General features: G+C 40.6%; 8 protein-coding genes and 2 long non-coding RNA genes across 35 annotated transcripts; 5 read left to right on the top strand and 5 right to left on the bottom strand.

Moving 5' to 3' along the window:
• Window positions 1-17975: 17975 nt before the first annotated feature.
• Window positions 17976-68639, bottom strand: mfsd1l (major facilitator superfamily domain containing 1-like). Of its 14 annotated transcripts, none has more exons than XM_059979268.1 (13): window positions 68197-68639; window positions 60629-60729; window positions 53023-53132; window positions 51272-51327; window positions 49059-49202; window positions 46876-47034; window positions 44498-44613; window positions 43179-43279; window positions 42717-42828; window positions 41557-41694; window positions 40811-40950; window positions 23920-24031; window positions 17976-19716 (listed from the first exon to the last, which is right to left on the bottom strand). In XM_059979268.1, exons 1-13 carry the CDS (start codon window positions 68333-68335, stop codon window positions 19609-19611), a joined length of 1536 nt encoding a protein of 511 aa, XP_059835251.1. In that variant the 5' UTR covers window positions 68336-68639; the 3' UTR covers window positions 17976-19608. The 14 variants fall into 14 exon arrangements, 8 of the variants coding, with proteins under 8 accessions (XP_059835251.1, XP_059835252.1, XP_059835256.1 ...); XM_059979269.1 differs by having other exon boundaries at window positions 60629-60687; XM_059979273.1 differs by lacking the exon at window positions 68197-68639 and adding an exon at window positions 54523-54589.
• Window positions 68528-73127, top strand: LOC132399180 (uncharacterized). Its single transcript, XR_009513903.1, has 2 exons — window positions 68528-68665; window positions 72525-73127. It is a non-coding gene; the product is annotated as an uncharacterized LOC132399180 (long non-coding RNA).
• Window positions 73128-114616: 41489 nt separating this feature from the next.
• Window positions 114617-126739, top strand: LOC132399174 (small ubiquitin-related modifier 2-A-like). Its single transcript, XM_059979257.1, has 4 exons — window positions 114617-114775; window positions 120170-120313; window positions 125228-125299; window positions 126440-126739. The coding sequence occupies exons 1-4, from the start codon at window positions 114752-114754 to the stop codon at window positions 126500-126502; spliced, it is 303 nt and encodes a 100-aa protein (XP_059835240.1). The 5' UTR covers window positions 114617-114751; the 3' UTR covers window positions 126503-126739.
• A 72-nt stretch (window positions 126740-126811) lies between these two features.
• LOC132399175 (uncharacterized) lies at window positions 126812-153110 on the bottom strand. The gene is made up of 3 exons (XR_009513896.1): window positions 152979-153110; window positions 131373-131514; window positions 126812-126878 (listed from the first exon to the last, which is right to left on the bottom strand). It is a non-coding gene; the product is annotated as an uncharacterized LOC132399175 (long non-coding RNA).
• On the top strand, window positions 152586-347958 carry mapk8ip3 (mitogen-activated protein kinase 8 interacting protein 3). 8 transcript variants are annotated; one of them, XM_059979250.1, is made up of 32 exons: window positions 152586-153282; window positions 190103-190223; window positions 193486-193556; window positions 196547-196641; window positions 205029-205052; window positions 211884-212028; window positions 213879-214113; window positions 215076-215181; window positions 216625-216743; window positions 240289-240346; window positions 241291-241443; window positions 246195-246258; window positions 255180-255310; window positions 259862-259918; window positions 263611-263787; window positions 268197-268247; window positions 276971-277097; window positions 279877-279972; window positions 286228-286389; window positions 287182-287338; window positions 291304-291489; window positions 292229-292412; window positions 301059-301181; window positions 303559-303639; window positions 304808-304875; window positions 315696-315844; window positions 321191-321359; window positions 322137-322250; window positions 328937-328975; window positions 335205-335387; window positions 335830-335973; window positions 344972-347958. In XM_059979250.1, exons 1-32 carry the CDS (start codon window positions 152983-152985, stop codon window positions 345085-345087), a joined length of 4005 nt encoding a protein of 1334 aa, XP_059835233.1. In that variant the 5' UTR covers window positions 152586-152982; the 3' UTR covers window positions 345088-347958. The 8 variants fall into 8 exon arrangements, with proteins under 8 accessions (XP_059835233.1, XP_059835237.1, XP_059835232.1 ...); XM_059979254.1 differs by having other exon boundaries at window positions 152588-153282; window positions 213879-214056; window positions 321188-321359; window positions 344972-347957; XM_059979249.1 differs by having other exon boundaries at window positions 152588-153282; window positions 321188-321359; window positions 344972-347957.
• A 1733-nt stretch (window positions 347959-349691) lies between these two features.
• On the bottom strand, window positions 349692-367897 carry nme3 (NME/NM23 nucleoside diphosphate kinase 3). Its single transcript, XM_059979247.1, has 5 exons — window positions 367762-367897; window positions 366209-366339; window positions 363697-363798; window positions 357879-357991; window positions 349692-351299 (listed from the first exon to the last, which is right to left on the bottom strand). Exons 1-5 carry the CDS (start codon window positions 367805-367807, stop codon window positions 351182-351184), a joined length of 510 nt encoding a protein of 169 aa, XP_059835230.1. The 5' UTR covers window positions 367808-367897; the 3' UTR covers window positions 349692-351181.
• A 43-nt stretch (window positions 367898-367940) lies between these two features.
• On the top strand, window positions 367941-671065 carry rhbdl1 (rhomboid, veinlet-like 1 (Drosophila)). The gene is made up of 9 exons (XM_059978638.1): window positions 367941-367990; window positions 370130-370217; window positions 499906-500064; window positions 595132-595356; window positions 600161-600309; window positions 619576-619688; window positions 665879-665979; window positions 669855-669915; window positions 670794-671065. Exons 3-9 carry the CDS (start codon window positions 499999-500001, stop codon window positions 671063-671065), a joined length of 987 nt encoding a protein of 328 aa, XP_059834621.1. The 5' UTR covers window positions 367941-367990; window positions 370130-370217; window positions 499906-499998.
• Window positions 671066-680442: 9377 nt separating this feature from the next.
• On the bottom strand, window positions 680443-690292 carry zgc:112496 (uncharacterized protein LOC541336 homolog). Of its 4 annotated transcripts, none has more exons than XM_059979243.1 (6): window positions 690189-690292; window positions 688686-688853; window positions 685916-686009; window positions 683282-683441; window positions 683047-683199; window positions 680443-682148 (listed from the first exon to the last, which is right to left on the bottom strand). In XM_059979243.1, exons 1-6 carry the CDS (start codon window positions 690218-690220, stop codon window positions 681973-681975), a joined length of 783 nt encoding a protein of 260 aa, XP_059835226.1. In that variant the 5' UTR covers window positions 690221-690292; the 3' UTR covers window positions 680443-681972. The 4 variants fall into 4 exon arrangements, with proteins under 4 accessions (XP_059835226.1, XP_059835227.1, XP_059835228.1 ...); XM_059979244.1 differs by lacking the exon at window positions 690189-690292 and adding an exon at window positions 689868-690179; XM_059979245.1 differs by lacking the exon at window positions 690189-690292 and adding an exon at window positions 690023-690173.
• A 26-nt stretch (window positions 690293-690318) lies between these two features.
• On the top strand, window positions 690319-731522 carry stub1 (STIP1 homology and U-Box containing protein 1). The gene is made up of 7 exons (XM_059979242.1): window positions 690319-690709; window positions 714546-714744; window positions 720156-720321; window positions 722367-722457; window positions 723313-723369; window positions 729279-729395; window positions 729485-731522. Exons 1-7 carry the CDS (start codon window positions 690596-690598, stop codon window positions 729608-729610), a joined length of 870 nt encoding a protein of 289 aa, XP_059835225.1. The 5' UTR covers window positions 690319-690595; the 3' UTR covers window positions 729611-731522.
• A 2819-nt stretch (window positions 731523-734341) lies between these two features.
• jmjd8 (jumonji domain containing 8) lies at window positions 734342-765094 on the bottom strand. Of its 3 annotated transcripts, none has more exons than XM_059979238.1 (9): window positions 764943-765094; window positions 750630-750719; window positions 747365-747413; window positions 745953-746049; window positions 743675-743743; window positions 741837-741956; window positions 740260-740327; window positions 737322-737456; window positions 734342-736930 (listed from the first exon to the last, which is right to left on the bottom strand). In XM_059979238.1, the coding sequence occupies exons 1-9, from the start codon at window positions 765077-765079 to the stop codon at window positions 736850-736852; spliced, it is 846 nt and encodes a 281-aa protein (XP_059835221.1). In that variant the 5' UTR covers window positions 765080-765094; the 3' UTR covers window positions 734342-736849. The 3 variants fall into 3 exon arrangements, with proteins under 3 accessions (XP_059835221.1, XP_059835223.1, XP_059835224.1); XM_059979240.1 differs by having other exon boundaries at window positions 734342-736854; XM_059979241.1 differs by lacking the exon at window positions 734342-736930 and having other exon boundaries at window positions 737341-739021.
• Between the last annotated feature and the right edge of the window lie 136261 nt (window positions 765095-901355).

Below are 901355 nucleotides of genomic sequence, written 5' to 3'. Positions count from 1 at the left end.
GCGGTATTGGCTCAATAACAGAAATCATTTTCTCACCGAGAAGATGTTAAAAGTGAGTTCTGCAGCGATCAGTTTTGGGGCCATTACTGTTTTTAATTTACATTAATGGTTTGGAGAAGCACATAACAAATAAACTAGTGAAGTCTCCTGATGACACAAAATTAGGGGGAGTGGCTGATAACATTCAGGCAGCAGAATCAATACAGTTAGATCTGAACAAATCCAGATGTGGGAAGATAAATGGCAGATGAAATTTAAGTAATGTTAAGTAAATGTAAAGTATTACATATAGGAAGTAGAAATATTAGACATAAATATACAGTGGGGGTCTTGAGTTAGAAAGTACACTGAATGAGAAGGATTTGGTGGTCCTGGTAGACTCATCACTATCAACGTTTAGACAGTGCACAAAAGCGATTAGGAAGGCTGATAGAATGTTGGACTATATAATGCACTCAGTGGAGTTCAAGTCAAGAGACATTCTTAAGCTGCGTAATGCACAAGAGGCCACACCTTAAATATTGTGTACAGTTTTGCTTTCCATTTTGCATGAGGGATGTGAAGGCACTGGAGTGAGTCCAGAGAAGGGCAACTAGACTTATTCCAGGTCTACAGTGAAAGATAGATTGAAAGAATTACATCTTTTTAGCCTAAGTAGACGTAGAATGAGAGGAGACTGAAAGAAGTGTTCAAAATCATTAAGGATAAACATCAAGAAGCATTTCTTTACACAGCGAGTTGTAGACATGTAAAACCTAGTTGTGTAGTTGAGAATAATACTGAAGAGATTCTCAAATCTAAACTCGATAGTTACTTCAACACAATATCTGAATAGGAATTTGGCAAGCTTTGTTGAGCTGAATAGCCAGTTCTTGTCAAAAAGTTTCTGATGTTCTTGGATAAGTACAAACATCCAAGCTCTCATTTTTTTTGAAAAAATTTATGTCCACATCTTCATCCAGTCCTTCACGAACGAAGGGTAGAAATCACCTTGAAAAAAAAGTAATTTAGATGCTGGATGAAATGAATGAAGAATTTTAACTGTTTAGAAAATCTGTACTAAGCTACTGACCATTCCTTGTCAGTCTGTTAACAACAGGTTGAATGGTACTTACGATAGAATGACCCAGTGGTTGAGCCAGTGAGAATTTGGCCGATGATCATCAATGGCAGTAGGTAACTGGTGCCTTTGAAATGGGATCCCAAAGCAAAGGTAGCCAAACCCAGCATAATAATAAAGTAGGACAAGATGACAACAACTACAGGGGAAAACAAATAAAACTGTTTCAACAAAAGAATATCTCAGAAGATTTACTTCATCATTCAAGTTTCAAAAATTCAAAGTACATTTATTCTCAAAGGACGTATAAACTATACAACCTTGAGATTTGTTTGCTTATAAGTAGCCAGAAACCTGAAAGAACCCAATTATGCAAGCAACAGTTAAAAGCTACAATCCATCAACACATATTCCTGAACAGCTGGTTTCTTTTTTTCTCGTGTGCTGGGAGATTATTTACTACTTATTAAAAAGCCTTTCCCTAAATCATTTTTAAAATGATGGTGGACCCTTATCTTGATCTCTGACCTAATTAGGAAAAAAATCATAATTTCTGTATCTCTTTCAGCTGATGTTGTACATACTTATAGACTCTAGAGCAGGGGTGTCAAACTCATTTTAGGTCATGGGCCGGATTGAGAAAAATGCGACTTCATGCGGGCCGGATCAGTTGTGCGCGCGCGCGTGCTCCCACAGCTTTCGTTGCCTTCATTTTTTCAACCTGCTCTCGTATCTCAGTCTCTGCTATATCTAAAATTGTTTCACTTTATGAATTTCATTTTTTATGAAGCAAATTGCCTAGCAAGCATTCTTTTTATGATTGGTATTAACTTAGACGTAGATTACAAGAAAGTAGGCAACGAGAAAGAAACGACGCTATTTTGGCTAAGATTGTTTTGGGAGCCATACCTTTTCCATTAATAAACCATTTGAAATCAAGCATTAGCAAACACAAATGTAGACCTAACCGTTACACAGAAATGCCATTTCACAAAGCAACTTTTTATCCCGGAGCTCTGTTGTGTCTTTCCCTTTGCTTTCCATGAACTGACAGATCCCCTCATGCAACTCGAAACATCTTTTCAGCACTTTTCCTTGGCTTAACCATCGCACCTTCTGTGTGATAGGGCAAATCATTATATTCTGAACCCAACTCCTCCAGAGACGACTTGAACTCGCGGTGATTTAAACTTTGGCTCTTATGAAGTTAACTGCTTGTGTTATGGTGCTCATTATATGTTCCATTTTCAAGGCTTTGCCACACAACGATTCCTGGTGTATGATGAGAGAAGGTTGAACTGCTCTGGGGTCATTCCCAATCCTTCCACACAACCTGTTGTCCCATTAGTCATGGTAGAATTAAAACAAGTGATATTCTGGAAAGACACAGGTCACAACACAGTCAGGTAGAAACAACAGATAGAAATTTATCCGATAACCTTAAAATTTTCATAACCGTGCAACTTATCCATTCAGGATTTGTGACCAGTATCAATACATCATCATTAAATCTTCAAGCTCATTGTCTTCACTTACACAATATCTGTTGTAAATTTACCAGCATCAAGCCCAAAGAAATAAATGAAATTGTTAAAAGGCACTAAAGGTCGAGAAGACAAACTGACATTAAATTGACAATAAATGGGTAAGGGAAAGGCTATTTGATAATGTGAATAGTTTTCTTTGTAACTTTTTGCTTCTAATATTGGGTTTTTAAATTGCAATACAAATCAGTAAATTTTCTGATAGTTGTTGACAAAGATGCGACCAAAGAGCTGCTCCCCAAAACAGTGTGGATTCTTCTCATTCTAGAAGTATCTAATGACAACACCAATAAAAATAGCCGGAATCAATACTAGCCACTTTTTCTTCGATTACCCCACTAAACCTTTGACTATCAATCAAGGGGGAACATGAAGCAGACTCCTCAAATTCAGATGTCCACAGAAATACACTTGCATTTTGCATTTGCTCGACAATAGAATGCAAGTCATGGCACAAGCCAAAGTGCTAACAACAAAGCAATCTCAATGAACACGAGTGTCAAACAAACTTGCTGATGCTTTTCTCAATATTTCTTGTTGCAATGTTTCACCTCAATTCCAATTAGCTTCCCTACATGTGTGGACCAAACCTTTAGAATCAATGTGAAACCATTCAACCCATGGTGACTACATTTTAGACCCAAGATCACCAAAACTCAGGAATCGAACTATTATATGGAGACTATGTGTTTGTACACATTCTGAAGTTCAGATCCCACACTTACAAGAAATGGGCCTTACAATTAACTTCAAGAGATACTCTTATCTCAATTGTTATCTACTGTATTTCACTGTCCTTGGACAATAAAATTTTATAGTAAGGCCTTGGAAACTATAAAACACTTCCAAACTTCAAGAGTTCCTATCAGCAAAACTAGGCATTGATGACAGAATAAACCCGCATCTTTAAAGCTTTTTTTTTCACCCTTTGGTTTATTGAGGAAAGAAGTATTTGGAGATCAATACTTCAAACCCTGCATAAAACATTTGTGGGAGCACAAATCTCAGTTTCTGGGCTATTAGAACAGGAAATTCATGATATGCAAAACTTAATTCCACAAAATCATCTGAATTGCATGTCAGGCTATGCAAATTAACACTAGTACCCTCTTGCAAGGAGTTATGTGGGTTAAGCTTTTTTTGGCTGATATTTAGTTCCGTTTGGAATACAGATGACCTTGGAATTAATTATAGTCGATCAGCAGGCTGTTTGGGGAGAGTGACGTCATTAGTTGTAGCTGCCAGCTTTCTTTTGGCTGGCCTTCTGACTTTGGGAGGGGGGAGGGGGTGTCTTTGTCTGGGAGCTTTTTTGGGATGTTAGCCAAATCTGTTGCTTGGTTACCCTAGTTCAAGGCTTATTGTTTGGTTTTAATGTTCATATTACTGGTTATTACTTTAATTTCTCTATTAAATAGTATTAATAATGGGTCATACTATAACTTGCTCAGTCTTAACATGAAAGGATTAAATCACCCTGTGAAGCAGAATAAGACTTTTGTCTATTTTAAAAACTTAAGGCACGAATTATATTTATACACGAAACACATGTATGTAAGTGTGATAACTTATGTCTTTTCAGTAGATGGAAAGGACTGCATTTTTACTCCTCTTTCCAGGCTAAGTCTAAAGGAGTTTTGATTTTTATGGAACATACAGTTCCCTTTGTCTGATACTATACTAATGAGTGTTTTGTCATTGTGTCAGGAAAAATAGATAATAAATTAATGGTATTTAACAATCTATATGCTCTGAATATAGTTGATCCAGGATTTTTTGAGCGTTATTTTTTTGTTTTTGCCAAATTTGAGCCTTTACTCATTGGTGATGGGAGGAGATTTTAATTGTTGGTTAGATCCAGTTTTAGATAGGTCATCCTTTAAAACAGTGACACTTTATAAATCAGCTTTGTTTAGTCAATCTTTAATGAAATGCAATATCGGTGGTATATGACATTTCTCACATCCACTAGATAGGAAGTATTCATTTTTTCTCATGTCCATCATACGTATTCCAGGATTGATTTCTGTTTTATTGATAGTCAAATGATTCCTTTAGTTTGATCTTGTGAATACAAAGAAATTGCTGTTTCAGATCATGTTCCAGTGCTTTCATCTTTAAGTCTTCCTGGTCTTCCTCAAATGAACAGACCTTGGCATTTTAATTTAATTTTATTATCTGACATAGATTTCTTTAAATTTCTGGAGAGACAAATTATTCTTTTTTTTTGAAGAGAATACTTTAGAAGAGACTTCTAGTCTTATTAGATGGGATGCTTAAGGCTTTTATTAGAGGTCAAATTATTTCTTATATTGTAAGTGTCAAGGAAAAAAACTAATAAAAAGATAATTGAGTTAGCTAATCAGTTAAAACAATTGGATCAAAAATATGCCTTGGTTCCAGATCCTGCTTTATATAAAATGTGTGTTGAAATTCAAACTAAATATGATCTTCTTTTAACATATCCAATTGAAACTCAACTTTTAAAAGATAAAAGTCAATTTTATATCCATGAAGACAAAACAGGTAAATCATTGGCTAACTAATTAAAAACCTTTCTAGCTAAATGGCAAATTAAAGGAATTTGTAAAGCCAATGGTGATAGGACCACTGATCATTTAGAAATAAACAATGTTTTTAAAGATTTTTATTCTAAACTTTATAGTTCTGACCCTCCCAAAGATAACACTGTAATGAATAATTCTTAGATTAATTAAACATTCCTACATTTTCTGTTGATAACCAAAAACAGTTGGATCAACCTGTTTCATATGAGGAAATTGCCGAGGCAGTACGCTCCTTACACTCGGGGAAGGCTCTGGGTATTGAAGCACTTTCTGCAGAATTTTGTAAAGCTTCTTCCTCACTGCTTATACCTCATTTATGTGTAGTTTTTTCAGACTCCTTTAAGTTGGGTAGGTTGCCACAATCTTTTTATGAAGCTTCCATTTCACTTATTCTCAAAAAGAATAAGAACCCAACCGAATGCTCTTCATACTGTTACAAAGGATGAACAACCCTGATGGGCAGAAGGGTGCAGAATCGCCCATGCGCCCCTCCCCCTTTGGAGGATCGCAAATTGCTACTATTTTGATTCTGTTATCAAGGAAGTAAGAGAGACAAAGGAAATCTGCCAGGGCAGTTGTTATTAATAACAGCTCATGAAGGAGAATGAGAGAGAGACACAGCTAAGGTGGAACGTCTCCTACTGACAAAAGCCACTGATTTACTGCTATTGTCTTGTGGAGAAGGATTGTTTACTTGGTTCTGTTCTATTCATTGAAACCCCTCGGGGGCAACCAGAGAGGGCTGGTTTGATGGGTTATATCATCCCAACCTGAATGACACCTGAGACCCCATGAGTGGGGATAAAAGTGAGGTCTGGGGTAACACCCCTCAGACGCACCAGGAGAAACGCTAGTGAGCATCAGAACTCCCACGAGACAGGGTGAGAGACCGGAGACCGAACGAAGGGTCGGTAAATTTTAACTCATAGTGTTTTGTAGCGAGACCAGTGGGGGCTTGTGTGTGTGTCCATCCTTGCCTGGGTGACGAGTCCACCACGGAAGAACAGTCTAGCTAAAGTTCGGAGGGGTCATACGTGAATGGCCACAACAACAACACATCGACAGATCAAAATCATAAAGGAAGGTTGGCAAGATAATAGCTGTTACTGTTCACACATTTCTCTCTCTCTCTCTCTCTCTCTCTCTAACAATTGCAACACATTGACATACAACTACCGCAGCCTGCATGAACTGAACTGAACTTTATATTTCCATCTGACAATTCATTATCCCCTAGACAACGATAGAGCTTGTTTCATTAGTGATTATTATTATACCCGCACTTTTAGGTTTAGTATTGCTAACATGTATTCTCTGTATATTCGCATTGATATTACCTTGTATATTTTTGCTAATAAATATTGTTGAAAGTAGTATCACCAGACTCCAACGGACACTTCTGTCTTTGCTGGCAAGACACCCAGTTATGGGGTACGTAATGATACAGACCAATTACTTTACTTAATGTTATTAAAATCCTATCTAAAGTTCTGGCCCATAGAATAGAAAATATTTTACCATCTATCATTTCTGATGATCAGACGGGATTTATTAAAAATCGATATTCCCACTTGAATACTCGTTGTTTATTAAACATTATTTATTCCCCTTCTAAGGAGGTATTGGAATGTGTGATTTCTTTGGATGCTGAGAAGGCTTTTGATCGGTTTGAATGGAACTATTTACTTAAAACTTAAGAAAAAATTAATTTTGGGCCCGATTTTATTCAAGGGATTAAATTATTGTATTTATCTCCTTCTGCCAGGATCCTTACTAATTTTCAGTATTCAAAACCTTTTAAACTTCAATGTGGAACTAGATAAGATTGTCTCCTGAGCCCTTTGCTCTTTCATTTGGCCTTAGAAACCTTAGCCATGGTCTTTGAGAATCTAATGATATTACTGGTATTCTTAGGAGATGGACTGTTCATAAAGTTTCACTTTATGTTGATGATCTACTGCACTTTATTTCTAATGTTGAGACTTCACTACCTCCTGTGCTTTCTCTACTTTCTTGTTTCAGTCAGTTTTCAGGATACAAACTGAAGTTACATAATGATAAACTTTTTCTTCTGAATAATTTGTCAGCAATTAATACTAACCTTCTTTTCAAAATTGTAAAAAATCAATTTACTTATTTTGGGTGTAATAATTACCAAGAATTATGAACACCTATTTAATGAATATTTTCTTACCTTACTGAATTTTGTAAAAAGAACGCTATCAAGCTGGCAGCCTTTTTCATTATCCTTGATTGGCCAAATTAATTCTATTAAAGTGAACATTTTATCTAAATTTATATACCTTTTTCAGGCATTACCTATTTTTAATTCTCTTGATTCTATTATATCTTATATATGGAAAAACAAACATTCTTGTCTAAATAAAGTTCATCTTCAAAAATATAAGAAGAATGGAGGCTTAGCTTTACCAAATTTTAGGTTTTATTATTGGGCAATTATACCAAATCTTACGTTTTGGAAATATTATATTAACTGTGAGTCCTGTCTGATATGGGTTTCTTTAGAATTTAACTCTGTTAATAAATTTTCTATCATTTCTCTTCTCTGATCCTCACTCCCTTTATCTTTTAGTAAACTAACTGAAACTTTGGTAGTTAAACATACTTTGAGGATCTGGGTACAATTTAGGAAATTCTTTGGTCTATTGAGATTTTCTTTGTCTAGTCCCATTGTTTCAAGATAAATTTTAAGCCTAACCCTTTGACTGCATTATTTGGTATTGTTGGAGGAAAAGACTTTGTTTTGGAGACACCTGATTTGCATATTTTGGCTTTTACTTCTCTTATAGCTAGGAAGGCGCTCTTGCTTAAATAGAAGGATGCTGGTCTGCCTACTCATGCTCAATGGTTACGGGATGTTAAGTCATGCTTAAATTTAGAGAAGATCGTTGTTCAGTTTTTGAATCTAGCCAGGACTTCTATACATTGTGGGGACCAATTTTGAGTTATTTTCAAAACCTTTGATTTGTTGTAAAAGTACAGATGGTGGCTAATAATATATTTTGTTATATAAGGGTTTTTCTTTTCCCTTTTTTGTTGCTTTTCCTAACAGGTCTGACTTTGGTAGTGGGTTTAGATTTTTTTTCTGTATAACACAATTATTATATTTCAATATTATGATTTAATTTAATTTTTACGAATACAGGGTTTGTGATTGTAACTGTACCTTTAATACAATGTATTTGGTACTATACTTTTTCTTTTGACTTATGATTTATATCTTCTTGTACTCTGTATTCCTTTACACAGAAACTAATAAAAATATTGAAAGAGTACCCTCTTGTATGCAAATATCCCTGGCATTCAACCTCTGGTCCATAACAAGCCAAAATGGAGAACAACCACTTGAGGTGGTTTAAAACACTTTGAAACTATACATGCAGAGCACAAAACAGTCCTGCACAAGATATGGAAGGAGTGTATCACTTCACAAACCACCCACCCGTCTGCTCCATTAGCCACCTCCATTTGTGGAAGGGAACAAGGTTCCCATATTGGTCTCATTGGTCAACACTGAAGGAGAATGGATGCTCATCATCCTTAGTCCCAAGGAACTATATGAAAATATACAATGAGCCTCCATAGACTGCTTTACACAATTTCAATTTGTGCAATTTCAAAGAGATGCAAAGCCCTAACATAGTAAATTGGTCACATCTCATAGTTGGCATCATCAATAGCATACCATGCAATTTGATCAACCCAAGTCTTACCATCTCAGCTAGTGGGTCATTCCAAGCATTAATCATTCTGAGTGATATCATTCTTCCCTGCATTTCCACAGGCATCCGTGACAACAAAATCCACAGATTCACCACCCTCTGTCTGAAGAAAATTTTCTTCATTTCTGTTATAAATGGACATCCTCTATTCTGAGACTGTGTCCCCTGGTCCCAGACACCTCCACTACAGGAAAATTTCTCTCCATATCCACTCTATAAAGGCCTTTCAATATTTGATAGGTTTCAATGAGATCTCTCCTCATTCTTCTAAATCCAACAATTACTGGCCCAGGGACATCAAACGCTCCTTGTATGTTAACCTTTTCATTACTGCAATAATTTCTGTGAACTTCCTCTGGACTTTCTCCAATACTAGCACATTCTTTCTTAGATTAGGGGCCCAAAACTGCTCACAATACTCCAAGTGCTGTCTGACCAGTGCCTGATAAAGCCTCAGCATTACATCCTTACTTTTGCATCCTAGTCCTCTCGAAACGAATGCTAACTTTGTGTCCCTTACCACCAACTTAACTTGCAAGTTAGCCTTTAGGAAATTCTGCACAAGGAGCTCCCAAACCTCTTTGCACCTCTGATTTTTGAATTTTCTCCCAATTATAAAATAGTCCATGCCTTTATTCCTTCTACCAAAGTGCATTTCAGTGCACTTCCCTACGTTATATTTCATCTGCCACCTCTTTGCTCATTTTCCAAGATGTCCATGTCCTAAAGCAGAATCCCTGGTTTCTCAACACTACAGGACCCCCATCTATCTTTGCATGGTCAGTAAACTTCACCAGAAGGCCACCAATTCCTTGATCAAAATCATTGACACATGAGATAAGAGGCTGAACCTGTGGCACACCACAAGTCACTGGCAGCCAACCAGAAAAGGTCCCCATTGTTCCCACTCTTTGCCTCCTGCCAGTCAAGCAACCTTCCATCCATGCTAGTAACTTTCCTATAACACCATGGGCTCTTATTTTGTAAAGCGGTCTCACGTGCAACACCTTGTCAAAGGCCTTCTGAAAATCCAAATAAGCAACATTCACTGACTTTCCTTTGTCTATCCTACCTGTTATTTCCTCAAAGAATTCCAACAGATTTGTCAGACAAGATTTCCTCCTAATAGACCATGCTGACTTTGGCCTATTTTGTCATGTGCCATCAACAGCCCCAAAACCTTATCCTTAATAATACACTCCAACATCTTTCCAACCACTAAAGTCAGACTAATTGTCCTATAATTTATTTTCTTCTGCCTCCCTTCCTTCTTAAAGAGTGGTGTGACATTTGCAATGATCCAGTCCTCAGGAACAAGTGATTCTCGAACAATTAGTACTAATGCCCCCACAAACTCTTCAGCTAACTCTTTTAGAAACACTGGGGTGTAAATCCATCTGGTCTAGTTGTCTTATCTACCTTCACACTTTTCAGCTTCCCAAGAACCTTCTCCTTACTAGTAGCAAAGACACTTCTGCCCCTGCCAGTCTTGCATTTCTGGCATTTTGCTAGTGTCTTCTACAGTGAAGATTGATGCAAAAGACTTAAGATCATCTGCCATTATAATGTCTCCAGTGTCAATTTCCAGTGGCCTGATACCTTTGCCTTCCCTTATCAACTACGGTTGCCTCATCCTCCCTTTAGAATACCTCTTCATCATTGGGATGTATTTTTTCTGCATCTTCCAAATTTCTGAAAGAATCTCCAGCCATTTCTGTTCTCCTGTCATCCTTGCTAGTGTTCCCTTCCAATCAACTTTTTCCAGCTCCTCTTTCATTCCTATGCAATTCCCTTTCCTCTATTGTAATACTGATACGTCCAATCTTAGCTTCTAATTTTCAAGCTGCAGTGTGAATTCTATCATTTATGATCACCGCCTCTTGAGGGATCCTTTACCCTAAGCTCCCTAATGAAATCTGGATCATTAGATAACATCCAGTTCAGAATTGCCATTCCCCGAGTGGATTCAACCAAAATCTACTCTAAAAAGCCTTCTCGTAGCGATTCTACAAATACCTTCTCTTGGGAGCACCAAATTGATTTCACCTGCATATTGAAATTCTCTATGACTATTGCATCATTGCTTTTTTTTAATCTCCCATTGTAATTTGTAGCCCACATTCTGGCTACTGTTTGGAGGCCTGTATATAACTCCCATCAGAGTCTTTTCATATGTGCAGTTTCTTAAATATACCCACAAGGATTCTACACCTTCCAATCCTATGTCACCTAAGGATTTGATTTCATTTTTATCAATAGACCTACCCCACCCACTCTGCCTACCTGACTGTCCTTTCAATACAATATGTATTCTTGGATGTTAAACTCCCAACTATGATCTTCTTTCATCCATGACTCAGTGATGTCCACAACCTCATTCGTGCCAACCTCCAACTGCACTACAAGATCATCTAATTCCATATATTGCGTGCGTTCAAACCTTCAGTCCTGTATCCATCACCGTCTGATTTTCACCCTCTGTTACACTTTAACTCATCCTACTCACTACAATTCTGCCCTATCATCTGCCTGTCCTTCCTGACAGTTACAGTGTAACTTCCTGACAGTTACACTGCATTGAGTTGTATATATATATATATATATATATATATATATATATATATATATACACACACACAGACATTACACACATACACATATATGCACACACACACACACACACATACATATATATATATACTCATTTTGGTGGGGAAAGAGGAGTAAGTGATTGAATAAAGAATAACAACTAAGTAATATAAAATCCACATTATAGTAAGTATTTCTTGAGATAGGTATATCACCATGTACTTTTGCTTCTGTTTAGCTTCTCAACATTTTTAAAGTTAGCCAAACCTTATGGCTCTTCTGAAGGGGGTGAGGACTGTCTTTGGGAAACTCCTGGTCTCTTCCTGATGTATTTCTCTCGGCCTCCTCCCGTCTCCTGCCTTCTCGATTCTCGCATTATTTCCCAAGCGGAGCGGGATAATTCTTCAGTCAGGCTTTCCCTCGATTTGGTCATGCTGACGGGAAACCCTTCATGTCTGTAGTCGCCTCTTCCACTGTCTGGTACAACCGCATCCCATTGTCATAAAACACTCGAATTTTAGCAGGGTACGGAGTTTGAAATCTAATCTTATTTTGCTTTAGTACTCGCTTTACTTCAGAGTATTCTTTGCGTTTCTGGAGGACCCGTGGGTGGGGGGTAATCTCGGTCGAAATATATTAATTTATCCTCTAAAAGCACTCTCTTCTTACCCCAGGCCCTTTGTAGAATCTCCGCCTTGGTGCTGTACCAAAGGAATTTAATCATTATTGAGCGTGGCTTTCTATCCTGCTTAGGTTTTGGGACTAACGCGCGGTGGGCTCTTTGACTTCCAGCTTCATAGCCGGGGGAAGATCCAGCGCGTCTCGCAGTAACTTTCCGACAAACTCCGTCATAGACGAGCCCTCCGCTCCTTCGGAAACGTTGTAGATTCTGATAGTTTTCCGCCATGATCTTCCCTCCAGGCCAAGCAGTTTACCTTCTTGGTGATGTATGATTTTTATTGCCTTACTCAGTATCCATTCCACGTTTTGAACGCGATCTTCCACCTTCTCAATGCGAGTCTCTGCCACCGCTATTTTTTGATTAATGCTGGCAAGCTCTGCCTTAATATCACGGAGCTGCTGCTCTATTTCTTTCTGGAACTCCCTCATCTCTTTCAGGATTTCGAACATATTCGCCGCTTCGTCTGAACGAGGTCCAGCGTCCGCCTCGCTAGCACACGGTCGGGTCGGAGAGCCGCTCGCTGCACTCCTCTCGGCTGCAGGCTCCGCAGTGTCGCTTTTTTTATTTCCATTTATTTTCCCCATTCTTGCCCCTCTTTTCAGTTCAAATATTTTTTGAAAAATATTATATTTGATGGGTGAACGGGGCTTAATACGCATTTTTCCGGAGGAGCTGGTGAGTTAAGCTACGATTCTCGATGATGATGTCACCGGAAACTTTCTTAAACACGTGCTATTAAATATTTATTTCATCACTGCAATTAAGAAGATTACAATCAATCTTCATAAATGTAGTTCCTTTAGATGCCGGAAAGTTTGATAGAGGAATGCCTTTAAATGCTCTAGAATCTCAAGCAATTAAGGGGAGAATCCACGGGGTATTTTATACTGGGATAAGTTTATAAAAGCCTAAATTTTGATTATAAAGTCATCAGATTGAGTTAACATAGTACTACGACTGCCACTGACTTCTACATTCAGACCACTAGTGGGCAGAAACTCGGGTGACCCTGAATGTAGCAGAACTTTTATCACCCAGTCTGAGCTGACATTCCAAGTCCACATTGTATGTTTTGGTGATGAGGTAGAAAAACTGGCTTACCTGGTAAATCTCCTCGAAAGACAACCACTCTGCCTGTTCAACGCTTTATGGGTGCAAGGATATCCTGCAGCCTAATCTTTTCAACATTTCTTTGCAAAGATAAAGAGAGTTTTTGATATTCCAAACTAGAGTCAGGAGAAAGCCCATCGACTCCTGGACCTGCACCAAGGCAGAGGGACAGTGAGGGCTTATGCAGTCAAATTACGCATGTTTGCTGGAGTGACAGGATGGAATGAGAGATCTCTCATCACTGCCTTCAGTTGTGGACTGAACTCAGGGGTCTGACACCAGATTGCTGTCCGTAATGAGCAGAATAGTCTGGATGACCAGAGTAATCTGGCTATTCAAGTTGACAACTGGGTAGCTGAGTAGAACAGGGTAAGAACGTCTCAAGCTAACTACTCGCCGTCTGATGGTCACGTGGGGTCTTGGTATGGTGTAGACGTGTGTCCCCGGAGCTGCTCCTACCTTCAGATTTTACCTCACCCAAATAGCAGTTAGTTCCATTTTTTAAGTGACTGAAGTGAGCTGTAATGGGCTGAACAAAATGACGAAGCCAGGTAAAAGGAAGAAACAAGAAAAGGGCGCAGGAGAAGAAGATTCTGGCGAGGGCTCCACGAATCTAGCGGGCCTAGGAGAAGCTAAAGCCAATGCTGCTAAGGCCCCGGTCCCAGCTACCATTGAAGAAGTCCTTGAGGCGGGAAACAAGCTGTACAGTTTGATAGATGGGAGACATGCAGAGCACAATAAGTCAATCATGAACCTAATAGCGGCTCTAACCGAGTTCAGTAAGCGTGTTTCATTAATGGAGGATGCCGCCAAATCATATGAGAGATGAATCGAAGAGTTGGAGAGGCGGCTTGAAAGTCTAATATCCCAAAACACGCAGCTACAGGCTAAGGTGGATGACCTCGAAGCCTGGTCTCGCTGTCAAAACATTCGCATTATCGAGATTCAGGAGAAAGCCGAAAATAATAAGCCGACGGATGTTGTAGCCACGTTGCTTCCGAAGTTGCTGGGGAAAGAAAATTTCCATCAACCGATTAAAGTGGACTGTGCCCACCGGAGCCTTGCACCTGATAAAAATAGACGATAGACAATAGGTGCAGAAGTAGACCATTTGGCCCTTCGAGCCTGCACTGCCATTTTGAGATCATGGCTGATCATCTACTATCAATACCCGGTTCCTGCCTTGTCCCCATATCCCTTGATTCCCCTATCCATAAGATACCTATCTAGCTCCTTCTTGAAAGCATCCAGAGAATTGGCCTCCACTACCTTCTGAGGCAGTGCATTCCAAACCCTCACAACTCTCTGGGAGAAGAAGTTTTTCCTTAACTCTGTCCTAAATGACCTACCTCTTATTCTCAAACCATGCCCTCTGATACTGGACTCTCCCAGCATCTGGAACATATTTCCTGCCTCTATCTTGTCCAATCCCTTAATAATCTTATATGTTTCAATCAGATCCCCTCTCAATCTTCTTAATTCCAGCGTGTACAAGCCCAGTCTCTCTAACCTCTCTGTGTAAGACAGTCCAGACATCCCAGGAATTAACCTCGTGAATCTACGCTGCACTTCCTCTACAGCCAGGATGTCCTTCCTTAACCCTGGAGACCAAAACTGTACACAATACTCCAGGTGTGGTCTCACCAGGGCTCAGTACAAATGCAAGAGGATTTCCTTGCTCTTGTACTCAATTCCCTTTGTAATAAAGGCCAACATTCCATGAGCCTTCTTCACTGCCTGCTGCATTTGCTCATTCACCTTCAGTGACTGATGAACAAGGACTCCGACATCTCTTTGTATTTCTCCCTTACCCAACTCTACATCGTTCAGATAATAATCTGCCTTCCTGTTCATACTCCCAAAGTGGATAACCTCACACTTATTCACATTAAATGCCATCTGCCAAGTATCTGCCCACTCACCCAGCCTATCCAAGTCACCCTGAATTCTCCTAACATCCTCATCACATGTCACACTGCCACCCAGCTTAGTATCATCAGCAAATTTGCTGATGTTATTTTTTATGCCTTCATCCAAATCGTTAATGTAAATGGTAAACAGCTGTGGTCCCAATACCAAGCCCTGTGGCACCCCACTAGTCACCTCCTGCCATTCCGAGAAACACCCATTCACTGCTGCCCTTTGCTTTCTATCTGCCAACCAGTTTTCTATCGATGTCAATGCCTTCCCCCGATGCCCTGAGCTTTGATTTTACCCACCAATCTTCTATGTGGGACCTTATCAAATGCCTTCTGAAAATCAATGTACACTACATCCACTGGATCTCCCCCATCTAACTTCCTGGTTACATCTCAAAAAACTCCAACAGATTAGTCAAGCATGACTTACCCTTGGTAAATCCATGCTGGCTCAGCCCAATCCTATCACTGCTATCTAGATATGCCACTATTTCATCCTTAATAATGGACTCTAGCATCTTTTCCACCACCGATATCAGGCTGGCAGGTCGATAGTTCTCTGTTTTCTCCCTCCCTCCTTTTTTAAAAAGTGGGATAACATTAGCCATTCTCCAATCCTCAGGAACTGATCCTGAATCTAAGGAACATTGGAAAATAATTACCAATGCATCCACAATTTCCAGGGCCACCTCCTTTAGTACCCTAGGGTGCAGACCATCTGGACCTGGGGATTTGTCAGCCTTCAGTCCCATCAGTCTTCTCATCACTGTTTCCTTCCGAATGTCAATCTGTTTCATTTCCTCTGTTACCCTACGTCCTTGGCCCATCCATACATCTGGGAGATTGCTTGTGTCTTCCTTAGTGAAAACAGATCTAAAGTACTCATTAAATTCTTCTGCCATTTCTCTGTTTCCCATAATAATTTCACCCAATTCATTCCTCAAGGGCCCAGCATCGTTCTTAACTATCTTCTTTCTCTTCACATACCTAAAAAAGCTTTTGCTATCTTCCTTTATATTCCTGGCTAGCTTGCGTTCATACCTCATTTTTTCTCCCCATATTGTCTTTTTAGTTAAGTTCTGTTGTTCCTTAAAAACTTCCCAATCATCTGTCCTCCCACTCACCTTAGCTCTATCATATTTCCTTTTTTTTTAATGCTATGCAATTTCTGACTTCCTTTGTCAACCACTGTGGCCCCTTTTCCCCCTTTGAATCCTTCCTTCTCTGGGGGATGAACTGATTTTGCACCTTGTGCATTATTCCCAAGAATACCTGCCATTGCTGTTCCACTGCCTTTTCTGCTAGGCTATCCGTCCAGTCAACTTTGGCCAGCTCCTCCCTCATGGCTCCATAGTTTCCCCTGTTCATCTGCAACACTGACACCTCCGAGCTGCCCTTATCCTTCTCAAATTGCAAATAAAAGCTTATCATATTGTGATCACTACCTCCTAATGGCTCCTTTACTGCAAGAACGCTTATCAAATCCTGTTGATTACATAACACTACATCCAGAATAGTCTTGTCCCTGGTCGGCTCTCGTACAAGCTGTTCCAAGAATGCATCCCATAGGCACTCTACAAACTCCTATCCTGTGGTCCAGCACCAACCTGATTCTCCCATTTCACCTGCATGTTGAAATCCCCCATAACTACTGTGACATTACCTTTGCCACATGCCAACGTTAACTCCCTATTCAACTTGCAACCAATATCCATGCTACTGTTTGGCCAGTAGCCAATAGCTATTATTGCGAGGCTACTCCATTACCAGGTTAAAGAGCTAGTGCTACAGTTGTCCAGGGAGAGAGCTCCGCTGCTATGTGACGGGCGTCCGGCGTTCATTTACCCGGATTTAACCTCGGCTACCATGAGGAAACATCAAGAGTTTCAGCACATTAAGGAGAAATGCCAAGCCAGGAAAATTAGGTGTGGATTCCGGTATCTGACGACGTTTGTGGTTACAGTTAACAATAGCACCAGTACATTCAAGCACTGCAGCCGCAGCGGAGGGGTTCCTGAGCCGAGAAGTTAAAGATTGGCATTCTGACACTGTATAAACCTAAAAACGGATTAACGCTGGGTTACTGGATTCGTCCTTGATCATTAGTGGCTTCAGCTGGAGACTTTGTTATGTTCAGCGCATGAGGACCTGAAAAATAAACTCACACTAAGATGTGAGTGAGGACTGCTTGTTACTGTTTTTATATTTCATGGTGTATTTGCGAAGAGGTGTTTAGTGAGTAATGGGTAGATACCTTGCTATTCAGGGCCATGCGTTGGACTGTGGATATAGCTTTGACTCTAGGTTAGGGATATGGAAGTGCTACTCCTGGTGTGTGTTTTTTTTTACTTTTGGGAGAGTTTTCTGTGTTTCTCAAGGGGTTGTTACAGCACATCTATTTGTTCGAGTTACAGTTTGTGTTATGCCATGACCATACAGCATCTTTTTTTGTTAAGCAGCAGTTATGACATCTAATTCGCATATGCACAGCATTAGTGAAACTAAATTTGTCAGCTGGAATGTATGGGGGATGAATAGTCCACTGAAGAGAGGGAAGGTGTATGCACATCTTTGTACACTCAAAGCTGATATTTGTTTTCTCCAAGAAACGCACATTAAGAAAACAGCGGCAAAAGTGCTTTGTCCCTCCTGGGCATCTCAGATCTACCAGTCGAATTTTAGTACTAAAACTAGAGGTGTTGCAATCCTAATTAAAAACTACCATACCGTTTCTTCATACACAAACTATTGCTGACCAGAGGGGCAGATGTGTAATAGTAAATGGAATATTAAATTCTACACCATTGACACTAGTAAATGCGTACAGGCCCAACTTTGATCCAGTTTTTTTTTCAGAACCTCTTTAAGGCCATGCGTAATCTGTCTGACTCTAACATAATGGTAGGTGGAGACTTTAATTGCATCTTAGACTCCCTCCTAGATGTGGATGAGTGTGTCCCCTCAAAGACTTACTGTACATTCCCAACAAAAGCCATGAATGAACCAGGAGGTATGTTGTCTGCTGAAGGCTAGATCTATGGCATTCAAGTCTGGTGACCCAGGTATGACTTGCAGAGGGCTATTTCAAGACTGAAGAGACAATTTCGAACGAGGTTGGAGGCAACATTGGATGCACGGCAACTCTGGCAGGGGCTGCAAGACATTACTTCCTACAAAGAGAAATCCAATAGCATGAATGGCAGCGATGCTTCACTACCAGATGAACTCAACACCTTCTATGCATGCTGCTTTGAAAGGGAGAACACAACTACAGCTGTGAAGATCCCTGCTGCACCTGATGACCCTGTGATCTCTGCCTCAGATGATGATGTTAGGCTGTCTTTAAAGAGAATGAACCCTCGCAAGGTGGAAGGTGCTGATGGAGTACCTGGTAAGGCTCTGAAAAGCTGTGCCAACCAGCTAGCGGGAGTAGTTAAGGACATTTTCAACCTCTCACTGCTATGGGTGGAAGTTCCCACTTCAAAAAGAACAATTATACCGGTGCCTATAATGTGGGCTGCCTTAATGACTATTGCCCAGTAGCACTCATATCAAAGGTGATGAAATTCTTTGAGAGTTTGATCATGACTAGATGGAACTCCTGCCTCAGCAAGGACTTGGACCCATTGCAATTTGCATATCACTTGATTAGGTCAACGACAGAAGCAATCTCAATGGTTGTCCACACAGCTTTAGACCACCTGGACAACACAAACACCAATGTCAGGATGTTGTTCATTCACTATAGCTCAGCATTTAATACCATCATTCCCACAATCCTGATTGAGAAGTTGCAGAACCTGGGCCTCTGTACCACCCTCTGCAATTGGATCCTTGACTTCCTAACTGGAAGACCACAATCTGTGTGGATTGGTGATAACATATCCTCCTCACTGATGATCAACACTGGTGCACCTCAGGGATGTGTGCTTAGCCCACTGTTCTACTCTCTATATACACATGACTGTGTGGCTAGGCATAGCTTAAATACTATCTATAAACTTGCTGACAATACAACCATTGTTGGTAGAATCTCAGGTGGTGACAAGAGGGCATACAGGAGTGAGATATGCCAAATAGTGGAGTGGTGCCGCAGCAACAACCTGGCACTCAACGTCAGTAAGATAAAAGAGCTGATTGTGGACTTCAGGAAGGGTAAGACGAAGGAACACATACCAATCCTCATAGAGGGATCAGAAGTGGAGAGAGTGAGCAGCTTCCTGAAGTCCACTATCAGCTCATTTGTTCTCTGATCAGCTAAAAAAAAAAGTTGATTTTGAAATTTCATGTGAGAATTGATTATACTGGGAGAATCACACTTCAATAAAGTAAAATAAAAAAGTTAATCTGGAGAATTGTCCATTTTCTCTCTCAAATCAAAACAGCTAAAGCATTCCTCAGTTGTCATTGTCTCTGTCTGTTAACAGAGGAGATGTCTCTGAAGCTGTTTGGTTTTCCTCTTTTGTAGCCTCAAGCTGCTTGGTGGTTTTGTTCAATGTGTTACCCTGAAACGAAAGAGAGAAGGAAATATCAATGTTAATTGACAGCTGTTGATACAGGAAGACTTACGTGATCCAGGAAAGGGGACAGGGATTGCATTTCTATAAAACGCCCCATATTGTAGATGTAAGACTGGCAGTACATATGCTAACAACTGCCTTCTGGGAAATCACCTTTGTACTTGCTAACAAAGAGTCAAAATCTCCAAGGTTATAGGTAAGAATAGGTAAGAATTAAACACAACTGAAATCACTTTGATTATAGAGAATACTAAAAGTTATTTGAAAAGGAAAAGAAGATGTTCTGCAATCATCATGAGAGGTCATTGCTTGGTGATGCAGCATGAGGTTTAAAAAGAATTCAGGTGCTTAGAAGATTTTTCGGTGGGCTTCAATCATAAAAATCTATTAGGCACTCGGCAAGAACAAATAAAGAAAAGTGAGTTGTAACAGAAGCGGCAATTGTATGAGTGGATGTTGTTTAGAGTGATCATGTTTGGGCGAGAGCAGATTTTGGAAAACACAGGCAGAGGTTTTAAGTCAGTTGTTCGTAAGTTTCTTTGCTAGTACATAGGTAAACCACTGAGAATGAGTCCAGAGTGGTATGTTCCTTGTGTGAGATGTGGGAAATTTGGGAGACCTCCATTCTCCATGATAACTATATCTGCACAAAGTGCATTGAGCTACAACTCTTGGAGTCTGTGTAGAGGAACTGGAGCTGCAGCTGGATAACTTTCAACACATACAGGAAAATAAGGAGGTGATAGATAGGAGCTACAGGGAGGTAGTCACCCCTAAGCTGCAGGAGGCAGTTACCTGGGTGACTTGTCAAGATAGGGAAATGAAATGGGCAGCCAGTATTCACTGGAATTTAGAAGAACAAGGGGTGACCTAATTGAAACCTATCAAAAGTTGAAAGGCCTCGATAGAGTGCATGTGGAGAGGATGTTTCCTATAGTAGGAAAGTCTAAGACTAGAGGACTCTGCATCAGAATAGAGTATCATCCTTTTAGAACAGAGATGAGGAGAAATTTCCTTAGCCAGTGAGTGGTATCTGTAGAATTCTTTGTGGAGTAGACTCGATGGGCCAAATGGCCTATTTCTGCTCCTCTATCTTATGGTCTGGCATTCTCACATTTCCAGCATTTTGCTAGTGTCTTCAATAGTGAAGTCTAATATAAAAACATTATGTTTGTCTGCCATTTTTTGCCTCTCATTACTACCCCTCCAGCATCATTTTCCAGCAGTCCAATATCCACTTTTGTCTCTCTTTTACTCTTTATATACCTGAAAATTTGTTTTTTATTCTCCTTTTCTATTATTGGTAAGCTTACTTTTCAATTCGATCTTTACCTCCTTAATGACTTTTTAGTTGCTTGGTTTTTTAAAACTTTCCCAGTACTCTACCTTCCAACATTTTTTTGCACTATTATATGCCTTCTCCTTGGGTTTTATGTTAGATTTGTCTTCCCTGTTAGCCGTAGTTGTGTCATTTGCTTTTAGAAAAATTCTTCCTCTTTGGGATTTTGAAATATAGTCTGAGCTAACCTAGTATATAGTGCACAGTGAAATATAAACTGAGCTAACCTAGTCGATAGTGCACAGTGAAATATAGTCATGTGCCTTTAAAATTGCTTCCATAAATTCCAGCCATTGCTGCTCTGCCGTCATCCCTGCCAGTGTTCTTTTCCAATCAACGCTGGCCAACTCCTCTCTCATGCCTCTGTAATTCCCCTTACTGCACAGTAATACTGATACATCTGACTCTAGCTGCTCCTTTTGAACTCGCATGGTGAATTCGATCATTTTACCCTAAGGATTCTTTTACCTTAAGCTCTCTAATTGATTCAGATTTACTGCACAACACACAATCCAGAATAGTTGAATCCCCCTAGCAAGCTCAACCATGAGCTGCTCTAATAAGCCATCTGGTTGGCATTCAGAAATACCCCTTCCTGTATTCCTGCACCAACCTGATTTTCCCAATCTACTTGCATATTGAAACCCCAGAGACTATTGTAACATTGCCCTTTAGGCATGCATTTTATATCTCCCATTGTAACATGTAGACATCCTTACTACTGCCTGGGGTGGGGGGGGGGGCTTGTATCCAACTCCCATCAGGGTCTTTTTACCCTTGTAGTTCCTTAGCTCTATCCACAATGATTCATCACCTTCTGAGTCTATGTCACCTCTCTAGTGATATAATTTCATTTTTCCAATAGAGACACCTGACCTCCTGGTTATAATCTTCTTTCAGCTATGATTCAGTGATGCCTGCATCATACTTGTCAATCCCCTTCTTCTCCTGACAGTCACCCAGCTATCTGTCTCCTGCTATCTAGAGGTAACTACCTTCCTGTAGCTCCCTTCTATCACCAAGTCATTCTCCCGTTTGAATCAAAGGTCATCAAGCTGCATTGCCAGTTCCTTAATGCTTTCTCTCATGAGCTGCAACCACTGCACCTGGTGCAGATGTGTTTATCTGGGAGAGTAGAGTTCTCCCAGACTTCCCACATCCTACACACAGTACAAAACACTGCCCTGGAGCCATTCTCACTATACGATGCACTAATAGATGAGGAATGAACAAATGAAAAAGGAGAGGAAAAGGGAGAAGGAGAGAAAAAGTAACTTACAAGACAATCTAGCTCACCCAAGCCTGACCTTGCCTAAGGCTCAGGAGCCAAAGCCACTCTAAAGGCAGGAACACTCACAAGGATGGCCACTCCGCTTGCATTTGAATTATTTTTATTAGCCCTTCATAATTAATCATTCTTACTAATTTGTCGGTTCTCAACTCAGAGAAACTGCTGTGAAACTCTGCCTTCAAAACCTTGATCGCTGTCCTAATGAAAAAAATAGCTCTTTTTACGCACCCCTGGTGTGCATTGTCGAACTCAGAAAACAGGCTCAAAGCTCTTCTTTTTAAATCTTGAACATGGACTTGATTGAATGGTAGCTCATTTTACGCACTGTTTCTTGCTGATAGGTCACTCCAAAAATCATGAAAACTGCCATGAATCTCTGCCTTCAAAATCCCAATGACTTCCCTCATTAAAAATAGCTTCTTTATACGCAGCCCTGGTGTGGGTTGTTCAACTCAGAGCATAAGTGAGTGTCAGGGGGCATTCATGAATGTCATTGCTATTAGTAAGGTTAAGATTCTTTGAAAGCTGAAAAGTCTGAAGGTAGATAAGCTGAAGAGATTGTGGAGGCATTAGTAATGAACTCACAAGAATCACTAGATTCTGGAATGGATCCTGAGTGTGACAGCATTGCAAATGTCATCCCACTCTTCAAGAAGGGAGGGAGGCAGAAGAAATGAAATTATATGCCAGTTAGCCTAAATTCAGTAGTGGAAATAAGTTAGAGTACTGTATTTTATTAAGGATGATGTTCCAGGAACTTGAAGGCACATGACAAAATAGGCCAAAGTCAGCATGGTTCCTTCAGGTGAAATCTTGCCTGTCAAATCTGTTGGCATTTGTTAATGAAATAACAGTCAGGATAGAGAAAGGAGAGTCAGTGGATGTCGTTAATTTGGATTTTCAGAAGGCTTTTGACAAGGTGCAACACATAAAGTTGCTGATCAAGATTGGAACTCATTATCTTACAGGAAAGAGACTAGCAAGGATAGAAGATGGTTGACTGGCTGGAGGCAAAGAGCCTGAATAATGGGAGCTTATTTTGGTTGGCTGCCGGTGACTTGTGGTGTGCCACAGAGGTCTGTGTTGGGACTGCTTCTTTTCACATTGGATGTCAATAATTTGGTTGAAGGAATTGATGGGTTTGTGGCCAATTTTACAGACAACACAAAGACAGGTGGAGGGGCTGGTAGTGTTGAGGAAACAGGAGGCGGGCCGCAGCCCCATTCTGAGGACTGAAATATGAATGGAACAATACAATTCCCCTCCCAAGGCATGAACCAAATTAGTGTCGTGTGGATTTCCATGTAACAGCTTCCCTCATGAGTATCAGGCATCACATATAATATAATGCAGTTGAGCACATCCTATGTTGGAGCCAGAATGTGAGTTGACACTGGTGGGCTGCCCCCAGACACTGTAGGGTGTGTTTGTTGTTAACACAATGGATGCATTTTACTGAAATTTTGAGGTATATGTGTAAAATAAATAAATATGAATCAGTATCAAAAGCTGAATATTTCTCTCCATTTAAGTCTTTGCCTTAACGTGAGACCCTTACCTGTCTTGTGTCCACTATATTGAGAATGACGGAAGTGATGAAACAGCAGATGGTGTTGGCCAGCATGAAGATCAACATCCACTGCCAGCGCCACACTGGGATCTTCGGATCACTGCGGGTCAAGCACCGAGTGTTACTTGCGGAGAATGGAGTAAAGGAAAAACCATTCCCCTAATACTTTGAAAATGCAAGTGTTGAAAGCAACAGCAATCCAACATTCCGGGTGACAAGATGTTAAAACATTTATCTCCATTTCAGAAAAGCCTGGTCATGAACTCAGCAAAACCATTTTTCCTGACTTCCATATTGATTTTCCTATTTGGGAATAAGAAAACATTTTTAAAATGTTAAGAAATAAGTCTTTCAGTCTTTATTTTCCACTCTCACTCCTCCCCAACAGAAGTCCACAGCTTTGTACTATGTTCTCTCTTTGACTTTTTAATCTTCAAACCCCCATATTGATCCCTCACTTTCCAGATCCTCACACTTGTGTATTCTCTCATTCTACCCAGACTGGGCCATTTCCAGAGATCCTTCAGGCATCTCACTCAGTCAGAAATCTCTATCCAACTGGCAATCCTTTTGGCCTGCAAAACCTTGGAGAAATTGGACCCTGAAAATATATACCACCTACTGATTCACAGGTCAGGAAAATGAACTGCCACTGTTGGCTTCAGAGATCAGATGGCTTTCCTTGCCCCTCTATTCATACAGAGGAGGTCAAAAGGTTGGCCATTCTGTAATCCAGATCTGTACAGCAGTCAATCTAACCTTTTATTCTGCTTCAGAATAAGTTTTGTTTCTTTGTTTTAGGTGATAGAAGAATGGAGGGTATGCAGAAGGGAAGGGTTAGATTAATCTTAGTGTAGGTTAAATATCGACAACATCATGGGGTGAAGGGCTTGTACTGTGCTGTTCTGTTATGTCTTCTATTGCAATCTTTAGGTAAGAGTGATTAAAAATAATCCAGTAAATGATGGCAGAAATGGAAATGACCATTTAGAATATTTCACATGCCCTTTTGGTGAACATCTTGAAGATGGGTCTTATGTTTAAAAACTGTTTGGTGGAATACTCCACCAACATTGCTGGCTCCTGAAATAGATGAAGGAAAGATTGAGGGAATGTGGAAGACATTCAAATTAGTTTGCCAAAACTATGCTGTGGCAATGAAGTTAGAGTAGGAAATAGGACAAGACCATCAAACTTAATGCAAAAGGGCAGAAGTTCGTGAAGTTTATTCTCATTGGTCAGATTGGGTTAAAGAGTGGATATATACAACTGCACAAAAACATCATCTTCAAGAGGCATACATTTAACAAGAACTGGGTAGTGAAAATTCTCCAAATTATATTAATTGCCTGCAATTACAACAGAAGAAGTAATTAGAAATACAGGCTTGTATGGAATGGGACATTTGAGGAAAGCAGAAAATACAGAAACATAATGTGCCCTTGGAGAAAACAGATGAGATTTCTCATGTAAGAGAGAGTATGCATTCAAATTAAATGTAATTAAACATTAAACAGAACAGAATACCTGTAGATAAACCCATGAAAAGTTTAATAGAGACATCTTTCAGCTAAGCAAAAAGAAATCATGAGGGCACAAGAGTGGCAGGAATCACAAGTTGTGGATCTCAAGGAGGTGGTCATGGCGCGAGGCACACTTTGGCTTTGCTCCATTCCTTTTACTTCTTTTACCTGCAATCACCCTTAAATGCCTTACTGATACCTACACTAAAGGGGTTTATATTGCAGATATGTTCTTTGAGCCTTGATTTTAGTTCGCTGGAAATGTATACTACAGCATGAGAAGCTGAAGAGGGGAACGATTCTAACGGCAACGGCAAAAACAATGGTGATGCTAAACCACCATCTAAGCAAGTCCCTCTAACTCTGGATGCAATTTCGAAGCTTCCAGATGAGAAACTAGTTCAAAAACTAGATGCAAAACTCAGCCAAAAATTCTCTTCATTTGAAGGAATTTTAAAGACGGTTGAAGACAGTATGAAATTGTATAGACGTGAATTTGGACAACGACAAACAAGAATTTCAGAACTCGATGAAGCCGCTCATTGGAGAGATCATAAAACTGAAGCTTCGGAACAAAAGCTATCTTCAACCTCTCAAGTGTTGGAACGTTACAAATCCAAAATTATCAATCTCAGAGACAGAACCGGCAGATAATTGGACCTCCTGAAGATTATCATCTGATTCGATTTGCCTGGCAGAAGGATATGTTCAACTGTCAAAGTCTCAAATTTCACATCGTTGAAGATTTCAGTCCTAAAATTTCGAGGGAACGGATGTCTTTTAAATCCGTGCTGTCAGAGTTTCATCGAAAAGATTTTAAACAAGCTTTGTTCTTTCCAGCATGTTTGAGAGTCGTCCTTCCTGATAATTCTCACCTATTGTTTAAATCTCCAATTAAAGCCCAAAATTTCTTCGAGGAGCAGCGCGCTGTTCCGGACTAATCAATGTATTGTATTTTTCATCATCTGTTCTTATTTGTCTGTTTTTAAGCTAATAATTAGCTTTTAGACCTGGACTTTCATAATTTGAGGGTCTTTGTTTTTGATTGGTAGTGTAGGTATTTCTTGTATGTCTAGGTAAACGCTCTTTTTCTTTTTCTATGATTTTGCTCTTTTTATTACTAATCATTTGATTTTGACTAAAGGATTTGATATTTGACTGTATTTGTTTCTGTATAATTTTTATGGGGAAATATTCAGTTTTTTTTAGGTTTTCTTTCTTTTCAAGATGTTGTTCCGCTTTCTTCTTCCCATAAGACCTTATTCTTTTGATATGTCATTTTCATTTGGCTGTATTTGAAAACAACTGACAACATGATTTGACGCTTTTTTTCTCAGAGTACAGCAGTACTCTGTTTTATGTTTTAAATTTTTAGTCTTTTTTATTATTATTAACCGTTGTAGCCTTTTTTTTACGGTAATCTTTTTTTGAATATGGGTGGTTTTCTTTTAGTCATATATCTTTTTGGGCTGCCTTTTCGAGAGATGGGGTTAAATTTAGTGTTAGTTTGCTTGCTGGCCATTCATTGGCTTATTTTCGGGCTTTTGCGGGTGGCGGGAGGGGATATTTCTTTTTTTTACTTTTTGCTTAGATTTTTCTAACTGGGCTGACTGGAAACTACAAAAATGTCCGAAGTGTCATAACTTCTGGTTGCTCTTTGAACCTTTTTTCTTCTTCTGGGTTTATGAGTTTGTATTCTATTCAACGTTTTACGTACTATATGGTAGATATTAGTAACATGGATAAGACTATTAATTTTGTTTCTTGGAATATAAATGGTTTAAACCATCCAATTAAATGGAAAAAATATTTAAAGTATTCCATAGAATGAACATTAATATTATTTTTGTACAAGAAACTCATGTGAGAAAAGAGTATAATCAGCGTTTCTTTAGGTTTTGGAAGGATCACAGTGCCATTCGAATTCTCAAGCTAAAGTGCATGGAGTTTCTACTTTTATAGATTCTTCAACCTCATTTGTTCATTATGAAACAATTTCAGATCTGAATGGTAGATTTTTGATAATTACTGGCTTACTTTTTAACAAAACATGGTTAATGTTCATGCTCCAAATGTTGATTGTCCTGAATTTTTAAGCAATTATTTACATCCCTTCCTAATTTAAATGATTATATGTTGAGAATGGGTGGGGATTTCAACTGTTGTTTAAATCCCTCAATGGATAGATCTATGTCTAACCTGACACTTCTGAACAAAATCGGTTTCTTTTATCAAGCACTTTATGGTTGATTCTGGTGTTTTAGAAATTTGGAGATTTCTACATCCTAAGAGTTTTCATTCTTTTCTCATGTATATCATAATTATTCTAGAATTGACTATTTCTTTATTAATTATTGTTTAATTCCATCTGTTAATGACTGTAACTATGATTCCATGGCCATCTCCGACCATGCACCTTTGAAACTATCTATGTAGATACATTTTCTAGTGCTAGACAATGGCGTTTCATTTCTACTCTACTTCAGGACTCAGACTTTGTCAATTTTATTAGACAACAGATTGATTTTTTTCTTTTCAACAAACATTACAGAAGAAATTTCCAAAGGGATATTATAGGACACTTTTAAAGCATATATTCCTGGACAAATTATTTCATATTCTGCTGAAGTGAAAAAACAAATCAATAGTGAAATACTTAAGCTGCTTGACAAGGTTAAAGAAATTGATAAGAAATATTCTATGGCTCCTAGTAAGGAGCTTTATAAAAAGAGAGTCGAACTTCAAATGGAGCATAGTCTATTATTAACTTCTTCAATTAAAAATCAATTAAGTAAAACTGGAACCCAGTTTTATTTTTATGGTGATAGATTTGGTAAATTACTGGCTAATCAATTGAAAATTGCTTCCGCCAAATGCCAGATTATCAAGATTCGTAAATGAGATGGCACCCTGACAGTTGATCATGATGAAATAAATAAATCTTTTCAAGAATTTTACAATTCTTTATATCAGAATCCCCTGACGATCCTACTATAATGCACAGATTTTTAAGGAAACTGAATATTCCGAAATTATCATCCAATGAAAGTTGAACATTGGATACATCTGTTATGGAAGAAGAAATAAAAGAGGCTATTTTTTTGATGAATTCAGGTAAAGCACCTGGTCCAGATGATTGCACAGTAGAATTTTTAAAATTCTTTTCTACTATGCTCTCTCCTTGGTTATGTAAAATTTTTAAGGAAGCATTAAGCATAGGTAAACTAGCCTGTATTTCCCTAATTCTTAAAAAAGATAAAGACCCTATTGAATGTGCATCATATGGGCCCATATCCTTGCTGAATGTGGACTCAAGATTTTTTCTAAAATTTTGGCAACTAGATTGGAGAATATTTACCTCAAATTATCTCTGTTGACCAGACTGAATTTATTAAAAATCATTATTCATCTTTAAATATTAGGAAATTAAATAATATAGTTTACACTCCTTCACCTAGAACTCCAGAGTATGTCACCTCACTGGACGCCAAGAAAACGTTTGATAGAGTTGAACGGCCATATTTACTTAATATGCTTGAGAATTTAAATTTTAGTCCGAAATTTACATCTCGGATTAAATTGATATACCATACCCCTTTGGCTTCAGTATTTACCAATAATCAAAGATCTCCCTTTTTTCAGTTGTTCCGTGGTACTAGGCAAGGCTGTCCTCTTAGTCCTTTATTATTTGATATTGCTTTGGAACCTTTAGGTATTGCAATTCATGATTCACCCAACATTTTTGGTATTACCCATGGAATGGGACATACAAGCTATCACTATATGCAGATGATTTGTTACAATATATATTTCCAATCCTGATAAATCCATTCCTGCAGTTTTATCTCTCCTTGCTCAGTTTAGTAGCTTTTCCGGCTACAACCTGAATCTTAATAAGAATGAACTATTTCCATTAAACATGCAAATTCCAATTTATAAACATTTACCATTTAAATTGATCACAGACAATTATACTTATTTGGGTGTTAAAATTACTAAGAAGCCTAAGGATTTATTCAAGGTTAATTTTTTACCTTTAGTTGATCAGGTTAAACAATTGTTTACTTAATGGTCCCCATTGTCTTTATCACTGATTGGTCGAATCAATGCTATTAAGATAATTGTTTTACCTAAATTTTTATATTTATTTCAAGCATTACCAATTTTAATTTCTAAATCCTTTTTTGATATTGTTGTCTCTAAAATTTCTTCATATATATGGCAAAATAAAAAGCCTAGGTTAAGTAAAAAATACTTACAGTAGTCTAAAAAAGACAGTGGTTTGGCATTGCCGAGTTTAAGATTTTATTACTGGGCAATTAATATTAGATACTTAATATTCTGGACACAGGACTTGGATGTAAATCTGTACAAGTGTCCTCACCAGTTTCTATCTCAGGGACCTCGCTTCCCTTTGGCCTTTCTAAATTGAGTAAACAAATGGTTAATCCAATAATTATATATACATTACAAATATGGTTTCAATTTCATAAATTTTTTGGCTTGAATAGGTTTATTCTTTCAAGCCCTATTATATCTAATTTCTTTTTCCAACCCTCTGTTATGGATCAAGCCTTTCTGATATAAAAAATGAAGGGTATAATATGTTTTCGTGACTTGTTCTTGGATAACTGTTTCATGTCTTTTGAACAGTTGTCTAATAAATATAATTTACCTAGGTCCCATTTTTTTAGATACCTACAAATTAGAAATTTTCTGAATAATATGTTACAGACTTTTCCAAATTCATACCCAACTGATATCACGGAAAATTTTTTAGGTTTAAACCCTTATCAGAAGGGTTAATAGCAACTATTTATGATATGATTATGAAAATACAGTCAGGTATATCAGATAAAATTAAGAATGAATGGGAAAAAGAACGTCAACCTTCCTTACCCACAGAGAAATGGGAGAACATTTTTCAATTAGTTAACTCCTCCTCTATATGAGCTAAACATGCTGTTACGCCTGTGCCCAACTCTGAGGGGCTGAAGGGTCCCAAAGTAGCCCCCTCCTTTTTGAGAATTGCAAGATCACTTTTAATTCAGGTCAGGAGACCCAGGAAATGAGAGAGAGACGTTTGGAATGTCCTGGCCCCTCAGCGATACAAAGAAGGGAAACGGCCATTGTCTCTTGGAGATGGAATTGTGTATTGAGTACTGTGCTATTTATTTGAAGCCCTCAGGGAATGACCAAAAGTAGGCTGGTTCAGGGGAGGCATCCCTCCACCCTGATTGACATCTGAGACCCTGTGAGTCAGGATAAAAGAGGGTCTGGGGAACAGCCCCTTCAGACGCAGCAGAAGAAACACTAGAATTCCCGTAATAGCGACAGCTGGTGGAAAGCCCACATGCATCCTTTTCCATTTGCCTCGGAATTGGTGGACCTTACCACGGAAGAACGGCTTTAGCTAAAACAAAGGAGAAATCAGCCCCAACGACTCTCGGAGGATTGACATCATAAAAGGAATGGGCAAATTTTAAACTCTCTCTCTTGACTCCAACCAAAGGCTGCAGCCTGCATGAACTTGAGTGACTTTTATATTTCCATCAGACAATACATTATTCCCTAGACAACGACAGAGCTATTTCTTAGTGATTATTATTATACCCGTGCTTTTATATTTAGTATTGACGATGTATATTATCTGTATGTTTGCATTGACATTATTTCTGTGTATTTTTATCAATAAATACTGTTAAAAATAGTACCATCAGACTTCAACGGACCTCTCTATCTTTGCTGGTAAGTGACCCAGTTACAGGGTACATAACAATGTGCTGATACAATGCAAGGTGGTGCATAGGGCCCACATGTCTAAAGACAAGCTGACTCGTTTTTACTCCCACATAAATCCTATCTGTGATAGATGTCATTCGGAAGTAGCCTCTTTGTCTTATATGTTCTGGTCTTGCCCTTATTTGAAAAAAATTTTGATAAGATATTTTTGATATTATTTCAACTGTTTTGAATATTGATTTACATCCTCATCCTATTACTGCAATTGTTGGCTTACCAATGATGGAAAATAGTTACTTATCCTCTTCAGTTCGTCAGATGATTGCATTGGTTACATTAATGGCCAGAAGATCCATTTTATTGAATTGGAAAGAGATTAATCCTCCTACTACATTCCAGTGGTTTTCCCAAACTATATCTTGTTTAAATTTAGAAAATAAAACTTGTGTCATTTTTGACTCTTTGGTTAAATTCGAAGAAATTTATTCATAGATGCATAGGACCATTTATTCAACACTTTCATATGATGTAACTTGACCTTTTCTGAATTATTTTCATTATCCTTAACTATTTGGATAGAGGAGCGGAGTTATTGACATTATTGATTATATCTGTTGTAATATAAAACCAGCTTTGTTTAGTTTAGGTTTGCTTAGTTTAGTTTTTTTTAATTTCTAATTTGGGGTTTTTCTTTTTGGCATTTTTTTTCCATTATGTTAACTACATCAAGAGTTTGGGAGGCTTAATACATTTGTGTTATCTATAGCTTACACATGTATGTACTGTTTATTAACTATGTATTCCCAATCTCTCTATTACTATTGTTATTATGCCTATGTTTGAAAATTAATAAAAAGATTTGAAAAGAAAGGAATCACAAGTTGCGATGGAGAGAATTGTTACAGGAGCTGGCTGTGGACAAACCCAAGTGCAGAACATGGGTGTGGAGACAGAGACAGGAGGCGTTATTAAAGTAGTGAGTGGGAAGTCGGTATCCAGGAGCGATGCTTGACCTAGAACTGGTAGTCCTAAGAACCTTGAAACGAAGTTACTCACACCAGAGTTGACCGACAAACTGGCAGCTCCTTGTTGTGCTCATTGGGTCTTCATACTGCATTTGCTGATGGAAAGCAGCTGTGTGTAGTTAGTGGAACCTGGGAATGATTGGAACTAATTGAGGTGATTGAGGCCCAATTCCTGAGGAAAATAGCCAGGTGGGTGATTGCCAGAGGACACCATGGCAGTACCCCTCCCTCAATGGGAGCCTCCAGGCCTGTCTGGATGGTCCTGATGAAAATCCTGGATGAGGGAAGGGTCTAGGATGAAGGAGCAGGGGACCCAGTAATGCTCTTCTGGACCGTACCCTTCCCAGTTTGCCAGGTATTGGAAACCGCAGCCCCTACGGCACACATCCAGTAGTCTTTGGACATTGTATTCTGGTTGGTTGTCGATGATGTGGGCAGGTGGGGGAGTCTCAGCTGGGGGACACAAGGGGCTGACAGATACTGGTTTTAACTGGGAAACATGTAAAGTTGGGTGGATGTACATGGATTCTAGCAATTTTAGGTGGACTGCTGCGGGATTGATAACACTCTCGACCTTGAATGGTCCCAGGAAGCGAGGGGCAACTTTCCATTGCTCATACTTCAGCAGGATGTCCCTGGATGAAAGCTACACCATCTGCCCCATTTGGTACTCTGGCACCGGAGTCCGATATCGGTCGACCGTCTTTTTGTTGAGTTTCGCTGATCCGAATAGGGTCGTGTGTGTCTCCTCCCACACTTCATGGTACTGCAATCTCCTCTTCCTGCGTGGGGAATGGGGGGGTGGTATCCCAGGGAACACTGGAATGGAGACCCTCCAATGGCTGAGCTCACTAGAGAGTTGTGGGCGTACTCAACCCACAGGAGGTGGTTGCTCCAGGTTAATGGGTTGTTTGCCGTTACACAACATAGCGTCATCTCCAGGTCTTGGTTGACCTGTTCCATCTGCTCGTTCATCTGGGGGTGGAAGCCAGATGACAGGCTGACCAATGCACCTAAGGCTTGACAAAAGGCCTTCTGTACCTGTGAGATGAACTGAGATGAAATGAGGACCTCGATCGGAGACGATGTCTGCAGGGATTCTGTGGAGGCAGAAGACGTGGTGGATGAGAAGATCTGCAGTTTCTTGAGAGGAAGGGAGTTTAGGGAGGGCTACGAAGTGCACTGCCTTGGAGAACCAATCTACCACGTTGAGTATGGTGGTGTTCCCATGTGAGGGGAGTAGACCAAGTGACAAAGTCTAGGGCGATGTGTGACCAGGGATGACCAGAAACAGAGGACGAAGAAAACCTGCAGATGACCGATCAGAAGCTTTTCTCCAGGCACAGATGGAACATGCTGAGACATAGGAATGGGTATCTGCCTTCAGTATCCTGCCTAAATGACTACCGTCCCATTGCACTCACATCCATCATCATGAAGTGCTTTGAGAGGCTTGTCATGAGACATATCAAGATCCTGCTGCCCCCCTCACTGGACCCACTGCAGTTTGCATACCGTCCCAACCGCACAACAGATGACGCCATTGCCATCACCCTCCACCTGGCCCTAACCCACCTGGACAAAAAAGATACATATGTTCGGATGCTGTTCATAGACTCCTGTTCAGCATTCAACACAATCATCCCTCAGAAACTGATTGGAAAACAGCCTACTGGGCCTGAACACCTCCCTCTGCAACTGGATCCTAGACTTCCTGACTGGGAGACCTCAGTCAGTCTGGATCGGGAGCAGCATCTCCAACACCATCACACTGAGCACAGGGCTGTGTGCTCAGTCCACTGCTGTTCACTTTACTGACCCACGACTGTGCTGCAACACACAGCTTGAACCACATCATCAAGTTTGTCGATGACATGACCGTGGTGGGTCTCATCAGCAAGAATGACGAGTCAGCTTACAGAGAGGAGGTGCAGCGGCTAACGGACTGGTGCAGAGCCAACAACCTGTCTCTGAATGTGAACAAAAGAGATGGTTGTTGACTTCGGGAGGGCACGGAGCGACCACTCTCCACTGAACATTGACGTCTCCTCGGTAGAGATTGTTAAGAGCACCAGATTTCTTGGTGTTCACCTGGCGGAGAATCTCACCTGGTCCTTCAACACCAGCTCCATAGCAAAGAAAGCCCAGCAGCGTCTCTACTTTCTGCGAAGGCTAAGGAAAGTCCATCTCCCACCCCCCCATCCTCATCACTTTCTACAGGGGTTGTACTGAGAACATCCTGAGCAGCTGCATCACTGCCTGGTTTGGAAATTGCACTATCTCAGATCGCTAGACCCTGCAGCAGATAGTGAGGTCAGCTGAGAAGATCATCGCGGTCTCTCTTCCCACCATCATGGACATTTACACTATATGCTGCATCCGCAAAGCAAACAGCATTCTGAAGGACCCCATGCACCCCTCATATAATCTCTTCTCCCTCCTGCCGTCTGGGAAAAGGCTCCAAAGCATTCGGGCTCTCGTGACCAGACTATGTAACAGTTTCTTCCCCCAAGCTATCAAACTCCTCAATACCCTGCACCTGGCCTAACATCTTCCCCTATTGTCCGTTTATTATTTATTGTAATGCCTGCACTGTTTTTGTGCACTTTATGTAGTCCTGGGTAGGTCTGTAGTCTAGTGTAGCTTTCTCTGTGTTGTTTTTTTTTACGTAGTTCAGTCTAGTTTTTGTACTGTGTCATGTAATACCATGGTGCTGAAAAACGTTGTCTCATTTTTACTATGCACAGTACCAGCAGTTATGGTCGAAATGACAATAAAAGTGACTTGACTTGACTTGAGGGTCCAAGAACGACTGCCAATTCGACTCCAAGGAGGACACTTCCAGCCCAGGAACTATTCTCCCACCATCCTGCGTGGTTGTCACCCTCACTTGGGAGATCGAGTCCCTGGACGGTACGTGAGGGAAAACTTGAACTGTCCGAAAAATAACGCCCAATGGGCCTGGTGGGAGTTCAAACATTTGGCGGTCTGAATATACCCCAGGTTTTTATGATTAGTCCATACCACAAACGGTTGTTCTGCCCCTTCGAGCCAGTGCCTACATTCGTCTAATGCTAGTTTGACCGCCAGGAGTTCCTGATTCCCCATGTCATAACTCCGCTCGGCGAGAATAGAAGGCACAGGGGGAGAAGCTTTTCATCCGAACTTGATCATTGGGACAGGACTGCTCCAATCCTGGAGTCAGAGGCGTCCACCTTGACAATGAATTGATGGGCTGAGTCCGGATGGACCAGGATGGGAGCAGTAGTGAACCGCCTCTTCAGGTCAATGAACACCGAGTCAGCTTCAGAGTCCCAACAGAATGGGGTATTAGGCGAGGTAAGCCGGGTAAGAGGGGCTGCCACTCGACTGTAGTCTCTGATAAATCGGCGGTAGAAATTTTCAAACCCTAGGAATCGTTGAAGTTGTTTGCCGGTTGTGGGCCAAGGCCATTCTTTCACTGCCCAGATCTTCTCGGGGGTCTGCTCTCACCTGCCTGCTCTCGATGATATAACCTAGGAATCTGACCAAAGGAACATGGAACTCACATTTCTCCGCCTTCACAAACAATTGGTTTTCCCATAGTCTCTGGAGGACTTGGCGGACATGGTGAACATGTTCTTGGGGGAGGGGGGGTGCTAGAAAATATCAGGATATCAGCGAGGTAAACGAATATGAACTGATTAATAAATGCCCTCAGTACGTCATTAATGAGGGCTTTAAAAATGGTGGGAGCACTGGTGAGGCCAAAAGGCATGACCAAATGTTCAAAGTAGCCCAGTGTATTAGAGGCTGTCTTCCACTCGCCCCCCTCCCTCACCCTGACTAGATGGTATGCATTCCAAAGGCCCAGCTTTGAAAAAATTATGCCTCCAAGCAGTTGGTCAAAAGCCAAACTAATGAGGGGTAGGGGGTACTTATTCTTAACTGCTACACTATTTAGGCCTCTATAGTCAATACAAGGATGAAGCAACCCGTCCTCCTTTTCTACAAAGAAGAACCCAGCGCCTACCGGGGAAGATGAAGGTCTGATAATGCCTGCCACTAGGGATTCGCTGATGTACTTCTCCATGGCTTGTCTCTCAGGTCAGGATAGGTTAAAAAGGCGACTGGTGGGTAGCAAGGCTCCGGGGAGAAGGTTGATGGCACAATCATATGGGCGGTGTGGAGGCAGGGAAAAAGCCTGTTGTTTACTGAATACTGGTCCCACGTCATGGTATTTGGTGGGGACTCAGGACAAATCGAGGTGTTCCGGGACAGGCAGGGTCGCAGTAACTTCCCTGGGAGATCGCAGACAGCTGGCGTGGCAAGACTGGCTCCATTTGGCTATCCTTCCTGTAGACCAGTCAACGTGGGGATTGTGTTGGGTCAGCCATGAGTACCCTAGAACTACCGGAGCTTGAGGTGAACGAATGAGACTGAACCCTACCTCCTCCCAATGGTTGCCAGATAGGATTAAGGTCAGGGGAGGCATACAGTGGGTCACCCAAGCCAGCAGTCTTCCGTCCAGGGCCTGGGCCTCCAGGGGTGTGGTTAGTGGCTCACAAGGTATTCCAGCCTGGGAGGCAATGTCCTTGTCCAGTAATTGCTCTCGGCACTGGAATCCACAAAAGCGGATAGGGACAGGGACTGTCACTGGGAATTCACGGTAGCCGGGATCTGCATCCGAGTCTGGGGGGGGGGGGGGGGGGTTGAAGGGTTTGTCGTCAGACTCACCAGAACAGTAGGAGTGGGAGCTCTGCAAGGAATGGAAGGGGAGAGAGGTTACGGCTGGTGGAATAAGGTGTACAGTGGGATGGCCCGAGGAACGGGGTAACCGGTCTTCTCTCTCAGACGTTCTCAAAGTTGGTTGTCCAGCCTGGTAGCTAGAGAGATCACTGAATCCAGGCTGTTAGTGTCATTCTTAGCCGCCAACTCGTCTTTTACCTTGTCAGAGGCCTTGCCTGAATACCCCCCAGAGTGCCTCATCATTCCAGACCGAGTTGGCCTCTAGCGTCTGGAACTCCATGGAGTACAGGCAGTCCCCGGGCTATGTACGAGTTCCGTTCCTGAGTCTGTATTTAAGTCGGATTTGTAGGTAAGTCGGAACAAGTACATCCGGTATTATTTAGCATCAGTTAGTCAAACGTTTGTCTTAGCATATAGTATATATTTTACCTTTCCATGCATATAAAACACTTAAGAAACGTATGTATTCCAATAATTAAACCACTGCGTTGCTTAGTAATAATTGTAGCTTTCATCGGGACAGGGCTTTTCACATGCTCCATTATTCTCACTTTATCCATTATCCTTTAAAATTGTTCCAATCATTGACCAACTGTAGCCTATTGCTTTTCTAATGACCAATGGCATTTCACCTCTTTCCAAATGCTTTATCATTTCCACTTTATTTTCAATCGTGATCGCTTCCCATCAACAGAACAGAAACACTGCGGGCGGCGGGTCCCGAGCTCCACCGGGTCCTGAGGTCCATTGGGTCCTAACGACCACTGCACTGAGACAGGTTAAGTGGGACGAGTGGGGGCTGTGCTGGGTTTGGGTATTTGATCATCCACAATATTCCGTGTGAGAATTTAAACTGGAGATGGCAGTGTTTTATTTTCACGAGGTTGGGTTGCAAGCTCAATTTCAACCTGGCACAGATGGTATGGGAGTCACTGGATCCACCTCAACCAGGCACGGGAGTGGTCTGTCACTGGATCGAACTTGGAAACCTCCCTTCTCCAGCCCAGCACCACCAGCCAACCAGAAAGGGTGGGGGGCAGGGTCAGGGTGAATCTTACTAAGAAAATTTAAAGCCAAATACAAAGTTAAACACTCAAAACAGTGTCAACGGCAATGACTTAAAATGGCAGACAGCATCGGGATTCAACTTAAATAGTGGACGGCGTTCTCCTTCCTCAGTTCGTAAGTACAAGTTGTTTGTAAGTTGGACGTTCGTAACTCGGCAACACTGTGTGAGCCTTGATGGATGGTGAGTAGACGCTTAGCGGTATCTTTACTGTGGATGGGATGGTCAGAAATCTTCCTTATTCCTGAGATGAATGTGGGGAAGGAAAAGCAGGTCTCTGGCTGCTTATCCCAAATCACAGTGGTCCATGCCAGGGCATTTCCTCACAACAACCCCATAATGTAAGTTATTTTTGAACTGTCCGTGGCGTATGTGGATGGCTGCTGCTCGAACACCAAGGAGCATTGTAGTAGAAAAGCCCAGCACTTGCCCAGATCTCTGGCGTAGGGTTCTGGTTCAGTTATGTGTGGCTCACTTGGCCGACGTGTTGTTGATGCATCAGGCGTCGCCACTACAGGCAGTCCGGGCTGGTCTGACAGAGTTCCTGGAGTCGACGGGGTAAGATGGGGCAGATATTCAGTCGACCTGTTCACTGACCTTTCCTACGTTCAGTGACGGGGAACTGAGGTTCTCCATGACAACCCAGAGCAGCTGATCATGCAAGCCCAGTAGGGAACCCTGGCTGGCGAAGGCTTGTTGCCGGGGATTCGTGTCTGTTGGGTTCATTATAGCCAGTTCGTTCTGTTACAGGACCGTGGCAGTGGACGAACCCAAGTGCAGAACACAGGCGTGGAGACAGAATCGGGAGGCATTATTAACGTAGCGAGCAGGGAGTCGGTATCCAGGAGCGATGCTTGACCTAGAACTGGTAGTCCAAGAACCTTGGAACGAGGTTACTCACACCAGAGTAAACCAACAAACTGGCAGCTCCTTGTTGTGATCACAGGGTTTTTATACTGCAATTGCTGATGGAAAGCAGGTGTTTGTGGTTAGTGGAACCTGGGAATGATTGGAACTAAACAAGGTGATTGAGGCCCAATTCCTGAGGAAAATAGCCAGGTAGGCGATTTTCCGAAGGGACCATGACAAGAATCATGTTCACCTCAGTAAATCATGTATGAAGTGCAGAGAGAAGAAACATTTTGCAAAGAAATACCACAAAAAAACCTTGCACACAGACAACCAGAGCAGTTGATAAGGAACCAGAAACAAATGATTTTCTTGTCATTGTTGTCAATGGTTTTGGATGGTGAAAGGTGTCTTCCAATTAGTGTTAGCAAATTGAAGTGGTCATCAAAAACATTGGACTCAGGCATGGTGCCAGAGAAATGGAAAATTCCAAATGTCACTACATTGTTTAGGAAAGGAGGAAGGCAACAGAAAGTAAGTTATAGACCAGTTAGCCTGACCTCAGTGGTTGGGAAGATGTTGGAGTCAATTGTTAAGGATAAGGTTATAGAGTACTTGGTGACAAAGGACAAGATAGGAGAAAGTCAGCATAGTTTCTGTAAGGAAAAATCTTGCCTGATTAACTTGTTGGATTGCTTTGAGGAGATTACAAGTAGGATTGATAAAGGAGATGCAGTGGATGTTGTATATTTGGACTTTCAGAAGACCTTTGAAAAGGTGGCACACATGAGGATGGAGAAAGACAAATCACAGGGTATTACTTATGTTGAGTATTCACTGTTCAGATGACTCAGATACAAAAACAAGAGAAAATCTGCAGAAGCTGGAAATCCAAAGCAAAACACACAAAATGCTGGAGGAACTCAGCAGGTCAGGCAGCAACTATTGAAAAGAGCAAATAGTTGATGTTTCGGGTTGAGACCCTTCATCAGGACTGGAAAAAATATGAGAAGTCAGAATAAGTGTAGGGAGGGGAAAAAGAAGTCCAAGGTAATAGGTGATTGGTGAAAATTGTAGATGGGGAACGGTGAAATACAGAGCTGGGATGTTGATTGGTAAAAGATATAAAGGGCTGGAGAAAGGGGAATCTGATAGGAAAGGACAGGAGGTCATGGAAGAAAGGAAAGGGGAGGAGCAGCAGAGGGAGGTGATGGGCAAGTAGGGAGATGAGATGAAAGAGGGAAATGGGAATGGGGAATGGTAAAGAAAAGGGGGAGCAATTATTGGAAGTTTAAGGAATCGATGTTCATGATATCAGATTGGAGGCTACCCAGATGGAATATAAGGTTTTGCTCTTCCAACTTGAGTGTGGCCTCTTCGCAGCAGTAGAGGAGGCCATGGACTCAGATTGACACCATAGTCGAATAACTCAAATGCTATTCTCTATCAAAGCACTAGTATGAAGAATAATTCATTTTCAAGATATGGGAAAGTGAACAGAACACATGTGATGAAGAGGTCCACCACAGAGATCCAGTTAATGCTTTCAGGAACCTGAAGGTTTTCTGACTCAAAAAGTTATAGTTCATATTCTGTCACATCTATCATTTTCAATTTAGTCTTCCTATCAGATAACTACATCTAAATGTATCAAGCAATCTCGGTCTACATTGAATATGCAACATTTTCACTATCATTAAGCATGGTTCTGAACAGCATGGTTAGTGGATCTAGTAGGATGGCGGAAATAAAACAACAGAAAATAATACATCAAATAATGCAAAATTAAAAGGAAATTAAGAACACGGAATTCAGATTACTTAACTTTAAATATATATATATGTGTGTGTGTGTGTGTGTATATATATATAAATGTATATATATGTATAAATATAAATATATACATAAATATATATAAATGACCAGTATAGAATGAAAAAGCTTACCTGAATTTGGTTCCAAGTATCCGTCCAACAATCAAGTTGCAAACACCAACACCAATCATTTGCACTGAAGTAGCGATTCCTAAAGCTGTTCCAAGGTTTGCCGAAGGAACCACTAAAATGATAGAGGGCCACAGGCTAGTCTGTGGAAATAATCAGAATTTACTGACAAAAATAGCAATTAAGTAGCTAAAATCAGAAAATGACTGCAAAGATATTATCACAATATGCCCTTGCTGGGTTGACTATGAGTTCACTGCATAAACGATTACAATATATTAAAAGTGTATTTTAAATAACCCTGAACCCATTTGTAATGATGAATGCTTTGGTGTTTTGGTATTGGTACTGGATTAGTATGTTATTGTCACATGTACCTGATAAGGTGTTCTGCAAACTGTTTACACAGATCAAATCATTACACAGTGTATTCAGCTACAATAAGGTAAAATATTAACAATGCAGAATAAAGTGTAAAAGCTACCGAGAAACTGCAGTGTGGGTAAATAATAAAATGCACAATTATAATGAGGTAGATTGTGAGTTCAAGAGTCTACCTTGTCAAACAACAGTCTGATAACAGTCGGGTAGAAGCTGTCCTCAAGCCCAGTGGTACATGCTTTCAGGCTTTTGGATCTTCTGTCCGATGGGAGAGGGGAGAAAAGAATGTCTGGAATGGGTGTGTAGATGGTGAAAGAATTTAATGAGAGCTACTTGTCAGTGGAGAGAAAATAAAAATAACATCTTACAACAGCAAATGAATAGGTGACTCCCAGCCATATCATTGAAACCACTGGTGGTACGAAGGTGAATGCCAAAAGAGCAAAAACAGGGACTGTCAACCCAGCACACATCGAGACAAGTATTCCTCGTAATCCTATGTAATCCTGAAAAAGATTTTAAAAACATTTAATTGATTAATTTATACATGAATATATAACATTAGAACAGTTGGGAAGAGTGCTCATTATTGGTGAGTGGGAGCGTGTGACGCCTAGTTCAGGCAGTATAGCAAACCACACAAATAATTACTTAAAATCCTTCCTTCTTTTTAGTTATAGACTGGTAAGCTATTCTCCCTGAACATGTTTTGTATCCTATCTTATTTTTTAATGTTTACCATAGTACATATTTAATATATTTGTTGATGTTTCCTTCTTTCTTATGCTGGAAACACGTCTTACGGAGTTTATGGCTGTCACGTGGCCAGATCTGTAATATGTCATGGCTGTAGGATACAGTTCTCCAAGTCTGCTACTTCGGACTTGTTTCAATATGGGAACTGTTGGGGAGGGTCATACCAGAGAGAACATCAAAGATAGGGTAAGGACGTTAGGTAGGAAGCCGACAAGCTGCTATTAGCTGCACTGGTGGAAAATGGAAGACAATAATCAAAAGAACAAAGGATAAAATTAACAGTACAGCCGAGTGTGAAGCCAGTGGTTTCATGGGCCTGAACTGTGATAATGCCAATTGTTTTCTAGTTATGGTATGACATTAACAAGAAAGTTAAGAAAGTCTGTTCTCTATAAGTAAACAATGATAATAGTTGATTGAATGTGATAAGCAATGATAAGATGATTAAATATGTAAACCAAATTTGTATTACTCAGCAAATAAACAGAATTATTTTATGGTATAGAAACAGGAAATATTGCTAGAGGGACAGGGGATGTAACTAGGATTCTTCTGCTATCTGTTTGCTTCATATTTTACTGAAACCCACACTTTAAAATTCAGCCTCAGTTCAATACAGTTAATATCCATGAAAAGGATGTCTGATGTTCCTGGTGATCACAATCTACCTTACCACAATTTCCCAACCTGGGGTCCACGGACCCTTTGCTCAATGGTATTGGTCTAAGGCATAAAAATGGTCCGGAGTTAGAACAAAGCAGATGACACTCACAGTGAGGATTCCAGCTATGGGTAGTAGAAGCAGCGAGGTATCGAACACAGCACCAGCGATGTAGGAGGCTTCCTGATTACTGTACCTAGAATACTTATCCTGAATGAACTTGCTGAAAAATAAATGCCAAGATATAACAGATATAATTGAAATAGTCAGCTGTATCTAGTTTTCTCATCACATGAATAATCCTGGAGACTGTTGCAAAGAATTAATCAGAGATTCAAAATTGCAGCAGTATGTGATGAGGACTACCACATAAAAGACAAAGTGTCAACTATGAATTAAAAATCACTGCTGTCCTATTGTAGAGCATCTCAGTTTTGAAAAATAGAGGTATATAGTAGGTGTGAGAAATAAAGAGAAACTTGCAATGATTTTTTTTCAATTAAATAGCAAGATCAGACCATTCAGAAGATGGTATAAACACTTTAGATGTTTAATACATTGAACTCTACTTACGTAGCATCAGCAATAAATGGAAAGAATCCATTATAGAAGAACATGATGGTAAGAACCAGCAGCCAGTAGCGGAGAGACAAATGACAAATATCCTTTAGTCTCTGGGGAGAAAGAACAGGAAGGTTAGAGAAGACCCTGTGGGGAAGCTGTAGTTAGGTCCCTCTCAGTCTAAATAATCAGAATCAGAATCCTTTATTATCACTAAGTATGAGGACACATAAAGGGAATTTGATGCCGGTTTCCCTGAGCTCTCTGTACAGAATTAAAAGCAAACAAAAACAATAGTGCAAATAATCATAAACTATATACAATGAGGTCCACCTCAATGAATGTACAGGTGGACTTGACTTTTAATAGACTAAAATTCAAGTGTTCATAAGACTGATGGCATGCAGAAAGAAACTGTTCTTGTACCTTTTTGTCCTGGCATACAGTGATCTAAAGCACCTACCAGAAGGAAGGAGTTGGAACAGGTGATATCCAGGGTGTGATGGGTCTACAATAAAGATGCTTGCTCGCTTCCTGACTCTAGATGCATTAAGTCCTGGATCGAGGGCAGCTTCACACCAATAGTCCTTTCCACAGCCCTGACAGTTCTTTGGAGTCTATTCTTGTCTTGTTTGGTAGCTGATCCAAACCAGACAATGATGGACGAACAGAGAACAGACTGGATTATTCCTGAATAGAATTGAATAAGCAGCTCCTGAGGCAGGTTGTACTTCCTGAGTTGACATAGGAAATACAACCTCTGCTGAGCCTTTTTGATAAGTATGTCCGCATTGGGTGTCCACTTCAGGTCCTGGGAGATTGTGACACCCAGAAATCTGAAGGTCTCCACAGCAGACACAATACTATTGAGTATATTAAGTGGGGGGAGTATTGGGGGGCTCCTCCTGAGGTCCACTGTCATCTCCACAGTCTTGAGCGTATTTAGCTCCAGATTGTTCTGATCACACCAGAGGGCCAGCCGATCCACCTCTCGTCTGTATGCAGACTCATCACCGTCTCGGATAAGGCCAATGACAGTTGTGGTGTCTGCAAACTTCAGGAGTTTAACAGATAGATCCTGTGAGGTGCAGTCATTAGTGTAAAGGGAGAAGAGCAGTGGGGAGAACACACATCACTGGGGGGGCACCGGTACTGATTGTCCGGGTGCTAGAGATGATGCTCCCCAGATCTTCTGGTACACATCTTCCAGATGTCTACTTTAAGGACCAATGATTACTCACCAAAATAGTTGATTACTAAAGATATTTGTTCCCTATCCAAAAGCAATATTTTTTTCCAACGTTAAATCCTGAGCCACTGAATCTACCCACCACTTTTTTGGATTCCTGCTGGTGGACAACGTCAAGTCCCAGCTGTTGTGCCCCACTTCTGTCCAGGATGCCAACGATGAGGGCTGAGACAAAGCCAAGAACACACAACAAAGCTCCTGAGAAAATTAACAACATGATAACCACATTACTGACAAAAATACACCGCAACAGATAGAAATCAGAGGTGGTCCCACAAGTGGCAGCCAGATCTGTTGCAGCCTCTTGCAATTGCACTCAATTTACTAGGTACACCTGTACATTTGCTCATTAATGCAAACATCTAATCAGCCAATTGTGTGGCAGCAACTCAATGCTCAAATGTACCTGCATACATGTTGAAGAGGTTCCGTTGTTGGATGTGATGAAGGACACACATAGATGTTGGATTAGCAAGTACTGTGGATGAGGCCTGGTGAGGCTGAGGGCTGGTAGCCCAACAGGTCATCTAGTTCCCAGAGGGGATGGGTCCTGGGATTGCATGTGTGTGCTTGCAGGAGACACAAGAGCTGCTGCCCCACTAGATACACGACTTGGTGACCAGGCCCGGAGTTCAGGATCCTGTCTTTGGCAAATCCTGAGATCAATATGAAAGATTGAAGCCCGAAGGTCGATTGGAAGTCCGGAAGTTGAAATCTGATTGGCGATGCCCTGGATCTACAAGTTTTGAATCTACTGGGGAATAAGAACCCCTTCTCCATGGATCTGCCCGAGGACCAGCAGCCTGTTCTGGGTTTGGAGGACCGTCTGTGGGGGTGTGTGGGAGGACAGAAAGGGCCTTGTTTTACTATTGTTTTGTTATTGCTGTCTTCTGTTTTGATGTATTCTGTATTGGTCTGCTGAATACTGTGCTGGTTGTTAATGGAAATGACACACTTCATTATATGTTTCAATCTACTGTAGATGATATAAAAGAATAAATCTGAACCACTGACCTCATTCTAAAATCACACGGTGATCTAACTGGGAATAATTCTTTTAGCACCAGGAGATCCAAGAAAATCAAACATCAAAGTTAATCAGGGGAAATACACATTTATAACACTGTCACACTGTGCTTTCCAGGAAGCGAGTTCAATGTATTTATTTATTGCAGAGTACGCCCTTCCAACTTCCATTGCTGAGCGGTGTGGAGGATTAAATCCCCCAATTTAATCCTAGTTTAGTCATGGGACAATTTATGATGTCTTATTAACCTACAAAATGATGCAGCTTCGGACTGTGAGGTGAAATCCATGCAGTCACGGTGAGAACATGGGAACTTCTTATAGGCAACAGCAGGAATTAAACCTGGGTCACCTGTACTGTAGAGTTTTATACACTATCATGCCATAATGACTGTGACAGGGGAGTGTTGAGAGTTGGGAAAGACTTTGCCAGGCTTCATTGTCTACAATATCTGGGTGGCTAGGATCAGTAGAGGGACAGTTCGTAGCACCTTTCCCCTGACCAAGAGCTGCTGAGGCAGGGCACAGGCGAGTGGGAATGGACAGAACAAAGTAAAATTAAGGACATGAATGATCTTGGCACTCTCTTCCTTCTGTTACAGAGGAAAGCCCTGCAAATAGCACCATGCCATAATTGGTGGTATTGACATCAGTGACTATTGTCGATTTCAATTACCCTTGACATGGTGGTGGATATGCCTTCTGGATTCACTGTAGCTCATGTGATTATAAGTATTATCTGTGGTTCAGAGGGCTATTAGCAATCAAGCACATTGCACTGTGGTCTGAAGTCACACATAGACCAGTCCAGTTTAGTTGCTGAGGGGCATTAGTGACTCAGATAGGGTTTTACTTCAATATGATGACTTAATTCTATTTTTGACATTTTATTCCCAATAGATTTAAATAAATTAATTCAATTAAAATTGTAACGCTTGGTATAGTGAGATTTAAGCTAAATTCTTTGCAAAAGTCATCCAAGAATCTCACAGAACTAGAAGCCTTTTGCAAGGAAGAATGCGCGAAAATCCCCCAAACAAGAATTGAAAGACTCTTAGCTGGCTACAGAATGCGTTTACAAGCTGTGATACTTGCCAAAAGGGGTTTTACTAAGTACTGCCATGCAGGGTGCCCAAACTTTTGCTTTGGGCCCTTTGCCTTTTTTGTTATTTTGAAACTGTAAGAGATGGAAATAAAAAAGTTTTCTTGCTTAAAATATAAAAGAAATATGTCATCTATAACCTTATGCGTTTTGGAAATCATTTCATCTTTTACTCGCTTAGCTATTCACAATAACAGAAATTTTGACCAGGGGTGCCCAAACTTTTGCAAGTCATCTGATTTAATGTGGTGATAGTAGGGCACAAGACTGATTTCACTTCCTTTGTACAATTTTCAAGTCCATGCCTTCAAGTTCATCATATTCATCCGTACCTGCCCAAAGAGTCCACTGCAGCCCAAAACGTGATTCAAAAGATTCGGTTAATAAATAGTTGAGGACACTGCCAAGACGAGAGAAGGCCAAATTCAGCCCAAAGGCCAACGACAACTCCTTATCTTTGAACCAGAAAGCGATAATACGGTCCTGAACAACTGAAAGAGTGGAAAAGAATAGAGAGTGAGTGAGAAAAGGCACTGTTCAATTTAGAGCTAAGGGGTAAAAACAGATTTATTAGATCTGGCAGAATTAGCAAAAAAGTACCATTTTAAGCATTTATTCTGTGGGCAGGAAATGAAGCTTTGGCCAGAAAAGCCTGTATCTATTGTCCTTAGAAGAGTGGTCATCTGGATTTAATGAACTTCTTCTGAGCTCTGGAACTCCAGCCATTTGCTGAAGGACAATTAAAGGTAGGCAGTAAATGCTGGCCTTACCAGAAATACTAATGTACACTGAAATGTATGAGACAACATGTATCTGATGGTCTGTCATTATATATACAAACCCCTAAGATGTATTTTTTCCAAAAATCATTGAAGACTGGTAAAATCCCAAAAGACTGGAGATGGGTGAATATTGCCCCAGTATATAAGAAGGGTGACCTTGGTAACTATAGACCAGTAAGCTTAACATGTATCATAAGTAAGATAATGGAAACAATAACAAAGAATGAGATGGAAAAGCAGTTAATAAAAACAGGCATGTAAGCAGAAAGCCAGCATGGATTCAGAAAGGGGAAATCATGTTTTATTAATATGTTGGATTTCTATCAGGAGGCAACTAAAATTTATGACAACAATAGAGCAGTTGATATCATTCATGGTATTTCAGAAGGTTTTTGACAAGGTACTCCAACTTACAGGAGGTCGGGATTCAGTGTAAGGTGTGCGAGTGGGTGAAGAATTAGCTCAAAAATAGAAAATAACAAGTAACAGTGAGTTGATCTTTTTCCACACCTAGATGATGTTAAAACTGAGGTACTGCAAGGATCAGTTTTGGGGCCACTACCATTTTTAACTTACATTAATGATTTGGATAAGCACATAACAATTAAACTGGTAAGGTTTGTAGATGACAGAAAATTAGGGGGAGGGGCTGATAACATTCAGGCAACAAACAGAATCAATACAGTTAGATCTAAACAAAATCCAAACGTGGGCAGATAAATGGCAAACGAAATTTAATGTAAGTAAATGTAAAGTGTTTCATACATGAAGCAGAAATAGTAGATATAAATATACAATGGGGGGTGGGTCTTGAGTTAGAAAGTGCACTGAAGGATTCGGGCATCCTGGTAGACTCATCACTATCAACACTATCATCGCTATCAACATCTCAACAATGTACAGAGGTGATTAAGAAGGCTAATAGGATGTTGAGCTATATTTATCAGTTGCGTTCAAGTCAAGAGGCATACTCCTTAAACTACATAAGGCACTTGAGAGGCCACACCTTGAATACTGTGTAAAATTTTGGTCTCCACATTGTGTGAGGGATGTGAAGGCACTGGAAAGAGTCCAGAGCAGGGCAACTAGACTTATTCCAGGTCTGCAGCGTAACAGCTATGAAGATAGATTGGAAGAATTAAATCTTTTTAGCCTAAGTAGACATAGAATGAGAGGAGACATGATAGAAATGTTCAAAATCATTAAGGGTATAAGTAAAATGGATGACAGTTGCTACTTCAAAATTAATCCATCATCAAGGACACAAGGCCATAGGTGGAGGCTGGTTAATGTAGATTTAACATCAGAGATTATTTCTTTATACAGTAAGTTGTGGACATATGGAACAAACTACCTAGTTGTGTAGTTGAGAGTAGTACCTTAGAGACTCTCCAATCTCAACTCGATAGTTATTTCAACACACTATGTGAATTGGAATTTGGCAAGCTTTGTTGGGCCAAATAGCCTGTTTGTGTCAAACATGTTCAAATGTTCTAAACTTTATAATATTCTTGGAAAACTACAAATATCCAAGCTCTAATTTTTTTTTTCAAAAACTGATGTCATATTATCATCCAGTCCTTTAGGAAGGAAGGGGAAAAATCAACCCAAAAGAAAAGTAATTAAGATGCAGGACTGAAAGAGTGAATAATTTTAACTCTTCAGAAAATCTGTACTAAGCTACTGACCATTCCTTGTCAGTCTGTTAACAACAGATTGAAACTGGTACTTACGATAGAATGACCCACTGCTTGAGCCAGCGAGAAACTGGCCAATGATCATCAATGGCAGTAGGTAACTGGTGCCTTTGAAATGGGATCCTAAAGCAAAGGTAGCCGAGCCCAGCATAATAATAAAGTAGGAGAAGATGACTCCAACTACAGGGGAAAACAAATAAAACTGTTTCAACAAAAGAACATCTCAGAGGATTTATTTCGTTATTCAAGTTTCAAAAATTCAAAGTACATTTATTCTCAAAGAATTTATAAATTATACAATCTTGAGATTTGTTTGTTTACGGGTAGCCAGAAACCTGAAAGAACCCAATTAAAGAGGAAAAAATAAAAGACCAATAACTGAAATGCAAGTGAAAGGAAAGAAAACACAAGTCATACAAATAATTGAAGCAAACAATGTTTAAAAACTACAATCAATCAACACATATTCCTGAACAACTGGGTTTTTTTTAAGTGTTGGGAGATTATTTCATTCATTTACTATTTATTGAAAAGCCTTTTCCTAAATCATTTTTAAAATAATGGTGGGCCTTTTCTTGATCTCCAACCTAATTTGGAAAAAAAAGCAGATTTTTCATACCAATTCTGGTTAATGTTGTACACATTCATTCAATTGACTCTGGAATAAAGGATTTGGACATTTTATTTGTCTTAGCTGAACTTTACGTATAGTTTCAATATTGTTATGCTTTCCTCCTTTCTCTCATAAGCATGCTAGTTTGGTTTACTAAAATTCAACATTAGTGAATAATTCATTTTAAGAATTTATTTATTTAGATACAGTGCGGAATAGGCCCTCCCGTCCCTTCAAGCTGTGCCACCCAGAAATCCCCCAATTTAATCCTAACCTAATCACGGGACAATTTACAATGACCAGTTAACTTACCAACGGGTGCATCTTTGGACTGTGGGAGGAAACCAGTGGAAACCAATGTGGTCACAGGGAGAACATAGAAACTCCTTATGGGCAGCAACGGGAATTGAACCTGGATCACCAGCACAGTAAAGTGTTCTACTAAGCACTGAGCTGTCATGAGGAAAGGAAGAAAACTCGGCAAGAAATGGAGTCGATAATGTGCCCTGCCCCTTCTCTTAACTTGGCCTCGAGGCCACTTGAGCATACCTGATACAACAGTGTGCTCAGTGCTGAGGGATCATTGCTTCTGAAATGATTTAACACCTTCAGAAAATGCCTTTGGAACCTAATAGCACCAACACACAAGAGGTTATGAGGAGAGGCTGTAAAACCCTGTTAAAGTTCAACAACATCCTTCTTTAATAATAAAGCATACACCATAAAACAACATGGTTGATTAAATCATTCAACTAAAAGTAATAAGGCAGTATCTTTTGGGATTCATTTTAACATTTTTTGTGAATCATTCATAAGTTGATTTGTTATCTGTAGTAAGTTTTCACCTGAAGTCACTGTTGCTTGTAAAAATGGCAATTTATCCGTCCATTTACACTACAGGAAAAATTTTTAATGTCCCCTGAGAAAATCTCAAATCTGTACTGATAATTTGATTTATACCTGTACCTGGAAATATAGCTCATTTTGTTTAGAAACTAAGCGATGTAAACTCCCAAAGTACTTAGAAGTATATATTAATATTCTACAAATGTACCATTCAGGCATTTGTGTACTGGGCATTGCATCCAAAGTTCAGCTCCACTGAAGTCAATTAGCTCATGTGTGTGGTGAACTATGTGCCTGTCTGGACATGCCCCCTGCTGACTGCTCCTGTGGCTCCTCCCACAGGCCCCTGTATAAAGGCGATCTGAGGCCTGACGCTCGGCCTCAGTCTCCAGAACATAGTATGATGGACACTCACTCCTGGTTCCTTCTTCCAGTCAATAAAAGCCGATATCCCGCCTTATGTCTCAGTGTGAGTTATTGATGGTGCATCAATGTGGTTAGGAGTTGTTGAACCCGATGGTTCTTAATTATGTGCATACAGACATATCTCATGCTTGTAGTTTCTGATCGTGTTTATTAATGTCAATCTTAACTAGTGTCTTAACTGTACAATTTTACATAACATCTAATTCACTACACAACTGATCAAACATGACATACAACTGCCAATGCACTAATGCAGTCAGCATTCACATAAACAAGATACACATTCTGCAGAAGGTGCGGAAGGAGGCTTTATTACTGTGCTGAGGACCTCTTTGTTTAAATTCATACTGTTCCTCATACTCACTGCAATTTCCCAGCTTGTCTGTGAAGAACCCAGCCAGTATCACCACCACAGCATTTCTAGAGGAGAGATGAAGTAAATAAATGAAAATGAATGATGAGGCCCTCAACTAAAATGTTAACAGTACATTTCCGACAATGGATGCAGCCAGAGCTGCTGAGCTCCTCCAGCAATGCTCCAGAATACAGCATCCGTAGACTCTTGTGTCTGGTGTATTCAAGAACTTTGTGCCTTTTAAGGTATTAATGCTGGAATGAACTCCAGCACATCCTCCTTTCTGCACCTTTGACTGAGAACTATTTCCATCCCTGCCATCTTAGTAGTATGCCATAATTTAAATGCCTTACAATGGTATATTTTTGTGCCAATTGAACACAAAGGTGTCATTCTCAGATGTACAATTGGATTCACTCAAAACTAGAGCTCCTTATTATAATGGCGGAAACTAAGCCTTAGATAGCGGTTAAAAAGGTTTCACAACACGTTCTTCCAGAAGATTCTCCTAGTTTGAGATATATACATAAGCATTACAAGCAGAAAACCCTAGATTATTTGCAAAGAGGGGCATAAATAGGATGTCTTCTATCCAGGGTTGGTGAATTAAGAACTAGAATGCGTGGATATAAGAAGAGAGAAAAGATTTAATAGTAACCTGAGATACAATGTTTTTGTACACCAGAGGGTGGTTCACACATAGAAGGAGTTGCCAAAGGAAACATACATTAACACCATGTAAAATATACCTGGATGATTACATGGATGGGAACGGTTCAGCAGGATTTGGGCCAAAAATGGAAAGTGGTACTAGTTTAAATGGGCTTGGACTAGATGGGTTAAAGAGCCTCTTTCCAAGCTCCAAGGCTCTATGACAACAGGGTATATAGACTGTCCTTGTAGAAGAAGACAAAAACTAATTGAGAACACAAAGTACACTGCAGATGCTGTGGTCAAATCAACACGTACAAAAGCCGGATGAACTCTGTGGAAATGAGTAGTCAAAGTTTCGGGCTGAGACCCTTCGTCAGGACTGAAGAAGGAGGGGGCAGGGGCCCCATAAAGAAGGTGGTGGGAGGGTGGAAAACTAATCAAAGGGGTGGGGGAGGGGAATCAGGGAGGGGATAGACTGGAGAGGTGAAGACCGAGTGAAAGAGGAAAGCACTATGGGTAGTAGAAGAAGGCAGAATCGTGAGAGAGGTGATAGGCAGCTAGAAGAGGAGACAGAGTGAAAGTGGGATGGGGGAAGGGAGAGGAAGGGAATTATCGGAAGTTGGAGAATTCGATGTTCATACCAAGGGGCTGGGTAGTCTTCATGGAAAGAGGCCCTTTAACCTTCTTCATGGGGCCTCTTCCCCCTCCTTCTTCAGTTAATTGGTCAAAAGGGTGTAATTGAGTGGCATTGGCTCATTGGGTTGGAAGAGCCAGTTACCGTGCTTTATCTCCAAAATAAAATAAAGATGTTTCAGAGAGAAGGTGCAAGAAAAACAGTCTGAAAAGTTATATAACAAAAAATTCCACAAATAAGCCCTTTACATAGAACCCCCTGTGGTGTTAAATGGAATTCACTAAGATTACCATACACCATTTCTGGTTTGACTAGACTATTGATATCTAGGCTAACTTACTGATGATTTTGAAAGGGAGCAGGTGGGAATATAGGTCTGCACAGAAATTTACTACCAAGTTCAAAGCATAGGAACAGAGTAAAAATGAAGAGGGCATTATGGAAGAGTATATTCTGTTAAATATTTACTTACGTCCATGCATAGGTAGCAAAGAGAAGGTTGAACTGCTCTGAGGTCATTCCCAATCCTTCCACACAGTCTGCTGTCCCATTAGTCATGGTAGAATTAAAACAAGTGATATTCTGGAAAGGCACAGGTCACAACACAGTCAGGCAGAGACAACAGATCGAAATGTATCCAATAATTTTAAACTTTTCATAACCATGTTGCTTATCCATTCAGGATTTGTGACCAGTATCAATACATCATCATTAAATCCTCAAGCTCATTGGCTTTACACACAGAATTTCAGTTGTAAATTTACCAGCATCAAACCAAAAGAAATAAATGAAATCATTAAAAGGCGCTAAAGGTCTAGAAGATAAACTTACATTAAATTGACACTAAATGGGTAAGGGAAAGGCTATCTGATAATGTGAATAGTTTACTTTGTAACCTTTTGCTTTTAATACTGGGTTTTTTAATTACAATACAAATCAGTAAATTTTCTGATACTTGTTGACAGAGATATGACCAAAGAGCTGCTCCCCAAAACAGTGTGGATTCTTCTCGTTCTAGAAGTATCTAATGACAACACCAATAAAAATAGCCGGAATCAATACTAGCCACTTGTTCTTCGATTACCCCACTAAACCTTTGACTATCAATCAAGAGGGAATGTGAAGCAGACTCCTCAAATTCAGATGTCCACAGAAATACACTTGCATTTTGCATTTGCTCGACAATAGAATGCAAGTCATGGCACAAGCCAAAGTGCTAACAACAAAACAATCTCAATGAACACGAGTGTCAAACAAACTTGTTGATGCTTTTCTCAATATTTCTTGTTGCAATGTTTCACCTCAATTCCAATTAGCTTCCCTACATGTGTGGACCAAACCTTTAGAATCAATGTGAAACCATTCAACCCATGGTGACTACATTTTAGACCCAAGATCATCTAAACCTCACTAATCAAACTATTGTATGGAGACTATGTTAGTGTTATGCTCTTGTATACTCTTATCTCAATTGATCTCTACTGTATCTCACTGTCCTTGGACAATAAAATATTATAGTAAGGCCTTGGAAACTATATAAAACGCTTACAAATTTCAGAAGTTCCTATCTGCAAAACCAGGCACTGATGATAGAATAAACCCGCATCTTTAAAGCTTTTTTTTCAACCTTTGGTTTATTGAGGAAAGAAGTATTTGGAGATTAATACTTCATACCCTGCATAAAACATGGGAGCACAGATCTCTGCTTCTGGGCTACTAGAACAGGAAATCATGTTATGGAAAACCTAATTTCATGAAACTCTCCGAATTCCATGTCAGGCTATGCAAGTTAACATTAGTACCCTCTTGCATTCAAATATCCCTGGCATTCAATCTCTGGTTCATGACAAGCCAAAGTGGAGAACAACCACTTGGGATGGTTTAAAGAACCTTGAAACTATACATGCGGAGCACAAAACAGTCCAGCACAAGATATGGAAGGAGTGTATCACTTCACAAACTACCCACCCACCTGCTCCATGAGCCACCTCCATTTGTGGAAGGGACCAAGGTTCCCATATTGGCCTCATTGGTCAACACTGAAGGAGAGAGAATGCTCATCATCCTTAATCCCAAAGAACTACCTGAAAGTATACAATGAGCCTCCAAAGGCTGTTACAGAATTTCAGTCTGTGCAGTTTCAAATGAGATGCAAAGCAGTAACAGAGTAAATTGGTCACATCTCATAGTTGGCAACATCAATAGCATACCATGCAATTTGATCAACCCAAGTCTTACCATCTCAGCCAGTGGGTCATTCCAAGCATTAATCACTCTGAGTGATATAATTCTTCCCTGCATTTGCACAATCATCCGTCACAACAAATCCACAGATTCACCACCCTCTGGCTGAAGAAATTTTTCTTCATCTCTGTTCTAAATGGACATCCTCTATTCTGAGACTGTGTCCCCTGTTCCCAGACACCTCCACGAAAGGAAAATTTCTCTCCATATCCACTCTATAAAGGTTTTTCAATATTTGACAGGTTTCAATGAGATCTCTCCTCATTCTTCTAAATCCAGCGATAACAGTCCCAGGGACATCAAACAATCCTCACACGTTAACCTTTTCATTACTGAGATAATTTCTGTGAACCTCCCCTGGACCTTCTCCAATACTAGCACATTCTTTCTTAGATTATGGGCCCAAAACTGTTCACAATACTCCAAATGCTCTCTGACCAGTGTCTTATGAAGCCTCAGCATTATATCCTTACTTTTGCATCCTAGTCTCTCGAAACAAATACTAACATTGTGTCCCTTACCACCAACTTAACCTGCAAGACTTCCAAATCCCTTTGCACCTCTGATTTTTGAAGTTTCTCCCAATTAAAAAATAGTCCATACCTTTATTCCTTCTACCAAAGTGCATGACAGTGCACATCCCTATATTATATTTCATCCTCCACTTCTTTGCACATTTTCCAAGCTGTCCATATCCTAAAGCAGATTCCCTGGTTCCTCAACACTACATGCCCCTCTACCTATCTTCATATGGTGAGTAAACTTGGCCACAAAGCCACCAATTCCTTCATCAAAATCATTGACATACGAGATAAGAGGCTGAACCTGCGGCACATCACAAATCACTGGCAGCCAACCAGAAAATTCCTCTTTGTTCCCACTCTTTGCCGCCCGCCATGAAATTCTCCATGACTATTGCATCAATGCCTTTTTTTTAAATCTCCCATTGTAATTTGTAGCCCACATCCTGGCTACTGTTTGGAGGCCTGTATATAACTCCATCAGAGTCTTTTCATATGTGCAGTTTCTTAAGTATAGAACATAGAATAGTACAGCACAATACAGGCTCTTCAGCGCACAATGTTGTGCTAACCCTTAAATCCTGCCTCCCATATATCCCCCCACCTTAAATTCCTCCATATACCTATCTAGTAGTTGCTTAAATTTTACTAGTGTATCTGCCTCCACCACAGACTCAGGCAGTGCATTCCACGCACCAACCAATCTCTGAGTAAAAAACCCTCCTCTAATATCCTCCTTGAAATTCCCACCCCTTACCTTAAAGCCATGTCCTCTTGTATTGAGCAGTGGTGCCCTGGGGAAGAGGTGCTGGCTGTCCACTCTATCTATTCCTCTTAATATCTTGTATACCTCTATCATGTCTCCTCTCATCATCCTTCTCTCCAGAGAGTAAAGCCCTAGCTCCCTTAATCTCTGATCATAATGCATACTCTCTAAAACAGGCAGCATCCTGGTATGTCTCCTCTGTACCCTTTTCAATGCTTCCACATCCTTCTTATAGTGAGGCAACCAGAACTGGACACAGTACTCCAAGTGTGCCCTAATGAGAGCTGAATCATTACCTCATGACTCTTAAACTCTATCCCTTGACTTATGAAAGCTAACACCCCATTAGCTTTCTTTACTACCCTATCTACCCATGAGGCAACTTTCAGGGATCTGTGGACATGTACCCCCAGATCCCTCTGCTCCTCCACACTACCAAGTATCCTACACTTTACTTTGTACTCTACCTTGGAGTTTGTCCTTCCAAAGTGTACTACCTCACACTTCTCTGGGTTGAACTCCATCTGCCACTTGCATCTGCAATCTTCAACAATCCTCTACACTATCCACAACACCACCAACCTTTGTGTCATCTGCAAACTTGCCAACCCACCCTTTTACCCCTCACATCCAGGTCATTAATAAAAATCATGAAAAGTAGGGGTCCCAGAACCAATCCTTGTGGGACACCACTAGTCACAACCCTCCAATCCGAATGTACTCCCTCCACCACGACCCTCTGCCTTCTGCAGACAAGACAATTCTGAATCCACCTGGCCAAACTTCCCTGGATCCCATGCCTTCTGACTTGCTGAATAAGCCTACCCTGTGGAACCTTATCAAATGCCTTACTAAAATCTATATAGATCACATCCACGGCACTACCCTCATCTATATGACTGGTCACCTCCTCAAAGAACTTTAACAGGTGTGTTAGACATGATCTGCCCTTCACAAAGCCACAATGACTGCCCCTGATCAGACCATGATTCTCTAAATGCCCATAGATCCTATCTCTAAGAAACTTTTCCAACAACTTTCCCACCACAGACGTAAGGCTCACTGGTGTATAATTAACCGGACTATCCCTACCACCTTTCTTGAACAAGGGGACAACATTCACCTCCCTCCAATCCTCCGGTACCATTCCCGTGGACAATGAGGACATAAAGATCCTAGCCAGAGGCTCAGCAATCTCTTCCCTCGCCTCATGGAGCAGCCTGGGGAATATTCCGTCAGGCCCCGGGGACTTATCCATCCTAATGTATTTTAACAACTCCGACACTTCCTCTCCCTTGATAACAACATGCTCCAGAACTTCAACCTCACTCATATTGTCCTCACTGTCATCAAGTTCCATCTCATTGGTGAAATCTGAAGAGAAGTATTTATTGAGGACCTCGCTCACCTCCACAGCCTCCAGGCACATCTTCCCAACTTTATCTCTAATTGGTCCTACCTTCACTCCTTTTGTTCTTCACATAATTGAAGAATGCTTTGGGGTTTTCCTTTAACCTACTCGCCAAAACCTTCTCATGCCCTCTTCTTGCTCCCCCAGCCCCTTCTTAAGCTCCTTTCTTGCTATCCTATATTCCTCAATAGCCCCATCTGATCCTTGCTTCCTAAAATTCATGTATGCTGCCTTCTTCCACATGACTAGATTTTCCACCTTACTTGACACCCATGGTTCCTTCACCCCACCATACTCTATCTTCCTCAATGGGACAAATTTATCCCTAACATCCTGCAAGAGATCCCTAAACATCGACCACATGTCCATAGTACATTTACCTGCAAAAACATCATCCCAATTCACACCCACAAGTTCTAGCCTTATAGCCTTATAATTTGCCCTTCCCCAATTAAAAAGGTTCATGTCCTCTCTGATTCTAAACTTTTCCATGATAATGCTAAAGGCCAGGGAGAAGTGGTCACTGTCTCCTAGATGCTCACCCATTGAGAGATCTGTGACCTGACCCAGTTCGTTACCTAATACTAGATCCAGTATGGCATTCCCCCTAGTCAGCCTGTCAACATACTGTGACAGGAGCTCATCCTGGACACACTTAACAAACTCTGCCCCATCTAAACCATTGGAACTAATCAGGTGACAATCAATATTAGGGAAGTTAAAGTCACCCATGATAACAACCCTGTTATTTTTGTACCTTTCCAAAATCTGCCTCCTAATCTGCTCTTCAGTGTCTCTGCTGCTGCCAAGAGGCCTACAGAATAGTCCCAATAGAGAACTGCTCCCTTCCTGTTCCTGACTTCCACCCATACTGACTCAAAAGAGGATCCTGCTATGTTACCCACCCTTTCTGTAGCTGTAATAGTATCCCTGACCAGTAATGCCACCGCTCCTTCCCTTTCCCCCCTCTACCCCTTTTAAAGCACTGAAATCCGGGAATATTGAGAATCCATTCTTGCCCTGGTGCCAGCCAAGTCTCTGTAATGGTCACTACATCATAATTTCATGTATGTATCCAAGCTCTCAGTTCATCACCTTTGTTCCTGATGCTTCTTGCATTGAAGTACATGCACTTTATCCCTTCTACCTTACTAGCTTTACACCCTTTAATCTGCTTCTCTTTCCTCAAATCCTGTTTATATGTTAGATCTGGCTTTACTCCATGCACTATACTTGCTGTTCTTGCATGACTTTTATCCTCCTTCGCCTCACTATCTGCTCTGGTTCCCCTCCCCCTGCAAATCTAGTTTAAACCCCCCCCCCACCCCCGGAGCAGCACTAGCTAACCTTCCCGCAAGAATATTAGTCCCCCTCCAGTTCAGGTGCAACCTGTCCCGCCAGAACAGTTCCCACTTTCCCTTGAACAAGGCCCAATTGTTCAGAAACATGAAGCCCTCCCTCTTACACCAACTGCTTAGCCACAAGGTGGCTAATATACCCACAAGGATTCTACACCTTCCAATCCTATGTCACCTAAGGATTTGATTTCATTTTTATCAATAGACCTACCCCACCCACTCTGCCTACCTGACTGTCCTTTCAATACAATATGTATTCTTGGATGTTAAATTCCCAACTATGATCTTCTTTCATCCATGACTCAGTGATGTCCACAACCTCATTCGTGCCAACCTCCAACTGCACTACAAGATCATCTACCTAATTCCATATATTGCGTGCGTTCAAACCTTCAGTCCTGTATCCATCACCGTCTGATTTTCGCCCTCTGTTACACTTTAACTCATCCTACTCACTACAATTCTGCCCTATCATCTGCCTGTCCTTCCTGACAGTTACAGTACACACTGCATCGAGTTGTATATCAACTGCCCCACCCTCAGCCCTATCATTCTAGTCTCTAACCCCCTACCAGATTAGTTTAAACCCTACCCTGCAGCTCAGGCAAACCTGCCCGCAAGGATATTGGTCCCTCTCAAGTTCAGGTGTCACCTGTCATTTGTATGCAGGTCATATTTATACCAGAAGAGATCCCAATGATCCAGAAATCTGAAACCCTACCCTTTGCACAAACTCTTTAGCTATGCATTGAGGTGCCAAATCATTCTATTCTTAGCCTCAATGATGCATGATACAGGCAGCAGTCCAGAGATTACTATCCTCAAGCTCCTGCTTTTCAGCTTTCTACCTAACTCCCTAGATTCTCCCTTCAGGACATCATCCCTTTTCCTTCATATGTCTTTGGTACCAATATGCGCCATGACTTTCAGCTCTTCAGTCTCCCACTGTTGAACGTTGTGGACCCGATCTGAGATATTCCTGATCCTGGCACCTGGGAGGCAATTTACTATCCGGGTGTCTCTTTCCTGTCCACAGAGTCTGCTGTCTGCTCCTTATGGAATCCCATCTGCACTCCTCTCACCCCTTCCCTTCCTCTTCTGAGCCACAGAGACAGACTCAGTACCAGAGATCAGGCCACCACAGTGTTCCCCTGAGAGGTTGTTCCTGAACAGTATCTAAAGTGGTATACTTATTATTGAGGGAAACGTCCTCAGTGATACTCTGCACTCTCTGCCTTTTTCCTTTGCCTCCCATGACAATCACCCAGGAACTTGCCTCATAACTTAGGATGACTACCACCCTGTAGCTTCTATCTATCACCTCCTCATTTTGTCGTATGAGCCGAAGGTCATCCAGCTAGAGCTCGGTGCACTTTGTGCAGATGTAGTTATCAGGGAGAATGGAGATCTCCCAGAGTTCACACATCTCACACTAGGAGCACACCACTAACTCTGGACCCATCCTCAGCAAAACTAGCTATGCATTAACAAAAGGAAAAGCAACTTCCGAGAAACTTACTTAAAACCTCTGCCTCTGCTTGCCCAAGATTGTTCTTGATTAAGCTTCTTGAGCCAAAGCCTGACTAGTCTAACACAGTCCACTCACACTTGTTGTGTGACTTCTTGCTCTGAATATTTCAGAGCAAGTTGCAGAATACTAGATACAAAAGGCAAGACAGTGTTGTGCCTTGGACAAATACACAGGATTCCAACATAGGCAAATTACTGGCAGAAACTGGATATTTACATACTACTGCATTGGGCATTTCAGTACTCACCCCCTGGAACTTGTCCTGAAGCACACTGGGAATTCCAAAGTAGAAGCAGGAAGCAAACCCTGGCAGACAGTTGAAGAATAGTAACAAGAATCTGTAATAGGCTTAAGTGGGAAGGATGTGTAAGAAGATTCAGAATGAAGAGAAGGAATATTAATATTAACATTTTATTAACAGTTATTCAAAAATTAAACTTGTTCCTCGGTAAACAAAAACAAAACACTTACAGAAAATGCTGGAAAAACTCAGTAAGTTCTTATCTACCATCTAGGCACTAAAGAGTTTTCTGAAATAAGTACTAACCTTCCAGCTATTTGCCCTCTTCTTATCATGTGTCCGTAGGGGCAAGTTTATTTTATAGCACTTTTCAAACACAAGGCAGTTCAAAGTTCTTTACAAACAACAAGATATAAAAGTCAAACATCAACTTTCAGAGAATAGAAAGAATAAAATCACACAAAAATAGATTTGATAAATATATTTCAAAAATAATAGAAGTTACATAGCAGGATATTCTAATTAAAAGCTTACAGAGAGAAGAAAGCTTGAAGCCTCGATTTAAAGAGCTTAATGTTGGGACAGTCTTCAGATCCTCTGTAAGGTTATTCCAGATATCTGGAGCATTGTAACTAAAAGCTGCTTGATCGTGTTGAGTTTTGACCTTGGAGACGGTAAAGAAAGATGACCTGGGAGCTCGGGATGGTTCAGAATGGAACTAGAGATTAGAGATGTATTTTGGCCCTAGACCATTCAGTGCTTTATAAACCAGTAGTAATATTTAAAAGTGCTATTACTACTCACACTGTTTATTACCTGATCTGTCTCAAACAAATTCCATATCTTCCTTTGTCTTGTAACTCAGTTTTCCCCCAGAACTCTGCTTTCAAAACTGACACCTCTCCATTCTTCCCTAGTTCTCAGGAATCGTTGCTAATCTGAAAGTTTAACTGCTTTCCTTTTCCACATATGCTGCTTGACTAGCTGATTTTCTCCAGTAGTTTTCCTTTGCAAATGCATTATTTCTCGCACATGGAATAATTTTTCCTTAGCATTTGAAAAGAATGCGAACTATGATTTTATAGTGCTGTGAGACAAAAGTGTATATTTGCAACACCAACAATGTTATGATCGGGCCTTTCAGAATCAGAATTCAATTGTTGTCTTTCCCTTAATCTAACACAACAGTTCAGATCTTCAATTATTGGGAATGCATCAACACTCCATGCTCAAATGGGAAATAAAATCCACCCCATAAAAATATTACTAATCTCTTTCTGACAGGTCTTAATTCTCTGGAATCCAGCTGCTAGCTGAGAGTCAATCACAACAAAGAATTTTTACGAAGGTGAAACCAGAAAGCTGTCCTTAATTAAAATTATACAAAGTAGTAAATAAACATTGTCATTTGCATTACCAGAGAGCAGAAATCTGTGCATCATAAACACACATTACTAAATATTTACTTCATCACTGTAATTAAGGAGATTACAATCAATCTTCATAAATGTAGTTCCTTTAGATGCTAGAAAGTTTGATTGGTGAACACCTTAGTATGTAATGAAAATTCTCTAGAATCTCAAGCAATTAAGTGGAGAATCCACAGGTATTTTATACTGGGATAGTTTGTAAAAGCCTAAATTGCGATTATAAATTCATCAGATTGAGATGATTAACATAGCACTAGAACCACCACTGACTCTCGCGTTCAGACCACCAGTGGGCAGATACTCCCGTGACCCCGAATGGGGCAGAACTTTTATCACCAGTGTGAGCTGACATTCCAAGCCCACATTGGATGTTTTGGTGATAAGGTAGAAAAACTGGCGTTGATGGTAAATCTCCTCGATGGACCAACACTCTGATTGTTCAATGCTTTACGGGTGCAATGATATCCTGCAGCCTAATCCTTTCAACATTTATTTGCAGAGATAAGGAGAGTCTCCTGGACCTGCACCAAGGCAGAGGGACGATGAGGGCTTATGCAGTCATGCTTGCTGGAATGACGGGATGGAACGACAGATCTCTCATCAATGCCTTCAGTCGCGGACAGACCACAGGGGTCCGACACGAGGTCGCTGTTCATGACGAGCAGGATAGTCTGGATGTCCTGAGTAATCTGGCTATTCGAGTTGACGACCGGGCAGCTGAGTGGCGCAGGGTAAGAATGTCTCAAGCTTCCCACTCGCCGCCTGATCACAGTGTTTCTTCACCTTCTCCCCGATTACCCAGCGCCCAGCAAGTGGGACGCATGCGCTTATCTCAGAAGAAACGGGACCGACACAGGAGAACAGGTTTCTGTCTCAATTGATGCACCATCAATAACTCTGAGACGTGGGTTAAGGTAGGCTTTTATTGGCTGGAAGAAAGTACAAGCAGCAAGTGACCACCACACATCCTGGAGACTGAGGAAGGGTCTGTGCCTCCAATTGCCTTTATACCGGGGTCTGTGAGAGGAGCCACAGGAGCAGTCAGCGGGGGGCGTGTCCAGACAGGTATATGTAGTACACCAAGTCTATTAAGGTGATCCAGGACATTTCTGAGCGTCTTGTCTCAACCGTAGAGTAAAATAGGATACCCGTCAGTGGGGAGAGGAGTCGTGACGGGTCGGTTCTCTTTGCATTCAGCTTCCCCTCATTGTGTAATGCTCGCAGCTTCCTTGCTCGGACCCATGAACTTCAGGCATTTGTCAACCCCGGTGACACTGGGAATCTCATGTCCCCAAGAATGATGGCAAGCTCCATCCCTGCATCGATTATCGGCCCCTAAACAATATTTCTGTGAGGCACCGCTACCCTCTTCCCCTGCTTGCCTCTGCGTTCGAACATCTCCAGGGAGCAATCATATTTTCCAAAATTGATCTGCGCAATGCTTATTATCTGTTTGGTATCAGAGATGATGTGAGTGAAAGACACTTTTCAACACCTCACTGGCCACTATGGATACCTTGTCATGCTCATTGGTCTGGCCATCGCCTCTGTTGGTTTTCAGACCCGAGTTAACGATGCGCTCAGAGACATCTGTAGAATCAGTTCGTTTTTGTGCGTTTGGACGACATTCTTATGGATTCTCGCTCTCATCAGGAATACATCCGGCACGTCCGGCGGCTCCTCGAGGATAACCTGTACGCTAAGCCAGAGTAGTGCGAGTTGCATAAAGACCAGGTGTCGTTTGGGGCTATATTCTTACCCCATCCAGTGTTCGAGTGGAGCCAAGAAAATTTAAGGCGGTTACGGAATGGCCCAAAGTATCTACAATCAAAGATTGTAGCGGGTAGCTGTTCCTCACAGTAATATTGTTTAGGGGTCGATCATCGATGCACGGACGGAGCTTGCCATCTTTCTTGCGGACTAAACCGAAGTCTGGTCCTGCTGGCGAGATTGACGGACGGATAAACCCCAAGGCTAACACCTCTCATGGGCTTTGCGAACTTTAACCGCCACATCATCCGGAATTTCATCACTGCGGCGGCTCCTAAAAGTGCACACACCAGGAAGACATCTGCAAGATCCCATCGGACAAATGATGCCGATCAAACATTTTCCGAACTAAGGCGACGTTTAACCACAAACTCGGTCCTTCGACACCCAGACCCATCAGCTGACCAGGAGATTGATGCGGAGATCCTGCTGCGGAACAGCTGATCCAGCGCTACAACCGCTGCTGGAGACGAGCCAGAGCTTCTCTGCTGCGCGCTCGGAGACATCATACCCGGCGGGCTGATCGGCTCCGCCGGCAGGCGAGGCCTTTCAAGCCAGGAGAGGAGGTCCGGTTGGCGTCAAGGGATCTTCCCCTGAAAGCCAGGAGCCGCAAATTGACCCCGCGCTCTGTGGGACCATTTGTAGCTGAAAAAGCAAGGTCTCGCATAAACCTGCATCAATGAAGATCCAACCTGTGGTCCAGGTTTCCCAGCTCAAGCCAGTCTCCCCTGCCACCAGTCACCCCCCCCCCCCCACTTTCTCCCCACTTGATGGATGGTTCCTTGGTCTATACTGTGCGGTGGCTCCTGACATCTCACCGGGTACAGGGCAAGGTCCAACACAACGTTATATACGGCAATACATAGCTATTGCTTTCATCAGCGGCGTCGACATCTTTCATTCCGTCAGTTTTGGATAACGACTCTGTTGTCTTAGCGTTTCTCGTTTTCCTTTTCCTTAAAATCCTGCAGAGTTCGCATTGAAGTCCGTGAACTGTCGACTCGCTTCAGTGTCTCTCTCTCCGCACTTTTGCAGTACCGAAACGCCGTAACGCTTGCAAACATGAATCACACTATAGGGCCGTGGCGTAATCGGCTCGGATTCAAACAATAACTTTTACCTATGTTAGTGTTTGTTAGTGTTCGGAAACAGGTCAACCCTCCCTCAACCTTTAAGAAAGTAAAGATGCTGATGTGAATTCTTCTCGTTGTGGAACACTGCAAAGATCACAATTTGCGAACAGTGTATTGGATTAAAGACAAACCAAAATCTACACAAGAAATCTGCCAGGGAGGAATTGCCGCAAACACGGTAGATTTGTAAAAGCCCGACCGGTAACCTAAACTGGGCTCAGATCCCACACGCAAATCCATCACAGGTAGGGCTTTCAAAAACAAGAGAAAATCTGCAGATGCCGGAAATCAAAGCAACACACACACACAAAATGCTAGAGGAACTCAGCAGGCCAGGCACTTGAAAGGATGGAAAAAAAGTACAGTCGACGTTTCCGGCCGATACCCTTTGGCAAGACTGGAGCAAAAAAAGATGAGAAATAGATTTAAAAGGCGGAGGGAGGGGAGAGAGATTTACAGGAAGAGAGAGTTACAAGATGATAGGTAAAACCGGGAGGGGATGGGATTAAATAAAGAGCTGGGAAGATGTTTGGCGAGATACAGAGCTAGGGAAAGCAGGGGACAGAAGGAAGAAAAGGGGAAGGAGCACTAGAGGGAGGCGATTGACAGGCAAGGAAATGAGAAGAGACAGGGAAAAGGGAATGGGGAATGGTGAAGGGGGGGGCATTATCGGAAGTTCAGAATTCAATGTTCATGCCATCAGGTTAGAGGCTATCCAGGCGGAGTATTAGGTGTTGTTTTTCATCTTGAGTGTAGCCTCATCGCGACAGTAGAGGAGGCTGTGGATAGACATATCAGAATGGGAAGTGGAATAACAATTGGTTGCCACTGGGAGATCCCGCTTCTGCTGCTCGTCGAAGCGATGTCCCAATCGACGTCGGGTCTCACCGATATACAGGAGGCCCCAACAGGCACAGTACATGACCCATACAGACTCAGGGATCCCTCCCGAAGTGACTCCCTTGTCAATTGGTCGCTTCCCACCAATCTCCCTCCTGGCACTTATCCTTACAAGCGAAACAAGTGCGAAATCTGCCCCTACACCTCCTCCCTCACTACCATTCAGGGCCCCAAACACTCCTGCCAGGTGAGGTGTCACTTCACCCTAGAGTCTGTGCCCCCCCTTCACCATTTCCCATCCCCTTGTCCCTCTCTCAGTTTATCTCCTTGCCTGCCCATCGCTTCCCTCTGGTGTCCCCCCCCCCCTTTCTTTCTTTCATGGCCTTCTGACCTCTCCTATCAGACTCTCCCTTCTCCAGCCCCATATTTCTATCACCAATCAAATTCACAGCTCTTTACTTCATCCCTCCCCCTCCCGGCTTCACCTCTCACCTTGTGCCCTCCCCCCCCCCACCTTTTAAATCTACCCCTCATCTTTTTTTCCTCCAGTCCTGCGGAAGGGCCTCGGCCCAAAAAGTCGACTGAACTTTTTATCCATAGATGCTGCCTAGCCTGCAGAGTTCTTCCAGCATTTTGTGTATCTTACAAGCTTTCACATTTTGCAATCCTCAGCCTTCCCTATTACAAGTTGAGACACGTCTGATTATGCAGAAGGTGATTTTACATCGTAATCTTCAAAACCTTTCCATGTTTACTGCATTGAGACTGACTGAAATCACAGCGCAGACACAAACAATGAATTAAACGTCTCTCGTACTGAGCAGTTCGGCCACCAAAGTACATACAGTTATGGTCAATTTTCAATTAGATGGCCAAAGTAAAGATTAACATTCGTGTAAAAACACAAAATGCTGGCAGAACTCAGCAGGCCAGACAGCAACTATGGGAGGAGGTAGTGACGACGTTTCGGGCCGAAACCCTTCATCAGGAGTGAAGTAACATGGGATAGTCGAGGGGGTATAAGAAGTGAGCAGGGAGAGGGATGAAGTAGAGAGTTAGGAAGTGATAGGCTGAAGGGAAATGAGCTGGGGGGGGGAAGGTGGAGAATTCTGGGAAATAAAAGAGAAAGAAAGGTAGGGCTGGGGGGAGATTATAGTGAGGGGGGGAAAGAGAGAGAAAGAGAACCAGACTAAAATTATAGATCAGGATGGGGTAAGGGGGGGGGGGGGTAGGGGTATCAACGGAGGTCTGTGAGTTGAATGTTCATGCCGGCAGGTAGGAGTCTACCTAGGCGGGAGATAAGGTATTGCTCCATCGACCTGCGTGTGGCCTCATCTTGACGGTAGAGGAGGCCATGGACAGACATGTCGGAGTGGGAGTGGTCTGTGGAATTGGAGTGTGTGGCCACAGGGAGTTCCCGCCGCTGCTGGAGGACTGAGCGCTGGTGTTCAGCGAAACGGTCTCCCAGTCTGCGGCGGGTCTCCGCAATGTATAAATGGCCACATCGGGAGCACCGGATACAGTATATCACCCCCGTGACTCGCAGGTGAAGTGGTGCCTCACCTGAAAGGACTGTCTGGGGCCCGGGATGGTGGTGAGGGAAGAAGTGTGGGGGCAGGTGTAGCACTTCTTCCGTTTGCAGGGATAAGTGCCCGGAGGGAGGTCGGTGGGGAGGGATGGGTGGGGGGGGGGGCGGGTGGAATGAATGGACAAGGGAGTCGCGTAGGGAGCGATCCCTGCGGAAAGCTGAGAGTGGGGGTGGGGAGGAGGTGTGTCTGGTAATGGGATCCCGTAGGAGGTGGCGGAAGTTACGGAGGATTATACGTTGGATCTGTAGGCTGGTAGGGTGATAGGTGAGGACCAGGGGGACTCTATCCCTGGTGGCTGAGGAACACAGTTGTGTGTTCCTTATGTAAAATGACACAAACAAAACGTTATCTTATCTTAATATTCTTTGTTTTTAACGTACATGTAACGTACATAAAACAACATGTAATTCCAACTACACTTTGGTTTAGCTAGTATAATCTTAATCTTTCTTTGGCGTAGTTACTTCGATATGTACTTCAGGGAGCGCGAAGCGCAGAAACAAATATCACTGTGATGATTGTACGCTCCAGTATCAATTGTTTGGTGACAATAAAGTAAAGTATCTAGTAAGTATGTTAGATCAAAAGAATTCATTCTAGCGCTTAATCTAATCCGCACTCAGGACGAGCAACAGTCCCATACAGCGGAGAGACCAGTCCCTCTGCACAGAATCCCAGTGACAGATTCGGTGTAGCTCAAACGAGCAATAAATACCCTTCATCACACTGTCTGACTGAGAAACTTCACGGCACAGAAGGAGATCAGTCGATCCCGCTGCCAGACAGAGACATGTGAACATTTCAATACTGACCTCTTTCTGCTGGCTGAGCCATGTTGGAGAACCTGCTCCGTTCCCGAAGCCGGATTTGACGAGTCCGAGTGTTCCGGTATTTGTTCTCAGTTTCAGACGCAGGCGTCCTTGCACCGCTGAGCGCGACAGCCGACGTCATCGCCGGGAACAACACGGAAGTCTGTTCCAAAAGACAAAGGGAAGTCTATTCGTTTTGTAATTAACACAAAGTTCTGGAGGAACTCAGCAGGCCAGGCAGCATCTACGGAAGAGAGTATCATCGACGTTCCGGACCGAGACCCATCATCAGATGCTGCCTGGCCTGCTGAGTTCCTCCAGCATTTTGTTGTGTGCGTTGCTTGGAAACGTCTGCCAGCGTCTGCAGATTTTCTCCCGTTTTATAAAAGACAGTTCAGCGGATTGCCGATGTGAAGTGCCGGATGTTTTGAACATAGTTTTTCTTTTTCATTAATATTGCAATTTTGACAAGGTGCGGTTAGAATGAGAATTGATAATTGTTGTGAGATGCCTGTTAGAAAAGAAAGTTGTAACGTATTAACTTACAATATGGCAGACAGAATTGTGATTTGACTTGAGGGTAACTTTTACCATAAAGCCGACTGGATCGTTAATGCTTTATGGCTGTGTCACATAGTAAATCATTGCAGTATGTTGCTTTGTGCTTGAACGTTAAGTGACAATTGAACTAGGTGGCTTGGCAGGTAGTTGAGAAGGGTTTTCTTTAAGATTTAGCTGGACTATTCTGCCCCACATTGATACGATCTTAGCGGGGATGAGGGCACTTATTTCTTCTAGAACAAAGATTTGCCAAAAAAAATCAGAAATGGGTACAATGGTTTTTAGATCATAGAACAGTACAATACAGAACAGGCTCAAGGATGAAAGAAAATTGGAGGGCTATTGGGAGGAAAGAGTTTTCGAGTAGCGTCATGGAAAAGTGCAGCAGAGAACAAGCCCTTCGGCCCATCTACTCCATGCTGAACCACTTAAACTGTCTAATCCAATTGATCACCACTAGGACTATTGCCCTCTATACCTTTACCATCCAAGTACCTATCCAAACTTCTCTTAAATGTTGAAATCAAACTCACCTGTACCATCTGCGCTGGCAGCTCGTGGAGTCCCTGACTGAATGGACAAGATTCCCCTCATGTTCCCCTTAAACTTCTCATCTTTCATCCTTCACCCATGACCTCTGGTTGAAGTCCCACTCAACCCCAGTGGAAAAAGCCTACTTGAATTAACCTATCCATACCCCTCGTTATTTCTATTACTCTATCAAATGCCCTCTTAATCTTCTACGTTCTAAGGACGTTCTACGTTCAATCTTTCTTTATAACACAGGTCCTCTGGACTGGGCAACATCCTTATAAATATTCTCTGTACTCATTCAACCTTGTTTACACACTTCTTTAAGTATCCACAATGACACAGACTGACACATTGCAAAGGATGAGTTTTATGTGTTGAATGATTCAAAGATCTCGGAGAACAATTGGTCAAGTTTGCTTTCCTGCTTTTCAGGCGGGGGGAGGCATGAATGCTACAAGTACATACGTGGATCTCAGGAAATTAACGTTGTGATATGTTCCTAATACTGCATTGTGATTCACGTGATAAGTGAAATACATTTCCAATTTTAGGTAATTGTGAAGATTCTTCAATTTTCTCTCGCATCATTCCTTTGGAGGCTTTACTTGTTGAAAATCCTATTATACTGCTGATTTTGTGATTGGTTAATCACAATACTGTATTCTATCTGTTATTTCTTTGCCCATTTTCCATCTCTCAATGTCCTTCTATAGCCTCTCTACTTCTTTAAAACTACCTGCCCCTCCACCTATCTTCATATTGTCTGCAAACTTTGCATCAAAGCCATCAATTCCATCATCCTGACATATATATCGTAAAAAGAATTGGACCCAATACAGACCTCTGTGGACTACCACTAGTCACTGGCAGCCAATCGGAAAAGGCTCCCTTTATTACCACTCTTTGCTTCCTGCCAATCAGCACTGCTTTATCCATGATAGAATCTTGCTGGTAATTTGTTAAGCAGCCTCATTTGTGGCACCTTGTCAAAGGCCTTCTGAAAATCAAAGTACACAACATCAATTGATTCTCATTTGCCTGTCCTGCATGTTATTTCTTCAAATAATTCCAACAGATTTGCCAGGCAAGACTTTCACTTGAGGAAACCATGGCTGACAGATACCTATTTTATCATATACCTCCAAGTGCCCTGAGACCTCATCCTTAATCATCGATTCTAACATCTTCCCACCCACTGAGGTCAGACTAATTGACCTTTGAGTTCCTTTCATCTGCCTCTCTCCTTTCTTGAAGAGTGTATTGATGTTTGCAATTTTTCAGTTTTCCGGAACCATTCCAGTGATCTAGCGATTCTTGAAAGATCAGTATTAATGCCTCCACAATCTTTTCAACCACCTCTTTCAGAACCCTGGGGAGAGTACACCATCTGGTCCAGATGACTTCAGATCTTTCAGTTTCCCCAAGAAACTTATCTCTAGTTATGTAACTTCACACACTTAATGCCTCCTGGCTCCTGGAACTTACGCCATTATAGTGTCTTCTTCCATAGTGAAGTCTGATGCAAAATACTTATTCAGTTCGTATATCATTTCCTTGTCCCCCATTACTACCTCTCTAACATTGTTTTCTAGCAGTCTAATATCCATTCTCAACTTTCTTTTTCACTTCATGTATCTGAAGAAACTTTTGGTATATTGTCTTTAATATTATTGGCTAGCTTACTTTCTTAATGACTTTTTTGGTTGCCTTCTGATGGTTTTTAAAAGCTTCCCAATCCTGTAACTTCCCACTAATTTTTGCTCTAATATATGCCCTCTCTTCGGATTTTATGTTGGCTTTGACTTCTCTTGTTAGTCATAGTCGTGTTATCTTGCCTTTAGTATAGTCCTTCCTCTTTGAGATTTATATATCCTGTGCCTTACGAATTGCTTTATGAAATTCCTGCCATTGTTGCTCTGCTGTCATCCCTGCCAGTGTTCTTTTCCAATCAATTCTGGCCAACTCCTCTCTCATGCCTCTGTAATTCCCTTTACTCAACTGTGATACAGATCAGTCTGACTTTAGTTTCTCCTCAAATTTCAGGGCGAATTTGATCTTATTATGATCACTTGCCTCTAAGGGTTCTTTAATTTTAAGCGCTCTAATCAGTTCAGTTTTATTGCACAATACCCAATCTAAAATAGCTGATCCCCTAGTGGGCCCAACTACGAGCTGCTCTGAAAAGCTATCGCATAGGAGGTCTAGAAATTCCCCTTCTTGGAATCCAGCACCAACCTGATTTTCCCAGTCAACCTGCATGTTGAAGCCCCCAGGACAATTGTATCATTGCTCTATTGTCATGCATTTTCCATCTCCCATTGTAATTTGTAGCCCAAATCCTTACTACTGTTTGGGGGTCTGTATACAGTTCCCATCAAGGTCTTTTTACCCTTGCAGTTCCTTAGCTCTATCCACATGGATTCAACACCTTCCAACCCAATGTCACTTCTTTCTAATGATTTGATTTAGTTTTTTACCATGTGAAGGACCAGAGTAGGCATAAAACTGGGAGAGCAGGTAAAGGTGACAAAAAAAGGAGTTTTATTACCCAAAATGTTTACAAACTCAACAGAACTGTTCTAGAGTCCAAACTTGAATCAGCTGAACAGAACAGAGCTTGGTTACAACCACATACTAAATACTCCTCAAACCAAGAGACACCACTCATCTGACTGCGGGTTTATATTCGATGCTGGCCAGTCTATAGTAAATTGCAGGGGAGAGAAAACACTTCTCTCCTTAAAAAGATATGGCATAAATGAAGCAGCTCCAGAGAACACCCCTCTGGCTGTAGCAGAATGGCACAAACCAATTATCCAGCCCCATCTACTTAGACTGGTGTAATGCAACAGCTGATGCACTATCAATTACTCCAAAAGACTGGAAGTAGAGTGAATACTGAAAGGCTTTTATTAACAGTAAAATGGATCCATGTCCATGCTGTATGTCTGTCCTGCACAGTGGGAGGGGCAGTGACGCAATTGCCTTTATTCAGGAGTCTGGGGGAGGAGCCACAGGAGCAGTCAGCAGAGGGGCATATCCAGACAGATACAACTGTGATGAGTAAACCAGGCTGAGATGGGGTCCAGAGTTGACCCCCCCCCCCCCCGTGAACTATGCTGCTAATGAGAGAGAGAGAGAGAGAGGAGAAGAGGGGGGAGGCATCCTGCTGCAGATGAGTGAGAGAGAGATGATTGAATATTATGGCTTTAGCTGATTGTTTACCTTTGCTTCAGGGACACTTTCTTTGCCTGTTTGTGTGGATTCTTGCTGAGACAGCAAGGCGGGACCAGGTAATGGATGGCCGGTGACTTGCAAAGTGATGATAAAAAGCAGTTCTGCGAACACTCAGGGAGACACACCACGGGACACTGAAGGAGCACTGTGCACCCACGTGAATGTGGGGATTTGGAGGATCGATTCGGGGGAATCGATCAGAGGCTCACAGTGTGTGAAGGTACGAACAGTGGGGGTTTGTTTGTGTGTCCACCCTTGCCTGGGTGACAAGCCTACCACTGAAGAATGGTCGTGCCTGGTACGGGGTCACAGTCAGTGACCATAACAGGACAAGAAGACAACGGAAGATTCAACAGCAACTGCATCACCCCTCTCTCTCTCCAACGGTACACCAGCAACTACCTCGACCTAAACTAAACTGAACTGAACTCTGCACCATTATAAGACTATTCATTTACCCCCTAGGCTTTGAAAGAGCTTGTTTTGATTCCTACTTCCACATTTCTGTATATATCATTGCTAACCTGTTTCATATATCTGCATTTTATAGTACTGTATTACTTAGTTCACTAATAAACACTACTAGTTACAGTAATACCAGACTCCAACGTGTATTCCATTTCTGCAGGTTCAGTAGCCCAGTCTTGGGGTATGTGACACAACCTATATACATGGTTTACCACAACAGCTCAGTCGTTTACCAGATTATCAGGAGGATGGATGGCTACAGGACACTTTAATATTACGGCTGGTAATTGCAGCTGACACACACTCCCCTCCTTCTGATATCACGCCCTAAGAGTGTGATAAAAAGTCTGCAGCGGTATTATCTCACCTGGGAATGTGCTGGATGGTGAAACAATACGGCTGCATTGCCAAATACCAGTGAGTGATACAGCTATTAGCATCCTTCATCCTTTCCATCCACCTCAGGACTTTATAATCAGTTTCCAGGATGAACTTTCTTCCCAGGAGATAATACTTGAGGGAGTCCAAAGCCCATTTCACTGCCAAGCATTCTTTCTCCACAGTGAAATAACGAGTCTTCCTCGGGAACAACTTCCTGCTGATGTCAGCCACTGGGTGACGATCACTGGGCTCTCCCTGCAAAAGCACCGCTCCCAAACCTCGCTCTGAGGCATCCGTCTGCAACACAAAATCTTTAGTAAAGTCAGGACTACACAACACAGGGTTCTCACTCAGCACATCCTTGAGGTCCTTGAAAGCACATTCCGCTTCCTCATTCCACTGCAGCTGAGGGCTCATCCGCTGAGTCATATCTGTGAGAACAGCAGCACGAGAGGAATAGTTAGGTAGTTAGGCACAAATTGTCTGTACCAACCTGACATTCCAAGGAATGACTTTGGCTGGGTCTGTCTGTGGATGCGGAGAGGACTGCATGGCTTGAAGTTTGTGGGTCTGAGGTTTGATAACCCTGTTGCCAATAATATAACCAAGATATTCAGTCTCAGTCTTGGCAAACTGACACTTTGAGGGGTTGACAGTCAACCCGGCTTCCTGGAGACGTCCGATGACCGACTCCAGGTGACCTGTAGGCTCCTTCCAGGTAGCACTGCGAACAACAATATCATCCAAATAGACTGCAGGGAAATCAGAAAATCCCAACAATCTTTGGAACGTAGCTGGGGTACCATGCAGTCCAAAAGGCATTACAGTGAACTGATACAGACCCCATGGCGTACGGAAGGCTGTCAGCTCACTGGACTGAACAGTCAACAGCACCTGCCAGTAACCTTTGCAGAGATCAATGGTGGCTAGAAATTTTGATTTGCCCAACCGGTCAATAACTTCATCAATGCAGGGAACTGGATAGGAGTCAAATTCAGAGATTGCATTCAGATGATGGAAATCTATACAGAATCTTATAGTACCATCTTTCTTTGGAACCAAGATAATGGGGTTACACCACTCACTTCTTGATACCTCAGTCATGCCCAGGGACCGCATCAGTTCTATCTCCCTTTTTAGGGGCACTAGGAAGCGCTCCAGGATTCTGTAGCTCCTTCTTCTCGCAGCAGCATTCTTTTTAAGCACAATGTTACGTTCAATTACTTTTGTATGACCAGGAATTTCTTTAAAAACTTCCGGGACACAGAGGGCACTGATCAGCTGTGAGGTGGACAAGATCGGGCAAGGCAGGGGCAAGGTACTGATCCTCATCGTCGTCCTCTTCTTCCACATGTCTAATCAACAACACCTCTTTCTGGTCAGACCTGGGAAACCATTCTTTCAGTAAGTTAACATGCAAAGTTCTCTGTGGGCATGCCTCGCCAGGAGTTGCTATCTCATACACAGTTGGACTCCTTGCCACTTAGCTAAAAGCTTGCTCTCTTATGTAGGGAGCATTACCAAAACTTTCCGTCCAGGGCAAAAACTCTGCTCCCGGGCAGTTTGGTCGTACCAGGTTTTTTGGTTCTGTTGAGCCTCCATCACATTCTGCCGAGCCAATGCAGCCATTTTCTCCAATTTCTCCCTCATGTGGACAACATAGGCTATGACATCCTGTGGCTCAGCTATTTTGTGATTCTTTTCCCCGTGGGTTTTAAGTAAAGTAAGTTGGCCTCTTACCTTATGTCCATACAATAATTCAAAAGGTGAAAAACCAGTTGATGCCTGAGGTACTTCCCTATAAGCAAAAAGCAAATAGGGTAACCATTGGTCCCAATCAGATCCTGTATCATTTATGAACTTTCTGAGCATTTGTTTAAGGGTTTGGTTGAACCTTTCTGTCAACCCATCAGTCTGGGGATGATATGGAGTAGTCCTGATACCTTTAATCCCCAGCAGTCTGTACACATCCCTCAATAACTTGGACATGAAGTTAGTCCCTGATCACTAAGAATTTCCTTAGGAAACCCCACCCTTGCAAAGAATTGCACCAAACAAAAAAGCAATTGACTTAGCCTTGACATATTTTAGTGGAAAATCTTCTGGATATCTAGTAGCATAGTCAGTAATTACCAACATACCAAATTACCAACTTTGCCTGTCAATAATGGAATGAGCCTAAAGGCCCAATCTTCAATTGGCCTTCTGCATGCTGTTGCTGTTCTCTCAAAAGTGACAAGAAAATGTTCAATATCATCAGGATCAGTCAGCTGCTGAAGCTTTGCACCGGAGTAGATCTCAAGTGTACCACTGTAGAGCCATCCTCACGGGAGACCCCAGAGTTTACCTGGGCAGGAGGGGGACCTGCATCTGAACCCACAACATCTGCCCCCAAAGTATCTGTCTTAACAGAAGGTTGATCAAATGTTGGACCTGCACCTCTAACTGAAGCAGATTGAACTGGTGCTGTAGCACTTTAAATCACTGCTCTTGGCATGCTGTTTCCTCAGCCAAATGGGCATCTCATACCTGCTGCTGCCCCATATACATGCGAAGAATATCGGCCAGGGTCAATAATTAGTGGGCTCCCAGGGCTCCTCCATTTCTGAGGACCTGGCCCCACCTTCCGCTCCAGTTTCAGACTGCTCCCCCAACTCCAGCTGCTGCTCTCAATCAGCCAGTGTTTTCCCTCCTCTTACTGCCTTCTTCATGTTGGAAAAAAAAATCCAAAATACCTTTCCTACACCTCCTACTGCTAATCCCACCACTGCCACCATCTGTGAAGGACCAGAGTAAGTAAAAAAACTGGGAGAGCAGGTAAAGGTAAAAAAAAAGTAGGGGTTTTATTTACCCAAAATGATTACAAACTCAACAGAACTGTTTTAGAGTCCAAACTTGAATCAGCTATATTAAAAAAAAAACAGAACTTGGTTACAATAATATAGTAAATACTCCTCAAACCAAGAGAAACCACCCATCTCCTGACTGTGGGTTTATATTCGATGCTGGCCAGTCTATAGTAAGTTGCAGGGGAGAGAAAACACTTCTCTCCTTAAAAAGATATGGCATAAATGAAGCAGCTCCAGAGAACACCCCTCTGGCTGTAGCAGAATGGCACAAACCAATTATCCACCCCATCTACTTTGGCTGGTGTAATGCAACAGCTCAGTCGTTTACCAGATTATCAGGAGGATGGTCGGCTACAGGACACTTTAATATGCCCGGTTGCTGGTGCGGCTGGTAATTGCAGCCACCACGTATCAACAGAACAACGCTGCCCCCTCTGCCTTACTTGCCTGTCATATTGATACAATGTGCATCTTTGGACATTACACTTCCAGCTATAATCTTCCTTTAGCCATGATTCAGTGATGCCTACAACATCATCCTTGCCAATCTGTAACAGTGCTACAAGTTCATCAACCTTATTCCATATACTGCGTGCATTCAAACAGAACATCTTCAGTATTGTATTAAACCTTTTCAAGTTTGTTTACCTTTTACTTTGTAATTCATCCTGTTGAATGCAATTTTTCCCAATCAACAGCCTCTCCTTACTACACATTGCTTCTGTTTGTAAATTAGCTACCTCATTTTCATCCACCTTTCCTATGATATTTCTTGCATTGAAATACTGTATATGCAACTCAGTGTGCTAGTCCACCATGGTCAACCATTTGATTCCTAATTTTGTCTGAAGTCTTGCACACATCTGCCTCCATAACCTCTCCACTAAATGTTCTGGCACTCTGGTTCTTATCCCCTGCAACTCTCGTTGAAACCCCAACATACAGCATTAACAAACCTTCCCACTAGGATATTAGTCCCACTCCAGTTCAAGTGCAAACTGTACCTTCTGTACAGATCCCACCATCCCTGGAAGAGAGCACAATAATCCAAAAATCTTATGCCCCCCCTCCTACACCTACTCCTTAGCCACATATAAAACTGTGTAATCTTCCTATTTCTGGCCTCAGCAGCATGTGGCATGGGTAGCAATCTTGAGATCACAACCCTGGAAGCCTTGCCCTTTAACTCAGCACCTACTACCTGAATTCCCCGTGCAGAACTTCGTCATTCATCCTACCCATGTCATTGATAACTACATGGACCAAGACCTCTGGCTCTTCACCCTCCCACTTAGAAATGCTGAGGACTCAATCCGAGATATCCCAGGCCCTGGCACCCAGGAGGCAACATACCATCCGGAAATCTCGTTCTCACTCACAGAACCTCGTGTTTGTTCCTCTAACTAATGAATCCTCAATCACTAAATGTGCCTTTTCTTCCCCCCCCCCACCCGCCCTACCCTTCTGAATCACAGAGCCTGACTCAGAGCAGGAGACATGACCACTGCGACTGTCCTCTGTTATGTCAACCCCCTCTCCCGTAACATTATCCAAAGTGATATACCTATTGTTGAGGGATATGGCCACAGGGGTATTCTACACTAGTTCCTTAATTCCTTTCCTTTTCCTGCCTGTCACTCAGTTTCCTGTGTCCTACACCCTGGGCATAATCACCTCTCTATCACCCCTTTAGCTGAATGATCCAGAGTTCATCTGGTTCCGATTCCAGTTCCAATTCCTTAACGTGGATTGTTAGAACCTGCAGCTGGATACATTTCTCACAGCTGTAGTCATCAGGAACGTTTGCAAAAGGATCATCCCATTATTCTGCCCTAGCTGAGCAGATATAAAGAAGGTGATGCACCATCAATAACTCTTGGAGATGTGAGGCGAGATATTGGCTTTTATTGACTGGAAGAAAGAACAAGCAGTAATTGACCACCATACTACATCCTGGAGACTGAGGGCAGGGCTCAGGCCTCAATCGCCTTTATACCGGGGTCAGTGGGAGGAGCCACAAGAGCAGTCAGCAGGGGGCATGTCCAGACAAGTATATGTAGTTCACCACAGAAGGAAAGGAGAAAAAAAAATCTTAACCTTGAGCTTTTCCTTTTTTTTTACCTTGTTTAACTGAAGCTTCTGCTCAAGTCTCGAAGAGCTAAAGTCTCACGCTCACCACTGTGACTCCGTCCATTCAGACAAAGGCCTCTGCGCTTCTCCATCTTCCTTTAATTTGCTCTTGCTAATCAATCAATCAATCACAAATGCAGATTGGTTGCTGATTAAAGCCCTATTTTGCTGTTCCCTTTTCTACCTGGGCAGTGGTCCTGAGTGAAACCCCCTTCTCTTAAAACATCCGATGTCCAGATTGGCTGCTGGTCAAAGCTTCTTGTTGTTACGCTGTGGGTATAATGTTAAAGGAGAATTAATAACAGTAATGCATGTTATTTTGCTAGGCAATAGTGTCAGGAAGAGCTGATTACATAAACAATGTACATTTGGCTACATATTTCAACAAGCAGAAAAAATATGAATATTTTGCTATATTGGAAAGAAAACAAATATTAAAATCTTTAAACAGTACAGTAATATTAAAATCACAAAATTGATAACTTTCTAAGAGCTTTAGTTATATTATGGAAAATACTATGTTTTTACTCTTGTTCGAACTTTAAACAATTAATATCCTTTTCAAAATGAAAGACATTTTAGTTTTGATGGAATCAGAATTATTTGAAAAATAATTCTTCTATGTGGAACATATTGTTTCATCATCTTGATTCTTATTGATACTCAACCTCTGCAGCTGCAGTGCGCACTTTTTCTCAACCAAAACCAACTACTTTTGTCCAACTTCTCAGATGACAGAATGCTTCATTAGTATCAACAGTACATCCAGGCATTCATTTACCATTCTTTTGCTATAATGTTACACTAAAATGATCATAGCTACTCACTTTACGCAACAAACCTGGTACTCTCTAAACACTCCCAAAAAAATTATGTAATTTATGTAGAGCTCTATGGATAACCAGAGGTAATTTCTAAAGTAAGTATATGTTCGGCACAGCATTGTGTTATAGGTTTTATCTATTTTTCTAATTCTGAGCTTATGTAAATGATCCCTGCCATTTCCCTCTTTGTTACTGCAGGTACATTCTTAACTGTCCCATCCTAAGTTCTCCTCTTCCACCAAAGCATCATTCCTGTTTCCCTCCTTTGCCCCAATCCAACCCCTTTAAATGTGCTACTTTCCTTCCTTTGAACGTTCTATAATCCAGTGCACTTTTCCTCTATTGCCTCCTTGTTACCTTCCTCTTGTAAATCTTGCTAAACTTGCGCTTGTTTCTTGCTGAAGGCAATCATCATATTATTAAATTCATCATAAAATTAAACTTTGATTTGTGATTTCACACATTTAATCTAATGCTACTGCCAGCATCTCATAAACTGATGCTGGAAATCCCGAGCAACACAGAGAAAATGCTGAAGGAACTCAGCAAGTCAGGCAGCATCTATGGAAATGAAAAAAAGTTGATGTTTCTGGCTGAGACCCTTTATCAGGACTGAATGAAGGGTCTCAGCCTGAAACATTGACCGTTTATTAATTTCCATATATGCTGCCTGACCTGTTGAGTTTCACCAGAATTTTGTGTGTGCTAACCGAATGTGTTTATGTTTGTGTTTGGTCACCGAATTACAGGAAGGATATTTATAAGGTTGAAAGAGTGCAGAGAAGGTTTACAAGGATGTTGCCGGGACTTGAGAAACTGAGTTACAGAGAAAGGTTGAATAGGTTAGGACTTTACTCCGTGGAGCGTAGAAGAATGAGGGGAGACTTGATAGAGGTATATAAAATTATGATGGGTATAGATAGAATGAATGCAAGCAAGCTTTTTCCACTGAGGCTAGGGGAGAAAAAAAACCCCAGAAGACATGGGTTAAGGGTGAAGGGGGAAAAGTTTAAAGAGAACATTGGGGGGGGGGCTTCTTCACACAGAGAATGGTGGGAGTGTGGAATGAGCTGCCAGATGAAGTGGAAAATGCGGGCTCACTTTTAACATTTAAGAAAAACTTGGACAGGTACATGGATGAGAGGTGCATGGAGGGATATGGGCCAGGTACAGGTCAGTGGGACTAGCCAAGAAGGGCCAAAAAGCCTGTTTCTGTGCTGTAATGTTCCATGGTTCTATGGTTCTAACAGTATCTCAGTATTTTTTTTCATTAACTGTAGTCATCAGAATATTTTCCATCTTTAGTGTTGTAGGTAGCATTTCGTTTATTGGGAAAACTAGTGTTTTCAAAATAGTTTTCATACGTTTGTTGAGCAAGGAAACTTGGTTGTATGAAGAAATGACTTAATATTCTGAAGGAAAATTCTTTATAGACAATAGGTGCAGGAGTAGGCCATTCAGCCCTTCTAGCTGAATGCATCCAGAGACTTGGCCTCTACTGCCTTCTGGGGCAGAGCATTCCACATATCCACCACTCTCTGGGTGAAAAAGTTTTTCCACAACTCAGTTCTAAATGGCCTACCCCTTATTCTTAAACTATGGCCTCTAGTTCTGGACTCACCCATCAGCGGGAACACGCTTCCTGCCTCCAGTGTGTCCAATCCCTTAATAATCTTATATGTTTCAATCAGATCCCCCCTCATCCTTCTAAATTCCAGTGTATACAAGGCCAATCGCTCCAATCTTTCAACATATGACAGTCCCGCCATTCTGGGAATTAACCTTGTGAACCTATGTTGCACTCCCTCAATAACAAGAATGTCCTTCCTCAAATTTGGAGACCAAAATTGCACACAATACTCCAGGTGGGGTCTCACCAGGGCCCTGTACAATTCCTCTTGTTATAAAGCCAGCATGCCATTAGCTTTCTTCACTGCCTGCTGTACCTGCATGCTTGCTTTCATTGACTGATGTACAAGAACACCTAGATCTCGTTGTACTTCCCCTTTTCCTAACTTGACTCCATTTAGATAGTAATCTGCCTTCCTGTTCTTGCCACCAAAGTGGATAACCTCACATTTATCCACATTAAATTGCATCTGCCATACATTTGCCCACTCACCCAACCTGTCCAAGTCACCCTGCATTCTCATAACATCTTCCTGACATTTCACACTGCCACCCAGCTTTGTGTCATCAGCAAATTTGCTAGTGTTACTTTTAATCCCTTCATCTAAATCATTAATGTATATTGTAAACAGCTGCAGTCCCAGCACCGAACCTTGTGGTACCCCGCATGTCACAGCCTGCCGTTCCGAAAGGGAACCGTTAATCGCTACTCTTTGTTTCCTGTCAGCCAGCCAATTTTCAATCCATGTCAGTACTCTGCCCCCAATACCATGTGCCCTAATTTTGCCCACTAATCTCCTATGTGGGACTTTATCAAAAGCTTTCTGGAAGTCCAGGTACACTACATCCACTGGCTCTCCCTTGTCCATTTTCATAGTTACATCCTCAAAAAACTCCAGAAGATTAGTCAAGCATGATTTTCCCTTCATAAATCCATGCTGACTCGCACTGATCCTTCTACTGCTATCCAAATGTGTTGTAATTTCATCTTCTATAATTGACTCCAGCATCTTTCCCACCACTTTCCCACCACTTTATATACGATAATCAAGGATTTTTCCTAGGTGCTGAAAACAAAAGGGCAAAGGTGTAAATTTATAGTAAGAGATTTAAAAGGGACACCAGGGGCAGCTTCTTCACACAAAGTGGGCTGCATATTTGGAATGAGCTACCAGAAATAGTAGTTGAGGTCAGCACATTAGCAACATTAAAACCATCTAAATGTATATGGATAACAGGTTTAGAGGGTCATGAACCAAATACAGGCAGATGGGGCTTGCTTGCTGGGCACAGAGTTGGGCCAAAGAGTCAGTTTCCTTGCTAAATGACTTTATGACAAAGCAGCCCATTAATTGCACTTTGAATAATCACTTCCTATAAGCTAGCGTTCTTTATCACTTGGAAAGACAAGGTAGAAGATCACACATGCAATCCAACCAATTTAAACACCATCCTCATTTGCTTCTGTATCGCTTTTCTTCAATATTAGATCAAAACCTGGAACTTCAAAAACAGTAAAACTGTGGAAATATTTTGCCTAGTAGGACTGCACTGTTGAAGAAACAGCTCAAAACCTTTGAGGGAAATAGCAAAGGCCACTGAAGATCTCATACATAATCCCATCAGTGAATAATAATTACGAAAATGCAAGTTATAAGCATTAAATTTAGATGTTAACTGATATTCTCCAACCCAAGTTACATCAATTCTCCATGAAACAAAATTAAGAAAGCTATTTTGAGGATCAGATTGTCACCTGATTTTTGCCTGTGTATTTGATATAGACGTTGGCACATAATAACCAGTCTAGAAGCAATGATATGCAGTCAAGCAGCAATTGTTGTGTTCTGGTTTGCTTCAATGATAGACTGAGAGAGTCAGAATATAACTCTAGATCTCACTTTCAGCAGAAGGCAAACCAGTAGCTTAAGTATGTTAGTGCCTGCAGGAATACTGGACAGCACTCAAGCCCATTCTGGAATTCAACAGAAATCAAGTTTCAGGAATATAAAGTGCAAAATCCAAAAATTAACTTGGAGGTGCAGATTCAGGGGTTCAGAAAATGAAGTATTTGATTCTCAAACAAATAAGTCTATAATTTTAATGAAGCATTGATTTATAAGGATGATTGTACATAATTTGTGTGAATGAGTCAGTCACTTTATGCCAAGTAAACTGATCATATAGACATACAACAATTACAGCATGGAAACAGGCCATCTCGGCCCTTCTAGTCCCACCAACCTGCGCTCAGCCCATAACCCTCCATTCCTTTCCTGTCCATATACGTATCCAATTTTGTTTTAAATGACAATACCGAACCTGCCTATACCACTTCTACTGGAAACTCATTCCACACAGCTACCACTCTCTGAGTAAAGAAATTCCCCCTCATGTTACCCTTAAACTTTTGCCCTCTAAGTCTCAACTCATGTCCTCATGTTTGAATCTCCCCTACTCTCAATGGAAAAAACCTATCCATGTCAACTCTATCTATTCCCCTCATAATTTTAAATACCTCTATCAAGTCCCCCCTCAACCTTCTACACTCCAAAGAATAAAGACCTAACTTGTTCAACCTCTCCCTGTAACTGAGGTGCTGAAACCCAGGTAACATTCTAGTAAATCTTCTCTGTACTCTCTCTATTTTGTTGACATCTTTCCAATAATTCGGTGACCAGAACTGTACACAATACTCCAAATTTGGCCTTACCAATGCCTTGTACAATTTTAACATTACATCCCAACTCCTATACTCAATGCTCTGATTTATAAAGGCCAACATACCAAAAGCTTTCTTCACCACCCTATCCACAAGAGATTCCACCTTCAGGGAACTATGCACCATTATTCCTAGGTCACTCTGTTCTACCGCATTCTTCATTGCCCTACTATTTACCATGTATGTCCTATTTGGACTATTCCTACCAAAATGTAGCACCTCACACTTATCAGCATTAAACTCCATCTGCCATCACTCAGCCCACTCTTCTAACTGGCCTAAATGTCTCTGCAAACTTTGTAAACCTACTTCATTATCCACAATGCCACCTACCTTAGTATCATCTGCATACTTACTAATCCAATTTACCACCCCATCATCCAGATCATTAATGTATATGACAAACAACATTGGACCCAGTACAGATCCCTGAGGCACACCACTGGTCACCGGCCTCCAACCTGACAAACAGTTATCCATCACTACTCTTTGGCATCTCCCATCCAGCCACTGTTGAATCCATTTTACTACTTCAATATTAATGGATTCAACAGTGGCTGGATGGGAGATGCCAGAAAGTAGTGGTGGATAACTGTTCATCATATCATATGATCATATAATATTTATACCAGTCCTACCTATAGTGTTTATAAAATGTAGTTTAATTATTCCTAAATGATAAAAATATATAAACACATATACACACACACAATTCCATCCTACTTGCACTGAACTATTTTTCTCACATCAGAAGTAGTCGAAGTTAACACTAACATGACTCTTATAAGAGCAAATACAGTGAACTTTGATGTTACTGGGAAGAACCAGAAGTATTTCTCTTTCTTTCTTCTTTCTTTTTCAATCTTTTTATTAAATTTCATATATAAAAAAAAACAACACATAATAATGAATAGATTACAGATTCAATAAACGAGATTACATTAGTAATAGGATAATAATATCCTATTAAAACATCCATCAACAAAAGGTACATAAATCAATCAAGTCTATATAAATATATATGAAAAAAAAACAAAAATAATCATCAAAAAAAGAAAAAAAAATTGAGATTATATATGAGAAAAAATATATATTGAAAAAAAAATACTAAACTATAACTAACATGGGCAATAATAGTACTTTATAAATATATGAAGGTGTCAAGAAAAGAACTCCGGAACTCCATACCTGAACAAGGATAAGTAGAGAAAAGGATCTGAAATAGGCCAAATTAATTCATATGAAGTATTTCTCAATTACAGTAATTTTTCTCTTGGGTCAGAGGTAGTCAAAGCAACATCACATGTCCTATATAGTAGTAACTATTCCTCAAAGTAGCTGTTTCAGACTTGTGATATCTCTTATTTATTTGACAGGCTATAAGAATATAAAATATTCCCTTTGCGCCCTTAATACACTGACCTCAAAATCAAGTATGTAACAAAGGAACAGAAACCCAAAGCTTCCTTGATTCCCTGACAACAATGAAATTCCAATTATGGTCCTGCATCAACAACCCCTCCACTGGCAATGCCTATATACAGTAAATTAACCGCATACAGCCTTAAAGGCTAAAACAGATGGCCAACACCACACAACAGAATATAGTACTGTATTTGCTGAAGGTTATTATGGGATTGTAGATATTATTGTGTCAAATGCAACCAAAGCCATTATTGTCTTGTGATATACATATGGCATTTGGCAATTGATCAAACTGGTAAAATAGCGCTTCAATTTTTAAAAAAGGCATCAGAATTGTTCATCTGTTTTCTTCAGCTAAACCACTTAATTTGTTCTGCCCATTATCACACAGTTAATTTTGTTTTCATTGCTTTTGTCTGTCAGTAGAGGAGATGTCTGATGCTTTTAAATAAAATTTAACTGAGGATTTTTATTTGTGAATCGCATATTCCTTTTTTTCCACAGTAGAACCCAAAAAACAGTGAAAGGTGTAAACATGACAAACTAAAAAAAATTTACAAACTGTCATGTCAGTAGTTCAAAAGTATTCATCTCCCTTTACTCAGTATTTAGTTGAACCACCTCTCGTAGTAGTCTTTTTGATCATGTATTAATTTTGCACAAAGTGATGGACCAAGATTTGCCCATTCTTCCTTGCAAAATTGCTTAAGCTATCGCAGGTTAGTTGGGAAACTGATGAGCAGTATTAGATTTATGCCACAGGATCCACTTTAAAAAAGCATATCCTTGCCCATAAACACTTAGGAAAGCGTCACTTAGAAGATACTGTAAAGATGTGGAAAGTCCTGTGGTCGGATAGTTGATTTAACTAAGTACTGAGCAAAGGGGAATACTTCGTTTTTTTGGGCTCTCCTGTGAAAAAAGGAGAACATTCTCAGTTTCAGATCTACCAGTTTTGTCCAGAAAACCAGAAGTAAAAGCTTAGCATCAAAGTCAGATGACTCTTCACTCCAGTTAAGACTTTGCCTTAAAGGGAGGCCCTTACCTATCTTCCGCCCACTATGTTGGGAATGATGGACATGATCAACCAGCAGATGGTGTTGGGCAGCATGGAAATCATCAGGTGCTGCCAAAAGCACACTGAGATCTTTACATCACTGCTGGTCAAACATCAAGTGTTACTTGCAAAGGACAGAGCAAAGGAAAAACAGTTTCTCCAATACATCTTTATTTCAGTCGGCTGGTAGTAAGTGCCTATCAATATGCTCTCAAGTCTGCTCTGCTCCTTATACTCTCATAACTTGTGGCCAAATTCTGCTCCAACTCCATCTACTAGTTAGCAGATGATAACACAGTGAGCCATATCTCAAATAATGAGTTCAAGTACAGGAATGAGAAAGAGAGCCTAGTGGCACGGTATTATGGCAATAGCAGAAGTTAGGTAATGTCCCTTAACAACTACTGCCCAGAAGCTCTGACATCCATCATTTTAAAATGCTTCAAGTGTTAATCATACCACACATTAACTCCTAGAGATTCTCAATCCCTTGATAGTCTGAGTCCTGATGAAGGGTCTCGGTCTGAGCTGTTGACTGCGTATTCCTTTCCATAGACGCTGCCTGACCTGCTGAATTCCTCCAGCGTTTTGTGTGTGTTGCAGGATATTGCTTATGTTAAGTGTTGAGTTCACCTGATTATAGGGAGGGTGTGGAGACTCATCAGTTAATAACGTATTGGGGTGATTGATAAGTTTGTGGCCTAAGGTAGAAGGAGATAAGTTCTTAACTTCAAACTTTCTGCATAATCATTCAAAGAGTTGACCTGCATGTGCATGTAACAAGAGCTGTATAACTCATCGCCTTCTACTGTAGGCCACAAATTTATCAATCACCCCTGTTATGGACCCTTTCTGGAGGTCCAAGATCCATACGTTCCACGACTGCTGGACTAAGTGTGTAAAGGTAGGAGGGGACTATGTTGAAAAATAAATGTGCTAGGTTTTCTAAAATTGACTCCTCCTATCTTAGACCACGAACTTGTCAATCACCCCTCATATCTTGTCTAAAGTTTTAGTGTTAACCATGGTACCCATTTAATATATTTTGTTGTTTTCCTTCCTTGAAAGCATGATTTGCTAAGTCATTAGCTGCTGCAGGACCAAATTTGAACAATATCGTAGCAATAGAGTTTTATCAGTTTACTTTCTTTAGACTTGTGGTTTCAATGAAGATATATGTGGTGAACAGTCTTACCAGAGTGAACAAAATAGAAAGGACAGAGACATCAGTGAAAAGGTTGATGAGCTATGGGGGTGAGGAAGGAGGGTGAATGAAATAAAAGATCTAGTATAGGCAGCTGCAAACTTAATAGCGGATTATACACAACCAAAGATCAGTAAAGTAGTCAACATAATCAAAAATCCCTCCCACCCTAGGCATACTCCCCTCTTCCTCCTTCCGTCGGGCAGAGGATACAAATGCCTGAAAGCATGGACTGCCAGTCTCAAGGATGACTACTATCCCATTGCTATAAGAATAGCGAAAGAACCTCTTGACCAATAAGTCTACCACATCATTGGCCTTGAACCTTACTATCTGCCTGCACTTTGTAACACTATATTCTGTATATTCTATTTTCTGTTATTGCTTTTACCTTCTACTTCCTTGACTGACTCATATGATGAAACAATCTGTACAGATGGCCCAAAACGTCAACTGTTTGCTCTTTTCCATAGATGCTGTCTGACCTGCTGAGTTCCTCCAGTATTTACGTGTGTTGTTTTGGATTTCCAGCAACTGCAGATTTTCTCATGTTAATGATGAAACAATTTTATGATAGACTAGGAGGTTTGCAGATTAGTAAGGTATTCAGAGATATAAATGGTAGAGGGAACGGCAAAATATTCAAAGAATACTTTCTCAGTGATTCAGGCTCTGAGAGACATAGCAGTGAATTTGGTGGGAATGAGAGGGAGGAGTTGTGTGCAGTAGCACTCATGTAGTTTCTATAGAGAGAGGTTGAGGCAAGAAGAGAGTTAAGTAGCAGAGATGCCAAAAATACTCCGGGACGCACAGACTTCTGAGCTGGTTCCACCATACCACACCCTCTTATGACACAGTTTAACTCTTGTAACAAGCATACTATTAAAAAGTTCTTCAGTTTTGATGTCAAAAACAGGCCCAAGGAATTCATTAATTAAGAAGTGAATCACAACTAATTACACAACCTAAGGCTATATGGCCCATTCTAATCAGACCAAAAAAAAACATTTTATCAGCAGTTTGGCTCTTAGTCTGTACCCTTATAGGGAACTTGGGTGTTTTCCAAATGAGTCATGAGTGCAAATGCTGATGAGTGTGAGCACTGGAGCCCCAGTAAGAGTGCATGGCAAACATATCTTTGTGAAACAGATCAGGACTTTTGAATAATGGATAGTGGTGTTTTATGATATGTTCTAAGAATGGGATGAAATGGAAGAAGAGGAGAGGAGAAGGAACCTGGAAGAAGTAGTAGAGAATGGGAGTGAGGTAACAGGTGACATCGAAGATAAGTGGCAGGATCATGGGGTCACATATAAGGCTGAAGGAGATTACAGTGTCGAGAAGAGCTGAAGCCAAGGTAGGATATGAAACTGTGAAACTGAGATAAATTAACTTTACTAACTGAACTTAAATTTGTGGTTACTTATTTTGGAGAAGTCGTTATTATAATCAAATAAAATAAAATGAAAGTAACAATTTGAAGAAATAAAAACAGGAAATGCTGGAAATATTCAGCAGGTCAGGAAGCATCTGTGGAGCAAGAAACAGAGTTCCCATTTCAAACTGAAGGCCCTTAATCAATTTATCACATTTTCTGTTTTTATATCACAACTGAATATTCTATGCTTCAATACTATTGAGATCACTTACTACCTTTCAATGTTTTTCATGCCAGATTGAAACTGGTGCTATCTAATGAGCCGATGAGAAATTGGCCAATGAGCATCAATGGCAGTAGGTAACTGGAGCCTTTGAAATGGGATCCCAAAGTAAAGGTAGCCAAGCTCAGCATAATATGAAAGAAGAACAAGATGAGACCAACTACAAATAAAACTGTTTCAACAAAAAGATCATCTTAGATATTTACTTCATGATTAAAATCAAAAACCTATTCAATCCATCGCTACACATTTCCAATTTCTTTTTAAATGCTCTGAGATATTCCTGGGAGATTGTTCCATTCAGTTATCAAGGATTCAAAGTACATTTATTACAAAAGTATGTATGTAGTATACAACCCAGAGATTTGTCTTCCCCACAGACAGTCAAGAAACAAAGAAGAAGCACTGAACCCATTCAAGGAAAAAAACAAACCCTCTCTCCCCACCCCATGTGCAAAAAAACAAATCGTGCAAACAGCAATAACAAATAAAACAAGCAAAAAACACAGAATATAAACACAAAAGCAAAAGGCATATTTCAATTCAGATCAGTGTTTGTTATCTGCAGATCACCCAGATTCAAAATCGCCCAAAATAGCAAATAAAAATGGAAAGCCAGAACAACCATAAAACTAGAAACACCTCATAACATGAATTAGAGTCCAATCCACAAACTGTGTCAATTTGCTCTGCTATGGCACCATCCGCACCGATCAAAGGATCTTTTTCCCTATTATGGAACTCCTGCATCACAGAAAGTACTGAATTAGACTTCATTACTGTGCTTCTTGATCAAATTCACACCATTTTCAGAATCACCACAATTTCCTAGAAAAAAAACAGCCAGAATTACCACTCCAGCATTTCTACGGAAGATAAAAGACAAATGAAAATAAGGAATAAACCTAAAAAACGAACATATCCAGGAATTTTATTCCTTCCAAGCCATTCATGATAGAATGAACTGCTCTTCAGTCTCCAATCTCTTCAGCTAGACATAAGAAGACTATTCACATCCCTGGCATCCCTAAAGGTCATGCAGTGGCAGAGTGTCTTAGTACCAGGAGAATACTGGGTACCATTTTCATATAAGTTACAGGAATCACCCAAAACCAGGAATTCTCACATCATTGGTAAAAGCTGAGTCTTGTAAGAGGTTGAACAGAGTAATAGTTTTACAACACAGTGTTATGATCCCAGCCCCCTCCTTTGTGAGAATCGCAAGAGCACCCGTCGAAAGGGGGGGGTCAGTAGACCCAGTCGGAGAGAGAGAGAGATACGTGCCAAATTGCAGGTACCACCAGGGATACAGAATAAAGACAACAGCGACTATTGTCGCATGGAGACCACGTGAAAAGCCTTCGGGCAAGGTGGGCTGGTTGAGAGAGAGATTGCATCATCCCAACCTGATTGACACCTGCGACCCCGTGAGGAAGTATAAAGGAGAGTCTCAGGGGGACAGCCCCTCAGACGCACCCAGAAGACACGAGAGAGTGGTCCTGCAGCAGCGGGAAGCCATTCTGAAGGAAGCCACGTGCGTCAGATTCTGGGATTGGAATCTGTGGCTGGAATCACAGAAAACCACTTTTAACTAACATCGGGGAGAGGAAACCAACGCTCCCCCGATTTCACGGAAGATTCATCGAGACTTGGCAAGTTTTTTCTCTTCTCCCCCAATCTCTCTCTCTCTCGGTCGCCCCACGGAAAACCCAGCGATTTTCAAAGGGCTGAGGCCTGCAGACTTTGAGTGACTTTTATATTTCCAACGGACAATCTATTAACCCCTAGACACCAGCAGAGCTCACTTCTTAATGATGATTATTACTATACCCGCGCTTTAGATTGAATGTTGACATTGTGCACTATCTGAATGTTTGTATTAACCCTACTTTTGTGTCCCTTTATCAATAAAAACGTTTGAAAATAGTGACATCAGACTTCAACGGACCTCTCTATCTTTGCTGGTAAGTTCTCCAGTTACGGGATTTGTAACAGTTGGGTTTCTCGTCCGGGATTTGACACCAAATTGGGAGGCCAGTGAACTGGGCTTGTAAATCAAAAAACTTGAATCTGGTTACGCAGGTAGCCAGACGGGAAACCAGCAAAGATGGATGTGGGGGAATTTATGGAAAACCCGACGGTGGGGGCACTAGAGGCGGCCACAAAATCAGACTTGTTAAATTTAGCGAAGGGGTTGAACCCCACAGAAGTGAGGTCGTCCATGAAAAAGCGGGAGGTACGAAGGGCCATAACTCAGTATTACATTGGAAAGAAGGTGTTTGAAGCTGAGGTAATGGGAAATATCCCTGAAGAGGTACCATCAAGTGGGACGGTTCAGTTAGAGGTGGAGAAATTGAAGTTGGAACATGAAATTAAGTTAAAAGAGCTGGAAGCGGCAGAGAGAGAGAGAGAGAGAGAGAGGGAAAGGCAAGAGAGAGAGAGGGAAAGGCAAAGGCAGCATGAACTGAACCTAAAGAAGCTAGAAGCAGAAGAGAAAGAGAAGGAATGGGCCGAGAAAGAGAAACAGAGGCAAAATGACCGGGAAATTGAGAAGATGAAGAATGAACGAAGAGATCAAGGGTTAGACCAAGCAGAGCGGTTTAATGTTAGTAGGGAGTTGAGATTGGTGCCCCCGTTCGAGGAGACAGATGTCGATAGCTATTTCTTGCTTTTTGAAAAGGTGGCAGTAAATCAGAAGTGGCCAAAAGAGCAATGGGTGGCATTGTTACAAAGTGTGTTAAAGGGGAAAGCCCAACGAGCATATGCGGCTTCCTCCCTGAGGGAGGGAGAAGTGGAGAATTATGATGAGGTAAAAAAGGTATTTCTCCGGACTTACAAATTGGTACCTGAGGCCTATAGACAAAAGTTTAGAAATTTAAGGAAAGGGTGGAATCAAACGTATACCGAGCTAGCCCATGAGAAGGGGGTGCTCTTGGACTGTTGGTGCACCGCGGAAAGAGTGGGTGAGGATTATGGGCATCTCAGGGAGTTATTTTTGATTGAGGAATTCAAAAGTTGTGTTCTGGAGGAGATCCAGGTGTATTTGAATGAGAAGCCGGATAAGTCCATTTCAGAATTTGCCAGGTTGGCGGACGAATATGCCCTAACCCACAAGACAAAGACTCCCTCGACTAAAGGTCCCCAGAGAGACCGTGGGAACGATAGAGAAAGTCCGACGAGTGAGGCAGAGGTCCCACCGGGAGCTAGCGGTAAGGTTGAGGGGGAAAGGCAAGACGGCCAGAGGGCTCCGGGTTTGACCTGTTTTAATTGTGGAAAGGAGGGGCACATTGCATCTCGATGCTTTGCTCCGAGGAAGGGGATAGGAAGAGGGAAAACCACCATCCCTATCGGGTGTGCCGTGGTAATCAGCAAATCGACCAGAGAGCTGAGGGTAGACAGAGTACGAGAGGGCTCTGGGAGTTGTCTGTCACACGGAACCGTGTCTGTGACGGAGGGAGACACACCAGTTTCCGTACGAATCTGGAGGGATACGGGCTCTGAATTAACCCTGGTTAGCCGTAAGGTACTAGAATTTGGTCGGGAAACGGGCATGATAAAGGTGGAAGGAATAAATAAATGGATAGAAATGGTGCCCTTATATAAGGTCATTCTGGATTGTGAGCTGGTGTATGGATCAGTTGAAATAGGGGTGCCCTCAGAATTCCCGAGAGCTGACGTGGACATGCTGCTGGGAAACGACTTAGCAGGGGGTAAGGTTTGGTCAGCCATGCTGCCGACCTGGCGACTGGCGAGTACGGTGGCCCCGTCCCTAGCGCCCAAGGACCATCTCACCGGCGTGGTCACTCGCAGCCTGTCGAGAGAGAGAGCTGTGAACGAGAGCAGTTTAAATCTGGCCAGTTTTGATTTGGCCGAGCCGTCTTTGCTGACCCTGTGCCATGAGGGTTTCGAGGGTGGTAAGACGAAGAGTAGTAAAGTGAAAGGGGGTAAGGGAGAGGAGATAGATCTGCCTTTAGCGAAGAGAAAGGTCCTAAAGGTAGGAGATAAAGATGAGAAACAGATAAAGCTGTTAAAAGGTCCAGAGTTGGACATGGATGATCTGTCTGGTTTGGCAGAATTGTTTGAAGAACTTGAGAGTTCTAAAGGTGTTCCCGATAATGAGAGGAGGGCAGTCCTAGATGGAAAGGATACCCTCGAAGGGGTCTGCTGAAAGGGCCGAGGAGGTTGTTTCAGCTCGCAGGGCTGCACCCTCCCTGGGTGGGAGCTGCCCAGAGAGTAAACGGGAGGATCGGGGGAAGTTAGAATTTGAAAAAGGTACGGATGTTGAAAGTCTGGAAGAGGCCAATGTCCCGTTTGAGAGTGTCCGAGATGGGGATGCCCGAGGTGCTGAACCTAGTAATGGAGCTCAGAAGAAGTCTGAGGTATCTGACCCAGTGGAATGGGGCGGCCGTCCTTGTGGGTCAGATGGACTCGGTTCAGTGGGAAAAGGGTTAACCTTGGTAACCGGGGAAAGTGTGAGTTCCCCGGCGTCTGTACTCGAAGGAGTGTTCAAAGTTAATGCAGAATTTAAGAATGGGGGGGGTGAGGATTGTTGGCGAAGGAAACGAAAAGCCTGTAGTTTCCAAATCGAAGGAAGAAATCTTAAACCCGGCAGATCGCTCACAGAGCGAGTCGGGGAATAGCGGGGCCCCCCACTCTATTGTTATGCCAGGATGGGGTGTGAAAAGGCTGCCTTCGACAGGCTGCTTGAGCGAAGAGTTCGAATCAAACACCAATAGCCTGAAGGGGACTGATAAAAGGGCCAGCCACCTGGGTAAAATCGAAGAATTGGGTGAAAAGGGTCTAAGTTTGGGGCATGGTGTTGCAAAAATAACCCCAATGAACGAGGCTGGCAGGAGTTCACCACAAAAAATTACTCAAGTTCCCCACGGGGGGGCTCGCCGAAAAAGAGGCGACGGTTAATGGAGATGCCATTGTTAGACAACCAGGCAGGTTGAACGGGTTTGCGCCAAAGCCTGTGAATACTAAAGACAGCCCTTTGGAGACCTGTCGGTTAAGTTAAACGACTGAAACGATTAGTATTCGCGTAAACTTTTGTAAATGCACCTAAGCTAAGGTCACACCTCCTTAGTTTTGTTGCTTTTAGAAAAAAAATAAATAGTTGGTTATTGAATTGAAGTCTAATGTACAGTTCGCCATGTTAAGATATTAAAGAAAGGGACACTGTAATCATTAACTATTTAGATACTAATTTGAATGTATAACGGTAGTATTTTGTGAAAAGAAAAACTTGTGTATTGTGTTTGATTCAAAACTCCTGTAAGACTGTGGACCACTCCGTTTTAACCGCAGGTAAAAACATTTTTTTTTTAGAGGGGAGGTGTTATGATCCCAGCCCCCTCCTTTGTGAGAATCGCAAGAGCACCCGTTGAAAGGGGGGGGGGGGTCAGTAGACCCAGTAGGAGGGAGAGAGAGAGAAACGTGCAAAATTGCAGGTCCCACCAGGGATACAGGATAAAGACAACAGCGACTATTGTCTCATGGAGACCACGTGAAAAGCCCTTGGGCAAGGTGGGCTGGTTGAGAGAGAGATTGCATCATCCCAACCTGATTGACACCTGCGACCCCGTGAGGAAGTATAAAGGAGAGTCTCAGGGGGACAGCCCCTGAGACGCACCCAGAAGACACGAGAGAGTGGTCCTGCAGCAGCGGGAAGCCATTCTGAAGGAAGCCACGTGCGTCAGATTCTGGGATTGGAATCTGTGGCTGGAATCACAGAAAACCACTTTTAACTAACATCGGGGAGAGGAAACCAACGCTCCCCCGATTTCACGGAAGATTCATCGAGACTCGGCAAGTTTTTTCTCTTCTCCCCCAATCTCTCTCTCTCTCGGTCGCCCCACGGAAAACCCAGCGATTTTCAAAGGGCTGAGGCCTGCAGACTTTGAGTGACTTTTATATTTCCAACGGACAATCTATTAACCCCTAGACACCAGCAGAGCTCACTTCTTAATGATGATTATTACTATACCCGTGCTTTAGATTGAGTGTTGACAATGTGCACTATCTGAATGTTTGTATTAACCGTACTTTTGTGACCCTTTATCAATAAAAACGCTTGAGAATAGTGACATCAGACTTCAACGGACTTCTCCATCTTTGCTGGTAAGTTCTCCAGTTACGGGATATGTAATAACAGGTTCTTCATCAATGCTGAAATATCCTTGAAATGGTAAAAGTACAGTAGCCATTATGAACATAACTCAAAACATCAACAATTCCATTTATACCACAGATGCTGCTCAGTCTTCTGAGCTGCTCCTGCAGGTTATTACTTGCATTAAGAGAGAGAGAGAAAAAGTCTCACATTATTTATCTACATAGAAGGGGACAATATGGGATAGAGGATGTCCTTATGGAGGAAAAAGGCTAAAAAGGGACTTGTTTCTTTGTTTTATTTGCTGACAAATAAACTTCATTGTAGAACACAAATACCTAAGAGATATTGCAAGTTCAGCCCGGATGAGTGCAAAATGAATTGGGATATCCTGTTTGAACTTGCTAGCGTGTTTTGCTCATCAAGAACAAGCAGGAACCATACAATAAAAGATATTCTGGAATACTAGACCCATGGTTAATACAACAAAAGTCAGGAAAGGAATACCAAGCCACTGGACATAGAATTATTAAGCCACTCAATTAATTTAGTACAAACAGAAGCTTCAGAGGGAAAGTGCAAGAAGAATCCAGTCCCAAAAATTGTTGTTGTGGCCCTCTATTGGTTGAGCTTGACCATGGATGTTGCATCCTAGCCATCTACGTTGTTGGTGCAGTGCTGTCTATGGCTGATGAGACCAATGCGAGAGTGGCGATCTATAAGGTCACATCTATAGGTGGTCTCAGCTCTACTGGAGATGCAGCATTCCTTTCTATGGGCCTGTTAGTCTTCTGCCACTTTCAAGAATTCTTCCTCGCCAGACTTAACATGTTGTTTCAGGGTGCTTCTCCCTCTGGTGCAAGTTCCTCACAGGACCCAATGTTGACGTCCTGCTTGCAGACATCCTTGTAGCATAGCTGTGGGCGGCCAGCTGTTCTCATGCCTGAAGCCAGATCACAGTAGGGCATGTCTTTTGGGATGTGGCAGATATGGCCCAGCCAGCTCAGTCTATGTTGCGTGAGCAGGGTGTACACACTAGGGAGGCCGGCATGAGAGAGGACCTCACATTGGATACTTTGTCTCTCCAGGAGACGCCCAAAATGTAATGAAGGCACATTAAATGGAAGGTGTTAAGCCTTCTCTCCTGCTTAGTGTATGTTGTCCAGGTCTCGCTGCTGTACAACAGTGTGCTGGTGACACAAGCTTTGTAGGCTGCCATCTTTGTCTTGACTGAGAGTTTGGAGTTCTCCCAGACTTGTGTGATGAGGCAGGCAAGAGTTGTTGCAGCCTTCCTGAAGTGCTTGTTGATTACTACATCCAAGCAGATGTTGTCACTGATGATAGGCCCCAGGTATGTGAACTGATCAACAACTTTCAGTTTGTAGTTATCAGTGGTAATGACTATCCCAAGAAGTTTGTCTTTTTCAGGCAAATTGAAGGTGATTTAGGTAATTTCTGAGGCAAGAACTGATTCACATCATAACCAACCTCTCAAAGCACTTCATCAGAGTGGATGTATGTGTGCTAAATTGGCTTTCAGTTCCTTAGGCAGGAGACAAGGTATGAAAGCTGCTGCAGGGGTTATGGATCTACTGAAGTAAACATTGTGGCATAATCCAAAGCATATGGTTTGCATTGTCTTCAAAGTGTTACGTGAAAATTGTTTGCAATGTTTAACCATTTGTGCTTCTCCAAATTTACTTATCCTCATTCCTTTAGTAGCTTTGATCTTTTAAAATTACTTTCTACTACTTTTGTCATTGTTTAATGGGAGAAATTCTTTGTACATGCTCTAATGTCCAAATCATTATGTAAAAAGAAATCCCCTGCAATGGATCAGCACTGTGTTTAAAGAAACATGAAGTAAAGTTAAATATACAACAGTTCTTCTCTGTGCGACGGAACACATATCATAGTACAATAGTCTGTTTTAATATTTCAACCATTATTATTACACATTATTGTAAATTATTGCACATTGGTAAATTATTATCATGTATATTATTCTGTTCTTAACTACTACTAGTTAAGTCTGCACACTGCTAAGTGTGTTTTTAAGTGTTGTTGCTGTAACGAAAGAATTTCCCATTCGGGATCAATAAAGTATTTAATATTCTTATATTCCTCCTTGTTTTGAAAGAATTGTCAACTATTTCAATGAAAGAGAAGTAAGTAGCATCGATGAAAATGATTGGTGCTTTGGCAATTAGGTCTTCAAACTGAAGACAAATCAACACACAAAATGGTGGAAAGCAGTTAATTCAAACCAAATGATTCAGATGAATTTAATTCATCTCTGGCTCCAGAGATTAAGACAACTAATAGGGGAGGCTGAGGAACAGCTACAGGATTGCCTTGAGTCAGCAGACTGGGCTGTGTTCAAGAACTCATCTGAGGACCTGAATGACTACACCTGGGTCATTACAGATTTTATTAAAACAACTATGGATGAGTGCGTCCCCATGAAATCATTTTGGATTTTCCCCAATCAGAAGCCCTGGATGAACAATGAAATCCAGAACCTGCTGAGAACCAGATCAGATGCATTCAAGGCTGAAGATAAAAAATGCTACAGGAGGTGTTGGTTTGATCTCCAGAAAGCCATCTCTCAGGTAAAGTGGACATTCTGGACTAGGCTGGAATCAATGAGGGATGCTCGACAGCTGTGGCAGAGTTTGAATGCCATAACCTCCTACAAAGTTAAATTTTGTGACATCGGGGGCAGCAGAGCTTCACTTCCAGATGAGCTCAATGCCTTCTATGCTCATGTTGACCACCCGAACATGGAGGAACCATTGTGAACCATGTCTCCCAATGATCTTTTGGTCTCAGTATCTGAAAATGATGTGCCTATAAGAGAGTGAATAACAAGGAAAGCATCTGGTCTGGACAGAGTACTTGGCTGAGTACTAAAAACGGTGGCAACCAACTGTCTGGTGTATTCACAGATATCTTCAACCTCTCACTCTGTGTGTTGTACCCAACTCCTTCAAGCAGGCTTTAATGGTACTGATGCCCTAGAAGAACATGGTAACCTGTCTAAATGGCTATCACCCAGTGACACTTACATCCACAGTGATGAAGTGTTTTGAGAAGCTGGTGTTGAAGCATATCAACATCTGTCTGAATGGCGACAACAGATTAAGCCTTGATCTAGCAGACTCTCCTATCTGTAGCTAAGTTTCATACCAACAGACTTGGTGGGCGTACCAGTTCAAATAACATCTTGCAACAGTAATGTATGGGGCTTACTATGTATAAATATATGGCTGTAACCTGAAAGAGTGGGCCCACTTGTCGGATGGTGTCAGTACTTACGTGCCTTCCCTTTGACAACTGGGTCTCAAACTCCTGCAGGAGGGTGCTGATGCACCATCAATAACTCTCCAAGACGTGAGGCGAGATGTAGGCTTTTATTGGCTGGAAGAAAGAACAAGCAGCAATTGACCACCACACTACATCCTGGAGACTGAGGCCGGGCTCAGTCTCCAATTGCCTTTATACCGGGGTCCGGGGGAGGAGCCACAGGAGCAGTCAGCAGAGGGGCATGTCCAGACAGGCATATGTAGTTCACCACAAGTGCACAATAAACTGTGATAACTGTAAGAAGCTGGTCTCCCGAGTTTTATTCAGATTCAACTTTAACAAGATGCATACATCAGGATGCTCTTTATTAACTACTCTGTATTTAACATCATCATCCCCTCAAAACTAATCAGTAAAGACCTGGGCCTCAATACCCACTTGTACAATTGGATCCTAGATTTCCTCACTTGTAGATCCCAGTCAGTTCATAGTGGCAAAAAATCTCCTCCACAATCTCCATTAGCTCAGGCACACTGCAGGGATGTGTACTTCGCCCCCTGCTCTACTCACTTTACACCTGTGAGTGTGTGGCTAAGTACACTCCAACACCATATACAAGTTTGCTGATGACAATACAGCACTGTTGTGGGCTATATCAAAGGTGGTGATAAATCAGCATACAGGAGGGAGACTGAAAACTTGGCTGATTGGTGTAATAACAACTTTTCACTCATTGTCAATAAGACCGAGGAACTGACTGTAGACTTCAGGAGAGGGAAACCAGACATCCATAAGCCTGCAATCATCGGAGGATCAGAAGTGGAGAGAGTCAGTAACTTTAACTTTCTGGGTGTCACTATCTCAGAGGACCTGTCCTGGACCCATCATATAAATATAATTGCAAAGGAAGCACAACAGTGCCCTTACTTCCTCATGAGTCTGTGGAGATTCGTGATGTCATCAAAAACCTTGGCAAACTTCTATAGATGTGTGGTGGAAAGTGTGCTGACCGGCTACATTACGGCCTGGAATGGGAACACCAATGCCTCTGAATGGAAAATCCTACTCAAATTCAGCCAGTACATCATGCGTAAAACCCTCCCATCCATTGAACACATCTACATGAAATATTGCCGTAGAAAAGCAGCATTCATCATCAAAGATCTTCACCACCCAGGCCATGCTCTTTTCTCACTGCTGCCATCAGGTAGAAGGTACAAGTGTCTCAGGACTCACACCACCAGGTTCAAGAACAGTTACTACCCCTCAACCATCAGGCTCTTGAACAAAAGGGGAAAGCTACACTCATTTAAGGACTCTGCTATATTGTTATTTCATGCTTGTCACTTATTAATACTTAATTATATCTGCATTTGCAGTTTGTTTACAACTTACAGTTCCTGATGTTTACAGTTTTCAGTTACTGTTCTATAGATTGATATACTAAGTATGCCCACAGAATAGGAATCTCAGAGTTGTATGTAGTGATATGAATGTACTCAGACAAAAAAAAATTATTTTGAACTTTGAACTTTTATGCAAATAAGTCTGTTCCAATCAGAGGTCATCAACTAGAAACAAGTCTTTCTATCTCATCACTGGCACTCGCCACCCAGCATCAAGGATATCTTCAAAAGGAAGCCCCATCACCTGGGGCATGCCCTCTTCTCATTGCTACCTGTTGGATTCAACTGCTTAATTATGAGATTACAAACGAGGGAAAATCTGCAGACGCTGGAAATGCAAGCAACACACACAAAAATGCTGGAGGAACTCAGCAGGCCAGGCAGCATCTATGGAAAAAAGTATCGTCAATGTTTCAGGTCGAGACATTTTGTGTGCGTTAATTAGTAGATTAGCCTGTGTAATTGTTATTCTTTTGCAGTTTAATAATTAATTGCTTGTTTATGTTTAAGTAGTTCTTTTTTTACATGTAATAGTTTATAATGCTCCCTAGTGGCCTCAATATGCACGCTATTGTTCAGTGTGTCCCCCTTGGTATAATCTAGAAAGTTCTGGAAGCTTCTCTTGGTGCTGCATTATTTGAATAGGGAGTTTCTCATTGGCAAACTTGTATCTGTAAATTTTAATGGAATGTTTTTTATCTATGTAGTATGAAAGAGCTAACTGTAAGGCCAGCACCAACATTTTGCTTCCATCTCCTTTTGCTTATCAGGCCTCTATCATTGTCTTTTTAAATTTTATTCAATTTTGTTCCATCAACGTTTAATAAAATGATGGTGAAGCAACAATTTTTGTGCCTCTTTCCTGGCTTCTGAATTAAAAGATCAGAATCCAACAATCTGCACAGTTGGTTGATGTTTGCTAAATTTAAGGACTTGGAATAATTGTAGACAAAGTGGAAATTTAGCGCACAACAGAAGGGGTAAGAACTTCCTCCATTCCGAATTGCCAAGGAGGAAAAACTAGCTCTAACTTCAATATAATCAGATGGAAATTAGGATTGAGGACTACTGCATTGCTATTTTTGAAAAAAAGAATTGATCCGTAAAAATTTTGGTGGAGGACAATCTATTTCAATTGTATGGCAATCTATTTCGGTACCTAGTTAACAGGACGAGCAAAAAAAACAAACCAGTCATTCAATTTAAGTACAATGTACGGAGCTCAGGAGCAAATTGAAACAATATAGAGAAACTGAACAGGGACTTAAAAGGGGTATTTCTGCTAGTGATGCTAACTGGGAACACCTCCTGCATCAGACAGTCTCCTGAAACAGTGACACCTTCTGAACTCCAAGGAATTACAGGATAGACATGACGAGGACTCTACAGCAACCTCTTGTGGCCCAAGCAAGGATGACAGTGATGAAACAATAAGATTGACAGCAGTGTCACAGCTTGCTCCAATAAAAACCAAAGGAGTGAAGACACGCAAGAATTAAAATGAAACCATTGCTAATCAATGTATTTACAAGCTAATTCTTTCAATGGCAGATCCATCAACTATTTTCAATACCCTGAAGCCATTACACTATGCTCCCCAGGTTCTGAAGATGCGTGCTGAGTTCAAAGGCGTTATGAAAGAGCTCTTTAATCGTGGATTCAAACCTTCCTTTTGCAATCCTGCTGATCTTCGAATTATGCTTACTACTGGTTTAAGTCACTTAGAGAGGCTGAGATGTTTGTTGGAAATCTTCCAGCCATCTTGACTTCTTTGGACCCAGTTTGACTTTCTAAAATGGCTGATGAGTATTTCTTGAATTAAAGTCTTTTTTGCGAACTCGGACTCTATTTGAATAATTTAGTCCTTAACTACTGAGAACCTAAGGGTTTTGGTTGGTCTCTCCTTGGACTTGGTGTGATTTTCTTAAACAGGTGATTTAAATTAATGTTTTCCTGTGGAATTAGATTTCGTTTGTGTAATTTAGTTTACTTTTGAATAACTTTAACTATAGAGAACTACAACTGGTCTTAATTTATTTGGGAGGCTTAGAGTTTTTTATTGAAGGTCTCCCTGTCAATTTACTGTATAAGACCTGCCTTTTTATAAAAACGGCTGATATGTACTCTTTAAATATAGAAATTCCCCCTTTTTACCCTTTTTTCTTCTCAATTTTTCATAGTTTCTCGTGGGTAGATTAGTTCTTGATCATTATTTTGTATTAAGTTTTATATTATTTCTGATGAAGTTGTTCTTATTTGTAATTTTGCTTTCTAGTGCATAAATTAGTGTCTGTTATATTATTTACACGGAGCTTATGTTAATGTTATGGAACTGGAAGTTGGTTTTTGGGGTGTCCTATTTTCTGTAGAGCTCGCTGCTTTTTTGGGTAGCCATCTAGTTTTGGGTTGTGAGGGTGGGGTGGATTCTCCAGTACCAACACTATCTATTGTTTTTTTTGTTTTTCCTTGTTATCCAGGACATGTCTATGTCCTGATTTTATTGATTTATGTTTAGATTTTTGCTTCCAAACTGTTATTGCAATGTTTGATCTTATATATGCCTACTGCCTTTTACGTTTTAACAATTGATAATGGTTAGTCCATTGAAATTTGTCAGCCGGAATGTGAAGGGATTGAATCATCCTGTTAAAAGAAGAAAGGTCTTCTCTCATATTAAGCAACTTAAAGCTGACATTGCTTTCCTCCAAGAAACTCATATTCATAGTTTCGATAATTCTCAGCTTATGTCAAAGTGGGTGGGTCAACATTTTCATTCATCCTTCCCGGCCAAAGCTAGGGGGGTTTCCATTCTTATCAACTCAAATGTTCCCTTTGAACTCCATAGTAAGATATCTGACACAAATGGCCGTTTTATTATTGTTTCTGGCAAATTATATAATACTAGGGTAGTACTAGCTAACCTGTATGATGATGATGTTAATTTTTTTGAACGCTTTTTTTCCTCATTACCAGATCTGAACCTATATTCTCTTACATTGGGTGGCGACTTTAACTGCTGGTTAGACCCAACTTTGGATCGATTGTCCCCTATTACTAGATTACCTACTAAATCTGCTTTAGCTATTCTCTCTTTTCTTTCTAACTATGGTATCTCTGATATATGGCATTTCATTTATCCTACTGAAAGAGGTTATTCCTTTTTTTCACATGTTCATCATACCTTTACTAGAATTGACTATTTCTTAATTGATAATCAACTTATTTCATTTGTTCATTCTTGTGACTATTAGAGTATACTGATCTCTGATCATGCCCCAGTCACTTTGTCTCTAAATTTTCCTGGTCTCCCTCAAAGGAATAAACATTGGCACCTTAACCCAACTTTATTATCGATGATGATTTTGTAAAACTTATTAAGGACCAGATAACTTTTTTCCTAAACACTAATACGTCATCTGAAATTTCATCCCAGATTGTCTGGGATGCTATGAAAGCATATTTGAGGGGTCAAATAATTTCACATACAGCGAATCTTATTAGGAAGTCCCGTTCGGAGCGATTAGACCTGATTAATCAGATTAAAGAATTAGATCAATTATATGCTCAGACTAAAAACCCCGAATTATATAAGAAGCGTGTAGAACTCCAAACTAAATTTGACCTTCTCTCTATTCAACTAGTTGAATGTCAACTTCTTGAAAGTAAGAGTCGCTTTTATATTCATGGTGACAAATCTGGCAAGTTTCTAGTTAATCAGTTGAGACGTTCTAAAGCTAAACAACATATTACAAAGATCCGGAAGCAGAACGGGGATATTACTTAAAACACTTAGAAATTAATGACTTTTTAAAGAATTTTTCTTCTCGGCTTTATTCCTCCGAATTCCTGAATGGGAATATTTCTGTTGACTTTTTTTTAAATAGCTTGAATATCCCTTTGATTTCATCTGATTCTAAAGCAAAACTTAATGAGCCTATATCATTAGAAGAAGTATCTTTTGCAATCTCTGCACTGTCGTCAGGCAAATCTCCTGGTCCTGATGGGTTCCCTATAGAATTTTATAAATCATTCTCTTCACTTCTTTCACCTCAGTTACTCTCAGTACTATCTGATTCGTTTAATTATGGTAAATTGCCACCCTCATTTAATGAGGCATGTATTATTCTTTTACTCAAAAACGGCAAAGATCCAACAGAGTGCTCCTCTTACAGGCCAATCTCTTTGCTTAATGTTGATGTTAAAATTTTGGCCAAAGTTTTGGCTCATAGATTAGAAACTCTTATACCCTCTATTATCTCTGATGATCAAACTGGTTTTATTAAAAATCGTCTTCCCTTTCTTAACATACGGCATTTATTTAATATTTTATACTCACCTTCAACTGGGACTTCTGAATGCGTTATCTCTCTCGATGCAGAGAAAGCGTTTGATCGTATAGAGTGGGACTACCTCTTTGCGGTTTTAGAAAAATTTGACCTCGGTCAAAGTTTTATCTCTTGGATCAAATTACTATATCTATCTCCTTCCACCTCTGTTTTGACTAATTCTCAATAATCCCAGTTGTTTAACCTTAAACATGGCACCCGTCAAGGATGCCCCTTAAGTCCCTTTCTTTTTGATTTGGCTGTAGAGCCTCTGGCGATTGCATTTCGAAGTTGTCCTGAGTTGACGGGGATCTGGAGGGGAGATGTTGAGAATAAAGTTTCTCTTTATGCTGATGATTTATTACTTTTTCTTTCAAATCCGTCCACATCCTTACCTCCAATGTTTTCACTTCTTGATCAATTTAGCCAGTTATCTGGTTATAAACTTAATTTACATAAGAGTGAACTTTTTCCAATTAATAAAGAAGCACAAGCATTAGTATTTCACGACCTCCCCTTTAAAGTAGTTGATAATCAATTTACCTATCTTGGTATAACAGTTACAAGGAATTTTAAGGATCTTTTTCATGAAAAAATTTGCCAATCTTTTGTACTCTACAAAACAGAGTTTGTCACAATGGTCACCTTTATCTATGTCCTTGGTAGGTCGTGTTAATGTTATTAAAATGTATGTTCTCCCTAAATTTTTATACTTATTTCAATCTATTCCTATTTTTATTTCTAAAACCTTCTTTGATTCCTTAGTCTCTATTAATTTGTCTTATCTGTGGAAGGGTAAGCATTCCAGAATTAACAAAACTTACCTTCAAAAATCTAAAAAAGACGGCGGCACGGCCTTACCTAATTCTCGTCTATACAACTGGGCAGCTAACATTCGTTGCCTTATCCTCTGGTCTTTTTTCCATAGCCAGTCTGACCGCCCTAAATGGGTAGCAATGGAGCTGAATTCCACTAAGGATCTATCTATCTCTGCACTTCTTGGATCTGCACTCCCTAGTAGTTTGGCTAGACTAATTGTTAATCCTCTTGTTAGACATACTCTGCGAATATGAGCCCAGTTTAGGAAATTTTATGGTTTCTATAGTTTTTCCCTTTCTAGTCCTATTTTATATAATCATCTTTTTCTACCTTCTATGGATGATTCAACATTTTATGATTGGTATAGAAAGGGCATTAGGTATTTTGAAGATCTTTTCATTGATAATTGCTTCACATCTTTTCAACAGTTTTCTGCTAAGTTTAATCTACCTAATGCCCATTTCTTTAGGTATCTCCAAATTAGACACTTCATTAATCCTTTATTACCCAACTTCCCTGAGATGCCCGAGAAAAATGCTATGGACTTGTTTCTTTCTATTAATCCATTGTGTAAAAGTTTAATATCTTTTATTCATGATAAATTAGTATCCTTACGATACGCCCCTTTGGATAAAATCAGAATGGCTTGGGAGCATGACTTAAATATCCCTTTATCTGATGAGGTTTGGGACTCGATTCTCAAGTTGGTTAACTCAACTTCTCTTTGTGCTCGCCACCGTCTTTTACAGTTTAAGATTGTTCATAGGGCTCATATGTCCAAATCTAAATTATCTCGAGTTTATCCTAATATTAGTCCTCTTTGTGATAAATGCAAAAGTGGTGAGGCTTCTCTCATTCACATGTACTGGACCTGTCCTAGTCTAGAGAAATTTTGGACGGATGTTTTCTTAACTTTATCCTGTATTCTGAATCACCATTTAGAACCTAACCCTTTAATTGCTCTTTTTGGTTTCTTGGCTGAGACAGATATGCGTTTGAGTTTGGCTAAATGTTGAATATTATCTTTTGCTTCTCTCCTGGCTAGACGTCTAATGCTTCTTAGATGGAGAGATGTTGCCCCACCCACGCACGCTCAATGGCTTAACGATATTATGTCCTGTTTAGATCTTGAAAAAATTCATTACTCAATTCTTAATTTGGGCATAAAGTTTCACAAGGTCTGGGGACCTTTTATTGGGTATTTTCATAACTTTCCTTTTGACTAAGTTTCTTTTTCAGTCCCTTGCTTTCAGCTTTTTTTTTGGTAGTAGGCATTATTATCTTCTGTTTTTAATTGTACAGTTTTGGGGGTTTGAATGTTCTTACATTGTTACTAGTAAGGATGACAAGGAACGTCTCCAAAATTTCGAGACTGTGTTTAGAAGATTAAAAGATTATGGGCTCAGAGCACGATGCAACAAGTGTGAATTCTTTAAACCAAGCTTCACTTAGTGTGATCACACCTTTTACACACAGGATTTACACAAGTGTGCTGAGAAAATTCAAACAGTGGTGGCAAAAGACATGCCACAGTTGCAGTCTTTTTTTAGGATTTGTCAATTACTATAACAGGTTTCTGCCAAACCCGGCTACCAAAAAGGCGGCATCCGTTATTAAAGACCTCAAGTACCCAGGGCATGCCCCTTTCTCACTGTTACCATCAGGTAGGAGGTACAGAAGCCTGAAGGCACACATTCAGCAATTCAGGAACAGCTTCTTCCCCTCTGCCATCCAATTCCTAAGTGGACATTGAATCTTTGAACACTACCTCACTTTTTAAAAAAATACTGTATTTCTGTTTTTGCACGTTAAAAAAAATCAATTCAATATATGTAAATAATTTACTTGTTTATTTATTATTATTTTTTATTTTATTTACCGGTATCCCCTGCTTTACTAAATTTTGCTCTACGCCATTTTGTTTTTACGAAAGCCTTACATTAGTACCTGTTTTTGCTAGCCGAAAGAAATCCGAAGAGGATTTTCACTTTTATGAAAAAAGGTGAAAAGTGAAAATAGCGTTCAGTGTTTGTTTTGCAGTGAGGTGCTATAGAGGCAGCGCACACCCCGAACAGCGAGAGTGGTGAAAAGCGAATATAGAGTTCAGCGTTTGTTTTGCTCTCAGCAAACACTCAGCACCTCAGCATCAAACCGCCATGGCTTTGAACTGCGTGAGATTTTTGCTACAATTCACAGTGCTGCAATGATTGCAGAAAAGTATGACTTTAATTTTGAAAGGGCACGTAGGTTTAGAGCAAGTTTGCAGGATGTTTTGAGTGCTTACAAAGAACTATATGATAAAAAAATGCGCGAACCTTCCAGTGTGCTCGCTGTCTTCCCGATTCTGGTAGGTGAAACTACACTGTACATACATTATTTCTACTTTATATAGGCTGTGTATTTATCATATCATTCCTGCTTTTACTATATGTTGGTGTTATTTTAGGTTTTATGTGTTACTTAGTAGGTTATTTTTTGGATCTGGGATCGCTCAAAAATTTTCCCCGTATAAATTAATGGTAATTGCTTCTTCGCTTTACGCCATTTCGGCTTACGAAAAGTTTCATAGGAATGGGGGGAAACCTGTATTATTATTATTGTTTTCTCTCTGCTAGATTATGTATTGCATTGAACTGCAGCTAATTTAACAGATTTCACGTCACATGCTGGTGATAATAAACCTGATTCCGATTCTGTGTTCCACACTTGAACTCAGTACTACAGATCAGGAAAAAACGGAAATGGACAAAGCTGTATGAGGTTGCTTTCCAAAAGGCAAAGGAAATGGTGATGTCAGGCACTACTCACACACTATGATCCACATCATCTGTGACATCTCGCCTCATGGTATAGGTGAAGTCACGTCACATGTTATGAGTGATGGAACTGAATGCACATAGTCTTTGCATCATGTTCCCTGGCCGTTGCGAAGAAAAGTTACCACATAAATTAACAGAGAGGCATTGAGTCTGGTTTGGGCTGTGAAATGTTTCAACAGTACCTGTATTGGAACAAACTTAAACTCATTACTGATCATCAGCTGCTGGTGGCCATTTTCAATCCACAGAAGGGTGTTCCACTAATTCAAGAGGACAACTAATCATGGAAATGCTGATGGATTGCTCATTTTACCCTCCGAAATGGAAATACCTGAAAAATTTACAACAGAGGACGCTCCTCTTGACATATTCTCCCTAATACAAATCAAAAATCTCCCTATTATGGCAGAGATGATCCAAAGGGAAATCAGAAAAGACCCCACACTGTCTCAGATTTACATGGCAACCCACAATGGTCGAAATGTGCAGCAGAAATCACATTTCCCCCATTTTTACCAGTGCCAAGGTGAATGTGCCTTTAATAGGATTTGCCTTATGTGGGGACTGAGAGCTGTTATACCATCCAAGCTGAGAGCTAAAGTGTTGGAGAAGTTACATGTTAGTCATCTAGGTATGGTCAAAATGAAAACATTGGCTCAAAACTCTGTCTGGTGGTCTGGGATAGATCAGCAGATCGAGCAGCTTGACACGAACTGTTTGAGATGCCAACACGTCCAGAAGATACCAATAGTGGATCTCCATCCCTGGGAATGGCCTACATTGCCCTGGCAGAGGATTCATGTGGGTTTTGCCAGACCATTCATAGGCACAAATTTCTTGGTAGTAGTGGCCAGAAGTGTTCCAATTGCCTCCACTATAACTTTAAACTCTGTTGATGTGTTGAGAAGCCTTTTCTCAAGGACTGGTGTTCCAGAACACTTAGTCAGTGACAATGGACCACAGTTTGTTGTAGAACAGTTTCAGTTAGCTCTGAAAATAAATGGAATGAGACGTATTCTGTCTCACTGTATCATCCAGCTACAAATGGCTTGAGAAAGGTTTTTTAAGAGTCTAAAGAATGCACTGCAAGCAATGTTGGCAGAACACACCACTAATTTCCTCTTTTCAGATCACAGTGCAGCACACTCTACACCAGTGGTCGCCAACCTTTTTAAGCCCATCCCCTACCTCGGACTTGGTGAAAGGCAAGATCTACCTACTAAATCACTTAGAGAAAAAACAGCTCAAATTGTACTTCCAACCTGAGGCCTTTTATTTGGGCTAATTGCATTTGAATTACATAAAATGCTTTTGTCAAACTTTCAAATTAATTCAACCAAGAAAACTGTAACTAGCATATCAAACAGGCCATAGCTGTCTTTCTTTAAGAATATTACAATATTTCATACCTTTAATTCTAGGTTTCATTATTTAATTTTATTTCAGCACGAAAAATAAATGAATAAAAATTGACTGCTGCACTCAGTGTGATGACTGGGGCTGAATACTTTCTGCTAGTTCCCTGAAACATTGCTCATAACTACAGACAGCCAGTTTAAGACAGTCTGTGAGGTGTCTCAGTAAGACAGCTCCTTTCTTTCTTTTAAAATCTTTTAATTAATTTTCAAACAAAACATAGTAACAATAGAAATACAGAGAGATTGGGAATACAAAACTAATAGAGCATTATCTACAAGTATAAACTATTGATACATAAATGTAACAAGTCTCCCAAATTTATCTTGTATTTATACAGTTTAAAAAAACCCAAATTGAAAATGAGAGTATATATATATATGTAAACTAACTTGCAAACTGAACTGAGAAAAAAAAACAAGCAGGGCTATTATATTATAACGGATATAAACAGTAGTGTCAATAACTCCACTCCCCTAACCAAATATTTAAAGGTAATAAAAGAGGTTCGGGAAAGATCAGTTTAACTCATGTGAAAGTGTTGAATAAATGGTCTCCAAGTTTCCTCAAATTTAATCGAAGGGTAAAAAATAACACTTCTGATTTTCTCTAAATTTAAACAAAATATAGTTTGGGAAAACCATTGGAATGTAGTTGGAGGATTAATTTCTTTCCAATTCAATAGAATGGATCTTCTCGCCATTAATGTAACAAATGCAATCATCTGACAAACTGAAGAGGATAAATAACTATCATCCACCACTGGTAAGCCAAAAATTGCAGTAATAGGCTGAGGATGTAAATTAATACTCAAAACTGATGAAATAATACCAAAAATATCTTTCCAATATTTCTCCAAAAGAGGACAAGACCAGAACATGTGGGTCAAAGAGTCTACTTCGGAATGGCATCTATCATATATAGGATTAATGTGGGAGTAAAAGTGGGCAAGTTTATCCTTAGACATATGAGCCCTATGCACCACCTTAAATTGTATCAAGGCGTGTTTAGCACATATAGAGGAAGAGTTAATTAAATGTAAAATTTTCTCCCATTTCTCTATAGGTAAGGAAAGTTGAGGTTCTTTTTCCCATTCATTCTTAATTTTATCAGATATATCAGGCTGTACTTTCATGATCATATGATAAATGGTTGCTATTAAACCCTTCTGATAAGGGTTTAAACCTATATTTTTTTCCGTGATATCGGTTGGGTATGAATTGGGAAAAGTCTGTAACATATTATTCAAAAAATTTCTAATTTGTAACTATCTAAAAAATGGGATCTGGGTAAATTATATTTATTAAACAACTGTTCAAAAGACGTGAAACAGTTATGCATGAATAAGTCACGAAACCATGTTATACCCTTCATTTTCCATATCAAAAAGGCTTGGTCCATAACAGAGGGTTGAAAAAAGTAGATATAATAGGGCTAGATAAAATAAACTTATTCAAACCAAAAAATTTACAAAATTGAAACCATATTCATAATGTATATTTAGTTATTGGATTGACCATTTGTTTATTCAATTTAGAAAGAACAAAGGGAAGTGAGGTCCCTAAAATAGAAACCAATGAGAAGACTTGTACAGATTTACACTCAACATTTACTCATTGTGGTCTCTGTATGGCTACCAAGTCTTGTGTCCAAAATATTAAGTATCAAATATAAATTGCCCAACAGTAAAATCTTAGGTTCGGCAATGCCAAACCACCTTCCTTTTTAGACTTCTGTAAATATTTTTTAATTAATCTAGGATTTTATTCTGCCATATATATGAAGAAATTTTAGAGTCAACATTGTCAAAAAAGGATTTAGAATTAAAAATTGGTAACGCTTGAATTAAGTATAAAAATTTAGGTAAAATAATCATCTCAACAGCATTGATTCAACCAAACAATGACAGAGACAATGGGGACTATTTAGTAAATAGTTGTTTAACCTGATCAATTAAAGGTAAAAAATTAACCTTAAATAAGTCCTTATGTTTTTTAGTAATTTTAACACCGAAGTAACTAAAGTTGTCTGTGACCAATTTAAATGGTAAATGTTTATAAATTGGAACTTGCATATTTAATGGAAATAGTTCACTCTTATTAAGATTCAGTTTATAACCAGAAAAGGTACTAAACTGAGCAAACAAAGATAGAACTCCAGGAATGGATCTCTCTGGATTAGAAATATATAGTAATAAATCATCTGCGTATAATGATAGCTTATATGTCCCTTTTCCATGAGTAATACCGAAAATGTTAGGGGAATCACGAATTACAATAGCTAAAGGTTCCAAAACAACGTCAAATAGTAAAGGACTAAGAGGGCAGCCTTGCCTAGTACCACGAAACAATTGAAAAAAGGGATATCTTTGATTATTGGTAGATACTGAAGCCAAAGGAATATGATATATTAATTTAATCCACAATATAAATTTCAGACTAAAATTAAAATTCTCAGGCATACTAAATAAATATGGCCATTCAACTCTATCAAGCACTTTCTCAGCGTCCAGAGAAATAACACATTCTGGAGTTCTAGGTGAGGGAGTGTAAGCTATATTAATTAATTTCCTAACAATAAAAGATGAATAATGATTTTTAATAAATCCAGTCTGGTCCTCAGAAATAATTTGAGGGATAATGTTCTCCAAACTAGTGGCCAAAATTTTGGAAAAAATCTTAGAGTACACATTCAACAGAAAAATAGGTCTATATGATGCATATTCTATAGGGTCTTTGTCTTTTTTTACAAGTCAGGGAAATGGAGGCTTCATAAAAAATAAGACAGCTCCTGTACTAAGATCTAATAATTTTAATTTGTGAAAATGTAATTTCACACAGATAAGTTGACCCGAAGAAGGCACTGACTTTTAGTGCACGTATGGTGGGATGAGAAAACTTCTCCCTGCTGACAAACCCCCAAAAGTCACCATCCTTTGACCTTGCTTTAAGCTCGATGTCATTTTGCAAATCAATGATTTCCATTTGAATATCACTTGGCACACCAAATACTCGCTGGAATTTGGCTGCTATCTGTTCTATATCAATCAGCAGAAATGGGTTTGAAGTAAATGCAGCAATATCTTTCATGATGTTTAACTCCCCAAAATGCCGATTGAACTCTATTGCCAATTTGTCTAGGTAAGTACATACTGCTCAGGGCGAAAAGCATTTTTTTCCTTGATGACCTGTAACATTTTTTCCAAGTTGGGAAAGTGTGTCAGCCTCCCATTCTTTAAATTTGAAATCTAAACACTGAGCTTGGCCTTTAAATCATTTACTGCGATTATCATGTGGGGCAGGTGTCGGTCTTTTCCCATGAGCTCTTAGTGCATTTAATTTAGCCGTTAGGTCTGTCAGAAATCCTAAATCCAGTAGCCACGCATCATCTGACAGTTCCTTGTGCTCCTTGTTTCTTGTCGACAGAAAAGTCTTTATCTTAGGCAGCAAGTCAACAAATCGTTGCAGCACTTTGCCACAGCTCAACCATTGATCAGAGGGACTATACACACATGTGCACTGGGCAGAAAGAATGGAAGTAAAACCCCGCAACCCCAGAAACAACCTCTCTTTACAAACAGCTTTCCATAGCGGAAGAATTGCTACATTACCATTATACTAATTAGTATTACCTATTTTTATACTGCTTACATTACAACAGTATTTGTGTATTTATTTTTCTTTTTTTCGGATCTACTGGGAAAGTCTCAGAGATCAACTCGTCGATCGCAATCGACTGGTTGGCGACCACTACTCTACAACCAACTACTCAACAGCTCTGCTGTTCCAGGGTCATCTCTTGCACTCATGCTTGGATCTCCTCAAACCCAATTTCAGAAGGAGTGTACAGGACAAACACCTGAGACAAATTGTTCATGCCATCAGGTTGGAGGCTTCTTATTCTGGCTTCTACTCACTTCCTTTCCAGTCCTGATGAAGGGTCTCAGCACAAAATATTGACTGTTCATTTCTCTCCCTAGAGGCTGCCTGACCTGCTGAATTCCAGCCACATTTTCTGTTTTGCTCAAGACTTCCAGCATCTGCAGAACCTCTTGTATCTGTAGAAAATAACATTTACAAATAATGACACACACAAAATGCTCGTGGAACACAGCAGGCCAGGCAGCATCTATAGGAGAAGCACTGTCGACGTTTTGGGCCGAGACACTTCTCCTATAGATGCTGCCTGGCCTGCTGTGTTCCACCAGCATTTTGTGTGTGGTGTTGTTTGAAGTTCCAGCAACTGCAGATTTCCTGGTGTTTACAAATAATGAAAGGTTTGAACTCTGTCATCAATGAGAAAAAAAATTAAAAGGAATTCAGTCTGAGTTCCATTCACAGTTCAAAATAAATTTATTATCAAAGTATGTACAATATATATCACCATTTACCACCGTGAGATTCATTTTCTTTCAGGCATTCACAGTAGATGCAAAGAAAAGACTGACAAACAATCAATGTGCAAAAGAAGACAAACTGTACAAATAGTCCTAATGTAAGGTGTCAGACTCACCTGTATATTTGGAATCAGGTTTAATATCATCAGCACACTTTGTAGAATTTGCTTTGCACCACTCAACTAGCTGGTATATCTCACTCTTATACATCCTCCCATAACTGCATGAAATTCTGTCACCAATGGTTCCATCATTAGCAAATTTACAGATGGCATTTGAGCTGTGCCTTGCCAGTCAAGGGTGTAGAGACAGAATAGCACAATGGGCTTAAATACACATTCCTGAGGTGCGCCAGTGTTGTCAGTGAAGTGGAGGTACTGTCTGATCTGCTCAGATTGTGGTCATCCAGTTAGGAAGTCAAGGATTCATTTGCAGAGGGAGTTAGAGACCCAGGTTCTGAACCTTTTCAATCAGATCTGTAAAAATGACTGTTAAACCCTGAGGCAGCAGTTTCAAGTTCCATGGTGTGAATATCTCTGAGAATCTATCCTCGACCTTACATGGGGGGAGGCTACTATAGAAATAATTTGTGTTAAATGCTGTCAATAAACAACATCCTGACATAGGTATTTGTATTGTCCAGGTAATCCAATGCCGTGTGAAGAGGACCTATTGTGATGATAGACAAATTGCAGTGGTGCAAGTCCTTGCTGTGACAGGGGTTATTTCTAGCCATAACCAATCTTTCAAAGTATTTCATCACCCTACATGTGAGTGCAACTGGACGATAGTCGTTAAGGCAGCTCATCCTGCTCTTCTTGGTTACTGTTGCCCTTTTGAAGCATTGAGAACATTCCCTCCATAGATGCTGCCTGACTTGCTGAGTTCCTTCAGCATTTTCTGCATCGTGCTCGTGTTCACGTTCCTTATTGTATCCCTGTTTGTATATAATTCAAATGTGCCCATAACGAAATTCCTTTCAGAAAATGTGAGGGCTCCGTAAGAACCTCACACCGCGAAAGGCGCCCGCGAGGCACGTGACCCGGGAGGAGGCGGGGAGAAAGGCGGGCTTGCGCCTCACGTGACCTCCGCGGGGTCCCGACCAATGCGCGAGCAGGGAAGGAGCGTCGGCGTCTGAGCGTGCGTGAATACGCGCACCCGGGGAGGGGGGGAAAAAGGCGCACGAGGAGGGGAGGCCGCGAGACGGGGCTGGAGGACGGAACTGAACGCGAGGGAGGTGAAGCGGGAGCCCGCCGTGCGATCAGAGCCGTGAAATGGCGGATGATAAAGCCAAGGGGGTGAGGCCTGTTGTGGTGAACGCCGATGGAGGGGAGGGTTTGACCGGCAGGTCGGAGTCCCTGACGGCGTAGGCCTGGGGAGTTGGGTTCTGTCTGCTGTACTGCAGGCCTCGCTCGCCTGTGGCTGTTGGACGGCGAGGTTGGGGTTGGATTGAGGGTGTATAGGTCGGCTCAGGTCTTTCGCATTGACTCGTGCTCTGAATCAGTGATGGCGTTTTAAAGTGCGTATCCCTATGTAGAGGACGGGAACCCATCGTCATTTACCGGAGTCTGTCAGGTCAAATGGCCCTGCGTTGATTAGTCTCATCATTTGAATTTTGGCTGCGCCGAAGATCAAGGCTGTGTGGTTGTTTTTGCGGCCTGGGCCTACACACTTCCGGCTGCCAGGATCCCCGGAGTGGGCGACATTTAGCCTTAGTCTTTTCGTCCGCTGGTAACAGACAGAGGCCAGATGATCATCGTATCCGCTGTTGAATGGTGTTATTCGACTGTTGTGTTTCTGCCGTCGGGTTTCCATATTTCGAAACTAACAGTTAAAATTCACTTAAATACATTAATTCGAAAATAGAAACCAGTTAGCTAGAATGGCCCTCTAAATAAGAAATGAAGGCAATGAGTTTAATCTTTTAGTATGCAGACTAATTTCTTCGTGGTTACACAAACGAAAATCTTGTGAGCAGTTGCATTCCAGATTGGATCTCAATTATGAAATGAACTGACTTCAATTATTTTCATCTTTGAAACGTGTACATGGGATTTTGAAGTGCCTGTTAATAGCATTTGCTTTTTGTTTTGGATACTGTGTTAGGGAGGACATCTAGATCTTTCAGTTGGAATCTCTCCTGGACAAAATGGCCCTCTAAAATATGATAGGAAGTTTCTAACCTTGCTATTATAAAAACAGTACATATGAATGTCTTCTAGATGTGTATGTCTCATGTACACCTAGAAAATGTATTTCAGGTATCCTAATTTAAGAAAATGCTTTTAGTTTGGCCATTCATTGGTTTTATGTAGTGTTATAGCTAGAGTAAAGATTGCTAGCAGCTGCACTTTATTGGTTTCATTAACTAGTTAATGGAATTTACTCTGGGGAAAATAGTTTTTTTATAAATTTGGTCAGGAAAGTGTCTCTGCAAGTAATATTCTGAGGGGGCATTTTGTGTACTGGTTTTTTTGTATCAGAGCATATTGCTTTAACAGCATTATGTTGGTTGTTTATCTTGCATTTGAGTGGTTCTGCTTGATATACTAACCAATAATCAAGTTTAGCATATTAGATATACAAAGTTGTTACATCTTGCTCATCACAGCATAAACCATTGAGAGCTATCTTTACGTATTATGACTTGTGAAGTATATAGTTTTGAGGGGTTAGCCATCTATCGTATGAATTGTTTCTGGTTATCCCTGTAAATCTTTCTTGTGGCAATTAAATGATCAGTCATTCACATGGGCTGATTTAGTCTGGAGATCACAGCTAAGATTTGTTTAATGAGAATGTTGCATTCTGTAATTCTTTCTAAGAGTTGTGTGTGCATTAGAAACTATGGTAGCTCCCTGAAGCCAGTAATATTACTTGATTGCCTTTCCTGTTTTATTGTTGCTTTACATGATATGGCAAATCACTTGTGTGCTGTGTCATATGACATGGGCAATCATGGTGTTAACCATGATAGTTCTTGGCAATTTTTTCTATAGAAGTGGTTTGACATTGCAGCCTTCTGGGCAAACTCTTTACGAGAGAGGTGGCACCAGCCATTACCATCCCTCTTCAGGGATCATCAGCCTGGTGTCAGTGGTCACATAATCAGTACTGCAATATGTACCAGCTGTTTTTAAACAACCATCCGCCACTACTCCTATGGCTTCACGTGACCCTGATTAGTTTGGGGTGGGGGTTGAGTTGATGCTACACCTACTGGCTAATGGAGGGAAGGAGTGCTTTATACCTCCTTTGGTAAAAGTGCATCTCCACCCTACCATCCTATCTATTATATATTCACGTTATTTGTAGTAGTAAACTGTTACCACCATAAAAGATTCTTTTCCCCTGCATTGTTGGCATCACATTAAGTTGTTGGGTAGGATATTGAATATTATCAATAAAAATTAAAAATTATGTACAGTAGATTTGAAAGCTAAGTTATAACTATATACCATTGACAGACCTTAATTTGGAATTGAAACAGGTGAGTGCCGCTGGCTTCTCCAGTTGTCTGTAACTTTTGATTGAATACTTTTCTCAATTCTAGTGGAACATGGTTTGTACAAAATAGCACATGTCCTCTTCTCACTTTTGAAGCCTTACTGTCATTAGATAATACTTGCCTCTTTTAATGTGTGCTATTTAAACAGCCATGTCCTGGGGGCGGGGGGATCAATTAGTGTTACTCGTTTCAGAAATGTACCGCATTCTCTAAGGAAATGTTAGAGTTGTAGACTTTATTGAAAAAGCTTTAAATTTGATCTGAAGTGATTTCATCTTCTAAAAATTAAATGTCACAAAGTTTTGCATTTCATTAAAGAAAGACTTGTTAAGTAATAAACCACTTTTCAAATAAAAACATGATTACTTTGAAGGTATGTAGCTCAGTGCATGATTAAACAAATAACAAGCAGGTGCTAATGATCAATGAGAACTGAAACAAGCCAGTGTAAAAGGAATCAAACTGGGTAAAGGACAACTGAACTAAAAGGTATGGCAGATGTTACAGTTTAACCTTCAAATGATCAATTCTTACACCATGGTGAGAGTGAGCATTGCAACAAGACACGAGGTGGTCATCCTGCATCCACGAGGTCTCTACCAAGCAGAAATTTTGTTGCAAACAGGAGTTTCAGGTTTATTATCATTGGCATGTGACGTTAAATTTGTTAACTTAGCAGCAGTTCAATGCAATACATAATCTAGCAGAGAGAAAAAATAAATAAAATAATTGATTTATTTATGTATATTGAATAGATTTTTTTAAATGTGTAAAACCAAAAGTACTGTATATTTTAAAAAGTGAGGTAGTGTTCACGGGTTCAATGTCCATTTAGGAATCGGATGGCAGAGGGGATGTTCCTGAATCGCTGAGTGTGTGCCTTCAGGCTTCTGTATCTCCTACCTGATGGCAACAGTGAGAAAAGGGTACACCATGGGTGCTGGAGGTCCTTAATAATGGACGCTGCCTTTCTGAGACACCGCTCCCCAAAGATGTCCTGGGTACTTTGTAGGCTTGTGCTCAAGATGGAGCTGACTAGATTTATAACCTTCTGCAGCTTTTTTCAGTTCTGTGCAGTAGCCCCTCCATACCAGATAGTGACACAGCCTGTCAGAATGCAATCCACGGTACAACTATAGAATTTTTTGAGCATATTTGTTGACATGCAAATTTCTTCATTCTCCTAATAAAGTATAGCTGCTGTCTTGCCAGCAATCCAAGCTTTTCTGAAAATGCACTAAGAAATGGACAAGGTTGAGGATCAGAAATGCAGTTGGCAGCCATGGAAGTAGTGCTGCAGACAAGAGATACATCAAACTGATGCCCCTTCTATATCAGAATAAATGCAGCAGGGTGATTGGCTCTGATCTCACAGAAACCACTGGAATCTAAGTTTGTCTGTAGGAAAGCTGTAGAGTGCTGTAGCGATGAGTGTCTGCAGCCAACAGTGAAGCATGACGGGTTCTCTGAAGGGTTTGAGGCTGCATTTCTTCAAAAGGTGCTGGTGATCTAGTCAGAATTAATGGAAACCTCAATTCAGAAGGCTACAAGCAGGTTCTCATCCATCACATAATACCATCAGGGATCACCAATTTCAATCTGCAGCAGGATAATCTTCCAAGAACATGACAATGGTCATAAAGAACCATCTTTCAGGGAAAAGCAGTTTTGTAATGGGTGATATGGCCCAGAGCTCAACATTGAGGCCTTACCTGGAGAGACAGAAACAAGTGAGATCGCCAAAGTCCACAGAAAACTATGGCATGTTCTCCAGGATGCTTGGAACAACCTAGCAGCCGAGTTCTGTCATAAAACTATGAGAGTACCAAAGAGAATTGATGCAGTTTTAAAGGCAAGGGATGGTCACAGCAAATTTTGATTTAGTTTTTTACTGTTTACTGCTCTTTATAATAAGTTTTTTGTTTTTTAGAAACTTTCATTATTTTTGAAAGCATCTTTGCTTTACAGACTTTTTAAAAACGTGCCTAAGGCTTTTCCACAATGATCAGCAACTTGATCCACTGTTACCAACTTTTCTGGACACCAACTTTCCAAACTAACCCTGTCTACATCCTCTAAATTGTTATACTGCTGATCTGATTTTGAGAACTGGATAAGCGGAAATTTCCTGTCACAAAATATTCAGTCTGCAGAGTTATTGTCTTTGGTTCTTGTCATAAAATGCCTTAGCCATTATCTCATTATTCATGCTGAATGAAGTGGAAGCAAACATTTCTTATCTTTTTCGAGTTGCACTGGTCTTTTCTGCCAGTGGGATCCTTGTGTAATTTGTGTTTGGAGTTTTTATCAAGCTTTGAATGGCCTCCCAGCTTTTAACCTTAACCAAATGTCAATTGCCTGTACCTAAGTGCACTATTCTGTTCATCTGTCCTTGTGCTTTGTGACCTTAAATGTCTTCCATTTAGGCTGTTTGTTTTAACCTTTGTTTTCAAAGACCCCTGTGTCTGTCCAGCTTTGCAACCCTGTGAGATTTCCATCATTGGTCCATCTTTTAAAATTTAATTCATTATTCCTGTACAGGCTTTCATCATAAATGCCTTTGGTTTCATAGTTCTTTGATATTTTTATTAAAAAGGAATTCACTGAGTCAATTTGTTACTGCCATGCTTAACTGTGCTTGAGGTTTTCGCCAAGCCATTGCTAAGGACAGTTTAAAATTACTACAATTCAGGACTTGCATGAATCCTAGGCTGTGTAGCACAGCAGATTTCCTATCTGAAGGGTATCACAAACTTAGCAGAATATGGTACTTTTGTGGTTGAAGTTGATAATTGGCTTAATTTCATGATTAACAGCTTAAAATCTGTAACAGTATTTTAGGATTTCAATAAGTTTTGCTTGTCCCTTACTGTAACACTCAAGTTTACAGGGGGAAAAGGAAGATTGTATTTAGTCTAATTAACCATGTCTGTTACTTGCCTTCATTTGTATCACTCGTTGGTGCTGAACAAATGGGCTATAAAATCTGTTATCTTTCAGGTCTGACAATGCTGGGCTTTGGCGCTCTGGCAGAGAAAAATGCAATATTTTTAGTACATTTTCAATTATTGTTCCTTTTGTTGAAATCCTGTCTCCTTGTGAATTTATGCAGCCTTAACATTTAAACTTTTTATTTTGCCAAGTTGAGATAGTAAAATCAAGGTGTTTTTAATCCTACACTTAGGAAAACGTGAAAAGCGAAGGAAATGACCACAGGAATGATCATGTTAACCTGAAGGTGGCTGGTCAAGATGGGTCAGTTGTACAGTTCAAGATAAAGAAGCAGACGCCATTGAGTAAACTGATGAAAGCATACTGTGAGCGACAGGTTAGTATTAGTATGTTGGAATATTAACTCTCAGCTCTTAGCAAAATTTGGTTGTTCTAGCCGCCTGGATGACAAATGCTTATCCTAAATTGAATTATTCTATTGCAATATTTTCTGTGTGTGGTTTTTCATTTATGGCGAACAAAGCATGAGTTTCATATTGGTGTTTAGGCTCAGATCAGAATGATGAGCCTAATTTTCTTTCTATAATCCACTTGGTTTTCAGCTCATTGGCTCAGAATTTTCAGTAAGGGTCCTACAAGGCATATTTGTACCAAAAATTAACATGCTAACTTTTTTCTTGCTAGTGGGTAGCCTACTGTAGGCAACAGGCTTTCTGGTATAATTTAGTGGAGGAATTCTATTTGAAAAGGAGGGAATTATTCAATTTCTTTTTGGAATCCAGGGTAACTTTTCCATTTATATATTGGAAAGGGGTAACTTTAAAACGAGCATAATTGTTTTAGTTTGGTCCTAAGGCTGCTTCTGGCTGTTGCAGAAAGAACCTTTTTTTCTCCCCTTGTATTTCTTTATTCTAGAGACTTCAGGCTTCAATGTTATCCCCAAACTATTTTCACTTACCTGGGCATCTAAGTACAATTGTATTTTGACAAAATAACACTGCTAGTAACTAACGAGCACATTAGCTGACCAACTTAAATAGTAATAGAATATGTAAATGTAATAACAATTATGCAGTAGTTAAACAGCTTGGCTAAATCCCATATTTTCAAGAAATTGTCTTGTGATGGCCATAGAGCATTACAGCTTAGAAATGGGCCCTTTGGTCTATCCAGTCTGTGCTGACCTGTTTTTTTTTTTGTCTAGTCCCATCTACCCACTCTCAACCATTGCTTTCCATGCCTCTTATCCATATATCTATCCAAAAACCTTTTAAATGTTGCAGTTGAACCTGCACCCACCACTTGCACTGGCCGATTATTCCGCAATCATTACCCTCTGAGTAAAGTTGCCTCTCAGTTTCGCCTTAAATATTTCACCTTTCATCTAAACCTACAACCTCTAGCTCCAGACTTGCTCAACTTTCCACAGAAGCCTCCAAGTACAGTGGATTCCAGTTAATTGGGTCAAATCTGGACCAGTACATTTTGGCCCAATTAATCAGCCGCCCCATTTAGCTGAAGTTTCATGAAAATAGTTAAAGTATAAAACAAACTATCATATATGTAGCAAATTGCATGTTTAAGTGAAATATAGAACCAATTAGAACACTACTAATAATATAAAACTATTCCTAAGGGTTATTGAATTCATCCAGCTCTGCTGCTGTATTATTTTGATTATAAATAAAATTAGCACAGATACCTAGTGCAGATAATGGACTGCTTTCATGTAATGCTTTTGATGATTGCATCCTCCAAATCTGCATTCTCATTGTAACATTCAAGATGATTGTCAATACCTTCATAGTACCTAACTTGTTGAAATAATGAAATTGTTTCTTTTTGTCTTGGCTGTTTCTGGTGTCTCCAAGCCTCAAACCACAGTAAGCAAAACAGTCCTGAATTGTCTTGCTGCTTTTTTTCGCCACCTATCAGTGACAAAAATCATTGCTTTTTAAACAGAAACATGCAATGATACTATTTTAAAACAATTAGCTCTAAGCACAATAGCCTGATTGGTGTGTACTGTGCTGTTACTGTATGTTCTAATAATGAGACGTCCTAGTTGGTGAGGGCCCTTAATGATAGGTGCAGCCTTTTTGAGACTACTCCTCTTGAAGCTGGAGCTTGCTGAGTCTACAACCCTCCGCAGTTTTATTGATCTTTTGTATTGGCAATGCTAATACCAAGTTATGATGTAACCAGTCAGAATGCTCTGCACTATACAGCTGCAGAAATTTGCAGGAGCCTTTTGCTTACATATCAAATTTCCTCATTCTCCTAATGAAGTAGAGCTGCTGGTGTGATTTTCTGTGACTACAGCAACGTGTTGAGATCAAGATAGATCCTCAGATGTTGACACCCAGGTAAATGAAGCTTGGTTTTCTCTATGACCCCTCAATGAGGACTGGTGCACATTTTCAAGACTTCCTCTTCCTGAAATCATAATCAGTTGCTTAGGCTTGCTGATGCTGAGTGTGAGGTTGTTGGTATGATAGCATTCAACCAGCTGATCTGTCTCACTCCCATATGTCTTCATTGCCATCTTTGTGGCTTTCACACTTGTTTTACCTTTACACCTTCTGAGTCTTTATTTGCAATTCCATAATCAATGTTGATCTCCTCAAAATGAGGTGGAGGGAAAATCCTTTTTTTGAACAGCAATATATCTGAGCCCTAATATAATTTACAAAATGCAATGGACTAAATTGTGGGAGCTTATGCTACAGAAATAGTCTAGATTTGTGCATGTTTATGGACTGAATATAAAGCTATTTCATATAGTTCCTTGCATCAAGCAGAAAAGTCAGATAATTTCTATGTAATGAATTTATTTAGAACTTTAAATGCCCAAGATCCCAATAGCTCAAATGTACATTCTTCTCTACATGATGTGATCAATATCATCCACAAAACATACTGTTAATCTGGGAGTTGGGTGGGCCACCCCCCCCCCCCCCCATCTACAGTCCCTCCAACTGTAGAGCCTGCAAATCTGAAACAGAATCTTGACAAAATAATACTGTGCTTGTTTATGACTACAGCCTTTAACTGTCAAACCTAAATAGCAAAGGAATATTTAAATAAACTTTTATACAGACGTTATGTGACTTGGCCAGCTCCTGAGGCTAATTTTAAACAACCAGGGAGAACATCTCAATTAAGGGATAAAAAGTGGGAGAACGGATCTAAAAGTGAGCAAATTGCCAGGACTTGATGCTGCACAACAGGGATTTAAAGGAAATGGCTGCAGAGATGGTGCACCCATTGTTTGAATGTTTTTTTCAGAACTTGTTAAAATCTGGGTGCCAGGAAGATTGGTCAACAGCTAATGTGACTCTGTTCAAAAAAAAGTAGAATGACTGGAAGAACGTTTTAAGAACTTTTATGAAGATTGTGGAATCCATAATCAAAGAGAAAGTAGCTAAACATTCAAGAAAGTGGAATATAATTGAACCTAATCATCAGGTTTTGTAAAAGAAGTATTTGACATTACCTTGAATTCTTTGAAAATATGATGAGTTAATAGATGGAAATCTGTAGATGTAGTGCATTTAGATTTCCAAAAGGCATTTGACAAAGTGCCACACAAAAGGCTGGTGCATAAATCAACATTGGTATGGGAACTGTTTTAGAATAGATTGAAAATTAGCTCTCAGAAACTGGAATTGGAATAAATGGCAGGAGTACTGCAAGGGTCGGTTCTCCATCAGACTGCAGGACTGCAGTTCTTTGCTACTTAAAGACCTGTAGGATGAGATGGCATGCAAGGTTTAAAAATTTGCTGGTTATATGAAAGCAAGTGTAGGTGCAAATGACGCAGATTGGATAGTTTTTAACTGTTATGTACCAGAGTACAATGAAAAGCTTTGCATGCCATCCAGACAGATTTGCCATACATAATTACATCATGGTGGTAAAAAGTGCAGAATATATTGTTGCAGCTACAGAGAAAGTTCAATGCAGGTGGATAGATTGCAAGGACCACAATGAGGTAAATTGGGAGATCAAGATTTCATCTTCTAGGGTAAGAGAGGTTTACTCAGAAGTATGATAACAGCATCATAGAAGCTGTCCTTGACTCTGGTGCATGCTCTCTAGCTTTTGTATCTTCTGTCTGACAGGAGAAATGAAGAGTGTGACTAGGTGGCAAGGGCTGTTTGCTTACATTAGCTGCTTGTCCAAGATAGCAGGACTGCATTCAATGGGGGAAAGCTAGTTTGTGGACTTGGTTGTGTTCACAACTCTGCAATTTCTTAGTCACGGGCAGAGCAGTTACAGTACTGGGCTGTCTTACATTTGGATAGAATGTTTTCTATGATGCTTGCTGAGGGTATGATTTCTCAGAAGTAGAAGGATGTTTTATTTTGGTTGCATCCATGTGCTGGACCAAGACATTGATTATATAGAAGAACTTGAAGCATTCAAAACATGTTTACCTTCAAGTGTCATTAATACAGGTGGATGTATACTCCACCCTATCTCCTTAGTCAAAGATCAGCTCCATCTTGCTGACATGAAGGAAAAGGTTATCCTGACATGCCCCTATACCCAATCTCCATGTACTTGATACTATGATTTTGAAAGATTGAATGGGCAAGACTAGCAATTGGAGTTTAATGTGGGGATATGAAAGGTCGTGCATGAGATTTCAGAATGATGGAACTGCAAGTGATGTACAAAGGGATCTAGTGTTCTAGTGCATGAATCACAGTTAGCAACAGGTGGGTCAAGCAAGTCTTTTAACACATTGACCTTTGTTGCAAAGGGATTGAAGTTTAAAATTAGGAGGTTTTGTTGCATTGTACAGATTGTTTATTGGGCCTTGTCTGGAATCCTGTGTGCGGTTTTGTTCCCCTATCTAAATGGGAAGGCAGTACAAAGGAAGTTCAAATGAGACAAATGGGACTGCAGATGCTAGAATCTGGAGCAATGTATCATCAGCTGAGAAACTAAAGAAAAGCAGCTGGAATCTTAATGAACAGTCAGTTTGGAGTTTGGATTGCAGTAGTTTTGTATTTTTTGAAGTTGATAGGTTGACAGGATAAAGTTGGAACCAAAATCACAAACTTGTTCTTTGAGGGTTACCAGATGGGAAGTCATTCGGATAGTCATGTTTACTCAGTCAAATGGTCCATCTTTCTGAGGACCACTACTTCTAGAGCAACTAGAACAGCTTGGTTGTGTTGAGACCACGGTTACATTGTTGAGGGAAAAAAAACACATCTAAAATATAGTGCTAAGTATCAGCTTACTGAAATGTCTCATTATGCTGAATATATGCTTGCAGGGCTTGCAGATCAGACAGATCAGGTTTCGCTTTGATGGGCAGCCGATAAATGAAACCGATACACCAGCTATGGTGAGTAACTTTTCTTGGATTGAAAGTATTAGTATGCTGAGTAGATAATCTTAATGTTTGCCCTTTTATTTATATATATATATTGTTGCATTCTTGTAGAAAGAACCATGAAACATGGGCTACTTTGCCAATGCAGCTTCTGGTTTCTAGTCTACATTATTTGTCCAGAATCAGCTTGTCTTCTAGGTTGCTCGCTGCCCTCCAGCCTATTTATTACTGGTTTGACACACCCATTCCAGATTCTAAGCACTTTTCTTAGAATAGATCTGCAATTGACCCAGTTAAAGTCAATATTGAAGTTAATGAGCAAATTGGTATTTAGAATTGTTTTCCTTGAAATCTAAAGAGTTGATGTAAGTTACAGGGAGCTTGGTGGTAAGTCTATAGGTTCCATTTACATGTTCTGAGCTGTCTTCCCATTTATTTCATTTGTTATTATGGCTCTTGTGTTGATGATCCTTGCTGTTTACTCATTTCTATTAGCTATTGATAACTTAGCTCCTGCCCAGTTTTATTCCCATATCCTTTATTTTCCTTGTGCTGTTTGAAAACAACTGTTTGGGGGAAGGTCTTGCTCCAAAAGGGTTGACTTATTCAATTGCTACACATGATTTTCAGCATTTGGCAGTTCTGTTTTCAGGTTTAGTCACTACTAGAACAAGCTCATTGTGAAATCTACATGCAGGCTACTTGGTTTACATGGTTTGCTGTAGATTTTGCAGTAATTTTGTACCTGATGGAAAATGTACAGTTGAAACTTGTATTTTGTTGAATGTTTAATCATGGCAGAATCAGCTGCATTTTCATTTGTATATTGGAAGAAATCCTAGCACAGCTCTTTCATAGAAGACATAAGAATTTTGAACTGGATGTTTAAGGAATCAACAATTTTAACATGAGGCTCTCAAAGCCAATGGTATTCTGTTCAGGCAATGCCTGCACTTGCTGCATATGTGAAGGATACACTTAAAGTTGGATCTGGATAGATCCAGCATGCATTATTTAGTTGAATTTTAAGTATTGCATGAATGTTTGATAGGAGATGAATATATGGAAAGGGGAGTAAATCTGGGCAAGAAATGATCATTTTAATTGATGAATGTTGATAAATGGTAGAATGATTTCTCTTCTCTTTGGCAGTTGGAAATGGAAGATGAAGACACCATTGATGTATTCCAGCAGCAGACAGGCGGACTCTGCTAACCTCAGTAATTTAATGTAAATAATGTTCCACACAATGTACATGTTCTTCAAACATGCTGTATTTTACTCTATTCTGAACGATTTGCAAAATTTGGGGATTTGAGGTGTTAGAAGTTGTTTAAGGAGCTGTGTGTCATCTTTGCAATAAATTTGCTTTTTTTTGCATTGTTTTACTTTCTGGAAGCATTTTGTTTGTATTTTGGATTAATCTCAATAAAGTTGATCTTGTATGTACAATGTTTGATTCACGTGGGTATTTATAGGGTTCGGGGGGAGAGGGGAAGTGACTAATTTTGATCCCCCCCCCCCCTGGCAGGTACTTGCTGGTATTTTCATCTTCCAGTTTCATGTCCCATATCTGTGGAGTGTTGTTGTTCTGGAAAAACAATGCATCAGTTTAGTTCCCTTGCCAGCCTTTTCCAAGAAGAAAGCATTACCAATATTACAGTGGAGATGTAAATTGTGTAATCCTCTCCATGGGTAAATGCAGAATTTCACTTTCTTTCATCATTGTCATAGTACTAACTATGGTTATTTTTTGGTTTACTGATCTGTAATTTGTCAGTAGTGAAGTTATTTCAAGTGGCATACTTTCATAAAACTTTTTTCCATAGATGCTGCCTGGCCTGCTGAGTTCCTCCAGTATTTTGTGTTTGGATTTCCAGTAGATCTGTAGATTTTATCTTGTGTATTGTATGCAGTATATGTCTACGTTGATCTAGAGGACTGAGGAAAGCAAGGCAGGTGTGAAATTGATTTTTTTTTGTCTGGGTGACTTTAAAACAAGGGTTCCCAATCTTTATTATGCCATGGAGCCTTACCATTAATGGGTCCATGGACGCCAGATTGGGAACTTCTGTGTTAAAAGCAAGTGTTTGTACTTTGTAAACTGATTATTTAGGCTATGGCAAAGGGTATGGGTAAAATTTAAGTGCAGTTTAATAAGGAAAATGCAGTGGAGGATGCATTGGGGTTGCAGGGTTGAAAGATGGACAACTAATTAGGGTGCTTGATTCCAGGCTATATATAAAATCAGTATAATAGAAAAGTGTTGACTGCAGAGTTAGATAAGGGGTACATCGTTGAATTTTAGGTTAGTATGTTGGTTATGCTTGAAGATCAGCAAAAGTTGAAAATTGAGCTGTACGGATTATGCTTAAAAGGGTCCATGATGGACTCACCAAATTGGTGAGTATATTGTTATTTTATCATGTTTTCAAGTTGTATCCAGTTCGAGAGCTGCAACATTAATGCTGCAACTATTTTAATCTTCCACTTAGTAAATCCTGACATGCAAATGTATATTTATGGTCTGCTGGTCAATATTTTTACTTTTTGTGGAGCTATAGTTAATGCAGTGGGCCTTCGAGCAACTAGTCTCACAACTTGGGTCTGGATCTGTCCCATCTGGCTGCTGGCCATACCAGTTGCCCCAACAGTAAGCTGCAGAAGTAGACCATTCGGCCCTTCAAGCCTGCACTGCCATTTTGAGATCATTGCTGATCATCTACTATCAATACCCGGTTCCTGCCTTGTCCCCATATCCCTTGATTCCCCTATCCATAAGATAACTATCTAGCTCCTTCTTGAAAGCATCCAGAGAATTGGCTTCCACTACCTTCCGAGGCAGTGCATTCCAGACCCCCACAACTCTCTGGGAGAAGAAGTTTTTCCTTAACTCTGTTCTAAATGACCTACCCCTTATTCTTAAACCATGCCCTCTGGTACTGGACTCCCAGCAACTGGAACATATTTCCTGCCTCTATCTTGTCCAATCCCTTAATAATCTTATATGTTTCAATCAGATCCCCTCTCAATCTCCTTAATTCCAGCGTGTACAAGCCCAGTCTCTGTAACCTCTCTGCGTAAGACAGTCCAGACATCCCAGGAATTAACCTCGTGAATCTACTTCCTCTACAGCCAGGATGTCCTTCCTTAACCTTGGAGACCAAAACTGTATACAATACTCCAGGTGTTGTCTCACCAGGGCTCTACAAATGCAAGAGGATTTCCTTGCTCTTGTACTCAATTCCCTTTGTAATAAAGGCCAACATTCCATGAGCCTTCTTCACTGCCTGCTGCACTTGCTCATTCACCTTCAGTGACTGATGAACAAGGACTCCTAGATCTCTTTGTATTTCTCCCTTACCCAACTCTACATTCAGATAATAATCTGCCTTCCTGTTCTTACTCCCAAAGTGAATAACCTCACACTTATTCACATTAAATGTCAATATCCATGCTACTGTTTGGTGGCCTGTAGACAACACCCATTTGGGTCCTTTTGCCCTTGCTGTTCCTCTGTTCTATCCACACAGACTACTCCTGACCCTATGTTCTCCCCCCCACCCCTTGCAAAGGACTGAATCTCATTCCTCACCAACAGGGCCACCCCACCCCCTCTGCCCACATTTCTGTCCCTACGATAGCACGCATACCCTTGTACATTCATTTCCCAGGTCTGATCTCCCTGCAGCCATGTCTCCGTTATCCCAACAACATCATAGTTACCCTTTCGCACCTGGGCTTCAAGCTCATCCGCCTTATTTCTGACACTTTGTGTATTCAGATATAGAATTTTTAGCCCATTTCTCCTCTCTGTTTGAATCGCTGCCTATTGTGCTTAACCCAGCTCCCCGAACTCCCATCGGGCTATATGCCCCTAGACTTTTGTTGTCCTTCCTAAATTTACTTATTCTTTCAACACATTTATCTCCATGTTCTGTCAGACCATCCCTCTGTACATTTGTCCTCCTTATCACTTGTTCCGCCTCACCTTTCTCTACTACACACTTAATATTCCAGAACTGTGCAGTCCCCACCTGTCCTTTATTCTTACTCTCACTATCCTCTCACATTCTGGATCCCTGCCCCCTGCAAATTTAGTTTAAACCCCCCCCCCCCCCCCCCCAAGAAGCACCAGCAAACTTCCCTGCAATAATGTTAGTACCGCTCCAGTTCAGGTGTAAACCTTCCCTTTGGAACAGATCCCACCTTCCCTGGAACAAAGCCCAATTATCTACAAACCTGAAGCCCTCCCTCCTGCACCATCCTCTCAGCCACGTATTAATCTTTATCATCTTTCTGTTCCTTGCCTCACTCGCATGTGGCACTGTTACGAAGGATGAACAACTCTGATGGGCAGAAGGGTGCAGAGTCGCCCATGCCCTCTCACGTTTTGGAAAATCACAAATCGCTACTACTTCGATGCTGCGAACAAGGAAGTAAGAGAGACAAAAGGAAATCTGCCAGGGCAGTTGTTATTGATAACAGCTCATGAAAGTTAATAAGAGAGGCACAGCTAAGGTGGAATGTCTCCAGCTAACAAAAGGAGAGCGGAACCATTGATTACTGCTATTGTCTTTTGGAGAAGGATTGTGTACTTGGTACTGTTCTATTCATTGAAACTCCTCAGGGGGCAACCAGAGTGGGCTAGTTTGATGGGTTACATCATCCCAACCTGATTGACACCTGAGACCCCGTGAGTGGGGATAAAAGTGAGGTCTGGGGGTAACACCCCTCAGACGCACCAGGAGGAATGCTAGTGAGCATCAGAACCCCCACGAGACAGGGTGGGAGATCGGAGACCGAACGAAGGGTCGGTAAATTTTCACTCGTGTTTTGTAGCGAGACCGGTGGGGGCTTGTGTGTGTGTCCACCCTTGATGAGTCCACCACAGAAGAGCGGTCTAGCTAAAGGACGGAGGGGTCATACGTGAATGGCCACAACAACAAAGCATCGACGGATCAAAATCGTAAAGGAAGGTTGGCAAGATAATAGCTATTCTCCCCCCTCTCCCCCCTCTCCCCCCTCTCCCCCCTCTCCCCCCTCTCCCCCCTCTCCCCCCTCTCCCCCCTCTCCCCCCTCTCCCCCCTCTCCCCCCTCTCCCCCCTCTCCCCCCTCTCCCCGCGGCCTGCATGAACTGAACTGAACTTTATTTTTCCGTCTGACAATTATCCCCTAGACAACGATAGAGCTTGTTTCATTAGTGATTATTATTATACCCGCACTTTTAGGTTTAGTATTGCTAATGTATATTCACATTGATATTATTTTGTATACTTTGCTAATAAAGATCGTTTAAAATAGTATCACCAGACTCCAACAGACACTTCTATGCTGGTAAGACACCCAGTTACGGGGTTCGTAACAGCACAGGTAGCAATCCTGGGATTGTTACCCTGGAGGTCCTGTTCTTCAGCTTCGCACTGAACTCCCTATGCAGGACCCCCTCACTCGTCCTACCCATGTCATTTGTCCCTACATGGACCACAACATCTGGATTCTTGGCCTCCCTCTCAGGAATAATCTGCACCCGATCTGAGATGTCTCGGACCCCGGCACCAGGGAAGCAACATACCATCCGAGACTCCCAATCTTCCCCACAAAATCTCCTATCCGCCCCCCGACTATAGAATCCCCTATCAATACTGCTCTCTTCTCTTCCCTCCTCCCCTTCCTAGTCGAGGGTCCAACCTCAGTGCCAGAGACAGGACCACTGCAGCTTGTTCCTGGTAGGTCATCCCCACCAACAGTATCCAAAACAGTCTGCTTATTTTTGATGGGAATGGCCACAGGGGTGCTCTTCTTTCTGTCTGCTCCCCCTGCCTCTCTTGACTGTCACCCATTTGCCTACCTCCTGTCTTTTCAGTGTGACTACCTCCCGATAACTCTTATCTGTCTCTGCCTCTGCCTCCTGAATGATCTGTAGTTCATCCAGCTCCTGCTCCAATTCCCTAACTCGGTCTGACAGGAACTGCAGCTGGATGCATCTATTGCAGGTGTGGTCATCAGGGACAACTGTGTTGACCCTGACTTCCCACATACTGCATACGGAGCACACCACTGCTCTAACTGTCTCCCCCATTACCTGATCCCAGATTAGTCAGAATAAATGAAAAGCAGGCTTCTTGCTGAAGTCCTTTTGCGTAGTTCCTGGACACCCAATCCTTTGAGTAAGACTCATCATGTCCTTTGGCAGAAGCATTAAAGGAGTAATATGAAGTTGCACCCTTGGAGAAAGAAAAGTACAAGTAGCTTCACAATGTTGGTCTTTCAGTATCTTGGTTGCAACTAATAAGTCATTAGAAGTGGCTACCCACTTACTGCAGTCCCCACAATAAAATTGTGCACCAATTGTACATTGCATTTCAGTTAAGTTTCTGTCCTGGGTGGCTACCACTCGCCCAGCCTCCAGAGTGGACGAGTGTGCCACTCTCATGCCAATTGCTTTCCATGATTTAGTTTCCAAACCTTTCTACTGTACCCAGGTCAAGGGAAAGCTCTTTCTCGTAATAGAAATTGTAAACATCGAAGAGCAGAGCCGCCTGGTGGTGTCATGGCATCAGCACTAAACTGCATGGCATCAGCACTGGACTGCAAGGCAGGTAGTCCTGGGTTCAAACCCAGCTGGGTCCTAACCTGCACAGCAGCAGTATCTGTGTGGAAGAAAGGTGTGGCAATCTACTTTGTATCTTGCCATGAAAACCCTGTGGTCCATGAAGTTATGAAGAGTGAAATAACAACAAAGAGCAGAATTCATTCCAGTCTGTCCTGGAATGCTGCTGAATAGATTAATTTCAAATATTACTGGATTCATCTTAAAAAGCTGAATAAATTTCTTCTAAGCCTGAGAAAAGATTAAGATTGGCTACTTGAATGTTGTGTATTTATTGGCTAAGTACATTAACTGGAATTTTCTGGCATTTATTTTGAGTAATATAATTGTAAATTTTATTTTATAACAGTGAATGTTTGTACCTCACAGAATATCTGCATAAATATTGTACTTTGGAAGCTTGGCACTAAATGCAACTGTATCCAGTCATTGAGTCAAGCTCAATCCTAGAAAACCTTTATCGCTCCTGGTAGATTTAGCCGACTGATCAGGAGCGATAAAGGTTTTCTAAGATGGAATGAGAAGAGTGCCTCCCATGCTTCATCAATTCTATTTAGATACCACATGAACAGAATACACAGATACTGGAAAGTGGCTTATGTTTCACCTTTAAGGGCTGCAAGGACAAGCCAGTGAGCTTAATATTGTGGGAAAGTTACTGGAGGGGATTCCGAGAGATAGAATATTTGCATTTGGAAAGGCAAGGACTGGCAAGGGATATCAGCATAGTTTTGTTTCATACATTTGAGGTTTTTTTTGGAAGAGGTGACCAAGAAGATTGAGGATAGAGCTACGTGGACCATAGCAATGCTTTTAAATTTGAGCACAAAAAAAAAGCTGAAGGCTGCAGATTTTGATGCAAGTGGCATGCTCAGTAAGTTTGAGAATTATACCAAAATTGGCATAGTGAACAATGAAGATTGTCTAAGGTTACAATAGGATCTTGATCAACTGAGAAAGCAGGCAAAGGAATGGCAGATGGAATTTAACCCAGACAAGTGCAAAGTGATGTATTTTGGCTTTGCTGGGTAATTTGTTTTGCTCTGAGGTAGTTGTAAAAGGGGTGTGTGCATATTTGTCTGAAATGGCATCACAGGTAGACAAAATACTAGAGAAAGTGTATGGCATTCTTGCCTTAATTGTACAGGCCATTGTGAACAAAAAGTGGGACAGCTATATAGGATGTTGGCGAGATGTACTTGGAATATTGTGGAAAGATAACTCCCTGTCTCTTTATGCTGGTTGAGGTAGGGCAGAAGGGGTGGTGAATTATGATGGGCAGATCTAGAGGGTAGTTTAATGTAGACAAGAGATGCAGATGGAGCTAAGTCGGAGGAAGGGAGGGTGAAGGTTGAGACAGCTGCTGGAGTTAATAAGCAGACTACCTGTGCTGGATCTCTTGAGCTAGGTAATAATGAAATCCATTTGAAGAGAAATGAAAGGCAGATAGAGCCAGAGCTACAATGGAATGAGAGAGCTGATGGGTGAACTGTGTGGGTAGTAAATCAATGGAACTGTGAGGGGGATTAAAAATGGATTTTGTGTGGAGCTGGAGTGGCAGTTATGAGGATCAGAAACTTGGGGGCGGGGTGGCAATTCCAATTTCAGATTACCTTCTCCATTTATTTCCCCCATCATTCACCAATCCATTTTAACTCCCACTGTCTACTGTACATGCTTGTATTTGGAGGTATTTGATTTATTTAGCTGTGAAGCATGTTTAATGTTAGTGATGCAATATTGCAGTGAAAATGGAGAAGCTGCCCTTCATGGGTCATTGACCTTTAACTATATAAAGTATAAGGTTCTGTCCTGAATCAAAGCAGAAAATCTTTCCAAGAGCAACACAATGCTGGAGGAACTCAGCAGGTCAGGCAACATCCATGGAATGAACAGACAGTTGACATTTTGGGCCAAGACCCTTCAGGACTAGAAAGAAAGGGGAAGATACCAGAATACAAAGATCGGGGAAAGAGGATAGGTGAAACCAGGAAGGCAGGGAAGGTAAAAAAAAAGACGAGTAAGGAGCAAACACGAAGAAATCTGCAGATGCTGGAAATTCAAACAACAACAAACACAAAATGCTGGTGGAACACAGCAGGCCAGGCAGCATCTATAGGGAGAAGCGCTGTCGACATTTCGGGCCGAGACACTTCGTCAGGACTATAAGGATCTGATAGAAGATGAGAGTGGTCCACAGGAGAAAGGGAATCAGTGGGGGGGGGGGGCACTGGGGACAATGATGAGGCCAGAGCAGGGAATAAAGGGGACGGAAAGATATTTGGTGGATAGGGTGAAGGCACTCAACAAAGCAATCCTTCAGTTTACAATGGGTCTCACCAATGCTGCATTGGGAGCACTGGGCCTTGAATGGAGGTGATGAATGAGCAGGTGCAGATCTTTAGTTGCTTGCAGGGATAAATGTGGAGGGACAAATGGACAAGGGAATTATGGAGGGAGAGATCTCTGCAGAAAGTAGAGGTAAAGATATGTTTGGTTGTAGGATCCCTTTGGAGATGGCATCTTAAGATAATGGAAAATGGAGAGACAGGTGAGGGCACCATCAATGGTGGAGGACATCTCTGATATCCCAGGGAAGCCTGGAACATGGATTGTTCTACATAGCCAGTAAGCAGATGCTAATGCTTACCCATTGAAGGTGAGGACCAGTTCTGCCAGACAGAGGAGAGGGACAGGACAGTTGTTTTACTGAGAAGTGGAGAGCTTTGAGGCCTTGATGGAGGATAGAAGTGTATAGGGACTGGACATCCATGGTGAAAGTGAGGTGGTCAGAGCTAGTGAACTGAAAGTTACTGAGGAGATTCATAGTATGAGAAGCGTCATAGATGTAGGAGGGAAGGGAAAGGATTGAGCCAAAGGGGATAGAATGGAGTCGAGGTATGAGGACACGAGTTCAATAGGGTAGGAGCAGGAAAAGACCATTTGTGGATCTGGTAGAAGTGAAAACTGGTAAGGGAACTAAGTTCAGCAGTAGATGGGAGTTCTTTAAGTTGATGAGGTTAGAAACAATTTTCTGATGGTTTGGAGTGGAATCCTTTTAAAAGGGTAAGTAAGAGGTGATGTCTGAGAGTTGCTGCATAGCCTCAGCAAGGTAGAGGTCAGTCTGCCACACTACACCACCACCCACCTCCCCTTCCTCTTGCAGGCTTGATGGTAAGGTTGGGATTGGGACAAAGAGTGGAGGGCAGTCTGTTCAGAGGGGTAAGGTTTGAGGAGAAGTGCTGAAGTTGAATCAGTTGATGTCTCATCAGCAACTAGAGATGAAAAGTTCCAGGGCAGGCAGAGAACTGGCACAGGGTGTCCAAAGAGGTGAAGGTTGGTAATGGGAGAAGAATCATCAATGCGGGGAATTGTTGCTGGAGTAGGCTTGGAGAAAGGTGACAGAAGGAGAGCTTGGAATCATGGCAGGTGTGGAACCCACTTAGTTGTGAGTGGAGGGGAATGAAATTAAGGCCCTTGCTGAGGACAGAATGTTCCGCATTAGAGAGGAAATTAGGCAGGAATGCTGAAGACCCATGAGAGTTGGGATTGAAGGGAGGGAGGAGAGTTGGAGGTGTGGGTAGTGTTTAGGGTGTTTGGGGGCGGGGGAAGGAGGAAAATGGAAGCTCTGAGGATCCAAGAGGTGATGGTGGAGCCTGAGAGTAGTTGAGGGGGAAGGGGAGCCCTGGAGCTCAGCGGCAGCAAGGAAGTTCTTGGCCTGGAGGTGCTGGCAGCTAAGTTCCAGGCTAGAGCTGGAGCTAGAGTCGCACAATTTGAAGTCTGACGGTGTACAGGCTCGAAGGAACCTGAGTTTGTGGTGGAATCTTTGGTCTGGATTCATTCGGGGTCATAGGAATTTCTCCAACATCCTGGTGTTTTTGATGTCACAGCTTCATTTTGGAGGCAGAGACCATGAGTTCTGCAATCATTGCCCCAACCAATCAATGCCCCAGTGTGGAAATCCGCTCCGCCAACTCGCATATCTGGCAAGAAAAAGCATCCAAATGGCCCAACTCTACAGTTTCTCGACGTTACCTTTGCCATAATACTAATGTATATTAGGCATTCATTCTCATTCAGCATGCATGTGTATTTAATATTACTATTACAATATTGTATCAAACAAATAACCAGAAGAAATGTGTTGATCTCAAATGCAGGAACAGGTAAGGCTTTCTTTCTGGGTGGGATAGAACCATGAACACACCGATTCATACTCCAGCTTTCATGTTTAGTACAACTTTGCAATTTGATGTGGTATTCACAATGTGAGTGTTTAGATATCCTCAAATCACGATACTTGCATATATGACCCGCTACAAATTGTGTAGACAAAATTGTTACCCTGCAGTGGAGGAAAAACTAGTAGACGGTCTCTGAACAGTCCATTTGGCATGTTTTCTCAAACTGGTTGAAATATCTGAAATTTTTTTTTTTGCAATCATTGGAAAATTGGGTGCCATGGTAGTGTAGCAGTTAGAACATTGCTGTTACAACTCGGGACATTGGGAGTTCAATGCCAGTGCCATCTGTAAGAAGCTTCTATACATCCTCCCTGTAGAATGCATAGGCTTTTCATGGATCCACTGAAGATGATTGGGTTTAGACCACAGCTTAAAGAACACCTGTGGGTGTCATCCAGATCAGAGAAAAGAAAAGCAGAATACTATTTAAGGAAATGCTTGTCATAAGGCACCTTCCTATGAGAAACACAGAAAGATAGCATATAAAAAGGTAGGCAAATGAAAGGGGGATAGATTACAAAAGGAGTCAATTGCTTGCTGTAGCTGTACAGGACTCTGTTGACATTTGGAGTACTATATAATATCAATTAGATGTAGACAATTGTGTTTGTCAGCCATATCTTAACAGCAACAGGCTCAGATTGGGCTGCATTCTCCACCTTATCTCCCTCCTACATGCAAGCTAGAAATTAATTTGCTCTGGAATCAGAAGCAGAGCATTGAAATGGAGTTACATTAAGTGTTAGTGTTAAATTCATAAGAGCATATTACTCTTTATGGATCAGGGACTAATAATGACCCTGAGGTTCAGAAGTTGAGTATGGCTGTGACCTTAATCTTAATAGGCAGGCCATTTAGTTTGCAATTTAGCTTGGAGCTCAGCCTGAACTCTGTGATCAGTATTATATTTGCAAATTTTGTCCTCTGAAGTTAGCGCATCTTCAACAGGTTAAGACGGGAGCATGAACCTCTATAGGCCTGCTTGACCACTGGAGGGGAGTATGCTCTTTGGAAGAGAGCTTTCATATGCTTCCCATTCATGTCAGTGTAAGACCAGATCGTGTTGTTCAATTGTACAACAGGTAACTTGATATTGTATACTGAGTGAATTGAGCAGCATTTTGAAGCAAATAGCCAATGCCAAGTGAGAGCTGGCTTTGCTGAGCATGATGGGTGGAAAGGCATACTGTTTGTTTAGAAGTTTGAGTATTCCAAACAAACCAGCCAAAATGAGCTTTGCTGATATTGTGAAAGTAATGAAGGAATATTTAGAACTAAGAGCATTGTTGATTGCAGAATGCTTTAGGTTTCAAAAGCAAGGAAAGTCCATTTCAGCTTATGTAGCTGAATTGAAGAAATTGTACAAGCTTTGTCAGTTCAGGGATGGGCTTAATGATGAACTAAGAGGCTTGGTTTCTCTTTCCAAGGAAGGATATATATGTGAAAAAGTCTTGGGCATTGTAGCTATATATGTGCCTAAGACTTTTGCATGTCATTGTACTTGTCAATGTGGAGCGGAGAATGAGTTTGTAAATCCGGCAGGTGCAAAGGATGTTGTGAATGGCAAGGGTGGAGTGTCACGGGAGGGGTGTGGGAGAGGTGGCAGAGAAGGAGTGTCAGGAGTAGGTGGTAGCATGGGCGCAGACTCCCCAGCCCTGAGACACCAGGCAAGGTCACTTGATTCCAAACCATTGGTTTATTGATCAGTACAGATTGTTCTCTGGTGCTTCCCACTTCCTCCCCTCTCCCTGCACCCTTCCCACTCTCAGTCCACAATAAAGACCCAGATCAGAATCGTGTTTATCATCACTCACCCATGTCATGAAATTAGGTTTTTTTCTGTAGTAGCAGTGCTATGCAATATATAAAATTACTACAGTACTGTGCAAAACTTTTAGGTCTCTCTCTCCCTCTCCCTCTCTCTCTCATATATATATATCCAAGACTTCTGTACAGTACAAGCCTGCTACAGATATGTTATTCATGACTCAATGTTTTTATTTCAATTAGCTTTATGTTTTAGATTGCAAATGTAACAAACAGCCTCTCACTAACTCTTCTGTCCAGAGCCCTTGTTGCTTTATAACTCCATCAAAACTTTCCCTAGTCTTCTCTCTCCTAAGAGTCCCAACTTCTGAGTATAACTTGTATCCCAATACAACTTTTCACATTCTACTATTACTCCAGATAGCCAGTGGGCCTAAGGTTGTGAAGTAGGTAGTCTTATAAAACCTTTTGCTTTCACCATTATACTGTCCACATTGAAAGGGTAATCTACTTAGTTTAAGGGTTGAAATGATGAATTTTCAATAATTGAAAAAAGTAATTCTTATATTTTCACAGAACATTGAGAGGGAATACATTTTTTTCTAAAACTTGGTGAGTCACATCAAAACAATGCTGGGAAGGTCACTTGTTCATGCCTTATGCTAATTATTTCAAGTGAATAACAATGATGTTCAAATTGATACCTTGTAACTTGTCATCCAGGTAGTAATTTTCAACTTACTGTTCATACCTGAGAGAGTCAAGTGACCATGATCATTGAATGAAAAGGAAATCATGTCATTTCTGGAGCAGGTGCCTGGACCATAAAATTAACCCTCAATTATGGTAAATTGTAACTTAGTCAGCCTGCATTTATGTGGTGGTTAAAGCCAAAGAACAACTTACCATTTACTGCAAAGGCCTGTCTGAAAGCTTCCAGCCGGAGACCATTCTTTGGTATTAATTAGAGTAAGTACTTTGGTAGGTTACTCCCTCTGCCAAGCCATACGCATGATCATCAGTTCCTCCAGCATCTTGTGCATTTGCTCAGATTAATTTTATCAATTCCATTTATTATATTGGGTTATTTCCTCTCAATTTTTATTTACATTCTTTGAAATATCAACATTGTAACTTTTCTTTTCAATATTAAAAGCCAGAGCTTTTAATTTGGTTTTTCTCTCCTGGTCAGGAGTGGGCATGACACTGAAGGTGGGACAAGACTAATGCACAAACAGCTTCAACAAAAAGGCTTCAGAGCAAATTAATTTAATTATGGCACGATCTGCTTGAGGAACTTTGTGTGGAACAGCATCAGTGAGAGGAAAGAAGTGTTGACATTTTGGGTTGAAACTCCCCATCAGGATTAATTTTAAATACTAGAAGCTCTTCAGATGCTGGAAATCCAAAGCAACATAAATTCCTGAAGAAGGGGCTCAGCCCAAAATATTGACTATCTATTCATTTCCTGACCTGCTGAGCTCCTACACTGCAGCATTGTGTGTGCATTGAGCAAGACTAATTTAATTGTTTTGACCAACATTTTGATTACTTTTTACCTGATTAGGAATAGTGGCATTGACTTTCAGCTTTGCTTCTATTAGAAGAGAAACTGCTGCTGTAAATAATAAAAATGAGCAAGTCTGCAGATTCTAGAAATCCAAAGCAACACACACAGAATGCTGGGGGAGCTCAGCAGGTCAGGCAGCATCTATAGAAATGAATAGATAATCGATGTTTTGGGCTGAGACCCTCCCTCTGGACTGAAGATGGGTCTCACCCGAAACAACAACTATTTTTTTCTTTTTCATAGATGCTACCTGACTGGCTGAGTTCCTCCAGCGTTTTGTGTGTGTTACTATAAATAATTACCATTTGTCTGCAGTTCCTCATTCAGCTTAACGTTAGATTTCCTTTCGTATGACATTGTTTCAAAGGCATTTTCAAAACCTGGTATGTATCATTCACTGGAGAGATTAAAGTAAATCAACAGATTTTCATTTCCTGGTGATTAAGGAGAGCGTTACTTTGGGTATTTCATGTTAAGGTGCTTGCTTGATTTGTTTGCAACTAAGCACTAGACATATGCATGGCAAAAGGAATATATTCTCAAATACGTAGGTATCCTGCGCTCCTTTCATGAGATGATCACTGTGGTGAACTACATATACCTGTCTGGACATGCCCCCCTGCTGACTGCTCCTGTGGCTTCTCCCACAGACCCCGGTATAAAGGCGATTGGAGACACAACCCCGGCCTCAGTCTCCAGGATGTTGTGTGGTGGTCATTTGCTGCTTGTTCTTTCTTCCAGTCAATAAAAGCCTAAATCTTGCTTCACGTCTCCAAGAGTTATTGATGGTGCATCAATCACAAAGGGAAAATTGGCTCTCACTTCAAATTGGCCTCTATGGTGCTTGACATGAACCACCATATGGGGGGAGCACACATAGCAAAACTGGGTATGCATGACAGAAAGCAGATAGCATGGCTAATAATGAATGGGTAAATCTTATTCACCCAGTCAAAATAAATTTTTAAAAAAACCAATGCTGGCTCTCCAGAAGAAGCTGTCTCTGAGAAAAATCAAAATCAGCAAGGAGAGATCTGCGACATTTCATGACAGCTTCCTGAACATTAATCTTGATTATTTTCCATGAAGGTTTTTGAAGGCATCCCTCACAGGTTCGACTGCTGGTTAAAATGATGTTTTCCTGCAGTGTCTGGTAAGCAAAGATTCTTGGTGGAAGGTCGCACTTGTATATTATATCTTGCTGCACGCAGAGTTTACAATCCCGGCTAAGAGTCAGTAATCTTCTCACCTTTGAGTCAGAAGGGGTTTTCAGAAGAACCTTTTACTCTGGAGACTTCACAGTTAAGTGCCCTATTAAGAAATTATTGCACTGTTATGAATGTCATCTTTAAATCAGGGTCCTGTTAGCTCCCATGTTTTAAAGATTCCATTGTACTATGTTTCCATGCTAACCTGAGCAAAATTTATCCTCAGACAACAATGCTAAAACCAACTGTCTGGTCATTGTCATATTGTTTTATAAGTGTATTGTGTACTTATCAGCAGCTGCATTTCTGATATTAAAACAGTGACCAACATTCAAAGGTAGCTCTTGGCTGTGAAGCTCTCTAGGTTGTCATGTGGCTGTGAAAAAGTACCATTAAAATAAAGATTATATTCTTTACTCAAAATGATTAAAATGATTTTTTCTCTATCATTCACTCTTCATATTATTTCAAAAATACCTCTAAAATGTGGCAATCCATTATTTTTGAGGTTGTGCTCAAAGAAAATGCAGTAATCATCAAAGGGCCAATTTCACAAGCTTTGAAATTGAATCTTGAGAATTACATTGTAATCATATTGCACAAAATTATATTTTCCAGAGTGAGCTGTACTTGTGGAAAGAACATAAAAGTTTAATCGATTTAAAAACTGATTTTGATATGATAATAGTAGAGGAGACTGGTATGTCAGAGCTGCTGTGTAAATACTTTCCTTTCATCCTCACAGTAGGACATAAAAGGCTGAGAGGAGAGAAACTCAGAGGGATTAGTGTAATTAGAAAAGTTGCAATGAATAAACTACTTGATTGATAGCAAGTATTCAGAAAGTTTCAATGTGAGGATATTAAAAGAAGTAAGTAAGGAAACCAGTGAAAGATTAATTATAATCTGCAAAAGTTTACTGAATATGAGGACAGTAATAGAGGGCTGGAAGATAGCAAGTCAATAAGTGAGAAAGCGGTGACTCAGTTAATTACAGTAAAGTGGCTTTAAGAACAGTAGTGGGAAATTAATATAATCTATTTTAGGAATAAAGAAATAACTTTAAATAAGTAAACAATGTTTTGACTCAGTGAGAACATCCTCACCTCTGAGTCAGAAGGTTGTACACTCTGATTGTACTCCTGAGATTTAAGTACATAATCCAGGAAAATTTAATGTGGTACCAAACACCTCTCAGAGGTGTTACTTTTTAGATAAAGCATCTATTCTCCTTGATGGAAATATACTCAGAAGCGTAGGGAAGCTGTTTTGGTTCTCCCAAGATTAGAAATGCCTGACGCAAAACATTATTGAGAGTGTCCTGACCAGCTGGGATCACTGTCTGGTATGGGAACTGCAATGCATCTGGCTGCAAGACTTTACAGGGGATTCTGTGGCTATGTCAGGATACTGTTCATTGACTATAGATCAGTGTTTAACACCATCAGCCCTGATTGAAAAGCTGCAGAACCTGGGCCTCTGTTTCTCCCTCTGCAATTGGTTCCTCGTCTTCCTAACCAGAAGACCATAATCTGTGCAGATTGGTAATAATACCTCCTTGCTGATGATCAGCACTGGTGCACCTCAGGCATGTGTGCTTAGCCCAATGCTCTATTCTCTCTATACCCATGACAGTGTTGCTAGGCATAGCTCCAATGCCATCTATAAATTTGCTGATGATACAACCATTGTTGATAGAAACTCAGATGGAGATGAGAGGGCGTCCAGGAGCGAGATATACCAGCTGGTTGAGTGGTATTGCAGCACCAACCTTGCACTCAGTGTAGTAAGACCAAAGTGCTGATTGCGGATGTCAGAAAGTGGAAGTTAAAGGAACATGAACCAGTCCTCAGAGGGATCAGAGGTGGAGAGAGTGATCAATTTCAAGTTCCTGGGAGTTAATATCTCTGAGGATTTAACTTGGTCCCAACATATCGATGCAGCTATAAAAAAGGCAAGACAGTGGCTATATTTCATGAGCTTAAGGACATTTGTTTTGTCACCTATAACACTTGAAAACTTCTGCAGATACACTGAGGATAGCATTTTGACAGGCCGCATCACTGTCTGGTATGGGGGACGTGGGGCTACTGCACAGGATTGTAAGAAGCTACAGAAAGTTATAAAATTAGTCAGCTCGATCATAGGCATTCACCTCCATAGTATCCAAGGCATCTACAAGGAACAGTGCCTCAGAAAGGCAGTGTTCATTATTAGGGACCCCTATCACCCAGGGCATGCCCTCTTCTCGTTACTATCGGAAAGGAGGAAGACACGCTCAGCGATTGATGAACAGCTTCTTCCCCTTGGCCATCCAATTCCTAAACGGACATTGAATCCATAAACGTTAACTCACCTTTTTATTATTTCTGCTTTTGCACTATTTTTTATTTAACTATTTAACATATACTTACTGTAATTGATTCATTAATTTTTTGGTATATTATCATATACTGCATTGTAGCTGAGTTGCATTGCTGCTAAGTTAACATATTTCATGACATAAGCTGGTGATATTAAACCTGATTCTGATTCTGGACTACTGAGAGGATCACCAGGGTCTCTCTTCTACTCATCCAAGACATTTATCAAGAGCACCGCATACACAGGGCCCTTGGCATTGTCAACAATCCCTCCCAACCATTCTACAATCTCTTTGACACCCTACAATCAGGCAGGAGGTATTAGGATAAACACTGTTAGGATGGTTGACATTTTCTTCCTCCAGGCTGATGGGGACTACTGAACTCTTTGCTACCACCCAGGTCACTTATGAAGTGCCAGTAGCATTAAACTGTTTACTTTTTAACATGTCATGAATGCACTTTACCCTAAATGTCAACTTTCTGGAATATATTTTATTATTTGTTAATTTATTTGTCATAATGCTTCTTTTTGTGGTGTGTGTGAGTAATATGCACTGTGTTGTGTTCCTTTGTCTGGAGGAACATTGTTTCATTTGCTGGTATACATGTATGTGATTGAATGACAATAAACTTGAATGTGAAATGTGCTTTTGGGAGAAGAGTGAGAATGATTTGCAAGCTTCTGTGAGGCTGTAGGCATCTGCAAGGCATTTCCACCTATTCTCCGCCTCCACCACCCAACTCTCCGAATTGTCCCTACTCCACCTGCGTTATAACAACCAAAGACTGGCTGAGGCAAGGCGAGCTATGAGCACTGAACAGACTCCCTCCCTCACTCATTGAGGAAGTCACTCTTCCCATGCCTGTTTACTCTCCCGTCAAGAGCTGTTTCTGTGATTCTCTTCAACATCCTTTTGTTCATTTCTGATTTAGGTATAGCTCCGATTACAAACAGTTCTCGGGAATGGAACCCTGTTATAACCTGGACGTGACCTGAACTTTGAACAAATATCACTATGGGTTGTCCTTGAGTAACAAGTGGGTTCTGGTTTTTACAAACGTTCATAAGTCAATTAGTCCACAATTCAGGGAATTAACAAAAAACACTCAAAATGGTAACATCTCCACATTGTTGTAATGAATGGTATCAAATCCTGAGAGTGCAGAGCAGACTCACTCCCTCACTAATAAAGAACAGTTACTAGAAGTGAGAAAAGAGGAAACTATTTTTACTATTCAAATGTCCTTTTTGAATTAAATAGTATTATGGGAGCTCATTGATATGTAGGGGCTATCCATAGATTTGGAGTTTTTAACCTGGGGGTGGCTTGTAAATTAAAACAATTTATCTGGTGTTATTTCATTTATTTTGCTGTGCAGTCCTTTTGTTTCTAGATTATAGTTTTAAAATAAAGACAGCTCATGAGCTGAGAGTTGAAAATCAGTGAAACTTCAGGAAAGTTGGATGCATATTGTGTTTCTGGAATTGGCAGAAATTGACATGATGGAAAGCCTGTATAGACTATAAGGATTTAAGAATGCAAATATTTTGAAACGAGTTTCACAGAATTATTCAAAAGATAATCTATGAATGAATGGGTAACTTCATAGCATACAGTTGAAGTCAGAAGTTTACATACACTTAGGTTGAAGTCATTAAAACTCATTGTTTAACCACTCCACAGATTTCATATTAGCAAACTACAGTTTTGGCAAGTCGTTGAGGACATCTACTTTGTGCATGACATGAGTAACTTTTCCAACCATTGTTTACAGACAGATTATTTCACTTTTAATTGACTATATCACAATTCCAGTGGGTCAGAAGTTCACAAATGAAATCAAAAGAAATCAGCCAAGACCTCAGAAAAAAAATTGTGGACCTCCACAAGTCTGGTTCATCCTTGGGAGCAATTTCCAAACACCTGAAGGTACCACGTTCATCTGCACAAACAATAGTGCGCAAGTATAGACACCATGGGACCACTCAGTCATCATACTGCTCAGGAAGGAGACGCATTCTGTCTCCTAGAGGTGAACCTACTGTAGCGCGAAAAGTCAAATCAATCCCAGAAGGTAGACAAGTATCTATATCCACAGTAAAACAAATCCTATATTGACATAATCTGAAAGGCTGTTCAGCAAGGAAGAAGCCACTGCTCCAAAACAGCCATAAAAAAGCCAGACTACAGTTTGCAAGTGTACATGGGGACAAAGATCTTACTTTTTAGAGAAATATCCTCTGGTCTGATGAAACAAAAATTGAACTGTTTGGCCATAATGACTATCGTTATGTTTGGAGGAAAATGGGTGAGGCTTGCAAGCCGAAGAACACCATCCTAACTGTGAGGAGGCATCATGTTGTGGGGCAGCTTTGCTGCAGGAGGGACTGGTGCGTTTCACAAAATAGATGGCATCATGAGGAAGGAAAATTATGTGGATATATTGAAGCAACATCTCAAGACGTCAGCCAGGAAATTAAAGCTCGGTTGCAAATGGGTCTTCCAAATGGACAATGACCCCAAGCATACCTCCAAAGTTGTAGCAAAATTGCTTAAGGACAACAAAGTCAAGGTATTGGAGTCGCCATCACAAAGCCCTGACTCAATCTGATAGAAAATTTGTGGGCAGACCTGAAAAAGCGTGTGCAAGCAAGGAGGCCTACAAACCTGACTCAGTTATACCAGTTCTGTCTGGAGAAATAGAACAAAATTCCAGCAACTTATTGTGAGAAGCTTGTGGAAGGCTACCCAAAACGTTTGACCCAAGTTAAACAATTTAAAGGCAATGCTACCAAATACTAACAAAGTTTATGTAAACTTCTAACCCACTGGGAATGTGATGAAAGAAATAAAAGCTGAAATAAATATTCTCTCTACTATTATTCTGATATTTCACATTCTTAAAATAAAGTAGCTAACTGACCTAAGACAGGGAATGTTTTCTAGGATTAAATGTCAGGAATTATGAAAAACTGAGTTTAAATGTATTTGGCGAAGGTATATGTAAACTTCTGACTTCAACTGTATATGGTATATCAATTATTAAATACACCTGAAATATGAAAGAATCAGTTGGTAAAACTTTTACATCAATTAGAAGGATTCTGGAGTAACACAAATCTTACAAGCAGGGAAAGAAATCAATTAAAGAAGCATATGATACCGAGCTTCATTGCAAGGATAAGGAATGTAATAGCAGAGTCAAGCTACAACATTTGTGCACTACCTTAACTACAATTTTGCTGCTTCACTTCTGGTGGAGGGAATCCACCACAAACTCAACAGAGATTGTACTCAGCCATGATGTAAAAGTTAGTAGGCTTGGGGAACAGCAAGTTAAGGCATGATTTGAATAGAATATACAAAAAGATGAAATGAAAAGAAAGGAAAATTCATTGAAATTTGAATTGGAACAAATCAAGAAATACATTCTTCAAAGAAAAAGTTGTGAAATTATAGATCATACTGCACTGGAAGGTAAATATATAGAATCAATTAAGATGTTTAAAAGTGATATTGGCAATAACTTGGTAAACGTAGGTATTAAAATATGAAATTTCATATTATGGTCAATAGTGACATGCTTTAGATTAAAAGTAGAATATTCAGTTTCAGAAGAAAAAAAATAATAAAATGGGTTAGAAAATTACATTAAAAGATATAAAAATAGTTAAACAATGAGCAGTATTTTAAGATATAATTTGTTATTTTTTATGAAAATACAGTTACTGAATGAATAAATTCCTCCCCAGAAAACTGATACAGCCTGGCTGACTGAAAACACATCTGAGAAATTATTAAGACTACAAGGTCAGAAAATCCCTGGAAGTAACTGTCCAGGATTTAAAAATATATGACTACAAAGGTACAAGTTTCCCTAGATTGAATTGTCCAAAGGCTCATTGTCAAATGTAAAGCAGTAAATAGAAACAATTAAACCAGGAAGGAAAAATACAGAGTTAGCATAATAAAAAATTCTTCATCTACTATTATGATTGTGGCCATAGGGCACAGGAAATGCATGCTGTGAAAATGCACAGATAACATAGTTTTATTAAAATGAAACTTCCATAAATTGGTTATAATTTCTTTTGGATCATAATTATCAGGATAGAACAGGGGCAACTAGTATATGTAGTTCAATTTGACTTTTCACAAGCTGTGATAAGATCAAATAGAAGGCATTAGGTCTCTTGAAATGGGCACAGAGTTAGCAAAGATACATCATTTTAGTATGACAGGGAAAAGGTTGAATGTAGCAAGGGCTTACAATTGGTGTTCATTATTTAAGTCTAGACTAAAGATCTAGACAAAGGAACTGACAAGCCAAAATGAGAAGAAGAACTCTAGATACTAAAACTGAGAATGCTATAAATATTCAGCAGGCCAGGAAGCTTCTGTGGAGAATATGTAGAAAAGGTAGAAAATTGACATTACTGAAAGAAACACTCAAGGTTAACACAGTGACAGATAACTTGATGGGCTGAACGGCTGCAGTGGTTTGGTAATCATGATAGAGTTTGAAATTTCTGCCAACAATGGACTTAGTTTAATTACTTTATGTAATACATAGAGTATATTTATATATTGATAGGCCTTTTAAAATTACCTCTGAGTGGAGCCTGGCCTTTGGCTAATGTGAATCAATTTTCAAATCTTGTCATTGATTTTCTTTTTGGCGAAGATTTTAGACTTCTTTTTCGCTTAGTGGTTTAACTCTGGACATTGCATTCCACTGATGCAATAACAGTGATTCTGTGTGCATCTTACATGGAATTTCCAACGTAGAAGAAGGCTAAAGTAACCTGTAGTCAGTCCCTTGTCAAAGCAGCGGGTCCTGGACATATTCTTGATATCTGAGCACAAAACGCTGGCTGAATGCCCTCGTGTCAAATTTTTAGAATGTGACATTAAGCCACTTCAGAGAAACCACTGATCGTTTCCCCAGAAATGTGTTTACTATATTCATTTCAGCTACTCCATGTAGCAACATCTTTTACATTTTCTATAGCATTAATGAGCAGTCATGGATTGTAATTGACAATTAAACGATTGTTATGTGGGGAGGCTTTTCCAGAGTATCCTTTCTCATTGATGAATGGACCAACAGACAGGACTGGTGCATCTCCAACTACCTTTGGCCAGAATTACCTCATAAATGATCCATCTTAGTCGCCTATTGGGAACCCAGTATAGCAGAAAGCTAATCTATAGCCAAATTGGTTCATGTAATATCAAGAAAAATAAAGAATTGATTACACTAAAGGCTTTGGGTATTGACAAATTTTGAGTGCACAGATGAAGACTTTGTGTTCCTGAATTAGTTATGTTTTTGACTGGGCTATTTTAATGCAGCTGCAAGACAGGCATTCATCTGAACAAAGCGGAAAATTGTCGAGAAAAAACTCCTCCGCTATGTCTAGCCATAGAATTACCGTGGCAGATCATATTCAACTATCAGAAATCGTTCCCCAGTGCACTTTTTGGATTTCAGCAGGATTATCTGGCTCTAGACCTCATCAAGACTCTGGTTCAAATGCAGAATTTTAGAGGTGCAGTGGGTGACGCTCCATAAGCCATAAGATGTAGGAGCAGAATTTGACCATTTGGCTCATTGAGTCTGTTCTGCCATTTCATTATGACTAATCCTCTCAGCCCCAATCTCCTACCTTCTCCCCGTAACCCTTCATGCTGTGACTAATCAAGAATCTATCAATCTCTGCCTTAAATATATCCAGTGAATTGGCCTTCACAGCCGCCTGTGGCAACAAATTCAACAGGTTCTCCACTCTTTGGATAAAGAAATTCCACCTTGTATCCGTTCTAAATGGATGGCTCCCTATTCTGAGGCTGCGCCCTCTGGTCCTAGAATCCTTTACCATAGGAAACATCCTCTCCACATCCACTCTACTGAGGCCTTTCAACATCTGATAGTTTCCAATGAGATCTCTCCTCATTCTTCTGAATTCCAGTGAGTACAGTCCCCAGGGCCATTAATCTGTCCTCATATGACAAACTTTTTATTCCTGGAATCATTCTTGTGAAGCTCTTCTGAACCCTCTCTGATGTCAGCATATCCTTTCTTAGATAAAGGGCCCAAATCTGCTCACAGTACTCCAAGTGAGGCCTCACCAATACATCCTTCCTCTTATATTCCAGTCCTCTTGAACTGAATACTAACATTGCATTTGCCTTCCTCGCCACTGATTCAACCTGCAAATTAACCTTTCAGATCTTTCTTTTACTTTTTATATATCTGAAGAAACTTTTGACATCCTCTTTGATAACTTTGGCTACCTTAGCTTCATATTCCATTCTTTCCATCTTCATGACTTTTTTTAGTTGTCTTCTGTTGGTTTTTGAAAATTTCCGAATCCTCTAACATCCCACTAATTTTTGCTCCATTATATGCTCTCTCTGGCCTTTATGTTGGCTTTAACTTCTCTTGTCAGTCACGGTTGTATCATTCTGCCTCTAAAATACTTTTCTTTTGGATCTATCTATTCTGTGCCTTCCAAATTGCTCCCAGCATTCCCTGCCATTGCTTCTTTGATGTTTTCCCTGGTAGTGTCCTCTTCCAATCAACTTTGGTTAGCTCCTCTCTCAAGCATCTGTAATTCTCTTTACTCCACTGTAAAACCGAGGTCCTCTCTTCAGCCGGAATGCCAGCAGTTTCAACCCTGGTGATGTCAGTCCAACTGCGCTGGGCAGGACATGTTGTCAGAATGCCTGATGGAAGACTGCCCAAGGACATCTTGTATGGCCAACTGTCCAGTGGTACCCAAAAACGAGGAGGCCAGCGACTACGGTACAAGGATGTTCTGCACAGGAGCCTCAAGAAAGCTGACATTGCCCCATCAACGTGGGAGGATCTGGCTCAAGATCGCTCACAGTGGAGGGACGCCATCAGAAAAGGTGTGGATGCTGTTGAGACCAAGGTCACAGAGGCAACAGAGGAAAGGCACAGGAAACGCCACAACAGAGCTTCTGCCCCCGCTGCCCCTCCAGGCCTCACCTGCCAAGTATGTGGCAAGCAGTGCCTGTCAAGAATTGGCCTGTACAGCCACTCCAGGATGCATGTATCAAACCCCACTAACTGACTGATAGGAACCATCATCATCCTTTGGGATGGATAACCAGAATAGTGATACATCTGACTTTATCTTCTCTCTCTCAAACTCCAGGGTGAATTATATCAGATTATGATCTCTGACCCACAAGGGTTCCTTTACCTCAAGCTCTCTAATCAATTCTGGTTCATCGCACAGCAATCTATCCAGAATAGCAGATTCCCTAGTGGGCTCAACCACAAACTACACTAAAAAGCCATCTTGTTGGAAAATCTGCAAATTCCCATTCTTGTGATTTTCCTAAACTACCTGCATATTTCATGGGTGGCAGGGTGGAGATAAGTCTCTACCAAGGGACTCCTTCTTTCCACTAGCCTGCAGGTCACCCTTGGGAAAGGTGTAACACTTGCTTAGCCCCCCCCCCCACCAATCAGGGTCATATGAAGCAGATATTCATATAGATGTTTATATGAGCATCTGATACATATCTTAAGTCTTGGTTATGTGACCTCTGACACAAGGCAGAGAATCTCTGAAGAGAATGGCTGAGGTCACTTATATTGTAAAGACACTGCCCAGAAGATGACAATGTCAAAGCACTTCTGTAGAAAAACTTGTCAAGAACAATCATGGTCATCGATAAGACCATGATCGCTCATGTGAATATGGCATGGGACATTACGACGATGACCATTTGCATATTGAAATCCCTTCTGACTATCGTAACAGTGGCCTTTTGACATGCGTTTTCTATCTCTTCTTTTGCTTTATGGCTCACATCTTTCCTACTTTCAGAGGCTTTTACCTTTGCAGTTCCTTAGCTCTGCCCACAAGGATTCTACACCTTCTGATCCTGTGTAACCTCTTTCTAAGGATTTGATTTAATTTTTTACCAACAGAGCCCCACTCACCCCTCTGCCTACCTGCCTGTTCTTCTGATACAGTGGGTATCCTTGGATGTTAAGCTCCCAGCTATAATTTTTTTTTTATTAGGCACAACTCAGTGATGGCCACAATGTCATCCCTGCTGTTCTCTAACTGTGCAACAAGTTCGTCTACCTTTTTCTGTGTACTGTGAGCATTCAAGTATAACACCTTCAGTCCTGATCACCCTTTTCGATTTTGTCCCCCTTTTACATTGCATCTCATCCTGTTGACTACAAATTTATCCTATCATCAGCTTATCCTCGCTAGCTGTCTCACTACACACTGCATTTACTGGCATACCAACTGCCCAAACCTAAGCCTTATCATTCCACCCCATCCCCCTGCCAGATTAGTCCCAAACTGCTCCAGCTGACCTGCCAGCCAGGATACTGATCCTCCTCGGGTTCACGTGTAACCATTCCCTTTTGTGGAGGTCCCTTCCTTATCCAGAAGGGATCCCAATGAGACAGAAATCTGAACCCCTGCCCCCACACCAGTTCCTCAACCACATATTTATCTGCCAAATTCTCTTATTCTCACCCTCGCTGGCACGTGGCACAGACAGCAATCCAGAGATCAGTTTCCTGGCGGTCCTCTTCTTAAGCTTTCTACCTAGCTCCCTAACATCCATCTTCAGGACCTCCTTCTCTATATCATTGGTGCCAGTATGTACCAAGTCCTTGCTATTCAAGTTACCATTAACCAGAAATGAAACTGGACCAGCCTCATATGATGGGAAGAGCCAGATCAAAGGTGTGACCAGGTCCACACAACTTTCCAACCATCTTGAAATCGTTGGAGGACTGCGATGGTCTACGTTTGCCTCCATGCACGCAACTCCACACAACGTCTGGAGCTCTGAACAGCATCTTCAAGGAAAACTTTGCTTGATTGGCACCCCGTCACTCAGCAGTGCTCTCTGGCTGCAGCCCATCTCTTTAACCAGATGGACTGCAGAAACTTAGAAGATTACCACGACAGCGAACTTCTGTCACTAACAGAGATATTAGGAGCAGAAGTATATCGAGGTTCCCCTCGCAGGTCATAAACAATCCCGACGCAGCAACGTCACTGGTTATTGCTGTTTGCTCAAAATGCCGCAACTTAATACAGGGAATTGAATGAGAGTGCTTTCATCACATGGACTGCAGTAGTTCGAGGTGGCTAATTTAAGATAAATGGCAACCTTGCTAGCAACTACACACTCGGTAAGTGAGCCAAACAACCTCACAATTTCCAAATGGAAATATTAATGATTACTTAGTATCTAAGCTCCTCATTTTATCTCTCCCGATAGTGTAGATATGTCATCTATATCAAATACACTCAGATTTTAAAAAATTATTCTTGAGCTTTCCAGAAACAAAAAGCCGTGCCCTGCGTCCTTGGTCTTATTGATGGGTGGGAACTCGAACGATACTTGTCAATCATCTAATGCACCTTCTCCGGTGCCTCTCTTTTTTTTGTCCCAACAGGGAGGGGCATGGCTGCTGTCATCCGAGATAATAACGAGGCGGCGCGGAGGGGCCCGGAGTTTGCTGCAGCGGAGGGAGGTTGCGATCCCATTTCCCACAATGCAGACATCCCGTGTCCTGACGTCAGATCGGCACAGATGACAGCAGCCTGAGACCGTGGGGCTGGGGATGTAGAGAGAAGGGCTTTTGTTTCCAGACAGCCACCCGGCCAGCCAGCATTGTTCTTGCCTTGCGCGCTTAGACCTCTTGCAGAGGGAGAGGGAGAGGGAGAGGGCTGCAGGGGGTGGCTGAGATGGGGACGGGGCGTTGCATTAAGATGCACTGAGACTGCGTTGGTGTACATCTGACTGCTTATTTTCTCTCTCTCTCTCCCCCCCCCCCCCCCAACACCCGGGGCGTGTATTTATTCCTCCCGCCTCCCCCGGTTGTATTCCCCCACTATCACTCACAAAGATGATGGAGCTAGACGATGGGGTGGTTTACCAGGATGACTGCTCTGTGTCGGTCATGTCCGAGCGGGTCTCGGGCCTGGCCAACAGCATCTACCGCGAGTTCGAGCGCCTCATCCACAAATACGACGAAGAGGTGGTGAAGGAGCTTATGCCGCTGGTGGTCAACGTTCTGGAGAACCTCGACTCGGTCTTCTCTGAAAACCAGGAGCACGAAGTGGAGTTGGAGCTGCTCCGGGAGGACAACGAACAGCTCCTTACCCAGTACGAAAGAGAGAAATCACTCAGGAAACAGGCAGAGGAGGTGAGTCCCTCTTCCCTATCAATTTATCAGATGTACCCCTCCCTCCCCTCCCCTCACTATCTATCATCTCAATCTCTGTGTGGTGATTTAATTTTCCTGGACGGCAGCCTACCGACATAATAGTTTACATTTAAACTAAATAGTTACGTAATTAACATATTGTTTTCCGCCCACTATCGTTTTCATGCTGGCGGAGCGGATTTCTTTCTGCGGCGTCTCTGAATTGTGTGCAGAAGCGTTTTGCTGTCTGATTGTTATCGCTAACAGGGTTGTTTGGTTGGATTGCGTTACTGTCATTATGTAGAGATGTGTTCCGTAGTGATTGGGTTTATCATCTGCCTATGCACATGCCATCATGAAACCTCCCGTCTACCATTCTGGACACATCTGAATAAATATTCCCCGTTTTGAATGGATTACAAATTCGGGACTTTTTTCCTGTAATATTAGTAAAATAATCTCTGAAATTGACTTGGCATCTGCATATCCTGATTTATGCGTTACATGCTCAGGCAGCTGTTTACATTTGTTTTTAAATGTAATAGGTAGCGCATAGACTGTGTGATTTGAATTTGCAGTTTCAGAAGGCTGAAAACACGGGGCAGTAAGAATAATTCAGTCAGTTTTTTTTAACAGCTTTTGGCTTTGATTTTAGCATTGGATCGTTGGTGGTTGATGTGGCTTTTGAGTTAATTGAGGGTGGGTTCGGCTAAGATGGAAAACACACAGGGAGCCATGATGGTAATCTAAACCTTTCCAACGTGGCCCTTCACCAAAGGATCCATATTGAGTTGATTCACTCTGGTAGAAGCGCAAGCCTTCCATAAAAATAGACGTGATTGTTGAAGGATGTGATTGGAGAGCAGAGGAGAAGTGAGGAACCTTGAACATATTTAATAAAAAAAAACAACTTTGAAGAATGTGGGCTGCCATGTTGCCAATAATATGGAATCCCTAATAATTATAATGAATGTGTTTTGGCCATTTAGAACATCAAAATAGAAACAGCCCAGGATTTTTTTTTAATTGAATATGATGAAGCTGATTCTGGATTCCATTGTGTCATAGCAGTACAGTTCAGAAACAGACCCTTTGGCCAATTTAGTAAATGCCAAAACCATTTAAACAGCCTACTACCATTGACTTAAACCAGCACCATAGCCCTCCATACCCCTACCAACCACGTACCTATCCAAACTTTGTTTAAGCATTGAAATAGAGCTCATGTGCATCACTTGTGGAAGGAGATGAGATTGATTTCTGGAACATTAGGAAAGAAAACATCTGAAAACATACAGATGTTGGGCTTTCCAATAGATGTTTTAAATGGCATGGAGTCTTGCAATCAGGAAGGTCCTTGGCGTGAGTAGTAACAAGTTAACTGATCTTGAGGCAATATTTCTTATTCTTATCCTGGACTATTCCTTGGCTACTATTGGTCCATTTCTATCACTATTCACTCTCCAGTGCCCTTTGCTGATAGCCGGGTAATGAGCATCAATCTCTGCTAGATGCTGTTATAGTGGAAAGAAACATATTTGGATTTATTTAGCAGCTTTCATCACTTTGGGATGTTCCAAACATCTGAATAAAGAAATCCAAGTTATTTTTGTGATGTAGGAAACCATGTTTATGCCACTTTTCATCCAGCATGGTTGCACGAGCAGCAATAGGATCGTGCCCATACACCCTCTTTAGAGATTGTGAGGTTAAATTTATTGATATGGGGGTCTACTTTGAAATGCAGTAATGTTATTGAGTTTTTGATCTGACTGGAGCTGCTCCTGAGAGGCGAGTGAAACCATGGTTTCATGTCTCGGTATAGTGGCTGATCTGCTGCCATTTGACACTCTTAGTTCTGCTATACATGATCATATTTTGTGTTTAAAAACACTATCATAGAACTTGAACCCACAATCAATTCACAAGAATCATATCACTGAGCGTGGCAGCTACGTAACTTGTTACCATCTTGGCTTACACGTGGGAATGTACTGCAACTTGGAAAGTCCATTAGAAGACATTTGGATATATTTTTAAAAAGGCTGAAGTAAAGATTCTTAAGAAGAATAGAAACCATCTTGGTAAGCAGCTTCTAATTGTAGGGAAATAATAAGCTTGGTGGACAGATTGGAAGCCGGCTTGCTTTTCTTCGTTTATTTGTTACATTCAATGATTTTTGCTTCCCTTCTGCTGCCAGGTTTCGTAAAGCCGAGAAAGCCTTGCTGGCCAACTGTGAATCTGGGGTAGAAATAAAATCTTTAGCTTTGCATTCTCATTTTAATGACTGGCCTGCTGGCAGAGATTTTTGAGTCTGTGTGTGTTTATAATGTGTAATCATTTAAACCTAAGAATAAAGGGTTTAGAATGTATAAAATGAATAATATATGTTCTGTAATGCTGCTTGATGCCATTGCTTTTCTGGCAAATGTTTACTTTGGATTTGAAAAAAAACTTGTTCCTTTGCATTGATGTCTTTCGACTTGATGATTCCAAGAAATTCTAAGATTTAAAACCTACACTAAAGTACAATTAATAGATTATTCCAAAAATAATATATTTGCCCTAGCATGGCATTAGATTATTGTCGTGAGCAATTCTGCCCAGACCTTGAATAGTTTTTCACTAATTTTGTCTCGTTTGGGATGCTGATGAGTTGTCATGTATGTATTAATAATAATTTAACAGAGCGCGATCATCTAAATGTAACTTTGTAGAAATGCCGGAGACTATTCAGTGTTTACTGATGAAGGTTAAAAAAAAAGTAAAGTGAACAATAATTTGTAAAATATTATGAATGTCATGGATGATGCTGCTGCATGGATCTATTCCAACCAGATCACTCGAGGTGCATTATTTAAATCATTGCATTCCCATACCAGTTCACATTGGAAATTCTATGTAATTACTCTATATTAGTTCATGCAGCCTGTATCATTCTTCATGCCAAGTCATATTAAGCTTTAATACCAATTATGTGATTTACATCAGGGCATGCATCTGTTGCAATTGCATTAAGTCATTCATTCATTATTATAAATTTGCAATTGACTATCCATTCTGCGTTACATCAGCACAGGCTCCCATACACTTGATATTTCAAGTTGAACTTCCATGTCCTATATTGCACCATGACTTTATGTATCTGCCAAGTAAGATGCAGCACTGATCTCTTCTATTGTCATCAAACAATCAGTGTTACAACATGGATATTGCTGTGATATATTCTATTACCGTTCACTCTTTCCTTTGCATCCTGTACTATAGCTTGGATTTTCTGAACCCGCAATGCAATAATAGTGGTACTGTTGTACTACTAAGTTGGCCGGTGGTGGAATGACATCCGCACTGGACTTTGAAGTGTGTGGACCTGGGGTTTGAATCTGGCCGGCTCCTTGCACGCTTTCCATCCATGCTCAGTTGAGTGTTGAGCTAGCAACTCAGCCTTGTAAAAAAAAGGATAAAAAATGTTAAAGAAACAGCAAATTGCCTCCCGAGGTGCCACAAGGTGCGGAAAGGAACAACAATAGTACTGCCAAGTTTACGGATTGCATTGTTTCTGGATTTGGTGGTATTCCTAGTGCCATAAAATGTAAGTGGTTGCCATTGCTCTTCCCATTTGCTCCAGAAGGTCAGTACTCACACCAGTGCCCATGAAGTGCAGGGTGAGCCATGTCAACAACTATTGATTAGCAATACATCTGCTATTATGAAGTGTTTTGAGAGGTTGGTTATGGCTGGAGTTAATTCCTGCCTGAGCAAGGGCCTGGACCACTGTAATTAGCCTACTGCCATAACAGGTCTACAGCGATTGCAATCCCACTGGCACTCCATTTTGTTTTGGAGCACCTAGACAACAACAACAGCACGTGACAGGTTACTGTTTATCAATTGTAGCTCTGCATCCTATAGCGTTATCCCCTCAATAATAATCACCAGACTAAACATGGGCCTCTCTACCTCCCTCTGCAACTGCATCCTTGATTTCCTCATCAAAAGACCACAGATAGTATGGATCAGTGATGATGTTTTTCCCACACTGACAATATACTCATGGATGCCTGCTTAGCATCTACTCTCTCCGCACTTGTGACTGTGTGGCTAAGCACAGCTCGAACACCATTTATAAATATGCAGATGACACCACTGTTGTTGGTTAAATCTCAGATGATGAACAGGAGGTGTACAGGAGTGAGATAGTTTAGCTGTTTGAATGGTGCCACAACAGCCACCTTGCACTCAAATGTCATTAAGATTAACTGTTTATGGACTTCAGGCAAGAGGAAGTTGGGAGAATACTCACCAGTCCTCATCAAGGGATCAGCGGTAGAAAGGGTGAACAGCTTCGTTCCTGGGAGTCAGCATCTAGGAGCATTTACACCCGTCTCAACACATTGATGCATCATGAAGAATGCCCACCTGTGGCTCTGCGCTTTATTAGGAGTTTGAGGGGATTTGGTATGTCACCAAAGGCTTGTGTACATTTCTACAAATGTACAGCAGAGAGCACTCTGACGGGTTGTGTCACAGCCCGGTGTGAAGGCTGTAATGCACGGCATCCCGAGAGGCTGCAGAAGGTTGTAGACCTGGCCAGCTCCATCACAGGCACAACCCTTCCAACCTCTGAGGACATCTTCAAGAGGCAGTGCCTCAGGAAAATGGGATCCATCATTAATACCGGATCCCTCACCATTTGGAACATTCCTCCTTCTCATTACTACCATCGGAGGAAGTACATGAGCCTGAACACCCACACTCAATGATTCAGAAACCATTTCTATCCCTCCCATCATCAGATTTCCTATAGTCCATGAACACTATATTGTTATTCCTTTTCTGCCTTGTATGTTTATTATGTAAGCTTGTTATTTTGATATCAGGCACTATATCCCTGCCACAAAAGAACAAATTTCACATCATTTAAGACAGCGATAATAAATCTGATCCTGAATTGGAATTCCAGCAAAGATTTAAGTTCAGAAATAAAGCCTATGAAGTATTTTGATGTGTAATTTATCTACCCATATAAATAATTTATTTGCTAAAAGTAGCATGCAAATTAAAACGAGTCCTTGTTCTGTTTTTGAAATTAAAGGTTTATTACATAACTTCAAATAAACTAATGATTAATTAAGATGAGAGAAACTTAAAAAGAAGTAATGCTACCTTCAAGCCATTTATACTAAGGTATGATCTGGGACTGGCAATCTCAGTGCACCGCATGAAAGAATTCCTAGATTATTGAATAATGGGTTGAACTAGAATCCTTCCATCGTTGGTATTACTGTTTTTTAGGTGTTGTGTCCCAAAGCTTCCATCAACTAATCCACGTGGAATGAGGTCTGATTAAACCCAGTCCCATCTGGTATGCATGTCTGACTTTGACTTTACTCACTGACGTTTTGAAGGGCTGCTTTAAGTATTTTTGTTCTGAAATCAAATTTTGTAGAAAAACTTTCTTTCTTCAACATTTTTGTTAGAATTGTATCCTGTAACAGCTAAAATAATAATTTGAGAATTTTGAAATAATTGGAATAATTTAATTAAATTTAAAAATTAAAGGATGCAATAAATTGTTTTGAGGAATATTTAATTTTGTACATTATTATTGTGGTAGTAATAGTGGGCACTTCACAAGAAGAATGCTCCCTGTTTCATCTGAGTCCCCTCTCCATTGGTTTTTATTTCTGTTTATTTTGTGAGAAATCATTGATGGAAGGAAAAAAGATTAATCACACATCCTTCTCCACCACACTCAAATTTACACCTTTAGTCTGTGACTGGGCTGCTGAGAAAAGCAGGATTATTGATACTTGTAAACTCGAGATTCCGCAGATGCTAGAAATCCAGAGCAATGCACAAAAAGCTGGAGGAACTCACTAGGTCAGGCAGCATCTGTAAAGAGGAACAAACAATTGACGTTGTGGGCTGAGACCATCAGGACTGACTGGCTGGAAATGTTGACTGGTTATTCCTTTCCACAGATGGTGCCTGACCTGCTGAGTCCCTTCAGCATTTTGTACGTATTGCTATTGATACTTGAATGATGGAGTTTTGCTCGTTGAAACATTAATGAGATAGATGCAGAAACTTGGAAGGTCAGAGTGTGATTTATTGTCAGAGTTCTGTATGCTATGGCTGATTTTCTTATTTGCTGTGTGCTTTATTTGAATCTTGGTTAGGCTTGGATGGTGGAGGACAGTCAGGTTCTGAGTAAAGTTAGATACCAGTTGCAAAGCTAATAGTACAAGAGCAACTCATGACTGCACTGCAGACAGGATACCAGCTTTGTGCTGTTTATTTGGTCCCATGATTTCTGCATGGAGCCATTCTCACCCTACGTGTTCTCAGGAGGAAGCCCAATTTCATGAATGCCTAGTAACAACACAACTTAAAACAAGCCTGCTTTACCTAATGCTTGCAAAGCAAAAAAAAAATGCAGATGCTGGAAATCTGAAATGAGAAAAGAATCCTAAAATCCTTGGCTGGCTCGGCAATGTCTGCGGAAAGAAGGAAAAAAAAATGCAGAATCACTGTTCCAAGTCTGCTTAGAGCTAGTCTAAGCTTCTTTGGGTAGTGGAGTGGGGTTACATTATGTCCACAGATAGTTCCAAGAACATTGAAGACAGGCTCAGCATCTATGAGAAAATGTACTTTCAGACACTGCAGTGGAGATCTCTCTGGAAGACATGGAAATGAAGAGCGAAGCACTAATCCAGAGGGTGTCAGGAGGCTCTCTGACACACTGTGAGACAATAGTAAGATTTGGAGATGGCAATCAATGCCAGGGAAATATATTCACTGATATAATTTACTGGCAGAATTGCGATGTGAGCTGATACCACAACGTTCAGCTTCATCTGTAAGCCTTTGAAAGTGGAGCAACAGTAAAAGCTAAGCAACATTGAGGCATGAGACAAGTGGGAAGTCGCTAAAGTGCAGTTGCCACCTCCCATGGAAGAGTTTAACCCCCCCCCCCTTCAAATTTACAGACTTTACCATTGCTGACTCTCCACCATCAATGTCCTTTGAGATGATTATTCAGCTTTGAACCCAATTGCACCAGCATCATTAGTACTGCAGCTGTGAAAGCAGGTCAGATGTTGGTTTCCTGTGGTGAATGACTCACATTCAGTCTCCTCAAAGACCTTCTGTCATCTACAAGGTGCAAGATAGGAACCCTATAATAAAGAGTATGCCAATTTTTATGCTGTCAGAAATAGACTTTTTTAAAAAATAATCTGGACAATTAATAGTCATTAACGTGCGGCAGCACCTTGCATGGAGGGAGGGAGTTGTCTACGGCTGCTTGAATTAAATAGAATGGATAACGTGGGCTTGTGGCTGACCTTGGCCCACACATTCACTTCCATTAGAAAAGAGTGGGCAAATGATGCAACTGACAGTTGATGCCCTTTGCACACGTGTAATGCTTGATCAAAAGTGAAGTTCTGATCTGTTGTTTCATATTAGAACTTAAATATCCCAGTTTAACAGTTGTCTGCATAACGTCAAGGGAAATGACACTCGATCACGGTGTGTAATGAGGGAGATATCAATTGCAGACTCGGAGGCGAGTTTTAACTGAACTTCTCTGTTGGGAAACTTATAGGATCAGGTGCGATGCTGATTAGTTGCCACATCTGAAGCTGTACTCTTTGAATTAGTGGGAAGAAACAATGGCCAGAGTATTTTTGGCATTTTCCCCTTGTCAGTATGTGGAACATTTTATCAAGCAAATGTGCTGCATACAATAAAACTTCCTGGGCTAGAAAATGTAAAACTCACGGAAATGTGTACTAAAATGGTAGTGTAATGATTAGAGTTACCCAGCGATAATGGGAATTGAACCCCAATCCCCCTATTGTCTGTGAGGAGTTTGTACATTCTCCCTGTGACCACATGGGTTTGGTTCAGGATTAGTAAGTTGTGGGCATACTATGTTGATGCTGGAAGTGTGTTGACTCTTGCAGGCAGCCCCCAGCACAGCACCAACATTTCACTTCAATGTATGTTTGCCAAATAAATCTAATCTTTTGAAAAATGTCACTGTATTTAATATTTTCCAGAGCTGAAGTGGGGCTGTTTCTTAATCATAAGATGTGCATGAGTCCTGGTGCTTCAGTATGGATGTACAAATACCACTGTAAAATTTCAGGGTTTGTGCAGGAAGCCCCAGCTCAACTCCATGCTCTGCTCGAGATGAAGCACTTAACACCAGCTCTCAGTGGTAGCTCTTGCTCTCCAGCCGGTCTTAATCTGCTCATTAAAATTTAGCCCACTGACCCTCTCTCTTCCTTTACTAATAATCATGTTTTAGTGTTTCGTCAGACTCGCATTGCAAGCTGAACAGCATCGTTGCTTTGCTTCCATGAGTTTCTGACATGTGTACCAAAGCCAACGATTAAGATTTTATTTGTGTGCATTAGATTTCATTATCATTCATTTTTTTTTCACTTCTTTCAATCACATGTTGGAAATACTTCATGATTGAATATTTAGGCTGCTGTGATTGAAAGCCTAAAGTGCTGATTGGAATTATTAAGCAGTTATGGCCTATTTGAGCCTACGAGATTTAATGAAAATATTCAGGCAAATGAGCAGATTTTCGTTTAAGCAATGACCTTCATAGCCTTGAATCATCCTAGAGTGTTTTGTAACTGATACAGCATATTATGTTGTAATATAAGAAATGCAGTAACCGATTATTGTATTGTCAGACATGCAAATAGCAATTTGAGGGTATATTTAAATGATGTTGATGGAGGAATAAATATTGGGAAGATAGTTAAGGATAACTTGAATGTTCTCCCCTTTGAATGCATCCAGTTGATGAGAGCCTTGGTTTTGTAGTTTTTCTGAAAAATGATACCCGGTGCGGGGGCAATAGTCCAGAGTGCACTAACAATCTTGTTGATTTTGTTTTTCGTCTCTGGTGCCAAGGTAGATTGTAGATTCGATGTTGTATAGTTTGGCATAAATATTTAATAACTCCTAATGCTGGAGATATATCAATTGGATTTGACTGATGGATCTTATTGAGAAAGATGGTTGAATGCAATTGGAAAACCATTTGGAAGGAAGAACAGTTGCTGAATTGAAGGGTACAAATACATGAAAAAGTCTAGAAACACTTTGAGTTGTGATGCAGATTTCCACTTTAATCTGGAGGCCTCAATTTGTGCATTTTTGATTAAAATCGAGAGCCACCGACGTTGAAAGGTGTTGCAACCTTTCCACTATGACCTTTGCCTCTGTTGGCATTTGATCATCTTCAACAGGGCTGCATGTGGTATCAAGTAATGACGGTCTAAAATTATGAGGCATAGGTTTAGGGCAAGAGGGGTGTAAAGAGGGTTTCTTCTTTTTGTTAACTAGCAGGAATGCTAATTTACTGATAACGCGAATGGTATTCCTTTGTAAACCAAATGGGGATTAATGTTCTTTCTTCTGAGTCTGTAAGCTTTTGTTGACGGGCTTTTGGGCAGATCGGCGCGAGGGGGTCGAGAGAGAGGACGCAATGCTCTAAACTGGGCGAGGATCGGACCCCAAAGGGGGGTCCGAGGCCGGGAGATTCTCCGAGGAGGGGGGGGATGAAGCTAAATGTGCTTGGTTGACCACTCGGAGGGTCCTGAGCTGTTTGGAGAGTCAAGGAGTTCGGAGGGTCCTGAGCTGCGAGTCGAGGAGTTCGGAGGGTCCTGAGCTGCGAGTCGAGGAGTTCGGAGGGGAGCGAATGGTGGCCAGAAGACTTCAGTAATTGAGCTCCAACGGTTGTGCACGAAGTGGTTTGGACTTTGATAAGTTTGGCGCCTTTTCTTTAATTTTCTCTTCATATATACTGTATCATTATTAATCACTTAGTTATAGTAACCTTTATAAATTGTACTCATTTAATCGCATATGGTGTACTGTCTGTTTTTGGGTGAGGCGGGGACATCACACAGCATCCACACCAGCTGATTACCCAGTTTGGCGGGGCCGAAGGCTGCTCCCCCTAGACAAAATGAGCTGAGCGAGCCTGAGGCGAACCAGGGGGTTACAGGGGAAAGATTTAAATGGGACCTGAAGGGCTACTTTATACAGTGAAGATTGCTAGTGTGTGGAATAAGCTGCCAGAGGCTATGGTTAAATATAATTTAAGAAGCAGTTAGACAGAGGTACAGGAAATTGGGACTAGCTGGATGGGCACTGTGTTCAGCATGGACTGGTTAGGCTGGAGGATCTGTATTTGTGCCGCACTGCTCTGACTTGATGTTAGGTCGGTATAGATTCATTGGGCCTGTATCTGTACGATATTGCTCTATGACTCTAGCTTGATTAATTTGGATCATTTGTTGGTTCTGTGCAATTTCTTGCATCTGCTGTCATAATACACCTCCCGCTGAGGTTCTTTGGTAACGTGTAATGGAAGTGTAGCCCTGATCTACCTCCTGAAGCATGACATATTAGTCTCCCAAATGTAGGTTTTCACACCGTGTGTCTCATCAATACAAAGTGGACGTTGATGAAATCAAAAGACTGAGTCGGTATCACATTTTAAGAATTCTAATGAAGGCATCAAATACTATATTACATCTTCATTTACCTCTCACTATCACAAATTCCTCATAATGAATTGGCTAATAAAAGCCTTTGTCACTTTATAAACTAATATTTGAAAATTATGAAACTTAGTGAAATGTATCAAGAGCATGATGCCTGCTCATATACAATTTCCAATCTATATCTCAGTTCTTAGTTATGGTTCCAAACATAAACGCCTGTTCGTTGTGCTGCACTGGCATTCTATGGGAGCTGACATAATGCATTGTTGTGTCATTGATGGTAAGGAAAGGGTACAGTGATCAGCGTGCTTGCTCCTTCCCACCACAGAAGATTTTGGCATTGAAAATAAAGGTTCCACAGCTGGGATCACAAATGGACTCCACTGTAATGATATTGATAAACATAGCTTACTTAAACAGGAGCAAGACTTCAGGCTCCAGTTCAAATTTCCTCCTGAGTTTGACACCCACCCATTCACTGTATAGTGTTGTACTCTCTCTATCTAAAAATACTCAGCGACTGAGCCTCCATAGACCTCACTGCCCCCTGTGTGAAATGATTTCTTCTCATCTCTGTTCTGAACAGTTGGCCCCTTAGCATTCTACTATATCTCCTGTTTGTAAACGTCTCGGGGAAGGGAAGAATCTACTTTGCTATGCCCCTTGAGAATTTTGTAAGTTTTGATGAGATCACCTCTTATTCTCTAAACCTTGATGAGTTTAGGGCCAGTTTGCTTACTCTCTCAATCCTATCAATCAATCTGGTGAACCTTTCAGTGCCACAATTAGAGTACTATGCAAAAAGTCCAAGGCGCATATGCTCGGGTGCCTAAGACTTTTGTACAGTACTTGTAATTATTTATTGCACTGTATTGCTGCTGCAAAAATACAATATCATAATGTATGTGAGTGATGAGGAACCTGATTCTGATATGGGTCTCCATAGTGGACTGAGAGTGGGAAGGGGTAGGAAGAGGGGAATCCTGTTTGGGAGGAGGGGGAGGGAGCAGGAAGCACCAGAGGAGCATTCTGTAGTGATCAATAAATGAATTGCTTGGAATCAAATGATCTTGTCTGGTAGTTGGGGCTGCACCCGTACAACCCGCCACCACTTTCTGCCACCTGTCCCACACCCCTTACTCTCGCCATTCCCAACATCCTTTGCTCCCGCCGGATTTGCAACCTTGTTCACTACCCTATGCTGACAAATACAGTACTGTGCAAAAGTCTTGTGCATGCTAGCTGTATATATGTGCCTAAAACCTTTGCATAGTACTGGTATATTCTTGGATAGAGAACCAAGCTTGTAGACAGTATTCTGGGCTTGATCTCACCAGTGCTATATTTAATTTGCACAAGGCATTCCTACTCTTGTACTCCGTCCTCCTCAGCTGAAGGCATTTTTATCTTCCTAATTGCATACTAATTTTCAGTTACTTCCAGAGGGGGTTGTGCATCCCTGAACATCAACATCTTTCATTCATTTTCCATTTTTTTTTAAGTAGTTCATCTTTCTAGTTTTTCTTTCAAAATAGATGAACTTCCCTTTTCTGAATTTCTGTATCTGTGGAGACCGTCTATCCACTGATACCCTTTATAAACCCACTGATTCTGATGACTACCTCTTTCCACCCTGTCACTTGTAAAAATGCCATCCCCTTCTCCCAGTTCCTCTGCCTCTGCTACATCTGCTCTCAGGATGAGGCTGTTCATTCCAAAATATCCTCCTCCTCCAAAGAACAGGGCTTTCCCTCCTCTACCATCAACACTATCCTCACCTGCTTCTTTTCCATTTCACGCACATGTGCCCTCATCCCATCCTCCCGTTGCCACACCAGGGATACGGTTCCTCTCGTCCTCACCTACCACCCCATTAGCTTCTGCATCCAGCATTAATTCTCTGTAACTTCCGCCATCTCCAACGGGATCCCACCAAGCACATCTTTCCCCCTCCTCTTTTTCTGCTTTCCACAGAGATCTCTCCCTATGTGACTCCCTTGTCCACTTGTCCCTCCCCACTGATCTCCCTCCTGGCACTTATCCTTACAGGCAGAACTCCAGCCCCTACACTTCCTCCCTCACTATCATTTAGGGCCCGAAATTCTCCTTCCAGGTGAAGTAATACTTCACCTGCTTGTCTATTGGGGTCATCTACTGTGTCCTGTGCCTCCAGTGTGGCCTGCTGATTATCAGTGAGACAACTTCGCAGACCACTTTGCCGAGCACCTATGCTCCATCCGCCAGAAAAAGCGGGATCTCCCAGTAGCCACCCATTTCAATTCCACTTCCCATTGTCATTCTGACACGTCACTGCTGTGCTGAGGCCACTCTCAGGTTGGAGGAGCATTACCTTATATTCCGTCTAGGTAGATTTCAACCTGATGGCGTGAACATTGAATTTTCAAACTTCTGGTAATTGCCCCCCCCCCTTCACCATTTCCCCATTCCTGTTTCCCTCTCTCTCCTATTTCCTTATCTTCCCATCACCTCTCTCTGGTGCTCCTTCTCCTTCCCTTTCTTCCATGATCTTCTACCCTCTTCTATCAGATTCCCTCTCCAGTCTGTTATCTCTTCCCAACTCTTTACTTCACCCCTCCCCCTCTCCCAGTTTCCCTATCACCTCGTACTTCTTCCCCTCACCCCCCCCTCCCCGCCTTCTTACTCTGACTTCTTATCTTTTTTCCCCAATCCTGATGAAGGGTCTCAGCTCGAAAATAGACTGTTTATTAATTTCCATAGATGCTGCCTGTCCTGCTGAGATCCTCCAGCATTTTGTGTGTTTTACCTTGGATTTCCAGCATCTGCAGAGTGTCTTGTGTTTGGAGCTCCTAGCTTTCCCACATTCTATGCCACTTGCTGTTACCTCACCCACAGAACACTAATGTCTGCAACACCTGATTTATCACAGTCTTGCAGCATAAAAAAGATCTGTAGTCTTTTTATCGTCTATTAACCAATCCTCTGTCCACACTAAAATATTACCCCTAAAGTATGTATTTGTAATTAATAATGTTGTGTGGCATTTCATCGAAGGGCTTTTGAAAATCCAAATGCAGGTGATTACTGTTTCATTGAAATTTCTTTGCTTGTCACAATCATAACTCTCACAGACTGGCAAAATGTGATTTCCCTTTCATCAATCCACATTGACCCTGTCTAATCCTCTTTCTCCCCATAGTGTCCCATTCCTTATCAACAGATTTCAGAAGAATGCACCTTCATTAATAGATTCCAATATAAATACCATTGCACACATTTTAGAGATTTTTTGTCCTTCCTTTCCTTGACTAAGTTGTCTTCTAGAGTATCAAAGCCTTGCACCATGCATATAATTTCCAGTATCTGGTATGTTAATTGAAGGTCAGTTTAAGAAAAATCAGATAATTTGGATGCAACTTCTTGTATTTTGGTAGTTTCCAACTAGGTTCTACTATGTTTTCCTTAAAAACATTTAAGGAATGAAATGGAAATACAAATTAAGCAGATTGTTAGCTGAGGTGAGAACTTATTACAATTTTCCTAAAAAAGAATTTACTAACATTGAGTTGTGTATTTCCTCTGGTATTTTTCAGACCATGTTTGAAAGTATGTTGCCTAGAATTCTCAATGGGAATAATTACTGTTAGTACTCAATTTTGCAACTGGATTTAAAAAAAAGTGTTAGTGATGTCTGTAGCACATACATGGACTATTAAACAAAGTACTGAAGTTACTGTCAGTAATTTCCCTGTTTCTGTAGGATGCATTATTGTATCCTTCTCCAGGTAGAAGCTGTGAACTGGGGAGGCTATTGTGAGTGCTGGCAAAAGTGTAGAAGTAAAGTCCTCAGAAGGGTAGATCATTGAGCCTTTAATTGCATTCTGAGTCACAACTACTGGTTAAAAAAGTTTATATTGGTTAATCTCTTGCTCAGATGATCACTCTGGCTCTGTAGATGTTGCTTGACCCATTGATTCCTTGAGCAGTTTTTTTTTTGCTCCAGATTCTGGCATCTGCCGTCTCTAGTGTTTTCTCAGATAATTAATTTGAAATTCTGTTGAAGCATCCATCCTCTGAGTTTGTCGTACATGTGTTCCAGTCACACTTGCAGAATCAGGAGCAGTCGGGTTTATTATCACTGGCATGTGCCATGAAATGTGTTAACTTAGCAGCAGCGGTTCAATGCGATACATAATATAGAAGAATAAATCAATCAATTTATGGATAGATTAAAAATAATGCAAACACAGCAATAATATATATTTTAAAAAATTGAGACAGTATTCATGGGTTCAATGTCCATTTATGAATCAGATGGCAGAGGGGAAGAAGCCGTTCCTGAATCACTGAGTTTGTGCCTTCAGGCTTCTGTACCTCCTACCAGATGGTAACACTGAGAAAAGGGCATTCTCTGGGTGCTGGGGTCCTTAATAATGGACAATGGCTTTCTGAGACACTGCTGTTTGAAGATGTCCTGGGCACTTTGTAGGCTAATACCCAAAATGAAGCTGACTAAATTTACAGCCCTCTGTGGCTTCTTTCAGTCCTGTGCAGTGGTCCCCTCATACCAGACAGTGATGCTGCCTGTCAGAATGCTCTCTACGGCACTTCTGTTAAAGTTTTTTGAGTGTTTTTGTTGATATACCAAATCTCTTCAAACTCTTACTGAAGTATACTCACTGACTTGCCTTCTTTATAGCTGCATCAATATGTTGGGACCAGGTTAGCTCCTCAGAGATCTTGACATCCAGGAACTTGAAACTGCTCACCCTCTCCTGTTCTAATCCCTCTATGAGGATTGGTATGTGTTCCTTCATCTTACCCATCCTGAAGTCCACAGTCAGCTCTTTAGTCTTACTGACATTGAGTGCAAGGTTGTTGCTGCGACACCATTCCACTAGTTCATACACCTTGTTTCTGTATGCCCTGTAGTCTCCATTTAAGATTCTACCTACAGTGGTTGTATCGTCAACAAATTTATAGATGGTATTTGAGCTATGCCTAGCCACACAGTCATAGGTAAAGGCGTAGAGCAGTGGGCTAAGCACATATCCCTGAGGTGCACCAGTGTTGATCATCAGCGAGGAAGAGATATTACCACCAATCCATAGAGATTGTGGTCTTTCAGTTAGGAAGTGGAGGATCCAATTGCAGAGGGAGGTACAGGTGCCCAGGTTCTGCAAGTTATCCACTGAGTTATGAATATGACACCATTTAAGGATACATGTGATAAGCATGTGAAGCAAAAAGGTACATTTCCACATCTTGGCTTTAAAGTTAAATTTATTTTATTATATTTGTTTGTTCTGTGACATTTAGTTCCTATCAGAATTCTATAAATGTATCTATCTTTATTATGCATGCTGTCCTCTTTTTACGCAGTCCCATTCTATTTTGTGAGTTTTTAGATGGCTGATGGGATCAGTGTGTTTCTCGCAGACTCTTCCACAGGTGGGTCAGCAGGTGCTGGACAGGACGGGAGAGGGGATAGTTTGGTATGTACACCAGGTTTCTTTTTGCTCCTGGTGAATGGGCTTGAGGTTCTTAACGTTGTGTTGAAGGCCACTTCTCCACTTTGGCCGTGAAGCAGAGATTGCTACGAGCCATTGGGGATGTTGCACCTCTTTACGGTGACTTTGATAGCACCCTTGAGTCATTTCCTTTACCTGCCAAGGACTCAGTTGCCATGCTGATGCTTGGGGAAGGGTGCCTGCTGTGGGAGCCTGATGTTGGGCATAAAGATGACGGAATGTATCCATTGGACCAGACTGCATGTCATTAGTCTCCGTGCTGTAGGTGTTGCCCCAGCAGATGCCATTGCCACTGGTTCACTTACCCTGCCAGTGGATTTGGTGGACTTTGTGGAAGTATCATTGTTTTGCTACCTTTCCCATTCTTCGTGGCACTTGCCGTAGGGAAGCATCGCAAATACGGAAAATGCTAAAAATTATTTTGCTTGCTGTACTTTTATTTTTCTTAATTTTTTTAATGCAATCTCATTCCATTTTGGGGGTTCTGATGTGGCTGATGAGATCAGTGTGCTTCATATAGACTCTTCCACAGCTGGGTCAGGACAGGTGACTTGTCATACAAATTGGGAGCAGGACTGGGCCACTCAAGCCTTCTCCTCCATTTAATACATTCACAGCTGAAGTCAATTCCTTATTCCCATCATGTATTTACCTTACTCTGCCTTAAAAATATTCAAAGACCCCGCTCCTACCACTCTATGTAGAAAAGAGTTCCAAAAATGTTCGACAACCTTTGAGAATTTCACCTAATTTCTATCTTACTGGTGAGACATCATATCTCCTTCACAAGGAAATATCTCCATACCCAGCTTAGCCTGTCCCATCTTTTCCACAAAGCATGACCTTTGAATTGGGTTGGAGGTCTTTGCCTTTAATCCCTGATTTTCTCAGATGACTGAAGGCTGTGCCGCCTACACATTGAAAGCAATCGTGAACTTAATTGTTAATGTCTGCCTGCATTAAGTGTTGGCTCCAAAGAAATGCAGAGTGGTTCGTGTTTTCCAGGATCTTGTCATAGACCTTTATTGACAAAGAATGATGATGTACAGTCAGGGGTAGATTGGATGCGGACCTTTGTAGATGTGAAAATTCTGATTTATGGGTCAGTGAATGGGTTAATTATATCTTAAGAGTTCTGTGTCTGATTGTGTGTGTACATAAGTATTCTCTGTATTGTAGATTGATATCTGATGGACAGTGACTTTGGTTCTGGAATGGAGGTGATTTAGGTTGAACAGTTTTCCATTTCTATGTAAATTAGTTACACTCCGGTGGGAGGGTGATTTTACATGAGGTGCGGCGTAGTGTGAAAGATTGAGGAAAAGTGTTGGTGTAGTTCAGTTTTGCTTGAAATCAGTCTGCAGTGAGATTGAGTCTATTTTAGACCCACAGATTTAATCACAGTGTGAGTGCCTTTATGTAACCAATGTAATCAGCGCTTGACTGTTCTTCAAAGTGATTGATAGCTCTGTCTGCTCATTGTTCCTGGATGTCAGAGATCCCCAAGAGCTGATCTTGGAATAAAACTGAGAAATCCTTGTTGATTAGTGAGCAGCATTAGTTTCCTACATATTGCAGAATATGTGTCAGTAGTGCACAGGTATTAGGCCAGTGGAAAGGAGGTACATTTCAATTAATTTCTAAAATAATCTTTTATGTCATTAGGGCAGCATGATAGCGTAGTGGTTATCACAACGCTTTACAGAACCAGTGACCTGTATTCAAATCCCACCACTGCCTGTAAGGAGTTTGTATGTTCTCCCTGTGACCATGTGGGTTTCTTCCAGGTGCTAAGGTTTCCTCTCACAGTCCAAAGATGTACAGGTTGGTGGGTTAATTGGTCATTGTAAATTGTCCTGTGATTAGGCTAGGATTAAATTGGAGGATTGCTGGGAACTATGGCTTGAAGGGCCTATCCCACACTGTATCCCAACAAATAAATAAATATTTTTTGAAGAATAATATTTTATGATTCTCTGTAGTAATTCCTTTATCCATCATAAAGTTCTATCTGTCATGGATGGACAATCTTTTTGGAATCTCTGAGTCATGATCAATTGCCATGTTGCTGTCATAAGATTAAATACTTACCTCACAAACAGTATTAACAACCCTATATTGAGCAGTTTGCATGCAGAATGGCATCTGAGTTGGAGTACATACTTGTATAATTGATTGTTAGCTACAGGTTTTACTAGTTTTGCATGTTTCCTCCTTGTCAAGTATTCTACAGTCATAGTTATTGCATGTAAAATATTCTGCTCAAAGGAGAATATTTTGTATTATTTGGGTTATTTATTCAAAATGTTCATCCATTCGTGAATGAAGCAGCCTTTCAAAAATTTATCATGCTATTTTTGAATTATTTATTTCAATTTTTAAGGAAGCCTCTACTGCTTAATATCAGTAAGAGTTTAAAATTTTGTTTTGTGTTATGTTTTGACATCCATGTTAGAATTAAACTTACAATCAGAGGTTGTTATACCAAAGCATTTGGGATATGGTTAAAATATCTAGGCCACAAGTCATACTGGTTAGTGATTGTCTTTTAGTCTTTTAAGTGATGCCTAAACATACAAAATTCCAAAGGACTATAAAAATACCAACCTGCATTATTTAGTCTGGTGTAAAAATAGCTACTCTTAAAATCAATCGACTATGAGAAGCTTTTGGAATGACCTTTACCTCAGCAAACAGCATTAACAACCCTTTGATGAGCAGTTTGCATGCAGAATGGTATCTGATTTGGGGTGCAGACATTTATAATTGATTGTTAGCAACAGGTTTTAATAATTTTGTGTATTTTCTCCTTGACAAGTATTTTTACAGAAGCAAATGAAATGTGATATGCAGAGGCAAATGTTTGGATTACTCAGTGGACAAAACTGAACTGATATAACCTGTTTTAAAAAAAAACTCTGCACTAACAAAGTAGGTGGTCCCAGTATCTAATTTTTGTGGCTGAAGAAACTCCACTAAAGAGAAACCTAAGTTCAGGTATTGTTCCTTCAGGTGCTCATAGCTGCAAACCTGATTCTTGTAATCCATTGATCATAAGCGCATTGATCATCAGAGCTTTCAGTTGTGTTTGATTTAAGATTACCTATTTGAAATGTGTAATGCTGAAGAAGTAATCAATAAATAGATTTTGGAAACTTTACATCATCCCTCATTCTTTGCCAGCAATGTATGGAAAGTCTGTACAGAAGTGTCTGAGGCAGCAAGTGCTGTGAGGAGGTTCAATAATTACCCATAAAGCCATTTTTGGGAACTTCACTTTAAATCAAAGTGAGGAGAGCCTGAAGAGAAGTGAGAAGCAAGAAAATACAAGCAATAATTATCTACGCCATTTCTCGTCAGAGAAAATCAAATCAGATTTTGCTCTGGAATCACACCAAAGAATACTTGTGCCTAAACGGTTAATTGCATTCTTGTGGAACACTTCGCTGGGGTGACTGCAGATCAGTTTCCTATGAGGCCTCTTGGAAGCATGTGTGAGGATGCAGGTTGTAACGTCTAGCTGAAAAGTCTGCTGCAGGGCATTTGTTTGGTTACTGCATTTGAAGCTTATTTAATTCTAACATTAAAAACAGATGTAAAGTGAGGTTGTTTGTTATGTTAGTTACATCAAGATTTGTTCTGCATTTAACAGCACCTTGAGGTTTGGGGCACTGTGGCAGCATGACACTGTTGCAGCTTGGGGTGTCGGAGTTCAGAGTTCAATTTTAGGACTATCTATGAGCAGTTTGTACATTCTCCCTGTGACAATGAGGGTTTCCTCCGGGTGCTCCAGTTTCCTCCCACAGTCCAAAGACATACCAGTTAGTAGGTTAACTGGTCATTATAAATTGTCTTATGATAAGTTAATGTTAGACAGGTGAGTTGTTGGGCCTGTACCACATTGTAATCCTAAAAAATAAAAAAGTAAAACATGCAGAATTTGGTTAATGGTCCAGACTTGTGTACTTTGAAGAATGTACTGAACTTGGCATCACCCGAGCACTGCAGAGGCTGTAAACTTGAAGATAAATCGTGGTAATTTATCGGATGGAAGGAGGTTTGCAGAATCATTTTTTCTTTGTAATGATGATCGGCAAGTTTTAATCTGTACACATAGTCTGCGTATCTGAAAACATTATGAGTAGAATGTGTTTTAGTTATGTGACCAATTAGAGCATTCATAGTTTGGAATGGAAAAAAAAGTGAGTTTAAACTCACCCTTAATGGGAGGGTGGTGGCAAATCAGAGGAAAAGCAGGTGCACTCGTGACACCTCAGGGATTGTGAAAAGTAGAATGTGACTATTGACTCCATGCCATTTGTTTTACTGTTGGAGAGAGCTGCACACTCCATCATAATGGAGTTTTCCAAGGCACCATGGCATTCAATTGATTGGCACCTTATTTCTAAATGATCACTCCCTCCAACATAAGTATGGTTATAGCTTTAGTGAGTTCCTCCACAGGATGTTCATGTTTAATTGTCATTCAGCCTTACACGAATACAGCCAAGTGAGATAGTGATACTCCGGGGTCAAGTACAAAACATAGTACCAACAGTTATGCACAGCACAAAGCACATACATGATAGCAAGTGTGTGTATGTATGTGTATATATATAATATAGTGTGTGTGTGATGTTTGCACAATACTGTAGTAATTTTATGTTACACTGTACTGCTGCCACAAAAAAAAATTCATGACATATGCGAGTGATGATAAACTTGATTCTGATATGGGTCTCTTTTGTGGAGTGAGAGTGGGAAGTGGGCAGGGAGAGCGGGAATCATGGTGGGGAAGAGGGGAAGGGAGAGGGAAAGGAGTGGGAAACACCAGGAAGACATTCTGTAATGATCAATAAGCCAATTGTTTGGAATCAAGTGATCTTGCATGGTGTCTCAGGGCTGGGTGTGTTTACACCCATGCAATCCCCCTGTCCCTGGCATTTCTTCTATGGCACCTGTCCCCCACCCCTCCCGCGGCACACCACCCTTGCCATTCTTGACATCCTTTGCTCCCGTCAGATTTACAAACTTGCTTTTTGCTCTAGGTTGACAAACACAGTACTGTAAGGTAGCAGTAAAATACAGTAAATATATGTGCTCCTGCCATTTTCCAAAGCTGTTGCAACAGCATTTCCCCACCAATGAACTCTCCTACTTTGGTGGACACGACCAACAGGCATTTGGGAATGTCATCGTGTGCAGGTTCTTTTGCAAGTAGCATACTGGCTCCATATTGCAACATCTGTAGTTTCTTTTGTCTCCATCCTGATTTGGAAACGTATCACAATTTCTTTATCAGGTGTAGTGTCATAAACTTGACATCACATTTTTTTTTAATAGATATAATGCATTGTGCCTTGCACTAACCTACCTTTGAGCATATACAGACCAGGCATTTATCACATGTAAGCTATGTAATTTGCATTTTTAATACTTTGATAATATATATTTGATTTTGCTCTTGCTCTTGTAAAGTATTTGTATTTTTCAGAAGAAATTATCAACAGCTTAGCATATTGATTTGACTAAAAATAACAGTGGACAGTAAATTTCATTTTAGTATAGTTTGGTGTAGGGTATTGTCACTGTCTGCTAAGGCACAAATTGATTCCAGTACATCTTGGGTCCTTTTAAGTTAGGGTCAATACCCATAGATTATTTCAGAATAGCAACAGGTTGCATATATGTGGCACTCGTAATGTAGAAAAATGTCTAAGATACTTCACAGAAATGTTATCAAACAAAATCGGATTTTATAACTTCTGCAAAGATGGAAAGGCTGTTGCATCATCATTGAACCTGATAAAAGCCTGGGTGCAAGAGGAGATGCAGAGTGATTCAGTGAGATAATTCCAGAGTTTAATACTAGAGTGGTGAAAACCAGGAATGTGCAAGACTCAGTATGGGAGGAATGAAGAAAGCCTTGATTATAGGGATGGAAAAGATTAGAGTTTAAAAAGGGCGGATGCCAAGGAAGTCTGACTAAGATTATGTTGGCATTGCAGAGAGATACACACCAAGTCTCTGTTGCAAGTTTTGATCTGGATTATATAATGCTTGACTTTTGTACACTTCATTCTCCTATTTTGGAAACAATGCATAATTAATAACATGTAAATTTGAGTGAATCTGAATACTTGTGCTCATTGTTGTTCCTAAATTTGAGACAAGTTCAAATTCAATTTTCATTCAATCATACATGAGTTCAGCGGAATGAAGCAGTGTTCCTCTGGGGTGTGGAACATACATAGCACAAGGCACATACAACACTTCCAAGATAGCAAACATGTAGTCACACAGAAAAAATATACAGGTCGAGCAGCTCTTATTAGGAATGATTGTAGCTGTAAGCATTTTGATGTGTGGTGGATTATATTGACTGGCTGCATCAGAAAATCCATATTTTTAAAAAACAGTGGATATGCCCATCGGTAAAGCCCTCCCCACTATTGAGCACAGCTACACGACGCATTGTGGCAGGAAAGCAGCCTCCATTGTCAGAGAACCCCCCCCCCCCCCCCCCCACTGCCACCCAGATCAGGCTCTCTACTGCCATCAGAAAGAAGATAAAGCAGCCTCAGGACTGAGAGCATTATATTCCAGAGCAGTTATTACACCTCAACCATCTTGAACCAAAGGGAATAATTGCACTCAACTTTACTTGTCCCATCATTAAAGTGTTCCTGCAACCTATGGATTCGCTTTCAAGGACTCCTCATTTCATGATCTCGATTATGTGTTACTTATTTATTTGTTGTTGTTATTGTTTTCTTTTCATACTTGCGCAGATTGTTGTCTTTTGCACACATTCAAGTTGGTGCAGTTCTTAATTGCTTCTGTTATGGATTTAAAGAGTATGCCCACAGGAAAATGAATCTCAGGGTTGTATATGATGGCATGTATGTACTTTGACAATAGAACTTTGAACTTCAGAGTTTGGAAAATATAATGAGATAGCTTGGGATCGCCATCACTTCTGACTCTGAATTTGTATGCTACTCGTAAGCAGTCTAGGTCTTACACTAGTTCAACACACAAACGTTCTAAACAGTTAAAGTGATTATGTGCCATTAATATAATGAAAATATAATGTGTGCAGGGTAACAACAGCAACATCGGGAGAATACCTGAATCAGCTGTTGAACAGCAACAAGCAACAGCAGGCTTTCAGTCTATACCTACAATGCTGTGTCTTGCTTAAAAGGTTACAGTACACTGTATTTGCATTTTACGTTATTTTGGGGAGTTTATGTAAAGTATGAAAACAAAGAGCATCGTAGTCTTATTCTGGTGCTGGATTCTTGTGATCTGAAGATGCTTAAAAATGTAAACCTTTTCTTAAATTTCTGCAACCAGCCTGCTGAATGTTCGCAATTAACATCAATTTTCAGTTCGTCATGATAGATCTTTGCTCGTTTCATGGTCAGCATAGCATTAAGAGGCTTATGTTCACTCTTGACGCGAACGATGCACGATCAAGATCTTTGTTTTTTTGCTTTGTGCGTGTTTTCCTATTTTTCATTGTGTTCATTATGTATGTGAGATCACTTCTCAGGACGTTCTGTGGTTTGCAGAGAATTCTGCAACACTTGGGAACCTTCCCAGCAGTTTGTAGAATTTTTCCATTTATGGCATTACCCAGATTTCAGAGGATTTTGAATTTTGGATATGGGGTACCCAACCTATATAGCTGAGTTCCCTGAGCGACGTGTCTTGTAAGTTGATGGTGCAGTTCCTGGCAGTCGGCAGACAAATGCACATGCAATCCAGCTTGTTGTTCGACCAACTGTACACTGGAGGGCAGCACTGACTGGAGAGGCCAGCCCCCTGCACTGTCCCCGGCCTCTCCTCTCTTGAATTGCAGCAGTAGGCAAGTCCACGGCTTGAGGCCTAATCCTCATTATAGCCACGCTGCTCACCCACCACCTGTCGTGCCAGCAAACAAGAGCAACGGGCCTGCGGCATCTTGCATTATCAATGTCCAACAGGGTCTGCGATAGCAAGAGAAATGCCCAAGACAATCACCTGCCTTTGCACTGCACACCACCTCGGCGTACCAACTCCGATGCCTTTGCCTCCCTGCAGCAGGCAGCAACACGGTCCACACCAAGTCCAGTTCCTCCAGCTCCTCCACCAGACAGCAGCTTGCTGATGGTGTAGACCTGCAGTACCCTTGCATTCTTAAAGTACAGCATTGTCTTGTGATCATAAGAAAGGACGACAACACCTTTGGTTGTTCCCCAAGAGGCCACTGCATCTGGGCGTGCTACCATCTTACCGGAAGACCCATCCAGTGATGTGTTTGTAAGGATATTGAAGGAGACAGAAGTCTTCAGTGAATATTCTAATTCCCTAAAGAAATAGGTTTGTCTGTAGCCGTTCTATCCCACCTAACCCTGTTTCTAAAAGGGCTTCATTCTTCACTGTCTCTGGGTTATGATTTAAAGTTTAATGCTTTAGGTTGCCTGAATACTGGATATTAACTCAACCCTGCACAGTTAGCTTACTGAGCTAAACACCTTTCATATATGTTTGCAGATTTGTTTACAGTCTTCCAGGGGAAAAAACAAAAGGTTTTGTTTTTTGTTCATCTGTGGAATACATGCTTTTGCCATCTTGTACACCATGCATGGATTGTAAAGAATTTGTCAGACTGACACACAGAACCACACTTGTACTCTGAACAAAAGAGACTGCAGCTCGATGAAACCTAACTGCTTAACTCTTTTATCGTGCGTCACTTGTCTTTTCCGGGTGACAGTTAGTCAGCATTCCCAGTAGAGGGTGTCCCTGGAGTTTGTTCAGTGTGAATATAGCAGAGATTAAAAATAACGGCAGACAAAGGCCCCGGGTTTTGCTTTAAGAAAATGGCATCTGAACATACTTTCATCATCTGTGTCTACAGCTGCATCGATGTTAGAAGTGCTGCTCTGTGGAATGATGAAATGGCCTTCTGAGAGTTGAAGAGATTGCTATTACAGTGCAGGAGGGTGGTTTTAGTGTTGAAATCTGGCATTATTAAAGATAAAATATTAATTTCTTCTTGGAGAGAGTGGTTTGCTAACCTTAAGTCTAGTTCTGTATCAAGTCCCAAAAATAAAATTTGACTTGCTTCAAACAATCTTTGAAAATATTCAAAAAATAATTATTAATTTCATTTATAAACCATAAGACATAAGAGCAGTGAGTCTGCTCTGCATGTTAACAATAACATTTAACTTATTCAGCATTACATAAATGAAACTTCCTTTTGAGTGGAGTAGGAGGAATCGTTTTTGTACTAGTGTGGGATTGGGGAGCAGATCCATTCTTTCATATTGTCTTCAAGTTCTTTGTTTCTTCAGCCCGTCGAATGATTGCATTTCTAACTCTGATGGCTAGAAGATCTATATTGTTGAATTGGAAAGAAATTGATCCTCCCACTGTATTTAATTGGTTCTCTCAAACTATGTTATGTTTAAATTTAGAAAAAATTAGAAGTGGTACTTTTGAGACTTCTATTAAATTTGAAAAGTTATGGAGACCATTTATTCAACATTTTCATATGATGTAATATGACCCTGTGCCAAGTTCATTTGATTTCCCAGCTTTCAGCTTATGTATTTTGAGAGGACCGGAAGTGATGGCATTGATGAATACTTATTTTTGTGAGATATTATAAACAGCCCGCTTTTTTTTCCTTCTCTTTTGTTTTTTTTCTTTTATATTACTTATTAGTTATAGTTATTAGATTAGATTAGCTAGTTCTGCATTATATAAATTTTTTTTTGTTTGTTTTTTTTTCTTTCTTTTTTTCTGTTTTTTATTATATTATACATTATGAAATATTTAGATTTACTATGTCCATACATATATCTTATGGCTTATGTCTTGGTAAACTCATTTATATTGTAACTATTATGTATGTTTTTTTTCATATGTAATGGAATGTGTATGTTGGTAATTTCTTTATCAATATATCATCTGTATTCTGTCCATATTACTAATATTAATAAAAAGATTTAGAAAGAAAAGAAAAAGTTCTTTGTAATTATTTCACAGCCTTTGATGCTTTGAAAGTAATTGTTACTCAGGAGTGTGGTGGCAGGTAGTACATTTTCACAAGATCTTCACTCTTAGAGAACTCATCTTGTTAGTTTAGTGATTTAACTGAATGTCGGATGGATATCGGGTACCCATGAGCTGCTGTGTATCATCTGCAACAGCAGAGTAGTACTTCAAAGGCAAGATGGCACTGGAGAGTGACAACTTTGTGTGAAGCTCCCAAGGAAATTGCCAACTATTCCTGCGTAGGAAAGATGATGCCTCAAGAAGGTCACATCCATCATTAAGGACTCTTACCACTTGGGACATATCCTCTTCTCATTACTACCATTGAGGAGATGGTACAGGAGCATTCAGGCCCTCACTGAACGTGGTAGGAACAGGTCTCCCTTCACCATCAGATTTCTGAACAATCCATGAACACTACATAACTAATTTTCTGTCTTCTTGAACTATTTATTTTTGTATTTGTTATTGTAATCAGTGATATTTTTAATGTACTGCAGCCACAAAACAAATTTCATGACATCTGTCAGTGATAGTAAACCTGAAAAACCATCGTAACCTGTGAAATATGGCCTGGGATGTCCTCATTAGGATTCTGTCCCAGGTTCGGAAAGGTGCAGAAAGAATTCTTAGAGTCAAGTAGAATTTAGGCTCCATTAAGACCAGATAAATCCAAAGTAAATTTTGTTATCAAAGTACATATATGTCACCCTGGACAACCCTGAGATTCAGTTTCATGTGGGTGTACTCAACAAATCAATATAACAACTACTATAACAAAAGCAATGAAAGACTGCCCAGCCAAGGCGTTCAACCAGAGTACAGAGACTGCAAATTGTGCAAATGCAAAAAGAAGCAATAATAAGTAAATAAGCAATAAATATCAAAAACATGAAAGGAAAATTCCTTGAAAGTGAGTCCATTGGTTGTGGGAACATATGAATGATGGGGCAAGTGAAGCTGGGTGAAGTTATCCCCTTTGGTTCAAGAGCCTGATGGTTGAGAGGTAGTAACTGTTGCTGAATTTGGTGGCATGGGTTCTGAGGCTGTTGTACCTTCAAGTTCTAATGTTTTGCAGTCTTGTTTTCTGTTGTTGATGTTCACTAGCATTACCATTGCTCAGGCAGCCTTCTGGAGTGCCACCTTTCTGAGAAGTCCTCTGGACCAGTCACTACTGTATTGTGGCAATGACATCAAGCCTGAGGTGGGATATCCTCCCAAAGCCTTTATCCCATCTACAAGGCACAGCTCAGGAGTGTGAAAGAATCCTCTTTGTCTGGATGAGTCCAGCTGCTATGATATTATGAAGCTGGCTACCAACTGGGGCTAAGCAGCCAGATTGACTGGCGCCCCATACGACCTGAACGCCTGTTCCCTCTATCAGCACACCAAGGCTGTAATGTGTGTCATCTGCAAAGTGCGTCACAATTACTCTCCCAGGCTACACCAACAGCAACTTTCATACCCACAAGCGTCCACTGAGAAGGATAAAGGCAGTAGATACATGAATCATCATCATTTGCAGGATTGAGCATCTTCTTGACTTTTGAAATGTATTGCCTATTCTGAGGTCTAAATGCTGGAATCTGGTATCCAAAGACATTGTTCATCAGAGTGACTGCAGTGGTTTGAAAATGAGATTACCACTACCTTCCCAGTGGTTTGGCTTGGGCAATGAATATTGGGCTTATCACTGAAGATTCTGTTTAATTATTTGCACAGCTTGGTATGGAAACACCAATGCTCTTGAATGGAAACTCTTACAAAAGTGAATAGATACAGCCTAATCTGTCACGGGTAAAGCACTCCCATCCATTGAGCACATCTACATGAAACACTGTCACAGGAAAGCAGCATCCATCAAGAGGGACACTCCACCACCCAGAACAAGCTCTCTTCTTGCTGCTGCCATCAGGAAGAAGGTACAGGAGCCCTAGGACTCACACCACCAGGTTCAGGAGCAGTTTCCTCAACCATCAGGCTCTTGAACCATAAGGGATAACATTACTCATCTTAACTTGTCCTGTCATTGAAATGTTTCTAAAACTAATGATCACACTTTCAGGGACTCTTCAGCTCATGTTCTCTATTTATTGCTTGCTTGCTTATTTATTTATTTATTTATTTATTTATCTATCTATCTATCTATCTATCTATCTATCTATCTATCTATCTATCTATCTATCTATTTATTTATTATTTTATTATTACCATCATGATCTCTTTTTGTATTTGCACACTTTGGTGTCCTCTGCGCTCTGGTTAAACACCCTAGTTAGGTGGCGTTTCATTGATTCTGTTATGGTTATTATTCTATAGTTATTGAGTATGCCCACAAGAAAATTATGCTCAGGGTTGTGTATGGTGACATATACAGTAGATACTTTGATAATAAAAATTACTTTGAAGAGATTCGGAGCTGGAGGGCTCCGTAATTACCCTTGAACCTTTTCTAGTATTCAGTAATATTATGGCTCTTTTAATTTTTCTTTTTTTTTGTTTCTTATCTTTGTAATGACCCTGCAATCCTAAAACATAACTCATCCACTAGATTTTGATGTAAATTTGATGCATTTCAGAGTAGAGAGGAATACGCAGATTTGCAGGTGATTCAGAGCTGGAGCTGTCCAGAATTGTGCAGAAGAACGTGTTGTGGCATGAGGGCACAGATTAAAGGAATAGGTAGAAATATCTCACTGCAAGTCCTTTATTTTCAAGTCCTTTATACAAGATGTCAGCCTGGGGCAAGTTTTTCATAAGGTCAGAATAGATGGTGGTGTCCTTGAATACAAGTGAAGCTGAATTTTTTTTTCACCCTTGTATCTGTTTTTGATCTGTCTGCCTTATCTTGGGGATATTGAAATAAATACTCTGTATTATGGCTGCATGCCATCTTGTTACTTTCCTGAATATATTTGGCAGGAATTTACTTGGGACATGAGTTCGACTTTCTGCTGCATCCCTAAGCTCATAAATTCTTTGTTCCTGAATTTGCTGGAACTGTGAGCCAGTATTGTGTATAGGGCTAAAAGAGATGGCAGGACAAATGGGCACCTGCTTTAGAGAAACAAAAGGAAGGGGTCAGTTTGAGTAGGATCAGGGATAACAGTAGAGGGAAAGGTGGAGTGGTTGAAGATGGGAAGGAAAAAAAAGTAATGCTTTAAAATCTTTAAGCACAATTCAGTTTCTGAAAATAACATTATACAGTTTAAATTGTATCTTTTATTGTGGCAGAAATTTGGTAGGCAGCCATTGGTGAGTTTAATCTAATTAATGCATATATTCAGTGTATTCTTCAAAGATGTGTATCTGTATGTTGGTAAGTAAGGAGAGATTGTAAGTCAAGAGTCGATGGTGCATACAGTAGATGTATCAGTTGTGGTGATTTGCAACCTGTGTCTAAACCTTTTGCATCTGCTGACCAATTTGCAAGTTATTAATGGTGTGCGTGGTTTATATGTTTTTTTTCTCATTAAAAACAAGCCTGATGTATTGTAAATGTCAAGGATGGAGTAATGTTTTATGTTTACATTATTTCAAACTTCAGAGTCTGCTGCCTCTGTCAGTACGTCTTGGCTATGAAGATCATGCTCATGGAGAAAGGTTTTGTGACAGTTAAATGAATATTTAATGGTAATAGTATCCACACTCAACCTTTTATTGTTCGATTTAATGGTCACTGGCTTGATTTATTTGAAAGCAGATATTTCATAGTTGCCCTTCATAAAGGAAAAAAACACATTGCACTTAGCGGTTAGTATAGTCATTGGTATTAATGTATAACCAGAAGCTGCATTAAAACAAGACTTTTTTTTGCCAAGATGAATATTGTTGCAGACTTATCAGCTCAGGAAATAACTACAGTTAGTAATTTCTGTGGTTATGTATTTAGGTATGGTGAGATGCTGTATCATTATCCCACATGGGAAAGAGATACGATCCCACCCAAGATTGTTGGATTGATCTTAAAACCTTGTTTCCCATGAAATATGTAATTTTACTAGCTACTGCAACAAGTGTATTTTATGGCAATATTTTAATCACTTTCCCCAAAGTTGTGTATAAATTTGGGGGAATCAAAGCTGCAGGGTTCATTCCAATGAGAAGCTTCTAGTTATGTGGAGTAGAGGATACCTGCATTGGTGTTTAAGAGATGCTGTTTAAGTATCTGTTGTCTCCTGTGATGCTTACAAAGTAGCCTGCCCGTGTTCACTCTCTGCTGTATTGCATACTTGGCAAAGTGTTGATTTGTTTGTGTAGCCCAGCACGGATCGAGAAAAGAGTTCAGAGTTTGAAATCTGTGGGAGTGAATCTAACTCCATTTAACTTTCTTGTTTAATTTGTACATTAGAATGAATTAGTTTTTAAAAACCATGAAATCTTTCTATTTTTGGGATTGTCTGAACTTACGAAGCATTCATTAAGGAAGATATCTGTTGAAATAACATGGGTACATGTACCATGGAGGAATAATGTTAGTGGTAAAAGTCCTCTGTATTGTAGAAGGAAAAATTAATGCAGTGGCTCTTGGGTACAATCAACTGTTAGACCGTCTCAATAGCTAATTGAGTTTTCACAAGGTCTGAAGTATATTAGGATATAAACTCGCGTGCGTTAAGGGGTACTATCAGTATTATCTCTCTGATATTCTAACTGTTCTGAAAATTGTTCTACACTGCATCATGTGCAGTTGACTTATTGAAAATTAAAATTTTTTGATATTGGTTGTAATACATTGTGAAATCCTAGAATGTGATTCAGAATTTTGCAGGACTGTGTGCGACGGTCTCTGCTGATCTCTTAACGACAAATAAATATTCCTTGCGGGTAAAATGAAAGGTACGCACTTAAAAGTAATGATCTTGCTCTTTAGAGCTAGAAGGCTTAAAGGAAGTTATAACTGTTAATTTGAGAAATTTTGTTGCACAAACTTAAGTTAAAATTGCATTCACTCCAGTAGATTTTAACCTTAAATTCTTTCCTCAAAGCACTGGAAAAGGTACAGATGATTTCTGAGACAAAATAACATGCACTTGAAGACGGAGGCAACTTGAAGAGCTTCAGAAATTGTACTGACATGTGAAACAACCCAAGGTGCTTCTGTAATCAAATAAATCATCAACTTACAGAATAACCTTATTAGGCAAGTAACAAAATTGGTTTTAAACACCATCTTGAGAGCATCTGGGAGGTTTAGGGAGGAAGTTCAGAACCTAAGGGCAAGGCATCTGATGGCAAAAAGTCAGGTTTGCACAAAGGACAAGAAATCAAACACAAATCAATTATCTAAATTTTTTTTCAGAAAGGAAGAACAGCAGGAATCCTAACTAAGGAAGTGATTATAAGGTTTTGTTGGTTTTGCTGTGTGCAATAAAACTATAAATGCAGGAAAATATTATGTCAAGTCTTCAGTACTTAGTGGCTTATTCTTGTCATTTTAGAAGTCTGATTGACACTAGGCATATTGTGAATGATGAGCTAAAATTCAAATTGCCTGTAATTTAGCTACTACCAAACCTGGATTTTTTTCCTTAAGCTCACTGCTTTACATTTGGATTACATTATTGCTTATTTTACAATAAATACAGATAATGTCTCTAATGTGGATACTGTTAATCTCAGTGATCTACATATCAAGTTACAGATATTGTTGCAGTAGCATTTGATGGGTATTATTAACAATTTCAAATTACTTTCTGCCATTTCAGATTTTGAATAGAAATGGAAACAAGTATGATTCTGAAATGTGTATCACTTCTTTCCTACTAAAAATTTTAAAAATTATGGAAGATGTGTGTGTTGTGCATTTAATATTTGGGAAATATTGTAAATTTATTGATTAACCATTCTTTACATAATTAATACACATTGTAAAAAAAGTACATGAATGGCATAAGTCATTATGCCATCATGTCATAAGCATGTGCCTCACTAAAGTAAAATGAAACACATGTTCTCTAAGGCTTTTTCTTTCAATTAGTTTTATGTTTTGGAGTTACAAAACTTTGCAGTGGTGACAAGTTTTAAATGAACCTGAGACAACTACTTGTGTGTTAAAGCACAGAAAGATATTCAAATTGAAGAAAAAAAGTGCAGCATGTAAGTTCTTCAGAAAGGAGATGATGGTAGAGTTTAATAAAACAGGCAGGAAATGGATGAAATTAATGGGTTCACAAACAGTGAGTACTGGATGATAGACATACATAAAAAGTAGAAACGGTTGGCTACATTGGAAAGACAGACTTGTTTGATTGCACAAGAGATAACTGGATATTGTATACGGAGTGAATTGAGAAGATTAAAGCAAATGAAATAGCCAATGCAAAGTGAGTGCCAGTTTTGCTGAGTGTACTAGATGAAAGAGTGCACAGTTTTCTTAGAGATTTGATTACTCCAAACCACCGGAAATAAGCTTTGCTGATATTGTCAAAGTCATGCAGAGGCATTTAGAACTAAAACTATTGTTGATTGTATAATGTTTTAGGTTTCATAAACAAAATCAAAAGGAAGGGGAGTCCTTTTCAACTTATGTGGCTGAATTGAAAAAGTTGTCTGAGCGTCGTAAGTTTAATGATGCACTGAGAGATTGTTTTGTAGAATCTTATAAGAAAGCAGTTGAAATTGCTGTATCAATGGAAACAGCAGAAAGAGGCATAATTGATTTGCAGTCAGGAGTGAGGGTGTGTATAAACAAAATTACAATTGTGTTACAATTGTGGCAGGGGCTCACATACACCAGACCAATGCAGGTTTAAAGGTGAAACTTGCAGAAGTGCAACAAAGTAGGGCACGTACAAAGAGTACGTAGGGCAGACAAAAATAAATGAACTGCACAGGGAAGAAAAAAAAAGGCTAAAATTCAAATTGTAGTTTTAGAAAGAGCACTAATCTACATGCTGTTGATGATGAGTATGATAAAGACAAGATGACATAGGACTGTGTTTCAGTCATTCCAAAACATGAGTTTGAACAGCATTTCCAAGAAACTGAAGCCTGCTGATATCCAACTAAGAATTTGTACTGGAGAAAAGATAACTCTTGTGGGAATGACATTCTTAACAATAAAATGTAATAACCAACAAGCCCCATTGAGCTTGCATCTGGTAAGAAGAGAAGGGCCAGGATTGTGATTGGCTGAGACAACCACAACTTGATTGGAGATCCATCCATCATTTGCATGTCACATCTCCTGCATTAGAGTCAAATGAAAGTGAACAAGGAAAGGTATTGGATGGTATTGGAAAACTCAAAATAGATTATATGGAGGTTGAAGGGATTCTTTCCAAGGTTGACTGGAGCCCATGGGCAATGTTAGTAGTCCCAGTCGCCAGGAGGAATGGGTCTGTCATAATCTGTGGTGATTTTATGGCCACCATCAAACCAGGACTGAAACTAGATTAATATCCTCTGCCCAGATAAAGGGCTTTCTTTGCAAACTTTTCTGGTGGAAAATACATCAGCAAAGTGGACTTAGCTGAGGCCTACCTATAGATGCAGGTGGAAGAAGAGTCCAAGGTGTTTCTCACCGTAAACACTCATAAACGGAGTCTATCACTATAATAGGCTTATTTTTGAAGTAGCATCTGCACCTGCACTCTGGCAGAAATCTACAGACCAGGTTCTGAAAGACTGTCTAGGCACTCAGTGTTACCTGGATGACATCATTATTGCTGGTGAGGATGACAAGGAACATTTACAAAATCTCAAGATGTTGTTAAAAAGTTGAGGAGATTATGGGCTCAGAGCATGATGTACCTCTGTGGTATGTCTTTTGGTTATCTTAGAGTATTGCATTCAATTCTGGTCACCTCATTATAGGAAGGATGTGGAAGCTATGGAGAAGGTGCAGAGGAGATTTACCAGGATGTTGCCTGGTTTGGAGAACAAGTCATATGAAGCAAGGTTAGCAGAGCTGGGACTTTTCTCTTTGGAGCGTAGAAGAATGAGAGGGGACTTGATAGAGGTCTACAAGATTATGAGAGGCATAGATAGGGTGGATAGTCGGTATCTGTTTCCCAGGGCATCAATAGCAAACACCAGAGGGCATGTGCACAAAATTAAGGGAGGGAAGTTTAGGGGAGACATCAGGGGTAAGTTTTTTTACACAGAGGGTTGTGAGTGCCTGGGATGACTTGCCAGGGATGGTGGTGGAGGCTAACCCGTTAGGAGGATTTAAGAGCCTCTTGGACAGGCACATGGATGAAAGAAAAATAGAGGGTATGGGGTAGTGTGGGTTTAGTACTTTTTTTAAAGGATTGTATGAGTTGGCACAACATGGAGGGCTGAAGGGCCTATACTGTGCTGTAGTGTTCTATGGTACCAAGTATGAATTCTTTAAACCAAGCATCACTTACTTTGTTCACACCACAGGATTATAAAGGTGTGCTGAGAAAATTGAAGCAGCGGTGAATGCGCCAAGGCCAAAGGACGTATCACAGTTGAGGCCAAGCACTATAATGGGATCCTGCTAAATCTGGCTACTGTGCTCTGCCCCTTGAACTCACTTACTACAGATTGGGAAGAATTGACAATGGACAAAGCAATGTGGGGTGGCTTTCCGAATGGTAAAGGAAATGGCGATGTCTGACAATGAACTCACACGTTCTGTAGTTATTTATTGAGATGTAGCATGGAGTGGGCCCTCCCAGCCCTTTGAGCTGTGCTGCCCAGCAATCTGCCAGTTTAATCCTAGCCTACCCATGGACTATTTACCATGACCAATTAACCTACCTGGTACGTCTTTGGAATGTGGGAGGAAACCTCAGCAGCTGGAGGAAACACACATGGTCACAGGGGGAACATGCAAACTCCTTATAGGCAGCAACGGGAATTGAATCTGGATCTCCTATTATGTAAAGTGTTGTGCTAACCACTACACTACCATGCCACCTGAACTGAAGAGAATGCACACTATGATTCACATCGTTGGCGAAGCTTACCTGTGACGCTTCGCCTTATGGCATAGGCGCTGTCATGCCACATGTTATGAGTGATGGAAGTGAACGCCCCATAGCCTTTGCATCATGTTCCCTTACCGCTGCAGAGAAAAATTATGCACAGAGAGGCCATGAGTCTGATTTGAGGTGTAAAACACTTCCATCAATACTTATAAGGGAGAGAGTTTACTCTCATTACTGATCATCAACCACTGGTGTCCATTTTCAATCCACAGAGGGGTGTTCCATTAACAGCAGCAGCAGTAACGCAGAGATGGGCTCTGTTTCTTGGAGGACACAATTACAAGGTCAAATTCAAGAGCACAACTAAAATCATAGAAACGCTGGTGGATTGTCCTGTTTAATCTTGGAAAAGGAAATGCCTGAGAACTTTACTAAAGAGGACATTGCACAGTACCACCTAGCTACAAGTGGTTTGGCAGAAAGGTTTGTCCAATGCCTAAAGAAAGCAATGTCAGCAGAACACACAACATTGACACTGAATCAGAAGTTCATAAATTTCCTCTTTGCAGCACACTCCACCAACAACTCACCAGCTATGCTGTCCCTGGGTCATCCCTTGCACATATGCGTGGAGCTGCTCAAACCAAATGTCAGGAGAATGCAGGACAAATGACTGAGCCAAATTGATGGCTTCTCAAATAAGGAGGTTTGATGCTTCACACTTGGACAAGCAGCCCAGGTGAGGGACTACAGAGGTGATCAAAGGTGGGCACCTGGAAAGATTGAGGACAGAATCTGGAGATTGCACCTGATGTAATCTTGGGATGACACATCGATCATTTGAGGAGAGGAGTCAATTGTTAGAGGAGAAGGGTGTCTAGAGCTGTCAGAGCCACTTCCTGCAGTGTCAGAGTGACACCTGCAACCACCACAGAACCTGAGATTGTTTCACAGCCACAAGTCTCACCTGCCAAGCAGAGTAACCCCTCCGCCCCCCCCGCCACCCCCTCCACCCGGCCAGGAAAGACATTACCCCACAAAAGTAAGAAATCCTCCACAATGATTAAATTTTCAGGCCTGAATAGGGTAAATTAAACTTTACTATGCTGTGGCTGTGTATGTAGTAGTTGTATTGTGTGTGTGTCTGCGTGTAATACACACACATTGAGATGCATTCTATGTTGCGTTTAAGTTTATAGCTAAGCAGGGTGAAGTGTTGTGTATTTAATAGTTGAGTAATATTGCAAATATATTGTTTGATTAAGCATTCTTTGTTTACATAATTCATTTTGGGTTATATGTAAGAAGTACGTGAATGCATATGTCATTACACCACTATGTCATTACTGCATGTCTCGCTAAAGTAAAACAAAATGCACATGTTCTCCTGGGCTCCCATCTTTTCCTTTCAGTTAGTTTTATGTTCTGGAGTTACAAAACATAATGGTATGCACCTTCTGCAATATCGAAAAGAAAGATTCTGCTCATGCTGCTATAGTTCATGTAAGTGAGATATTTAACTTGGATAGCCTAGGCTTTTTGTTTTATGGATGCCAATACAGTTACTATGGGAGAATGTGCTATTCAGGTTTCTGATTTCTGATTTTCCCTGTTGGGAAACATTTTATTTGTCACCTTAAGCATTTGACATGTACCCAGGTCAGATACTTAATGGAATTTTATACTTGTGATGTATTGGATTAAACAATGCAACCCAAGGATAAAATTTCATTTAGCTCATCAAAAGCTTTAACATTTTGTACATATCTTCACTTATTTTCTGTTTTTTTTTGTTCTCTGTGTGTATATATAGAAATTTATCGAGTTTGAGGATGCTCTGGAGCAGGAGAAAAAAGAACTTCAGACACATGTGGAATCCCTGGAGCTGCAGAGTAGACAATTGGAGCTCAAGTCCAAGAACTATGCAGACCAGCGTAAGTTTGAATGTATTCTCTAAGTGAAGGCAACTCTTAACTTTTACCAATATACTGTATAACATGTTTATAGTTAATCATCCCAAGGCACTTCAGAGAAGCACTTGTTGAGCAAAGTTTGATAGCAAGCCATTTTAAAAAGATATTTGGGCAGATGATTGACAACTTAGTCAAAATATTAGTTTTTAAGAGTTAGGGAGTGAATCGCAGAGGCTGTGGCCTTGACCAATGAAAGGCACAAGTTGTTGAATGAGGAATGAGGAAAGCGCAAGATTTCTTAATTGGGGGAGTGTGGATATCATGGAGGGTTGTAAGGTTGGAGGGCAATGTTTATAGAAAAGAATGAGACTTTGAAGGGATATTCAAATGCTGAGGAGACTTTAAAATTAGCCAGATTAATATTGACTAGCACAGGTATAATGTGGGAATAGGACTCGTTGGTGGGTTAGAGTACCTTTATTGGTAAGAAAATAAATTGTTAGCCATTATTTACCAGATCTGACATGATCTCATCAGGTATCAGCAGGCTTTGTCGGATCTTGCCTAGCCTTAGTTATTGTTAGAAAGCCTGGTTCACAGCTATAAATTTCCTGAGACATATTTCAGCCACCTATCTGTGCTAATATTAAATTTGCCTGTTTACGCCTCTGAGACAACCTATTTGTCACTCACCTATCCAGCTAAGTCCTATCCAGATTAATTTACTTCTCACAAGTACGTGGAAACATAACGTGAAATCCACTGTTTGTGTGAGTAACCAACGCAGCTGAAGGATGTGCTGGGGGAAGCCTGTAAGTGTTGCCACACATTCCAGTGCAAAAATAGCAACCCCAAAATGTTCAGCAGATGTCTCACCCCTGTCATGTTGTCCTCAGTATTGATTATTTTAATTGCTTTTGGCACATTTGCATTGCTCAGTCCTCTGCAAAGTTGAAGTCGTGTTAACTTGCACCATGTTTGAGTTGCCATTTACACTGTGATCACTGATCTACATTTTGTTCTGTATTAAGCAAAAACAGCTTGATTTCAAAAATTTCATCCTTGCTTTAAAGGCATTCATGACCCTGTAGTTCTTTACCTTTTTTGCATTAATTCATTCATAGAATCTTGCAAGGCATCTGTCTCCAACTCTGATCAATGCATTTGCTGCTCCACTGGTTTCTTCTGCTTAGACATCAAGCTTTAGAATCCTGCCTCTAATTCTAATCTACTTCTCTATTTCTCTTTTCCCTTGGTAACACTTATCTCCTTTGGGCCATCCTTTTCTAAAATTATCCTTTGTGGTTCAGTGCCAAATTGCATTGCTCTTATGAAGTGAATTGGGTTGTTTGCTACGTTACATATGCTCGACAAATATGGTTTATTGTTTTCACTGTTACATTTGTTTGAACCACCAAGTAAATTTGTGTTTAAAATTTTTGCCCATTGTAATTTAGTTCCAATTATCGTGGGCCCATCTGCTGTCACTTATTATTAAAATTGTTCTTGGCTATGTGTGTAATTGTGACTCTATTAGTATTGTTGAAACTGCCACTGGCTTTGCCATTTTCTCATTAGGTCTGTCAATGTTGTTTGTCCTTCATATTAATGACACTCCAGTCTTCCTACTCATTTGCTAACGGTTGCATCCTATAAGCATCAGCTGCTTTTCACGAGTCTTCAATCGTAGCAGTGAGGTTCTCAATACGATGGATTGTAGTAGGTGCTTGGGTTGTGAAGATGAAGCAAGTTGTTTTAAAGGATGTTTCCTGACTTTTAAGCAGTACAAGCCTGTATCCGTCACGTTATGCAGATTTTCTGACAGGCTCATCACCACCGTCAGTTCATTCAGTAGGCTAGTACCCAAAGTGCTGTTCTTACCATCTTGGAATTGTTGGAAGGACACATCATTGAAGCTCACCTGGACCTGGGAAAATATGGACTGCCCTTGTTGTGAATTCTACTTGCTGTTTGCCTGTATAATGGGGCTTCTGAATCTTTTTTTTAAGCCATGGACCCCTACCATTAACCGAGGTGTCTGTGAGCCCCAGTTTGGGAACCCCTGCTGCGGAGGGAAGGGCATGGATGGATTTTGTCAGTGTCCGGCATTGTTTTGAAAGAAAAAGGAATTTGGGTGACCCATTGGTGTAGCAGATGCTGCTGCTGCCTTTTGGCTTTGATGACAGGTTCAATTCTGACCTCTGGTACTGTCAGTTTGTGCTGGACTTTTTGGTCAGTTGGGGTCCCCTCCCACCCCATTGCTCTAGTTTCTTTCCACACCCCAAAGATGACTGAATCAGAATCAGGTTTATTATCACCAGCATGTGATGTGAAATCTGTTAACTTAGCGGGCGATAGTCATTAAGGCAGCCCACATTATTCTTCTTAGTCACTGGTATAATTGTTGCTTTTTGAAGCAAGTGGGAACTCCTGCCCATAGCAGTGAGAGGTTGAAAATGTCCTTGAATACTCCCGCTAGTTGGTTGGCACAGGTTTTCAGACCCTTACCAGGTACTCCATCAGGACCTTCCGCCTTGCGAGGGTTCACTCTCTTTAAAGACAGTCTAACATTGGCCTCTGAGACAGAGATCACAGGGTCATCAGATGCAGTAAGGATCTTCACAGCTGTAGTTGTGTTCTCCCTTTCAAAGCAGCATGCATAGAAGGTGTTGAGTTCATCTGGTAGTGAAGCATCGCTGCCAATCATGCTATTGGGTTTCACTTTGTAGGAAGTAATATCTTGCAGACCCTGCCAGAGTTGCCGTGCATCCAATGTCGCCTCCAACCTCATTCAAAATTGTCTCTTTGCCTTTGAAATAGCCCTCTGCAAATCATACCTGGTTTTCTGGTACAGGCCTGGGTTGTCAGATTTGAATGCCACAGATCTAGCTTTCAGCAGACGATGTACCTCCTGGTTTATCCACTGCTTTTGGTTTGGGAATGTACAGTAAGAATGTACTGATAGTTTAATTGGCCACTGTAAATTTCGTTAGTGGTAGATTAATTGCAATAGAATCAGGAGAGTTTATGGATATGGGATTGTGATTGAGAGAAATTTCCAGTGAAATAAGAAGGAAATTGAACTGATGTTATGGCTCTGCTGGGAGCTGATGTGGACCTAATTGGCTGCCTTCTGCGTTAAACAAATAAATTCAGCTTCTGTTTATTGTTTTTCACTCATCATGAGTATAATTCTTAAATTTCTGTATACAGTTCTAGATTTAGTTTGACTTAGTTAGATTTATTGATGCACGTCTTATTCAGCTATGTGCTACTGTTACAGTTACCAGACTGGAAGAGAGGGAGGCAGAGATGAAGAAGGAATATAATGCTTTACATCTGAGACACACAGAGGTAAGAGACCTTAATAGCTCATTTATCCCTCCTATCGAGAGGTAGAATTTGTAACAAGTTAAATTATCAATCTGTCAGATTGCAGGTGGTTTTAAGGATGTGATAATGACTGAAGGTTGTCTTTGCCATTTTTGTGTAGAATGAGATGAACAGTGACACCTACTATTTGAAGCACTTGGGAATGGAGTTTCATTTTCAGTGTTGTGAAGATCACCGGATGTTTGTAGAGCCTATCCAATGTGTTTTTCGTTCCATTCTTTACCACAAAAAAGCTGTGTTCAATAATAGGTGGCCAGTCTGTTCTACAAGATTATGTTTGGAGTAAAAATGAAAAAAATTATCCTGTTGATGCACAAAATATTGTGTCTAATTATGCTTGTCAAGGTTATCTTCAGACTTGAAAAGGATATTCAGTATTGCATTTGATTACATGTGAAATAGAAATTCAAATAGTTTTTATTTTAGATTGTAATGATCTTGCTTTATACTCTGATATGGGCATAGGACAGCCGTGACAGCTTCTTCCACCAGACCATCAGACTGATAAACTCCCACTGATTTGAGTGTATGCTATATTACATTGACAGTTCTATTTATTATAAATTATTATACATTGCACATTTAGATGGAGATGTAAATGTAAAGGTTTTTAGTCATGTATGTGAAGGATGTAAGAAATAAAGTCAATTTAATTCAATTCAGAAGTAAATTTGCCCCAGGATACCTTGAAAACATTGCTAGTATTCCTGCTATTTTGCTGGAGTAAATTTATTTTCATTATGTGTTCGAAATTCGATCAGCATTGAGTCAATTTAGAACAGCGGGAAGAGCGAGAGTGATAGTGAGTACCCTTCATTTCTTTGTGAGGTGCTGAAACAGGGTTACACTTTGTGCTTTCTGTAGAGTGTTGAGACCATAACCTTAGATTTTTGTAGTCATTGTATGTACCTTTATTTCCATCTTACTTATTGGGTGTTCCTTTATGTAGGCTTGAATGTTTTCTGGTCCAGGTTTGAGAGCCCAAGTTACTTATTCAGATTGATCTATTGTAAGTCATCGGCTGGTAGGGTCAGTCTGCTCTTGTAACTATCTGTCAATTTTTCCCAGTTTACTTTCTGCTGAGTTTATCAAAACCTTGATCCAGAAAGATTGAGTCAGTGCTCTTCTAAATTTAGAAGCACGAGAGGCAGTTTAGATTCCAGGAGAACTTGCTAGAGTAGGTGCACTCAACTCTGCCGACCTTCATGATGTTCTGAAATATTCTTTTTGGTGGTTGCTCAAGGACCAAGGGGCCTAACCTCAGGATAAGATTGCAATGAAAAGGTTTTTTTTCCCCTCTCGGAGTTGTGGATCTGTGGAATACTCTACTCTGTGGGGGGATGAGAGTCATTAAACTCTTACAAAATTGAGGTAGGTTTTGTGCAATAGCAGATCGAAAGCTTTTGGGGTTCATTAGTGAAAGATCAGGTTAGCCATGGTTTTTCTGAATAATAGAACTGGCTCATGGGCTGAATAGCTCCTGTTCTTCCTCATGTTTTATATGTTGTCTCCTTTCATCTTGCTTGTTCTGCTCAATTTGATAAAATGATTGATACCTTGCTGCTGATTTCATTTCCCCAACCTTTGACTCAGCAACGAGGAGGAGGCATGATTGAGAAAAAAGCTGCAGATGCTGAAAATCTGAAATAAAAATGGAAATATCTGTAAATACTCAGCAAATCATCTGTGGTGAAATAAGTGCTTGTTTCAAAGAGAAGACATTTCATTGAATTGAGAAAAGTTAGAAATCAAACATGTTTTACATTGCAGAGAAGAGCAAAGGGTGGAGAGAACAAGAGTGATTCTCCCTGTGACTGTGTGGATTTCTTCTGTGTGTACCAATTCCTCAGAAACATGTTGCCAATTTTCTCCAGTGAAGCTGGATGACAGGGAAATTGAGAAGAGTTGATGGTCATGTGATGGAGAATAGGTTATAGAGAAATAAGTGGTGGGATAAGATTGAGGGGATTATTCTGATAGTTGGCAGACTCACTTGGCCAAATGGCCTGTTTCTCTGTCATAAGAAATCTTGAGAAAATAATATGAGAACTTGTGTTTGGTTTTCAGCTTTCCTTAGTGCTGATTATGGGCCACCTCACTGAAATGTCAACTCTCTTTCTATAGATTTTGCCTGACCTGCTGAATGTTTACAGGATTTAAAAAAAATAACATAGTTGAGCAACTTTTCAAATGACCTTCTACAGCCAATTGATTTTGAATATCAAAGCATATATAAAATTGTAGCACTGAATTGCTGGATACCAGCTCTATCACATGACAACCCTCCATTTTGTTGTTATATTTGGCTCTGTCAGGTTCATTCAGCCTTTTAATTTTTCATGATAGTACATTTATGTTGTAAGCTCTATTCCCTACCCTCCCATGATAATATGGCCAGTGTTGTCAACTGATTATAAAATGGATATGAATGCTATTTGTTTTCCTATGTTTGTATTACAGCATGTCATTCCCATAACTTTTCCAAACTATTCAATCCAACTTTGTTTTATTATCTTGTACAATAATGTAAGGTGTGAAATCTGCACTGCAAGATCTTGGATATAAAAATGAATAAAACTTGATGCTGCACCATTTTATGTAATGGATCAAGAGTTCCCAATCTTTTTATACCATGGAGCCTTACCATTAACTGAGGGGTCTGTGGACCTCAGGTTGGGAACACTTGTTATAGATGGGAGAATGGATAGAAAAATGTAAAATTTGCTGTCCTCTAGTATTTTTAAAAGGTAATGTGCAATATGTGCTAACAATAAGACCAAAAGCTTTCGTTACTTCCGGGAACTCACCCAGTTTCCTGAGGTTTATTCATCATGCCAAGACCCTGACAAGATATACCACTATATGCTATGGAGATGGAGTGTTCAAATGATTCATTGGGATATCAGAATTAATCTTCCTCTGTTCTACATGACTATTCTTCCACTTTGCAGATGATACAAACTTACGTGGAACACATAGAACGGTCCAAGCTGCACCAAGTTGGGGGAAATGCCCAGTCAGACGGAACGATGACTGGCAGGAACAAGTAAGCATTGTCTTAAGCCAGCTGTTTTGTTGTGATAGGTTGCAGGTGGTGGTTTGTCTGCACAGAGTGGCTTAAAAATGATATAATTTATATTTTAACTGCACTGGCAGCTTTGTGAAGATACCCATGTCCAGCTGATTAACTGTTCAGTCAGTAAAATGTAACTGGAAATGTGTAGTTTGTAATGTGATGTTATCATGTCATATTTTTTTCAATGCTTTTAGTTCAGTGAGCAAGGGAACTTGTGCACAGTACCATCATTTGCAGAGTGCAGTAGCCTTGTTTCGTTGTAGAAAGAATGTTGCATCAGTATTCTGCCAAGGTCAAGTAATTGCATCACCTTCAGTGTCATTGCTCTATTAGGATTGTATAGGAAAATATGCAATTATACTTCCAGGATCAAAGTGGAACTTTAGATGGACTATTTTAGCACTAGTGTGATGGATTTCCAATTTGGCACTTGGGCATTAAGGTGACATTGGAAGTAGACTGACTGTGCTGGTTTCATTTCAACACTTGGCAGCCAAACTCAATAAATTTCCCTGAAATGTAGGAGAATCCTTGACTGGGCAACAGTCTAGGCAATAGATTCAAACTTGTGATTAAGTGGGATCAAAGCAGAGAGACCTGGGTAGTCTGAATGCTAGAAGATTATTTGGAACTAGAGATTGTAAACATGAAGTTGTTAAGCCTGAATCAAAGCAGAGGCTAATTACTAGGTATACAGTATTTGGTGATTGATTTTAAAAAGAGCTGAGATACTGCCACAGAGGAACAGGAGTAATGCCAGTATCAGCATGCTGGGTTTGTGGTTATAGCCTGTTGTAAGGTATTAATGAACAGAGGCAGGGTGTCATTATGCAGCGAGGAAATTAATGAGATGGGGCTCCATCCATTCCATTTAAATGGTTTTGAGCTAGTGCATAGATACACACTTTTCTTGAACAGTATTACACAAATATTCCTGTTCATTGACTAAGTCAATATATTAGGAGTAGTTGATTCCATATAAATAAGCAAGTGAGTTAATAATATTAGAATGCAGTTGCAGATAAATGGTGTTGGTCCTACGAGGTTCTATTATTCAATGTGAATAGAACAATACAACACAGAAATAGGTCCTGTGATGCACCACATGTAATTAATCCCATCTGCCTGCACATTGTCTTTATTCCTCTTTTACATGGAGATGCAAGCGAATAAGATGCTGGAGTCTGCTGTTGCTGTCTCTATTCCTTACCTGTTCGTGTGTTGGTCTAAATGCATCCAATACACTGCTGCCATATCTGCTCCTACCACTTTTTCTGGTAGCCCCTTCCCAACATCTACCATTCTCGTTTTTTCAAACAACAAACTTCCCTTGCAAATCTCCTTTATGCTTTCTGAATCTTCTCTTAAAACTTTCCTCCATTATTTGATATTTCCATCTTGAGAGAGATGCATGTAGATTCTGTCTAACCGATCTATGCCTCTCGTAAGTTTTTACATTTTTGTCCAATTATTCTTCAGCCTGTGATCCAGAAAGCATTCCAAGTATGTTCAATCTCTTATTATACACTCTGAAACCAAGCAGTATTCTGGTGACCCTCTTCTGCACCCTCTCCAAGGCCTTCACATCCTTCCTGCAATGGTGATCAATTGGCTGGAGTGTTCACTGAGATCTTTAACCTCTTGCTTCAGCAGTCTGAAGTCACCACCTGCTTTAAGCAGGCTTTGTTATACCAGTGCCTATGAAGAAAGTGGTAACCTGCCTCAATGACTACCATCCAGCAGCACTTTCATCCACTGTAATGAAGTGTTTTGAGAGGTTGGTGATGAAACATTTCAACTCCTGCCTAAGAAGAAACTTGGATCTGCTCTAATTTGTCTACTGGCACAAGTCCATGGCAGATGCCATCTCACTGGCTCTTCACTCAACCCTGGAATACTGTATCTGGACAGCAAAGATGCATACATCAGGATGCTCTTTATTGCTTCAAGACCTAGGCCTCAATATCTTCTTGTGCAATTGAATCCTTGACTTTGTCACTTGCAGACTCCAGTCAGATCGGATTGGCAATGACATCTCCACAATCTCCATCAGCATGGGTGCACCACGAGACTGTGTGTTTATCTCCATGCTCTACCCTCTTTGCACTTCACACTTCACCCACTTCACACTTGTGACTGTGTGCCTTAGCTTCAGTGCCATATTCAAGTTCGCTGATGACATGACTGTCGTTGGCCAAATCAAAGGTGGTGACAAAGGAGCAAAAGGGAGAAGATTGAACATCTGGTTGACCGGTGCCACAACAATGATCTCTCATTCAATATCGGCGAGATCAAGGAGCTGATTATTATCCTTAGGAGGAGAAAACCAGAGGTCCATGAGCCAGTCCTCTTTGGAGGGTCAGAGGTGGAGAGGGTCCACAATTTAAATTTCTTTGGTGTTATCATTTCAGAGGACCTGTCCTGGGCCCAGCGCGTGAGTGCAATTATGAAGAAAGAATGGCAGTGCCTCTATTTCCTTAGGAGTTTGCAAAGATTCGCCATGACAGCCAAAAGTTTGATAAACTTTTATAGATGTGTGGTAGAGAGTGTATTGATTGACTGCATCACAGCCTAGAATGGAAACATCAATGCCCTTGAATGGAAAATCCTACAAAAAGTAGTGGATACAGCCCAGTCCATTATAGGTAAGGTCCTCCCTATCGTTGAGCACATGGAGCGTCATCACAAGAAAACAGCACCCATCGTCGGGGACCCCTGCCACCCAGGCCATGCTCTTTTCCTACTGCTGCCATTAGGAAGAAGATACAGGAGCCTCAGGAATCACACCACCAGATTCAGGAACAATTATTACCTCTCACTCATCGGGCACTTCAACCACAGGTGATAACTTGACTCAACTTTACTTGTCCCATTACTAAACAGGTCTCACTTTCTAGGCCTCTTCATCTCATGTTCTTGATATTTATTGCTTATTTATTTATTTATTTATTTACTGTTATTTTTCTTTTTGTATTTGTACAGTTTGTTGTCTTTTGCACACTGATTGAATGCCCAGTTGGTGAGGTCTTTCAATGATTCTATTATGGTTATTATTCCATTATGAATTTATTGAGTATGCCCACAAGAAAATAAATCAGTGTTGTATATGGTGCCATATATGTACTTCGATAACAAATTTACTTTGAACTTAATGCAATAGCTAGAGCTGCATGTGATCTTCCAAATGTGGCTGAATCAAAATTTTATACAGCTGCAATGTTACTTGCCAACATTTAGACTCAATGTTTCGACTGGTGAAGGCAAGTATGCTGTATACAGCCTTTCCTAGCCTAACCACGTATGTTGTCATTTTCAGGGTGCAATGCACTTTTGCCCCAAAATCCCGGTACATCAGCGCTCCCAGGAGTCATGCTGTTATCTGTATGCTTTCCTCTTGCATTTGACATCCCAAAATACCACACCTTGCACTTTTCTGGATTAAAATGATGTATGTCTTGCTGTATTATTTGACCTCTTCCCTCAATATCCACGACTTCACCAATTTTGGGTGCCTAGATTGTGGATTGATCGGCTTTCTGTTTCCACCCTCTTCCTCTTTGAGTCCAAAAGTCTGTCGTAGCCTGGGGTAAACAGACTGAACATCCAGAGTTTAAGATTTTGAAGGTTCAGAACTTTTTGAGTGAGGAAATTCTGCCTCCCAGTATGAAAATAATTGAATCATAGCCTCTTGTTTCCAGATTCACAGGCCAGAAGAAGTATTCTCTCAGAGAATTATGCTTTTTAAGGAGAGCATCTCTTATTCTTCTTAGCAGAGAACATGGGTTTGTCTTACGCAAGCTTTATTCATTAGCTGGCCATCACAGATATCCTCACTCATATAATGCATTTTCCTTGCAGTACAGCCCAAGTTATCATTTGGCTTCTTAATTCCCACTTTTCACTACAAGTACCTGTCCTGGTTATAATATTTTAAATGCCAAAATGCCCATTGAAGTGGTGGTAGGGGCTTTAGTCTTTGTTGGGCAACGGGGAAGCAACACAGTCTGTCATGTATATTGGAGATGCAAACCCCTAACCATAATAACACATAAATTGTGTGTTCGGCACAAATTCAATTGTGTGGTCATCCTGCTGTTGTTGTAATGACTAAATAGCCTCCAGAAATAGAAACCGTGGCCAGTTTCTCATTCCTGGGCTTTGGATAAAAAGGTGAAAGAGAAATGTGTATCTTATTCCGAGCCTCGGGTTTCCCATTGAGGCCTTTCAAGTGGTAAAGATTCTTTAAAAAAATGTAATCAAAATTTGGAACTTGGTTTCTGTCTTGTATGGGGGAGGGGCTACAGCACAGGATCAAAAGAAGCCAAGAAAGTTGTAAAATTAGTCAGCTTAATCATGGGTACTAGCCTCTGTAGTAGCCAAGACATCTTCAAGGAGTGGTGCCTCAGAAAGCTGGTGTCCATTATTCAGGACTCCCATCACCCAGGATATGCCCTCTTCTCATTGCTACCACCAGGAAGGAGGTACGGAAGCCTGAAGGTACAACGATTCAGGAACAACTTCTTCCCCCCTGTCATCGAATTTCTAAATGGACATTGAAACTATGACACCATCTCACTTTTTTTTTTGATTTTATGTTATTTCTGTTTTTGCACTGATTTTAATTCAATGATTCAATACACACATATATCCTTGCTGTAAATTATCTTTTACTATATTATCATTGAACTGCTGCTGGTTATTGAACAAATTTCAGGACACATGCCAGTGATGCTAAATCTGATTCTAAAAGGAAACGTTAGGGTTTTCTGCAAATTATGTTCATTTTGAACTGTAGTTACTATTGTAATGCAAGAAAAAAAAGAACAAAATTACAGCAAGTTGCTGTAAACTGAAATGTAATATGTCTACAGATAATTAGTTTTGGCTATGTTGACATGAACAGCATCAAAGCATGTAGATGCAGTCCTTGGGCTATGTAAAGGTTCCATTCCTGAGAAATGTTTGTAAGCTGATTTCTCTTTAAAGTCAGAAATGTTTCTTTTCTATAGTAACCATGGCGCTTACACTTTTTATAATTTAATTTTATTGAGTATTCACCCACAATTAAGCTCATGGAAAAAGTACTTTATTATTCTTATTTAAAAAGCACACCATGGTAGTACAGTGGTTAGCATGAATGTGTTACAGCTTGGGGTGTCGGAGTTCAATTCTGGCATCCTCCATAAGAAAATTTGCACATTCTTTTCATGAGCGTTTGGGTCTCCTCCCGGTGCTCTGGTTTTCTCCAACAATTCAAACACTTACTGATTAGTATGTTAATTGGACATTGTAAATTGTCCTGTGATTAGGCTAGGACAAAATTGATGAGCCGCTGGGTGGTGCAGCACATTGGTCGGAAGGGCCTGTTCTGTACTGTATCTATAAATAAATAATTACTATCTTGAGAATGGTTTAAAATGCATCGTTAGGTGCATTGACGTATGTCAGATCATCTGTAATACAGGGAGGCCCTGAATTTAAGTGACGCCTATCAAGTTTTTCCTTTTGAAGAAGAAATCTCAGTTTGGAACTTAGTCACAAAGGGGTACATTGGGGCAGAACCGAGAGGCTTACAAAGTTCTCTTAAAGAAAGAAAACAAGGAAGAGGTGGTTAAAGATTCAAACACAGAGTTTAGGGCTCTTCCTCAAATTGTACCGTTGAGTTTTGTGCAACATCTCCCAGAACGCAGATGGAAGCCTCAATTTAACATCTCCGTATTTGGAAGACGCCAGCTCCATTCTGATTTCCTCATGATTGCACCATATTTTCAGCCTGGATTTTGTGTCTTTAGTTGCTGGAGTGGGGCTTGACACTCAACCTTCTGACTCAGTTGTACCCCAGAGTCGGACGTAATTTAGTTGTCACACTACACCCTTTATCTTTACTCAGTATAGGGCAGAAAGCAAATGATAGAATTTTCTAGTCTCTGTGACTCAGTGCTAGGTAATAGCGGTATATTTCTTCATTGAACTACTTGGTTGCCCAGTCTGTTTTCTGAGCTGACACTGAATGTTCCTTTACTGATATGGTTAGGCTTCACTGCTGGACTGAATTTCATCGCCAGTGATGCCAATTCCCAACTCGTCTTTACTGAATTGATCTTCCTGCTTCCATGCAGATACCTGATTTTAAATGATGTCTCAGTTCTTCATCTGTTGTAGCCTAGTTTAGTTGTCCCTCAAGTTCATCCCTCTCTTTTTCCTTAATAGGTGGGGCCTTTACTCCTGTCACCTTCACATGAAAGGAATTGTTTTCCAACATTGTCCTCTACAAAGGAATGAGTCTTTTTCATGGCAGAAAATTAAAAGTTATAACTAGTTTTCCTAGAGCATGGAATATATTTCCAAAGATTTAGAGAACATGCATGCACACGCTAATAAACAGGAAGGCACAATGGTAGGGTTAATATTTAATGTGTTTAAGAATAGAAGGTATGATTTGAAAGTAATCTAACAATGTAACACATTTCTTGTGGTGTGGGGGAGAGAGTACAAATTTATTTTCCATTTGATTGCCCAAAGCATTTAATTAAACTCCAGTGTATGCATTATTTTGATCACATTAACTAGAGGCATTTTAAAATTCTAAGATGTCAGCTTGGGTAATATTCAAGTTTTAAACAATTAAGTGAATACTCCAAGGAATCATCCTGGAATTGATATTAAGCGTTTCGCACAGTAGTAGGTACTTTCTGAAAAAGACAAATTTCAGGATTGAATGCAGTAGCTCAGCATGCATAAGCCGGTCGTGTGAAGTGCTGGAGCCAACATCAATCATTGAAGGTCCTAATATCTATACTATTTTGTCCCCCGAGTAACAATATGATTCAATTGGAAGAATATGCAGCTGTCCCCACAGCCTCCCTTTTACAAATTTTTTATCACAGATCTTATGCTGGTCTGAATTGCAGATATATCTCAATAGCAAAATGTCATTCAGATTTGGAGACATAATTTAATTGAAAACAAAGAGTATGTGAGTTTGATTTATCTGCATGAGTAAACTTCACTGTGATGCAGCTGATGACACTCATTGGATCAATGACTGATATGCTGAGGTGAATTTAACATTCAAATGAGGTGAAGCTGATTAAGCCCACAGAAGTGTTTATCTCTGAGTGTCAGGTACTGCTGAATATTTAGCTGAAGGGTATGTTGTTTGATTAACTTGTTTTAAAACTTTCTCGATTAAAACATCTCTGAACTGCTTTACGGGAGTGAATTATATTGGAAAATAGAGTGACTGCTATTGTGTAGGGCTATATTAACCAATATTTAACAAGAAAGGACAAGTTTTAAAATGGTTTCCTAGGGAATTTTGTGAACTTTTTCCACACCCCAACTAAACCTATCTGCAGCTTAATGTTGGGGGGCTTTTGCTTTCCACTGAAACCCCACAACTTCTGCTTGTGTGATGTTATTGCTGAAAAATTCCAGATAATTACATAGGTCACTATCGTCTTGAAATTATTGGGCTCAACACCAATATAATGTGAGTGCCAAGTTTGTGTCTGATAATCCTTTGGATAGTCCGCAGTAATTCTATCATTCCTTTCTTTATCCTTTAGTTCCCTGTAATCCATTGAAATGTAAAATTAGCGTGCAAAATATCCTCTTTTGGGAGAGTTTCACGGGTCTCATCCTTTGCCATGATGTGAAAAGGCTGATATATCTAATTACTTTCAAAAAATTCAGCATTGATATCTTGAGTCCAGTAGGTGCAGACAAAAGAGCAGCATTTAGGGTGTTGTTGAATTTGTGCTGACTTCCAGTAGATATGCCAAGTAAGTACAGAAAATCCTTGATAACTGACACTTTTATTTTTTTTACTGTTTTGGTCAATTCCACCGATGTCACTGCTGGTTAATAGAGAAGCGGAAGATTAAGTACATTCCTACTGTGTCCCATAGCAGTAAACCAAAAGGGTATAAAATTTACACACTGAAGGTTGATCATGTAACATTAACACTTTTACTAACTAAAATTGGCTGAATATGTCCTGAATTAATGAATACGAAAGAAGGCATTTTGATATCTCTATGCTGCGTTTGTTGATTAACTTTTAAAACAATCAATAGTAAGAGTTAAAGTTTTAGCATTTGCCCTGCCAAATCAAAGCTGATATCTGTGACTTGGCATATCTACACTCATGCTCTCATTGTGCTGTAGAATATTGTTTATGCAATGCTTGCTTTTTCTTTGTCTGTGACGTTGGGGCTTTTCTTGCTGGTAGCCAGCTGGCTGTGTGTTGTGCTGGTTTGTGACCTTTGAACTGTGTGAATTAATTGTGTTCTTCTCGTCCTGCTCTCTGTGCTATGCTGTTGCTGCTGTTGTGGCTGTTTTCTGTGTTACCACAGTCATCGCCAACCATGGAGAAAAAGGTAAATGCTGTTTAGTCATATCAACCCATCTGTTTTAACGCTTCATCCTTCTTTCTCTGGAGCTGGGAACATTAAGATTTCTTCTGGCTTGACACTTTTGTTGAATTGTTATGATTAATCACGAAGTTTATTTAGTGAATGTACATTGAATATGGTTTATCCAAGCTGCCTGACGAAGATGCAAGTATGCAGATAAAATATAATAGCTTAGACTTTCCTCTTTGATTTTAATAGATGTGAATGAAAAGAAATGTAGAGTTGATAGAAGTTAACTATTTTAAAGCTCCTCTCCTTCTGAAAATTGATTTAGTCAAATGCTTATAAATTGAGTGTGAAGAATCTGAGTTATGTGTTTAAACTCGCAATGGATTAATAATGAACTTTCAGATGTATAGTCAGACCAAAGAGTGAGTTTTATTTTACTTCTGGTATAAATGAGTTAAATAAAACATGGTTTGACTGTTGCATAAAACAATTAGAAACAAATAAGGCAAATAAGTTTTCTGCCTGAAAGCATCATGTCTGAATAATTGGATATATTGTAGCCAAGGATATAATAACAGGATGATCAGATAACAGGGATCAGAGGGAATGCAAAGGGAATAGTCAATAAAGATTTCACATCAGATCTACTGCAATGGAGTTAGCTGAGCGAAGAAACAATGGTACTGTATTATTGCCAATTAATATAATCTCATACATGGTGAATAAACTAGGGAACTGAGTAAGTGTTTCATATTGGGCTTTGCATGTGCACAACTCAGTACTTGAGTAACGCAATGGGAGGTGTTAATCATCCTTATGAACAAGTATTACAGCTTCCCAAGGAGTCTGTGTGTTCTCTGGTCCATGTGCATTTGATGGGACAGTTTTAATATCTCTTGTGCACAGCTGAAAACAGTGAAAGGCATAACTGGCTACAACCGTAAGATTTATTATGCACTATTATGATATGTGTCTCTGAGCCTCTGCATTCTGAATACTTGTAATTATTCTCTAGGTGAATTAAAAAGCCCCTTAATAATTAAAAGGATACAAAAGATATTAATTAGAATTTACAGAACAGAAATGGGTCATTAGCTGCTTGGTGCTGGGGTTTATGCCTCATCTAGTCATCTTCCACCCATTTTCCAATAACTTGGCCTATTTCTTTCTCGGTAGCTTAATGATATGTGTTTCACTCAATGTAGCAATGTATATTGTAATGATATTGGTGTTCGCATATGATTAAGAATAGCTTGTGGTACAAGTTCAGCATGGATTTGTATGCAGCTGTTCTTGTGCATGGATTTGGACGGTTCTCAAGAGATGAAGTAAAAGGATCACACACAAAATGCTGGAGGAACTCGCCAGACCAGGCACAGGAACTCCACCACAGTTCAGAGGAGCAGGCGAGGGGAGCATTGCTCTATTTTGTGTCTGAAACAATGATTCTTCAGGTAGCTTCTAGAGGCCATAAACAAAATTTATGACCTTTTCTTTAAATTTTATTTGTGAAGGTAGACAGAGGAGCAATCTGTCCGGCCTGAGGAAGATTTCTGCCTTAATGCTGGTCTGTAAGAAGACCCCACCCCAAAGACCAATGTATACGAGGCCTGGCTCTCTCAATGGTAAAGGAACAGGGTGGTGAAATCGTGAGAGAGTTGTACTAGGAATTGGAATGTCAAACTCTAGTACCATGAGGCTGAGCTAACAAAAAATAATCGCAAACACGAGAAGTTCTGCAAATGCTGGAAATTCAAAGCAATACACACAAAATGCTGGAAGAACTCAGCAGGTTGGGCAGCATCTGTGGAAATAAACACACAAGCCAAGACCCTCCTTCACCAAGAATGAAGGGTCTCGGTCAGAAATGTCTGTCTGTTCCTTTACAAATATGATCAAAATTTGGATTCTTAATAGTTTAATAGTTTCATTTAATATCAGAATGTATACAATATACAACTAGAAATTCTTGTTCTTCGCAGACATCCACAAAAACAGAAGTGCCCCAAAGAATGACTGACAGTAAAATGTTACAACTCCAAAGACCCCTACTCACTCCCCCATACACAAGCAGCAACAAAGCAACTACCCCCCCCCGCTTCAGTTTAAAAAAAAGCATCAGCACCCGCCACCCACCAAGGAAGCGATAACAAAGCTCCCACGAAAGACCATGATCAGCAGTGTAACAAAAACTAATTATTCACCCGGCATTTCAACACACCACGGGCTCTCTCTCCCTAATAAACTGACAGAGATGTGTTCCCCTTTCACAGCAAGAGGAGAGACCAACAAAGATAAGCAACTTGCTGATTATGGTATTAAAGTCTGCTGCAACACTTTTTCCTAGTTTTCAGGCTCAAGAATCGGCAACAAGCTCTCCTCACCAGAGAGAGAGAGAGAAAGGTGACCCGAATACAGGCGTCCCCGCTTTACAAATGTTCACTTTACGCCACCGCATTTACAAAAGACCTTCATTAGTAACCTGTTTCCACGTTACAAAGAGGATTTTTGCTTTTACGAAAATTTTTCCCATATAAATTAATGGTTCTTTGCTTTACGCTATTTCGGCTTAAGAAATGTCTCATAGGAACGCTCTACCTTTGTAAAGTGGGAGGTGGGGGGGGGGGGAAACACCTGTACAGGACACCAGACAGCTGATCCACTGTTCCTGATGTTCTGTTTTCGCCTGCATTGCTTCGATTGGTGGCATCGGCATAGAATTGGCTCCTCCCCAGGGCCTCGAAGACTTGGAACCCCGAAAGCACGCTCGTCTTTTAGGCCAAGCCTTTCTGGAAACTTTCGGTTCTGTTTTTCAAAAGCATCTGTTTCTTAGTTTTTCCAACAGCACACTTTCTATCAAAAGCTCAGCTCTGTTACCAAGACATAGACAATCTGCATTTTATATGGAAAATTTATGAGTAGAAAATCGTCTTTTCTGTACGTAAATCGTAAGATACTGATAGGTTTCATTTGTGAGCTTTTGCTAGTAATTATCCAAGAATTGAAAAATATAGCCAGCATGGATGTGGAGAGGATGTTTCCAATAGTGAAAGAGTCTAGGACCAGATGGCACAGCCTCAGAATAGAAGGATGTCCCTTTAGAACAGAGCTGACAAGGAACAACTTTAGTTGGAGAATGTTGAATCTGTGGAATTCATTGCCACAGATGGCTGTGGAGGCCAAGTCATTGGGTATATTTAAAGTGCAGGTTGATAGGTTCTTGATTAGTCAGGGCTTTAATGTTGCAGAGAAAAGGCAGGAGAATAGAGTTGAAAGGGAAAATAAATCATCCATGGTTAAATGACAGAGCATAGTCAATGGCCCAAATGGCCTAATTCTGCTCCTATGTCTTATGGTCTAATCTAGATTGCACCAGAAAGACAAATTCATAAACATTTGGGGGAGAACTCTGTAGAATGAACAATACAATGTGAAATGGATTTTAGAAAATATGCAGAAAGTTAAACCAATTTGAAATGAAGAACTGTACAGTGGTGCAATGGTTAGCACTGCTTCGTCTTGGCTTCAGGAGCTTGTTCTGGTATTGATCGTGGGTGCAGTCTGGGTGTCCTTGTGGGTATCGGATAATTAAATTTGGCACATCACTGAAGGTGCTCCCACAGGTCTAAGGATTTACCGTGGAGAGCATTCTAACTGGTTGCATCACCATCTAGTATGGAGAGGTGACTGCACAGGATCAGAAAAAGCTTCAGAAGGTTGTAAACTCTCCCAGCTCCATCATGGGCACCAGCTCCCCAGCTTCCAGGACACCTTTACAAGGTGATGCTTCAAAAAGGTGGCATATATTGAGAACCCCTATCACCCAGGACATGCCCTCGTCTTACTGTTACCATCAAGGAGGAGGTACGGGATCCTGAAAACACACATTCAACATTTCAGGAGCAGCTTCCTCGCCTCTGCCATCAGATTTCTGAATAGACAGTGAGCCCGTGAACACTTTCTCAGTATATTTTCTCTTTTTTTTTGCACTTCTAATTTTATTTATATTTTTATATCAAAGAGTTCAAAGGTACATTTAATGTCAGAGAAATGTATACAATATACATCCTGAAATGCTTTTTCTTCTCAACCATCCATGAAAACAGAGGAGTGTCCCAAAGAATGAATGAAAGTTAAATGTTAGAATCCCAAAGTCCCCTCCCAGCTCCCCACCCTCCTGCACATAAGCGGCGGCAAGCAATGATCCCTCCCTCTCCTCTCCCCCTTCCCCCCCCCACTGGCAAACCGAGCATGGGCACCCGCCACCGAGCACTCAAGCGTGCGGCAAGCAACGGCAAAGACAGACTTGCAGTACCCCCAGAGACTACTCGTTCACCCGGTATTCGACATACCACAGGCTCTCTCTCTTTCCCCCAAATAAGGGAGAAAGAGATGTCTCCGTTTCACAGCAAGAGGGGAGACAGCAAACAACTCACTGGTTTACTATGTTAAAAATCTGTTGCGTTGCTTCTTACGAGCTCTGTGCCCAAGGATCTCAGGTCACTGGGCACACAGCCAAAGACCTTCCAGCTCCTACGACATACCAGTCTGTTGGGACTCCGACCTTCGATCCGCTCGTCTCCAGAGCCCCGAGATCCTAAGCTTCCAAAGGTGAGCCAAACTCTTAGGCCGTGCCCTTGGCTTGCTGGATAACAGGCAGTCGTGACACCCCAAGAGCGGATCCCATTCCCACAAAGTCAGCGTGTAACTCCAGGTCAGTGTCTTCAAAAGAACCCTGAAAGGGAAAAATAGAGATATTAAAGATGAAAATAGAGCTGTTTCTGAAAATGCAAGCAAAGGAGTCGCTGTTCAGTGCCATCTTGACTAAGCTCTGCCCTCCGGGGCGAAAAAAAAATATCTATGGAAATGCTAAGAGGTCTTGAAATTGATCTGCATGATAAAAATTGCACTAAAGTGTAGTTGAAATTATAATTTGAGGCATTCCTTGATTGTCTGGTGTACATTGTCATTCTCAGACTGGAATTCTCGAAGCAAAGTGCAACATCTGGGAATGGGATGGCGGTCTTAGAGGTCCTGGGGAGAGAAGATCAGGAGACTGCTATGGTGGCAATGACTGATGCTCCTTTGGATAAATACCTGGATAGGTTGGGCCGAACTTGGTTTGGAATTACAAGCCAGCCACAGCAGGGGATTGGGAGAATTTTTTAAATGTTGCAAACACATGGAGCGTAGGTACCAGCATGGTACCTAATAGCTGATTTTATTCTGTGTGAATATGATGTAATTCTGTGCTTGTGTTCCCTTGGCAGGTGAAAACTGTGGGGCTGAGTCTAATAGCAGAGTTACTCAGCACTTACTTTCAGCAATCAGCGTCTGAGCACCTGGGCTGAATGGGTTGTAGATGTTTACAGGAAAGAAGCCTGATCTCTATTAAATTGTTGGCTCTGTCAGGCAGATGCTGTGACTCATGTGAGAGCAAGTTAGAATGTAGCTTGGCACCTAGATGAAGAGGAAGCACGTAATCATGGCTGTGGGGATCCAGTTTTGTCGAGGAAAGTGCTAATGCCAAATCCTAGCGCTCTGATGAAACATTTCAGTCTGTTAATTAGGTTACAGATCCCCAGGTTATCAGCAAGAACCAGGAAACTACAATTTAAAGGCTGCTTGATTTGTACAGTCCAATTTCTGAACATATGCATGATAATATTCGATGTTTGCTGTATCACTGAACATTTTCTTTAATTTTTCTCCTAATCCAATTCTTTTTAGTATAGAGTGTTTTTTTTAATGAACAGGTTGATACCATTAATGACCTGTTGCGGGTTGTAAAATTAGTCTGCTATTCAGATAGTCCTTGAAGTGAACACAGAAATGTAAACTGAAAGTGAGCAACAAAACAATTAAACAAACCTGGAAGTGCAGTTACTTGGGGACCACGTTAACATCTGACGGTAGGGCTGATGTTGAAATTAGGAGGAGGATTGGGATTGTTAAATGCACGTTTGAGCCTTTGAGTAAGATACTAAGGAATAACATAATTTCTATGGATACAAAACTCAACTGTTGTGATGCTACATTCATTCCACACTAACATATGGAAGCGAGTGGGTGACCACAGAAGTAAGTTGCAAACAAGGTATTTGTTCAGTGGAAGCAGTTAGAGAGAGCTTGATTTGACTTGAGAAGTAACATGAGTGCTGTTTTTGCAAAATCCTTCACAAGCCGAGGACGTTCTACAGGATAAGTGAAGCATCGTCAGTATCTTTCAGGCCAACATTTCCAGCATTAGTTGTGCTCTGAGGTTCAGATAGGCAAGTAAAGTTGTTGATATGTCTGATGTCAGACTCCTGAATCTGCCTATGAGAACTAACAAAGCCTCTGTTTAATCTAAAGGTGAGACCCGCATGCTGCAGCACTCCTTCAGTTTTGAGCTGGAATATCTGCCTAGATCACGGGTTCCCAACCTGGGGTCTGTGGACTGCTTGCTTAATGGTATTGGTCCACAGCATAGAAAGGGTTAGGAACCCCTAGTCTAGATTATTGTGCCCAGTCATTGGAGCAGGACTTGTCCCAATTGGAAGTGCAACCAGCTGACGATTAGCTGACATTTAACTTGCCACTTTAATCATGAATGTTCCTTATAATGGTGTACTATTCCAGAACTTGAAAACAAAATAATATTTGATTCTAGGTATGTTGGATGAGTTTTATACTGTGTGTCCTTCTGCTAATCACTGTGTTAAAAAGGTTTGCACTTTATTAGGATTCCCATCAGTAAATCGACACAATTAAAGTAGTTAAAATAAAAACTGTAATATTTGTGAAGTCCATGTTCATCTTTTGGTTTGTAGGATTATTCCGCTGTATTTTGTTTTCCTTTTTTAGTAGGAAGGAACGGCCAAATACTTTGGGCCTCTTCCCAGTGTTGGATGGGAATCTGCGTGGACAGCAAGTTGGTCGCGTTACTCCTGGCTCTGATAACTGGCATCTCAGTGACTTGAGCCATCCTCCATCAAATTGTAGCCTGAAGGTGAGTGAGACCCGGGTGCAGGAAAAAATGAGCCATCAGGACCTTCACTTTCTGTCAAAATCTGTGAAGTTGGAATGTGGCACTGTCCACTAGCTTGCAAAAAGCTGCTTTGTATGTCTTTTACATTCTGCACTTTATGGAGTCTTTGGAAGGAATCAACCGTCTGTGTCCAGATACAAGTGATCCTTGAGGTGCCACCTTATTGTACCTTGGTTCTATTAGTTTAGTGGAGTTTCTGTGTTCTTCTTGTCAATCATCCCTCCATGATGCCACTTTGTTGCTGATATAATAGATACAATAATATAATATAATAAAAAAAATCTTTTCTTATTCTCGCTACTTTTGAACCCTGGGAGTCCATTCTTAGTATTTTACAATGCAGCATAATTTTTTCCCCCCATTGATGCCTCAATGAGATTTAGTCCTAGCTTTCTAATGTGGAGAATAAACTGCTTGTAATGTAACTGAATGAAACCAGTTTTGACATAACATTATGAGAGACTTGACAGGCAAAGGAAGCCATGAGAGCCGATGTAAAGGTTAATCTTTTCCTGGGGCTTATTGGCCCCTTTTTTAAAGACCACAGTTTAATGTTGTTTTGGAAATGTTGGAAAATTTAAGAACAGGTCTTTCTTATTAATTTATTCTTTACTACTGGTTTATTTAGGGAAATGGTCTGTAATGATTTGTCTTGTAAGCACAAAAAGGACATTCAAATAATATGACATTTCTGGCACCTAATTAATGTTAAACCAAGACCACTACTACACTTGAATCTAGTTTGGCAGCTGTCTTATCTGCCAGAACATAGATAGCATGGATTCTATGGGGTTCTTTAGTTTCAGTTTCATTCAAAAGTATGGTACTGAGAGGGCAGGAACCTAGGAAAGAATACTGTGTTTTGGAGGGTCTGTAGTCTTTTATGTAGCTATGTAGCTTGAGGTAAAGTTAGGCAGTACTTTTGAATAAGAAGAAACCTACTAGTCACAACCGAGGAAGGGGGACTTCACAGAGGAATGAAACAGCAGGTAGTCTGTACCTCCACAAATTGAAATATCAGATAATTTTAGTGATTTTTGTGGCTCCTCAATTCATTCTCATTGTTTTTGCAAGTGGTTTTCAGAGTTAAAACATTCTGGACTAAACCTGCATCAAACACGCCACTTCACAGAATCAGCATTAGGACGGATGCAAGGCAGGAGTCAGTAAAGTGGGGGTTGCTAAAGTTCAAAGTGTATTTTATTATCAAGGAATGTTTATGTCACCATGTACAACCCTGAGATTAATTTTCTTGTAGGCATACTCAACATATCTTTAGAATAGTATCTATAACAGAATCAATGAAAGGCCATCACTGTAAGGCTTTCAAGCAGACTGCCAAAGACAACAAGCTGTGAAAATGCAAAACAAAGCAACAGTAATATAAATAAATATTCAATAAGAACATGAGATGCAGAGTTTTTTGGTGGGGGAACATTTACAATGAAGGGGAAAGTAAAGTTATCCCCTTTGTTCAAGAGCCTGATGGTTTTTTCCAATTTTCCATTTAAGGGCATTGGCCGTACTAAACTATGATGTGCTAGTCATATTTCTCATAGAATCTTTATTTGCAAAATTTTTATCATATTAATATTTTTACCTGTGATCCCAATTATTTTTGGCTAGTTACAATTTCTACCTGATTCTTATTCTTAATATTTCGGTAATATACTCAGTATCCTGGGTCTCTTGGCATTCCAAAACAAGTTGAGGTGTTTTAATAACTCTTGAATCTGTTTGTCATAGTTAGCTTTGTTTAATGATCGGTGTGATTTTAGGCCCACCAGCATAATGGTCTTCTCTCGTGCTAGGATGATACATCAGAATCTGGGCAATCATCTGCTGCTGCCACCCCAAGTACTGCAGGAACTAAATCTAACACCCCAACATCATCTGTACCATCTGCAGCTGTCACTCCACTTAATGAAGTAGTTAATCCAATCTACAACGGGGACACCAAGGTCAAGAACCAGCGAAAGCGGGCGAAAGGTAATAGCAGAAACATGGAGGTCCAGGTCACCCAGGAGATGAGGAACGTCAGCATAGGTGAGAGGTTGCTCCTGTTCCCTGATTTTTCTGTGCTCATTGAGTTGAGGATTGCCACTGCTGAGCACAGGAACGTTTGCCAACGTGCAACATAAATGTAGTGCCAGGACTGCAAGTTCAGGGAGGGTGGGCTGGATTGGTAACAGGACCATCGAGCCTCACTCATGCTATTGTGTTAGATTACCATGTGGTTATTATTCTTTGATATTCATTGGAACTGTACTGTTAATTTATTGCCTGTGTTTACACACTGCAATTATACTCCATCAAAGTGCTTTGATGGATTTAAATTGCTACTCTTGGGTGTTTATAACTCGGGTCACAAAGCTTGGTGATAAATACCTTTTCTATTAAAAAATATGATCAGGATACCAATATCTAGCATGTGTTGATATCCTTTGCCATAGGATATCATATATTCATTGTGATATGGTGACACCTCTAAATCTCTGATGTAGAACATTCTCAAGCACTTTTTTGTGACTGTACAGTATCCCTATATTTACAATACTCTCATGCATAATGAGTTTTAAATGTAGAAGCAAAGCACATTATTAATGAATGAATGAATATGCAATGAGGTGAATTTCTGATTCAGAGACAGTGCACAATATTTCTTTTGCACTAAGACATCCCAATGTGTTTGTAAAGGGCTCTCAACAAATGAAATAACCCTAATTAAAAACCTGCTTTGAATCCCTAGCATCAGGAATGTCAAAATAAGTGTCATTTATCTGTAAAGTTCATCTTTTAACTCTCTGCAAAACAACTCACTGTGTACTATGCCACTTCTTTCATTATACCGTCCTGATGCACTGTTCCTGTCATATAAGTAAGTAACTCTTTATACTCTGATATTCCATGTCAACACTTCAGGAATTTTTACACAGAGCAATAATGGTCAATGGATTAGCAGGACATCATTGTTGTGAAGCTAATTATGTCTTTGAAATTATTTTCAGGCATGGGAAGTAGTGACGAATGGTCTGACGTTCAGGAGATAATCGATTCAACCCCAGAACTTGATATGTGTCAAGATCCACGCTTTGAAGGACGTGGAGGCAACAGGTAGTTTTTCAGATCTAGCACATTAACAGAAAGTGCGGACTGAGAAAGAAGATTCTCAGAAGGGGTGGTTTCTTTACACTCACCTGATGGAAGCTTTTCTAAGGGTGATGCATTTTTCTAAGGGTGCTGTAGTCAGGAAAAGAAGGTGGAGACATTTTGAGTCTACCTTTGATGCAATTGTGTGTTTCAGGATCTTTGTGGCTCTTCTAAAGGATAGAACAAGTCCAGTGTGCCAGTGGTAATGCGGAGAGTACTTTTGCCCTGCAACTGAAATCCCTGGCCTCGATTAGCAGAGAAACTGAATTGCAGGACATTTAAAAGAAGTTGTTGGTGCTTCTTGGATGACTGCTTCCTTTCCCACTGAAACTTATTTGTTCAAAGTGTCAGGGTCAGACTGCACATTTGCTGCCTTTTGATTCCAAGGAAACCTTGGATGAATAATGCTATCTATGTACAGTGGACTGTAGTCCAGATCACATAAATGAGCAACGTTGCCAGTGGCTTAGTCAGTATGGCTATCAACTTTTATACCACTGTCTCCTTTCAGACTGTAATAGCAGTCATAGTTCTTTCTGATCCTGCATATAATGTGTTAACAGTAACAAATGGATTGGGGTATATGACAGCAAAATACTGATGTATTTACATCATCCATTAATAATAGCAGTTTATTATTGAAAATGCTTCCCATCAAATCTTGAGTAAAGATTGTCACCAGAGCTGGAGTATTCAACCATTTCTGGATTATTTGTAGCAATAATAGCAGGGGATGATATAACTGTCATCAGTCATGATTGAATGGTGGATCAGACTCGATAGGCTGAATGATCTCATTCTGTTCTTATGGTCTAAAATGATACATTCTTTTGTCATTTCCATTTTACTCTAAGGGAATACCACAAAGCTTACAGCATAACTTGAAAGCCCATTAACCGATGTTATGTTTGGTGCTATCTGTGGTTAGAAATTATATATATTCTCATCAATGGAATCTTTAGATTTCATGGTTGACCCTAATATCACATTAGTTGACATAGGTTTTCACTCACGATCTTTAAGAAAGAAGTATGTTACCCTGGTTACTCTTGGTGAGTTTATATACAGGTCTGCTTTATATTTATTATTGTCACTTTAGTTTTCTGCATGCAGATTCCATTTAGTGTATCAGCTGGGGGAAGAAACAGTTCCGGGGTGTGGGAGAAGACAGTGACCATCTAAGCCTCTGCTTATCATTACTTGTGAAATTTGGAGGTGATGATAGCAGTTTATAACCGAATATGAGTAAATCTTGTTTGCAAAGGCATTGTGTGGGTTAGTGATAACAGGAGGACCGTCTCGTATAGAACAGTGGGTTGCTCTGTTCAGGACTGTTAGATGATTATCTGCCTGGTGTGGAAGGTTCATTAATGTTCTAAACTGATGGTTGTAAATTGAATGATTCAGCCCCACACAGGGAATTGTAAATAAGGCATTTGGGATAAACACAGATTCGTTGTACCATGAGCTTTCCACTGCGGGGTCAGAGGTCATCGGAGATGTGGACGAGGGGGCAGACCTGCTTGGTAAGTTGAGCGTATGCTAATTTTGTACACTTGGATTTATAACTTCTGATTGACAAACAAAAAAAATGATTCCAATAGAAATTTCCAGTGACTTTTAATCAATATCCTGAAGAATTGAAACATCTTTCATTAATAAATAATTCTTTGTTGTATTGCATTTTTCTTATTATACATGAATGTGATTTTTAAAGATCAGTAAAATGGAATAATTTCAAATATTTTGCATCTGGGAGGAAATATTTGTTTGATTATGTTTCCTTCATGATGTTCAATAATTTTTAGTCAAGGTTTCAGGTTGCAAGAAGGCATAGGCCCTGACACCTGTTGCTAGGTAACGCAAAGTCCACAAGGATAATTTGATCTATTGGTACTCACAACTTCCTTGTCTTCATTCTGAGGAATTACCTTTTCTCCAGTCTGAACTTGCAGCATTACACAGTTGTATTCAGTCACATGTGTGTCATAAATATTGAATCAATTGTTCTGTTTTGAGTTTTTTCAGTCACTGAATCTTATTTTTGCAGTCATTGATCAGGACGCGAGGAATTTTTTAAAGAGCACTGGAAGTTGTATTAAGCCAATAGATTATGTATGTTGTAGAATGTTTATATTGTCTTTGACATTTATAAATTTGGAGAGTACACAGTGCAATAATCGTCTAACATTTCCCGATTTCAGTTACAACCATACGTCGTGTTGTTTAGTGACTCTCTGTTATCAACTAGGAAAACTGTTCAGTTTTTAATGTGTATGATATGTGACTGTACAATGTGGAGTGCTGTAAATTAATATACATATATAGCCAATGGATTTTAAATTATTTATCGTGTGTATTTATTTAGAACTGTAGTAGTCACTGCATGCTTTACGTTGTGATAAGGAGCATGCTAAATTATTCTCAAACCTGTGTGAATAACATCCAACAACTGATCAATATGAAAAAACAGCAGAATGTGTTTTGTGGCCTATTGGGCAGAGAATTCTCAGTCTGGGGCAACAGAATTATCCATTGGGGCATGACAATATTTTATTCAGATTACATCAATATTAAAGAATGCTTCTTAATTCATTGCAGTTTTGAACCAAATTGGAAAATAGTGATTTTATTTTTTGATTTAGTGCAGTTCTTCTGTGTTTGGTACCTGATTAATGCGTTTATAAAGAACATTTTGGCTGAACATGTGGAAGCTTTGGGTTTCCTCATCATGAGGATGGCTTTCAAAATTCTCATTCTTTTGAGCATTGATTGGAAAATTGAAAAAAATGAAGAAGATTGGTTAATTTGTTTTTTTAATAATCTCTCCCATTACCCCCCCCCCCCCCCCAGCTCACTCTTGCCCCATCAAATCCAGTGACATGCTTCAGTTATGAAATGTGAATTATTTAATCAAGGTTAACACGCAGTGGTTTTGGGGCAACTGGAAGGATTTCTTTGGCAATACTTGCAGCCATTCTGGCCTTCACCTTTTCAATATAATTCAAATTCAGAATTTCAAAATTATTGCCTATATTGGTACACTTAAACAAAATAACAAATCTTTATTTGGATTTCAGATTGAATACCAATAGTCTTTATGCTAAGTGAATGGAAATTCAAATTGAAAGGCACATTCAGACTATGTGCTAAGGCTGATTTTGCATTCTCTGAATACAGATGATTTGAGGTACTTGAGATGATCAAATCAGTAGTATCCTGCATATGAAGAGAAGTTTCTCCCTGAGCAAAGTGAGGATCCTAGAATAGGGAACATGACCTAAAATAAGGAAGTAAAAATATAACAAGCTTAACACTTTTTCTTACAAGGAAAGATGATGGCATGGAGTGTATTTCAAACTTAGCATCTGTTATCTTGGGCCATTGATAGAGACGTGGTTGTGAATCCCATTACAACTGCTGGGAAATTTAAATTCTATGAACTAACACTGGAATTAGAGCTTTTCTCAGTATCGGTGACAATGAAATTATTGAATTGTAAGAACCCATCAGGTGTGCAAATGTCCTTCAAGGAAGGGAATCTGCTCAATCTCGCCTTCATGTCACTTCTGATTCATTAAGAAGGTCGATTCTTAATTATCTTCTTAGGTCCAACATTGAGGACAGTGTCTCAACACCAGATAAATAAAAATAATAGAACAGGTGATGGTTGAGAAACCGTTAAGGCTGGACCAATGGAAAACTTAGTTGTGATTAGTAGACTTTTTTGAGGCAACATGGGCATTAAAAGTTAGATAAAGAGATGAGATGCAGATGGAATGATGGGAGTGGCTCAAGGGAATGAGTGCTGTCATTTCCCTAAATTTCAATTTCATTGGTTTTTAATTGAATATGGACTTAAACTCTTTGCATAGCCTTGTGTAAACTGGATATTTATATCAAATCCTTGATTGGCTAATTGGAAGACACTTTATCCAGTAAAAGGAAGGTATGGTTAAATGGTGTGACCTTTTGGAGCAGAGATTGAGGAGTTGAGGCCTTGGATCAAAAGGCTTTGGTGAAGGGGCATGGGGTCAGGTTTTATGTTTGCTGTTTATCCTCAGTACTTGATTGAGTGTAGGTAGGTTGGCATTCAGGATAGTGGAATGTTCCTCCTGCAAGATGAGGGAAGTCAGGAGACTCACGGTCTCCCTGGTGATGGCATCTGTGGGATATACACAGCTTGACACACCAAGTCAAGGGACAGGGACTGAAGTTGGATGAACTCAAGACCATTGGGAAGGCTGAGAACCTCATGGATGAGATGTTTTCTGAGGTGGTCAACACAACAGGTACAGACTTGAAATAGATAGGTAACCACATAGGTAGTCAGTGCAGGATTTCCCTGTGGCTATTCCTCTCACCAATAGATGGATACTATTTTTGAAACTCACAACAGTAAGAGAGGTCTCTGGGCCTATGACTGGCTTTGAGGCTCAGAAGGGCAGGGCGATAGAGATGGGAGTCTTGATAGTGGAGGGTATAGACAGGAAATTCTGTGTCTGCAGAAGAGACACCAGAATGTTGTGTAGCCTCCTGGGTGCCAGGGTCAAGGTTGCCTCTGAGTTGTTGTAGAAAATTTTTAGGGAATGGTGAACAGGTAGAAGTCATTCTACATGCTAGTACAATGACACTGGTAGGACGAAGGGAAGAGGTCCTGTAGAAGTGAGTATAGGGGGTTAGATAAGAAGTTAAGAAGCAGGACCTTGTATGTATTGACCTCCTGATTACTCCCAGTGCCACGAACTGGCAGGGTCAGAAATAGAAGGATAGGCCAGATGAATTTGTGGCTGAGGATCTGTCTTCTGGGGTAGTGGTGATCTGTTCAAGAGGAATGGGTTACCTTTGAACTGTAGGGGATCATACTCCTCTAGTTCAAATGCTACATGGGAGTTTTTAACCTGGATTGACAGGCAGTGGGAGTCTGAGCTAGTGCAAGTCATGGGATAAAGTAGCCAGTGAGAGCAAAGTCTAGTTATCAGGATAGCTAGGGGCAAAATAAAGGCAGGGCAAGGAATATTCAGTTGAACTGAATTCATTTCAATGCTCGAGGTTTAACAGGTCAGGCAAATTAAATCAGTGCATGGAGGACTGGGATGTTATAGCCATAACAGAAATGTAATTGAGAGAAGGGCAGGACTAGCAGCCCTTCTCCAGGATCCAGGTGCTGCAGGTGTTGATGGAGGTCCAAGTAAATGAAGAGGGAGGGTTGCCGTTTGTTAAAGGAAGACTTAACAACAGTGTTTGGTGATGACATACTTGGGAGACTGTCCTGTAAGGCCATGTAGGTAGAATTTAGACACACGATGAGGAGGGTTGATGGGTATTATAGACCCCCAGTGGCCAGCAAGAACTTGAGTAGGTGTGTTGAGAAATTGCTCACATTTGAAAGAATAATAGGGTTGTATTATTAGGAGATTTTAATTTCTCCATATTGACTGGACCCACTCAGAGTGTTAAGGGCCTTGACAGGTTGAAATTTGGGATATGTATCCAGGAAATTGAGGTCTAATTGGGATGCTGCAAAAATAGATCTCCTCTTGGGGAATGATGTAGTAGGGAGATGTTTGTCAGGGAACACTTTAACTCTAGTGACCATAACTCTATTAGTGCTAAGATAGTAATGGACAAGGATAGGACAGGCCCACAGGCTAGGGTGCTGAATCGAAAAGGGCCAATTCTGGAGGAACTAGATAGGATCTAGTAGAGGCCAATTGGGTGAGCCTGTTTGAAGGGGAAGGAACAAATGGCAAGTGGGAGGCTTTTAAGAATGTGATATTAAGTGTTTTGAAGCAGCACTTTCCTGTTAGGGTGAAGAGTAAACCTGGCCAGTTTAGGGAACTTTGGATGATCGAAGATATTCCGGTTCTGGTCAAGAAAAAGAAAGCATATACATTGGGTTTAGGAAGTTGGGAACTTCCTATATTAAGGTCTATAAATCCCCAGGGCCTGACTGAATGCTTCCTTGGTCTTTGTGGGAGGATAGAGAAGAAATTGCAGAGGCCCTTGCAAAGGTATTTGCTTCATTGTTAGCTGTTGGTGAAGTTCCTGGAGACTGGCAGATGGCCAATGTTGTTCCATTGCTTAAAAAGAATAGCAAGGACAAGCTGGGGATTACAGGCCAGTCAGGCTAATATCAATAGTGGGGAAGTACTGGATCAAAACCTGAGGGACAAGATCTACCAGTATTTGGATAGACCATGTCTGATTAGGAGGAGTCAGTTTGGCTTTGTGAAATTGGGAATTCTTGCTTGATGAACCTTGTAGAATTTTTTGTAGAAGTAACCATAAAATAGATGAAGGTAGAGCCATGAATGTCAAGGCCTTTGCAAGGTCAGAAACAGAATAGAAAGTCAAGTTGAAATAAGTAGCCACTGGGAGATGTTGCAGACAGAGCAAAGGTACTTGATGTGCGTTTTGGAGATGCCTTTTGGAAAGTCAACCCAGCATGGAATTTGTATTATGAATGGTAGGGCAGTAGCTGGTGTAATGGGACAGAGAAATGTGGGAGTGCACGTGCGTAGTTTACAAGTAGATGTGATGAAAATGCATTTAGCTTTAATATCGGGCACAGAGCAAAGGCGTTGGGACAACATTGCAGTTGTACAAGTCATTGTCGAGGCTGCACTTGGAGTACGATGTACAGATTTGGTCACCCTGTTTAAGATGTAGTTAAACTGGAAAGAGTATAGAAAAGATTTACAAGGATGTTGCCAGGATTGGAGGGCCTAAGTCAAAGGGAAAGGTTGACCACGGTAAGTCTTTATGCACTGGACTGTAGAATAAGGGCTGACCCTGTAGAAATATTTAGAGTTTTGAGAGGCATAGATTAAGTTGGATGGTAATAGTCTTTTCCCAGTGTAGTTGAGACCGAAACTTGAGGGCTTGGACTTAGCATCAGAGGAAAAGGATTTAAAAGGGATCTGAGAGGCACCCTTTTCATGCAGAGGATGGTGAAAGTACAAAATGAGTCAGAGGGTGGGGTTGAGCTGGGTATAGTGGTATAATATAGTGGATGGGCCGGACTTAGAAGGATATGGGCCAACTCAAGAAATTGGGACTAGCTGAGTGGGCAACATGGTTGGCATGGACCCATTGAGTCTAAGCACCTGTATTTGGCTGTATTGTTCTATGACTTCTAAGACATGTCACTGATTCCAAACTGTTTTCCCATGCAGGATATCCTCGGAGAGCTCCCAGATTTACTAAATATCTCACTGTTGCATTATTTTATCTGTAAACCAGTGACTAATGTTATGTTGCATGCTGGCTGTGAATGATACTGCTGACTTTTAACTTTAGATCTGCTTGCACATCCAGTCAAAACTTACCAACGGCAATGTGCCCTGACAGAGATCATTATCATTGAGACAGACTTCTACCACAAAGGCACAGAAAATGCTCAATACCTTGGTGGTCAGTTGGTGTCAAGACAATTTATGACATTTTGGGAATGTATTCTACACAAGTTGAGTCTGGGCCTCAGAAGCTTGTGTTTTTTTTAAAAATTTGTTTCAGCTGACGTATATCTCCCAACGCCTTCTATTTCACATTTGCATTTTTCCCCCTCTTTTTTTTTTTAGCATTTAAAATGAACATCTGTGTCCAATACCCTCTAACTGCAGTTTATTGTCTAGAAAATGGGTTGCACGCTTTTACAGTGTGGTTAGCACACCCCATTAAATCTTAATTCAACACAAAAAATAGTGAGAATAATTCACAAAATAATTGTGAAAACCAAAGCAAATGTATCCTTTTGAAATTTATTTACATGAATTACATTTTTAATGTGATATCAAAGCATATTCTATTCACTTTGCCCAGAGTGTTGTATGCTTGGCTCACAACAGCAATGGCATTTGTGCTCTGATCAGTTGTAAATTAATAAAAATATCACCTGGGTAGTTTAGGATGACCTAGACATCCCATTTGGTTAGAGAGTAGGGATGATAAGTAGTACAATGATGTTAGGGAGCATAATTGATCTGGGAATGTGTTGGGGTTTCAGTTGATCAGGAATAATTCTGAGGTGATGTTGGAAGAGTTGGGATGAGTTGGGAGCCACAATTTAACCTGTACCTTGACTAGCAGTTTTTAAAATAATAAAGGTGAGAAGAAAGTGTGTGATTTATTAAAAACAGAACCTGTGTCCTGCCAGTGTGTCTTTAAAGCATACAACATCTTTCAGCATGACATACTTGCTGAGCTGTTCATAAATCTTGCCCTTTAGATTTAATTTTCAGAACTTCTGCAAATGAAGTGTCTTGTAAACATTGTCATTACCTATATACAATGCAGTAGTGAAATTATATTAACATTAGGGTGAATTATGCCAAGAAGTGCCCTGCCAAATTTCCATTGGGGGGGGGATGGTAGTAAATTCACTAGGAAATGTGCACAAATACTGTGAAGCACGTCCACAAACTCCATGTTGTGTGCTACTGATTCTGAAAAGAATAGACATAAATGGATTCTCTCAACTCCAGCTCCTCGGTTAGCATCCTCAAACCCGCTGACTGCTGTTGTTTGCCAAGATTTATCAGAATGAAGGGTATTGTTTTGAAGATACAAAACATACTCTGAGTGACACTGTATACTCCTGTTTTGTTAACAAATGCTTCATCGGCTACACCTCTATGGGGTCTGGGCATTTTATTATCTCATTTTGAAGTGATTAATGATGAGGAACAACAAGGGAATACATTCTACAAGAACACAAGAAAACAGCAACAGGAATAGTTCACTTGGTCCAAATTAGCTGAAGTTTCATGGAAATAGTTAAGGTATTAAAACAAAGGACAAGCTATACTGTTTAACTGTGAAATATATTACACATTTTGATGCAAGACACAAGTTAGAGCACTACCAATATTCCTACAGTACTATAAAACTATTAGTTCCTAAAAATTATTGATGGTAGAATTCATCCAGTGTGTGTTACCATTTTATTTACTGGTTGACTGTAAATGAACTGGGCCAGCTGGTGGTGTAGTGGAATCAGCACCAGACTTCAAGGCAGATGGTCCAGAGTTCAAATCCAGCTGGGTCCCTACCTGGGCAGCAGCACTATTTCCGTATCTTGACATGGAAACCCTATGGACAACTACACTATCCATGGGGTTGCCATGAATCGACAACGACTCGATGGCACTCAACAACAACTGAACAAAATCAACACAGACACATAATGGACTTCTTTGATATTATGTTTTTGACGATTGTATCCTCCAACTTTTCACTTTCATTGTAACGTTCAAGGCAATTGTTGATACCTTTTAAATTCATTGTACTTCCTAACATGTAGAAATAGTGAAATCGCTTCATTTTTACATGAATGCTTGAAACTGCTGTGAGCAAAACAGTTTGGAATTGTCTTGCTGCTTATTTCCTGCCAACTATCAGTGACAAGAATCACTGCGTTTTGAACACAAATACACATAACTGACTCCATTTTAAAATTGTTCATTCTAAGCATGGTACAGTGTCTAATGGCCACGCAAGTGCACACAACTAACACTAGTCAGAAACTGCTTGGCAACATACATGTCGCAATTAAATGACATAGGGTCCCAAATAAACAAAAGGAATCCTAGATATTTTCTTGATTAGTTTTGTTTTAAAGAATTTTCCAAAATAAGCAGCTGCCCTAATTAACAAGCCCAAATAACTGGAAACCACTGTACTAATGAGTACAGCTCCACTGCCTTGTGGCTATACTCACTCATGGAGGGGTCTTCGGGAGTAAGCCCTGAGGGTGAACCCAGAACTTATATAAGGTATCCCTACATTAGTTTAGGGCTGACTGGCAAATCCTGTGGCAAACTATATTGGTTTCTTTCGTTCCTGTGGGTTCATCAGCTGCGCAGAGAGAAGGAGTCTGCTACATGGGCACAGCTAGCTCTCTGTAATCATACTTACTTGACTTGCCTTCTGGCTTGTGTGCTACATAGACAGCTGAGATGCAACATCCATGGATGATCCTTGACCAATGGAAGGCCTCAATTGAAGCAAAGTATCTAAGACTGGCAAACAGGTTTGCAGTTCTCAATTGCTAAATGGTGAAATGTTCAAAACAGAAACTGGAATGAAACTACAGCCGGATTAATGCATGCTTTCCGTATGCTGCTTCTAAGTTGCCACAACCGTCATGTAGTACAGAAAGATTTTTGGTGTGAATCTGGAGGAGTTTTGGAAGCTTGAACCTATTGACAGTGTGAAATTGAAAGCATGGAGTTGACCCCTGGTCCTCTAGTTCTGACCACTCAAAAGAAGACCATGATGTACATTTTTTTGTAACTTGAGGTCACTTTTCCTCGCTCCACATGCAAAAGTTCTGCAGCATTGTTTGCAGAATGTAACTTTGATACTGGGCTGATCACTCACATTACACCTGTTTTGCAGGCCATTTGCTGTTCACATCATGCCCGTCAGGAAATGAAAGTCATCGAAACTGCAGATGTTCAAAATTCAAAGTAAATTCATTATCAAAGTATGTGTATGTCACCATACCCAACCCTGAGGTTCATTCTCTTCCAGGCATACTCAATCTTTAGAATAATAACCATAATGGAATCAGTGAAAGACTGTGCCAACTTGGGTGTTCAACCAGCGTGCAGAAGACAGCAAACTCTGCAAATACAAGAAGGAAGTAATAATAATAACTAAGCAGCAAATAATTTAAGATGGCGAGTCCTTGAAAGTGAGTCCATTGGATGTGGGAACATTTCAATGTGAAGTTAACCCCTTTGGTTCAAGAGCCTCATGGTTGAGGAGTAGTAATTGTTCCTGAACCTGTTGAAATCTGAAATAAAAATTCTGGAAGTACCCAACAAATTGGGCAGCATTTATGGAAGGAGAAATCATTTAAAGTCAAAATCCCATTGTCTGTTTCTCCTTCCAGAAATGCTGGCTAACCTGCTGAATGCTTCCAGCATTTTCTGTTTTTATTCGTATCAGTTAACAATTTGGTCTGGGTACTTCCTGACACATTCAGCTTAGTTCTAGTTTCATTTCTCTGCTATTACCTTGCCATGAATGTATGTTATTGATTTTAACTAAATGGCAGAAAACAGATTAGACACTCACACCATATAGCTTTTGTAACTAACACTCATTGAAACAAAGAGCACGTATGTCTTGAAGGTACTTGAATTATAGAGGCCTGCTTTGGACATTTTTTTTAATGTTTAAAAAAAAAATCCTCAAATTTTTATTTAAAATGATCTGTGCAAAGAGTGGTCCTTCTGTGGATGAGTAACTGCAGCTCAGATCCCCCGATCCTTGGGCTCAGACTGCTGCGTGTTGGAATTGCTCACAATCAAGAGGCGCCTTTGTGCAAACTCCATGCTGGGGAAGTGAGGTGGTTTCCCCAGGAGATCCATGCTGCATTACTCTTCTCCCTCCTTCCCCCAGTCCTCCTGGAAAGATCTCATTATCCATAAGGCCAGGAGCCATAGAAGTAGAGTTGTACCATTTGGCACATTGAGTATGCTCTTCTGTTTGATCAGAGCTGAATTATTTTCCTTCTCGATCCCATTCTACAACCTTTGACACCCTTACTAATCAAGAACCTATTAACCTCTGCTTTAAATATACACGCTAGCCAAGGAAATTCCTCTCACCTCTCTTCTAATGTGACACCCTTCCATTCAGAGGCTGTGCCCTCTGGTCCTAGACTCTCCTACTATTGGAAATACCTCCTGTAAAATTGCTGAATGACTTCACATGGGTCAATAGTTCATCAAGGGGCAACTATCCATTTAATAATCGCCTATGAAACACATAAGTTGTTTAATGTTTTTATTTCTTAAAACAATACTCTCACAGTTTCACACTTTTTCTATTTTCCTTTTTGACTGAATTTAACATTACGCAACATGCATTTAGTGCACCACAAGCTCTTATTTCCTAATTTAAAAAAAAGACTGTATTTTGGATCATTTATGCATTGCCATGTAGTTTTCCGATCCACAAGGTGGCTGGAGTGTTTGTCTGGAGCCAGATATCAAAGCATGTAACCTGTTTTAATTTATGGAGGACGCTGTGCTGAATGGTTATGGCTGCAGTTCTTTGACGGGGAAAGTAACGATTGGCACGAACACTGAAACATTACTCACCATTGGAAGAAATGTGCTAAACATTTGCTGGCATATATTAACTATGCACTGGGGTTTTTAGTAAGTATTTAGGCCATTAACATGAATGGTTCTATTGGGATACTCATGAATGTGGTGAATTGCCATCTAATTTTGTGTAATCTGCAATAAAGTTAAAAGCAAACACTGCATCCAGTTAGACTGTGAGGTGTTTTATTATTTGTGTATTACATTCTCTCAGGTAAATTTTGAAATAATGAATTGGATATGTTTTCAAAAAACAAAATGTTCATATAATGTTCATACTCTTCCCTTACTCTAATGGAAATCTTCTGGCTTTCACCCTGCATCGCTAACGTTTTTTTTTCCAGGTGAGTTTAAAAGTGGCTCAGCTGTAGCCTGTATTTCCTAGCTCTGACCAAATTGTCATTGTTTTTTTTTTTTGTTTTTTTTTTAAATAATTTTTTATTGCATTTTTAAATGGTTACAAAGTATGAAAAAAAAACAATGTATATAACCCATACCCCCTCCCCTTAACCCCTCCCCCCTAACTACCCCTTAGAAAAAAAAAGAAAGAAAGAAAGAAAGAAAGAAAGAATGCCTGGTGGTTGGAAGATCTCCACATGCTCCATGGAGTTCGTAATAATTTTAATATGTATATTTATTTCTTTCCCCTAGTAACCAATTGTTTCATCTTAAAAGCATCTATATATTTAATCCTGTCTTTTGTAAATAAGGGCTCCAAATTTTCAAAAATGTTTCATATTTATCTCTTAAATTATAAGTAATTTTTTCTAATGGAATACAACCAGATGGTAAGATGTGAAGCAAGTGAGATTTCTTTTGCAGCAGGTTGGTGTTTGGCATGGCAGGACACATGCTCACTACTGTTTAGCCTTTAGCATTCCATTTTTACTGTCACTGAAATGCCTGGAGGGTCATTGATTTTTTTTCTGTAATTTACTTTTTCCAAACATTAATTATTGATCTTTTTGTTTTGCTTTCTTTTTTTGTCTCCTGGTCTGTGCCTGCTTGTGCTGGACATCTCCATAGGAGAGTTTTCAGGTGTGTATCTCCCCTCTAATTGGTGTGTTTATGTTGGTGCTGTACACATTGTGATACTCCCCTACCCCTATTTAAACACTCTCGCTTTTTGGCCTGTGCTTATGTCCAGTTTGCTGAGCCTGGCCTCAAACTGCAGTAACATCTTCTGCTTTCCCCCTGAAAACTGGCAACGTAGCAACATTGCTTTTTTTCTCAGCTAAGATTCCCCCGAAGATGCATAACTGCATGGTGCTCTCCATCAAACAACAGTTTCTGATTTAAAACTGAACTCTAATTAAATCGTATAAAATAAACATGATTTCCTCTCTTTTTGGTTTAGCACTTGGGCTTTAGACTTCAACTTTATAGGGAAGATGTTCAAACTCCAGTGTCATCTAGTGATCAAATTTGGTTATTTTCTGTAGCTGGCTAGCATCAAATCCTCATTGAAGATACTAATTTTTTTAATCAAATCTGAAGAATTTAATACTTTTTCATCTATTGAATAAATAATAGTCTTATCAGTGATGATGTCCCTGGAATTGAGCTCAATTCAAGTATGCAGAACAAATCACAATAATGAACTATGGGTTGAGAGAGTCAGTGGATTCACAGTTTGTAGGAAAATTGGGGATATAATACTGATTAACATACTAAATAATGTACAAGGCACAGATTAGTGATTTACTGTATTAAATAGCTTTATGATTCACTTTCTTGACTGTTGAAGCAGGTTTTGGGAATAGATAGGTTGACATAGCTTATTTAATATTAATTCTGAAAATGTTTTTTTTAAAGAAGGAAAACATTCAGTTTTGCAGCTTGGATTGTGGTTGTTGAATTGCCTGCACGTCCAACCAGTAACCTCTCCCTGGCACGCTCCCACCATTTTGATAATTGCAGAAGATCAAATCAGAACTTGAAACAGTAACACTAAGATTTATTTTAGCTTAAGGTGTAATTGAAGTCATAAGCCTGGAGGATAAAGTGATACATTAATTCCACAGATCTTTTGTATATCCACTGAATACGACAGTCTCAGTGTAGATAGAACCATGTTGTAGCTAATCAAACTCATTTGTAACTTGTACATTAATAGATAAAGGAAATATGTGCCAATTAGAAACCCATTGCATTCTAGGAGGCTGCTGCTTCTGTTTAAGGACCCTGTCTGGTGTTGCTGCCCAGTATAGTGCCTGCATTAAATTTACTCAAAATTTCTTCAAACCTTTCTCTTCAAGTCAAACATACAAAGGCTGGACAAGATTCCTGCTACACTTCAGGCAAATTTATGGCAGTGGAGTGGAGAAGCTCTCACCAAATTCTTATCTAATATTCAGTCATTGCATGTCTGACACAAAGTGATCGCCTGCAGCCCTGGGTGCTCTTTGTAGTTTTCTATTGGGACTGGCTTCAGCTTGCTCTCCTTGTGTTTGGGACTCTCTGGCTGTAAAATGGACTTGCCAAAAGCATGAAACAGCTATCCAATTTGCACTTCGCCTGAATATTAAGGGAAAGAAAGCTGGCTGCTGTTTCATGCGGGTCATGTGCAAAACAGTGCCAGCTTTTCTCTTCCTTCACATTCAGGCAAAGTAAAGAAGGCAAAGATACAAAGAGCTCATTCCACACAACAAAAAAAGATCGGCTTTTCCTATATTTTATCCAAGATAAAGTTGGGTGAACACACTCTGAAAATGCTGGAGGAACTCAGCAGGTCAGGGGGCATCTATGGCAATGAATAAACAGTTGAAATTTTGGGCCGAGACCCTTCTTCTGGACCTTGGGTAAAGTTGCATTAGTCCTACAGTGCACTTTGTGACCTAAGAAATGAAGACGGCAACGACGTTGTGGAAGTAGAGCATGTCCATTTTGCCTCACTAATTGAATCACAATACAGCAGTTAAGTTTATCAGCAGCCAGATCAGTATGAAGGCAAGAAACAATGAACTGGTGCATAACTGCTTCTTTCTCTCTTTTTGCTCCCTCCCCCTCGCCTTATTGGACTGCCCTCTTAGTGCGTGATGATTTCTTTGGTAAGATTCCTCCCACATTTTTCCTTCTTCCTTCATACATTTTCATCCCCTTTTTTGCAGTAAAATTCAGTCTTTTCCTTTGCTTTGTTGCATAGCGTGAGGCTGGGAAAATGGTGCTGCTTGTCTTTGACTATCTAGCCTTCTGGTTTGGTTGTGTCTTTGTGTTCTGGCTTCTAATGTATCACTGCTGTTGGCTGGTTGGCCCTTTTGTTCTCAATGTACTCTGGTTCTAACATTTTCAGTTGAATTTCTGGCAGATTAAGGACAAACACTGCAGACTATAGTGGATATTTCAAAACTGAACCCATTGAATTATAGATAAAGTAGAAACAGGGATGTCATTGGTTTGACAGGAGATATCTAAATTGTAAAACCTAATGCTTGTGAGGCCATAATACCCACTTAGGATAATGGTTTTGATAGTGAGATGAGAAATAGAATACTTGCTAGGTATTGATCAACTGAAGTCTAATAGTGCATTACCGAGCCCCACTAAATTATGATCTAAAGCCATTGTGGTATCAAAATCGGCTGTGGATCTGAACACTCTTAAATGTTATGAGATCACTATACTTATTTTAGTCAAAATGATCAAATGAAAGAAATGGCATACAATTGGGAACACCTTAATCTTTTATTTTTGCTAACATTTATCGGGGAAATACACTGTAGATGGATTTTCACCAATAGTGAAAATGGTTGAAAAATTTCCAATGATACTAGCAATGCAGATGTGATTTCAGGGGCTTTCCTCTCAAGAAGACTCATTTAACGGATTATTTAAATCACTATTGGTGGCTTGGATTATAGGAGGTGAAACCTGCCCAGGACAACATTCTCTGTCTTTGATTTGAATGTTATAGCATGAGAGTTAGGGAAAAATGTATTTAAAAGATAATTCTGAACTAAATAATTCAAACATATTTAAATGGCAAATTGACCATTGATTAATACTAGCCTATATATTTTTAAGTTCCATAATTTTTGATTTTGTATACAAAGAATAAATATTTTGAATAGCTTACTGTATAATTCTGACTGGGAGTGAAACAGTGTTAGAGTTGCATATTTGGGGTCTCAGGTCACACTTTAGTCAGTGGGTAAATATTTTCTTTACCTGTAATTTGATTTGATGTCTATTGAGCAATGTTAAAGCTCATTCATATTTCAAATATATACCATATTTGATTTTAAAGAGGCAGGTACAATGTACCAATGGCAAAATTTAGCCACATGGTGCTATGAGTGATGAATGAACTCTTGACAGTTGCAGCTCTCCTGGTACCCAGCAAGCAGCTGATCTACAGAAAACTGCATGTACCAGAAATGTCCCAATGTCATTCTGGAATCTTTACTGATTTAGTTGAGCTTTCAGGGTCATGAAGGTTTCTTTGGTTGGGGTTCAACATTAATGGGAAAACTTTTCAAAAGTATATTCCATCAATTTGGATACTTACTGATTATATGACAAGTGGGTTTCATAATGATCCTCATAAATGCTGTAAATATTCCTTTAAAGTTTGATTTAATTTAACTCAGTGCTCTTTCAAATGTGATAGTTCCATTTAAAGTTTAGAGCTTTTATGAATTTTGTTTGCATACAGTGAATTGGGGAACTCCAGGACTGGTTAATAGAAGATTTCCCATAGTTTGTATTCGTTACCGGTATTTGCATTCTTGGATCAGCCACAGTGGCCAGATTCAAACTAAAGCTATCAAGCACACTTTTTGTCTGCCCTCGGAAGGCTCCTTTCTGCCTGTGTGAGGATGATTTTCCAACTCTTAATTATTTCTGCCACATCTTTTTAAATTTTGAACTTAGTGAATTTATGTTGTCCAAACAAATTTCAGGCGGAACTGGAAATAGATCAAGGATATATCAAACCCAAGCCCCAGAGCTGGAGATGCATAATCTGCAATGCTGGAATTCCAGTACAGTCCAGAAACAGGAATTAGGCAAAATTATTCTGATCTAGTTGTTTAGCAACTCTGAATCGAGTTCCTGCAAAGACTCCAATACCAAAAGAGGTTTGAAGTTAACAGTACAGGTGATGAATATTTGTAGGCAGTTCTTTTGATTGCTACTAATATACAGTATTTACTTTAAATTTCTTCGTGCCACTATTACCTTTCACATGATTAAAGATAAGACTATCTATTGGCGTACTGTTGCAATAGATTTCAGAGCTCCAGTTTATTCCTCTGTGCTGGGGCATCCTATTTAGGGCAGGGATTTTCAGAATTTTATTGGCGCTGCCATGCCCTGTTCCCATGAAATGAACACACCGAGGATAACAGGAATGTGTGTTATCATGATTGAAGCTGCTATTTTCCTGGGCAGATCCATTCTACCAGTTCTCAAAATAAAGAGGGCAGTGACAGGCAGAAGTTTTGGCAGTGATTTACAATGAATTAGTTAGAGCCTTCTCAGCAAGATATATTTTTTAACTTGTTGACAAAATCACCTTAAGGACATTGTGAAAACAGAAGGCGCTTGATATCTGGGGACAGCCTGTATGTAGAATAAGGTAGCAATACTACAAATCCCAGTCACAAGTGAGAGAAAATCTACAGATGATGGAAATCCAAGCAACACACACACAGAATGCTGGAGGAACTCAGTAGGCCAAGCAGCATCTGTGGAAAAGAGTAAATAGTCGAAGTTTCAGGCCAAAGCTCTTCATCAGGACTCCTGAAGAAGGGCCTCGGCCTGAAATGTTGACTGTTTACTCTTTTCCATTGATGCTGCCGGGCCTGCTGAGTTCCTCCAGCATTTTGTGTTTATTACTGCAAATTCTAGTGGCTGAAGCAAATACAGAGGACATAAGATCGTAAAAAATAGGAGCAGGAGTAGGCCATCTGGCCTATCGAGCCTACTCTGCCATTCAATATGTTCATGGCTGATCTGACCATGGACTCATCTCCACCTACCTGCCTTTTCCCCATAACCCAAAGGTTAGTGTTCCGGATGATGCCCTGGGGCATTTAATGTCTGCAGGTGACAAAGCTCATTAAAGAACAGTGCAGGCACCTGGCTAACACCTAATGAGTTTGAGACACTCTGTTTTCCCTTTACAGTGGTGTAATATCACCATTGTTGTTAGAGAAGAATCTTTTTTATATATCAGAGATCCCAATGCAAGGATAGAGCATCTTCAAGAACTGAGAAGGGAATATACTGGCATCTGCTATTGCTGCTGGTTCTTTTTAACTTCTCCCTCATGATTAGTTCCATTCAAAGTAAGTTTACTGTCAAAGTACATTAAATGTCACCAAAGAACCCTGGGATTCATTTTATTGTGAACATGCACCGTAAATCCAAGAACGCAACAGAAAGACCACATCCAACAGGATGGACAAACAACTAATGTGCAAAGGACAGCAAGCTGTGCAAATACCAAATAAATAGACAAATAAGCAATAAATATTGAGAACATGAAATGAAGAGTCCTTGAAATTGAGTCCATAAAGTTGTGGGAACAGTTCAGTGATGAGGAGAATGGAGTTATGCCCTTTGGGATGGTTGAGGGCTAATAACTGTTCCTGACCCTGCTGGTGTAGGTTCTGAGGCTCCTGTACCACCTTCCTGAGGACAGCAGTGAGAAGAGAACATGGATGGTGGCGGTCCTTGATGATGGATGTTGTTTTCCTGTGACAGCAATCTATTTGGGTGTGGTCAATGGTGGAGAGGGCTTTACCTGTGATAGACTGGACCATATCCACTATATTTTGTAGGATTTACTGTTCAAGGGCATTGATGTTTCCACAACAGGCTGTGATGCAACCAATCAATATACTCTCCACCACACATTGATAGGGCTTTGTCAAAGTTTTAGATGTTATGTCAAATCTTTGTAAACTTCAGGAAGTTGAGGCACTACTGTGCTTTCTTTGTAATGGCATTAACATGCTAGACCCAAGACAGATTATTTGAAATGATAACAATGAGGAATTCAAAGTTTCTGACCCTCTCCTCCACTGATCCTCTGATGAGGATTGGTTCATTGACCTCTGGTTTCTTCCTCCTGAAGTCAATAATCAGCTCCTTGGTCTTGTTGACGTTGAGTGAGAGGTTGTGGCACCACTCAGCCAGATTTTCAAATCTCCTCCTATATGCTGATCCATCATCTCCTTTGATACAGCCAATGACAGTGGTGTTGTCAGCGAACTTCAGTACGGCATTATAGCTGTGCTTAGCCAAACAGTCATAAGTGTAAAGCGAGTAGAGCAAGGGGCTGATCATACAGCCTTGTGTACCTGTGCTGATAGAGATTGTGGAGGAGATGTTGTTGGAGGAGATGGGTCTGTAAGTGAGAAATTCAAGGTTCCAATTGCATAAGGAGGAATTGAGGCCAAGGTCTTGAAGCTTATTTTTGAGGGGATGATGGTATTGAATGCTGAGCCATAGTCAACAAAGAGCATCCTGATGTATGCAGCTTTGCTCTCCAGATGTTTCAGGGTAGAGTGAAGAGCCAGTGAGATGGCATCAGCTGTGGACTTGTAGTGCTGTTAGTCAAATTGGAGTGGATCCAAGTCATTTCTCAGGCAGGAGGTTTTTCATCACCAGCCTCTCAAAACACTTCTTCACAGTGGATGCAAGTGCTACTGGACAAAAGTCATTGAGGCAGGTTAAAGTGCTGTTCTTGGGCACCGGTATAATTGAAGCCAGCTTGAAGCAGATGGATACCTCAGCCTGCTAAAGTGAGAGTTTAAAGATAATTGGTAAACATATAAACCAGTTGATCAGTACAGGTCTTTAGTACTTGGCCATGTACCCCAGCTGATTTGAACGCTTTCCATGGGCTTACCCTCCTGAAGGATGCTCTCATATCGGCCTCAAAGACTGAAACCACAGAGTCATCAGGGGCTGTGGAAGTTTGTGAAGCTTGTTCCATGTTTTGATGGTCGAAGTGAGCAGAGAAGGCATTGAGCTCATCTGGCAGTGAAGCCTTGTTGTCAACTAAGTTGCTTGGTTTCACTTTGTAAGTGATAGCACTTGAGCACTGTCTTAGCTGATCAGCATCCTTCAATGATTCAGATTTGGTCCAGAATTGCCACTTTGCTCGTGGGATAGCTTTCGGGAGGTGGTACCTGGATCTCTTGTATCATACTTGATCTCCAGACCTGACTGCCACTGACCTGGCCCTCAGCAGATTGCAGATCTCACAGTTCATCCAGGGCTTCTGGTTGGGGATGTCTGAATGATTTGTGGGGGCACTCCAGACTACGACCGGTTTTCATAAAGTCTGTGACAACTATGGTGTATTTGCTCAGATCCTCTGAGTCCTTGAATATGGTCCAGTCCACCGACTCGGCGCAGTTCCTGTAGCCACTCCTTGGCCTCCTGCGACCAGCTCTTTGTTGTCCTTATCTCTGGAGCCTTGCCCTTTCGGCTCTGCCTGTATGCAGCCAGGAGGAGGCAAGCCAGTTGATCAGATTTCCCTAAATATGGTCTAGGGATGGAACAGTAGGTGTACCTAATCACAGTACAGCAGTGGTCGAGTGTGTTGGGACCCCTGGTGCTGAAGGTTCCATGCTGATGATAATCGGGCAGAGGTTTCTTCAAACAAGCCTGAATGAAGCTCCGACAATGATTTGAAAGGCGTCGGGGTAGACTGTTTCTTGTTTGCTGATGACAGAATTCAGTGCTTCAAATGCCTGTTTAGCATTCAGGAGCCTAACGCCTGTTTGGTTGACTAAAGCACTAATCTGCTGTGTTTACCTTAACATTTGAAACATGTAGGAGTAAGACTCCCTTAAACTCCTCATTCGTATTGAATAAATCAACAAATTGCACAATTCATCAACAACTACATCAGCAGGAAGAATAGCATTTCTCATTTTGGAAAGAGAATTTGATCAGGAGATTGATTCTTTCAGGGAAATGCTCATCAGGAGCAATGCTGGTTAAGCAGAGTCTGATATTGTACATTGGCCAAGAATTTGCAGTCAGCAGTTAACCACCCACGCTTGCTGCTGAACTGTGAAAAAGACTGCACTCACTACTTTTTTTCCCCACTGCATCCTTTAGAAGTTGATATATGGTCTGCTCCAAACTCAGCAGGAAGCCCTGTGCAGGGACAGGGTTTACACTCGTGGGTTCTGTTACCTGGGCACAATGGTGGGAGGGGCTGACAAGGTGCAGAACATACACAGCCCATGACAGTGCTAAAAATCCTTTGCTACTTCACTAAGCCACATTCCTCTGACATTCTGTGGTGAACTACATATACCTCTCTGGACACGCCCCCCGCTGACTGCTCTTGTGGCTCCTCCCACTGACTGTGGCTCCTCCCACAGACCCCGGTATAAAGGCAACTGGGGCCTGAGCCTCTCAGTCTCCAGGATGTAGTATGGTGGTCAATTGTTGCTTGTTTTTTCTTCCAGTCAATAAAAGCCGATATCTCGCCTCACGTCTCAGGGATTTATTGATGGTGCATCACATTCAGAAATGTCCCAAAACCGGAGATAAAACAAATAACTCCATTGAAGTATTTTGGACCCGTGAACACTTTCTCACTCGATCTCACAAAGCACTAGATCCTTTACCACTTTTTCACTATTCTGCTCCCTCTTTGCACTACTTACTTGTGTCTCACATTTCTTATTGCAACTTGAAGTCATTTTTTAATGTGTTACACTGTACTGCTGCCACAATACAACAACCTTCATGACACACTAAGTCAGTGATAATCAAACCCGATTCTGAAGATTATTAAAGTATTTAAAAATCACTCCAAACACTTGTATTTTAAGTATACAATTAAGTGCAATCTATATATATATATATTAGCAGTTGTGCCCAGTTCTTTCAATTGTTTTCCTTTGGGCGGATTTCTGAATGCAGGGCAGTCACAGCGGTTGTACAGCTGAGCAGCATGGGTGCAGCGTAATGCTGCTATCTCACAGCTCCAGGGATATCCAGGCTCGATCCTGACCTCTGCCCCCCCCCCACCCCACCCCACCAGGCGCTTTCATCCTACATTCAAAAGATATGCTGCTGGCTGCCAGGTTGCCTGGCTACTGAAAATTGCCCCTAGGGTGTTGGTGGGAGTTAGAAGAGTTGGGGGTGGGAGGAGGCTGATGAGAATGTGAGGAGAATTTTATTTTTCATTGTGATGATGGTATGATTTTAAGTGGCTGGTTGATGGTTGGCATTGGCCAGTGTGTTGATGGGCCTTTTATTTATTTAGAAATGCAGTGCGGAATAGGCCCCTCCGGCCCTTTGAGCCACACCATCTGGCAACCCCCGACAGCCCTGATTTAACCCTAAACTAATCACAGGACAGCTCGTAATGCCCAGTTAACCTACCCGGTACATCTCCGGAGTGTGCGAGGAAACTGGAAGACCCTGGGGAAAACCCAAGCATTCCACGGGACTCCTTACAGTGGGTGCCGGGATTGAACTCTGCCCTGAGCTGTAATAGTATCACACTAACTGCCACTTTACCAATGCTCCCTTCATGATTTTCCCATATTGTATCACTCTATGACTCGTCAGAGTGCAGTTGGGAAAATCAGTGAGCCAGCTGTCAGCAAATACGTGCCTTCTGTGTTTGTGTGCAGAAACAATGAACATGCTGGCACTTGTGCTGAGAAATCTCCCCTCCAAATCCAGCCCACTGTTTTAAATCCTTTCTGTGGGCCTAGGCTTTTTATATTCTTAATGGGAAATCTCTCTTCTATCTGTATTGGACCTTTTGATATGCTGGAAATTCAACAAGTTACAGAGTATAGGGCAAAATATTTTGCTGTCTGAAGGAATGCCAATTCTATTAACACCAATAAAAGATGGACTGAGCAGAATTATAATGAGAGCTGGTGAGGTCATGGAGAAAGGTTAGGAATTATTAACAATTCTGTTAAATGAAGGATATCTTCTTGTTTCCTGTCCAGAAATGGAGGACATTAAATCAGCATGAATGGGCCACTGGGAAAAACATATTTGTATTGTGTATTTTCCTTTCTTTCCTCAAGATATTTTTTTCTGTTTTTGTGTTTGTTAGAATAGACTGAGCTGGAGTTGCAGCAGAGTATCAGCTGGATTGTTTTTAGTTCTTATAAGGCAAAGTGATGGGATCTGTGTGAAGAACCATTCACTAAATACACACTCTCTTAAAACAGTATGACAAAGTGGGGAAAACGCAAGAATTTTTGTGGCTGCTGGCAAACTTAGGACTCGGGCAACAAGGACTGTAGCACAAAATAGAAATGGATATAATGAAATAAAGACTGATTCAGCTTTTGATCTTGTCTCTTCCGCATCATCACATTTACTCTCATTATATGACCTGGCATTGCCTCTATATCATTGCTCCCAGACCAGTAAAATTGTTCGGGGAGTTTCAAAATTGCATGCAGGCTCTCCTGCTCCAACAGTGCGCTTGCTGGCTGTGATCCACCTGCTACTCAGTGTAGAATTAGTAGAGTGAAAATTAGTTTGAATAAGGGGCAGAAAATGTGGCATATAAAATTTAAATGTGACATTGAAACTCTCTTAATTCTCACTTATCCTACCCCTGTAATTTTTAACCACAAGAGGTTCTGCAGATGCTGTAAATCCAGAGCAACACGCACAAAATGCTGCAGAAACTCAGCAGGTCAGGCAGCATCTGTGGAAAAGATAAATAGTTAATGTTTCAAGCCACGACCCTTCATCAAGAGTCAATTCTGTCTACTCTAAAACTTTTTAGTTTCAGCCTAGGCTTTCAACGAGGTTGAGAGTTAAAACTAGAAATACCTTAGGACATGAAGAAAGCACAATGTGCTCTCAACTGCACCTTCTGTTAAATGGTTTGATAGTTCCTGTTCAGGTGAATGAGCTCTGCTACCTGTATGTGCTGTCCCTTTCAGTGAGTCAGGTGTCTTTCCTGATTGAATAGGTTAATAAATTTAAGCACCTTGCCTGATTTTCTGTAGTTCTCTGAAAGGGTATAGGATTTGTAGTCTTAGTTTGCAGCTAGACCTCGCCTGTCACTATTCCCTGAAATATTGCCCTCTGACTATTAATCTTAGAAACAAGGCCATCAGTGACAAGAATTTTCTTTCTAAATCTCTGTATTTTTCCCTACTCTTCTTCAAATTTCAAAACCCAATGCCTCAACTAAAGTTTAGATTGCTATTTCTTTATTCATCACCCTTTTCCTGTTAACATTAGAGGCTCTGAATAAGAGCAAGTTCCCAATGTTGGTTAGTTAGCATCTGCTTCTCGTGTTTTCAATGTGTGGGCCCTCAGGGGTGGGGTTGCCACCTGATAATGTAGAGGAGGACTAGAATAATATTGTAGCAAAAGTGTCAACTATCAAAAGGATTAAAATAAATTAACAATAAGAGCCCATAATCAGGCAGTCATTGACTCCAAGTCAATGACTGTGAGCTTTGTGATTGGTTTCTGAATCATGAAAGACTGTAGTTGAAAGAGGGGTTGATTTTAGAAAGCTGAATATGAATCAAATTTGAAGGGTTTTTTTTTAACCCTGCCATATGCAGTAAAATTAAAAGGCTGTCCATTTGTGGAACTTGAGGATGAAGAAGCTGGTTAAGAGACTGATAGAATCCATAGAATAATCAACCAAGAGGTTGATGGAACCACTAGGATGCATGTGCTTTCTGAGGTTCATCTGCGATCAGAGTCTACATGTTCCATTCATGCTCTTCACAGTAGCACTTGGTGAATGAATGTGTTTAAGGTGTGAGGGATTTCAGACATCATGTTTTCTGCTTCAGTGACAGTGAATGATTACTTACTAGACAGTTTGATGTCTGGAATGCCTGTCTTTATATGTGTGTGTGTGTATATATTTATGTTTATAGATGTGTTTGTCTGTGTTCATGGTGTACATTAATAATTTGAGGAACCTACACTGATCCTGAATGGGAACAACTTGTGCCTCTTCCAGGAATGGGAAAGGAAGTTGAAAATCTCATCATGGAGAACACTCAGCTTTTGGAAACCAAGTAAGGAATGTAATTTACAGTTAATTTTCTGCATTTCCTGCGAGTTTTGTGCCAGAAAATATATAACATTAATTACTACGGGCTTGGGTAGTTCAGCTATCTTTTAATACAGACAGACTTATTTTGCATTGGAATTAAATCAATGTAACACTACTGCATTAATTTTGCTTGTTTTAAATAACTGGGATAATTTAAATTTGGTTTCGCTGAAATAAATTGTCAGAGATTATGGACAGACGTACTCTTGTTTCTACATTTGCTCAAAGGATCCACTGAATGCACCAAACATAGAAAAGATATGTGTGTGTAATAAAGCATGTTACTTTGCCTTTATCCCCGAGTGTGAACCACCATTACCGTCCTAGTGTATTAAGATAAAAACCTGCATCATTTTCATTGTAATATATGAAAAGGTTCCAGCTTACATTGCATAGTTTTAAGAACAGTCAGAATGTTCAACCTAAATATAACACAATTTTCTGATTTAAGTTACTTCTGTTGTGAAATTATTACAAACTCGAGTGCTCATTCTGTGTGCTTAGTCATCGGTCGCCTAGTGATATAGGTGAGTTAAAAGAATTAGAGATAGTTTAGAGAGGACTACAACACAAAGTACTTCAGAAAATGCAGGTGCGAATGAGCATTTCTACTGTGCAGAGCCTGAACTGCCACAGAATTAAGAAGTGGCAGGACACAGTGAAGAGAAATGTCTTCTGGGTTTGGTCATGAGATACAGACAAGACATTGCTTACTGCTCGCTAAATTTTCAGAACACTTGCATGCTTTAGTATTACCAGAGCTGTATTGCTAAATAATGTGCATTTTCACTGGCTCCTCACGAAATGATTATTTTCTGTTTGGTGACTACACCTGAATGAAGATACTGGTATTCAGGTCACCTCAGATGAATGTGTTTTAATTCAGTGATTTTATCTGCTTTTAAGGAATGCCCTGAATATTGTGAAGGATGATCTGATTGCAAAGGTGGATGAGTTATCAAGTGAGCAGGAGGTGCTGAAAGGGGAGCTGGAGACTGTCAAACAAGCGAAAGCTAAGGTTGAGAACCGAATGAAGGAATTGGAGGAAGAACTGAAACGGTAAGATGGTGCATAAATATCTATTGCATACCCTGTCCGTCGTAGCAGGTAGACCTATTGTGCAAGATATATCTCTGCTTCATTGACAACACTTGAATGAACCAGCTGTTAAGGGAAGTCTTATTACTAAAGTGTGGATTAATAATGCGCACACATGATGATGTGGCTAAAATGCTAATGTTGGTCTTGACGAAAGGTCTCGGCCCGAGACGTCAACAGTGCTTCTCCTTATAGGTGCTGCCTGGCCTGCTGTGTTCCACCAGCATTTTGTGTGTGTTGTTGTTTGAATTTCCAGCATCTGCAGATTTCCTTGAAAATGTTAATGATATTAGCTTCTGCTTAGAAGTTGCTTAGAGGTTGCATAACCTCTGCTATTTTCATACATATCCTGCACTGGTATCTGTCTTACAAGTGGATGCTGAATGGAATTGCTTCTTCCCGCTATTAGCAATCAAAATGGCCAGTCTTCAAAGGTTAAATATAATTGTACTGAAATATTTGTTGTTTTGATTAAGTTAGAATTATTGCTTAAAAGTTATGTTTTAGCGTTTGCTTAGAAGGATAACATCCCAATTCATAGAGTGTGATTTAGAATGGTGCTTCAGTGTAAGTCTGCTAAAGGTGATAAGATGTTAAACTCCAGATGGACTCTCTTTTGTTTACACTGAAACTCGCAATTCTAGTATTTGGCTAAGGACTTAGGAAGGCTTTCTGGTGGCAGCAACATATTACCTGCTGGATGGGAGCTCCCTGTGTTGGGTGATTGGCCATATTGTTATTATAGAGGCAGCAGGCATGTTGTTCTTCAGCTGGAACACATATGCCTGAGGCGCTCTCTGTCAATTTTCTAGTTAAAATTGCAATCAGATTCCTAGAACCACAATTTATATATAAAATGTAAATTGAAAACAGTAATGGGCAGTAGTTAGGACAGATCAGAATGGTGTTCACTACATTGTTGTAATTAATAAGTCAGTAAGACCACAGAACCTATTGTGAGCTGGTCAACTCCCCACTAACATCAGGTGCAATAAGTTAAAATCACCTCACCCCTTCACATCCCTGTTATTCAGTAGTAATTCCAACCTCACTCCTTCTGAACGCTCTGCTCTCCGCTCCCTCCGCACCAATCCCAACCTCACTATAAAACCTGCTGATAAGGGGGGAGCTGTTGTTGTCTGGCGTACTGACCTCTACCTGGCCGAGGCACAGCGACAACTCTCTGATATCTCCTCTTATTTACCCCTTGATCATGACCCCACTAAGGAGCACCAGGCCATTGTCTTCTATACCATCACCAACCTTATCAGCTCTGGGGATCTCCCATCCACTGACACCAACCTCATAGTTCCCACACCCCGCACTTCCCATTTCTATCTCCTTCCCAAGATCCACAAACCTGCCTGTCCAGGTAGACCTATTGTCTCAGCTTGCTCCTGCCCCACTGAACTCATTTCTGCATACCTTGACACTGTCTTATCCCCCCTTGTTCAGTCTCTTTCCACCTATGTTCGTGACACTTCTCATGGTTTGAATTTTTTTAATGATTTTAAGTTCCCTGCCCCCCACCGTCTTATTTTCACCATGGATGTCCAGTCCCTATATACCTCTATTCCCCACCAAGATGGTCTCAAAGCCCTTCGCATTTTTTTGGATTCCAGACCTAACCAATTCCCCTGTACCACCACTCTCCTCTGTCTAGCGGAATTAGTTCTTACTCTCAATAATTTCTCCTTTGGCTCTTCCCACTTCCTCCAAACCAAGGGTGTAGCCATGGGCACCTGTATGGGTCCCAGTAATGCCTGCCTTTTTGTTGGCTTTGTGGAACAGTCCATGTTTCAAGTCTATACCGGTATCCATCCCCCTCTTTTCCTTCGCTACATGGACGACTGCATTGGCGCTGCCTCTTGCATGCAGGCTGAGCTCGTCTACCTCATCAACTTTGCCTCCAACTTTCACCCTGCCCTCAAATTTACCTGGTCCATTTCCGATACCTCCTCCCCTTTCTTGATCTTTCTGTCTCCACCTCTGGAGACAAACCTGTCTACTGATATCTACTATAAACCTACAGACTCTCACAGCTACCTGGACTATTCCTCTTCCCACCCTGTCTCTTGCAAAAGGGCTATCTCCTTCTCACAATTCCTCCATCTCCGCTGCATCTGCTCTCAGGATGAGGCTTTTCATTCCAGGACAAAGGAGATATCTTCCTTTTTTAAACAAAGGGGCTTCCCTTCTTCCACCATCAACTCTGCTCTCAAACGCATCTCTCCCATTTCCCGCACATCTGCCCTCACCCCATCCTCCCGCCACCCCACTCGGAATAAGGTTCCCCTTGTCCTTACCTACCACCCCACCAGCCCCCGGCTCCAAAGTATAATTCTCCGTAACTTCCGCCACCTCCAACGGGATCCCACTACCAAACCCATTTTTCCCTCCTCTTACCTTTCTGCTTTTCGTAGGGATCACTCCCTACGCGACTCCCTTGTCCACTCGTCCCTCCCATCCCTTCCCACCGATCTCCCTCCTGGCACTCATCCTTGTAAACGGAACAAGTGCTACACCTGCCCTTACACTTCCTCCCTCACCACTCATTCAGGGCCCCAGACAGTCCTTCCATGTGAGACAACACCTGTGAGTCAGCTGGTGTGAAGTACTGCGTCCGGTGCTCCCGGTGTGGCCTTTTATATATTGGTGAGACCCAACGCAGACTGGGAGACCGTTTCGCTGAACACCTACGCTCGGTCCGCCAGAAAAAGCTGGATCTCCCAGTGGCCACACATTTTAATTCCACGTCCCATTCCCATTCTGATATGTCTGTCCATGGTCTCCTCTACTGTCAAAATGAATCCAAACTCAGGTTGGAGGAACAACACCTTATATACCGGCTGGGTATCCTCCAACCTGATGGCATGAACATTGACTTCTCTAACTTTCGTTAATGCCCCTGCTCCCCTTCTTACCCCATCCCTGACATATTTAGTTGTTTGCCTGTTCTCCATCTCCCTCTGGTGCTCCCCCCCTTTCTTTCTCCTGAGGCCTCCCGTCCAATGAGCTTCATCCCACCCCCTCCGGCCTTCTCCTATCATTTCGCATTTCCCCTTCCCCCCACTACTAACAAATCTCTTACTATCTTTCATTTCGGTTAGTCCTGACGAAGGGTCTCGGCCCGAAACGTCGACAGCGCTTCTCCCTATAGATGCTGCCTGGCCTGCTATGTTCCACCAGCATTTTGTGTGTATTGTTGTTCAATAGTTAAACTATTTTTGTTTCCAGCAATTCCTCTGTTGCCGTTTTTCAAAGTTGCTCAGAGGACAAATGTTAAATCTTTATTTTTCAGATACAATTTGTATTGATGTTTAGGGTCTATAAGGAAGATTTTTAGCATTAACAAAGAGGTCACACCATGGCCTTGTCAGTCCCATGATTATTTATCCTGTATGACAACAGTGTTAATTACAATTAAGTTAATTGAACCATCTTGTAACTCAGTGGAGGAAAAGAACAGAAAAGTACACAATACAGTTCAAGCCTTTCAGCCCACAATATCTACACAGATTACTGCTGAATTAATCTAATTCTCCACTGCCTGCAAGTGACCATATCACCTTCCTCCAGCCCCATCCTGCATATTCATGAGTCTATCTCACAGCTGCTAATGTACCTACTGCCGCAACCCCTCCTCCCTCAGCCCTACTGGTAGCCTACAGTTCTCTGTGTAAAACTAATCAACTTGCTCTGCATCTCTCCTTTAAGCTTTGCCCCTCTCACCTGAAATGCATGTCCTCTAGTATTTGACATTTCCACTATTGTTAGAATCTGACTATCTGTGCCTCTCATAACCGTAAACATTTAAAACCATCTAAATGTGATTCCTGGTCTCAATTCAAAACAAACTTGAAATCTGAAGCCACAAATAGAATTAAAATGTGTCACTACTATTAGAAGCACACACAAAAGCAAATACTCTTAGTGGTCACTACATTATGTACTGTACATCGTGTACCTAATAAAGTGACCACGGTTTGCGGTCTTCTGCTGCTGTATCCCATCCGCTTCAAGGTTTCATGTATTGTGCATTCAGAGATGCTCTTCTGTACACCACTGTTGTAATGCATGGTTATTTGAATTACTGTCGCCTTCCTGTCAGCTTGAACCAGCTTGGACTTTCTCCCCTGACCTCTCTCATGAACAAGGAGTTTTCACCCACATAACTGCTGCTGACTGGGTGCTTTTTATTTTTGTTTTTCACACTATTCTCTGTAAACTCTAGAGACTATTTTGAGTGAAAATCCCAAGAGATCAGTTGTTTCTGAGATATCCAAGCCACCCCATCCGGCACCAGCAAACACTCAACAGTCAAATTCATGTAGGTCGCATGTCTTCCGAATTCTGATGTTTGGTCTGAACAACAACTGAACCTCTTGACCATGTTTGCATGCCTTTATGCATTGAGTTGCTGTCACATGATTGGCTGATTAGATATTTGCATTACTGTGCAGGTGTACCTAGTAAAGCGGCCACTGAGAGTATTTTTAAAATATATTTATTTTGCTTTACTTTATCATAGATTTAAAACTTCACCCTAATTCTGATGCACACTGTTTTAGGCTGGATGAATGTGTAGCGGATTAAAAAATATTATTAATAAAATGCATGCATTTTGTAACATTTCTGGACTGACGAGCCAGGATTGTATCATACTATTGTTTTGCTCCCTCACAACTATTAATGTACTTTTTATATTGTAGGGTGAAGTCCGAAGCTATTGTTGCTATGAACAACGAGGGCAAAGAAGAGCTGGAGGACGTAAGTGTAAGTCATCGTTATTTGTCAAATTGTCTGCATTTGTTCGGTTAATGAGCATGATTTTATGTCTCCATTTGCAAAAAGAACCTTAAATTCTAAAACGTTTCCTCGGTTTCAGGGAAGACTTCCATTCTAGTTCTATAGATACCGGGGTGGCTGATGAGGGCAATATAGAATCCCAGGACTATGTTACAAGCAGAGCAGAAGTCCTTGATGAGGTGGGAGCTTAGAGAGGAGTGCACCTTCTGTTTTGGTGCTGGTCTTGGATAAGGTACTGATGCCATCTGGAATGCTGCTTCTCCATTGAGCTGAAATGAACTGCGGAGTTCCAGAATCTTTGAGGAGGTTATACTGTACTTGAGAACATCCTTGAATCTAGTTGAGGATTTGATAATCTCTTGCTGTGTGGAATTTGGAATAGACTGGTCTTTTACAGTCGCCTAATGTTTGCCCTGCTCATCAGAGGCAACAGTGTTTTAAGAAGGGCCTCACTGCTAGTTCCCTCCTGGCTGGTTTGCTTATCCTGTCTCAGTGGGTTTCAAGGGGTTTGCAGTGATGCTGTCTCTCATTATTCCATTGCTTTGGAGGTGCTTGGTGCAGGTAGTCTGTGTTTTCTTCCCAAAATGCACCACCTTTTTGGGAATATTAAATTTCATTTGCTGATGACAGTTTTCCTCATGAGCCATAACACTGCCAGCTCTCGTGTCGTCCACAAACTTACTAATTTTACCTCCTATATTTGCATCCAATCATTGATATGACATAAACAACACCATTCCCTGGGGTACACCACCGATCAGACATCCAGTCAGAAAGGTGGCCTTCCATCATTTCCTTCTGCCTCCGATCACCAATCACCAGTTTTGATAAGATTAGTCAGCTTGCTTTGGATCCCAAGTACCAGCATTCTGGATCATGAAGGACCTTGTCAAATGCCTTAATAAAGTTCATATCAATGATGCCTATTGTCCTGCCTTCATCATTCTTTCTTATTTACCCAAAAAAACTCAATGAAATTAGTGATACAGGATTTTCCTTACACAAAACCATGCTGACTATTTCTGGTGCAGTCCCTGCCTTTCCAAATGTACCCAATTCAAGGATCCTTCATCTCATGTTCTTGCTATTTATTGCTTATTTACTTATTATTATTTCCTTTTGTATTTGCACAGTTTGTTGTCTTTTGCACATTGGTTGAACTCCCTATTTGGTCTGGTCTTTCATTGATTCTATTCAGGATTTCATTCTATTTTGGATGTATTGAGTATGCTTGCAAGAAAATGAATCTTGGGGTAGTATATGGTGACATATATGTACTTTTATAATTTGCTTTGAATTTTTACCTTGGAATTTTCTTTCACAACTTCTCTGCCACTGACTTATGGCTCACCTGGCTGTAGTTACTTGGTTTTTGGTTTGTCCTTTCTGCCCTTCTTAAACAAAGGAGAAACTTTAGCTATCCTTCAGTTTTCTGGCACCTTATCTGTGACCAATAATGATGGAAGTATCTCTGGGGTCCAGCTACCTCCGTCCTTGCTTCCCATGGCGATCTGTGATAGATCTCATCTAGCTCTGGAGATCTATCAATCCTTTTGCTTCCCCTCCTTAATGACCTATGTTATCCATGCACCTCTCTCTGCACTTGCTTTTTTTTATCCTCCACATCTTCAGTAAATGCAGGGGGGAAATATTCATTTAGAGTCTTTCCCATATTGCCTGGTTCGACACACGGATTATCTTTTGGTCCCCAAGGGAAACTACTCTTTCCTTGGCTATTCATTTGCCCCTGATATAGTATATCTCCATAGTCTACCTTGCTCAAATATTTCATGCCCTCTTTGTACTCCAGAGTTCTTTTTTAAGTTCCTTTCTGCACCCTTGATTCCAGTTAGCTTTATCTGCTATATGCTTCCTTATTTTTCCTGAGTCCTGAACTCTTAAACTAACTTTCTTTCAAAAGGTTCCCACTTATCAGTTATTGTTTTTACCGGCAAGGACTTTCTGCTAATCTACTTGCCAGATCCATTCTTGTGCTATTAAATTCAGTCCTTTCCCAATTCAAGATCTTATCTCGAGAAGCAACCTTATCCCTTTCTATGACAATTTTGAGACTTACATAATTATGGTCAATGTTCACAAAATGTTTCTCCATGACACTTCTGCCACCTCCTCAATTAACTTTATAAAGATCCTTATATTTTTTAGTAATTATGACACCTAAATATCTAAAGAATCTGTAACTTTAATAGGAATGTTATCATATATAGAGACCGATTCATTTAAAGGAAGTAATTCACTTTTACTAAAATTTATTTTATATCCTGAAAAATCTCCAAATTTGTCAAATAATTTTAGCAAAGCAGGAATAGGTTCTTCAGGCTTAGATATATATATATATATATATATATATATATATAGATATATATATATATATATATATATATATATCAATAAATCATCAGCGCAACGAGAGATCTTGTTCATGGTCTCATTCACAAAAATCCCATAAATATTTCTGGCTTCACGAAGAGCAATAGCAAGGGGTTCTAATATTAAATTAAATAACAAAGGACTTAATGGACAGCCTTGTCTTGTCCCCTGTGATAGCTGAAAAAAAGGAGACCTACAGTTATTAGTGACAACAATAGCAATAGGAGCTTTACATATCATTTTAGTCCAATTATTAAAATTAATACCAAAACCAAATTTTTCTAAAACATTAAATAAATATTTCCATTCGACTCGATCAAGTGCTTTTTCAGCATCCAAGCATATAACGCATTGCGGAGTTTTAGAAGAGGGCGAATATATAATGTTAAATAGTCTCCGAACATTTGAAAAAGAATAACGACTTTTTATAAAGCCTGTTTGATCTTTAAAAATGATTTCACCCAAAATACTCTCCAACCAATTGGCCATTACCTTTGAGAGAATCTTAGCATCAACATTCAATAATGAAATAGGTCTGTATGAGGCACAATCAGTAAGATCTTTATCCTTTTTGAGAATTAAAGAAATAGAGGCCTCAAAAAATTAGAGGGTAGATCACTTTTCACAGAAGAATCTTTAAACATCTCCAACATATATGGAGAAAGCAATTTTATAAGTTTTTTATAAAATTCTACAGGATAACCATTAGGTCCCGGGGCCTTACTAGATTGCATTGAAAAAATAGTTTTATGAATTTCGGATTCAGTAATTTGGGCATCAAGAGTTTTTTGGTCCTCAGCAGAAATGTTAGGAAAAGCAATCTTTCATAAAAAAGCATTCATTTTAGAAGAATCTACTGGAAATTGAGATTTATAAAGTTCAGTATAAAAATCTTGAAAAATCTTATTAATTTCTTCATATTCCCGTGCCAGGGTACCATCCTTTCTACGATTTTTCAAAATTTGCCGTTTGGCTTCAGCCGATTTTAATTGAGATGTAAGTAGTTTATTAAATTGGCTCTTTAACCTAAGTAGATAACCTTCAATTGGATGAGTTAATAATAGGTTATATTGTGATTGAAGTTCCACCCTTTTTTTAAATAAGTCAATATTAGGGGAAGTTGTATAGATATTATCTAAATCTTTAATTTGTTTTGAAATTTTATCTAATTCTGCTTTAGTCTGTTTTTTAAGTTTAGCTGAATAAGAAATAATCTGACCACATAAAAATACTTTAAATGTATCCCGTATAATTAATTTGGACATACCTCCTATATCATTAAAAAGAAAAAAAATATTTTATCTGGCTTTCAATAAAACTGATAAAGTCAGAATTTTGCAATAAAGTCTGAGACATGCGCCATGGTGGACGGGCAAAAAGGACATCATCAAATTCAAAGGACAAACTCAAAGGCGCATGATCAGATATAGCAATAGTGTCATATTCACAGTTTTTAACATTAGGCAAAAGGCGGGGATCAATTATAATATAATCAATCCTCGAATTTTTTTTATAGACATGCGAAAAGAAAGAATATTCTCTGTTATCAGGGTCCAAATGCTTCCATAATTCCATCAACCCAAAATCGGTCAAAAAGGAGTTAATAACTGACGCAGAATGATTTGGAGGTCGCTGATTAGTTGAACTCTTGTCAATCATAGGATTTAAACAACAGTTAAAATCCCCACCCATTATCAACATATATTCATTTAAATCCGGCAATAAAGCAAATACTTTTTTAAATAATGAAGGATCATCTAAATTAGGACCATACAAATTGAACAAAACAACCTTTCTATTACAAATCACACCTTTAATAATTAAAAATCTACCATTAGAATCTGATTCAATATCCTTGTGAGTAAATATATTAGATTTAATAAAGATAGATACACCTTTGGTTTTACTCTGAGAAGTAGCATGGACTGTAATTCATTCCACCATCCAAAAAACCTGTTTTGATCTCCTGCCCCAATATGCGACTCCTGAGCAAAAATTATATCAGGTTGGAATCGATTAATAATTTAAAAAGTCTTTTTTTCGTTTGATAGGATGATTCCAACCACATATATTCCAACTTTATTACATTAATCCGTTTAACTGCTATACATGTGCAAACACATAGCAATACTGGATTATCAAAAATGGCTGTGATGAAGAATACAACCATAACATGCATGTTCCAGAACCACCCAATGGGGAAAAAACTCTTAACTCTAGACCCACCCATCCTCCCAAAAGTCTGAAAAAAAAGCAAGCGAACTAAGATAGAATACAAAGCCATGGGCTGCTCTGTCGGTCTCCTCTCTCCCTCCTCCCAGCTAGCACACAAAAAAATAAAATGGCCTTGCAAGAAAGACAGTAACGTCTCAACAAAGGAGAGTGTTTACATTCCATCATGTATTAAACAAAAAAAGAACCAAAATAATATAATTTCTTAGAAAAACCAGTGCCATCTTAAGTTTAGCTTTAAATCTCTAAGAAAACTTTAAATTCGGTTATAGGATGCTATAATAAAACAGATATAAAAGAGGTTAATAGTATATTTAACCAAGCTAAATTTACACAAATATTAATTAGTAATATCATAGGTAATTAAACCCTCCCGGCGATATATATTTAAAAACTTATTAGCAGGAAAAAAACTACCAATTCGTAAATTAAGAAACAACAAAAACAAAGATCAAACCAAATATTAGATATAAGGAACAAATCGTTTTATCCTCTCTTCTCAGTCAAGTATCTAATTAGCCATTTAAACAGTCAAACGAACTGTAAATCTTCTTTCCAAAAAAAAAATCCAATAGGATGCAATAATGAGCAGGTTTTCTTATCTTCTTTTATTAATCTCTCAATGAAATATCCAAATAATCTTCATATATCTTCTTTTTGAAATGTGAATAATATACAGATAATCAAACAGCTTTTCAGATAGTTCATTCGGTAGTAGCGTCAGTGACGGTGACAGGTATAGCCTGAACAAAATCCACTGCGGCTCTTGGGTCAAAGATAATGCGTGGAGAAGAATTAGGAGGAAAAACTTTCATTCTTGCCGGGTAACTCAAAGAGGGAAATAGTTTCTTATCATACACTTGTTTCATTACCAAAGCAGATCTTGATCCTTGTTCCATTACTTCTTTCGGATAATCTTCATAAAAACGGAGCTCAGGCTCATTGAATCTGAAAACTCTGTTTTCTTGCTTGTCGCATTATTTGATCTTTAATTTTAAAGTGATGAAAACAAACCAGAATAGATCTTGGTCTGCTTGAATCCTTAAATTTTGAAGTGAACGCTCTGTGTGCTCTTTCAATAGCAGGCAGCTGTGATAAAATAGTCGGAAATAGAGTATGAAAGAGCTTACCAAAGTAAACAGTTAAGTCTCCATTTTTAGCTCCTCCTCGCAATCCAACAATTCGTATATTGTTTCGGCGAGACCTAATTTCCAGGTCTGTATCTTATTTTGATATTTTTCCAAATGGGTTATAGGTTCAGACAATTTTTGCTTAGTTAACTTCAATTCCTCTTCATGTTTAGTAACTTGAGTTTCCACATCTTTAAGTTTTCCCAGAAATAACTTCATTTCATTATTATTCTTTTCCAGTTGATCATTAATTGCCCTATTCTGATCTTGAATTAAATTCAGTGTCCGAACAATATCTTCAGCCCATGATGGCATTTCATCAGATCTTTCCTTCGGCATCTTTCCTTTTCCATTATCTTTGTCAGTAGGTTCATGCAGATTCTTCCCACTTCTCATAGACATAGACATATCACTCCCCTTCAAGAATCAGCAATTAAAAATTTTAAATTCAAAATTTAAACTGGGGGGAGAGAGAGAAAACTAAGCAGCACAAAATTACTGCTACTTCATCGACAGACAGAGGCAGTCCCTCAACCTCCCACTTAAGAATGCTGAGGACTCGATCTGTGATGTCCTGGACCCTGGCACCTGGGAGGCAACATACCATCCGGGAATCTCATTCTCGACCACAGAACCTCCTGTCCATTCCCCTAACTAACAAATCCCCTATCACCACATCGTGGATCTTTTCCACCAACCCCCTTCCCTTCTGAGTAACAGAGGCAGACTCCGTGCCAGAGACCTGACTACTGTGACCTTCCTCTGTTAGGTCAACCCCACCCCGACATCCAAAGTGATATATCTATTTTTACTGTTAATTCTCACTAACTATTGAGAGATCTGTTAATATTCTGTGGTAATGGAAGCAACCATTTGTATCAGAAACAAAATGTTATATAAAACATAGACATGCGTCCTCTATCTAGGCTGTCTTATTTGCAAGTCAAGTTTGTTACGTTTGTCCACCAGCATCTTATAAAGGCCTCTAAGAGGACCACAACCTTGCTGTGGTTTGGAGGCTTGTGTGCCTCAATGACCCAGAGAGCTTTATTGGCTAGAGTAAGGCTCTATGCTTTGGCTCTTGGTAGAGTCACCCATGCCAAACAGGTCAAAGGGTAGTGGTCCACCGGTCCTCCAAGTTCGGGCGTTCAGCTGAAGGCTAACAACTCTGACTGGTAAAACAAAATTGTTATGGAAACAGCAGTGGAGAATCCCTCTACATCTGTGTGTGACAGTATTCCTGAGTCTCCACCTAGGGCTTGCATGACTGAGGACAGTGAAAACCAAGTTACTAACACAGTGAAGGAAGCCCTGAACGCTGCCAGATATTGAGGACCATCATTGCTGCCCTAAACACCAGTGGCATTGCGGCAATAGAGAGACCTTATTAAGGCATCTTATTATTTGCTTCACCCTCAGTAATAAAGTTATTATTTACAATCCAATATTTAATGAAACATTTTACTTAAGAAACTTTCTAAGGAAATAATAAAGAAAATGTAGTTAATTCTACATTTAAGGTCAGTGAGCTTTCTTAGATTGGTCACTGGTAATATTTACTGATGGGAAGTAACTTCTGCATCTCTTTGTATAATAGGATAAACCCTATTACAAATTATTATTTGAATGTAAAGTAACATATGTGTTGAAACTAATAGCAAAAGGTAGGAGATCATCTCTGGAGATTTATTAAGCATTTCACTCAGTATAAAAATAGATGGGGTTGGGTTTGTAGATTAACCTTTGTCAGTAATTCATCAAGAACATCTTGCCCTACTAATGGCAGTTTTAGAATTAGAATTTAGTAAAAAGAAATTGTGAATTAAAATGCTGGTATTGGTGAAAATGTCTTTGGAGCAGGGGAACTATGGGAGGATTCAATTGGTTTACTAATGCATTTGAGGAAAGGTAAGATGTACCCATCCCCAAGTTTGGCCAGCACTTTTCTCAGGTTCCATAGCTTTGTTCTTAACTGCTATCTTTAAATCGCACAGGAAACATTTAAGTTGTAATTTAAAAGTAACTTCAACATCACACTAGAATCTTTATGTGGACTGCAGCAGCTCAAGAAGATGAAAGCTTACTGTCAGTATCTCAGGATAGTTAATGGGGAGTTAGTGTTTATCATGGGCTGATGTTATGACACATCCAATGAAGGGCAAGGTATTGTGGATCTGCAATTTCATGTGCTGCTTCATCAAAGCTAAAGGTATCAGGTGAATTGAAGGATGAACAATTTGATGTTTATTACAGCAGTGGATATTTAAAAGCAAATTGGTGATGTGTTGCAGAGGTCAGGCCTCAATTACATTTTAGTTCTCTGGCTTTGGGTTTAATGTGTGCCTGGTGTTCATCTCATGCTGTTCTTCCTTCTGTAATTTGATTTCTGAAGCTATTTATATGTATCTCAATTAAAATAAGTATATTCTGGGTTAGCCTGAGCAGTGAGCTAATCTCTGTCTTCAATCCTGGCAGCTGAATTGTAATTCTTCTCATTTAAATCATTTGTGTTAGTGTGACCTGTTTTACTGCCTTGCTGCTGCTTGTGGGAGGTGGTAATGCATTTCTCCCATTCATTCTTTGGGGCTTTCTTCTGTTTTGTGGATGTCTGTGAAGAGTAAGAATTTCAGGTTGTATGCTGTATACATTCTCTGATACTAAATGGAACCTTTGAAATGAGTCTCATTAAAGGTTGAGACAGTGATGATGCATAGAATTAAAAACAACAGGCGTCCCTGGGGTACTGTTGCCTAATGAAGGCATCCAGGGACAAAGTGTGTATCGGAATATGAATCTGGCATGATAGCGAACTTCTGCCTTCTGGCCATTACACTGCACTTTCTAAGGAGCGGTCTAGACAGTCTGTTAAGGGGGTAGGAGGAGATCATTTATTATTTCTTTCAGTTGGTCGAGAAGACTTGGGGCAAAGATAACAGAGAGATTAATTCAAACAGGCAGTGACTCAGTTTCCTGCCACAGCCTCAGCTGCAGGATGCTAAACAAATGGATTTCTGTCACGAGGAGGCAGTTATACACTCTCTCGACTGTATTACTGCCATGCTGCTGCTGTCTTAGTGTACATTAGGGTGCCAGTTTCTATCTGTTCTGGTGAAGCAATGCTTCCATAACCTACAGGATGATGTACAGGTGGCACAGAGACGGCGCTTCACTCGAGTGGAGATGGCACGGGTGCTGATGGAGCGCAACCAGTACAAGGAGAGGCTGATGGAGCTGCAGGAAGCTGTCAGGTGGATTGAAATGATCAGGTAGGAAAGCACATGAACATTTGATTCATATATAAATGTATTTTACAGAGTTTCAGTGGTGGTTTATCTAATCTATGTACCAACACACTGTATGATTTCCTTATTTTGATCTTTGAAGTGGAGCAATGTCTATTTGGACGCAGCACAAATCTTATCTCATTCCTAATTTGCCTACAATGATATTAATATTCTTTTACAGTTATTTCATTACATAACACAAATGCTCTTTCAGACCTATTTTCTCACTGATTTTTTTTTTACTTGTTGGGTATGGGTGTTGCTGGCAACACTAGAATTTATTATCCTAATTGACCTCAAGAGGGTGGTAGCAAGCCATTGCAATAAAATTATTGCAATCAGTAATTAATAAGTGGGTAAACAATTTACAGCTGAAATTTATTCCAGTTTGTGTGAAGGGCGGGGTTTGGGGGGGTTGATGATTTTTGTTCATGGGGGGAGGGTTCTCAATGAACAACTTTCATGTTCGTTGTGCTGTAGTTATCTGGAGAAGTCAAATTTCAGAGTTGTATATGGATACATGCTTTTGATAATAAATGTTCCTTTGGCATCTTGGTTAAAAGCATAAAATCAACTCATTAGGAATCGGAAACCAACAGAAAAAGAAGTGATGTTGAGCATAGAGTGGGTTGCCAAATTCATGCAAGATCATTTCACACTATTAGAATCAACCATCCTGAGGCATTATGTTGATAACACAACTAATCAAAGATCCTTTATCAAATATTCTTCCAGTTGACTTATTATGCAGCGAATTCTGCTAGTCATAGTCATAGAAAAGTACAGCAGAGAAGCAAGCCCTTCGGCCTATCTAGTCCATGCTGAACCATTTTAAACCATTGGGCAATTGCATCAAAATTCTAATCTTATGATGTGCAATTAAGAAAGCCAGTTTGTTCAGATTTATCATCAGACAAAATCATCAATGATTACAATGCAGAGATCAGACTGAATTTGTTGGTAGTATTGATTTCTAATCATTAGACTTCTGAAATCTTATCAACTTCTTTGAGGGAAGAACACTTGCAATGATCCTCATCCTTATTGTAGAGTAATTATGCAACCAATGGCTTCTGGCCAGCATGGAGCCATAGTTGACTTTGAAAAGGAAAGTTTCAGGTCGATGCATCCTGATCCAGGAGAAATTAGCTACGAAAAATATTTCAATTGGGAAGATACTGAACATTTTAAAACAAAGTTATGAAGTTGAACATTGCAGGATAAGAATATATCCAAGGAAATAAATGTAAATTCAGTAAAGCAGAGGGATAAGCAGAAATAAGAACCGTCTTTCTTAAAATCTGTCAGATAAAATCTGAAGTTCTTTGAGCATGTTACAGTTGACAATTGAAAAACAGAATGGTTACTTGCACTTTGGGAAGGCTTTGACAATATGTAATGTGAAAGATTACTAACTAAAGTACAAAACATCCAAGTTAGAATATATGATTGGAGGCCAATTTGGCTAATTGGAAATTTAGAATGTATATATGAGAGGAATAATAATATGGGAAAGAATTGAGTTGGACCTAACATTTTGGTACTTGGATCCTGTTGTGTCTAATACATTAATGAACTGAATGTCAAAGAGAAATGTAAGATTATCTAATTTACTGGCATAGAAAGGAAGGACAATGGAAGCAGCAGAATTTATAGGCAATGCAATTGCCAAGATAAATGGTATTGTTGAATGTGATATGAAATGCTGATTACAGGAATAAACTTTATCAGTTTATTGAATCGACAGAAAGAAGCAAAGCATAATTGTTAAATCATCTATTTCAATGTCTGAGTAATTCCTAAATCCAATTAAAGAAGCCAACTTATTTGAATTTTTCTTAAGACCATGTAGTCCAAATCTCCTGTGGATGTATTTCAGGGCTGGTCCTCCTTTAGACCATAAGGAGCAGAATTAGGTCTTTCAGCCCATTGAGTCTGCTCTGAGTTCTGACTCTGACTCCTCATCTTTTTTTCTCCAGTCTCGCTGAATGGTCTTAGTCTGAAAGATCGACTGTACTCTTTACCATAGATGCTGCCTGGCCTGCTGAGTACCTCCAGCATTTTGTGTGTATTGCTTGAGTTTGTGATTGGAAATATTATAAACTTCATTAAGGAAGATCTAGGGCAGATTTGGAGTGATTCTAATTGTAAAGGCTGTGAATTATAAAGGAATGCTGAAGAATTGTAATCTCCAAGGTCTAAAAGGTTAGAGCAGAGCTATGGACAAAACTGACTTGTGAGTAATATTATTGGATCTCAATAAGATTGGATCATTAATATAATTCCAAAATAATCCAAAAAGAAAGTTAAGACTACATTCACGGTAGTGAGCAATGTTATAAAATGAATAATAGGTAGAACTTCTTCAGAGTATAAAATATTGTTTGGATAAATCTGTCAACAGGAATATGTTAAAAATAAAGCTGGAAGATGAGAGAAGGGTAAACTTCTTGGAGGATGACAGAAGCAAGGAAGACAAAAGAGAGGAAATTATAAGGCCAGTTAGCCTAACTTCAGTAATTGCGAGTGTTGGAGACCATTCTTAAGGACAAGGTTTCGGGTTACTTGGAGACTAATGATATAAGAAATCACAGTCAACATGGTTTCTGTAAAGGGAAATCTTGCCTGACGAATCTGTTAGAATTCTTTGAGGAGGTAACAAGCTGAGTGAACACAGGAGGCAGTGGTTGTTATTACTTAGATTTTCAGAAGGCATCTGAGGCTGCTTAACAAGATAAAATCCCAAGGTGTTACACAAAGTATACTGGCATGGCTAGAGGAATGGCTGACAGGTAGGAAGCAGCAAGTGGGTATAATGGGGGCCTTTTCTGGTTGGCTGCCAGTGACTAGTGGTGTTCCTCAAAGTATTGGGACCGCTGCTTTTCACATTGTCAATGATTTAGATAGTGGAATTGATAGCTTTGTGGAAGTTTGTGAATTATATGAAGATAGGTGGAGGGTAGTCTGTTCTGTGGAAATTGGAAGAATGGGGAAAAAGAGGCAGTGGAAAGCAGTGTTGGGAAATGTATGATAATGCACTTTGGTAAAAGGAACAATAGTGTGGACTATTATTTAAATGGAGAGAAGGTTCAAATGTCAAAGGTGCAAAGGGACTTGGGAGTCCTTGTGCAAGAGTCCCAGACAGTTAATTTACAGGTTGAGTCTGTCATAAAGAAGTCAAATGCAATTTTGGCATTCATTTCAAGGGGAATAGAGTATAAAAACAAGGAGATAATGCTGAGGCTTTATAAGACACTAGTCAGGTTGCACTTGGAGTATTGTCAACAGTTTAGGGCCCTTGTCTCAGAACAGAGGTATTGACATTGGAGAGAGTCTAGAGGAGGTTCACAAGGATGATTCAGGGAATGAAGGGGTAAACGTAGGAGCGTTTGGTAGCTTTGGGCCTGTACTTGCTGGAATTTAGAAGAATGTGTAGATATAGAGATGATGTTTCCTCTGTTGGGGGTATCCAGAAAAAGAGAACACAGCCTCAAAATTGAGGAGCAACCTTTTAGAACAGAAGTGAAGAATTTTTTTGGTGAAGGATATGTGAATCTGTAGAAAGCTTTTCTACAGACAGCAGTGGAGACCAAGTTCGTGGGTATACTTAAAGCAGAAGTTGATGGACTCCTGATTGGTTGGGGCATCAAGATGTATCTTGAGTGGGGAAGCGTATGAGTTTGAATGGGATCTGGGATCAGCCATGATGAAATGGCGAAGTGGACTCGATGGGCTGAATGGCCTAATTCTGCTCCTTTGACTCATCGTCTTATGGATGGGTTTGTGAGCTGAAGAGTCTTTTATCATCCTTTACTTTTATCATGTCTGCTCTGGTCAATGTGCTTTATTCATATGGAATGGTAGCCACACTTCTATTATGTTGATGGTGACTTACCAGGAGCCAGGTAGAGTCTCTCAGCTTAATTCAGTAGGTGCAGATCTTTGAATTCTATCTTTTATGATTCAGAGCCCAAGAACTAAGGTTCACATCATCAGAATAGTGTGCAAAAAAAATCCCAGTGGTGCTGCTCTACATTCAGGGCTGTGCTCTTAAACATACTGGAAGCTTCGTACCTGTGGTGTTTAGAAAGGTTCACTGCTGCCAGTTTGTCAATGGATGTTCACTTCAGTTGACACAGCAAGTAGAATTTAGAAATTAATTTGAGAGTGTCAGGTTGTTGGCAATGATTTGATAGCACCATCATTAGTTAATGTGACATTGTAGTTTGGTACAGCTCCAGTCTGCTAAGATGTTTCCAGAGGAGTTGGCAATTTGAATTGAAATGTTAGTTCATTTTGATAGAGTAGTTTGTGTTGCTTTGAAATTTAATCTTAATGAAACTTAATGTGAGCTCATACAATCCTTTAATCATATTACCAGCAAATTGAAGAGCCACATTCTGCTTATTCAGAAGCATTCCACCAGTTTTTTAAAAAAATAAGTTGCTATCAAGTAGACATTATGACAACTGGGTTGAAGTGTATGCATACAGTACTCTAATATTTGCTGTCCTGTGTTTTAATATTCAATAGAGCTTCTCGGGAGAATCCAACAATCCAGGAGAAGAAAAGGTCAGGCATCTGGCAGTTGTAAGTACTTTTATAATGGACATTATTACTGTTAGAATATTCAGTGTGCTTCTCTTGCTGAATAATTAAAAGTATTTTTATGATCGATAGTTTCAAGGTAAATGAAAAGTCACTATAAGCAGATGGGTGGCTCACTCTGAGGACACTGCAGCTGTCTTGATGTCCGACTGCTGGAAGATGTGAGGAAACCTTTAAAATGGATTGCAGTTTGTGAGCTTTTCTCCCACTGTGGGGATCAGGTTCTTGGTTCCATTTATACACATGCACATATTTGTCTCCTCTGGTAGTATAATGCAAGAAAAGCGATTAAAGGAGCATTCTCTGTTTATCAACTCATGTTTTCTCTGAATCTTACCGAGGCCTAGGCCTTTCATCGTAAAAGTTAATAACTTAGATAAAGAAAGAGGGCTGTTCATGTGGTAAAATTATTATAATCTGACACGTGCAGGAATTTGTAGGTAGGTTTTCCCAATAGACAATAGACAGTAGGTGCAGGAGTAGGCCATTCAGCCCTTCTAGCCAGCACCGCCATTCACTGTGATCATGGCTGATCATAGTACCTCGTTCCTGTCCTCTCCCCATATCCCTTGACCCCGCTATTTATAAGAGCTCTATCTAACTCTCTCTTAAATGCATCCAGAGACTTGGCCTCCACTGCCTTCTGGGGCAGAGCATTCCACATATCCACCACTCTCTGGGTGAAAAAGTTTTTCTGCATCTCTGTTCTAAATGGCCTACCCCTTATTCTTAAACTGTGGTCTCTAGTTCTGGACTTATCCATCAGCGGGAGCATGCTTCCTGCCTCCAGCATTTCCAGTCCCTTAATAATCTTGTATGTCTCAATCGGATCCCCTCTCATCCTTCTAAATTCCAGTGTATACAAGCCCAGTCGCTCCAATCTTTCAACATATGACAGTCCCGGCATTCCGGGAATTAACCTTGTGAACCTACGCTGCACTCCCTCAATAGCAAGAATGTCCTTCCTCAAATTTGGAGACCAAAACTGCACACAATACTCCAGGTGGGGTCTCCCCAGGGCCCTGTACAGCTGCTGAAGGACCTCTTTACTCCTATACTCAATTCCTCCTGTTATAAAGGCCAGCATGCCATTAGCTTTCTTCACTGCCTGCTGTACCTGCATGCTTGCTTTCATTGACTGATGTACAAGAACACCTAGATCTTGTTGTACTTCCCCTTTTCCTAACTTGACTCCACTTAGATAGTAATCTGCCTTCCTGTTCTTGCCACCAAAGCCCAATTTTGGTCTTAACTATGTTTTTGCTATTTACATACCTATCCTCCTTTATATTCTTGGCTAGTTTACCTTCGTACCTCATTTTTTCTTGGCGTATTGCCTTTTTTGTTATCTTCTGTTGCTCTTTAAAAGCTTCCCAGTCCTCCGGTTTCCCACTCATCTTTGCTATGTTATACCTCTCTTTTATTTTTATACTGCCCTTTACTTCCCTCATCAGCCATGGCCGCCCCTTACTCCCCTTAGGATCTTTATTCCTCTTTGGAATGAACCGATCCTGCACCTTTTGCATTATTCCCAGAAATACCTGCCATTGTTGTTCCACTGTCTTCCCTGCTAGGGTATTGTTCCATTGAACTTTGGCCAGCTCCTCCCTCATAGCTCCATAGTTCCCTTTGTTCAACTGTAATACTGACACATCCAATTTTCCCTTCTCCTTCTCAAATTGTAGGTTAAAACATATCATATTATGGTCACTACCTCCTAATGGTTCCTTTACCTCGAGGTCCCTGATCAAATCCGGTTCATTGCACAACACTAAATCTAGAATTGCCTTCTCCCTGGTAGGCTCCAGTACAAGCTGTTCTAAGAATCCATCTCGGAGGCACTCCACAAACTCCCTTTCTTGGGGTCCAGTACCATTCTGATTCTCCCAGTCTACCTGCATGTTGAAATCCCCCATGACAACTGTATCATTACCTTTGCGACATGCCAATTATTCAATGTTAATTCCCTAACACACTTGTAATGAGTTTTTTAAGATATCACACAGTATTACGATACATTTTTCAGTGCACTTGGTACTGTATACCTAGCAGAACTGGTGCCCTGGTGGGATTCTGCAAAGTGTACCAACTGAAATGAGTTTAGGGGAGTGTGGTGAACTAGATATGAATAAAATGAGGTTTTGGAATGTTTGGATGGTACATTTTTAAGAGTTTGAATGTAGTGCAACTTGTCAATGACATTAGTTAAGAGCTGATGTCAATTTTCCAGATGAGGTCTTAAAATTATAAAGGGCATTGCAGGGCAAAAAGTTTGAACGTGTTAGCTAATGAGATTGAAAAAGCAAAATTTAAAATATTTCATTGTGAAAGTTTGTGCTGGAGCACAAGCTATTCATGTACATAAATAACTAAATACAAATTTGCTGATATAAAAAGTAAAGGGAAAGAATATTGGCCTTTCATTTATGGTGGTTGGAAAACATGAGGAAATGTTGCTTTTGTTGTGCAGAGCCTGGAACTTTTTACTTGCAGTGCTGCAGACGGTCTTTGAACCAGAACTCAGGAAAGATCTCTGGGGTTATCAGTTTTCTGTTTTAGCTGCATTGGAGCATGGCCACGCAGTAATTGAAATGCTCTCTTGCACGTAGCCTTTGTTGCTGCGCAGGTGAAATTAGATGCAGCTAGAAAAAGTTGATATGATGAAGATATTTTCTTTCTGTACTGTATTTTATTATATCCTTAATTAATAAAATCAATATTGTGATTTTTCAATTTTCATTCTAATTATTCATAGTATGCATATTACAAAAATACATTTAAAGTGCCACGCAGTTTTCAGGCCATGTAAAAAGAGCAATGACTGGTGCACGCAGCTGTAGAACGAAACCAGACCGAACATTGGAGGTTAAACAGAAGAGTTTCATCATGATTATCCTGAGGCCTAACAGGATTAATAATAAAAAAAAAGTTGTGTAAACATGATTTAAATTCCTTTAGAATTAGAAGGTTCAGGCTAGTTAGGCAGTTTTAAATGTGAAAGAATTCAGTAGAATAAATGAGCAAACCCATTCACTTGGGTAGAGGAATCCATTTCAGAGCTACACAGTTTAGAAGTGTAATCAAGATTTTTTTTTACCAAGTGAAGGTTAGTGGAAATCCTTCATATATGGCTATATCAAGTTGAAATTTTCAAGATTGAAAAATGTTGGTTGAGTCCCCCTTATCTGAAACTTCTTTTTGAGCACTGTCAAGAAATCACAAATGGAAAATTCCATGAGGCACGGGGAAGGTTTCCTGATGATGTGGTGAGCAGAGACCTGTGCAGACAGTTCTGAGAAGTGAAAGCTGTGCAATGAACAGAAGTTAATGAAAAATAGAAAAACATTGGATAGCGCAAAAAATAAAGATCTCAATTGTGTATTGAAAGAGTGGATTAATTAACGACGGAGTGAACATGCGCTGCTTTAGGGTGTGCTGATCGTGAAATAAGCAAAGATCTATCTCGAACTGAAAATTGAAGGTAATTGTGAATATTCAGCAGGCTGGTTGCAGAAATTTAAGAAAAGGAACAACATTAAATTCTTAAAGATTTGTGGTGATAAAACATCTGCTGATTTTTAAAAAAATAAGTAAACTCAATTACACAACTATTTGTGGTGGCAAACTAGTACACACCCCAACTCTTACTTTCTCTTGGTTTTCTCGTCCTTTAGTTTCAGCCGCCTCTTCAGCTCCTCCTCAACTGCTCAGCCAGCTAAGAGACCTCCAGTCCTTCATTACGCTGCTCCCAACACCTATGGTTCCTCTGGGTTCACCAAGCGACGGAGCCACACCATCTCCCAATTATCTGCTACTGACAGATCACGTGCCATGGATTTCCTGCCTGAAGTGTAAGTGACAACCCAAGAGGTGAAGCCTGACTCAGATGCACAACACCCACATGCAGCCTATTCCCGTGGCAACAGGGCTAATACAATATTTATAATTTTCATATATTTTCATTATCTTTGTTTATTTTCATTATTCATTTTCTTTGCTAGTTATTTATTTTGCTCCTCTTTCATTTGTAATAATTTGTTACTCTCAAAGAAAGACTGTTTGCAAAAGTTAAGTTATTTATTTCACTTTCCTCAGAGAAGAATCTTGGAATTGCAATAGTTTAAAGTAGTAATTTCACCTTCAACACACCGCTTTTGCCCTCTGAGAGACTTAACATCTTTCTGGAATTGCAGCATTTTACAGCAAGTCTCATAGCATGTACTTATTTGCTAAAGCGTCCATATATTTTTGGGTACTAATGTTGAATGGCATACCTGGGTCAGAGAGTATGAGGGAAATGCATTAGCAGCCATTCAGGATTTGCCTGATGCAGTCAATTCTCATTCTGCAATAAGTAAACATATAAATCATTTTGCCGAGAGTTAACGTGAAATGTCTTTCCAGAATTTACTCCCATGAAAGTTCCAAAAATTAGTTCTGTGATTTTACTTTAAACAAAACAGAAACAAAGCTTCCACTTTAAGGGATAGTGGAGATCAAGGAATATTCTGCAAACTGCTTTGACAATCTAATTCTTCAGATTGCACAAGGGAATATTTAGGTTTTGAATTTGTTAAGATGGAAGTTAAATTGATGCTTCTTTGAGATTATTTGGATTGCTAATATGAATGGGAAATTTAGTTAAATTCAGTTTCAATTTTTACATACCTATTTTATTTAATACATTTAACATTATTGATGGTTATCAACAACAGAATGGCTTCATCCATGAGTCACTGTCCACTGGATACTTGATTCCTCAGTCTAATTTAATGTTACCGAAGTCATAATTCTGAGATTGAAATAGTATTTGAGAAATAATAGATTACAATTCAAAGAATATGGAAGTGGTATGCAAATGTGCAATGGATTTATATATATTTAACATTATGAATAAGATACTGAACAACACAAATCCTGATGAGTCTATTGGAAAAATACTTCCTCTTTAAGGCAAAATAGGTTGCACTAGATTTTTTGTGGAGTGAGTTAATTCACTCAGTTTTGTATTTTGCTGATAAAAATCAAATCATAAAATTTTAAAATCTTACAACATCCATAATGACCATTTGGCCTATTTTACCTGTGCTGGCTCTTCGACGGTGATGTCTAAATTGGTCCCACAGGCCAAGATGTTACTACCTTTGTAGTTGTTTTCCCCCCAAGTACTCATCGCATTGTTTTTCTTAAATTTCCAAAGGAATCCATCTCTACCACCAATAGAGCATTGCATATCAAATCTTAACAGGATTCTGTGTGGAAAGAAAAATTCATGCATTTATATTGCTTGGTCATTTAGTTTAAATTTACCTTCATTTTGTCAGAGGAAGTTGTGTTTTTCCATAGGGTTCATTAGAACTGGTGCTAATGTTGACCTCTATACTATCTCCTCCTTTACTCTTTACTTTTAGGAGAAAGGTCCCTGTTTCTCCAATATCCCCACATGACTAAAGTTGCTCTTTATCTTCCCTACTGCACAATAAATTTTAACTGCTGCCAAGTAGGAAATCTGGAACTAAAATGGAAGAGGGATCTCTAGGCTGCAGAGAATCTTTTAATGTCAGCTGCCAGTGGTCAAAGCTCTGGAATTTCTTACCTAAACTGCCTTTCCATCCTTCACTGTTGGTGGCCTTGTCTTAATCTGTCAAGACCTAGAGCTTAGGAGTTCCACTTGCCACCCCTGAACTTGTTTCTCCATTCTCCTTTTAGACGTTTCCTTAAAGGCAACCAAAGCTTGTGATCATCAGTCTTAATTCACATTGGTGTCAAATTATTTTCAGTAAAAATCAATGAAGCATAGTAGGAGATTAGCCTCATTGTGTTAGCATATATTGTAGATGTTAGTTGTTTCTACTGAGTTGCTGTTCGTCCTTCGGAGTTGAAGAAGATCACAACTTCTGTCAGGTGGAGGGTTTGTGACTGTGGGTCCAGAGGTGACTGGTGAAGCTAATCTGGGCCCTGAAAGCTCGCCCACATGTGGGACACATGAGGGTAGATGCTGCAGTGGAAGTGGAGGTGGCTCGAGCCTTGTGCGTTTCCTCTGAGCCTCTGCGGTGTGTCTGATTTCTGGTGCATACGCTCCATTAGTGGTCCTGCTCCACCAGGTTGGGCGGTCCAGAGCAAGTGATTCCCAGCTACTGGGATTGATGTTGAGGTCTTTGAGGGACACTTTGAGGCAGTCTTTGAAACGTTTCTTCTGTCCTCCAACTGAGTGCTTGCCCTGGCTCAGCTCTCCATACGGCAGCTGTTTTGGTAGTCGACTGTCCGACATTTTGACGACATGGCCAGCCCATCTGGCTTGGGCTTTCTGTAGGAGGGTGTAGACACTGTGGGTGCTAGCCCGCTCCAGGACCTCTACTGTAGTGCCATTCCTTCTGTATCCCTTCTTGTTGAGATTGCCATGATTAGAGATCTTGAGTTAAAGTGTGAAGCTCAGATGTCAGTGGTACGTGGGGAATCATAGTGACTTCCATTTTGGAGGAAAGTGGAGCTGCCAGAGTGCATGCTGTTAAGCCTCTACAAGTTCAGTGCAATATTAAAACAAAAACTTGCCAATCTGTTGTAGGCGCGTTGAGAGAGGTTAAAGTAATGAGCAAAGGCTGGAGGAAATGTTGAGATATTAGACATCCACCTGAGGGCTCTTGGTTTAACAACTCATTGTTAACAGGGCCTCTAGCCCCGTTAGTCCTGCTCAGAACTGTGGTGTATTATGAGTGTGGATGTGTGTCCTCAAGGCTTTGACGTAAATGCACAGACATCTATCTCATTCAGAGGACAGAGTGTCTTGAAATGAGATTGCTGAATGTTTGGAAAAGAAGCATCTGTTTTATGTCAAGTTTTAACAACACACAAATGAAAATTATTAAGGCTGTGTTTTTTTTTCTATGATTGGGTGCCTTTCCCCCCTGCTGTTGGGAAAAAAAAAAGAAGGAATAGCTTAGGTACATCCTTGATGCTCGGACTTGACCAGGATTTACGTTGGCCCTGAGATTGGTGAGCAGTTCACTCATTTGAAACAAGCTGTCCAAGTTTTTATCTACTTGCAGCAGCATGCTAATAAAACGAAATAGTTTGGTCGTTAAACTAGCAAGAAAGATGGATTGCCAATCATGTTGACTTTGAACCAGTTTTTGGTATTACTTTAAAATAATCATCATCTATACAGTTTTTTTTGCTGTCGGTGTAATTTTGGGAGCCATGGGACAATGCTGAGTGGCTTAATAAAGGATTCAAAGGTCATGCTTGAAATGTTTCAGAAGGTCTCCCTTAAACCAGTGCAATATAGATCAATATGTAATGGGCTACTGAATTATTTCACGGCGCATTGTATGAGGTTTTGTAGGGTGCTAGTGTAGTGTATTTGATGCGCTACTGAAATATTCCGTGGTGCAGTGCATGTGATTTTGGAGGGTGTTAGTGTGGCATGCTGTAGTACGTCAGAGTTTCAGTTAGGGACATCTTATGATGTTGGGTTTCAGTTTCATTGCAGGTTGGGTATGATCAGTTGTTATGGATTAAGGAGATGAGGTTAAGAAAGGGGTCAGACTGTAGTCCAGAAATGGGGGTCTGAGTGTGGGTAATAATATATGAGTTAATTTTAATTTCTTAAAAATTTATTTGCAGGAGTTTCATAACATTGAAATCCATTTTTTCTTTTCTATTGGTACTTAAGCAATCCTTGCCTACTTTGGTTGGCCAGGCATGCATACGGAAGAATTTTAAGTGGGTAAAATTTAAATGTGACATGAAGTGTGTCTTGATGGCACTGTGCTTTCTGGGCATCCTTTCAGAAAAGCAGATACAGTTTCAGATGTTCTGGTAGAAATTTTTGGCTATGTGATAAATATCCAATTTAGATTAAAATTCTGTTGAGCAGTTCACACAAACTTCGGGCCTTGCAATAGGTATTGTAACTCTGCTAACTAAAGATTGTCTATTTATCATTTTCAAATTAATAAGTACCCTATAAATTCTTTATAAAAAAACTTTTTTACTTATTTTATTATTTACATTTAAAAGAGAATGCCTCATTTTCTTATGACTCATTCATAATATTGCAGATGGATATATGGACAATATATAAATTTACATTAAAGGGTAATTGCTGACCTTTTTATGGCCAAACAGATAAGATTTCTTTATTAACTGATTTCCACCTTTTAAAATGTATGATTTTGCAGACAGTCTTTCTTTGGAAAAGTGTATGTTTTGTTTTCCATTATGTATTTTTTGTTAATTTGAAATTTATGTTTTTTTGTAGACAGGAAGTGCCTAAGGAGGAGAAGAAACCAGACACAGATAATGAACAAGTGTACGGCCTGTCAGCTCCTTGGGGCTTTTGTACCAGGGTTAGGGGTTAAAGTTAATGCCAGACTTAATGTCTTGGGTATTAAGAGCTCAAGGGGGCAGGCAACTTTTGAGTGTTTTGAATTTAAAACTGGGCTGACTGACATTACAAATGATGAGGATCAGGGATTTTCCACAGGTACAATAATATTACAGAGGCTTTCATTCATTCCAACCTCATGGCTTTTGAGGAAAAGGTTCTTCAGAACAAAACTTACATATTGTTTTTGTGAAGTATTCATCTCAAGCTGCCTTATTGTTTTGACTTTCAGTCAACTTTCTGGAGTTTGTTCACCAGTAAAGATATCCTCTGTGTCTAAGGATTGTTCAAGGTTTACGAAGAAAATTTCAAATGCCTAAATGGAAACTGGCATTTTTACCACTTCAAAAGTGAAATTTAGAAATTTAGATGTACTGGCAATAGATCCAGTTGATTTTCCAACTTGTGACTTTCTCCGTTGCACTGCTTCATTTTTGATTAGTGAACTGTCACTATTACTAACTTGTGTAAGAGAACAAATAAACTCTTCTTGGGATTCCAGCCGGATACAGGTATCAATTTTAACCAATGTTTCGACAGCAGACTCTGCCATCTTCATCAGGGATGATGCCTCTGCAGGTCTAGTCTGGTTGTATATATACCCTTGTCATCCAGTCCTCCTGATTGGTTAGTCTTCATCCAGTCAGGTTTCCACTGTCCCACATTGTTTACAATCGAATTCCAATTTTTAGAGTGAGACGTCCATCTCTGTTAAATTCTTTTCCTCTAGTTTTATTTCAATGACTTCCTTAACCAGGTATTCCTAAAACCATTAGTGCGGCATAGTAGTTTTGTACCATCGAAGTCAATCCTATGGTCATTTGTGAATGCAGTGTTTTGCTACCTCCAATTTCTGTGGGTGACTCAAACAGATACACTTCCTGTGCTCCTGGATGCAGGCTTCCACTGTGCGCCCCATCTGTGCACCCCATCAATAATTGATACCTGTACTCAGCGGGAAGCCCAAGAAGAGTTTATTCATCATTTACGCAGGGAAAGCACTAGATCCTTTTTGTATACGAGAAGATTTGGATCTCAATTGCATTGGATTTTGGGTCTTGCTTTTTTTTAAACCCCTTCCTATCCCCCTCCCCAATTATAGCTCTTGGTGATAAAGACACTAGAAATCCATTGATAGTAGACAGATACTTAAATGATAAAATCCAACTACACCACCTCCTGCTGCTGATCCTATTACAAAAGAAACAAACGTTGGAAAACCAAACTATAAATGGAAAGTAGTTGAAATGTGCGGTGGTTCAGACAGCATCTGAGGGAGAGAAACATTGAACCTATCAGATTGTTGAAAGAGGAGGGGTAATGAGAAGAAAGAGGTTGTTTGTGGAATGGTGGAATCAAGAGTGACAAGATGACTCGTCGTATTGATGCTGCCTTGGAGAAGGTGGTAAACGTTTATTAGTAGAAGCTGATCTACAGGGAGGAGTTGAATGAGTGTGGATAGAAGGGAGAGAGAGGGGATAAAAACAATCCTGGAACTGTGAGCAGAAAATAGTTGCTTGAAATTACATGGAATTCTGAAAATTGGCCGGTGGTCAGGCAGCATCTGTATAGAAAGAAATGGAGAGTTAATGTATAAGGCTGATTAGTTCATAAGACTTAGAATTAGGCCAGTGAGCCCATCGAGTCTGCTCTGCCATTCCATCGTGGCTGATGTATTATTCCTCTCAACCCCAATTTCCTGCCAACTCCCTGTAACCTTTGACACCCCAACTAACCAAGAACCTATCACCATCCACTTTAAATGTACTCAATGACCTGGCCCCAACAGCCAACCATGACAATGAATTCCATAGATTCAGCACCCTCTGGATAAAGAAATACCTTGTCGTCTCTGTTCTAAATGGACATCCCTCTATTCTGAGGCTGTGCCCTCTGGTCCTAGACTCACCCACTATGGGAAACATTCTGTCCACATCCATTCTGTCTTGGACTTCCAATATTCAATAGCCCTCAATGAGATCTTCCCCCCCCACCCCCATTCTTCTAAGCTCCAGTGAGTACTGGCCCAGAGCCATTAAAAGCTTATACATTAACCCTTTATTTCCTAGAATCATTCTCATGAATCTCCTCCGAACTCTCTCCAATGTCAACACATTCCTTCTTAAATAAAAAGCCCAAAATTGCTCATAATCTTCTTGTTGTCTGACTAATGTCTTAAAAAGCCTCAACATCCTATCCTAGCTTTTATTTTCTAGTCCTCTTGAAAATTGTATTTGCTTTCCTTACCACTAACTCAATCTGCAAGTTGACTTTTAGGGAATCCTGCAAAATGACTCCCAAGACCTTTTACACCTCTGATTTGTGAATATTCTCCCCAATTAGAAAATAGTCTACGCCTTTATTCCTTCTAACAAAATGCATAACTATACACTTCCGCATACAATGTTCCATTTTCCACTTCTTTCCATTCTCCTAATCTGTCAAAGTTGTTCTGCAGACTCCCTGCACCCTCAACACTCCCTACCCCTCCACCTGTCTTTGTATCTTCTGCAAACCTGGCCACAAAGCCAGCAATTCTGTCATTAGAATCATTGACATATAATAGGAACAGAAGCAGTCCTAATACTGATGCCTATGGAACACCACTTGTCATTGAGAGCCAACCAGAAAGGGCTCCATTTATTCCCACTCTGCCTCCTGCCAGTCAGTCAATCCTCCATTCATGCTAGTATCAGTCATGTAACACCATGGGGCTCTCATCTTGTTAAGCAGCTCATGTGGCACCCTGTCAGAGATGATCTGGAAATCCAAGTAAACAGCACCTACTGACTCACTTAGTCTATCCTATCTGTTATTTCCTCAAAGGTTTCCAACAGATTTTTCAGACACGATCTCCCCTTGATGAAACCATGCTGACATTGGCTTAGTTTATCATCTGCCTCCAAATATCCTGAAACCTCATCCTTAATAATGGACTCCAACATCTTCCCAACCACTATGAAGTCGGGCTAACTAGTTTATAATTTCCTTTTTTCTGCCTCCTTCCCTTATTAAAGAGTGGATTGTGGATTGACATTTGCAATTGTCCAGTCATCCGGAATATAGTGATTTTTCTGAAAGATTTTTACTAGTGCCTTCACAGTCACTTTAGAACCCTGGGGTGTCATCCATCTGGTCCCGCTGCCTTATTTACCTTCTGAACTTTCACCTTCCCAAGCACCTTCTGCTTAGTAATTAGCAACTGCACTCACTTCTGAGCCCTTGATAGTCTCACATTTCTGGCATACTGCTAGCATCTGCCACAGTGAAGATTGAGGCAAAATACTTTTTAAGTTTGTCCGTCATTTCTTTGTTCCCAGTTATTACCTCTGTAACGTCATTTTCCAGTAGTTCAATATTTACACTCACCTCTCTTTTACTCTTTATATATCTGAAAAAACTTCTGATATTAAAAGCTTTTTAATCCTGTAACTTCCCACTTATTTTTGCTATATGCCCTTCCTTTTGCTTTTATGCTCTTTGATTTCCCTTGTCAGCCATGGTTGCTTCACCCTCCACTTAAAATACTACTTCATCTTTGGGATGTATCTATCCTGTGCCTTCTCTATTATCCCCAGAAAGTCTAGCCATTGCTGTTCTGCCGTTATCCCTGCTAGTGTTCCCTTTTAATCAACTTTGGCCAGCTCATATCTCATGCCTCTGTAATTCCCTTTACTCCACTGTAGTACTAATACATATGACTATTTTCTCCCCCTCAAACTGCAGGGTGAATTCTATCATATTATGATCACTGCCTCCTAAGGGTTCCTTTACCTTAAGCTCCCTAATCAAATCTGGTTCATTACTCAAAATCCAATCTAGAATTGCCTTTTCCCTAGTGGGCTCAACCACAAGCTGCTTGAAAAAGCCATTTGCAGGCATTCTACAAATTTCCGCTCTTGGGATCCAGCACCAAACTGATTTTGCCAATATACCTTGCATATTGAAATCCCCATGGCTAGTGTAACATTGTTCTTTTCACGTGCCTTTTCTATTTCCTGTTGAACTTTATATTCCACATCCTGTCTATTGTTCGGAGGACCGTCAGGGTCTTTTTACTTTTGCAGTTTCTTAACTCTACCCAGCGGAGTCACCCCACGCCCTCTGCCTCCCTGCCTGTTTTTTCAATATGAGATGCGTTCTTGGATGCTAAGCACCTAACTATGATCTTTCTTCAGTCGCAACTCAGTTCAGTGATGCCAATAGCTTCAAACTACCATTCTCTAACTGCGCTACAGGATCATCTGTCTTATTCTATATATTGTGTGCATTCAAATATAATCCTTTCAGTCCTGTATTCATCACCCTTTCCAATTTTACTTTCATGTTACAACCCACCACATCTCACTGACTCCAATTTTGCCCTTTCATAGGCTTGTCCTTTCTCATAGTCTCAATACACACTGCATCTACTCATATACCAACTGCCTCATCCTCAGCTCTATCACTCCAGTTCCAATCCCTGCGAAGTTAGTGTAAGCCCTCTCCAATCACCCTAGCAAACCTGCCTGCAAGGATATTGGTCCCTCTTGGGTTCAGCTGTAACCCGTCCTTTTTTTTTACAGGGCATACCTTCCCCAGAAGAGATCCCAATGATCCAGAACTCTAAAACCCTGGCCCCTACATCACTTCCTCAGCCACTCATTCATCTGCACTGTCATCCTATTCCTGCTCTGACTAACATGTGGTACTTGGACGAATCCAGAGATGGCGACCTTGCTGTTCAGCTCTGTCTCTAACTCTCTATACTCGCTGCGCATGGCCTCTTTCCCCATTTTTTTAATTGGTGCCAATGTGCACCGTGACCTCTGGCTGCTCACCCTCCCTCTTGAGAATGTTCTGCAGCTGCTCTGAGACTTCCTGGACCTCAGCACCTGGGTGGGGGCAACAAGGCATCTAACTTCTCTCTCCTGGCCACAGAATCTGCTGTCTGTCTCCGTAACTATGGAGTCTACTGTCCCTACCACTCTACCTGACTTTACCCTTCCCTGCTGAGCCTCAGAGTTGGCCACAGTGCCATTGGCCTGGCTGCTGCTGCTTTATCTTGATCACCACCCCCACCCCCACCCCCAGCGGTGTCCAAAGGCGTATACTTGTTGCTGACGGGAATAGCCACAGGGGAATCCTGTACTAACTGCTCACTTCCCTTGATCTCCTGGTGGTCATTTACTTTCTGAAGCCTGCACTCTTGAGTGTGATCACCTCAGCAAAAGACTCACTGATGCCTTAAGCCTTCTGGGTGGTCCTGAGTGCACCCAGCTCCAGTTGCTTGACCTCGTCAATCAGGAACTGAGGTTCTCGCCTAAGCCTGTTACGGTAAGTCAAAACCTGGCCACTCTAACAGTTTGTATGATGAGTTTTGGGGCTGGCCTGTTCTGTTACAAGCTGGAGGGGCAGCTTACCTGAATTGTTAAACTTGTTGAATCCTGCATTCTGTAATCTATCTAAACAGAAGGTGAGGTGCTGTTCCTGAGCTTATGTTGGGCTCTGCTGGAATGGCCAAAGGCAGCATGGTTGAAGAGGGAGTGAGATAGAGAATTGAAGTGAGAGGTAATCCAAACTCGCATCGCCAATGCAGACTGAACGGAGGTGTTCCACAAATCTATTACCCATTTGGTTTTTTCCAAAGTGGAGGATACCACATGGTGGATATTGAATGCACTACATTTGGAAAAAAACGTTAATGGATTTCTGTTTCATTTAGATGCATTGTTGTTCTCTTGTTGATAGAATGGGAAATGTTAACAGGTCAGGTGTTGCATGAGAAGTGCCATGAGTGTTGAAGATGGAAAAGTGAGTATCATGGTCATGAAATGAACATGTATTTTGGAATGATGAAAGAGGAAGGGGGGGAAAGATGTTTCTGGTGATGGCACTTCATTGAAGATGCCAGAGGCTACAGAAGATGATGATTGAATGTGAAAGATAAAGGTAAGGTCAGCTGTGGAATGTGTAGGGGAAGAGCGGATCAGAGTAGAATTTCAGGGAATGAAATGAAATGTTTGGGAGACCTTCCAACTGTGGAGGAGGTACAACCACCAAAGATAAAGGGAATACACCTTGGAAATATTGCGTGGAAGGTGTTATTACCAATATAGATACAACAGCAGGAGAAAGGTATGCAGTCCTTCTCTGAAGAAAGTGTAACTAAATTAGATGTGGTTATCCATGGGTTTGTTATGGACATTCCCTTTTAGATAGAGATGGGGAGGCAAAAACTTTGTAAGATCTGTGGATGGTCCCATGATCTACATGCCTTCAGGGGATGAAAAAGCCATAGAAATCCATTATAGCAGTGCCTTTGTTTTTAGTTGCCTCAGGGGTATAAAACGTCACCCAAGACTAGGTGGGCTCATGGACCAATTATCCATCAGTTTTAAAGGGCAAAGCCTTTCAGATGATGGAAGTATGAATCTTTTATCATACAAAGTGCTTACAACAAAGACTTCAGATCTTTGGTTGCATGTTAACTAGCGAGAATGATCATAAAACAAATACTTAGAACAAAGATCTAAATATGAGCAGTCATGCCTGCCCCTTCAGTTAAAATTAATGTGCAATAATTTGAGAGAGAATTTACTTGAACTTGACATTTTGTGAGAGTAAATTTGGAGTATCTAGCTCGCAACCCACCACAAAAATTTCCCTACAGCCTTATCTTTAAAACAGTCTAAAATTATGACAGAAAACACCATCTGGCCCTCCATTATTATCTGCAAGTTCTTTTTATGGTAGCTTTTAGGAATGCCTACAGAAATTGTCACCCTTCCCATTCGAGGATATTGATGATTTTTACATGCCTTGCTAAAGAAGTCCATTGTCTATAGCTGGTGATTATAACCAATGGGTTTAGAGTTTTTTTAAACTTCTCTTAAAATTAAATAATTTCTTGAAAAAGGCCTGTATTTGGTTGCATTAGATTAGCTGGAGGTGTTTGTCCAGTTAAGATAAGGTGAAGAATTTGGTGCATGTATTAGATTATGGATTTTCTGGTTTCACTTTTTTTGTCGAGTCTAGAGATTCCCTTCCACTCCACGTGTTAAGGGAACAGGTAAGGAAATTACAAGCTTCAGCCCAGCTTATTGACAATCATAGTTTGGTTATAAGTCCTTTGTTAATGGTTGGAAAATAATAAGATCCCACAAAATGTTAAAGACTCTCAGGGTGGCAATGACTTGGGAGATGAACTGATGGAGTAAATGATAGATAGAAAATTAAAGATAAAAAAGTAGAAATGGGTGAGTCATCTCTTCCAGTTTATGGATCAACATTTTCAAAACTACAAATGTAAATCATTCAGTGTGCTAGAGACTCAGTCTGTTGAGTGAACAAGGAACATGCACTACCTGGGAGTAGGGAGCTTCAGACCTTCCATAAGGGCATTGAAAGAGCTGTGCTTGTGGAGTCCAGTTGGGGAGTATTGCCCACATTGAGAGTTGGTGTACCCTCATGAAGATCAAGATAATGGAGACAGAGGGTTGAGTGATCATCATATCAAGGTGCTTGGAAATGCTGCTGCGTCAGTGAGACCATCACATTCTCCAAAATGTACATCAAAGTAAGATTTGCATTATCCACTCATTGGAAGGTGTTATTTGTAGCACTGTATTTGTCTATAAACTTCACAAAAATAGCATTTGGCCCTTTGACTTGGCATTCTTGAACTGGACTTAAGCTATAGATGCAGACTAAAGTTGTCAGAACATTTTGGGTCTTGTCAAGTGTAACATTTACTTAAGTAATTTATTAATTACTGCTAATCAACCTCTCCAATAATGAAAATTATGTTTACAAGCATGGAGTCTCATTCCTTCAGATTTTAATTATTTATGACATAATATCTGTTTCCTATAATTTATCTCACTTAATCCAGTTTTTCAATCCTTTTGTCTTGCAATCTCTGACCTAATTTGACATTGAATTCAATATTCTGTCATTACGTGGTTCAGATTCTGCGATGTTAATTATTGTTTCATTAGTCAGATTGTATCAGGTAACACACACTTATTTACCTATTCCAGGTGCTTGTAAAAAAGTTCTATCTACATGGATATTTGTTGATGAAAAATTCTAATGGAAATGGGTTGAGGAATTCTAGGGGAAAATGTTAGCGTATTGATTAGCTGGCATTAATCGAATACTATTTAAGTGTTATTTTGAAACTGCAATCTTACCTACCTGGGTACTGCAGATTCTTTTAGTTTTGAAGTGGTCAGATGCTAGTAATCTACATCAAAAAGCTGGAAATTTTGGAAAACTGTCAGCCATCAGTTGTAGAGATCAGATCGATGACCTTTCATCATAAATACTTTGTTGCAGAGCCTGTAGAACACTTTCATATTTCTGTGTTAAAAATACTTTTGATCTGGAAGAAAATGGGAAGATATGGGAATTGCATTCTGAAGTAGCTTTGAGGCACAGAATCATTTATGATCATGATTGGCAAAGCAAGTTGGAGGGCAAATATGGCCCACTCCTCCTTGTTCCTTATATTTTTGTTTGGAATATTCGAAGTACAAAAGAAATACTGCAGTTCAGAGTGCTTTTTAATCTGCAACCACATGGATTACCAGCCATTCGCAGGCATTTTAAAACACTTCATTCCAACTTTGCTTAACCAGTGAAGTGACTGTTGGTTTTCCTTGTAGTGACTGCACATCAAATGCACGACGAGAGTTGAAACGTGAGCAGTACCGCCAAGTGAGGGACCATGTCAGGAATGATGATGGCCGACTACAGGCCTGTGGTTGGAGCCTCCCTGCAAAATATAAACAGGTAGGAATTTGGTTGTCCGCAGCATCTCTCTGCTTTTACACAGTTCTGCACAATTTTGCCACCAAAGCGTAAATGGGTAGGAAGTGGTCAGTTATGACCTTCGAACACAAATGCTTAAAACATTCATCTCATATTCTCTTGTGATGTACTTTAATACAATGTTAGCAGAACAGTGTTCAAAAAAACACTCTAAATTCACAGGTGTGTTAGATTGCCATTCATTTAGTGGGGCAAAGTTGATTTTCACTTCAAACCCAGTTTCCTGCATTTGCTCCTTATATATTTCTATCTTTCTGAACCTAGGTATGTGCCTGTAATGCTGCTGTTTTCATTGTAGCCATACCTCACCGTACTTGTTAATGCAATAATAAAATTGAATTGATCTGACTATTGATTCCACAGTTCCCATTTCAGTTCTATTCATGATTGGAAGGTTACCATGCTGTGAATAACCAGATGTTCTCCAACCTTGGGATAGAATTATGGTTCTGTGTGCCTCCCTGGAAGAATCCTTGAGTTCTTCATTGTGTGACATCTGTTGTTCAGTAAGAAAAGGGCCTTGAGTTCAAGAAAGCAGGTGGTCCCCATGATGGTGTGTGTTGCTGAGGTGGTAGGTAGGCACTCCTAGAAAATGGTGCATGTCCCAGTTTTCTGTAATGTGAAGCCACCTCACTTGCAAATCAGAGTCGGGTGGTGTCAAGAAATGTAATTTGATTAAAAAGTAAATTCTGCGTTTACTCCGCCATGGACGGTCCCAAAAGGAGAAGGGTTGGATGTGGAACTAGCAACATCTCATTTAAAAACCAGTGCTACAGATACACCAACAGAATCTCCAAAGACCTCATCCCTGAGAAAGGAAGGATCTTCGATGGGCTACACCTTGAAAGACTGACCCAGGTCAGATGACTCTGTAGAGCTGCTCTCGGCTGCCTATGTTCCGATAGGGGTGATGGTCTTAAGAAGAAGACATTCTGCATTGATTTATTTACTATTTTTCCACACAAATTCTGGGTCTCAAATTTTGGTTAGTGATTTGTGAATCCTTTAAGGGTGAACTTCCACAATGTAATGCAGGGGTCCCCTGTATCATGAAATCAGTATGTTCGCTGAAGTTGATAGAGTTTGGCTACACTGTCACTAGTACATACATTCTAAGCCTTCGTCACTCAAAAGGAACAGCACACTGTAGTCCACCCAGTCCCTTCTAGATTAACCACTTTTAGTCCTGTGGTGCGTAAGTGTAGTCTGCAACAAGGATAATGGAGGTAAAAGCAAAGATAAAGATTAGTTTTGTAAAATAATTCATTCAGGAAGAAGTAATGAATGTATGTCTTGAGATTCCTACTTGTTCTTGAATTTCTTGCCTATTATACTACCAACCCCAGCACTACATACAACACCAAGTGTTCACACAGATATATTGAGAAGGGTAATGAAGCCAACAAATTTCAAAGATCTAATGTTGAGAACTTCCCTGTGGTCCAACTTAGCTCAACAACATGATGTTTCATGTTGATAGGCCAGATTTTATAATCACCAACAATAGTCTCAAAGTAAGCTCTGTAATATAAAATATCTGCTTGCAATATAACCCCTTAATCCATGGTAGCTATAAAAGATGCCTGGCTTTAAGAAACAGTTTCATCATTAGCTGCGCTGAAACATATGGATAGAAAGCCACTGATTTTTGAACATTTTGTACGGAGCCAGAGTAAATATTCCGGTGCGCACTTCAGAAAATAAAATTTAAATCAAGGGACTCGTTATTTTGAAATAATCCTGAGGGGAATTAAGCTCAGTATGTATAAAATAATTTTAATTGGTCTGTTAAGCAGTAAGTATAATTTAAAACAATTAAAATGATAAAGTTTAATGTGACAACAATTTTCAGGATTTTTAATGGTCAGGAACAAAATGCTGAAAATGTTAAGTTAAATAATTGATCAATTAGTTAAATGGTCATCAATTCATTCATTTCTGTAGATTTCCTGAGGGTTCAGCAGCTCTGTAGATCCCTAATAACAGTGGTTTGATTTCCATTTTCAGTCGTGTAGAGAAATACTTCAGAAATGTTGTATGATAGCGTCTATTTCATAACTGGTTCTGATAACCTGGTCATTATTCCCATGACAAATGTTCGGTCACCATGAGCATGAGGATTAAATGACTGGTATGTGACTATTAATGTCCTTGAATTGCAAATCATACAAAATGTAGTGGACACAGCCCAGTCGATTACGAGAAAAGCCCACCCCACTATTGAATACTTCTACACAGCAGACAGCAGCATCCATCATCAGGGACCTTACCTCTCTCTTCTCATTGCTGCCATCAAGAAGAAGATAGAGGAGCCTCAGGACTTGCACCACCAGGTTCAGGAACAGTTATTACCCCTGAAACCTCAGGCTCTTGAACTAGAAGGGAATAACTTCACTGAATTGTTCCCATAAACTATGGACTTACTTTCAAGGACTCTTCATGTTCCTGATATTTATTGCTTATATATTTATGCTTCTATTCGTATTTGCACATTTTGTTCTCTTTTGCACATTGATCAAATGCCCAAGCTGGCGTGGTCTTTCATTAATCCTGTTATGTTATTACTCTGTTATGGCTTTGTTGAGAATGCCCACAAGAAAATTAATCTCAGGGTTGTATGTGGTGACATATAAGTACTCTGATAATAAATTTACTTTGAAATTTTTGGATGTATCTTAATTTTGTGAAATGCAAATATTTAATTTCTTAAAAGTTTGTGTTGATCCTCTTGTTACTCTAGCTGAGTCCGAATGGCAGCCAAGAAGACAATCGCATGAAAAATGTCCCTATTCCAGTCTACTGCCGTCCTTTGGTTGCAAAAGATCCGACCATGAAGGTAATCATAAATTAAGAAGATTAGGAGGTTAACTGGTCAGAGTTTATTCTATGGCACCTTGTCGTTAGCCGAAACCTCTTGCCAGTAGGACGCAATGCTTCTGCAGAAAGCTGCTAAAATTAAATACCTCCCAGCATTGCGGTAGAAATCTTAACTATGGCATTACACACTTCCCTTCCAGAAATAGTCATGTCCTCATGACAATGGAACTTATTAAACTATTATTAATAACACTGTATTCAAATGAAGTTTGTGATTTCAGGACTCCCATCCATTTGTAAATGGCAGTAACCTATCTCACTATTGCAATGGACGCAACACTCTGTATCCCTGGTGTGTCATATGCCAGACTATTTTGCCAGGGACTGTACATCAGTTCAGTGTCCGATAATTAGCACACATTCATACCTTCCTATTCTTCTTCCTCAGCATCAATATAGATGAGGCATAGGGACTCCGTGACTCAGTGATAATCCCAGCTTCCGGTAGTTTCAGCAGACACTGCTGAACATCTTCCACCTCCTCCAGTGCTAACTGTCAAGACCTCTCTCTGAAAGGGTGTCCTTCATTACTCTAATAGTGTGGTGAGTACTCTTGGAGCAACCCACGTCAAACTCATCAGTAGAAAAGACATCTTTAAGTTTCAACATCTTCTCAGTTAGTCTCCTTTTCCATTCCTCGGGTATCAGGGAGTCACAAAATTTGAGTGGCTTTGCTGTTAACTTTCCTGACCCAGGAGACTGTCTCTCCCCCATTTTCTCACTTGTGAACCAGACATGACCCTCACAGGGAAAAGATGTGCCATTGGCATCCCATGTCTGAGGGTAACTTCCCTCTCTCTCCTGTCATTCACTGTCATCCTGTTTGTGTGGACAGCTGAAGGTTTCTGCAGTTCAGGTCTCACTAGCACCCAGCAGGTAAGCTGGACTGTTCCTCGTGATCCTCCAGAGCATCCACCAAGAGGGCCTCAGCAGCGGGCATTCTTGGGAAGTTGGAGTTTCCCGTCACTATGGCTACCTCCCCAGGATGTAATATGAAGAGTTTGGACAGGGTGTACCACACAGTTCCTCATTTCTGCTCATCATCCTGCTTAGGAGGAACTTGCACCTTCTCAAAAGTTGTTCTGAACACCCGGTGAATGGATAAGGTTTTCAAAAAAAAACTCTCTCCATTTCCCTCCTTGCAAGCTCCCACAAGCCTTTTCACAGTGGGACTATCTTTTTTCCACAACAATGGAACCCTTCCCATTTTTCAATTGGATCCAGACAGACCAACACTGAAGTATCAAGGGTCTCAACTGCTCCAACTTCCGCTTCTGAGAACTCCAGCTTCAATGTCAAGTAACCATCAGATAGTCAGTTATCAGTACTAAGGCTCCAAATTTCTATGGTACTGACTGGCGTCGATGGTAAATAATGCCAAGTACCCGTTGTAAAAGGATGTGTAGAGTAACTTCAGAACCTGTGTCAAGTATGGCTGTAACATAAATGACCTCAATCCGTATGGATCCATCTGAGCTTGGTCCCACTGAGCCTTCAGGAAGAGGGTTTTGCACTTTGGTGTTTCCTTTGATCCATTAATTGGAACGTGTCATCTCCGAGATGTCACGATCCCTTACTGGGTCTTTCCAAAGTCTCCTGACTTTTTTCCTGTTTAAGCAACTACCAGGTTACTTTCTGAAGGTTTTCCTGTCCTTCGCACTCCCGCTTGAAAGTCCATCCTTTCCACAGTTGCAGCAGAAAATACCGGTCGCTTCCCTTGTCAAAAGACCCCTTTCAGCAGCATCCCTTTGTTTAGTTTGGTCTACAGGTGGGTCAGGTTCTCTGTTGGACTTGTTACGCTTGGTGGCAGCACTGACCGACATCAACTGAGATGCCTCGGCATGCAGCGTTTTCACTTCATCTGGCAAAACCCCCGCGTGTGCGGCATCAGGGGTCGCTTCAGAACTGAGGCTACTACTGAGAACGTTGCCCAGTGGTGGAGAAAGTTTCTGCCCTTTCTCCTGGAATGTGTGCCTGAACTTCATCACAAGATCAGCTGGGCTGTCCATCCTGCCAAAAACAATTTCTAACACTTCCATGTGGCCCACCGACGTGAGCAACCTTGACCTGCCTCGAAGAACCTTACCACCTCAGCAGCCTGACCTTTTAAATTCTCGACAAGTCGCCGTATTATCATATTATCTGAGCACTGCCACTCATCCAGCAACTGGGCTGTTTGCTTAGCCCAAACCTCATATTCTTCTTCCCCACTGGGGGTAGGCTTGACTCCAGGGAACACTCCCTGACTACGATAACCTTGGCTCTCTGCAGGTACACTTTGACATTCATCAACTAGCGATGTAATTGCCGAAAACAACTCAGAATTTACATCAAGCACCGAAAAACTCCTTAGACCTCTCACATCAGACAACTCCTTTCCCTCACTTTGCAAAAACGAGAACAACTTGACTTTACAGTATTTACCCTCAGCTTCATACAACTTGTCTTTAAAGTCTTCACCCTCAGCTATATTCCACTCTTCTCTAAAAATATGGACTGCCCATGGCCCCGCCTCTCCAGGCTCTCCTTATCAGGCAGTGCGACCAGTGACGTCACTGGTAGCCTGGACTACCACAACATCCTTGCCTTCTGATTGGTCAAAACGCTGTTCCATCAGTGTAACTTTCCCCAATACTTCTACATTACACAGCACTCTAAGTGGCAGTTCTTCGGGAATTCTAATACCACCCCGCCCAGAGCACAAGTATGACTTGTGGATAACTGCTTTGAACCACACCAAATCTCAATACCCGCAGCATCCATAATAAAGTCCCTTAATTACAACATGCCTCACTTTCCTCAAACACAAACTTAAACACACAATAAGCTGCTTAATCAATTCTTAAACAACATCCGAATTCTGGGACAAATACCCCACAAGTGCAACCCTTTCACCGGGGCTCATATACAAACTTTGCTCGCTAGATGATTCTAACAGCCACGTGACTCAGCGGTGAGAAGACCACTTTACATAAGCAACACACGTCTCGGGTCGGTATGATTTGGGGTTCAACCGAACAGGAATGTCGGGAAAGTTCAGATTAAAGGAACCTTGATGTGAGCGAATGCTGTGTTAGCACTGCCCATATACAGTTATCGATGGCCCAGAAATGACAGATTGTACACTAGCATAAAATTGTAAAGTAAGTATATTTACCAATTTTCAACTTTATCAAACAGAGAAAGAAAAATGAAGATAAAAGGGCCCATTACAGTTAAACCAATATAACTGTGCACATAAATGTTGGAGCTCATTTCTGTAGTAGCTGGGAGTAGCTTTACTCATGGTGCTGAGTTTTCCTCACCAACCACAGGCAGAACTTGTCAAGAGCTCCCTGCCTTAGGGTCTCCTCCGGATGGGATCCTCCAGGTATCTTCCCTGGTGCTCTTCTCCCTGCACTCCTGCCAAAAGACCCTAAACCAGACTACTGTCCTTCAGCAAACTCTTCCCACTCAGCTTCTGAGAGTGTTCCACTTCAGACTGGCTGAGTTGGGTAACACGTTTAGTCGAAGCCAAAACACTTACCAGCAGGGCACACTGCTTTTGCAGAAAATTGCTAAAGTAAAATACCTCACAGCACAGCAGTAGAAATCTTAACCAGGGCATTACAATAATATGCCCACAACTTACCAAACTGGACCTCTTTGGGATGTCGGAGGAAACTGTAACACCCAGAGTAAACCCACATGATTGCAGGGAGAATGTATGAACCCCTTACAAGACAGCAGTAGGGACTGAGCCATGAGTTCAGGCATTGTAACCACTACGGTACTGTGTCACCCTTGGAACTTGTTAGATTTGGGATAAGACATATCGTGGAGATAGGTGGTGGGGGGTGCGACAGAAAGAGCACAGAGTGCGGGATGATAGCATGACGGGTGGAGGTGCACCCAGGTGGAAAAGGGCAGTGAAAAGTTCACGTTTATTGTAATTCAGCCGCCAAATGAAACAACATTTCTCTGGACCAAGGTGCACAATGCAGTACAAATAACTCACACCCAACACTAAATAATATTTGTTGGTTGTGCTGTGTTGTATAACATGGATGGTCATGATCTATGACTGTGGTTGTTCTTGGCAGATTTTCTACAGAAGTGGTTTGCCATTGTCTTCTGGGCTGTGTCTTTACAAGCCAGGTGACCCCAGCTTGTATCAATACTCTTCATTGATTGTCTGCCTGGCGTCAGTGGCCGCATTAGCAGAACTTGTGATGAGCACCAACTGCTCATACGACCATCCGCCACCTGCTCCAATGGCTTCACATGACCCTGATCGGGTGGCTAAACAGGTGCTACATTTGTCCAAAGGTGGCCTGCAGTCCAGCGGAGGGAAGAAGTGCCTTACACATACTTTGGTAAAGATGTATCTCCACCCTGCCACCCAGAGTAATACTTCCACAAATTAATTTACAAATAATATATTCCAAAAGATTGACATTTAGACTGGTATTGACATAAAACTGCTGAATAAAGAAGGGTTATATCTGGGACAGGGTTAAATATGAGGAAAGAAATGCAAGAAACTACCAAAAAGAAAAAAAGTGGAGAAAATTGCAAATGTGAAATACGAAGCAGGATAATGTTCAAGTCATTTTAGACTTGAGTTGTTTGAAATGTAAAATGAATTCAAATCCACTTTGACTTTAGTTCGTTAAATTATTCTCCCACGAGCAGTGTGGATCACGCCTCACTGTTAAGAACAAGTCTGGGGAAATGAGTAGTTGATCCTTCTTATCAGGAAGAAAAGCATTTGAAATAGCAATATGCCAGTAGTCCCCTAGTGGGCTTTGTGTCTGTTCTGCTGTGGAAAAAAATAATGGAAGTATAGATAAATAGGAACTGGGAGAAGCCCTTTGTGTCTGCTGTGCCGCTTAACATGACCAAAGCTGATTCTATTTCTGAATATCGTATTTCCACTCTCCACTTCAATGTCCTATCAGCTCGTATTCAGCAACTTGGTTCCCCCACCTTCTCTGCCATTGGATTCACTGGTTTGCCACCCTCCGAGTGAAGAAATTTCAACCTCACTTAAGTGTGGTATTCCACATCACGAGACTTGCCTGCACCCAGTCCTGTGTCAGGGCCTCAGCTTTCAGTGAATGATTTTGGGGCCTTTAAGAAACATTGAATAATTGTGGCACAGAAAAAGGCCATTCAGCCCATTGAGTCTGAGCTGCTCCTTTGCATTTGCCTCATCCTCTACTGTAGTCAGGTGAACAATTGTCTTTGAAGTGCCTTTTCTAAGTGTGTTCCAAACCCTTACCTGTGCCTGAATTTAAAAGAAAGTATTCCCATCATCAAGATCCCCCCCCACCCCCGCTCTGTTCTCGCTTCCGCGGAGGCTGGTATTCGTGATAGAGCTGACTAACTTTACAAGCTTCTGTAACTTATTTCGATCTTGTGCAGGAGCCCTCCCCATTTGGTAGGAGGCAGGAGTTTTGGGTCCCACACAACAATGTTCGGGAACAGTTATTACGTGTCAGCTCCTGAACTGAGGTGGATAACGTCACTCACTTCAACTCTGAACTGACTCCACAAGCTGTAGACTCACTTTCAAGTGCTCTGATGATGACTCTTCCTTCGGTCAGGGTCAACCACGGGCACTGTGTCTTAGCTGTCTAGATATACAAGCCAGGCTAGTACAATATGGAGAGCAAGCTGTTTCCCATGTAGCAAGCTACCCCTCTCCATGCATCTGATGAACCCAAAGGAACGGCAGAGGCCGATACAGTTTGGCAGCAGTAGCACCACTGAAGTTGAGCTCAACAATACGGTTAAAGCTCTGTATTTAACCTTGTGGTTTACTCCTGAAGCTTTCCCCATGAGTGGGTATAGCCACAAGGCAGAGGAGGTTTGAGATCAGAGTTGTCCTTCTCCTCGATAAGCTGCCAACCACAGCCGACAAGCCTCATCTGCCTGAAGGGCTGTACAACTCGTTCTCAATATCTATCACCTTCTCACATTGATTGTTTGTCAGTCTTTATGTGTATAGTTGCTCATTAATTATATATTTATTTTCCTGTAAATGCTGCAAGAAAATGAACCTCAAGGAAGTATATGGTGACATATATATATAACTTGATGATAAATTTACTTTGACTTGGATCTGTTTGTTTTTTTTGAAGAACATCCTCACTTTCCCAATACTGAGAATACGTTTGGAGATGACCCCTTCAGTGTTTCCTGAACGCTTGTTGTGTTTATACTCTCACAGCTCTGGTGTGCAGCTGGTGTGGATCTGACAGGCTGGAAGCCCCAGCGTGTGGATAATGGGAACGCGCTGGGCCGCTCACACAGCTGTGATCCCTTAACCTCTGATGCTGAAAAAGATGGGAAAGCTAGCGGCGACCACAGTTCTCCCGACAAAAACAAGAAGGTACGCGAGGTATCATGCTGGCTGGGTAACACATCGCGACCACTTTGTTCTCAGGAACTGCCTGATACAGCAGTATCGAGATGGAGCACAGAAATAAAAGGCTCCTCGTGCTAAACCTGAAAACTCTATATGAATGCACAGTGTTGGCTATTTGCAACAAATAATCTGCTGGAGGAACTCCGCAGGTCAAGCAGCGTCTCGGAATTGGGTGGGGAATAAAGAGATTGTCGATGTTTTGGGCTGAAGCCTTGTGTCAGGACATTTGCCCTTGACTTTCTTTTTATTCCTTTTTTTTAACAAAATAGCAGAGCCATGTTTTGCCAACGTTGATGAAGTTTCAGGTGTGGATCAGTTGGTGACTGTTGTTCCTGTATCAGAATGTGGGGATAATAATGAGAATGATTTTTTTTATATGGTTCTGATTAATAAGGACCTTCAACTAAGAATGTAACAGAGCATGTGATTATTACTTCCATTGTTGTCTGGTGGAGTGTGCAGTTTGAAACAGACTGCTGCATTTCGTCCAGCACCTTACATTTTTAAAGGGCCTCGGGACACCCTAAGGTTGTGAAAGTCATATAAGTGCAAAACCAGCAACACCTTGAGCAGCACATGCAAAAAAACCATAAGCAATCTATATTGGCTAGCATAACTATCGTTTGTCCAAATGTAAACATCTGTTGTCTGTCTTCAGTGGTTTTTAACCCAATTACTTGTACTAGAATTGTGTTGTTGTGCATCTGGTGAGGATATTTTCCCTCTCTCTCTCGGACTTGGTGATTTCTCCTTTAGGTCCACAGTGCAGAGGATGTCTCCAGCCGAGTGTGGATCTGCACCAGCACGCACTCTACCAGTAAAATAGTGATCATTGATGCCAACCAGCCTGGCACCATTATGGACCACTTTACAGTCTGCAATGCTCACGTTCTGTGCATTACTAGCATCCCAGGTGAGTGGACTTCCATCTTCAGACAACAGGATCTTTGATGATGGATGCTGCTTTCTTACAGCAACGTTTCATGTAGATGTACTCAATGGTTGGGAAGGCTTTACCCATGACGTACTGGGGCTGAATCCACTACCTTTCATAGGATTTTCCACTCAAAGGCATTGGTGGTCCCAATACAGGCTGTAATGCAGCTGGTCAGCACTTCCCACCACACATCAGTAGAAGTTTGTTCTGAATCTGTATCTGTTTGCTTTGCTTCCTTTATACTTATATGTTGCCGACTTAGTCCATTGACAACCCAAGGGAATATTTAATAATTTACCATTATCAAATGAAGGTGTTTTGAAGGGAAAGATTTTGGGTTTATTAGCATTTTGAAAGGTTGATGAGTAGTTGTATTTCAGAAATGTGCACAGGGATCTTGGAAAATAAACAAGAAAAGATAGTTCATTTACTTTGGGTTTGTAGGTCTTGTGTAGAATTAGATCACAGGTATTCAACTATCTATATTTAAACAAGTACATGTCATTTGAGAGTCTAATAATTATATTTATTTTCTTGGTACATTAATGTATAACCTGTTGGTGTCAGAAGATAAATAGTACCCTTTTCTGCTCGTGGCCGGTTTTTAAACTTCTTTAAACGCTTCTTGTTTCCTTGTGACTTGTTAGGATATGTAATTATAGTCAGAGGCTGTAAAATCACCTTTGTTGTACTGCTGCCTGATCTTTTCAATGTTGGTTTGTTTTGTTAAATGTATTTTACTGCAAATCGGGGTATAGGAATGAAAAAGAATGGTGCAAACCTCAAGAACAGAAAATTAATGGAATTTAATAAATTATGCAGTGATTTGGACTGTCTTTCTTAGCTGTGTTTCAGAAGTTAATTCTGCTAAGATTGGTTAAAATGTTTTCAGTGCACAATGTCCAACTCAACTAAAACCACTTCCCTGCACGATGTCCATATCTTTCCATTGCCCTCAAATTCATATGCCTATCTTATTGTCTGTTACCACCACCCCAGAGCTCGTGTTCTAGGCACCCATCACACACTGTCCAAAAAGACCTGCCCTCCTTTGAATTTTACCTTCTCTCATCTCAAGTGCATGCTCTCTGAAATCACAGTTTGCAACTTTCTGATCGGGAGCAGTGAAGCGTTGAACTTGAAACATGACCTTAACTAAATATTTTATAAGTGAAACAAAGTAAATTAAGATATTAAAACAGAAACAGTTGAAGTACAAGGACAGACTTTACATGTTCCTGTATTGTTGAGGTCTTGTCAATGATATTAGGATCGTAATTTGAAATGGGGATTAAAACATCCAACATTGCACCATTGTGCAATTTTAAATAAAAGTGCAAGTATCATTTAAAACCCTGTTGCGAAGTCTTAGCGGACTGGTCTACAAATTGGATGAGTTGCATCACTGACTTTACAATGTGAATAAATTCAAACTACCATAAAGTAATTCTTTTTCTGGTATATAAGGGGGTAATGTTGTTGTATTAAGAGATTATAGGTTTTCACAAATGAAAACGGTGGAGGCATTTTATGTTTAAGAAAAAAAACATAATTCATTTATTGTACCTCGAACACTGAAAACAAAGTGCGGTAAAAGTACTTGACATAACTACATCATCATGTTGGACCAACCTGTTAAAGTGAAGTGCAACTCGATGCTGGTGGCCCTCCACCAGGATTCTACAGGCAGCTTTTGAGCATGCACCTGTATTTCCCAGAAACCCCTAGTTTCTTGACTTTACTATGAAGTCAGTGACAATATCATTGAGATAAGGGTATCGTGAACATCATCTTAAAAACCTGACATCCACCTTGAATGTGTCATTCTTTCCATTTCTCTGGATAAATGCAACTCTTATGTTGTAGCCTGGGGAAAGTACACAATCAGGACAACAAATACTTTTTTGGGTTTTAATTCCTTTGTCTGTTTTAGATGTTTAAGTGCCAGAAGAGGGTCTTAAAACAAAACAAACGACTTTACAATCAGTTCCTGCGGTTACAATCTCCGTTTAACCTTCGATCCATACACTTGCGTCTCGACCAATTGCGTAAGCAGTATAAAAATACAAAGAGAATTGCACAAAATACAGTACTAATACGGTAGCGGCAATTCTGCAGGAACACAATACAAACGACATTAGAATCCCCCCCATCCTGTACCTTGTGCATAGCAGTGAAAAATGTAAACGAACACACCTCATCTAAGATGTCTGCTACTTTTTAGTACACACGTGCTGAACCCCCGAATAGAGACTGAACATTCACGTTATGCTGTTACATGCACAATCAGTCATGATACAATAAACTTAGGTAAAAGGTACACTTTGGTACAACTTTTACAAGAAATTGCCTGGTAATTAAATTACAAGACTGACCTGCTTGGCTGGTAAGGAACTATGCAAGCCACACTATCCAGCATCGAGACCTTTACTCGTGAAAACCTAAGGCGTCCACATGTAAAACATGTCAAATTACCGATATTCCCGATTCGCCAACAAGCATAAACGAATTCACATAGATATTGTAAATTAATGCTCACCTTTACTCACCATGCCTAGCATCCCTGGGAGGAACTCAGTCCAAAGCCCCACCAGCTCCTGCAGCAGAAAACAAAATGGTCTCCCCACTATCCCACGTGCGCGTAATAACGTCACCATCTCCACTTAAAGGCACAGACAACTATTCTAGCATTAACTGGATGCATGCCTGAGTACACTCTTTAACGATAATGAATAGCATTTGATGGTCACCTGGTTACACTTAATTCAAGAAGCTCAATATCATCTGAGATCAAGCATTCTGTTTACTCCCCTAAACAATGAGCCTTTCCTTCAGGTTCACTGTAATAGCCCTGAAATGTACTAACTAGCAATGTTACGGGATGACTTGTCACCACATGGAGTCCACAATTCAAAGCAGTCTGTTGTCACCTTTTTTAGTAGCTATATTTGGGCAGTAGATGGCAGTGTTGCCCACAATTTATGAATGAGTAATGCCTACCTTAGCCCCAGGACTGCACAGGTCCTCTTGTCAGAAGCACATATGTTACAAGAATTTTGCCCATTCTTCAAATTTATGAATTTGTTGATGTTGAAATTTTAACTAAAAATAAACTAGGTTTTCTGAACTGTGTAAAGTAGATGCAATGTTACAGGTTTCTCAAAGACCTGTAAATGTGCTCCACTATCGAGCACATTTACAAGGAACACTGCTACAGTAAAGCAGCATCCATCATCAGGGACCACTACCATGCAGACAATGCGCTCTTCTGGTTACTATCATTGGGACAGGAGTTACAGGAGCCTTGCATCCCACACCACCAGGTTTGGGAATAGTTACTACCAGTGTTGGTGGCCAAATGGTTAAGGCGTCGGTCTAGTGATCTGAAGGTCTCTAGTTCAAGCCTCAGCTAAGGCAGCATGTTGTCTTAGCTTGTCACACATTGCTCTGTGATGACACTGGTGCCATGGAGAGGGGAGACTCTCTCCTGCCCTGCCCAGGCCTGCGCCAATGAAACTTTCCAAGGCGCAAATCTGTGGTCTCTCGAGACTAACGAATGCCTATTACCCTAAAACTGCTGAGCCAGAGTCAGAATCAGGTGTAATATCACTGTAGTTTTGCACAAGTGTGGGCAACTTCACCACTCGAGCCTGAACGGATTTCATAGAGTCACTTCCAAGGACTTTACAACTCATGATCTTAGTATTATATATTTATTTTTTATTTGCACAATTTGTTGTCTTTTGCATGTTGTTTGTTTGTCAGTCTTTGTTTATGAATAGTTTTTCATAAATTCTACTGTATTTCTTTATTTTTCTGTAAATGCCTGCAAGAAAATGAATCTCAGAGGTGCAGACATACTTTGATAATATGTTTACTTTTTGAAAGTTTTGTTATTTGTGCACCATAGTGAGCGTATTCTGTTCCTATTTTTCTGTCAGCTGCAAGTGAGAGTGACTATCCTGCAGGAGAGATATTTTTGGAAAGGGACTTGAATCCAGACGATTCTGGTGGAGCAGAAGGAGTGTTAGCAGGAATTACCTTGGTCGGGTGTGCGACCAGGTGCAATGTTCCTCGGAGCAACAGCACATCTAGAAGTGATACCCCAACGTCTGACAAAGGACAAGGTAAGTAACTACTCCCAAGTAGCTCAGTCTGCACCAGACATTCCTGTGGTTGTACAACAGATCTCATTAATAATCTGCCAGCCTGTCGAAAGCCCAAAGAGAGAGCAGGGCCATTAGTTGTTGGAAATTGGGTACTGTCCTGTACATGGACAAATTGCAAGCATAGGGTGGTAGTTGGGGACTTGTGACAGAACAGAAGAGTGGAGAAGTGAAAGGCTGACATTTGCACAGAGTTTCAGTGAATACCTGCACATTATTGAAAGGAGCTTCTTCTGAGAATTGTCACCATGTTGTGGCCCATGAAGAGCCTTGTGCGTTCCCGAGATCCTGAGAACAATGGCATCTGGAGTTTGCCATTCGCTACTTGTCTTCTGGGAGGTTTGCCCATGGTGGTAAGGTTAAGGGGAAAGGCTGTAGACAAAGAGGGATCCAACCAGGACCTCAGTGGAAGATGATGACACATCACAATGGCAGGAGGAAGGCTGTAGCAGTGAAGGGACGCAATCCAGCCCACTGGGTCCTCGCCCCGATTTCTCAAGAACCGTGTGGTGGCCTGCCCACAGTAAACAAAGTCATGCACCGTAAAATCCCGGAAACCCCTGAGGAAAACTTCACACTCCACCTGGCTTATCATGCTACTACTATTGAAAGATGATTTAAATGTTTTTTGTGAAGGTTTTCGCAGTGTTGTTTCAGTGCGATTTGTCAGGTTCCAGCTGTTTCCCTCCTACCCATCTAGGTGATATGGCTCCTCTCAAAGGCGGGAAGATCAACCAACCACAATCGGCTGAAGAGGCCACTGAAGCAACGGAGGCGACAGGGAACGGTGTAACTGATGCTGAGCCAGCATTGGCTCGGCCTAGTGCCTACACAGAACATGTGTTCACAGACTCCGCACCGACAGAAGACCGAACTCAGCTCAGGTAAGGGGGCTGGATGTGGACAGGGCCAAAACATCAACTGGTAAAGGAAACCAGTGGGAGATAGTTAGTTACACACAAGATGCTGGATTAACTCAGCAAGTTGGGCAGCAGCCATGGAAGGGGAATAACCAATTAATATTTTGGGCTGAGAATGTTGTAACTCCATTGAATCAGTAGGGGAAATGTGTGCTTTGACCTCCCAAGGGACCACCCTTCAGCTTGATGAGCTTCCTGCCGATGGTTTTCGGTTCCCCACCCTCGCACTGTGTGTATGTGCCTGCTGCTGGGTGTTTATTGGCAAGGTTTGCCCCCTGGCAGCCCAATTGAATTGTGAGAGGAGGCCACACCCAGGTCAGGGAGAGGGATTTAAAAAGGAAGATTCATGGGCTTTCGGCCCAATTGAATTTCAATTCATGAGCAAGAGCAAATAAACGTAAAGTTGGGATAAACGGAGTGACTGTTGTTGGACAGGACCAGTGTTATAGAGTGGGGAGGTTTTGGTTCAGCAGGCTTGAGTGAGGTAAGTTTCCTTGTCGTCACTATTCACCTGTTAGTGCGGTGAGAATAGCTCCAGTGCTGTGTGGGAGGTGGGAATTCTGGGAGTCCTCAAGCCTGCCGATAACCGCACCTGCATCAGGTGTGCTGAGCTGCAGCTCATCAGAGACTGTGTTAAGGAACTGGAGCTGCAGCTCGATGTCCTTCAATTCATACGGGAGAATGAGGAGGTGATAGGCAGGAGATACAGGAAGGCAGGTACCTGAACGACTATAAGGAGAGGGGTAGGAAATGAGCAGTGTACCACTGTGGCTGTTCCCTTCAATCATGTCTACCTCTTTAGATACTGTCGGGGTGTATGACCTACCAGGGAGGATTCATAGTGACCTGTTCTCTGGCATTGAGTCTGGCACTGTGGCTCAGACAGGAAGTGGGGAGAAGAGGACTGCAATAGCAATAGGAATTTCCATAGTTTCAGTAGGAGCAGACAGAAGATTCTGCGGACGTGAAAGATACTCCTGGTTGGAATGTAACCTCCCTGATGCCAGGGCCAGGGCAAGGACTTCACCCTGCAATTTGAGAGGGAGAAGCTAAAGTCAGATGTATCAGTATTACAATGGAGTAAAGGGAATTACAGAGGCATCAGAGAAGAGCTGGCAAAAGTTGACTGGAAGGGGACACTAGAAGGGATGATGGCAGAATACGAATGGCTGGAGTTTCTGGGAGAAATTCAGAAGGCGCGGGATAAATTTCTTCCAAAGAAGAAGTATTCTTAAGGCAGGATGACTCAACTGTGTCTGACAAGGGAAGTCAAAGACAACATACAAGGAAAAGAGAAGGCCAAAATTAGTGGATTGGGAAGCTTCTTAAGACCAACAGAAGGCAGCTAAAAGGCCATAAGGAGAGAAAGCTGAAATACAAAGGTAAGCTAGTCAATAAAATCAAAGTGGATTGCAGAAGTTTTTTTTAGATGTAAAAGGGAGGCGAGAGAAGATATCAGACTGCTGGAAAAGAGGTGGTAATGGTGGACAAGGGAATGGCGGATGAACTAAATAAGTATTTTGCATCGTCATCACTGTGAAAGACACTAGCAGTATGCCAGAAGTTCAGTAGTATCAGGGGGGCTGAAGTGGGTGTAGTTGCTATTACTGGGGAGAAGGTGCTCAGGAAGCTGAAAGGTCTGAAGGTAGGTAAGTCACATAGACCAGATGGACAAGACCCAGGATTCTGAAGGAGGTTGTATATCAGTGATTTGCATGATGGAATTGATGGATTTGTGGATGATATGAAGTGGAAGGGCAGGTAGGTTTGCAGAAGTAGAGAGGCTACAGAAGGACTTAGAAGAGGAGAATAGGCAAAGAAGTGGCAGATGGAATGCAGTATTGGGAAGTGCACTTTGGCAGAAGGAACAAAAGCATTGCTATTTTCTAAACGGGGAGAAAATTCACAAAACCTGAGGTGCAAAGGGAATTGAGAGTTCTCCTGCAGGATTCCCTAAAGGTTAATTTGCAGGTTGAGTCAGTGGTGAGCAAGGGAAATGCAATGTTAGCATTCATTTTAAAAGGAGTAGAATATAAAAGCAAGGATGTAATGCTGGGGCTAAATAAGGCACTGGTGAGACCTCACTTGTGAGCAGTTTTGGACCCCTTATCTAAGAAAGGATGTGCTGACATTGGAGGGGGTTCACAAGAAATACTCCAGGAATTAAAGGGTTATCCTGGGAGGAGCATTTGACTGCTCTGGGATTATACTCACTGGAGTTTTAGGGGAACGAGGGGAGATCTCATTGAAACATAAAGAAAGTTGTAAGGCCTAGATGGAACGGGGGAGTGGGAGTCTCGGACCAGAGGGATGAACCTTAGAATAGAATGACATCCATTTAGAAAGGAGATGAGGAATTTCTTTAGTCAGTGGGTGGTGAATCTGTGGAATTCATTGCCACAGGCAGCTGTAGAAGCCAGGCCATTGGGTGTATTTAAAGCGGAGGTTAATAGATTCTTGATTAGTCAGGTCGTGAAATGTTACGGGGAGACAGCAGACGAATGCAGTTGAGAGGGAAAATGGATCAACCATGATGAAATGGCGGAGCAGACTCAATGGGCTGAATGGCCTAATTCTGCTCCTGTCACTTGTGTTCTCAAGTTATAAACAAACATCAGAACTGGACCTATATGGAGCATGTACAGTAGATATTTTGGATAGGCGAATGACTATATATTGTCTACATATTTGCTGTCTTAGCTGCGGTGTGGAGTTCTGGACAGAAAGAAGGGAGAAGCAGAAAGAATTTCGCCCCCATGCAGCATCAGAAATTTAGGCATAGAGATGGAGGACTAATAGTAATAGTACAGTGAAGTGTGTTGACAGGATTTGACTTCAAGGGTCACAGTCAATTAATGTGTTCACCATTACGATTCTACATACCTGAAAGAATGTGCAGGCTTTTTTACCTTGCGAGAGTGGGGGTTGTAATTGCAATAACTGAGTACTTTATTCTCTGAGAACACCAAGCTAGGAGGAGGAATAGGCTACTTGACCTCTCAAGTCAGTTTTGCCATTTAATAAGATTGTTCTGATTGTAACCTTGACTCCATAATCCCATCTACCCGTCAAACTTCCACTCCTCAATATTTAGAAACGATTTCCCTTTGCTTTAAAACATCCAGAGGCACTGCTTCCACTGCTGATTGAGGAAGAGCTTTGAAACAATTTTGCCTCATCTCATCTTAGATAGCCCGCCCCTTATTTTTTAAGTGATGGCCTCGTGATTCTAGATTCTTATCATAGGAGGAGAAATGTTCTCCATTTTAAGCCTGTCCGGATCTCTCAGAATGTTGTATTTCGAACACCTCCCCGTTCGCTAAACTGCAGTGGTTACAAACCTCTCTTGCCCAATCTGTCCTTGTAAGGCAGCCCACTTTTCACTCTATGTCAAATCTTGGAACTCTTTCCATTGTATTTTACACACTTTTTTCAATAAGGAGACCAATGTACAGATCATCAGAAAACTAACATTTGTCATGTTTGACAAATCTTATTGAATTTTTTGAAGAGGTTACTAGGAAAGTTGATGAGAGTAAAGCAGTGGATGTTGTCTATATGGGCTTCAGTAAGGCCTTTGACAAGGTTCCGCATGGAAGGTTAGTTAGGAAGGCTCAATTGTTAGGTATTAATATTGAAGTAGTAAAATGGATTCAACAGTGGCTGGATGGGAGATGCCAGAGAGTAGTGGTGGATAACTGTTTGTCAGGTTGGAGGCCGGTGACTAGTGGTGTACCTCAGGGATCTGTACTGGGTCCAATGTTGTTTGTCATACACATTAATGATCTGGACGATGAGGTGGTAAATTGGATTAGTGAGTATGCAGATGATACTAAGATAGGTGGCGTTGTGGATAATGAAGTAGGTTTTCAAAGCTTCCAGAGAGATTTAGGCCAGTTAGGAGAGTGGGCTGAAAAATGGCAGATGGAGTTTAATGCTGATAAGTGTGAAGAGCTACATTTTGGTAGGACTAATCAAAATAGGATCTACATGGTAAATGGTAGGGCATTGAGGAATGCAGTAGAACAGAGTGATCTAGGAATAATGGTGCATAGTTCCCTGAAGGTGGAATCTCATGTGGATAGGGTGGTGAAGAAAGCTTTTGGTATGCTGGCCTTTATAAATCAGAGCATTGAGTATAGGAGTTGGGATGTAATGTTAAAATTGTACCAGGCATTGGTGAGGCCAAATTTGGACACAAATTTGTGTACAGTTCTGGTCACCGAATTATAGGAAAGATGCCAACAAAATAGAGTACAGAGGAGATTTACAAGAATGTTACCTGGGTTTCAGCACCCAAGATACAGAGAAAGGTTGAACAAGTTAGGTCTTTATTCCTTGGAGCGTAGAAGATTGAGGGGGGACTTGATAGAGGTATTTAAAATTATGAGGGGGATAGATAGAGTTGACGTGGATAGGCTTTTTCCTTTGAGAGTAGGGAAGATTCAAACAAGAGGACATGAGTTGAGAGTTAAGGGGCAAAAGTTTAAGAGTAACATGAGGTGGAACTTCTTTACTCAGAGAGTGGTAGCTGTGTGGAACGAGCTTCCAGTAGAAGTGGTAGAGGCAGGTTCAATTTTGTCATTTAAAGTAAAATTGGATAGGTATATGGACAAGAAAGGAATGAAGGGTTATGAGCTGAGTGCAGGTTGGTGGGACTAGGTGAGAGTAAGCGTTGGGCACGGACTAGAAGGGCCGAGATGGCCTGTTTCCATGCTGTATTTGTTATATGGCTATACCACAGGAGGGGATGAAGAAGCTGTTGTAAGGTGTCAGAGTGGACTAAGCTATCTTTAAATATTTAAACATTCTAATAGAACAACAACAGAACACTGTCTTGGAACAGTGTTTGCTCTTTTCACATCTGTCATGAACATTTATGTCAGCATTCCTAAATATGGTCAGAAGCATGGACCAGATAGATGAAGGCTTTAGTATCTATACATGCAACAGGTTTAGTTTTAATTGTGTAGAACAGTGCAAAACAGATATAATTGATTCAGCAAGATTTTACACATGGAAATAAATATCTTGAGGGTTGTTTTATAGGCAGTTGCATTGGTTTTATGTTACAATCAGGAACTAAAATTAGTCCTGATGTGCGCATAATTTCCCCTAATCTATTTAAAATTCCTTTTTGACCGTGGAGAGCAATGGTGTTTCCAGATGACTTACATTAGTTGTGAATTTAACTGAACAAGCCAGAGAAAGCAAGGACTTTAGTATTATGGATTCCAGATGTAATATAGGGATGGTGTTGCATTTTCAGCCCCTTTTAATTACAGGACTAACTTGAATCTGATAGGTGTATCTTGAAGTACAACTTACTGGTATATTTTCATGTTTGAGACTGAGAGAATACTCTGGGCAGTTGATATGGCCTCCCAGATTGGAACTGTAGAAGATGCAAGGTTTTGCTCCTGACTTTGGGATAGCTGTGGTGATCATTGTGTCCACTAAGATGAGGAGAATCATTCTCAAACATTTACATTGGTGTTTCTCTTGGCTCTTTGAGACGTGCAAAATTATTGTTGGCTCACAACTTGCAGTGCTGCCCCTCAATTCTTTAAACCCCACCCATATCAAAAACATACATAGTAATTATCTCTACTGCCAAATAAAGCTGTGAATGATTTTTTTTACAACTCGAGCAGTGAGTTTTTTTTTACAAGAAACATCTTGGCACCAGTTGGGGGTTTGCAAGAACACGTGATGCAGGATGACAGATTTTGAAATTTGGATGGATCGTAAGCATTTGGGCCACTTGCATTGGTTCCACTCTGCGTATGTTTTTTCCACTGTTGTTTGTGAGCGAATGCTGGATAGCCAGTGATAATGGTAAATACTGTGATAGTAATGGTAAATACTGTTATTTTTCTTCCACAATAAGTAAATATTTATTTGTAAAACTTATTTATCAGTGAGATATTTTAAAATTGTATTTAACCTTTTCCATTTGTTCAGAGTATTATGTTCTGTGGTACAATAATGGTATAACAGGCCAAATGACTTAATTTTGCTCCTGTATCTTATGGTCTTATAGGAAACTAAAAATGGATCAGCTGTGATGAAATGGCAGAGACTTGATGGGCCAAATGGCCTAATTTCACTCCAATATCTTATGGTCTTATTAATTCTATTTAGAAATTGCATTATTTTTCAGTTGCCCTTTTAAAAGATTAATAATTTTTGAACAGTTTTTCTATAATGTTTCATTTATTTTAATCTGTCTCTTTTATACTTTTATTAATAGTAAAACAGTAATAAAGTAAATATCCTTTTTTTTATCCTTTAGAAATTCTGTTACTAATTCATGAATCAATGATAATCTCTGTTCATATTTGCTGTGGCAAGTGGGAGAGTTCTAAAAAGATGATTGGCAATTTGGGCACATACTCTCAGAAGGTTCATAACTCCTGGACTAGATATTTGTACTTAAAAGACTGTGACACAGCTGGTGCATTGTGATTGGATAAAAGCTCAGTAGCAGATGCTTGATGGTTTAATCATCTTGTACAAGTATCTCAGGAAAAGAGAATGTAATATTAAATTGTTTGGTTATTGATATTGCAGATTGTAGTTGTCATGCCAAACTTCATCACACACTTCATTCTAAAATAGTCTGAGAAAATGAGAAGTATTATAAAAGTTGGAGTGAGCTTAACATAATATTTAACATAAAATTATAACCCTTTACAGTACTGTGCAAAAATCTTGGGCACATATATATAGCTAGGGTGCTTAAGTCTTTTGCATGGTGCTGTAGTAATTTCGTTCATTGCCCTGTCCTCCTGCTGCGGCAAAAAAAAACAAGTTTCATGACATATGTGAGTGACGATAAACCTGATTCTGATACGGGTCTCCATTGTGGACTGAGAGTAGGATGGGGGCAGAGAGAGGGGAATCATGGTTGGGAAAAGGGGAAAGAGGAAGGGAGAGGAGAGGGAGCAGGAAGCACCGGAGAAACATTCTGTAATGATCACCAAACCACTTGTTTGGAGTCAGCTGAACTTGCTGGGTGTGTCAGTGCCTGAGCCACACCCCACTTCCCCACCCCTGGGCACTGCTTCTCTGCTGCCTGTCCCACACCCTGCCTGTGGTGCTCCACTCTCATTATTCCCAACATCGTTTACTCTGGCCAGATTTACAGACTTGCTCTCTGCTCCACATTGACACAGTACTGTGCAAAGTTCCTAGGCTATATATATTTGTGCCTAAGATTTTTGCCTAGGGGTGTATGTATCTTTTCTATTGAGCATATGCGTTCAGCCCCAAAATGGGAGAAGCTGGTCCTTGTGAAATATCTCCCTCCATCCCTCGTTCCTTCCAGGAGTATATTTTCTGTTTGATCCCAAGCATCTTGCCTTTATCCAGCCCATCTTTTTACCTCCCCCCCCCCCCCCATACTCTGTATTTTATTCTCTCTCGTGCCACGGTAGCATAGTGGTTAGTGAAACGCATCGCAGTTCAGGGTTTAATCCCAGCTCTGTCTGTGAGGAGTTTGTCTGTTCACCCAGTGACTGTGTGCCTTTGTTCCGGGTCCTCCAGTTTCCCACCTCAGTCCAATGGTGAACTGGTCAGTAGGTCAATTGATCATTGTAAATTGTCCTGTGATTATGCTGGGGTTGAGTAGGTGAGTTGTTGGGCAGCTCGGCTCATCGGGCCGGAAGGGCCTGTTCCGCGCAGTACCTTTAAATAGATAAAAAAATTAAAAGTTCTTGTGAACTTTAAATACAAACACGATGAGACTCAATGAAAGACCACACACAACAGGGCAGATAACAACCATTGTGCAAAAAACTAACCCCTAAATGAAACAGGCTGAGTAAATACAAAAAAGAAATAATAATAACAAATAAACAATAAATATCTAGAGCATGAGATGAAGTGAGTCCAGTTCAGTGATGCAGTGAGTGGAGTTATCCCTGTTGGTTCAAGAGCCTGATGATTGAGTGCTAATACTGTTCATGAACTGGGTGGTGCGGGCCCTGAGGCTCCTGTACCTTCCTGATGGCAGCAGTGAGAAGAGAGCACGGCCTAGATGGTGGGGGTCCTTGATGATGGCTGCTGCTTTCCTGCAACATCACATCTACATGATGTTATTAAACCCCTTTCATTTTTTTTCTTCTGCTATCAAAGGGTAAATTCCAATTGCCAGTTCCTACCTGCACATTTTGAGATACGGGAGGAAGCTGGAGCAGCTGGAGGAAACCATTCACTTGAAGCGTACTGTACATGCAGACTTTGCAGAGACAGCACCAGCAGTCAGGATCAATCCCGAATCCCAGGAGCTGCGGTGACAGAACTAATTGCTGTGCCTCTGTGGCATTCATCTTTGCTGCTGTAATCTTTAGGGACATGCCTCAGTTGACTTCCACTTTGTATTTAATTCAGTGCTACCAGCTTGCACCAACAGGCACTGACACCTAATTGCTGGAATGAATTTAAAGTCTGTGTGGATACGTGCTTCGGAAAGAGAAACTGGAATTTTAGAATTGCAGGCACACTTTAATGTTTTTTTTTGTTCCTGTACACAGCTGCAGTCTGATGGTTTTTGAATATTCATGATGAGCAGAGTGAGAGTTGTTGTTGTTTTTTTCTCCATTTTAGGGAAAATGGACAAATCAAGGAAGAACAGAATGCAGGCCAGTCAGAACAGGAAGCAAATGTTCACACCAATGGGTCAATCACAAGTGCAGCCCCGACCATGTGGCTTGGGGCACAGAATGGCTGGTAGGTCAGGATTGCAAACACATCTAATGCAAACACAAGATTGCGCTGGTATGGTCAGGAGATGCTTAGAACCCATTCCCGTTGAAACGCCCCTTGGTCAGGAATGTCCCCAGGCAGATTAGCAATCTTTTTGACACCTCTCAGAGTAGTGGATGACAACAATATTGAATCGCACACCGATGCTACATTTTATCTGCCTCCCACTATGCACATTTGTGTTGTATTTAAATGATTTCACCCCTTTTATATGTTTTAGTATTTGATTTAGTGTGGACATTTTATTTACGTTTCTACAGAGGGATGCTTAAAGATGTAAATCGGAGTGATCTGAGATGGTCTGTTAATGGCCACCTGTGCAGGTACTTCTGAAAGATAATCATGCGCTCATTGGTAATATTCTATCGCTAGTGGGTAGTGCTTGATGCACTGTATGAGATCTCCTTTATATTGGATGATTTAAATTTCATACACCTTTAACATGCAGATGTATCCATTAGCCTTTCTGGTATATTTAAACAGGGCTCTTACTTTTGAGTTTCTAATTAAACTAGCGCTATAAAGAGACAACTTCATCCCAGTACCTGAGATCCCTTGTATGTATCAAATTTAGTTACAAATTAGAGATTTCTCCCTTATTTAACCTCAAGTCCATGGCTTTTCAGAGGCACAACTTCAGTATTTTTATCATTTTTAACCAATGCATGTGAGCAGTAAATTTTCAGATGTATCCTTTTTTAAAGAGAAAAAAAGATCAATTCTACCAAAAAGTAATTTTATGTAATCCCATAACTGGATCAATTACCAGCAAAGATAGGGAGGTACGTTGAAGTCTGATGGTACTATTTTTTAAAGTATTTATTGATAAAGGGGCACAAAAATAAGATTAATGCAAGCATACAGATAACATACGTCGTCAATACTAAATCTAAAGCGCAGGTATGATCATAACCAATAAAATGTAACTCTATCGTTGTCTAGGGGATAATGTATTGTCCGATGGAAATATAGAAGTCATTAGCTTGTTCAGGCTGCAGCGTTTTGGGTTTAAGAGAGGGAGGCGTTTAAACTTGCCCAAGTCTTTTATGATGCCAATCTGTTGAGTCAGGGGAGCGGGTTTCCCCGTTGTTAGCTAAAAAGCCGTTTTCCGTGGTTTCAGCCACCAATTCCAGCCACGGAATTGAACGCACGTGTCTTGGTTTCCGATGACTGTCTGCTGTTACGTGGTCGCTTAACGTTTCTTCTGGTGCGTCTGAGGGGTTGTTCCTACAGCCCCTCTTTTATTCTGACTCGCAGGGTCATAGATGTCAATCAGGTTGGGGGTGATGCAATCTCTCCCTCAACCAGCCCACTTTGCCCGAGGGCATTCACGTAGCAGAGCATCTCAATCCACAAATCTGTCTCCAAGAGACAATGGCCATGTCCCGTAGCTTTACATCGCTATGGGGGGGAGAAACGTGACATCCTGCACGTCTCCCCCTCATGTCTTGGGCCCCCCCTTTTGACTCAACCCAACAGTGATCTGGCGATTCTCACAAAGGAGGGAGCTACGGGCGTAACAGTAAGAAGTTGCAAGTGATGAAAGTCTGAAATAAAACCAGAAAATGCTAGAGATGTTCTGCCGGTCGGGTGGCAGCTGTGAAGAGAGAAGTAAAGTTTCATTGCAACCAGGAACATTTAGAAATCAAACACATTTCAAGTCATATCTAAGCAGAAGGGATGAAAGGAAAAAATAAATATCACTCACAGGGTGAAGACCAAAGGTAACGCAGGTGGGGTAGTGCCAGTTGAGAGAGAATGACGGAAGAATCCAATTTGTAAATAACTTACTTTGCTAACATTATTGTGATGTTTATTTGTGGAAATTATAGTGGGCAGGACAGTATGTAAACAATGTGAAGGTGGCAGCTGGTACATTGAATATATATAGTTGCATTTAAATGATGGGATGGCTCGATCAAGAATGCCTGAGGGGTGTGAGTAATATATGCACACAAGCCTCAAGGGAGACCACAGCTTTCCGATTTAGAGTCATGTTGAATTAATCCTTGTGTTTGTTTTTAATGAGCTGGAACTCTTCCTCATTAATAGTGATCTTAAATCCTGACCTGATCTCAGTGGTGCAGGGTCTGAATTCGTGCAGTTCAACGTTTATACACAAAGAATCGTTTGCATGCAGGTCTTTCCGTAACGTGTTTAGCATGTTGATTTCTGTCCGAAAGATGAGGCTTATTTGTTGTGTACTTTTGTTCTAATATTTGTCATGCAGAGTCCAGAATCCTTGCTAAGTTACTGTATTGCCAGCTCCATTGCATGCTGAGTTTTTGTTGTGATGTTGCAAGGCTGAGATCTAACCAACATGCATTGCTCCCTTTGGTAGCCTTTATGTACACTCGGCTGTGTCCAACTGGAAGAAGTGCCTCCACACCATCAAGCTGAAGGATGCAGTCCTTAGTATTGTGTAAGTAGCTAGTTTGTGTAAATTATTTCAGGGTATATCTGTATTGGTAATTTTATCTTCCCTCCTCTCCTGATAGTCTGCCTGATAGTCGACGCCCTGTCCAGAAATAATATTCAGTGTAAGCAAAAATTGGAGCTATGACTACCTTTTCGGTTTAGATGAAGTTGTGAAATGGAGGAGAACTGATTCAATGGTTCACCTGTTGTAAACAAATTAACTGCTTCTAGCAAAATGCAGTGCTCTACTGATAAATGAGGCTTTACTTTTTAGTGTGAGTGTCTTGACAATAATCAGAGGAATACTCTGACTGTTGTGTATTATTCCTCCACAATTGAAAGACAAGGATTTGTAGAGTAATGTAAAGGGTGGAAACACGTGCATAATTCACAACCACTAACATTGAGTTGGAGTTCACTTTAAGAGTCTGGTTTGAAATGATGACATAATGAGGTGAGGTTTTGTTTAACTGTGCTTTGTTCCGTGTTTGGGTGATAATAAAGGAGTTGTTACAGTTTCCTTTAAACTTAAAACAACACTGCAGTTGTATTTACGAAAACCTACGGATTAACCAACACACCAATCAGCCGCCCTGTATATTTCACTGCATGCTACAATATCCCAAATGTACTTTATACGAGATTTCTGTATTTAAATTCCCAATCATGATTATCCAGACAGCAATGAAAAGCTTCAATTCTACAATGTTCAGGGATCCAGTGCTTGGCCTGAAATTCCTAGAGGCTGTGCTTCCACACCTGATGGCTGTGAAATCTTACATCCTTTCAGCTAGTGTGAGGTTTGGCCCCTCCCATGAAGTGCTATTCAAGGGAGGGGCCAAATGATCTAGCTTCCTGGATTTCATCGTATTATTTTTCTTAAGGATGAAACCCCTTTAAAAAAAATTTAAATCTGTTTGGTCCTGATGAGGTTTTTAAAACTGTATTTATCTTTTAATCATCATGCTATTAGAAGTAGTCAGTGCCATTTAGAGGCTGGATACAAACCCAGGAAACTCTTTATGACCTCATCCAAGAATGGGCAGCAGGCCCTGGGAAGGATGGGTTACTCAATGTTTGACGTGTACTCCTAATCTAAATGTACATTGTCCTTCTTTGAAGCTTTTTCCACTGAGCAAAAGTATTGACCTTCTTCCCTCTTGTGTTTGCAGACATGTGAAAGGACGTGCTTTGGTGGCTCTGAATGATGGCACATTAGCTATATTTCACAGAGCTGAAGGTGAGCCTATTTTAAAATAAAACACCCACGTTCTTCACACAGCTCTGTCTCTGTCTAATGGTACACATACTCAGTGGCCAGTTTATTAGATATACCTGTACACCTCGTTAATGCAAACATCTAATTAGCCAATCATGTGGCAGCACCTCAGTGCATAAAAGCATGCGGACTTGGTCAAGGGGTCCAGTTGTTGTTTAGACCAAACATCAAGATGGGGACAAATGTGATCTAAGTGATTTTGACTGCGGCATGATTGTTGGCATTGAGCAGGGTGATTTAAGTATCTCAAAAAGTGCTGATCTCCTGGGATTTTCATACACAACAGTGTCTACAGAGTTTACAGAGAATGGTGCAAAAAAAAAAATCCAGTGCGCGACAGTTCTGTGGGTGGAAACACTTTGTTATTGAGAGAGGTCAGAGGAGAGTGGCCAGACTGATTCAGGCTGACAGGAAGGTGACAGCAACTTAAATAATCACACATTACAACGGTGTGCAGAAAAACATCTCTGAATGCACAACAAATTGAACTTTTAAGTGGATGAGCTACAGCAGCAGAAGACCACAAACATGCCCTCTGAGGTTACCTTATTAGGAAGTACCTAATAAAATGGCCACTGTGTATAAGTGAGTTAGTTTAAATTTTTTGTATTAGATGAAATTTCTCTCTTGATAGTTGGAGCTACTTATTTTACATCAGTAACGGCTGCACAAATGGTGAATAGTAATTCAGCTAAATTACCTTCATTAATGCTGCCGGTCAAGTGTATATGTGCCAAAGTGCTAAAAAAAAATAAATTATATCAATTATATTCAGCTATAAAAATAAAGTGAGCCTGTACGAGGGGTGATTGATAAGTTTGTGGCCTAAGGTAGAAGGAGTCAATTTTAGAAAACCTAGCACATTTATTTTTCCTACATTTACACACTTAGTCCAGCGGTCGTGGAGCATACGGATCCCCTCTTTGTAGAAGTCAACGCCTTGGACCTCCAGAAGTGGTCTACAGCAGGGGTGATTGATAAGTTCATGACCTAAGGTAGAAGGAGATGAGTTATTAACTTCAAACTTTCTGCATAATTACTCAAAGAGTTGAACTGTATGTGCTTGTAACGAGAGCTGTATAACTCACCTCCTTCTACCTTAGACCACTAACTTGTCAATCACCTTGCTGTGGACTACTTCTACAAAGAAGGGATCCGTATGCTCCACGACCGCTGGACTAAGTGTGTAAATGTAGACACAAAGTACACTGCAGATGCTGTGGTCAAATCAACACGTACAAATAAGCTGGATGAACTCAGCAGGTCGGGCAGCATCCGTTGAAATGAGCAGTCAGTGTTTTGGGCTAAGACCCTTCTTCAGTCCTGATGAAAGGTCTCGGCCCGAAACGTTGACTGCTCATTTCAACGGATGCTGCCCGACCTGCTGCGTAAATGTAAGAAGGGACTATGTTGAAAAATAAATGTGCTAGGTTTTCTAAAATTGACTCCTTCTACCTTAGACCACGAACTTATAAATCACCCCTTGTATTTTTCTGATGAAGGGATGAACAAGAAGTTGTGTTCAGTGCTGCCTTGGTATGTCAGGGATGTGTCGTTTTAACTTCTGCAGAAATTAACTGGTTTGTCTGAAACCATCATTCAAAGGAGGAACCAAACCACCCACTTTCCTTGATTTAACTGAAATATGTTTCTTGAAAACTTTTTTAAAGGAATGAACAACTTTTAAAAAATTTAAACCTATTTGGTCCTGGTGAGGTTTTGTAGAATGTACCTAGGTCATTTGAAGATAAATTGCAAGGGTTGAAAAGAACTGCTATAAAATAATAATATAACAAAGGCGATAAGGTGGAGGATTGTTCATGGACAAGGTAGACCAAAAGAGCCTCCTTCTGTGCTGTGTGTTTCTATGATTTTCTGAAATATTAGCAAAACCACTGTGAGCTGTTTTTCCTACCTGCTTTGTTAATTGATATCATTCATGATGCAGTACAACTCTGCTGTCCAGTTGTTCAGAAATCCTAAACAGAGCCATCATTATCCAGGACAGGAACAGACCCTTCAGCCTAACTGGACCACACTGACCACAACATCTCCCCGGCTAGTCCCAGTTGTCTGTGCTCAGCCCATAATTCGCCAAGCCCTTTCCCCTCCATTTGCCTATCCTAATGCCTGTTAAATTCTGCAGTTGTATTTGCCTTGATTACTTCCTTTGACAACTCATTCCAAGTATTCACTACCCTCTGTGTAAAGAAGTTACCCTTCAGATCTGTCAGAAACACACTGAGTCTCAGCAATTTGCAGAACGGTAAACTTTATTTTTCGAGTCTGCAGAGTCGGACCCAACCAGCTCCTGCTAGATTGAGTGCCGAATTACACTTTGCACAGTTTTTTTATACCCTAGTTGTTTACGACTTTGTGAGTTGCACCCATGTGAGGTGCAGACATTCTTCCTTAATCTCATTACAAAATTACAAATGTGACTACCCTTTGGCCCACTTATCAGCCTCAGCGCATTAACACCGTTATTGTTCAACCGTTAAGCATGTCTTCCCGTTACCTGTATCGCTTCTTTAATCAGCAAGCTATTGTTTCATCCTGATTTTGCAAATTGGTTTATACGTTGCCCTGCAAGTTGCTTTGCACGTTCTTTCTGTGTCAGCACATTCTAAATGGACTCCTTAAGAATCATTTCTCTCAATCCACCCTTTTTCTTTTTAGAATGTGCTATCAGTTGGGCTTTTGCCACGGGTTTACATAGGCTTCTTCCTCTAGCTCTATTTCCCTTTGTAGGAGTACCTGAACAGGATCAGCTGGGGCCCCTGGTTGCATGACTTGTCTTGCCACCCTAGCTACTAGCTCCCGCAAGCAGGGGATCAGACATGGTAGCAGAAGGAGGACCATCAATCCCCCTCCTATAACCCCTAAAGCGGTTCGCCACCAGCCTCCTGTCAACCATCCGTCCAGCCAGTCCCAATACCCCAGCGGCTTCCAGGTCTGTACCGGCACGTGGGCCAGTTTCCTTATTTTATCTGATATTTTTTGAACCACCTTTCCGTTGTCATCTATCTTTAAGCAGCAGTTGGTTAGATTAAACTTTCCACATACTCCTCCTTTTTGTTGTAGTCATAACATTTCTCGTTTACATGCGAGTGTGATACAAAGGACCCTGGAAAAACCGTCATGCCCACCCTTACCGTCGTCCTGCACTTATCACATCCCCCTTCAGCGCTTCTCAACAATAGCAGTATATACATTACAGTCCCAAAGTTCATTCTGTCCGTCTTTTGAGCTTTAGCACCATCGGGTCTTCTCCCTGGACGCAAGTCCATTCTGCACCTTCTTCGGGCTTTACGGGTCCCTTGATTCTCGCGTCGTGGGTCCACCCTTTTTCTTTTGTCCTTACTGCGGCTTCGGTGGTCAGTAGCACCTGGAATGGGCCTTCCCACTGCGGCTGTAACTTCTCTGGCTTCCAAGTCTTAATCAGGACCCAGTCACCGGGCTGAGTTCGGTGGAGTGCGAAGTCCAGAGGTGGGGTTTGTGCGAGTAACCCCTTCCTGCGCAATTCTGCAAAAGAACGAGATAGTGCCTGTAAATAGTCCCTTACAAAGACATCTCCCCCTTGCAGGGAAGGATAGCCCTCCACCTTGTTCCAATATGGAAGGCCAAACAACATTTCATAAGGGGATACTCCTATATCTTTTCGAGGAGCCGTGCGGATTCTTAGTAGGGCCAGGGGTAGACACTTGGTCCAGGGTAGCTTGGTTTCCATCATTAGTTTTGTCAATTGCGTCTTCAAAGTACTGTTCATCCTCTCAACTCTTCCTGAGCTCTGAGGGTGCCAGGGGGTGTGCAGCTTCCACTGGATTCCTAAGGCGTCACAGATTAGCTGGTGTGTTTTTGAGGCAAAGTGTGTTCCCCTATCTGAATCAATAGACCCCATTATTCCATATCTTGGGACTATATTTTCTAATAGGATCCGTGCCACTGTAGGGGCGTCCGCTTTAGTGGTTGGGAATGCTTCCACCCACCGAGTGAAGTGATCCACAATTACTAACAGGTACTTCCATCTCTGAACTTGTGGTAGTTCCGTAAAGTCTATTTGGATCCGATGGAACGGTCGGACGGCTAGTGTTTGTCCCCCCTTATGGGTGGCACGCATCATTTTCTTGATTACCTTTTGGCAGGTGTAACAGCCCCACACCTCCTGTTGAGCTAGTGTGAATATCGCTTTACAAACATAGTCCCTTAGGATAGTGTCGCACATAGCTTGCACTCCCCAATGGCTTTGTTGGTGTAGTTGTTGCAGTATATGACGAGTTACTTCCTTATTCAGTACTTGCCGTCCGTCGGGGGTCTTCCACTCGCCTTCTGATGTTTGTCGGGCTCCCCTATTGATTCCCCGTATAAGAACTGTGCCGGGTTACAACTATTGTTCCTTTCAAAGCTTACATCATCCCCGACCATCAGAATGGTTTCGTATTTCAGTATGCGAGAGTCCGTCAACCACCGCTGAGCTTTTTGGGCTAAGAGGGTGCTAACGGAGTGCGGGGTATACACCGTCATTCTTCCCCCAAAGGTTAATTTCCGTGCTTCTTCTACTAGTACGGCTGCTGCCGCTACGGCTTGTATGCACGTCGGCCATCCCCGGGATACCGGGTCTAACATTTTTGATAAAAAGGCCACAGGTTGCCGCTTTCCTCCTTTTTCTTGGGTTAGTACTCCTAACGCAGTTCCTTCATTGTTTGTTGCATACAGCTGAAAGGGCTTTTCCAGTGCTGGCAGTGTTAATACCGGGGCCCGAATTAGTTGCCCTTTTATTTTCCTGAACTTCTGTTCTTCTTCTTCGGTCCAGCTGATTATTCCCCGGTCTTCCTTTGCCAATTTGTCGTACATAAACTTCACCAGGGAGGTATAATTCTCTATCCAAATCCGGCAATAGCCCACTAAGCCCAGAAATTGTCTTATTTCCTTCTTTGTCCTGGGAAGCGGTATTTTAGTTATTCCCGCTATTCTTTCTGGGGTTATTTGGCGGTGCCCTTTACTGACTCTGTGTCCGAGATATGTTATTTCCTTCTCGACAAATTGCAGTTTCTTCTTGGACACCCGCAATCCTTTTTCTCCTAGGTAATTCAGGAGTCTTATAGTATCGTCTCGCACTACCTCCTCTGCTGGTCCCGATAGTAGTAGGTCATCGACATACTGTAATAGTTGGTTCTTTTCGGTACAATGGAATCCAGCCAATACTTGCTCCAGTACCTGTTCGAATAGGTTTGGGGACTCCGTGAACCCTTGGGGCAAGACGGTCCACCGGAGTTGCTTCTTCCGCCCAGTGAATGGATTTTCCCATTCAAATGCGAACATATCTCGGCTACCTTCCTCCAACGGGCAACTCCAAAAGGCATCTTTTAGATCTATCACACTGAACCATTCATGTTCAGGAGGTATTTTGCTCATTAATGTATAGGGGTTAGGCACTACCGGGTATCGTGTTTGGACTACCGCATTTAAGCCTCTCAGATCTTGAACCATTCGATACGTGCCGTCGGGCTTTCGGACCGGTAGGATGGGGGTATTAAAGGGTGACATACATTCTTCCAGGAGTCCATCTGATACTAATGTCTCAATTACAGGTTGTAATCGTTGTAATCCCCTCCTCCCTTCCATGGCAATGGGATATTGCCGTCTTCTCACCGGGCGGCTGTTTGGCAACAGGGTGATTTTCAGTGGGGTGATGTCCAGGCCGCCCCGATTACCTTCTTGATACCAGACACTGGCCTTTATTTCCTGATCATCCTTTTCAGTCATTACGAACAGTTTCACCTGAATTTCACCTTGATATGGCACCGTCCCGATCCCTAGCAGTGCCTGCAAATCTCTTCCCAATAAGTTGAATCCGGCTGACGGAAGTAATAACACATCCTGGATACCTTCCCGGTCGTCGCATTTTATCTGTACATCTTCTATTATTGGGACCTGCATAGTTTTTCCTCCTATTCCGGAAACCCCAATGGTTTTGGTCCCAATCTTGGTTCCCGGAGGGGCTTGGAGAATTGATCCAACTGTTCTGCCAGTCCCATTGGATCTTCTAATAAAGTTTTCATATCTTTCTTAAATCCTCGTACTTCGGTACTTGTCAGAGGGACGTTTACAAATCCTGTTCCTCCCCGTTCTCCTCCCATTGGAACCTCTCGAAGGGGACACAGCTGTACCTCTTCCTTTTTTAATTCGTCTTTCTTTTTCTTATCTGCTCCTGTCACACTCCTTGTTTCGATCCTTGCTTTTGCTTTTTCCCTAACATCCCTCTCTTCCCTCTCCGGGTCTATTTCTTCTGTTTTTTCACTTTCTTCACGTCCTCCCTCTGCTCCCGCAAGGGGCGCAGAAGGCTGGACATAGGGAGGGGGTAAATGATCGAGTGGGTCCCACTTCCGCTCCCCTTTAATGCCCAATTTAAAACTCTTTGTTGTTACTCCTGGCCAGGGAGCCCAACAAAAAGCATAAGCAATTTCTTCCGGTTTTACACTTGGTTTTGAATTAACGTAAATGTTTAAGGCTTGTCGTACCCAATCCTCCTCAGACCCAAGCCACGGCCACCAGACCGCAGGTTTTTCTATCGGCTGTTTCGACCAAATTAAACAGTACTGTATCATTTTTTTTTTCTTTTGTTTCCCTTTTAGTCTTCCACATCCCCAATTCTCAAACATTCTACCGAGGGGGCTATCAGGAGGAACCCCCGGGTATGGTCCCGGTCTTCTCCGTCTCCTCTTTCTTTTTAGAGCCACCCCCTCCCATCTTATTCCGCTCTTACTTAATCAGGAGGACCCCCGGGTAGCGATCCCGGTCTTCTCCGTCCTTACTTATTCCCGCACCTTTCTACTATAATAGTAGGCACTTACCCGGTGCGTCCTGGGGACTTCCAGTACCAGGTACTGTCCCCTTCTCCCCGTTTACCGCTCTGCGCTGTCCGGATATCACTCGCTCAAGCCGCGTTGGAGCGACGAGCAAGGAGTCAGGGACCGCCAAACTCGGCGGGGTGCACCGTCTCCGATGTCCTTCCTCGTGTCCACCGCGGCCGGAGTGTGGATCCCGGACGAGCCCCCACGTTGTCAGAAACACACTGAGTCTCAGCAATTTGCAGAACGGTAAACTTTATTTTTCGAGTCTGCAGAGTCGGACCCAACCAGCTCCTGCTAGATTGAGTGCCGAATTACACTTTGCACAGTTTTTTTATACCCTAGTTGTTTACGACTTTGTGAGTTGCACCCATGTGAGGTGCAGACATTCTTCCTTAATCTCATTACAAAATTACAAATGTGACTACCCTTTGGCCCACTTATCAGCCTCAGCGCATTAACACCGTTATTGTTCAACCGTTAAGCATGTCTTCCCGTTACCTGTATCGCTTCTTTAATCAGCAAGCTATTGTTTCATCCTGATTTTGCAAATTGGTTTATACGTTGCCCTGCAAGTTGCTTTGCACGTTCTTTCTGTGTCAGCACATTCTAAATGGACTCCTTAAGAATCATTTCTCTCAAGATCTCTTTTAAATCTCTCTGCCCTGATACCTTGTATCCATACCCTCTAGGTTTGGGCTCCCCAACCCCGAAGAAACGACTATGACTGTCACCTTATTCATAACCCTCATGATACAATAAACTTCTTTGAAGTTACCTTTCATTCTCCTATGCTGCAAGGAATAAAGATAAAGTTGGCTAACCTCATCATATAAATCAGACCCTCTAGTTCGGACAGCATCTTCATGAATCTCTTCGCACCCTTTCCAACGTAACAATGTCTTTGCAATAATACGGTGACTAAACTATACACCCTGACTGATGAAGGATGGCAGGCTAAACTCCTTCACTCCCTGTCTGCTTGCATGACTGCTTTCAGTGAACAATACACTTCTGCTCCCAGGTCCCTCTATTCCAGCACACTTGTCAGTGACCTGCTATCCATTTTGTGCGTCTTATCCTGATTTGATTGTTCAAATGCATCCTCACATTTAACCAAGTTGAAATCTATTTGCCATTCCCCAGCCCATCTCCCAAACTGATCAAGATCTCTTTGTAATTCAAGGTCACCTGCTTCACTATCAACAAGATCCCCTAATTTAGTATCATCAGCAAACGTGCTAATTGTGCCATGTGCATTTACATCCAAGTCATTTACATAAATAATGAATAAAAGTGGCCCCAGACTAATCCTGTGGCACACCACTAGTCACAGGCTCCAGAGAATTGACCTTGAACCATCACCCTGTTTCGTACCATTAAGCCATTTCTGAATCTGCCTTGCTTGCCGCCTCCCCGAATCCCATGTGACATACAAAAACAGTCATAAATGAGTATGTCCCCACAAAGTCATTCAGTCTTCCCCAACCAGGATGAACTGTGAGATCCACAATCTCCTGATAGATCAGTAGCGTTCAGGCCTGACGACCAAGTAAAATACAAGGGGTTCAGGTACGATCTTAGGAAAACCATCTCGTGTACAAAGTGGCAATTCCAGACAAAGCTTGAATTACTGAAGGATTCTCGACGGCTGTGGCAGGGCTTGAATGCTATCATCTCCCTTAAAGTGAAACCAAGCGACATAGGTGACAAAACGTCTTCGTTCTCATGAGCTCTATGGCTTCAGTACTCAATTTGACCATCAAAGCATGGTCGTACATTCACAATCTGTCGCAGCTCCTGACGACCCTGTGATTTCAGTCTCTGAGGCCGACGTGACAGTGTCTTTCAGGAGGGTGAACCCACGGAGAGCATCCAGCCCAGATGGGATACCTGGCCGAGCACCAAAGACCTGTGCAGATCAATTGGCTGGAGTGTTCACCACCATCTTTACCCTCTCACTTTGGCAGTTTGAGGTACCCAGCTGCCGCAAGCAGGCTTCAATTATACTGGTACCTACCCTGTACGTAGGCTATCATCCCCTAGCACGTGCATCCACTGTGATGAAGGGCTTTGAAAAGCTGGTGATGAAATGTATCAACTTATACACGAGGAACGACTTGGATTCACTCCAATTTGCCCACTGTCATAACAGGCCCAGTTGCCATTTCATTTGTACTTCACTCAAATCTAGAACAACCGGACAGTGAAGATGCATACATTAGGATGCTCTTCATTGACTACAGCTCGGCATTCAACACTGTCATCCCCTCCAATCCAATCAATTATCTTCAAGACATACAGTTGGCTTCAGTACCTCCTTGTGCAACTGGCTCCTGGATTTCCTCACTTGCAGACGCCAGTCAGTCTGGATTGTCAGCAGCACCTCCTCCATAATCACCATCAGCACAAGTGTGCTTAGCCCCACCCGCTCTACTCACTTTATATTTATCACTGTGAAGTTAACCACAACTGCAATGCCATATTTAGATTTGCTGACGACACCACTGTCGTTGGCTGAATCAAAGGTGGTGATGAGTCAGCATATAGGAGAGAGATTGAAAATCTGGCTGAGTGGTGCCACAACATCCTCTCACTCAATGTCAGCAAGGAGCTGATTATTGACTTTGAGAAGGAAACTAGAGGTCCATGAGCCAGTCCTCATCAGGGGATCAGAGGTTGAAAGAGTCAGCAACTTCAAATTCCTTGGTGTTATCACTTCATAGCATCTGTTCTGGTTGCATCTCGGTGTGGCATGCAAACACCAACACCATTGGATGGAACGGCCCACAAAATGGAGAGGGGAGAGCCCAGTCCACGTGGGTAAAGCCCTTCTCAACGCTGCGCACATCTACACCGAGCACTGTCGTAGGAGATCATCGTCTGTCATCAAGGAGACTCCCACCATACTCTCTCTATACTGCTACTATCAGGAAAGTGATACAGAACCCTCAGGGTTCTCACCACCAGGTTCAGGAATAGTTATAACCCCTCAACCATCAAGCTCTTGAAACAGTGAGGATAACTTCACTCACCCCATTACTGAACTGTTCCCACAATATATGGACTCACTTTCAAGAACTCTTCATCTCCATGTTCTTGACATTTATTGCTTATTATTATTATTTTTTATTTTTGTATTTGCACAGACTGCTGTCTTTAGCTCATTGGTTGTATGTCTTGTTGGGCGCAGTCTTTATCTCAATGATACTATTGTATTTCTTTGTATTTACTGTGAATGCCTGCAAGAAAATAAATCTCAGAGTTGGAAATTATCTGTACTTTGATTATAAATTTACTTTGCACATTAACCTTATGTTCCAGATCAGCCTGCCTTGCTGAACCTTGTCAAATATAGATACCATTCATTGCCCTACTTTCATCTGTCCCTTCGTTACTTCTTCGAAAAACCTCAGAAGATTTGTTAGATGTGACCTCCTACACACACAACCATACTGACTATTCCTGATCAGGCCTTGACTATCGAAGTGATGGTAGATCTTGTCCCTTAGAATTTTCTCCATCAACTTCCCTGCAAGTGAGGTCGGGCTTATCAGACTGATACTGAATCGCACTGATGCACTCTGTTGATTCACATTCAGCCTTTAAGCTTACTGGATCCCTGGTTCCTTTGCCCCTATTAACCTTGTGTGAGAATTGTGCCAGAGGTGTACCTTTTAACCTTATTTGTGAAGATTAGTCAATAAATTAACTATATGGGAATAAGAATACTATTCAGAATTATTAATTAATCCAATGTGTCCTGATCACAAGCAGTGTATTGCAGAATTCATTATGATTTTCATTAAGAACATGTCTCTCATTGCATGTTACCAAAGAGGTTGAGAGATTCAGAAGGAAAATTGGGAGAAAATAATGCCACACTTGCAATTGTCTGTTGTAGAAACAATATGCTCTTTTCCTGAACAGATGGTCAGTGGGATCTGAGTAATTACCACCTTATGGACCTGCGGCGTCCAAACCATTCCATCCGTTGCATGGCTGTGGTGCATGATAAAGTCTGGTGTGGCTACAAGAACAAGATCCATGTCATTCAGCCTAAAACAATGCAGATTGAGGTACGCTCTTGGCAAATCTGAGATAAGTAATATTGTGTTGAGCACAGCTTCGGAAGTCTAGCTGCTGTTATGTGATGTTGGAAGTATCTATCAGCTATTCTGCTTTTCGATATCTCCATCTCCATAGTTGTTTGCCTGTCTATATGCCTGTCTTTACACGGACCACATCTGTCTCTACATATCTGCACATCTGTCTGCATTTGCACAGTGTGCGGAGAAAGGACCACATTCAGATGTAATTCATTCCTGGGTAATTTATGCATTGATCAGTGGATGGTTGCTGCCATAGTTGGTGGCAATGTGATATTCATGCAGCTCTTCAGCACACCATGCCGACGTTGACCATTCCATTTTCCAGCACTAGACTTCCAGCTTCCTGTGTCTTGGCAGTCCAACTGCCTTACATATGGGTCTCTCCAAGTGCAAAGCATTCCAAGTGTAGAAACAATATGTTCAAAGATTCCATTTGGTATCAGAGAAATCAGTATAATATTCAACCTGAAATTCTTCATCTTCACAAACTTCCACGGAAACAGAAGAGTGCCCCAAAGGATGATTGACTGTTAAAATTTTAGATTATCTTTGGGTGGAAAAAAAATTCTTCCTTGGATCCCTTCCAAACATCCTCCACTTTACCTTAAAACCATACCTTCTACTTTTATACACTTCTGTGGGGGAAAGTTTTCCTAACTATCTAGTCTATCTGTGCCCGTCATCATTTTGTCTTCCTCAATCAGGTTCTTCCTCAGCTTTATCCACTGCAAGGAAAACAAGCACAGCCTGTCCAGTCTCTCCATTGAACTGAGATGTTCTATCCCAGGCCATATAGAGCTGTACAGCAAAGAAGTTTTCCGTTGAAACTCTGGTAGCTGTCTATGTTAATCCATTATCCCACATTACACCCATATCCGTCCATTCCTTTCCTTTTCCAAGTACCTGTCCAAATGCCTTAGAATCATATCTGATTGTACCGCTAACTCTCGCAGCTTGTTCCATATATATGATTGCCACAGTAGCAGAGCAATTAGCGTGATACTATTACAGCTTGGGGCATTCCAGAGTTAAGAGTTTGGTTCCTGCTTTTACAATTGATCATAAATCCTCCCCATTAAAATTATGTCCCATAGTTTCCTTTTGACGTAAGGCCTACTTACCTGTAATTTTCTGAATAACCCCTGCAACCCTTTGTTTAAGGAAGCTATCCTAGCCTTCACTTTTCTGGTACCTCAAATCTCTTCCTTTGACTCTATAGCATCCTAAGATAGATCCACATCAAGTCCTGGGATTTATCCACCTTTGCGTGTGCCATGATCTCTGACACTTCCTCCTTCCTGACACTGACATATTCCAAAGTATCAGTGCATCCCTCCCAAGTATCAGTGCATCCCTCCCAACGATTGTCGTTACAATCAATGACACCATCCCTTTCCATTGTCAGCCATGAAGTTGCTAATCTTTCCACTTGTATCTCATTGGTTAATGTACACTGCAAACAACAAGGGTCCCAGCACAGATTCCTACGATGCAATGCTTATCCTAAAAGCAACTCTCCCCATCACCCTCTGCCCAGCATTCCAAAGTTCTAAACCTTTAGAACACATTTCCCCACATAGAACCTTGTCAAAGGCCTTATTGAAGTTGAGCTATGATCTGCTGGAAGATCCTACCAGTTTGAGCAGCTTCTGTGGGAGGGATGAAATTGTTGATATTTTGGGTTGAAACCCTATATCAGGTCCTGCGTTTGTTGCTCCAGATTCCAGTATCTCCTTATTAAAGTTAACATCAATCACACTACCCTTATCAATAAATTTTTTACCTCCTAAAATATTCAATCAAATTAGCCAACCAGGATGTCCTCTCTCACAAAACCATGCTGATTATCTTTGATTAAGACTAGTCATTGCAAGCTTAGATTAATCTTATCTCTCAGATTTGTTTTTCCAAAAATCCTCCTTGCCACTGACTCATGGATCTATCCTAGTTGCACTCTTTAGGAAAGCTACCATATTTGCTATTCAGCAGTCATCTGGCACCCCAACTGCAGCCAGAAAACATTTGAACTTCTCTGTCCGAGTCCCCAGAAAATTCCTCCCTTGTCTCCCATAAAGCCCGACAAGACACATCTCAAGATACTGAAGAATGTATGCTGATGGAACTTGGACAGAGACGGAGGATTTGTAGAATAATTCTGACAGTTTAATATGATGACTTAAGTGTTTTTAGATAGGGATCGATTTTTAAACCAAATAGTTTTAATAATAAATTGCCTCAATTGTTGAAATAAGTGGGGAAGAAAAACAACTTCACCCATTTTTATTTAACTGGTTTTGTTACTTATTTTTTTTCTTACCTTTCTGATTAAAAGCGAGCATTGGAAAAATAGAGCTATATAATTCATTATCTGTTGCTTTATCCCTCCTGCTGTGTTTTATGCAAAGTAGGTTATTCCATGTCAGCTGAGCAACTTTAGGTATTTCATTTGGAATGAGTACATTTAAAATGGTAGTTGCCTTTGGCTGGTTAATCTCAAAATGAGGCAGAAATGCACAAACTAAGACGGGCTGATTGATTGCCAAGGCTTTATTCTTGCTAATCAAGTTTGTCGTTTTCAAAATATTAAAAGCTATTAAATTAAGGTTAGATTTATGTAATTTCTGAGATTAAATACTGACAATTATTCCAGTGAAAAGCTTGAGTGTCTTCTATGTTGATGAATTTGGGTTTCTCTGTATAATCTGGAAAATTAACAGTGGGGTGCCTTGTGACCTGAATCAGCTGTCCCTACCTTTAATTCTGACAGATGAGGAGAGGTTTTATTTCGATTGTTTAATTATTTCAACAGTAACATGAATGTATAGAGCAGGGGCTCCCAGTCTTTTCTATGCCATGGACCCTCACCATTAACTGAGGGGATCTGAGGACCACAGGTTGTGAACTCCTGGTGTAGAGCAATCATTATGATGTAATGCTCTTTATACAATTTATCTTTATGTAGTAGTGAAATAGCAATGCATTTTCTACTGAATCCCACTTCGTACTTTACACAACTATTGTTAAAGTACTGAACTGTCGTCCAGGTCCCTTTGCAACCCTCTGTCTTTCCAACCCCCTTGCAGCATTTTGCTGGCCCACTGCTTCCTTGTTTTGCAGGTCCCACTGTTTCTTTTTAGAACTCTAGCTGTGGAAGAAGCTAAATAAACTCATTCTGTTCCAGTCTCATAAGCAGTCTATTTTGGTAGTGAACATGCTGAGATCAAAGAAGATGGATTTGTATTGTGCTTAATCACTGGAATGCCAATTTATCTGATGCTGTTTATAAGCTGTTGTTCTAGACACTTTACTGTAAACCAAATGAGGCCCTGTTAGATAGAGTTCTGTGAATTTAATGCTTGAGAACTAAGAATAATTCAATCATAGCATTTTTAACCAAGCTGGTACAATCAGAAATTCATCTAACACTAGAGATTTGAATGAAATAAGGAGGGAGAAGATGCAATATATTTATATCCTTAAAGCAAACATTAATTCATATCCTGTGTTTTACATGTACTGTACAAAAGCATTAGGCACATGTATGGGATGCCTGAGATGTTTACAGGCTACTGTAATTTTTTGTGTACTGATGCTGCAAAAAGTAGAACAAATTTCATGACCTATGTGAGTGATGATTTTCTCTGCCATTTGTCCCACATCCCCCCCCCCCCATGCCCCTCCACTTTTGCCATTCCAAACATCTTTTGTGCACTAGTAAAAGCAGGATGTCCTAATGGCCACCCATTTTAATTCCACTTCCCATTCCCATTCCGGTATATCAATTCATGGCCTATCTACTGTTGTGATGAGGCCACACTCAGATTGGAAGAACAACACCTTGTGTTCTGATTGGGTAGCCTCCAACCTGATTGCATGAACATCGATTTCTCTAACTTCCAGTGATGGTCCACCCCCCCCCCCACCACCTCTCCCAACTTCACTATTTCCCATTCCCTTATCCCTCTCTCACCTTATCTCCTTGCCTGCCCATTGTCCTACCCCCTCCCATGGCCTTCTGTTCTCTCCTATTAGACTCCCCATTTTCCAGCCCTGCGCTCTTTCACCAATCAACTTCCCAGTTCTTTACTTCATTTCTCCCACCCCCCCCCACTCTCAGTTTCACCTATCACCTTGTGGTTCTCTCTCCCCTCCCCCACCTTTTAAATCTACTCCTCATCTTTTTTTCTCCAGTCCTGCCGAAGGGTCTCGGCCCGAAACGTCGACTGTACTCTTTTCCATAGATGCTGCCTGGCCTGCTGAGTTCCTCCAGCACTTTGTGTGTGATCCTTTGCTCCTGCCTGATTTATGAACTTGCTCTTTGCTCTAGATGGATACTGTACTGTGCAAAAGTCTTATGCAGCTTAGTCTAATACTTTTGCACTGTATTGTAGAATACATGATTTTTAAAACAGTGCAGTAGTTGTGATTAAGCTAACTATTCTGTTAGATAACATTAGGGTACACTTATTTCAGCTTTGATTCCTAGTAACTGAACTCTGTTTCACAAACCAAAAGAAAATCATCATCTGTTGTACTTGAGTAACATAAATATTCAAAGTACAACAAATCCATTCATGTGATCTTTATTCCATTATAACACAGGTAGCTTGTATCCCAGATCCATCAATTCCTAGCAATTGTTTTGTGTGGGTATTTTTAACTTGGTCGAGGAACATACCCTCTGATTTCGCCATGTTAGAAATTTTAGTGAACGGGGAGATGAAATGGGTTGTATGACAGGTACCCAATTGAAAATCACTGGTTTTCAGTGTAGCAAAGTTCGAGACGAAAACATGATGATTGAACTGACCTTGAATTTTCCCAATCAGTAGCCAGCTACTTGTAGCAATGCAGTTAATTTAAGACTGCGTGTGTGATTACATGAAACAGAAGGTTTTGGGTAGCTTATTAAGGTCAACATACAGCACAGTCTAAGTGTTATACTCCCCAAAATATTTCTAACCACCCACAACATTTATGGAATTATTTGAATGATTTTCAATGTTCTATTGGGGTCGAGGGAAAATACAAGCTGTACAGCTGGAGAGGGGAAAATCGGTATCTTATATTTGGAATTCTGAATTCCTTCCCAGAGGTGGAAGGATGAGTTAGATAAACTACTCCACCTTCTGCTCTATTAGCACATAATATGTTGCAATTGAATGTGCATGTCGATGCTTGCACTGAAAGAAGGTGGGAGAATAGGTTGTCAGGGTTTCCATCACAATACAACACCAGCACACTGTGATTCTTAAAGGACTTAGAACTGTAGAATCATCTACTTGATCTCAACTTCCCACTTTCCAACAGAAGTCTTTTGATGCCCACCCAAGAAGGGAAAGCCAAGTGCGGCAGTTGGCATGGATTGGAGATGGGGTCTGGATATCAATTCGCCTGGATTCTACCCTGCGCCTCTATCACGCACATACACATCAGCATTTACAGGATGTTGACATTGAGCCTTATGTTAGTAAGATGTTAGGTGGGTATGCTTTCCTTCATACGTTAAGTTTGGTATTGACTTAAGCACTGAACTTCTATACCTTGGCTGAGAAAATATTATAAGTGTTTGAAAATCCTCGCTTTGTACAGGCCATAGTTGTGCCTCACTGGCCTATTTGACCACTTAATGTACCAGGGAAAAGGAAGGGGCAACTGTGCATTGTGATATGTTTCAATGTAAATTTACTCCTGTTTTTTGATGAAAATCTGTTTTGTCAAGAGGTCTGACCAAGAACTACTGAGACTTGAGCTCAGTGATGATTGAGATTAGAGTCTGGTCATCATCCATCACTGAACCACTGAAGAAATTGAGGGTGTAGCAAGAGAGTTGGGAACTCTATTGAGGCCGCTTGAATGAGATGTAGTGGCTTTACTGAAGTCATTAGGCCTTTTAAATTGGAATGTACTGCATTTTACACTGCTGAAATGTTCCGTAATGAAATCAGTTTTTTCTTGGAGTGGTACTAGCTTATAGAAGCAAGTAAGTGAAGTATTAAAAATGAATTTCGGTGAAAGATCAGCAAAAATTCAGAACAGTGTAAATAGTCAGTTTTACAGCCTTTCTCTGGGGGGGGTGAGGGACGATGTTTGCTGAGTGCCAGTAGGTATGTGAGAATGTTTAGGTCAGGATCACTGGATTTGGTCTTTAAAGATTATATTTAAATTTCTGCAGCGCAGTTAAGCTCCAACTTTTTGCTGTGTGCTGTTATGATCTGAACGTTGACTCATTCTAAAACTCTCCCACTTTAATTGTCAGGAACTGGAAAATTGGGGTTCTCCTTTGTGCGGATCACAGCTTTGCTTATTGGCGGAAACCGGCTTTGGGTAGGAACTGGAAATGGAGTCGTTATCTCTATCCCATTGACTGAAAGTAAGTTGACATGGTCTGACCTGGAAGGTAATGGGGATTTTCAGTGTAAATTGAATGCATCAAGTTGACAGGAAATCTCCTATGCCAAATGGCAGTAAAGCTATTACATCTCTGAGTAGAAGATGGAAACATGGAGTGTGAAAGTGTTTCCTATCAGGGTGTTATTTACTCCCAGAAGTATCGCTTGAACTTGAAATGTTCTACTGGTCGAATTTGTATCTGTACATTTTTTTACACTGTGTGTATTTCAATAATTTATTTACATATTGTTTTTGGATCAACTTTGTACATTTCTGACAGGTGCTACCAGTACATTAATAGTCCTAGGTTTAAAGATTACTGATGACATTGGTGTTTTTGTGGATGGGGCCTTTCCAAAATGTAGAAGGTGTCATCTGCAGTTTTACTAAATTATTCTCATCAATATATTGCAGGTTTACAAGTGGGAATATGCTTAGATTAGCAGACCATGCCATAAGACCATAATACATAGGAGTAGAAATTTAACTCAGTACCCATAACTACACAGTGGGGATCCCAATCGCTGCATGTGTAATGCATGAGAGCTTATCTGTTCTTATTAACAAATGATTTGAATATTAGATTTCAAAACTTGTCTACAAAATCGTAGCTTAAAATCATGCATAACTTTTAAAAATACCTTATAGACTCTTAACTAGGGCTGTCAAACAATTGGAGGGAAAAAATGTTATTAATTGTGTGTTTTAAGAAAAGCATCAGGTTGTGGTTTAGTTTAACGATATCAATGTTAAGAGCTGCTTAAGCTGGTTTGTTTCTGCCTCCCCAGTGCGCTGAGAGGAGGTGGCCTGTCCTGAAGTAGCGTTGAGGACAAACCATCTGAGCCACTTCATCAATTAACGCTTGATTGTGAAGGGCTATCATCTGTACCCTCTCCAATGTTCTTGTAACATGACCAGTACTAGAGCAGTGAATATTAACAGCTGTGGAATACATTTCAAGGATTACTTCTATACTCTTCTGAGCCATCGTCGATAAAGAAGAGCATCTCGTATGCTTGATGGTCTTATTTCCTTGTCCTGCTATCTTTTGAGGGTTTGTGGATGTTCAAATCAAAGTGTCTGCTTCCACACACTCATTATTATCTTGCCATTTATTGTACTTTTGCTTCGTTTGTTGCACTTCATTGTGCTACCTAGTTTTCGTCTGAAATAGGTTCTATTTCTAAATCATCCCACCCCGGCTTGTGCCCTGGAGAGGACACAGTCCACCAGAGGCACAAACCCCTGATCCCCTGGGATCTACGACTGCCTTCTACTACTTCTAAGTTCTATTTGCCATTTTGTGAACAGGCCTTTTTTAGCTGCCTCAAATTGAAGGTTTTACCTCCTTCCCCTCAACTGCATGGCCAATCTTGGGACATTGCCATGCATATAAAACATTCAATCAGAACTGAGCCAATTCTGATCTGAGCCATTACCTCACCATGACAAATGCAAGGCAATTTACAAAATTCAATAAAATACTGTTGAATTTAGCCAAAATGTTTTTTGGAGGAGGGTATTTCTTTTAGAGTCTGCTTAATAAAGCATTTTCCAACTCTTTTGCCTTGTAAGTGGCTGGAACTGGTGTATCAAATGTCAAGTGACACTCAGCTGACAATGAGTGTCACTAGTTGAATGATGAGGCCGGACAGTGTGTTTGCTTAACCAAAGTAATTGAAATATTGGGAGAGCGACAGATGAATTGAAAAGATGAATAAATTAATTTAATGTTAAGGTGTGGATGCAGTAGCTTTGTGGGCTCCTAGGTAGGATAAGATGTGAGTTTGGCAAAGCTCCACGATGATTCACCATTCACAGATGGTTTTACAATAATAAAACAGTATGATTCAAATGCAAATTTGAATTTTAAAGTAAATTCTAGGCCATTAATTTAAAGGTAAACTCATTTCACAGTAATCAAGGATACCTAATCTTGCAACCAAGCTGTGTTGATTAAAATTCTCCAGCTACATTTCATACTTAGGTTGATATAACAGAAGTGCAAAAAGAAAAACCCAATTCACAATACAATTCATTTATGTTAGGGTAATTTTGGTAAGTTATTACTATTTGTAAATCATTTCTATTCTACAGCACTTTATAAGCAAAATTGAGTTTTGGTGGTAAGAAAGTCATTGGTTTTTAATGCAATTTAATTAAATGTTGCTATTACAAGAAGAATTCCTTGTGTGTGAGCATGTGCATGTGTGCATGCCTTTCTGCGTTGATGCATAATTGTGTGTTTGCAATCTTTGTGTAAGTGTTTTCAATGTTATTAACAATGATCTTGATTCTTTTTTTAATAACGTACCTTTATTTTAATAAAAAATGTCTTTGTATTAATTATTTCAAAAGTGAGCTGCCTGCACTAAGCAATACTGACCTGTTGTGAATGACTGACTGCTATTCAGAGTTCCGATGTGAAATTCTGATGTCGTTGTCTGGTTGCCTGAGCAAAGCCAATTGCATTCCAGGTTACAGGTCTAGGTGTATTCACAGTGTAGATGGATAAAATTGGATGAAGGTATCCTTCATTTGCAAAGAATTCCCCTGTATTTGTATCCTAGCACTGTAAAAGTGAATATAACTGAACAGGACATTTTCAATTATATCATTGAGAAAAAAGAAGGCGATGTTTTGACCCATTATGTTTCTGTCAAGTGAAAAATGGTTCCCCACCTTCCATCACTATGTTAATGACCCTGCAAGTATTATTTCTTCAAGAGCATGTCCAAATAATTTTAAATGTGATGAGGGTTTCTTCCTTTATCACCCCCTAAGTAAGAGCATCGTTCCTCATCTTCTAGGCTGGTCTATCTCTAATTACATGCCGATTAAGGCTCTTGGTTAAACAAGAAAGACTGCAGATGTTGGAAATCTGGAGCAACACACAAAATACTGGAGAAACTTAGTGGGTCAGGCAGCATCTGTGAAGGGAAATGGACAGTCAACATTTTGGGTCAAGACCCTTCATCAGGACTGGAAGATAAAGAGTGATAGCCAGTATAAAAAGGAGCAGGTGCTGGAGCAGGAGCTGGCAGGTGATAGGCCAATTCAGGTGAGAGTGGGATGATGGGTAGTTAAGTGATGGGGAGAGTGGGAATAATGTAAGAAGCTGGGAGGTGATAGGCGAAAGTACAAAGGACTGAAGGAGATGGCATCTAGTAAGAGAGGACGGTGGACCATTGAATAAAGGGAAGGAGGTAAAGAGGGAAACTGGAAGAGTGAATGTGAGTGCAATGGAAAGATGGAGAGAGTGTGGATGTCTTGTCCTTACTGCACCAACTGCTGCCGCTGGGCTATAGACGTACAGTCCCTCATGCAAAGGAGGTGAAAGAGATGATATGGCCAGCAGTATAAGGGAAAACAGTGATGAGTGTTTACTGTAAATTTGAAGTGGAGACTACCAAGGCAGAATATGAGGTGCTTTTCCCCTGAACTAACAGTAGAGTTGGTTGTGGACAGACATGGTGGTATGGGAGTAGGTAAGTGGATTCAAAATGGCTGGCCAGCAGGAGATTTTGGATACAAGAGGATGGAGTGAAGATGCCTGACAAAGTGATCTGTGTCCAGTCTCACTGGTGTAGAGGATCTTAGCTGAGAGCACCAGATGCAAGAAGTTACACTGATGGGTTTACGTGATGAACTGCCTCATCTGCAAGGACTGTTTAGAATTCTGGTTTAGGAAATTTAAGTTTTGAATTGAAAGGAAATAGGGTCTTTCTGAATACTCTGTTTAGGCCACTCATAGTTTAAAACTCCCGATTAAATCTCCGTTTAATCTCCTCTCTTTCAAGGAAAGAACCCCAGGCAGCCTAGTTGTTCCGCTTAGCTAGAATTTTCCATTCCTGTCAACACTTTTGTGATTCTGTATAACGTCTTCTGCAGTTCAATAGCATCTTTATGTAATTTGCAATGAGCAGAACTGTTCACAGTGCTCCAGCCATGCCTGGCCAGGTCACACACAATGTAAGTATATTAGTTAGCATAGGAAAATAACCTCTGTAACTGCTCAGCCATCTTATTAACTTGTGTCTCTACCTTCTTTAAAGATCTGTGGAGCAGCATACTAGGTCTCTCTCTCTCTCGCACCACTTCCCAATTATTCTGCATTTCCTTGACTTAATGCACCTGCCCAAATGCAAATTTCTGTGTGTCTCATCAAAGTCCTTAACTCATCGGCCTTAACAAATCTCTTATTTCAGGCGAATGCTATTGAGAAAAGCCAGGTTTCTTCTCTCTTTCCAACCTTTGATTGCTCTGTGTCATTCACTAATTTTCTGCCAACAGACTAGTTTGAGTCACATGACCCTGCTAAAGTGGACCAGCAGATCAGTCTGTGGGGATATTGACCCTAGCTCTGTGGCTCCCTTTCCTACCCTGATCCTATCCAATGTCTCAGAATCTAAAACACTTTCTCCTGCACCTTCAGACAATTATACTGTCAATTAATTGGAATGACTGAAGTATACTTTATTACAAGTTGTAGCAGGACTGATATAGCACATGAAATGCCCTTTCTTCCCGGAATCCTCAGGAAATGGCTCATTCACCCTCACTGGCAGTCTCCCAGCTCAGCACTGAGAAACCTGCCTTTCTCCAGCGTCGTATGTCTAGGGTATATACATTCTACTCCCGCCGAATCAGTGATGTTGGGATGTCTTGCCCACCCAAACCCCAGTTTGTGTGAATTCTGTGTGGTTGGCTGCCCTGTTACAGCTCATTGTAGGAAATAACAGATCCCACACGGCATAACATTACAAGAAGTATATTTATGAATATTAACTTAAGAGTTAGGAGAGAAAAGAGAGAAAAAAAACAAAAAGGGCCCCATTATAATTAAACAGTCAAATGTGCACAGGTCGGTGCTCAAATCTTCCAAAAGTCATATTCACCAGTCCCCAGTAGACTCCCGCACCTTGTTCCATCGGATCAGTCCCTTCCGGATCGAATCCTACACTGGTTCTCTCCTGCATCTTCTCTCTTCATTTCCCATCGAACAAAGACTGAGAGCCCCACCAGTGTCAGGCACAAACCCCACCACCCCAGCCTTCTCTCCTGATTGATAGGCCATATTCCTAAGCACCCCTTAACTCTAACAATAACCTAAACACTGTTAGCAGTGAAAAATTAACCAGGGCGTTACCCACACAGTAGATGAAAGGGCCATGTTTGTTAGCCAAGGAAATCTGCAGATGCTGGAAATTCAAGCAACGCACACAAAATGCTGGTGGAATGCAGCAGTCCAGGCAGCATCTATAGGAAGATGTACAGTTGACATTTCGGGACTTGGTCAGGACTAACTGAAAGAAGATAGTAAAAATAAAAAAAAGTAAAATCTGGATAATGCCTTGGCAAATGAATCAATAGTTGTTGGATATTGCACAATATTGCAAACAAATAATCTGTATCATATGATGCATTAATATAAAGTTCAAAAGGCTGCAATTTCAGAGCACATATCCTTCATGTCACACTTCATAGAGCTTTTGTGTAGACCAACTGGTAGAAATGGAGTTGAAATAGAAGTCTGCATCTTTTCAAATGATATGTAAACTGACTGGATGAGTAATTCATCTTATCTTGAGTTTCAGCGCAATCGCGCATATATTTAATAAGCATTCTGCTTGTAAAGTATTACAATGGAGTTAAAACCATACTGTTAATTAGTCTACTGTGAGATTGCTTGCATTTCTTATCCTTCTGCAAAGAGGTTGAACTTTGAGGTCCGAATTATGGCAAATGCCAAATGATTACTGATGAAGTTCTGATGAATCAAAGTGCAAAGAGTTCGGGGTAGACTTGAGTAGCTCAGTTCCAAATAAGATTCAGACGAGAAGCAGGCCTTTGAAGTTTGTAAGTCTCCAGCACATCTTTTGCACTGGAAATACTGACTTGAATTAATGCTTTTAGTTAATAGAAGTAGCATATGCGAATTAAATATTTTGGATTGGTATTGAGGATAGTGTACTATAGTTTCATATTTGGGTCCTTAGATGAAGTGTGTGATAGTGGAAGTATTACGATGGAGTTATTTGCTTGTGACATAGACTTATTTGCATTCAGAAATATGCTTTATCCCCACTTTCTGCCAGCTTTCTATCTTACACATTAACTCATCTTAAAGACAATTGGTTTCTGACTACACAGGCATTCTGTGGACCATGACCAGATTGGATTGTTGAAGCCAAAAGGCATAGTCTGCAGGTTAGCTGGCTGTGATCCTGGTTTTCCCCGTGCATCAACAGCAGGGAGTGTTGCACGTGATCAGGACTAGAAAGCCTGGCTATTTCCCTTATCATAATTTCTGAGGTCTGTTGTAACATCTTCACCACTGTCAGATCCTCGATCAGCTAAATCAGACGGATGAGAGCAAAACATGATTAAAACTCACTGTTTTTACTTGGGTAGTTTGATATTCTTCTAACAAAAATGATCTATTTGATAATTATAACCAAAAGTGCGTTTTGGAGATGTATTAAATAAGAAATAATTTTATTTAATCAAAGAGTATATTTGTAATTGGTGAGCAGAGTTCACCTGACCTTTATAGATCCCTTCCTATCCCCTTAGCTCTCCCATTAATAGCTTTGTGTTATCTGCAGTTACCTTTCCCTCCGTCCTTCCCTCTCTGAATCTCTTCTTCTGCCTTCCCTCTTCCAGCTGTAGTTTTGCACCGAGGTCAACTGTTGGGATTCAGGGGTAAGTTCAAAAGCTGACTGTTTGTTTTAGATGTGTCATACTTTATTAAATAATAGTTTTTCCCATCATGCCTCACGCATTCTGTCTGCTTCTCATTTGTCAACTTGTGGATTTTGCACTTGTCTTTTAGTGATAAATTCTTCATTCAAATAAAATTAGTAAATCTTGCATTTTTATCACTTGATCTTTTGGAAAGCATTTTGGAATATTTATTTCTTAGAATTTAAAAGTGAAAATACATTATCTCTCTATTACATAAACTGGGAAATACAATCAAACTATTTTCAGAAAATATTGATTTGGCTAAAAGTGTAGAATTTGACATGTTGCTGATTTATCTGAATTAGACTAAAACTTTCAATTGAAATGGATTGGTACAGGTTAGGAATCAGTTTTGTGGTTCACTTTAGCTTAATCTCATGCTTAATGTTACGAAGTACAATATTATTGTAGTTATTAGTGGTAATATGACAAAATTGGAATTGGCAGTAATTTGGTCAAAATTGATTTGATTTTTTTTTGGACATGTAGTAAATTTTCTTAGGAGGAAAAACCCAAGTAGTATTTTGCTATATCTGTTGTTCAGGTGCTTTAAACTGCATGTAAGCAAAGTAAAAATGTAGTTGAACAAGTATATCCCTGTCAGGCACTGAAGTGTTGAACTATTGACAGATCTCAGAACATCAAATGTTAACCTGGTCAGAAAATGAAATTCTCCAACTTTTTGCTAACAAGTGTGCCAGTGGTGAACCAGCTTGGAGACGGAACAATTACCATGGTTAGATCCCCCAGCATATCTTCTTTGTCTAGGTTTAGAGCATCATTAATGGCTGTAATGGAACACTAGTTTGATTTAATTCTATCTGCCAACTGTAGGTTATGACATAATGCAAAACTTTAAACTATTGCACCCTCTTGGTTAAGAGAGTTGAACTATTGAATAGAAGTATCCAAATTCGTGGTTGAAGGGAACACAGAGATCTATCACATCAGGCCCCACACCATTTTCCTTCCTGGAATTAATTTTCAACAGCTTTGACAACCAATCTCTTCTAAATGAACTTTAGGACTGTTGGGTAATTTACATCAAAGGTTTTAAACACACAACAAAGTGAAGCCTGTTTTAATACACTAATTTCGAATGCATCCTAAGGATTTATATAAAATTTGAATACTATTGGGTTTATGAAGAGAATTCCAGAGTTTTCAACGGAGTCAACAGTTGACAAGATGGTCCATGGCCAAGAGAGGCAATGTTCTTGAACAAGAGAATGAGAATGGTAAAATCAGGGTAAATCAGGGTAAAATAGGGTATCAGTGCTTTGGTGAATTGATGGAGATCATCAACCCATGGGATAATGAGCGAGTAAAAGTGTCAGAGATGTGGATGAGCTCAAATAGGTGTAGTGTTAAAGTGGATTATAAAGGTAATAAAGGTATAGATCAGAGCTATGCAGATGAGCCGAGGAATAAGTGGAGACAGAGACATTAATAGGCATTCTTGATGATGGAGCAAATGCGTGGTCTTCAACTCCTTTGGGAGGGCTAAGTGCCACACATTTGTGATTCATTTGCTTCAACCTTGAACATTTAGTAGTGAGAGAGATTGAGATGAGACGAGACTTTGTTAGAGAAGATTTCTGTTCATCCAGTCCCGGGTGTCAGATGAATAGTGTGTTATATCTGTTATACTGGTGAGGGGAAAAGGTCTTGAGAAAGATGGTAGTGAGGTAGAACAGTATGTAATTGGTGTACATATGAAAACTGGTGTTTTTTTAATGATGTTAAGGTTGTAGTTGAGATATTAAGGGAGCTCAAACACAATGAAATATACCTCCTAGTCTCCTTATTAGCTGAGTAAAATGATTCATAATCTGGGGTTAAAGTTGGTTAATTTACCTACAAGCATTGAAACATGGCCAAGGATGTTGCATTAAAGGGCACCATCACTGCAACAGATTGCAGAGTTGTAGGGTATGTAGTTATGTGAACTATGCTCCAGCACCAGCTTCTGATATTACAGTCCTGATTCTGGACATATTCAATTGAGGAACAGAGCTTCCCTACAGGAAGAAAGTTGATCGCTGATGGATAACCTAGGCTGCTGTTATATATAGACAATGCTGATAAACAGGATTGCATGGACTATGGACAGTATAGATGGATGTGTAAAGACCGGAAGAATAACTGAGGGGGAAAGTTATAAACAGTGAATTATTTTCGCAACTGGATGTCTTTAGGTTTTAAATTATTGAAAGCTACTTAATATAACATTAATATTACACTACTTATCCTGAAGCTTACTAATGCTGTCTAATCTTCATTGGGAATGCATCTTGACTTTCTCTAACAGTACTTATATAAATTATTACTAACCTATTTGGCTGCTTAAAGAATTCCATTTAAAAAGGAAATCTTAGAATTTTTGAAATTTGCGGGCATTCCGGTGGCTGTGCGTGACGCCGGTGCCCCGTGCTGTGGATTAAGTACTGTACTGTCAGAGCTCAGTGTGACAGCACACTGGTGCCGCGCACAGTGCCAGATATCCAGATTCAATACTGATTTCTGCTCCTACCCCCGTGAATCTCAGAGTTTCTTCAGGTTGCTCCATTTTCCTCCCTCATCCCAAAGCTGTGCGGGTAGGTAGAGTAATTGGCCACCGTTAGTTGTCTATGACGTGGATGTGGGTAGTGGGATTTAGTGCAATTGATGAGAGTGTGGGAAGACTTATTTATTATAAAAAGGATAATATAGGAGATTATTGTAGATGAATTGTTGATGGTCGGCAGAGCCTTGGAGAACAGGGTCTGTTTTCCGTGCAACAGCTCATTCTGATTCTGATTCATGCACGTATTTTTAATTGTGTAGTCTTTAGGCAGCCCCCCCCCCCCCCAACCCCTCCATTTTCATCTTAAGATCTCATTGAAGCGGTCTTAATTAACTAACAGTGCATTTCTTTAGCCTACTCATTTCTAGGACTTATTTTTAGTGCTTATTTCCATGATAGAGGGAAACATCAGGCTAATTTAGTGGGCAATAGTTTTGAACCTGCATCTGAGAATTGTGCTTTTGGTGTTGGCAGATAAAATGGGGCCCTTGCCAGGTGATCTGTGTTGTAATGCAAATGGAGTGCTGCCCTTCATATTTGGCTCCTTCTTTGATGCAGATGTTAGGTGTAATGTTATCAATATTGGAAACGAAGAGCATTGTGTATTCCCATTTGAATAGAATCATCAAAAATTAAATCATGATGTTGGGTCATTTATTTCCTTAGGACAGTCAGAAAAACTCAAATATAATCATTTGCTCTGCTTAGTGCATTAAGATGTTATATCAATGCAGAAAATATACTTGTGTAATCTTGAACCTTAATAGTTGTAAAGAGGAATATGTAAACCATGCTGGAGGCCAATAGTTCATGATTCACTGAGGTCACTCTGGAAGCCACTGTGTTGAGTTTTATGAGCTAATTTTAAGGATTTTGTGTTGCTTAATTCTGAAGCTATCCTCTATTTTATCCCAAATTTGTATGAAATTGAATCACTTCAGAAGAGATTGTACATGACAGCAGTGAGATGTGTAAAAGGTTGCAGAATCAGATTGCAGAATTCTTCCAAATTTTGGAGTGAATGGCAGGGAAAAGAATAGGATTAAGAAAGATCAAACCAATAGCTTGGAACAGTGATAAATTTTACTTTAGATTTGACTCAGTTGATGGAAGATCTTACCTGACCCGGATAGCTTCTGAGAATGTCTGCTACATTAAAGAGAAACTATACATTTTGGGTTAACTGCAGACAATTTTCATATTTTCCATAAAGAACAAATGGTATTTTAAAAGTGTATTTATAAAATAACAAAAAATGTATTAAGTTAGTATTGGCAAGGCTTATTTGAGTTGTATTGTCATATCTGATGACTTCTTAATTCTACCCTTTCCAATTTTAATATCCAGCTGGATTTTGTTTGTAGGGTGGATTGTTTGCTGTGAATTTGTTCAGTTAATAGGTAGTATTTTCCTTTGGTGCTTTGAACCCAATATCAGAGGAAGTGGTTAGGAGATGCTTGCCATATTTCTCCAGCAATGCAGCTGTTCTTTTATATATAGCAGAGCCATTATGACTAGGTCCAGGGGAAAAAAACACAGCAGTGGTGCACAGGACTGTTCCTGAACTACAACCAGGCTAAATCCTGAATTTCTCATACTGCTTTGGTATTCCCTGCATGGTTCCTTAATGCAAGGTGACCAATCATTTTCAAGCCTGCTGTGAAGATTTACAGTGTGCTAAGCTCATCAGTGTATGACCATTTTCAACATTACTGCCATATGATTCTTCTCTTTGCATCCTTGTTTTCAAGACTTTACTAGAGTGTGGATGTGGGCAAAACACCAGAATCTAGAGGCAATAGATTTAGTGGCTACAAACACTTAACCTTGAGGGAGAATTTGTAGCTCTAGCATCAAGAGTGTTTTTACAAGGTCTGATAATGCTTTCTAAGGGAGCATCTCCAAACTTCAAAAAGCAAACTGGAATTGATTTTAAAATTGATAACTTACTAAAGGACTGTTTTGCAAAGTACGATGAATTAGGGTTTTGTTTTTGTACTTTTCCAGGTCCTCCTTTGTTTACAAGGATGTATTGAGATTGTATATTTTTGAACCTTCATTTTACTTACAGATTCTATAGAAATTTCTACCAGATAGCATCTAAACAATGTTGCCTTTGAAAAACTGGTGTGCAGTTTTACTTATCAACAGGTTTCAAATCATTCAGTTCAATGCAAATGCGAAAAGTAAAAGAGAGATTGTCTGCATGAGGTTTACAGATGCTCCCTGAACTCTCTGCATGTATTAATGTTTACCTAGTGATGTCCACAGTTAATTCTCTCTATATCATATGGGTCTCTGTTTTCTCTGCCATCTCTTTGCATGTTGCATGTTAGAATGAACTATGCTGTTTTGAATAACACCATCTGTTGTGTATTTTAATACTACAATGAAACCTGAATATTTCAGTAAAACTGAGAAAGTATCAGTAGAGTCTTTCATAAAAAGAGCTAGAAACCAAGACCTTATAGACAGCATTAATCTTGTAAACACATGCCAGTTTACCGATTTTGCTTAACGTAACTTTTCTTATATAAAGCAATAAATTAACAAACTAAATCAAGGTAAAGTAGTTATTCCAAGCAAATATGATCTTTGTACACAATTTATTCTTCAACTTCACCTAATTACACAGATTCCTGACCACAAATCAAAATACATTCTACATTGCTACAATTCCATAAAAATCTGATTGTTAAATACCATATTACACTCACTGAAAATTCACTATAGCTACAGCAACTTCTGGGGGTTTCCCTTAAATTTGTTAGACTATTTAAATGACTTGCCTTTTAATGAATGCTTGCTACCTGTTTTATTTATTAATCCATGCATTTCCAGATTCTCACAAATTTTAACTTCAATTAAGGAAACTTATCTATAGTTGACATTAAACTGGTAATTTAATTTATCTCACTTTCCTGGTCAAAGATGTTGTATTGCTTTCTCTTTGCTGTTAATTTCCAATTTTCAAAATGGATTTAAAAGTTCAGGTTATTTAGATCATCGCTGAGTACAGGTTTTATTAAATATTAGTGAAAGAGTTAATGAACTTTTGAAATTAAACTGAATATTTAATAATAATAAATGCTTTATTGAACCTGAGAGGAAATTTCTTTTGTTACAGCAGCAACATTTAAAAACACTTAGTGTGCAGACTTAACTAGTAATAAAGTTCAGAATACTATATACAATAATAATGTGCAATAATTTGCAATAATGATGTTCGAAATAATAAAACATACTATTGTACTATGGTGCGTGTTCTCCTGTTGCCCAGAGATGAACTGTTGTATATGCTGATTGCATTTGGTAGGAAAGATTTTCTGTAACGATGCTTGTGACAGCGGAGCTGAATAAATCTGTTTGAAAAGGTGCTCCGCTGCTTATTCAGAGGGTTGCCAGATTGCCCATAATGGGTAACAGTTTGTTTGGTGACCTCCTCTCTACCACTAAGTCAAAGAGTCATTTAAATCATAGCCAGACATGTTTAATATTAATGATGGTTTACACTGCTAAATTATCAAAACAGGTTTCAGTGTATTGAAAATCACTGTCCTTTTTCAACTGCTTAAACATCGGTTTAATTCTAAAATGGTACCATTGATGTATTTGTTGCAGCAAATAAGACATCACCAACTGGCAGTGAAGGAACCCGTCCTGGTGGATTGATTCGTGTATATGCGGATGAAAGCAGCGACAAAGCCTCAATTGGCAGTTTCATCCCATATTGCTCCATGGCTCAAGCCCAACTCTGTTTCCATGGACACAGGGATGCTGTCAAATTCTTTGCCTCTGTGCCGGGTAAATTCCTGATACCAACCTCCCTTTTCAACTGTTTAATTTTGGAAAAACACTTTTGAAATGTAGAAAAGTTGAATGATTCAGCACAACATAATGGATAATGCCATGAAACTCTGCCTCCCCTCACTCCTTTAGTGGTAAGGACACAAACCCTTTTATCATAACTATGCTGTCCCCAAGATTTGGGATGAGGTGAGCATGCCCATAGAGGAACGACTGAAAAAATCTGCAGTTTGAACATGCAAGTAACAGAGGGGATTGTATATAAAAAAACTATCTAGTACCCTCAGAAGCACAGCTTTTCCAGACTCCCAAAAATGAGAATTATAAGTTATGAAATTGAGCTAACTCTATCTTGTATTCAACTCAACATAGTTTGCTGAAATGGAAGCTACTGTCCAATACGTTTTTTTAAAATGGTCTGTATGCCTCGTTCTGATAGGTAACGTTCTGGCAACATTGAATGGCAGTGTGTTAGATAGTCCTACAGAGAATCCAGGACCTACTGCCCCTGAGCAAGAGGAGAGAAAACTACAGCCTGTTTTGGTTCTCAGTGGAGGAGAAGGCTACATTGACTTTAGGATTGGTAAGGCAGATTTAGTTACGTAAAACAACACTGAAAAATCCTTTGTTTTGCAAACTATTACATTCCCTGTTGAATTCTATTTTCAAATTTCTTTTAACTAATCCAGCTTGTAATTGCCCTGCCTCATTCTGTCCTGTCAATTGTCTCTTCCCTGTGTGTTGCATATTAACACCACTCACTTATTGCTATATTTAACCTTTTTTTGTTTAGTTGTGATGTTTGATTCGCTTTTAAGCCGAGTATTCCCATTGTGATGACATAAACTCCAGTTGTTGCTTGCATTAAGTGGATGGATGTTTGCATTAAATTCCTGTACATATATGTTGTAGTTGAGGGGCTAGCATATTATTTCCAGGTCACATTTACTTCTTACAGTCTTTCTTGGTAGGGTTTACTATTTTCCAAAGATTTAACTCCGAATGTATTCCAAGTCAAGCATGACCTGGATTGTGAGCTCCTCCGCTTCATCTGCAAAAAGCAGAATTTCCTAGTGGCCAGCTATCTAGATTCCTTTCCTTGTTCCTGTCCCAACATGTTAGTCCATATCTTCTTCCTCTGCCATGCTGGGACCACCCTCAGATTGGAGGACCAACTCCTCCTATTCCATCCAGGTTGAATTTGACAATTTCTGGTAATTTTTTCCCTTCCACCTTCCCTCTTCCTTTATTCTCCACTCTGACCTCTTCACCTGCCTATCACCTCCCCTGGTGACCCTCCTTCCCTGTCTCTCCCGGTGTCCCTCCTCCTTCCCTTCCTCCCCGGTGCACTCTCCTCCTTCCCTTCCTCCCCTGGTGCCCCTCCTCCTTCCCTTTCTCCCCTGGTGACCCTCCTTCCCTGTCTCTCCCGGTGCCCCTCCTCCTTCCCTTTCTCCCCGGTGCACTCTCCTCCTTCCCTGTCTCTCCCGGTGCCCCTCCTCCTTCCCTGTCTCTCCCGGTGCCCCTCCTCCTTCCCTTCCTCCCCTGGTGCCCCTCCTCCTTCCCTGTCTCTCCCAGTGCCCCTCCTCCTTCCCTTTCTCCCCTGGTGCCCCTCTTCCTTCCCTTTCTCCCCTGGTGCACTCTCCTCCTTCCCTTTCTCCCCGGTGCCCCTCCTCCTTCCCTTTCTCCCCTGGTGCACTCTCCTCTCCTATCAGCTTCCTTCTTCCCCAGCCCTTTGACCCATCTTCCAGCTTGTCCTCCTTCCCCATCCCCTCGTCTCATTCTGGCATCTTCCCCCCTTTCTTTCCGGTCCTGATGAAGGGTCTCAGACTGAAATGTTGACAGTATCATTCCCATTGATGCTGCCTAACCTAATGAGTTCCTCCAGCATTGTATGTCTGTTGCTCTCGTCTGTAACTTGCGTTTTCCCACTGCACGATCGCCAGAGCTGCACCACATCTTTGCAGTTCCAGATGAGCTCAATGCCTTGCTGAGGTGATCCCCAGAAACAGGCAATTAGTAATTATCCCTCAGGAGATAGAAACTGATATTCCATCACCAGACTGTTCTAATGAATCTTTAAAGATTTCATTCTTTTAAAGGTCTTTTCAATTGTTTCCAAGTATCTCAGATGATGTAACAACAACTTATAATTTGCTTGATTTGTGTTCTTGTTCTGACTGTTGTGTCTCTGATGCAATATGCCTGCGATACTGCTGCGCAAGTAAGATTTTCATTGCCCCATACATATTTGTACAAATACAATAAATTTGATTTTTTGAACTGAAGTAGATTAAATACATATTTTTTAAAAAAATTATAGACATTTAATTCATGCAAGTTAGTTAAAACATTAGTTACAGAAGAAAAGCACACGGCTTAACTTCTCTATTTTACTTCGGTGAATGGCGTCAAAAGCTTTGCGAAAATCGATAAAATTTAGCACGGCTGGTAGGTTGTTTTTCTTGACTTCCTCGACGATTCCACGGAGATTAAGTATTTGTGTTACTGTTGTGTGTTTCTGCTGAAAACTAATCTTATTGAACCTTAGCTTAGGGTCAATAGTGGTGGGAATCCTGTTCAAGATCATCCCATTGTGTAGCTTTGCTAAGGTGCAGGTCAAGCTGATACCGCGGTAGTTATCTGTCTTCGTGAGGGATCCAGACTTGGGGACAGGGATAATGTTTGAGAGTGACCACTGTTCTGGTTTGTCACCTTTCATCAGTGCTGTATTACATATGTCCAGCAAGATGTGTTCCAGGTCGCAGTTCTTCAGGACATCTGGTGGTATCCCCTCTAGTCCAGCGCTCCTGCCATTTGAGTGCATATTTGGCCGCCCTCAGTTCCTCACTGGTGAATGGGCCGTCATCGATGTCGACTTGCGTTAGTATTGTGGGTATGCCCTCTTCTTCCATGATCCTTGGAGGGTTTCCCAGCAGGTTCTTGAAGTGGGTAAACCATGTCTGGACATGGTCCTCTGCTGTTTTACCGCTTATTTGACCTGATGTGGACTTCTTCCGTCTGTGGATCTTGTTGACTAGGTGCCATGCTTCTCCATGCTGCTTGTCTTCATTAGCAGCCTCTACCCCTCTAATCCTCTCAGCTAATTCCTCTTCTTTCAGTCGGTTGTAGGTGGCAAAGAGATTCTTCTTTGCTGCCTTGAACTTATCTCTGAGCTCTTCTGTTTCGCTCCTTCTAAGTTTGGCATGACAATCATTGACCGCACTTCTTGCTGTGACGACGCCAGGATGTTTCGAGATCTGGCTCTTTTTGATTCACTTCACAGTAGGCAGACTTTTTGTTGCATCTGTGTGTGCGTCTATGAGCCATTGATATCGGTCGGTGGCAGTCTCTTCCTCCTCCCTCTCCAGTGGGCCGAAGCGATTTCTCACTTTCACAGTGTGCTGGGCTTGAAGAATAGGTTCTGAGGAGAATTCCTTCCAGGCTATCTTCTCCTTGGGACCTGTGGCTTTGGGTTGCGGCAGGCTCTGTCTCACCTCCATTGACCCTATTCTGTGGTTGGAACTGACCGAGCTGAAGATGCTGTAGGCTTCGGTGTTGATCACACAATTACGCCATTTTGTTCTTACATGGATGTAGTCGAGATGTTTCCTGTTGAGGGAGGCTCTGTTTTCATATGTCCACAGTTTACCAGCTCACTTCTTGAATTGTGTGTTGGTGGCAGTGAGACTGTGCTCCTGGATGAAATCAGCTAGGTATTGTCCATTTCTGTTGGTAAAGTCGTGGTATGAGTATGGAACATCTTCCAGTCCGACCTGGGCATTGAAATCGTCGAGCACAGCCAGGGAGTTATGTGCCAGTATTGAAGTGATAGCTTTGTGAAGTTTACTGTGGAAGGTCTCCACCTCCTCCTCCTCGCTGCAGTTGTGCGGGGAGTGACAGATGATGGCAGAGGTCGCCGGGTTTCCATCGAATTCCGCAGTAAAGGCTGATTTATACTTGTGTGTATGGCTATGCCGAAGCCTACGCTGTAACCCTGATTTCCACTTCTGCGTCGCTCTACTCCATAGTGAGCATGCATTGGTGTGCGCCAAAACATTAGTTGGCGGCGGGGTTTCTATGCCACTGTGTTGAGTTTCTTCGTGAGAGACATGGACGAGGAAATGCATTTCAAACGTTTTCACATGTCGGCAGGTAGATTTGATGATTTGGTTCATCTATTTCGCATCGGTCTACTCACAGCCTACAAACATGGCGGAGAAGAAGCAACCGGAAATGTGTAGGAGGAAATGCGGTGCTACCAAGCAGACCAATCACGGTTGTTGCGGTCGACGCATGAGTTACTTTTCTGGAGAGGTGCACATCACCCTACTGCGTAGGTACGGCGTAGGGTACACGCTACCTATGGCGTAGATGCGACACATATCAGCCTTTTGGATTCTGTCACTGACTGAGACTACACCCCTCAGTGCCTTCTTCATCTTGCGGTTCAACATCAGCCCTACTCCGCCTTGTGCTGACATTGTCGTCAGCTCTCTCCAGGCGGATGAGATGATGAGGTGCATCCCCTGTACCTCTGTGAACCTTATCTCTTCGTCTGGGTGTACATGACTGTGCGCTTGGATCCCCAGGATGGAGATCTCGTACCTGCTTGCCTGTGATGCCAACTCTGTGCATCGAGGCAAGAGGCGGATGGTGTTTGTGTTGAAGGTTGAGGTGATCGTTTTTACCTTACAGCACAAAAGGGGCGCAGTTTGCTTGCCCCCCTTGTCGGACTCAACCCTCCCCATGGGGTTTGAGGTTGCGTCTTCATACTACCCGTCTAGGCCGGGGTCTGGGCGCTCCGCAGAGTTCCTGAGCACTCGCTGAAGGTTGCTGAAGATCCTGAAAGCTTACGGATTGCCAAACTATCTACTGAGAGCAAGGGAGTCCAGCTATACCAAGACCATGGCGGAAGTTGTATCACCAGACGGAGAAACAGCAGTGTTCGAGCTCCTAGCTAGTGTGCTGCAAGGAGACACTCTGGCACCCTACATCTTTATAATCATCCTTGATTACATTCTTAAGTCAAGCTATCAAAGATCACGACAAGCTTGGTTTTACCTTAAAACCAGGACGAACCAAAAGGGTCAGACCAGTTATGCTCACAGATCTCGATTTTGCAGATGACATAGTCCTGCTCTCTGACCAGATTGAGGAAGCACAGCAGCTACTGAGAAAAATGGAAATTGAGAGCAATAAAGTTGGACTTCACCTAAACGCTAAAAAGACAGAGTACATGGCGTTCAGCTGCGACGAAGGTACTCTCAAGACCGTAAAGAATGATACCATTAAGAAAGACTTAGATTTCAAGTACCTTGGGTCAAGAATGATGAGTTCAGAGAAGGACATAAAGATATGGAAGGCGCTGGCATGGAGGGATATGAACGACATGAAGGAAATCTGGAGGTCGAACCTGACCAATGGGCTCAAAAAGAGGATCTTCATAGCAGTCATAGAGTCCATTCTCACGTACGGATGCGAGGCGCAGACACTCACCAAGACCATGAGAAAGTCACTGGCTGGTTGCTATCTTTGAATGCTCCGGATGGCTCTTGACATGAGTGGGCAACAGCACATGACGAACGTCGAGCTCTATGACGACCTACTGATGCTCACCACTAAAATCGAGGTGAGAAGACCACAACTAGCGGGACACTGTCTACGCCACCCTGAGTTACCTGCAAGCCTAGTCATCACACGTGAGGATGAACCCTGGGTGCCCTCCCAAGACTATGGTCAACACGCTCCTCGAAGATAGCGGTGCAGCTAATGTAGATGAACTGAGCACACTGATGAGGGAGTGGGAGGAGTGGAGAGTCCATCATCGTGCCTGACACCAGCCCCCTCGGCCTGAGTTGACGTAGTAGTAGTAGTACTAGTAACTTCTCCATCTAGATCTGCCACCCCATTCAAATGAGTGGGGCTCTTCTGGAGATGTTGGTGTAAAGCGAAGGGTCTGGTTATGAAGAGTATCCAGTCTCTCTGTCTGGGATATTTGAGTCCAGCAGGAGGACAAGATACTCCCAAGTTCTGGCTTTCAAATTTGTTGTTCCTTGTGTTCCTGTGTGCAGGTGCCGAGATCTGGAATGTGCTGACCCATGAGGAGCACGTTATCGGTTGTTTCCTACTGAAGCAGAGGAAAATATTCAGTATTGTTTGTTCCATAGTGTTACTCTCTGGAATTTGTACTTTGCAGCCTTATTCAGTTTACATAATACTGTTTTTAGAAAACTTGCTATATTTGATACTGTTGTATTATGAAGTGTGATTTATTTATATCAGAATAGGGTTGACAGTTATTTGAAGTGACTTAATATAATAATTTCCATTACTAATTGCGCACCAGCTGACTTACAAAACTCTTTATTAGATAGTGTAATGTTGAATCGGGTTCACAGGTCTGGCAAGTGAGACAGGAAATGCTGACTGCGAATGGGTAAATGAATTATTTATTTACGGACAGTAAAAATTTGACCAAACATTCATGTTCCCCAGGTTCCAGACACTATAAAGCTGAATATTCAACAAACATACTTAGTTAAAAGTGCATGCAGTGCATACCTTCTTAATGCAAAAATGCAATTGCAGATGCTGTGGATCAAAGAAAATGTACACAACACTGGAAGAACTCAGCAGGTCAGGCAGCATCCGTGAGAAAAGAGTAGCCAGCGTTTTGGGCCGATCAGATCTTGGCCCAAAACATTGGCTACTCTTTTCTCACGGATGCTGCCTGACCTGCTGAGTTCTTCCAGCATTGTGTACGTATACCTTCTTAATGGCTATGTGCACCACTTGCCTTAAACAAAGGGAGAGAGACAACCTCCCACACGTGCTCTATATACCCATATACTCTACTATATATATGAAACTGGACACCAGGCAGCTGTCCAATGGGAGAAGCGGCTGCAGTTTCCAAACTAACCATTCACAACGGAAGTGACTTTTGGCAATCAGAATAAGCCATGCCCAATCCCCACGGGACAGATAGTAAACGTATTTAAGCCTCTCTTGTCAAATCAAAATGTAATTTTTAAAAAAGAGACAATGAATTAAATTGAACTAATATTCAGGGTAGATTTATGTTGTAATTTTATGTCTGAGGAATTCAACCAAAATCGCTACTTAAGGGTGGGAGGCAGCAGAAAGGAAACTCTAGACCAGTTAGCCTGACATCAGTGGTTGGGAAGTTGTTGGAATCGATTGTTAGGTATGAGATTATGGAGTACTTGGAGGCACATGACAAGACAGGCTGTAGCCTGCGTGGTTTTCTGAAAGGAAAATCCTGCCTGACTAACCTACTGCAATTTTTTGAGGAAATTACAAGCAGGGTAGACAAAGGAGATGCAGTGGATGTGATGTACTTGGATTTTCAGAAGACCTTTGACAGGGTGCTGCACATGAAGCTGCTTAGCAAGATAAAAGCCCATGGAATTACAGAGAAGTTACTACCATGGGTGGAGCATTGGCTGATTGGCAGAAAACAGAGTGGGAATAAAGGGATCCTGTTCTGGCTGGTTGCCCGTTTACCAGTGGAATTCCACAGGGGCAGCGTTGGGACTGCTGCTTTTTACAATGTATATCAGTCACTTGGACTATGGTATTAATGGATTTGTGGCTAAATTTGCTGATGATACAAAGATAGGCAGAGGAGTGGGTAGCTTTGAGGAAACAGAGAACCTGCAGAGACAGATAGTTTAGGGGAATGGGCAAAGAAGTGGCAAATGAAATACAATGTTGCAAAGTGTATGGTCATGCACTTTGGTGAAGGAAATAAATGGGCAGAATATTATTTAGATGGGTAGAGAATTCAAAATGCAGAGGTGCAAAGGGACTTGGGAGTCATTGTGCAGGATACCCTAAAGGTTAACCTCCAGGTTGAGTCAGTGGTGCAGAAGGTGATTGCAATGTTGTCATTCATTTCTAGAGGTATAGAATATAAGAGCAGGAATATAATATTGAGGCTCTATAAGGCACTTGTGAGACCACACTTAGGATACATCCACACTACACTGGATAAATCCGTAACTGAAGCTTTTTCTCTTTGTTTTTACCCTTCATCCACACTAAATTGGCGTTTTTGTCCCCCCAGACTGGAGCTTTTCAGAAATGCTTTCCAGGGTGGGTATTTTTGAAAACGCTGGATCAGTGTGGACAGGGTAAATGGAGACTTCTGAAAACGCTGTCAGATGGCAGCGTGCTATTTCATTGTTTTCTTGAATGCAACCTAACAATTTCAGAACAGACGGCAACGAGACTGACACCAGAAGAGTTAGAAATGTACTCACCAAATACTTTGACCCATAACTTACTGAATAAATAAGTATACTCACATTGCCCTGTTTTCTGTCCTTGCTCCTATGAAGGTGGTTTACCTATTTACGCAAGTACTTCTCTGACAATAGATGTGTAACAGCCTAATGTAACATTGTATGGAAATACAAGATAACACTGATGCAGACATGTTTTATACATTTAACAAGGTGCTTTATTAATGCATCAGAGTTAGTCAGTTTTTCAATGTTTGTCGTCAGCCAGGTCAATCTGTCCATGAACTCCCTGTCGGTTGCCTCCGTACGCTCCAGTATTTGTTTTTTTTTTACTTTTAATTTCTCCTGCGTGAAAGCCAACAGCTGTCTGTCGTTTTAAGTTTTTCTGGTCTGTAACTACACAAACGCGCACTTTTACGGCGAGATTCAACACCAAACATGTTCTTTGTTTTCGGCAGATGTGTCCTGCACATGCGCAGTAGATTTACCAAAATCTCCGTTTCAATGTGGATAGAGATATTTTTAAAAACACATAGTGTGGATGCCTATCGTTTTTATGGGAAACTGGTGTTTTCAAAATTATCCAGTCTAGTGTGGACATAGCCTTAAGAGTATCGTGTGCAGTTTTGGGCACCTTATTTTAGAAAGAATATACTGGCATTGGGGAGGGTTCAGAGAAGATTCACAAGAATGATTCCAGGAATAGAAGGGTTACCATATGTGGAACATCTGTCAGCTCTTGGGCTGTATTCCCTGGAGTTCAGGAGAATGAGGGGGGATCTTATAGAAACATTCTGAATGTTAAAAGGCCTGAACAGATTAAATATGGCAAAATTATTTCCCATGGTAGTGGAGTCTAGGACAAAAGGATTTCAGGATTGAAAGACGTCCATTTAGAACTGTGATGCAGAGAAATTACTTTAGTCAGAGGGTGGTAAATCTGTGGAGTTTGTTGCCATGAGCTGCTATGGAGGCCAAGTCATTGGGTGCATTTAAGGCAGAGATAGATAGGTTCTTGATTAGCCAGGGCATCAAAGGGTATGGGGAGAAGGCAGGGGAGTGGGATGACTGGAAGAATTGGTTTAGCCCATGATTGAATGATGGAGTAGACTCGATGGGCTGAATGGGCTACTTCTTCTATATCTTACTGTCTTAAAACTATTCAGATTTAGGCCTGGTAGTGGGAAAGGTGCAGTATATTGATTTCCATCCACTTCTAAACTTGTGGGTTGGAATTAGAATCGGTCACTTCTTGAAATTACCTGTCTCTATCTGTTAACTTTTTGCTTACTCACTGAACAACTCTGTTTGCAGGTGACGGTGAAGATGACGAGACAGATGAAAGTTTACCTGATGGAATCAGACCAGCTCTCTCCAAAGCAGAACGAAGTCACATCATTGTCTGGCAGGTGTCATATATTCCCGAATAGGATGACCCTCCTACAAATCCTACTTCCTGATACCTGCGGATCATCTGTATGTACATAAGATATCCCCTGCATTGTACTTGTCCCTAAAGAAAGCCACTGAAAATCTAGAATTTCTGTAGCATTTCCATGGTATCTCCACTTTGGAACTACTCATTTGTTGAAATTTGCAACAATCCAAAACATTTTGGATTCAACTTAAAAATGGAATGTTAAAATAATTTAAAATGGCTAACTCTGGCTTTTTGGAGACTGAAATCTTATTCACTTTGACAATATTTGTTGCTGTGTCAAGCACTTACCTTTGTAATTAGCCTGTCTTTAAAACATGAAACCAAGAATGCTACCATATTGCATGCCAGATATTGAAATAATGTCATTGGGCAACTTTCATGTCTGTTCATTTGTGCGTAACTTAAAGGTTGATTTGTTTATAAGTAGCATTTACTTTCATTGGTATCAATTTGTTCCCCAAAATACTTAATCAAAAATCATTACTGATAATGTTCACACTTAAATCACAACTGCAATATTACTAGTTTGAGGTTCTCACGAGGTCCTACCTCTGTGACGGAATCCAAATGACAGGTGATATAAAAGGGCTAGAATGATGGATAGGGAATTTCAAAAACAGTGCAACAACTACGTACAATAAAGTGCACAGAGACTGAGAATAGATGTAGCTCAGTTCCTTATGTTCTAGGATGCAATTGATGTATAATGACACAGGGAAGTGTAACTTTTTACTTCATGAACATTCAACTTACCAATTCTTTTCCTATCCACTCATTCAATATTAATGGCAGTTCCAGAAAGAGTAGTATTACTTTAGGGAGAAAAGTGCATTCACTTTCCAAAACAGTTTCTGTACATGCTCGGTAGATGGAATTTTCACTGGATTTTGTTGTAACTGTCAGCGTTCTAGTTGGCATTGTAAAGGTTTGGTAGAACCAGCCAATTCCTGGTTTAATATGCAACAATATTTGCAAAGTGATGGGGAACTATGGAATGAATGTTAACTGGGTACATTCTTATTCATTTATGAATGTTATGGAAAAACATACTCTGGAGATGCCAGGAATTTAAAAATTCTTATCTCTTTCAACTAACTCTTTTGATCAGTGGAATTCCCCTTGTTTTTCTAAGCAGCTATATTTCTGTTAAGATAAATTGAATTACTGTTCCAGGTTTAACATAGCAAAGATAAAATGACAAGATCAAGGATACTGGTGGTAGTGTTCTGGAAGTCTGCCTTCCCTGGACAGCTCAATGGATGGTTGAAAGTTGCAAATGATTTGAGGTCATCGTAAATTTGAGCCCACTAGAAGAACATTCAGTGATCCAAGGGACATAGAAAGATATCTCAGTATTCATCAGCCACCTATTTGTCATTTATTTTCACCATTTTACAAAACTCCATGATGAATCTTCCAGTATTAAAACATTGACACACTGCATGCTTTGAAGTTATTTTGGCTACTGCCAGAAATGACCTTGAGTGAAAGCACAGCACATACTGTAGCTTATACTAACTTATTCAACATTTCCTGTGGTATTGACAGGGTAGTCATTTTTTGTGGTGTAGGTGTACCCCAGTAGTTTTAGCAATGTAAAACTAGCTTTGATCTTGCTAGTAACATCATTATAGGTACTGGTCAACTCCCTCTGATTAAGATTTAGGAGATTAAAAGTTCAAATTGTGAATAACTTGTCAAAAATGAACCTTTGGAGGTTAAGTGGTATCTCTTGGTCCTTACTTGTTTTACAACCTTTGAGTTGGATGGTGTATTCTTTTTGGATGTAAGGAAAAGGATTATTTCTAACCAATGCACAGATTGATGTTGCACTGTGAATTGTCTTTGCCTCAAGGGTGAAGGCCAGTAGTTCAAATGTAGAGAGTAACATAGGTCAAGATTGAAAGACAGAACATCTACTGTGCAAAGAACACTAAGTTTTCAGTTTCCATCTAAGCCACATGGAAATATTAATAATTGCACATGAGAATTGAGTGGCCTCCTATGACCTCCATATATTAATGTTGGCATTTAGGAGACAGTTGTCCTGGGTATAAAAAGGAAAACATTTGAGTGTGGAATGAAGAAATTATGTTTTAATTTCCTGGAGTATGTTATAAATGTTAGTGAAATCAAAGCCCTTTCATACTGTTATTCATTCTTTGAATGTCCATATAACATTACAGGAGTATTCCAATCCTACACCTCAGTGTAATGTGTAATAATGGGGTTATTTTGACCAGTAACAAGTTATTTTAATTGTTCTAATGAGGGTGTAAGTAGAAATGAATAAATTTTGAATGAGCTGGCAAGTACAGCAATGGGAACTAAGAAGAGAAGCAAAATCATTGACAGATGGGAGAAAATCTGTCTGCTGTTCTTCAGAAGAACTCGCATTTACCAACACTTGGCAGGGTGGGATGATTAATGCTGGTTTGGAAATCAGCAAGTATGATTATTTTTTCTTCTGGCCACGAGTGCATTATATTTTAAAATATATCTGGTTCTCATCTTGATTAGGTGGTCATTTTACTAAGTCTATAGATTATGGCTCCTCTGGACATCCAGACCATGTCTTCTGCCAGTAGCAATTTGAGGTTCTTCTCATCATGTAAAGTAGCTCCTGTGTATTACAGTCTTGAGAAAAATGACACTGTCGTCTGAACACTGCTGTTTCACAGCAGAGTCCTGTACAAAATGCTGCTTGGTGTATAATGAAAAGGTCGGGTTGGGTGTACAGAGAGGGTTGGCTAGTGTAAGGATACAATCTGAGCTAATTTCCCTGTGCAATGTAATTTAACATGTAACTGTTCCATATGTAATAAACATTCACATCATGAATTACTTGTTGCAGTATTTATTAATGAATTGAATAATGTCCCACGTTTCCAAATTGTTCATTATTACACTATGCCCATGAAGAGAAAGATGAAATTATCAATCCGTACTTGCTTCTGCAGCAAATTACTGACATCTACTAATTTATCATGGTCAATCTATTACTTTCTGAGCAGGCTTTTGAAATTGCCAGTCCTTTCTGATTATTATGTCACTCTATATAGGGTTACTCAGCACTGTATTTTCAGTTCAGTTTTAACCTTTGATCATGACTCTTAGACTAAAATGTTATTCCACGTTTTAATCACTGCATGTTTGAGTGAAAACTGGGCATGTGCTCCTTTTTTAAAATAAAATGGCTTTATCTGCTTGTAACCTTTATTTTCTATAATATACAAATGGCCATAGCATAGGTTACCTGGATTATAAAGCTATTTTATTCACACCTCACTAGAGACATTAAGAACTACTTTCCACATTGCCTAACACAGTGAGACATTTGGTCAGCTCCCTTGAATTCCACAAGCAAAATGGAAGCATTTCAGAGGCCATCTGTACTTGCATTTGAGATAAGTTTGTAGCTTTGGGTCCTCAATAGTGAATTTCATGAGTTTTGAGTACCTACACTTTTGTTTTCTTCTCACATATGTACATGTACCTTTGTTTCTGGCACTAAGTACAGACAGTTCGAGGTTTAAATGCCTAATAACTGTCCATTCCTATTTCACCATAAGCCAGATATATCAATTTTCTACAATAACTTGTACATCACTTTACATTCACGTGCTATATTTGATTTAATAATTGCTAATGCTACCCATAATTAAATTGATACATACTGTTTACTCATTTATATTAACAATAAAATATTTTATTATTACTAGCTTGAAAAATGTATGGGAGAAATTTTGTGAAGTTGGATTTGTAACAATGGACATCCCTGTAATTAGTGACTCAGGTAATTGGTACCATGACCACAGCCTTTCACAGGGGAACACGTTTTCTGTGTTCCCCATCATTCTCCACAACTTGAAACATGCTCTCTCATTTTTCCAATTCTGGTGAAAGGTTCTTGACATGACTCATGTTCTATCACCAGTGATGCTGCTTGACCTACTGTGGTTCCAGCATTCAAATAGAGAGAATCACTAGTGAGATTTGGTAATTTGCAATTCACTGACTCTTGCAAAACTGATTTATTTAAAAAAAACTTTAAACAACACAGATACATTAGCAAAGGCCTGTAGCACCAGGGTAATTCATATTTTAATTCATGCATAACATTACTGCCTTAACATATTACAAAATCCCATAGCATTGAAAAAGTTGACATTTGTGATGCGTGCCACAGTAAAATCTGGAGTTGTGATCAGCAGCCAAGTACACCACAAATATTTAGCATTCTTCTGTGGCAAAACACTGTCCAGCAGATTGTCTACCTGACTGTCATAAACAGTTATGACAAAGACAAGGGAAAAATGATTCCTACGGAAAATTTCAGCAGCCTGTATGTTATAGCAGCCAATCTATTATATTCAATGCTGACCAGTCCAACCATATAATGCAAGCATCCTTACCACTGGCAGAAAAACTATTAATTACTTGTATTCCAGCAGTGTGGTAAACTATGATAAAATTATGGATTAAGATTAACAATATTTTACCTTATTTCTCTGGAACTTGTATCAATAGAATTTTTAACTTGAGCTACAAGAATTAATGCCCCGAGAACACATGCACAGAAGAGGTTTTGTGTACACAAACTAATTATTTTATTGACAAGTAATAGTAATAAATATCAAATGTTGAGTCCTATTTATTGATCTTTTAATATTATGGACATCTGGCATTTTATCTTTACAATCATTAGTTTATATTCATGATGAAACAGGTTGGCTGAATTAACTACAATATAGCATACAGAAAATAAAACAGATGTATAAAGTCCTAGTTCTATGGCAGGCAAAATTATATAACCACTGAACAAGTTCCTAAAAACTATAGTTTGCATTTTTATGATCACAGTGAATAAAGAATTTTTTAAATGGTAGAGCAGCACAGGTGATGCAACCAAATCTGCTCAACTTCAAATACAAGACCATCAAAAAAAACTTTGGCAAAAAAAAATGAAATGGTGAACTTAGCAAACATTTTATTATAATGTTGCTTCACATGAGTTCTTCTAATTCATACCATTTTAGTTTCATCTTTAACAATTATTAAATGAACATAATATTCTATTTACTATGAGGCCATGAACCTCCTGTGATATATTTAGCATAATACATCTAAGAAACTGGTCTAAATCCACTGTGTAATTTATCCTCATGATAGTAACGCTGTCAGATTGTTAAACAATTTCCTTCTTTAAAGCCAGTATTGCAAAGGTGATCAGAACAGGAGTTCACAAACTTTTATATGCCATAGACTCTGAGTTGGGAACACCTTTCTTAGAAATACCGTGGTATCTTTTTCTTCTGGTTCTCAATGGTCAAATTCATCATAGCAATCCGTGCATTGTTTGGGTGTACATGTGAAGACAGGCTACATTAAAAAGATTTTGAAGTATCACTCACATGAAGCTGTAACAGTGTTTAACTCTTATCAATCACCAATTATTGACAGATGAGAGAAAGGTCTTTCAGAAACTACCAACCACTTCTCTAATATTTATGTCCCCTAATTTGTAGCAATAAAGGAATGGAGTATCTTTAGACCCTGACTTGTCAACAAGTTTGATAACTGGATCAATTGCAATAGTCCAGATGCAGATTACCTTTTCATCCTATATCATGAAAAAGCTTGTGATGTCGATCATCACCCAACAAAGAACTGATTGTGCTTTGATGTTTGTTTGTGTCATATTAGATGCTTCTCACTAGAGGAAAAAGCACCATCCAGTATTGCAGTCCATATTCACAGCAGCAACATTTTCAGGTACAAAATATGGAAATGCTGGAAACTAAGTTTAAAAAAGTAGTAGAAATGCATATCAATGAAAGATAGTTTAATACTTCAATTCTAAAATCATCTAAAGGATTAATATTTTTCTTCCGAAGTTTCAATTGGATCCAACATGAGGGAACAATTTTAAAATAATTAATTTCAGAAGAACTTGCATAGAAAGAATGAAAAACTCAGTGGTGCATAGGTCTGTTGCAATCAATGTGGATACTATAACAATGAAGTTTCAGTACCGATGGGCTTGTTCCTGAGCGATCCTTTTTTTTAAAAAAAGGACTGGTTTATTCATATATCCAGTCATCAGCATAATCATTCCAGCAAACCAGCTCCTCGGGGTGGAACCAGAGGGCGATTTCACGGATGGCACTCTCCACTGAATCACTGCCATGGATTACATTCCTGCATCACACCAAAATAAATAAGTTAGATTAAATACCTGAGATTCAAGTTATAATATTACATCATAGCGGCATTATGAAAACATCTGTATCTAAGAAAACAAACCTTCATTTCCTGCTTCTGCATTTAAAACTTATTTCCCTTTAAATGTTCTGAAAAATTCAATTACACACTTTCTCAGCCACATTTAGAAAGTTGGATATTGATCAAATGGACTTTGAGCTTGTACACCATTACTTCACCTTACCTCTGCTGGAGAAAATTTTCTACTGTAAGATTATCAAACTAGTATGACATTTGAAATTAATGGAGCCTTTTTTTCCCCCCATAAAAGCTGCAGCTTTTATTATTATTATTATTAAATTTTTGTACTCTACTACATACCAAAATAATTTTATTCTTTAAAAGGCCCTTCTGTGCACATCTGGCTCCTGATATGTGGCAAGAATCCTAAGAGAAATTTTGCTACTACCATTTACCATCACTGCTGTGTGGGAGGTTAAGAGTTTCCTGTGTGAACGTAGAACCTCAGACTTCCTCAAAACATATCACCTACAGTTTCCCAGTTGCACTGTTCATAGTTTCCATTGGAGGAAATTCCTCAGCATCTGTGTTGGATAATTTGCCTCTGAACTTGCAGCGGATTAAATCTGGCATATGCAGCAAACCAGTTTTCAATCAAGATGAACAGCGGGTACAATTTACACAGAATTTAGTTGAATTACATAATTAATTGAATTTTTAGTATTAAACTTTTAAAAAATATAATAATTAGAAATTGTCAGTATAATTTTTTCATCATTTTTGAATGTTTGGATAATTATACAGGCGTTTGGTATTCACAATTACTTTCACAGTTTTAGCAGACATTGAACCTGGTAATGGCTGAAAAAGCAATTAAGGGACAGAGCATAGCCGGTGAACAGAAAGGCACTTTGCTCGTTTCTGCCAATTAGTTGGCAGTGAGCTCAGCTATAGGGGTTATGCCTATTCTCCAGCTAAGAATAGGTTTAATGGACAGAGAAGTGAAGTACACAGACAGCGTAACTGAGAGATATAGGGCATTAATAATTTAGACAATAAGACACAGGAGCAGAATTAGGCCATTCATGAGCCTGCTCTGCCAATCCATCCTGGCTGATCTCGGATCCCACTCATCTCATACACCTGTCTCAACATATCATTTGATGCCTTGACCAATCAGGAAACTATCAACTCTGCTTTAAATATACTCATGGACTTGGCCTCCACCACAGTCTGTGGCAGAGCATTCCACAGATTCACAACTCTCTGGCTAAAAAAAAATTCCTCCTTACCTCTAAGATGTCACCCCTCAATTTTGAGACTGTGCCCTCTAGTTCTGGATAACCTACCATAGGAAACATCCTCTCCACATCCACCTTATCTAGTCTTTTCAACATTCTTAGGTTTCAATGAGATCCCCCTGCATTCTTCTAAATTCCAGTGAGTACAGGCCAAAAGCTCCTCATATATTGACCCCTTCATTCCCAGAATTATCTTCGCGAACCCCCTCTGGACTCTCTCCAATGACAACACATCCTTTCTGAGATACGGGGCCCAAAACTGTTGACGCTACTCTTAAGTGCAGCCTGACTAGTGTCTTATAAAGCCTCAGTATTATCTCCTTGATTTTATATTCTAATCCTCTTGAAATAAATCCCAACATTCCATTTGCTGCCTTTACCACAGACTCAACCTGTAAATTAACCTTCTGAGAGTCTTGCACGAGGACTCATAAGTCCCTCTGCACCTCTGATGTTTGAATTTTCTCCCCATTTACAGAGGCATGCAAAGGTTTGGGCACCCCTGGTCAAAATTTCTGTTACTGTGAATAGTTAAGTGAGTAAAAGATTAACTGATCTCCAAGTCATAAAGGTGAAACATTCTTTTAAAAATTTTAGTGTATTATTTTTGTTTTGTACAATCTTAAGAGTGGAAAAGAAAGGAAAGGAGCACCATTCAAAAGTTTGGGCACCCCAAGAGATCTGAGCTCTCAGATAACTTTTACCAAGGTCTCAGACCTTAATTAGCTTGTTAGGGCTATGGCTTGTTCACAGTCATTGTTAGGAAAGGCCAGGTGATGCAAATTTCAAAGCTTTATAAATACCCTGACTCCTCAAACCTTGTCCCAACAATCAGCAGCCATGGGCTCCTCTAAGCAGCTGCCTAGCACTCTGAAAAGTAAAATAAATGATGCCCACAAAGCAGGAGAAGGCTATAAGAAGATAGCAAAGTGTTTTCAGGTAGCCATTTCCTCAGTTTGTAATGTAATTAAGAAATGGCAGTTAACAGGAATGGTGGTGGTCAAGTTGAGGTCTGGAAGACCAAGAAAACTGCTTGTAGGATTCCTAGAAAGGCAAATCAAAACCCCTGTTTGACTGCAAAAGACCTGCAGGAAGATTTAGCAGACTCTGGAGTGGTGGTACACTGTTCTACTGTGCAGCAACACCTGCACAAATATGACCTTCATGGAAGAGTCATCAGAAGAAAACATTTCCTGCGTCCTCACCACAAAATTCAGTGACAGAAGTTTGCAAAGGAACATCTAAACAAGCCTGGTGTATTTTGGAAACAAGTCCTGTGGACTGATGAAGTTAAAATAGAACTTTTTGGCCGCAATGAGCAAAGGTATGTTTGGAGAAAAAAGGATACAGAATTTCATAAAAAGCCCAGGGGTGGATTGATCATGCTTTGGGCTTGTGTTGCAGCCAGTGGTACGGGGAATATTTCACTGGTAGAGGGAAGAATGAATTCAATTAAATACCAGCAAATTCTGGAAGTAAACATCACACTGTTCGTAAAAAAACTGAAAATGAAAAGAGGATGGCTTCTACAACAGGATGATGATCCTAAACACACTCAAAATCCACAATGGACTACCTCAAGAGGCGCAAGCTGAAGGTTTTGCCATGCCCTCACAGTCCACCGACCTAAACATTATCGAAAATCTGTGGATAGACCTCAAAAGAGCATGCAAGATGGTCCAAGAACCTCACAGAACTAGAAGCCTTTTGTAAGGAAGAATTGAAAAACACTTAGCTGGCTACAGAAAGCATTTACAAGCTGTGAAACTTGCCAAAGGGAGTGTTACTAAGTGCTGACCATGCAGGGTGCCCAAACTTTTGCTTCTGGCCCTTTTCCTTTTTTGGTAAAAGATGGAAATAACAAAAGTAATCTTGCTTAAGATACTAAAGAAACATGTCATCTTTAACTTTATGCCTTTTGGAAATCAGGTAATCTTTTACTTGCTTAGCTATTCATAGTAACAGAAATTTTGACCAGGGGTGCCCAAACCTTTGCATGCCACTGTAGATAATAGTGTTCACTATTGTTCCTTTGACCAAATGCATCCTTTTTCTCTTCAGCAACCTCTCTTAGGACTCTGGGGTGTAGTCCATCTGGTCCAGGTGACTTATCCACCTTAAGACCTTTGAGTTTGCCCAGCACTTCTTTCCTTTGTAATAGGAATGGCACTCACTCCCACTCCCTGACACTCATGGACCTCTGGCACACTTCTAGTGTCTTCCACAGTGAAAACTGATGCAAAGTACTCATTAAGTTCATCTGCCATTTCCTTGACCCCCATTACTAACTCACCAGCATCACTTTCCAGTGGTCCAATATCAACTCTCACCTCCCTTTTACTCTTTATATAACTGAAAAAGCTTTTGGTATTTTCCTTTATAAATAACACTGGCTAGTCTGCCTTCATATTTCATCTCTTTCCTTCTTATAGCTTTTTTAGTTACTTTTCTTTGAATTTTAAAAGCTTCCCAATCATCCAACTTCCCATTCACTTATACGACTTTTCCTTAGCTTCTATGCAGTTCTTAAATTGTCAGCTATGGTTGCCCACCCCTGCTATTTGAGAACTACTTCTTCTGTGGGACATATCTACCCTGCACCTTGTGAACTATTCCCAGAACCTTCAGCCACCTCTGCTGTCATCCCCACCAGTATCCTCCTCCAAACCACCTGAGCAAGCTCCTCTCTAATGCCTAATTCCGTTTATTCCATTGCCAAAACTGATATATCTGACTTGTACCTCTCCCTCTCAAACTGCAGTATGAATTCAATCATATTATGATCACTGCCTGCTAAGGATTCCTTTATGTTAAGCTCCCTAATAAGATCTGGGTTATTATACGATATTGAAGTCCCCTATTACAATTGTGACATTACCCTTATTACATGCCTTTTCCTGCTCCCTTTGCAATCTCAACCCCACATCTGGGCTACTATTTGGAGGCCTATATATGACTCCCACTATGATTTTTCCACCCTTGCAGTTTCTTAACTCATCCACAAAGATTCAACATTCTCTGAGCCTACTGTCACCTCTTTCTAAAGATGTAATTCCATCTTTTACTGCCTATGCCTTCCTGCCTGTCCTTTCGATACAAAATATATCCTTTGATGTGAAGCTCCCAACTATGGCCTTTCAGCCATGACTCAGTATGCTCACAAATGTCATACTAGCCGATCTCTAATAAGGTTCATCCACCTTATTCCAAATGCTATGCGCATTTAAATGCATTACCTTCAGTCCTACATTCTTCACTCTTTTGCATTTTGCCTCTGCGGTACAATTTAACTCTTTGCTCCGTCAGCATTTGTACCCATTCATTGGCTTATCCTTCTTTACATTCAGAGTACACCCATCATCAACTTGTAAACCTGCTGTCTCATCCTCAGCTTTATCATACTGGTTCCCATCCCCCCCGTCTTATTAGGTTTTAAACCACTCCCAAAAGCTCTTGTAAACCTGCCTGCAGGATATTGGTCCTCCTTGGATTTAAGTGCAACCCGTTCCTTTTGTACAGGTCACATCTGCCCCAGAAGAGGTCCCAATTATAAAGAAATCTGAATCCCTACCCCCCGCTCCAATTTTTCAGCCACACATTTATCTGCCACCTCATTCTATTCCTATCCTCACCTCGAGTGGCAGAGGCATCAATCTTGAGATTACTACCCTTGAGGTCTTGCTTCTCAGCTTCCTTGTACTCTGTTTTCAGGACCTCCTCCCTTTTTCTACCTATGTTATTGGTACCAATATGTACTATGACTTCTTACTGCTCACCCTTCATTTTCAGGATATTGTGGACATGTTCAGAAGCATCACGGACCCTGGCACCTGGGAGGCAAGCTACCATCTGTGTTTCTTTTTTATGTCCTCAAAATCTCTTATCTGTCCCCCTAACTATACAGTCCCCTATTATTGCTGCTGTCCTCTTCGGTTCCCTACCATTCTGAGCCACAGGGCCAGACTCAGTGTCAGAGGTCCAGCTGCTGTTGTTTTCCCTAGGTAGGTTCCCTCCACCCACCCATGAACAGTACTCAAAATGGAGTACTTATTGATGAAGGGGATGGCCACAGAGGTACTCTCTATATCTGACGCTCTCCCTTCCCTCTCCTGACAGTCACCCATTTATGTCTCCTGTAGTCTTGGGGTGACTACCTCCCTGTAGCTCCTGTCTATCAGCTCTTCACTTTCTCTAACAAGACAAAGGTTATTGAGGTGTAGCTCGAGTTCCTTAACACAGTCTCTAAAGAGCTGTACGTCGATGCACCTGGTGCAAATGTGACCATCGGAGAGGCTGGCAGTGTCCCGGAAATCCCAGATCTGACACCCAGAACAGAACATTGGCCATGTAGACATACTCCCTATTGTCTCAAGAGTTAAATAAGAAGGAAGGAATGAACTTAACTTGCCTCCGCCTGTTGAGCCAAAGCCTTACCAATCTGACTCAAACCACTCCGCTAGACTGTATTGGAGTATAAAAATATTATGGAGTATAAAACTTGTATCATTTGCTGTGTAACCAAAACTATGTAGTCAGTTTGCTATGCATGTACTCAATTTAGTAGAATGAAATCTTAGGAATGTAGAAGACAATGGTGTGTTAATGAGAGGTAGCTAAAGAAATGTAGATTAGAACATTGCTCAGTTCTGAGTTTATTATTTGCTATGCATGTACCCAATTTGATAGGAAACTGAAGTCTTAAAAATGTAGAAGACAATGGTATGTTAATGAGAGGTCGCTAAGAGATGTAGATTAGAACATGATTAAGCCAATTGATAGGAACAATAGGGACATGATGTACATGTAATACGCAACTATAGATCGATTACATATGCTAATGCAACTGGACCAGGAGATTGCTATAAAAAATGCCGTGTCCGAGGATGGGTGGGCAATCAGCGACTAGCTCAATGACTGTCTCAGCTTTGATTTGCAAATTAAAGTTTAACCCTTCTTGAAGAATCTTCTGCGTCTCCTAGTCATTTGTGAGGCACGAAAAACCACGACAACTGTACCCCTCTTTTATGGAGACTGGGTTTTTTAAAGGACTTGCATGGGAATACTTCTGCGTCTGTGCAGTACTCCAATCAAATTTGTTGCAGAAACTGCTCCCATTGCATCATACAATATGTTTCTTGTTAAATAATTGCTAACTTACTTTTAAAGAGCAACTCACAAAGATAATACTATTTAACAAAGAATTACCTGTTTTAGACTAAAGTCAATCTTTAAAGCCAAACATATGAGTACCCACCTGCTTACTTCAACACAGAAGTCTCCTCTAATGGTACCTGGCGCAGAATCTGCAGGATTAGTTTCTCCTAACATAGCCCGAGTGGTTTTAACAATATCCAGTCCTTGCCATACCTGAAATGTCAAGGATATAATGTTTGGTATCAATACCATAAGACCATATATAGAGGAGAAGTGGGCCATTTGGCCCATCGAGTCTGCTGCGGCATTCAATCATGGCTGATCCAATTCTTCCAGTCATCCCTTCTCCTCATACCCTTTGATGTCCTGGCTAATCAAGAACCTATCTGTCTCTGCCTTAAATGCAACCAATGACTTGGCCGGCACAACCGCTCATGGCAACAAATTTCGCAGACTTACCACCCTCTGACTAAAGTAATTTCTCCACAGCTCTGTTCTAAATGGACGTCCTTCAGTCCTGACCTCCCCTGCCATGAGAAATAACTTTGCCATATCTAATCTGTTCAGGCCTTTTAACATTCGGAATGTTCCTATGAGATACCCCCTTCCCATCATTCTCCTGAACTCCAGGGAATACAGCCCAAGAGCTGCCAGACGTTCCTCATATGGTAACCCTTTTATTCCTGGAATCATTCTCGTGAATCTTCTCTGACTCCCCTCCTATGTCAGGAGATTAGTGTGCAAACTTAAAAGCACACGGTACTGGGGGTATGGTATTGATGTGGATAAAGAATTGGTTGGCAGATAGGAAGCAAAGAGTGGGAATAAATGGGACCTTTACAGAATGGCAGGCAGTGACTAATGGGGTACCACAAGGCTCAGTGCTGGGACCGCAGTTGTTTACAATATATATTAACGATTTAGACAAGGGAATTAAATGCAGCATCTCTAAGTTTGTGGATGACACGAAGCTGGGCGGCAGTGTTAGCTGTGAGGAGGATGCTAAGAGGATGCAGGGTGACTTGGATAGGTTAGGTGAGTGGGCAAATTCATGGCAGATGCAATTTAATGTGGATAAATGTGAGGTTATCCACTTTGGTGGCAAGAACAGGAAAGTAAATTATTATCTGAATGGTGGCCGATTAGGAAAAGGAGAGGTGCAATGAGACCTGGGTGTCATTGTATACCAGTCATTGAAAGTGGGCATGCAGGTACAGCAGGCGGTGAGAAAGGCGAATGGTATGTTGGCATTCATAGCAAGAAGATTCGAGTACAGGAGCAGGGAGGTTCTACTGCAGTTGTACAAGGCCTTGGTGAGACCACACCTGGAGTATCGTGTGCAGATTTGGTCCCCTAATCTGAGGAAAGACATTCTTGCCATAGAGGGAGTACAAAGAAGGTTCACCAGATTGATTCCTAGGACGGCAGGACTTTCACATGAAGAAAGACTGGATCGACTACGATTATACTCGCTGGAATTTAGAAGATTGAGGGGGTTATCTTAATGAAACGTATAACATTCTAAAGGGATTGGACAGGCTAGATGCAGGAAGATTGTTCCCAATGTTGGGGAAGTCCAGAACAAGGGGTCACAGTTTAAGGATAAAGGGGAAGCCTTTTAGGACCGAGATGAGGAAAAACTTCTTCATACACAGTGGTGAATCTGTGGAATTCTCTGCTACAGGAAACATTTGAGGCCAGTTCATTGGCTATATCTAAGAGTGAATTAGATATGGCCCTTGTGGCTAAAGGGATCAAGGGGTATGGAGAGAAAGCAGGTACAGGGTTCTGAGTTGGATGATCAGCCATTATCATACTGAATGGCAGTGCAGGCTCTAAGGGCCAAATGGCCTACTCCTGCACCTACTTTCTATGTTCCTATCCTTTCTAAAATAAGGAGCCAAAAACTGCACACAATTCGCCAAGTGTGGTCTCACAAGTGCCTTATAGAGCCTCTACATCATATCCCTGCTCTTATATTCTATATTTCTAGAAATGAATGCCAACATCGCATTCACCTTCTTCACCACCAACTCAACCTGTAGGTTAACCTTTAGGGTATCCTGCATAAGAGTTCCCAAGTCCCCTTGCACCACGATTTTAAATTCTCTCCCCATTTAAATAATAGTCTGCCATTTATTTCTTCCACCAACGTGCATGACCATACACTTTCCAACATTGTATTTCATTTGCCACTTCTTTGCACATTCCCCTAAACTATCTAAGTCTCTGCAGGCTTTGTTTCCTCAACGCTATCTGGTCCTCTACCTACTTAGCCACAAATCCATTAATACCATAGTCCAAGTCATTGACGTACATTATAAAAAGCAGCAGTCCCAACATTGACCCCTCTGGAATTCCAGTGGTAACCAGCAGCCAGCCAGAATAGGATACCCTTATCCCCACTCTCTGCTTTCTGCCAATCAACCAATGCTCCACCCATGCTAGTAATTTCCCTGTAATTCCGTGGGCTCTTATCTTGCTAAGCAGCCTCATGTGTGGCACCTTGTCAAAGGCCTTCTGAAAATCCAAGTACACCACATCCACTGTATCTCCTTTGTCTACCCTGGTTGAAATGTCCTCAAAAAATTGCAGTAGGTTAGTCAGGCAGGATTTTCCTTTCAAGGAACCACGCTGGCTTTGGCCTATCTTGTCATGTGCCTCTAGGTGCTCCGTAATCTCATCCCTAACAATCGATTCCAACAACTTCCCAATCACTGATGTCAGGTTAACAGGTCTATAGTTTCCTTTCTGCTGCCTCCCACCCGTCTTAAATAGCGGAGTAACATTTGCAATTTTCCAGTCATCGGGTATGATACCAGAAATCTATCGATTCTTGAAAGATCATTGTTAATGCATCTGCAATCTCTCCAGCTACTTCCTTCAGGACCCGAGTGTACATCCCATCATGTCCAGGAGATTTATCCACTATCAGACCATTAAGCTTCCTGAGCACCTTCTCAGTCGTAATTTTCACTGCACAAACTTCACTTCACTGACACTCTTAAATGTCCGGCATACTGCAGATGTCTTCCACTGTGAAGCCTGATGCAAAAACGCATTCAGTCCCTCTGCCATCTCTGCGTCTCTCATTACAATATCTTCAGTGTCATTTTCTATTTGTCCTATATCTACCCTCAAGTATCTTTTACCCTTTATATACTTTTAAAAAAATCTTCTAGTATCTTCTTTGATGTTACTTGCCAGCTTTGTAGAATAAAGAAAATGACATTTTAATCAAAAAGTAGCCATACCCAGATATTCTTTCATTGTGGTGATTCAGAGGAATAAAAGCAAAATACTGTTAATACTTCACGAAGAAACAGGCTTTGAGAAGATTGGAAACACTAACACTTCTCTCCATAAATGCTGACTATTTCTAACATACTGTTATTTCAAATTTCAAACATTTACAGAATTTTGCCTAGCTTTAGTAATTCTGCAATTCCTGGAGATGTTTATGATGACTGGTGCACTTATTTTTTTGAAAATGGATTCCAAAGAGGTATTCAGGTTTGTAGATGAACATAACTATGGCACAAAGTATTACACCCTGTGACTTTATTTGGGTTCAATACAGATGATTGGTTCCGAAATAACAAAATTATTAAAGTCATCGTGTACAAATAGAGGTCAAACCACAATGAGCAGCTGCTACTGCATCCACAATTTCTTCACAATCTTTGCTTTTTAATCCCTTAACAGATGCTCAAGATTTGAATAATCCATTGTTTAATAGTGAATCTAGATAGTGAATATCATTAAACTGTTGACTTATCGAAGATATCATACACAGAAAATCTTCTCTTCACCTATTCTCTCACCAATGTACTTTATATGTTTGAACTATTGGATTGGGTCAAGAATTTTGGTTGATATTCTTTCTTCCAGTTCAAACATGTTGACTTGAGTAATTAGTCCTTTTTAAATATAAGTCACAATCCAAATGTGCCGATTAGGTAACTCAACAGCACTCATCAATTATTTATTTAATGTATTTGAAATTTGGGTTTATACACTCAGACCCCGCTTACGCTGAGGATGCATTCCTCGGAGGTGAAGCGCTACGTAAATCAGCGCTACGCGGGGTCATTATAACATTACGTAAAAGGACCTGTGTATCTGATTAAAAATCAAACCTGAGATATATAGTTTTCTGTATACAAAGTAATTTGTGGGGTAACAAACATGCAAATAGGCTGAACCTGTACATCAGTGAAGCAGCAACACCACTGCAGCAGCAGCAGCAGAGGGAAGTGTGTGGTGGTTCCATATTAGAGGAGGAACCAGGCTGTGTGTCCTCCTAAATTTGGCTGCTTCTTTAAGTAGGCATCGAGATTTGACTGCCTTTTCTTAAGTTTCCTCTCATGAAGCAGTTCTCAGCAGCAGGAAATCATTTCGAGAACACCTCGCTTTGCCTTATTGCTTCGCTCCCAGTCGGGGTCATTATCGATGAACTGATCCATGACTTATGTGATCACATGGTGATACTAGTGCTGAGAAATCATCGGTGTTTCCTCTTCTCCATCCGTGTCCTTAGATTCACTCAGGATATGTTCCTCTGCCAATATTTGAAACTCTTCTTTATTAAGGCTTTCACCATGAGAATGCAGTAACTCTTTAACATTGCCATCATTAACGTCCTCTAATTCTGCTTCACTGGCCAGTTCAACTATGTTTTGGATGACTGGTTCTGCTTGAAATCCTAGGATGTCATTGCATGCTTCTGGCCATGGCTTCTTCCACATTCAGTTCATACAGTTTGAAGTTACTTCTTCTTAGGCTGCTCTGATATTGTCTACAGCTTTCATGATGCTGTGGTTTTTCCAAAATTGCGTAATGGATAGTTTGTCTTGACCTTTTGTTTCCTCTACAAGTTTCTTGAATGTGTGATGAAGATGCAACATTACTCCTTAATCTACTGGTTGGAGTAATGAAGTGGTGTTGGGTGGAAGGTAAACCACTTCTACAAGAATGCATGTCCAAAACGTGTTAAAATTCTCAGGGTGGCCTGGGGCATTATCAAGCACCAAGAATGCTTTAGGTTCAGGGTTATGTTCCTCACAATACTGCTTCACTGCTAGACAAAAATATGAAACAAACCAATTTTGGAAAGCATCAATTGTCACCCAAGCTTTCTTGTTTGATTTCCAAATCACTGGTAGACTTGACTTTAAAATGTTTTTCACTGAGTGATATATACAATCATAGGCTTTAAGTTAAAGCCACCTCCAGCACTGCCTTCTGGCTCAGAGCGTATATAAAGTGCTCTCATTGGCTAATTGAATGTTTACTGTAATGGAGGTTGCTCTTGAGAAGTAACAGCACAATGCAGGGTCTGACTGTAAGTTTTAGCACATGGTCAAAACAAAATACTTGTCTACTGATTCAAAGGGTATTCTTATTCTGAAAGTATGCAAATACCACTTTAACAATGGATATTGATGAAATTATAGTCTTTTTTTAAAAAGCGCAATTATAGCATTTCACTCTATAAAACATTGCAGTATTAAGTTTACCTTGAACTATATCAGTAGGAAATGGAGTTTACCTTAAAATATTTAAAATGTGTGATATTCTTAAGCTACTATTTTATGTGCATGAGGCTATTATCACCACACAAAAAATGCAGTGTAATTAAGTAATAGAACCTGGTTTCAAGAATTTGCTAGCCAGATTATCAATTGGAGGTGATAAAATACCATCTATTCTATCCTCTGGACATTTAAACCAAGATTAACAATACTGATTATTGTGGGCTTCCTAAGAACTCAGAGACAAAAACGGCAACCAGAGAAAAGACAGCCAATTGCTTGTATTACCTTACAATGTTACAGATAGGGTAATACAAGAAGGAGAAAGACATTTTATAAAATAGATTAATGGTTCGTGCTATATATGTAGCTGGTTTAACATACCATGGCCACCACAGGTCCAGAACTCATGAATTTTACAAGTCTATCATAGAATGGCTTCTGCTTAAGTTCGATGTAGTGCTCTTTCAATAACCCTTCAGAGGCCTAAATTTAAAAAAAAAGTACACAATAAATTGTAGCATTTCGCTCTAGAAAACACTGTAGTATTAAGTTTACCTTGAAATAATGTACCAGTATGAAATAAAGTTTACCTTAAAATATTTGAAATGCGTGATATTCTTAAATGACACATCAGAATGAGCAAAACTATAAGAGACAGAGAGCGTGGATAGTCAGAATCTTTTTTTCCCCATTGTAAGGAATCAATGTAAGAGGAAACAAGTTTAAGGAGAGAAGTAGTAGTTAAAAATGTGATTTGAGGGGACTTTTTTTTAAAGCTGTTGGTATCTGGAATATGATGCCAGATGATGTGAAGAAGTCAAATACATATCACTACATTTAAGAGATTTTGACACACACTTACCAGAGACAAAGCAAAATAGGTTACAGACCTAGTGTGCGTAAATGGCATTAGCGCAGCTGGGCAAAAAGGTCGGCTTTAACTTAGTTGTCCTATGTCTGTTTCTGTGCTGTACATCTACAAGACTATCATTATGTCAACAGTTCATCAACTGGAGTCTCTTCAAGTTGTATGCTTTTCTTCCTAGTCTTAGCAAAAGCTGTTACACACTATTACGTGTCCTAAATATATGGCCATGTCTCACAAATGCACTTGGCTTACAAGAGAACATATGGGAATGAATAAACCTACTGATTCTCATGCTTATCTCCTGCCACCGTCTCCTTTAAAAGTTCTATTCTCTTTCCTTTGTCTCTGCTGCATCTGTTCCCATTAAGTGGCTTTCCTTTCCAGAACATCAGAGATGTCCTCCTTCAACGAATGGGGATTCCCTTCCTCCACCATTGGTACAGCCTGCACCTGCAGCTCCTCCATTTCCCAAACATCCACTCTCAACCCATCTTCCTGCTCCCAAACACTGATAGAGTTCCTCTTGTCATTACCTACCACCCCACAAGCCTCTGCATCCAACACATCATCCTCTGCAACTTCCACCATCTCTAAAGGGATCCTACCACCAAACATATCTTTCCCAACCCCTTCTCTCCACAGCTATCACTCCCTCTGTAATTCCCTTGTCCATTCGTCCCTCCCCACTAATCTCCTTCCCAGCACTTACCCTTGCAAGTGGCCAACGTGCTACACCTGCCCATTCACTTCCTCCCTCACCTCCATTCAGGACCCCAAACAGTCCTTCCAAATGAGGCAACACTTCACCTGCAAACACACACAAAAATGTTGGAGGAACTCAGCAGGCCAGGCAGCATCTATGGAAAAAAGTACAGTCAATGTTTCAGGCCGAAACCTCAACTGTACTATTTTCCACAGATGCTGCCTAGCCTGCTGAGTTCATCCACCATTTTGTGTGTGTTGCTCTGGTTTCCACCATCTTCAGATTTTCCCTTGTTTGTGACTTCACCTGCGAACCTGCTGGTGTCGCCTATAGCCTCCAGTACTCCTGATGTGGCCTCTGCTACATTAGTGAGACCCATAGTAAATTGGGGGAACCGCTTCATTGAGCACCTTTGCTCCACCCACCAAAAGTCGAACTTCCTGGTGGGCAAGTATTTTTATTCCAATTCCATTCCCCTTCCGCCATCATCTCCTCTCGTGCCAAGATAAGTCCACCCTCAGGATGGAGGAGCAACACCTTATATTCTGTCTCGGTAGCCTCCAACCTGACGGCATGAATATTGATTTTCTTCTTCCGGTAAACATTTTTTCCCTCCTTCTCCTTTCTTCTATTCCCCACAAAGACCTTTTACCTCTTCTCACCTGCCTATCAGCCCCACCCCTGGGTCCACTCCTCCTTCCCTTTCTCTTATGGACCATTCTCCTTCCATATCAGATTCCTTCTAGCCTTTTATCTTTCCTAGCTACATGGCTTCACCTATCACCTTCTAGCTAGCTTCCTTTCCCTCCCCCCACCTTTTTATTCTAGCCTCTTCCAGTCCTGAAAAGGGTCTCAGCCCGAAAGGCCAACTGTTTATTCATTCATTGATGCTGCCTAACCTTCTGAGTTCGTCCAGCATTTTTTATGTGTTGCAAATGAGAATGAAACATTTAAAGTTCAAAAATAAGAACAGTTCTACCCAGTCTGGTTGGAAACTCTCTAGCTCAACAAGCCTGTCCCTCAGAACACAGACAACGCATCTTACTGCAGCCTCCTAATTAGCCCTTTCTCATGTAGACATAAAAGATTCAAATTATTTGAGTCTCTGAAGGTAAGTTAGGCACATGTATTAAATATTTGTCTAACCCTTTGCAGATGTAACCAAACTATTCTTCATTTAATTCGAGGAACCATAAAATGGTATATGAAGATAAACACTACAACCTATTGTAATCCCTGTATCCCTTTGAAGTATCAATAATTTACCATCTCTATGTGCAATGATACTTCGTACTAATAAAAACAGGCATAAAGCATCATACCTTCATCATTTTCATTCCAATCAGTTTAAATCCTTTCTTCTCAAACCTCCGTATGATTTCTCCAACTAAACGTCGATGAACACCATCTGGCTTGACAGCGATAAAGGTACGCTCATGTATTCCAGTAATCACTAAACAGAAACAGAAAATCCAAAGATATGAAATTAAAGTATCTCAGGAGGTGCTGCCTCAAGAGGGCAACATCTAATATCACCATCTGGGCCATGCCATCTTCAAGGAACTACCAGAGAGCAGAAGGTCCTGAAGCTTGAAGCCCACACCACCAGGTTCAAGAAAAAATACTTCCCTTGAACCAACCAGCAAAACCTAATCACTACAGTTTAACAACACTGTGACCACTTTGCATTCAAGTGGATTTTGCTTTGTTCTTATTGTATTTTCTTGTCAAATTTGTCTAGAGTGTACAGTTTTTCTCATCAAGCCTCAGCATTACATCCTTGCTTTCATATTCTAGATCTCCCGAAATAAATGCTAGCATTGCACTTGCTTTGTTACAAGCATAAACATGGTCATAAAGTAGGGAATACAATAGCTAATTTCTACAAGATAATATCCCACATGATTTACTATGTTAATAGATAATGTTTGATTTGTTTGTTTGAATAGATAACGGGCAGCCATCAATCAGAACATCTCTCCAAACATCTCTGAATCTGAATATCTATCACTGAATCTTTCACAATAAGATAGATGGGGCATCTGAATGATAGTGTCTGACATTTCCCTCAGTAGTGTACCTAAGTGTCAGCTTTAATGCTGTCCTTAAATCACAGGAGGTAGGAGAGCTGTTGACTTAATTTACAAATTTTAGGCTCAGATTGGACATGATAGACAACCACCACCATAAAGCTAGATCATGTATTTCAATGCCATTTATCTTACATAGATAACTGATTTATTGAACTTTGCTGATTATTCATGAGTGCCAAATTGCCCTTGCTAATTAAACAATTAACATTATTGGTCGAATGTGAAGTCAATATAGACCACACCAAGCTGGAAGAACATTGGTGAATTAGGATGGTTTTATGACGATCTAATGATTTTACAGTCACCATTACCAATAGCAGGTTTTTGTTCTAGATTTAATTAATTTAAATGACGCAGGGATCATAAGCGTGACTTAAAGGCGTGCCCAGTGGTTAACAATCTTTCAATATTTTGTTATCCCGTACCCATGAAGAATCAATTTTTCCAATCCATCCAACCCAACAACTTTTGTAGAATTCCAGACTCAGACAGCCCTTTGTGTAAGCGTGAAGTTTCTGACATCATTCCTTCGGTCGTTTAACTCTGATCTTGAGATTAATTCATTCACAGAATAGTGAGTTTAACGTTTATTCATGACACTACCATGGCGTGCAGAACAGATACAATGTCCCAGTCACTCGCTATTATATCCCTCAAGAAGAATTTAGGGCAGACACTGATGTGGCGCCCATTCTCTGCCGAATCCTCCCTCCAGTCCGCCTTGGGCTTGTCCTACCTCCTGTCTATCCCGGCCTGGAAAGCACCCTTATTCCCTCTCTCACCCATCTGGAACATGTAGGCAAACACGGCCAACGCTAAACAGATCATCCTTTCCCCTCACTCGTCCGGCGAACGCCTGGTATCTCGACCCACACTGACAAGGCGGTGGCACCAGCGGAATGGCGCGTTGGCGGGAGCGCGCACGCACCGCGCGACGTAAAAGCGGGCGGCGGCGCGCGGACTCAGCGGTTGGAGGTACTGCGGGGCGGTCCTTCCGTATGGTTCCGAAATGTAATTATATTAATTTATGTTTGCCCCTTCGGATCTTCTCTGCACCACTTGTATGTTGTAATGTCGGGGTAGAAACCCCGGCATTGACAGTTCAAATTTCCCAAACTTTCTGGAATATTCTATCACAAACACGAGAAAATCTGCAGATGCTGGAAATCCGAGCATCACACTCCGAGCAATGCTGGAGGAACTCAGCAGGCCAGGCAGCATCTAGCAAAATAGTACAGACGACGTTTCGGGTCGAAACCCCTGCCGAAGGGTAGTGTGGGAACAACACCTCCCATACTAGCTCCACCACTACTTTATTCTTTACATCAGTTAACTTATGTACAGCCTAGTGTAACTATATGGGCATACAAATCAACCTTAAGTATATATACAGTATTTACTATTTTTATTGCAGACATCTCACCCTTGAAAAACTCATTTCACCACCCCCACAACCCCAAAATCCCAACCTCCCCCCCCCCCCCATCGACCTCCAAGGCTGTATGTATACATTCGATTATGAAAGAACACAATAATTGATTTGGTTACCTATTGAAAGTACTTACACACACACACTCACACCTTGCTGAGTATTTTGTTGGCAGTCTCAATGCTAATAGCTAAATGCTAATGCAAATAGCTTTTCTATTTTTTTTTGCAAACTTTCCTTGTACTGTGATGTGGCTTGCTTGGCAGATTTGAGCATTTTGCCGGAAGTCTCAACCTCATAGCAGTCTGGGTCAATGAATTTGTTAATTTTGCAAGACATCAGATTCACAAGTGTTTTGTGAGATGGCTGATGGACAATGAAAGAGAGAGAGAGGGCGACTGTAAAGCCTGCCTACAGAGAAAACTGATAGGTCTACTTAGCACAAAGAGAGACCAATCAGGATTCATTCTCTCTCTCTCTCTCTCTCCCTCTCCCTCTCTCCCTCTCTCCTCTCTCCTCTCTCCTCTCTCCTCTCTCCTCTCTCCTCTCTCTCCCTCTCCCTCTCTCCCTCTCTCCTCTCTCCTCTCTCCCCCCCCCCTTTGTTCTGTTACATGGGATCCAGAGTAACAATTATTTCATTCTCTTCTCAGGAACAGTTCATACCTCTCAACTATCAGGCTTTTGAAGCAGTGGGGATAACTCATTCCACTTCACGTGCCCCATCACTGAAGCATTCCCACAGCCCTTGGTCTCACTTCCAAGGACTTTTCATCTCATGGTCTCCATACTTTTTGCTTATCTTTTTCCTCTTTTGTATTTGCCCAGTTTGCTTTTTGCACATTGGTTGTTCTTTAGCCCTGTTGGGTGCAGTCTTTCATTGATTCTATTGCGTTTTGTGTTTTTAATGTGCATACCCACAAAACAAATGTCATTTTTGTACACATATGTGCCTAAAATGTTGACTATGCTATTTTCTTAGATGCTGCCTGGCCTGCTGAATCCCTCCAGCATTTTTGTGTGTGTGTGTTGCTGGAATTTTCTATGACATCTATATACGTCTATTGACTTTTCAACAGCAAATACCTGTACAGAGGACATAATTTCTATCTGCACCATCTATTGATTTTTCAACAGCAGATGCTGGTAGAGAGGACATGATTTCTATCTGCATGGGCATCAAATGGTCCCACCTGTACTTTCTGATACTTATGTAACATCAAAAGAGTTGAATCTGGATTGTTTTATTGCTGGGCACCAGACTTTAGGAAGGGTGATATTAGTGGGTATTAGTGATTTCATCCCTAAATTTGAATGATATTCAGACCTACAAAAGTCTGCACAAAGATTTATTAGGGTAAAAGACCAAAACCATGATAAAAGTGAGAGGATTAAAGGAAAATCAAAGGATGAGGGAGAGGTTGGGAGACATGGGGAGATGGTAAATTCTGCAGCTTACGTTCCTGATAGTTGAAGGCACTTCAAGTGGAATGATGAGCATCAGGGAAACCCATGAAGCCAGAATGAGGGAGCACAAATATTTCCAGGGAGTTGAAAGGCTGTAGAAATAGGTAAGGAGAAGATCTGGAGAAGGAAGTATGGAGGGAGGTGAAGTTAAAATAGTGAAGAGAATTTTAAGTCAAAGCAAAAAATGCAGGACATGTTTGGAGCCTCTGATGAAGGCTCGTTGACCTGAACTGACAACTCTACTGATCTCTCCATAGATGCTGCCTGATTCAAGCATGTACAGAAGTTCAAAGTACATTTATTATCAGTTATTCAACCTTGGGATTCGTCTCCTACAAGTTGAAAGTAAGTTATTATCGAAGTACGTATACGTCACCATATACAAATATGACATTCGTTTTCTGGGTATGCTCATTAAATCCACAAAACATAATAGAATCAATGAAATACTGACCCAACAGGGCTGATAAGCAACAAATATGCAAAAAACAACAAACTGTAAATAGAAAAGAGGAAAAAAATAACTAAGCAATAAATATTGAGACGATGCAATGAAAAGTCCTTGAAAGTGAGACCATGGGCTGTGGGAATGCTTCAGTGATGGGGCAAGTGAAGTTAAATGAGATATCCCCACTGCTTCAAAAGCCTGATAGTTGACTGTTCTTGAAAGGAGAATGAAATAATTGTTACTCTGGATCCAATGCAACTCAAAAAAAACCCACAGAAGATAAAGAACACAATAATAATAAAAAAACACATATACATACATAAGATAGATTATATGCATAGATTGATTGTATGCCCATAAAGTTACATTGGGCTGTACATAAGTTAAATGATGTGGGAGGTGTTGTTCAAACTTAATACTTGGGGAAAGTTATTGTTTTTCAGCCTGGTGGAACTGGTGTGGATGCTACATATCCTCCCTCCTGCTAGGAGTGGGACAAACAGTTCCTAAGCAGGGTGGATGGCCTGTTTCATGATGTTGCTGGCCCATTTCCAGCTCCATTGTATATATCTCCTTATTGGCAGGTAGGCTGGTGTTGCTAATGCATTGGTCAATTTGACTGCCTGTTGTATTGCCTTCTTGTCCACTGCAGTGCAGTTTCCATACCATGCAGTAATGCAGCTTGTCAAGATGCTCTGCTGCACATCTGTGGTATTACGTGAGTATGGATGTCCAAAGTCCAGCTTTCTTCAGCGTCCTTGGAAAGTGGAGGCATTGGTGAACTTTCTTGACTGTGTAGGATGTGTTCTGGGACCATGAGAGGTTATGTGTGATGAGCACTCCCAGGAATTTGAAACTGTTTGCAGTTTTCATTAATGTGCTGCCAATGTAAAGGCGGATGTGAATGGTGTGAGTTCTGCTGAAGTTCTCCTTTGTCTTCTTGACATTAAAGAAGAGGATATTTGTCTGGCACCAAGCCTCGAGCTCTTCCATCTCCTCTCTGTTGGAAGTCTTACTGTTGTTGGTAATGAGGCCCACCGCTATGATGTCATCTGTGAACTTAGTGATATCATTCTCAGGTGTTTGGCTGTGCAGTCATGTGTGAGCAGAGTGTACAGCAATGAGCTCAGCACACAGCCCTGAATATGATAGGAAAGGAGGAGTGATTGTACATTTTGACTCTGAGGTCTGTTCATTAGGAAGTCTAACACCCAGTTGCACAGTGGTGTATTTAGACCGAGGAGTAGGAATTTGTTAAGCAAGGTCTGTGGGACAATAGTGCTGAATGCCGAACATCATTCTGACATAAGTGTCCTTGTTTTCTAGTTTTCAGGGCCAGGTGCATGACAGATACTATGGCATCTGCTGTAGACCAGTTCTGTTGGTAAGCATATTGGTGGGTGTTTAATATGGCCGGAATGGATTTTATAGTATGTGCTGTTATCAGCCATTCAAAATACTTCATGATAATTGGTGTCAGGGTCACCAGACATTTAGTTCGTAATCTCCGGAAATTTGATTCAATTATCTGTCCATTTTGTCTTCTAGAAATTCTATTTCAGATTTCCAGCATCTGAAGTTTCTGGTGTTCAAATCTAATTTTTACACAGCCAACATAGGTCAACAAGCAGACTTAGGATAAAACAAACTAGTTAGGATACAGTAGACATGGAAAGATCTCACAGAGTTAGCATTGTTATTGCTAGATTGAAAGATTTGGAATTTTTGCTCCAATGATCTTAGTCAAAGAGTTATCAGCATCAATGATGACAGATTAAGATAACTGAATTGCATTTCTGGGAGTCTAAGTGGAGAAATTGCAAAATGTCCATTTGAGCAAGACAACCATATTTGCATCGTAACTCAATAGAGGGATATAGCTTTTCCTAATCAATGCCCGTCCTTGTGTTAGTAGACTGGGAATCTGCAGAAGAAAAGCTCTATCAAAGTGGAGTAGTAAATCATTAGATAGTTACAAAAACAAGAGAAGGCAGAAAACTGTATGCGTCCTTTTGACTTCTTTAAGAAGTAAACTAACGGTAGTTTTTCTCACCCCTGTGTCAGATGTATTTAATCACAGTAATTTTGTTGTGGACCACGTTTGATTAAACTCTCATCTGTCAAGCCTGGGCATGTACAGTTGTCGAAAGATAATGAAAGGATACTTCAGGGTGATTACAAGTTTGTAATCTAATTGAGGGCTTTAGACAATGTTAAAAACCATTAGAGTGTAAATGAATAGTTTCAAACCATTATCCAAAAAGCAACATTAGATTACTACTTTGAAAGTAGGTATTATATTTTGATAATATATGTTGTTAATTTGTAATGTTGACAGTGATTTTAGGGTATGGTCACTGACTGTCAGCACAGTATGATTTAGACTTTATTTTTGAGAATGCGTGAGCAGCTTTATATGTCTCACTGCACTCCAGGAACCATTTTATTGCATTTGATAGTACAAAACATCATTTTATTACTATGAAAACACTGGTTTTATTGAATTTTTAGTGTGTTAAATCTGAGGACTATGTAGGATTATAAAACAATCCATTCTTGGTGGTTATTTTTGTGAAGTTCATGGAGGATTTATTCAATTTTTTAACCATTAGTTGTAATTAATGTTCAAAATTAAAAGATGACTCCTTTTTGTTGATCCACATTGAATCAGAATCAGGTTTACTATCACTGGCATATGTTGTGAAATTTTTTGTTTTTCAGTAGCATTACATTGCAGTATATAATAAAAAGCACTACAAACTACAATAAGAAATATATATAGAAATTAAATTAAATAAGTAGTGGAAAAAGAAAGCAAAATAAAAAATAAGTAATGAGGTAGGCTTTATAGGTTCACTGCCCATTCAGAAATCTGATGGTGGAGGGGAAGAAGCTGTTCCTGAAACACTGAGTATGTGTCTTCAGGGTCTTGTACCTCCTCCTGATGGCAGCAATGAGAAGAGGGCTTGGCATTGGGTGATGGAGGTCCTTAATGCAGGACGCCACCTTCTTGAGACATTGCCTCTGAAAGTGCCCTCACTATTGGGGAGGCTTTTGCACATAATGGAGCTGGCTGAATTTACAACTTACTGCAGCTTTTTCTGATACTGTGCAGTAACCCCTCCATACCAGACTGTGATGCAACCAGTTAGAACATGCTTCATGGTACATCTGTAGAAATTTGTGAGTCTTTGGTGACGTACCAAGTCTCCTCAAACTCCTAATGAAATATAGCTGCAATCATGCCTTTATTGTAATTGCATCAATATGTTGGACCCAGGATAGATCTTCAAAGATGTTGACTCTCAGGAACTTGAAACTGCTCACCCTTTCCATTACTGATCCCTCAATGAACACCGGTATATATTCCCTCAACTTACCCTTCCTGAAGTCCATAATCAACTCCTTGGTCTTACTGACATTGAGTTCAAGGTTATTGGTGAGACACTGCTCAAACAGATGATCTGTCTCACTCTTGTATGCTTCCTTGTCACCATCTGAAATTCTGTCAACTGTAGTTGTGTCATTGGCAAATTTATAGATGCTGTTTGAACTGTGCCTAGCCGCACAGCTGTGGATGTAGAGAGAGTAGAACAGTGGGCTAAGAAAGCATCCTTGAGGTGCACCATTGTTGATTGTCAGCAAGGAGGAGACGTTATTTCTGATCCACACTGGCTGTGGTCTTCCAGTGAGGAAGGCAAAAATTCATTTGCAGAGGGAGGTACAGAGGCCAGGTTTTGGAGCTTGTTGGTTAGAACTGAGGGTATAATTATGTTGCATGCTGAACTGTAGTCAATAGACAGCAGCCTTATGTAGGTATTGCTATCGTTCAGGTGATCCAAAGCCAAGTGAAGAACTGGTTAGATTGCATCTACTGAAGAGCTATTGTGGTGATAAGCAAATTGTTGTGGGTCCAGGTTCTTGTTTAGGCAGGAGTTGATTCTGGCTATGACCAATCCCTCAAAGCACTTCATTACTGTAGATGTGAGTGAAACTGGGTGAGTTGTTGAGGCAGCTCACCCTGCTCTTCTTGGGCATTGGTATGATTGTTGATGTTTTGAAGCAGATAGAAACCTCCGACTTCAGCAATGAGAAATTGAAGATGTCCTTGAATACTCCCACCAGTTAGATGGCAGAGGTTTTCAGTGACGCCTAATGCCTTGCGAGGGTTCACTTTCTTGAAAAGTGTTCTTACAATTGTTATGAAATCCCATAACTGGATCACTTACCAGCAAAGATAGAGAGGTCCGTTGAAGTCTGATGGTACTATTTTTAAAAGTATTTATTGATAAAGGGCACAAAAATAAGATTAATGCAAACATACAGATAATATACGTTATCAATACTAAATCTAAAGCGCGGGTATAATAATAACCAATAAGAAATAGCTCTATCATTGTCTAGGGGATAATGTATTGTCTGATGGAAAGATAACAGTCACTATCAGTTCGTTCAAGCTGCAGCGTTGTTGGGTTTAAAAGCGATGCGGTTTAAACTTGCCCAGGTCTTTTATGATGCCAATCCATTGAGTCAGGGGAGCGGATTCCCCCCATTGTTAGCTAAAAGCTATTTTCCGTGGTTCCAGCCACCAATTCCAGCCACGGAATTGAACGCATGTGGCCTCCTTCAGATGACTTCCTGCTGTTACGTGGTCACTTAACGTTTCTTCTGGTGCGTCTGAGGGACTGTTCCTACAGACCCTCTTTTATCCTGACTCGCAGGGTCGTAGATGTCAATCAGGTTGGGGGTGTGCACTCTCTCCCTCAACCAGCCCACTTTGCCTGAGGGCATTCACGTAGTATAGTAGATCAATCCACAAATTGGTCTCCAAGAGACAATGGCCATGTCCCGTAGCTTTACATCGCCGGGGAAACGAGGCATTTTGCACGTCTCTCTCTCATTCCCTGGGCCCCTTGACCCAACCCAAAAGTGATCTTGCGATTCTCACAAAGGAGGGGGCTACAGACGTAACACAATGGCCTCTGATATCACCAGATGCTGCAGAGATTTACAAAGGTGTAGTTTTTATCTCCATTTCAAAGTGTGCATAATAGGTTTTGAGCTCGGCTGGGAGTAAAGCATCATAGCCATTCAAGATGTTAGGTTTCACCTTGTACAAAATAATGGCCTGTAAACCCTGCCAGACCTGTGGTGCATCTGGTTCCAACTCTAACTTCAATTAGAATTGTTTTCTCACTCTTAAAACAGCCTTCTATAAGATATACTTGGACTTCTAGATTACCGGTTCTAAATGCCACAGATGTAGCCCTCAGCACACTACGAATGTCTTGGTTCATCCATGGCTTTTGGTTTCAGTACATCTGGTATGTTCTTGAAGACACACACTTATCCACATAGAACTTGATGAAATCAGTGACAACCTGCATATTCATTCAGATTCAAGGATGAGTCCCTGAATATTGTCCCCTCCTCTAATCAAAGCAGTCCTGTAAGCGCTCCTCTGCCTTTTGTGACCAGAGCTTCTTAGTCCTCACCAGTGGTGCTGCAGTCGTTAGTCTGCTTTAAGCCGGGAGAAGTACAGCCGGGTGATTTTACTTTCCAAAGTGTGGGCATGGGATGGCACAGTAAGCATTCTTGATGGTAGTATAAGATTAGTCAAGTGTGTTGGCTCCCCCTGGTTCCACAGGCAATATGTTGACATTAGTCCTAAAATGTAGTAGTCCTAAACTTAAATATTTGATGATTTCCATCAGAGCTGCACGCAAAGAGTCACCACTTATCAGTGTTATCTTGTCCATTCATTGTCACTGAGTCTGTTATGTCGTAATTGACAGATTATTAAGAAGTGTTCTAGTAACGATTTAAATTTAAAGGGCTGCTGGAGTAAAACAAATTCACAAAATTACATAAAATATAATCAAGTTAACTCTATATTTCTAAATGTTAAAACTGAGTACATATGTTATTCCATTAGATTTTACAGAAGTAGCATGAGTTGTTATTTTGTTACTTTTATCTCTTGCAAGTTATCTATAATAGTATTTATAATAAGCTTAATAGTTATCTATTATTTCTATTAAATCATATCTTGTGGATATTTGAATACTGTTACAGTATACTGGTTATATTGATTTCAGCATAATAAATTCAAGTCTTTCTCGTATTGACAGTTATCCCAAAAAAAACACACCAGGTATTTTGTTGTTAATTCTGTCCACATTCTTTACATTTGAAATAAAATAAGTATCATATTTATTGAAAGCTGTTGAACAGACCATATGCAATAACAGCAATAAATTTTGTTATGCTGCTCAGTTGGATCCAGGTTTTCTCTGAAACCTTTTTTTTAGCTGAGTCTCAGCCCTGAAAATTTAATTTTCAGTAAAAAACAGCCATGGAAAAGGGAAAAGAACAACTGTGTTGTACAAGATCAATATTCAGGGCTGCCACCTGCATTTAAAATTGTTGCAGGAGGCTGACATTGTGTGTAATAATTAAGGCGGGTATTTTCTGACCTTATCAGCAGGGATAAATAAGCAGTAACGCACATTCGACTGGACACATTCTAATAAGCTTGTTTCATTTATCTAATGTTTTGAAGAACCCTTTATCACTGATTGTGAAGTTTTACTATTTCCTTGTATTTCCTCTGGATTGGGTGTTGTGTAATGAACCAGATGTGATTCAGAATTGAAATGTTTTCTTTTATTAGAATACTCCTCAGGATGGATTAACAACACCTTCTCCCCACTCTGGCCCCTTACCGTTCTCACCTGCCAATCACTCCTTCTTCCCTTTCTCCTCTTGTCCACCCTCCTCTCCTATCAGATTCCTTCCTGTCCAGGTACATTGACTTGGCTTCACCTATCACCTTCTAACTATCCTCCTTCCCCTCCCCCTATCTTTTTATTCTGTCATCTTACCCCTTCATTTCCAGTCCTGAAGAAAGGTCTCAGCCAGAAACATTGAATGTTTTATCATTTCCATGGATGTTGCCTGACCTGCTGAGTTCCTCAGGCATTTTGTGTGTGTTGCAAGGGGTAGTCTATTAAAGTCTGGAGTTGGTTGATGGTGGACTTCTCTTTGAAGTGACCTCAAATATTCTGAAAGAAAGAAAGTTTGCAAGGTACATTTTACAAGGTTTGTTTGTAGCTTTCTCTGCTGGAATTATTTGGTCATTCTAATTAAGTCACCTTTCAGTGCCTTGCAGGTGTCTAAAGGCCTTTGCTTATGCTGTGAAAGGTTGTTATCAGAAACAAATTACCTTGATGTTGCCATGGACATTTTATTCATAATGACATCAAAAAGCTGGGAATCAACACTCTCCCACTCCGGTCTGTTGTTGGGGGCTCATAGTTTAACTGGACGGCCCATTGCCTTACTGGCTGTGATTGGTTAGCTTCCTGGTCGCAGAGCAACCCAGAGGACTGCTGATTTTCTGAATAGGATTGGAAGTTAACCCTGTTTATCTACTCTCCACAGTCACCACACCAGTGACTATACATAAGTTGACAATGAGATAAAACATGCAATTACTATCATGCTCTAATAGTGCCAGACAGTGTTATTAATTAATGACCCTTCAACTTGACAATTAGTTTGGACATTCTAGGTTTGGATAAAGAGGACCAACCAGATTCAATACTAAAATTGTAACCATACTGTTTTATCTATGAGACAAGGACATATCTCTTGGTACTACAGTACTCAAATCCGAGCAAATATGCCAGAAAATTTTCATGCCATCTGAGAAACAAGGTGGCCTTGGAAGCAGATGGTATGCATGCTGAAGTTCCAAAACATGGTGGAAAAGGATGTCAATCACTCATTCATAATATCATCTCCTGTGTCTGGGAAGATTCAGACATACCATGGAATTTTTGTTTACTCCAGAAGAATATAAGGATCCAAGAACATATGGATCAGTAAATTTGTGAATAACACTAAGATTGGGGGTGTAGTGGACTGAGGAAGTTCTATCATGGCTTGCAGAGGGATCTGCATCAGCCGGAAAAATGTGCTGAAAAATGGCAGATGGAATTTAATGAAGACAGGTGCGAGGTTTTATGCTTCGGTAGGACCAGCCAAGGTACGTCTTACACAGTGAATAGAAGGACACGGAGGAGTGTGGTAGAAAAAAGGGACCTAATTCATTGTAAGTGGTATTCTATAGCATCATAAAGAAAGCTTTTTGGCACATTGGCCTTCATAAATCAATCTATTGAGTACAGAAGATGGGATTTTATGTTGAAATTGTATAAGATGTTAGTGATGCCTAATTTGGACTAGTGTGTTCAGTTTTGGTCACCTACCTACAGGAAAGATGTAATCAAGGTTGAAACAGTACAGAGAAAATTTACAAGGATGTTGCTGGGTCTGAAGACCCTGAGTTATAAGGAAAGATTGAATAGGTTAGGACTGTTAGGACTGAGGTTGGTAACCTCTTCAGTCAGAGGGTCATGAGAGTGTGGAATGAGCTGCCAACACAAGTGGTGCATGTGAGCTTGATTTCAAAGTTTAAGAGAAGTTTGGATAGGTATATGGATAGCAGGGATATAGAGGGCTATGGTCCCGGAAAAGGTGGATGGGAGTAGGCAATTTAAATGGTTTTGCCATGGACTAGATGTCCCAAATGGTCTGTTTCAAAGCTGTACTCTATGATTTTATGATCAATGTGTTAGAAAATTAATACTCTAAAAAATGAGTCCTGCATTGAATCTTTTACAAAACAAAAGTTCTCTAACACCTTCCCTTCTGTATACCACTAGCTCACAACAAAATAAATCCTTAATGTGATCCTGGAAAAATCCATAACTTGGAAGCTATTTCTTTACATAGGTACATGTGGAAGATGAACTTTTGCACTCCTTCAGTGGAAAAAAAAACTGTTTGAAGATCAAAATCTCAAGCTTGTATAAAACCTGGAAGCAGTGACTCCTATGTTCCTTTACACTTCTGACGCATTTACTACTTATGCCTTGCAGTACAAAGCACTGGAGAGTTGCCACCAAATTCTCCATAAAATCCTGAGCAATGTCAGAATCCTCTCTCAGGCCTACGTTCCCAAGCATTTAGAATCAGAATCAGGTTTGAGATCACTGGCATATGTTGAAAAATATGTTGATTTGCAGCAGCAGTACATTCCAATGCATAATTAAAAATTATAAATTACAATTACAGTAAGATATATATATATATATATAAATAAAAATTAAATAAGTAGTGCAAAAAAGAGGAAAAATTGTAAAGTAGTGTACACGGGTCCAATGTCCATTCAAAAGTCATATGGCATTGTGGAAGAAGATGTTTCTAGAACATTGAGTATGTGTCTTCAGGCTCCTGCACCAACTCTTTGATGGTAGCAATGAGAAGAGGGCATGTGTTGGGTGATGGGGGCCCTTAATGATGGACATCATCTTTTTATGGTACAGCCACAAGATGACAAAATGTCCTTGACGCTGGGGAGGCTCGTGCTCATGATGGAGTTGGCTGAGTTTGCATCTTTCTGCAGCCTTTTCTGATTCTGTGCAGTGGCCCCTCCACGCCAGATCATGATACAACCAGTTATAATGCTCTCCATGGTATGTTTATAGAAATTTGTGAGAGTCTTTGGTGACATACTGCACCGTCTCCTCAAATCCATAATGGAATAAAGCTTCTGTCATTGAGTCCTTAATTATTATCAGTCAGATTTCATATGTAGGCTATTTCAGTTATATTTCAGACTCACATGGACTTTCATAAAGTTCAGGGTCAAATACAAACCAATTTGTTCAAAGGTTCAAAGGTTCAATTATTATCAAAGCATGTTTCCATATATAACTCTGAAATCTGTCTTCTCCAGATATCCACAAAACAAAGAAAGAACACGGAAATCGTTCAGAGAGAAACATGAAAGTCACCCCCTGATACAAATAAGAATGGCATCCCTATTATTAACCCTCCAAAACACCCCTACCCCTCACAAAACAAAACAGGACCATCGATCCCAAAAGGCCATGCTGTTATTACTATGTATGTGGCTTGCTGCTTGCTGAAACCCACAACTGTGCCCTGAATTCTACATATTCATTGAACATTTTCTCTGGACCCTGCTTATGTGTACAGTTAAGGATATCTAATAGTGGCATTTTAAAATACAGTATTCCTTCCAGAATTTCATTCCATCTTCGCCTGAGGTTTCATCCATACTTTGTGATGACAAAATATTTTTGACCCTACCACCAATAATATTGCTTTACTCTTCTATATGGCAGCATTTATGTTAGACTTTTGGAACATTTCTACTCATTCCATAATCAGGGATAATGGCTAACACCACATGTTTTTCTAATATATGAATCTCTTCAACTTGTCTACATATCTGCCACATCCTCTGGCATCTATCATCATTGCCCTAATGGAACATGCCAGTTTCTTTTCCAGTACTTTCCATATTGCTCCAGATTCCAGCATCTGCAGCCTTATGTGTCTCTGGTATAGTGTGTGTGGTATTGCTGTTTTGTTTTCTTTAGTGGTACAGCAGGTGGTGTTGCTGCCTTGTAACTCAATGACTTGGATTTATCCTAACCTTAGGTACTAGGTGATGTTTGCATTTTTTGCCTGAGTGGGTTTCAGAATCAGAATCTGAATCAGAATCAGGTTTATTATCACTGACATGTGTTGCGAATTTGTTAATTTAGCAGCAGCAGTTCAATGCAATACATAATCTAGAAGACATAAAATAAGTACAGAACTTTTGTTACTTAGGAAGCTGGGTGACATCAGATGGCAGGTGCGACATAGACATCAAAAGAAGAATAGGGATGGCAAAAGACACCTTTACAATAATGAAGAGTACACTGACCAACACTAAACTAGGCATGACAACCCGCCTTAGAGTAGTGAAATGTTACGTTTATCCAGTTATGTTATATGGCTCAGAATGTTGGACAATATCTAGTAACATGAGGAAATGAATTGAAGCAGCAGAGATGTGGTTTTTGAGGAGGATGCAAAGAATATCATGGATGAAACGGATATCTAATGAGGATGTCATGAACAGAGCAAACACAAAAAGAGAAATAATGTATGAGATCATGAAAAGGCAATGTAACTTCATTGGACATGTGATTAGGAAAGAGGAGTTAGAATGCATGGTAATTATGGGAAAGGTTGAAGGGAAGAAAGGAAGAGGAAGGCAAAGACAAATGATGATGGAGACAGCAGCCAGAGAACTGGAAATGAAAATGAATTGATCCACTTGACCCGGAACAGGAGTGTGTGGGCCATGGCAGTCAAAGCTCAAACTGGGCATGGCACCTGATGATGATGATGATGAATCTAGAAGAAATATAATAATAATAATAAATCAATCAATTACAGTATATGTAAATTGAATAGATTAAAAAATTGTGCAAAAACAGAAATAATATATATTTAAAAAGTGAGGTAGTGTTCATGGGTTTAATGTCCATTTAGGAATCGGATGGCAGAGGGGAAGAAGCTGTTCCTGAATCGCTGAGTGTGTGCCTTCAGGGTTCTATAACTTCTACCTGATGGTAACAATGAGAAAAGGGCATGCCCTGGGTGCTGGAGATCCTTAATAATAGACACTGCCTTTCTGAGATGCCGCTCCTTGCAGGTGTCCTGGATACTCTGTAGGCTAGTACCCAAGATAGAGCTGACTAAATTTACAACCCTCTACAGCTTCTTTCGGTCCTGTGCAGTAGCCCCCCCCCCCACCACACCCCCAATATCAGACAGTGATGCAGCCTGTCAGAATGCTCTCCGCAGCACATCCCGTGGATTCTGCAGTTTTCTGCCACTTCCTTGGAATGTGCTAGGTTATTTAACGCGTGTAGGCAGGTGGGAGAAAAATTGAGGGCAGTTGATGGACATGTGAGAGGGAACAAATTCCAGGGATATAAGTGAGGAAATGGGACAGATGAAAATGTTCTGAGACATGCGGTAGACTCAATGGACTGAATAGCCTTGTATTTCCTATATGAACAAGGTTGTGGGCATGCTATGTTGGCACCAGGAGCATGGTGACACTTGAGGGCTGCCTGTCAAAGTCCCCATTGATTTCATTTGACACAAAGAACACAGTTCACAGTATGTTTCAATATACATGTGACAAATAAAGCTAATCTCTAATCTTTCTCTAAGAAGTTAAATACAATGGGTGATTGATAAGTTCAAGGCCTAAGGTAGAAGGAGTCAATTTTAGAAAATCTAGCACATTTATTTTTCAACATAGTCCCCTCCTACACTTACACACTTAGTCCAGTGGTTGTGGAGCATACGGATCTTGGATCTCCAGAAAGTGTCCACAGATGGGTGATTGATAAGTTTGTGGCCTATGGTAGAAGGAGATGAGTTATACAGCTCTCATTACATGCACATGCAGGTCAACTCTTTAAGTGATTATGCAGAAAGTTTGAAGTTACTAACTCATCAGTTAACAATTCATCAGGGATGATTGATAAGTTAGTAGCCCAAGGTAGAATGAGATGAGTTATTAAGTTCAAACCTTCTGTAAATGTAGGAAGGGACTATGTTAAAAATAAATGTGCTAGGTTTTCTAAGATTGACTCTTTCTACCTTAGGCCACGAACTTATCAATCACCCCTCGTGAGTGAGAGAGAGAGAACCTCAGCAGAACATTCTTGAAGGCAGTGCCCTCTCACTTACAGCAATGCCCACATTGTAGTGCATGAAACCTTCAGTCCTTAATGCTACAGTTGAACTTAACTTTAGAACATCTAGACAGCACGTATGTAGAGTAGGACAGAAGCCTAAATTCAAATTGTTGCACAAAGGTGAATGATTACTGCACATTTTGAAGGATTCCATAATTTTCAAAATACTTTTTTCATGTTTATAAAATTAATGTTGAAGGGGAGAAATTGGTAAGCAAGAAAATAAGTGAAATGCAGAGGTACCAAACTATTTTTAGGACAAACAGTGTAGCACTGAACATCCACATTGACTGGTGAAGTGGAACTGTAAGAAGTGAGACTGGTGTGGTTAGGGGCAGGCATGATCTTGATCAAATGAGTTCTCTATTTAATATTTTAGGATATCATTGCCAGAGTACAATAATGAATACAGTGCCTTCTGCACCTGGAAACAGAAATAGGAATGATGATTTAGTAAAATTGCTTTAATGAACTAGTTTGAAGGTAATCAAATATGAGGTCAGGGCTCACTATGATCCTGGAAGCAATCTTCTACCTTCTGTAATGAAGTATGCTAATATATAATTCTGTCTAACAAATTTTGATCTAAATTGAACTTGGAACTCTTTTGTTGGGACCTGATTTCCTGTGTGTGATGCAGAATAAGTATTCATCACATATGCGTGAGTCAATTTCACAGGAGTAACCCCAGCTGAACCTTGAATAGATATTGAAGTCACTCATGCAAACTCTGCCTGCTTCAAATGTGGCACCATTACATTGCACAGAAATGCTTAAATTAAGATTTTATTTTGTAAGATAGATGCTATTAGTTATCATCCACACTTTTCTCAAATAGCATGGAGCAATGTAATTGAAGTTTCGAGCTTGCATTTTAAAAATTTTCCAGTTCTGCAAAGTTATTGACATAAAAATATCAACTCTCTTTCTCTCTGTTGAAATAGCTTGATCTGTTAGGTATTTCTACCATTTTGTGTTTTCAATACAGTTCTGTACTCTTGGAGTACAAAGATTTCCATGTTTGCTCTTTCCAGTGAACACTTGCATAATCTTGCAGCCTTTAATGCATCTTGTACATTTTCAATGTTTAAGTTTACATTTCATCATCGTTCTGTGGTATCAGTCTTCAAGTAGATTACCTTTGCCATTTTGCTTATATTCCTTTGATATTTGAACGATTCATGAATATTTTCTGTCAGCCCTCATCTGAGAAATGTCATATGTCATTTGAAAGGGTTTGCTCAAAGATCAGTTTAGTTTTGCCCTGCAACTTCCTTCCTTGCTTTCACACTTCCATGCACTCAATCCTATTATGGCCAATGACTTTGCTACAGGTTGGCTGAATATAATCCTGCGGACAGAAGATAATAACTTAATGTTCTTTTTGCTGAGTCATAGCTGTTGAATTCACACGTTTCAGGATTTTTCAGGTTAATAAGTGTTAAGCAATGAAGGTGTTTTCATTCTATCGCACTGTTAAAATAAGCAGATAAGTTAGATATTTAACTTTTGGAAAACCTTCACTGAGAGGAATCAGATAGCTTGAAACAATGCCAACATCATACCATAATAAAGGAAACCATAAGTTAACTTAAATTGTAATTTATGCTTTAGGATCTATTATAATTTTCTTTCAATTTATCTGGATATACAGTAGGTACAGTTTCTAGTTTCCAATAATCAGCTCTTTTCAATTATAGCTGAGCCTTGAAATATTACTGGTTTAGGCTTCTATCCAGCCTCATTTTCACCTTTACATCTTTTTCTTTTCTTGTGTTTATTTCTAACTAAATTTTATGTTTTTATTAGATTAGGAATGTAATAATTTATGGAATTTTAATAACATTGTGTGCTCCTGTAATGCTGTTTCAAATGTCTCATAAATGTAGCAAACTTGAATTTGAGAGGTTTGCAAAAGAATATTGTTAGACTTCCCTGAGTAACTTCATGCTGTTGGTTCCAATGTTGTAAAATCTGATTTGCATTTTTTAAAAATTTACAATAGTTCATAGTTCAAGATTCATTGTCATTCAAACATACATGAAAACCCATGAATACAGCCAAAGGAAACAGTGTTACTCCGGGACCAAAGTGCAAAACACAGTACCAACAGTCATACACAGTACAAGGCACATATAGCACATATAAGGTAGTAAGTAAACATATAAGATAGTAAACACATATAAAATATTAGTAAAATACAGTTATGCGAAAAATATAGTTGAAGACCCCAAGTCCATGAATGTTGCAGTGGTCTGCTGTCGAACACAATACAGCTTGTCTTCTGCCGACTAAACATGAGGGGGTGGCAGCACTGACTCCAGCTTGGATGCCAGGCAACACTGCCCCTGGCACTCCAGGTGGAGCGACTGACTCCAACTCCTCTCTCCTGGGCTGCTGTAGACAAGCAACACCTCGTAGTGAGGACTACACCTCACTATAACGGAGGCCATACAGCTTCCCTACTGACTAGCCCTGCCACCCACCAATAAATAAGTGAATTGCAGAATTCCACATTAACAATGTTCAACAGGGATCACAAGAAAAATGACTAAGATGATCCCTTGCTGTTAGACTACACACCTACTTTGCAACGCCTCCGACATCTCTGACGCAGGCAGCAGCACGATCTGCACCAAGTCCAACTCCTTCAGTTTCTCCACCAACAAGCAACTCTCTGACGGGGGTAGAACTGCAGTTCTCAATATCCAGCAGGGTCATAACTATTGCAAGATCGTACAGCGATTGCCAGTTAGCCTTGTAGCTGTAGTCTTGGAAACCAGTGCTTTGGTGGGGGGCATATTCTCTGCACTATATAAGTTGGGACATTTTAAACAAGGAGAATGATGATGCTTAAAGAATGGGTGCCACAATATTGGAGGATTTGGGCAAGTGGGAGAAATTTCCAGAGTGGCCTTGATGGACCTGAACAGACATTTCTCTTTCAGACTAGAAAGTCTGATTATTTGCTATTGAAGAACTCATTGTTGGGTCCCATGGATTGTAATATACCTAAATGGAAGGTGAGATGCTGTTTCTTGGAACAGGTTGAGAGGCTAAAAGTAGCAAAGTCACAATGAAAGTGAGATGGAAAATTAATGTGATATGGAAATGGAAGCCTGGAGTCAATTTTTTGGGGGCTGAACAGAGATACTCTACAAGTATGTTTTCTCCATTGCAGAGGAATCCACATATTGTGCTTTGAATGCAGCACAGTATACTAAATTGAAAGAAATTCAAGTGAACTGTTGCTTCCCTAGAAAATTTCTCTGGGTCCCTGAATAGTTGGAAGTAAAGGAGTGAATGTTGTATCCTCTGTGTTTATGTGGGAAGGTGCCATGAGAGGTGTATTGATGTAGATGAAAGAGTGAACTAGGGAATTGTAGGGAAAATGCTTCCTTTAAAATACTAAAAGGGAAAAAAAGGATAATGAGTGAAGTGGTGCGTCACATTGAAGTTGGCAAAAATGATGGTGATGATTGAAATTGTTGGCTGGTGGGGTTGGGTGGTGAAGCAAGGAGGATGCTACTCTCGTGTTGGGCTGAAGGCAAGGGTATGAGAGCAAAAGTGTGTGAAATAATACAGATGTGTTTCAAAAACCTGCTAACTATTAGCAGGAAGTAAAGAATAATTAAGAAAATTTCTTAACCATATAACAATTACAGCACGGGAACAGGCCATCTTGGCCCTTCTGGTCCGTGCCAAGCACTTACTCTCACCTAGTCCCGCCAACCTGTACTAAGCCCATAACCCTCCATTCCTTTCCTGTCCATATACCTATCCAATTTTTTTTTAAATGACAAAAATCAAACCCACCTCTATCACTTCTACTGAAAGCTCATTCCGCACAGTTACCACTCTTTGAGTAAAGAAGTTCCCCCTCGTGTAACCCCTAAACTTTTGTCCCTTAACTCTCAACTCATGTCCTCTTGTTTGAATCGCCCCTGCTCTCAATGGAAAAAGCCTATCCACGTCAACTCTATCTATCCCCCTCATAATTTTAAATACCTCTATCAAGTCCCCCCTCAACCTTCTACGCTCCAAAGAATAAAGAGCTAACTTGTTCAACCTTTCTCTGTAACTTAGGTGCTGAAACCCAGGTAACATTCTAGTAAATCTCTTCTGTACACTCTCTATTTTGTTGACATCTTTCCTATAATTCGGTGACCAGAACTGTACACAATACTCCAAATTTGGCCTTACCAATGCCTTGTACAATTTTAACATTACATCCCAACTCCTATACTCAATGGTCTGATTTATAAAGGCCAGCATACCACAAGCTTTCTTCATCACCCTGTCCACATGAGATTCCATAAGGCTTTCTTCACCACCCTATCCACATGAGATGCTTAGTCATCTTGGAAGAGATTTTGGAAGCTAGTGTGAAAAGAGCCATGAGCACAGATAAAATGGGGCTGGAAAATCTGTGAAAATGGAAAGAAGTTGGGACATGGTGTTGTTAAAATAATCATGTTAGTCTGTTGGCTTGTAATGACATTTTGGTCCCTAGCCTATTTCCTTTGATGGATGTAGAGAAGTCAAGAAAAGAAAGCAAAGAGGTAGAAATGCCCCAGGAGAAAATTAAAGCAGGGCATTTGTAATATATTAGCTGGCTGGTGGTGTAGTGGCATTAGCAAATAGTCCTGGGTTCGAATCCGGCCGACTCCTTGCACGCTTTCCATCTGTGCTAGGTTGAGTGTCCAGCTAGCAACTTGGCCTTGTAAAAAAACAGACAAGTGCTAAGAAAACGGCAAAAAAATGCTGCCTGACGTGCCACAGGCACAGAAAGAAAAAGGAATTTGTAGTAAATGTGATGAACCTTTTGAATTTGGGGAATGGTAGACAACATATTTGAAATGGATCCACAAAGGAAAGGCATAGTTTGTACCCTCAGGTTTCCCTAACAATGGTGAGCTACTAGTTAGACATAAGTTCATGGAAAGGGCAAAAGCTCATCATGCTGTCATGGGGTGGGTTGGAGAGACAGAGGCATTAGATATTTGCCGTTAGCATCCAACTGTCAGGGACCTGTCAGAATGAAAGAGAGTGTCAGAGGTGTCCTGGATACAACCATAAAACATAGGAGCATAATTAGGTTATTTGGCCCATCAAGTCTGCCATGCCGTTCCATCATGGCTGATCCATTATCCCTCTCAATCCCAGTTTCCTGCCTTCTCCCCATAACCTTAAATATACCCACTGACTTGGCCTGCATGGCTATCTATGGCAATAAATTCCCCAGATTCACCACTCTCTGGCTAAAGAAATTTTTCCTCATCATTGTTCTAAATGGATGTCCCCTATTCTGAGGCTGTGCCCTCTGGTTCTAGACTCCCCCATTACAGGAAACATCCTTCCTCCATCCACTTTATCTAAGCCTTTCAATATTCAATATATGTTCAATGATAGAACATGGATATTCAATTCCTCAAGTTGTTTGTTAGGAAGAAGTGAATTTGATCAACCCTTTTTGTAAATGAGAATGGAAATGGAAACTATTGAGAGTGAAGCAGATATATAATAAGTGAGCTTTATAGTGTACTGTAGGTTATGAAGAAGACAGTAAAAGAGGTGGTGCGAATGCAGGGTTGAAGTTATATAAAGTAAGTTGACTGTACACCACCATCAAATAAAGAGGGAGAGATGCCTACTTGTGCTCCTAATTTTTATGAACATTTGTAAGATGATAGATGCTACCAGCAATCCTATTTATATAGGTGTTTATACCTAAGAAAGTAACATCATAATTAAGGAGATTTTAATCTAAAGTTTTTATGATTAAATAAATAATTTTATAAATGAAGAAATATGGTGACTCTCTGGGGAAGAGCCACAGTTTAGGACATTACTTTTATTAGATAAAATTTGTAGATGAAAAATTCCTGATCTATTTTAAGTTTGTAAGTTATGATAACTGATGAACTACTGATGTTACGTCATGGAATAACATTACTTGTTATGAAAATGTTGACTTGAATGTTCTGTATTAATATATTTAGATTCTTATTTTGGATAAAGTATATATTTAAATAAAGTGAAAAAGCCAGATGTGGTAGAGAACCAAAGGGCAGGAGTTACAACAGAATTATTTTGATTTATTTTGGTATTGAGCACACATCCCATAAGCAGACATTATGTTGGAAGAGTGGACAGGTAGAAAATTGACAAAAAAGTATTAACAAAATTGAAGATGACCACCTGAGGGTGCTCCTGTATAATGCAAGTAGTGTCACATGGTACAATTATAATTTTTGTGATTTAACAGTTGGATTAGTTGCTTTGCCTCTTGAATATAGTGGATTTCTATTTAATTGAAGAAAACTTGCAGCAACTAAAGGGAATTAATAGTCTTTTACTCATCCTTCCATGTCTGTATCTGGTTTTAATTCACCAACACTTTCTCTTTCAGCCATAAGGGTCGTGCAATTTGAACTGCAGATGTGTCTAAATTGCTATTAATTCTATTACTTTAGAGCACTTGATTGTGTAAGTCATCACCTGGTATACCATAATCATTTTCCTCTACCTTCTTAACCACACCCTTCTGTTTTTCTTTATCCCACTCCTTCCCCATCCCTCATTTCTCTTGGACTGATAAACTGTGATATTCTATCAAGAAGTTAGAAAAAAAAAATCCATAGAACTTGATTCTATTACGATTCAAGAATTGCTATTTGACGTGTGAGTTGTCTAACTACAGTTCTTTCAGGCTTTTTAAGGACAAATAGTCTACAATAACTAGGTCATTTCTTTTCAAACCCTTGTATCCTAGTGTGGATGTTTCTAGGTTACAATAACACGATTGAATATTTCAAGGTTCCTCCTCTGCTAGAGATATATTTCATTTCTTACAACTTCCTTTACCTCTCAGGCCACAAGAGCACCTTTCTGAAGCAACACTATCCCGGCCTGCTCATATGGATACAAATGATTTTTATCCTGCCATGCACATGAATGTCTACCTCATTTACTTAAATAATTCTCTCTGAAGTACGTGAGGTGGGATTATTGGAATAGCAGACCAATGCTCCTGATTCTGCTCCCAATTCTCCAATATTTCTAGTTTGAGTTTAATTGTCATTCAACCAAACGTGAATACCCATGAATACAGCTAAATGAAACAGCATTACTCTGGGGCCAAGGTGCAAAATGCAGTCACACACAACTGACTGACCTTGTCATCCACCAATAAATCAGTGAGTTGGACTGAAGCATTCCATATTAACAATATCCAACAGGGTGTTGCAATCATAAGAGAAGTGATTAAGACATTCACTCGCTGTCAGACTGCACAATTCCACGCATTGATACCTCTCTGATACAGGCACCAACACAACCTGTGCCAAGTCCAGCTCCTTCAGTTCCTCTGCCAAAGGGCAACTTACTGATGGGGTAGACCTGCAGTACTTTAAGTTCTTAATGTCCAGCTGGGTTTTGATTCAGTAGAAGCCACTGCAATCAAACATGCTACCATCTTACAGGAAGCAATTTTACACAGTGATTTCACACATGAATCCTGGGTTTCTGAAACAATTCTTTTACTTCTTTCCCACATCCTGCAAGTACTTCATAGTTTTTTTTTCTGATTTTTGCCACACTTTCTTAATATGTTTCTATATATCTCATCTTGTCAATATGATTTTTTTACAATGCCAGGATTCATGAGGTTGCCATTCATGACATGAAGTTTGTGCAAACAAACAATTCTCTAATCTAAATATATATCAAGGTGGTTTATTCTTGCTGGGAAGTTGAGATAATTGAAGTTTATTTGTGTTCTAGTTCATCAAATGCCATTCCTGTTTATAATGGTATATCATCACCAGAGCTAAAGGCTAATGTACTAAAGAAAAAGTTTCTGAGACTGTCTTTATATGTAAGGCAGGTCAACCAGTTCATGCTGTCTTTATTAAGTATTCCTAAAACACTGAAATATTGATCTTTTACACAACTATTGGTCATAACAAAGTGCAGACATTTTAATATAAATGGAAAATGGTTACAGAAAGTGAGATTTAAGCTTTAGTTTTGACTAATTATTGCTACCAAAGAGGGTTAGAAAATCCATTCCAGTCTGCGGTCAATAAAACTATCTTGCAAGGCCCCTAATCCATTAGCTGACAATATCCCTTTAAATCAACATATTCATATACTTTACCCTCCAGCAATCCTAACGTATACGCAGCACTACCATTGGAAAGATTAATCCCACTACATCAGAAATTCAATCAGCATTACACAATTATGAATAAAAACTCTCACAAATGACATGAAAAAAAACGAAAATTTTAATTTCTAAGCAGGAGACTAAGGAGAGAAAAAGAAAAATAACCTCATCACTTTTAACCAAAACTAAATGTCAAAAAACTACAGGCTTGCACAGCCATTGACAAAAAGTGAGGGGCATTTTAACTACCGGCCTTGCTTTATCAGATTATCTAATCCCAGCCTAAAATTGACATTAATTCTATAATGCAAGCATAATTAAGTGAGTGTTTCAGGTATTAACCAAATAACAAATCTATTGGTGTGACAGATGTTGATTATCAACCATATATATACGAGAGAATATTGGGAAATGGAAGGCTCTAAATCTCCCAGAAGGCCACTCCTGCTCTTCCTGAGCCTTAAAGAAACATTTATAAAAGCCTACCCATTATTTTATCAGTTGCTCTGTAGTGTCTATAGTCACCTCAAGATTAACAATAGACAATTAATATGTTAACACAAAAGTCCTTATGATCTTAATTTTGCTATTGCACAAGAAAGAAATATCGCTGTGGGTGTGATTGGGATTCTCATATTCTCAGCAAAATCCAGATTTGAGAATGCGTGTGGCATCAATTTTGAGGCTATTTTAATATCCGCTCAGGTATCTAAATCTTGGTGATGCTGGCAAATAAAATTTCTTCCTTATCATTCAACCTTTCTTTGAAAGACCTGTTCAAGCCTAATAATCTTTGCCTCCTCCCCTAAAAATAAACCAAAATGATTGACTGCTTCCTAACTAGGATACCTTGCTGAGTGAACTCTCCTAATTGGCCATTGACAAACATGAAAAATATCAATGTAATTAATTAGAAGGAAATAAATTGTATTTTCAATGATTTTCTTTGCATTTTTCTTATTTGATTGTAATAGAATGGAGTGTAGGTTACAAGACTGAAGCTCATCAAACACAGCTGTTTTCCACTGCCAAAGCCTATGGGAGCTTCATCTCTCAGAGCTGGTATGTTTATCAGAATGCTCCCTTGTCTTGTACTTGTATTTCATCAGCTGTATTGTACCCATGACAGTTGTTAAATGCAGGTCAGAGCATTCAAACAATTCAGTTTTACAGTTTTCAGGTAAGTGAGGCTGGTGTAATAATTGAAGTGATGATGAGTAATTTTAACTGCAGATAAACCAATATCATTTAAGCATAATGTATTCTTTAACCAATGGCATTCATCCAACTGGATTATTTAGTGATTCCAAAAAAATCCTGATTTGGTTATAGATAGGAAAGGACTATCACTTGATCAGTAAATGTTTCTCATTTTCCATAGTCTGGTAAACTAGTTTTAGTTAATGGCAATAGGTTTTTATTTCAGCTTTGCTTGCAAATACAATATAGCAAATAAGCTTATTTGGAAAAATTGGATGTGAATAATTTGCAGCAGTTAAAATATTTTAACTATAAAATGCACAGATTTTGTACAAAGAAATATCATTAAAAATAAATTTATTGAATTGTTAAATCTATCACTTCCTACCTATCTTGCAAGTTATGTAAGAGATTTTCTGCAGAATATTGAGTGTTGCAGTAATTTGATGATTTTGCAGAGACCTTGAACTTGAACTTTAATGGACATAGAATACAGAGATTGTATGTTCTTGTCCGAATAAAGGCAAGGGTAACAGGTTTATGGAATACGAGAGTTTCTACAGATGCCAGAAGTCCAAAGCAATGCACACGAAATTCTGGAGGAACACAAAAGGTCAGGCAGCATTGATAGAAATGAATCAAAGTTTCAGGCCGAGACCCTTCTTCAGGACTAGAAAGTAAGGGGAAGAAATGTTTGGCCAGAGAAGTTCCACTTTTGGTAGACAGAGCAGAGGGGATCAACAACAATTTACAACGGGTCTCGCCAATGTACAGTGCTTACAAAAAGTATTCACCCCCTTTGGAAGTTTTCATGTTTTATTGTTATACACCATTGAATGATTTAATGATTGAATGATTTAATTTGGCTTTTTTGGCACTGATCAACAGAAAAGACTCCTTTGTGTCAAAGTGAAAACAAATTTCTACAAATTGGTCTAAATTTATTACAATTATTAAATACAAAATAATTGATTACATAATTACTCCTTTCAAGTCGGTATTTAGTAGATGCACCTTTGGCAGCAATTTCATCCTTGAATCTGTGTGGATAGATCTCTATCAGCAATTTTTCCCCATTCTTCTTTACAAAACTGTTCAAGCTCTGTCAGATTGCTTAGGAATTGTGACTGAACAGGTCTTTTCAAGTCCAGCCACAAATTCTCAATTGGATTGAGGTTTGGACTCTGGCTTGGCCACTCCAGGTCATTAACTTTGTTGTTTTAAGCCATTCTTGTGTAGCTTTGACTTTATGCCTGGGATCATTGTCTTGCTGGAAAACAAATTGTATTTTTAAATGTGATCAAATATCTTGTAAAGCTCTTCAACAAGATGGCATTCTATTCCAGTTAAGTGAATGTGAAATAATTTTAAAGAGCCTGGCACGTACTCAACATTAAATAAACTGATCTTTTACTTTTTCACATAGACTAAATGCTTTATCAGAAATTCACATCAAATTCTTGATGAATTTGAATAGTAACTCTTCTCTGCTGGTACTTTAGATGTGCCACTGAAACGGCTGTTCTATGAAATTTTCATTTGGCTATCTTGTACCAAATTATTCAACTATTTAAATGAAAAACATAAACAATATAGCAGGTTAATCATGCAAGTTTCATGAAGGTATATAATCAGTTTCAAAGACTAAATGCAAATACTAAGTGGAATAAACATGCCAAACATATTCATGAGATAGTGGTGATAATGTGTGTAAGATGGTAAGATGTAATGGTATTACACACTTACTTGCAGTTGTGCTATCTATCTGTCTAATATTTGTCACAGGATGTGGATGCCATTGGCAACAGCTGCATTTATGATCCATCCTTAATTGTCCACAAACAGAGGCAGAAGTTGACAGTCGACTAAATTGGTGAGTCTGGAGTTGGATATTGGCTGGACTGATTTTTTTAAACCCATCTACCCTGAAGTAGATGGGTTTTAAGAAATCTGGTGCTATTTAAGAAATCTGTTGCTATTTTGGAGACTAAACTTTCATAATCAACAAATATTTACCTTCATTTGAATTTCCCAGTTACCATGGTTGCAGCCAAGCTAATGTCGGTATTAGTCAGTATTGCACAGTACTGCTGGTGCAAAACAATTGATTTCTCAACTTATGTCAATGATAATAAATCTGATTCTGACTGCTGCTTTTTTGATTTTTGAAATAAAGTTGAAGTTTTGTTAGGTTATTACTGAAGTACTTTGGATACTTCTTTCAATTATAATTCAAATAAGCAAGGGTAGGCAAACTCTGTGTCATCATTGAAGTCTAGCAATCTCATTTCTAATTCCTGGATGTAGATAAATTAGAATATTATGCACCATTTTGTTTTCTATTTGCATTTTCAGTAACATGTATTTGAACATTACCTGGAAATAGCTAGTTACAGATGGAAAATGCTATAACCGTTTTTAATTTGATTTGCATTAAAATAGTTATGTTTCTTATTTATGGGATAAAACTAGTATATGTGTAGCACATGACATAATTTATCACACAAAGCAAAAATGAATTATAGTGTATTATATAATATATACTATATATACAGATTGTTTTCCTAATTCTCCTAATTTTCTTAAGTATAACATTAGTAATGTAATTTTGAAAATATATCTTCTAGAGAATTAATTACTCATATATCCCTATAATTTTGACAGAAGAATAGTCACTTATAATCATTTATTTATTATTATGCTCCTTTTATTTCTATTTATTTGGAATTTTTACATTATATGTTAATAATTTGGATGATGGCTTTATTGTAAAGTTTGCAGATAGGTGCAGGGGCAGATAGTTTTGACGAAGTAGAGAGGCTACAAAAGGACCTAGACAGATAGGGAGAAGGCGCAAAGAAGTGGCAGATGGAATGCAGTTTCAGGAAGTGCACTTATATAGAAGAAATAAAGAGTTGACTATTTTCTAAATGGAGAGAAAATACAAAAAAAAAAGTTGAGGCACAAAGGGAGTTGGGAGTCCTTGTTGAGGGTTCCCTAAAGGTTAATTTGCAGTTTGAGTCTGTGGTGAGGAAGGCAAATGCAATGTTCGCATTCATTTCAAGAGGATTAGAATATAAACACAAGGATGTAATGTTGAGACTTTATAAAGCACTGGTGAGGCCTCACTTGGAGTATTGACAGCAGTTTTGAGCCCCTTTCTTAGAAAGGATGTGCTGAAACTGGAGAGGGTTCAAAGGAGGCTCATGAAAATGATTCCAGGTTTGAGCAGCTTGTCATATGAAGAGCGTTTGATGGCTCTGGGCCTGTATTCATTGGAATTCAGAAGAATGAGGGGTAATCTAATTGAAACCTATCAAATGGTGAAAGGCATTGATAGAGTGGATGTGGAGAGGATGTTTGTTGTAGTTGGAGTGTCTTAAGACCAGAGACAAAGCCTCAGAATAGAAGGGCGTACCTTTTAGAACAGAGATGAGGAAGAATTTCTGTAGCCAGAGAGTAGTAATTCTGTGGAATCCATTGCTACAGGCAACTGTGGAGGCCAAGTCTTTATGTATATTTAAGGCAGAGTCTGATTGTTCAGGGCATGAGAGGATACAGGGAGAAGACAGGAAGTTGGGGCAGAGAGGAAAATTGGTTCAGCCATGATGAAATGTTGGGGCAGACTCGCTTGACCAAATGGCCTGATTCTGCTCCTGTATCTTATGGTCTTATATCCTGTCAGTCACTTTATGTATGGTCTAGCTTTTCTTTATCAACATACAAAGCATCAATGTATATACGCTATCTTATGTACTAAATTTATTGTTTTTTAAATTATTATTGTGTTATTTATCTTTTGCATTTTTTGTGCTGCATTAAATCCAGAGTTACCATTATTTTGTTCTCCTTTACATTTGTAGTCAGGAAATGACTTTGAATAATGTTGAATCTTGTACCTTGAATCTTTAGGAAGACATTGCTGTATTTCTGTGACATCTACAAGTCTCTCTAAAATATATTTTTTTCAATGCCTTGATCGTAGCAATTTGAACATTTGTCATAGCTCATGCACATGAGTGGCATTTGTTTATGCTGCGATGCCAGCCTTTAGATGATGCATTATTGCTACAGTGTGTCCTATATAAATATATATATATACATTACATTAAAGGCTGGTTCTGTTTGTTCTTTGAAATTACAGCAGATATTGTGGAAGGTTTGCCAATGTACCAAACATCCCATTAACTACCTTCTCTAGGCTACCGCATCCACAGTCTACTGAAGGAAAGTTTGTACATAAAGTAGCTTTGCTTAACAAGTAGACAGATCCTGTAATACTCCTTCCTTCTCTGGCTGTGGGTTACTAGTACCTATAGTTTCATAATTTGCAAATTCTAGCTCTGAATTATCCTCAATGTCATCAGTATTTGAGCTGTGAGTACTAAATTAACCTGTGTTGTCTTCATCTTCAATCTGACAAGTCTTGCACCTGTTAGGCAATTCTGGCCTTCATCAAAGAGTAAGAGACAAAGTAGATGAATAAAAATAAAGGAAGACAAAAGTAACTGTAAATGTCTGCAGCATGCGTTGCTTATTACATCAGGAATGACTATAGGAAAAGGAAAATAATAATATCTGTATTTTAGCCCATCACTTACCTTGCCTTCAATCATAACTGGTTCTGTTGTTTACGGTATCTTTGCCAAATGGGTGTTGTAGATTTTGTCCCTTTTTGTTTTTCAGCTGGTACCAGTGTTTCCCAATCTTTTTTATCCCAAAGCCCCTCCAAAGCACCTTCATACTTGCCAGTGCTCCTCTTAGGCACAATATTCATTCTTGCACTCCCATAGTGTAAAAACTTGTCTACCATATGAAAACATGAGAAAAATGATTTTGCTTTAAATTTGACTTTAAACCTAGCATACACAGTACCTTTGCACTGTACGGTAGCTTCGATATCAATGTGACCCTTGAGCTTGATAGTTTTCAGCAACAGTTGAAATATCTGGCTCAAGTTGTAACAGCTCAAGTGTTAAGTCCTCGTGTATCAATGTCCAAACAGTTTCTGTTTTTTTTGTGAGTATGTGATTCATTGCACTAAGCCCCTTTCAGTAAGGTGGGAGGATAGAAATACAATGAAGAGCAGTTTGGCTCTTCTCTAAAGACCAGAAAGTTCATATGACAATGTAGCCACATACCACACAAGCCAACATTTTTGAAAAGCATTTTTGGTTCTTCATCATTCTGAATTTCAATAATTTCTTATTGCAAGCTGTCTTCCTGTTCTTCCACCTAGCAAGAAGTGGGTTAATTGGAATTTCAAGATCATTCAAATCCTTGAATTGATTCTGAAAATCCTTCTTCAGTGGCTGCAAGTGTAAGTGTTGCTCTTGCAAATCACCACTTGTGAGAGTGCCGTACTTTCCATGCAGGAAAAATGAGAGAGCCTTCTTCTCTCAAAGTTTTACTTATACATTTCCAGTTTTCTGATAAAAGTGGATTTTTTGCCTGGGGGACATTGAAATTCTCACGCTGCAATTTCATATTTAGAATGTTCATTATGAACATTCTCCATGTAGAAGTTCAATCTTGTTTCCCAAAATCTTTAAAGAGCAAACACGAGGAAATCTGCAGATGCTGGAAATTCAAGCAACACACACTAAATGCTGGTGGAACACAGCAGGCCAGGCAGCATCTACAGGGAGAAGCCCTGTCGACGTCTCGGCCCGAAACGTCGACAGTGCTTCTCCCTGTAGATGCTGCCTGGCCTGCTGTGTTCCACCAGCATTTTGTGTGTGTTGTTCCCAAAATATTGTCATCTTTGAGCAAAAATTCAACCACAGTGTCAGAAAGATCAAAGAAACACTTCAAGCAGCAGCCTTTTAACAGCCAATGCACTTCAGTGTGAAGAAGCAAGTGGTCAAACTCTTCATTGTTATCTTGGTATAACGGGCAAAATATTCTGCTATTTAATGATGAGCATTAATTTTGTAGATAGCAGATATTACAAGAGTCATGCTTGAAAAAGTCACTAGTTGAGGTTTTTGGCTGCAAGATCTTGACAATGAATTACACAATGGATTGCAAACAGACATGGAATTTCTTTTTTCATAAATATCACCAAACCAGCATAGTGACCTGTCATATATGGTACTACATCTGTTGCACAAGAATCATGTTCCTAATCAGAATACTTTTACTCAATATACGTTTTGAGCTTGTTGTAAATTGTTTCTCCATTCATATTTATTTTTAACTTTTTACCAAAGAGAATCTCTTCATAAACTTTTTGATAAACAATACATATGTTGTAAGCAATTGACTCATCCAGTTGAATCCCGAATTCTGTTTTTTTGTAGCTCTGTGTATAGTTGATACTCAAAGTTATTATTCAGAGGAATTGATTTTAAAATATGGTATCCATTTCAAGAGCAGTGGTGAGCACGTCTGCTACAGTTGGCATTATTTATCTTTCACCTATTGTATGAGATTTTCTACACTTTGATATGATTTTGGAAATGTTATAAGAAGCAATGATACCACTATCAAGATAATTTTTAGCCTTCTTGGCAAATAACTTGGGTGTGCAATGCTTTTCAAATGCTTCTTTCAACTTCTGGAAATGAGTAAGTAGCCTTTTCAGGGTGTCTTCTATGGAAGTGTTCCGGCAATCTTGATGGTTTCATGGCTTCATTAGACAGTACATTGCAATATTACAAATAAGATACATGGAGTGGTGCTGATCTGACAGGAACAGAATAAAACCTTACTGCAGGTATGTAACATTGTATTGGTGCACTTTTAGTAGTTTCTGTTTCTTAGCAGGATTAGAATTCAAGGCTTCATCACCTTCATTCTCATAGAGATACGTATATATCCATCATTAATGGGCTAAATTAAAATAAAAAATTAACACAAACTGGGAATGCCTATTGAATGTTGACACGGACGGAATGATGGTAGCGGCATTCAAAGGAATGGCAAGGTGAAGATGAAGATAGAGCTGGTGTTTGGCAAGCTACATTTATACTACTCCAGTTCATGTGATTGACGAATCACGTAAGGTCTCATAATGTCCAAAGATGGTTCTTAACTGCACATATGAAGTTAAGGTCACTTTGAACACCTCAAGAGGAATCCTTGGGGATTGGCAGTGTCACTGATTGGCTCTATTTCACTGTTTGGTTCCGGCCAATGCTGTATTGTTGCATGACCTGTTTTCTGTAGATCAGTGGAGAAAGTTGAGAGGATGTACTTGACTTGCCAACTGTCAAATCACGTAAACTTGTTCTGTACCGTGAGTCAAGGGGAACTATTGGGCACTCTGGATGCTAATTTATGCATCTCCAATAATGTCTGTTTGGTTGGTGAGTTTAGATGAGATTGTCGAGTTTCAGACGTGTTGTGATGCCGAGTGCTCACCGCCTGTAGAGCTACAATTCTTCCTGTGTTCCAGTGCCTCATCCTTTTTTCTGGAAATGCCTGCTCTGCTAACAGTTGATCAGGTCTCGTGTGTTAAGTTCAGGTGCCACTTATTGCCTCCCCAGGAATCTTAAATGCCCCTGACGTCTTCTATTTCCCCTAATACCTCCTTAGGACACATAACCACCCTCTTGGGGGGGCAGTACTGATTCTGTTGGGAATCACTGTTATATACCTTTTTTTTCTAGAGGTAAGAGTGATTGTTAGTGAGATGTCAGGCATGGGTACAATAGCTGTTATGGTTGAATAGCTGGATGATTGTGCACACTGTGAAGTCTGGGTGTGTGGCTTGTTATGTGAGAGAGGGTTTGGTATAACCCATGACTACTAAGTAGATGTCATAAAGAATGGTGGTCTTTAAATAATGGAGATGCTGTGCATTGAACAGTGTGTGTGACTCAAGGTGCATTTGGTAGGATAAGCATGTGAAATGTGTTAATTGACCTTGACCAATGTGATGCTATTGAACATCTCATAGCATTGTTTCCAGAGTTTGACTCACAATTCACCTACTGAACTATTATGCCTTTGCAGAGAGTGCCAGGAAAGTCTCCTCGCCACCTACAGTCAAATTGTATTTCTCCTATTCTTCCACTAAGGTTCCCAATGCAGAATCGAAAAACTGTAGAGCCTGTTGTATATTTCATGCTTTGCTTTTTTGACCAAATTGTGCTTGCTATTAAACCAATCCTCACCACTTGGAGAAGGCGAAATGCACCTTTGTTTTAAGAGGTACAGAATGACTTTAAATAAGAAGGCTTAACTTCAACTCATGCTTTCTATTTTTGAACCAGTGCCTAGTTTGAGCACTGCCTTGACTCGGATGAATAGGAGAATTTTAATTGTACAACATGGTCCTTGCATAAGATTAGTTGTTATTCAGTTTATTCTCCACTTGAACTTAATTGCCTCAATCTAAATGTTCTTGGAGAAAGTCATATTGCCTCCTTGCCAACAGCTATTCTTAAATTTATGAGAAAATTCAATAGTTTGTTATTATTTATTTTTATACCATATCAGACTACAGAACATAGTTTGTGTATAAATATACTATATATTTATATATAATTGAATATTTATTTCTAGGTTTGTCAACGTGGTTTTGAATAAATGTAAATCTACACAACTCTTTCTTCACAAGCAGTCATCAAAGTTCATCAAATAGTGTGAAACATTTCAAAGTCTTATTGCACAAATCTTTGAGCAATGCTAAGTAACATTTCATGGCATATATAAATATTCATTAAAATGCCAGGTGGTACTTTCATCTACATCCTACAGCAGCTAAATGCTCATTGAAAAACAAATAAACCCATTGCACAGAGAGCCAAAATTCAAATGAGTCAAATCTTCAAACAAATACTTGGTTTAAACTGGGGCATTCATTTCAAAGCAGTAAATGAAAGCATTGGTTTGACTTGACATAGGACTGGAGGATAAATATGTCTAATATTATTAGAAATAATTTCACAAAATAATTATATAAAGCTTTATTTAAAAGTAGTTAAGATGTAATGCTTTTTTGGGGATATTGGAATTCATTTCACTCTCAATTTGTAGACAATATTAAATTGGGAAAAATCAGAATTGAGAAGAACTGCAATCTTCTCAACAGTGATGACCTTGGAGAGTGGCAAATGGCAGGTGAAGCTCAACATGTGTAAATTATCTTAGCACTCTAACTGTTTTAGGAAATATGGAGTGTTATGAAGGTACCACAGCTCTGAGGGGCCGAAGGAGCGGGAGCAGCCCCCCCCTTCCGGAGGATCACAAGATCGCTATTAATTTGGGACTCGGAAGCGAGAGACAATGCAATGGTTTTGACCATTGTTCGTAGGGGCACCTGTGTCACGTGCATGTCCCGACTATGTGACAACTATCATGGGCATGAATACCCTCGAGCAATGTGGGGGCAGAGATTGCATCATCCTACTTTGATGGACAGCCACAACTCGGCAGGTAAAGATAAAAGGGGGCTGCAGGAGGCAGTACCCCCAGAGAGAGAGACGCTCCCGAAGAACTCGATCGCTCAACGCTCCCGAGAGAGCTGGAAGCCGCGCAACACCACGTGCGCTCCTAACTCCTTTGGCCTAGGGAGTGGGTACCGAGAAAGACATTGCACTAACAAAAGGGGAAAACAACGCTCCCCTGATTTAACGGAGTGGCTGCGTAAAGACCCGGGCAAGTTCTCTTTTCGTTTTCACCGATCCCTCTAAAACACATGAAACCCAGCCGGAGGGCAAAAGTCTGCAGACTTCTGAGTGACTTTTATATTTCCAACGGACAATATATTATCCCCTAGACAACAGTCGAGATTATTTCATAATGATGATTATTGCTATACCCACGTTTTAGATTGAGTTTTACTGCCATATATGATTTGAATGTTTGTATTAACCCTGCTTTTTGTGCTCCCCTTTTGAATAAAACGTTTGAAAATAGTGCCATCAGACTCCAACGGACCTCCCTATCTTTGCTGGTGAGTTATCCAGTTACGGGATACGTAACAGGAGAATCTCTTATTACTTGGAAGATGTATTAATTTGACCAGCGGCCAATTGGCTTTTGGGATTGATTAGCAAGAGCAAATGAAAGGAAGGTGGGCAAGCATAATGGCTATCATCTAAGTGGGCATAGGCAGTGGTGGTCTTGAGGCTTTAGCTCTTCAAGACTGCAAAAAAGAGAAACTTGGGTCAGAGAAAAGAAAATCTCAAGCTTTTTCAATCTTTTCTTTATATCTGCTCAGCTAAGACAGTAGGGATGACAGGCAGGATACTGGAATGCTCCTCTTGAAGGATATAGGAAGACAGCTTCTAACAAACTGTGTTCAGAAGTTGGAGCTGGAACTGCACAAACTCCAGATCATTCGGGAGACTGATGGGGTGACAGTCGAGAAGGGGAAAGGGGTTAAAGAGACAGTGCATAGTACCCTTGTGGCCATGCCCCTCAATAATAGGTATGTAACTGTCAGTGGTGGAGGATGGGGTGAAGGAAATGACCCAACAGAGGAAAGTCATGGCGGTTGGATCCCTGGTACTGATTTTGTCTCTGTGACTCAGAAGGGAAGTGGGGAGAAGAGGCACACTGTTGTTATAGTAAGATTTATTATTTAGGGGAATGGACAGGAGGTTCTGTGGGCAAGAATGAGATTCCCGGATGGTATGTTGCCTCCTGAGTGCCAGGATTTGGGATATCTCGGATTGAGTCTTCAGAACTTTTAAGTGGTGGGCGGATGAACAGCAAAAAGTCATGGTCCATGTAGGAGGGAAGGCATAAGATTTTTGGATCATTGGGCTCTCTTCCAGGGAAGGTAGGACCTATACAGAAGGGACGGTTCGCACCTGAACTGGATGGGGACTAATATAGTAGCGTGAAGGTTTGGTAATGCTGCATGGTGGGGTTTAAACTAGAGTTGCAGGGGCATAGGAACCAGAGCGCTGGAACAGTTAGTTAGTGGAGAGGTTGTGTTGCAATGGTATGAGTTGCAACATAAAAGGCAGACAAAATCAAAAAGGGTGAATACAGGAATGAAGGTGTTGCATTTGAGTGCGCACAGTATATGGAATAAGATGGATGAACTTGCAACACAGGTGAAGATTGACAGGTATGATGTTGTAGGCATCACTGAATCATGGCTGAAAGAAGACAATAGCTGGGAGCTTAATGTCCAAGGATTGCATTGAAAGACAGACAGGAAGGTAGAGGGGGCAATGTGGCTCTTTTGATAAGAAATGAAATCAAATCATTAGAAAGAGGTGACATATGGTTGGAAGGTATTGAATCATTGTGGATAGAGATAAAGAATTGCAAGGGTAAAAAATCCCTGATGGGAGTTATATACAGACCCCCAAACGGTAATAAGGATGTGGCTTACAAACTACAATGAGAGATAGAAAATGCATACCAAAAGGGCAATGTTACAATAGTCATGGGGGGATTTCAATATGCCGGTAGATTAGGAAATTCAAGTTGGTGCTGGATTCCAAGAGGGGGATTTTCTAGAGTGCTTATGAGATGGCTTTTTAGAGTAGCTCATGGTTGATCCACTAGGGTCTTACCTATTTTGGATTGGATGTTGTGCAATGAACCAGAATTGATTAGAGAGTTTAAGGTAAAAGAACCCTTGGGGCCAGTGATCATGATATGATCTAATTCACCCTGAAATTTGAGAAGGAGAAGCTAAAGTCAGATGTATCAGTATTATAGGGAGTATAGGGGATTACAGAGGTATGAGAGAGGAGCTGGCCAGAATTGATTGGAAAAGAACACTGGCAGGGATGACAGCAGAGCAGCAATGGCTGGAATTTCTGGAAGTGATTTGGAAGGCTCAAAGAGGAAGAAGTATTCTAAAGGAAAGTTATCACAACCGCAGCTAACAAGAGAAATCAAAGCTAACAAAGAGAGGACATGTAATTGAGCAAAAAATTAGTGGTGAATTAGAGGATTGGGAAGCTTTTAGAAACCAACATAAGGCATCAAAAAATTATTAAGGTAAAGGTGGAATACTAAAGTAAGCTAGCCAATAATTTTAAAGAAGATACTAAAAGTTTCTTCAGATACATAAAGTATAAAAGTGTGGTGAGAATGGGTATTGGACTGCTGGAAAATGATGCTGGAGAAGTAATAATGGGGACAATGGTGGATGAACTGAATATGTTTTTTTTTGCATCAGTCTTCAGAGTGAAAGACACTAGCAGTATGGTGGAAGTTCCAGGTGTTAGAGAACATGAATTTATCATAACTAGAGATAAAGTTCATGGGAAACTGAAAGATCTGAAGGTATCTAAGTTCCCTGGACCAGATGGTGTACACCCCAGAGTTCTGAAAGAGGTGTCTAAAGAGATTGTGGAGGCATTTGTAATGATCTTTCAGGAATCACTAGATTCTGGAATGGTTCTGGAAGATTGAAAAATTGCAAATTTCACTACACTCTTCAAGAAGGGAGAAAGGTAGAGAAAAGGAAACTATAGGCCAGCTAGTCTAACCTCAGTGGCTGGGAAGATGTTGGAGTTGATTATTAAGGATGAAGTCTTAGGCTACTTGGAAGCACATGATGAAATAGGCCATAGTCAGGGTGGTTTTCTCAAGGGAAAATCATGCCTGACAAATCTGTTGGAACTCTTTGAAGAAATAACAAATAGGATAGACTAAAGAGAATCAGTTGATGTATTGTACTTGGATTTTCAGAAGGCCTTTGACAAGTTGCTTAACAGGCCACAAGCCCATGCTATTACAGGAAGTATTCTAGCATGGATAAAACAGAGAGTGTTTGGCAGGAAGCAAAGAGTGGGAATAAAGGGGTCCTTTGGCTGGCTGCAGTTGACTTTGTGGTGTTCCACAGGGGTCAGTGTTGGGGCCGATTCTTTTTATGTTATATGTCAATGATTTGGATGATGGAATTGATGGCTTTGTTACAGATGATATGAAGATAGGTGGAGGGGCAGGAAGTTTTGAGGAAGTCGATAGGCTTCCAAATAGGATTTGGACAGATTGGGAGAACGGGCAAAGAAATGGCAGATGGAATAGAGTGTTGGGAAGTGTATGGTCATGCACTTTGGTAGAAGAAATGAAAGGGTTGACTATTTTCTAAATGGAGAGAAAATACAAAAAACTGAGGTTCCAAGGGACTTGGGAGTCCTTGTACAGCACTCCCTAAAGGTTAATTTGCAGTTTGAGTCTGTGTTGAGAAAGGCAAATACAATGTTAGCATTCATTTCAAGAGGTTTAGAATACAAAAGCAAGGATGTAATGTTGAGACTTGAAAAAGAATGAGAGTTGACTTAATGAAACCTATCGAATGGTGAAAGGCCTTGATAGAGTGGCTGGGGAGAGGATGCTTCCTATGGCAGAGAGTCTAAGACCAGAGGACCCAGCCTCAGAACAGAGGGGTGCCCGTTTAGAATGGAGATGTGGAGGAATTTCTTTAGCCAGAGAGTGGTGAATCTGTGGAATTCATTGCCACAGGCAGCTATGGAGGCTCAGTCTTTATGCATACTTAAGGCAGAGATTGATATATTCTTAATTGGTCAGTGCTTGAAGGGAAATGGGGAGAAGGCAGGAAATTGGAGTTGAGAGAAAAACTGGATCAGCCATGATGAAATGTCAGAGCAGACTCAATGGGCCAAATGGCCTAATTTTGCTCCTATAGCTTATGGCCTTATGGTCTTGATTTGATAGCATATCAAAGGGATGTTGGAATATAAATACCCCAGTCACTGAAAACAGAACCAACCAATAGGATTTACTTCTTGAGGGATAAAATTAAAAAGTAGGTGTTATGCTAAATATGTATCATACTTTGCAGTACAGCTTGCAGTTCTGATTTCTAGAAGGTGCATAGAAGATTTTCATCAAAGATGCATATCAGAACAGGTCAAACAGATTAGGTATCTTTATTTTTAATAAAATCAGACCAAGGTGCGATGTCACTAAAGTGAAAAAAACATTTTGGTGGAGTAGATACAGAGAAAATCGTTCCGTGTTTTGGAGAAGGACTTGGGTCAGGGAGCTACAGACCTGTGAGCCTGTCAGTGGTGGGAACATTACTGGAGTAGGTTCTGGGCAACAGTATCTACCTGCATTTGGAAAAGCAGGGAATGATTAGGGACTGTTAGCTTGAATTTGTGCATGGGAAATCATCTCTCATGAATTGGAGTAAAATTTTTTTTGAAGAGATGATCAAGAGAATTGAAGAAGGCAGGGCAGTATGTGTTGTTTAGAAGGTCTTTGACAAAGTCCCACGTTATAGGCAGGTCCAGAAGTTTAGATTACATGGGATCGGGGATGAGATACCAAATTGGAAACAAAATTGGTTTGGTGATAGGAGTCATTGGGTGGTAGTGAAGGTTATCTGTGAAGATCGGAGACCTGTGTACCATAGGGATTGGTGCTGAGTTTGTTTGTCATTTATATTAATGGTTGGGCAGATGGAATTTAATTTGGATGTGGGTGAAGTGTTATATATTGGTAAATTATAAAAGCAGGACTTGCCCAGTTCAGAATTTCTCTCCATTTCTAACTTTTGCTGTGGTAACAGCCCTTGTAAGTTAGCAACAACACACACAAAATGCTGGTGGAACACAGCAGGCCAGGCAGCATCTAAGTTGCTTGTAAGTTAGCAACTTTGATTGGAAAAGCAATCTCAGATCACATATATTTTCCCACATCCATGTTAGTTAGTTTCAAGAGCTACTGATAGCCGTTCTTTAAATCCTAATAGATTACTACTTGTAAATAATCTAAACTGAAATATAGTTCAGATCTGGAATTATATAGAGAAGGAACATGGCTAACAACATCTACATCATTTAGAAAAAGGGATTATATAAATTTACTTTTAAATTATCCTATTAATTTAATAATGTCACCAACCATTAATGTTACAGGAATCAATGTTTTTTATTTGTGGGAAAATGATTGCCCCTTTGCCAAAATCATTGTGGATACTTTTGCATATCTCTTTAAAAGAACACACCATTCAAAACAAATTGGAGAAACATTTGGTAGAATGCTTGCTCAGAAGCATATCCCAGGCATAATGGTGAGCCATACCATCTCTCCTCTATCATTTATCATGGCAATGGAGCTCATTATCCAAGCATCACAATGGGTGGTTGGAGGGAAACGCTTGAAGAATGGGATGCGTCTTCCTCCAATCAGGGCGTACATGGATGACATTACCACAATAACAACAACAAAAGCATGTACCAAATGCCTGCTGAATAAACTCCAGGGAAACATCAAATGGGCACGAATGTAGATCAAACCCAGTAAGTCTCGCAGTATCTCAATTGTCAAAGGCCAGCTCACTGTCATAAGGTTTTGTATCAATGCTGAGCCAATAGCAACTGTACTGGAGAAGCCCATCGAAAGCCTCAGACATTGGTACAATGCAGACCTCAGAGACACCAAGCAGGTGAAACAACAAAGGCAGGATACGATCAGTGGCCTCAAGCTAATCAACAACTCGGCTCTCCCAGGGAGGTTGAAGCTTTGGTGCTTTCAGTTTGGACTGCTGCTCCAACTTATATGGCCAATTACCATCTATGAGGTCACTATGTCTCATGCAAATCGGCTGGAGAGGCTGGTGAACTCACATGTGAGGAAGTGGCTTGGGCAACTGAGATGCCTTAGCAGCATAGAACTTTATGGGAACGGAGCCCTTTCTCTGCCAATTTCTAGCCTGGTGGGGGAATACAAATGTGCCAAAGCAAGGCTGGAAATGACACTCAAAAAGTCTCGGGACCCAATCGTAAGAGGTGTTGCTCCTGCTCTAGCAACATGGAAGAAATAGATCCCAGCCACAGCAGTACTGGACGCAGAAGCCGCCCTCTGACACTGGGACATAGTGGGCTATGTCCAACAGGGCAGAGGAGGCTTTGGCATTGGAGTCATGAAACCTACCTGGCTAAAGGCTACTACAATTGAACGCCGGCACCTGGTGGTGGAGGACGTGTGCCACCAAGAAGAAGCAACCAGATGTGCCAAAGCAATATTCCTAGCCAAGCAAGGTTGCTGGATGAGGTGGGAGGGTGTTGAGAGAAGGAAAATCACATGGAGTGAGCTGTGGAGCATGGAGTCAAATAGATTGAGCTTCATCATCAGAGCAACATATGATGTCCTGTCCTCTCCTAGAAGCCTATATCTTTGGCTGGGAGAGGATCCAGCCTATCCTCTGTGTGCAGTTCCAGCATTCCTCAAGCGTATCTTGGTTAGCTGCAAGACCAGCCTAATATAAGGCAGATACACCTGGCGACACAACCAAGTGCTGAGGCGTTTGGCAGCTGAACTTGAGCATAAGAGAGTAACCACCAATGCCAGGCCTCTCAATGCCAAGACAATGGTCCCACAACTACCATCCTTCATCCAGGAAGGAGAGAAACCGGGGACTAACCCCTTGCCTCATGACTCATGCCCACTGAGTGCAGCCAAGGACTTGGAAATGCGTGTTGATTTTAGCCAGAAACTTAACCTTCCCATCTGAAATTGCAACAACCAACCTGTAGCCTGACCTTGCCCTTTGGTCCAACTCCTGTCTTCATCATTGAGCTGATGCTGTGGATGGGGCTTACGAACGGAAAAGGCTGTGACATGCCAACCTTGCAGTTGAAGCAGAGTAGTGAGGCTGGAACGTAAAAGTGCACCCAGTTGAGGTGGGGTGCAGGGGCTTTGTAGCCAGTTCCACCGTAAGGCTGCTGAGGGAAGGAGGAGTCAGAGGGCAGGCCCATAGGAAAGCAATCAAAGCACTTGCTAATGTCACCAAAATGTCACTGGCTGTGGCTGAAAAGAAGGGATGCCATCCGGGCTGCCAAGTGACTATCTAGAGACTAACCATGTGACACACACCCAGGTCTGATCAGCCTGTGGTGGGCCTGCCTTAGCTGAGGGTGTCTTGTGATAAAAGGCTGAAACATCCAGTGATGTCAAGGTACACAACTGAAGATGTGTTGTAATGGTGGTAACATCATCTAGTGGTCATCTTTAAGAACTATTTCCACTGAAGTCAAGTGCAGTGCAGAAACTTTAGGGATTGTAACATCCAGTCCTTTTAATCAAAATTAAAAGAATGGAAGAATATACATTTAGAATTGATCTATTTTTGTATATTTATATAAATGAATATTTAATCTAAAGCATAAATGTGTGAAATTTTCTATTTCAAATGCTGCATAAAATTTTGAGAAATATTTTAAGAAGTAAGGATGAATTGGGGTCTCTTAGTACCACATTTGGTTGGTTTATAAAATTAATGCACAATAACGGGTAAAAATAATGAGTTAATCTTGTTATTTTTCTACAATTTTGATTGTTGAGAACTGCGAAGGCTGCCATTTGAGGTATCAGAATTACACTTACACTGGTACAGCAGGTACATTCTTCCGTTTGCCTATGGAATATAGAAATCAATTGTTAGTTGTAATAGAATAAGGTTTAGTCTGGAGTTCAGAAGAATGTTTGGGGATCTTACTGAAACTTATCAAACATTGAAAGCCTAGATAGAGTGGATGTGGAGAGAATGTTTCCTTCTGTGAGTGTGTCTAAGACCAGCAGGCACAGCCTCAGAATAGAGGGATGTCTATTTAGAACAGAGATGAGGAGGAATTTCTTTAGTCAGAGGGTGCGGAATCTGTGGAACTTATTGCTGTCATTGAGGCCAAATCATTGAGAATACTGATAACTTCTTCATTAGTCAAGGTATCAAAGGTTATGGGAAAAGGCAGGAGAATGAGGTTAAGAGGGATAATAAATCAGCCATGATGGAATGGCAGAGCTGATTCAATGGGCCAAGTGGCCTAATTTTACTCCTATGTTTTATGGACTTAAAATAGTCTGAAGAAACAAAAATGCTGAAACTGACAAACAGAATTTATTGGAGTCATAAGACTGACCTTTTTCAACCTGTGCTGAAATACTCCAGATACATTCAGCAGATGAATCTTGGCTAACATCTATTGTCATCTGCATGTGATTGAGAAATTTATTCTGAACCTTATAGACTGGAATGGTTCATGGTCCAGATGACTGGAACTACCAGCATTCTGGCTAACCTTACTTCCCATCCACATTCTCATATATGGACAGAAAATAGAACAGGTACCCTGATGAAAATGTATACAGCAGTTTGTATTGGCGTTGTTAAGGTAAATTTGTAGATCCATACATGTCCAAAAATATAGTATCAGGAAAGACAGGGTAATAACAATTGTTTACCAGTGTTAAGTTTTCAATAACGCTTCTGTTGTGTTTTTCTGGCAAAAAAAAACCATATGCTTAATATTTACATAGATGCAGGAGAGACTGTAGATACTAGAAACCTGAAGACACACACAAAATGTTGGAGGAGCTCAGCAAGCCAGTCAATATCCATGGAGTAAAATGAACAGTTGACATTTTGGGCTGAAGCACTTTATCAGGACTGGAAAGAAAATGGGCAGAAACTAGAATACAAGCATGAGTGATAAGGAGGAGTGTGAGCTGAGTTCATGGAAGTTGAGGTTTGGAAGTGGATCATAATATGCTGTATCTTATGTTTGTTGCATGCAACCAAGATTAAAATTCATTACCAAGGAATTTAGATATCAAAATATCTTCAATCTATTAATACATCAAAGTCAAAACTTATTGTAATGACTCATCTCTGCATTTTTGATATATCCCACCTATCAAATATAGTGGTTTGTAAGCTTGTGATCTTGCTTGTGTGGTATATTCAAAAAGAATTCTTTTTGTAGTCTTCCTTTCGAGTATTGCTTAAACGAAGCTCTGCGATGAAAACAGCTTGATGGTTAACAGATTTGTGATCAGTAATTTTGACCTTTATGGCGAATGACAACTTTTAAAAAATTGTAGCATTATGGATATTTCTTGAAATTCTTTTACTCTCGAAGCAGAACTTGATTGGCAGCTCCTTGCTGAGGCAGAAAAGTATATTTAGTCACTTTTTGTCAGTTCAACCATTTCCCTTATTTTGTTGTAGTGCTGTCAGTGGAATCCTAGAGAATAAACCAAAGAGTAAGCTTTTGATCACTTATTATCATGGTCTAACATCACTGACAATTATAATGCAGAATATGCAATTTAGCAAAAGGAAAATATAATCTGCCATATTCGTAATAGATCTTTGGTGTAATAAGACTATAAACTCATTGAGTCTGCTCCACTATTAGATCAATGGTGATTAATTTTCCCTCTCAACACCATTCCCCTGCCTTCTCCCCATAGCCTTTGATGCCCTTACTAATCAAGAACCTATAAACCTCCACTTCAGATATACCCAATGACTTGGCCTCCATGTGTCTGTAGCAATGAATTCCATACATATACCACCCTCTGGCTAAAGAAATTTCTTCTCTATTATAAAGGAACATCCTTGTATTCTGCAGCTGTGCCCTCTGATTCTAGACACTCCCACTATTGGAAACATCCCCTCCATGTCCACTCATTCAAAGGCTTTTCAATATTCATTAGGTTTCAATGAAATTCCACAGCTTTCCTTATTTTCTATACTCTAGCACAGGGGTCAGCAACCTTTACCACTGAAAGAGCCACTTGGACCCGTTTCCCACAGAAAAGAAAACACTGGGAGCCGCAAAACCCGTTTGACATTTAAAATGAAATAACACTGCATACAACGTTTTGTTTTGCCTTTATGCTATGTATAAACAAACTATAATGTGTTGCATTTATGAAATTGATGAACTCCTGCAGAGAAAACGAAATTACATTTCTGCATGCAACAAAAACATTTTGAACTCCGAAAAAAAGATGTTGGGTTGAATGTTACTTTTAAGTAAAATACTCAATGTCTATTTGAGTCCTTCTTGTATTTATGAAAAACGCCAAACTTAAATTTGCCGCCAGCAGCAAACCAAAAATAACGTCAGCCAGCTGTCAACCTGAAAAATAAAAGGACTATTTCACTGAACAATGAAAACATATGAATATACGTAAAATAATAGGCAATTAAAATATTTATCATACTTGTTCAGGTTGACTCACACCTGACAATGCAGTCGTATTCAGTAGGGATGGATCGATGCTTAGGGGAGTGACCGGGAAGGATAATGAACTCTCTGAACTCACAGAAGCGTTTCCCAAACGATGTTTGCATTGCGATGATTGCAGAATGTAAATACTCCGAATTTATCATGTCGTGACCTTGTTTGAACTCTCTCAAATTGGGGAAGTGAGACAATGTGCCTTTCTGTAAATCTCTGGCAAGCACTGTCAACTTGCGCTCGAATGCCAAAACATCCTCCAACATGTGCAGGGCTGTACGTCCTTACCCCGTTGAAGAGCTGTGTTCAGCGTGTTCAGGTGTGCTGTCATGTCTACCATGAAGTGTAGCTTTTCCAGCCACTCTGGCTGTTCCAGCTCAGGAAAGGTGAGCCCTTTGCTGCCCAGGAAAGTTTTCACTTCTTCCAGACACGCGACAAAGCGTTTCAGCACCTCCCCTCTGGACAGCCAGCAATAAAAACATGTTGTAGCGGTGTGCTACACGCAGTCAGTAAACTGCAGTCAAAGATAGCTTTATTCGAACTAAACAGCCTTGCTTTTAAGCCTCCCTCAACCCGCCCCCCATGGGCACGGATGCTGCAAAAGACACGTACTCACAAACCCCCGTAGGCTATCTCCCTTAGCCTGAACGCTGGCTAATTGTGAGCCGGTTTGGATGTGTCAGGAAATGGGTCACCACAACGTCTTATTTAGATTGTACAAGATCATCATAATCTTCAAATTTAGAATTACATTTCAAAAACTAACAAACTAACATAAAATACATTTTAATTAAATACTGACCAATTATTTCCCAAGGCAACAGGGAGCCGCAGCACAGATGTAAAAGAGCCACATGTGGCTCCAGAGCCGCGGGTTGCCGACCCCCGCTGTAGCAAGTTTAAAGCCATCAAATGCTCCTCATACTTTAATTCTTCATTCCCAGGATCATTCTTGTAAACCTCCTCTGGGCCCTCACCAATGTAGGCACATCCTTCCTTAGATATAGGGCCCAGAAATGGCCACAATGAGCTTTCAATTTAAGTACACCACTGCACCTTTCCTCTAGGTGCTAATATGCAGTATTATGTGTGACAGTAATGAGATGCTAGTCATTTATTGCAAGTCAAGGTGGATAATACCTTGAATGTCTATGTCACCTAGACATGATCTAATGACAGTATTATATTTCAACTTTCTTACCTCTACAAGTGTAGCATGTATTTTGAAAAAAAAAACAACTCTTAACAGTCTTAACAGTTTATTGTTTGTCCATTTCTACTGACTCCTTATAATGACTATCTTGCTGGCGAACATGCAGCCTTTGGTGAATAAAATCAATGATCTCAGAGCCAAGATGGAGATTAGGACTGCATATGTCCTTTGCTTCGCAGAATCCTGGTTAACCCCTTCCATACTGGATGCAGCGATTTACATCAACAGGTTTACTATACACCGTCAGGATAGATCTATAGAGTCTCTCAAAAGCAGAGGTGGAGGAGTATGCCTCATGATCAACTCTTCTTGGTGCACAAATATATCAGAGTCATCCCAATTCTGCTCACCAGACCTGGAATATCTAGCAGTTAAGTGCCATCCTTTTTACCTACCATGGGAGTTCTCTGGGGTCATTTTGGTAGTGGTATACATTTCACCTTAGGCCAATATCAATTTGGCTTTAGATGATCTGAGCAATGGGATCAACATACATGGAACAGCGCACCCTAATGCCTTCACCATTGTTTTGGGAGATTTTAACCAGGCCAGTCTGAAAAAATCAATAAGCAACTCCCATCAACAGATCACTTGCAATACCAGAGGAAACAACACACTGGACCATTGCCACACCACCATCAAGGAAGACTATTGTGCTATTCCACACCTTCACTTTGGGAAATCTGATCACCTGGCTGTACTTCTACTCCCTGAGTATAAGCACAGACTGAAAACTGCAGCACTAGTAGTGAGGACCAAGAAGGTATGGACAAGGGAAGCACCGGAGCACCTGAAGGGTTGCTTTGAATTGGAGGACTGGACTGTATTCAGGGATTCATCTTCGAACCTGGATGAGTAGTCTGCAGTTGTTCCTGACTTCATTAAAACCTGTGTGGATGAGTGTGTGCCTACAAAGATTTATTGTACATTCCCAAACCAAAAGCTATGGATGAACCAGGAGGTATGTCGTCTGCTGAAGGCTGTGGCATTCAAGTCTGGTGACCCAGGCCGGTACCAAAAAACAGGTATGATTTGCGGAGGGCTATTTTAAGAGTGAAGAGACAATTTTGAACGAATTTGGAGGCAACATCGGATGCACTGCAACTCTGGCAGGGTTTGCAAGACATTACTTCCTACAAAGAGAAACCTAATAGCATGAATGGCAACGATGCTTCACTACCAGATGAACTCAACACCTTCTATGCACACTTTGAAAGGGAGAACACAACTACAGCTGTGAAGATCCCTGCTGCAGTTGATGACCCTGTGATCTCTGTCTCAGTGGCCAGTGTTAGGCTGCCTTTAAAGAGAGTGAATCCTCACAAGGTGGAAGGTCCTGATGGAGTACCTGGTAAGGCTCAGAAAACCTGTGCCAACCAACTAGTGGGAGTATTCAAGGACATTTTCAACCTTTTACTGTTACACTGGAAGTTCCCACTTGCTTCAAAAAGGGAACAATTATACCGGTGTCTAAGAAGAATAATGTGAGCTGCCTTAATGACTATTGCCCGGTAGCACTCACACTTACAGTGATAAAATGCTTTGAGAGGTTGGTCATGACTAGACTGAACTCCTGTCTCAGCACGGATTGCAATTTGCCTATCACCACAATAGGTCAATGGGAGACTCATTCTCAATGGCTCTCCACTTAGCTTTAGACTACCTAGACAACACAAACACCTATGTCAGGATGCTGTTCATTGACTATAGCTCAGCATTGGATACCATCATTCCTGCAATCCTGATTGAGAAGTTGCAGAATCTGGGCCTCTGTTCCTCACTCCGCAATTGGATCCTCAGCTTCCTAACTGGAAGACCTCAATCTGTGTGGATTGTTGATAACATATCCTCCTCATTGACAATCCATAGTGGCATATCTCGGGGGTGTGTGCTTAGCCCACTGCTCTACTCTCTATATGTACATGTCTGTGTGGCTAGGCATAGCTCAAATACCATCTATAAATTTGCTGATGATATAACCACCATTGCTAGAATCTCAGGTGGTGATGAGAGGGCATACAGGAGTGAGATATGACAACTTATAGAGTGGTGCCACAGCAACAACCTGGCACTCAATGTCAGTAAGATGAAAGAGTTGATTGTGGACTTCAGGAAGGATAAGATGGAGGAACACATACCAATCCTCATAGAGGGATCAGAAGTGGAGAGAGTCAGCCATTTTAAGTTCCTGGGTGTCAAGATTTCTGAGGATCAAATTGGTCCCAACATATCGATGCAGGTATAAAGAAGGTAAAACAGTGGCTATACTTCATTATGTGTTTGAAGAGATTTGGTATGTCAACAAATACACTCAAAAATTTCTACAGATGTACCATAGAGAGCATTCTGACAGTCTGCCTGGTATTGGGGGGGGGGGGGGGGGGGAAGGTGCTGCACAGGACTGAAAGAAGCTGCAGAGGGTTGTAAATCTAGTCAGCTCCATCTTGTGTACTAGCCTACAAAATACCTGGGACATCGTCAGGGAGTGGAGTCTCAGAAAGTCAGTGTCTATTATTAAGGACCTCTAGCACTCAGGGCATGCCCATTTCTCACTGTTACCATCAGGTAGGAGGTACAGAAGCCGAAGGCACACACTCAGCGACTCAGGAACAGCTTCTACCCCTCTGCCATCAATTTCCTAAATGGACATTGAACCCTTGGACATTACCTCACTTTTGAAAATATACAGTATTTCTGTTTTTACATGATTTTTAATTTATTCTATATATATATAGAAATCTATTAATTTATTTATTTTTCTTCTATATTATGTATTGCATTGAGCTGCTGCTAAATTAACAAATTTCATGTCACATGCCAGTGATAATAAACCTGATTCTGATTCTGTTTGATGTCTGTAGAACCCTAAATTTCAGTGATTATCTTGTGGGATCCTAACCACCATTCAATTTAACAAAGTGATTTGTGATTGTGGGACATAGAAATTTACAGCACATTACAGGCTCTTTGGCTGACAATGTTGTGTTGACCATGTAACCTACTCTAGAAACTGCCTAGACCTTGCTGATTTCCAAATTTCGATACACAGCAAGTTTAGTGTTATTGGACACTTGCAGATTTTATCTTTCAGGCCCAGAAATAGAAATCTGGATTAGAAGAAGAAACCTTTAGATGAATCCCAAAGACAGAAAGCCAATGTGGGCTTTGCAGATGCTTAAATGAATGAAAACATTACAGTTCATCGGATTTGTCAAATAAAAGGAATGTGAGGATGAATTATAAATTGCAGTATGACATTGTGTTAAATTTATTGGGCTAAAAATTTTCAGAGTAGTGCTGAGTAAATGATGCATGTCGTTATTAATGAAGAAATCAGTCAGCTGCTTGTGGTGAGGAAATGGCTCCATGAATTGCAAATCAGTGCAAATCACAGCTAGCTTCACACTTAACTTCGCATATTAAATTTGCACAGAAAGTTGTCTTGCAATTAGTTGCGTAAGTACTCCATATATTATTGATTTAATCACAGTTAATCATTCTCTCTGGCTCAGGAAATTATTAATTGGAAGTGTTGCATACTTTTCTTCAGGAAGATGATCATTAATGAATGATATCTCTGTTGATCCACTGATCCATCCTTCCAAAACACTAGCTCATGGAGGTATTGGACTGGCACAACAGTATCCATTGGTATACAGTATCACAAATGTGACTTCTGTTCATCATTGCCAGGCCTGCAGTTGGTGCAATCCTCTCATATAGAGGCAAAGTCATTATAAGTTAGTAAGAGCATTTAAACTTGCATTGTTAACTTGCTGAGCAAATGAGGTACCATTGTTAATGTAAGTTTTTGTTTCACTAAAACTCTGAAAAGTTTATATGTATAAGCCAAACCGTATAAAAAGAAATCTACTTTTGGGTCTTTTTTTATTATTCATGAAAGCTTCTTTTCAAGTTTGTTGCTGTCAGTACCTCCAGTTGAACTCTGTCTTTATGTGTGTTTTTTTCCCCTAGCCGTCAGTCTGTGGTTTTGTATTGCCATGTGCTCCTGTCCCGTTCCTGCTCTACTCTGGCTCCTGTATTACTGAGTACTCTGCCTCTCACCTGATTCTCATTATTACCTGTTTTGCTGCCACTTGTGTCTCATTGTTCTCCACCTATCATTTGCCTCCCTGTTTATTGTTCAGTATGATTTAGTCCTGTGTTTTCACCTGTTTGTTGTCAGATCGTGCCAGTGAGTTTTCCTGAGCCTTTCCAGCATTCGTATCTGAACGCTCTCCGTCTGAATATCAACTCTGCCTGTTTCCTGATTTTGGTTTTTGGATTTCTCTGGAATTTTTGACCGCCGCCTGAACTTTAATGCCAACTTTGTTGCCCCTCTGGATTTGCTACTCAGTAAATATCACAGTGTGCACAGTACTTGGTCTGTGATTGGGTCCCTGCTTCAGCATCCTAACAATTGCAGAGGTCTCTAAATGTCATGTGATGCCTGACTGCAAACTGCCATGGTCTTTTACTTAACTGAAGGACAGAAAGTGAACTAAGGAGAATCAAAAACTATTTGACACACATACAAAACATATCCAGATAGTCAGTGGAGAGAATAAAATGTAAAAAGATGCATTGACATATTTCTGCATGGTAACACTGAAAACTGCAGGGGAAAGCAGTTAATGTGTACTTTGCAAATCTTTGGTGTTGATATCAAGGGAAACTGGCCACAATAGTGACAAAGATGAGATTGTTTTTCATTATATACATTTTTGAATAAGCAATGCTGCAACAAAATAATTGAATATCTTTTTATAGTACAGAAAGCATTAGTCGATAAAAGAAATAAAACAGGTATTGCTTTCATTTATCATCAAGCAGCTACATCATGAATATTACTTCCCCTCTGCTACAATGTGGAACATCTTATAAAATCTGTTCTATGCTTCAGGATTTCAAATTAAGATTGTTCATACAAATAACAACCAGTAGTATTTATTTAAATTTTGCCCCAGCAAAATAATTTAATCCAGTGTAGATGATCTCTTGTTTTGCAAGAGGGAGAATGGTTGTGGTTACCTGGGACTAGATACTGATACTAGCTAACAAAGCAATATGAAAAGATATGCTATTATTCTGGATCTGAACAATACAGAGGTGATCTTAGTAGTGAGCCTGGAATCCTCAGAGGCCTGTTGTTTAAGACCATAAAACATGCGAGCTGAATTAGGCTATTTGACCCATCAAGTCTTCTCTACCATTCCATCATGGTTGATTTATTACCTTCTCAACCTCATTCTCCTATCTTCTCCTCATACCTTTTGATCAAGAACCTATCAACCTCCTCTTTAAATATACCCAGTGACTTGGCCTTCACAGCCATCTGTGGTAATGAGATCCACAGTTTTGCTACCCTCTGGTTAAAGAAATTTCTCCTAATCTCTGTTTTAAATAGACATCCCTCTATTCTGAGGGGTGTCCTTTGGTTCTAGACTCATCGATAATAGGAAACATCCTCTCCAGACCCACTCTTATCTAGACCTCTCAATATTTGATTGTTTTCAATTAGATCCCTCCTTATTCTAAACTCCAGTGAGTACAGGTCCAGAGTTTCAAACACTCTTCATAGATTAACTCTTGCATTCCTGGAATCATTCTTGTGAAGCTCCTTTGGAACCTCTCCATTGCCAGCACATCTTTTCTTAAATAAGGGGCCCAAAACTACTCACAACTTCTAAAGTTTCAGCATTACTTCCTTGTCCTTATATTCTAGCCCTCTTGAAATGAATGCCAACATAGCATGTGCCTCCCTTAACCCCGACTCAACTTGAAGGTTAACCTTTAAGGAATCCTGAACAAGGTCTTCAAGTCCCTTGCAACTCTGATTTTTGAATTTTCTCCCTGTTGAGAAAAATAAGCTACACCTTTATTCCTTGCACCAAAGTGCATGACTATGCATTTCCCTACACAATATTCTATCTGCCACTTCTTAGTCCATTGTTCTAATATGTGCAAGTCCTTCTGCAAACTTCCTGCTTCCTCAACACCACCTACCCCTCCACCTCTCTTCATAACTTCCACAAACTTGTCCACAAATCCATCATTCAAATCATTGACATATAATGTACAAAGAAAAGGTCCCAACACCAATCCCTGTGGAACACCACTAGTCACCAGCAGCCAAACATAAAATACCCCCTTTAGTCTCACTCTTTTCCTTCTGCCAGTCAGCCAATCTTCTAACCATGCTAGTATCTTCCCTGTAATACCATGGGCACTAATCTTGTTAAGCAGCCTCATGTGCGTAACCTTGTTAAAGGGCTTCTGAACATCCAAGTAAACAACATCCACTGCCTCTCTTTTTTTGATCATGTCTGTTATTTCCTCAAAGAATTCCAACAGAAACCATGCTGACTTTATCATGTGCCTCCCAAGCACCCTGAAACCTCAACCTTAATAATGAACTCCGAACATCTTCCTAACCACTGAAGACAGGCTAACTGACCTATCATTTCCTTTCTTATGCCTCCCTCCCTTATAGAGTGGAGTGACATTTGCTTTTTTCCTGTCCTCCGGAACCATTCCAAAATCTAGTGATTCTTGAAAGATCATTACTGTTGCCTCCACAATTTCTTCAGCTACCTTTTTCAGAACCCTGGGTCCAGCTGGGCCAGTGGACCTTTCAGTTTCCCAAGCATCTTCTCCTTAGTAATAGCAGCTACACTCACTTATACCACCACACCTCTTGAATTTCCAGCATACTGCTAGTGTCTTCTACAGTGAAGACTGATGCAAAAGAATTATTAAGCTTGTCTGCCATTTCCATGTCCCCAATTACTACCTCTCCAGAATCATCTTCCAGCGTTCTGATATCTCGCCTCTCTTTTACTCTTTATATATCTGAGAAAGCTTTTTGTTACTATTTCATATTATTGGCCAGCTTAGCTTCATATTTCATCACTTCTCTCCTTATGGTTTTTTAGTTGCCCTCTGTTGGCTTTTAAAAGCTTCCCAATCTATAACCTTCCCACAATTGTATGCTATATTATATGCCCCCTCTTTTGCTTTTATGTTGTCTTTGACTTCCCTTGTCAGCCACAGTTGCCTCATCCTCCCTTTAGAATACTTCTTCATCTTTGGAATGTATCTACTTCATGCCTTCCAAATTGCCCCCAGAGAATATATTGAAAACCTACAGCATAATACAGACCCTTTGGACCACAAAGCTGCGCTGAACATGTCCTTACCTTAGAAATTACCTAGGGTTCCCCATAGCCCTCTATTTTTCTAAGCTCCACATACCTATCCAGGAGTTTCTTAAAAGAGCCTATCGTGTTTGCCTCCACCACCATCAATGGCAGCCCATTCCACACACTTGCCACTCTCTGCATAAAAAAAACTTACCCCTGACATTTCCTCTGTACCTACTTCCAAACAACTTAAAACTGTGCCCTCTTGTGCTAGCCATTTCAGCCCTGGGAAAAAGCCTCTGACTATCCACACGATCAATGCCTCTCATCATCTTGTACAACTCTATTAGGTCATCTCTCAACCTATTCTCATAAGGCATGCCCCCCTAATCCAGGCAACATCCCTGTAAATATCCTCTGCACCCTTTCTATGGTTTCCACATCCATCCTGTAGTGAGGCGACCAGAACTGAGCACAGTACTCCAAGTGGGGTCTGACCAGGGTCCTATATAGTTGCAACATTACCTCTCGGCTCCTAAACTCAATGCCATGATTGATGAAGGCCAATGCACCGTATGCCTTCTTAACTACAGAGACAACCTGCACTGTTGCTTTAAGTGTCCTATGGACTCGGACCCCAAGATCCCTCTGATCCTCCACACTGCCAAGAATCTTACCATTAATACTATATTCTGCCATTATATTTAACCTACCAAAATGAATCATGCTTATCTGGTTGAACTCCATCTTCCACTTCTCAGCCCAGTTTTGCGTCCTATCAAAGTCGCTCTGTAACATTTGACAGCCCGCCACACTATCCACAACAACCCCAACCTTTGCGGCATCAGCAAATTTACTAACCCATCCCTCCACTTCCTCATCCAGGTCATTTATAAAAAATCATGAAAAGTAGGAGTCCCAGAACAGATCCCTGAGGCACACCACTGGTTACTGACCTCCATGCAGAATATGACCTGTCCACAACCACTCTCTGCTTTCTGTGGGCAAGTCAGTTCTGGATCCACAAAGCAATGTCCCCTTGGATCCCATGTCTCCTTACTTTCTCAATAAGCTTTGCATGGGGTACCTTATCAAATGCCTTGCTGAAATCTGTTTACACTACATCTACTGCTCTACCTCCAATCCTGCATTTAGTCACATCCTCAAAAAATTCAATCAGGCTCGTAAGCCACAACCTGCCTTTAACCTGCTATGCTGACTATTCCTAATCATATTATGGCTCTCCAAATGTTCATAAATCCCGCTATTCAGGATCTTTTCCATCAACTTACCAACCACTGAAGTAAGACTCACTGGTCCATAATTTCCTGGGCTATGTCTATTCCCTTTCTTAAATAAGGGAACAACATCTGTAACCCTGCAATCCTGCAGAAGCTCTCCCATCCTCATTGATGATGCAAAGATCATTGCCAGAGGCTCTGCAATCTCTTCCCTCACCTCCCACAGTAGCCTGGGGTACATCTCTTCCGGTCCCGGTGACTTATCCAACTTGATGCTTTCCAAAAGCTCCAGCACATCCTCTTTCTTAGTATCTATATGCTCAAGCTTTTCAGTCCACTGTAAGTCATCCCTATAATCGCCAAGATCCTTTTCCGTAGTGAAAACTGAAGCAACGTACTCATTAAGTACCTCTGCCATCTCCTCCAGTTCCATATACACTTTTCCACTGTCACACTTGATTGGTCCTATTTTCTCACATCTCTTGCTCTTCACATACTTGTAGAATGCCTTGGGGTTTTCCTTAATCCTGTCTGCCAAGGCCTTCTCATGGCGCCTTCTGGCTCTCCTAATTTCATTCTTAAGCTCCTTCCTGCTAGCCTTATAATCTTCCAGATCTCTATCATTACCAAGTTCTTTGAACCTTTCGTAATCTTTTTTTCTTGACTAGATTTACAACAACCTTTGTACACCACGGTTCCTGTACCCTACTATCCTTTCCCTGTCTCATTGGAACGTACTTATGCAGAACTCCATACAAATATCCTTTGAACATTTGCCATATTTCTTCCGTATGTATCCCTGAGTACATCTGTTCCCAATTTATGTTTCCAAGTTCCTGCCTGATAGCCTCATATTTCCCCTTACTCCAATTAAATGCTTTCCTAAATTGTCTGTTCCTATCCCTCTCTAAAACTATGGTAAAGGAGATAGAATTGTGATCACTATCACCAAAGTGCTCTCCGACTGAAAGATCTGACACTTGACCAGGTTCATTTCTCAATACCAGATCAAGTACAGCCTCTCTTCTTGTAGGCTTATCTACAAACTGTGTCAAGAAACCTTCTTGAACACACTTAACAAACTCCACCCCATCTAAACTCCTTGAGATGCCAATCAATATCTGGGAAATTAAAATCTCCCACCACAACAACCCTGTTATCATTACACCTTTCCAGAATTTGTCTCCCTATCTGCTCCTCGATGTCCCTGTTACTATTTGGTGTTGCTGTTCTGCCATCATCCCTGCCAGTGTCCCCTTTCAAACAACTTTGGTCAGCTCCTCTCTCATGACTCTGTAATTCCCTTTAATTCACTTTAATACTGATTTGTCAAACTGCAGGGTGAATTGTATCATATTTATGATCACTGTCTCCTAGGGGTTCCTTTATCTTAAACTCCCTAGTCAAATCTAGGTCATTACACAACACATAATACAGAAAAGCTGATTCCCTATTGGGTTCAATTACAAGCTCCTTTAAAAAGCCATCTTGTGGACATTCTACAAATTCTTTCTCTTGGGATCTAGCACCAAATTGATTTTCCCAATATACCTGAATATTGAAATCCCTCTGACTATCATAACATTGCCCTTTTGACATGCCTTTTTGTATCTCCAGTTGTAATTTGTCTCCCACATCCTGGCTACTGTAGGAAGGCCTGTATAAAAATCCAATCAGGGTCTTTTTACCCTTTTAGTTTCTTAACTCTACGCACAAGGATTCAACATCTTCCCATCCTATGTCACCTCTTTCTAAGTTGATTTCATATTTTACCAACAGAGTCACCTGACTCCCCCTGCCTACCTTCCTTTCCTTTGGTGCAATCCTTGGATGTTAATTTCTCAACTATGATTTTCTTTCAGCCGCAACTCAGTGATGCCCACAATGTCATACCTGGCAATCTCTCGGCGCTCTAGAAGATCATCTATTTGATTTCATATACTGCGTGCTGTATTCATCACCCTTTTCAATTTTGCCCCCATGTTACATTTCAACCCATTCTACTGACTGCGATTTTACCCCATCATCAGCACATCCTTCCTCACAGTCCCACTACACGCTGCGCCTACTTTTATATAAATTGTCCCATACTCAGCTCTGTCACTTCAATTCACATCCCACTGCCAAATTTATTTAAACCTTCCTCACAGCTCCAGCAAACCTGCCCATAAGGATATTTGTCCCCCTTGGGTTCAGGTGTAACCCATCCTTTTTTGTACAGGTCATAACTTCCCAAAGGAGATCCCAATGATCCAGAAATCTGAAACCCTGTCTCCTGCGCCAGTTCCTCAGCCGTACATTCATCTGCCAGATATTTATAAATTAATAAAGAAAAGTAGAACATGTTATACATATTTTGTCTTCCTTGTTTGCTATTCAGTTGTGTGTTTCAAGGAATAGGTTTATGTGTGTCTCAGGCATATGGTTGTAAAAAAAGGCTAAAATGGAGGATCATTACACTCGATTAGTCTCTCTTCACTAAAATTAAAACTCCATTTCTTCAAGCCTTGATCATGTAAGTCAACAGTCCTGTTAATGTGATTCTGGCAAAAGATTCAGTTTCTGGCAAAAGGTACAGAAGCAACATGCAGAAATAGTTTCTTGTACTGTAAATTGTGGTGAATTAGGATGCACTGTTTAACAGGATGGTGGAAACAGATTTAATTACAACACCCAGAAGAGTAGACAATAAATTTTAATAGAAAAAAATAAAGCAGTAACTTGAAGAAATGTTCCAAAAAGTGATATTGTATTGTGGCAGTTCGGTTTACAGCTCCAGGAGCAGCGTTTTTAACTTAGGAGTATTCCTTTAAGCGGTTAGCATATTTTTAACTAACAGTTGAAATTGACATTACCTTACTTACTCCCAAACAGCTGTCTGCTGTTGGAAAGGTCATTAAATGAAGCACTAGCTTAACAAAAGATTTATGCAGCCTCTCAGAAATAACAGGCATTATAAGTATGTCTAGTAAACCTCTGGCTGCCTTTCCCAGCTTTGGTTTTATCCTCTATCAAGATGGCAGCTTACATTAAATATGTGCTAATGCACATTTCTGCTTAATACCTCAATGGGCCATCTTTTTGGCATTCTGAGTTACTTGATAAAAATTGCCTCAGATAATGATTTATAAAATATTAAAAATATAAAAAGAGTCTATTTCCAATCGACCATATCTTTGCTTCATGTTGTTTTATATCATTGTACCCTTGAGTACTGAATATTCCTATATATATATATATATATATATATAGACATGAAACTATAAGTGATGTTATGTAGCAACGAGATGAAAACTAATACTAAGCTGTTCTGCAAACTGTTTGTAGTTGGCAGCCAAATTAGACATTTAAATTATTAATTTATTTTTATTTACTTTCATATCAAGTTAGCTTAAGACATTGATGATGTATGGTGTAGTGAAATTATTAAAACTCACGGTATTCTGAAGCAGGTTACCCTCCTCTTTCAGAATGTTTATTACACCTCCCATCTATTAATCTTGGATTGATTTGTTAATGTTGATGGATTCGCAAAAGAATCTTGTAAAATACTCTTCCTGCAAAAAGCACCTAGTTACCATGTAATCCTTTAATGTTCTGTCAGGAAGGGCCTGGTTAGATTAACACTAGACTGATATTTATTATTTGCTTGAATACTTAGAATCTTTCTCTTCTGTGGTCCCAGAAAACCCTGCCTAGCTTCCCAATAATTAACCACTTAAGTAGAAATAGATTCCTGTTTCTTTTTATTGACAGACAGTACATAAATTCTGAGAATACATTTATTTAGTACATAAATTCTCTCTTTGCCTCTGCTACTCTTAATAAATCTATACCTGCATAGTGGAAGCTTTGATTAGCTTACCATTTGTCACTGCACTGCATAAAATTTGCCTGTTTGCTTTCCAAGCTGAGGTATACAACATTAGCTGCAACTTCTTTGTACCAGATATCCAGTGTCTCTGATGCTACTTAAAGACATCCAGCACCTCCTGAACTTGGGTGTGAAGAATTGTGTTCTTTCAGCAGACAATAGGGAAAGGTTATGAGAAAATACAAAAAAAAAACCTTTGGAGGACTTGGTACAGGTTCCAAAATTGTTAAACTTTCATAACCTCACCAGAAGTGGTCATTTGACATTACTGCTCTGTGAGACTCTGATCACACCACCTAAAGATTTGTTGTTCATGGTACTGCTGTATCACCCACTTGATTCCCTTCACTACACTTCCACATCAGACTCTCACATTCATGGGTCATAGAATTGTAAAGTACAGCATCAGACCCTTTCCACATCAACCAAACTGGTCTGATTGCTTCAGTGTTTTGCCTATTCGAGTTCTTAGCTAAATATATGCCAATAATAGCAATTGTATGTAATTCCATTACCTCCACTGAGAGTAATTTCCCAATATTGACCACTCTCTGTGTTTAAAAAAAAAGACATGAACCTCAGGTCCCCTTGAAAATTCCATCCTCGCCTTGAACGTGCTTGCTTATTTTGTGATACCATTACTGTTAAGGGGAAAGCATTGAAATGCCTTTTGTCCTGGCATTGATTAGTCTCCTGATTGATGCAAAGAATTCTCATAAAATTTCAGGTTACTTTCCTGATGTACTGCAAATGGAATGTAGTGAGCTAACTGATGAATTATTGGCAGCAAGCCCAGAGTATTTGTTGGAATACTCTCTGCACTTGGTGCTGATCTGATTTCTACTGTCAAATCAAAAACTCTTCCTCGTTGTCCTGTCCAACTAAGGTGATGAGCTAATGTTGCTTCGTGGCCGTGGTGCTAGGAAGCTCTAAAGTGGGATCAGTGACCTAATCTCCCCTCAGGATCTATACTTGCATGTTTTTTATAAAACAAACTCTGCAATAAAGTTCTTGGTCTAGTTCCTGTAGCAAATTTCCCCAATGCAGAATCCTCTGGTTGAGTGATATTAATACTCAACAAGTATTACAGTAACTTCCTGTACACCACTTGGTACCCGTAAGTTGTATAACGGTTGTAATTTTTAATTATTTGTTTTATAAGGCAACATTGGTTACATAGTTTTGATTGTTGTTTTTGACCATGGGAATGTTTTCAGGTAACTGGCACATAACCCACACACTTTCAAGTACAATACATATAAAAGAGGGCTGAGTTTATACCTACATTCTCATTACATGTTCATAGTAGTAGAAATCCCATCACTGTGACATAGAATTGAAAATTACCTCCATTTTCCATTTTAGCAGTCAATCGCATAAATCATACGAGACCACTTTCAGAAACTGGCACCAATAAGCTTTTCCTTACTTCCATATCTAATTGTGAAAATCTGCTTAGTTTCACAGTTTTCTTTGTGCTGTGCCTTTGCATGTTTCATTTTAAGTATTTCCAACTGGTTTGTGTGCTTTAAGCTGTTTTTTCTAATAAAGAGACTTATTTTGGTTCCAAAAAATCTATACTCTGAAATTCCAGTTAAGAGGTAAGTGCTGCCTTTTGTGTAAACTGTTAACGAGAGGCTCTACTGCCTGCTCTGTTGCACAACAAAGATCACACAGCACAACTTCAAAGAGGGTAGTTACACTAAATATCCCATACAATAAAAACATTAGACAACCTTCAATCAGGTTCATAAAATCAATTGTCTAGTTATTATTACCAGATTTTGCTGTGTGAAATTTCACCATTATAATATTATAGAAAATTATTTCTTAGTAAAATGTTCTGATCATCAAAGGACTTTGGGGTAACCTGGACAGTGGAAAAGATGCTATAAGATATATTTTTTCCCAGCTCTTTTTGATTTGGCAATGCATCATTCCATTTTAGTTGTCGCTATTTGATCTTGTTATTGTTTCACTGCTATGCAGCATAAAGTGTGTGAACCTACTATTTAAGAGTTACCCTTTTTAAGGGAAATGTTGTGTTGCATGATTATATGCTGGATTGTGGCGACCCATTTCCTGGCACATCCGAACCGACTCACAATTAGATAGCCTACGGGGGTTTGCGAGCACAGAGCTTTGGAGCCTCTGCGCCATGGGGGGCAGGTTGAGGGAGGCTTAAAAGTGAGGCTGAAGATTTCGAATAAAGTTTTTTCCTTCGACTGCAATTACCGACTCCTTGTCGTAATTTTAGCGCTGCGTGTAGCACACCGCTACAATTGGTGACCCCGACAGTCCAAACGATTTTTGGACCAGAAATGACCGACGCCGCCTCTGTTCATGCGTTCGTTGAAACTGCCGGGTTTCTGGACACAGCGCCCGAACCTATGGTTCCAGCAAGCCGAAGCCCAATTCCACGTTCGCCAGATCACCTCAGAAGACTCCCGCTACTACTACGTGGTGAGCTCCCTCGACCAGGACACAGCGGCCCAGGTCGCGGAGTTCGTACAGTTGCCCCCGGCAGACGGCAAGTACACAGAATTCAAAGCCCTGCCCCTCAGGACTTTCGGACTCTCACGGCGCGAGCGGGCTGCCCGTTTACTGCACCTGGATGGCTTGGGCGACAGACCTCCATCGGCTTTAATGAATGAGATGTTGTCTCTCGCCGACGAACACACACCCTGCCTCATGTTTGAGCAGGCATTCCTGGAGCAGCTGCCCGAGGACATACGCCTGCTGCTGTCCGACGCGGATTTCAGTGACCCCCGGAAGGTGGCAGCCCGGGCGGACTTGCTGTGGAACGCCAAAAAGGTGAGCGGGGCGTCCATCGCACAGATCTCCCAGCCACGCTCCCGGCAGCAAACCAGTCCAGGCCCAGCCGCAGAGCTCGCCAACCCCCGGCCCAATGAACACTGGTGCTTCTACCACCAGCGGTGGGGCGCAGAAGCCCGCTGTTGTCGCCCGCCCTGCAAGTTCCCGGGGAACGCCGGGGCCAGCTGCCGCTGATGGCTACGGCGGCTGGCCATCGGGATAGCCTCCTGTATGTGTGGGATAGAAGGTCGGGACGCCGGTTTTTGGTCGATACTGGGGCTGAGATCAGCGTTTTACCCCCGACGAGTTACGACACCCGCAGCAGGGCACCGGGTCCCCCCCTGAGGGCCGTGAATGGCAGCACAGTAAGGACCTATGGCACCTGTCAGGTGCAGCTACAGTTCGGCTCCAGCCAGTTCACGTGGGACTTCACACTGGCTGCCGTAGCCCAACCGCTTCTGGGTGCGGATTTTTTGCGGGCTCACAGCCTACTGGTCGATCTGCCCAGGAAGAGACTGGTCCACGCCGAGACCTTTCAGACGCTCTCCCTGGGTACAGCCCAGTTGCCAGCCCCTCACCTTGGCTCCATCACGCTGTCCGACAACGACTTCACCAGGGTCCTGGCGGATTTCCCATCTGTTCTGGCACCGCAGTTCACAGCGGCCATGCCCAGGCACGGCGTACAGCACCACATCCCGACCCAGGGACCACCCCTCCACGCCCACGCTCGGCGGCTTCCCCCGGACAAGCTCCGACTGGCGAAGGAGGAGTTCCAGAGGGTGGAGGAATTGGGGATCATCCGGCAGTCCGACAGCCCATGGGCCTCCCCCCTGCACATGGTGCCCAAAGCGACGGGGGGGCTGGAGACCGTGCAGCGACTACCGCAGGCTGAACGAGGCTACCACACCAGACCGCTACCCTGTGCCGCACATTCAGGACTTTGCAGCAAACCTGCACAGTGCACGGATCTTCTCCAAGGTAAACCTCATCCGAGTGTACCATCAAATCCCGATGCATCCTGACGACGTCCCCAAAACGGCTCTCATCACCCCGTTTGGCCTTTTCGAGTTCCTCCGCATGCCGTTCGGCCTGAAGAATGCCGCACAGACGTTCCAGTGGTTAATGGACGCGGTGGGACGGGACCTGGACTTCGCGTTCATCTATTTGGATGACATCCTCATAGCCAGCAGCAGTCATCAGGAGCATCTGTCCCACCTCTGTCAACTCTGCGCCCGACTGAGTGAGTACGGTCTTACAATCAACCCCGCCAAATGCCAGTTCGGACTCGATACCATTGACTTCCTGGGCCACAGGATTACTAAAGACGGGGCAACCCCTCTGCCCGCTAAGGTAGATGCGGTCCGCCTCTTTCCCCGACCCACCACGATCAAAGGCCTTCAGGAATTCGTAGGTATGGTCAATTTCTACCGCCGCTTCCTCCCTTCAGCTGCCCGGATCATGCGCCCCCTGTTCGCCCTGATGTCGGGTCCGAGCAAGGACATTACCTGGGACGAGGAGTCCGCCACCGCTTTCGTTCAAACGAAGGAAGCTTTGGCGAACGCCGCGATGCTAGTACACCCCAGAATGGACGCCCCTACCGCCCTCACGGTGGACCGCCTCAAACCGGCCCATGTGGACCTGGCGCAACCGGCCGAGTTTCCGGCACCTCGGCACAGAGGCCGACCTCCCAAGCAGGTTCTGGCCCAGACTGTGGACATTGGGTATCGCCGGTTCTGGGGGGGGGTTATGTGGCGACCCATTTCCTGGCACATCCGAACTGACTCACAATTAGATAGCCTACGGGGGTTTGCGAGCACAGAGCTTTGGAGCCTCTGCGCCATGGGGGGCAGGTTGAGGGAGGCTTAAAAGTGAGGCTGAAGATTTCGAATAAAGTTTTTTCCTTCGACTGCAGTTACCGACTCCTTGTCGTAATTTTAGCGCTGCGTGTAGCACACCGCTACAGGATACTTTTACTTACTGGAGCTTAGACCGCTGACACCAGAGTACCAGAGTCCTCTTCCCTGGACCCAACGCTAAGGTCTTTGGAGCTTCTGTTGGCATTCCTGTAGCTCTAGGTTTTTACGGGGTGGGGTTGCTAGTCCCATGTCCAACCCTTGATTTTTCGCAGCCAGGTTTAGGACCATTCATAGTGGAGGTGCCACACTTCTACAATGGAATTATTTGGATGGAAACGGTGTACATGAAGTATTGAAAGCCGTATTAGGTTAGGCAGCACAATGCAAATCAATGTTATGGAACGTTGGTTCTTCCTAAGAAGTGTGTTCCTTAGAACATACAATACTCAGATGATACAAGTGCATGGTTACTGAATTTTTTTGAGTTTCACCAAATCAATCCAATTTGAACACAATGCAAAATGGACACAATCCATTCAAAGCTATGTTATTTTTCTTCTGATCAGAAGCATTTAGACTTCTGATGGCCCTAACCCTATAGCAGCTTTGTAATCTTAATTTAAGATCATTAAAATGTTTCACCCTTTTCAAAAAATATTGAAGTAGTAAATCAGGCATCCAGGTTTTTCTACGGGAGCTAAGCCAGGTCGGTGGCATAATTGGAGAGCATGTTTTTGAAGCCAGTGCTGGCTCAGTGTTTACCCTGGATTTTTTCATAAGATGTAGTTAGAGATGATATTTCCTCCCAAGTATCACAACATTCTGTGATGTTTCATTAATGCTCGATTTATCATCTCTTCTTTTGACACAGAAGGCCATTGGCTCATTGAGCCTTTACTGACTTGTAGAGCAATTCTATCAATCCTATTCCACCATTTATTTTACCCTGTTGTCTCTTACATTACGAGCAACAGCCTCTTAATTCTCTTGCCACCCATTTACACTGGCGCAATTTACAGTAGCCAGTTAACCCATCAACTTGTATATCTGTGAGATGTGGGAGGAAATTAGATTGCCCTGAAAAAACTCCCTGCAGTCACTAGAAGAACAGACAGGGCCGCTGGAGCTGTGAAGCAGCATTGCTGCCTGTTACTGTGCCTCACACTGATGGGAATATGTCATCTGAAGCATTTCCATCGTTTTGCACCCTAACAGTATTGTGGGTTAATCTTTGATATGCTGGCACTGAAAGTCAAAGAGCAAGTTATTACATGGATGAAGACAGTTGAGGGCCAAAAAGCTTTTCTGCCAGCCCCAGGATCTGCTGATTTAGCTACTTCCTGTCAGATGTGCTAAAACATCTGTTGGTGTTTTCTATGTGCTCTTCCTATCACTATCTCCACCTTTTCATACCAGGTTGTCCTAATGAAGGTAAAGGTTTTGCATGTGGCTGTCTGTCATTATAATGATACCAATAAGAATGCAAGAGTGTCATGGATGGGTGCAGAACTTTGAGCTTATATGAACCCAATGCCACTAAACAAAAGATGCTCCCTTTAATTAGTTTTCTTTCATGTTTCTGCTCATTGGAGACCAGTGCAAATCAATGTGTTCAGCTATTTATATTTTATGTCTATGCATTTGACTTAGTTCCTCGTGGTAGGCTAATCCAGAAGATAAAACTGATAAATTGGATTCAACATATGCTCTGTCACACAAGACAGATCTTAATGGTAGAGGGATGTCTTTCTGACTGAAGATCTGTGGCCAGTGGTATCCTGCAAGGACCTATGCTAGGACCTTGGTTGTTTGTAATATATATTAATCATTTGCATCAGAATGTAGATAGTCTAATTGATAAATTGCAGATGACACAAATATTTATGGAGTTGTGGATAATGAAAATGGTTGTCTAAGGATAAAGAAGCATATAGATTAATTGAGGATTTGGGCAGGGAAATGGCAAATGGGGTTTATTCTGGCAAATGTGAGGTGAAGCACTTTGGGACATCAGATACAAGAGGAAAATATACTGCAAATAGTAGGATCCTTTGGGAGCAATGATTTGCAGAAGGGCCTTGAGATGCAATCGATAGTTCCCCAAAGTGGCCAAGCAAATGGAACGTGTCCTTGCCTTCATCAGTCAGTATAGAAGTTAGAAGTTATGTTGCAAATGTATAAAACTTTGGTTGGGCCACATTTAGAGTATTGTACGCAGTTCTGGCACTCTATTATAAGAAGAATGTAGAGTATTTAATCTGTTGTGCATTAAATATTTAAGTCATATTTGAGTAATGTTGTAAATACAGTATATTATTTGATTAACCATTCTTGTTCATTTAAATAATTCATTACGTTATATGTAAAAGTACATAAATGACATACATCATCATGCCACCATGTAATATGTGTGCTCCTCACTTAAAGTAAAAATGTAACTGAGACATGTGCTCTGTGTTTACTTTCAATTAGTTAAATGCTTTGGAGTTGCAAATCATAACAATGGTGACAAGTAAGTTTTAAAATGAACCTGAGTTGACTATCTACCTGTTGAAGTGCAGTGAGACTTTTAAATTTTAAAAAGCAAGTCATTCAAGTAAAAAAAAAATTGCAGCACTTTTTTTTCTTCACAAGAGGAGAAAATGGTTGAGTTTAAAAATAGCAGAAAATTCACAGGTTCAGAAATGGTGAGCACCGGGAGATAATAATCATAAATTTTAAAAAAGCAGAAATGGTTGGCTACATTAGGAAGATAGATAATTGCACAATAGATAACTGGTTCATGTATAAAAAGCAAATTGAGCAGCATTTTAAAGCAAATACAATAGTCAATGAAAAGCATATGTCAGTTTTACTGAGTGCATTGGGTTTAAAGGCATACAGTTTGCATAGAGTTTGGTTGGAGAAGTCAAACTTCTCCAACCAAACCAGCCGAAATGAGCTTTGCCAATATTGTGAATGTAATGTAGGAACATTCCGAACCAAAGCCATTGTTGACTACAGAGCACTTTAAGTTTCATAAGTGGAATCAAAAGGACGGGAAGTTCATTTCAGTATACATGGCTGAATTGAAGAAGTTGTCTGAGCATCATCAGTTCAGTGATGGGTTAAATGATGCACTGAGAGATTGTTTAGTTTGTGGAATCTGACAAGAAAGCATTCAAAAATGGCTCCTAACTGAAGCATAACTTACATTTAAAAGAGCAGTTGAAATAGCTGTATCACTGAAACCAGTAAGCAGAGACACACTTGAGTCGTAGTCAAGAATGAACATGAACGTGAATAAAACTGCAACATCTAAACAGAAACCAGCTGATCTGGCTGACCAAACTGTGGTACTGTTGTGGCAGGGGCTCACATATACCAGACCAATGTAGGTTTAAAGGCAAAGCTTGCAGAAAATGCAACAAAATAGGACAAATACAAAGAGCATGCGGGTAGACAAAAATAAATGGACTGCACAGGGAATAGATAAAGATAAAAAATCAAGTTGCAGTTTAAAAAAAAACACACTAATCTGCATGCTGTTGATGAAAAATCTGAAAATGATAAGAATAGCCTTGAGACTTATAATGTGAAAACTAACAATAGACATGCAATTTGGCTTACATCAGATGTGTACAGCAAATTAATTAAAATGGAATTGGACACTGGCTCAGCTGTTTCAGTCATTCCACAAAATGAGTTTGAACAGCATTTCAAAGATACTGGACTGAAGCCTGCAGATATCCAACTAAGAACTTGTAGTGGAGAAAAGAAATTCTTAACAGTGAGATACATCAACCAACAAGCCACATTGGACTTGTGTGTGGTAAAAACAGAAGGGCCAACATTGTGGAGCCATGATTGGCTGAAACAGCTACAACTTGATTCAAGATCCATCCACCATTTACATGCCACAGTTCCTGCAATAAAGTCAACTGAAAGTGAATTAAGAAAGATACTGGATGATGCCACAACAGTGTTCAAGGATGGTATTGAAAAACTCAAACATACCAAGTGTAAAATAGTGTTAAATGAAAATGCCACACCCAAGTTTTTCAAAGCCCATCCAGTTCCTTATACCACCTGTGATAAAGTAGCCAGTGAGCTAGGTCACAGGAAAGCAAATGGAATTCTTTTCAAGGTTGAGTGGAGCCTATGGTCAACGCTAGTGGTCCCAGTAGCTTAGAAGAATGGGTCTGCCAAGCTATGTGATGATTTTAAGGTCACGAACAACCCAGTACTGAAAGTAAGTCAATACTCTCTGCCCAGGATAGAGGATATCTTAGCAAATCTTTCTGGAGAGGCAAAGTAGACTTCCAAGGTTCAAACGTTCATTTTATTATCAAAGTATGCGTGCAGAATACAATTCTGAGATTTGTCTTCTCCAGATAGCCATTAAATATAGAAAAGCTATAGAAGTAGTGGAAAGAAAGACATCAATCCCTACCCTCCAGTGCAAAAAGAAAAAGAAACAAATCTCACAAACCCCAAACACCCCCCCCCCCCCAACTACTCCCTTGCAAAAAGATAACAGATCTCCCAAATCCCCAGCCCGGCAATCTGCAACAAGAAAGAATGGGCAAGAACATGAAAACAAAACATAGAAATGAAAGAGGCCAATATCAAGTACAGTCTATTCCATAAATCTCAAAATTTTGATAACATCCCTGAGAGCAACGGGACCCGGCAGCCTCTCGGAGGGAAGAGACTCTAACCAGCAGCCCCTCCGAGGGAAGCGACACAAAGCAACATGAACCAGCAGCCCCTCCGAGGGTGATGACATGAACCAGCAGCCCCTCCAAGGGAAGCAACAGGAACCAGTGGCTCCTTCAAGGGCAGCACCATGAGCCAGCAGCCCTTCTGAGGGAAGCCACATGAAGCAATGGCCTCTCCAAGGGAACTGAAATAAACTAGCCACCTCTCTGAGGGAAGCAACTTGAACCAGTGGCCTCTCCAAGGGCAATAGCATGAACCAGTGGCAGCCTTGAGGCAGTGATATGAAAAAAACTGAAAAATTTATGAAAGAGGATATACTCTCCCTAATGCAAGTTGAAAGTCTCTCTCTTGCGGCAGAAATGATGAAAAGGAAAGCCAGAAAAGATACCACACTGTCTCAGGTTAACATGGCAACCCAAAACGGCTGAAATGTGCAGCAGAAAACCCAGTTTCCCCTTATTTACCAGTGCTGAGATGAACTTGCCCTTGATGGGTTTGCCTTATGTGGCAATTGAGAGTTGTACCAACCAAGATGAGAACTAAAGTTCTGTCAGTTACCTAGGCGTGGTCAAAATGAAATCATTGGCTTGAAGTTTTGTCTTGCAGTTTCACATAAATCAGTAGATTTAGCAGTATGCCATACACTGTTCAGGATGCTAACATGTCCAGAAGATGCCAGGAGCAGTGCTTCCCACCCCTGGGGTTAAGCTGCATTGCCCTGGTAGAGTGCTCACCCTTGTCAGGACAGAAGTTTTCCCACAAGAGTAAAAAAAATCCCCCACCACGATTAAATCTTTAGGTGTGAATGGGCCAATTTACAATGTACAATTCTGAGGATGTCTGTGTTCTAATTGTATAATATATACTGTGTATATATTTGAGATGCATTCTGTTTCGAGTTGGAGCTTTAATCTCTCACTTCAACACTCAGAAGTACCCACCTGCTTAAGCAGATTTAATTTATTCCGATGCTAAGAAGAATATGGTAAACTGCCTCAATGACTATTGTCCAGTAGCACTTACATCCAGTGATGAAGCAGTGGTGATGAAACATATCAACTCTTGCCTGAGAAGTGACTTGGATTTGCTCCAATTTGCTTACTGGTGCACCAGGTCCACAGCTGATGCCATCTCATTGGCTCTTCACTCAGCCCTGGACAGCAAAGATGCATATGTCAGGACAATCTTTATCGACTACAGCTTTGCTTTCAACACCATCATCCCCTCAAAACTAATTAATAAGCTTCAAGACCTTGGCCTCAATACCTCCTAGTGCAATTGGATCCTCAAATTGCTCACTTGCAAATCCCAGTCGGTGTGGATTGGCAACAACATCTCCTCCACACTGGTGCACCAGAAGGCTGTGTTCTCAGCCTCTTGCTCTATTCAGTTTACACTTTACACTTATGACTGTGTGGCTAAGCACAGCTCCAACGTCATATTCAAGTTTGCTGATGACATCACTGTCATAGGCCATGTCAAGTGGGTGACGAATCAACTCTGACTTCTCTTCTTCCTTTCCATTCCTGATGAAGGGTCTTGGCCCGAAATGTCAACTGTTCACTCTTTTGACCTGCTGAGTTCCCCCAGAAATTTGTGTGCATCACTTTGATTTAATTTGTTACTTTATAATTGGAGCATGCAGCTGTCATCTGAGTGGACAGAGTCAGAGTGGTCATCTTGAGGCTTTCGCTCTTGCAAGCTTCAGTGAAGAGACGCTTAGGACAGAGAAAGCAAAAGAAAGGCTCTAGGTTAAGTTTTTTTCCCTTCTTTATATCTGCTCAGCTAGGATGATAGAGATGCCAGATGTGATAAATGAATGCTCCTCTTACAGGATGTGGGAAAGCAGGGAGACGTCCAGTGTCCCTGACAACTACACCTGCAAGAAGTGCATTCAGCTGCAGCTTCTAACAATCTGTGGATAGACTTCAGATCATTTGGGAGGCTGAAGACATATAGAGAGTTAGTTACTCTCAGGGTGCAGGTCATAGGAAACTGGGTGACAGTCAGGAAGAGGAAAGGGATTAAGGAGCCAGTGCAGAGTACCCCTGTGGCCACCCCCCTCAACAACAGGTAAATCACTTTGGATACTTTTGGGGGGAGGGATGGGTTAACCGAACAGAGGAAAGTCACAGTGGTCAGGTCTCTGGCACTGTCTGCCCCTGTGACTCAGAAGGGAAGGGGGGAAACGAGGCATGCTGTGGTGGTAGGGGATTTATTAGTAAGGGGAATGGGCAGGATGTTTTGTGAGTAAGAATGAGATTCCCAGGTGGTATGTTACCTCACGGGTGCCAGGGTCTAGGATATCTAGGATTGAGTCCTCAGCATTCTTAAATGGGAGGGTGAACAGCTAGAAGTTGTGATCCATGTACATAGGTACCTGTGGCATGGGTAGGATAACAGATGAGGTTCTTCATAAGAAGTTCGGGGAGTTAGGTGCTAAGTCAAAGTGCAGGACCTCCAGCATTGTGATCTCAGGATTGCTAGGAAGATTATACAGTTTAATACATGTTCAAGGAGTTTATGTAGGAAGGAGGGCATAAGAGTTTTGGATCATTAGGCTCTCTTCCAGGGAAGGTGTGACCTGTACAGAAGGGATGGTGTGCACCTGAACTGGAGGGTTGTTAAAGTTGTAATTGAAGTTTAAACTAGAGTTGCAGGGGATGAGAACCAGAGTGCACGAACAGTTAGTGGCGAGGTTGTGTTGCAACGTAAAAGGCAGACAAAATCGAAAAAGGTGAATACGGGAGTGAAGGTGTTGCATTTGAATGTGCACAGTATATGGAATAAGGTGGATGAACTTGCAACACAGGTGAAGATTGACAGGTATGATGTTGTAGGCATCACTGAATCATGGCTGAAAGAAGACAATAGCTGGGAGCTTAATGTCCAAGGCAATCACCAACAGTAGTTTTCCTGAGAAAAAAGGTCTTAGGTAATGAAAGCATCTAGGATTTAGTTTTGTACATGTAATGCCCTGGTTCACATGGTTCATATTTTCTCTCTGTTATGCTTTTCTGTTCTCTGTGTGAGCTGCTTGTTCAGGTTACTGTTGAAGATAAGCGATAGGAGAAATGTGTGCCATCCAATTGGGATGAATGGATTCAGGGGAGGTTTCTCTGGTGAGGGACACTAAGATTGGGCTTGGGGCTTTTGAGGGGGGAGAAGGGAGAAGACGCTGGAGAGAAAAGATCAGAGGAGTCAACCCGGCGTGGGGCTGAGATTCGATGAGAACCAGGGAGATCGAGGGAGGATCGGTGGAGGGGAAACCGTGAGCTCCAACTTGAGCACATTAGACTGTTTCATTTTAAATGGGCCCTTTTCTTTTTTTACTTTCTCTTTACTAACCCTTTAGTCAAATTAAGAATTATAAAGCTAGATCTTTTAATTGTATGCAGTGTACTGTCTGTTATTTCGTGGTACATATTTGTAACAGAGTGACAAATCACGCAGCATCCCCACAAACGGGGATTTGGGGGGGCTTGCACTTCAACCTCCCATGTTTGGAGGGGCCGGAGAGTGTCTTTCCTAGACTCAAGCAGCCGACAGAACCAGTGTTAGCTACGTAAGATCAAAGTTAAAGTATAAATTGCAAAGTAATATTTTCCCTTTTTCATTACTTAATTTTAAATAGCATTTCAAATACCCTACAGGTTGCAGATGGTACCTCCATTGAAAGTTGGCAGTAGAAAAAGTTCAATGCTGGTATTTCAAGTCTTCTGCCAATACTGTTAAAATTCTGGAAAGGGTATAATGCACAATAAAGAACACAGAGCCATACAAATCATGGACCATGATGCCAATCTGAACTAATCCCATCTGTATGTACACACTCTATATGCTTTTATTCATTGCATTTTCACATGAAAAGCATCTTAAATACTGCTGTTGGATCTACTTCTACTACTTCCCTGGCAGTGGGTTCCAGCCATCTATCATTCTTGGTGTAGAAAGATGCCTTTCAAATCTCCTTTAAACTTACCTCTATTTACTTTAAACCCATTCTTTATAATATTTGTAATTACCACCCCAGGGGGAAAAAAAACTCGAGCTATCCCACAATATCTATGCCTCTCATGATTTTATATACATCTATAAGGTTGCTACCCAGTCTCTAATACTCCAGATAAAATAATTCAACATATAACTGATATTTTTACATTAAGTAGTCATTTATATTAGATATCTGCATAAATGATTTAGATAGGAATGTACAAGACATGGTTAATAAGTTTACATCTGACATTAAAATGGGTGGTACCATAGATAATGAAGAGATTTTCAAAAATTATGGGGTTTTAATTAGCTAGATAACTGGGCTGGGGATGGCAAACAGCATTTAATTCAGATAAGGGCGAGGTGTTGCATTTTGGGAAGTCAAATCTGGGTAAGTCTTTCATATTGAATGGTAGGCCCTGGGAAGTGTTGTCAAACAGAAGGATGCAGGAATACAAGTACATAGGGTAGTTCCCTGTGGAGTCTGTCAAGGTGGTGAAGGCAGTGTTTGGCAACCTGACATTCTTCAGTCAGGGTATTGAGAATACGAGATGGATGCAGTTGTACAAACGCTGCTGAGGCTGCTCTTGGGATATTGTGTACAATTCTGGTGATCCTATTGTAGGAAAGTTATCATTAAGTTGGAAAGAATGCAAAGATTTATAAGAATATTGCCAAGACTCGTGTTTTCAAGAGTGGTTGGGCAGGCTAGGACTTTATATCTTGAGCATAATAGACTGAGAATTGACTTAAGGAGGTGTATAAAACCACAAGAGGCGTGCATAAGGTGAATGTACGCAGTCTTTTGGTTATAGAGCCGGGAAGAAAGAACTGGAGGAGATAAGTTTAAGATGAAAGGGGAAGTATTTATAAGGGACCTGTGCAGCAACATCATTATACAGAGGTTGATGTATGTATGGCATCAGCACAGCAGAGAAAGTGGTTGTAGCAGGTAAAATATTATTTAAAAGACATTTGGACAAGTACATCAATGGCTAAGGTTTTGAGGCATGTGGGCTAAAAGGCAAACGGGACTAGCTTAGATACACAACGGAGTTGGTGTGGATAAATTGTGCTGAAGTTCCTGTTTTATGCCGTATTACCTCACAACTTGAGCATTCAACCAGTGAGCGAAAGACAACAAACTGCGCAAATACAAAAAGAAAGAAATAATGATAATAAATAAATAAATAAAGCAATAAGTATGGAGAAGGTGAGCTGAAGAGTCCTCGAAAGTGAGTCCATAGGTTGTGGGAGCATTTCAATAATGGAGCAAGTGGAGTTGAGTGAAGTTATCCCCTTTGTTTCAAGAGCCTGATGTTTGAGGGTAATAATTGTTCCTGAACCTGGTGGTGTCAGTCCTGAGGCTCCTGTACCTTCTTGCTGATGGCGGCAGCAAGAGGAGAGCATGACATGGGTGGGGGTCCCTGATAATGGTTGCTAGTTTCCTATGACAACCCTTTTGTATAGATATGCTCAATGGTGGGGAGGGCTTTAACCATAATGGACTGGGCTGTATCCATTACTTTTTGTAGGATTTTCTATTCAAGTGCATTGGTGTTTCCAAACCAGGCTCTGATGCAGCCAGTCAATAGAGTCTCCACCATATATCTATAGAAGTTTTAAATATCATACCAAATCTTCATAAACCCCCAAGGAAGCAGAGGAGCTGCTGTAATTTCTTTGTAATTCCCCTCATGTTCTAGGCCCAGGACAGGTCCTTCGAAATGAGGAATTTAAAGTTGCTGACCCTCTCCACCTCTGATCTTCCAATGAGGACTGGCTCATGGGCCTCTGGTTTCCTCCTCCAGAAGACAATAATCAGCTCCTTGGTCTTCCTGACATTGAGTAAGAGGTTGTTAAGACACCATTCAGCCAGATTTTCAATCTCCCTCCAATATATTAGACCATAAGACCATGGAATTGATGATTTTGTTGCAAAGTTTTCAGGCATTACCAAGATAAGTGGAGGAGCAGATAGTTTTGAGGTTACAGAGGGACCTAGACAGATTAGGGAATGGGCAAAGAAGTGGCAGGTGGAATACTTTATTGGAAAGTGTATGGTCATGCAATTTGACAGAAAAAATGAAAGGACTATTTTCTAAATGGAGAGAAAATGCAAAAAATGAGGTGCAAAGGGACTTTGAAGTGTTTGTTCGGGATTCCCTAAAGGTTAACTTGCAGGTTGAGTCTTTGGTAAGGAAGGCAAATGTGGTGTTAGCATCCATTTCAAGAGAACAAGAATATAAATGCAAGGACATAATGTTGAGACTTTATAAAGCACGGGTGAGGCCTCACCTGGACTATTGTGAGGCATTGATGAGGCCTTACTTGGAGTTTTGGGACCCCTAACTAAGAAATGTTGTGCTGAAGCTGGGAAGGCTTCAGAGGAGGTTCAGGAAAATGATTCCAGGTTTGAACACTTTGTCATGTGAGGAGCGTTTGATGGTTCTGAGTCTATATTCACTGGAATTCAGAAGAATGAGGGGTGATCTCATTGAAACCTATCGAATGGTGAATGGCCTTCACTGAGCAGATGTGGAAAGGATGTTTCCGATGGTGTTTCTTAAGATCAGAGGACACAGCCTCAAAATAGAGGGGTGTGCTTTAAGAATGGAGATGAGGAGGAATTTCATAAGTCAGACAGTCACGAATCTGTGGAATTCATTGCCACAGGCAGCTGTGGAGGCCATGTCTGTATGTATATTTATAAAGAGATTGATAGGTTCTTGATTGCTCAGGGGAGGGGATGAAGGGATACAAGGAGAAGGCAGGAGATTGGAGCCGAGTGGAAAATTGAATCAGCCATGATGAAATGGCAGAGCAACCTGATGGGCCAAATGGCCTAATACTGCTCCTATCTCTTATGGCCAAAAGACATTAAGACCATAAAACATATAACAAAATTAGATTCCTCATTCCCATTTAAAAGGACATCCCTCTATTCTGAGACTGTGTCCTCTGGTCTTAGGCTGCCCCACCACAGGAAGCATTCTGTCCACATCGATCAAGGCTTTTCGCCATTAGATAGGTTTCAATTTCATTCTTCTGAATTCTAGTGAATACAGGCCCAGAGCCATCAAACACTCTTCATATAACAAGCCTTTAAATCTTGGAATCACTTTTGTGAACCTCCTTTGAACCCTCTCCAGTTTCAGCATATCCTTTCTCAGATAAGGGGCCCAAAGTTGCTCACAACACTCCAAGTGAGGCCTCACCAGTGATTTATAAAGTCTCAACATTCCATCCTTGCTTTTATATTCTAGTTCTCTTGAAATTAATGCTGACATCACATTTGAATTCCTAACCACAGACTAAACCTGCAAATTAACATTTAGGGAATCCTCTACAAGCACTCCCAAGTCCCTTTGCGCTTCAGTTTTTTGTATTTTCTCTCCATTTAGAAAATATTCAACCCTTACATTTCATCTAAGCAAGTGCATGACCATACACTTCCTGACACTGAATTCCATCTGCCATTTCTTTGCCCATTCTACTACGTTGTCTAAGTCCTTCTGTAGTCTCTCTGCTTCCTCAAAATGACCTGTCCCTCCATCTTTCTACATATTGTTACGTATTTACGTAACTGGATCACTTACCAGCAAAGATAGAGAGGACCGTTGAAGTCTGATGGTACTATTTTTAAAAGTATTTATTGATAAAGGGCACAAAAATAAGATTAATGCAAACATACAGATAATATACGTCGTCAATACTAAATCTAAGTGCGGGTATAATAATAACCAATAAGAAATAGCTCTATCATTGTCGAGGGGATAATGTATTGTCCGATGGAAAGATAACAGTCACTATCAGTTCATTCAAGCTGCAGCGTGGCTGGGTTTAAAAGTGATGCGGTTTAAACATGCCCCAGGTCTTTTAAGATGCCGATCCGTTGAGTCAGGGGAGCGGGCTTCCCCGTTGTTAGCTAAAAGCTGTTTTCCTGTGGTTCCAGCCATGGAATCGAACACACGTGGCTTCCTTCAGATGACTTCCTGCTGTTACGTGGTTGCTTATCGTTTCTTCTGGTGCATCTAAAGGGGTTGTTCCCCAGACCCTCTTTTATACTTCCTCACGGGGTCTCCGATGTCAATCAGGTTGGGATGATACAATCCCTCAACCAGCCCACTCTGGTCGTCCCCTGAGGGGCTTCAATGAATAGTACAGTACTCAATACACAACTTGGTCTTCTGGAGACAATAGCCATGTCCTGTAGCTTTACATCGCCGGGGAAACGAGGCATTTTGCACGTCCCATTCTCATTTCCTAGGCCCCTTGACCCAACCCACCGGTGATCTTGTGATTCTCACAAAGGAGGGGGCTATGGACGTAACAATATTGTTTGCAAACTTTGCATCAAAGCCATCAATTCCATCATCCAAATCATTGATATATAATGGAAAAAGAATTGATCCCAAACATACCCCTGTCGAACACCACTAGTTACCAGCAGCCAACCAGAAAAGGCTCCCTTCATTCTCACTCTTCACCTCCTGCCAATCTATAATTTCTTTCTCCATGCTAGAGTCTTTCCTGTAATACTATGGGCTTCATAGCTTGTTAAGCAGCCTCATGTGTGGCACCTTGTCAAAAGGCCTTCTGAAAATCCAAGTACACAACATCAACTGATTCTTCTTTGTCTATCCTGCTTGTTGTTTCTTTCCAACTGATTTTGTCATGCAAGATTTTCTGTTGAGGAAAACTTACAGATTATGGTCTATTTTATCATGTGCCTCCAAGTACCTTGAGACTTCATCATTAATAATTGACTCCAACAACTTCCCAACCACTGAGGTCAGACTAACAGGCCTATAGTTTTCTTTCTTCTGCCTCTCTCCCTTCTTGAAGAGTGGAGTGACATTTGCAATTTTTTTAAATAGTTTTTTTATAAATTTTCTACATCGCTACAGATTAAAAAAACCCCAGATCGAAATGAAGAGCATTGATACAGTGCAAAAATAAACATACAATAATAATATAATACAAAAGAAGATAATTGAGAAAGCACCCAAATTGAAGATATGTAAAATTAGTATCCTCCCCAAGCCCCACAACAAAAAAAAAACTCCAGACCAACCACAACACAATATAGAGAATATAAATCAGGACAATCAAACCCCCAAAACTGTAAATACACTTAGCAACAGAAGATATTAATGCCTACTACCAAAAAAAAAAGGAGCTGAAAGCAAGGGACCGAAAAAAAAAACCTTAGTTAAGAGGAAGGTTATGAAAGTACTCAATAAAAGGTCCCCAGACCTTATGGAACTTTGTATCCGAATTAAGAACTGAATAATGAATTTTTTCAAGGTCTAAACAGGACATAATATCATTAAGCCATTGAGCATGTGTGGGCTGGGCAACATCTCTCCATCTAAGGAGGATTAAACGTCTAGCCAAGAGAGAAGCAAAAGATAATATTCTACACTTGGTCGAACTCGGATGTAAATCTGTCTCACCCAAAAAACCGAACAAAGCAATTAAAGGGTTAGGTTCTAGGTGGTGATTCAGAATATAAGATAACGTCGTGAAGACATCTTTCCAAAATGTCTCCAAGCTAGGACAAAACCAGTACATATGAATGAGAGAGGCCTCGCCCCTTTTGCATTTATCACAAAGAGGACTAATATTAGGGTAAAATCGAGATAGTTTAGATTTACACTTATGGGCTCTATGAACAATCTTAAACTGTAAAAGACAATGGCGAGCACAAAGAGAGGTTGAATTAACCGATTTGAGAATCGAGTCCCAGGTCTCATCAGATAAGGAGATATTTAAATCATGCTCCCAAGCCATTCTAATTTTATCCACAGGGGCACGCCATAAGGATGCTAATTTATCACAAATAAATGATATTAAACCTTTACCTAGTGGATTAATAGAAAGAAATAAATCCATAACATTTTTCTCAGGCATTTCAGGGAAGTTAGGAATTAAAGGGTTAATAAACTGTATAATTTGGAGATATCTAAAAAAATGAGCATTGGGCAGATTGAACTTAGCAGAGAGCTGTTGAAAAGATGCGAAGCGATTATCAATAAAAAGATATTCAAAATGTCTAATGCCCTTCCTATACCTATCATGGAATGCTGAATCATACATAGTAGGTAAAAAAAGGTGATTATGTAAGATAGGGCTAGAAAAGGAAAAACCATGGAAACCATAAAATTTCTTAAACTAAGTCCAAATACGCAAAGTGTGTCTAACAAGAGGATTAACTATTAATCTGGACAAACTACTAGGGAGTACAGAGCCAAGAAGTGCAGAGATAGATAAATCTTTAGTGGAACTCAACTCCATTGCCACCCAATTAGGGCACTCGGGTTGGCCATGGAAAAAAGACCAAAAGGTAGCACAACATATATTGGCTGCCCAATAATATAAACGAAAGTTAGGTAAAGCCATGCCACCCTCTTTTTTAGATTTTTGGAGATAAACTTTATTAATTCTAGAGCGCTTATTCTTCCACAGATATGGCAAAATAATAGAGTCTAAGGAATCAAAAAAAGATTTAGGAATAAAAATTGGGATTGATTGAAATAAATATAAAAGTTTAGGGAGAACATACATTTTAACAACATTAATACGACCTACCAAAGACATAGATAGAGGTGACCATTGTAACAGAGTCTGTTTTATAGTATATGAAAGATTGGCAAAATTTTCATGAAAGAGATCTTTAAACTTCCTTGTGACTGTAATCCCAAGATAAGTAAATTGATTATGAACTACTTTAAAAGGGAGATCATGAAATGTTAATTCTCCTGCTTCTTTATTAATTGGGAAAAGTTCGCTCTTATGTAAATTAAGTTTATAGCCAGAGAACTGGCTAAACTGATCAAGAAGTGAAAACATTGGAGGTAAGGATGTAGACGGATTTGAATGAAAAAGTGATAAGTCATCAGCATCAAGAGAAACTTTATGCTCAACACCACCTCTCCAAATCCTGGTCAATTCAGGACAATTTCGAAATGCTATTGCCAAAGGTTCTATAGCCAAATCAAAGAGAAAGGGACTTAAAGGGCATCCCTGACGGGTGCCATGTTTGAGGTTAAATAACTGGGATTTCTGAAAATTAGTCAAAACAGAGGCAGTAGGACACAAATACAGCAATTTGATCCAAGAGATAAAACTTTGACCGAAGTCAAATTTTTCTAAAACTGCAAAAAGGTAGTTCCACTCTATACGATCAAATGCCTCTGCATCAAGGGAAATAACACATTCAGGAATCCCAGTTGGAGGTGAATATAAAATGTTAAATAAATGCCGAATGTTAAAAAAAGGAAGACGGTTTTTAATAAAACCAGTTTGATCATCAGAAATAATAGAGGGAATAACAGTTTCTAATCTATAAGCCAAAGCTTTGGCCAAGATTTTAACATCAACATTAAGCAAAGAAATCGGCCTATACGAGGAACGCTCTGTTGGGTCTTTACCCTTTTTTAATAAAAGAATAATAGATGCCTCATTAAAAGAGGGTGGCAATTTACCATAATTAAACGAGTCAGACAATACTGAGAATAACTGAGGAGAAAGAAGTGAAGAGAATGATTTATAAAATTCTATGGGGAACCCATCAGGCCCAGGAGATTTCCCTGAAGACAATGCAGAAATTGCAAAAGATATTTCTTCTGATGATATAGGCATGTTAAGTTTGGCTTTAAAATCAGATGAAAGCGAAGGAATATTCAGATTATTTAAAAAAATGATCAACAGAGATATTGTCATTCAAAGATTCAGAGGAATAAAGTCGAGAATAGAAATTTTTAAATGCGTCATTGATTTCTAAGTGATCCGATGTAAAGTCTCCATTCTCCTTCCGGATCTTTGTAATATGTTGTTTGGCTTTGGAATGCCTCAGCTGATTGGCTAGAAATTTACCAGATTTGTCACCATGAATATAGAAGCGACTCTTACTTTCAAGAAGTTGGCATTCGACAGGTTGAGTAGACAGAAGATTAAATTTAGTTTGAAGTTCTACACGCTTCTTGTATAATTCAGGATTCTTAGTTTGAGCATACAGTTGATCCAATTCTTTAATCTGATTAATGAGGTCTAATTGATCTGCACAGGACTTTCTATTAAGATTTGCTGTATAGGAGATTATTTGACCCCTCAAATATGCTTTCATGGCATCCCAGACAATCTGGGATGACATTTCAGATGATGTATTAGTGTTAAAATAAAAGGTTATCTGATCTTTAATAAATTTTAGAAAATCATCATCCGATAGTAAAGTTGAGTCAAAACGCCAGTGTTTATTCCTCTGAGGGAGACCAGGAAAATTTAAAGACAAAGTAATTGGGGCATGGTCAGAAATCAGTATACTCTGATAGTCACAAGAATAGACAAATGGAATAAGTTGATTATCGAGTAAAAAGTAGTCAATTCTAGTAAAAGTATGGTGAACATGTGAAAAAAAAGAATAGGCTCTCTCAGTAGGATGGAGGAAACGCCATGTAACAGAGATACCATAATTAGAGAGAAAAGAGTGAATAGCTAAGGCAGATTTAGTAGGTAGTCTAGTAACAGAGGACGTTCGATCCAAATTAGGATCTAACCAACAATTGAAATCGCCACCCAGTATAAGAGAGTATGAGTTTAAATCCAGTAGTGAGGAGAAAAAACGTTCAAAAAAATTAACATCATCAAAATTGGGAGCATACAGGTTTTCCAGTACAACTTTAGTATTATATAATTTACCAGAAACAATAATAAAATGGCCATTTATATCAGATATCTTATTATGGAGTTCAAAAGGAATATTTGAATTAATAAGGATGGAGACCCCCCCCCCCCCCTAGCTTTGGCAGCAAAGGATGAGTGAAAATGCTGACCCGCCCACTTTGACAGAAGCCGAGAATTATCAAAACTACGAATATGAGTTTCTTGAAGGGAAGCAACGTCAGCTTTGAGTTGTTTAATATGCGAGAAGACCTTCCTTCTTTTAACAGGATGATTCAATCCCTTTACATTCCAGCTCACAAATTTAAGTGAATTAACCATTATCAATTTTTAGTGCATATAAGGTAGCAGGCATATAAAAAATCAAGCAGTACAATAACAGTCTGGGAGCAAAAATGTAAACATAGATCAGTAGAATCAAAACAGAGACATGTCTTGAATAACAAAGGAAAACAAAAGAAACAGTGAATAGTGTTGGAACTGGAGAATCCACCCCCCCCCCCCCCCGCCCGGCAACCCAAAATTAGACGGCTACCTAAAAAAGCAGCTAGCTCTACCAAAAAAAATTAACCCAAGTATGACTTCCAGTTCTGTGTCGTTAACAAAAGTTCCGTATAAATAATATAGCAAATAATAACTAATTTATGCACTATAAAACAGAATTACAAATCGGAACAGCTTCAACAGAAGTATAAAACTTAATACAAAGAAAATCAGAAGGAAACTAAAACTAACCTACCCGTGAAAAATTATAAAAGATTAAAAGAGAAAAAAAAAGGAGGGAGAAAAGGGGGAAATTATAAAATTCAAAGAGAGCCCTTATCAACCATTTACAGAAAAAAAAGCAAAACTTAAACTATGAATCAACCAACAGGGAGGCCTTCAATAAAAACTCCAAACCTCCAAAACAAGTTAAAGACAATTGTAGTTCTCTATAGATAAGGTTATACAAAAATAAAATAGATTACACAGGTAAAATCTAAAAGTTTGCAGGAAAACATTAAACTTAAATTATCTATTTAGAAAAAACACACCAAGTCCAGGGAAAGATTGACTACAGCCCTTAGAGTTTTGATAGATAATGACTGAATTATTCAAGTAAAGTCTGAGTTCGGAAAAAATAGTTTTACTCCGGGAAGTATTTATCAACCATTTTAGAAGGTCAGGCGGGTTCCAAAGGAGATGAGGTGGCTGGAAGACTTCCAACAAACGCCTCAGCCTCCTTCACTGATTTAAACCACTTATAATCTCCGGTAGTAAGCGTAATTCGAAGATCGGCTGGATTTCGGAGAGAGGGTCTGAATCCGTGATCAAAAAGCACTTTCATTACACCTTTAAACTCAGCACGCATCTTCAGAACCTGGGGGACAAAATCCTCCACAAAACGAATGACCGTATTTTGAAAAGCAAAAGTACCTCTGCGGCGTGCCTCCATCATCAAACGGTTTTTTACCTGGTATTGATGGAAGCATAAAATAATCGGCCGTGGGCGGGAACCCAGAATTGCTCGAGGAACATAGATCCTGTGTGCCCTTTCAAGCTCAGGTGGAGTCGGAAGGAATTCTTTCCTGAAGATCTCACAGAGAAACTTAGAAAAAAATTCAACAGGAGAGCCCTTTTCGGTGGCCTCTGGCAAACCAAGAATTCGTAGATTGCAACGTCTGCTCCGATTTTCAAGATCCACCATTTTGGAAAAAAGTTTACTGTACTTCTCCTCTAGGCTGGAGCAGAGAGTTTCAAGATATTGAACATGGCGTTTTAAATCTTCAGAAGTTACGTCAATGCAAGATAAATGTTCAGCATGTTCATCCACTCTAGCATTAATCTGATCCAATTTGACATTCAGCTGGTTGAAAGAAGTTCTAAATTCAGTTCTAAAATCCATTAAAGTATCTTGTCGATGTTGTTCCAGAACAGCGAGAATGTCAGCTGACAAAGCCGTAGAAGTTTCCTTTTCCCTGTTTTAGTACTTTTGGTAGCCATTATAAGATAGATGAGTTCGCAGGCAGGTAAAAGAGAACTAATAAAATACCTAACTAAGGTTTAAGAAGGGAGACATATAGTGCAAAGGTAAGAAGAATAACGGAGCAAAAGTTTGGAGCAACTAAACAATCGCCATCTTACCGGAAGTCCCCCACATTTGCAATTTTACAGTCTTCCAGAATCATTCCAGAATCTAATGATTCTTGAAAGATCATTGCTATTGCCTCCACAATCTCTTTAGCCACCTCTTTCAGAACTCGGTGAGTGTACATCATCTGGTCCAGGTGACTTATCTACCTTCAGACCTTTCAGTTTCCTTCTCTCTAATTATGGTAACTTCACAACCTTCATGATCCCAACAGCTGGAACTTCTATTATACTGCTGGTGTCTTCCACAGTAAAGACTAATGCAAAATACAATTCAGTTCGTTCGCCTTTTCCTTGTCTGTCATTACTACCTCTTCTGCATCATTTTCCAGTGGGCCGATATCCACTTCATGTATCTGAATGAACTTTTGTTATCCTCTTTAATATAATTGGCTAGTTTACTTTTGTATTCATTCTTTACCTTCTTAAAGACTTTTTAGTTGACTTCTGTTGGTTTTTAAAGCTTCCCAGTCCTCTAACTTCCCAGTAATTTTTGCTCAGTTGTATGCCCTGTCTTTGGCTTTTATGTTGGCTTTGACTTCTTTTGTTAGCCACAGTTGTATCCTCTTTCCTTTAGAATACTTCTTCCTCTTTGGGATGTATATATCCTGTGCCTTCCAAATTGCTTCCAGAAATTGCAACCATTGCTGCTCTGCTGTCATTCCTGCCAGTGTTCTTTTCAAATCAGCTTTGGCCAACTCCTCTCTCATGCTTCTGTAATTCCCTTTACTCCACTGTAATACTGATACATCTGACTTTAGCTTCTCCTTCTCAAATTTCAGGGTGAATTTGATCATATTATGATCACTTTTACCTTAAGTAATTTAATCAATTCCGGTTCATTGCACAACATACTATCCAGAATAGATAATCCTAATGGGCTCAACTATGAGCTGCTCTAAAAAGCCACCTTGTAAGTACTCTAGAAAAAACCCCTCCTGGAATCCAGCACCAACCTGATTTTCCTGATCTAGCCGCATATTGAACTTCCCCAATATTATTGTAACATTGCCCTTTGACATGCATTTTCTATCACCTGTTGTACTTCGTGGCCACATCCTTACTGCTGTTTGGGGGTCTCTATTCAGCTCCCATCAGGGTCTTTTTACCCTTGCAATTCCTTAGCTCTGTCTGCAATGATTCAACACTTTCCAACTCAATGTCACCTGTCTAATGATTTGATATTTTTTTACCAAAAGAGCAATGTTGCCCCCTCTACCTTCCTGTCTGTGTTTCAAGATGTAAATGTGCTAATCTCCTGTGTCATTTCTATCATGAAGCGTCAAGTATTTCTGATGCCATAACACGTTCTGTATTTGTATCGTGTGTTCATAAGCATTTGAAATGATTTTTACTGGACACTTGAGTATGAAGTCTCCACTGTTGGAGCTGAATATAGTAATATCTGGTCTTGAGGTTTGTACCCTGTGCAAGGATGTATTTTGACTCCATTTCAAGTTGGTCTGCAAGCTTTAATAAAGTGCTGTACTTGCATATATGTGACAAGAAAGTTCAGAATCTGTGCCATCTGTGCCTACCAAATGGAGCTTGATTGGATTATTTCTCAATGTGTATAACAAGGCATTGTGCATTTTTATATAATTCACAACATCACATATACCATGTTTGGAAAACCAGTTAAGTAACCTTTTTGCATTAAGTTTTGAACAAGTTGCTTTTTACCTTCTATTTTCTGGCCATTGGGTAGAACAATCCAGCTGTTAGTTACAATAATGAGTTTTGATCCTTAAGCTGCTTTATGTTCCGTATGCGTTTCTCTCCTAAAATATCCAAAAAGATAAGAGAAAATCACATTACATTTCTCTGTATGCTTGCCTTCAAGTTTACCTGAAGTGGAAACATATAACATTTTCAAAAGTGATCAGTGTGTGCAACTGCAATAGTATTCTTGGGGAATACATCACTCTAGACATGGTTGTAATAAATTTGTTCATGGGTATTCATTTGTCGAGCCAATGCTTTGACAGTATCAATCATGAAATATTGTGAAAATTACTATGTATGATTGGGTGTTCATTGAATTGTACCTTTCTTACAATGGAATAATAGTTACCCTTCTTTGAAACAAACTGCATCCAAACTATCTGCCATCCATGCTAGTTATATGCCAAATATTTCTATCAATATTATAATTTTTTTCTGTCATAGCTGCTTTCCGCTTGGATTGAGCACTGAAATGGATGGTTAATTCTTTATCCCGTGTCATTCTTAAACAGAAATTGCTAAAAGTGGTATCAACGCCATTCAGGATTTTAAAGGAACACATACAAAATGCTGGAGGAACTGAACAGGTGAGGCAATATTTGAGTTTCAAGGTCAAGACCCTTCATCAGGACCCCTAAAATATCAGCCTGAAACATCAACTGTTTATTCCTCCCCATAGATGCTGCCTAACCAGCTGAGTTCTTCTAGCATTTTGTGTGTGCTGCTCTGGATTTCCAGCATCTGCTGACTATCTTGCATTCATGATTCTAAAATTTGCTTAACAACGCCAATATGAAATGCAACCCAAACCTGTTCTTGTTTGTTATTCCTCTTTATGCCTTGTGGTGCATCGGGTGGCAACCTTGCTGTTTCTGTAGCATTTTCATCTGTTTTTTTGCGAGGCTGAGTTGCTAGCTCAACCCAGCATGGATGGAAAGCTTGCAAAGAGCTGGCTGGATTGAAATCCGGCTCCACTTGCCTTGAAGTCCTGTGCAGATGCCACCACGGCACCGGCCAGCAAAACTTTTCTTGGCTACCTAACATAGTCTGGGTCTGCCTCACAGTTAAGAAGGTTTGGAATTAAGCTGGTTAATCTTCATTGCTTCCCCCTTAAGATAATTATAATTTCTCTTTGTGTCAGAAAAGAAGATTTATATTAAATATTCTAGGTGTCACCGGGACCCTGTATAATTATAGCAAGGTATGTTTATTCTTGTGCTCAATTTGTCTTGCTATGAAGGCCAATATGCCTGTTGCTTTGCTAATTTCTTGCTGTTAACTTCCACTGATTCATGTACAGGACACCTTGATCCCCTGAACACAACATCTTGCAATCTCTCACCAAACAAAAAACAAATGTTACTGTGGTGAACTACATATACCTGTCTGGACACGCCCCCTGCTGACTGCTCCTGTGGCTCCTCTCACAGACCCCTGTATAAAGGCGATCAAGGCCTGAGCCCGGCCTCTCAGTCTCCAGGATGTAGTATGGTGGTCACTCACTGCTTGTTCCTTCTTCCAGTCAATAAAAGCCGATATCTCGCCTTTACGTCTCAGAGTGAGTTATTGATGGTGCATCAGTTACTTTCCTATTTCTTTGTACCAGATGTGTGACCCCAGATTTTGCAAGGATACCTTGTAAGTTTGCTTCAAGAAAAGATATGTTATATTAGCGAACTAGAAAGAACTGTCTAGCATCAAAGCAATAATATCACATTGATTACAGGCTCTTGTGAAGGAAATCCTCATGATCAAGAGATTGAGGAAAATTGTCAAAACACTGGGAATGCTTGCTTCCTTTTGTTCTCATTGTACAGAGCAGTGGGAATGACAGTCAAGACAGTGGGGTGCTCCTTTTGCAGGATGTGAAAAGACAGGGAGACATCCAGTGTCCTGGACTGCTACACCTGCAAGACGCGCATCCTGTTGTAGGTCCTTTTAGACATTAGGGAGCAGGAGCTGGATGACTTGCAGCTCATTTAGGAGATGGAGGGGTTGATTGACAGTGAATATAGGTAGGTGCAGGACACAGGTAACTTTGAGACTGTCAGGAGAGTGAAAAGGGATATGCAGCCAGTGCAGGGTACCCCTGTGTCTGTTCCCCTCAATAACAAGTAATTTGTTTTGGGTACTTTGGGAAGGGATGACCTAGTAGCGAAAAGCCACAGGATTCAGATCTCTGGCACTGAGTTTAGTTCCATGGCTCAGAAGAGAAGCTGAGAGAAGAGACAAGTAGTAGTGATAGGAGATTCAATAGTTAGGGGGACAGATAGGTGTCTGTGAATGAGAATGAGATTCCTGGATGGAATGTTGCTCCTAGGTGCCAGGGTCAGGGCCATCTTGGATCAAGTCCATAGCATTCTTAAGAAGGATGGTGAGCAGCCAGTGGTTATGGTACCAATGGCCTGACAATGGTCTTGTCAGCCTTCCATCACTCATCAGGCTGGAAGGCTGACAAGACACTACAAAGTGAGTTTCAGGAGTTAAGTGCTAAGTTAAAGGACAGAACCTCCAGGGCTGTGATCTCAGAATTGCTACCCAAGCCATGTGCTAGTAAGGCTAGAAATAGAAAGACCATATAGTTTAACCCATGGCTAAAGAGATGATGCAGGAAGAAGGGCTTCAGATTTTTAGATCATTGGGTTCTCTTTGAGGGAAGGTGGAACCTGTACAATGGGATGGTTTGTACCTTAATTGGAGGGGAGCCAATATTCTTTCAGGAAGGTTCACTAATGTTGCTCCGAGGGGTTTTAACTAGAGTTGCAGGAGGATAGAAACCAGGATGCCAAGGTAGCCAGTGGAGTGGGGAGATTTTGAGAGAACAGAGATTTTCTGTTCCTGTTAGAGTAAAAGGCATGGCTAACAGTTTTAGGGAACGTTGGTTGTTGAGGAATATTGAAGTCCTGGTTAAGAAGAAGAATGAAGAAAATAGCAGGTATAGGCAGCGAGGAACAATTGAATTGTTTGAGGGGCATAAGAAATGCAAGGGGGCACTAAGGAGGAAAATCGGGGGGCTAAAGAAAGCATGATTTTGCTCTGGCAGATAATGTGACAGATAATCTCAAGGACTCTACAAATATATTAGAAGTTAAAGGATAGCAAAGAACAAAATTGGTCCATTTGAAGACCAGCATGGTCATCTATGTAAGGAGGTGAAAGTAATGGAGGATTATTTTTTGCATCTATAGTTACTTGGGAGATGGATATACAACTGAGGCAAGACATTAGTGAGGTCATAGACCATATCCAGATAACAGGAGGAGGTGTTTGCTGTCTTGAGGCAAATAGGGTGAGTAAGTCCCCTTGCACGTAGTGGGAGGCAAGTGCAGAAATATTTAAGATGTTCTTAGCCATGGGTGAGGTGAGAGAACAGCTATTGTTGTTCTGTTGTTCAAGAAAAGCTCTAAGCATAAGCAGGGAAAATATGGGTTGCTGAGCCTTACGTCAGTAGAGGGTAAATTATTGGAATACATTCTAAGCGACAGGATGTATAAGTATTTGGATAGACTGGGCCTGATTAGGGATGGTCAATATTGCTGTACAGTATATATGGCAGGTTGTGTCATACCAATTTTACAGAATCTTTGGAGGAGGTTCCCAGGAAAGTAAATAAAGGAAAAACGGAACACTGTTTGCATGGACTTTGGCAAGGCCTTTGACAAAGTCCCACAAGGGAGGCTGATCCAGAAGGATCAGTCGCTGGGCATTCAGGGTATAGTAAATTGTATTCAACATTGCTTTAGCAAGTAAAGCCAGAGAGTAGTATTAGATGGTTGCCTCTCTGACACTGTGGATGTCTGTGATCAGTAGTGTGCTGCAGGGATTGGTACTGAGTCCATTATTTATCATCTGCATTAATAATCTGGTTAATAATGTGCTAAGCTGGATCAGCAAATTGCAGATGAAACAAAGATTGGAGGCAGAGTGGACAGCGAAGAAGGCTATCGAAGTTTGAAGTGGGATCTGGACCAGCTGGACCAAAATGACAAATAGAATTTAATGCAGGCAAGTGTGAGGTTTTGCACATTGGGAGAACAAGCCAGGTTAGGACTTACTCTGTTGAACAAAAGGGTACCGAAGAGTGCAGCTGAACAAAGGGATCTTGGAATTCAGATCCACAATTCCTTGAAAATGGATCAGATGGATAAGGCCATAAAGAGAGTTTCTGGCACATTCGCATTCATAAATCACAGTTTTGAATACAGGAGTTGGGATATTGCAGGTTGTATAAGACTTTGGTGAGGGAAAATGTTGACAATTCTATGCTATTTTGGTCACCTACTTACAGGAAAGATATCACTCAGATTGAAAGTGTGCAGAAAAAATCTACAGAGACTTGAGGACCGGTGGGTTCCAGTCGCTTCCCTTGGGGTTTGAACTGTTGCTCTGCCTGAGGCTCTCGGAGATGTTATTGAAATTCTGAGATTTATGGATTGGACTGTAGTTCAAACTAACTGTAGCTCATATTGGCCGCTTTCAATTCTATGTTTTTTAAGTGTTCTCGCCCATTCTTTCTTGTTGCAGTTTGGCGGTCTGGGGGTTTGGAGTTTGATGTTCTTGGTGCTGTTTCTTGATTTGTTACTTTTTGTGCAAGGGAGATGTGTGTGTGTGTGTGTGTGTGTGTGTGTGTGTGTGTGTGTGTGTGTGTGTGTGTGTGTGTGTGTGTGTGTGTGTGTGTGTGTGTGTTCCAACTACTTCTATGGTCTTTCTGTATTTTATGTCTGTCTGGAGAAGACAAAACTCAGTGTTGTATATACTTCAATAATAAAATAACCTTTGAATCTTTGAACCTTTGGGCATTATTCCTTTGAGTATAGAAGAGTAATCGTGGTTTGATAGAGGTATACAACATTATGAGTGGGGTAGATAGGGTAATTACAAGGAGGCTTTTTCCACTGTGGTTGGGTGAGGTGAGAACTAGAGTTCAGGGGTTAAGGGTTGTGGTGAACTATGTGCCTGTCTGGACACGCCCCCTGCTGACTGCTCCTGTGGCTCCTCCCACAGGCCCCTGTATAAAGGCGATCTGAGGCCTGACGCTCGGCCTCAGTCTCCAGGACATGGTATGATGGACACTCACTCCTGGTTCCTTCTTCCAGTCAATAAAAGCCGATATCTCGCCTTATGTCTCAGTGTGAGTTATTGATGGTGCATCAAGGGTAAAAGGTGAAATACTTAATGGGAACCTGAAAGGGAACTTCTTCACTCAAAGGATGGTGTGAGTTTGGAACAAGCTGCCAGTGCAAGTGGTGGATGTGGGTTCAATTGCAACATTTAAGAGAAGTTTGGATAAGTCTGGAGAGCTATGGTCCTGATCCAGACTGATGGACCAGATGGGTTGAAGGGCCTGTGGTGCTGCTCTATGACTCTATAGTTGTACATTCATCGGACTCTCCTCTCACTTGCCTCATTACACACCAACACACAATAGCAATATCTTCAGACGAATGCCAGAGAGTACTTACATTAACAATATGAAAGGCTGTACTGGTCATGAGCAGTTTGTGACATTTTCCAGGAATAGGCTGAGATATTATAGCTCACATCATGTTTCCAGAGAACTGGATTTTAAGTCTGAATGCAGGTTGGGGGTAATGAGAAAGAGAACAACAGTCAGGAGTCAGTAACTGAGGCCACATGATGAATTTACATATCCAAAGAGGTAACCTTGCTGAACTGTCATAAAAGAAAATTCCCTGGTTGTCTGGGTTTTATTCTTAATCGTTTTTAGAATATTGATGAGAACTAGCTAGTTTCAATAGGGTATTTAAAATTTCAAAGTTGCCTTATCACTTAAGTTGTGCTCCTCGTATAAATGGAACAGTACTTTCATATTCAAAATATTGAAGTAACCAGTTGTAGCAATTGAAATTATTTTTGAATACCTGGCATACAACTTATAATAATGATTTTATAATATTATAAGGGCAATATATGGGACAGGAATGGCAGGAGATAACATTGAAGTGCTCTTAGGAAAGAAGGGAGTGGGAATATCAAAACACTTTTAGATGGAAATAGGAAATGCAGCTTCAGAAGTTCATCACATTTGAAGTGAGACCTTTCAGCCACAAAGTTTCTGCATTCGGGAGAGTGGAACTGGTGATAGCCCCCAAAATTAAAACATGCTGATAGACCATTGAGAAAATGACTGCAGTGGGAAGTGAAATGATTGTTCATGGGAAGTTAGTCCTTATGGTATGGTCTTTGCTGGATTTCCCTTTGGAGTAGGACACAGAGGTTATCTTGTACTACTTCGATGTAGGGAGAAAAGTAAGGTGCTTGTTGCTACAGTCAAGATTGCTGTTACATCAAGAATGCCATAAGCTCTCAACCTTAAATAAAAGCATGTCATTATAGAATAAGGAGTTCTACTTTGTTGTCATTTACTGAGAAAAAAAATCCCTGCTCAGGACTTTGACGGAGCTGATCGTAATCACATTACCCGCTGGATGTAAATTTAGAGGGCAGGGGTTGACTCCTGTCCCACAACACAGACAGAGCAGATGTCAGACTTGTATCAAAGGAAAATTGGTGATTATTAATAAACAATTGCATTAGCCTGGAATGATCTAAAATTGAAGTTAATTGATGCAAAAAGCACGTAGAAAGGAGTGCTCTGTTTGAAATTCAATCAGTGCTCAGCTGTCAATAGAGTAAAGTATTAATCCTACACCCTGTACCATGTTGAGATAAGACTCTTGTTTCCACCTAATTATTCATTCTGATGTGGAGGAGGTGCTTCTAAAGGACAGAAGAGGTCACCAGATTTTCTCCTTGATTTGGTTTGATGCAGAGGCACTAAAAAGAAGGAAAAGGGAATAAGAACCTTTTTTTAAAAAATAACACAGACTTTAGGAATTTTCTATTATTGGTGTAAGATTAATAAAACAATATAATGCCAGCAATTTAATTGAGAGGGCTTATGAAAGGTATTGAAGCCTGGAAGGGGTTAATATTGAAGTCTTTAAGATGCTGTATATCTCTCCATTTCTCTGCAGAGCAGCAGTGTGTGCCTGTAGGTCCCTGTATCAGTGCTGTAAGTGTAATTATGTTCGGGCAGGGCCCACCATCTTTCATCAGAGGGAGCTACTGAGGCAGCAGCTGTGTGAAAAATCCTACAGTGAACGTTCGAGCCATGTCATTCATTATAAATCTGTTTGGACATGATTGGCTGCACCTCTTCTAGGAGCTTGTTGGCATTCTGTTGTGTAGATGTTGGCTATTGAAGGACATTGTGCAGAGAAGGCCTGGATCCGGATCGGTACTGCCTTGCAAGCTCTGCTCAGTGCCTGTGAGTGATTGTGCTTCTATCTGAGTGCTGGGAGAGGCAGAGAATTCTTGCCTGGTGTGTGTGCAGCAAGCTCAAGGTTGTATATGGATAGGAGCTCCCTGCTTCAGCTCATACAGGAGCAGGTCAGTATATCTTCAGTCACTCGCCGACTGGGATCATCCTCTTCCAGAGTTCTCATCTTTCATTACTGTGAAAAACCATCTCATATTTAGAATCACAATCTACATTTTATATGGCATTTTACATTTTATCTGTCTGATTCAACAATTAGCTAATTTCAGGGCAATGTGATACTGAAGCTGAGGGGAGTAAATGTAAAAATTTTGGAAAACATGAGATTTAGAAAAATCAAAAGTAAGAGGAAAGTCAGAGATCAAATGATTAAACTAACTAGACTTTACCCAGGAGGGAAACAGCGAGAGATATATAGGGGAGGAATGTCCTGAATTATAAAATGACAAAAATGAAAAACACTAAAATTAAAAGGGAAAATGTCATTATGTGGAATAAGAACAACTTAAGAAGGGAATGAAAAATAAGGGATACGATAAGTAAAAAAGAAAGAAATCAGAAAGTGAAAACAAAAATGACAATCCAGTGAAGCAGCCGACTGATGGAGAAAATTTCGAACAGAGGAGCAGTCAAAAGCAGATCCCACTGAGAATAGGCTGAGGACTCTCAAACTCTTAAAACTGTTTTGGCATTGTTTATAAATAAGATTTTATTCAACTGTAATTCTATATCATTCAATCATTAACTCTATATGAGCAAATGTGCAGAGATTTAATGAAATTAAACAAAATTTAAAGAAAATGTGGCTCTGTCTACACTATAGTGCTTATTTCTTTTAACACATGCTTGTTAACTCTACATTCCCATACATGGCTGCCTCTTTTCTTAATTTTATCTTACATTCTTTAGGGTGCAGTATATATATTAAGATTTTGTATTGCTTCTAAAGTAGAGCCACACCAATAGTAATTTAACAAAGCATACACATCAGACTAAGCTACAAGTGATTTTATGACTTCCTCAGCTCTAGATTAAAGTGTCAGAAATGTTATGCTAAAAGATTCATTAACACAGCAATTGCTGATGGTCGTAAAAATACTGTCTTTCAAGAAATATTATGCTTGAAGTGATAATTTTAAAGGAATTTATATCGTAGTTCATTTCATCACTTTTGCTACAAATGATTCTATTTTTGAATGCCTGATTATGCATTGTACAATTTTTACAAGCACTGTCAATGTGTAAAAGATGACTGACATGTTCTGGCCTGATATTTTTCAGCAAGCTATTGCATAGGTGGGTAGTTGGAGAATATTTTATTCTGCAATCGGAATTATGTTCTGATAGCAATGTCTCAATCAGAAATTGTGTGTAATAATAATGTTGAATAAAGAAGTTCTTTGGAATGGGAATGAATAAGAAGTGATTTGGTAAATTGGATTTCTGTGTTATGGGAGTGAATGAATTCTGATGTAGTCCAAAGAAATTTTACAGAGAGTTTATGGGAAATTACTTTGCTTGTTGAAATCTTATGGAATAGGAATGTCAGGAAATTGGCCTTGTTTGTTATAATTCTGGATAACAATAATAAATTAAAGGGATCATAGGAATGTTTATTAAGTTTTATAATAATCCTTAGGACATAGGTGTAATGGACAAGTTCAGCATCCTCAGTTGCCTTTGTGAAATTTGTGTTGTACAGTCGTCATGATCCATTGTAATCTATGTGATATGTTGTTAGGGAGTCCCAGGGTTTTGAACCAGCAATGATTATGGAACAGCAATATATATAATATATACATATCCCACTAGGATACTGTATGATTTGGAGATGATGGTCTTCTCACATACCTGCTGTCCTTTTTCTTCTAGTTAGTTGTGGTCAATGGCTGGAACTGAAGTGTGAAATTTATTTGCTTTCCTGTTAGACAAAATACCATGTTGGTGCCTAGACAAATAATATCCTAATTATTAAAACATTGTCAATAATATAAAATGCTGCTATACTTCTAACTCATCATGCTTGCTGTGTTTTATTATTGGTTCTGGACTATGTGACACAAAGACAAAATAATTTACACAGCAATATCATTTTTGGATAGATCCCAGATGTAAAATTTCTGTCTGCATTCCCAAGGCAAAAACTTCACTTTTATTAAACATAACAGCTTATCTATTCTTCTATATTTGGGCACGAACACACGTATAAAATGGGCAGAACAAATTGTAATTTTTGTAGCAAAATTTTGAGAATACCTCTTATACCTAATAAAGTGGCCACTGAGAGTATTTTCATGGTTTTCTGCTGCTGTAGCCCATCCACCTCAAGGTTCGATGTGTTCTGTGTTCAGAAATGCTCCTCTGCACACCATGTTGTAACAAAGTGTTTTCACCCACAGAACTGCTGCTCACTGGATGTTTTTCTGCTTTTTTTTTTGGCACTATTCTTGGTAAACTCTATAGAGACTGTTCTGCGTGAAAATCCCAGGAGATCGGCAGTTTCTGAGATACTCAAGCCATTCCATCTGGCACCATTCTATGGTCAAATGCATTTAGATCACATTTCTTCCACATTCTGATATTTAGCCTGAATAACAACTGAGCCTCTTGACCATGTCTGCATACTTTTGTGCATTGAGTGGCTGATTATATATTTTCATTAACAAGCAGTGTACCTAATAAAGTGGCAACTGAGTGTATGTTCCAGGACACGTTCACTCTCCTTAATCCTTTATGGGCATCTATTAAGTGTTCAAACAAATCGTTTTATATTTAAACATGCTTTTGACGGTCAATTGTAAGCATCCCACAAATTGTTCTTGTTTATTGGCTATTTAATGCTACCTAGATTTTCAGACACAGCAAGATAAATAATACATTTGTTGGACTTTTAATTGCAATTTTTTCCTGACACCCACTCCATTTTGTTTCTTTTAAAAATATTTTTATGTCAAAATAGAATCCACATTAAAAATTTAAAAGTTAATTCACTTCCAGGCTTTTGAAAGTGCTGTGCCAGATGTGCATGAATGAATTTATCAAAACTCAAAGGAAACCATTACAGATGTGGATTTGAAATTTTGGTCTCCCATTGTTTCTGCTGATTTGAGCCAGTAGGGAAGATGTGTGGATGGTGGTATAGTTTGACACAAGCAAAATGGATGCGCTGTTAGGCAAATGTCTGTTGCATTTTTTTAGATTTTACCCATGGAGCACAGTCCATGCTAACAAATGTGTTTTTTTCCATTGTAGAACTTATCTATCTGAAGCCAATAAACAATGCTGTGTTTTAGTATGGCAAGAAATAACCTAATCTACATTTCAAAGGTGTTTTCAAAATAAGGAATAGAACTAGCAATCCCAAGCAGAGAGACTAAATTTTCAGAAAGTAGAAAGTGAGTTGAACTGGATAAATTAAGGGAGAACGTCCTAATTTTTTTTTGGAATTGAGCTGATGGATGCCAATAATTTCAATCAAGAAAGCTATTGACAGAATTTGAAAACAAAAGAAAAGCAATAGGAAAAGATTATTCCTTAAAGTTTGAAATGATCAGTATGGAACCAGAAAGACATATGAGAGTACTGGTTGACAATACTTTGAAATAGTGTTGACTGGAGTGAGTAAGCCTGTTCAGATTTTGTAATGTATCAAACAGTTCAAAATTAAGTTAATGTGGTGGTGATGATGTTCCTTTATGAGGTATGATTCTACTGTTCTTATTTCTGATCTGTGGAGTAGAGAAAATAGGCACAATTTTAGAGAATGTGCAAAACTAGAATGATGGACCAAATGACCAAATTGAACATGTTATTGCAGTAAGAGAATTGAGTGGGTTTTTAACGTTGCTACTTTGGGGATTCTAATGGAACAAGATAAACTAGTTGAAGGTGATGGTGAAATTTTATTTATTTATTTAGTGATACAACGTAGAGCTGGCCACTCTGACCCTTCAAGCCACATTGCCCCAGCAACCCCACAACCCTGATTAAACCTAACCTAATCAGAGGACAATTTTACAATGACCAATTAACCTATCTGGTACATCTCTGAACTGTGGGAGGAAACTGGAGCATCCAGGGAAAACCCACACATTCCACGGGAAGAATGTAATGAGACATCTTTCAGAACAGTCCTGGGAATGAACTCCGAACTTTGGAATAGCCAGAGCTGTAATAGCTTTGTGCTAAACACTATGCTATCATGGCACCCCTTGTCTAGGGTCAATTGTTTCGCCCTGTTTAGATAGTAGAAGTGGAATGCTTTCACCTGATGTTAATTGGGGTGTATGGAAAGGGAATGAAAAGTTTTACCACCCATGGAAATGCAGCCATCTCCATCAAAGTCTGTATCATAAGACATAAGGAGAACCCAGTTACGTTTTTTTTAAGATTGAACTAATGACAGTCTCATCAGATCAGGCTTTGATGGATTCCACTTGCTACAAAAAAGAAGAAGAGGTCTTCCAAACTAAACGATTTTGTTAGAATTTTGACACTGAAGAAGTTTAGCCACTGTAGACCCAACTTTCGATTGTGACTGTGACAGTATCTGGCAGCTCCAGATAATGGCTAGTGTTCAAGCTGGCAAGCAGCACTGGCACACTTATGCGGACTTCTCTGTCCAAGAACCAATTTCCCTATGGTAACAGTAAAAGGTCAAATCAAAATCAAAAATTCACTATCAAAATTAGACTGTTTTTCCAGAAAATAGTATCTTAAAATGAAATGTACATGTAAGTTGTAATCTGATATACTGTGAGTGATTGGGCAGAATAAATAACTTTGGTCTCAAAGCTTTCTATCCGAATCAGTTTTAATATCACTGACATATGTCGTGAAATTTGTTGTTTTGAGGCAGCAGCAATACAGAATAGTAAAAAAAAACTATAAATTACAATAAGTATACAAAAAATAAGTAGTACAAACAAAGAGCAAAGTAGTGTAAAATGAGAGTACCGACTGTGATTTCCTTCGCCTCAGGTCCTGTATTGGAGGTAGCAGATTAATTGTGAGAGACTTATTTCCACAACAATTCAACAATTTTATTATTATCGCAACATGCTACTGCTCTTAAGTAAATACACATTTAACGGTCTTTCACCTAACCCATTGCCAGGCAATTCGTACATTCCTAACCAATAAAGAAAAGAAGAGTAACGTCTTCTTTCAAAATGCTGGAGGAACTCAGTCAACTCAGGATCCTAGACAAGGGTCTCGGACCGAAACGTCAACTCTTTATTCCTCTCCTGACCTGCTGAAATCCTCCAGCATTTTGTGTGTGTTATTCTGGATTTCCAGCATCTGCAGAATCTCTTGTGTTTGTAAAGGAAAGAAAGTTTGCTTTTGGAAGTAGTCCTAAATGAGGAGATGACAGAGAGTGGAAGTGACTAGAGATTGAATGTCATCTTTATTGGTTGCCTGAGACATTGCTGTGTGTTGCTCCAGCATCCAAGTTGGACCACCCCAGAAGAAAATGACTGCAAGTAAATGTGCAATAACATTAAAGTATTTTCCACATAATAAGAAGTGTATTCAGTTGTGAGCTGTCTTGGTTGCATAGTAGCACGTCAAATTTATTGCAGCTGCTGCTACTTTGCTGCAGAGCAAATAGGGAAACGCTTCAGCCCTAAAGAAAAAGGCACAGCGTTCTTGGCAGCTAGACAGAAATAACACACTATGTCTGCTGTAGAGAAGAGAATGGATTGAGAGGCCACGGATGAAGCATCTGGGGTCTCTGGGGGAAGAAATCAGGGATCTGGTGAATAAGGTACACATCTGGAAACATAATCCATGAAAAGAAAGAGCAGTACTGGAAAAAATATGACACTATTGCATAAGTCAAGGTGATCTCAGTGTTCAATAATCACTGCTCTTTAAAGTTATTCTTCTCAACCTCCCGCCTCCCACACACACACACCCTCCATCTGCAAAGGAACTGAAATGTATTTACAAACACTCAAAGCAGTGCATGAACACACAGTCCTCCCTATCCATAAGTATCACTAACTTCCCATAATAGTTAACACTCACACTACTAGAGCAAGCTTACTCTGTTTTCCTGCAAAACCCGCCAGGAGGAAGGCAATCCAGACAGGAGAACTGCAATCTTAGACACAGCACTTCATAAGGCTTAAAGAGAAGGATCTCTTCATCATGTGCAGAAAAAAGTGGATGTACCCTTTAAATGAGCTTTTTGATTGTTAAATTATTGAAGACATGCTATTCTTGCTTAAACACATTGGGGAGGTAAGTGAGCTGTCTCCATTCAGAGCTGCTTTTTCAAATATTCCATTGTGAGTTGAGTGGCTCTTTAAATGGCATTTACACTTCATAGGTTATGCTCCTTTTTTAATTGTAACTACTAAATGACAGCTCTGTTTTGAAATGGGCAACTCCATTTTCTGTTACAAAGAATTCAAATGTGACTTGCATAACAATTATTTTAAATAGATATAGATCTGATACTAGGAAAATGTTGGACATGGTATTGAAGTAATTTCATCTTGGAATATTGTGTGTTGCTCTTATTCTAAGATGAAATTTCTTCGATACCTTGTCTAATATTTTCCTAGCATCAGGTGAATGGCCAGTGATATTAATTGCAACTCATATTTGAAATCTTTGTTGTATAATTGAAGTAATTTCATTCTGGAATATTACATATAGCTCTGGTTGCAATACTACAGGAGGCAGGGAAGAGATATGGGTCAAATGAATGAAAATTGCACTAGCAAAGGTAGGCAACTTAGTGAGCATGGACAAATTGGAGCAATAGGTGCCTATTTCTGTGCTGTATAACACCATGACTCATAAGTGATTGCTAACAGGATTTAAACCAGATTGCATGAATTTTGGATCTCATAGTCCTGGCTTTAACAGCACAAAGTTTCTGGAACAAGGTTCCTAAAGCAGGGTTTTCATAGTATTAATTGTGAGCACAGCAGAAAGTACAGCCATCTCTGTACAAACAATAGGAGGAAAGATACAAGGAGGAGGAAGAGAGAATTAAAAGCAGATTATGTATCTGCAAGAAGTCAAGGAATAACCTGTAAATTCCATATTTTCTTAGAGGTGAGATGATGCAACTTTTTTATCCTAATTTACAAACCATGGGAGATTTTGTTGAACATAGCCCTATTTTATAAGTTCATTTAGAGGAGGGATTTTGATCCATTCATATTAATGCCAGATTCCTAGAGGATAGGGTAATTTTATGAAAGGTAATTTCCTTAACTGTCTATCTGCAACCACAAATATTGAAATAGGAACCATGCACTTCCTATAACAAAGTATATATACACTTGCTACCGACAAATCACACTTAAAAAAAACCCCACAGAAATATAGGACCTTCAGTCCAGTCAGAGAGGCAACCATCTACTACAGCTCTCTGGTGTCTCCTGGTAAGCCAGTTTATTGAATACAGTTTACTATTTCATCTTGAAAGCCAAGAGACTGAACCTTCTGGACCAGCCTACCATGGGGGACTTTGTCAGAGGCCTAGCTAAGGTTCATGTAGACAATGTCAGCTGCCTTTCCATCATCAACATTCCTGGTAACTTTCTCAAAAAACTCTATAAGATTGATTAGGCATGGCCCTCCACATGCAAAGTAATGTTGACTATCCCTAACTAGGCCTGTCTATACAAGTAAAAAAAATCTATCCCTGTCCCTTCAAATACATTTGAGTAATTTACTCACTATTGCTGCTGGCCTCACTGGCTTATAACTTTCTTGTTTATTCTCAATCTTTCTTGAACAACGGAACAACATCAGCTGTCATCTAGTCCTCTGACATCTCACCCTTGGGATTCTCTTTCACCTTGTCTACCAGAGCAACCTCATGCCTTCTTTTTAGCCCTTCTGATTTTCCTCTTAAGTGCTCTCTTGCATACTTTATACTTTCAAAGCACCTCATTTTTTCCTTGGTGCCTGTGCCTACTATGCACCTCCTTCTTTTTAACCAGGCCACATTATCCTTCAAAAACTATTAGCCTTGCCCTTTATTCCAACATGATCCTACCAACTCTGTACTCTTAATTTTTCACCTTCGAACGTCTCCCACTTACCAAGCGTCCATTTGCTAAAAAATGACCTATCCCAATCTAAAATTGCCAGATCCTTTCTCATGCCATCAGAATTGACCTTTTTCGAATTTAGAATCTCAACCTGAGGCCCGGTCCTATACTTCCCCATAATTATCCTGAAACTAATAGAATTATGATCACTATGCATGGTAGTGTAGTAGTGGTGCATCATTTAATAGCACTTGTAATCACTGATTAGGGTTGAATTCCTGTTCTCACCATGATTAGGTGGGTTTCCTCTCACATTCTAAACATATATGGTTAGGTTTAATGAGTTGTGGCATGCTATGCTTGCACTGGAAGCATGGCAACTCTTGTGGGCAACCCAGCACAATCCTTGCCAATTTGGTTTGATGCAAAATGATGCATTTCACTATATGTTTTTGATATTTCAATTTATATGTGACAAATAAAGATAATCTTTAGATCCAAAGTGTCTGATATACTTATGTTACTGCTCTGTTTTGTTCTCTAACAGGAGATCTACCACCATGCTCTCTCTAGTTGTGACCTCTATATATTGTTTAAGGAATCTTCTCTGTAAACATTTTGCAAACTCTATCCCATCCAGTCATTTTCTCAGTATGGAAGTCCCAGTCAATATGTGGAAAGTTAAAATCACCTGTTATTTCAACCTCATTCTCTTTCAGTGGTCAGCTACCCCTCTACAAATTTGTTGTTCTAAATCCCACGGACTATTGGAAGGTCTATAAATTAATCCCATTAAAGTGATCATACTGTTTTTAATCCTCAGTTCCACCCATGTAGCCTCAGTAGACAAGGCTTCCAGTCTGTTCTTTCTGAGCATTTCCTTGACATTTTCCTTGATGAGTAATGCCATCCCTCCCCCTTTAATCCTTCCTATTCTAGCATGTCTAAAACAATGGAACCCTGGAGTGCTGAACTGCCAGTCCTGCCCCTCCTACAACTACGTCTCACAAGTAGCTACAATATCATAATTCCATGTGCTGATCCATCTCCAATCTCATCTATGTTACCTACAATACTCCTTGCATCAAAAGAGATGCAACTCAGAAAATTAGTCCCACCATGCTCAACCTTTCAGTTCCTTTCTTTGTATGTGAGCTTAACATCTGCTTTCACCACAACCACTCTCTAGCTGCCCTGGCACCTTGGTTCTCGTCCTCTTGCAACTCAAGTTTTAAAACTCCCGGAGCAGCACTAGCAAGCATTCCCACAAAGATATTGGTCCTTCTGCAGCTGAGGTGAAAATTATCTTGTTTGTACAGATCCCACCTTTCCTGGAAGAGAGCCAAATTATTCAGAAATCAGAAGTACTCCCTTCTGCACCATCTCCTATATTTTCTTCATATTTTTATTCTCACTAGCATGTGACTTGGGGAGAAATCCTGAGATCATCTCCTTGAAAGTCCTGTCCTTTAACTTAGAACTTAATGTCCTGAACTCACTTTGCAAGACCTCGTCAGCCTTCCTGCCTATATCATTGGTACCAATGTGGACTACAGCCTCTGAATAATAACCCTTCTCCTTAAGAACGTTATGCACTCAATCTGAAATGTTCCTGATCGTGACACCTAAGAGGTAACATGCCATCCAGGAATCTTGTTCTCGGCCACAGAACTTTGTTTCCCTAGCCAATGAATCCCCTATCACTACTGCTCATCCTGCCTCCCCACCTTCTTTCCTTCTGAGTTACTGAGTCAGAGACAGTGCCAGAGACCTTGCTGTTGTGGCTGCCCTCCATTGGATCACACATTGATGTGTTGAAAAGTCTGTATCTATGTAATGCAGAATATTATTTTTAGAAAGCTCCTAATTGTAGATATCACAATAGGATTATTTCTCAATGAGAAGAGATAAAGCAGATTTTAGAGATCTCTGAAATTGGCTGAGAAAAGCATTCACCATCATTAATAAACTCAGAGCAGCATAGTTATTTTGGTAAACACAAGAGATTCTGCAGATGCTGAAAATCTAGAGCAACACATACACACACACACACACACAGAAACTCAGCTGATCAGTCAGCATCTATGGAGTGGTGGTTGCCATTCTGGACCAAGATCTTCATCAGGACTGGAAAGGAAGGGGGAAGGAGTCAGAGTAAGGAGGTGGGGGCAGAGAAGGAGCACAAGCTCCTTATAATTGATAAGTGAAGCCATGTGAGGGGTAAGGTAGGTGGAGGTGAAGTGAAAATCTGGGAAATGATAGGTGGTAAAGGGTGAAGAGGAAGGAACCTAGTGGGAGAGGAGAATAGACCATGCGAGAAAGGGAAGGAGGAGGAGTTGATGGACAAGTGAGAATAAGGGAAGGGGTAAGAGGGGAGCCCGAATGGGGAATGGAAAAAAGAAAGCAGTGGAAGGGGGAGAAATTACCGGAAGTCAGAGAAATCAATATTCACGCTGTCACATTTTACTGGTGTGATGTTAGCTAAAAATAATGTCTAGGAATAATATTTTTACCCATTTTTTGTTCAGCAGCCTGGTTGTGTTTCTTTAAAGCCATTAACATACAATGAACTACTACCGTACTATTGCATGAGTGGCCTGCTTCTTTGTAAGAGAAGCATAGATGTGCGAAGATGATAAAAGTTGTACATGATCAGATGGCACAGCACATGCTTGAGATGCATGGAGAATTCAGAGAGGAATATCATACATTTTGTGAAGCAGCAATAACCTTTCCGAAAGAAGATGTCACACCTTAAATCATTCACTCTCTGAGCAAGGGAGATTAACATGTTTTTATATGGAACACTTATGTTACTAATTGCTGTGCACCTTTTTGCTTCATGTTTAATATGAATCTGAAAGGAAGGTTAAGTGTGAAGCTAACTATGACATGCATCAATTCACAATTTGTAGGACTGTTTGCTCACTACTTAGCTGACTGATTTCTACATGAATAATGACAGGCATCATTTGTACATTAAAAGTCTGAAAGTTTCAGCCCTCTGTTTTCACCCGCCCTGATATACATCATAATTTGTCATTTGTCCTCACATTCCTTTTATTATACAAATCAGATGAGCTGTTCTACTTCCATTTAGTTAAGCATCTGCAAAGCCCAGTCTGCATTTCTGTCATCAAAGTTCATTCAGGTGTATATTTCTTGGGTTCAAAACTAAACAGCTACCAGTGTCGGTGATCATCAAGTACTCTAATTATAGATCAAAATTTGGAAATCTGCAAGATCCCACCATAGAAAATTATAATAGGCCCTGAGAGGGTAAACACAAAGATAATATTTCTTTGACTGGGGTGTCTAGAGCCAAGGATCACATGAAACACATTTTCAAAATAAAGCATGGCTATTCAGTATTGGGATGAGAAGTATTTGTTCACTAAGAAGTTTCTAAACTTTTGAAATCAAAAGGTCTGTGAATACTTAGTTACTGAGATTTTTCATAATAAGGGTTGATAGGATTTTGGATATTTAGTAAATTAAAGCATTAGCATTCAGTACAGAAAGTAGAGTTGAGGTAAAAGATAAATTGTGATTATATTAAAATACAGAGCAGGTGTGAAGCACCAAATGACCTACTTACATTTTCTTAAAATTTCCTTCATCTGCCAAGGGCAGAGTGTACTAAATGATATTCTGAGTTAAAATGTCCTCTGACATACTACTTCCTTTAATCAGGGCCATAGGCCCATTTTTGTAATGTCTTCTCCATTCCCCTTTCTCTCTCTATCAGACAATCCATGTACTTTTACTTTCACCCCCAATGGTCAGAATATGTGCATTTGAACTCTTATTGCCCACATACTTTGTATTTCTCAATCTGATGAAGTTCAAAGCAAAATTTTCTGTACTACTTTTCATAAATGGGAATTGAAAGCTTGGATTTGCAATCTTCAGGCAGTGATTCCTATAAGAGAATATTTGGAAAGGCCACCTGTCTACAGTACAGCTTCTCATCATGAAAAAGACATCAGGATGTGTTGCCCCTGAGTGCTGGGTCGAGGATATTTCAGAGTGGCTATAGAACATTTTCAAGGGATGCGGGGAGGGTGACCAGCCAGGGGTTGTGGTACACATTAGAACGAATGACATAAATAAAAAGGAGGAAGAGCTCCTGCCCAGTGAGTACAGGGAGTTAGGAAATAAATTGAAATGCATGATCTCCTTTCTCTGGATTATTCATGGTGGTATTCATGCTTCAGATTCCTGGATCACTGGGGCCTCTTCTGTGGGAGGTACGACTGTACAAAAAGGACAGGTTACACCTGAACCCAAAGGGGTCCAATATTCTAGCGGGCACATTTAATAGCTGTTAAGGAGGTTTAAAATGATTCGGTGGGGGGATGGGAACTGAAGTGATAGGGCTGAGGAAGAGGAAAACAAATAAATCAAAGATAGCGTGCAAAAGTGATTTTCGAAAGAACAGGCAGGAGATGAGGCGTAATCAAAGCCAGTGGCATGAGTTACAGGGCTATAGAGACATGGTGCAGTTAAAACAGAAAGCTACAAATACTGGACTGCAATTGTTGTATTTGAATGCACGTAGCATGAGAAATAAAATGGGTGATCTTGAAATTCAGCTACAGATTGGCAAGTATGACATTGTGGCCATCTCTGAAGCTTGGCTAAATGATGGCTGCCATTGGGAGCTGAACGTCCAAGGATATGCGGTGTATAGGTTAGTTGGCAGAGGGGTTAGTGTGGCTCTGTGTATAAAAAATAATATTAATCATTGGAAAGAGATGGCATAGGATTAGAAGGTGTAGAGTCTCTAGGAATTAAGAAATGGCAAGGGTAAAAAGGATGCTAATGGCAGTTGTATACAAGCTTCCAAACAGCAGCTGGGATGTGGATTATAAATTACAGCAGGAGATAGAAAAAGTGTGTCAGGAAGGCAATGTCATGATAATCGTTGGGGATTTTAACATGAAAGTGGATTGGGAAAACCAGGCCAGTTCTGAACCTTAAGAGAGAATTTGTAGAATGTCTAAGGGATGGCTTTTTAGAACAGCTTGTTGTTGAGCCCACTAGGGGATTGGCTGTGCTGGATCGGGTGTTGTGCTATGATCTGGAGGTGATAAGAGAACTTAAGGTTAAGGAACCTTTAAGGAAAAGTGATCACAAAATGATTGATGAATTTGAGAGGGAAAAAATAAAATCTAACGTGTCGGTATTTCAGTGGAATAAAGGAAATTACAATGGCATGAGAGGGGAACTGGCCAAAGTTGACTGATAAAGGACATCTGCAGGAAGGACAGCAGAGCAGCAATGGCTGGAGTTTCTGTTTAAAATGAGGGAAGTGCAAGGCAGATATATTCCAAATAAGAAGAAATTTTCAAAGGGAAGAAAGACACTACTGTGGCTGACAAGTGAAGTCAGAGCCAAAGTAAAAGCAAAAGAGAGGGCATACAAGGAAGCCAGAGGCAGTGGGAAGATAGATGATTGGGGTGCTTTTAATAACTTGCAGAAGGAAACTAAGAAGGTCATTTGGAAGGAAAAGATGAATTATGAGAGGAAGCTGGGGACTAATATCGAAGAAGATACTAAAAGCTTTTTTAAGTATATAAAGAGTCGAGGGTAGATACAGGACCAATACTAAATGACACTGGGGATATTGTTATGAAAGATGTTGAGATGGCAGAGGAACTGAATGCATATTTTGCATCCGTCTTCACAGTGCAAGATGTCTGCAGTATACCGGATATTCAAGAGTGTTAGGGAAGTGAGGTTTGTGCAGTGAAAATTACAACTGAGAAGGTGCTCAGGAAGCTTAAAGGTCTGAGGATGGATATATCTCCTGGACCTGATGGAATGCATCCTTGGGTTCTGAAGGAAGTAGCTGGAGAGATTGCGGAGGCATTAACGATGATCTTTCAAGAACTGATAGATTCTGGCATTGTACCGGATGACTGGAAAATTGCAAATGTTACTCCTCTATTTAAGAAGGGTGGGAGGCAGCAGAAAGGAAACTATAGACCTGTTAGCCTGTCATCAGTGGTTGGGAAGTTGTTGGAATCGATAGTTAGGGATGAGATTATGGCATACCTGGAGGCACATGGCAAGATAGGCCAAAGCCAGCATGGTTTCCTGAAAGGAAGATCCTGCCTGACAAACCTACTGCAATTCTTTGAGGAAGTTACAAACAGGGTAGACAAAGGAGATGCAGTAGGTGTGGTGTACTTAAATTTTCAGAAGGCCTTTGTCAAGGTGCTGCACATGAGGCTGCTTAGTAAGATAGAGCCCATGGAATTACAGGAAAGTTACTAGAGTTAGATAGAGCATTGACTGGTCAGCAGAAAGCAGAGAGTAGGAATAAAGGGTTCCTATTCAGGCTGGCTGTCGGTTACCAGTGGAGTTCCACAAGGGTTGGTGTTGGGACTGTTACTTTTTACAATGTGTGTCAATGATTTGGCCTATGGTATTAATGGATTTGTGGCTTAATTTGCCGATGATACAAAGATAGGTGGAGGAGCGGGTAGTGTTGAGGAAACAGAGAGCCTGCAGAGAGACTTAGATAGTTTAGGGGAATGGGCAAAGAAGTGGCAAATGGAAAATGTATGGTCATGCACCTTGGTGGAAGAAATAAATGGGTAGACTATTATTTAGATGGGGAGAGAATTCAAAATGCAAAAATGCTAAGAGACTTGGGAGTCCTTGTGCAAGATACCCTAAAGGTTAACCTGCAGGTTGAGTCAGTTGTGAAGAAGGTGAATGTAATGTTGGCAATCACTTCTAGAGGTATAGAATATAACAGTCGAAGTGTGATGTTGAGGCTCTATAAGGCACTCATGAGACCACACAGAGTATTGTGTACAGTTTTGGGCTCCTTATTTTAGAAAGGATATACTGACATTGGAGAGGGTTCAGAGAAGCTTCACAAGAATGATTCCAGGAATGAGAGGGTTACCATATGAGGAACATCTGGCAGCTCTTGGGCTGTATTTTCTGGAGTTTAGGAGAATGAGAGGGGATCTCATAGAAACATTCTGAATGTTAAAAGGCCTGAACAGATTAGATATGGCAAAGTTATTTCCCATGGTAGGGGATACTAGGACAAGAGGGCATGACTTCAGATTGAAGGCCGTCCTTTTAGAACTGTGATGCAGAGAAATTTCTTTAGTCAGAGGGTGGTAAGTCTGTGGAATTTGTTGCCATGAGCGGCTGTGGAGGCCAAGTCACTGGGTGTATTTAAGGCAGAGATAGATAGGTTCTTGATTAGCCAGGGCATCAAAGGGTATGGGATGAAAGCAGGGGAGTGGGGATGACTGGATGAAGTGAATCAACCCATGATTAAATGGCGGAGCAGACTCGATGGGCCGAATGGCATAATTCTGCTCCTAAATCTTATGGTCTTATGTTTATGTGCTAGTTCAGGTAGGAATATAAAATAGAACAGTGGCTGAAGGGGATAAAGTTTCAGGTTCTTGGATCATTGGAATCTCTCCTAGGGCAGGGTGACTTGTACAAAAGAGATGAGTTACACCTTAACAGGAGAGAGATCAATATTCTGGACGGGAGATTCTCTACTGCTGTGTGGGATGGTTTAAACTAGTTTGGCAGGGGATGGGAATCAGAGCATCAGGTCAGAAAGTGGAAGGATTGAGAGCGAGGTAGATATCATAATCAGCAAGAGCAACGTAATAGGCTCAATGAATTGAACTGGTTGAAGTGTGTATATTTTAATGCTATGAGTATTGTGGTTAATGATGAAAGGGTGATCAGTACATGGAGCTATGATGTTGTTGCTCTAACAGAGAACTGGTTGAGAGAGGAAAAGAAATGGATGTTTAATGTCCCAGAGTTTTGATGATTTAGAAAAGGTAGAGAAGGAGGTGGGGGGTGGTTCTGTGGGGGAGAAGCATTATTTCTCAGGAGTGGCAGAGGTTTATAAGATTATAAGAGGCATAAATAACGTAAGCAACCAGTACCTTTCTTCCCAGGGTTAAAATGACAATACCAAAGTGCATGCATTTAAGACGAGAGGGGATAAGTTCAAAGGACATGTACAGGGGAAGCTTTTTTACAGAGAGTGATAGGTGCCTGGATTGTACCATCTGGGGTGATGATGGAGGTAAAGAAGATAAAGGCATTCAGGAGGTTCTTAGATAAGAATGAAGTGCAGAAAATGGAAGGATATGGTCATTGTGTAGGCAGCAGGGATTAGTTTAGTAGGGCTAATTTATTTATTCCTAATTAAATTAATTTGGCACAATATTGTGTGCCAAAGGGCCTGTTTCTGTGCTGTACTCTTCTCTGTTCTGTATGCATCACACATGGAATGTAGAAAGCTGAAATAGCTGTTTTCCATTTTTTATTATCTCTAGTCCTAATCTTTCTAATTCATTTGTGTTTTTAAAGTTGAGTTTAATTCTAACATCAGAAGGTTTAACAATACTGGGGTTAGAAGATTATGAAGTTATTCCCCAATGTATTTTATAATTTTGAAGGAGATATTCAAGAAAATAAGAAAGTCTGTTTCATATTCAGTAAGATCAAGATTGATCTTTGACCTCAGTGCCACTTAACCTGCTCTAACCTCCATGAAGCTCTTAATATACAGCAATCTGCCTTGAATGTACTCACAGCTGAGTTTCCACTGTTGTCTTTGATAGAGGATTCCACAGATTCACCTTCCCCTAGAAATTTCTCCTTTCTGATTTGAATAGCTATATACATTCTGGTAGTGTTCTAGGAAGCCAAGCATCACCCTTCCTTGCATTACCTATTATGTCCTACATGTTTTCTGTGGATTCCTCAGCAGCACTGCCTTTTCTTAATTAGAACTGACTATAATAGACAACCTTGGACGCCAGTTAGTCTGTCATAGGAGGCCAAGCTGAAATGCTTATTTTTCTCTATTTTACTAACTGAGATCAGTAAAGGGAGCAGAGTACTATAATGAATCTCGGAGAGGAAAATAAATGAATTAGTTTAGAGTAGCGACTGCACTGGATTTATTTTTAGAGTATTTCTGTTGGAACCAGACAATTTATTAAAATGTAAATGGATAAAAGTTGTTGGAAACATAAGTAATGACTGCTAAAGGGCAATGGAGTTTTTTAGACTCAGTGGAATTTTCCTCTGGTATTGCTAAATCTTATTTCAAATTTTATTAGTTTCACAAATTAAGTTGTAACAGTTTTTTCTGTAAATTTAATCCAACATGCTTGGAGTGGCTAAAGGGCGATGTGCAGTAAAATTGCAGCATGGTCATATACCAGTTGCTGGAATGTTAATGTGCAAAAGGATCATTGTTTGAAAGTATTAGGAACCTTGTATTATAACCAATATAAGTTTTCAATTGCTTACAATTTCTGGTCCCTTGATCCTGCTGGATATTGCAGTGGTATGGGGCTTGTCCAGGGCAGGTAAATGAGTGAAAATGTTCACATACAGAAGAGACTGCTATGTCCCCCTCTGCTGCATTTTCTCTTACCTCCAAGGTAGTCTATAGTGCAGTTGTTTTGTAGCTGATGTTGGCGAAGTATTTTAAAGTCTGACACTCATCCGGAGTGTCATAACTTAAATTCAGCCTTTTAGAACTCACAAATCACTGCCCAATAATTTGCGGTATGGAATAAACTTCACTCTTATTGAATTTAAGTAGCAAAAATATAAATAATTAAGCATATAGTAATTTGTTTGCCCACTCGCATTTCTCTGTGAATGAAGAGCTGAAGCAGCTTTACAGAACATTACAGAAAGTTGTTGGCGTGTGGCCTAGTGGATAAGGCAATGGTCTAGTGATCTGAAGGTCACTGGTTTGAGCCTCAGCTGAGGCAGCGTGTTGGGTCCTTGAGCAAGGCACTTAACAACACATTGCTCTGCGACAACACCGGTGCCAAGCTGCTTGGGTCCTAGTGCCCTTCCCTTGGACATAGGTGGCGTGGAGAGGGGAAGGCTTGCAGCTTGGGCAACTGCCCAAGCCTGCACCCTGGAAACCTTCTAAGGCACAAATCCATAGTCTCACGAGACTAACGGATGCCTATATATACAGAAAGTAATGATAAGGACCGTTTCTATTTAGAAACGGACCCCTCTAATGTGGGGTTGTCTGTACTTACAGGACTTACATTGAATCAGCAGTGCATTCCTATATATGGTCTTTAGAAAATATAGTCTTGTTGGATGCAGCTACGGAAGATAAAATTCAACACTACATCTTTTCCCAGACCTTGTAAATACACATTGAGAAAGAGATGCGGACAATCCCATTTCCAATGTTGCTAGCTTGAAGAAAGTGGATGGCATCGATGAAATCCCAGCTGCACATGAACTATCTTAGTACTCTTTTGATGGTTTTGGGGATGAGACGTTTTGCAGATTACTGACTTCTGCGCAGAGACACATCAATCACGATCCAATTCCATGCATTCAGTGGATGTCAGCGTCTTGTCCACATACTTAACAGGCAGGTAATGTATCATGAATGGAACTCTACTTCAAAATCCTTTGCAACACTGATAGAGAAAACCTTAGCACATAATGACTCTGGGTGATTGTGCACCCATCTGATATGCACAGCTTGAAACATTTACGCACAAAAAATACCGTCAGGATGAAGTCCTAACTGAATACATATTTTACCTGTGTTGGATGATTGCTGTTGTGCAGATATGAGTTTGGGTAGGGAAGTGGTTTTCAAATGTGTTTTGTGTATTATAGGTTGCAATTATAGATGTACAGGAGTCTCTCTATGTTGCACATCATATACATTAAGCAAAATCACAAACTTTGAACTTAGTACAGTAAGTCTTTGATCACAGTTAATAATTAGTTTTTCAGTAAAACTGTATTATGTAGCATAACAAAATTTCTAAACATATTGCATCATCTGGTGTTGCAGTATGTCTAGAATAGAGAAGTGTCTCCTTGGAGGTTCCATGATGTCTGCAATAGAGGAGGATTGGCTCTGCTAGTTAAAAATAAAATCAAATCTTTAGAAAGAGGTGACAAAGGATTAAAAGATGTTGAATCCTTGTGGGTAGAGTTAGAAACTGCAAGGTTAAGAAGATCCTGATGGGAGTTATTTACAGGCCTCTGAAGCGTAGACAGGACGTGGTCTCCAAATCACAACAGGAGATACAAAAAGTGTGTAAAAAAGGTAATGTTACGCTAGACACGAGGGATTTCAATATGTAGATAGATTGGGAAAATCAAGTTGATGCTGGATACCAAGGGAAAGAATTTGTGGAAGGTTTCCATGATTGCTTTTTGGAGCAGTGTGTGGTTGAGCCCATTAGCGGATCAGCAAACCTAGATTGCATGTTGTGTAATGAACCGGATATGAATGTAGAGTTTAAGGTAAAAGAACCCATAGGAATCAGTGATCATAATATGATAGAATTCACCCTGCAATTTAAGAGGGAGAAGCTAAATTCAGATGTATTAGTATTACAGTAGCAGGGATGTCAGCAGAGCAGCAATGGCAAGAGTTTCTGGGAGCAATTTGGAAGGTGCAGGATAGGTATATTCTAAAGAAGAGGAAGTATAACCGTGGCTGACAAGGGAAGTCAAAGCCAACATTAAAGCAAAAGGGAGGGCATATATTAGAGAAAGAATTAGTGGAAGTTAGAGGATTGGGAAAGTTTTAAAAAGCAACAGAAAGTAACTAAAATACACATGGGGGGAGATTAAATATAAAGGTAAGCTAGACAATAAAATCAAAAATGATACTAAAAGCTTTTTCAGATATGTAAAGAGTAAAAGAAAGGCAAAAATAGATATTGGAGCACTGGAAAATGACACACTGGGAACAAGAAAATGGCAGATAAACTGAAAAAGTATTTTGTATCAGACTTTACTGTGGAAGACACTAGTTGTATGTTGAAATGTTTGAAAGTCTTCTTGAAAGTGAATGCAGTTGCTGTTACTAGAGGGATAGTGCTTGGGAAACTGAAAGGTCTGAAGGTTGATAAGTCACCTGGAACTGCTGGACTACACTCCAGAGATCTAAAAGAGGTATCTGATGAGATTATGAAGGTATTAGTATTGATCTTTCAAGAATCAATATATTCTGGCATGGTTCTGGAGGAGTGGCCAATTTCAAATGTCACCCCACTCTTCAAGAAGGGAGGGAGGCAGAAGAAAGAAAGTTATAGGCCAGTTAGCCTGATCTCAGTGGATGGGAAGATGTTGGAGTTGATTGTTGAGGATATTGTTTCAGGGTACTTGGAGGTACATGACAAAATAGACCAAAGTCAGCGTGGTTTCCTTTAGGGAAAATCTTGCCAGGAATTCTTTGAAGAAATAACAAGCAAGACAGACAAAGGAGAATAGGTGGTTGTTGCACATTTACATCTTCAAAAGGCCTTTGACAGGGTGCCACACATGAAACTGCCCAGGGTATTACAGGAAAGATACTAGCATGGATAGAGTATTGGCTGAATGGCAGGAGGCAAAGAGTGGGAATAAAGGAATCCTTTCTGTATTGGCTGTTGATGTCTAGTGGTGTTCCACAGGGGTCTGTCAGTGATTTGGGTGATGAAATTAATGGTTTTGTGGCTAAGTCTGCAGATGAAAAGTGGAGGGGCAGGTAGCTTGGGGAAGCAAGGAGGCTGCAGAAGGACTTAGAGAGATCAGGAGAAAGGGCAAAGAGGTGGCAGGTGGAATACAGTGTTGAGAAATGTATAGTCATGCACTTTGGTAGAAGGAATAAAAGCATAGACTATTATGAAAATAGGGAGAAAATTCAAAATTCCAAAGTACAAAGTGTTTGGGAGTCCTTATGTAGGATTCCCTAAAGAGTTATTTGTAAGTTGAATTGGTGGTGAGGAAGATGAATGCAATGTTCGCATTCATTTCAAGAAGACTAGAATATAAAAACAAGAATGTTCTGCTGAGGCTGTATAAGGCATCGGTGAGGCCTCACTTGGAGTATTATAAGCAGTTTTACGTTCCTTATTTAAGATAGGGTGTGCTGACATTGGAGAGGGTTCAGAGGGGGTTCACAGGAATGATTCGAGGAATGAAAGGGTTATCATATTAGCAGTGATTGAAGACTCTGGACCTGTTCTCGCTGGAATTTAGAAGAATGGGGGTGGGGTATCTCATTGAAACCTATCGAATGTTGGAAGGCCTAGATAGCATAGATGTTGAAGAGGATGTTTCCTTTGGTAGCAGAGTCCAGGACCAGGGGGCACAGCCTCAGAACAGTGGGATATCCATTTAGAACGAAGTTGAGAAAGAATTTCTTTAGCCAGAGAGTGATGAATCTATGGAATTCATTGCCACAGGCAGTGGTGGAGGCCTGCTCACTGGGTACATTCATGGGGAGATGTCAGGAGAATGTGGTTGAGAGGGAAATGGATTAGCCATGATGAAATGGCGGCGCTGACCTGATGGGCCAAATGGCCTAATTCTGCTCCTATCTCTTATCATCTTATTTGGTGAATGGAATGCTCTGAAGAAAATTTGGCTCAGTTACAGGATTTCTTATTTTTCAGTCATTAGTCTTGCTGATATAAAATGATAGCATAACTTGCAGATAACTTAAAAATACAGGACTTAAGACCTCAATAAATGTAAATATTGTAACAGTTTCAAGAAATTTAAAGAGTCAGTGTATCAACCACTAAATATTATTGTAAGTAATAACAATGTATTTCTGCAATAGCGTGTTCTAATTCAGATGCTCATTATATCTCAGTAGATGGGAATGAAAGTGTTAAATTGAAGATCAGGAGATTCAGCAGGCTCTCTGTTTATGTGCTGTCATTAGATTTAACATTATGTAAACAATGCTAATTGTATTTTGCATACTAAATATTACTTACCAATGAAAAGAAAAGCAAATAAATCTCTAAATTAACGACTGTAGGTTTTTCTGATGTTTTCATTATTGGCGCATTGAATTAGAATACTGTTATTTATACTTAGACCAATATGAAATGTTAATCATAATAGCCTGGGAGTGTGCTTTATCTTTGAATGTAACTTCCACTGTACACTCTACTGCCAATTCTCTGACTTAGGATACTGTATAATCGTTTTCTTCTCACCTTATTAGGCCATTAGGAAGCTTTTCATCAAGCTCATTGATAAGCTAGTAATTTTCAATACAGGACAAGACTTATTTTTGCTATGAAGCTTGGGATTATGTGTACATCCTAAAACTGTAATGATTCTGACTACGTTCCACTATGCTGTGATAGTTTACTACCACATATTGGTAGATATTGTTCTATCAGGTATATGGAGGAATTTAAGGTGGAGGGTTATATGGGAGGCAGTGTTTAAGGGTCAGCACAACATTGTGGGCCAAAGGGCCTGTACTGTGCTGTATTGTTCTATGTACTGGTTGAAATTCCACACTCACTGCACTGTATTAGTCAAATCCTGCTGAAATATTGAAATTGAATGTTGTACTTCTATATTAATATAGTCAGTCACAAACAGGGGATAAATACAGAAGAGGTCAAGAAGATAATAAAGGCAGCATGGACCAAAAATGTAACCATGTCTTCTGCCTCAATAAACAGGTTATCTCCACTGAATTCTTCCAGCTGCCTTTCACTATAGAAGGGATGATATGGACATTCCAGTTTATGATAAAAATAAACGAGAGTCACTATTGGGTTTGAATAAGTACAACACACACAAAATGCAGGAAGAACTCAGGAGGTCAGGCAGCATTTGTGAAGTGGAATAAACAGGTGCCTTTTGGGCTAAGACCTTTCATCAGGACTGGAAGGGAAGAGGGGAGAAGCCAGAATAAGAAGGTGAGGAGAGGGGAATGATTACAAGCTGGCAGATGATAGGTGAAACCAGATGAGGAGAAAGGTGGGTGTGTAGGGGAAGGGGATGAAGTGAGATACTGGATAGCCATTGAGATAGCCTCAATGACTATTGACCAGTTGCACTCACATCTACTGTGATGAAGTGTTCTGAGAGGCTGGTCCTGGCCAGGATCAACTCCTCACCAAGCAAAGACTTTGATCCATTGCAATTTGCCTATTGCTGCAATAGGTCTACAGTAGATGCAATCTCACAGGCTCTCCACTGAACCTTGGATCACCTGGACAATAGAACCTGGACCTATGTCAAACTCCTGTTTATTGATTACAGCTCAGTGTTCAAATAATAATACCTCGATTCTAATCAAAAAGCTCCAAAACCTGGCACTCTCTACCTACCTCTACAACTGGATTTTTGACTTCCTCACCAGGAGACCAGAGTCCCTGTGAATGGAATAACCTCTCCTTCTCGCTGACAGTCAACATTGGTGCTCCTCAAGGATGCAGATTTCCCCCATAGATTTCTACTCTATCTATACCCATGACTTTGTGGCTAGACACAGCTCAAACACCGTCTATAAATGACACAACTATTGTTAGAATTTCAGATGGTAATGAGGAGGTGTACAGGTGTGAGATCAGCTGGTTGAGTGGTGTTGCAGCAAAAACTTGTACTCAAAGTTAGTAAGACTTGTGGAATTCAGGAAGAGTGAGTCGAGGGAGCACACACCAGTCCTCATTGAGGGATCAGAAGTGAAAAGGGTGAGCAATTTTAAACTCCTGTGTGCCAAACCTCTGAGGATCTATCTTGGGTCAACCATATTGTTACAATTACAAAGATGGAACAACCTCAGCTGTATTTCATTAGGCGTTTGAGGAGAGTTGGTATGTCACTAAAAACATTTGTAAATTTTTACAGATGTACCATGGTGTGTGTTCTAACTGGTTGCATCACATCTGGTATGAAGAGGCCACTGCACAGGACTGGAAAAAGCTGCAGAAAGTTGTAAACTCAACCAGCTCCATTATGGTTTTTAGCCTAACCAGCATCCAGGACACATTAAAAAAGCAATGACTCAAAAAGCAGCATTCTTCATTAAAGGTCCCTATCATCATATCTGCTTCTCATTGCTACCGTCAAGGAGGAGATACAGAATTCTGAAGACACACACTCAGCATTCAGAAGCATTTGTTTCCAATGATATCATAGGAAAAGGAATGAGCTTCTTCAAAGTGAGTTCCGGGAGTTAGGTGCTAAGTTAAAGGCGAGGACCTCCAGGGTTTCAATCTCAGGATTGTTACCCAGCCATGTGCTACTGAGGCCAGAAGGAGGAAGATCATACATTTTAACATGTGGCTAAGGAGTTGGTGTAGGATGGAGGACTTAAGATTTTTGAATCATTGGGCTCTTTTCCAGGGACTGTGAGATCTGTACAGAACAGATAGTAGAGTGTTTGTGCAAGTGGTGGATGTGATTTCGATTGCAATGTTTAAGAGAAGTTTGGATAGCTACATGAATGAGAGGAATATGGAGAGCTATGGTCCAGGTGCAGCTTGATGGGACTGGACAGTTTGAATGGTTTGGCACAGACTTGATGGATTGAAGGGCCTGTTTCTGAGCTGTAGTTTTCTCTGACTTAATTTTATATATACTGCATATATACTTATCATCATTTATAGTTTTTATTTCTACGTATTGCAATGTTCTGCTGCCACAAAACAACAAATTTTATTACATATGCCTGTGATGTGAACCCTGATTCTGATTCTGAAGCTGGGTAGTGATAGGTGGATAGTGGAGAGATGTTGGCGGGTGGGGATGGGAATATGGAAGGAGATTTTTATTGGTAGGATCCCATTGAAGATGGCAGAAGTCATGGAGAATGACTATGCTGGATGTGGAGGTTCATGGGGTGGTAAGACAGGACAAGGGGAAATTCTGTCCCAGTTATGGTGACAGGAAGATGGGTTGAGGGTCGACGTCTGGGGAATTCAGAAGATGCAGAGCACAGCATAAACATTAGAAGAAGGATACCCCTTTCTTTGAAGAAGGAGGAAGTCTCAGGTATTCTGAAATAGAAAACGTCATCCTGATTTAATAGCCTACATAAAATATATCCCAGGCTGTCAAGCCAAGCAAGGCAAGAAATAATGGAGGCTCTGAGCAAACCAAACCATTTTACCTACAGGAGCAGAGTCATTGGATAAAGTGCCATTGATTAAAATGGGAGGGAGTGCTTGCCTGACTAATAACAGATAGTGAGTAAATTATTACTGAGGCCTATTATATATTAAAAAATCAGTAAGACATTGATTAATGAAAGTGAGGCAGTTTTGATTTGTTGAGGGAAGGTCATTTTTAAGTACTTTGAAAGAATGTTATGCAAATATATCAGAGTACTTGAGAGACTGTAGGGAAGAATTATCACAGATTTGCCAATGTCAAAGAAGCTTTGAGGAACAATTGACAAGGCTTAGACTGATTTCCTTAGAACAGAGGAGACTGAGGAGAAAATTAGATAGGCTGTATGGAGTTACAAGAGACTTGTATAGGATGAAGAGGAAGGAACATATCCTTTAGCAGACAGTCAATAACAGAAAGCATTTAAAGATCAATTAAGTGTTTTCTTTTATAATCAAAGCACATAGGAACTTGCTATCTGAAAGGTGATGAAGACAGAAAGCCTGCAGACCAAGATCTGGGAACTAACTCACATTTCAAGCTGATACAAGTATGATTGGTTGAATGACTATCTCCTGTGCTATTTTTAAAAAAATTCTATGATTGTGATTGAAGAGTGCGATTTGATTTTGAAGATATTTACACATTTTAAAAGATTCTCCCTACTGATCTGTTAGCTTTGCACATGTTCATCTTTATGGGTCTTGTCGTTTGTTATTAGCCTAACATTCAATTCATATTTCTTAAAGGTAACCTTTCCTCAACACATTTGAAAAGAGGTGGATTCTATAATACAATCACAAATGATTACAGATTCAGGAATATCGAGCAATGCCAGTATGCTGGAGGAACTCAGCAGGTCAAGCAGCATCTAGAGATGGATGTGAACAGTTGGTGTTTCAGGTCAAAACTTTTCATATGGACTGATGAAAGGTCTCAACTTAAAATATCAACTGTTGATTTCTCTCCATAGATACTGCCTCACCTGCTGTGTTCCTCCAGCATCTTGGGTGCTGCTTTAAAAATACAGCCTGACAAACGTGGGTGGCCAGACTAACCTGAAGAGGCAGTTGAATTATCCATCCCAAATTGGAAGGTTCTTTTTAATATAGTTATTCAGTTCTCGTGATAAATCCCATTTTAACTCCAGCGTGAATGGGGAGATTGATGTAAGTGTCCTGTCAGTTATAGTTCTGTCAAAAGGTTTAGAGAAAAATCTGAGAAATGTACCATAAATCCTAATGAATATGCATTTCTTTGGGCAATGAAGATTTTATAGGAAAAGTGATCCACCATATCTAAGAATGTTAAAGTATTAGTTTGCAAGGCTTACAAAAGTAGAAAGAATAATAGCAGACTTGAGGTTTAGTAGCAGTTTAGATCAAAGGATGAATAAAGTGTCGATAAATTGAGAAATAAGTGATGAAGTTAATGAGGGAAGTAGCAACCAATTGTTGAACCTTTGACAATAAATTCAAATGAAGGATCAAGTTCACCAATGATACAGCAGTGGTTAGTCTCATCAACAGCAATGATGGGATGGTATACAAAGAGGAGGTAGAGTGGCTGGTAGAAAGGTAGAGCACAACAACTTGAATCTCAATATGGGCAGGACCCAAGAGATGATTGTGGACTTTAGGAAGGTGCAAGCTGATCACTCCTCACTGCCTATATATGGCTCCTCTGTGGAAAGAGTTAGGAGCACAAACAAGAGAAAATCTGCAGATGCTGGAAATCCAAGCGACACACACAAAATGCTGGAGGAACTCAGCAAGCCAGGCAGCATCAATGGAAAAAAGTACAGTCGATGTTTCAGAGAAAACCCTTCAGCAGGGCTGGAGAAAAAAAGCTAAGGTGTAGATTTGAAAGGTGGGGGAGGGGAGAGAGAAAGGCCAGGTGATAGGTGAAACCTGGAAGGGGAGGGATGAAGCAAAGAGCTAGGAAGTTGATTGGTGAGAGAGATGGAAGGTTGTGGAAGGAAGAAAAGGGGGGAGAGAGGAGCACCAGAGGGAGGCGATGGGCAGGCAAGCAGATAACATGAGGGAGGGACAGGGAGATGGGAAATGGTGAAGGGTGGGGGGAGGCATTACTGGAAGTTTGAGAAATTGATGTTTATGCCATCAGGTTAGAGGCTACCTAAACGGAATGTAAGGTGTTGCCTCTCCAACCTAAGTGTGGCCTTATCCTGACAATGGAGGAGGACATGGATGGACATATCGGAGTTTCTGGGTGTGCACAGAATGGGTGATCTCACCTGTTCGCTCAACACCACCTCTTTGGTCAAGAAAGCTTAACAACATCTCCAGTTTCTGAAGAGATTGAGGTGAGTGAGGCCCCCCCCCCCCCTTACCATTTTAACCAATTTTTACAGGAGCACCATTGAGAGTGTTCTGACCAGCTGCATCGCCATCTGGTATGAGAATTGTAAAGCATCTGACTGCAACTCCCCACAAAGGATTGAGAGGACGGCTGAGTGGATCATAAGGGGTTTCTCTTCCACCTATTAAAGATATTTATTTGAAGAGCTGGCTATGTAGGGCCCTTAGCATTGTCAATGATTCCTCCCATCTGTCTAACAATCTCTTTGACGCTCTACCATTAGGCAGGAGGTTCTGTAGCATTAGGACAAGAACTGTTAGGATGGGAAACAGCTTCTTCCCCCATGCCGAAAGACTACTGAACTCCCTGTCTCTACACATGAATCTCATCATAGGGTTTCATCATGTGTGAAGCAGCAGTAGCACTATACAGTTTACTTTTTAACTTGCATTATATATGTATTTTATTTTGGTGAATTTATTTGTGGTAATGTTACCTTATGTGTTATGTGTGAGTTATATGTGCTGTGTTGTGCACCTTGGTCTGGACGAATGCTGTTTCATTTGGCAGTCTCCATGTGTAGGGCTGAATGAACTTGAACTTCAAATCCCTATGAAGGATTGCAAGGACTGCTGAGAGGATCATTGAGGTCTCTCTTCCACCCATTAGAGATATTTTTCAGAAGCACTGGGTGCGCAGGGCTCCCTCCCGTCCATCCAACAATCTCTTTAACCCCCTACTATCAGCAGGAGCTACTGTAGGATTAGGACAAGAACAGTTAGGATGGGGAACAGCTTCTTCCCCCAGGCCACAAGACTACTGAACTCCCTGCCACTACACATGAATCTCATCTGCCACAATCCAGATCTCATCATGTATGAAACGCCAATAGTGTTATTTTGTTTATTTTTTAACTTGGGTTGTAAATATGTTTTATTATTTGTTAATCTACTAGTTGTAGAATTTTTTTGTATGTTATGTGTGTGAGTTATATATACAGTATTGTGCACATTGGTCCAGAGGAATGTTGTTTCATTTGGTGGTATACATGTGTATGCTTGAAAGAGAATAAACTGAATTTGAACTTGAACTTAAGTATATAACTCTATAAAATTACTAGGCAAACTAATGGGAAAAAAATTGAGAAATTCTTAATTCTACTGGCCTGTATCTTAGAGCACTCAAAGAAAAGTGATAGTGTATGCATTGATTGTCAACTTACTAATTCTGGATAGTTTCAAACTAATCAGAAGTAATAAGTATAGCATCACTACTCATGAAATAGGTAGAGAGAGCAATAGACTACTTAACTGATCATTGACATCAGGAAAATGCTAGAATCCCTTCATAAGGAATTAATTGTGGAACATTTAAAATGCATCACATGACTAGGCAGAGTCAGCATGATTTTATGAAAAATAGATAGTGTTTAAAATAGAATTATCAAAACTGTTTGGAGCTGTAACTGGAAAGATAAATAAAGGGAACCAGTTGATGTAATATGTTTGAATTTCTAAAATTTAAATTTATATTTCTAAAATGCATATGATAAGTGCAATATGTTAGAATTTTCAAAATGCATGGCATGTGATAAAATGCTACAGAAGCTTGCAGCAGAATGTAGAGCCTTATGAGGCTGAGAGTCGCCTATTATAGATAGAAAATAGAACCTAAGTGCAGAGGTAAGTCTATAAGGTTATGGGCCAAATGCTGGCAAAGGGGAATAGCCTGGAGGGAGGCTATTGAGGTCAACATGGACAAATTGAGCAGAAGGGCCTACTTTCGTGCCACATAAGTCCAAGACTCTTGGCTTAGGCTCAACTTTACAACAGAAGGTTGTCTCCTAATTAGTTAGGCCTTGTTCCACCACTGTTTACTTAGCCAGCAAGTTTTGAATGAGGATATTTATAGAAAAAAAATCTAAGTGACTTGTAGAAGCCGTGAAATGCATAGGAAATGTATGGTGTCCTGAATAAGTACAGTATTTTATGCCAGTATTCATTGGGGAACAGGGTAGGCGAGGATGGAGAATTAGGGGAGGTTCACACTGATAGTCTGGAATGTTTGTGAAGGAAGAGCAAGTGTTAGAAACAATGGTGCACATTAAGATGGACATATTGCCAGAGTCTGATAAAATCTATCCCAGGGTGTAATTGGAAACAAAGGAAGAGATATCTGGGGCTCTGACTGAGATTTTAGCCACAGATGAGATAGAAGTTGGAAGGTAGCAGATGCTATTCCCGTATTCAGGAAGGGCAGCAATGATAAGCCTGGAAACTGTGATGGGCATTTTCTTTAACAAGTCTTTTGACAAGGGTCCATATCATATGCTTGTCCAGGAAGTTTGGACACATGGGATCCAAGGTGTTTTGGCAAATTGAATCGGAAATTGGCATGTTGACAGGAGGCAAAAGGTAGTGGTGGATGATTGCTTTTCTGACTGAAAGTCTGCAACCAGTGATGTACCTTAGAGAGTTGTGCTGGGAACTTGTTGTTTGTCTTATATACAGTTTATAAGTTACTTGGAATGAGAAGAAATTGGTTTAAGTTGAAAAGGCAAATAATTGAAGGAGGTAGTTGAGAGAGGACACAAGTAGGCAAGTATTAAAGGAGGCAAATATTTTTCACACGGAGGGTGATAGTTATACAAACAAGCTACCAGAGGAGGTGATAGAAACAGGTACAATCACTTCATTTAAAAAAAGTAGACAGGTACCTGGATAGCAAAAGAATAGGGTGGTATGAGCTAATTGCAGGGAAATGGGATTAACATAGATGAACATCTCATATGGCATGGGATGAATTGAGTTGAAGGGAGTTCTTCTGTGCTATATGACCCCATGAATTTTTGAGGCTTCAACATGTTGAGGCTGCTCTTCAAGCTCCAAGTTTGCTCAATTTGATGTCAGCTTTTGACGAGATGAGTAAAAAGAGGATCAGTAATAGGAAGAAATGCCTTGGCTTGCTTCATTATCCAAAATCTGGATGCAAATCTGCTCATATACAAGGGCACTTGCTTGCTGTTAAAAATAATGGATGTAACTTCCTGTAGAGTTGCAGAAAGTCTGCCCTGTTGTCTATTTTACACTTCTCTGAAACTCAAATATTTAATTTGTCACTGCTTTGGATCTCTGCGTTTTTATCTTGACTTTATTTGTAAGGTTAACTTTGTTATCATATATTTGTGAGTGCATTATTATACATTGACATTCTAGACCTGTATAAGGTTAGGAATAAGATTTAAGTTTAGCAGTGAATGTTTTTGGCTTCTAGTAAAAGTATGATGTCGGTCACTGCCATGGGTCAGATTTAGCTTTTTTTAGGTTCATTGGGATGGTTTTGGAGACAGAGAGGGGTGTTAGGGGTTGGGTCAGGGTTTAAGTCATCGATGTAGGGGATGTAGAAGCCAATGGTAGTAAATAAAGAGTCTGGGTAGCAGTTTAAGTCTTGGCAGAAGCACTGCATGGACAAATGTCAGCAATCCTGGATGTCATGTCGCAGGCACTTAGGACACCAGTGATCCCCAGGTTGAAGACCAGTCCTGAGTTGGAGGTCATATAGACAGCAAGTCACAGGTACGGATGGAGTCCTGAGGGCCAGTGGATCCCCTACCAGCTCATCAGGGCTCTTCATTGATTACAGCTCTGCATTCAACGCTATCATCCCCTCCAAAGTGATCACTAAGGTCTAAGAATTATGCCTTGATACTTTCCTGTGTAGCTGAATCCTTGATTTCCTACTTGCAGACCTTTTGGCAACATCTCCTCCACAATCACCATCAGTGAGGGGCTTAGCCCCCTGCTCTACTCACTCTATACCTATGATTGAGTGGCTAAGTACAGCTCCATATTTAAATCTGCAGATGACACCAGTGTTGTTGGCTAAATTAAGATGGTCACAAATTGGCATTTAAGAGGCAGATTGAAAATCTGATTGAACGGTGCCACGGCACCCTCTCACTGAATGTCAGCAAATAAAAGATCTGATTATCTGCTACTGGAGGAAGAATATCGAGGTCCATGAGCCAGCCCTCATTAAGGGATTGGAGCTGGAGAGTGTCAGTAATTTAAATTCCTTGGCTTTATCATATCAGAGGTTCCTTAAGGTTGTTATAGCCAGGGATGGTAATGGAAATCAGCTCCCAAAACCTATTAAATGCTTCCAATGGTGTGTGCCTCAAATATCTCTGACAACCAAGTCCAGCTCCTGGCCTTCGTGTGTGGCTTAGCTACTAATCCTGGTGATATTGTTTCTACTGACAAGAGAAGGGGCAAAGGCCCCTTAAAACAAGTCACTTCAAGCAAATGGGGCTCATCAGCCATGGTTTGCAGCTCACTTTGGAGAAGGAAATCTCTGCTCTCAAACCTCCACTGCCTTGTATCTATACACACTCATGAGAAGGGTTTTGGGAGGAAACTCTGGGGAAAAATCTGAACAGGTAGTCCTTAATACAGTCCTATGTTGAGTTCAACACCAATTGGCAACTCCTGCGATGCTGCTTGTGCTAAAATGCTTTGGTCTCTACCATTTCTTTGGATTGATCTGCTGCATGGAGAAGAGGAGCCTGCTACATGGCAATGGCTTGTTTTCCATAGCTACTGCCCAAGTTTGTGTAATGGTTTGTATATCACATAGGCAGCTGGGACGTAACATCCATGGTTGACCCCAACCAATGAACGGCCTCAAGATACCAGATCTGTCCCAGCACCAGCACACAAGTCCGATCACAAAGGAGGCATGACAGTCTCTACTTTCTTAGAAATTTATGTCGATTCAGCATGTCACCGAAAACTTTGGTGACAGTGGGGAGTATTTGAATTGGTTGTTTCATGGCCTGGTGTGGAAATGCCAATGCCCAAGATTGGAAAATTCTACAGAAAGTGGTGAATACAGCCCAGTGTATCGTAGGCAATGCCTCCCGCCACTGAGCACATCTGCATGAGGCACTGCCACAAGAAAGCAGTGTCTATTATCCAGGACCCCATCATTCAGGCCATGCTCTTTTCTCGTTTGTACCATCAGGTAGGATGTGCAGGAGCATTAGATCCCACTCCACCAGGTTCAAACATTGTTATTATCCTACACCTATCAAGCTCTTAACGTGCTGCGGATAACTCACTCACCTCAACTCTGAACTGATTCCACAATCTGCAGACTCACTCTCAAGGGCTCTACAACTCATGTTCTCAGTATTAATATTTTTTAAATTTTGCACAATTTGTCTTCTTTTGCACATTGGTTGTTTTTCAGTCTTTGTTTATGTATAGTTTTTCATATATTCTATTGTGTTATTTTATTTTCCTGTAAATGGCTGCAAGAAAATGAATCTCAGGGTAGTATATGTACTTTGCTCATAATTTTAACCATGATATTTGAATTCCTTTGTATGTGTAAAGAAACCCTCTTACCAAGCACAACTGGAGTCTCTTTTTCCTTGCCAACTCAATGTTTTCCCCTCTTTGTTCTCTTTATATATTGGCCTAAAGTTTATTCAATGTATTCCTTTATAAATTGTATCCACTCAGTGCTTATAACCTTCAGTTCAGTAAAAAAAAGTGATGATTACTAGATCTTAATCTTTTGATGATTTTATGTAGAACTTTTTCTTCAGTTGTATTGGTTCTTGTATTATTTTCAATTGTTTTTCCTTTGACTCTATGGCTTCTCTAAACTAACATGAAGCAATTAGCAGGATTTTCAATAATGGTAGCTTGCATGTGTACGGAAATCGGATCATCCATAAATAATTCTATGGCTTGTATCATGTTATTCCCTGAAAGTTTTGATAATTTCAAATATCATAAATCAAATTATAAAGTTTTTAACCTCTAAGACGACCGCAATCTTGTCGTAAGGTTTGGAGGCTTGTACGCCTCAATGACCCAGAGAGCTATGTTGAGTAGAGTCAGGGCCTTGTACTTTGGCTCTTGGTAGGGTCACCCATGCCAAACAGGTCAAAGGGTAGAGATGAGACTAAGAGTGATTCATTGGTCCTCCACATTCAGGGGTTCAGTTCAGGGCTAACAACCCTGACTGGTCAAAAAAAAATTGCTATGGAAATTGCTGTGAAGAATCCTACATCTGTGAGTGACAGTATTCCTGAGACTCCACGCAGGACTTGAATGGCCGACAGTAGTGAAAACTGAGAGGAAGCTATTGACACAATAAAGGAACCCCTTAAACACTGCCAAGATCAACATCATAATTAACTTTTGGAATGTACGAGACATGTACGACACTGGCAAGTTAGCACAAATAACTGCAGAAGTGCATTGTTACTGCCTACGCATATTGGGCATCAGTGAAAGCAGATGGATAGGGTCTGGCAGACTAAAGGCAGTGACTGGTGGAACAGTTTTATACTCAGGAAGGGAAGATGGTCAGCCTCATGATGGTGTAGGTGTCAATTTGAAGAAAGCCATTGAGAAGTGCTTACTGGAGTGAGCACCAATCAACAGTAGGCTGATGAGAGTCAGGCTGAAAGGGAAGCAAGTGAACATGACTGTGATTCAGTGCTATGCTCCATCTAACGATAGTGACATTGAAGAAAAGGACATCTACAAACAGTTGCAATTGGAGGTAGAATTACACCATGTCGTGACATAATCATCATCATGGGAAGTCTAAATGCCCAAGTTGAAAATAAAAACTCACACCACCCATGGATGTGGAATAATGAAGAACGATGGTGAAAGACTGGTGGAATTCTGTGCCATGAAAAATCTGGTCATAAGAGGGACCCTTTTACCACACCGTGAAATTCACAAACTGACACGGTGCTCCCCCAATGAACACAACAGGAACCAGATTGACCATTTGATGATCAATGGTATGTGGAGACGATCCTTGTAAGGTGTAAAGGTGAAGAGAGAAGCAGGTACAGAAAGTGATCTCCTCCTTGTTGTAGGAGTGATGAAGCTCAAGCACTAGGACTAGAACACATGTACAAAGTCATTTTGATGTTGAGAAGCTCAAGGACACCAGTGTGTATCTGCCTTCATCATTCACCCTAAGAACAGATTTCGGGCCTGGCAAGACCTCGACGAAGATGTGTCAGTAGAGAAGATAGACGCAATGTGGAAATGGATTTCCTCAGTTTTCAAGGAGAGCAGTGAGGCTTATCTAGGATACAGAGCTAGAAAGAAGAACAACAAATGGATACAGCAGGAAACATGGACAGCTTAAGAAGAAAGTATTAGATGCTAAGTCAACATGAATGAAAGTGAAACTTCAACCAGCATACACTGAAGCTAACAAGAAAGTGAAGAGACTTGTTAAAAAAAAGGATAAGAGAGCCTACATGGAAGCCCTTGTAGTGGAGGCTGAAACAGCAGCCAATTGAGGTGATCAAGGAAATATATACAAGATTTCAGAATTAGTATGTGTAAAGTTCTAGGTCAGATCCAGGGGTCTTGTGAGAGATAAAAATGGTCTGCTTTTGACAACTGAGAAAGAGCAGGAAGCACGTTGGACAAAGTATTTCAGAGAATTAGTGAATAGATCTCCACCAGAGGAAGAACCCGACATACGAGGTAGCAGAGGACCTCAACATCAACAGAGATCCAGCTTATCCAGAGTTTCTATGCTAGTTGCCCTGTACAGTTGGAGACTGTAATTGGAACTTTGAAGTCCAGACAGGAGTCAGGCAAAGCTGTGTGATGTTGGCAATATTGTTTAACCTAGTGATTGACCTGGTTATGGGGAAAACGAGTGATAATCAGAGCAAACATAAGGAAATCTGCAGATGCTGGAAGTTCAAACAACACACACAAAGTGCTGGTGGAACACAGCAGGCCAGGCAGCATCTATAAGGAGAAGCACTGTCCTGATGAGGGGTCTTGGCCTGAAACGTCGACAGTGCTTCTTATTGATGCTGCCTGGCCTGCTGTGTTCTAACAGCATTTTGTGAGTGATAATAATGAGATGCATTAGGTGGACTTTATTCTCTAGTTTAGAAGTCCTTGACTTTGTGGATGACCTCGAGTTACTATTACATACACACCAGCACATGCAAGAGATAACTCAACACCTGTGTACCTTTGGTGGACAGGCTGGACTCGGAGTTAGCCAGAGAAAGACTAAGATCATAGCTCTCAATGCAGAGTGTCCTCCTCCTGTCAAAGCATATGGCATCGACTTACCCAGAACTGGCAGATTCACATATCTGGGCAGCATCACTAGGCAGGAGGGTGGGACCAAGGACGATATCCAGTGCAAACTCAAAGCTAGAAACACCTTTATATAAATGAGCCATATATGACAATCAACCAAGTACTGTGTCCACACCAAAGTGAAGCTGTGCCAGAGCTGTATTCTGACTACACTCTTGTATGGATCAGAATGCTGGGTCTATGATAGACAGCAACCTTGCCATTGTGTTGTCATTCCACACTCTGAGCATCCAGAAGATCCTCTATTTTCTGGCCAAGAAAGATCTCCAACCACGTCCTACTCCTTCAGTATTGTCAAGAGGCCGTGACCACAATCATCATCAGGCAATGTTGGAGATGGATTGGGCTGGTGATGAGAAGAAAGGCCAACTCTATCATCAAAGTAGCACTTCAATGGACCCCTGAAAACGGGGAAAATGTAGGAAACCGAAGAAATGAGGACCTTGAACCACACCTGGGGCACCAGAGAGAAGATGGCCAAGGACTGAGATGGGTTACCTTCATTGCTGCCCCAGATGCCAGCAGCATAACGGGGAGTAAGTAAGTCAGATTTTTAAGACCTTGTCTCGATTCCTTCATTTGGAAACTTTGCTATTAGCCAACCACTTTCATGAATTAAATCAAATAAATGGCTTAAATCCCTGAGAGACTTTGCCATGACTAGAAAACATCTTTGAGATTAATTCTTCCTAGCATGAAATAGAAGAATATCGAAATAGACAGTTAATCAAATAATATTATTTTTAGTTGGAGATGCAGCACATCTGGCCCAGTGTGCTCATACTCATGTGAACAATAAACCTACTAACTGCACGTTTTTGTGTTGTGGGAGGAAACCGGAGAACCCGGAGGTTACAGGGAGAATGTAAAATTAATTACAATCAGTGGCGGAATTGTACCCCGGCTACTGATGTAATTCTTTTCCTTTTGTTGTCTCTGTTTTATGTTTTAATCATGTTTGTTGTCTTGGTAGAGCAGTTACTTACCCTAAGGTATTCTCATTAATTTACAAAATAATTTTATGTGGTTCAACTTAATTTCATTCAAGTAATCTCTTAGAAGTTTCACTACATGATGATTTTACTTTCAGCATTTGTAAAGGCATTGAAATAAACAGGTCTCAAATGTACTACCTTTGTCCATGTTCTTAATAGCAAAATACGCTGAACATACTGTTCATAAGTGTCGCCAATATTTCTAGACATTTCTTGGGAGTGTGGAGCTTGCTGCCATATGGGTTAGTTAAGATTCCTTGAAGAGGAGGCAACATATTTACATGAGAAAGGATGGGTTATGCTCATTCTTGTTTACCATGAACCACATTGTTTGTACGTTTGGTGTTCTGAAACAAAGATTTTGTTATAGACATAATTCTAAAAATTAGCTGTAAAATGTACTTCATAAATATGTAAAGTCTTTGATATTTCAGAATATTCTGGTAGCATACATATTGATATTGTAAATATGTGCACTTCAGGCATCTATAAAAAAGTCTTGATAAAAGCTATCCACGTTAATCATCTATAAGTCCAGAAAAATGCAATGTAAAATCTACTGCAAGTAATGGGGCCAATGTGTTTTTGTTAGCATTCAAAAGCAACTACACAACAACAATGATCATTTTATGTTAAATATAGTAGAAAAATCCTGCAGCATGTTGAATTGCCCCAGAGAACAGCAACTTTATGCTATCTCACTCGGAGCCTTCTGTTGCCATTTCAAATTATGTGTATTTTGCACTTCTCACAATCAAGAGCATGATTTTGACCAGAGAGCTGCTGTCCTGCCTAAGGGGACCGCAGTCAAATAGCTCAGCGTTTTGCAGAGCAGCTATGTGAACAATAGGGTGGAAGAAACTAATATGCATGACACAGAAATGTTTGTGTATTCTTCACGCAGAAATTTCTGTCATTTAGACCAAAGTGTAAGTCAATGTCTGGAAATGAATATTTTTCAGATATAATGTCTAGAACTCAAGGCAGTAAGCAGACTGCACCTGAACACATTTCAGTTATACCTGACCACAAATTAGATTATAAACGACCTGCATCTTTACTAAAATCAACCATATATTTTACCTGAATTTCTGCCAAAATATCCATTTCATATTTCATTCTAGAGTCCAGACCATTCATTTTGTTGCTGTAAATAAGAGCTTTTCTGTGCATTCTTAAATTGATTGTGCAATACTTTATTACAGTGGGTATGGAAACTTCTAGACCATTTGTTAAAATAAATAAAGACAATAGTAGAAAATGACTTTTCTGTAGGAGACATATTACATTTCTTGTCAAGTACTATTTGTTGTCATGGTGATTGATGAATGAGCATGATTCTAGCTAGACCGACACAGTATCATGAGATTTGGTAGGATATTTTATCTTCTAATTTTCTTGCTTTCTCCTTTTTTGAAGGACATTCATAGTGTGGTGTGATTTCATGGAATTCTTTTATTGGTATTTCACTGACAAGTACTTTAAGATTGTTATAGTTGCAGGACATGGTGGGGATAATCTTCCACTACTTATTAAATGCTCTCAATGGCGTATGTCTCAAATAGCCTCTGAGAACCAATTCAGCTGTTGTGTGACGAAGCTACTAAACCGTGTGGAAACATTTCTACTGACAGGAGAAGGCACAAAGTTGTGTTACCGGTGCTTAAACTCAGTCGCTTCGGGCAGATGGGGCTCATCCGACATGGTTGGCAGCTCCTCTTGGAGAGGAATAACTCTGATTTCAAGCGTCAATGGCCTTGTGGTTGTACCACTCTTAGGGAAGGCTTCGTGAGTAAACTCTGAGGAAAAATCCGGAGCTGGAATCCCTAAGGCAGTCCTATGTTGAGTTCAGCGCTTGCTGTCAACTCCTATGGTGCCGTTGGTGCCAAACTGTATCAGTCTCTGCCGTTTCTTTTTATTTATCAGCTACATGGACAGCACCTTGGTCTCCATATCTTACGGCACTGGATTGCGTGTTGCATAAACAGCTAGGGTGCAACATCCATGGTTGACCGGCCAGCAGCGGGCCTGCTCTTAATGATTTCACTGATGGTAATTACGTTGTTATTTTTTTCATGTGAGCCTGGACTAAACTATTAAGAGTGTGTAATCAGAGGGTGTTACATCTATGCTCTACATTATCTAACACGACATGTACAAGAATGACAACATTCTCTTATATAACATCTGATGAGCATTATTATGCAAACTTTGATATTAAGGCAAGTAAGAATATATTAGGTCAGGTGACTGCAGACTGACTTGAATAAGTAGGTCAAAGGAGTAAAGAGATGGAACGGATGGCAAGTGTTCTGGAGGGAGTTCTGTTTAATACACTTTCATCAGAGATACTGGACAAAACCAGACTGTTCTTTTTCTGTAACCTAGAGAAGCGGAAGCTAATTAAAATATGTCAGCTGCCACCCTGATTATCATTGATTGATTCACCACATTACAATGGCGCTTCAAAGGTGTTGCCCAATATTACAGAAATGTAATTAAAAAAATACAAATTAAATTTTTTGAGTTAGTTGATATGGTGTGCATATTGCTTTCTTACTCTGATTATATTAAAAAATCATTATTTCCTGTGTCTAAAGAACATCATAGCATATACCTTCAACGGCTGTTTTATTAGATATAGCTGTGCACCTGCTCTTTAATGCATATATCTAATCAACCAATCATGTGGCAGCAACTCAGTGCATGAAAGAATATAGACATGATCAAGAAGTTCAGTTTTTGTTCAGACCAAACATCAGAATGGGGAAGAAATGTGATCTAAGTGACTTTGACTGCACAATGATTGTTGGTGCCAGACAGGTTGGTTTGAGTATCCCAGGAACTGCTGATCTCTTGGGATTTTCACACACAATCATCTCTAGAGTTGGTGGAGAATGGTGTGAAATACAAAAAACCATCAGTGAGCAGCAGTTCTGTGGGCAAAAATGCCTTGTTAATGAGAGAGGTCAGAAGAGAATGACCAGACTGGTTCAAGCTGAGAGGAAAGTGACAGTAACTCAAATAACCATGTGTTATAACAATAGTACACAGAACAGCATCTCTGAAACAACATGTCAAACTTTGAAATGGATAGACTACAGCAGAAGAAGACCATGAAGTACACCTAGTAGTCATTGAGTATACATGTTTTTTTAGTATAACTTGGCAGAATTTTCTTTTTCCTTGTGTTCTGTGATGACAAAATAAGATATTCATTTTAATAATTAGTTATTATGTAATAGCAAATGGATTTATGAGTTGTTTAAGTATTATTATCCATCTTTAGCTGTTTAATTGTTTCTTTTCTGTGATGTTACTATGGTGTAACAATGTAGGCCGGAACCCCATTTTCAATTGGCTATCCAGTGAATGCAAAAACAGAAAACTGAAGAATAAATGAAGCTGAGTTTGGACACTAATTAGAAATATAATTAACAAAGGTTTTGAAGATCTTTTGTAAACATTAGAATTTCTGTAGAAGTTGGAAATCCGGAATAACATGCAGAAAATGCTGGAGGAAATCAGTAGGTCAGGCAACACCTATGGAGAGGAATTAACAGTCAATGTTACAGACAATATAACCATGCCGAACACTGACTCTCACCTAGTCCCACCTACCTGCACTCAGCCCATAACCCTCCATCTCTTTCCTGTCCATCTACCTATCCAATTTTTTTTTTAAATGACAAAATTGAACCTGCCTCTACCACTTCTACTGAAAGCTTGTTCCACACAGCTACCACTCTTTGAGTAAAGTTCCCCCTCGTGTTACCCCTAAACTTTTGCCCCTTAACTCTCAACTCGTGTCCTCTTGTTTGAATCTCCTACTCTCAATGGAAAACGCCTATCCACGTCAACACTGTCAATCCCCCTCATAATTTTAAATACCTCTATCAAGTCCCCTCCTCAACCTTCTATGTTCTAAAGAATAAAGACCTAACTTGTTCAACCTTTCTCTGTAACTTAGGTGCTGAAACCCAGGTAACATTTCCTATAATTCGGTGACCAGAACTGTACACAATACTCCAAATTTGACCTCACCAATGCCTTGTACAATTTTAACATTACATCCCAAATCCTATACTCAATGCTCTGATTTATAAAGGCCAGCATACCAAAAGCTTTCTTCACCACCCTATCCACATGAGATTCCACCTTCAGGGAACTATGCATCATTATTCCTAGATAACTCTGTTCTACTGCATTCTTCAATTCCCTACCATTTACCATGTATGTAGGAGGCAAAAGACAGAGGCCTTTCATCAGGATTGATGAATGATCTCTTGATGAGATCATTCTGATGAAGGGCCTCGGCCCGAAACGTGGACTGTTTGGAAGATAAAGTGTGTAATTTAATAGGCTGAAGTTGAAGGTAAGGAATGATTTTAAATCAGCCTTCATTCTTAATGAGTCAAATGGCAGCTTCCTGTTCAATAACAAGTCTGTGATAATGAAATGATGAAGTTAAACAGAATAGTAAATAGTAATAATGAAACGTACTTTAACAATTCCTCCTTAATATGTCTTTCAGCTTGATCCGGAGAATACTGGTTTCATTGCTGTGGAGCACTTTTCCAATCTGCTTCAGAGCCATGAATTACAGCTGGATCCTACCAAACTTGAGATGCTGTTTGCTCTTGTACAGAGCAATGAGCAGGGGCAGATCTGCTACCACGAATTTGTCAACCTGGTGAGTAACAAATTTGAGCAGAACATTTGGCACAGAGCCAAAATGAGACAAAATGTTATTGATTGAGACCACTGTGAATGGAATGTTGAGTTGCAAGGATGTGTAATAATATGAGCCCGAGAAATGGTATCAGACATTGTGATACCAAAGTAGATTTAGTATACAAAGTAGTTTGTATTTCCTTTCCTTGGATACTTTATCACTGATGCACTTGTGTGATTTCAAACTAAATCTGTTGTTTTTTTGTTGATGTTGTGGAATGGTGTGTTGTGTATCTGTATAAATGCATGTACTCTGACAGAAACATTCATTGCAGTGATTATGAGCTGTTATTTGATGCTTTCATTTTTTTTGTGGTTCCTATTTCACACAACGTGCTGTTAACTTTGTTACTCGTGGTGATCTTCATGTTACATGCTGTTTGTGGAGCAGATAAAACAGGAAACTAAGTTTAATGACGCCTTTATTGAGAGAATAATTGAACATTGGCATGGAAGCTAAATGGGTGCTAGCAAATCAGCCAGCCCCAAAGAACTAAATTTCACTCATCTGACTTGATGTGCAGGATTATAGAGAAAGGGCGGTAGAAGGTGCCAAATTCACAGGAACTTAATTTCCAGAAAGAAAAGGTCAACAAAACAGCTTGTCTGTAATGTTAAACTGCCAGAGGAAAATTAAGTGAGGTTGAGTTCCTGAAACAGAGGGTCGACGAGTGGGAATGCTAGACGAGGATAAAATTACACTGTCGCCCTAACTATACTTAAGTAGCAAGATTTCAATAAAGAAACATAATTTTACCAAATTTTCACTATGGTATCAACTTCTAGTGTTTGATTGTGGTGTTAATACTGATGAGTTAAGTGTTTCTTTCATCCTTGTTCCAGAAAAGGAAAGCTCTCTTTGTTAAACTTCTCTCCCATTTGAACCTGATTGTGCACAGTTCTTATAGGTTTCAAATTTTTCCTATGCAGCCCTCAGGTCTGGCTAACAGCATTAGTCTAGGGGAAGACAGTCTCCAGCCCCGCTCAAATTGTGAAATATTGTTTGTGTGGATGCTGTGTGATGTGTTCCCCTGTTACAAATCTGTACCATGAAATATCAGACAGTACACCATATGCAATTAAATGACTGAGCTTTATTATTCTTAATTTGACTATAGAGTTAGTAAAGGAAACAAAAAGAAAAAGGGCCCATTTTAATGAAGCAGTCTAATGTACATGTTGGAGCTCATGGTTTTCTGTCCATCAGTTCCCCCATCGATTTCCTCTGAGTGTTGTCGACTTCCGGCCCCTCACTTCAAGTTCACTCTGTCCTGTGATCTACCAGCTCATTCTTCTCGCATCTTCTCTGTTCATTTCTCTCCGACAAAAGACGCGAATACCTCCTCTCAGTCATACAAGAAAAAAACAACACGCCCCTCATTGGATGGCGCGCATTCCAAAGCCCCCAATATCTCTAGTCATAACCCAAACACTGCTGCTACAGAGAAACCATTACATTAGCAGTGAAACGTTTCCCAGGGTGTTACAGATAGTTCCTTACCACATAGAAAAAAAAGATATTTGGTCCATGGAGTCTTGTAGTATATTTAATATTTAATATTGCAATTATATTGTTTGATTAAGCATTCTTTGTTTACATAATTCATTACGGATTCTATGTAAGAAGTATGTGAATGGCATACGTTATGATGTCATCATGTCATATATGTGTGCACATCAGTAAAGAAGAAACTAAGTACATGGGTATCCTTGGCTCCCGTGTTTTACTTTTGATTAGTTTTGGAGTTATGAAACATAACAAGTCTATGTTAGCTGTCAGAGCTCTTGCTCTCCCAATAATTTTCATATGACCTATCCTCTCTGACATGCTCATAAACCCCAACTTGATCTTCTTAGAACACAGAACATAGAAATCTACAGCACATTACAGGTCCTTTGGTCCACAATGCTGTACCAACCATGAAACCTACTCGAGAAACTGCCTAGAATTACTCTACCTGTGAGAAACTGCCTACAATTACTCTACCTGTTAGCCCACTAATTTTCTAGGCTTCATGTACCCATCTAAGAGTCTCTTAAAAGACAATATTGTATCCATCTCCACCATCCACCACTGTCGCTGGCAATGCATTCCACGCACCCACCACTCTCTGTGTGAAAAACTTACCCTGACATCCCCTTGGTACCTACTTCCAAGCAGCAATGTCCTATACAGCTGTAACATTACCTCACGGCTCTTGAACTCAATCCCACAGTTGATGAATGCCAACACACTATATGCCTTCTTAACCATACTGTCAACCTCCTGCGCAGCTTTGAGTATCCTATGGACAAGGATCCCAAGATCTCTCTGATCCTCCACACTGCCAAGATCTTACCATTAATACTATATTCTGTCTTCAAATTTGACCTACCAAAATGAACCACTTTACACATCTCTGGGTTGAACTTAATCTGCCACTTCTCAGCCCAGTTCTGCATCCTATCAGTGTCGCACTGTAACCTCTGACAACCCTCCAGACTATCCACAACACCCCCAACTTCTGTGTCATCAGCAAACTATCTAACCCACCCTTCCACTTCTTCATCCAGTTCATTTACAAAAATCACAAAGAGGAGGGGTCCCAAAACAGATTCCTGTGGAACACCCCCATGTAGAACATGAACCATCTACAACCACCCTTTGCCTTCTGTGGGCAAGCCAATTCTGGATCCACAGAGCAAGATTTCCTTGGATCCCATGCCTCCTTACTATCTGAATGAGCCTTGCATGGGAAACCTTATCAAATGCCTTACCAAAATCCATATACACTACATCCACTGCTCTGCCTTCATCAATGTGTTTTGTTACATCCTCAAAGAATTCAATTAGGCTCATAAGGCATGACCTGCCCTTGACAAAGCCATGCTTACTATCCTTAATTATATTATGTCTCTCCAAATACTTATAAATCCTGCCTCTTAGGACCTCCAACAATTTGCCCACCACTGAAGTAAGACTAACTGGTCTATAATTTCCTGGATTATCTGTACTTCCTTTCTTGAATAAGAGAAGAACATTTGCAACCCTCCAATCCTCCTATACTTCTCTCGTCCCTATTGATGATGCAAAGATCATCGTCAGAGGCTTAGCAGTCTCCTCCCTCACTTCCTACAGTAGCCTGGGGTATATCTCATCTGATCCCAGTGACTTATCTAACTTAATGCTTTTCAAAAGCTTCAGCACATCCTCTTTCTTAATGTTTATATGCTCAAGCATTTCAGTCCACTGTAAGTCATCCCCACAATTGCCAAGGTCCTTTTACCTGGTGAATACTGAAGCAAAGTATTCATTAAGTACCTTTGCTACCTCCTCTGACTCCGTGCACACATTTCCACTATCGCACCTGATTGCTCCTGTTCTCACATGGCCCATCTTCTTGCTCTTCACATACTTGTAGAATCCCTTGGGGCTTTCCTTAATCCTCTTGCCAAGGCTTTCTCATGGCCCCTTCTAGCTCTCCTAATTTCATTCTTAAGCTTCTTCCTGGCAATCTTGTAATTTTCTAGAACTCTATTCATTACCTGGTTTCTTGAACCTTTTGTAAGCTTTTCTTCTTAACTAGATTTTCTATATCCTTTGTACACCATGGTTCTTTTACCCTACCGTCCTTTCCCTGCCTCAATAAACCATACCTATGCAGAACATCATGCAAATGTTCCCTGAACCTTTGCCACATTTCTGCCATGCATTTCCCAAAAACATCTGTTCCCAATGTATGCTCCCAAGATCCTGCCTAATAGTATCATATTTCCCCTACCCCAATTAAATGTTTTCCCAAATTGTCTTCCCCTATCCTTCTCCAGCACTATGGTAAAGGAGATAGAGTTGTGATCACCACCTCCAAAATGCTCTCCCACTGAGAGATCTGACACCTGACTTATCACCCAACTATACTGGGGTAAGTTAGAGTCAGAAATTAACCTACCAATGAGCACATTGTTTGGATGTGAAAAGAGAGGAAAGGGAGCACACTAATATTTGTTTTTGGTGTTTCCATGCAGTCATGTGAGAGTCTGCAAACATGACACAAGACAGAACTGGAGGTAGGGTTTGAACCATGTCACGGGAGCTGTGAGACAGCTGCAGTTCCCGCTATGCCACTGTGCACAACTTGAAGAATATTTCTCCCTGTGTTGGATATGAAAAATTGGGGAAAATCCATTGCAAAGTCCCATTACATGAGTCTCCCATTTTTTATGCATTCTAAATTGGATGGATTTTAAAGCATTTTGTTTGAATGTATTCAAAAATGCAATAATATTTTGTCAGTATGCCTCTTGTAGTTCTTGGATTTACCACGAGGCAGAACGAAACTTATTTATTAAGGAGAAATTGAACAGTGTTGTACCCATATTTTGTACATTGAATCACCATTAGTGGTGCTGGGAGAGTAGAGAGAGTCGAATTTTGGATCACAATCTTCCTTGGAAGGATGTAGGCTACTGATATATGTCCTGGTGAATTCTCCAGGTGTAAGATATTAATTTTGTGATAGCTCACATGCTATTCAGTTGATCTAGTTTCCATAGCCCTAAAGAGTGGTGTTTATGGAGTGATGTTTAAAGTGCATCACCCCCACCCCCGAAAGTGCTGACCGCCCTTTCTCTTCCACTTTGCTTCTCAGTTGTTTAAAGAACTACTTACAGCTCTATTTGATGTTGGAGCTGATAAGGCTTGGTCAGATCTCAGCTGGTGAGCTGCATTGGGACATCCATTTGATGCTTACACTCCAATGCAAATAAAGCCTTAGGTCCAATTTGAGTACAGCTTCACGCTGATACCATTTGTAACTGTTGATATTGCACTACTTGCTATACTTCAGAAACCAGTACGATCTTGAATACCTTCACCCATGCCTGTTTAGCCTATTCTGAATTGCTGCAACGGACCTTTAAACAATTGCTAGCTAATAAAAATTAGTTTTTTTTTCTTCATGTGGGTTAAAACTTCATCAATCTCTCAAGAGATTGTCGCCAAAAGACTGAATCACATTCACAGTGAAGTGTTGGAATTCAGAATAGGACTATTGTGCAAATCAGATTCTGCAAAGCAAGCCCGGAAATATCCAAGGACAGCAAAATGGAAAATGCAGTTGTTAAATACAGAATTGTACAGAATTGGGTATTATTAAAAATGTATCCTTTGCAAATAGTATTAAAGATGGTTTTAACGTGCTGATTAATAATTCATTAAATCAAAGTAAGCAAACACTCAGCTAAGGGAGAGAAGTGCATGAGCCTCTGCATTCAGTTCTCAAGTTTGTGTTTGGGGGAACTGAATGAGAGATGCAAGGAGAGAAATAGAAACAAACAATGTTCATCTCTTTTGTAAGACGTAATGGATCATCTGGATTGTACACTTCACCAGTCACTTTCAACGGTAACTGTAACTGGAAAAAAGCTGTAACTGGAAAATAATTCAAAATACAGTTTACTTATATTAAGGCTTGCTGTAATGTTAATTCATGTAAATTTATGCAGAGTATATGCTGAGGATAGAATGAATAAATAACAAGAAAAGGAGATTCAAGTGATACAGATGCTGGATATTGGAGCTAAAACCTTGTTGGAGAAACTCAATGGGTCATGCAGTACCTATAAAGGAAATGGACAGTGAGACTTGAGCCAAAATGTTGGCAACCCAAATAACAAGAGAAATTCAGGTTATACTACCCAGGTATCTTCTTCTGTAATTCTTGAACTTAGTTTGTTTTAGTGTAGGAACAGCTCTAGTTCATTGAAAAGAGACATTATCATGCCTTCTATACATACATTTGGTAGAAGGAGTAATGTAATATTCAGGCATCAATCTCTGACTGCTTTGTTCTGGATGCAAGGACTCTGCAGCCCTTTTGAAAAAGATGGAGGAAGCAGGTATTTTAGGTGAGAGTTTTGTTTGTAATCATTTTTAGTTGAATTATTCCTCTCATTGAATGATCCTGCTACGTTAAAACTCTGATGCCAGTCCATTCATCTCCATCTATATGGACAACACGAGTGAATCTGCAGATGCTGGAAATAAATAAAAACACAAAATGCTGGCAGAACTCAGCAGGCCAGACAGCATCTATGGGGGGAGGTAATGATGATGTTTCGGGCCGAAACCCTTCATCAGGAGTGAAGTAACATGGGATGGTCGAGGGGGGATAAGAAGTGGGGGGAGGGATAAAGTAGAGAGTTAGGAAGTGATAGGCTGGAGGGAAATGGGCTAGGGGGAAGGTGGAGAATTATGGGAAATAAAAGAGAAAGAAAGGTAGGGCTGGGGGGAGATTATAGTGAGGGGGAAAAAGAGAGAGAAAGAGAACCAGACCAAAATAATAGATAGGGATGGGGGTAAGTGGGGGCAAGGGTATCAATGGAGGTCTGTGAGTTGGATGTTCATATTGGCAGGTAGGAGGCTACCTAGGCGGGAGATAAGATATTGCTCCATCGACTTGCATGTGGCCTCATCTTGACGGTAGAGGAGGCCATGGACAGACATGTCGGAGTGGGAGTGGTCTGTGGAATTGGAGTGTGTGGCCACAGGGAGATCCCGCCACTACTGGCGGACTGAGCGCCGGTGTTCAGCGAAACGGTGAAATGATCCAACCACCAGCCACGTCTTCCCCTCCCCTCACTCTTGGCTTTCCACAGGGATCGGTCCCTATGCGACTCCCTTGCCCATTCACCCCTCCCATCCCTCCCCACCGACCTCCCTCCGGGCACTCATCCCTGCAAATGGAAGAAGTGCTACACCTGCCCCCACACTTTTTCCCTCACCACCATCCCAGGCCCCAGACAGTCCTTTCAGGTGAGGCACTACTTCACCTGCGAGTCACTGGGGTGATATACTGTATCCGGTGCTCCCGATGTGGCCATTTATACATTGGGGAGACCCGCCGCAGACTGGGAGACCGTTTCACTGAACACAGGCACTCAGTCCTCCAGCAGTGGCGGGATCTCCCTGTGGCCACACACTTCAATTCCACAGACCACTCCCACTCCGACATGTCTGTCCATGGCCTCCTCTACCGTCAAGATGAGGCCACACGTAGGTTGATAGAGCAATACCTTATCTCCCACCTAGGTAGCCTCCTACCTGCCGGCATGAACATTCAACTCACAGACCTCCGTTGATACCCCTGCCCCCCCCCCCACCTCATCCCTATCTATAATTTTAGTCTGGTTCTCTTTCTCTCTCTTTCTTCCCCCCTCACTATAATCTCCCCCCAGCCCTATCTTTCTTTCTCTTTTATTTCCCATAATTCTCCACCTTCCCCCTAGCCCACTTCCCTGCAGCCTATCACTTCCTAACTCTCTACTTTATCCCTCCCCCCACTGCTGAGTTCTGCCAGCATTTTGTGTTTTTTATCGATCTATATGGACCTCTTTTCAGCTTTAATGTAATTGTGAAAAGACTGCACCTAACTGATAGTATTCATTCCCCTTGTTATCAGTTGTTTTGCTTCATGTAAAGTTACCTTTTACTTCTTTGAGTTTATGCCTGCTTACCTGCTGCATTTTTCACTTAACTAACAATTCAAAGGCTGAGCAATCAGACTGTAGAAACTGGGCTTATTTACTCTGAAACTGAGAAGGTTGTAAGAAGATTTAGTAGAAGTATTTAAAAACATGAAGGGTATAGACAGGGTAGATAAGGAGAAAATGTTCTTACTGACAGAGGGGTCAAGAACTATAGGATGTAGAATAAAGGTGATTGATAAAAATAAACAAAAAGCACTATTGTGAGATAACATTCTGGAATGCACTGCCAGTGTCGTAGTGCAGACAGATCAATTTAAGCATTTGAAAGAGGACTGGATAAGAACTTCAAAGGAAAGAATTTTTAAGGTTTTGGATTGCTTTTGTAAGGAACAATTTTGGACCTAGTCAGCTGAATCGCCTCATTCTGTGCGGAATTGTTGTATGGAGCTGAAGTTGTGTTGATATTTCATGGAAAATGTCTTCAGCAAGTGCTGTTCTCAGGCTGGTTACTATGGAAATACATGAGGCATGGACTACAATATTCTTCTGGAGTTAGCCATCCATGGAAATGTAATACCGACTAGCATTCTTTGACTGACAATGGGGAAAAAGAGCAGGTCTCCTCTTTCAAAGAAACTAATCTTGAAGAAACAGAATTCGGGATCTTAAGCATACTGATTCTTGTGCTATTAAACCCAGCACTGAATTACATAGCCGATAAATTTACTGTTGAGAAGTCCATTGTGCATTAACAAATGAAGAATCTGAAGGATTGGATGAGAGTTTAATACTATTGGGCATGAGAACTGTGTCCTCTTTTCTGCATAAAATAAAGTAAAAAAAGGATAGATTGTGTTGAATGTCTGGTGAGAGACTTTGTAATTCTGGTTCTACAAGGCTGAAAAATGTTTGTATGGGCTGAAGTTTAACCACTACGTACTGGGATTTGGCCAAGAGATCCACCAGCTGCCAGGAAACCCAAAATAAACAATGATGTGCTCATCAGAACCACTTTCTCCAAGATACTGCATAAATATAGTATTTGAAGTTTTTCTAACCAATTGGGGAAATGGTTAAATTCTTCTGTGTTGGAAATGGTTATTGCCTGGTACTTTTCTGGTATAAATTTATTCACCTGTTCCCAGCTCAAACGAAGGTCAGACTCAGAATCAGAGTCAAAAGCGGGTTTAAAATCGCTGGCATATGTTGTGATATTTGTTAAATTAGCAGCAGCAGTACAATGCAATACATGATCACTTGGGGAAAATAAATAAATAAATAAATCATTTACAGTGTGTGTGTGTGTATTAAATAGTTAAATTAAAAAATAGTGCCAAAACAAAAATAATAAAAGTGAGGTAGTGTTTATGGGTTCAACGTCCATTTAGGAATCAGATGACAGAGGGAAAAAACTGTTTCTGAATTGCTGAGTGTGTCTTCCTCTTTTCTGATGTTAACGATGAGAAGAGAGCATGTCCTGGGTGATGGGGGGTCCTTAATGATGGATGCAGCCTTTCTAAGGCACTGCTCCTTGATGATGTCTTCGATGCTATGGAAGCTAGTACCGAAGATGGAGCTGACTAATCTTACAACTTTCTGTAGCTTCTTTTGATCCTGTGCAGTAGTGCCCTCCCCTCCCCATACCAGACAGTGGTGCAGCCTGTCAGAATGCTGGCCATGGTACATCTGTAGAATTTTTCGAGTGTCTTAGGTGACAAACCAAGTCTCCTCAAACTCCTAATGAAATATAGCCACTCTTGCCTTCTTTATAGCTGCATCATTATGTTGGGACCAGATTAGATCCTCAGTGATATTGACACCCAGGATCTTGTAATTGCTCACACTTTCCACTTCTGATCCCTCTGTGAGGACTGGTGTGTGTTCCCTCATCCTACCCTTTCTGAAGTCCACAATCAGCTCTTTGGTCTTATTGACGTTGAGTTCAAGGCTATTGCTGTGATACCAGTCAACTAGCTTGTATATCTCGCTCCTGTGTGCCCTCTCATCACCATCTGGGATTCTGCCAACAATGGTCATATCATCAGCAAATTTATAGATGACATTTGAGCTATGCCTAGCCACACAGTCATGGGTATAGAGAGAGTAGAACAGTGGGCTAAGCACACATCCCTGAGGTGCGCCAGTGTTGATCATCAGCGAAGAGGAGTTATTTATACCAATCTGCACAGATTGTGATCTTCCGGTTAGGAAGTCAAGGATCCAGTTGCAGAGGCCCAGGTTTCATAGCTTAATGATCAGAACTGTAGGAATAAATGTGTTAAACGCTGAGCTATAGTCAACAAACAGTATCCTGACATAGGTGTTTGTATTGTCCAGGTGATCTAAAAACTTGTGGAGAGCTATTGAGATTGAGTCTGCTGTAGACCTATTTTTTGGCGATAGGCAAATTGCAGTGGATCCAGGTCCTTGCTGAGACAGGAGTCGGTTCTGGCCATGACCAATCTCTCAAAGCATTTCATCACCGTAGATGTGAGTGCTTCTGGACAATGGTCATTAAGGCAGCTCACACTACTCTTTTTGGGTACTGGTGTAATTGCTGCCCTTTTGAAGCAGGTGGGAACTTTCGCCCATAGCAATGTCCTTGTATACACCCCTCACTTGGCTGGCTCAAGTTTTCAGAGCCTTACCTGGTATTCCATCAGGGCTTGTGGCACCGAAGGTTCACCCTCCTGAAAGACAGCCTGACATCATCCTCTGAGACAGACATCAAGGGTCACTGGGTGCAGCTGGGAATCTTCACAGCTGTAGTTATATCCTCCCTTTGAGAGCAGGCATAAAAGGTGTTGAGCTCGTCTAGTAGTGAAGCATCACTGCCATTCATGCTTGTCAGGATATTGAGGCATGCACTGGACACTCATGTGCTGAGGTTGTGCATAAGTGAACTCTCATGTGCAAACATCAGTGAACAACCTTCTGACCTTATAATTAACTGAGGATGATACCACAGCAACAGTCCTGAGAAACCTGTGAAGTGCTAGACTTACTCTCCAGCTACTTTCCTCTGTGTGGAGTATGACTCCATTCATTGTTTTCTTCTTGATGCCCATAACTTAAGTTTTACCAGCATCTTTTGATGCCACAATTTGCTACCTCGATGTCAAAGGCAGTTTGCTCTAACTTCAACTGTGAATTCAACACTTTCATCCCTTTTAGACAAAGACTTGAATGGGGCTAGAGCAGTTGGCCCTACATGGACAACAATGAGTAGGTGATCTGTGAGATTTGAATCCTGATCTCTGGATATTAGCTTGGTAATTTAACTGCTGCGTGATGATAGTATGATGAATGTAGATCTTTATTACTGGGAGACGGTGTTGTGCATCATACAATTTCGGAAGGGAATTCTTTCCTATGGATACCTTTTGTAGAGTTCATTCTCTCATATGCATTAGTGAATAAGTCAACAATCATTTGCTCTTGACCTCTGTGCATTACAGACTGAATGCCAGTGCAGACTGGGGTCAGACAAGTCTACTGTTGCTCCGAGCTCTCAGTATTCCTTTATGCAACATTACACATTGCTTCCAATATGCCCCTAGAGTAGAGTATGTCTCAAACGTGAACGGGAAGCCTTTCAACTTTTGTTGTTTCTACTCTAGAACCAAGGTTTCACCAATTTCAGTTAAAAGTGGTTGGGCTAGGTGTGCAGGCTGTGATTATTCAGTAGGTTTTTGAATTCTGTAAAATGGTGAAAACATGGCAAAACCCACATTTCTCTGGGATTTCCAGTAATTACTAAAGGAGCAATAAGGGAACTCCCATGGAAAATGCATGTTTCCATGTAATAATCAGATTTATCATGACTGTGTTTAGGATTTGAAGTCATATTGTATTTCTGTCATATCCCTTTTTCTCTGATTGCATGCCTTTGCTTTACTTTATGCCACAAAATGTCTGTGATTTCCAGCAAAAATGAGTTTTGTAAGTTTGGGAAAACCCATTGTAATTCCATATACATAGAGAATTTTTTATGTGAGTAAATCTATAGAATTTTGTGTCCCAACACAGCTCCTATTACATTATAATATCTCTATCTCAGACTTGCTTTTAATTTGTACCACCGGTTCAAAATAATGATGATATAAAGTTTCGTCTGGATATTTCAGCTAGTGACAATGCCAAGATGATATCATGACATCAGTGCACAGTTGATGAATATATTAATATCACCAAGACCACAAGCTACAGGAGCAGAACTAGGCCATCTGGCCCATCAAGTCTGCTCCACCATTCCAGCATGGCTGAACCATTTCCCCTCTCAGCCCCAATCCCCTGCCTTCTACCGATTTCCCTTCAACCCCTGACTAATCAAGAATCTATTAACCTCTGCCTTAAATATACCTAAATACTTGACCTCCACAGCCGCCTGTGGCAGCGAATTCCACAGATTCACCATTCTCTGGCTAAAGAAATTCCTCCCCATATCCATTCTAAAAGCTGTTCTGAGGCTGTGTCCTCTGGTCCTAGACTTTCACACCATAGGAAACATCTTCTCCATATCCACTCTATTGAAGAACTTCAATACTGGATAGGTTTCAATGAGGTCACTCCTCATTCTTCTGAATTCCAGTGAGTATAGGCCCAGAGTCATCAAACGCTTTTCATATGATGAGCTTTTCAATTCTGGAATCATTTTTGTGTACCTCCTTTGAACCCTTGCTAATGTCAGCACATCCTTTTATAGATAAGGGGCCCAAATCTGCTCACAATACTCTTAGTGAGGACTCACCAGTCCTTTGTAAAGACTCAGTATTACATCCTTGTTTTTATAAATGTCATCATATCAGATGACATTTAGAAATATCTCTCTTTTGAAATATATTGCTGCAATATATTGAAACCTAACGAATGTTGGGAGGACTAGACAGGGTGGATGTGCAGAGGATGTTTCCTATGGTGGGGGTATCCAGAAGTAGAGGGCACAGCCTCAAAATTAAGGAATGACCTTTTAGAACAGAGGTAAGGAGGAATTTTTTTAGCCAGAGAGTAGTGAATCTGTGGAATGCTCTGCCACAGACTGCAGTGGAGGTCAAGTCCGTGGGTATATTTAAAGCTGAAGATCATAGTTTCCCTAATCGTCCAGGGCATCAAAGGATATGGCAAAAGTGCAGGTGGTTGAGTGGGGTCCGGGATAGCCATGAAAGAATGGCAGAGCAGACTCGATAGGCTAATTCTGCTCCTATGTCTTATAGTCACAATTGCTCATTTATTAAATACAATGTCAAAAAAATTGGAAATTCCTTCCTTTTAGTTGGAAAAGCTTTTATATTGATGTTGTCCTTGGCAAAGCATCCAGGGGCTGAAAAGCTATCATTTCTCTGTCATCTCACCAAAAGATAATATGTTATTTTATGTTGTTGGTGCTTGTGTGTCCTCACTGTACTTTTTGCCACTTTTCTACATACATCTTTGATTAATAAATACTAGGATGATCTAACATCATTAAAGACAATATATGAAAGGATGGAATGAGTACCCATCATATGTCTGAATGCAAGACTGCATGATTGTATTACTGATAACTTTAATGTGGAAAAGTTTGTAAGTGACTACATTAGGGTAATGTATGACTGACTATGATACCAAGATGTGTATAAGTGACTCAATGCATTAGATTTATATGAATGGTTTTGTGTGTGAGAGTAACATAGGTGGTTTAGTGATATTTCAAAGGGTTATTTATCATCAAAGCATGTATCCATATATAACTCTGAAATATTTCTCCTTCAGATAGCTATGAAACAAAGAAAGGACATAGAACATAGAACATCGAAATCTGCAGCACATTACAGGCCCTTTGGCACACAATATTGTGCCAACCATGAAAGTTGTTCAGAGAGAAACATCAAACCTACCCCCACCACTGCACAAAAAAGAACAGCATCCCAATCGTTAACCCCCAAAACCTCCCCTCAATTCACATAAAATGGAATGGGAACATTAACCTCCAAACATCCCTTCCCCTCGCACAACAAAATGGAAAGAAACAGGTGATTTAAAAAAGACACAGTGTTTAAAAACCATGTCTGAAAAAGTGCACAGTCTATAAACACAGAATCACCTTACCATTCTCCGATATCACCGACATCGAAAGAGAGTGACCCCACACAGATGCAGAGAGGCCTACCCACCTGCCACAGCGACAGGCCACTCACAGATTCCTTCTTGGCAGCGATGAAAAGGAAGGCAGTTGCCGCTGAACTCTCACTTGCCTTCCGCCTTCGCCTCTATCATCTCAATCTTCCTCGACACCTTAATAGGCAATTATTAGCGCTTTAACCAGTGAAATGAAGTCGAACATCAGCTCACACTCTATCTCAAAGTTTATTCACCTCCGAGTACGTTCTGCCTTCCCGGGATCTTCTCGGAGCCAGTGAAGCACTGGGTCACTCAAACGCTCTCCAAGCTGTAAATCACAAGCTCTAACAGTCTCAGAAACAAACTTAAAGTGAAAAACAGATGTAAGAGAAGTAAAAAATTCTTTTTCGTGGGCTATCTGGAAGATGTCGACGAGGGAGTGTGTACGCTGGTGCCATCTGAGTTCATTCTGAACTTTGCACCACCAACTACCACCAATTGCAGTCAGATGATTTCCCGGTTCATTTTCATTTTCCTTCGCCCTATCTGTCCCCCAGAGAGCCTTTCACTCTATACGTATGCACATCGCTCGCCACTTCACCTCACCAAAAGCCTCTAGCCTCTTCTACCACTGATTATGACAGTTTTATCTTCTCCAGTGATTCTTGATTCCATGCTTTCATTACTTCCTCTCTACCTGCCCAGTTCTGGTCTGATGTCAGTGGCCTCTTGCTGTGGTTGGTTGTGGCTGGGAAAGGGAAACTGGAAAGCAGGTTCCACTGTTAAATTCACAGACCCTGAGGGAAGCATGTTTATTCACATTTTCTAAATACATAGTGCTAATCCACCTCCACTTCTTGAATCTTTCTCCTTGGCTTTAAGCCAGCCCCATTTATTTTTTCTTCTTCATTAAACAAGCTTTTACCCAGGTGTTTAAACTTGCATTTTTACCTAGAACTGAACTCCTCTGACAAAGTCCTTGCGTATTATCTTGTTAAATGTCATCAAAAGATCAATATTTACTGCATGTAATTCATAGTAACCTTTGGAGACATAATGTAAATGAGAAAATAAAGTTTTGTTTTAATCAATTCCTCAGAGCTACTGACAAAGTTAAGGTGAAATGGGAGAGATCCATAAAATTCCAGACATGTATACTGAGTGGATTCCTTATGTAGCCAACTGGCTTTTATCCAACATGACATACATTATCAAACACACACTTTCTTATACTATTTGTGGAGTATGAGCCATACAGACCATCACATGTTCTCAAAGCGCTGGACAGTACGCAAACAACGCCATGAAGGGTGAATGGGGAGTACCGATTATATATGGCACTTTGTTTGGGAATCTGAGCACAAAATAAGTTGAAAATGTCAAGGAATCAAGTACTTCAGTTCTGTGCAGCACAAATATAGTGGACAAAAACAGTCTTTTTTAATCATTATACAAATTTACAAATTTAATCATTTTAATACAAATGTGTTTTTATTTCTGTTGGGTAATGTATCTATTTTGCTTCTAACCTGTATTATAAATTACGGCAGAATTTATGTGATGAAACTGTTTTGGAATTTTGTACTTCCATCAGCCTTTCAAACATTCTCCTCTAATCTTTTTACCAATTACCTACCGATTTTCCAATTTTCAAACGTAGGAGAATGAGGTGCGGCCTTCATATGAGGAGAGATGTAGATAAGGTGGATGTATCAGTCTTTTCTTCCGGGGTGGCATGCTAGTGTAGTGGTTTGCACAACACTTTACAGTTCAGATGACCCAGGTTCAAATCTCACTGCTGCCTGTAAGGAGTTTTGTATGTTGTCCCTATGACCGCATGGGTTTCCTCCGGGTTCCCTGATTTCCTCCCAGTTGGTAGGTTAATTGGTCATTGTAAAGTTGTTCCATGATAGGCTCGGATTAAATCAGGGGATCGCAGGGCAATGTGGTTTGAAGGGCCAATTCCCCGCTGTATCTCAATGAATAAGGATAGGGGAGATGAAAACTAGGGACATAGATTTAGGATGACAAGGGAAATATTTAAAAGGAACTCGAGGGGCAAGTTTTTTCATTGTTGGACTGAGAGGGCACTAGAAGTACAGCAGCTTGCTGACTCTGGTGATATCAGGGGTTTCTTTATTGCCACTATGGCAGTGTATGGCCCAGACCATTGTGGCCTAAACTCCCCTTTGCTCCAAAGATGGACAAAGGCTGCTAAAGGACAAGGATGCAATCAATTCTTGATGGAAGGAACACTTTCTGGAGCTACTTAATTGTAACGCCACTGTTGACATTGAAGTCATCAACCAGCTCCCACAACGACCTATGAAGGAGGACATGAGTAAGCCTCCTAGTATCAAAGAGGAGCAGACAGCTTACAAGAAATGAAAGAACAACAAAGCCACTGGGCCTGATAGAATTCTAACAGAAATCCCCGAAGAAGGTGGCACAGAACTTTTAAATCATGTTCATGACCTGCTTGTCAAGATCTGGGACCAGGAGAAGATTCCATCTGAACTCAAGGAAGTCCTGATTGTTACACTCTTCAAAAAGGGTGACAAAGCTGACTGTGGAAACTATGGAGGCATTTTCCTTCTCTTTACAGCGGAAAAGGTACTCACCCAAACTTTATGTGACTGGCTTTCACATCTTGAAAAAGATCTCCTGCCTGACTCTTTGTGCGTCTTCTGTCCAGCCAGAGAAACATCTGAGATGAATGTTACAGTATGTCAATTTCAGGAGAAAGCCCAGGAACAAACTCTCCCACTTTATATAGCCTCCATAGACATGAAAGCATTTGACTCTGTAAATTATCCTGCCCATTGGCAGGTACTGTCCAAAATCAGGTGTCTGGAGAAATACCTCAAGATCCTGCAGCTCTTCCACAATGATATGAGTGCAACAGATATCAGCAACAGCAGCTCTGAAACAGCATCTTTTAAGGCTGAGACTGGGGTGAAACAGGGGTGTATCATTGCCCAACTCAGTTTGCCATTGTCATTGCAACGATTCTTCACCTCACAGACCAAGATCTCACACAAGGAGTCCAGATTTTCTATAGAATAGATGGGGGGGGGGCGCTCTTTAACCTTAACAGGTTCAAGGCAATGAGCAAGATGTCATCTTCCATCATGGAACTCCAATATGCAGATGACAGCATATTGTAGCCTACTCTGAGGAGAATCGGCAGTGCATAATGGATGCTTTTGCCAGAGAATACAAACTTCTGGGACTTGATCTAAACATAAAAAAAAACCCAAGTCCTACACCAACCTGCTCCAGATCAAGCTCCTAAACCTTCAACCATCCAATACTGATCATTTCCCATATCTTGGCAGCCTTCTTTCTTCAAGAGCCTACATTGACCTTGAAATCGCAGAATAGGCTATGAGAGTGGAGCTTTTGTAAGCTGGGAGAAAGGATTTTTGAAGACTGGGATATCAAGACCAACACTAAGCTTCTGGTCTATAAAGCTATAGTTCTCCCCTCCTTGCTATATGGATTGGAGTCATGGACAACATACTGCAGGCACATAAAATCCCTAGAAATTTAGCAAAGATGCCTCTGAAAGATTCTGAGAACAGGCATGCTAACTCCATTATCGTGACGGAAGCTAACATTAACTCCATAGCCACAAATGTGACTTGACACCAATTGTGATGGGTCGGCTACATCATCCATATCCCTAAGCAACTCCTGTTCGGCCAACTCAAGGATGCACAACTCAGTCCTGGAGGGGCATTAAGAATGGTTCATGGACAATATCAAGACCCACCTGAGGAGGTGCCACATCCACCTGAATGGATGGGAGAAATTAGCACAGGATAGGGAAAGCTGGAGAACGTCTGTCTATGAGGGGACTGCACAACTCGAAAGAATACCTCCACCATGCCACTGAGCGACTTCAATGTAAGGAGAAACTGGGAAAGGCCTAGCTAGCTACATCCACCACCAGTTCAATGACCTACACTTTCCAACACTGCAGTAGGACTTGTGGTTCACAGCTCAACCTCTTCAGTCATCTCAAGACCCACAAATGACCAGATCAACCACCAGGAGAAGAATCATACTCAACTATGAGTGATCACTAATGATGATGATCATGTAAGAAGCAATTGGATAGTTACATGGAGGCTTAGCGGGATATGGGCAGGAAATTGAGACTAGTTGAATCGGCACTGTGGTTGGCATGGACTTGTTGGGCTGAAGGACCTGTATTCATTCTGGATTGTTCTATTCTTCAGAATTCTCATATTCTGCTCTTCTTCAGTCAGTAATTCTGATTACACTATAACTCTTGTATCATTGTAAAAGGATTTTGTAAAATTATCTATCAACAAGTTGTGTGGCCCATTATCATTCCATGTCTCTAAATTGCAGGTGTTCATTGAAATATATGTGCAAAATAGAAATCCATCAGTGATATAGTTATGTGTTGATTTTAATCCTTCTCGCCAATAGGTGGGCAGTTAAAGAGGATTCTAATGACCATTTCTGATAATAACCTGTGTGATTTTGTAGGCAGATGCAGCACACATTTAAACTTGGCAGGAGCTTTATAAATTTTTAGCCAGCAAGGCAAGAAACTACTACAGCTTTCAAACCGGGCAGAAGTGTGTGTGCAGCTGGTGTGAGGACAGAAGATGCCCATTAAATAAGTATTACTGTTCTCACAAAGGAAATATAACTGGCCTAAACTGCTTCATTTTTCTCCCACAAAATCTTCCCTGAATACTACCTACCATTTACCTTATGGCTACTCTCATTTACTCTGCACCTGATTCCCTCCTATTACAAGTGTCAAGTGTGTTGCTGGTTAAAATTGCCTATGGCTCCTGCTGCCTCTGCTTCTTGAAAAATCAATTTATCAGAACAGTTTCCTGCCAGAAATGCATTCTATTTAAAATGGGTTCTTTGATTTTGAATTCTTGAGGAACATTACTTATCTGATTCTAGTAAGTGCTATAATAAATGTTTCTGCCTAAACAGATTGCCTGAACAAAATGTTAGCTTCCAACATACAGATTTTTTACTGATTCTATTTACAGAATGAAGTCTTGCAGTTCCATGAATATTGATAGATACACGACATCTCATTTTCTTTCCAGATGCAGAAATCTCTATTTTTCTTTGTGCCCATTCTGATGTGAACATTATTCTAACAAATATTAGCAATTTGGATAAGCGGTTTGTACTGCTCTGTAGACACATTTCATGGCAGTGAGACTTAATCACTAATTTTAGCTTATGGATTTACAGAACTGTTGTGCTATAGAATAGAACCACTTACCCTCTTGCTAGGTCATTATTAGGGTCCCATGACCCTGCAAATTATTTTCCACACATTGCCATCCGAGTCCTTTTCAAAAGTTCAGACTGGTTTTGTTTCCACCACTTTGCAGACAATGAGTTTCAGATCTACTCCCACTCTCTGTGTAAATAAAATACTTATCCTTATAACATCATTTGTCCATCACTCTGAATCTGTACTCTTTGCCTCTCAAACCATCTTCTGGTGGTTTCAGCCTCTCTACATTTACCAGATCTACCAGGTCTTGATCTGATACACCTCACTGCTTCTTTTCAGCTTTCCTACTCCACTTCTAGACCTTTTCTTTTGAAAGTATGCATTGGACGCCAGTTACAGCCTAACCATTGTTTTATGAAGGTTTAACCTCACCTTCTTGGTTTTGCACTCTATGCTTTTAGGCCTTTAATAATGCAACTAAATCCACATAACAACAGAGTTATTGATTTTAAAAATTAAAGGCATCAGAATCAGATTTATTATCACTGGCATGTGTTGTGAAATTTGTTAATTTAGCAGCAACAGTATAGAAGGAAAATAAATAAGTAAATCAATTACAGTAAATATATACAGTATATGTATGTTAAATATTTAGATTAAAAATAGTGCAGAACAGAAATAATATGAAAAAAAGGGTTTGGCAATGAGTCCTGCTGAAGGGTTTTGGCCCAAAGATGACTGAACTTTTTTCCATAGATGCTGCCTGGCCTGCTGAGTTCCTCCAGCATTTAGTGTGTGTTGCTCAGATTTCTAGCATCTGCAGATTTTCACTTTTGTGAAAAAAAAGTGTTATGGTGTTCATGGATTCAACGTCCATTTAGGAATCAGATGGCAGAGGAAAAGGAGCATCTTTTATTGTTATATATGTATAAATATGTACGGGCATAGTGGCACATTGAGCAGAGTCAATGCCTTACCAGTTACCTAAGTTCAATCCTCACTTGGAGTTTAATGTTTTCCCTGCAGCTCTGTGTGTTTTTTCCTCACATCCCAAAGATGTGCAGGTCAGTAGATTAACTGACCACTACAAATGGCCCACATTGTGAAGATGAATGGCAGAATCTGGGGGGGAGGAGTTGATGAGAATGTGGGGTGAGTAATACATGAGATTAATGTACTGTAGAATTAGTGTAGGAATTGATGTAGGGATAATATAAATCTAGGGTTGATGGTCAGCATGGACTCAGTGGGCCAGAAGACCTGTTCCAAGCTTTATTCTCTAAATTCTATCATTATTTGAAAACGTATTTGTAGTTTGTTATTCAGTATAATGACTGCTGCTGTGATGCTGTATCTGGAAGTACTGCATGTGCTGAAACCTTGATGGCAGGGCTGTTGAAAATGTAGTTTAAAAAGTAAAGCTGACGGTATATGGCATCAGACTATTTCCAAAACAAATTAAAGATTAAGTCCATAACTTGTTTTCTGCCAGTTATATATTTGTTATACAGCGGATCTGATGGAGAACCTATAATCAAGATCCCAAATTACCTTTGTTTTGGATCAAAAACTGAATGCTAATACTCTCAGTATAAAACTGGCAGTTGAGACAAAAGACCATAAGATGTAGAAGCAGAATTAAATCATTCATCCCATCAAGTCTTCTCCACCATTCCATCATGGCTGATCCCAGATCACTCAGCCCCACACACCTGCCTTCTCGCCATATCCTTTGATGCCTTGACTGAACAGGAAACCATCAAATTCTGCTTTAAATGTACCCACTGTCTTGGACTCCACCACAGTCTGTGGCAGAGAATTCCATAGATTCACCACTCCCTGGGTAAAAAAAAATTCTTCCTTACCCCTATTCTAAAAGGTCACCCCTCAATTTTGAGGCTGTGGCCTCTAGTTCTAGACACCCCCACCAGAGAAAACATCCGCTCCACATCCACCTTATGTAGGCCTTTCAACATTTGGTAGGTTTCATTGAGATCCTCCTGCATTCTTCTAAATTCCAGCGAGTACAGGCCCAAAGCTGCTCAATGCTGCCCTTATGTTAACCCCTTCATTCCCAGAATCATTCTCATGAACCTCCTCTGGACTCTTCCCAATAATAACACATCCTTTCTGAGATATGGGGCTCAAAGCTGTTGACAATGCTCCAAGTGTGGCCTGATCAGTGTCTTATAAAGCCTCAACATTATATCCTTGATTTTATATTCTATTCCACTTGAAATAAATTCCAATATTGCATTTGCCTTCTGTATCACAGACTCAACCTGTAAATTAATCTTCTGGGAGTCTTGCACAAGGATTCCTAAGTCCCTTTGCACATCTGATGTTTGAATTTTCTCCCCATTTAGATAATAGTCTGCACTATTGTTACTTTTTCAAAAATGCATTGTCATACATTTTCCAACTGTATTTCATCTGCCATTTTTTTGCCTATTCTTCCAATTTGTCTTAAGTCCTGCTGCAATCACATTTCTTCCTCAGCAGTACCTACCCCTACACCTATCCTTGTACTGTCCACAAACTTTGCCACAAAGCCATCAATTCCATTATCTAAATCATTGATAAAGAATGTGAAAAGTAGCAGTCCTATTACTGATCCCTGAAGGACAATATTAGTCACTGGCAGCCAACCAGAAAAGGCCCCCTTCATTCCCACTCACTGCCTCCTGCCTGTGAGCCATTCCTCTATCCATGCCAGTATCTTACCTGTAACGCCATAGGATTTTATCTTGTTTAGCAGCCTCATTTGTGGCACCTTATCAAATGCCTTCTGAAAATCCAAGTAAGTGACATCCACTGCCTCTCTTTTGTCCACCCTGCTTGTTACTTCCTTGAAGAATTCTAACAGATTGGTCAGGCAAGATTTCCCTTTACAGAAACCATGCTGACTTTGATTTATTTTATCAATAGTCTCCAAGTACCCTGAAACTTATCCTTAATAATAGTCTCCAACACTTTCCCAACCACTGAGGCTAGGCTAACTGCCCTATAGTTTCTTTTCTTTTGCCTTCCTCCCTTCTTAAAGAGTGGAGACACTTAGATGAAGTGTCAGAGAGTGCAATCAAGTTACATGGGGAGAATACTGAGAAATGGTTGTTGCACAGGAAAGTCTAATACATATTTAGAAGGTAAATGTACTAACCTCAATGCAGAAGCTATATCCTTAGTTGGCTTGTATGTTGGTTGTAAAAGGTGCTTCAGATATCCAAAGTTACTTAAGGTGATTGGATTTGTCTTCCAAACTAGTACATTTAGTTCAGGTACGATAAACATTTATTACTATGCTGAACTCACTTTGGAATGCACTGAACTACACTAACACCACTAAAAGCACCATTACTGTCTAGAGAGCAATTTTCCAACTGGTAAATGGGCTGTAAAATTACTTTGGCTCTCCTGCCCTGTACATCTTGGTATCTCTATGCTTGTTTGTGATGTTTAGGCAGTATCTAATGGAATGTTTGAAATGTATGTGAAGAAGGTGGCTATTAGTCGAAGTAGTTCAAGAAAAGCCACCATTGTGCTTGATTTAAATCTTTTCTGATTGCTTGATGGAGCGATTTTTATTACTGCAGCTTTTGTCATCGAACAGAGCACTGTACAATGAAAGCTTTCAATGGGGCCTGGGCTATAAATTAGCAGAACTGACTGTGATTTCTGATGCTCTTTTCCCTAAGTGATTAGTGTGAAGGACTGCTAATTAACACAAAAATATTTCCTTAGTTTTCTGACGCTGGGTAATGGTGTAGAAAATCTTTCATCAACTTTACTTCTGATATCTTTTCTCCTCATTTCTGAGCTATCATTGATTTCACATAATAGTACTAAGCTGTCTAATGATGGGCAAGATCTCTTTTCATTCAAATATAAGGCTGTTATTAATCACTTCACTGATTTACTAGTCTTATAAACTCAGCATCCGGAGCACTTTGGTTGTGCCAGAGCCCTTTCATTAATTTTGCCAAGTTAGGATATAATGTCTATGCTACTGCATTACAAATGTTGTGTTGTAGGCACATGTCCAGCAAAATTGGGGAAAACAACCAGTCATTAAGAGACTTGTAGTTCTTAGGCTCCTTTCTGTAAGGAAGACCAATATTTTGTTTTCTTTTAACAGAGACAGAGAAAAATACACTGGTAATTTCTCGTGCAGTTCCCAATTATCCTGTTGCAACATACTATTCTGTAATCTGTATCTGTTACTACAATATACCACTTGTTTCTATACTCTGCATCATGAGTTTTTCATTTTTAACTTACAACTTACTTATTCTCAGATTCAGATTTTTTTCCTAGATCATTACATTTATCGGTTTAGAATTCAGAGGGACATAAATCAGTAAGTAATGGTATAAAAGAAACATCTGAAGTTTGAATAGTGGGGTGAGAAAATAACTATTGTGGACAATTTCTGCATTAAATTCTAGGTATAAACTGAAGTACTTGATGATCTGTTGAATTCAATTCTAATGTGTTAGATAGATATTAAAATTGTGTTCCTTTTCCTTTGATAGATGGTGCCTAAACTAATTTCTTGAGCAAAAGAAGGATATAATGGAGTGATGCAAACAAGAGGAAATCTCCAGATGCTGGGTATTCAAGCAACACACACAAAATGCTGGTGGAACGCAGCAGGCCAGGCAGCATCTATAGGGAGAAGCGCTGTTGACGTTTCGAGCCGAGACCCTTCGTCAGGACTGAAACGTCGACAGCACTTCTCCCTATAGATGCTGCCTGGCCTGCTGCGTTCCACCAGCATTTTGTATGTGTTGCTATAATGGAGTGATTATGTTTTGCTTCAGTTGTATCTCTCTTAGAACTTGATTTGCAATAACACACTTGGCATTTTTTAAAAAGTGTTCATTTTTCAGGATGTGGTCCTTATTGCCAAAGCCAGCATGTATTGTTAGCACCTAATTGCCATTGACAATGTGGAGGAACATGCTGCTCCTGAACCCTTGATGCCACACTTTTAAAAGCCTGACTCTTGCCAGTTGCTCATTTTCTTTGAAATAAGATCAGCCAATTGACCTTCGCCATACCCTGTCGAATTCCCCCTAAAATTAATCCTGCTGCAGTTTAGGATCTGTCTCAGCCTTTCCATCATTATCTTAAGACTAATAGAATTATAGTCACTAAAACCAAAGTTTTCCCTTATCGCCACTTCAGTTACTTGCCCTACCTCACCCAAAGAGGAGGTTCAATATTGAATCTGCCTGAGTTGGGCGCTCTACATATTGATTCAGGAAACTTTCTTGTACATATTTTACAAATTCTATCCTGTTTGAGCTCTTTACAGTCTGGGCGATCTGGTCAATACCAGTGAAATTAATATCTCCAACTGTTATAACCGTATTATTTTTACAACTATGAACAGAAAATGAATCTCAGGATTGTATATGGTGACATATAAATACTTTCAGAATCAGAATCAGATTTAATATCGCTGCCATATGTTGTGAAATTCATTAACTTTATGGCAGCAGTACAATGAAATACATGATAAATAAATATAGACAAAGAGTAAAGTTTCATTAAATGTATATGTCTTTTAAATAGTTAATTTAAAACAAATAGTGCAAAGAAAAAACAGAAATACAATAAGTAGTGATGTAGTGTTCATGGGTTCAATGTCCATTTAGAATTTGGATGACAGAGTAGAAGAAGCTGTTCCTGAATTGCTGAGTGTGTAACTTCAAGCTTCAGATTCCTGGGAGGTGAGGATCATTAAAGATGGTCACTGCCTTCTTAAGGCACCACTCCTTGAAGATATCTTGGTTATGATGGACACTAGTACCCATGATGGAGCTGACTAATTTTACAAGTTTCTGCAACTTACTCCAATCTTCTACAGTAGCCCCTCCCCCCACCAGCCATACCAGATGGCGATACAGCCAGTCAGCATGCTCTCCATGGTAGAAGGTTTTGAGTGTCTTAGCAGACAAACCAAATCTCCTCAAACTCTTAATGAAATATAGCTGCTGTCTTGCCTTCTTAATAGCTGCATCAATATGTTGAGGCCAGGTTAGGTCCTCAGAGATATAGACACCCATGAACTTGAACTTGCTCACTCTCTCCACTTCTGATCTCTCTATGAGGATTGCCTTGTGTTCCCTTGTCTTTCCCTTTCTGAAGTCCACAATCTACTCTTTGGTCTTGCTGGCGTCAAGTGCTAAGTTGTTGCTGTGACATCACTCAACTAGCTGGTGTATCTCGCTGTATGTCCTTTAGTCATGATCTGAAATTCTGCCAACAATAGTTCTATCATCAGTAAATTTATAACTTTACTTTGAACTCTGAACTTCCCAATGTACCTTCTCAAGACTGGGAGTCTAGAATACATACAGTACCAATCAGAGTGATCCTTCTGTTCCTGTTTCTACCCATATGGCCTCTTCAGACAATCCCCTAAGAATGTCATCTCTAAGTACAGCTGTTACGTCCCTTATCAAAAAGGCAACTCCCCCTCCTTGATTCCCTGTACTTCTGTCATGCCTGTGGCATCTGTATCCTGCCGCCAGTTTTCTCAGCCATGTTTCTGTTATGGCTATAATGTCCTAGCCCTTACAGCCCTTACTTTGAGTTTGTCTGTCTTACCTGTTAAACTTCATGCATTGAAATAAATGCAGTCCAACTGAGTATTCCTTTACTGTCTTTACTGTGCCTCTGGCCACCCTGATTACCAAACTTGCTCTCATTCGTCCCATGACTTGCTCCTGCTCAGAGTCTCACCCTTCCTGCCAATCTTGTTTCAACCCTCCCGTGCAGCACCAGCAGATTCCCTTGCAAGGATATTAGTCCCTTTGGATGTTGTTGGAAAGTACAAATATAACAGACAATATGTACTTCCGTAAATAGTCCTGAGTTAAATAATCAGATAATTTACATTAGAATTAAGTGAATAACCAAAGGTGAAACAAAGAAGGCTGAGGGTGATGTGATAAAAGATGAAGATAGTCATAGATTGAGTAGGTAGTCAAAATGTTTTATCCCATGTTAGAAGTATCTAAACTGTATTCACAGGTTTAAAGTAAAAGGAAGGAGTGTTAAAGATCTGATAGGTAATTTTTTTGCACAGATATCTGGAATAAGTTGGTGGAATCAGATACAATTACTATGGTTAGGAAACATTTAGGCAAACATTTAAATAGGTAAGGTATAGAATGATACCATTCAAATGAGAACAAATAGGATCAGTAAGTGAGCAAAAGAGTCCACATGGGTGTGGTATCTGAAAGGCCCATTTCTGTGCTGTGTTACCTTATGATTCCATAATGACTGTTAGACCAGTGTGGTAGACTATGTGCCTGTCTGGACACGCCCCTCTGCTGTCTGCTCCTGTGGCTCCTCCCACAGACCCCTGTATAAAGGTGATTGGAGGCACTGCTCCTCCCTCAGTCTCCAAGATGTTGTGGTCACATTTGCAGCTAATAAAAGCCTATCTTTTGCCTCCTGTCTCCGAGAGTTATTGATGGTGCATTAATTTTATTAGCTGCAATTTTAAAACATGGAGAGCATTTTATGACCGGACAGGGCCTTCATTAAGTTGGAGGTGCAGCGACTGCTCAGGGAGGGGATCATTGAGCCAAGCACAAGTCCTTGGAGGGCCCAGGTGGTCATTGCTTGGACCGGGCAGAAAAATAGGATGGTCATGGACTATAGCCAAACCATCAATAGGTTCATGCAGCTTGACGTGTACCCCCTACCCCACATCGCGGATATGGTCAATCAGATAGGCCAGTACAAGGTGTACTCAACCATAGACCTGAAATCCGATTATCATCAGCTCCCCATCTGCCTGGAGGACTGCCCCTACAACGCCTTCGAGGCGGGCTGCAGGCTCTATCACTTCCTGCGCGTCCCCTTCGATGTCACGAATGGTGTCTCTGTCTTCCAGAGGGAAATGGACCGGATGGTGGACCACTGCCAACTGAAGGCCACGTTTCCATATTTGGATAACATCACCATCTGCGGTCACGACTGGCAGGATCATGACACCAACCTCCAATGATTTTTCCAAGCGGCCAAAGCTCTTAACCTCACCTAAAACAGGGACAAGTGTGTGTTCGGAACCACTCGACTTGCTATCCTTGGGTATGTCATGGAGAACGGGGTCATTGGCCCTGATCCCGACTGTATGTGCCCCCTATTGGAACTCCCTCTCCCCACCACCCTCAGAGCCCTCAAACAGTACCTGGGCTTCTTTTCCTATTACGCCCAATGGGTCCCTAACTATGCAGACAAGGCCCGCCCCCTGGTCAAGTCCACCGCATTTCCACTCTCAGTCGAGGCCCGCACGGCCTTCAGCCACATTAAAGGGGACATTGCCAAAGCAGTGATGCTTGCAGTGGACGAGACCATTCCCTTCCAAGTAGAGAGTGATGCCTCCAACTTCGCACTGGCTGCTACCCTCAATCAGGCAGGAAGGCCGGTAGCATTCTTCTCTCGTACCCTTCAGGGCCCTGAAATTCGGCACTCTGCGGTGGAGAAAGAAGCCCAGGCCATAGTGGAAGCTATTAGGCACTGGAGGCACTATCTCACCGGCAAAAGGTTCACCTTGCTGACCGACCAGTGCTCGGTTGCGTTCATGTTCAGCAACCAACAGCGGGGCGAAATCAAAAATGATAAAATTTTGAGGTGGAGAATCGAACTCTCCACCTACAACTGTGACATCCTGTACCAGTCTGGAAGGCTCAATGAGCCCCCTGATGCCCTATCCCGGGGAGCGTGTGCCAGCGCGCAGCTCGACCAGCTATACGTCCTCCATGCAGATCTTTGGCAGCCGGGGCTCACCCAACTCTACCATTTCATGAAAGCCTGAAACCTGCCTTACTCCCTTGACGAAATCAGGACGATGACCTGGGACTGTCAAGTCTGCGCTGAGTGCAAACCGCACTTCTACTGTCCTGAAAAGGCACACCTTATCAAGGCCACCCACCCCTTTGAGCGACTGAGTGTCGACATCCCTCCATCGACCGCAATGTCTACTTTCTCAATGTAATCGATGAGTACTCGCGGTTCCCCTTTGCCATCCCCTGCCCCGATACCACTGCCACATCTGTCATAAAAGCCCTGTGCCGGCTCTTCACTCTGTTCGGATATCCCTGCTATATCCACAGTGATAGAGGGTCCTCGTTTATGAGTGACAAGCTGCGCCAGTACCTGCTGGCTAGGGGTATTGCTACTAGTAGGACCACAAGCTATAATCCCTGGAGGAATGGACAGGTGGAGAGGGAGAATGCCACTGTGTGGAAGGCCACACTCTTAGCCCTTAGGTCAAAGGGACTGCCGGTCTCTCGCTGGCAGGAGGTCCTCCCAGAGGCACTCTACTCCATCCACTCCCTGTTATGCCCGTCCATCAATGCCACCCCTCATGAGCGACTCTTTTCTTTTCCCAGGAAGTCTGCCACTGGGACCACCCTACTGGCTTGGCTGACGTCCCCAGGGCCAGTGCTGCTCCGGAAACATGCAAGGAGCAGTAAATACTCCCCGATGGTCGAGAGGGTTCACCTACTTCATGCGAACCCCCAGTATGCCTACGTGGTCTTACCTGATGAGCGGGAGGACACGGTCTCCGTCCGCGATCTGGTGCCCGCAGGAGCACCAGACCCCTACCCTGAACACTCCAAGGTGACTATGAACCCCGTACCCACCAATGTGTATGTATATATATATATATATATATATATATATATATATATATATATATAAAATATATTATATATTATATATACCCACAAGACCCCGTACACTCTCCCCTCTCAGCTGAGGCCCACGCGCACACCAAGCCCTACGCAGACTCCTCATGACATTCCCATACCGGGCGCCAGGCACACGCATGAGTAATTACTGATGCCTAACGAGCTGGCACCTCAAGTCAGGCCGGAGCCAGCACAACCACCATCACCGGTGCAATCACCACCGGCACTGGTGCAATTACTACCAGTGCTACGTAGATCGCAGTGACAGACTGGACCACCTGATAGACTTAACCTGTAAATATACTTGTGAGAAACTTCGCCCCATGGGGACTCTCTTTTAAAACAAAGGGGGGGGGGGTGAATGTGGTGAACTATGTGTATACCTGTCTGGACACGCCCCTCTGCTGACTGCTCCTGTGGCTCCTCCCACAGACCCCTGTATAAAGGCGATTGGAGGCACTGCTCCTCCCTCAGTCTCCAAGATGTTGTGGTCACATTTGCAGCTAATAAAAGCCTATCTTTTGCCTCCTGTCTCCGAGAGTTATTGATGGTGCATCAACCAGTCATGTGGAAAAACTTTACTGTCCTTCCTCTACGTTGTACGATTTACAATGCTACCAACCGGAAGGAGGTACAGAAGCCTGAAGACACATACTCAATAATTCAGGAACAGCTTCTTCCCCTCTTCCACCTGATTTCTGAATGGACATTGAAACCATGAACACTGCTGTTGTAATGTGAGTATTATTAAAAGTAAGTTAATACTAATTGGGAAGCTGTTGGTAACAAGAGGCAGGTTCCGGGGCTGATGGGGATTTACTCCCGGTATGCTTTGTATGTAGTTCCACCACTCAGGCTGCACGAGGTACCTGGAAGCCTCTGTATTGTAAATATCATTTGCTGTCCCAGGTAAAGATGTTCTTCTGGCCATTAAATTGTCAAGTGGTCCTTTTGTAAAGTAGAAGTTTCCACAACTACCTCACTACTTTCTATTTATATTTTTGCACTAGCTATTTAACTATTATATATATAATACATTTACTGCAATTAATTATTTTCTATTACTATGTATTGCATTGTACTGCTGCCATAAAGACAACAAATTTTATGACATATAGCAGGGATACTTAAGCCTGATTCTGATCATCTTGATCTTCGGTTACTGTAACAGAACCCGAAATCAAAAGCTTGGATTCAAGAGGGTTAGCAACTAAGTCGCAACTGTCACGAACTCTCTGGTTAGGTGTATTACTTAATAGTCTTTCTGACTCCCCAGAAGGAGATGATGGGTGCTTGCCTCTGATTTTCCCCATGGATTTGGTAGTTGATATGTAAAAAGCAAAAAAGGCAACCGTGATTTTCTGCTATACTACTGAGACCTTGTTGGTGACATGGTATTCTATCCATTGACTTTTGAAGTGTTCAAACTCTTAAGGAATTTTTTGAGTAGGAATCAGATACGGACAAAGCTGGGTTATATAATTATAAATGTTGCAATAATGCCGTCTACTATCGCTGTCATTAGGTAGGTCTGCCAAAAGAGTTCATCAAACTGGAGATACAAAGTGGGAGATGAGATGTCGATGTGAAATTCTACTATAAACAAAATAAAAACTGATTCCAGAGAGTTTTTTGGGGCAGCTGAAATAAAAGAGGTGGTCTGTTTTTTTTTTACTGCTTGTAATGCAATAAATGACATTAAAAGAAGTTTGAGTCTAAGGATGAACAGAGGATGCTGAATATGCATATACGGTTAGCAAGCTTCCACGACTATCTGCTGTTACTAATGGAGTTGTTTTTGAATGGGTTTACTTTGAACAAATGTGTTCATTCACATGGAATACTGGAACGTGACCAACCATTGCTCTTATATGAACGCATAGTCAATATTTGCAGAGCAGATAGGAAGGCGCCTAAGTGATGTCAAACATGAGCAGGTCATTAGACCTATGTCATAAATCATATGTATGGTTTCAATCCCTTTTCCTGACTCTATTGCAATATAGGCACTTGAAAATTCTTCCATCCATAAGATGTTATTGCTCTCCTATCAAGCGTAAGAAATTTCAGGCCAGTAATTTCTGTTTAATGGTGCCAGAATATAGCATTATAAGACACAACAGCAATGGCAGTTCCCTCAGTGTTAAGTAAAATGATATGTTAAGTGTGTCATTGGACCAGCGATCTTCTGAATGACATGCTTATTAATAACAAAATTGTTTACAAAATCAGCACTCTCATAATATTGAATGCTCGTAATTTGGCTTCATATGAACGATAACTGTAAGCTGGAACATTTCTACTAAGTCTTTCCTCCCCAAATGTTGAACAGCCCAAATTGTTGGTATGTACTTGGCACTTTCCTTGACATCCAAGTTATCTTTTAACTTTTTGGACCACTTAGAAATACTGTGTAGCAAAACTGGGGTGAACATACCATATTTAATGACATATAACATTATATTCACTGTACCTTGTGTGCCTAATAGAGTGAGAAATCTCATTATTGGAACTACTATACATTCACAAAATCTTTATTACAGTATTCAAAAATAAATTACAGATATACTCGAAAAATTAGCTTTAATAATGGAGAAAAGATTGTGTATTCCAATTGATGGGTTCAAACAGCTACAGACAATTTTTATAACATAATTTTAAATCATTTAAATTAAAAAAGAATTTCTTCCTGACCTGAATTTCATGCTACTTAATTTATTAGAATAAAACAAAATATTTAAAACGTTTCCATTTAGATCCCTATTAGCAGTGATTGTGTTGTCAGATTTGGGGATTGATTTCAGCCTTGCCATTTAGATTTCCTTAAACTTGAACTGTAACAGCTTCACTTGTCCAACAGAAATAAAACAAAGGAGGAACTTGGTCCATTTAGCAAGCCTCATTAATACATCTTGGCTAATGGTAGAAAAGAAATTTGGTGTCAAGGGATTGCTGTTAATTGTTCCTTCTAAATTGCAAGCTTTGGTTCTTCAGATATTATTGTATTTGTGCTTGGCTGCCCTCCAATCATCACTGCTCATCTATAAGCTGGTCATTTGCAGGATACTATAGTGTTGCAAACTACCCCTCCCCAATACCCCCCCACCCCCTCAGGGAATCAGCAAAATCTGAGGAGTGAAAATAGCCCAAAACCTGTTAATTCAGCAAAATATAAGGAGTGAAAATAGCTCAAAACTTACTGCCAGAACTGTGTGGTAGACAATGACCTTAAGGTACTTAGCAGGAGTTTCTAGTTATTGATAATGAAGCAGACAGGTGTTGTTTAAAAATCCACAGTAAACCTTTTTAACTAACATTATTGAGCTGGATTCTCACCAGATTGTTGTCGGTCCTTACCAGTAACAATCGTTTTATATTTCAAGTGAAGTGTGAACTTATGATGTGGATGTGTAATGATGTATGCCATCCATGTACTTTTACATATAACCGTTACAAATTATGTAAACAAACAATGCTTAATCAAACAATATATTTACAATATTACTCAATTATTAAACACACAACACTCCTCCCTCCTCAACTCAATATAGAATGCATCACAACTTATATATATAATATAAGTTTACAAAATTTATTATGCTGAGGGTATCTATATAGACATCCACAGTGTAGTAAACTTTAAATTTTCCCATTTAAGCCAAAGATTTAATTGCTATGGAGGATTTCTTACTCTTGTGGGATAGCATCTTTCCTGAATAGGACTCACTCTGTTTGGCAGATGATGCTTGTGAGTATGAAACAACCTCATGTTGTGAGGTGGATGAAGGAGATGACTCTGGGACTGCAGGAAGAGGTTCTGAGAGCTCTGGCTCCCTTTCTTCTATACATGTTGGTATCCTGAACAGTGCATGGCAAGTTGCTTGATCTGCTGATCTAGGCCCAGGCCATCAGACAAAGCTTTGAGCCAATGCATTTATTTAGAACATGCCTAGATGGCCAGCATGTAGCTCCTCCAAGACTTTAGCTCTCAGCTTGGATGGTATAACAACTCCCTACATAAGGCAACCCTCATCAAGGGCAAGTTCATCTGGGCACTGGTAAAAATGGAGGAGCTAGAATTTTTGCTGCACATTCCAGCCATTTTGGGTGGCTATATAGACCCATGTTGTGGGATCTTTTCTGAATTCTCTTTGGATCATCTCAGCTGTAATAGGAAGTCGTAGAAAAGTACAACAGGTCCATCTAGTCCACTTAAACTGTCTACTCCCATTGAACTGCACTGGGACCCATCTATATCCCTTTTACTTTTGTATGCCTCTATCAAGTTTCCCCTCAACCTTCTAGGGTATTAGGAATAAAGTCCTAACCTATTCAATTGTTTCTTATAACTCAGGGACTCCAGACCCGGCAGCATCCTTGTAAACTTTCTCAGTAATCATTCAACCTTATTTACATCTTTCTTGTATGTAGGTGTGCAAAACTAGACACAATACTGCAAATTAGGCCTCACCAATGACTTATACAACTTCAACATAACACCCCATCTCCTGTTACTCAGATTAAGGCCAATATAACAAAAGCTTTCTTTATGACCATATCTACCTGTGACACCACTTTCAATGAATTATTCCCAGACCCTTTTGTTCTATTGCACTCCTTAGTGCCCTACCATTTACTGTGTAAGACAGTTGGTCCCATCGAAGTGCAAAACCTTGCACTTATCTGCATTAAGTTCCATCTGCCATTTTTCAGCCCATTTTTCCATCTGGTCCAGATCACACCACAAGCCATGATAGTCTTCCTCACTGTCCACCACACACTCAATCATGGTGTCATCCACAAATATTTGCTTATCTCGTTAACTGCATTATCATCCAAATCATTGACATAGAGGACAAACAATGGACCCAACGCCGATCCCTGCGGCACTCCACTAGTCACTCTGGCTTCTCCCACAAAGCCAATGTCAAATCCAGTTTACTACCTCATCTTGAATGCCGAGTCACTGAAACTTCCAATGCTGGACCTTGTCAAAGCTTTGTTGAAGTCCATGTGGACAGTATCCACTGCCTTGTTATCATTAACTTTCCTGGTGATAATCTTGAAAACCTATTAGATTGGTTAGACTGACCTGTGATTTGCAGTAGGGAGAATGCGTCCAGGGGAATGTCCTCTGTTGTAAATTTTTCAGTAATTTTCTTTTCCAAACGTAAACAGGACAGTCCATCAGCAGTTTCATGATCAGTTGCCCACTTGACTTCAATCTTGCGATTGTGTCCTCCAAGAATTGAGCTCATCTCTGCATTTGTGCTGCTGCTATTAGTGGAATACCATACTGTGGAGTCACTAGTAGGTGATGTTCAGTAATAAAGGTCACTAGTAGGTGATGTTCAGTAATAAAGGCAATCTCTCTCCCATACAAGTACTGATTTAAACTTCTTACACCCTAAACCAGACTCAAAGCCTTTCTGTAAATCTTTGCGTAATTTTTCTCTACAGTGGTAAGACAACATGATGCAAAGGCTTCTATCTCTCATTACATGCGACATGACCACACCTAAATGACTGGCATGTAGCTTCTCCAACACTTTACTCTCAATTTGGATGGTACAAAACTCTCAATCCCCACATAAGGCAAACCCTATCAAGGGAAAGTTCATCCCATAAGGTGAGCTTCACTGGACGATGTTGATTATATCATTATATCATTGAGTTCAGTGTCTGACATCACAATTTCCTTTACTTTTTAGAAAGCCACCTCCCACTGCTTTGTCCATTGCTATTTCTTCCCAATCTATAGTAATGAGTTCGGGATTGAGCCCAGCAGCCAAGTTTGGCAGGAACCTGTTATAGTAATTGACAAATCCTCAAAAAAACTGCAACTGTGACATCATTTGGCTTTGGGGCATCCATCATTGCTTGAATTTTCTTGGTACATTTGTGTAGTTCTTGTGTGTCAATGGTGTGACCACAGTAAGTGATGCTTGGTTTAAAGAATTCACACATGTTGTATCATGCTCTGAGCACACAATCTTCCAATCTTTTTGAGATTTTGGAGATGTTCCTTGTCATCCTCACCAGTAGCAACGATGTTGGCCAAGTAACACTGAGTGCCTGGGGAACCTGTAGTCTATAGCTTTCTGCCAGAGTGCTGGTGCAAATTCTACTCTTAAAGTAAGGATATTGTAGCAATAAAGCCCCTTGTGGGTGTTTATGTTGAGAAACTCTTTGTACTCTTCTTCCATCTCCATCTGAAAGTAAGCCTCAGCTAAGTCCACTTTACTGAAGGGTATTCCTACAGAAAGGTTTACAAAATTATCCTCTATCCTGGGCAGAGGGTATTGATCTACTTTCTGTACTAGGTTGATGGTGACTTTAAAATCATCACAGATCTTGACACATCCATTCTTCTAAGCTATAGGGACCATTGGTGATGCCCGTGGGCTCCACTCAACCTTGGAATTAATTTCTTCAGTTTCCATTTAATCCAGCTCATGAGCTGCTTTATCATGGATGGTTTAAGGAACTGGACAGGCTTTGTAAAACTTGAGTGTGACATTTTTATTTAACTCAATTTTATCCTTGATATTTTGAGTTTTCCAATGCCAGCATTGAACACTGCAGTGACATCATCCAGTACTCTTCTTATTTCTCTTTCAGTTAAATCTATCGTAGGGAATGTGGTATACAAATAGTGGATGCATTTCCAATCAAGTTGTTCGTGTCTCAGCCAATCACGACTCCACAATGCTTTCTTTCCTATTTTTACCACATAGAAACCCAATGTAGCTTGTTGCTTGTTGTATTTCAAATGTGACAAATGCCATTCTCACAGGAGTTATCTCTTCTCCAATGTAATTTCTTAGTTGGATATCTGCAGGTTTCAGTTCAATATCTTTGAAATGTTGCTCAAGGTCATTTTGTGGCCAAGCCAGAGTCCAATCCATATTAATTAATTTGCCATTCACTTCTGGTGTAAGCCATATTGCTGGTCTCTTGTTAGTTTTCACACTGTAAATCTTAAGGCTACTCAGTCTGGTGTTACTCTCATCATTGTAAGATTTTTCATCAACAGCATGCAGATTAGTATTCTTTTGAAACTGTAACTTGAGTTTTTAATCTGTTTCTCTTCCCTGTGCAGTCCATTTATTTTTGTCTGCCCATCATGCTCTTTGTATGTGTCTCACTTTGTTGCATTTTCTGTAAGTTTAGATTTAAACCTGCATTGGTCTGGTGTACGTGAGCCCCTGCCACAATGGTTACACAATTTTCTTGGCCAAGCCGATTTTAGTTTAGATGTTTCAATTTTGTTCACGCTTACTTTCATCACTGTCTGCAACTCAATTGTGATCCTGTCTGCTGTTTCTATTGATACAGAAATTCCAACAGCACTTTTAAATGTGAGTTGTATTTTAGTTAGAAGCCTTATTTGAATGCTGTTTTTTTTTTGGTAAAATTCCACAAACTAAACAATCTCTCAGTTTATCATGAATTCCATCACAGAACTGACCATGCTTGGATAATCTCTTCAATTCAGCCATGTAAGCTGAAGTGGATTTCCCTTCCTTTTGATTCCACTTATGAAACCTAAAGCATTCCAACAATGGTTTTGGAGCTAACTATTCCTACAATACTTTCACGATATCAGCAAAGTTCATTTTGGTTGGTTTGGTTGAAGCAGTTAAACATCCAATCAAACCATATGCTTTTCCATCCAATGCAGTCAACAAAACTGGCACTCACTTTTGTTTGACTATTTCATTTGTTTCAACATACTGATCAATTTACCTCCCTTTGTAGAACAAAGAGATCTGGAAATGTAGATCCATAATTAATTGAAAGTGGTGTCACAGGTAATAGTGTTGTAAAGAAAGCTTTTGGCACATTGGGCTTCATAAACCGAAGTACTGAGTGTAAAAGGTGGGATATTATATTGAAGTTAAGCCTGGTGAGGCTTAATTTGGAATATTCTGTGCAGTTTTGGTCACATATCTACAGGAAAGATGTAAGTAATGTTGAAAGAGTACAGAAAAAATTTACAAGGATGTTGCTGGGATTGGAGGACCTGAGTTATCAAGAAAGATTAAATAGGTTAAGACCTTATTCCTTGGGATGTAGAAGACTGAGGGGAGATTTGATAGAGGTATACAAAATTATTAAGGGTGTAATAATGTAAATGCAAGTAGGGTTTTTCCACTGAGGTCGGGTGGGACCACAACTAGAAATAATGGGCTAAGGGTGAAAGGTGAAATGTTTAATGGGAACATGAGGGGAAATTTCTTCACTCAAAGGGCCATGAGAGATTGGAATGAGCTGCTAGGGCAGGTGATGCATGCAAGTTCAATTTCAACATTTAAGTGAAGTTTTGGATAGATACGTGGATGGCAGGGATATGGAGGGATGTAGTCCCAGTGCAGGTCAATGAGACTAGGCAACTTAAGTGGTTCAGAATGGACTAGATTGTCTGAAAGGCCTGTTCCTGTGCTGAACTTTTCCATGACTGTTTGATTCTAGTTTGTTCAGTATACATCAACCAGTTATCCGGTGTGCAATTAAACTCATCTGTCTTTCCGATGTAGCCAGTCCATTCTGTTCTTTTTTTATATTTATGACTATTATCACTCGGTTCTCACTGTTTATGAACCCGTGAATTCATCCGTTTTTTCCCATTTCTAAACTTGAATGTCTCATTACCATTAACAGGTCTCAGGTTCATCTTCAAACTTCCTTGTCAATACTGTAATGCTTTGTAAGATCAAAACATAAAACTGATTGAAGCAAAAACATGGGTAGACCGAGAGAATGTATATACTTCATTTTTTACTTTAGGTTTGATGTTCACATATGACGTGGTGGCGTAATAATCTATGCATGATAATCATGTACTTTTGCATATAACCTACAATGAATTATTTAAAGAATGCTTAATCAAACTACATTTACTATATTACTTAAGTATTACTGAAATATTAAATACAACATTTCTGGATGTGTCATTCCTAGTGTAAGGATGTGTCATTCTTTTTTATGTTACTGCGTATGTTAATTAAAATGCTTCTTTGTTATGTTAACTGGTGAGAGAGTGCTTTCTCTCACAGCCTGTTTGGGTTATAATTGCTGATAACGAGAATTGTATTCATTTGTTAACCAATTGGGATAGATGTTATTCTTTCTTGTGGGGCTGTAAACTAGTGTTGTGCAGACTTTTGAGGGAGTCGGAGAGGAGATCGAGAGGAAGACAGACGTGTAGGGAGTGCTCTGGTTGATCACTTCAGGTGGTCGCGAGCTACAAGTCGTGGGGTTGGAGCGGATCGCAGGGGAAGAAGGAAGGTCCCGAGCTCCAACTGTGTGTGTACAAAGAAACTGAACTTTGATAAGTCTGGCACCTTTTTTTGTTTCCATTCATTCCTTTTTGTAATGAATCTTTATTAATCTCATAGTCCAAGTAATATTTATAAAGTGTAATTTGTAAAATGTACATTGTGTGCTGACTGATGATTGATGTTTGAGGCCGTATCAGGAAGCATTGCACAGCAACCGACGCAACCGTGAGACAAGGGTGGGCGGGGGACGGGGTCTCCCCTAGGTACGTATAGCTGAGCGTTACACTAATAACATTGAAGCATTACTATAGAACAGTTCTATAGAGTAAGCCACAAGTGATGAGTAGGCCTCAGGTAGTAGCACTTAATGGCCCATCCACAGATTGCCCTGTTGGATTTCAGATCTTTTTGCTGATTGCAATAATAATGTTAGAAAAAAGTAAAAGAAATCATTTGTTTAGTTTCAAAATGCCATTAATTAAATGAAATATAAATATATGGAATAAAGAGAAAACAAATAACCCTAATCAGCCATGATGAAATGGTAGAGCAGACTCGATGGGCCAAATAGTCAATGCTTGCTCCTATAACTTATGGCATTATATTTACCTTTTTAATGAAGGTTGGTAACCCATTTAAATGAATGAAACTTTGCCAAAGGTGTCATCTATGGCTCACAAAAGCTGTCATCTATCAAGTATATCCAGTTTCTCAGCTCAGAAATGTACTGAACCCCTCTGGACTCAGTCCAGAACTATGCTGTTCTGCATTCTGTAGCTAGCTGTGGTTCTCTGTGGAACTGTCAGCTGCTTGTTGCCTGTAGCAGTTGGATTTTTATTTGAATGTAACTACAGTAGTTAATTTGAAAAGATTCTCTCTTATCTTGTTATAAAATTAATCATCCGTTTATATGATTGCTTTGATAGGGATTGACATATACATTTGTAAATCTATTACAGTGATTCTGCAAGATAATGCACAGCTTTGAAATACATTGATGGACTTTCTGAATGGTTTTTCAACACATATTTGTGTAACAATAATTTAATATTGTATGCTATCTCTGTAACCTCCTGCTATCCTTCTGTACTCCAGGGTTTTGCAGCCCTCTACTCTGGCCCCCTGAACAACCTCCATCTGCCACTGGCAGGTATGCCTTAAGTGGACTCATCTGCAAACTCTGGAATTTTCTTCATAAGCCTCTCCATTTTAGTTCTCTTTTCAAAAATTTATTAAATTTTACTCTTCATTTAACATCACTGTATGTTGTTCAGTTTCAGATTTTCTTTAATAACACTCCTTCAGAGCCTTGAGGTTTTCTAGTACACTAAAAGACTTTATAAATGCAAATTATTGATGAAAATAGCAGCAGCCTAATGTAACATTTAAGGAGGTAGGTGAATGTGGAAGCTGGTTAGACAGCCTGATTTTTAAAAAATGGGTGCAAAGAAGAAAAACTTTGCCAGTCTTTGCACTGCTCCCCAAAGGTATATGAAGATATTTACTTTACATTGGCTAGGGATTTTGATAAACCATGTATAGCTGCCTAAAATAGATGTTGGCTTTTTGTAAACGTTCAGGTTTATCAAGCATGGCTACAACATTGCTGCACCACCAAAAGAACAAGTTTAATTAAATAAGAAAACTCACTGGAGTTAAGAGGACAAGGAATGCTGTGTTCAGGTCAGTGTTACTAATTGCTGTTGCAGGCTGAGATACCATTGGGTACAGTTATCTTAAAGCTCCCAGCAAACCAGGTTGAACTCTAACCTCTGAATTTATAAGTTTGGAGTGTGTGCATCTTCCTAGGTTTCCATGAGAGCGCTAGTTTCCTCCCACATCCAAAGACCTGCTGGTTGTTAGGTTAATTAGCTCCTTGTGTTGTTGGCTAGCAGGAAAATTAGTGGGGTGTTAACGGGCAAGTGTGAGAGAATAGGTTACAGACATAAAAATGGGACAATAGACTTGCTATGAGATCATTGTCTTTGATAAGCCAAATGGAAACAAGGTAACAAGATTAACAAGGGATGTAGAAACAATGCCTGAATACAGGAATAACTTTTCACAAATATTGTAGTTACTAGCTGAGATGAGTGCAGACACATGTATTGTTGCAATATTTTAACTTATGTGCATCTGTTGGATCAAGATACATATCAATGGAGAAAACGTGAACACAATCCAAGAAATTTACATCAGAAACAGGTACAAAATATGGCAGGTACTGGAAATCGAAATAAAAAAACAAATTTGAAGGAAATCTGCATCAGGTCCATCAGAAAGTTTGAAAAAAGAAATATAGTTTATGTTTCAGACTGATGACTTCATACCTAGGTAAGTTAGAAGTGTGGCAAACTTAAATATGCAGAGAAAGGAGAGGGGTTAAAACACAAAAGGAAAGTTCTGTGATAGAAGGCAGAAGAGATTGGAGTTTTCTCCTGATACTGGAGGAGCCAGTTTGGGTGAGGAAGCCCCTCAATTATTGTAGTGTAATTGGGCTTAAGAAATGTATTTGAATACTACTTACCATATTATCTATGAATGTAAGAATGAAAAGGCAATGAACAGTTTATTCTTGTGATTATTTTTATTATGAATAAAGTTTATTTTGGCAAAAAATGTCTCTTCTTTATTATATTATCTGGTTGCTGTGGCTACTGATTGAAACAGACACAACCACAAACGTTTGATGGGGAAGGACCACAGTAAGGGGTTCTTCCGCTACTTGACAGATAGGGTGATGAAGCCTCTCAATTGTAGTAATGTACTACCATAGGGGTCCACATGAGTGGCAATGGTGGTATTGGTTTTAAGAAATGTAATAGAATACTACCTAATGCCTTGTCAATGAATATAAGAATGAAAAGCCATTGATGGTTTATTCTTGTAAATATTTTATTATGGATAAAATTTACTTTGGTTAAAAATGACAAAATGGATAATAATGTATGATGAGTCTTGCATTGGAACTCACTCTTTGAGCCTTCCTCTTTGATATTCGTCTGTGCAGAAACTTAATAATCCAAGTGCAAACCATATTGAATGGAAACATAAAATGATGAAAATATGTAACAGATCAGACAACATTTGGATATAGAGAAATGTCTGAAGATTCATATTTCTGGTTTTTGTCAGAACTAGATAAATGCAGAGATCAAGCAAGTTTTGGTGCAGAGTGAATGGGAAGGTTTGCATAGAGAACTGAACAGAAGGTCAGTAATATGGTGGAAACCAGGCGAGTATGAATGATACAAGTGACGGTAGTATCAGTTACAAGGGTCAGGGAGATAGAAAGTTTCAAACAATATGTCTGGAACAGGTCTATGCAGGTGGAGGAAACGAAAACTAATATTACCAGAGAATATGAGAGAATGAAATATAATGTTGAAAATGTGTGGCATAAGGTGGAATGACTGATCACCTGACATTGATCATTATTGAATTCAGAAGGTTGAAAATGTCTAGTTGGAGGATGAGATGCTGTTCCTTGACATTTTGAGTTTCACTGGGAAAACCTAAGGATTTTAAAGTAGGTTTAGGGTGGAGATTTAAAACATTTAATTGGAAATTCAGGGTCAACCATGAAGTCTGAACAGAAAGTCACCAACTGTACTGGACAGGTTAGATACAGGGAAGATGGTCGCCCAAGATGAAGAGTCAAAGAAAGGGAGTGAAGTTTCAGAGTAAGAAGAAAGTTACCTCCCATCACCTCCCTCTGTGCTCCTCCCCCTTCACTTTCTTCCGTTGTTTTCTACCCTCTCCTATCAGATTCCCCCTTCTCCAGCCTTTTATCTCTTTCACCAATCAACTTCCCAACTCTTTACCTCTCGTCTCTCCCTCTCCTGGTTGCATCTACCTCCTACCACCTTGTACTTTTCCTCCCCTTCTCTCACCTCCTTTCTTTGATTGCTCATCTTCTTTTCCAGTCCTGATGAAGGGTCTCAGGCTGAAGTTGACTGTTTGCTCTTTTCCTAGATGCTGTCTGTCCTGCTGAGTTCCTCCAGCATTGTGTGTGTGTGTGTGTGTGTGTGTGTGTGTTTTGCTGGGATTTCCAGCATCTGCAGATTTTCTTGAAGTTGAATAGAACTTGAGCGGGGGTGGGGGGGGGGAAGAAATTATTGAAGTTTCAGGCACCCTGCATTGGACAATGTGTGGAGAGGGAAGAAAGCTAGTGTTAAAGGTGAAGAAGAGAGGGAGAGTGGACAGGGCCATTGGCGGACTGGTGGACTAAGGGATGCTGAGAAATAATGGACTGGTGGTGCCAAATAGGGGAGGGAGAAGGTGGAGACAGCTGGGAAGGAGGTAAACAGGAACACAAAAGGCTACCAGTGCTGAAATATGATAAGAAAGGAAGGGGATAAGGGTACTTTGGTGGGGGGGGGGGGGTGAAAAGCAGATGGAATCAGAACGAGATGATTGGAGAGAAGTACCAATTCCATTAATTCCGATTCAGGTAGGCCTTTTTCAATGCACACTGAGGTTTCTGTTGTAAATGATGGCAACTATTGTGTGGAGAACAATGCCAATGATCCTGCACTGGGTCACCTGTAGAAGTGGCAAGTAATTTTAAAAGGGCAGAAGCAATCAAGATTGTCAGAAAAGCTTGCACTGAAGCCTCGATAGTAACTGGGTTATCAAAGGGTTACAGTAGGCTAAAATAGGAATCAGCAATGAGAGGAACAAGAGAAAGATTATCAAATCTGTGAGATGGGATAGCCCACAACTTAACATTAGGATCCAGTCTTGGGCTGAATAACTCTGTGATAGATAAACATAGGATGACATGTCCTGGCTTGCAAAGATCCAGATCAGTTGTAGAAAGTATAATGGAATCTATGGTACCACGTCAACCAGATTGTTTCTGTAAACTCTGAGCATGATAAAATTCAAATGAAATATGTTTCAGATACTCAGCACTGTCTCAAATGGCATGGAATAAACAATTCATTGAAAATTAATATAAATGCTACAGATGCTGGAAATTGAAAATAATAAAAGCACAGAATATGTTTGAAATACTCAAGTCTTCTCACCAATCGGTCTATGCCCAATGTCAGGTTGAGCAACAGTATCTCATCTGTCTGGGCATGTTGCATCCTTCTGGACTAAAAATTGAATTCTACAACTGCCAATAACTTGATTTCTTGGTGTTCATCAATAACCATATGTGATAATTAGCTCAGCTTGTTTCTCCCCTCCCTCTCTGGGAGTGAAGGGCATACCCAACCTGAACTGCTGGTAAGTTCTGCATTTCATAACTCTACCGTTCTTTGTCTAAGTTATTTTGAAATTTTCTCACTCTCTATCTACTTCCATTCATTGATTGACTAGATAACCTTGCTTAGAGCTTGTCACCATTGTTTCACCCTATCAGAGGCATCCCTCTCTAGCCCTTTGCAGCTTTACAAACTTTTCATTTTTGATGGAATTTGTTTATTATTGTTTTTGCATGTACTATGATACAGTGAAAAACATTATAGGAAACTTGAGCAACACACACAGAATGCTGGAGAAACTCAGCAAGTCAGACAGCTTCTATGGAGGGAAATGAACAGTTGATGTTTGGGGCTGAGACTCTTGATGAAACATTGACTACTCATTTCCACAGAAGCTACCTGACTTGCTGAGATCCTCCAGGATTTGACATTTTGTGCGTGTTTCTCAAGATTTCTAGCATCTTTGGAATCTTTTGTGTTTATAGGATACATCTGTAAAAGTTGCTGAGAATCACTGGGGACCTGCTGAATTTCCTTAGACTTCTGAAGAAGTAGAGGCATTTGTATGCTTTCTTGGCTGTAAATGGACCAGGACAAATTGGTGATATACACACCTGAAACTCTCAACTATCTCCCCCTCATCACCATTGATACGGACAGGGTGTGTACTCCATCCTACTTCCTGAAGTCAATGACGGGCTCTTTTGATTTGCTGACACTGCTGTTGTATTGATGATATGTCACTATGCTCTCTATTTCCTTCCCATACTCTGTCTTGTTGATGTTTGAGATCTAGTCCACTATGGTCGTGTCATCTACAGAATTGTAAATGGACTTAAAATGGAATTTAGCCACACAATTGTGAGTGTATACTGTAGGGCATGTCGTAAGGGTCCTTGTGGGGTACTGGTGTTGAGGACAGTTGTTGAGGAGGTGTTTTTCCCTATTCTTACAGATTGCGCTCTGTTGGTCTGGGAGATAATGATCCAATTGTTGAGTGGGATGCTGAGTCCTAGGTCTAAGAGTTTGGAGGTGAGTTTGTTTGAAATTATGCTTTTGAAGACAGAGCTGTAGTCAGTAAATAGGAGAGGCATCTTTGTTACCTAGCCTAGTAGGAAAATCACAGTGGGTGGAGGTTGTCTGGGAGGCTGGAGTTGTGTATCAAGATCAGCCCCTCGATGCACTAGATGATGATGGATGTCAGAGCCATCATCAGTGGTAGCCATTAAGACACATTACTTTGACTTGAAGCTTTCACTCTGTTTCTCTTCCATTAACAATTCCTGACTAGGCTTCCATTATAGCTTCAGTGAAAGTCAGTGGTCGTTGATGGAGAATCTGTACATCAGTCAGGAAGGACTGCACGAAAAGAAAATCCATTAGAGGAAGTGACAAAGTCACTAGATTATTATCTGTAATCATAATAAGAATGTGTCTTCTTGAAGGCTTTTATTTCTTTGTCGTGATAAGAACACTGAGTATTTTGGCTGTTTTGATCTTTCATTTCAGACACCACATTACTTGTGATGTTATTGTCCTAAACCATATTCAATATGTCATCTTCAGCACCAATTCAGTGTTTTCTCATGTTGAAATATTTCTGTCCAATGACTCTGAAACGTTAACCTATTGTTCATTCAGTTGCCTTAGGATAATTTTTCATGATTATCATCAGATTGCAAGGGATTGATCAAACTCTTCCAAAAATAAAAACAACCACCAGAGATTGAATGCATTTCTGCAGAAGAGTATGATAAATTGAAATCACAGGAAAAAGATATCTAATTTTTTTCATTGTTAGTTTTTATTGGGTAAAGACTATCCCTAAGTAGCCTTCAGAAAAAGCACGCTTTCTCAGGAAAGTACTCCCACAATCTTCTTGTGTAGAGGGTTCTAGGACTTACACCCAAGGAACAATAATCTGTTTCTAAGGCAGGATCTTGTGCAATTTGGAGGGGAATTCAAGGTACTGGTGTTAATGACCAAGAATAGTTGGTTAGACTCTCTGATGGAAGTGGTGCTTGTCTGGTCTCGTGTGCAATAAAGGTTACTTGCCATTGACTTACTAACATATATGTGAATGATGTCTAAATCTTGCTGCATTTGGGTATGGATTGCTTTTACTTTGCAAATGGAACTGAACACTGTGTAACCTTCACAAAATGCTGGTGGAACGCAGCAGGCCAGGCTATAGGGAGAAGCACTGTCGATGTTTCAGGCTGAGACCCTTCATCAGGACTAACTGAAAGGAAAAGTAGTAAAAGATTTGAAAGTAGTGGGGAGGGGAAAATGTGAAATGATAGGAGAAGACCAGAGCATCTCCTCTCAGGATGAGGCTTTTCATTCCAGGACGAAGGAGATGTCTTCCTTTTTAAAACAAAGGGGCTTCCCATCTTTCACCATCAACTCTGCTCTCAAACGCATGTCTCCCATTTCTCGCACATCTGCCCTCACCCCATCCGCCCACCACCTCACTCGGGATAGGGTTCCCCTTGTCCTCACCTACCACCCCACCAACCTCCAGATCCAATGTATAATTCTCAGTAATTTCTGCCACCTCCAATGGGATCCCACTACCAAGCACATCTTTCCCTCCCCACCCCCCCTTCTGCTTTCTGCAGGGATCGCTCCCTACGTGACTCTCTTGTCTATTCCTCACCCACATCCCTTCCCACCAATCTCCCTCCTGGCACTTATCCTTGTAAGCGGAACAAGTGCTACACCTGCCCTTACACTTCCTCCCTCACCACTCATTCAGGGCCCCAGACAGTCCTTCCAGGTGAGGTGACACTTCACCTGTGAGTCGGCTGGTGTGGTATACTGCGTCCGGTGCTCCCGGTGTGGCCTTTTATACATTGTTGAGACCCGACGCAGACTGGCAGACTGTTTCACTGAACACCTACGCTCTGTCCTCCAGAGAATGCAGGATCTCCCAGTGGCCACACATTTTAATTCCACGTCCCATTCCCATTCTAATATGTCTATCCATGGCCTTCTCTACTGTCAAGATGAAGCCACACTCAGGTTGGAGGAACAACACCTTATATACTGGCTGGGTAGCCTCCAACCTGATGGCATGAACATTGACTTCTTGAACTTCCGTTAATGCCCCTCCCCTTCTTACCCCATCCCTGATATATTTAGTTTTTTTTTCTCTCTCTGCCTATCACCTGGCCTGTTCTCCATCTCCCTCTGGTGCTCCCCTCCCCCTTTCTTTCTCCCTCGGCCTCCTGTCCCATGATCCTTTCCCTTCTCTAGCTTTGTATCCCTTTTGTCAATCACCTGTCTGGCTCTCAGCTTCACCCCACCCCCTCCGGTCTTCTCCTATCATTTCGCATTTTACCCTCTCCCTCCTACTTTCAAATCTCTTACTATCTTTCCTTTCAGGTAGTCCTGACGAAGGGTCTTGGCCCGAAACGTCGACAACGCTTCTCCTTATAGATACTGCCAGGCCTGCTGCGTTCCACCATTTTGTATGTGTTGCTTGAATTTCCAGCATCTGCAAATTTCCTCGTGTTTGACTGTGTAACCTTTACTGAGTAACCCCTACTTCCAATCTTATGATAGAAAAGAAGTTGTTGATGAACAGCGAAAGATTGTTGAGCCCTGAGGAACTCCTTTGGTGATGTCCTGGTGATGGATTATTGATTTCTAACACATACAACCATCTTCCTGTGTGCAAGTTATGATTCCAACCAGTGGATTGCTCTCCACCTAGTGCCCAGTGGTTTTAGTTTTACAAGGGCCTTTGATCCTGCACTCATTTGTTGATAAAAGCAGTCACTCTCAACCCTAGTATCTAGCATTTGGATCCCTTTCGGCCAAAACTGCACTGAAGTCTGTCCTGCTGCAATGCTGACGGGACATCAGTGAACAGGTGAATGGAGAGAAAGTACCATTTGGGAGTATTGTTGATAATAACTTCTTTCACTTTACCAATGATGTAGAGTAGCTAAAGACGAGAAAATCTGCGGGTGCTGCAAATCCAAACAACACACACAAATTGCTGGAAGAACTCAGCAGGCTAGGCAGCAACTATGGAAAAGAGTAAACAGTCGATGTTTCGGGCCGAGACCCTTCATCAGTACTGGAAAAGAAGATGAGAAGTTAGAGCAAAAAGGGGAGGGAAGGAAGAAGTACAAGGTAGTAGGTAATATTTGAAACTGGGAGTGGGGAAGGGATGAGGTAAAGAGCTGGGAAGTAGATTGGTGAAAGAGATAAAGGGCTGGAGAAGGGGAATCTAATAGGAGAGGGTAGAAGACCATGGATGAAAGGGAAGGGGGAGGAGCACCAGAGGGAATTGATGGGCAGGTAAGGGGTAAGGTGAGGGAGGGAAATGGAAATGGGAATGGTAAGGGGGTGGAGGCAATTACTGGAAGTTCAAGAAATCGATGTTCACGCCATCTGGTTGGAGGCCACCCAGAGTAGCTAGGTTAAATTTGTCCTGCTTTTTGTGAACAGAAATTATCCACATATATCCTGGTGGTATAATTTTATCAGAGTAGTTTGACTAGATATTCAACAAGTTCAGGACAGTATATTGTAAGTACTACAGACCAGATGTTATTTAATGCATTAGACCCTGCTTGTATATTGAGGTCTTAATGAACTAAATTGACTGAAATATGGCTTCTATATGTTGAAGATCACAGGAGGAAGCTGAGGTGGAAGGAAAAATGCTCACTCACGAATTACATCAAAGGAATGGAAATTACCTAAACTATCATTGGGGAGATTCTTATAGAACCAGAAGGACCAGATTTCTCTTTTTTTTATGTGAAGCCTTCTACTAACTTTGAGAAGAGAGTCACTTTCATTGTCTGGCTGTCCGCCTGGCACCATCATTGAAGAAAGTGTCTACTCATTTGATTGCACTGTCATTTTTCTTTTTAGATTACTTAAGAACTCTTCAGCCTTGGCAGAATCTAGGAAAACTTGCAGTTTGCATGTGACTCCCAACATGTGGTTACTGTGTATAACTATCCTAAAGGCAAGAGAATCATATTGTGTGTGAATATTGGCACATGTGTCCTGATAAACGATTGGCTGAGGGTAGTAGGCAAAGAGTGGGAATAAAGGGGGCCTTTTCTGTTTGGCTGCCAGTGATTGATGGTGTTTGACAGGAGTCAGTGCTGGCTCTGCTGCATTTCACATTATACAGTGTGTTAATGATCTGGATGACGGAATTAAGGGCTTTGTGGCCAAGTTTGCCAATGGAGCAAAGGTGGTAGGAGACGGGCATTTTGGTGGAAGGAATGAAGGCATAGACTATTTTTTGAATGGGCAACAAATTCAGAATTCAGTGGTGTAGATTACTGGAGAAGATTCTCAGAGACAAGATCTACAAGCATTTGAAGAAGCATAGTCTTATTAGGCATAGGCAGCATGGCTTTGTGAGGGGCAGGTCATGCCTCAAGCTTGAGGATGTGACAAAGCACATTGATGAAGATAGCGGAATGGATGTGGTGTATATGGATTTTAGTAAAACATTTGATAAGGTTCCCCCTGGATAGGATCCAGGAAAACTTATCTGTCTGGATTCAGAATTTACTCGCCCATAGAAGGCAGAAGGTGGTTGTAGAGGGAGCATATTTTGCCTGGAAGTCTGTGACCAGTGGTGTTCTGCAGGGATTTGTTCTGCACCCTTGCTGTTTGTGAATTTTAGAAATGACTTGGATGAAGAAGTGGAAGGGTGGGCTATTAAGTTTACAGATGACATGAAGGATGTGGAAAGTGTAGTCATAAGGTACAACAAGATATTGACCAAGTGCAGAAATGGGCTAAGAAGTGGCAAATGGGGTTCATCCTGGAGAAGTGTGAAGTGATTTACTTTGAAAGATCAAATTTAAAGTCAGAATACAGGGTTAATTGTCTGATTCTTGGCAGTGTGGAGGGATCTTGGGGTTCACATCCATAGATCCTTCAAAGTTGCAGCACACGTTGATAGGGCAGTTAAGAGGGCGTGTGGTAAGTTAGCCTATGTTAATTGGGGGATTGAGTTCATGAGCTGTGCAGTAACATTGCAGTTCTATAAAATCTTGGTTAGATCACACTTGGAATATTGGGATTAATTCTGGTTGCCTCATTATAAAAAGGGTGTAAAAGCCTTAGGGAGGGTGCAGAGAAGAATTACTAGAATGCTGCCTGAGCTAAAGAGTATTATGATGATAGGCTGAGTGAGCTAGGGCTTTTCTCTATGGAGTGAAGAAGGATGAGAGGTGACTTGATAAGGGTGTGGAAGATGAAGACATAGATTGAGTGTATAGACAGATACTTCTTCCCGGGGTGGAAATGGCTAAAAGCAGGGAGCATAATTTTAAGGTGATTGGAGGGAAGTATGGGGGGATGTCGGAGGTAGGTTCTTTACACAGAGAGTAGTGAGTACATGGGATGCCCTGCCAGGGGTGGTGGTAGGGGCAGATACATTAGGAGCATTTAAAAAACTCTTAGATAAGCACATGTATGATAGAAAAATGGAGGGTTATGTAGGAGGAAAGAGTTAGATTGATCTGAGAGTAGGTTAAAAGGTTGGCACAGCATTGTGGGCCGATGGGCCTGTACGATGCTGTACAGTTCTATGTTCTATGTTAACATGCAGATTGAGCCACTAGTAAGAAAGGCAAATGCAATATTAGCATTCATTTCAAGGGGACTGTGATATGACAGCAAGGATGTAATGCTTGAGGTTTTATAAGGCCAAAGTCAAACCACATTTGGCAGATTATGAGCAGTTTTGGTCCCATACCCATGAATGTATGTACTGCCATTGGAGAGAATCAAGAAGCGATTTATGAGAAAGATTCCAGGAATGAAAGGGTTAACATACATGGAACATTTGATGGCTTTGGGCCTGTAATCGCTGTGGAGTTATAGAAGAATGAAGAGGGATTTCATTGAAAGGCCTTGATAGAGCAGACATGGAAAGGATATTTCTAGCATTAGGAGAGTCTAGGGCCAGAAAGGACAGCCTCAGAATAAAAGGACATCCCTTTATAACAGAGATAAAGAGGAATGTTTTCAGCTAGATGGTGGTGAATCTGTGGAATTCATTGCCTTAGACAGCTGGGAAAGCCCAGTCACTCTCTTTATTTAAAGTGGAAGCTGATAGCTTCTTGATTAGAAAAGCTGTCAAAGGCAGAAAAATGGGTTGAGAGGGACTGATAGAATGATGGAGCAGACTCAGTAGATTGAATGGCCTAATTCTGCTCCTATATGTTATAGTCTTAAGTGCACACAAAATTCACCATATATTGTTCCTGAGTGAAATTTTCAAGGTTACGCCTCGCATGCCACTGTAATAATACATGTTTCATATGCATCACAATTATTTCAGCCAAAATATTTTGGAACTAAATAATAAAGCGACAGATAAATTGAGAGGTTGAGATGACTCCCTGACGACTCGCCAAGGAGGGTGAATGTATGGTAGAGATATTCACCCTTCAGCGATGTTCTCTGTAATCTTTACCAGCAGGCTAGGCAAGCTGCCAAAAAAATGGAGAAAGGGACTGAAGGAATCTGTCTAAATAATTTATTTCAGGGCTCAGATGGTTTCTTGTTAAGGCTATTGTTAAGATGAGAAGCTTTATGGATTTTTAACCCTTTTATATATCCACAAATGAAAATGGATCTGAGAAGCTTTGAGGAGTAATATTTACAATGATATGAAATAATTGTAAACAATATTGCTCCGGAACAAAGAATTGAACTCATGATCGTTAAGTGTCCAGGTTCCTTTAGTGTGCATTGAGCTTTGAATGATATCAATTAGCTCCTCCTTGAACTTCTGCCCACTGCCTCCTGCTCTCAGTATCTCATTCTTAAATCAGGCACTTAACAATGTCCAGGAATCAAGACTGAGTTCAATGATTTTATAGTGTTACTTCTGCTCCCATTTATTTCCAAACTGCCTCTAATGCCTCTGATATTTATCTTATCATTTTTGTGTTACAGTTATTGTAGATAACAAGTTCTCCTTTACACCTCCTATCCTTCACTATCTCTCTACTTTCCTAACACCCATGAAGACTTTTTCATTTCGTGTTAAAGATTACTGGCTTGCAGTTTATGTGTTGCTTTTCATAGATGCTGCTATTTCTGTCCTGTGGAATATTTCCTCATCTCATATTTATTTTTAAGAAATGGGAGGGACCCACCACCATATTTCAATCCTTAAGTAAGCAGTTGTGCTTTTGGACTGTAAAGTAACTGATATCTTTAAAAAGTGTTTGAGGAGAAAGATAAACAGGTTAATTATAGACTGGTCTAATATCAACTATGTATAAATTTAGAGTTCATAAATCATGATAAAATTAGGAGGCCTTACAAGCACATGGATTAATCAGAAATAGCAAGCATAGATCTAATATAGTATGTTAAATTTAATGCCCTGATTTTAACTCCAGCCTGGTTTTGGTAGGTGGATAGTAAGATGAGTTGGCAACTTATCAGCTGGTCTAGATATCAAGTTTGGGCTTTTCTAATTCCCAGATCTCATTGACATACCAATGATTGATTTTACACTAAGAATGGTGACATATTAATGGGCAGGAAGTGGTGGTTGCCCAAGGATGTTGTAAACCACTTGATTGATTCCTAGAAAATTGTTCAGATCAGAATCACAGTCTGAAGGTCAGAATATGTTTCTTTATTCATTAGCCTTTCTATTTAAACAAATGTCATAAGAAAAGAGAATAGCTTAATGATAGCAGAGAGTGCTTGGTAACAGCCTGAGGAAATTGACTCATACCGTATGCTAGCAACTTCATATCAGAAAATATTAACTGTTCTGAACCTATATTCAAAATTTCTGTTACCTGTCTTACCATGTTGTAAAATATTCTTCCATATTTAACTTATCCTTTTTTCAAACTGACTGCTGGCTTATTATCCATTTATAATGGAACATGTGAAAAATGGATTGTCTGTTACAACTTCTGTTATACTGTTATGCTCATTATTTGGAGCCTCCTCAGTTGGCGCTGAAAAATCAAGCTGTGTTTAGTAACACAACTAAACCTGATAACTGTACAAATCTCTATCAGTAAAATCCAAATTTAAAGAAGGAAAATGCAGATACAATACATTAAAAATGGTGAGTTGGCCATGTGCCATTCTTCTGTTGCACAATGAATGTCATTGAGGGACCAAGGGTCTCATGCAACAGAGGGCAAAATGCTTCATGGCTCCAATTGCCCGAAGCGCTCCACAGACTGGGAGGAAACAAGCGAGTTCTATCTTTACAAAAGAAGATTTTTTTATTGACAAATCTGCGCAGCAGAGGCTTGGGATGGATCTGGCAAATTGCACCAATTATCTCAAAGGCATTAACAGGCAGGATTTTCTGCAATGATTCATCCTCACAGCAAGAGTTAACAACAGCCTCAGCTGTCAGGCAGTGCTGTTAGTGTTAAGATTATGCATAGGATGCTGAGGAGGAGAGTCTGAGGGATGCTCACATATGCACCCTGATGCAGGGTCTCAACCTGAATTATTGTTTTACATCTTTTGCCACTACACACATTGCTTGACTTGCTCAGCTCTTCCAGCATTCTGCTTTTGTTACAAATACCAGGTTGAGTTCTTGAGTTCAAAGAGGTTAGCTTTCATAGAAACTCATCAAGTTGTTTTTTTTTGAAATATTTCAATGGGTATACTGAAGATTTCCCATGGAAGTTCAATCTCTCTTTAATAGGAACCCAGATCTGGTCGTTTGAAGTTAAGTATCATTTTGATTAGAGGTGGCTGTACCAGGTCAATTCTTTGAGGAAATTTTGCTGCGTTCCCAATATGCTATCGATGAATTAAAGAAAATGGCAAATAGTTGAGACCCTCAAGAGGTAACATTTCATTATAACATCACATCATCTTACATCTCATCTCCTTAGGGTTGGCAGGTGCCACTCTTTTCATATATGAGAAGTGGGAATAATATAAAAGATTATGTAGAAAGAAAAATACACCAACACAAACTTTTGTAACTCTTCCAGGGATCAGACACAGTGATGAAAATGTCTTCCTGTGCTGCTAGAGATCTGGGTATTGGCGGCATTGGCAGAATTTATTGCTCTACCTATTTGCTCTTGAGAAGATGGTGAGGAGCCATCTTCTTGAACTAAATGCAGTCCCTCGCAGATGCACAGCACTGCTTGGCTGTAAGTTCCAGGATTTAGATCCAGTAATGTAAAAAGATTGGCAAACTATTTCCACATTAGGATGCTGTGAGAGTTGGAAAGGAAACTAAAGGCAGTGATGTTCCCATGTGGCTGCTACTCCTGTCCTTCCTAGTGGTAGTGGCTCGGGAGATGCCGTTGATGAGAATGAGTAACTGTACTGGTGATATGCACTATACTATAGCTATTGATAGCTGTGGGCAGAAGAAATAAATATTTAGGGTGATTGACGGTGTAAAACAAATGGATTGCTTTGCCATGGGAGGTGTTGAGCTTTCTGAAAACTTTTGATGCATTCATCCAGCTAAATGATGATTTTTCCAGCATGTTCCTGATCTGTGCCTTATAGGTGGTGAAAAGGTTTTTGGGTTTTGGGAGCTGAGATTCTTCTGGAGGATACTCAGCTTCTAACCTGCTCTAGTAGCCACAGTGTTTAAGTGGCTGGGCAGTTATAATTCTCTTTTGTGATTCTGTTTAAAAATAGTAATAAAAGAGTGCTTCTGGAGAAATGGGTATCCTTGAGGAAGCTGAATTCTTTCATTATGGATGATACCTATGAAATAAACATTGGACATTTGACGAAATACATAGTTTTTACTCAGCAGGAAGCACAATAAACTCATCTCTCACTCTAACATAATACACTCCAAAGCCATTAACACCAGAATTCATCACCAATATCATAGAGATTTGAGTTTGGCTGGAAATCCGCACTATGCACTGTTATACTAAACTCACACTTTTGATTAATGTGTGGCACAAGTCCCATTTCCAAAAAAGGTGGAAAGATGTCAATAATTCTCAGGGTTCTCAGGGTTTATTTATTCACCATTGGTGTCTAGGATTGTAAATTGATCATTTAAATTCAGACCTATTTTGCTGCTTTATCTATTTCTTAAATATAGTTTGCAATGTTACAAGAATAAATGAAATATAGAACAGTTTGAAACACATTAGCTTTCAGTATTTGTTCATATATGGATAAGAATAGCACATTACTCAATTTATGGTGTAAACCTTGTTTGTAGATGTCTATGTTTTTCCCAGAGTTAGCTATTGTGTCCTTCCACAGGAAGGCAGTGCAATGTATCTTCTAACAACATGTATACAACATACTAAAAACAAAAATCCTTGCATTACTTATCCAAAAAAACCTATTTGTTTTATGTGTGTTTAATCATTAAGAATTTAGTGTGAATTACTTTATTGGAGGGGAGTTGGTCTTTGACTCAGGAGGATAGACGGTATATGAATGAAAATAAAACAAATCTAAATTTCCACAATATCGCCAAGAGATTAGGGAAGTGAAATAATCAGCTAAAAGATGTCATCCTGTGTGGATATATTTTTTATTTATTTACAAGACATAGGCTTCACTGGAAACACCAGCATTTATTGCACATCCCTCCTTGTCATTGGGAAAGTGATATTGAGCCACTGCAATCTTCCTGGTGAATGTCCCTCACTTGCTGTTCAAAAGGGAGTTTTAAGATAAAAGTCTATTAATGTAGAAGGGATAAATGTTCCATGTCAGCATTATGCCTTGCTTCTTCCCAGGCTTCCACTATCTTTCTTTTGCCTCTTTAATCAGCATGGGGAGCTTCAGCCAGAGGCAAGTACAGTAGATTCTGGTTAACCAGGACACATTGGGACCGGTACATTTTGGGCCAATTAAGTGGCTGCTCCAATTAGCCAAAGTTTCATGAAAATAGTTAAGAGTTATATAAAAGACAAACTAATGTTTAATTGAGTAACAAATTAAGTACTTAAATGAAATGCAAAACAAATGAGAACACTACCAATATTACAACAGTACTATAAAACTGTGTATTGATTCCTAATAGTTATCTTTGGGGCATTCATTCAGTGTACACTTCTCTGTTCTTTTGATTGACTGTAAATGAACAAAAATCAGCACAGACACCTAGTGCAGATAATGGACTGCCTTCACACAACGCTTTCAACAATTTTCATCTTTCAACAATTCATTTCCATTGCAACATTCAAGATAATTATTGATACCTTCAAATTCATCATAATTCCTAACTTGTTGAAGTAGTAAAGTGGTTTCATTTTCACTCGTGGCTCTTTCAAGCATCTCCAAGCCTGAATGCTTGAAATTGCAGTGTGCAAAACAGTTCTGAATTGTCTTACCGCTTACGTCTCACCAACTATCAATGACAAAAATCACTGCTTTTTGAACACAGTGATTTTTCAAAAAGTGACTGTTAGCCATAAGCATGGTGTAGTGCTTAATGGCCTTGCAAGTGCATGTAACTGACGATAGTTAGAAACTGTTTGCCAACAGTCTCCTGTCTAATTAAGTAGCATAGTGACCCAAATAAACAAAGACAATTCTGGGTATTTGGTCAATTTTTTTTTGTTCTTTAAGAGTTGTCCCAAATTTTAGCTGCAGTGATTAACTGGTGGCCCAATTAACCAGAACCCACTGTCCTTGTAGTGCATTTGTGCATATAGTATTACATTACAACCAAGGTGTGCCAGCTGCAGAGGGAGTAAATGTTTTGGGCGGATCAATGATATGCCAGTTGAGCAAACTACTTCCTTCTGGAGGGTGGCTAGTCTGTAGGTCAGTTTTCTCAATTTAGACAGCAGAACCAGGTGCTCACAAGGAAAACTTGGTACGTTCAACTTAACTGGTATCCAAATCCGGAGACAGTTGTTGGTGCTTAACTCAGAACAACATGACCAGTCTATTTTCTTCTACTGTAACTTAGCGGTTTGACACCATATGGCTGGCTGGACTTCTTCAGAGTTAATGACATTATTGAGTTAGCAAAAGGTCAAAATGGGTAATGGCAGCAGATTTCTTTCTCTGAAGGACACAAATGTAATCCAACGGTTTCATGGTTACCATTAACTGAGATAGTTTCAGTTGCTTAATTAATTGAATTTAAGTTCTCCATCTGTCATCATTTGTAGCCACTTCCCTCTCCAATTAAGTATCACACTACTGTTCCCACTGTAATTTTTTAATTCAATCAAAGCACCATGTCTCCTCATCACTCACACCTCTTCATTGAAATAATTCCTTCTAATGTATTTAGTTTCAAATTTCCAACATTCAAAAGTATAAGTAATAGCTTCATTCAGAAAGCCTGTAGTCCATTAGCTCACTACAAGTGCCCTTCCAAACTGAGAGACATAACTTTGTGAAATTATGTAAAATGGACATGTCATATTGGCAAGCAATTCTTCCGGAATTTTATGCACAATTTGGGCAAACAAGTTTATCTTGATCTTCTTTTGGGTACTTCACAATAACCCTAAAAGAAGAGGTCTGGGAAAATATTGATTTTAGAAAAGCACTGGATGCATGTGTTCACTTCTGTAGCTGTTTATATGGGTGTTGCAATGGTTTTGAGTTTCACCTTTACCCAAAGTCTGGTTTGATTGTTAATATAAAATTACTCTGCAATTTGGAAAAAAATGGAAGTAAAAGAAAGTACATGGCTATCATCTGAGATGACAGCTTACAATTTCAGGATCTAAAATGTTAACCTAATTCAGATTTTACTTATTTACTGTACCTTTTCTATGTGTTTTTTTAAATTTCCAATTTACTGCAGAGGGATTTCTTCTGCCCATCGCTATGCACTGTAGTCTAGTTTTTCCAGTTGGTCACTCAGCTAATGTGCTTAGCACATCCCTCAGTTCCTGATTCATCATCATTCAGTACCAAAGACAAGCTATAAATATCTTCCAACAATTCCAACAATTCTAGCCCAACTACAGTGGTGCAGAGAAGTTATCAAGAGAGGCTTCGTCCACCACTGTGACTGCAACAATAATGTTATTTAGTGAGGCAGAATGTACAAAATGAGTAATTCCAGGATGCCCAGATTGATTTAAGAATCCAATTTGCCATGGGGAGTGGAAGTGTAAAGGTACACATTAGTTTCAGCTGGTGATCTAAGAAACTGCTGTTTGTCATAATCTGATGGCTGCAGAAACCTTGATTCTTCCATTAACATGAAATGTAATACATTAAAATTAATAAGAGTGCAAACAAAAGATAGATAAGTCGAATATAGGTGACCAGTGAATATCAGAGAGAAACTTGAGTGTCCTTGTACATGAGTCATTTCAAATAAACATTTAACATTTAGGAAGGCAAGAATTATGCTGTTCTTTATTGCAAGAAGATTTGAACATTGTTTTGTTCCAGTTATATAGGAGATCATATCTTGAATATATGGAATTCATATATCTAGAATTTTGCAAGTGTTGCTTTGGAATATTGTGTACAGTTGTAGTTTCCACATCTACCGAAAAAGTATACTTACAATATTGTGTATGTAATGTCAGTTCACTCGATTGATTTGTACAAGGGCATGTTAGTCATATGATGAGAGATTATGCAGACTGGGCTACGGCTCCCTTGAGTTTAGAAGAATGGGAGACGATCCTGTTATATCATACTAAGTTCTTGAGGAGTTTGACAGAGTAGGTTCAGCGATGATATTTCCTCTTGCTAAGATTTCAAGAACCAAGGGTCATGGGAAAATCCATTCAGGTCACAAGTGAGGAGAAATTTCTTCAGCCAGAGGATCATGAGTCTTCGGAATTCGCTATCAAAAAAAGTTGTAGAGTCTCTGTCACTGGGTATTTTCAAGCCTCAGATAGATTTTTTAAATGGTCAAAGAATCAAGGGATATGGCTTCTGAGATGAAAGATTGGTTATGATTTTATTGGATGGCAGAGTAAGCTCAAGGTCCAAATAGCTTCCTGCTTCTATTTGTTATATTCTTAAGAACTGTGAAATTTTTAGCTCTGGCTACGGTATAGTTATGAACTTGGACATATTTGAAGAGTCTAGAAGCATCAATTATATGTTTCCTGTCTTTGCTTTAATTGAGTTGCTTGTTCCTAACAAAGACCAAGATTCCTACATCTGTTATAATTTCACTTCAAGCATTTCTACATTCTGCTACATCACTAGTGATTATGTTGTCAGCTTTTAGCACCAATTCCAAACTAACCATTTTCACTCACTAAAATTAAAAGCAACAACTTCACAAAAAGCAAAGACAAAAATCAGTTTGGTTAGAGAGGCATGGTAATGCATTGAAACTTTGCAGAATGTCAGAATGAAAGCTTGTAATAAACAGTCTGTTTCTGGATAATTTCTAGATCTCCAAATTATCCAGAATAAGCCATTTTGGTAAGGAGAGATTGCAAATGAAGTAAGCATTATCGGCAGCGGGAAGGAAGTTTAAAATATCCCTAATTTGAAAGATGCAACTTCCAGTTACTATTTTCTCCAGAAGGATTGTAGTGTCTCAGCTGAGAGAAATAGACGTACAGTATATTTACAGGTGAATGGTCTTACCTTAGAATCACATTGGCATTTTCATCAACAAAATTGCAAGAAGCACTGAAATTAATCTCTTCTCTGTAAAGTTTGACCAGTGGACTGAATTCTTCAGCTGTACCCAACAACTGATACATTTGTGGGCAAAAAGAGGAACGTTTGATGGTAGTGACTTCCTAACTTGCCCTCTAGCGAATCTTGTATGGGGAATGAGGTCAATGAAGAGGGAAGGCAAGCAGGCCTACAGTGGCTTATAGTTACTTTGTGATTCCAGGAGAAGTACCATAGTGTCTCTCTGCTTCTTGTAAGATATTTTATTCTGTTACTTGTTTGCTGATACCCTACAATGGTCTTTTTAATGTCTATGTAAGTGGCTGCTCCAGGCTTCTGAAATCTGACAGCAGCATACAAACTTTTGGTCATCTATTCTGACATCATTATCAACAGTTCATTGTCAAATTTAATAACACTTTTGTGAAGCACCTTACAATATTATATCATATTACTGATGCTATATAAATGTAAATTCTAGTTGTTTTTAAATGGGATTCTACTTGAATTGTTATCTCTGATAGGTTTTGGCATAACTTAATATTAAAAGTACAAGGGGTATAATTAATTTTTGGTTACTAGTGATAAACCCACAGCAGAATATTGGTTGCCAGTCATGTATTTAGCTGAGTCAATGGTACCTAAATTTATGGGGGTGCAAACAACTATGGATGATACCTTATTGATGACACCTTACATTAAATTATTATTGTTTGTTAAGTGCTGATCTTAGATTTGTAACTAGTCAACAACTCAATGACCAATAACATTCTAAGGCAATGAACCGTAAGCCAAACTGCACAAAAATCAAGACAATGAGTTTCAGTGCATTAACTTTCATTATTAATGTCCAAAAACTCAAATGATTAAATACAAATGATTGAAGGCTGATGGTGAATTGCTTGCTATTGAGGAGCAGAGGCTGTGGATGCTCTATATCACTACGTAGCTGCACATTAGTTTCAAAGTGGTGCAGTGGAAGGGGACGTATAGCTACTAATCTCCCCCATGTGAAATGAATTGGACTTGCGCTTGAAAAGCAATAATCCTCCATTGATTTGTCAATATGAGGAAATGCTTCACATGCTATTTATACATGAAACTCAGTTCTTTTGTACATCACTACTGCAATAAACTACAGTGGACAAGCAACTGTGAAATCTATCTTTGCACAGCATCCTTTCCCAGCAGCGAGGGACCCAAACAGATGAAGCAGTGACTTGCTGTTCTCCTCTGCTCTGAGCTTTGGCTGCTTGCTTCATTAACTTCTCCTCCCATTACCTCCTCTGACCTCACTGTTTGTGATCTCCCGCACAGACACAACGAGATTTAAGGAGAAAGAACACCTCATCTTCTGTCTGGGCATGTTGTAGCCTTCTGGACTCAGTATTAAATTCTCCAAATTAGGTAAACTTTGTTTTTCTTTCGGTATCAGATCTGGTTATTTCTTCTAGTCATCCATTTGTGATTTTGGCAGTTATTTCTCTTTCTGCTGGTATATCCCAAAGCCTGCTATTAGCAAGTATTGCATAGACAACAATGCATAATCTGATTCAAACTACTGCATTAGCTCATGTTATCTTGCCCTATCTTATATATTGCCCTTTATTTACCCATTCTTATCCCACTTTCTCTGCTACAATAAAAAAATTCTCTCTCTCAGTTATGATGACAGTCTTAGACTTGAAATATTAACTGTTTCTCTTTCCACAGATGCTGCCTGACCTGCTGAGTATTTCCAGCAGTTTCTGTTTTTATTATTTTAGGCGTCGAGCATCTACAATTTTTTGATATTTTGTAGAGAATATCCATCTCCTCTATATGGCATTATCTTGTAATAAAAGAAATAGAGCACTGTTTAGTCTATGTAAATAGCATTTGATTTAAGTTCATCAAAAAGTTATGTGCTGTACTACAACTAATGGGAAACAATCAGGAACTAAATAAATCCCATACTTTAATATTAAAAGCAATCCTTATGTAGTTCATTCAGTCAGTTCTTACAGTCAGAAATCTATTTACTTAAACAATTGCCTAACTAAATTTGCAATTCTTATTTAATCTAAACAAAATCAACACTAAGACTTAAAATTAAAGTAAGAATAATTTTGTTAGTCTGGAGAGACTTTCATGTTGGAAATTAGCTGCTTCATTCATTTATTCATTCATTCAGAGTCCATTGGATGTACTGAGAGTATTAAATACCTGGAGACATTAAAAGCTCCTAAATCAGATCTAGCAATTTAGATAAATAAGAAAGTTTCAGTCATATTTCCTTAAAAATGTACAGTACCTGAACTGCTGCCTTAGATAAACACACTTTATTTCACAATATTATGAATATTACATTTTTCATTCTTGTCATTTTGAAACATATGAAGTATTTACCAAACCAGAGAAACATTTATGCAGCATACTTTCAGAAATTGGATTCAAACAGCATTCATTTCAGGCTTGATTTAATCTATATTTCAGCCATTAGAGTTTATTACTAAACATATAGCATCATCTGATCCTGCACTTATTTCAATTATGCACTCTCAAAACATGGGCATTAAAGAGACAGTGGGCTAGCAATTATAATATACATTAAAATGCAACTTAAACCTCTTGTGCTGTGAGGGGGACACCACTAGTTTTGTGTGAGACACTTAAATATCCAAAAGCATCATACATGGTAAAGTAGGTATTGTATGTAAAGCTTGCACCAAGGTCTCAATCTTCCACAATGGGCAAAAATAAAGATAGTAGAGTAATTGCACAGGAGAACTAATTGGACGGGATGTGGTTGGAGATGGAAATAGTTGGGGAAAGATGTGGAGAAGACGGGACATTAGGTGAAGAAAAGATTTTATAAATGTGGAAATTGGGGAGAATGCTGATGTTAATCCATCGGGAACGATGTTTGGAGATTGAAAGGTGATTCCAGGAGGTGCCGTATGACATTAGTGGTGGTATTCAGTAATAATTAAAATTGAAAGGAAAGCCTTCCTGGAAGAAGATGGATGCTTCACAAATCCCTGCAGGAGCCAGAAGGAGTGGGGCCCTTCAGTATGCCACCTGACTAAGAAATACATTGCAATTCCTTCATCATTGCTGGTCTTGATCCTAGAACTAATACCCTTTGCTTATAGTCTTATGGTTTTATTCCATTGTTTATGGGAGTATCTTCACCAGATGGAATGAACAAGACTCAAGACTGAAGCAGATCTCAACCTGTTTCACATCTGCTTTGGTGTTCAATGTGCATGCACGCTGCCCTCTGTATGGACATGACACATAAAATGAAAGCAGCATCTGATGTGCCTTTCTACTTGTTGTAATACAACAAAGGCTGTATGATGTACCTTCTACAAGATGCTTACCTCATACTTCTCCAAAATCTGCAATCTTTGACATAAAGGACAAAATTTTCAAGCGTATCGGAAAACTAGCATGCGCATCTTCTTCTTAAATTCACACACCATCCTGAATAATTGGCACTGGGTCTAAATCGTTGGACTTCCCTCCTAATCACACTGGGAGAACCTTCACCAGAAAAACTGCTGTTCAACATCAGCTTCGTACAAACAATTAGATAATCATTACTAGCCTTGCCAGTAATGCTCTAATTCTGACAAGTGAAAAGATAAAACAATGTTTTTTTTTAACAACTGTCTTTAGGAGGATAGGAGACAGGAAGCCTTATTTGATTCACTTATTGCCTGTCTCTTTCACCTGCATACATTTATGCTTCAACATTCAGTTATCTGCGTTATTCTATGTAATGAATTGTTCTTGCAGACACTGCAGTAAAAAGACATGTTACAGAGAGAAAGTGCTGATACTCCACTAATCCCTTTGCAGCTCTTCCCCTCCCCAACCATGTTATTTGCTAACTGCTGCAGTGAAATTGACTACCATAGGCTGCTCTCCTTTCTCTGGTGAAACTGGGTCTTGATGTGGAATTTAGATAAGCTCTTTGGTTTTCTGCTGTGGATCTTAAATATACTTTCCACTGCAATATATTTTCCCTCCCGTTCCTTTTTCTGTTTCTCATATTGGCTCAGTACAAGAAGACAGAAGGGCAATTTGCACCTAAAATATTGCTGGTTATTCTTTGCAACTGATGATTAATGAGAAGCAGGTACTTTTCTAATAGTGCTCTATGTCACTTGCAGGAGATGCCGAGCCTTAATGGTTGGCACCAACCCATTTCCACCAAAAACAGACAGAGAAGCACCCAGATACAGACAGACAGACAGACAGACACACACACACACACACACACACACACACACACACACACACACACACACACACACACACAACCCTTTACACCATTTTAGGCAGAGTTGCTAAAGGAATTGCTTAGAAACTAATGCATCAAATCTCTTGAAAGCAATTGATCACAAATGCAAATTAACCAACCTATACTCATAAAATTAGTAAGTGCGAGCAATTTCTGAGTGTCAATATTATAATCTATTAAGTAATTAAAATTATTCAGTGAGAGGAAAGATGAGAAGCTGGCTACAATGTTATCAAAAGATGTAGAAATGTGGAGTAGAGACGTATTATAGACTAATTTAACCTTGGTGCTAGAGAAAAAGAGAAAAATCTAGAAATAATAGTTGGGGACATAATAAGCAGTAATTTGGATGAGTACAGTATAGCTCTCAATTTTAAAAAAATCTGTGGGGGGGGGTTAAGAATTGTTGACATTTCTGGTCAAAATCCTTCATAAGAACTGACTATGGGAGAGAAGGTAGATGGTATAAAGAGGAGAGCAGGTGTGGTGAAACAGGGGTCAATAGGTGATTGGACTCAGAATGGGTGAAGGACAACAGTAGACGGAGCCAGATAGGGAAAGGGGAGGGTTGGAGAGTGGAATTGCAGATAGAGACAGATGGATGCAGGCAAGTGTAATGAAGGGTGGCTGCCCATTCACTGAAACATTTGAACTCCCTGATGCACCATCAATAACTCTCTGAGACGTGAAGGTGAGAGGTCGGCTTTTATTGACTGGAAGAAGGAACAAGCAGTGAGTGACCACCATGCTACATCCTGGAGACTGAGAGGCCGGGCTCAGGCCTTGATCGCCTTTATACAGGGGTCTGTGGGAGGAGCCACAGGAGCAGTCAGCAGGGGGCACGTCCAGACAGGTATATGTAGTTCACCACACTCCCATTTGACAGATCACCTGCGTATGGTTTCATCTACGTGATTTAAATGAAAAGTTAAAATTATTAAAATAAACAGCATGATGTGAGCAAGTACCTTGCCTTACCCTTTTAGTTACTTCAACTATTTCCATTAGTTTTGATGGATTATTGTGTTCATTAGGAGGATCTCAACCGCTCTCCTTTTCTTGGTAAGGCTCTGGGGTGAAAGGAACTCCTCTGTGTGTATGAGGACAGGAACCTGCTGGCTTACCCTGCACAAACAGAAGGACTTTTGTGCTGAAATACACTTCTGCTAGTGGTTCAGAGGAGAGTAGTTCAGAATGTTCCACTAATGTAGTGTCAAAGTGTAGAACCTGCCAGTGGTCAGGCAGTGCTGTTGGACTTAGATGTGGAGCGCAATGTTCTTGAACTAAAAGGCTCCATGCATTTTTTAATCAGCTCTACACCATCCTTGATTGGTGTTGCCTGATTCATACAATAATGTTTAACTTAAAACGATAAAGATTTTTTGACATTTTGTATTATTTAGCCTTATTTCAACTTTACACATTGAATACTAGTAATGAAGATCAGATCTTCTTGGCGGTCTCTGAAAGCAGCCTCACATTAGACAGCTGGTAAGAAGATATACAATGATACTTGCTTCATTAGCCATGGCATAGAATGTTGCAATTTATGGTACAACTGTTTTGAAACATTACCTAGGCCATAGCTGGAACACTGTGTGTTTATCTAGTCACTGTGCTGTAGGAAGGATGCAATTGCACTGGAGGGATATTCACCAGCATGTTGTCTGTGATGATACGTTTTAGTTAAGAGGAGAGATTGGATAGACTGAGTTTGTTTTCTTCTGGAGTGGAGAAGGCTGCCATAGATAGATTACATAGTAAGAAACTTTTCCCCTTTGCAAGCTGCCGACAAGCATCTTTTCCATTGATTCTGCCTGGCCTGCGGAGTTCCTCCAGCATTTTGTGTGTGTTTCTGCCTAAAACCAGAGGTCACTGTTTTAAGGTAAGTGATAGGAAATATAGAGGAGACTTGAATATGGGGGATTTGAGAGGTAGTTGAAATCTAGATTATGCAACCTTTGAAAATGTGGAGGCAAGTTATCTCACAACATTTTATTTTATTTGGATGAGTCTTAATACAGAGACTAGGGACAGGGTACTGGAGAATGGAATTAGTATAATTAGGTGCTTACTGGCCACCAATGTTGCAGTGGATTAAAGAGCCTGTTTCTGCTGCTGAGTGATTGTATGACTCTGTGACTCTTGTCTGTCTGAGGTTGTCCTATATGCAGGGAACCTTCATCCTCTTTGTTTTCTACCAGAAGGATGTGAAGAGCTGTATTTATAAAGTGTCGGGAGTAAGTGGGATGGGGTGCATTCTCAATGTTCTGTCCTCTATCTCTTAAATATATTTTAGCAGTGAATACAAAAAATGTATTTCTAGTGGTTCTGTAGTGTAGTAGTGAGGCACCCTGACAAGATTGAATCAACATGCCTGTAGTACTCTTCCAATTATCTCAACCCTTGTATTAACAAGAACAGTTGTAGAATTTAATTTAATTTTCTTTTCTATATATACATTATTGTAGTTTATAGCCATTACTATTATGTATTGCAATATGCTGCTCCCACAAAACAACTATTTCACGACATACAAAAAAATTTGACCCCAGCATCTGCAGTGTACTTTGTGTTTATTTCACAACATATGCCAGTAAAATTAAACCTGCTTCTGATTCTGAACCAGTTTACAGCAATCTTGACTGAATATTATATCAATTCTGCATTGCAATGATTATGCACAAATTAACTAAGTAGTGCTTTTCATGCGCCCTTTGAACAACGATCTGATTTTTTTTTAGTTGAAGGTATCTGACTACAAGATTAGACTGAATTAAAACTGATGCAGCAGTTGAAGTTAAGTATTGCATCCAGCAGAGGGTGCTAGTGTGTGCAGATGGCATTCAGAGAGTGGGAAAACCCTGAACCATAAGGGGGTTATGGCAATGCATGTCTGATCCCATGTAAGAGAGAAGTAACTGTTTCAGTTACAAGTACAAATTTGCAGTTTGCAACCTTTGCCACATAGAACTTTAAGGTCCACATTGAACTTGAGCCTGTCCAAGGATTAAACAACCATGGCCTCCAAACAGTCAGTAGAATAGCCACGTGGATTATAGATTATGCCAAGTGTGTTCTCTGGTAGAGACTCTGAATCACAGACCAATCCAGTTTGGAGCTAGAACCAGAGATATTCTACATTGGGACTGAGAATCACAGACATGTCCAGCCTGTGACTTTCATTGAGAGTGGTGAGCAACATGAATGCAAGTAACCAATGAGTGGTCAGAGCCTGATATACATGGAATTTGCAAATCATTATTGTTAACTTAATTAATCTGATAAATGGATTATAGCCAATTAAATTAAAAACAAAAGGCTAGAGGGGAAGCAAATGTAGAAAGTGAAGAGTTAATGCTTCAGGTTAGAAATCCTTAGAACAATGGGATAAAAAAGGTAATTTTAAGTTGCAGATAATGTGATGGGGAATGGATAGGACAAAGGAAGTAACTATGATAGAGTGTGACCAAGTGAAATGGGTTAATAGGGCAGGTAGAGGTGATTATATATTATGAATTACTAACAGCAAGGCCCTGTGGCCTGCAGGTCAGCCTGTGTTAATAGAGAGAGAAAAACTGAGCCAGAATCACAGATTACTGATAGCGGAAATGGCCACTTCTGGTGCCAACAGAAGAAACATGATTCCTAAAGTTGGAGAATTTGACATTAAGTCCAGAAGTCTACGATGTGCTTAGGTGGAAGATGAGATGCTGTTCCTCAGGCTTGCACTGAACCTTATTGTAACAAGATAGGTCAGGGTGGGAGCAGGATGGAAAATCAAAATGGAAGCAAAAGAACATTAAGGGGTGGACATAGGCCCTTTGCAAAGTAAACATCCAACCTGCTTTTAGTTTCTACAGTTTAAGGGAGACCATACTGTGAACATCAAATGCGGTACTCTAAATCAGAAGAAGTGCAAGTGAATCACTGCTTCTTCTGGAATGATTCTTTGGGTTCCTGGATGATAGGATGGGAAGAGGTGTAAAGACAAGTATTGCATATAAGACCAAAAGACATAGGAGCAGAATTAGGCCAGTCAGTCCATCGTGGTTGATCCCAGATCTTACTCAACCCCATACACCTGTCTTCTCCCAATATTCTTTGATGTCCTGACCATTCAGGAAACGATCAACTTCCACCTTAAATATACCCCCGGACTTGGCCTCCACCACACTCTGGGGCAGACCATTCCACAGATTCACTATTCCTTGGCTAAAAAAAAAATTCCTCCTTACCTCTGTTCTAAAAGGTCACCCCACAATTTTAAGGCTGTTCCCTCTAGTTCTGGATACCCCCACCACTGGAAACATCCTCTCCACATCCACCCTATCTAGTTCATTCAACAGTCAATATGCTTTGAATAAGATTAAGTGCTTTGAGAGGTAGCTCATGGCTAGAATTAACTGATGCCTGAGTAAAGACCAAGACCCACTGCCACAATCAGTCTACAGTGGATGCAGTCTCACTGACTCTCACTTGGCCTTGGACCACTTGGACAATTGCAATACCTACATCAGGCTAACGAGATTTGGTATGCCAACAAAGACTCTAGCAAATTTCTATAGATGTACTGTGGAGAGCATTCTGACTGGTTCCATCACTATATGATGATGGAGGTGCCAATGCACAGGATCAGAAAAAGTTATAGAGGGTAGTAAACTCGGCCATCTCCATCATGGGGAAGCACCAGCCTCCATCAAGGATATCTTCAAAAGCTCTCTATTCTTGCTCAATCCAGGAGGAGATGGAATGAGAGCAGAGGTATGAAAATAGATGAAAGTGGTGATGGGTTTGTGTGCTATGACAATATTTGTATGAAATACTTGGGCCTACCATTTCCATTGAGATGGATTTGAGGAGATCCAGTAATGGGAATGAAGACTTGGAGATGAACAGGTTGCAGCAGGTGGAAATCAGCAACAAGCATGATGAAATTTGTGCAACTCAGAGAGAACTTTTTAGTACACTCTTTCCCATTTCTGATGAAAGGTCTCCAGTTTGAAATGTTAACTCTGTGTGCCTCTTTCCACAGATACTGTCTGACCTGCTGAGTATCTCTAATACTTTCCATTCTTACTTCAGAATCCTTAGCTGAAAGAGTAACTGAACGATGCTAAAATAGAAACGCTGAGTCAATTAGAACCATGTGATAGGTCTTAAGATTCTTTAAGCAAATGAATAACCTTGCAACAAGGTTGCATAAAAAGGGATTTTTGAGCTCAATTACTTTTATTTCACAAGCATCATATGTGTTAGTGTAATAATAATTGCTTAAATATTTTGTCTTTATATCTCAAAGTTAATTTGATTAACAAAAGCTTGAGAAGTCTTGGAGTTCTTGGGAATTGATTGGCCACATCTTGAGGTAGCAGTGTTAATTTATCCTCCAAGCCAAGAACTTAGTTTCCTTTCTCTCTGTGGAACTTGCGTCATTAATAATTCAGACCTGCATTACAGAAGCAATAGATTTTCTGCTCCACTGGGAATTCTAAGGTTTGTTTCTATATTTGTTCCTTTTGAATCTCTGTGATCCTCACTAGTAATCTCCCTCAGGTACAACCGTTGTGAATTTTTACAGCTGTTTTAACTGCTAAGTGTTCAGCTGCCATTTTTCTTCTGTGTTCTTCATGAGCCAATGGAACACCTGAGACCTACACATTTTATTCTCCAAAAAATGTATTAAAAATTAACAATCCAGTCATAAAATGATAGATTTTTACTGATTATTTTATACTTGTAGTTTAAAATAACTGAAATGTCAGACCAAATTTGATTCAATGAAGGATGCTTGACAGCTATGGCAGGGCTTGAATGCTATCACCTCTTACAAAGTGAAATCAAGTAACATAGGTGACAACAGAACTTCACTTCCAGATGAGCTCAGTGCCTTCTATGCTTGCTTTGACCATCAAACATTGAGGAACCATCGCAAGCTCCCAGAACCCCCGATGAACCCTCTGATCTCAGTCTCTGAGGCAGAAGTGAGAGCATCCTTCAGGAGGGTGAAATCACAGAAAGCATCTGGCCCAAAAGGAGTACCTGGCCAAGTACTAAAGACCTATGCTGATCAACTGGCTGAGATCTTTAACCTCTTGTGTTTGCAGTCTGAGGTACCCACCTGTTTCAAGCAGGCTTTCATTCTACTGAAGCCTAAGAAGAATGTGGTAACCTGTATCCATGACTATCATCCAGTAGCATCTGTGATGAAGTGTTTTGAGAGGTTGATGAAGAAGGATATCATGTCCTGCCTGAGAAGTGACTTTGTGGCAACATTCATAGACTCTGAGTCTTGGACTATTTTTTTTGTGTTACTGTATTTTGCTGATATCATATATGTGCTCACTATCTTATGTGTGCTATATGTGCCTTGTAATGTGTATGACTGTTTGTCTTGTGCTTTACACCTTGGCTCTGGAATAACGGGTGTTCATGTATGGTTGAGATGACAATTAAATTTGAACTTGAACTTGATCTGCTCCAGTTTGCCTACCAGAACACAAGGTCCACAGCAGATACCATTTCATTGGCTCCACTTAACCCTGGAACATCTGGATAGCCAACATACATACATACGGATGCTCTTGTTCAACTACAGCTTGGCATTCAATACTAAATCCCCTCAAAACTAAACAATAAGCTTCAAGACCTTGGCCTCAATACCTCCTTGTGCAATTGATCCTTGATTTCCTCACTTGCAGACCCCAGTCAGTTTGGATTGGCAACAACATCTCCTCCACAATCTCCATCAGCACAGGGGCACCACAAAGCTGTGTGCTTAGCCCTCTGCTCTACTCGCTTTACACTTATGACTTTGTGGCTAAGTACAGCTCCAATGCCATATTTAAGTTTGCTGACGACACCAATGTCATAGGTCAAATCAAAGGTGGTGACGAATCAGCATATAGGAGGGAGATTGGAAATCTTGCCAAATGGCGACGCAACCACAACCTCTTACAATGTCAGCAAGACCAAGGAGCTAATTATTGATTTCAGGAGGAGGAAACCAGAGGTCCATGAGCCAGACCTCATTGGGGGATCAGAGGTGGAAAGGGTCAGCAAGTTTAAATTCCTCAGTGTTATCATTTCAGAGGACCTGTCTGGGCCCAGCATGTAAATGCAGTTACAAAGAAAGCACAGCAGCACGTCTACTGCCTTAGAAGTTGGTGAAGATTTGGCATGACATCTAGAACTTTGACAAACTTCGAGAGTTATGTGGTGGAGGGTATATTAACTGGCTGCATCACTGCCTGGTATGGAAACACCAATGCACTTGAACAGAAAATTATACAAAGAATAGTAGATATTACCCAATCCATCACAGGCAAAACCCTCCCCAACACTGAGCAAATCTACATGGAGTGTTGTTGCAGTAAAGAAGCATCGATTATCAGGGACTCCTGCCATCGATGCCATGCGCTCTTCTCACTGCTGCTATCAGAAAGCAAGTACAGGAGCCTCAAGACTCATACCACAAGGTTTAGGAACAGTTATTGCCTCCAACCATCTTGAACCAGAAGGGATAATTTCACTCACACTCACTTGCCTTATCACAAAATTGCGCATGCAACCTATGGACTCACTTTAAAGCACTCTTCATCTCATGTTCTCGATATTTATTGCTTGTCTACTTAATTATTTATCTGTCTGTCAATTGTTTGATTTTTTTTATTTTGCACAGTTTGTTGTCTTTTGCACACTGGTTGTCCACCCTTTTGCTGTGGTCTTCCATTGATTCTATTATGGTTATTGGAATAATTGAGTATACCTGCAAAAAAGTGAATCTCAGGGTTGTATATGGTGACATATACAAATAAATTTTAATAACAAATTTACTTTGAACTGTTAAATAACTTTGGATTCAAAACAATAATAGTTCAATACATCAGGAAAATTGCCAGATTAATTGTATGGTATGCACTTCGTATTTTAAACAAATGCAACTGGCATAGTAAAGATTGATTATGATACAAATACTTAAAGCATCTATTGAAGAAGCAGTATACTGCTTTACTTAGTGGCACCTGGATTAATGATATAAGTCTCCAATTTGAATAGAGTGTGTGAGATGTTAATAGAGTGAGGATCTATTCCAATATCACTTAGATACTGTAGGTTGTCTTTAACATCTGTTATATCCATAAACCCTACACTTCCAAAGCCTGACAGGAATCCAGCTTTACAAAAAGAGGAGAAATAGTCAAATGAAGATTATGCTTATTAGCAGCCTTTCTAATTTATTTAGGAAATTCTATAGCTATCTTGGGCATTCACCCAAAATATTGCCTCTTTGTACATGGAAAGATCACCAAATTTTTTGGCTTTCTCCTTTCCTAACTCTTCTATTTACCATCAGAAGTATATTTACAGGAGTTATTTAACAGCATATAGTATGGAATGAGCAAATGAAGCTTCCCAATTTCAAAAGTTACATTTAATAATGAAAATCTGAAATAAAACAGAAAATACTGACAGATCAGGCAGTATCTGTGAGAAGAGGAACAGATTTAATATTTTAAGATTGAAGATCCTTAATCAGAATTAGTGAAGGGTCTTTGACACGAAGCATTAACTCTTTCTCTTTCTAAACGTGCTGCATTTTCTGTTTTTACTTCAGTTAAATTCAATATGCTCTCTCAGCTATTCTACCTGCTTAAACTCCTAATTGTATGAACACTAGTTTGTATCCAACAAGGGAAAGGTGAAACAAGGGAAAGGTGAAACAAGGGAAACTTTACACTCATCCAAAAATATTAATCAAATATTTTAGTTTTTATTATTCTGCTCCTTTTCATTTTAGATATGACAATCTTCTGATCTGAGCATGATCAGAACTTTATAGCTTGAGCCTCTTTCAAATTCAATAACAGAATAAGGGACATAACTGACAAAGTCAGCATATATTCCCCATCCCTTGAGCCACTGCCATGTGGCTGCAGATGTGATTGTTAAAGTACATTTGCAGGTGGTTCATACTTCAGCTATGCTGCACTGGTGGTGGAAGGAGTGAATGTTTAAATTAGAGGATCTGTGTGCCAATTAGACAGGTCTTAGATGGTGTTCAGCTTCTGGAGAGGATTTTGGAAAAGTACACATCCAGGCAAACAGTAAGTATTCCTGATTCGTACCTTGTAGTTGCTGGACAAGTTCTGAAGAGGAAGGTGTTGAGTCTGTTGCCACAGGATATTCAACTTCCAAGGGATATTACTAAATCCCTTGTAGTACCCTTGTACCCTTGTAAATCCCTTGTAGGACTACCATTACACCACCATCAAGAGCTCTTACCTTGCTATCCCACTCCCACACTTAGGAAAGTCTGATCACCTGGCTGTATTTCTATTGCTGAGTGTAGGCAGAGACTGAAGACTGCAGCACCAATAGTGAGGAATAAGAAGATATGGACAAAGGAAGCACATGAGCACTTACAGGACTGCTTTGAATCCGTGGACTGGACTGTTTTCAGGGATTCATCTTGCAGTAACTGACTTTATTAAAACTTGTACGGATGAATGTGTGCCTACAAGAACTTCCTGTACATACCAAAATCAAAAGCCATGGATGAACCAGGAGGTTCATAGCCTGCTCAGGGCTTGATCTGTGGCATTTAAGTCTGGCAACCCAGGTCCATACAAGAAAACCAGGTACGACCAGGGCTATCTCAAGAGCAGTGGAACAATTCTGAACAAGGTTGGAGGCTGAATCAGAATCACATCAACTATGGCAGGGTTTGCAGCCACTACATCCTACAAAGTGAAACCTAACATTATTAATGGCAGCGGTGCTTCACTCCCAGATAAGCTCAATGCCTTTTATGCTTGCTTTGAAAGGGAGAATAAAACTACAACAATGAGGATTCCTGCTATAGCCAATGACCCTATGATCTCTGTCCTGGAGGCCAATGTCAGGTTGTCTTTCAAGAGGATGAACCCTCGCAATGCAGTAGGCTCTGATGGGGTACCTGGTAGGGCTCTGAAAACCTGTGCCAATCAGCTGGCTGGGGTGTTCAAAGACATTTTCAGTTTCTCATTGTTACAGTCAGTAGTTCCCACTTGCTTCACAAGGGCAACAATTATACCAGTGCCCAAGAAGAGCAGGGTCATAGAGTCATACAGTCTCAGAGAAGTACAGCACAGAAACAGGCCCATCTAGTCCATGCTGAAATCATTTAAACTGCTTACTCCCAACAACGTGCACCCAGACCGTAGCCCTCCATTTCCTTACTATGCATGAACCTATCCAAACTCCTTTTATGCGTTGAAATTGAACTCACATGCACCACTTATGCAGGCAGTTTATTGCACACCCTCACAACCCTCTGACTGAAGGAGTTTCCCCTCATGTCCCCCTTAAACTTTTCACCATTCACCCTTAAGCCATGATCTCTGGTTGTAGTCCCACCCCTAGATTTTCACCCAGGTTTGCCTCAGCATAGCTAAAATCACCTCCTCTGTACATGAATAAAAACACAAAATGCTGGCAGAACTCAACAGGCCAGGCAGCATCTATGGGAGGAGGTAGTGACGACGTTTCAGGCCGAAACCCTTCATCCTCTGTATATGAAGTCCAATCCGCTTTGCCTCACTTCTATAGACTATCTGTCTCCTGAGTAACTACAGATGCAAAGAATACATTTAACATCTCCCCCATCTGTTTTGGCTCCACGCATGTTTACCAATCTGATCTTCCAGAGGACTAATTTTGACCCTAGCAACCCTCTTGCTCTTAACATGTCTGCAGAATTCCTTCGGACTCTCCTTGTCTGCTCGAGCAACTTTCCTGAACACATTTGACAAACTCTATCCCATCTAGTCCTTTTACAGTATGGAATCCCAGTCAATATGTGGAAAGTTAAAATCCCTACTATAACAACCTTATGCTTCTTGTAACAGTCTGCATTATCTCTACAAATTTGTTCTTCTAACTTGTTGGGTGGTCTGTAATATAGCCCCATTAATGTGATCATACCTTTCTTATTTCTCATTTCCACTAGTGGAATTCTCCAGTCTGTCCTGACGGAACACTGCTGTGACATTTTCCCTGACTAGTAATGCCACCCCGCCTCCTGCAATCAAGTCTCACTAATGGCTACAATATCATACTTCCAGGTGTTGATCCATGCCTTGAGCTGCCTTTCCTATGATACTAATAGCATTGAAAAATACTGTAGGCTGCTCAGAACACTAGTCACACCATGCTCAATCTTTTCATTACTGAATTTGTCTGAAGTCTTCCCAACATCTGCCTCCACAACCTCTTCAGTGACTGGCTGTCACTCTGGTTCTCATTACCTGCAATTCTAAACCCCATTGTGCAGCATTAACAAATATCCCACTAGGATATTAGTCCCCCTCCACTTCAGGTGCAATCTGTCCCTTCTGTACAGATCCCACATTCCCTGGAAGAGAGTCTAATAATCAAAAAATCTTTGCCCTCCCTCTTACACCAACTCTTTAGCCACATAGTAAACTTATAGTCTTCCCATTTCTGGCCTCACTAGCACGTGGTATGGGTAGCAATCCTGAGCTCACAACCCTGGAGGTTGTGAGCTCCTAACACCAGGGCATTAACACCTAATGCCCTGAAATCCCTATGCAGAACCTGTTCACTCATTCTACCCACGTCATTGGTACCTACATGGACAATGACCTCCCACTTGAGAATGCTGAGGACTCAATCCAAGAATTCTTGGGCCTTGGCACCCAGGAGGCAACAGCCCATCTGAATTTCTGTGTTCTCGCCTGCAGAACCTCCTGTCTGTTCCCCTAACTAATGAATCCCCGATCACCATAGCATGCCTCTTCTTCCCTGAGCCAGACTCAGTGCCAGAGATCCAACTTCTGTGCCTTTCCTCTGTTTGGTCAAACCCCCCCCCCCCCAGTAGTATCCAAAGTGATATGCCTGTTGTTGAGGGAGATGGCCGCAGGAGTACACTGCACTGGATCCTTGACCCCTTTTCCCTTCCTGACTGTCACCCAGTTTCCTGCGTCCTGCATTTGGGGTGTAACTACCTCTCTCTATGTCCTATCTATCACCCCTTCAGCCTCACAAATGATCAGGAGTCCATCCAATTCCAGCTCCAACTCCTTAACCTGGATTGTTAGAAATTGCTGTTGGATGCACTTCTTGCAGTTGTAGTCGTCAGGGACACTGGAGGTCTCCCTGCCTTCCCACATCCCACAAGAGGAGCATTCTACTGTACTGCCTGGTATCTCTACTGTCCTAGCTGAACAGATATAAAGAAGGGAAGGTGAAAAAAAGAACTTAACCTTGAGCTTTTCTTTTCTTTGCTTTCTCTGATTGAAGCCTCTCTTCACTGAAGCCTTAAGGAGCTAAAGCTTCAAGATCGCCACTGACTGTCCATTTCTATGACGGCCGCTGCGCTTGCCTCTGACTTCCTTTAACTTGCTAATCCATCTCAAACACAGATTGGTCACTGGTCAAAGCTCTATTATGCTGCTGCGACCTTCTCATTCCTTTTTCCACTCGAATGGAGGACCTAAGTGAAATTGCCTCCTCTCCAACTTGCAATGTCTGGATCGGTTGCTAGTTAAAGACTAATGACTTAATGGCTATCGTCTAATAGCACTCACATCTATGGTGATGAAGTGGTTTGAGAGGTTATTGCTGGAATTAACTCCTGTCTCAGCAAGGACCTGGACCCACCACAACTTGCCTATCACCACAATAGGTCTACAGCCACATGCAATCTCATTGGTTCTTCATGTAGCCTTGGATCACCTGGATAACACAAATACCTATGTGAGGGTGCTGTTTATTGAATACAACTCAGTGTTAAACACAATTATTTCTACTGTTCTGATGGAAAAGCTCCAGATTCTGGGCCTCTGTACCTCCTTCTGCAACAGGATCATTGACTTCCTAACTGGAAGACCTCAATCTGTGCAGATCAGAAATAACATCTCCAGATGACAATCAACACTAGGGTACCTCATGGATACATGCTTAGCCTACAGCTCTACTCTCTCTATACCCATGACTGTGTGGCTCAAGTGCCATCTATAAATTTGCTGACGATACAACTATTGTTGGCAGAATTTCAGATGGTGACAAGAGGGCGTTATATGAGCTGGTTGAGTGGTGTTGCAATAATAACCTTGCACTCAACATCAGTAAGTCCAAACAACTGATTGTGGACTTCAGAAAGGGTAAGACAAAGGAACACACACCAGTCCTCATAGAGGGATGAGAAGAGGAAAGAGTGAGCAATTTCAGGTTCCAGGGTGTCAATATCTCCGAGGATCTAAACTGGACCCAACATATCAATGTAACTACAAAGAAGGCATGACATCAGCTATATTTCATTAGGAGTTTGAGGAGATTTTGTATGTCACCAAAAATGCTTGCAAATTTCTGCAGATGTAGCATGCATTCTAACTGGCTGCATCAGCATCTGGTATGGTGGGGGTGGGGCTACTGCACAGGATCAAAATAATCTAAGTCAGCTCCATCATGGGCACTAGTCTCCATAGTATCCAGTACATCTTCAAGGAGCGATGCCTCGCAAAGTTGGTATCCATCATTAAGGACCCCCATCACCCTGGACATGCATTATTCTCATTGCTACCACCAGGAAGGGGGTACAGAAGACTGAAGGCACACACTCGAGGCCCTGAGCCATCAAATGCTCTTCATATGACAAGCAGTTCAATCCTGATACCATTTTCATGAACCTCCTTTGAACCCTCTCCAGTTTCAGCACATCCTTTCTAAGATAAGGAGCCCAGAACTGCCCACAGTACTCCAAATGAGGCCTCACCAGTGCTTTATAAAATTTCAACATTACATCCTTGCTTACAGTAATTCAGTTTTTTTCTATTATTATGTATTGCATTGTACTGCGGCTGCAACAACAACAACAAACACCACCACACGTGCCAGTGATACTAAACCTGATTCTAATTCTGAATAAGGCTAGCTTTTTTTAACGACAGTATATAATTGGCTTGTTCATTATGTTTCTTGTCAATGGTGATCTCTAGGTTGTTGATGATAGGAGACCTCAATGATGGTAAGACCATTGAAAAGCAAACATTAATAGTTGGAAACAAGAGAGAATCTGCAGATGCTGGAAATCTGAGCAACACACACAAAATGCTGGAGGAACTCAGCAGGCCAGACAGCATCTATGGAAAAAGTATAGTCGATGCTTCGGCAGGACTCTATTCTTAAGGATGGTTGTTGCTTGGGAACATATTTAGCATGTGTAACATGCCTGAATGTTCTTCTGGTCTTGTATGATGCAAGATCGGGCTGCATCATAATCTTAGTAGTTATTAAAATTGTGTAATCATTGTGAACAATCCTACCTCTGACATTATGGAGGGGAAATTATTGATGAAATAGTAGAAAAAGATTGGACCCAGTACACTTTTCTGAGTTTGACCTCCACCAATCACAACCATCTACCTTTGTGCAAAATTTATCAAATCTACATTTTTATCAAATATACTATTCGCTTTCTGCCACATAAAAGTACACACTCAATGATTCAAAGTACATTTATTATCATAGTATGTACACAGAATACAACTCTGAGATTTGTCCTCCTGTATGCAGCTACAAAACAAAGAAACATTATGGAACCTGTTCAAGAAAACATCTAACAACCAACATGCAAAGAAAACAAATTGCACAAACGGCAAAAAGTCAGTGAACAGCACTGAGAGTATCAAACATCAAACCAGGATTACGGTATCCCTCAACTGTTTTATCCCACCTGGTTCAGACTCTTCCTACCTACATCTGTGACACCTCACACGCTCTGGATCTTTTCAATGATTTCATGTTCCCTGGCCCCCATCATCTTATTTTTACAATGGATGTCCAGTCCTATACACATCCAACCCCCACCAGGAAGGCTTCTAGGCTCTCTGTTCCTTTCTGGACACCAGACCCAACCAATTCCCCTCCACCACCTCTCTCCTTTGTCTAGCAGAACTTGTCCTCACTCTTAATAATTTCTCCTTTGGCTCCTCCTACTTCCTTCAAATGAAACGTGTAGCCATGGGCACTCGCATGGGTCCCAGCTATGCCTCCCTTTTTGTCGGCTACGTGTAACAGTCTGTTCCAAGCCTACACTCTTGGCCTTCCCCCGCTTTTCCTATACTGCATTCTCGAATGCATGGGTGCTGCTTCCTACACCCATGTGGAACTAGTCAACTTCATGCACTTTGCCTCCTGCTTCCACCCTGCCCTTAAGTTTACCTGCTCCAATTCCAACACCTTGCTCCCCTTTCTTGATCTCTCTGTCTTTATTTCTGGAGACACATTATTTACTAGTGACTATTAATAACCCACGGACTCTACCTCTTTCCACCCTGCTACTTGTAAAAATGACATCCCCTTCTCTCAATTCCTCTGTCTCCACTGCATCTGCTCCCTAGATGAAGCTTTTCATTTCAGAACAAAGGAGATGTTCTCCTTCTTCAAAGAAAGGGACTTCCCTTCCCTTCCTCCACCATCAATACTGCCCTCAACCACATCTCATCCATTTCACGCACATCTGCTCTCATCTCATCCTCCCACCACCCTACCAGGCACGGGGTTCTTCTTGTCCTCACCTACCACTCCACCAGCCTCCACATCCAGCACATAAATTTTTGCAATTCTGCCATCTCCAACGGGATCCCACCACCAAACACATCTTTACCTCCCCCCACTTTCTGCTTTCCACAGGGATCACTCCCTACGTGACTCCCTTGTCCATTTGTTCCTCCCCACTGATTTCCCTTCTGGAAATTATTCTTGCAAGGGGAACAAGTGCTACACCTGCACCTACACCTCTTTGCTCACTACCATTCAGGACCCCAAACAGTCCTTCCATTTGTAGCGACACTTCACCTGTGAGTTTGTTGGGGTCATTTACTGTGTTCGGTGCTGCCGGTGTGGTCTCCTGTGTATTGGTGAGACCTGATGTAGATCAGACCAGACAAATGCAGATGTGAACACTCATCTGTCCTCTGCTCTCATCCCTGTTGACTTCAACCTTGCTTTACGCCTCATTTGGAGAGAAGCAGCAGAGTCTATCATGGGCTTGCACCCTCCTGGCCTCTTGGCCTCCAGGCCATGGACTCTGCTCCAAACCTTACCAAACTCCCTTGGAGACGACAAAGCGCTAGATCACTAATTTGGCCCAAAATCACGCCATCAAAATGTAACTCATGCATTCCAATCCCACACAGCTTAGTAGTAAAATCATCTTTGAAAGAAGAAGTAAAAGAAGTAGTTTTGTGAACCGTCTGTAGGATATCGCTGTTGGTCGTGTTGTTTGCTAGCACCATCTTGCTCACCATATATGACATTGACATAAAGCCTCTGTTCAGTCTGACCTTTCATCAGACTGGGCTCATAATTTCCTTCACTTTACAGATTAAGTTCACGTTTATTGTCATTCAATCGTACACAGCTAAACAAAACTTTATTCCCCTGGGACCAAGGTGCAAAACATAGTACACATATCACAAACAGCACATAAAATAATATTAACATCATAATATTAACAGATAATAAAATATTCTGTAGGTGTATAAGTTGACATAAAGTGCATATACAACATAAATTATCTCGTAGGTAATAAAGTGACTTAACAAAATGCAGGCTAGAATGTAGAATTAATAACGTACATCATAAAACACACTATGCTGCATGCAGTATAGCATAAGAAGACAGTAAGGGATACAGTGAAAAATTCTATCTTTAGTGTTCTCATTGAAATGCATATGAGCCTTGATACATTTTAGCTGTTCCTTTTTACCTAGTGGGGTAAAACAAGAAATATTAAAAATACAATCATGTAACATCTGTACAGACACCTATGCTTAAAGGCTGATTGTTATGGCTTTATTGTATTGACATCAATCTAATCTGAGTAACACCCGAGGCTAAAATTTTGTTATTAGCTACTGCAGGCAGTCCCTGCTACACTATACATCTTGCCGTTACATCTTTTTCCTTTTATTTTCCTAGGAAGCAAACAACAGCTGACAATAATGTTATTAAAGAACAGGATTTGTGGGCAAATTGTTGGAGAAGATACTGAGAGGCAGGATTTTTGAGCATTTGCAGAGGCGTAATTTAATTAGGAATAGTCAACATGGCTTTGTCAAGGGCAAGTTGTGGCTTACAAGCCTGATTGAATTATTTGAGGATGTAACAAAACACAGTGATGAAGGTAGAGCAGTGGATGTAGTGTACATGGATTTCAGTAAGGCATTTGATTAGGATCCCCATGCAAGGCTCATTCAGAAAGTAAGGAAGCATGGAATCCAAGGAGATCTTGCTCTGTGGATCCAGAATTGGCTTGCCCACAGAAGGCAAAGGGTGGTTGTAGATGGTTCGTGTTCTGCATGGAGGTCGGTGACCAGTGGTGTTCAGCAGGAATCTGTTCAGGGGCCCCTCCTCTGTGATGTTTATAAATGACCTGGATGAAGAAGTAGAAGGGTGGATTAGTAAGTTTGCTGATAACATAATGGTTGGGAGTGTAATGGATAGTCTGGAGGGTTGTCAAAGGTTGCAGTGGGACAGTGATAGGATGCAGAACTGGGCTGAGAAGTGGCAGATAGAGTTCACCTCAGATAAGTGTGAAGTGGTTCCTTTTGGTAGGTCAATTTGAAGATAGAATATATTATTAATGGTAAGACTCTTGGCAGTGTGGAAGATCGGAGAGATCTTGGGGTCTGTGTCCATAGGACAAAGCTGCTGTGCAGGTTGACAGTGTTGTTAAGAAGGCGTACGGAGTGTTGGCATTCAACAGCCATGGGACAGAGTTCTAGAGCTGTAAGGTTAACAGCTATATAAGACACTGGTCAGACCCCACTTGGAGTACTGTGTTCAGTTCTGGTCACCTCACAACGGGAAGGATGTGCAGAGGAGATTTACAAGGATCTTGCCTGGATTGGAGAGTATGCCTTATGAGAATTGGTTGAATGAACTTGGTCTTTTCTCCTTGAGATGGAGGATGAGAGGTGACCTGATAAAGATGTATAAGATGGCAAGAGGCATCGATTATGTGGATAGCCAGAGGCTTTTTACCAGGGCTGAAATGGCTAACGTGAAGGGACATAGTTTTAAGTGTTTGGAAGTAAATGCAAAGGGGATTTCAGAGGTAAAGTTTTTCACACAGAGAATGATGGGTGCGTGGAGTGCACTACCAGTGAAGGTGGTAGAGGTGCATACAATAAGGTCTTTTAAGAGACTCTTAGATATGTGCATGGAGCTTCGAAAAATAGATGGCTATGTACTAGGGAAATTGTAGGCAATTTCTAGAATAGGTTACATGGTTGGCACAACATTGTGGGCTGAAGGGCCTGTAATGTGCTGTAGATTGCTATGTTCTATGTTATATTATTGGTGAATCATGGTGATTTTTTTTGTTCTCAATCATCAAGAAGTTAATGCCTATATTTTAAATTGTATTGAACCAAACTAATAACTTGAGGTCTTCGCTGGCCATTTGAAAAAAGTGAACAGTTCCTTATCTTAAAATATATTTTTCCAAATGCTGGACAGTTATTAGCTTTGAAAGTTTTCAACATTTGGTGTAGTTCTAAAATAATAATCTAGTAAACTAATCAGTATTGCTTGCAATAAATTCCACTTGAGATTAGCTTAACGGTTAACTTTCCAAATTGGTACAATAGGCTGACCTAATCCCTCAAATGGAAATGCTTTCTGCTGAAAACAGATCCTGGATAACTGTATACAATTTCAGCAGATGGCAGTTTTGTTTATTTGGGTCTTCATTAATATGTCTCTTTTGTTTTAAAAGAACTAACTTCCTAATAATTAGAAACATGAGAAATTCTGCAGATGCTGGAAATCCAAAGCAAGGCACACAAAATGGTGGAGGAACTCAGTAGTTCAGGCAGCATCTATGGAAATGAGTAAAGCGTCAATGTTTTGCACTGAGACCCTACTTCAGGATTGGAAAGGAAGGGAGAAGATGCCAGAATAAAAAGGTGGGGTAGTGGAAAGAGGATAGGTGGAAGGTAATAGGTGAAGCCAGGTGGGTGGGAAAGGTGAAGAACTGGAGAGGAAAGAATTTGATAGAAGAGAGTTGACCATTGGAGAAAGGGAAGGAGGGAGGGACCCGGGATAGGTGATAGGCAGATGAGAAGAGGTAAGAAGCCAGAGTAAAGAACAGAGGGGAGGGGGAGAGAATTTTCTTTTACCGGAAGGAAAAATCAGTACTCATGTCATCAGGTTGGAAGTTACCCAGATGGATTGTAAGGTATTGCTCCTCCACCCTGAGGATGTCCTCATCTTGGCTCAAGAGGAGGCCATGGACCAACATGTTGGAATGCAATAGGGCATTAGAATTAAAATGTTTGGCCACTGGGATGTTCTGCTTTTGGTGGATGGAGTGATGGAGCTTGACAAAGCGGAATCCCAATTTACAACAGGTCTCACTGATGTAAAGGAGGATGCATCAGGAGCACTGGACACAATAGATGACCCCAGCAGATTCGCAGGTGAAGTGTTGCCTCACCTGGAAGGACTGTTTGGGGCCATGAGTAGAGGTGAGGGAGGAGGTGAATGGGCTGGTGTAGCACTTTGGCCACTTGCAGAGATGTTCCAGGAGGGAGATTAGTGCAGACGGATGGATGGACGTTTCCTTATAATTGTATACACTTTAGGTGAACAGTAATTATAAAACGTGGTTAATCAAAAAATGCAATAATTTTCCTAGCATTTATAATTATCTCAACTTTGTACCTTTGAGTTTACAAATCTTGTATAGAAGCAGCCTGACCTGCTGTGATCCTCCAGTATTTTGTGTGTGTTGTTGCATTGTCAGTTGTCAACTCCTGTAAACCTTGATAGTCTTCAAGGTTCTCTTTTAGTTAGCCACCAGTATTGAGAAGGTGTGCTTGAGCCCTGTGGAAACACAATTCAGAGAACTGCATCACTCAGTATCACTAGAAGTAAAGGATTGCATGCTTAGCTACTAGGGGGTCTTCTGGGGATCGGTCAACACAGAATCTGCTGCAAGGTTCTGTTTCCTTTGAAATAAATGGAATAAATCTAATTGCGGCTACATAATCACTATGTGAAATGACTGGAGAGAAAGACAGTCTAGAAAATCACTAAAATTCCAGTGGCACCTAATACTAAAATGAACAAATTCAGAATGTGGTTAGGAAATATTTTAACAGGCTCCATTACCTCAGACCTTTATACCCCTGTGACTGCACCTTCTATGGTTATGCCATTAAATTCTAAAGCAGCTATTTGATCTCAGAACAAAAATAAAGTGTTTTACACAAATTTAGTCACATTAACAATAACTTCATACAGAAACTCTAACAGCAATTAATGTCATAAAGCGTATAATTGATCCCACACCCAAAGCTGTCCCTCTTTTGAGTCCCTCTTCTGCAGATGATGTCTCATAAATCCATTTTATACATGTTCCGGAACCCTTATCTGCTTCTCCTCGAGCTGCTGGCATCCTCAATGAGTGGTGTTCAGAATGGACCCAGATGGGACTCACAAATCAGCTGTCTTTCTTATTTAGTGTCTCTCTGAACAAAATACTTTATTTTGTTGTATTTAGTAGGGGACAAAAGTGTGGGGTTCAGAAGAGTTGTGTCCTGTAATTATGAGGTTTTTTTTCCCCTCCCTGGTTGCTACATTATTTGTAGTCATGTCAACATGTTGAGCTGTTAAAATAATCTAATAGGTTGCTATGCTGAGACCTTAGCAACAGAGCAACCAATGGTTGTATTTTTTAAACTATAATTTTATCCAGATGGTGTGGGGTGGGGGGAAGGAATCAACATATAGGTGGAAGACTATTGTGCTGTCACAGAAACAGCTAATTTAAAAACATTCCATTGCTTCCCTTTATTCTCTGAAGTCTGTAGCACTTATCTTTATAGCCATTATACACAATCTGCTGCTACCGAGAGTTAGCTTTTTATTCCCAAATCTTTGGGAAAAGAAAATTAAATCTCAGTGACAGAACTGTAAAATGCTCACTGCAAGATGTAAGTCAAGCTTTGTCAAGCTGATTGTAATACCTCACTTGGCCCTAATGTACGTCAGATCAGGAAACACAGATATAAAGGATGTTTTTTTTTCATGTTTTCATAGATCTTGTAATTAAACCAGAGCTGTACATGTGCTAACTGTAAGGAATGGGAATCTGTAAATGCCAATTAAATATCAGTTGGCAGGACAATTTTCTAGATCAGTATAGTTATAACACAACAATACAGTGGTACTGAAGGGTTTAGTGCTGAATCCATCCATGGGAAATAATGTAAGTGGAGCCAAAGGGTACCCATAGCATTTAAGAACTGTCAACTTTGACAAGGTTTGGTTCATTATAAAATTGGTACACAGTGATTGATTGTACCACTGCTCCTCAATAGATGAGGAGCCTTCTTTTATGATTTGAGAAAAATCATACAAATATAAATATATATAGTCAGATGGCTCAAAAAAATTGGTAAACTGTGAATATATTGATATCTGCCTTTGTTGAGAGGTGAATATATGTGTTTTCCAGGGTCATATCACAGGCTCCAAAACATAAAACTAATTGAAAGAAAAATCATGGAGCCAGGTAACTCATGTATGTTCTTAGTTTTACATTTAGCGAGGCGTGCAGATATGACAAAGTGGCATGATGATGCATATAACCCAAAATGAATTTTGTAAACAACAAAGAATGCTTAACCAAATTATATACATTATTACTGAAATATTTAACAACACAACACAGATATCTGTTGTTAGTGAGCCATTCTATACTGCGTGCTTTTGTACTGCTGCACCTCCTCTTGTGATCTTCACTCAACAAATCAATGATAATTTGGAGTTCAGCTTCCAAGCATGTGCATAGGTAAGCATCATGTGGTTTATAGATCACTGAGTTAAGTTAAGGTGACCTCAGTTCTGGAATAGAGTTGAAATAGGTTGAATAGTTGCAGGGTCCTAGGGATCTGTAATATTGATTTTATTGTGACTTTCAGCTGTTGTTTTAGGGCAGGTATTTGGAGGTAGCAGAACAGATTGGGTGGTGTTCAATCCAATGCCTTTGATACCTGTCAGGATCTGGGTGATGTGGATGTACTTGTTGTTCCTAGCCTGGACAATGATATAACGTGACATGTGCCGTTGCCAGAAATGAAAATTGTTGCCGTGTTTTTCAGATTAAACTGAATAATTACAGTACTTTGCTCCAAGCGTCTTGTCAGAGTAGAATTCCATTGTCGTTAGTTTTCCTCGCTCCCTCCTTGCCAATTATACTTTGCCAAAGGATGATATCTTTTCTGACTTCCACCTTGAAGTCATCTTGGAGGGTCAGTGTGAGAAGTGAGTGAATGGTCACAGTATTTATTTTATTTAGAGGTACAGCACAGTAACATACCCTTCTGTCCCAATGAGCCTGTACTGCCCAATTACACCCAAAGAATCTACCAATCCATATGTCTTTGGAAGGTGGGAGGAAACCTGAGCTTCCAGAGAAACCCAGGCGATATCAAGGAGAACGTACAAAGTCCCTACAGCGGCAGGAATTGAACCCAGGTTGTTGGCCCTGTAAAGTGTTACACTAACCGCTATGCTACCATGCTGCCCATGTACAAGAAGTACTTGAACTTGAGTACAAGTACCCATAAGTCACTTTCCTAGCTTCTAGGGTTTGATGCATGTAGTGATAACTAGAGAATTAATTGGAGGGTCATGAGAACTTCACATCCTACAGGGGAAGTCTCTAAGATGCCAAACTGACTCAGTTTTGATGACAAAGTTCACTCCATGAAAATGATGTTCATCTCCCCATTTGCCCTTCTGGAAGAACATGTACTTCGAACTTCATTCTTTGAATTGGTCATTTCCTGCCATTGTTTCTCACTCCGAGCAGTAATGTCAATGTGTCCCAGGCTGTGGTAGTACAGCATTCAGGTTTGCTTCTTTTGGGACTATCCATGAGGGTCCATATGTGCAGGTCCTGAACTTTATATTGAGGAGCGAAAACTGCCTGTGCACCTTTTAACATGGGATGCCTGCTGCACACCAGCTGGCATGGACTTAACAGAGCGCAGTCTAAATTCAGTGGCAAGGTGAGGGGTTCAAAATGATCAGAGACAAGCTGACTTTTTCATGGTCATTAACATAGAGACATGTGAACAGATGCAAATGCACATGTGTCTGTCAGTGAACTTATGTCACACACACACACACACACACACACACACACACACACACTGCGCCGCCCCCCCCCCCCCCACCCCCAGCAACAGATGCCCTTTGCTCTCTCCTGTTGTCTTGCTTCCACTCCATCTGCCCTCTTTGTAGCTGTTTGCCTGGAGGCTGGAGAGAGCTGGACTATGCACATCCATATTCATGTCATTCTACAGAAGTGGAGTAGTGGGCATCCTAACATGCTGCATCTCTGCGTATTATACTGCGCTGCGGCAGACAAGAAGGGTCTACAACGGACAGTCAAAACTGCCCAATGCATCACTGGCACCAGCCTACCTGCCATCAAGGACAAGTATACAGAAAGGTGCCAGAAAATGGCCGGTAACATCATGAAGAATCCTGCTCATGAACTGTTTGTCCCCGCTGCCATCGGGGAGGAGGCTATCAACATCCACACCAGGACCACCAAACTCAAGAACATTTACTTTCCCTATGTAATAAGGCTGGTCAACACCTCCACGCGTGCCATCACCACTACTTTATCATTTCCTGTCAGCCACCATATGTACAGACACCCATTTGTCTAGCATGACTTTATGGACATCTATGTATATAAACTAACTTATGTATTTATGTTTATTATGCTTTTTATTATTGTGTTCTTTATCTTATTAGGTTTTTATGCAATAATTATTTCATTCTCCTTTACACTTGTGTACTGGAAATGGCATTAAACAATCTTGAATTGAGTTACAGACAATTTCTTATCAGATTGCTGGATTACTTTTCCTATAAATTAGAATCAATATTAGTTTTGTTTTAAATAAAAATAACCACGAAGGCAGAACACCCACATGATTTTGGCTCTATTATTGGAATCAATTTAGGTTCAATTGTCAGAAGATTAGATCATAGAAAATAGTGGAATTAGGTATTTAAAATTGGCATACTTGGTTTGGAACAATATTGTGCCATTTATGGACCTCTTAGCTTTCAGTTGGAAACTTAAATCTTGACTTTGAGATAGGATTTCTGTTAGTGCTAGAAGCAAGTGAAACAAGCAAAACTCATCTCCAGCAGGGTTTTCAGTGAGTGGTCTGGAAGAACAACTAATTTTCACCAGCACCCACATTAAAATCTAAATCCTGCAGGAAATCTGAAATAAAATCCAAAAAATGCTAGAAACACTCAACGGATCATTAGCTCTGAGGAATGAAGAAAAAATAATGTTTTGGGTCTGGGAGCCTTAATCAAAACTGGCAAAGTTAGTTTTCACTAATAAAGTGTGGAAGAGCTGAGTAAAACAAAGCAAATATCTCTGACAAGAAGAAATCAACTGACAATATAGCTATAGGAATAGTAGCTTGAATCAGATTAAACTTCTTTGTTTGCGTAGAGTGCATATAATAGCAAGGCTATGGGGCATTGCCAGCCAGACCAGAGTAAAAGAAAAATTGAGCCAAACTGAACTAGGTAGTTCTGCCTTGCTGCTTGTAACAGAATGTTTACATTTTCTCTTTCCACAATTCCTGCATAGCCTGCTGAGTATTTCCAGCATTTTCTGTTTTATTTCACTAATTCTGCTTCTCTGAAACTGTTTTTAAGGGCCAACACATGAATTGCATTCCTCTAATGAGCTCTGTCACCTCCTGTGACCCCGGGTAGACCCTCACACATATGCCTGGACAGTTTTGTCTCTGGCAGTCAGGATTACAGTCATTCTCATACCAGTATGTTCAGGATCATTCCAGATTACTGCCATTTCTGACAATTCACATTCTGTTGCTAATTTCTACTTTCACCTAAACACTCTGCCTACTTTTGCTTCAAAATGTAGAACAGATTTGAAGATCTGATGGAATTGTAGACTTCTTTTTGCATGTGCATACATGCCCATGGTCTTTTCCTCACCCTCCTTAGCTCTTGATCAGTCTTATTCCTAAATTTTTGTCCTTTTTTGTCCCTCTGTGCACTGTTTTCCCCATCTTCTTTAGAATCCTCTCCAATTCTTCTTCCTGCATTCCCTAACAACTCCTTCTCTCTTGTAACCTCCTCCTTCCTCCCCATCTCTTTTCTCTTCACAGTTTGACTTCTCCCCTCGCAAGTTCTTTCCATATCCTTATTCGCTGTTCAGTCCTGACACAGTCACACCCTTTTCACTGTGTAGAATTCTTCTATCTGGAAGCCTTGAGTTGGACATGAGCTGGGATTAGTCCTGGGCTACTGATGTGGCTATTGGTTTAGAACAGGCATGGGCAAACTACGGCCCGTTAAGCTTTTTAATCTGGCCGGCAGAATAAAAATAAGTTTCTTCGTTGTGTTATGTAAAAAATGCATTTGAAAATATTTTTTTCAATAAGCCTTACATGTTACATGTCATTTCTGTTAAGTGATGGACATGAGTAGTGCTCAGGTGCACGTACGTTCTCAAAATAAAAAATGCGCTCCAGATCAAATAACGCGCTCCGCATACCGGCGCGCTGTCAGTGTTCTGTCTTTGTGCTGGTCGTTGTTGAGTTTTGGCACAGGGGACAATTGAATAAGAAGGAGCAGGACAAGGAGACCTGCATCTCCTACCGTTTTTGAAATAAAGACAGTCAGGAGGAGAATGATGATGATAATATCTTGAAGGATAACAGAATTTTCAGTGCTTTAAAATAATAACTGTTACTATTAAAAAAAGCTGTATTTTATTCATTTAATTTTCAGTGTTTTGAAAGTCATTTCAATAAATAGCTAAATACCATGGGACTTCAAAGACAGATATTTTGTTGTAATGCATTTGTTCATTTTCAATTGAAATTAAAGCACATGTTTTCTACATATCCCATGATATTTTATTTTCTCTTATGAGGTGTAGTACCAAAACACTCCGTCCATCTCCTCCTGGTCCGGCTCCCCTGTCAAATTTTAGAACCCTTTGTGGCCCACAAGTCAAAAAGTTTGCCCACCCCTGGTTTAGAAGATCAAGCCAGAAAGGGAGAACATTACTGGTTGAGGCAGAGTGCCTATTGCAGACACTCTTGATCATCTGCTAGAAATGCTTTTGGATAACCTTTGGCCAGTTGTTGTCTGATGTTGGCAGTAGTGGTCCCCTGGTGCTCGGTGGACTGGTTCATGGATCTTAGTGTACTGTTTCACTAGTGTACTAGTGTCCCAGCCAGTGGAAGTGGATTCATCCTATACCAGTAGTATCACCTCAGATGCCAGACAGCTTCAGAATCCTTGTACTTCTCTTTATGGCAATGGTATGCCATGATGGGATGTAGGACTGTGGCATTTGGGTGGTGAGCAAAAACAGAAGCTCGGGGCACAGGGCATTTTCTCCCCTTACAAAGAGAAAGCTTGAAGAAAGAAGAAACAGAATAAGGGTCTCAGGAGAGACAGTTAAAGTTAGCAGCAGCTTGAAGCAAATGCGAATTCATGGGTTAAATCATCCAATCATTTTACCTGTTAACTTTCTATTGTGCAGGCAGGATTAAAATGCCTCAGCTCTTTTTCTGTTTCTCTTGCAAGGTTTTTTTCTATTAGGTTTGTGATAACAACCTGGTGCAGTTGGGTCTGCCCCAAGCAAACAGAATAGGTTTATCAAAACTAAACATTGGGAATTGCTACAATGATTTACAACAAAATGTTTTTGTAATTAGTTGAACTCTGTAGATTTAAATTCACTGTCTAGTCATGTTTATCTACGACTCTTCCAGTATAGAGTGATGGCAGTTTCTATCTGGGAATACTGACATGGGCAGCTTTATTTTAAGTAAACAAGAAAACAATGCCTTCAGGGCCATACAATATTTACATCTACAATTCACCCATCTACCTGCATTTTATACTTCATAAAATGCCTGCCAACACTGTTCTTCCAGAATAACATAACTAATTCAAGATTCAACAGAGGTTAACAGGCGTGGAGGTGCTGTGCAGGAACCTTTTTACCATGTTCTGAAGAGAAAGTTTGAAATCAAATATGGTTCTGTTGGGAACAGAAAATAATATGTACCATGACTGTAAGCAGGGCGAAGTCACCCTGTTTTGTTATTATTCATGGTCTCTTGTTTTTCCCAAGGTGAAAGAATTGGGAAAGGATATTGGTAAAAATACTTTTGAAGAAACAGAAACTACAGATGATTGAATCTGGAGCAAGAAACTGGACAAATTCTCTTCTATGTTTAATAATTTTATATCAACTATTAATGTGCATCACAACTATTATAGACTGAATTGAATACAAAGAGCAATCTCTGAGTCAGATCTGAGCATATTACCTGAAGCTTGCTGTTTTCCATTGTTTTATGTAATAGGGCTTCAGACTCCATTAACTGTGTGACACGCTTCTGTATTTATGAGAGCTCGATATTTACCAATATTGTAAAGACTGAAGAATGTTGTGCAGGTGTACATCAATTATCATGCTAGAGTTAATTTAAGTGTATCGGTTCAGAGCATATGTTCCAGTTGATTTCCATAGTTACAGCTGCAGAGCCAAGTGTTGTTGCCATGGAAATGAAGGCAAGCTAATTAGAACGTGCATTGATAAGCCATACACTGAATGAGCTTGGTGATTGCTCACCCCCACCCCCTGCTGGATTCATCATATCCATGTGAACCTGCTCATTATTTCCTTCCTCCTCTCCACTCAAAAAGAAATCAGATGGATTTACATTTGTCTTTCAGAACTCATTTTGGTTTAGAAAGCATTGCACAAAGGGAAGTTGTACATGCTTTCTAGATTATGTCTTGTGCACGTGAAATATTTAAATCACAGGCTATGTGCTGAGGAACATGACTCAACATTTAAAGAGGACAATAAATAGGGAGCATTTGTGCCACATTGAAAGGATGACACTCTGACTTGAAGGGTCTGCAAACACAATACTGTATCTATCCATTACATCAGTATGTCAAGATTGATTGAAATTAGCACAAATTGAGATTGAAAAAAGGAACTTACATTTTTCATGCATTTACTGCCCAAAGCATTTATTCATTAATTAAACACTTCTGAAAGATAATTAGTGTTGTAATGAATGCAACAGTTTTCGCATAAGCTAATAGTCCAACATTAATCTGTTTTAGTGATGGGGCTGAAGATAAATATTGGCATGGAAGAACTCTCATCCTTTACTTTAAAGGAGTCCAATTAGACTTTTAAAGTATTACTTGGAGGGCAGGTGGGTCATTGAAGCAACAACTCCGTTGAAAGACGGTCTCTGAAAGTCCAGCATTTCGCCAGTTTGTATTGGATTGCCAACCTTGATTGTGTACTCAAGCTTCTGCTATAATTATTTGATATGCAAGAAACAGAGGCTTCCTCCTTTGAAATGTAAAGTAACAAGGTTAAGATCCTATTCAGGATCATGAACTATGAGGGATAAGTGTAATGAAATATATCCTTAAAAATTCAGATTTTGATCAGAACGATTTGAGTCTAAAAGACTTAATATGTATGGTCTCTGTACAGGGCTATCCCATTCAGATGCTAATTACAGAAGACAGAGCTACCAACAGATTAAATTGCTCACCCTGTGTGCAGGATACTAATACGTTTAGGTTAACTACGAGTATACAGTGCTAAGAAAGAAATTTAAAATTATAAGAAAATTAAGCCTAGGAATTAATTTATACTTCACCCAAAAGACATTGTACAAACAAATGTCAAGCTAACAAAGCAACCACCAATTTTGCATGCACCCTGGGTGAGAAACCTGGTTGTTAATAAGGATCTTTATGTGAGACGTTCATGTTCTCCCATTGTTTTTCTGAAGTGCAATGCTCAAAATCTGTTTACAGCAAGATTCTAGACAACACCGTTCAGAGTTACAACAGGAGCTGCTTTATTACGGAAAATAAAAAGCTGTTACTATTGCTGAAGGCTCAAACCAAGTGTTACTTGAAGGGTTAGACACATCTTATTTACAGCAGGAGGCAGACTGTCACATAACTTCCAAACGAACTTCAAGCAGACTGATCCAAACTGGGATCCCAGTCACTACATGACTAAGTAGTTTCCACAGGTTTTGCTACAAAACTAAATGGCCAGATCAAATCCTGTGGTTTCATATTCATCAGATCAGAAATTAATGGAAAAATAGAGAAATACATCAGAAAAGGGGACTCATGGTAGGAAAATACTGAGAGCTTTCTGTGAGCATCTGCATATCTCAAGAGTCATTTGATACAACCATTTGTTCCTTCTGAATGTGAGTGCAAAAGTTGCATTCATCTCCATTTTGCTGATAGGGATCTCTTGACATTTGAATGTATTAGATAATAGCAATATATTGTATGTGATATACTTAACAGAGGTAGTCTGCACGAAACTCAAGACAAGGTTTCTGAGAGTAAGGGTGATCATACATTGATAATGAGAGCAGTGTAGGCACTTGTGTAATTTATTAGCAAACCTCAAAGAGCAAATAAACACAAATGACTGTACCACTCTCAAAGTCAAATTAAGGTTAATCTCAGTCTACGTACCTTGCACACAAGATGTTTTGATGGCCACCTTTGCATTTCAGAAGTCATGGAAAGCTTTTTTAGCAATGTGGGCAACCTTCAATTTTTGCTGAATGGGATATGTGGACTCACATCTAGAAAGAACAGGACTCCCAATAGTGCAAAAATTCACCAAGGATACTTAGTCCTTTTTACAAACATCTGACCTGGCAAATTCCTCCCATTAAGGGTCTTTGCAGAAAGAGGCTACCACACTATCCAATACTTCAGAAGCCACCCACCATCTCCAAAGGGACACTTACATTCATGTGTTGCAATGCTACCTAGTTGCAGAAAGTGTGTTAGTTGTACTGTGGTGTGACCCATCACAGACTACTTCCTCATGTCAGCACTGATGGAAGAGTACTACTGACTGGATATATTAAATCTTCAACACCTCCTGCTCCTGAACCAGTGCAGTGCCATACAAGATAGCCTGCTAGAGCTAAATTGAAACTAGCACTAAAATTTTAACAAATCTTTTGGACTTCTTTTTTAGAGCTTTTAGAAAAATGTTCAGGACATTAATAATATTTTAATGCCAAAAAGGAATGGATGAAATTCTAGGCTTATAACTTACATCTTTCAGAAATAACTTCTTGAAGCAAAATTCAAATCCCAGCATGGCATTATTGGCACTTTAATGTGCAAATTGGTATCTGTGGAAACTTTCCAGCTCAACTCCTTGCCAACAACTGCTGATAGGTGATACGAGCTGCTGCAGGAAACCTCATGAAGAAGGGTCTTGGCCCAAAACATCAACTGTTTGTTAATTTCATTGGTTGCTACCTGACCTGCTGAGTTCCTACAGCATTTTTGTGTGTTTTGCTTTGGATATGTAGCACTTGCAGAACTTTTTCTGGTTATAGTTGATGATCATGAATAATTAATAATTTCAGTGTTGTAAGGAGAGCTGCATTGTGGCACTCTGGAAGCTTGTGTTTGTTATTCTGATATTCTAATGAACTACAGCTAAAGGGAGCAGGAATCCACGGATACCTACGTGAAATATGGAGGTATTATGCCTTTGGTTTCTTCCAAGACCTTAGAATCAAATATAGATGCTGTAGGAAATGCTAAAAATATGAAAAGAAACTTTTTGCACTCAACAGACTATCCGGCAACTTAATTTGGCTAGTTTCAGTCATGAATCAGTGACCAAGGTATTGCCACCATTATTCAGAGGTTATTTGTACTGTCCATGAGTACAGTCAGCCCTCCTTATCCGCGGGAATTGGTTCTGGGACCCCCCCCCCCCACCCTGTGGATACGAAAAAACACAGATGCTCAAGTCCTTTATTTAACCTGTCTCAGTGCGGGTGGACTTTAGGACCTGGGGGAGCTCAGACCCGCTGCCCGCGGCTGCTGCTGTTTCTGTTCCGTTGACGGAAAACAATCATGATTGAAAATAAAGTGGAAATAATTAGGCGATCGGAAAGAGGTGAAACACCGTCAGTCATTGGAAAAGCGTTAGGGTACAGTCAGTTAACAATAGGAACAATTTTAAAGGATAAAGTGAGAATAATGGAGCATGTGAAAAGCCCTGCCCCAGAAAAGGAGGGCTGACTGTAAATTAACCTAACGCATACCAAAGATTTCTGGATCCCAGTACAAAAAAATTGTGAAGTTTTATCAGCAGTATGTCATTACATTCAGAATGATTTCCTCTGCATTTTTTCTGGATCATTGGGAAATTACATTTCTTCAAATATTACCAAATTGGTAGAAATTTATTATTTGCAAAATTAGTCATGCTATTAAGAGCTCGATTAATATTTCATATAGTTTATATTAACACATGAGTCTTTACTCAATTTGGAGTAGGTATGAGGAAAACATTGACTTTTAGAGTAAGGGATGTGACTGGAATTGGGCAATTTTGATTAGCACTTTAATTTCTTGAAACTATCATGAAACAATACCTTTTGCCTGCTTGTTGATTTTAATATATTTGGCACTGTGGAAAATTCAATGATTTATTTAAAGTTATTTCAGACCAGTCTAGAAAAATCCCACTGAGAAAGCATTTGCTGTATTGGTTTGGAGTATATGAGTGTCAGTCCAAGTGTGGGGCCTGGAAGATGAGATTTAAAAAAAATCCAACACATGCAAATGACTCTGATTGGTGGAGCATGCACAGATCAGTCAAGTGTGTGTGTGTGTCTGTGTAAGAGAGAGAGTATATACGTATGCATGTTGTACCCATATTGATTTGGAATGCTCCCTTGGATTGTTCCTTGGTGTTCATGTAACTGTATCAGGCTGCACATGTTTGCTTCTGTCTGATATTTGTGTTCGTCTGTTGTGTGGATTAACTCTGACTTGTGTATCTGTGTCAAGCTGGTAAGTGTATGCTTGCGTCACTTTGATGTGTGCATGAGTGCCTGCACGTCAGTCTGGTGCCGATTTTTCTGATGTTTCTTTGTGATTTTGTGTTCGCTATTTTCACAGGCCCCCTTCATCTCTTGTTGCAGATGAGCAGCAAGCGCTCAAGCAGTTTCCGAAGAGCGATATCCAATGGACACAGGAACCTGCCACGTGAATTCTTGCTCGATGAACCCGGACTAACTTTCTACAAGCGTTTGGTGAGGCACGTAGCGTATGAGATCCTGCCGTGTGAAGTGGATAGGCGCTGGTACTACAGCCAGTATCGAGGCTGCCCACCACCTCTCTTCATGACAGTCCTCACTATCATTCAGGTGAATATCAGGTTGAGTACAGATCTGACAAAACATTGTTTCTGTCTCTGTTCACACACCCTTTTTAAGTTAAAAATTCAAAGTAAATTTATTATCAGAGTATGTATATGTCATTATATTTTACCTGGAGATTCATTTTCTTGTGGGCATTCACAGTAGAACAAAAGACAATACAATCAATGAAAAACTACACACAAAGAAGAGCAAGCAATCAATCTGCAAAAGTAGACAAATTGTGCAAATAAAAAATATAAAATAAGTAAATAAGAAGTACTGAGAGCATGAGCCATAGGGTCCTTGAAAGTGAGTGAATAAATTGTGGAATCAGTTCAGATTTGAGGTGAGCATGAGCTTGATAGTTGAAGGGTAATAACTTTTTCTGAACGTGGTGGTGTGGGATTTGCGGCTCCTGTACCTCCTTCCCGATGGTAGTAACGAGAAGAGAGCATGGGCTGAAAGGTAGAGGTCCTTGATGATGGATGCTGCTTTCTTGGGGCAGCGCTCCTTGTAGATGTGCTCAATGGTGTTAAGAGCTTTTCCTCTGATGGACTGGATTGTGTCCACCACTTTTTGTTGACGTCTTCATCACGGCATTTGTGTTTCTATACCAGGTCGTGATTAAACTCAATATTGATAACAGCAAATAGCAGAATTTAACCCTAAAAGGGCATTTACATAAGTTCCTAAAATCTTGCTATTCTGTTTAAAAAGGTAAAAGAAAAATACCATCAGTGTTCAAAATATAAAATGGATTGGGAATGAAATTAGTTATCTGGGTAGCATGAGGAAATAAGCTGCTGATTCTCTACAAGTCAAGGCCAGTCTCAACCCCTTTATCTTTTGCTATCATTTCACATACAATTCCAAAATCCATATTGAAGCCCGCATTTGTATATGAGTAATCAAGCTATTGATAATCATTTGAAGTCTCTCATGTTCAAGTCATTGTAAAATCCTGGAAGATTCCTCTTCTTCACAGAGAGCATGAGAAAATTTATAACTTGGTTAATAGCTGACAATCTGTCAAGTATGACAGAGTGTTGAAAGCACAGGAATTTCTTTTATACAAGAAGTAGCTACTTACCTTACAGTAACTTTTCCCAGTTCAAATGATCAGATTATTGCAAAGAAATTTGGATGAAGTGTGCATGGGCTAATGCAGATTTAGTGTTTTTGCGGTGGAGGGCAGAAAGGAAATAAGAAAAAATTGGAAGGTGTTATTCCAGATTTTTAGTAATGAAATTTTTATTATTTGTGCAGGATTAACATTACAAAAATATCATGTAAGTTTGAATAATCCTTTTACTTTACATATTTGGAAATATTTCTGTTTCTTATCTATAAACTGAAATATTGTCCAACTTGACAACTCTGCAAACATTGAATACTGTGTGCACATCAAAGGATAAAGTAATTGAAATATGATTGATGCCAGAATATTCCCTAGTGAACTTATCTCCTAAAGATCATCATGAAGTGTTTCAAGACGCTCGTCATGAGGCACATCAAGACCCTGCTGCCCCCCCTCACTGGACCACCTGCAGATTGTGTACCGTCCCATCCACTCAACAGATGACGCCATTGCCACCACCCTCCACCTGGCCCTAACCCACCTGGACAAAAAAGACACATACATTCAGATGCTGTTCATAGACTTCAATTCAGCATTGAACACAATCATCCCTCAGAAACTGATTGGAAAGCTGAGCCTACTGGGCCTGAACACCTCCCTCTGCAACTGGATCCTAGACTTCCTGACTGGGAGACCTCAGTCAGTTCGGATCGGAAGCAGCATCTCCAACACCATCACACTGAGCACGGGGGCCCCTCAGGGCTGTGTACTCAGTCCACTGCTGTTCACTCTGCTCACCCACGACTGTGCAGCACACACAGCTTGAACCACACCATCAAGTTTGTTGATGACATGACAGTGGTGGGTCTCATCAGCAAGAACAATGAGTCAGCTTACAGAGAGGAGGTGCAGCGGCTAACCGACTGGTGCAGAGCCAACAACCTGTCTCTTAATGTGAACAAAACAAAAGAGATGGTTGTTGACTTCAGGAGGGCACAGAGCATCCATTCCCCACTGAACATCGACGGCTCTTCGGTTAGAGATTGTTAAGACCACCAAATTTCCTGGAGTTCACCTGGCGGAGAATCTCACCTGGTCCCTTAACACCAGCTTCATAGCAAAGAAAGCCCAGCAGCACCTCTACTTTCTGCGAAGGCTGAGGAAAATCCATCTCCCCCCCCCCCCATCACATTTTACAGGGGTTGTATTGAGAGCATCCTGAGCAGTTGCATCACTGCCTGGTTCGGAAATTGCACCATCTCGGATCGCAAGACCCTGCAGCAGATAGTGAGGTCAGCTGAGAAAATCATCGGGGTCTCTCTTCCCGACATCACGGACATTTACACTACACGCTGCATCCGCAAAGCAAACAGCATTATGAAGGACCCCACACACCCCTCATACAAACTCTTCTCCCTCCTGCCGTCTGGGAAAAGGCTCCGAAGCATTCGGGCTCTCACGACCAGACTATGTAACAGTTTCTAACCCCCAAGCTATCAGACTCTTCAATACCTGAAGCCCGGACTGACACCTTGCCCTATTGTCTTGCTTATTATTTATTGCAATGCCCGCACTGTTTTTGTTCACTTTACGCAGTCCTGTGTAGGTCTGTAGTCTCTCTGTGTTGTTTTTTTACGTAGTTCAGTCTAGTTTTGTACTGTGTCACGTAACACCATGGTCCTGAAAAACGTTGTCTCATTTTTACTATGTACTGTACCAGCAGTTATGGTCGAAATGACAATAAAAGTGACTTGACTTGATTTGACTTGACTTAAATAGGTAGTAAATTCCTCAGGAAAAAATATACCTAAGTATTCCAAATATAATAAATTATAAAATAATAATGAAGAAACTTTTAAAACTGAAATGAAATTTCATCACTTAATCTTGCTTTTATGTTGCAGACTTTATTAAAATCACTCTAAAATGGTAAGAAAAATAACTGTATTTTCTCATTTCTGGTTTAATGACTGAGATTCATTTTAATATTGATATGTTGAGGGAATGGCACTCAAAGAGAGTCCAAGATGCATAACCAAGGATAACATTTATTCAACTTAAATCAGTATTCATTTAGAATGAAAATTCTTTTGCCTACAATCCAGAATGGCTATATTTATTATATGAAATCCTGTTTATACTATATTGAAAACATTATTTTGTTATTAAAATATCAATTAACATGGGAGTTTTCAGTCTACAGGCTATATTAAATCAAGACCTATATATTGGAATTGGAACACAAGAATTGAAATACATTAACAGTTTATTGAAGTTATTTGCTAACTAATTAATTTCTAGTAGATTAGGACCATTTGACATATTTTCCTCATATACTCACTGCTGACTATGAAGAGAGCTGCCCAAAATTTACCTACTTGTGGATTTACCTATTTTTGATACCTCTTTCAGTCCGGCATTCCTCACATACCACAGCTCTGACATTGTTAAGCAGGCTAAACAGAAATACACATCTTAAAAATTCTCATTCAGTGAACAAACACAAATATTACAGAACACTGAAGACTAGAATACATGAATATGATTAAGAAAAATGATGAACCAGCATATTATACATTATCTTTGATTCATTATGTTTAGATACTTTTATCTGAGGATTTATGACCTATGTACAGTCATTTTTGTTTAGACCATGGAATAATTATGGATTATGTTTCCATTATAAACTCACGCATCAACATAGGATGAATTCATAAATATCTGAACATAACAACTCAGTTGATTTAATTATGATGGAAACCTCTTCAAAACAGCACAACATATGAATGGAGATAGATTTACTGACAGCAGCTTTGGTATTTCCTTCTCAATTTGTATGAACATGGAAGTCTCAAGTTTGCATTTGTTTTCGCATTGTCAGTGAAAGTGAATGGCAATAAAATTCTGTAGCAATGTGATAACAGAAAAATGTTGATTTTACAAAGCGTTTGATTGCAACCCCAGAAATTCTCAAAGTACTTTATAACACATAATTTGTTTTGAAGGGGCTTTCAGAAAGATTAATTTGTTTTTGAATGATAGTGCACCGTGTTTAATGGTTCATCTGCCGCATATTGTACAATTGCCTTCATTTTTATTTCCATTGAAAGGAAAGACATGTTCAATGTTGCCCAAAATCAAAATTATCCCTTCTGTTTTGTACATGGCATGTGACAATTAATGCACAACATGCATCAATGAACAATAAATAGGCTCATGTTTGTGTCAGTACAGCTTGAGAAAGGAATTTAGTTAAAGCATTTATTTTACTCTAAGTGTGCCGGTAGTTATTAACTGAGTCCATGAACAGGATTGTTGGGGGTCGGGGGGTTGGACTGTGTAGACTACTTCCTTTCCTTCCTGGCAAAGAAGTAAACATTTAAAAGACATTTGGTGTGTGCTTGCAAAGGAGGGGTTAAGAGGGATATGGGCCAAATGTGACAGGTGGGACTAACTTGCTGGGCATCAAGGTCAACATGGTTGAGTTTATAACTCTGAAAGCTGGAATAGAGCACAAAGGAAAATGCAATACATGAGGTAATTCGGAAAGAATTTTAAAAAGTTAATGAAACTGCAAATTATTTCATTTACTTTTATTTAGATTTACCTTTTATACAGGGGATTTGATTTTTGCCAATTTGTCATATCCCTTTTATGATTTTATAGATATGGGGTTTGATTTATAGAGACCTTCTGAGTTGAGAAAACATGTGAATAATATTTCTTTTCCAGATTATTATATTTATCTGCTATGGGGCCATGCTAAACAAGTGGGTTCTGCAGACCTACCATCCAGACTACATAAAGAGTCCTTTGGTGTATCATCCTGGACATCGAGCTCACGTCTGGAGATTCTTCACCTATATGTTTATGCATGCAGGGTAGGTTGGATAGATTTTGTTCCAAGCTTTTGAGAGAATACCTTCATTATGTTTCTAGCCATATGAATGTATGTTTACAATCAAAAATATTATACAATACACTAAAACACCAGAAAATCTAGGGGAGCCACTAGAAACTAACAAGCAAGAGACTATCTAGATACTAACTTTGAACACTGATATTACTTTAGTGACTGATAGAAGAATGCCCATTTTCATTTTAATTGAAGTTAAGGGAGATAATCTCTATCAATATTGATTTTTTTTTTGAGGAGGTGACTTAAGGTGATTGTTGAAGAACGGTAGAGCCATGGATGTTGTTTACGTGGATTTTAGTAAGTGTTTTGTTGAGGTCCCACAGGAAGGATCATCCAGAAGATTAAGATGCATGGGATTCATGGTGAATTACCCATTTGGATTCAGAATTGCCTTAATAAATTGCCCATGAAAGACAATGGGTATTATGGGACTTATTCTGCCTGGAGGTCCATAACTAGTAGTACTCCACAAAGAATTTCTGCTGTTTATGATATATCATTAAATGGCCTGGAAGAAAATGTAGAAGGGTGGGTTAGTAAATTGTATTCAAAAGCTTAAGAGTCAAAAAAAGAGCTATAACAATTTTACAAGCCCATTCTTATTATTTTAGAAAGAGCGACCCACTTATTTCCCGTTCATTGTTATTTCTCTGTAAATCCATGATTGAATCTGTTTCCACCAGACTATGATGTGGTGCAATTCAAGACTGATAGCTGCATGCAATAGATTTTCTGTGCCTCTCCTTTTGTTTTTTTTTGCCAATCACTAAGTATTTTTGTCTCATTTTTAAATTTTTAAATTTTTAATTTATTTACTGTGTAAACCTGTTGTGATTTTAAAACACGCATCAAATTTCTTCATAATCTTCCTTCTCCAAGGAGAATAATTCATGCTTTTTCTAGGAATCCAAATATCCATCATCCATCGTCTTGCAACCATTCTCATAGATCTTCTTTTGCCATTCACTTGCTTCCATAACTATAATGGCCAGGATTGGTCATCAGCACAACTGTAAATTAACTAATTCAATAAACTTCTATTTTTTTTGGTGCTTTTACTTACATAGTCAGGGTCCCATATAAGATCTTAACAATATTTCAACTGCTTCTGCTGCTTTCAATAATTTATGAATGTTCAAGATTTGCACTTTGTATACTAAATTTTTATCTATATATTCTACCAGAACTGTATCACTGTTTCTCACTGTTTAGTAAATGTCCAAATTTTGTATAATTTACAAATTGTCTGAAGTTCAAGACATTAATCTGTACCAAAAAATCAATTGTTGAGGTACCAATCTCCAAAAACACCATTAAAAACTATCTTCAGTCATCTTTAGTTTTTATCTTATGACCCTAAGTTAATGTTATATCTACACTGTCACACCTCCTTCATTCCCAAACTTCAGAAACAGAATAAAGGTAATATGACAAGTGTCTGTGGAAGCTCATCACCAACCATTGTTGTTACTTCATGAAAATACAAGTTGTCTGTAACAAATTTGTGCTTGCTTCCCTTTGTTGATCCACACTTGTTCAAATGACTATTAATTTTGCATAGGATTGTTGTTTCTGGCTGCTTTCACACTGTCAAGGTTAAACTGACTAGCCTGTGTCAGTCCTGAAGAATGATCTTGACTGAATTGTCAACTGTTTATTCATTTCCACGGATGTTGCTTGACCTACTGAGTCCCTCCAGCATTTTGTGTGTGTAGCCTGCATTTTCTGTGTCAAGACAATAAAATGGGAATGATGTGTGGATTTGGGATATTAGGGACATTTCGGTAACAATGACCATTGCATTAAAGTAGTGGTTACCAACCTTTTTAAGCCCAAGATCCCCTACCTCGGCCTTAGTAAAAGGCAAGATCGACTCCAGATCAGTTACACGCATGCACACCAGGGTAGAAAAAACCGGAACTAAAACCCTGCAGCCCAGAAGTAGAAATAATGTATAAACACCAGAGGTACCCACCCTTTTTTTGCACCACAGACCGGTTTAATATTGACAATATTCTTGTGGACTGGCCGATGGGGGGGGGGTGTTAAACATGACCGGAATACAGCGATACTCGAAGCAGGTTCCTTATGTTCAGTCTATTCCGCAATTTAGTTTTAGCGGCTCTTGGCACTTAGCTTCTGTCTCACGCTGTTCACGTTTTTTCCACTGAAAAGACTCAATGGGTTTGTCTTTAAGTGCGGGGTGCTTGGACTCAGGGTACCGAAGCAGTTTTGAGGGCTTCATTGCCTCATTAGACAGCCTCTGGGTCCGAGCTCCAGCCTCCCACCCACCCACCGCCAGACGCCTTGGCCAGGTGCAGTTGGTCGTGGGTCTGGTGAGAGGATAAGGTCAGGGCTGGATGTCCCCATGCTGGGGCTGCGGCAGTCGCAGTCCGGACAGAGCAAGCGATCGAGTGAGGAGTGCAACGGGGCGCACGCCCACCCCCCCACCTTGTAGGATCTATCAGCCGACAAAAGTTTGTTTCAGTGGATTGCAGCAAGGTAGCTGCTCTGATACTTATGAAATGCTGAGCCCGAATTAGGTCGCCTTTTAGTACTGGATTCCCCACGACCATTCAGTGTGTTAAACAGGTTTAGAGGCAGCACTCCAGGCCAGTAGCAACGGCACTTCCCGCCAGCCATCCAGGCCAACTGGTGATCCCTGGCGTGAGGGTGTCACTGCGTTTAGGCGACTGATGACCTCCCGTGGGTTCAAGTTCAACAGTGGGTGTGACAGGGAATGAGGAAAGGTGCAGCTGACTCGTATCGTTTCCTTGCAGCCCAGTGGTTGGGGACCACTGAATTACACTGTGTAGTGCGGGGGGAGCTACATGCATGTGCACTGGACAGAAAGAATGGAACTAAACCCCGTAACCCAGAAACAATCTCTCAACAGTATTTGTGTTTTTTTTTCTTCGTTTCTTTTTCGTGATCTACTGGGAAAGTCTCAAAGATCGACTAGTCTATCACGATCGATGGGTTGGCGACCACTACACTAAAGCGTTTGATTGACTATGGAAAGAGATAAGGAAAAGTCTATTGTCACAATACTTAAATGAGAAAGAGTTTATTTAAGATTAACACACATTTAGCAGGATAAATTGAATCATTGATTGGGGAACAATATACATAATACATAAGCTATCTTTTAAAAGGATGATTATTCATGCAATATCCAGATATATTCTTACAAGAGGGAAAGCTAAGCTAACAAAAAACAGCTTCTTGGATGATGAATGAGAAAGCAAATATGATGAAGCAGGAAACAGTGAAGTACGGCAGATGTCAGGTTGAGAATGCAAGTGAGAACCAAACAGAATACAGAAATAGCAGAGCAGTAGTAAATGCGGACATCAGAGCTGTGGGGAGAGATTGTGAGAACAGACTTGATAGCAAAGATAAAAGAGAATCCAAAAGTCATAACTAGCTGTAAGAATAATAACAGCAGGAGGAGGCATGGGTACTGGAAATTATGGAACAAACCTGAACAGCAGTACAAGGTACAATAGAGATTTTTTTGGAAAACGGTGCTACTGATGTTACAGTAAAAATTGAGTTTTTTGAGATAATAGATGAGTTAAAATTTGTTAAACTTTACAGGCTTTCTCACTTATTTTCCAGTTCATTATGCACAGACCTCTCCTTTTTATTGCCATTAATGTACCTAGACGATACATGGGCCTCATCACTTGAAAGACTCATGTTTGTTGCAGTTTAATACAGCTGATTTTCCAATCATCAGAAAAATATTTTCAAACAAGCACCTACTCCCATTTAAATCATGTATTATGGATTATTTCTTATTTGTTTACAAAGGTAGTCTAAAATTTACAATGCCATGATCATCATTCCCTAAGTAACTCCTCAGTGCTATGTCATTTCCTACTTCAAATTCAGTAATGCCCTCTTTGGGTCAGAAACTACCTAATCAAGAAAGTTCTGAACAAACTCCTTCATTTCTCATACTTCTACTTTGACCACCTCTCCCTACTTCGAGCACAAAAGTGTGGAAAATAGAATCCAGAGTAAGATTTTAACAACTTTTCCCTTTACATTCAGTCTCCTGCCACTTTCAATGTTATTGCTACCACCAGACACAATTTCCCTCCCCTTCTTTCAGCAATCACTTTGCAACCCCTAGTGTACTCTTCCATTACCAGTAACATCCATTCCCCTTCTCATGTCACCCTCTGATGCAAATATTCTTTCAGGATACTGTTGTATCCAATTTCTTGCATTATATTCAATGTTCATGAGGTGTTCGCTCTACACTAGGGAAACTAAATACAAGTTGGTTGACTGCTTTGCAGAGCAGCTTCTCTTTGTCTACAACTTAGTCTGTCATTTTAATTCTCCATCTCTCTCCCACCATGAATACTCTGTCTTTGGCGTATTCCACTGTTCCAATTAAACCCAATTTAAACTTGAGGAACAGTAATTCATCCTCCAACTAGGCATATTACAACCATCAGGATTTGACTATGAATTCAATAATCTCATTGCTATCCATTAATGAAGAAAATTCATCAACCTGTAACATTAACTCAAGATTTATCTCTCTGTAAGTGCTGCTAACCTGTTATTCCCTATTATTTCAGGTTTCTACCAGCTGCAATCTTTGTCCCACATAGTTCTAGCATGTTTATTTCTACCCTTGCTCTTCATTCATCTTTTTAATGTTTACGTATCTTCCAGACAGATTGGTTCCATTAACAAGCTTTCACATTCTCTCTCAGTCAGCACCATTCCCCTTTGCATCATTCAGTTTCTCCTGGTCTCCACACTATCACACACTTCGTTGCCATTCTTTCCTCTGAAACTCAAAATGTGTTGTAGTTATAACTTTTCCAAGTACTGATGAAAGATCATTGAGCTGAAATATTAACGTTTGTTTTACTCTGTATACAAATGCTACCAGTCCTGCTGAGTTTTTCAGCAGTTTGTTTTTCTTGGAAAAACCTTGCCCTCTTTGCTACTTATTTTATTGATATCCAGATTTTATAGAAATGTATTACTCTTCAGTTCTTGTATTTTTCTGTAATATCCCTGAAAAGTTGTTCCTCAATATTCTTCCCTTTGCAAAATATGTTCATTAATGTAATAATATCTGTATTGTTTCTGAACTCTGTCCATGATCACATAGCACATTATCACTCCAATCCCTAGTCTCCTTTTCTACCATCCTTAGAAATTTTCCTTTGTTTCTTATCTTTCCCACTCACCAATTTTATTTTTCATCCTTATCAGGTCTACACACGTATAATGTAAATTTCACTTTCATCTCAGCCATATGTCATTTATCGTTTGGGATTCAGGAGTTCTGTTTCCTCTCAAGTCTATTTTTTAAACATTGTCATTTCTTTCTAAAGCTGCATCCCTTTATCCATTTCCTTTACCGATTAGATCAAGTACTTTCCAAAGCATTAGTAAATACTTCAACCCCATGAAGGTGTTGAATCAAGGTATGTTGAAATGTAACTTATCCAGCTTGTGCTGATCACTGAAACCAGGACTCTTAAGCTCCTTCTCCAGCAGGTTCTCTTCTATTCCTGTAATCACAAGCACTTAGCCTCCGTAATACTCTCAAAGTCCTGCTTCTTAATCTCTTTATATCTGTCCAAAATTGCCTATATCATTATTGGTCCAGATGAGCATCACTGTGGCAAAATCAGCTTCTGATCTACTTTCAGAAACATGGATTCAGACTCCCCTGGCTGATGACACTTCCTGCACTTATGGTTGTTCCAGGCACAAGAAGCATCCTGTAATTATCACAGGTCACAGATGTACATTTAACTTGACTGTGACCTCCTGCCTTACCTCACACCAGCTAAAATTTACCATCAGATTCCTGATGTTCTGCTTCCAGATTCCATTAATCTGGTTTATTTTATAAAATAGAGTTTTTTGTTTACTCATTTATTTTAGAAGTATTAATCAAATAGTTAGTTGTCTAGATTTTTATTCATTAAAGCATTTCCTGCTCTGTTATCCCATTTTGTTTAATTTTATCTATTGCCCTAACTTAGTGAAAAATACAACTCATCAGTCAATTAACCCCCTCCGTCCCGTGATGTCATTTTATTAATTTTCTCATGCATCTTCAAATATAAGGAATGTGCTTCTCTAAACAAAATGGTGCACCGTAGAAGCACCTCTACCCTATTTTAATCACCAGAAAGCACTTAGTTCCCAATATGGCATGAATTCCTGGTCCTTGGATACCACTGACATTAAAGAGTACAGAATAGGAAGGATACTGAAAGGTAATTATGGACTCAACGAAGCACTGTAGGTCCCTAATTACACATCAAGATTAGCTTTCAGAAGATACTTTATAGCACATGTAAACTTTGTGCTATGAAATAGCGTTTCTAAGTTATTCTTCTGTATAAAGGCATATTCACACTCAGATCTTTTATAATCTTGTTATAAAACCCAGCTGGAATTTATTGATGAACAGTGAACACAAATATCCCTTCAGATATATAATATTTGCTATAATAAATAAATACTTTCTTTATGCAGGATGCCATGCCAGCATGCAGTTCAATCTGCAGAGTTAATTTAATAGTCAATGTATTATTATCTGTGGCTTTTCATGCACTAGGTAATTGTTTGAAAACACACTCAGAGCTTTAATACGAATTAAATGTAGAATCCTTCTACTAGTGAGGAAAGGATGACACAAATGAGAAAGAAACTTTTGTGCATGTGAGGTAAAGTACTTGAGGGTGAAATCCCCAATAGGTTCGATATGTATGGAAACACTCATAAAATACTGAAGGAACTCAGCAGGTCAGGCAGCATCCATGGAAATGAATAAACAGTCAACATTTCAGACCGAGACCTTTCTCTAAGACACGGTATGGAATTCCTCATACTCAATAGCATCCTGTGTGTTACTTTAACGTTCAAGCAATGATTGATTACATCTTTGACAGTTTGTAATTGAAAATCCTTCTACTGCTAGTAGCTGGGCTGAAACAACTTCACAATGTATCAGTGTTATTAACACCAGTGGAAACCTATATTTGTTCTCAGGAAAGAAATACTTTCAAACATACCTTGATTTCTTGTTTTGAAACAATTACCTTGTGCACAGAAAGTCACATACTTTGTTTAGTCCATTTTACAAATGCATACTGTTAACCAGGAATTTTATGAAGAAATTATGTTCTTTATTGCTGATAAAATATAAAACAGAAGTTCCCATGTAACACCAGATTTTTAATTTCTGTTGGCTGTTGTGCCCAAATTCCTTAAAGAGTACTTCTGCCATATTGGTCTCTGCAAAATGGCAGGACTAGTTATTTACCCCTCAATGTAAACAAGAATATCTTATACAAAAGTACTTGGGATTTAATTTCTTAATTTTTTAATTTTACAAACCAAACATGAACTTGCCTGCCCCTACCCGCTGCTGATGTGTCTTTAAGCCAGTTTTAAATTGGAATCAACAAGGACAAGTGTCCAAAATCATCTGCTTCTCCACATATGAAGACAATGCTCTCTGGCCCTGATTTGACACTTTAATGAGGCTGGAATAGCAAAGTAATAGTAATTCCCTGCAAAGGCAAACCTATTTCTAGCAGCAGCCTGAAACAAGTAAGGACTGGTGAATTAGCTTTTAAAGTTATTTTTTCCCTAGTTCCTTTGTGGACTAAAAGTGCAAGCTTGAATTTTGCTGGGTCCTGGAAGTGGCCATTTGCAGTTCACTCCAATGTTAATGATTGGATACCTGAATTCCACCCGACTGTTTATCAGTAGAAGATTTTGCATTTGTGTAATACACACAAAATGCTAGAGAAATCCAGGCAGCGTTATGAAGGGGAATAAACAATTGCCGTTTTGGGCTCAAATCCTTTATCAAAAGTGGAAAGGAAGGGGCAAAAGCCAGAATAAGGTGGTATGGGGGAGGGGACGAAGCAGGTGGGAGATGAGACCAGTTGTGTGTGGGTGGGTGGGTGGGAAAGGGGGTATGAAGTACAGTCTGTATCCGTGGATTCAACCAACCGCGCATTGGAAATAATCGAAAAAAAATTCCAGAAAGTTCTAAAAAGCAAAACTTGAATTTGCTGTGCTCCGAGCATTATGCTGAATCCACGCGAATGAAGTGATGTGTAGGCATACCTTGTTGTAGCCTCCCGCCATTTCACAGATCCTCAGTCTCTCTCCAGCACTCGTTGTTTGAGCATTGTTCAGGAGTTTAAGGCTAGTAAGGGATGGCTGGCTAGCTACGTAAAGCGCTACAGCCTCAAAGATCACGGGAGAATCGGTATCGGCTGATTCCGAGGCAGCATTAGTGTTCCCAGAATAGCTACAATGGTTGTGTCTGTACTGAACATGTACAGACTTCTTTTCTTATCATTATTCCCTAAACAATACTGTATAACAACTATTTACATTGTATTAGGTATTATAAGTAATCTAGAGATGATTTAAGGTATACGGGAGGATATGCGTAGGTTATATGCAAATACTACACCATTTTATATAAGGGACTTGAGCATCCGTGGATTTTGGTATCCATGGGGGGAGGGGGGTCCTGGATCCAGTCCCCTGCGGATACTGAGGGACAACTGTATGAAGCTGGGAGGGAATAGGTAGAACAGGGAAAGGGCTAGAAAAGAATTTGTGCTATTCCATATACCTGATAAACATAAGAACTATCAACTAGATAGAATTAATAAACTTTTGGGAAAAGTTTGAGAATTTAAAGTTGTAGTTGTTTGATTTTGAGACACTTCTCATCTCCATTAAAGGAAAATATTTACCTTGATCTTTTTTGAGGCTAACAGTTTGAGGTCATGTTTGCTGATCACCTGCTTTCCTGGAGGAAATGCAGATATTTCATACAATATTAGTGGCTGAGCACCTTCACTTTACAGGATAAAATAGCATGACAGTCCTGAAATTGCTGTGAAAGGTTTAATAAATTTAAGCTCATTGTTTTGTTCCCTGTGTTAAATCAAAATAGCAGGCAATTTGATTGCAACCAAAGGCAAAAAGCTGTTTCAGCACTTCATAGTAAATCAATGTCATTGACTCATGTGAAGGGATGCTTTGCATTAACTATGTATGCTCAACCAAGGAATAGACTCAGCACATATCCTAAAAGGATAATTGTATTCTAAATTTGTACTTAATCTTCAAAGTTATCAAACATATACCTGACATATCTCAGAGTTACTTTCTCCTTGTGTTTTCTGCTTATAAATTACGGAACATAAATTGTCAAAGATTAAGCACTTAATGAATAGCACTTTACAGACATTCAAAAAAAATATGGTAAGCAGAAAACTTTATGTTCCATCCATATTAAAGTAATTCCTACTGCCTCCTGCTGTAGACATCCTCCATTAACATAGGAACATTGTGATTTCCTCAGTGAATCAAAGAAATAATCTAGAAAATACTTTCCTGAAATCTTAAACGGATAGTTCATACCAACCCTAATTAGTGGTATTAATTCTTGACTTCTCCTTTGAGGTGCCCTCCCACTTAAGCCTGAAATAGTGTTCACCTATCAATGAAGAGAGAAGCCCATTTTTGGCTTTAAGAATTGAAATCCACAGTAATGAGATTCAGATTAATTTATTTAACACATGTATATTGAAACATACAGTGAAATATGTTGTTTGTGTTAACAACCAATGCAAGTCAAGGCTGTGCTGGGGGCAGCCCACAAGTGTCACTATATATTCCAGTACTAGCATTAAACATTGAAGTTTAGCTTGCATGCTCCACTTGCACTGGCAGCTCATTCCATACACTCACAATCCTCTGAGTGAAGAAGCTTCCCCTCATGTTTCCATTAAACTGTTCATCTTTCACACTTAACTCATGTCCCACTCAATCTCAATGGAAAAAGCCTGTCTGCATTTACCCTATCTATACCCCTCAGAATTTTGTATCCTTCAATCAAACTTCCCCTCAATCTTCTACATTTCATGGAAAGAAGTCCTAACCTGCACGATCTTTCCTTATTTACTCAAGTCCTCCAGTCCCGGCAACATTGTTGAAAAATTTTCTGTACTCTTTCAACCTTACTTACATCTTTCCTGTTGGTAGGTGACCAAAACTGCACATAATACTCCAAATTATGCCTCATCAATGATGTATACAACTTCAACATATTATCCCATCTCCTGTACTTAATACTTGGATTTATGGAGGCCAATGTGCCTGGGATGCCATTTTCAATGAGTTATGGACCTTTATTCCCAGATCCCTTTGTTCCACCACACTCCTCTGTGCCCTACCATCACTGTGTAAGACCTACCCTTGTTGGTCTTACCAAAGTATAACATCTCACACTTGTCTGCATTAAGTTCAATCTACCATTTTTCAGCCCATTTTCCCAGCTGATGCAGATCTCATTGCAAGCCATGAGAGCCATCCTTGCTGTTCAATCCACCCCCAATCCTGGTGTCATCCATAAATTTGCTGATCCAGTTAACCACATTGTCATCCAGATTGTTGATATAGATGACAAACAACAATAGACCCAGCACCGATCCCTGCAGCACTGAGGCCACCATCTCAGGCTTTTCCCACAAAACCAATGTCTAATCCAATTTACTACCTCATCTTGAATGCTGAGCGACTGGACCTTTTTGACCAACCTCTCATGTGGGACCCTGTCAAATGCCTTGATAATTCATGTAGACAACATCTACTCACTTGCCTTCATCGACTTTCCTTGTAGCTTCCTCAAAAAGCTCTATAACTTTGGTTGGACATGACCTACCATGCACTAAGCCATGCTGACTAGCCTCAGTGGTTGGCAAAGTGTTGCCCTAACCTCAGTAGCTGGGAAAGAGTTGGAGTCCATTAGTAAGGATGAGGTTTCAGGGTCCTTGGAGACTAATGATAAAATAACTCAAAGTCAGCATGGTTCCTGTGAAAAGAAATGTTGCCTGACAAATCTGTTAGGGTTCTTCGAGGAAGTAGCCACTAGGGTGGACAAAGAAGAGGCAATGGATGTCAATTACTTAGATTTTTAGAAGGCATTGATAAAGTGCCACACATGAGGCTGCTTAACAAGATAAAATCCTATGGTGTTACAGAAAACTTACTGGCATGGATAGTGGAATGGCTGACAGACAGGAAGCAGTGAGTGGGAATAAAAGGGGCCTTTTCTCTTTGGCTGCCAGTGATTAGTGGTGTTCCTCAGGGACCACAACTTTTGGCAGATGGAATCCAGTGTTGGGAAATGCATTTTGATCAAACAAACAATAGTGCAGACTTTTATCTAAATGGGGAGAAGGTTCAAACATCAGAAGTGCAGAGAAACTTAAGAGTCCTTGTGCAAGTCTCCCAGAAGGTAAGTTTACAGGCTGAGTCTGTGGTAAAGAAGGCAAATGCAATGTTGGCATTTATTTCAAGGGGAATAAAGAATAAAAGCAAGGAGGTAATGCTGAGCCTTTGTACGACACTAGTCAGGCTGCACTTGGAGTGTTGTCAACAGTTTTGGGCCCCATATCTCAGAAAGCTTGTCATTGGGGAGAGTCCAGAGGAGGTTCACGAGGATGATTTTGGGAATGAAAGGGTTAACATGTGAGGACTATTTGGCAGCTTTGGGCCTGTATCACTGGAATTTAGAAGAATGCAGGGGGATCTCATTGAAACCTACCAAATGTTGAAAGGACTAGATAAGGTGGGGAGGATATTTCCTCTGGTGGGGGTATCCAGAAATAGAGAGCACAGCCTCAAAATTGAGGGGCGACCTTTTAGAACAGGTAAGGAGGAATTTTTTTTTTAGCCAGAGAGTAGTGAATCTGTTGATTCACCATCAATAACTCTCGGAGACGTGAGGCGAGAGATAGACTTTTATTATCCGGAAGAGAGAGCACTATCAGCAGCAAGAGACCATCATACCACATCCTGGCAACTGAGGGAGGAGCAGTGCCTCTAATCGCCTTTATGCAGGGGTCTGTGGGAGGAGCCACAGGAGCAGTCAGTGGGGGGTGGGGGGATGGCGTGTCCAGACAGGTATATGTAGTTCACCACATCTGTGGAATGTTCTGCCATAGACTGGTGGAGGCCATGTCCGTGGGTATATTTAAAGTGGAAGTTGATAGTTTTCTGATTGGTCAGGGCATCAAAGGATATGGTGAGAAGGCAGGTGCATGGGGTTAAGTGGGATCCTGGATCAGCCATGATGAAATGGTGGAGCAGACTCGATGGGCTGATTGTGCTCCTATGTCATATAGTCTATTGCATTAGGGACTATCCTTAATCAGTCCGTGTCTATCAGAATTCTCATCTTCGGTCCCTTAGAATGCCCTCCAATAACTTTCCCACTACTGATGTCAGGCTCATCAGCCTATAATTTTCTGGTGTACTTTTAGAGCCTTTCTTAAGCAGTGGAACAACATTAACTATCGTCTTATTCTCTGGTACCTCTCCTGTCACTAAAGATGACTTAAATGTCTGCTAGGGCCCCCACAATTTTTGCATGTGTCTCCCAAAGGGTCCGCAGGACACCTTTTCAGGCTCTGGGGACTTATCCACCCTAACTTGCCTCAAGACAGCAAACACCTCCTCCTCTGTAATTTCTGTAGGGTTCTGAAGCTGATGCCATTTTGCCTCACTTTTATAGACTCTTTGACCATCTCCTGAGTAAATACAGACGCAAACATTTCATTTAAGATCTCTCCCATCTCTCCTGGCTCCACACATGGATTACCATTCTGATCTTCCAGAGGACCAATTTTGTCCTTTGAAATCCTTTTGTTCTTAACATATCTATAGGATCCCTTAGGATTCTCCTTCACCTTGTCTGCTAAGGCAACCTCATGTCTTCTTTTAGCCCTGATTTCTTTATTAATTGTTCGCCAGGATTTCTTATACTCGTTAAGCACCTCATTTGTTCCTACCTGCAATGCACCTCCTTGTTTTTTATTAACCAGGGCTTCAATTTTTCTTGAAAACCAAGGTTTCCCTACACCTATTATATTTACCTTTTATTCTGACAGGGAAATACAAGCTTGGTACTATCAAAATTTCACTTTTGAAGACCTCATATTTACCAAGTACACCTTTGCCAGAGAACAGCCTGTTCCAATCCACACTTGCCACATCCTTTCTGATACTATCAAAATTGACCTTTCTCAATTTAGAATTTCAACCCATGGACCAGATCTATCTTTTTGGCAATTTTAGATTGAAACCAATGGCAAAGTGTTCCCCTACACATACTTCTATCACCTGCCCTGTCTAGTTCCCTTATAGTAGGTCAAGTATCACACACTCTCATTGGGACTTCTACGTTCTGATTAAGGAAACTTTCCTGAACAGATTTGACAACTCTATCCCATCTAGTCCTTTTACAGTATGGGAGTCCCTGTTAATATGTGGAAAGTTTATAACATCTGCTATAACAACTTTAAGTTTCTTGCAACGGTCTGTGATCTCTCTATAGATTTGTTCCTCTAAATCCCTTGGACTGTTGGGTGATCTTTAATATAGCCCCATTAGCATGGCCATACCTTTCTTATTACTCAGTTCCACCCATATAGCCTCACTAGACGAGTTCTCCAGTCTTTCCTGATGGAACACTTCCATGATATTTTCTGTGACTGGTAATGCCCCCCCTCGTCCTTTAATCCCTCCTGCTCTGTTGTGTCAAAAACATTGGAACCTGGGAATATTAAGCTGCCAGTCCTGCCCCTCCTACAATCAAGTCTCTCTAATGGCTACAATATCATAATTCCAGGTGTTATCCATGTCCTGAGCTCATCTGTCTCTTCTATGATACTTCTTGCTTTGAAGTATGTGCAGCTCAGGACATTAATTGCACCATGCTCAACCTTTTGATTGCTGACTTTGTGTGAAGTCTTAATGATATCTGTCTCCAAAACCTTTTCGCTATCTGTTCTGGCACTTTGGTTCCAATACGTGCCCCCCCCCCCCAACAGCACTAGCAGATCTTTCTGCTAGGATATTAGTCCTCTTCCAATTCAGATGCAAACCATCTTTTCTGTGCAGGTCCCACCTTCCCTGGAGGAGAGCCCAATGATCCAAAAATCTGATGCTTTCCCTCCTACACCAACTCCTTAGCCATGTGTTAAACTATATAGTCTTCCTTCTACTAGCCTCATTAGCACATGGCACTGTTAGCAATCCTGAGGAGGTCCTGCCCTTTAACTTAGCACCTAGCACCTAAGCACATTTTTACAGAAGCTCTTCACTTTTCTCACCTATGTCATTGGTACCTACAATGGGCCATGACCTCTGGCTGTTCACCTTCCCATTTAAGAATGCTGAGGACTCAATCCAATGTTCCAGACCCTGGCACCCAGGAGGCGACATAACGTTCGGGAATCTCATTCCCACCCACAGACCAACTTTTTGTTCCCCTAACTAATGAATCCCTTATCACTACAGCTTGCATCAACGACCCCCCCCCCCCTCCCGAGTCACAGAGCCAGACTCAGTGCCAAAGACCTGACTGCCATGACTTTGCTATGCTAGGTCACCCCCACTGCCACTCCCAACAGTGTCCAAAGTGGTATACCTGTTGTTGAATGATTTGGCCACAGGATACTCTGCACTAACTGTTTTACCCCTTTCCCTTTCTTGACTGTCACCCATTTTCCTGTGACCTGCAGCTTGGTGTAACTACCTTTCTATATGTCCTATCTATCACACCTCAGCCTCGCGAATGATCCGGAGTTCATCCAGTTCCAGCTCCATCTCCTTAACGCCATGTGCTAGCTACACCTTCTCTCAGGTGTAGTTGTTGGGGACACCAGAAGTCTCTGCCTTCTCACTTCCCTTGTGATGCCTGGCATCTCTGCTGTTCGAACTGAGCAAATATAAAGAAGAAAAAACAATAAACTGTGAGGGAGAAAAAAAACTCTACCTACAGTTTTTCTGCCTTCTCTGACTGAATCCTTGAAGAGCTAAAGCCTCAAACCGCCACTCTAACTCTAACTACTCCAACAATAGCCACTCTGAAAAAGGATCTAGTGCTTTCCCAGCACACATGACAAATAAATTCTTCTTGGGCTTCCCACTGGGTTTGGGTATTGATCGTACCCGATGTTTCGATTACAAACTCTGCCAACTTCTTCGGGGTGATGCCTGGACACATCTAGTCCGGTGGTACTCTATTCCTCCTGATTGGTTAGTCCTCATCCAATCAGGTTTCTGCTCTCACACCTTGTTTACAATTGAATTCCAGTTCTAACTTAGAGCGACACCTTTGTCCTTATTAAAATTCTTTTCCTCTAGTTTTATTTCAATGGTTTCCTTTACCAGATGGTCCCAAAAGCCATTGGTGTGGCACAGTAGTTTTGTGCTGTTGAAGTCAATCCTATGGCTATTGGGAATGCAGTGTTCTGCTACCACTGATTTCTGTGGGCACCCCAAATGGATGCACATCCTGTGCTCCTTGATTTGGGTTTTCACCATGTATTCTGTCTTCCCAATACATGCTGCTCTCTAAAACCCAGCTGACCTGAGTCCCAGGTCAACTTTGGAACGCATAAGCTGTGACTTGAGATTCCTTATGGGTTTGTGGATGGTATTAATCCGGTATTTCTTCAGATCCTGGCGATCCTTCCAGAAACCTTGGAAGTATAGGGAAGACAGGCAGTAGCAAAGGGCTCCTCCTTGTTGTTAGGTTTCCTGTTTTTTCTGTCAGCCCTCTTAAGGGCCCAGTTGATTTCCTTCACCTCGGACCCATTCTGTCGGAACATCATGCATAATGGTCACTCTGCTTGCCCCTGCCTTACTTTAGTTTGTTCTGATTAGGCACTGCTCAAGGCATCAAACTGCCATGAATCGCTGCCTTTTTTACTCAGTCGGTGAACCTGAGCAGGCTATGTCTTATTTGGCGTACAATCTCTGATTGGCCAATTGGCCTCTGCTTAGAGCCTTGTCCACAGAGTCTGCTGAGCACAGTCATGGGGATTGCTTCGACCGCTAAGCACTCCGACCTTGATCCAGACCATAGGCTCCTGCCCCAATCCTTCATTTACAGCTTCTGACCTCAAACTCTCCCTCACCCCCTCCCTAAATCATAACCTGTCCTCTAAGTACCCCGACTGCCCCCAAATCATCCCTATGAACCTAAAAGACAATTAAGTTTGAGTCAAGGTCTCAAGGACATCACAGTTCAGCACCATCTGAACCAGTAGGTAATGACAGTGGAATCTTGTTTTTAGCACTGCAGGAGAAAATTGAGAATAATTATAAGCTTATAGCCTCCATCCAAACACTACATAGTAATGAGAGAGATAGAAAGGTACAAAAAGGTGAAAAGTCAAAAACAATCCTCCAAATTCTGGAAATCTAAAATAACCACAGGAGAGGGTAGAAATATTCATCAGGTCAGGCCATATCTATGTGAAGGGTTGAAGATCCTTCTTCAAATTGGCAAATACAAGGAAACATATTAAGCTACAGGGAAATTGGAGGAAGAGATGTCTGAAAGGATAAAATTGGGTGATTGTTCAAGGTTGTCTGCTTAATGAATTTGTGGGGGCAGTTAGAGAGTGAGAACATAGACAAAAGATGTAGTAATTGTGACATGAAGAACAGGAAGGCTGAGGGGGGAGCAAGAAAAAAAAAAACATGCACAAACAAGCTGAGCCAATATAACAGATGGATGATTTTTGTCCCACAGTGTCTTTTTCACAGGATGGAGAAAGGAATGAGAAATACTCGGTGGCATAGGTTTAAGATGAGGGGGAAATAATAAAGAAGATTTGCAAGGCAAGTTCTTTATCCAGAGTGATAAGGAATTGGATTGCACTGCCAGAGGAAGTGGTAGAATTAGATATGATAGGAACATTTAATAGATACATGAGCAGGCAGTGATTAGAGGGATAAGGACCGTGATTAAGCAGATGAGATTAACTTATTTAGAGAGAGAGAGTTCAGAATAGGCCCTTCTGGTTCTTCGAGCTGGCCCGCCAGCAACTCCAATTTAATTCTAGCCTAATCATGGGATAATTTACAATGAGCAATTAACCTACTAACTGGTAGGTCTTTGGACAGTGAGAGGAAACTAGAGCACTTAAAGGAAATCCTTGCCTTCCACGGGGAGAATGGACAAATTCCTTACAGAGGAAGCTGGGAGTGAACTCTGATGCTCTGAGCTGTAGTAGAGTTGTCTGTTGTCCAGGGTAGTGTAGCATTTAGCGTTTAGATTGGAATCATGCTCACTGTTGACATTTTAGGCCTGCTCCTGTGTGCTTTATTATTCTATGACTGAAATAGAGAGAAGTCATATTATCTAAAGTTGTTGTATCTAATATTGAACCCAGAAGGTTGCAACGGGCCCAGAGGGAAAATGAGGTGCGATTTCGCAAGCTTGCATTGGGTCTCGGTGTAACAATACAGACAGACAGGTCAGAGTGAGTGCATGATGGAGAATTAAAGTGGCTGGTAAAGACAAGCTCAGGAAATTCGCTACAGACTGAGTGCAGATGCTCCACAACTGAACACCTGATCTGTGTTTGGTTTCTCCAAAGTAGAGGAGACCACATTGTGAACACAGAGGCAGTGCTCTGATGTGTCTGATGGCAGGATCTCTTTAAATACGGAAGAAATTGCAGAAAAAGATTTATAGGAAAGGTCTATATGGGTGGAAAGTGAGAATGAGGCAGACTTTGTTCTTGTTTTGTCCCAGAGGAGAGGGGATGATACCAAAGCTGTGGGAAAATGCAGTCATGGCCTTTGTTAATAGTGGAAAGAGAAAACCATATTTCAGAAAGGAGAAAGACATTTCTAAGGCAACCGGTCTGGATGGGGTACAAACAAGTGTTTGGGCTCCTCAGCCTAAAAAAAGTAAAAACAAATGACAATTCTGATTTTTCACCTGGACTCTTCTCAATGATTAGTAGTGGGTACAATTGTACTATAATTTCAGTAAAGGCACCACTTTTCATGTCTGGGATGGATGGTCGACAGTTTGACTATTCAACACTTGGAAGCCATGCACAATTCAATCTTGAACGACACCCATTGGACATTGATCCAACAAAATTCAGCTTCTCTTCCAGTGGGAATACTTTGTTCATGTTCTCATTATCTTCTCTTTGAAAGTTTTCCATTGTTTGACCACATCCTTTTATATCAAGAGTAACTCTTCCTTCATAGATTTGATTAAATATGTTGGGGCAAAGTTTGTTGAACAATTAATAAAATTCAAACAAGTTTCATTATTAATCTGTAAATCAAACAGCAGTCTGTAGCAAGGAAGAGATAATCCAGCAAATCATGAGTCAGTATGTTGTTGTTGAATTTGCACAGCTCCACATTACCTTCACTTAAGTAACATCTTATGCCTAACTAGTTGGTGATCATGCATAAAGTTTGGATGTAAATTATCCATTAAATTGGTCACAAAAGTTCTTTATAAATACTAGGGTAGGTACCCTTTCAATGTCATGATAATTGTCTGTTGTCTGTTGTCTGAAAGTGATTATTTTAATGTATTTTTTAGGATCTATTAAACTGTCAAATATTTGTTTCTTTACATTTTTCTTTAAACTTCTCTCAATTTTCTCAGTTTTAATACAAACTTTCTTCCCTATATTTTACTTTCTCCATCTGATTTGGCATCAAATTCATCCATTTTAATTCACTGTCCTTTTCTACCTTTCTCTAATTATTTGTCAGTCCTTAATTTTCATTGATTAAAGAGATACATTGTTAGATATTCACCAATGTCACAGATACACGGCTACCCTTGCTAAGCCATTATCAGTTTGAATTTCTATCAAATTTCTGAGAAAAATAACTTGAGGTCTTGATTTTAAGCTATTGGACATATTGTAAAATAGTTAGTGTGACTCCCTGAATATTTGAAAGTATATTGGCTTTTTGCAACTTAATTGTACTGCATATAGAACATATCCCTCAATCTACCAATCAAACTGATCAACTAGAAATCTGACAACATTTTCAAATTAGTTGCTTAAATATTTAATGGCAAAGCTATTGTTTTATAACATTTTATTTGGTCGTACTTGTGAGAATAATTGCCTGCATTGTTATTTGATTTCTTTTGGTGGAAGAGTAGTCTTGAGAATTTATCTGCTGAATATTTTAATTCTGCCACAACAGACTATAAAAATATAACATGTAGAGAAACATTAGGCTTTTATAAGAATTAAATGAAACTGGGATTTGAGCTCATTGAATGCTAATAGTTACTATGTTCTAATATTAGAGTTTGACTCTAATACAGGCTTTGTAATTGTCACAGGTTGGAACAGCTGGGGTTCAATGCATTTTTGCAGTTGATGATTGGAGTGCCACTTGAGATGGTCCATGGGATCATGCGCATCGGACTGCTGTACTTGGCTGGTGTATTAGCAGGTGAGGCAGCAAATGGTGAATCTACACACTTCAGTTGTAAGTCTAAGTAAACATAATAATATCACTCAGATGAGGAAGCCATTTTAAATTTTCTTTTCGATATGGCTGGTCATGGTTAGGCCATTTATAGTTCATCTATTTACTCCGAGCGGAACAAACGAAAACATTCCAAAATAATACCCCGACAGTAATAAAGTAATATCAGTAAATATCCAACTCAGAACTGCAAATGACTGAAGGAAACTTTGATGTTCCTGTTCACACAGATTCAGAAAATTTTAAATACAATTAAGGGCTTGCTGCATTGGATCCTGTAGACAACAACTGCAACTGTGGGGAAGTTTTGGACAATGAGTTCCTGGGGTTGGTTCTGAGAATAGGGAGGGAGCTCTCATCAAAGTGCATAATCAAGAAGACACTGAACTTTTAGTGTGCCGTCAACACTATACACTGTACCAATCCAATCAAACAGACACTGTTCTATCATAGCTGACTAATATAAACCTACTTCATAATCATAAGATATTGGAGCAGAATTAGTCTATTTGGCCCATCAAGTCTGCTGCACCATTCCATCTTGCCTGATTTATTATCCCTCTCAACTCCATTCTCCTGCCTTCTCCCCTAAACCTTTGATGCCATTACTAATCAGAACCAATCAACCTCTGCGTTAACTGCACCCAGTGACTTGGCCTCCATAGCTGTCATTGATGATGAATTCCACAATTTCACCACTCTCTAGCTAAAAAAATTCTTCATCTCTGTTCTAAATGAATATCCTTCTAACATGAGGTTGTGCCCGCTGGTCCAAGACTCACCCACTATAGGACACATCCTCTCCACATCCCCTTTAAATAGGCCTTTCAATATTTGATAGGTTTCAATGAGATCCGTCCCTCGTTCTTCTAAGCTCCAGTGAGTACAGGCTCAGAGCCATCAAATGCTCCTTTTCATTCCTGGAGTCATTCTCATGAACTTCTGGACTCTCTCCAATGCCAGCATGTCTTTCCTTAGATAAGGGGCCCAAAATTGCTTAGAATACTCCAAGTGCAGTCTTACCAATGCCTTAATCTAGCAATAATCCTTATTGTTAGTCTTTATAGTTAATTCATAATCCCTAATCTGATTATTCTAGCCCTTCCCTCCTACACAGCACATAACCTTATATCTACAGTTATGTGCCTATCTAAGAGTGTCTTAAATGTCCCTATTGTATTAGCCTGTACCACCACCCCAGTAATGCATTCCAGGCACCCTCCACTCTGTAAAAACCTACCTCTGATACCCTCCTTGAACTTTCCTTCTCTGGGTGTTCTCTGGTGTTGGGCATTGCTGCCCTGGGAAAAAGATCATGGCTGTCGCCTCTGTTTGTGCCTTTCATAATCTTATATATTTCTATCGAGTTACCATTCATCCTCCATTACTGCAGAGAAAAATCTCCTAGCCCATTCATCCTTTCTTCAGAAGACATGTTCTTTAATCTAGGCCGCATCCAGGTGAACATCCTCTCTGCTCTCTCTAACACTTCCACATCTTTCCTATGATGAAGTGACATACAATGAGCACACTACCCTAAATGTAGTCGAACCACAGTTTTAAGAGCAGCCACATTACCTCATGGTTCTTCAACTTAGTCCCCCGACTAATGAAGGCCAGGACACCATACACCTTCTTAACCAGCCTATCAATTTGCATGACAACTATGAGCGATCTACGTACCTCAAGATCTTTTTGTTCCTCTACACTGCTAAGAATCCTGCCATGAATCTTGTATTTCTTGATCTTCCAAAGTGTATCACTTCATACTTTTCTGGATTGAACTCCATCTGCCACTTCTCTGCCCAACTCTGCATCCTGTCTATATCCTTCTATGCTATCCTCTACACCTTCAACCTTTGTGTCTCCACTTCATCAAAGTCATTTATAAAAGCCATAAAGAGCTGGGTTCCCAGAACAGATTCCTGTGAACACCACTTGTCACTGACCTCCAGGCACAGTATACTCCATCTACTGCCATTTTTTGCCTTCTGTGGGTAAGCCAGGCAGCCAAGTTTCCATGGCAATCCTCTGCAGAATACCTGCAGGCCACTTTAAAAGCAAAAGATGGTGGATGTTGGAAACTTGAAATGGAAATAGATTTCCAACATCAACCGGGAAGCATCTGTGGGGAGATAACTGTATTAACTTTTAAAACTTTTTCTCTCAATGCATCTGCTAGCATTTCCTTTTTTAAATCTGTTTTTCATTGTATCTTTTAAAGGAAGTATATAGTTCCTCTTTTATTGTGAAATTCAGATAGAATGCTAAAAATAATTATAAACAAGGAAAAATAACATCACAAAGTATCTTTAAAGAAAGGCCAATTTGGAATCAAATTGTACAGTAAATGATAACACAAGAAGACTAGGACCCCTAAAAATTGTGTTGAAGGGTTAATTGGAATTCAAATCTAAGATTTGTAGATGCGTTTGTTACCAAAGGAAAATAGTCTGACAAAATGGGCTGAGATGTGGATATTGAGCCAAATTTTTAATGTGAATTTATATTCTAATTTAAGAACTGAAAAGGCTTGGGATGTTGTTTGACCTGTTCCTATCCTGATATTCCCATGCAATGTACAGATTGAAGTGATAATTTCAAGTGGAATGACACAGAATCATGTTTGCCAGCCACATCCCAGGCACATAATTGTTCTCAAGAACATGCTCAGTTTTGGCTCCATTTTGGATATAATTTCTTGTAAATATTCTGATTGGTAATACAGCTATTTCACCAACTCAATATCTGTACATATGGCTGAGCATCAAATTCATTCTCGAGCTGAAGGAGATGAAACTTGCACATTATCAGAATATAATAGTTTTCCAAATATAGCAATAAAAATGCACAGCTTTCACCATATACAGTTCCACTCTGCTAAAATAGTGATGAGAATAACTATGCCATTATAATGACAATGAGTGGATATTCATCTGGAAATAGTTAGCTCATAATGTGTGTCATTTAGCTCACCCAAGTGAACTACTTATCTATAGAAGTTCACTGGTGTGTAGCATCAACACAAAGTATTCCTCTTTCAAAATTATTTTCATTTAAGTCAGATTGCCCTATAGCACGGGTTCCCAATCTTTTTTTTATGCTATGGACCCTCTCCATTAACTGAGGGGTCCGTGGACTCATGGTCGGGAACCTCTGCTTTGCCCTACTGAGTGGTACGAGGGAACAGTATTCAGTATTTATTGGCATTATATTCAGTAAAACAGATGATATACCAAGCATGTTATATTTGTATAGTGTCTTTGATAATCTTAGAATGCCTCAAATACATTATGGTTAATTAAGTAGTTAGTCACCTTGTCCCAGTAGTAAAGACAGCAATAAATTTATGTACAGCAAGATCCTGTAGTCAGCAATGAGAAACAAGATCACATCATCTGCATTAGATGTTAGTTTAAACATAAATATTACCTTGAAGTTAAGAAAAATTCTCCTGCGCTTCTTCTAATAGAGAGGTTGAGACTTCTACATTCATTTGAGAGGCAAAGATGGTTTATTATCTCATTAGAAGAAAGGCATTCCTTGTATTATCTAAACCACAGTAAAGTGAATATCAACTATCTAGTGCTACGTGGTGATGACAAGATAATCAATGAAAGACGCACCAGCATTAACATATGCCTCAAGTCAGAGGAGGAATTGGCAGAATTACAGGAAAAATAGGTAGAAGCAGCTAGTTAATACTTTGTTCAGAATGCTTTTGAATTTTCTGTCCAAGTTACAGAGGAATGTTGAGAAATTTACCAAAATCAGAGGTGTTGATAATGTCACACAAGTTGGAAACAGCATTGATTTATTTAATATTGCTTTGCCAGATACATTTGTTGCATGCTTTCCTATTAACTACCGAAAATAATATTAAATTTCAATATGAAATAAAAGTAACTGGATCGAATGGAAGGTACTATGGCAGCAATTAAATGACTTGACTCTGTTATTTAATTTGACAATTGAAGCTATTGTGACATTTTTAGTTTTTTAAAAAAATATTACTTTTAAATATTGTGTTCAGTCTGACACAGAAATGGTCTATTAGACACAATTGGTTTGAGCTCCACATAAGCCAAGGGTTCCCACCCTACTTTTGTGCCGCAATCAGCCCTGTCATTAACCGATGTGTCCATTGACCCCACGTTGGGAAACCCTATTATAAATCTTCTACTGCTCCCCACCCCAAACGTCCATGCCAATCAGTAGCATTTCCAGCATCTGCAGTTTTCTCATGTTTGCCATGTCAATCAGTATGCCAGTTGCGCTCTCAAATGAAATTGCAAACATCAAGTGAAGCACACTTAATATTTTCATAAGCCTTTCAACCTAATGTTTTAAAGCACAGGTTCATACATGTATTTTATGAAAAGCTTTGGTGCACAAAATGAATTGAATTAACAAAGAGTTTTACTGAATTTTATGCAGAGTGTTCATATAATGACCATTTCAGAAAAAACGATTATAATCAGCCAGCTCCTTCTGAGAAGGAAAAAAATATTCATTTATTTATTTCATTTATTTCCAGCATCCAAAAGCAATCAAGTAATACAAATAATTACTGAATATTATCCAATTATTCTGTACCAGAAACATTTCAAAGATCTCAATGAAACTTAAGTAAGGCTAGAAACTACGGTTTCTAATATTAGCAGACAAATGCTTAATATGTTTGCATGAGATTCTTCGATCAATTTAATGTAGCTGCTAACCCCTTCAGTTAAAATGTAGAATAGGGGCTTGGTAATTTTATTGTATTCTAATGATTTTGAATTAGATAGTCCAATTTCGATTTCAAAAGATTTACCTTAAATTAAAATCAGAGATTTACCACACGGATCACAAAGTCAGTGACTTTCCTTCTAGGCATTTGGATGCCACCTGTGATATTATCATGCATGTAGGGCATGTGGATGGCAAATGAGATCCATGCAGAAACAGACCATTACAGCATATATGAAGCCTGCATGAAAGGGATCTGTTTGAGTGGGTGCCACCCTATGGAGCCTGATGCTAGGAACAGGTTTCAGGTATGTCCACTTTCACTTAAAAATCTAACCTTGCAGCAGTTCTCCCTCAAACTCATTATGAACTCTTATGCTGGCTACTTGATTGTGATGATGATGTCCCTTGGCTGTCTCTGACATATCCCTAGAGGTCCTGATTGCCAACATCAACACTGCAGCTAATTGACATTTTTGACTCTCCATTACTTCCAGTCTATATTCCCCATGCTCATGAACCTGTTATCGTCTGCTTAGCTTAGCAAGTGGGGTCAAGCCTTGGACTGCATTGGGTGCATAACAATTATTCAGTTGTGCTCAATACTGGTATCTTGAACATCATTTAATTTTGTCGTGACTCATCCTTAAACCCTTCTTTGGTCCATCATGCTGCATTTTTTAACAGCTTTCTGAGCACCTAATAATTTCTGACAAGGATCTATGATGCATTGATTGTTTTTCCTATAATAGCAATAGCATTTCTACATTTCAAATGTGGATTCTTTGAAACAGCAGTTCTTCCAAACAGACAGATTTTTTTTCATAAATATTGATATTCCCTTGTTTCTCATTCATTGAGAATTAATCCTCTATTTGCATGTTAAAAGCAAGTTATTACAATATCTGGTCAAGTTGCTGATCCTTCTAATTGAGCACATCTGTTCCAATTTTCTGTAAATGCTCTATACATTAGAAAGTATCTGTAATATGTGTACTCAACAGCAGTCTATGATTCCCATGTCAACTTAAAGATTAAAAAAAACAATCAATCAGAACACTCAATCGCTTTCCTGCGATAGAGGAGACAATATATTGTAGAGTATCTGTTGTCAATGTGGAGAGAACAAGCCTGCATGCTATCTCCACAGATGGTGTTTGAAATATGCAAAGAATAATAAAAGTAACCTTTTCATTTTGCTTTTTACTTTGCAGGATTATGATTTTCTTTGTTTTATTTTTGGGGGTTTTTTGAATGCTGAGTTTAGGGTAGGAAAATCTGTTTAACCAAGGCAGATCAGTTTTTTTTGATATATGAGATCAAGGTTCTTGAATATAGGAAAATGCTAACTTTTTAAATGCCTCTCTGATTAAAGCCTATTGTCACTAGCTCTGCATTTCACACAGTATAACCTGTCACATTTGATTTCTGTTGAAATATTACACCAGGTCTCCTTCTTTACTGTTGATTATTCTCATTAAAATTCTGCTTGCACACTTAAATATCCTGTCTGCTTTTCAGCTTTGTTCTCTATTTGTCAGCTACTGATTATAGTTCTTAAGAGAAATTGTCTTTACCAAAAAGGCTGTCATGTCTCCGGCACAGGCTGCTTCAGAGCTGTACAGGAATCAACTGTTAATTGAAGTGGGTGTCTTCATCAATAGAAGAACTGTAATTTCAGTCACACTTGACATGGTTCATATTACACTGTGTGAATGCTGCATATCTAAGTAGAAGGAATGGCCTTTTCAGTTCATGTGTACTGATTTCCAGCTTGCTTCACTTTTCGTTTCCTCCATGCTAAATTATGTTATATACCATCATCAATTCTCTTATGGTTAGACAAATTAATCATATAAAGGGAGGTTCTTAATTGTTACACTGTCATGTAAAACAGGTGATTTCCAGTAAGCAGAAAATTTTATATGTTCTTTAATTGTGAATTTATTCCACAAAATCTCTGAGTCTAGATGGTGAGGAGGTATGTTTGATTTTATATGGGACAGCTGATGTAATATTTTTCATTTTGCTCGATCACCCATATCAAAATGACCCCCTGAATGTCAATGGATTTTTTTTGAGCCAAGTCCATCCCATAGCATTCAATGTTCAGACAGATCTGACCTTGCAGCATTGAACAATATTTTGGAGTAGAAACCCTGTCTGATTTTTCTCCTTTCTTAACATAGGACTGGAGAAGCTTCTCATTATAATGTGTATTTAACCCATTTGAAGCTGAAGGATGAAGCGTAGAATCTTGGTAATTTGTATTACTTAATACCATTCTGAAATATTCCTAAGTATCATATCACTGAATTAGCTAAATTGATGCATATTTTATGAATATATAACCATATTACAGTGTTAATGTATTTCAGAAGACTTTTTTAAATGATCAGAGTGTAAGCTATGAACTTTCCACTAAGATCTGAAGAACGTACAATAATTTTGAACACAACTTCCAGTCACAGCTCTGAGGAAATGCACCATTTAAATTATCATGCAATCTTAAACTGATGCTGGCTGACCATGTTATTTTTGCACCCTTTTCTGTTTGTTACTCAGTTGATGCTTACAATGTGTATAGCCTTTAGGTAATTGAGAGACTACTTTCATTGCAGCCATTTCAGAACTTAGTTTTCTATACATACAAGGGGTGATTGATAAGTATGTGGCCTAGGGTAGAAGGAGTCAATTTTAGAAAAACTAGCACATTTATTTTTCCTACATTTACACACTTAGTCCAGCGGTTGTGGAGCATACGGATCCCCTCTTTGTAGAAGTTTGTGTCTTGGACCTCCAGAAGTGGTCCACAGCAGGGGTGATTTATAAGTTTGTGGCTGATGCACCATCAATAACTCTCGGAGACGTGAGTTAAGGTAGGCTTTTATTGGCTGGAAGTAAGCACAAGTAGCAAGCGACCACCACACAACATCCTGGAGACTGAGGGCAGGGCTCAGGCCCCAATCGCCTTTATACCGGGGTCTGTGGGAGGAGCCACGGTCTGTGGGAGGAGCCACAGGGGCAGTCAGCGGGGGGGGGGGGGGGGGGAGGCGTGTCCAGACAGGTATATGTAGTTCACCACAGTGGCCTAGGGTAGAAGGAGATGAGTTATTAACTTCAAACTTTCTGTATAATCACTCAAAGAGTTGAACTGCACGAGCTTGTAACGAGAGCTGTATAACTCATCTCCTTCTACGTTAGGCCACAAATTTATCAATCACCTTGCTGTGGATCACTTCTACAAAGAAGGGATCCGTATGCTCCACGACCGCTGGACTAAGTGTGTAAATGTAGGAGGGGACTATGTTAAAAAATGAATGTGATAGGTTTTCTAAAATTGACTCCTTCTAATTTAGGCCACAAACTTATCAATCACCCCTCACAGGGAGCACTTCACCTGATATGATTGGTATACTAGATTGTGGATTCAGAGCAACAAGGTTTCACGAAATCAATTTTGAAAGTTTTGTATTGCATTCTTGTCCATTAATGGATAAGTAATGAATAACTACCATTTGATTTCATGTTATGGTCTGATCATAAGAGTAGTGCATTGATTACAAGACTACTTTTGCTTTAAACTGGAATATAAGACTCTTAAAAACATCTTAATCTCTAAAATTAGATGAAAATCTTGATGTACCTTATGTTCACTATTTCTAACACATACTTAGTTCATTTTCATACCTCGTTTGTGTCAGCAATCACTTCCACTGCAGATGATCGCTATTAAGCTCCATGCCATTGGTCAACATGGAATAGCAATGGCAATCTCAATAGTGATAATAATATTTACTGCAAAGTAACCTGAAACCTGTGCTTGGCAAAATAAAAAAAGCAGATAATGGAGCTGGTTTTCATGGCTTCAGGTGATGGGTACATGTTAACAATGATGTCAATGCACCTCGAATTCCCCATTTCCTTCTCAAGTATTAGCTGCTAACTGATTGGTTGGAGCAATCACAGGGATAATCTGGCACTTGCTTATTTCAAGCAGGACCCTCCTTGTAATGTGCTGATTGCACTACTGATAATTCTAGTGCAATTTTGAGATACCAAGGAGGGATCATGTGATGCCCATTAACAGTGAATGACCTAATAACCATTTCTTAAGAGGAGTGTTACAGACTGATCTGAAGATAATGCAGGTAAACTTCAAATTTCTGTTGTTTATACTTATGAGGCATTGATCGTGTGGATAGTCAGAGGCTTTTTCCCGGGACTGAAATGGAGTACACAAGAGGATACAGGTTTAAGCTGCTGGGAAGCAGGTACAGAGATGTCGGGGGTAAGTTTTTTACGCAGTGTGGTGAGTGTGTGGAATGGGCTGCCGGCAACGGTGGTGGAGGCAGAAACAATAGGGTCTTTTAAGAGACTTTTGGATAGGTACATGGAGTTTAGAAAAATAGAGGGCTATGGGTAGGGACATGTTTGGTACAACTTTGTGGGCTGAAGGGCCTGTATTGTGCTGTAGATTTTCTATGTTTCTATGATTGATTTTAGGAGCAGGGAAAACTCCCAAAGCAATTGCTGCTCCAGATGCACCTTACCACTCAGTCTTCCAATTGTGAGAATACAGGAAGCAAGGTTAACTAATTTTGGGGGATACTACCTGAACGTGTGATTCTAAATGACATCACCTGCCACTGTTTATTATTTTGATGTGTACTTTACGAATAACTTTTTTTGCCCTTTGATCCTGTTTCACTGATAAGTTCCAGGACTATAGAACATTACAGCACAGAAACAGGCCTTTTGGCCCTTCTTGGCTGTACCGAACCATTTTTCAGCCTAGTCCCACTGACCTGCACCTGGACCATATTCCTCCATACACTTCTCATCCATGTACCTGTCCAAGTTTTTCTTAAATGTTAAAAGTGAGCCTGCATTTACCATTTCATCTGGCAGCTCATTCCACACTCCCACCACTCTCTGTGTGAAGAAGTCCCACCCCTTATGTTCCCTTTAAACTTTTCCCCCTTCACCTTTAACCCATGTCCTTTAGTTTTTTTTCTCCCCTCACCTCAGTGGAAAAAGCCTGCTTGCATTCACTCTATCTATACCCATCATAATTTTATACACCTCTCTCAAATCTCCCCTCATTCTTCTATGCCCCAGGGAATAAAGTCCTAACCTATTCAAACCTTTCTCTGTAACTCAGTTTCTCAAGTCCCGGCAACATCCTTGTAAACCTTCTGTGCACTTTTTCAACCTTATTAATATCCTTCCTGTAATTCGGTGATCAAAACTGCTCACAATACTCCAAATTCGGCCTCACCAATGCCTTAAACAACCTCAGCATAACATTCCAACTCTTATACTTAATACTTTGATTTATAAAGGCCAATGTGCCAAAAGCTCTCTTTACTACCCTATCTACCTGTGATAGGTAGATAGGTGCCACTTTTAGGGAATTTTGTATCTGTATTCCCAGATCCCTCTGTTCTGCTGCACTCCTCTGTGCCCTACCTTGTATGTTCTATGTTGGTTTTTCCTTCCAAAGTGCAATACCTCACACTTGTCTGTATTAAACTCCATCAGCCATTTTTCAGCCCATTTTTCCAGCTGGTCCAAATCCCTCTGCAAGCTTTTGAAAACCTTCCTCACTGTTCACTACACCTGCAATCTTTGTATCATCAGCAAATTTGCTGATCCAATTTACCACATTATCATCCAGATCATTGATATAGATGACAAATAACAATGGACCCAGCACTGATCCCTGTGGCACACCACTAGTCACAGGCCTCCACTCAGAGAAGCAATCCTCCACTACCACTCTCTGACTTCTCCCATTGGGCCAATGTCTAATCCAATTTACTACCTCACCATGTACACCTAGCGACTGAATCTTCCTAACTAACCTCCCATGCTGGACCTTGTCAAAGGCCTTATTGAAGTCCATGTAGACAACATCCACTGCCTTCCTTTCATCCACTTTCCTTGTAAACTCCTCAAAAAACTCTAATAGGTTTGTTAAACATGACCTACCATGCACAAAGCCGTGTTGACTCTCCCTAATAAGTCCCTGTCTATTTAAGTACTTGTACTGTAGATCCTATCTCTTAGTACTCCTTCCAATAATTTATCTACTACAGATGTCAAACTTACTGGCCTACAATTTCCTGGATTACTTTTAGAGCCTTTTTTAAATAACGGAACAGCCTGAGCTATCCTCCAATCCTCCGGCAGCTCACCTGTAGATACCAACATTTTAAATATATCTGCCAGGGCCTCTGCAATTTCAACACTAGTCTCCTTCAAGGTCTGAGCAAATATCCTGTCAGGTCCTGGGGATTTATCTACTCTGATTTGCCTCAAGATAACAAGCACCTCCTCCTCTTCAATTTGTATAGGTTCCATGACCTCGCTACTTGTTTGTCTTATTTCCATTGACTCCATGCCAGTTTCCTTAGTAAATACAGATGCAAAATACCCATTTAAGATCTCCCCCATTTCTTTTGGTTCCATACATAGCCAACCACTCTGATCTTCAAGAGGTCCAATTTTATCCCTTACTATCCTTTTGCTCTTAATATACCTGTAGAAGTTGTTTGGATTATCCTTCACTTTGACTGCCAAAGCAACCTCATGTCTTCTTTTAGCCCTGATTACTTTCTTAAGTATTTTTTGCACTTTTCTTCTTTTTGCACTTTTTACACTCCTATAGTGAGGACTTTTTATACTCCTCCAGTTTGCTCCCTGTTTCTGATACATGTCATACATCTCTCTTCTTCTTTATCAGAGTTCCAATATCCCTGGAGAACCAAGGTTCCTTATTCTTTTTCACTTTGCCTTTAATCCTGACAGGAACATACAAACTCTGCACTCTCAAAATTTCTCCTTTGAAGACCTCCCATGTTTGACATGCCAAACATAGTTTGTCTACACTAATAGATTGTAACCCATGCATGTATCAGGGAGCTGACTCCTCACAAACTGGTTTTGTTGAAAATTCACCTATTTAATCTCATTTGTTATACTGTTTGGTAGGTTAATTGGCTCAGTGTGTAGGCGAATGATAAAGTCTTAGGAGACCTGATGGGAAAGCAAAGGGATCTTTTTCAAACATGGTTTAATTTCGGATTGCGGTAGTTGGTGTAGACTTGCTGAATAGCCTGATGATAACTCTATGTCTTTATTACTATGACTGTTTCTAATACAATTGGCAAGAAATTTTAACAGATATTTCAAATGCCTGCTGCTGATCAAATGTGAAAACTTGATCTTTATTTTTCCTATCACTAAAACAGACTAACTGGTTTTCATTCAAATATTGTCAGCTCATATTTTTGTTCTTGGTTATTTATTATTGGACTGACAAAATGTCTGGGGATTTAGCAGGTATCTCACAGATTTCTTCTCATTACAGATAATCTTAGAGGTCAAGGTAGAGGATTAATGGATGTGAAAACTTCTGTTAACATCAGAAGATGGGGTGGGATTGGTCAGTTATCTATAAATTCTCAAAAAGAAATTTGATTGGATAGTGGAAAAGCAAATGTAAATATGTTTATATTCTACAATATATCATTCTACAAATAAGGGATAAATGTATTATGCAGTGTTTTGGTTTAGATCTGCCCTAGGAAAAATATTGCCATTATTGTGATTGATCCATTCCTGCACCAGATGGTTGCAGAAGCATTGTGCAAGCAATGATCTTATATATAAAAAAGATAAGACTACAGCACCACATGCCTTTAGTTCTTAGCTTTGTGTCATGAGCTACTTACAAGACATTTAAGGGCTGGAAGTTGGAGTTTTAAAAAGAACTTTGTGACATCGAGGAATGAATCAATGACAAAAAAACTGAGGAATAAGGGAATAGACCAGGGGTCGGCAACCTTTAAAACTGAAAGAGTCATTTGGACCCGTTTCTCACAGAAAAGAAAACACTGGGAGCCACAAAACCCGTTCAACATTTAAAATGAAATAACACTGCATATAACGTTTTTTTTTGCCTTTATGCTATGTATAAACAAACTATAATGTGTTGCATTTATGAAATCGATGAACTCCTGCAGAGAAAACGAAATTACATTTCTGCATGTAACAAAAACATTTTGAACTCCGAAAAAAAGATGTTGGGTTGAAGGTTACTTTTAAGTAAAATACTCAATGTCTATTTGAGTCCTTCTTGTATTTATGAAAAATGCCAAACTTAAATTGTCCACCAGCAGCAAACCAAAGATAACGTCAGCCAGCTGTCAACCGGAAAAATAAAAGGACTATTTCACTGAACAATGAAAAAATATGAATATACGTAAAATAATAGGCAATTAAAATATTTATCATACTTGGTTAATGGGATTTCTGCTCTTGGACCTCAGCGCACAGCGCCTGCACATCAGGGCTGTATGATGTCACCTTCATCTTTACACAGGATCGCAAGCTGTCATCTGTGAGGCGTGCACGATGTTTGTTTTTAATAAAGTTCATGTTGGAGAACACCTGCTCACATACATATGTGGATCCAAAGATAGACAGGACTCCAAGCACATACTTTTTAATGTTTACATAAATGTCGGGGATAGCATTCCATGTTTCGAACACAAGTTTGTCCAGTTTGGGGAGGTTTTCAATATCACTCCATTTGTGATTCTGAGCAAGAACGGCCTTCTGATGGGCAACATCTTCAAGGTCTGCTGTCAAGCGTCTAAACTTGAACACCCATATTTGTCGGCTATGTCGTCCAGTTCCATCTCAAGATCAGGTTGACTCACACCTGCCAATGCAGTTGTATTCAGTAGGGATGGATCGATGCTTAGGGGAGTGACCGGAAAGGATAATGTGTTTTTTTCCTCTCTGAACTCACAGAAGCATTTCCCAAATGATGTTTGCATTGCGATGATTGCAGAATGTAAATACTCCGAATTTAACATGTCGTGAGCTTGTTTGAACTCTCTTAAATTGGGGAAGTGAGTCAATGTGCCTTTCTGTAAATCTCTGGCAAGCACTGTCAACTTGAGTTCGAATGCCAAAACATCCTCCAACATGTGCAGGGCTGTGCGTCTTTTCCCCTGAAGAGCTGTGTTCACCGTGTTCAGGTGTGCTGTCATGTCTACCATGAAGTGTAGCTTTTCCAGCCACTCTGGCTGTTCCAGCTCAGGAAAGCTGAGCCCTTTGCTGCCCAGGAAAGTTTTCACTTCTTCCAGACACACGACAAAGCATTTCAGCACCTCCCCTCTGGACAGCCACTGGACTTTGTTGTGCAGCAGGAGATCAGAATATGTGCTTTCCAGCTTGTCCGTTAACAAATGGAATTGACGGTGATTTAAACTTTTTGCCATTATTTTATTGACAATCTGAATGACAACATCCATTACTTCTGTGCATTCGGGGGAAAATGTTTCAGCGCACAGTGCCTCTTGGTGCAAGATGCAGTGAAAAGTCAGCAGATTTCTGTCCAGCGACTTCTGCAGTAAAGCCACAAATCCCTTGTGCGCTCCTGTCATACTTGGTGCCCCATCAGTAGCTACTGACACCAGGTGGGTGGTCTTTATTCCTTTGGCTCTTAAACAATTCAAGACAGCCTCACAGATGTACTCCCCCCGTGTTTGGCCTTTTAGAAGTATCAACTCAATCATTTCTTCCTGTGGCCCAGCAGAGTTTATATACCGGCAGAACAGCGCTATTTGTTCAATATCACCTTTGTCTTTAGACTCGTCACAGGCAATTGAGTAGGCCACAGCTGAATTGATGTCTTTAATTTGCTGTCTTGTGATGTCTTCTGCCATTTTTATGGTTCTGTCTTTGACAGTCTTTGCAGAGAGGGGCATATCCCTGATTTTCTGTACAATTTCACTCTTGTTTTTAAAGTCCGTGAATAGATGTTCTGAAATCTTAATGAAAGATTCTTTTATATATTCACCATCTGTAAACTGCTTCCCATGCCTGACTATTTCCTGAGCGGCAACAAAACTAGCATATGTAGTTGATTTTCCAGACTTCATCCACTTCTTGAAATGATTTTTGCTCAGATCAACCTTCCGCATCAGTTCCGAAACGGCTTTTTTCTCTCATCTCCATCCGGATATTTTTGAGCAAACGCTGCATGTTTATTCTGGAAATGTCTTGCGACTTTTGACTTTTTGTTGTTTGCTAGTTTCTCATTGCATATTAAGCATACCGGTAAACCAGTCTCGTCAGCAGTGAAAGCAAATGAATCTGCCCACGTATCATTAAACGTTCTGTTTTCTTCAGTCACTTTTCTTTTTTTAGAATTCTCCGTAGTTAGCCTACCTTGGATCGAAAAATTAAAGAAATCGCGCACTGGCGGGAGTCAGGCATTGGCAGTGGAGACGTATATTAATAGCGACAAAAAACACGTTTTATTTAGATTGTACAAGATCACCATAATCTTCAAATTTAGAATTACATTTCAAAAACTAACAAACTAACATAAATTACATTTTAATTAAACACTCATCATTCGTTTTCCAAAGCCACAGGGAGCCGCAGCACAGAGATGAAAGAGCCGCATGCGGCTCCGGAGCCGTGGGTTGCCGACCCCTGGAATAGACAAACACAATGGGCAATTAACCTCAGTTGGTTTAGCAGCACACAACTATTACTTGTAAGAGGCAGGAAGTAGTTTTCACTATTCGAAATAAGTTCAAAATAAGAATTAAAACCATTTCCTGCTGACATCTTTACACAGTTGTCATATGTTGTTGAAAGACAATTCCTGTATATCCAGCTTTTAGATTTTTAAATCTAAATAATCACAAATACAGGTTGATACTTCGCAGCATCGTTATCAATATATTTCCATTTATTCCTGTAGTTTTGCAATGTGACTGATTTGTGTTTAATAGGTGTGCAGTGTATCTTCCTATTTATATTATGTTATACAATTCAAATTAATTTATGTAGTGGAAGTGTTAACATTCTTGGATGTTTGGTGTCTCTAATGTTAGGGTTCAGTGAGTTATAGAAGAGGTTATTGTCTGCTGTTGACATGCAGAAAAGGTTGTAATTAGATAGAAGTTTCCTGAATTACAGTCAACGTTCTTAATTTAAAAATGTAAAACAGGAGGAATTAGGATATGCAGAGTTTGATTTTTTTTTTAAATTTCTTGCCCTATCACTCCTTGTTCTGAGCTGTGTTATAGCAATAAAGCAGTCAAAAACAGAAAACTGCTCACCAAGTTATGGAATAAACCTTTGTTGTATTGGTTGAAAGAAAATGACGAACAAGGAATTATTCTTCAATTTCAGACATTCAAAAAGAGTCAATCACTTTGGATTAAAGTCGTCAACTGTCTATTTTATTTGTATAATATTGACCTAAAAGGAGGCAACAAAAGTGCACTATAGTCATTTTCCACTGAGTTCATTCTTGTATGTATCACAAGGGGGCAAAACTGACAGAAGGACAAGCAGTTCCTTAGAGGGAGGAGGGATTATTATGGAGGGCTGCACAGAGATCTACCTTATGTTTAACTTATTGGTTATAAGTTGACACTTGCAAATTCAAATAAGAAGTAAGTCAAACTATAAATATAGTTAAGAAATTATTTATTTGAAGAAATATCAAGTAGGATAGACAAGGGAAAATTGTTGTATTTGTGTACTTGGATTTTCAGAAGCCAGTTGACAAAGTGCCGCACATGAGTCCATTTAACAAGCTACGAGCCCGTGGTATTTCAGAAATGATTCTAGCATGGATAAAGCAGTGGCTGACTAGCAGGAGGCAAAGAGTGGGAGTAAAGGGGGCCTTTTCAGGCTGGTTGCCGGTAACCAGTGGTGTTCCACAGGAGTCTGTGTTGTGACCATTTCTTTTTACGTTACATGTCAATGACTTGGATGATGGAATTGATGGCTTTGTTTCAATCTTTGCAGACAGTATGAAGTTAGGTGAAGGGGCAGGTAGTTTTGAGGAAGTAGAGAGGCTACAGAAGGACTTAGACAGATTAGGAGAATTGGCTAAGTAGTGACAGATGGATCCTAGTGTTGGGAAGTGTATGGTCATGCACATTGGTAGAAGAAATAAAAGGGTTGACTATTCTCTAAATGGAGAGAAAATACAGAAATCTGAGGTGCAAAGGGACTTGGGAGTCCTTGTGCGGGATTCACTAAAGGTTAATTTGCAGGTTGAGTCTTTAATGAGGAAGAGAAATGCAATGTTAGTGTTCATTTCAAGCGGACTAGAATATAAAAGCAAGGATGTAATGTTGAAGCTTTATGAAGCACTGGTGAGGCATCACTTGGAGTATTGTGAGCAGGTTTGAGACCCTTATCTTAGAAAGGATGTGCTGAAACTGGAGAGGGTTTAAAGGAGGTTCATGAAAATGATTCCAGGATTGAATGGCTTGTCATATGAAGGCCGTTTGATGAACCTGGGCCTGTCTTTACTGGAATTCAGAAGAATAAGAGGTGACCTAATTGGAACCTATTGAGTGGTGAACAGCCTTGATAAAGTAGGTGTGGAGAGGGTGTTTCCAATGGTGGGGAGCCTAAGACCAGAGGACACAACCTCGCAATAAATTGGGGCTGAGAGGAAAATTAGATCAGCCATGATAAAATGGCAGAGCAGTCTTGATGGGCCTAATGGTCTAATTCTGCTCCTATAGCTTATGGTCTCAGGGTCTGTGGTCTTGACGTGAAAGTAAAAGCTCTATTCACTTTATAATATTCTGCAGATGAAGGCTTCTCACTGTGATTAATACGAGTAGTCCATTGGATTCACATTTCCTGTTTCATTGTTGAGTGAAATATCAACTGCATTTGAGAAAGTGGCATGCTGTGTTTGTAGGTACTAAGTACTTCCTGACATTTTGCTGAGAGGTAAAGCCTTCAAGTTATAATAAATTGCAATCAGCAATATAATATTTAATGATTGTGAGAGCATCATCTCTTTAACTTAATTGTTAGTGTGTTCATATTTTGGTATTTGGCCTAGGCCTATCAGAGACTGAAAAAAGGATAAAATTGATTTTGGTTAAGTTGAGATACTGTTTAGTGATCTATGGTATTTATCTCACACTGAGCTTGCTTCCTTAATTACTAGCCCACTGACTGTGTGGCTTTAATAGTGATGTACACTAAGACCCAGTTTTGATGACATAATAAGTAATAGCATTGAACCTGTTAAACTGACACATGCAGCTCTCTACGACATCAGACAGATCACAGTGCTACCTGTGGCACTCACTTGGCAAGAATCTCTTCAAAATCACGGTCGACTGCACAGACTTCAGTAGTTCACCATGTTCCACATCACTTAGACATCATATATACAAGATACCAACACAAGAAAATGTGTCACACACATTTATTTGCAAAGCAGAGTTCAGGACTTAATCAGCATGCTGGAATAATGTGCACAGAATGTAGGCCAGCAGAGTCTAGTGACTGTCATTTGTATATGCATTTGTAGAGTATCGTTATTTGTGAATGGCTCCCCAAATGCTAAAGTTCCAGAAAGATGTCAATGGATGAATATCACCATTTCAGATGTCCTTTGTATGCTAATGCATTTTAATACATGCCCAAGGATCAGTTAGGAAAATTAATTGAATCTGTTCCAATATCCCTGCTGACTTAATAGACTTAATCATTAAAAGGCCATTGCTGCTTAATTTAATTAGCCAGCTCATAGACTATTTTCTCAAGTGTGACCAGTGAGTTAAGCAATCATTCTAAATGTTTTCTTTCACTAGTCCACAACACTGACCAATATACCAGCATCATTGAAGTACGACTTATGTAATGAAAATATTATTAAGGTGCTCAAAAGATAGCTTCATTCACGAAGGAAGTACTAGGCAGAATGGATTACCAAAATAACAGCTGTTGGGATTGGCTTTGAGGGTAGACATGGGTCAGTTTAGTGACGTGAGTAGCAATGGTGACAGGAGTGACAGTCACCAGTGCCAGGGTGAAGTCCATCAGGGAATAACAGTAGCTGATGAGGAGATGAGGAAGGAGAAAATGTAACAGTGGAAGAATGAAATACCGCTCAGATAACAGGGAGAGGTGAGAGTTGGGTGGCTGTGGTTGAGGTCAAGAGAGTTTGAGAAAGAAGTAGGAACGATGAAAAATGATCAAAAATGGCAGAGAAGTTAGCAAGATTAAATACAGGTCCTTTGTCTTTGATCATTCAGTTAAATTTGAAGAAACTTGGGAGACCATTTATTCAACATTTTCATATGAGTTAAATTGACTTTTCCTAAACGTCACTTTTATTATCCTTAATTATTTGGATGGAGGTTCAGAGTTATTGGCACTACTGTATATATTTGACATTATGCAATGGCCCATGGTGGTTAGTGTTTTGTTTTTTTTTCCTCTTTGGGGTTTTTTAAATTTCTTTTGTTTATAAATACTATGAGTTTGGGAGGTTATTATATATTGATTATCATATATTTGAATGTTTACTTAAACTATTAACTATGTACTCTCAAACTCTGTATTCATATTTCATTTATGTTTGCTTAAAAATTAATAAAAAGATTTAAAAAGAAAGCATACAGGTCATGTAAGTGTGTATGGAGATGGTCAGGGTCAACTTAGCAAGTACATAAAGTTCAGGGAATGACTGTGATAGCTGGCCATGTGTTTGGCTGTTGTCAGGGAGCGGAAGGTACTGAAGGAAGGATCTGGGTTGTAGATAATGGTAACCTGGGTCTCTTTCAGAAGATGGGTCTGGGTTGTAGATAATGGTAACCTGGGTCTATTTCAGAAGATGGGCCTGGGTTGTAGATAATGGTAACTTGGGTCTATTTCAGAAGATGGGTCTGGGTTGTAGATAATGGTAACCTGGGTCTCTTTCAGAAGATGGGCCCAGGTTGTAGATAATGGTAACCTGGGTCTATTTCAGAAGATGGATCTGGATTGTAGATAATGGTAACCTGGGTCTATTTCCGAAGATGGATCTGGGTTGTAGATAATGGTAACCTGGGTCTATTTCAGAAGATGGATCTGGGTTGTAGATAATGGTAACCTGGGTCTATTTCAGAAGATGTGTCTGGGTTGCAGATAATGGTAACCTGGGTCTATTTCCGAAGATGGGTCTGGATTGTAGATAATGGTAACCTGGGTCTATTTCAGAAGATGTGTCTGGGTTGCAGATAATGGTAACCTGGGTCTATTTCCGAAGATGGGTCTGCGTTGTAGATAATGGTAACCTGGGTCTATTTCAGAAGATGTTGGCTCGGGTGGTTGATGGTTGGGTTGAGTTGTTCTCCGAACTTGACAATTTACTTGCAAAAGTTTCATCACTATGCGAAGAGACATTGTTAGTGCGCTGTTGATTATGGTGTATCCTCCAAATGTTTGGCCTTTATATAGTTTTTAATCAGCTGATTAAACATCATCTTAGAAACTCATTGGTAATTTAGAGGGAGCCTCGCTGATCAGCTGTGTGGTGAACTTTGTGTGTTGAGGTCTGGAATTTTCCCCGCATCAGCTTGTAAATAGGATTGAGGTCTGCTTACAGAACTGTTTGGGGAAAACCATGCTTCTAGGAATTTTCTTGCATGCCTTGTGCTCGCTTGTGCTATGACTTTCTCTGATGCCCAATCGAATTTGTCCCCTCTCAATAGATAGTAGGTGCAGGAGCAGGCCATTCAGCCCTTCTAGCCAGCACCGCCATTCACTGTGATCATGGCTGATCATACACAATCAGTACCCCATTCCTGCCCTCTCCACATATCCCTTGACCCCACTATCTATAAGAGCTCTATCTAATTCTCTCTTGAATGCGTCCAGAGACTTGGCCTTCACTGCCTTCTGGGGCAGAGCATTCCACATATCCACCACTCTCTGGGTGAAAAAGTTTTTCTGCATCTCTGTTCTAAATGGCCTACCCCTTATTCTTAAATTGTGGCCTCTAGTTCTGGACTCACCCATCAGCAGGAACATGCTTCCTGCCTCCAGTGTGTCCAATCCCTTAATAATCCTATATGTTTCAATCAGATCCCCTCTCATCCTTCTAAATTCCAGTGTATACAAGCACATTAGCTCCAATCTTTCAACATATGACAGTCCCGTCATTCCGTGAATTACCTTGTGAACTTACTCTGCACTCCCTCAATAGCAAGAATGTCCTTCCTCAAATTTGGAGACCAAAACTGCACACAATACTCCAGGTGGGGTCTCCCCAGGGCCCTGTACAGCTGCAGAAGGACCTCTTTACTCCTATACTCAATTCCTCTTGTTATAAAAGCCAGCATGCCATTAGCTTTCTTCACTGTCTGCTGTACCTGCATGCTTGCTTTCATTGACTGATCATCAAGAACACCTAGATCTCATTGTACTTCCCCTTTTCCTAACTTGACTCCATTTAGATAGTAATCTGCCTTCCTGTTCTTGCCAGCACAGTGGATAACCTCACATTAATTCACATTAAACTGCATCTGCCATACATTTGCCCACTCACCCAACCTGTCCAAGTCACCCTGCATTCTCATAACATCCTCCTGACATTTCACACTGCCACCCAGCTTTGTGTCATCAGCAAATTTGCTAATGTTACTTTTAATCCCTTCATCTAAATCATGAATGTATATTGTAAACAGCTGCAGTCCCAGCACCGAACCTTGCAGTACCCCACTGGTCACAGCCCGCCATTCTGTAAGGGACCCAATAATCGCTACTCTTTGTTACCTGTCAGCCAGCCAATTTTCATTCCATGTCAGTACTCTGCCCCCAATACCATGCACCCTAATTTTGCCCACTAATCTCCTATGTGGGACTTTATCAAAAGCTTTCTGGAAGTCCAGGTACACTACATCCACTGGCTCTCCCTTGTCCATTTTTATAGTTACATCCTCAAAAAAACTCCAAAAGATTAGTCAAGCATGATTTTCCCTTCATAAATCCATGCTGACTCGGACTGATCCGTCTACTGCTATCCAATTATGTTGAAATTTCCTCTTCTATAATTGACTCCAGCATCTTTCCCACTACTGACGTCAGGCTAACTGGTCTATAATTCCCTGTTTTTTTTCTCTCTCCCTCCTTTCTTGGAAAGTGGAACAACATTAGCCACCCTCCAATCCGCAGGAACTGATCCTGAATCTATAGAACATTGGAAAATGATTACCAATGCATCCACGATTTCTAGAGCCACCTCCTTAAGTACCCTGGGATGCAGACTTATCAGCCTTCAGCCAACAGTCTATCCAACACCATTTCTTGCCTAATATAAATTTCATTCAGTTCATCCATTACCCTTACATCTGGGAGATTGTTTCTGTCTTTGCTAGTGAAGACAGATCCAAAGTACCTGTTCAACTCATCTGCCATTTCCTTGTACCCCATAATAAATTCACCTGTTTCTGACTTCAATGGCCTAATTTTGGTCTTAACTATTTCTTTGCTTTTCACATACCTATAGAAGCTTTTACTATCCTCCTTTATATTCTTGGCTAATTTACCTTCGTACCTCATTTTTTTCTCTGCATATTGCCTTTTTTGTTATCTTCTGTTGCTCTTTAAAAGCTACCCAGTCCTCCGGCTTCCCACTCATCTTTGCTATGTTATACTTCTCTTTTATTTTTATACTGTCCTTTATTTCCCTCATCAGCCACAGCTGCCCCTTACTCCCCTTAGGATCTTTCTTCCACTTTGGAATGAACCGATCCTGCACCTTCTGCATTATTCCTAGAAATACTTGCCATTGTTGTTCCACTGTCTTCCCTGCTAGGGTATTGTTCCATTGAACTTTGGCCAACTGCTCCCTCATAGCTCCATAGTTCCCTATGTTCAACTGTAATACTGACACATCCGATTTTCCCTTCTCCTTCTCAATCATCGTGGGACTGTTGCAGATCATTTCCTCTGTGCTTGACCTAAGTTTAAGTGGAAAAATTGAACAGGTTAGGACTTTATTCCTTGGAATGTAGAAGATTGAGAGGAGATTTGATAGAGGCATACAAAATTATGAGGGATATAGATATGGTAAATGTAAGCAGGCTTTTTCCACTGAGGTTGGATGGGACTACAATTAGAGGTCATGGGTTAAGGGATAATGGTGAAAAATTTAAGCGGAACATGAGGGAAACTTCTTCACTTCGAGGGTTATGAGAGTGTGGAGCAAGATGCCAGTGCAAATGGTGCCAGTGAGCTTGATTTCAATGTTTAAGAGAAGTTTGGATAGGTACAAGGATGGTAGGGGTATGGAGGTCTATGGTCCCCATGCAGGTCAATGGGATTTCTGTGTATTGAGGGTGAGTCCAGCAGCATAAATATTCCCCAGGACCCCGTGCAAATGGTCCAGTACTCTGACCGTGTCTGGCTGGAGACATCCAGATAAGCTGCACAGCCTTGAAGCACTCAGTCCACCAGCCGTGAAGGTTGCTGGTTGAAGACCAAAGAGCATCACTGTGAAATGAGATGGACCCAGGAGTGTGCAGAAAGCAGTGAGGGGTTTTGAGTGGTTATCCAGCTCAGTAGTGAGTTTTGCCAGTGGCTCAGACTTCCAGTCACCATGGACATATTAAACAGGTGTTTGGTGACTGTAGACAACACCAAAAGCAGAGACATAACTTTTCTTAATAAATGACAGTGAGCTATCCAAATCCAAAAGGGTTTTAACAGGTTTTCCATTAGCTTTGACTATATATAGCTATTTCTCCTCACATTCTTCTGGTTTTCCATTACCATACTCTCAATCATTACAGACATTATCATAATCTTCACATTCCTCTCTTGATACATAGCATATACCTGACAATTTGGGCTTCTTGAGAGAACACACAGAGGATTTATAACTTGGTTGCTAACAATGGGAGCACATAAAAGTTTTTGAAGAAAATACCCAAGGTTCTTTGCCCTCTTCTCCAACCCTGCAATTCCACAGAGTTAACCCATGAATCCCTTGGAGGATTAGCGTCTCTGTTGCTTTGGAATGATGGCTGTGATGCTGCCCTCTTGTGGGTGTTTAAGTATTGCAAGGCAAGTTCGCCTGCAGTGAGTCCATCCACTGGCTCACGCTCTCGGACCCACATTCTGGTATCTTGAGGATGAACCCACAGCATCTGCTTCAAGGCAATGGCCTCACCAATTTCCTCCTTGGACTTCTGCTCTGGTCGAATCCTTTGCAATGAAACATCTCAGTGGGTTATTCTCCAGATGGTATAGTACTGGAATGGCAGCTTTGACGATAGGTTTCTGCCAAGACATCAAATTTAGCTAGCTGTGCCTCCTTCAAGTCAGGATAGTTGTTGGACCTCTTCTTCCATTGCAGTGTAAGCTTCAAAAGCTTTACCTGTCAGTAGTGGCACTAGTTGGCAGGCTCACTCCTCCTCTGGCCATTGCCATATTCGGGCCATTCTCTCGAACCTGAGGAGAAAGTTTGCAACATCGTCACCTCGTCAATAAAACAGCATCTTGGGACCCTTCCACAGGCTTTGGGGTTCCTCCCGAGAGGCATTATCTCTCCTTTGCTGGGCAAGTGAAAGGCCTCTGAATAGATTTTCCAGGGAGTGTTTGTAGGTGGTGTCATTTGAAGGCCCTTCTGCTTCTAGCCTAAGCAGCCCTTTAAACTGGTCACCATTTCTTAAAGCTCAGCCTCTTCACCTTGCACCTTTTCCAGAACAGATATTCTAATATCTCTACCTGTGTTTTTAGCTTCTAATGAGCATTCACTTGGTGTCCAACAGATAGCAGAATAGTAGACTATTGTAAGTGGTTAAGAACTTAACCACTTAAGTTATATAAGCTATAGGAGCAAAATTAGGCCATTTGGTCCATTGAGTCTGCTCCGACATTTCATCATGGCTGTTCCATTATTCCTCTCAGCCCCAGTCTTCCTGCCTTCTACTCCCCCCCCCCACCCCACCAGTATCCCTTCATGCCCTGACCAATCAAGAATCTATCAACCTCTTCCTTAAATATACATAAAGATGGCCTCTACAGCTGCCATAGCAATGAATTCCACAGATTCACCACTCTCTGGCTAAAGAAATATACTCCCCCATCTCCATTCTAAAAGGGTGCCCCTCTATTCTGAGTTTGCACCCTCTGGTCTGAGGCACTCCCACCATAGGAAGCATTCTTTCCACATCCACTCTATCAAGGCCTCTTATCGTTTGATAGGTTTCAATTAGGCCACCCCTCTTACTTCTGAATTTGAGTGAATAGAGACCCAGATTCATCAAACATCCTTCATATGATGAGCCATTCAGTCTTGGAATCATTTTCATGAACCTTCTTTGAACCCTCTCCAGTTTCAGCACATCCTTTCTAAGATAAGGGGCCCAAACTTGCTCACAGTACTCTAAGTGAGGCCTTGCCAGTGCTGTATAAAGCCTTAACTTAACATCCTTGCTTTTGTATTCTAGTCCTGTTGAAATGAATGTTAGCATTGCATTTGCCTTCCTCACCACTGACTCAACCTACAAATTAACCTTTAGGAAATTCTGCACAAGGACTCCAAGTTCCTTTGCACCCCAAATTTTTGTATTTTCTCTCCATTTGGAGAATAGTCAACCCTTTCATTTCTTCTACCAACATGCATGACTATACATCTTCCCAGCACTGTATTCCATCTGCCATTTCTTTGTCCATTCTCCTAATATATCCAAGTCCTTCTGTAGCCTCTCTATTTCCTCAAACTACCAGCCCCTTCATCTATCTTCATATCATCTGCAAACTTTGTATATCTGGAGCTGTTGATCCGAGATTCAAAATACAGTACATGAATAAATAGCTTTACACCCTGTCTATATAATAGCTACTTATAATTAATCAAGCCATTTACTCTTTGAAATACTTCTGTTCTTTGTTGGGAGATATGCAGCATTTTAATTGTGGGTTTGTCTGTCAATATGATTTTGTCATAATACAGAAAATGAAGTTTGAAATACTAAAAAGTCAATAATAAAGTAACATCAAAATTTTTTAATGAAATAAGTTATTTAGTGCAGAATGCTTGTGTTAAGTGAAGATTTCTTCATCTGGTGAATACTGTTTAGCATGTTAATGCAGTGTGGTTTGGCAGCTGTCCACTTTCATCTTTCATCTCATTATAAGCAGACATGATGATGACTTCTTTTTCCTCATCTGTTAGCGAGTTGAATTCACTTTCTACAGATGTTGCCATGGTACATTGCACAACCTGTAACTGAAGTCATCTGAGCATGAGAGATTAGAGTTAGTAAGTGCAACTGAAAAGAATTGAACCAATGTGGCTGCATTACTCTGTCATGGCCCATTCAGTGGAATGACTTGTTCTAAAAGCTCTGTTCAACCGTTACCTGTCAGAGAATATCAGGCATTGTATTTGTTACCAAGGCAGCAGATTGACAAGGCAGGGAGAAGTGTTGCCTCAGAACTCCATAACCCACGTTTAATCCTGATCTCCAGTCCTTTCTATGTGACAGAGAGAGCCAGATGATAGCCAGCTTTCAATCCATCTTCATACACAATCTTATAGTCACCACTTCTTAGGGAAGCTTTAACACACAAACTTTTTTACCTTATCGTTTCTCATTACTCATAACCAAACCTGAATAACTTGTTCCTATATATGCAGGTTCCATTACATACTGCTGTAAGGAGCAATCTGTGATGTATTCCATGAATTCTTCTCCTATGATACCCTTGCCAAATGGGTAAGAATAGAATGGAATAAACCTTAGCTACTTATCAGAAACTCACTAAGTATCTCCCTTTTTCTCTCTACTCCCAGAATGTTGAAACCATAATGCATCGATACTGATAGTTCACAAAGTGGAGATATGACACAAAAGGAAGAAGCATCAGGTATTCGCCAATCAGTTGCCTGACTTGCATTGACATCATTGCCAGTATTGAATTGCCCCTTTTTCCAATGCTCACTCTTACCCTATCCCTACTCATTAAAGCTCACAGAACCTCACAGCTGATGTGACACAATTTCAATCCTGACCTCCTGAGCTGTCTGTCTCGAGTCTGCACATTCTTCCTCTGAATTTTCTCCAAATTGCTCCCAGTTGCCTCCCACATCCCAAAAGTGTGTCCGGGTTAATAAGTTTATAGACTACCGTAAATTGTCTTTACAACGTACAGCAAGTGAAGAGTAGAGTCTAGGGTATAAATTCAAAGTAATGTGGAAAGTGTTGAAGATAGTGTAAGATTAGATGTTTAATGGCCTGTTTGGAACTGATGAGCTGAATGGCCTGTTTCTCACTACAACTATAACAGAGACACACATTAACAAGTAGAGATGTAATAATTGCTCTTTAAACAGGAACTGTGCTTCAAACAGACTTCTTTGGTTGTAAAACACACAGACAACCATAGAAACATAGAAAATAGGTGCAGGAGTAGGCCATTCGGCCCTTCGAGCCTGCACCGCCATTCAGTATGATCATGGCTGATCATCCAACTCAGAACCCTGTACCTGCTTTCTCTCCATACCCCCGATCCCTTTAGCCACAAGGGCCATATCTAACTTCCTCTTAAATATAGCCAATGAACCGGCCTCAACTGTTTCCTATGGCAGAGAATTCCACAGATCCACCACTCTCTGTGTGAAGAAGTTTTTCCTCATCTCGGTCCTAAAAGGCTTCCTCTTTATCCTTAAACTGTGACCCCTCGTTCTGGATTTCCCCAACATCGGAAATAATCCTCCTGCATCTCGCCTGTCCAATCCCTTTAGAATTTTATACGTTTCAATAAGATCCCCCCTCAATCTTCTAAATTCCAGTGAGTATAAGCCTAGTCAATCCAGTCTTTCTTCATATGAAAGTCCTGCCATCCCAGGAATCAATCTGGTGAACCTTCTCTGTACTCCCTCTATGGCAAGAATGTCTTTCCTCAGATTAGGGGACCAAAACTGCACACAATATTCTAGGTGCAGTCTCACCAAGGCCTTGTACAACTGCAGTAGAACCTCCCTGCTCCTGGACTCAAATCCTTTTGCTATGAATGCCAACATACCATTTGCCTTTTTCACTGCCTGCTGTACCTGCATGCCCACCTTCAATTACTGGTGTACAATGACACCCAGGTCTTGTTGCATCTCCCCTTTTCCTAATTGGCCACCGTTCAGATAATAATCTGTTTTCCTGTTCTTGCAACCAAAGTGGATAACCTCACATTTATCCACATTAAGTTGCATCTGCCATGAATTTGCCCACTCACCTAACCTATCCAAGTCACCCTGCATCCTTTTAGCATCCTCCTCACAGCTAACACCGCCGCCCAGCTTCGTGTCATCCGCAAACTTGAAGATGCTGCATTTAATTTCCTCATCTAAATCATTAATATATATTGTAAACAACTGGGGCCCAGCACTGTGCCTTGCAGTACCCCACTAGTCACTGCCTGCCATTCTAAAAAAGGTCCCATTTACTCCTACTCTTTGCTTCCTGTCCAACCAATTCTCTATCCACATCAATACCATACCCCCAATACCATGTGCTTTAAGTTTGCACACTAATCTCCTGTGTGGGACCTTGTCAAAAGCCTTTTGAAAATCTAAATATACCACATCCACTGGCTCTCCCCTATCCACTCAACAAGTTACATCTTCAAAAAATTCTATAAGATTCGTCAGACATGATTTTCCTTTCAGAAATTCATGCTGACTTTGTCCGATGATTTCACCTCTTTCCAAATGTGCTGTTATCACATCTTTGATAACCAACTCTAGCATTTTCCCCACCACCGATGTCAGACTAACTGGTCTATAATTCCCCAGTTTCTCTCTCCCTCCTTTTTTAAAAAGTGGGGTTACATTAGCCAGCCTCCAATCCTCAGGAACTAATCCAGAATCTAAGGAGTTTTGAAAAATTTTCACTAATGCATCCACTATTTCTTGGGCTACTTCCTTAAGCACTCTGGGATGAAGACCATCTGGCCCTGGGAATTTATCTGCCTTTAATCCCTTCAATTTACCTAACACCACTTCCCTACTAACATGTATTTCCCTCAGTTCCTCCATCTCACTAGACCCTCGGTCCCTTACTATTTCCGGAAGATTATTTATGTCCTCCTTAGTGAAGACAGAACCAAAGTAGTTATTCAATTGGTCTGCGATGTCCTTGTTCCCTATGATCAATTCACCTGTTTTTGACTGTAAAGGACCTGCATTTGTCTTGACCAATCTTTTTCTTTTCACGTATCTATAAAAGCTTTTACAGTCAGTTTTTATGTTCCCTGCCAGCTTTCTCTCATAATCTTTTTTCCCTTTCCTAATTAAGCCCTTTGTCCTCCTCTGCTGGTCTCTGAATTTCTCCCAGTCCTCAGGTGTGCTGCTTTTTTTTGCTAATTTATATGTTTCTTCTTTGGACTTGATACTATCCCTAATTTCCCTTGTCAGCCATGGGTGCACTACCTTCCCTGGTTTATTCTTTTGCCAAACTGGGATGAACAATTGTTGTAGTTCATCCATGCGATCTTTAAATGCTTGCCATTGCATATCCACCGTCAACCCTTTAAGTATCATTTGCCAGTCTATCTTAGCTAATTCACGTCTCATACCTTCAAAGTTACCCTTCTTTAAGTTCAGAACCTTTGTTTCTGAATTAACTATGTCACTCTCCATCTTAATGAATTCCACCATATTATGGTCACTCTTACCCAAGGGGCCTCGCACGACAAGATTGCTAACTAACCCTTCCTCATTGCTCAATACCCAATCTAGAATGGCCTGCTCTCTAGTTGGTTCCTCGACATGTTGGTTCATCCCGCATACATTCCAAGAAATCCTCTTCCTCAGCACCCTTACCAATTTGGTTCTCCCAATCTATATGTAAATTGAAGTCACCCATTATAACTACTGTTCCTTTATTGCACGCATTTCTAATTTCTTGTTTAATGTCATCCCCAACCACACTACTACTGTTAGGTGGCCTGTACACAACTCCCACCAGCGTTTTTTGCCAGGCTAATGTCCTTCCTTTCTATTGCGTTCATCTCCTCTCTAACCAGCAATGCTACCCCACCTCCTTTTCTTTCCTGTCTATCCCTCCTGAATATTGAATATCCCTGCATGTTGAGCTCCCATCCTTGGTCACCCTGGAGCCATGTCTCTGTGATCCCAACTATATCATATTCATTAATAACTATCTGCACATTCAGTTCATCCACCTTGTTACGAATGCTCTTCGCATTGACACACAAAGCCTTCAGGCTTGTTTTTACAACACTCTTACCCCTTATACAATTATATTGAAAACCATGAGGTAATGAAAACTTATATTCATTACATTAACTGTGGAAACTTCATCAAGCCATTTCAAACTTAATCCTCCTGATTCAAATAATATTTAGTTTATCTAAAGAAAAATAATAAGAAATGTTTAATTTTCCCCCTAATTAATGACTAAATATTTACTGAGTGACATATCTTCTGCAAAATCAATTACTTTTCTCCTGATTAGGACTGTATTTGTTGGTCTAGTTATGTAGGGCAATAATAATTATCTGTCATATTGATTTATGTCTTTAACCCATGCTAAAATCAGTTCTTGTACAAAGGTTTGACTGACAAATGTTGATGAACATAATTTGTGGATAATTTTTGCAAGAGTACTGGAAATCTTAAAAAAATGGACGGGCATCTAAATTGTGCAAGAACATACAAGAAGAGAACTATTTAAATCTATATCTCTCTCTTGTATTATTCAGTGCCACACCAAATTTGAAATCATCCCTTTTTTACACTGGTCTTATCTCTGTCAGCTTCATAAGAATGCTCTTATTCCAGATGGATGTATTAATAGACAGAGCAGTACATTACATTGAGTAGAGAATACAAGCAAAAAGTTCATGATTAGAATAATTTGAAATGGATAACAGATGGATTAAATATAGCTCACAATTTAATTTTTCATAAATTGGATGTTGGAATGTTTTATTTTACCATCAGTAATATTGCTATTTGAGAAAATTAGAGGTAATTGATTTAATCTTTTAGACATTAGCACTCTATTGAGCTATATTTAGCACTGATAATCATTGAGTTTGTATCTAATGTTTACACTGCATTTCATGTGTTTTAGTCTTGTCTATTAAATGCTTTGAAACCTGATTAAAAATGCCACTAGTTTAAAAATAATGATTCATACTTTAAGTTAATTTATGATAGTATGAAGCAATTTCACACATTGCCAAATTGTAATCAGTATTACAATCCAAAAAATACTATGCCCAAAAATGCACAATAGGAATTTGTTTCTTTTGAAGTGTATAACACACTATAAGCATGATGTATTTTCAATTAATGGGTCTCAGTTGTTTATTAATAATTGTGTCTTTGGCTCTTCAGAACCCAATGATTAAATGACCTTAGATTTTGAAATCATGATAGCATGAGTGTCTGAATATTAAAAGTTAAAAAACCGGGTATAGAATACCCAGATGTGAGGCTTTAATGTTGGGTCAGTAATATATTAACAATATAGGTATAGAAGTTCTTCGCAAAGGGTGAAAAGCATATCTATCCTGTTGTGTGTCAGACTGATCTCTGTTCAAACTGTGTAAGTGATTAAAACATGTTTTTAAACATCTTTGCTAAGTTCATGAAGATCAGAATCAATTTTAATATCACTGGCACATGTCATGGAGTTTATTGTTTTGCAGCAGCAGTACAATGCAATACATAATTTTTAAAAACTAAATTACAATAAGAAATATATATTTAAAATCTTCAATAAGTAATGCATAAAGAGGGCAAAAAAAAGTAAAGAATTGTGAGGTTGTCTACATGGGTTCAGCATCCATTGAGAAATCTGATGACAGAAGGGAAGAAGCTGTTCCTAAAACGTTGAGAGTGTGTCTTCAGGCTCCTGTACCCCCTCCTTGATGGCAGAAATGAGAAGAGGGCATGTCCTGGGTGATGGGGGGCCTTACCAAGCGCCATGTTTAGAAGATGTCCTCGACGCTGGGGAGACTAAAGCCCATGATGGAGCTGGATGACTTTGTGACTTTCTGCAGCTTTTTTCCAATCGTATGCTGTGGCGCGCTCCAAACCAAATGATGATGCAGCTGGTTAGAATTTTCTCCAGAGTACATTTGTAGCAATTTGCCAGAGTCTTTGGAGATATACTGTTACGAAATCCCGTAACTGGATCACTTACCAGCAAAGATAGAGAGGTCCGTTGAAGTCTGATGGTACTATTTTTAAAAGTCTTTATTTATGAAGGGGCACAAAAATAAGATTAATGCAAACATTCAGATAATATACGTCGTCACCACTCAATCTAAAAGCGCGGGTTTAATAATAACCATCAATAAGAAACAGCTCGATCGTTTGTCTAGGGGATAATATATTGTCCGATGGAAATATAAAAGTCACTCAGTTCCTGCAGGCTTCAGCCTTTTGGGGGGGGCCGCTGTGTTTTCACTTGTTGGAGAGAGAGAGAGATTGGTGAGAAAAGAAACTTGCCTGGGTCTTTTATGAAGCGAATCCATTGAATCAGGGGAACGGGCTTCCCCGTTGTTAGCTAAAAGCTGGTTTCCGTGGTTCCAGTCACCGATTCCAGCCGCGGAATCGAATGCACGTGACTTCCTTCAAATGGCTTCCTGCTGCTACGAGATCGTTAGCATTTCTTCTGTTGTGTCTGAAGGGGTGTTCCCCCAGACCTTCTTTTATACTTCCTCACGGGGTCTCAGATGTCAATCAGGTTGGGATGATGCAATCTCTCTCTCAACCAGCCCACTTTGCCCAAGGGCTTGCACGTAGCATAGTCCCCAATGCACAAACGTGGTCTCCAGGAGACAATGGTCAATGTCGCATTATTTTGCATCGCGGTGGAACGAGGTATTCGGCACGTCTCTCTCTCCCATTTCCTGGGTCTCCTGAACAGACTCAATAGTGATCTTGCGATTCTCACAAAGGAGGGGGCTACCCCGCACCCTTCGGCCCCTCAGAGCTGCGGTACATTCATAACAATACAGAGTCTCATCAAACTCCTACTGAAATATAGCCACTGCTGTAATTGCATCAATACATTGGGCCCAGGACAGACCTTCAGAGATGTTGACACCCAGGAACTTGAAACTGCTCACCCTCGATGAGAACTTGTATGTCTCCCCTTATTTTTCCCTTCCTAAAGTCCACAAACAATTCCTTGGTCTTACTGACATTGAGCGCAAGATTGTTGTTTTGACACCATTCATCCAGCTGATCTATCTCTCTCCTATGCGACTCCTCATCACCATCTGAAATTCTGCCAACAATAGCTGTGTCATCGACAAATTTATAGATGGTGTCTGAGCTGTGCCTCGCCATATAGTCATGGGTGTAGGGCGAGTAGAACAGTGGCTCAGTACACATCCTTGAGGTGCGCTAGTGTTGATTGTTAACAAGCAGGAGATGTGATTTCTGATCTGCACTGAATGTAGTCTCCCAATGAGGAAGCCAAGGATCTTTTTGCAGAGAGGTAAAAGGCCCAGATGTTGGAGCTTGGTGATTAGAACTGAGGTATGATTTTGTTGAACACTGAGCTGTAATCAATAAACAGCAGCCTAATATAGGTATGGGTATTGTCCAGGTGATCCAAGGCTTAGTGGAAAGCCATTAAGATTGTAACCGCTGTAAGCCTATTGTGGCGATTGGCAAATTGCAATGGGTCCAGGTCTGTGCTTAGACAGGAATATTGATTCTGGCCATGACCAACCCTTCAAAGCATTTCATCACAGTAGATGTGTGTACCTCTGGGTAATTACAGACCTTCAGCTTGAATAAATCCCTTCGACCACTAACTTCTGTCTTGTGTGTGCTTCTGAATCCAAGTAGCTAATTCGCTATAGACCCCATGCTTTCTAATCTTCTGAACTAGCCTCCCATGATGGACTTTATCAAATGCCTTTCTAAAATCAATGTAGACAACATTCACTGCTCTACCTTCATCAATCTCTCTTGTCACATTGTCAAAAAACTCAATCAAGTTGGTAATACATGAGTTGCTCCGCACAAAGCCATCCTTCTTTTCCCTGATTAGGCCACGGGTTTCCAAATGCTTATTCATCTTATCCCTAAGAATTTTTTCCGTAAATTTCCATCCAACTGATGTGAGACTCACCAATCTATAATCTTCAGGATCTTAAAGTACTCCATGCATAATTTGTTACTGAAGAGCAAGACAGCTTTTGGGACATCTCATCTGGGAATGTTCTATGAACAGATGGCCTGGTGATGGCATTAAACTTGGAAATGCATCATCGAGCTGAACAATTCAGGAGACCATTACCTGTTTGTGGAAGGTCCACAACAGTGGTATTTTCCATGTGGCACCTGGGATAGTGTGCAGAAATAACGGCAGAAATTTTCAGAGTGGACTTTGTCTTGTGAATCAGATTGTGGAAGTGTGGGTCTGTTGGAGAAATGAGGGCAGCAGTTGAGGGGTGGGGCTGGTGGATTTTAATGTTGATCAGAGAGACAAACCTGAAGATCAACAACAAGAAATGGGTTGGGGGAAAAAAAAGCACTAACAATATCATGAACCATGAAGGAAGAAAACTCCTTGGTCTCCCCTACAATGGGAAGTAAGGCAATAGTTGAATTAATACAGAAGCAGGTCGTAAGCTGTCTGGTAAATTTGGTCATGGAGTTATAGTAAAGTACAGCACAGAAACACAGCCTTCATTATATCCAGTACATGCCAAGCCATTTAAGTTGCCTAGACCCATCAACCTGCACCCACACCATAGCACTCCATACCCCTGCCATCCATCTACCTATCCAAACTTCTCATTAATGTTAAAATTGAGCTTGCATGCACCATTTGCACTCTTGTTTGTTTTGCACTCTCACAACCTTCTGAATGCAGAAGTTTCACCTCCTGTTCTCCTTAAACTCTTCATCTTTCACCCATAACCTATGACCTCTAGTTGTAGTCCCACCCAAACTCAGTGGGGGATAAAACCTGCTTGCATTTACTCTACCTATACCCCTCATAATCTTGTTTACCTCTGTCAAATCTCCCCTCAATCTCCTAGGTTATTAGAAACAAAGTCCTAACCTATTCAATCTTTCCTTATAACTCAAGTCCTCCAGTCCCGGCAACATCCTTGTAAATTTTCTCTGTACTCTTTCAACCTTATTTACATTTCTCTGTAGGTAGATGACCAAAGCTGTACACAATACTCCAGATTATGCCTCACCAGTGCCTCACAACTTCAACATAACATCCCTTCTCTTCGACTCAGTACTTTGATTTATGAAGGCCAATGTGCCAAAAGCTTTCTTTATAACCATACCTACCTGTGCTGCCACTTTCAATTAATTATGGACCTCTATTTCTTTGTTCCATTGCACTCCTCGGAGCCCTACCATGAGACCTTTCCTGGCTGGTCCTACTGAAGTGCAACACCTCATACTTGTTTGAATTATATTCCATCTGCCATTTTTCAGCCTATTTTTCCCAGCTAGTCCAGATCCTGCTACGAGCTCTGAAACCCTTCCTCACTGGCCACTGCACCTCCAATCTTGATGTCATCCACAAATTTGCTGATCCAGTTAACCACATTATCATCCAGATCATGGTGTAGATGATAGACAACTACAGACCCAGCACTGATCCCTGTGTCCCTGTACAGGTGCCCAGTCAGAGAGGCAACCATCTATAACCACTCTCTGGCTTCTCCCACAAAGCCAGTGTCTAGTGCAATTTACTACCAAGCAACTGAACCTTCTTGACCAACCTCCTATGTGAGACTTCATTGACTTTCCTCGTAATTCCTCAAAACTCTATAAGGTTGGTTAGATAGGACCTATCATGCATGAAGCCATATTGACTATCCCTAATCAGTCCATGACTATCCAAATACACATATATCCAGTCCCTCTGAATACCTTCCAGTAACTTTCACACTACTAATTCCATGGTTTATTTTTAGAGCCTATCTTAAACAGAAGAACAATATTAGCTATCTTCCAATCCTCATCAGTTGCTAAGAATCTTATAAATATTTTTGGTAGGGCCCCTGCTATTTCTGCACTTGCCTGGCACAGAGTCAGAGGGAACACCTTGTTAAGCCCTGGGGATTTATCCACCCTAATTTGCCTAAAGACTGTGAATTAGGGTGGATACATTAATGTACTGCATATTACTCTCATTCATCTACCACCCCACTAGCCTCCGCATCCAGCTCATAATTCTCCGCAACTTCTGCCATCTCCAACTGGATCCCATCACAAAGCACATCTTACCCTTCCCCCACTTTATGTTTTCCGCAGGGATCGCTCCCTATGTGACTCCCTTGTTCATTCGTCCCTCTGCACTGATCTCCCTCCTGGCACTTATCCTCACAGGCAGAACAAATACCACACCTGCCCCTACACCTCCTCCCTCACTACCATTCAGGGCCCCAAACAGTCCTTGCAGGTGAGACGACACTTCACCTGTGAGTCTGTTGGGGTAACCTATGGTATCCAATGCTCCCGGTATGGCCTCCTGTATATTTGTGAGACCCGATGTAGATTGGGAGACCGCTTCGCTGAGCACATACACTCCATTTGCCAGAAAAAGTGGGATCTCCCAGTGGCCACCCATTTTAATTCCACTTCTCATTCAGATTCCAATATGTCTATCCATGGTCTCCTCCACTGTTGTGATGAGGCCACACTTAGGTTGGAGGAACAACAGCTTATATTCCGTTTGGGTAGCCTCCAACCTGATGGCATGAACACCGATTTCTCAAACTTCCAGTGAGGCCCCCAACCCACCCTCCTTCACTATTCCTGATGCACCATCAATAACTCTCGGAGATGTGAGGCAAGATATAGGTTTTTATTGGCTGGAAGAAAGAACAAGCAACAAGTGACCACCACAGAACATCCTGGAGACTGAAGAAGGGGCTGTGCCTCCAATTGCCTTTATACCGGGGTCTGTGGGAGGAGCCACAGGAGCAGTCAGCAGTGGGGCGTGTCCAGACAGGTATATGTAGTTCACCACATTCACCCCCACCCCTTTGTTTTAAAAGAGAGTCATGGGGCGAAGTTTCTTACAAGTATATTTGCAGGTTAAGTCTATCAAGTGGTCGAATCTGTCGCTGCGATCTACGTAGCACAGGCTGTGATTGCACGGGTGCCGGTGGTGACCCTCTGGCTTACCGGCCATGTCATGTCGCACACCCCCCTGCTGACTGCTCCTGTGGGTCCTCCCACAGACACCGGTATATGTAGTTCACCACAATTCCCCATCCCCTTTTCCCTCTCTCAACTTATCTCATTGCCTGCCCATCGCCTCTCTCTGGTTCTCCTCCCCTCTTTCCTTTCTTCCTTGGCCTTCTATCCTCTTCTGTCAGACTCCCCCTTCTCCAGCCCTGTATCTCTTTCACTAATCAATTTCCCAGCTCTTTACTTCATCCCTCCTCCTCCAGGTTTCACCTACAGTATCACCTTGTTTCTCTCTCCCCTCCCCCACCTTTAAAATTTACTCCTCAGCTTTTTTCTCCAGTCCTGCCAAAGGGTCTCGGCCCGAAACGTCGACTGCACTTTTCTCCTGCAGCGTTTTGTGTATGTTACTCGGATTTCCAGCATCTGCAGATTTGCTTATAGTCTTATTGATCTTTACTGACAAGACTCATTCACGAAAAATACACTCTTTGTCTAGACATCATGCAGAGTGTTGGAGGAGGAATGGAGAAGAAAAAAATCTTACTAATAATTAGGCAGAGAAAAATAAAAATGTTGATCAATGCATCAGTAAGTGCTTTACCCGTAAGTCAGTTCTACATGTCTCCGAATCTGCGTGGGTGGGTGAAGGAAACCTTTTAATCTCAAAGTTTGCTAGAGGCTTGTTAATTTTAGATTCATGAATTTTAGCAACATAGCATAGTGTCTGATGATGATGCTTTTGAGAAACAGTTTTAGCCAAGAACCTTCAAAAGAATCTTTCACTTATGTGAACTTGCGACATAATTTATTGTCCATGCAGACAAGTATCTCATCCCCCATTCTAATGTTTCTGATGTCTATAATTAAAAATACATCTTTACAATACTGAAAGTTTGTGTTAAGTATGCTTTGTGGATTGATGTGACTGACCTAGTTTACAATCTGAGCAGATAGGAGGAAAATGGAAATAAAGTTGTGTTGCATTGAAGTTTTTAAAAGTTTTCAATGTGCTAACTTTATGTCGAATGTATTAGAAAGCCTATAGGCACATTTTTAAGATTTAAAATTCAATCAAAAAATTAAATGTATTTCCATTGTACCTTTCATAACTTCCAGTTAGCCTACAGCACTTTACAGCTATTGAGCTCCATTTGAAATGGAGGCACTTTTCTAATGTTTGGAAATGAGGCAGGAAATATACACTTTGAAAGATGCCACAAAACATTAAATAACTAGGTAGTCTAAAATTATAGTTAGTGACAAAAATTAATGGTCAAAATAGCAGGGAGACCTTGTTTGTTTTTATTTTAATAGTGCCATGTGTTCTTTTACTTCTCCTTCAGAGAGCAGAAGGGGCTTTGAATTAACATCCCTTTCAAAAGATAATGGTTATGACAGTAAAGTACTCACTGACTACTGCACTGAAGGGCCAAGGTAGAATCTGTACTCGGGTACCTGGTCTAAGAATCAAGCCATTGAACAAAACTTCATTACCACTGAGCTACCTGAAAATGTTTGTATTTTGTCACTGAGGATTGTAGTTTTAATCCATTAGTCCATCCATCAAATCAGTAGCATAGTGATTAGCATAAAACTTCACAGCACATGCTGTAAGATCAGGGTTCAATTCTCACTGCCGTTTGTCAGAAGATTGTGCATTCTCCATGTGACCATGTAGATTTTGTCTGGGTGCTCTGGTCTCCATCCACATACAAATGAGGGTTAGTGTGTTGAGCGCATGCTTGTGCCTGACACATGGTGACTCTTGCAGGTTGCTCCAACACGTATCAGACTGTGTTGGATGTTGGTGCAAACAACACATTTCACTGTGTTTCAGTGTTTCCATGTACATGTGACAAATAAAGCTAATCTTTAATCTCTTTAAATCTAATTGAGTGGTATTGGCCAAGAAAAACTCAATTCACGAAGCAAAGTGAAGAACTGTGTCAGACTAGGTCAACATGTGGTTCAGCAACACGAAGTAGTTACCCAGATTGGCAAGTCTAGCTGAAGAAGACTTGATAAGTAGGGAATTCTAGATATCAGGAGCATGCTGTATGTGTAATCTGCTTTGTGCATTTCAAATAATTCACAAATGAATTACTTATTCAGATATAATTTTGCAATTTTATATTAATTGACTGGGTGTTGACATTTGCCTAGGTTCTTCAACTTGTTCCTAGGCATAGCAGTTTTTATTTCTTGTTAATATCTTATTTAGCAAGAGCTTACTAATTATTAAGAATTTTCTTCATTGCTCCAATATATCAGTGCTGTGCATTTAAATTTATTTTTGATGGACTGGAATGAAAAAGACAGAGACAGTGTCCACAGAAGGCCTTTCAGTAAATTCTGTAGTCAGAAGTTGAAATGTTTGGAAGGAAGAAGAGCAAAGACCAGGAATACAAAGGTTTGAATGGACTATGTTCAGTATGCTGTTACTGTGTAACCTACATAGTTTTCAGCAAGGAAGAGTGACCCTGAAATTCTGCTAGTTATGGTGGGGAAAGCATCTATGCAGAATTTGGCTTTTATGTAAGGAAGCAGCAACTCAATATGGTGTTAATTAAAATGCTTCAACATGTGAGGAACAAGGATCTGTAGCTTTGCCCCCTGTTGTGCATGATCTCAGTCTGTATCAACTCTTGGAATAAGGCCCGCAGTGCTGGAGTAAGATCTGTTTGCCGTTGCCAATGGAATTGAAAGCACCATCACGTGGAGACTATTGCATTAATAAAAGTGATTTGCATCCCTTCTTTTTGCCTTTCATGGTCTGTTTCATTTGCATTAGAACCTTGCTTTGTTGAAACTTGGACAGAGGTCCTTATTGTGCCCGTGCCAATGTTTGTGGAAGATGCTCCTTATGAACTAGCTATCTCTGTATCTTCAGTCTCCTCTGCCAATGCCACTGATATCATTGGAAGCAACTCACTCACAGTTCACAGAACTGACAGCTCATGCTAAACCACATAATTGGCAAGATCAGGGTTTTCTCTTGATCAACTTCCATAGTGTCGTTGAAAAATTCTTAATTATATGGAGAGGGTTTCTGCAACAGCTATAATGGCTAATTGGGCTATTTACAACAGGCACCAGAGGAGGTTATTGTACTCGTGAGAGCATACAATTTAGTAAACTTACTGCCTCTTCGGCTTTGGTGAACGTAAGAGGATGACAACTCTGCCAAATGGTAGAAACAAGGTGCACGGAAATTTGAAAAGGCTAGTTTTGGTATGCTTTTGGCTTTTTTTGTTCTCTTTTTATACCACTTATTTAATTTAATTTTTAATATATATATCTGTAATTTAGTTTTTTAATTATGTATTGCATTGTACTGGTGCCACAAAACAAGAAGATTTCTCAACATATGCCAATGATATTAAATTTGATTCTGACTTCCTAAAACAGCAGTCTTACCTGTAACTGCTAAGTATTCTTTCCAGTGTATTGTACCTTTTACATCCTCAGTTGGAAGACACCCCTGATAAATCAGATCTTGTGCAGTAAAATAAGCCACTTGATAGAAACTCAGAATGGGAATTGTAAATTAAAAATTCAGACAGGGTCAGGGTCCAGGCAAAGTCTGCAGCTGCTCGGCCTGTGACCAAGTTTTTATTTTTGGGGCAGTTTCAGTTGAGTGAATTGTGGAGGGAATTAAAGACTCACCAGTTGCTCCAGAATTCAGGCCTGGGTTCTTTTAACTCCTAGGCTTCCTTTTAATTTACAAAGATAAACTTCCATCTGTTCTGGGTGGAAAATTGAAGGCATGGAGGGCACATAGATAGACTAGTTAGATGGCAGGATTAATTGCTGGTTCTGTCCTCTGGGAACCTTGTTATCAGAGAGACTGAGGCAAAGGCTGCTGTAAGGAAAGTCTTTGCTTTCCTTGAAGGGCCACTGAATTAAAATTAGATCCCTGAGACCTGGCGGACATATATAAGGGTATTGCCACCTGTTGATACTGCTCTGTGCACTAAGTAATAATCAGGATCTACCATGTATCAACACGTGAGATTCTAGAGAGGCTGGAAATCTTGAGCAACACACATAAATTGCTGGAGGAATTCAGCAAGTCTGACAGCATCGAGTAAGTGGATTAAATGGCTGTCATTTCAGGTCGAGACTCTTCATCAAGATTGGAAAAGATCAGAGCAGAAACCGGAATAAGAAGGTAGACGGAAGGGAATGAGAACAAACGGGCAGGTGATGACCAGGCGAGGGAAAAGATGGGTGGGTGGGTGGGTGGTGGAAGGGAGATAAAGAAAAAGCTGGGCAGGGTGGGTAGAAGAGGTAAAGGGTTGAAGAAGAAGGAATTTCATTGAAGAGGACAATGGATCATGGAGGAAATGGAAGGAGGAGGGGAAATGATGGGCAGGTGAGGGGAAGAGAAGGGGTGAGCGGCTATTCAGAATAGGGAATGGAAAAAGAGAGAAGGAAAGAGGGGAATAAATTTCAAGAAGTTGGGGAAATAGATGTTCATGTTATCAGGTTGGAGACAACCCAGACGGAATAGCAGGTGTTGCTCCTCCAACTTGAGTTTGGCCTAATGATGGCAGTTAATGGAGGTCATGGACAGATATGTCAGAATGAGAATGGGAATTTGAATTGAAATGGTAGCCACTGCAAGATCCTGCCTTTTGTGGCAGACAGAGTGAAGGTGCTTGATAAAGTGGTCCCCAATTTGCGTCAAGTCTCTGATGTAGAGGAGGCCGCACTGGACTAATATACTTTTTTTAAAAACCTTTTTACATTATGAAACTTGCCAATAAGTACATCTCAAGTCGAATCCAACTGATTAATAAATCTAAAAAATTATTAAAATGGGAAGTTTGTGACTAAGTTGTTTTGCAATGGGACACCCCAGGGAAGATAACTAGAGAGATCAATAGAACTTCATGATGTATATAGTTAATGAATATTAATTGGGTCACACCTTAATGGGCTTAATGGGAAGTAATGAAGTTCAAAATGATTTATTTTGGTTATCTGGCCTATCAAGAATGTTTTGCCATTCAGCAAGGTCAAGGATTAAGATGTCTGCCCTATTCTGCTACCTTTTACTTCTATTTGTTTTTCTTCCCATTTCTGAGTATACTTTTCAACTATTGAGTAAAAGGTACCTAAGGATCATAATCCTCATTGTAAAGAAATTACTCCTTTGTCCCAAACAACTGATACCTTAATTTGGAATAATGATTCTGATTCAACATTTTCAACCCTAGGGAAACAGGTTCTCAGTACTTATTAAACTCACTAATAATTGCACCTCTATCTTATCCTCATATTTCTTATGAGCTGATATTATTTAATTTATCCTCATAGGCCAGCCTTTTCAACTCGGGAGCCAGTCTAACAAATCTTCACTGAAGTTCCTATAAGGCAAGCAACACACACAAAATGCTGTAGGAACTCAGCAGGACAGGCAACATCTATGTAAAAAAAAAGTACAGTTGAAGGATCTCGGTCTGAAACGTCGTCTGTACTTTTTTCCATAGACGCTGCCTGGCCTGCTGAGTTCCTCCAGCATTTTGTGTGTGTTGCTTGGATTTCCAGCATCTGCAGGTTTTCTCTTGTTTCCTACAAGGCAAATGAGTTTTACCACCAACCCTCTAGGAGTGAAGAACAGAATTGAATTTAGCAAGGATAGGGAGGTAGTCGATGCCAACTGGAAGGCATCTGGAAGAACCCCTTAGTAATGACTCTGTCCATGAGACCATAAATTAGGGACAGAATTAGGCCACTCGTTCTTTTGGGTCTGCACAGCCAGACCACCATGGCTGATTTATTATCCCCTTCAACCCCATTCTCCTGTCTTCTCCTCATAACCTTTGATACCCTGATTAATCAAGAACCTATCAACTTGCACCTTAAATATACTAAGACTTGGCCTGCACAGCTGTCAGTGACAATAAATTCCACAGATTCAGTACCCTCTGGCTTAAGAAATTTTTCCCCATCTTTGTTTAAATGGCTGTCCCTCTGTTCTGAAGCTGTGCCCACTGGTTCTAGATTCCCCCACTATTGGAAACATCCTTTACACATTTACTTTATATAGGCCTTTCAATATTCAATTGATTACAATGAGATTCCCCCTCCCACTCTTTAAACCCCAATGAGTATAGGGCTAAAACTATCAAACACTCCTCATTCAGTAATCCTTTCATTACTGGAATCATTCTTGAGAATGCCCTCTGGACCGTCTCCACTGTCAGCATATCTTTTCTTACATAAGGGCCCAATACTCCAAGCATAGTCTGACCAATGCCTTATAAAGCCTCAGCATTACATCTTTGCTTTTGTATTCTAGTCCTCATGAATTGTATGCTAACATTGCATTTACTTTCCTTACCAATGATTCAGGCCATAAGTTACCCTCTGGGGAATCCTGCACAAGGACTCCCAAGTTCCTTTGCACCTTTGATTTTTGAATTTTCTCTCCATTTACAAAATATTCCACGTCTTTATTCCTTCTACCAAAATGCATGATCATGCACATCTTTGCACTATATTCTATCTGTTACTTCTTTGCCCATTCTCCCAATCTGTCAAAGTCCTTCTGCAGACACCCTGCTTCCTTAACAGTACCTGCCCTTCCACCTACCTTCGTATCATCTGAAAACTTTGCCACAAAGTTATCAATTTCTTCATCCAAATCATTGACATATAATGTGAAAAGAGGCGATGCCGATATTGACCTCTGAAGCACACCACTGGTCACCAACAGCCAAACAGAGAAGGCTCCCTTTATTCCTACTCTTTGTCTCCTGCCATTTAGCCAAATCTTCTATCCATGCTAGTATCTTTCCTGTTATACCATGGAAATCCAATAAACAACATCCACTGACTTTCCTTTTCTGTTCTGCCTGTTATTTCCTCAAAGATTTCCAACAGATCTCTCCTTAAAGAAATCATGCTGACTTTGGCATATTTTGTCAGGTGCCTCCAAGTACCCTAAAACCTCATCCTCAATAATAGGCTCCTCATCTTTCCAACCACTGAATTCAGCCTAACTGCCTTATAATTTCCTTTCCTCTGCCTCCCTGCCTTCTTAAAGAGTAACATTTGCAAATTTCCAGTCCACTAAAACTATTCCAGAATCTAGTGATTATAATGCCTCCACATTATCTCTTTCAAAGCTGTGGGGAGTAATCCACCTAATCCAGGTGACTTATCTACCTTCCGACTTTTCAGCTTCTCAAGCACTCTCTCCTTAGTAATAGCAACACCACTCACGTCTGCCCTCTGACATTCTGGCATTTTGCTAGTATCTTCCATAGTAAAGACTGATGAAAAATACTTAAGTTCATTTGCCATTTCTTTATCCAACATCGCTATCTCTCCAGAGTCATTTTTCAGTGGTCTAGTATCTACTCTCATCTCTTTTACTCTTTATATTGTATCCTCTTTTATATTGTTGGCTAGCTTACCTTCATATTTCATCTTTTCTCCCTTTCTGGCTTTTTAATTGCCTTCTGTTCATTATTAAAAGCTTCCCAATAACTCCCATCAGGGTCTTTTTACCTTTGCAGTTTCTTAACTCTCACACAAGGATTCTAAATTGTCTGATCCTAGAGTACTGTATATCGCCTCTTTCTGAGAATTTGATTCCATTTTTTTTCCTCAACAGAGCCTCTCTGTCTACCTGCCTACTCTTTCAACATTTAGCTTACCATTGGATGTTAATCTCCCAACTATTATATTTCAGCCACACCACAACGGTGCCCACAACATCATGCCTGTCAATCTCTAACTGTGCTAAAAGATTATCTTCTTTATTCTGTGTGCTGCATCCATTCAAATATAACACCCTCTTCATCATCCTGTGTTCATCACCCTTTTTGATTTTGGCCCCATTGCACTTCAACTTATCCCACTGACTGCAATTTTGCTCTATCATCTTCCTCACAGTCTCACTACCCACTGCTTTGAGTTGTATACCAACTGGCCCATCCCTAGCCCTATCACTCTAGTTCCCAAGCCGCTGCCAAATTAGTTTAAGCCCTTCCCAATAGCTCCAACAAAGATATTGGTTCTCCTTGGCTTCAGATGTAACCCAACCTTGTGTACAACCTTGTCATTGTTTGGAGGCTTGCATGCCTCAATGGCGCAGAGAGCTATGTTGGCTGGAGTCAAGGCATGATCCACCGATCGTCCAGCTTTGGGGGTTCAGCTCAGAGCTAACAACCCTGACTGGTAAAACAAAATTACAGAACCAACAATGAAGAATCCTTCTACATCTGAGTGTGATGGTATTCCTGAGTCTCCACCTGGGACTTGCATGACTGACAGGAATGAAAACTGGGCAGAAGCTACTGACATGATGAAGGAAGCCCTAACACCACTACTCTCTTCATTGCTGCCCTAAACACCAATGTGTAATGGGTATTGCCTTGTCTCTACCTTCCCCAGCAGAGATCCCAATGATCCGGAAATCTGAAACATTGCCCCGCACCTATTCTTCAGCCGTGCATTCATCTGCCAGATCATCCTATTCTTACCATCACAGTTGCATGGCATAGGCAGCAATCCCAAGATTATTGCCATAGATGTCCTGCTTTTCAGCATTTTACCTAACTCGCTATATTGACGTGATCATCCTTGACTCACATAGCAAATCTTCTGATACAATCTCACCGCCATCCCAGACTGAAAACAAGTCAGAAAAGCCATACGCCAACTGAAAAACAATAATGCCTTGGTAGCAGACAGTATCCCTCTCTAAAACTTGAAGCTGCAAATTCACAGCCTTACCACATTCTTGGCCTTAAAATTTTTCATCATCAGTTTTGACATTTCTTGTCAATTTAGTTGTATTTTGATTTCTCTGACCTGTATTTCTTGCCCATCTTTTGTCAAAATGTTAAAGCTTTTTTACTGTACATTTTTTAACCCATGGCTGTTCCATGTTTCCAGTGGGGTTTTTTCAACTTCTTCCCTTTCATATCTATGAAGAAATTTGAAACTCTAACTTTTCAATTTATCTTTGCCAACTTGACCCAAGACCTAGTTTCACACTTTAGTACATCACACTTAGATGTGATCCAAATTGTATCTTCTTGATCCACGGAATTCCACAATATCACTCTGTATGCACAACTAGATGTAAAATAGGTTTGCACAAAATATGCATGGAAAAGGCTGATAGGACACTGTTACCTGCTAAGAAATTTGTGCATCATTGCATGTCACTCAAGAAATTAGAGTTCAAATGGGAAGTTGGAAAGATTAGAAATGTCACTAATTTAAATCTCTAAGTGCTGAGTTCCCTGACTCTAATGAGTCACAAATATCACTTGTGGGTGGAAAAGTATGCTTTCTATGTAGAAAATCATTTTGCAGGTGTATTGGAAATGCCAAGCAAATGGATGTAGTGAAATTCTGTGGATCTATTTACTTACCTGTGTTTACATTGCAGGATCCTTGACTGTTTCTATCACCGACATGAGAGCACCTTTGGTTGGAGCCTCTGGCGGCGTTTATGCGCTCTGTTCTGCACACTTGGCCAATGTTGTCATGGTAATAATTTTATTTTTCCCTAGCAGTTGTATAAAATAATACAAATAAACCAAAGGTGTATTGAGCTACAATGAATGTGATTTAGCATCAGGTTATTTTTTCCTTTGGCACAGTGCAAGCCCTGAAATATGTAGAGACTCTATATTCATCTGAGAGCACTCAGTCTTTGCCAGGTTACCATCCGAACACAGCACTGCACTTTGGCATTACAGCAGATTCCAGAGTATTTATAACCATTTCTTTTAGAAGGATAATTGGAGATAAAAGTGAAGAAACTCATTCTTGGTTGCATGCATATGCTTGAGGAAGTTGCTCTAGCTTATTACATTCTGCTACTAAAATCCCATTTAATTGATGTCACTGGGATGAATTTCGGTGTATAAGTAGATCCAGCATTGGATCTGTAATTCACATTCTGTCCAAATGATCAAAGACAGGTTTCTACCCCCAAATCCCTGCCACAGATTGAAACACTTAGGTCCATCATTCTGTAGTCCAGCATATTTTGAACTTGTAATATAAATCTGTACTGATTAACAACTCCAGCCAAGATCTAATCATGATTTAAAATCAATTAAGATGTATAGCAACTATCACAACATTTGTGATCTCAGCTGACAGTGTTTTAGACTTGTAGAAACCTTGGGTTATGTGAATTCTTGGAACCTTTACATACCCGGCAAGTGCTTATACTTGAATAATGAATATTGCTCCTGTTCAGAGGAAAGTGATCAGGGGGACGATTGCTGTGGTTCGGTACCAGTCGGGTCACAGGAGTTTGAATAATATTCCAAAATCAAGTTTTGGAACGTATGACCCCGTAGGCATGTGTTTTAACTAGGTGTCCAGACATGTGAGAGCATCTTGACGTTTTTGTCTATAGAATACATTCTTCCTTTCCTTTCCCCACCTCTCACTATCCAGATGAAACTGGATTGGAAAGCAGTTAAATAAGAGCAGGGAAACAGCCCATTTTATTAATTCCTTGATCTGTATAAATGCAATTTTAAATGGCAACTAAAATGATGGGATTCAGTGACAGAGAATTGGATGTAGATGAGATATGCCCAAGGCAATGTGCAAAGATAGTTTTGGCTCCATCTATGACTGTATATATATAACATTTTCAGATCAGGTGCACATTCTAATATCTGACTCTACAGAAGCTTGCTCATTGCTTGAAGCAGACATCAGCGTGTTGGTGCCATCTGGTGGCTAAAATCAAAGGAGACTGATAGAAATAAAGACAAGTAGAGAGACAAGAGAATGCAGATGGAGGAATCTGGAAGAAAGAAAAATAATCTGCTGGAGGAACTCAGCATGTCAGGCAGCATCTGTAAGGGGAAATGAAGTCTAGATGTAAGGTCTCCCCGGGCAGAAGGCCAGGAACTGGTGTTGAGGAGGAGATAGGATACAGGATCAGCCAATCAGCCATGACTGGATGGCGGAGCAGACTCGATGGGCCAGATGGCCTAATTCTGCTCCTATGTCTTATGGTCTTATGAAATGTCAATTATCCAGTTCCCTCCGCAGATGCTGCCTGGGCCGCTGAATTCTTCCAGTAGTTTGTTTGTGGTCTGGAATGACATTGGCAGCCTGATTTTGTAAGATGTAAATTAGGTAACAGCTCAACCAAAGGCAGCATACTTATTTAAATATAAGAATTATGGGTCTAACTGTCAATGAATAACTTGCAGCAAATCGATTGCTTTCAAGTTAATTGCACTTAACTATCTCATCTAAAGTAATTTAGCATTAAAGTAGAGCCACAATGATGACCAACCATTTCCAATGGCCATGAAGAACCCTTCTACACTAAACAAAAGAAAATCTGCAGAAACTGGAAATCAATGTAATCCACACAAAATGCTGGAGGAACTCGGCACCCCAGGCAGCATCTGTGGAAAAGAGTCGACATTTTGGGCCAAGACCCTTCATCAGGACCTTTTCCACTTACCAGTACTTGGTCTCTATGCCTCAGCAATTCAAATACTTGTCTAGATATTTAAATGTCGCAAGAACCTACTTCCATCATCCACTAACACAGTGAGTTCCATATTCCAACCATCACCTCAGTGGAAAGTTCTTCCTTAGATCCCCTCTAACCCTCTTCCCTCTTACATTAAACCCATGCCCGCTAGCTTTAGATACTTTTGCCATGATCTGTTTTTTATTTGTTATTTTATCAGTAATTTTAAAAATTAAGTTATTGCTTTACTAAACAGTTTTGTGACAAATGAAGGGTGATTTTGCAATTTCCTGATATCCAGATCATGATACATATTGTGGGGCACTATTATGCATGTCTTCCTAAAATTCCTCCCTTCATTAATTTAGCTTTAATCCATTTATCTTCAATGTGTATCTATGTCTTGACTTAGACAAAGGCAGATGAACCATATCCTTTTCTGTTAAGACACCCAACCATCTGTGTAAAATTAAAATACTTCATTATTGGTGCATAGATGTTAAAAGATAGTCATGAAACTGAATTAAAGGCAACTGCCTCTGAGGGTGATAATCAGTCTAACATTTTATAATAATGCAGAGGTTGCATTTAGGTCATTGGCACTCTCTGTTGTTAAAGAGTAAATCATTCAATATGTTCCACTAACTTTACTATGCTGCATGTATTGACTGAGTTGCTCTGCTTTTCCAAGGTTGTGCTTCATTAGTTTACTTTCTCAATATTGAACGACTTGGAATTGCTGTTCTTGATGTGATAACTACTTAATAAACACACTAGAAAATATAGAGGCTAATGACTCAGGTAAATAGGTTTTTAACAGTGCATGTCCTATTTGTTAACAAATAACAATTAATTTTCAGGCTAGAGATTATGCCTGTGGTGTCTATTTATAGGTTAGAATTATTCTAGGTGTTAAAAGCAAAATACAGTTTTCTTTCTGTATCACCTTTCATTTAATATCAGCTTTTTCTCTTGTTATTTTGTTTCCTGAGGATGATTTATCTTTGAATAAAGTATTTTTAATTTACAATACCTGGTTTGAACTCTGCATGGGTCAGGAAAGATTCTGAAATCTAGTTGGTTAAGGAGATCTGCTGCTGGTTTCCAGTTCACTGTGGCACTGCTTCAGATTCCTAGCCATCATCTTAGAAGTGAACACAGGAGCTCATAGAAAGCTTTTGAATAAGTGTAAGTATCATGAATAACAAGTACCATTTATGAACACCCACTGCATAATTCAGGCTGTGGAATGCAATACTCTAGTTTATATCTGCACCAGAATGCCAAGGCAGAATGTTAAATAATACCAGTTCCCCAAATTTACTATAAGAAAACCCATGCTGCTCTAATCTGGAACCAGAAACACAATTTACCACATGTATTTACATGATGCATAAAGCTGAATCATTATATTCCTCTTTTAAATTCTCACTATTATTGACAGAAAATACATTAAATTGGATTTGAACGTTACTGGTTTAAAAAAAAGGTATAAAATATATAAATTGTGTCACTGAACTAGAGTTAATAGAAAGACATTACATTTGCACAGGCCTTTCATGTCTTTAATTCTGTGGATGTGAAAGCTAGGTTGTTCAAAGGAACAACCAGTTAGCCTGCGTTTGGTTATATTATTGAGGGGTGAAAGTTTTCTAGTTTACCAAAATAACTTCTCCACTCTTCTAATAGTACACATGGTTCTCTTCTGTTCACTCAAGTGAGCAGACGGGGACTTCAGTTCAATGTCTCATTTGAAAGATTTTACTACTAGCATTATCTCAATAATGGATTATGGGTCATATCTTGGATTGGGACCTTGAACCCTTCCAACCTAGGGAGAAGGTTCATCCAAGGTTAATGTTTGTGGCATAACAGACCCCAATTGTTATTTATTGTATTTTTACAGAACTGGGCAGGAATGAGGTGTCCTTATAAACTGCTCCGAATGATACTGGCCCTTGTCTGCAGTAAGTACTGTGATTTTAGGTGGTTTGTTTACCTTCCTACTATTAAGAACCATAACCATTACACTATGTGTGCATCAAAATTGTTCAGTATCCCTCTGTTTTCCACACAGGCTCACATGAGTGTTTATTCACTATGAAGACCCTGGCTAATCATTTTTTTTAATATAATAAACAGTTACATCTGCTGTTATTTAATTTCTTATTGAGAAGCACCAAAGGTACGAAGCAAGACTGGCACATCCCAGTGGCAGATTTCTGCCCTGGTTATTTTTTCATTTGGCTTGCTGCGAAGAGTTCTGGCTACTTGCCCAGTACTAATGATGAGAGGCCCAGTACATTTTGTGAGCTAGTCTGTGTTAACAAAATGCCTGGCATCCCGCCCCAGAGTGTCCAATTGTTAACAGAAGTGAGGATTTAGACAAAGGTAGACTGAGTAAGGAAGGGCTAGGAGTGATGAAACAAGAACTTGATGTAGTACCATTGAAAGAATAGGGTAGTAACTCATATTCTGTTCTGTCTGTGAGAGTGCCCACCCGTTACACTTAATGTTATGTTTCAAAATCTCTCGCTACACCTCTCTCTTCCAGTTATGTGGGCCTTATGGTGCTATAGCATCGTCCAAATGGTGTTTTTAAAAATACTATATATAATTTATAATCAGTGTATAGAACTTCAACAAACTAGATCAATGCCAACTCTTTCTTGTTAAAATACGTACAGTAGGTTCTAAGTCCCTTCATGTTCATGCAGGAAGGATTGCAGTGTTATTTAGAAAGTGTATATGGATGGTAAAATGACTGTGTATAGTTTGCATTTGCTATTATTAACTTTATTCCCATGCGCTGAACTTCTAAGATTGTGCTCTGATCTGTTGGCAGTGAGCTCTGAGGTTGGGCGTGCAGTTTGGCTGCGTTTCTCCCCTCCGCTGCCCTCGTCTGGCCCCCAGCCCAGCTTTATGGCACATTTGGCTGGAGCGGTGGTGGGAATCAGCATGGGACTCATCATCTTGCGTAGCTATGAGGAGAATCTCCACCAGCAGTGTGCCTGGTGGGTCATGGTTTTCTCTTATGCTGTCTTTGTCATTTTTGCAATTTTCTGGAACATTTTTGCATATGATCTCCTGGGTGTGCAGATTCCACCTCCACCGTAGGTAGCCATTGGTCTGCTTTGGAACACGTCCCAACAGAGAGGTTCAGTTGGCTCTGGAGCCTCTTTGCTAAAGAAGAAACACTAAATGGACTTTTAATGAACAACTGTTAAAACAGACCTCATGACTACTGAATTTTTATCATCATTGTGATTGACAGAATTTTTATCTCAACTACTTGATAATGAGCATAATCAAGAGTTAATATCACTTGCCAATCATGGGCTTTTGAGAGTATAGATTCAAGATTGTTTACTTTCAGTGGTGAACAGGTGTTGTGGAAATTTAACACTGTGCTAAAGAATCTTCAAGCCAAATCACTGCAAAGTTCAGACTGGTGGAGGTACTTGATGTGAAGGGCATATTTACTTTTTGTAACAGATACAACCTCAAAAGCATATAGTATGTCCAGAGAATTAAGGTGCAGTTGGTACAGTTGGAGATCACAGAGAAATATAGCCAGTGTGTTAACAGCCTAATGCTTTTTCAGATTATAAGTGCCCAACACCATAGACTTCCTAGTTTTGATCCATATAGGACAGTCTATCTGGAATGACAGTTTCTAAGGAATGGTTTGAAAGCCCAAAAATAACTCATATAGAATTCATTTTACTAGTTCTCAATTTTCTCAAGAAGCTTACTGTATTTTATGTACATTTCATCAAATGGGATGTGAAAGTATATTGAAAAAGTTTAAATGACAAAATTTATATTGTGAATAATGACTTACACCATCCTTACTTTGACAGATGAAGTCTAGTTAAACTGGTTAAGTCTAACATGTTACATTTCTTACGGATGTTTTCAAGCCAAATGTCTCAATAAATATTGACCTTGATCACAAATATCTATTTGTATATGTTTTTAAAATAATAACGTAGTGATTGGTTACATATGAATAATCACCCATTAAAACATGTCCATTAGTGTAATACTATTATTACCAGAGGGGAAATTTCTATTATTTGCTTTTTATTCCCACTGGAAATCTACAATTTTTTTTACATTTCCATTTGTATCTCAAATATATTGATTACAAAAGTATCCCACAAATTGCTGAATGAACCACCTAAAAAAGGAGACTGTTGCAAATTAGCAAGTACCTATCTTGCATCCATAACTAGTAAGATAACAGAATCAAGTATCAAGAGAAATCTCAATATCTAATCCAACTACAGCTGAAGGAGGATGGCTTACCAACCTCATCAATAGTCTTGACGAGCTGTGTTTTAAATTAACTAGTGCATGCATGTGACATGCTTAGGTTTCAAAAAAGCCTTTATGTTCCATTCAAAAGATCGGCACTGAATTTAAAATGATGGGGTTTTCACAGAATAATTTGGAATTGCAATGATGTGAGAAGGTAGGAAGTTACTGCTACAAGGCTACAGTGATGTAAGTGAGACAACTGCATCAATATATAATTAATTAAACTTAAAACACGAGAAAATTGCCCATATTTGAAGAAGATGCTGACTTGGTTGGAGGCAAGTTGAATACGGCAAGGGGCATTTAAAAAAAGTCTTGACTGAACTTATAAATGAGAGTGATGACTAAAAAGTTATTAAGTAATATGCATCAGAATGACCTACAGATGCCTTGATGTGAATTTTAGATATCAATGTGAATTTGGCATTTAACAGTGCCTATCTTGTCTTCTGTTTCAGACTGCCAAAACTAAGGTGAATGACCTATGGGCTGTATCCTCATGTGTTGTAATCATGCAAGTTCAACTCACCTGTATATCTGTAATATCCTTAGTATGGAGTACACAGGGACAATATTAGCTGCTACCAGCCAATGTGTTTAGAACCATTAGTATTTTTTAAGAACTTAGAGCCATTTGGGGTTTGGTTCCTTTGATAATGAACTTTAACCTAACTGTAATTGGAATGAGGGTGCAAGCTCCCAGTCTTTCCATACAACAGGTACAAAAGAAGGCTGTACAACTGTTGTCTTTCCATACAAAGACCAGCAAAAATAGTAAACCTACCAGCTGTGGTATGATTAGTTGCACGCTGATTACAGCAAGCCTTTCCCAATACATTGCAAAGAACACAAGGAAGAGGAATGACAGCAAGTTCTGCATTAATATATGACCCTTCAACTATAATTCCACTTCCCCTGACCCTAAGATGAGCCTGTAGTAATTTATCCTCCATTAAGGGGAGTTGCATTAATTTAATTGAATGTTGAGTTCCCCCTCCCTTCTTACTCTGACTTCTCATCTTTTTTTTTTCCAATCTTGATGAAGGGTCTCGGCCCGAAATGTGGACTGTTTACTCTTTTCCATGGATGCTGCCTGGCCTGCTGATTTCCTCCAGCATTTTGTGCGTGTTGAATTTTGAAGATGTTTTTGCTGCACGATGTGTCAGACTTGGTCTCTCAGAAATAATATTGCAAGTGACCAAGGCATATCAACCAGTGGAAAGGAGATAATTTTAAGTATTTTTCAGAACTCAGGATATTTCAAAATGCATAATAACTAAAGCCTCAGTTAATCTGCACCACAAGTAGCAATGTGATGACCAGGTAATAGGTTTTTGTGATCTTGATTAATGAATAAATATTGGTAAGAGCACCTCTGCCTGTCTTCAAATATGCACCATGTAATATTTATTATTACCTTGAAGCTGCTCCTCTTCTGATTCATCACCTGCTCATTTCCACAGAAAAGTACTACCACAGAACCAAAAGGGCACCAGTAGCATAATATGAAATTTGTAAGTAGCAGTTCAGAATTTGCTTCAGAGAGTTGTGTAAATAATCTGGTAAAGAAAGACATTGAATAAATGTAAGATAAAAGCAACAGTTATAAAAATACATAAAGGAAAGGTGTCAGTAGATTGGTACAAAATTGAGTATATGGAGTTAAAACATAATTTCAATGAGGCTCATGAGACAGAATGCCCCAGTCCTTTCCTAGGTGTCTATATACCATGTTCTCAACCAGAACCAAATGTGTTTCTAATGCCCATTACAGAAAAAAGGAAAGGGAAGAAAAGTAACAGGAAAAGGTGAAAGTTGAAATGGGCCTGAAAGAGTACTGTTAAATAAATTTTAAAAATGCTGAGAGTTTGATTTATCAACTCAATACAAAGGAATTCGTCAATGGCCCTTTCCGGGGAATTCAGTTGAAATGTCATTAGTATAGAGAATAGTCAATGACAGTATTGTAATTATATTAATTACACTCAGTGAAATGTTATTAAGGACTGATAGAAGCAATCACATTGTCATGCAGTGTAAAACTTAACAGTTAACTAGATGCCTAGGTGAGTTCAACAATGAAAGTAAATGTTTGTGAAAGAACAAAATTCTGAAAGGAGACTTGAATTGTATTAAGTAATGGAGGAGGAAAAAGAATAACTTGTTCATTATTAACTAGATAAGCTACATTAGAGAAAAATGACAATTCAGAACAGAACGTGCCAAGAAAATGACAGATCATGTGAAAAATAGAGGAAAGGGTAACTAAGTCAGGAACATGTGTAAAATCTATTTAAGGTGTTAGAGGTCATAGAAAACTGTGACTATTAGGGTGAAGAGAATTAACCAAAGTATTAAGTGTTGATAATATCACATTGTATAATCTGTCTATAAATTATCAAAAGTTATAATTATAATCAATACATTAAAAACAAATAGGATTGCTGGAAGTTTAGAATAGGTAAGTCACTGGGGCCGGATGAGATATACCCCAGGTTACCAAGGGAAGTGAGGGAAGAAATTGCTACACCTTTGGTGATGATCTTTGTGTCCTTACTGGCCATACAAGATGGTACCTGATCATTGGAGTGTGGTAAATTTTATTCCTTTGTTCAAGAAAGGGATAGGGATAACTGAGAATTATAGACTAGCAGATCTTATGTCAGTGGTGGACAAATTTTTGGAGAGGATTCTTCGAGAAAGGATTGACAGGCATTTGGAGAAGAATAACCTGATCAGGGCTAGTCAGTATGGCTTTGTGAGGTGCAGGCCATGCTTCATGAGCCTGATTGAATTATTTGAGGAAGTAACAAAACAATTGATGAAGGTAGAGCAGTGGATGTGGTGAATATGGATGTTAATAATGCGTTTGACAAGGTTCCCCACAGTAGGCTCATTCAGAAAGTTAGGAGCATGGGATCCATGGAAACGTGGCTGTGTGGATTCAGAATGAGCTTGCGCACAGAAAGCAGTTGGTGGTAGGAGAAGGAGCATATTCTGCTTGGAGGCCAATGACCAACAGCGTTTCATAGAGATCGGTTCTGGAACCTCTGCTCTTTGTGATTTTTATAAATGACTTGGATGAGGAAGTGGAAGGGTGAATTTTTATGTTTGCAGATAACACAAAGGTTGGTGTTGTTGGCGGATAGTGCAGAAGGTTGTCGTAGGTTACAACACGACAGTAATAGGATAATGAGTTGGGCTGAGAAGTGGAAGATGAAGTTTAATCTGGATAAGTATGAAGTGATACATTTTGGAAAGCAGGGTGCAGGGTTAATGCAGGATTCTTAGTGGTATGGAGGAACAGTATAGCAAAGTAGGATGTGGAAACTTCCAAGAGGGTACAGAAGAGATTTACCAGGATATTGCCTATACTAGAGAGCATGTCTTATGAGAATAGATTGAGTGAGCCAAACCCCCTTCTCTTTGGAGTAAAGGAGGATGAGAGATGACTTGTTAGAGGTGTAGAAGGTGATAAGAGGCTTAGGTAAAACAGCAGGGAAATGGCTAATATGAGGGGGTTTAATTTTAAGGTAATTGGAGGAAAGTGTGGGGCTGATGTCAGAGAAAAGTTTTTTTTTATTACACCCAGAAAATGGTGGGTGCATGAAATACACTACCAGGGTTGGAGGCAAGTACATCAGGGATATTTAGGAGACTCTTAGGTGCGTGGATGACAGAAAAATGGAGGGCTAGGTAGGAGAGAAGGGTTAGATCGATTTTGAAGCAGGCTAATATTGTGGACCTAACGGTCTATACGGTGCTGTACTATGCTCTACTTCCAATAGTACTGAGGAGTGAGGCTTAAGAATTATTATAGGAAATAAAATTAGTTTTCTTCTTCTTGGGACCTAAAAAGAAAGAATATAAAGGAAAGATAGTAAACAGACCAAGATTGTGCAGTGCAGGCCCAAATGAAATTAACTTTTTGCTTAAGTGCTAAGTTCCTACTTCAGCACCTGATTCGAAATTATTCATAATTTAATTAGAAAAAATGTGACTGAATTATTAAGCTTAGATTTTAGAAGCATTTTCTATTTGCTCTGGTTAGTGATAAACAAATGGAAGACATGTTGGGGAACTGAAACTGCTTGACCAGAACCATCTCAGAATCAGAATCAGGTTTAATATCACCAGCATATGTCATGATATTTGTTAACTTTACAACAGCAGTGAAATACATGATAGGTAGAGGAAAAAACTGAGCTACATTAAGTATATATATGTCTATTGAAATAAGTAATGCAGAGAAAAAGAAATAAAAAAAGTAGTGAGGTAGTTTTTGTGGGTTCAATGTTCATTTAGAAATTGGATGGCAAAGGGGGGGGGGGGGAAGCTGTTCCTGAATTGCTGTGTGTGTACCTTCACCTCCTACCTGATGGTAACAATGATGTTACGAAGCCCCGTAACTGGGTCACTTACCAGCAAAGATAGAGATGTCCGTTGAAGTCTGATGGTACTATTTTTAAAAGTACTTATTGATAAAGGGGCACAAAAATAAGATTAATGCAAACATACAGATAATATACATCGTCAATACTAAATCTAAAAGTGCAGGTATCATAATAACCAATAAGAAATAGCTCTATTGTTGTCTAGGGGATAATGTATTGTCCGATGGAAATATAAAAGTCACTGTTAGTTCGTTCAAGCTGCAGCGTTTTGGGTTTAAGAGAGAGACGGTTTAACTTGCCCAGGTCTTTTATGATGCCAATCCTTTGAGTCGGGGAGTTGGTTTCCCCGTTGTTAGCTAAAAGCCATTTTCCATATTACAAGCCACCAGTCCCAGGCAATGGAACTGAACGCACGTGGCCTCCTTCAAATGCCTTCCCGCTATCACGGGAGTGCTAGCATTTCTTCTGGTGCGTCTGAGGGGCTGTTCCCACAGACCCTCCTTTGACCCACAGACATCTACGACTCACAGGGTCGTAGATGTCAATCAGGTTGGGGGTGATGCAATCTCTCCCTCAACCAGCCCACTTTGCCTGAGGGCATCCACGTAGTACAGTCTCCAATCCATAAATTCGCCTTCCGGAGACAATGGCCATGTCCCGTAGCTTTACATCGCCGGGGAACTAGACATTCCGCACGTCTCTCTCATTTCCTGGGCCCCCTGACTCAACCCAACAGTGATCTTGTGATTCTCACAGAGGGGGCTGCAGGCATAACAATGAGAAGAGGGCAAATCCTGGATGATGGGGATCCTTAATGATGAATGCCACCTTTATAAGGCACTGCTCCTTGAGAGGTCTTGTATACTACGGAGGCGAGACTAATTCTGCAACTTTGATTTGCTAAAATGCAAAATATATGGCTGGATTTTCCTCAAATTATATAAGCTTCTGACCCTGTCTTTGAAACGGTTGTGAACAATTGTACTTATCAATGCATACTCCACTTCCAGCTTCAAATGCAACCTTCTGTCTTTCAATCTGAAAATAGAGTGTGCGCTTCCAATTTGTTCTTCTAGGTAAAATACTAACTCTACCTCTTTTTGAGATAGTTTTCAACTAATTTAAATATCAAATTCAAAGTTATTGTCATCTAACTGTACATGCAGTACAGTATATATAGCCAATGAAGCAGCGTTCCTCTGGGCCATAGTGCACCCTCAATATATTTATCTAACACAGCACATAAAATATTACCACAAAAATATGTAAGATTGTTTGCAGCATATTAAGTAACATTTGTCAAATATCAAAGGAGACACTTTCTATTCATTTATTCAGGAACTTAATTAAATCGTCATTCATTTTGGCTTTGTTTTGGATTTCAGAAGGAAATAATTTGTTCATTAGAAATATACTATTGATCTAGCTACAAGTAACAACCAGCTACTCTAATAGGAATGTTTCAAAAGAACAACTTGTTCTAGGGATTCTGAGCTGATATCTTACAAACTTCTTTATAAGTTCTTTCATTGAAAACAAGCATTCATTCCCACTTGCACATGACGCCTCTTCCTCTTTATTCTGCACAATCTCATGATTCGCATACCTAGTACTGTCCATTAAAACTCTTTTGTTCTCAGCACACTTTCCAGCAGCTAAGAAATTTTGCATCCAGATGCACTGTACCATCTGTGTAGGTATTTCAAAATAGAAAGAAAATCAGCTACATAGAATTTGCAGCTAAATTCTGGTGAATCTCTCCTAGCAACAAGTCACCTTACACTGGCCCTAGAATCACAAGTGTATAATATCCAATTACCTTTGTAATTACACTTCAAACAAAGCCAGCCTGACCTGCAATTAACCTGAATATTGATTTCAATAATCCAACATAATTATTTCAATAGTCTACACTCTGGTAGTAGGATTGTACAAGTTGTACTATGTGGTATAATATTCTTGCTACTGTCAAACAGGATATTCATAAGCAAAACATGTCAAAATATATTATAAATGGAATAAAATATTTAAGTCTTGAAATTGTCATGCTGCAAGGAAATAAACAATCAGGCTGTTTTATAAATTCAATAATAAATTAAGATAAAGCCTTTCTGTTCTCAGTTAAATTATACACAGTGCTTTATCAAAAAAAAATCATATGGCAAACTGGGTGCAAACAATGATCAAATAATCAGTAATTTCTCTGGAGAAAAGCTTTGCTATTAAACTAAAATCTTCCATGACTCAGCTCAATTAAGTACATTTAGCCAGAGGGTAGAATTCATTGATACAGATGTCTGTGGAGGCCAAGTCATTGAGGAGGCTGATAGGTTCTTGATTAGTAAGGGCATCAAAGACTATGGGAAAAGGTTGGAGAAACGGTTTGAGAGGGATAATAAATCAGGCATGGTGGAATGGCAGAGCAGACATGATGGGCCAAATGGCCTAATTCTGCTTGTTTGCCTTATGGTCTTAATTACATTAAAATAATTCTCAGATTAGCAGCTTAATACAACTGACATTGGCTTAGCATACATTAAAAAAATTAAGTTGGTGTTTAATGCCATCATGAATGAGTAACTGACATTAAGTAAATGCAAATTTAATAATAAAACAAAAAATGGATCCAATAGCCTCAAGTGCTGAGCATGTATAAACATTGTACACAGCTTCAGCCCAGATATGCTGAGAAATCCATCTCTTTGATCCTTCGTCAGCCACTCTGGCACAAAATGTTGTTGATTTTAATGTTTTAATCATTTCATAATGTATAATTTCATTTTTAAAATTTTATTTGCCACAATCTTAAGTCTTTGTTTCCAAGTACTCCTAGCTTTACAACAATAATTATTTAAGACACATTAAGATCTATTTGCTGCTGAGCCCTCTGTATGTGCATAGCCAAACTTATTAAAACACCAATTTTTTTTTAATAAAGTGCCCATTTTCCTAACTTAAAGCTCATTTCTAAAAGTCTTCTCAAAGGACACAGAACAGGCACAAAAACCTGGTGATTAATTTGATCTGTGGTGCAGTCAGCTTTATAGACAAGGGTCCTTTACACTGCAGTTTTTTTTAAAGTAATGTCAAGGTTTACAGGCACTTGATTTGCATTGTAATTTTGAGTTGTTGCAAACTTGTAGGTTTAAAGTGCTAAAATTCAGATTGTCTTTGGTGCCATTGTGGTCACAGACTGAAGGAAAGGGCAGTCTGTAAATAATTTGATAACTTTTTGCCAGCACTTAACAGTAACTTAATTTTTAGCCACTGATCATTACTTTCTTGATTTAAAAAAAAGTAGAAACACACTTGTCAGACAAGAATAGTTCATTGTTTATAGCTGAGAGTTTGGACGTGGAACTTGTTGGAACAATGTGGACCAGGCTGAGTCTGCCCCCTTCAAGAAAAGTCATTAAATCTGAAGTTCAATCCCACTGATCATGGTAATTAAATTAGATGTAGATGCAAATTGCTAACCACCAATTCCTAATTTAGTTAGAACTAATACTTGCTTAAGAATGCAGCTTATAGTTACAGTTTTCATCTGATTATTCTCTTTGAGTAGGGCCTTGTTTTACTATTGAGTGCAAGATGGCGGGTAGTATTGTCGAATGTTCTGTGAAAGTGTGCTAATAGATATGCCACCAGTGATTCTTCATCAAGACAAACAACACACATGCTTTGCTTGGAATAACTCCCAAATGTACTTTTATACAATGAACTGAATAAAGTTGGTGGGTCACTCAATGTAACAGTCATTGATAAAAAAAATACACATTTTCACAAACTACCACAATTTTATTAAAAAGCACACAGAACCTTATAAAATACTGCAAAATGAGGGTCACCAAAATTAGATTTGTTTTACAAAAGATTCAAGCTAAAAGGGAGGATATATATACTAAGTCAAAACTAATTATTGCATATACCTTGCAGAGCTCCACCGCTCAGGAACACTAGTAATGTTAACCAGCAATTCGAATTTATTAACAAATAGCGGGAGTTAGGAAAGCACACTGAGCAATCAAGGAAAAATATTGAAGCGCTATATACAAAAAGAGGTTTGTAGAGCAGAAAACAGCAGGTAAGGAATTTGAAGAACATAGCAAATGCAATCATAATAAACAGCTTGACTAAAACCTGTTCAGCGCCTGGTGATGTCAATTCTAAGGCTGCAAATTTCTAAAGCATTTCTATAGTTACCTTCAGTAATTCAAAGATCCAGAGACATCTCAGAAATGTAATACAATCATGTAATCTCCCAATGAAAATTATATCGCTATAGCCCATTTCACACATATGTAATCTTCACTTTGTTCATCGACTGCAAACGTGTTTGAAGGGGAAAAAAGATCACAGCTGTCTGATGTCCAAGCAAAGCAAAACCGATTTTAACTATGCAAAATAAATGAGAAAATATTGAAGGTATCAGGAGACATCAATCCATCACTTTGGTTGAACACCTATTTAAATTATATACAGGATTTCTGTCTTTTCTGAAAAATACAAATTTCAAGTTTTAAACCGTACACATTCTCTGATATTAAATGAATGCTTGAAAATCACAACAACTGATTGGTATAAGGACTTTGCCAAATGGATTATTAGCTTCCATAACTGTCCATTCCTAACAGAATGTTTGCTCTGGTTCATCCCTTTGCTGGGTTCAGTAAATAAAATCAGATACAATGATCTGTTATCATTAAATTATCTATGCTATTCTTGGCAATCCACCTCCTCTTGACTGAGCTTTATACTTGCAATTTATAGTAAAACTCTGATGATCCAGCATCATTAGGACCTTTGGTGGCATTGATTTCTGGTTCTATTATTTTACACTTCTATTTCACTTTCTGTTTACATGTTAAGCAGAAATATAATTTTCTAGTGAACCAGGTGAATTTAAAGGAGTGGGAAATTGTATTTATGCAACTTAAATGGAAGCCACCAAGCTGAAACACAGGCACTCTGAACTCCAACCTTAACTTCCAATGTTCCTAATCCCAATATATGTATACAATATATCTCTGACCTAGTGAGTATATAGATCCACAATGGCATGTCTGAGAAAACAATGCCCCATCAATACATAATTGCTATTTATTTCCATACAAGCTTGCATAATCCATTAAGTACATCAACAGATACCACATGAAAAGAATCCCCTTCCAGCAGATTCAACACCTCTCCTTAGTGTATGGTTTCACTGAATTGCTTCAGACTTCAACGTTCATTGTTGCACAGTTTAGGCATTGCAAAACTGCAATTTTTTTTCTTGCAACTTTGATAAAGGGACTGATTTTCTTACTATTGCACTTTCTGTCTTTTCATGGGTCTCACTTCTGTGAGCTTTTCTTTATTTGTCATTTTGTTTTGATGCATGACAGGACTCTCCAGCAATGAGGGTTTGACACTTTTGGCCACAGCCCAGGTCCAGAGACATTGTTCTATTTTGTGCGGTGTCCAGTCATTCACCGAGTCATCTGTAAAAGATGTGTACATTGTTAATAGAATGGCAACGTCAAAATACAGTCATATATATCACACTGACACACACCAACAAGATCAAAGCACTGGATTTAATCACTGCATGACTCAATAGAAAATCTTGCACAAGGAAATGAATTCCAAGATTGTGAATGAATCTCATCAAATACAGTACATTCAGAACAACCTCCTAGATGCATTCTTCTTCATAATTTATAAATTCTGAATCACCATACCCCAAATTTAAGTTATTAATGGACGTTAATAACAGGAGTTGGCTTAATACCGAAAGCAAGAAAACCAAACCTTCATCTGTCTGAAGCCAAATCAGAACTATTGGTCATCCCTTCGTTAATTCTGCACCCATGTAGCTCCTGGTGTACAGAGCGTAGAACACATCTGAAAATGGACCTAAATCAAGATCATCTTGATAACAGATCTATGTAATTAGATCAAGCTTAACCCCAATTTTCCTGTGAATTTTGTTCAATAAAATAATATAAATTTGGGTATGCTAAATTGTTAATCATTTAGCTGAAGAAACGTGTAACCTGCATTAACAAAATGTTTCTCATCATCTTTGAACTCTATGCCTATCAAGTAATTTTAAAGTATACTATTGTAATATGGGAGCCACACAATTTAAATACAAGACTCTAACTTAACATCTTACAATCTGATTTCAAGGTGAGATCACATACTCATCTGACTACTAAATAACAATCTTCACCCTAACTCTTAATTGTCAACTTCTTTGTTAAAGCCACAACATTTATCTTGTGTATTTCACAAAGAATTTAGAAAATTTCAGTACACAAAAACACATTTCCATACGATTTCCTTTGACACAAAATAGTGCATATCTGTGTATATATATATATAGGGAAAACTTACTTGTATTGAGTTGTTCTACACACTCCCTCACCTTGTCCAAGTAAAGGATGTAGTGCTTAAGTGTGTATTTAATGGGAACCAAGCCTGGAATTGACTCTACTGCTTCGTCAGCCATGAAAGCAGCTTCCTGAGGAGCACCAGTAACCAACACAGCTAAGCACAAGAGAAAGCTTTCCATTAGAATATAAGCGACCCACATGAATAAGCAAAGAAGGTAATGTAAGTGCTTTCTTACCTGATGCGGTGGCAGGTCCCACTGCCTTCAGCTTGGTGAGCTCCATGACTGCAGCCGACACATCAGGAAGCAGCTTGAAAGCTTTCCTCGTGCATGACTCCACACTGCTCACAGAGTTACTTGCAACCATCTTCTGCAGCATTGGACGGAATTTGCCTCTCTATCAGAAATTAGGCACAGGGGAAGAAAAGTCATATCAGTAGGCGTGATCCCACTGCAAAATTACAAATCTAAAGGTCTATAGAATAAACTTTACATCTGTAATGGACGATTGCATGAGCAACATTGTGTCTGTGCTCACAGCACTTACATCAACCAAGTTGCTAATCTAGAAATGATGCGATCAAAAATAACGCACTCTTCCTTTTGGACTAAACTCTACACTTGGGATAGAAATATATTAAAATGGATATGAGGAGTTCTCCACACTAGAAAACAGGTAAAGTCAAACCATTAGGCCATTCAATCCTTGAAGCCTATTCCTCCATTCAATAAGACTGTGACTAATCACTGATTACAGTAACCTGTTCAAGCTTACTCTCTGTCATCATCTCCAAGAACAATATCCAATTCTTTCTAAAATATATTGTTTAGCTTTAACTGCTTTCTGGTGTAGAGAACTTGACAGATTCATCTGTCTGAGGGAGAAAATTTTCTCATCATCCTCAGTCTTAAATGGTGTACTCCTTATCTAGCATTTGGAACATTCTTCCTGTATTAATCTGTCCAATTTTGTTTGACTTTATTGAGATCCCCTCTCATTCTTCTAAATTCTAGTAATTTCAACCCTGATTGATCGACTGTCTTCAGACATTAGCCCTGCCAGCTTAAGAATCAATCTAATGACCTTCCCTGAACTCTCTCCATAGCAAAAGTATCCTACCTCAGATAGAGAGATCAAAACTACACACGATATTCAAGGTGTAGTCTCATCAAGACCATGTAGAATTACAAAATTACCCCTGGTCTTACAGAGAATCCTCTTGCCAAGAAGAGCAGCATATCATCTGCCGTCTCTTCCTGAACCTACATGTTTAACGTCAGTAACCCTCAGGTCTGTGTTGCACTTCCCCCTTTCCTAACCTATCTCCAGATGATATCTGCCTTCCTGTTACTGCCAACAAATGAGATAACTTCATATTTATCCATATTATATAGCATCTGTTATGATTTCACCCACTCCCTCAACTTCCAGATCAACTGGACCTTTTCAGCATCTTCTTTAATGCTTGCCTCCCATCAGCTTTCTGCAAACTTGCAGTTCCCTCATCCAAATCATTATTATATGTGGCGGATAACTGTGATACCAGCACCAGTCCTGTTCAACCCACTGGTCACTATCTGCTACTTGGAAAGTTTATTCCTATTAACCAAACAGATCTCTATGCATATAAATAGCTTAAGAAATATCAGCATTTGTTTTGCACACTAATTTCTCATATAAGACCTTACTGAAGCTTCCTGAAAGTCTATATTAGATTATACTATATTAGATCCACTGGGCATTTGCTCTCATCCACTTTGGATCAACTGGCTTTACTCCTATGAATCCTACCACAACTAGCCTTCAATAATATAATGTAATTCGAATTTGGTGGCAAAAGCATGATAACTGAATGGAGGTGTATCAATTATTCACAGCACACGAGAACGAAGCTCTGTAAGCTGATTTCAGTGTAGCAAATAGACAAAATTCAGGAAAATGGCATTTAACCAATACGAGTTTAATAAACAATCAATTCTTTATTGTAGTTCAAAAACCTGATGTTTCATAACCACAGCCAAAAATCAGACTATTGATTTAGACTACTAAATCTAATATACAGGCAGGTACCTGAAGGTTGCGGAAGATTTTGTTGGTACTCTTTGGAAAAGAGTATTCTATACTATCTGACACGAGAGAAATTTGGGAAAAGATTCTGGGAGGGATGACAGGACAAATGTAATAATAATATACAGAATAATTGAAACAGCAAACTATGTTCCTATTGATTAGTAGGGAAGACCAGTATGCATGTAAACAACTCAAATAGAGTTTTTTGTTGCTCAGATAACAGAACACTACGGGACAAATTTCTAATTCTTGGCAAACCTTTAAATGAGAGTGGAATCTGTACCCGGCAGATATATCATAAAAAAAGATGGGCAAAACATTAGACAATGTGATCTCCTGAACTTGTTTATTAAGAGGTTTTTCAAATTTCCTTTTGTTCATTTGATTGGATTTTGATTTTATTTTGTCTGGAGATGGCTTACCTGCTTTGTGCAAAGATTAACTAGTGACAATAAAAGGCAGGATGTCCTCTACCAACACTATAAAATGTGTCTAGGACGGTACAATGATTAGAGCACTTTTCTAGGGTTTAAATCTCTAATCAAAACCCCTCCAAAGACGCAGCATTGTACTCAGCAGCAGATGCAAAGATTTCAATTTTGATCTCATTTCTGCACAAAGAAAGTGGATTGCACTCCAGGGATACCAACTTATCTCTCTACCAGGTTTAATGGGGGGGGGTGGGGGTAGGAAAAACAGCACAAGCAGAATTCCCCATCTTGAATGCCGAAGAAAACACAAACATGCAGAAATAATCTCAAATTTCATTACATATAGCCAACCCTACCCATTTAACTTACCGTCAGCTTCCACTCCATCAACTGAACCAGCTCAGCATGAGTGAGAAATTTCTCCGTACGACTGCAAACGATTTCTGGTAACTCTTCCTGATACCTTTATTAGAAACACTAAACTTCAGATTGACCACAAATAAGTCAAAGAGCAGGTAAGTTCTCTCATTCTCTACTATAAACCACACACTATTCCTACAGGCATTAAACACTATTAAACACTTTACACATCTATTTACATTGATACAAGTGGTCTTGTGATACTTTATTAATAAACAGAGGGTTGTGCTGGTCTTCCCTCCCACTACCATAAAATATATTGACTGTTAATTGCATTTATAAAGGGCAATTTAAACCTGAATTTATTTATTCAGAGTTACAGCAAGTAATGGGCCCTTACTGCCCAAAGAACCACACTGCCCAGCAACCCACCGAGCCTAATCATAGGACAATTAGCAACGGACAATTAACCTACTAACCAGTACACCCTTGGACTGCGAGAGGAAACTGGAGCACTCGGAGGAAACTCACGTGGTTCATGGGGAGAACATACAAATTCCTTACAGGCGGTGTCATAATTGTACCCCAAATGCCCCAGGCTGTAATAACTACATGCTAACCGCTACACTAATTGTCAAGACTATTTGTTACAAAATAGTAGTAAATTTCAAATCCTATCCCAAACCATTCTCTTTTCATGTTAAAGGAAAACAGGATGTGGGTGGGAAAGGGGCTACCCAAACTTCAGGAGATGATGAACGCTTTGCTGAGTACCTCCACTCTGTTTATATGTGCTATTTGCTGCTCCCATTTGGTAGTCTCACATTTTCACACTAATCTGTCCATCCTTAGTCTCCTCCACTGCTAGTCTGAGGCCAGAACTAAATTCTACCTGGATAGTCCACGTACTATATAATGGCATTAACACTGAATACTCCCAATATCAGATAACTCGTTCCTGCTCTCCTTCAGATCTACCCAGGTCCTCTCATGCACCCCCCAACCCACATTACTTTGTTTCTCTCGCCTCCTCTACCTTTTCCATCTTCTCACCACCAAGACAAGTCAAGTCAACTTTTATTGTCATTTCAACCTTAACTGCTGGTACAGTACATAGTAAAAATGAGAACGTTTTTTCAGGACCATGGTTTACATGACACAGTACAAAAAACTAGACTGAACTACGCAATAAATAAAAAACAGAGAAAGCTATACTACAGACCTACACTGGACTGCACAAAGTGCACAAAAACAGTGCAGACATTACAAGAAATAATAAACAAGACAGTAGGACAAAGTGTCAGTCCAGGCTTCGGGTATTGAGGTGTCTGATAGCTTGGGGGAAGAAACTGTTATATAGTCTGGTTGTGAGAGACCGAATACTTCAGAGCCTTTTCCCAGATGGCAGGAGGGAGAAGAGATTGTATGAGGGGTGCATGGGGTCCTTCATAATACTGTTTCCTTTGCGGATGCAGCGTGTAGTGTAAATGTCCGTGATGGCGGGAAGAGAGACCCCGATGATCTTCTCAGCTGACCTCACTATCCGCTGCAGGGTCTTGCGATCCGAGATGGTGCAATTTCCGAACCGGGCAGTGATGCAGTTGCTCAGAACGCTCTCAATACAACCCCTGTAGAATGTGATGAGGATGGGGGGTGGGAGATGGACTTTCATCAGCCTTCGCAAAAAGTAGAGATGCTGCTGGGCTTTCTTTGCTGGTGTTGAGGGACTAGGTGAGATTCTCTGTCAGGTGAACACCAAGAAATTTGGTGCTTCACCACACAATCCTCCCACTTGCCCTCCTATCACTTCCCGTCCCCTCCATGTTGCATCTGCCCACTATCTCTCCCTTATTTGGTCATATTCTTCAGCCTTGTTCCTTATCACATTTCACAAACTGCAGTCCTTTGTCATCTCCCAGCCTCTGTCTCCCCTCTTCCACCCTGATTCCATCTGTCAATCAATTTTCCCCTTGCCTGTATGTACCTATCTCTTGCCAGCTCTTGTCCTACCGCTCCACACTATTCTTTCAATCCAAATGAAAGGTCTCAACTTGAAATGTCGCACTGCCCATTTCCCTCCATGGATGCCGCCTGACCTGCTGAAATCCTGTTCTTTTTTTGTTTTAAAATTCATGACCTTAGCTTCAAATCTCTTAAGTGTTTTGCTTCACCCTCCCTAAATTTTTTGTCCTATATGAGTGAGCCTTCAGCAGTATCAACAGAAACAACTCTCTTTCAGCTGTTTTGTTGGCCATTTCTGAAATACGCATCTTCAATACACTTCATTGTTGTTTCTTTGTCTGGATTCAAAGTTTCTTTATGAACAATTACTTTGAAAATCATTTTACTATTTTATGTGCTCAATAATCCACACTCATCAAACTTACTGCATCCCGCACGCATTTCCAAGGAATATTTTACAGGAGTAAATCAAGCAACTAAAAAGTTTCCAACATAAGAAAACATTATTATTATAAAAAAAAGTTTACAACAGTCAATGCAGCTTCAGGGTCAGGTGTTTCCTTTGTGAAAGGCACTTTCAGCCACCATGACCAAGAATGCAGGAAGTATGAATCCATTGATTGAAGTGAGAATCTGAGAAGCCACAGGTTTGCTTGAACAGATTCCAGTTTTATTTGTGAAGTAGATAACTGTTAATTGCAGAGTTTAAATGCACATACATTGGCCACAATAGAAAAGCAAAACAAAGCAGAATGATCTAAAGACATTTGTCTACCTTTAGCAGATTTGTTTAAATTATTCAAGATCTACCCCTCACCACTTATCCAGTGCAGTCAGCTTGCCTGCTTTAACTCCTTTGGATGCCGTCGCCTTTGCTTTGATGACATCCTTGTAAATTGCAAGGACAGACCTCCATACAGCAGGATCCTTACAGTCATACAGTCTGCCGTTTCCAGACATGGTTTCATGCAAAAGAGGCTTCAACCTGCAGGTTTTCATCAATTTGTTATTTTATAGTGATATCAAACTTGATCAACATTCTCTACTGATATCCATTGATAACCTGGAATGTGTAAGATTTGCTATGTATGAAAAAAGTCTTAAATTGCTCATATCCCTGAAGCACATTGAACAACCAACATTTTTGCAGGTGAAGCTCAAAGTTGAGCAGCATCTGTGGCATGGACGGGGTGGGGCGTGGGGAGGAAGAGAGAGGAATCGTGGATGTTTGGGAGACAAAGTCCAGCATCAGAATTGAACAACTCTTGAACGAAATGTTGAACAAAGTGCAGCCTGGCATGCTGCACAAATTATGGCATATGTGCAGTTTTCCAGATCAGAAGTTAAACTGAGATTCTACTTTCTTCAAATAAACATTAATAGAGTATAATGCCTGTCCTTGCTGGCTCCTCTAGCACTCTAATTCCCTGTCAACATTACTGGCAAACATATTATCTGATTACTATTAGAATGTTGCTTACTAGAATTTAGTGTCAAATGCCAGCTAGATATTTAAAAGCAAATTATAATACTTTTGCTGCAGAGCAGACTATAAACTGGGGATTATATAATGAAACTACCTCATAACTTCTTTTCCACAAACAGAAAGGAAAAAGTACGAGATGTTCTAGAAGTCTTACATTTATCACATGAGAACAAAAACTCATAAACCGTTGTCATTGAGCAAAATGCAGAACAAAAAAAACTTTGGAATAACATGCACAAAATGTTAGAGGAACTGAATAAGTCAGGCAATATCTATGGAGGGGAATAAACAGTCAACGTTTTGGGCCGAGTCCCTTCATCAGGACTAGAAGGGGAGAAGGGCAGAAAGTTGAAACTGGAAACTCATAATAAAAACAGAAATATTCAAGAAACCGAACAGCAATTGTGTCCAAAGAAACAAAGTTAATGTTTCAGGATAATTAATTTTTCCCCCCAATAAAATGTACTCCTATTTTAAGCCACTTTGTTCAATTTCTTTGTGTTCGGAACTTACAAAACACCGACAGTGGTTGAACATCCAAGCGAATTCTGAGGAAGGAAACAAACTTGAAATTTGTGACAAATTAGGTAAATTCCACTTCAAAGTCAAAGTTGAGTTTATTAGTTTATGCACAAGTAACTGCGAATACGGATACAGTGAACGCTTACTTGCAGGACTACAGGCACGTAGAATCAGATAAGCAGCATTCACAAGAAATACAACTATTTCGCACCAATTACCTGCAGCAACTTCAAGCTACTCTTATCATTATTTAATACCATCGAGTTAAACCCCTTTACACCTCACTCCCCCTCAGTGTGGTCAGCAACTCACCTCCTAGTCGACTCTCGTACGTCATCAAACATGCGCGCTCCCAGATGACGCGACCTACCCCGGTCTGGCGGCGCCGGCTGCCTGACGTCATCAGCGAGCCGCGATGGTGACGTCACCGAGTGCTGCTGTTTACGTGCGTTCTGTACACAAACGGCCCCGGTTGCTTTCGAGCCCTTTCCGGCAACTCTGGGGACCGGACCGTGCCGGGGACCGAGGTCACTGCACCCCGGCTTCCGTTTCGGTAAACCTCGGGGAGCCGGTCGCTAGAGGCACGTCCGGCTGGGTGGGCAAGCTCGAACTTTGGCTTGGGCCCGCTGCACGGTGTCGGAGTGTCTGTCCACTGCTTCAGGACGCCGGCTTGTCTCCGCGCCTGTGTGGTCGAGCCACCGGGGATCCGGAGGGACAGCATGTCCGGAAGCCCAGAGAAGAGCCTTACTGCCCAAGAGCTGAAGGAGCAAGGGAATCGCCTCTTCCTCGGTAGGAAGTATCAAGAAGCCGCGGCCTCCTACAGCAAGGCCATAGTGAGTATCTCAACTGGAGTCGGGGGGCAGAAGCGGCAAGGAGCCCGGCCTCAGTTCAGTCGGACTCCCCAATTCCAACTAAAGATATCTCAGAAATATCTTCCACCCTGTTGTTCATTGTGCTTTGTCATTCCTGGCTGTGGAATTGGGAACTAGTGGCTATCAGAACAAAACTGCAATTGTTCATGTGACTTGCTCGGTGTTAATATTGTGGCAGTTTTTATAGCTTTATTCTATTACCGCATTCAGTATTGCTGCGACATAAGCCAGATTTTGATGTGGATTTAGTCGACGAAATATAGAAGAGTAAATTTCTATCTATATGTATTTGTGTGTGTGTGTGTATATATATGTGATTGTCTATATATAGTGTGTGTGTATATATATATATATATATATATATATACACACACACACACACACACACACACAGAGGTAGTGTATGTGTATAGTGCGCATATAGCGATATGAGTTAAGTTACACCTGGTGAATATATAATGGTAATATTAAGGTGTCTTGAACTTGTTGCATAATTGTAAAGGTCATGATAGTAATTATTTAATTCTGAAGATCAACATTAACTGTATGTTGGAATTCTGAAATCATAAGTTGGTTTATAAAGTTATATGGTTCATAGTTGTTTTAACCCGTAACAGTATTTGTTCCACAAACTTGCATTATACTGCAAGACTGAAATATGTCTTTTTAAGTGAGACTTTACTAACTTTATAATTTGTGGAGTTGGTTCACACTAGTAATGTAAAAAGACTGATACGTTTTGCAAGATTTCATTTCTGTAGAATGTAAAACAGTAGAGCACAGGAAAAGGCCCATGATGTCTGCAGCAATGTGAATTCACAATTAGCTGGGTGTAATTTATATCTCTCCATCAATTGCATGTGGCTGTCCAAGTGCCCCTTAAATGCTGTTATTACATCTTCCACCGCTTTCCTTGGCTATGCATTCCAGGCTGCCACCACTCTCTGAGTGGGGGGAGAAAATTGCCTAGCAAATCTCCTTGAAACTTACCTTAATTTCCACCTTGCGACAGAGAGTGATGACCCACCATGTCTATGTCTGGTCATAATCTATATTCTTCTGACAGTTCACTCTTGGTCTCTGACACTCCAAACAAAACAATCCAAGTTTGTCCTTTATCTCCATCTAGTTAATACTAAATTGTGTTGAGCTGTTATTCTGCCCAGTCCCTTGGACCTGCACCTGGACCATAGGCCTCTGTACCCCTCCCATCCATGTACCTATTCAAATTTCTCTTAAATGTTGAAACCAAAGCTACATCCACCACTGTGAAATGCAAATTAAAGGCAAGTCATAGAAAACTACAGCACAGAAACAGACCCTTCAGCCCATCTAGTCCATGCTGAACCATTTAAACTGCCTACTCCCATCGACCTGCACCAGAACCATAGCCCTCCATCCATCCAAGCTTCTTTTAAATGTTGACATCGAGCTTGCATGCATCACTTGTGCTGGCAGCTCATTCCATACGCTCAACATCATCTGAGTGAAGAAATTTCTCCATGTTCCCCTTAACCATTTCACCTTTCACCCTTAACTCATGACCTTGAGTTGTAGTCTCACTCAACCTGAGTGAAAAAGGCCTGCTTGCATTTACCTTATCTACATCCATCATAATTTTGTATATCTCTATTAAATCTCCCTTCTTTCAGCTATGCTGTAGGAAATAAAGTCCTAACCTATTCAGCCTTTCCCAATAACTCAGATCCCCAAGTCTTGACAATATCCTTGTAAATTTTCTCTGCACTCTTTCAATCTTATTGACATCTTTCCTATAGGCAGGTGACTAAAATGGCACACATTTCTATAAATTAGAACTGCAGCATCTTAACCAACTTCAACATAACATCCCAACTCCTGTACTCAGTACATTGATTTCTGAAAGCGAACATGCCAAAGGCTTTCTTTACAACCCTGTCTACGTATGATGCCACTTTCAATGACCTATTGATCTGTATTCCCAGACCTGCCTGTTCTACCGCACTCCTCCGTGGCCTCCTGCTCACTGTGCAAGTCCTACTCTGGTTGGTCCACCCCAAGTGCAATACCTTACAGTTGTCTGCATTAAATTTCATCTGCCATTTTTCAGCTGCTCCAGATCCAGCTGCAAACTTTAGCAGTCTACTTCACTGTTTGTTACGCTCTCAATCTTGGTGTCATCTGCAAATTTGTTAATCCATTTTATCATATTATCATCCAGAATATTGACAGAGATAACAAACAGCAACAGACTCCGCACTGATCCATGTGGCAGACCATGAAACACAGGCCTCGGTTTGGAGAAGCAACCATTTACTGCCACTCTCTGGCTTCTCCTGCAAAGTCAATGTCTAATCCAATCTGCTACCTCTTTTTGAATGACAAGGCACTGAATCTTCTTGACCAACCTCCCATGCAGGACCTTTTAAAGGCCTTGCTAAAATCCACATAGAGAACATCCACTGTTTTTCCTTCATCAACTTTCTTGGTACTTTCCTTGAAAAACCCTGTAAAATTTGTGAGGCATGACCTATTATGCACAAAGCCATGTTGACGATTCCTACAACACATACAAAATGCTGGTGGACGCAGCAGGTCAGGTAGCTTCTCCCTATAGATGCTGCTTGACCTCCTGCATTCCACCAGCATTTTGTGTGTGTTGCTTGAGTTTCTAGCATCTGCAGATTTCCTCGTGTTTAACTATCCCTAATCAGTCCCTGTCTAGTATGTGGTCCCTTAGAATGCCTTCCAATACCTTACCCACTACTGATGTCAGGCTCATTAGCCTATAATTTCCTGGGTTGTTCTTGGAGTCTTCCTTAAACATCCTCTCGCACCTCAGCCATGGCTAAAGACATTTTAAATATCTCTGCTAGGGCCCTTGTAATTTCTAAACTTGTCTCTCACAGGGTCTGAGGGAACACCTTGTCAGGCCCTGGGGATTTATTCACCCTAATTTGCCTCAAAACAGCAAACACCTTCTCTGTAATCTATATGTGGTTCATGACCTCACTGCAGCTTTGCTTCAGTTCTATAGACTCTGTGTCTGCCTCACAAGGAAATACAAGTGCAAAACAATCCATTTACGATCTCCCCCAACTCTTGACTCCATGCGTAGGTGACCACTCTGATCTTTCAGATGACCAATTCTGTTCCTTGCTATCATTTTGCTCTTGATACATCTGTAGAAGCCTTTGGGATTCTCCTACACCTTGTTTACTAGAACAACCTCCTACCTTTTAACCCTCCTGATTCTCTTACATTTCTTGTACTCCTTAAGTACTTCATTTGCTCCTTCCTACCAATACCTGCTGTGCACTCTTTTTCTCTACCAGCGCCTCAATTTCTCTCATAAACCAAGGTTCCCAAAAACTGTTATCCTTGCCTTTTATTGTAACAGGAACATACAAACTTTACTCTCAAAATTTAAACTTTTTAAGGCCTGCCACTTCCCAAGTACTCCTTTGGCAGAAAGCTTCCTGTCTCGATCCATACTTGCCAGATGCTTTCTGATACCATCAAGATTGGCCCTTCTCCAATTTAGAATCTCAACCCAAATACCAGAGCTATCCTTCTCCATAATTAACCCGAAACTAATGATCACTAAATGCAAAGTGTTCCCCTATGCTTTACCAAAGTGTCACTTGCCCTGCCTCATTCCCTAATAGGAGATTAGTGTCACACTAGGGGATAGGGGAATCAAGGGATATGGGGACAAGGCAGGAACCGGGTATTGATAGTAGATGATCAGCCATGATCTCAGAATGGCGGTGCAGGCTCGAAGGGCCGAATGGTCTACTTCTGCGTCTATTGTCTATTGTCACTGTCTCTAGTTCGGACCTCTATGTACTGATTAAAGCAACTTTCTTGAACATATTTTACAAGCACTTTCCCATCCATCCCTTTTACAGTATGGGAGTCCCAGTCAATATGTGGAAAGTTAAAGTCTCCCACTATTACAACCTTATGTTTCTTGAAACAGTCTGCGATTTCTCTACAGATTTGCTCCTCTAAATCTTGTAGACAGTTGGGTGGTCTGTAATATAACTATTAACATTGTCAACCCCTCCTTAAGCCTCCGTTCTACCCATATTGCCTCAGTAGATCAGCTCTCTAGTCTGTCCTGTTTGAGCACTGCAGTGACATTTTTTTCCTGCCATCCCAACCATTTCCTCATCTGAAACAACAGTCCTCTGGAACACTGAGCTGCCAGGCCTGCAACCGTCTCACTAATGGCTAACGTGTCATAATTCTATGTTTCCTCTTACATTTGACCTCCCAAAGTACATTTATTTGGATTAAACTCGATCTGTCAGTTCTCTGCCCATATTTGCAATTGATCTAGATCCTGCAATATCTTTTGACAATCTTCTTCACTATCCACAGCTTCCCAATTTTCATGCAAACTTACTAATTAGCTCAGTTTCATTTTTGTCTAGTTCATTTATTTGTTTATTATATATCACAACACCAGAGGTCTCAGTACTGAATCCTGTAGAACATCACTGGTCACAGACCTTCAGTTGTAAACCCTCTTTCTTCTGTGTCTAACCCAATATTGAATCCAATCTAACAAGTCTCTGTGGATCCTATTTGTGTTATTCTTCTAGATCAGCCTATTATTATTTTTGAACAATTCCCACTGGTCATATATGGATTTACCTTTAAAAAAAACAGCTGTTCCCTATCTATCATCCCTAGCTCTTACCTAGTACAGTTGTAATTAGCCTCCCCTTAATTTAGCACTTTCCTCCAAGGTCCAGTCTTATTTTTTTCCACGACTGTCTGAACAGTGAGATTTGTAATCACAGTAAGAGCACAAAATGCTCTTCCATTGATATTCTATTCACCAGGTTTGCCTCATTTCCCAGTACAAGGTCTGCTGTAGTCAGACCCTTTATGGGTTGGATTATTGTCATTCTGTTTCAAGAAACCTTCCTGGATCCATTTAACAAATCCTGCCTCATCTAAGCCTCTAACACTCATGAAGTTTCAGTTAATACAGAGAAAATTAAAGTCACAATTTACAGCATCACTGTTGTTTTCACATCGTTCCATAATCTGCCTGCATATTTGCTCCACTATCTCCCTTGGGCTATGGAGGATTACATTACAACCACATCAGAATGATTGCAGTTTCTTATTCTTAAACTATACTGATTGTCTCACTAGATGGTCCCTCAAGGATGTCTGCTCAAAATGCAGCTGTGACATGCACCCTAGCCCCCCACCTCTTTTAAATCTTTCTTTACCGCGTTGGAAACTCCTAAACCCTGGAACGTTGAGCTGCCACTTCTGCCTTTTTCTTAACCAAGCCTCTGTAATGGCCACAGCATTATAGTTCTAACCAGCAAACCTGCCTCTTGAGTTCATCTGCCTTTCCCATAACGCATCTTGCGTTGAAAAAAGTACAATTTAATCTCTCAGTCTAAAGGAACTGAAATCTGTTGCATAGCAGCAGGTGATATAGACAGCTTGGTGGAATGGACAGTTAGCTGGCACTTGAAATTTAATAGTGAGAAATGCAAAGATTTAGATTATATTAGGAAATATAATAAATAATATAAATTATAGCCATAGTTCCAAAAGGAATATAAGAACAAAGGGTCATCAATGGCAAGGCAGTTTAAGAAAATGGTTTCAAGAAATGATATACTGAGTTTTATAAATATGGATTTAGTGAAAAGAACAAGAAAATCATGATAAAACACTGGTTTGGCTGCTCAGGGACATTGTATCCACTTCTATTACTTTTTAGGAAATATGTACTGTCCAGAGAGGATGCAAAATAAATTTTAAAAATTAAAAAAAATCTCAGGAATGAGGGACCTGTGTGGATTGACTAGTGAAATGGGATTTTTTTTCTGTTAGTCAAAAGTAATACAGCTCAGAAATCGGAATTGCACCCACCTCCAGAGCATTCCGACCCGTTACGCTAATCCCATCGAGGATGATCTCTGTGTAGAATTGACCATTATGATCTGGGGAAGATGGAACTGTACCAACTGCTGCAAGAAGTACATCCTCTGTTATGAAGGCTCTCCCGGAGAAATAATGATCCCTAGGAAGCTGAATGTTGAAATGGTGCTAACTGTGGTGTTGTTGGTGAGTGTGTGGAGAGGAGACTCACTTGTCCTGAAGCTGATATGCATCATGGTTTTGAGGGCAGTGGGCTCCAAGTTATTGTTATTGCACCAGAACACTATCTTGTTTACTTCTTGGTAGTACTTGGTTTGTGGCCTCTGGTGACTTGTCAGTGGTGTCATCCATGGACTTTATGGATCACTGAAGACACAGTCATTGGTATAGAGGCAAAATAGGAAAGGAGAGAGAAGACAAACCCGTGGTGCGCCAATGCTTAGTGAACGGGGTGTGAAGATGTGCTTGCCTAGTTTCTCACACAGCCTCCTGTCAGTGAGGAAGTTTATTATCCTCCTGCAGATGGGAGCTGGTATGTTAAGTTTGGAGGGCTCTTGTAGAAGCTCAAGGATGATGGTATTGAAGGCTGAACTGAAATCAGCAAAGAAAATCCTGACGTGTACTAGGGGAGATAAAGCATTGCAGAATGAAGTCAAGACCAGATGTTAATGGCATCATCTACAGATCTATAGGCAAACTGCAGCAGATCTTGAAAATTTTGAGTTATGAATTTGAGAAATGGCTTGATTAGCCTCTCAAAATCGTTGACTCATATGACTGCAACTGGTATTGGCCCATGGCATAATAAAGGTTGAGAACCCCTGAGTTAAGTGATTTTTGATTTTTTTTCAGAGACTGGAACAATAACAGATTTCATGAAATGTGCTGGAACAGTGAGTGCATAGTCTGAGAAACTGATTGAAAATGTCTGAAAAGACTAGACAGCTGGTTAGTGTAGCGTTTAAGTAAGAGGCAGGGGAGACAGTCAGGGCCAGTAACCTTCTTGATATTTTGCTTCCTGAACAGCTTCTTCAACCTTCGCTTCCTTTACAGCAAAGGTGTGAGGCATTGGTGATGGTCTGGTTGACTGGGCACTAGTGGGGAGCTTTGAAGTGTGATCGGTGAGTCAAATCTGCAGTAGAATTCATTTAACTGGTTTGGAAGGAGGGAGTCATCGGTTCAGGGGTCCCTTCTCTTTGTAGTTGGCAATGGTCTGAAGTGATGCTAAAAAGTTTCTGACCCCTTTAGAATTTTTCTCTATTTCTGCATAAATATGATCTAAAATGTGATTAGATAGTCATGTAAGTGATAAAACTAGAGAACCCAATTAACTAAATAACACAAACAATTATATTCATTTATTTATTTATTGAGAATTTTGGAAAAAAAGTATGTCAACCTTTGCTTTCAGTTACTGGTATGTCTTGCTTGCATAGCAATAACTTCAACCAAACATTTCCAGTAACTGTTGATCAATCCTGCACATGAGCTTGGAGGAATTTTAGACCATTCCTCCAAACAAAACTCTTCCAGTTCATCAATATTTCTGGATGCCTTGCATGAACACCACTCTTCAGGTCATGGCATTGCATCTCAATTGGGTTAACATCTGTACTCTGACTTGGCCATTTCAAAACACTATTTTTTTTCTTGTTAAACTATTCTGCTGTTGATTTACTCTTGAGTTTCAGATCATTGTCTTGTTGCATCACCCAACTTCTATTAATCTTCAGGTGACAGTACGCTACCTTTATATTCTCCTGTAAAATGTCCTGATACAATTTTGGATTCTTTGCTCCTGCAGTAATTGCAAGCTATCCAAGCCCTGAGGCAGCAAAGCAGCCCCAAACCATGATGCTTCTTCCACCAAGCTTCACAGTTGAGATGAGGTTTTGGTGTTGGTGTCTAGTGCCCTTTTTCCATGAAACATAGTGTGCATTTCTGCCCAAAAGTTAAACTTTTGTCTCATTTGTCCACAGAATTTTGTCTCGGAAGCATTCTGGAACATCCACATGGTCTTTGCAAACTGGAGACGTGCAGCAAAGATTGTTTTTAGAGGGCAGTGGTTTCCTATGTGTTGTCCTTCCATGAGCACCATTCTTGTTCAGTGTTTTCTTCTAGTGGACGCATGAACAGAGACTTTAGCAAGTTCTGGAGATATCTGCAGGCCCTTTGCTGTTACCCCGGGTTCTTTTTCACCACTTTCAGCATTGCACATTGTGCTCTTGGTGTGATTTTAGCAAGACATCCACTTCAAGGAAGAGTAGCTACAGTACTGAATTTCTTCCTTTGGGGACAATTTCTCTTATTGAGGACTGATGAAAATTCAGGTCTTTAGAAATGCTTTTGTAGCCTCTTCCAGCTTCATGCATCCTTACAATTCTTATAAGGTCCTCTGAAAGTTGTTTTGATCAGGGCATGGTACACCTAAACAGATCATTCTTGAGAAGAGCAGGCTCTGTCAGTAGATGACTTTGTGTATCTTTTTTAAAGGTCAGGGCAACTCTGCAACCCACTGTTCCAATTTCATCTCATTCCTGACTCCAAATAACTTTTGTAGAAGGCATTACCCCAGAGGTTCACATACTTTTTTGAACCTAATTGTGATTGTTTATCAGTACAGATGAGAAAAAATACAATTGTTTGTGTTTCGTGTTCAATATTCTGTTGTTCAATGTTCAATATTATGTGTTTCATAATATGTGTTTAGGCAGATTGTGTTTGTCTATTATTGTGACTGGTGACAATCAGACCACATTTTATGAGTACCGTAAATTCCGGACTATAAGCCGCTACTTTTTTCCCACGCTTTGAACACTGCGGCATCACTGCAGCCTATACTACGGTGCGGCTAAAGCATGTTTCTTTTCTCATGCCGCCAAAAACATTTTGCCTCGTAACAGTAGACCAATAAAATCGATGAGTAGTTCACAGAGGTCCAATGAAATTGTACGATAAATCAAGCGCACTTTCACAATTAAATTATTGTAAATCAGTCATTTGTACTCACCCTCATCAACATGGAAAACACTCGAAGAAAAGCATATGATGCAACTTTTAAGTTAAAGGCGATCAATCTGGCGGTTGAAGAAGGAAATCGAGCTGCTGCACATAATCTTGGCATAAGTGAATCGATGGTGAGACGGTGGAGACGCTAGCATGAAGAACTGAGTCAATGCAAAAAGACGACAAAAGCTTTCAGAGGTAATCATAGCAGATGGCCCGAACTTGAAAACTTTCTTGAAGACTGGGTTAACACACAGAGAGCAGGCGGCCGCGGTGATTCCACCGTGCAGATCAGACTGAAGGCTAAAGCAATCGCCACCAAAATGAAAATCGAAGATTTTAGAGGTGGGCCATCGTGGTGTTTTAGATTTATGAGACAAAAAGGCCTGTCCGTCAGGGTACGCACGACTCTGTCAGCAGCTCCCTTCCCACCACGAGGAAAAACTTGCTAACTTCCGCACATTCACTCAAACAAAGATAGCGGAGAATTCCATCGGGCCAGATGATATCATAAATATGGATGAAGTACCTTTGACGTTTGACCTGCCTCTCACTCGGACTGTTAATAAAAAAGGTGACTCGTCCATCACACTGAAAACAAGTGGCCATGAGAGAACGCATTTTACTTGTGTTCTGAGCTGCACAGCATCCGGACTAAAGCTTCCACCGATGGTGATTTTTAAGCGGCTGACAATGAAAGTTCAGTGAAAGCTGCCATCAAGAGTACAAGCTCAATTCCAGCTGTGATTCCTGGGGGCACCACGAAGTATTTGCAGCCACTGGACATCAGCGTGAACTGGGCATTTAAAGTGGCGCTGCGTGTTGAGTGGGAGGCTTGGATGACGAGCGGCGAGAAATCCTTTACCAAAACAGGACGCATGCGAAGAGCATCTTTAACTCAAGTCTGCCAGTGGATCCTAAATGCATGGAGCCGTGTCACAACATCCACCATCACCAACGGGTTTCGAAAGGCTGGACTGCTGCGTGATGAAGAGGACCACGTGCGCTCAAGTGAGAGCGACAACAAAGAGACTGAAGTGAGTGACGAGATCCTGAGGTTGTTCAATTCGGACACTGAAGAAGAGGACTTTGATGGTTTTAGTGCGCAGGAGGAAGATGAAGAAGGCGATCAATAACTTTTCCTGGTAGGCTGCAGTATATATATTTTTTTTACCAGTCGTTAGGAGATATTGGAATGTTGTTCGTGCACTGTTCAGTAAAAAAGTATACACAACGTAATTTGTGTGTTACCGATACGTATGTATACTTAAAAGTAGCTGTGTTACAGGCACTGTTCGAAAAAAAGCATTTGCAATATGTATTTGTTTATGTTACCATACGGATTTAATTAAAAGTTTATCTTTCTGTATAAATTACAACATTAATTGAGTGATTACAGTTGAACATGAAACAAAAATATGAAGCAGTATGCCACCCAATTCTTGATAATTAAAACTATATTAAGTGTATAATTTATCCCAAGTTAGCAGGATTAAGGAGCAGAAGCAATTGAATTGAAGTGATTGGTAAAAGAACCATAGCTATTGTGGGTAAAGTGGGTCTGGGGTTAGGTGTGATGAAAAAGGATTCAACTTTAGCATTGAAAGATAAACATCTGAAATGAAATAGTTTGCAGGAGAGGGTAAAGGAGTGGCAGTAGCTGGATATAGAGCTGGAATGATATACATTCATGGGCCAAATAGCTTTCTTCAGTGCTGTAGCAATTCTGTAAGTCTGTGATTTTCAGAATCATCGATACGGTTTTTGACAAATCTTTTGCTTAAGTAAATATTTATTGCATACTTTTTCATAAGTACTACATGTTCGTAGCATCAACAGTTCATTTTTTGAAATCACTGTCTCTTTAAAAATGATAACTAATAATTTCATAATTAGAGCGGATAGAATAACAATCCATTTAATGAGTGTTTTATATGGAGCTTCTCCATTGCCACTCATTAGGTTATACTTGAAGATACTTGAAGATCTTCTAGTGCCTTTAGTTTCTCTCATTTGCACACAATATCACAGTATGATGATAGATAATTCAAGTTCAAAGTAAATTTATTATCAAAGTGCATGTATCTTTCTGTTTCTGTCTTTCTGTTTCCTCCTGATCACATGAGAATGCAGCAACCTCTCAGGGGTTTTTATGATCCAAAGTCAATTTTACATGAAGAATTTTGAGTATTACAGAACTACTCCATCAGCGAGCTGTTCGTTGATCGGAGTAGCTGAACTGGTGTTAACTGCTGATCTGGTTGGGATGTTAGAGGAGCCGGTTTGGGTTCAGAGGAGCTGACCTGGCTGCAGACCATGTCACTGCCTGCTACTTGGAAGCATCGAAGTTGATGCCTGAAGGTGGTGTGCAGTATAACTATGGGAGATTGTCTCAGACATTTCACTTGCAATCGCAAGACTCTGTTGGACAGTGAAAATGTAAGTTGCCGCAGACCTGTTATCCTTGTCTGATGGCACGACAGGTTGTAACGGGCAAGGCCTTGGAACATCAGGCTTGCCTGCTGCTGCAGACCAAGTGAGAAGATGCAGAAGTGTTACAGCATGGCGTCTGTGGTTGGCTGGGGTCCAGCCTCTCCAGTTGGTGCTGCCCTCTCATGTTCGAGCAGTGGAATGACAGGCTGGATTGCACGTGTCTGTGCACTGCTGGGAGATTGCTATTGATTGCTGGGCATTGTCGCTTGGGGTCTTAGACTATACAGTTGGAAGAAAAAGTTTGTAAACCCTTTGCAATTACCTGGTTTTCTGCATTAATTACTCAAAATGTGGTCTGATCTTCATCTAAGTCACGATAATAAGTGAACACAATCTGCCTGAACTAATAACACACAAATAATTGTACTTTTCATTTCTTCGTTTATTGCACATATTGTTTAATCATTCACAGTCCAGGTTGGAAAAAGCTTGTGAACCCTTGTATTTAGGACCTCCTTTAGCAGCAATAATCTCCACGAATGTTTCATGTAACTGAAGACCAGACTTGCATAAAGGCGAAGAGGAGTTTTAGATCATTCCCCAATTTAAAAAAAACTTTGAGCTCATCAACATTTCTGGGATACCTTGTATGAACAGCCCTCGTCAGGTCATGCCACAGCATCTCAATTGGGTTAAAGTCTGGATTCTGATTCGACCATTCCAAAACACAAATTTTCTTCTTTTTAAGCATTCTGTTGTTGATCTACTCTTGTGTTTCGGATCATTGTCTTGTTGCGTTATCCAGCTTCTATTAAGCTTCAGGTGACAGACCCTGTCATTCTCCTGCAAAGTGTCTTGATAGAATTTTGAATTCATTTTTCCCTCAACAATTGCAAGCTGTCCAGGCTTGAGGCAGCAAAGGAACCCCAAACTGTGATGGTGTGCAGTGCCCTTTCTCCTCCAAACATTTTTGCCTGAAAGTTCAACTTCTGTCTTTTCTGTCTCCAGAACAATGTCCCAGAAGTGTTGTGGAACATCCAGGTGGTTTTTGCAAACTTGAGACATGTAATGTTTTTTTGGAGAGTAGTGGTTTCTTTCATGGTGTTCTTCCATGAACACCATTCTCGTTCAGTGTTTTTCTTCTAGTGGACTCATTAACAAAGACTTTGGCAAGTTCTGCAGATTTCCGCTGTTACCCCTGGGTTCTTTTTCACCTCCTTCAGCAATGCATGTTGTGCTCTTGATGTGATATTTGCAGGAAGCCCATTCCTAGGGAGAGTAGTAATAATAATGAATTTCCTACACCTGAAGACAATTTCTGTTACTGTGGACTGATGAACACTCGGATCTTTAGAAATGCATTTGTACCCTTTTCCAGCTTCCTGCATCTCTACAGTTCTTCTAAGGTCCTCTGAAAGTTGTTTTGATGGAGGCATGGTGTACATAAACAGATCATTCTTGAGAAGAGCAGGCTCTGTCAGTAAACTGACTTGGTGTGTCTTTTTTATCGGGCAGAGCACCTCTACAACCCACATGTCTAATCTCATCTCATTGATTGGAATACCTGACTCCAAATAGCTTTTGTAGAAGCATTACCCCAGAGGTTGACATACTTTTTTGAACCAAGACTGATTGTTTAAATGGTGTACTCAGTATTGATTGGAAGTAGTACAATTGTTTGTGTGTTATTAGTTTAGTCAGATTGTGTTTGTCTATTATTGTGACTGATGAAGATCAGATTACATTCTATGAGTAATTAATGCAGAAAACCAGGTTATTGCAAAAGGTTCACAAACTTTTTCAACTGTATCGTTTTTTTGAGTGAATATCCTTATTTGCTTGCTATTTAGAATTATGTTAGTTGCTATTTTGAATGTATGCTTCCTTCTTTGAATGTTTTGTACCTTAGCCCTAGAGGAACACTGTCTTGTTCAACTGTATCTATATATGGTTGAATGATAATTAAACTTGATTTGATTTGAAAATATGAAAATTTTTTGACATTTGTAGGTCAGGAAGGAACTGAATTTTTGAGTGTCCCTGTTACAGGTGGAAATCAACAAACAGTAATTTGCTCAGTGTCAAAATAGTTACAGTGGACTGGAGGACAGGATAGAAATTGTTCCAGTTAGAATGCTTTCTATGTTACTAACCAACCTGATATACGGGATAGAAATGGGTTCAGTTAGAATGCTTTCAATGTTGCTAACCTGCCCGGTTACAGACCATTGGCTGCCTTATTAACATTTGCAGAACCTATCGATCTCATTGGATATGTTGCTTTTGAGTATTGCGTACACTATCAAAAGCAATTATATCAAATATCAACACTGAGATGCTTTTTTTTAACCTTTATAACTTGAACTAGACACCATTACCAAACATATATTGACCAGCCGGCAGTGACTTGGCAGCAAGGTTTTCTGCGGTAGTTTACATTAGCCATTTTGGAGGCTGTAAGTGTGCCTCTAAATATATTACTGGGATTTTTGTTTGACAAAGACCTGAATGTCAACAGAATGAAAAGAGATTTCGTTAACAGGCTGATCAACTGTGTTCACATTAGAGCTATTTGTGAACTGACTGGTCTATTCCTGACCCTTGTGTTCCTAAACAGATAAATTAAAAAAGTATGCAGATGATATTGTTGATAATCCTGTGCCTGAAGCTCTTCCAGATTATTTCGTTTATGGATAAGTTTTTTTTCATTTTGGTATAAGAACTGTCATTTACTCTTCTCCTTGGTTCTTGTTCCAAAACTGTATTATCTAAGCAGAGGCTGCTCTGATAATGTGCCCCCCTGAGATCTGTCCTAAAATGAACCATGAAATATCAAAGTTCAAATTAAATTTATTAGCAAAGTACACATGTGGTCACCATCCATGACCCTGAGTCACAGTAAATACAAACAATAGAATCAATGAAAAACTTCACACAACAAAGACAGATAATGAACTATGCAATACAAAAATAGGGGAAAAAACCCCAAAATATTAATAAATAAATAAAGCTGGCCGTGGCATCAGAACAAGACTTTGCGGCGAATGGTCCCGAGTTCGAATCCAGCTGGCTCCATGCACATTTTCCATCTGTACTGGGTTGAGCCTTGAGCTAGCAACTCGGCCTCATTTAAAAAAAAATATCAGCCTAATGCTATGGAAATGGCAAAACGCCGCCCAATGTGCTACAAGGCGTGAAAAACAACAGCAAATAAATAAATGAATAAGCAATAAATATGGAGACCATGAGTTGTAGAGTCCATTAAAATGACTCTGTTGGTTGTTGAATCAGTTCAGTGCAAGGGATGAGTGAAGTTAAGTGATTAATTATAAAGTTAAGCAGTAAAGTTCAAACATCACCACTTTAGGTAATTGTGCAAGGAAGTTATTTGCTACTATTTTAAAAAGTAGAAGTACTTTGAGAAGGTTCAAAGGTTCATTTTATTGTCAAAATATGCATGTAGAATACAGCTCTGGTGTTTGTCTTCTCCAGACAGCCATGAAATATAGAAAGACCATGGGTGCTGATGAACGAAAAGACATCAACTCCCCTGGCATGAAAAAGAAAAGAAACAAAACTTGCAGATACTAAAATCCCCCCTCTTGCAGAAAGAAAACAGTGACAATAACAATCCCCACCCCCTCACTCACAGAAAAGAACAGCGACAGCAGCATCGAAACCCCCAACCACCCCCTCTCACACAAAAATTTAACAGATCACCCACCTGCCAAACTGCACAAGAAAGAAAACACCAAAAAACTGAAGGAAACCAATATACCATCCAAAAATCACATAGATCTCAGAATAACAACACACACAAAATGCTGGTGGAATACAGCAGGCCAGGCAGCATCTATAGTGAGAAGCGCTGTCGACGTTTCGGGCCAAGACCCTTCGTCAGGACTCAAATAATATTGGGCACGTCATTTTGTCAGGATTGAAAGAGAACAGCCTTCGAACTCGATCCTTCCATAAAGAGTGACTGCCGTCCAGGATCCCAGCAGCACCAGTCCAGTTGCTGACCTTCGTCACCCCAGAAGCTGTCCCAGAAACTAAACTTTTATTGCTTTATGTGTGAGTCATGATTCAGTTGAAAACTCCTTGCTCATGAGTCAGAAGTCTCATTGATTCGGTTTCCACTCGGGATGTCTAAGGACCAAAATCCAAATTGGGATTCCAGTAGTATCGGCAGTCCTTCGCTACAGCTGAGGTGTTAACTCCACGTCAGTTCATTCTCTTTTGGCTCATTTTAAAGACTCAATTGCACTTGTTGGCCTGACCAATATATCTCCCTTAATGACTCTCTGAAAAAGAGAATTACATGGTCATTATTATGTTCTTTGTGGAAGTTTGTAGAGTATGCATTTAGATGCTGTTTCTAATATCATAATGTCAATGTAAAATTTATTATGTTGGCTTTAGGATGACATGAATAAAGTTCATAACTTTTTTAAATTTCATAGACATGGGTGATTTAAATTAGTTTTTTATTATTTTTGTTTAGGGGAGATGTTCCAGTAGTAATTCTTCCATGTTAATGAGTGTGGTTTTGAAACTACGAAATACAGGCTGGTGATTCATGTGTTGGTTGTGTCATGCAAGTGAATATAGCCAGTTTGTTACATCTAACATCAGCTGCTCCTATTTGGTTTACTCCCTGATGTCAGAAGTTTGTGTCCTTTGACAAAAAGCAATATGTCTTTTTATGAAAGATAGCTCGCTTGTGCAACATGATTCAGTATAACCACCTGCTGCTACCATGAATTTAATCTATGAAGATCTCAGCAGAATAGACCTTTTTTTAGGGCAAAAGTATGCAGTCTTCTCCTGATTGTGGAAGGGTTCTGATCCTGTGAACTATTTGTAGCCTGAACAGTTCGCAAGTTGGAAATGTGGGTGTCACCCAAACTACTAGACAGCAAAAGATGCCTGTAACCCTACAGCAGCCAACAAATCCATGCTGGTTTTCTCCCAAGTGCTCAATCATGTGTATAGACTATACGTAAGTGGGATGTGCTGGGGGCAATCTGTACTTTCAAGTGAAGTAATATTTTATTTATCATATAACAATATACTACTTTTCAATGTAGTATACAAATCTCAACACAAATCTCCAAAAGTTCATCTAGAATTTTATTTTAAAGAGTAGTTAACTTTAGTGTGTGTGTGTGTGTGTACACATGTATACACATGCATACACATAAACAGTTTATTTTTAACTCCATGTTGGCCAATCTGTTGTCCAGTGTGGAAGGTGAAAGCCAGAGTAATCCCGGTGGTGATAGGAACACTTGGAGCTGTGATCCCTAGACTGGGAGTTTGGCTCCAGCAAATCCCGGGAACAACATCTGAGATCTGGGTCCGGAAGAGTGTACTACCAGGAATAGCAAGTGTCAAACCCTCAAGTTCCCAAGTCTCTAGTAGAGGACATGAGATTGGGGGAAAAAATACACAAACACCACCCATAAAAGGCCTTGGGGGGGGGGAGGAATGAATAAATAAACAAATAAATATAGAGGCAAACTGGAAAAATTCTGAAAGCATAAAAAACAAATCTGGTTCACTAAATTAATGAAAATGCAAGGCATGTCAGACCTGTGAGTACTTCTAGTATTTTCTGCTGTTTCATAAATCACAGAACTTGCTGAAATGTGATAAGATCACCTTTTGTATTAAAGATATAAATGGAGACTAATTATACCTATTGGATTTTGTTGTAAAATCGACTGGGATGAGTCATGGGTTGCCTGTCCTGAATGGAGTTCAGTATCCCCTGTACCCATAAAAGTGGAGATTATTTCATCACAGAGATTTTTCAAAAACCAATTGGTGTGCCAAAGTGTTCAGCTTTTGTGGTTGGTCTGATTTTCATGTCTGTCAGAGTCATAGAGTAATAAAACAAAAAATGGGACCTTCTGCCCAAGATGTCCACGCTAATCAAAATGTCCATCTAAGTTAATCCCACTTGTCCACATTTGGCCCATAATTTACCTGTCCAATTGTCTTTCAAATGTTGTTGTTGTAGTTGTATCTTCCTCAACCACTTACTCTTGCAACTCATTCATGAATGTGCTGCTTTCTGCTTGTTAAAGTTGTCCCTCGGCTCTCTTCTAAATCTTTCTCCTCTCACCTGAACCCAGGCAACCTGTTCATATTCTATACCTTCACAGTATGGTCCGGTCAATTTTGACCTGGCCCAAGAATCCCCTCATAACAAGTGTCTATACCAAATTTTGAGCCACAGATCTATTTAGAATGTATAAATAGCCTATCTGACATTAATAAATGGGTGATTAATTCTTAATTAATGTTTCAGAGATCTAAAATCCATTTCAATAGATACGGGTCAAATTTGACTCGAAACAGCTTCAATGTACAAAAATTTGTAGCACCTGTACAAAAGTATAAGTTTTTAAATATTTTCATATTTGTGCATTTTGGGTTACTTTAGGAAAAGTAATCAGATTTTGGCTAGAAAAAAAATGGCATTTAGGGTTTTTTTTTTACTGCTGTCAAATGTCAAAACGGGTCAAATTTGACCCAAACAGTATGTAAGAGTTAAACCTATGCCCTCTAGTTTTTTATTGCTTTCCATGGAGAAAGATTACACATTCACCCTATGCTGTTATGATATCATACAGGTTATTACATTACATTTGAGTCTCCTATGCTCCAAGAAATAACATTCTGGCCTGTACATTTTCAGATGCAGCACTGTAGCCCAATGGCTTCACTGTTCTCCGTAGATAAAGGACAGCTCAGACTTTTAAAGATAGAGGAGGTAGAATCTGCTTTATGATTAACTCAATGGTATACAAACATAGCCATTCTGCCTCAGTCCTGGTCACATGATCTGGAATATCCAGCGGTCAAATATCACCCATTTTATCTGCTCACTTTGTTTGTTGGAGCTTTCCGCCATCGTTCTGGTAGCGGTGTACATTCCACCTCAGGCCAACACCTGGCAGGCACTTGAGCTGAGCAACATAATCAGTAGGCACGAAACTGAGCAACTCAATTCCTTTCCTATCATTGCGGTAGGACTGTAAGATATAGGAGCAGAATTAGGCCATTTGGCCCATTGAATCTGTTCTACCATATCGTCATGGCTGATCCAGTTTTCCTCTCGGCCCCAACCTCCTGCCTTCTCCCTGTATCCCTTCATGCCCTGATCAAACAAGAATCTGTCAACCTCTGCCTTACATATACATAAAGACTTGGCCTCCACAGCTGCCTGTGGCAAAGAATTCCACAGATTCACCACCCCATTGGCTAAAAAATTCCTCATCACCTTCATTCCAAAAGTACGCCCCTCTATTCTGAGGCTGTGTCCTCTGGTCTTAGACTCTCCCACTGTAGGAAACATCCTCTCCACATCCATTCTATCAAGGCCTTTCACCATTCGATGGGTTTCATTAAGGTCAATCCACATTTTCTGAATTCTAGTGAGTACAGGCCCAGAACCATCAAATGCTCTTATATGACAAACCATTCAATCCTGGAATCATTTTCGTGAACTTCCTTTGAACCTTCTATAGTGTCAGCGCATCCTTTTTAAGATATGGGGCCAAACATGCTCACAATACAACAAATGAGGCCACACTTATAAAGTGTAGGACTGAAGTAGTGAATCATAACATCATGAATGGCTGTGGTGCTTCCCTCTCAAACGAGCTCAATGCCTTTTCTACATGCTTTGAAAGGGAGAATAAAACTACACCTGTGCAAATTCTTGCAGCATTTGGTGACCCTGTGATCTCTGTCTCAGAGACTGATGTCAGAACCTCTTTCAACAAGGTGAACCTTCAAGGCTTCAGGCCCTGATAATCTAGCTGGTAGGGCTCTGAAAACCTGTGCAACTGTGTGGTGGGAGTGATGTCTTCAACCTCTGCTGTAGTCAGAGGTCCCCACCTTCTTCAAAAGGCCGACAATCATTCTGGTGTCCAAGCGGAGCAGGGTGAGCTGCCCAACAACTGTAGCTCAGTAGCACTCATATCTACTGTGATGAAGTGCTTTGAGAGGTTGGTCATGGCTAGAGTCAACTCCTGCCTATGCAAGAACCTGGAAGTGCTGCAAGTTGCCTATCGCCACAATAGGTCTACAATGGAAGCAGTCTCACCGGCTCTTCATGTGGTCCTGGCTCACCTAGATAGTAGTTATGCCCGTATCAGGCTGCTGTTTCTTGAATACAGCTCAGCATTCAACATAATCATACCCTTAGTTGTAAGCAACAAGCTCTAAATCATGGTCCTGTGCACCTCCTTCTGTAACTGGATCATTGACTTCCTCACTGGATCAGAAGTAACATTTTGCTGGCAATCAACACTGTTGATACCTACTATTGTGTGGCAAATGCCATCTATAAATTTTCAAATGACACAACTATTGTTGGCAGGATTTCAGATGGTGATAAGGAGGTGTACAGGAGTAAGATAGATCATCTGGCTGAGTGGTGTCACGGCAACGTACAGCCAAGGAGTTGATTGTAGACTTCAGGAAGGGGAAGTCAAGGGACACATTCCAGTCCTCATCAAGAGAACAGAAGTGGAAAGGGCGAGCTGTTTCAAGTTCTTGGATGTCAACGTCTCTTGAGAATCTACGGTATCCTAGACCCAACATATTGATGCAATTACACAGAAGGCATGACAGTATTTTGTTTGGGGAGAATTGGTATGTCACCAAAGACACTTGCAAATTTCTACAGATGTACCATGAAGAGCATTCTAACTGGCTGCATCACCGTCTGGTGTGGTGGGGGCAGGGTGAGTGGGCTACTGCATAGGATCAAAATAAGCTGCGGAGGCTTGTAAACTTAAGTCAGCTCCATCAAGGGCACAAGCCTCCATAGTATCCAGGGCATATTTAAAGAGTGAATAAATGCTGAATAAAGCAATAATCTGTTATATTTATTCTAATCCAATTCACTTTTAATCTCTGTTAGCTTTATGACAAACAAAAATAAAGTAAATGAAAGTGATGAATAATCAGCATCAGATTGTGCTCTGGTTCCAGAAATATTTTATTAGCTTATTTTTATTTTTGCATGACTTGTTTTTTTAATAAGTTCTATTGGATTTCTTTATTTTGTGCCTGTCTGTAAGCAGATGAATCTCGAGGTTGTATATAGTATATAGACTTTGATAACAAATGTACTTTGAAATTTGTCTTTTTATTGACCAGTTTGACATTTGGTTGGCATTTTGTACATTCCAGCGTAAGAATTGACTAATACAGCGCCTTGTACCTTATCCGCAAGGGATTGATTCGGGGACCCCTTGAGGATACCAAAAAACGTGGATGCTCAATTCCCTTATTTAGCCTGGCTCAGTGCGTTGGAGTTTAGGACCCAGTGGGACCCCAGACCTGTGAAAGTGTGGTGGTCTTTAGGACCTGGCGGAGCTCTGTTCACGAAAATAATCACAATTACAATTGAAAGTAAAATGATCGAAAAATAAAATAAAGCAATTGGAAAGAGGTGAAACACTATCGGTCATTGGAAAAGCGTTAGGCTATGATCGGAATAATTTTAAAGGATAAAGTGAGAAAGGCCCTGCCCCAATGAAAGCTACAATTATTACTAAGCAATGCAGTGATTTAATTATTAAAATATATACGTTTCTTAAGTGTTTTATGTGCATAGAAAGGTAAAATATATACTATATACTAAGACAGATGTTTGACTAACTGACGCTAAATAATACCGGATGTTCCAACTTACTTAGCAAGAATACTTCCGATCTTTATCGATCCCAACCCATGATAACCTACGCACATCCTCCCGTATACTTTAAATCATCTCTAGATTACTTATAATACCTAATACAATGTAAATGCTACGTAAATAGTTGTTATACTACATTGTTTAGGGAATAATGACAAGAAAAAAAAGTCTGTACGTGCTCGAACAACATTGTGGAAGAGCACTTCCGGGTTTCCTCGATTCGCAGTTGGTTGAATTCGCGCACGCAGAACTGGCGGATAAGGAGGGTTGACTGTATCTGTATAATTAACTACCTCAGCCTATAATATTCAATATCTGTGTTGTGACTGATTCTGATTGCGAAATTGTTGTCATTGTTTTACTATTGAGAAAGAGTCATTCGTTTCAAAAGTAGAATGCTGACATCTTCCAGTTATCAGTGTATGATAAAATTTATGGAAATTTCATATTTCCAATATCAAATTGCTTAATTTAAATACACTACATTAGTTTTTATCTGTTGTTAATTTCAACATCTACCTAAAGGAAACTTGGAATATACTTTATTTTAAATATTGCTTTTAAAATGCAGAATGTTAGTGTTGGAGGCAAACAAAATATAACTTTGTTTTTAATTAACGATTAATGTGCTAAACCTTTGCTCAGGACAGAAAGAGAATGTGTTTTAATAGTGTTTGATTTGACATCCAGTCCTCTACACTTGATTTTACATTTAAAGTTTTGGGGAAATTCTAAGATGGAGTTAATTAATATGTAGACTGATGTGGATCCAAATCTTAGCAAATGCCTTTGGTGATTCACTATAAGTGTTATACAAAGATTATTTTAATTTTGATTTGTATTGTAAAAGTTAGAAATTTGAGCTGATTTATAGCAGGGTTAACATCTTGATTTAATGTGTTATCGGATTTATATGGGAATCATTGGACAAATTTTTATTACAAATTATAAGTGAATGTAATAGTGCAATATAAACACGAGATTCTGCAGATGCTGGCAATCCAGAGTAACTCTCACAGTGCTGGAGGAACTCAACAGGTCAGGCAGCATCTATGGAAATGAATAAATGGTCAATGTTTCAGACCGAGACCCTTTTTCAGCACTGGAAGGGGAAAGATGCCAGAATTAAAAAGTGTACTAGCTGGGAGGTGATAGGTGAAAACAGGTAGGTGGGAAAGAAAGGTAAAGGGCTAGAGAAGAAAGATTTTGATGGGAGAGGAGAATGGACCATCGGAGAGAGGGAGGGAAGAGGGAACCCAGTGGCGGGGGATAGGTAGGTAAGAGGCCAGAGTGGGAAAAAGAGGAAGAGGGAAGGTGGAGGGAAAATAAAATTACCGAAAGGAGAAATCAATATGCATGCCATCAGGTCGGAGGCTACCTAGATGGATTATGAGGTGTTGCTCCTCCACCCTGAGGGTGGCCTCATTGAGGCAAAAGAGGAGGCTCTGGACTGACATGTCAAAACAGGATTGGGGATAGGAATTAAAATGGTTTCTGTGAAGAATTTTAGAAAATTTTAGTACTATATAAAAGCAAATTGTTGTAGTCGGTAGACCAGTTATTTAATTATTTGATCTGCTTCCAATTAATTTTATGTATTTATAATTACAGTTATCTATACAAAATATATAATTTTGTATCGGGGGCATAGATAGGTTAAATGCAAACAGGCTTTTTCCACTGAGGTTTGGTGAGACTAGAACTAGAGGCCACCTCTTGGTCTTCTCGTGTGCCTTAACTACTAAGCCCAGCAGAACTGTTTTTACTGACAGGAGAAGGGGCAATGGTTGGGTTACTGAGCCTTAAAGCCAGTTGCTTTGTAAAGACGGGCTCATCAGCCATGGTTAGCAGCTGATTTTGGAGAAGAAAAACTCTGATTTCTAACCTCCGCTGCCTTGCAGCTATACCCACTCATGGGGAAAGCTTTGGGAATAAACCCCGAGGAAATATCAGGAACTGGAGTTCCTAAAGCAGTCTCACATTCAGTTCAATGCTGACTGCCAATTCCTGCAATGCCGCTGGTGCCAAACTGTATGGATCTCTGCCATTCCTTTGGATTCATCAGCGGGGTGGGGGGGCTACTACATGGACAACAACAGCTTGCCTCCATATCGTACTGCCTTGGCTTGAGTATCTAGACAGCTAGGGCGCAATACACTTGGTCGACTCCACTAACAGAGGCCTCATAATCGCTTAATCCCAAGCAAGCAGAGAATTTTTCATCATGAAGCTGACTAGCTATTTGTAGAAAGTGAAAAAGCTCTGGAATATCAAAAGGTGAATACAGAAGATTGTAATATTCAGTGTAAGATATTTGCCCTGCTTACTGGATGAAATTCTTCAGGGCACATGCACTTTCTTCCCATTGTTTGTTCATCTTTACCAAAGCAATGTGCTGAGGAAATGTACTGATCTCATTTTCAAAGAAAATTACCGTGACATTGCCAAATACTTTCTCAGTTCTTAAAACATTGATTAAATTAATACTTACTCTTTAACTGATTTACATTTATTTATTCTTCGATTTTTAAAAAAATATTATCCACTCTGCTACTAACTTCTACTTCCTGTAAAAATGAGAGACAATTTCTCATTTTAGTTAAGAATGCGCATCAGTTACATTTAAAGCAATATTTATCATTCTGTTAGAAACCACATTCACTGAGTCGTTTTCTTTTGTTTGCTGAGTTTACCAGTCAGTTTCTACCAATCTCATACCTACTTTGGTTTGTCTTTCAGAACCGTAACCCATCTGTGGCAGTATACTACACAAACCGTGCTCTGTGCTACGTGAAGATGCAACAGTTCGATAAGGCGGTAGCAGACTGTAAACATGCCCTGGAGTTAGATAGCCAGTCTGTTAAGGCTCACTTCTTCCTAGGACAGTGCCTGCTGGAAATGGAGAATTATGATGAAGCTATCGGCAACCTGAATAGAGGTCAGGGGTCCAGCTTCTATTCATAATCAATGCATAATTGTTTACAGAAGCACAGCAACAGGAAATATGAAGCAATTTAATTCTTGCAGTTCTTTTGGGATGAGGAATTTTCTAGCCAGCCCAGAATTTATTACTCATCCCTTTTTTGCCCTTGATGGTGAGAAACCTTCATGAACTGCTGAAGTTCTTTTAGTGAAAGAATGTCCATCATACCGCTGGGGAAGCTGTCCCTGTATTTAGACTCGACAGCATGAAGGAGTGTCAGTATATTTGCAAGTCTGGGAAGTGTTATTGGTGTTCATGTTTCATGAAAGTTGATTCAGAAACACATTCCTCTTTTTATGTTTATATTTTTTGGATACTGCTTAACAGTGACCTGAAACTTGCTTTTCTGTTTAATTAATGAAGCCATTGTTGTCCATCTCAAGTCTTTATGTAATTACACTGGCTTTTTTTTACTGTGACCTTTTGAGTTAAGCGCAGTTCTCCTTTAGACATTTGAGACCAAATAGCATCAATTGTCAATGATAAATGTAAAATGTGAAGAATTCTCACTCTCATGTTAACGTATGGTATTTCCCAGAAGTTGTGAAGTAGGATTTCTGTGCATGATCACAGCATATGCTCACTTTCAGAAGAATAACCATAATAAGCTGCTTTGGTATTTTCTATAGAACAATTTACTGGGTATCTCCCAAAGACACTATGAGATGTATACAGTATCGTTTTAGTACTATAGTTTAGTGGTTAATGGGGTGTTGCAAAGTACCCATAAATTATTTCATACACTATCCAAGAGCTACTAGTTAAGAGGAGATATTTTAATGACATAATTTTTATAGAAGAGTGAAAAATTTAAAGCAGAGTTGTTTCAATTGTGAGCACTTTTCAGTGCCATTCATAATTTACTTCATTGATGACCGTTCCAAAAACATGTCACTTGCTGATGAGTTGGAATGATAGTTTGCCAACTTACCATTCATTCATGTTGCATTAGGAGAGTGAACACAAAAGATTGTGAAGGTTCAGTGTAAGATATTTCTAAGAGATGGGAAAAAAAGGCAAGCTCTGTAGAAAATAAACTGCAGTACATTTTCAAAAGCAAAGTAGGAAAGAGAAAAATTGAAATAAATGTTTAGAACTTTATAATGAAGCTAATTCAGAAAATTTTGTGAAGTAGAATTTTATTTACTGAGAGTAGAAGTTGCTCGCTGGACCAGAATTTATTGCCCATACTTCATTGCTCCTGAACTGTATAGGTTGCCAGCCATTTCAGAACAGTCAGTCTGTATTTGCACTTTGGATGGATCAGGCCAAGTAATCATAAGCAGCTATCTCCTTAAAGTAATCTGTTTGGGTCTGGACAGCAACTTTGTAGTTTCATAATCACTGAAGAACATGGAACATAGAACAATACAGCAATGGACAGGCTAATCTTGTGCCAATCTTGAGCAACACACGTAAAATGCTGGATGAACTCAGCATTGATGCCAATTTATACCAAATGCCATCCTCTGGTGCATCATCCATGTCCCTCTAATCCTTTCATATTCATGTGTCTCTCTTAAACTGCACCAAACTGCCTGATTCCACTCCCATCCCTGGTAACTTATTCCAGGGACCTGTCACTCTCTCCATATAAAGAAAACCTCATAATTCTCATAATTTAAAAATAACTGTTAGGTTTCTCCTTTGGCCTCTGATGCTCTAGGGAGAACAATCCAATTTGTCGAACTTTCCCTAAAGCTCATAATGCTCTAATCCAGGTAGCATTCTGGTAATAAACACAGGAGATTCTGCAGATGATGGAAATCCAGAGTAACAGAAACAGAATCTGGAGGAACGCAGCACGCTAGGAAATATCAGTGAATATAAATAAATAGTTTGGCTGAGACCCTTCATCAGGACTAGAAAGGAAGGAAGAGGGGGAAGAAGCCAAAACATGAAGGTGGGGGTGGGAGTACAAGCTAGAAGGTGATAGGTGAAGCCAGGTGGGTGGGAGAAGGGGGAATGAAGTAAGAAGCTAGGAGGTGATAGGTGGAAAAGTTAAAGGGCTGGAGAAGAAGGAACCTAATAGGGAAGGAAAGTGGACCATGGGAGAAAGAGGAGGAGGAGGAGGGGCACCAGGGGGAGGTGATAGCCAGATGAGGAGAAGAGGTAAAAGGGGGGGCCCGAGTGGGGAATTGAAGAAGGGGGATAGGGAGGAGGAAAATTTACCACTGGTTGGAGACACCAATTATCATGCAATACAAATGGAATGTGAGATGTTGCTCCTACAACCTGAGAATGCCAGTAGAGGAGGCCATGGACTGACATCTGGGAATGGAGATTGAAAATAGAATGGTTGGCCACCATAAAATCCTGCTTTTTGTGGATGGGGTGAAGGTGCTCGCCAAAGTGGGAGCACTGCATACAGTAGGTAACCCCCAACAGATTCACAGGTGACCCAGTCAGGACTGTTTGGGACTCTGAATGGATTCTGATGAACCTCCTGAAAAACCTCTTCTATACACTCTCCACAGTCTCCGCGTCCTTCCTATAATGGGATGATAAGAACTGCATACAATACTCCAAGTGGTCTGACTAAAGTTTTGTATAGCTGCAGAATGACTTCCTTACTCTTCCACTCAACAACCCTACCAATGAAAGCAAGCACTCAACACCACCCTTATTCACTTTTGTAGCCAATTTCAGTGAACTATGGACCTAAACCCCTCGACCCTTCTATACCTCAATACTATTAAAGGGTCTACCATTAACTGTATACTTTCTCCTTTAAAAGTGTAATACCTCACATTTGTTGCGATTAAATTCCAACTCCCACTTCTCTGCCCATATCTGTAACCAATATATGTCCTACTGTATTCTTTTATAGTTCTTTAAACTGTACCTGTTGTTTCTCTCTGCGTCTTGTGGCGCATCAGGTGGCAACCTTGCCGTTTCTTTAGTATTTGTATGTTTTTTTACGAGGCCAAGTTGTTAGCTTGACACTCAATCCAGCATGGATGGAAAGCATATGGATGGAGCTGTCTGGATTCGAACCCAAGACCACTCGCCTCCAAGTCAGTGCAGATGCCACTACACCACCGGCTTTTAAACTCTACACAACTCCACAATTGTGATGTCATCAAGAAACATGTTAATCTTCCTATCTACATTTTTATCCAAATCATTGATAAATATCACAAATAACAGTTTCTAACACAAAATTTTGTGGAACAACACTGGTCATGGACCTCCAGCCAAAATAACAGCCTTCCACAGGATCCCATGTATCTTTATCTTCAGTATCAACCCACAATAAGTGACCTTACCAAAAGCCTCACTAATATAATTGAAGATAACTTCCATTTCCTCAGCTCCTCAAAAAAAAATCTTTCCTAGTTTGTAAGGCATGACCTGCCCTGGTCATGCCATGGTGACTGTCCCTGTCTTTGCAAATGCACATAACTCCTATCCTCCAACAACCTCTCCAAAGCTTCCTTATCAATAATACCAGGCTCACTGCCCATAAATTACCTGGATTATCCCCAATTCCTTTCTTGAACAAAGGTACAACACCTGCCACTCTTCAGTCTTCTGGGACCTCACCTGTTGCTAGTGAAGACGCAATAATACTTGTCAAAGCCCTAGGAATCTCCTCACTTATTACTTGTCCTGGACTGGCTGGTCCTGGACTTATATCCACTTGGCATGATTAACTTATTATTATTTAATTATTTATGGTTTTATATTGCTATATTTCTTCACTATTCTTGGTTGGTGCAGCTGTAACGAAACACAATTTCCCCTCGGGATCAATAAAGTATGTCTGTCTGTCTACTTACAATATTTTGGGATACATACCATCAGATCCTAGAGTCTTATTCACCTTAATTCTTTTCACGTTGACCTCTTGTGGAGGCTTGCATGCTTCAAGCACTCCATCAGGTGATGCCAACTCAGAGCCTCCCATATTGAAATGGCTGTGGACAAGCTGCCAGATGAAGATTGATCCAGCCTCGGCTCTCAGAAAAACTTATTTCTGCCCCTCCTGGGTCACACTTTAGTTAGAAGTGTGAATGCCATACGAAACAGCAACAAGTGCTTTTCAGAAGACCTTGCACTCCCTCCTACTTAATCCCAAAATGTCCTGCATATTAGCATGTCCCACTCTGCCTTCACTACCTTCCAAATCCTTCTTGGTAAATACACAAAGTAATCATTTAATACCTCAACCACTTGATTTGGCTCTAAGCATAAATTCCTGTGTTATAGTTTCTATATATTGAATTTAAATCCCCCCGCTGTTGTCGTGGGGTTCTGCCTGAAGTTTTAGTTTGTTAGTTCAGGACTCTGGTAATATTAATTTGATTAGCACCCAAAGTGTTTTTGCTCTATCTATGTGTGATGTAAGCTTTAAATTAGATGACTATTCTAAGTAGAACCAGTAGTCTGAGGTTTAAATTTACTTCCTTTGTAAATCCTCCTTTATTATTTGTTAGGTGCTCTGAGCAAGCTGCTAGAAGTCCTATTTATGTCAAGATCCTGGTGTTATAATCCGGTCTGGACATATGGAGTCACATAAATATTGAACTGGTGTTGAAGCTTTGCTAAATTTTGTCTTGGAAAGGACACTGGCACACATTACCTAATGCCCAATTTCTCACAGATAAATAATGGTAGAAAACCCAAAGAAAGGACTGAGGAACATTAAACTTTTATAAAATCAGAATCAGGTTTAATATCATCGGCATATGTCGTAAAATTTGTTGTTTTTGCAGCAGCTGTACAGTGCAATGCATACACATGCACTGTAATTCTATTTTTATTAGTATGTATGTGTACATATATATATATGTAGGTGTGTGTATATAATATGCATATATATTAAATCTATATATACAGTTAGTTAAAATTAATAGTGCAAAAATGTAGTGAGGTAGTGTTCATGGGTTCAATGTCCATCAGAAGTCAGATGGCAGAGGAGAAGAAGCTATTCCTAAATCAATGAGCGTGTGCCTTCAGCTCCTGTACCTCTTTTCTGATGGCAGCAATGAGAAGAGGACATGTCCTTAGGTGATTGGGATCCTTAATGATGGATGTTGCCTTTTTGAGGCATCGCCACAGTACCTTCCTAAGGAGAATTTGCTACAAAAGTTGTAAGAAATTGTGTCTGTACTGTGTGTGTGTATAGAAATTTGTGATAATTAACTATAGATCTTGGGGTATGAATAAATTATAGAAGTGAACAGAACCTTATTTGAACAAACCTGGATTCATTTTCTTACTGTGCAGACCCTTTAAAATCATGAAAAATCCCAGATATGTGAAGTAATGGATGCCCTTATTTGAGCTATGCTCACTCTTGGGAAGCAAGGTAATTTGTTGCTTTTATTTTTATAGTTGGTATACAAACTCCCTTTTTTCAGCTTACAATTTAGCAAAAGAACAACGGTTGAATTTTGGGGATGACATTCCAAGTGCCCTGAGGATAGCCAAAAAGAAGCGATGGAACAGCATTGAAGACAAAAGAATACAGCAGGAGAATGATCTTCATGACTATCTCACCAAACTGATCCTCTCAGAAAAGGAAAGGTTAGTTTAAATGCTTCAATTTACAGGCAAGAGAACTACAAGATCATTTAAGTATCTAAAATAGGCTACATCTAATGTTCATTAACTCTAGGTGTATTGATGACTGAGAAAAGATCACATAAGACTCTCTTGCTACCTGTAGTTTCATACATAGAAAAGCATCCTTTTTACTGCATGATAATCTGAATACTGTATACATATTGCGAAAACTTCTCGCCAGTGTTCAATTTGATTACTACTCTTCCAATTCTAATTTCCAGGAAGATAGATAATATGAAAGTTAGGCCCTAAAGTATTTCAAACTTCAGAGCCAGAAATTGCTGATCATAACTAAAAAGACATGTTCTACAGTTTGTGGTGGGATCACATGAGCAGTTTTAGTGTGAAAGCCATTTAACTACAGTATATTAGCCTAAAGATAGTGGAGGTAGCCATCTTACCAAGCCAGAACTCTATTAAATTTATTATATATTTTTTGTTTTTTGAATTGTAGGTTTAAGATCTTACTTCAAACCTGCTATTGCTACCAGTTGGGAAGCACACAATATTTAAGTGTAGTCCTTTGATTCTTCCTTTCAGATCTTGAATTAGATTCTGCCGCTGTTCTTTTGGTATTTCAAGTATTTTGTTGAAGGCTCAGGAATTTAACTGGAATTTTAGATCAAATTATTCTGCCTTGTTTAAGAATCTTGACAACTGTAGTATGTTTCTGAGCAGCACATAGAAAGTAGAAGAGACTCTGTGGGGTACTTCAAAAGAGGAGAGCAGACAAATGTGTGCACAGTTGAAAGCATAAAGACAAGTGACATCTGCAGAAATCTTTTCAGAAGCAGCTTACAGGAGGGAAGTAATGGAAAAGAATTCCATTGCATTGAGCCTAGAGCGCTGATGACATGGCTCAATGATGACAGAAGTGATAAGAAATGCCCAAATCATAAACACAAGAAATTCTGCAGATGCTTGAATCCGAAGCAACTGGAGGAACTCAGCAGGTCAGGCAGCATCTATGGAAATGAATAGACAGTAGACATTTTCAGTCCGAGACCCTTCTTCAGGACTGGAAAGTAAAGGGGAAGTTGCTAGAATAAAAAGTTGGGGGAGGGGAAGGAGGATAGCTATAGGTGAAGCCAGGTGGATTGGAAAGATAAAGGGCTGGAAAGGAAGGAATCAGATAGGAGAGGAGAGTGGACCACTGGAAAAAGGGAAAGAGGAGGGGACTTAGCAGGAAGTAATAGCAGGTGAGAAGAGGTAAGAGGCGAGAACATGGAATAGAAGAAGTGGGCAGGGGGAGGGAGATTTTATTTTACTGGAAGGGGGAATCAATATTCATGCCATTATGTAGGAGACTACCTCCACCCTGACAGTGGCCTCATTGTGGCACAAGAGGCAGCCATGGACAAAAATGATGGAATGGGAATGGAATTAAAACAATTGGCCTGCTTTTCTGCTTTTGGCGGTTGAAGAAGAGGTGCTCAACAAAGTGGACCCTATTTAGTGTTTGCCCAAATGTTTTTTGAATCATAACTGAAGGGGTGGGGGGGGGGGGGAATATTACACAGTCAAAATAGATGACTTGACAGTGGGGCTTAAATTAGGTCAGTTGCCTAAAATTTTAAACACTATAAAAGTGGACCATTCTGTATCACGAGTGGATAAAGTAGCACCTCCTCTGATACCTTTTAATGGAGTTGCCGTTATTTAAAAACAAAAGGGCTTCAAACATTTAAGGAATAAACTCTCAAGCCTATGCTGCCTTTGATGTCCCAGCTAATGGGAGGTTTGAATTATGTGAAATATTTTCTCACTGGTCTTCAATCACGTTCCATCTTGTGTAGATAATTGTCTAAGTAGTGAGCGGAGATTCTTTGCTATCTTTACCAAGTAATAGAAAATACAAACTTGCACCATCCATGTACTTTGTTAGCTGTCAGTTAGAGCCCACCAGATCAGTTTGTTTTGAGAATAAAAACTGAAAAGCAGTTACAAAGACGATTTTGTAAATGGTGATTTGATGGTTGTTACTGTATCACTTTTATTGTGAATAGGGAAGTGGAACAGTGTAAACGAAAACTCCATGAAGAGAGCATGGATGATTCCCGAACTCGAATGGAAATTGCAAAGATAGAAGCCAGACATGTAAGGTTTGAGTCTGCCTCATTAGGTTTGCTAATTCTTTGAGCACTAAATGTAACATTATGCATGTCTGATTTTTGCCTTCGTGCAACTGCTAAAGGAATTATATTGGATCTTGATTAAATTATTCAGGTATATTATTTATTGCCACCAGAATTACAGCAGTTGAGAATAGTAGGAATGTTTTGAATTAAAAAAGACTATTTTAATTCTGTTCAAATGATTCTTTTTCAGATCTGGGTGAAGAGCTTTTTTTTTACTTTATTTTATTAAATAGAAAATGTGCAATACAGTTGTTTCTCAAAATACTTGAGATTCTTGGAATACTATTTTCACAATTTAAATATATATAATGAATTAATATAATGCAAAACCTGTTACTGCAATTTTAAAAAACTCATCTCTAAAACATAGACTCTCTTGTTACAAAATTGATAACCAACTGGTTGAAGTGATTGGGAAGAAGAATATGCTTGATATTGTTATCAGACCAGCTTCCTTGGCTATAAACCCATTCATATTGGCCTCTCCCTCCTACTCTTTACAGAATGTCCAGATGTGTTGTTAGCGAAAGCTGATTCTCATTTGTCCTCTTTCATTTTCCCCTTGTAGTTGAATTTCGTTGCTAACTCTTTGCGTCTTTTTATATTTGTGTATCTGTTTTTGAGGAATAAAATGAAAAATCTGATATTAAGGTGCAGCAATTTCTTCTCTCTTTGTGCTGAATGAATCATAGATTTTTTCCCCTTACAGCTTATTTATTGCAACTATCCTTTGTAACCTAAATTAAAACCAACAGCTACATTGTTTTCATGCCTTTGTTCATGCTCAAGTGCTGATTTTAGATGTCTTTTGCAGGACAAATACATGAATGAAATGGATAACTTGTTCTCACAAGTGGATGAGAAGAGAAAGGTACTTTGCTGAATAGGTTAATTATCACCTGACTGACAGGTCTGTCAAATGTGTGTACTGAGTCCAAGCCATTGCTATTTTTCTTTTGTTGAGTTTGTTATTTGTGGCACCAAATTTCCCAAATATATTTGCACCACATAAAATAATATTTAGTTATGGACACTGACACATGCCACACTACTCAATACACTCTTTATATCGCAGCAAGAGGTAGAGAGGGAAGAGCTAAAAGAAGCTCGGAGAGAAGCTGTTTTTTTTAACTGATCGCGGCAAAGAGGCTTGACTGCGCAGGCGTGTGACGTAGCGTGCCAAAGGTTTAAAAAGAAAGACCGTCATATACAGCGGCCATCGTCGTAGCGGACTGAGGCAGAGTGGGTTGGCTTTGGCTCAATCAGGCTTCAGCAAGAACAGGCAGAGGCGAGGTTTGAACGGGGCACAACTGCGCAAGCACATAAAAGTCGGCCCGTGAGGCAGCAGGAGAATTTAAATAGCGAGCAGAGGCTGAGTACGAGCTTCACTCCAGGTGAGGTAAGGCCGGGTAAGCTCCTTTAATTAATCTAATTAGCTTTGGAGTAGTTAATGGAGGCAGCAGTTAGGGCAGTTGAGTGCTCCGTTTGCAGTATGTGGGAAGTCAGGTCGAGCACTGTTATCCCTGATGACTACACCTGCAAAAGGTGCATCCAGCTGCAGCTCCTGACAAACCGTGTTAGGGAACTGGAGCTGGAGCTGGATGAACTTCGGATCATTCGTGAGGCAGAAATAGACAGGAGTTTCAGGGAGATAGTCACCCCTAGGAGTCAGGAGACAGGTAGTTGGGTGACTGTCAGGAGAGGGAAGGGGAATAGACAGGAAGAGCAGATCACCCCTGTGGCCGTTCCCATCAACAATAAGTATACCGTTTTGGGTACTGTTGGTGGGGACGACCTACCAGGGACAAGTTGCAGTGGTTTCGTCTCTGGTACTGAGAATGGACCCTCAGCTTAGAAGGGAAGGAGGGAAAAGGGGATAGGGGATAGGGGATAGTAGTAGTGATAGGGGATTCGATAGTTAGGGGGACAGATAGGAGGTCCTGTGGAAGAGATCGAGAAACCCGGATGGTCTGTTGCCTCCCTTGTGCCAGGGTCCGCGATATCTCGGATCGAGTTCTCAGTATTCTCAAGAGGAAGGGTGAGCAGCTGGATGTCATGGTCCATGTAGGAACCAATGACATGGGTAGGAAGAGTGAGGAGGTCCTGAAAGGTGAGTTTAGGGAGCCAGGTGCCAAGTTAAAGGACAGGACCTCCAGGATAGCAATCTCAGGATTGCTACCAGTGCCACATGCAGGTGGGTTTAGAAATAGTAAGGTAGTGCAGATCAACACGTGGCTTAAGACATGGTGCTGGAGGGAGAGCTTCAGATTTATAGATAATTGGGCAGTTTTCCAGGGAAGGTGGGACCTGTTCCGGCGGGATGGTTTACATCTGAACTAGAGGGGGACAAAAATTCTTGCAGGTAGGTTTGATAGAGAGGATCCAGTGGATTTAAACTAGATATGAGGGGGGAGGGGAACCAGAGTGTAGGAACAGATGTATGGGAGAAGGAAGAAAAAGACAGTAAAGTTCTTTGTACTGTTAGAGATAAACAAAGAGGAAGAGGTGGAGAATTTCTTAAATGCATTTATTTTAATGTTAGGAGCATTGTAAGAAAAGTGGATGAACTTAGAGCATGGATTGATACCTGGAAATATGATGTTGTAGCTATTAGTGAACCATGGTTGCAGGAGGGGTGTGATTAGCAACTAAATATTCCTGTATTTCGTTGCTTCAGGTGTGATAGAATCGAAGGGACTAGAGGGGGAGGTGTTGCGTTGCTTGTCAGAGAAAATATTACAGTGGTGCTGTGGCAGGATAGATCAGAGGGCCCGTCTAGGGAGGCTATTTGGGTGGAATTGAGGAATGGGAAAGGTGTAGTAACACATAGGGGTGTATTATAGACCACCTAATGAGGAGCGAGAATTGGAAGAGTAAATTTGCAAGGAGATAACAGATATTTGTAGTAAGCACAGGGTTGTGATTGTGGGAGATTTTAATTTTCCACGCATAGACTGGGAAGCCCATGCTGTAAAAGGGATGGGTGGCTTGGAGTTTGTAAAATGTGTGCAGGGTAGTTTTTATGCAGCAATACATAGAGGTATCAACTAGAGAAGGGGCAGTGTTGGATCTTCTTTTAAGGAATGAAATAGGTCAGGTGACGGAGGTATGTGTTGGGGAGCACTTCGGGTCCAGTGATCACAATGACATTAGTTTCAATATAATTATGGAGAAGGATAGGACTGGACCCAGGGTTGAGATTTTTGATTGGAGAAAGGCTAACTTTGAGGAGATGAGAAAGGATTTAGAAGGAATGGATTAGGACAATTTGTTTTATGGGAAGGATGTAATAGAAAAATGGTGGTCACTTAAAGGTGAAATTTTGAGGGTACAGTATCTTTATGTTCCTGTTAGGTTGAAAGGAAAGGTTAAAAGTTTGAGAGAGCCCTGGTTTTCAAGGAATATTGGAAACTTGGTTAGGAAAAAGAGAGATATCTGCAATAAATATAGGCAACATGGAGTAAATGAGGTGCTTGAGGAATATAAAGAATGTAAGAAGAATCTTAAGAAAGAAATTAGAAAAGCTAAAAGAAGATACGAGGTTGCTTTGGCAAGTAATGTGAAAATAAATCCGAAGGGTTTCTACAGTTATATTAATAGCAAAAGGATAGTGTGGGATAAAATTGGCCCCTTAGAGAATCAGAGTGGATAGCTATGTGTGGAGCCAAAAGAGATGGGGGAGATTTTGAACAATTTCTTTTCTTCAGTATTCACTAAGGAGAAGGATATTGAATTGTGTAAGGTAAGGGAAACAAGTAGGGAAGTTATGGAAACTATGACGATTAAAGAGGAGGAAGTACTGGTGCTTTTAAGGAATATAAAAGTGGATAAATCTCCGGGTCCTGACAGGATATTCCCTAGGACCTTGAGGGATGTTAGTGTAGCAATAGCAGAGGCTCTGACAGAAATATTTCAAATGTCATTAGAAATGGGGATGGTGCCGGAGGATTGGCGCATTGCACATGTGGTACCATTGTTTAAAAAGGGTTCTAAGAGTAAACCTGGCAATTATAAGCCTGTCTGTTTGACATCAGTGGTGGGTAAATTAATGGAAAGTATTCTTAGAGATGGTATATATAATTATCTGGATAGATAAGGTCTGATTAGGAACAGGCGACTTGGATTTGTGAGTGGAAGGTCATGTTTGACAAATCTTATGGAATTTTTTGAAGAGGTTACAAGGAAAGTTGACGAGGGTAAAGCAGTGGATGTTGTCTATATGGACTTCAGTAAGGCCTTTGACAAGGTTCCTCACGGAAGGTTAGTTAGGAAGGTTCAATCATTAGGTATTGATATTGAAGTAGTAAAATGGATTCAACAGTGGCTGGATGGGAGATGCCAGAGAGTAGTGGTGGATAACTGTTCGTCAGGTTGGAGGCCGGTGACTAGTGGTGCGCCTCAGGGATCTGTACTGTGTCCAATGTTGTTTGTCATATACATTAATGATCTGGATGATGGGGTGGTAAATTGGATTAGTAAGTATGCAGATAATACTAAGGAGGCATTGTGGATAATGAAGTAGGTTTTCAAAGTATGCAGAGAGAGTTAGGCCAGTTAGAAGAGTGGGTTGAACGATGGCAGATGGAGTTTAATGCTGATAAGTGTGAGGTGCTACATTTTGGTAGGAATAATCCAAATAGGACATACATGGTAAATGGTAGGGCATTGAAGAATGTAGTAAAACAGAGTGATCTAGGAATAATGGTGCATAATTCCCTGAAGGTGATATCTCATGTGGATAGGGTGGTGGTGAAAGCTTTTGGTATGCTGGCCTTTATAAATCAGAGCATTGAGTTGGGATGTAATGTTAAAATTGTACAAGGCATTGGTAAGGCTGAATTTGGAGTATCGTGTACAGTTCTGGTCACCGAATTATAGGAAAATGTCAACAAAATAGAGAGAGTACAGAGAAGATTTACTAGAATGTTAACTGGGTTTCAGCACCTAAGTTACAGGGAAAGATTGAACAAGTTAGGTCTTTATTCTTTGGAGCGTAGAAGGTTGAGGGGGGACTTGATAGAGGTATTTAAAATTATGAGGGGGATAGATAGAGTTGACATGGATAGGCTTTTTCCTTTGAGAGTAGGGGAGATTCAAACAAGGGGACATGAGTTGAAAGTTAGGGAGCAAAAGTTTAAGGGTAACACTAGGGGGAATTTCTTTACTCAGAGAGTGGTCGCTGCGTGGAACGAGCTTGCAGTAGAAGTGGTAGAGGCAGGTTCGGTATTGTCACTTAAAGTAAAATTGGATAGGTATATGGACAGGAAAGGAATGGAAGGTTATGGGCTGAGTGCAAGTCAGTGGGACTAGGTGAGAGTAAGCGTTCGGCACAGACTAGAAGAGCCAAGATGGCCTGTTTCTTTGCTGTAATTGTTATATGGTTATAGGAACAATTACATTTTTAAAAGTTGAAAATAATCTAACTTTTTACCAGTCAGGTTAAACTTGAGTTCACATAACAGGGAATTACTGAAGGGTAATTGGTGACATGTTGCTTGCACCATGTTTTGTTGGGATAAAATTGACAGCGATGACCATGAGTCAAAATGTATTTAAAACAATATTGTTAACAATGGCCAGCAGATGTAATAATGGAAGGGGAATTAGATATTGGTGGGAAAGGAAAAAGCAACAAAGCAGACTAAATAGTATCATCTTTAGATTAAGTCATTCTTTTGTAGATACTGTTGTAATTTGCTGCAGCATTTAGTATAATTTCCAACATGGTTTTTGGAAAGCTGTTGCTGTGGAAACTTGCTGTGCAAAAATATGGCTGGTGCATCTTCCAGTAAGATGCAGTGACTGTAGTTTTTTTAAAAAAAACAAAATCCAGGCAACAACAGAATGGGAGTGTAGCAAAGCAGCCACTTCCCTGTGTTCCAGACTCTGTACTTTGATATACAGCCTGATTTTATAAATTAGGAAGTTTTTTTTCCCCACAGAAGTCCAAATATATAAAGTGGCAGCAGTGTATGCAACATTCACAAAATTCTGAAGGAATTCAGCAGGTCGGACAGCGTCTATGGAAAGGAAGGGTCCTGATGAAGGGTTTTAGTCTGAAACATCGACTGTTTATTCCCCACCATAGATGCTGCCTGACCTGCTGAATTCCTCCAGCATTTTGTGTGTGTTGCTCTGGATTTCCGGCATCTGCAGAATCTCTTGTGCTTATGACTTGCTGGAGTGTATGCATGTGGATCTGCTGGAGAAGAGCAATACAAGGCAGTGTTCCAATTCTGCAGACATATGCACATGCAGTGAAATACCCTTTTCATGCTAGTAGATGCCTGCAGCTTACCAGCAGATCTGCTCAAGTCTGGAATGCATTTTGGAATCAAGGACATTTTTTGGACATTGTTTGCTTGGCTGGGGATCAACAGTTCATCAATGAACTTGCGCAGGAGTACAGGAATGCTGTGAGGAAATATGGGTGATGCTTATAAATAGTTTATTGGACATTAAGCATTTTGGATGCACATGATATTAAATGAGAGCTAGTCTCTTATTTTTGATAAAATAATTCTACTCTGGGTAATTGACAAAACCGTGTAGAATTGGGATTATTGCATAGTGACCTATTGAAGAATTCTAGTTGTTGTATGATGATATTTGAAACTTGAACTTATTTCAAAATATCTTATAAAATAGCCAAATATCTAGTTTGACAGACTGCTTAATATGATCAATATGTTTGAGTGATTTGGCAGTTTGTCAACATCTATTATAAGTTTGTCTGTTGTGCTCTATCTACTATGTATAATTTAATCCCCTTCTACATAGAAGCGAGATATTCCTGACTATCTCTGTGGAAAGATCAGCTTTGAGTTAATGAGGGAGCCATGCATTACACCCAGTGGGATCACATATGACAGGAAAGATATAGAGGAGCATCTTCAGGTATGGAAAATAAACTTTGACAGCTAAACAGTTGGAGTTATTCACTATACATTAAAGGATGCATAATATGTGCATCTTTTCTCTTTCAGCGGGTGGGTCACTTTGATCCAGTGACTCGAAGTCCATTGACTCAAGAACAGTTGATTCCAAATCTGGCCATGAAGGAGGTAATTGATGCATTTATATCAGAAAATGGCTGGGTAGAAGATTACTAAACTGGATTTAAGGCCATCAGGACTTGCATATTTGCACTGCAGCATCAATTCAATGATTGGACTAACAAACTGAGTGAGAGTGAGCAAGCCACAGAAACTGACCGAACGATGTGGAGTGAGGGGATGTGCAGGTATCGCCTGCAGCTCTGTACCTGAGGGACTCGCATCTTTTTGCTTATGTTTAAATTTCTCTTACATGCATGTATATAAATCATATTTGCCAGAGGAATTCTGAACCTAGAGCAGTTATTAAAATGTTACTGGCTCTTTAAAATGTTGTTGGTGTAGTGGGGTAATCTGATTTACAGCTTTGATTTTAAATTTAAAGAACAATTGAATTGGATTATATTTCATGCAATATTTGAGTGCTTTGTTTTTTATTGTAAATGTTGGTATATGATCTGATTGAAAAATGAAAACTTACTGACATCAAAAGATCTAGAGCCATTTTGTGATTGAATAGGCAACTAATGCATAGTTTATATTTCACTCAAATGCCTTCTCTGCTTTAGATTGTCTTGCTGCCAAAATGTGTTGTCTGTTAACAGGCACCAACTAAAATCCAAACTGCTGATTTCTCTACTGTCACTCAAGGTACTCCTCTTATCAGCTATATAGCAAGAGAACAACACAAGATCAGGGCATGAAATTTATGACTGTTTCAATACTGATCTGAGGTTTACTGCAAACATTTAGTATGTATCTGCAAGTAGGGCCTATCGGACTTGTGTGGGCTAAAGACATTTATGGAGATACTCTTCGTGGTTACACACCCTAAGCAGACACCTGCAAAGTAGGCGAAAGTTTTTTTTTTCTCATTTGTGCCAGTATTTGGTCAGGTAATGGATTTCTCAAACCACAACCTTAAAGCCTGTGAATTTGGGATAGTGCACTAGTTTAAATCTCTAGAATAGCAACCTTGTTTAAAATATGAGACTCTACCTGACAACTATAAATGAATCATTTTAAAATAATAACTAATGTGTCTAAAATAACATGCCAGTATAAACCATTCAGGTTAGAAGGTACAAACTAATCTCTTGTAGCAAATGTGAATAGTGTGCCTCCTTGTGAAATAAATACTGCATCAGAATTGTTGGACAACAAAGTTGTGTTGTCCAGTTTGCTCGTCTCCTTGCATCCCCTTTCCCTCTTCCCACTGCCCCTCTCCAAGTGACAGCTGGTGTTGTACGATAACTTGGTCAAATTTACATATCTGAACTTGATTTCCCTGTAGTGTTTCTTGTTCTTCTAAAAATATCTGAATGTGTGCTATCAGTTTGGGAGATACCTTGACTTAGTTGGCTTTATCGGTATTTCTGTAAATGAGGAAAAATAAGAAATCTTTATTGATGAGAAATCTTTTTTGATAGCTTTCAGGAAATCAGAATAAGTCCAGAACATCTAACGAAATATTCACATTTCCAAGGTGTTTAAGAGGCTATTCGTTATGTTAAATAAAGTTTATAAATAATTGGAATTTTGATTAACATGTATATTATTCAGCTCAATAACTGTCGATATATCTATCCATTCCTCTCCTGTACAGCTCCTTAATGTGGTCTTGTAAGCAATGTTGACAAGGTTAAGCAACGTGTCTATGCATGATGGTGCTGGTAGTATCAGGTGACAGTGATTATGTGATAGGATGGAGATGTGTGTCAAACAAGATTCCACATTAGGAATGTAATGGTAATAATTTTCTTTTTCGTGCGCCAGAACTTGGTCACTGATCCATGACCAGTATCTGACTATGTGGTATCCTTGAATATGAATCGGAACTCAAATGCAGGATATTATTCTTGTGTACCTACTAGCTTCATATACGGTTATTCTGTCAATGTACTGCTACATTATTTAGTTTTATTTCTTCGTTATGTACAGTGTATTAAATATCATCTTTTATCCATGATTTCTTGCTAGTTATCTAGTGGCATGGAACTGTTATTTTGATTTAGTTTTACTTTACAAATCGAATGGTTGTAGTGGTTTTCTGCCAGCTCCCCTCCTTTCTATTTGTGTGCAGTTTATTAAATAGATAGAGTTAAAAAGTTGTACAAATCACTGCATTGTGCTCCTTCACGTTCATTAAAATGTTTCTGTGGCTCAGTCGGTAGATTGCTTATTTCAAAGTCAGAGGGTCATGGGTTCAAATCCAATTCCATTAACTTGAGCTAAAAAAATTTAGGGTTGGACTTGGTGACTTTTAAGTAGAGCTCCTGTCTACCCTAACAGATGTAGAAGATCCATTGGCACTATTTCAGCAAACAAGGCAGTAATCCCTGGTGTCTGGGTCATTGTTTATCTAACAATGAATTTGTCATTCTCGCACGTTGCTGCGTTGCTGCCGGGAGTTTTATGTGCTCAAATTGATTAGTGTACTTCCTACAACATTTCCTCTGGCTATAAAGTGCAATGGCATGTTCTTAACCCTTAAAGGGTCCTTCAGAAATTCAGGTCTTTCTTGTGTTTGGAATGGATTAGATGAAACCCTTTAGAACAGATTTAAGGAGGGAATTTTTTAGCCAGAGTATTGAATCTGTGGAATGCTCTGCCATGGACTGCGGTGGAGGCCAAGTCCGTGCATATATTTAAGGTAGAAGTTGATTGTTTCCTGATTGGTCAGGGTATTAAAGGATATGGCGAGAAGGCAGGTGTTTGGGGTTGGGTAGGATCTGGGATCAGTCATGATGGAATGGCCTGATTCTGCTTCTATGTTTTATGGTCTTAAAAGGTTGCCAAGTTTTGCCCGTAGGCCCTCTTCCACACTACAAACCTTGATTCAGGAAGTGTAATTTCTCTGCATTCCTGCAGCTGAGAATAGTCTAATTATTTGCTCATATTTTTGTTCTTTTTAGGTGTAATTTGCAAAGTTGTATAGTGTGCATTACTATTTTTGCCAAACTCGTTCCTCTTGCCTTTGTCTACCTTGATCAAAAACTAAAGGAAGACAGTTCACAATTTGTTCAGCTTTATGAATGCTATTCTGACCATTTATCACTGAATGCATTTAGTGAACCTTGCACAACTTAGTACAAACAAGAAACCTAACTAGACCACCATAGGAATGTGGTGTGGGGCAACCAGTTAGCTACACAAAAGGCTTTACCATTGTAGTGACACCAAAACTGTCCAAATGCAATCTTTTATGAATTGCATCTTATTTAAAATATTCTGTATGAAATTTTTTTTATATGTCTGTTTGTATTAGATTTGGGACTACTTGGACAAGAATTGGATAACAATCACCCTGTTATTCTGGATTAAATGTCTATTAGAGTTATAGGTCAATGTTCATTTAATAGTGCTTTGACTAGTCATGAACTCCAGAAGTTAATTAACATTGTGACCTGAGCAGCAACCAACTATTAGTGAAATCATGTGATCTAATAAAGTAAGTTTCTTGCTAATGGGAGGCGCTGCTTTTCTTGTATTATGTGAATATTATTTCTGGAAACAAATGCTTTCCCCCAGTTACACAGATCTTTTGGGTTGATTTTATTTCTTTGTTTCTAACTTAATCATTAACTAGAAAGTGGGTGATAATGTGACAGATTTTGAAGAATATTGAACCAATTCACTAAGATTCACAGGTGATCTAAAGGATTATTTTTCTCTTGAAAAAATGACAGGATGTATGAAATACATAGGCTTTAGAACAATTTAAACTGACTTCATATTTTGAACCATTTTTCACAATTTTAGGCAATGCAGTGGGTTGCGAGGAAGGTAAGAGTTTGTATATTTTGGTGCATAATATAGAATGTTGAGGGATGGGCAAATGGACTAGATCTGGTCCACTGGATCATTGAAAAAAACTTCTCTTTTAGCGGTAAACAAACAACTGAAATTTCAGCTGTATTTACTGTATGACCTAAATAATACCTTAGACATAGAAATAGTGTATCAATCAAGTAATCATCTATAAGATGTAGAAATAGAATTTTAACTTTATAATTATATCTGCATGTCCTTTTCACGTAACACAATATTGGTTAAGTTCTAAGTGAACCTTGTAAATATTCTTTATTGCATGGTGTGGGCGAATACAAAATTCTGCAGGAATTTGCTAAATATGTTTTCACCTGGATTTTGCAGAAATATTTTTTTCTATTGAGGTCTTTTATTATTTTTTCTATGCTTGTAATTTGCTGAACAATCATTCTGTTTGGTATTTATTACTACACACCAATGATCATGTACTACTAACCAAATGTCAATACATGAGGTGGTATCTATGACTTAATTGTAAAGGACACTCACTTGTAGGTTAATGATAATCTGATATCAAAGATGTACCATAATCATTTGTGGCTGAAATGGCATTCTTGTGGTTATAAGCGAAGAGAAGATTTTTGACAAGGATTGAGAATTTCTGTGCAGACCACTAAGAGAACAGAGTTTCTCAAGCTAGAAGACAGGTTTATGGTTGTTAGAGCATCTGAGGATCCCACCTTTCACTCCAAGGGCAGCTGGAATCTGGAATGCACTTCTTAGGGGGTGACTGAGGCAAGTACTCTCAACATTTAAAGAGCAGAAAGCCCTTGAGTTACCAAGGCATAGAAGGCTATGGACTAAGTGCTGAGAAATGGAATTAGTATGGAGTATGTAATTGGAAGGTCTGCTTCAACAGGGTGGGCCACAAGATCTGTGTCTATCATCTATGACTCCATGATATAAACCAACACACAAATACTTCAGAGATCATTCAGACATATTTATTTATTTATTTATTTATGCATGGATGGCCCTGTTCATTTTTATTTACAACAATTCTTCCTGAGAATAACTGATCTGGCTTGAGGATCCATCAGAATCTGTCTGGCCTATTACTATGCTTGTTTCAGAGCCACTACAAAAAGCAAAGTTGAAATACCAAAACAGCTGTGAGAGGCCCTCCATTTGTCGGGGTCGGCCATGGATGTTGCGTCCTTGCTGTTTACGTGATAAGCAAGCCGGTGCAGTGCGATAAGGAGGGCAAGCTGTTGCCAATGCGGCAGGCTCCCCTTATCGATGCAGCTGATAATTCTAAAGAAATGCCAGAGACCAATTTAGCAGGTAAAAATAGATGTTTAAAGTGCCATGGTAAACTTTCACATATTCAAGTTATGAAAATAATTGAGTTGCAGTTTGTCCAGCATTCTGGATGAAATTCCTATTTTTATTCTGTACTAAGAAGTGGAATGAAATATTAAATGTCTAAACACCTGACATTTATGATTCTAATCTGCCTACTGATTCTAATATCTGGAACTAACTACGTAATGTCAGTTAGCTTCACACTTACACTATAGCTGCACTTAAATCATTTTATGATGTAGACATCAAATTAAAAATTCCTTTGTTGCTACTCACTTATTGCAATATCTAATGTTTAGATTAGATCCTCTCAAGTTAGTCTTAACATTAACTTTAAACTGCATTTTGTTCAAAGCATGAAATGGGTTTTCAGAGATGTTATAATGTAGGATTATTATATGATTAAGGAGAAATGAATTGATAATTATTGAAACAGCTAACTTCCCATTCTTGCCATATCGCTATTTACTTAGAATCCAATATATATTTTTATAGGATATTAGTTTGTTAACATAATGAGGTCAACTTTTCCCTTACACTTGACGGATCAGTCAAAGCAGATTTGGAGAGATCTGGATCTCCCTTGATATTGATGCAGATTAATAATAGGTGTTTTAGTTGTTTAGCAGGTGACTTTTCTACAGCTTTTTGAATGCTTAAATTTTAGCTGCAGATAAATTATTTTGAAGAGGAGTGGGGAGTTACTACCACTTAACTCACCCTCACCTGTATTAAACATTATCTGGCATAGCTTATTGCTTGTGCTTAATTGTTTGCCATGATTTCTGGATATAAAGTGCTTTGGGAGAGCTGTTTCTTTAGATGTTGCTCTAATCTGACATAGTATGATTTAAAAAAAAGGAACATTTCATACTTTAAAGCAGGGTTTCTCAACGGGGTTATGTGAGAGATTGTTTTAAAAACAAAATTGTTTAATGATTTGCGTGTGATGCTAGTGCTCGCAGTGGTGGGCAGTGATGAAGTTGACCCGTGAGTAATTTTGGGTGTGGTCTCTCAGCCCAGTATGGCAGTGCACAGTAAGACCAGGTTTATTTGGTGGAGTCAGTTCTCAGTAGTTGACACAAGATAGGGGAGGTCATTGATAATTGGTGTGCGCTGTATTGCATAGAGGGGAGGACGGTATGCTGACAAAGATTGTGGTGTGTTTTCTGAGCATTGATGTCAGCCTCTCCCTCCCGAATTACTTCCCCCAACTCTCCCTTGCACCCTGCCAACTGACTTGTAAATAGCATTAATTTACAACCTTTATTTAAAATAAATCTACCAAGCCTACCTTTAGAAAAATTAAATCCCATTTTGGCTTAAGCTAGTTATTTAGCAGAAGTTTAATAAGTTTGCCTTATGAGTGTTTAAAATTTATGAAAGGGAAAAAAAAGGTTTTATTTCAAGAAAAGTAAGCTAAGCTTAACTACCTGCTTTTATCAGGGGAATTTGGTTAAAAATTCACTTGAGAAAATCTGCAGATGCTGTGTTGCTTGGCATGCATTCTCTACTCAAAAGAGCAATGACAATTATTTTTGGATTATTATCTCTATAACTTCCTGATCACATTATCTGTAATGAGCTGTAGATATAATAATAATTTTTATGCAGGGTTTCCAACACCGAATATTATTCGTGGGTTCCTGCAGGGCAAAAAGGTTGTGACAGGCTGCCTTAAAGTAAAAGGGCATGCTTACAGCAAGACTGAACTAGAAGACACTATATGTAGCAACTCTACTTGCAAAAGGAATTGGGTACAAAAAACTGACAACCATTTGGATATTACAGGAGAAAAATGAACTATTACAATACTGGAATGTAAGAGTATTTTTTTCACAAAGACAATGTAGTACAAACAAATCAATATTTCACTGGAGAATCTTCAAACAATGTTCATTATATTTGTCATTCAGTGGTCCAGTTGTCATTCCAGTTCAAAAGACATGTAACTTTTAATAAGCTTCTTATTTCATTTTTAGGATAGGCTGGATGTTCACCTGCATTCATATTTACTCCATTAATAAGAATATGGCTATTTTCAGTGCTGATCATTTTGTGCAAATTTGAGGCAGCTGTTTCAGACTCTCAATCCTCTATTGATTTACGGAAGGTTGAAGGAAAATGGATTGGGTAAAACCATGTGATTTGACTTTGTGTTCATCCTAAAAATGTAGAAATGAAGACACTGGTGTCAATATTAAGGGTAGCGTGCCACCAGTGATCTGGAAAATACAGTATCTGCAAAAGGAAGAACAAATTTGAATGAAATGGGGTCTCACAGCAGGAGGAGTATGACAGTTTAATAAAGCTGGTTCATTATCCCTTTCTGTTGAATAAAGACATTAACCTTTAAGAATTGAAATCCAGCTATTACACCAAGTATAAAGAGGTCAGTTTTGAAACATGTTTCAATAAAACATAATAATGTTTTCTATTTTCACTCCTCAGGCACTTCCCATTGCCCTGAATATTCCTCTTAAAACATTTTCAGTCTTCCTCCATGAACAAGTTTTGGTCACTGTAAATTCCTTTGATATGGTACCTATTTTCACCTCAAACTTCTATACTGCTTTTTCTACTACCAAGGCTGACAAAGATTGTTCCCAATGACAACTATTTTAAAACTTACTTCTCCTGGATGTATAGTACACTCCAAAGGTTTGTCCATTTCTGGTAGATATGGATATGTGTCAAGCATCCACGATAGTGTGGTCCTGTTTGGATGAAATTTTGGTGTTTTGTCTGGTGGATAAAGAAACCAGCGCTGGCCAAAACACGGAAAAAGAATTAGAACCAACGTACAGAACAAGAATACAATTATTTACTACTTTTCCACATTTATTTTAATGTATCTCTCTAATTTTAAAATGTTTTGCTCTAATAGAAACTGTACTTAGCGGCACCCTCAATTCACATCATAAACTGTTGGAATAATGCTGAAATCTGTTGCCCAAATCAGTAATTTTTAAAAAAAAATTGTGGCAAAACCACTGAGATACGAGATTTCCTTGGATTGTACCTTCAGAGCATTTTGGATTTATTTTCATAAATGGCATTACAAACATACCTCTGATCTCCCTTGCTCTTCATCACCCTTCCATTGAGTGTAATCTTCCAAACCTCATTTTTCCTTTATAATGGATCATCTCACACTTTAGTAACAAACTGTCTCATCTTTTATTACTACAGGTTATGGTCTGCACTGTACAGTCTAGGAGAGCAATGGAATTTAACTGGAACTTTTTTTTTAGAGGGAATTGTATTCAAGTTAAAAAGGTGGAGACCTATGGGTAAAGCATTGGACCTAATTCAATGGCTCAAAAGATCTGTCATAGCCACAATAGGTTAATTACTGCTACTGCTGTTCGTAATAAATTAAGAATTGAATTGAACAGAAAGTGGCGTTAGTCTATCTGAGTGAACCAGAAAAATCAATTATAGGATTGTTTACACTGTTGGATGAGTTCGGAAAAGTATCAGGGAAGTATAAATGTAAAGAAAACGCAGGTTATATCCCTAAATTATAAAGTATCCAAAAAACTGCAGGATATACATGATCTTGAGTGGGAAGCTAAATCATTAAAATATTTAGGAATAACCCTGCCAAAGGATCTTTCAATGTTATCACAGGTAAATTATGGGCCATTAATTTCAAAGATAAAAGCAGATATACATAGATGGAATTTTATACCCTTTTTAAGTTTAAATTCAAGGATAAATACTATAAAAATGAATATTCTCCCTCGGTTACTTTATCTTTTCTGGACTTTACCTGTAGAGGTGGACGATAATCAATTCAGGGAATGGGACAAATAGATTTCCCGCTTTATCTGGCAAGGAAAGAAACCTAGAATTCGATTTAACACCTTACAGTTAGGGAAGGGAGGAGGAGGTATGGCACTTCCTTGCGTGAGAAATTATTTTTATGCTTCACAGATAACCCGTCTGTTGTACTGGTGTAATAAGGAATATAAGGCTAGATGGAAGGAAATAGAATTCAGATTGATTGACAGTTTTCCTCTGCAGGCCTCAATAGCAGACAAAGGATTGATAGCCCAATTGGAAAAGTCTAAAAACAGCTGGATAAATCTTACATTAAAAGTGTGGCAGAAGGTGGCTAATGTGGAATTAATAACATGTTAAAACTCTTTAGATGGTGTGCATATGATACCAAATTTCCTCCCAACAGAGTAGATAAAAGATTTGAACTATGGATAAAGAAAGGTCTTACGACCTATCTCTCATTTACACAGAAAAGTGTATTACAAAGTTTCCAATCCTTACTTACAGGACAAACATGGCCTCGAACATAATGACTTTTTTAGGTACCTTCAAATATGACATTATGAACAGTACAATTAGAATTTTTCAAGATTCTGAATTCGGCTTACAGTTCAATGCCAAGTAAATCAATTTCTCGATTATACAATGTACTCTTACATGCTAAAAATGAAAACACATTGTATATTAAAGAGAAGTGGAAGAAAGAAGCAAGATTGGTACTTTCAGAGGAGGTTTGGGGGAAAATATGCAGCTTTCAGTGGTCTTCAACTAACTCTTTGATTTGGAGAGAACATTGTTGGAAAAATATAAGATACTTCAAGACCCCATATCAGGAAAAATATAAAGGCACAAACGTGATGTGTTGGAGAAGGTGTGGCTCCAAGGAGGTAAATCATTTCCATATTTTCTGGGATTGCCCTAAATTAAGTTTATGTTGGAAAGGTATTCATAGAACTTTAGGTCAGGTATTTAAGACCCGGATACCTCTGAACTTTGAGATGCTCTATTTGGGACATGTACTTTTTTTGGATCAGAAGAAAGACAAAGTTGCTACAGGTCCTCTTAGCGGCAAGTAAGAAATCAATCACCAGAAAGTGGCTAAATCCAATATCTCCTACATTAGAAGATTGGCATGAAATTATTTTGGAAATACTTAAAATGGAAAAGATGACCTACTCTTTGAGAATTCGAAAAGAAAAATTTAATCAAATTTGGAATAAATGGATTGAGTTTATCACCCCAAAGCGAGCAGACTTTGGATGACTCTCCTAATGATTTATACTGCTTTTCTCATCAACACAGTAATATAGCTAATGTAAGCACCCTTGGTTTGATTGTTTACTGTTTTTTTTCTTTTTGAAAATAGGGAATTAACACAAGTAAAGGAAAAGATTTGGGAAAGGAGAAAAATATGAAAAAATTAAGTAAGTAAGTACATAGGGATAGGATAATTATGTTTGGGGGTAGGAGCAAACATGAACAAGTTAGGATATAAAATCCTACAATGGTAGTTACATAGGGTTTCATTTAATATTTTGGACCAGAAGTAATGGTTCAGAAGAGATACATGGAAATTATTATTAATCCACTATTATTGCTATTTTTCTTAACAATTATTGTCATTGCTTAGTCTAATAGGGTGGAATTACAACTGCATAATTATCTATTTAAGTGCCTTATTACTTTTTATATTATCTCAATGTGTACTTATGAATGTATAAAAAATTATAGTTTAAAATTAAATTTTAAAGAAGTTTTAAAAAATTAAGAATTGAAATTCTCACCTTTCGCCCATATAGAACTTCAGAATATCCTGCTCCATGCCAGTGAAAAGGCACTCCTGTACCTGAACCTTAAAGGAAACAATCAAAAAACTTTGTTGTAAATTACAAATTATATACAACAGGAAGATGAGAACAAACCCATTTGTGGCAGTGGATAGTAGATTTGCATTTGTTTTCTTTTCAGATTATGCTTAGTATTCTATTGTATTTACTACAGAACATGAAGATATCTCTTTTCCCATGACAGAATCAGTCTTTAATAGAAGCTATGAATGACTACAAATAATTAACATGAATAGTAAGGCATCCTAATTAAAGTCCCCATTTTTAATACATATTATTAAGATGCTGTCGTTACGTACCCCGTGATGGGTTAAAGAACCAGCAGAAATGGAAAACTCTTTGGAGTCTGGTATTGCCAATAACTGATAATGTTTATTAGTAACTACGCAATTCAGTAATATAATTGCAGATATATCAAACAGGTTAGCAATGATATATATACGTAAGTGTGGAAATAGGAACAAAACTAGGCTCTTTCAAACCTAGGGGTGGATGGATATAGTCTTACAATGATGAAGAGAGTTCAGTTCAGTTCGAGGTAGTTAGTTAGAGGTGAGGTGAGCTGATGCCGTTGATCTTTCCGTCGTCTTCAGAAATCCTGTTGTAGTCACCGACTATGACCATAACACGTGCGACCATTCTTCAGTATTAATAGACAATAGACAGTAGGTGCAGGAGTAGGCCATTCGGCCCTTCTAGCCAGCACGGCCATTCACTGTGATCATGGCTGATCATACACAATCAGTACCCCGTTCCTGCCCTCTCCCCATATCCTTTGACCCCGCTATCTATAAGAGCTCTATCTAACTCTCTCTTGGAATTATCACCCAGGCAAGGGTGGACACACCAATAATTCCCCAGTAGTCACACCTTTTTTACACTGCGAGAGCCACCGATCGATTTCCCCGAATCGATCCTCCAAAAACCCCACCTTCTTGTGGGTGCAACAAAGCTCGTTCAGTGTCCGAAACCGTGTGTCTGTGTAACAGTGAACCTGGTTTTTATATCCACATGTTGGACACCAGCTGTCCATCAACCTGCTCCGTCCTCCTCACTCTTTGTAATAGTTTTACAAGCAGGCAAGTGTCCTTGTGGAAAGGTAAACAAGCTTGTAGAGAAACCATAACATCAATCTTTCGAGCAGTCTTTGTTTCTCTCTCATTGCGTTGGACGCCTCCCCCCCTCTTTCTCTCTCTCTCTCTCTCTCTCAATAGCAGCACAGTTCCTAGGGTCATTTCTGGACTCCGTCACACTGTCCTCTGAACATTTTCTTCAATGACATTTTGGTTTCTTCTCATCTGACTACCTGTGATCTGCCATTGTGAGGAGGAAAAACCTCCCTATTGTTGTTGGCACCCTCTGCCTATCCCACTAGAACCACCTTATTTACATAGAAACCATGTCCAGATGTGTGCACGCATCCTATAGAAATGTCATCTATGGCGCATTTTTACACTTAAGGAAATGCAACTTTTACACATTGAATACCAGGAGTGTTGAAGCTATGGACTAACCAGCTATCCCAAAACTGTAAGCTCCTTTGGTCCCAGGGAGTTGGTATGGAGGCTGGATGTATGTTCTGAAGAGAGAGTCCCATTCTGTAAAATTGTTATCTCCGAAAAAGTATAGTGTATCTGTTCAAACAAAATTTTAAAAAAATTAGTAACTCATGAGCAAACTTTGATCCCATTGTAACCATCCATGGAATTTAGTTTTTTATAAAATGCTTGCATTACCAGGTACTGTTCTAGCCTGGAGCCTAGTTACAAATAGCTTCAGTTTTCCCAAAGGCAGTAAGTCTTTTACTTTGACCAGCTGAAGTGCCTCCCTGCACAAAAATAATCTGAAAGGGGTCTTAACTCAGGCTGTTCTCAGTTTGAATCTTCAGAGCTAAATGGTATTGAGTGAGGGTTGGAAAGCAGTTTTTTTTAACATGCCTTTATATGGAAACAAAAGTAATTCATTTTCATCTTTTGAGGTAGTTCTCTTTAAAAGGAGGCACAAATAGAGTGCAAATCCTGGAAATCTGGAGCAACTCAAAATACTGGAGAAACTGCATGTTTAGCAGCTTCAATGGAGGAAAATGCACAGTCAATGTTTTAAGTTGAGACTCTTTGTTGGGACTGGGCAGAAAGAAGAGAAACAGTCTAAAAGGGTGAGGAGGAGTGGAAAGTAAAAAGCTGAGAGGAGATAGGTGGAAAAGACAAAGTACTGAAAAAAAAATAGAATTTGATAGGTCATGGGGAAATGGGTGGAATTTGTAGGTGATGGACAGATCAAGGGAAGAGGTGATGGAATCAGTGGGATAAGGAAAAACAAAAAGGAGATAGAAGAGACTTAGTCTTCAATCTGAGGGCATGAACATAGATTTCTCTAAAACAGAATATCAGGTGCTATTCCTGTGGCCTCATTATGGGATGCGAAAAGGAAGTGGAATTAAAATGACTGGCCACCAGGAGATCCTGGCTATAGCAGTGGCCGGAGCGAAGGTGATTGACAAAATGATTCCCCAGTCTGTGTCGTGTCTCACTAATGTAGAGGAGTCCGCACCGGATATAATAAAGGATACTGATGGATTCACATGTGAAATACTGCCTCTCCTGCAAGTCCTGAGTGATAATGAAAGAGGTGGTGTAGGGGCAGATGTATAATTTAGTGCAGTTGCAGGGACAAATCCTTTGAGGGGGATTAATCAATGCCACACGGAGCTCTCCTTGTCCTCACCTGATACCCACAGGCCTCTGCATCCAAATATTCTCTGCAACTTCTGCATTCCGACTTTTACAGTACAGTTCCTCTACCCATCTCCTTCCCTTTATTCTATGGTTCAATGTCCCATCCTGACTTAATCAGATTCCAATTTCTTCAGCCCTTCATCATTTCCATCACCTCTCAGCTTCCTGCATCATTCCCATTCTACCCTCCACCACCTGACTTTCCCCTGCACCTGGATTCACTTGTCCCCTGCCATCTCCTGTTTCACTCCTCCCCCACCCTTTTGTACTGGCTACCTCTCCCTTTCTTTAAAATCCTGATAAAAGGTCTCAACCGAAAACATCAATTTCCTTTCATAAATACTGCCTGCCCTCCGGAGTTCCTCCAGCATTTTGTGCATTGCTGTTTAAAAGTGCAATTTGAGATGACTTGTCATTGCATCAGATGTGAATGATATTTTATTATTGATAAATGTATTGACAAGTTTGGAGCTGCTGCCTGCATTACCAGATAGCTCCAACTTTTACACCAAATATTTTAATATACTTTTAATCTTTATGCCTCTTATCTATACTTTGTACAAATGGTTAGGTTTTGGAATCAACAATATTTTAGCCAGTTTTTAAAAAAAACTCACCACTACCCAAAGAATCCAAAGACTGAGGCTTCATTATGTGCTCGACATATTCTTTAAAAGGAACATCAACTGTGAGGAAAGAAGGAAATAGATTTTAACTATCGAAAGACAACTGTAGAGCAAGCAAATACAGTTAACATGGCATTGTTTCACCAACACATACATCTTGAATGGTGATGACCTGTAAGTCGTTCCTGTGGTGTGTTCCATTCAGCTAAGCCTTGTACATAGGACAGAATGCAAATTAGGAGAAATAAGTTGGATTCATTAAATAAACTGAGCAAAGAGATTGGTTGCCTAACTGGTTGACAAAGGATGTTCTTTGGCTTGTTAACATTAATTTTTATGACAAATGCACTACTTGTGATGATCCTCAATTGTCTAAATTTTACAATATTGTTTGTATTTTGGACAACAGATAATTCTCAAGTCCATTAGCACTGGCAAATATTTCAAGAGGTGGTGGTCCCACAGCTCAATGAGTTTAGTGAACAAGGTACATGAACTGAAGCCATTGAAAACATAGTACTTCAGCTAGTACAGACAAGAGGAGCAGGATTGACATCAAGATAAAGTTTGCAGATGAGACTAAAATTAGCTGTACTGCTGATAAGGAAGATTATAGATTGCAAAAAGATACAGATGGCTTGATCAGTTAGATATTAAAGTACTGCCTATGGTGCTCACTGCATTGCATATGCTCTAGTCTTATCATGTTGCTTCTACAGAAAATCTTGCCAAGACAACAACATTTTTGATATGAGGAAAGAATGGCTATGATGTTTTCTTTGGAACAGAAAAATCGAGGAAAAGCTAATTAGGGTGTATGTAGTTATGATACAGTAAATAGGAAAGATTTTTCTAAGCAGGTTGGTCAATCACTAGGTCTGTTCATTTACTGATCAAAAGAGCAGATAATTAAGAATTTTCCACTCAGTGTGATAGGAGTTTTAACACGTTATAGAAATAGAAGCCTCATATTTGAAGAGAACTTGTTTGTGCATTTGAAGAACTGTAAATTGCAAGGATATATACAGTTGCAACAAAGTGTGAACCTGTTATAATTACCTGGTTTTTGCATTAATTACTCAAAATATTGATCTGTTCCTCAACTATGTCACAATAATAGACAAACATAATCTGCCTAAACTAATAACGCACAAAAAAATCTGTACTTCTCAGCACTAAGTACACCATTTAAACAAACATAGTCTAAGTTCAATAAAGTACAGTATGTGAAACTCTGGGTAATGCCTTCTACAAAAGCTATTTGGAGTCAGGTGTCTTAATTAATGAGATGAGATTGGAGGTGTGGGTTGTGGAGGTGCCCTGCCCTTTAAAAAAAGACATACAATGTCAGGTAACTGACAGAGGCTGCACTTCTCAAGAAAAATCTGTTTACGTGCACCATGCCTCGATCAAAACAACTTTCAGAGGACCTTAAAAATGAATTATAGAGATGCAGGAAGCTGGAAAAGGGTACAAAACACATTTCTAAAGTCTACAGTAAGAGAAATTGTCCCCAAATGGAGGAAATTCAGTACTGTTGCTACTCTCCCTTCAAGTGGGGATCCTACAAAGATCACATCAAGAGCGCATTGTGCAATGCTGAAGGAGGTGAAAATGAACCCTGGAGTAACAGCAAAGGAAGGACCTGCAGATATCTCCAGAATTTGCTAAATTCTCTGTTCACATGTCCACTACAAGAAAAGCACTAAACAAGAATGGTGTTCATGGAAGGAAACCACCCCAAAAAAAAAACATTTCTATATATCTCAAATTTGCAAGACCACCTGGATGTGCCACAACTGGGACAATATTCTGTGCTCAGATGAAATAAAAATTGAACATTTTGGCAGAAATGTACAATGCTATGTTTGGTGGAAAAAGGGCACTGCACACCAAAACCTCATCCCAACTGTGAAGCATGGTGGAAGAAGCATTGTGGAGTCCATTTTATTCATAAAGAGTCAAAAAGTAATTTATTTGCTTCTTCCCATGTTCTTACTTCTGGTCTATAGCTTTACAAATTACAGCATGTCAACTGCTACACTATTTATAGTAGTTCCTCAATTAACCTGTAGTTCAGACATGTTTTATAGAATTCCTGTAGCTCTCTGTTATAGTGGTTAGACCAGGAGTCTGAGGCCAATGAGATGAATTAACCCGCAGAATTATGAACATCAGTGAATAAAATATTCCCTAATAAAGAAAACAATATAGACATTTGTAAACATTATATTTTTAAAAAAATAGGGAAGATATTTACTAAAAGTACCTTTCTGATAGGAGTAAGTGTTTGCTGTGCTCAATCTCACCAAGTGATTTCCAAACTTCTGCAGAAGCCTTTGCTTAGAGCAGAGAGCCCTGAAATGCTACAAAATACAAGCACAAAAAATACTTATCTACAGTAACACACACAAGATGTTGGAGGAACTCAGCAGGTCAGGCAGCATCTAGGGGAAAAAAAAGAGTTAATGTTTCAGGCTAATTGACTCTGCCATTTCATTTTATCCAAGTATATTACTAATCCAGTACGCATTATTAATGAATGTTGTTGGCTTAATAATGCCATTGCTATTTTTCAACACTACAGGATGAGGAACAATAAGTTGGCTTGCGAAGGAATAACAGGCTATTTTTTTTTTAATTGAATACTGATAATATGAATCTCATGATTGATTAAATTAGAGTCTTGAGTGCAATCAGATGACTGTAGGATAAGCAATTACATGTGTTTTTAGTAGCATAGCAACGGTCAGCGGGTGGGTAGTATGATGGCTTGGTTCTGACTGCAACGTGAATAAGTCCAAGGAAACCTCATGAAAATAAACGGGAAAAGCTCTCATTTCTGTTTCAGAGAAGCTAACATTGCAGTACATCATGGGAGAAATACAGAAAATCTTCTGTAGTTCCAATAGTTTGTATTAAGCCAATGTGTACCTCAACCAAAGTTTGTCCTGAAACCAACACCTCAGAGTTGAATGACTTGTCATTGTTTTCACTGGCAATAATATTTTGTGGCACATATGGTTATCATGTTCAGAGAACTAAAATTATAATGTACTTGAGATCATTTGTAATATATGAAGTATTTTGGATAATTTCCAAGAGTCCACATAACACAAAATGCAATTTTTATTTTCTTCCAGGCAAAGAAAAAAGTTTGAGTCGAATGTTATTGTTGTGATTTGAAAAAACCACCTGAAAACTGAAAGAACGTCATTCAGGAAAGTAGATTACCAATTCCTCAAAGAAGGGATTTTCCTGTAACAAGCTCGGTCTGGTGCCAAAATTAGTTGTTCGGCAGAGGACACGGCAGTTCTCGGCAATGCCCTTCAGGAAATGTGCATGTCCTCTGAGTCAAACTAGAAGAGTTTTTCTCACAATAGGACTGAAAAAGATAGTTATTCTACATACAACTCTGAGGTTTAACAAGTGTTCAGTATCATGAAAAGTCTTATGCGAGTAAGCAGGGAAGAGCTGTTTCCAGTGAAACAGGGATCAGTATCTGGAAGGCAAAAAACATAAGGGCAAATAGTAAATTACCCAAAAGCCACACAAAAAACGCTCTGAATCAAATTATTCTTTTCCCAAGAACACACACAGAACATGAAATAGAACACTTCAAAATGCAGCTTTTCATTTAGTTATATTAGGTCAGAAAATAGCATACTGAATGTCATTTACCTCATTCTGTGTGAATCCTCGAAGAATAACTGGCCTTGAATATGCATACCTGTAGGATGTGAACAGTTACTTTTTTGCTTTAGGTTGGAATTATAAACATTTCACCTCTTTGGCTGCTACGTTTGAGAAGGGATGGGATTTTTTTTTTATTTATTACATGCAATCGTGAACAATAGCCAGATCAGAAATGCCGATCAAATCAACAAGTTCCCAAAGAGAACTCTGATAGGCCAATCAGATGATTCACTGCTGCTTAGCGATATAACACCAAAAAATGATGTCTTAAATTTAAATCAATGTTCCCAATACTAACTGAGCTTACTCTGGCAGTTGAATTTATTGATAAGTAGCATAGCAAGACTAACCATTTTCAAGTATGTAGGCAATAAAATTCAAACACAAGACACCATGAATTGTTCCCAAATCCCCTCTCAGTCCTTTCCTAAAAGGAAATTTATTTTGCTGAGGAAGGAATCATTGTCCTGGCTTTAGACACATTGCAAACTATTTCCTGAGAAAACATTTGCTGATTTTGGCAACAACTGCCATCATTCAGGTTGTCATGTCCCTAATACATCATCGGTGAAATTCTAGCAAAGTTTTCCAGAGTACAATTTTTACAATAACATTGCAACGTGTGAAAAGCATCTCATGTTTTCACGTTTCAAAGGATCTTAAACTATTACCTTGATTTCCAATTACCACAAAATATTATTTTACTGACTTAATGCCAGAATTCATATAGGAGCAGGACTGAGCCATTTGGTCCCTTGTTTCTGCTCTGCCATTCAACAAATTGATGCTGATCCTTTACTCCAACACATATTCCTATTAGCCCTGAAATCCATCCTCTGAGCTTTCATACCTTTGCAGGTAGAGAAATCAAACAATTCATGAGCATTTTAGTAGAGGAATGTCACTTTATTTCAGTCCTGGAATAGTTGATCTCTTGCTGAACTACGTTCCTGGTTCAGGATATCTAGCTACTGGATACATCTTTTCTGCATCCACCTATAGAACCCCTCAAAGAATTGTTGTACTCCTTCAATGCCAAGCAAACACTTTTTTTTTTAGGTAAGGAGATCTAATATGTACACAAAACTTTAGGTGCAGTGTCACCAGGGCCCTATTCAACTGCAATAAGAAGGCTCTACTCTTGTATTCAAATCCTCTAGTAATGAGTCATGTCATTTCTCTTCCTGACTGCCTGCTGCTACTACATATTAGTTTTTAGTAACCAAAGTACTTGGACATTGAGGTGCCTTTGAACATCAAATCTTTCTAATATCTCATCATTTTGAAAGAACATCAGCCACCCTGAAACTTCAACCAAAGTTGCTAACCTCACATTTTTCCACAACGCACCATCTGCTGTGTTGTCGTCTAATCTTTCCGCTTTTCTTCATGCTGCTGAAGCCTCTTTGTACCTTTATCAGTGTGCTATCATTGCCATTTGGTTTCAGGTTGTCAGTAAACTTCGAAATGTCACATTTGTCCTATCAATCAAATTTTTGGTATAGTTTGTAATTGGATGGGGTCCAAACACTTACCCCTACACCTCTCTCATCACAATTTGCCAACTTCAAAAGAATCAGTATTTCTACGATTTGTTTTCTATTAATCAACTCTAAATCTACACTAATTCATTATCCCCAATTCCATATGCTCGAACCTCATTCAGCAACCTCCTCTTCAGACCTTATCAAGCTTTCTCGAAATCAACATGCACTGATCCCCCTCACCTATTTATCAGATACTCCTTCAGAGAACTTCGACAGATCAATCAAATATAATTTGGTTAATAGATCATTAATTCTATATTGTCTCTATCCATACATATTAAAATAATGTGTCGTCAACACATTCTTTATTATAGACGACCATTTTTGCAAGTACTGTTGGTCTGACAGGTTGGTTGTTTTCTGTTTACTCTTTTCTCCTTTCTTAAATGGTGGGCTCGCTTTTGCTACCCTCTGATCTGCAGGAACCAGAATCTGTAGAAGATAGATATCAGAAGATGATAAGCTGAGCATCCACTATCTCCACAGATGTCTTTCAAAACTCTGTGATGCTGATCGATGTCATGTCCCTATTTTCCAATGTAATCTCTCTATCCTTTATAAGGAATTCATGCATTGTAGCTCCTAGATTCTTTTTTTTCAATGATTTTGCCAGCTTATTTTAATATTCTTGGTTTTCTTTTCCTTATTAAATTTCTTGGTCAACCTTTGTTAAATTATAAACACCTTTAACAGTGAAAAGACTGTTTCTTCTGGCAATTTAATGTGCCTTTCCTTAGGAAAGTACAATCTTTAATTTCTCCTTTTATTTGCAGTTGGACCAATTTTTGTCGTAAAGGAATATATATTTCCAGTAAATCAGGAAGCAAAAGCATCTGTCCATTTATATCGTTTAGTTTCACATTCTACCCTACCCAAACTGCCCCTCATTACCTTTTAGATTTCAGACAAAATAAATCACTTTTGAATTTACATATTAAGCTCTATAATATCATGGACAATCTTTAATAGGGGCACTGTCTACATCTTCTATTTGGAATCCCGTTAACAACCATTATCAATTTATTGCCCTTACGGTTTCTTGGTTTCATCCAAGCTGATAAGGTGACTGCTAGCACATGGGTAACAGTCAGTAATAAGGGTTTAACATGGATTTGTGGTGATATGTATCTGATAGATTTTCAGGCTACTTTGGAAATAGTAAACTCTAGTCAAGGAAAAAATTTGGCCTGCATCTTGCTTAGATTGAATCCCAGTAGTTTAATGCTATTTGCAGTCACTGGGCAAAATTCAGTCCGTGGCTTGCACCAAATTTCACAAATATTCCCAACCCTAGTGATTAAAGCAAATTATTTAGTTAAATAATTTTGTCCATAAATCATTCCACTGCTGTGCCTTTAGTGCCATTATTTTTCAAACTAGGGACACTGGCATAAAGAATTGCTTAAATTTTATCACCACATATTTCATTGGGAGTTTGCGGAAAACAAAGATTATTTGAGCAAAGAATAATGATAATGCAAGGTAAAGATTACAGGAAATTATAAAAAGTAGCTCAAGTTCCTCATGTATAATGCCCTGGAACATGCTGGACATTTCCAGTATTTTATCATATTTCCATCAGTTTCAAGGACTATAGGATGAGATGCCTGGAGCAGAAATGACAATGTAGCTATGCTTTGATGTAATCCAATCCTTAGTCCAGGAGGGGAGAGTGTGTGCTACATTTGACTATGAAAACATACCGATGAATAAATTCAGAATAAGTCAAAGAGTCTCTCACTTCCACACTGCATGATCCTTTGCCAACCATCTGCGTGGCGTGATCTGTATGCCTGCATAGAGGTGCAAAAAAAAAGTTATGCACATTTCAATTGGCAATTGTGACTTAAATATTCAAAACTATATCAGCATACAAGACTATAATTTCAATATATCTACTGAAGAACCATAGTTTTGAAAGATCTCAGAAAACAATTGTCTTGCATATTCACAAATCTCAAATATCTGACACTTAAGGTTCAAAATAAAATCAGGGCAAATTGATTTACTGTCATAAATTTCTATACATTTTTTTGTTTTGATGAAGATATTCACATGGATGTGCAGGCTATTGAGTACATTTCTGTTATTTAACACAAGTGTACGTGTATTATTTGTTCAGCTCAAGGGACCAGAACTATTCTCCTATAATCAATCCTGTATCCTAAATGCCACAGGCAAGGTATTCAAAGCAGCATTATTTATCTGTCGGTGAACTAGTCTACGTTCAGGGGATTGTGACTCACTGCTGCTGTGAAAAAAAATTTAATGTTAATAGTTCCAAAAGATGTCAAAACATTTTGTTCCAAAAGCATAGCCAGTTTCTCACTGCTTTTACATAAATGTACAAAATCCTGTGACGAATAATGATGTTTAATTCTGATTATTAGACATTAAGTGAAATTGTAAATGATTTGACTAATCTCAGAATCAGATTTAATTTCACTGGCATATGTTGTAAAATTTATTAACATTGCGACAGCAGTACAATACAGAATAGTAGCAAAGAAAAAAGCTGAATTATCGTTAAGTAATTAAATAAGTAGTGCAAATGAAAAGAAGAAACATTTCCTTTAAAATAACCACCAAAAAACTGCTGGTGCTGGAAATCTGAAATAAAATAGTAACTACTGGAAACACTGAGGATGTGGTTGAGCACGTGGAAGGAGAAACAGAGTCAGCAAATCAGATCAAAGATCCTTTTATGAAAAGGTTTGCTCTTCCAAGGGCCTTCATAGGCTGTAATCCATTTTGAGTTATAGTGAAAGGGACGTGAAAAAGGAACTATATTAATGCAAGTCTTTTATTTATCTTTCTTTATAACGCATTTGCTTTTTCATAATTTTCCATTAGTTTTAAAGCACATTTTATACCCCTTTTAAAATCTTACTGTTCAACATACATTTTCCAATGTTCAATCTATTCACTCTTATCTCCTGCAATTTAAATTACATAATTGAATTTATTAAGGTAAAGTTCAATAACTTTGACTCAAAAATTTGATGTGTTAACTTGTTAGCATCAAATGTAGCTGAGCAGTTTTGTACTCCTTAAACCCAATTTGCAGTCTTGGTACAGTAGTTTCCTGCACCTGACTGCGTTCACATTCTAAAGGTCTTTATAGCACTTATCAAACACAACCTGATCCTGAATCACATAAGTATATAATTGGACAGTTGATTCAAAGGGAGATTTTAAGTAGGACCTAACTGTAAGAAATTGAATGCTGGGCTTAGTTAGGGCCTAAAAGTTGTCAGTGGCAGAATGATAGGAAATCGTGTGATTGAGCAGTGTGCCAACTGGAGGTCAGACTGCATAGATTCATAGAAAAGTACAGCAGAGAAACAGGCCCTTCAGCCCATCTAGTCTATGCCAAAACCATTTAAACTGCCTACTCTCATCAACCTGCACCAAGATCATAGTCCTCTATAGCCCTACCAGCCATGTACCTATCCAAATTTTGTTTAAGCGTTGAAATTGAGCTCAGTTGCACAATTTGTGCTGCCAGCTTGTTCCACACTCTCACAATCCTCTGTGTGAATTTCATCTCGGGTTCTCCATAAAATTTTCACCTTTCGGCTGTAGCCCGTGACTTCTGGTTGTAGTCTCAGTGGAAAAAGCCTGCTTGCATTCACCCCTCAATTTTGTATACCTCTTATCAAATCTCTCAATCTTCTACATTATAATGAATAAAGTCCTAACCTATTCAATCTTTCCTTATATTATGACAATGTTAGTGCAAGATAGTGTCCGTGAATGTTTGCAGGAGAATTATAAGAACACAGGAGCATGTGAACAGGGACAGACCATTCACCTCTTTGAACCAATGCCGCGACATCTGTGGTTTTACTCCGTTCTCCCATTTTGGCTCATGGGAACACAAAGCTCTCATTTTAAAACATCTGAATGTCTCTTTGAAATTTTCAAATGATCTAACATCAATAGTTTTCCTTGGGTTGGAGAAATGTTGCTTATTTCCAATATTCATGTATGAAGGACAATTTCAAATGTTCCAAAATGCTTCACAAAATATTATCAAGGTTTGATACTAACTACATCAAAAGCTTTATCAAATAATAATTCCATCTAGAAAATGGGTGGGGGGAGATAGAGATGAGTAGTTACAGATTCTGGAGCTCAGGTGCCAGCAGAAGGCACTGTCACAGTAGCTCGGAGAGATATGCTTCACAGCTTGAGCAATGTGGGTTCAATTCTGACCTATGGTGTCGTCTGTGTGAAGTATGCATAATCTTCCTGGGTGATCAGGTTCTGTCCCATATCCGATCATAGACTGCTAGCTTAATTTGCTGCTATGAACTGTCCCCAGTCTGTGGTAGAACGGAAGGAGTGGCAAGAGGAACAGGAGAATAAGATAGAACTAGCAGAATTGGGTGCTCAATGGTGAATGCAATAATCCACAGGAAGCCTACAGTTGAGGAGCTAAGAATGCAGAGGATTTTGAAACTGCTAGAGATTAGAGAGACAGAAAGTGAGAGAGAAAAGCCCAAGGAGGCAGCTGAAGGCAAGGTGATAATTTTATGATGAAAACATTGCTAGAATAACATCCAATAAAATTTTGTGCAAATTAAGGTAAAGGAAACAAAATTTTGAACAACGTCAAGCACGTTAGAACTTGGAAGGTTGAAGCTCTATCATAGACTCGTGAGAATAAGCCTTTATTGCTGGGAACAAAGGAGAATGAGAGGGGCAATGTTATAAAAATGTTTAAAATTATGAATGGCATACAGTGCATACTAACAGTCTTTGCCCCAGATAGGTAAAGGTCAGAGCTAGTGGGCATAGATTTAGGGTGGAAGTGGAAATATTTAAAAGGGACCTGAAGAGCGACTTTTATCACGCAGAGGGTGGTGAGTAAATGAAAAGAGCTGCCAGGAGCAGAGCTTGAGGCAGGTGCAGTAGTATCTTTTCAGAAGCACTTAGATAGGTACATGATGGGAAGGGGCTTAGAGAGAAATTCAGACTCTTGGGGGGGGGGGTGAGGGTGGGGGGGTTGCCAAAGAGTCTGTATCAATTCTGAATTGCTTCACGACTTTGAGAGCACTGTACCATAGAATCCATTGATAAAGGAATGGATAGTGATTCAGTTGCAGATATGTTGTGGCAGGGATAGAGATGAGGAGGTTATGAAGGCAAGTTTTGATGATGAGTGTTGCCCTAGTTAAGTCTTCCCTGGCCCTGGTGAGCTCCAGAACCTGGGCCTCTGTACCTATTTCTGCAACTGAATTCCTCAACTTCCTAACCAGAAGATCACAATCTGTGTGGATTGGAAATAATATCTCCACCTTGCTGACAAGCAACACTGGCGCACCTCAAGGATGTATGCTTAACCCACTGCTCTACTCTCTCTACGTGCATAACTGTGTGGCTAGGAATAGCTCAAATGTCACATATAAACTTACTGATGATACTACCACTGAATTTCAGATGGTGACGAGAGATCTTACAGAAGCAAGATACAGTTGCAAAAAAAGTTAGTGAACCCTTTACAATTATCTGGTTTTCTGCATTAATTACTTATAAAATATGATCTGATCTTCATCTAAGGCTACATCCACACTACGCCGGATAAATCCGTAACCAAAGCTTTTTCTCTTCGTTTTTACCCTCCATCCACACTAAAACAGCGTTTTCGTCTCCTGAAACTGGAGCTTTCCAGGGTGGATATTTTTGAAAACGCTGCTCGGGCAGATCAGTGTGGACGGGATCACTGGAGAAATCTGAAAACGCTGTCAGACGGCAGCGTGCTATTTCATTGTTTTCTTGAACGCAACCTAACAATTTCAGAACAGATGGCAACGAAACTGAAGCCAAAAGAGTTAGAAATGTACTCACCAAATACTTTGACCCGTAACTTACTGAATAAATAAGTATACTCACTTTGCCCGGTTTTCTGTCCTTGCTCGTATGAAGGTGGTTTACCTATTTATGCAAGTACTTCTCTGACAATAGATGTGTAACAGCCTAATGTACCATTGTATGGAAATACAAGATAACACTGATGCAGACATGTTTTATTAATGCAACAGAGTTAGTCAGTTTTTCAATGTTCGTCGTCAGCCGGGTCAATCTGTCCGTGAACTCCCTGTCAGTTGCCACCATACACTCCAGTATTTGTTTTTTTTAGTTTTAAGTTCTCCTGCGCGAGAGCCAACAGCTGCTCGTCGTTTTAAGTTTTTCTAATCTGTAACTGAACAAACACGCACTTTCACACCGAGATTCGACACCAAACACGTCGCTTGTTTTCGGTAGATGTGTCCTGCGCATGTGCAGGAGAAGGAGATTAGCCGAAATCTCCGTTTCAATGTGGATAGAGGTATTTTCAAAAACGCACAGTGTGGATGCCTATCGTTTTTACGCGAAACTGGCGTTTTCAAAATTATCCGGTCTAGTGTGGATGTAGCCCAAGTCACAATAGTAGACAAACCTAAACTGCCTAAACTATTAACACATAAACAATTGTACTTCCCATGTCTTTCTTGAACACATTGTTTAATCATTCACAGTCCAGGCTGGAAAAAGTTTATGAACCCTTGTATTTAATAACTGGAGAATTTCCTTTAGCAGCAATAACCTCCATCAAACATTTCCTGTAGCTGCTGATCCATCCCTACTGAAAAATATAGTGGAGGTGGCATCAGCAGTAGGGGTGAGAAATCTGGTTAGTATGGATGGGAAAAATGAATGCTGCTAAATACAGAGAGATTGTGGATAAAAACCTGCTATCCTGTGCCAGAAAGCTTAAAATGGGAAGGAAATTCATCTTTCGGTAGGACAATGACCCAAAGCACACTGCCAGAGCAGCCATAAAGAAAATGGAAGTTCTTGTGGCCCAGTCAGAGTCCTGACCTTAACCCAATTGTACGTCTCTGGCAAGACCTCAAAATTGCTGTCCACTGCCGCTCCTCAACTAACCAGGCACAGCTTGAATAATTTAGAACATATAGAACATAGAATAGTACAGCACAGTACAGGCCCTTCAGCCCACAATGTTGTGCCGACCCTTAAACCCTGCCTCCCATATATCCCCCCACCTTATATTCCTCCATATACCTGTCTAGTAGTCTCCTAAATTTCATTAGTGTAGCTGCCTCCACCACAGACTCAGGCAGTGCATTCCACGCACCAGCCACTCTATGAGTAAAAAACCTTCCTCTATTATCCCCATCGAACTTCCCACCCCTTACCTTAAAGCCATGTCCTCTTGTGTTGAGTAGTGGTGCCTTGGAGAAGAGGTCCACTCTATCTATTCCTCTTAATATCTTGTATACCTCTATCAGGTCTCCTTTCATCCTCCTTCTCTCCAGACAGTAAAGCCCTAGCTCCCTTAATCTCTGATCATAATGCATACTCTCTAAACCAGGCAGCATCCTGGTAAATCTCCTCTGTACCCTTTCCAATGCTTCCACATCCTTCCTATAGTGAGGCGACCAGAACTGGACACAATACTCCAAGTGTGGCCTAACCAGAGTTTTATAGAGCTGCATCATTACCTTGCAACTCTTAAACTCTATCCCTTGACTTATGAAAGCTAATACCCCATAAGCTTTAAACAACACACACAAAATGCTGGTGGAACACAGCAGACCAGGCAGCATCTATAGGGAGAAGCACTGTTGATGTTTCGGGCCAAGACCCTTCATCAGAACTAACTGAAAGGAAAGATACTAAGAGATTTGAAAATAGGAGGAGGAGGGGGAAATGCGAAATGATAGGAGAAGACCGGAGGGGGTGGGGTGAAGCTGAGAGCTGGAAAGGTGATTGGCAAAAGTGATATAGAGCTGGAGAAGGGAGGCCTAGGGAGAAAGAAAGGGGGAGGGGAGCACCAGAGGGAGATGGAGAACAGGCAGAGAGAGAAAAAAAACAAACAACTAAGTATGTCAGGGATGGGGTAAGAAGGGGAGGAGGGGCATTAACAGAAGTTAGAGAAGTCAATGTTCTTGCCATCAAGTTAGAGGCTACCCAGCCGGTATATAAGGTGCTGTTCCTCCAACCCGAGTGTGGCTTCATCTTGACAGTAGAGGAGACCATGGATAGACATATCAGAATGGGAATGGGACGTGGAACTAAAATGTGTGGCCACTGGGAGATCCTGCTTTCTCTGGCGGACAGAGCGTAGCTGTTCAGCGAAACGGTCTCCCAGTCTGCGTTGGGTCTCACCAATATATAAAAGGCCACACCGGGAGCACTGGACGCAGTATACCACACCAGCCGACTCAGAGGTGAAGTGTCGCCTCACCTGGAAGGACTGTCTGGGGCCCTGAATGGTGGTGAGGGAGGAAGTGTAAGGGCAGCTGTAGCACTTGCTCCACTCACAAGGATACGTGCCGGGGGGAGATCGGTGGGAAGGGATGGGGGGGGGGGGCCAAGTGGACAAGGAAGTTGCGTAGGGAGTGATCCCTATGGAAAGCAGAAGGGGGGGGGGGAGGGAAAGATGTGCTTGGTAGTGGGGTGGTAGGTGAGGACAAGGGGAACCCTATCCCGAGTGGGGTGATGGGCGGATGGGGTGAGGGCAGATGTGCGGGAAATGGGAGAGATGCGTTTGAGGGCAGAGTTGATGGTGGAAGAAGGGAAGCCCCTTTGTTTAAAAAAGGAAGACATCTCCTTCGTCCTGGAATGAAAAGCTTCATCCTGAGAGCAGATGCGGTGGAGACAGAGGAATTGTGAGAAGGGGATAGCATTTTTGCGAGAGACAGGGTGGGAAGAGGAATAGTCCAGGTAGCTGTGAGAGTCTGTAGGCTTATAGTAGATATCAGTAGATAAGCCATCTCCAGAGATGAAGACAGAAAGATCAAGAAAGGGGAGGGAGGTGTCGGAAATGGACCAGGTAAAATTGAGGGCAGGGTGAAAGTTGGAGGCAAAGTTAATGAAGTCAACGAGGCTCAGCATGCGTGCAGGAGGCAGCGCCAATGCAGTCGTCGATGTAGCGAAGGAAAAGAGGGCGACAGATACCCGTATAGACTTGGAACATGGACTGTTCCACAAAGCCAACAAAAAGGCAGGCATTACTGGGACCCATACGGGTGCTCATGGCTACACCTTTGGTTTGGAGGAAGTGGGAGGAGCCAAAGGAGAAATTATTGAGAGTAAGAACTAATTCCACTAGACAGAGGAGAGTGGTGGTAGAGGGGAATTGGTTAGGACTGGAATCCAAAAAGAAGCGAAGAGCTTTGAGACCTTCCTGGTGGGGAATGGAGGTATATAGGGACTGGATGTCCATGATGAAAATAAGACGGTGAGGGCCAGGGAACTTAAAATCATTGAAAAAGTTCAAAGCATGAGAAGTGTCACGAACATAGGTGGGAAGAGATTGAACAACGGGGGATAAAACAGTGTCAAGGTATGCAGAAATGAGTTTGGTGGGGCAAGAGCAAGCTGAGACAATAGATCTACCTGGACAGGCAGGTTTGTGAATCTTGGGTAGGAGGTAGAAACGGGAAGTGCGGGGTGTGGGAACTATGAGGTTGGTGGCAGTGGATGGGAGATCCCCAGAGCTGATAAAGTTGGTGATGGTATAAGTGACAGTGGCCTGGTGCTCCTTAGTGGGGTCATGATCAAGGGGTAAATAAGAGGAGGTATCAGAGAGTTGTCGCTGTGTCTCGGCCAGGTAGAGGTCAGTACACCAGACAACAACAGCTCCCCCCTTTATAGTGAGGTTGGGACTGGTGCAGAGGGAGCGGAGAGCAGAGTGTTCGGAAGGAGTGAGGTTGGAATTGGAACAGGGTGTGGTGAAGTCAAGACAGTTGATGTCCCGTCAGCAATTAGCAATAAAGAGATCCAGAGCAGGCAGAAGACTAGAGCGGGGTGTCCATGATGAGGAGGAGAGTTGAAGACGGGAGAAGGGGTCATCAGTGGGGTTGGGAGAGTCCTTGTCAAAGAAGCAAGCTCGGAGACGGAACCGGCGGAAGAAGAGTTCAGCGTCATGGCATACGCGGAACTCACTGAGGTGTAGGCGAAGGGGGACAAAGGTAAGGCCTTTACTGAGGACAGAGCGCTCTGCCTCAGAGAGTTGAAGGTCGGAGGGAATGGTAAAGACCCGGCACGGATGAAAGATGGGATCGGGGGGTGGGTGGGGGGGAGGCTGGTAGTGTCAGTGGAGAGGGAAGGGTTGGGGTGAGAGGAAGATGGAGCCTCTGAGGGCCCAGGAGCTGACAATAGGAACTGAGGGAGAGGGAATTGCAGAGTGGTGGTGGGGAAAGGGGAGATGGGAGTCACAATCACAGCATGTGAAGAGCCAGCCTGGAGTTGCAGTCAGTGGTTGTGCAATCGCTTTGAAGCTGTCCATGGTCGTTGGAACCCGCGTTGATGGTGCTGGAGTCCGGGTTTTCAATATGCCTTGGGTTGCTGGGGCAGCCGAGATCATAAGCTTTCTTAACTACCCTATCTACCTGTGAGGCAACTTTCAGGGATCTGTGGACATGTACCCCCAGATCCCTCTGCTCCTCCACACTACCATTTACTTTGTACTCTGCCTTGGAGTTTGTCCTTCCAAAGTGTACCACCTCACACTTCTCTGGGTTGAACTCCATCTGCCACTTCTCAGCCCACTTCTGCATCCTATCAATGTCTCTCTGCAATCTTTGACAATCCTCTACACTATCTACAACACCACCAACCTTTGTGTCGTCTGCAAACTTGCCAACCCCACCCTTCTACCCCCACATCCAGGTTGTTAATAAAAATCACAAAAAGTAGAGGTCCCAGAACAGATCCTTGTGGGACACCACTAGTCACAACCCTCCAATCTGAATGTACTCCCTCCACCACGACCCTCTGCTTTCTGCAGGCAAACTAAGTCTGAATCCACCTGGCCAAACTTCCCTGGATCCCATGCCTTCTGACTTTCTGAATAAGCCTACCGTGTGGAACCGGAGAAATCCTATTTACAATGAGAAATCCAACACATTGTGCAAAACTAATAGAGACTTATCCAAAGACTACTGGCTGTAATATTTGTCAGAGGAGTTTCAACTGACTCCTGAACAAAGGTGGATGAATACTTTTGAACTGCTGACATTCTGGTTTTTGGTTTTTTACTTTATCATGCTTTACAATTTTCCCTGTTTTATGGGCTCTACTGTGAACAGATGAGCATGTTATTCACAAATAAAAATTCTCAGACATTGATCAAAATCTCTGGTTGTAATACTCATTGATGTGAAAAAAGGGTTATGGGGCTGAATATTTTTTCACGGCACTGCATAGCAAATCCAAATGTCAATAAGCTCTCACTTTTAGTTGTTTTGTTGAAGGAGTTGGTTAAGAGTAATTCCCCTGCACAAATTGCTAATAGCCCTGGGAGATAACATGTTCACCTGTTAAAAGAAACAAGTCTCAAATTACACAGATTGTCTAAAATGGTGGACCTCTGACATTGCAGCATTCTCTCTGTAATGCAGATATTACAAACAATATGTACCAAGCTCCCACAAAGTGCCAGTTAGGGTTCTGAGAGAGTTAAACATGGAGTAGGGTTATCTCATAACTTGTCTGCAAATTTATGTACACTTGAAAGAATGCCTCATGCTTTGAAAACACAGCACATCTGTCAGCACACCACTCCAAACTTAGCAAACTGGGGGTGTCTCCTGCCTAGATTTTTCTGAGCAGAGAAATGAATCTGTAATCTTAATGAAGAGGAAATACGCGATTGACAATTTCTACTCATCACAATACTGGGCATCGGGCAAGCATGGGTTAACCAGGAGTAGAGGGGTCAAGAATGGTGCTAATTAGATTTGGAAACGCAAAACAAACTAGATGTTTGCTGAGCATTTCCACCAGTTTTTTGTTTTTATTTCACAAGTTGAGCATCCGCAGTTTTTTTTAAAATTAGTAGTAAATGTATTATTGGCAAATGTATTAAGAAGACATTGTATTTACTTCCTTAAGTTCTAATACTGCATGAACGGAGATGTCTCCTTCCAATCATACTGACATCTTTCCTATAGGCAAGTGACCAAAACGGCACACAATGCTCCAAATTAGGCCTCACCAATGCCTTATACAACTTCATAACATCCCAATTCCTATATTCGATATTTAGATTTATGAAGGGGGTGGGGGGGGGTTGTCTGTGTCCGTCTGTCCTTAACTCTTGGTGGATTCATGAAGGCCAATATGCCAAAAGCTTTCTTTACAACCCTATCTACCTGTGACGCCACTTTCAAGGAATTATGGATCTGTATTTTCAGATCCCTCTGTTCTACCTCACTCCTCAGTCCTCTACCATTCATCATACAAGTCCTAACCTAATTTGTCCTCCTGAAGTGCAACACCTCATGCTTGTCTGCATTAAATTCTATCTGCCATTTTTCCAGCGGATCCAGATCCTGCTCCAAACTTTGAGTCTCCCTCCCAATCCCACCAATCCTGTAAACTTGGTCTCATCCCGCAAATTTGCTTATCCAGTTTACCACTATTCAGATCACTGATATAGATGACAAACAAAAACTGTCACAGCATCGATCCATGTGTCACAAGTCTCCAGTCAGAGAAGCAGCCATCAACTACCACACTCCAGCACCTCCCGTTTATTACTTCAACTTGAATGCCAAGTGACTGAACCTTGCTGACCAACCTCGCTGACCAACCTCCTAATGCTTGTCAAAGGCCTTGTTAAAATCCATGTAGAAAACATCAACTGCCTTGCCTTCATCAACTTTCCTAGTAACTTCTTCAAACAGCTATAAAATTAGTAGATATGACCTACCACTTACAAAGCCATATGGACTAACCCTCTCTAATCAGTCCCCGAATATCCAAATACTTAAACTTCCAGTCCTTTAGAATACCTTCCAATGCCTTACCCACTACTGATGTCAGGCTTCAACAGCCTATAATTCGTGGCTTATCTTAGAGCCCTTCTTAAACAGAACAACATTAGCTTTCCTCCAGTGCTCTGGCACCTCACCTGTGGCTAAGGACATTTTAAATATCTCTGCTAAGGCCCTTCAATTTCTGCACTAGACTCCCACGGGGTCCAAGGAAACATATTGTCAGCCCCTAAAGTTTTATCCACTCTAACTTTCCTGAAGGCAGCAAATACCTGCTCCTCTGTAATCTGTATACCTTTCATGCCCTCACTGTTGCTTTGCTTCACTTCTATAGAATGTGTCTTTCTCACAAATAAATACAGATGCAAAAAAAAAATCTATTTAAGATCTCCCCCATCTCTTTCAGCTCCATGCATAGGTGACTACTCTAATCTTCCAGAGCACCAATTTTATTCTTAATTTATCTGTAGACGCCTTGGGATTCTCCTTCACCTTGTCTGCTGGAGCAACCTCATGCCCTCCTGATTTTTGAGTGTTCGCTTGCATTACTTTTACTCAAGTACATCATTTGCTCCTTCCTGCTTATATCTGCCGTGCACCTCCTTTTTCTTAAGCAGGGCTTCAATCTCTCTCAAAAATCAGGGTCCCTAAACCTGTTACCCTTGTCTTTTATTCTCACAGGACCATACAAACTCTGTGCTCTTAAAATTTCACTTTTGAAGGCTTAGAAAGTACACTTTGCCTGAAAACATTCTGTCCCAATCCACAACTGCCCGATCCTTCCTGATACCATAAAAAATTTGCCTTTCTCCGATTTATGATCTCAACACGAGAACTAAACCTATCTTTCTCAAATGTTCAAAGGTTAATTTTATTAGCGAAGTATGCAGAATACAACTCTTGAGATTCATCTCTTCTCCAGATAGCTGTAAAGTACAGACAACCACACAGGAGGTTGAAAGAAGACATCAATACCCTCCCCACAGGAAAATATAAAGCAAACAATGACATACAAATCGCAAGCACCCCCAGCAGATCACCCAAACCCAGAGCCTGCCAATCCACAAGAAGAAAGAATGGGCGAGAACTTGGAAAAAACATAGAACTGTAAGAAGCCAATATGAACTACAGTCCAATCAATAAATATAAGAATTTCGATAACATCTCTGAGAGCATTGGGCCCCAGCAACCCTCCGACAGCACCAACTCGAACCAGTGACCACTCCGAGGGCAGCAACAAGAACCGTCAATCGTACTGACTATAGGGATTATGATCACTAGTTGCAAAGTGTTCCCCTACACAGACTTCTCTCCCCTGCCATTTCATTCCCTAACAGGAGATCCAATATTGAACTTTCTCTTAGATTGGACCTAGTCCCAGTCACCTCTTTCATGGCCATGGAATCTCGAGTCCATCCCCCTAACTATTGAGTGTCCTATCACTAACGCTCTGCCTGACTTTACCATTCTTTTCTGAACCTAAGAGCCAGCCACACTGATACGATTGTGCCCTAAAAGGTCACTCCCCCCATCAGTATCCAAAGGGGTATACTTGTTGCTGAGGGAATAGTCTCAGGGGAACCCTGCACCGACCGTTTACTCCCCTTACTACTTCAGGTGGTCATACATCTACTATCTGAAGGTTGCACCTCGGTAAAGTCTCATCTATGATGTTTACAGCCTCCAGGATGATGCTAAGTATATCTAGCTCCAGTTCCTTGACCTTGTCAGTCAGCACCTTGAAGTCAGGTGCATTTCCCACAGGTGTAGTCATCAGGGAGACAATCAGGTACCCTGCAATCCTTTAACTGACCAGGAGGAGCATTCCACTGCCTCAACTATCATCCTGCCTACTCTAACTTCTCAAGCTTAAGTTCTAACCTGTGCCCTCAATTTCCAGCAACATCCTTGTGAATGTTTCCTCCTCCTCTCCAGCTTAATCTCGTTCTTCCCGAAGAATAGGAGACAATATTCCAGGTGTGGTCTCACCAACATCTTGTAAAACGTCATCCCATCCCTTGTATTCAGCTCTTCAGCTCATGAAGGCAAACTTGCCACACATCTTGTTCACCATTGTCTATCTTGACCACACGGGAATTACAGAATTGTACCCCAGGGGTACCTCTATGTCCCTGCATTCTACATCATTCCCGTGGGTCCTGTCATTCACTGGGTTGGTCCTGTCCTGGTTTAATTTGCCAAAATGCATCACTTTACACGTACCAGTTAAATACTATCTCCCATTCCGTGGCCCACTTTCTCAGTTGAACTCTTCGTCAACTTTCTTCACTGTACAAGATCTCACCAATTTTTTGTGTCATCTTTAAACTTACTAATCAGGCTCGCTGCTTTCCCATCCAGTGTTAAAATACATGAAAAACAGAGGACTTAGCACCAGTACACCACTGGTCAGAGACCACATCTGTTGAATCAGAATTGCAGATAGCATCTAAAGTGTGAAGACAGCACTTAAATCACCCAATGATTCAACAGTGAAGACGAACTGACCCAGTGCCAGAAAATGAAGTTGACACAGTGAGCCAAACGGCCTGCCTCCACACTGCCAGTCTAGACAAGACAAAGGTACAAGGAGAATGTACGGAAATACGTTTTTAGATGCAGTGGCTATGATCTGGAACTCATTGTGTAAAGGTTCCTTCAGGAAATAAGCACAAGCCTCGAGAGCCAAAGACCCATTTAGACACTGGTACAACCCTACGTGCATATAAAGAATCCCCATGACCGGATGAAGGCGCTTGGCCGGAAAATGCTTTTTATTAAATTTCTTTCCGTGCCGCCTGACCTGCAACATGTGTGTTGCGTCTTATTTTGAAATGCCACGGGCATGAATTATTGCAAGTACAATAACCGATTTTTTTTTTAAAGCGTGCAGATGCTAGAATCGTTAAGAGGAACAGAAAATGCTAGAAAGTCTCAGCAGGTCAGGCAGCATCGCTGGAGAGAGGACCTCAGATAAGCCTGGAGCGTTTAACACTGCAGGTGCTGGAAATTTCCAGCGACAGATAAAGGACAGGAGGTACCCAGCCAGTCTGGCAGCAGCAATGGACTTCTCAGGTCGAGACCCTTATCTAGTCTGGGGCAGGCTCTGAACATTTTCCGGCTGTAAGAACCGAATCAGCACCCTCAGCGAGCAACATGCTCCGAGGCCAGCGGCGGCGCCGGGCAGATTCACACCGCTCGCAGTGAATGGGAAACTCTCACCAGCCTCCGTCCGTCTCCAAGTCTCCGACTGAAGCTCCACCGAGCAGCACCGACGAGAGCAGAAGCCTCAACGCCCACGACCCCATGGCCGCTGTCGGTGAGCGCCGGCTGCAGACTCGGTCCCCCTCCCCTCGCATCCGAACGGTATTCTTCCGCCCGCGTTCGAACAGCTGGCTCGCTCGGCATTCTGGGAATTGTAGTCCAGGTGCTGCCGGCAGGTAGCATTCGGACTCTGCCCGAAACATCGACTGTTTATTCCCCCCCCCCCAATTACTTGCTGAGGTTTCCAGCATATCTTGTGCGTGTTGTTCAAGATTTACAGCATCTGCTGAATCTCAAGTGCTTTTTTTTTGTGACTGTCCCCATAGTCCAGCTTCTCTTCCTTTATGTGATACAATCACGTCTACAAAATTTGCCTTTGGTTTGGCTCAGCTGCACGGGTAGTTGTTCCCTTCATTTGCATTTTAGACAATTGCCTTTTATTCCAGAAGTATTTATAATGAAAATCCCATTTCAAAAGACCAGTGATAGAACATATTTACTCATTTATGGGTGATTCATCATTTAGGGGTACTTTTGACAACTTGAAATTCTGAAAAATGAAATTTTTTGAAACTTTTTAAATGTTATAACCTTTATTTTAGGCTCTGGAATGAATACCAAATTCTGGCATTCATCAACCTTTAAGAGAACTTTTATACTTTAGGGTGTTTTTGCAGGGTTTTCAAGGATGAGTGTCATCACCATAGTATTGAAATACTGAGTTTAATTTAAAATTAATTGAGAAACAAAGATTTTGAAATCAATCCTGCAAATAAAAACCATACCCTTTAGTAAATTTGTTTTAAATCATTTTAAGTACATTCAGAATATATTTTTGAGACACATTTTCTTATGCATGTCAATATTTTCCTCGGCTAAACAACAAAACACTTGTTTGCTAATTAGGCTATTGGAATATTAACCCTTTTTGACAGAAAGCTCAGTTTGGCATCAAAGCACTTGATGCCAGCAAATGTGTTCAGGCCAATATATCTATACAAAACTTTGTTTCCCATCAAAATATGCACTGTGATAGTAATGACAAAATACTTTTGACATTGACAAACAATGGTTTTAGTTTAACATTAACTCTGAGAAAACCTATGTCCAACTATTACAATTAATTGCAACACCTACAATTAAAACACATCCATATTATTATCTATTTATCCGCACTATTTATCAAAATTCTATGAGCTCCCAGTTTTTAAGGCAGGCAGCTGGAGTACTTTGTTTTAAAAGCATCCATGTGAAACATGAACATAGGTAGCCCAGCTAAACTAAGCATTGTCTAGACCAGGCATGGGCAAACTACGGCCCGGGGGCCATATGCGGCCCGTTAAGCTTTTTAATCCGGCCCGCAGAACTTGATGAAGTTATATTAATAAACCTTGTTAACGTTTTTTCCCTGCAATTCTGGCATTTTCCCAATAGATGATGCACTCTATATACATTGACCTTTGTTGAGGTGCAGCATATTACTCCACATTTGTGCTTTACTCTGTGACCTTGTGGCGACCAATTTCCTGGCACATCCGAACCGGCTCACAATTAGCCAGCGTTCCGGCTAAGGGAGATAGACTGCGGGGATTTGCGAGCACAGAGCTTTGGAGCCTCTGCGCCACGGGGGGCAGGTTGAGGGAGGCTTAAAAGTGAGGCTGGGGATTTCGAATAAAGTTGTTTCCTTCGACTGCAGTTACCGACTCTGTGTCGTAATTTTAGCGCTGCGTGTAGAACATCGCTACAACCTCTCACCCCTTCTGTAAAGATGAGTGGGGCTAAGAAAAGAAAAGTGGATAGAGAATGTCGGGTATTTAATAAGGAGTGGACAACTAAATATTTTTTTACCAAACACCGATCAACTGCTATATGCCTGATATGCCAAGAGACTGTGGCGGTTTTTAAAGAATATAATATCCCATGATATTTTATTTTCTCTTATGAGTTGTATTACCAAAACACTCCGTCTATCTGCTCCTGGTCCGGCCCCCCTGTCAAATTTTAGAACCCTTTGTGGCCCACAAGTCAAAAAGTTTGCCTACCCCTGGTCTAGACTGTTTAAGAAAAAAAAATGCTCACAATCTGCCTAACTCTGGAATAAGCATCAACTCAAATTTCAAACAGATTATAGAGATCATTATTTTTCAACTGTCCATAAGAGAGAACCCTCTTTTTTAACACTGACGAAACATTTACTCAATCCTCTACACACTTTTTTATCAGTAATATTTATGAAACATTCACAGAAATCTCAACAACTCTGAAAAAGCAACACTTGAGATTTAAAGCACGTACTTATAGTCTCCATTAGTGCATAGGTGAAGCCGCAGAAGGATGGAGGTCATGCTGTTCTTGTTGCTGGCCTACTGGAGACACGGGTGGAGTATTCTCAGATAAAAAAAAGTTTGTACTGCCTGTCTTATCAGTAGTCCTTTTGCTTCTTTGATTAACTCTCCACCATTGTTCCTTCAGTCTCCAGTCATACTTTGGTACTTGCGAGATCTTAATTTTTCCTGCCTCTGTCCTGTTGTATCTTTCTAGGTCCTGCTGACATTTCACTGAATCTTCTTTAATTGTGTCTCTGTATTTTTTTAATTGGTCTGCTGGTGATTTTGGGCCACTTTGAGAACGTTACAGCCAGTTGTGTGATGGCAATGACATTTCTCACTTTTTAAAAGAAAAGTTGGCTAGGTCTCAACACAGGCCAACTCAACCACATAGCTAGCTTATAAATGTAATTTAAATATACAGAAATAAAGTGAAGTTATTTATTTCTCTCTCAGTCAAAGCAGCCAAATAGTAACTTGTTTGATAAGGACATGAAATAAGCACACTCTCAGATCAGGAGGTACAAGTCTTCAAATTACTTGCATTTCTGGTCATCAAAATGTCAGACTTCTGCCATGACAGCCACATGCTCCCCTGTCACTTCTCATTGTCATGGCAACCAAACCAGCAGTTGTTTGAAAAAACTTGATTTGTCTCCAAAATATGTTGCGTATTGGTAATGACAGCAGTGTTGGAGACAACGGCTTTTTGTCATTAAAATCTACAACTTGAAAAAAAATAACCCACCTGAATTTGGCATGTATTTAAAAAGTTCTTGTGATGAAACAGAAACTAAAAGTTTCATGAATTTAGTACTTATTACTACTTTATATTGAAGACAGTTACAGAGTCTGGGTGATAGTGAAATTCTGCTACTTTCAAGTTTTTTACTCACTTAAAAATTAGGAAAATATTATTTATGAAGCATACTGAAAAAATTTAGAGTTACTATCACCTAATTTTTAAAATTACAGTTCTTGTTTTTGTAAAAACTATTTTTTTCTTGAAAATCTATCCCAGGGACAGAACAGTTACCCTAATTAAAGTATCATGCTTATGTTGGAGTATTCATTGTTTAATTGGGCACTGAAGGCTGGAATTTGAGTCATTGGTACAATTATGCGGCATGATAATAGGCTGGGACTTATGAAATTTCTTGTAAAGTAACTGTCTCTGCTGAACTGCCATCTTACCCTCTGCCTTAAATACAAGGATTCTGCTGCCCCTGATCTCCAAGTGCAAGAAATTTTGAATTTTCACAGCCCTCTTAGAAAAGAAACATCCCTTCACCTCAGCCTTTAATGGATGCCTCCTTATTCTCCCAACCTCAGCTACAGCAAAAGGTGCTCACGCTGTGGCCTCCTCTACAATGGCAAGATCAAACAAAGCTTCCCCCCTCCCCCACCCCACCCATCTTAACTGCGTTTTACGGCACGTATTGGTGATGAAGAAAAATAAAATAAAATGTAAGAAGTAGTGCAGAAAGAGAGCAAAAGGTGAAGTAATGTTCATTAGTACACCCCACCGGTCAATACACTGTCCATGCCAATTCCTTGTGCTCTGATCTTCTGACTTAACCTTTTGTTGGGCAACTTGATGGACATCTTCTTAACATCTGAACATATCCGCTGTGTCCCCCTCTAGACTCTGGTCAAAACATCCTCAAAAAACCACTTACAAATCTGTCATTTACACCTTCTTCACAAAGCCATGGTGCCTGTGCATGGTTAGATCACGAATCTGCTGCTGTAACTTCTTTAATTACACAGTACCAGATCTAAAATAGCCTGCCCCTTGGTGGGTTCCTTGTGATATTTCAATAGGAAACCATCCCAATTAAACTCTGTGAATTTGCCCTCGAGGCTCCCCTGCCAATTTGATTTGTCTGACCTGTATGATAATTAAAATCACTGATGATTACTGCAGTGCCATCCTCACCTGCTTCATCTCCATCCCTGCAATGCGGTACATTTCCCTTGCTTGCTCAGGTTTCCATGTACTGAAATTATTCCCTGTGCTTCCATCCGTTCCATTGCCTTTATCTCCAAACTTGCCATGAGCTCTGACCTAGCAAATGAATGTCTTTGTACGTCCTGTCCCAGCAAGTCTTGTCTGCTCTGCATCTCCATTCTCGCTAATTAACACTGCCAATGTAGCCCTTAGCCTCCTCAATTTAAAACCGCTGTGCTCGTGTTCAAATTGCTTTGAAGTCCTCAATCCATAATATTTATGTAACTTTTTAGAAAAATTAGTCCTCTCTTTATCCCTTATGACTTTTGCTACAGTTCTGCTCCCATTTTACCCCAGCAGTAAGCAGAGGTATGTATCATCCCAGTTCTATTTTCTGTAATACCCACTCTCAATCAAAAGAATTGCTTCTATATTCTTTAGAAGCTTCTTAAAATCTCAAGGAGATTTCAAGGTTCAAGTACATTTATTATCAAAGAATGTGTAAATTACACAACCTTGAGATTTGCTTGCTCACTGGTAGCCACAAAGCAAGATATCAGAAAGAACCCAATTAAAGAAAAAAAACAATAAAAATAAAAGACCAACACTCAGAAAAGGTATTTTTAGTGATGTTTTTAGTCAGATTTCTTAGCTTTTTGACTACCAAAAAGCTGTTGCGCACGTTCAGGCAGTGATGCAGCCAGTCAGGATGCTCTCAATTGTGCCCCAGTACAAAGTCCTTACGATTTGGGGGCTCATATCAAACTTCTTCAACCGTGTGAGGTGAAAGAGGCGCTGTTGTGCTTTTCTCATCTCACAGCCGGAATGTACAGACCACATAGCCTGGCTCCATTCCTCCTGTAGTCCACAATCAGCTCTTCCGTTTTTGTGACATTGAATGAGAGGTAGCTTTCTTGACACCACTGTGCCAGGGTGATGACTTCTTCTCTGTAGGCTGCCTCATTATTATTTGAAGTTAGGCCAATGTAGTATTGTCAGCAAATTTAATTAGCAGATTGGAGCTGTGGGTGGTGACACAGTCGTGGGTATACAGAGAGTAAAGGAGGGGGGCTTAGGACACAGCCCTGATGGGCACCTGTGTTGAGGGTCAGGGGGAGAGGAGAGGGAGCCCACTCTTACCATCTGCTAGCGATCTGCATGTGCATGGTCTTTATCTCTCCATTCCCCACCTGTCAAAATGCTCCTTAAACATGTGCCCCTTTATCATAAACTTGCTAAAAGCTGACCAGACAAATAACTTTTATGTAAGGGCCATGGTGTTGTGCTTAGTATTTGCAAGCTTAGCAAGTTCACAAGCCCAACTCTGTGTTATAGTCTTGCAACGGACTTCTGGTTTCAATGCAGTGTGAATCATGTTCTCCATTTGAATTGTCTCTTGATTCTCAGATTCTCACTTGTAACACTATCTCAGCATATTCCTTTCCCTCTTTGTTAGATATATTGGTTATGTCCAAAGGGGAGAAAATGGCTGGAATCGCTTTGCACTTTAGTGCTGGGGTGTTTACTAGGTTTATCAGAAAACAAACCTACAAAAAATTAGGATAAAACAGTGAAAAGGAAACTGCCAATATTTATGAAAAGTTATCTACCAGAAAACCCAATAATAGCTCCTTACTCATTTCTTGTCCAGTACGAACTCCTGGCAGCCCCGATCTCTCTAACTGAGGGTGATGAGCTCCTTTTTATTCAGCACTAGGACACACCATCTTCAATTACCAACAAAGTGAAGTTAAGACTACACATGAATTAGAATATAACGCTCCCCACAATGTTAGTAAATAAACAAAATAATCAGAAGTATCCACCTTAAATACAGTCCACAAACAATTTATACACATTTACACAACCCCATTACTTCCTTAGAGGTTTGCAATGATTTGGCATGACATCTGATGATGAGTCAGGGTTGAGCCTGTATGCTGTGTCTTAGCTGTCGAGATAAACCAGCAGGGCAGTATGATGTGGAGAGCAAGCTATTGCTCATGTAGCTAACTCCCCCTCTCCAAGCATCTGACAAACCCAAAGGAATGGCACTAGTTTGGTACCAGCGGCGTCGCTCGAGTTGCCGGTCAGCGTTGAACTCAATGTAGGACTGCCTTAGGGACTCCAGCTCCAGAACTTTTCCCTCGGGATTTACTCCCGAAGCCTTTCCCCATGAGTGGGTATAACCACAAGGCAGTGGAGGTTTGAGATCAGAGTTGTCCTTCTCCTAGAGGAGCTGCCAGCCATGGCTGACGAGCCCCATCTGCCCTAAGTGACTGATTTTAAGGCACCAGTAACCTGCCTTTGTCCCTTCTACTAGATGTAAAAACAGTTACGTCAGGCTTAGTTGCTAAGCCACACATGAAGGCCAGGAGCTGGACCTGGTTGTTAGAGGCTATTTGAGTTGCTCACCATTGGGACCATTTAGTAGGTAGTGGGAGCTTGTCCCCACTACCTCCCTTGGCTACAACAACGTTAAAGAACTGGCTTGACATCTGAACCTTTGACAAACCTTTATAGAAGTGTGGTGGAGAGTATATTGACTAGTGGCATCACTGTCTGGTTTGGAAACACCAATGCCCGTGAATGGAAGATCCTACAAGAAGTAGTGCATCATGGGTAAAGCCCTCCCCACCAATGAGTACATCTGCATGGAGCAACAGGGGCCCCCGTCACACAGGACCAGCTCTCTTTTATCTGCTGCCATTCGGAGGGAGGTAGAGGAGCCTCCGAACTCACACCACTAGGTTCAGGAACAGTTATTACTCCTCAACCATCAGGCTCTTGAACCAAAGTGGATAACTTCATTTGCCCCATCATTGAACTGTACCCACAACCTATGGGCTCACTCTTAAGGGTTCTTCATCTCATGTTGTCAATATGTATAGCCTATCTTATTATTATTTTCTTTTTGTATTTCCACAGTTTGTTGTCTTTTGCATACTGGTTGTCTGCCCTGTTAGTTGGTCTTTCATTGATTCTGTTATGGTTATTGGATTTATTGAGTATGTCCACAAGAAAATGTATTTCAGGATTGTATATGGTGATGTATCTGTACTTTGATAATAAATTTACTTTGAACTTTGAAATTGGTTTATTATTGTTACATGTACAGAGGTACCGTAGCAGACTTGTCTTCCATACCGTCCAAACCAATCAATTCATTGCAAAGCTGCTTTGACAGAGTACAAGATAAAACAATTACAGAGTGCAGAATAGAGTATTATGCACAGAGAGGATGCGGTGCTGGTAGTCAGTAAAGTGCATGGTCACAACAGCATAGTTCGCGAGGTAAAGAGTCCATCTTAAAGGATTAGGTAAACAAGGACGCAATATTCATGGTCGTCCTGACCAAGGTAAACATTGAATAGTCTATTGTGGTACTGTTCTTTTCGTAAAGTTTGATTCCGGTTATTCAAGATTCCTTTTTCCACTGTTAATGTTTTCAACATTGAATGCATGTTGGCATAAGAGCTAAGTGCCCAAGTCTGGTACTCAGGTGTCTTTGTACGTTTGAAATGTCTTCTTAGATTAGGAGAACAAGTCATGATTTAATGTGTAATATTGGAACGTGCAGCACAAATAAGTTATTAAAGGAATGTTTACAACTGCCTGTTGTTATTGTGTTAGTATGTCTCTCTTTTCTCTAACAGTGACTGTGATACCATTTTCTTCCCAGTTAATTGTTAATCATCACAGTGACTGTCATCAGGTTAATTGTTGGTGCTGCAAAATGAGGCAGGAAGTGTTTCATTCACCATTTCTCTGAGAAAGCCACTTGCGAAGGCTTCATCAGTCTAATCAGTCCAGCAAGTGTTTTCTGAACCTCTTTGTGACAAATAATGTCACTACTGCAGAACCTGTTTTATTCTTATTAATGTGGCCAGAGAGCCTGAAGACACACTTTTGGACAATTTAAGCACAGATTGAAAAGATCAATCTGGCCCTGTTGGTGAGGAATGAGATTCAGTCCTTTGCAAGGGGGGACATAGGATCAGGAGAAGTAGAGTCTGTGTGGATAGAACTGAGGAACAGTAAGGGCAAAAGGACCCTAATGGGTGTTGTCTACAGGCCACCAAACAGTAGCATGGATATTGGGTGCAAGTTGAACATTGGCATGTGGCAAAGGTAATGTTGCAGTAGTTATGGGGGATTTCAACATGCAGGTGAACTGGGAGAATCAGGTTGGTGCTGGACCACAGGATAGGGAGTTTGTAGAGTGCCTACGGGATGCATTCTTGGAACAGCTTGTACGAGAGCCGACCAGGGACAAGACTATTCTGGATTTAGTGTTATGTAATGAACAGGATTTGATAAGCGATCTCGCAGTAAAGGAGCCATCAAGAGGTAGTGATCACAATATGTTAAGCTTTAACTGCAACTTGAGAAGGATAAGGGCAGCTCGGAGGTGTCGGTGTTGCAGATGAACTATGGAGTCATGAGGGAGGAGCTGGCCAAAGTTGACTGGACGGATAGCCTAGCAGAAAAGACAGTGGAACAGCAATGGCAGGTATTCTTGGGAATAATGCACAAGGTGCAAATCAGTTCATCCCCCAGAGAAGGAAGGATTCAAAGGGGGGAAAGGGGCCACAGTGGTTGACAAAGGAAGTCAGAGATTGCATAGCATTACAAAAAAGGAAATATGACAGAGCTAAGGTGAGTGGGAGGACAGATGATTGGGAAGTTTTTAAGGAATAACAGAACTTAACTAAAAAGACAATACGGGGAGGAAAAAATGAGGTACGAACGCAAGCTAGCCAGGAATATAAAGGAAGATAGCAAAAGCTTTTTTAGGTATGTGAAGAGAAAGAAGATAGTTAAGAACAATGTTGGGCCCTTGAAGAATGAATTGGGTGAAATTGTTATGGGAAACAGAGAAATGGCAGAAGAATTTAATGAGTACTTTAGATCTGTTTTCACTAAGGAAGACACAAGCAATCTCCCAGATGTATGGATGGGCCAAGGACATAGGGTAACAGAGGAAATGAATCGGATTGACATTCGGAAGGAGACGGTGATGAGAAGACTGATGGGACTGAAGGCTGACAAATCCCCAGGTCCAGATGGTCTGCACCCTAGAGTACTAAAGGAGGTGGCCCTGGAAATTGCGGATGCATTGGTAATCATTTTCCAATGTTCCTTAGATTCAGGATCAGTTCCTGAGGATTGGAGAATGGCTAATGTTATCCCACTTTTTAAGAAAGGAGGGAGGGAGAAAACAGAGAACTATCGACTTGTCAGCCTGACATCGGTGGTGGGAAAGATGCTAGAGTCCATTATTAAGGATGAAATAGTGGCATATCTAGATAGCAGTGATAGGATTGGGCCGAGCCAGCATGTAAATCATGCTTGACTAATCTGTTGGAGTCTTTCGAGGATGTAACCAGGAAGTTAGACAAGGGAGATCCAGTGGATGTAGTGTACCTCGATTTTCAGAAGGCATTTGATAAGGTCCCACATAGAAGGTTGGTGGGTAAAATCAAAGCTCAGGGCATCGGGGGGAAGGCATTGACATGGATAGAAAACTGGTTGGCAGATAGAAAGCAAAGGGTAGCGGTGAATGGGTGTTTCTCGGAATGGCAGGTAGTGACTAGTGGGGTGCCACAGGGCTCGGTATTGGGACCACAGCTGTTTACCATTTATGTTAACGATTTGGATGGAGGCATAAAAAATAACATCAGCAAATTTGCTGATGATACTAAGCTGGGTGGCAGTGTGACATGTGATGAGGATGTTAGGAGAATTCAGGGTGACTTGGATAGGCTGGGTGAGTGGGCAGATACTTGGCAGATGGCGTTTAATGTGAATAAGTGTGAGGTTATCCACTTTGGGAGTAAGAACAGGAAGGCAGATTATTATCTGAACGGTGTAGAGTTGGGTAAGGGAGAAATACAAAGAGACGTTGGAGTCCTTGTTCATCAGTCACTGAAGGTGAATGAGCAAGTGCAGCAGGCAGTGAAGAAGGCTAATGGAATGTTGGCCTTTATTACAAAGGGAATTGAGTACAAGAGCAAGGAAATCCTCTTGCATTTGTACAGAGCCCTGGTGAGACCACACCTGGAGTATTCTGTATAGTTTTGGTCTCCAGGGTTAAGGAAGGACATCCTGGCTGTAGAGGAAGTGCAGCGTAGATTCACGAGGTTAATTCCTGGGATGTCTGGACTGTCTTACGCAGAGAGGTTAGAGAGACTGGGCTTGTACATGCTGGAATTAAGGAGATTGAGAGGGGATCTGATTAAAACATGTAAGATTAATAAGGGATTGGACAAGATAGAGGCAGAAAATATGTTCCAGATGCTGGGAGAGTCCAGTACCAGAGGGCATGGTTTGAGAATAAGGGGTAGGTCATTTAGGACAGAGTTAAGGAAAAACTTCTTCTCCCAGAGAGTTGTGGGGGTCTGGAATGCACTGCCTCGGAAGGCAGTGGAGGCCAATTCTCTGGATGCTTTCAAGAAGGAGCTAGATAGGTATCTTATGGATGGGGGAATCAAGGGATATGGGGACAAGGCAGGAACTGGGTATTGATAGTAATTGATCAGCCATTATCTCAAAATGATGGTGCAGGCTCGAAGGGCTGAATGGTCTACTTCTGCACCTATTGTCTATTGTCTATATCAAGGTGCTGGGGCCAGAGGCGAGGGAAGTCCCTTTGGCCTTTCTGGGTTTGGGATTTTACCAGATTTTTTCCTCAAAAATATATGGTACTATTCTCACCAGAAATTCAGCCCTTGATACGTCTTGACACTCAGTTGGAGACAGTGTTACTGCTTTGTTCTAATTGACATTGCCTGATGTTGGAACAAAGTCTAAAACACAACAGGTCCTGATGCACTTTCACCATTTATATTCTACAATAAATCAGCCTGAGCTTCTGAGTCATGAGGAGTGCAATACCCATCTCTCACATTTATCTCTTTGCATACCCCTGTGGCCTCTTCAATAGTTCTTCCAGAATTTTGGAGAGTAGGTGGGGTGGGGGAGGAGTGATGTTTCCACTAATTGGAGTGTCTGGAACCAGGGATCATAGTCTCATAGTAACAGGTTATACGTTCAGATCTGAGAAGAGAATAAATTTCCTCACCAAGAAGAAAAGAAAAGCTTACGAAAGGTTCAGAAAAACTAGGTAGTGATAGAGATCTAGAAGATTATAAGGCCAGCAGGAAGGAGGAAGGAGTTTGAGAATGAAATTAGGAGAGCCAGAAGGGACCATGGGAAGGTCTTGGTGGACAGGATTAAGGAAAACCCCGAGTATGTGAAGAGCAAGAGGATAAGACATGAGAGGATAGGACCAATCATGCGTGGCAGTGGAAAAGTGTGTATGGAACCAGAGGAGATAGCAGAGATATTTAGTGAATACTTCACTTCAGTATTCACTATGGAAAAGGATCTTGGCAATTGTAATGATGACTTGCAGCAGATTGAAAAGCTTGAGCATGTAGATATTAAGAAAGAGGATGTGCTGGAGCTTCTGGAAAGCATCAAATTGGATAAGTCAGCGGGACTGGATGAGATGTACCCCGTGCTACTCTCCCGAGGCGGGAGATTGCTGAGCCTCTGGCGATGATCTTTGTATCATCAATGGGAACGGGAGAAGTTCTGGAGGATTGGAGGGTTGCGGATGTTGTTCCTTTATTCAAGAAAGGGAGTAGAGGTAGCCCAGAAAATTATAGACCAGTGAGTCTTACTTCACTGGTTGGTAAGTTGATGAAGAAGATCCTGAGAGGCAGGATTTATGAACATTTGGAGAGACATAATATGATTAGGAATAGTCATCATGGCTTTGTCAAGGGCAGGTTGTGGCTTAGAGCCTGATTGAATTTTTTGAGGATGTGACTAAACACATTGATGAAGGCAGGGCAGTAGATGTAATGTATATGGATTTCAGCAAGGCATTTGATAAGGTACCCCATGCAAGGCTTATTGAGAAAGTATGGAGGCATGGGACCCAAGGGGACATTGCTTTGTGGACCAGAATTGGCTTGCCCACAGAAGGCAAAGAGTGGCTATAAATGGGTCATATTCTGCATGGAGTTCAGCGACAAGTGGTGTGCCTCAGGGATCTGTTCTGTGACCCCTTCTCTTCATGATTTTTGTAAATGACCTGGATGAGGAAGTGGAGGGATGGGTTATTAAATTTTCTGATGACAGAAAAGTTGGGGGTGTTGTGGATAGTGTGGAGGGCTGTCAAAGTTTACAGTGGGACATCAATTGGATGCAAAACTGGGATGAGAAGTGGCAGATGGAGTTCAACCCAGATGAATGTGAAGTGGTTCATTTTGATGGGTCAAAAATGATGGCAGAATATAGTATTAATGGTAAGATTCTTGGCAGTGTGGAGGTTCAGAGGGATCTTGGGGTTCGAGTCCATAGGACACTCAAAGTAGATGCACAGGTTGACAGTGTTGTTAAGAAGGCGTATGGTGTGTTGGCATTCATCAACCGTGGGATTGAGTTCAAGAGCTGAGGGGTAAAGTTACAGTTATATAGGACCCTGGTCAGACCCCACTTGGAGTACTGTGCTCAGTTCTGGTCACCTCACTACAGGAAGGATGTGGAAACCATAGAAAGGGTGCAGAGGAGATTTACAAGGATGTTGCCTGGATTGGGGAGCATGCCTTATGAGAGTAGGTTGAGTGAACCTACTTTTCGCTCCTTTTCTCCCTGGAGCGACGGAGGATGAGAGGTGACCTAATAGAGATGTATAAGATGATGAGAGGCATTGATTGTGTGGATAGTCAGAGACTTTTTCCCAGGGCTGAAATAGCTAACATGAGAAGGCACAGTTTTAAGGTGCTTGGAAGTAGGTACAGAGGAGATGTGAGTGGTTAAGTATTTTACTCAGAGAGTGGCGAGTGCGTGGAATGGGCTGCCAGCGACGGAGGTGGAGGCAGATACGATAGGGTCTTTTAAGAGACTCCTGGACAGGTATATGGAGCTTAGAAAAATAGAGGGCTATGTGTAACCCTAGGTAATTTCTAAAGTAAGTACACTTTCGGCACAGCATTGTGGGCCAAAGGGCCTGTATTGTGCTGTAGGTTTTCTATGTTTCTAAGACAGAATGAATCTTTGGAATTCCCGATGAAGGCTTAGTCACTGAATATATGTAGGCAGAGGTCCATGCACTTTTAGATATTAAAGGAAACTCTGACTATGTCATTAGTACAAGAAGTAGTGTTTACGTAAAAAATATGTCAGCCACAATTTTATTTTTATCCAAAAATAAACTTTAATCATAAAACAATATATATATACATAAAAACATATTGTGTGTTTCTCTTGGCACCTGTTCAGCCTATGCATTCACAGTGTTACATTGATCGTATTTGCACCATGTGGCCTCCTGCGATAGATAATACAAATTTCAAGTGTACGAGAGGCTTCAACTCCAGATCTAGCCCCTCGGTGTCTAAAGGTGGAAGGATCTTAGACATGCTGCTCTTCCCCACTTCGTGCTGGCTACACCAAGTCTTAGTGCTTCCCTTGGCGTGTAACTCCTGCAGCCTGAGACGTGCCAGGGGACAGCTTTCCCTTACGGACATCTCACTGTACCAGAAGGCCACACGTTTCATCATTTACTGAGTTACACCAAGCCGAACTGGAAAGGTCAGGTGAGGGCTGAATCAGGGTGGCAGGGTTCGGGCTGGGGAGCATACCGAAGTAACAGGGCTCAGGTCCAAGAGCAAGAAATGACCCGAGACTTCGACAATTTAAGCACAGATTGAAAAGATCAAGGTGTTGAGGACAGAGGCAAGGGAAGGTCCGGCTCAACTCACTGCTCTGGGAGGTTTAGCTCTCTCTCTACTGAACGAGGCTGTGACCTGCAATTAATGGGCTTTGAATCGGTTCTGAACTCATGTTTGTGAACATTAAAGTACCGGATGCTATTTGCTTACTTTTATTGCTTGCCTGATTTATTTTTTTCTCTGCACATTGGGAGTTCAACAGTCCTCTTTCATTGTAAGGGACTCTACCGGGTTGCTTTGTTTTGAGACTGCCTATAAGATGAGTCTCAAGGTTGTATAAAGAATACATACTCTGATAATAAATGTGCTTTGAGCTTTGAAATTCCAGTAGTCCTAGGAACAGCTGGAAATCCATTGTTACACATCTCCTTGGGACAAACTGCAACAAGGCAACCTGCATCCTTCTCCAGGCCTTCTCTGCAAATGCACAGCCATCTCTTAACCTTATTGTAGCTACCGCCAGGGCAGTGGGGTCAGACAGATACTCTGTGTGAAAAGAATCAGCCAGGATCTCATTGAATGCGATGTATGATGGGCTTCATGGATTCACCACTGTCTTTACTTAAACATTTCCAAAAATATTCGTCCACCAACATACATTATGTCAAGACTGAACTAACCCTGACTAGTATCATTAGTGGAAATGACTGTCCTCTCTCACCGTTATTATGTCCAGAGCTGTGGAGGGCTGCTAGCAGTGGGACCATGTGTCACACACTCCAGAAGACCAAGATCCCACAACAACTTACTGAAAGGTTGCTGTACACTGCAATTCTAAAGAATACATTTACTTCAAGGGGGATGAACCGTGCAGTGCAAATTAACTGCAGCTTACATCCCCTGCTCAGTCTCTCCATTTTCTCTGTTCATTAGATATTTCTGAATGAGGTCTAAAAAATACTTTTTCTCTTAGATTGCTGACGTTTCTGGAAAGTGCATACTCTATCGCATCCTGTCGTTCCTGAATGCATTCAAAACTTTTCACAACCTAATATCAATCAGCCATACCATAGGACCAATAATATCACTGATGGACAGAAATTTTTGATTTGTATGGAATGAGTTACTGGTAAAGACACAACTTACTGCAGCAAATCACAAACTTAAGAGATTCTGCATTTGCTGGAAACGGGCAACTTAAACTGCTGCAATACCATCGGCTGCCTCTTGGTGGCAGTGCTGACATGAGATCCCACTGAACTAAAGATACTGCCAGCAGCGTTGTGATGTCAAATGCAAACACTTTACTGCCCAGCATTTCAACTCTGTTATTTTTTTCTGCATTGGTTTAATTTAAATTAATGATGTTATGGATTTATAAAATGGAGTAACGTGAAAACACGCAACAGAAAAACACTTATGCTCAAAAGATCAAGCAGGAAGAACATTTTAGTATTCATAAAGCGCAGGCCTTGTCAATGGATCAGTCATTATACAGCAGGACTGCTACGTAGACTATCTGGGTCAGTTAAAAAGAAAAGGTTTCTATTTATATACAACCTTTCATGGGTTCAGGGCATCCCCAGATAGTTAGGCAGAAATACTGTGGTCATGATTATCATGTAGGGAATTGCAGCAAATAATTTACACATGACAAGATCCCAAAATTGAAAATTGATAAAATCAAATTTGTTTTAAATATTTTGGCAAGGAATGGATTTTGGCCATAGCATCCACACAGTCCTTCAAAAACAGGCTGGGGATCTTCAACATTCATCTATAGTGTGGACAATAGGCATCAGTTTAACAACTTTAGGAGCTGATAACACTTCCAGTAGCATTGGACTTGAACCCAAGAGTTTCTGTTCCAGAGATGAGAGAAGTACCATTGAACTAAAATTGACATTATTCCTTCGCAAACTTCAATCATGAACCAGGAAGACTGATCAACGCGTTTCAGTCAGTTGGTCCCATATAGAGTAACTTCCAGTAGTGTAGCAGTTAGTACAGGCATGGGCAAACTACAGCCCCGGGGGCCATATGCGGCCTGTTAAGCTTTTTAATCCGGCCCGCAGAACTTGATGAAATTATATTAATAAACCTTGTTAACGTTTTTTCCCCGCAATTCTGGAGTTTTCCCAATAGATGACGCACTCTATATACATTTGTGGTGACCCATTTCCTGGCACATCCGAACCGGCTCACAATTAGCCAGCATTCCGGCTAAGGGAGATAGCCTGTGGGGATTTGCGAGCACAGAGCTTTGGAGCCTCTGCGCCACGGGGGGGGGGGGGGGGGCAGGTTGAGGGAGGCTCAAAAGTGAGGCTGGGGATTTTGAATAAAGTTTTTTTCTTCGACTGCAGTTACCGACTCCGTGTCGTAATTTTAGCGCTGCATGTAGCACACCGCTACACATTGACCTTTGTTGAGGTGCAGCGTATTACTCCACATTTGCGCTTTACTCTTTGTTCGGCTTGACCTATTTGTGTGAACAGGCGTTCAGCGTCATGAACATCAACAAAGCCAGCCACAGATCCAAGTTAACTGACCAACACCTCAGATCCATCCTGAGAATCGCCACAACAAAACTAAATCCAGACTTTGATGCGCTGGCTAAATAGGGAGACCAACAACACTGTTCCCACTGAAATTAAAAATAAGTTTCTTCGTTGTGTTATGTAAAAAATACATTTGAAAATATTTTTTTCAATAAGCCTTACATGTTACATGTCATTTCTGTTAAGTGATGGACATGAGTAGTGCTCAGGTGCACGTACGTTCTCAAAATAAAAAATGCGCTCCAGATCAAATAACACGCTCCGCATACTGGCACGCTGTCACTGTTCTGTCCTTGTGCTGGTCGTTGTTGAGTTTTGGCACAGGGGACAATTGAATAAGAAGGAGCAGGACAAGTAGACCTGCATCTCCTACCGTCTTTGAAATAAAGACAGTCAGGAGGAGAATGATGATGATAATATCTTGAAGGATAACAGAATTTTCAGTGCTTTAAAATAATAACTGTTACTATTAAAAAAAGCTGTATTTTATTCATTTAATTTTCAGTGTTTTAAAAGTCATTTCAATAAATAGCTAAATACCATGGGACTTCAAAGACAGATATTTTGTTGTAATGCATTTGTTCATTTTCAATTGAAATTAAAGCATATGTTTTCTACATATCCCATGATATTTTATTTTCTCTTATGAGGTGTATTACCAAAACACTCCATCCATCTCCTCCTGGTCCGGCCCCCCTGTCAAATTTTAGAACCTTTTGTGGCCCACAAGTCAAAAAGTTTGCCCACCCCTGAGTTAGTATATCACTATTACAGGTGCCAGTGACTTGGGTTCAATTCCTGCTGCTGTCTGTAAGAAGTTTGTACGTTCTCCCCGTGACTGCGTGGGTTTCCTCCGACACACCCTCCAGAGACATAGGGTTAGTAGGTTAATGGGTCACATGGGTGTAATCGGGCAGCAGAGACTCAGTGGGTCAGAAAGGCCTGTAACGGTGCTGTATCTTTAACTAAAAAATTTTTAAGAAGTTTCATTCACTCTCACAATAGTAGGTCTACTGCTTCAATTGGCACAGCAGAAAAGGGCAAAGAGATTCAGTGATGATAGGATGCACTGATCTGCCCATCGAGAAGGCATCTGTGAATGAAAGTATACAGTCAAATTCTAACGACCACCAAGGAGGAGAAGTGGAGAAAAAAACTTCAAACAGACAGAAACTCTGTTACTTTTATTCAATGAGTAGTGTTAAAAATGCTATCCCCTTCTCACAATTCCTCCGTCTCTGCCGCATCTGCTCTCGGGATGAAGCTTTTCATTCCAGGACGAAGGAGATGTCTTCCTTTTTTAAACAAAGGGGCTTCCCTTCTTCCACCATCAACTCTGCTCTCAAATGCATCTTTCCCATTTCCTGCACATCTGCCCTCACCCCATCTGCCCGCCATCCCACTCGGGATAGGATTCCCCTTGTCCTCACCTACCACGCCACCAGCCTCCAGGTCCAACGTATAATTCTCCGTAACTTCTGCCACCTCAGATGGGATCCCACTACCAGGCACATCTTCCCCGCCCCCTTTCTGCTTTCCACAGGTATCGCTCCCTACGCGACTCCCTTGTCCACTCGTCCCCCCCATCCCTTCCCATCGATCTCCCTCCTGGCATTTATCCTTGTAAACAGAACAAGCGCTACACCTGCCCTTACACTTCCTCCCTCATCACCATTCAGGGCCCCAGACAGTCCTTCCAGGTGAGGCAACACTTCATCTGTGAGTCGGAGGGTGTGGTATACTGCGTCCAGTGCTCCTGATGTAGCCTTTTATATATTGGTGAGACCTGATGCAGACTGGGAGACCGTTTCGCGGAACACCTACAGTCGGTCCGCCAGAGAAAGCAGGATCTCCCAGTGGCCACACATTTTAATTCCACATCCCATTCCCATTCTGATATGTCTATCCACGGCCTCCTCTACTGTCAAGATGAAGCCACACTCAGGTTGGAGGAACAGCACCTTATATACCGGCTGGGTAGCCTTCAACCTGATGGCATGAACATTGACTTCTCTAACTTCTGTTAGTGCCCCTCCTCCCCTTCTTACCCCATCTCTGACATATTTAGTTGTTTGCCTGTTCTCCATCTCCCTCTGGTGCTCCCCCCCTCTCCTTTCTTTCTCCTGAGACCTCCCGTCCCATGATCCTTTCCCTTCTCCAGCTCCGTATCACTTTCGCCAATCACCTCTCCAGCTCTTAGCTTCAACCCACCCCCTCCGGTCTTCTCCTATCATTTTGCATTTCCCCCTCCCCCAACTACTTTCAAATCTCTTAGTATCTCTCCTTTCAGTCAGTCCTGACGAAGGTTCTCGGCCCGAAACGTCGACAGTGCTTCTCCATATAGATGCTGTGTTCCTGCTGTGTTCCACCAGCATTTTGTGTGTGTTGTTTGAATTTCCAGCATCTGCAGATTACCTCGTGTTAGTGTTATTCTCTCTGCTTTTAACAATTGTAGAGCTGTGAATCCAACAAGTAAGCTTTCGTGTGAGTATTTCCAGGGCACAGACTCAGCATTTCCCTTAGAGAGTCTATAGAAAATGCAAGAGGAGAAAATTAAAGGCTGTCAGTCTGACAGAATTGCGTGAGCTTCAGCTGAAACAAGAGAACACTGGAGGAACTCAACATGTTGCCTCATCTTGTGTGAACTTAAACAGAGTTTGATTCAATAATTATGAAGGAAGACAAGCCAAATAGCTTCAAACTCTAGTCACCTCTAGCCTACAAACGTGACATTGCAACGTACTCTGCAATGTTACTCCAAAAATTTGTCGCAAAATAATTTCTCCTTTCACCTTCACTCAAGCATGTGATATCCTGGGGGGATACGGATGTGTCACACTGTTTCCTGCCTGTTCCATGCCAAGAAGATGCTCCCTTTCAGAACATAATCTGCCCCCACCAGACTGTTGACCATGTAGCACACTAAACCGTCTATGTAGGGTGTTCCATCAGGAGAAGTCCATTCAGCCGTGAGTTCCAGTGTTTGAGGAGATTGTGGCTCATCCATAGTGCAACTCCATCTACCCACCTTCCCTCCTTATTCCCTCAGCACCGTCAGCAAAAATTAACCTTTGCGGATTTGTTATTTTCAGTCAAGTTTGCACACTGCCTTTGTGCTCTGAGCTCCGTGCATCTCCCATGTCCTGCGTCAAGAAATTCTTCTGCATAATATCTTCCTGAACAAAGTGGCAGAGGTTTTATGAATCTCTCTATATCCTGATCAACAGGACATGTTTACTTACCTTATTAATCCCTTCGAAATCGACAACCAGTAACGTCAGCCCTTATTCTTTTGTCATCTGGGGAACGTACGTCTGGGTTGTGTTATCTGTCTCCATCGTATAGCCATCGATAAGATGCTGGCAGCTCAGTATTATGCTCCTTCCAATGAACAGATCCTCCTTTGTCAGGTAACATTCTTATACCTGTGTAATATTACAGATGTTCTGCCAGATATTTCTAATGATAAATGGGTTACAGAAAAAAGCAGCTAAAGGGAAATGACAGAAACAGGTTCCTCTAGTCAGATTTTGTAAACTGTTATCAAGCCCTATTAACTGGCTGAAATATATGGAGGATGAGAAATAGAAGCTAAGCTGGGCCATTTGGCCCCTTGTACTTTTAATTGTTGATTTTTTTTCTCCACCTCACTTCTTCTTACTTCCATTTCCCATAAATCCCATAATATCTGAGAGAACAGAGACTGCAGAATGCAAATTAAGGGCAAGTCACAGGGTCACATAAAAGTGCAGCACAGAAATAAGCCATTCAACCCATCTAGTCCATGCCAAACTTTTTAAACTGCTTACTTCTATCGAGACCTGCTCCGGTAGCATCACTCTCCAAATCTCTACCACCTATGTACCTATTCAAACTTCTCTTAAATGTTGAACTTGAGCAGGTATGTGCTGGCAGCTCATTCCACACTCTCGCAACCCTCTGAGTGAAGACGTTTCCCCTCATGTTCCCCTTAAACTTTTCACCTTTCACCCTTAACCCATGACCTCTGGTTGCAGTCCCACCCAACCTCAGTGGAAAATGCCAGTTTGCATTTATCCTGTCTATACCCCTCGTAATTTTGTATACCACTAACAAATCTCCTCTCAATCTTCTACATTTCAAGGAATAAAGTCCTAGCCTATTCGATCTTTCCTTACAACTCAGGTCATCCAGACCCAGCAACATCCTTGTAATTTTTCAGTGTACTCTTATAACCTTAATGACATCTTTCCTGTAGATAGCTGACCAAAGCTGCACACAATACTCCAAATTAGGCCTCACCCACGTCTTGTACAACTTTAACATAGCATCCCATCTCCTGTACTCAATACTTTGATTTATGAAGGCCAATGTGCCAAAAGCTTTCTTTATGACCCTATCTACCTGCGATGCCACATTCAACAAGTTATGGACCTGTATTCCTAGATTCCCTTTGTTCTACTACAATCCTGCATGCTCTACTGTTCCCTGTGTAAGACCTTCCCTGGTTGGTTCCGGCAAAGTGCAAAACCTCGCACTTGTCTGCATTAAATTCCATCTGCCATTTTTCAGCCCACTTTTTCCAGCTGGTCCAGATCCCCTTGCAAGCCACGATAGAACTTCCTCACTGTCCACTAAAGCCCCAATCTTCGTCTCATCCACAAATTTGCTGATCCAGTTCACCACATTATTATCCAGAGCGTTGATATAGATGACAAACAACAACAGACCCAGCACCAATCTCTGTGGTACTCTGCTAGTCACAGGCCTCCTGTCAGAGAGGCAACCATCAACTACCATTTCTCCCACAAACCAAATGTCTAATCCAACTTACTATCTCATCTTGGATGCTGAGCGACTGAATCTTTCTGCCCAATCTCTCATGGGGGACCTTATCAAATGGCTTATTAAAATCCATATGGACAACATCCACTGCCTTGCCTTCATCAACTTTCCTGGTAATTTCCTTGGAAAACTCTATAAGGTTGGTTAGACATGGCCAATCACACGTGAACCCATGCTGACTATCCTTAATCAGTCCAGGTCTATCCAAATAATTGTATATCTGGTCCCTCAAAATAACATCCAATACCTACGTTCTTTTTCATTCATTGTTAATTGTCAATCCAAATATTCTTTTAATAATATCTTATCACCTATAAGTCTGTGCGCAAGCTGTGATTTTATGCCATCCTGAAAACTCAGTCAATAGAAATCAAGATGTCTAAAAATTTTAATTGTATTTACCAAAATATAAAAAATTTCCAAAAAAGAGCTTATTTCATTATCCCTACCAATATCACATCCTCATCAGTTAAACATTCAATATTTAGTCATATGTTGTGCATCTGCCTAAATGGTAGAAGGTACATGTTATATTCTCTGGTGTGAGTATCAGAATGGATGCTCCTTGCATGCTGCTTCATCTCACCCCTGCCCTTTTCAATGTAAAACTTCTTATAACAAGACCACATAAATTATATCAGCAGACTCCAGAACTTGTAAGCTCAAACATATTAAAAGGAAAGCCAGGTATCTTCCTGTGTGTAATGAACACTTTGGGCTGTGCGGGAGGGGGAAGTGGCAGAGAGAGCTGGCCTCCAAGGTTTTTAGAGCACCCGAAATGGTTAATTGTTGTTTAATAAGAGTCATTAATCAACAAGAGTTCCTTATGATTTTTCTCTCAAGCAACCCGCTCTTTGTAATGTGGTCTTCTGGTGCTTTCTTTTAAACTTGTCAAGTTTGTTTTGATAAGCTCATGGGGTTCCGTGCTATTTGTATTGTTTAAGCGGATGCCCAAGTAACGCTAATCACGGGGTCCTTGTTTTGAGAATGTTGCGTCTTGTGCGTTGCTCATCCGGGCCACCGACTTTTTGTTGGAATTCTTATGAATTAACTCTGGTCACCATCTCTACGTTGGAGTCTGTCTTTCCTCCACACTTGGATTCTGATATTGCCAGCGCACATTGTCCCACACTTGTTATGAGACCTCCCCATGACAGTGTCTCTGTTATTCATTTTCGAGATGAGCTTGCTTGCTGGATTCACAGATCTACCAGTTATTAAAAGTAGTGTGAATGATCTGATCTTTTAAGCCACTAATATTGAACATAAATCACAGATTTCCTCTCTATTTTGCTATTTTTTTCCCTTTCTGTGTGTTAACTATTACAATTTGGCTGTTCTCCAGATCACTAATTGCCCATGGAGAGGTGCTGGTGAGCAGACTTCCTGAACTGTTTCAGTTCCTGCAGTGAAGGTATCACCACCCTGCTGCGACAGACAAAGCTCCAGCACCCAAACGGAGTGGGGGTGAAGGAACTGCCATATATTTCCAAGTCCAGATGGTTTGAAAACCTCCCCAGCTCATCCCATGTGCATCTGTTTTGGCTGTTTTCCTGCACAGTGCATCTGAGTGACACCTTTGAAAAAAATATTCAAAATATCAAGGCAAACTGCAACTTCATCATAGTAGCTTAGTTCTGACTGGGGTTCAAATGCCAAACTCTCTGCAGAATGCACAAGCTGCAGGAATTTTAAACTTTGTGCATATCTGTAAAGGCTCGCAAGGCTCACTCTTCATAATCTGTAGTAGGGATAATGTCTGGTTCCTCCTCCTGTTCATTTTGTTTATTTAACATAGCATCAAGTATGATAGTCCGACAGAACGCAATATGGTGGGCAGACACAATCACCATGGACTTTCATGTAAGACTAACTATATGGAATAGTTTTATCAAATCTGTTTAGTTAGAGGATGACTTATTTGGTATTGGTATAAGTATAGTATTGTCACATGTAGCAAGATAGAGTGAAAAGCCTGCCTTGCATATTGTTTATACAGATCAGGTCATTACACGGTACATTGAGCAGGGACAAGGAAAAACAATAACAAATGTAAAAACTACTGAAGAAGTGCAGTGCAGACAAACGATAAAGCGCACGATCATAACTAGGAAGATTGTGAGGACATTCCATGATTTAGTTCAATTCATAGTTCTTCCAAATCAGGAAGTGCCGCAGTGGATTCATAAACAGGAGAAAACTGTACAGCACAGTGTGGCCCTTCAGCCCCCGATGTTGCGCCAACCTTTACACCTAACCGATTTAACCCTTCCTTCTTACGTAGCCCTCCATTTGTCTTTCATCCACGTGCTTGTCTAAGAGCCTCTTAAATGTTCCTAATGTGTCTGCCTCTGCCACTCACCACTCCCTGAGTAAATAACTTACCCCTGACTTCCCCCCCTATAACTCCCTCCAATAGCCTTAAAATTATGCTTCCTCATATCAGGCATTTCCACCCTTGGGAAAAAGTCCCTGGCTGTCCACTTGATCTATGCCTATCATCTTGTACACATAAAACAGAAAGTTTCTACATAGAATCCCCAAATATAGATGGCAGGACTTCAGTAAGAACTGGTGATCGAACTTGCATTGATAAATGAGTAGCCTTACTACTGTTAAACTAATAACATCAGAATTTGCAGTTACTCCTGAATGTGCTTGCATTTCAATCACATTCTCATTGGTTTAAAGATCAGGGGACACAGTTTTCAGATAGATAGACATATTGAGTATGTACGAGGCAAAGACTTTTTTTACTCATAGAATGCCTGTGATCTAGAATTCACTGCTTCAAAACATCATCAATCAGTGCCTTTGACAAGTAATTAGATAAGTGCTTGAGAAAGAATAATTTGCAAAGGCAAACACAAGAGATTCTGCAGATGCTGGAAATTCAGAGCGACACGCACAAAATGCTGGAGGAACTCAGCAGGCCAGGCGGCATCTGTGGAAATGAATAAACAGTTAACGTTTGGGCCGAGACCCTTCATCGGGACTCTGATGAAGGAGCTTGGCCTGGTAAACCAGCTTTTTAATTTCCCTCCACATTTGCAAAGCTATGAAGAAACGGCTTGGGAATGAGAATGCTGGGATTCCTCTACTGGGAAGTGGCAATGGGTTGGCGGTCTGAATTATTCTTGAAATGTTATAGCACAGAGGAAGACCGTTCAGCAGCAGCATCAAAAACATTAAAAGCAGAGCGTGAGGAAAATGAAATATATTGCTGAAAGGACTGCAAGTGGCGTCTTGCATCTGATTGATAAGGAACAGATGGAGGAACTATTGAATAGGTTGTATGGTAGCAGCAGATTATGGACTGAAGATGATAATGAATGGGGACATACCATCAGAGCCTGAGGTATGACTTTTAACAGACACTCATCAATTCAGTTATAACATTTTTTTCCTTTTATTTAGCACCCAGGCTGTTCTGTGTCTTGTACATGGTGAAGTGGAGCCAAGGGCTATAAACTCCAGGGTCAGAATCAAAAATTCAGATGGGAGCTAACCAGCTTAGTGGCTTGGACAATGCTTTTAGCTGGCAGCACATCCTTGAAAGATTTATGAAAGATAACTGTCAAAGAACTGGCTGATGGGGTTGGCAAACTGCATCTAGCCTCCTGGGCCTGGAAACAATTTTGAACCAGATTGTAGCATGTCATGAGAGGCTCCAGTGCTACAGCTCATCTCTGCTCAGCATGATTTATGAAGCCAGTCCTTTATCGGGCTGCCTGCTCTGCTGGGAGTTAGTTTTTCACTTACTTTAATCAGTCTGAGTCCCCATATACTCCAGCGCAGTGTGGGTAGAGCTGTTCACCTCAGCTGCTGTCAGGACAACACACAACAGTACAGCACAGCAAGTTTTGCTGAAGTTTCAAACTACTCTGAGAGCACTTCATCTCACCTAGCCCTCCACTTTTCCTTCTTTAATGGAGAAGCCTAGGAAGCCAAGCCTGGGTGCTAAATAAAAGGGAAAAAAAATGTTAAAACTGAATCGATGGCTGTCTGTTAGAAGTCACACCTCAGGCCCTGATGGTATGTCCCCATTCATTATCATTTTCAGTCCATAATCTGTTGCTACCACACAACCTATTCAATAGCTCCTCCATCTGTTCCCTATCAATCAGATGCAAGGCGTCACCTGAAGTGGAATGTTTCAATTATGAAGAATGCTTGGGTTTGTTTTCCATAAGACCATAAGATATAGGAGCAGAAGTAGGCCATTTGGCCCATCGAGTCTGCTCCGCCATTCCATCAGGGCTGATCCATTTCCCTTTCAGCCCCAATCTCCTGCCTTCTCCTCGTATCCCTTCATGCCATTTCCTTAGAGTGGAGGAGGCTGAGGTAGGGGGCTGGGAGAATAGCCTGACAGAGATCTACTAAATTTTTTGTGGCCTTTCTTGAGGTAGATAATGGGCAACTTCTCCCCGTTGCAGAATCAGTGAACACGTAAATTTAGGGGAGGCAGTTCCGGGTAAGGAACTTTGGAGGGGATCCAGGGAAGGGGTTGGAATCTGGAACGCTCTGCCTCTGAAGATGGTGGAGACAAGTACTCTCACAACATTTAAGAAGGAGCTAGACGTGCCCTTGAATCACAAGGCAGAAGCCCTGGAGCAAGCACTGGCAAATGAGATTGGGAAGGGCAGGTGTTTGGTGGTCGAGAGGGACGTGTTAGGATGAAAGGTCAGTTTCCTTGCTGTAAGATTCTAAGATTCCATGAGTGACATTTACAAGAATACTGCTTTTACTTATGTTAAGACAAAAGCAAGAAACAGCTTACTAGCAATGATGACATCAGTTTCACACTTGTTACAGACCAGCATGATTATGGATTTAACCATTCTCCATGGTTTAAACTTGGAACTATGGAGTGATTAAAAGTTACATTACAGATGTAGGCCATTTGGCCTATTGAACAACACATGCCCCCTGTTTAGTCCAATCCTGCTTCCCAGTCCCTGACCTAGCTTTTTTATTCCGATAATCTAATCCAAATCCTCGTCCAAGTACTCATTAAACATTTCAGTATTTCTGCCTACGTCACTTCTCCAACTGGTAAGCCCTATGTTCCCACCATCATTTTGCCTTGATCCTCATTTAATCCGTCTGCTGCTTATTTTATATCTCTGTCCTTTCTGCTATGGGAAATGGGCCTTGTCTAACTACTGTATTATTTTATATGTTTCAGTTACATCCTCCACCCCCCCCCCCCCCCACACACACACACACTGTTCTGATGAAAATAACTCTGGTCTCTTCAATCTTTACAATCATCAACATTCTCATAACCTTCACCGTGTCTTTTTCAGTTCAGTTACATTCTTCCTGAAATCTGGTGACTGGAACAACCAAGCAGTTTGGGTCAATATCTCGGATCCCACCCAACATTCAGTGAAGCATGTTCCTTTTAACAAAGGACAGCATAATGCACGGAAGCCCCTGCTGTTAGTATTACCATATGGTGTTTACAGGAGCTAATAGCTTTTTGTGGGTTCTTTAATTACCTTGTAACTATGGTTATGATTCGTCTGCAATTCTTGAATGCCTTAAATTTCTGACAGCAGCTCAATAGAATTCAAAGATAGGTTATTAGATCAGCAGTGAGCAAATGCAATTAAGTTTCTTGGAAGATTTTACTAACATTATGGGTGTTAATTATTAAATGTAAATTATATATGTCCTCCCCGTGGGTTTTCCCTGGGTGCTCTGGTTTCCTCCCACAGTCCAAAGACATACTGGTTAATTGGTCATTGTAAATTGTCCCGTGACTAAGTTAGGGTTAATCCCCAGGTTGAGTCAGTTGTGAAGAAGGCAAATGCAATGTTGGCATTCATTTCTAGAGGTATAGAATATAAGAGCAGGGATGTGATGTTGAGGCTCTATAAGGCACTTCTGAGAACACACTTGGAGTATTGTGTGCAGTTTTGGGCTCCTTCTTTTAGAAAGGATACACTGACATTGTGCCGGCTGGAGGTGTGGTGGCATCAGCGCCTGGCTCCAAAAACCTGGAAAGGAATGGGCTCCGCCAGGTTTCAGATGCCCAAGACATGCTGTATGATGATTGGTGCAAAAAGCTTGTCATGATGGTGCCCCCGATGACAGCACACACACACACACACACACACACACACACACACACACACACACACACACACATTCAGAGAAGATTCACAAGAACGATTCCCACAATGATTCCAGGAATGAAAGGGTTACCGTATGAGGAATGTCTGGTAGCTCTTGGCTGTATTCCCTGGAGTTCAGAAGAATGAGGGGGGGGATCTCATAGAAACATTCTGAATGACATTAGATATGGCAAAGTTATTTCCCATGGTAGGGGTTTCTAGAACAAGAGGGCACATCTTCAGATGTCCATCTAGGGCTGAGATGTGGAGAAATTACTTTAGTCAGAGGGTGGTAAATCTGTGGAATTTGTTGCCACGAGGCCAAGGCAAAGATAGATAGGTTCTTGATTAGTCAGGGCATCAGAGGGTGTGGAGTGAAAACCGGGGAGTGGGGATGATTGGAAGAATTGGACCAGCCCATGATTGAATGGCGGAGCAGACTTGATGGGCCGAATGGCCTACTTCTGCTCCTATATCTTATGGCCTTATGGTCTAATTGGGTTTGTTGAGGGTGGGTCGAAGGGCCAAGAGGGCTACTCTGTGCTGTATCACCAAATAAAAAATAAATTGTATTTGTTATGCTGCAAAATTATTTATTTATTTAGAGTTACGGCGTAGTAACAGGCCCTTCTGGCCCAACATGCCTGTACTGTCCAATTTCATTCATGTGACCAATGAACCTATTGTACGTCTTTGGACTGTGGGAGGAAACCGGAGCACCTGGAGGAAACCCACACAGTCACAGGGAGAACAGACAGAGAGTGGCGGAACTAACCAAGGTTGCCAGTGCTGTAATCGCATTACTCTAGCCACACTGCCTTAATGACAATCTAATCATTGGTAATATAAAAGAGATTTTATTTTATTTCACAAGAACTCTACAGATAGTTTAAAACCAAAGTGTTGTTTCACTAACTAAGCACAAAGCTGCGCAATTTTCCTGAAGTGAATTGAAAAAAAATTCAATTGAGTTTTAATTTCATCAATAGAGCTTTAAGAATTTTCTTTACCTTCATCCTAAGTTGGCAGAACTCTTCCTGCTGAATCAGAGAAGTTCACTTTGATTCCTAGTCCTGAAAATTGACTAAAAAGTCAAAAACTGACATTGGAGAGTGCTACTGCCTTTTAAATGAAGTATTAAACTGAGACTTGCCTGTAGTAGTTTTAGATGGAAGCAAATGATCTCTTAATATTACTTTAAGACCAGAGCAGTAACATCAATGTCCTAATATTTATTACTGAATAAGCATCAATAAAACAGATTCTTGTCTGATCATTAGATTTGCTGTGTACAAATTGGCTGCTTCACTGCAATACTGACTATATTTCAAATGTTTCATGGAGGTAAAAAGACCCCAAGGTCATGAGTCCTCGCTTTTGTTTTTTTTCTATTTATTGTTGAAACCAGACCAACTCTGTAAGGGATAAATAATTAAAGAGCATCAAAGGAATGGTTTTTAAATTATATTCTGATACTCATGGCTCTAATCCTCTCTGTTTATTCATATTGGCTTCTGCCGGCAAGTCTGAATGAAATTTTAATGTGAGGACTTTGAAAGAACTCTAGCTTGGCATGCTCTGCTCTTCCTGGCCTCACACAACACTGACAGTTTAATGGTTATCATTTGCCTGGAGATGGATGGAGCTGAAAATGCTGAACCTTGAATAGGCTGCTGCTATTAAACAGAAGACAGCTGGGACAATAGCTGGCCTCCCTTTGCTCGGGGAAACAAAGGGAAGAGGCAGCAATCATTCCCGACAAGCTGTAGCAGTGTTTGCTTTCGTGCGCCTGCACTCCAGGTCTGTGTGCGCAAGTGCTGATGCTGATGGGTTGAATTAAACTGGTTCTGCACGCATGAACAGTGGGTGGAGCTGAGAAGAAAGAAAAACTGGGCTGAAAAGGCGCATGAATCGAACACCAGCACAAAATGCACATGTACACACACACACACACACACACACACACACACACACACACACACACACACACACACACACACACACCATCAATCACTCAGAGTTTAGCATGCTGCCCATTAACAATCTAAATCTATTGATGTATTGCAAGTTTCCCCAGGCTAACTGACTAACTGACTTCAGATGAAAATCTATTCCCAAACATCCTCAAAATGTCTCCACTTACTCCTAATTAATAGATAGTGTGACTCACAGAGCATAAGGATGCACATTTTTGCAATCAAGCACTTAAAGACCCACCAGGATTTATGAAATTGCAAAGGGAATATGTGCACTATGTGTACTATGGCATTGTGTGTCCATAAATATAATTGGATCTCATACTATCACTACACATTTAATCAACCTTTGCTGTTAAGGCCCATACTAAATTTTATTCCTTTTAAGGTAAAGATAAGAACAATGTGGTCAGTGCCCCCGACTCTTTCAGAATGTTAACTAAGAACTAAGTGTGCACCTTTATAAACTTGTCAGTTTTTTGGCTGCAGAAATACAGTTCAGGTGTGTTGGTCTGGATGGTGATGCAGGGTTCAGAGGTCGGGTGGTTAGATGTCAAATTGAAGATGGTGGGGAGAATAGAGGCTGAAGGGTGGTATTGCATCTGGTGTGGGAGGGGTAGGTGTGGGAATTGGAGTTGGGCTGAATGAAGGCCAGGGGAATGTTGGCTGGGTTTAAAAGCAGAGGCAGGGAGGGAAGTGAGGCTTAGATAAATATGGACAATGCTGAGAGGCCAGCTGTGGAACTGTGTTCAAGTTAAGTAACTGTATATTTTGGAAAGTTACAGATGCCTTAGGCTTGATTCCTTCCTGGGAAACTGGTTCCTCTGACATTCTCCAATGGGCCAAATGAATGCAACATTTATCCTTTTCCATAGAAGGTTCTTGCGTGATTCACAGTAAATTGGGCAATGTATTTTAAGACCATAGCAGGGCTTATGCATTCCATGATGAGGAAGTTTTGCATTATTAGATGGAAGATGGATCACATCATAGAAACGGTATATTGGCTTTGAATGGAGGCTCAATGGTTGACCTTTAGAATGATCCTAAAGCTTCAAGGGTTCAGTTATATCAACAATTTACATAAACTGAGTTTCTATTCTCATGAGTATTAAATGCAAGCTGGGTGAATACATTGGGGTGATTATTATGATTATAAGATTTCTTTGGTAGAGAGAGGGAGACAGAAACTGCTCACTTGTTAATGAAATCTGGAACAGGAGATCATTAAAGGATGATGGCAGAAACAATATTCCAAATTATTAGCTGGTCCACACTTGGCAGCGATCCATGCAGTTGCCAAGACAATTCAGAATCCAAATCAGATTTATTATCACCAGCATATGATGTGAAATTTGTTGCAGTACTGTGCAAAGACATAAAAATCTATCAATTACTAAACTAGCCAAGAATATAAAGGAGGATAGTAAAAGCTTCTTTAGGTATGTGAATAGCAAAAAAAAAGTTAAGACCAAATTTGGGCCATTGAAGACAGAAACGGGTGAATTTATTATGGGGAACAAGGAAATGGCAGACGAGTTGAACAGGTACTTTGCATCTGTCTTCACTAGGGAAGACACAAACAATCTCCCAGATGTAATAGTGGCCAAAGGATCTAGGGTAAAGGATGAACTGAATGAAATTTATATTAGGCAAGAAACAGTGTTGGATAGACTGTTGAGTCTGAAGGCTGATCAAAGTCCCCGGGACCTGATGGTTTGCATCCCAGGGTACTTAAAGAGGTGGCTCTAGAAATCGTGGACGCATTGGTAATCATTTTCCAATGTTCTATAGATTCAGGAACAGTTCCTGTTGATTGGAGGGTGGCTAATGTTGTCCCACTTTTCAAGAAAGGAGGGAGAGAGAAAACAGGGAATTATAGACTGGTTAGCCTGACGTCAGTGGTGGGAAAGATGCTGGAGTCAATTATAAAAGAGGAAATTACGACACAGTTGGATTGCAGTAGAAGGATCAGTCCGAGTCAGCATGGATTTATGAAGGGAAAATCATGCCTGACTAATCTTCTGGAATTTTTTAAGGATGTAACTATGAAAATGGACAAGGGAGAGCCAGTGAATGTAGTGTACCTGGACTTCCAGAAAGCTTTTGATAAAGTCCCACATAGGAGATTAGTGGGCAAAATTAGGGCACATGGTATTGGGGGCAGAGAACTGACATGGATTGAAAATTGGCTGACAGGTAACAAAGAGTAGTGATTAACGGGTCCCTTTCGGAACGGCAGGCTGTGACCAGTGGGGTACTGCAAGGTTTGGTGCAGGGACCGCAGCTGTTTACAATATACATTAATGATTTAGATGAAGGGATTAAAAGTAACATTAGCAAATTTGCTGATGATACAAAGCTGGGTGGCAGTGTGAAATGTCAGGAGGATGTTCTGAGAATGCAGGGTGAGTTGGACAGGTTGGGTGAGTGGGCTAATGTATGGCAGATGCAGTTTAATGTGGATAAATGTGAAGTTATCCACTTTGGTGGCAAGAACAGGAAGGCAGATTACTATCTAAATGGAGTCGTTAGGAAAAGGGGAAGTACAACGAGATCTAGGTGTTCTTGTACATCAGTCAATGAAAGCAAGCATGCAGATACAGCAGGCAGTGAAGAAAGCTAATGACATGCTGGCCTTTATAACAAGAGGAATTGAGTATAAGAGTAAAGAGGTCCTTCTGCAGCTGTACAGGGCCCTGGGGAGACCCCACCTGGAGTATTGTGTGCAGTTTTGGTCTCCAAATTTGAGGAAGGACATTCTTGCTATTGAGGGAGTGCAGTGTAGGTTCACAAGGTAATTCCCGGAATGGCGGGACTGTCATATGTTGAAAGATTGGAGCGACTGGGCTTGTATACACTGGAATTTAGAAGGATGAGAGGGGATCTGATTGAAACATATAAGATTATTAAGGGATTGGACACGTTGGAGGCAGGAAGCATTTTCCCGCTGATGGGTGAGTCCAGAACTAGAGGCCACAGTTTAAGAATAAGGGGTAAGCCATTTAGAACAGAGATGCGGAAAAACTTTTTCACCTAGAGAGTGGTAGATATGTGGAATGCTCTGCCCCAGAAGGCAGTGTAGGCCAAGTCTCTGGATGCATTCAAGAGAGAGTTAGATAGAGCTCTCATAGATAACGGGGTCAAGGGATATGGGGAGAGGGCAGGAACGGGGTACTGATTGTGTCTGATCAGCCATGATCACAGTGAATGGCGGTGCTGGCTAGAAGGGCTGAATGGCCTACTCCTGCACCTACTGTCTATTGTCTATTGTCTAAAATAAATAAATAGTGCACACAAAAAAAGAATAACACAGTTCATAGAGTTCTGGATCATTTGTAAATCTGATGGCAGGGGAGAAGAAACTGTTCTTAACATTCTAAAAATATCTACCGATTCAATTCCAATTCCATCTCTCCTTCCTCCTTGATGTGACTCCTTGCCATTTTCTGTAGATGCCAACCCTTCTCAATATCTTTCATTTGTTTGTCACTAGAGATACATTTACTCCTTCCCAAAGTGACAGCAAAGGAGAGAAGTGAAAGTGAAGAGAGAAAGGGACAAGGAAGGAAACAAAAGAAATTTATAGATTCTGAATGTTTCACAGTGCTTCGCATACAGTAAGCTGCTTTTCAAAATCTATTCCCTGCTTTACAGTCATTAACACAAGTTCAATAGTTCCTTGAAATCTTGAACAACAGTCACAAAATGCTGGAGGAACTCAGTGAGTCAGGCAGCATCGATGGAGGGGAATAAGGAGTTGATGTTTCAGGCCGAGATCCTTTCTACATTCATAGGGAAGTCCTTCAAGAGGAAGTGAGTTGAACCAGCTGTTATATGTTTTCAGGTGGTTTAATTAAGTATGTTGGCTTGGACGTGAACAAAGGTCAGGCATTCTCCAAGTTTAGTTGAGCTATTTATTTTTTATTCACCTGGATCACTGGAGCTAGCAAAGAGAGCTTCAGATTAATGTCCCATCAGAAAAATAAAACCTCAGTAGTGCAATCCATCTTCCTCATTGCAGGGAAGTGCAAAGTTCCTGCTATGGGATTTAAACAATGTCACATAAGACATTTCTTAGTATGACACCTGACCAATAAGTTGCAAATCTATCATGCAGGTCTCTTCCAAGAATAAACATTGCATTCATCAGATTCTAATCAGTAATTTATTATTGATGAAAGATTTGTGATGGTCTACATTGAATTACATTGAATATGCCCCTTAGAGTAGGGTCTTCAACTCAACTTACTAACTCTCTCTACAAGCGTCATCTCACCTACATTTATTCAACCCTGTCAATATATTCCTTTATTTCTTTCTTCTGCACATGCTTTTCCATTCCTTAAGTACATCAGTGTTACTCCTAGGGTTGTCAGGCGGTTGTATTTCGGGAGGGGTTTGAGGAGGTTTGCTAAGTCACCAAAGACTCTAGCAAACTTCTGCAGATGTACTTGGACAGTATTCCGACTGGTTGTCAGTGTCTGGTATGGGTGTGTGCCTGTACACAGAATTGAAAAAGGGCTTCAGAGGGTTGGAAGCTCAGCCTGCCCCATCATGGGAACTAGCCTCCCCGCCATCGAGGATAGCGACAAAAGATGACTCCTCAAGAAGGTGACATCCATCGTTAAGGACCCTCGCCATCCAGGACATGCCCTCTTCTCATTACTACCCTCAAGGAGGAGGCTCGGGAGCCTAAGGACGAACACTCAGCACTGTAGGAACAGCTTTCTCCCCACTACCATGAACACTACCTTACTATCTTCCTCTCCTTATGCATTACTTATTTAAATTTTAGATTGTAACTAATAACATTTTTATGTACTGCTGCCACAACACAATAAATTCCATGACGCACGTCGATGATAATAAACCTGATTCTGATTCTGAGCACAGAAGGTAGGAAACTGCAGTGGCCAAGCATGAAATACTGGAATTTTTAGCAGGCCAAACAGAAACTGTGGGGAGATAAAGAGAACGTTCTGAAGATTGATCTGAAACATAAACTTCATTTTAATCTTGTTTGAGCTCTTGGGTCTTCTTCCACCAGTCACCTAAGCATAGAGCAGTACAGCACAGCAACAGGACCTTTGGCCCACAAAGATGTACTAATCCAAATAAATTAATAATCAAATGGCCAACCAAGCTTACCCCTTATCCTACACAATGTCCATATCTTCTATTTTCCTCACATTCATGTGTCTATCTAAGCATCTCTTAAAAGTCCCTAAATATCTGCTTCTACCACCATCCCAGGTACCCACCACTCTCTGTGTAGAAAAACCTTGTCTTTCCATTAAAAATTACCCCCTTTCACCTTAAATCTATGCACTCTGATATTAGACATTTCAACCCTGGAAAAAATTTACTGTCTGTCTACTCTATTTATGCCTCTCATCACCTAATAAACCTCTGTCAGATCTTCTCTCAGCCACCACTGCTCTATAGAAAACAACCCAAGTTTGTCCAACCTCTTGATTTAGCACATGGCCTCTAATCCAAGCAGAAGCCTGGTAAGCCTCTTTTGCTCTCTCTCCAAAACCTCACCATCCTTCCTATAAGGGGGCGATGAGAAATGTACGCAATACTCTGGACGCAGTCTAACAAGAGTTTTACGAAGCTGCAATGCAACTTCCTGACTTTTGAACTCCATGCTTTGACTAATAAAGGCAAGCATGCCATATGAAGTCAAGTCAAGTCACTTTTATTGTCACTTCAACCATAACTACTGGTACAGTACACAGTAAAAACAAAATAACATTCCTCCAGGACCATGGTTCCTTTACCACTGATTAACCTGTTTAGCCACTTTTAGGGAGCTATGAACTTGGAATCCAAGATCCCTCTGCTCATCGTGGTGTGGACTTCAGGAAGTTAAGTCGAGGGAAAGCACAGTATCGGGGGGGGGGGGTGAGCAGGTTCAAGTTCCTCAGTATCAACATCTCTGAGGATCAATCCTGGGCCCAACATATTGATGCAATTACACAGAAGACTTGAAAGTGGCTATACTTCATTAGGAGTTTGAGGAGAAGTGGTATGTCTACCGAAGACTCTCACAAATTTTACAGATGCACCATGAAGAGCATTCTAACTGGTTGCATCACCATCTGATCTGAAGGGGCCACTGCTCAGGGTTGAAAAAGCTGCAGAACGTTGCAAACTCAGTTAGCTCCGCCATGAGCACGAGCCTCCCCAGCACCAGGACACCTCAAAAAAGCAGCATCCATCATCAAGGAACACCATCACCCAGGACATGCCCTCTTCTCATTGCTACCATCGAGGAGGAGGTACAGGAGCCTGAAGACACACACTCAATGTTTCAGGGATAGCCTCTTCCCTTCTGCCATCAGATTTCTGAATAGACAATCAACCCGTGAACACTACCTTAGCATTTTCCCTCTCTTTTTGCACTATTTATTTAATTTTGCATACCTTTTGTAATTTATAGTTTTTATTATTATGTATTGTAATGTCCTGCTTCCACAAAACAACAAGTTTCGTGCCATACTGTACACCAATGATATTAAATCTGATTCTGATTCATCAACACCGTTAAGGGTCTTGCCTTTAACAGTGTACTGTCTCTTTACATTTGACTTACTGAGGTGCAAAACTTCACACTGGGCTGGGTTAAACTCCATATGCCATTGCTCTGCCCATATCCACAGCTAATCTATATCCCATTGTGTCCCTTGTAAGTTATCCACAGCTTCCACAACACCACCAATCATCGTACCATCTGCAAACTTACTAACCCACCCATCTATGTTTTCATCCAGGTCATTCATGTACATCTCAAATAGCACAGGTCCCAGTACAGATCCCTGCAGAACACCACTAATCACAGACCTCCTGCTAGAATGATGCCCCTTTGACCAGCATCCTCTGTCTTCTCTGGCAAGCCAGTTCTGAATCCAAATGGCCAATTCACCATTGGTCCCCTCCATCTTAATCTTAGGGATGAGCCTCCGGTGAGGGATCTTGTCAAATGTCTGACTAACATCCACGTAGACTGCACCCACAGCTCTACATCAATCGCCATTGTCAAAAAACTCTATCAGTTTAGTAAGACTCGACTTGCCCTGTACAAAGTCATGCTGACTCTCCCTAGTTAGGTCATGGTTTTCCAAATGCTCATAAATCTTATCCTTGAGAATTCTCTCCTGTAACTTCCCTACCAGTGACATGAAACTCTCCAGTCTATAGTTTCCAGGATTATCCTTGGTCCCCTTCATGAATAATGGAACAACATTAGCTACTCACCAGACCTCCGGGACTTCACCTGTGGCTAGGGAGGACATGAAGGTATTGGCCAAGGCCTCAGCAATCTCTTTACTTGCCTCTGTCAATAACCTGGGGTATATATCATCACACCCTGGGGACTATCGGCCTTACTGGGATGATATCAGTTGCAGATATTACTATTGGGTCAATGTTAATCCTGTTCATGTTCCATAGTCTTTCAATTTCCTCTTTTAATTCATCATAATACTGATGTTTTTCACTTAATGATTTCTGTATGTTATGGAGAAGTTAGAGTCATTCAGCACAGAAATAGGCCCTTCAGCCCAACTGAACTATGCCAACCCAAATGTCCATCTACGCTAGTCCTACTTGCCAGTACTTAGCCCATTACTTTCTAAACCTCTCCTAGCTATGTATAGTACTATGTTTCTATGCAAAAGTCTTAGGCACATATATAAAGCTAGGGTGTTATGTGTGTTTGGAATGGCTATATCTATTAAATAGGTTGTTCTTGCTAATTTATCCTGTAGTATTATTATTATTATTATTATTATTATTATTATTATTATTATTCCTCTCTTCAATGCTGCTACAGAGTATCCCCAGCATTTCTGGTTCTCATTCCAGATGTCAACCACTCATTAAGTAAAGAGTTTTTTCCTGAATTCCCAGTTGGGTTTTACTGGTGACAATTCTGAATTACAATCTCCAGAAACATATAACCTGGAATAGGGGAGTTTTCCCTCTTAAATTGAACTGAACTTAAGGTCTGTAATCATTACGGTGCATGGGGTTCTATTAGTTGGTAAGTGGCTGTCAGGGACGCAAGAAGGAATGCTGGAACACAGTGATGGTGGAGCTTATTTCATTCAAAGTTATTTTAGTACTGCTTTATATTCTCACAAGTATAGGTAATTAGAGGTACATCAAGAATTTGCTTTGCAGACTGTATTAAATAGATTTTTTTTATTAGTTGTACTGGATAAGTGAATTATTTTCTGTCATCTGAATATGTCTTGTTTGTGTTAATGATACCACAAGGAGCTCAGCTGTAGTTCTGAGGAACCGGTTGCTATGGTTACAGCTGGTGCCCGCTGGTATTGAGAGCGTGTGTTTAGGTTTTGATATTTTAGTTTGAATTGTTACTTCTAGGTGGCAAAGTAACATGGTTTAACAAGGGCTGAAGTGCAAGGTTAAGCACTTGTCCTCCTAATGGGCAAAGTCTATAGAATTTAATGAGGTGTGAACATTGTTGGTTAAAAATTGCAGAGTCATCTTCAGAACAGGAATTGGGTAGGGGAAAAAAACTGCATTTGCCATATGTTGACTACAATTGTAATGCTGTTATGCTGCTGGTGACTTTATGACATTATTAACCCAGAGCACAGAATCCATTTTGAATCCATCAGGGAATTACTGAATATTACAGCCCAGACAGTGACTGTTCATCTATCAAATCTTCACAGAATTTTTGTTTTGCCTCAATGTAATCTACCTAACACAATCTATTATCCTGTTGTATCAATTTGAATTCCTGGTTTTCAATCAACCATTTTTTTGGTGCTTTAAACAGTATCTTTTTTGTGACCTTTATCTTTAAACAGGTCATTTTTAGATTGTCGGGCTGTAACCTATGAGGTTCCTGGGGGAACAGTACTGTAGCTCAGCTATTTAAGACTTATATTAATGACTTAGATGAAGGGACTAAATGTAATGAACCTAAGTTTTTTGAAGATACAGTGATCGGTGGGAAACCAAATTGTGCAGAGGACAAGAATAATATTCAAAGGGAGTGCTAGATGAAGCATACTATGGGAATATCTGAGAAAGAATAGAGAAATATCATATCATATCATAGAATGAGATTCCTAAATGCTCAAAAAAGTGTTGGGCACCCTCATATATGAAATACAGAAAATTAGCATCCAGGTACAAGTAATTAGGAAGGCAAATGTAAAGTTTGGGAAACTGAGGGATGATCTAATTAAGGTATACAAAATAATGAAGGTTATTGATAGAGTAAATGCAAGCAGGGTTTTTCCACTGATGTTGGGCTGGGACAAGTACTAGTGGTCATAGGTCAAGGGTGAAGTACTTAAGGGGGACCTGAAGGGAAAATTCTTCATTCAGAAGGCGGTGTGATTGTGAAACAAACTGACAGTGGAAGTGGTAAATGTGGATTTGATTTCAACATTTAAGAAAAGTTTAGATTAAGTACATGGATGAGAGGGCTATAGTCCAGTTGTAGGTCAGTGGAACTAGGTACAATAACAGCTTGGCATGGACTAGCCTGTTCTATGGTGTAGTGCTCTATGGCTCTAAAAGACATTAAAGTTTTGTTTAGGCTGTGTGACAGAACAGGTGAGGGTGCTTCCCCTGGAGATGTACTAGGGAGTCCAGAACTCAGGGTCAAAGTGTTGGGAAAAGAAGGTGATTATTGAAGACTGAGGTGAAAAAGACTTCTTTCTTCTTAAAGAATTGTAAATCTCTGAAATTCTCTACCCCAGGCAAATTAAGTCCGTGGTGTGTCAATCCCAAACTACATATTTAATGTTAAAATGGTGCATGAACGAAGAACAAATGATTGAATTGGCACAGTGATATCACACTGGTTTGAATGGTTTCCCTACTGACCATGAGACTGCGTTTGTCAGAGAATATTTGCAACTATTATATATTGCCACGACGTACAAATAAGCTGGATGAACTCAGCAGGTCGGGCAGCATCCGTTGAAAGGAGCAGTCAATGTTTTGGACCGAGACCCTTTGTCAGGACTGAAGAAGGAGGGGGCAGGGACCCTATAAAGAAGGTGAGGGTAGGGTGGAAGGTGCCAGGTGAAAAACCAATCAGTGATCAAGGGGTGGGGAAGGGGAAGCAGGGAGGGGGTAGGCTGGAGAGGTGAAGACAGAGTGAAAGAGGAAAGCACTATGGGTAGTAGAAGAAGGCAGAATCGTGAGAGAGGTGATAGGCAGCTAGAAGAGGAGGCAGAGTGAAAGTGGGATGGGGTAAGGGAGAGGGAGGGAATTACTGGAAGTTGGAGAATTCGATGTTCATACCAAGGGGCTGGAGACTACCCAGACGGTATATGAGATGTTGCTCCTCCAACCTGAGTTTGGCCTCACATCACCTGCCCCATCCTTCTTCAGTCCTGAAGAAGGGTCTTGGCCCGAAACATTGACCGCTCCTTTCAACGGATGCTGCCCGACCTGCTGAGTTCATCCAGCTTGTTTGTATGTCTTGATTTGACCACAGCATCTGCAGTGTACTTTGTGTATATTATATATTGCCATTATAATATAAGTTTGGAAAAATGTAATAATATTTTTGAAGTATAAACTTCAAGGCTGTTTTTCAAATTTAGTTTGCCTTCAAGTGCTTCATCATAGAGTAGTTTGAAATGACAAAAGTTATTGTGGAAAAAGTTGTTGGGAAAAAGCAATGGAGAAGAAATTGCATTACATAGATATGCAAAAAAGTGTTATGTAAGATTCTTGGTAGAGAATTTGAGTAAGTGATATAAATAGAGAGAGGTTTTAGGCAATGTATATAGGCAACTCAAACTTTGCTCTTGTTTTTTACTACTTTAAATGAATTCTGTGCTTGAATTTCTTCCTTGAATCGCCTGGAAAGTCATTCATTATCTTCAGTAAGTTCAGCATATTGAAGCAATAAATGATTAATGTTGTTATTTTATCTTTGCAGCCTGGTCATTAAATATCACCTGGGCAGAATGCCAATAAAACAAGTATGTTGGTAAGACTGGTAACAGAACCAGAATGATTTCACCTTAGGGACTGTATGGTTCTCCATAGCATTTTTTTTTTCACATGCATGTAGGTGGTATATTTCTTATCCAGATGCATTATTCATATTTAGATAGTTGTTATGATTTGTAATGCACTGCCCAAATGGATGAAAAATATTGATTTATTAGCCAAATTCAGAAGAGAATTGTTTCAATGCCTTAAAAAGGGGTATTTGCAGAGCTTGTTGAAAGTGAGCGAGGAAGCACAACTGGATTGCTCCCGATCATCAGCAAAGGTACGATGCGCCACATTGCTCCTTTGGTTATCAAAATCATCTCATTACCCAGCAGACAACATGATTTTTATTGGACTGGGCATAATAAAATGTTAATTTATTACAATTGCTTAGCAAGCTCCTCTGTTGTTGCACTGAAAGATTAAGCTGAGTTTAATTTTGGTCCCAATCTTGATTGGATGATGGCAGGAGCAGAAATTATACCACAATGACTTAATTTAAATTGAATCTGAGCTTGGTATATTTTAATTAATCAAATGTAACAAGGGGTATGAGGAAATTGATCTAAATAGAGCAACACACACAAAATGCTGGAGGAACTCAGCACGTCAGGCAGCATCTACAGAGGGTTGACATTTTGGGCTGAGACCCGTCCTCAGGGCTCAAAAGGAAGAGAGCAGAAATAAGACACTGAGAGGTGATAGGTGGAAGAGGTAAAGGCTGAAGAAGAAGGAATCTGTTAGGACAGGAAGAGGAAGAAGGAGACAACTGGAGGGAAATGTTGGTGGGCTGAAGGAGAAGAGAAATGGTGAGCGGAGAAACAGGGAATGGTAAAAGAGAGAAGGGAGAGGGGGAGAAACTACCATAAGTTAGAGAAATCGGTGTTCATCTAAATAGAGTTAGGTCACTGATCTTTTTGAGTGTTTGAACCATGAGGTGCTAAATTGTATACCCCTTTGTCACCATTGCTCTGTCCCTGTGTTCCAAAGTGCAAGTTTTCCAATCACAAATCTGATTTTCATTGCCATGGTTCTGATGTAAGTGTTCACCTTTATTATCTTTACTCCAATCCTCCGGCATCTCACCTGCGGGTAAGGGTGTTTTAATGATCTCTGCCACGGCTCCTGTAATTGCTGTGCTAGCCTCCCTCCCACTGGGTCCAAAGGGACACCTTGTCAGGTCCTGGAGATCTGTCCACTCTGATTTTCCTCAAGAAAGTAAACATCTCCTCCTCTCTAATCTGTGTATGAGTCATGACCTCACTGTTGCTTTGCCTGAGTTTTGTAGATATTGCACCTGTTTCCTGGGTAAATACAGATGTAAAAAATCCATTTAAGATCTCCCCCATCTTTAACTATTTAAGTCTTTTTCAGAACCAAATCAAATCATGCCTTTATTGATGTGACTCTAAAGTGAATAGATCTAGCTAAAAAAAATGTTCTTTAATAAAGGTATGATTCTTCTAGCCCTTTTCTAAACTTTTACGAAGTTATGCATCGCCCACTATGAGTTGGGATGTGAAATAGCGCATGTGTAAATTTGGATATGGTGAAACAGATTAATAAGGTTACCTACAAGACCTGTTGTAATCCTGATGGAAGCATATAGTTAAGCTGAATCCACCTGTGTAGTAATCTTCTATCAATAACATCAAAGAGGAATATACCTTCCTTCGAACAAAGAACAGTACAACAAAGAAACAGGACCCTGGGCACTCTGTCAGTGCCACTCGAAACTAATCCCACCTGACTGCACACTGTGTGTATCTCCCCAAATCCTTGAGCCATTATGTGTAAATGCCTCTTAAACACTGGTATCCTATCTGTTTCTACTACCTCCCCTAGCAGTGTGTTCCAGACATCTACCATTAAAATTCTGCCTCACAATTGTCCTTTAAACTTTACCCCTCTCATCTTAAACATACAGTATCTCCTCTAATATTTAACATTTCTGGGCTGGAACAAAGATTCTGACTATTTACTTCCAGACAATCTCTGCAAGATCACATCCTCTAAAGGAGATGCGTAATGAGTATTATTGGATTATTGGCTGCTATTTGGTGTTGGTGCCTGATATTTAACTATATTATCTGAAATGGAACCAAATACATGTGAACATACACATTAGGAATAAGTCACTTGCTGCTTCATCCTGCTTAGTCATTTAACAACATTATGGATGAACTGATTATAATCTCATTTCTGCAGTCCGATCTAGCCTTGTTTATCAAAAGTCTAGTGATCTCAATCCTACAGATATTCAAAGACTGCTTCCAAGATTCTTTTTTGAGAAAGGTCTTTGATTTTCACCACTTAAACAGTGACTCCCTATTTTTAAACTGTGATCCTTAGTATTAGATCTTGCCACAACTGAACATTTAGATCAGTTGCTCTGTACTGGAGAGGGGAGAGCCTGGAGAGTGTTGCCTGTTTCTTTTCTGCATTTTGAATGTGGACTTGGACTGTAGACTCATATTTCAGTCTTATAGTTTTTATATTCTATGTTTTTCGCCTGATCTTTTCAGTTCTTTTTGTTTTGTGCAAGGAGGAGGATTTGAGGGTTGATCTGCCTGATCCATTTTGATTTTTTTTTTGTGTGGGAAGATGGTTTAGGGCAGGGGTCAGCAACCTTTACCACTGAAAGAGCCACTTGGACCCGTTTCCCACAGAAAAGAAAACACTGGGAGCCGCAAAACCCATTTGACATTTAAAATGAAATAACACTGCATACAACGTTTTTTTTGCCTTTATGCTATGTATAAACAAACTATAATGTGTTGCATTTATGAAATTGATGAACTCCTGCAGAGAAAACGAAATTACATTTCTGCATGCAACAAAAACATTTTGAACTCCGAAAAAAAGACGTTGGGTTGAAAGTTACTTTTAAGTAAAATATTCAATGTCTATTTGAGTCCTTCTTGTATTTATGAAAAACGCCGAACTTAAATTTTCCGCCAGCAGCAAACCAAAAATAATGTCAGCCAGCTGTCATCCTGAAAAATGAAAGGACTATTTCACTGAACAATGAAAAAATATGAATATAAGTAAAATAATAGGCAATTAAAATATTTATCATACTTGGTTAATGGGATTTCTGCTCCTGGACCTCAGCGCACAGCGTCTGCACATCAGGGCTGTATGATGTCACCTTCATCTTTACACAGGATCGCAAGCTGTCATCTGTGAGGTTTTCAATATCACTCCATTTGTGTTTCTGAGCAAGAACGGCCTTCTGACGGGCAACATCTTCAAGGTCTGCTGTCAAGCGTCTAAACTTGGACACCCATATGTCTTTGTCGGCTATGTCGGCCAGTTCCATCTCAAGATCAGGTTGACTCACACCTGCCAATGCAGTCGTATTCAGTAGGGAAGGATCGATGCTTAAGGGAGTGACCGGGAAGGATAATGTGTTTTTTTCCTCTCTGAACTCACAGAAGCGTTTCCCAAACGATGTTTGCATTGCGATGATTGCAGAATGTAAATACTCCGAAATTATCATGTCGTGACCTTGTTTGAACTCTCTCAAATTGGGGAAGTGAGACAAAGTGCCTTTCTGTAAATCTCTGGCAAGCACTGTCAACTTGCGCTCGAATGCCAAAACATCCTCCAACATGTGCAGGGCTGTACGTCCTTTCCCCTGAAGAGCTGTGTTCAGCGTGTTCAGGTGCGCTGTCATGTCTACCATGAAGTGTAGCTTTTCCAGCCACTCTGGCTGTTCCAGCTCAGGAAAGGTGAGCCCTTTGCTGCCCAGGAAAGTTTTCACTTCTTCCAGACACGCGACAAAGCGTTTCAGCACCTTCCGTCTGGACAGCCAGCGATAAAAACACGTTGTAGCGGTGTCAGTAAACTGCAGTCAAAGATAGCTTTATTCGAACTAAACAGCCTTGCTTTTAAGCCTCCCTCAACCCAGCCCCCATGGACGCAGATGCTGCAAAAGACGCGTACTCACAAACCCCCGTAGGCTATCTCCCTTAGCCGGAATGCTGGCTAATTGTGAGCCGTTTCGGATGTGGCAGGAAATGTGTCGCTACACTTAGGTTGTACAAGATCACCATAATTACATTTCAAAAGCTAACAAACTAACATAAAATACATTTTAATTAAATACTGACCAATTATTTCCCAAAGCCACAGGGAGCCGCAGCACAGAGGTGAAAGAGCCACAAATGGCTCGGGAGCCGCAGGTTGCCGACCCCCGGTTTAGGGGGTCAATGTGCCTGGTCATTTTTGTTCTTTTTTTTGTGCTGGAGGAGATATTTGGGGGAGTCAATGTGTCTGCTCCATTTTGTTCTTTTATTTTTGTGCAGGAGGAGGAATTTGGGGGTTGATGTACCTGTTCTGTTATAGGAACACAGCAGGCCAGGCAGCATCGACAGTGCTTCTTCCTATAGATGCTGCCTGGCCTGCTGTGTTCCACCAGCATTTTGTGTGTGATGTTGTTTGAATTTCCAGCATCTGCAGATTTCCTTGTGCCTGTTCTGTTATTGTCCATTTTTTAGTGTGGAGGAGGGATTTGCGGGTTGATGATCGTGCTGCCTTTCTTTTCTTTCTTGGTTTCATGGCTGCCTGGAAAACTGAAGAATTTCAGAGTTAAGTACTTTGATAATAAATGAATCTTTGAAACCTTTGAATTTTTTTAACCTTGTCAAAATCTTTCAAGATTTAGCATGTTTTAATGAAGCTCTCTCTCATTCTTCAAAACTTCAGTGGATATAAGGTTAACTTGGACAACCTTTTCTCATAAGGCAACCCACACCTTTTAGATAACAGCATAGTAAGCATCCTCTCTTTATGAGTGCAGTAAACATGCTCTCAACTACTTCAAACCCATTTTTATGCTTCTGTAAGCAGAGACCAGAACTGTACACAATACTTGAAATGTGGTTTAACCAATGATTATTTGTGGCGTATCATTTTAACTTCCTTTCCCAGTTCCACACCAATCTGTCCATCCTTGGCCTTCTCCATTGCATCAGAGAGGCCAAGTGCAAATTGAAGGAACAGCATTTTGTATTCTGTTTGAGTAGCTCACCACCAATGAACATTGAATTTTCCATTCCCCCCCAAACATGCCTGCTCAGCTAGTTTTCTTCTCCCTTTGCTCATCTCTTTCATCCTTTCTCTTTCACCCCCCCCCCCCCAATTCCATTTGCCCACTAGACCTTCCCCATCTGGCTTCACCTATCAAGCACTTAGCAAACTCTATCCCACTTACTTTGTACCTCTACTTCCTGTAATGTCTCAGGCCCATGCAGGGTCTTGATCTGAAACTTCAGCTTTCGACTCCACAGGTGCTGCTTGATCTATTGAATTCTTTCAGCCTTCTGCCTTTTGTTCACCAACAATAATCTGTCTGCTCTACCCGCTTTTGTAAATAAGAATCAGAATCAGAATCGGGTTTATTATCACCGGCATGTGACATGAAATTTGTTAACTTAGCAGCAGCAGTTCAATGCAATGCATAATATAGAAGGAAAAATAATAATAAATAAATAAATAAATTTAATTCACTATACTTTATACAGTATACACATATTGAATAGGTTAAAACTTGTGCAAAAAACAGAAATACTATATATTTAAAAAAAAGTGAGGTAGTGTCCAAGGGTTCAATGTCCATTTAGATGGCAGAGGGGGAGAAGCTGTTCCTGAATTGCTGAGTGTGTGGCTTCGGGCTTCTGTACCTCCTACCAGATGGTAACAGTGAGAAAAGGGCATGCCCTGGGTGCTGGAGGTCCTTAATAATGGATGCTGCCTTTCTGAGACACCACTCCTTGAGGATGTCCTGGGTACTTTGTAGGCTTGTACCCAAGATGGAGCTGACTAAATTTACAACCCTCTGCAGCTTCTTTCAGTCCTGTGCAGTAGTCCTCCTATACCAGACAGGGATGCAGCCTGTCAGAATACTCTCCACAGTACATCCATAGAAGCTTTTGAATGTATTTGTTGAAATGCCAAATCTTTTCAAACTCCTAATAAAGTATAGCAGCTGTCTTGCCTTCTTTATCACAGCATCAATATGTTGGGACCAGGTTAGATCCTCAGAGACCTTACCACCTAGGAACTTGAAACTGCTCACTCTCTCCACTTCTGATCCCTCTATGAGGATTGGTATTGTGTTCCTTTGTCTTACCCTTCCTGAAGTCCACAATCAGCTCTTTCATCTTACTATTGTTGAATGCCAGATTGTTACTGTGACACCACTCCACTAGTTGGCATGAGGAGATGTTATCACCAATCTGCACAGGTTGTGGTCTTCCAGTTAGGAAGTTGAGGATCCAGTTGCAGAGGGAGGTACAGAGGCCCAGGTTCTGCAACATCTCAACCAGGATTGTGGGAATGATGGTTTCTGTGACAACCAGATCCCATTGTTTCTCAGGGCTCTGCAAACTCTCTCCATTTAGATAAGATGTTTCTTTACTTTTCCTTATAAAAATGAAGAATTAATATTGATGATTCCCATGATTCCCTTCTCTTTGCTCCATTCTCACTCTCATGACCACAGTAGAGACCCATATCAGCATCAGGTTAATCATCACTCACATATGTCATGATTTTGTTTGCTGCAACAATACAACATAATTACCGCAGCACAGTGCAAAAGTCTTAGGCACCCTAGCTATATAGAGAGTATGTGCCATTATTTAAATTTTAAATCTTGGAGCATAATACTTTAGACAAGTAGAAAGCTGTTTCCACCAGGATGGGCAATGAAAGTGTGGTATACTCTTAGCTAGTGATTTCTTTGTATTGTTGATTTTATGGTCCCTTTATCACTGCCCATTATCCTTTCCATTGTTTATTGAAGGGACATTGATAAACTAGATGTTTTAAATGAGAGCATCTCGTGTGAGCCAAGTACTTGATATTCCTAAGTACTTTGATCAAATGAGTGAAATTCAAAGTGATGTACAATGTCCAAAAGATTATGTCCTATGGCTGTTGAAATATGCATTAAAATAGTAGTGTGGCTCCTCTTTATCAGTGATGCCATATCCAAAGAGTATTAAGAATTTTCACAGAGTCATGCAATAAGGAGGTAAACCCTTTGGCCCACTAAGTGTGCGCAAACTATCAAATACCCATTCATATTAATTCTACACAAATCACATTGCACTTTCCCACATTTCTCTCCAGAAGTCACTGGCAACCTGCTGAACTAGGGGGCTCCCGTCCACTCACTGCAGGCCTAACACCCAACATCTGACCACAGATATCCCACATCGCTGGTTTCAAAAGCTGAGCAGAGACTTAGACTCTGGCCTGGCCTTTAATTCCTCCACATCCCTGTTCCTGACCCCTAACATGATCACTGTCTCCCCTCTCCAACCCAAAAACCACCCTTACAAACTCAGAAATCAATTGTAAATTAAACAATTAATAAATCTGAGCTGTTGCTCAATGGAGTAATATTCTGTTCTGCTCTGCACCACCTTGAAATAAGTCAAGCATTTTGGTTCACCTATATTTTCTAAAAAGCATTGTGTTCGTACACCAGGTGAGTGAGATCCTCCATCAGTCAGCATTGACCATGGACATTGCATCCTAGCAGACTAGATAGGCAAGCCTGGGCAGTACGGTATGGAGAGCAAGCTGCCCCTCTCCATGCAACTGATGAACCCAAAGGAATGGCAGAGACCGATACAGTTTGGCTCCAGCAGCATCGCAGGAGTCGCCACTCAGCGTTGAAGTCAATGTACAACTGTCTTAGGGACTCCAGCTCCGGATTTCTTTCCTCAGGGATTTCTCCCGAAGCCTTCCCCATGAGCGTGTATAGCCACAAGGCAGCGGAGTTTGAGATCAGAGTTTTCCTTCTCCTAGAGGAGTTGCCAACCATGGCTCACGAGCTTTGTCTGCCCGAAGTGACAGGTTTTAAGGCACCAGTAACCTGCCTTTGCCCCTTCCCCTGTCAATGGAAATGGTTCCACCAGGCTTAGTAGCAAAGCCACATGTGAAGGCCAGGAGCTGGACTTGGTTGTCAGAGGCTATTTGAGAACACCAGGTACCCATGGTGTAAAGCTGGGAACTAATGTGAAGTGTAGCTGTAGACTTCACTCAGGGGGTTATGCTCCATCAGTGAACTCGATGAAAGAATAGGCAGCTTTTGACCATCAGTGTGTCTTGGACATCTGTCTTTTGAAATTGTAGGTGCAAGTTGTCCTGGGCTGTGAAAGACTAACAGCCACCAGCTACTAGCAAGCATAACCAGGCCAAATGAAATGAGTTTTATGCTGTAATTGACTTGGGCATCTGCTGCTTTCTTAAAAGCATACAGTTCCTGAACACTGATGCCTGTTGAATTCACTGAACATGAAAAATCAAGTCTCTGATAAAAGGGCCAAAACTGTTCACACAAGGCATTAAACATTAGCATCAAACTAACTGTCACAAAATGCTTGAGGAACTCAGCAAGTCAGGCAGCATCTATTGAGGGAAATAAACAGTTGGTGGTATGGACTGAGACCCTTCATCAGCTCTGTTTCATTTTCGGTATATTGATGTGCATTTTCCTTAGTCCATTTGTGTGAAGCTACAATCTGCTGTGGTCACAGTGCTTTCATAAGCAACACCCTGGGAAAGGTTCCACTGCCAGCGTAGTGGTCTTTCTGTAGAAGCAGTGTTTGGGTTTTGCTTAGAGATAACGGGTGCTTTGGAATGTCAGATGTGTCCTTTGTTCAGCAGGAGAGGAAGAGGGAAGATGCTGGAGAGAGCCGATTGTAGGATTCGACCCGGTGGAGGGCCGTGATACGATGGAGGCAGGTGCCGAGATCGACTGCGGATCAGTGAATATGAAATTTGGAAGAGTTGAGCTCCAACTAGTACACATTTGATTGTTTAATTATAATAATTCTTTCTTCTTTCTTTTCTTTACTAACCCTTTAGTTAAGTTAGGATTTAGAAATATAATTCCTTTGATCATATGCAGTGTGCTGCCTATTATTTCTTGGCACTGAATCTGTAACAGGGTCGCAAACTACACAGCATCCACACAAATGGGGTTTGTGGTGGGACAGTCGTCTCAATCTCACGGGTTTGGCGGGACTAGAGTGTGTATTCCCTGGATTTACGCAGCCAAGGAAACCAGTGGGGTTTCACATACAATCTGTCGCTTCTCTTCTTCAAGGTTGGAAAAGATCTGCTTTGCCTGTCAACTGAATTGTTAAGGAAAAATAGCTGGTTGCAGGGTGGGATGTGGGGTTAAATCAATTCCATCTCTCCCCTGAGACGTATATTCGAATCCTGCCAGGCCGAAGTGTCAATGGCCTTTATTCTGATTGAAATCTGAATGACATAATTAATTATGATCTTGAATTATTACTTCAAAATCAAGAGGGAGACAAATTACACAAACAAAGTGCTGGAGGAACTCAACAAGTCAGGCAGAACCTATGGAGGGGAATAAACATTTGATGTTTTGGGCCGAGACCCTTCATCAGGACTGATGGTTCTACAGCAAGAAGGGGGATAGGTTAAATCAGTTTACCTACTAAAGGTCCATTGTGGACTGCCCATATATTATGTAATACTCTGCTGTTAAAACTAGCACAGAATAGATTACAGCTAAAATTAAATGATCTTTGTGTGTCTTTCTAACCTGGGTATTGCTATGTCAATAAGTGAATGGAAATAGGATGGTCAAGTTTACTTGGGACAATAAGGAGAGGAGGAACAGATTGACTGGGCTGAGCCAATCCTCGGCCAAGACTATTTATTTCCCCTCCACCCCCTCATTCTCGCCCATCCCACCAACCCTGAAACTAACAGACATGAGCCCACAGAAAGCTTTTCCAAGCCCTGAGTAAAATTCCCAGCACGAAGATCAGTGTAAGCAAAGAGATGCCAGTGTCAGCAGGGTGAGGGACTGCTGCAACCGGATGAATCTTTAAACACTTTGGCTGTCCCGATCCATAAGGAATCCTAGCAAAGGAGATAAAATAAAGCTGTGCCTCAGCTGATGCACCATCAATAACTCTCGGAGATGGGAGGCGAATGATAGGCTTTTATTAGCAGCAAAAGGGACATCTCGGAGAATGAGGGAGGAGCAGTGCCCCAATCGCCTTTATACAGGGGTCTGTGGGAGGAGCCACAGGAGCAGTCAGCAGAGGGGCGTGACCACAGGGGTCTGTGGGAGGAGCCACAGGAGCAGTCAGCAGGGGGCGTGTCCACAGGGGTCTGTGGGAGGAGCCACAGGAGCAGTCAGCAGAGGGGCGTGTCCAGACAGGTACACATAGTTTACCACATCAGCCTCTCCTGGCAGTTCTGTCTCTGGGCCTCGCCAGTGAGCCCAGCGCCTCTTGCCATCTGAAACGAAAAGAGGGGTTATTGCAATCATTCACACCATGTCCATATGAAGTGACTCAGGATGGGCTGGGCAGATGTCACACATCTGATCTAATACTGATTAGAGATGCCAGATTGATATTTACATGGACAGCCAGGAATGAACTGCTACCTGCTGCCACCCATCAACTTAGGGTCAAAAGTAATGCGACACTGAAGATGCTGACATTACGTTACCAAACATCAATAAACCACTCAGTCCTGTTGCTAGGAGATGCTGGTTCCCATAACAACTGATATGCACCAGCCACCAGCAGCCTAACCCGTCCTCGGAAATATCATCGGTAAAGGCTTTGCCCTGGTCTGAGCAGTTTTGAACAAGTCATGGTTCAGTGTGATAAGGTCTTGACAATCGAACACAACTGGCTGTTCAGAGGACACGCTGTCTTGTGGCAACAAAAGGACCCAGGAGTCACGGACACTTTTACACATTTATCTTGCTTTCTGCTGAGAAATTCATTCAAGCAGGAGAGAGATTGTTGAGCCCAGATTATTAATATATAAACCTTTAGAAAAGCTGTCATTCTTCACTTTTGGTTAAATATTAGATGCATTATTACATGAATAATTGAACAGCCATGCTTTTTGTCTGCCTCATGTGTACCCTCAGAATTAATTAACTGAGATACTGGCAAGCATTTGCTCTGTAATGGAACGGCAGGATTCACCTCCAATGAAAGCAGTGAAAGCCAAAAAAATATTCAGCGGTTCAAGCAGAATCTGTGGAGGGAGAAGCAAGCATCAGGTCAAAGATCTTCCATCAGTCTGAACTGTTAAAAACCTAGCGGTGGAAAAAGCCAAAAGAGTAAAATCATGGACAGAAATGTGACGAGTGACAAGTTTTCACAATCAGAATCAGATGTTTGAGAAGAAAAAGAATGTCAGGATGTATATTTATACATTTCTCTGACAGTAAATGTACCTATTGATTAATATAATTGGCGTATATCATGAAATTTGTTGTTATATAGCAGTAGTACATTACAATACATGAAAACAAAGTATAAACTAAAGTTCAAAGTACATTCATTATTAATAGACATTATACAACCTTAAGATTCATCTCCTTACAGGCAGCCACAAATCGAGAAACCCGAAAGAACCCATAATAAAAAAAAAGACCAACCAACACCCAAAGTGCAGAGAGAGAAAAAAATAAAACCTGCAGTCAATGAGGTTACAATAAGATTAAATAAGTAATGCAAACAGGGACCAAAAATCATCGTCAGTGTTCATGGGCTGGTTACGTGCAAATATGTAAATGAAGATTTTGAGAAAGAACTGATGGGCGTAAAATCTGAACCAGTATGTACTGTTACTAACACCTACTTTGACATACTCACACCAAAACTGATGCATCTCGTTACTGACCTTTCTGAGGTTAAAAAAGAATTGCAGAAGAAAAAAAACCGAACTAAAAATAAAAGCTGAAAAAAAATCCAAGGCTGACGAACAAGGCTCGCCAGAGTGGTTGAACCCAGTTTCAGCATCAGCTCGAGGGGAGCTGATGTGTTTGTGAGAGAGAGAGTAAGTTGCGGGGAAACAAGCAGGTGGATGGAAGAGTCGGAGTGGGTTGAGACCATAAGATATAGGAGCAGAAGTAGGCCATTCGGCACATCGAGTCTGCTCCGCCATCCAATCATGGGCCAATCATCAAGTCATCTCCACTCCCCTGCCTTCACCCCATATCATTTGATGTCCCAGTTAATCAAGAACCTACCTATCTCTGCCTTAAATACACCCAATGACTTGGCCTCCACAGCATCTCGTGGCAACAAATTCCACAGATTTACCACCCTCTGACTAAAGTAATTTCTCCACATCTCAGTTCTTGAATCCTGAAGTTGTGCCCTCTTCTCCTAGAACAAGGGTTGAATGGTTTTCTTCAAAGTCATAAAGAAATCTAAGTACTGGCTATTTCTAAAACAATCTTGTACAAACTGTATGGGCTGAACAGCCTTCCTTGACTGTGTTCTATGATTATCTCTGCATGTAGGGAGGTGACAAGCTACTGAGGCAATAGCTGTTAGATTACAGAATCATAGAATGAAACAGCACAGAAGGGGGCAAATTGGCCTATCATGTCTGTGCTAGCTCTTCAGTAGAACACAATTAATCTCCTATTTCCTCCCAGTTGTCTTGTAATTACTTGCTCATTAATATTTTAAATATTTTCATCTGAAAGCTTTCACGTTTCTCCTCATGCAGTGCAGAACAAATCACAGCTTGCTGACTAGAAGAGGTTTTCTCATGGAGCTGCTCTGTGTTCTAGTGTCAGTCATCCTTTCATTTAAGTGCTCTGTGTCTGTCATTACACAGGCATAGAGTTACAGAGCACTACAGTACAGAAACAGGCCATTTGGCCCTTCTAGTCCATGTCGAACAACTCAAGTCCATTCCTTACTCCTGCATTCTTCACCACCTTCGCCCGCATGGCAATGTTGCCAATAAAAAGAGAAACCATGAGTATCAAATGACACATGTGATTAACAGCTTGATAGTTACGACATTCATGGATCAACTTTATTTGTCATACACATTTACACGTGTCAGAAATTTGCTGTGGCATGTTGGCGTGACAGTCAACAAAAAACAACAGCATTCAAAAGTTATAAAGAGTAAAGAATTATATAAACATAAAATTAGGAGTGTAGATATGAAATAAAATGTGCATTAATACACAAATACCAACATGTATTTACAAATCAAACAGCATTATGAAAGTTGTTTATAGTGTTTACAGTGCAGTGGCTGAGGTAGAAAGAGGGGGTGGCACCAACTAGATCGGTTGATCAAATTAACTGCCTGGTCAACTATTCTTTGGTTGATCTGATTAACAGCCTGGACATCACTGAGGGAGATCCTGAATTTATGAAGCAAACGGTCGGAAATTTGTTCAGAGGGTTTAGGTTCTCAGGACATCACAAAGCAACTGGCATTCAGCAAAGTGCTAATAAAGTGTCAATACATTCGTAGAGTGAGAAATATGAGATCCAATTTCCATACATCAAGTTGTCACAAAAAGCAATTGGTCATGACCTTGGCAAGTTGATTAATGGACAAATAACAGATCGAGCTCCTATTCTCTGAAATACTATTTACAGTCACCTGGAGCGTAGATAGGGTCTCAGTTCAAAGTTTCATCCTCAAAAGTCAGCAATGAGCTGCAGGGTCAATTTAATTGAATGTCCCCCCCCCCCCAATCTTCTAACCCAGAGCCACAATGTGATAATCACATTTTCTAAAAGTTCAAAATAAATTTATTATCAATGTACATATATGTCACCATATACAACCCTGAGATTCAATTTTGCAGGCATTCACAGTAAATAGAACAAAGCACAACAGAATCGATGAAAAAACTGCTCACAACAAAGATGGACAAACAACCATTGTGTAAATACATAAAGAAAAAATAATAATAATAATAAATAAATAAGCAATAAATATCGAGAACAAGAGACGTAGAGTTCTTAAAAGTCCTTAAGTTCGTTAAGGAAATGGATGATTTGATGGCTTATAAATGAAGGGATCAGGGATAATCTTTGAGAAAGCACAAGAAGACCTAGAAAAGGTTTACAGGAAAGATCCGAAGTATCGCAATAGGCTTTGATATTTTTCTGATCATCAAGAACTTTATTGGTTATTAACGGGAAAATATCGAAGTATATTATGAAGTAATGCAAGAATGATTAGAAAGAAAAAAGGTATTAGTTTTAATCTAAGTTGAGTAGTCACCACTCTATCTATAAAAAGCCCCAGGGCTCAGACACTGTAGTGTGTGCTGTGAAGACACGTGTAACTTTCTGTTGCAAACAATGTCGCTTAAATAGTAACATATGGTGATTCATATGTGACAGGGGATTTATCATGCGCTTACATCCATAAACGATTTTGGTTTCCACACCTGTGACTTGAACTCCCTCAAAACTGGGTCGGTTTTCGTTCAATGCAACTGCTTCAACCTGTGGCATATGGTTAATCAGTCATTTGGTGTCTCTGGGGCATCGAAATAACTCAAAGTTGCAACATGTCACATTAAGTGGCTGGTCACATACCGCAGAAACGCTACTTCTTTCACTTCACTGCATAAAACATTACCAAGGTGGGACCTGAAGGAGCCATTTTACACTGAACGTAACTATCACTAATATGCAAAGGCCCAGTTATTATTAATATAAAAAGCTGATACTACAGAAATATTTTTCACAAACATTTTACCTTTCTTATTAAACTATAGGTGTACATTCAACCTTAGGTTAGCACATAAGAGAATATAACAGTTAATATACCCTCAGTGGCCATTTTATTAGGTACACCTGTACACCTGCTCTTTAATGTAAGTATATAATCAGCCAATCATGTGGCAGCAACTCAATACATAAAACCATGCAAACATGGTCAAGAGGTTAAATTGGTGTTCAGACCAAACATCAGAATGAGAAAAAATATGATCGAAGTGACTTTGACCGTGGAGTGATTATTGGTGCCGGACAGGGTGGTTTGATCTCGGGGATTTTCACAACCAACAGTCTCTAAAAAATATCCAATGAGCTGCAGTTCTGTGGGTGAAAATGCCTTCTTAGTGAGAGAGGTCAGAGGAGAATGGCCAGACTGGTTCAAGCTGACAGTAACTCAAATAACCACACATTCCAACAGTGGTGTGCAGAAGAGCATCTCTGAACGCACAACACCTCAAGCCTTGATGTGGATGGGCTACAGCAGTGGAAGACCATGAATATACACTCAGTGGCCAAACCCAATAAAGTGGCCTCTGAGCACGATTTTCCTTCGCACTGATTCCAATGGAAAGGGAGTTGCAATGAGATGTACAACAGATCTGCTATCTGCTACCAGGTACCTATCCCGCTGTTCATTCTCACTTCCTAATGCATGCTGAAACTGGAGAGTGGACCATGATAGCAACATTGTGATTAACTGTAACGCAGCGATACATCCAGAGACCAACATTCACCTCACTACTGCCCTCTCATGTTTGGAAAAGAGGTGGATGTGGGATAAAAATAATCAGGAATAAAATTTGACTTAGTGCTGGAGGTCTTCCTGCTCTGAGTTTTGGGAGGACTTCAACCCGAGGGTCCAGATTTCCATGGGTTTAGTCATTGGCCATTAAGAGCAGCAAAGCCCAACGTCTCAAAGTTGCTTGGAAGCCAAGTAATTTATTTCCCTAGCTGCTGTCTGGCTAGTATCCTGTTCTTCTGGACAACAACGGGCAAAACTAAACTTTGACCTTTTCAGAGGAAGGAGGCTTCTTCAGCTTTCAATGGCATTACCAAAATCACCAGTGAGGCTTCTGGCAAATGTGACCTCCAAAATCATAAGCAGGAGTTACTAGACTTCCCTGCAGTCTGGTCTCTGGACTTGCATAAGACGCAATATTCCTCTGTCCAGATGAGAGCGGAATGCTGTGACTTGGAAGAACATGCAAACTCCACATAGGCAGCATTGAGGTCAGGATCGAACCAAACACGATTACAGCAGCTAGTCAATTCTTCTTTCTTCTTATCTCAGCACCTTGCTCTGCTCTGTCCCATATGTGCTCTGCTATATAACTGTTTACTGAAGAATGAAAAAACAGAAAGCTACTTGTTTTACATTGACAGCTCATTATACGGTACTTCCAGTTTTAGAGGTAAGAAAATGGTCACAGCTTCCTATTTCCACTTGGTACTGTATGTGAAACATTCTCTTTGTTGTTTCCTTCGGGAGGGTGCTGTTTCTTTCTCTCACTCACACACACACACACGCACACACACACACACACACATTTTCTAAAGATGTTTAATCATCTACCTACCACCCTCATCGCGTCAGTAGTTCACTTTTCATTCCTGTCAGTCATGTGAGTCCCGGGTGGAGACTCGGAAATACCATCACAGTCAGACGTAGAGGGATTCTTCATTACTGTTTCCATAACAGTTTTGTTTTACCAGTCAGGGTTGTTAACCTTGAGCTGAACCTCTGAAAACGGAGGACCGGTGGGCCACTCTTAATTCAGCCTCTACCCTTTGACCTGTTTGGCATGAGCGACCCTACCAAGAGCCAAAGCATAAAACCCTCACTCCAGCCAGCATAGCTCTCTGGGTCATTGAGGCGTGCAAGCCTCCGAACCCCATGACAAGGTTGTGGTCCCCTTCTATAGTTTACCTTATTAAAATTGTGTGCTCTCTTTTCCATAAAGTTGAGTTTTCATTCCTTCCAGTGGAATAAAATACTTCAGCACAAAGTGACATGAAATCAGTACAACTCAACTACCCAAATACTAATTGAAGTACAAAACTGCGGAGTAAAATGACTCTCTCTGAGATATGTCATGGAGATACTTCAAAGAAGAACAGAAGAGCTTTCCAGCTTCCTGTCGATGTTTACTCCTCAGCCATTATCACTAAATTTGTCTGTCAATTAGATGTAAAGTATATAGGATATATTTGTTGCCGAAGGGTACTGTATTAATGCAGGTTCTCCCATTTACCCAAAGATGAACCTACTACACCAGATACTTTTCAGTTAAGAGAAATATTACAACACTAAGTTCAAGAACTTCTCATGAGGGGTAACTGTGGCCTATCTATTTGGAAATTTCAGATACCTATTCTCTCCATGTATGTTGCTTCACCTGATGAGTATTTCAAGCATATTGTATTTTTATTATAGAGTTCCAGCAACAGCAGTGTTTTAGTTTCATACATTTTTATTTTATGAAATTAATCTGCAGTTTTAGCTCCTTGAGAACTGTCCCTGCCTGCATATTCCCTCTATTCCTATACTTCTGTCCTCTGAAACCTAATGGTTGCAGTTTTGAAGCGACAACAGATACTTAAATGAGAGGAATCTTCTAACTACAACTGTCAGCATCGCAGAAGATCTGCAGGTAAAGGTTCACAGCCAAAAGGTGAATATTCTTCCTTCCCCACATATTAATGGCTTTAGGAGGTGGCCTGATTTTTCAACATGGCCACATTTAGAAATATTTCAGAACTTAGAAACTCATTTTAAAAACTCACTTGATTGAAAGTTAAGCACCAATCTTACAGCTGAGCAGTTTTTTTTTGGGGGGGGGGAGGTGTCAGAGGCTGGTCTGCCTTCAGCAGCGTTCATTTCTGCACCTCGATAGCTCCAAGGTACATACGGATACCTCACGCTATAGAAAGAGACAAAGAATGAATCACATTCAGGAGATGTACACACCGGTGGGAAGCAAGTCCATCTTCCTTCCCCGAACGTGTTACTAATCTACTCCTTTCTTTGAGGAAAATCAGCCTTTGTCCCCCGCAGCCTGGCATTTCTAAGGTTATAAAAGACCAGGTGTAGCAGCTGAAACAACCCTCAGGAAGCCAAGGGACAATTCAGTGGGTAATTCTTTGGCCACTTGGAGGATATTTGCAATGATTTACCCTGTGAGGGATGCCAGAGAGAGCTCCCTGTAGTTAACTCAGCTGGATTTGTCTCCTTTGAAGAAGATCATGATTCTGATGTGCCCAAGGTCACCTGGCACTTTCTCCTCCTTTTAGTAGAAGATGGGGCAGCTTCTGGAGCTTCCCTCAAAAGTTTTACAACTTACAAGAAAGTCTGCCTGGTCCTGAGGCCTCGTTGTTTCTCAGTAGGAACTTGGCCTTTTCAACATCTGGCCAGCTTGGGATGGTTGCAAGACAGGATCAGGTGGTGTGAAATGGAGGCCAAGACGCTGAGGATGAGTTTTGGTAGAGTTTTTTTTAGTTCTCCTTCTAGCAGGCATCGGCTGCTAGCCATCCTCGATAACTGCCCTCTTCGTTGTTCTTGGCCTTGGTGGCTTAGTCTGCACAATGACAGCAAGCTGTGGCAACCAGGTCCATCACACACTCAGTCCATTACAGACCGAGGATAGGTGAGGCTGTGAAATCCCTCAACACTTTTCTTGATGTTTCTCAGCACCATATTACATTTCATCTCCAGCAAGACCCACAGAACAAATGGTAAATTGTCACTTCCACTCCAGAACCTAGTCACTCTATTCTTAATCCTCAATTTTTAGTACAGAGGCGACACTTGTTTGGAATCTTCGCTCAGCTATTATTATCTCATTCATTGAAGTGGATGAGAAAATAGGTCTCTCTCTCTACATCCATGAAACAATATTCTTACCAATCTTTGCCTGCTCGCACAACACTACCCCGGACAATAAAGATATCTGGTTGGTCTCTAGAAAAAATGGGCCACTTTCCATATCTCAAAAACCACTTGTCAGTGAAGGCAGACATTGAGAAAGAAATTCTCCATCATCTCCAATGCGCCGGACACAGATATATTCTCCCTGAGAGAAAATGAGTTCAAAGGCCAATATCTCCAACCTTGCCCAAAGCTCAACGTCTGCTGAGCAGTAGTGATATCTGTCCTTCTGTGTGTTTCAGAGAAATAGATAACTGTAGCAGGCATCTCAAATGTACTACCAAGGCTGTCTTGGCTAAATCTTAAATAAACTAGCAGGATAAATAACCCAATGTCATTGCAGTTAAGTCAAGTTTATTGTCATTTAACTATTAACATGTATACATCAAACAAAATGTTTCTCCAAACCAGGGTGTAAAGCATTGTGGTAAACATCTTCTTCTTCTTCGGTTGTCCATCGAAATCCAATGAAATTCTTTAACGGTGAGATCTTTGATGACTGTACAGTCCTATCCTGGACCCACAAGCTCTATTGCAGGTGGGACATGTATATGTGGTAGTGGTGGTAGTGATGGTAACCATGGCTGCATTTCTCCTGGCTCTCTTCTGCTGTCTTCTGGTTGCTCTTTTCATCTCTAGAATACGAACCCCATCCCGACACATGTCGCCAAGTGTTACACTCAGCAGCAACATCCTCCAGGTCCTTGGGTCTGATGTTGCGCTTCCTTAAAGCATTCTTCATCTGATCCTTACAGCATTTCTTCGGCCCTCTAGCTGAGCGTCGACCATGATGCACATAATAACTTACATATGAAAGTAAGGGTGACATCTACAGATGGACTACACATAAATAAACAAACTAAGGTGCATAAATTAAATATTGTAAGGCACAGAACAGATTAACCAATGACAATTCAAATGTGATGTGGCAGGAAGTTCAGAAGCCTAATGGCCTAGGGGAAGAAACTCACACCCTGGCCATTCTTGTCTTAATGAATCGGAGTCTCCTGCCTGATGATAGAAAGTCAAAGGAGATGTTGGATAGATGGGTAGGATCCTTAATAATTGGTATGCTCCTGACAAATGTCCCTATGTATGGTAGGGAGACTCCTATAATCCTCTCAGTTTGTCTCACAGTCCTTTGTAGGGACTTTCGGTCCAATGTTCGACTGTTCCTACACCAGATGGAGATACGGGACGCTCTTAATGGTGCTCCTATGAAATGCAGTTAAGATGTGGGGTTGAGGAGGTGGGGAGGAGGGCCTCAGTTTCCTCGATCTTCTTAGGAAGTGGAGACACTGCTCTGCCTTCTTCTTCAGGGCGGTGATATTAAGGGAGGTTATTATCCGTGATGTCAGCTCTGCTTTCCAACTAATACACCCAATACTGAGGCCCTAATTACATTCAGTGGGCTCTGAATAGACAGGCCACATCATTTGTAGGCCTGATACCACGTTAAATCATGGCAAGAGATTACAAGCAGGGTTAAGGAAATGACTCAGGCATGTCCCTGACTTGGAAAAAATGTAATATTCTTACAGATGCAAGAGAATCTCTGGTCTGTGGCAATCCAAATGAAGGAGTAACTGGGCTGGCACTGAGAACCTTGAGCGATTTTGTCTGGCGCATGTGGAAGTCTGGAGAAAACGGAGGAAGGGTGCACCATTTTACCTACACAACTGTCTCTCGAGAACTTCCTGTCACAGCTGTGCTTGCTTGAGACTCTCACATCAGAAACCACAGAGAAAAAAGAAGTGGGAGCAACAGTGAGGAGCTGCTGGAGAGAAGAGGTATACAGAACACCATTAACCAAGAAAGATCAGCGTCTGTAATACAAATGTGCCTGTAATCTGAATATTGCAAGGTTCCGAAGAATTAGATAGGGATCCTCTGCTGTATCATGTCTTACAGCATTATCTGATATTCCAAGCAATTACCATTGCTTGAAGGAGTATCTTCAATGATATATTATGTATTTAATTATAACACTTTGATATACCATGCAATTAAGAATGTTTGATAGAACTTACCCTTCAGTGTAGTGCTCCCTGTTATATCATGCCCCACAGTACAAAATTTGAATACATTATTCAAGTTTCAGGTATTGTGCCTGAGGGTCATGTAACAGAAATTGCGATAGATTTGACATCTATAAATTAGCGCATTCATATTCATCAGTGATTTGAGTATTTATTCCCACTGGGCACCAATTAATTTGTACCACAGGTATGGAGCCGGGCTTTATGCATGAGGCCAATTCCAGTCAAGAACACAGTGGGACTTTGTTTCTGTTTGCCTTAGAAAGAAGGGCTGACTTGGCATAGCTGTCAAATCTTCCACTTACAAAATTTGATAGTCAACTCTGAGATGCTTGGAGGAACATTTCCTACACAAATGATAATAAAATCACACACTGAAAACAAATTGCTTTCAATATATTAGACTTATCAGAAAATGAATTTTACCTGTAGCTCAAGAATTATAGATCTAAGCTAATCAGAAGATAATGATTTTAGAAAGAGCAGGTGATAAATATGATCATTTCTTGTGGGGAGGGTGGGCAATTTGATGCTATTGTCACTGGTTTTTCTGCGTGGGAGGGGGCCTCTTTCATAGGCGCTGCCTGGCTTGCTGAGTTCTTCCAGCACTTTGTGTGTGTTGCTACAATTTGCATAGTCATCTGCAGACTTTCTCTTGCTTATGATCATTGTTTCTTTCATTTTTGCAGCAGTTTCCTCATCTAGCCATTATTTTCAAAAGAGAAATGTGTTAATAAGCATAAAATTGGTCTTATGTTTTACGCCTGTAAAACAAAGGCTCGAAGGTTCATTTTATTGTCAAAGTATGGATGTGCAATACAACTCTGATATCTGTCTTCTCTAGGTAGCCATGAAATACAAAAAGACCATAAAAGTTGTTGAAAGAAAAGATATCAGCTTCCCCCACCACATGAAAAGATGAAAGAAACAGAACTCACAAGCCCCAAAGTCCCCCACCCCCCTCCGCAGAATAAAACAGCGGCAATAGCAACAAATCCCCAAACCAGCCCCCGCAGAAAAGAATAACAATCCCTGACCCACTCACTTGCAAAAAAAGAACAGCGACAATAACATCAAAACCCTTTCCCTCCCCGACACAGGCACGAAAAACAAACGGATCACCCACCCTGCCAATCGGCCACAAGAAAGAAAACGCCAAAAAACTGAATAAAACCAATATAAAGTACAGTCCAATGATCAATTTAATTACTAAATAAATTGCCTCATGTTGCCCAATAAAGCACATTTTACGTCCATGGAAATGGCAATCTTTCTGCTCCAACAGAAACTCTACCCCGATCTAGTAGCAGCCTGTTAGTACAAATATGAATGTACCCCAAATTCTTAACCTCCAGTACAGAGCCCAGTAGTTTATCTAACTCACTGTGTACTCTCTAGTCATAAAACCCCTTATCTTTGTTAAAAGGTCAAGGTGACGTAGATTCTGATACAAACTTAAATTTGTACCAAACCCTCTCTAAGAAGTATTAGTGTTGCTGAAGCATTTTTCACTCATTTCAGCAGCTCCTCCTCTAATTGAAATTCCACTTCAATGCAAATCCCACAGGAACATCAATCACCTGCCTTTCTGTTTGTGGAAGGCAAAAGGTTTTGTGGAGCCTGATATGAACCACTTGCCGTACTCTCGCTGGCCTCTAATCTGCCACTGTGGATTTTCGGTGGCTGATCCCGTTAACTATAAAATGGTGAAACAGTTTAGGGAGTAAATTCCAGAGCCTCAACTGATGAAGTTATGTTTTTGGGAGCAGAACGAAGACAAATCAAAATATAAACAATAAATATCCAGAAAGAAAACCTCATTCCATAAATAAGCTTCTTGAACATCCACAGTGTAGAATCATTTTAATGTAATTTGTTTCTCTGAGCGACTAATCATATGAAATTCCATTCCACAGTCATTATCATGACAAAGAGATCTTTGCATGAGCAAGACAGAGCTGAGCCATTCCGATAGATGCTACTAGTTTTTTAATGTTGCTCATCTTTGAATTAACACACTCGAAGATTCATATTCTGTGATATCCTTAATTACCAGCTTTCAGTCATTTTTGACAATTCTTATCTCTATCAATCATGTTGCAGCTGTAGAACTGTGACACAATGCCTCAGATTAAGAGCATTACATGCCACACTGGGTATCCACAGCATTCACAAAATCATCATAACTTAACTGCAGAGTGTTTCTTGCTAAACACACAGCTGTGCTGCTGGCTCGAGAGGACAGAATAAAAGCAGTGGCTTAGCAACAGAGTGCTTCTGAGTCAGAAGCCTGTGGCTTCAGGTCTCATGTTAGTAATTGATGCAACTGATAAACAAAGATCTAGACTGGCACGAGTAGTTGTACTGCCGAGTTGTTGTTTTTGTAAAACAAACTACCGACGAAACAATCCATCCTGACTGTGAACATCAATAGGAGCACGTGTTGGCCCTCTAAGCTTCTTCTGCTCTTCTGCTGTTCTATAAGATCATGTTCCGTTCTTGGCCTCAACACTGTTTCTCACTCCTTCCTCATACCCCTTGACTCCCTTGTACTTTCCAGCTACTCCATCCATCCTGCCATTAATTATTATTTTTTAAACATGGTGGCATAATATTGTTTGTCCTTGTGAGCCCTTGATTTAGGTGTCTACTGTCTTGGTATGCTAAAGGCAGTTCCCGCGCTGTTGTTAGACAGCGTTGCAAGATTTAGATCCAAAGATGCTGAAGCTTGGAAAATAACATATATTGGACTCGAAACTTAATCCAGAAAGTGGATGTTACTGTCTTCTCCACTTATCCTCAGCATCCCTGTCTATATTAAACCCATGCCAGGCTATATTCACCCCTCTGTTCTGTACCACTCAAAATGACAACACTGCAACCTGAGGTGTGCATCCAATGGTCAGATACCTACGTACTGAGCTCAGATGGAAAAGGACTGAACCTGCTTCATCCACACATCCACCTGCAGTCAGTCATTCCTTCCACTGCAGAAGCACTAGAAGGAGCTCTAGGTCTACTTGCAAAAGGCATTGATCTTAGAATAAGAAGCAGAGATTAAAATAATCTTACTGCCACACATGTCGCTCATTTCCAGGAGATGAAATCATGTTTCCTTTACAAAAAGCCAAATGTAGCTAATACTGGAAACCTCTTTTTGGCAATTCGTAAGACTTCGGGTCAGTAGTGCTAAAGTGATAAATACATCAAGGCGTGGAACATTAAATTATTATAGTTAGTGCATATGGTTCCAGTTATTGGGCCAGATCACACTGCTGACCAGCTGACGGCCCCTTGGAGGACTGCCCTGTATCCATCAGCTCATGCCAAACCTGTGCATCTTCAGAGTGCTGCACGGTATTTAGAACAGGCTGGAGTCCGGGAGTTTCCAAAACTCACTCAGCTAAGTGGCAGGATACTCTTTGAATCGGGTTGTTGGCTTTATGTCAGTCATTGTCATTACTACATTCACTTGAGTTTGTCATGAATCTTAATAATGAAGAAAGTTTAACTAACGTTTTTTCACTTCTCTGTATCATCATCATTGTTATGTGCCGTGCCGTACGAGGTGGGCAGTTACGGTCTTCCATCTGTCATTACCATGATTGCTCTTGGCAACTCTTCTACAGAAGTGCTTTGCCATTGCCTTCTTCTGGGCGGTGTGACCCCAGCCATCATCAACACTCTTCTGGGATCTTCTGCCTGGCGTAACTGGGACTTGTGATACTCTCTGTATAAATGGGTTATTAATGATTTATTTATTTTTATCTTATTTAAGCTTTTTAAAATTTTATACTTAACTGAACTGCTTGTAATGGTCATCACAGACATAAAAAGTGAACCAGGCATTTGACAGCAAAGGCTGGGACAGAGCCTCAGGATGAGCTACAGACGGTGAGGATATGCTTCTGGAACAGCTGAAGAACTGAGGCCTTAAGCTCGATGACAGCTCCCGTGCAGCAATGGAGCTAACATAGGTGGTGGGTGGGATTGAATGAACTCCAGCCCAAAGCATGCTTACAGCAGAATAAAGAAAACTGCATTGCTCTCCTCCAAACCATCATGAAGAATTACACAGCCAATGTGACCAGACAATGAGGAGAAGCCTGCTAGGTTAGTTCAATCCACATGGGTGCTTTGGCTCAGATCAAAGTGCTCCTGGCATAATTCAACTGCGCTTCTCACTAAATTGTGTTTTCTCCCGTTTATCTGTCATCCCCTTTGGGAAGGTGTAGGGGTGGGAGGTGAAGAGGTTTGTATAGGAGCCTGTGCTGCCTTGAGAAACACTTGCCCCCTGCTCACAATGCAGCCACTGTCACAGAAGGGAAGGGATGATAACTCCCCCCCCCCCCACCACCGTCATTTGACGAGTTTGTGCACATTGGACTGAGTTATTTCATATATATATCCAGTAGTGACTTGGACTGATCTAACTGTGCGGAAAGGCAAAGCTGTTGATGTCATCACAGCCACCTGTTCTCAATAGACACCCTGCTCAAAGAGACAATGTAACTCTGTCATGAAATGCCATATGCTACATAATACAGCTACTATATGGACATCCACAGCATAGTAAAGTTTAAACTATTTTATTCAGGCCTAAAGATTGAATCACTGGGAAGATTTATTGCTCTTGTGGGATAACGTCTTTCCTGGCAAGTGGGGTCACTCTGCTTGGAAGGAGAAACTTGTGGCTTTGAAACAATCCCATTTCCAGAGACTCCACCAAGTGGTTGTAAGAGTTGACTCTAGGAAGTTGTTCTGACAGCTCTGGGGACACCTTTCTTCTCCAACAATTGACTCAACTGACTGATGCGTCATCTCCAGATGGTATCAGACACGACCTCCACTGTTTAAGGGAGTGGACCTGTTCTTTCCAAGTACCGATTTTGCAGTCCTTCACAAGGATTGCTTGTTCAGGGGTACAACATTGAACCTCCTTGTTTGAGGGACCCCCAGTTTGTCTCAGCTGTTTGTCCCGCATCATTCTTCTGAGATTGGGATTGAGGAAATCCAATGGTGAGCGGAAGGGATGACCCAGAAGTAGAATATCTGCTGAGCTGTTAGTTGAGGAGTATGCTGCATTACGATACGCAAGGAGGAAATTGGCAGTCTTCTGATCTGGTGTTAGTGTAGTGTGTTCTGCTGACGTTACTCACTGTACATCCAAAGAAATTTGTGCCCATGAATGGACTGTCAAAGTCCACATGAACCCCCTGCCAGGCCGTTCCCAAGGATGGAGATGTGCTGCTCTTGGCATCTTCTAGATGTGCTGGCATCCCAAACAGTGCATGACAAGCTGCTTAATCTGCTGATTTATCTCTTGATAAAATTTCAAGCCAACACTTTCCTTTTGACCACGCCCAGATCACCACCATGTAGCTCCTCCAACATGTTAGCTCTCAGCTTGGATAGTACAGCAACTCTCAACCCCCACATAAGGCAGCCTCCCTCAAGGGCAATTTCATCCCAGCACTGGTAAAAGCCTATTAACTGCAATTTCTGCTGCAGATTCCATTTTTGTAATTTTTTCAGATATTTCCTTTTCCAGGAGTAAATGGGAGAAGCCATCTGCATTTCTATTAGTTGTCCTCTTGAATTCGATTTGGTGTCTTCCAAGAAACAGAGCCCATCTCTGCACTCATGCTGCTGCTGTTAGTGGATTGAAAATGGACACTGATGGTTGATGATTAGTAATGGGGGTAAACTCTCCCCCATACAGGGACTAGTTGAAGTATTTTACAGCTCAAACCAGACTCAAGGCCTCTCTGTTAAGCTGTGTGTAACTCTTCTTTTGCGGGAAGGGAACGTGCTAAAAAGTGTTCACTTCCATCACTCATAATATGTGTCATGACTACACCTATACTACAGGCAAACTTAACTGGACGATGTGGTTCGAGAATAGTATCTGACGACACCATTTCCTTTAGCTTTTGCAAAGCCACCTCACACTGCTTTGCCCATTGCCATTTCTCCCCGATCTATATTGAATTGAACTGAACTGACTTTATTTCTTACATTCTTCACATACATGAGGAGTAAAAATCTTTGTTACGTCTCCATCTAAATGTGCAATGCACAATCATAGTAATTTATAATAAATAGAACAGTCAGTGTAATATAGAGTACATTCAAGTCAGCGTGAGTTCATCAGTCTGATGGCCTGGTGGAAGAAACTGTCCCGGAGCCTGTTGGTTCTGGCTTTTATGCTGTAGTACCGCTTCCCAGATGGTAGCAGCTGGAATAGATTGTGGTTGGGGTGACTTGGGTCCCCAATGATCCTACAGGCCCTTTTTACACACCTGTCCTTGTAAATGTCCTGAATAATGGTAAGTTCGCTGGGCTGTCCACATCACTCTCTGCAGAATCCTGCGACTAAGGGAGGTACAGTTCCCATACTAGGGAGTGATGTAGTCATGGAAGGATGGTCTCAATTGTGACCCTATAGAAAGTTCTTAGGATTTGGGGGGCCCATACCAAACTTCCTCAACCGTCTGAGGTGAAAGTGGAGCTGTTGTTCCCTTTTCACCACACAGCTGGTGTGTACAGACCGCATGAGGTCCTGGGTGATGTGGATGCTGAGAAACTTGAGGCTGTTTACACTCTCAACCCTAGATCCATTGATGTCAATAGGGGTTAGCCCGTCTCCATTCCTCCTGTAGTCCACAACCAGCTCCTTTGTCTTTGCGTCATTGAGGGAGAGGTTGTTTTCTTGACACCGATGTGTCAGAGAGATGACTTCTTCCCTGTAGGCTGCCTTGCTATTATTTAAGTTAAGACCAATCAGCAAATTTAATTAGCAGGTTAGAGCTGTGGGTGGCGACATAGTCATGGGTATACAGGGAGTAAAGGAGGAGTTGAGTAAACAGCCCTGAGGGGCTCCTGTGTTGAGGGTCAGAGGGTGGAGGTGAGGGAACCCACTCTTACCACCTGCCAGCGATCTGACAGGAAGTCCAGGATCCAGTCGCACAAGGCAGGGTCAAGGCTGGGGTCTCTGAGCTTCCTGTTGAGTCTAGATGGAATTATGGTGTTGAATGCTGAACTGTAGTCCTGTTGATCATCTGTTGATTGGTTGTGACGGTAGGTGAATTGTCGGGGGTCCAGTGTGGGTGGTAGCAAGCTGCAGATGTAATCCTTGACCAACCTGTCAAAGCATTTGCTTATTATTGAGGTGATTGCGACAGGACACCAGTCGTTCAGACATGTTACCTTGGTCTTTTTTGGTACAGGGACAATAGTGGATAATTTGAAGCAGGAGAGGGAGAGATTAAAAGTGTCTGTAAACACACCTGCCAGTTGTGCTGTGCACATCCTGAGTACCTGCCCTGGGATGCCATCTGCTCCCGCAGCCTTGCGTCTGTCCACTCGTTGGAAACATCTGCGTACCTCATCCTCGGAGATGACCAGGTTGTAGCGGTGTCTTTCCTCAGAGGCTCAGAGTTAGCGACATCGAACCGAGTATAAAAGTGATTGAGCTCATCTGGGAGAGAGGCTGCAATGCTGGCGGCGCCACTACGTTTGGCTTTGAAGTCTGCGATGGTATGCAGCCTTTGCCACAAGTCACGTGTGTTATTTGTTGAGAATCTTGACTCAATTTTCTCTCTATATTGTTTCACAGCCCTGATAGCTTTGTGCAGGTCATAGCTGCTTTTGTTGAGCTCTGGCTGATCACCGGTGATGTCAGCTCAATGTCGCGCTGTAAGTGCTGCTCACACAGAACTATTGATTCAGTGTTGCTGATTTGGGAATACCCTGACCGACTTCTGGTAGACAACATTGTTGATGCACTTCCGGATGAAGCGTGTGGCTCCATCAGTGAACTTGGAGACATCCTCATCATGGAAGACATTCCAGTCAACGATGTCATCGAAGAAGTCCTGCAACATGGAGACAGATTGGTCAGACCAACAGTGGATGGTTTTAACTATGGCCGCCTCTTGTTTCACCTTCTGCCTGTATGTTGGAAAAAGCAGGATTGAAGAGTGATCTGATTTTCCAAAAGCTGGGCGAAGGAGAGCTTTGTAAGCATTGCGGAATGGAGTGTAGCAGTGGTCAAGTGTGTTATCTCCATGAATGCTTGCTTAGGTGTGCTGACAAAACTTCAGAGAGACTTTCATTAGCAACGCTTGATTAAAGTCACCGGTGATGATGAAGGCAGCCTTCAGGTGTGCAGTCTCCAGCGTGTTGATGGTCCCTTGAGAGCCAGGTCAGTATCAGCCTGCGCCAGAATGTACACGCTGTGATAATAACAGCTGTGAACTCCCTAGGCAGCCAGTAGGGTCTGCAGAGCAGCACCAGGTCTTCCAGGTCTGGGGAACAAAAGGATGTGCTGGTCAAAGAATACTGAGGCTGTCTACAAGAAGGGTCAGAGCCGTCTCTACTTCCTGAGGAGACTGAGGTCCTTTAGCATCTGCCGGACGATGCTGAGGATGTTCTACGAGTCTGTGGTGGCCAGTGCTATCATGTTTGCTGTTGTGTGCTGGGGCAGCAGGCTGAGGGTAGCAGACACCAACAGAATCAACAAACTCATTCGTAAGGCCAGTGATGTTGTGGGGGTGGAACTGGACTCTCTGACGGTGGTGTCTGAAAAGAGGATGCTGTCCAAGTTGCATGCCATCTTGGACAATGACTCCCATCCACTCCATAATGTACTGGTTAGGCACAGGAGTACATTCAGCCAGAGACTCATTCCACCGAGATGCAACACTGAGCGTCATAGCAAGTCATTCCTGCCTGTGGCCATCAAACTTTACAACTCCTCCCTCGGAGTATCAGACACCCTGAGCCAATAGTTCTGGTCCTGGACTAATTTCCACTTGGAATATTTTACTTATTACTATTTAATTATTTATCTTTTTATATTGCTATATTTCTACACTATTCTTGGTTGGTGCGACTGTAACAAAACCCAATTTCCCTGGGGATCAATAAAATATATCGGTCTGTCTGTGAGTGCATGCACATTCATGCACTAAGCATTATCGACCATGAAGCATACCCCTCCTCCTTTACTCTTCCCAGAGAGGTTTTCGACCCGTCCGCCCGGAACAGGGAGAAGCCAAAGAGCTCGATAGCATGGTCCGGTATCTCCTCCATCAGCCAGGTCTCCACGAAGCACAAAACATTGCATTCTTTTGTTTTCCACCGATGGGAGATTCTGGTTCTTAGTTCACAACGCTTGTTATCCAGGGACTGAACGTTAGCCAGGAGTATGCTAGCAATAGTAATGAGTTCAAGGGCTCGGGTTTGGCAGGAACTTGCTATAGTAATTCACAAATCCTTAAAGGGATTGCAACTGTGACATGACCTTTGGCCTTGGGGCATCTACCACTGCTTGAATTTTCTCAGCACACCTGTGTAAATCCTTGCGTATCAATAGTGAGACCACAGTAAGTGATGTTTGTTTAAATAATTCACACTTGTTGTGTTGTGCTCTGAGCCCATAATCTTTGAATCATTTAAACACTGTTTTGAGATTTTGTCATCCTTACCCGTACCAGTGATGTCACCCATGTAACGTTGAGTACCAGGGCAGCCTTCCAGCACCTGGTCCATAGCTTTCTGCCTGAGTGCGAGTGCAAGTGCTACTCCAAAAGTAGGCCTATTATCTCAATAAATAAATTATCTCACTCTTTGTGAGTGTTTATGGTGTGAAACACTCTGGGCTTTTCTTTCATCTCCACCTGTCAGTAGGCCTCAAAGAAGTCCACTTGGCTGAACTGTTTCCCTCCAGAAAGGTTTGCAAAAATGTCCTCTATCCTGGGCAGAGAGTATTGATTTAGTTTCAATACAGAGTTGATGGTGACCTTAAAATCACCTCAGATCCTGATAGGCCCATTGTTCTTGGCTACTGTGACCACCGGCATTGCCCATGGGGTTCCACTCAGCCTTGGAAAGAATTCCTTCAACCTCGAGGTGATCTAGCTCACCAGCTACTTTATCACGGATGGTATAAGGACTCAGATGGGCTTTGAGTGTGGCATTTCATTAACTCTTGATGTGTCTGCGTTTTTTCAATACCATCCTTGAACGCTGCTGTGGCAGCATCCAGTATCTTTCTTAATTCACTTTCAGTTAATGTTATTGAAGGTGATGTGGCATGCAAATAATGGATGGATCTCCAATCAAGTTGTAGTTGCCCCGGCCAATCACAGTTCCACAACGATGGCCCTCCTGTTTTGTTTCCACATACAAGCCCAATGTGGCTTGTTGGTTGTTGTATTTCCCTGTTACAAATGTCAGTCCCACAGGAGTTATCTTTTCTCCAGTATAAGTTCTTGGTTTGATGTCTGCAGGCTTTATTTGAATATTGTTGAAATGCCATTCAAACTCATTTTGTGGAATGACTGGAACAACTGAGCCATCATCCAATTCCATTTTAATTAATGTATCATTTACTTCTGATGTTAATCAATTGCTTGTCTCATTTAGTTTTCACATTGTAAATCTCAAGGCAGCCAGTTCTGTACTCCTCTCATCATTATCAGATTTTTCATCAACAGCATAAATGCTCTTTTTGAAGCTGCAACGTGACTTTTTCTCTTTTTCTTTTCCCTGTGCAGTCCACTTATTTTGTTTGCCTGACATGCTCTGTTTATGTGTCTTATCTTTGTTGCATGTTCTGCAAATTTTGCCTTTAAACCATCATTGGTCTAGTGTATGTAAGCCGCTGCCACAACGGTAACACAATTCATTCAGCCAGGCCAACTAATGCTTAGATGTTGCAATTTTGATCACTTTCATTCCTGATTACAACTTAATTGTGTCTCTGGCTGCTGTTTCTATTGCTATTGCCATTTCAACTGCTTTTTTAAATGTAACTTGTGCTTCAATTAGGAGTCTTTTTTTAATGCTTTCTTGTAAGATTCTACAAGCTAAATGTTCTCTCAGTGTATCATTAAGCCCATCACTGAACTGACGATGTTCAGACAATTTCTTCAATTCAGTTACATCAGCTCAGGTAGACTCCCTTTCCTTTTGATTCCACTTATGAAATCTAAGGTGTTCTGCAATCAACAATGGTTTTGGTTCTAAATGTTCCTGAATTACTTTCATGGTATAAGCAAAGCTCATTTCAACTGGTTTGGCTGGAATAGTTAAGCTGCTAAGCAAACTGTATGTTTTCCTGTCTATTGCACTCAGTAACACTGGCACTTGCTTTTCATTGGCTATTTTATTTGCTTCAAAATACTGCTCAATTCGTTCAGTATACATTAGTCAGGTATCATATATTTCTATCTTTCTGATGTAGCCAGCCATTTCTGCTTTCATTAAGTTTATGATTATTATCATCCGGTACTCACTGTTTATGAACTTGTGATTTTTTTTCTCTATCCCTTTCTGAAAAGACACATGCTGCACATTTTTTTAAACTCAAGCATTTCTTTCTTCTCTTTGGAAGGAAATCTTATCATACTTCAACAGACAGGTAGTCATCTCAGATTCATTTTAAAACTTCCTCTTTATCACTGTTATGTTTTTTAACTCCAGAAATTAATTGAACGTAAAACATAGGAGCTGGGAGATGCATGTCTATTTTGTTTTACCTTTAGGAGGTGTGCACATATGACCTGGTGGCATAGTAAGACCTTAAGAAATAGGAACAGAATTAGGCCATTTGGTCCATTGAGTCTGCTCCACCATTCAATCATGGCTGATCTTTATTTCCCCCTTCTCAGCCCCACTCCCCAGCCTTCTTCCTATAACCTTTGATGCCATGTCTCATCAAGAACCGATCAATTTCTGCCTTAAGTACAACAGATGACCTGGCCTCCACAGCTGCATGTGGTAACAGATTCCACAACTTTACCACCCTCTGGCTGAAGAATTTTTTCTACATCTCTGTTTTAAGTGGACGCCTCTCTATCCTGAGGCTGAACCCTCTTGTCCTAGACTCCCCCACCATGGGAAACATCCTTTCCACATCTACTCTGTCTAGGCCTTTCAACATTCGAAAGGTTTCAATGAGATCCCCCCTCATCCTTCTGAATTCCAGCGAGTACAGACCCAGAGCCATCAAACATTCTTCGTATGATAGCCCTTTCATTCCTGGAATTACCCTTGTGAAATTCCTCTGAAACCACTCAAATGCCAGCAGATCTTTTATTAGATGAGGAGCTGAAAACTGTTCACAAACCTCAAGGTGAGGCCTCACCAGTGCTTTAAAAAGCCTCAGCATCACATCCCTCCTCTTTTATTCTAGATCTCTTGAAATGAATGATGCAATGACCTATGGTATCCATGGTACTTTTACATATAACCCATAGTAAATTATGTAAGCAATAAAGAATGGTTAATCAAACAATATATTTATGATATTACTCAAATATTACTGAAATATTAAATACACAACAGGTGACAGACATTTTTATTTACTGACTATAATGCTGTGTTTTTCCCATCCATACATACACTCAATGGTCACTTTATTAGGTAGTTTATAGAACTATAATAGTTATTAGGAGTTTATGTTCATGATCTTCTGCTGTTGTAGCCCATCCACTTGAAGGTTTGACGTGTTGTGTGTTCAGAGATGCTCTTCTGCACATCACTTTTGTAACGCGGTTATTTGAGTTACCGTCACCTTCCTGTAAGTTTGAATCATTCTCCTCCGAAATCTCTCATCAGCAAGGTGCTTACATCCGCAGAACCTCTGCTCACTGGATTTCTTTTTGCTATTTTGCACCATTCTCTGTAAGTTTTAGAGACTATAGTGCATGGAAATCCTAGGACTTTCTGAGATACTCAAACCACCCTGTCTGGTACCAACACTCAACAGTCAAAGTCACGCAGATCATATTTTTTCCCATTTCTGATGTTTGGTCTGAACAACAACTGAACCTCTTGACCATGCCTTCATACTTTAATGCATTGAGTTGCTACCACATGATTGGCTGATTTGATATTTGCATTAATGAGCAAGTCTGCAGGTGTAGCTAATAAAGCTGCCACAGATAGAATTAGCAGTAATATGAATGCATTCACCTCCCTTTTAGATGATTCCAAAACGTTTTACAATAAAAAGTACGATTTTTAAAGTGTGGTGATCACAGAGAGATTATTGAGTGCAGAACATGCATGCTTGACCCAGTCTCACACCCTCTCAGTGTGGCTCTGAATGTTTCTCTCCTTCTGAGGATTTACCAAACTATTTCCTGTTTGGGTGCCACAAATGATTTGACCTCTGAACTCCCTCTGCCGGTACATTCCTGAAAGGCTTGACACACTAGTTGCAGGGTTGATGTCTCTGCCAGCTGATGAGATTGGGGTCACAGCCTCAGAATGAAATGATAGGCTCGGTAAGATGCAGATAAGGAGAAAATTCATTGTTCAAAGGGTGATAAGTTCTCCACACAAAGCAGTTTACAGGCTCTGCCACTGTATTCCTCAATGCACAATGGCTAGAAAATGGCACAGAGGCAGTGATCTTGAATGACGATATAGAATTGAAGGGACAAATCCCTTACTTATGCTCCTATTTTTTTTCATGTTCTAGCCATCTGTTGCATAGATAAATTTTCCTTCCTGTCACTCTTTGTTCTTTTGGAAATCACCTTAATTCTATGTAAAGGAATCAGTTGTTCCATTGATCCGAGAGGTGTCGGGAAACTTAGAGGAGGCCCAGTGGGGGAACGGCTTGGGGTCTCTGGGGGAGAACATTCCCAGCAATGTACCAAGGAATTCCTGAAAGGAGCAGACCCTATTCCTGAAGGCTTAGAGGGACCACGCGCACAGGTGTTGTTACGGATGGATGGAAGCCAAGTTAAAGCCATCCTTTAAGCCAGTTAAGCTGCTGTACAGTTTGTTTTATAACCGTTATTGGAAGCATTTATCCTTGATGACATTGAGGACACTGGAGATTTGGGGTACCAGTGCCAGTGATTATCCAGTCAACGGTTGTTGGTCAGTGAAAATGGAGTTCTTAGAGGCAAATGTGGAGGTGACTGAGGTTCGTGAATCGTTAATGCTGATGTGTCCAGACACTGTTGAGACGGGCAAAGAACCAATATCCTGCTGGTGCGCTTGGGGGCCCGGAAGAGGCGGGTGAGTGCTGTTTGGAGGCATTGGCGATGCACCCAGAGTTTTGAGCTGCTTGTGCGGACGTGTGTAGCAGCATTGGGCCGATACCAAATTCAAACAAGAGCCGGCGGTGGTATGGCCTGGGGGAAGTATCTGAGGGTGAGACCCTCTTAGTGGACGCTGCAAAATACCACGAGGGAGGGGAGTTGACCGCTGAAGACACCTCAGAGTGAGAGAGGTTGTGGCGACTGGCCCCTGAAGCCGTGGAAGACGTAGGCAGCATGTGTGTGGATTATTTTGCGCTGAAGAGGTGCACGGTCATTGACCAGAATACAGCCCTGAGGGCCGAGAGGCGATGGCCTGTCTGAGTGGTGCGAAGTGGTTTAAGGTGCTGGATCTGAGGAGTGGATGTTGCCAGATCCCGATGAGTGGGGCCAACAAGGAGAAGATGGCCGTTATAAATTCTCTAGGAGTCTTCCGGTCCGAAAAGATGCCACAGGGCATATCTGGAGCCCTTGCAACCTTCCTGCGGGGCATGTGGAAGACCATAGGGGATGTGGAGGCGTTTGGAGTTTTGGTGTATGTGGATGATCTCTTGGTATTTGGATTTGCCTCAGGAGAATATGAAGTGAGGTCGTTGCAGGAGCGGCTGAGAACTACAGAGTTAAAGAGTTTTCTGCACACGTGCCAGGGCTGGCGAAGGTCGCAGCTCGTGAGTGACTGTCTCTACAGAATCAAGTTTGAAATGAAGACGGAGAGACTGGAGAAAGTTGATCTGGAAGAAGTCATGAGGAAGAAAAAGCTGGAGAGAAGTGCAGTGAATACTGAACAGGAGGCTGAAGAGACTGCAGGAGCAGTGCAGGCCACGTGTTTCCGTTTGGAGAAGATCAATCAGCTACCGATCGCAGAAATGAGGAAGAATACAGATTCGATGGATAATGTGCTGGGTGTGTGGTACATGCTGCCTTTTGCTGACTTTCCCTCGATTGAGGAAGAGACCTTTGGCCCTTCCCCCACTGAGTCAGGTGTAGTGGGGAGGGTTAGCTGTGTGCAGTGGGGGGCCTGAGTGAGAGGTTGAGAGAGGAGTTGGTAGTGGGCCCAAGGTATCCCCAGTTGTGTCCTAGCCTGAAGGGTTTAGGTGAGGGGGTATGGAGCTCTCAGAAGGCTTAGGGAACTCCTAGATAGTTGGCCTATGTAGCACCTGAGGAACAGGACGTGAGGTTTACTGTGTGGGGAGCAGATGTCACTGTTTGTGCTTGGGTTACGGTGTGTTGGCAGGAAAGGTGGCGAGTTATTTAATAGTCATGAGGACATGACTTTTATTTGGTAGGGGGAGAGTGTAAAGGGGGTTTCTTCTTTTTTCTTTGTTACTGTGTATGTAATCAAAATGGCTTCTTTGTTTTGTTAAAAGTAGGAATGCTTCTTTGTTGTGAGAGAGTGCTGGAAGCTTGTTTGGGTTAAAATTTACTGATAACGAGAATTGTATTCCTTTGTAAACCAACTGGGATTAATGTTGTTCTTTCTTTTGAGTCTGTAAGCTATTGTTGGCGGGCTTTTGGGGAGATCGGCGTGAGGGGTTGAGAGAAAGAGGACGTGATGCTGTAAGCTGGGCGAGGAACGGACTCCAAGAGGGGGTCCGAGGCCAGGAGGTACCCCGAGGAGAGGAGATGAAGCTAGATGTGCTTGGTTGACCACTTCGGATGGTCCTAAGCTGCGAGTCGAGGAGTTCGGAAAGGATCGAATGGTGGCCAGAAGACTTCAGTAATTGAGCTTCAATGGTTGTGCACGAAGTGGTTTGGACTTTGATAAGTTTGGCGCCTTTTCTTTATTTTTTTCTTCATATATACTGTATCGTTATTAATCACTTAGTTATAGTAACCTTTATAAATTGTACTCATTTAATCGCATATGGTGTACTGTTTTTGGGCGAGGCGGGGACATCACACAGCATCCACACCAGCTGATTACCCAGTTTGGTGGGGCCGAAGGCTGCTCCCCCTAGACGAGAACGAGCTGAGCGAGCCTGAGGCGACTCAGGGGGTTACATCTATGTCACAGGCACAAGAGATTCTGTAGATGCTGGAAATCTTGAGCAGCAAACACAAAATGCTGGAGGAACTCAGCAGGTCAAACATCATCCGTGTCCTGATGAAGGGTCTCGGTCCAAAATGTTGGCTGTTCATTTCCCTCCATATGTGTTTCCTGAGCTGCCCTGCTCTAAATTAGAAGCGTTTGATCGTCTGTTATCTACTGAGGGAAATAGGTTCCCTCCGTTAATCATACTTAGCCTTTCATTATTTTATACACACCAATTAAATCTCCTTTTAATCTCCTTTGTTCCATGTAAAGCAGCCCCACTATAGTCAGTATCTCCTTTTAGTTATTAATCTCCAGGCATCATGAACATCTACTGCATCCTCTCTACTACCAATCACGTGAGTAGAGTGTGCCACACTGAGTTATGGGGAGATGTTTGCACTGGTGCCAGATCAGCAGGGGTCTTAATATCATGTGAGGTCGTTCGGCGAGAGGGTGCCAGTGTCTACAAATGGCAAGGCCAATAATAAACGTCCCAACCCTCGGCTCTACTTCCAGCTCCTACAAGGATGTGTGGGGAAGGCACAGCCATGGAAAAGATGTTTGGATATGGTGCAGCCTTCCACTTGCCTGTGGACTCCACTCTGGTAGACATTGTGCTAGCAAGACTTGCCACTCAACCCAAGGAAAAGCTGCCAATGGTTTTGCCAAAGACCATAATGACAGCTGGCCCCCTGCTCTACCACACCACTTTAATCTCTTTAAATTTCAAACACCAGAAAATCTGAAAATGCTGGAAATCCAAAGCAACGTATACAAAGTGCTGGAGGAACTCAGCAGGTCAGGTGGCATCTATGACAAAGTCCTGGAGAAGCATCTCAGCCTGTAATGTCGACAGCTTACTTTTTTCCATAGATGCTGCCTGGCCTGCTGTCCCTGTAGCATTTTGTGTGTGTCTCTTTAGAGTTCAGCTACTTTGCAATTCCTCTGTCATGCACATAATCAGCATCAGTCACAGGTAAACTTGGTGCTTCTTTATTTCCCCACTAGTGACACCCTGACTGTGAAATTCCCAAAGGCCAAAACCTGCTTTCTGTCTGACAGCAACTTTGAAAGACAAGGATACTGCGGCTTGCATTCATTAGCACAAATTTATATGTGTAATGAAGTCCTTGAATTTTTAGTATAAAACATCTGTGGCTCATGAGAAACACAGGCCGAAAATTTACATATCCGATTCCTGTCCTGAGCTCATCCTACCAGGCCTGCATTATCTGTATATGCAATTGCAAACTATAGCCTTTCTCATGTATATTATACCATAGAGACTCATTGACTGCCTTAGCTGTCCGTCCTCCTTTTGATTAATGTGTAATAGAGCTGCACTACCTTGAGTTATCCACTGTCTTTCTCTGCCTTGTACGTGCAAGTGTCTCCATGAATGTGAGATTGGTGAGTCAATCATTCAGCAGAAACTCTGCAGTATCATTCATATCTAAAAATAGGTTCTGTTTACAAGCCCTGATTCTTGTAGCGTTCTGCAGGAGCCCACAATCCAAAAGCGAGTTACAATGTCACCATTGCAAGAATGAACTCAATTGAATTAGTCACCATACTACTGTGAATGTAAAGCACAAGGCTAGAGCTGACAATCATTTCAATCTTTGTGTTTGTAAAGCCAGGTGACTCAGATTCTTGAGAGATTTCGGTGTGTTGTCTGCGATTAACTAGTTCTTTCCTGTGAGGTGCTTTGTGCTGAATTTTGATTCAGGGAAGCTACAAAGTGTGAGATCTGCTCAGCCAGGTGGGGAGGGGGTGGTGGAATGGAGAAGTTGATCATCCAAGGGAGAGGGGGGGGGGAGAGAGGTGGGGGGAGAGAGGGAGAGAGAGAGTGAGAGGGAGAGAGGGAGAGGGAGGGAGAGAGAGGGAGAGAGGGAAAGAGAGAGGGAGAGAGGGAGGGGGAGGGAGAGAGGAAGAGAGAGAGAGAGAGAGTGAGAGAGGGTTAGAAGGGAGAGTGAGAGAGAGGGAGAGAGAGGGGGAGGGTAAAGGAGATAGATAAAGAGAAAGATAGAGATGTAGATACAGAGAGTATTAGGGAGGGAGGGGGAGAGAGAGTGTGTGTACATGCGAATGCATGTCTGCATGTTTTAGTGCACACACATGCATGTGTTTGTGCACATGTATGGCAATGTAGGTGTGCAAATTTGTGTATGCATGCACATGTGTAAGTGTGTGTGTATGTATGTGTGTGCGCAGGTGTGTTCCAGATTACAGGTATGATCTTGGTGCTGTAGCGTACTGATGCACCATCAATAACTCTGAGACGTAGGTTAAGGTAGGCTTTTATTGGCTGGAAGAAAGTACGAGTAGTAATTGACCACCACACAACATCCTGGAGACTGAGAGGCCGGGCTCAGGCCCCAGTTGCCTTTATACCGGGGTCTGTGGGAGGAGCCACAGGAGCAGTCAGCAGGGGGCGTGTCCAGACAGGTATATGTAGTTCACCACACGTACAAAGAGAGGAAATGGGTTCAAAAGCAGCAATGGCTTTCATTGTTCTGGGGAGGTCTTGTCAGATATTACTGAAAGCCCAGCATTTTAGATATTCTGTCAGTAACCCAGTCTCTGAATACTCTTCGTGAATTTTTAGTGCCTTTTAAAGAAAATAAGTAATAGGAGCACAATCGGCCACTGGACCCCTTGAACTTGCTCCACCATTCAGAAAGGTCATTCCCCTCTTCTCCCTGAAAACCAGTTTCCTGCACTATGTCCTCTTAATATCCAGAAAACTCTGGTTCAAATACCATCAATGACTACTGATGCACCATCAATAACTCTCTGAGATGTGAGGCGAGATATCGGCTTTTATTGACTGGAAGAAAGAACAAGCAGCAATTGACCACCATGCTGCATTCTGGAGACTGAGAGGCTGGGCTCAGGCCCCAATTGCCTTTATACCGGGGTCTGTGGGAGGAGCCACAGGAGCAGTCAGTGGTGGGGGGGGGGGTGCGTGTCCAGACAGGTATATGTAGTTCACCACAACTACATCTCCATAGGTCTCCATGTAGATTATTCCAAACACTCTTGAGCCACTAAATGTTTAACAGTATCTTCATTTCACTCCAAAATTGCCAACCTTTTTGTTTTTGAAAAATCGCAGCCACGAGAAACATCCTACCCTGTTGGACCGTCTGAGAGGTTTTAAATCCTTCACCAGTCCGATTTCATGTTTCTAAACCGTGGAGGATGTTTAGAGACAGGGAAGAAAAGGAAGAGAGATACAAGGAGAGGGGGTGGGGAAAGGTACAGGGGGAGTGAGGGATAGCAGGGAGAGGGGGAGAGGGGGTGGGGAAGAAGGTGAGTGGGAGAGGGAAGGAGGGAGGGAGGGAAGACAGAGAGGGAGATAGAAGGGAGATGGGGAGAGGAGGAGGTAGGAGGAGAGGAGAGGGAGGGGTTAGGAGAAGAGAGGGAGGGGATATGAGAGAAAGGAAATGGAAGGGAGAGGGGGAGAGGAGGAATAAGAGGAGGAGACAGGGAGAGAGAGAGAGGGGGGATGGGGAATGGGAGAGGGAGAGGGACGAACTTTGTAAATCACTTCTACGTGTGACTAGCTCACTGTTCCAGGGCCCAGTCTGGTGAATCTTCACTCCATAACAAGTATGTCTTTTTAGGTAAAGTATCCAAATTGTGCATAATACTCCAGAAGTGGTTGAAAGAAGTCCCTATAAAATTGCATTAAGGTATCTCCACTGGGTAATAAAATAGTTCTGTCGTAAAGGCCACAATATATTTTGGTCTCCATCACACCACTCCCACAGAACAATGACTGAAACTGTAAGCACACACATGCACACACAAGGACTCAAATACTTGCACTAACGGCACTTTGTGCACTACTGTGACATTCTGGTGCTGCTGCAACTTATTTTCTGCTACTTATCTATTTAATACTTTTTTTATTACTCTTGTTTTTATCTACCACTTTATTTAATTGCCTGAGAGGAAGCTAAACAGAGTTTCATTGTACCGATGCATAAAGACAATAAAGATCATTCAATTCAATTCAAGTGAAGAGTTAACTTAGCTTTTCTTTATTTTCTCTGTTCTGTGTTTTCTTTTGCTTTTGACATTAAGCTGATCACAACCCTTTTAGCCTTTACTTCATTCCAGGCCAATGAATGGAGCCACTGTCAAAGCCAGACCCGAGTTCAGTAGGGTGAAACTTACCACCTTACTGGCCAGCTGTTTAGCTGCACACAGCTGGGTGAATGGCTGGTGCCAAGTTGCAACCAGCTGATGTTCGCATCTCCAAGTCACGCTCACTGCTCACAACCTCTCTGAGCCTTTCTTCACCTTTGCCGATGAGCTGCAGCCAGTCAGGAGGCAGGACCAGATTACAGCCGACCTTTCATTAGTGAGAGCAAAATGCTGGCTAGAACTTAAAGCTGGCTTTGGCATGCGCTTATTTCAGCAGTCAATGTTTCACTGACAAGCAAGCAAGGAACCATCTTGTCACTGGAGGACTATGTTGATATCGACTGCCTTGTCCTTCATGAACTGTAGGGAAAGATTGAATAGCTAGGACTCTGTTCCCTAGAGCAGGGTTCGGCAACGTTTACAATGCCGACCCCTGCCCTAGAGCATAGGAGAATGAGAGGAGATTTGATAGAGGAACGATGAGGGGCTTAGAAAGGGTAAATGCAAACAGAATTCTTCCCCTGAGGTTGGGTGATACTAGAACTAGAGGTCATGGGTTAATGGTGAAAGGTGAAATGTTTAAGGGGAACATGAGGGGGAACTTTTTCACTCAGAGGGTGGTAACAGGGTGGAACGAGCGGCCAGTGCAAGTGGTGGATATGAGTTCGACTTCAATCTTTAAGAGGAACTCGGATAGGTATACAGCTGGGGGTGGGGTGCAGGCCAATAGAGCTAAGCAGATTAATAGTTCAGCATGGAGTAGATGGGCCAAAGGGCCTGTTTCTGTACTCTGGTGATCTATGACTATGACATTAAGGCTAGAAAAGGAGGAAGAAGCGAACGGAGATGTACTGCATTACAGATCGTGGAAAAGAGGCACCACATAGTGAGGTAGAGCGCAGAAAACTGGAGGTGGTCTACTAGCAAATGTTAGCACCGTCCTTAGGAACAGCGGGCTACTTCGCAGCCACTCCATATTGTTGATCTTTACTTTCTCACCATGTGGTTAATTCATAAAAAAAACTGACAAACACACCGATTGAATATTGCGGAGCGCACTGCCATCTTCCCTGAATCCTTCCGTCGGGCACTTTGGTGGCGGGCGCTCCCCTCGGTTTTCCCACACCCATCTCGTTCTAGTAACGCAGCCGCTTCTTACAAGGGCCGCTGACTCTGTATCCGCCTCAGAGCTCACACAACTGCAGCCACGCTTGACCCACGGGCCTGCCTGGGAAGACCTCGTGTGTGACAACGACCACGCGAGGCATCAACTTGCAAACGTAACCCAGCACCATACAAATGGAAATCCAAGCAGCGCGGCTTTGCATGTAAAAACAAAGCCACGGAGAGACTGCGGAGGTACAAAGCAATTAGCAAATCACTTACTTTAATTATGGTGTGGTTCTTTTGATAATGACCAATTCACAGAATGAGAAAATCTTAGTGGGGAACAGAATCCAGCAATCAGTGCAATGTATGTACAATGTGCTCAGAATAATGAGTGCAGTGGTAGCAGAATAACTAAAGAACTACTGTATTCTATAAAAAACCGAGCTCCTATATTGCCTCCACTAACCCTAATTACTAAGGAGCTGCCTCTTGTATCACTTTCAAAGTCATTACAACCTCCACTCTGAGAAGGCCAGCTTGAAAAATACCTGGGCCTTGTGTTGTTGATTATACCCCAGGTTATTTGTCAGTAAGATGTAGCTTTCAATTTTGCCTTGTTCAGAGCATTGCAAAATAAAAAAATATATAAATATATATATATTCATCACATGCTTCACACTGAGGTGAAAACAGCTCTCAGTAGTCACATGGGGTTCATTTTCTAATCTATAAAAGCAGCTGCACAGCATTTTTAACTTGACAGGGTTGCAAATTGCATCCTTTGTGAAGGATTGTTAAAGAGAAATGTTTGAAGCAATATAAAATCGCCTCAAGCTCTCTACATGTATGGTCCAACAAAGGAAACTATACAGGCAATCATTATGATGAGAGAGGATTAAGTAAATAATGTCATTTAAATGTATTTTTATTTTTATCATAATAGGAGCCAGACTCGAGAGCCAAGGCATAGGCCTCGTTCTGAGGTGGATGCCATTCCACCGGCATTAGCGAGCTGATTACAATAGAAAATGTGCAACAAACAGACCAGATAAGGGCAGGTGTAAAGCAAGCACGATGCTCAGAGAATGGTTATCTTATCTCATTCACATCTTTAGAAGAAGCCACAGAGAAGCCTTTGTGAAAGTCATTTCAAACACTTGCGCGTGTTGTTTTGGCATGATTTCCTGTACATTGTGGTGTACATCACGTTAAAATGCATGCATAGCAGCTTGTGGCAGTTAACTGGAGGGCGGCTGGTGTGTCCTTCCAGCTAGGATTCTGTTCCTTGTGAGGTTCAGATCCCAGTTTCTGGCTGCTCTGCTCATCTCTAACACAGAATAATGACAGAATAGGTCCTGCGTATAATTGCCAACCAGCAGAAAACTGAGACAAAACCGAATGCCAGCTTGTTTATTGGCTGGGTTTTCTGAATACTACAGGGGCCTCACAGTATGCAAGGCAGAGAACAGAATCAGAATCAGATTCGCTATCGGAACATATGTCGTGAAGCTTGTTGTGTTGTGGCAGCAGTACAGTGTAATATATATTACAATAAGAAGCATTAATAATTATTATAATTTAATTAAAAATTAAATATGTAATGCAAAAATAGTGAGGTAGTGGGTTCATTGCCTGTTCAGAAATCTCATGTCAGAGGAGTAAAAGCTGTTCCTAAAATTTTGAGTGTGCATCTTCCGGCTCCTGTACCCCCCAACCCCCCCACTGACGCTAATAATGAGAGGAGAGCATGTCCTGGTTGGAGGGGTCCTTAATAATGGATGTCACCTTTTTGAGGCATCTTCTTATTTAGAAAAAAATATAATTTCACACTTTATTAAAAAATGCACTGATTAATTTTATGTTGCGTCTTGTACATTGGGAACAAAGGCCAACAGCAGAATTAAGGTCAAACTGCTTTACCAAGCATGGGGCTGACTCGATCAACAGGGAAAGAGAAGTGGATAATGGAAAGGTTTCACTGAGCTCCCGTCAAAGGGAAAGAGACTGAACTAGGGGGGATAAGACTGAGTCGAGGTATGTGGATATGAGTTCAGTGGGGCAGGAACAAGCTGAAACAATGGGTCTACCTGGACAGGTGGGTCTGTGGAAACGGGAGGTGCGGGGTGTGGGAACTATGAGGCTGGTGGCAGTGGATAGGAGATTGATGCACCATCAATAACTCTCGGAGACGTGAGGCGAGATATCGGCTTTTATTGACTGGAAGAAAGAACAAGCAGCAATTGACCACCACACTACATCCTGGAGACTGAGGCCGGGGCTGTGTCTCCAATCGCTTTTATACCGGGGTCCGTGGGAGGAGCCATGGTCAGTGGGAGGAGCCACAGGAGCAGTCAGCGGGGTGGGGGGGGGGGGCATGTCCAGACAGGTATATGTAGTTCACCACAGAGATCCCCAGAGCTAATGAGGTCAGTGATGGTGTGGGAGACGATGACCTGGTAGTCCTTAGTAGGGTCCTGTTTGAGGGGTAAGTAAGAGGAAGGGTCTGAGAGTAGTCGCTGGGCCTCAGCAAGGGAGACGTCAGTAGATGAGCAGGAAGTGGAAGTCGGAAAAAAGAGGGGGAGAAGATTGGGAAGAATAGTGAAGATGGAGGGGAGGGGAGAGAGGGAAGTGAGCTATGGGAAGGGTATAATTGAGATGGGGAGAGACACAAGAATTTGAGGTCAAGAAAAAGAGTTTCAGTGGGATAGTGATAGGGATAAGAATCTAAATCTATCCTCTTCCATCAGGACGTGTGAATATGGAATGAGCTCTTACCATAGAAACATAGAAAACCTACAGCACAATACAGGCCCTTCGGCCCACAAAGTTGTGCTGGACATGTCTCTACCTTAGAAATTACTAGGCTTACCAATAGCCCTCTATTATTCTAAGCTCCATGTACCTATCCAAAAGTCTCTTAAAAGACCCTATTGTATCCGCCTCCACCACCTTTGGGCTGCCCATTCCACTCACTCACCACTCTCTAAGTAAAAAACTTACCCTTGACATCTCCTCTGTACCTACTCTCCAGCACCTTAGACTTGTGCCCTCTTGTGGCCACCATTTCAGCCCTGGGAAAAAGCCTCTGACTATCCACACGATCAATGCCTCTCATCATCTCATACACCACTATCAGGTCACTTCTCATTCTCCGTCGCTCCAAGGAGAAAAGGCCGAGTTCACTCAAGCTATTCTCATAAGACATTCTCCCCAAGCTGGGTAATCACGTCCACGGTCAAACTTTGTAATTTTTACATGGTTATTCAAACTCTGCTTGCTTCCCATTGTAATTGCACACCATGCTGTCTGAATCAGTTTTTGCTTCTTCAAGCGAATTGGAATCAGAATCAGGTTTATTATCGCTGACTTTGGTTGTAAAATTTGTTGTTTTGCTGCAGTTGTACAGTGCAAGATATAAAAACAACTATAAGATACAAATAAATAAAGAATGCCAAAGGGGGTTGTGGGGTTAATAAGATGAAGGTAATTCTGAACATAGAACAGGTAAAATTCAAGTTCAATTTCAATTGTCATTTAACCACACATGTCTGTACAGCTAAATGAAACAACGTTCTTCCAGGACCAAGATGCAAAATACAGTACATATGCTCACATACAGAACATATCACACATACATACATGTGGCAATGATAACAGACAAAACGTATAATATAACACAGCTCAAATCCCTGAGGGGCATGTCCTGAAGATTGATGGTTCATGGGGTGTAATCCTGGAGCCATGTTTCTGCAAGAACAAGTACGCAGCAGTTCCTCATCTCATGCTGGGTTCACCGCAGATGAACACTGCCCAGTTTGTCTTCCATGGAGCAAACACTGGAGAGCAGCGTTGATGGAAGAGACTGCCTGCAGGGGCCAGCCCCCAACCCGATACAGCTTCACTACAAAATATGATAAGACAACCTGGCCTAAAGAGAGATGCGTCACAGGCATGGCAAGAGATGCTAGGAATGCTACTTTTAGATAGATTAGTTGAGAGTTGAGGTCGGGGTGTGCAGAAGGGGAAGGAGGTACTAGCCTTTATTTCCAAGTTGAAAATGAGATGGCCACTTGGTAATCGGATCATAGAGTTAAAATATGGAAATATCAAAGAGTCAAATTTTCAGTGGGCTTTTAACTGGGGAGCTGGTGTTTTAAGGGAAAGACTCCATTTAAAAGTAGCAAATAAAATTTATTCGCCCAGCTGGTGGTGCAGTGACGTCAGCGCCAGACTCTGGAGTGAAGGTTCCCGAGTTCGAATCCAGTCGGGCCGCTCCCGGACAGGCTTTCCATCCGTGCGGGTTGAGTGTTAAGCTCGCAACTCGGCCTTGTAAAAAAAAACACTGTGCTTTGAGAAGAACATGGGGGACCACTCACAGAATCTTTCCTTCAAGACAACCACTTGAAAAAACAGGTGGTCGCCGAGGCTCTGGCAGAGTATGGCACACACAAAAAAAAAATAAAATTTAGTTTTATATTAAACCCAAAATGTGCCAATTCTTTTTAAGAGATTCCTGGATAGGTACATGGAGCTTAGGGCTATGGGTAATCCTAGGTATTTTCTAAGGTAAGTACATGTTCAGCACAGCATTGTGGGCCGAAGGACCTGTATTGTGCTGCAGGTTCTTTCTGTTTCTGTGTTTCACAAGCAGCCAGTAGTCGGGTATTCAGAAAGGTGATCTTATAAACGTGAAATCCAAGGGAACAGCCGGGGTCATTGAGTGCAAAACTGATTCTCATTAACATTTCCACAATGGATTTAAAATGGAAGCTGATCACTTCCTGCACATACAATGCATATTCAAGGTACCGCTGTTTCATGCTGTTCAAATAGTCTTCTCCCGTTGACCAAGCCCATAGTGGAATTTGTAATCTATTTTTAAATGGAATACACTGGCCTGACAACCTATGAGTTAAATACTGGGTCAATTAATTTGCGAGATCATAGTTTTCAGAGCTGGGGATAGGTGGCAGGATGTTAACAGAAATTTACAAGGCAAGTTTGAATACACACAGTGTCTGGTGCCCGGAACATGCTGCTAGGAAGGTGGCATTTCAGCAGTCACATGATTAAGCAGGACATATAAGAACATGGACCTTCTGTGTGCTGATGTGTCATTAGATTGTCAAGTCAAAGGCCTGTTCCTGTCCTGTACTGTTCCATGATTTTTGACATAAATACCGTATGATTTAAAATGGACGTATTTGGGCCAGCAGCAGTAATCTTACACAATAAGAACTGTTTGTCAAAAGACAGCTATGTGGAAGCTAGCAAAAGCAGATCATACTTCTGGCGTGGCAGAAAGGTCAATTTGCCTGTCACCTGAGGCTGTTATGTGAAGATTATGTTAATTACTGAGTGAAATTATCGCCAGACACCTGGGAGGCTGCACATTTCTCTTTCTTCTCTGGCAGAGGGAAGCGAGGAAGGTTGGAGGACACAAATAATGCCTCGGCGGTGTAGGAAAGGAAAAAGCAAGACGGCAGACTCCAGGACATTGACAATACCAACCATCATGTTCTGCTTCACGCGAAGCCAAGAATCAAAAGCTTTATCAGGGCATTGCGCATGAACCAGTCGGTTTACTGATACTCCTGCAACAAGGAAGGAAATTTTTATATAAGCAAACCGTCTCTGTCGTGGTCAAAACAGGTATTGGAATGCTTACCAGGGAAAATAATCTTGGTCCCCTTTCAAACAAGGGCTTGTTTCAAGGACTTAATTGAAGGGTCAAAATATGGTTCTGTGACATGACATAAAAATAAACTGGAAAATAGCTTTCATTAAAAGTGTAAGTGATAGGAGTTTCTGTGAGCTGGCTATTCATATTTTATTAGTGGACACAATGCCAAGAATAGAAATATCAACAGTTACTGATAAGCAAATGATATGTGAGTATGCACATACAGTTCAATCCTTAAAGACTTAGGGATAAGGACAATAGTTTTCTTATAGAGTGGATAAACATTTGTAACAATATTAAGGCCCTCCCATAAGACATCGGAGCAGAATCAGACTATTTGGTCCATCGAATCTGCTCTGCCATTCAATTATGGCTGATCCTCTTTTCCTCTCCTCAGACCCACTCTCCAGCTCCCTGTGACCTTTGACGCCATTCAAATCAAGAACCTATCAAGCTCTGCCTTAAGTAAACCCACAGACCTGGCCTCCACAGCTGTCTGTGGTAATAAATACCACAAATTCACCACCCTCTGACTAAAGAAATTTCTCTGCATCTCTGCTTTAAATGAGTGCCCCTCTATCCCGGGGCTGTATCCTCCTGTCCTAGACACAAGTTTGAATAACAATGATATAAAGATATTAATAAATTCCTTTATAGATATTGAATAACAACAAAACCCATCAATAATGCATCTAAATGGCTGGCAATTTCTATTTGTTGGTTGCCGATTATTATAGATATCAACTTGCTGACTTTAGGTGGTGGTTGTCTGTTAAGATTTTCTATTCACTAATTGCACATTAATAACTAGTTTATAGGTAACTGGTTGTGTTTTGTATTAAAAAGCCATAGTAATGATGATACCTATATTTCATAAACTAATGAGATGAGCTTAATTCTGTTACCTTCTATAAAATGCTGAAAGTCAAAGGCAAGACATAATGGACGTTTTGTTGTCATAGGAGTTGGCTACCTAACAGGAGACTATTCATAGGGAGGGATAGGTTTGTAAGAAAAAATGAAGACAAACTATATTTTGAATTTGAGACATTAGGATATTAAATCAAATCTGCATAATCCTTTTGGTTCCTTAAGGTTGTCATAGCTGGAGATGGTAGTGGGGATAAGCTCCCACTACCTATTACATGCTCTCAATGGCGTGTGTCTCCTGGCCTTCACCTGTGGCGTAGCTACTAAGCCCAGCAGAACCATTTCTACTGACGGGAGAAGGGGCAAAGGTGGATTAGTGGTGCCTTAGAACCAGTTGCTTCAGGCAGATGGGGCTCATCAGCCATGGTCGGCAGCTCATTTAGGAGAAGGAAAACTCTGAGCTCAAACGTCAGCCACCTTGCAGTGGTACCCACTCATGGGGAAAGCTATGGGAGTAAACCCTGAGGAAAAATCAGGAGCTGGAGTCTCTAAGGCAGTTGAGTTCAACACCGACTGACAACTTCTGCACTACCAATGGTGCCAAACTGTATCAGTCTCTGCTGTTCCTTTGGAGCCATCAGCTGCGTGGAGAAGGGGAGCCTGCTACATGGGCTACAGCTTGTCCTCCATATCGTACTGCCCTGGCTTTAGTACTGAGTTGTGTACCGTGTAGACAGCTAGGATGCAATATCCATGGTCGACCCTGACCCATGGAGGGCCTCATAATGCCTTTGCTTTTCTTACTGAATCAACCAAGTAAAAATATATAGAATTAATGCTACCAGTAAAGAAAAAGGCAGAACAAACTGGTCCTAAAATGTTAAATTTCAAGTGTGCTTAAAACCTAAGAATGTAATGCCAAGTTTACAGGTAAGGCAGATGGAATGAGTGAAGTATCGTCATGGAGGGCAAAAAGAGAAGTAAAATTTGAATGATTGATGATAATGATGATGTTTTATTGTCATCGCTGAGGACAGTGAGATTGCAGTGCAAAACAGCAAACTGACCATTCAATTATTAAAGACACAATGACTAAATTTAAAGTCAAGTTTGAGTGATTTAAAATGACATCGAGGTTACAACTGAATTAAAAACAAATAAATCTAAAATTAAAAGAAACAGTGGCCTCCCCATTCAAGTGTTGCACAGCCCCATGATGGATGATTAAATGAAAAATTGGCATCAAGAATTAAAGCTGAAATTTAAATACATGCCCATGTATAGCATTTAAAGATTGTCCATAGTGCCTGTGGACTCTGGTGGATGGGTGGGTGCTGTTTGGTTGTACGATAACCCTGGGGAGAAAGCAGTTTTTCAGTCTGGATGTCCAAGCAGAGATGTTTCTGTAGCTTCTGCTAGAAGGTAGGAGGTTAAGCAAGTGATTACTTGGGTGGGATGAGTCTATCACGACGTTGTGTAAGTTGTGGATGGTTTCTATGTCTGGTAATTGTGCCCCAGTGAGGTTTTGTGCAGTCCTAATCACTCACTGAAATGCTTTCTGGTTGGTCTTGTTGCAGTTGATGTACCATATTGTGCTGCAGTAGGTGCATATGCTCTCAATGGGGCATTGGTAAAAATTTACCAGCAGTTTCTGGGTCAGATTTGCTTTCTTTAAACTCCTAGGATAGTAAAGGTGCAGTTGAGCCTTCCCTACTATCAACGAGATGTTGGTGGTCCAAGGGAGTTCCTCTGTGATGTTCACTCTCAAGAACCTAAAGCTGGGACTCCTTTTCCACTGCTTCACTGTTTATGAATAGTGGAGGTTATTTGCACCTTCTAGATTTCCTGGTCAATAATAATTTCTTTGGATTTTTTGATGTTCAGTGAAAGGTTATGGTGACTGCACAATTCAGACAGTTTCTTCACCTCCTCTCCGTATGTTGTTTCGCTGTTATTTGAAATTAATGCAATCACTGGTGTCACCTGCATATTTGATGATGGAGTTGGTGGCATAGTCATGGATTAAAGGAGTGGCTCAGTACACCGGTGTTCAGGGTCAGGGAGGTTGCTGTGTGCTTGCTTAGTCTGACATGAAAATCCAGAATCCAGTTGCATATTGAGTCCCGGTTTGTGTAGTTTAGCGACCAGTTTGTTAGGGAGCATGGTGTTGAAGGCAGCGCTGTAGTCGACAGAAACATTCTGGCTTGTGTGTCCTTATGCTCCAGGTGTTCCTGTGTGACGAGGAGAGCAATGGAGATGGCGTTCTCGGTTAATCTGTTTGCCTTATAGGTGATGCACCAACAATAACTCTCCGAGACGTGAGGCGAGATATAGGCTTTTATTGGCTGGAGGAAAGAACAAGCAGCAATTGACCACCATGCTACATCCTGGAGACTGAGGGCAGGGCTCAGGCCTCAATCGCCTTTATACCGGGGTCTGTGGGAGGAGCCACAGGAACAGTCAGCAGGGGGAGTGTCCTGACAGGTATATGTAGTTCACCACAATAGGCAAACTAGTGCTGGTCAATAGTAGCAAGAATGGGGTTCTTATTGAGGGATTAACCACCATTAAGGGACCACCACCCAGGCCATGCTTTCTTCTCACTGCTGCCGTTAGAAAGGAGGTACAGGAGCCTCATGACACACACCATCAGGTTCAGAAATAGTCATTACCCCTCAACTATCAGGCTTTTAAACCAGAGGGGATAACTTCATTCACCCCAACAGTGAAAAGAACACAACCCATGGGCTCTTCGTCTTATGTTCCTGATATTTATTGTTTATTAATTATTATTATTTCTTTTTGAATTTGCACAGCTTCTTGTTTGTCCATCTGGTTGGGTGCACTCTTTCATTGATTCTATTCTGTTTCTTTGTATTCCACAGTAAAATGAATCTCAGGGTTATACATGGTGACTTTGATAGTAAGTTTACTTTGAACTATTGAACTTTGAGAAAGAAGGAGGCATGAAATAAACAGAAAGTGTGGGTGTGCAGAGAATGTGTTGTTGACTTGAAGAATGACCAGAGTATAACTGCACCATTGTATAATAATTATGATTTCCTAATCCCCAGGGGAAATTACAATCTGCTCATCAAAGGCCACACAGGAGATTAATGTTCTAAACTATAAATGATAACCTGTCAGGTAAAGAGGGATTACTGAAACATATACTCTCAATTTCTCTACGGTCACTTTCATATTCAAATACATGCCATGCTAACAGGGGCATTACAGGATTATGATACTCCACAGTATTATGTAATATACTTGGAGATGCCTCCTGGTTACATATATTGATATTATGACAGTTGCATATTTCAGAGTAAGAGATGCTCCATTTATGTCCTCATTTCACTTCTGCCTGCCAGGAATGCTGTGCAACAGTGCTTTTATTGCAGTAGTGTCTGGTGTGAATATGTAAGTGCCAGTATTGAATATTCCAGGTTCTCTGACAGATTAATGAAGTGTGCTATAACCATCTGCTCTGAAATTCACACAAGATAAGATTCTTCATTCATAGACTAGAAACGATTTTCATAAATTTCCAGGTAGGGCATGACTCAGAAGCCTTATGAAACACTGCACATGACAAGTATTCTGGTCAATCACAGTTGCTGCTTATGGAAAGATGTAGGTGTGCGGGAAAGATTTCAGATGATTGCATCACTGTTTCTAACAGGTTTTAAATCAATGTAAGGGAAAAGGGATAAAGTAATAAATCCAGTTATCTAGAAAGTGGGACTAAGCAAGGATATAATCTTCCTCATTTCACTCTGTTAAAGACACATACAACATAATTGTTTTTCTGATTTTAAGACATGCAATCAACCAGAATATTAGGTAACTAAAAGAAGTAACAAATCTATTGAATTTAATTTCTAGGAACAGAGGACACAGCCTCAGAATAGAAGGATGTCCCTTTAGAACAGAGATGAGGAAGAATTTCTTTAGCCAGAGGGTGGCAAATCTGTGGGATTCATTATTGTGGATGCCAAGCTATTGGGTATATTTAAAGCAGAGGTTGATCGGTTCTTGATTAGTAAGGGTGTCAAATGTTACAGGGAGAAGGCAGGAAATTGGGATTGAGAGGGATAATAAATCAGCCATGATGGAATGGTGGAGCAGACTCGATGGGCTGAAAGGCCTAATTCTGCACCTATAGCTAGCGGTCTTATGATTTTCATGTGAGGTGTCAGTAACTCCCCTGCTATGTTAAGACAGCACACTAGTTGTTGGATGCACGGATGTTTTGACAGAATGGTAGCATGCCAACATTAGGGAATCATAACAAAAGACCTTTATTGTGTATTTCATGCATTATATCAATATTAGAAAATCTGTGATTTAGAGTATCACAAACAGCATACATTCATACCAAACCTCCTCAGACTCCAAATATCACGAACGCCTTATTTGTGATTGCATTGACATGTTGGGTCCAGAATAGATCCTCTGAGATATTTACGCCTAGGAACTGCTGAGGTTTGGTGTGTGTTTTCCTGACTAACCCCTTCTGAAGTCCAGCATCAATTCCTTGGTCTTGCGGACAGTGAGTGAAAAATTCTTCTTGTGACACCATTCAACTAGTCTATCATGCTCCTGCCATCACCTAGTACCATTGTTGTCACCAACAACCTTGCACTCAGCATCAGTACGAGCAAGGAATTGTTTGTGGACTTCAGAAGGGGAAAGTTGAGGGCACAAACACCAGTCCTCATCGAGGGATCAGAAGTGGAAAGAGTGAGCAGTCAACGTCTCTGAAGATCTACCCTGGGTCCAACATATTGATGCAATTACAAAGAAGACATGGCAGCAGCTTTATTTCTTTAGGAGTTTGAGAAGAGTTGTTATGTCACCAACGACTCTCACAAATTACTACAGTTGTACCGTGGAGAGCGCTCTAGCTGGTTGCACCACTGTCTGGTGTGGGGGGAGCCACTGCACAGCATCGGAAGAAGCTGCAGAAAGATGCAAACTCGGCCAGCTCCATCATGGGCACTGGTCTCACCGGCAATGAGGACACTTTCAAAAGGCGATGGCTCGAAAAGGAAGCATCCATCATTAAAGACCCCTATCATCCAGTAAATGCCCTCTTCTCATTGCTGCCATTAAGGAGGAGGCAGAGGAGCCTGAAGACACACACTTAATATTTTACAAAAATAGTTACTTCCTCTCTGCCATCAGATTTCTGAATGGAGAATGAACCCATGTAAACTACCTCACTATTGGTTTTCTGTTTTCTTCTCTTTGGCATTATTATTTAATGTAATTATCTTCATAGCTATCTATCTATACAAATGCGCACACACACACACACACACACACACACACACACAAACATATATCTATGTTTGTGCCACTCCGTCATGGTTGTAGAGAGCAGAGAGCAGGGCTAAGGCATGAATCCCTGAGGTACACCTGAGCTGATTGCCAGAGAGGAGGAGATGTTATTATGGATCTCAGTTAATTGTGGGGCCTGATGGGACGGTCAAGGGTCCAGTTGTGGGCAGAGGCCTAGGTTTTGAAGCTTGTTGACGATTCCTGAGAGGATGATGGTGTTGAACGCTGCATTGTAATCAATGAGCAGCCGCCTGACGGTAGGTATTACTGCTGTCAAGTGGTCCAAGGCTGAGTGAAGAGGCAGTGAGATCGTGGTCACTCTGAAGCAAACCCACTGTGACAGTAGGCAAAACGCAGGCTCGCCCAGATCTTTGCCCGTGCAGGAGCTGATTCTAGCACGATCAATTTCTCAAAGCATTCCAACACGCTAGATGTGAATGCTACCAGATGATAATTGTTGAGGAAGCTCGCCCTGCTCTGCTTGGGCTGCACTATGATTGATTGTCTTTCGAAGCAGGTGGGAGCCTCTGACTGCAGCAGTAAATGTTTGAAGGTGTCCTTGAACTGGGACACTGTCAGGGCCTTTTGCCAACTGTCTACAGATGTACCACAGAGAGCATTCAGACCAGTTGCATCACCGCTGGGTAGGGAGGCTCCAATGCACAGAATCAAGAGAGACTGGAGAAGGTTGTAAAGTCAGTCAGCTGCATCACAGTGACAAGCTTCCCTACCATAAATGTCATCTTCACAAGCTGATGCCTCAACAAGTGTTATCCAACAATTAGGATCCTCACCATCCGGGACATGCCCTCTTCTCATTACCACCATCAGGGTGGAGGTTCGGGGCCTGAAAACCCACAGTCAGTGTTTTAGGAACAGATTCTTCTCTTCTGCCATCTGATTTTGGATGGCCCATAAATCCAGGAAAACGACCTCACTTTTCCTCTTTTGCACATGTTGTTATTGACTGACTGCATCACTTCCTAGTATGGAAACACTGATGCCCTTGTACGGAAAATCCTACAAAAAGTAGTGGATATGGCCCAGACCATCAAGGGTCTCCATTGAGCACATCATCATAGGGCGTTATCACAGGAAAGCAGGGACACCCTCCCACCCCTACCACCCAGGTCAGGCTCTTGTCTCACTGCAGCCATCAGGAAGAAGGTACAGGAGCCTCGGGACTCACAACACCAAGTTCAGGATAGTTATTACCCCTCCACCATCAGGCTTTTGAACTAGTGGGGGTAACACTTGCTCCACCACTGGACTGTTCCTACAGTCTCTGGACTCACTTTCAAGGACTTTTCATCTTGATATTTATTTGCTTATTTCTTTCTTTTATTATCATTATTATTATTTTTTCTTTCCTTTTCTTTTTGTATTTGCACAGTTTGTTGATTTTTGCCTACTGGTTGTCCATCCTGTTGTCACCAGGTTTGAATGTGGCTCAAGTGCGGAGTGACAAACATTGAAACCGGTCGATAGTTCACAGACTTCAATGCGAACAGCGTTAACGGGAAAAGAAAGCAATAAACACTAGGCCAAACAGGGCCGTTAACTAAAACTCTCAAATGGAAAATGAAGCCGACCCTGCGATGAAAGGAATAACTGTCAGTTGACTCGACTGTTCGATTTCCCAGGCAAGGCAGAATGCAAGCAGGCAGCGAAGTGTTGCTGTGTTCAAGACTCGACAAATACTACGACAGAATGAATGGAGTTAAATGCTATCACAATTAAATAATAATTAGCTGACACGTGCATATTCACGATCACAATTGCCGTATCTGCTGTGCTGCCGAATCCGTGGTTGTGACCCCTGTTGATATGCTCTTTCATTGATTCTATTATAGTTATTGGATTTACTAAGTATGCCCACAAGAAAGTGAATCTCAGGGTTATATATGGTGACATATATGTACTTTGATAATAAATTTACTTTGAACTTTGAACTTGAACTTATTTATTGATTGATTGTAAATTATTGTAAAGTTTTATGTCTTGCACTGTAGTGTTACCACAAAACAACAAAATTCACAACGTTTATCAGTAATAATAAACCTGATTCTGACTCTGAAATTTGTCATATTCTTTTTTGAGATAAGAAACAAATTGGATGTAATGATCTGAAGACTTGTGAATACCTCTAATTTAAAAACATACTGTAATAAGGATAAGTTTCTTTGTTTAGGACTTCATTCAGAGAATTTGCGGATTTAAAAGTGACACTTAAAGAGAGAAGCAAAGTGTTAAGAAAAATTGTGCAATATTTCTATCAAATTAGATTGAATTTTTGGGGTGACTCTGTAGTGCAGGGTTTAGCATAATGCTATTACAGCACTAGCAAACTGGGTTCAATTCCCACTGCTAACTTTAAGAGTTTGTATGTTCTCCCCATGACCATGTGGGCTTCCTCAAGGTGCTCCAGTTTCCATCTGCATTCCAAAGATCTGTACATTGGTAGTTTAGCTGATCACATAGTTACAAATGAGCATTGAAGGCTCATTGGGCTGGAAGAGGCTGTACCGTATTTTATCTCTAACTCAGATTAAAATAGATAGTTGAAACAGAAGCTATTATTCTTGAGCTGATTAATTATTCCAAGGGGATGAAGATGCAAGACTATGAGGAAGGAATGGAACTTAAGATTAGTTTTGGACTGCACCAGCAAAGAGCCAGAACAAACATGGTGGTTCAAGTAGGTCCCATCAAAGCTGTCTCTCTCAGGGGTTGTGGACTCAATCTCACAAACAGCCTTCTTCCCCTATTAGCAATGCAGCATGAGCCACAGGGGCAATCTTAAGAATGGATGTGTTGGCAACGTCTTGAAATGAGGTGAATTATGGGTATGTCATACCAGTTGTGCCGACCTTAGGCAGGTCTCGTTCAAATTCAACACATGACCCAAAGCAAGACGAGGGAATTGGAAACCAATTTGTGCTGTAGCCATAATAAAGGGACAAATACAAATGACGGCTGAGATGCAATACCCAGCTCACTTTTTCTAGCTAGCTTGGTAGCTGAAGCATTAATCTGATTAGGGAGAGGGTAGTATAAGTGACAATGCTAATATTGCCAAATTGTTTTAATAATTGTGATTGGAGAGATCATGTCTCCAGGGATAATAATAAAATTCTCTTTAATGACAAGTGTCAGAAGAAGCATCGTCACAGTCAGCAAAGATCAACTAAGGGCAAATCATAGAGCTCGTCATGATTAGTATGCCTACTTATATAATGAAATGTTTATTTTACAAGTTTTATTTAAATACAATAATCATAAGCAAAGAAATAAATGTATCATGTCCAAAGGTTTGCCAGGGAAGTACCTTCAGTGACTAGTATGACCGAGGAGGCTTTTGTTTATCTAACATGGTGGGCACACTCTGTTCTGGTTACATACTTCAATCCGAAGAGTCACCAGGCAGATGCAGGAATCTCCCTAGAGTATAGCCAGTTACAACTGCCAAGCCTCCAAGCACAAAATGATAATAAGTTTCCTACTGTTTATTCAGCCTAACTGCTGGGACACTGGTTACCATCAATGAGAATTTCAGCCTGTAATCCTGTCAATTTCTCACTTCCAAGTACTGGTTAGTGTTTAACAGGGTCCCATAACATCACATCTGATACACTTGTTCAAAGAATTACAAGGAAAGTGAGAACGTGCTCTGATTATCACTGTCTTCCATTAGTTACCTCGACTTAAGGAAACCTAGTTATATTTCCTATGAGGTTTCCAGCAGAATAACAATATGCATGAAAGTGACCCTCTTGACGAAGTGGCAGGATAGAGGAACACAAGGTGAAGGAGTAGGCCAGTTAACCCCTCAGATGTCCGTAACACCATAAGACATGGGAGAAATATTAAGCTATTCAGCCAATCAAGTCTGTTCACGTATGGCTATCCTGCCTTCTTCCCAGAACTGTTGATACCCTTACAAATCAAGAACCTATCAACATCTGATGTAAACATACCCAATGTCTTGACCTCCACAGTAATCTGTGGCAATGAGTTCCACAGGTTCACCACCATCTGGCTAAAGAAATGCTCTCATCTCTGTTCTAAAGGGACATCCTTCCATTCTGAGGCTGTGCCTTCTGGTCATAGACTCCTACAATTGAAAACATCCTCCCAATGTCCACTTGATCTAAGCCTTTCAATATTCGATAGGTTTCAATGAGATTCCCCCCCCCCCACCTCATTTTTCTAAACTCCAGTGAGTACAAGCCTAGAGTCATCAAATGCTCTTCATACATTAACCCTTTCATTCCTGGGATAATTCTCATAAACCTCCTCTGGACCCTCTCTAACACCAGAACATCTTTTCTTAGATAAGAGGCCCAAAATTGCTCACAATACTCCAAGTATAGTCTGATCAATGCCTTATAAAGCCTCAGCCTTGTAGTACCCCCTTACTTTTATATTCTAGTCCTCTAGAAATGAATGCTAACATTGCATTTGCCTAAGCAACAGACACAAAATGCTGGAGGAACTCAGGTCAGGCGGCATTAATAGAAATGAACAGTCAATGTTTCAAGCCAAGGTCCTCTTCAGAACTGGAAAGGAAGGGAAAGATGCTAGAATTAAAAGATGGGAAGAGGGAAAGAAGAATAGATAGAAAGTGATAAATAAAGCCAGGTGGGATGGAAAGGTAAAGGACTGGAGCTAACAGAATCTGATAGGAGAGGAGAGTGGACTATAGGACAAAGGGAAGGAGGAGGGGTATTGGGGAGGTAAAGTGAGAAGATAAGGTGATAGGCAGGTGAGAAGAGCAGAAGACCCAAGGAAGACATTTGCCTTCCTCATGACTGACTCAACATGTTGTGACTTGTCCTTTCCCTCCATTGACGCTGCTCAACCCACTGAGATCCTCAAGCAGTTTGTTGTTATTAATCTGTTGTAAGTTAATACGTTTGCCTTTAATCTAACTAAGGGTTGTCAAGAAATTACTTGCGTTCAATTTAGTTTGCAGATGTAAGTTCCAATTTCTATCACATTTAGTATTTTAATCTGTTGCCTAATTTCACCTCTGAAAATAAAATTGGTAATATTTTTTTTTAGTCTATATCCCTTTATCTAAGAGAACTGCACATGAGGGTATGGCTTCTAAATGCCTAACCGATCAATTCCCTTTAATACCTTGAAAACTTCTACTGAATGCTCTAATTTTCTAAATCTTGAGAATACAACCCAAGTTTGAGTGATCTTTCTTAGCAGTCTATGCTGTGTATAGATATCTACCTTCCAATGACAATATACATTCTCATGGTGTGTTGCTTAATGCATTTCCCAGTGTAACACATGAGATTTAACCAGGGCTTTGTAGATTCATTATCCTTTTGTGCTCTGGTTCTCTTACATGAAAATATTGGTATTAACATTGGTTTATTATTAGAATGGCTCATAAGAGGGGGGCATATTTTTAAGGTGATTGGAGGTAAGTATAGGAGGGATGTCAGAGTTAAGGGTTTTACACATCTAGGGTTTTATATCTAGGGTTTTAAGCATGTGAGACTTCCTGCAGATACAGTACATAGGCACATTTAGCAACTCTTTGAACGTGGAAGTTATTACAATGGAGGGGTATGTAGATGGGAAGGGTTAGATCGGTCTTACAGTAGGTTATAACATTGTGGGGTGAAGACCCTGTGCTGTTCTATGTTCTATTATTGTCACATATACCCAGAAACAGTGTCATGTTTTTATTTGCACGGTATTTGTACAGATTATGCTATACCTAAGTACATCTAGCCGCTTTGATTTTTTTCTGTACATTTAGGTAACACATCTCTATTGACCCCTAAATGTCTTGATGGCCACACTTAATTCAGAAGATGAGAGTGCATTCGTACCATGCTCCCTAACACACACTGGAGAGCTGCCATATCACAGTGAATAGTCACTTCATTATTTGGCAAAGCAGATGTAGAAATTTGGCTTCTTTGGCCTACAAGTAATGTCTTCCAGCAGCTCTCATGCCATGCATGTTAATTTTGTAGTGTGCATCACCAGAAGGATCCAGACAGGGATATTTAATTCATGCCAAATCTGTTGATGTTCAAGCCCTGGCCTGTGTAGCGAGTTTGTTGCAAGATGCAGGGTCTCATTTCTATGCCTTTATCGAACAGCTGTGTTCAATCTCTCTTTCTCCCTCTCTCCCTCCCCCCTCTCTCTCCCCTCGCTCTCTCCCCCCTCTCTCTCCCCCCCCAACTCTCCCTCTCTCTCAGTAGTTCAGAAGTATATCTAGAAGTTTTGTGAGCTGCCTGAAAAACATTGCCATGTATCTCCAGAGCCTTCTGGGAATGCAAACTGGGTCACCACAAGGGTGTCACGGTGCTTCTGACAGCCTCTTAATTCTCCGTCTCCCTTCCACTCTGAACTTGGTGCTTCAAGCTTCTTGCACCGACCCAAGGAAGCTGAATACAAATTTGAGGAAGAGCTGCTCATTTTCCCCTGAGGCTTATTGGAAGGTATACAAGACATTGGTGAAGACAGGAGAGATGGAGTATGAGAGTAAGGTAGCATGAGATATGAAAATGGAAGATGCGGGGCCATCATTGGCGAGTCCGGAGCTTGAGGCCTGGAGTTCAGAGTCCTGTCCTTGGTGAGTCTGGAGCTTGAGTCCTGGAGTTCAGGGTCCCATCATTGGCGTCCGGAGCTTGAGGCCTGGAGTTCAGGGTCACATCATTGGCGAGTCCGGAGCTTGAGGCCTGGAGTTCAGGGTCCTGTCCTTGGTGAGTCTGGAGCTTGAGGCCTGGAGTTCAGGGTCACATCATTGGCGAGTCCGGAGCTTGAGGCCTGGAGTTCAGGGTCACATCATTGGCGAGTCCGGAGCTTGAGGCCTGGAGTTCAGGGTCCTGTCCTTGGTGAGTCTGGAGCTTGAGGCCTGGAGTTCAGGGTCACATCGTTGTTGACTCTGGAGCTTGAGGCCTGGAGTTCAGGGTCACATCATTGGTGAGTCTGGAGCTTGAGGCCTGGAGTTCAGGGTCACATCATTGGCGAGTCCGGAGCTTGAGGCCTGGAGTTCAGGGTCACATCATTGGTGAGTCCGGAGCTTGAGGCCTGGAGTTCAGGGTCCTGTCCTTGGTGAGTTCGGAGCTTGAGGCCTGGAGTTCAGGGTCCTGTCCTTGGTGAGTCTGGAGCTTGAGGCCTGGAGTTCAGGGTCACATCATTGGCGAGTCCGGAGCTTGAGGCCTGGAGTTCAGGGTCACATCATTGGCGAGTCCGGAGCTTGAGGCCTGGAGTTCAGGGTCCTGTCCTTGGTGAGTCCTGGGGTCAATACTGGAGATCAAAGCCTGAAGATAGATTGAAAGTCCTGAAGTCCACACCCAATGGCCAAAATCTGTAAGTCTGCAAGTCCATTGGAGAAGTCAGAGGTCTGATGTCTGTGAGTCCGTGAGTTCAATGGAGGCAGGAGGCCTTGAAGTGGCCTGTGCTCGAATTGCAGGTCTGTATGTGTGAGTGGGTGGGAGGGAGGAAAGGGGCTTGTTTTGTTTCTGTTGCTCTGTGGAACATTGTGGGTATAGTATGTTGACAAAGGAATGTGTGGTGATACTTACTGGCTACCCCCAGCACATCCTTAGAGTGTATTGGTTGTTATTGGCATCAGCAGATTTCACTGTACGTTTCAATGTACATGTGATAAATAAATCTGAGTCTGGGTGTGGAAAGGAAAAGACCAGTGAGGGCAAATAGAGTTTCCCTGAGGGATATCGAAAGGAGAAGGTATAAATGGGGCATCAGGAAATAAAAACGGAGAATTGAAACAATCCTTTGTGTCTGCCTTCATGGAAGAAACAACAAAACCTGCCAGAAATGCTAACGAAGAAAGAGTAGTATGAAGGAGAAACAGAAGAAATCAGTATTAGCAAAAAATGTACAAGAGAAGTCAGTGAGACTAAAAGCCAAATCCCAAGGGCCCAACAACTTATATTTCAGACTTTTGAAAGAGCTGGCAATAGAGACAGTGGATTTTCATCTTCCAAATTTCTCTGGATTCTGGAATTGTTATTGTCATTTGGAGGGTAGCATATCTGACCCCACAGTTTAAGAAAAGAGCCAGAGGGGAAAAAAACGGGAATTACTCACCATTTAGCCTATCATCAGTGATGCAAAGAAAGTAGATATCATAATGAATGATGTAGTATCAGAGTGTCTAGAAAAGAATAATGGAATTTGTTTTGCTTTATACCTCCATAAACTGTTTGAAAGAAATACACAGGAGCCAAGATATTTGTCTACTTCAAAATGCTGGTGGAACACAGCAGGCCAGGCAGCATCTATAGGGAGAAGGACAGTTGACGTTTCAGACCGAGACCCTTCGTCAGGACTAACTGAAAGAAAAGATAGTAAGAGATTTGAAAGTAGCAGGGGGTGGGGGAAATGCGAAATGATAGGAGAAGACTGGAGGGGGTGGGGTGAAGCTAAGAGCTGGAAAGGTGATAGGCAAAAGAGATACAGAGCTGGAGAAGGGAAAGGATCATGGGAGGGGAGGCCTAGGGAGAAAGAAAGGGGGAGGGGAGCACCAGAGGGAAATGGAGAACAGGCAAAGTGATGGGCAGAGAGAGAGAAAAAAAGTGGGTGAAGGGGAGGAAAAAACTAAATAAATCAGGGATGGGGTAAGAAGGGGAGGAGGGGCATTAATGGAAGAGGAATTAATGTTCATGCCATTAGGTTGGAGGCTACCCAGACGGAATATAAGGTGTTGTTCCTCCAACCTGAGTGTGGCTTCATCTTGACAGTAGAGGAGGCCGTGGATATACATATCAGAATGGGAATGGGATGTGGAATTAAAATGTGTGGTCACTGGGAGATCCAGCTTTCTCTGGTGGACAGAGTGTAGGTGCTCAGTGAAACTGTTTCCCAGTCTGCGCCGGGTCTCACCAATATATAAAAGGCCCCACCGGGAACACCGGATGCAGTATACCACACCAGCCAACTCGCAGGTGAAGTGTTGCCTCACCTGGAAGGACTGTCTGGGGCCCTGAATGGTGGTGAGGGAGGAAGTGTAAGGGCAGGTATAGCACTTGTTCCGCTTACAAGGATAAGTGCCAGGAGGGAGATTGGTGGGAAGGGATGGGGGGGACAAATGGACAAGGAAATCGCATAGGGAGCGATCCCTGCAGAATCGAGTCTGGGACTGCAGGAGGTGGTTCTGCCAGCTCTGGACACCTTTCTTCTCTAACAATTGACTCTGCTCTCCTCAACTGATTGATGTGTCATCTCCAGATGATATCCAACACAATCTCCACTGTGGTCCAGTCCTGTCCTTATTCTTTCCAAGGACCCACTTTTGATCACCTCTGCAGTCCCTCACCAGGACTGCTTGTCCAGCGGTGAAACATTGAACCTCCTTGTTTGAGAAGCCTTCAATTTGTCCCAGCTGTCTGTCCTGCATACTCCTTCTGAGATTGGGCTTGAGCATTGCGATATGCAAGGAGGAAATTGGCAAGCTTCTGGTGTGCTCTACTGACGTTGCTTGCAGCAAGTTCTTTAGACTCCAGACAAACCTTGCTGCCAAGCCATTTGTAGCAGGGTGGTACAGTGCAGATGTAATATTTCTTATTCCATTCATTTTCAAGAATGATTGAAATTGTTCCACCACAAAGCGTGGTCCGTTGTCATTGACTAGGTGTTCTGGAATACCAGTCATTCAGAAGAGGCTTCTTAACACATCAACTATAGTAAAGGCTAAAGTGAACATTTCTGGCCACTTTGTAGCTACATCCACTACCACCAAGGAATTTGTTCCCACGAATGGTCTGGTAAAATCTGCCAGAAGTGGAGAGACGCTGCTCTTGGCATCTTCTGGACGTGTTGGCATCCTGAACAGTGCATGGCGAGCTGCTCCATCTGCCACCAGACAAAACTTTAAGCCAGTGCTTTCATTTTGACCACAATGTAGTTCCTGCAATACTTTAACTTCCAGCTTGTATGGCTCAACAACTCTCAATCTCCACATAAGACAATCCCAGTCAGGGGCAAGCTCACTCAGGTGCTGGTAGAAATGGGGGAATTGGAATGTCTGCTGTAGACCTGAGACAGTGTGGAGTCTTTTCTGATTTCCCTTTGCATCATCTCTGCTGTGATTGGGAGACTTTTGATTTGCATTAGGGAGAATATGTCAAGAGGAGTTTCCCCTTCTGTAAATTTTCCAGTTATTCCATTTCCCATGAATAAACGGGACAATCCATCAGCATTTCCATGATTAGTTGTTCTCTTGAATTCAATCATGTAATTGTGTCCTCCAAGCAGCAGAGCTCATCTCTGCATTCGTGCTGCTGCTGTTAGTGGAACATCCCTCTGTGGATCAAAAAAGGACGCAAGTGGTTGATGATCAGCAATGAGGGTAAACTCTCGCCCATTCAAGTACTGGATGAAACCTTTTACACTCCAAACCAGGCTCAAGTTCTCTCATGTCAATCTGTGCGTAACTTTTTTCTCCGTAGCAGTAAGGAAATGTGGTGCAAAGGGTATGGGGCATCATTTCCATCACTCTTAACATGTAACATAACAGGACCTATTCCATATGACGAGGCAGCACGGGCAAGCTTCACTGGACAATGTTGATTATATTGTGTGAGTTCAGTGTCTGACATCTCCATTTCCTTTACCTTTTGGAAAGCCACCTCCCACTGCTTTGTCCATGCCATTTCTTCCCTCTCTTGTAGTAATGAGTTCAGGTGTGGACCAAAGTTTGCCAGGAACCTGTTAGAGTCATTGACAAATTCTAAAAAGGCCTGCAACTGTGACACATTGTTTGACTTTGGTGCATCCATGAATGATTGAATTTTCTCAACACACGTGTAAATCTTGTGCATCAATGGTGTAACCACAATTAGTGATGTTTGGTTTAAAGAATTCACACTTGTCATGGTATGCTCTGGGCCTATAATCTTCTGATCTTTTTAACGCTGTCCTGAGATTTTGGAGATGTTCCTTGTCATCTTCACTGGCAACAATGATATCATCCAGGTAACACTGAGTGCCTGGGCAACCTTGCAGCACCTAGTCCAGAGCTTTCTGCCAGAGTGCAGGTGCAACTGCTATTCCAGAAATAAGTCTATAATAGTGATAAAGCCCTCTGTAAATTTTCATTGTGATAAACGTCTTCCATCTCCTTCTTAGCCTCAGCTATATCCACTTTGCTTAAGTATTTCCCTCCAGAAAGATTTGCAAAGTTATCTTTAATCCTGGACAGAGGGTATTGATCTACTTTCAGGTTTGAAACTTTGGCCTGATCAAAATCAATATGGTACTCTTTAGAATTTTCAAGCCATCCTTGTGTATAAATCTCCATTCTCTCTCAACCCCAAACTTTAAATCTACTGCTAGACAACGGCGTCAGATGCAGCAAGGTTCTCTCAGTGGCAATCTACAGCACAGACACAAGAGACTGCAGATTCTGGATTGGAACCAAGAAGACTGAATCCGGATGAAGGGTTTCAACCCAGAATATTGACTGTCTACTTCTTTCCACAGTCACCGTGTGACCTGCTGAGTTCCTCCAGCAGGTTGTTCTTCTGCTTCTTATCTGAGGGACACTTTCTACATGAAAGCAGCGAAAAGATCTATTTTATAGATCTAATGACCTTACTAACAACAAGTCTCTATTAATTTCCTCATGCTCCTTTTCCCAAGAGTTTGAATGTTCCTTTATTGTGATTAATGGACTCAACTTGTATACCACAAAATCTGGCATTCTCAGTCAGGACCAGGATACTTTTACAGCCTGTAGCAGAATGTGAATCTCTTCAGCATCTGGCGACCCTGTGATCCCTGTCTTGGAGGCCTATGTCAGAACATCTTTCAATAGGGTGAACCCCCGCAAGATGTAATACCTAAGAACCTATGCCATCCAACTGGCAGGAGCATTCAAGGACATGTTCAATCTCTCACTGCTGCAGTTACAGGTTTACACTTGTTTCAAAGGGGCGACCATCATACCAGAGCCCAAGAAGAGCAGGGTGAACTGCCTCAATGACTGTCACCCAGTTGCACTCACATCAGCTGTGATGAAATGCTTTGAGCGGTTGGTCATGGCCAGAATCAACTGCTGCTGAAGCAAGGACACTACAATTAGCCTATCACCATAATAGGTCTACAGTGGATGCAATCTCACCTGCTCTCCACTCGGCCTTGGATCACCTGGACAATAGCAATACCTATGTCAGGGTGCTGTTTATTGACTACAGCTCAGTGTTCAACACCATCACACTCTCAGTTCTAATCAACAAGCTGCAAAACCTGGGCCTCCGAACCTCCCTGGATCTGTGATTTCCTCACTGGGAGACCCTGGTCAGTGCAGATCAGAAATTACATCTCCTCTTTACTGACAATCAACACTGACACACCTCAAGGATGTGTGCTTTTCCATTGCTCTGTTCTCTCTACACTCACAACTAGGTACAGCTTAAACACCATCTATTAATTTGCTGATGACACAACTATTGTGATAGAATTTCAGATGGTGATGAGGAGGTGTACAGAAGTGAGGTAGATCAGCTGGTGGTGTTGTGTCACAACATTAACATCGCACTCAGTGTCAATGGGGCCAATGAATTGATTGTGGACTCCAGGAAGAGGAAGTGGAGGAAATATACACCAGTCCTCATTGAAGGATCAGCAGTGGAAAGGGTGAGTCGTTTCAAGCTCCTGTGTGTTAACATTTCTGGAGATCTATTTCAGATCCAACATAATGATGCAATTACAAAGAAGGCATGATAGTGGCATATTAGGAAGCTGGGCATACCACCAAACACTCCAACAAATTTCTAGAGCTGTGTTTAACTGGTTTTATCACCTTCTGGTATGGAGGGGCCACTGCACAAAATCAAAAAAAGCTGCAGTAAATTATAAACTCAGCCAGCTCCATCATGGGCACTAGCCTCCTCAGCTTCCAGGACACCTTCAAATGGCAATGCCTCAAGAAGGCAGCATCCATCATGAAGGACCCCCATTGCCCAGGACATCCCCTCTTCTCAATGCTACCATCAAGGATGAGGTAGAGGAGCCTGAAGACACACACTCAACGTTTCAGGAACAGCTTCTTCCCCTCTGCCATCAGATTTATAAATGGACAATGATGAACACTACCTCACTATTTTTGCCCTCTTTTTTCACTACTTAATTTTTTAAATATATACTTCTATTTTATAGTTTTTTTATTATGTATTGCAATGTACTGCTGCTGTAACACAAGAAATTTCACGACATATCATGCCAGTGATATTAAACCTGATTCCGATTCTGATTCACATAAGCACAAGAGGGGAATGTATTGCATATTCTAGTTTGAAATTTCAAAGTTCAACGTTCAAGGTAAATTTATTATCAAAGTACATATTTCATACTTTGAGATACATTTTCTGACAGGCATTCAGAGTAGAGTAGAGAAATGCAATAGAATCAATGACACTACACACAAAGACTGGCAAACAACTGATGTGAAAAATAATAAATAATAAATAAGGTGATAAATAGTACTAACAGCATGAGTTGTAGAGTCCGTGAAAGTAGGTTGTGGAATCAGTTTGGAGTCGAGGTGAGTGAAGGTATCCTCTCTGGTTCAGAAGCCTCATGGTTCAGGGGTAATAACTGTTCCTGTACCTCACGGTGTGGGTGTTGAGGCTCCTGTACATCTTTCCGGGAAGGAGCAGTGAGAAGGACACATGGGCCGGATGGTGGGTATCCTTCATGATCCTACTGCTTTCTTGCGGCAGCTCTCCTTGTAGATTAACTCAATGGTAGTATCAAGTATGAAGATCTGAAGCCAATACCAATTTTCTTTTATTTGTTTTTACCTTTTTTTTCTTCTAGAGTTTGTTTTGTTATGTTTTTGTTTAAATATTGAGTTTTAATGGCACTTCTGAAAGAATTGTGAAACTCAATATTGTAAAAAAGCTGAAGTGACACCTACGCAGTTAAATTAACAAGATTACTGAGGCACCCCTGACTTAAATGGCTGTCTCACAGGTGACGATTAATTAAGCTGAATTACGTTGCTGAATCCTGCAAACGCTCTGACATTTGGACTAATGATGTTATAGTCACTTAACGATTAAACCAAAATATCCACTGAAATAAGATAATAAAGGCAAGTAAATAAACAACAAGAAAGATCTTTAGTGGTATTAGAAATCTGAATTGCAAACAGAATACTAATGAGTTGCAGTCAGTGAAAATCCCTGGGGACCCTAAACCAATGGTGGTGACAGAAGTAATAATATTTTTGGCACTACTTTCCATTGCTATCAGAGCCAAATTCTTTGGCCTCTTTGTGCCTGGTATTCATAGGGAGCTTTTACTGACAGTAACAGTATCATCCTGTAAGATGCAGGAAATAGTTCATGAGATAAGCGAAGTGTTTTATTAAACAAGAAAACATAGTCAGGGATAGAGACCATTTCTTTTCCACCAGAACATCAAATTGATTCTAACCCTTCACCACTCAGAATGTTGCAATAAAGGGAATTTGGTCACATGGTACAATTCTTATGCGGGTGCATATCTAATTTTACATAGGTCACTGGCCTGGAGTGATTTCAGCATCAAGAGCCTGTCTACATTATATTTCCAGTGAAGGGTCCCTCTCAATATGTCACTGAGCTGCATGAAAATCTGACTAGGCCATACTGCTGTTTGCAAGCAGACTCTGGGGGGGGGGGGCATGAGATCTTTTGCATTAATGAGGGGAGTAGAAAGCTTTAATGTTCATTTGTAAGATGGAGATGAACCATTTATTATAATGTGGTCCTGATTCTTTAAAGAGAGGGTGGGGAAAGAAAGGGAGTGAGCTGAGGGAAAGGCAGGGAATGAATGAGCTGAGGGAAAGGCAGGGAGTGAGCTGAGGGAAAGGCAGGGCGTGAGTGAGCTGAGGGAAAGGTAGGGAATGAATAAGTTGAGGGAAAGGCAGGGGGTAAGTGAGCTGAGGGAAAGGCAGGGATTAAGTGAGCTGAGGGAAAGGTAGGGAATGAATAAGTTGAGGGAAAGGCAGGGGGTAAGTGAGCTGAGGGAAAGGCAGGGATTAAGTGAGCTGAGGGAAAGGCAGGGTGTGAGTGAGCTGAAGGAAAGGTAGGGAATGAATGAGTTGAGGGAAAGGCAGGAGTGAGTGGGCTGAAGGAAAGGCAGGAGTGAATGAGCTGAGGGAAAGGTAGGGAATGAATAAGTTGAGGGAAAGGCAGGAGTGAGCTGAGGGAAAGGCAGGGAGTGAATGAGCTGAGGGAAAGGCAGGGAATGAGTGAGCTGAGATGGGTACCATATCAGATGAGTCATATTACTGAAAAGACAATCGTTCCACATTGATTTTCTTGTTTCTGTAATGCCATCCTTGGGTTTAATTAGTTCAGCTATTCAAATCTTCTTCAATCTCCATTTGGAATCTCTGGGTGTTAGGTGACCTGCCATCCATCTCTGTCAAAACAGGATCCAATGATATCCGATTTGTTTCCATTTGGTAGTTTGCTGAAGAAGGGCAAGATTCAAGCAGACATACGATAAGCTCAGGGAAGACACTCAATTAATTAATTAAAATGCCACTGGCTAATTTCTGGCTGGAATTGGGACGGGGTAGAAAGCTAAGCATCCGAGAAGCTGAGTGCATGGCTCAAGGTAAGTTCATGCACAGTGGGGTGGAGATATTCAGGGGAAATTAACAATTTGTGATTGATATCCATTAACCTATAAAGTCACTGAGATTTCCATTTGAATTAGTGAGTAAAAAAAAATGTAAAGTTGTGGCTACTTTCTTTTCATCTCCAGCCACTTTCATTGACAAAGTTGATATCTGAACAGTATTGCTGAAAGCATAATTCTTGGACAAAGATACTGGGTCTGGAGATAAATACTCGCTGCATTAATGTAATGCCTTGAGGAATTGCTAACAATCCCAAGAATGAAGCTTGTGCCACACTCATTAAGACCACCAAAGTACTACCGGGGACCTTGTTCAGCACTGGAGCAATGATCATAGAAGTGAAGTGTTTCTGCCCAGCCCAGAGGGACCATTATCCCTCTGCCTCACAAGGGACAGGCCTGGAAGGGCCTTTTTGATTGGAATCATTAGGGAGAGCACTCTGCTGGTTTAAGGTTATCGTGGTAATACAGAGTCTGGCTTTGCTCACGTGCCTGTTGTATACACTAGACTCATGCAACCATTAATACCAACAAAAGCAATTCTTCCAAACTTACAGCAAAGAGAGCACTGAGCAGACCTTAACTACTTTATCCAACATTCCACGAGTCTAATTTCTACTGGAAAGAGATTTTTAAACTTCCCTGAAGCTGCAGGCAATTGTCATTTAAATTTCTTTTTAAAAAAGCTCATTTGCAGCTTGTGCTCATTGAAGGTGCAAATATAAATGAGTTATTTGTTTGGCAAGCCCACGTAATCGCTGATCTGAGGCAAGTCCTAATTAGGACAAGTATGTTATTACAAGCATGAGAGATTCTGCGGGTGCTGGAAATCCAAACCAACACACACAAAATACTGGAGGAACACAGCGGGTCAGGCAGCATCTATGGAAATGAATAAATAGTTGACCTGAAGAAGGGTTTCAGCCCAAATGCCAACAACTGCTTATTCATTTCCACAGATGCTGCCTGACCTGCTGAGTTCCTCCAGCATTTTGCGAGTGCTACTTATTCTATCTTATTAGCTCTGTAAGTAATAAATTCATCCTGTAGCGTCTCTACTGACAGACCCTGAACATGAATTCAAAGACAACTCATCATGCATTCCTTCTGCCAGGCAATTCTTTTCAGACGGTGTGTTAAGTGTGTTAAGTTTGTAGAAGCTATAAAAGATATCAGTACATAGGTCAAATTCACTGGCAGTCTCTCACTGATTAGGAGATTGCATTTGAGCTACTGCTGGATGTCGTTCTTCAAGTATTTACTGATATAATCAATAACTAGGGTTGGAAGCTATTGACAAAGGGCACATGGAGATCACTTACTGTGCCATAATGATGAAAAATACATAAAGAAATCATTGATTTCCTATTGTCTATTTAATTTTCATCGTATTGATGAAGCCGACAGTTTTAAATCTGCTCCGGTCAAATGGTTGTAGTACAGAATTGAAATAGGCCACAGTATAACTTGTCTTTTTGGTACAGCATCTATTATGTTGTAAAATATGGAATATATTGTCTTTCAACACACACAAAATGCTGGTGGAACACAGCAGGCCAGGCAGCATCTATAAGGAGAAGCGCTGTCAACATTTCGGGCCAAGACCCTTCGTCAGGACTAACTGAAAGGAAAGATAGTAAGAGATTTGAAAGTAGTGGGGGAAGGGGGAAATGCGAAATGATAGGAGAAGACCAGAGGGGGTGGGATGAAGCTAAGAGCTGGAAAGGTGATTGGTGAAAGTGATACAGAGCTGGAGAAGGGACAGGATCATGGGACGGGAGGCCTCAGGAGAAAGAAAGGGGGGAGATGGAGAACAGGCAGAGTGATGGGCAGAGAGAGGGAAAAAAACAAACAATTAATTATGTCAGGGATGGGGTAAGAAGGGGAGGAGGGGCATTAATGGAAGTTAGAGAAGTCAATGTTCATGCCATCAGGTTGGAGGCTACCCAGATGGAATATAAGGTGTTGTTCCTCCAACCTGAGTGTGGCTTCATCTTGACAGTAGAGGAGACCATGGATAGACATATCAGAATGGGAATGGGATGTGGAATTAAAATGTGTGGCCACTGGGAGATCCAGCTTTCTCTGATGGACAGAGCGTAGGTGTTCAGCGAAACGGTCTACCAGTCTGCATCGGGTCTCACGATATATAAAAGGCCACACCGGGAGCACCGGACGCAGTATACCACACCATCCGACTCACAGGTGAAGTGTCGCCTCACCTGGAAGGACCGTCTGAGGCCCTGAATGGTGGTGAAGGAGGAAGTGTAAGGGCAGGTGTAGCACTTGTTCCATTTGCAAGGCTAAGTGCCAGGAGGGAGATCAGTTGAGGAGAGCAGAGTCAATTGTTAGAGAAGAAAGGTGTCCAGAGCTGGCAGAACCACCTCCGCAGTCCCAGAATCGATTCTGCTGGGATCGCCTCCAACGCAACTCCCTTGTCCATCCCTTCCCACCGATCTCCTTCCTGGCATTTATCCTTGTAAGCGGAACAAGTGCTACACCTGCCCTTACACTTCCTCCCTCACCACCATTCAGGGCCCCAGACGGTCCTTGCACGTGAAGCGACACTTCACCCGTGAGTCGGCTGGTGTGGTATACTGCATCCGGTGCTCCCGATGTGGTCTTTTATATATCGGTGAGACTCGACACAGACTGGGAGACTGTTTCGCTGAACACCTACGCTCTGTCCGCCAGAGAAAGCAGGATCTCCCAGTGGCTGCACATTTTAATTCCATGTCCCATTCCCATTCTGATATGTCTATCCATGGCCTCCTCTATTGTCAAAATGAATCCAAACTCAGGTTGGAGGAACAACATCTTATATATCGGCTGGGTAGGCTCCAACCTGATGGCATGAACATTGAGTTCTCTAACTTCCGTTAATGCCCCTCCTCCCCTTCTTACCCCATCCCTGACATATTTAGTTGTTTGCCTGTTCTCCATCTCCCTCTGGTGCTCCCCCCCCCATTTCTTTCTCTTGAGGCCTCCCATCCCATGATCCTTTCCCTTCTCCAGCTCTGTATCACTTTCGCCAATCACCTTTCCAGCTCTTAGCTTCATCCCACCCCCTCCAGTCTTCTCCTATCATTTCTCATTTCCCCCTCCCCCCACTACTTTCAAATCTCTTACTATCTTTCCTTTCGGTTAGTCCTGACGAAGGGTCTCGGCCCAAAACATCGACAGCGCTTCTCCCTATAGATGCTGCCTGGCCTGCTGTGTTCCACCAGCATTTTGTGTGTGTGTTGTTTGAATTTCCAGCATCTGCAGATTTCCTCATGTTTGCTCTTTAAATATATTGTCTTTGTTCAGCACCATTAACTGTATGCATTCTGGGACTCTGTGCGCTAACTGAACCTACAACAGATCATTCATAACTTCCCCATCTGACCCCTGAAATGAATGTCCCATTGCAAACTCACTTCATCATTAAATCATCTCTTATTCTGCTTCATCACATTAACTGATGAAACTTCTATTACTTGCAACACACACAGAATTCCGGAGGAACTCAGCAGGTCAGGCTGCATGTATGGAAATGAATAGACATTCGGCATTTTGGGCTGGGACTGAGAAGGAAGGGGGGAGATACTAGATTAAAAAGGTGGGGTAGGGAAGGAGGCAAGCTGGAAGGTGATTGGCGAAGCCAAGCAGGTGAGAAAGGTCAAGGACTGAAGAAGAAGGACCAAGATGGCGGCAAAGGCAAGCTCCAGGAAAGATAGCAGGCCTGTGTGAGTTCGTGGTTGAAGATTTGGTGCAGTGATCACAGAGGGGGATCATTGAGAGAGTGTGTCACTGAACTCCCAAAGAGAAGACTTAAAGTTCTTCAGGGTAGGCATCCGTCAAAAATACTTCAAGGTGGAGTAGCAAATCATAAACATGAGACAGTCTACAGATACTGAAAATCCAATGCGGCACACACAAAATGCTGGAAGAACTCAGCAGATCGGGCAGCATCTGTGGAAATGAATTGACAGTTGATGTTTTGGGCCAAGACTGTAAAGGAAGGGAGCAGATGCCAGATTAAAAAGGTAGTGGGGTGGAAGGAGGCTAGCTGGAAAGTGATAGGTGAAGCCAGGTAGGTGGAGCAGGTCAAGGGCTGGAGAGGACAAGCTCCCAGGAAGGATATGTGGCTGTGGTAGTGGGTCAGGGCACTTAGTCTTGTTGCATCTTCTGACTAATCTCCTATTTCACATACTCTATAAACCGGAGCTCAACGAAAATTCTTTTAAAGATTAGCCTTATTTGTCACAAATACATTGAAACATACAGTGAAATGCATCACTTGCATCAATGACCCACCAGTCTGAGGATGTGCAGCGGGCAGCCTTCGTGTGTTTCCAGGCTTTTGACACCAATATAGCATGCCCACAATTTTCCAACCCTAATCCGTTTGTCTTTAGAAAGTGTGAGTAAACCGGAGCACCTGGAGGAAACCCACACAGTCATGGAGAGAATGTACACGCTCCTTACAGACCGTGGCAGAATTGGACCTGGCTTGCTGGCACTGTACAGAGATCTGCTAACTTCTACATTACTGTGCCGCTCTCATATCTGCCTCACCTATCTGCCCTGTGCTTGCCGGTCTCCAAACCAGCAGTCCCTCAGTTACCTAATCTTTCTTTGCCGACCCCTCACTTCTGCAACCTCAATCAGCTCTACAATTCCACACGATCCAATCAAATCCAACATTTTGAGAATCCCCAATTGTATTCCCACTACCACTGGCATCAGCTGTCTAGTCATTAAATTCTGCTATCTCTCCACCTTTTCGTCTTGCTCATTCAGAGCTCAGCACCTATTCGCATGCTGGGCCACCTCAGAAAGCAGCTTGCCATATGATGGGTTCAGAATCACCATGTGGAAGACTGGCAGATGCCATTGAACCAGGTTTCATTTAAACTGATCTGCTAGCTTATCGAGAGCAGCTTTTTAACTTGGTATTTCTTTTATCGAATCATAGAAATTTACAGCTCAGAAGAAGGCCATTTGTCCTATTGTGTCCAAGTTGACCAAAAAGTTCATCCAACTTCCTGCTTCTTGTTCCAATGTCGAGCAGACTCTGCTTTTCAAATGCCTATCCAAGTATTGTGTAAACACGTGGTGACTTTTATCTCCCTTGATCCTTTCAGGCAGTGAGTTTCAAATCTCTGCATCTGCTGAATGAAATATTTTTCCTTTCCTAACTCTTCTACCAATTAATTATTTCATCACTTCTCTGAGGATCGTCACCTTGTTGTGGTAAACAGGCTTCAGAGTTCCTGAGAGTGATGCCACCCTGGTAGGGTCACCCCTGGCAGTAAGGTTGTGGGGGCGTTCCAGACAAACAGTGATCCAACCAAGACCTCAGTGGTGGACCTGGCAGAAGATCACACATCACAATGGCAGTGAAGGTGGAGGAAGGCTTCAGCAGTGTATGGTCCTCAGTCATCTTGCATTCCACGCAAGTTGACCCTGAACCCATCCTGTTGTGGAATATGTGATGGCTGGCCATGCATCGGACGCACTCAAACCCACTGCATTGGTCCACTTAAAGAGGTGTCGTCACAACAGGAGGTGGCACCAAACCCCCATAACTGGTGGGAGTGATCAGGCCCAGAGATTGCAGCATCAGCGAGGAATGTTTACCAGTTCACAGAAGCTTCAGCCTTCCTGACAAATTTATTTTTCTGATAAAACTTTTATGAGGATATTTTAGAACATGAAAACAACATTCCATGACTCTCTAAATCATACAAAATAAGCCTTTTTCTGCCTTGTATTCACCTGGCTCTATTTTGAGTGAATTACGAAGTTTGTAAGTTGCATCATCTGAGTCCTGTAAGCACCATTATACAATGAAAATGAAATGCACGTGTTGATGACATCATCATCTGCAGATGTGCTCACTCCTGTATCCCATTCAGTGGGAGTTCTGGAAACGGGTGCAAACAATTCAAAACGGGTGAATCTTGATTTTAATACAAGATTTACAACTGAAGAGGTGCAAATAGGTTCAGTTTCTCACTAACAAAGGCAGGGAAATCTATGGAATATTACATCCAATTCTGCTCATTTAACTACAGGAAGGATGTGAATGTAAAGAAAGCAGATGTGATGAAAGTAATTTCATTTACTGAAATAGTTTGAGGGTTGAGGGATTTCTAATATAGAATTATACTGAAGAAGGTTCAAAGTTCAAAGACGTCCGCCTGTTCGAGGACTTCAATGTTGGTGACGAAATCACTCCAGTGGATGTTAAGGATGGTGCGGAGGCAGCGCTGGTGAAAACACTCAAGGAGTCGTAGGCGGTGACGGTAGGTGACCCACGACTCGGAGCCGTACAGGAGGGCGATCAGTACAACGGCTCTGTACATGCTGATCTTTGTGCCTTTCTTCAGATGCTTGTTGTTCCAGACTCTTTTTGTACAGCCTGCCGAATACGCTGTTTGCCTTTGCCAGTCTGCCAATCTCTTTGTCGATCTTGGCATCTGACGAGATGGTGCACCCCAGGTAGCTGAACTGGCGGACTGCCTTCAGCTCTGCCTTGCCGATGGTGATGTGGGGAGGGTGGTAATCTTCCTGAGGTGCAGGTTGATGAAGAACTTCTGTCTTCTTCAAACTGACTTCCAGTCCAAAGAGCTTGGCCCCCTCTGCAAAGCAGGATGTTACGCGCTGCAGGGCTGTCTCAAGATTATAACAGGTTTCAATGCAGAGAAGATGTCCTCATTAGTGGTGGCTGAATCATGTAGTTTAAAATTTTGGGAAAAGTACAATGAGAATGTGAGGTATCTTATCCAGAGTTATATTCTAGATCTCATTGCATATAGCAGTAAAGAAATAGCATAAATCAAGGCTTGCAACTCCATGGGAAAAAACTTGGGAAATGGGATTCAGGAGATTGCACTGAGGCCTAGATAAACTGAACAATCCTTTGATTCCATGCTGAAGTTCTGTAGAAATGCATATTCTTTATATTATGTGCCATTTTCACCAGCTCTTGAAATGTGTGGAGAGTTGGAATTCTGCTGGCTTTTAGTGTAGGCGTTTAGATAAGCTCATAATTCATCTGTGCATTATTCTAATTCCTGCAAAAAAAAATTCCAGGAAGCTAAACCATCCCCACCTACTCATATTGTGCAGAAATTCACTGATAATGTCATTTCTTATTATTTGAATTTATACTGGACCAAGCTTTCTAGATGTATAAAATTTGTCAACCGACAGAAATACGGAACCCTTAACTAGGTACATCCATGGCAGTCCGAAATTATTCAGATCTCCCAACGGGCTGAATTTAAGATTATGCAGTTATATGTGAGACGTTAAGAGAAGAACAATTAACTCTGTCTCTCATTGTGTGTGAACAAATTCTGTAACATCCATGCCCCAATGTCAGAAAACCATAGCACAGGTTTTCTTTCCCTTAGACAAAAACATCTGTGGTTATTTTTGACTTCCACATTACAGGAGTCTCATTTCTTCAAACAACCTAAGGAAATAGTTCAAATAATGCCTTTCAGGATGTCTCAAAGGACTTTCCAGGTATTGAATTACTTCTGAAATAGTCACCAATGTCATCAAGATCCTATCAACCTCTATTTGTAAACCCAATGACTTAGCCTCCACAGCCCCCTGTGGCAACAAATTCGACCCTCTCTCTAAAGAAATTCCTCCTCATCGCCATTCTAAATGGACGTCCCTCTATTCTGAGGCCGTGCCCTCTGGTCCTCGACTTCCCCACCATAGAACACATCCTCTCCACATCCACTCTATCTAGGCCTTTCAACATTTGATAGGTTTCAATGAGATGCCACCTTATTCTTCTGAATTCCAGAGGGGAAAAAACCCAAAGCCATCAATCACTCCTCATTCGAGAAGCCGTTCATTCCTGGAATCATACTTGTGAACCTCCTCTCCAATGTCACCATATCCTTTCCTAAATAATAGGCCCAAAACTACTCACAATACTCCATATGAGGCCCCACCAGTGCCTGATAAAACCTCAGTATTACATCCTTGCTTCTGCACTCTTGTTCTCCTGAAATGAATGCTAACATTGCATTTGCCTTTCCCACCACCCCCCCCCCCCCCAAACCTACTCAGCCTGCAAATTAATCATTAAGGAATCCTGCATTTGTGCCTTGGATTTTTGAATTTTCTCCTCATCACCCAAATAATTGACATACAATGTAAAAAGAAGCAGTCCCAACACCAACCCCTGTGAAACATCACTAGCCACTGACAGCCAATCAGAAAAGGCTCCCTTTATTTCCACTCCTTGTCTTTTGTCAATCAGTCAATGTTCCATCCATGATAATATCTTTCCTGTATTACCACAGGCTCTTAACTTGTTAAGCAACTTCACGTTTAGCACCTTGTCAAAGGCCTTCTGAAAACCCAAGTACACAACATCTGCTGATTCTCCTTTGTCTATCCCGCTTGTTATTTCTTCAAAGAATTCCAACAGATTTATCAGGAAATTTTTTTCTCGTAAAGCAACCATGCTGACTTTGGCCTATTTTATTATGTGCCTCCGAGAACCCTAAAACCACACATCCTTAACAATCATCTCCAACACCTTCCCAACTACAGAGGTCAGGCTAACTAGCCTATAATTTCCTTTCTTCTGCTTCCCTCTCTTTTTAAAGAGTAAAGTGGCAATTGCAATTTTCCTGTCCTCTGGAACTATGCCAGGATCTATTGATTCCTGAATGATCGTTACTAATGCCTCCACAATCTCCTCACTGACTGCTTTCAGAACCCTGGGATGTAGTCCATCATGTCCAGGTAACATATCTACCTTCAGAACTTTCTTTTTCCCAAGCACCTTCTCCCTAGTAATAGCAAATACACTTATTTCTCTCCCCAATACTCTTGAACTTCCGACATATTGCTAGTATCTTTCACCGTGGAAACTGATGCAGAATTCTTATTCCATTCATCCATCATTTCCTTGTCTCCCACTTCTACCTTTCCAGTGGTTCAATATCTATCCTCGCTTCTCTTTTACTCTTTATATATCTAAAAATACTTCTGGTATCCTCTTTGGTTTTGTGGGCTGGCTTACCTTCATATTTCATCTTTTTCCCCCTTATGGCTTTTTGGTTGTTCTCTGTTAGTTTTTAAAAGTTTCCCAATCCTCTAACTTCCAACTAATTTTTGCTCTTTTATATGCCTCTCTTTTGCTTTTATGTTGGCTTTGACTTCCCTTGTCAGCCACAGTTGCGTCATCCTGGTTTTAGGATACCAGGAATGGAAGGGCATTCAGGACATCACCAACTACAGGACAACATCACCTGACTGTGCGGGAGATGCCTCCCTCCCAGATTTACTGAACAACTTCTACGCTCATTTTGAGGCGGAAAATGACATGGCAGTGAGGAAGTCCACCCCTCCTCCAAATGACCAGGTGCTGTGTCTCACCGTGGCCGATGTGAGAAGAACCCTGTGTGGGGTCAACCCACGAAAGGCTGCTGGAACAGGCAATATTTCTGGTAGAGTGCTCAGAGGATGTGCAGACCAGCTAGCAGGTGTTCTCACTGACATCTTCAACATCTCCCTGAGCAGCGCCACCGTTCCAACGTGCTTCAAGGCCGCCACCATCTTCCCCGTGCCGAAGAAATCTTCAGTGTCCTGCCTGAATGACTACCGTCCCGTTGCACTCACATCCATCATCATGAAGCATTTTGAGAGGCTCGTCATGAGGCACATCAAGACCCTGCTGTCCCCCTCACTGGACCCCCTGCAGTTTGCGTACCATCCCAACCGCTCAACAGACAACGCCATTGCCATCACCCTCCACCTGGCCCTAACCCACCTGGACAAAAAAGACACATACACTCGAATGCTGTTCATAGACTTCAGTTCAGCATTCAACACAATCGTCCCTCAGAAACTGATTGGAAAGCTAAGCCTACTGGGCCTGAACACCTCCCTCTGCAACTGGATCCTAGACTTCCTAACTGGGAGACCTCAGTCAGTCTGGATCGGGAGCAGCATCTCCAACACCATCACACTGAGCACAGGGCTGTGTGCTCAGTCCACTGCTGTTCACTTTACTGACCCATGACTGTGCTGCAACACACAACTTGAACCGCATCATCAAGTTCGCCGATGACACGACCATGGTGGGTCTCATCAGCAAGAACGACGAGTCAGCTTACAGAGAGGAGGTGCAGCGGCTAACGGACTGGTGCAGAGCCAACAACCTGTCTCTGAATGTGAACAAAAGAGATGGTTGTTGACTTCAGGAGGGCACGGAGCGACCACTCCCCCGCTGAACATCGATGGCTCCTCGGTAGAGATTGTTAAGAGCACCAGATTTCTTGGTGTTCACCTGGCAGAGAATCTCACCTGGTCCTTCAACACCAGCTCCATAGCAAAGAAAGCCCAGCAGCACCTCTACTTTCTGCGAAGGCTGAGGAAAGTCCATCTCCCACCCCTCCATCCTCATCATATTCTACAGGGGTTGTATTGAGAGCATCCTGAGCAGCTGCATCACTGCCTGGTTTGAAAATTGCACCATCTCGGATCTCAAGACCCTTCAGCGTATAGTGAGGTCAGCTGAGAAGATCAACGGGGTCTCTCTTCCTGCCATTACATTTACACTGCACGCTGCATCCACAAAGCAAACAGCATTATGAAGGACCCCACGCACCCCTCATACAAACTCTCCTCCCTCCTGCCGTCTGGGAAAAGGCACCGAAGCATTCAGGCTCTCACGACTAGACTGTGTAACAGTTTCTTCCCCCAAGCTATCAGACTCCTCAACAGCCAGAGCCTGGACTGACACCAACTTACTGCCCTCTACTGTGCCTGTTGCCCAGTTTATTACTTATTGTAATACCTGCACTGTTTTGTGCACTTTAGTCCTGGGTAGGTCTGTAGTCTAGTGTAGTTTTTTTTCTGTGTTGTTTTTATGTAATTCAGTGTAGTTTTTGTACTGTTTTATGTAGCACCTTAGAACATAGAACATAGAATAGTACAGCACATTACAGGCCCTTCGGCCCACATGGTCCTGAAAAACATTGTCTTGTTTTTACTGTGTACTGTACCAGCAGTTATGGTCGAAATGACAATAAAAAATGACTTGACTTGACTCTTCCTCTGTGGGACATATCTATCCTAAGCCTTATGAACTGATCCCAGAAACTTTAGCCATTGCTGTTCTACTGTCATTCCTGCTAGTATCCCCTTCCAATTAACATTGGCTAGCTCCTCTCTCATGCCTCTGTAATTCCCTTTACTCCACTGTAAAACTGATACATCTAACTTTAGCTTCTCCTTTCAAAGTGCACGGCGAATTCTATCATATAATGAATGATTGCTGCCTAAGGGTTCCTTTACCTTAAGCTCCCTAGTTAAATCTGGTACATTGCACAACACTCAATCCAGGATAGCTGACCCCGTAATGGGCTCAACCATCTGGACCACAAGCTGCTTCAAAAAGCCATCTTGTAGGCATTCTACAAATTCTGTCTCCTGGGATCCAGTAACTACCCTAGTTTTCCCTAATCTACCTGCATATTAAAACTCACCATGACTATCATGAAATTGTCCTTTTGACATGCCTTTTCTATCTCTCATTGTAATTTGTAGCCCACATCCTGGCTATTGTTCGGATACCTGTATATAACCCCCATCAGAGTCTTTTTAACCTTGCAGTTTCTTAAATCTTCCACAAAGATCCTCCATCTTCCAATCCTATGTCACTTTTTTCTAAGGATTTTATTTTAATTTTTACCATCAGAACCATGCCATCTCCTCTGCCTGCCTGCCTGTCCTTTCGATACAGTGTGTATCCTTGAATGTTAATCTTCTTTCTTGTAGCTTATTCTGTATACTATGAGCATTTAATCTTCAGTCCTGTTTTCATCACCCTCTTTGATTTTAAGACCATTAGACACAGGAACAGAATTAGGCCATTTGGCTCATCAAGTCTGTTTTGCTATTCAAACATGGCTGATCCTTCCCCCCTCCTCAGCCCCACTCCCCAGCCTTCTTCCCATAATCTTTGATCCTGTGTCCAATCAAGCTTTCAAGCTTTCAACCTATCAAGCTTTGCCTTAAATATACCCAACAACATGGCCTCCACAGCTTCCTGTGGTAACAAATTCCACAAATTCACTACCCTTTGGCTAAAGAAATTTCTCTGCATCTCTTTCTTAAATGGATGCTCCTCTATCCTGAAGCTGTGCCCTCTTGTTCTAGACTCCTCCACCATGAGAAGCATCCTTTCCACATCTACACTGTCTAGGATTTTCAACATTCAAAAGGTTTCAAAGACATCCTCCCCCTCATTCTTTTAAGTTCCAGTGAGCACAGACCCAGATCAATCAAAAGTTCCTCGTATGATAGCTGAGAATCGTCCTTGTGAACCTCCTCTGAACCCTCTCCAATGCCAGCACATCTTTTCTTAGATGAGAAGCCAAAAACTGTTCACGATACTCAAGGTGAGGCCTCACCAGTGCCTTATAGAGAGTTAGCATCACATCCCTGCTCTTGTATTCTAGAGCGCTTGAAATGAATGCTAACATTACATTTGCCTTCCTCACCACCAATCCTGCCTACAAGTTAACCTTTAGGGTGTTCTACACAAGGACTCCCAAGTCCCTTTGCATCTCAGATTTTTGGATTTTCTCCCCATTTTGAAAATAGTCTGCACAATTATTTCTACTACCTAACTGCATGACCACGCTTTTTCCAACATTGTATTTCATTTGCCATTTTCTTGTCAATTGTCCTAATCTGTCTAAGTCCTTCTGCAGCCTACCTGTTTCCTCAAAACTCCACCAATCTTCATATCATCTGCAAACCTGGCAACAAAGCCATCTATTCCATCATCTGAATCATTGATATAAAGCAGAAAAACAAGTGGTCCAAGCACCAACCCCTGCGCAACACCACGAGTCACTGGCAGGCAGCCAGAAAAGGATCCTTTTATTCCCACTCGTTTTCTCCTACCAATCAACCATTGCTCTAACCATGCCTGTGAATTTGTGTGTCTTACCTTGGTAAGCAGCCTCATAGGTGGCCCCTTGTCAAAGGCCTTCTGGAAGTCCAAATGTACACATCCACTGCATCCCCTTTACCTATCCTACTTGTAATCTCCTCAAAGATTTTCAATGGTTTATCAGGCAAGATTTTCCCTTAAGAAAACCATGCTAATTTTGACCAATCTTGTCCTGTGTCACTAAGTACTCCATAATCTCAACCTTACCAATTGACTCCAACATCTTCCAAACCACTGAGGTCAGGCTAACTGGTCTATAATTTCCTTTCTGCTGCCTTCCTCCTTTCTTAAAGAGTGGAGTGACATTTGCAATTTTCCAGTCCTCTGGCACCATACCAGAGTCCGATCATTTTTGAAAGATCATTACTAATACCTCCACAATCTCTAATGTAACGTCTTTCAGAACCCTAAGGTGCAGTTCATCTGGTTTAGGTGACTTATGTACCCTCAGGTCTTTCAGCTTTTTGAGCACCATCTCCCTTGTAATAGTAACTGCACTCACTTCTCTTCCCTCACACCTTTCACCTCTGGCACACTGCTAGTGTCTTCCGCGGTGGAGACTGGTGCAAAGACACTCATTTAGATCTGCCGTCTCCTTGTCCCCTGTTGTTATTTCTCCACCCTCATTTTCTAGCGGTCCTATCATTGCTCTTTTTATTTTTCCCATTCTTGAAAAAGCTTTTACTGTCAACTTTGATATTGTTTGCTTGCTTGCTTTCATATTTCATCTTTTCACTCCTAATGATTATTTTAATTGTTCTCTATAGGTTTTTAAAAGCTTCCCAATTCTCTGTCTCCCCACTAATTTGTGCTTTTTTGTATGCCATATCTTTTGCTATTACATTAGCTTTGATTTTCCTTGTCAGCCACAGTTGTACTATTTAGCCAGTTGAGTATTTCTATGTTTTTGCAGTATATTTATCCTGCACCTTCCTTATTTATCCCAGAAACTCATGCCATTGCTGCTCTGCTGACATCCCTGCCAACATTGCATTCCAATTTACTTTGGCCAACTCCTCTCTCATACCACTATAATTTATTTTACTCCACTGATATACTGCTACATCAGACTTTACTTTCTCCCTATCAAATTTCAAGTTGAACTCAATCATATTGTAATCACTGCCTCCTTAGTGTTCTTCTACCTTAAGCTCCATAATCACCTTTGATTCATTACATAACACCCAATCCAGTACAGCTGATCCCATAGTAGGCTCAATGACATAGTTCCACTTTTACATTGCATCTCATCCCACTGACTGCAATTTTGTCCTGTCATCTATCTGTCCTTCCTAACAGTCTCACTACACACTACCTCTGCTTGTAAATCAACAGCTCTACTCTCAGCCTTAACATTCTGGTTCCCATCCTCCTGACAAATTAGTTTAAACCCACCCCAGTAGCTCCAGGAATGCTGCTTGCGAGGACATTGGTCCCCCTCGGTTTCAGGCGTAACAGGTCATACCTTCCCCAGAGGAGATCCAAAGGAATCGGGAATCTGAAACCCTGTCTTCTGCACCAGTTCCTCAGCCATGCATTCACCTGCAAAATCATCTTATTCTTACCCTCACTGGCGCACGGCACAGGCAGCATTCCAGAGATTGCTACCTGAACATCCTGCTTTTCAACATTTTCCCTAAATTTTCTCCTCAGGGCGTCCATATTTTCCCTACCTATGTCATTGGTACCAATATCTACCAAGGCTTCTGGCTGCTCACTCTCCCTGGTTAGAATGTCGTGGATCCGACCTGAGACGTCCCTGATCCTGGCACCTGGGAGGCAACATACCACCTGGGCGTCTCTGTTGCATCCACAGAATCTTGCGTCTATGCCTCTAACTATGGAATCCCCTCGCCAGCCATCTTCTTCCCACTTCCCTTCTGAGCCACAGTGCCAGTGCCAGAGATCCAGTCGCTGCAGCTCCTCCGGTAAGTCATGTCCCTGAACAATGTCCAAAATGGTTTATGGAAAAGGTGAATGACAGGGATTATCTGTACCCGTAGCCACATCATGAACCTTAATTCGTCAGTCATCACCACACTTGCCCCACCCAATGAAATTAGAGAGTACATAGATGTGGCAGATATGCACACCCTCACCAAATCCGGACTATGGAAATTAATTGGATTTTTATTCTTCTGAGTGCAGAATGTGTATTTTCTGACAAAGGGTGACATTTCAATTATGATCTTCAAATTCGCAAAAGAAGTGTGAGGAGCCTTCACCTGTTCCTGTTGCCTACACTCTCAGTGGCCACTTTACTCGCTACTTCCTGTACCTAATAATGTGGCCACTGAGTGTATTTTCACGGACTTCTACTGCTGTAGTTCATCCACTTCAAGGTTCAATGTGCTGTGAGTTCAGAAACGCCCTTCTGTTCGGCACTGTTGTAAAGTGGCTACTTGAATTCCTGTTGCCTTCCTGTCAGCTTGAACTATTCTTCTCTGACCTCTCCCATTAACAAGGCATTGTTGCCCACAGAACTGCTGGGCAGGTGTAAAGGTGTATCTAATAATTTGCTTTTATTGGAGCAAAAGCTGGTCTGATGCATTAGTATGGTAGTAGTTGAGATGGAAAGACATACAGTATTATTCTTCACATTATTTAATCATGAAGACAATGGAACAGAAGTTCTATCTTTGGATAAAAGTAAAAAATACTGTAAGTATTCACTAAGTCTTCAACACAAGCCCAAGTCCCCTTCCACAGATGCTACCTGACTTGCTGCGTGTTTCCAGCACTTGGCGTTTTATTTTAGAATCTCACTATCTATGTTTTATTTTTATTTTCTATCTACGTGAAAAGCACAAGTTTCCCTGGCTGTATATCTCTGCAACCATATCTCTTTGTCCTCAGTCAAGGCTTCATGCTGGTCCTCTGTACAATTTCCCTTTTGTGCTGGATATTCAGACACAGATGATATCTGACACCTTGTCAATTGACGAAATCCATTCCCTATCTAATCAATTAATGGAGCGATGGCTTGAGCAGGCCAGTTGTCAGGTAGAACATCAAGCATTGTTTCACTCTAATGCGATTTTAACAGTATCACTGTCCAGTTAGGTGGGATCTGTGATTTATTTTTGTGCTTGCTGTGACAGAGTTTGCTTTGAGTCTCAAACGTATCTTGGTAGATTTTATGAAATAGTTTGAATACATTTCTGGTACATAATTTAACTTTCTGCAAATCGACAAATTTCATGTCACACGTCTGTGATAACAAATCTGATTCTGACTTGTCTGCTATTACTTTATGATAAGTTTATATTAAATAATATAGATTGAAAGTTTGCATTAAGAACATAAAATGTTCATCACAGAAGCACACACCAGTCAGACCACCTGCCCTATTTAAATGTTTGAAGCCCATGAGTCTCCCTGTCCCTTATTTCATCTTTCCCTTTTAGTATGAACTACTGTTCCCGTTTCTTTGTAGTGCAAAGTTTTAAATGACCATGAGAAGGATTTTTAACTCCTCCAGCCTGTTCTTTCACTCAGTAACCTGCGACCTAATTCCCTTATTGTATTTTAACCTCATGTTTTCATGGATTGCTGTAGCAAGGTAGTGTAATGGTAAGTGCAAATGCTTTACAGCACCAACAGTCACTGGTTGGGGTTCAATTCCTGTTGCCGACTACAGGAGTTCGTACGTTTTTGCTTTCACATCCCAAAGGTGTTTGTGTGGACAAGCTGTGCTGACGCTGGAAGCAGAGTGACATGTGTAGGCTGCCCCCAGCACAATCCCTGGACCGTGTTGGTCGGTGGTGCAAAATGACTCATTTCTCTGTATGTTTTGATATTTTGAAGCACCTGTGACGAATAAAGGTGTTCTTTATCATCTTTGCAGTTTGTGGAATGCATATCCAAACATCTTCCACTCTTTGGGTGTAGAACTGCTTCCTAACATCAAACCTGGCCCCATTCTTGATGCCAAATGAAGACTTTTAATTCGATAAAAATAGTTCCTTTCAGCCTCCCCTGCATTCCAATGTTATCTGGAAACTTCAATCAGATCATACCCAGTTTCAAAGGTTCAAAGATTCATTTATTATCAAAGTATACAACTCTGAAATTCTTCTGATAATCACGAAACCAGAAAAAGAACGGCAGCATGATCGTCAACCCCCCCAAATCCCTCCTCCCTGACATTTCTCTGTCAGATATGGTGCCCAGAACTGCTCCTGGTACTCCTGGTGTAGCCCGTCCATGGTTGTATCGAACTCCCCCTTAAATATATCGAAGTTATTGGCTTCAACTCCAAAGGAAGACTTCTCATCTTCTAGCGAAGCTCTGTCTGAAGGCCTTTCTTCAGAGGTCAGTGTGGGATTTATTTATGACTGCCCTATAATTCCAGTCTCAATCTTGGGTTTACAATTGTTTATTTTTAACTGTTTATTGTAATCTAAGTCATCAGTACCGACAAAATAAGTACCAAGCATCCAAACACCGAAGCTCTTGGGTTGTGCTTGGGGGAACTTGAGACCAGACCATTCCCGTTGCAGCACTAATTGCATTAAGTTGCTTTTCCATTGTAATGAAATATTCCAAGTTACTTAATAGGAGCAGCATCAGGCAGAAGCTAACACAATTTGACTCTGAGTCACAAATACAGATATCAGGAAATACAATTGAAAGTTCTGATCAAAAAATTAGTTAAAGGGGAAGAAACAGATTACTGCAATGGCCTTGACCTTGGATAACCAAACTAAGGATGCCATAGGTGAATGAAGGCCTCTTTCAGGTAAAGTGAGTGATCTGGAATGCCACTTATTTAGTTACTTTTTGAAGGTAGGTTTCACAAATATTAAAAACTCCTGAAGATAAAAGAGAAAGCTCCATTCATATATTAAATATGAAACATTCTGACTCTGTGTAATCGATCAATCTCCTTGTTCTCTATTGTTCAGAACTTGAATCAGCCCCTCATCAAAGAAACTCACTGAGTAGCTGACAGTGGTGATTTAATTCACTGCCTTCAATCATACCTGGAATAACAGAGCATCAAGGTCAAATTCAACTGAAAGGTTCAAATTTCATGATGAAAAAAATCCTGAGAGTGAAGTTAGAAATATAATCATAGTCCTGACACTGATTTACTTCCTTTAAGGCAGAGAAGTTACGTCCAAGTGAAAATACCCATCTGAAATACGGGGAACACCCTGCACTTTCTGGTCCATTTATTCTTCATGGTTTTTCATGGAGGACACTACAATTGGTCGCCTGCCCATCTTCCTTGCCAGGAAATCATACGCAGCAACAGGAAATTTAAAAGAGGATAAATACTTCCGAATATTCATAATGTGCAAGAGATACACTGTTTCTGTTTTCCATGGTTGTCAATCAAATCACAGTGACAAATCATAAGTTTACAAAAATCATAAACACACTGCACAGAAAGAAGCCATTTGCCCCGTTGTGCTTGTGACAGCGCATTGAACGCACTTTCAGATTTAGTCCCACACTTGTGCTTTCCCTCCCAATAACCCTGTAAATAAGTCCCCTTCTGATGCTTTAATATGAAAACACATTCACTACACTCCCACTTACTCGGCATGATGTGCACCTGAGACAAATGGACTGATAAACCCCATGTTTCAGGAGACAAAGAATCTTAAAATCAATTGACCTCAGCCAGTCAAATTTCAACCATCAGGCCACATCTTTCAGCAAAGAAAGGCTCAGCCTCACCATCTGTGCTCAAGCTCCACTGGGAAATGATTTCTTCTGCGTAAGTCCTTTTCCTCTGACGCCCTTTGGAACAGCAACACTCACAGTAATGAATGCCACAAACATCACGGAAATTCTGTTTCAGTGTTTTTTTTTACCTTAATTTCCTTCCTCTCACTGCAATTTTACATGAGTAAAGAGATAATGTAAACTATTTTCTATTCTTCTGTAGCTCAACAAGCAAGGTGTTGTTGGTAAAGTTTTAAAACGTGTTACAGACACATGTAAGTAGAATTATTAATGCACAAGCTGAAAATAATATGCTAAGGAGCATTTAGATTGTTAAGCAATGCCTTCTTCATGTAAATAACATATGTGCCCTCCAAGTCCATCAATAATTGGGCGCGTACCATGTTAGTATTTTCATTATTGATAAAATGCTCCTTGCCAAGTAGATGAGCCAAGCATCATAATTACAAGGCAAGTTGTGAAAAGGGCTCTTCAAATGAAATAGCAGTAGTGGAAAAGGGGGAAACATGATCAGCACGCGAGCTTACAGTTTCATTGGAACATCAGTCACATGAATCATTAACAATAGACAAGGTTCCCTACGTTTTGAAAGGGTATTTTGTTTTGGAATAATGGCCTACAGCAGAGCTCTTCAGGTATAACACTAACACCCCACCCAAATTCAAGCCTAATGCTAATTTTTTTCCAGTAGATTACCCTACATGGCCAAAGTAACAACGATAATAATCTTAAACATGATATTTATATGCATGAGGATGAAATGTCAAACTTTGATTAAGAAAAGAGACAAAATTCAAAATAAATTTATTATCAAAGTACATATGTCACTATATACAACCCTGAGATTCATTTTCTTACATACTCAAATCCATGATAGAATAATAACCATAATAGAATTAATGAAAAACCGAACCAAATTAGCTGTTCAACCAGTGTGCAAATGACACAAACTGTGCAAATACAGAAAGAAAGAAATAATAAGTAAAATAAATATTGAGAGCATGAGATGAAGAGTTTTTGAAAGTGAGTCCATAGGTTGCAGGAACATTTCAATGATGAAGTGAAGTTATCTCCTTTGGTCTAGTTGAGGGGTAATAACTATTTCTGATCCTGGCAATGTGAGTTCTGCGGCTCCTGCACTCTCCTTCTGATGGCTGCAGTGAGAAGAGAGCATGTTCTGGGTAGAGAGGGTCCCTGATGATGGATGCTCCTTTCCCATGACAAGGCTTCACGTAGATATGCTCAAGTAGTAATATTAAGCAAATAATCCTGACCAGGGTAAAGTACTGATCCAGGCTGCCATCATGTAGCATGTTTAAACCCAACCAAAACTCCAAAAGGAATATTCAGCCAATCCTGAAGCACGTTAGGACAGCCAGGCTTTAGTCAAATGCTTGTCTCTGTAAAACCTGCAGTTGGGCAAAGCCAAAAGCTAGTTACTGATTGATAAAATCACACATAAAGGGAAGCACATCTATAATAAAATCTGTGTTTCCACACCTATTGTCATAGGGGAAAATTCCGCCATGCCTCCAACCTGATGGAATGAACATCAATTTCTCAAACTTCTGGTAATTGCCGCCCCCCACCTCACCATTTCCTATTCTTGCTTCTATCTCATAACTTCTGTCCTTACCTGTTCATCACCTCCCTCTGGTGCTCCTCCACCTTCCCTTTCTTCCAAGATCTCCTGTCCTCTCCTATCAGATTCCCCTTTCTCTATCCCTTGATCTCTTCCACCAATCAAATTCCCAGCTCTTTACTTCACTCCTCCCCCTCTCCCATTTCACCTATCACCTGCCATCTTCTACTTCCTCCTCCCCTTTACCCACCTTCTTATTGTGGCTTCTTCCTCCTTCCTTTCCAGACCTGATGAAGGGTCTCGGCCCTAAACGTCAACTGTTTATTCCCGTCCACAGATGTTAGAAACAGAAAACCTACAGCACGATACAGGCCCTTCGGCCCACAAAATTGTGCCAAGCATGTCCCTACCCTAGAAATTACTAGACTTACCTATAGCCCTCTATTTTACTAAGCTCCATGTACCTATCCAAAAGTCTCTTGAAAGACCATATCATATCTGCCTTCACCACCGTTGCCAGCAGCCCATTCCACGCACTCACCACTCTCTGAGTAATAAACTTAGCCCTGACATCTCCTCTGTACCTACTCCCCAGCACCTTAAACCTGTGTCCTCTTGTGACAACCATTTCAGCCCTGGGGAAAAACCTCTGACTGTCCACACGATCAATGCCTCTCATAATCTTATACACCTTTATCAGGTCACCTCTCATCCTCCTTCACTCCAAGGAGAAAAGGCCGAGTTCACTCAACCTATTCTCATAAGGCATGCTCCCCAATCCAGGCAACATCCTTGTAAATCTCCTCTGCACCAGTTCTATGGCTTCCACATCCTTCCTGTAGAGAGGCGACCAGAACCGGTCCTATATAGCTGCAACACGTTGCCCGACCTGCTGAGCTCCTCCAGCACACTGTGAGCATCGATACTAAATAAAATGCTTGTTTGTCTGGATGTCTAAGGAAGAGGCCTGCAGTGCTTATCGGTGAGGGCCTACCAGTTTGTGGTGTGTTGCTTGGTGCAGCAAACCTCTCTCTCCTCAGGCACAGTGTGTATCAGCACTACCATGAGCAGCGAAGGAACAGGGTTTAAAAACAACGGACGAGGCCATCTCCTTCTGAACAGATCATCTAAGTCCAACTAATCTGATGGCATTGGCGATAAACACCATGAACTGTTATTCACCATAACAGTCTCCTTGTTATGCTGGCCACATGCAGAAGTAAAAGCTGCCTTAACTCAAAATGGACATCTTCAAAGCAAGCCAGCTTCATCATATCAGAGCAAATAAATCATGTGGATGTGGTGTAATCGCCTCAGTAATAGAACGTAGAACAGTACAACACAGTACAGACTATTGAATCCAGGATGTTGTGCTGACAGTTTAACCTACCCCAAGATCAATCTAACTCTTCCCCCCAATATCCCTCCTTTGTGTGGCTTTTCAAATCCCAAAGCTTACATTGCAGCACACACACAAAATGCCAGAGGAACTCAGCAGGTCAGGCAGCATCTAAGGGAATGAATAAACAATTGACGTTTTGGGCTGAGTCCCTTCTTCAGGACTGAGGAGGCAGAAGATGCCAGAATAAAAAGGTGGGGAGGGGAAAGAGGCTAGCTGGAAGGTGATAGATGAAGCCAGGTCGGTGGAAGAGGTCCATGGCTGGAGAAGAAAGAATTGGATAGGAGTGGAGAGTGGACCATAGGAGAAAGGGAAGGAGGAGGGGATCCAGGGGGAAGTAAAATGCAGGTGAGAAGTAAAAGGTCAGAGTGGGGAACCAGGGGAAGGGGTAGGGGAATTTGTTTACTGGAGGGAAAACTCGATACTCTTGCCATCAGAGTGGAGTTTACCCAAATGGAATATAAGGTGTTGCTCCTCCTCCCTGAAGTTGGCCTCATCTTGACACAAGATAAGGTCATGGTCTTCCCCATGTTTGCCAAAGATCCAGTGTTAATAACACCTATTGTCTAGCATGGCAAATGGGAGGCTACTGATTACAGATAGCCTTGGTTCTGAAGCAGCTCTGGGCCTAAAAGGTACAATCGTAGCCTTCTGTTACCCATGGTAGCAGGAACTTACAGCAGTGTGTCAGCAGGCAGCATCGCAGTGGGAGGGACAGATCAGTAAGCTCTGATCTTGATTCTCCCTTCACAGATACCTGCTCCTTCTGTATCAGGAGGATGAATCATTCTGTATCACTTTTGCAATCAGCCAGCATCAGAAGGATTGGTGTAAAATGGAATTTAACAGCAGATCAGGGAATAGGCCTCGGTGTTTAAAACGGCCAAGCACTTAATAACAAATAGTTTCAAATTTCTTCTTAACCATTTTAATAACTCATGTCTCTGCATGTGCATTCAAAATAAAGAATAAACTGAAGGAACGACACAGAAATGTGAGATTAAGTGCTTGGGTATAGTAGCATCATCGTTAGTGATGCAGGGGGAATGGAGTAATAATGTGTAGACATGTGTTTGGAATCCCACCACGGCAAATTTAGGTGTAAAGCCATGAAATATTGGTGGTGCTTCCTTCTCCAGAGAAGCCGCCTGACCTGCTGAGAATTTCCAGTATGACCCGTGTTCACTTCTGCTTTCCGGGATCCATCGTGCCTTGTTTCCGTATCACTGCACTTGTTAGCGTATCTACCCCTCAACCCTGCTTATTCACTGATGGCCCATTTTTTTTTCCTGTGCACCACTCCCTTCAGCTTATGACATTCACTCCTCTCTCTGTAGCTCCCCATTTTGCTGTCACCTTATCAGGCTCCCAGGTACGAAGGAAGTGGCCCACAATCACAACCTGAACCCTCAACATATCAAATAAAAGCCCATACAGACAAAAACTAATCATACCTCACTGAATTTTCTTGTCGGGCAGAGCACTAAGTTATAAAGTAATTTAAAAAGCAGAGCAAAGCCATTTTTAAATAAACGGGCCCATGAGATAACACATTATAGACAGTGAATATAAATCAAGTGATGTATTACAGATAATAAATGAATGATTGATGTGACTCATATAATTCAGTTGTAACTGCCAGCACCTCCTACTCCACAGTCTCTTATAATCTGTGTACCTTCTATAAAACTGTTTGAGTTTGCTTCAAGCACACTTTATTGTTTTGTTAAAAGTTTAGTATCTTGCTAAAACATCAGTTGGGTTATTTCACACCATGGAGCCACTGGCAAGTGTAAAAAAACCATAACCTGACTCCCATTTCTGCTTCAGTAGCATTCCACAAATACATTATATGGAAACAGTAAGCAATGACGATATAATGTGGGCTGAGGACAACAGTGATACATACCCACCTACAGAGCGCCCTGACACACATTTCCAGCCAATGAAAGGAAGTTCGTGCCAGCCACAGGTTTGAGACTCATCTTAGCATTGCAAAGCAGCTGATAGGTTGACGCACAAGAGCCGTTTTGTAGCATTGCTTCCTAAAGTATCGTGCCGTACCGTGAGGTAGCGGGGTCGCGGTTAGCGCGATCGCTTTACAGCATCGGCCATCGGGCTTTGATTCCTGACTCTCTCCATAAGGAGTGTGCACGCTCTCCCTGTGACCTCGTGGGTTCCCTCCCATATTCCAAAGATATACAGGGAGGGTTAGTAAGTTGATGGCATGCTATTGTGGTGCCAGAAGAATAGCAACACTGTGGGCTTCCCCCAACACAATCCACGCTGATCTGACTTGGTGCAAAATGATGCAATTCACTGCATGCTTTGAACTTTCAACGTACACGTGACAAGTAATACTAATCTTTAAATATTCCCTTAAAAATTAAGTATTGAATGTTGGTCAATTGTACCTTCCAGTGCAAAAGCTGTTTAAATTAATGGCCTGATTCAAAAAAGCCATGCATTCCAAAGTTTTTTTTTCTTTATAATTTTACTGTGGAAATCTTACAATACAATCTGCTTAAGTTGACTGTTGGGAAATAAGACCATCCACATGCTTATCTCATGATACCTGCATTATTAATCGAAAACATGGTAGCATTCTCTGGTTGATCTCCACATCACCAGGAGCCTGTACTGTTATAGATATTGCTGAGCCTTGGTCCAATTGACATAGACCCTGGAAGACAGAACTTCAGAACTTCAGAGACCATTTTGATTTCCAAAGACATCTTCTTCTGCTTTAAAACATATACTATGTGCAAATTACCTCCTTAAATCGGTGTGCGTTCAGAAGACACATCTGAGCAAAAGCAGATGGACAATTTATACAGATAAAATTAAAATATTGTGATGAAGGTGTCACTGTTTCATTCACTAATAAGCAAAATAAATTGTTAATGGAAAATGATGTTCAAGTTGAGGGCACACAGCACAACATACAGATTACATGAATCATAAGACTATAAGACCATAGGATATAGGAGCAGAATTTGTTTGCAGGTACAACAGGTTATTAAGAAGGCAAATGGAATGTTGGCCTTCATTGCTAGAGGGATTGAACTCAAGAGCAGGGAGGTCATGCTGCAATTATACAAGGTACTGGTGAGGCTGCACCTGGAGTACTGTGTGCAGTTCTGGTCTCCGTACTTGAGGAAGGATATATTGGCTTTGGAGGCAGTGCAGAGGAGGTTCAGCAGGTTGATTCCAGAGATGAAGGGGTTAACCTATGAGGTGAGATTGAGTCGCTTGGGACTACACTCTCTGGAATTTAGAAGAATGAGAGGGAATCTTATAAAAACATACAAAATTTTGAAAGGGATAGATAAGGTAGGTGTATTATAGGTGTATATACACCTATATACACCTATAGATAAGGTAGGTGTATATAGGTGAAGTAGGAAAATTGGTAGGTGAGACTAGAACTAGGGAACATTGCCTCAAGATTCAGGGGAAGAGATTTAGGACAGAGATGAGGAGAAACTGTTTTTCCTAGAGAATGGTGAATCTGTGGAATTCTCTGCCCAGGGAAGCAGTTGTGGATTCTTCACTAAATATATTTGTACAGTTAGATAGATTTTTATATAGTTGGGGAATTAAGGATTATGGGGAAAAGGCAGGAGATGGAGCTGAGCTTACAGACAGATCAATCATGATCTTATTGAATGGTGGGACAGCCTTGATGGGCTGGATGGCCTACTCTTGTTCCTATTTCTTATGTTCTTATGAATTAGGCCATTTGGCCCATCAAGTCTACTCTGCCATTTCATCATGGGCTGATCCAATTCTCCTCTCAGCCTCAAGCTCTTACCTTCTCTTCGCATTCTTACATGCCCTAACCAATCAAGAATCTATCAACTTCTGTCTTAAATATACAGCAAACCACAAATTCACCACTCTCTGTCTAAAGAAAGTCCTCCTCACCTTCGTTCTAAAAGGACACTCCTCTATTCTGAGGCTGTGTCCTCTGGTCTTAGATTCTCCCACCATAGGAAACATCCTCTCCACATCTAATCTATCAAGGTTTTTCACCATTCAGTAGGTTTCAATGAAGTCACCCCTTGTTCTTCTCAGTTCTAGTGAATACAGGCCCAGAGCCATCAAACACTCTTCATATGACAAACAATTCAATCCTGCAATCATTTTTGTGAACCTCCTTTAAACCTTCTCTAGTTTCAGCACATACTTACTCAGATAATGGGCCCAAAACTGTTCACAATACTCCAAGTGAGGTCTCACCAGTGTTTTTAAAAGTCTCAACATTGCCCCCTAACTCTCAATGGAAAAAGCCTATCCACGTCAACTCTATCGATTCCCCTCATAATTTTAAATATCTCTAACAAGTCCCCCCTCAACCTTCTACGCTCCAAAGAATAAAGACCTAACTTGTTCAATCTTTCCCTGTAACTTAGGTGCTGAAACCCAGGTAACATTCTAATAAAACTCTCTTCGGCTTTTATGTTGTCTTTGACTTCTCTTGTTAGCCATGGTCTGTAGAACAGTGACTGTAAACAGGATCATTGAAAGAGTAAGAATGTAGAAGGCAACAAACCGTGCAAATGCAAATATTAGTACATAGCAATAAACAAGAAGAGCGTGAAATAACAAAGAGTCTTTAAAGGAACTGGAGCTCACCAAAACTTTTCTAGAACACCTCCCTTAAACTCTGCCACTCAGAAGGATGATAGAGCATAAACATCATAACCTGCAAAATCCCCTCCTAGTCATGCACTGGCCTAATTTTAATTTGTAGAGTCTATGAACCATACAACACAAAAGCACGTCTACTGAATCCTCACAAACC

The sequence above is a fragment of the Hypanus sabinus genome, chromosome 9, assembly GCF_030144855.1.
Source record: "Hypanus sabinus isolate sHypSab1 chromosome 9, sHypSab1.hap1, whole genome shotgun sequence".
In the NCBI taxonomy this organism is placed as follows: domain Eukaryota; kingdom Metazoa; phylum Chordata; class Chondrichthyes; order Myliobatiformes; family Dasyatidae; genus Hypanus; species Hypanus sabinus.
This window is presented reverse-complemented; position numbering and strand designations above follow the sequence as displayed.

Excerpts from the sequence above, each read along its gene's own strand:
- mfsd1l (XM_059979268.1), bottom strand. The coding sequence starts at position 68,335 with ATGACGTCGGCTGTCGCGCTCAGCGGTGCAAGGACGCCTGCGTCTGAA. Across the intron at positions 49,203-51,271 it reads AGACAAGCTGGGAAATTGCA|TTGGAGTCATCTTCTCCTAC; the intron begins GTGAGTATGAGG and ends TTTCCCCTGTAG. Across the intron at positions 24,032-40,810 it reads ATACTTGGAACCAAATTCAG|TGATCCGAAGATCCCAGTGT; the intron begins GTAAGCTTTTTC and ends CTTGACCCGCAG.
- LOC132399174 (XM_059979257.1), top strand. The coding sequence starts at position 114,752 with ATGGCGGATGATAAAGCCAAGGGG. Across the intron at positions 120,314-125,227 it reads AAGCATACTGTGAGCGACAG|GGCTTGCAGATCAGACAGAT; the intron begins GTTAGTATTAGT and ends ATATGCTTGCAG. Across the intron at positions 125,300-126,439 it reads AAACCGATACACCAGCTATG|TTGGAAATGGAAGATGAAGA; the intron begins GTGAGTAACTTT and ends TCTCTTTGGCAG.
- mapk8ip3 (XM_059979249.1), top strand. The coding sequence starts at position 152,983 with ATGATGGAGCTAGACGATGGGGTGGTTTACCAGGATGACTGCTCTGTG. Across the intron at positions 255,311-259,861 it reads AGGTGGATTGAAATGATCAG|AGCTTCTCGGGAGAATCCAA; the intron begins GTAGGAAAGCAC and ends AATATTCAATAG. Across the intron at positions 263,788-268,196 it reads ATGGATTTCCTGCCTGAAGT|ACAGGAAGTGCCTAAGGAGG; the intron begins GTAAGTGACAAC and ends GTTTTTTTGTAG.
- nme3 (XM_059979247.1), bottom strand. The coding sequence starts at position 367,807 with ATGATCTGTTTAGCGTTGGCCGTGTTTGCCTACATGTTCCAGATGG. Across the intron at positions 363,799-366,208 it reads TTGGAATGAAAATGATGAAG|GCCTCTGAAGGGTTATTGAA; the intron begins GTATGATGCTTT and ends TTTTAAATTTAG. Across the intron at positions 357,992-363,696 it reads CTGGACCTGTGGTGGCCATG|GTATGGCAAGGACTGGATAT; the intron begins GTATGTTAAACC and ends TTGACATTTCAG.
- rhbdl1 (XM_059978638.1), top strand. The coding sequence starts at position 499,999 with ATGCTGTTTGCTCTTGTACAGAGCAATGAGCAGGGGCAGATCTGCTAC. Across the intron at positions 619,689-665,878 it reads CTTGGCTGGTGTATTAGCAG|GATCCTTGACTGTTTCTATC; the intron begins GTGAGGCAGCAA and ends TTTACATTGCAG. Across the intron at positions 669,916-670,793 it reads GATACTGGCCCTTGTCTGCA|TGAGCTCTGAGGTTGGGCGT; the intron begins GTAAGTACTGTG and ends ATCTGTTGGCAG.
- zgc:112496 (XM_059979243.1), bottom strand. The coding sequence starts at position 690,220 with ATGTTTGATGACGTACGAGAGTCGACTAGGAG. Across the intron at positions 686,010-688,685 it reads CTGACTGCACTGGATAAGTG|GTATCAGGAAGAGTTACCAG; the intron begins GTGAGGGGTAGA and ends TTTCTAATAAAG. Across the intron at positions 683,200-683,281 it reads GGGACCTGCCACCGCATCAG|CTGTGTTGGTTACTGGTGCT; the intron begins GTAAGAAAGCAC and ends TCTTGTGCTTAG.
- stub1 (XM_059979242.1), top strand. The coding sequence starts at position 690,596 with ATGTCCGGAAGCCCAGAGAAGAGCCTTACTGCCCAAGAGCTGAAGGAG. Across the intron at positions 722,458-723,312 it reads CAAAGATAGAAGCCAGACAT|GACAAATACATGAATGAAAT; the intron begins GTAAGGTTTGAG and ends TGTCTTTTGCAG. Across the intron at positions 723,370-729,278 it reads AAGTGGATGAGAAGAGAAAG|AAGCGAGATATTCCTGACTA; the intron begins GTACTTTGCTGA and ends CCTTCTACATAG.
- jmjd8 (XM_059979238.1), bottom strand. The coding sequence starts at position 765,079 with ATGCGAGGGGAGGGGGACCGAGTCTGCAGCCGGCGCTCACCGACAGCG. Across the intron at positions 746,050-747,364 it reads GAGGATTCACACAGAATGAG|CATTTCAGGGCTCTCTGCTC; the intron begins GTAAATGACATT and ends TGTATTTTGTAG. Across the intron at positions 741,957-743,674 it reads TTTGGATTCTTTGGGTAGTG|ATACACTATACTTTTTCGGA; the intron begins GTGAGTTTTTTT and ends TTGTTTGAACAG.